The sequence below is a fragment of the Pogoniulus pusillus genome, chromosome 2 (genome assembly GCF_015220805.1).
Source record: "Pogoniulus pusillus isolate bPogPus1 chromosome 2, bPogPus1.pri, whole genome shotgun sequence".
NCBI lineage: Eukaryota > Metazoa > Chordata > Aves > Piciformes > Lybiidae > Pogoniulus > Pogoniulus pusillus.
Window position 1 is genome coordinate 46,483,590 of NC_087265.1, and position 1,102,840 is coordinate 47,586,429.

General features: G+C 43.6%; 9 protein-coding genes and 2 long non-coding RNA genes across 29 annotated transcripts; 5 read left to right on the top strand and 6 right to left on the bottom strand.

The window, feature by feature from the left end:
• Nucleotides 1-433: 433 nt before the first annotated feature.
• LOC135188231 (uncharacterized) lies at nt 434-67,629 on the bottom strand. Of its 2 annotated transcripts, none has more exons than XR_010307619.1 (5): nt 67,543-67,629; nt 29,539-29,622; nt 26,930-26,978; nt 26,610-26,764; nt 434-510 (listed from the first exon to the last, which is right to left on the bottom strand). It is a non-coding gene; the product is annotated as an uncharacterized LOC135188231 (long non-coding RNA). The 2 variants fall into 2 exon arrangements; XR_010307618.1 differs by lacking the exon at nt 434-510 and adding an exon at nt 21,746-21,889.
• Nucleotides 67,630-162,600: 94,971 nt separating this feature from the next.
• On the top strand, nt 162,601-374,892 carry KCNH7 (potassium voltage-gated channel subfamily H member 7). Of its 3 annotated transcripts, XM_064164067.1 has the most exons (17): nt 162,601-163,209; nt 165,169-165,399; nt 274,782-274,937; nt 283,435-283,467; nt 289,920-290,348; nt 294,939-294,962; nt 299,448-299,662; nt 310,191-310,616; nt 317,510-317,909; nt 319,929-320,128; nt 331,997-332,249; nt 334,693-334,898; nt 337,457-337,556; nt 356,760-357,023; nt 365,084-365,252; nt 370,248-370,440; nt 372,712-374,892. In XM_064164067.1, exons 1-17 carry the CDS (start codon nt 163,134-163,136, stop codon nt 372,976-372,978), a joined length of 3,642 nt encoding a protein of 1,213 aa, XP_064020137.1. In that variant the 5' UTR covers nt 162,601-163,133; the 3' UTR covers nt 372,979-374,892. The 3 variants fall into 3 exon arrangements, with proteins under 3 accessions (XP_064020137.1, XP_064020143.1, XP_064020149.1); XM_064164073.1 differs by lacking the exon at nt 294,939-294,962; XM_064164079.1 differs by lacking the exon at nt 283,435-283,467.
• A 1,498-nt stretch (nt 374,893-376,390) lies between these two features.
• LOC135186456 (uncharacterized) lies at nt 376,391-378,406 on the bottom strand. Its single transcript, XR_010306888.1, has 2 exons — nt 378,344-378,406; nt 376,391-376,917 (listed from the first exon to the last, which is right to left on the bottom strand). It is a non-coding gene; the product is annotated as an uncharacterized LOC135186456 (long non-coding RNA).
• A 1,415-nt stretch (nt 378,407-379,821) lies between these two features.
• IFIH1 (interferon induced with helicase C domain 1) lies at nt 379,822-415,778 on the top strand. Of its 2 annotated transcripts, none has more exons than XM_064164090.1 (16): nt 379,822-380,486; nt 384,887-385,043; nt 388,340-388,495; nt 395,967-396,041; nt 399,784-400,004; nt 401,128-401,338; nt 402,353-402,570; nt 405,258-405,374; nt 407,184-407,307; nt 407,397-407,630; nt 409,777-410,033; nt 410,864-411,013; nt 411,682-411,843; nt 412,656-412,846; nt 414,829-414,922; nt 415,028-415,778. In XM_064164090.1, the coding sequence occupies exons 1-16, from the start codon at nt 380,037-380,039 to the stop codon at nt 415,208-415,210; spliced, it is 3,000 nt and encodes a 999-aa protein (XP_064020160.1). In that variant the 5' UTR covers nt 379,822-380,036; the 3' UTR covers nt 415,211-415,778. The 2 variants fall into 2 exon arrangements, with proteins under 2 accessions (XP_064020160.1, XP_064020157.1); XM_064164087.1 differs by having other exon boundaries at nt 379,958-380,486; nt 395,979-396,041.
• A 5,077-nt stretch (nt 415,779-420,855) lies between these two features.
• FAP (fibroblast activation protein alpha) lies at nt 420,856-469,536 on the top strand. Its single transcript, XM_064167543.1, has 27 exons — nt 420,856-421,643; nt 421,745-421,808; nt 422,071-422,155; nt 431,155-431,250; nt 433,955-434,049; nt 434,198-434,272; nt 434,473-434,525; nt 435,619-435,691; nt 438,030-438,150; nt 439,471-439,625; nt 442,754-442,857; nt 443,185-443,320; nt 445,680-445,724; nt 447,036-447,140; nt 448,043-448,113; nt 448,687-448,740; nt 450,040-450,164; nt 452,254-452,301; nt 453,053-453,151; nt 454,460-454,529; nt 455,725-455,919; nt 459,096-459,150; nt 462,053-462,152; nt 466,107-466,171; nt 467,054-467,126; nt 467,377-467,450; nt 469,215-469,536. The coding sequence occupies exons 2-27, from the start codon at nt 421,803-421,805 to the stop codon at nt 469,314-469,316; spliced, it is 2,280 nt and encodes a 759-aa protein (XP_064023613.1). The 5' UTR covers nt 420,856-421,643; nt 421,745-421,802; the 3' UTR covers nt 469,317-469,536.
• A 16,051-nt stretch (nt 469,537-485,587) lies between these two features.
• Nucleotides 485,588-494,680, top strand: GCG (glucagon). Its single transcript, XM_064167554.1, has 6 exons — nt 485,588-485,685; nt 486,012-486,173; nt 487,337-487,390; nt 489,444-489,581; nt 491,960-492,103; nt 494,204-494,680. Exons 1-6 carry the CDS (start codon nt 485,588-485,590, stop codon nt 494,226-494,228), a joined length of 621 nt encoding a protein of 206 aa, XP_064023624.1. The 3' UTR covers nt 494,229-494,680.
• A 2,351-nt stretch (nt 494,681-497,031) lies between these two features.
• On the top strand, nt 497,032-575,818 carry DPP4 (dipeptidyl peptidase 4). Of its 5 annotated transcripts, XM_064164177.1 has the most exons (26): nt 497,032-497,232; nt 497,365-497,449; nt 521,321-521,419; nt 523,021-523,115; nt 523,230-523,304; nt 525,873-525,925; nt 526,035-526,107; nt 527,342-527,462; nt 528,636-528,796; nt 531,395-531,498; nt 540,440-540,575; nt 541,353-541,397; nt 545,104-545,208; nt 545,299-545,366; nt 545,539-545,592; nt 546,648-546,772; nt 548,886-548,933; nt 550,304-550,402; nt 552,751-552,820; nt 556,749-556,943; nt 557,792-557,846; nt 562,685-562,784; nt 565,110-565,174; nt 573,300-573,372; nt 573,640-573,713; nt 574,568-575,818. In XM_064164177.1, exons 1-26 carry the CDS (start codon nt 497,227-497,229, stop codon nt 574,664-574,666), a joined length of 2,283 nt encoding a protein of 760 aa, XP_064020247.1. In that variant the 5' UTR covers nt 497,032-497,226; the 3' UTR covers nt 574,667-575,818. The 5 variants fall into 5 exon arrangements, 4 of the variants coding, with proteins under 4 accessions (XP_064020247.1, XP_064020222.1, XP_064020238.1 ...); XM_064164158.1 differs by lacking the exons at nt 497,032-497,232; nt 497,365-497,449 and adding an exon at nt 499,681-499,714; XR_010306977.1 differs by lacking the exons at nt 562,685-562,784; nt 574,568-575,818 and having other exon boundaries at nt 497,153-497,232.
• A 3,017-nt stretch (nt 575,819-578,835) lies between these two features.
• SLC4A10 (solute carrier family 4 member 10) lies at nt 578,836-771,891 on the bottom strand. Of its 7 annotated transcripts, none has more exons than XM_064164124.1 (27): nt 771,784-771,863; nt 715,043-715,232; nt 710,225-710,306; nt 695,983-696,129; nt 683,478-683,616; nt 674,255-674,415; nt 658,640-658,828; nt 644,644-644,735; nt 637,548-637,705; nt 635,534-635,621; nt 634,378-634,524; nt 633,135-633,235; nt 630,078-630,252; nt 629,765-629,898; nt 628,517-628,762; nt 614,142-614,247; nt 607,937-608,098; nt 607,584-607,697; nt 606,321-606,482; nt 601,943-602,194; nt 599,968-600,036; nt 598,420-598,593; nt 596,830-596,952; nt 592,606-592,673; nt 589,568-589,684; nt 583,384-583,409; nt 581,814-581,961 (listed from the first exon to the last, which is right to left on the bottom strand). In XM_064164124.1, exons 2-26 carry the CDS (start codon nt 715,067-715,069, stop codon nt 583,406-583,408), a joined length of 3,237 nt encoding a protein of 1,078 aa, XP_064020194.1. In that variant the 5' UTR covers nt 715,070-715,232; nt 771,784-771,863; the 3' UTR covers nt 581,814-581,961; nt 583,384-583,405. The 7 variants fall into 7 exon arrangements, with proteins under 7 accessions (XP_064020209.1, XP_064020194.1, XP_064020188.1 ...); XM_064164118.1 differs by lacking the exon at nt 771,784-771,863 and adding an exon at nt 739,911-739,997; XM_064164112.1 differs by lacking the exon at nt 715,043-715,232 and having other exon boundaries at nt 771,784-771,891.
• A 42,065-nt stretch (nt 771,892-813,956) lies between these two features.
• TBR1 (T-box brain transcription factor 1) lies at nt 813,957-822,233 on the bottom strand. 2 transcript variants are annotated; one of them, XM_064164204.1, is made up of 7 exons: nt 820,843-822,233; nt 820,279-820,433; nt 819,822-819,943; nt 819,293-819,451; nt 818,396-818,457; nt 816,309-816,426; nt 813,957-816,203 (listed from the first exon to the last, which is right to left on the bottom strand). In XM_064164204.1, exons 1-7 carry the CDS (start codon nt 821,532-821,534, stop codon nt 815,583-815,585), a joined length of 1,929 nt encoding a protein of 642 aa, XP_064020274.1. In that variant the 5' UTR covers nt 821,535-822,233; the 3' UTR covers nt 813,957-815,582. The 2 variants fall into 2 exon arrangements, with proteins under 2 accessions (XP_064020274.1, XP_064020263.1); XM_064164193.1 differs by having other exon boundaries at nt 813,957-816,426.
• Nucleotides 822,234-825,682: 3,449 nt separating this feature from the next.
• Nucleotides 825,683-880,659, bottom strand: PSMD14 (proteasome 26S subunit, non-ATPase 14). Of its 2 annotated transcripts, none has more exons than XM_064164225.1 (12): nt 880,550-880,659; nt 875,578-875,665; nt 872,672-872,723; nt 855,801-855,872; nt 855,361-855,480; nt 854,361-854,431; nt 853,242-853,392; nt 839,202-839,309; nt 834,200-834,274; nt 830,406-830,531; nt 829,050-829,112; nt 825,683-826,118 (listed from the first exon to the last, which is right to left on the bottom strand). In XM_064164225.1, the coding sequence occupies exons 3-12, from the start codon at nt 872,717-872,719 to the stop codon at nt 826,020-826,022; spliced, it is 933 nt and encodes a 310-aa protein (XP_064020295.1). In that variant the 5' UTR covers nt 872,720-872,723; nt 875,578-875,665; nt 880,550-880,659; the 3' UTR covers nt 825,683-826,019. The 2 variants fall into 2 exon arrangements, with proteins under 2 accessions (XP_064020295.1, XP_064020286.1); XM_064164216.1 differs by lacking the exon at nt 880,550-880,659 and adding an exon at nt 879,679-879,790.
• Nucleotides 880,660-916,009: 35,350 nt separating this feature from the next.
• On the bottom strand, nt 916,010-945,855 carry TANK (TRAF family member associated NFKB activator). 3 transcript variants are annotated; one of them, XM_064164238.1, is made up of 9 exons: nt 945,596-945,855; nt 940,974-941,120; nt 937,511-937,619; nt 936,571-936,683; nt 928,058-928,237; nt 926,773-926,840; nt 924,545-924,663; nt 922,368-922,951; nt 916,010-917,824 (listed from the first exon to the last, which is right to left on the bottom strand). In XM_064164238.1, exons 2-9 carry the CDS (start codon nt 941,070-941,072, stop codon nt 917,657-917,659), a joined length of 1,440 nt encoding a protein of 479 aa, XP_064020308.1. In that variant the 5' UTR covers nt 941,073-941,120; nt 945,596-945,855; the 3' UTR covers nt 916,010-917,656. The 3 variants fall into 3 exon arrangements, with proteins under 3 accessions (XP_064020308.1, XP_064020320.1, XP_064020312.1); XM_064164250.1 differs by lacking the exon at nt 945,596-945,855 and adding an exon at nt 944,817-944,985; XM_064164242.1 differs by lacking the exon at nt 945,596-945,855 and adding an exon at nt 941,977-942,027.
• Between the last annotated feature and the right edge of the window lie 156,985 nt (nt 945,856-1,102,840).

Below are 1,102,840 nucleotides of genomic sequence, written 5' to 3' on the forward strand. Positions count from 1 at the left end.
GACTGGATGATCTTGGAGGTCTCTTCCAGTGATTCTATAAGGCTTTTATTTTTGATGATGTGGGTAATTAGGCATGGTGAACTAGCAAGTCAGAGCTGCAGTGGAGTTTTCATCACCAGATAATGCTAAGACAGTCATTTCTCTAAAAGCTGTATTGAGTTCAAACACAGCTGTAAGACTGGGGGCAGAAATCAATCTGGGTAAGTTTGTTGGTTTATGTGATATGAAAAAGCAGCAGATCAGACTAGGTAATCGTTGTATTCCCATTTTGCCTTGAAATATGCATTCATTTTGAGTTTGAAAAGATAAAATGCAAAAGATTGTGTAAAAGATAAATTAATTAAATAGACATAGTAAGAAATACCATTTGCATGTTCACACCTCTCTCTTTTCTGCACCTGGCCTCTACCTATTGTATCAGAGCAAGTTTGCACCAGATTCATTCAGCACCTTGAAGATTACACCTCCAGCTCAGTTTCCACTGTGGATCCACTGCACTTCTCTCAGCAACTGCACAAAGCTTAAAACAAGACAAACTTGTCTGTCATCTCATCATACAACATAGAATAACCAAGAATGAAAACTACAAGCTGAGGTGGACTGGAGAGAACTAAGCATATACTTAGACCTGTAAGTTATACGAGGGTCCAAACTTCAAAGCAATAACTTAATCCATGGCTCTGGCAAGCCTGTCTGCTCAATTCTCTGCTTGCCAAAGGACTGAAATGTCAGTTGAGCAGGTGACCTGAACCACCCATTTCTCTTCCCAGATGACCAAAATCTAAATTATATTTCCAGAAATGTTGTATTCTTTGCATCATTATTACCCTTTTCACAGCTTTTGTAAATCTCTTGGCCACCTGGAATTCTAAGGCCAAGGACCAATTCCTTCTTTTCCCATAATGACAATAAACTATCAGAATTTAGGATTAGAAATAGGTTGCAGCTGCCACATATAATGCCACATATATTGCAGAATGGGAGGGAAAAAAAGAGCTTTTACTGCTTCCCTAAGAGAAGAAAAATTAACCCTTGACTTGCAGCTTAATATTTACCCCATATTTGAATTAGAATGATAGAATCAGTCAGAGTTGGAAGGGACCACAAAGATCATCTAGTTCCAAGTCCCCTGCCATGGGCAGGGACACCCTACCCTAATTCTTCCACTCATTCCCAGGAAGAGAAGCTCACAACTGGAGTCTGCTTATGTTTGCTTCCAGTTAAACTTTTAGAGTAGTTTTAGAACTCTTGCAAAAGAGAAGTTCATCTCCCCTGAACCTGTGCATTGTCTAACAATGTCCATAATCATTTGCTCCTCATTTCATCAATTTCTACATTTGTTATAGTTTTAGCACATATTAGAAATAGCTAACATTTTTTTGCATGGTTACTAGAGCCTCTCTAATGTCAGAATGAAGCTGGACATATAAAGATTTCAAAGATTAGGATCACTGCATGGCTAGCAAAGCCCTATTTATTTCTGACATATCAGAGGAGCTGAGATCAGAGAAGGTATTTGGGCCAGTAGGTCACAGTTAGAATCATAGAATCAGTCAGGGCTGGGAGGGACCACAAGGCTCATAGAATCACAGAATGGTCTAGGTTGGAAGGGACCTCAAGGGTCATCCAGCTCCAAGCCCCTGCCGTAGGCAGGGACACCTCCCACTAGAGCAGGTTGCTCAAGACCTCATCCAACCTGGCCTTAAACAGCTCCAGGGAGGGAGCAGCCACAGCCTCCCTGGGCAACCTGTGCCAGTGTCTCACCACCCTCACTGGAAAGAACTTCCTCCTAACATCTAGTTTCAATCTCCCCTCTGCCAGTTTAAACCCATTACTCCTCGTCCTATCATTACAAGACCTTGTCAGTAGTCCCTCCCCAGCCTTCCTGTAGGTCCCCTTCAGACACTAGAAGTATCTGAAGTATCATCTATTTCTGACCCCCTTGCCATAGGCAGGGACACCCTACCCTAGAGCAGGCTGCACACAGCCTCATCCAGCCTGGCCTTAAACACCTCCAGGGATGGGGCCTGAACCCCCTCCCTGGGCAACCCAGTCCAGGCTCTCACCACTCTCATGCTCAACAACTTCCTCCTCATGTTCAGTCTGAACCTTCCCACCTCCAGCTTTGCTCCATGCCCCCTAGTCCTGTCTCTCCCTGATAGCCTAGAGTATGATGTTTTCTGTGAGGGATCCTAAGCCCAAGTAAACAAAGCATGATGCAGAGTCTCCCCAGATTGTATTAGGGGAGGCTGCAGTGACCATTGGACATCTCATAGAATCATAGAAGCCATCAGGTTGGAAGAGACCTCCAAGCTCAGCCAGTCCAACCTAGCACCCAGCCCTGGCCAATCAACCAGACCATGGCACTAAGTGCCTCATCCAGGCTTTGCTTCAACACCTCCAGGGACAGCAACTCCACCACCTCCCTGGGCAGCCCATTCCAATGGCAAAAAATCTCAGTCCTACCAAAGCTGGCTTTTAAAATCAGCAACATTAAATTGTACTGTGGGCCCAAATGTGCATACAGACAAAGCAATCATTTTTATTAATCAGATTATGTGTTCAAGTCCCTATTCAAATGAAGCTTCAGATAATATTATTTTTAAAGCATGTATCAGCTACCTCTGTTAACATGAGGTGAGATGACAAATGATGGAAAAATGTATTATGCCACAACTCACAAGGAGCTTCTCCTGAAGCACTGACTCTTCAGTAGCAGCGTGGTGTAGATGCTTTGCACAGCCCCCTTCCTTTACAGCACTGCCTTTTACTGGTTTGCTCTCCCACACTGCCCTTTGTCTGGCCACAAGGGATGGTTACTGCTGACAATGGTTCCATTCTGTGAGACAGGAAGACCACTCATACACTAAAATGGCAACTGTCTGTACAGCATCCTCTGTGGCAACCAAATGAATGTCAGCCTTGTTTCAAGCTGTGTTTTCCATATGATTTGAGCTTTGGTTTAAATTTTACCTTTAGCTGCTCATGTAACTTTGAAACATAATGTTCCAGCCTCAGACCCTCCTTCTAACACCAAGCAGTTGATGCCTCTACAGTGACCTGAAGGGAGGCTGTAGCCAGGTGGGATTGGTCTCTTCACCCTGGCAACCAGCAACAGAAGAAGAGGATACAGTCCCAAGTTGTGCCAGGGGTGGTCTAGGCTGGCTATTAGAAGGAAGTTCTTGACAGAGAGAGTGATTGGCATTGGAATGGGCTGCCAAGGAAGTGGTGGAGCTGCCATCCCTGGAGGTGTTGAAGAAAAGCCTGGATGAGGCACTAAGTGCCATGGTCTAGTTGATTGGCCAGGGCTGGGTGCTAGGTTGGATTGGATGATCTTAGATGTCTCTTCCAACCTGTCTGATTCTCTGATTCTATGATTTGTCTGGCTCATGTGTCTATTTAACCACTGAAGCCTCCCAAACTGTGGAGTCAAACATAGAGCAGACTCACAACTCGGTGTGCTGTGACAATGCAAATCTTCCAGGTACACTTGCATTTTGTGTGCAACCTCTGCACAGATTTCTGCAGTCCTCAAAAATGTGGCAAGACCTTCACAGAAAAGAAAAGCAGTCCTTGAGATGAGAAGCTTGGGTTAGAGCAGAGAGGGGGGATGTCACCTGAGAAAGAAAAACACAGGGAGAGAGGGAGGGAGGGAGGGAGGAAGGGAGGGAGGGAGAAAGGGAGGGAGGGAGAGAGGGAGGGAGGGAGGGAGGGAGGGAGGGAGGGAGGGAGGGAGGGAGGGAGGGAGGGAGGGAGGGAGGGAGGGAGGGAGAAAGGGAGGGAGGGAGGGAGAAAGGGAGGGAGGGAGGGAGAAAGGGAGGGAGGGAGAAAGGGAGGGAGGGAGGGAGGGAGGGAGAAAGGGAGGGAGGGAGGGAGAAAGGGAGGGAGGGAGGGAGAAAGGGAGGGAGGGAGGGAGAAAGGGAGGGAGGGAGGGAGGGAGAAAGGGAGGGAGGGAGGGAGGGAGAAAGGGAGGGAGGGAGGGAGAAAGGGAGGGAAGGATGAAGGGAGGAAGAAGAAAAAGGAAAAAGAAGAAAAAAGGGGAGAAAAAAGAAAGAAAAAAGAAAAGAAAGGAGAAAAAAACAAACAGGAAAAAAAGAAAAAAGGAAAAAAAAGAAAATAGAAAAAAAGAAAGAAAATAGAAAAAAAAAGGAAAAAGAAAGAAAGAAATAGAAAGAAAAAAGAAAAAAGAAAAAAGAAAGAAAGAAAAAATATGAAAGAAAAAAAGAAAGAAAATAGAAAAAAGAAATAGAAAGGAAAAAAAGAAGAAAAAAGATGAAAGAAAAAAAGAGGGAAAAAAAGAAAGAAAAAAAATTAAAAATGAAAAAAAGAAAAATAAAAAAATAAAAAGGGAAAAAAGGGGGAAAAAAGAAAAAGGGAAAGAAAATAAGAAAGAAAAGAAAGAAAAAAGCAAAAAGTAAAAAAGAAAAAATATAAAAAGAGGAGAAAAAAAAAAAACAGAAAAAGAAAAGTGCCATGATTTCCATGAGGAAAGCAGAAGCAACCTTCAAGCCTTGAGACAAGTGCATTACAATAAGAAAAATCACTGCTATTTCTGTCCAACTTCTTTGGCAGTGTCATAGAAGAAGCAAGTCTGGATTTGGTGTCAGAAAAGACCAAGGAAAACACAAAGTGGAAAAGGAGGAGCATCTGCAGAAAGGAGTGAATGAAAGAAGACACAGGGAAGAGGAGTAAGTCAAACTAAGCTCAGTTTGGAAGTCTAAACCCACAGATTTCCACACTTTAACAAACCCTTCTGTGCCAAAGCAACTAAACATCCAATTTTATCCAGGGGAAATCTCTACCAAATCACTCACTGATCTTTTTCTCTTGCTCTTGTTCCCAGATAAACTCCCTTATATTCAACAATACCTTGGTACACTCTAGTGCATATTAAGGAAAGAATAGGCTCAGATCAGATTTTTCTTGTTTACAATTTCAGTCTGAATTCTGCCCTCCAGTCCTGTCTCCAATGAGAGATACACTTGTGTAATTGAATACAGAATGCAATCCTTAGGGTTTCGGTCTGACCAGTAACAGAACTTTATGTGTGTTTAATTCATTTTTAGGTTTAGGCATGTTTTAAATTGGGATATAACTTCTGTTCTTGGGTTAGGAATGAAATTTCTCCCCCACCCAAAAAATAAATAAGGGCAGAAACTTATCTTTAGCTTCAGCACAGTGATACCTCCATGCATACATACACAACATGCAGAGTGAAAGAGAGACAAAGTTGTCTGGAAGAGATTGTTTTTAGAAAGGATAATTTACCATTAGAGGCTCTGGCAAGCCTGCTCTAGGGTAGGGTGTCTCTGTCCATGGCAGGGGGCTTGGAACTAGCTGATCCTTGTGGTCCCTTCCAACCCTGACTGATTCTATACTTCCTTATTCCTGAAAAAGTCTTCAAATCAAAGGCAGTAACAAAAGAGTCACTTCTTGTTTATTGATGAGAATGCTTCAGCACTCGGCTGTAACAGGATCCCATTGTGAGGAGAAGAAGGAGCAGCAAATTCCCTCAGCTTCACGCAGAGGAGGATCAGGCCTTGCTGTTTTGAAGGTCACTGCATAATGTGTTCATTTTTACAGCACTAAGCACAGAACAGTCTTGCTGGTGGTGGTGTTGTAGATGTTTACTTTCCTGTAAATTTTCTACTGTGAAAACGTGACAATAAAGGGAGGTTCTTCTGCCCCTGTACTCAGCAATGGTCAGGCCACACCTTGAGTGCTGTGTCCAGCTCTGGGCTCCTCAATTCAAGAGATGTTGAGATGCTGGAATGTGTCCAGAGAAGGGCAACAAAGCTGGTGAGGGGCCTGGAGCAGAGCCCTGTGAGGAGAGGCTGAGGGAGCTGGGGGTGTGCAGCCTGCAGAAGAGGAGGCTCAGGGCAGAGCTCATTGCTGTCTACAGCTCCCTGAAGGGAGGCTGTAGCCAGGTGGGGTTGGTCTCCTCTCCCAGACAACCAGCAACAGAAGAAGGGGACACAGTCTCAAGTTGTGCCAGGGGAGGTCTCGGCTGGATGTTAGGAAGAAGTTGTTGTCAGAGAGAGTGATTGGCATTGGAATGGGCTGCTCAGGGAGGTGGTGGAGTCACCATCCCTGGAGGTGTTCAAGTGTAGCCTGGCTGAGGCACTTAGTGCCATGGTCTAGTTGATTGGCTAGGGCTGGGTGCTAGGTTGGACTGGCTGATCTTGGAGGTCCCTTCCAACAAAAAACAAACAAACAAAACACCTGAAGAAAGATTAACAGAGTCATAGGGAAGAATTTTTTTCAGTAAGAAAGTTGGCTGATTTAAAAGTCTGTGCCTGTGATCAGCAGTAATCAGTTTTCTCCTCAAACACTGAATCCCCAAACCACAATAAACCTTAAGTTCTCCTTAAAGTTTTATCAGGCCAAGAAGAAATGGTTACTATACCATATCTAAATGTGTGTTTGAGAGAAGGAAAAAAAAAAAGCAAGATAATGTAAACAACTCAAAGGGAAATCCATAAAAATCTTCAACCCAACCCAACTTAGATTTTCTCTCTTTAAAAGCATCTCAGAAGTCTTACCCTGGTGCCAGTCTAGAAAGGTAAGGAAGTGGGGAATTGAGGGGAATTGTGATATCAGTACAGCTTACAAAACATTAGGATATTTTAGCAGACAGGGACAAGAAGAAGAGACTGCCAAGATAAGATGGCATTCACCAAAAGGGGCAATAAGAAGAGACTGCCAAAATAAGATAGCATTCACCAAAAGGGACAAGAAGAAGAGACTGCCAAGATAAGATGGCATTCACCAAAAGGGGCAAGAAGAAGAGACTGCCAAGATAAGATGGCATTCACCAAAAGGGGCAAGAAGAAGAGACTGCCAAGATAAGATGGCATTCGCCAAAAGGGACAAGAAGAAGAGACTGCCAAGATAAGATGGCATTCACCAAAAGGGGCAAAAAGAAGAGACTGCCAAGATAAGATGGCATTCACCAAAAGGGGCAAGAAGAAGAGACTGCCAAGATAAGATGGCATTCGCCAAAAGGGGCAAGAAGAAGAGACTGCCAAGATAAGAGGGCATTCGCCAAAAGGGACAAGAAGAAGAGACTGCCAAGATAAGATGGCATTCACCAAAAGGGGCAAGAAGAAGAGACTGCCAAGATAAGATGGCATTCGCCAAAAGGGGCAAGAAGAAGAGACTGCCAAGATAAGAGGGCATTCACCAAAAGGGACAAGAAGAAGAGACTGCCAAGATAAGATGGCATTCACCAAAAGGGACAAGAAGAAGAGACTGCCAAGATAAGATGGCATTCACCAAAAGGGGCAAGAAGAAGAGACTGCCAAGATAAGAGGGCATTCACCAAAAGGGACAAGAAAAAGAGACTGCCAAGATAAGATAGCATTCACCAAAAGGGACAAGAAGAAGAGACTGCCAAGATAAGATAGCATTCACCAAAAGGGGCAAGAAGAAGAGACTGCCAAGATAAGATGGCATTCACCAAAAGGGACAAGAAGAAGACACTGCCAAGATAAGATGGCATTTGCCAAAAGGGACAAGAAGAAGAGACTGCCAAGATAAGATGGCATTCACCAAAAGGGGCAAGAAGAAGAGACTGCCAAGATAAGATGGCATTCACCAAAAGGGACAAGAAGAAGAGACTGCCAAGATAAGATGGCATTCACCAAAAGGGGCAAGAAGAAGAGACTGCCAAGATAAGATGGCATTCACCAAAAGGGACAAGAAGAAGAGACTGCCAAGATAAGATGGCATTCACCAAAAGGGGCAAGAAGAAGAGACTGCCAAGATAAGATGGCATTCACCAAAAGGGGCAAGAAGAAGAGACTGCCAAGATAAGATGGCATTCACCAAAAGGGACAAGAAGAAGAGACTGCCAAGATAAGATAGCATTCACCAAAAGGGACAAGAAGAAGAGACTGCCAAGATAAGATAGCATTCACCAAAAGGGACAAGAAGAAGAGACTGCCAAGATAAGATAGCATTCACCAAAAGGGGCAATAAGAAGAGACTGCCAAGATAAGATGGCATTCACCAAAAGGGACAAGAAGAAGAGACTGCCAAGATAAGATAGCATTCACCAAAAGGGGCAAGAAGAAGAGACTGCCAAGATAAGATGGCATTCACCAAAAGGGACAAGAAGAAGAGACTGCCAAGATAAGATGGCATTCACCAAAAGGGACAAGAAGAAGAGACTGCCAAGATAAGATGGCATTCACCAAAAGGGGCAAGAAGAAGAGACTGCCAAGATAAGATGGCATTCGCCAAAAGGGGCAAGAAGAAGAGACTGCCAAGATAAGAGGGCATTCGCCAAAAGGGACAAGAAGAAGAGACTGCCAAGATAAGATGGCATTCGCCAAAAGGGACAAGAAGAAGAGACTGCCAAGATAAGATGGCATTCACCAAAAGGGGCAAGAAGAAGAGACTGCCAAGATAAGATGGCATTCACCAAAAGGGACAAGAAGAAGAGACTGCCAAGATAAGATGGCATTCGCCAAAAGGGACAAGAAGAAGAGACTGCCAAGATAAGATGGCATTCACCAAAAGGGGCAAGAAGAAGAGACTGCCAAGATAAGATGGCATTCACCAAAAGGGGCAAGAAGAAGAGACTGCCAAGATAAGATGGCATTCGCCAAAAGGGGCAAGAAGAAGAGACTGCCAAGATAAGATGGCATTCACCAAAAGGGACAAGAAGAAGAGACTGCCAAGATAAGATGGCATTCACCAAAAGGGACAAGAAGAAGAGACTGCCAAGATAAGATGGCATTCGCCAAAAGGGACAAGAAGAAGAGACTGCCAAGATAAGATGGCATTCACCAAAAGGGGCAAGAAGAAGAGACTGCCAAGATAAGAGGGCATTCACCAAAAGGGACAAGAAGAAGAGACTGCCAAGATAAGATGGCATTCACCAAAAGGGACAAGAAGAAGAGACTGCCAAGATAAGATGGCATTCACCAAAGCTCTATGAGAACTCATGTATGAAATCAAGCAGTAACAGTTCTTTGCCTTAAAGCAGAGAAACAAAATGTGACTAATGTGAAATTGACCTTCACCAAGGTGCAAATTATCCTAGTTGCTATAGGCCTGGAAATTTATTTCTGTTTCAGGTAAATGAACAGAAACTGTGACAAAATAACAGCAATTGTATGGGAAGAGGGTTGGGATTAACTTTTGTACTGCAGTCATGCCCCAAAATATTTCATAGTTGTTAGGTCACATCAATGTGTGTATGGATAACAGCCAATTGATACAGTGTGACTGGATTTTCAACAGACATTCAACCAAATCCCTTGCCAAAGACTCAGAGAGAAACAAAAACTTGAAGATTAGTCATGGACCAAAGGGAAGGTACTCCTCAGGATTAGCAACTGGTGAAAAGAAAGGGAACAGAAGGGAACAGTAAGTGTTCAATTTTCACAGAGGAGGATGATTACTGACAGAATCCTCTGGAGGTCTCTGCTGGGGCTCTGCTATTCAATATATTCAAAAATGATCTGGAAAAAAAATGTTTAGTGACTTAAAGTTTACAGATGATGAGAATTATTCAGGATTGAATCCATGTATAAAGTGTTACAGAGAGGTCTTATGAATGACTTGGCAGTAAAGTAACAGACTAAGTGAACGGCAAAACTGGGAAGAAAACAGCCCTAAGAAATTCTACAGAAGGATACAGCCTCATCTCAGGGGAGAGATCTTAGAGGACTGTGAGTCCTTTGGCAGTGCCAGTGCAATAATATTGACAACCAAAAGCCAAGGGACTTTTTTCAAGTTATCAGATGAAGAATAAAAGATAGAAAACGTCATGCTCCTGCGGAACTCCCTGCTAAGCACATACCCTGAGCTGTCTGTGTTGTGCTGAGCATTGATGGGGACCACAAAGTTATCTGTGAGGAAGAATGAACACGTCTTTGGAAGTCTCAAATACATCCTCTGTGCATCTTTTAATAACTTTAAAGCCTGCAAACTGAGGCTGGTGTAAAACCATCTGTCTTACTGCATGCATCTCGGCGAGAATCTGAGCAGCACATCTAACATGATACACTCAGGACGTACTTCAGGAGGAATAACTGTCAAGTGTGTGCTCTATCAACCAAGCATTTCTGGAAGGAGTTGGCTTTACTACATCTGTGCCATAGAGCTAGTCTGTGTAAGCACAACATTTTGCCAGGTAGTGGATATAGAATCACAGAAACAACCAGGTTGGAAGAGACTCCCAAGCTCATCCAGTCCAACCTAGCACCCAGCACTATCCAATCAACTAGACCATGGCACTGAGTGCCTCATCCAGTCTTTTCTTGAACACTTCCAGGGAGAATATCCACACACTGCCGTCCAGAGAACTTATGCTATGAATAGGGTGATCCTGTCAATTTCCTCATGCTTCCAGGGCACCCCAGTGACTCCAAGGCTAGGAGATCCAAACAGTGGCAAAAGAGAACTCCCTGAGATCTGCATGGTTGAGGAAGGTATTGGTAAAAGGCTTTTCTGCAGTGTGTGCAGAATTCACATGTTGGTGTTTAAGGCCAGGCTGGATGAGGCTGCGGACAGCCTGCTCTAGGGTAGGATGTCCCTGCCTGTGGCAGGGAGGTTGGAACTAAATCATAGAATCACAGGATCATAGAATCAACCAGGTTGAAAGAGACCTCCAAGATCATCCAGTCCAACCTAGCACCCAGCCCTGTCCAATCAACCAGACCATGGCACTAAGTGCCTCATCCAGGCTTTTATTCAACACCTTCAGAGACGGCGACTCCACCGCCTCTCTGAGCAGCCCTTTCCAATGGCAAATCACTCTCTTTGTGAAGAGACCTCCAAGATCATGCAGTCCAACCTATCACCCAGCCCTGTCCAATCCAGTAGATCATGGCACTAAGTGCCTCATCCATGCTTTTCTTCAACACCTTCAGAGATGGTGACTCCACCACCTCCCGGGGCAGCCCATCCCAATGGCAGGGGGGTTGGAACTAGATGATCCTTGTGGTCCCTCCCACCCCGACTGATTCTGCTTCTACATTCCCACATAATGTGTACTGATACCCCTCTGTATGGTTGATACAGATGTTCAATATGGTAGATATACAGCTGCCTAATTGTGCAAAGCCCACCTTGTGTGGTAAATCATTTCACTAAGTCAGATTAAAGGTGCTATTACTCACAGCAGTGTAATACTATCTATAATTTCTGTGTTCAACTTGACATTATAAATCCTTTAATCTGAGTATTTAAAAGCTGCTTCCATGGCTCATTTTTCAAACAGGTTTCCAGCTCACACATTTACTGCTAATGAACAACCAACATATTCTCTCTTTCTTAGATAAATGCCTGTTGACCAACATTATTATTTGCTCATCAAATAATTAATTTTTTTTTTAGGGGGGGAGTTGCTTTTTAATTTAATTGCTTCAATAAAAATATATACCAATAATGCATTTTTAATTACATTTCCCAAGTGACCTATGCAAAACAAAAACACAAAGTAGGTTTTCTAATGAAGCCACAATAATTAGCCTGTCACAGTCCAGTTTAGGGCTATTGTGTAGCTGTCCTTTCCATGCTTCACCTTAGCCTGACTGGAATCCTAAAAACCTTGGAGATTATCTCCATAACACTTAGAAAGGTATTAAAAATATGTGCAGTGCTGGCAGAAGCAGACTTTCTAATTATTGTCAACTGTTTCCAGTGTGACGTGGCAGAGTCCCTTGAGAACTGAAACAACAGCCCACTCCAGGATTTGTAATAGGCCCTAGAGTCTAAGTAGTTGTAGACAGAGCTGTTTCCCTCAGGATAGATAATTGGTTTACACAGCAGCTCAACATCTGAACTAAATCTGGGTGTTTTTTTTTTTCCCTATTGTCATTTCCCTGATAAATACACATAACTATTTGGAGGTATTAAATACAATGTGACTCACTGTTGAGTAGCAGAACAATTTTGTGAGCTCCTTTACCTGCAATGCTAATAACTGTTATCCCCCTACATTTCCAGGCATAAAAATACAAAATATGATTAAGAGGAAATTTTGGAGTAGTATTTTGATCAAGCACTGAAGCCACTGGGAGAGTTAAAATTCAATCTGACATTAAAATTCAATTAAACATTGCAAAACACATCTCTTAGTTTGTTGAAAGTTGGATGTCATCATTAAGATATTCTGCCTAATGTTACTATTGGTCAGCTTATTTAATGAGATCATATTCACTTCTTAGGCTATCAAGGAGTGACAGGACTAGGGGGAGTGGAGCAAAGCTGGAGGTGGGAAGGTTCAGACTGGATGTGAGGAGGAAGCTGTTCAGCATGAGAATGGTGAGAGCCTAGAATGGGTAGCCCAGGGAGGTGGTTGAGGTTCCATCCCTGGAGGTGTTTAAGGCCAGGCTGGCTGAGGCTGTGTGCAGCCTGATCTAGGGTAGGGTGTCCCTGGCCATGGCAAGGGGGTTGGAAGTGGATGATCCTTGTGGTCCCTTCCAACCCTGACTGATTCTATGATTAATATACTCTGTAGATATAAGAAACACTACATAGTGATGATCTTTTATCATCACTTTATTAACCACTCCCATGAAATGCTTGATTATGAGAATAAATGACTGAGACACAAATATTTATAGTCACCACCATTAACATAAACCAAGCAATGAAGAATCCTGAATCTGAGTTACTACAAAGATAAGCTAAAGGATTAATTTTACTTTAAGTTTGCAAGTCTAGGAGCAATACCTATAAAACTATTTTAAAAGCATGGATCAAGAGACAGCAACAGAAGTTGCTTCTTCCTTTAGCAAAGGGGTTTTGACTGTTTCATGTAATGAACAAAACAACTGTGGACATTTGAAAAAAAACTAACTTAGAATCATAGAATCAACCAGGTTGGAAGAGACCTCCAAGATCATCCAGGCCAACCTAGCACCCAGCCCTAGCCACTCAACCAGACCATGGCACTAAGTGCCTCATCCAGGCTTTGCTTCAACACCTCCAGGGACAGCGACTCCACCACCTCCCTGGGCAGCCCATTCCAATGCCAATCACTCTCTCTAGCAGGAACTTCCTCCTAACATCCAGCCTAGACCTCCCCTACCACAACTTGAGACTGTGTCCCTTTGTTCTGTTGCTGGTTGACTGGCAGAAGAGACCAACCCCAGCTGGCTACAGCCTCCCTTCAGGGAGTTGTAGACAGCAATGAGGTCAGCCCTGAGCCTCCTCTGCTGCAGGCTGCACACCCCCAGCTCACTCAGCCTCTCCTCACAGGGCTGTGCTCCAGGCCCCTCACCAGCTTCATTGCCCTTCTCTGGACACATTCCAGTATCTCAACATCTCTCTTGAATAGAGGGACCCAGAACTGGACACACTACTCAAGGTGTGGCCTGACCAGTGCTGAGTACAGGAGCAGAATATCCTCCCTTGTCCTACTGGACACACTGTTCCTGATCCAGCCCAGGATGCCATTGGCTCTCTTGGCCACCTGTGCACACTGCTGGCTCATGTTCAGCTACTGTCTACCAGTACCCCCAGGTCCTTTTCTGCCTCTGTCCAACCCTGTAGCCCTGCTTGCTTACAGCTTTACAAGGAACATAATGAGATCCTGAATCTGAAGGTATGGAATACTTCTTAAAATCAGGATACTGAGAAATCAACTAATTACATCCTAATCCTTGTGGTTAAATGTAATACCTATCTGTGTAATGCAGATAAAGAGTTTATGTCTCTGATACAGAATTTGATCATGTTGGAGATGAAGAAGCAGTATCCTAGACTCACTCTGCATTTTCTACTCCTCCCCTCATTTCAGTTTGTATCCTTGGTGTATGAAAAATTAGTACTGTGCCTATAACCTGTAATCTGATGTACATAGGAGCTGAAAATACAAAAATACACTTCTAGTGTCCATCATTCATCACCATTCTTAAGTGCTGATTCATCACTCTGTGTGTCTACTATTAAGATGTTGTTGCTGGATATTTTCAGTCCCTAAAAGGAAAGATCTCAGAAAAAGAAACAGTGGGAAATCAATTCATAAGAGTGGTCAAAATGTGATACCCTGAAGTTCTCAAGTCTTTGTAGAAATACCTAGGGATATTTTGTCATATAAGAGGTACAGGTCAGACCCTGCACACCATGACTATTGCCATTGATTCAGCATACAGAGCCTGTGGCTCCAGTTCTACAAAATGAGACTCCAGTCTGTGTAAAACTCTGCTGAAGCATAGCAAAACCATTAAGCATGGGCTTAGCTTTAAATTTACCTGTAAGTTGAATTGAAGGCAAGAGGATCTAAGCCTGTATTTGCCTATTACCAAGAACTTTTTGTGCCCCAAACGAAACACTGTGTTTTGCTGGAAATGGTGGCACCAGCTTACTCTTAAAGCCCTGAGGCTGAGGTCATTTGTTCCAGAGATACAGCTATCAGCCTGAAATCTTTTAATGAGCAGTAAGTTCATTGTTGGAGAAGAGGAGGCTGAGAGGGGACCTTATTGCCCTGTACAACTACCTAACAGGAGGTTGTACTGAGTTTGGAGCTGGTCTCTTCTCCCAAATTACTAATGATAGGACAAGAGGAAATGGCCTCAAGTTGCATCAGGGGAGGTTTAAATTGGATGTTGGGAAGAAGTTCTTTACTGAGTGGGTGGTCAGGCACTGGCACAGGCTGCCCAGGGAGGTGGTGGAGTCACCATCCCTGGAGGTGTTCAAAAGGAGAGTGGATGTGGTGCTTGAGGCTATGCTCTAGTGATGAAGGATGCTGGGATGAAGGTTGGACTGGATGATCCTGGTGGTCCTTCCCAACCATAGCAATTCATAGTGATAAGACGTTGTGCTGAGGGAGTTAGTTTAGTCAGGGACTTGTCAGTGTGAAACTAATGATTGGACTGGGTGAGCTTGAAGACTTTTTCCAATCTAAGAAATTCTGTGATTCTGTGAAGTATTATTGTTAAAACAAATCTAAACCTGAAACTAATATGCCCAACATGTTTAAAGATGAGATTGCATATCTTATGTGTGTAGTACAACTGAATTTCTTGGAGGAGTAGAAAGGATGGGGGGGGGGGGGGGGGGGGGGGGGGGGGAGGGAGGGAAAAAGCAGTCATGTGAGTTGTCAGATATAACCTTTTGGCATCCTAATAAACTATTGCTTAGATAGAAATATCAAGCTATTACTAATGGCTATTAATGTGTACATGCTTCATGTAATTTTATAGTATCTTCTTTTAATATCTGTAATTTTAATGAATTGCAATTTAGGAAAGAAACAATTTTCATTTACTTTATATAACATAATTATGGACCAAATTAACCCCACACTAGTCTTAATTACATTTAGTTTCATTTGGCTGATCAAGCAATTAATGTGCCACTGTATTTTGGAACTAAAAACCAAATTGCTATGGTCTGCCTTCAAAAAAAAAACAAACCCCACAAAACACCAACCTTGTACTCATCTCAAGTGTAGCCACTGTGTAAATCTGTCCTTTGGAATAGCATGGGGCTGTTTTTTTTTTGGTTTACTGTACATCTGTATGTTGCAGCACAAGAATGTGAGTATAATGAGGCCCTTCTGCACCTGGGGTCCTGTTACACTATGCTGCTTAATAATCTTCCCTTCGTGCCACCCTTTATCTGCTGTTCTCAGATTGTACTTGTGCTTTTCTCTTTTAATTGGGAACTAATTTTCATTTTGCCATTAGAGATGATAAAAAAGCCCACATCTAAACTTGTATTTCCTCAAGCCTCTGTACTGTCACTCAACCTTTTATTTTTTTTTCAACTCAGCTCCTTTTTTTTTTCTGCTCTTCTGGCTAAAGAATAGCAGAGGCAGAATATTTTTAAAACCAAGACAAGAAAACCTATAAAATATTGAGCTGCATACTGATGTTCATATGCAGGTTTGCTTCAGCGCTACAGTGAAATCAATGCCTGCAGAATGACAGCCTGAAAACAGTGTAACAGCTTTAGGACCTGGCCCATTAGCATTTAGTGCTATCTATCAGCATGTCTAATTCTTTTCAACTAATTGAGAGAAAACAGCCCTTTGCAACACAGGTATGTTGTGAATCTAATGGGGGTGGTACAAGGTTGCTTAAGCATGGTTCTTAAGCAGGTGCACTCTCACAACAAGATAGGAATTGTGTTACACATTCACAAGAACCTGGGGATGCTTTCAGAAACCAGGGCATTCATATCATAGCAGTCATGGAATCACAGAATCTATCAGGTTGGAAGAGACCTCCAAGATCAGCCAGTCCAACCAATCATACAGCCCTGTCCACTCCACTAGACCATGGCACCAAGTGCCTCATCCATCCAGGCTTTGCTTCAACACCTCCAGGGACAGCGACTCCACCACCTCTCTGAGCAGCCCTTTCCAATGGTAAATCACTCTCTTTGTGAAGAGACCTCCAAGATCATGCAGTCCAACCTATCACCCAGCCCTGTCCAATCAACTAGACCATGGCACCAAGTGCCTCATCCATCCAGGCTTTGCTTCAACACCTCCAGGGACAGCAACTCCACCACCTCTCTGAGCAGCCCTTTCCAATGGCAAATCACTCTCTTTGTGAAGAGACTTCCAAGATCATCCAGCCCAACCTAGCACCCAGCCCTAGCCAATCAACTAGACCATGGCACTCAGTGCCTCATCCATGCTTTTCTTCAACACCTCCAGGGACAGTGACTCCACCACCTCCCTGGGCAGCCCATTCCAATGCCAATCACTCTCTCTGCCAACAACTTCCTCCTAACATCCAGCCCAGATCTCCCCTGGCACAACTTGAGACTGTGTCCCCTTGTTCTGTTGCCGGGTGCCTGAAAGAAGAAACCAACCCGCACCTGGCTACAACCTCCCTTCATGTAGTTGTAGACAGTAATGAGATCAGCCCTGAGCCTCCTCTAGAAGGTGGATGAAGCTTCAGTCTGCTGTTTGCCTTTAGAATGCATGGTGTTACTACTGGGAATAAGGCTTTGATGTACCTTTGGAAGATCTGGGTCTTAATGTACTCTTCAGCTACTTCAGTCAAACTCCAGCACTTTTGTTAACTGAAAGAATTCAAAGCCATTTGTAAACCTTTTTTTCAGTGTCTTTAACTGCAATTCCAAGAAGGAATGACTTTACACTTCCTTTCACTCCAGATAATGTTCAAAGCTAAATTTCTTTTCTTGAAGAACATTAGTCAAAGTGACTTTGTAGGGTTCTTCACAAGCCTAAAATGAGGTGGATTTGACCTTTCATTTTTCAGCTGGTCTGGGTGACAGTCATCAAGCATATCATATATTCATGTCAAAAGCTAAAACAGTTTTTTCTTGCCCCACTCTCAGGAAAAGGAAAGAGCATTTTTTTCTTTTCAAACCTACATGTGCATTGTACATTCTCCACTTTTCAATTGTAAAGGATCAATTTAACATTGGACAGAAAAAAAACCCACATAGAAGCACCTGCAGACACACTTCTAATCAAGATTTCCCTGCATTTCCACTCTTGGAACTGGCACCATCAGCCACTGTTTCCACAACGTGACCAAAGCTGTTCATGGCTATCTCAGTTCTAATTTACATTTCCCAGAGACTCAAATGGAATCATAGAATCAACCAGGTTGGAAGAGACCTCCAAGATCATCCAGTACAACCTAGCACCCAGCCCTGTCCAGTCAACCAGACCATGGCACTCAGTGCCCCATCCAGGCTTTGCTTGAACACCTCCCAGGACAGAGACTGCACCACCTCCCTGGGCAGCCCATTCCAATGCCAATCACTCTCTCTGCCAAAAACTTCCTCCTAACATCCAGCCTAGACCTCCCCTGGCACAACTTGAGACTGTGTCCTCTTTTTCTGTTGCTGGTTGGCTGGCAAAAGTTTTTGGCTCCCCAGTTGAAGAGGGACAGGGATCTGCTGGAGAGTGTCCAGTGGAGAGCTAGGAGGATGATGAGGGGACCGGAGGGCATGGCTGATGAGGAGAGGCTGAGGGACCTGGGGCTGTTTAATCTGGAGAAGAGAAGACTGAGAGGGGATTTAAACAGTGTTTATAAACATCTGAGTGCTGGTCAGGAGAGGGGGGACAGGCTCTGCTCACTGCTCCCTGGGATAGGACAAGGAGCAATGGCTGTAAGTTGCAGCACAGGAGGTTCCACCTCAACACAAGGGGGAACTTTTTCACTGTAAGGGTCCCAGAGCACTGGAACAGGCTTCCCAGAGAGGTTATGGAGTCTCCTTCTCTGAAGCCTTTCAAGGCCTGTCTGGATGTGTTCCTCTGTGATCTATGCTAGATTGTGTGGTTCTGCTCTGGCAGAGGGGTTGGACTCGATGATTTCCTTGGGTCTCTTCCAACCCCTAACATCCTATGAGCCTGTGACAATGTGAATCACCCGAGGCCAGGTTGGGGAACAGGCTGCACATGTCACAGCTTGCAGCAGTTTATACTTCTCATACAAAGAGTCTAAGCAGGGTTAACTCATATGTAGTTAGCTCTAGAAATTCAAAGGCTGCTGTGGACAGTGCTTAACAAATAATGGCAGTAAATCTGGCATAAAGTCACTCATGACTTCTCAACTGTAGGAGAAACCAATTTCTCCAAGACAGATATAAACTCTGTACCAATTGGATGACACAGTAGTTTTTTTGAGAATCAGGGGTCACATTGAAGTAAATCTTCCTGCATGCTGCTTTGGCTGAGATCATGTAGAGTATGAGAGTAAGGGTACAAAAGCCTAGCCCTAAAGGAATAGCCTGATCAATCAGGATAAACTCAATAGGAATTTTGCTGTTGATTTGACTGGTACAAAGATTTTACTCTCACATGAAGCTTCAAGCAGTTAGAAACAGATGATAAAGATTGAATTGATTACATCTAGTTTTCCCCTCAATTCTCCATAGCAAACTTTCTAAAACAAAAAGAAATCAGTATTTTCTAATTCCTGTTAGGAATGACAATTGAGGGAATTTTGTGTGGCAAAGACAGAGTCACAGAATCAAGCAGGTTGGAAGGGACCTCCAAGCTCATCCAGTCCAACCTAGCACCCAGCCCTAGCCAGTCAACCAGACCATGGCACTAAGTGCCTCAGCCAGGCTTTGCTTCAACACCTCCAGGGACGGCAACTCCACCACCAACCTGGGCAGCCCATTCCAATGCCAATCACTCTCTCTGCCAACAACTTCCTCCTAACATCCAGCCTAGACCTCCCCCACCACAGCTTGAGATTGTGTCCCCTTGTTCTGTTGCTGGTTGTGTGGCAGAAGAGACCAACCCCACCTGGCTACAGCCTCCCTTCAGGTCGTTGTAGACAGCAGTGAGGTCTGCCCTGAGCCTCCTCTTCTGCAGGCTGCACACCCCCAGCTCCCTCAGCTCTCCTCACAGGGCTGTGCTCCAGGCCCCTCACCATCTTCTTTGCACTGAAGAAAAGCCTGGATGAGTCACTTAGTGCCATGGTCTAGTTGACTGGCTAGGGCTGGGTGCTAGGTTGTACTGGATGATCTTGGAGGTCTCTTCCAATGGGGTTGATTCTATAATTCACTTTGTTTCAGAGGAAATTAAAGAAGATCCTAACACCAGGGGAAGTCCAGGCTGGATGTTAGGAGGAAGTTCTTTATGGAGAAAGTGATTGGCATTGGAATGGGCTGCCCAGGGAGGTGGTGGAGTCACTGTCCCTGGAGGTGTTGAAGGAAAGCCTGGATGAGGCACTTAGTGCCATGGTCTGGTTGAGTGGCCAGGGCTGGGTGCTAGGTTGGACTGGATGATCTTGGAGGTCTCTTCCAACCTGGTTGATTCTATGATATAATTCTATGCTATGATATACTAAACCCCAACTAGCAAAGTAACAGCCTTTTGTCACCTATTAGCCTTGATTTTTAAATTATTGTAATTATAATTTAGCTTACACATTGTACACCAGACAATGTGTTCATTAGTTTGCAGAAGTCATTCACTCCATTTGAGTCCTCTGGTCAGTTGTTGGTGAAAATTGGCTAACATTCTACACCATTTCCCACTCACAGCATTTCTGTTATGGTTGGGTAATAGTTGTACTATCCATAAAGAATATGAATCCAGTTATGTAGAGACCTCAGCTTAACCTTTCTGTATGCTATTGATATTTATAGAGCTTCTGACATAATCAATTAGCCTGAAAACTGGCACTCACAGAAGGTAAACCCATATAAAGGCATCATTGCATCTGCATTTTCATTAACCTTTCAGATAAGCATGCAGAAAATAAAGAGAAACACACAACATATGCATTCTACACTAATCCCCCTTTTATTTCTAATAAGATTGCAGATCAGAAATTAACTTCTTCAGTGGCATCTTCATTGCTAAGTTATGTAGCTACTTTCCAGAGTGTTTTCATTTTCAGCCATACATCTAGGAACACCACAAGTGAAATAAGATGACTCCTACAGCACAGAATCAAACAGGTTGGAAGAGACCTCCAGGATCATCCAGGCCAACCTAGCACCCAGCCCTATCCAGTCAGCTAGACCAAGGCACTAAGTGATTTGCCATTGGGATGGGCTGCCCAGGGAGGTGGTGGAGTCATCGTCCCTGGAGGTGTTCGAGAAAAGCCTGGATGAGGCACTTAGTGCCATGGTCTGGTTGACTGGATAGGCCTGGGTGCTAGACTGAACTGGATGATCTTGGAGGTCTCTTCCAACATGGGTGATTTTAATAGGAACCTGCCTTTTAAGTGCCTCATCCAGGCTTTGCTTGAACACCTCCATGAATGGCAACTCCACCACCTCCCTGGGCAGCCCATTCCAATGCCAATCACTCTCTCTGACAACAACTTCCTCCTAACATCCAGCCTAGACCTCCCCTGGCACAACTTTAGCCTGTGTCGCCTTGTTCTGTTGCTGGTTGCCTGGCAGAAGAGACCAACCCCCACCTGGCTACAGCCTCCCTTCAGGTAGTTGTAGACAGCAATGAGGTCTGTCCTGAGCCTCCTCTGCTGCAGGCTGCACACCCCCAGCTCCCTCAGCCTCTCCTCATAGGGCTTATCATACCCTTCCCAAATTACTGCTCGATTTAAAGTCAAATGCAAAGCTTAGGTTTGTGTGGTAGCACCTCCTACTTGCATCCAGTTGTTCCTAACTGAAATAGTGCAGACATGACCTGGGAAGGAACAATAAAGCACACCACTTAGAATTCCATATTACCATTCAGTTATCTTAGAAATCAGAGAGAAAAGGAGTTTTGGAAGCATTTTTGCTTGTTTGTTTTTAAGCAAACCCATAAAAATCTTCTTTTCCTTATGCATAAGGAAGAAGATCATTCTCCATGTAAGTTTTAGGGGAACATATAATCAAGTGTCTGGAGACACTTGGCCCTGAAGCAGGATCTGAAACAGCTGAGGTAGATTCCAGGTAGTACTGTGCTTTGTGGGAATTTGTGCTCTGTTTCTACTGACTGTGTGTGCTTTTGCTTTGTTGGAAGATTTACTCTGTTAAACATCTGTTTTTTTTTTGTTACTCTCTGGAGTGATGCTTCAGAACATAATTCAAGTTATTTCAGCCTTTCTTCAAGAATAAAGATTTAGCCAGAAAGGAAATATTTTCATTCTTGAGAGAGCAAGTTTTATCTAATTATTAATTAAAACAGTGCTAGAGTAGATTACAGGCTCACAGGATGTTAGGGGCTGGAAAAAAACAAGGAGATCATCCAGTCCAACTCCCCTGCCAGAGCTGGACTGTACAATCTAGCACAGATCAGAGAAATGCGGAGGAACCCTGGCTTATATTCTCCACTCTATTAGTACAAGTCAGAAGGAAGAGACTTCTGAAGAAATGAGTAGGAGAATTGTAAGGGAGAAGAAATCCTCTGTATTATCTCTGTCAAATTTACAGGCTTGGTTCTGAGTGCCTCAAGAATGACAGCCATGGCTTGCTGATACATCATTCAGTCAGAAGGACTGCTCCCCCAGTTAATACAAATGCTCCCCTGCTGTGGAGAGAAGAGTGTGGAAAAGTACAACATTAGAGAAATGCAGAGAGTTGTAGGCAGGCTTAAGGAGAGGGCCATATGAGAAGGTATCAGGCCACATCTTGAGTACTGTGTCCAGTTTTGGGCTCCCCAATTCAAGAGAGATGTTGAGATACTGGAAGGTGTCCAGGGAAGGGGAGAAAGGCTGGGGAGGGGCCTGGAGCAGAGCCCTGTGAGGAAAGGCTGAGGGAGCTGGGGGTGTGCAGCCTGCAGAAGAGGAGGCTCAGGGCAGACCTCATTGCTGTCTACAACTGCCTGAAGGGAGGCTGTAGCCAGGTGGGGTTGGTCTCTTTTTCTGTTGCTGGTTGCCTGGCAGGAGGGGACACAGTCTCAAGTTGTGGCAGAGGAGGTGTAGGCTGGATGTTAGGAGGAAGTTGCTGGCAGAGAGTGATTTGCGTTGGAATGGGCTGCCCAGGGAGTCACTGTCCCTGGAGGTGTTCAGGAAAAGCACTTAGTGCCATGGTCTGGTTGATTGGCCAGGGCTGGGTGCTAGGTTGGACTGGATGATCTTGGAGGTCTCTTCCAACCTGGTTGATTCTATGATTCTATGTATGTGCTAGCACAGCTTTTTACAACTGATCAGTGAGGTTACCATTCACTGTCAAACAGAGTCACCTCCTTTTGGACTCAAGTCATGTGAATTACTTAGGGAGACTTAGGCAGATGGGATGAAATTCCCCCTGCTGCAGCTGAAAGCAAATTTCACACAGACAGACTTCAAAGGGGCCAGATTTTCATCACTCATCAAAGGACATTGGGTCCTTCGTAATAGTACCTTTACATATGCATAAGTGCAGGCTAAAGGAAAATGGAATCGATTATATGTAAGGAAGAAAACACCATCAGAACCTGGACCTTTGGTACCCAGTGTTTGGTGCTATAGGCTGTTTGCAGGACTGCGTGGTGCAAGGAGTGAAATCAGCTCATAGAATCATCTTGATTCATTAAAAACATGTCTGATAGTTTGATTTGAATAGTGAGGTCAGAAAATGAAATGGGTGGAAAGGTTCCTAACTCATAAGACAGTGCGGCGTAAACAGAGGTCTTGTAACCTCTGTTTGGCAATCAGATGGGGTTTTGTTTCGGTCCCATGCTACAGACTTAGTGCAGCTCTAGCCTTTTATTAAATTGGGAAAATATATTGCTTGTAAAGGCTGCTCTTGACAAATAGTAACCAAAGAAAGGTGCCTAAAAATGTATTGTTTCCATAATCAGAGATAAACTATAAAAGGGAATCAAGCCATAAATAGCCAGTGTAATTGTTTGTGGTTGCTATCTGTCTGTGCCCAGTGGCAAGGAAGTCTGAATGAATTACAAAGAAATTTTTAATAAAAGAACAAAAAATAATAATGGGCTCCATAACCTGGAAGAACTTTGAATAAAAAATGTCCCCTGGAACTCAAAGTCCCTTTAAAATCTCTGCGGTTTTTTGACTGTTCTTTGCTTTTTTTTTCCTTTCCCTTGCTCTTACTTAAAAGCCTCTGGGTGATTTGTCCTATTCCCTGCCCAATAACAGCCAAAACATTGTTTTAGGGAAGATGTTTTTAATGTTGTATATTTTACTTTTTGTTGGTGGTGTTGAGTTTTTTTTTCCCCTCCTCTTCTTTGGACATTTTGTCCATGAGCTGCAGAAAATGTGAACATAAGCAGCTGCAATATGAGATGAACTCTGAACACCAAATAGGTAGGCCCTTGAGGGGAGGAACTGAAATATGAGCTGCTTATTCTTGGAGCCCTTTAAACCCTCCAATCTGTTTTAAATTATTTTGGTGCCTCTATTTAAAGGTTAAATTTTTGTTGTTGTTGTGAACCGTAGTGTAGTAATACAAAACCTGGGCAACATCAGCATAGAGTCAATTCACAGATTACACACCCAGGGTCTTTCCTGATCCTGCCTAAAGTGAAGCAGCATGTTTATACTTAGCAACACGTTTTGACATGAATGAACTTTTCACGTCTCTGCTCATAAAATAAACACATACATTCAGCAGGGGGAAAGAAAAAATCATCTCACTCAACGACGCGGCTTACATATGTTATTTACAGACCATATGCTGAAATCTAAATGTGGTTATGGAGAGGCAGAAATTAAAGATGTAAACCATTGACTTCAGATCTGGGCATTAAACATTGAACCTTCTTACATCTTTTGCTAAACCCTTCCTTAGGACTAAGTCCTTAGCACATTAGATTTCCATGTAAGGACCTCCAAACTTATTTCCCCTCTCTGCCCCTTTTGAGCAACATCTTGGTACCAAAAGCCTATTTTAGGTTTTGTTTTTCCTTCTGCAGTATTTTGTTTCGGGCCACTCATAATTTGAGCACCAGGGCTTAGATGTCAGCATGAACACAGTTTTGATGGCTGCTTTTTGCCATTGCCACGTCGAGTTCAGCTCTACTAAGTGCCAGTGGGAAATTCCTAAAGGCCAAGGCATTTTCAATGAATTAGCATCGAGACACTGAGTCTTTGTAGGACCATTTAGGTGAAACTTGATTCAAAATGCATATTTGGGGATTCCTTACAATGCTTGCTTTGTTTATGATGCAAATAGACAAAGCCTTGGAATCTCTTGAATTGATGTGATCAAAGATTACCACCAGGAATATGTCTGGAAGCGTTACCAAAGGACAGAAAGACCAGAGACAGTTATGTTACAAAGATCAAAATAGGCTTGTTCTTTTTTTAACTGTGCCTTCTAAAGAACACTGAGATTTTGACAAGTCATTAACTTTATGTATTTTTAATCAAACTCATTTTGAAGGATTGTATTTGACGTGATACACATCAAATGGTTATCCCCGAGCAGAGGACCTGGCTGTAGCCAGGTGGGGTTGGTCTCTTCTCCCAGACAACCAATAGGAGAAGGGGACAGTCTCAAGTTGTGGTGGGGGAGGTCTAGGCTGGATGTTAGGAGGAAGTTCTTCCCAGAGAGAGTGATTGGCATTGGAATGGGCTGCCCAGGGAGGTGGTGGAGTCACTGTCCCTGGAGGTGTTGAAGCAAAGTCTGGATGAGGCACTTAGTGCCATGGTCTGGTTGACTGAATAGGGCTGGGTGCTAGGTTGGACTGGATGAGCTTGCAGATCTCTTGCAACCTGTTTAATTCTACGATTCTATGACCTGGAGACTTCTAAAATAAGACAATTAGAAGGCTTATTCTCCTCTAAGTGGTTATGGTAGATTAGCTAATAAGGTAGTTGCACACTCATTTAAAGATATCATGACTGCAAAGGTAACTCCTTTCACTGCTGCAACTGTAATCTGAACTTGGTACAGAGATCTTTTTATTCAAACAGTGGTAGGAATGCTTTGTGTTTTGTTCTGCTGGGTTGTTTTCTTTCAGAAACTGTGATTAGCTAAAGAAAAGAGAGTTCCCTCTAAAGATATTTTTGTTGCATAGGTCCAGTTCTCTGTGTAAATATCAAAAATACATCATCAAAATGCTAAGTGATTTTGTTTTGGTAGTCCAGATTAGAATCATAGAATCAACCAGGTTGGAAGAGACCTCTGAGATCACCCAGTCCAACCTAGCACCCAACCCTACCCAATCAACTAGACCATGGCACTAAGTGCCTCATCCAGGCTTTTCTTGAACACTTCCAGGGACGGCAACTCCACCACCTCCCTGGGCAGCCCATTCCAATGTCAATCTCTCTCTCTGGGAAGAACTTCCTCCTAACATCCAGCCTAGACCTCCCCCAGTAGAACTTGAGACTGTGTCAATAATTAATACCAAGCTATACTATAATGCAGAAAGAAAAATGATCACATAGCTAAAAGGCAGGTGACTATTTCTTTTCTGCCCCTCGAGGTGGAAGATGTGTATTTTTATTTGAGCACAAGCAGCAGAGTGGAGTGTACATGCAACCCAAAGAGAATTGAGTTTTACAATGCTCTTAAAGCCAGGCTGGAAATAATTTCCTTTGTGCTATTTTTTACTGTTTCTTTTGCCTTAGTCCTGGTCTGCTTGGGAAGGATTCAGAGTCCTCGAGCTTCACCCCCTACCAGTGTTTACTCCCTGCTATGCTGCAGCAGACTTTAGATAGTGGCCATACCGTCTGTTGTCATGACATTGTGCTGTGTATGCTAATTGGGTCTGGTAACAGCCTTCAGGCAGAATATCAATGTGGTTGAATCTCCCATAAATCTAGAAAGAACTCCTCAGAAATGAAGAAGATAGGTAAGAAAAGGAGAAGGAGAAATATCTATAGCAAGTACAAGAAATACATTCTTCCACATTAAGGAACGTGAGATTCCATACAGTTCACAGAATTCTGTGAGCTGCTCAACTCACTTTTAGGATGTTTCCCAAAATTCTAGTTCTTAGAATCACAGAATCAACCAGGTTGAAAGAGACCTCCAACATCATCCAGTCCAACCTGGCAGCCAGTCCTGGCCAATCAACCAGACCATGGCACTAAGTGCCTCATCCAGGCTTTGCTTCAACGCTTCCAGGAACGGTGACTCCACCACCTCCCTGGGCAGCCCATTCCAATGCCAATCATGCTGGAGTAGTGCAGTGCCCCACAGCCTGGCTCCTGACAGCACCCTAGGCAGGCCTGGCTAGATCAGACATCTCACCCAGGTTAGGTCTCCTCAGGCTCTGGATAGAAATATCTCTACTGGTGCTACATTAACTTCCTTCTCTACTCGAAATAAAGCAAAAGGTTTGATTCTCTTACCAAATGTCCATTTGAAAAGCAGACAAAGAGTTGTTCTGAGTCCAGAGATGATTTCCATCTGTGTTTGCCTCTTCTGTGCTTCATGCTCTGTTATTATTCTGACAGGGATGCTGCTTTTTTGCAACTGAGAACTCTATTGCATCACTATCATCTCCCTGTTAAAAAATTAAAACGATTAACTGTTTGTTTGGACGCCTGTGAAACACTCTGTAACAGGATTAGGTTGGATCCCTGAAGAGTCATTAACTTGCATTATATTGACATATTTATTATTGAACATATGTAATGGATAATATTTGTTTACATTCTTAATTATTCACTTTTTCAGCCAAGAAAGTCTCCGAGGATAATGTCTCATTTACAGGTGTCCTGGCAAAAGACAGTGTCATTTAATCACGCAGTGGCAACGATTCCATAACCAAAATGCAGTAGTTTAAAAATCATAGAATCAGCCAGGTTGGAAGAGACCTCCAAGATCATCCAGTCCAACCTAGCACCCAGCCCTAGCCAATCAACTAGACCATTGCACCTCCAAGATCATCCAGTCCAACCTAGCACCCAGCCCTAGCCAATCAACTAGACCATTGCACTAAGTGCCCCATGCAGGCTTTGCTTGAACATCTCCAGGTACGGCGACTCCACCACCTCCCTGGGCAGCCCCTTCCAATGCCAATCACTCTCTCTGGGAAGAACTTCCTCCTAACATCCAGCCTAGACCTCCCCTGGCACAACTTGAGACTGTCCCCCCTTCTTCTGTTGCTGAAAAGCCTAGAACACAAACCCTATGAGAATAGGATGAGGGAGCTGGGGGTGTTCAGCCTGGAGAAGAGGAGGCTCAGGGCAGAGCTCATTGCTGTCTGCAACTACCTGAAGAGAGGCTGTAGCCAGGTGGAGTTGGTCTCTTCTGCCAGGCAAGCAGCAACAGAACAAGGGGGGACAGTCTCAAGTTGTGCCAGGGGAGGTCTAGGCTGGATGTTAGGAGGAAGTTGTTGGCAGAGAGAGTGATTGGCACGGGAATGGGCTGCCCAGGGAGGTGGTGGAGTCACTGTCTCTGGAGGTGCTGGATGAGGCACTTAGTGCCATGGTCTGGTTGATTGGCTAGGGCTGGGTGCTAGGCTGGCCTGAATGATCTTGGAGGTCTCTTCCATCGTAGTTGATTCTATGGTTGCCTGGGAGAAGAGTGCTACCCCCACCTTGCTCCAACCTCCCTTCAGGTAGTTGTAGACAGCAATGAAGTCACCTCTGGTTTTCATTCTTACTATAAGATGTTTGGTCTGTTGTGATTTACAGTGAACTCTCAATTTTTACAAGGAAAGACTTCTTTAATCCTTAGGTTTGAGATGCTTGCTCTCTCATTCTTTGATTTACATCTATTCTCAGGAGGGTTAACTTTCACTTTATTGCCTCTACTCTATCACAAAATTACAAAGCAAGTCTTGATGTAGTTGATAATTGATAATATCACCCTTGTGAGGCATAAATATAGAGAGATTCCACAGATTGTAGCCAGTAAAACCACAGATCAGATATTCCTTTATTCTAGTCAGTAGCTTACCACTATCACAAACTTCAAAAGCAACGTTCAGGAGCTAAAAAGTTATTGGAGTACATCCCACAGTGCATTCAGCACAGTGTGGTAAATGAAATTCTCAGAGGCAGTTAATGTGCTGCCATCTGAAGTCAGCTGGTATCAGATGCTTGATGCCTCATTTATTTTGATTAATTGCTTCAGTGGGGGAGGACCAAAGGGGAAGGCAAAAATCCACGACAAGGAAGACAGAACTGTGCTACACCATCTTTGTGCTGAAGAAGTAAACATGCTATGAAGCTTGGCTGTGTTCATTCCCTTTTACTCTTTCACACTTGGGAAGAAAAAAGTTTGTTATCCTGTTAAGAGCAATGTGAAAAAACAACAACCTGGCAGACCTGTGGTCCTGTTTGCTTTGTGTGAGCAATGTCTGCTTTGGAGAGATGGTTGGAAATCCTGCTACTGATGATCTGGAATCACTGGGTTGTTAAGGCAGTGTTTGGTCATCCCTGGTCTGTTTCCACCCATTCTACTCCTTCCCTGTGGTAGTTTGAAACTAACTGGAATCTTTTAGTGAGAAGAATTAGATGATAGGCTGTGAAAAGGAAACAGTGGTGATGTCTGCTGCACTCATAGGCTTGCTGAGATGGATAAAAATAAGAACATAAACACAGACAAGAGAGTGGGCTTCTGTCACAGCTGGTGTCTGTACCTTCCTTCCTCACCTGCTTTCTGTGCAACCAATCCTTCTGCTTTCTAACCCCCCCTTGCCAATCCTTCAAACTCACCTTGCACATAAGGCAAAGACTGGGATAAGGTAGAGGGGTGGGAAGGAGGTGGGAGTGTGGTTGGGAGCCCCTCCTGGGACCTCCAGTTTCTGGGAGGGCTGCTGTGTTTCTGTATTACTTTTTAGCTTGGCTATTTCTGTCTATAGCTGTAAATATTGTAACTATCTGCTTGTACATTGTGCTAAGCTGTAAATATAAAGCTTCATTCCTTAACTTCAAGCTGGCTGAGTCTAGTCTGGGTGATTTCTTAAGAGCTGGGGGGCAGGTAACACCCAAACCATCACATGCCCCCAGATTTTTCTTTTGCTATCAACTGCACTACGGTTCCCAGAGATGTCTTCAAGCTCCATTCTCATGTCAGTTTCAACTTCTCTTCTTACCACCGACTCTTTTCATCCTTTCTCTCCTCCTGCTGCCTCCTAGGGGTGACACTGTTGCAAGAGAACCACAGCAGAGGCAGGGAACAGCAGGAAAGACACGTGCCTATCCATCACAGCTGAAATTACAGATCTTTCCAATTTGGCCGTGGGTGATTTTAGCACCTGCTAAGCCCACAGGAATGGAGCCCTGGGTGGTGATTTCAGCCATAAACTTTCTGTTTTGTGGTGCTTACCTTTGCTATCCACTGTGACAGGTTTCTCTTCTGAGTAGTAGCCTATGGCACTTGGCTGGGGAGACAAGACGCCCACGCGATGCACTGCACAGAGAGTGACAAATTAAAATGACAGGGCTGTCTTACAAGATTGGGATCTAGTGAAATGAAATATTTCTGGTCCAGATAACAGAGGCAGTGCTACATGGGAATATGTGGGAAAAAGCCAGTGTAATTTTCAAGTGGTTTAACATAACTGTGTTTGTCACTGTCCTGGCCCTATCACGCCTCATCTTCCCCAGGTGTGACTGAAAGTGTGGCTTGGAGGATTGCTTTTGCAAAAATAGCTCCATCACATGATTTATAATGGGACATTTTTATCCATTCTCATCTCTTTTTTTTTGGTGTTTTTTTTTTTTTTTTAGCTGTGTTAATGGCAGGGGTAAAAATTAATCCAAAGAGCCATTAGAGGTGAGAAAAATAAGACAGTGAGAACTTCTTTACAATCCTTCCTCTTACCTTTCATTTCAAACTGAATAAATAGGTTTAAAAACCACGTAGGCATACACACAATGCTGCCCTCTGAGCTCCAGGCTTCTATTCTCCTATTTAACTAATAAAAAGAAACTGCCAATCTTTTGCTTCCAACATATTCATAATCTGAGGTTTAAATTCATTGTTCTGTATTTTAAATAAAGGCTTGGAAAATTATTCTGAAGAGTCCTTTTCTCCCAGTGTGCCTCCAGTGCATACTACACACACACACATATTTTGTATTCTCACACACAACACTGATGTACACAAATGGATAATTGCCTCTACAACTTAGGTATCTAAATCTCTGCCTTTCAAGTGACATTTTGCATGCTCATTTGGGTGTAAGATTACAATGAGGCTTCAAGTGTCCAGAATGCATCAAAATAATTCCTGAAATGCTTATGCCTCTGTTTAATTAAGTTGAAGTGAAATTCATGTTATTCAAGCACTGTTAAATCAGGCTGAAGTTAGTGAATCTAAATGCCATGCTGTAGTATGTTCTTTTAAACTGACTAAAATAGGTGGCATTGTAAGGTGCTTGCTTTCTGTTTGAGTACTAAACCCCATGAATTTCACAGAGCTACCCTATCTTGGAGGCAGGGAATTAAGAGGAAATACAGAAAATAGAATTATTCTATTTTCCTAGAAGCCTGCCCCCACAACTAGATAAAAATTAGTTTAGTTTATTAACAGATTCAGTTCACTTGAGAATATCTTCCAAAAGGATTGTATAGATACATTTAGAGATTTAGGAAGTCAGGGAATGGCAAAGGCTAAGCTATAAATACAGCTTTACCCCACTACCAATGAGGCTGAGCAGAAGATTAAGGGAACAGCAGGTCTTACTCACAAAGGTGAGATAGGCATTCAGCAATGATCCCTTGCTGGATCCCTCAGCAAGAGCAGCCTTCTGATGCTGCAGGCAATATCTAATAATAGAGATCCACACCACAGAAGTCCAAGGCAAGTCACAGAGCTGCCAAACTCAGAAATGTCTTGAGCATTTCTTCCTGAGTGGGATGGTTGTGGAACGATGCTGCCTTCCAGAGGCAGGGGAGAGCCAAAACCACTAACATCCCTCAGACTGTGAGGCAGCCAGGAAGTTGGTTACTGATAGAGTCTGAGAGAGGGTGGTCCAGATGCCACCAGCTCTCTCTCAAAGGACCCCAGGGCTTGCCAAGCCTGCAGGTTTGCACAGAAGGGTGCCAAAGTGGGGAGAACTGTCCATAAGCAGGGATGGGATAAAACCAAGAGCTGTACAAAAGGTAGGAGCCATCCAAAGTGGGGACGGTCCAGGTCCAGTCACGGCAGGAACCTATCCTTTGTTGTGGCAGAAGATGGGAACCCTGAAGGTGGGAACTCTGAAGATGGGAACCCTTGCTCTATTTATCCTTTTTCCAGACAAAGTGTCCATTTACTATTTATATTGGGTGAAAACCACAGCCAATCACCAGCCCAATTCCAGGACAGGCTTTCCCATGGGTCAGCTCACATGCAGGATGGCACCTTTTGTGGCTACCCTTCAAGCCCGCAGGGTGGGGTGGTTGAAGCAAGGTTTTGCACCTTTCTTCTCCCATTTACACCTATGGAGTGAGAAGGAGAAGAGAGCAATTTGGGGTATCCAGGAACATACCCATGGAAAATTAAAGACAGTACTTACTGCAGTGCTCCAGAATCAAATGCTAAGTTAAAAGTTGGTTTGCAGAACATGCAACTGTGTTGGGGATTTTTACTACTTGGAGATAATTTTCCAACCTAGACTCCTACTATTCACTATTCCCTGATCCACTCTGCCACTTAATAAAAAAAGAAACAACAAAAACTGAAGATGTATTAGATCTGCAGAAAAACCCTTCCTGCACAGGGTCTTCCCAAATTAGAGTAAGGCTTTCCTTACAACATTTAGTCTACAAGTACACTTTAGATACCATTGCCAAAATGACCCTGTGCCAAGAGGCAGAAGATAGGAATGACACAAGGAGGGAGAAGCCTTTACATAGATCCACTGATCAGCATAAACAAGAAAAGGGGCAGTGCTGCAGCCTCTCAACTGCAGTAAAAGTAGTTTTCCAGTGGGACAGAGATTTCAGGGGCTGTTTCTCCACTCTCCAACTTAACCCTATGTGGAAAACACTGACAATCATTTTCACATTCCTGTCCAACATCACCCACACTAACCCAAATCAGCATGACCTTATGAGTTGTTTTATAAGCTATTTAGACCATGAGGCCTGTATTTTTTCTTGTGAGAACTGAGGGAAATATACAGCAATGTATATGTTCTTTGTAATAAAACACTGAAACTTTAGCACTGGCCACAATATAGCTCATTCCAATTGAAATTGAATAAACAGCTTCATATAAATTCAATTAATTGGTGTGGGCTTAAGCATGGAGTCTATATTGTGAAATGATGAACAATAACTTGCTCCAGCAGCACTGCTAAATAATTGCCTTAAGTCAGAGGATAAAGAATAGAGAAAGCAGAAAATCCATTATGCTCTGTAACAGTCTTACTAAAACTAATTAGCTGCTATCCAAATTTTCACACCTCTATTTTATGATCATCTTTTCTTCTTTGGAAAACAGACACATACATTCTGAGAAAAGGCAAATATAAATGGGATTCCAAACGTGAACATTGAGAGTCCAAGCCTGAGTTCTGCTCTGGTTCTCTGGTACATGGCAGAGGTGCTGGTAGAATCATAGAATCAAGTCAGGGTTGGAAGGCACCACAAAGATTATCTAGTTCCAACCCCCCTGCCATGGGCATGGACACTACCCTAGAGCAGGCTGCCTACAGCCTCATCCAGCCCGGCCTTAAACACCTCCAGGGATGGAGCCTCAACCACCTCCCTGGGCAACCCATTCCAGGCTCTCATCACTGTCATGCTCAACAACTTCCTTCTCACCTCCACTCTGACTCTCCCCACCTCCAGCTTTGCTCCATTCCCCCCAGTCCTGTCACTCCCCAAGAGCCTAAAAAGTCCCTCCCCAGCTTTTTTGTAGTCCCCTTTCAGATACTGGAAGGCCACAAGAAGATTACTTTCGAAGCCTCCTCTTCTCCAGCCTGAACAGCCCCAACTCTTTCAGTCTGTGCTCATAGGACATAGGTAGTGTTGGAGGTCTCAGGAAGGGGATGCCCTTGGAGGGGAGGCAAGAAAGGGAACCTTAAAAACAGCCCATTACATCTAGAGCCCCAAAAGTTCACTTGGAGCTGTCTGTTCACAAAGACTGTGTATATTTTAACAAACCCTGACCCATGTGTTTTGTGTCTTGAAAATGTATGGGTTGGTGCTGACTATAAATAGGCCTTGAAAGCTTCAATGGTGTCACAATGTGCAAAATGCAGTTAATGCTCCTAACTGTTTCTGCAGTGGTTTATGTAATGCACTGGAGTAATTTGGGAAGAGTGGTACCTGCTGGGAAATGCAGTTGTGTATACCTCTCTCAGATTAGTTCAGCCTTTCTCCAGCCTGTGCAGACTCATAGAGGCAGTTTTGAGAACATACAGAGGCACATGGTGGAAAAAATACTAACTATAAAAAGCTCAACTTCTAGTATGAATTTTTGATCTCTTCATGGAGCAGACTCTTACATGTTGTGACAACATCCACTGGGCAATGTGGTGATACTGTGACTTTGTTTACATATCAGGAGATCCTTTCTGATTATGAAGAGGCCAAAAAGAAATGCTCCTCTTGGTTTCGTGGGCTGATATGAATCATAGGATCAAGCAGGTTGGAAGAGACCTCCAAGATCACCCAGGCCAACCTAGCACCCAGCCCTAGCCAGTCAACTAGACCATGGCACTAAGTGCCTCATCTAGGCTTTGCTTGAACACCTCCAGGGACAGTGACTCCACCACCTCCCTGGGCAGCCCATTCCAATGCCAATCACTCTCTCTGCCAACAACTTCCTCCTAACATCCAGCCTAGACCTCCCCTGCCACAACTTGAGACTGTGTCCCCTTCTTCTGTTGCTGCTTGCCTGGGAGAGGAGACCAACCCCACCTGGCTACAGCCTCCCTTCAAGTAGTTGTAGACAGCAATGAGGTCAGCCCTGAGCCTCTTCTTCTGCAGGCTGCACCCCCCCAGCTCCCTCAGCCTCTCCTCAGGGTTTGTGTTCCAGGCCCCTCACCAGCCTTGTTGCCATTCTCTGGACATGTTCCAGCACTTCAACATCTCTCATGAATTGAGGGGCCCAGAACTGGACACATTCATCTCAATAAGGATCTGTAGCCTGAAACTTCCATATTCTGGAAAGGATCCCCAATCACTGCATCTTTAAGCTTTGACTGGCAGATACCATTTTCCCCCTTCATCAGTGCCAGTGGTGTGTTCTGAGTCCAGTGTCAGAAGAGCTATCACTGCATTAGAAGTGTACTCTAGAGAGGAGCACTGCCAGAGCACAGCGCTTCCCAGCGCTCCCCAGACAGCCAGCAAGGGAGGGACGTGCCTGACTGGGAGCGTGCTATTGACAGAGGATGAATTTCTCTCTACTGGGCTGCTTCTGTAACATTTTGTTATATCCTTCTAACAGTCAACTCAGTGGCCTGCTGCCAAGCTGAAAGACTGCCCTGACTATCAGATCCCATTTACGTCAGCGAGCAATGTTCTAAGTAGAAGTGTTCGCAGTCAAAACTATTCTCAGTGAAATCAAAACAGTCAATGCATTGTCTGAGAAGAGTGGTGCTGCCCTACCAAATAAATGTCAGTTTGGAAGCAAGGATATTAACAAAAAATATATGTGTAGGCAGAGTCCAGACACTTGTTTTGACAGTACATGGGTTTGCTCCCTTGTCAAACTATCTGTTTGCACTTCCCTTATTATAGATGGAATTACACACTCACATTCAACGAGTCGATGATGAGGCAGGGAACATGTCCAGAGAAGGGCAATGAAGCTGGTGAGAGGCCTGGAACACAAACCCTATGAGGAAAGGCTGAGGGAGCTGAGGGTGTGCAGCCTGCAGAAGAGGAGGCTCAGGGCAGAGCTCATTGCTGTCTCCAACTACCTGAAGGGAGGCTGTAGCCAGGTGGGGTTGGTCTCTTCTGCCAGGCAAGCAGCAACAGAAGAAGGGGACACAGTCTCAAGTTGTGGCAGGGGAGGTCTAGGCTGGATGTTAGGAGGAAGTTGTTCGCAGAGAGAGTGATTGGCATTGGAATGGGCTGCCCAGGGAGGTGGTGGAGTCATCATCTCTGGAGGTGTTGAAGCAAAGCCTGGATGAGGCACTTAGTGCCATGGTCTAGTGACTGGATAGGGCTGGGTGCTAGGTTGGACTGGATGATCTTAGAGGTCTTTTCCAACCTGCTTGATTCTATGATTCTAAGAAGGATATTAAGGTGATTGAGCAGGTTCAGAGGAGAGAATGAGACTGATGAGGGGGCTGGAGGGAAAGTTTCATGAGAAGAGGCTGAGGGAGCTGGCAGTGTTCAACCTAGAGAAGACTAAGAGGGAACCTTATCACTCTGTACAACTACCTGAAGGGAAGTTGTAGTCATGTGCTGGTCAGATTACCAGTATAATACAGCACATATTTGCCTTTAGATTGACTTAATGTATTTTTAGGCTTATCCAGCTGCCTTGGAGTATCCACATGAACAAAATCCAAGCAGTGTTTATGCTTTAATTATAAAGGTTTACTCTGGGCCTAGACTCTGAGCCTTCTCTTTCCACAGGGGTACATTTCTGCAAGGTGATTTAGACACCTTACATGCCTGGCTGCATCTCCTTGTTGTAAACACACAACCTTATTTAAAATAGGAATTCCTGCAGCAGATGCAAATAAAATTTTAAATAAGAGATTGTCATCAGTAATTATCTACCAATAAAAATAGTTTTATATGCTTAATAATGACTATAATTGGAAAATTTCATCCACCTTAATGTGTATGTTTTTGCAGTTAGTGGTTTGCATTATTTTTCTATCAATCTTTAGATCTCTCTGGAATAAAAATCCAGAACATTTTTAACCTAAGCATATACATTTGTAAACCAGATAAATGTTGTGATTATCTCCTCCTGTATATAATTCCTCATGAGGGATTCAGTTAATTGAACATACCTTTCAAAACATAATCTATGGCTTAATTAAAGCTTAGCAAATGTAGAATTTGAAACCACATACCCTCTATTGGCAGCAAAGTTAGGCTTTTGGGCTGGGGGTTTTTAAGTTCCTTTTTATCCAGTGCTGCTAATGACTGCTTTTGCACTTTTAAACACATTCAGGGTAATATGACTGTATCCAAAACAGAAGTTAAGATTTTGATTTCGCTGTCAGACATCAAAAGTTTTTTGGTTGTTTGAGGCTTTTTTGGGTTTTTTTTTATACATACATCAATCCATTCAAGAACAAAATAAGAACTCACTGACGTTGAGTAAATTTCCTAGCTCTTAAAAAAGACACAGATCATTGTAATGTGTGAAATTTTAATCAGAAATGTTGTGAAGGATAAAGGTAAACTGACTGCTATAATTAATGTGTTCTGCCACAGAGATTTAGCTGGCACATTTGAGAAGTGTGGTTTATGTTAACTATTCCATTGCTTGAATTCTGTCCTTGCTAAATGGAGGGGCAATTTGACAGTTTAATGTTACAGTGCTTTGCTCTCTGCAGTAAGTTTGTTCTTAGTTTAGGGTAATGTCCTGCAGAAGTTTGCAGTCATGCAGTGGTAGGTGGGTAGATAGAATCATAGAATCAACCAGGTTGGAAGAGACCTCCAAGATCAGCCAGTCCAACCTAGCACCCAGCCCTAGCCAGTCAAATAGACCATGGCACTAAGTGCTTTTCTTGAACACCTCCAGGGACGGTGGCTCCACCACCTCCCTGGGCAGCCCATTCCAATGCCAATCACTCTCTCTGACAACAACTTCCTCCTAACATCCAGCCTATACTTCCCCCACCACAACTTGAGACTGTGTCCCCTTGTTCTGTTGCTGGTTGTCTGGGAGGATAGATAGATAAGCCTATAGAATCAGTCAGGATTGGAAGGGACCACAAGGATCAGCCAGTTCTGACTCCCCTGCCATGGGCAGGGACACCCTACGCTACACTTGGTAGTGCACATTAAACCTGGTAACCAAACTTGTCAGCATTGCACCGTGTGAATGTTACCTTTCCTCTCCCTCTCTCCTTTAGCACTTCATATTTTCTATTTATTTTATAATTAAATTTATGATAACTTGCCCACAGCCATCATTTCCTGAACCAAACCAAAAAAAAAACCACCCAGGGTCATGTCGCCTGTGGAATGCAGAGGACTAAAATCTATTATCACAACAAGAAGAAGGAAGGAGTTATTAGAAGATTATTGTTCTCAAAACAAAATGCCTATCTGTTACATCTAACTCATGTTTGGAAAAAAGCCCAAGGCCCTGATTCTGCCACCATTCCTTGCATTGAGTAGAACCATATGGTCCCATTGGTGTTGATCTAACTGCTTTTGGAGTATGCTACCACTCAAAATAAATAAAAGTGGCAGGATCTGGCCCTGAACGAGCACACGAGCTTTGCACCCTGCCCTAGAGGTTAACAAACTGGGTAAGAAAATTCCAGGGTTGAAGGGGATTCATCTGAGAAGGCTCTCTCTGATATAAGCTCCCACCCCTCCAGATGCAGGGCCTCTTGGAGGAAACTCCCGTTCAACATGCATTTCCTTTCATAGGTTTTGTAAGAGGATAGCTTCTCTTTATGTGTCATTTCTGTATTGTCTTATTTCCAGAAACTGTGAGCTGCCTGTATAACTAATTGCTTTAATGAAGAAATTGCAAACATGAGACACACAGGAAATAACAGCTTCAGAATTGCATTTTTCATTCTGAAGCAAGAGAAGGGACTTTTTGGCGTGTTTGTTCTCACTAATAACGGGCCTCATTTTGCAGTCCTTAAGCATCCAGTTTCCTTCTGCCCAGGAAAGGCTAGACTGGTCCCTAGATGCATGTGTTATCTTCCAAGCAAATAGCATGTAAAAAAAAGAAGACTTGGTCTCACAAATAGGGAAAAAAATGGTTAGCTTCTGCTGCATCGTAAACCACACATCAGTACAGCACGTTACAGGGCGTGTTTTCAAAGGGCATTGGGTGCCAAGTATGCAAAACAAATCACTATGATCTGTCTGAAATAGATCATTAAGGTGATTGCCTCAGACTGCAAATGGAGAGAAACAAATCATCTGCAACAAATCTCAACAGAAAAATAGGGCTTTTGATCCTTTACTTTGCTTCAGCCTTGGTTCTGTCGGTCTCACCTGAAAAGATCCACTGCAGGCGACTCTTGCCGTGCCAGTATGGGTGCACAGCAGACAAAAGACATACCAGAAAGGGGAAGACAGATATGCCACTTAAATTAAATAGGAAATGAATTGGCCAGCAAGTTGGCATGTCTGCTGAGACAAATCATAGACAACACGTCTCTCAACAACAGAACTTATTTGTTTTCTCTTGCCAACAGATTCATCACTGCCCAGGCAAAACAGGCAAAATACATTAGTGTCATGGTAAACTGATAAAGAGAAGTGCCTCAATCTAGCATCCTCAATGGCGAAAGTCTTAGGGCTGTATTGATCTGTGTTATATAAATCTTGTTTTCTGTCTGCAGAAGTGAATCAGGAATGACCCTTAAGGTTAACAAACATTGTAATGTCTTTCAGCTGGGGCAGATGCCTATGTGCTCCACACATTGTATTTGGTCAAGTCCCATCTTGTCATTTTACTGCCAAGGAGCTTAACTAATTGCTGGCAATCATAAGACAGTTTGATGGAAGCAAAGAATTCCTACAATTGTTACCCCTCTCCTTTCCCCCCCCCCCCCCCCCCCCTCTTCTTTTAGCCTTAACAAGCACTCAAAGCCATGTAGCGGAAAACAATCAACAATGAATTAGTCAGCAGGAGTCTTAGCTGAGCTGGAACTTTATGTAATTGGCATGTCATGTTCGTACATAGCCAGAAGCAGGCCTGATTAAGCTGATGTATTTTGTTTCAGTAAACTTTCACAAAAGCAGCTTTACCTCCTCTTGTTTTGGTTGCACGTCATCACATGTGCCTAACATGACATTTTTATGTGGAGCAATGGCATTAGGCAGTCATCCACAGACATTTTGGGTTGGGAGAAATATTGCCATACTGACATGTGAAACGTGATAGATAAAAAAAAAAGATGAAGTGTTGTGAAAAAGGACAAAAGCAAAAGAAGCATATTCATTATAGACACTGAACTTTTGCACCAGACTCCTTTGGCTTGTGTGCAAAAGTTCGTTTTCTACAGGCTATTTATGCAGATTTGAGCAAAGGAGGTATCAGGTGTAATTTAGATTAGAACTACTTCCAACTAAACATGCATAGTTTTTCTCAGGGTTGAGCAAAAATATTCCCATGCAGCAACAGGGAGCCCTTTCCAACAGATATACTACTTGGGCTACATGAGCAGTCCACCCTACCTGATTCAGTGAAATGTTATGGTGCATTTTCCTTTGCCATATAGATAGATTCAGTCTTTAAATGCTAAAAATGCCAGATTGCATGGAGAAAGAAATTAGTTAATGCTTGCTGTTGGGAGTAACTTACAAAGCTGAAGGTATACTAACCATATTGATAGGTTTAGTCTTTAAATGCTAAAACCACCAGATTGCATGGAGAAAGAAACTAGTTAGTGCTTGCTGTTGGGAGTAACTTACAAAGCTGAAGGTATACTAACCATATAGATAGGTTTAGTCTTTAAATGCTAAAACCACCAGATTGCATGGAGAAAGAAACTAGTTAGTGCTTGCTGTTGGGAGTAACTTACAAAGCTGAAGGTATACCAACCATATAGGTAGGTTTAGTCTTTAAATGCTAAAAATGCCAGATTGCATGGAGAAAGAAATTAGTTAGTGCTTGCTGTCAGAAGTAACTTACAAAGCTGAAGATGTACCAACTATATAGATAGGTTTAGTCTTTAAATGCTAAAACCACTGGTCTGCATGCAGAAAGAAATTAGTGCTTGCTGTTGGGAGTAACTTACAAAGCTGAAGGTGTACCAAGCATATAGGTAGGTTTAATCTTTAAATGCTAAAGCCACCAGATTACATGGAGAAAGAAATTAGTTAATGCTTGCTGTCAGAAGTTACTTACAAAGCTGAAGGTGTACCAACTATATAGATAGGTTTAGTCTTTAAATGCTAAAACCACCAGATTGCATGGAGAAAGAAATTAGTTAGTGCTTGCTGTTGGGAGTAACTTACAAAGCTGAAGGTATACCAAGCATATAGATAAGTTTAGTCTTTAAATGCCAAAAACACCAGTCTGCATGCAGAAAGAAATCAGTTAGTGCTTGCTGTCAAAAGCAACTCATAAAGCTGAAGGTATACCAACTGTATTCTTTTGCACTGGTGTCCTTGTCATAACCTTAAATCAAAGGAGATAGTTGAACTTGGCATAGATTATTAAAGCTAAAAGAGTGAGTAGTCTGTGCTTCTATTACGTCATACATGACAATATAAAGACAAGATTCAGGGAACTAATGGAGCTTCTTTTCTTTTGTCGTGGAAAGGTCAAGCTAGTTTTCCACATTTTATATGTGTGTCATTCTCAATAGAGCAACTGAATCTCTTCTAGAAAACAATGTAAGTAAATGTCTCCACGAAGCTACTAGTCACCTGATCAAAAGCCAATGTTGAAAAACACTTCTAATGACTTTCTCTTATGCATCAGTGCACCTACTAATGAGCTGCCAGAAAAGGCTTTGCAAAGCTTTGCTAAGATAGAACAGGAATGTGAGAAGCCTGAGATCTAACTTCCCTGCTGTGATCCCTGCCTTTCTACTAACAGGGAGCCCAGGCGCAGAGCTACTAATGAGCATGCTGGAGAGTGTGTCCAAACCAGCGGTGGCTATAGACAATCCACCTGTCTGCTCTGCGATGTAGGGTATGGTGCATGACAGTAAGACACCCCATTGTATTTTGTCCTTAAATAATTTAGGTATTTATTGATTTTCTTCTTTTTTTTTTATCCATTTTTTTTTTCATTGACCTTACTCTCAATAGCAACTATCACTTTCCTTGGGAAAAAAAAATAAGTAGTGAGTTTCAAACCCAGATTGTTTCCCCCCCCCCTCCCCATGGCTATCATTTAATTTGATATAACTAAAACAAGGCTGTTATACCACATTAAAGCACTCCAGAATTTCAAGCTTATTTCTCTCCAAATGACACATTTGATATTCCAAGAAAATTTTAAATGGTAAAACAGTATTAGTAACTTCTAAAATAAAATACCCCAAACGTCCTCTATCTGAAGAGGGGGAAAAAAAAATTCAGATGGAACAGCTGTCTGACACTAAAAATAGTGCAAATTGCATAAATTAGAGCCCATATTTCAAACCCACCACACTCGACATCTTTATCTACGTCAAAAGCCAGCAGGATACTGGTATGAAACATTTACTTAACTCTGTTTGCAGCAATTCTGTATAAAGGGAATAGTTACTGCAGGATTCCTTTCAACTCCAAGCTGTTCAGTTAATGCATCATGACGCTACCTAACTCCCTTTGGGCTTTTCTTAAGGTTACCCCACCAGTTAATGTTTTGTAGGCCAAAGAGACAGCCTGGGAGAAGAGATGCTAGGTAATATTGCCAGCTAGCAGTAGGATGTCACATTTGCTGTGAAAGAAACATCAAAATGTTTTAGGAGGAATCAGTAATAACTACTTGTATTATGCTCTACATTGTCATTGGGAAAAAGCTATTCAGTGCAAATAAGCCAGCCAAACAATTTGCTGTTTCGGCTGCAGCAGCAGAGTGTAGCCAGCAGATTAAGGGAGGTGATTCTCCCCCTCTACTCTGCTCTGCTGAGACCCCACCTGCAGTACTGCATCCAGCTCTGGAACCCCCATTATAAGAAGGATGTGGAGATGCTGGAGCATATCCAAAGGGCCAGGAGGATGCTCAGAGGGCTGCAGCAGCTCTGCTATGAGGACAAACTGAAAGAGTTGGGGCTGTGCAGGCTGGAGAAGAACGGGCTCCAATGTGACCTTCTTGTGGCCTTCCAGGATCTGAAGGGGGCCTACAAAAAAACTGGGGAGAGACTTTTTAAGCTATCAGGGGGTGACAACACATGGGGGCATGGAACAAAGCTGGAGATGGGTAGGTTGATACTGGACATGAGGAGGAAGTTGTTCATCATGAGAGTGGTTGAGAGTGGTGAGAGCCTGGAATAGGTTGCCCAGGGAGGTGGTTGAGGCCCCATGGATGGAGATGTTTAAGGCCAAGCTGGATGAGGCTGTGGCTAGCCTGATCTAGGGTAGGGTGTCCCTGGGCATGGCAGGGGGTTGGAACTAGATGATCCTTGTGGTCTCTTCCAGCCCTAACTGATTCTATGACTCCTTGTTGCCTCTGTTTCCTACCCGAGTTTTGACATTAAAACACATGTGACATGCCACAGCTAAAAGAAAATGTGTCCTCACTGTAGTAGTGACCTCCTATAATTTCTTCAACTAAGTCTTTAAGAGGACAAGTAAGAATCTTATGGATCTGTAGTCTCTTGATATTAATTCTCACTGATATGAATAGGATTTGCATGTGCACAGTGGATGAGGCACTCAGTGCCATGGTCTAGTTCATTGAACAGGGCTGGGTGCTAGGTTGGACTGATGATCTTGGAGCTCTCTTCCAACCTGGTTGATTTTATTATTTGTATCCAGGTCTGATACTCATGAAATCTAGTATTAAAATATCAGTGAGTATTATTAGCATACTGGCACCACTGTCACATCTACAATTCTAGGCTAGTCATTCCGAGTAGCAGCATTCACTTCCAATTCAATAACTTCTCCTTCTGCCAACATTTTAACAATAGTTAATGATTTTTTTTTTTAAGCTAACACCTTGGCTTTCCATTCCTAGAGCATATTTAACCACTTGCAATTGCTTTGTTGAGCACTTCACAGTTTTAAAAGCTGATCTGATTTCCATCATTTCAGCTGAATTTACAGAGACATTTAGATATACAGTCTTGAGAACATAGTTTTTGGAGAAGAGTTAGTAGTGTATCATGAAACAAGTTATTCAGGTGTATAAAATGTTGATAATGTTAATAATACTGCTTGGGCCATTTTTTTCATACACCTGCACTACACAGTCTCAAGTTGTGCCAGGTGAGGTGTAGGCTGGATGTTAGGAGGAAGTTGTTGGCAGAGAGAGTGATTGGCATTGGAATGGGCTCCCCAGGGAAGTGGTGGAGTCTCTGTCCCTGGAGGTGTTGAAGAAAAGCCTGGATGAGGCACTTAGTGCCATGGTCTGGTTGATTGGATAGGGCTGAGTGATAGATTGGACTGGATGATCTTGGAGGTCTCTTCCAACCTGGTTGATTCTATGGTTCTATACATCTAGTGAAAGATCTCATATAAATACTTCACTTGGTGTTTGGACTCAGTGTATACCCGAATTGGTGCCTGGTAAAGCAGTAGAAGAATTGCCTAAATATGCTGAATAGAGTGACCAGATTTATGGAAGAAAAATCTACTTGTGGAGGCTCCTGAGTATGAAATAATCACCTACAAGGGTGGGAATGCTACAGTGGGCACACCAGAGCCTCTGTAAAGACTTCCTAAAGAAATTTTGCAGCATGGCACTCTCGTCCTTCACGTTTCCACCATGCTGCAAACTTGTCTTAGATCAGTGGGAAACGGCGACCTTGTTACGCTGTGCTAGTTATGTTGGCTTTGTGCCATCACTCATGCTTCTTGGGGAGCTCTGTAACACTCTCGTATCATTCAGCTATGCAAAGTGGATGAGGCTGAGACAGATTTGCTCTGCTGTTGGGAACAGTTTACAGACCAGAGAAAGTCAGTCGAAAGAAATGGTGCACAAAGAAAACTGGGGGCACAAATCCCTTCATTCTTTATCTTTCCAGGCAAATCCCACTGTAGGATACCTGCACAGGTCTACAGTTGCTTTATTACCATCTATTGAATGATGGAGCACAGAATACATGGTCCACCCCTTACCCAACCTTCAAGATATCTACTCTTGTGAGTTTCTGGGTTTGTAAGGCAGTAGCAGAAAACAGCTTCTGGCAACACACACCTTCAGGAGAAGCAGGGAGGTTGTAGCCAGGTGGGGGTCACTCATTTCTGCCAGGCAAGCAGCAACAGAAGAAGGGGACACAGTCTCAAGTTGTGCTAGGGGAGGTCTAGGTTGGATGTTAGGAGGAAGTTGTTGTCAGAGAGAGTGATTGGCATTGGAATGTGCTGCCCAGGGAGGTGGTGGAGTTGCCATCTCTGGAGGTGTTGAAGCAAAGCCTGGCTGAGGCACTTAGTGCCATGGTCTGGTTGACTGGCTAGGGCTGGGTGCTAGGTTGGCCTGGCTGAGCTTGGAGCTCTCTTCCAATCTGCTTGATTCTATGATTCTAACATTAACCTCTGAAACATTTTTTTTCCTTGTGAATGCAGAGGATTGCCACAATTTCAAATGGCACATTTTGACATGTGTTTAAAAATTCTAATGATACAATTGCAAACCTCTCATTGTTTGAAATATTTAAACAGAAAAAAAATGCAGTAGTTCTGGAAATTAAAAAATTCTAATGACATAATTGCAAATCTCTCTTATTGGTTGATGTATTTAAACAGAAAAAAATGCAGTAGTTCTGGAAATTAAAAAATTCTGATGACATAATTGCAAATCTCTCTTATTGGTTGATGTATTTAAACAGAAAAAATGCAATAGTTCTGGAAATTAAAAAATTCTGATGACATAATTGCAAATCTCTCTTATTGGTTGATGTATTTAAACAGAAAAACGCAGTAGTTTTGGAAAGTCAAATCCAATATGGCACTAGCACAGAATTCCTTTCAAAAGAATGTTTTTAATCTCTGTATTTTTTTTTTTTAACCACACAGAAGTTTTTTTTTTCTTAATACTTTTCAGAATGCAGGCAAATTTTACAATGCGAGAACTGCCATTTATTTATCAGCTCTAATTTATCCTGAGCTCACACTTTTGCTGGTGGCTTGACAACTGAGTTTTCCCCTCTCGCATAATTCCGAAGTGAAATAAATATTCCTTTTAATAACTTTGATTCATTAAGCAGGAAAGGTTGGTTTCCCCCAAAGTAGCCAAAATGTATATGGATTTATGACTCAGAGCAGAAGACCTCTCTTAATTGATAGCAACAATTTACAGAGGGTTCCGAGAAGACTAATAGAAGCGGTTATGAGGCTGGAAGCCCTGTATACATATGATTTCACACAGTCGTAAGAAAGACATATGGGGAGAAGGATAACAGTCTAAATTTTTAAAGCATATTAGCAGGAGTGATAGAGAAAAAATTAGAATGAATATCTGGGAAAAAAAATATTCCTGAAAATGAGCTGGGTTAGGCAGTTGAATAGTCTCCAAAGGACTGATGGGAACCCAGCTGCAAGGAACAACTAGACTCAAAGGGCTGGCTGAGTGACCGGCCAGATTTTACTCTTTTCTCTGTTGGTCTTTAAAGATGTGAAATAAATAGCTATGAGAAAGTGAAAAGAAAACAGAATGGACAAGTTTCATGATCAGAGGGCTGCAGAACCTCTCCTATGAGGATAGGTTGAAAGTGTTGGGGCTGTTCAGGCTGGAGAAGAGGAGGCTCCCAGGTGACCTTCTTGTGGCCATCCACTATCTGAAGAGGGCCTACAAAGAAGCTGGGGAGGGACACTTTAGGCTCTCAGGGAGTAACAGGACTGAGGGAAATGGAGCAAAGATGGAAATGGGTAGGTTGAGACTGGCTATGAAGAGGCAGTTGTTCAACATGAGAGTGGTGAGAGGCTGGAATGAGTTGCCCAGGAGGTGGTTGAGGCCCTATGGCTGGAGGTGTTTGAGGCCAGGCTGGATGAGGCTGTGGCCAGCCTGATCCAGTGTAAGGTGTCCCTGGGCATGGCAGAGAGGTTGGAACTAGAGGATCCTTGTGGTCCCTCAGAAACATATAATCAACCAACCAGGTTGGAAGATACCTCCAAGATCATCCAGTCCAACCTAGCACCCAGCCCTGGCCAATCAACCAGACCATGGCATTAGGTGCCTCATTCAGGCTTTTCTTGAACACCTCCAGGAACGGTGACTCCACCACCTCCCTGGGCAGCCCATTCCAATAGCAAATCACTCTCTCTGATTCTATGATTCCAAGGCTACCTTGATATGAATATTTTATGTTTTAGCTGAGATTTGCAATTTCCTGTCATCTTATCTGAATTCCTTGGTCAACTCTGGGCGTGAAGTCAATGAGATGCTGAGTGACTTATCTGGGGTGCTAGTAAAGTTAATGTGTTCTAACAGGTTTTATATATGATGATTTATGTATTTAGGATTTTTATGTCAATAATTACAGTATATGTTATATGGTCATTTCATAAAATTGCACATCTCCATAAAATAACTCTATATGGCAGGTTTAATTTTGAACTTCTGCAGACAAAAAGTGGAAGTAGTTACAATAATCATTATTTTCAATTTTATGTAGTTAAGTGGTTTCACAGGAAAAAAAAATTAGCCTTCCAAATGACACAGTTATAATGTGTTAATGGTAGCATAACATGTCATTACATTATGCAACTTAATTTCATAGACATTATATATAGTTGGATATTTTAGACTCTTTTATCCTTAGTTATTACAAGACACTAATTTCTTTCAAACCATATTCTGCTTAACACTTATTCAGTGTAACCTTTGATGAGTCAATATATTTGGACACTTGATAAATTGGTGCTATTGCCTCTACTCCTTAGTACGAAATGGGAATGGTGCTCCAGCTCCCTGCAGTTTTCTCTGTGGACCCATGACTCACTCCTCTTTTTTTCCCCCTTTTTACTCTGCCAAGATGGCTGGTGGGCCAAGGTGTTGCTTAGAGATAAGTATGAATGCCCTCTTCTCTGTGCTCTTCTAATGATCACCTGAGGGACTTAGAATCATAGAATCAGCCAGTCCAAGCTATCCATCCAATGCAACTTATCCAACCAAGATCATCCAGTCCAGCCTAGAAGAGACTTCCAAGATCATCCAGTCCAAGCTATCCATCCAATGCAACTTATCCAATCAAGATCATCCAGTCCAGCCTAGACCATGGCACTAAGTGCCCCATCTGGTTTTTTATTGAACACCTCCAGGGATGGAAACTCCACCACCTCCATGGGCAGCCCATTCCAATGGCAAATCACTCCTTGAAGAACTTCCAGCCTATACCTCCCCCAGCACAACTTGAGACTGTATCTCCTCAATCTTTTCACTTAAATTCATCCTATCTAACTTTCATAATGGACTCTATATCTATGTACTTTAATTAAGTGCTAAGTGCTAGATGGGCCTAATTGTCCACATATAACAAAAGTCTTTAGGGTATTCAGGTCTTTTAAAGATTTCACTGCACCTTATTGCCCTGTTGATCCATGTGTGTTCCTACAGGGAACTCAAGGACAAAGAATGATCTTGTCACCAAATCATGAAACAACTGATGGGGCAAAACAAAAGAATCAACCAATTTTCTCTGACTCTTAGAATAATGATGAACTTCAAATCCTTCTTCTGATGTATCACCTTGCTTTTCTTTACATAAACTTGATCCCTTTTTTTTTTATCCACTCAATGTCTCAAAGCATTCCCACCCCTTTGGATTTTTAATTTACAATCTTCTCTATGTACTCTTCCTCTCAGGTCTGTTGTCTAAGTATTTAAATCAGTATGGAATTAATTTTATCCTCAAGGCCACTAATAAATATATTGAATAATGCAGATTCCCTGACTCATAAGTACTCCCATCAACAGAACCTCCTAGTCACTTGCAGCTACATTTGCTGTTTCTCTTACCTGCTGACTATTAGTCATCTCTTTCTTCAAACACACTTAATTATGGCTCTACAGGAGTACATATGATCAGTATTTAAATGATTTCTCCTTGCCTAAGATGCTGCTAATGGAAAGATAACATCGTGGCCGCACATTCCCTTGTCACTCTCCGAGGTGTTTGGCTGGAGGATGGCGTAGCAAGCATGGAGACAAATCTGATGAGTCTTCCTCACATTGACTATTCTGAAATATTTCTGACACAGGGAGTCCCTCTGACGTTGTTCAGATGCTGTCTTGGAAAGTTAAATCAGCATAGGTCATAACTGGACTGGGAATGGTGCAGTGAAACTTACAGTCCTGTACCTGAGCTCGTGCCTGGCCCCCCTTTCACTTCGCATAACTGAAGAGTGGTGCCAGAAATGTCAAGTGCTTTGTTTCTTCTTGCAATAACATATGACTGGAAATGTTAGGCCATAGATAGTAACATAACCTGTAGAAAGTGAGATTTTTTTTTTCCTTTCTTCTTGTTTGAGAATTAAAAGTCTATTTGAACAAAAAGTGGTGCTCATAAAAGTGAGTGTGCAGTTAAATAAATCAATTACTTTGAATCTGTGAATGAAAGAGTTTCAAGGCATAAAGAGAAAGCTGAAGAGAGTAAATGATCTCACAGTACAGGTAAGAAAACATATTTGCCTAAGCAATCACAGAATCAAGTAGGTTGGAAGAGATCTCTGAGATCATCCAGTCCAACCTAGCACCCAGCCTTAGCCAATCAACCAGACCATGGCACTGAGTGCCTCATCCAGGCTTTGCTTGAACACCTCCATGAATGGCAACTCCACCACCTCCCTGGGCAGCCCATTCCAATGCCAATCACTCTCTCTGACAACAACTTCCTCCTAACATCCAGCCTAGACCTCCCCTGCCACAATTTGAGACTGTGTCCCCTTGTTCTGTTGCTGGTTGCCTGGCAGAAGAGACCAACCCCACATGGACACAGCCTCCCTTCAGGTAGTTGTAGACAGCAATGAGGTCAGCCCTGAGCCTTCTCTTCCCCAGGCTAAACGACCCTAACTGCCTCAGCCTCTCCCCACAGGGCTGTGTTTCAGGCCCCTCACCAGCTTCATTGCACTTTTTTGGATTCATTCCAGTATCTCAACATCTCTCTTGAATTGTAAGATGGGTATTTTATCAGGGACTCACTGTAGTGTGGCATCTGTCTTTTCTCTTTGCACTATGACAAGTCCCACACTCTACTTGTACTGTAGGTAAAGCCTTATCAGTCTGAGATTCCTATATTGCCTTCCTATTATAAAATATTTTTTGTATCTAAATTATTCCACTATACACTCTTGGATGGTTATGGTTTGACATATTCCTTATAGGTTCTTTCTCAGCATCAAGAAGGAACTATTTTACCAGCCTCTGCTGAAGACTACTGAAGTAACTTACTTTCTTTGGCAATACAAATCGTTGTATGTGACTCTGAATTCCCTGTTGCCACTTCACATCCAAACCTGGCTCTGCTGCTGCAGAGCCAAACTGAGGTCAGTAAATCCCTTACCAAGGTGTCAAGGCACTGGGCTAATGGATGCTAAAAAGAGAGTCTTATACAGAAGTTAGACAATTAAAATATAGGAGAAATCTATTAACATATCTCTCTTTTATTACCAAAATTAATTCCTTCAATTTGCTAATAGAAAATGATGTTTCATGAACATATCATCTAAAGAGTAATGAAACACATGTAACAACTCTCATGCTTGTCTTCAGACCAGGACTGTTCATAGGCTGCTGTGCAATAGCAAAGGAACAAACCTGCTTCTGAATTGGTAATTAGAGTCCTGCACTGTCCCTGGAGGTGTTCAAGCAAAGCCTGGCTGAGGCACTTAGTGCCATGGTCTAGTTGACTGGCTAGGGCTGGGTGCTAGGTTGGACTGGATGAGCTTGGAGGTCTCTTCCAACCTGGTTGATTCTATGATAACACACTTTGACTTTCCATCACCTGAAAAGTTGTCAATGCATGCTCTGCATCAGAGTAATCTTCATCCAACATCACACATAACTCCATAGCACTTATGCTACATACCAACATACATGGTTGCCACTCTGCACTCAGCAGGGTGTGTGTTTTTATACCAGATATAATGCATCACAGTATTTCTGCAAAGGATTTTAAATACAGATCACAAATGGGGGAAAATATATATATATATAATATAGAATTCAATGTGTACACAGCAGGACTTTGAAGAAATGCACACTTTAAATCAGCTGGTATTGATTACAAACTGCTCTTTCAAAGTAAATGCTATACTCTGGCCAGTCTGGCTATGAAATTCTCAATGGCAAAGGTTCAATACTTAATTTTTCACATTGACAGAGTAGCCTAGGTTGGAAGGGACCTCAAGCATCATCCAGCTCAAACCCCCCACTGTAGGCAGGGATACCCCCCACTAGATCAGGTTGCTCAAGGCCTCATCCAACCTGGCTTTAAGCACCCCCAGGGAGGAAACACCCACAAACTCCCTGGGCAACCCATTCCAGTGTCTCATCACCCTCACTGTAAAGAGCTTCCTCCTAATGTCTAGTCTAAATCTCCCTTCTTCCATCTTAAACCCAGTTTTCCTGGAGATGCAGCCACTTTCTACCTTGCAATGCCTCTGAAGTCATGTTAGTACATATCTTTCCTATGACCATGACTGAGCTACTAAGAACTATGTTCATTTTCCTGGAGATGCAGCCACTTTCTACCTTGCAATGCCTCTGAAGTGATGTTAGTACATATCTTTCCTATGACCATGATTGAGCTACTAAGAACCATGTTCATTTTCCTGGAGATGCAGCCACTTTTTACCTTGCAATGCCTTGCACATATCTTTCCTACGACCCTTTTTTGGAAACCTTGTGTGAGAACATGTCACAGAGGTAAATATCTTCCCCTGTGAGAGAGTCTAAATCATATCTCCCTTGTTCATCAGCAGAAAGATTGCCATGGTCTCTCCCTTGTTCCTGCCAAAGTGTGCACCTCCACCAGAAGAACTCCAGACAAACTTCACAGAAGAACATCCCCAGGCTACACACACATCTCCCTCTCCACCCCTCCATCTTTGGCTGATGCTAATATAATCCCTGCTCTTTTCCTTCCCTGCTTCTTTCTTTATCTCCCCCCTCTTGTTTTGTTCAACTTTATCCTTTAATAAATAGTTCTGTGGTAATATATGGTCTTGCTTGCACTCTAATTCCACAACATGGAAATCTGTAAGAACAGATCTTGCTCCTCTAGACAGAGATATTGTTAATCTCTGTTCTCTGGGCCTTGACATCTGTGCTACTTCGAGCCTAGCTAGAATGTTTTGGTGAGAAGAATTAGATTATAGGCTGTGAAAAGGAAACAATGGTGACGCCTACTTCACACATAGGCATGCTGAGATGTGTAAGAACATGAATACATTCGTGCACATCAGTGCTATTTTCCAACACTGGCCCTGGAAGCAGGAAAAACACTGGCGAATTAGTGAACACAATTAGCTGGTGAATCTAAACTCAGAAGCAGGGGTCCACTAAACAGAATTTCAGCTCATCAGGTCAACAGAAATCTTGGTTTCCTAACAGCACTTTAAAAACAGCAAAACAGAGGTATTTTAAGGAACCTTTAAGGTATTAAACACACCACACAGAGAAATAACTGCTGTCCTCATTACTTGTTACATCAAGAGCCATTTAGTTTCAACAGTGGCTATAGCCTCTTTACAGTTGCTACAGATACTGAATTGGTGGAAGCAGACCAAGCAAAACTAGATGATGTGTCAGATGGGCCATTTAAGTTTTGCTGTGAAAGAAGTTAATCATATTCCCATTTAAATAATCACCTTTGTGTTCCAGGATTAACAAGCCAATGAGGGAAAAGGGCCATTTGGAGTTTTCAGGTTTGCTTTTGACTAATGAAATGCGACAGTATTAATTTACACTTGGATCACGTGGGCAAGTCTTCTAGTTTTAAAACTGAGAAATCCTCCCAGAGTAATTGTTTTATTATAAGAAAAATGTGGATCGTGCTTTTTATTTTGGTGATTAATACAATTGCACTTTGGAGGAGTCAAACAATGGTACTTTTGTCTCAATTCAACATTTAAAATGAAGCCTTGGCATACATGAGTGCTGTGTCCAGTTCTAGGCTACTCAGTTCAAGAGAGATGTTGAGGTGCTGGAGTGTGGCCAGAGAAGGGTGACAAAGCTGGTGAGGGGCCTGGAACACAGCCCTGTGAGGAGAGGCTGAGGGTGTTTAGCCTGGAAAAGAGAAGGCTCAGGGCAGAGCTCATTGCTGTCTAAAACTACCTGAAGGGAGGCTATGTCCAGGTGGGGTTGGTCTCTTCTGCCAGGCAACCACCGATAGAATGAGGGGACACAGTCTCAAGTTGTGCCAGGGGAGGTCGAGGCTGGAAGTTAGGAGGAAGTTCTTGCTAGCGAGAGTGTTTTGCCATTGGAATGGGCTGCCCAGGGAGGTGGTGGAGTCAACAACCCTGAAGGTGCTGAAGGAAAGCCTGGATGAGGCACTTAGTGCCATGGTCTAGTTGACTGGACAGGCTGTGTGATAGGTTGGACTGGATAATCTTGGATGTCTTTTCCAACCTGGTTGATTCTATGATACTATGGTCTAGTTGATTGGATAAGGCTGAGCAATAGGTTGGACTGGATGATCTTGGAAGTCTCCTCCAACCTGGTTGAGTCTATGATTTTATGGTCTAGTTGATTGGATAAGGCTGAGGGATAGGTTGGACTGGATGATCTTGGAGGTCTTTTCCAACCTGGTTGATTCTATGATTTTATGGTCTAGTTGATTGGATGGGGCTGGGTGCTAAGTTGGACTGGATGACCTTGGAGGTTTCTTCCCACCTGGTCAATCCTGTGATTCTAAATCTGAGTACTAGCAGATCAACTAACCTCATCTAGATGCCCACAGTCAGCATTTGAACCTTCAATCACATCGATATAAGTAATAGAGGTAAAGAATTAACCTGTTTTGGAAAGACTCTCAGAATTCCCATTTTTATTTCAAGCACTGCTCTTCTTTCATTGCACCTATTACAGTCATATGTTAAACAACACAAGAGTCCTCTTTTAAACTGAAATAAACTCAAGCCTTGTGTGCTGGTGGGGAGAACCTGGCTTTTTTTGGGTGTTTTACATTTAAATATAAATGCTTTCCTATAACCACAGCCTAGCAGGGAAGCAATACCACTTGGCAAAAAAAGAAGTTATATTAAGTGCACTTGCTGGAACTGTTTCTACTTTGTTCCTGAGAAATAGATTGAGTACTTGATAGTATAACACAATGAGAGGTAGGGGTGGTGGAGATGGGATCGGATGCTTGGGCGGGGGGGAGTGAGGAAGTGTTGCTACCCCAGGAATTTATTTTTAAAGTGTCTGCTATTTCATGCAATCTGCTCTATTTCAAAGGCAAACAATTTGCTCTTCAGAAGTATCTTTACGAGCCCCAAGGGATGAAACTCATCCCTGGCAGAAATGATTTAGCAGTATCCAGAGAGGGGGTGAACTTCTTGAGAGGCAAGGGAATAATTTTTTGAAGGGTGGCAGAATTTTAACAAGGGCCTCTAGTGAGTTCTTGTGAACCCCTTTCAGCACATCACTGTTTTATTAAAATATTCTTCTCAAAATACTGAAACACTGACAGCTCCTGTAAGCTTGCCAAAAATTGAGTAAGGAATAAAAATAAAATGTTAACTTGACATGTGTGAATAATTTTGATTTGATGATAACACCTTTTGGAATCGAGGCCATATTCAAAGCTGACTCGTAACACATTCACATTTCTAAGTTACATGAAATAACTCAAACTTTTCAGGCATTGTTCTGGTGCACAGAAAGGAGAAGATGTTAGGCATTGAGCTCAATCTTTCTTCTGAGTGAAGATTAAAAACACTTTAGGTCTTCTTGTCTGAACCTAGAGGGTTTAAGGTATCTAGTGTGGGAGAAAGAGGTTGGTTAATGTGGGCTGGCTAGCTGAAGTACCCAACTGCAATCAGATAAACTCAGTAAACACCAAGAGAAGGAAGCAACCTGCTTTGAGTGGCTAAAGATAATTGATTTCTGAACCTGAACAAAGTATTGAGCAAATGCTGTCTACAACTACCTGAGGGGTGGTTGTGGCCAGGAGGAGGTTGCTCTCTTCTCTCAGGTGGCCAGCGCCAGAACGAGAGGACACAGCCTCAGGCTGTGCCAGGGGAGATTTAGGCTGGAGGTGAGGAGAAAGTTCTTCACTGAGAGAGTCATTGGACACTGGAATGGGCTGCCCGGGGAGGTGGTGGAGTCGCTGTCCCTGGGGCAGTTCAAGGCAAGGTTGGACGTGGCACTTGGTGCCATGGTCTAGCCTTGAGAATTGTGGTAAAGGGTTGGACTTGATGATCTGTGAGGTCTCTTCCAACCCTGATGATACTGTGAAATACCATAAGGAACATCCACATTCTGGTACGATTTGAGAGTGTGATTTGCCATTGGAACGGGCTGCTCAGGGAGGTGGTGGAGTTGCCATCCCTGGAGGTGTTCAAGAAAAGTCTGGCATTTAGTGCCATGGTCTGGTTGATTGGACAGGGCTGGGTGCTAGCTTGGACTGGATGATCTTGGAGGTCTCCTCCATCTGGGTTGATTTTATGCTTCAACATGGCATCATCTTACATGGATCTGTTCACCTCTCTATCCACCTGGGCTCCACACAGCCAAAGGCAAGGCAAGGGAGGAAGTTTATGATTTATAAGAACCTCTTCAAATGTTTGATTGGAACATCTCTCTGACAAGGATCAGGGGCACACACTTGTTTACACTCTTATTATCATATTAGAACCTCAGATGCTTAGTGGAGTACTACTGAGCTGACTTTTCTTCCCCCTGCCCCACCAGTCTATTGTCCCTGCTCCTGAGGTCTTGACAAGCAACCACCACTTGTTGACAGTGGAAAGGCTTATTATAAATTAATGATAGTATTAATTTACCTATAAATCTCTGATCAAACATTGTGGTCAGAAAATGTGCAGACCAAAGCTAAAGGTGAAAAAAACCACTTGAAAATAGATGAGCAAAGAATAAGTTCTACTACAGTCAGGTGTATCTCCCTATGGCTGCAATGATGGAAACACACCTATCACAGTAACAGGGCTGCAGGTTTCTACTAGGTACAGGAGTACCTGTACCTAGAATTAGTTTTCTTTGTCTTTCTCTTTTTTTAAAGCTTTGTGTTTTTAGATATTCCTAAGGGCTTTTCAAGGAACTCTGACCTCCTCTGGGACAGTTTCTTGACTAGACAGGGCTGCCACGTGCTGTCTTGGGAGAGTAGTGGCATTTATCTCCAGCTCACATGACTTTCTCTTGGGTCCACTTTATAAGTCAAAGTGATTAATCAAGTCCTCAGAGTTCAATTGATTGTGCAAAAACACACATGACATAAATGCACTATCCCTTATTTAGCTACTGACTCAGTCAACCTGCAGATCCCTCTTCTTGGCTGTCTGTTCCAGGCTTATGAATAGATTTAAATTCCCACTCAGAACAAAACCACAAGTGAACTTTGGCATATTCACTAGCTCCTCTACCTATTTAATTTATGGTGGGTCTGAGGTGTAATAATAGAGTGTAGCTATAATATTAGAGTGTACAGTGTTATTACAGGATATTAGGGGTTGGAAGAGACCCAAGGAGATTGAGACCAACCTCTCTGCCAGACCAGGACCACGCAATTTAGCACAGATCCAAACAGGCTGTGAAAGTCTCCAGGGAAGGAGACTCCACAATGTCTCTGGGGAGCCTGTTCCAGTGCTCTGTGACCCGAACAGTAAAGAAGTTCCCCCTTGTGTTGAGGTGGAACCTCTTGTGCTGCATCTTCCTACCCAAAGTCATGAGGTAACATTGGTAAAGACTGCCAAGCCTCAGGCACAAACAGTAACTGGTAGGTTGACTACCATTCCGTGAGTCGAGATGAGTTTGCTTACCAGAGACCAAATTCAATTGCTTAGTTTTGAAAAAGAGAATTAGGTCAGACTGGTAAAATATTGGAAATGGGTCAGTGAGGTGTTCTGGACTCTGCTTTGCTGCCAAGAGAAGGGCAATGAAGCTGGTGAGAGACCTGGAACACCACCCTGTGAGAAGAGGCTGAGGGAGCTGGGGGTATGCAGTCTGCAGAAGAGGAGGCTCAGGGCAGAGCTCATTGCTGTCTGCAACTCCCTGAAGGGAGGCTGTAGCCAGGTGGGGTTGGTCTCTTCTGCCAGGCAGCCAGCAACAGAACAAGGGGACACAGTCTCAAGTTGTGGCAGGGGAGGTCTAGGCTGGATGTTAGGAGGAAGTTGTTGTCAGAGAGAGTGATTGGCATTGGAATGGGCTGCCCAGGGAGGTGGTGGAGTCACTGTCCAATCAACTACACCATGGCACTAAGTGCCTCACCTACTCTTTTCTTGAAGATCTCCAGGGATGGTGACTCCACCAGCTCCCTGGGCAGCCCATTCCAATGCCAATCACTCTCTCTGTGAAGAACTTCCTCCTAACACCCAGCCCATACTTCCCCTGCCACAACTTGAGACTGTGTCCCCTTGTTCTGTTGCTGGTTGCCTGGGAAAGGGTTGCTGCCATGGGACATCTTCAGAATACATGCAGAGCTTCACAAGCGCCTTGTGCTTAGCCATTTGCCTTGTGGTTGCTCAGATTGCGGCAACCTGCAATCTCCCTGCAGTCTGACACTCAGGACAGAACAGCCAAGCCTTTTTTCATCCCAAGTGTTGACCCCTAAAGGGCACCTAAAGAAGCAGGAGCATGTTTATGGGCTAGGGAGAGCGAGATGTGTATCTTGTTTCCACCTGCTCAGACTTGGAAGACATCACCTCCCTTTAACAGCTCATCTGGCTGCTTCAGGCTCTGGCTTCAGGCCACCTCCTGACTGTACATGCGCACAATTATGTTATTTCAAGTGACAATTCATGACAAGCTGCTAGTAGGGTGATAGTCCTCCTTGCATGGTCCACGTCTGCAGATTATTGTAAACACTGACTGTGAGACAAGGCTCAATGCTTCTTCAGTCTTATCTGTCCAAATGTACTGACTTCTATGATCTTTATGGGTGTAACTCCTGTGATTTGACCCATTGCTTTTAGCAGCAGGGAAAAAAAAACACCAATTAGGATGCTGTGAGATAATGTTTCAGTTAAAGGAAGCCACCTTTTTTGCCTCATCTTAAAGTGAATGCACTGAGGCAAGTATCTCCACAGAAGGGCAACAAAGCTGGTGAGGGGCCTGGAACACAAACCCTATGAGGAGAGGCTGAGGGAGCTGGGGTTGTTTAGCCTGCAGAAGAGGAGGCTCGGGGTGACCTCATTGCTGTCTACAACTCCCTGAAGGGAGGCTGTAGCCAGGTGGGGTTGGTCTCTTTTACCAGGCAACCACCAATAGAACAAGGGGACACAGTCTCAAGTTGTGCTGGGGGAGGTCTAGGCTGGATGCTAGGAGGAAGTTATTGGCAGAGAGTGATTGGCATTGGAATGGGCTGCCCAGGGAGGTGCTGGAGTTGCTGTTCCTGAAGGTGTTGAAACAAAGCCTGGATGAGGCACTTAGTGCCATGCCTAGACTGGATAGGGCTGGGTGCTAGGTTGGGCTGGATGATCTTGAAGATCTCTTCCAACCTGGTTGATTCTATGATTCCAGGGTGCCATGCTGTAGGAGACTAAGAGAGCAACAGTGTCACCAGTCATTGTGACTTAACTGTGTGAGCACTGTAGAACGCACAGCCTTGCAGAGCTCCCACTGCTGGGTGCACAGCCTGGCTCAGAGGTTATGCTGCCAGCAACCTGAACTGGAATCACCACATACTGCCAGACTGCAAGCAAAGTATTAACAAAGCTATCATTTTTTACACTGAGTTCCTTCTCATTTAGTTGTCAGTGTGGCAACTCCAGCTCTAAGTTTCCCTAACTAATTTCTTTTCATAGAATCAACCAGGTTGGAAGAGACCTCCAAGATAATCCAGTCCAACCTAGCACCAAATCTGACATGTAATTATCAGGATTGGTTGAATAATTTCCTAATGGAAATTTTAAACCTTTCCTCAGCACTTATGTCTTCTAGCATGGAATTGCTACGTAAACACTGAAACTACATCTTTAAGTTATACCTTCACACATTTGGTAATGTAACAGAACTGAGTTTAATCAGTACTAGGAGTGTGAACTCCAAATTTCTAAATCATAGAATCAACCAGGTTGGAAGAGACCACCAAGATCATCCAGTCCAACTTAGCACCAAATCTGGCATGTAATTAAAAAACCCATTCTATGATCTCAGGAAAAGGGAGATAGCCTACTTGATCATTGAACCCAGTTAAATCTTCCTTACTCATTCCTCACTCATTTTGCATCACCTCTGCTTTGTACAGCAACAGGACAAATCTGAAATCCACACATACACCAGAAGAGAAGAATACCTAATTAGAATCATTTACCATAGAAAGCCAGCTCTATTTGAAATGCTGCTTCTGTGTGTTCACCTAATGAATCATAGAATCAACCAGGTAGGAAGAGACCTCCAAGCTCATCAAGTCCAACCTAGCACCCAGCCCTAGCCATGGCACAAGGTGGGTCAACCATTGTTTTTCTTGAACACTTCCAGGGATGGCAACTCCACCACATCCCTGGGCAGCCCATTCCAATGCCAAACACTCTGTGAAGAATTTCCTCTTAACATCCAGCCTAGACCTCACCGGGCACAACTTGAGACTGTGTCCTCTTTTTCTGTTGCTGGTTGCCTGGCAGAAGAGACCAACCCCACCTGGCTACCCTTCAGGTAGTTGCAGACAGCAATGAGGTCACCCCTGAGCCTGTGCAAATATGGGTTTTTAATAAAATGAATTTCAGAAATGGTAACAAGTAAGAAGTTGAACCATGTCCATTTTTTCCCTATTGCCCAACTCCCCACCCCACTAGAGAGGAAAGGGAACTTACTTTTCTAGTGAGGTATTATGATACAGTCAGTGCATACTTACACTTGTCAGAATTACAATCATACAATCATTCTGTAACAGTAGACAGATAATCAGAATACACTTCCAGACATTCCTGAGGTTCAGCTGTGTGCTCTACGCTGGAAGTTAGGCATCCTAATTTCAGTTTTAGTTACAAAAAGAAAGAAGGTAGATTATTCCTCTTTTGCTAGGAAATCCATGAGAGTTAATGAAGGAATAATACCTTAGCTGGCATTTTATTGCTTGGAAGAAGGACTCTCACATTGGTACTCAAATAGACTGTAATAGGAAGGATTTCCTCCCAGAGCATGCTGTGTTATGACACCAGGAACCCTTTTTGGCAGCATGGGATTGAATATGTGACCAGTGCTGGAAATAGTAGTGGTAAAGAAATCTTGCCTATCTGAAAATAGGTCTCACTAACTATTTTGGAGAACTCCAAGAAATAAAAGAAATCCCAGAATTGTTACACCTGTGTTTGCTGCAGGGCAAAAGGTTTGGAAGACTTCCCTGAGAGGCTGGTCCCTGGTGCCATCTTGTGTTGAGTCCAGAATCATCCACAGCAGTGATAGAGGCCAGTGGCAGAATGCTGACTCCACTGCAGCCCCAGTTCTCTGCCTCAGGGAAAGAAAAATGAATCATATATGTCCTTTCTTTCAATAGTCAATACCAACTAATTGCTGCAATGCACATTACTGCCCTGGAAGGTCTATCTCTAAGATCAAATGGTCCTAAAAAAATATACACACACACATATATATATGTTTTACTCAAAATTAAACAACAGATACTGTGAGTATTCTTTTTGCTTTAATTAGTGACATCACAGGATGTTAGAGGTTTGAAGGGACCCAAGGAGATCAAGTCCAACTCCCCTGCTAGAGCAGGGCCACACAATCTAGCACAGATCACAGAGGAATGCGTCCAGGCAGATCTTGAAAGGCTCCAGAGAAGGAATCATAGAATCGACCAGGTTGGAAGAGACCTCCGAGATCATCCAGTCCAACCTAGCACCCAGCCCCAGGCAGTCAACCAGAACATGGCACTAAGTGCCTCATCCAGGCTTTGCTTCAACATCTCCAGGGATGGCAACTCCACCACCTCCCTGGGCAGCCCATTCCAATGCCAATCACTCTCTCTGACAACAACTTCCTCCTAACATCCAGCCTAGACCTCCACCAGCACAACTTGAGACTGTGTCCCCTTGTTCTGTTGCTGGTTGCCTGGCAGAAGAGACCAACCCCCACCTGGCTACAGCCTCCCTTCAGGTACTTGTAGGCAGCAATGAGGTCACCCCTGAGCCTTGAGCTTTCCAAGTGACTTGATAGAAGAAAACAAACAAACAAAGTTTAAAAAACTCAAACACCTCCAACAAACAAACCCCAAAACAACAAAAACCCCCAAACAAAGAAACCAGCATACAAAAACCCCAGGGCCCTTATTTGGATTTTATGAATTTAGGTAGCTAATTTTGGCCACAAGCTTTCTAAGGAATGGAGCTTTCCATGAAAAGGAGCCTCTGCTTGACCCATTTAGGAACCAGCCAAAAGATGAAAGACTGTGTTCAGGTTTTCTTTGTGTACTTGAAGTGATTCTATTCTATGCAGCACTGTTCTAAAGCAGGGTGGAGGGGGTGGGGGGAGAAAAAAAGCTCTCCAGCTTTATGTGAGTATTTTATTTCTCTATGCTTCTAATATCAGTATACTTCTCAGTTTTTAACTAGGCTAGCAAGCAGAAACACTGCAGTGCCAGCAGAGCTGCTGTTCTTGTCCTTTTCATCTGACCCACACAAGAAACTACTAAAGATCTCACAAGGAAATCCAATCTTTGGAAATTACCAGCATGAATTCTCAATCAAATAGACAGAGGTAACTTCTGATAAGCTTCTGAACCCAGCCTCTAAGGCTTTTGATGTTCATTCATGGCATATAGTACCATCTATAACATTTGCTACTTCTGCTCCCTGCAAGCATGCTTCACCTCTCACTACATCAGTTGTTAATCCGATGATTGCCTTTTTTGAGCATGTAGCTGTGCCTCACCTCTAATTTTGTGACGTTGCTTGCTTTGTAATCACATTTGCTGCTCATGCAAGGTGTTAGATTGATAGTGCAACTCATGCATCAATGGAATAAATGAGTCTTAAGATTACCTCAGTATTATCAGGGTTGGAAGAGACCTCACAGATCATCAAGTCCAACCCTTTACCACAGAGCTCAAGGCTAGACCATGGCACCAAGTGCCACGTCCAATCCTGCCTTGAACAGCTCCAGGGACGGCGACTCCACCACCTCCCCGGGCAGCCCATTCCAGTGTCCAATTACTCTCTCAGTGAGAGAGTAGTTACGTTAGTGCTCATCAGTAGTTACCTTAGTGCAAACCACAGAAGGTAGCTTGTTCAGACAAAGGTACCTTTGGGATAGAGAACAAGTCATGTAATCAGTGAAATAAGCCTGCTGCCTTGGAATGTAACATAGAATCATTGAATCAGTAGGTTGGAAGAGACCTCTAAAATCATCCAGTCCAACCTGGCACCCAGCCCCAGCCAATCAACCAGCCAGGCTTTTTCTGAACACCTCCAGGGATGGTGCCTCCACCACCTCCCTGGGCAGCCCATTCCAATGCCAATCACTCTCTCTGCCAACAACTTCCTCCTAACCTCCAGCCTAGACCTCCCCTGGCACAACTTCAGACTGTGTCCCCTTGTTCTATTGCTGCTTGCCTGGCAGAAGAAACCAACCCCACCTGGCTACAGCCTCCCTTCAGGTAGCTGTAGACAGCAATGAGGTCACTCCTGAGCCTCCTCTTCTGCAGGCTGCACACCCCCAGCTCCCTCAGCCTCTCCTCACAGGGCTATGTTCCAGGCCCCTCACCAGCTTCATTGCCCTTCTCTGGACACGTTCCAGTACCTCAACATCTCTCTTGAATAACCCAGATCTGGGCACAGCACTCAAGGTGTTGAGTACAAGGGAAGAACAACCTCTTGCCCTGCTGGCCACACTGTTCCTGATGCAGGCCAGGATGCCATTGGCTCTCTTGGCCACCTGGGCACACTGCTGCCTCATATTCAGAGATTATTCAGGTCATAACTGCCCCTACATGACTTTCAGGATTAAGCATACTGCATCCTCTCCTATCACTGGGAAAAAAATGTCCACTCTTATTCTTTTTTCCTCTTCCATTGTGAGCTCCTCAGGAGAGAGTGCTCATGAGACCCTGTGAGAAGCCAGGAGCATCACACATTGCTATGACTACAAGCACATATCCAGTTCACCTTAACTCTAGTGTCTGAGGTGAGCAACTTCACACCACATCCACCCTGCATTTCACTTCAATGTTCTAGTAAGTGTTTTCTTTTGGGGAGAATATATTTAGCAAGTCTCAGCATATTAACCTAGAGAAATTTCCTGAATGATTCCTTAGCGTTTCAGGCTTTTTGCTCTGTGCTTGTTCCAAAGCCCTGCTCCACATGTACACACTTAAGTGCAGCTGGGATCGAATGGAAAGTCACTATGGTGTTTTTCACAATCCCATTGCCATAGGAGGCAGTAAGCACATCATTGTTTCTAGCTCATCTCAGTGGCCTGATTCTTCACTGTCTTGCACCTGCAGGAGCTATTTAAACCACTGCAAAGTGGGTGTAAATCACTGCTGAGCCTGAACAGCAGAGTTTCACACTCTTCAGAGGCAGTAATGGCTGAGTAAAAGGGCAAAGCAGTGAGAGCTTTTCCCCTCCTTCTGTTCCTGCCATTCAGGCACCCAATTCCAGGGAATTTCTCTGGCCTTCCTAACCTCACAGGTGGGTATCTGAGAGGATGGATCAAGGACAGGCTTGCAGAAGCATCTCCAGGCCCAGGCACGAAGCCCTGCCAGGCAGCACTGCTCCTGCAGCCCCAAATTTGGGTATATTCAGAGAGGACCGAGTCCTTTAACTCTATTGTGCTGCCAATCATTTGACAAATGGTAGGTGGAGTTCAGGCATGCACAGTGTGTGCATCAGGCTAGCATGCAACACTTAACTCAAGCTCCAGGAGAAGAGGTCAGGTACCCTGGAACCTCTGCTTCTCACAGCAAACCACTAATATGCAAAGTCACACACACACATAAGGACACTTCCTAGCATAACACTATCCTTAGTCACAAAGTTTTGTCAAGTATCTATCACCTTTATGCCTAACAAGTAGCAAAGAACTACCCCATGTATCAGACTGTCCTCTTGGAGAGCAGCAAAGGGGAAAAGGACCTGGAGGGATCCTAGTAGATAGAAGGTTGACTGTGGGCCAGCAACATGCTTTTGTGGCCAAGATGCCATTCTGGACATGAAAAGACTATAAAGGCTGTGGTTAGTAGGTTGAGAGAGCTTCTCCTGCCCCTCTACTGTGCCCTGGTGAGACTGCAGCTGGAATAGTGTGTCCAGTTCTGGCCCACTCCTTTCAAGGGGGACAGGGAACTACTTGAAAGAGTCCAGCACAAAGTCACAAAAATTTTTAGGGGTGTGGAATATCTTCCTTACAGGAGAGACTGTGGGAGCTGGGTGTCTTCAGTTTGGAGAGGAGCAGACTAAGGGGCGAGTTCATAGCTTTGTGCCAAGTGAGCGCCCAGAGGCTGGAGCCAGGTTCTGCTCAGTGATGCCCAGTGACAGGACAAGAGGCAATGGGTGAAAGTTGAGGCATAGGAAGCTCCATGGAAACAGGAGGATTTTTTCTCCCCTCTGTGAGGGTGACAAAACAGAACAGGCTGCCCAGGGGAGTTGTAGGGTCTCCCTTTCTGGAGATATTCAAAACCTGCCTAGATGCATTCCTGTGGGACCTTGTGTGGGTGATCCTGCTCTGGCAGGTGATTTTTTTCAAGGTCCTGTCCAACCTCTAACATTCTGTGATAAATACTAGGCTGATACACAGAGTGCTTTCACTCCTGTAACAAAAGAGTCCTTTAGGGCCTGATCCAGAACAGAACTTTTTGTTAACCCTCTGTTTGCTTCAGTGTGTTTTGGATCAGCCTCTGAAGCTGTCCAGCAATATTTAACTTATAGAGAAATCATCTTCTTAATAGGCAATTTACATGTATGCAGATTTCCCATCCCTGTACATAAACCTGTGCTTTCCTCTTTTATAGAATTGTAGAATCAGTCAGGGTTGGAAGGGAGCACAAGGATCAGCCAGTTCCAACCTCCCCATCATGGGCAGGGACACCTTACCCTAGAGCAGGCTGCACACAGCCTCATCCAGCCTGGCCTTAAACACCTCCAGCCATGGGGCCTCAACCACCTCCCTGGGCAACCCATTCCAAGCTCTCACCACTCTCATGCTCAACAACTTCCTCCTCATGTCCGCTCTGAATCTCCTCCCAGTCCTGTCACTCCCTGAGAGCCTAAAAAGTCCCTCCCCAGCTTTTTTGTAGCCCACTTCAGATCCTGGAAGGCCACAAGGAGGTCACCTGGCAGCCTCCTCTTCTGCAGATTGAACAGCCCCAACTCTTTCAGTCTGTGCTCACAGCAGAGCTGCTGCAACCCTCTGAGCATCCTCGTGGCCCTTCTCTCATCATGCTCCAACATCTCCACATCCTTCTTGTAATAAGGGCTCCAGACCTGGATGCAGTACTCCAGGTGGGGTCTCAGCAGAGCAGAGTAGAGGGGGAGAATCGACTCCCTCCACCTGCTGGCCACACTTCTGCTGCTGCAGCCCAGGCTCTGCTTGGCTTTCTGGGCTGCAAGTGCACACTGCTGGCTCAAAGCTTACCTGAGCTAAGAAAACTTGTTGTGAAAAGTAATTAGAATTTCATACACTTAGGAGGAATTGAAAGCACATTTAATTCTAATCAGTTACAAGATGTTATTCACTAAATGTTTCCATGCCTTTCTTCATCTTTCAAGCATAACAAACAAGAAAAATAATTATTAAAGGCCTTTCAAATCTTCTAAGCTATACCTTAGGTGACTTTAAAGAACATAATATTCATCTAAACTCAAATAGATAATTTCTGGTGAAACACTGGGATAAGGACTGGAGCTGACCAGCAATGGAAGTCCTTCACTCTAAGCCAGCCACATCTAATTATAAAAGATGAAGGCTTTGGATATTTACATAATTGCTAGCTCTGGTAGGGGTCAGTAACATATTTGCATTAGCTACTTATGCTTCATACCAACACTTTTAAGCACCACTCATCAAAAATAAGTCTACCAAGTCAGAGGTGCGTAGGTGGCTAAATAAAACCTGCTAAATATGGGTAGCACCACCTCTTTACATCACTAAGAGATAGATGGGCTTTGACACCTGGGGTATTTTCTTTGTCTTATTTGTCACTTCCACATTCGAGCAGTAGGTACATTAGAAATGCTCTTGATAGGAATTTGTACCCTTCTGCTCCTTTAACATGCATTTGCTATAGCTGTTTACAATGGGTTTGATACTCAGAATCTGTTTGGTTCAATTTACACTCCAGAATTCTCCCCTCTCCCCCGCTTCAGATCATTTCTTGAGCCATCACTCTAGATAGTAGCGCAGCTTCTTAATGCAGCAGTATAAAAACCCTCTAGCCTAAACAGGTCTGCTTCTGCCATGATTATTTCTCTTTTTTCACATAGCATACAAATTCTGCCAGATCCATAGGTGTAGGATGTGAGGACAGTACAACAGACAAAAATGACAGACCAGCACATGCATTTCAAAGGCTCTGTTTAGAAAAAGAGAGTCACATTATGGTACAAACAGGGCTCTTTTTTCCCCCCTTATTATGTTTGATGTCAGCAAGCAAGCTTTAAGGAGCCTGACACTGTTTGAACTTTTTCCTTTTTTAATTTATTTTATTGTATAGGGTGATTTGACAGTTTTTGAACTCTGGATCAATTTGGTGACATTGTGGCTGATCCATTTTATCCTTGCTTTGCTGGGCCACTCTTTCCTTCTGAGGCTCCAGTCTCCCATTTTCCTCAAAAGGCTCATTAGGCCTGATCTCTTTTAGCCTTTTTGCTTTTTCTGCTTTCTTCCCCACACTGGACTCTGGTTTGCTTTATTCCTTAGGTCCCCCTATAGGTTAAGCCTAAGCTCTTATCCCCTATTCTCTTTAACTCACGGTGAGCATTTGATTCTATTTTTTTAACCCTCTCTATGAATTACCCAGCCTGGGCACAGCCCCATCACGTTGGAAACTGTGGCTGCATGACTCACAGCTTAATTTGCACAACGAAGGGTAATGATTTTATCCAGAGATGCCTGGAACAGGAATCAAATGAAGCAACTTCAAGAGAGGCTGTTGAGCAACAAAAAAAAATCATCTTGTGGGCTGATATGGCTTTCTATACAAGGAATAAAATGCCCAAGGTCAAAAGTTTAAGTAGTTAAGTATTTTAAAGAATTATTTGCAGAAGGACTGTGAATAAATCACTCTTGCAGGGATCAGGGAATGTAGATTTGGCCATTTCTCCTGGTATGTTGTCTTGTTTTCTAACTACATCTCACACAGAGGAGATGAGGTCCCTGCATTACTTGCGCTGTATCGATGAATACATAGACATAAGGCAATGCCTTTTAGAGCATGGAGAGATGAAATACAATCAATCACATGCCTTTCCTCTAGCTCTGCCCCAGAAAACACAAGGAGAGAAATCAATTCATTTGCCTGATTTCATAGCAAAATTAAAGTTTGTTACTGCTTTGGTGCCAAGACAAATACAAATGCTAATTTCTGCCTGCTTTGTCTTTTGTAAGGTTCCTCTGGTTAAATTTGCTTCTCCACCATCATCTTAACTGCTGTTTCAACAATGTGACTTTATTCTTGCAGAATTTAGTCAAATTCTGTGTAGGACAAAGCAAAGTACAAGATACTTGGGGATAAATATGGGTTACCAGGGAGCAACTTAGTACCATGGTTTCATGACACTTGACAACGAAAATTGTCCCGTCTTGGCCAACACCATTGATAGAAGAAATTATCAGTGCACAAACTATCTTAATCATAGAATCAGGCAGGTTGGAAGAGACCTCCAAGCTCAGCCAGTCCAACCTAGCACCCAGCCCTAGCCAGTCAACTAGACCATGGCATTGAGTGCTCATCCAGGCTTTGCTTGAACACCTCCATGAATGGTGACTCCACCACCTCCCTGGGCAGCCCATTCCAATGCCAATCACTCTCTCTGCCAACAGCTTCCTCCTAATACCCAGCCTAGACCTTTCCCAGCACAGGAGATATTCTTTTCCTGTTACTGCAAGTTTCTATTCCTGCTGTTTCTAGTACTTCAACAGGAAATTATTTAGTCAACTTCTTTTCATTAAGACATTCTTAAGGCTTTTCTATTGCTCTAAACAATCTTCCTTTACTTATATTTTCATACTGCCTTTTAGCTGAAATTCAATTTCTCACTGTAAGCTTCTTACACAAAAGGAAGGAATTTTCAATGGAAGTGCCAATAGTTCCTATGAAAACATTCCTTTTCTCTGAATGTCTGCTAAATATGAGGGGCTCCAGTGCTACAAACTGCAAGACAGAGTTTCCACACAAATAAACACAGCTGTGGCTTTTCAGAGACTGGTACTCCTGTACTACATAGTGCAAGATACAATTTTGGGACAAACAAACACAGTTGTGGCTCTTCACAGACTGTGTGACACTCATCACAGTAACAAAGCATATACTTCATCCTTTAATCCCTAGTTTAAATGTAGAAACACTCTGCTCACCCAGACTTTCCAGAAGCAGCAGGCCAGACCTCCCTTTCACAGAAGTGAGTTGAAAGCTCCAATCAACTTTAACGGTGAGAGGATTCTTCCTACTGTGGCTAAGTAGCTACTACTGGACCCTTTAAAAGGTCCCATCCTGCCAATTAACAGGAAAGCACCCTCCTTGCCTTTCCCAGCCCCACAGCTGTGAAGAATGAAGACTGAGTGGCTCTTGTGTTGCTGGAAGGAATGGTGTGAGTGGAAGAGAAGAGCAGAGGGACAAAGAATACACATAGAAGGAATACTGTGGGGTGAGAGAAGAGAAGAGCAGAAGGACAGAGAATACACATAGAAGGAATACAGTGAGAGGAGAGGAGAAGAGCAGAAGGACAGAAAATACACATAGAAGGAATACAGTGAGAGGAGAGGGGAAGAGCAGAAGGACAGAGAATACACATAGAAGGAATACAGTGAGAGGAGAGGGGAAGAGCAGAAGGACAGAGAATACACATAGAAGGAATACAGTGAGAGGAGAGGGGAAGAGCAGAAGGACAGAGAATACACAGAGAAGGAATACAGTGAGAGGAGAGGGGAAGAGCAGAAGGACAGAGAATACACAGAGAAGGAATACAGTGAGAGGAGAGGGGAAGAGCAGAAGGACAGAGAATACACATAGAAGGAATACAGTGAGAGGAGAGGGGAAGAGCAGAAGGACAGAGAATACACATAGAAGGAATACAGTGGGGTGAGAGGAGAAGAGCAGAAGGACAGAGAATACGCATAGAAGGAATACAGTGAGAGAAGAGAAGAGCAGAAGGACAGAGAATACACATAGAAGGAATACAGTGAGAGAAGAGAAGAGCAGAAGGACAGAGAATACACATAGAAGGAATACAGTGAGAGGAGAGGAGAAGAGCAGAAGGACAGAGAATACACATAGAAGGAATACAGTGAGAGGAGAGGAGAAGAGCAGAAGGATAGAGAATACACATAGAAGGAATACAGTGGGGTGAGAGGATAAGAGCAGAAGGACAGAGAATACACAGAGAAGGAATACAGTGGGGTGAGAGGAGAAGAGCAGAAGGACAGAGAATACACATAGAAGGAATACAGTGAGAGGAGAGGAGAAGAGCAGAAGGACAGAGAATACACATAGAAGGAATACAGTGAGAGGAGAGGAGAAGAGCAGAAGGATAGAGAATACACATAGAAGGAATACAGTGAGAGGAGAGGAGAAGAGCAGAAGGACAGAGAATACACATAGAAGGAATACAGTGGGGTGAGAGGAGAAGAGCAGAAGGACAGAGAATACACATAGAAGGAATACAGTGGGGTGAGAGGAGAAGAGCAGAAGGACAGAGAATACACATAGAAGGAATACAGTGAGAGGAGAGGAGAAGAGCAGAAGGACAGAGAATACACATAGAAGGAATGCAGTGGGGTGAGAGAAGAGCAGAGGGACAGGGAATACACATAGAAGGAATGCAGTGGGGTGAGAGAAGAGCAGAAGGATAGAGAATACACATAGAAGGAATGCAGTGGGGTGAGAGAAGAGCAGAGGGACAGAGAATACACATAGAAGGAATACAGACTGGTTTATACTTTTCTGCAGTCCACATTGGTTATCTATATGATGGGGTCAGTAATGCTGACCTCACTTAAGTCTTAATGAATGAATTAATGTTTGTGAAGCTAACTATGATCTTCAGATGAAAGGGTCCTCAAAATGGCAAGGGATTTGTGTAATTCACGGGGTGAGATAAGTTTGTGTGACTACAATACTGGCTGTAGAACTGGCTGTAGAGGTCAGCAGCTGAGCCTGGAATAAGTTCTTCTCCCATTCACAACTAAACAGGAAAATGCATTTTGGCTGCTCTCAGCCTTCTCCCACCATCACCTCTTTACCCGTGCTGCATAGTGTCTGCCACAGAACTGCCTTGAATGACTGCAGTGAGACTGCAAGCAAAATCAGTTTAAACCATTTTGTAGTGTTTTGTTTAGTGGGATCAGCCTTTATCTGGCATAGAGTGCAAACCATGGAGTGTATCAATCACAGCAGCTTCTCCCTGCACAGAACAATCTATTTTCAGCTGTTGTTTCACAACTCAGGACTAAGTAAAGTTCTGCATACTTTAAATCTCTTTCATTGAATTAATCTGGGTGGCTGTAATTTAGAAAGCAGTGTGGTTCAAGGGTGTATTATTGCTTGCAAATGATAAACTGTAGTTCATGACCTGAGTCTAATGGTTACTTTATCAGTTGCAGTGGACAATTAAGTGACTGAGTAGTTCAACGGCCGGTGAAGAACAGATTTTGCCTCCGAGCAGCTTTCAGGAGTTAGATTTCGCTGTATCATGTTCAGAAAGGTCAGAGCTCTGGCCAGATGACCAGTATAGCAGTGCAGATGGCACTGTATGTCACCTGGCTGCTCTGGGCCTCTGCAACCTGCTGCAGAGGGCTTGGGTTCAGGAAAAGGTTATGGACATCTGCAACTGCAGTGCGTTACAGTCTCATGAGGAAAATGGCACTCTGTTTGCAAAGGGGATGAAAAATCAGCATAGCAGCTATGTCTAAGACAGGAGAGAAGACTACAGCCATTTCCAGGTGATCTTTCAGATTAAAAAAGAAACAGCAAAACAAACAAACAAGCAAAAATCCAAGCCCCAAACAACCTAAAAAAAGCCAAAGTAAACCAAAACAAACATTAAAACCAAGAAAAAAAAACCCACAACAACAACAAAAAAGGCAAACACAAATCAACCCCCTCCAAAAAACAACAAAACCAAAAAAAACATCACCCTGATTTGGATCCTAAATCACAGAATCATAAAATGGTTTGGGTTGGAAGGGACCTCAAAGATTATCTAGTTCCAGACCAAACTAAACCAAATCAAAACAAACAAACATAAAACCCAAGAAATAAACCCCAACAACAGCAACAACAAAAAGCAAACACAAACCAACCTCCCCCTAAAAAAAATAACAAACCCAAAAATCCTGCTTGGAATCCTAAATCATAGAACCATAAAATGGTTTGGATTGGAAGGGGCCTCAAAGATTATCTAGTTCCAGACCAAACTAAACCAAATCAAAACAAACAAACATAAAACCCAAGAAATGAACCCCAACAACAAAAACAACAAAAAGCAAACACAAATCAACCTCCCCCTAAAAAAATAACCAACCCAAAAATCCTGCTTGGAATCCTAAATCATAGAACCATAAAATGGTTTGGATTGGAAGGGACCTCAAAGATCATCTAGTTCCAGACCAAACTAAAACAAACAAATATAAAAACCAAGAAAAAAACCCAGCACAACAAAAAAAGGTGAACACAAACCAACCCCTCCAAAACAAATAACAAAACAAAAAATCCTGCTTTGAATCCTAAATCATAGAACCATAAAATGGTTTGGGTTGGAAGGGACCTCAAAGATCATCTGGTTCCAGACCAAACGAAACCAAACAAATATAAAAACCAAGAAAAAAAACCACAACAACAAGAAAAAAAGGCAAACACAAATCAACCCCCTCCAAAAAATAACAAAACAAAAAATCCTGCTTTGAATGCTAAATCATAGAATCATAAAATGGTTTGGGTTGGAAGGGACCTCAAAGATCATCTGGTTCCAGACCAGACTAAACCAAACAAATATAAAAACCAAGAAAAAAACCCACAACAACAAGAAAAAAAGGCAAACACAAACCAACCCCCTCCAAAAAATAACAGAACCAAAAAATCCTGCTTTGAATCCTAAATCATAGAATCATAAAATGGTTTGGGTTGGAAGGGGCCTCAAAGATCATCTAGTTCCAGACCAAACTAAACCAAACAAATATAAAGACCAAGAAAAAAACCCAGCACAACAAAAAAAGGTGAACACAAACCAACCCCTCCAAAAAAAATAACAAAACCAAAAATCCTGCTTTAAATCCTAAATCATAGAACCATAAAACGGTTTGGGTTGGAAGGGACCTCAAAGATCATCTGGTTCCAGACCAAACTAAACCAAACAAATATAAAACAAGAGAAAAAACACAGCAACAACAAAAAAAGGCAAACACAAACCAACCCCCTCCAAAAAATAACAGAACCAAAAAATCCTGCTTTGAATCCTAAATCATAGAATCATAAAATGGTTTGGGTTGGAAGGGGCCTCAAAGATCATCTAGTTCCAGACCAAACTAAACCAAACAAATATAAAGACCAAGAAAAAAACCCAGCACAACAAAAAAAGGTGAACACAAACCAACCCCTCCAAAACAAATAACAAAACAAAAAATCCTGCTTGGAATTCTAAATCATAGAACCATAAAACGGTTTGGGTTGGAAGGGACCTCAAAGATCATCTGGTTCCAGACCAAACTAAACCAAACAAATATAAAAACCAAGAAAAAAACCCAGAAACAACAAAAAAAGGCAAACACCAACCAACCCCTCAAAAAAAAAAAAAACAAAACCAAAAAATCCTGCTTTGAATCCTAAATTATAGAATCATATAATGGTTTGGGTTGGAAGGGACCTCAAAGATCATCTGGTTCCAGACCAAACTAAACCAAACAAATATAAAAACCAAGAAAAAACCCACAACAACAAGAAAAAAAGGCAAACACAAACCAACCCCCTCCAAAAAATAACAGAACCAAAAAATCCTGCTTTGAATCCTAAATCATAGAATCATAAAATGGTTTGGGTTGGAAGGGGCCTCAAAGATCATCTAGTTCCAGACCAAACTAAACCAAACAAATATATAAACCAAGAAAAAAAACACAACAACAACAACAAAAAAAGACAAACACAAACCAACCCCCTCCAAAAAATAACAAAACCAAAAATCCTGCTTTGAATCCTAAATCATAGAACCATAAAATGGTTTGGATTGGAAGGGACCTCAAAGATCATCTGGTTCCAGACCAAACTAAACCAAACAAATATAAAAACCAAGAAAAAACCCACAACAACAAGAAAAAAAGGCAAACACAAACCAACCCCCTCCAAAAAATAACAGAACCAAAGAATCCTGCTTTGAATCCTAAATCATAGAATCATAAAATGGTTTGGGTTGGAAGGGGCCTCAAAGATCATCTAGTTCCAGACCAAACTAAACCAAACAAATATAAAGACCAAGAAAAAAACCCAGCACAACAAAAAAAGGTGAACACAAACCAACCCCTCCAAAAAAAATAACAAAACCAAAAATCCTGCTTGGAATTCTAAATCATAGAACCATAAAACGGTTTGGGTTGGAAGGGACCTCAAAGATCATCTGGTTCCAGACCAAACTCAAACAAAGAAACATAAAAAACCAAGAAAAAAACAACAACAGCAAAAAAAAAAAGGCAAACACAAACCAACCCCCTCCAAAAAATAACAAAACCAAAAAATCCTGCTTTGAATCCTAAATCATAGAACCATAAAATGGTTTGGGTTGAAAGGGACCTCAAAGATCATCTAGTTCCAGCCCCCTGTCATAGGCAGGGACACCTCCCACTAGAAGGGGTTGCTTAAGGCCTCATCCAAACTAGTCTTGGACACCTCCAGCTATATATGAGGGAAATGTTGATATAAAAATCTATATATAATTAATAACAATGCTCACTCCACTCTGATACCATTGAGCTACTTTTTTTCCTTCTCTAAGCCCCAAAATTATCAAGGCTCAATTTTAAATGGTCGAGTAAAGAAGGAAGTTTGCAAAGAGTCAAATTAACAGACTCAGTTGTAGACTTGCATATGCAAAGCAAGTGACTTTGTATGCACCTGGCCAGAACTAGTCAGAGATGTAGTATGGTACAAGTCACAGAAAGCTTGTTCTTAAGTCTCAGTGCTCTTTTTCCTTAGAGCTTTCCTAATTTGCTTGCATAGCTCAGTTTAGGTGTAACTGCTGCAAACTAAAGTGGGCATGTGGATATTGAGGGATTGAAGGCTCCTTTCACTGGTTTCCTAGTCAGTAAGTTACAGTAGAATTTATTTCATTCTGAAAATGAATTTGGGTGATCTCTAACTGAATGGAAGAGTTATTGTTGGCTAGGTCTGTGGCATTCTTCCTGTTCAATCCCTTTATTGATGATCTGGATTGAGTCCAGCATCAGTAAGTTTGCAGATGGGACCAAGGTAGGGGCAGGTGTGGATCTGTTGGAGGCTAGGAGAGCCCTCCAGAGGGACCTGGACAGGCTGGATGGGTGGGCAGAGGCCAAAGGGATGAGATTGAACAAGGCCAAGTGCAGGGTTCTGCACTTGGGCAGCAACAACCCGAAGCAGCACTACAGGCTGGGGACAGAGTGGCTGGAGAGCAGCCAGGCAGAAAGGGACCTGGGGGTACTGGTAGACAGTACTGAAGATGAGCCAGCAGTGTGCTCAGGTGTCCAGGAGAGCCAATGGCATCCTGGCCTGGATCAGGAACAGTGTGGCCAGCAGGATGAGGGAGGTTATTTTTCCCCTGTACTCAGCACTGGTCAGGCCACACCTTGAGTGCTGTGTCCAGTCCTCAGCTTTTCAATTCAAGAGAGATGTTGTGGTGCTGGAACGCATCCAGAGAATGGCAACAAAGCTGGTGAGGGGCCTGGAGCACAGCCCTGTGAGGAGAGGCTGAGGGAGCTGGGGGTGTGCAGCCTGCAGAAGAGAAGGCTCAGGGCAGAGCTCATTGCTGTCTGCAACTACCTGAAGGAAAGCTGTAGCCAGGTGGGGTTGGTCTCTTCTCTCAGGCAACCAGCAGCAGAACAAGGGGACACAGTCTCAAGTTGTGCCAGGGCAGGTCTAGGCTGGATGTTAGGAGGAAGTTGTTGTCAGAGAGAGTGATTGGCATTGGAATGGGCTGCCCAGGGAGGTGGTGGAGTCACCATCCATGGATGTGTTGAAGCCAAGCCTGGATGAGGCACTTAGTGCCATGGTCTGGTTGACTGGATAGGGCTGGGTGCTTTGTTGGACTTGGAGGTCTCTTCCAACCTGCTTGATTCTATGATTTCTATGAAGAGCCTGAAGAGGAGAGCCTGAAAAGGAGGACTAGATAATCTTTTGGAATGTTTCCACAGAGCTGCTGCTTATCCTGTTCATTATCTGACTCCAGATGATTAAGATTTCACAGTATTCAAAGGGAAAAAACTATTCTAAACTTAAATAATAACAATAATAATTAAAAATAAGAACAAAACAATTAAAAGGACTGTCTCAGCCAAAACAGATGATTTGAGGCATGCTTTTGATGGATGCTGACTGTGGAACTGGTGGCATTTAAAAGCCGGTGGCCAGCCTGAACAAATTAAAACAACAGCTCTTTGGGTTGAATGAAGATGGAGAATTGTTATTCCTAATAGCAAAATAAAACCCTTGCAGTTGTAACTCTGACTGACTTACAGAGTTAGTGTGGAGCTGATGTGAAAAGCTTGGAGTTTAAGTGTTGCTTTTCAACCCTTTTCTAAGCTTTTAAAAGTAAAACAACCCCCCAAAAAATATATATTTAAAGGATAAAATTCCATGAAGCATTCTGAAAATATTAGCATGAAGTCCTCCTACTGAAACAGAAGTTTATTGTGGAACTTAATTAAAACCTGTGAGAAATAATATTAGTTCCTCTAAATTGCATTTTTCAAAGAGGAAAAGCTGCTACTTACCAAAAATATTTATTCCTGCTCTAGGAAATAGTCTATTTTTGATGACTTTTATCTTGGAAGTCAAATTAACAATGCAGACTATTAATAAAATATTAAATTCTGTGTTTCTTGAGCAAACCCAAAATAACACAGACCTGAAATTCATCTGGAGTTTTCCTTTATCTGAAGATTATAATCTATATTTATCATTTTGGGGGCTGTTTTAATATAAAGAAGATAAATATAAACTATATGCCTAGTTCTGGTCACCTCATTCATGATGAAGATGAGTTTGTTCAAGGGTGAAATCCGGATTTCAGTGAAATTGCTTGCTCTTGAAGATATATTAGCCATCCTGATGAGCAAGAGAATCATGCTGTCACTGCCTTCTTTTGTATAATAGTTTGCTGGTTAAACAAAACTGATTTCAGAGTCTACAGCAAGTCCTGGTTGTTCTCAAGTAAATATATGGAGTACGGTGACATCTATAGGAGGCTCTCTGTCTCTACATTGAAGGCAGAGTTTTATGCAATCCTGTATATACCTCAGAGATTATTGTGATATAATTTGGAGGAAATATCAGAAGATAAATTAACCATCAACATTTTAACTTAGTTTAGGTCTCTCCAGAGAGTTAAAGAGAAGTAGAATGTGTTCTGTAAAATAAGTGTTCGCAAAAGCAGCTGGGAAAGCCAAAGGGAACAGAAACAATTGCTATGGTAACCATGTAATGGAAAGTAGGAAGAGAGCAAGAACAAGGTACCAGATTTGTAGTAGAATCATAGAATCAAGCACGGTGGAAAAGATCTCCAAGATCATCCAGTCCAACCTAGCACCCAGCCCCGGCCAATCAACCAGACCATGGCACTAAGTGCCTCACCAGGCTTTGCTTCAACACCTCCAGAGATGGCAACTCCACCACCTCCCTGGGCAGCCCATTCCAATGTCAATCACTCTCTCTGCCAGCAACTTCCTCCTAACATCCAGCCTAGACCTCCCCTGCCACAACTTGAGACTGTGTCCCCTTGTTCTGTTGCTGGTTGGAATGGGCTGCCCAGGGAGGTGGTGGAGTCACCATCTCTGGAGGTGTTCGAGACAAGCCTGGATGAGGCACTTAGTGCCATGGTCTAGTTGGTTGGGCAGGGCTGGGTGCTAGGTTGGACTGGATGAGCTTGGAGGTCTCATCCAACCTGGTCGATTATATGATTCTAAATCCCACAGCAATAAGTATCATGTGAGTGGTAGTTGCTATGGTAACTTTTTCTTAATAAGTAGAATTAAAAAGAAAATCATATATATATATATATATATATATATATATATATATATATATATATATATATATATATTATATATATGAACCATATATGCATACATATATCTTTATATATATGAAACATATATTATATATATATATTTATATAGAGAGATGAAGCATATATATATGTAATATATATATTTTTTATATAGAGAGAGATGAAGCATATATATATCATTTATCTTTTTATATAGAGAGAGATGAAGCATATATATATCATTTATCTTTTTATATAGAGAGAGATGAAGCATATATATATCATTTATCTTTTTATATAGAGAGAGATGAAGCATATATATATAATATATATCTTTATAGAGAGAGATGAAGCATATATATATCATATATCTTTTTATATAGAGAGAGATGAAGCATATATATATAATATATATCTTTATATATAGAGATGAAGTATATATATATAATATATATCTTTATATATAGAGATGAAGCATATATATAATATATATCTTTATATATAGAGATGAAGCATATATATATAATATATATCTTTATATATAGAGATGAAGCATATATATATATAAAATATCTATCTATCTATCTATGTATATATATATGAAACATATATATATATGCTTCATTGGTGTGTAAGTTAAAGATGCCTCAGGGCAGCCTGAAGAACATCGATGGCACAGCAAAAAAAAAAGTCATAGAGAAAGAGAAAACAGGTGAAATGGGATGATATTAAGAAGCAAAACACATACATTTATTTTAGAGCTACATTTTCCAATAAGAGAAGAGGAAATGGGATGCAGTTACTGCTTAGGCCACTGTGGGATTCAGTTATTAGGAAAGAAATCCAGGTTTAAGTCTCTTTAGAAAAGTGGAGAATGGGCAAACTACAATACCTTGTTCTTCCCTGAAGCTAAACTGGCATTTAGATAGCAGTAAAGTGGAATTGGCTTTCTTACTGTAGGGCCTCATTAAAGCATTGTGACATTTCCAATCCCAAGCACAAACCCAGGCTGGGCAGTGAGTGGCTGGAGAGCAGCCCTAAGGAGAGGGACTTGGGGGTGCTGGGGGATGAGAAGCTCAACGTGAGGCAGCAGTGTGCACTTGCAGCCCAGAAAGCCAAGCAGAGCCTGGGCTGCAGCAGGAGAAGTGTGGCCAGCAGGTGGAGGGAGTCGATTCTCCCCCTCTACTCTGCTCTGCTGAGACCCCACCTGGAGTACTGCATCCAGTTCTGGAGCCCCTGGGACAGGAGGGATGTGGAGATGCTGGAGAGTGTCCAGAGAAGGGCCAGGAGGATGCTCAGAGGGCTGCAGCAGGACAGACTGAAAGAGTTGGGGCTGTTCAAGCTGGAGAAGAGGAGGCTCTCAGGTGACCTTCTTGTGGCCTTCCAGGATCTGCAGAGGACCTACAAAAAAGCTGGGGAGGGACATTTTAGGCTCTCAGGAAGTGCCAGGACTGGGGGGAATGGAGCAAAGCTGGAGGTGGGGAGATTCAGAGTGGAGGTGAGGAGGCAGTTGTTGAGCAGAAGAGTGGTGAGAGGCTGGAATGGGTTGCCCAGAGAGGTCGTTGTGGCCCCATGGCTGGAGGTGTTTGAGGCCAGACTGGCTGAGGCTGTGTGCAGCCTGCTCTAGGGTAGGGTGTCCCTGGGCATGGCAGGGGTTTGGAACTGGCTGATCCTTGTGTTGCCTTCCAACCCTGACTGATTCTGTGATACTACGATTTCAGACTGAGCCTCTATCCCTCAGGTGCCCCCACTCCAAAATCCACACTGATGAAGTGGGCAGAAAGAAGTTTCAGCTGCCGCAGAGCAACGCTGCCACTGCCTGTGGCTCCTGCAGTAGCTACATATGTATTATTTAAGTAGCCAGCCACTGGATGTCATTGTTATTCCACAGAAAAAAAGAAGTGAATAAAAATAACTGCAAAAATCTTTCTAACCACCAAATGCAGGAGGCATCATACACCCTAGCTTCAAGCATGTACCTCTCAGTTAGTCTCAGCAACCTGCTTCCCAAACAGCTTAAACTATTTTTAAGTGGATGAATAAGCTGTGTGTCCTATATATGGGATTTTAAATAGCTGACTAAACACCACGTGGAGCAGTACACCCAGTGGGTACTGTGCATTTTCCTCTGTGTCAGAGTTAGTTTTCTTTGTTTCTTAAAGCATTGTGCTTTGATGTGGGCTAGCAAAGCAACTCTGCACATCTGGTTACTGCAAAGAATTTCTGCCCCATTTCGGAATGCAGGAAAGAACAGTTTCTTTTTAGATGCATGAAGCTGTAGGCCTCCTGTTTATGCTACCTTTTGGGTTGTGCTACCTTTTTGTCTCTACACTTAAGACAGAATGTGTGCATTTCTTCAGTTTCAGCAGGGAATCTCAGCAGGTTAGTTGAAATTCTAATTTTACTAATTACTAATTTTATCTCATATGTCCCTTTCAGAGTATGAACAAAAAAGTGCATGGCTCTGTGCAGACCTGGGTTTTATACAATCATAGAATCAGACAGGTTGGAAGAGACCTCCAAGATCATCCAGTCCAAGCTGTCACCCAGACCTGCCCAATCAACCAGACCATGGCACTAAATGCCTCATCCAGGCTTTGCTTCAACACCTCCGGGGACAGCAACTCCATCACCTCCCTGGGCAGCCCAATCCAATACCAATCACTCTCTCTGCCAACAACTTCCTCCTAACATCCAGCCTAGACCTCCCCTGCCACAACTTGAGACTGTGTCCCTTTGTTCTGTTGCTGCTTGCCTGTCAGAGCCCAACCCCCACCTGGCTACAGCCTCCCTTCAGATAGCTGCAGACAGCAATGAGCTCTGCCCTGAGCCTCCTCCTTCTGCAGGCTGCACACCCCCAGCTGCCTCAGCCTCTCCTCACAGGGCTCTGCTCCAGGCCTTTTCAATCTACAGTGATGGTATTTTGCAGCAAATGGCTTTCTAAACTGCAAGAGAGAAAGACTGGAAACTGGAATCCAACCAGCTTGATTTCTGCATCTTCTTCCACCTCTCCCAGGATAACTTTGTGCAATCTACATGTGAGTCAGAGTGTTATCAAAACCAGAAACAGGACCATGCAGTTGAAGGAAGGTCTGGGAGTCAATATTTGCTCCTGTGACTAGTACTGCAAGGATTAGCTTCCATCTTCCAATAGCTCATGTTACAACATCTCCTACTACAGCCTGTAGTCATATACTGCCCTGAAAATGCTCCTGTAAGTCAAACTAGTTACAGGATTCCTGCCAGACTGGTTTCCTGTAAGGCTTGAGCCTAACTGCACCCTGGATCTTGTTGCCAAGCCTGATACTGTCTCTTTTTCCATCATTTATGCTAGTCCCAGCATCGTGCTGACCTTGTTGCTCAGAGCTGTATATGTTCCCAACTTTTACTCTGTGCAGGTTTCAGCATGAGATCTTTAGATTTAGCTCAGGATTTTTTTTCTCGCTGTGCTTAGAAGCAGGTATTGAGCAACTCATCCCTTGCTGTACAAGTAGTGCCTCTTGTTGATGGATCAGAGGTGGATCAGGGAGTAAGAGATCTCTGTCTCAAAAGGCAGGCAGTCTTCAGTTGTAATTAACCAGTCACTTTCAGATGTCTGCCACTGAATCACAGCATATTAGGGGTGGGAAGGGACCCAAGGAGATCATCGTGTCCAACCTCCCTGCCAGAGCAGGACTGCTCCTCTTTGGGAGGAGTGATGTAACTTTGCAGAGCAGGCTCTGCTGAGAGCTGTGACATTTTAGGAGAGCTGGGTCTCATTGGAAGTGATCTCTCTAATGGCAAGAGTGTTTTCCTTATTGCTTGTCAAATGTTAAGTGGACATCGAAAGGAAAGGGAGGTTGATGCTTGTGTTCCTTGTGGTTTTGAAGTGGTAGTTTGTGCTGGACCTTTTTGCCAGGTTTCTGAGGCTGTCTTCACTGATGGGTGTGATAGAAGTATTCCTGCAGGTAGAGTAGGCAGCATTTTCTTCAGTCTGCTGTCTCCAGAGAAATCCCTGTTGCTGAGCCAGTAAATGAGAACTGCTGTGTTAGGCCTTTCCTGAGAGCCTCAAAGCAGCAGTGCATTCTATTACAGATGAGCTGCAGAAACCTGCTGTCATCCTTCCCCTTCAGTGTGGGTACCTGGAACAAGTCTTGCAGCACTCTTCCCCTCTGTGCCTCTGTGTAACCCTTGCCAAAGAGCTGGGGGAGGGGGAAAATGTTTGGTATTTACAAGAGGGACACAAAATCTGAGAAGCTGATTTGTTAGTTTCTATGTGAACTCTTTAATTATGCATATAGAGAGAGCCCTTTGGCTTTTGGCTGGAAAGTCACCATGTTCTGCTGGAGGTGTTCAGGAGGTGTTCAGGTGCTGGAATGTGTCCAGAGAAGGGCAACAAGGCTGGTGAAGGGCCTGGAACAGAAACCCTATGAGGAGAGGCTGAGGGAGCTGGGGGTGTTTAGTCTGGAGAAGAGGAGGCTCAGGGGTGACCTCATTGCTGTCTGCAACTACCTGAAGGGAGGCTGTAGCCAGGTGGGGTTGGGCTCTTCTCCCAGGCAACCACCAATAGAACAAGGGGACACAGTCTCAAGTTGTTCCAGGGGAAGTCCAGGCTGGTTGTTGAAGGAAGTTCTTCACAGAGAGAGTGATTGGCATTGGAATGGGCTGCTCAAGGAGGTGGTGGAGTCACTGTCCCTGGTGGTGTTGAAGCAAAGCCTGGATGTGGCACTTAGTGCCATGGTCTGGTTGACTGGATAGGGCTGGGTGCTAGGTTGGACTGGATGATGTTGGAGGTCTCTTCCAACCTGGTTGATTCTATGATTCTATGATTCAGCTGAAAGAAAAGAAAACAAACCAAAAACTGGAGATGTAATCACTCACAGTAGCTGCACAGAGGAGTAATCCATTAATTCTTCTTGTTTTTCCCTTGCTCACTCTGGTGCTCAAAGGTGTAAATTAGAGGCAGATGTGGAAGGTGGGAGGTTTTCCAGTTTCCAATTTTAGAAAGAAGCATTTTGCACTGTGGGCAGTCTTTCTCACAGCCACAGGGAACACCACATGAAACATTCTGGAGTGTGCATCTCAGCTATATCTAACAGACATATGTTCACTTAAGCACACTCCAATTGTTTGCAATAGAAGTAGGCTTGGATAGGAGAAAATAAGTCTGAGGATTAGGATGCATCTGGAATTTGACAGAAAAAAGGCTGTTTCGGTGAATTGGTACTCAGCTGCAGGAATAAAAATAGATTAAGAAAGAGAGAGAGGGAGATAGATAAAAGGTGAAGGAATTAGTTTTTCAGGAATCAGTAGGAAAAATCTATACTAGAAATAGAAGTAAAGATATTATGTTCATATCCTCCTCTAGATGAGTCATCTCTGATCCAATCCTATAATCACCCTTGTCCTCCTGGCCACACTGTTCCTGATCCAGGCCAGGATGCCATTGGCTCTCTTGGCCACCTGGGCACACTCCTGGCTCATGTTCAGCTACTGTCTACCAGCACCCCCAGGTCCCTTTCTTCCTGGCTGCTCTCCAGCCACTCTGTCCCCAGTCTGAAGCACTGCTTGGGGTTGTTGTGGCCAAAGGTAGTTGTAGACAGCAATGAGATCACCCCTGAGCCTCTTCTTCTCCAGGCTAAACACCCTCTGTTTTTTTTTCCTTGTTTAAATAGTGATTTTTCCTGGTGTACATAGCAGTTTGTGACCTTACAGGTAGTATGGGTTTTGGCAGGCCTGGGACAAAGTGGCCAAGCAGCTAAAATCCCCTGTCTATTCAGTTAGAACCTGTAGGAACCTAACCTGTGGCGTTTCCTCTGTAATATTGCTGTAATTGGATTTCCACATCCATGCCAGTGATGGGTCCAAGGGTTTAAGGGACGGTGTACAGTTGCTGTTACAAAGACAGGTCACTGGGACTTTTGCCAAGTTGCTGTGGCCTTTTCTCAGCTGCCAGTAGATGGCATCAAATATCCTTTTTCTTCTTTTATTTTCCTATTGTTTTTTTCTTAATTTCTTTTTTCATTTTTTAAATACACTGTTAGTGCTTCCTGTGCAGTGCAGGGTCATTGCTCCTTTGTCTACAGGCAGCTTAGATTTAGACCTTCAGGTGCTTAAACAACATTCAAGACTTCTGGAGAGAAGCAGGTCCCAACTAGCCTGGCTGAATACCACTGCACTGGAAAAATCTCCCCAAAATAGTGTCAGTTACCTTGTTTACCCTGCTGAATTCTCTAAGTTTCAGGACACATCTCTTCCATAATGAAAGCACTAAGAAATGCTCTGAAATAGACTGCTTTTTAAATGCCTTCTCTCTCTACCACTTGTTTATCTATTTCAGCATCTTAATTACCAAAATAGATGCACTGAACCTTGCCAATTTTCCTAGGGCAATGCTATTAAAAACAAGCAAATAAATAACAATCAGTTACATTACCATAGGTAAAGGAATTCCTAACAGTGAAAATAAGCACACAATGTCTGGAAGAAACCTCCAGCATATTTCATTTCAGAGAAATCCTTAATTAGCATTCTCATCACAGGCTCACAGGATGTTAGGGGTTGGAAGAGACCCAAGGAGATCATCCAGTCCAACCCTCCTGCCAGAGCAGGACAATCCTATCTAACACAGATCACAGAGGAACACAGCCAGACAGGCCTTGAAAGGCTCCAGAGAAGGAGACTCCACAACCTCTCTGCGAATCCTGTTTCAGTGTTTGGTGACCCTTAGAGCAAAGAAGTTCCCCCTTGTGTTGAGGTGGAACCTCTTGTGCTGCAACATCAATCACTGCTGCAAGTCACTGTTGCAAATTAAATCACTCTTTTGTGTCATTAGGCACAGGAGTAAATCTACAGTAAGAAATGGACTACTAAAGGCCCCTTCCAACTTACACTATTCTAGGATTCTTCAGATAAGGATAACAGAAACTCATTCTGAATACATCAGTACACAAAGGTGGAGTAGCAGATAACCAACACTGTGCCATAAGTGTGAGTCTCCAAAGCAGAGACTTTGGCTCTTTGGCTTAGTTATCCCTGCCTAGTGCAGCCTAAAGGCTTGTGGTTTCAGAGTTAGCTCATTTAGGATGAGGCACTCCATCCCGGGAATCTATGCATTAGACAAACTGGAAGAGGCTTTTCCAATGATTTAGAGACATTAATGACTTTAACCACTTACAAAACTAAAGGAGCTAACTATAGGAGGAGAAGTTGTGGGAACTGGAGCTGTTTAGCCATAAGATAAGAAGAAATGGCCTCAAGTTGGACCAGGGGAGGTTTTGACCAGATATAAGGAAAAGTTTCTTCACAGAATGAGCTCTAAAACACTGGAACAGGCTGCCCAGGGAAGTAATCAAGTCAACATCCCTGGAGGTATTTAAAAGATGTCTAGCTGTGGTGCTTAGGGACCTGCTTTAGTGGTGACCTAGCAGTGTCAGGGTAATGGTTGAACTTAAAGCTCTTAAAGGTGTCTTACAATCAAAAGTATTCTGTGATTCTGTTTCTGAAAAGTAAGTCTGAACAAATGTTACAATTTCCAGACCTAAGAGAGCAGTTGCAGCATCAGCAGAATCATCTAGTTCCAACCCCCCTGCCATGGGAAGGGACACCCTAGCCTAGGTCAGACTGGCCAGAGCCAGTTCTGATTGTTTAAACTGTTTAATTCTGTAAAACTACTTCCTGTTGGCCAAAAAGCCAAAGAAACTCAGGGAATTTTCCTGATTTTTTTAATATTAATAATAAAATTAATATTCATACAGAAATCAATATTTGCAACCCATAATCGATTATTAATTTCCAATACAACACCTCTCTTTGATTTTTAAGGTGCTGTTATGAAACCAAGATTTCGCTGGACCTGAAGAGCTGAAATTCTGTTTAGTGGAATCATAGAATCATAGAATCAACCAGTTTGATAGAGATCTCCAAGCTCATCCAGTCCAACCTAGCACCCAGCCCTAGCCAATCAACCAGACCATGGCACTAAGTGCCTCAGCCAGGCTTTGCTTCAACACCTCCAGGCACAACAACTCCACCACCTCCCTGGGCAGCCCATTCCAATGCCAATCACTCTCTCTGCCAACAACTTCCTCCTAACATCCAGCCTAGACCTCCCCTGGCACAACTTGAGATTCTGTCCCCTTGTTCTGTTGCTGGTTGCCTGGCAGAAGAGACCAACCCCACCTGGCTACAGCCTCCCTTCAGGTAGTTGTAGACAGCAATGAGCTCTGCCCTAGGAGGAAGGGGAATTTGGAATGCTCAGTAACACATACACCTGCTGAGTTTTGTAGCATTATTTTCAGATTATATATATATATATATATATATATATATATATATATATTTGTTTGTTTATTTTTCTTGTGAGTTCTCTTTCTAAAAGGTTTTTATTCTTTGGAAGGGTAGATTTATCACTGCCCGCCTTAGGCCCTCTGAGTTAGCTGTTGTGGGCTGCTCAGGGAGGTGGTAGAGTTGCTATGTCTGGACATGTTCAAGCAAAGACTGGATGAGGCACTTAGTGCCATGGTCTGGTTGACTGGCTAGGGCTGGGTGCTAGGTTGGCCTGGATGATCTTGGAGGTCTCTTCCAACCTGCTTGATTCTATGATTTTATGATCCTTTATTCCTTCACAACTACAAATCCTTTTGTTTTTTCCACTGCTTTCTTGAAACCTACACTTAGTACAAGCACACACACACAAAAGTAGCCACAGGAGAGTGTCAGAGGAAAAATATATCACAAGTCATAGAATTGCATCCAAAAAATTGTTATTGCAAAGCAGTCAAGGTTCAATTAGACCTCATTTCAAATGAGCACCTGGTATCTCTCATCACTGAATGCAGAAACTGTTTGCAAGTCCAGCTGGACTTTATTTTCTTCCTGCAACAGTCAAGTTAAAAGCCAAGAACAGAGGCAGAGGAGGCTTGATGTGTTGGGGTGGTTTTTTTTCACTTTTGGACTCATCCATTTTTCACTTTCGAACTCACTTATCCATTTCACATTTTTGATCAAAACAAAAGGAACAGCGAGCCACAGAAAGAAAAAGTCTGGCATCCCAACCAGGGAAGAAATAGTTTTCTTTTCTTGTTTTGAGAAAAGCTGTCTTTGGATATCCACTTGAATGCAAGCAATGAGAATCTGTGTCATCTATTCAAAACATCCAGTCAATGCTCAGATCCCTCCTGCTGGTCATTTTTTGATGGTGTGAGAAGACCTAGAAAAACACACATTTTTCTGCATCACTTTATCCTCTTTGCTTCAGTTTCAGCTCTGTCAGTAAAACACACACTATTTCCTCTCATCCTTTCCAGTACAACTTCTGCCTTCAATGACCTGAAGACTTGCTGACATTTACTGTCATGATTACGGTGCCAAGTACAATGATGATCTCAGCTGTGGCCTCTAGTTCAAATAATAATAGTAGTAGCTGTGACAATGATAGCATATGACCAAGAACAAAAATGTCTCACAAAAAGACATGAACCAAATTAGGAGAAGATACCAACGAGCAGTAAATGTCGAACTCATAAAGAGACAATTCCTTATTTGCTTTATCATTTAAGCGCTCCCAAAAATGAAATGATGTTTGCCAAACATATGGCTAACGTTTACCTAAGATAGTAAAGCTGATGTACAGTAGGAATTCAAATGACTCATATGCTGTGATGTGACTGCTTGACATGCCTTATTAAATCAGCTCTCCAAAGTGTCCAGTATCAAATATCAAAGCGTAGGAAATAGGCTCCTACTTTTTTACACTGATGCATGCACAAGCAGAAAACTACTCTTAGAGAATCTCCAGTGAGGACAGCATGAGGTTATTCTGCCCCTGTACTCAACACTGCTCAGGCCACACCTTGAGTACTGTATCCAGTTCTGGGCCACTCAATTCAAGAGAGATGTTGAGGTGCTGGAACGTGGCCAAAGAAGGGCAACAAAGCTGGTGAAGGGCCTGGAGCACAGCCCTGTGAGGAGAGGCTGAGGGAGTTGGGGTTGTTTAGCCTGGAGAAGAGGAGGCTCAGGGGTGACCTCATTGCTGTCTACAACTACCTGAAGGGAGGCTGCAGCCTCCCAGCCAGGTGGGGTTGGTCTCTTCTGCCAGGCAAGCAGCAACAGAACAAAGGGACACAATCTCAAGCTGTGCCGGGGGAAGTCTAGGCTGGATGTTTGGAGGAAGTTGTTATCAGAGAGAGTGATTGGCATTGGATTGGGCTGTCCAGGGAGGTGGTGGAGTTGCTGTGCCTGGAGGTGTTCACTAAAAGCCTGGATGAGGCACTTAGTGCCATGGTCTAGTTGACTGGAAAGGGCTGGGTGCTAGTTTGGACTGGATGATCTTGGAGGTCTCTCGTTGGAGAAATTCTTGTTAGCAGAAGCACACAAGAATTGATAAACAATGAGCAACCCGTGCTGGGAATGTCCTTGAATCCATCTTGGGAGTTTAGATAGCAGGCACAGGGTAGCTTCCCCCTACATGCAGCTGCAGGGGGTGGAGTGCAGCTGCAGGTGGGCAGAGTTTAGCCAGCCCCAGAGGCTGACCCTCAGATTGTTAGGGTATGCTGACCTATTGATGCCTTACATGTAACTCTGGACCCTCTGACTGTAACCAATCTTGGTGGAGCATGCCTCTTGCTAGAATGCATATAAGTCACTGTATCACAGAAATAAAGTGGATTTGACCATCTAACCATATTGGTGACCAAAGAGTCATTTTCCCATAGCGCTCCACCGAACGTGTTTTCCCACAGTCTCTTCCAACCTGGTTGATTCTATGAGCTGCAGTGCTCAGTCCAGCAATATTTCATTGCTGTGACAAACTCTGGAGCCATTACCAAAGTGCAATGAAGAGGCAGAACCTTCACGAAAAAAAATATATATAGCTCTCAGGATGGAGTATTTTAATCTCTATATCTGTTTATTCAGCAAGTAGGCTGACAGGATCCCAGCAAATATAAGAATAGAGTCAGCAAGAGGATCATTTACTGCCTCATAGGCTTGAAATTCCTTTGGACTTTACAAGTCAGAAGTCAGTGTTCTCAATCATTTTCATCTATTGAAGCTTTTCTGTCCTTTGTTGCCTTAGCAGTGAAGTGGACTGAGCAGACTAGCAAATTCTGGTATAGACTAAGAGTTTTGTAATTCAATTTTATTGTGAAGAGTGACATTCAGGGAGACTGAATGGCTAACCTAGATCTCTCCAGACCACATTTTCTTCTTCAATTATTTTGAATACATAAACACAAAGACAAGGTAGAGTGAATTGTAAACTCTCAGATGAACAACAAGAGCACTTAGGTAAAAATGGTGCAGCTAGAGGATAAATTGGTCTTGTACAGGTTGGCATAATTACATCAGATCAAGACTTAAGCTGACAGTTTTGAACAGCACAAAGCAGAAAGCCATGAAAAAAAAACCCAACCTAAATGAAACTGTGGCAATACCAAACAACCTTTCTACATCTCTGTTAACAGGTACAGAAATAGCATCAAGTGAGAATGGCTCCACAGTAAAGCTGAAGTCTGTTGTAACTGTTTTTAAAGTCAAAGTCCTAGATAGCTTGATACAGCCCATTTTGGATTAAGTTCTATTCCTAATAATATTAGCATATAAGTTGCCTTAAATAAGGCTTCTCAGCCCACAGTTACATGATTCTTGGATGTCTTCCATTAGCCTTGGGACCTTGTTTCCTAGAATACCTTTTTGGGGATAAGACTGGACCCAGAGGACAGTGTATTTGGTCCTTTAGAAAACAAACCTCCAAGATCATCCAGTCCAACCTATCACCCAGCCCTAACCAATCAACTAGACCATGAAGGACAATGTCATTCTGTCCACCAAGACCTGAAGGGAAGTTGTAGCCAGGTGGGGTTGGTCTCTTCTCTCAGGCAACCAGCAGCAGAACAAGGGGACACAGTCTCAGGTTGTGCTGGGGGAGGTCTAGCATGGCTGTTAAGAGGAATTTTTGGCAGAGAAAGTGATTGGCATTGGAATGAGCTGCCCAGGGAGGTGGTGGAGTTGCTGTGCCTGGAGGTGTTGAAGCAAAGCCTGGATGAGGCACTTAGTGCCATGGTCTGGTTGATTGGATAGGACTGGGTGCTAGGTTGGACTGGATGATCTTAGAGGTTTCTTCCAACCTGGTTAATTCTAGGATTCTAGGATTCTATGAATTCAAGAATAATTTTGGCTCCCTTGCCCCTAGTATTCTTCTCTATGATCCTATGATTCTGTGATTTGAGAAGTGGTTCACAGACATAGAAACATATGTATCTCAGTCAGAAGAAATAAGAATTAGAGTTCCTACATGTGTAAGCATATACTCTGTGAAATCAGATATTTACTATTGGGCACCTGCAGTAAGCACCAGCTTACTTCCTCAGTGGTCTGCAGTGAGACTAGAGGAAATGGTGTCAGATGATATTCTGAAGAATAAAAAGTATCCCAGTATCACCAAGGTTGGAAGAGACCTCACAGATCATCAAGTCCAACCCTTTACCACAGAGCTCAAGGCCAGACCATGGCACCAAGTGCCACGTCCAATCCTGCCTTGAATAGCTCCAGGGACGGCGACTCCACCACCTCCCCGGGCAGCCCATTCCAGTGTCCAATGACTCTCTCAGTGAGGAACTTTCTCCTCACCTCCAGCCTAAATTTCCCCTGGCACAGCCTGAGGCTGTGTCCTCTCGTTCTGGTGCTGGCCACCTGAGAGAAGAGAGCAACCTCCTCCTGGCCACAACCACCCCTCAGGTAGTTGTAGACAGCAATAAGGTCACCCCTGAGCCTCCTCTTCTCCAGGCTAACCAATCCCAGCTCCCTCAGCCTCTCCTCGTAGGGCTGTGCTTAAGGCCTCTCACCAGCCTCATCGCCCTTCTCTGGACATGCTCAAGCATCTCAGTGTCTCTCCTAAACTGAACACAGTACTCAAGGTGTGGTCTAACCAGTGCAGAGTACAGGGGCAGAATGACCTCCCTGCTCCTGCTGACCACACCATTCCTGATGCAGGCCAGTATGCCACTGGCTCTCTTGGCCACCTGAGCACACTGTTGGCTCAAGAAGAATCATCATAGAATCAAGCAGGTTGGAAGAGACCTCCAAGATCATTATTCAGCCCAACCTAGCACGCAGCCCTAGCCAGTCAACCAGACCATGGCACTAAGTGCCTCATCCAGGCTTTGCTTGAACACCTCCAGGGATGGTGACTCCACCACCTCCCTGGACAGCCAATTCCAATGGCAAATCACTCAATGCATTAATTAATAACAGATTTTACTCATGTTCTTTGATAAAGACAGAGGTAGATCAAAGTCTGAAAGAAGAAAAGCATAAATTTCTGGAAAGCCAACTGATGTTTAAAGAAAATGAAAGGAGACCACTTCCACTGAGTAAATTCTTGAATAATGACATAGTGAGGAAAAGAGAGGGCAGAGATCTAATGAGAATAGCATCTATTAATACTAGCCCTTCTAGATTCCAAGTGACTCATGAAGCACATAATAGCCCAGTGGGTATACACACACTGCCAGTCTGGAACTGTGCTGGTTTTGTCTTCCATCCCTGACCTCTTGATTTCTGCACTGCATACATTAGTGGGAATTGTTTCACTGATTTCCTCAAGGTTTAGTATTGACCCATCATTCAAAGTAGCATTGACACCACATCTCTGCTACAGTCTATAAGATAAACAGGAAAATTTCTTCTGGCAGAATTATGCAGTCCAACTGATGATACACATACATGTGCTGCTGGATGAGAAGCTCAACATGAGCCAGCAGTGTGCACTTGCAGCCCAGAAAGCCAACCAGAGCCTGGTCTGCAACAGAAGTGTGGCCAGCAAGTTGAGGGAGGTGATTCTCCCCCTCTACTCTGCTCTGCTGAGACCCCACCTGAAGTACTGTGTCCAATTCTGGAGCCTCTATTACAAGAGGGATGTGGAGATGCTGGAGTGTGTCCAGAGAAGGGCCAGGAGGATGCTCAGAGGCTGCAGCAGCTCTGCTGTGAGCACAGCCTGAAAGAGTTGGGGCTGTGCAGGCTGGAGAAGAGGAGGCTCCCAGGTGACCTTCTGGTGGCCTTCCAGTATCTGAAGGGGGGCTACAAAAAAGCTGGGGAGGGACTTTTCAGGATATCAGAGAGTGACAGGAATAAGGGGAATGGAGCAAAGCTGGAGGTGGGAAGATTCAGACTGGATGTGAGGAGAAAGTTGTTGAGCATTTGAGTGGTGAGAGGCTGGAATGGGTTGCCCAGGGAGGTGGTTGAAGCTCCATCCCTGGAGGTGTTTAAGGCCAGGCTGGATGAGGCTGTTGGCAGCCTGGTATAGAGTAGAGTGTCCCTGGCCATGGCAGGGGGGGTTGGAACTAGATGATCTTTGTGGTCCCTTCCAACCCTGACTGACTGTATGATTCTATGTGAAACTCAGTGGATCCTGTTCTGCTCGCACAGACTCAAGTGTAAATCTGACAGAGCATAACTGAATCTCTGGATCTGAAGTCACTCTCATTTTTTTCTGAGTTGTGCTCTGTTTTATATGGAGGATACCCTTTATTATTATATCCTCATAATGCAACTACTTATAACTAGTAACTTATTCAAGCATTCACATGCACTGCATTTTCATTTTGATACTACCAAAAAAAAGCCCAAAACCAACCAAAAAACCAAACCCCACACAAATCTCACCTGGGTGTATGGCCTTGATCTTCTCCTGAATTAAATAAATACCACAGATTTGCCTTATCTAAGAGTCTGTTCCTCCACCTTTGTGCAAATGTCCAGGAGGAAGAAATGAAAGAGCGAGAAAACAGACGAGGAGGTCACACACACAGCCAGGAGTTTAAAACACCAGAGAGAGGAATAGAACATTTTCAAGCTATGAATAGATAAAATGAGGCTTGGCATGATTTGGTTGCCTGAGATGCATCTGAGAGTTGGATCTCTGCAGCTCAAAGAAGTCCTGCCAAACAGGTTTCATCCAAGGATTAGGAAATCATAGATAACTCCAGGTACCTCCAAGCTTCACCTGATTCCCAGTATCCCAGAGAGAATGGAAAACAGCAGCTACTGCTGTGCAAACAGAAAATAGTTCAAGAAATAGCATTCTGGAGTGGAAATTCTGCACCAGCTGAGAGGAAGGAAGGAGCAAAGAGCAAAAGAGAAAACTTGTTTTCAAATAGCACGTGTCTGAAAACAGAGCAAATGTGTGCAGGAACGATTAGCTTTCTTCAAGTTGTGTTGGGAGCACAGCCCAGGGCTGGTGCATCTCTATTCATATTTGGGCAGCTGGCCAGAGACTATAGAAGTGACTTTCCTCACATTATTTTCTCATTTTCATTAAACTGTGTTTTAGGGCACCACAAACCCACCCTATTTTCTCTACATTTTTGTCAGGCACATACCCTTCGCTCCCCAGCATGAGAATAACCTCTCCTGGCAAATAAAGCAGGTCCCCATTAATTATCTCTCCCGCCCCCTCCTCCCCCCCCCCCCCCCTTACAGCTTTACTTGTAGGAAGACTGCCACGACTATGGGCTGTTTGCCAAGAGGCCTTGCACATGCTTTTTTCATTATTAGACTACTATAAAATTTAACCATATAAGTCTCCTGTGCTATACCCTCATGACAATGCCAACAGCCATTCTAAAATAGACTACTTAAGAGAGCGTAGAGACCAGGCCTATTTGCAACTCATTAAACGGTGGTTTATTGTTGCCTTGTTAGTAGAATGTGCTCTCCTGCTCCTGCTGATGGGCAGCAGAGCAGGCTCAGTTCTTCTGTGAGCATTTAAAAAAACATCAGACCTTGTCATGAAGGAAGGCTGTAGCCAGGTGGGGTTGGTCTCCTCTGCCAGGCAACCAGCAATTGAACAAGGGATCACAGTCTCAAGTTGTGCCAGGGGAAGTATAGGCTGGAGGTTAGGAGGAAGTTCTTCACAGAGAGAGTGATTGGCATTGGAATGAGCTGCCCAGGGAGGTGGTGGAGTCGCCATCCCTGGAGGTGTTCAAGAAAAGCCTGGATGAGGCACTTAGTGCCATGGTCTGGTTGACTGCATAGGGCTGGGTGCTAGGTTGGACTGGATGATCTGTGAGGTCTCTTCCAACCTGATTGATTCTATGATTCTAGCATTCTTCCAACCTGGCTGATTCTATGATTCTATGATACTTTGTAGTGGAGTGTGGTACTGTTTTCTCCTTGTCAAATGGTCTCCTGAAGTAAAAAGGAAATTATTTGCCTATGACTATGCAGGAATTCATAGCAGACTAGAAGCACAGGAGTAAACATTTGTACTTTGATTATTTTAGTGAACCCTAATAAGCAATATTTTTGTTAACCCTAGTAAGCAGTATTTTACTGCTATCATTAATTTCCCATCATTGGTGAGGAATCTGCCTCAGAAGGAACAGAGCTTCCTTTTCTCACACGCAATGACAGCATACATGATGGGAATGCAGGGACTTTATTCTCTCAGTGCAGCAAAGGACAGGGTGAATTACAGTGTCCCTAATTCAACTTTCAGGAATGTCAGCTGGAGCAGTCAGGGTAGGGCAGCATCTGCCTGTCCTCTCATTTTGTCCAGCTGCAGCAGAGACACGATAGTGTCTGTTTGAAAGCCCAAAGCTTTCAGACAGCACAGCACAACTCCATCAAAATTTGGATTCAAGCTGGATACCAGCGACAAAAAAGCAACAGTAGTGTTGTAGACATGACTGATGAAATCAGGAAAAGAGTGATGCTTTACATATGCTTGTTAATATGTCACTTTGTTTATGTTCATGTGTCATTTAATATCTAGGATATACTGAGTTTAACAGCCTTAAAAATACGATTACAAGTCGCTATGCTTGGCTAACATGTTTCTGGAGACTTGTGTCTATAGTAAGCCAGCAGTGCTGTTAGTGTCCAAACAGCCATGGCTGCTGAGGAAGAAACAGAGAAACACATCCTGTTGCCCATTTAGCAAAGCAGCAGTGTCTGCATTATCTTGAGCAGCATGCAGAAGCTGCACACAGGACACCTGGTCAAGGGAAATATTTTCTAGAGGAAGAAAGTTAAAAACATAGGTGGCTGTTATTTCACTGGCTCGTTGGCAGTGGTGCAGGACCTCAGCAGCTTTAGGTTGAAGAGAGAATAAAACAAATGGACCATAACTGTACAAGGGCACAGACACCCTGTGCCCATTCTCTGTGCTTCTCCATCATGCACGCATTGCCTAAGGACATACAGGCCAGCACAGATGGCCTTATGTGATTGTCTGAATATACTGATCGAGTTATTCTTTCAATGTCACTGGGATTTATCTTCTCTCATCTATCTCTTCATGTTTTCATCTCTTCTGAGACTTCCCCTGTCTTCAGCAGTTGCCCATGGCAAAAAAAAACAACCACAAGAAACACCAAAACAATCTCAAACCAAACAATCAAGAAGGAAAAATCAACTCAAAAAGAACCAAAACCCACCACAAAAACACAAAGTGGTTTTTTTCCCCATTCTAGCAACTAAATCAATGTCTCTCACATTTTCAGCTGTATTCTCCTATACTTTTTCCTCAAGAAAAACATCTGTCAAACTTCACTCCAGCACTCAACATGTAAGGACACTGTGTCCTTCTGAGGCTGAGACAGAAGGACTTTTCCTCTGAGAAAAATGAGTGCAGTTCTCTGATCATCCTGTTCACAGTGAGATCACAGGATGACAGGATATTAGGGGTTGGAAGGAACTCAAGGAGATCATCAAGTCCAAGCCCCCTGCCAGAGCAAGACCTAGTGGTGGTAGAGTTGCTGTCCCTGGAGGTGTTGAAGCAAAGCCTGGATGAGGCACTTAGTGCCATGGGCTAGTTGATTGGATAGGGCTGGGTGCTAGGTTGGACTGGATGATCTTGGAGGTCTCTTCCAACCTGGTTGATTCTCTAATTCTATGACCACACAATCTAGCACAGATCACAGAGAAACACATCCAGGCAGGCCTTGAAAGTCTCCAGAGGAGACTCCACAACCTCTCTGGGCAGCCTGTTCCAGTGCTCTTGTACCCTTAGAGTAAAGGAGTTCCCCCTTGTGTTGAGGTGGAGCCTCTTGTGCTGCAACTTTCACCCATTGCTCCTTGTCCTATCCCAGGGAGCAGTGAGCAGAGCCTGTCCCTCCTCTCCTGACCAGCACTCAGATGTTCATAAACATTTATCAAATCCCCTCTCAGTCTTCTCTTCTCCAGACTATAAAGCCCCAGGTCCCTCAGCCTCTCCTCATCAGCCATGCCCTCCAGTCCCCTCATCATCCTTGTAGCCCTCCACTAGACCCTCTCTAGCAGATCCCTGTCCCTCCAAAGATGGAGATGTCCAGCAAGATGTCAAGCACCAGTAAAAAAAGGATTGTTAGTGGGTCTCCTCACCCAAACATCAAGAAAATTGTGAGCTGCCAGCCCTACCAGGACTCTCCTTAAGCTTTCTTCTAAATTAACTGCAAGTGGGTCCATAACTTCCCCCACAAAATAGTAGTGTAAAGAACCAAAAGATGTTTTCTAGAAGTAGAAAAGGACATGCAGAACGTTAGAACAACTGACTGACAGGAGAGGTGAAGATTCTGACACAGCCTGGGAGCAACCAGCCATATTGCATGAGCAGGCTCCTTTAAAGGGCCAAGCTGCACCTGACTTAGCACACCTGGCAGGAAAGTGTGATAGCTTCAAACACCTCCTGCCCATCACCTGTGTCCTGGCAGCAGTGCCAGCAGGAGCAGCCCCCGCATGGCTCCCCGTGAGAGGACAGCAGGGCCAGCAGCCACCTGTTCTCGCTGCCTGCTGGCCAGAGGGAGAGCACAAATTGTTTCTGTGCTGAAGTGCAGGGATGCAAGGGCCAGGATGTGACCTTGTTTTCTCTTTAGGCAGCCTAAAACTTTTTTTTTTTTGCAGGGCTTATAGGAAGACTGTGACTAACTAAGGATGGTCCAACAGAAAATATCACTGATGAACAGTGACCCATCAATAACATTTTGTAATTTCAAAGACATGTAAGTGCAGGCAGCAATCCCTACTTATCTGACTACTAAGGTCCTTACTGAAAAACAGCTAGATGGGGATTGAACTGAACTCTTCCATTGAATTTTGGTAGTGTTTCTCAGAAATCAAGACTCTAATAATCCCAAAAGCTTGTGTAAATCCACTATGAAAGGAGTATTCAGATTGGATATTACCTCACAGTGTGTTGCATCATCTATATGCACAGGCACACACCAAAGAAACATTTTTTCCTCCTCCTTGTTGATTTATCAGCAATGGGTACTGTTGTATTAAATGAAATGTAAAATAAAAGGAGAAGAGAAAAGGGAAGGAAAAAACCCCACAGCTGTACAAATCCAACCACAGCACTGCTAAGCATCTTTCCATAGGAATTAAAAGAAAAGCAATACTGTTACTCATGCATCCCTGGAGCCAAACCTGTTATGTGAGTAGGACTATAAATGTCAGCAGGGATAGAACGTGAGCAGGATTTACTCCATTCTCAGTAATAAAACATTCTCAAGGAGATGAAACTGGACTCAGTGTAACATAACAGGAGTGACTGGAAGCCATAGTGACACTAAGTGGACAATCTGTACCGTACTAGAGTTTGAAGACTGTAGAGCAGGTAGTCTTACAGCTCTGTGGTAAGATGTTTCTGCAGATGATATTAATGAATGGTGACTGTCTGGTGCCAGTGTTACTTCAAATAGCTATTTTAATACAGCTTACAACAGCAGCACTGACAAACAGAATCAAAACTGCAGTCCATCCAAGCACAAGATAGGAATATTGTCCTCGCTTGGTAAATAAAGCAAGAGAGATGGAATATGCCAAAGGAGGGGAAATGCCAAAGGAAGAAAGACTCCTATGAGGAGAGGCTGAGGGAGCTGGGGTTGTTTAGCCTAGGGAAGAGGAGGCTCAGTTGTGACCTCATTGCTGTCTACAACTACCTGAAGGGAGGCTGTAGCCAGGTAGGGGGTGGCCTCTTCTCTGAGGCAACCAGCAAGAGAAAAAGGGGGGACAGTCTCAAGTTGTGCCGGGGAAAGTCTAGGCTGGATGTTAGGAGAAAGTTCTTCACAGAGAGAGTGATTGGCATTGGATTGGGGTGCCCAGGGAGGTGGTGGAGGCACCATCCCTGGAGATCTTCCAGAAAAGCCTGGATGAGGCACTTAGTGCCATGGTCTGGTTGACTGGGTGGGGCTTGGTGGTGGGTTGGCCTGGATGATCTTGGAGGTCTCTTCCAACCTGGTTGATTCTATGATTCTAGGATTCCTTGGAGCTAAATCACTGTGCAGTCATTACAGCAGGTGACAAACTGTGTGTGGACTGCATGTGTGATAGTATGGATACAGTCCATTTTACTTTCTTGGCTTTTGTATGGCAATGAGATCAATGTGTGCCACAGCATGGGTAGGACGTGGACACAAGCAAGATCCTACCGTCTGTTTGCAGAGCATGGACTTGACTTTGAGCACAGCATTAATTCAGCTTGCCTCCCTCCCAGTCAGGATCTCATTATGTTGTCTAAAACCCTGATTCAGACAAGCACTTCTGTATGTGCTTTGTTGGAACATGTAATTACTTCCCGTTAAAGTCAACAAGACTAAGTAGCACGCTTAAGTGCTTTGCTGAATCGGAGCCTAAATGACATCAGCTGTGCCAGTAAGATACAGGTGCAAAAATTAAACTAAAAACACATAAATAAATCATAGAATCAGTCAGCATTGGAAGGGGCCATAAGGATCACAGAATCATCGAATCAACCAAGTTGGAAGAGACCTCCAGTATCACCCTGCTGAGGAATTTGGTTTAGTCAAGGACTTGTCAGAGTGAAACTGAAGATTGGACTTGATAAACTTGAAGGTGCTTTCCAATCTAAGAAATTCTGTGATTCTCTGATCCAGTCCAACCTATCAACCAGTCCTATCCAATCAACTAGACCATGCACTAACTGCCTCATCCAGGCTTTGCTTCAACACCTCCAGGCACAGCAACTCCACCACCTCCCTGGGCAGCCCATTCCAATGCCAATCACTCTCTCTGCCAACAACTTCCTCCTAACATCCAGCCTAGACCTCCCCTGGCACAGCTTGAGACTGTGTCCCCTTGTTCTGTTGCTGCTTGCCTGGCAGAAGAGACCAATCCCCACCTGGCTGCAGCCTCCCTTCAGGTCCCCTGTCATGGATAGGGACACCCTACCATAGATTAGGCTGGACAAAGTCTCATCCAGTCTGGCCTTAAATCTGGGTTTTATTAAGCAAACTTTCATAATAGGCCTATTTGTAATTTTGTTGTGGGTTTTATTTCACTGGCAAGATGATATTATCTTACTTTCATCTCTCTCAAACATTGCCATGCTGGTGTTCAGTGAGTGTCTAGAAAACAGGGTAAACGTTACAGAAGAGAAAATACAGTACTGAAGTGACAAACATTGCTTTGTCAAAAGTGAACAGAGGAAATACAAGGGAAAGACATACAATTATTTGCCTTTGAAATTTTATAATGTGACAGACAAGGGAAAATGTGCATTAGACTTTGAAAAAGTCAAAGAAAAAAAATCAAACCCCTAAGCAAACACACAACAGCCCTCAACAGCCCATAAAAGCTTTCTGAGTGAGCATACTCAGGAAAAGCTCATGCAGGGTTTGCTGCTTGTGCTAGCTTGGAGCTAGCTGGAATATTTTGGTGAGAAGAATTAAATTACAGGCTGTGAAAAGGAAACAGTGGTGATGTCTGCTGCACTCATAGGCTTGCTGAGATGGATAAAATCAGGAACACAAATATAGATAAGAGAGTTGCTCTTAGTCTCTGGCTGCAGGCACTTCCCTCCCTAACTTGCTGTCTAATTAATCCCTCTGCTTCCTAACTCCCCTGGCCAACTCTCCAAACTTACCTTGAACATAAGGCAAAGTCTGGGATAAGGTAAAGGGGTGGAAAGTAGGTGGAATGGTTATTGGGATCCCCTCCTGGGGACTCTGGTTTCTGGGAGGGCTGCTGTGTTTCTGTATTACTTTTTAACTCCCATATTTCTGTCTCTAGCTGTATATATTGTAAATATCTGCTTGAATATTGTGCTAAACTATAAATATAAAGCTTCATTCTTTAATTTCCAGCTCAGCTGAGTCTAGTCTGGGTGATTTTCTAAAGTATGGAGGGGCAGGTAACACCCAAACCATCACACTGCTCTCCTTCACCTGTAACAGGCTTAAGCATAGACATGTACAGCATGGACAGCGATGAACAGCACCTAACTGACCCCTCTTTCAACCACAGGAATGATTTTGCTGTGCTCAAATACTCACAGGCAACCCTTAAAACTGTTCAACCAAATGACTGTCTCCCAGAGGCAGACTCACAATGTCATGGTAACTGAAGCAAGGGTACCTTAGACACAGCACTAAGATACTCTTACTCAGTGTTCCAGTTGAAATCTCCTTTTGTGAATCTTAGCACAATGCATGCTTGGGTTTGCAGGGACAGTTCTGAAGCGTGGCAAAAAAACCTGTCACAAGTTAATCAGGCAGAATTCAGATCAGATAAAAATTAAGGGGAAAAATGTCACTAACAGCACCTGAAAGTCTTTAAGAAGCAGCAGGGAAAATAAATCAAAGATAAAATTAATGAGCATTTGTAACTGTCATCAAACCCAGGTTTTCTTCGTGCTATTGGGGTCCTGATGCTGTGAACTGTCTTTGTATGGAAATACCTATATGTAATATTCAGGACTGTACCGTGGAAAATCTCCTCTATGAGGAAGCAGAGTCATGAGTTCTACATGACATGAAGTTGGTGGGTGCACCCCTATCACAAAGGTGACACAGGGGATGAAGTGAAACAAAGGAGCGGATCAATGGGATCTTTTAGTCAATGTGTATTGAAGTGGACAAATAGCTGTTGGTAAATAGCCAATAGGGGCATAACAAGTAAGGATACAATGAGAAATTAACTATCCCCCCAAAAATTTCAGCCACAAGCCTCAACAGGCACAAGACAGAGGTGCCATAGGTTGACTCAGCATAGATTGCCATAGGTTGTACTCAGCACTGGTCAGGCCACACCTTGAGTACTGTGCCCAGTTCTGGGCTTCTCAACTCAAGAGAGATGTTGAGATACTGGAAGGAGTCCAGAGAAGGGCAACAAAGCTGGTGAGGGGCCTGGAGCACAAACTCTATGAGGAGAGGCTGAGGGAGCTGGGTGTGTGCTGCCTGCAGAAGAGGAGGCTCAGGGCAGACCTCATTGCTGTCTACAACTACCTGAAGGGAGGCTGTAGCCAGGTGGGGATGGTGTCTTCTGCCAGGCAACCAGCAACAAAACAAGGGGACACAGTCTCAAGTTGTGCTGGGGGAGATCTAGGTTGGATGTGAGGAGGAAGTTGTTGGCAGAGAGAGTGATTGGCATTGGAATGGGCTGCCCAGGGAGGTGGTGAAGTCGCAGTCCTTGGAAGTATTCAAATAAAATCTTGGCTGGGGCACTTAGTGCCACGGTCTGGTTGATTGGCTAGGGCTGGGTGCTAGGTTGGCCTGGATGATCTTGGAGGTCTCTTCCAAGCTGGTTGATTCTATGATTCTATTCTATTCTATGATTCTACGACTATCTTAAAAATAGCCAACTAAACCCTGGAGTAATATTAGAAGAGAGCTTAACCTGTAACCACTGTTTCCAGACTAAAATATGTCAAGAGGCTTTTTAAAAAAAGCTTCCAGTTGAAGAATTTTCTTTTATTCTATTTATTCCTTTAGATTTTAAAATGTGCCTCTCCAAAGATCTAGGGAAAACATCCAGGTCATTTAAAAATACACACAGAATTCCAATTAATTCAATGGTCACAATTAAAAAAAAGCCTTCCCAGAACCCTTGACCCTGACCCTTCTCAGAAAAGAATCCCACCTTTTGAACCCAGTCACCATCACTCAGTCTGCTTCTTAAGAGAAACCTTAAGAAAATAGCTGGGTTCCTCCAGTACCAACCAAGAGGTTAGTAATTGGCCCATGTCTAACATCTAAGGCCAAAACATGCAGTGACAAACATTATTCTTGACACTCAGCTTTCCCTTCTCATCTTCTCTCCTGCATTTCTGCTTTAGCTGCAATTTTATTTTGACAAATTATTTTTATCAGCTCTTTGCCTTCCTGCTTTGGTACTCCTTGAGATGTCCAAAATATGTCCCTAGGGGGAAGGTAACCACAATCTTTCTTTTTTTTCCCCAATCTCCAATCCATCATAGAATCCATCATAGAATGGTTTAGGTTGGAAGGGACCTCCATAGAATTTCATAGAATTTCATAGAATCAACCAGGTTGGAAGAGACCTCCAAGATCATGCAGTCCAACCTAGCACCCAGCCCCAGCCAATCAATCAGACCATGGCACTAAGTGCCCCATCCAGGCTTTGCTTGAACACCTCCAGGGACGGTGACTCCACCACCTCCCTGGGCAGCCCATTCCAATGCCAATCACTCTCTCTGTGAAGATCATCCAAGATCATCCAGTTCCAGCCCCCTGCCATAGGCAGGTACACCTCCCACTAGAACCGGTTGCTCAAGGTCATACTGGTCTATTTCTTCTTCTCAGATCCTCTGAGATGGTCATTGCACATGTACCAAGCAGAAGTACTGAACATCACCTATTTTTCTCAACCCCATAATTAAACTGGCTCGGTTCCTTTTGGCTGGTAGTGTGCCCATTGTATTGATGCATAGGGATGCAATAAGAGTCAGACAGAAATAGTCAGTCGAAGAACCAGACACATAATGCAGGTATTGTTTCCCCTCACCTTGGCTGAGGAGTGGAACTAAACAATAGGGACAGTCTGTTTCAGTCTACTTTCAGGTACACTAGCTTTGAGAGAGCTATTTTCATAGCAAAGGTAAAATCAGGTCTAAACATCTCAAGAGATTCCCCCCCCCCCCCCCTTTCAGTCAGTGGCAAAGAGATAGGAACACATAAGTCATAACACATTAAAATGAGAAGGGAGGACCATTTTTCTGTGCTGAGCAGCAGATACAGCACTGTTATGCTCACATGAGTTATCACAGGCTTTCTGGATGACAGGTTACAGATAATTAGAAAAAGAAGCCTGTAACCAAATGCTTAGCACCTCATTATTGACTTTTAATTCATAATCTGTACTTTATTGAACTCTGCAGCCATGCTATAAATTTAATATACATTGCACGACAGTCTGCTCTTTCCAAAACTTCATTTGTAATGGGAGCCACAGCTCTTAGCTGCAGTAATTTGTAATAATCACTGGTAAATAACACATATAATTGGTGCCATTTACCATGTAGAAAACAACAGGTTGGAAATTACACATTTTAGGCTACAGTCAGTCCAGGTTTCACACAAAGGGATTTTTTCTATGTGTAAGTCTGATAGGGGCAGGGAGAGACTGAAGGCAGAATTATAGAATCATAGAATCAGTCAGGGTTGGAAGGGACCACAAGGAGCAGCCATGGCCAGGGACACCCTTCCCTAGAGCAGGCTGCACACAGCCTCATCCAGCCTGGCCTTAAACACCTCCAGCCATGGGGCCAAAACCACTTCCCTGGGCAACCCATTCCAGCCTCTCACCACTCTCATGCTCAACAACTTCCTTCTCACAGCCACTCTGACTCTTCCCACCTCCAGCTTTGTTCCATTCCCCCCAGTCCTGTCACTCCCTGATAACCTAAAAAGTCCCTCCCCAGCTTTTTTGTAGCCCCCTTGAGATCCTGGAAGGCCACAAGAAGGTCACCTGGGAGCCTCCTCTTCTCCAGCCTGAGCAGCCCCAACTCTTTCAGTCTGTCCTCATAGCAGAGGTGCTGCAGCTCTCTGAGCATCCTCCTGGCCCTTCTCTGGACACTCTCCAGCATCTCCACATCCCTCTTGTAATGGGGGCTCCAGACCTGGATTGGAGCTTTTTTTGTAGGCCCCCTTCCATTTCATCAGAAAAGCCATCAGACAGGTTGGTGTTTTAAAGGAAACCTTTGCTTCCAGCAGCAGTTCGTGGTCTGTGCAGTGTGGGAACAGTAATCCACAAATCAACCAACAAATGCTGGAATTGAAAGTTAAATACTCTAAAGAATGTAATGGTTTACAGACACAGGCTATATTCTTTTGCTGGACTGGATGACCTTGGAGGTCTCTTCCAACCTGGTTGATTCTATGGTTCTATGATTTCCCTTTCACAATCCCATATAGACTTTAGTCTCTCAGCTTCCTCCTTTAGTCAAGACACCATACTGAGCAGATCACTCACCTGCTCACACCTCACATGGGTTTCATACCCACCACCTTCCATTTCAAGTGCTAGGCTCAGGCATTCTCTGCAGCCGAGGTCTGGACACTCACATATTTGCAAGAGACAGCAGTCTGGCTGCCCATAATTTTCTTAGCTACAGCAATTGCTCAGCTTGCAACCATGGATAATATTTTGGTGTTGTTCTTTTTATTTATTGGTGGTGGGTTTGTTTGAGGGTTTTTTTGTGTGCTTATGGTTATTGTTTTTTTTGCTTTTGGGTTGTCCAACCTTGCACCCAGCCCTAGTCAATCAACTAGACCATGGCACTAGGTGCCCAACCCAGGTGGAGCCAGGCTATGTCATCCCCAAGGGAGGAGCAGCAAGTGAAGGCTGCACAAGAAGTAGAGGAATCCATTTCCTCTTGCTACCCAGACAAAGCAGATAAAGAAGGAGACCTAGGAGATGAGGGGGAGTGGAGGGAGGTTCCCCCTCCCAAAGGCAGGAGAGCCCCCTCCTGATCTTCTCAGTCTTGTTGTCCTCACCTCTGGAACTGCAAGTTGAGTAGATGCAAAAGCAGTAGCCTATGCTAACTGGAGGCACCATGATCCAAACAGTCAAGTTACAGACAAATAGCTGTAGAATTCTGGTCTAAAATGCTCTGCTGTAATCTCCATGCATGTCTGTAGAGATGGCACAAAGCATCTGTTACAGTTTTCTGCAGTTATCATAGCAAAGTATTTGTCTCCCTGAGCAGAGGTGAAAGGGTATTAAGATCCTGCAGTTAAAAGGGCTGTATAAATACAAGCATTCCTTCAGTATGAACTGTCAGAGGGGCCTGTGCTTTCCAGATGGAAGATTTGCTAGATTTAATAGTTTAGACAGATCTTCATTAAAGAGGTTAATGAGTTTAATACAGACATCCCAAAGGCTTCTCTTCTACTAAGTTAACCACATTTTAAGCTTTGTTGGAAAAGCATCACTTTTCTCAATGCCTAGGAAGTAAAACCTGATAGTTTTTTACTTGAGGTTGTTTGGCACTTATTAATCTGAAAAGTCTCATGGAGATCCTACCATGGATTCCCCTGAGCCTACAAGATTCAGCCCAGCTCTTATAAATTGTCCCAAGAGCACTTTCATCTGCAAACTTCAGAGGTGGACTCCCCATGGCTGCTGTACATAACATTCTTCACAGAGAGAGTGATTGGCATTGGAATGGGCTGCCCAGGGAGATGCTGGAGTCACCATCCCTGGAGGTGTTCAAGAAAAGCCTGGATGAGGCACTTGGTGCCATGGTCTAGTTGATTGGATAGGGCTGGGTGCTAGGTTGGCCTGGATGATCTTGGAGGTCTCTTCCAACCTGGTTGATTCTATGATTCTATGATTCAGTTTGTAACCAGATGCAGCACATTGGCTGCATTTATGCTTTTCAACTGAGCTGTTTAGGCTCAGTTAAGCATTCTAACAAGCTTGACCTGCCCTTTGGCATCATGAGTTCATCTCGTAAGCATTAATGCTGTGCTGAGTTCAAACACAAACTCATACCCTTTTGGGGCATGAGAGAATCCACTGCTGCTTCTAATCCTGCTTTATATTCTGGGTGAGAATTTGTAAGGGGCTCTTTTCGGAAGAGGAGGCGAATATCACACTCATAGGATCCTTTACCCTGGCCCTGAGCATGGCATAGCTCAGCTGGAGGTCAGGACATAGTTTGAAACATTTATGTATGCCCAAAGCTTTATACTGGATAGCACTGACTGGTCCCTCCCTTATATGACAAGGATTTTCAGGCCTCACTTCAAGGCATTCATACAGGCACAAGGTTATCTGAAATCCTCCATCCTTGCTAATCACCGAGCTGGATGCAAAGCAGCTGTTGTGGACTGCACTTGAGATAATACAATCTGTCAGCAGCAATATGGCAAGAGCCCAGACAGAGGGTAGTTGTCTCCCCTAAACCAAGCTTAATAGGGGAGCTCTATCTGGGCCACACTGTATTGTCATATCCCGATTCCCCCCTCACACCCTGTGAAGCCTGTTACAGTATGTCTTAGATGTTTAAGTCGTTTGTAACAGCTCTTACTACAAGCCTAGAGTGGTTTATCATAAATATTTCCTGACCAAGATGTTGCAGCAATGCTCACAGCAATGACTTACAAAGCTATTTAAATAAATTATTGTGTTTAGATTCTGTGTGCAACTACTCAGGGATTACTTTCTCCAACTGAGTAAAAAGCACGTCTGTAAACTGCAAAATCACAGGATCATAGAACCAACCAGGTTGGAAGAGACCTCCAAGGGGACACAGTCTCAGGTAGTGCCAAGGGAGGTCTAGGCTGGATGTGAGGAGGAAGTGGTTGGCAGAGAGAGTGATTGGCACTGGAATGGGCTGCCCAGGGAGGTGGTGGAGTCACTATCCCTGGAAGTGTTCAAGGAAAGCCTGGATGAGGCACTTAGTGCCATGGTCTGGATGACTGGACAGAGCTGGGTGCTAGGTTGGACTGGATGATCTTGAAGGTGTCTTCCAACCTGGTTGACTCTATGATTCTATGATTCTCCTATTATACTTCTGCCTATTTTTTTCATATTATAAAATGAATGGATGAAAGAATTGAACATGGAACACACAATTAAATCTGTAAATTTAAAGATGTGATCTTTCTTTTGGCCAAAAAAAATATACAAATTATCCTAAATCCTCTCTGTACTATCTCTCTTCCAGCTTTTTTACTGAGAATTAATCCACAAAAGGATCTTCCCTCTTATCCCACAACAGTTTAATTGCCTGAACAGCCTATTTCTGCCACGTTGACCAGATGACCCAGAAGACAACTGATTAGGACATTAACAGGAGCTGATTTCATGCAAAATTCCTTAGTTAAATCACAAGGAATTATTCCAGTTTTGTTCTGTAATGGAAGTTCTTCATTAATGTGCTAACAAGAGAATTAAGCTGGGTTTACCAGAGTCTATAGGAGCTACACAGATAGCTGGAATGGGAAAAACAGGCCGTGGTGCTTGGAATCATTGCCATTAACACCCTTTATAGGCTCATTACATAAAGACTTGAAGTCTAATGCTCATGGCTAATATCTATAAAAGGGCTTGGCCTGTTTCTGCTATGGAAGAAAATGCACACAGCACAGTTCCAGCCAAACCATTGGCTTCAACAAATGGTGCAACTATAAATGGAGTTTTATTGCCCTCTATACCTACTTAAATTAAGCATCCACTTCACTAATCAATATCCTTTACTTTCCTTGGCTCTGCAGGAACTTTCAAGTCTGTGAACCACATTTTTTCATTGCAGAAGAATGAAAATGGACATAAGAATGAAGCTAAGTAGTGATAAAGTAAGGAGAGTTTGAACATATTGGTATTTTTCAATGAGATTCCCAGGAACTTCAGACTTTTTTGCTTTGTGTCAAGATTCCTCATCACTGAAATTCTCTCTTGATGCATATTTAATTTTTTATTTAGATAGCAAGGAAGTGAACACTGTGTGTAAGAGATCTGTGATGAGGAGAGGCTGAGGGAGCTGGTAGTGTGCAGCCTGCAGAAGAGGAGGCTCAGGGCTGACCTCATTGCTGTCTACAACTACCTGTAGCCAGGTGGGGTTAGTCTCTTCTGCCAGGCAACCAGCAACAGAACAAGGGGACACAGTCTCAAGTTGTGCCAGGGGAGGTCTAGGCTGGATGTTAGGAGGAAGTTGTTGAGCATGAGAGTGGTGAGAGGCTGGAAAGGGTTGCCCAGGGAGGTGGTTGAGGGCCCATGGCTGGAGGTGTTTAAGGCCAGGCTGGCTGAGGCTGTGGGCAGCCTGCTCTAAGGTAGGATGTCCCTGCCCATGGCAGGAGGGTTGGATCTAGCTGATCCTTGTGGTCCCTTCCAACCCTAACTGGTTCTATGATTCCAATACACATATTTCTTTTAGAGACACCCTTTAAAAACTAATACCAAAAGAAAATCCCACTGAAGCCTTCAAACTTTTCTTTAATTACAGCAAACAAGTAGAATTGTTAGTGGCTTGCTTCTTCCTTGGTATATTGAATAGACTTCTAGCTATATTTACTGCATTAGTGCATAAAACTGTTTGGTCATCACTCTCCAGTCAAGCTTTTAAATATAGCTTACATAAGGTACTGCAACTTTATAATTCTGGCACATCAATAGAGTGAAGAAAACAGCAGCCACATCTTTCTGGTGGCAATTACCAAGATTACATTAGTGGTGTTTAGTGCATTTAGGCTATTAGATAGGCAATGCTTATGTTTTGTATAGGTGGGGCTAGTAATACAAGCTATTAGTAAGATTACTTAACAGTTCCTGTTTTAAGACACTGGTTTGAATTTTTTAGTTACTCATAACTTTGAATTATTTTTTTTCTTTTGCAGCCTAAAGTGGAATTTTTCCATTCCAGGTATCCTGCAGAAGTATCATAATGACTTTGCTCCCCCAAAAAGTGAGGTACATTCTTCTGTCCATGGCTACAAAATGAAATCACTGTCTCTCAACCTGATGCACTTGTCCCAAAAACATGTCAGTGTCTCCAAGATTTCCAGACTGAAGGAGTTGGGGCTGTTGAGTCTGGAGCAGAGGAGGCTCCCAGGAGACCTTCTTGTGGCCTTCCAGGATCTGAAGGGGGCCTACAAAAAAGCTGGGGAGGGACTTTTTAGGTTGTCAGGGAGTGACAGGATTGGGGGAACGGAGCAAAGCTGGAAGTGGGTAGGTTCAGAGTGGCCATGAGGAGGAAGTTGTTGAGCATGAGAGTGGTGAGAGGCTGGGATGGGTTGCCCAGGGAGGTGGTTGAGACTGTGTCCCTGGTGGTGTTTAAGGCCAGGCTGGCTGAGGCTGTGTGCAGCCTGCTCTAGGGTAGGGTGTCCCTGCCCATGGTAGGAGGTTAGAACTAGATGACCCTTGTCATCTCTTTCCAACCCTGACTGCTTCTATGATTCTAATATTTTTTAATTGATATTTTATAGAGGAGATCTTGATAAATGCTTCTCCTGTTCAGTAGAGATATGTTAGGCTTTGGCGGAAGTTGCTTAAGGAAGACATCTCCTGCACCACTAAGGCTAGATGTAGGAATTTAAGAGCACATGCCCTGTGCCTCCACAGATCTAAATGAGCTGTGGAGTACTGCATCCAGCTCTGGAGCCCCTATTACAAGAGGGATGTGGAGATGCTGGAGAGTGTCCAGGGAAGGGCCAAGAGGATGATCAGAGAACTGCAGCACCTCTCCTATGAGGACAGATTGAAAGAGTTGGGGCTGTTTAGTCTGGAGAAGAGGAGGCTCCCAGGTGGCCTTCTTGTGGCCTTCCAGGATCTGAAGGGGGCCTAAAAAAAAGCTGGGGAGGGACTTTTTAGGCTGTCAAGGAGTGACTTGACTAGGGGGAATGGGGCAAAGCTGGAGGTGGAGAGATTCAGGCTGGATGTGAGGAAGAAGTTCTTCACTGTGAGAGCCTGGAATGAGTTACCCAGGGAGGTGGTTGAGGCCCCATGGCTGGAGGTGTTTAAGGCCAGGCTGGCTGAGGCTGTGTGCAGCCTGCTCCAGGGTAGGGTGTCCCTGCCCATGGCAGAGGGTTTAGAACCAGATAAACCTTGTGCTTCCTCCCAACCCTGACTGATTCTATGATTGTATAACTGCCATATTCAAGTGCAGAAGAGACAAGAGAAAGGCTAAAGATGACAAGGCTACAGGGAAATGAGATGAGAATCCTTTAACAAGAAAATATGGATTGATGTGCAGGGTGCAGACTGGGGTAGCCCTGTGAAAAAGGGAGAAAAACACCAAGAATGCAAAAAGCAGGAGGCATGAGAAGAGATATATCTGATAAGACACTAGCATGCAAAGGCAAAGCTGTGAGTTAGTGAGGCAAAAAAATGGTACCAGAGAAAGGACCAGAGTCCCTGGGGCTGCAGTAGGTTCCCCAGAGGAATTTAACTGAGAAGCCAGCATACAGGGAGAAAACACTGAAATGCAAGTCTGGGTCAGGAGTAAGATTGGACAGAGACAACATATGGATGAAATATGAGCCAGGAGAAAGAAGCTGGAATTTGGAGTTAGTATTCCTGAATAACCCAATCATAAAGAACAGAGTGAACAGTGTGGGAGTTAAAAAAAGCAAAGCAAACACAGAGCAGCTGCCTTCACAGGTACACTCCTGCCTGTGGCCTAGCTGAGGCAGGGAACTCACAGAATTAAAGGTCAGATCAAAAAGGCACAGGATGTTTCCAGAGATCAGCTTTGCATTCTTCTGAGTGTTCTTTAAATAAAACCTACGTGAGTGCACATGCTCATGTCCTGCTAAATGCACACACACTCAAGGATCCTTTTTTTTTCCCTCTCCAAAAAGGTAGAATAAAACCTATCAGTTTTATGCTTTCCAATTTAAAGAGTTTTTTTTTCCTTAACAATCCTGAAATCTCACTTGAAATATCAGAAGCAATAAAATATACCAAATTGCTCTCTAGGATTTCCATTTCTGACTCAAGAACCCTTTCCAGTCCATTAAACCAGAAGTAGAGGATTCCATTTCCTCTTGCTACCCAGATAAAGCAGGTAAATCTTGATCATATGGAGTCAGATAATGAACAGCATAAGCAGCAACTCTGTGAAAACTTTCCAAAATATTATCTAGTCCCCCTCTTCAGGCTCTTCATTGAAATCATAGAATCAGCCAGGTTGGAAGAGACCTCCAAGATCATCCAGTCCAACCTAGCACCCAGCCCTAGCCAATCAACCAGACCATGGCACCAAGTGCCTCATCCAGTCTTCTCTTGAACACCTCCAGGGATGGCACCTCCACCACCTCCCTGGGCAGCCCGTCCCAATGCCAATCACTCTCTCTGACAACAACTTCCTCCTAACATCCAGCCTAGACCTCCCCTGGCACAACTTGACACTGTGTCCCCTTGTTCTGTTGCTGCTTGCCTGGCAGAAGAGACCAACCCCACCTGGCTGCAGCCTCCCTTCATGTAGTTGTAGACAGCAATGAGCTCTGCCCTGAGCCTCCTCTTCTGCAGGCTGCACACCCCCAGCTCCCTCAGCCTCTCCTCACAGGGCTCTGCTCCAGGACCCTCCCCAGCCTTGCTGTCCTTCTCTGGACACCTTCCAATTCATCAACATTTCTCTTGAATTGAGGAGCCCAGAACTGGACACAGCACTCAAGGTGTGGCCTGAGCTGTGCTGAGTACAGGGGCAGAATAACCTCCCTTGTCCTGCTGGCCACACTGCTCCTGAGCCAGACCAGGATGCCATTGGCTCTCCTGGCCACCTGGGCACACTGCTGCCTTACGTTCAGCAGTGATTGGCATTGGAATGGGCTGCCCAGAGGGGTGGTGGAGTCGCTGACTCTGGAGGTGTTCAAGAATAGACTGGATGAGGCAAGAGGTTTGAATGTCACGTAGCAAGGTTTAAGATAAAATGGAACATAAGAAAGTGAGAGTGGTGTGCTCATCAGATCTCAAAATCCTTGATTTCAGCTCCTTACCTTCTAGAGCAGAACCCAATATCTGTAGTTATCTGGGTTCGTTATGTGCTGCTCTTCAAGAACTCTGAGACAAAGCCACCTGTGTCAGCAGGGCAACTCTGCACAGTACACCATAAATACACAGTGACAGTAAATCAACATGACTCACAAAGGACGTGTGTAGAAGCAGGTATTTTCCCTTGTGCCAAATACATGGAACAAGACTTCAATTGAGCTCTGTGGTAAAGGGTTGGACTTGATGATCTGTGAGGTCTCTTCCAATCCTGATAATACTGTGATACTGTGATAATTCTCTGCCTGGGGAAAACTTGTGGAGAGAGGTCCCAATGAGGTTGACAATTCACCAGGAAGGAAAGTCACCAAAATCTTCGCTGATTAAGAAACTTGTAGAACTTTGCACAGTCTCATGTTGTGCCAGGGGAAGTATAGGCTGGATATTAGGAGGAAGTTCTTCACAGAGAGAGTGATTTGGCATTGGAATGGGCTGCCCAGGGAGGTGGTGGAGTTGCCATCCCTGGAGGTGTTCAAACAAAGCCTGGATGAGGCACTTAGTGCCATGGTCTGGTTGACTGGGTAGGGCTGGGTGCTAGGTTGGACTGGATGATCTTGGAGGTCTCTTCCAACCTGCTTGATTCTATGATTCTGTGATTCTATAATATTTACCAAATAAATCAAATCTATTTCTCCCTCTATAGTGTTTTTGTTTTTTTGGTTTTTTTTTTTTTTTTTTTTTTTTTTTTTTTTTTTTTTTTTGTTCATTGGGTACTCATAGGGATTTGGGTAGGATATTTTCCCCCTCCTCCTCTATGAATCCAAAGGAAATGATATTTCAGGCATCCAAGTTATTGTGCTATGGAAATATTAGGATTTGCATTGCAGCCAAACACTTACTACAAATTCAGGTACTATTTCTAGATTCCTGAGCTATGGAATTTAGGCAGAGACTGGAATTTAGGCATGTAGGAATATCTATATCACAAATTGGAGTATGTTCCAGTGTGAGAAGGACAATAAGAGTCAAAGGTTAGGTCATCATAGTTTCTAATTAGGCATCTAAAGTCCATTTGTATCTGCTTTCAAGGGCCTATGTCCTTTTCAGATTCTCAAGTAACCAAAAAGTACTCACATGTGTTCAGCATTGACAGATATGATTCCAAACACTGGCCCTGAAATCATCTAAATGGATCTCTTAAAGATAATCTAGATTTGGAAATCCCTCCTTGACTTATGCCTTGTTCATTCTTCTTTAATTAGTAGTGCAGTCATGCTATTGATGAAAAGCAGGTTCTTTCTGCATGTTAAATCAATCTGGTCTTGCCAGCACATCACTACCCCTACCCCAGATGGCAACTTCTTGGTAAGGCTAAGAGGTGCAATTATTCACTTGTTCTGTAATCAGACACACACTTCAACTAGTTACAGCTGATTAAGATTCAACAGTGTTTCTGCTATCTACATTATCAAGACATTCTATGCCAATTTTGCAACCACTGCATTTTTAAGGTGCAACAGCTTTGCTGTACTGGTTAAACACTTCCAAACGTGGTGCATAAAGAGTTTTATCAGCTCAGGAAGTCAAACTGATTTCAGTTTGTAAGCACTAACTAGTTCTGGTATAATGATAGGCACTTTTACTGTCTCCAGCTAAAACCAGAGCCAGAATGGTCAATTTGAAGTTATGAGTGTCCTGAGGAGAGAGCTATAACAAAGCTTAGCCAACATCTGTGTGAGTCACAAGACTGAGAAGAGCTGAAACAGATCTAGAAGTAGTGAATTTGAAATAACTTCTGCTTCAAATATACTTTTAATCCACTCTATCATCACTTTCACCCAGTCAGAGTGCTTAGCTGTTATGTTTATGAGAAGAGGAGAAATACCCATTGCCTTGTTACCTTTGCCATTCTCCTGCACACTGCTTCACAGTCAAATTGCAGTTTGCTCTTATCTATGAGGCTGGGAGAGAGCCAAATACCTGTTTCAAGGTCAGAACCCCAGGCCACAAATCATAGAATCATAGGATCAACCAGGTTGGAAGAGACCTCCAAGATCATCCAGTCCAACCTAGCACCCAGGCTGGAACTGAATTTTGCTTGACAGCTCTGGGAACTGTAACTACTTGATTTTTCAGCTGTCAGCCTTTGAAATATTAAAAAGAAATTCCAACAATTTTACAGGAATAATATTTATATTTCAACCATATATTGACCTTCCACTAAATTTACATATTGTCTGCAGGTGAATTTATAACTGCACAGATACTAATTTATTGAAGCACTATATGTAAAGAATATTGAAGCTGAAATGTGTTGAGACTCAGTGACACAAAGGGGAGATTGGTAAACCCATGGTTGCCAACATAACCATGATTTGGGCTTTTTGTGCTCTTCTGCCAGGCAACCAGCAACAGAACAAGGGGACAGAGTCTCAAGTTGTGCCAGGGGAGGTCTAGGCTGGATGTTAGGAGGAAGTTGTTGGCAGAGAGAGTGATTGGCATTGGAATGGGCTGCCCAGGGAGGTGGTGGAGTCGCCGTCCCTAGAGGTGTTGAAGCAAAGCCTGGATGAGGCACTTGGTGCCATGGTCTGGGTGATTGGGCAGGGCTGGGTGCTAGGTTGGACTGGATGAGCTTGGAGGTCTCTTCCAACCTGGTTGACTCTCTGAGTCTATCATTCTATGATAGAAGTCTCAGTGATTGCTGCTCTTTCAGCTGTTTTTATGGTGGGAATAGCTTCAGGCAGCTCACCACTAGTCACCATTTCTTTTAGTTCCACCATGCCTTCAGTGTCTTAATCAGCATATACTACCCAATACCAGTTTGGCTAGAGAATTTGAATTTTTCTTGGCTTTCCACAGGAAAAGATTCCACATGAATCTTAGTCCCTATGGAAGAGCTTCAATCTCACAAAAATCACACTTTCATGCTTATTCTCAATGCCTCCCTCTAAAACCAACCAAACAAAATACCACTCCAAATAAAACACAAACCAAATAAAACCAAACACAACCCCCAGCACTAATGCTACCACTTGGAGTAGTTAAAGACCATGTCATATAGATAACCTTAAATTTAAAACTTGAACCTCCCCTTTTTTTTTATTCTTCTGCAGCATAGGTAGTGAATTATAAACAACCTTGGAAGAAAATGAACATAGAAGTGACCAGAAATTTCATTCCACAAAATAAGTACAGAAAACATACACACAAACCTGACTGCAGAAATCAATCTCCACCTTAAATAGAAACACACATAAATGATATGTTTAGATTTACAGCAGTAATTTGTGTTTTAAAACTCTATGTGTAAAGATATCCATATGATTTACGTTATGAAACCCACAGATTATTTCCTACTAGAATCTCAGAAGCTTAAATCAATAAACATTATAGCCATTTTTTGGAGCTACCAATGTGTATTAAACTTCCCAGTGGGAGAGAACCTTTGTGATGGCTCCTATCAGTCTGTGCACTATCTATGCTGCTAATGGATAAGGAAGACTGGCAGAAATTGCAGTCATCTGAAACAAGTTTGCTTTCTACTCTTTGTTGTCAGATTACTTCATCAACACTGTTATGCATTTTTAGGCATTAGGCAGCTGCTGGATCAGACAACCTCTGGGCCTGGTGTCACTTATTTACTTGCTTCCTCTAAGTCATCCATCAGTGTTTGTTTAGGCTGTCAGCTACAAGGTTTGTCATTTCCCCTCCTTCTCCCTCCCCCAAGAGCTTGTCCTGAGGACCTTCAGAAGATGAGTTCTCTTACAGCCTGATATATTCTGACACAGAGGCCACATGAAGCTTCATGGGAGATCACCAGGAAAACCACAAACACAGATCACCAAAACAAATGTCCTCTTCTAATCCTTTAAGGAAGGTTCTGTAATCTAACTGATTTTTGTTAATCCTGTTAATCTCTTTAGAGGTATTCAGAGAATCAAAGAATCAGTCAGGGTTGGAAAGGACCACAAGGATCAGCCAGTTCCAAACCCCCTGCCATGCCCAGGGACACCCTACCCTAGAGCAGGCTGCACACAGCCTCAGCCAGTCTGGCCTTAAACACCTCCAGCCATGAGGCCTCAACCATCTCCCTGGGCAACCCATTCCAGCCTCTCACCACTCTCCTGCTCAACAACTTCCTCCTCACATCCACTCTGAATCTCCTCATGTCCAGCTTTGCTCCATTCCCCTTAGTCCTGTCACTCACTTGAATGACATTGCCCCTACTCACTTGAAACACACCGTTAATACATGTCAGTATCCACACAAACTCAGGCACATACACCATGGGGGTTCCTTACAAGGTTCAGCCCTTTGAGCTTGCTGTATAAAGACACAACCTATCCATCCAGTCAGATTCACTAATCTCCTGTCAAAGAGAAGGCTGACATGGTTTAGTTCACTGGATAGGGCTGGGGGATAGGTTGGACTGATGATTTTAGAGGTCTCTTCCAACCTGGTTGACTCTATGAGTCTATGATATACTTTTGATAGTTTGCAACTAACATTTCCTATACAGATTTCTCTCAAAGCCACAAGGCAATGACAGAAGTCATTTCATAGCTTTGCAGGAAGTAATTTCAGTGGCAGTTTAGAAGATACTCAGCAGTGCCTGAAAATTGGCCTCAACAGTGCCATTCAATCAATGGTAATGAATACTCTGACTCTATTGCAAAGCTGGAGGTTAAAAAATATATCTCAGCACACTAACAGTAATACATCTTTAATATCTGAAGGTTTGAGAGCCACAATAATAACGACAATAACAATAACAATGTCAAGTCTCTAGAGAGTGACTGAGGTCTCTCTTTCATTCAAGAAGTACAGTCCAAAGGAGCAGAGCCCTGCACAGCTCATAGACTTCATTTCCCCAAACCCAGTCATTACAGCCATCAGAGAGCTGAGGCTGTCTACAAAGCAGAGATATCAGGACAGCAACAAAGCACCATTCACAAAAATCTCTCAGTCATCCCCTGAAAACATGAGCCAGCAAAATACAGGGGCTATTTGTGTCCTGGTGTACAGTGTTGATGAGGAGGGGGAGAGGGTGTGGTTTTGGACTTGGAGATGGAAAGCAGCTCCCCTCCTGCTAAGCTCAGCTGCTGAAACAGCAAAAAGTTGTTCTAGACACAGAGTGCACTCATCATTGGTTTCTTTCTCCTGAAGGCACCACTCTTTGGTCTCTCATTTCTCCTTTTTATCACCCTCTCAGATACTGACCTTCCCTCCAGTAGCCATGACCTTGTGTGATCTTTCTCACTTGTGTAGAGCAAGTTTAAAATGTAGTTCCATGAGAATGGCAGCATTTATTTGCTCTTATTTATAGAAGCATAGTATTGCTTTGGTTGGAAAAGACCTCTAAGATCATTGAGTCCAACCATCAACCTAACACCACCATGGATATTAAGCCATGTCTGAAGTTGCCACATCTGTGCATTTTTCTAACACCTCCAGGGACTGTGACTCCACCATCTTGCTGGGCAATCTATTCCCATCCCTGACCAAAATTGCTAGGCACCAGAGGAAGGGGAGAGGTGGAAGAAGGCTTTTATGGTTTTTAAACAGTGATGCAGCCAGATACAACACAGTAAAACTCTTGTTACCTCTAGCATGCCATGGCTTTCTAAGGTCAGGGCATTGAGACCATCAGATGTGAGAGATCTTACAGGTGACAGTTTGCACTTACCTCTGCCATGTATCTCTGATAGCCTGCCCTGTTAGGGCATTTCTCTCTGCCATATCAAACTCATAAACCCAGATGTTCAGCTTCTCTTCCCCACCAAACCTAGAGACCTAGAATCTAAGGTGAGACCTGTCCTGATTTAGACAAGTGCAAACAGCAGTTCATGCTGTAGGACACTCTCCATCAGAAGACCTAAGCATAAATGAAAGTTCTAGTTTGAATAATATCAGCTGCTTTTTTTTCCCACACAGTGTTATTTCCCAACCTTCCTTCCTTTAATAGACACTTGGTAGCTTACAGCAGGTAGCTAGGCCTGAATGTGTTGGTTTTGAAGTATGTTTACTTGGCAGGGAAGCTGAACAACAAGGAGAAGCTGTACCTTGCCCACCTACACCAGCTCGGTATCTGTCCCAGCATCTTTATCACTTCTAACTATTTTTTCCACCACCATTTCCCAAAGAGGCACTGCCAAGTGCATGTCTTTGTTAAAAAAAAACCCTCCTTGTTCTATATTTGTCTGTATTGAAGTGTCATTGTCTTCTATTGATTTTAGCTCATCTAAGTCTCTAAATAGCTGGCAATTGTGTTCTTCATTACTTACAGTTTCATCCATTTATAGCATCATCCATCTGTGATTTCTGTTTTCCCTTTCTTACTTACTTTTTTTTGTTCTGACTTCCTTGTACCAATTTCCTTCTTATTCAGTGAACTCACAGAACTCTGTAAAAACAACAACAATCTGAAGTTAAAATAACATCAAATTCACACTCAGTCTTTGAAGTATTCCTTATGTGTTCTCTGTACCCACAGAAACTGCAGAAAACCTGGAAGGACTTCCCTAAGTTCACACAGAGTATTTCTTATCAAGCTGATTAAGGTAGCAAGGCATACACACTGCTCTTCTTTCGTTCAAGCCTCAAAATGATCATGCAATGACCTCCCCTGGCACAGCTTGAAACTGTGTCCCCTTCTGTTGCTGGTTGCCTGGCAGAAGAGACCAACCCTCACCTGGCCACAGCCTCCCTTCAGGGAGTTCACAGTATCACAGTATCACAGTATCACAGTATCATCAGGGTTGGAAGAGATCTCACAGATCATCGAGTCCAACCCTTTACCACAGAGCTCAAGGCCAGACCATGGCACCAAGTGCCACGTCCAACCTTGCCTTGAAGTGCCCATGAGATGGTGACTCCACCACCTCCCCGGGCAGCCCATTCCAGTGTCCAATGACTCTCTCAGTGAAGAACTTTCTCCTCACCTCCAGCCTAAATCTCCCCTGGCGCAGCCTGAGGCTGTGTCCTCTTGTTCTGGTGCTGGCCACCTGAGAGAAGAGAGCAACCTCCTCCTGGCCACAATCACCCCTCAGGCAGCTGCAGACAGCAGTGAGGTCTGCCCTGAGCCTCCTCTTCTGCAGGCTGCACACCCCCAGCTCCCTCAGCCTCTCCTCACAGGGCTCTGCTCCAGGCCCCTCACCAGCTTCCAACTTCCATTACCTTCCAACCTTCCTGACCTTTCTTACTTTCCAACTCCATTTCAGCCTGTCCCAGTTTGGAGCCAGATGAGAGGAGCAATATTTACTCCTTCTGGGGATTGGAAGTGCAAAGCGAGGTTCTGTTTACAAGCACCTATGTCCAGATGGCAGCCAGGCCGAGTGGCTGCATTCACAAGCCAGGCCGAGTGGCTGCATTCACAAGCCAGGCCGAGTGGCTGCATTCACAAGCCAGGCCGAGTGGCTGCATTCACAAGCCAGGCCGAGTGGCTGCATTCACAAGCCAGGCCGAGTGGCTGCATTCACAAGCCAGGCAGAGTGGCTGCATTCGCAAGCCAGGCAGAGTGGCTGCATTCGCAAGCCAGGCAGAGTGGCTGCATTCACAAGCCAGGCCGAGTGGCTGCATTCACAAGCCAGGCCGAGTGGCTGCATTCGCAAGCCAGGCAGAGTGGCTGCATTCGCAAGCCAGGCAGAGTGGCTGCATTCACAAGCCAGGCCGAGTGGCTGCATTCGCAAGCCAGGCCGAGTGGCTGCATTCGCAAGCCAGGCCGAGTGGCTGCATTCACAAGCCAGGCAGAGTGGCTGCATTCACAAGCCAGGCCGAGTGGCTGCATTCGCAAGCCAGGCCGAGTCTATGGGACTGAAACCGTTTGGAATCCTCTGCCCCATGCAACCCCAGCAGGCCTGAGAGCAGGCCACAGCTGCCCTCCACGCCTCAGGCCTACAAGGCCTCAGCAGGCCACGCGATGCACCTCAAAACTCCCTGCAGGTTGGAAGAGAGCTCCAAGCTCATCCAGGCCAACCTAGCACCCAGCCCTGGCCAGTCAACCAGACCATGGCACTAAGTGCCTCATCCAGGCTTTTCCTGAACACCTCCAGGGATGGCAACTCCACCACCTCCCTGGGCAGCCCATTCCAATGCCAATCACTCTCTCTGCCAACAACTTCCTCCTAACATCCAGCCCAGACCTGCCCTGGCACAACTTGAGACTGTGTCCCCTTGTTCTGTTGCTGCTTGCCTGGCAGAAGAGACCAACCCCACCTGGCTACAGCCTCCCTGCAGGTAGTTGTAGGCAGCAATGAGGTCCCCTCTGAGCCTCCTTTTCTCCAAGCTAAACACCCCCAGCTCCCTCAGCCTCTCCTCATAGTTCCAGGCCTTTCACCAGCTTCATTGCCCTTCTCAGGACACCTTCCAGCACCTCAACATCTCTCCCCTGCACCATCTGTAAGGCAGCTCCCAGGCTTAGGCTGTTGCTGGTCCTGCTCTCCAGCACCTCTCAGCCTTTCCTTAGAGCAGAATAACAAAATTTGCAACCACAGAAGTAAAAATAGAAATTATCTCTATCCAAAGGACAGCAATGGCTTTGTCATTGTGAAAGTGAAGCATTTCAAAGCTTGGTTAAAAGTTTTGACTCCTCCCTAACAATAAATAGGATTCCAATGACGACTGAAATGATTTCTGTTCACTTTAACTGATGAAAGCTTTGTGTATGCAAGAATGCCTCAAAAGGGAAAATAAAACAGTTTTGCAACCTGTAGAATTATTAAAGCACTTCAGACCAAGCGAGGAACAAACTGTATGAAAATCTGTTCTGTTCAGTTGCTTAAATGAGGAATTGGGAGGAAAAGTGTGAAAACAAAAGTTTGCTGTCTCAAAATGTTCCATAGGAACTTCACTCAGAAATTAATTGCCACAAACTGAACTTCTACTTAAAAGCTCACAGGAGGAGATCATAGAATCATAGAATCAACCAGGTTGGAAGAGACCTCCAAGATCAGCCAGTCCAACCTAGCACCCAGCCCTAGCCAATCAACCAGACCATGGCACTAAGTGCCTCATCCAGGCTTTTCTTGAAGACCCCCAGGGACGGTGCCTCTACCACCTCCCTGGGCAGCCCATTCCAATGGGAAATCACTCTCTCTGTATACCAAGAGATCTAGCTATGCAGGATGACTGACCCATTCATTGATTACTCAAATGTCAAAACAGAAGCTGTGGTCCATGCTTTCCCTTGAGGTTGCTTGTCCCTGTGGCTCATCTGCCTGAAACACTCAGAAACACTTCAGCACTGGGGCTGTAGCTAATAAGGCCCATGTCCTACATGTCCTATTTAACCCAGGCTGGCCTTGTAGACCAGCTTTTAGTCTTCCTGTGGAGATTAACTCATGAACAGTGGCATTATTACTGTCTACAACTACCTGAAGGGGCATTGTAGCCAGGTGGGGGGTGGCCTCTTCTCCCAGGCAACCAGCAATAGAACAAGGGGACACAGTCTCAAGTTGTGCCAGGGTAGGTATAGGCTGGATGTTAGGAAGAAGTTCTTCACAGAGAGAGTGATTTCCCATTGGAATGGGCTGCCCAGGGAGGTGGTGGAGGCACCATCCCTGGGGGTCTTCAAGAAAAGACTGGATGAGGCACTTAGTGCCATGGTCTGGTTGATTGGATAGGGCTGGGTGCTAGGTTGGACTGGATATCTTGGAGGTCTCTTCCAACCTGGTTGATTCTATGATTCTATGATTCTATAGCATCAAGCACAGCTATGGTGTAATTTTCAAGGGCAGCTAAGCTTATCTGAAAATCATGTGAAGACCAGTGTGCTCAGGTGGCCAAGAGAGTCAATGGCATCCTGGACTGGATCAGGAGCAGTGTGGCCAGTAGGACAAGGGAGGTTATTCCAGTAGGACAAGGGAGGTTATTCTTCCCCTGTACTCAGGGGTTTGTGTTCCAGGCTTCTCACCAGCTTTGTCACCCTTCTCTGGACACATTCCAGTATCTCAACACCTCTCTTGCATTGAGGAGCTCAGAACTGGACACAGTACTCAAGGTGTGTCCTGACCAGCATTGAGAGTCTCATTCTGTCAGCTCTTTAAAAACCACAGCATAGGTTAGAAAAGAAGATGTGTGCTTCATTCAGAAGCTGAAGCCTTGGATACAGCTATATGTAAAACAAATGAAATTAAAAGTACTGGTCAGGTACTACTTTAATTAAATGATTAGTATTTACCTGGGATGAAAAAAAGCTGTTTCAGCAAAGTTAAGTCATCTGAGTTAGTTATTTTCTCCAAATGCCTGTAAGATAATTATTGAAATATTTTGTTGCTAAACACCCCTGATTTAACTCAGGTGTTGCAGAAACCCTGATTTAGCTTGCCATGGGAAACGTGGTCAAGGCCCTTATGGATCAGTGTGATCAAAGGTGGTGCCACATGGGCTCCAGATGATTCAATGTGAATTATGCCAGAGACCTTATTGATAAATACCCTCAGGCACACGTCTACATATTAGCATAATTAGTCAAGGACAGCCCACTCCATCAGCATAAACCACACCTTGTATTTCTCATTAACAAGGTGTCCATTATCTATCCTTTCTGAGATAAGGTAGCCAGCAGCTGGTGGGAACCAAGGTCAGCATCCGCCTGTTATTATCCTTCTTCACTCCATTCCCACATCCTTCTTCACTCTGCATTCCCACAATATTTCAGTTCAGATCAGCAACCAAGACTTCTATGTGAAAATCTTTCTGTTTAACCTTTACATCACCCAGACTTTCAGGACATGGAGCCAGCTGAGACCCCTTCCCTCATGTGTAGCAGGTCCTGTACATGTGGCATGCAGTAGATCTGTGGAGATGTTGTGGTTGTAAGCCTTGGTTCGCCGGGTTGCAGCTCGTTTCTGCAGACAGTTGTCTTGCAGAAATGCAACCCATGGCATGCAAGATGCTTTTTGAAGCTCCATGCTGTTTTCCAGATGAGTTCTTAGCTACTCTTTGTGTGCTAGAAAGTCATGAGAGTACTCTGGGCACCTCTTTTCTGCACTTGATGTATTTTCTCAGACTGTAACCTCCCTAGGAGAGAGATTGTCTTTTTCTCCCTCTTTATTCATTCTGTAGGGAAGTCAAAACCCCACAACTCAGCTGGGGACTGTAGGCACATGTACACAAGAAAATAAATTCCTGTCATATACAAATGCTGAACACCAAATAATGATGTTCTCAGGGTACAGAACCATTTAGTTAAGTGAGTATTAATGATTACACCTCATTTATAATTTATCTATTTACTGTCATTTTTTGTTTTATCTGTTCTATAAGTACCTATTAAAAATACTTTTTAAAACAGAAGACAGTTTGGGGTCAGTGCAAGCATCATAGAAGTGTGTTACCTGGTCCTTATAAACAACAGGCAAAGGTAAGCAGTAAAATTCTGGCTTCCAAAAATAACTTTCTGTTGCAGCACAGCAGTGGCTGTAACCATTTCAGGTGAAGGCAAGGAGTAAAACTCTAGCTTCTAAAAGTAATAAATCTTTGTACAGCATGACAGTGAAAAACCATTTCAGAATGCTGACAGGCCAATCCTCTTCTGGTTGTTCCAGCCTTTAGCAGGCTGTCCATTATCTGAATAATAGATGAGACTGTGGCTTCCAGCCCTAGAGCAGCTGCTGCAGGGTGATCTCTGAGCCGTGTTTCCCATTCACCTAAGCAGAAGGAGATGCACCAGCAATGCGATGAAGCACGGAGCCAGATTTGGAGACCAGGGTTATTTGCCAGGCTCCAAGGTCAGCTGCCAGCCCATGCTACCCCAGCCTTTGCAACCAGCTCTGCACCCACTGCATGCTTTGCCTATATGCAAGATATCCTCCTCTCAACATCATTTTTATCACATCAGTGATAAAAAAGTGACTGCTTTACTTGGGACTGATTTGACTGATGTATTTGTTTCCCAAGACACTGTTCCCAAGCAGCACTACAGGCTGAGGACAGAGTGGCTGGAGAGCAGCCAGGAAGAAAGGGACCTGGGGGTGCTGGTAGATAGTAGCTGAAGATGAGCCAGCAGTGTGCCCAGGTGGGCAGGAAAGCCAATAGCATCTTGGCCTGGATCAGGAACAGTGTGGTCAGCAGGGCAAGGGAGGTTATTCTGTCCTGGTACACAGCACTGGTCAGGCCACACCTTGAGTCGTCTATCTAGTTCTGGGCTCCTCAATTTAAGAGAGATATTGAGGTACTGGAACATGTCCAGAGGAGGGCAACAAAGCTGGTGAGGGGCCTAGAACACAACCCTGTGAGGAGAGGCTGAGGGAGCTGGGGGTGTGCAGCCTGTAGGAGGCTCAGGGGTGACCTCATTGCTGTCTACAACTACCTGAAGGGAGGCTGTAATCAGGTGGGATTGTTTTTTTCTGCCATGCAACCAGCAACAGGAGAAGGGGACACAGCCTCAAGTTGTGCCAGGGCAGGTCTAGGCTGGATGTTAGGAGGAAGTTCTTCACAGAGAGAGTGATTGGCATTGGAATGGGCTGCCCAGGGAGGTGGTGGAGTTGCTGTGCCTGGAGGTGTTGAAGCAAAGCCTGGCTGAGGCACTTAGTGCCATGCTCTAGTTGACTGGATAGGGCTGGGTGCTAGGTTGGGCTGGATGATCTTGAAGGTCTCTTCCAACATGGTTGATTCTATGATTCTGTTATCAACCAGCTTCTATTTATTGTATTTATGTTTGGCATTCTGTTGGCTTTCTACTGTATACTATGTAAAATCAATATGACAAAGAATCTAGAAGAAGGGTTTTTCTTGACTGTTTAAACAATATTTTGAGGTAGCTTTGCCAAAATTATCTGCAGCTCCCTGTTCAGTAACTTTGGAATTGCAAAAGTATTGTGAAGGTAGTGTTATCAGAGACAGAATTGGGCTCAGAAAAGGCACAGCCCAGGAAAAAAGTATACCTAATGACAACTTCAAATCTCTTGATACTTGTTCATTCAAACTCTGAAAAGCCAAGACTCCAAAAACTGATGTTAGTATCTAAGTTCAAATTGTACCTCAAGAGAAAAATACTCTTCTCCAATTTGCACAAATATTTTGTTAATATAAACCAGTTTTCCACCTCTGTGTTTTTAGCATTACTTTTTAAACAACACAAAATGGGTAGCAAAAATAACCCTGGCTCCATTATGCAGCAAATGTAGGCAGACCTTTAACTTCAGCATGACTCCACAACAGAAACTGTCTAGCAGTGTCCCTACACAGCCCTTTTTGCACAATCAGGCTTAAATTAGTAAAGACATATGATGCATTAAGCCATGCACATTACACTGTTCAGGCCTGAAAGTGCCTAATGTTGAGTAAAGTTTCCCATCAGCTGTTTTTGTGTTATTTGTTTTGTGTTCTCATTTGAACTATTATGTAACATGGTGAAATGAGAATTGGCACACAGAGGTAGAACAGTTTGTGTTTGGTTGGTCTCTTATGCCAGGAAACCAGCAACAGAACAAGGGGACACAGTCTCAAGTTGTGCCAGGGCAGGTCTGGGATGGATGCTAGGAGGAAGTTGTTGGCAGAGAGAGTGATTGGCATTGGAATGGGCTGCCCAGGGAGGTGGTGCAGTCTCTGTCCTGGGAGGTGTTGAAGCAAAGCCTGGATGAAGCACTTAGTGACATGGTCTAGTTGATTGGCCAGGGCTGGGTGCTAGGTTGGACTGGATGATCTTGGAGGTCTCTTCCAACCTGACTGATTCTATGGTTCTATGATTTTATGATTGACATTGGAGTGGGCTGCCCAGGGAGGTGAAGGAGTCGCTGTCCCTGGAGGCATTCAAGGAAAGCCTGCATGAGGCACTTAGTGCCATGGTCTGGTTGATTGGACAGGGTGGGGTACTAGGTTGGACTGGCTGATCTTGGAGGTGTCTTCCAACCTGGCTGATTCTGAGATTCTAGAGAAAAAGAAGTGTTGGTTTTTTTTTTCAGTGACACTTGATAAACCAGATCTTTAATTCAAATTGAAAAGCAAAGAGGAGCATGCTGAATGATAACGTAGCACCATCAATTGCAGGAAGTATTGCTTCATATTGTGAAGACAGCTCTTAATCAGGGAGTGGCAGGACTAGGAGCAATGGAGTAAAGCTGGAGGTGGGGAGATTCAGAGTGGAGGTGAGGAGGAAGTTGTTGAGCATGAGAGTGGTGAGAGGCTGGAATGGGTTGCCCAGGGAGGTGGTTGATGCCCCATGGCTGGAGGTGTTTAAGGCCAGGCTGGCTGAGGCTGTGGGCAGCCTGCTCTAGGGTAGGGTGTTCCTTCCCATGGCAGAGGGGTTAGAACCAGATGATCCTTGTGGTGCCTTCCAACCCTAACTAATTTTATGATTCTATAATCTTTGAAGGTCCCTTCCAAGCTCTAAAGTTCTGTGATATTTATTTTTCAAGATGAGAAGATCCTCATTACCGCTACATATATGTATTATTTGTGTCTCCTATTTTGCATCAGAACTATCTGTAGTTCAATTCATGGAGGGGTGAGATTGTACCAAAACAAAAGAGCACTACAATAGATATTTTGGAGAGCAAACATTTTCTAAACTAAGTCTCTCGGAAGTAAAATGCCTGAAAGCTTCTCCAAGTGAAAAGTTAACATCAAAAAAGGAATCAAGTTGTGAATTTAAAGCTCAAAAGCTACTCCATACTAATTCCTTTTACAGATTCACTTAGCTGGCAATGTGTGAAGTAACTTACTCCACATAGGAAAAGCATCTGTGAGTTCACACCTTAGCTCTGACTTGGAGGATGTTACTTCGTATTTACTGTGCATTGAGAGCCTATGTGAGTAACGAGTGTGTTGCAAATTCACAAACCCTGCTCAGTGTTTCTGTGTAAAATCCCCTTCCTGTAGAAAAACCTTTGTGTGCATTTTGTTGATCTGTTGGAGGGTAGCAGACCCCTGCAGAGGGACCTGGCCAGGCTGGATGAGTGGGTAGAGGCCAATGGGATGAGATTGAACAAGGCCAAGTGCAGGGTTCTACACTTTGGCCACTACAATCCCAAGCAGCACTACAGGCTGGGGACAGAGTGGCTGGAGAGCAGCCAGGCAGAAAGGGACCTGGGGGTGCTGGTAGAGAGTAGCTGAAGATGAGGCAGCAGTGCCCAGGTGGGCAGGAGAGCCAATGGCATGGGTGATGGTTTGGACTGGATAATCTTGGAGGTCTCTTCCAACCTGGTTGATTCTATGATACTATGATTCTATGGCCTGGATTGGGAACAGTGTGGCCAGTAGGACAAAGGAGGTTATTCTGCCCCTGTACTCAGCACTGCTCAGGCTACACCCTGAGTGCTGTGTCCAGTTCTGGGCTCCTCAATTCAAGAGAGATGTTGAGGTGCTGGAAGGTGTCCAGAGAAGGGCAGCAAGGCTGGTGAGGGGCCTGGAGCACAGCCCTGTGAGGAGAGGCTGGGGGAGCTGGGGGTGTTTAGCTGTGGGAAATTCAGACCTTCAGCTCCTCTGCTGTGTCAGGCAGAGTGAAACCTGAGCACTGTGGCAAGCCTCTGCATCACCAAGAGGCACAGAAAGAGACTGGAGCTCCTGGCCTGCATGGCAAGCACTTCTAGTTTTTGTCACTCTCCTGTGTAACTTTGTGAGCTCCTGAATAAGATAAACAAATGTCAAGCTGCCAATGGCAGGATTCAGCCACCAATAGGTACATTTTCTGCATGCTCATATCAGCCTAACAGCAGAGGTCACTGAGGGCAGATTCAGGCCCCAGGCTGTCCTGTTCTAAATATATACAAAGCACTCTCAAAATATCAAAATTGATTGCACTCAAGACAGTATTCAATCAGTTTGCTAAACTGATCAGCAAAACTCAATAGATTTAGCATCAGTTTAGTTTGAAATCTTTCCCAAACCTCCAGTGCTTAATCAGCCCTTTTGGGCTAGAAGCTGAGCAGGGCTTCTCACTAAAGCTTTTGGTCTGAGAGAATTTCCAGTGCTTTCTAGCTCTTGCTACACCAAAAACATTGAAGGAGAAGTCTTTTATTCATGGCATTTTGGCACTAGTAATCCAGACTGTAATCCATGGCGTGCAAAAAGCATAAAAACTCCAGGGAAAAGCTAGCTATACTTTAAAAAGCTCTAAAGAAGGTCCTTTTTTAGGTGAAATGATGATTGTCATCACAAAACAAATTCTCCATTCCAGTTTCAGAATCATATGATGGCTTGGCTAGAACAAAATGGAGAAGCTATAACCCTGCTCTAGGGTAGGGTGTCCCTGCCCATGGCAGAGGGGTTGGAACTAGATGATCCTTGTGGTCCCTTCCAATCCTGACTGATTCTATGATTTCAAAATGGATTATCAAACCCCTCAGGTTCTTGAGAATTTAATGTTTGGAAGACACTTTAGTAGTTTATGCCTATGCTAAGAATGTGTAATGAGTTTGCAAGCTCAAAATGCTGTCTGCTTCAAGTCAATAAAGTACTTTAGTAGAGCTAAATCCAACGTAAAAACATTGTGAAAAGGTATTAAAAAATCAGTAGAATGGCTGAAAAATCAGGAAAAAAATTAGGAATGAGGGAAAAAAGTGAGTTCTGTCTATATGAATTCAGAGCTTTGGATATTCCTATTTGAAAGTTAGATAGTTTCTCATCAAATGAAAACTGCAACTCTCATATAATCACATAGGATTTCAGGATTAAAAGCTTTCAAAAACATGGACACCAGTCCAACCTAGCACCCAGCCCTGTGCAATCAACCAGACCATGGCACTAAGTGCCTCAGCCAGGCTTTGCTTCAACACCTCCAGGGATGGCAACTCCACCACCTCCCTGGGCAGCCCATTCCAATGCCAATCACTCTCTCTGACAACAACTTCCTCCTAACATCCAGCCTAGACCTCCCCTGGCACAACTTGAGACTCTGTCCTCTTGTTCTGTTGCTGATTGTCTGGCAGAGGAGACCAACCCCCACCTGGCTACAGCCTCCCTTCAGGTAGTTGTAGACAGCAATGAGGTCCCCCCTGAGCCTTCTCTTCTCCAGGCTAAACACCCCAGCTCCCTCAGCCTCTCCTCACAAGGCTGCCTGTTCCAGGCCTCTCCTTGCCAGGAATCCACCAGGCCTTCCCATTTCCCACAGCAAGGTACCATCCTGAAATTCCCTCCTGCCAGCCTTGCTGACAGTGCTCCCTCTCTGTGTCCCCTATGCCACCTGCTCTGCAGGGTGCCTGGCAGTTATCTCCTTGATGTAACCTACATAGCCGTGCACTTTCACCCTGCAGGGTAGACTGGGAGGCTGTGAGCACCAGCTAGAGATGTTCACAAGCCTGGGGAGATGCCAAGTGCAAGGAATGTGAAGCACAGCATAAGGCTGTTCACACGGTATGGACACATGGCCCTCCAAAAAAGAGGGGTCCAAACAGAGTTTTGCTAATTTACTCCCAACATCTGGGGGAAAGAAAAAAAAAGAGGAAGAAGACTCTTTCAAATGTTAAGTGAATGGAATTTGTCCTTATTGTTTGGTACTAAACCAATCAAACCTCAAAGGAGAAAATGCTTTAAACTGCAAGATGCCTTTATCTGTCGTGTTAATAGGGACACATTGTACACTTCAGGCTTTTTTCCATTCATTTGTTCCTAGATAAGCAGGATGCTATTACTCTCCAGTGGTGCTGTCTTCAGGGACTATTTCTGTCCAGCACTTGGGAGAATGCATTATGAGATGTCAGCATGTGTGAGCAGAGATAGTACGGCTTGTCATGTACAGATAGCCCATAGTCTGCTATGAAATGATGGCTTTGTCTTTTATCACTGTCACAGTCTTACTTAACAAGCTGCGACTCTGGGGTTCATCACAAAGAAAACTGTCATCCCTGGATACGTGCCTTGAATGTCCTTTCATCTTTTGTGCAGGTAGGATCTGCCATGTGACATCAAGCAGAACAGTAACTCCAGATGGACTCTGCTAGTGCCACGGTATATTAACAAAGGGGTTCGCTGGCACAGAGCCAGGCTTTGCACCTTAGATTAGATTAGAGCGATGAGGAAAGCATAAACAAGCCTTTAAATGAAGCAAGACCTAGCAATATGTCATAAATGTAATTAGAAAGGGAAATGTTAGTAATCCATCGTGTTTAAGTGATAATTTATTTATCATGGTGTTATGCTGAGCAGCAGATAAATCAATTAGAGCTGCTTTCGAAAGCAAATAATTATGGAGTCGGCTGAATGGAGTGATGACAGATGAAGGGTTTTGAGGAACTCAAAAGTTCTGTACTTGGATTTCTGCTGGGGATGAAATCTGGAGAATCGTTGGCCATCACTGAAGCGATTTTTCTGGATCTTAGTGCTTCTATTTATAAGGTCACTGAACAAAGAAACAGTGTCTGTTGCTAGGATCAGAGACAGACACCTAAGAAGAAAAGCCTTCAGCATATCCAGAGGGCACATATATGAAATAGTTATACAGGGTGTTTAGTGAATGCTTTGCAGCAGAGCCTGCAGGCCAGAATTTTTCTGGCAGAGGAATATGGAGACATCCTGCTGGCTTCAGCATTTTGTATGGCCATGGGACATATTACACTGCCAGCGTTGAGGTTCCGTAGATCAGATTAAACTACTTTGTGGACATTAAAGTATGAATATTTCATGTGAACTTTTACAGGGCTGAATTTAAACTAAAGCACTGAAGTACTTCCCCAAATTTCTCTTCCCTGTGATTTTGCATTTTTAAACTAGGCTTCTCTTGCATAAACTTATTCTTCCGTGGGACTGCTTCTGAAGGGTTCTGCACTTTGGCCACAACAACCCCAAGCAGTGCTACAGGCTGGGGACAGAGTGACTGGAGAGCAGCTAGGAAGAAAGGGACCTGTGGGTACTGGTAGATAGCAGCTGAAGATGAGGCAGCAGTTTGCCCAGGTGGCCAAGAGAGCCAATGGCATCGTGGCCTGTGTCTGGAGCAGTGTGGCCAGCAGGACAGGGAGGTTATTCTGCCCCTGTACTCAGTACTGTTCAGGCCACACCTTGAGTGCTGTGCCCAGTTCTGGGCACCTCAATTCAAGAGAGATGTTGAGGTGCTGGAACATGTCCAGAGAAGGGCAACAAAGCTGGTGAAAGGCCTGGAACACAAACCCTATGAGGAGAGGCTGAGGCAGCTGGGGTTGTTTAGCCTAGAGAAGAGGAGGCTCAGGGCAGAGCTCATTGCTGTCTACAACTACCTGAAGGGAGGCTGTAGCCAGGTGGGGTTGGTCTCCCCTCCCAGACAACCTGCAATAGAACAAGGGGACACAGCCTCAAGTTGTGCCAGGGGAAGTCTAGGCTGGATGTTAGGAGGAAGTTGTTGGCAGAGAGAGTGATTGGCATTGGAATGGGCTGCCCAGGGAGGTGGTGGAGTCACCGTCCCTGGAGGTGTTCAAGCAAAGCCTAGCTGAGGCACTTAGTGCCATGGTCTGGTTGACTGGCTAGGGCTGGGTGCTAGGTTGGACTGGCTGATCTTGGAGGTCTCTTCCAACCTGCTTGATTCTGTGATTCCATTCTTAATTGTGTAAGCAGAAAAATCTGAAATATTAACCCTCACCGGGCGCAGGCTTCCAACCTCAGTGCAGGAAAAGGAAGGAGAAGAAAAAAAGAGATGTGTGTCAGTCAACAGAAGTGTCCTCTAAGGGTGTAATGTTGCAAAGAGTGGAAACAGAGCAGTTTGTCCATTGATGGAAAAGTGCAACATTCACATGCAAGAGCGCTGCCAGTATTTGAGGGGTGCCAAGGAAACCTGTGTGGATGTGTTACCAGTAAAACCGCCTGCCTGCCTCTTCTCCAGAAATAGGAAAGAGGGTGTTGAGTACATAGAAACTGATGTGGAAGAATTTCTGACCTCTTTATTTTAAAAAAAGTACCATCTTCCTTGGCTTGTTCTGAGTGTTTCTCACTCCCACCAATGCTCAAAGATTTGCAACAAAATAGAACTCCCTGCAAATGAGGTTACAGAAAGTCTCTACATGGATAATGTTTCCCTGTTGGGTCTTGAATGCATGCTTCCCACTGGTGGCTGCTTTTAGCTATACCCAAGGTTTCTATCACTACACACAACTATGGATCACACAGATCATTCAGGTTCTATATCTAGGAGGGCAATGGAACCACTGTTTTTGCTTCGCTTTTAAAGCTATGCTCAGTTGAGTGTGAATTGGCAGTGAATGAGTCTTTTCTGTCCCTGGTATGCTTGTCAGAGGGATGCACAGCTCCAAGGGTCTCATTCAACTTGCTTTGTGCTTAAGCTGAGCCCCTCCATCACTTTGGATGACTTATCTGCCTCTCCCTGTCCCAAAAACCTGTGTTATGTGTGAGCACTGATAGACTCTGAGACTCAGCCCACATTCACCTCTAGGAAAAACACATCCATGCTGAGATTAGCCAGCATTAGCACATCACCTTGTTTTTTTGCTTGTGATGTGGTAAGACTCATTTATCACAGCAGCTCCACCTCCTTAGGTCTTTCTAAGATCCTAGCTTTTGAACTTGCCTCTGATTAAAAATATGTTTCAGTTTTCAGCATGGATAAGATATATATAATGGAAATATACACTGATCAAAGTCCCGTTGCAGTGACCACAGGTTGAAAACTACTTTGTCTTCTTGATGAATTGCTCAGGTGATTCCAACTAAAATTGTGTTTTCATCTCTTACAGTTGGACCACTGTGGAAGCTGCACAGTTTATGGCATCTCCACATCCCTCTTGTCATAGGGGCTCCAGAACTCTATGCAGTATTCCAGGTGAGGTCTCACCAGAGCGGAGCAGAGGTGGAGAATCACCTCCCTGGCCCTGCTGGCCACACTTCTGTTGCTGCAGCCCAGGCTCTGCTTGGCTTTCTGGGCTGCAAGTGCACACTGCTGGCTCATGTTGAGCTTCTCGTCCACCTGCACCCCCAAGTCCCTCTCCTCAGGGCTGGTCTTCTGAGATTGCCTCAACCCAGGTACAAAAACTTGCACTTGGTCTTGTTGAACCTCATGAGCCTCGGCTGTGCTCACCTCTGCAGCCTGTCCAGGTCCCTCTGGATGGATTCCTTCCCTCCAGCCTGTCTGCTGCACCACACAGCTTGGTGTGGTCAGCAAACTTGCTCAGGGTGCACTCAGTGCCACTTGTCTTGACACCTTCCAGGCATGGAGGCTGGATAAAATCATCTCCAAAGAAACAACCTTGTAGCCATATTTTAATTTTCTTTTGTTCCTTTGTTCCTGTTCAAAGTTCATTTAAAGTGCTCAAGGAGATAAAGTTCTAATGACCTTACCAATCTTTTTGACACAAAAAATGTTGAAGCTCCTGGCAAAGCAGGCAGCTTGTGGCTTAGACAGATTCACTCTGTGCTGGGTCAAGAACTGGCTGGATGGCAGAGCCCAGAGAGTGGTGGCGAATGGTGCCACATCCAGCTGGCAGCTGTCACTAGTGGTGTTCCCCAAGGATCAGTGCTGGGCCCAGTCCTGTTCAATATCTTTATTGATGATCTGGACCAGGGGATTGAGTCCAGCATCAGTAACTTTGCAGATGGCAACAAGCTAGGAGCAGGTGTGGATCTGTTGGAGGGTAGGAGAGCCCTGCAGAGGCACCTAGACAGGCTGGATGGGTGGGCAGAGGCCAACGGGATGAGATTGAACAAGGCCAAGTGCAGGGTTCTGCACTTTGGCCACAACAACCCCAAGCAGTTCTACAGGCTGGGGACAGAGTGGCTGAGAGCAGCCAGGAAGAAAGGTACCTGGGAGTGCTGGTAGGTAGTCGCTGAAGATGATCCAGCAGTGTGGCCAAGTGGCCAAGACATCCTGGCTTGGATCGGGAACAGTGTGGCCAGTAGGACAAGGGAGGTTATTCTGCCCCTGTACCCAGCACTGCTCAGACCACACCTTGAGTGCTGTGTCCAGTTCTGGGCTCCTCAGGTGTGTGCAGCCTGCTCTAGGGTAGGGTGTCCCTGGGCATGGCAGGGGGTTTGGAACTGGCTGATCCTTGTGGTCCCTTCCAACTCTGACTGATTCTGTGATTCCACAAAGTAGGCAGGAATATCTCTGTCAGTGAATACTACAAACAACAATCACAGCAGTCAGGCAATTACCAGAGGCATAAATCACCTGTAAGCCCAGCAAATAAAATGTGATCCCCTCATAAGCCATGGACATAAGAGGCAATGGTGGTAAACTAAAGCTGCAGTTCACAGGATATTAACCTCACTGAAAGGAGGGCTGATGATTGCTGCTGCATCAAATCCAACTAACAACCTGTTCCTACAGCCAAATACCTCTTGTTTTTTGTAGGAAGGAAAACAAACTGTCTCAGTAGTAAAGCTACTGTGAGAACCACGGAAGCAAAATCAATGAACTTAAGCATGAGGGAGCAGTTGCAAACTGAAACAATAAACAGGAGTGTTATGAAAGACCAAAACCATGGACTAAGCCAATGGGAGAAAAAAAAAAAAAGAGTAGGCTGCAGTTATTTCTGAAAGGATGAGTTTTCATTCCCCTCACAGTTCATGGCAAGGTTTCATTGATCCTTGCTGGAGGAAAATCAGGTTTCTTAAGACAGGAACAAAAAGGCTGAAGAATAAAAGACAAAAATACAAGTAGTGAAAGGATTCAATATGAAAAACAGAACAGATACAGAAATCTAAGCCTTCCTCTATCAGAGGCAGAACTTCTGTCTGCATGGAGATGGAGATTTCAATTTGCTGTTATCCACTGAACAACAATAATTTAACAAGAAGCCACCACAGTGATTTTGTTTGTTTGTTTTCCATAAAGAACAAAATATCCAACAACAAATTCTCACCATAATAACAGCTCTTAATCCACAACACACTATCTGCAGTCTGAAAGTACACTGATAATCCTCAGCTCCTTTGGAAGTATTTGCAGAACACAAACTCCTTCCAAGAATGTAGTACATGAAGGTAATCCTAAGGGAACAGACATTATAATATCTGCTGGTATTTGCTTGCATTAAGCTTCCTTTCTGAAGTTAATCTACCTAAGGGAAAAAACCTGCCTCCTGCTTCTGATGGTTTGGGTGTTACCCACTCCCACACACACTCAGGAAAAATCACCCAGACTAGACTCAGCCAGCTGAAAGCTAAGGAATGAAGCTATATTTACAGCTTAGCACAATTTATAAGCATGCATATATATACAAACAAATATATATAGAATCACAGAATCAAGCAGGTTGGAAGAGACCTCCAAGATCATCCAGGCCAACCTAGCACCCAGCCCTAGCCAGTCATCTAGACCATGGCACTAAGTGCCTCAGCCAGGCTTTTCTTGAACACCTCCCATGCACAGCAACTCCACTACCTCCCTGGGCAGCCCATTCCAATGCCAATCACTCTCTCTGCCAAAAACTTCCTCCTAACATCCAGCGTAGACCTCCCCTGCCATAACTTGCGGCTGTGTCCCCTTGTTCTGTTGCTGCTTGCCTGGCAGAAGAGACCAATCCCCACCTGGCTACAACCTCCCTTCAGGGAGCTGTAGACAGCAATGAGGTCACCTCTGAGCCCAGATCAGGAAGAGTGTGGCCAGTAGGACAAGGGAGGTTATTCTGCCCCTGTACTCAGCACTGCTCAGGCCATACCTTGAGTGCTGTGTCCAGTTCTGGGCTCCTCAATTCAAGAGAGATGTTGAGATACTGGAACGTGTCCAGAGAAGGGCAACAAAGCTGGTGAGGGGCCTGGAGCACAGCCCTGTGAGGAGAGGCTGAGGGTGTTCAGCCTGCCAAAGAGGAGGCTCAGGGGTGACCTCATTGCTGTCTACTCCTACCTGAGGGGAGGCTGAAGCCAGGTGGGGTTGATCTCCCAATCAACCGGCAACAGAACAAGGGGACACAGTCTCAAGTTGTGCCAGGGGAGGTCTAGGCTGGATGTTAGGAGGAAGTTGTTGGCAGAGAGAGTGATTGGCATTGGAATGGGCTGCCCAGGGAGGTGGTGGAGTTGCCATCCCTGGAAGTGTTGAAGCAAAGCCTGGCTGAGGCACTTAGTGCCATGGTCTGGTTGATTGCACAGGGCTGGGTGCTAGGTTGGACTGGATGATCTTGGAGGTCTCTTCCAACCAGGTTGATTCTATGATTCTATGGTAAGTGTGGGAGAAGTGAGTGTCTTATCTATATTTTGCCTAGCTGTGTTTCTCAGCAGAAGGATGGATGATACAGTTTACTGTTGGGTTTTTTCATTCTTCTCTCAGCTAAGGATTTAATTTCCCTCAGTAAAATATTCCAAGTCTCAAACCATCCCACCACTTGATGATGCTCCCTAGCAAAGTCATAACACAGCATACTGGGATAAAATCAGAGTTAAGCCTTGTACATGAGCTAGCATTTTGCTTTACCCAAAAGAGCCCCAGTGCATAACTTCAGCCTTTTTCATCAAATATTCAGCATGTGCCTTTCCAAATGCATATTAACTGCACGAGGATGCTATTATAAGCCATATTCACCACATGCTTGCAAACTGCAGATTTATCAAATTGATTGTTTCCTTCATAGAATTACATAATTAATAGAGGGAAGTGAGGCACTGCTTATAATTTATAACACATTTGCATTTACACATTAGAAAGCCTTTTTAAAACACCTTAGCACATGTTACAGATGAAATGACCTGGAGTGGCTTGTGTGAAAGTGTTCTGGTAGATTACAGAATCACAGAAGCAGTCAGGGTTGGAAGGGAACACAGGGATCAGCCAGTTACAAGTCCCTTGCCATGGGCAGGGACACCCTACCCTAGAGCAGGCTGCCCACAACCTCATCCAGCCTGGCCTTAAACAACTCCAGGCATGGGGCCACAACCATCTCCTTGGGCAACCCATTCCAGCCTCTCACCACTCTCATGCTCAACAAATTCCTCCTTCTATCCAGTCTGAATTAGTCATAAATGAGAGTTACCAGTATGCATAAAGGTTATCCAGGAAGATAAAACAATTATTAATAAAGAATTATAATTACATTTTTAAATTGAAAGTTAATTGTCTCAAGGAAAAGGTTTAGATACAGGGCTAGGGGGAATGGAGCAAAGCTGGATGTGGGGAGATTCAGACTAGATGTAAAGAGGAAGTTCTTCACCATGAGAGCGGTGAGAGGGGCTCCCAATCACCTTTCCACCTCCTTTTCACCCCTCTGCCTTATCCCAGAGCTTGCCTTATGTGCAAGGTGAGTTTGGAGGATTGGCCAGGGAAGTTAGAAAGCAGAAGGATTAGTTACACAGAAAGCAGGTTAGAGAGAAAAATACAGGCACCAGCTGTGACAGAGACCCACACTGCATTATCTATGTTTTGTGTTCTTGTTTTTAAACATCTCAGCAAGCCTATAAGTGCAGCAGACATCACCATTGTTCCCTTTTACAGCCTATCATCTAATGCCTCTCATTAAAACATCCCAGCTAGCCTCAAACTAGCACATTCTCAATACAAATTTCCCCCAACATTACATTATATTCTTAATAGCTGAGATGTTTCCAGAGGACCAATAGCATAAATGTGAGTAAAGAGTACCAGGAGGAAGTTGTTGACAGAGAGAGTGATTTGCATTGGAATGGGCTGCCCAGGGAGGTGGTGGATTTGCCCTCCCTGGAGGTGTTCAAGCAAGGCCTGGATGAGGCACTCAGTGCCATGGTCTAGTTGACTGGACAGGGCTGGGTTGGCCTGGATGACCTTGGAGGTCTCTTCCAACCTGGTCGATTCTATGAGTCTGTGAGTGGCAGAAACTAGCCACACAGATAACTAATACACATTTTGGGTACCTGAAACTAATAATGAACCCCCAAGATTGCTTCCCTTGGCTTCTGACATAATAGGTCAGGATGATTTGTAGATGCTCCATCTGGAACACTGCAGGCTATAGCATGGCAATGTCTCCTTGGCAGGAGACCCTGGCACTTCTTGCCACAGTGGCACAACTGTAACCAAAGGTACAAGGATTTGTTCTGTCTTTCCTGATGCAGCTGATGGCTTGGATAGTGATGAAAGCAATTTTCTTTGAGACATAAGTTATGTGTTTATTGTCTTCTGAAGTTGGACCCTGCTTTGTGAGCTGGTGTACTGACAGAAAAAGTGAACAGCATCATCAGTTTCTCCTCTAACATAAAAGAAGACTGCAGAAAGAGGCAGCCTGTTTCTGCAGAGGTGCTCTTGGCACACTGCAAAGAACCCTCCTAGGTTAAGTCTTGAAGAAGATTCAAGCAAAGGTGGCATGCCTGCTTCTGGGATTCCAGACATAGTTTGAAGGAAAATAAGTAATAAGACTGCTAAATAGATCCTGTCTGATCTGAGCACCCACAGAAGCACATGTTTGGGTTCTTAGGGGTTTTAAGATGGAACAGGGAGTTCCTTATTGAATTTAGGCTCACCAAAGCTTAAATAAAGGCTGAATGACTTGAGATAATTTGTATATACCCAGCTGCAGTCCAAGGTGCCTAATTCCTTTCCTGGATCCAGCCCAGGAGTGAGCAGAGTTGTACAGTTAAGTGCTCTGCTTTTACAGAAAATCAATGCCTAATTCACTTCTTTTTGTTGTTGTTGGGTTTTTTAGAAGAACCTCCCTCAGTATTTGTATAGCTGAATCATAGAATATCAGGGGTTGGAAGGGACCTCAAAAGATCAAGTCCAGCCCTGCTGCTAGACTGGGATCACTGAGAGTAGATCACACTGGAACACATGCAACGGTGCATAGAATCATAGGATTCACCAGACCATGGCACTGAGTGCCCCAGCCAGGCTTTGCTTCAACACCTCCAGGGATGGCAACTCCGCCACCTCCCTGGGCAGCCCATTCCAATGCCAATCACTCTCTCTGACAACAACTTCCTCCGAACATCCAGCCCATATCTTTCCCAACACAACTTCAGACTGTGTCCCCTTCTTCTGTTCCTGGTTGCCTGGCAGAAGAGACCAACCCCACCTGGCTGCAGCCTCCCTTCAGGTAGCTGTAGACATCAATGAGCTCTGCCCTGAGCCTCCTCTTCTGCAGGCTGCACACCCCCAGCTCCCTCAGCCTCTCCTCACAGGGCTGTGCTCCAGGCCCCTCACCAGCTTCATTACCCTTCTCTGGACACATTCCAGCACCTCAACATCTCCCTTGAATTGAGGAGCCCAGAACCGGGCACAGCACTCAAGGTGTGGCCTTGCCAGTGCTGAGTGCAGGGACAGAATAACCTCCCTTGTCCAGCTGGCCACACTGTTCCTGATCCAGGCCAGGATGTCACTCTCCTGGCCGCCTGGGCACACTGCTGCCTCATATTCAGCAGTGATTGGCATTGGAATGGGCTGTCCAGGGAGGTGGCGGAGTCACCATCTCTGGAGGTGTTCAAGCAAAGCCTGGACGAGGCACTTAGTGTCATGGTCTAGTTGATTGGATAGGGCTGGGTGCTAGGTTGGCCTGGATCAGCTTGGAGGTCTCTTCTGACCTGGTTGATTCTATGATTCTAGTGCCCTATGAAGACAGAGTTCAGGCAGATGTTATTTTTGTCTCCATGGCTAAAAAAAAGTTTATTCCATGTAACTGATCACCAAGACTGTTGAATGATTTTTCATTATCTGTCACAGTTAGTCAAATAAAAATGCCCTTTAATCTAATCAGTAGTTATATCCCATATTAATCACTGAGTAAATTATTCATCGTTTTCCCCTGTTCCATAAATTCACTGTACATAATAGTCATCAAATAAAAAAATAATCAAGATCTCTTTTATAACCATCTCAGATAAATTATCCACAAATATTGGTTTAATTAACCAGCTCTACTACCTGTCATGCATCCAAGCAGATGTTAAGTATTCCTCTCTCCTTTCCTGAGGAAATTAGTATCTAGGTACACATCTTTTCCTGTGTGAAAGATAGATAGTTTTAATCTCACCCTCTTACCTAGGGTCTGGCCTGGATCAGGAACAGTGTGGCCAGCAGGACAAGGGAGGTTATTCTTCCCCTGTACTCAGCACTGGTCAGGCCACACCTTGAGTGCTGTGCCCAGTTCTGTGCACTTCAATTCAATAGAGATGTTGAGGTGCTGGAAAGTATTCAGAGAAGGGTGACAAAGCTGGTGAGGGGCCTGGAACACAAACCCTATGAGGAGAGGCTGAGGGAGCTGGGGGTGTGCAGCCTGCAGAAGAGGAGGCTCAGGGCAGACCTCATTGCTGTCTACAACTCCCTGAAGGGAGGCTGTAGCCAGGTGGGGTTGGTCTCTTCTGCCAGGCAAGCAGCAACAGAACAAGGGGACACAGTCTCAAGTTGTGTCAGGGGAGGTCTAGGCTGGATGTTAGGAGGAAGTTGTTGGCAGAGAGAGTGATTGGCATTGGAATGGGCTGCCCAGGGAGGTGGTGGATTCTCTGTCCCTGAGGGTGTTCAAGGAAAGCCCGGATGGGGCACTTAGTGCCATGGTCTGGTTGACTGAATAGGGGTGGGTGAGGACTGGATGATCTTGGAGATCTCTTCCAACCTGGTTGATTCTATGATTCTGGGGTCAGGTGGTGGTTCAGAGCAGGTAACCTGCAGTCACAGTTTGTTATTGTTATCTGTTCTATCCTTAGTTCTAACTTCATTCCCATTAAAAATACCAGTTGCAAGCATATTTTGAAAGGTAAAAATATCCTAATCTGTTTAACTGCTTTCTGCCTGATGGATTATTCACATCCTCTGCTCAGAAGTGTTTAATGGGTGTTTTCCAACCAGCAGCACTTTTATCTTTTATGTAGACCTTTAAACATAATGTGCTAAAATCTATTTTCTAGCCTGAGTCAATCATGGTTGGGTGGAGTTAATTCAGGATCTTCTGTGCTGTACTTCCAAATCCTCACCCAAGCAGCACCTCTTTGCCATATTAGTGTGATAAAGGCAGAGAGACTTCATCCTTTCCCATAAATGCATGGGTATTTTGATTTCTGCTGGAAGAATACACACCCTTCTTGTTTGATGAATTGGAGGAAGAAGTAAGAGTTTCTAGTGCTAACACACTGAACAGCTACAGCCACTCAGAGGGTCACAAAGATAGAAGGACAGGCTCTAGATGTGCAGAAAGTAATGTGCTAGTGATAGCAGGGCTCCCCAGTGTCACAGTTCTACACCTCCTTTGTGTGCAATACCCTAATTGCTCAGTCTGGCTTTCACTGATTCAATCACCACACATTCATTTCTTTATCAAAACTGAAGTCTGTTTATTTTGCCTATATTTTTAATCTCATGCTAGCTAATATTTAACTCTACAGGTCAGATAAAACTTTCCTGGTCAATGTTGTGTCACTGTGACAAAATTCAGATGATAATTAGGGAATGTGCATTTATAAAGAGTGTCTCATTTGTATTCCACTTTGTTATTTAATGAGCTTTCAGAGTGATTTAGGTGAAGCTTCTCACGAGTTCTTAGTGTTTTCAGTGTTCTAGTTGAAAATCTACTGTTTGATTCACTTCAAGAATGTCTATAAAGGAGAAGTGATCAATGCCACAGAATAGGTGTTTATAGATGCAAATGTTTGTATACTGTATATATAGGACTATATATTTCCAATAATTTGCATGTTCCTATATATTACCAATAATTTGCATGTTCTTATCAATTTAAATAACAAATTATTTGTCTATGGATAAACTGAAAAAAGGAGGGGGAATTAAACTAGGAACCAAAGCAATACTGACATTAAAACCATAAACAAAGGGAGAAAGAGAAAAGAAATCTGGATTGTAAGTAAATAAATGAGGAGAACTATGTGAAAGTTTTCTTTTGTGCTCATCCAAGTAAGCAGCAGAAATAACTTGACTAGACCCACAAGCAGTAGGATTCCACAGCAGTAACCTTTCTGTTGCTGCCATTTGTTTAATGAGTCTATTCAAGAGCAAGATGAATTCCCTCAAGTTGTGCCAGGGGAGGTCTAGGCTGGATGTTAGGAAGAAGTTCTTCACAGAGAGAGTGATTGGCATTGGAATGGGCTGCCCAGGGAGGTGGTGGAGTCACCATCCCTGGAGATGTTGAAGCAAAGCCTGGCTGAGGCACTTGGTGCCATGGTCTGGTTGACTGGACAGGGCTGGGTGCTAGGTTGGACTGCATGATCTTGGAAGTCTCTTCCAACCTGCTTGATTCTATGATTCTGCAATTGATTTTTGGAAAGTCAGGGGAAAATGAACTTGCATTTCTTATAGTTTAAATATAACAGGATAAGGAGAACAAACTATTACAGGAATATAATAATCTTAAGGAAGATGGGGAAGGGGTCAAACGGTGGTGAAGCAGCAAAAGCAGCAGCAGCCAAAACAGCAGTGGGGGCAGACAGCAGCAGATGCAGCTGAAGCAGCAAGGGGGAGGTCCAAGCTTTGCTTCCAGACATAAAGCTCTTGATGCTCCAATGAAATTATATTAATTTAGCCATTATATGCCCTATCCCTAGCATGTTCTTCACCATGAGAGTGGTGAGAGGCTGGAATGGGTTGCCCAGGGAGGTGGTTGAGGCCCCATGGCTGGAGGTGTTTAAGGCCAGGCTGGATGAGGCTGTGTGCAGCCTGCTCTAGGGTAGGGTGTCCCTGGCCATGGCAGGGGGGTTGGAACTAGATGATCCTTGTTGTCCCTTCCAACCCTGTCTGCTTCTATGATTCTAGAATGTTCACCTCTCCACTCAGAGCTTCTAAGTTTCTCTGTTCTGAATGTTTTTATGCCCAAGCTAGAAATCTAGCTCAAACAGCCACACTTAGTTACTGACTGAAATGGCAATAGACTCACTTCTATGTGCAGATTCTATGCATTTCATTCTAGAATGTTGAATTATCATCACTTGTTTTCTTTTTAGCTTCCTGAGTACACACCATGGAAGAATGTAAGCACCCAGAAAACATGATGTTACATGCAAGGACTTCAGCCAGTGTGCTCTTTGAGATTCCCTTTGCATTAGCAAGGACAGCACAGACTGCTCCAAAGAGCAGTCAAATTTTAGATCTTTTCAAATCTGTGACACATGTGCATGAAAACTACATTTCTCTTTAGTTAAACATTTCCTATTAGTCCCTTTATACCCAGACTTCCACAGCACATTTATTTCCCTGGGTCATTTTCCATTTTACAGCAAATAGATTATAGCAACAGCATAGCAATCTGATAGCAGCTTTTCCCTCCATCAATAGCATCTCTATTTAAAGACGAGGACTCAAAACCAGCGTGGAAGGTACAGATGTTCAAGATCAGATTTGATGTGGTCCTGGGCAGCCTGGTGTCCCTGCTCACTAAAAGACAATGGCTGTAGAAACTGGGCTAGATATTGGAAGTCATACATCATGTACTAATTGCTGCTGTAGGCTAAAAGAAAACATTTTGGTTACCTTTCTGTTAACTTGGCTGGATATAAATCAGTTAATCTCTCCTCTTTTCATTTCACCAGAGGATCAGGAAACAGTTGCTCCCTTTTATGGCCCTCATTCTGTATTGTATGGCAGTACTGATTTCAGTGGAATTAGTCTTAATTCACAGAAGTCTCTAAAGAGAAGTGCATAATCAGGTCCCTTAAAATTACTAGAAGTGAGAGAATAACAAAAGCTTTAAAGTTGTTGGTTTGCTGTATTGAAATGTTTTAGTAGCAGGGAAGGCTATTGTCATATGATGATTAGAGGGCTGGAGCAGCTCTGCTAGGAGGACAGGCTATGAGAGATGGGGCTCTGCAGCCTGGAGAAGAGAAGGCTTCGAGGAGACCTTATAGTGGCTTTCCAGTATCTGAAGAAGGCTGGGAAGGGACTATTGACAAGGTCTTGTAATGACAGGACAAGGGGTAAGGGGTTGAAGAAGGGAGATTTAAAGTAGATGTTAGGAAGAAGTTCTTTCCAGTGAAAAGTGGTGAGACACTGGCACAGGTTGCCCGGGAAGGTTGTGGATGCTCCATCCCTGGAGAGGTTCAAGGTCAGGTTGGATGAGGCCTTGAGGAACCTGTTCTAGTAGGAAGTGTCCTTGCCTATGGAAAGGGGGTTGGAACTGGATAATCCTTGAGGTCCCTTCCAACCTAAACCATTCTATGATTCTAAAACAGAAAGGGGAATTCTTATGTGATGTGCATTGCATATGCATGATGTGATATGCATGTGGTCCAGGCATTGCTCTGCCTAAAGCACACCTTTGCTTAGGATTTTGTTAGTAGAGAAGTGTGAATTACCCTAACATATATAGAAAAGCAGGATAATAGGTAAGAAAGAAAAAAAAAAAAAAAGAAGGAAAATTGGTGATCAAAATAATGTAAACACCTCCCATCTGAAATCAAACATAGTATGCAAAAGGTTAAACACAAACTGGACAGAAAGGGGAATGGTGCTTCTTAGAAACCAATTAACATATCAGACTCGTGAGAAGAGGGTGATTTGTCCATGGGAAGGTAAGAATTCTGGAGAGGTTAAGGTCCCCTGAAAAAGTGTATGTCCTTCTTCTTCATCTATGAAACTCCAGCCTTAGGATTTTCTTTTTGTTTACTGAATGAGTCACCTCCAAAAGAGGGCTCCTGTTCCAGTTTCTTCTGTAGAGCTCAGGGGGTTTGGGGTCTGGGCTCTTTCCCACTGGGATGGCAGCAGGAGGGGATGGAAAGTAGGGCTTGAGCTTGCTGTCTTTCTGCTGTGCTGTATCTGCCAATAGGTTAAGGTGATTGTGCATTGTGTTATCACATTCCTATTAAACTCTTATCTCAACTCTATCTCAACCCAGAGGGGGTTTTGTGTGTTACTTTCCCTCACTTCATTGCTGGGGGGAAACAGGCAGGTTAACCTCTAACAGTCACACCTAAAACAAGTGACACAAAAGAGACATTCATCCCAGAAGGTGCTGAATGACAGAAGCTGGATCTTAAGTTAGCTAACAAGACCTGATATGAATAACTTGTTCCCTTGTGACTGCTTAGTCTGTCAAACATGACTATCCCAACGTTCCAATTCAAATTATTATGAGCTGCACACTTTGGCTATCACTTGTCCACATGCCCATCTCCTTTGAGCAAGAGGTGGTGCAACCACCTTCATTGCCAGTCGTGGATAGTAAACTAGAACTAATTTAGTTTATTGTTCTCTGTTAGAATTCATTGAGTAATGTAATAGTAATTTTTTTTAACTCTAACATGAGGGAAGGCCAATTAAAACTCCAGAAGGCAGACAGTGCTCAGTTGTTCCAGGTAATAAGATCTGCCTAATACTTGCCATCTGCATGGTGATCCTACTACCCCCTATCAAATTACATTTCATATAATGAAATTAAAACAAAATTAAATCAAACTCCTTGTGTCTTTATCTTTATAGCAGTTATTCAAACTACCCTGCTCACATAACTACTGGAAAAGAAAACATGTCAATGGCGAGGACAGAGACACCCAATCAAAAGAAAGAGGGAAATGTGGTAGCCAAGCAATGATGCCATGAACTTCTGCCTGTGAGAAAGATCAACAAAGTCCCTGTGTTATGCTAGCACAAGAGAGCTGTGGAAGAAATAAGAGTCTTATCCCCAAATGTAAGGAAAGAATTCTAGAACTGAAAACACTTCATGGCAGATATAACACTATAAAGCATCTAACTCCTATGAGTGAAAAGCAGCAGTCATACAAAGGAGCTGAGAGAATCAGGAGTTGTGAGACTTCTGCCTAGACATTGAAGAAGAACAAAAGGCACAAGCAAAGTCTGTGGGTTTAGATTTAATGCTTAGTCTGAAAAGGTTTTGGATATCACAGACAAGTATCCTGGTAGTGTACGCCAGTATGACAACCATTTAAATTGTCAGTTAACAATGTGTATCACTCATAGAATCACAGAATCAACCAGGTTGGAAGAGACCTCGAAGATCATCGGTCCAACCTAGCACCCAGCCCTAGCCAATCACCCAGACCATGGCACTAAGTGCCTCATCCAGGCTTTGCTCCAACACCTCTAGGGATAGTGACTCCACCACCTCCCTGAGCAGCCCATTCCAATGCCAATCACTCTCTCTGCCCACAACTTCCTCCTAACATCCAGCCTAGACCACCCCCAGCACAACTTGAGACTGTGTCCCCCTGTTCTGTTGCTGGTTGCTTGGCAGAAAAGACCAATCTGCACCTGGATACAACCTCCCTTCAGGTGGTTGTAGACAGCAATGAGGTCAATTTCTCTCAGTAAAAATTAGCCTCAAACCAGTGCAATCATGATAGTACAGGAACACAAGTCCAGACTGCAGTTTGAAATGAGAACTAAGCACTGGCAGAGTGCTACTGTGAAACAGCTTCTCAAGAATTCTTGATTGTCACATCAGGGAAATGAAAAAAAAGTAAAAAGAAGACAGGTAGTTGTAGACAGCAATGAGGTCTGCCCTGAGCCTCCTCTTCTGCAGGCTGCACACCCCCAGCTCCCTCAGCCTCTCCTCACAGGGCTGTGCTCCAGGCCTCTCACCAGCTTCATCACCCTTTTCTGGACACATTCCAGTATCTCAACACCTCTCTTTAATTGAGGAGAATTGAACTCCCAAGGAAGAGAGCTGCACAGCTTCACTGGATGATCATCCTATCTAGTAGGGAAAGGACTAGTACAGCATTCAATGGGATTATATTTTTGCCCTGAACTGAAGGTGTACTTGGCACCACCTCACATAAAAGGATGTAAACTCCTAGACTAGGACTTTTGACATGGTCTAAAGTCCAATGTTCACTTTCAAGTGATTCGCAGCAGTCTTGGGCTTTCAGTATCAAGCATAATTAAATCATTATTGGAAATGCTCACAATTTCTCTCTCTGAATAGCCCTCTGATTTCAAAGGTCTGCTTCCCAAAATGTCAGTATTCCCCAGGGAAAAAAATATTTGTTTTAATAAGAAGGACAAATGTTTCCTCTCGATATTCAATAGAACTTCATATGGTCTGGTTGACTGGATAGGGCTGGGTGCTAGGTTGGACTGGATGATCTTGGAGGTCTCTTCCAACCTGCTTGATTCTATGATTCTATGACTGAAGATAAAAGCAAGACCTAAGCTTTCAGCACTAGAGGTTCACAACTAAATCTGTGCTTGGATGTGCCAGAATGTGGATGTTCTGCAAACCTACACTCTGGGTTGGTTAGGTAGTCATCAGAGTTGCTCAATATTGACCTAACAATGAAAGAACATGGCAGTTGTTTAAATCTCAGATGTGCTTTCTCTCCAGCTATTGATCCAGCACATGAGGAAAATTAGTAAGTTAATATCTATCTAACTCAGATGGCATAAAAATTAATTACTGTATGTTTGCAATCATCTTTTTTTCCCCCAGGAGTTACAAAACTAAGTTCGAAAAGCACATTTTAGTGGCATTATTACCAAGATAAATCATAGCTTCTGACTGCTTTGGATGCTACAGAGCACAAAAAAGTCCTGCTCTTTCCAAAAGCATACCAGAATGGTTTGATTCTCACTCCATGACAATAAGTAGTATATAAATGGTTAAAATGAATCAATATCTCTATGACTGGATGAGGCCTTTAGTGCCATGGTCTAGTTGACTGGCTAGGGCTGGGTGCTAGGTTGGACTGGATGACCTTGGAGGGCTCTTCCAACCTGGTTGATTCTATGATTCTATGATATGATATAGAATCATAGAATCAGTCACGGTTGGAAGGGACCACAACAATCAGTCAGTTCCAACTCCCTGGCCATAGGCAGGGACACCCTACCCTAGAGCAGGCTGCACACAGCCTCAGCCAGCCTGGCCTTAAACATCTCCAGCCATGGGGCCTCAACCACCTTCCTGGGCAACCCATTCCAGCCTCTCACCACTCTCATGCTCAACAACTTCTTCCTCACATCCAGCCTGAACCTACCCATCTCCAGCTTTGCTCCATATAGAAAACATGCAAAAGAAATGAATGTGTCCATGATAATCTTCCTATTTCTGAGCAAGCTTTTGGTTATAGCAGTGCTTTTATTGCTCTTTCCAGACAGAAAAGTTACCTTTCACCTGAAATTATTACTCATTCTGCCAAACAACTTGCACTGTGTGGTAGACAAGTACTGGAAAAACTAGAAGAGGAGAGTGACAATTTATATCTTTCTTGTATTGCAGTGAAGTAGACTTAATGACAGAGAAAGGAAATCCAAGAGAGATTATTTCATTAAGCCCCATTTTAGGCATCAGAAGACTCTCACAAAACAACACATGTCATTTGAGTATCTTTTTCTGTCATCACAGATAATGAGCAAAACTCTTACTTGTCAAGTACCTGCAGTTCATATTGGCTTCAGAAGACTTATTGAACACAGTCATCAGCAGGAATGAATAACTGAGCCATTCATTTGCAGCTGCATCAATAGGATTTTGGAGATACTAGCTTTAGACAGACACCTGGGCTTGAAAACACGGCCTATATTTATATGTATTTTATCTGCAGACACAGCATATCATCTCATACACTACCTTTGTGGTGGAAAATGCCATTCCAGGATATGGATATCTCTTCAAATGAATCAGAGAAACACCAGTTTGTGGAATATAATTAGCCATGATCCCATGCTATGATATCATGAAAGAAAAATGGGAATATTGAGAGACAAATATGTGACTTGGATATTTGCATATTATTGATGACAGTGATGTGAGCAACAACACTGGTGAGTGCAGTGTCTGGAATAATTATTCAATAAGGTTCTGGAGTCTGTGCAGTGACAGGGAAATATTATTGCTATGAGAATAATCCTGAAAAATTAAATGTGGAGAAATACAATTGTAGGGTGTACTAGTTTGAGCAGGGGTGGGATATTTTATCTGTGTGGCTAGTCTCTGCCACTCATAGAATCATAGAATCAACTGAGTTGTAACAGACTTCCAAGATCATCCAGTCCTACCTAGCACCCAGCCCTAGCCAATCAACCAGACCATGACACTAAGTGCCTCATCCAGGCTCTTCTTCAACACCTTCAAGGATGGCAACTCCACCACCTCCCTGGGCAGCCCATTCCAATGCCAGTCACTCTGTCAAGAACTTCCTCCTAACCTCCAGCCTAGACCTCCCCTGGCACTCTTTACCCACATTTATGTTACTGGTCCTCTGGAAACATCTCAGATTTTAAGGATGTAACTGTAATGTTGGGGGAAATTTGTATGTGAATGTGCTAGTTTGAGCCTAGCTGGGATATTTTAGTGAGAGGAATTAGATTATAGGCTGTAAAAGGGAAACAATGCTGATGTCTGCTGCACTCATAGGCTTGCTGAGATGTATGAAAACAAGAACACAAACATAGATAACAGAGTTGCTCTCTGGCTCTAGCTGCCTGCACTTTTCTCCCTAAACTGCTGTCTAACTAATCCTTCTGCTTTCTAGCACCACTGGCCAATCCTCCAAATTCACCTTGCAAGTAAGGCAAAGTCTGGGATAAGGTAGAGGGGTGGAAAGGAGGTGGAAGGGTGGTTGGGATCCCCTCCTGGGGACTTTGGTCTCTGGGAGGGCTGTTGTGTTTCTGTATCACCTTTTAAACTTGTGCATTTCTGTGTGTAGCTGTATAGATTGTAAATACCTGCTTGTATATTCTGCTGAGCTGTAAATACAAAGCTTCATTCTTAATTCCCATCTTGGCTGAGTCTAGTCTGGGTGACTTCATAAGAGTGGGGGAGTGGGTAACACCCAAACCATCACACAGGGACAAAATATCCATTCCAGGTGGAGAAGGTTTCACCTACAGAGCTGAGTGTCAGAATATGCTATTAATAAAATTGTCAATAACTAAGTGAATGCAGTGTAGGAACTGCAAAGTGACTGTGTAAGGTATGTTACCAGATCACAGAAAGAGTAAAGAAGGTAGGCAACACTACAAATGAAACAACATAGTTTGCTTGCCAGAGGGGAAAAAAAGGTACTACTAATAAGATATTTAGAGGGAAAAAAAGCCACCTTCATCATGCCAATATGGAGCCATAGGCACTACTGGCTCATATTCTATGTGTGTTTTCCTCCTGAGACAAATAAGAATTTATTTGCTATGTTCTGAGACACCAGTTTCAAATTTATCAAGGTTACTGCTCTCTGACTGAGGTCTTTAAGGTATAAAACAATTGTTCTTAGGAATAGTGGAAACAATATTCTCATGAAACACTCTTAAGCTTGGCTAAGAATCTGAAATTCTATTTAGAGTTGGCAGAGTTACATTACTTTTTTACCCCTGAAGTGTTTGAATTCTTTAATTTTGGATACTAAAGGTTACTGAAAGAATCATAGAATCAAGCAGGTTGGAAGAGACCTCCAAGATCATCCAGTCCAACCTAGCACCCAGCCCTGTCCAGTCAACTAGACCATGGCACAAAGTGCCTCAGCCAGGTTTTGCTTGAACACCTCCAGGGACGGTGACTCCACCACCTCCCTGGGCAGCCCATTCCAATGCCAATAACTCTCTCTGCCTCCAATGCCAATCACTCTCTCTGCCAACAACTTCCTCCTAACATCCAGCCTAGACCTCCCCTGGCACAACTTGAGACTGTGTCCCCTTGTTCTCTTGCTGATTGTCTGGCAGAAGAGACCAGCCCCACCTGGCTACAAGCTGCCTTCAGGTAGTTGTAGACAGCAATGAGGTCAGCCCTGAGCCTCCTCTGCTGCAGGCTGCACACCCCCAGCTCCCTCAGCCTCTCCTCATAGGGCTGTGTTTCAGGTCTCTCAGCAGCTTTGTCGTTGTAAGTCATAATTTCTGACCAGTGTCAGTCTCTTCTCTCCTGCCCCTTGGCCCTAGATTATGAAACTGTTTTTCTGCCTCTTCTCTTCACACCAGACAGTTAATGTCTGGTCCATTTATACTTGTCTACCTGTTCTCTCCATTCCTTTGTCTCTGAGGCTGAAAAGCACAAATAACTAACAGTAGATAAGAGCCAAGCAGGGAAAACAGAAAGCTGAAATCAACAGGAAATATGGCACAGAAGGTTCTAGGTAGAAGAGAATTAAATGTATCCAAAATTATGAGATAGGCCCAAGAAAAGGCAGCATAACAAAGCTCATCTTTATCTATTAAAATTTAAATATCTGCCAGGATGATTTGCACTGTCAGGATATTGGTGACCAGAAGGAACCATGTTAGATGCTTCAAAACTGCCTTTTATTGATCTTAAAGTGTACCTGTGGTGGGAGGAAATGTATCTCTGCTCACTATTGGAAGCACAGCCAAGCTGGTAACATCCAAAGGAGATGAAAAGGTCTCACTGCCACCTGGTACATTTCAAGGAAAATGTCTAACATAGAATCATTGAATCAACCAGGTTAGAAGAGACCTCCAACATCACCCAGGCCAACCTAGCACCCAGCCCTGGCCAATCAACCAGACCATGGCACTAAGTGCCTCATCCAGGCTTTGCTTCAACACCTCCATGGAGGGAAACTTGACCACCTCCCTAAGCAGGCATTGCAATGCCAATCACTCTCTCTGCCAACAACTTCCTCCTAACATCCAGCCTAGATCTCCCCTGGCACAACTTGAGACTGGGTCCCCTTGTCCTATTACTGGTTGCCTGGAAGAAGAGATCAACCTCCATCTGACTACAGCCTCCCTTGAGGTAGTTGCAGACAGAAATGAGGTCTGCCCTGAGCCTCCTCTTCTACAGGCTGCACACCTCCAGCTCCCTCAGCCTCTCCTCCCAGGGCTGTGCTCCAGGTCCCTTACCAGCTTTGTCACCCTTCTCTGGACACGTTCCAGTATGAACCAAGCTCCTTCAGAGCAGCTGCTGTCCTCTTTGCCCCTGCAGCTGTTCAGTAATGCCTCGCTGTCAGTTGTTGCAGGGCAGAGGAAAGGGAAAGAGCAGCTCTGGTTACCCACTGCTTGCTAAGCTAGCAGCACATGGAAATGCTATCAGAGCAGGAATTCAGCTGCTATGGCCTGATCTGAGGGAAAAGGCTGAGAAAGTGAAATAACCTGCTTCTGGAATGGGTTGCCCACGGAGGTGGTTGAGGCCCCATCCCTGGACGCGTTTAAGGCCAGGCTGGCTGAGGCTGTGTGCAGCCTGCTCTAGGGTAGGGTGTCCCTGGGCATGGCAGGGGGTTGGAACTGGCTGATCCTTGTAGTCCCTTCCAACCCTGACAGATTCCCTGATTCTCTGCTTTTGTGACCTCTCTGAAGATAACCCCACCAGCTGAGTGGGAGGCACTGTGCCTACAGAGCTGCTTTGGGAACAGTTAATCAATGTTGTGAAAGAGTTTTATGTGGCACATTTGTATTCCTTATTGCTCAAAAACGAAACAGAAGCAAATTCTCTGTGACAGGAACTGGTGTGTGCACAGAATGTGCTGGAGCTCTACACCCTGAGGATCCTAGCTCAGGCTGGCTGACCTCAGAGCTTTCTCTCAGGGCACAAGGCTCTGGAGCCTGCTGCAGTTGAAGTAGGAGTTACATCAAAATCATGAACCTGCCCCAAATACAAGCTGCACTTTTTCATCACTACTGATGAAAACACATGCAGAATGGGCAGATTGAGGAGAAGAAACACTCTCAACATGAGAGTGGTGAGAGCCTGGAGTGGGTTGCCCAGGAAGGTGGTTGAGGCCCCATGGCTGGAGGTGTTTAAAGCCAGGATGGCTGAGGCTGTGTGCAGCCTGCTCTAGGGTAGGGTGTCCCTGCCCCTGGCAGGGGCATTGGAACTAGATGATCCTTGTGGTCCCTTCCAACCGTGACTGATTCTATGATTCTAGATAGAAACCAGCTGTTTGAAGATCATGCCCAGCCAAGCAGCCAGTCTTTCTGATTCAATCAACAGAGGCACAGGGTGCATGTGGTAGCAGTTGCTGCCCCCAGAGCTGGTTGATTGTAGCAGTAACTTGTTTTTGCTTGTGCTGCACTGATGCCCCAGGGCTGAGAAGTCTTTCCTACTCCTGCAGCCACGTGGTCTACACAGCTGCCTACACAGCACAACAGGAATATTTCCTTACTGTTGTTACAAAAATTCACCTTGAATTAGGTATGATTATAGTTATTTTGGGTTTCAAATTTGCTACATGGAAGTTAGGCTCTTATTTCTGACAAAACCACCAATGTCAATGAGATCACACAGCAGTGATTGCTGTGTTTGGCTTTGAGGTTTACCACTTCACTGTGTCTGCCTGTGGGTCTTAGTATTTAGGACTTAAGGTATCTCAGTGGGAGAGAGGATGCTGAGTTTTGAGTGTCACAAAAAGAAGTAGCCACACCAAACTGTGCTCCAAAAAGCAAATATAAATTTCTAGGTGATCTTACAGCTAATTAGGGCTGGGTGATAGGTTGGTCTGGAAGATCTTGGAGGTCTCTTGGTTGATTCTACGCTCTTGTCATCAAATTACAGTCCCCCAGAGAAAATTACATGCACATTGTACAATGAATAAACTCCAAAATAAGTACAGCACAGCTGAGTTTTATCATCATAGAATCATCATAGAATCTAACAAGTTGGAAGAGACCTTCAAGATCATCCAGGCCAACCTAGCACCCAGCCCTGTACAGTCAACTAGACCATGGCACCAAGTGTCTCATCCAGGCTTTGCTTCAACACCTCCAGGGATGGTGACTCCACCACCTCCCTGGGCAGCCCATTCCAATGCCAATCACTCTCTCTCACAACAGTTTCCTCCTAACGTCCAGCCCATACTTTCCCCAAGACAACTTGAGACTGTGTCCCCTTGTTCTATTGCTGGTTGTCTGGGAGAAGAGACCAACCCCCACCTGGCTACAACCTCCCTTCAGGTAGTTGTAGACATGAATTATACATGTAAAATGCACAATTGCAGAACTTCTGTGAGCTAAATTTCCTAGGCAGATAAAGGTAACATCATGCTGAAAACCAGCAAGGCAGTTGGCAGCCTAATTTTTTTTTCTGGAGGAACTGTTTAGAAGTTGCAATTCTGCAGTATCCATTGATGGTGTTATGTGCTGTGTTAGAATACCTGGGGATTCAAAACCTCATGACTTAGGGTCATTTTTGGAAGTAGTGTGTGCAGGTCATGAGAAGAGAATCAGAAAAGCATCAATATATCCATCTGCCCCATGCCTTGCCCGTGGATTGTTCCCTTCAGTATTTTTCTGTTTGTATTATTCATTTAGGATTTAAATTATTCAAGTAATGACGCTTCCACGTCTTCCTCTGAGAGACTCTTTCAATATCTCTGTCTCACTACAGGGTTTCATTCCCTGGTATTAAGCCACAGGTTTGAGGTGGGCTCTTGCTTTGGGAGTTTACATTATTTACGTTCGCGTCTTGTTTTGCCAGCCTCTTGGCCAGTCATGGGAGACTCAGACTACTCCATGCTGACCCCCTTCTGGTCAGTTAAGAGTGACAGAAACAACTTCAGTATGGGCTGTGCCTCTTGAAGGTTTTCTGGATAGGTTAGAGTGCTTTCTCTGTCATTCTGGCAGCTGTCATCCCAGGAAGAACATTGATTATAATCAGGCAAGACATGATCAGGCTCTGCTCACTGCTGCCTGCGATAGGGCAAGGAGCAATGGGTGTGAGTTGCAGCACAAGAGGTTCTGCCTCAACACGAGGGGAGAGCTTTTTACACAGAGCGCTGGCACAGGCTTCCCAAAGAGGTTGTGGGGTCTCCTCTGGAGACTTTCAAAGCCTGTTTTGGTGTGCTCCCCTGTGATCTGTGTTAGATCGTATTGTCCTGCTCTAGCAGGGGGGTTGGACTCGATGATCTTCTTGGGACCCTCCCAACCCCTAACATCCTGTGATTCTGTGAAACATAGAATCATAGAATCAACCAGGTTGGAAGAGACCTCCAAGCTCATCCAGTCCAACCTAGCACCCAGCCCTAGCCAGTCAACCAGACCATGGCACCAAGTGCCTCATCCAGACTTTTCTTGAACACCTCCAGGGATGGTAACTCCACCTCCTCCCTGGGCAGCCCATTCCAATGCCAATCACTCTCTCTGTGAAGAACTTCCTCCTAGCATCCAGCCTACACTGCTATACATACTCCTATTGATTTGGTTTTTTCTCCTTGTACTACATATAGAGGAATTTTAATGGTATACAGAACACATTTGTGAGTAGTTCTGTACCACAGGAAGTGTAATTGAAGATGTATGTGTGCATTCTCCATTTCTGCAATCTGTCTTCCAACATAACAGGAATTCAGGGGTAATAACTTAGAATAATAGTTCACGTGAGCCCTACATTATGTATCTGAAATTTAGGGTCTTCAGATGTGTATGTATAACAAATACAGACTGAGATGGAAAAGCAAATCCATTTTTAAAGTGTGGAAAGAAAATATCAGGAACAGTGTGGCCAGCAGGACAAGGGAGGTTATTCTTCCCCTGTATTCAACACTGCTCAGGTCACACCTTGAGTGCTGTGTCCAGTTCTGGGTGTGTCAATTCAAGAGAGATGTTGAGGTGCTGGAATGTGTCCAGAGAAGCGCAACAAGGCCAGAACACAAACCCTATGAGGAGAGGCTGTGGGAGCTGGGGGTGTGCAGCCTAGAGAAGAGGAGGCTCAGGAGTGATCTCATTGCTGTCTACACCTACCTGAAGGGAGGCTGTAGCCAGGTGGGGTTGGGCTCTTCTCCCAGACAATCAGCAACAGAACAAGGGGACACAGTCTCAAGTTGTGCTGGGGGAAGTCTAGGCTGGATGTTAGGAGGAAGCTGTTGGCAGAGAGAGTGATTGGCATTGGAACGGGCTGCACAGGGAGGTGGTGGAGTTGCCATCCCTGGAGGTGTTCAAGAAGAGACTGGATGAGGCACTTGGTGCCATGGTCTAGTTGACTGGATAGGGCTGGGTGCTAGGTTGGACTGGCTGATCTTGGAGGTCTCTTCCAACCTGAATGATTCTATGATTTTATGATTCTATAAGTTATTATAGTTCTAAACTTTATATTTAACTTTTATTTCCATATTTAACTCATCTTTCTAAATACAATTTCACACACATTTCTAAAATTAATCCTTTTCTGTACTCCAAGTCTGTGATAGTTATGCAAAATTCATGATCTGGATTCATTTTGATATCCAGGCGAAGAGTGTTAATAACTATGACAAACACTTAATTAACATTAAAACTCGCCAGAAAACTTATTCACAAGGTTAAAAAATGCATGGTTTGGAAATTTATACATTCAGGGGAAAGGCAAAACTAGAGCACTTATTTCTTAAAGTGGCAAATGCAAACATTATGCCTAAAGAGAAGATTCTTGTGGTCGATTATACCGCATGCAGTTAATTATACTGCTTATCCACTAAGAGGACTCAGGAAGCTACTTTCTGCTTATGGCAGAAGGCAATTAGTGAATTACAAGAGGCTTTTAAGTATTTACTCACAGAATAGTATCAGACAGTGCCCAAAGCATGTGGAGGGGTTGCTGTCGGAGTTTCCCAGGCTCTTTTCTCAGGAATCTGGGAGTCTCAAGTTGTGCTGGAGGAGGTACAGGCTGGATGTTAGGAGGATGTTCTTCACAGAGTGATTTGCCATTGGAATGGGCTGCCCAGGGAAGTGGTGGAGTTGCCATCCCTGGAGGTGTTGAAGAAAAGACTGAATGAGGCATTTAGTGCCATGGTCTAGTTAATTGGACAGGGCTGGGTGCTAGGTCGGACTGGATGATCTGGGATGTCTCTTCCAACCTGGTTGATTCTATGATTCTATAGTATAGTTTCTGACCTGGTTCCTCTTGGTTCCTGATTCAGCAGAAGCCTTGCAGAGGGGCAGGCAGGATGCAATGCCATGTGCAGCCTTGGCACAGTGTCAGGCAGGCTATGCAGGCCGATCACCTGCGGGCGTTTAGAGCCTGTTCCTGGTAAACTCGAAGCAGGCAGTTTCCAGGCAATTTCAGGATGCAATGAGGCAGCAGCAGCACCAGCAGCAGCACACCATGCTACCTGCTCATCCCTTTTATCAATACCACCCTGACAGTAATGGGCCTTTGGACATAGATTAGCCAACCAGAATGGCACTTGTCCAAGTCTGACCATATTAGGGCTTTCATTTTCCTCTCCTGTGATTCCTACCCCAGCACAGAAGGAGGGGAAACAGGGGAGCATGACAGGACAAGCCAGAGTCCTTAGAGTCAATGGCTCCAGGTCCTTTGTCTTTTCCCTGCAGTTTCTTCTCCCCACAGCAGAAGGGGGGAGAGCAGAAAAACATGCCTGGATAAGCCAGGGCATGAGTAAGCCCATTTTCACAGGCTCACAGAATATTAGGGGCTGGAAGGGACCCAAGGAGATCATCAAGTCCAACCCCCCTGCCAGAGCAGGACAATCCTATCTAACACAGGTCACAGGGGAACACATCCAGACAGGCCTTGAAAGGCTCCAGAGAAGGAGACTGCACAGCCTCTCTGGGCAGCCTGTGCCAGTGCTCTGGGACCCTTACAGTAAAGAAGTTCCCCCTTGTGTTGAGGCAGAACTTCTTTTGCTGCAACTTACACCCATTGCTCCTTGTCCTATCCCAGGGAGCAAATGAGAAGAGTCTGATCCCCCCCCTTCCTGACCAGCACTCAGATATTTATAGACACAGATTAAATACCCTCTCAGCCTTCTCTTCTCCAGGCTAAGCACCCCCAGGTCCCTCAGCCTCTCCTCATCAGCCATGCCCTCCAGTCCCCTCATCATCCTCGTAGCTCTCCACTGGACCCTCTCCAGCAGATCCCTGTCCCTCTTCAACTGGGGAGCCCAAAACTGAAGGCAGTATTCAAGATGAGGTCTCAGCAGGGCAGAGTAGAGGGGGAGGAGAACCTCCCTTGATCTGCTGGACACACTCCTCCTAATACACCCCAGGATCCCATTGGCCTTCTTGGCCACAAGGGCACATTTTGGGCCTATCAGGCCTACCATGACAAAGCCCCCACTGCCTTCTCCACAGTGTATTCAAACATTGAATGATAGGACTGCCACGTTTTTTTCAGCTTCTCCTTTGAGCAAGCTGTGTAGTTAAGGTTTCTTCTCCTCAATCTGCCCATTCTGCATGTGTTTTCATCAGTAGTGATGAAAAAGTGCACCTTGTATTTGGAGCAGGTTCATGATTTTGATGTCACTCCTACTTCAACTGCAGCAGGCTCCACAGCCTTGTGCCCTGAGAGAAAGCTCTGAGGTCAGCCAGCCTGAGCTAGGATCCTCAGGGTGTAGAGCTCCAGCACATTCTGTGCACACACCAGTTCCTGTCACAGAGAATTTGCTTCTGTTTCGTTTTTGAGCAATAAGGAATACAAATGTGCCACATAAAACTCTTTCACAACATTGATTAACTGTTCCCAAAGCAGCTCTGTAGGCACAGTGCCTCCCACTCAGCTGGTGGGGTTATCTTCAGAGAGGTCACAAATGCAGAGAATCAGGGAATCTCTCAGGGCTGGAAGGGACCACAAGGATCAGCCAGTTCCAACCCCCCTGCCATGCCCAGGGACACCCTACCCTAGAGCAGGCTGCACACAGCCTCAGCCAGCCTGGCCTCAAACACCTCCAGCCATGGGGCCTCAACCACCTCCCTGGGCAACCCATTCCAGCCTCTCACCACTCTCATGCTCAACAACTTCCTCCTCACCTCCACTCTGACTCTCCCCACCTCCAGCTTTGCTCCATTCCCCCCAGTCCTGTCACTCCCTGACAGCCTCAAAAGTCCCTCCCCAGCTTTTTTTGTAGCCCCCTGCAGATCCTGGAAGGCCACCAGAAGGTCACCTGGGAGCCTCCTCTGCTCCAGCCTGCACAGCCCCAACTCTTTCAGTCTGTGCTCACAGCAGAGCTGCTGCAGCCCTCTGAGCATCCTCCTGGCCCTTCTTTGGACACTCTCCAGCACCTTCTTGTCATAGGGGCTCCAGACCTGGATGCAGTACTCCAGGTGGGGTCTCAGCAGAGTGGGGTAGAGGGGGAGAATCACCTCCCTGGCTCTGCTGGCCACACTTCTGCTGCTGCAGCCCAGGCTCTGGTTGACCCTCTGGCCTATCTTCTCCTATAGAGGCAATTTGGCAGCAACTGCATGCTGTGCCTGTGCCTAAAGCCCAGTCAGTCCTAATCTATTTGAAGATCATTATTATTGTGAAGGATTGAAACAAAATCTAAAGCTATTCAAAACTGGCTGAGGCACTTAGTGCCATGGCCTAGTTGACCGGATAGGGCTGGGTGCTAGGTTGGACTGGGTGATCTTGGAGGTCTCTTCCAACCTGCTTGATTCTATGATTCTATAAACTTAGATGTTTTGCAAGACTTTAAAAAACCAATGAAAGATAAGGATGCAAAAGTGCTGAAAAACAAAAGGTGATGATAGGAGACATAAAACTGTCAAGAAATCACAAAGGCCACTCAAAAATAAAGTTCCAGTATTTCACTTGACAGCTCTAAGGACGCACACAGCCAAAAATATGATGGAAAATGTGATCAGAACCAGTTCTGCTGGTCTAAAACTGATTGTCTCATATATATGTATTTTTTTTCCCCAAAAAAATGATGTAAAATATGATCAGAACCAGTTCTGCTGGTCTAAAACTAATTGTCTCTTATATATATATATATATGTGTATATATATAATATATATACATATATATATATATATATATATTCACCAAAAATATTATGGGAAATATGATCAGAACCAGTTCTGCTGGTCTAAAACTGATTGTCTCATATAATATATATATAAATATATATGTATATTCATCTATATATATATATATATTCACCAAAAATATGATGGGAAATATGATCAGAACCAGTTCTGCTGGTCTAAAACTGATTGTCTCATATAATATATATAAATATATATATATATATATTCATATATATATATATATTCACCAAAAATATGATGGGAAATATGATCAGAACCAGTTCTGCTGGTCTAAAACTGATTGTCTCATATAATATATATAAATATATATATATATTCATCAATATAGATATATATTCACCAAAAATATGATGTAAAACATGATCAGAACCAGTTCTGCTGGTCTAAAACTGATTGTCTCATATAATATATATAAATATATATATATTCCTCAATATAGATATATATTCACCAAAAATATGATGTAAAATATGATCAGAACCAGTTCTGCTGGTCTAAAACTGATTGTCTCATATAATACATATAAATATATATGTATATTCATCAATATATATATATTCACCAAAAATATGATGTAAAATATGATCAGAACCAGTTCTGCTGGTCTAAAACTGATTGTCTCATATAATATATATAAATATATATGTATATTCATATATATATATATATATATATATATATATATATTCACCAAAAATATGATGTAAAACATGATCAGAACCAGTTCTGCTGGTATAAAACTGAATGTCTCATATATATGCATTTTTTTCACCAAAAATATGATGTAAAATATGATCAGAACCAATTCTGCTGGTCTAAAACTAATTATCTCTTATATATATACATATATATATATATATATATATATATATTCACCAAAAATATGATGTAAAACATGATCAGAACCAGTTCTGCTGGTCTAAAACTGATTGTCTCATATAATATATATAAATATATATGTATATTCATATATATATATATATATATATATATATTCACCAAAAATATGATGTAAAATATCATCAGAACCAGTTCTGCTGGTCTAAAACTGATTGTCTCATATAATACATATAAATATATATGTATATTCACCAATATATATATATATATATTCACCAAAAATATGATGTAAAACATGATCAGAACCAGTTCTGCTGGTATAAAACTGAATGTCTCATATATATGTATTTTTTTTCACCAAAAATATGATGTAAAATATGATCAGAACCAATTCTGCTGGTCTAAAACTAATTGTCTCTTATATATATATATTTATATTTTCACCAAAAATATGATGTAAAACATGATCAGAACCAGTTCTGCTGGTCTAAAAGTGATTGTCTCATATACATATATATATTCACCAAAAATATGATGGGAAACATGATCAGAACCATCTCCCCAGAGTTACGTTTTCCCAACAAGATTTGAAACAGATCAATAACAGATCTCCAGAGGTACTCTCCCCTAAATTCTCTGAAGGAACTCGAGAAGGAAGTAGTGAACATGCCAGGGAAAACCTTGAAACCCTTATTCCAAACTCAGCTGCTATCCTTGAGGCCAGGAAATGCCATCTATTATTTTGCTGCAGAGCAGCAGTTCACTGGAGAGCTCCTGCTGGCTGTGGCGAGGGTGGTGCCGTGAGGGGCAATGCCACAAGGGGGCAGAGGACAAAGGAGCAGTCGTGCTGGGTGGATTTTAGCTCCAGAGACACCTTCCCTCGGTATTTCGGTCTCGCTGAGCAGGCAGCTGCACAACTTCAGAGATAAAGCACTTATCTCCATGGCTTTCTCTGTTTCTTTTATCACACTAGACAGGCACGCTTAGGGAGAAACTTTCCCACCTGAAGGCTTATTTTCCCAATCAAATTCAAACTCTTTTACATTAGTTTTATGGTAGTGGCAAATTATCCAACCCATTTTCCCTCTCCCATTTCTCCCACTATTAGGTTGCTACAGAAAATTATACAGCATTAGGCACAATGAGTACTAAGCACTGCAGGAGCCACATATCACCTGCATCACTGAAAGGGTGGAAATCACCACGACAAAATGATTTTCTGATGCCACCTATTGCTGCTCTGCTTATTATATCTCATAATTATTGTGAATTCATCCTCTAAAAAAAAAAAGAAACAACCCAAAACCCCCACATCTCAGGAGGTCTCAGGACTCATCAGGAGCAGTGTGGCCAGTAGGACAAGAGAGGTTATTCTGCCCCTGTACTCAGCATTGGTCAGGCTGCACCTTGAGTGCTGTGTCCAGTTCTGGGCTCCTCAATTCAAGAGAGATGCTCAGGTGCTGGAACATGTCCAGAGAAGGGCAACGAAGCTGGTGAGGGGCCTGGAACACAGCCCTGTGAGGAGAGGCTGAGGGAGCTGGGGGTGTTTAGCCTGGAGAAGAGGAGGCTCAGGGGTGACCTCATTGCTGTCTACAGCTACCTGAAGGGAGGCTGTAGCCAGGTGGGGTTGGTCTCCTCTGCCAGGCAACCAGCAAGAGAACAAGGGGACACAGTCTCAAGTTGTGCCAGGGGAGGTCTAGGCTGGATGTTAGGAGGAAGTTGTTGGCAGAGAGAGTGACTGGCATTGGAATGGGCTGCTCAGGGAGGTGGTGGAGTCACTGTCCCTGGAGGTGTTGAAGCAAAGCCTGGATGAGGCACTTAGTGCCATGGTCTGGTTGACTGGCTAGGGCAGGGTGCTAGGTTGGACTGGATGATCTTGGAGGTCTCTTCCAACCTGGTTGAATCTATGATCTCAAACCTTATGTTTTGGCAGCAGTTATGTTGTTTTTACAGAGGTCATCCCGATCAGATTCTGCAACAACCAAGGTGCAGAAAAACAAAGATGCAAACAAAAAAAAAACCCAACCCAAACCAGACCAAAAGCAAAACAAAACAAAAAACAATCCTCAAAAAAAAAAAAAAAAAAAAAAAACCAAAGAACCAAATACCAAACCACAACACAAGTTGGAACTTTTAATTTCTTGATTTTCTTTTTTCTTTTTTTCCCTGAACAGCTACCTGAAGAGCTGGGCTTAACTCTGGATTGGAACTGACCTAGTTTGCTACCAACTGTTTAATACTAGAAACGAATACTAGTCCAGCACAGGTCATGATTTTACTGTGCTTATTTTTGGCTGCTGTTATAGAAAATCCAAGTGACGTTTTTTTAATGTAAAAATGAGAAGTTCTTCACAGAGAGAGAGTGGTTTGCCATTGGAATGGGCTGCCCAGGGAGGTGATGGAGTCACCATCCCTGGAGGTGTTCAGCAAAAGCCTGGATGAGGCACATAGTGCCATGGTCTACTTGATTGGCCAGGGCTGGGTGCTAGGTTGGACTGCATGATCTTGGAGGGTCTCTTCAAACCTGGTTGATTCTATGATTCACTGCTGGCCATTACAACTTGCCTAGATGTTAGCTAGTATATAGAGTGTGAAATATGTTATTCTCACTTTGCTTACACTAGTTCTACTGCTGTCTTGGGGAAGTTGAATACATTTTCAGGGTAATAGACGTTCTTGGTCAAGACAAAGAGCAGAAAAACTCACCCACTGCCCAAAATAACGCGAAGAGGGAGTAAAAATATTGTAAGGGTTTTATTCTCTAGTGTTGACCAGGGTCATAAAAGGCTTATACTTTCTCAAATATTATGACTGCAAACAATACATGACTGTTAGTCCTCGGATTCATACCTCTGAGTGCAGAGATTAAACTATTTGCTTCTGCAAACAAGCAACATTCACTTCCTGATGAGGCACCTGATTATGCGCCACACCGTGTAGCTGAGGCTTTGTCGTTACTACACACCAATTACTCCGTGGCCTTCTAAATGCAAGTTATGCATATACAAAAATGCTATTTTGAGACATCACTTACAGTTGTGTGAATCTGGAACGACTGCGCTGAGATTAAACAAAATTAGTCCAGCAAACCCCAAACCCTCAACAGACGGCGTCCCTCCTCTAGTAAGTATAGAGGACGAGACACGGTAACAGTGAAACAAAGGCCACACCTGCGATAAACCCATGGGAATAAGGACACACCTGTGTGTGTCGTGGAAGAACAGGTGGGAGGCGGTGGTTTGCCAGCTCAATATCCTGTGCTTGCGATTACAAAGAGCGGGGAGCAGGTGTCTCTCTTTTCTCCCCCTTGTGAGTTTATCGAGAGGCCGCTGTTTGCACGACCCTAGAGATGCCTTTCCAGCTTCGCATGGCTGCCCCCGGATCCCTCCCCGTATCACCTCGCCGAGGTCCCTCGGTGCTTGCGGTGCCCGTTCTAAACGCGCACAGGAAGCCGTAATTGCAGGCTGAGAACGAAACTCGCGGCCCCGGTTATTCCCGCGGGACGGGAGAAGCCGAGAGGAGCGCGGCGGGGGGGGGCTGGCGCTGCCCAGGCCCGGCCGCCGGCAGCCTCCGCAGGCGCTGGCGGGGCCGCTCCAGCACCACGGTCAGCTCCTAGCTGGCGGCGCGCCCCGGCCCGGCCCCGCGGCCCCAGCATCGGCCTCGGGCGGCGGGGCGGAGCCCGGCCCCGGGACGCAGCTCCCGCGGCGGGGCGGTCTCGGTGGCGGCGCGGTTCCATCCCGGGCCGGGCGAGGCTGGCCTTGGCTCGCCCCCCACCCCGCAGCCGCAGGGAGCCGGCGAGCTCTCCCAGCCGCCCTCTCGGCCCCCGAGCGGGAGCAAGCACCTGCTCGCACCCGGGGAGCAGCGCCCGGCGCCGAGGGCCTCCCCTTCCTCGGCAGGAGGTGTGCGTGTAACGAGGGGAATCCTCGTCTGGGTCACGCTGTGGGAGGAGGGGGCGAGCCCTTCCACCGGGGCGGGGAAAGACGCCGAAGGCTTCGGTGGTCCCTTCCCGTCTCGCCTGCACCATCGCTCAAAACCTCCCCCCTCTTGCGCCTCCCCCCTAGACGGGGCGTGTACTGAGCTCCTTCCCTCCCCCAGCCCCGGCAGCGCCTGGGGCACCCCGGCGGGCCACGCTCCGGGGCCGCAGAAAGGCTGGCGGTAGCGGGAGGGTGGAGGAGCTGTGGCAGCCGGAGGTGGCGGTCGTCCCCTTCCACGCCCCACGCCGGCAGCGCCCTCGGTCCCCGCTGCCCCCCTGCAGCCGCAGCAGCGGGGGATGTGGCACGTCGCGGTGCTGCTGGGGTGTAGCTCATTCCTGATGCCGCTGTTTGTCGCTGAGTTTTGAAGAGATTTATTGGCTGGCTCTTGCTAAACCACGCTTGAGTAATCCGAGCTGCTGCGCGCCGTGGTGAAGCCCGGAGGGGGGAACGTCACTCCCTCTGGCAGCGGAGCAACATTAGTCTTCCAGCCCTCAAACCATCACTACAGCGTCGGAAACTGCCGGGTCACAGCCGCTTGCTTTGGAAAATTGGCGATGTTTGGTGCTAGAGATCGATTACCCCTGTAATCTTCCCCCCTTCACCATCTTCTCCTGTTCACCCCACCCCTTCCCGCCCCAGACAATAGCGTCCGAGCTCCTCCAGGAAAAAAAAAAATAGAAAAGCAAGGAAAGAAAGAAAGAAAAAGAAAAAGAAAGAAACAGAGAGATGGATCTGACTCCAATAGGAAAAGCGTGTCTCTAGAAGTGGTGTTAATGGGAAGAGATTTCCGAGCTCCAGAGGACGATGATGTGTCACAAAGGGTAGCTGGCTCGGTGCTTTGGGCTGGAGCCGTGTAGGAGATCCTTGGAGAAGTCACTGTGCACAGAAAACCGAAGACCTGTACAAACATGCCTGTTCGCAGAGGTCATGTGGCACCACAAAATACATTTTTGGGTACAATCATACGAAAATTTGAAGGGCAAAGTAAGTTCTTTCTTTCTATCTCTTTTGCTACAGTAGTTTGATTCTGCTTGTGACTTAAATGGACAGCAGTTCCAGACTTCTAAGTTTGTAGGTTGGACAGAAAACCCCAAGAGGTAAGGAGCGGATCCCTGGCAGGAGTTACATTGGCTTTGATCTAGAATACGGATTACCGACTTTTATTATTCGGCATTTTTTTTTTTCCCCAAGGAATATATTAGCTTTGACTGTATTCGTGTTTTATAGCTATAGAAGTTATGTATCTTACCTTCTTTCTGAACCGGTGAGATGGCTCTAAAAGCAGAGTGCACAATCTCAGTGCCCGTGAAATATCTGGGAGGGGGGAAAAATAAACCCAGTTACTTTTATTATTGCTGGTAATGTTATGGTTGTTGTTATTGTCTGTTCAAAATAAAGCAAAACAGTCAGACTTTGATTTAGAGGAAACAGATAACACGCAGAGGAGTTACTGAAGGGAAAATACTCTCTTACCTTGTTGTCATGGCTGCATTTTAGTACAGCTGTCAAGTATTCCTGCTTTGTTTGTGGAAGCCTAAAATATCTATCAAAGCAGTAGAAATGTATCCTCAGGGAGAGTGTATGAGGGTTTTTTATTTTCCAATGCAGCAGTTTACTACCTGTCGAGGAGGCTGAACCTGAAGTGGCTTTCCTGGTCTGAACTCTGGTTTGCTGTTCAGAGCAGGATCACTCGCTGCTTAAAGTGCATTTAATTAAGAAACAGTAGTTTTTATACATGCACATTTATTTAAATGTTTTGCATGATTTTAGCATCAATTTGGTGCAAAGCCTTGAAACTAATTCCAGTTGCTAGGCTTTGCTTTATGCTTAAACCCACATTGCCAATTTAATAGCTATATTATTTGAGGGAAAAGGAGTGTTTGCAGACCTAGTTTAGCAATATGCTAAAGGAATGTTGCTACTCAAAGTTTTTATACAGTAAAAGTGTATGTATTTTGAAGAGATTAAAGGACTGCCTACTAAACAGGCAAGTGATAGTGAAAGTTAAGCATGACTGAAAGGCAGTGAGAAGGCAAGAATGAAATTTGTATTTTTCTCTCCAGATACTTCACTGAGTACCTTTTAAAATTTCGAAGGCTGCTAACTTGCTGTCACCATGAAAAGTCTTTTCTAAAGCAAGGGACCTATTTATTAAGCAAGCAGAGGTTAATGCTGCAAACTGTAAATGTGTGGAAGCTGCACATTTATAATTGCAATGTGAATAAGTAAGCAGAAACAAATGAAGTAACAGCTGAAAACTTTTGGACGTGTCAGATGAGGGTTTGTGGAAGTCTGATGGACTAAGATCCAGGGCACTGTCCAGAATGTTTCCAACATCACAATGTTTGGTTTTCATGTATCTTCATACTCTTTTTTTTCTAATTTCTTTTCTCCTAAGGAATATTTTATTTTACAAATGTGACTTTGAAAATAACTGCAGAGGAAAAAAAAAAGAAATCATATTCTTTTCTAGTTTTAGCTATAAACTTGCTGTCATTTACTTCAATAAAAACCCCTACCAAGCAGACAGCTGCCTGGACCTTATCCCAGGAAATCCATCACTTGAGTAGAGTACCCTTCCCAAGGCCTCAGTTTCACCCTGAAGAAAAGCTACTAAATTCTGAAGAACTTCCCTGGAGTTAGGTCTGACAGGATGTCATTAATCACCTGGGTTTTAAAAAAGGACTAATTATGAAGTCAAAAGGACTTTTGAATAATCTGGGTTTATTTCCTTATAAGACAGCTATCTTTATCTTAATGTATTCTAAATTGATTGAAGTTCCTTTAGAAGCTATGGATCAAATTGGCTACATTAAATGCTTGAAAATCTCTGCATTTCAGGCATCCCAGTGAAAAGGAAGGTTGTGTAGCATCCATCTGTGCAATTGACACTTTATGAAATGTTGAGAGTACTAAAAAATGCATCACTTTCTTTTATTGCAGATAAAAAATTCATCATTGCTAATGCTAGAGTGCAGAACTGTGCTATCATCTACTGCAATGATGGCTTCTGTGAGATGACCGGCTTCTCCAGGCCAGATGTCATGCAGAAACCTTGCACCTGTGATTTTCTTCATGGCCCAGAGACCAAAAGACATCAGATTGCCCAAATTGCTCAGGCACTTCTGGGGTCAGAGGAGAGGAAAGTAGAAGTCACCTACTACCACAAAGATGGTAAAGTCTGGTTTTATTTTCAAGACTAATTTTTTTGTGTGTATTTTGATATCAGTTGATGAAGAAATGAAATAGGTATGATCTGCTGTCCAGACTCTCTGCTGTAGTCGTGTAGTGTCATTTCTCTGGAGTCCAGTGCAGTACACTTGTGTATATATATACCACTAAGTGAATCTGCCCTGGAAGTAGCGGGTGTAGAGTGCGCTCCTGTGCGCTGACTTTAACAACTGAATGAAGCCAGTGCTGTTGTTTGCAGCTCTTGAAGAGAAGCTCTTCTCTGGGGTGGTTTAAAGCAGATGTAAATTCCCTAAACAGTCCTGAACAGATAGTAGAGCCATAGGGGGGGCATGAAATTTTATGAACTGTTTCAGCTGACAGGACATAGGAGTGACGTTGGTTTCAAGCGGCTTACCTCTGCCTGCCTCGCACAGTGGGAGCCATACCTTGATTTAAATGCAGGATTATGTTGCAAAAAGCACAGCAAAGTTTGTCCTAACATGAAGAAAGCATTGTCTTGTGAAGAAAGGGGCAAATCTTTTTCAGGAGGTGACATGCTATGAGGTTGTAGCACCACAGAAGTTGTCCTAGAATTATGCTATCAGAGGAAAAATTTCAGGGTGGCTAAACAGAGTTTCCCTGTTACTCACTGAAGATACAATACACAAAGACTGGCTTAGTCTGCTCTGCTGATGCTTTTATTTCCCATAAGCATGAAAACTTAATTATGGTACATAATAGCTATATGTAGGTGGTTGGTGGTTGGTTTTTCTTCTAATTACCCAGGGTTATTTACAGAAATAGCTGCTTTTCTAACAAATCCAAGTAATGGATAAGTGTGTTGTGCCTTATTCTGTCTCTTGCTGTGTGTACTCTTGGGAGAAGGAATAGGAAGCTATTTTCCTAACAAATCCAAGTGATGGATAAGTGTGTTGTACCTTATTCTGTCTTGTGCTGTGCACACTCTTGGGAGAAGGAATAGGGAGCTATCTGCCTAACAAATCCAAGTGATAGATAAGTGTGCTGTACCTTGTTCTGTTGTGCTGTGCGCACTCTTGGGAGAAGGAATAGGAAGCTATCTTCCTAACAAATCCAAGTGATAGATAAGAGTGTTGTACCTTATTCTGTCTCTTGCTGTGTATATTCTTGGGAGAAGGATTAAGAAGCTATCTTCCCAGCAAATCCAAGTAATGGATAAGTGTGTTGTACCTTATTCTGTCTCTTGTTGTGCACACTCTTGGGAGAAGGAATAGGAAGCTGTCTTCCTAACAAATCCAAGTGATAGATAAGTGTGTTGTACCTTATTCTGTCTCTTGCTGTGTATATTCTTGAGAGAAGGAATAGGAAGCTGTCTTCCTAACAAATCCAAGTAATGGATAAGTGTGTTGTACCTTATTCTGTCTCTTGTTGTGTACACTCTTGGGAGAAGGAAAGGGAAATTCATATTCAAATGCTGAGCTTAAATTAGTTCTGGAGAAGTGCCAGTGTGCTGTTTGCATCAATTTTAGAATCACATGCAATGGATGCTCTCGCATTTTAAAGTCACAGAGTTAAACCCTGTTCTCAATAATTCTGTTGTTATCTCAGAGCAACTTAAGTAATATTATTTTTAGCTTAGGCTGGTATAATTCAGATAGGACTCGGTCCAACCATTCCACCCACACTAACGATATTTAAGCATATTCTTAGCACGTTCTCAATAGAGTCTTTTATTCCTAGATCTGATTCAGTTGTCTGGAGCAGATTTTGGTCAAGATTTGTTGTATCTATGACTTGTACGTAGATGTCTGAGGAGACCTGATACAGTGTGTCTTTTACACATCTAGCCTGTGTTTGTGTTAACTTGGCATGTGTTAAAAATAATGCTGCAAAAGGAGAATGTCATTGCTAACTTTCACAGCCACCAGCCTGGAGCACTGTTTTGAGATCTGCTCATTTAAAAATGATTCAGTCTCCCAAGATATTAGGAGGGAGGGAAAGCTACTTAAGTAGTGCTTATCTGTCAATTACCCTAAATATGTTTTCTGCAAATGCTGAATTCTGGCATTATGCACTGTAGCACTTTTTGGGACAAAGCAAAATAGAACTGTCCATAAAATAGACTGTGTATTTTGTGAAGAGTTGAGGATTTTGAACACCACAATCACATTTTCTATCCACTCCTTTAAGGAAAAGATCTGAAGTTTATGTCATAGCATAAAATTGAAGCTAACTATACCATGGATATAATAATAAGTGTCACTAAATATATTCTGTTGTTATTCTGAATCGCTGAAAAGAGGTATTTGATTTATTTTCAGTTCAGTTATTTGCTTAATATTCATCTACACTTTTCCCAAATCCAATTTTCACATTTCCTTTTGCAATTTATAGAAGAGAGACAGATAGAAAAGGTATATACATAGATCACCTTCCATATCCTTAACAACATCTATAGAAGTATGAGACCTAATAAGGACTTCCTCCAGGATCTGAAGCAAAATTCATTTAAAGAATTTTCTAACAGACTTGAGAGCTTAGTGCCTGGTTAGTGGCTTCTTTTGCACTATGTCCTCTGAGTGAATATGAAACTATTTAAGAGGTCAGTCCAGCACTATTAGAAATGTAACTTTCTCCATGGGAGTAATCAGCTAGATTGTATGGTCCTACTCTGGCAGGGGGGGTTGGACTCAATGATCTTGGGTCCCTTCCAACCCCTAATACCCTGTGATCCTGTAATCAGTTACTCCAGTACTTTAACTACTTGAAGGCTTGAATTGACATTATATTTCATAACCATCCATTGTGTAATATTTAACATAATAGTAAGCTTAGAGAGGAGAAAGATGGTCCAAAAAGGTGTAAATTACCTGAGGGTCCACCTACAAGAGTTTCTGACAACTACATAATGCAGCCCAGTCAGTTGCAAATAAAATCTTATGTCATTGAATCATAGAATCAACCAGGTTGGAAGAGACCTCCAAGCTCAAGTCCAACCTAGCACCCAGCCCTGCCCAATCAACCAGACCATGGCACTGTCACATTATTGTTTATTTTACTTAAGCCATTGATTACACTTAAAATTACCTTCATAATTCAAAACAAAGCAAGTGTCAGTAGCATTATATATATCCCCTCACTTATAAAGCTAATCTGTCATCAAAAGTCCAGCAATGCAGATGTCAGAAAGGGAATCACTCTATAACTAATAACCTAGCTAATAACTATAACTCTAATAACTATACCTAACTATACCTTTTCCTTTTTCGGTCTAAATACCACTTCATATAAAATGGTACAGCTTTAAAGCTCAGCTTAAAAGGCAATCCTTGCACTTAGAAAAAATATCACTGCATCCATGCTGGAAATTAGCATTTTAGGATTAGATTCTCTACTGATCTGTAGTCCACTTTTCTATGTGCAGGACTGTGAGTTTTAAACATCTTGAGGATACAAGGCTAAATGCTGCTGTTTGCTCACTGCTCTAAATCTTTAGGCTAAAGAAAAGGAGGCAGAAAACTTGGGGAAATCTTGAATCAGGTTGGTCTTCAGAAAATGGCAGTTGCTTAAGTGTACACTGCCTTAAACACAGCAGACAGAAGATACAGTGGCGAAAGAAGGACACAAATTGGATGTGTTACAGTTTCATGAACGTGTTGCCTAGATTGGATATTTTTCTTTTTTCCCTGTGCAGTGTGGAGAGCATCTAGAAGGCAGGTGGAGAATATTTGTCAGAGCTTTGTGTAATTGTTTAGATGGCATATAGGTGGGATGCATTTCATAGAATCATAGAATCAACCAGGTTGGAAGAGACCTCTGAGATCAGCCAGGCCAACCTAACACCCAGCCCTATTCAGCCATCTAGACCATGGCACTAAGTGCCTCATCCAGTCTTCTCTTGAACACCTCCAGGGATGGTGACTCCACCACCTCCCTGGGCAGCCCATTCCAATGCCAATCACTCTCTCTGACAACAACTTCCTCCTAACATCCAGCCTAGACCTCCCCTGGCACAGCTTGAGACTCTGTCCCCTTCTTCTGTTGCTGCTTGCCTGACAGAAGAGCCAACATCACCTGGCTAGAGCCTCCCTTCAGGTAGTTGCAGACAGCAACTCCTCTTCTCCAGGCTGCACAGCCCCAGCTCCCTCAGCCTCTCCTCACAGGGCTGTGCTCCAGGCCCCTCACCAACTTTGTTGCCCTTCTCTGGACACGTTCCAGCACCTCAACATCTCTCTTGAATTGAGGAGCCCAGAACTGGACGCAGCACTCAAGGTGTGACCTGAGCAGTGTTGAGTACAGAGGAAGAATAACCTCCCTTGTCTTACTGGCCACACTATTTCTGATACAGGCCAGGATGCCATTGGCTTTCTTGCCCACCTGGGCACACTGCTGGCTCAGCAGACCTCTCTGCCAGCCACACCAATGCCCCATCTTTGTGGAAGTTCTTCACACTTGCAGCTAAGAGCCTTACTAGCTTCTCATTCAGTGTTGGTGTCAGATTGTTAATGTAGCCTACACTTGGTTTTAATTTCTCCTCACTCCTTTTTCTTTGTGGAAAGCTATTTACACAACCTGGGCAAAGTTCTAAGTCCTCAGTCCTGTTACAGAGTTGGCTTTTGCATAGTTATCAAAAGAATTAATTGCCACTGGGAAAAGTGGTTAATGGGAACAGACGGATGCCAGAACTAGAAAGCCAAATTTGTAGGTTCTTATCACACAAGAAGCTTCACAAACATCCCTGGGTGTACCCATGTGATCCAGTAAATGTATTTTTTCAGTGGAAATAAGCAGGGTTTTTTTAAAGGAAACAAATAAAAATAGCAAGAAGTGCTGTTTTGAAACAGTATTTGAAGTCTTGCCCTTTAGGCATTAACATCTGCTTAATTAAATAGTCATTCACTGATATCAAAGCAGCCCTACCTCACACCTGCTTTTACCAAACCTATATGATCTGTATTATAGTTGAAGGTAAAATACTGTTTATGCAGAGCACCATTTCTCATTTTAATGAAGTTGTGTGTGGTGAAAATGTTTGGCAGTTCTTCCTTTGAGGACTCCATCTTGCAGTTTTAGTCATTATTGCATAAATCAGGCTTGACAGATGTGAAATAGTGCTCGAGGTGATAGAACTGTACAGCTTTTCACATAAAAAGCATGACTATTTTGGGATGGAGAATGGATGTAGGATAGCCAGGAAGATTGTATGACAGTGAATGCTGTACTTCATCCTCTATGCTGTGTGGACACCAGTGGGCTACATCTAAGCTTCCTGAGTATACCTGTTAAAGGGAGATTGTGTGATGGTTTGCAGTGTTTAGAACCTTCACAAACTACCACCATACCTGTTAAAGGGAGATTAGACATCATTTAACTCACTTTATTACACATCAGGTGTTTTAGGTGTAAGAAGTAGTGCCAGAGAGTACAGACTTGAGCAAAAATAAGATTGTGAGATGGTTTGCAGCATTTAGAACCTTCACAAACTACTACAATACTTGTTCCAGGGAGGTCAAATATATTTAAGCTTACTCTATTACACATCAGCTATTTTAGGTGTAAGAAGTAGTGCCAAAGAGTACAGACTTGAGCAAAAATAAGATTATGAGATGGTTTGCAGCATTTGGAACCTGCACAAACTACCATGATACCTGTTTGAGGGAGATTAGACATCATTTAAACTCACTGTATTACACATCAGGTATTTTAGGTGTAAGAAGTAGTGCCAGAGAGTACAGACTTGAGCAAAAATAAGATTGTGAAATGGTTTGCAGCATTTAAAACCTTCACAAACTACTACAATACCTGTGTGAGGGAGGTCAGATATATTTAAGCTTACTCTATTGCACATCAGCTATTTTAGGTGTAAGAAGTAGTGCCAAAGAGTACAGACTTGAGCAAAAAATAAGATTATGCAACACTCAGAAACTTCACAAACTACTCCTTAATTTGAGAAATGTAATTTCCTACAATTGACTGTAAATTTAATGTATTTATACTTTCAAAATACATCAGGATTCCAAAGTTAACATTTTTAAGGCTTTTTAAGCTCTTCTATGATTCTATGGTTTTATTGAGGATAAGAAAATAAGAATTAATAAATGTGTAAATATGCTTAAAAAATAATCTTAAGTCCTCTGAAATAGAATCACCAGGACTTCATTTAGGCTGTTTTCTAGACTTCAGTCAGCACAGGCATTTTATCAGAGTGCTGCTTGTGTTCTGTAAATGCTGTGAACTTAGCAAAAATACAACTGAAAAGAAAGACCCTTGCATGTGTGTCAAGTCCCCTTAAATTAGCCCTCACATGAGAGTCAGAAAGTGCAGACTTGTGTGTGGATGTAGTGCCTTATCCACAGCTGATGAGAAAGCTTGGTTAATAAATTCAAGCAAAGCCTGGATGAGGCACTTAGTGCCATAGTCTGGTTGATTGGACAGGGCTGGGTGTGAGCTTGGAGGTCTCTTCCAACCTGGTTGATTCTATGATTCTAAGAAGGATATTAAGGTGCTTGAGCAGGTTCAGAGGAGAGAATGAGACTGGTGAGGGGGCTGGAGGGAAAGTTTCATGAGAAGAGGCTGAGGCAGTGTTCAGCCTAGAGGAGACTTAGAGGGGACCTTATCCCTCTCTACAACTACCTGAAGGGAAGTTTTAGTCATGTGGTGGTCAGACTCTTCTCCCAGGCAACTAATGACAGGACAAGAGGACATGGACTGGTCTCTTCCAACCTGGTTGATTCTTTTATTCTATGATAATTATCCAATGCATGGCATTCCCCAAGAGATTCTATGATTCCCTGCTCGATACCCTGCTGCTGTAGGTGGTCTTAGTTTAAGACATACTGTCTGACTACATTTTGATCAAGAAAGCTCTCCAAAACATCTGTCATAATCTAAGTGTTTTGCAAACATCCTTGGGGAAACAAAAAACAACCAACCTTAGTTCAACACCTTCAGTAACATTCTGGATTTGATCCAGTAAAAATAGGTGACCCATGATTTTAGGCTAGGTTTTAATACTTACCTATGACACCAGACTGTCCCTTCTCCCATTCAGTATCATGATTTTAGGCTAGGTTTTAATACTTATCTACAAGACCAGACTGTCCCTTCTCCCATTCAGTATCATGATTTTAGGCTAGGTTTTAATACTTATCTACAAGACCAGACTGTCCCTTCTCCCATTCAGTATTGCTGCACAGGTTGTGCCTGCCCATAACTGTGGATCACTTCTCATTTATACTTCATATAGAATCAGCCAGGTTGGAAGAGACCTCCAAACTCATCCAGTCCAAACTAGCACCCAGCCCTGTCCAATCAAGTAGAGCATGGCACTAAGTGCCTCATCCAGGCTTTTCTTGAACACCTCCAGGGACAGAGGTTACCTAATGATAAATTGGCTCTTAGATATACTAAGTAGATTTATTTGTGGGCCAATTTCAACCGTATTTTTCAGTTCCTTGGCTTTCCAATCTATTGTGTTTTTGTTTTCTGGTTAAGACTAATTCATTTTCAATAAGAAAGGGGCTCATATAGAAGATACTTTTTTTTCCTATTCATCTATTCCTGCTAATGAGAGACAGTGACTGCATAAGAAGGAACCAAAAAATTCTCTTTTTGTCAGTGCATAGAGTCAGAAATGTATCATTAGAAATTCTGATTTTAACAAATAACTGCAATTATTGTAGCTTCTACATCTTTAACAGAAAACAGGGCAGGGGAGGGAATTGGACTCAGTTTGGAGAAATTCCTTCTGACAGCTTTAGGTTTTTCCATGGTACAAATGAAAAACCTGCAGGCTAGTGGGATGGGAGGAGTTTTGCATTTCAGCAGTGTCCAGAAGGAAGCTTTTTGCTACTGGACTTCCAGTTTTATCACAAGATTAAGTGAGTCAACTTGGAATCATAGAATCAACCAGGTTGGAAGAGACCTCTGAGATCATCCAGGCCAACCTAGCACCCAGCCCTGGCCAGTCAACTAGACCATGGCACTAAGTGCCTCAGCCAGGCTTTGCCTGAACACCTCCAGGGACTGTGACTCCACCACCTCCCTGCGCAGCCCATTCCAATGCCAATCACTCTCTCTGACAACAACTTCCTCCTAACAGCCAGCCTAGACCTCCCCTGGCACAACGTGAGACTGTGTCCCCTTGTTCTGTTGCCGGTTGCCTGGCAGAGGAGACCAACCCCACCTGGCTACAGCCTCCCTTCAGGTAGCTCAACCAATCAACCAAGTTGGAAGAGACCTCCAAGATCATCCAGCCCAACCAATCACCAAACCCTGTCCAATCAACTAGATCATGGCACTCCTTCCTGTCTAGAAAGAGTCATATAATCTCATTACTCTTTTGCATGTTTATGGCTGTTGTACAAGACAGGATTTCTTTTTATACTGCCAGAAAAATTAGTAGTCCAATCCCAGTATGGTATTTAAGGCAAAATACTGTTGCAGTTCTGTCTACTTGGTTGAAAAATGGCTTTCATTCACAAATGAGAAAGAAAAAAATCAACTACCTGAAGGGTGGTTGTGGCCAGGGGGAGGTTGCTCTCTTCTCTCAGGTGGCCAGCTCCAGAACAAGAGGACACAGCCTCAGGCTGCGCCAGGGGAAATTTCAGCTCGAGGTGAGGAGAAAGTTCTTCACTGAGAGAGTCATTGGCCACTGGAATGGGCTGCCTGGGGGGGTGGTGGAGTCGTCGTCCCTGGGGCTGTTCAAGGCAAGGTTGGATGTGGCACTTGGTGCCATGGTCTAGCCTTGGGCACTGTGGTAAAGGGTTGGACTTGATGCTCTGTGAGGTCTCTTCCAACCTTGGTGATACTGTGATACTGTGATACTGTAAAGTCTGTCATTTTGAACAAAGATAATGAAAAAAAGAAAATGTGTTCCCATTTTTTTTTCCTTCATAGGTGTCCAGCATTATCTTTTGTGTGATAAAATACATCAGCAGTCAATTTAACAGCAGAGTTCACCCAACAGCAAAGGCAACATTTCCCAAATGGACTATTTCTGTAGTCACAGTCACTATACCATATTATTTAAGAGAATAAACAGCCTTGAATTACAAAACCAGGTATATAAAAATCAATATCAAAGCCTTCTCTGTGGATTAATGGAGCATCTCATGAACTGATATGAAACACAGCCTGTGTATAAAGTCAGTCCTGCTTGTGTATAAAGTCAGTCCTGCTGTGCTAGTTCACAGTTCAGAGCATCCTTAGTGCTTGTTATACTGATTGTTTATGGCAACAAGATTATGTAACATAGAATAATAGAATCAGCCAGGTTGGAAGAGACCTCCAAAATCATCCAGGCCAACCTAGCACCCAGCGCTAGCCAATCAGCTAGGCCATGGCACTAAGTGCCTCATTCAGGCTTTTCCTGAGCACCTCCATGGACAGCAACTCCACCACTTGCCTGGGCAGCCCATTCCAATGCCAATCACTCTCTCTGCCAACAACTTCCTCCTAACATCCAGCCTAGACCTCCCCCAGCACAGCTTGAGATGCCGGAGCACATCCAGAGAAGCAGCTGGGCAAGGTTCCCCTGCCACAACTTGAGACTGTGTCCCCTTGTTCTGTTGCTGGTTGCCTGACAAAAGAGCCCAACCCCACCTGGCTACAGCCTCCCTTCAGGTAGTTGTAGACAGCAATGAGGTCTGCCCTGAGCTTCCTCTTCTGCAGGCTGCACACCCCCAGCTCCCTCAGCCTCTCCTCGCAGGGCTGTGCTCCAGGCCCCTCACCAGCTTTGTTGCCCTTCTCTGGACACCTTCCAGCATTGCAACATCTCTCTTGAATTGAGGAGCCCAGAACTGGACACAGTACTCAAGGTGTGGCCTGAGCAGTGCTGAGTACAGGGGCAGAATAACCTCCCTCATCCTACTGGCCACACTGTTCCTGATCCAGACCAGGATGCCATTGGTTCTCTTGGCCAATACATATATTTTGTATATATAAATAAATGCCATATAAAAAAAGCCCATCCCCAACATGATTGGGTCAAAGAAGTGAATAACAGAGTGAGAGTATGAAAATATATTCAACAGAGACTAGTTCCATGAAGCAATCCTTAATAGGAACTGCACTGAATAGGCACTCTTCTTAATTTAGTATCTCAGATCACAGCCCAGGTCCAAGAAAAGAGACAGCCTGGGATGATGTTGTTGTGCATTTCTGTCTGTCCTGTCTGCACTATAGACATCATCTGTTAGTGAGGATACACACTGTAATGATCCTCAATTGCTAGAATGAGGTTAGACACAGCTGGGGTTCTGTTGCATGGCAGAAAAGGCCAAACTATTTCCTGCCTTTGCTGCAAGGTTAAAGAACATAAAGGTGGAATCAAATCTTGTTCATCTTTTTCCCATGTAAGTATTGTATCAAGTTCAGCCCTCAGAGTTTCCAAATTTGATACAGAAAATAGAACTGGCAAATGACAAAGAAAATAACATAGAAGGCATGGATAAGAAAGTTCAGTGGCTGCTTGTGATGGTTTGGGTGTTACCTTTTCCCCCAACCTCCACTTAAGAAACTCACCCAGACTAAGTGGCTCTGGAAATCCGAATGAAGCTTTGTATTTACAGCTTAGCACAATATACAAGCAGATATTGACAATCTACACAAGTTAAAAAGTGATGCAGAAACACAGCAGCCCTCCCAGAAACCAGAGAGCCCCCAGGAGGGGCTCCCAACCACCCTTCCACCTTCTTCCACCCCTCTACCTTACCCCAGCCTTTGCCTTATGCTTCAAGGAACATTTGGAGGGTCAGCCAGGGGGAATTAGGAAGCAGATGGATTAGTCACACAGACTAATCTGTTAGGTTAGAGAGATATGATTAGGTTAGGTTAGGTTAGGTTAGGTTAGGTTAGGTTAGGTTAGGTTAGGTTAGGTTAGGTTAGAGAGAGAAGTTCAGCCCAAAGCCCAGACAGAGACTCCCTTATCTATATTTCTGTTCTTGTTCTTATCCTTCTCAGCAAGCCTGTGAGTGCATCAGACATCACCATTGTTTCCTTTTCACAGCCTAGCATCTAATTCTTCTCACCCAAATATCCCAGCTAGGCTCAAACTAGCACACTGCTGTACTCACACTGTTTCCAAACAGAAAAAACTTACCATTTGCAAGTCTCACATTGGACTTTGTTGTTGTATTTGTAGCACTTACTCAGAGGAGCCAGGAGAGACTATGCATCATTCTTAAACCACACTGATACTTTAAAAGAACCAAAACTATATCTTATCTGAGCATTATTGGTCTTTAGTACTGCAGGTATCATTTAATTAACAAGATTCTGTTTCCACCCAAAGAACAGAAAAAATCCACTCTCTAAACATGCAAATAACTGGAATTTCAGCAGACTCTAGCTTGATGATCTTGGAGGTCTCTTCCAGCCTGGTTGACTCTATGATTCTATGATTCATGTTTTCAGGTGTATATAATAGAGTCTGTCTTCCCTCACCCTGAATATGTGAGTTCCATAAACTTCCCAATGAGAAAATGGACGTTTCTGCAGGATATAGTACATAGAATCAACCAGGTTGGAAGAGACCTCCAAGCTCATCCAGTCCAACCTATCCTCCAGCCCTAACCAGTCAACTAGACCATGGCACATCTGTTCAGATTCAACAAGCTCATCTCTAAACTTGATATAATAACCAGACATATATTGTCATAATGTAGTTTAGGTTGCAACTTTTTCATCTCTTGGATTTCACCCTTGGTTTGTATCTTGGTTTTTTAGGAACTGGCACAATCTGTATAGCAAGTAATGCTTTGGGACTCTTTAAATAGCAATCACTCAGCAGTGTTTGCTTTTGGAAAGCATTCTGTTAGCATGGCACATATTCTAACTAATAGATAACATTTTGCAATGCCAGGAGAGCAAATAGATTGGTCTTTTTAGATTGGTCTTTGTTAGATTGTTAGATTGGTTAGATTGGAATCTCGTCAGATTGGTCTTTTATCGATATCATATTTTCATAGAATCGAAATTAATTTAAGTCAACAGGAGACATAGGAAGTTGTCCAGTCCAGCCTTGTGCTGAAAGCAGGAGCAACACAATTCATAGAGTAATAGAATCAACCAGGTTGGAAGAGAACTTCAAGATAATCCAGTCCAACCTAGCACCCAGCCCTGGCCAATCAACCAGACTATGGCACTAAGTGCCTCATTCACTCTTTGCTTCAACACCTCCAGGGATGGTGACTCCACCACCTGCCTGGGCAGCCCATTCCAATGCCAATCACTCTCTCTGCCAACAATTTCCTCCTAACATCCAGCCTAGACCTCCCCTGGCACAAATTGAGGCTGTGTCCCCTTGTTCTGTTGCTGGTTGCATGACAGAAGAGACCATCCCCACCTGGCTACAACCTCCCTTCTGGTAGCTGTAGACAGCAATGAAGTCAGCCCTGAGCCTCCTCTTCTGCAGGCTGCACACCCCCAGCTCCCTCAGCCTCTTCTCACAGGGCTGTGCTCCAGGCCCCTCACCAACTTTGTTGCCCTTCTCTGGACACCTTCCAGCACCTCAACATCTCTCTTGAATGGAGGAGCCCAGAACTGGACACAGCACTGAAGGTGTGGCCTGAGCAATGCTGAGCACAGGAGCAGAATAACCTCCCCTGTCCTACTGGCCACTGTTTGTGATACAGACCAAGAGAGCCAATGGCATCCTGGCCTGGATCAGGAACAGTGTTGCCAGTAGGACAAGGGAGGTTATTCTGCCCTTGGGCTTGACACTGGTCAGGCCACAGCTTGCCCTGAAGAAGAGAGCAACCCCACCTGGCTACAGCCTTCCTTCAGGTAGTTGTAGACAACAATGAATATAATGCAGTGTTTTTTGAAGTATATATTGAAGAGTATTTTGCAGTATAGGGATGTGTATTTTGAAGTGTATATTGCATATACACTGACAGTATTTTTAATTTTGCTATTTAAGTAATTTCTCTCCCTCCTGCTTGCATATTTGACTCAATTCTGTTTGTGTCATGATGGATTTTGTGCTTAATCATCCCAATGTGATGCTAAAAAGTTGAATAAAATCTGCTTTACTGACTGTCTGCAAAGAAACTTTGCCTCTTTTCCCATGTGAGAGATGAAAGTATCTTGGGGGTGGATAAGGGCAGCTCCTGGTGTTAGATTACAACTGCTGGTTGCCTCTACAATCAATTAATGTGGTGATGCAGAAGAGCACATATCTGGCATATGCATTACAATGCAGGGTTATGTAAGGATTTCTGATCTGGCTGGGGGTTTTTAATTGCTATTTAAGTGTGGTTTATATTTCAACTCAGATGCAAAGTCATTCCTACCTCTGCAGTAGCCAGTGAGAGATTCACACATTGACAGCAGAACTGCAGTCATTTCTGCCAGTAACAGAGATTCAGGGTAGCCACTTGTAAGTGCTTTCTTTCTAGATAGAATTCATGTAGTGTGTAGAGCACTGTGAGATATAGGTTCTGTATGTTCAATTTAAAAGAATCAGAATATGCAAATCTTTTTTTTTTTATTATTATTCTTGGATTGGACCAAGTTGTCATTGTCAGATTGGCCACTCTGATATGGGTCAAGAAGTGGCTGGAGGGCTGGGCCCAGAGAGTGGTGGTGAATGGTGCCATAGAATCATAGAACCAGTCAGATCAGAAGAGACTTCCAAGCTCGTCCAATCTGGCCTAGCACCCAGCCTTAGCCAATCAACCAGACCATGGCACTAAGTGCCTCATCCAAGCTTGGCTTCAACACCTCCAGGGATGATGACTCCACCACCTCCCTGGGCAGCCCATTCCAATGCCAATCACTCTCTCTGACAACAACTTCCTCCTAACATCCAGCCTAGACCTCCCCTGGCACAACTTCAGACTGTGTCCCTTTGTTCTGTTGCTGCTTGCCTGGCAGCAGAGCCCAACCCCACCTGGCTACAGCCTCCCTTCAGGGAGCTGCAGACAGCAATGAGCTCTGCCCTGAGCCTCCTCTTCTGCAGGATGCACATTCCCAGCTCCCTCAGCCTCTCCTCATAGGGCTGTGCTCCAGGCCCCACCCCAGCCTTGCTGCCCTTCTCTGGATACCTTCCAGTACCTGAACATCTCTCTCAAATTGAGGAGCCCAGAACTGAACACAGCACTCAAGGTGTGGCCTGAGCAGTGCTGAGTACAGGGGCAGAATAACCTCCCTTGTCCTACTGGCCACAGTGCTCCTGATCCAGGCCAGGTTATCTAAAGAGCTTAATGATAAAAATACTTGCAGTGGTGTTATCCTTGTAACAGAATCACAGAAACATGCATGTTGGAAAAGCCCCTCAGCTATACCTAGTCCAACCTATAACCCTTCTCTACAAGATTCACCTTAAACCATATTCATAGAATCAACATCATCATAGAATCAACCAGGTTGGAAGAGACCTCCAAGATCATCCAGGCCAACCTAGCACCCAGCCCTGTCCAATCAACCAGACCATGGCACTAAGTGCCTCATCCAGGCTTTGCTTGAACACCTCCAGGGATGGTGACTCCACCACCTCTCTGGGCAGCCCAGAGTTGGTGACTCAACCACCTCACTGGACAGCTCATTCCAGTGCCCAGTGTTGAGTACAGAGGAAGAATAACCTCCCTTGTCCTACTGGCTGATTTTTACTGTAAGATGACAAATTGAAATCTGAGGTATTCTGGAAATTCCAACACCTAACATCTTCAAAATTAATCTGTCAGGGTTCTTTTGGGCTGGTGCCAGTAAACAACATCTTTATTACAATGATTATTCCAAACATACAGGGCTTATAACCTACTTCTAAAATAGAACAGAGGAGGCAGAAAGTCACAGAAGGACCACATAAGCAAATCTTGGATGGCATGTATCCATCAGGTGGGAATAGAGTGTGAACAGGGAACAGAGCTCTTATAGGAAAATTAGCACATTGATTCCATGGGAATTGCTGCAAATGCCATCATTCAGGCTGGAACTAGTTTTGTCTTTTATCTAGGCTTACAAGAAGTGTGGGAAGGTGAGCTAACACCCTTTTCTCACATCTACCTTAACTGAAACAAGCAGACACTAGGCAGAGCAGAGGATTGAAAAGTCAAGGCTCTCTCTTGGAAGTATTCTGGGCTGTTTTTTTCTGTCTGTTGAAGCTTGAGAGAAGGCTGGTTATTTATAGTTCTATTTAGGATAGCAAAATGTCAGCTTAATGATTTTTGTGCATGTGTAGCAGTGTAAAGACACAAGGTAAAAAGCAGTGTGGTGAGAAGATGCTGGGTGTGGATTTTTTTTTTTTGAAGGGTAGGTTTTCTTGATGTGCTTTTGTTTTGCTATGCTAAAGCTGTTTTAGAAAGTAATTGATTGGGGGTGGGGGGGAAGTGATTAAAATAACTAGAGAGAAATTGACCAGGACTTTCTGATGCTAATTAGATGTTTCTGAAGGTCTGATTAATGGCACATGCAATGTGAGATACTGGAATTTGGGGCAGGGGTCTTATTTTCTCTGGTAACTCTGCTGCAGATCACCAGGTGTGCACAGTTTTCCTTGAATGCTCTCTTTCTGCCTGAAAATAATAACAGCAACACTTCTGCAGGAATCATAGAAGCAACCAGGTTGGAAGAGACCTCCAAGATCAGCCAGGCCAACCTAGCACCCAGCCCTAGCCAAGCAACCAGACCATGGCACTAAGTGCCTCATCCAGTCTTTCCTTGAACACCTCCAGAGATGGTGAATCCACCACCTCCCTTGGCAGCCCTTTCCAATGCCAGTCACTCTCCCTGGCAAGAACTTCCTCCTAACATCCAGCCTAGACCTCCCCTGCCACAACTTGAGACTTGTCCTGTTCCTGGTAGGAAGCTAGGGAGCTGTGCAGATGGGTCTCTGTGAACAAGCATTTTCTCTCAGTCATAAGAAATAATTGCTAAACAAGGTTCAAGGATTTCTAGGGCCAGGAATGAAAGGCAGGGTAGTGAAAATTGCCTGGAAATTCAATTCAGAGGATAGATCTTGATCTTCTCTTTCCTGCTTCTTCATCAGAAGCAGAATAGCATTCATCATCGTTGGTACAGCACAGAGACTTCCAAGAGGGGCTAAAGCAAGGTGTGCTGGAGAGCAGGCAAACAGCTGGTTTGGGAATCAACTCTAAATTTCACAGCTGGTTTTTGTGAACCAAGCTGAACTACTTTTGAGTGGTGCCCCTGGCTGTGCAGCTGCATCCAGAGCACACAGGTGCTAGTATGACCCAGATTCCCAGCTCTGATTCACGTATGGACATGTGAAGGATCATATCTGAGTTAATAGAATCACAGAGTCATAGACTTCCTTAGATTGGAAAAGCCCTTCAAGCTCATCCAGTCCAATCATTAGTTTCACACTGACAAGTCCTTGACTAAAGCAAATCTCATGACCATGAACCAGCATTTAATCACTATGAATTGCTATGGTCGAGAAGGACCACCAAGATCAGCCAGTCCAACCTTCATCCCAGCATCCGTAATCCCTAGACCATAGACTCAAGTGCCACATCCATTCTACTGAAAACTGTCAGTAAATTTAACTCCTAAACACTCACCTTACTATTTAGAAAATTAGAGTTTCAGTGTGTTGAAATGGAAGAAGATTTGCCATTGGAATGGGCTGCCCAGGGTGGTGATGGAGTTGCCATCCGTGGGAGTGTTCAAGAAAAGCCTGGATGAGGCACTTGGTGCCATGGTCTAGTTGACTGGATAGGGCTGGGTGCTAGGTTGGACTGGATGATCTTGGAGGTCTCTTCCAACATGGTTGGTTCTATGATTCTATGATTCTGAGAAACTTAGAGCAGCCTGGGCCCAAGAATAGTCAGATACTTCGACAGTCCCAAATCCATTGTTAAGCTTTGGGTTCTCTCAGACTAGATGGTCAGAACCTCAGTACTGCTCTTAGAGGAGCAGAAGGAGTTTTGCTTCACTTCCCCTGTTATCAGAACCTAATAAGTCCTTGGAAAAATCCCAAAAGGCCTTCTAACCCTGACCATGTCTATTTCAGGGGCATTCTGTTGGGAAGGAGTCTTTCACCGACAGACCATTTCTACTTCATATTAAAAATGAACTGTATTGTCCTGTTATGCCTCTGATGCATTAAGGTGCTAATGTCCATTTGATACAAAGTGAAGAGCATCTCTTCCTTTGGATTGCTCCCAAGTACAAAACAGCTGTTGTTAAAGTCACCAACATAAACAAATTATTTCCAGCTACGTCCTTTACAATACAGTTTTGACTATTGCTATTTAGAGAACTCACCTCCACCTGCTTAGCACAAAACTCCAGGCACAACTTTTCACTATCAACTAAAGAGAGGCAGATTCTAGTTCCAAGCATCAGTTTCCTTAGAAACTGTTACCCATTTTATCACTGAATCAAAATATTTCTTTTAAGTAAAATAACTTCTGTTTGCACAAATCTTTCTCACTACAAAAATTCAGATGCTATTTTTCACTAACAACTAAAGCCAGGTAGATTCTAGTACCAAAAATCAATTTCCTTAGAAACTGTTGCCCATTATTTCACTGAAGAAAAATATTTCATGCAAAGTGTAATTTTGGAGGTGGTTTTTTTTTAACAAAATAACTTATACATGCACAAATCTTTCTTACTGCAAAAATGTAGATGCTATTTTTCTCTAACAACTAAAACCAGGGAGATTTTAGTTCCAAACATAAGTTTCCTGAGAAACTGTACCCATTAATTCACTGAATAAAAATGTTTCTTTTAAGGAAAATCACTTATGTTTGCACACATCCTTCTTACATCAAACATTCATGATATTTCACTAACAACTAAAGACAGGTAGACAGTGCTTCCAAACATCAATTTCCATAGGAACTGTCATCCATTATTACACTGAACAAAAATATTTCATGCAAAGTGTATTTTTGGGGGGTTTAAAGTAAAATAACTTATGTTTGCACATTTTCTCACTACAAAACTTCAGGCACAACTTTTCACTAACAACTGAAGACAGGCAGGTTCTAGTTCCAAACATCAGTTTCCTTAGGCAGATTCTAGTTCCAAACACCAATTTCCTTAGACAGGCAGGTTCTAGTTCTAAACAGCAGTTTCCTTAGGCAGATTCTAGTTCCTAACATCAATTTCCTTAGACAGGCAGGTTCTAGTTCTAAACAGCTGTTTCCTTAGGCAGATTCTAGTTCCAAACACCAATTTCCTTAGACAGGCAGGTTCTAGTTCTAAACAGCTGTTTCCTTAGGCAGATTCTAGTTCCTAACATCAATTTCCTTAGACAGGCAGATTCTAGTTCCAAACAGCAGTTTCCTTAGGCAGGTTCTAGTTCTAAACATCAGTTTCCTTAGGCAGATTCTAGTTCCTAACATCAATTTCCTTAGACAGGCAGATTCTAGTTCCAAACAGCAGTTTCCTTAGGCAGATTCTAGTTCCAAACATCAGTTTCCTTAGACAGGCAGGTTCTAGTTCTAAACAGCAGTTTCCTTAGGCAGATTCTAGTTCCTAACATCAATTTCCTTAGACAGGCAGATTCTAGTTCCAAACAGCAGTTTCCTTAGGCAGATTCTAGTTCCTAACATCAATTTCCTTAGACAGGCAGATTCTAGTTCCAAACAGCAGTTTCCTTAGGCAGATTCTAGTTCCAAACATCAGTTTCCTTAGACAGGCAGATTCTAGTTCCAAACAGCAGTTTCCTTAGGCAGATTCTAGTTCCTAACATCAATTTCCTTAGACAGGCAGGTTCTAGTTCTAAACAGCAGTTTCCTTAGGCAGATTCTAGTTCCTAACATCAATTTCCTTAGACAGGCAGATTCTAGTTCCAAACAGCAGTTTCCTTAGGCAGATTCTAGTTCCAAACATCAATTTCCTTAGACAGGCAGATTCTAGTTCCAAACAGCAGTTTCCTTAGGCAGATTCTAGTTCCTAACATCAATTTCCTTAGACAGGCAGGTTCTAGTTCTAAACAGCAGTTTCCTTAGGCAGATTCTAGTTCCTAACATCAATTTCCTTAGACAGGCAGATTCTAGTTCCAAACAGCAGTTTCCTTAGGCAGATTCTAGTTCCTAACATCAATTTCCTTAGACAGGCAGATTCTAGTTCCAAACAGCAGTTTCCTTAGGCAGGTTCTAGTTCTAAACATCAGTTTCCTTAGGCAGATTCTAGTTCCAAACATCAATTTCCTTAGACAGGCAGATTCTAGTTCCAAACAGCAGTTTCCTTAGGCAGATTCTAGTTCCAAACATCAATTTCCTTAGACAGGCAGATTCTAGTTCCAAACAGCAGTTTCCTTAGGCAGATTCTAGTTCCAAACAGCAGTTTCCTTAGGCAGATTCTAGTTCCAAACATCAATTTCCTTAGACAGGTAGATTCTAATTCCAAACACAAATTCCCTTAGAAACTGTTACCCATTTTATCCCGGAATAAAAATATTTCTTTTCAATAAAATAACTTCTGTTTGCTCTTAAACTTCTTGTTATAAACATTCAGACATGATTTTTCACTAACAACTAAAGACAGGTAGGTTCTAGTTCCAAATATTAGTTTCCTTAGAAACTGTTACCCATTTTATCACTGAATAAAAATATTTCTTTTCAATAAGATAACTTCTGTTTGCACAAATCTTTCTTAGTGCAAAAATTCAGACATCTTTTTTTACTAACAACTAAAGACAGGTAGGTTCTAGTTCCAAACACAGATTGCCTTAGACAGGTAGATTCTAGTTCCAAACATCAATTCCCTTACAAACTGTTACCCATTATTATATTGAATTAAAATATTTAATGAGAAGTGTAAATTGTTGGGGATTTTTCCCTCTAATTACAAACACTCAGACATGATTTTTCACTAACAACTAAAGACAGGTAGATTCTAGGTCCCAATATATATTTCCTTAGAAACTGTTCACTATATAAAAATATTTAATGAGAAGTGTAATTTGGGAGTCTCTTTTCAATAAAATAACTCATGTTTGTTCATATCTTTCTTGTTGCAAACATTCAGACACAATTTTTCACTAACAGCTAAAGAGAGGTAGATTCTAGATCCATACATCAATTCCTTTAGGTAGGTTCTAGTTCCACACATAAATGTCCTTAGAAACTGTTGTCCATTATTTCATTGAATAAAAATATTTCATGTAAAGTGTAATTTTTATTATTTTAAATAAAATAACTTATGTTTGCACATAGAATCATAGAATCAGTCAGAGCTGGAAGGGACCACAAGGATCAGCTAGTTCCAACCCCCCTGCCATGGACACAGACACCCTAACCTAGAGCAGGCTGACCACAGCCTCAGCCAGCCTGGCCTTAAACACTTTCAGTGATGGGGCCTCAACCATCTCCCTGGGCAACCCATTCCAGCCTCTCACCACTCTCATGCTGAAGAATATCCTTACTACAAAAATTCAGACACTATTTTTCACTAACAACTAAAGGCAGGTAGATTCTAGCTCCAAACATCAATTCCCTTTAAAACTGATGCTCATTATTTCATTGAATAAAAATACTTCATGCCATGCTTAGGCAAACAAGAAGGAGGTAGAAGTTAAGCAGGCAGTAGACTAAGAAACAAGGTCTGTACTAATCATTCAGATAGCTCAGAGATTACAGCAAAGTCTAACCAGGTATCTATATGCATGTTAATTGTTTTTCCAGCCTTCCACTAGTGTAAAAAGAAGAACCTAGTTCATGCCGTACTGAGGCAAACGAGGAGGTAAAAGTTAAGCAGGCAGCAGACTAAGAAACAAGGTCTGTACTAATCATTCAGATAGCTCAGAGATCACAGCAAAGTCTAACCAGGTACCTATATACATGTTAACTGTTTTTCCAGCCTTCCACTAGTGTAAAATGAAGAACCTAGTTCATGCCATACTGCGGCAAGCAAGAAGGAGGTAGAAGTTAAGCAGGCAGCAGACTAAGAAACAAGGTCTGTACAAAGTCATTCACATACCTCAGAGATCACAGCAAAGTCTAACCAGGTACCTATATACATGTTAATTGTTTTTCCAGCCTTCCACTAGTGTCAAATGAGCAGATGGAAAATTCAAGCATCCTAATCCTTTGTAGCTTTTTGTGAAGAGCTGGTGTATGGTACCACAAACTTGCCTGTTTACCAGCACAGTGTTAAGCATTGCACCCACTTAAAACCTTTGCAGGGCTTTGACTGCAGCACCCCAGATCAGGAGAACACTTTTAACAGTCACTTCAGTGCACATTTGGTTTTTTCCCTTAAAGAGTCTACAGCCCAAAGTGAGTGTTAGAAGTGCAGAACTGGAATGTGACCTGATACATTCATGCTCATCTTGAAGTACTTCCCAAAATAGCACCATACCTATCAGATGCGTAAAAGAACAACTACTGTGCGCTCACTAACAGCTTGTAAGAGAATTTTGGACGGATGAGTAGGAGGAGAAATGACAGCTGACCAGGAAACAGGGTTGTGATATGTTCTTTTTTAAAAGCAGCACTTGGAACCACTTCCACCAAACCACTACTCAAGGTTAATGAAGGAAAGACAAGCCTAACATTTTCTCCCAAAGAATGAACCATCAAAGGCAGTATTGCCTCTAGTACTGCATTGCGGTATCGCTTCTCTCCATGGCTTGGGATGGCACTTGAAGTCATGCCTTCCTGTCAGGTTAGCAGCTTACTGTGGACTCAACCATACTGGGCCTTAAATTATGCAGTAAAATGCATACTATTATAGCACAAATAACCCAAAAGTTATACAAATTATCAAGGGTCTAAATAGTGCATAAAGCAAATTTAAAGATGAAGATACACTGCATTAAGGGAGGTTATTCTGCCCCTGTACTCAGCACTGGTCAGGTCACACTTGAGTGCTGTGTCTGGTCCTCAATTCAAGAGAGATGTTGAGATACTGGAATGTATCCAGAGAAGGGTGAGGAAGCTGGTGAGGGGCCTGGAGCACAGCCCTGTGAGGAGAGGCTGAGGGAGCTGGGGGTGTGCAGCCTGCAGAAGAGGAGGCTCAGGGCTGACCTCATTGCTGTCTACAACTACCTGAAGAGAGGATATAGCCAGGTGGGGTTGGTCTCTTCTGCCAGGCAACCAGCAACAGAAGAAGGGGACACAGTCTCAAGCTGTGCCAGAGGAGGTCTAGGCTGGCTGTTAGGAGGAAGTTGTTGTCAGAGAGAGTGATTGGCATTGGAATGGGCTGCCCAGGGAGGTGGTGGAGTCACTGTGTCCCTGGAGATGTTCAGGAAAAACCTGGATGAGGCACTTAGTGCCATGGTCTGGTTGACTGGCCAGGGCTGGGTGCTAGGTTGGCCTGGATGATCTTGGAGCTCTCTTCCAACCTGGTTGATTCTATGACTCTATGATATGTATAATCAGTACTTGCAATTATATATGTGTTTTGTAATATCAGAATAAAAAGCCTGATAGTTTGCCTGCTTTTGAACAATCAGGTGCAAAAAAAGAAAAGTAAAAATGCAGTAGCCCTGCAAAAAATTGGCTAACATTGAAAATATAAAGACACTTACAATGCTGTTACATTTGACAGGAACCTTTATGAGAAGACAATTTGCTAGGTACTGTGTAAAGACTGTATTATGCATGTAAAAATTGGTGGCCAAAACCAGGAGGCAGAAAGAGTTTGCACAGCAGGCTATCAGGATTCTTTTAGCTCTGTCCCTGGTATGACCTTGATATAAAATTAAACCTTGCTGGATGGAACACATCTGTAAACATCTACAAATGCATACAGTTAAACTCCTGACTTAATTTCTTTTCTTGCTTATCTTTACCAATACTTTTTAACTTGGAGAAGAGAAGGCTCTGAGGTGACCTTCCAGGATCTGAAGGGGGCCTACAAAAGAGCTGGGGAAGGACTTTTTAGGCTGTCAGGGAGTGACAGGACTGGGGGGAATGGAGCAAAGCTGGAGGTGGGGAGAGTCAGAGTGGAGGTGAGGAGGAAGTTGTTGAGCATGAGAGTGGTGAGAGGCTGGAATGGGTTGCTCAGGGAGGTGTTTAAGGCCCCATGGCTGGAGGTGTTTAAGGCCAGGCTGGCTGAGGCTGTGTGCAGCCTGCTCTAGGGTAGGGTGTCCCTGCCCATGGCAGAGGGTTTGAATTAGATGATCCTTGTGGTCCCTTCCAACTCTGACTGATTCTATGATTCTAACTTGGTCTTCAGATATGAGGCTTACAAATGCAAAGTGTTAGGGATGCTATGCCAGCAGGCAGTCAGGAAGATCAGAGGACTTACAGCAAAACTATTTCCATGAAGAAATTAGATTTATTACTCATTAGCTACAACTGGGAGTGAAATTACTTCTCTTGAACAAGTCTCTGAACATTTCTTTTTGCAAATTTCCTGGGGGAAAAAAATGTCTCATAACAGACTTCGTTAGGCAAAGAAACACACACAACTGGAGCCTAACTGCTCTATCCATGAGAAGATTAGCCACATTCAACACATTTAAGGGATTTAGGCAAGAGGCCTTTCATTGTGACAGGATAAACTTGGAATAAAACTTCCTCTGGCTTTCAAGCTTTTAAGCAAGAGCTCAAAAGAGCTTTCTAACAGTTCAAATCAAAGCTTGCAAAGTTCTGATTAGTTTTGTCATCAGTAATAGAATGTACTTTTAAATAGTTCTCTGTAATCTCTCCCCAAAATTAAAGTTATCAAAGTGAAGGATGCCAGGGGAGGTCTAGGCTGGATGTTAGAAGGAAGTTTTTGGCAGAGAGAGTGATTGGCATTGGAATGGGCTGCCCAGGGAGGTGGTGGAGTCACCATCCCTGGAGGTGTTCAAGCAAAGCCTGGATGAGGCACTTAGTGCCATGGTCTGGTTGACTGGCTAGGGCTGGGTGCTAGGTTGGACTGGCTGGTCTTGGAGGTCTCTTCCAACCTGGTTCATCCTATGATTTTATTAAATAGTCCCAAAAAAACTCACATTGCACCTTTTTTTAATGGTAGAGGTTCCCAGTTGTATCATCTGTAACAGTTTCTTGTGCTACAATCACACCTCCACGTTTTCCTTTCTTTGCATTGCTCAGTTTACAGAAAAACTACTTTATTTCCCCTTTAAACTGCAGCAAAATTCTATTGCCTAATGAATAAATTACATAACACATTTAATCCTGATTGATATTGCAGTAGAGCACAAATTATTCCTGCTACTAATTAATGAGCACTTCTGTATCTACAAAAGATGGTTTAGCTAATCCAATGTATAGATTTTCATGAGGATAATTGTTCAGTTTAATGAACCAGATATCCCCCACTGAAGCAAGTGTCATGTGCCCTTATACCAAGTAGCATAAAAGAGCTGTAAATCCCCTTGTACAATAGCAGTAGTTATGGCTCAAAGCCTGTTCTGAACTGTATTCTGCTTGTGCTGTCTCCTTGACTTTAGAATCACAGAATTAGAGAATCAGAGAATCAACCAGTTTGGATAAGACCTCCAAAATCATCCAGTCCAACGTAGCACCCAGCTCTGTCCAGTCAACTAGAATATGGCTCTAAGTGCCTCATCCAGGCTTTGCTTCAACACCTCCAGGGACGGTGACTCCACCACCTCCCTTGGCAGCCCTTTCCAATGCCAGTCACTCTCTCTGGCAAGAATTTCCTCCTACCAGCCAGCCTAGACCTCCCCTGGCACAACTTGAGGTGCTGGAGCACAACATTTGTGATGCTGGATCACATCCAGAGAAGCAGCTAGGTTAGATTCCCTTGGCACAACTTGAGACTGTGTTCCCTTCTTCTGTTGCTGCTTGCCTGGCAGAAGAGACCAACCCCACCTGGCTACAGCCTCCCTTCAGGTAGTTGTAGACAGCAATGAGCTCTGCCCTGAGCCTCCTCTTCTGCAGGCTACACACCCCCAGCTCCCTCAGCCTCTCCTCACAGGGCTGTGCTCCAGGCCCCTCACCAGCTTCGTTGCCCTTCTCTGGACATGTTCCAGCACCTCAACATCTCTCTTGAATTGAGGAGCCCAGAACTGGACACAGCACTGAAGGTATGGCCTGAGCAGCGTTGAGTACAGGGAAATGTACATGCAGAACAGTTTTCTACTATGTTTTGATTTGAGAACTTTGTTTTCCTGAGTTGTGTTATGTTCAATCCTGCTTCATTTGAAGTATGAATATAAACAGACCAAGGAAACTCAGCTATGAAATAATATCTGTCTGAAAACAAACAAACAACCCCCCCAAAAAAGCCCACAAACCAGGGAGGTGTTAGAGAGGGTCTTTTGCAGGGAATCACACATCACAAAGCCTTCTGAACATAGGGTAATCTGTGGAGCTTTCAAATCTAGAGGCACTGACAAATTTAGCAGGAAACAAAATGCAGCAAAGCAATTGAACACAACTATCAGTTGCCATTATTGATGCCTGGGATAGGATAGGTCAAAGAGAGCTGATAGCAAATTGTAATGACATGGTGGAATGTGGTAGAGGCACTGATCCATGAACAGTAGAGTGAACACAAGATTAAAAGAGCAGTTATTTGCTTAGTCACTTCTTGTTTCTCATTACTGACTGGAGAGTAGATCATGCCCATCTAAATGTTACTTAGGACATTCAGTTTTTGCCCTAGACCTTAGTCAAAATGCCAGATATCTGGAAAAACAAGGAAGCCCAAACAAGCAAAAGGCAAACCAAACCAACAAAGAAAAACTCCCAGACAATTAAGAAGACTATTTTGAACTACAGCATCATGCCAAGAGAAGTGGCAAGTTAGAATTTTGATCACAGAATCATAGAATCAACCAGGTTGGAAGAGACCTCCAAGATCATCCAGGCCAACCTAGCACCCAGCCCTGTCCAATCAACCAGACCATGGCACTAAGTGCCTCATCCAGTCTCTCTGCCAACAACTTCCTCCTAACATCCAGCCTAGACCTCCCCTGGCACAGCTTGAGACTGTGTCCCCTTGTTCTGTTGCTGGTTGCCTGGCAGAAGAAACTGACCCCACCTGTATGATCTTGAAGGTCTTGTTGATTCAAGCAAAGCCTGGATGAGGCACTTAGTGCCATGGTCAAGATGGATAGGGCTGGGTGCTAGGTTGGACTGGATGATCTTGGAGGTCTCTTCCAACCTGGTTGATTCTGTGATTCTATGATATTTAATATTTGACCTTTCACATTATGCAACATCAAGCACAACAGACACCAAACAGCCTATGACAGGCAGAGGATTACCATTTCTGTGTCACATTAAAAAATTATATAAAAAGCAAGCAGATTACTACCTAATTTTATGTTTCATAACGTGGCAATGTGGCCAGTATTTTTGGTGCCTGTCTGGGCATTTAGAAGGCATCTGAGTGATTCTTAATAAGCTATGTTTATAGACTGATAGAATCAATCTGATTGGAAGAGACCTCCAAGCTCATCCAGTCCAACCTAGCACCCAGCCCTGTCCAGTCAACCAGACCATGGCACTAAGTGCCTCATCCAGGCTTTCCTTGAACACCTCCAGTGACGGCAACTCCACCACCTCCCTGGGCAGCCCATTCCAATGCCAATCACTCTCTCTGCCACAACTTCCTCCTAACATCCAGCCTAGACCTCCACCAGCACAACTTGAGACTGTGTCCCCTTGTTGTGTTGCTGGTTGCCTGGCAGAAGAGACCAACCCCCACCTGGCTACAGCCTCCCTTCAGGGAGTTGTAGACAGCAGTGAGGCCACCTCTGAGCCTGCTCTTCTCCAGGCTGCACACCCCCAGCTCCCTCAGCCTCTCCTCACAGGGCTCTGCTCCAGGCCCCTCTCCATGTTCGTTGCCCTTCTCTGGACACCTTCCAGTATCTCAACATCACTCTTGAATTGAGGAGCCCAGAACTGAACACAGCACTCAAGGTGTGACCTGACCAGTGCTGAGTACAGAAGAAGAACAACCTCTCTTGTCCTACTGGCCACACTGTCAACTAGACTATGGCACTAGGCACAACTTGAGACTGTGTCCCCTTCTTCTGTTGCTGGTTGCCTGAAAGAAAACCTTCCCATGTCAAGAACACATCCATACTATGGGAAGGGTTTCCTAAACTTTACCTCAGAGTGTGGTTGGCTACAGAGCACAAGAATTGGTTGAGAAGAAATTAGAAACAAAGCAAGTTTGTATTTTCCTGGCATTTTGGGGAGGGTGGCTTATAAAATGAAGCAAGGAATTTTAGGACTCTGATACACTTGTACGTTATTTGGCTTCTCTACTGTGGTGGAGTTACATACACAAAACTGGAAGGAGGAGTCTGGCAGGTTTCAGTGCACTTGAAGCTTGTCTGGCTCCTCTTAACCAGCTGGGGGAAAAATGGCAAAAGCATGCTTACTCTCCCAAAGCCTTTTCCCTTGCCCATGTGTCAGTGATGCTCCCTGCTTATCCATCAATGGCTTTGCATACATGTAAGAAGCAATTTCTACAAAGTGTGAAGACCTCTTCTTAACTTCTTAAATGTGTGTGCTTTTCCTAATTAATTCTCTCTGTTTTCCTTTCTCTCTCCCTTCTCAATTACAGATACTTAATAAATGATTAAAAAGTTGGTGGGAGAGTTTGCCATTAAACAACCAGCAGAGCCCAGGTCTTTGCTAAAGCTACTGAGATCATTTTTAATAAACAGGCATGACAATTTTCTCTTTCAATGTCAGTGTCAATAATAATGAGCCCCAGACATAGACCTGGGAAAGTAAGCTACAAATTTGTGGCCATCTCAGCGCAATGAAACTCAGAAATGCCAAATCATGGAATCATAGAATCAACCAGGTTGGAAGAGACCTCCAAGGTCAGCCAGGCCAACCTAGCACCCAGCCCTAGCCAGTCAACCAGACCATGGCACTAAGTGCCCCATCCAGTCATTATCTTCAACACCTCCAGGGACAGCGACTCCACCACCTCCCTGGGCAGCCCATTCCAATGCCAATCACTCTCTCTGCCAACAACTTCCTCCTCACATCCAGCCTAGACCTCCCCTGGCACAACTTGAGACTGTGTCCCCTCCTTCTGTTGCTGCTTGCCTGGCAGAAGAGACCAACTCTCACCCTGCTACACCCTCCCTTCAAGTAGTTGTAGACAGCAGTGAGGTCAGCCCTGAAAATCTAGCTTTATTTCCAAAACCTTTACTTAGGGAACACTAAGTTATCTAAATGCATTTTCTCATTAACAGCTGATGAATGATAATCACAAAGTGCATCTGCAGTGCTTCCCCTCTCATCTGTGTGTTGTTAAATGATATACGACTTAACACTGATTAATTCAGCTCACGTCACACTTTCCTCTAGAGTAACACCTCTCTTGCATCATGGTCCAACATCCCAAAAACCTGGAGTATGACACAGTAAACTGTATAGGCTGGATGTTAGGAGGAAGTTCTTCAAAGAGAGAGTGATTTGCCATTGGAATGGGCTGCCCAGGGAGGTGGTGGAGTCACCATCCCTGGAGATGTTGAAGCAAAGCCTGGATGAGGCACTTAGTGCCATGGTCTGCTTGACTGGACAGGGCTGGGTGCTAGGTTGGGCTGGATGATCTTGGAGGTCTCTTCCAACCTGGTTGATCCTATGATTAATGAAAGGTTTGAGCTCTGCCAGCACTGATGGTTATTAGACCGATGCAGGGCCAGCAGGCTGGATCCTTCACAGAGTTTAACTACACTATCTTCATTCAATTCAGAAGGCCATTCTGACCTGATCAAGCTGAAGGGATATTGTACTATTAACAGATTTTCAATGCAACCTGGCAATGTCACTGTTCTCTAGCAAAAAAACCACACTTCCCATGTCCTCTGTTGCATTCCAGTAACCATATTGCAGTGGGTGAATTGCTTGTAAATAGCACTTTAAGGTGGGTGTTAGAAGGTTGGTTCCAGGCTGTTGTGTCATACTGTTTCTTTGCAAGCAGCTTTTCAGTATGTATGTGTAGCAAACTTCACCTTTCAGATCCCAGTGGCTTCAGAACAAGCTACTTGATGATGAGTTGTGACAGGACTAGGAGGAATGGAGCAAAGCTGGAGGTGGGGAGATTCAGAGTGGACGTGAGGAGGAAGTTCTTAGAATCATAGAAACATAGAATCAACCAGGTTGGAAGAGACCTCCAAGATCATCCACTCCAACCTAGCGCCCAGCCCTGTCCAGTCATCTCTATCATGGCACTAAATGCCTCATCCATCTTCAGCATGAGAGTGGTGAGAGCCTGGAATGGGTTGCACAGGGAAGTGGTTAAGGCCCCATCCCTGAAGGTGTTTAAGGCCAGGCTGGATGAGGCTCTGGCCAGGCTGATCTAGGGTAGGGTGTCCCTGCCCATGGCAAGGGGGTTTGGAACCAGCTGATCCTTGTGGTCCCTTCCAACCCTGACTGATTCTATGATTCTATCATTGTATGGTCAGTAATTTGGGGAGAATATGATAAGCCCTATGAGGAGAGGCTGAGGGAGCTGGGGGTGTGCAGCCTGCAGAAGAGGAGGCTCAGGGCAGACCTCATTACTGTCTACAACTCCCTGAAAGGAGGCTGTAGCCAGGTGGGGTTGGTCTCTTCTGCCAGGCAAGCAGCAACAGAACAAGGGGACACAGTCTCAAGTTGTGCTGGGGGAGGTCTAGGCTGGATGTTAGGAGGAAGTTTTTGGCAGAGAGAGTGATTGACATTGGAATGGGCTACCCAGGGAGGTAGTGGAGTCGCCATCCCTGGAAGTGTTCAAGCAAAGCCTGGCTGAGGCACTTAGTGCCATGGTCTGGTTGATTGGCTAGGGCTGGGTGCTAGGTTGGCCTGGCTGACCTTGGAGGTCTCTTCATACCTGGTTGTTTCCATGATTCTATCATTCTATGATTCTACTTTTCATAAATGAAGTGGTAGAAGGCCTATTCCCTATGCTTCACTGCTTGTTGTTGCTTTCCTGTCATTGATACATAACATTGCACTTTGAAACTGTGCTGCTCTTCTTGCATATCCTCCTAGATGTTCCCCATTCCCCCATTACTGTTCCTCTTTATATATCACCATTATACATCCACCACATTCATATAGCATTCCTGAGCATGGCTGCAGCTATTCCTCCCATTGTCTCAATATTATCTTCCCTAAATGGCAAAGCTTAAATGCTTGACCAATCATATGGTTAACCTACCTAGCAAGGGCCATTTGGGAGACATTTAGAATGTTCTGAATCCTGACTTATTCCCAAATTCAGCATTAGTGGATGTTATTTTTAGTCAGAGAGGTTCTATTCTCTTTTCCCTCTCCCATCTATTCTTCCCTGAACCTGCACTAACAGTGTCAGCACTTTTAGCTCAATTTTAAGTACATTTGATTTTTGAGCCAAGCAGAAAATAGGAGAGTGGGAGGGGTTTTGTGTAAAACATGGTGAGATGGGATCTTTTCAGTGAGTCACTACTTTCTTTTACAACTGCTGTAATGAAGTGGACTTCCATGCATAAAAATAAACACAGTTCAGAGACTTACTACAGTGCTTGTCAATGTTTAATGAATCACAGAATCATAGAACGGTCTAGGGTGGAAGGGACCTCAAGGATCATCCAGTTCCAACCAGGGACACCTCCCACTAGTACAGGTTGCTCAGGGCCTCAGAACCTGAAGCTCTGGGAAGCTTATGTTTGATAAAGTACAGATCAAGGGAGTTCTTTTAGTGTTCTAAAAGTGATGGTGAAGTCACCATCCCTGGAGGTGTTAAAAAATAGAGTGGATGTGGCGCTTGAGGCTCTGGTCTAGCAATTAAGGATGCTGGGATGAAGGTTGGACTGGCTGATCCTGGTGGTCCTCTCCAACCGCAGCAATCAATAGTGATGAGATGCTGTGCTGAGGGATTTGGTTTAGTCAAGGACTTGTCAGTGTGAAACTACTGATTGGACTCGATGAGCTTGAAGCTCTTTTCCAATCTAAAGAAATTCTGTGATTCTGTGATCTTGTCACAATCTGAAACTAAAATCAGGTATAAAATGTTCTCAAGTTGAAACAACTCATCAGTTTCTGGGATACATCAGAGGGAGAAAAAGAATGTTTCGATGTCTTTCTTTTCTAAGTATCCTCTTCCCCACAACTTCACTGCCTTATAACATAGTGGCACAAAAGATAAGATCAGTCTTGGTACCTCCCCCAGACTTTTTGTCATGCATTTCCTCATTCACCCTGGGAAGAGCTTTTCAGACAGAGGTTGCTGCACCAGCACAATCAGAAAAGGGGGATGTATGCTGGGTGCTAGGTTGGCCTGGATGATCTTGGAGGTCTCTTCCAACCTGGTTGATTAAAAAAATAATTAAAAAATTGGAAAGAAAGTGTTTTGGCAGATTATCAGAGGGTGCTACATCTGGCATTCTTATCCAGAGTGTTCACTTTGAAGAAAGGCAGCATGAGCAGGTGGTTTCCCCACAGTGCTTCAAACACAGGCAGTACAACTTAAAATAAGTCACAATACATATGCTCCTCACATCTGTGTGCACTAGAAGTTTGTTTTCCCAAGCAAACACCTAGTCTACATGGCTCGCTGTCCTTTTGTTTTTAAAGACTCATAGAATCATAGAATCAACCAGGTTGGAAGAGACCTCCAAGCTCATCCAGTCCAATCTAGCTCCCAGACCTACTCAGTCAACTAGACCATGACACTAAGTGCCTCATCCAGGCATTTCTTCAACACCTCCAGGGACTGCAACTCCACCACTTGCCTGGGCAGCCCATTCCAATGCCAATCACTCTCTCTGACAACAACTTCCTCCTAACATCCAGCCTAGACCTCCCCTGCCACAACTTGAGACTGTGTCCCCTTGTTCTGTTGCTGGTTGCCTGGCAGAAGAGACCAACCCCACCTGGCTACAGCCTCCCTTGAGGTAGTGGTAGACAGTAATGAGCTCTGCCCTGAGCCTCCTCTTCTGCAAGCTGTACACCCCCAGCTCCCTCAGCCTCTCCTCATAGGGTTTGTGCTCCAGGCCCCTCACGATCTCCGTTGCTCTTCTCTGGACATGTTCCAGTATCTCAACATCTCTCTCTTGAATTGAGGAGCCCAGAACTGGACACAGCACTCAAGGTGTGGCCTGACCAGTGCTGAGTACAGGGGCAGAATAACCTCCCTTGTCCTGATGGCCACACTGTTCCTGATCCAGGCCAGGATGCCATTGGCTCTCCTGCCCACCTGGGCACACTTCTGGCTCATCTTCAGCTCCTATCTACCAGCACCCCCAGATCCCTTTCTTCCTGGCTGCTCTCCAGCCACTCTGTCCCCAGACTCCTAGGACCACAATTTTATCACATTCAGCTGCAAAATATAAACTGTGTTTGGCCTGTTCTAAATGTTATTTAAGATACTGTTAACTGCTGGTGGAAATAACAGCTGTATCTTCTGGGGACTGTACAGCAAATTACGTACACATGGAATTGGTTGGGTGCCCAGCTAAGTGTATCAGGTCCCAAATCAATTAGTGATCATGGTGTCCACACACTTAAAAGTCAAAATTGGGCTGAAACTTGAGAAACTGCCAATGCAAGTTTTCTTTGCTATCTGGTGATACACTAGCTGATTTTTCCATCCAGGCATTCATTAGCATTACCTTAGCACATAAAGCAAGGAGATAAAGGCAAGAGAAATAACAGTGTCCCGATGTTCCTTCAGGATAAGAAATTCAACCTTTTAACCAATGAAATATGTATAGAAGAGTCTTTGGACATTGTAACCTTCCCCTCGCCACGCGATGCCAACAGCATCTGATCAGTTGCCACTTTTTCCAGTCATCAAACCATTCAGAAAATGAGTCAGAACTAACCTCCTTTAGCTGCTGAAAAGCCAAGGGGATTTCTAGAAGGTCACAGCACTCCAGCCTGCCCCCTTTTCATGCTCCACTAGAACTGCAAAACCCAGACCAGCTTCACAACAGAGGCATAACCCCAACGCGCTATTTCAAGCATGTGCACAAGGGCTGCAGCACGCCAGGGAAATTGTGTGCTTTATATGTCTTCATTGTCTATTTTTGGATCTTTGTATGATTGCTGCACAGACCTCTCTGTTTTTCCTCCTTAAATATTTGTTTATGCAACCTTCCCCCTGCAGGCAACTGGGTTCATGTGATCCTTACTTTATAAGGAATTTCAGTCCCATATGTCGCTCCTGGCGCCTTTTTGCTGCTCTACTGGCACCTCTGCTGCTTGCCCTTTCACTGAAGTGACAATTAAATCATAGGAAAACAAATCTTAAGCTGCAGTAGAAATCTCTCCAAGCCCGAGGCTAAAGTAACCAGGACCCCCTTGTAGGTTGTGTTTAAAAGTCGGAAGGTGAATCTGGACACACGATAATAATTACATAAGCTCATCAGCATTTCAAGACTGACTTCCCACAGCCCAAGGAGAGCAGGTTTTACCTCGTGGACAGAATTGCTCTGACGTTAACAGAAGTGCAAAACCTTCAAGATTAATTAGAGCTCGAAGTATAAATGCAACAAAGGGAATTCCCTCCCCTTCTGTTCTTTCCCAATGGAGAGAGGGAATTCCCTTCTCCTTCTGTCTTCTCTCTGTGCAGGAAGGGAATCCCTTTGCTATTCTTACCCATGATGACGCTTCTTTTCTCTCCCAAAGAACAAGGAGTTCTTTTTTTTTTCCTCATTTCCCATTTTTCCCATAAGAAAGTGGAGGACTCCACTTTCTTCCCATCACTTCTCTCTTAGAGGTGGAGAGGAATTCTTGCCTGCTATTTTCTGCAGGCACTCACTGAATGAGTTTTCTGATTTAAGGATGGGAGCTTCTCTTTTTTGTTCATATTCCTGTTGTTGCTGGTTGGTTTGAGGGGGGGTTTTGGTTGGGTTCTGTTTTGTTTTGTTTTCTGAGTGACCCTTTTTATGCTACAAAACCATGAAACCAGACACCCACTTCAAATTTGGTTACTGGCAGCTGCAATCTATATATAGCTGTATCCACTTAGTGCTGCTCTCTCTGCTTTTAAGTGCTAATTAATAATTAATGCAGGGAACGAGGGTTAAAAACAAAGAAGAAAACCAGAATCCATATTTCATTAAAGGGGTTTCTCTTCATTCTAAAGCACACAGCTTTTAGGGCAAGAATTTAGCTTTTTGCACTAGAACTGGATGAGATAATCTGCCCCACTCCCTCCCCCAGCCTCCCCCACTCCTTGATTATTAGGAATTAGAGCATTAGTTGAAATTCACTTTAATGGCCCAAAGACACCAGCACTAATGTGCAGATTAAGTTCCATTTCAGTTGTATGCCACTGAAGTCAGCTTTGTGTTTCCCTTCACAGGGTGATGAATTTCACCTGTGTGATTAAAAACCAAGGAATAATGGATGATGATGTGAACTTAGTTCATTTACTATAGTCCTTGTTGTTGGGTTTGAATAATTTAGAATATTGCAGATCATAGAGGTAACTGTTTTGTGATACCTTTGGCAAAATATAATGAGCTATTATCAATGTCAAACCTCACTGGAAGGTATTTTCCTGGCATAATTTCTCTCTTTTGAGAATGTGGCTACTAGATTCTCCCTGAGAATTCTCTGTTCTACCATGCCAAAAAAATTAAGTGACCTGCTGAAGAGCTGGGGAACTTAGAATCATAGAATCTTACAATTATAGAATCATAGAATCATAGAATCAGTCAGGGTTGGAAGGGACCACAAGGATCAGCTAATTCAACCCCCCTGCCATGGGCAGGGACACCCTACCCTAGAGCAGGATGCACACAGCCTCAGCCAGCCTGGCCTTAAACACCTCCAGCCATGGGGCCTCAATCACCTCCCTGGGCAACCCATTCCAGCCTCTCACCACTCTCGTGCTCAACAACTTCCTCCTCACATCCAGGCTGAATCTCCCCACCTCCAGCTTTGCTCCATTCCCTCTAGTCCTGTTACTCCCTGACAGCCTCAAAAATCCCTCCCCAGCTTCTTTGGAAGCTCCTTCAGATCCTGGAAGGCCACAAGAAGGTCACCTGGGAGCCTCCTCTTCTGCAGACTCAACAGCCCCAACTCTTTCAGTCTGTGCTCACAGCAGAGCTGCTGCAGCCCTCTGAGCATCCTCCTGGCCCTTCACCGGACACACTCCAGCATCTCCACATCCTTCTTGTAATGAGGGCTCAGAACTCGACGCAGTACTCCAGGTGGGGTCTCAGCAGAGCAGAGGGGGAGAATCACCTCCCTGGCCCTGCTGGCCATACTTCTCCTGCTGCAGCCCAGGCTCTGCTTGGCTTTCTGGGCTGCAAGTGCACACTGCTGGCTCCTGTTGAGCTTCTCATCCACCAGCACTCACAAATCCCTCTCCTTAGAGCTGCTCTCCAGCCACTCACTGCCCAGCCTGGATTTGTGATTGGGATTGCCTCAACCCAGCTGCAGGACCTTGCACATGGTCTTGTATGCACTTGGTCTAATATGTCACTATGCACTTGGTCTAATATGGCATGAGCAGGTTCATGAATAAATGAATGTAATCAGACTAGTTTGATCATTCTAATTTTGAAAACATAACATACTTTAATTTCAGTCTCTGGAGGTAAATATATATAAACATATCTAAATCTCACACTATCAAAGCCCAGCATCTTCTATCCAAACAAAAGCTTGGTCAGTCAGCCAGGTTCAGGGAAAATAGTAATCTCAAAGTGACAGCAAACACTATCAAAGGGCTGAGAGAAGAAAGGAACCAGGGGTATCTAATTTAAACTTCCACAGTTTCAATTCCTCCACTTGAGATAGAGAGACACAATACATTTGAAGTATCTGCCTCAGTCAGATAGAGTTTAAGACTCAGATGGATTTATTTGTGAAGAGGCTGAGACAGTACATTACTCACAAAACTCAGGATTTTGCAGTGAAACCATAGCTAAATTATTGCCTTTCACTTGTGCTATTCATATTTCTGCGGTGTCAGGTATTTTTATAGCTGGAAGAGTATCTGACTTAACTGTTTGCAACAAAGTCATGCAAGGGGGCATTTAATGCAATTTTAACTTGCCTTAGGAGTTTGAGTTTGGAAAATTAGAATTGTTGTTTGGGCTTTTGGCTTACTGCTAAAACACCCTGGCTTTGAAAGCCATTTATTTAAACAAACATTGGCAATCTGTATCTTGCCATTGGAATGGGCTGCCCAGGGAGGTGGTGGAGTCACCATCTTTGGAGGTGTTGAAGCAAAGCCTGGATGAGGCACTTAGAGCCATGGTCTAGTTGATTGGATAGGGCTGGGTACTAGGTTGGACTGCTGATCTTGGAGGTCTCTTCCAACCTGCTTGATTCTATGATTTATTTTTGAGGCCAGGTTCTCAGACTTCTCCACTCACCTCTCCTCTATGTTTTTTTATTGCTGCTTCATACAGTAAAGAAAAGAGGAAAATATGCAAAGGTCACATGGAGGTTATGCCTCTAGGGAAACTACTTGTGCAGATATTGTGCATGCAAATATTGTGCATGCAAATATTCCGCACATTGCCAGGGAGGTTATTCAGTAAGATGGGTATCATTGTCACTCCTCTAAGGGCTGCTGAATTAGGATTAACACATTGGTTTCTTTACAAAGATTGCTACATGGAAAAGGCAATCTTGGCTAAGAAGTAATTGGCTAGGGGTTTGTTTGACCTTTTAATCATATGTTAATCTGTTCAGATTTTCTTTTAAAAGTATTCTGTTAACTGATACAGAATACAATAGAATCATAGAAAAAATCATAGAAGCAACCAGGTTGGAAAAGACCTCCAAGATCATCCAGTCCAACCTACTCAGTCCTATAGAATAGAATAGAACAGAACAAAATCATCTAGAATAGAATCAGCCAGGTTGGAAGACACCTCCAAGATCATCCAGGCCAACCTATCACAAAGCCCTGGCCAATCAACCAGACCATGGCACTAAGTGCCTCATCCAGGCTTTGCTTGAACACTTCCAGGGATGGTGACTCCACCACCTCCTGGGCAGCCCATTCCAATGCCAATCACTCTCTCTGACAACAACTTCCTCCTAACATCCAGCCTAGACCTCCCCTGCCACAACTTGAGACTGTGTCCCCTTGTTCTGTTGCTGCTTGCCTGGCAGAAGAGACCAACCCCACCTGGCTACAACCTCCCTTCAGGTAGTTGTAGACAGTAATGAAGTCAGCCTTGAGCCTTCTCTTCTGCAGGCTGCACACCCCCAGCTCCCTCAGCCTCTCCTCACAGGGCTGTGCTCCAGGCCCCTCAACAGCTTCGTTGCCCTTCTCTGGACACATTCCAGTACCTCAACATCTCGCTTGAGTTGAGGAGCCCAGAACTGGACACAGCACTCAAGGTGTGGCCTGACCAGTGCTGAGTACAGGAGCAAAATAACTTCCCTTGTCCTGCTGCCCACACTGTTCCTGATCCAGGCCAGGATGCCATTGGCTCTCCTGCCCACCTGGGCATACTGCTGCCTCATGTTCAGCTCCTATCTACCAGCACCCTAAGATCTCTTTCTTCCTGGCTGTTCTCCAGCCACTCTGTCCCCAGCCTGTAGTGCTGCTTTCACATGAACAATATCATTGCCTTATTATCAAGTGAAAACAATGAAACATGCACAAGTGCTTAGAGTTGAGGTCTGAGGAGTTTACTATTAGTTAAGAAAATGTACCAGAAAGTCTGGAATGCTACCAGAGCTCAGGAAAACACAGGAGAAAGTAGGCTGTGCATCCTCCTCAGCTCCTTAAACACAAAGGCTTGTCCTTGGACTTGCAGTACTGCTAACGATCTGGGCAAATATTTGAGTTAAACACACCAAATCTTGATGAAACAAATCTTGCTGTTTGGGATTGTTGTGGCCAAAGTTTACTTAACAGGCTTTAATAGTAATGTTTTAGGTTGCTAAGTTACATTACTTCCTATGTGAGTTTAGGATCTAAACCAAGAATCCTTGCATTAGAGAACTCGTTAAGGCATAGTGAGTGTTAGGCTAACAGTTTATGCTGGTTTGAGGCTAATTGGAATAGTTGATTGAGAGAAATGTGGGTACAGGGTATGACAGCTCTGTGAGGCTTGTCCCAACACAGAGCTGCTCTGTGTCCTGTAGTGTCAGTGGCTTCTTGCTTATTCTCCAGCTGCTCTTAAATGCTGGTGCTGGCATGGTAAAAAGGGCCAAATAAAAGGCACAGTGTTTTCAGAGATGTTTACAGAATGAGGAACCTTCACATCATATTCTGCAGTCTGCTAGTTTGAAGCTAGCTAGAATGTTTTGGTGCGAAGAACTAGATTACAGGCTGTGAAACGGTGGTGATGTCTGCTGCACTCATAGGCTTGCTGAGATGGATAAGAATAAGAATGTAAATATAGATAAGACAGTCGCTCTCTGTCTGGGCTTTGAGCTGCATCTCTAACCTAATCTGCTGTCTCTGTGATTAATCCACCTACTTCCTAAGTCCCCTGGCCGACTCTCCAGTCTTGTTAGGAGGAAGTTGTTGCCAGAGAGAGTGATTTCCCATTGGAATGGGCTGCCCAGGGAGGTGGTGGAGTTGCCATCCCTGGAGATGTTCAAGAAAAGCCTGGATGAGGCACTTAGTGCCATGGTCTGGTTGACTGGCCAGGGCTGGGTGCTAGGTTGGACTGGATGATCTTGGAGGTCTCTTCCAACCTGGTTGATTCTATGATTCTATGATTCTAGAAGGGGTAATGGAGAGGGTTGGGAGAAGGTGGAAGTGTGGTTGGGAGCCCCTCCTGGGGACTCTGGTTTCTCAGAGGGCTGTTGTGTTTCTGTATTACTTTTAACTTGTCTATTTCTGTCTATAACTGTCTATATTGTCAATATCTGCTTGTATCTTGTGCTAAGCTGTAAATACAAAGCTCCATTCAATTTCCAGAGCCGCTGAGTCTAGTCTGGGTGACTCCACAAAGTGTGTGTGGGGGGGGGGCAGGTAACACCCAAACCATCACATGCAGTTAAGACCAAAGGTGGACTGTGACTGTCATTATCACAGTATCACAGTATCACAGTATTATCAGGGTTGGAAGAGACCTCACAGATCATCAAGTCCAACCCTTTACCACAGAGCTCAAGGCCAGACCATGGCACCAAGTGCCACGTCCAATCCTGCCTTGAACAGCCCCAGGGACAGCGACTCCACCACCTCCCCGGGCAGCCCATTCCAGTGTCCAATGACTCTCTCAGGGAAGAACTTTCTCCTCACCTCCAGCCTAAATTTCCCCTGGCACAGCCTGAGGCTGTGTCCTCTTGTTCTGGTGCTGGCCACCTGAGAGAAGAGAGCAACCTCCTCCTGGCCACAACCACCCCTCAGGTAGTTGTAGACAGCAATAAGGTCTGCCCTGAGCCTCCTCTTCTCCAGGCTAACCAATCCCAGCTCCCTCAGCCTCTCCTCGTAGGGCTGTGCTCAAGGCCTCTCCCCAGCCTCGTCGCCCTTCTCTGGACACGCTCAAGCATCTCAATGTCCCTCCTAAACTGGGGGGCCCAGAACTGAACACAGTACTCAAGGTGTGGTCTAACCAGTGCAGAGCACAGGGGCAGAATGACCTCCCTGCTCCTGCTGACCACACCATTCCTGATGCAGGCCAGGATGCCACTGGCTCTCTTGGCCACCTGGGCACACTGCTGGCTCATGTTCAGGTGGGTATCAATCAGCACCCCCAGATCCCTCTCTGCCTGGCTGCTCTCCAGCCACTCCAACCCCAGCCTGTATCTCTGCATGGGGTTGTTGTGGCCAAAGTGCAGCACCCTGCACTTGGAGCTATTGAACCCCATCCCATTGGACTCTGCCCATCTGTCCAGGCGACCCGAGCAGTGCCCCTAACCTGCGGTTACCCTCTCTGCCGTGCCGCCGGCTGCCCACCCCTTAGGCGCACCCAGGAGGGCAGTGCCGCGGGCCAGCGCTTGCCGCAGTAGCCCTGCCGACCGCGGCGGCTCCGGCTGAGCTCAGCGCTCCCCTCCCGCCGCCGGAGCTCTGCAGCCGGAGCCGGGCCTGCAAAGGAGGCAGCTGCTCCCACTATGTACAAACAAAAGCCCCGGTTCCCCTAGCAACCCGGCAGCCCTGCGAAAGCTCCCGGCACGGCACGGCACGGCCGCCCATCGCCCTCCTCCCGCCTGCCCGCGGGGGCTCCCTGCACGCTTCGTCCCCTTTTGGACAACGTGCCTCCAGATCCCGCTGATGGAGCCAGCCAAGGTGAACAGCCGAGCAGGCGTTGCGGGCCTGCCAGATGATAAATGCCCGCAGCTCTGAGGGCTCCAAACTGGCCAAACTGTGCAGGAGCTTCTTGCCTTACCTTGGAAGCAGTCAGAAAATACCTAGCAAGGCAGCCTGCTTGCAACGTGGATGTTTTACATCTACCCTGTCAGGTGAAGCCTAATTTACTTGCTGATAAAGAAGAAAAGCAAACAAACAAACCACCACTACATACCCCTGGCAAAGGGATGGGCTATAGGCAACAGCAGGCTGCAAATTTTAATTGTCTCCCTTTTTTTAATCCATTATCTCCAACAAATTACTTTTGTTTTGTTGATATTTTTCCCCTTAACTTGGTTATTTCTTCACTGAGCAGAGTTACATCATCAATAAAGCATTCCTGGATCCACTGTAGCTAATATTTGTGTCATCTGATATTGGCAAGAAGCCAGAAAAGGCGAAACATTTCACTCATTATAACTGACAAACAAAAAACACAGGCTCCAGTTCAGAAAAAAACACGGACAGAGGCACTGAGGGCAGCCTCAGCAAGTGACACCAAGCTGTGAGGTGCAGCAGGCAGGCTGGAGGGCAGGGATCCATCCAGAGGGACCTGGACAGGCTGCAGAGGTGGGCACAAAACCTCAGGAGGTTCAACAAGACCAAGTGCAACATCCTGCAGCTGCGTCGAGGCAATGCCAAGCACAACTCCAGGCTGGGCAGTGAGTGGCTGGAGAGCAGCTCTGAGGAGAGGGATTTGTGAGTGCTGGTGGATGAGAAGCTCAACAGGAGCCAGCAGTGTGCACTTGCAGCCCAGAAAACCAAGCAGAGCCTGGGCTGCAGCAGGAGAAGTGTGGCCAGCAGGGCCAGGGAGGTGATTCTTCCCCTCTGCTGTGCTCTGCTGAGACCCCACCTGGAGTGCTGCATCCAGTTCTGAGTCCTCATTACAAGAAGGATGTGGAGATGCTGGAGTGTGTCCAGAGAAAGGCCAGGAGGATGCTCAGAGGCTGCAGCAGCTCTGCTGTGAGCACAGACTGAAAGAGTTGGGGCTGTTGAGTCTGCAGAAGAGAAGGCTCCCAGGTGACCTTCTTGTGGCCTTCCAGGATCTGAAGGGAGCCTACAAAGAAACTAGGGAGGGACTGGGGAGCTATCAGGCAGTGACAGGACTGGGGGGGATGGAGCAAAGCTGGAGGTGGAGAGATTCAGAGTGGCTGTGAGAAGGAAGTTGTTGAGCATGAGAGTGGTGAGAGGCTGGAATGGGTTGTCCAGGGAGGTGATTGAGGCCCCATGGCTGGAGGTGTTTATGGCCAGGCTGGCTGAGGCTGTGTGCAGCCTGCTCTAGGGTAGGGTGTCCCATGGTAGAGGGGTTGTAACTGGCTGATCCTTGTGGTCCGTTCCAACACTGACACAGTCTATGATTCTACAAAAACAAGGTGTGTTTTCTTCATTATTCAGATTGTTGATGTGATTGGTATTAGCTGTTCAGGTATTTCAGACATTTAAAGAACTTAAAAGAAACCCAGGAATGTGCTTCATTTTGGTGAACTTGGAAGATAATGCTTTGAGCAAGGTGATTTAGGTAGATTTCATGTGCTTAGCTGGATTCTCACAGCTAAGAGGAAATCCAACATTATACTCTTAAGTCATTGTGAACAGATAAACTTCTTTTCCTATCTCTGACAATGAATAATTTTAATCCCTTGTCTCCTTTCAAGTGATTGTTATTAGTATGTAAAAAGACTCATGTAAAAATATGCAGAATGGGAATGAGTTGCCCAGGGAGGTGGTTGAGGACTCATCCCTGGAGGTATTTAAGGCCAGGTTGGCAGAGGAGACTAACCCCCACCTGGCTACAGCCTCCCTTCAGGGAGTTGTAGACAGCAATGAGGTCACCCCTGAGCCTCCTCTTCTCCAGGCTGCACACCCCCAGCTCCCTCAGCCTCTCCTCACAGGGCTGTGCTCCAGGCCCCTCATAGGAGAACTTGTGAAACACTGCTGACACAGGGAAGGACTCACTAACACTGGCTGTAGCCAGGTGAGGTTGGTCTCTTCTGCTAGGCAAGCAGCAACAGAACAAGGGGACACAGTCTCAAGTTGTGCTGGTGGAGGTCTAGGCTGGATGTTAGGAAGAAGTTGTTGTCAGAGAGAGTGATTGGCATTGGAATGGGCTGCCCAGGGATGTGGTGGAGTCACTGTCCCTGGAAGTGTTGAAGCAAAGCCTGGATGAGGCACTTAGTGCCATGGTCTGGTTGACTGGACAGGGCTGGGTGCTAGGTTGGACTGGATGATCTTGGAGGTCAGGTCTCTTCCAGCCTGGTTGATTCTATGATTCTGTGGTTGGACAGGGCTGGGTGATAGATTGGACTGGATGATCTTGTGAAGTCTTTTCCAACCTGGTTGATTCTATGACTCTATGATAATTTTTAGGCATACATTGTGTCTACTATCTTGAGCTAGAAATTAGATGCTTAACCTGTAATGAAAGGCAATAGTAGAAAGATGCCTACTTTCAAAATACCTTCCTGCACTTATGAAAGATATCCTCAAATGTAGATCCAATTTGATTAAACAGTACCAAGTTCCAAAGCCAGTGCTCTCCCACAGTTATGTTTTTAACAAAGCTTACCCATCCTTTGCTATTTCTTCTTTACATGCAGCAAGGTAAAAATTAGATAATCAAGTATCCCTGCCATCAGGATCAGTTTCAGCCATTTGAGCTGCTCTAACCAAAATGCTCTCAGTTGTGTAACCAACAATATCCTATCCTGTCTCCCTGCACCGTGAGAAAGCACTCAGCTCGAAAAATGCCTTGTGTTGAAGAGAAGGGTTTGTTCTTAAAATCAAGATACATAACACACAGCCTGCCTGCTGAAATGAAATATATGGCACTATAAATGCTTCTTTTCATTATGCCTCACTGCATTTAATTTAAGGAGCCACTGACCTATTGCCTTTAAAAACAAATTACAGCGCTTCATGGAGACTGACTCCAAATGCAGATGTTTCAGTGAGTTTGAGTACTTGGCTGAAATGAATGAACAGAAACAGAAATGTGGTTTTTTTTTCCCCCACAAAGACCACCAAATAGTCACCAGATTGTAAGAAAAATGAGGTACTACCATCCTGAGCAGATGTTAACCAACGAGCTAGAAGCGAATGCTCCAGTTTGCTCTCTCCTCCTGAGCTGCATGATCGCACTGTTAGCATATGAAAGTGATAGGGCTCTGATGAAATTAATGTCATTCTCACACTTTCCAACAGTTCCTCTCCAGAGAAATCTTAGTAGACTGAAAAACTTCTAAAATTTCCCTTAGAGTAGGTTTCTGTGACAAAGAGGAATCAGAGCTACTGTTTACATCCAGCTTCCAGCTGCCACCCTCAGAGTTTTCTTATCAGCTGTCTGATACAGCCTAATGCTACCACAGAGTAGCTTCACCTAGGAACAAAGTAAGAAAGATTAGCTTTGTACCTAGGTCATAGAATCATAGAATCAGTCAGGGTTGACTTCCTGACTGCCTGCTGGCATAGCATCCCTAACACTTTGCATTTGTAAGCCTCATATCTGAAGACCAAGTTAGAATCTTAGAATCATAGAATCAGTCAGGGTTGGAAGGGACCACAAGGATCATCTAGTCCCAACCCCCCTGCCATGCGCAGGGACCCTACCCTAGAGCAGGCTGCACACAGCCTCAGCCAGCCTGGCCTCAAACACCTCCAGCCATGAGGTCTCAACCACCTTCCTGGGCAACCCATTCCAACCTCTCACCACTCTCATGCTCAACAACTTCCTCCTCACAGCCACTCTGAATCTCCCCACCTCCAGCTTTGCTCCATTCCCCCTAGTCCTGTCACTGCCTGATAGCTCCCCAGTCCCTCCCCAGTTTCTTTGTAGGCTCCCTTCAGATCCTGGAAGGCGACAAGAAGGTCACCTGGGAGTCTTCTCTTCTCCAGCCCCAACTCTTTCAGTCTGTCCTCGCAGCAGAGCTGCTGCAGCCCTCTGAGCATCCTCCTGGCCCTTCTCTGGACATGCTCCAGCATCTCCACATCCTTCTTGTAATGAGGGCTCCAGAACTGGATGCACTACTCCGGGTATGCCTCGTGTATAAATAACATACATACACAAACAAAATAGAGGGGCCATGATCTTAATAATCCTGTTAATTAGAGAGTATTATTTTCTCTATCACCATTTTGAATATAGAACAGATCTGGGCCATGGAAATGCAATTTTAGAGAGCACTAAGGTTATGCAGCCTCCTGAGTCCCAAACCTCAGAAGTAATTACATGATATGTGTGTGCAGCATCAGCTTTGTGACTTGTGAATACACAACCACCAGTCAGCCCTTCTGAGCATGACATAAGTGGTGGTATCTCCAGCCAGACAAAAAAACCTGCTTTTCTGTGAGATGTGTTTCTGATTTTGGTCTCTATGTCAGCAGTAGGCATATTGCAAGCATATGCAGAATTAAAACAGAAATGTAGAGAGCCTATAAAGAAGCACAAGCATAAAGGGAAAAAAAACCCTTGACCTTTGTGTCACTGCTTTGGGTGCTGCAAACTGTACCAAACTGGGGGCTTATGGCCCCTACACTGCACTTACCCCCATTAGGTCATTTATTCTGAGTTACTTTTCAAGTACACCTTGTTGAGACTTACAAAATATACAGCAGGTTCCTACAGTGAAGCCTATAGTGGATAGAATCATAGAATCAACCAGGTTGGAAGAGAATTCCAAGATCATCCAGTCCAACCTGTGCAATCTATCCATCCAGCCCAACCTATCCAACCAAGATCATGCAGTGCAGCCCTATCCAGTCAGCTAGACCATGGCACTAAGTGCCTCATCCAGTCTTCTTGAGGGTACTCTGAGGGTTTTGTTGTTTTTTTTTCTTGGTTTTGAATTTTCTTTTTTTAAATTCTATTTTCTCTGGTGGGTCTGACTGACATTTGCAAAAAAAATGGGTCTGTTCATGTGCCTGTAAAACTTCACCTGAGTTTTGTCACTCTCACTGAAGTGATGAGGTGCAAGCTATAGCACAGGAGAAAAAAGGTGTGACATACTTTATTATATTTAGAATCATAGAATCATAGATTCAGCCAGGTTGGAAGAGACCTCTAAGATCATCCAGTGCAACCTAGCACCCAGCCCTGTGCAATCAATCAGACCATGGCACTAAGTGCCTCATCCAGGCTTTGCTTGAACCCCTCCAGGGACAGCAACTCCACCACCTCCCTGGGCAGCCCATTCCAATACTCTCTCTGTCAAGAACACAATAGGTGACCACTCCCACTCATGCTCTGTATCCTGCCAACCAAACAGGTCACAGATGCTCTGATGAAACTTTGGCTGGATCAGGAAGCTTGACTGTAGCCTAGGATGCACTTAAAGTCAAGTATAAAACAGCAAAGTGTGTTTAGCCAAACTAGTAAGAGATTAATGTTATGCTACTCTGTAAAGCCATGAAGAGTCTCATATTCATAGTTAGGTTGTTTAATAGAGCTTCAGAAGAGCTTTTGAACATTTGTCCTGTTGAAATGTAGCAGCCTACAGGACCAAGGAAACATTTATTTTTGAAATTCCAAAGAGCTAGTACTGCTTTACAGTTTACTTTCACATATTTTCCTTCTGTGCTAAGTATTGTAAAGATTGCCTGAGCTGAAAAGAGAGGATGTCCCCTTGATATACTGACAGTTAGACTAGATGATGTGTGTGATGGTTTGGGTGCTACCCACCCCCCCACACTTAGGAAAATCACCCAGACTAGACTCAGCAGCTCTGGAAATTGAATAGAATCATAGAATCAACCAGGTTGGAAGAGACCTCCAAGATCATCCAGTCCAACCTAGCACCCAGCCCCAGCCAGTCAGCCAGACCATGGCACTAAGTGCCTCATCCAGGCTTTGCTTGAACACCTCCAGGGACAGTGACTCCACTACCTCCCTGGGCAGCCCATTCCAATGCCAATCACTCTCTCTGACAACAACTTCCTCCTAACATCCAGCCTAGACCTCCCCTGCCACAACTTGAGACTGTGTCCCCTTGTTCTGTTGCTGCTTGCCTGGCAGAAGAGACCAACCCCACCTGGCTACAGCCTCCCTTCAGGGAGTTGTAGACAGCAATGAGCTCTGCCCTCAGCCTCCTCTTTTGCAGGCTGCACACCCCCAGCTCCCTCAGCCTCTCCTCATAGGGTTTGTGTTCCAGGCCCCTCACCAGCTTTGGTGCCCTTCTCTGGACACGTTCCAGTACCTCAACATCTCTCTTGAATTGAGGAGCCCAGAACTGGGCACAGCACTCAAGGTGTGGACTGACCAGTGCTGAGTACAGGGGCAGAATAACCTCCCTTGTCCTGCTGGCCACACTGTTCCTGATCCAGGCCAGGATGCCATTGGCTCTCTTGCCCACCTGGGCACACTGCTGCCTCATCTTCAGCTCCTATCTACCAGCACCCCCAGGTCCCTCTCTGCCTGGCTGCTCTCAGCCACTCTGTCCCCAGCCTGTAGAACTGCATGGGGTTGTTGTGGCCAAAGTGCAGAACCCTGCACTTGGCCTTGTTCAATCTCATCCCATTGGCCTCTGCCCACCTATCCAGCCTGTCTAGGTGCCTCTGCAGGGCTCTCCTACCTTCCAACAGCTCCACACCTGCTCCCAGCTTGGTCTCATCTGCAAAGTTACTGATGCTGGACTCAATTCCCTCGTCCAGATCATCAATAAAGATATTGAACAAGACTGGGCCCAGCACTGATCCTTGGGGAACACCACTAGTGACAGCTGCCAACTGGATGTGGCACCATTCACCACCACTCTCTGAGCTCTGCCATCCAGCCAGTTCTTGACCCAGCACAGAGTGAATTTGTCCAAGCCAAGACTGAAGCTTTCTATTTACAGCTTAGTACAATACACAAGCAGATATTTACCATCTAAACAGCTATAGGCAGAAATACACAAGTTAAAGGTAATGCAGAAGCACAACAGCCCTCCCAGAAACCTGAGTCCCCAGAAGGGGCTCCCAACCACCCCTCCACTTTCTCCCCACTCCTCTACCTTACCCCAGACTTTGCCTTACGCTCAAGGTGAGTTTGGAGGACCGGCCAGGGGGGTTAGGAAGCAGATGGATTAGTCACACAGACAGCAGGTTAGGTTAGAGAGGTGCAGCCCCAAAGACAGAGAGCAAAGTACTGTTATCTATATTAATGTTCTTGTTCTTATCCATCTCAGCAAGCCTATGAGTGCAGAAGACACCACCACTGTTTCCTTTTCACAGCCTATCATCTAATTCCTCTCACCCAAATATCCCAGCCTGGCTCAAACTAGCACAATGTGACTTACTCCTAGGAGCTCATAGGATCATTACTCACAAGTATGCCTCTCGTTACTTTAGGGAGAATCTCAGGCATTTCTTGGTTTAAAGTGTGTTAATATGAAAAGATCAGGAGCCACATTCTGCTTTTATTTACACTCTGCCACTCCTTTTGGTGCTGGGTTCATACTAAAGTCACAGTGAACTCCATTTCTCTTGTTAAGGTAAATGAAACATTTTTAGTGAGTCTTGTAATGCCACATGCTAATCCCTCTATGCAAGCTTCTCCCTCTGGAGACACTTTAAGTGTGTTTATTAGGAAGACCATATTTATATCTTCAGGGAACCCTGTATATAAAAGGCAAAAACCTTGTAGGGCAGATGTTGCAATTGGCTAAAGGATTGAAACTGAGCTTTGTTTTATGCAAACTAGAGCGTGAACATTTGTCATGTAACTAGGGTTTAAAGGAGCAGAATGGAAGAACAAAAAAGATGGCATTTGAACTCTTCTTTGTGCCTCACCACTAGGTTATGAGAGGAGCACAGCACTGAGAATGTATCAATTGACTATTTCCCAAGATATTTTATCCTTGCTGGTCAATGAGACCTTTTGAAAGCTTCCTCAAAAGCTGCTTCAGCAAATCATATTTAAACTAATTATCCAGTGGCACACACCAACATTTCACCTGTGTTAGATGGCAATGGCATGAGACTGTGCTTTGTGAAACATAACCAGAATAAACAGTCTCATTCATTCAGCCAGCATGGCCTGCAGAACAGTGGCAACTCTGCTGCTAGGGCTTAATGTAGGCCTGGATAAAATGTAAAATCCTTAAGTGCGACTTTTGTGTTCTCTAGATAACCTTTCACATCTTGTGTGAAAGACTTTTGGTACCTTCACTGTTGAAAACAGGAAGGACTTTCAATTCAAGAGAGATGTGATTCTATGATTCTAAGGAATTAAATTTGTTTTCCAGGGCTTTGGAGTCATAGAATCATAGAATCAAGCAGGTTGGAAGAGTCCTCCAAGATCAGCCAGTCCAACCTAGCACCCAGCCCTATCTAGTCAACTAGACCATGGTACTAAGTGCCCATTCCAGTGCCAATCACTCTCTCTGTGAAGAACTTCCTCCTAACACCCAGCCTAGACCTCCCCTGGCACAACTTGAGACTGTGTCCCCTTCTTCTGTTTCTGATTGCCTGGCAGAAGAGACCAACCCCACCTGGCTACAGCCTCCCTTCCTTGTTACAGTTCAACACAACAAGACCCTCAAGCTAACTTTCTGAATCATTTTCCAGCTATGCTGGGCACATCCACTTGCAATGGCCATAAACCAAACATCTTCCCTACATCTGTTGACCGGCACATCTAAACAGCCTGCCACATCGTAGAATCACAGAATCACAGAATCAACCAGGTTGGAAGAGACCTCCAAGATCATCCAGTCCAACCTATCACCCAGCCCTAGCCAGTCAACCAGACCATGGCACTAAGTGCCTCATCCAGTCTTTTCTTGAACACCTCCAGGGACAGCAACTCCACCACCTCCCTGGGCAGCTCATACAGACATTCTTGACATTTATGTTCCAATAAGAGAGCCATAATGAAGCCATTTTGGGTTTTGAGAGTAGTAACAATGGCACAATGACTTCTGGAGGCTCATGAGATAATTTTGATGGTGTGGATTTAAGTCAGCAATACTCACGTCAGAACACCATCATAGAAAGCTTCCTAAGATGATTATTCACCCATTTTTTTGACCATATGCTGAAGAATTTATATTGTGGATGAATACTGTGGAACAAGGACCAAGTTATTTGACATTGATGTATAAGTCTGTGCTGAAGCTATTTCTGTTAGTCCTCCCTACGGAGAGGGAGGCTGCCAAGCTCCACCAGTTCAGCAGGTTTAGCACTCAGGAGCAATAATAAAGCATAGAAGATGAGTTCAGAATGAAGTATGTGAAACAGGGCAAGTAAAACACTGTGGTTTTCAAGGTACTTGGCTTTTTAAACTGTGAAACACATCAAAGGATCTTTCATAGCAGTCTAAGTTTTAGGATAATCACCTTTAAGCCTATCATTATTAATGGCTTGTAGAAAAGTTCAGGTTATTCAATAAGCATCACAGAGATTTTTCTACCAGGGTACATTCAAAATAGGTCTTCAAGAAGATGAAACCTTTGGAAGAAAAGGAGAGATGTAGCCTTGATCATGAATTCATTTGGCCTTTGACATGTTTTAATGTACTGAGTTGGACAGATGAGGGAGCTGTATTCCATAATTTAAAGCTGGGCAGTGCTTTTAGCATATGGTTTATATATAGAGGAAGTGTGAGGGGTCATCACTACAGAGGAAAAATATTTGACTGTATTAGGGAGAAGTAAATTGTTCTTGGGAATTTCAGTGATGTAAGTGCATTTCTTACATGACTCTTCAGTTCTCTAACCTACACAGGAGTGGAAAAAGCTGGACTTCACACAGCTTGCCACTGTTCCTTGACTTGCCTCTAAAAGGACACCACAACATGGCATACTTCAAGCAAAATGCAAAGAAGAGCAGGGAGAAGTCAACTTGTACTCATGGGACACACCGACAAGTCCTTGACTAAACCAAATCCCTCAGCACAATACTGTGTTCAGTTCTGGCCCCTCAATTCAAGAGAGATATTGAGGTGCTGCAATGTGTGTAGAGAAGGGCAACGAAGCTGGTGAGAGGCCTGGAACACAAACCCTATGAGGAGAGGCTGAGGGAGCTGGGGGTGTTTTCTGGACACATTCCAGTATCTCAACGTCTCTCTTGAATTGAGGAGCCCAGAACTGGACTCAGTACTCAAGGTGTCTTTAACTGCTATCTCAAGGGAATCTTAACCCTTACTCCCCCTCTTCCTATCAAGACCAACTCAAAAAAAAAAACCCTCTCATTGGTATACAGGCTAAAGATGAAGTAATGAATACAGGATATTCAGCTAGTCTACAACTACCTGAAGGGAGGCTGTAGCCAGGTGGGGGTTGTCTCTTCTGCCAGGCAACCAGCAACAGAACAAGGGGACACAGTCTCAGGTTGTGGCAGGGGAGGTCTAGGCTGGATGTGAGGAGGAAGTTGTTGTCAGAGAGAGTGATTGGCATTGGAATGGGCTGCCCAGGGAGGTGGTGGAGTTGCTGTCCCTGGAGGTGTTCAAGAAAAGCCTGGATGAGGCACTTAGTGCCATGGTCTAGTTGATTGGACAGGGCTACGTGCTACTTTGGACTGGCTGATCTTGGAGGTCTCTTCCAACCTGGTTGATTCTGTGATTCAGTGAATATTTTATATCATTAAAAAATTCTTACAATATAGAAGTCAAACATCTGAGTAACTCAGAAAATATCTCTTCATGCTGACACTCAAATGTGTAGGAATATTATTCAGTCTATGACTACCTGGACCTCTGTTTAGTTGAAATGTCCTGAATATTTCCTTCCAAGATTACATTACTCAGTCATTAATGGACTTCTATTCCTTCTCATTCTCAACCCAGAAGTATTCCCAAGTTCAAGGTAAAATGTTAGTGATTACAGCAGATGCCATCTGAACTCCCTATCACTTCTCTTAGATCAGTAGTCTTTAATCTAGGATTCAGTTCTATATCTGCAGAGTATAGACAATATTGAGAGGGTAAATAGCAAACTTTAAACCCCATTTTAAAGTGGCCTCAGGCTGCATTTCCAAGGTTTGTGGCTGACTGAATTTTCTGCAGCTCATCTTATTTACTTTTATTTGATCTATTGCAATAATTCCAATATTTTGATACCAGATATGTTTTGTTTTCATTATCATCAACACTTGACTTTCAACTGTGAATAAATACAACAGACTATGACTCTGGGGAAAAACTGATCTCATGAGTTCCCTTTCCAGTCTTTCCCCCCCATATAATTATACTCATTTTTAAAAGCTTCTCCCAAAACAGCTAAGCTAAATCTTCCAAGCTGCAGATTCTGTTAGTTCTTATCTGTGTGGCCATGAGACTGGCTTACTTCTTTCCTTTGTTCCATGATAGTTCCTGTATGTAAGCAGTTGGTGTTTCTATTAGTTCTCTATATTAACAAACTCACTTTGCTATTTCTTCAGATGTCATAGAATCACAGAATCAACCAGGATAGAAGACACCTCCAGGATCATCCAGTCCAACCTAGCACCCAGCCCTATCCAGTCATGCATCTCTACCCCTAATTATCGTTTACCAGTCCCACTGAGACTACCTTCAGCTGATCCCCATCTTTCTTAAAGTATCTGAATCATAGAATCACAGCATCACAGCATCATAGAATCATAGAATCAGTCAGGCTCTATAGTTACAGCTGATTTCATGCAATCTGCACCTCAGAAAGCTCACATCTCTGAGGTGAGAAGTATTGGTGTTATAATTTCATATAGGTCTAACTGTTTGGTATACTATTTTTGTTTAACATACCTATGTTTGGTTTGTATTTAGTTTACATTAGTATTTATCATAGAATCATAGGATCAGTCAGGGCTGGAAGGGACCATAAGGATCATCTAGTTCAAACGCCCCTGCCATGGCCACAGACACCCTACCCTAGAGCAGGCTGCACACAGCATCATTCACCCTGACCTTAAACACCTCCAGCCATGGGGCCTCAACCACCTCCCTGGGCAACCCAGTCCAGCCTCTCACCACTCTCATGCTCAACAACTTCCACTCTGACTCTCCCCACCTCCATCTTTGCTCCATTCCCCCCAGTCCTGTCACCCCCTGATAGCCTAAAATATCCCTCCCCAGCTTTTTTGTAGCCCCCTTCAGATAGTGGAAGGCCACAAGAAGGTCACCTGGGAGCCTCCTCTTCTCCAGCCTGCACAGCCTCAACTCTTTCAGTCTGTCTCATAGGAGAGCTGCTGCAGCCCTCTGAGCATCCTCACGACCCTTCTCTGGACACACTCCAGCATCTCCACATACCTCTTGTAATAGAGGCTCCAGAACTGGATGCAGTATTCCAGATGGGGTCTCAGCAGAGTGGAGTATAGGGGGAGAATCACCTCCCTCTCCCTGCTGGCCACACTTCTCCTGTTGCATCCCAGGCTCTGTTTGGCTTTCTGGGCTGCAAGTGCACACTGCTGGCTCACGTTGAGCTTCTCCTCCACCAGCATCTGTGAGCAGAATTTGGACACTGCTTCCTACAGCAGACCCACAGCATTGCAAGGGAAGCCCTGAAAGCCTTATACAGAGTGGGCAAAATCTTCCATGTGTTTTACAGTGACACCTCTGATTACAATGCTCTGCTCTGTAGTGACTCTTTCCTCAGCCTTCCTCAGCCAGCCATCCCTGTCTAGGTATAGACCTCTATAGTTGTCCCCACACTATTTTGTCAGACCCTTTTATCTCATTTTCAAATGCTAATCCTGGTGTTCTGCCTAATATCATCTGCCTAATATCATCTGACTTTTCAAACTGTTAATGAATAAAATGGAATAGATTATTCATGAATTATTAACCATAAGGCATTTTAACTTCTGCTCTGACTAGATAAGAGAATGTTATGCATGTCACTAAACTCTTCTACATAGTTAATTGGAGTATTAGTGTCATTTTCCATGATCTTGAGGTTGTGAGAATCCTAATGTTCTGCTGCACTTAAAAAAGCTGCATCTACAATAATGAGGCCTTTTTTCCCTCTTCTTCAGCCCTCGGATGCCAGTGTAACTTTAGGATCAAATGACATCTAAGCTTAAGTTTCCACATAATTGGATACTAATCAAAGATTGTAAGATTTGGTGTTTTTTCCTCTGTATTTATACACTTACATATGCACACTTGTGTCATAGAATCATAGAATCAGCCAGGTTGAAAGAGACTTCCAAGCTCATCCTGTCCAACCTAACACCCAGCCCTGTCCAGTCAACCAGACCATGGTAATAATTGCCTTATGCAGTCTTTTCTTGAACACCTCCAGGGACAATGACTCCATCACCTCCCTGGGCAGCCCATTCCAATGCCAGTCACTCTCTCTGCCAACAACTTCCTCCTAACATCCAGCCTAGACCTCCCCTGGCACAACTTGAGACTGTGTCCCTGTTGCGGCTTCCTATCTGCTGCCGCAGAAACATGGTCAGAGCTCACACAGATCAGTGTGATCAGAAGCAATGCCACATGGACTCCAGACAATTCAATGTGAGTTATACCAGAGACTCTTTATTGATTGTTCTGACTCTCATTAGATAGTCTTTGAGCATAGAGCACACACTTACACATTAGCATAATTAGGCAAGGACAACCCAGTCCCCATGCCTTGTTTTTCCCATTAATGAGATGTCTGCTATCAATCCTTTCTCTGACAGGGTAGCCAGCAGCTGGGGGAAATCAAGGCCAGCACTTGATTGTTATTATCCTTTCCACATTCCATTCCCACATGTCCCCTTCTTCTATTGCTGATTGCCAGGCAGAAGAGACCAACCCCACCTGGCTACAGCCTCCCTTCAGGTACTTGTAGTCAGCAATGAATCATAGAATCATAGAATCAACCAGTTTGGAAGAGACCTCCAAGCTCAGCCAGGCCAACCTAGCACCCAGCCCTATCCAATCAACCAGACCATGGCACTAAGTGCCTCATTCAGACTTTTCTTAAACACCTCCAGAGACAGTGACTCCACCACCTCCCTGGGGCAGCCCATTCCAATGGCAAATCACTCTCTCTGGGAAGAACTTAAACAAAAGCAAACAATAAAATCCTCAGAGTACTCTCAGACACATATTAAGTAAGTACCAGAACAAGTCAGTTTAGGTGGACATTAACTTGAATTTTTTGTCCCACGATAAGCTTCTTTCTTTCGTGCCCTGCACAACACAAGTGAGCTAAACATTTTATATTCAGTGCTTTGCCAGCAGACAGACAACAGATGACATCTGAGGACAGAGGTGCAGTGAGCACAATCCCACATCTGTTTTGAAAAACATCTAAGCTTACCTTCATTCAGATCCAGAAAGAAAACAGACCAGAGCGATACAACAGAGAATTAAAAGCTTCTCTTTTGCAGCAACCCTGCTTCAGTGGCTGTCAGTCATTCCAAATCTAACTTAAAAAGTCACAGTTCAAAACCATTTTCAAAGTTCTCAGGGCCAGACCTTGCTGATACAGATGTCACTCCAGACACACGTTAGTTGTTTGCTTCATCTTGGTGTACACTCCCCAAGTAATAGGAATTCCAGCTGGCCTAAAGCTGTTGTTTTCTGATCTAACAGATGTCAAAGAGCACTTCTTGCTATGGGCGCTGTTGGAATAAAGTGATGGGAAAAGAACATCCTAGAGCTTGAAAGATAAGGTTAAAGTAAAGATGAAAAGTGATGGAATATGCTGGATTAGGAAGTAGAAACATCTACCAGGAAGGATGAAGATTAATGAAGTATCCCTATAAATAAAGATAATAAGTATGGCCCCATAAGGGAGAGCCTGCACATGGGAAACAACCAAGCTGTTCTTAGCTTAAATACAAAATTCACTACAAAGTTCCAAGCATTCTTGAGTACCAAAGCATGTCATTTTTTTACCACATTGCTTGCCTATTTAGATAGACATGCTCCTGGGGGTTGGAGTGCTGTCTAAAGCACAGTCCTGTGAGGAGAGGCTGAGGGAGCTGGGGGTGTGCAGATTTCAGAAGAGAAGGCTCAGGACAGATCTCATTGCTGCCTGCAGCTACCTGAAGGGAGGCTGTAGCCAGGTGGGGTTGGTCTCTTCTGCCAGGCAAGCAGCAAGAGAACAAAGTGACACAGTCTCAGGTTGTGGCAGGGGAGGTCTAGGCTGGATGTCAGGAGGAAGTTGTTGGCAGAGAGAGTGATTGGCATTGGAATGGGCTGCCCAGGGAGGTGGTGGAGTCGCCATCCCTGGAGGTGTTGAAGCAAAGCCTGGATGAGGCACTTAGTGCCATGGTCTAGTTGACTGGACAGGGCTGAGTGCTAGGTTGGACTGGCTGATCTTGGAGGACTCTTCCAACCTGCTTGATTCTATGATTCTATGAGTGGATGGCAGGGGGAAAGAAAACAAAAACCCCAAAGTTACAGTTTCTCTGGTTTTCATTTGCTGCAGGTGTGAACAATTAGAATTTACCAGTCCCATCGAGACAACCTTCAGCTGACCTCCATCATTCTTGAAGTATCTGAATCATAGAATCATAGAATCAGTCAGGGTTGGAAGGGACCACAAGGATCATCTAGTTCCAACCCCCCTGCCATTGGCAAGGACACCCTACCCTAGGTCATTCTGGCCAGAGCCAGTTGTATTTTTCTCCTTCTGTTTAACAACTTCGATGCTTCACCCTATTCAAGCAAAGCCTGGATGAGGCACTTAGTGCCATGGTCTGGTTGACTGGCTAGGGCTGGGTGCTAGGTTGGCCTGGCTGATATTGGAGGTCTCTTCCAACCTGGTTGATTCTATGATGATTCTATGATTCTAAGTGCCTCATCCAGTCTTTTAATTGGAAAAGACCAAGTCTGGTGCTCATCTATGTCCCTTAGAACCCCATGTGTCTTTGAAACACCTCCACATGGATGGTGATTCAGTATTCTTCCTGGAGTGCCTATTCCAGTGTTTGGAAGAGAAGTTTCCTCTAATGTCCAAGCTAAATCTCTCCTGGTGCAACTTGAGGCCATTTGCACTTGTTACTAAGGAGAAGAGACCAACAACCTCCTCACTACAACCTTCTACAGCCTGTAGCACTGCTATTTTCTCTCAAACATTTTTTTCCATTAAGAAATGTACACACATGTTGATAACTTTAAATTGGTGTAACTCAGCCTCAATTATAGAATGAGGCAGAGCCAGTTCCTGTCACTTGTCTTAACGATCTGTGCTTCAGAAGAGCTCCATTTCAGGGAAGGGCTCTTGTTTGTCTAGAGATGTATCACAAAATAGAATGCTACAGAATAAGCCACAGCAGCTTTTTTATATCCTCAGCACAGTTTGCATTGATCTTGGAAAGAGAAAAATATTGTGCTAGTGAGACACAGAAGGCGCTGAAAACAACTGCTGCTAGCTAAAAAATGCACTGCATTTGCATGTGTAAATTGATAACACATATTCAGACTCAAAACCCTGAACTTAAGCACTCTAAAGGTCTGCCTGACCATTTTAACTATTAAAAGCATGATATTTTGTGTTTGAAGTATATAATAACACTTACCCATGAGGAACACTGCTTAAAACAAAACTGAAGAGGAACATGGATATGTTTCCTAGGCAGAAAAGTCACTATCTGTTAAGACAGCTTGAAACAATAAAATGCTGTGCAGATGCTCACATAAGTGAGTACACAGCCAGGCTAGGAAAGGTCAAGTGTAGTTAGAGTACAATCCACAAACTGTAGCTTGTTTCAGCAAGCTTTGATGTGTTTAACTCAAATATTTGCCCGGATCGTTAGCAGTACTGCAAGTCCAAGGACAAGCCTTTGTGTTTAAGGAGCTGAGGAGGATGCACAGCCTACTTTCTCCTGTGTTTTCCTGAGCTCTGGTAGCATTCCAGACTTTCTGGTACATTTTCTTAACTAATAGTAAACTCCTCAGACCTCAAATCTAAGCACTTGTGCATGTTTCATTGTTTTCACTTGATAATAAGGCAATGATATTGTTCATGTGAAAGCAGCACTACAGGCAGGGGACAGAGTGGCTGGAGAACAGCCAGGAAGAAAGAGACCTCAGGGTGCTGGTAGATAGGAGCTGAACATGAGCCAGCAGTGTGCCGAGGTGGGAGGGAGAGCCAATGGCATCCTGGCCTGGCTCAGGAACAGTGTGGGCAGCATGACAAGGGAGGTTATTCTTGCCCCTGTACTCAGCACTGCTCAGGCCACACCTTGAGTGCTGTGTCCAGTTCTGGGCTCATCAATTCAAGAGAGATGTTGAGGTATTGCAACATGGACAGAGAAGAGCAACGAAGCTGGTGAGGAGCCTGGAGCACAGCCCTGTGAGGAGAGGCTGAGGGAGCTGGGGGTGTGCAGATTTCAGAAGAGGAGGCTCAGGACAGATCTCATTGCTGTCTACAGCTACCTGAAGGGAGGCTGTAGACAGGTGGGGTTGGTCTCTTCTGCCAGGCAAGCAGCAACAGAACAAGGGGACACAGTCTGAAGTTGTGCCAGGGGAGGTCTAGGCTGGATGTTAGGAGGAAGTTGTTGTCAGAGAGAGTGATTGGCATTGGAATGGGCTGCCCAGGGAGGTCAAGGACTTGCCATCACTGAGGTGTTGAAGCAAAGCCTGGATGAGGCACTTAGTGCCATGGTCTGGTTCATTGGCCAGGGCTGGGTGCTAGGCTGGACTGGATGATCTTGGAGGTCTCTTCCAATGTGGTCTATTCTATTCCATTCCATTCCATTCCATTCCATTCCATTCCATTCCATTCCATTCCTTTCCATTCTATCTACATTCTTCATAAGAGAATTCCCATTATACTCCACCTTTAATCAAGAAACAACTCCTGTTTTATTTTGGAAAACAACACTTAATGATAATGGCTTCATAAGTATGGAAGGAAGTTCACTTTGTTAACTCCTGAAAATAGCAGGAAATATGTGGATTTGTTCGACTAAACAGAAAGTGATTTGTGGTGTGCTTTGAGTGAAAGGCAAAAGGAAGATTTTAGCTTTAGTCAGTGTTTAAATTGAAACCACAAAACCCATTCACAAAGCAGAGAAGCTTTCTAAGGAAATTACTTCAAATCTTCTGCTTGTAATGCTGCTGCAGTGGAAACAAATTCAGTGACCATCTATAACATCTAACTTCTTGCTTCCCCTACAATCTCCATAAACCTACAAGACCATATACTGCAGCTCCTTTTCTGCTTGATTTGTATCATTTCACCTATTCTTCCAGGATTAATTCCTAATTTACACAGGTAAAAGAAACAGCCCCAAAAAAAGAGTATCAGAAGAATCTAGATCTCCACTGAAGCATTTGAGAATCGTCTGACAAAGTCCATTTTTTACCACTGGCTCCTTTAGGGACCCAAAAGGGATTATTTTCACATTCCTGTCCTTCTGATTGCCTCTTTCCCCATTAGCCAAAATGATCACCTTGCAGATGGGAAACTTAAGGGTCTTAATTTCATGCCATGGCACATCTTTGATGTACTCCTACTATTTACATCAGTTTTTGATGCACCTGCTTGTGCAGCACATTTCTGCTTCAGGTATTATGCTAGAGCAGAAGATATCTACAAGTATAGTGCAGATATTTATCCCAGGAAAGAACTCTTCCCTCAGAGTAGTTTTAACCAGTGCCACAAGTAAACAAAAGTTATCACTGCAAAGCACTTTTCACCTCCTATAGGTGCAGCCTTCTGCCAGGGAACACAATTATGTAATCAGAGGCCTAACCTAAAATTCTCCTGGCAAAAAAAATAACACAGGTTTGACCTAAGAAAAGCACCAAGTTCCTGTTCTCAAGAACAGAAGGCACAATGCTTTGGGGTTTCTATATAAAGGAAGATCATATTTCACTAAAGAGAAGACCCAGAATCTCAGCCAGCAGAAGTGATGCACTGTGCTAGTTTGAGCCTAGCTGGAATATTTGGGTGAGAAGAATGAGATGATAGGCTGTGTAAAGGAAACAGTGCTGATGTCTGCTGCACTCATAGGCCTGATGAGATGTGTAAGAACAAGAACACAAAACACGGATAACACAGTTCCAGCGGCTCTCTGTTGCAGCTGCTGTCTGCACTTTCCTCCCTGGCCTGCTTTCTGTGCAGCTAATCCTTCTACTATCTAATCCCCCTGGTTGCCAATCCTCCAATCTCTCCTGGCACATAAGGCAAAGTCTGGGATAAGGTAGAGGGGTGGAAAGAAGGTGGAAGAGTGGTGGGAGCCTTTCCTAGGGATTCTGGTTTCTGGAAGGGCTGCTTTGTTGCCATTCTCTGGACACCTTCCAGCACCTCAACATCTTCTCTCAGGTGGCCAGCACCAGAACGAGAGGACACAGCCTCAAGCTGTGCCAGAGGAAATTTAGGCTGGAGGTGAGGAGAAAGTTCTTCACTGAGAGAGTCATTGGACACTGGAAGGGGCTGCCCGGGGACGTGGTGGAGTCGCCGTCCCTGGAGCTGTTCAAGGCAGGATTGGACGTGGCACTTGATGTCATGGTCTGGCCTTGAGCTCTGTGGTAAAGGGTTGGACTTGATGATCTGTGAGGTCTCTTCCAACCCTGATGATACTGTGTGATACTGTGATACTGTGATCTCTCTTGAATTGAGGAGCTCAGAGATGGACACAGCATTCAAGGTGTGGCCTGAGCAGTGCTGAGTACACTACCTGAAGGGAGGTTGTAGCCAGGTGAGGTTGGTCTCATCTGCTAGGCAAGCAGCAACAGAACAAGGGGACACAGTCTCAAGTTGTGACAGAGGAGGTCTAGGCTGGATGTTAGGAGAAAGTTGTTGTCAGAGAGAGTGATTGGCATTGGAATGGGCTGCCCAGGGAGGTGGTGGAATCACTGTCTCTGGGGGTGTTGAAGCAAAGCCTGGCTGAGGCACTTAGTGCCATGGTCTGGTTGATTGGATAAGGCTGGGTGCTAGGTTGGCCTGGATGATGTTGGAGGTCTCTTCCAACCTGCTTGATTCTATGATCCTATGATTCTATGTTTTGCTTTAGCCAATTTTAATTTGAAATCAGTTTTTCAGTCCACTCACTGGTGGCATAGATTGCGCATGCAACTGAGCATGAAGAAGAAGACTCAACTTCTTCAGTTAGGCAATTTTCACTTAGCTAGGGACTTGGTTTTGCTGCTGGATTATCTAGGCTGCTTTATCAGCTCTGTCTGTTAGTTTATGAATGACAGTTTGAGAAGTATACACTGCCAACAGATTAGCATCTACAGGCCTCAGATTTATTTCAAGTTGTTTAGATTAACATCCACGTGTCCTGGATGGAGGATTTAAGAAGGGCAAGCTGATCTAACCCAGATTTCTCCCTTACCACCCCACCCCCATAATGTGAAAATGTAGATCTGCAAATAAATAAATAAATTAAGATTAAAAATAAAGGACAGTGAAGAGTGTTGGTATATTAAAAAGCTTGGAAAATGGAAAATGTATACATTTCCCTAAGGGAATTGCAGAACTAAGGAGTGCAGAAAATGAAAATGCAGAAGAATTTAGGTAAAAAGCCAATAAGGCTGAGATTAAGTCTTACAGGCACTGAAGATTTATTGCATGCACCCAAAAAGTAGGTCAGAGTTCATTTATAAGGAAGAGTTCATTCATAAGAAGAGCTTAGAGCAGAGCATGTCAAAATTAAAATCAAATCAGTGGGAGTTGAAGCAGCAGCAACTCTTCAGATACAAATGCATGAGAGGTGTAGAAGGAAGAGTTGTCTAAGGAAACTGGATAAATAATGCAAAATTCATAATAGCTGCCTCATATAGGAGCACTGCTGACCTAGGGAGAGCATCATTACAAACTATGGGGAAATTAGGACTATAATTACAAACTATGGGGAAACTAGAACTGCAAGAAAAAAACCCAAATCATGGCTATAATAGAGAAAGCAGAGTTGCTTTCTGCAACTGTCATATTACAGCTGTTCTCTGCTGGATCCTTCTTCTCTTTTAAAGCTACAATGGCTATTTGTTTAGATTCCAATTATATTGCTTCTAAACAAGGGCCTTATAGGATCATAGAATCAACCAGGTTGGAAGAGTCCTCCGAGATCAGCCAGTCCAACCTAGCACCCAGCCCTAGCCAGACAACTAGACCATGGCACTAAGTGCCTCATCCAGGCTTTGCTTCAACACCTCCAGGGATGGTGACTCCACCACCTCCCTGGGCAGCCCATTCCAATGCCAATCACTCTCTCTGCCAGCAACTTCCTCCTCACATCCAGCCTAGACCTCCCCTGGCACAACTTCAGACTGTCCTCTTGTTCTCTTGCTGCTTGCCTGGCAGCAGAGACTAACGCTTACCTGGCTACAGCCTCCCTTCAGGTAGCTGTAGACAGCAATGGGCTCTGCCCTGAGCCTCCTCTTCTCTTGGCTAAACGCCCCCAGCTCCCTCAGCCTCTCCTCACAGGGTCTGTGTTCCAGGCCTTTCACCAGCTTTGTCACCCTTCTCTGGACACATCCCAGCACCTCAGCATCTCTCTTGAATTGAGGGGCTTGATATGACCTTTCTGTCAAAGTATAACAGAAATCTTGAAATGAGTTTAGGGTAGGAAGAGGAACTTCAGGCCACTCTTCATGGAGGGTCTTGTGATGTTTTCTGCAAACATTAGTCTCAAGTTGTGTCTGGTTAGGTCTAGGCTGGATGTTAGGAGGAAGTTGTTGGCAGAGAGAGTGATTGGCATTGGAATGGGCTGCCCAGGGAGGTGGTGGAGTCACCGTCCCTGGAGGTGTTCAAGCAAAGCCTGGCTGAGGCACTTAGTGCCATGGTCTGGTTGATTGGCTAGGGCTGGGTGCTAGGTTGGACAGGATGATCTTGGAGGTCTCTTCCAACCTGCTTGATTCTATGATCAATCAAAAAGAAAAAATGATGGAGAGCATAAAGCAAGAGGTAGATAGCCAAAACCTGCCACAGCTGTTAAAGAGAAGCAAATACTTCACTGGACAGGCAGACAGTTCTACGAGAACAACCTCTATGCAGATGGCTGACCAGCTGCAAGTCTGTTTAATTCATGCCATGCAGGTTTTTGATTACACATTTGTTATGCGGGCAACCATTGTGCAGGCAGCTGTTCACAGGGTCAGGTAAGCAAGTGCTCTTTATGAAGAATTCATAAAGTGTTATTAGCACAGTGCTATAGCAAAGTACCATCATTCATATTCCTATTCATCTGACTAATTGGACATTAAGTACCATTTTTGCTTCTCTTTAGTGGGGAAGTGGGATGTCACCTTGGCAGGGACTTTTCTGTAAGTTGCGTAAGTCTTCAGGCATGGCACAGAATCATAGGATCATAGAATCATAGAACCAACCAGCTTGGAAGAGACCTCCAAGGAAACTAGTCCAACCTATCTAACCTATCCACCCAATCCAACCAAGCTCATCTAGTGCAGCCCTATCCAATCAACTGGGCCATGGCACTAAGTGCCTCATCCAGGCTTTTCTTGCACACCTCCAGACCATGGCACTAAGTGTCTCACCCAGTCTTTTCTTGCACACCTCCAGGGGCAGCAACTCCACTACCTCTCTTGTCAGCCCATTCCAATGGGCTCTCAGGATAACACATTATTAAGTTGATATTGGTAAACCAATTCAGGTGGCATGAGAATCTGGTCCATGACAAACATAGAATCATAGAATCAATCAGGTTGGAAGAGACCTCCAAGATCATCAACCCAACCCTATCCAGTCAACTAGACCATGGCACTAAGTGCCTCATCCAGGCTTTGCTTGCCTACCTCCAGGGACAGCAACTCCACCACCTCCCTGGGCAACCCATTCCAATGGCAAATCACTCTGTGAAGAACTTCCTTCTTCAAGCCTATACCTCCCCTGGCACAACTCAAGACATATGTAATAGCATTTTGCTTCACAGCTTAGAATTTCCATATGAAAATCAATTGGTGCATCAGGGAAAAAACTAAGACTCTCAAAGTCATTATAATTTGAGCTTTCTCCTCTTTTTCAACATTTAATCTTTCAATCTTGATTGAAAGAGACAAGTATGAGCTCAGAGCACTAAGACAGACATTTCCTGGAGATTTATGCAAGCCTATGAAAAACTGCCACTCTCAGATTTCATTAGTGGGCTTGCAGAAACAACAAGCAAAGGAAATTGCTGTTTCACTTAAACTCTAGACAATAAAATGCACTGCTGCAGTAAACTATGTTTAGCAATAGGGAGGTATAGAAATGTAATACAGCAGACATGATGCTGCCTGGGCCAAATACCTAGCAGCTTTTCAAGTGACCTGCCTTTTCTTAGGAACATATCCAGAGAAAGGCTGTCCTAAAAATTCAGAGTCATTTTGCTAATCCAGCTTGAGCCAAACTTTTCATTTCTGTGTTCTTACTGACAAGAAATCACCGATCCCAGTCCACTGAAATGATTCTTATTTGACTCCAGCAAGTCTTGCAGAAATGAGAATCATGGAATCAGTCAGGGTTGGAAGGGACCACAAGGATCATCTAATTCCACCCCCCCTAGCCTATAAGGAAAGTGTGTATTACAGAATCACAGAGTCACAGAATTACCTAGATTGGAAAAGACCTTTAAAATCATGCAGTCCAACTGTCTGATGGCTTGGGAGTTCCCCTCCAGAAAAAGGGGACACAGTCTCAAGTTGTGAGGCTGGATGCAAGGCTGGATGTTAGGAGGAAGTTGTTGGCAGAGAGAGTGATTGCCATTGGAATGGGCTGCCCAGGGAGGTGGTGGAGTCACTGTCCCTGGAGGTGTTGAAGAAAATGACTGGATGAGGCACTTAGTGCCATGGTCTGGTTGACTGGACATGGCTGGGTGCTAGGTTGGACTGGATGAGCTTGGAGGTCTCTTCCAACCTGATTGATTCTGTGATTCTATGTCTGCTTCAAGGTATTCACAAGAAAATATTTTATCATCATGTCAAGATTAGTGAAATGCTATAGATAGAGTGTGAATGACTCAGGTTTGGGGCCAAACTGCTTGGTTGTTTTCTCTAAGGTCTATTGGTCTGTCAAAGTAGAACTGGCATGACTTTGCAGAGATTTAACTCACAGGTTATCACTCCAATGTGGAAAGTCTGTGCCTCACAGAAATTTATCAGTTTGTAGATCACTTTATGAATCACATCACACAAACTAGAAAAATGAACCATTCTTACCATTTCCTTCCAATCTACAAACATGAAATTTAAGCTCTGGGTCCATTTCATTATCTTCTGTTTGCCAGTATAGCCTGCCTCCTTATCACCAACTGTACTAACAGCCTTCAAATCAGTGAGTCATAGGATCAGTCAGGGTTAGAAGGGACCACGAGGAGCAGCCAGTTCCAAACCCCCCTGCCATGCCCAGGGACACCCTACCCTAGAGCAGGCTGCACACAGCCTCATCCAACCTGGCCTTAAACACCTCCAGCCATGGGGCCTCATCCACTTCTCTGGGCAACCCATTCCAAGCTCTCACCACCCTCATGCTCAACAACTTCCTCCTCACCTCCAGCCTGACTCTCCCCACCTCCAGCTTTGCTCCATTCCCCCCAGTCCTGGCACTCCCTGACAGCCTCAAAAGTCCCTCCCCAGCTTTTTTGGAGGCTCCCTTCAGATCCTGGAAGGCCACCAGAAGGTCACCTGGGAGCCTCCTCTGCTCCAGCCTGCACAGCCCCAACTCCTTCAGTCTGTGCTCATAGCATAGGTGAATCATCACTTGCACACCACTCCTTTGATATATTTTTCCAAGGAGACTAGGGAAATTTCTTATCCTCTAGGAACTCTGTTAAACAGAGATGGACTCCATAGGGAAGCACTGAAGGCAGAATGGGATCTGCTGTTCTATCAATCCAGAAATGAGCAGCATATGTCTCTGGTAAGTTTGTGCTGCCAATTGTGGGAGTGGATAGGTCTCATGGCCAAGAAAGCTGCTGAGTGTTAGGTTTTATTTTTGAACACCAGAGTGTCTCCCCTGCAGGACAAAGGGAACTCTTATACAGGCAGAACTCTTGAGCAGCAGTAGCTTTATTGCTCTGGGCTAGATATGATTTGAAACTGGAAATTAAGATAAACACCAAAAAAATGGCCAGGATAATCTCTTCTAATTTTTGGGAGCAGTGCCTATGATTATGCTCTTCTGGCTACCATTATTGCTTTAATTTCTCATGTCAGATTCTAGAGTTCACCACTCTGTAGTTGTGATGCTTGTTTGATTTTATAGCCTTACAGATGAGTTTTGCAGCAAAGTCCTCAAGTTAAGATGAGTGTAGAAGTGCTTTGACTAATGAGCTGCCATTCTTTGGCCCTTTTTTTCCATGCAAGTAATGTAAACTACATGACAACCCTCCCAATAGTTGTCAAGAGTAACGGTGAGACCCTGTCAGTCACTGCATGACTTGTGACTGTTTCCTAAGCAGCAACAGAAAAAGCAAACCCTACAGACTTGCCTTGGCATTAGCCAACAGTTCTCAGTGTTTTAAACAGGACTAAAAATATCCACCAATTCAGAGGATGATATAAATGGCCCTGCAACAGACAACACACACCAGCAGTATTTATTTCCAACAGGTATCTAGAGGGGAAACACTGAAAATAAATCAGGCAGGACTTCTCTGCAAGTTTAGTTATCAATATGGAAATAATTAAAAGGAGTACAAAAAAAGCTGGGGAAGGATTTTTCAGGTTCTCAGGGAGTGAAAGGACTAAGGGGAATGGAGAAGATCCCATTCTGCCTTCAGTGCTTCCCTATGGAGTCCAGCTCTGTTTAACAGAGTTCCTAGAGGATAAGAAAGTTTCCCTAGTCTCCTTAGAAAAATATATCAAAGGAGTGGTGTGCAAGTGATGGTTCACCTCTGCTATGAGGACAGACTGAAGGAGTTGGGGCTGTGCAGTCTGGAGAAGAGGAGGATCCCAGGTGACCTTCTTGTGGCCTTCCACTATCTGAAGGGAGCCTCCGAAAAAGCTGGGGAGGGACTTTTTAGGCTGTCAGGGAGTGACAGGACTGGGGGGAATGGAGCAAAGCTGGAGGTGGGGAGAGTCAGAGTGGAGGTGAGGAGGAAGTTGTTGAGCATGAGAGTGGTGAGAGGCTGGAATGGGTTGCCCAGGGAGGTGGTTGAGGCCCCATGGCTGGAGGTGTTTCAGGCCAGGCTGGCTGAGGCTGTGTGCAGCCTGCTCTAGGGTAGGGTGTCCCTGGGCATGGCAGGGGGGGTTGAATTAGATGATCTTTGTGGTCCCTTCTAACCCTGACTGATTCTATGATTCCATGAATTAGCTAACAAGATATACATCTCTTGTCTATGCCCATTTTATACAGAGCATGCTTTTATAAGAATATAAGTTCACAGCCCTCTTCCCTGGATAGGCTACCTGAAAAACATGACAATCATTGCACTTGATTGCAAATAAGATTACCTTCAGCTTATCTGGTACACTCTGTCTGCTAGAGATTGACAGGACTGGCTGAATCTTTCTATTGGTCTCCCATATCTAGAGTTGAAATTTAACCTCCCATGTTTAGAGATTCTCGGAGGTTTTAACTCTTCCACTCTTTTTTCTCAGGCTATCCTCTTCAGCCTAGTTTTATCCATAGTGTTATGTGCTATTCAGTTCTCAGGTTGCACCAGAGAGTATGAAAGCCTGAAGTAGCTCTAATTGCTTCACCTTTCTGTGATCTCGGCAGTGTTCTTCCTCGGTCTGCCTGGATGTTAAACCACCTGCAGGTTCAGATCTCATAACCTGTGTATGGAATCACTCCCATCATGGCATGTGTAGAAGACACCTGCCTGACTGTTCCTACAGTGCCTACTTCAGTGTTGCTAAGATCATGAAAGAAAAGTCAAACTCGTGGAGCCGCACTCCATGACTGGAAGGAGACTCACTCAGGCTGTAACTGGGTCCACAGTGCATGTTCCCTGCATTTCCTTTGTCAGTGTACTTGTAAAACATGTCTAACTTGTAAAAGCATGTCCAGCTGTAGGCAACTGAGGAGACTACTACAGTCTGAGCCAGGTAATAGATTCTCCTACCCAAGGAAATGCAGTCTTGGACATGATGGTCACAAAGGTCTGCAGCCCCCAACACAAGAAGGACATGGAACTGTTAGAGTGTGTCCAGAGGAGGGCCACGAAAATGGTCAGAGGGCTGGAACAGCTCTGCTATGAGGACAGGCTACAAGAGCTGAGGCTCTGCAGCCTGGAGAAGAGAAGCCTTCAAGGAGACCTTCCAGTATCTGAAGGGGTCCTACAGGAAGGCTGGGAATGGACTATTGACAAGGTCTAGTAATGGCAGTAATGAGTTTAAACTTGAAGAGGGGAGATTCAAACTAGATATTAGGAAAGGGTTCTTTACAGTGAGGGTGGTGAGACCCTGGAAGAGGTTGCCCAGGGAGGTTGTGGATGCTTCCTTCCTGGAGGTGTTCAAGGCCAGGTTGGATGAGGCCTTGAGTGACCTGTTCTAGTGGGAGGTGTCTCTGCCTATGGCAGGGGGTTGGAACTGGATGACCTTTGAGGTCCCTTCCAGCCTAAACCATTCTATGATTCTAAAACAAAAAGGGAAATTATTATGTGAAGGATAAACCAAAGCTGCTAAGTCAGCATAAATGGACTTAGGTGACAAACTGCTACTTTTAAATCACATAAATGCCCAAAAGCATCCTGCTAAGTTTCCCACAGGGAATCATCTCCTAAAGAGTCAGGATGTTATTAGTATGTTCTGGATTTGCAATGCTAATTAGAAAAATACAAATAGTGAGCAAATCCTAGGCTCAGTGTTAAGATCTGAGAAACTGAGCTGAGCAAATTAGTTCTCTGAGGTTGAAGAGCAGTGAGAAAGGACACAGCATTAACAAATTGGTTTGTACTGTCTTTTCCAGAACATGAAGTGTTTGCCCATCACCAGCTGATAGAGCATCTTAGAATGAAACTAGTGCAGTAGGTTCTTCCTTGTGCTAGTTTGAAGCTAGCTGGAATATTTTGGTGAGAAGAATTAGATTTTAGGGTGTGAAAAGGAAACAGTGCTGATGTCTGCTGCACTCATAGGCTTGCTGAGATGGATAAAAACAAGAGCATAAACATAGATAACAAAGTTGCTCTCTGGCTTTGGCTGCCTGCACTTCTCTCCCTAACCTGCTGTCTGTCTAACTAATCCTTCTGCTTCCTAACCCCCTGGCTGATTCTCCAAATTCACCTTGCACATAAGGCAAAGCCTGGGATAAGGTGGAGAGGTGGAAAGGAGATGGAAGGGTGGTTGGGAGCCCCTCCTGGGGCCTCTGGTTTCTGGGAGGGCTGTTGTGTTTCCATGTTACTTTTAACTTGTCTAGTTCTGCATATAGAATAATAGAATCAACCGGGTTGGAAGAGACCTCCAAGATCATCCAGTCCAACCTAGCACCCAGCCCTGTCCAATCAACTAGATCATGACACTAAGTGTCTCATCCAGTCTTTTCTTTAACATCTCCAAGTATAGCTGTATAGATTACCAATATCTGCTTGTATATTGTGCTAAGCTGTAAATAGAAAGCTTCATTCCTTGATTCCCAGCTCGGCTGAGTCTAGTCTGAGTGATTTTCTTAAGTGGGGAGGTAACACCCAGCCCATCACATTCCTGTTGTCAAATATAAAAGCTAAGTCAATAATTACTCTGCCTCTATGTGTATTTCTTTTCCTTTCACAGCAGAACGATTCCATGTAGCTGCATTGATGTCAGTTCCACCCCTAAAGCCTTGATCTCTGCGTACGCACTTTGTTTCATGTAATGCCAAAGAAATCAGCCCTGAAAGTGCTTCTGAGATGTGTAGGTGGTACAAACTTCTGGTTAGGACCTCGGCCCTTCCCTTTTTTCCTGGCAGAGCTGTGCTCACTTGGCAGCTGTCAAAATCCTCAGCAGTCCCAGTCACAAAAAAAAAGAGGGGGGTGTTTGTCACTCCAAAACACTCATGCTTCTCTAAACCATGTTTTGCAGACCAGCATGCAGAACCTGCCCCACCCCTACAAGGGCTGTCTCACAAGTGGTAGTCATCTCAACAACTTTTGTGTTTATGTTTAGCCTGCATCTGGGGCTACAATAATCCTCCTTCCCTTGTATCTCTATTTTTAAAAGCCCAAACATGTGCCAAAGACAACAAAAGTGCCATGGTGCTTAGAGGATGTCCTCTTTGATCTGTAGGAAGGTTGTATTGAAAGACATTTTGTGCTGATTAGCAGTCTGTAAATGTTTCATGTGTTTTGGTCAAAATATCTGTCCAGTTCCATTAGGAATGTGGGATCTGTTCCTGTGCTTGTACTTGCAACAGTAAGTGTGTCTTCAAGCACCTGGGGAGGAATAACCACAGGTGCCAGTATATGCTGGAGACTTACCAGCTCGAAAGCAGCTCTGCAGAGAATGACCTTGAGGTCTTGGTGGAGAACATGCTGAAGGTGACTGATTCATTCTTGCTGAAAAAAAACAGTAAATGCATTAGGAATGTGATGTTTTGGGTGTTACCTGCCCCCCCTCCTCCCCACTCTTATGAAATCACCCAGACTAGACTCAGTTGAGCTGGAAATTAAGGAAGGAAGCTTTTATATTTACAGCTTAGCACAATATATAAGCAGATATTTACTATATATGTACAGCTATATGCAGTAATGGACAAGTTAAAAGTGATACAAAAACACAGCAGCCCTCCCAGAAACCAGAGTCCCCAGGAGGGGCTCCCAACCACCCTTCCACCTTCTTCCCACCCCTCTACCTTACCCCTTATGTTCAAGGTGAGTTTGGAGGGTTGTCCAGGGGGTTAGGAAGCAGATGGATTAGTCACACAGAAGGTTAAGTTAGTGAGAGTTCAGCCCAAAGCCCAGAGAGCAACTCTGTTATCTATGCTTGTGTTCCTGTTTTTATCCATCTCAGCAAGCCTAAGAGTGCAGCATACATCACCTTTGTTTCCTTTTACAGCCTATAATCTAATTCTTCCCACTGAAACAGTCTAGCTTGCCTCAAACTAGCACAAGGAAGAGCATTGCTAACAAGTCAGGGAAGGTGATCCTTCTCTGTTCATCCCTGTAAGACACATCCAGAGTGTTGTGTTCAGTTTTGGGCTCCCCAGAACAAGGAAGATCTGGGCTTACAGGGATGAGTCCAACAAAAGGTTATAAAAATGATTAAGGGACTGGAGCATTGGGAACACAAGGATAGGCCAAGAAAGTTGACTGCTCATCCTTGAAGAGAGGAGGCTTGAGTGTATCTTACAGAGGTGTATAAAAACCTGATTGGAGGTGACACAGGAGCATCAGAATCATAGAATAGAATCAGAGAATCAGTCAGGGTTGAAAGGGACCACAGGGAACATCTAGTTCCAATCCCCCTGCCATGGGCAGGGACACCCTACCCTAGAGCAGGCTGCACACAGCCTCAGCCAGCCTGGCCTGAAACACCTCCAGGGACAGGCTCTCAACCATCTCCCTGGGCAACCCATTCCAACCTCTCACCACTCTCATGCTCAACAACTTCCTCCTCACATCCAGCCTGAATCTCCCCACCTCCAGCTTTGCCCTCCCTGGGCAGCCCATTCCAATGCCAATCACTCTCTCTGACAACAACTTCCTCCTAACATCCAGCCTAGACCTCCCCCAGCACAACTTGAGACTGTGTCCCCTTGTTCTGTTGCTGGTTGCCTGGCAGCAGAGCCCAACCCCACCTGGCTACAGCCTCCCTTCAGGTAGTTGTAGACAGCAATGAGCTCTGCCCTGAGCCTCCTCTTCTGCAGGCTGCACACCCCCAGCTCCCTCAGCCTCTCCTCACAGGGCTGTGCTCCAGGCCCCTCCCCAGCTTCATCACCCTTCCCATCTTTTGTCTGCCCTAAGGAAACTGCATTCATTTGGATATAGCAGCAGATCCTTTCAGGTCCATAGATTCCTTTACACTCTGTGAGCAGTAAACTTAACCTGGATCTTTATGCAAAACTGCAAGTGATTGTGTTGAAATTTGTGTCTTTCTTATCATTTGGACCCTATATCATCACTGGTACTTCAGAGTGGAATTCTTTTCCTTTCCTGAAAGGAATGGCCTCTCCCTCCCTTAGCCTAGCATTGGGTATCTTACATCTGGTGTTCAAGGTGTATAGCTAGGAAACTTCAAGGAGTTCTAGATGAGAGTTTAGGAGCATTCTAGATGTGATAGCAAAAATCAGAAACCTCTGTCCAGAGTAAGCATTCCCTTCCCACCTGGTTGATTCTGTGATTCTCTGTGCTTAGACACTGCACAGTTGAAAGAAGGCAAATCTTATCAATGTCCCTGCATGACACAGCTGCAGAGGAAGGTAGTGACAGTACAGGTCGCACATAACTAGAAGAAAATGAGACTGACTAGCACATCAGAAAGTGTAGAACAGGATTCTGCCCCTGTGTAGAAGGATTTTCCCTAATAATGGATTTACTTGAGAGAGCAGAGTGTTCATTTAGGTTTAAGGTCTTCAGAGGTGGCAGTGTACCTTTAACTGAAAGGTATTTTTCCCAGTTGTCTCCAAAGTTAGATAAAACAGACTATACACCAATGTTACTGGTAGCTTTTGATGAAGTTTTCATGTGACAGCTTGAAAGACAGCATCATGAAGCCCTCAAGACAGGCCAGAGGTGGAGATGCTTGCAATTAGCATGCTCTGCACATCACCTTCTGCCTTTCAGCACTTCCTCACTGAGCCATAAATGAGGTTTCTTTTAGCTGGGAAAATTTAACTGTACAGAATAAGGAGAAAGATATTTAAAATATTAAGGTCATATTTTCTTTTACTGTCCATGTAAAATATGTTTTTATCCATAGATACTGTGCTGGAACAGTACAATGTACTTTCTTGAACCATTTATTTCGGTGTAACTCTGTGAGATGAAGAGCTCTCTTAGTCTAATCTCTCCATAAATGTGCCCCTGCTTGTTTGAAGAACCCAAAAGGTGCTGCGTGAAGAGCTCAGTAGAAAGATAAGGTGAGGGAGAGTCTTAAAGAGAGGTTTATCTTTCATCCTGATCACCAAACTGGAAAAACACAGACTGGATGGGTGGAGCACTCCCTGCTTAAGGAATTGGACTGGATAAGGCACTTAGTGCCATGGTCCGGTTGATTGGATAGGGCTGGGTGCTAGTTTGGGCTGGATGAGCTTGGAGGTCTCTTCCAACCCCGTTGATTCTATGATTCTATTCTATGGTCACATGCGGAGTGGTGATCAAGGGCACAATGTCCACCTGGAGACCAGTGACAAGTAGCATCCCTCAGGGGTCAGTGCTGGCAGCAGTGCTGTTGAACATCTTTGTCAGTGATATGGACAGAGCAATCAAGTGCACCCTCAGCAAGTATGCAGATGGCACCAAGCTGTGTGGCACAGTTGACTTACTAGAGGGCAGGGATCCATCCAGAGGGACCTGGACAGGCTGGAGAGCTGTGCCCAGGCCAACCTTATGACATTTAACAGGGCCAAGTGTAAGGTCCTGCACCTGGATTGGTGCAGATAGAGGCTGAGTGGGGAATGGCTGAGAGCAGCCCTGAGGATAAAGACCCATTGACAGCCACTGGGTCCATGTCCAAGTGGAGGCCAGTAACAAGCAGAGTCCCTCAGTCAAAGGCCAACCAAGAGAGACTGTAAGACAAACTTCAGGATCTTCTTTTGGTCTGAAGATTTCTTACTATTTCTCACTATTTTTGTCTGAAGATTTCTTACTATTGTCTGCAATACAAACCACAGACCCATGAGTGGATGTGCCAGAGTCTGTCTTTCTACAGCTGAACTTTAGCATGGCTGGGGGAAAGCAAAAAGATTAAAAAAATAAACTGAGGGGAAAAAAGGGAAAATTTTCCTAATTTGAAAGCATTTTACTGTAGGCTGTTTGTTTATTTTTAGATTGCAAAGTAGAACATGTAACACAATTGAACACTGCAGCTCATAGAATCATAGAATCAGTCCCATTGGAAGAGACCTCCAAGCTCATCCAGTCCAACCTAGCACCCAGCTCTATCCAATCAACCAGACCATGGCACTAAGTGCCTCATCCAGGCTTTGCTTCAACACCTCCAGGGACAGCAACTCCACTACCTCCCTGGGCAGCCCATTCCAATGCCAATCACTCTCTCTGACAACAACTTCCTCCTAACATCCAGCCTAGACCTCCCCTGCCACAACTTGAGACTGTGTCCCCTTGTTCTGTTGCTGGCTGCCTGGCAGAAGAGACCAACCCCACCTGGCTACAACCTCCCTTCAGGGAGTTGTAGACAGCAATGAGCTCTGCCCTGAGCCTCCTCTTCTGCAGGCTGCACACCCCCAGCTCCCTCAGCCTCTCCTCACAGGGCTGTGCTTCAGGCCCCTCACCAGCTTTGGTGCCCTTCTCTGGACACGTTCCAGCACCTGAGCATTTCTCTTGAATTGAAGAGCCCAGAACTGGACACAGCACTCAAGATGTGGCCTGACCAGTGCTGAGTACAGGGGCAGAATAACCTCCCTTGTCCTGCTGGCCACACTGTTCCTGATCCAGACCAGGATATCAGCTCATGTTTGTAACTGTCATAGGAAACATAGCATTCCTAGGAAACACCACCATACAATCTCAAGATTCAGAACTATTTAAGCCTTAGAACCCTCCATAAATCTTATTCTCAAATCTTTTCTGAGAAGTTGGGCTGAGAAGGCCTACAATTATTCTGTTCTGAGCTTAAAAATACAACAAATTCCCTCAAGTCAGCTGTCAGACAGCGCTTCCAGCTGGAGCATTCATGCTGTGTTAAAATTAGAAGGCTAAGAAAACAGGCTCCACACAAATGGGATTGATTTGGAAGTCAGACTTCACATTTCAGCATCTCTGATGGTATCAGCTGTGCTTATGGGTTCTGATAACTGCATGCAGCAAAGCATGCTTGTCAGAGTGGAGCTATGAGCCAAGAAGAAAATCTCAGTGAAGCAGGATGGGCCCAAGAAAAGGTGAGTAAGCCTGGAGTTTCACTAAGCTTCTTTGGCATTCACTATGCTGTCTACAACTAGCTGGAAGGAGGCTGCAGCCAGGTGGGGTTGGTCTCTTCTCCCAGGCAACCAACAATGGAACAAGGGGACACAGTCTCAAGTTGTGCTGGGGGAGGTCTAGGCTGGATGTTAGGAGGAAGTTGTTGTCAGAGAGAGTGATTGGCATTGAAATGGGCTGCCCAGGGAGGTGGTGGACTCACTATCCCTGGAGGTGTTGAAGGAAAGCCTGGATGAGGCACTTAGTGCCATGGTCTAGTTGATTGGATAGAGCTGGGTGCTAGGTTGAACTGGATGAGCTTGGAGGTCTCTTCCAACAGAACTGATTCTATGATTCTATGATTTTAAAGTTCCATTTCTCCAAGTGAAGTTTCTGCACATATTCAGCATTCACACTTTAAAAATGCTTCATTTCTACTTTCCTTTTTCTTATTTATTTTTACAAGTGATGAGGAAAAGGAAGAAGAGAAAGGAACTGTCTGACTGAATTATTTCATGTCTCACTACTTCACTCTCCCAGCTCTTTCAGATGTGTATCTGGGCACACATTTTCTTACTGGTTAACACTTCTGAAGTGCTTTGCTGCTTGGTGGAGAGATCAGATATTTTACAGAAGTAATATGCAAGAGTAAAGCAAATTATTCTCCCTAGAGCTGTCTGCTGCAGTATTCAATGGCAAAGCATCATTTTATTAGCAAGTATTTCCATGCAGTCATAACAGCTCTGAAGCATTTAGCAAACTACTGTCTTCATTTATCAATGAATCATTTAAATGAATATTTTAGGTGGATGCATGAATTTGATAAAAGTTTTGGACATTTATAGCAGCCTTTAAAGTTAAAAGTGCTTCTGTGGGGTTTTTATGTGACTTTACAGAGCTAGAAACTTTCTGGCAAAGTCAGATTTGATCACTTTAACAAAGCAGAGAAATCAGACTTCCCTCTGGGAAAAGAAACAAAACAAAAGAAGTCCATGGCTCCCTGTTTTGTGCATAGCAGATGATGGAATAAATTGTATATATCAAAATGTGATGGTTTGGGTGTTAACTCCCACACACACACACTTAAGAAAATCACCCAGAGTAGACTCAGTTGATCTGGAAATTGAAGAATGAAGCTTTACATTTGCAGCTTAGCAGAATATGCAAGCAGGTATTGACAATCTATACAGCTAGAGACAGAAATAGACAAGTTAGAAAGTAACACAGAAACACAACAGCCCTCTCAGAAATCAGAGTCCCCAGGAGCGTCTCCCAGCCTTCTTTCCATCTCCTTTCCACCCCTCTGGAGCACAAACACTATAAGGAGAAGCTGAGGGAGATGGACTTGTTTAGCCTGGAGAAGAGGAGGCTCAGGGCAGACCTCCTTGCTGTCTACAACTACCTGAAGGGAGGCTGTAGCCAGGTGGGGTTGGTCTCTTCTGCCAGGCAACCAGCAACAGAAGAAGGGGACACAGTCTCAAGTTGTGCCTGGGGAGGTCTAGGCTGGATGTTAGGAGGAAGTTGTTGTCAGAGAGAGTGATTGGCATTGGAATGGGCTGCCCAGGGAGGTGGTGGAGTCACTGTCCCTGGGGGTGTTGAAGCAAAGCCTGGATGAGGCACTTAGTGCCATGGTCTGGTTGACTGGATAGGTCTGGGTGCTAGGTTGGACTGGATGGTCTTGGAGGTCTCTTCCAACCTGATTGATTCTGTAATTCTATGATTCTATAACTTGCAGACCTCTCTTCCAATAACTTCTCTCTAGCTTCCTGGTGTTACCCTGTGTGATCTGAGCTAACATATCTAAAGTTGAAGATCTAAAAAAATCATTGTACTTATTTCCCCATTCTGCACCATCTGTTGTCCTCAAATCACATATGCAGTTTACTTTTTCTTTCAGCCCTGCATTTGCTTCAACAGTCAACTTGTCCACCAAATTGAGAAGCAAGTGATAGGTTATAGGCACCTGTAATTGATTCCAGCTGAATTACTTCTGTGATTGCATTTTGCCATTGATGTAAAGCAGAACTCTCAGTCAGAATGAAAATTATATTATAAATGTGTATTATATTATATTATAAAGTTGTTGGCAGAGAGAGTGATTGGCATTGGAATGGGCTGCCCAGGGAGATGGTGGAGTCACCATCCCTGGAGATGTTCAAGAGAAGCCTGGCTGGGGCACTTAGTGCCATGTTCTGGTTGACTGGACAGGGCTGGGTGCCAGGTTGGACTGGATGATCTTGGAGGTCTCTTCCAACCTGGTTGATTCTATGATTGATTATATTATATTACATTATATTACATTATATTACATTATATTACATTATATTATATTATATTATATTATATTATATTATATTATATATTTTAAGCCCCTTTACCAGTGCCTGAAATCACTTTCAGGTACAGCACACTGTTACAAGACTACTTTTTAATTTTTAAGTGTAGAATTCTGTTAACACAGACCTAAAGGAAAATGTTTTAAGCTCTTTCAAGACAAGTTATGAAAGCAGGCATCAGAATTGTGCTCATACTCCCACCACCTTGCAATCCCTACACTCCCAACAGCAGTGTGGAAGGAAAAGCACAGTCACTTTACAATTTGTAACCTTCTCTCTGTTTAGAAAATAGAGATTAGCACGTAAGGAAAAGAGCAAACACAGCACTTTCCTCTTTCCTTGATTCACTGTCACTACTCTGACAGGTTCTTTGTTTTTCAAGACTGTCCTTTTTTCCCAGCAAAGTGAAATGCCAGATTGCTCAAAGCATGAAAAATAATCAGAAAGAACTACATTAATTTTAGTGCACTGAGTCAATTTGCAGTAGAAAGTGAGGAAAAAAGGCAGCCTCTTCCCTCTCCACTATAAATCACAGAATCACAAAATCAACCAGGTTGGAAGAGACATCCGAGGTCATCCAGTCCAACCTAGCACCCAACCCTATCTAATCAACTAGACCATGGCACTAAGGGCCCCATCCAGGCTTTTCATGGAATCACAGAATTAACCAGGTTGGAAGAGACCTCCAAGCTCATCCAGTCCAACCTAGCACCCAGCCCTAGCCAGTCAACCAGACCATGGCACTAAGTGCCTCATCCAGGCTTTTCTTGAACACCTCCAGGGACAGTGATTCCACCACCTCCCTGGGTAGCCCATTCCAATGCCAATCACTCTCTCTGGCAAGAGCTTCCTCTTAACATCCAGCCTAGACCTCCCCCAGCACAACTTGAGATTATGTGACTGATTTTTTACCTCAATTATATCAGTAAGGAAAAGGATAAACCATATCATAGTTTGGCTGTTACCTTCCCCCCACTCTTGTGAAATCACCCAGACTAGACTCAGATGAGATGGAAATTAAGGAATGAAGCTTTATATTTACAGCTTAGCACAATATCCAAGCATATATATATATGTATATATATATATATATATATATATATACATCTATAGACAGTAATATACAAGTTAAAAGTGATACAGAAACACAACGGCCCTCCCAGAAACCAGAGGCCCCCAGAGGGGCGCCCAACCACCTTTCCAACCCTCTACCTTATCCTAGACTTTTCCTTATGTTCAAGGTGAGTTTGGAGAATCAGCAAGGGGGAGTTAGGAAGCAGAAGGATTAGTTACACAGGCAGCAGGTTAGGGAGAAGAGGTGGTGGAGTCACCATCCCTGGAGGTGTTCAAGAAAAGACTGAATGAGGCACTTAGTGCTGTGGTCTTGTTGATTGGACTGGGCTGGGTGCTAGGTTGGGCTGGATGAGCTTGGAGGTCTCTTCCAACCTGGTTGATTCTATGAAGCTATACAGTGGCAGGGTAGAACACTCAGAACTAAAGCTTTTTATTCACCACTCTGATGAACATAACCTAAGTAACCTTGCCTGGAATGCTTACATTCTTAGTTTTGCAGCTAAATTACAAGCTGCAAAGCCCTGACAAATTAAAACCTTATTGATATCTATACAGCTTTTAGTGTCAATGAAGTCTGTACCTTTCTTATTTCTTTAAACTCAAGCTTCTCTGTTGTCACATGAGTGTACATCCAGTACTGTTGAAGATGTAATTCATAACACAATCTTATTGCAAGTCTAATCCTGCCTAATACCATTTCTACTTCTGCTTAAACCTATTTCCTTTACTAAAGTGACACTCTGCAAACAAAGTCTTAATTAGTATCACAAGAGATTTTAGACACAGAGGTCAACCTGCCACAGAGAAAACACAGCCCTAATTAGTGCTCTGAAACACTTTTTCCTTTAAATGCTTTGGATTTTTTTTTTCTATTGAACCTTGCAAAGAATGTGATCCAAAATGAAACACTTAGGTAAACAACTGCAGCTCTCATTACAGCATTATTATTGGTTTGGAAAATACTTTAGCAGAAAGAATCAATGAACTGAAAGTCTTTTTGATGATGGTGGAAGCAAGATTTTGGCCCCTGTAAATCACCATCCCTGGAAGTGTCCAAGAAAAGACGAATGAGGCATTTAGTGCCATGATCTGGTTGTTTCCATGGTTCTATGATTCCATGATGCCACAAATGCTCCTTTTTTCTTCTCAAATGGCAGTCCTTGTTAAGCAGGCACACACAAAGCCCTAGCCAGTGCTGATTAAGATACCTGAAGAACCAGGAATTCTACATCTGCAGCGACATACAAAAATCATGGGGATGACTGCACGTGTGGGGCTTTGCATCCACTTGCCTTCAGAAGCAGGAGAATCATAGAATCATGGAATCACCAGGTTGGAAGAGACCTCCAAGCTCATCCAGTCTAGCCTAGCACCCAGCCTTAGCCAATCAACCAGACCATGGCACTAAGTGCCTCAGCCAGGCTTTGCTTCAACACCTCCAGGGATGGCAACTCCACCACCTGCCTGGGCAGCCCATTCCAATGCCAATCACTCTCTCTGCCAACAACTTCCTCCTAACATCCAGCCTAGACCTCCCCCAGCACAACTTGAGACTGTGTCCCCTTGTTCCATTATTGGTTGCCTGGCAGAAGAAACCAACCCCAATTTCTCCAATCTTTTCTTCTTTCTTAATGTGTTTGCATAATCATAGGGAAATTTCCAATTGTTTCATAGCTTTAACTGCAGAACAGAAAACTTCTTGCATTTTGTTTTGCATTTTCACTTCCCTGAGGAAGCATTTAACATTCTATTCTCAACTCTGTATCCTAATTCTCTTTACCATAGGTAATTCTGTTGCTGGATAATTTCCTTTATGTGGGTTTTCTGACAAATATGCATCCTAATGTTCTTTGCATTTGCTTCAAATTTGTATCCTGGCAATTGGTCTTCTAATAGGCTTCAAAATTTGTATCCTTTGCAATTGGTCTTGTAATAGGCTTCAAATTTTGTATCCTGGCAATTGGTGTTCTAATAGGCTTCAAAATTTGTATTCTTGCAATTGGTCTTGTAATAAGCTTCAAAATTTGTATCCTTGCAATTGGTCTTTTAATAGGCTTCAAATTTTGTATCCTTGCAATTGGTCTTTCAATAGGCTTTAGGATTTTCCAAGTTTTGCAAATAGTTTGCTCCACAACCTTGGAAGTGAAGGGTTATGGGATACAAGTCCACAGGAATGGAAGCACCACTAGTTAAGGCAAGACTTAGAGAGTGGAAAATATTTTGGACACAGACTGGGGAAGGATACTTACCTGTAGAAGTATCAAGAACACTTAGGGCATAGAAAAGGAGGGACTGATATGGGAAAAGGGATAGAAAACATAGGGTCTAGGAACCTAGTTAAATCATTAACTATGTGAGCACTGATATAGAACATCATCAATCAGATAAACACAAAGGAGGGGGGTTAAGCTTGAGAGGGTCTTGAAATACTCATGGACAAGAAGAATACTGTATTCTAAGATGAGAACATCAGAGACTCAAGCCAGGAATGTGATTCACAACTGATGCTAAGTGGATGAATGGTAGAGAGGTCAGAGTGAGGAAGACATTGGTCTTCCTCCCAAAGACTCCAAAAGGCAGCCACCTAGTGGCAATGAACATGTGTAAAGAGGTGGGACAGTATGGGAATGACTTCCAGGAACTGATTGTAATAACTCCACCTACTCCCAGAACTAATTCATAAAATCATATAATCAACCAAGCTGGAAGAGAGCTCCAAGATCATCCAGTCCAACCTAGCACCCAGACCTGCCCAATCAACTAGACCATGGCATTAAGTGCCTCATCCAGGCTTTCCTTGAACACTTCCAGGGATGGCAACTCCACCACCTCCCTGAGCAGCCCATTCCATTGTAACAACTCTACCCCTGTACAGAATATGTCTGATTTTGCAGCATAAATATTTCACCTGAACAAGGTGAAGTTGTACAAGGGCTTCGGAGGAGGACCTCCCCTTGTCACCCAGCAAGGTTTAAACATAGCTCTGTGTTTTGTGAGGTCTCAGTTTCCATAAATCCCTTAATTTTCCCTCAATTTTCCCTCAATTCAAAAGAGATGTTGAGGTGATGGAAAGTGTTCAGAGAAGGGTGACAAAGCTGGTGAAAGGCTTGGAACACAAACCCTATGAGGAAAGGCTGAGGAAGCTGGGGGTGTGCAGCCTGCAGAAGAGGAGGCTCAGAGCAGACCTTATTTCTGTCTACAACTACTTGAAGGGAGGTTGTAGCCAGGTGGGGTTGGTCTCTTCTGCCAGGCAACCAGCAACAGAACAAGGGGACACAGTCTCAAGTTGTTGCAGGGGAGGTCTAGGCTGGATGTCAGGAGGAAGTTGTTGGCAGAGAGTGATTTGCATTGGAATGGGCTGCCCAGGGAGGTGGTGGAGTCGCTGTCCCTAGAGGAGTTCAAGAGAAGACTGGATGGGGCACTTAGTGACGTGGTCTAGATGACTGGCTAGGGCTGGGTGCTAGGTTAGACTGCATGATCTTGGAGCTCTCTTCCAATCTGGTTGATTCTATGATTCTATCATTCTAAGCCAGAAGCATCTGATACTTCCTAGTTTTCCTGAAGAGCAAAGGAATCACTCTTGCTAGTCAAAACTGCCTTTCAGTTGTTAGAAACATTGTGATTTGCAGTCTGAGACATGAGGATAAAGAATTGTACAATAAACTGAGAGTTAAATGCCAGCCTAACGAATCATTCAGAAACAATACATCATTCCCAAATGATCAGCAGTCTTCACTGTCAAAACATAGCTTTGGCAGTCTTTGCATGTGACACACTGTTTAAAGTGAGACAAAAATTACATTGTCTCATTTTATGGTTCCTTTGACAAATCCTCATTTTAAGCAGAGAAAATAAGTCATTCAGCCTTCTCTCATCCATGAGTGCTTGGAGAAGCAGAAATGAATGTAGGAACTGGCTATGTTGTGTGACTGTAGCAATTACCAAGCTTTGCCCAGTGGCTAAGTGGCAAGTTTCTTCTTTTTCCCTTGGTTCATACAGAATTTGAACTCAGGGAGCAGAACATTCCTCCAGACTGAAGTTAATTGCATAAAAACTGCAGTAAAGACTATCCTCTTTTCATCTACATTACCTTCTTTTTCTCCAACAGGTAACATAAGCCATTAAGACAAGTTCAGATTCCTGCTCTACTTCATAAACTGTTAAGGTTAACCAAGGGACTGCAGATAACAAAGATGATTACTATTTAACAAAATCTGGTGATCTGAGTTCCACAAAGAGTGTAAAAAAGGTAAATATTAGCTTCATTTTGAGGTACTGGAACATGTCCAGAGAAGGGTGATGAAGCTGGGGAGGGGCCTGGAGCACAGCCCTGTGAGGAGAGGCTGAGGGAGCTGGGGGTGTGCAGCCTGCAAAAGAGGAGGCTCAGGGCAGAGCTCATTGCTGTCTACAACTACCTGAAAGGAGGCTGTAGCCAGGTGGGGGTTGGTCTCTTCTCCCAGGCAACCAGCAAGAGAACAAGGAGACACAGTGTGAAGTTGTGCCAGAGGAGGTCTAGGCTGGATGTGAGGAGGAAGTTGTTGGCAGAGAGAGTGATTGGCATTGGAATGGGCTGCCCAGGGAGGTGGTGGAGTTGCCATCCCTGGAGGTGTTGAAGCAATGCCTGGCTTTGGCACTTAGTGCCATAGTCTAGTTGACTGGCCAGGGCTGGGTGCTAGGTTGGACTGGATGAGCTTGAAGGTCTCTTCCAATCTGGTTGATTCGATTCGATTTAATTCTATTAAATTTTATTCTATTCTATTCATGTATTTCCATAACAGTATTTCTCTGTTTCCTTAACCTTTGTGTTGTAAGATTACAGATCCACTTTTAGATTCTATGATTCTATGATTTTTAAGGGCTTTTTCCCACCTCCAGCCATGGGGCTTCAACCACCTCCCTGGGCAACCCATTCCAGCATCTCACCACTCTCATGCTCAACAACTTCCTCCTCATGGCCAGGCTGAATTTTCCCTCCTCCAGTTTTGCTCCATTCCCCCTAGTCCTGTCACTTCCTGAGAGCCTAAAAAGTCCTTCCTACCTTCTTTGTTGGCCTTCTTCAGATCCTGGGAGGCCACAATAAGGTCACCTTGAAGCCTCCTCTTCTCCAGCCTGAACTTCCCCAACTCTTTCAGTCTGTCCTCATAGCAGAGGTGCTGCAGCTGTAGTTGATGCAGCCAGTGCTGATAATTACCTTTAGTGTCAGCCAATTGTTTTAAGGGAGGAAAGAGAGATCACCAATCAAAGGTCTGTTTTGCCAGAAGTATATGGACAGTTTGAAGAAAGAAAAGTAAAAGGAATACTTTTCCATCTCTGTCTAAGTCTCTAGACTGCCTCTTAAAACTCCAGTCCCAAATAGCAACAGTCTCAGCAGTACTAGTGACCTCTGGCTACAGCTTTTCTATCTCGTGGGGCTACATCGATTTTCTCTGGCTTCCATGTAGCAATTTGGCATCTTACTGACCCAGACCCACAAAGTGGGCAGCATCACTAGCAGCAGGGGACTTTGGGAGCTTTTTTTTTAGGCCAATAAACTAGAACATGAGCTAGTGCAGGCTGCAGTGAAAAAAAACTGCTCTCTAGAGTCAGGCAGTTCTAGTGGAGTGACAACCATGCTTGGCAGATAGTAGCATTGGCTCATTTGTCTCAAGATTAGTTTGTTAGCCACAGATAGTACAGACAGCACTCAGCTGGCTTCTCTTCAAGTGTATGTCCAGGCTCCAAGAGCTTTTGTTTCAGTTTGTTATAGTCTAAATGAGTAAATGCTTGGGTATTTGTAGGTAGTATTGACTAAGAGCACAGAAAGTATGAGAACCCTCTCGACTTAGCTTGTGTTCTAGTAATTATAGGCTGGATGTTAGGAGGAAGTTGTTGGCAGAGAGAGTGATTGGCAGTGGAATGGGCTGCCCAGGGAGGTGGTGGAGTTGCTGTCCCTGGAGGTGTTCAAGAAAAGACTGAATGTGGCACTTAGTGCCATGGTCTGGCTGATTGGCTAGGGCTGGGTGCTAGGTTGGACTGGATGATCTTGGAGGTCTCTTCCAACCTGGTTGATTCTATGATTGCTCAGAAAGCATCTGAAAGATTAATTTTATTTTTAGAAGTCTGCTTTCAATTAGGTAGTAAAATTGCTGAAACAGCCAATATAAGAAACTGCTTCATTTTTAAATCCCCACTTTGATACTCTCAGATGTCAGCCTGAGGCTTGAAGAGTTTGCTACTCCCCATTTTGCAGCTCTTCTTTAGATGTTTAATACAGTTTTGTACTTCTTTAATATCATTTCATTCCTGAAAAGCACAAACAAGCATCTGACAGAGAATTTTAGTGAGGCACTCCAGGAAATCCCCAGAGCATGAAAGGGATATAATACTTCTTATTTCCAAACCTGCTCATGCATAACTAGGGTTAGCACACACTTCCTCAGAGTATATTTGTCTTCAGTAAGGCAAGAAAGGAAAAGACTCCAGTGAATTTATTTAATAATTGATAGTGGAAATAGACTCTAATGAAATTTCCATCATCCAGAAACATGAACTCTACTTTATATACACTGTCATTCATTTGTCTGCTAATAGCTGACTTGGCAGCTTCCTTGAATTCCCTACTTGGATACAAACAGCCAATCCACTCCTCCTGTGAAAAAGAACTGCAAATCCCAAAGGAAGCAGAGAAGTTCTAGCACTCTATGCATAGAGGCTATTTATCTCCACAGCAGCATAATGAAGAAGCTGCTTGAAGAAGCTGCTATGGAAGTCCTGCTAGAGACAAGCCCTGCTGTGACATAAAGCTAAAGAGAAAAACAAATTTCAAATTGTGTTGATCTTTTTCTTTGCAAATCCTTTATGAGCTGGTCTTAAGAGGGAACTTGGAAACCCTCCAGACAAGGACAGTACTTAGGTCTTACTTCTCTTCAAGCATTCCACAGCCTTTTTACTACCTACCATATACAGATGGAAAAAAAACTAGACTAGAAAATAAATATATTGAGACAGAAACTCCCAATATACAAATAGTCAACTGATTTCTCCATAGTACCCATCCTTCTTTTTGTATCAAGGCTGAGGGAACTGGAGTTGTTTAGCTTGCAGAAGAGGAGGCTCAGGAGTGACCTCATTGCTGTCTACAGCTACCTGAAGGGAGGCTGTAGCCAGGTGGGGTTGGGCTCTTCTAGCAACAGAACAAGGGGACACAGTCTCAAGTTGTGCCAGGGGAGGTCTAGGCTGGATGTTAGGAGGAAGATGTTGGCAGAGAGAGTGATTGGCATTAGAATGGGCTGCCCAGGGAGGTGGTGGAGTCACTGTCCCTTCAGGTGTTCAAGCAAAGTCTGGATGTGGCACTTAGTGCCATGGTCTGGTTGACTGGACAGGGCTGGGTGCTAGGTTGGACTGGATGATCTTGGAGGTCTCTTCCAACCTGGTTGATTCTGTGATTCTATGATATCAAACTGAGCCTGAAAAAGGCAGGAGATAATAGTCCAAATACCACATCTAGCACTATCTGAATTTGAGTCATACTTGGTCAACCACAGGAAAAAAGCAGAACGAAAGAGTTAGCTTTCCAATTTCTAAAACAGGGAGCTCATACAATTTCTGATTCAGATTTTCTTCTATGATTCTATGATCCTGGCCCTGGAATTTCACAGAGCAAAACTGAAGTCATGATTTATTTTTTAAAATATAAAGATGACACTGGATGGGAAAAATGCAAATCTAGGTTAAGGTATGGTGGCAATAATATGAGATAAAACTATTATAGTTGTGGGTTAGAAGTCTTGATTTTAAACCAAACTGACAAAAGTCATTATATTCTCAGTTTGTGCATGCAGGTGTCTTACAAGCACACACCTCTTTGAGCCATGCAGCATCACTTAAATAGAATCATAGAATCAACCAGGTTGGAAGAGACCTCCAAGATCATCCAGTCCAACCTAGCACACAGCCCTAGCCAATCAACTGGACCATGGCACTAAGTGCCTCATCCAGGCTTTGCTTCAACACCTCCAGGGATGGTGTAGCTTGAGCCCTTAATCATCAGTGTTTCTCTGAACACTGTCACCAACACAGTGCTCTGTCAGCTTTAGCAAGTGTAACTATTGTAGCCATGGAGTTTCTCGGTTTGCTGTATGGAGGAGTTCTGAGCACTGAAATAAACCACAGTGATAAGATGCAGGCTGCTGCTTTTCAGTAGCATCTCACTGACAGAGCTGCTCCAGCATTAGAGCAAAGGTTAGACAGTTAGAAAAGAAAGGTAAAGAAACATCATTTTCCCTGCTGTGTGGCTTGGGTTATTTTGAGGTTTTGACAGAAAAATCATTTCTATTCCACTCTGGAAATTACTGTACTCGTGTTAAACAAGCAAAACAAAAGCTGTTTACTTCCAATGACTTTCAGGGACTGTTCTTTCTTCCAGGATATCCAGAGTGTTTATTTTGAAATAAAGCTTCATGTATTTTAGTTGGGTACTTATTTTTCATTAGCCTTCATTTGAGAAGACAAAGTATGCTCTCACCCTGGTGTTGTACAGCATTTAAAGTTCATTTACATCTATTTTCATGCATCAAACTACTCTACTGATCTCTTCAGTATTGTGCTGCCTCATGTGCTGCAGCATGCATTGCTGGCTACAACTAGCTGAAGGGAGGCTGTAGCCAGGTGGGGTTGGTCTCTTCTCCCAGGCAACCAGCAACAGAACAAGGGGACACAGTCTCAAGTTGTGGTGGGGGAGGTCTAGGCTGGATGTTAAGAGGAAGTTCGTTCCAGAGAGAGTGATTGGCATTAGAATGGGCTGCCCAGGGAGGTGGTGGAGTTGCTGTCCCTGGAGTTATTCAAGAAAAGTGCCATGGTCAAGTGTGGGAATGGAGTGAAGAAGGATAATAACAGGTGGATGCTGCCCTTGGTTCCCACCAGCTGCTGGCCACCTTATCTCAGAAAAGATTGATAGTGGACATCTTGTTAATGAGAAAAACAAGGCAGAGTTTATGCAGAGGACTGGGTTGTCCTTGCCTAATTATTCTAATGTGTAGGTGTGTGCTCTATGCTCAAAGACTATCTAATGAGAGTCAGAACGAACAATCTAATGAGAGTCAGAACAACCAATAAAGAGTCTCTGGCATAATTCACATTGAATTGGTCTGGATTCCGTGTGACATTGCTTTTGATCACACAGATCTGTGAGGGCCTTGACCATGTCTCCCACAGCTGACAGAAAGCTGCAACAGTCTAGTTAATTGACTAGGGCTGGGTGCTAGGTTGGACTGGATGATCTTGGATGTCTCTTCCAACCTGCTTGATTCTATGATTCTGTGTAGACCTCCTTCTGACAAGCATCTCTAACTGCTTGCTGTTGACAGTATTTTAGTTTCATTTGAAGATCTTCTAACCAATGGCCTGTACACTGAATTAAGCCATCTTTTTGTTAATAAAACCTTATTACTACAGTCTATGAATCACAGGATCACAGGATGTTAGAGGTTGGAAGAGAACCAAGGAGATCATCCAGTCCAACTCCCCTGCCAGAGCAGGACAATACTAACACAGATCACAGAGGAACACATCCAGACAGTGAAACACTAGTATATATTAAAGGAAGCCTACTGAAAATGGGGCATTTAATTTGTTAGCTTGATTGAGTATGTCTTTGCACTGGAGCAGTATAATGGTAGGCAGCAACTGCTATAAACACATAGTAGTTTGGTGTCTCATTTTCTTCCGTGGCAAAATAATTGAGAATCAGATGCCTAATTGTCATTTCTGTCATTTAATTCCTCCACCAATGTGCCTTTGAGGTCGCATTTAGATGCCAGAGTAGGTGTGAAAGTGGATCAAGACAGGCAGATGTGAAATGAGATTTCTTTTGGTCATTTAGCACCAATGGTTTCTGAGTAGTTCTATAGTCAGCCTAAAATGATTATCAATTCCATTTAATTTGCTTTAAACTGCTAGAGTGGATCTTTTTTAAATTCTTGTAGTGTTGTTCTTATTCTGTGCAGGCTTTTATGATTAATGAATATGGAAACTGAGTCAGAAATAGTTCATTAAGATTACAAAATACTCTGGTTTTTAAAGCAGCAGCTATCAGATGCAAGCAGCTACTCATACTGGTATTAAAAATTCTTCCCTGCTGTCTGGCTACATTTAGGGACTTCTATGAACACTGTTTTTATATTTTAATAGTATGACAAAATTCCTGTTTGTACAAATGAACAGAAGAGATCATTAGGTGTGCCAAATGAACTCATTGTGTAACACAGGACTTCCAGTGAGTTACTGCAGGTCAGAGCTCTTGCATTTGTAGATGTCGATCAGCTAACAATGGATCTTTTACCACCTAAACCACATTTTGCCTTTATTCCTACTAGACTAAGAGCTACTTAAACTCAAAGCTTAATCAGACAATTCAATTGGAGCATTCAGTCTTCACCTAACCTGAGTGATGTGACAGGTAGAAAGCAATATAGTTTCTTTTGTGATACATGGAAGTCAAAGCATTGGTAACAAGGTAGGACTCATAGAATCAATCAGGTTGGAAGGGATCTCCAAGATCATCCAGTCCAACCTAGTACCCAGCCCTGTCCAGTTAACTGGACCATGGCACTAAGTGGCTACAGCCTCCCTTCAAGTAGTTGTAAACAGTAATTGTGCTTGGTAACAGTGGTTGGAAGCACTGTCCCATAAATGATGTGTTGTGACTTCTATTAAGCCATGCTTTCCTATGTCTGCTGTTAAACACAGAGAAGCTGTAAGCAGCTGGAAACAAAACAGTCAAGCAGATTATTCTCATCTATCAAAATCAGAGAATCACAGAATCACTTAGATTGGAAAAGCCCTTCAAGCTCATCAAGTCCAATCATTAGTTTCCCACTGACAAGTCCTTGACTAAACCAAATCCCTCAGCACAACATCTCATCACTATGAATCACTATGGTTGGGAAGGACCACCAGGATCAGCCAGTCCAACCTTCATCCCAGCATCCATCATCACCAGACCATAGCCTCAAGCACCACATCCACTCGCCTTTTAAACACCTCCAGGGATGGTGACTCCACCACCTCCCTGGGCAGCCTGTGCCAGTGCCTGCTCAGGCCACCTGCTCAGGAAAGAACTTCCTCTCAACATCCAACCTAAACCTCCCCTGACGCAACTTGAGGCCATTTCCTCTTGTCCTATCATTAGTAAGTGGGGAAAAGAGACCAGCTCCAATCTCACTGCAACCTCCTTTTAGGTAGTTGTAGAAGGCAATAAGGTCCCCTCTCATCCTTCTCTTCTCCATACTAAACAAGCCCAGTTCCCTCAGCCGCTCCTCATAGGTCATATTTGCCAGACCTCTCCCCAGCCTCATCACCTTTCTCTAATAAATAATTTTTTATATATATATATATATATAAATAATATAAAAGACCCCAACCACAAGTGTAATTGGGAGAAAATGTTCATAGAATCATAGAATCAACTAAGTTGGAAGAGACCTCCAAGATCATCCAGTCCAACCTAGCACCCAGCCCTATCCAGTCAACTAGACCATGGCACTAAGTGTCTCATCCAGGCTTCTTGAAGACCTCCAGGGACAGTGACTCCACCAGCTCCCTGGGCAGCCCATTCCAATGGCAAATCACTCTCTCTGTGAAGAACTTCCTCCTAACATCCAGCCATGTTTTCACAGCCTTTATTTCTTCCTATTTCCAAATCAGACTGCCAAGTGGCAAAGGCAAAGAGCTGTTGAAGGGTTAAACAGAACTAAAGGATGGCAACGTACAGTCACATATGCTTATGTATTTTCAGCTCAAGCCATCTGCTGTTCATATGTGAAAGCTGCTAAATATGATATTGCATCACAGCAGACATTCTCGGGGGCAGGATATTGACTGTTCAAGGCCAACCCATTAGAAGAGGGTTGAGCTCTCTAACAAACCAGGGAAAAAAATAATCCTCAGTATATTTAAAGAATTTAAGATGACAGAAAGATACAAGAGCAGTCAGATGATTTTGCCAGTTAACTACCAGTCACTCAACTGTCATCACTCAATTGTAATGGGATATTCAGGCAAACTCTCCTTATCTATCTACACCATTCATGTAAATACCATTTCTAAGTCATTACTAAGTTTTAGACACTGTACTGTGAGGCAGTTTCACTGAGGTGATACTTTTTAGCTGTCAAAATTATCTATGCAGGTGATAGAGTTGTCCTTTTAGAGCTTTTCCTAGTTGCTTGTACATTGTACTAGCATAGGTAGGATTTTGAGAGACTAAGCTGCTGGTTTTCATTGCATTCGTAGTTTGTTTCCTAAGATCCTTCCAGCTTTTCTGAGAAAAAAAGGACCAGTACATACTTTTGTTCTAAAATTCTCTCTCCAGTCAAGGTTTAAAACTATCAAGGCAATTATTTCTAGCCAACAGATGAGAAAATTCAGAAGTGCAACTTATTTGCATCATAAAAATCGTTAAAATTTCTTTGTTTAGCAGCAGAGAAAAGATTGGAGAAAATTTAGAAGTGCAATTTGATTTGCATGATAAAATCTTCATTTCTTTGTTTAGCTGCAGAGAAAAGATTGGTGGCAGATTGCCTGTGCCACCGCTGCTGCTTTGCAGTGACATGAGCAGTGTTTTCCCGCTGGCAGAATGCACAGATCTTATGCTGTCCCTCAGGGGATGTTCTGTCCATATATAAGGAAAATTGCAATGTATCTTGACCACACAGGAGAATCTCCTTGTGTTTCCTGAGGGTGTGAGGAAAGCTGAGTACTACAGACTGAAAGAGTTGGAGCTGCTCAGGCTGAAGGAGGCTATACTCTCATAGCAGGAAGCAGAAAAAGAGGACTATGACCAATCAGAGTTGTCATTAATTGGCACCCTGATTGCAGGTTCAGCAGAGAGGCCAAGAAGTAGATAAGCTGGGAGAATGACATGGTTCTGCATCCAGTTCTGGAGCCTCTATTACAAGAAGGATGTGACATGCTGGAGCATGTACAGAGAAGGGCCATGAGGGTGCTCAGAGGGCTGCAGCAGCTCTGCTGCGAGGACAGACTGAAAGAGTTGGGGCTATTCAAGCTGGCGAAGAGGAGGCTCCCAGGTGACCTTCTTGTGGCCTTCCAGGATCTGAAGTGGGCTACAAAAAAGCTGGGGAGGGACTTTTGAGGCTGTCAGGCAGTGACAGGACTGGGGGGAATGGAGCAAAGCTGGAGGTGGAGAGATTCAGAGTGGCTGTGAGAAGGAAGTTGTTGAGCAGGAGAGTGGTGAGAGGCTGGAATGGGTTGCCCAGGGAAGTGGTTGAGGCCCCATGGCTGGAGGTGTTTAAGGCCAGGCTGGCTGAGGCTGTGTGCAGCCTGCTCTAGGGTAGGGTGTCCCTGGGCATGGCAGGGGGTTTGGAATTGACTGATCCTTGTGGTCCCTTCTAACCCTGACTGATCCTATGACTCACTGATTTGAAGGCTGTTAGTACAGTTGGTGATAAGGAGGCAGGCTATACTGGCAAACAGAAGATAATGAAATGAACCCAGAGCTTAAATTTCATGTTTGTAGATTGGAAGGAAATGGTAAGAATGGTTCATTTTTCTAGTTTGTGAGATGTGATTCATAAAGTGATCTACAAACTGATAAATTTCTGTGAGGCACAGACTTTCCACATTGGAGTGATAACCTGTGAGTTAAATCTCTGCAAAGTCACTCTCATTCTGGTGTCCTGTTGCAGTTGAGCTGAGTCTTTTTGACTTCAGAGTTTCCCAAGAAAAGGGAAAAATCTGTGAGTTTTACACCAAGAGAATTTTCATGCCCAAAAAACTTATTTCCTTAATTATGGGATGTGAATTTGAATACATAATTTACGATGGTAGGGTGCAGGTACATCTATTAAAGTTAATCTTTTGGAGCTAATCTCAGGTATGCATAATTAATGAAGCTGAAGCAAACCCAAAAGCAGAATGCAACTCCAAAGCAAATGATAAAAAAACCTAATTTGAACCCTTTTGGAGAGGAGAAAATTAACTGATTTTTTTTTCTTAATCAAGAACTTTCAATTTGGTACTTTCTCATTAAAGCAATTATTTGATTAATTAAAAGTGACACATGAAGGGAGAACTCCTAATAAGTTTTCTAGAAGTAGAAAAAAGCCAGGCCAGGAGTTTTACTCTAAACTGCATGTTTGTTTGGATGGATTCTGTCCATAAATATTCCCTCCAAGTCTTAGTTAATTTCTTTTACATAGAGGATCACTTAATCACAGGATGGTAGGGATTGGAAGAGTCTTCTGGAGATAATCTAGAAAAACCTCCTTGCTAATGCAGCTGTACCTAGGTCAGAAACATGTCCAGGTGGGTTTTGGAAGTCTCCAGAGGAGACTCCATAACCTTTCTGGGCAGCCAGTCCAAGTGCTTCATGACCCTCAAAGAAAAGAAGTTTCTGAAGTAGAACCTCTTGTCTTGTAGTTTGTACCTGTTGCCCCTTGTGCTATTGCTGGCTACCACTGAAAAGAGCCCAGCTCCACCCTCTAGACCTCCAACCTTTAGATATTTATGTGCATTGACAAGATCATAGAATCATAGAGTCAACCAGGTTGGAAGAGACCTCCAAGATCATCCAGGCCAACCTATCCATTCAATCTATCCAACCAAGATCGTCCAGTCCAGCCCTAGCCAGTCAACCAGACCACGTCACTAAGTGTCTCATCCAGGCTCTTCTTCAACACCTCCAGGGACAGTGACTCCACCACCTCCCTGGGCAGCCCATTTCAATGCCAATCACTCTCTCTGCCAACAACTTCCTCCTAACATCCAGCCTATACTTCCCCCAGCACAACTTGAGACTGTGTCCCCTTGTTCCATTGTTGGTTGCCTGGCAGAAGAGACCAACCCCACCTGGCTACAGCCTCCCTTCAGGTAGTCGTAGATAGTAATGAGGCCACCTCTGGGCCTCCTCTTCTGCAGGCTGCACACCCCAGCTCCCTCAGCCTCTCCTCACAGGGCTGTGCTCCAGGCCCCTCACCAGCTTTGTCGCCCTTCTCTGGACACGTTCCAGTACCTCAACATCTCTCTTGAATTGAGGAGCCAAGAACTGGACACAGCACTCAAGGTGTGACCTGAGCAGTGTTGAATACAGGGGCAGAATAACCTCTCTTGTCCTACTTTCCACACTGTACCTGATACAAGTCCCCTCTCAGTCTTCTCTTTTCAGGGCTCAAACTCCACAAATAGAGTCAAAGAGTCATAGAACCAACCATGTTGGAAGAGACCTCCAAGATCATCCAGTCCAACCTAGCACCCAGCCCTATGCACTCAACCAGACCATGGCACTAAGTGCCTCATCCAGTCTTTTCTTCAATGCCTCCAGGGGTGGTGACTCTACCACCTCCCTGGGCAGCCCATTCCAAACAAGACCTGATGCCCCCAAACTCACACTTCACTCAATACAGTATCTCTATATAATCAAATATCCTTAGACTGATGCCTTAAAGGTAATTTGTGGTAGCTACATATTCTCTCTTTGTAAGAGAGATGTTCTGGTCCCCTGGTCATTTTTATGGTCCTCTGTTGGACTCTTTCCACTTTCCTTTCCCCATCGATCTGAGGAGCCACATCTGGACACAATAATCCAAGTGCAGCCTCAACAGAGCAAAATAGAGAGAGAGGAGAACAAGGATAAATACTTCAGTTCTTCCACTGCCATTTCAGATAATCTCCACAAAGCATGTATTTTTTTTAAGTGAAATATCTAAACACTATAAATACATAAGCAAAAATGTACTCTGCAAAATACACATTACTAACAATATTCAGCAAGACACTTCAGTCAAGAGGACTTTTCACAAGCTAAAAAATTGTCATCTACTTAAGTGTCTAGTTGAACCCTAGCCAGTGGGCTTCATTATGCTCTTTAGGGCATTATCACTTTGACCTTTATTGCATAGTAAATTTTGCCCTTCTTGTGGTATTTATAACATGTTCTATGCCATACTTGCAAAGGAGATTATGGCAGATTTATCTACTGCAATTAGAAGAGGATGAGCTTACAGTGGACTATAGTGGTTGCACTTCACTGAAAAATTCAGATTGTATATGTTAGAAATTACTACCTTTAAATAAATTGACCAGTTTAAAACCCCTGGTATTGTTAGAAAAGACATAAGTAGAATGCAGTTTGCACATTCTAATTCCTTGAAGTAAAGGTAACTCAATCACCAGATAGAAGCTGGAAGAACCATTAAGTTTTTCACAGAAATACAGCCAGCAGTGTGCACTTACAGCCCAAAAAGCCAAGCAGAGCCTGGGCTGCAGCAGGAGAAGTGTGGCCATAAGGTCAAGGGAAGTGATCCTCCCTCTCTATTCCACTCTGGTGAGACCTCAGCTGGAGTACTGCATCCAGTTCTGGAGCCCTTATGACAAGAGGGATGTGGAGGTGCTGGAGTGTGTCCAGAGAAGGGCCACTGGGATGATCAGAGGGCTGGAGCAGCTCTGCTATGAGGACAGACTGAAACAGTTGGGCTGTGCAGGCTGGAGAAGAGGAGGTTCCCAGGTGACCTTCTGGTGGCCTTCCAGGATCTGAAAGGGGGCTACAAAAAAGCAGGGGAGGGACTTTTTAGGATATCAGGTAGTGGAATGGGACAGAGCTAGAAATGGGTAGATTCAGACTGAATGTTAAGAAGTTGTTGAGCATGAGAGTGGTGAGAGGCTGGAATGGGTTGCCCAGGGAGGTGGTTGAGGCCCCGTCCCTGAAGGTGTTTAAAGCCAGGCTGGCTGAGGCTGTGTGCAGCCTGCTCTAGGGTAGGGTGCCCCTGCCCATGGCCAGGGGATTGGAACTAGATGATCCTTGTGGTCCCTTCCTACCCTGACTGATTCTATAATTCTGTGATTCTATGACTGTCTGAACTGCATCTGTAAAAGAAAGACCTATAAAAGAAGATAACCGGATACCTGAAATTAAGTTGCATTTCAAACTCCTTGCTAGAAGTGCCTTATTATCTTATTTTTATAATTACTTACCTATTTTATGTAAAAGAAAAAACAACAGTAAATATAAAAATCTGAGCTGAAGAATTCAGCAGAGTTTCACAATAAAAGGTACCAGTGAGTTTTGACAGTTGATTACAGGATTTCATCTGTATAACACATATGGGAAGGGGGGGTGGTGAAGAAGCTGGTGAGAGGCCTGGAGCACAGCCCTGTGAGGAGAGGCTGAGGGAGCTGGGGGTGTGCAGCCTGCAGAAGAGGAGGCTCAGGGCTGACCTCATTGCTGTCTACAACTACCTGAAGGGAGGTTGTAGCCAGGTGGGGTTGGTCTCTTCTCCCAGGCAAGCAGCAACAGAAGAAAGGGGACATAGTTTCAAGTTGTTGCAGAGGAGGTCTAGGCTGGATGTGAGGAGGAAGTTGTTGTCAGAGAGAGTGATTGGCATTGGAATGGGCTGCCCAGGGAGGTGGTGGAGTTGCCATCCCTGGAGGTGTTGAAGAAATGCCTGGCTGAGGCACTTAGTGCCATGGTCTGGTTGATTGGCTAGAGCTGGGTGCTAGGTTGGCCTGGGTGATCTTGGAGCTCTCTTCCAACCTGGTTGATTCTATGATATATTTTCAGTTGAAGGGGTCTGTACAGCTAAGATGCCAAGGCATTTAGAATTGCCTGTCATCAAATTATGTGAGTCAACTCACTACATATCAATCACATATCCCTTCCAGAGAAACATCAGATCTCAAATGAGATGCTTGGATAATGCTAGTAAGATGAATGCTATTCAATTGCTGAGGGTCATCAATTTAGCAAGTCGAAAGATAATCAATGTCTTCAGTCATTAAACCTCAAAGTCAACAGGGACTGAATGCAGGAAATAGACTGTTATGAGAGAAATGTGCTTTGACTTCTATTTGACAGAGTTCTTGCTCTAGGATGTTTTCCAGACTAGATACATGATGACTTAGAATCAGCCTTTTTTATTCTTAATTATTATCCAGGATTTTGTTGCAATTCAATCCCTGCAAATGGAGCAAAATTATCAAAGTTCATTTCCCATCAATAAATTATGAAACTTTTTCCTTCAGAACCAGCACCTGGAACATGCAGTTGGACAGAGGAGGCTGTGGCTGTGAACACTGCATCATTTTGCATTATGAATTCCATTTTGCACTACGCCCCGAAGCAGGTTAGGTCTCAAATAGACTACGGTAATGGATTCGAAACAGATGTCCAAGAAAGGGGTGATGAACTGTTATAAGAAATTGAATGTCAAGATGGCAAATAAAAGGCCTTAAACTCAGCACCTCACTCATTAGTTTTTCAATAAAAAAGCTCATGGGTGGAGTGAAAATGCCAGAGCCTCCCAGAAAAGCACTTTAGCTGCAGGGTGCACAGTGACAGGACTTTGGAAACGCCCATTTTTTGATGTAGATTGAGCCTGGGTGTGTGCTCTGAACTAGATGCTACCCAGAAGCACTTGATGAGAAAAAATATTTAGCTATTTAGTCAGCATTTGTATTCAATTTGAAAAACAAAACAAAACCCTGCAAAGCAAGGTGGAACATGGTAGGAAGAGGTTTTAATATCCAGCCCTCTAGGAATGCTACTTCATAGAATCATAGAATCAACCAGGTTGGAAGAGTCCTGCAAGATCATCCAGTCCAACCTAGCACCCAGTTCTGGCCAATTAACTAGGCCATGGCACTAAGTACCTCATCCAGGCTTTGTTTGAACACCTCCAGGGATGGCAACTCCACCACCTCCCTGGGCAGCCCATTCCAATGCCAATCACTCTTTCTGACAACAACTTCCTCCTCACATCCAGCCTAGACTTTCTCCGGCACAGCTTGAGACTGTGCCCCCTTGTTCTGTTGCTGGCTGCCTGGCAGAAGAGACCAACCCTCACCTGGTTACAACCTCCCTTCAGGTAGCTGTAGCCAGCAATGAGATCTGCCCTGAGCCTCCTCTTCTGCAGGCTGCACACCCCCAGCTCTCTCAGCCTCTCCTCACAGGGCTGTGCTACAGGCCCCTCACCAGCTTTGTCTCCCTTCTCTGGACACCTTCCAGTATCTCAACTTCTCTCTTGAATTAAGAAGCCCAGAACTGGACACAGCACTCAAGGTGTGGCCTGACCAGTGCTGAGTACAGGGGCAGAATAACCTCCCTTGTCCTGCTGGCCACACTGTTCCTGAGCCAGGCCAGGATGCTTTTCCAGTCCTTCCCCATTCAGTGTTAAGCACATGAAAACTTTATTCTGGAGTCTATCAATGGTCTGTTTCATTAATATTTTTCAGCATCAACCTCTTTGTGGTAGAATTTGCACCTCCTAACAAAAAGCAATGCTTTGCTAATAAGCAGTTTAGATTCAGATACTCAGTTTAGATAATCCAACACACTCTATAGAATTGCTTTCCATTCTCCTAGCAAAAAAAGGAAAGCCTACCTAAAGTTGACTGGCTAGGGCTGGGTGTTAGGTTGGACTGGATGATCTTGGAGGTCTCTTCCAACCTTGTTGATTCTATGATTCTATAAGATGTTCTGGAGTGCACTTAGCCTGTTTTGCCTAAAGCAAAACGGGCAAATCTCTTCCATCCTGCCCATTGCAAACAGCAGGGTTGCAGGACACATGTACACATCCACACAGACAGGAAGGCACATGAAGTATTAAGTAAGCATTCAGCCCTCACCCATGTCCTAGGGCAAGAGTCCAGCCACTTGTGAGAGGGCACCATGCCAGCCTAACAGATGGACATACATATGGGTAGTCAGGACATCACGGGAAGCCATCAAGTATGGATACTAAGGGCATGATTCCAACCTAAGAACATGAGATTTCTGTGAAGGTTAAAGGGATGTTAAGCTGGATTTGCTTTCAGAAATAAAGAATGAATTCCACCCTCATGTCCAGTAACAGTTACACTCTGAGTTAATCAGGGGCAGTTTTGGGGCAGTGTAAAGAGAGAAAAAAAAGAGCTGGGTTTTTTTTTTTTTTTACTTCTAAAAGCATTATGATGAGGTCATGTTTTAACATTTCACAAAGGGGGTTTCATTCTGACAAATAAACATGTATTATTTCCAGAGAGATGTAGTTCTGATAATGATTTTGCACTGGCACTCCTTTGACCCTGCGTCACCATCTGGCCTGTGCCTTTTTGCCTAAAGGAGACAGTAAACAGCTATTTGAGCAGCAAATGAAGGCCCAGATAGCCAAATGTAGCCCCCAGCAACCACTGCTAGGAGGCTCAGAGCTAGGAGCCACTGCCCTTTCCTCATGAGAAGAGAATAAGAGGCACACCACCTCCACACGTGTTACCCTGGAGAACACTGAGCTGGCATGGCTGAAGCACTTGAATGAAAACAGGCATGTGCAGCCCACAGCGTGAGAGGGGAAGAGGTCAGCAGTCATGCCTTGTGAATTTTTCTTCTCATATCCAATCTAAATCTCCCCTAGCACAATCAACCAGGTTGGAAGAGGCCTCCAAGATCAGGCCAGCCTAGCACCCAGCCCTGTCCAGTCAACCAGACCATGGCACTAAGTGCCCCAGCCAGACTTTGCTTCAACACCTCCAGGGATGGCAACTCCACCACCTCCCTGGGCAGCCCATTCCAATGCCAATCACTCTCTCTGACAACAACTTCCTCCTAACATCCAGCCTGAATCTCCCCTGGCACAACTTGAGACTGTGTCCCCTTGTTCTGTTGCTGCTTGCCTGGCAGCAGAGCCCAACCCCACCTGGCTACAGCCTCCCTTCAGGTAGCTGTAGGCAGCAATGAGGCCTCCTCTGAGCCTCCTCTGCTGCAGGCTGCACACCCCCAGCTCCCTCAGCCTCTCCTCACAGGGCTCTGCTCCAGGCCCCTCCCCAGCCTCCTTGCCCCTCTCTGGACACCTTCCAGCACCTCAGCATCTCTCTTGAATTGAGGGGCCCAGACCTGGGCACAGTTCTAGGCTCCTCTGATCCTATCACTAGCGAGAAGAGACTTACCTCAGCTCACTGGAACATCCCTTCAGGTAAAGATGTCTCCCCTCAGGATCCTCTCCTGCAGCCTGAAGAACCCCAGTTCCCTCAGCTGCTCCTCGTAAGATCTGCTCTGTAGGCCCTTCCCCAGCTTTGCTGCCTCTCTCTGGGCCCGCTCCGGCCCCTCAGTGTCCTTGCGGTGAGGGCCCAAAGCCAGGCAGAGCATTTGAGGTGTGGCCTCAGCAGTGCCCGGCAGAGCAGCAGGCACTTCCCTGGCCCTGCTGGTCACACTGCTCCCCACAGAGGCTACAGTGCTGCTGGCCTTGGCCCCCTGAGCCACCTCACACCCCACTTGTTACTGAAGCCAGAAGATTGAAACCTGGGTGAATCCTGAGGGGCTTTGGAAGAGTTAGCAGTTGGCTGGGCAGAGGACATGACTCCACTCTCAGCAGAGGGAGAGGTTTAGGGGGCATTGTGTGTGCAGAGGGAAGCTGGGCCTGGAAGCACTGAATTGATTTTGCAAATGAAATGAGCTACTCAGAAGAGATTTGATAGAAACAGAGAATCAGTCAGGGCTGGAAGGGACCACAAGGAGCAGCCAGTTCCAAGCCCCCTGCCACGCCCAGGGACACCCTACCCTAGAGCAGGCTGCACACAGCCTCAGCCAGCCTGGCCTCAAACACCTCCAGCCATGGGGCCTCAACCACCTCCCTGGGCAACCCATTCCAGCCTCTCACCACTCTCATGCTCAGCAACTTCCTCCTCACCTCCACTCTGACTCTCCCCACCTCCAGCTTTGCTCCATTCCCCCCACTCCTGTCACTGCCTGACAGCCTCAAAAGTCCCTCCCCAGCTTTTTTGTAGCCCCCTTCAGATCATGGAAGGCCACAAGAAGGTCCCCTGGGAGCCTCCTCTGCTCCAGCCTGCACAGCCCCAACTCTTTCAGTCTGTGCTCACAACAGAGCTGCTGCAGCCTCTGAGCATCCTCCTGGCCCTGCTCTGGACACCCTCCAGCATCTCCACATCCCTCTTGTAATAGAGGCTCCAGAACTGGATGCAGTACTCCAGGTGAGGTCTCAGCAGAGCACAGCAGAGGGGGAGAATCACCTCCCTGGCCCTGCTGGCCACATTTCTCCTGATGCAGCCCAGGCTCTGCTTGGCTTTCTGGGCTGCAAGTGCACACTGCTGGCTCCTGTTGAGCTTCTCATCCCCCACCACCCCCAAGACCCTCTCCTCAGGGCTGCTCTCCAGCCACTCACTACCCAGCCTGCATTTGTGCTTGGCATTGCCTTGACCCAGCTGCAGGACTTTGCACTTGGTTTTGTTGAACCTGATGAGCTTGTATTGTGCCCACTTCTGCAGCCTGTCCAAGTCCCTCTGGATGGATCCCTGCCCTCCAGCCTGCCTGCTGCACCTCACAGCTTGGTGTGGTCAGCAAACTTGCTGAGGCTGCACTCAATGCCTCTGTCCATGGCACCGACAAAGATGTTGAACGAGACTGGGCCCAGGATTGATCTCTGAGGGACTCCACTTGTCACTGGCCTCCACTTGGCCATGGGACCTTTGACAGCCACTCTTTGGGTGCTGCCATCAAGCCAGTTCTTTATCCTTCTAGTGCTCCACTAGATGGATGAAATGATTATAATCATCAAATCAGATTTCTTACCCATTAATAATGTCTGCATTGCCATACTGAGTGGCATTAATTATATTCCTGTCAGGTCTTCTTTATTACATTAATCTAAGATCCCAGGTTCCATTATTTGCTTAGCACCAATGTCAGGCTCACTGCCACAGAGTCATTTCAACTACTGTATCTCTTTTATGAACCCTGGCACAATATCAGCATTGTTCCATCCTCCTGGAACTTTGCCCAGCAAGATTTATGAAGAGGTTACATCAGAGCTGATGAAGAGGTTACATCAGACTGCTGAAATGTAGACCTAGAGCTTTGATTACCATTTTTTTTTTCAGGTCTGCTGATGTTTTGGATCTAGCAAAGAATTACCACACTTTAGAAATATTCCTTAAGGGATCTGTCTGGGGGTAGAATTGTTATTATCACTTATTCACTAGTTACCACAGATGTTGTTACTGGGGCTTTTACAGACTGCAGAAGGACCTTGTGAGGCTGGGTGGGCAGAGGCCAATGGGATGAGACTGAACAAGGCCAAGTGCAGGGTTCTGCACTTTGGCCACAACAACCCCAAGCAGCACTACAGGCTGGGGACAGAGTGGCTGGAGATTCTATGATTCTGATTCCCCTTTGTCCTGTCGTTACAAGACCTTGTCAGTAGTCCCTCCCCAGCCTTCCTGTAGGTCCCCTTCAGATGCTGGAAGGTCTGCTCAAAACCTTCTCTTCTGCAGGCTGCAGAGCCCCAACTCTTGTAGCCTGTCCTCATAGCAGAGCTGCTGCAGCCCTCTGAGCATCTTTGTGGCCCTCCTCTGGACTCGCTCTAACAGTTCCATGTCCTTCCTGCGTTGGGAGCTCCAGAACTGCACACAGTGCTCCAGGTGGGGTCTGAGGAGAGCAGAGTATGTACTGTAATTCATACTATATGACTTTACATCTGATGCTGCATATAGAATCATAGAATCAACCAGGTTGGAAGAGACCTCCAAGATCACTCAGTCCAACCTAGCACCCAGCCCTGACCATTCAACTAGACCATGGCATTAAGGGCCTCATCCAGTCATTTTTTTAACATCTCCAGGGACAGTGACTCCACCACCTCCCTGGGCAGCCCACTGACATTTTTTTTTACAAGTTTGGGGTTTGTGTATTTCTGTGTACTCCTGATCTCTTTTAAAGCATCAGAAGGGTATGTTTCTATGGGTATGATTTTCCAGGGGTATGATTTAGCTGAGACAGGCATCTGTATTTAGGACATGGAACTCTTCTCGCTTGGAGAGTACTGCTGTATGCATGTTACACTTGTGAAAGTTTGCAGTAATGACAGCATCTCTCTTTTGCCTCAGGGGATCTGCTGTAGATCTATTTTTCTATATCATCCTTCATACCCTGGGAGGCTGTAGCCAGGTGGGGGTTGGTCTCTTCTGCCAGGCAAGCAGCAACAGAACAAGGAGACAGTCTCAAGTTGTGTCAGGAGATGTATAGGCTGGATGTGAGGAGGAAGTTGTTGGCAGAGAGAGTGATTGGCATTGGAATGGGCTGCCCAGGGAGGTGGTGGAGACCCCCCATCCCTAGAGGTGTTCAAGCAAAGCCTGGATGAGGCACTTAGTGCCATGGTCTGGTTGACTGGATAGGGCTGGGTGCTAGGTTGGCCTGGATGATCTTGGATGTCTCTTCCAACCTGGTTGATTCTATGATTATATGATATTGTATGGCCATTTAATGCCCCCTTCGTTTTCATATCTATCAGGAGCTACATTACAAATCTCCCTGAAATGGTGCAGTGTAAATGAGACCAGAATCTGGATCACTCTTCCTTCATAGAGTAGACCAGTACCTCAGACAAATGAAACAGATTTCTGAAATGGAGTTCTAGCTTTTTTTCCTTTCCTTTCCTTTCCTTTCCTTTCCTTTCCTTTCCTTTCCTTTCCTTTCCTTTCCTTTCCTTTCCTTTCCTTTCCTTTCCTTTCCTTTCCTTTCCTTTCCTTTCCTTTCCTTTCCTTTCCTTTCCTTTCCTTTCCTTTCCTTTCCTTTCCTTTCCTTTCCTTTCCTTTCCTTTCCTTTCCTTTCCTTTCCTTTCCTTTCCTTTCCTTTCCTTTCCTTTCCTTTCCTTTCCTTTCCTTTCCTTTCCTTTCCTGTTATTTTCTTTTCTCTTCTCTTTTCTTCTCTTCTTTTATTTTCTTTCCTCTTCTTTTTTTTCTCTTCTCTTCTTTTCTTTCATATTCTTTTCTCTTCTTTTATTTCCTCTTCTTTTCTCTTCTTTTCTTTTCCATTCTGCTTTGCAAGGTTATTCAATTACTTCTTAAAATAGTTTATGTCATTTAATCTGAGGGAATAAATGAGGTTAACTCCACCAGAATGTCTGAATCTGCACTTTTCCTGCTAGATGGACAATATTCACCAAACCAGAGATCCCTTTGCTCATGAATATAATAAGACATTTCTCAGTTGAATGGCCAGAGGTGCATAGTTCTAATGAGGGTTTAGAACAGAATAGCTATGGGGGGAAAGAGAAAGAGAGGAAGAAAAAGAGAGGGGAAAAATAAAGAGAAAAAAGACACCTTCAAATCTTGTAGATAAAATTGAATCCATGATGATTCTTAGCCAACTACCTTAACAAATAAGGAACTAGAAGAGTTATTCTTCATCTAGTTGTTTGGTTTTGTATATTTGTTAAGATATATTTAACCTTAAAAGCATGCTTTAATGTTTGTAAATGGATGCTAAAGCTGCCGAGTTCCTTCTCTGACTGTTCAATAAGTGCAAGAGAAAATGTGCCCTACCACTGCCTTTCACCTTGAGCTGCACATCTGCTGTTTGTTTAATGCTATGCTTTAAATAAGCTTACAGAAAATGTGAATGAAAACAGTCAAAGCTTTTTCACAACGACATCCAGCTGTTTTCAAAGCTGGCCTAATTACATGTAATTCCACTGAATTGCATGATTACAGTGTGGTTACGCTGAATTAATGGGCACAGTCCTGTTCAATACCTTTATTGATGAGCTGGACCAGGGGATTGAGTACAGCATCAGGAAGTTTGCAGATGACACCAAGATAGGAGCAGTGTGGATCTGTTGGAGGGTAGGAGATCCCTGCAGAGGGACTTGGACAGGCTGGATGGGTGGGCAGAGGCCAATGAGATGAGACTGAACAAAGTCAAATGCAGGGTGCTACACATTGGCCACAACAACCCCAAGCAGTGCTACAGGCTGGAGACAGAGTGGCTGAGAGCAGCCAGGCAGAGAGGGACCTGGGGATGCTGGTAGATAGTAGCTGAAGATGAGGCAGCAGTGTGCCCAGGTGGGCAGGAAAGCCAATGGCATCCTGGCCTGGATCAGGAACAGTGTGGGCAGCAGGATGAGGGAGGTTCTTCTTCCCCTGTACTCAACACTGGTCAGGACACACCTTGAGTGCTGTGTCCAGTTCTGGGCTCTTCAATTCAAGAGAGATGTTGAGATACTGGAAGGTGTCCAGAGAAGGGCAACAAAGCTGGTGAGGGGCCTGGAGCACAGCTCTGTGAGGAGGGGCTGAGTGAGCTGGGGTTTTTTACCCTGGAGAAGAGGAGGCTCAGGGCAGAGCTCATTGCTGTCTACAACTACCTGAAGGGAGGCTGTAGCCAGCTGGGGGTTGGTGTCTTTGCCCCAGGCAGCCAGCAATAGAACAAGGGGACACAGTCTCAAGTCTGTGAGGTCTAGGCTGGATCTTAAGAGGAATTTGTTGTCAGAGAGAGTGATTGGCATTGGAATGGGCTGCCCAGGGAGGTGGTGGAGTTGCTGTCCCTGGGGGTATTGAAGCAATGTCTGGATGGGGCATTTAGTGCCATGGTCTAGTTGATTGGATAGGTGCTAGATTGGACTGGATGATCTGGGAGATCTCTTCCAACCTGGTTGATTCTATGATTCTATTCCTGGCTTGTGCCTGAGTAGAAACACAAGGGAATAGATTTTCAGTCATTGATTGGCCATAGCAAGTCCCCACATCACAGTACACATTTTCCCTCAGTATTTGACAAACTGTCTTTCACCTGAATATTCAAGACACATCCCCAGTGAAAACTGTCCTTAAATCCCAACAAAAGCTCAGCTAAATACCTTGTTTGCTTAGAGTGGACATCAAACTGGAGGTAAATTCTCTTCTGAATTTTTAGCAAAGGAATTTCTTCAGAGACAAGTCACAGAAATTACATAAGGCAGAGCAAATATTCTCTGAGCACTGTTTTTCTTCCAAATTCCTTTTTCTCTGTAAGCCTTCAAGGCTCCAAGATGATTTGCTTTACTGGTCTCATTGGTTAATTAAAATTAGTCATTTTCAGGTGTCATCCTTCTACACCAATCACAGCTTGGCTGCAATGTTCTACCCTGTTTGTTACCAGAATCATAGAATCATAGAATTAACCAGATTGGAAGAGACCTCCAACATCATCCAGGCCAACCTAGCACCCAGCCCTATCCAGTCAACTAGACCATGGCACTAATTACCTCATTCAGTCTTCTGTTGAACCCCCCCAGGGATGGTGACTCCACCACCTCCTTCTTGACAACATATCAACAACAACAAAAAGTTTTGGCTTTCTTCCATTTCTTTTATCTTTTTGTGATGAAGTTTGGCTGAAAGTAGATATTGAACAACAGGGAATATGTTCACAAGTCCAGACTATCACACATGAAGCTGCTTCAAGTAAGGATATTAATCACAGAACCATAGAGTCAGTCAGGGTTGGAAGAGACCACAAGAGTTAGCCAGTTCCAAACCCCTGCCATGGCCAGGGACACCCTACCCTAGAGCAGGCTGCACACAGCCTCAGCCAGCCTGGCCTTAAACACCTCCAGCCATGGGGCCTCAACCATCTCCCTGGGCAACCCATTCCAGCCTTTCTCCACTCTCATGATGAACAGCTTCCTCCTCACAGCCACTCTGAATCTCCCCACCTCCAGCTTTGCTCCATTCCCCCCAGTCCTGTCACTCCCTGATAGCCTAAAAAGTCCCTCCCCAGCTTTTTTGGAGGCCCCATTCAGATGGTGGAAGGCCACAAGAAGGTCACCTGGGAGCCTCCTCTTCTGCAGCCTGCACAGCCCCAACTCTTTCATTAAATTCCCTCTGCTTTCTGCCTGGACAGGTACTGCCCTGGACCTGGAACATGCAGAGTAAGCACCTTTCCAGGATCTGCCCTAGTCTGAAACAATTAGAGAGGGATGCTTTTTATTTCTTTCTTTTTGCCTCTTAGGGAGGAAGAGAATATTAGATTTGAATTTTGAGCCCTTCAATACAAGGACATTTTGTTGCTGCAGCATGTCCAGAGAAGGGCAACAAAGCTGGTGAAGGGTCCTGCCAGGAGCAGCTGAAGGAACTGGGATTGTTTAGTCTGCAGAAGAGGAGGCTGAGGAAGGACCTCATTGCTCTCGACAGCTGAAAGGATGTTGCAGTGAGGTGGGGTTCAGTCTCTTCTCTCTAGTATCAGGTGATAGGATGAGAAGAAATGTCCTGAAATTGTACCAGGGGAGGTTTGGTTTGGATACTAGGACAAATTTCTTTAGTGAGAGAGTGGTCAGACATTGGAATAGGTTATCCATTGAGATGGAGGAGTCACCATCACTGAGGTGTTCCAGAAACTGATGGATGTAGAACTTCAGGACATGCTTTAATGGCCAGGGTGGTGTTATAGAATCACAGAATTTCTTAGATGGGAAAAGACCCTCAAGGTCATCAAGTACAACCACTAGTTTCACACTGACAGGTCCTTGACTAAACCAAATCCCTCAGCACAACATTGCTGGCTGGACTCAATAACCTTAGAGGTCTTTTCCAACCAGAAAAATTCTGATTCTATGATTCAGCAGCAGACTTTGCCCTCTCCTTGGATTATAGTGGTTTAGCAGTGGACTGAATTCACAAGGCATGCCTCCTGACCTCTTTCTTTATGATCTAGAGGCCTTTTCCAACTGATTCAATTCTATGAGTCAAGGAGGTAAGGAGTTAGTGGAAAGCCATGCCTTGACTTCTCATCACAGAGACTCTGAAGGATGAGCAAAGTAAAGAAAAAGCCTTCTGATGTTCCAAAGTAATTCTCCCTCAGATTATCTCTTCTCTTTCCTCAAAGAGTTCTCATTAACACTGGTCAAGTCCCATGAGCCATACTAAGATGAAAGGACAAACAAGGCTGTAAACATGAATACAAGATAACAAAATGTCATTGGTTGTGTTTTATTGCATGGAGTTCTTTGCTTTTTTTCTGTTTATGGAAGTCAACTCTCTCCTTAAAAAAGGAATATTAGTTTTCCACTTAAAATAACTGTGATTGGACTCTAATAGTGTCAGGGCAAGTAGTAAAAAAACTAACCTTGTAAAAGAATTCCACTTCATTACTAACAAAATGGGATCTGTGCACACTTTTCTGCGCTCCTACTCAGTAAAATGCTGAGAGAATTAAGATGTGAATGATACTGAGGGAAGTGGAGGGTAGTTGTGCCAGGGGAAGTATAGCCTGGATGTTAGGAGGAAGTTGTTGTCAGAGAGAGTGATTGGCATTGGAATGGGCTGCCCAGGGAGGTGGTGGAGTCACCATCCCTGGCGGCGTTCAAGAAGGGACTGGATGAGGCACTTGGTGCCATGGTCTGGTTGATTGAATAGGGCTGGACTGGATGATCTTAGTTGTATAGGTTGGACTGGAGGATCTTGTTTGGATAGGTTTCACTGGATGGACAGGTTGGATAGGTTGGCCTGGATGATTTTGGAGGTCTCTTCCAACTTGGTTGATTCTATGATTCTATATCTGATAACAGTTTCTATACTAAAGACAGACACCAAGAGTGGCTGAGGCAGGTGCTGTGTTTTGGTGAAGTTGTGGACTTTCCATTCCAGTCATTTGCACTTGATAAAAATCCCATGTTTATTAAAAACTCATGTCTCTTGAAAAAAATTAAGCCTAATGAACTCCACTGGGTGCATTAGCCTGCTGCTACAATTGGTCTTCAAAGGAACTCAGCTGAATTATGCCAGCTATGAAACTTTCTCATTTGTGTTCCCTAAATATTTCTTCATACAGGTTAAATTTTTAACCCTGTGCTCTTTTTGCCACAGTCTTAAGCTGTGGACTGTTGAATGGCTTTTATATGTCTCCAGAGATACAAATTCCTAGCTCCACTTTGTAAATGCTGGAGGGTGGAACGTTCTACCTAAATGGGAGATGGTGTCATTACTTAGCGCTGTGGGAAGTGCTTTCAAAAGCTGAAACACCTCTGGCCTTCAAAAGTGGGAGAGGTTTTTAAAGTCTGAAACTCTTCATCCTTCTTGTTTGCTAACCCTGGCAAACATTTGATCCACTGGAGTTCAATATGCCTCAAAGTCATGCAAACTTTGGCCTTGCCCCACCTCCAGTCCTTTGTGTTAATGGTATGTGGTGGTTTGAGTGTTACCTGCCTCCCCCCCACGCTTGTGAAACTCACACAGAATAGACTCAGCTGAGCTGGAAATTAAGAATGAAGCTTTCTATTTACAGCTTAGCACAATATACAAGCAAGAATTTACAATCTATACAGCTAGAGACAGAAATAGACAAGTTAAAAAGTTAATACAGAAACACAGCAGCCCTCCCAGAAACCAAAGTCCCCAGGAGGGGCTCCCAACCACCCTTCCACCTCCTTTCCACCCCTCTAACTTACCCCACACTTTGCCTTACATTCAAGGTGAAGTTGGAGGATCAGACAGAGGGGTTAGGAAGCAGGCTTACTTAGACTGACGACAGGTTAGAGAGAGAAGTGCAGCCCAAAATGCCAGAGAGCATCTGTTATCTATGTTTGTGTTCTTGTTCTTATGCATCTCAGCAAGCCTATGAGTGCAGCAGACATCACCATTGTTTCCTTCTTACAGCCTACAATCTAATTCTTCTCAGCAGAATATCTCAGCTAGGCACAAACTAGCCCAAGGTATCAGACTGGGGAATATCTGCTTAACTTCTAAATCTACATCTTAAAACATCCTCTGTGCCATGCATTTCCTTCAAAGTCAGTCCATAAATATTTGGCTGTTCAAACCTCCTATGTATTTTTATGAGTTAGCTAAAGCCACAAAGATTATTTCTAGATTCTCTACAGAGCCTCTGTTTAACCAATCTATGGCACAATTCTTGGCTTGCAGCACTTTTATTTTTAGCCCTAATGGAACAGTCTTAAATTGCTTATTTTCTGTTTACTAAAGTCATTGAGTTTGTAACCATGGCAACTCTGGCAAGTGCCACAGTTTAACTCCTTTATTAAATGGATTGAAGCCACAGCTGCAAAACATGAAAGGGCAGCATGTCAGTTTTAGACATAGCTTAAACTGCCATATTTAACACAGTATAGCAAGGACTACATTAAATATGATCTTGGTTATAGTGGCAGAAATCTTTACTATCTCTCTACTCAGTGCCCAGATCAGGTTCTGGTTTTGTCAGTTTGCACAGCCTGTCAAGTCTCAGTGATTACTACCTGTGAACATGTAAACTGCAGATGATGTGCATTAAAGCTGCCATGGAAAGACACTGCCTCGTGACTGCGTTTGCATGAAGCTTTTAGCACATTATTGCATTGCTTGATTTTGGAACCGCTATGTTCTGTCAGACTGTCCTGCACCACATCCTGGTCTCCAAGCTGGTGAAACATGAGTTTGATGGGTGGGCCACTAGATGGATAAAGAAGCGGCTTGATGGATGTGCCCAAGAGTGGCTGTCAATGGCTCCATGGCCAAGTGGAGACCAGTGACAAGTGGAGTCCCTCAGAGACCAATCCTGGGCCCAGTCTTGTTCAACATCTTTGTCGGTGCCATGGACAGAGGCACTGAGTGCAGCCTCAGCAAGTTTGCTGACCACACCAAGCTGTGTGGTGCAGCAGGCAGGCTGGAGGGCAGGGATCCATCCAGAGGCACCTGAACAGCCTGGAGAGGTGGGCACAAGCCAAGCTCATCAGGTTCAACAAAACCAAGTGCAAGGTCCTGCAGCTGGGTCGATGCAATGCCAAGCACAGATCCAGGCTGGGCAGTGAGTGGCTGGAGAGCAGCCCTAAGGAGAGGGCCTTGGGGGTGGTGGGGGATGAGAAGCTCAGCATGAGCCAGCAGTGTGCACTTGCAGCTCAGAAAGCCAAGCAGAGCCTGGGCTGCATCAGGAGAAGTGTGGCCAGCAGGGCCAGGGAGATGATTTTTCCCCTCTATTCTGCTCTGCTGAGACCCCACCTGGAGTACTGCATCCAGTTCTGAGCCCTCATTACAAGAGGGCTGTGGAGATGCTGGAGCATGTACAGAGAAGGGCCAGGAGGATGCTCAGAGGGCTGCAGCATCTCTGCTGTGAGGACAGACTGAAAGAGTTGAGGCTGTTGAGTCTGGAGAAGAGGAGGCTCCCAGGTGACCTTTTGTGGCCTTTCAGTATATGAAGGGGGCCTAAAAAAAATGGGGAGGGACATTTTAGGCTATCAGGGAGTGCCAGGACTAGGGGGAATGGAGCAAAGCTGGAGGTGGGGTTAGAAATTATCAAAAAGATGTCTTTCTTTCTGTGTTAAATTAGAGAATAGCGTGTTTGATGCTCAATCATTACAAAGTAATGCTCTTTGTTGGATGAACTGGAATTACTGGAGTGCCTTTGAGTTATGGATTTCTTTCTCCTATTTTCTCCATCCACAGGGTCTACCTTTATTTGCAACACCCATATAATCCCAGTGAAAAATCAAGAGGGAGTAGCAATGATGTTTATTATTAACTTTGAGTATGTAACAGATGAAGAGAACGTGGCATCTCCTGAGAAGTGCAAACCAATATTGCCATCCAAACTTGTAAACCGTAAGTTACTCTGCTTGCCTCTACTCTTGTCTGGGAGAGTAATTCACCTGGGCAATAATGGGACTGTAGAAGCAGTGTAATCCTCATTTACCTGGCTAAGTTAAGCTACTATTCAAACCATAACAAGCTAAATGTAGTAAACTTGTTGTAATATTGGTGAAGTAATATGCCAGTTGTTCAGTACTACTAATGACATGGATTCTGTGATGCTGAGGCTCAGTGTGGGGGACAGGTTTTGGAAGGGTTTAGCTTGGGCATTTTGCTGCAGATATCAAAACACTCCTCTTTTTCTAGTAATGCTCAGAGAATCAGAGAATTATACAACAAACCAGGTTGGAAGAGACCTCCAAGATCATCCACTCCAACCTAGCACCCAGCCCTAGCCAATCAACTAGACATGGGGTCCTCAAATTATGGCCTACAGGCCAGATACAGCCCCCCAGGGTCCTCAATCCAGCCCACCAGGGGCTAAGGGGGAAACCAAGCAGCCACTACCTGCCACTTAATCCACTCACTGGACTCCACAGCCCCCAAGCACTCATCGGGACTGGGCTGCAACCAAACTATAGTCTGGCCCCTGAGACTGCTGGGCTGGAACCAAACTATAGTCCAGCCCCTGACATTACTGGGCTAGAACCAAACTATAGGCTGGCCCCTGAGACTACTGGGCTGGAACCAAACTACAGTCTAGCCCCTGACAGTGTCTGAGGGACAGTGAACTGGCCCCCTGATTTAAAAGTTTGAGGACCCCAGAACTAGACCGTGGCACTAAGTGCCTCATCCAGGCTTTGCTTGGATACCTCCAGAGATGGTGACTCCACCACCTCCCTGGGCAGCCCATTCCAATGCCAATCACTCTCTCTGCCAACAACTTCCTCCTAACATCCAGCCTAGACCTCCCCTGGCACAACTTGAGACTGTGTCCCCTTGTTCTCTTGCTGGTTGCCTGGCAGAAGAGACCAACCCCACCTGGCTGCAGCCTCCCTTCAGGTAGTTGTAGACAGCAATGAGCTCTGCCCTGAGCCTCCTCTTCTGCAGGCTGCACACCCCCAGCTCCCTCAGCCTCTCCTCACAGGGCTGTGCTCCAGGCCCCTCACCAGCTTTGTTGCCCTTCTCTGGACACGTTCCAGTACCTTAACATCTCTCTTGAATTGAGGAGCCCAGAACTGGACACAGCACTCAAGGTGTGACCTGACCAGTGCTGAGCACAGGGGAAGAATAACCTCCCTTGTCCTACTGGCCACACTGCTCCTGAGCCAGGCCAGGATGCTTGTTATAGTAAAGTTCCCAGTAAAGGGTAACAGAAGAAACCAATAGAATTACATCAGAAACATAATTACTAAAGTTACACCAAGTGACTGCCACTCATACTCTGTTTCTCTTTCAGAATGCCATGATTTTGTTAATTTTAAACACTTAATAGTTTTAAAAAAGAAGTTTACAACATCAAATTGCCCACTTGGTCCATGCTTCATGTGGCTTATTGAGAAAAGAGAAGGTAAAGGACCAGTTACAGGGGTTAAAATAGGCACTTCATGTCCTGAAAAGACTTCTGGGTCTGCTACCTGCAGTTCATCACCATACATTTTCAAGTGTTGTCATTTGCAAAGTGTTGTCATAGCAAAGCTGCTAAGGAGGACATCTGCAAAAAAAAATCACTTAAAACATCTTTCTCTTGTTTTACAATATTGGCTCATGACATACACAAGAGATTTCCTTGCTGAGAGTGCTTAAAAAAAGAATAGGTGGGCCCCCAAATCAGTAGGAAATAGAGAAAATACAAGGTGCAAAAGGAGGCAAAGAATCATAGAATCAGTCAGGCTTGGAAGGGACCACAAGGATCAGCCAGTTCCAACCCCCTGCCATGGGCAGGTGCACCCTACTCTAGAGCAGGCTGCACACAGCCTCAGCCAGCCTGGCCTTAAACACCTCCAGCCATGGGGCCTCAACCACCTCCCTGGGCAACCCATTCCAGCCTCTCACCACTCTCATGCTCAAAAACTTCCTCCTCACCTCCACTCTGACTCTCCCCACCTCCAGCTTTGCTCCATTCCCCCCAGTCCTGTCACTCCCTGAGAGCCTAAAAAGTCCCTCCCCAGCTTTCTTGTAGGCCCCCTTCATATACTGGAAGGCCACAAGAAGGTCACCTGGGAGCCTCTTCTTCTCCAGCCTGCACAACCCCAACTCTTTTAGTCTGTCTCATAGCAGAGCTGCTGCAGCCCTCTGAGCATCCTCGTGGCCCTTCTCTGGGCACACTCCAGCATCTCCACCTCTCTTTTGTAACAGGGGCTCCAGAACTGGATGCAGGACTCCAGGTGAGGTGACTTGAACCATTTTTCTGCTAGTGGGTGCAACCAGATGTCAGGAAGTAGCAGAAAGTAGAGCAGGTACATGGCTGCTGTTAGACTTACCTAATTGCTTGTGGTTTCAGATCAGATTGTTATGTGGGCAAAATCCAAAGAGTGGTGATACAAAATATAGGCTACGTAGCCAGAGAGAATTCTTTAGAAGAGGCTAACCCATGCAAAACATAGAATCAATCAGGGTTGGAAGGGACCACAAGGAGCAGCCAGTTCCAACCCCCCTGCCGTGCCCAGGGACACCCTACCCTAGAGCAGGCTGCCCACAGCCTCCTCCAGCCTGCTCTTAAACACCTCCAAGGATGGGGCCTCAATCACCTCCTCGGGCAACCCATTCCAGGCTCTCACCACTCTCACGGTGAGACATCCAGAATTAACTTCATGGTGAGACATCCAGAATTAACTTTAAGATATTGTGAGCAGCTTAAAGGTAGGCTTAAATTAAAACAAACAGAAGCTTTAAAATCTAGAAGAGACAGGAAAAGACCTATAAGCAACAAAAGAAGTCACAGGAAAAGTGAATTGTTTACTAGTAAAACCACTTTTTTGGACATTATGTTGCCTCAGCAAGAAAGGCAAGCAGCAGATTCTCTAGAAGGAAAAGTTAGCTTTTCTTATCACCTTACTCTATCAACAAGTAAAGCAGGATCACAGATGAGATGGACAGTAACAGGCATTGGATTGTAAAAGAAAAAGGGCAACGAAACCAAATCACTTCCAATCCAGATTCTCTGGAAGGAAAAGTTAACTTTTTTCCCTCATCTTACTCTATCAACATGTAAAGCAGGATCACACATGAAGGGGACAGTAATAGGCATTAGTTCAATAAAAAGAAGGGCAAAGAAATCAGATCACTTCAAATGCAGATTCTCTAGAAGGAAAAGTTAGCTTTTTTTAGCATTTTACTCTATCAACACATAAACCAGGATCACACATGAAGTGGACAGTCACAGGCAGTGGTTCAAGAAACAAAAGGGCAAAGAAATCACATCACTCCAAATGCAGATTCTCTAGAAGGAAAGGTTAGCTTGTTTAATCATAGAATCAACCAAGTAAACCAAGTCCCTTCAAATCCACATTCTCTAGAAGGAAAGGTTAGCTTGTTTAATCATAGAATCAACCAAGTAAACCAAGTCCCTTCAAATCCACATTCTCTAGAAGGAAAGGTTAGCTTGTTTAATCATAGAATCAACCAAGTAAACCAAGTCCCTTCAAATCCACATTCTCTAGAAGGAAAGGTTAGCTTGTTTAATCACAGAATCATAGAATCAACCAAGTAAACCAAATCACTCCAAATGCAGATTCTCTAGAAAGAAAAGGTTAGCTTGTTTAATCATAGAATCATAGAATCAACCAAGTAAACCAATTCCCTTCAAATCCAGATTCTCTAGAAGGAAAGGTTAGCTTGTTTAATCACAGAATCATAGAATCAACCAAGTAAACCAAATCACTCCAAATGCAGATTCTCTAGAAGGAAAGGTTAGCTTGTTTAATCACAGAGTCATAGAATCAAACAAGTAAACCAAATCCCTTCAAATCCAGATTCTCTAGACAGAAAGGTTAGCTTGTTTAATCATAGAATCATGGAATCAACCAAATAAACCAAATCCCTTCAAATCCAGATTCTCTAGAAGGAAAGGTTAGCTTGTTTAATCATAGAATCATAGAATCAACCAAGTAAACCAAATCCCTTCAAATCCAGATTCTCTAGACGGAAAGGTTAGCTTGTTTAATCATAGAATCATGGAATCAACCAAATAAACCAAATCCCTTCAAATCCAGATTCTCTAGAAGGAAAGGTTAGCTTGTTTAATCATAGAATCATGGAATCAACCAAGTAAACCAAATCCCTTCAAATGCAGATTCTCTAGAAGGAAAGGTTAGCTTGTTTAATCATAGAATCAACCAAGTAAACCAAATCCCTTCAAATGCAGATTCTCTAGAAGGAAAGGTTAGCTTGTTTAATCATAGAATCATAGAATCAAACAAGTAAACCAAATCCCTTCAAATCCAGATTCTCTAGAAGGAAAGGTTAGCTTGTTTAATCATAGAATCATAGAATCAAACAAGTAAACCAAATCGCTGCAAATGCAGATTCTCTGGAAGGAAAGGTTAGCTTGTTTAAATCATAGAATCAGCATAGAATCAACCAGGTAAACCAAATCACTTCAAATCTGGGTTCTCTAGAAGGAAATGTTAGCTTTTTTTAGCATCTAACTCACTCTACATGTAAAGCAGGATCACAGATGAAAGGGACAGTAACAGGCACTGGTTTGTAAAAGAAAAAGGGCAAAGAAACCAAATCACTTCCAATCCTGATTCTCTAGAAGGATAAGTTAGCTTTTTTCCATCATCTTACTCTATCAACATGCAAAGCAGGATCGCACATGAAGTGGACAGTCACAGGCCCTGCTTCAAGAAAAACAAGGGCAAAGAATCCAAATCACTTCAAATCCAGCAACCAATTTAGAGAACAAAAATAGAACAGGAACCAGCCATGTAAGAAATACAATCTGTCTCTGACAAACTACCAAGATAAGCTACAGCTAATGACAAAAGACAAAGGATTTCAAATTGTATTAACATCTACTACCCAGAAGTACAGAGATCAGGGAAGATTTTTTTCCAGAGCTCCTTATATTCAGTTTTCTTATAATTAGAATGTCTTTTCAACCTAAGAGCAAGTAAAATTCACTGAGTCAGGCTGCAGTGCTGCAAAGAACTGAAAGTGAATAGAAAACAAAAAGATTAGTTGGACCCTAGAAAATAGCTCTTCCATACTATCATTCTTCCTCTAATTGATTCCTTATGAGATAACATCAAATTTATCAAGTGGACCTTTGAAAAATCTTTCCTTTTTCTAACAGCATCTCTTCTGCTGGCTGCAGCCAAGAGTTCTGAACAAGATTGTTTACCCCAGTGACTGGTATCATAGAATCAACCAGCTTGGACGAGACCTCTGAGATCATCCAGTCCAACCTAGCACCCAGCCTTAGCCAATCAACCAGACCATGGCACTAAGTGCCTGAAGGTCCAATGACAGCCTTATCCAGGCTTTGCTTCAACACCTCCAGGCACAGCGACTCCACCACCTCCCTGGGCAGCCCATTCCAATGCCAATCACTCTCTCTGACAACAACTTCCTCCTAACATCCAGCCTAGACCTCCCTTGGCACAACTTGAGACTGTGTCCCCTTGTTCTCTTGCTGATTGTCTGGCAGATGAGACCAACCCCACCTGGCTACAGCCTCCCTTCAGGGAGCTGCAGACAGCAATGAGCTCTGCCCTGAGCCTCCTCTTCTGCAGGCTGCACACCCCCAGCTCCCTCAGCCTCTCCTCACAGGGCTGTGCTCCAGGCCCCTCCCCAGCTTTGTTGCCCTTCTCTGGACACCTTCCAGCACCTCAACATCTCTCTTGAATTGAGGAGCCCCAAACTGGACACAGGACTACCCTGAGTCTGTGGTATTTTTATTGGCTTTGACAATAAAAGGTCATCCCTGAGTCTCCTCTCCTAAATCTAACACCAAGTAGGAAAACTAGCATCTCCTGCTGTGGCCACAGTGTGCTTTGCTTTCAGAGGCTCTAACACAGGGATGCCAGTCTGTTTGAGAGCTGAGGGCTCTCTGAACAAGTTTAAGATCTATGGAAGGCAGCTGACATTTTCTAGCTTGAGCTCAGAGTTCTGGATGGGCAGATAAATAAAAATTTATGAGCTGAATAGTACCAGACCTTTTAAGCAGTGTTTGTAAGCTCTTTGGGATAGGGACCTTGTCTTATGTGCCATTATGATGGCTGACACAGCTAGGTTCTGATACAGCATTGGGCTTAGCTCATTATTATATCATTTTGTTTTTAAACTGCAGTATGTTGCCAGGAGTTTGATAACCAGGTTTGAATATAATGAGAATTCTTTCTGCTCTGGTGCTCAAGAGCTCATATCTCATAGACAGCAAAAAGCCAAATAGGCAGTAATGTGAGAAGTGAGGGTACTGACTTCACAATCGTGTCAAAAATCCTCTCAGCTGATCCTTTTGTTCCCTTTATTCATCCTTGCAAGGATTTATTATCATTCCTCCGTGGAAGGCTGACTGGTATTTGTAGAATCAAATAGCTAATCTTTGGATACCTTTAGCATGCATCAAATCTGTAGAGAACTACCAAATCACAGCCTACTAATTTTTCCCTCTATTCTCTGTCAGTGCTTTCGTAGCTTTCCACCATTCTATTTTTCACCATGTCCTATTTCACTAGGAAAACAAAGGAAATCTCTGTTCATGTATAATTCTTTCCTTTTTGGGGGGGAAAAAATATCCTAAAATATTTGTCCGATTTTTTGGGGGGGTTTGTTTGAACTTCTAGACAGAAGATGAGCCAGCAGTGTGCCTAGGTAGCCAAGAGAGCCAATGGCATTCTGGCCTGCATCAGGAACAGTGTGGCCAGTAGGATGAGGGAGGTTATTCCTCTGCACTCAGCACTGGTCAGGCCACACTTTGAGTCCTGTATCCAGTTCTGGGCTCCTCAATTCAAGAGAGATGTTGAGGTGCTGGAACGTGTCCTGAGAAGGGCGACAAAGCTGGTGAGGGGCCTGGAGCACAGCCCTGTGAGGAGAGGCTGAGGGAGCTGGGAGTGTGCAGCCTGCAGAAGAGGAGGCTCAGGGCAGAGCTCATTGCTGTCTACAGCTCCCTGAAGGGAGGCTGCAGCCAGGTGGGGTTGGTCTCTTCTGCCAGGCAAGCAGCAACAGAACAAGAGAACACAGTCTCAAGTTGTGCCAGGGGAGATCTAGGCTGGATGTTAGGAGGAAGTTGTTGTCAGAGAGAGTGATTGGCATTGGAATGGGCTGCCCAGGGAGGTGGTGGAGTTGCCATCCCTGGAGGTGTTGAAGCCAAGCCTGGCTGGGGCACTTAGTGCCATGGTCTGGTCGATTGGCCAGGGCTGGGTGCTAGGTTGGACTGGATGATCTTGGAGGTCTCTTCCAACCTGGTCAGTTCTATGATTCATAGCACTCAAGGTTGGATTGAGAATCTCATGAGATGCAATGTTCTGAGAAAACCCTGATACTTCTGATTCCACTATGAAAATGATCTATAAAGCCATTTTTTTCCTGAAGGAACTGCTTCATGTTTCCCCATGCGTGTAAATATTGCAAGTGACAGTTAGTTGATTAGATACACAAAATATCAAAAGGTTTGATGTCCAGATGTTTTAAGAAAATTTAGAATGAGATGATTCTTGGGATCCTCAAAGTGCTCAAAGGTTGGACTGGATGATCTTGGAGGACTCTTTCAACCTGATTGATTCTATGATTCTATGATAATCTGAGTGCATCTCATAAAGACATGAAATAGGTAAGGCCTATGAGGAATATAAAACTTCTTATAGGCTGGATGTTAGGAGGAAGTTGTTGGCAGAGAGAGTGATTGGCATTGGAATGGGCTGCCCAGGGAGGTGGTGGAGTCACCATCCCTGGAGGTGTTCAGGAAAAGCCTGAATGGGACACTTAATGCCATGGTCTAGTTGACTGGATAAGGCTGGGTGCTAGGTTGGACTGGGATCCTCAAAGAGTTCAAAGGTTGGACTGGATGATCTTGGAGGTCTCTCCTAACCTGGTTGATTCCATGACTCTATTCTTTAAGGTCATACTTTAAAGAAATGTCAATGAATAAAACTTATTCTTCCTAAGAAGATTACAAATATATCAACTTTGCAATGAATTCCTTCCAAACAAAACTGGCATTTCATAGCAGAGAAAAGATCACAAAGAAATTAGAAGATGTTCCAGCTCATAGGCAATAGCACATTAGTCTGGATACTTTAGTTTTCTGTCTGAAACATTAGACAGCTTTATTACTTGGTAATTGGAAAGCTATATTGATCTATGCAACAAACTTTGCAATTATCAAAGCACTTCTTAATGGAAGAGTTCTTAAATTCTCCAAATAAAAAGACAAGGTACTTTTAGAGCAGTTTCTTTCCTGCAGGTTACATATATTGCATATGAATCCCAGCTATCTGAATTTGCTTCTAAATTGTGCAGGCATCTGATATTTTACCTTCCTTTCTCCATGGTCTGTTGGCTTCTTTGACTCATTTCTTTTTAAGCTAAAGCTTTTTGTAAATCTAGTTTAATTGTATTTCAGATGGTAACAACCTTTCCAGTGGCTCTTCTTCAGGTAAAGCTATCTTCTAATCTTCTCTCTACCCAAGTCCTTTTATTGTTCTGTTCTGGTTCTACTATTTCAGGAGCTTATTACAGTTTATACCCTTCCAGAAGAGCGCAAGTCACAATATGGCTCTGGCTCCCACTCTCTGGATAATTATTACAGATAGAACTGCTAAACTGTTAACATTTTATAGCATTGTGTGACATATAAAATCCAAATGTACCCAGACTTTCCAGTTTATTGCCACTGAAAGTCCTTGTGTGCAGAACATAAACAAGTTTCGGGCAAAACACACTGCTTCATTTGGTAGGGGTGCATAAATCCAGTGTTAAAACATAAAGAGGACTCCTTCAGACTTCCTGTCTCAGAAATAAAGATCAATATCTTTTATTCTGTTCAGTCCAGCAAGCAAGGTGATGAAGGGATGAGAATTTCCTGTGCACTTGATTTAATAGATTGTCCCTGGAGGTGTTCAAGAAAATCCTGGATGAGGCACTTAGTGCCACGGTCTAGTTGACTGGCTAGGGCTGGGGGATAGGTTGGTCTGGATGATCTGGGAGGTCTCTTCCAACCTGGTTGATTCTATGATTCTATGATTCTATTATTCTAAGAGTTAATTTTTTTCCAGCTACCAAAAGCCCACCATATTCTCAGCAAGATAACAAAACACTGATCAATACTACCTCTATAATATTTGTTATGACAGTTGCTGGTTTATCTTCTGGCTCTTATTTACTTTTTTTCTTCTTCTTTTCCACTTTAATTATGTCTAAGAAATATAAAGCAAGAAGTAATATCTTTTCCTGAGACAAATGTGGTGGGTTGGGAACTTCCACCCCCTTAATTAATTAACCAGACTAGCTGAGATCATAGAATCACATCGCCAGTCAAAACATCCTTCCCTTGTTCTATAGTATTGGCTCCTGACAAACACAAGAGATTTTCTTGCTGAGAGTGCTTAAAAAATGAACAGGTGCCCTCCCCCCCTCAAAATCAGTAGGTAATAGAGAAAGAACAAGGTGCAAGAGGAGGCAAAGAATTGTAGAACCAGTCAAGGGTGGAAGGGACCACAAGGATCAGCCAGTTCCAACCCCCCTGCCATGGGCAGAGACACCCTGCCCTAGAGCAGGCTGCACACAGCCTCAGCCAGCCTGGCCTTAAAGACCTCCAGCCATGGGGCCTCAACCACCTTCCTGGGCAACCCATTCCAGCCTCTCACCACTCTCATGCTCAACAACTTCCTCCTCACATCCAGTGTCATTCTCCCCACCTCCAGCTTTGCTCCATTCCCCCCAGTCCTGTCACTCCCTGACAGCCTAAAATGTCCCTGCCCAGCTTTTTGTAGCCCCTTTCAGCTCCTGGAAGGCCACAAGAAGGTCACCTGGGAGCCTCCTCTTCTGCAGACTCAACAGCCCCAACTCTTTCAGTCTGTACTCACAGCAGAGCTGCTGCAGCCCTCTGAGCATCCTGGTGGCCCTTCTCTAGACACTCTCCAGCATCTCCACATCCCTCTTGTAGTGGGGGCTCCAGAACTGGATGCAGTACTCCAGGTGGGGTCTCAGCAGAGCGCAGTAGAGGGGGAGAGTCACCTCTCTCGACCTGCTGGCATGGAAGATAAAGCTACAGTTACAGCAAAGCTAAATTTACAACCTATATGCAAAATATATGTACATGTATTTGCAAATATATACAATTTAGAACTAATACAGAAATCCAAGCTTTCCACCTGGACAAAGAAAGCCCAGAGGGGCCAGTGCCACCCTCTCTCTCACCATGACAAACAAAGAGAGCCAGTTCCCGAAAGCCAAGAAGAATGATTTGTTTATACATTGGCTTTTTGTACCTGTTAGCAAAGCAGTGAATGGTACAGACTTCATGATTAATTTCCTTTTACAACCAATACCCTGCTCATTCAGATTCTGCCCTGAACTTGCAGGAAAGGGCCAAGTCTTTCTAGACTATTCCAATAAGCCTTAAACTAGCACAACAACCAACAACTTCAGCCTTTTCACAAACACATTGTCACTCCTATCATCTCAGCATAATGAATAAGACCTAATAAAATGACATCTCAATCAAAAGTGGGATGAAAAACAGACAAGGAAAAGTACAGATTCATATTAACATCCAAAGGTACACCCATGGGTAGATCCTGAGAACATTGTTCAGACAGGTCAGCCCCACACATTCCCTTCATTTCCTTCCTTTCACATTTTGCTAGACTACCTCAGAGGCCTCAATGTAGACAGAAGTATCTGGAACATTATTCTCTTAGTCATGCTAAACAGTAGCTTTTGAGAGATCTATAGCCTGAAGACAAAAATATGCCAGCACCAGCACAGAGAAAAAATAACTTCCTCACAAAAGAGCATAAAGATTGCTGTTAATAATATACATACAACTCAAGTGCAAGCTTGGGTTTTAGAGAAGTCTAAAAGAGGAACTGAAATGCCCAGAATTAATGTGGACCATACCAAAACTGTATGCAGTATCTAAGATAATATATTTAAGTTTCTCTAGTTAATCATAGAATCAACCAGGTTGGAAGAGACCTCCAAAATCATCCAGTCCAACCTAGCACCCAGCCCAGTCCAATCATAGAATCATAGAATTATGGAATCATACAATCAACCAGGTTGGAATGAGACCTCCAAGATCATCCGGTCCAATCTATCACCCAGCCCTGTCCAATCAGAGAATCGTAGAATTATGGAATCATAGAATCAAGCAGGTTGGAAGAGACCTCCAAGCTCATCCAGTCCAACCTAGCACCCAGCCCTGGCCAATCAACTAGACCATGGCACTAAGTGCCTCAGCCAGGCTTTGCTTGAACACCTCCAAGGACAGCCAGGTGGGGTTGGTCTCTTCTGCCAGGCAACCAACAGCAGAAGAAGGGGACACAGTCTCAAATTTTGCCAGGGGAGATCTAGGCTGGATGTTAGGAGGAAGTTGTTGGCAGAGAGAGTGATTGGCATTGGAATGGGCTGCCCAGGGTGGTGGTGGAGTCACCGTCCCTGGAGGTGTTGAAGCAAAGCCTGGATAAGGCACTTAGTGCCATGGTCTGGCAGATTGGACAGGGTTGTGTGCTAGGTTGGACTGGATAAGCTTGCAGGTCTCTTCCAACCTGTCTGATCCTATGTTTCTATGGTTTTTTATATTTGTGTTTTGTGTTCATGTTTTTGTACATCTCAGCAAGCCTATGAGTGCAGTAGATGTCACCACTGTTTCCTTTTCACAGCCTATCATCTAATTTCTCTCACTAAAATATGCCACTTAGCCTCAAACTAGCACAAAGCAAGACTATTAAGTACTCTTATTAAGATAGTGGAAGTTTTTTTCCCCCTACACTTGTTATGGTAGTAGTTTTGTTAGGAAGAAATGATTTCCTTGAATTCTAAACATGTTCTCCTTTGAGGTCTCAAAACATGAAACGGAATTTTTAAAGGCTTTCAAAACACAAGAAGAGTTATTTGGATTTGGGTTGCTGGAGATAACTGCAGAGAGTTTAGAGGTGTTGGTTTTTTTTCTTGCCTGTAATATATTTTTGGACTGAGTCCTACAACTGAGAAGCCTTAAGAGTTAGCTGAGATGGCAGAGAATAAACGTGACCGAGATGAACACATTTGCAAATGACTTATTCAGTGAGCAAGGCAAGGTTTGAAAGGAGGAGGTGGAATGCAAGGCTGGAATTGTGACTGACTCAACTGCTTTCCTCAGCTGCTCTTAGCAAGCCACAATTATACAAACCTCTGACTCAGCATTAAGAAGGATTTAGCAATCTAACCTTCAACTTCAATACAACACAAGGATTTTCACATAGCTATGTCTAGATATTTATAGTAAATAGCTAGTTGCATCTCCAATGTGTTTTAGGATTGTAAGCCAAGATAAATGTACTCTGCCATCATATCTACACAATGCAGACGTTGTCTGCTTCCAAACAAAAGATTTTATGCCATAAACAGTATGCCAGAAAGGCTTCCACTGACCCTGCTAGCTTCAACTGGCACAGGAGGCCTGAGGCCATGGATTTTGCTTCATGACAAATTGTATTACTACTTAGCCGAGCAAGGAACTGTAATGTAAGCTAGACAAATTCTGAATGGGCCTCCTGATAGCTTTAGCAGCTGGATTGCAGGAGAATAGAATAGAATCAGCCATGTTGGAAGAGACCTCCAAGCTCAGCCAGTCCAACCTAGCACCCAGCCCTAGCCAATCAACCAGACCATGGCACTAAGTGCCTCAGCCAGGCTTTGCTTCAACACCTCCAGGGACAGCGGCTTCACCACCTCCCTGGGCAGCCCATTCCAATCCCAGTCACTCTCTCTGACAACAACTTCCTCCTGACATCCAGTCTAGACCACCCCTGCCACAACTTCTGACTGTGTCCCCTTGTGCTGTTGCTGCTTGCCTGGCCCAACCCCACCTGGCTACAGCCTCCCTTCAGGGAGCTGCAGACAGCAATGAGGTCTGCCCTGAGCCTCCTCTTCTGCAGGCTGCACACCCCCAGCTCCCTCAGCCTCTCCTCACAGGGCTGTGCTCCAAGCCCCTCACCATCTTTGGTGCCCTTCTCTGGACACCTTCCAGCATCTCAGCATCTCTCCTGAATTGAGAAGCCCAGAACTGGACATAGTGCTCAAGGTGTGGCACTGTGTGAAGGGGACAGCAGAAGGTCCAACACAACATATAGCTCATAATCTATTCATCAAAAAAGAATAACATTACTCCTCTTCTAAAGGATATTCAAAGAGACAAAGAGATTTTGGAGACCATTTCTTACACTTTATAGAAGGATAACAAAAAAGCTACTCCTTTCACTTTGCAATTTCAAGAACCAAAATCCTGACTGAGTATTCTTTCCAGCTGAACTGCAGTCAGACAGCTAAATCAGTAATGCAGTACAACATAGTCATATTATCTTGGTGAAGCAGAAAAGACCATCTGCACCACCATGAATATGACTACAATAAAGTGCAAGCAAAAAGCCCCTAACAGTGTCTAATGCCAGAAAACATTGTGAATGGTATTTTTAAGAAGTAGAGTATAAATGATGAGAGGAAAATCATGGCAGGTTTCACTTTTGCTGCAATACATCTTCAACATTGGTTTAGAAACCGGTTTACAACTCAGTTCTGTGTGCATCTTAAAATAATAGGGGCTTTGGTTTTTTTGTGTACTTCACTGATTCTCTGGCAAATCTGGCAGCTCTTGCCTTGGATAGGTCCACTCTGATATGGGTCAAGACCTGGCTGGAGGGCTAGGCCCAGAGAGTGGTGGTGAATGGTGCCACATCCAGTTGGCAGCTGTCACTGGTGGTGTGCCCCAAGGATCAGTGCTGGGCCCAGTCCTGTTTGATATCTTTATTGATGATCTGGATGAGGGGATTGAGTCCTGCATCAGTAAGTTTGCAGATGAGACCAAGCTGGGAGCAGGTGTGGATCTGTTGGAGGGTAGGAGAGCCCTGCAGGGGGACCTGGACAGGCTGGATGGGTGGGCAGAGGCCAAGTGCAGGGTTCTGCGCTATGGCCACAACAACCCCAAGCAGTGCTACAGGCTGGGGACAGAGTAGCTGGAGAGAAGCCAGGCAGAGAGAGACCTGGGGATGATGGTAGATAGTAGCTGAAGATGAGGCAGCAGTGTGCCCAGGTGGCCAGGAGAGCCAATGGCATCCTGGCCTGGATCAGGAAGAGTGTGGCCAGCAGGACAAGGGAGGTTCTTCTGCCTCTGTGCTCAGCACTGCTCAGGCCACTCCTTGAGTGCTGTGTCCAGTTCTGGGCTCCTCAATTCAAGAGAAATGCTTCAGGTGCTGGAACGTGTCCAGAGAATGGCAACAAAGCTGGTGAGGGGCCTGGAGCACAGCCCTGTGAGGAGAGGCTGAGGGAGCTGGGGGTGTGCAGCCTGCAGCAGAGGAGGCTCAGGGCAGACCTCATTGCTGACTACAACTCCCTGAAGGGAGGCTGTAGCCAGGTGGGGTTGGTCTCTTCTGCCAGGCACCCAGCAACAGAACAAGGGGATACAGTCTCAAGTTGTGGCAGGGGAGGTCTAGGCTGGATGGTAGGAGGAAGTTGTTGGCAGAGAGAGTGATTGGCATTGGAATGGGCTGCCCAGGGAGGTGGTGGAGTCACCTTCCCTGGAGGTGTTCAAGCAAAGCCTGGATGAGGCACTTAGTGCCATGGTCTGATTGTTTGGACAGGGCTGGGGGATAGGTTGAACTGAATGATCTTGGAGGCCTCTTCCAGCCTGGTTGATTGTATGATTCTATGACTACACAACATGTATGGATGCTTATATATTTATGAATGCATAATATTTATGCATTCCATTGCTAAAGATTGTAATGTATTAGGAGTGGGGGGTCATTTATTTATAGCTAGTATTATGCACTCTGCTTGTGTGGGCGGGAAACAAAGCTGATTGCCACAAGAGGACACTAACAGGTGATACTTTCTTCTTTCCTGTAGGCAGACTTTTTGGGTTCCGCTTACCTGGGCTGAGACTTCTCACGTACCGGAAGCAATCCTTACCGCAGGAAGACCCTGACGCAGTGATCATCGACTCATCCAAGCACAGTGATGACTCAGTGGCAATGAAGCACTTTAAATCACCTACAAAAGAAAGCTGCAGCCCTTCAGAAGTGGATGATACAAAAGCACTGATCCAACCCAGCACATGTTCACCTTTGGTTAATATATCAGGACCTCTCGACCATTCGTCACCTAAACAGCAGTGGGACAGACTTTACCCTGACATGATACAGACAAGTAATCCACTAACCCACTCCAGATCAAGGGAAAGCATTTGTAGTATAAGAAGAGCATCTTCAGTACATGACATAGAAGGCTTTAACGTCCATCCCAAGAACACTTTCAGGGACCGTCATGCAAGCGAAGGTATGGTAGAAAGTCAATCATTACTCTTTGATCTACTAAGAAAGAAATCATTGCATTTTTTTCTTAGCCATTATCATCCCTTTTAAAGCAAAGTTTTAATCAGATGTATTTGTTCAAAGGTGCAGAAAAAATATTAAGGGCTCAAATATGCTCAAATATTTACACTAAGTATTGCTTTTCGTGTCTAAGCAGACCATTGAATTCATGGGGGCTTGCTTTTTGAGCACCACCTGCCTCTGGTGTTGGGGGATAGCAAATTTAAGTCAAACATTCCTAAAGCTATTGTTAGCATTTGGAGAGCAATCACAGAATCATCCAGGCTGGAAAGGACCTGGAGTGGTGGAGTCACCGTCCCTGCAGATGTTCAAGAAAAGCCTGGATGAGGCACTTGGTGCCATGGTCTAGTTGACTAGATAGGGCTGGGTGCTAGGTTGGCCTGGATGATCTTGGAGGTCTCTTCCGACCTGATTGATTCTATGACCTCTGAGATCATCAAGTCCAGCTGTTTCATCACTCCACCGAGTCTGTCACTACAGCATGTCCCCAAGTACCAGATGCACATCCAGGGATGGCAACTTGCTGAGGCTGCACTCAATGCCTCTGTCCGTGTCACCCACAAAGATGTTGGAGACAGGGAGACTGAGAAACTGGGAAAACACTTTAGTGGACAGGTATTTGAAAGGCCTGCAAAGGGAGAGCCACTCTTGAAACTGTGTGTTGCAGAAAAAGAGGCACACCTGCAATACTTCTGCAGCTGCTGGTCGTCTAACGACTTGAATTGCCTTTCTATTCCAGGCAGATGACAAGGAATCTATGGGAAATAGTTTGAGATCTAAAAAAATATCCATCATGGAAGACTGTGAACAGATTCATAAAATAGCAAATACCAACTAAAAAAAGGCATTTTTATTTTCAGTGATTGTCTGTCTTCTGTTCACTGACTGCAAGTGTCAAATTCCTTTAAGTTCTCATGCCTTTTGGAAGGTCTACATCAGGAATTCTTTCCTTCTGTACATTTCCTAGTATGTAAGTCTGAAGTCTTCTCTGCCACCCATCCATCAGCTCCATCAGCTGGGTGTCCTTCCTATAAGGAGGGCTCCAGACCTGGATGCAGTACTCCAAGTGAGGTCTCACCATAGCAAAGTGGCAGAATCATCTCTCTGGATCTGCTGGCAGTGCATCTTTAGATGTGATTGCCCTCTGTGCTGCAAGCTCACACTGTCTCCGCTTCATTTTCATGGCCCTCATCTGGATCCACTCCATCAGCACCCAAATGAACTCTTAGAACAGCAGAACTAGTTACTCCCAGAACAGCAGAACTAATTACTCCTTCCAGTTTCTCTTCCTATATAAAATATAATGGATAGGTACTTCCTTTCTCCTTTCTGTTTCTTTTGGTATCCATTTTTTTCAGTTCAAACATGATAACTCAGTTAAATCCATTCTAAACCATATGATTTTGCTGTATTCCATGTTGACATCCAAGCCAATATTTCAAAATCAAAGATTTGGGGGCAGAAGTCACCAAGGTTTAACCTTGGCCTGTCTTTTACACCGTTATGTGAGCTTCACCTTGGGTTCAACTTCCCTACACATTGAAACTAACCTTTCAAATAAAACACCTCTAAAGATATCTGGTTTGACAATTTCTGTTTTCAGAACTTATTTTCACTGATGGACTTCCCAATTGCAATTCCCACTTCAAGTAAGTGATATGATGAGGGAAAGAAAAAGTAACAATGAGTTTGAATATTAAGTATCTTTGGGTATGGTGGAACACAGCTCAAAGAGAAATCACCACACAATTAAATACTTGCTGTGAGAAGGAGCAGAAATTTCATCTAGGAGAAGTCAAACATCCATTTGAATTTCTTTGACCACTCCCATGATGCAAACATTTATAGTGCAAATAGATTGAACTCTGCCACTCTGATTTCACTCTGTAGAAGCTAAAAACCATGATGCAAACTTTTATAGTGTAAATAGATTGAACTCTGCCACTCTGATTTCACTCTGTAGAAGCTAAAAACCATGATGCAAACTTTTATAGTGTAAATAGATTGAACTCTGCCACTCTGATTTCATTCTGAATAAGCTCAAAATATGAATTCAAACATTTATAGCATAAATAGATCGAACTGTGCCTCTCTAATTTCATTCTGTAGAGGCTCAAAAACATGATGCAAACATTTATAGTGCAAATAGATTAAACACTGCCACTCTGATTTCATTCTGTAGAAGCTCAAATACATGATGCAAACATTTATAGTGTAAATAGATTGAACTCTGCCACTCTGATTTCATTCTGCATAAGCTAAAAAACATGATGCAAACATTTATAGTGTAAATAGATTGAACTCTGCCACTCTGATTTCATTCTAAGCTAAAAACCATGATGCTAACTTTTATAGTGTAAGTAGATTGAACTCTGCCACTCTGATTTCATTCTGTGTAAGCTCAATACATGATGCAAACATTTATAGTGTAAATAGATAAAACACTAATTTCATTATGCATAAGCTAAAAAATAGGATGCAATCTGCCCCTAAGTTTAGGCCATACATGCACATTCTCAAAACACAATAGAAAAGAAGACATCACTCAGAACTGAGTTGGAGTTAATAACCATCCTTGATGCCATCTGCTTCCAAGCATATTAGAATTTGGCTTTTTATGCTGAAAAGATGTTTAAATTTAGCCAGAAACCCCTGCTTGCCTCACTCATGAGCCATAAAACCCTTTTCTTGATATAGAACAATCCGTGCAAGTTAGGAATCAGCCTAAATCAGCCCTTCTGGACTCACAGATTCTGAGCAAATGCAGTAGATTCTACACCAGAGAATGTTAAGCCCCAAGTAAAAGTAAAGCACAATAAGTAAGAGCAAACTGCTGTCCCTCTGGGCTGAATTCTTACCTAAGGAAGTATAAGGTATAAGATATTTCCCATTCCATTCTAATTTTGTTTGTTGATCTTAATCATTTCAAAGTTTCTGGAAATAGCTAAAAACTGCTCCTCTGTTTGAAAGTGCAGATCACTATTAAGGTTCTTTTTCCTCTTCTCTTTCAGTTCAAATAACATTAGGCATAACAGAATTCTGAGGTAGTGGCGTTATTTAGCTCAGTACTAACTGCAGTAATTCACCCACAGTCAAATTTATCTTTTTGGAAGATAACACAACTGGAGGTGTTGAAGCAAAGCCTGGATGAGGCACTTAGTGCCATGGTCTAGTTGACTGGACAGGGCTGGGTGCTAGGTTGGACTGGATGAGCTTGGAGGTCTCTTCCAACCTGGTTGATTCTATGATTCTATTATTATATGCCAGGGAGCTTTGCTAGTGTTATCTTGCAGAAAGACATCTGGGAGCTGAAGAAATGTTTCAGGTTTGCCTTTCTCCTCAGCATTTCTCCAGTATCTACTCAGAACAGGGCTGCTCAGCTTACTGCCATAGTAAAAGCTACTCTTCCTGCAAGCTTTGAGCAGGCACAGGACCTAAAGGTCTGTGCAGGGCCACCTGTACAGCCCCACACCCCATGCAGCCAGCAGGCCAGCCTACCTGTCTCACTGCGGGTGCCTCTGCCTTAATAATTACATGTAACTAATTACCACATCATAGGTAACAATTCTGACCTCCAACCCAGTGCCTTGTAACTTGAAAGGAAAGTTGGCTAAAGCTAGTCCTAATACCCACTAATTTATTTGCCATTGGAATGGGCTGCCCAGGGAGGTAGTGGAGTCACTGTCCCTGGAGGTGTTCAAGCAAAGCCTGGATGAGGCACTTAGTGCCATGGTCTGGTTGACTGGATAGGGCCGGGTGCTAGGTTGGCCTGGATGATCTTGGAGGTCTCTTCCAACCTGGTTCATTCTATGATTCTATGATCCAATTGTCAAAGCAGCTTCAGCTTGACTTAAAAGAGCAGATAAAGGAATCAGAGAGGAGCAAAACTATTCCTATTGGAAACACATACATGTTTTGAAGCAATATTTTCTACCTTTGCTGATATAGATTTTAGTTGTCCTTTATTTTTTCCTCTCTTTTTCTTCACTTTATTATGCTGAAAACCAGACAATGGTCGCAGTGTCAAAGGTAAAGTATACCTCTAGACTGTCCCTTCCAGTGTTTCCAGCAGCCACACTTTTTGGCATGTCACTTTGCCTGCTGTATGAAATAATCAAATGCAACATTCTCATGCTGATCTCTCTAGGACCAGGTGCAGAGCTGAAATTACAGTTGTTAAAGACATAGATCTTCCCTTCACTGTTGTTTGCAATCACTACCTACCAATCCCTGGAAAAAGTGAAGGCATAGTTAAGCAGTGATTTGATTTGTTAATTCAAACAAAGCAAAGGAAGGGAAGGAGATAGAAAGCATCACAGTTATTTAACTCAGTGCTGTTGTCCTCAGGCAGGCAAAAGCTTCTAATGAAGCTACCAGGAGTTTTACCTGTGAAAGGACATAGAAATGGGGGGGAGAGCACTAATGTCATAATGTGCTTATTTTTCAGTTAAGTCTCTCAAAAATAAAATAATTGGTAGTCAGGAGCCTTGTGGAAGTATCTTCACTTATTCCTATTTTGTCTCCTTAAAACTAGTTTCACGTTCCTGGATGGCAGGGGGTATGGTCTCAAGCTTCCTGTAGTACTGAAATGTGCATGCATGAACTTCATTGCCAGTTTTTATGTTCAACTAATGTTCAGTGCCCTCACCAAATTTCTTTGTGTTCCTCAGCACTGAGCTACACCTTTTAGGCATAATCTGAATGAAATTCTTAATGGACTTCCTCCAACTGGGGAGCAAACAATTACTAAACTGTTCTATTTAACTGCAGTATTTGTAGCCATGTCTGAAAAACAGTTTGTGACTTCATGCATGATGCAAAAAGTGTGTGTACCTGGTAAAGTCTTCTCTCTGAACTGCATGCAATGCATGACCCAGATTCTGGAAAGCCATCTGTGGACAGTGAAATCATTGCATTTGCTTCATGTGTATCTTGGCAGAATCTTGGGAGGGGGGCAAAAAAATGCAGTCTCTGTAAAGCAACCTTTATTAATGTCTTTACTGCTGATGAAAAATGATAGATTGACAGCTCAGGAAAGTGAAATCATTTCTCCATACATTATGTAAGCAAGGACAATGGAAGCCTACCATAAAAATGGGGAGCTTAAACTTAACCTTGAAGAATTTCCTTTGTAGGGTAGGCAGAACCATAGAATCAGTCAGGGTTGGAAGGGACCACAAGGAGCAGCCAGTTCCAATCCCCCTGCCATGCCCAGGGACACCCTACCCTAGAGCAGGCTGCACACAGCCTCAGCCAGCCTGGCCTTAAACACCTCCAGCCATGGGGTCTCAACCACCTCCCTGGGCAACCCATTCCAGCCTCTCACCACTCTCATGCTCAAAAACTTCCTCCTCACCTCCACTCTGAATCTCACCTCCAGCTTTGCTCCATTCTCCCTAGTCCTGTCACTCCCTCAGAGCCTAAAAAGTTCCTCTCAGCTTTTTTGTAGGCCCCTATCAGACAGTGGAAGGCCACAAGACAGCCACCTGGGAGCCTCCTCTTCTCCAGACTGCACAGCCCCAACCCTTTCAGTCTGTCCTCCTGAGCATCCTCATGGCCCTTCTCTGGACATGCTCCAGCATCTCCACATCTCTCTTGTAATGAGGGCTCCAGAACTGGATGCAGAACCATGTCATTCTCCCAGCTTATTCAATTCTTGGCCTCTCTGCTGAACCTGCAATCAGGGTGCCAATTAATGACAACTGTGATTGTGATTTGTTAGAGTCCTCTTTTTCTGCTTCCTGCTATGAGAGTATAGCAAAGGTCCACTAGCTGTAAAGTATCAATTTAATTGCCACCAGCTCAGGCTGTACTTAAGCTAGGAATGTCTTTGAGTTAATGACCATTATCAATAAGGTAGATATTTCACACTTTCTGAAGCAAAAGAAGGTAGATCACACAAGAAAGCAAAGTTTTAATCTGAAGTTTAATATCACATGGTAGAACATGAGACTTGGAGAGAGTAATAAGTTCCCTTTGGAATAGGAGTGATAAACTATTTAAATCCCAATGCAGCTCAAACATCTATAAAGTGGCTTTTTAAAAGAAAAATATCTTACCTACTCTCTGATCATAGATTTATCATAGCTCTCTTTGTTTCCTCTCACCCTTGAGCTCCTTAGGTATCAAGAAAGTTGTTCATCTGACAAAGGGACATGACTTGCTATAGCTGCCTAAGCCTGCTCAGTATTAAAAACCCAGCAAAAAGCACTGTTAGTTGCTACAACTATGTAGGAAAGTTGAGCTGAAAAACTGCAGTCTGACCATACACACACAGCACACAACAGCCAGATTAGCCACTTCACTAATGTGTGAAGATGGGGAGCCCTGCTTTATTGCAAACATGACTTTTTATACCTTGAGTGCTGTGTCCAGTTCTGGGCTCCTCAATTCAAGAGTGGTGCTGGAATGTGTCCAGAGAAGGACAACGAAGCTGGTGAGGAGCCTGGAACACAAACTCTATGAGGAGAGGCTGAGGGAGCTGGGGGTGTGCAGCCTGCAGAAGAGGAGGCTCAGGGCAAACCTCATTGCTGTCTACAACTACCTGAAGGGAGGCTGTAGCCAGGTGAGGTTGGTGTCTTCTGCCAGGCAAGCAGCAACAGAACAAGGGGACACAGTCTCAAGTTGTGGCAGGGGAGGTCTAGGCTGGATGTTAGAAGGAAGTTGTTGTCAGAGAGAGTGATTGGCATTGGAATGGGCTGCCCAGGGAGGTGGTGGAGTCACCATCCCTGGAGGTGTTGAAGCAAAGCCTGCATGAGGCACTTAGTGCCATGGTCTAGTTGATTGGCTAGGGCTGGGTGCTAGGTTGGCCTAGATGATCTTGGAGGTCTCTTCCAACCTGGTTGATTCTATGATTCTATGATATAATTAATAGACTCGTGTAGATGATATGAAAGATAGATTCAAGTTCTACCTGAGCTAAAAGGTCTTCAGGCACAATCTTCCATCTTGGTAGTGTCCTCAGCACTACAATTTTTATCACTCCCTTTCTTGGTATAAGGAAGTTTTGGTAATTTAATGGTTTCAACACTCATCCATTTTGTTTGTTTGTTTTTCTTGCATCAATTAATCTTTCAACAAAATACAGAAATTCTTTAGAGCAGAAGCACCAGATTGATTTCTCCCAGAGAAGCACTTCAACTCTTTAGAGCATCACACCTTCCCTTCTCATCCTGAGTTCTCAACAGTGGCACAATTTGAAATGGAGTAGTAGAGAGTTTCTATCTCTGTACCAGATAAATGTACAATGAACAAGGAGGTAGAAGGCAGGTGTATAAATCCTTTTAAGCTAAGCACCTCTGCTATGAAGACAGACAGAAAGAGTTGGGGCTGTTCAGTCTGCAGAAGAGGATGCTCCCAGGTGACCTTCTGGTGGCCTTCCAGGATCTGAAAGGGACCTGCAAGAAAGCTGAGAGGAACTTTTTAGGCTCTGAGGGAGTGACAGGACTAGGGGGAATGGAGCAAAGCTGGAGGTGGGGAGAGTCAGAGTGGAGGTGAGGAGGAAGTTGTTGAGCATGAGAGTGGTGAGAGCCTGGAGTGGGTTGCCCAGGGAGATGGTTGAGACCCCATGGCTGGAGGTGTTTGAGGTCTGGCTGGATGCATCTGCAGCCAGCCTGCTCTAGGGTAGGGTGTCCCTGCCCATGGCAGGGGGTTTGGAACTAGTTGATTGTTGTGGTCCCTTCCAACCCTGACTGATTCCATGATTCTAAGAAAGCAAATTAAAAGTTTGGTTCTTCAGCAAACATTTAAGTGAGGTCTGAGGAAAGATCAGCTCTCACTTTAAGAATCGTACCCTAAAAATAATACAGAGAATTCAGCACTGCCTGAAGCATTTCCCAGGCAAATGATTGATTTGAGTTTCACTTGTTCACACGTTGCAAACACAATCCAGCTGTTCTGCTGATGACTTTGCATTTTACTCCATAGGCTTATCCCTGTTTCATTGGTTGGTGGTGAATTATAGCACTCATTATTCTTTCCCTCCCACGAAGACCCAACAAAAAAAGAAGTCACATTATTGTCTGGCATTAGGATGTGAAGCAGTAAAGTTTTCCTGTCAATCTGAGAAATACTTTTCAATCCCAAAATTTAGATACATTGTCACTGACTGCAAGACCTGGATTTTAGCTTCCATTCATAACTGGGTCTTGCTCTTGCTGACCAAACAACTTTATAATTCCTTTTCCCAGTATTATTCACAAAGGGAAATCTTAGAACCATAGAATCAGAGTTGGAAGGGACCACAAGAGTCATCTAGTTCCAACCCACCTGCCATGGGCAGGGACACCCTACCCTCATCCAGCCTGGCCTTAAACACCTCCAGGCATGGGGCCTCAGCCACCTCCCTGGGCAACCCATTCCAGCCTCTCACCACTCTCCTGCTCAACAACTTCCTCCTCACCTCCACTCTGAATCTCCCCACCTTCAGCTTTGCTCCATTCCCCCCAGTCCTGTCACTGCCTGACAGCCTAAAAAGTCCCTCCCCAGCTTTTTTGTAGCCCCCTTCAGATCCTGAAAGGCCACAAGAAGGTCACCTGGGAGCCTCCTCTGCTCCAGTCTGCACAGCCCCAACTCCTTCAGTCTGTGCTCACAGCAGAGCTGCTGCAGCCCTTTGAGCATCCTCCTGGCCCTGCTCTGGACACACTCCAGCATCTCCACATCCCTCTTGTAATGGGGGCTCCAGAACTGGATGCAGTACTCCAGGTGGGGTCTCTGCAGAGCGGAGCAGAGGGGGAGAATCACCTTACTGGCCCTGCTGGCCACACTTCTGCTGCTGCAGCCCAGGCTCTGTTTGGCTTTCTGGGCTGCAAGTGCACACTGCTGGCTCATGTTGAGCTTCTCCTCCACCAGCACCCCCAAGGAAATTTCATATTTACATCCAATACTACATTTGATTCTCACCAGCAACAATTATTATCAGTATTTATACCATTTTTACTATCAACAAGTAGTATAGTGAAAAATAGATTTAAATACTCTCTTAATTTACCCCACATAAAGGTCTGCATATGTCCAGTACTGACTATGTGTTCTGATTTTCCAGGGCCTTTCAACCATATCAAGTCAAGTCTGTTGGGATCCACATCAGACTCCAATCTCAACAAATACAGTACCATCAACAAAATTCCTCAACTCACACTGAACTTTTCAGATATCAAAAGTGAGAAAAAGTCTTCATCTCCTCCTTCTTCAGAGAAAGCAATTATTGCACCCAAGGTGAAAGACCGAACGCACAACGTAACAGAGAAGGTTACCCAGGTAAGATCATGCTCATTATCTCAGCTCCCTCTCTTATAGTAGGCTTATTTATGCCTTGCCCTGCCTGGGCATCTTTTTCTGCCCAAACCAGAGGTAAACACATAACGAGCACAGAGGAGCACAACAGACCTGGTGCCACAAAGTCTGCCCAGGGTCTGTGTTGTATAAGGTGTTTGTAAAACATGTTGTGTAACCCACACACACCCAGCTTATGCCTGCCTGTGTTTACCATGCCTGGAGAATGCAGGCAAGTGGCTTTTACCTATTAGGGTAAGGTCTGGCTAACTGGAGGTGGGGAGGTTCAGACTGTGAGGGTGTGAGGAGGAAGTTCTTCACCAAGAGAATGGTGAGAGCCTGGAATGAGCTGCCCAGGGAGGAGGCTGAGGCCCCGTTCCTTAAGGTGTTTAAGGCCAGGATGGATGAGGCTGTGGGCAGCCTGCTCTAGGTTAGGGTGTCTGTGTCCATGGCAGGGGGGTTGAAACTGGCCGAGCCTTGTGGTCCCTTCCAAACCTGATTCTATGATTCTATATCCTATATCCTTATTCTAAGACTGATGCAGTGCCCTCTGAAGGCAACAGAAGTATCCAGCTGCATTCACTATCATTGTTATATTTGGTTTGCATTGTCATATTGAGATTGACAAGGACAGGCTACCAATCATAGAATCATAGAATCAGCCAGCTTGGAAGAGACCTCCAAGATTATCAAGTCCAACCTATCCCCCAGCTCTGTCCTATCAACCAGACCATGGCACTAAGTGCCTCATCCATTCATCAATGTAAAATACACTGAAAAACCCCTAAGACATGGCAGTATCCCAAAGAACTTTCATAGTCTTCATAAGCAAAAGGTGGATCCTTACATTCCCATTCAGCAACAAGACTGCTTGAGGTTAGAAGTGCTTTGCATTACAATGCTAACAGAACTCCATGAGGGAGATCTTGCCTAGAGTAGCTTTTGACTGACTGGTGACCAGCCTTACCTCAACCAGGCTGCAGCTTCTCTGTACTTCTACTGTGCCAGACATTGTCCATGCTCCTGCTCCATTTGATGGATGTAGAAAGGAAATCATTGTGCACTTTCTTAGAGAAATAGAGATAAAAGTTCTATCAGTTCTGTCTTGAGATCAGTTAGTGTCTAAAAAGTAATTGGCTTTTTATCTTTCCTGTATTTTGTCTTCGATAACTAACTGCATCTGCAACCATTCTACTTCCTTCCCTGATCAGTTGTGAAAGATTCCATAGCTCCTGGACCCATTTCTATGCATTTAAAATTATTCATAATAGTTACACATGGAAATCTTGTAACAGATAATAAGGCAAAAAAGCTAAGTCTCATTAAAAAGACCAATAAACTGCACCAGTACAGGCTGGGAGGTGATCTGCTTGAGAGAAGTCCTGTGGAGAGGGACCTGGGGGTCCTGGTGGGTAACAAGTTAGCCATGGCACAGCAATGTGCCCTTGTGGCCAACAAGGCCAATGGGATCCTGGGGTGTATTAGGAGGAGTGTGTCCAGCAGATCAAGGGAGGTTCTCCTTCCCCTCTGCTCTGCCCTGCTGAGACCTCACCTTGAATACTGCCTTCAGTTTTGGGCTCCCCAGTTGAAGAGGGGCAGGGATCTGCTGGAGAGGGTCCAGTGGAGAGCTACGAGGATGATGAGGGGACTGGAGGGCATGGCTGGTGAGGAGAGGCTGAGGGACCTGGGGCTGCTTAGTCTGGAGAAGAGAAGTCTTAGAAGGGATCTGATAAATGTTTATAAGTATCTGAGGGCTGGCCAGGAGCAGGGGGACAGGCTCTGCTCACTGCTGCCTGGGATAGGACAAGGAGCAATGGGTGTAAGTTGCATCACAGGAGGTTCTGCCTCAACACAAGGGGGAACTTCTTTACTGTAAGGGTCCCACAGCACTGACACAGACTTCCCAGAGAGGTTGTGGAGTCTCCTTCTCTGGAGACTTTCAAGGCCTGTCTGGATGTGTTCCTCTGTGATCTGTGTTAGATAGGATTGTCCTGCTCTGGCAGGGGGGTTGGACTGAATGATCTCCTTGGGTCCCTTCCAACCCCTAATATCCTGTGAGCCTGTGATCTTACTTCTTTTGTTTGTTTTGTCACCCAGTCCAAATTCTGCACTGTTTTGCACAGAGAGGTTCAGCTGGTGTCCTGACACTGATGGTTAGAAAGAGACAAGTCTTCCCAGAGGCACAGAAAATAGACTTTTGTCAAAGAAAGCAATTGGGCAAAAATTTGACATCTGTCTCTTAACATTTTTGATGAGTGCATAAAGCAGAATTTGGCCTTAAAATGAGAGTGTGTAGAGGAACAACAGGAAGTGATCTTCTCTTTTGTTTAAATATTGGTTTCTCTTAAATCTTCTCAGACACCCAATTCCCACTGAGATACAGCTCCAGCATTGTGAATCCTGTTGTGAACAGTCCTGGAGCAGCATGAAAATGAGAATAGTCACTACCTGTGCCTAATTTCAAACAAAATACTCAATTCCTGCATACCCTTAAATCACAGAATCAGTCAGGGTTGGAAGGGACCACAAGGAGCAGCCAGTTCCAACCCCCTTGCCACAGGCAGGGACACCCTACCCTAGAGCAGGCTGCACACAGCCTCAGCCAGCCTGGCCTCAAACACCTCCAGCCATGAGGCCTCAACCACCTCCCTGGGCAACCCATTCCAGCCTCTCACCACTCTCCTGCTCAACAACTTCCTCCTCACCTCCACTCTGACTCTCCCCACCTCCAGCTTTGCTCCATTCCCCCCAGTCCTGTCACTCCCTGAGACCCTAAAAATTCCTTCCCCAGCTTTTTTGTAGGCCCCCTTCCGATCCTGGAAGGCCACAAGAAGGTCACCTGGGAGCCTCCTCTTCTGCAGCCTGCACAGCCCCAACTCTTTCAGTCTGTGCTCACAGCAGAGCTGCTGCAGCCCTCTGAGCATCCTCCTTGCCCTTCTCTGGACATGCTCCAGCATCTCCACAGCCCTCTTGTAATGGGGGCTCCAGAACTGGCTGCAGTACTCCAGGCGGGGTCTCAGTAGAGCAGAGCAGAGAGGGAGAATCACCTCCCTGGCCATGCTGGCCACACTTCTCCTGCTGCAGCCCAGGCTCTGGTTGTCCCTCCAGCCAACTTTCTGAGGGTGCACACAGTGCCACTGCCCCTATCACTGACAACAACCCATAGCTGGACCAGTTAATAAACTTACAAATTACTGGGGAGGGAGGGGGTTATTGTATTGCCTAAGAAAAAAAACCTATTTTGTAGCCCATGATTATTAATGCTCAGAGATTATTGGTCCCCTTGACATCTGTCAGTTTATTGATGGGCTACAGGATTGATTGGAAGATTGCAATCTTATTTGCAGACATGCTGAACACCCACATCTTTTCTACCAGCAGAGCTCTCAGTGAAGGGAGGGTGACATATGAAGTGCTAGACCTTGTGGTTGTACTGCATGTTTTTGTAATCTAGCCAGACTCTATTCTGTCAGCCCCAAAAGATGAAGAAATAAGTAACATCCCCCAAGACTAGTCTCAGCTGTTGGTATAAAAAGAACTATTATATGATCATGACTTCAAACTGACCTTCAGCTTTTCAGGCTAAAAACAAGACTAGCAGCATCTACCACAGAGAGGGACAATATGAGACCTAAAAATAAACCAAATTATTGATCCATACATTTTTAGCAGTCTGATTGGGCTGACACACTCTGCTGTTTACAACACATGCAAGAACTCACACACAAACAGCATTTCAAGGCTGCTCACTTTGGAAGCCAAGCTGACATAAACCAGAAGATTCTGAATTAAGGGGAAATGATTTTGATGTGCATTCCAGTCACACATACAACATAATGAAACTGAGGGTAAGCAGAGCCAATATTCCCAAGTTACTGCATGGCAAGTTGAGACCATTTGTTTTATGCTGCAGGGAGAATCTTTCTTCTTCTGTTATTTGCTGTTCCTGTTGTCACCAATCAATTGGCATAGCTGATACAGGAATTATTTCCCTTGTTTACAATCATGCCTAGCATTCTTATGCAGTAAGAATGTAATTATATAATGAGGCTCTGTAAAAACTATAGATGGAATTACAGAAATAAATGAATTGATAGGGCTGGGTGCTAGGTTGGACAGGATGATCTTGGAGGTCTCTTCCAACCTGGTTAGTTCTATGATTCTATGGACTAGTAGATTGGACAGGGCTGGGTGCTAGGTTGGGCTGGATGATCTTGGAGGTCTCTTCCAACCTGGCTGATTCTATGATTCAATGATTCTATGATTTTATTATCATTGAGACAGTGTGACACACTGTATGTGAGAAGTAGAGTGGTGGCAAAGCCAATAAAAATATCACAGTTTCAGGGTAGTCCTGTGTCCAGTTCTGGGCTCCTCAATTCAAGAGTGAGGTTGAGGTACTGGAATGTGTCCAGAGAAGGGAAACAAAGCTGGTGATAGGCCTGGAGCAGAGCCCTGTGAGGAGAGGCTGAGGGAGCTGGGGGTGTGCAGCCTGCAGAAGAGGAGGCTCAGGGCAGAGCTCATTGCTGTCTGCAGCTCCCTGAAGGGAGGCTGTAGCCAGGTGGGGTTGGTCTCTTCTGCCAGGCAAGCAGCAACAGAATAAGGGAACAGAGTCTCAAGTTGTGGCAGGGGAGGTCTAGGCTGGATGTTAGGAGGAATTTGTTGGCAGAGAGAGTGATTGGCATTGGAATGGGCTGCCCAGGGAGCTGGGGGAGTTGCTGTCCCTGGAGGTGTTGAATCAAAGCCTGGATGAGGCACTTAGTGCCATGGTCTGGTTGATTGGCCAGGGCTGGGTGCTAGGTTGGACTGGCTGATCTTGGAGGTCTCTTCCAACCTGGTTGATGCTACTTTAGGTATATTTTCAAGCAAGAACTGCCAATTTTACATTAAGGCAGCATCTTTGTTCCATATGAAAACTTCAGTGACTACTTTTCATTTAGTGTCTTGGAAGCCAGCATGAAAAGATGTGTTCAACTTCCAAAGCCCATTCAGAATACCACTAATAATAAATGAGAAACAGTTATTAAATGGGAAGAAATTTCACAGCTTTGCATTTTTTTTCCAATCTGAGGATCCATCTTCTGCAGAACTGTTCTGCTTTCAAAATTACTTCTATTAATAATGGATAAACGTAGCCTCTTTTGAAACAAAATGTCATGGCTTAGATCCAGCCTGCAGCTGAGCCTCAAGAAGCCACTCAGAGACAGCCCTCCCACCTCGCCATCCCCTAGTGGGATGGGAAGGAAGGCAAGGCACAAAAGTCCAGTGTGATGTTGTCAATTTGCCAAGTCTCTCTGTATTTATATTTCAGCAGTGACCCTCCATACCCCTTAGCTTCTTTGATTGCAGCATGTGTTTTATAGGCATAGATAAGCTGCACAGTGTTGTCAATGGTCAAGTGTACAATCATAGAATCATAGAATCAACCACTTTGGAAGAGACCTCCAAGATCAGCCAGTCCAACCTAGCACCCAGCCCTAGCCAATCAACCAGACCATGGCACTAAGTGCCTCAGCCAGGCTTTGCTTGAACACCCTCAGGGATGGCCACTCCACCACCTCCCTGGGCAGCCCATTCCAATGCCAATTACTCTCTCTGACAACAATTTCCTTCTAACATCCAGCCTAGACCTCCCCTGGCACAACTTGAGACTGTGTCCCCTTGTTCTGTTGCTGCTTGCCTGGCAGAAGACACCAACCCAGATCTGCCTACAGCCTCCCTTCAGGTAGTTGTAGACAGCAATGAGCTCTGCCCTGAGCCTCCTCTTTTCCAGGCTGCACACCCCCAGCTCCCTCAGCCTCTCCTCACAGGGCTCTGCTCCAGGCCCCTCCCCAGCCTTGCTGCCCTTCTCTGGACACCTTTCAGCACCTCAACATCTCTCTTGAACCGAGGAGCCCAGAACTGGTCACAGCACTCAAGGTGTGTCCTGACCAGTGCTGAGTACAGGGGCAGAATAACCTCCCTCGTCCTACTGGCCACACTTTGTTATATGTTACCTCCTTCTCTGGCAATATTTTGCTCTGTGTCTAGTTTGCCATCATTTCCAAGTCTCCTGGTGGCTAGGACTCCCTGTTGGAGCTCAGTGAAGCCACATACTCACACAGTGTCAGTTGCATTGTGTGTTGAAGAAACCTTTCCTTTGAACACCCAGCCCAGCACCAGCAATTAGGGTGCCAGGAGAAGCTGTGCTTCAATACTAGCTACTTCCAAGGGAGCTTGAACTCTTTCATATGCTGCTGGTACCTCTTTTTCAGTTGGACTATGGTTGGTCTCAGATACTTTTTATCCCCAACTCCAAAATCCTAGAGGTTGGCCATGAGTCATCCAGAGTGCCCTCTCAGAGAGGCTCTAGGTGAGACCTGGCTGCAGTGTAGAGCTTAGTTTTAGCATCTTGTTCTGGCCAGACTATCCCAATGACTACTGCCTGTTCATTCTCCTGTCTGATTTGTTCAAAGGCTTATCAATGCTCAGGATCACATTAGAAAAATCATTCTTCTTTTGGGTCACTTGATACAGAGGGCTCAAAATCAAGCTGTAATCTGGGATTTACATCCTCCAGAAGGCCACAATGCCCAAAGAAGCCTGGGTTTCCTTTTTATTGGTGGGTAGAGGTATAGCTACTATCTTGTTAATGACATCCATTGGAATCTGGCAAAGCCCACCATGCCATTTTACCCCTAGAATCTAGGTGTCTTGACCTTACTTCAGCTGATGACAAAACCAGCCTTCAGAAGGATTCAAACTGTTTTCTTCTCTTTCCTAAACACTTCTGCTATATTGCTCCAAATGATGCTGTCATCAATCTACTGCAGGTGTTCTGGAGCTTCTCTCTGTTCTGGTGCAGTCTGGATTGGTCCATGGCAAATGGAGAGGCTGTATTTACACCTTTGGGGCAGTTGATTCCAGGTGTACCAGATACTCCTCCAACTGCAAGCAAAATGTGGCCCACACTGTGGAGCTATAGGAATATAGAAGAATGCATTAGCAATGACATTTGTGCTGTACCATTTGGCTGCCTTTGATTCCAGTTGTGATTGAAGCTCTAGCATGCTTTAGTAGAAGTCTACTATTAGTCTCCATTAGACCTTCACACTGGTCATGAGGCTGTAGAAGAGAAAGTTTTGCTTGATCATCCCTGATCAGAGTACCAGAGTAGCAAAAGAAGACTCATCATAAAGGTCCTGCCATGTCTTGCTGCAGTTTCCAAAAGTCCAGGCAGGAACTCTTTCAAGGCAGGAGGCCCCTCATGCCTTCTCCCTTGCTCTATTTGTGCTTCCCTAGACAAAGTGTCCATTTGCCATTTCATACTGGGCATGCAAACCCAGCCAACCACCAGCCCAATTCCAGCATGGGCTTCCACATGGGTCTGCACACCTGCAGAAAGACACCTCCTGCTGTTCCCCCTCCAAGCCTGCAGGGCAGGGGGGAAAGCAGTTTTTGTGCCTTCTTCTCCTCCCTATTCAAACTTTGGGGGAGGAAGGGGGAAAGAAAGGAATTTGAAGTGCTCTGGAACAGCCTACCAAACTGCTGCTCTTCCAGAATATTAATTTACTGAATATCCAAAAACCTTTCTGCATTTCAGTTAGGTTGAGAATTAAAATATGCTTAGATAAGCTCTGAATTTTCCAGAGCCATTAATAACAAAAATGCTGTTTCAGTGCTCACCTAAAATTACTCTTGGTGAGTTTGCAGGTGTAGTCCCAAAAGAAAAGAATAAAAATATATTGTGCTATTTCTGACCCTGCAAACAAAGATATATTGAGCCCATTGTTTAAATAAGAAAGTTTTATATCCTCTTGTATCTGAAGTCTGAAATGAGAAAATAGAGAATCATAGAATCATAGAATCAACCAGGTTGGAAGAGACTTCCAAGATCATCCAGTCCAACCTAGCACCCAGCCCTGGCCAATCAACCAGAACATGGCACTAAGTGCCTCATCCAGGCTTTGCTTCAACACCTCCAGGGATGGTGACTCCACCACCTCCCTGGGCAGCCCATTCCAATGCCAATCACTCTCTCTGCCAACAACTTCCTCCTAACATCCAGCCTAGACCTCCCCTCACACAACCTGAGACTGTGTCCCCTTGTTCTGTTGCTGGCTGCCTGGCAGAAGAGACCAACCCCACCTGGGTACAGCCTCCCTTCAGGGAGTTGTAGACAGCAATGAGGTCACCCCTGAGCCAACTCACTAGGTGGGGGTTTGAAAGTACTAAGAGACCAAGCAATACCTATGCTTCAGCTGGCTGTCAGTTGGTGTGTTTAATGCATTAAATAATAGCTGACACCTTTAGTTAAGTGCAAATTCTAGTTACAGTATAAAAAATAGATGGATCAGCCCCTACCATCACCTCAGTGTGGTGCTAAATGGCTACTTGGAGGTACCATATAATCTTTTGGGTGGCTTAATCGTTTCTTTCTTCACAGTTGACAGGAGAAGAGTGATTATTAACCTGGGTGTGCTCACACTGTTTTCAGAGTAGAACTTCACTGAATAAAAAATTCCACTTAGATTGCTAAGGATAGGATTTTAGGTTTATACAACACTTGCCTTGAAATGTTAAACAGAAAGGAGTGTGTTGACCCTTATAATCTTATAAGGTTATGTTTGGGGGGCATGAAATTCTTCAGTCTTGAACAAGCTGAAATCTCAAATTAATTACTGCTAATCAAAAAGCAAATAAAAGCAGGCAATGTTGCTGACAATGTATTTCTCCTGCCAGTCATCACTTCATTTCAACATGATTAATCATTTTACTTACTCTTGAAAGATCTGACTTCCTAGGCAGCAATGGTTTTAATTAGCAGGAGAATAAAGAAAAAGTAAAAGCAGCTGGTGGAAAATAGGTCTAAGATTTCAGGAATATGTCACTTGCCCACTTGGGTAGTAATAAAAGGTTGTCATAGAATAGAATCATAGAATCAACCAGGTTGGAAGAGACCTCCAAGATCATCCAGTCCAACCTAGCACCCAGCCAATTTGTTCACTAGTCTGTGTAAAATGAAGTGGTGATCAGAGTTCCATGGGGTCTGGACAGCACTTGAAGCACAGAAGGCAATAATTAACATAATTGCTAACAATCTCCACAACTATGCCAAGCAGTGCTACAGGCTGGGGACAGAGTGGCTGAGAGAAGCCAGGAAGAAAGGGACTTGGGGGTACTGGTAGATAGTAGCTGAACATGAGCCAGCAGTGTGCCCAGGTGGGCAGCAGAGCCAATGGCATCCTGGCCTGGATCAGGAACAGTGTGGCCACTAGGACAAGGGAGGTTATTCTGCCCCTGTACTCAGCACTGCTCAGGCCACACCTTGAGTACTGTGTCCAGTTCTGGGCTCCTCAATTCAAGAGAGATGTTGAGGTGCTGGAATGTGTCCAGAGAAGGGCAACAAAGCTGGTGAGGGGCCTGGAGCACAGCACTGTGATGAGAGGCTGAGGGAGCTGGGGGTGTGCAGCCTGCAGAAGAGGAGGCTCAGGGTAGACCTCATTGCTGTCTACAACTACCTGAACGGAGGCTGTAGCCAGGTGGGGTTGGTCTCTTCTGCCAGGCAAGCAGCAACAGAACAAGGAGACACAGTTTCAAGCTGTGCCAGGGGAGATCTAGGCTGGATGTTAGAAGGAAGTTGTTGGCAGAGAGAGTGATTGGCATTGGAATGGGCTGCCCAGGGAGGTGGTGGAGTCACCATCTCTGGAGTTGTTCAAACAAAGCCTGGCTGGGGCACTTAGTGCCATGTTCTGGTTGATTGGCCAGGGCTGGGTGCTAGGTTGGACTGGCTGATCTTGGAGGTCTCTTCCAACCTGGTAGATTTTATGATTCTATTTTATGATTCTATGAATAGGAACAAAAACATCATTCACATTCTTATCCTTAGAAGTTTCATTGCTTCATGTCAGCGTTCGCTCAGACTAGAGAAGCAACCAAAGGAAATTGAGCAGGTGCCCACACGGTGCTTGCTCTTTGCTACAAAGCAAACATTTCTGCTTCAATAGCCAGCAAATCAAGCACTGCTTACAAATTTAATCCCTTCCAAATAAAATTGAAATCCAATTTAGATAACACCCACAGATAACAAATCCGTACTTTAAAGGGAATGACAACAAGTTTTAGGCATTGAGAAAAGCAGAAGTGTGAGTGCTGTGTCCAAGTTGTGCCAGGGGAGGTCTAGGCTGGATGTTAGGAGGAAGTTGTTGGCAGAGAGAGTGATTGGCATTGGAATGGGCTGCCCAGGGAGGTGGTGGAGTCACTGTCCCTGGAGGTGTTCAAGAAAAGACTGGGTGAGGCACTTAGTGCCATGGTCTGGTTGATTGGCTAGGGCTGGGTGCTAGGTTGAACTGAATGATCTTGGAGGTCTCTTCCAACCTGGTTGATTATATGATCCTACAAAAAGGCAATACTTCTGTGGTACTCTTCTTTGTCACACCTTTAGCTGCTCTTAAACCATAGAAATCCTTGCAATGAATTCAAGCCAGAGGTGAGAGATTTGCTCACTGTGGATGTGATGTGTTTTCTGTTTCAGGTTCTGTCCTTAGGGGCTGATGTTCTACCCGAATACAAACTCCAGACACCTCGCATCAACAAGTTTACTATCTTGCACTATAGTCCTTTCAAAGCTGTCTGGGACTGGCTCATTTTGTTGCTGGTAATATACACGGCCATATTCACCCCTTACTCTGCTGCCTTCCTTCTAAACGACAGTGAGGAACGGAAGAGGAGAGAATGTGGATATTCTTGCAGCCCACTGAATGTTGTGGACTTAATTGTGGATATTATGTTTATCATTGACATTCTCATAAACTTCAGAACAACCTATGTAAACCAGAATGAAGAAGTGGTAAGTGACCCAGCAAAAATAGCAATTCACTACTTCAAAGGCTGGTTCCTAATTGACATGGTTGCTGCAATACCTTTTGACCTGCTGATTTTTGGCTCTGGCTCTGAAGAGGTAAGCTTAAATATATAAGAATTCTTGCATCTTAAGTTTTGACTTTACTACAATAATCCATAGATCCTATTTTTTTAATGGTGGGGTTTATTTTGGAGGGGGGATTCTAAGTTAAGAGGCTGTTTAGTAGTTCTGCCCAATCTTGAAAATTCAATTCTGAATAATAATAATAATAATAATAATAATAATGAAATTAACATTTCCTTAGTGGAATAGTGAAGAATTCATTGACAAAGAAAATATTGCATGACTCAGCTAGCATTTTTCAGTTACACCACATTTCACACAGGCTCTACAAGTAGTGAAATAAAGATATAGATATAGATATAGATGTAGATATATATCATGTATAATATATTTGTTCAAAGGCTTTTACTTAAAACCTGCTCCACTGATTTGAAGCTTGCTTTGTAAATACTACTGGTAATGCATATGAGTATTATTTTGGAATTAGAGCATTAAAATTAATTTTCTCTGTTCAAGATCTTTAAATCAAACATTTCCTCACTACAGAACAGTATTATTTTGGAATTAGAGCCTTAAAATGATTTTTCCCTGTTCAAGATCTTTAAATCAAACATTTCCTCACTACAAAACAGTATTATTTTGGAATTAGAGCCTTAAAATGATTTTTCCCTGTTCAAGATCTTTAAATCAAACATTTCCTCACTACAAAACAGTATTATTTTGGAATTAGAGCCTTAAAATGATTTTTCCCTGTTCAAGATCTTTAAATCAAACATTTCCTCACTACAAAACAGTATTATTTTGGAATTAGAGCCTTAAAATGATTTTTCTCTGTCCAAGATCTTTAAATCAAACATTTCCTCACTACAAAACAGTATTATTTTGGAATTAGAGCATTAAAATTAATTTTCTCTATTCAAGATCTTTAGAGCAAGTGTTTCCTCACTACAAAACAGTATTGTTTTGGAACTAGAGCATTAAAATTAATTTTCTCTGTCCAAGATCTTTAAAACAAATATTTCCTCACCACAAAACAGTATTATTTTTGAATTAGAGCACTAAAATTACTTTTCCCTGTTCAAAATCATTAAATCAAATATTTCCTCACTACAAAACAGTATTATTTTGGAATTAGAGCACTAAAATTACTTTTCCCTTTTCAAGATCATTAAATCAAATATTTCCTCACTACAAAACAGTATTATTTTGGAAATAGAGCCTTAAAATGAATTTTCTCTGTTCAATATCTTTAGGTCAGACATTTACTCACTACAAAACAGTATTATTTTGGAATTAGAGCATTAAAATTACTCTTCCCTGTTCAAGTTCTTTAAATCAAATATTTACTCACTACAAAACAGTATTATTTTGGAATTAGAGCATTAAAATGAATTTTCTCTGTTCAAGATCTTTAAATCAGGTATTTCCTCACTACAAAGCAGAGTATTATTTTGGAATTAGAACATTAAAATTACTTTTCCCTGTTCAAGATCTTTAAATCAAACATTCCCTCACTACAAAACAGTATTATTTTGGAATTAGAGCCTTAAAATGATTTTTCTCTGTCCAAGATCTTTAAATCAAACATTTCCTCACTACAAAACAGTATTATTTTGGAATTAGAGCCTTAAAATGATTTTTCTCTGTCCAAGATCTTTAAATCAAACATTTCCTCACTACAAAACAGTATTATTTTGGAATTAGAGCCTTAAAATGATTTTTCTCTGTCCAAGATCTTTAAATCAAACATTTCCTCACTACAAACCAGTATTATTTTGGAATTAGAGCATGAAAATGACTTTTCCCTGTTCAAAATCTTTAAATCAGATCTTTACTCACTACAAAACAGAGTAGCTGCACTGTGAACTCTATCAGTTAACAAAAAGATTTAGTTGTTTTCTATTTTATGAAGAATATGGACTACTACTACTCTATTCTGTAAATAATATCAACTATGGAAAGTAAAAAAGATTATAGGGGGTTAACCTTTCCAGACATGACTAAAATCAGCCAATCTGTACAATAGGTTAAAAAAAGGTTCAATAGATACATCTGGAAATTGCCTATAGGTGTATAAAACATAACACAATGTTCTCGGTGCCTGCCCCAGTTCTGTCTCCTTCCAACTGGTTTTGTTTAGGATGAGCTAAATTGATAAGGTGGTTTTGTTGGGAAGCAAACTGACAAGCAGAGAATTGGAGGGGTTTGTAGAACAAAACAGCAGTTTGGGGGGAAATAGTAACAAAAAAGCAGCAAAGAAAACAAAATAAAATACAAATCATAGAATGGCAAAATCAGTCAGGGTTGGAAGGGACCACAAGGATCATCCACTTTTTTTTTCAAAGGACACTAATCCATTTCTTTAGGACAGCTTTTTGGCCATATTGATAGAAGGGAAACAGAATGTTTTGTGGACTGTATGTTCTTGTGGCCATTTGAGCTGGATTTCTAGCTCAGGCATAAAAATACCTGGAACAGAGAAACTTAGAAGCTCAGAGTGGAGAGGTGAACATTGTAGGGATAGGCCATACGATGGCAACAATGGATAAGTCAATATCATTTCATTGGAGCATCAAGAGCTTTATGTCTGGAAGCACAGCTTGGACCTTCCCCTTGCTGCTTCTGCTGCGCCTGCTGCTGTCTGCCCCCACTGCTGTTTTGGCTGCTGCTGCTTTTGCTGCTTTGCCGCCGCTTGATCCCTTCCCCATCTTTATTAAGGTTATTATATTTCTGTAGTAGTTTTTTCTCCTTATCCTGTTATATTTAAGCTATAAGAAATGCAATTTCATCTTTCCCTGACTTTCAAAAAATCCCTATTGTAGTAAGTTTATTCCATGGGGAGAGGGATCCACCCTGACCTGGGAAAGTTCTCTTCTTATATATTGAGAAGAGAAAAGTGAAAAGTACAAAGTAATCAACAGCTTTTAGCATGAAAATGAGCTGACCTGACTGTATCTCTCTATGTCACAATAAGGAGAATGCCAAAATGTTTTTGTTTTCTAAATTATTTCCTTTTTTTTTTATTAAAGTCATTTACTGTGCCATCGAATATTTTATATCCAAAAGCTTGATCTGAATTCTGAGCATACTCTAGCTATCCTGACAAGTTACATATTAACTTAAGTATGGGTTAGCATAAAACAATCAGTGCATACTGTGATGGTTTAGGAGTTACCCACCCCTCCTCTCCCAACTTGTATGAAATCACCCAGACTAGACTCAGCCAGCTGGAGGTTAAGGGATGAAGCTTTATATTTACAGCTTAGCACAATATACAAGCAGATAGTTACAATATATACAGCTAGAGACAGAAATAGACAAGTTAAAAAGTAATACAGAAGCACAACAGCCCTCCCAGAAACCAGAGTGCCCAGGAGGGGCTCCCAAACACCCTTCCACCTTCTCCCCACCCCTTTACCTTTGCCTCATGTTCAAGGTGAGTTTGGAGGGTTGGACAGGGAGGTTAGAAAGCAGAATGATTAGTCACACAAACAACAGGTTAGAGAGAGAGAAAAGTGCAGCCCAAAAAGCCCAGAGAGAGACTCTGTTAGCTGTGTTTATGTTCTTGTTCTTTTCCATCTCAGCAAGCCTATGAATGCAGCAGACATCACCACTGTTTACTTTTCACAGCCTATCAGCTAATTTCTCTCACTAAAATATCCCAGCTAGACTCAAACTAGCACAAGGGAGACATATAGTTTCCTGTGCTCATTGTTAACTTGGAAAACCTCTTCCAATTCCCAGTCTTTTATACTGAAGACTGCATAGCTGCTTGCACAGGCAGTCTGCCTTTTCATTCTCACCTCTGTGGGCTGAGTACAGTCCAGGATGTTACTGCATTAGTGTTGAGACTCTGGATGTTATTTGTATGCCTGGTTAATATCAGAGAAGTAGTTTGTATCAGCTTTTTCATCCCTTGACTGTGTTCCAAGATAAAGAAAAGACAAATTCCAGCACTGTTTGAGCAGGCAGTTATTTAGAGACCATTTTGGCAGTACTCTATCAATGAATCACAGAATCTCTTAGATTGGAAAAGCCCTTCAAGCTCATCCAGTCCAATCATCAGTTTCACACTGACAAGTCCTTGACTAAACCAAATCACTCAGCACAACATCTCATCACTATGGTTGGAAAGGACCACCAGCATCATTCAGTGCAACCTTCATCCCAGCATCTTTAATCTCTGGACCATAGTGTTGTAGAGCAATGTTGAAGTACAACAAGAAGCTTTGGTTAGCTGAAATGCTTTGGTTTAATTGCTGTTTGTACTAACATTTTCAGTATCATGATGCATACAGCATAAAGATCTTCAACAATGACTCAGTGCTCAGAAGAAGCTATTAAGGTAATGGAGCATATAGAGAAAGGCCAAATTCTAGCACATATTAGAGATTTTTTTTTCTCTGAGAGACAAAACAATTACCTGTGCTTGGTGCTGGAGTACTCATATTTAATAGATTTATTTACAGGTCTTAATTGTCAGGTAGAAGGTTGATGATAGATTTAACAGAAATTGTAGGTTCCATGAAATTAAGTAACTGGTGACTTTGCAATGTCAGCAAACTGTAAAGGACTCAACCAAATGGAATATTGTGTGAGAAAGTGCACAGTAATGAACATTGGAAGACACTCTGAGCTACTTCAGTGAGTTATTTGGTTGGGAAAAAAAAGACAACTAGGAGAAGAAATCATCATTTTATGCAGTAATGATAATAGATGTCAGGAAAAAGAAAAATCTAGAAGAAATACAGGAGTTTCCCCATCAGTGAGAAAGTCATGAGTTGTAAGTGGCTTTTTGCACAGGCAAACAGCTTCCTCTTCCAGTCTGATACAGCAAGTTCTGAATTATAACTTTTTGCAGGAGGCTGTAGCCAGGTGGGGTTGGTCTCTTCTGCCAGGCAAGCAGCAACAGAACAAGGGGACACAGGCTCAAGTTGTGCTGGGGGAGGTCTAGGCTGGATGTTAGGAGGAAGTTGTTGGCAGAGAGAGTGATTGGCATTGGAATGGGCTGCTCAGGGAGGTGGGGGAGTCACCATCCCTGGAGGTGTTGAAGCAAAGCCTGGCTGAGGCACTTAGTGCCATGGTCTGGTTGATTGGCTAGGGCTGGGGGATAGGTTGAACTGAATGATCTTGGAGGCCTCTTCCAACCTGGTTGATTCTATGATTCTATGAACAACATACTGAGCTATCCACTGAGAAATGCAAGCAAAAAGCCCTTTTTTTCCCCCTGTTGTTCCAAGGTCTGGGTTTCAGTGGTTTTTTTCCCAAGGATTTTACTCAGAAGCCCTGATTTAATAAAACATGAAAACTAGTCTAGCATTTGTTATGCTTTAGTCTGACACTACTGCCAGAGTGGTTTGTAAGGCCTGGAAAATATCTTCAGTTAGATGTTATGTAATATATATATATATTTCTGTGTGATTTTTAAAAGGAAGAACATTTATATTAAAAATTTATTCAGGATTGGTGTTTATTGAATATTTTAGTATGTGTTCAGGCTTGGCAAAGGGCAAAATCATTGTTCAAACATCAAGAACAATATTCAGAAAGAGAATAGTCAGCAGATAATGACAACTTCAATATCTCTTAATTTACAATGTGTATTTCTTCTTGTTTTCTTCACCTTTTTTATGATCATAGAATCATAGATAGATTCATCCTGGTTGGAAAAGACCTTTAAGATCATCAAGTCCAACCACTAACCCAGGTCACCACTAAACCATGTCCCTCAGCACCGCATCTACAAACAGCTCTGCAAACCCTTTGGGGATGGAGACTCTTTCCAGGGCTTGACAGCCCTTTTGGGGATAAAAAATCCTTCCCTATCTCCAAGATAAACCTCTCCTGGCACAACTTAAGGCTGTTTCCTCTTGTCCTATTACTTCTCACCAATGCAGATTTTCAGGTTTGGATGAAACCAAACTTCAAACCTTCTGATGTTCTACATGGCCCAATGTCTTCTCATATTCTAAATGGAGTTTCCTCTTTTGTGTGTGATGTAAAGGCTTAACCACCATCTAAACCAATTCATTTACTGTAATTAGCAATGGTATACACAGACAGTAACAGAACAGCTGGAATATCTGAATGCTATAAGTGAACCTCAGCACTAACTAAGGATTAAATCAACCTCTCCTCCCACAGATATTTACCCCGGAACAAGTTTTTGAAGCCATGGAGGTAGTTTGGTTTCCCTCAGAGACATGCACAGCAGCCATCCAGATAGTTACTCAATACAAAGGAAGTGTAAGATTCACAATTCAAAAATCTCAAGTCTCTTGGAAATTTTTGAAGCACAAAGCCTTCCATGTACAACCTTAGAAGCCCTCCAGCCAAGCTCTAGGGCAATACAAAGGCTCATATCTTTCCAGTCAAAGAAACTTCCAGCAAAGAGATAGTTTCAAACCAATAAGGGTCTTTAATGGAAAGGTGCTACAGAACATGTTCACTTTGGTGATGATTTGGTTTTAGTCCAGACCACAACTGAACTTGGCTTGGTGCTCACAAATTCTCCAGCTCCTCCTGGCAGCTGACCTACAGTTCCTTTGATGCTGTTAAGGGATAAGAAGTATCTAACATCCAGGTCTAGGCTGGATGTTAGGAGGAAGTTGTTGGCAGAGAGAGTGATTGGCATTGGAATGGGCTGCCCAGGGAGGTGGTGGAGTCACCATCCCTAGAGGTGTTGAAGCAAAGCCTGGATGAGGCACTTAGTGCCATGGTCTGGTTGACTGGCTAGGGCTGGGTGCTAGGTTGGACTGGATGAGCTTGGAAGTCTCTTCCAACCTGATTGATTCTATGATTCTTTGATTCTAACTGGTTTTGCTGATTCCCTGAAATAATGGAATTTGTGCTGCTTTCTTCATGCTGGCTATTCCTGAGAGTGCATTTGCTAACAGAGAAAATCAATTCCTCTCTTGTTTTCCCAGACAACAACATTAATAGGTCTTCTGAAGACAGCAAGACTGCTGCGCTTGGTGAGAGTAGCACGGAAGTTGGACAGATATTCAGAGTATGGTGCTGCAGTTCTGATGCTCCTGATGTGTATCTTTGCACTAATTGCACACTGGCTTGCTTGCATTTGGTATGCCATTGGAAACGTAGAAAGACCTTACCTGGCTCACAAGATTGGCTGGTTGGATTCCTTAGGAGAGCAATTAGGAAAGCATTACAATAAGAGCGATGCAAGCTCTGGGCCATCCATCAAGGACAAATATGTTACAGCACTTTATTTTACCTTCAGCAGTCTGACAAGTGTAGGATTTGGAAATGTGTCTCCCAACACCAACTCAGAGAAAATCTTTTCCATCTGTGTCATGTTGATTGGCTGTAAGTAGTTTTATCTCATTAATGTGTTTACTTTTTCTCAGTGTTTGAGCAAATGATTTAACAGCCTATGCTAATAAGTTTATAAGGGTGCAGCAGGAAGGGCAAATTCCCAAGGAGAGCAATGCTATGTGCAAAAATATGTTGTGACTCATGCAGTGTCAGGAAGTAGTCAAGTTGCTTCACTACTCAAAATCTGTTACCCAAACTGGAGGAAGTTTTGTGTTGTACCAGTGTCTGTAAGCAAAACGTGTGTAGGTAGGAAGTTGAGCTTTGAGTGGATTTAGGAAACTGGAGTCTATCATTTTTGCATCATTAGATATGATTTGATGATTAAAACTCTGAACTGATAAATGTAAGCATACCTTCTTAACTCCACTCTTTGATCTTTACTTGTACCTCACCCTAGTGCCCAGTTCTTATTTCTACCACCTAAAATTAGATGAACCTAACTTGCTGTAGTGGAAATTAATAGCTGGCTGTGAATGATGAATATTCATTTATGCATTAATAGTAAATTTAAATTAACATTCAAAGATTTGAGGATATTCCCTGAGATGCTTTGGGGTCCACGGGATGTAGTTGCACCAAATTAAACAGTTTAAACAATCAGAACTTGGGAAATAGTAACATAAAACCAGGACAAATCCTAAGTCTGCTTGTGGAGTCTTGACATTCACTGCAGCAGATGTACTCACAACGCTTTTTGGTCCCTAAGTCTGCCACACCAAAGATGCTTTTGAACTCACAATAATGATTCCAGGGCAAAATACAAATTATTCCAGACAGGGGGAGAAGAACTGAGTTGCTGCTAAGCTGGCAGGCGTGAGCTGCATACATGTGGCCACCTTGATTCCCAGCTAACCAGCTGTGAATGGCAGAAAGGCTCAGTGTAGAAAGGCTGAATGCAGAAAGGTTGAATGCAGAAAAGCAGTTTCTAAACCACCCCCCTTTAAATACTTCATTTTGAAAATCAAACTGGCAATAGGCACTAGCACCATTGTTCTGACCAAGGACTTCAAAGCTTCATGCCACATAGACACGTTGAAGGGCAACACAAGACACCTGACACATGGTGCTAAGCCCCTAGTCCTCAAGGCTTTGCTAATCTGACTCAACTTCCCAGACCCACGACAGGAGGAGGAGAGCAAGGGCTAAACTGGCCTGGCAGGATTTCTGCCCTACCAGGACACTTGCACCATTAAATTCAAGACTACAGTTCTAAATCAATATTATCAACTTGGTAATGATTTAATATTTAAGCCCCATCTGCTAACTGAGCTCTGTTGATACAATCAAATCTATTAAAAGCTTCAGGGAGAATGAGCCAGCAGTGTGCCCAGGTGGCCAAGAGGGCCAATGGCATCCTGGCCTGTGTCAAGAATGCTGGGGCCAGCAGGAGCAGGGAGGTCACTCTGCCCCTGTACTCTGCACTGGTTAGACCACACCTTGAGTACTGTGTCCAGATCTGGGCTCCTCAATTTAAAAGGGACATTGAGATGCTTGAGCGTGTCCAGAGAAGGGCAACGAGGCTGGGAGAGGCCTTGAGCACAGCCCTACGAGGAGAGGCTGAGGGAGCTGGGATTGGTTAGCCTGGAGAAGAGGAGGCTCAGAGGAGACCTTGTTGCTGTCTACAAATAACTGAAGGGTGGTTGTAGCTAGGAGGAGGTTGCTCTCTTCTCTCAGGTGGCCAGCACCAGAACAAGAGGACACAGCCTCAAGCTACACCAGGGGAAATTTAGGCTGGAGGTGAGGAGAAAGTTCTTCCCTGAGAGAGTCATTGGACACTGGAATGGGCTGCCCGGGGAGGTGGTGGAGTCGCCGTCCCTGGAGCTGTTCAAGGCAGGATTGGACGCGGCACTTGGTGCCATGGTCTGGCCTTGAGCTCTGTGGTAAAGGGTTGGACTTGATGATCTGTGAGGTCTCTTCCAACCCTGATGATACTGTGATACTGTGATCTTTGAAAATGCCACTAGTCCCGTCTGACCTGACACAAAGTATATTTGCTTCTGTTTAATCCAGCATTAATGTATGCTAGCATTTTTGGAAACGTTTCTGCAATAATCCAGAGGCTCTACTCGGGAACTGCGAGGTACCACATGCAGATGCTGCGAGTCAAAGAGTTTATACGCTTCCATCAAATCCCCAACCCTCTGAGGCAGCGGCTTGAAGAGTACTTCCAGCATGCATGGACATACACCAATGGCATTGACATGAACATGGTATGTTGGTCTGGTTTTTTTTCAAGCATGGAATACTGAGGTGAATGCATAAGAGTTGAGGTAGAGGTTGTAAGTCATTACGATTTGTGAGCTGTTAAAGCACAGGCATAAGAAGGTGGGTATATAGCAATTGGTGAATGTCAAACCATTACAAGTTGGCATCTAAACATTTATCTGCTTAGATCATTAGAAGCTTGTGATGGTTTGGGTGTTACCTGCCCCCCCCTACACACTTAAGAAAATCACCCAGACTAGACTCAGCGGCTCTGGAAATGAATGAAGCTTTGTATGTACAGCTTAGCACAATATACAAGCAGATAGTTACAATCTATACAGAAATAGACAAGTTAAAAAAGTAATACAGAAGCACAGCAGCCCTCCCAGAAACCAGAGTACCCAGGAGGGGGTCCCAACCGCCCTTCCACCTTCCTCACACCCCTCTACCTTACCCAAGACTTTGCCTTATGCTCAAGGTAGTTTGGAGGGTCAGCCAGGGGTTTAGGAAGCTGATGGATTAGTCACACAGACAGCAGGTTAGGTTAGAGAGGTTCATGCAGCCCCAGACAGAGAGCAACTCTGTTAGCTGTGTTTATGTTCTTGTTCTTATCCATCTCAGCAAGCCGATGAGAGCAGTAGCCATTACCATTGTTTCCTTTTCACAGCCTGTCCTCTAATTCTTCTCACCAAAACATTCTAGCTAGCTTTAAACTAGCACAGGGCCATATCAGAATTCTGGAGTCTTACTGTGCCTAGGAAAGCCTGAGAACTGCAGTTGACTATTCTAAGCTTAAGACAAGAAGAAAAAAAGTCCTAAGTTTCTTATTTCAGACATAGCTGTTTCAGAACAAACTTTGTTCTTTGGCCTGATTTTCCACTTCCAATATCAAAGAGTACTTTTGTTGGTATCTACAGGTATTCTTCTATAAAACCTGTGGAGATCAATTCTTTTTCAAGATCCTGTTGTGTAATCTAGAATAGGTCTATTAGGGGAGAGTGAAAGAGAGGAGCAGAGAGGTGAAATATTCTGACTGTACAACAGTCTGATCAGTAGTTTGCTTGCATTCATAAGCATGTCATTCTGCCCTGAAAGTCAATACAGTACTATTAGCCACTTAGCCATCCATAGAATCTCATTTCTAGGAAGTAGCAAAATACAACACTCATGTATTCTGTTCTTGATGAAAAAAAAACCACCCTGTGAATGCTCTTTACATAAAAATATATTATAAGGCTACCTAAAAAGGAATAACAGTCTGCTAAGGAGCAAAAGTAAGCATCTATACTTGGGGCTTATTCTCTGGAGACAACAGCATCTTTTCTAGCACGGTTGAGATAAGCTGGGCACACTGAGAAGGCACTGAGAGCAGTGTGCATCTTAAGGATATGTGAATCTGAGTCTCCAGAGGAATGCTTTCCAGAGCCATAATGAGTCATAGAGATGAGACATAGAGAAGGCACTGAGAGCAGTGTGCATCTTAAGGATATGTGAATCTGAGTCTCTAGAGGAATGCTTTCCAGAGCCATAATGAGTCATAGAGATGAGACATAGAGAAGGCACTGAGAGCAGTGTGCATCTTAAGGATATGTGAATCTGAGTCTCTAGAGGAATGCTTTCCAGAGCCATAATGAGTCATAGAGATGAGACATAGAGAAGGCACTGAGAGCAGTGTGCATCCTAAGGATATGTGAATCTGAGTCTCCAGAGGAATGCTTTCCAGAGCCATAATGAGTCGTAGAGATGAGACATAGAGAAGGCACTGAGAGCAGTGTGCATCCTAAGGATATGTGAATCTGAGTCTCTAGAGGAATGCTTTCCAGAGCCATAATGAGTCATAGAGATGAGACATAGAGAAGGCACTGAGAGCAGTGTGCATCCTAAGGATATGTGAATCTGAGTCTCCAGAGGAATGCTTTCCAGAGCCATAATGAGTCATAGAGACAAGACTTTGGAGAGCTCTCCATAAATTTGGCAAGAACAAGAATATCTATACATTTTGGTAGCATTTTAACAAGAAATCAACCTCCAAAATTTTGATGTAAATTCAAACAGTGGTATTTAAACATACATTTGTGAATGACTGTCAGAGTGCTACACAGTAAGCAGAGATAATGGCGTTGATTAAAAGCTTTTATAAAGCTGAATCACTGGCAGCTTTGCTTTATGGTTACCATTAAGTAAAGCAGATTTTAAAAGTAAGATAACAAATCACATATATTGGGCTTCACCTCTCCCTTCCATGAGTGTCCTCTCCAGAAGGGTATTAATCACAGCGCAGGATAAGGCTACTTGCGTAAAGCTCTTCTGGGGATTACTCCAGTGCAAGGCAACCTCAGTAGCTTCATCATATGTGCCACTGAATGGCCCTAATTCCCTCTGATGGCAATGAGATTGTGAGGTTCTCTGCATTTTGCAGGATCAGCCCCTTAAGCTGCAGGTGGGCACAGCCTTAAGCCATTCATTGAATTATTTCTGAAGCTCATTGAGTTATTGCTGAAGATATTACTAAATCATGTATGCCTTAACTAATTCATTACCAGGAGTGGATGTACTAAGAACATCTGTTTCACTCGAAATAGCAGCTAAAACTGGATGTTGTCAGGTTTCACCTTGCATAATGCAGAAACTGGAATTAGTTTTGGATTGGTCACTACTGTGGAATATTAACTAAATGTCTTTTAAACAGAGCATATTCTGCAATGTGGTTGTGGGGCAGTGTGGAGTGTTTGGTTTAAATAAAATGTGGAACACCCCCCCCCCAAAAAAAAAAAATCAAGTTTAGTATCTTGTTTGATTATGTTTTGCTTCTTACTCTGTTCACAATTCTACCCCTGGAGTTTGATGGTAGGCACTTAATTGTTGAGTTTGAATCTGTTACACTTAGTGCGAGGATAATATAAAAACTGTCTGATTTACGTTGTACTTATGAAAGATTTATCTCTTTCCTGTCTGCTTCATACCTAAATACATGGAATAACACCACCCACTGGTAAGAGCAGGAGGTATTTATCTCAAATTTAATTGCAGTATAAAGTGTGGAGAATATCCATGTTATCTGTTGGGTTTAGAGCTTGTTCGATGCTTTCTAATTTTAAGAGTAACTTTTTGCATGACGAAAGGGGTAGGTAGCAAAAGGAAATGATCCAAACAGAATCAGATGTGGGGCAAAATGGTTACTAAAAATTAGCTGTTAAGAAATACTAATTGAATCACATTTATCAACTACTGTTTTACCCCACAACTTAAATCATGCATTTCTGAAAACACACCCCCCCCCCAAAAAAAAAGGTCATGTGTATATTGGTTTGCCCTAGATAGTTGCACTGTAGGAATGTTACTTCCAGTGTTGCCATGCTGATCATTCTGCATTTTCCTTTGCGTGAATGCTCTTAGTTCAAACCATATCTGCATGTTAGCACAAGCTCTGCTGGAGTTTTCTTGGCTCTAAGCCTTTTGCATTTGAGATGGACTTGCATGCGGTGTTAAGTTTGCATGAAACGTTTGCATTTGCACAGTAAACTCCTCTCTGTAGTTACTGGGAGTTCTTATCTGAAGGCAGAATTTGATCCAATGTGGTTTACTTTTTCATTCCATGACTGAAAACTGAATAAAACTCAAACCCTCAGTCCTCTTTCTCCTGTGAAATAGGAACTGCATAATGTACATCATCTATACATACATATATATGTACATTCAATGTATACACACACATATATATGGACCAATAATATTAGAGAGTATGTTCCAATGACTGCTTTTCATTGCAATCACTGGATAAAACACAAAATCTCAGTTCTCTTTCTCCTCCGAAATAGGAACTGCATAATATACATCATCTATACATACATCTATATGTACATTCAATGTATACACACATACATTTAGACAAATAATATTAGAGAGTATGTTCCAATGAATGCTTTGCATTATAATCACTGAATAAAACTCAAAATCTCAGTCCTCTTTCTCCTGTGAAACAGGAACTGCATAATATACATCATCTATACATACATATATGTACATTCAATGTATACACACATACATTTAGATAAATAATATTAGAGAGTATGTTTCAATGAATGCTTTGCATTATAATCACTGAATAAAACTCAAAATCCCAGTCTTCTTTCTCCTCTGAAATAGGAACTGCATAATATACATCATCCATACATACAGTTCAGGAGAGATGTTGAGGTGCTGGAATGTGTCCAGAGAAGGGCAACAAAGCTGGCGAAGGGCCTGGAATACAAACCCTATGAGGAGAGGCTGAGGGAGCTGGGGGTGTTCAGCCTGGAGAAGAGGAGGCTCAGGGCTGACCTCATTGCTGTCTACAACTACCTGAAGGGACATTGTAGCCAGGTGGGGGTTGTTCTCTTCTCCCAGGCAACCACCAACAGAACAAGGGGACAGAGTCTCAAGTTGTGCCAGGGGAAGTATAGGCTGGATGTTAGGAGGAAGTTCTTTACAGAGAGAGTGATTTGCCATTGGAATGGGCTGCCCTGAGAGGTGGTGGAGTCACCGTCCCTGAAGGTCTTCAAGAGAAGCCTGGATGAGTCACTTAGTGCCATAGTCTAGTTGACTGGATAGGGCTGGGGGATAGGTTGGACTGGATGATCTTGGAGGTCTCTTCCAACCTGGTTGATTCTATGATTCTATGATTCTATGATATGTACATTCAATGTATACACACATACATATAGATATATATAGATAAGTAATATCAGAGAGTATGTTCCAAGGAATGTTTTTCATTATAATCACTGGATAAAACTCAAAACCTCAGTCCTCTTCCTCCTCTGAAATAGGAACTGCATAATGTACATCATATGTACATACATCTATATGTACATTCAATGTGTACACACATACATCTAGATAAATAATATTAGAGAGTATGTTTCAATGAATGCTTTGCATTATAATCACTCAATGAAACTCAAAATCTCAGTCCTCTTTCTCCTCTGAAATAGGAACTGCATAATATACATCATCTATACATACATATATGTACATTCAATGTGTACACACATACATATAGATAAATAATATTAGAGAGTATGTTCCAAGGAATGCTTTTCATTATAATCACTGGATAAAACTCAAAGCTTCAGTCCTTTTTCTCCTGTGCAATAGGAACTGCATGAATAATGTACATCATATATACATATATATATGTGTGTACATTCAATGTATACATACTTATGTATATAGTTAATATTAGAGTGTATGTTTCAATAATGCTTTTCATTATAATCAATAATACACCTCAGAAGTCAGGAAAAATAAAAGCCATCAACTTTAACCTCAGGAATAACCATGATTTCCTAAAGAAAATCCTACACTTTGTACTGAAAACCAGAGGATAATATTTGATGCTCATTTGTGATAGCTGAATTTAAGATCAGCTTTAAAGCTCAACAGACGAAATATGCTGAGAACATTGTGTATTTGTTTCTCTGTTCCTCATTCCTGCCTTTTCCACATCTCTTTGATTATCTTTCATTGCATAATGTATTTTGATAAAAGAAACAGTTGCACATAATTATGCATGGACTGGATAAACAGGATTTGGGATTTGTTTTAATCTGGATAAAAATCTTGAGTCTACAGATTTTGGTATGCAGTGATAGAGTTAAATTCACACACACACTCCTCCCCCCCCAAAAAAAAATGTTTACAGTGTATATTGTTTCATGAAAGATGTCAATGGTCCCAAAGATTCAATAATATTATTTTAACTTTTTTATCTATCCTGTTCTGGATTTCCTGAGTTCTCTTTGGTTTCTTCTGCCCTTTTCTTGCAATGTTATCAGCCCAGCACTGGTAATGGCATGCCTGTGATGCTTACCCTGAAAAGTTGAAAGATTTAGTGTTTGAGATCCTTCTTTAAGTTATGCATGTATTTTTTTTTCATACAGTCCTCTCCCTCCTTCTTTCCATGGATCTTCTGTGCATCTGGATATCTTTATTGTTTATTTCACATTTAAATATAACTCAAAGAAGTAAAGAAGTGGGAGAAGTTTTGGACAGTGTTTAAAGAAATGACATTTTGGATGTGGGACAGATGCTTTTTTATTTAGGGTTTTATACAGTACCATGAAAGAAGAGATCAGGTCAGAATTTGTATGCATACATTTATGGAACCTTCTCCTGTACACATACAAGCAAATGGTTGATTTTACACTTGTGATGAGTTGTCTTGGCCACAGTGATCATGCAATTTAGGAGGAAGTTCTTCACAGAGAGAGTGATTTGCCATTGGAATGGGCTGCCTAGGGAGGTGGTGGAGTCACCATCCCTGGAGGTGTTCAGGCAAAGCCTGGATGAGGCACTTAGTGCCATGGTCTGGTTGATTGGCCAGGGCTGGGTGCTAGGTTGGACTGGATGATCTTGGAGGTCTCCTCCAACCTGGTCAATTCTATGATTCTATGTAAGTACAGCAGAGCACACATATATGTGAAGGTTCAGAACCAGCAATGCTGCTGTAGCAAGTAAAAGACAGGTTCACCATTGCTTTGTTAAGCTTCTTTTGTGTGCAATTGGCAACTGGTGAGTGGATAACACCACTGCATACATTATTCTTGCCTTCTCTCCTGCTATAATCACTTCTTAGGACCAAAACTGTTCTCCCAGGAGAACTATTGCCAGTAATATCTTTTAAGTAGACAAGTAGAAAAGTAACTTAGTATTTCCAAACTAACAAATTCTTTATGTCATCAAAAAGGTAATCCAGATGAGAAGTGTTTGGAACAAAACAAATTGCTAATAATTGGTTAAACAGAGAGAATATATAAACATGATGGCAAGTGGTGCTAGTACTTTTCTGTAAGCCATAATGAAAATCATGACATATAAATAATGATTAACTGTGAGGCTGGTTCTTTTTTCACTTTCTCTAACAAGAACACTTAAAAGACACAAATGCCTACATTCCATTGTTACAGAATAGAAGATCTCGTTAAAAGAAAGAGGCTTTCAAGAATGTCAATCTATTTGCAACACAGTTTCTCACTGCATTATATCCTGTGGTCTAATGTGTAAAAAACAAAGGCAATTAACAATTCCCCAATTATCACAGTGTGTTTGAAGACATGAGCCTAACTGTTGTGTTGATGAGGGAGTCAACAGTCTGGGAAACTCAATTTTCTGTCCTCCCTCACCCAAGAATGTATCATATGTCAGAGGGCACCTTGTAGATGAACTCAAAAACTGTAGTAACTTTCTAGACAAGGTATTATCCACTGCAGCTGCAGTGATTTCAACATCAAAATGTCACAGAAATCTAAGTCATGGCAATGGGCTGCCATATATAGGCTGGATGGTAGGAGGAAATTGTTGCCAGAGAAAGTGATTGGCATTGGAATGGGCTGCCCAGGGAGGTGGTGGAGTCGCCATCCCTGGAGGTGTTGAAGCCAAGCCTGGATGAGGCACTTGGTGCCATGGTCTGGTTGATTGGACAGGGCTGGGTGCTAGGTTGGACTGGCTGATCTTGGAGGTCTCTTCCAACCTGGCTGATTCTATGACTCTATGATTCTGATTGATTCTATGACTGAAAGCAAGAAAGCCTAACACTTGATGAAGCTGTCAGACTTCAAATCTCATTGAAATGTGAAGTGGAATCACACTGCCTCTCTCTCAACTCTTTTAAGGACTTCATTCACATAAAAATCTGATTCTGCAACACCTTCCTGTATGAAGAAAATGAATCATAACAAATAATCCTTATTCTATATGGAAGCCAAGAGCTGCTGGAGCAGAATTATTACCCCCTGTGACTTCATTCATTCTGTTCTAATGGTGAAAGCCCTTGGAAGCCTTCTGCTTATAGAAATAGTTAATTTCTGTAACTAATTATCACAGAAACAGGAATTTCTACATTCTTTTTTTGGACTAGAACTAGGTTAAAAGATAGAAATGTTTATCCAAATGAAGATGTTATTAAAATGTGAGAGTCAGATGTTTGTGACAGAACTAAATTCCACATTACTTTTTCTATCAGAGGGACTGGCTACTGGGGAACAGAGATTTTGTTTCAAACTCTACATAGTGCAATTTACGCAGCTAAAAAGCATCTCAGATTAATGCTAAAATTAGGTAGCAGAAAGAAAAACAAGACATAGCTTATTTCACCAAAGATATGAAGTACTGTGAATTGATTTTTCTCATTCTCCCAGAACAAACTAAGATGCAAATTAATCTGTGAACCCTCCAAGGCACAAGATCTACTTCCTGTAATAAATTCAAAACTCACTACTGAAATTATTCAGTAACTTTATTCAGTATCAGCATATCCTGGGGTTGCTATTTAGCAGATGAGATCCAAATAGAGATCAAGCATGTGTAATCTACAATGAAACCTATATTTATTCTTGCTCCTTTCTCCTTTCAGATGCTCTTTTTTTCCCCCTATGTTACTTTTTGTGTGGATGTTTCTCAAATAGTTTCATGGAGAGAGATGAAGCAGGGATAGAGATTAAGTATGTGTAATCTACAACAGAACCTATATTTATTCTTGCTCCTTTCTCCTTTCAGATGTTCTTTTTTTCCCCCTATGTTACTTTTTGTGTGGATGTTTCTCAAATAGTTTCACGAAGAGAGATGAAGAAGGGAGAGGAATAAAAAGATAGTGTGGTGAAGCACCAGGATTCCTCTTTGATTCTATGCCAGCTTAAACTGCTAGAAGAATTCAAGACTCTGCCTTTATCTTTCCCTTTCTATGCTGGGTATTTGCCACTCATAAATAAGCAGACTGATTCTAGGACAAGAAAGCCTTAGGCAAAATGAGTTTCAACACACCTCAAACAGACCACACCATGCACAAGAGTCCTTTTGTGCTCTTTTCAACTGCTGCCTGGCATTTAACAATTTATTCCATTTCTATTTCAACACAGAAAATGCATGACAGAAGATTATATGCAGAATTAAAGGAATATCTTTGCCAGATTGCAGGGACTGGAGCATCTCTTGTACTAGGAAAGGCTAAGAGAGCTGATACTGTTCAGCCTGGAGAAGTGATCTCATCAATGTGAAAAGACATCTACAGGGAGCATGTAAAGAAGACAGAACTAAGCTCTTTTCAGTGGTCCTCAGTAATGAGTAGAGGCAGCAGGCACAAACTGAGGCAAGAGGTTCCATGTAAACATCAGGAAGCACTTCTTTTGTTGTAAGGATGGCTGAGCACTGGCACAAGTTTCCTGAAGACGGTGCAAAGTCTCCATCCCTGGAGATAATCAAAAGCTACTTGGACATTGTCCTGGGCTATCAGCTCTAGGTAGCCCTGCTTGAACAGAGAGGTTAGATAGTTCAAGGCAAGGTTGGACGTGGCACTTGGTGCCATGGTCTAGCCTTGAGCTCTGTGGTAAAGGGTTGGACTTGATGATCTGTGAGGTCTCTTCCAACCCTGATGATACTGTGACTTCCAGTGGTCCCTTCCAACATGAACCATTCTGTGATTCTGTTCTATAGAATGTGATATTTCTGTTTCATGACAGTTACTGTAGCTAATTTGTTTTGTCTTCAGTGCTTCCTAAATACTTTCTGTGGGACAGATGTTAATACTTTTCCCTGGACTGAGGACAGGAAATCTAAAACTTGTCATGGAGCTTATTCAAACAAAACATAGTAATCATTTCCCCAAACATTTGCTACTTGTCAGAGGTTAGGGCACGTAGATGTCTCCAGCTCTGTTGCCACAAAGATGTATGATAAATGTATGAGTGGTACCTTGTTATCATCTTGAAAACGAGAAGTTAATTAAGATGGACTCTCCCACCATTTATAAAAGCCCACATTCTTCAAAGTAAAATTAACTGAGTCCTTACCATCCTCTCTAAACTTCAATCACCTACTCAATATAAAATGGGTTACTTCTCTCTGAATGACACTTTGCTCCTCTCTAAGCATGCCAATAGGTAAACTGACATTATTTGACGTAGAATGAATCTGATTCCAGACAGGAAGAGACAACTGAACTTGGACTTCATAACCATCAGTGAGAGACAACTGCAGTCTATGGTCACAGCTTCATAACTGGTTTCTTTCCTTCTTTTTATTTCTTTTTTTTTCCTTTTCTATTTTATTGTTCTTGTTCTGTTTTTTGTTTTGTTTTTACTTTTTATTTCCTTCTTTTTTCCTTTTCTTCTTTTTTCCTCTCTTTTCTTTCTTTTCTTTTTTCCTTTTTTCTTTTCTTCCTTTTTCCTTTTTTCTTTTTTTCCTTTCTTTTCTTTCTTTTCTTTCTTTTCTCTTTTCTCTCTTTTCTTTTTTTCCTTTTTCTTGTCTTTTTTCTTTTTTCTTTCTCCTTTATTCTTTTTCTTTCTTCTTTCTTTTGTTTTTTTCCTCTTTGTATTTTTTCTTTTTCTTTTTTCTTCTTTCTTTTTTTTCCTTCTTTTTCTTTTTTATCTTTTTTCTGTCTTTTTCTTTTTTTTCTCTTTTTTCTTCTTTTTCTTTTTTCTGTTTTTATTTCCTTTTTTCTCTTTTCTTTTTCCTTTTTTCCTTCTTTTTCTTTTTTCTTTAATTTTCCCTTTTTTTCTTTCTTTTTTTATTTGTTTTTTTTCTGTTCTTTCTTTTTTCTACTTATTTTTTTTCTTCTTTTTCTTCTTTGTTTTTCCTCTTTTTCTTTTTTCCTCTTCTTTCTTTTCTCTTCTTTTTCTCTTTCCTTTTTTCTTTTTTCTTCTTTTTCTTTTTTCTTCTCTTTCTTTTTTCCTTTTCCATTTTTAATTTTTTTTTCTCATTCTTTTTTCTTTTTTCTTTATTTTCTTTTTTCCTTTTTTTCCTTTTAATTTTTTTTCTTATTTTTTCTTTTTTACTTTCTTTATTTTTCCTCTTTTCACTAACAAGGATGGTTGAGACTGATTTTACATACCTTGGTACATACCTTCCTCAGAAGATGTTCATCTTCTGAATTATGCATAACTGTTCCTTCTAACCATGACTCTAACCATGAGAATGAAGAATTCTTTTCTCCCTAGGGCCCGGTGGAATGACTGTTGAGGAGATGCTGAATGTAACAATAGAAACAGCAAGTGAAACCCAAATCTGTGTTCAAATTGTTTATTACTTCTGTATTTGTCCTTGAGAAAAATGCTAATTAAATAAGAAGCCTCAGCCTTTATAATTTACTAACTCTTATTTTTGCATTACCTAGTCCTGCACTTACATAATGTCAAGAGTATACAGGCTGCTTTTAATGTTTTTAAGGTAATCTCCTGACTGTGAAGACTGCGTGGGTGATTCAATAATATTTAGCATTGCCACACATAATGTGTTGATGTGCAGTATAATTGTTCCTGCTCTACACAGATAGTCAAAGACAATCTCAAGTTGTGCCAGGGGAGGTCTAGGCTGGAAGTTAGGAGGAAGTTGTTGGCAGAGAGAGTGATTGGCATTGGAATGGGCTGCCCAGGGAGGTGGTGGAGTTGCCATCCCTGGAGGTGTTCAAACAAAGCCTGGATGAGGCACTTAGTGCCATGGTCTAGTTGATTAGCTAGGGCTGGGTGCTAGGTTGGACTGGATGATCTTGGAGGTCTCTTCCAACCTGGTTGATTCTCTGATTCTATGTTCAGGCTTATTTTGGCCATCCACAACAACTTTCCCTTTAGCTTATTTGCTCTTTTGCTGCAGTACATTCACTCATATGTGTTGATACTGTTTCTAGAAAAGAAGCAAGCCTTAATAACAAAATTTGTAAGCACAACATCCATTAGTAGGAACATTACTATTCACATTGTACCAGCTTTGCACTTGTTCAATCATAACACTGAGAGCTCTAAGGCTACTCCTATTTGTATGTCACATCTTTCTTTCTGTCCAGGTGAAAAATGTAAAGTGACTTTCATAGCATTCATATGAAATCCTTATGCTTGTCTTTACAGGTCCTGAAGGGGTTTCCAGAGTGCTTACAAGCTGACATTTGCCTGCACCTCAACCAAAACCTACTTCAGAACTGCAAAGCTTTCCGTGGGGCCAGTAAAGGCTGTCTTCGAGCTTTGGCTATGAAGTTTAAGACAACACATGCACCACCTGGAGACACTTTAGTGCACTGCGGGGATGTTCTCACTGCCCTTTACTTTGTTTCAAGAGGCTCCATTGAAATCCTTAAGAGTGACATTGTAGTAGCCATTCTTGGTAAGTTGATGACAAGGCATGTTAAAAGAGTGAGGGGAGTGAAAAGAATCAATCCCTCCAGGGATTAGAAGTTTGTACATCTTTCACTTGCTGTTGTTTAAAATCAAGCAGAGATGTGATTTGTTTAAGGAGCTACTTTACTACAACAGTTCATGTGCACCAAATAGTCCATGTCATAGGTTCATCATAGGATCATAGGATGTTAGGGGTTGGAATGGACCCAAAGAAATCATTGAGTCCAACCCCCTTGCCAGAGCAGGGCAATCCTATCTAACACAGATCACAGAGGAACACAGCCAGACAGGCCTTGGAAGTCTCCAGAGAAGGAGACTCCACAACCTCTCTGGGGAGCCTGTTCCTGTGCTCTGGGACCCTTACAGTAAAGTAGTTCCCCCTTGTGCTGAGGCAGAACCTCTTTCGCTGCAACTTACACCTGTTGCTCCTTGTCCTATCTCAGGGAGCAGTGAGCAGAGCCTGTCCCCCCCTCCTGGCAGCCTTCAGATACTTAAAAACATTTACCAAATCCCTTCTAAGACTTCTCTAAATTAAAAAGCCCTGAAGGGAGGCTGTAGCCAGGTGGGGTTGGTCTCTTCTCCCAGGCAACCAGCAACAGAACAAGGGGACACAGTCTCAAGTTGTGCCGGGGGAGGTCTAAGCTGGATGTTAGGAGGAAGTTGAGAGTGATTGGCATTGGAATGGGCTGCTCAGGGAGGTGGTGGAGTCACTGTCCCTGAAAGTGTTGAAGCAAAGCCTGGATGAGGCACTTAGTGCCATGGTCTGGTTGATTGGACAGGACTGGGTGCTAGGTTGGGCTGGCTGATCTTGGAGGTCTCTTCCAACCTGGTTGATTCCTCTGTTATGAAATCACAAAGAAACCTAAACCTAAACATTTTAAATTAACTCCTCTTTCTGAAAAACCTGCACACAGAAATGGAAATAAAAAACCTACTCAACTCCTCTCCCTCTGTAGCTGAAGAGACTTCAGTTCAACAGAGGTAGCATGGCCAAAGTTGTCACCCTTAACAAGTGTTGCAACTTGATCACAGAAATAAAAGAGCCCTGAGAAATGTTGGGTTTGCCCCTTGGTTTTCCTCAACTTGTCATCACTGTCAGATGCTGCAGAGCAAGCTCTGATCAGTACTGACTTGACAAAAGTAATTCTCTGCCAAATCCTTAAAAGATATGATGAGGCTGTGGGCCTCAAAGAATCTGCCACCTCTCTCAGCTTTGCAGGCAAGATCTAAAAATATCATTATCATGTCAATAGGCATATGTCAGGGAACTTATTAAATGCCTTGAATGGAGACCTCTGCATTCATAAACATGAAGGGCAGAAGAACTATTAGATTATATTGGCTGACCTCTTTTCTGTCACTGACTCCTGCTACATTTCATACCTTTAACAATCTGCTGTGTCTAATGGACTGTGTTTGATGAGAGAAATGCAATGGGTTTTGACCTGAAGACATAACAAGATGAAAAAATAGTCACTTTTCTTGGCAGTTTATTTTCACACTTAATCAGTTTTATTGTTAAAAATGTATGCTTTATTTCCAGTAAAAAAATTATCTTGCCTCAATTTCTTTCCCTTGCCTATTGCTGTGTGTTCCTTATTACAATCTAGAGTGAGTTAGCACCAAGTATTTTATCCTGTCTGGAAAGATATATACAATATCATCAGGTTACCTCTTAATCTTGCTGTTGGCAGGTTAAATTTGCTGTTGGCAGGTTCCTGGAGAAGAGGAGGCTCAGCAGTGGCCTCATTGCTGTCTACAACTACCTGAAGGGAGGCTGTAGCCAGGTGGGGTTGGGCTCTTCTGCTAGACAACCAGCAACAGAACAAGGGGACACAGTCACAAGTTGTGCACATCCCTTGAGGTGTTCAAGCAAAGCCTGGATGAGACACTTAGTGCCATAGTCTAGTTGATTGGACAGGGCTGGGTGCTAGGTTGGACTGGCTGAGCTCCAGGGATGGCAACTCCACCACCTCCCTGGCAGCCCATTCCAATGCCAATCACTCTCTCTGCCAACAACTTCCTCCTAACATCCAGCTTAGACCTCCCCTGGCACAACTTCAGACTGTGTCCCCTTGTTCTGTTGCTGGTTGTCTGGCAGAAGAGACCAACCCCACCTGACTACAGCCTCCCTTCAGGTAGCTGTAGACAGCAATGAAGTCCCTGCTGAGCCTCCTCTTCTGCAGGCTGCACACCCCCAGCTCCCTCAGCTTCTCCTCACAGGGCTGTGCTCCAGGCCTTTCACCAGCTTCATTGCCCTTCTCTGGACACCTTCCAGTATATCAACATCTCCTATGTGCAGTGATATTCTGATTGTACCATTTCACCTCAAATCAAGCATCCTACAACATTATCTTGAAGAAATGTATGGCTGAATGTAATGGCTTATTCATGTTTAAAGTAATCTGCAATTAATGTTCCTCCTGCAGGGAAAAATGATATCTTTGGGGAGATGGTCCATCTTTATGCAAAACCAGGAAAGTCAAATGCAGATGTGAGAGCTTTAACTTACTGTGACTTACATAAGATCCAGCGAGAAGATCTCCTGGAAGTTTTGGATATGTACCCTGAATTTTCTGATCTCTTCCTCACCAATCTGGAACTGACTTTTAACCTCAGAGATGAAACTACCAAGGTACCTATAACAAGTGATTTTGGTTTTCTCTTAATATTGGGCCAAATATATCCTGCAGTAACAAAATTTGAACATAGCAACTGAAAAACCAAGGTTAGCAAAATAAAAGCTCAAAGCCTGAGGGCAAATCCTATTTTTAAACAATGCATCTCCTGCTGAAGTCAGTTAAACACAGCAGAAGGCAATGAAATTATTCAGGTGAGGTTATTTTCACAGGATTTGGTTCTGTATTAAAGGTTCAGGCAGGGAGATTTTGGATGTTTTAAGTCATGGAAAATATGGGGTTGGGTTTTTTTTTTCACTCAAAGGGGAACTTTTGACACTAAATATAATTGTGCAGTCATAAAATAAAGATAGATCAGATTATCTGGATTAATTCTGTGATTAACATTAAAACATGGATTGTTAATTCTCTGATCTCAAGGTGCACCCTGCCTCCTAGGACACTAAAAGCATACACAAAGGACCTTTTAAATTTCACTCAGGTCTTCAGATTTGCAGGGATTTCTTGATCTCTTTTGTCCCACAGTGCCCAGCCTAAGCATCACATTTTGCACAGATTGCACCTTCAGGAAAGTAGATAAATTATCAATGTTTCCTTATGTCAGACTGCTGTGGTCAGACTGAACTGCAAAAGAAAGGGGGTGTTTGTCCAGATAGGGAGAGTGGAAAGGCTACTGCCAATCTCCTGCTTCTGATGCTAAAGTTTGCCCTAGAAAGTTGCAACACAAGCAGCTGGCTACCAAACGTGGACTGCACTGCCCACAACTACTAGTTTGCATTTCACTGATTTTTATACACTGTTGGTTTGTGGTTTCTGACTATATTTTAAGGGGAAACAAAGAAGGAACTAACATAATTTGGCCTCTAAAACCTTTTTTGAGCAACGAGGAGACCAAGAACACTAAAATACTGGGCTGGGAATGATAGGAGCATCTTTATTAATTCCATGTGGAACTTCAGTTGAAGTTTTAAAACAAATATATGCCAAGAAGTTATGTTGAGCCTTTTCTAAAATAAGAGGTTAGTCTGAAAATAAAAGACCAATTCATTCCTTTCTCTATTTTAAAAGTAGTCTCCTTGAGTGTGTGTGTGTGTGTGTGTGTGTTGATTGAAAAGGTCATGATTATTAATTACATGTAAAATACAAAATAATTGAATTAGTGGTGAATTTAAAACTGAAAGTCCACAGGTTTGAAACGTTGCCAGTAACAATGTTGGTAGCTATTTTCAGCAATTATGTGTCCTCAGTGGTTTAGGATGATTTTTTTTGTTCCTTAGAGCTGATAAAATTGAAACAAAATTCCATTTTCTGTGCTGTAGTGTGGAGCACACGAAGAAATCCCTCATTGCTCGTGTTCCTTAGACATTTTTCAGTTGCTTCTGCTTAAAAACCAGCCACTAAGAGAAATCACTACACGGCCAGAAGCAGGGGAGGGAAGGGAAGACAAGCTCATCTATACCTCTGAGCTTGCCAATCACCATTTTCTCCACCAATTCCTCTTGTTTACCACTGTCTATTGGGATCCAGAAAATAATCCCTCAAAAGAAATGTTGAGCACATTCTGATCTCAAAACACTAAACAGATCCAGATTTGCTGCCTGAATAATAGGCTCTTCTACCTCAACTTGTGCTCCTGTCCTCTTATTTATCTCAAAGTGCCTTTTTTTTCTTGCAGTTATTCTACCAGTGAGCCACTACCAAAGCACCTTGCTCGCTAGGTTTACAATAAAGGGAAGAGAGGAAGATATAAACACTTCCCACTTCTTTCATTCTGCCTTTCTCCCACATGCAAATCTACTCACTCGAGTAAGGGAAACATCCCTATCACAGTGAAGGGAAGCAGGCTGAACCCAATGCTATGGGTATATGCACAAAGAGCACCACTAATGTTATATTCATCTATTTGTAAACTCATCAGTTTTACACAAGTAGCAAGAAGGAGTAAATACATTGTGGCAGGAAAACTAAAGAGGGAGTTGGGAAAAAGCACCTCCCATTCTGTAGGGTGGATAGAAGAAGACATCATTGTTGTTCTGCTATGTAAATGAATCAAATCCAACAGAGAGGAAGAGAGGGTCTAGAAAGACAAAATAATGAGAGCTAAAGTGTCTGGTGTTTGTCAGCATTCTATTTATTGTTGTAGGATGCAACCTTTATCACAATTACCTGGTTATTAAATATACATCTAATTATGCTCAGTTACTCCTTGCAGTAGTATCCGTTCTCCCTTAGTTTTTAGTTTGTGTGTGTTTTCCTTCATTCCTCCCAGATGACTTTCAGTTCAGGGAGCTGATCAAACAGGGACACATGTCCATGCAAACTTCTCATCAGAATGCCTTTGTTTTGCCATCAGGTGGTGACATTGTTTTCACTCAATCTGCATGAGCTTTGTAATGATACCATCAGCTGGGGATGGAGAGGTTGATATAGATTGACTACTGTAATATTGCCTTTCTTAAAGCTTGAACATGATTAACAGTCAATCACATATTGAAAACCTGCTCTCTTTAGATGAGACTAATCTGTCATTATGTTTCATATTCCATTAATCAAGTCTGACCTCATAATAAGATCACAAACTACTAATGATATGGACGGAGATAACTGCAACCTACGAAGACGGAAATTGTCCTTTCAAAGTGAAATAGAGAAAGGTAATTAACTTCATTTCTTAAGTTAGACAGCAGTGCTTCATTATTCATTGGTATTTCACTTGGTAATTCTGGGTACATTAGGGTCCCATGTTGGCCATTACTATAGCAGCTCTTGAGAATACAGCTGGGAAGCAAAAATGCTCTGTGCATTGTTCACTATATGGTTATGTATGGCTAGAAAATGGAGGTTTCTGTCTTCCATGACTTCAGAGCTACCAGTGCAGAGGTGTTCCAACACTGAGCTAACCTATTGCTTTTGAGATAGATACATATGTAGGTAGGTAGGTAGCTTACCTCTTAAACATTATCTATTTTCTGACAGTACATTTTAAACCTTTTGGAGAAACTAGCCTAAGGGGTTATTTATAAGCAGCAACTGATTTTATTTCCTCAGTCAATTGCATTGTTGAATTTGATACTATGTAGTGTTTCTCCCTGGAATGAAAATATTTTGTTGTCAGGAAAACAGTACATTCACCACAGTCAGATTTTGATTCGTATGGTGATGTGCAAATGGTTGCCCTGGAAGGAGTTTAGGTAAGGTTTTCTCTGTGCTTATGTTCACCTGAGAGTCTTTGGGGAGTAATCCTAATGAGGGAAAACTCGGTGAAATGTTAAACTATTTCATGAGTGCTTAGTACTGATAAATATGAGGAACTGTACATAGTAGCTGTAGTCATAGAATCATAGAATCAGTCAGGGTTGGAAGGGACCACAAGGATCAGCCAGTTCCAACCCCCCTGCCATGGCCAGGGATGATCAGCTAGTTCCAACCCCCCTGCCATGGGCAGGGACACCCTACCCTAGAGCAGGCTGCACACAGCCTCAGCCAGCCTGGCCTTAAACACCTCCAGCCATGGGGCCTCAAACACCTCCCTGGGCAACCCATTCCAGCCTCTCACCACTCTCCTGCTCAACAACTTCCTCCTCATGGCCACTCTGAATCTCCCCACTTCCAGCTTCGCTCTATCCCCCCCAGTCCTGTCACTCCCTGATAGCTTAAAAAGTCCCTCCCCAGCTTTCTTGTAGCCCCCTTCAGACACTGAAAGGCCACGATGAGATCAGACTGCAACAGTCATGAAGAGAGCTAAGCCAATAGAACATTTCCATTCTTGTGCAGGGAAAGCACCATCCCTTGAGTAACATTGCATGTTTATGGTGCAATGCTTTGTCTGACAGAATACTGTTTCTCTATGCCTGTCTTTCACACTCCACAGTTAAACACCAGTCATAAAGGCAGCATAATACCAACTTAGAGAGTTTCAGGGTAGCTGATAATAAGTGGGAACACTTTCAACATACATGGCAGGTATAATGTTGGATGAAGGAAGACTTTAATCCAGGGTATGGCTACTCATAACAATGACATTGCTGTTCGATCAAAGAAGAGTCTTTAGGGCAGAAAGCCAAGACTGACAACAAATCTGTCAGGAAAATGTCCCCATGAAATATTCAATCTGCTCTCACAAAGTATCTGTTGACAAAGGCCTGAACAACCTTCACATTTCTTAGGAGAAAACATATGCTGCCACTTAGACAAGATGGAAGTGATCTTTCATGGTGTGCCTGCTGCAGAATTACAAATAGGCTCCTCAGGTGTCAGTGTGTTACCAAGACCCCTAGGCTTTTATGCTTCTTGTCCAGTAAATTACGCTGAACATCCTCCTAGAAACATCTACTTGTGCATTACTTTTGAGAGAATATAATTCCCCACATCTCTGTCTCTGGGGGAAAACAGCATACAAACAAAAAAAAAACCCAAAGATACCCACAAACAAAACAAAACCAAACCCAAAACCAAAACCAAACCTTGCACCAATGGGCAAGAAAATACAAGGCTTGTTACGAGCTCCTTGGTCCTGGTAATGACTATATGGCACCTGATAATGTCTGAGCTAAATGATTTGCAGTACATTGGAAGGCCATCAGAGAAGATGCAATTGTTAAGAGTCCTTTACTAAGAATCGAGTAATCTCGTGGGGCCCCTGGCTAACTGCTGCACTCTGGTCCCTGCTCAGACTCTCTGTGTTGCCATAGTCACAGCAAACACCTTGTAGCAGCAGACCTTCAATGTCAGTTCTCTGTGGCACATCCTACATCCTGTATGATGCTGTAGTAGCAGTAAGGTTACTGCTGGCTTGTGAAGGAGCATTCTACTGAATTTAACACTCTACATATATGAGGAACTGGTCTGTATCAGGAACAGTGTGGCCAGCAGGACAAGGGAGGTTCTTCTGCTCCTGTGCTCAACACTGGTCAGGCCAAACCTTGAGTGCTGTGTCCAGTTCTGGGCTCCTCAATTCAAGAGAGAGGTTGAGATACTGGAACGTGTCCAGAGGAGGGCAACAAAGCTGGTGAAAGGCCTGGAGCACAGCTCTGTGAGGAGAGGCTGAGGGAGCTGGGGGTGTGCAGCCTGCAGAAGAGGAGGCTCAGGGCAGACCTCATTGCTGTCTACAAGTACCTGAAGGGAAGCTGTAGCCAGGTGGGGTTGGTCTCTTCTGCCAGGCAACCAGCAACAGAACAAGGGGACACAGTCTCAAGTTGTGCCAGGGGAGGGGAGGTCTAGGCTGGATGTTAGGAGGAAGTTGTTGGCAGAGAGTGATTGGCATTGGAATGGGCTGCCCAGGGAGGTGGTGGAGGCACTGTCCCTGGAGGCATTGAAGCAAAGCCTGGATGAGGCACTTAGTGCCATAGTCTAGTTTATTGGGCAGGGCTGGGTGCTGGGTTGGACTGGCTGAGCTTGGAGGTCTCTTCCAACCTGATTAAAAAAATTGAGTGTACTTGTGGGCCCCTGGCTAACTGCTGCTCTCTGGTCCCTGCTCAGACTCTCTGTGTTGCCATAGTCACAGCAAACATCTTGTAGCAGTAGACCTTCAATGTCAGTTCTCTGTGGCACATCCTACAGCCTGTATGATGCTGTAGAGTACTACAGGTTACTGCTGGCTTGTGAAGGAGCATTCTAATGAATTTAACACTTTACATATAAGAGGAACTGGCATCATATCTTCATCCAGAGTAGTCTGTAAAATATAGAACTATTTGGAGGTGATCCTGGAGAATGTCTCAGAAGAAATAAAGTTGAAAAGACAGAGTTTCTGAACACCCAAGCTGGCAAATGAATCTCTGGTCAGAGTATTCTTGCAGATGAAAAAAAAACTACATGTTGTACAGCAACTTTTAATGGTTGGATTTGGATTTCAGAGCTAAAGTTTGAACGAGAAAGAGTTGCTCAACATTCTCACTTTTATATTCTGAAATCACAGGCTTACAGGATATTAGAGGTTGGAAGGGACCCAAGGAGATCATCCACTCCAACCCTCCTGCCAGAGCAGGACAATCCTATCTAACACAGATCACAGAGGAACACATCCAGACAGGCCTTGAAAGTCTCCAGAGAAAGAGACTCCACAACCTCTCTGGGGAGCCTTTGCCAGTGCTCTGAGACCCTTCCAGGAAAGAAGTTTCCCCTTGTGTTGAGGTGGAACCTCTTGTGCTGCAGCTTCCATCCATTGCTCCTTGTCCTATCCCAGGGAACAAGTGAACAAGAGAACAGAGCCTATTCTCCCTCTCCTGACCCACAGCCCTCAGATGTTTATAAACATCAATTAAATCCCCTCTCAGTGTTCTCTTCTCCAGACTAAGCAGCCCACATCTCACTAAATTTTTATCTATTTGCAATTATTAGGGTGGGGTGGGGGGCAGAGGAGAGTTAACTCATGAAATGGTCTTCCTGCTGGCACTCTTTACTTTCAGCTGTGGACCTATTAGCTTATTATACAGCTTGAAATTATCTTGCTTCCATCTTCAGCGTGAGCATCAGCGATTTTCTCCTTCTTTTCCAGTGCTAAAAATGGGATTGTGTTATCTCAGACTTGAGTTGGTGTTAGCTTGATTTGGATCTTGTTGCCATGGTAACTCTTCCTCTTCCTGCACAAGTTTTATCAGGGGTTAAACAAAATCAACAGCGCTCTCTGTTATGCATCTGCAGTCCATACCCATACATTTCTAATTCCATGAAAGACCTTCTCAGTCCACCTATACATCTATCCACCATTTCTTACCTGTGTCAAGAAGAGCTTCTATTAGCTGGTCCATTAGACTTTGTTTTAAAGCGTACAACAAGGTTACTGTTGTGGAGGCAGGGAATTAATATGGCCAAGTCAGGAATCATAAAAATACAACTATTTTGTTTTCCTGGAATTATGCCCTTAAACTATATACAAAAATCATAGAATCATAGAATCAACCAGGTTGGAAGAGACCTCCAAGATCATCCAGTCCAACCTAGCACCCAGCCCTATCCAATCAACCAGACCATGGCACTAAGTGCCTCATCCAGTCTTTTCTTGAACACCTTCAGGGACAGTGCCTCCACCACCTCCCTGGGCAGCCCATTCCAATGGGAAATCACTCTCTCTGTGAAGAACTTCTTCCTAATATCCAGCCTATACCTACCCTGGCACAACTTGAGACTGTGTCCCCTTGTTCTATTGCTGCTTGCCTGGGAGAAGAGGCCACCCCCCACCTGGCTACAATGCCCCTTCAGGTAGTTGTAGACAATAATAAGATCACCCCTGAGCCTCCTCTTCTCCAGGCTGCACACCCCCAGCTCCCTCAGCCTCTCCTCATAGGATTTGTGCTCCAGGCCCCTCACCAGCTTTGTTGCCCTTCTCTGGACATGTTCCAGCACCTCAACATAAATAGGTTTAGTTTATTGACAGGTTCAGTTTGATGGGGAATTTCTTCCCAAAAAATAGGATATTATAGGCAAATTTAGAGATCTAGAAAGTCAGGAAGTGGAAAAGGCTAAGCTATAAACACAGCTTTACTCCACCATCAATCAGGCTGAGCAGAAGATTAAGGGAACAGCAGGTCTTATTCACGGAGCTGAGGTAGGCATTTGGCAATGATTCCTTACTGGATTCCTCTGTGGAAGCAGCCTTCTGACACTGCAGGCAGTATCTAATAGTGTATGTCCACGCAGCAGTAACCCAGGGCAAGTGGCAGAGTCACCAAACTTCTTCCATATAGTGGGATGATCATGGAAGGATGCTGCCGTCACAGCATCCCCCAGTCCAGGAGGTGGCCAGGACGTTGGCTGCTGAAATGGTCCAGGAGGGGCCGGGCCAGATGCCACCTGGCTGACCCCAGGGCTTTCCAAGCCTGCAAGTTTGCACAGAAGGGTGCAAAAGTGGGGAGAACTGTCCAAAAGCAGGGATGGGATAAAACCAAAAGCCATACCAAAGGTAGGAGCCGTCCAAAAGCAGGGACGGTCCAGTCATGGCAGGAACCTGTCCTGTCAGGCACTCTGTCAGGAGCTCCTTTTCAAGGTGGGAACTCTGTCAAGGCAGGAACTCTCAAGGCAGGAACTCTCAAGGCGGGAGCTCTCAAGGCAGGAGCTCTCAAGGCAGGAACGCTCAAGGCAGGAACTCTCAAGGCAGGATCTATCAAGGCAGGAGCTCTCAAGGCAGGAACTCTCAAGGCAGGAACTCTCAAGGCAGGAGCTCTCAAGGCAGGAACTCTCAAGGCAGGAACTCTCAAGGCAGGATCTATCAAGGCAGGAGCTCTCAAGGCAGGAACTCTCAAGGCAGGAACTCTCAAGGCAGGAACTCTCAAGGCAGGAACTCTCAAGGCAGGAACTCTCAAGGCAGGAGCTCTCAAGGCAGGAACGCTCAAGGCAGGAACTCTCAAGGCAGGATCTATCAAGGCAGGAACTCTCAAGGCAGGAACTCTCAAGGCAGGAGCTCTCAAGGCAGGAACTCTCAAGGCAGGAACTCTCAAGGCAGGAGCTCTCAAGGCAGGAGCTCTCAAGGCAGGAACTCTCAAGGCAGGAACTCTCAAGGCAGGAACGCTCAAGGCAGGAACTCTGAAGGCAGGAACTCTGAAGGCAGGAACTCTCAAGGCAGGAACTCTGAAGGCAGGAGCTCTCAAGGCAGGAACGCTCAAGGCAGGAACGCTCAAGGCAGGAACTCTGAAGGCAGGAGCTCTCAAGGCAGGAACTCTCAAGGCAGGAACTCTCAAGGCAGGAACGCTCAAGGCAGGAACGCTCAAGGCAGGAACGCTCAAGGCAGGAACTCTCAAGGCAGGAACTCTCAAGGCAGGAGCTGTCAAGGCAGGAGCTGTCAAGGCAGGAACCTTTTCCCGGTCTCCCTTGTTCTGTTTATCCTTTCCTAGACAAAGTGCCCATTTACCATTTGTACTGGGCACAAAAACCCAGCCAGCCAGCAGCCCAAGTCCAGCGTGGGCTTCCACACAGCTCAGCCCGTGTGCAGAAAGGCTCCTCCTGCTGTTCCCCCCCAAAGCCCACAGGGCAGGGGGAGAAAGCAGTTTTCACTCTGCTCCCATTCAAACCTGCAGGGGTGGCAAAGAAGAAATTTGGGGTACCCCAAGACAGTTACCTGAGGGGCCAGCTTGTTCTTTGATTTCCAGAAAGGACTGCAGTACCTTAGAAAATGAAGAAATACACCACCCAGTAGCTTATTTTTCACTTTCATCCAGAAGAAATTCATTGCAGAACTTTCTGAGTAATGGATTATAGTCCTTGCTGTGATGGTCTGAGTGGTATCTGCCCCCCCACCCCCCCAACTTAAGAAAATCACCCAGACTAGACTCAGCTGAGCTGGGAATTAAGGGATGAAGCTTTATATTTACAGCTTAGCACAATATACAAGCAGATATTGACAATCTGTACAGCTATAACTGGAGGTGTTCAAGAAGAGACTGGATGAGACACTTAGTGTCATGATCTAGTTGATTGGACAGGGCTGGGTGCTAGGTTGGACTGGATGATCTTGGAGGTCTCTTCCAACCTGGTTGATTCTATAGACAGAAATAGACAAGTTAAAAGTGATACAGAAACACAGCAGCCCTCCCAGAAACCAGTGTCCCCAGGAGGGGCTCCCAACCACCCTTCCACCTCCTTTCCACCCCTCTACCTTATCCCAGACTTTGCCTTATGTTCAAGGTGAGTTTGGAGAATTGCCAGGGGGGTTAGAAAGCAAAAGGATTAGTTACACAGCAGGTTAGAGAGAGAAGTGAGGCAGCCAGAGCCAGAGAGCAACTCCATTATCTATACTTGTGTTCTTGTTTTTATACATCCCAGCAAACCTGCGAGTGCAGCAGGCATCACCATTGTTTCCTTTTCACAGCCTATCATTAATTCTTCCCACCAAAATATTCCAGCTAGCTTCAAACTAGCAGACTTGCACAGGTGCAGCCTTAGTCAGTTGCTGTAGGTGCTTAACAGTTAGCCAAGAAACTTTGTCCATGACTGCTTAGAATAAGCCTGGCAGCTCCAAAGAAAACTCTCAGCTGGGTTGGCAAATGAGCCTCCTGCTGAAAAGTGAGGGATGATGAGCTGTGCCATCTGTATTCAGTTGTCTCATTCAACAGCACAGAATACAGTCCTTGCTTGCCCATTTCTCATTTTCCTCTAGTAGTCCTGTGGGAGATTTCAAAGGAAATACATAGGGATGAGAAGTTTCTTTTGCTCTGCAAGTGCTGAGTGCAGATTGATTATCCCATGCTGAATGGGACGTCACTGGAGTCGGTTACATCGATATGAAATCCAAACATACAGGTGAGATATGTGACTGTCGTAGGTGGAGAATAAGTGAGCTCACTGATAGAAAACTTGAGCCATTGAGAAGACTTCTCTGCTGGTTTGAAGCTAGCTAGAATGTTTTGGTGAGAAGAACTAGATTACAGGCTGTGAAAGAGAACCAAGGGTGGTGTCTACTTCACTCATAGGCTTGCTGATAAGTATAAGGATAAGAATCCAAACATAGATAAGGGAGTCGCTATTTGCCTGAGCTCTGGGCTGCATTTTTTCTCTCTAACCTCACCCTCCACCTCTCTGATTAATCCACTTTGCTTCCTAACCCCCCCTAGCCAACCCTCCATTCTTCCTTGGGGCACAAGGCGACGTCTGGGGTAAGGTAGAGGGGTGGGAGAAGATGGAAGGGCAGTTGGGAGCCCCTCCTGGGCACCCAGGTTTCTGGGACAGCTGTTGTGTTTCTGTTACCTTTTACCTTGTATATTTCTGTATCTAGATGTATATACTGTAAATCTCTGCTTGTATATTGTGCAAAGCTGTAAATAATAAGCTTCATTCAATTTCCAGAGACAACTGAGTCTAGTCTGGGTGATTTCCAAAGTGTGGGGGGGCAGATAACACCCAAACCAGCACAACTTCTCTGGAGTTCAAGCATTATTACCTTTACTAGCACCATGCTTAGGTTTTCTTCTAAAATCTTAATCTTTTTGACATTGTTCCAATGTCCACTCTCATTAAAAGCTACTCTTTGCATTTAACTGGTGTAACCATTAGCCGAAGGCTATCAACATTCTGCACCCATTCTGGGCACTCACATAATTTTCTTGAAGCTCTGGAAGCAATCATCTATGAAATCTTTTCTGGATCAAACTGATTTTTGTCAGGGCATATAAAATCTTTCCATCATACCCAGCATAATTAAAATACTGGCTAAGTAAACCAGTGTTAACACCCTCACTGGGAATTTAATGATAACCCCACTAAAACAAATCCTTACTCTGGATTTTTAGCTGTGATCCAAACCCAGGAACATTATCCCACAGTTGAGAGGATAATAAGAACTCCAGTGAAGTTATATTGCTAAATGAGTAACCAGAGATTCACATAGCTAGCACTACTTTAATTTTTGCCAGCTGGCCCAGGAAACTCATAAGAAACAATTTTTACTTCCATGGATGTGCTTTAAAAAGGCCACAAAGGAAAGTTCTTACCTAATCTCCTTACACAATTATCACATACATTTGCCTCAGGTTGACATAGATCATGACAATCAGTTGGGATATGAAATGCAGTTTGCAGTGGTTTATCATGATATTAACTAATTAAACTTACATACTACTTCATTTTATTCTGATGAGTTAAGCTTCTTGGCTAAACTTTTCCAGAAGTAGCTACTTACCCATTCTCAAAGTAAGCAAAGTAGTCAGAGCTCTACTAAACTTCTAATTGAATCTTGGTGAGTATAGCTATCTTAAGTATGCAGTGCTCATAGGTACTATCCAGGCTAGGAAGCCAAACCATTTTAACATAGCTTTATTACACAAGGTACCCAGAGACCGTGGTTGGCAGTAGAGAAGAGAAGGAAATCTTCCATGAACTGATTCTCCTTTCCAAAAGTATGAGGTGAAGCAGTACCAAGAGAACGGGGAAAAACTTCCTCACCCCTGCTCTATCCCATTCCTGTCCCCTCTCCTATGAAGAAAGACTGAAGAATAGGGTCTGTTCAGGCTGGAAAGGAGAAGGGTCCCAAGTGACCTTCTTGTGGCCTTCCAGGATCTGAAAGGGGTCTACAAAACAGCTGGGGAGGGACTGTTGAGGCTCTCAGGGAGTGCCAGGACTGGGGGGAATGGAGCAAAGCTGGAGGTGGGGAGAATCAGAGTGGATGTAAGGAGGAAGTTGTTGAGCATGAGAGTGGTGAGAGTCTGGAATGGGTTGCCCAGGGAGGTGGTTAAGGCCCCATGGCTGGAGGTGTTTAAGACCAGGCTGGGTGAGGTTCTGGCCAGCCTGCTCTAGGGTAGGGTGTCCCTGCCCATGGCAGGGGGGTTGGAACTGGCTGCTCCTTGTGGTCCCTTCCAACCCTGACTGATTCTATCATTCTATGAAATTAAATGCATACTCTGATATGGAGAAAGGAAAAACTGTCCTGCTCTGTGTGGACATTCAGGAAGGCTAAAACTTGGTTTCATCTACCATGCCCAGCATGGCAAATACACAAGTGCTTTGGAGCATATGAAGTGCTGATAAATCTTGTTCTTGTGGTCTCTTCCAACTCTAATTCTATGATTCTATGATTCTAAATGTTCATTATATGAATAGACTCAGACAAGTACTGTGCTGTGTCCCCAGAAAGAAAGCAGGGCAAGGATCTGGACAAACATTGAAGTTCTTGTCTAAATGTGTTGAAGTGTTAGTATTATGCTCATGTAGTTAGTTTGGGTTTAATTAGAAAACAGTTTCTAATATCCAGCCAGAGTGTCAGGTGGTTAAACAACCAGGAAACAACTAAGACCTTGGCAGGCAGCTTATGGCTTGAAACAAGACCTCGTGTCCTTGAAATCTTACCTTCATCATGAAACCCCTAACAGATAGTATGTGGTCATCAGAGAGCCCATCACCGCAGTTTTCCATCTGCTTCTATCATTGTTATTGCTGTTATTGCAGCTTCCAGAGAAGAGTCTTGTTTCCAGGAGCTGCTCCCAAGCAGGTTTCTTTTCAGAACCCAAATATCTGATGAAAATGCACACAGTGGCACTTAGCCAACCTCTGAAAATAGAAGTTAATAATTGTACTACAGTGAAAGCTGAATTCCTTGCAAAAGAGAATTCTAAACTTCATAGGAGGGAGAATTCCTTTGACCTTTGCTCTGAATCCCTTTTGGGATGCATGTTCACAATTCCTTGTTTCTAAATGTTTAAGTACAGTATTGTTTCCTGAACTATAAATCAAGAATTGTGCTTTCCTTACTATGTGATGATCATTAAAGTTGATACAAAGCCAAACAGAGCAAAGAAAAATCAGAGGGAAGGCTGATACCCCCTCCCTAACATATCTAACTGCACACAAAGGGATGTGATGGTTTGGGTGTTACCTGCCTCCCCCCCACACTTAAGAAAATCACCCAGACTAGACTCAGATGAGCTGGAAATTAAGGAATGAAGCTTTATATTTACAGCTTAGCACAATATACAAGCAGGTATTGACAATCTATACAGCTAGAGACAGAAATAGACAAGCTAAAAAGTCATACAGAAACACAGCAGACCTCCCAGAAACCAGAGTCCCCAGGAGGAGCTCCCAAACACCCTTCCACCTCCTTTCCACCCTTCTACCTTATCCCAGCCTTTGCCTTATGCGCAAGGTGAGCTTGGAGAATTGGCCTGGGGGGTTAGGAAGCAGAAGAATTAGTTAGACAGCAGGTTAGGGAGAGAAGTGCATGCCAGAGCCAGAGAGCAACTCTGTTACCTGTGTTTATGTTCTTGTTTTTATCCATCTCAGCAAGCCTATGAGTGCAGCAGACATCACCACTGTTTCCTTTCCATAGTCTATCATCTAATTCCTCTCACTAAAAGATCCCACTTAGCCTCAAATTAGCACAGGAATAAAGGAAGGTTTTCATACTCACTTCAACTTCAAAATTCTTGGGGTTTTAAGTGTGTCTCAAATTGAGTTATTGAGAACTAGCTCCTTTCCTAGTCTATTTAAAAATAGGAACATAGGTCCTTATGGAAAAATTACCCAGACTTTTAGTTCAGGATTGTGGGGGAAGGTTTCAGTATCTCCTTCAATTCCCTATTTTCAGAGTCATCCAAGTTTACATAGCTCAGAGAGGAACTACAGCTAACAGCATGTTAAGGTATTAAACTCTTGCTGAGACAGACCAGTAACTCAAACAGCTCCCTCCAGAACAATTAATTTCCCCCACCTTCACTATCCAACTTACTGGATATTAAACTCCAATTCAAATCCTGCAAAAGCACCAGGAATTGCTATCACTATGGAATTTCAGTGTTTTTTATCTACAGGTTTCCCACTGAACAGGCAGAAACAGACAAATTATTAACTAAATTGGAATTCAAGGAATCTTCTATGATAAAAAACAGTCACAGGGAACTGAGAACTTTAAACCTTTTTACTACTGAGAGGAGAAAATGTTCTAACTTTCCTAAAATACCACCAGTAACCTACTTTTCCTAGGAATAGGAATCTTCCTGCATTAGTTTCTAGACACACACTGGTTTTCCTTGCTGTTACCCCAACATCACAGACATATCCAGCCACATGATTTGCAAACAGGGTGTCCTAAAAATAGGTGGTTAATTTGAAGGGAAACATAATGATTACAAGTGTGAAAGAAAGTGAAAAATAAATATGTGGAGAGCAGCCAGGCAGAAAGGGACCTGGGGGTACTGGAAGACAGTAGCTGAAGATGAGGCAGCAGTGTGCCCAGGTGGCCAAGAGAGCCAATGGCATCCTGGCCTGCATCAGGAACTGTGTGGCCAACAGGACAAGAGAGGTTATTCTGCCACTGTACTCAGCACTGGTCAGGCCACACCTTGAGTGCTGTGTCCAGTTCTGGGCTCCTCAATTGAAGAGAGATGTTGAGGTGCTGGAAGGTGTCCAGAGAAGGGCAACAAAGCTGGTGAGGGGCCTGGAGCACAGCCCTGTCAGGAGAGGCTGAAGGAGCTGGGGGTGTGCAGCCTGCAGAAGAGAAGGCTCAGGGCAGAGCTCATTGCTGTCTACCCGAAGAGAGGCTGCAGCCAGGTGGGGTTGGTCTCTTCTCCCAGGCATTAGGATTACCATTTTCCCTGACACAGGATTATGCACCATTTCAGTTCTATCTGTGGTACTGTAATTAACCCCTCCTGGAGTACTGCACCCATTTCTGGAGCCCCTATGACAAGAGGGATGTGGATGTGCTGGAGAGTTTCCAGAGAAGGGCCACGAGGATGCTCAGAGGCTGCAGCAGCTCTGCTGTGAGCACAGACTGAAAGAGTTGGGGCTGTGCAGGCTGGAGCAGAGGAGGCTCCCAGGTGACCTTCTGGTGGCCTTCCAGGATCTGAAGGTGGTCTACAAAAAAACTGGGGAGGGACTTCTTAGGCTATCAGGGAGTGACAGGAGTGGGGGAAATGGAGCAAAGCTGGAGGTGAGGAGATTCAGAGTGGATGTGAGGAGGAAGTTGTTGAGCATGAGAATGGTGAGAGGCTGGAATGGGTTGCCCAGGGAGGTGGTTGAGGCCCCATGGCTGGAGGTGTTTAAGGCCAGGCTGGATGAGGCTGTGTGCAGCCAGCCTGATCTCTAGATCATGCGTCCCTGCCCAAGGCAGGGGGGTTGGGACTAGATGATCCTTGTGGTCCCTTCCAACCATGACTGCTTCTGTGATTCCATGATACTACCTGAAATGGTCAGCCAGTGACTTTTCATTCAGGATGTTTTCTGCCCATGGAGCAAAGTTGGCCACATTAAGCATTCCTCTGTTCTCTGACAAGGTAACTGACACTTTTAAATCAAACAACTGAAAACAAATAGTCAAGAGGAGCAGCAAATGTTTTGCTCATACAGGAGAAAGACAGACTGGCTACCACAGGAATACTTGTGAATTCCATCTAAGATCTAGCTAAAAGCAGTTGAACCAAAACACTTGCTGGGAATCTGAAGATATGCAGACCTTTTGAGCAATCAATCATCCCTCTTTCCACACTACAGTGTGCATTTCTCCTTACCAAGGGACATATTGGTGTAGCTTAAAATAATATGGTAAGTTTTTTCCAAGGAGAGGGAAGATGTCATGTCTGCTGAACAGATTTGTAGTTATGTAGATCATGCTAATGATGAGGATTAGCTGGTTTATGGTTTGGGATATAAATTGCTTTCCGTGGGGGTGAGGAAGTCATTGACTTCATTTCCTGCACATGGCTGAATTTGGCTAGGCATATGATGGGACTTGGAGAAGTAAAGAGGGGGTTCAGCAGAACTGCCAGGTTGAACTTTCAGTGGGAGATTTAGAATACTGGCCTAGGCTCCCCAAGAATGTTGTTGAATCCCCTTCCCTGGAGGTGTTTGGAAGACTCAGGGATGTGGTGCTAAGGAACATAGAGTGATTTGCCACTGGAATGGGCTGCCCAAGGAGGTGGTGGAGTCACCATCCCTGGAGGTGTTCAAGAAAAGCCTGGATGAGGCACTTAGTGCCATGGTCTAGTTGACTGGCTAGGGCTGGGTGCTAGGTTGGACTGGATGAGCTTGGAGCTCTCTTCCAACCTGGTTGATGCTATGATTCTATGATCTTAAAGTTCCTTTCCAACCAAAACAATTCTATGACTTTTTATTGAATGACTGAAACAGGGAGCAAAAATTGCCCAGCTTCTGATACGCTTGGCTACACAGCTGGCCTGATTCAGCATGACAAATTCTAGTCAAGGAAATTACATTAACATTAAACAGTAGTGCTCCACATGTAACATATTAGTGACACTTTCACCAGCATTGTTTGTCACAGACTAATATGTTGAGAGAAAAGATGTTTAGATCATTCAGACTGGCACTGTCTGAGTCATGCAAAGCTCCAGTATTACTGCATGCAAAAGCAACTTGCTGGTCTCTGGTAGCCACCCCTCCAAGATGGATTTCATGCCAGCATTTTTGTGAGTCTGTGTCATAGCTCTATTTCATTGCCCTCATGACAACCCAGTTCCTCCCCTCTCTTTGCCAATGAAAGTGCAAAAAGCAAGACACAAACCTTCTGATAACTACTGTGAGGCTTTTCAAATTTTCAGACAGCAAATGTCAAAGGATATTGGCTGTAAACTTGGCAGGCATACAAAATGCATAAGAAGCTAAAATAAGAGTACAACATAAAACTATACATCTTCAGTAAAGCAGGGAGTTACAAAATCATAATCTCCAGCAGCCAGAATCAGAAACTGAATTTTGTCTTCCTGGAAAAGGAAGGAAGAAGCACTAAGATGAGAGAGGTGTGTTTTTTTAATAGTTACATTTATTTTGGAAACAGAAAAGCAGGAAGGGAAACCTTTTGAAGCCTAGAGTCTGTGGAACAGAAAGTGAACTTAACCATATGTACATACACACAGACAGAAAACTGTAGTCTTCTGGAAAAATCCACAAATCAATAACGTTACAAAAAGAAGACAAAACTGAAGAGGTTCACACTCTTGACTAAAACACTGGAATAGGTTGCTTAGAGAAGTTGGGGATGCCTTGTCCTTAAAGCATCTAAGACCAGGCTGTGTGATGCTTTTAGTCTAGTAGGAGATATCCCTGCCTGTAGCAGAGTGATGGGAAGTAGATTGTCTTTGAGGTCCTTTCCAACTCAAGCCATTCTATGATTCTCTATTATTTGTCACATATTTCCACTGACCTACAGAGACTATGACCTTGGGCTGAAGCACAGAAAAATTACTACACCATTATCAGGTCCTAAAAAGACAAATGAAAAACACAGTTTCCATTTGAGTTCCTATTCTAGCTGCAGAGTATCATAGGATTATTCTCCAGGCAGAATACTCTTTAGCATTAAATAAGAATCTTTTTAAAGGAAAACAACTTTTCACTCTCTGAATGCACCCAGAGGGCTAGCAAATGAAAGCAATGGAAGGAGGTCTAGGCTGGATGTTAGGAGGAAGTTGTTGCCTGAGAGAGTGATTGGCATTGGAATGGGCTGCCCAGGGAGGTGGTGGAGTCGCCATCCCTGGAGGTGTTCAAGAAAAACCTGGCTGAGGCACTTAGTGCCATGGTCTGGTTGATTGGACAGGGCTGAGTGCTAGGTCAGACTTGGTGATCTTGGAGCTCTCTTCCAATCTGGTTGATTCCATGATTCTATGAAATGGAGCAAAGCTGGAGGTGGGGAGAGTCAGAGTGGAGGTTAGGAGGAAGTTGTTGAGCATGAGAGTGGTGAGAGCCTGGACTGGGTTGCCCAGGGAGGTGGTTGAGGCCCCATGCCTGGAGGTGTTTAAGGCCAGGCTTGATGAGGCTGTGTGCAGCCTGCTCTAGGGTAGGGTGTCCCTGCCCATGACAGGGGGGTTGGAACTGGCTGCTCCTTGTGGTCCCTTCCAACCTTGACTGATTCTATGATTCTAAATCCAAAAATGCATCTTTTGAAATAGATCACTTGATTAATAAATCTTCCTTGATTTCAGTAGGCAAACCCCCTACATTCATCAGACCTCTGCTGTTCTTCTAATGCAATGCCAGTGAGTTCATTATAGCCAGACAGCATTTGGAAAAGAGTATGTTCTGTTGTCCTGATACGTGTTTAAAAGAGTGATTTGCCATTGGAATGGGCTGCCCAGGGAGGTGGTGGAGTCACTGTCCCTGGAGGTGTTGAAGAAAAGCCTGGATGAGGCACTTAGTGCCATGGTCTGGTTGATTGTCTAGGGCTGGGTGCTAGGTTGGACTGGATGATCTTGGAGGTCTCTTCCAACCTGGCTGATTCTATGTTTCTATGAAATGGCAACTAAACATGATCAAATGACTCTGGTTTTACAGCAGTGTAATTGTTAGCAGAATTTGGCTTCTTGTATCTAGACAAATTAGTATCCTACGAATATGACAGATCATCGAATCATAGAATCAGTCAGGGTTGGAAGGGAAATGTTAAACTAGTTCATGATTACTTAGTACTGATAAGTATGAGGAACTGTACATAGTAGCTGTAGTCATAGAATCATAGAATCATAGAATCATAGAATCAGTTAGGGTTGGAAGGGACCACAAGGACCATCTAGTTGCAACCCCCCTGCCATGGGCAGGGACACCCTACCCTAGAGCAGGCTGGCCAGAGCCTTATCCAGCCTGGATAAGACAAGACAGTCTGCTACACTTCAGCTGCTATATGATTTTTTTCATTAGAGTCTCAATGACCTCCTCTTAAAATTAGTCTGCTGATTGATTTGTATTCCACAGGGTGTTCATTACAGCTACCCTTAGTGCACAAAATCCCATGAACATAAAAAATTGCCCTAAAAATGGCAATTTCAAGCTTTCATTAGAAGCTATTTTTCACAGGTAGAAGTCAGTCAAGCAGGAAGTAATTAAGACAATTTACTGTAGCATGCCTGTATATAGATCACCATATACTCCTGAAAGAAGAGCCATGGGAATCATCTGCATTACAATTTCTTTATGAAGCTTTCTTTTGGTTTGGTACTATTTTAGAGATGGGATTGCTGAGACTGTGCTACTTGAATCCAATCTGAGTATCCCCCAAGAGCTTTACACAGTCAGTCCATTTGCATTTGTGCTGATATCTTTGCATTATCAGTTTCACCAGACTCACTTATAGCTGGTAAGCCTGCTTAACAGAAGCAGGAGGAAGTCACTTCGGTCTAAGGTTGTGTTAATTGCCTTTGGAGACTCAAGAGGGTAGAATTACAGAAGGTCTGCCTTGGTATTGGTTTTATTTCACTCACCATTACCAGTCCTCACTGGTCACAGATGTCTGGACTCCTGCAGGGTGCTCTGTTTGGATGTTGCATTCTTTTTATGTGCAGATAAAAAGAATTAGATGAAGCCACAGCTTCATTTCCTTCTGTTGACCAGAAAACAGTGAAGAAACCTAGGGGATATACCAAATGTTGTATTAACCATTAGAGTAGGCTGTAAAGACTACAGACACACCAGAGCTATGTTGATTGGTAATTAGCACAAAGCAGATGGGAAGTCATGCTGTCTCCCCAGGAAGTTAATGCAAACTAGTTACAGTATTTATATGTTGTTGAGACTACTCTGATAAAATGTGTTTTAAATAAATAGCAGAACTGGAATTATCCTGACACTTCAGTTAAAAATGGCTATAACCAAATATTGAATTGGAAATGAGATTCAAGTTTGGAATCACAGGCTCACAGGATGTTAGAGGTTGGAAGGGACCCAAAGAGATCATCCAGTCCAACCCCCCCCTGCCACAGCAGGACAATCCTATCTAACACAGATCACACAGGAACACATCCAGACAGGCCTTGAAAGGCTCCAGAGAAGGAGATCACACAACCTCCCTGGGGAGTCTGTTCCAGTGCTCTGTGACCCTTACAGTAAAGAAGTTCCCCCTTGTGTTGAGGCAGAACCTCTTGTGCTGTAATTTACACCCATTGCTCCTTGTCCTATCCCAGGGAGCAGTGAGCAGAGCCTGTCTCCCCCTTCCTGGCCAGCCCTCAGATACCTATAAGCATTCATCAAATCCTCTCTCAGTGTTCTCCAGACTAAGCAGCCCCAGGCCCCTCAGCCTCTCCTCATCAGCCATGCCCTCCAGTCCCCTCATCATCCTCATAGCTCTCCACTGGACCCTCTCCAGCAGATCCCTGTCCCTCTTCAACTGGGGAGCCCAAAACTGAAGGCAGTATTCAAGGTGAGGTCTCAGCAGGACAGAGTAGAGGGGGAGGAGAACCTCCCTTGATCTGCTGGACACACTCCTCCTAATACACCCCAGGATCCCATTGGCCTTCTTGGCCACAAGGGCACATTCCTGTGCCATGGCTAACTTACTACAGAGCGGAGAAGTTGTCTGTATTCATAAACAATGACTCTTGGGTTTGAGTCCCATTTCATTTTCACAGTGTGTTTTTAAAGGTATTCACTTCAAATATAGTTTTATTTGCCACTTCTTAAGAGGACCGAACCTGCTGTTCCTCACTACAGACCTAAAATGTGGTTAAAGGAAGATTAATTCTCCACTTGATTGGTACCCTGATACCATAAATATTACAGCATGTTTGTACTTCTATTATTCAGAAGTTTGGACATTCAGAGAATTGCAGTTAATTCTAAAGGCTAAGGAGTTTGGGCTACTTTGGAAAGTTGTTTTGAGATGATCTTCTCAAGACAGATGTGGAACTCATTTCTTTTTTGTACCAATAGGGTTTCTTGCTACTATATTGAGATTTGGTGGTGGTGAGCAGAGAGAAATATGTTCCCAGTTTAGGTGGGTCCAGAAATTCTGAGGTTGAGTGGTTGATTACTGCATTTGCCTTTACTGATAAAAGAATAACCAGCAAAAATGTGGCCAGGAGAGCCAATGGCATCCTGGCCTGTTTCAGAAACAGTGTGGCCAGTAGGACAAGGGCTGAGTGCTAGGCTGGACTGGATGATCTTGGAGGTCTCTTCCAACCTGGTTGATTCTGTCATTCTATGATTCTGTGATTCTTCATACATACACCCATACATCTTCTAGGACTTCCAAAGAAATATAAATCTCTTCTGATACAGAAATAAGAAATGTCTTTAGAGGAATTTATTCTAATAGACAGTGAACTTCCCAACTGATTTCTTCTGCCAGGCAACCAGAAACACAACAAGGGGACACAGTCTCAAGTTTTGCCAGGGGAAGTATAGGCTGGATGTTAGGAGGAAGTTGTTGGCAGAGTGATTGGCATTGGAATGGGCTGCCCAGGGAGGTGGTGGAGTCACCATCCCTGGAGCTGTTCAAGCAAAGCCTGGCTGAGGCACTTAGTGCCACGGTTACATGACTGGCTTGGGCTGGGTGCTAGGTTAGACTGAGTGATCTTGGAGGTCTCTTCCAACCTGGTTGATTCTATGATTCTATGATCTAAAAATCACCCCTATCCATATGCCATGATAAAAAAGAAAGTAGGAGTTTCATGAACTGGGTGTTACTGTACACAATTATTTCTATTTATCAGATTATTTCAAAGAGAAAGATCACAGTGATCCTGAACCTTCAGGAGACACCACCATTTACTACCCATCTACAAAGAAGCACTTTGAGGAGAAAAAAAGTGGGTCACCATCTTTCGTTTCCTCCACTGAAGATGAGCAAAAGCCCCTGTTCTCTGGGATAGCTGACTACCCATCTGTAACAGAGAAAACTACAGCCATGGACTTTGAAGACATGGTTCATGCAGCAGAAGAAATTCTCATTGAGAAAAGAAGCAGCTCTTGTAAAGGTAATGCAGCTCTTCCTGTTTGGTGAAGTTTGAGCAGAAAGGGGATTTTAATGTGATTATTAAAGATCCTTTTTCTGAGTGGTTCTACTGATTGCTTACATAATGTTGACTCCTGAAAGTTTAACGAGAAAAAGAGTATTTTAGATCAAAAATTAATCTCTCTCAAGAAGGTTGATGTAGTTTAATGCTCTACTTGTGGAGCTGGATTACAGAGTAGCCAAAAGTCTGTTCCTGGACTTGTGAATAAATCCTCTTGTATCTAAACTGCCTTAAGAAAGTAATACAAACAAACTCTTAGTAACTGGTACTGGACATCACTGAGTGCCTGTGGATGAAAGCTGCACTCCAAGCAGTAAAGAATCTCTCAAAGGGTATTTGATATGCCAGGGTTGGGTGACAGTGAAAACTTCTAGATGACAAGAGTGTGATGGTTTGGATGTTACTTGCCGCCACCCCCTACTCCTATGAAATCACCCAACTTGGTTTTGACAAGAAATTAACAAGCAGTGAAATGTATGACCTGTATTTTGGGGTTTTAATCCTGAAATTTACAGCTTAAAAGGAAGTCCACTGGGTTTACAACATCCATCAAACCCTGTGGTGGCTTGGGTGTTACTCACCCCCCTCACTCTTATGAAATCACTCAGACTAGACTCAGCCAAGATGGGAATTAAGGAATGAAGCTTTCTATTTACAGTTTAGCACAATATACTAGCAGATATTGACAATATATACAGCTATACACAGAAAGTTAAAGTTATTAAGTTGTTATTTATTGTATTATGTTATTAATTTTATTAATAGTTATTAAAGTTATGAAGTTATTGCAACTCAAAGGTAATACAGCAGCACAACAGCCCTTCCAGAAACCAGAGTCCCCAGGAGGGGCTCCCAAACACCCTTCCACCTCCTTTCCACTCCTCTAACTTATCCCAGACTATGCCTTATGTGCAAGGAGAGATCAGAGGATGAGATAGGAGGGTTTGAAAGCAGAAGGGTTAGTTACACAGAAACAGGCCAGGGAGGAAAGTACAGGCATCAGCTGTGACAGAGACCCACACTGTCCTGCCTATGTTTGTGTTCTTGGTTTTATCCATCTCAGCAAGCCTATGAGTGCAGCAGACATCAGCATTGTTTCCTTCTCACAGCCTATCATCTAATTTCTCTCACTAAAATATTGCAGTTAGCCTCAAACTAGCACAGAGAGGTAGACAAACATATTGAGGGTTGCACAGGCAAAAAAAAACAAACCCATGTTTTGATAAAATTATTCTTGTTCCCTCTGCTAAGAATGCACAACAAAAATGAACTGAGGCAAAACTGATAATGCCTTGAAAGAGTGTTACTCCACTTTGCTGTATGTGCTGGGAAAAGAGTGCCATTGCATCACAGAGAACTAATCCATAAGCAATCTTCATAAGCAATGCCAAGCACAAATCCAGGCTGGGCAGGGACTGGCTGGAGAGCAGCCCTGAGGAGAGGGACTTGAGAGTGCTGAGAGATGAGAAGCTCAACCCGAGCCAGCAGTGTGCACTTGCAGCTCAGAAAGCCAAGCAGAGCCTGGGCTGCAGCTGCAGAATTGTGGCCAGCAGGGCCAGGGAGGTGATTCTCCCCCTCTGCTGTGCTCTGCTGAGACCCCACCTGGAGTGCTGCAGCCAGTTCTGGAGCCTCTATGACAAGAGGGATGTGGAGATGCTGGAGCATGTCCAGAGAAGGGCAAGGAAGATGCTCAGAGGGCTGCAGCAGCTCTGCTATGAGGACAGAGTGAAAGAGTTGGGGCTGTTCAGTCTGGAGAAGAGGAGGCTCCCAGGTGACCTTCTTGTGGCCTTCCAGGATCTGCAAGGGGCTACAAAAAGCTGGGGAGGGATTTTCTAAGGCTATCAGGTAGTGACAGGACTGGGGGGAATGGAGCAAAGCTGGAGATGGGTGGGTTCAGAGTGGACATGAGGAGGAAGTTGTTGAGCATGAGAGTGGTGAGAGTCTGGAATGAGTTGCCCAGGGAGGTGGTTGAGGCCCCATGGCTGGAGGTGTTTAAGGCCAGGCTGGATGAGGCTGTGGCCAGCCTGATCCCTAGATTGTGTGTCCCTGCCTATGGCAGGGGGGTTGGAACTAGATGATCCTTGTGGTCCCTTCCAACCCTGATGGATTCTGTGATTCTAAGTAACACACAAAAACATAGATTTGAGCTTTTGTGTATGACAAATGATGAGAAGCTATTCAGTAATCTCAGTTACTTTTACATAGAGTTAGAAGATTACATCATTAAATGGCATCTAATATACTAAAATGTTCATTTTCTCATTGATGGAAAGGGGAAATCAATTAAAAGATCCAGATTAATGTGCAATTTAAATAGTGCCATGGGCTAGATGACTGGATAGGGCTGGGTGCTAGGTTGGACTGGATGACCTTGGAGGGCTCTTCCAACCTGGTTGATTCTATGATTCTATGATTGTTTCAGTCTGAAGGGCAGAATTACACATTTACTGTTTAATGCTGTTGTCCCTAGCAGGTTGTTTCTGTTGAGACAATTTAACCATTTAACTATCATTCAATAAAGTTCAGGGTTTGGGGCTGTAATTTGAAGTGTACCTAATGATTAATCAGGCCAGAAGTCATACTTTTTACATCTCAAAGGCATGAATACACAAAGCCTATTTTCCTCAGGTTAAGGCTATGCAAATCTGCACCATATAAACTTGTTGCATGCATACTGCAATTCGAAAGCTTACCTTTTTGCCTACCAATAGCCAGAAATGTGTCCTTGCAGCTATAGCAACGTTTTCCAAGGCAACCTCTTGCAGATTTTATTTGAGCTAAATTTAGCACCTCTAAAGGTTACTTATTGTGATTAAGACCACATTCTTTTCCCCTACTTTGTGATTATGCATTTCTGGTAACATGTGTAAAACCTCATTATCTTTCATGCAACTTCCAGGTCAATCAAACAAGATCAGAATGGATTGGTATAGGTTCTAAACTAAGTTCTTACCTGATATAGGTTCTAAACTAAGTTCTTACCCCCTGGTATTAACTAAAGACTTATTATAACTTACCTTAAAAGTAGCTAGAAGCACAATGAACTATTTTTATGCACTTTTATGCACTCTGCTTGTAGGTATGCACATTTACAGCCCCTCCTATAGGGTACCTTTTAAATCTTGAATACAAATGCCCTTGTAAAAAGCTGCTGCAATTCATTACCACTGTGACTGATACATATTTAATTAAGTTTTGTTTTAAGCTTTAGTCATTACTGTCAATGAATGGAAAGACTATTAATAATGTATCCCATAATACGGGTGGAAACTGCCTAAGTTTCTCTCTCATAAACCTAAAATGCAACCTCTGACATGAAAGCCCAGTTTGAGAAGACCTGAGAATTAATTCTTCTATGGTTGGAAATGTCTACATTGTGTGAAAATGCTGTTTTCTGCTTTCACTCAGTGGTTATTTGGGCTAGAGGACTGAGTCTTGAATTGTTCAAGTGAACTGAGTTGCACACTTGAGTCAGTTCTCAGGCTTTTAGGACACCAAATCAAGTAGAAGTGTCAATCTGCTGGAGTGCAGGAAGGCCCTGCAGAGGGATTTGGACAGGCTGGAGCAATGGGCTGAGGCCAATTGCATGAGGTTTAACAAGGCCAAGTGCCAGGTCATGCACTTTGGCCACAGCAACCCCTACAGCAGCCCTACAGGGAGAAGGCAAACAAGGAACTGGGAGTGTTGGTGGACAGCAGCTGAACATGAGCCAGCAGTGTGCCCAGGTGGCCAAGAAGGCAAACAGCATCCTGGCCTGTATCAGCAATGGTGTGACCAGCAGGAGGAGGGAGGTGATCATATCCCTGTGCTCAGCACTCATGAGACCACACCTTGAGTACTGTGTCCAGTCTTGGTCACCACAGCATAGGAGGGACATTGAAGTGCTGGAGTGGGTGCAGAGAAGGGTGATGAGGCTGGGGAGAGGTCTGTCAAGCATGACCAGCTGAGAGAGCTGGGGTTGTTTAGTCTGGAGAAGAGGAGGCTGAGAGGGGACCTTATTGCCTTCTACAACTACCTAAAAGGAGGTTGTAGTGAGGCTGGAGCTGGTCTCTTCTCCCCACTTACTAATGATAGGACAAGAGGAAATGGCCTCAAGTTGCACCAGAGGAGGTTTAGGTTGGATGTTGGGAGGAAGTTCTTTCCTGAGCAGGTGGTCAGGCACTGGAACAGGCTGCCCAGGTTGGTGGTGGAGTCACCATCCCTGGAGGTGTTTAAAAGGAGAGTGGATGTGGTACTTGAGGCTATGGTCTGGTGATGAAGGATGCTGGGATGAAGGTTGGACTGGATGATCCTGGTGGTCCTTTCCAACCATAGTGATTCATAGTGATGAGATGTTGTGCTGAGGGATTTGGTTTAGTCAAGGACTTGTCAGTGGGAAACTAATGATTGGACTTGATGAGCTTGAAGGGCTTTTCCAATCTAAGTGATTCTGTGATTCTCTGATTTTGATAGATGAGAATAATCTGCTTGACTGGTCAATGGATTTGGAAGTCTGTTTTGGTCTCTTCCAACCTGATTGATTCTATGATTCTATGATTTGTCATAATCTGCTCCCTTCACTTGTGCTGAGAGCTTTCCAACTTCCTTGGGCACTGCAAACTGTGCCATGTGTGCCTGCTAAAACCAAATTACAGGCTTCTGTAACACCATTTGCCTCTTTTCTTCTGTTGGCTTAAATGGCTAAGAAGCTGAACGGGTTTCTGTGTAGCCAAGATGAGATCTCTCCCCTCTTCTTTCTACCCAGTGCATAAAATCAGTTATAGGTCATGTCACAAGAAATTCAAACACTCTCTACACCTCCAGGAAGCCTTCTAGCACCTGCTAACAGAAGATCAGATAATGTAGCAAGCATCCTTCACTGATAAAAAGAGAGAAGAGCCTCCTCCTACGCTTTGAGTCATGTATTGAGAGCTCCCCTTCCTGGTTAAGTCTACTTGAAATACTAAATCTGAGCAGGATTGGGGTTTCTTTTATTAGTTCTTTACTTAGAGCAACACTGATCAAAGAAGTGTTTGGAAAGGGTTAGCTACTAGCATTTGGACAAACCTCTTACATGTGTTTTTAACTCTACTTTGAAACACAGCTCTGGCTGCGAGGGTTGCTTAGAAGAAGTTCACAAGTGTGAAATGAATGTAACCTGTGCTGAGTTATCAGCATGCAGTGCCAAAAGAAGTGTTAGGGGAAGCTCTGAGCAAACCACTCAGGGAATACTGGGTTTTATATATCCAACTGAGGTTAACACCTTCTAAGCAGTCAAGGATTTGGTCCAGCTACAGGTTGAAGCAGACATTTGTAGGACTATTGCAGTAAGAACTTCTAATGCATTCTGTAACTTCTTGTAGTTAAACAGTAGCAAATACAACCCAAACAGGAGTTGTCTTGAGCTGGTGTTGAAGTTTTTTTATCTCAGTAGAGGAGGATCTGAGTGTGGTACTGAGCAATTTTTGGCTGTTTGTGCAACAGAAGTACTGAAAGCAACAGAGGCACTGAAAGCAACAATGGTGGTCGAAGCAACAGAGGTACTCAAAGCAACAGAGATGCTCAAAGCAACAGAGATGCTCAAAGCAACAGCAGTACTGAAAGCAACAGAGATACTCAAAGCAACAGAGGTTTGGGAAGGGAAGACACAGAAAAAGCACTATTCAATGTGAGAATGTCACCTGGAGGCTCCTCCCAGCAAGATCTTCATTCTGTGTCTCATACATATATGAGCAACTGGCATATCCTATGATAAATGATTTGTAAACTTTCACCACTTTAGTGAGCAGAAGAAACAGCCTAGAGCCTGGAATGTTAACTCATGATTGGACTTGATGATCTTCAAGGTCTTTTCCAATCTAAGAATTTCTGTGATTCTGTGATTCAGTATATCATCAGTAAGTTTGCAGATGACACCAAGCTAGGAACAGGTGTCGATCTGTTGGAGGGTAAGAGAGCCCTGCAGATGGACTTTGACAGGCTGGATAGGTAGGCAGAGGCCAATGGGATGAGATTTAACAAGGCCAGTGCAGGGTTCTGCACTTTGGCCACAACAACCCCAAGCAGCACTACAGGCTGGGGACTGAGTGGCTGAGAGCAGCCAGGAAGAAAGGGACCTCGGGGTGCTGGTAGAGAGGAGCTGAACATGAGTCAGCAGTGTGCCCAGGTGGCCAAGAGAGCCAATGGCATCCTGGGCTGGATTAGGACCACTGTGGCCAGCAGGACAAGGGAGGTTATTCTGCCCCAATACTCAGCACTGGTCAGGCAACACCTTGAGTGCTGTGTCCAGTTCTGGGCTCCTCAGTTCAAGGGAGATGTTGAGATACTGGAAGGTGTCCAGAGAAGGGCAACAAAGCTGGTGAGGGGCCTGGAGCACAGCCCTGTGAGGGGAGGCTGAGGGAGCTGGGGATGTTTAGCCTAGAGAAGAGGAGGCTCAGGAGTGACCTCATTGCTGTCTACAACTACCTGAAGGGAGGTTGTAGTCAGTGGGGTTGGTCTCTTCTGCCAGGCAACCAGCAACAGAACAAGGGGACACAGTCTCAAGTTGTGCCAGGGGAGGTCTAGGCTGGATGTTAGGAAGAAGTTGTTGACAGAGAGAGACATTGGCATTGGAATGGGCTGCCCAGGGAGGTGGTGGAGTCGACAGCCCTGGAGGTGTTGAAGCAAAGCCTGGATGAGGCACTTAGTGCCATGGTCTGGTTGATTGGCAGGCATGGGTGCTAGGTTGGACTGGATGATCTTGGAGGTCTCTTCCAACCTGCTTGATTCTATGATTCTGTAATTAATACACTCACAGAGATGTAAAGAAAGCAAATTCACAGAGGAAGTAAAACTATCTCAAAGCAGAAATCCAAGCAAAAAGCAGCATCTCTGAGTTCCTTTTAGGTGGTAAGGAAAGTGTTTAATCACAAGCAGTGGTGATGGAATTTGGACCCAGCATGTACACAGTGAAAATTGGAGTAGTCATCAGCAGGTTTTTTACAAAGGCTTGGAAATAAAAAAAAAAAAAATCTAGATTACTCCTATGAAGACTGGTTTTAAATATGTATATATTGTACAGACAATATATAAGGATTAGAAGGGTAACTCTGCTAGTGTGAGCCTAGCTGGGATATTTTGATGAGAAGAACTAGATGCTAGGCTGTGAAAAGGAAACAGTGGTGATGTCTGCTGCACTCATAGGCTTGCTGAGATGGATAAAAACAAGAACATAAATATAGATAACAGAGTTGCTCCTGGGCTCTGGCTGCATGCACTTCTCTCTCTCTCTCCAACCTGCCATCTGTGTAACTAATGGATGATTAGGGGACTGGAGGGCATGGCTTACGATCAGAGGGCTGCAGCACCTCTGCTGTGAGGACAGACTGAAAGAGTTGGGGCTGTTCAATCTGTTCCCAGGCGACCTTCTGGTGGCCTTCCAGCATCTGAAGGGGGCCTAAAAAAAAGCTGGGGAGGGGCTTTTGAGGCTGCCAGGGAGTGCCAGGACTGGGGGGAATGGATCAAAGCTGGAGGTGGGTAGTTCAGACTGGGCATGAGGAGGAAGTTGTTGAGCATGAGAGTGGTGAGAGGCTGGAATGGGTTGCCCAGGGAGGTGGTTGAGGCCCCATGGCTGGAGGTGTTTGAGGCCAGGCTGGCTGAGGCTGTGTGCAGCCTGCTCTAGGGTATGGTGTCCCTGGGCATGGCAGGGGGGTTGGAACTGGCTGATCCTTGTGGTCCCTTCCAACACTAACTGATTCTATGATCCTACGATCTGGCACCCCTTCATTGACAGTAAAAGCCAAAACTATTGTTCTGAGGTAGATGCTAATGAAACAAAGCTGCTTATTCATCTTCAGCTTCAAAATGTTAACATGGAGGGACCACTTTTATCTTTCCTTAAACAGTAGTCAAGAACAAAGAGTTGTTCAGACAGTGTGCTAGTTTACCAATTTGACTTTCCAGCTTGTGAGAAACATGATTAAATGTGATGCTTATGGGATACCAAACCCCCTCCAACAGCATGTATAGAAAGCTTTACTTTCATATGTTTTGGTTTTCACCAGATATCACTGATAAAAGAAACTGGGAGCAAGAGAACATCCAAGACTACCAGGACTCCCCAGTCCAATCAGCATTACCTCATGTTTCCTGGGGCATCTGTGAAACTGAAAGCGACTTTATATATGGGGAAGTAGAGAACCGGTTAGATTTACTTCAAGAGCAACTCAACAGGTAAAAACAGAGCTGTGACTGGAAAAGGAAACACAGGCTTGAAAAAGTACATAATACAACTGATATTAATGAGACATTAGAGGAAGAATGAATTTGCCCAGAAGTTATAAAAAGCAGTGTGATCTTCAGAAGCATGAAATATGCCTGGTTGGAACAGCACTTTCTTGTCCAGATGCGTTCAGAAGAGCACAAATATCCCCTGAACTCAGCCTTACTTAGAAAAATCCACTCTGGGAATGCTGCTACAGAGTTGTTTTAATTCATTTAAGAATACTTGTGTTACTAACCTCTAGTTTAGTAACCTCTAGGTTAGTAGCCTCTATCAGCTACTCTGGCTTGCCTTGCAGAAAAGCCCTTCTCCTCAACCGACTGTTCAGGAGACCAGAATTTCTTAACCAAGAAGCTGTACAGCAGCACCTAAACTTGTTACATTTCAATCTTGACTCGCCAAGAATTCTCTTTTCTAGGTACTTACACATCCATAAAAATGGCAACTTTCAGTATCTTCAATATCTGAAGTAGTTTCTCTTTCCTGGAGACCCAAAGTAAACAAGCTGACCCTCCTTTAAAAATCGTACTGCAGCCAAATAGCCTTTTTGATGCACCAACTTATTTGCAACTGTCTCTGTAATAGCACTAACACATAGAAGTATACAAAGGGCAAAACACATACAGCAGTTAAAACAGAAAACATGCCCTCTTTGTCAGAATCTATTATTACCTTAGCTTTAGAAGTGTTTCATCCTTCTCTCCGTTGCTCTCTGACACAACCATTCCTTGCTGGCAGCTCAGCAGCGTAGCTTATAGCATCTTAAAATACAGTTACAGAGTTTTGATCCATCCTGCACTATAATTTACCAGGTAATTTCACTTAATTATCAATTGCCCTATGCTCAGGTCTGGGGTGGCTTCTTTTTGTACTTTCTCTCTGCAATGCCATTACTTTAAGTATTTTTCCATGGCAAACACTACGACAGGCACGCAGCCCTAATTACACTTTAGCAGCTCTTCGTTGGCATTCTGTGCTGTGTATTTCAGCAATCACTTTAAAGGCAGGTTTACTGCATATTGCTTCCTTATTCCAGCATAAGCCAATCAAAACATAGTGGTTTTCATTTCTGAATACTGTGCAGCACATTAAGAAGATATTTCCAACGTGCAAGCCTAAGTTGCCATAATTTCTAAGGGCAGTAAATCTAAGTGATCTAAGTAGCTGTAAAGTCATATAATTAAGCAGCTGCATGTTTTCCATCAACTGTGTGTGGCCTTCCAGGTATAATTTTCCCTGAAACTTTAAGCTCTTGCAACTGATTGCATGTCAAATTTACCTATATTTCATCAAACTCTCATGCATGTTCTCAGTGGTTTTCCCGAGTGAGAAAATGTGATTGTTGCTGATCAACTATGATTTAAAGTAGCAGGGATTTTATCAATCATTTAATTCTGCAACTCTGGTCATGTGTTTAGAGCTTTTCACACTTTCAGGTTATTTGGGAACTTGTAACTCTGGTCATGTGTTCAAAGCTTTTCACACTATCAGGGATTTTGGGACCTTAGACCAGCAGATTCGATCCGCTGGACTAAAATTGTGGTTATATCTTCCTGAAGTTTACTATGCCATGGCATAACATTCAGATTATTAAACTGACACAGAAGGAAGGAAAGGCACTGTACAAGAAATACAGCCTAGAGTTATCTCTCTTTCTCTTAAAATAATTGGAATTTAAGAGAATCCAACAGGTTGGAAGAGAAATCCAAGCTCATCCAGTCCAACCTAGCACCCAGCCCTGTCCAGTCAAGCAGACCATGGCACTAAGTGCCTCATGGAAGCTTTTCTTGAACACCTCCAGGGATGGCAACTCAACCATCTCCCTGGGCACCTCCTTCTAACATCCAGCCTATACCTCCTCCAGCACAACTTGAGACTATGTCCCCTTGTTCTATTGCTGGTTGCCTGGCAGAAGAGACCAACCCTACCTGGCTGCAACCTGCCTTCAGGTAGCTGTAGACAGCAGTGAGGAGCACAGAACTGGACATAGTACTCAAGGTGTGGCCTGAGCACACCAAATTAATTCAAAAGTCTGTCCAAAGGGTATTTAGAATTACATTTCTTTCTTTTATTAGGAGAAGCTGGTTTTGTGACATCAGCTCTCACAAAGAAAGGCTGAAACTCAGACATTAGAGCCAATTGTGAATTCAAAAGCTGCTCCATTCACTGTTAGCATTTGATTGGATTTCCCCAATGCTTCAAAGAATGCCTCTAGAAGTCTTTATTCATTAATATTGCATATATAACTTTTCCCTCCCTTCTCCAAGTTTTAAAACAAGTTCATGTCATGAGACCCATGGATGAATGAACAGAAATTTAGATGCTCAGCCCACAGTCCCTATGAAATAGTTCTGGACTCCTCAGTTCAAGAGGGATACTGAGATACTGGAAGGTATCCAGAGAAGGGCAACAAAGCTGGGGAGGGGCCTGGAGCACAGCCCTGTGAGGAGAGGCTGAGGGAGCTGGGGGTGTGCAGCCTGCAGAAGAGGAGGCTCAGGGCTGACCTCATTGCTGTCTGCAGCTACCTGAAGGGAGGCTGTAGCCAGGTGGGGGAACCAGTCTCATCTCCCAGGCAATTAGCAACAGAAGAAGAGGACACAGTCTCAAGTTGTGGCAGAGGAGGTCTAGGCTGGACATTAGGAGGAAGATCTTCATGGAGAGAGTGATTGGCACTGGAATGGGCTGCCCAGGGAGGTAGTGGAGTCACCATCCCTAGAGGTGTTCAAGAAAAGACTGGATGGGGCACTTAGTGCCATGGTCTATTTGATTGGCTAGGGCTGGGTGCTAGGTTGGACTGGAGGTTTCTTCCAACGTGGTTGATTCTGTGAATTTCATTGTCTTTTTTAAATAAAAGCATCTGAGGCAATGAGCAACTCCATCATGATAAAAAATAACATTGGTGTAGCACTTAGTGAAAGCAAGAATCTGCTAGCACAGAAGCAGTTGTTGCTACTGTAGAGAGCCCAAGTCATAACCTTCACGACATTAAAGGCTGCTGGCTCTAATGAAGGGGCAATTAATTCATGCAAGAAGATATTTTTCCAGAATATTGTTTATTAATGTTAATATTCAGAGCTCTCACTCCAAGACCATCAAATTTTAATAATCAGTTCTTTGCACAGTCATGGAAGTTTTACACAGATAACAACAACAAAAAAAAAAATCTAGAAATAACTTGCAAAATATATAAACATTTATTGAACTGGAAGAGAAGGTTCTCATGACCAAATACCACTTGTCCACTAGATGGACTCAAGAAGCTCCTTTCTACTTATGGCAGAAGGCAATGGTGAATCACAAGAAGCTTTAAGTATTTACTCACAAAATATTATTTCCTGACTCCCAGAGCTAGCTACAGCTTCAGACATTACCCAAATGCTTTCAGGCAATTCTATTACTTGTCAGCTGCTGAGACTGCTGATTCTTCCCAGGCTTCTGGGGAAAGGAGGCAGGCAGTCTCTGACCTTGTCCCTTGGCTCCCCTGGATGATCTATCTGTGTATCTCCAGGACTTCCCATCTTGGCAGGAGACTTTCAGGTGTAGGCAGGATGTCTTGCAGTGTGCAGTCTTAGCACAATGTTATGCTGGGTACGTGGGACGATCGCTTGGAGGCATCTAGAGGCTGTTCCTGGTAAACTCGAGGCAGTGGAGTTCACAGGCAGTTTCAGGATGCAGTGAGGCAGCAGCAGCAATAGCAACAGCAGGCACAAATACAACAGCAGAGCACATTGCATTAGCTGCTCAATGCTTATCAATACAGCCCAAGACTAATCGGCCTTTGGGCACAGAAGAGCCAGTCAGAATGGCAGTTATCCAAGCTTGACCACACTAGGTGAAAGCACAGGCTTGCTTTACCCAAATTTGGGAAAAGCATAGGCCTTGCACAAGGCCAACACAAGCTAAGTGTGTGTACCTTGTTTACCACAGGATGCAAACAAGTCTGGGCAGACCAGAGTCCTTAGATTCACTGGCTGCAGGTTCTTTGTCCTCTTTCCCACAGTTGCTGCTCCCCAAAACAGAAGGAGGGAGAGCAGAAAAACATGTCTGGGCAAGCCAGGACATGTATAAGCCTATTTCAGGCTATCAGGCCTACCATGACACTGACAAAGATTTGTTTAGTCTGTCAGAAGATGAGTAGCAATACAGAAGGTTGTATGTCTGCATTACAGTCAGTCATGGCATGTTCTGTAGCTTTCCAGCTGCTGGGAAGGCACAGCAGGCATTGTCTATTGCTGAGGTTTTCACATATCTTGTCAAGACCATTTGAAAATCATTTCAGTGCTATGAAATTTTAAGCACAAACAACATAAAAATTAAGTGAGGGGGAGGTGGTGGAAGAGAAAACTACTAAATCTGAACATCAGCAATGTTGATACTAACCACAAAGCCTGAATACATTCTCACAGTAAGGAGATTTGGGCTCTTGTGGGTTGGTTTGTTTTATGAGCTAGAAAACATGATCCATTTTCTAACTGTGGAAAAACACAGATGTTGTTTTCTGCTTATTTCAGTGCATTGTATTAGCATTAGGACCACCAGAATTAATTGTGGGATGCATCAGAAACTGTGCCACATCCTCAGCCAGTACAAATCAATCTAGGTACAATGGAGAGCATTTACTGCAGTTCATTTCAACCAAAAGCCTGGTCCACTGTGTTACTGTTGTTTGCAACACAAAGGACAGTAGTAAAACATTCTTAATGCAGCAGAACGACCAAAGACAGGCACACAGATATCTCCTGCAAAGGAAAGGAAAGGCAGCAAGCTTTGGAAGGGCTCAGTACTCCCTCTTCTGTTCTTTCCTATTTAAGACATGGGTATGACATAAGAAGCAATAGTTTGGTTTATTAATAAGCTGCAGGTCCCTCTTGATTGCATCTGTAGTGAATGTGTTAAAATAGACTTATTTCTGACCAAAAGCTAACTGATTTTGTGTAATTCTCTAGGCTTGAATCCCAAATGACTGCTGATATTCAAACAATCCTGCAGCTCCTGCAAAGGCAGTCAACACTCATTCCACCTGCCTATAGCATGGTGACTGCAGGGGCAGAGTATCACCAGCCAACAGTCCAGGTGATAGAAAAGCTTCAACCTGTGGCATCAATTAAAACAGACAAAAGTTTCAGTCCTTCATCTCAGGTATGTGCATGTCCAGTAAGATTTAAAAAGGGGTTTACTCATGTTTTTAGCTTCTGATGGAAGGAATGCATGCCAGTCTAATTGCTTGTTCATCAGTTTAAGGAATACAGAAGTATTTTCATGTAGCACCTCCATTGGGGATTTAGACACCCTAGTTTGAGGCCACATCCTCCATGCAGTTTAGACAAATACAGCTAATAATCAGACTGGTTTGCTTTATCATGCTTTTCACAACAGTTAGCAGAAAGTACAAGTACTAGACAGCTATAAACACATTTCCCAAGCACAAGACCTGCCTGCATTGATACATCTGATCCCATTCCTGAAGCCCTGAGAAGCACCATGACTGTGTTTTCATGAAGGCATAGGCCATACAAGTCCAGCTGATGCAGCACAATGCTTAGTCATATATAAGGAAGTGGGAGGGACTAAAACCATTCTTATGTCCAGTTCCTTGCTACTGCTAGAGCTATGAACACACAGATATACCTGTGGTTCCTTATACATTTACCACCTCAACTCTGTTCAGGTGAAAATTTGATGATTTTCCAAATGTGTTTGGGATTTCTGGAGTTTAACAGCTTGGGCATATCATTTCTAAACAATTGGACTTGATGACCTTGAAATAGAATCAGGATTGGAAGAGACCACAAGGGATCAGCCAGTTCCAACCCCTCTGCCATGCCCAGGGACACCCTCCCCTAGAGCAGGCTGCACACAGCCTCAGCCAGCCTGGCCTTAAACACCTCCAGCCATGGGGCCTCAACCACCTCCCTGGGCAACCCATTCCAGCCTCTCACCACTCTCATGCTCAACAACTTCCTCCTCACCTCCACTCTGACTCTCCCCACCTCCAGCTTTGCTCCATTCCCCCTAGTCCTGTCACTCCCTGACAGCCTAAAAAGTCCCTGCCCAGCTCTCTTGTAGCCCCCCTTCAGATCCTGGAAGGCCACAAGAAGGCCACCTTGGAGCCTCCTCTTCTGCAGCCTGAACAGCCCCAACTCTTTTGGCCTGTCCTGAAGCCAGACCTTGCCCTAGTCAGATGTTGGATGACTCTTCTATGGCTCTATGATTCTATGCAGCATACAGTTAGTAAATTAAGTTTGCTTGACTGTGTCAGATTCTTTGTACATATGTTGGAACACATAGGCACAGCACACTCCCCACATCCAGAAGGCATTCCAAAGATTTTCAGAGCAGCAGCACTTTTCAGAGGCATAAACCCACTGTGTGTATACCTGCACAAAACATGCACTCATCACAGAATCACATAACATTGGGGTTGGAAAGGACCTTAAAGGATCATCTGGTCCAATCCCCTGCCACAGTAGGATCACCTACACATGTGTCCAGGCAGGTTTTGAGTATCTCCAGAGAAGCAAACTCCACAATCTCTCTGGGCAGCCCATTCCAGGGTTCTGTCACTCTCACAGTGAAAATGTTTTTCCCCATGTTGGACAACTTCTGCAAATTCCAGGTTTAAAAGCTAAGAATGGAGAGAGCTGAGACTGGAATCCAAATGGTTACAGTGTTCAGAACAATGCAATTCCAGTTCTGCTCTGAAACATAAGCACCAATTCATGAATGTTGAAGTCTATAGTCTGAGATCAGATCTCAGCCATTCTCATTCCTTCAGAAAGGGCTGTTTGTATGTGTATCTTGATGTCATATAAGCAGGTCTGAGGAGGGGACAGGCTTCTACAATTCATCAATAGAATCACATTCAGTTGCATCAAATCAAATACTGCCCCATGTAAAAATATTTCAGTACACCACTGAAAGAGAAGAGAAGAGAAGAGGAGGCTCAGGGGAGACCTTATTGCTGTCTACAACTACCTGAGGGGTGGTTGTAGCCAGGAGGAGGTTGCTCTCTTCTCTCAGGTGGCCAGCGCCAGAACAAGAGGACACAGCCTCAAGCTATGCCAGGGGAGATTTAGGCTGGAGGTGAGGAGAAAGTTCTTCACTGAGAGAGTCATTGGACACTGGAATGGGCTGCCCGGGGAGGTGGTGGAGTCGCCGTCCCTGGAGCTGTTCAAGGCAGGACTGGACGTGGCACTTGGTGCCATGGTCTAGCTTTGAGCTCTGTGGTAAAGGCTTGGACTTGATGATCTATGAGGTCTCTTCCAACCTTGGTGATACTGGGATACTGAAATTTTTTAATGTAGCCTTCCAGCAACCATCTCAATGCACTGCTTCTGAGCAGAACAAGAGCCTGGAAGCAACCAATTTAATTACTATCATATTTCTTCTCCTTTTTTTTTTTTTCCCCAGTGTCCTGAATTTCTAGACCTTGAAAAATCAAGACTTAAATCCAAAGAATCCCTCTCAAGTGGAGTGCATCTTAACACAGCCTCAGAAGACAACCTGGCTTCTTTGTTAGATCAAGAACCTGAGCAGCCTGTAGCATGTTCCCCACAGCATTGTAAAACTTATCTCCAGCCAGTTAGGCACCCTTCCTTGCCAGAATCTTCACTGAACACTGCAGGAATCTTGAGTCTTCATAGGCATGTATCTGATCCTGGTCTTCCTGGGAAATAATACTTTTATACTATTACTTCACATAAAAATGTAAGTGCTTTTAAATGGCTGTTTTCTTTTGTATTTAAATCCTCTCTACTTGACTCAGGGGCTACAAGGAATATACCATTATATGCAAAAGTACTGTATATTTTCCTAAATCTGAAGCTTGTAAGGTAAAGTTGAGCATTTCTGATGTAAATATATATATATACACACACACACTCTAACTCTATGTTCCAAATGTAAACCTGCCAGCATTCTCAAGGCACCTTATATTTTTATTCCTTAAATAACATGCATGTTCTGAAATTGCAGTTTACTTTGCATGGAGATTACCATTTACTGCTGTCATGGAAATAGGATTTTCTTGTGAGAAATGTCTTCAAAGCAAATAATAGACCAAGAACAAGAATTCACGCAGTAAATTCTCTTGCCTGACCAAGCTAAAAGTCAAGCAAAACATCCTTCTAGCTCACTTTGGAATTTTTAGAGTGAGCTTTTTGCAGTTAATCACAGTTATTCTAAATTTAGAGAAAGAATGAGATAAGCAATTCTGGCTTTGCAACGATTAGGACTGAGAAACCAACCTCCTTCCAAAGCAGTTAAAAGTAGGGATAGATTTTAACAGACAGGAAAACTCTGCCTCAGGCTGGGAAATACAACCACAAGTGGCATTGAAAACACTCAACTAGTGTGTCTAGCAGATCAAGGGAGGGTCTGCTTCCTCTCTACTCTGCCCTGCTGAGACCTCATCTTCAATACTGCCTTCAGTTTTGGGCTCTCCAGTTGAAGAGGGACAGGGATCTGCTGGAGAGGTCCAGTGGAGAGCTATGAGGATGATGAGGGGCCTGCAGGGCATGGCTTATGAGGGGAGGCTGAGGGACCTGGGGCTGCTTAGTCTGGAGAAAAGAAGACTGAGAGGGGATTTGATAGATGTCTATAAACATCTGAGTGCTGGTCAGGAAGCGGAGGACAGGCTCTGCTCACTGCTCCCTGGGATAGGACAAGGAGCAATGGGTGTAAGCTGCAGCACAGGAGGTTCCACCTCTTCACAAGGAGGAACTTCTTTCCTGTAAGGGTCCCAGAGCACTGGCACAGGCTCCCCAGACAGGTTGTGGAATCTCCTTCTCTGCAGACATTCAAGGCCTCTATGGATGTGTTCCTCTGTGATCTGTGCTAGATTGTGTGGTGCTGCTCTGGCAAGGGGTGCTTGGACTATCTCCTTGGATCCCTTCCAACCCCTAACATCCTGTGATGCTATAATTACCTTAGACAACTTTAACTAATCAAATCATTAAAAAGAAAACATAGAAGTTAGCTCTCATGAACAGACAGGTCCTCTCCATCCATCACACAAACCTAACTCCTACACAACATAGGAGCCCACAGGAGTTCCTTTTGTTCAATACAAATTAGTAACACTCTGTTCAATTAAAAAACTACTCCACACATTGGTGGGGTTTTTTTTTTGTGTGTGTTCTAATCCTTAGGGCAGTTGTTTGCAGTTACCTGTTTTTACTGCCTGACCCCCTTTCTACAGTGATCCTAGACAGGATATATGTATATGTGGACACACACCACACACACATTCCTGTATGTGTGCCTGTGTGTATTTTATATCTGTATATATATGTGTGTATATATATTTATATACACCTAGCACAAGTGTGTGTATATACCTACACTTACATGTAGGAGTATAGATATAGAGCTAGATATATATATATATGTAAATATGTAAAATCACTTTTAGGAAGAACTGTAAACTTTCTTATTACAAAATGAGTAAGATTAGCTCGTGTCCAAAGCTGACTTCATTAGAATTAAAAGTTATTTAAGGTCTGTAGGCTTTAAATACAGTATGTACTGTACATGCATAATGCTTTGTGTATACTTAGATTTAATTTTATTAAAACATTATTCTGCTTCAAATGTTGTGTTTCTTTTAGAAGGGACTGAGCTTTTTATTACTGTTCTTAAATATTTAAATGTTCATCTGATTTTTTTTCCCCCCAACTCTTAAAGCTTTCATGTGAAATTCATCTAAGAAGAGAGCTGCTTTCAGAAAAGGATGTAACCCACTTACTGGGGGAGCAGTTCAATTTGGACTAAAACCAAGTTAATCTGGTCTAAACTAGTGCAATGCTATAGGGGTTGACCCTCACATTACTAGGTACATACATTGCATGTTGCAGTCAGAATATCTAACACATTTAGTCATACACAGCCAGTAGATAAATCCAAGGTGGCTGAATCTTCTCTCTTAAAATTAGTGAGTGTTGAGCTATTGAGCAAGGCTCTGCTTTACCTTCACATATAAAGATACAAAAATTAGCCAAATACCTTTGTAAGTGAATAAAGGAGCCAACCAAGATCAATTTTTTTCTGCCTCATGCTCCTGTTGAAAGCTCCAAATGCTACAAAAAATATTCATCTACAGAAGTAGTTGGTTAAAGAAACCAACCAAGATCAAGTTTTCTTCTGCCTCATGCTACTGCTGAAAGCTCCAAATGCTACAAAAATGAACCAAATACCTTTTTAAGCTAATAAAGAAGCCAATCAAGATCAAATTTTCTTCTGCCTCATGCTCCTGTTGAAAGCTCCAAACGCTACAAAAATTAACTAAATGGCTTTGTAGGTGAGTAAAGAAACTAACCAAGATCAAGTTATCTTCTGCCTCTTGGTACTGTTGAAAGCTCCAAATGCTACAGAAATTAACCAAATATCTTTTTAAGCTAATAAAGAATCTAATCAAGATCAAATTTTCTTCTACCTCGTGCTACCGTTGAAAGCTCCAAATGCTACAAAAATTATTCACCTACAGAAGTAGTTGGTTAAAGAAGCCAACCAAGATCAAATTTTCTTCTGCCTCTTGTTACTGTTGAAAGTCCAAATGCTACAGAAATTAACCAAATACCTTTTTAAGCTAATCAAGATCAAATTTTCTTCTGCCTCATGCTACTGTTGATAGGTCCAAATGCTGCAGCATGCTGACTGCTCCTGCTTCTACCGCTAAGAGGAGATCTGTACTGCTTAGTGCCTTGCAGGATTGGACCCTGGGTGACAGCATCATTGAGCCAGTCAGAATCTCCCCGTGGAAACAGGAGTACTAAATAACAAAGTGAAATAGCCTCTGCTTGCCTGCCTTTCTTTTCTGTTGTTTCAGAGCCCACATTACCAACTGCTGCTGGATCTCAGTCTAGTAACTCATGTTGGTGTCTGTTACAATGAACAACCTAGCACGTTTTCCAGATTGTGTGTTTGTGGTTATGATACATTTAAAAGAAGTCTGATCTGATGAAAATAAAATTAGCAGAACCAGCATAATGCATGAGCATTGCTTTCCAAAATGCCTTTATCCAGTTCCACCGCTTGGTATTTCACATGAACACAGACTGAGCAAAACAAGTGGACTGCAGCAGGACTGCTGTGGGGGGGGAAAGACAGCAAATTTATTAGTCAAGAGTGAAGGAAAAGCTTCACTTTTGGCATTTATCAGGAAGAAAAATCTCGAACAGGAGCAACTAGGGAAGATTTCACAATGTTATGAAGATTGTAAGCTCCTCAGACACGTTCCCACTCTGTTCACTGAGTGAACACATTCTCTGGTTGCATCACAGCTGCTGCCCATGGATGAACCTTTTCCTGCTGCAGGTTGTGTCCCAGCAAACACCTCTTTTGTGAGCACAGGCCACTTACCAGAGCTTCTGCATGACTCCCCAGTATAAGCAGCATGCAAAAACTTCAACTGCATTGCTTCACACGGCCTCTGACTGTCTGCTTCGGTGAAGCAACTTGAGATTTGCCCACAGATTACTAAGTCCTCCTGTTTAAGAGCTGCTGAGCTATCCTGGACACGAGCAGAATTGCAGAAGATTGCAATAGCAGCACTGCAGAAGGTATGATTCCTCAGTTGTAAGTTGTACATAAGATAAGAAGATTTGATGTTTCTATGATCTGTAAAACATTTTGGCAATGTGAACATTAGTATTTAGGGTTGGTCCCTTTACATGTTGGCTTAAATCAGAAAGAAAACCATTCTAATGGAGCCAGCAATGCAAATAAAACAGCAAAGTTTCAGTGAAAATACTGATAAGCTGTGGAACTGATTAGCACATTTTTCAGATTGGGAATTTGAGTGCATCCTCAAAAAGTCTGCTGATGATACCAAGCTGTGTGGTGCAGCAGGCAGGCTGGAGGGCAGAGACCCATCCAGAGGGACTTGGACAGGCTGGAGAGGTGGGCACAAGCCAAGCTCAGGAGGATCAACAAGACCAATTGCAAGGTCCTGCAGCTGGGTCTGGGCAATGCCAAGCACAAACCCAGGCTGGGCAGTAACTGGCTGGAGAGCAGCCCTGAGGAGAGGGACTTGGGAGTGCTGAGAGATAAGATCAACAGGAGCCAGCAGTGTGCACTTGCAGCCCAGAAAGCCAAGCAGAGCCTGGGCTGCATCAGGAGAAGTATGGCCAGGGAGATGATTCTCCCCCTCTACTCTGCTGAGACCCCATCTGGAGTGCTGCATCCAGTTCTGGAGCCCCTGGGACAAGAGAGATGTGGAGATGCTGGAGTATGTCCAGAGAAGGGCCACTGGGTTGATCAGAGGGCTGCAGCAGCTCTACTATGAGGACAGACTGAAAGAGTTGGGGCTGTTCAGCCTGCAGAAGAGGAGGCTCCAAGGTGACCTTCTTGTAGTCTATCAGTATCTGAAGGGGGCCTACAAAAAAGCTGGGGAGGGACTTTTCAGGATATCAGGGAGTGACAGGACTGGAGGGAATGGAGCAAAGCTGGAGACTGGTAGGTTCAGGCTGAATGTGAGGAGGCAGTTGTTGGAACTAGATGATCCTTGTGGTTCCTTCCAACTCTGTCTGATTCTATGATTCTTTTCACAGCCTATAATCTAATTCTTCTCACCAAAACATTCCTGCTAGTTTCAAACCAGCACAGGAGATGATTCCAAAGTACTGAGGTCTCCTGAGAAGGAAGTGATGCCTGTGAGTGAACCCCCATTGGCCTAGTCTCACTTTGAAATTGAGCATCAATTGCAGGTGTTCAAGAGACATGTGCTCATTGCCACTTTGGGATGTGGTTTAATGGCCATGGTGGTACTAGGGTGAAGGTTGGGTTTGATGATCTTTCCAACCAAAACAATTCTATGCCAAACACAGTACCACTCCCCCATGAGCTTCCAATGCAACCAAGTGCTTAAGCACACCGTAAATGAGTAGAAAGAAACAGCTAAACATAGAAGAACTAAGCCTAAGTAAAGAGGTCCAGCCAGCACCCATGGGATATGTTAAAGTAGCCATCAAGTCTCTATCCTGGGGTGGCCCCCCAGCCTTTGAGCCCCTCCACCATTCACCTGTAGTGCACCACAAGGACTCACCGGTGATGACAGGAGGAGGACCCCTTTGCCCAGTTGGGCACAGCTTGGGACTTCTCCCCTTCCTGGGGCAAATTATAAAGGGCAGTGGGTGGGGAGGTAAAGTGGTCACACCTGTCATGGGAGGAGACTCCAACAGAAGCCAGGTGCTCTGGGTTTGGGGGATAAAAGGAGGAAATGCAGTGTGGGGCTGGAAAGGGGCAGATATGGTGGGAAAAGGGAGGTGGTGCTGAAGGGATGGTGTTGAAAAGAGGATGGGGTTGGTGTCTTCTGCCAGGCAACCAGCAACAGAACAAGGGAACACAGTCTGAAGTTGTGCCAGGGGAGGTCTAGGCTGGATGTTAGGAGGAATTTGTTGGCACAGAGAGTGATTGGCATTGGAATGGGCTGCCCAGGGAGGTGGTGGAGTCACCATCCCTGGAGGTGTTCAAGAAAAGCCTGGATGAGGCACTTAGTGCCATGGTCTGGTTGATTGGCCAGGGCTGGGTGCTAGGTTGGACTGGATGATCTTGGAGGTCTCTTCCAACCTGGCTGATTCTATGATATGCTTTCAATGTTAAGATGTAGATGGAATTAAGTATTAATGCTAAGATAAAAACCAGGAGAGATTTAGATTGCATATTAGAAGAAAAATCTTTACTCCAAGAGTAGTCAAGCGTTGGAATAGGCTGCCCAGGGAGGTGGTGGAGTCACCATCTCTGACAGCCTTTGGTGGGTCTGTGTGCTGCAGAAAGGCTTATCTTAGAGAAGACTGTGGACTGCTCAGCTCAGAGGGGTTGCCACCACTGGAATGCCTGTCTGTCACTGCTGGCCTGGGAAGTCACTGCATGCAGAAAACACTGACACACCAGGGACAGGCCCTAGGAACTCAGGAGCTGTGAGTGTGAGGGTTTGGCTGTTACCTGCCCCACACACACTTAAGAAAATCACCCAGACTAGACTCAGCTGCTTTGGAAAACTGAATGAAGCTTAGCACAGTATACACGCAGGTATTTACAATACATATAGCTAGAGACAGAAACAGACAAGTTAAGAAGCAATACAGAAGCACAGCAGCCCTCCCAGAAACCTGAGTGCCCAGGAGGGGCTCCCAACCGCCTTCCTCCCACCCCTCTACCTTACCCCAGACTTTGCCTCACGCTCAAGGTGAGTTTGGAGGGTCGGCAGGGGGGTTAGGAAGCAGAAGGATTACTCAGGCAGCAAGTTAGAGAGAAAAGTGCAGCCCAAACCCCAGAGAGGGACTCTGTTATCTATGTTTGTGCTCTTGTTCTTATCCATCTCAGCAAGCCTATGAGTGCAGCAGACATCCCCACTGCTCTTCACATCATCTCATTCTTCTCGCCAGAATATCCCAGCTAGGCTCAAACTAGCACGGCGAGCAATAGATTTCACTTTCCGTTTGGGTGTCTTTAAACCTGGCAAAGGCTTCCCGTGAAGCATTCAGGAGTCACACTGGGTCACGGCACTCCCTCTCGCTGACGGCCCGGCCCGGCCCCTGCTGTCAACACCCGGAACTCGCAAACGAAACCGAAAGTGGCGCCGGAGCCGGGGTGAAGCGGGACGGGACGGACCCGGAGACGGCCTGAGGCGGCACAGGGCGAAACTTGCTGCCGCCGAGCCAGGTCCCGCCACCTGCGGAGGTTCGCGGGAGCCCGGACGCGGTTCAGCGCCGGCGGAAGCGTCCCGCAGCGCCGGGATGGCAGAGGCGGCCCGGGACGAGCGCTTCCTCTACATGATCGCCTGCTTTAGGCCGCGGCTGAAGCAGTGCATCCGGGTGCAGCCGGTGCTGGACCAGCTCTGCTCCCTCAGCGCCGAGGAGAAGGAGAAGGTGCGGGCGGTCGCCCTGCAGCGGGGCGATGTGGAGGGGGCGGAGGAGCTGCTGCGGGCCGTGGAGCGGGGCCCCCGCGGCTGTGGCTGGTTCCACGAGTTCCTGCAGGCGCTGGAGAGCGGCGGCTGCAACCTGGCCGCCTGCTACTTAAACCCCAGCCTCAGCCAGCTGCCCTCGCCTGACGAGGAGGCAGACCACGACCTCTGCGTGCACTTGGTGCAACTACTCCACAGCACACTGGTGGATAAAATGCGCCCCGTAGAACTGGCGGAGAAGTGCTTGGAGATGGGCATCTTCCAGGAGGAGGACCTGGATCGGGTAAGTAGCCTGCTTGTCAGGCCGGGCTAGGCTCCAGGCAGTGCTGCAGACCTGGGCCACTACCAGGAGCTGTGGGTCAGATAAGAGGCCGCAATTAGAAAGGGCTTTGTAAGTGCAAAAACAAAAGGGAGAGTAGCCAAAGCTGTGAGGAGGAAGAGGGTAGCCCAAAGCTGTGAGGAAAGAGAGGGTAGCCCAAAGCTGTGAGGAGGAAAGAGAGGGTAGCCCAAAGCTGTGAGGAGGAAAGAGAGGGTAGCCCAAAGCTGTGAGGAGGAAAGAGAGGGTAGCCCAAAGCTGTGAGGAGGAAAGAGAGGGTAGCCCAAAGCTGTGAGGAGGAAAGAGAGGGTAGCCCAAAGCTGTGAGGAGGAAAGAGAGGGTAGCCCAAAGCTGTGAGGAGGAAAGAGAGTACCCCAGAGCTGTGAGGAAAAAGAGGCTGTGTTCCAAGTGAACCACTGTAGACTGTTGCCAATGGGCAAGCAAGTAGGGTGCCAGCTAAGAACCACAGAAAGAAAAATGCCATCAAGAGGATTAAGCTCCGTGTCTAAGTCGTAGGAATGCGGCTGGCTTTACTGTTAGTTTCAGTTTTGCCATCGTCCTTTAGGCTCAGTGGATGATTAAATGTCTTCTGTCTCCTGAACCATACCAGGAAGTAGCAGTAGTCTCTTGAGTCGAAGCAAAGCTTCCAGTTTTGCAACAGGTTCGCTAAGCAATGTTGTACCAGACAGTGAAGCTGAGCAGAAATGCCAGGTTGACAAGAAAGAGAGAGTGTTAACTTCTGAAGACATTTGCCAGTGTTTGCTCAGTTTAGCTAAGGATTACTTGACCAGCATGAAAGTTATTTGGAGCCCCAAAAATGGGACACCCAGAAAGTGTTAGAGGAAGAAACTAAAATAACACTTGCCATAGAAGTAGGGGGGAAACTGGGAAAATAAGGATGGGACTACATCATATTTGCACTCTAGAGCTTCTTAGGTGGTTTCTCAGTTAAATGAGAGTTGTATAAATAATTCCATCTGATGACTGTCAGGTAGAGGTGGAGGCTGACTATATCCTCATGGATGCTTGTGATGGTTTGGGTGTTCCCCACCCACGCTTTGGAAAATCACCCAGTCTAGACTCAGCGGCTCTGGAAGTTGAATGAACTTTATATTTACAGCTTAGCACAATATACAAACAGATAGTTACAATCTATGCAGCTAGAGACAGAAATAAACAAGTTAAAAAGCAATACAGAAACACAACAGCCCTCCCAGAAATCTGAGTCCCCAGGAGGGGCTCCCAACCACCCTTCTACCTTCTTCCCACCTCTCTACCTTACCCCAGACTTTGCCTTACATATAAGGTGAGTTTGGAGGGTTGGCAGGGAGGTTAGGAAGCAGATGGATTTAGTCACACAGATGGCAGGTTAGGTTAGAGAGAGAGGTGCAGCCCAAAGCCCAGACAGTGACTGCCTTATCTGTGTTTGTGTTCTTGTTCTTACACATCTCAGCAAGCCTGTGAATGCAGTAGACATCACTGTTGTTTTCTTCTCACAGCCTGTAATCTAATTCTTCTCACCCAAACATTCTAGCTAGGCTCAAATTAGCACAGATGGGAAGCAGGGCATGGTAACAGAGTAGAAGGAAGCAAGAGCCTTTTTTAGGAGGTTACTGGCTCCATTCTTTAGTAACAGGTCCATGTTGGACTGAATGATCTTGGAGGTCTCTTTCAACCTGGTTGATTCTGTGTCATTCTTCTGCTGCTGGTGTTACCATTAAGCCCATCCTTACACATCACAGGCAACAACGAGATGCCAGTTTGAACCCTGACGCCTAGCCTTTCACTTTTTTATTACTCCTCCCTTCTTCTGCTTACCATGTGTTGTGGAGGCAGGGAATTGATGTGACTGAGTCAGGAATTATGAAAATAGAACTATATTTTCTTGCAAACCCTGCCCCCAGACTATATACAAAACTAGTTAAGGTTTATTTACAGATTCTAATTCGATTGGGAATTCTTCAAAGGCTGTTGTGGACAAATTTAGAGTCAGGAAATGGAAAAGGCTAAGCTATAAACACAGCTTTATCCCATGGTCAGTTAGGCTGAGCAGAGAATTAAGGGAAAAACAGGCTTTACTCACAGAGGTGAGATAGGCATTCCACGATGATCCCTTGCTGGGTCTCTCTGCTGCTCAACTGCCTTCTGATGCTGCTAGCAATATCCAACAGTCTGGAACCACACAGCAGAAGCCCAAGGCCAGTGGCAAAGCTGCCAAACTCAGCAATGTCTCTGGACATGGCTGCTGCAAGACAGGGATCTGTGGAAGCGATGCTGGCTCAGCAGGAGCAGGGGAGAGCCAAATTGTCAGGGCCTCCCCAGCTCATAATGGCAGCCAGTAAACTGGCCGTGATACGATCCGAGAGTAGCCAGGTCTGGGTGCCACTGGCAGCTCTCTCAAATGGACCCCAGGACTTGCCACGCTCACAAGTTTGCACAGAATGGTGCACAGTTGGGGAGAACCATCCAAAGGTAGGGATGGTGTAAAACTGAGAGCTGTGTAAAAAGGTAGGAGCCGTCCAAAAGCGGGGACAGTCCAAAACAAGAATTCTGTCACGGCAGGAACCTGTCCTGTCAAGAACTCTGTCCAGGCAGGAACTCTTTCATGAGGCTGTAGAAGAGTAAGTTTTGCTGAACATCTCTTACCAGAGTAGCAAATGAAGAATCATCCTAAAGGTCCTGCCATGTCTTGCTGCAGTTTCCAAAAGTCCAGGCAGGAACTCTTTCAAGGCAGGAACCTCCTTGCACCTTCTCCCTTGCTCTACTTATGCTCTCCTAGACAAAGTGTCCATTTGCCATTTCATACTGGGCATGCAAACCCAGCCAACCACCATCCTGATTCCAGCATGGGCTTCCACATGGGTCAGCACACCTGTGAAAGGCACCTCCTGCTGTTCCCCCTCCAAGCCTGCAGGGCAGGGGGGAAGCAGTTTTCGCCGCCGCCTTCTCCCCATTCAAACCCATGGAAGGTGGGGAGGGAGAAGAAAGGAATTTGGAATGCTCCAGAACACCATGCACTCCCTTCCAGTGTCCATTCTCACTCTGCAGTTGCTATTGTTATGCCTACCCACCTTCTTGCATATCAGAATGGATGGTAAGAGTCTCAAGACCTTGCACTTGAGGACTGAACACCTGTCTCAGGTTGCTTTGCTTTTGGTATGGGCGCTGTGTTCTTCATGTGATGACATGTCAAGCTCTGCTCGTGACCACCTCAGGGCACTTTTTCCATAGATTCTTTGAGGGTGATAGCTACTTCCTTAGATGCTCTGCTGTTGTCTCTCAAAGTGGGAATTGAGATGATGGAGGCAGAGTTTAAGGAAAAATGTTTCATTATGTATGAGGTCATGCACAGGTCTGAGTTCTGATAAGCTGCAGGAAAAATCACTTCTTGAGGTTAGCTATTCCCAAAACCAGCATGAACACTGGTTACTGTTCTTTGTTGTTGTTCGGTGTTGCTATTAGTATAACCATTGTCCAGTATTGCCAGTCTTGAATTAAACTTCAGGCCTCAAAAGTTGTATATGTCCTGCCTAAAACCTCATGGGATAAACACAAGGACAGACAAAACTGCAGTACAATTCTTCAGATGAGTGCCAGGCCCATCTTTAAGCTTATTTCTTATCATAGAATCAAGCAGGTTGGAAGAGACCTCCAAGATCATCCAGTCTAACCTAGCACCCAGACCTATCCAGTCAACCAGACCATGGCACTAAGTGCCTCATCCAGTCTTTCCTTAAGACCTCCAGGAGACTGTGCCCTCCACCACCTCCCTGGGCAGCCCATTCTAATGCAAATCACTCTCTCTGCCAACAACTTCCTCCTACCATCCAGCCTATACTTCCCCCAGCACAACTTGAGACTGTGTCCCCTTGTTCTATTTCTACTTGCCTGGGAGAAGAGGCCACCCCCCACCTGACTACAATGTCCCTTCAGGTAGTTGTAGACAGCAATGAGGTCTGCCCTGAGCCTCCTCTTCTGCAGGCTGCACACCCCCATCTCCCTCAGCCTCTCCTCATAGGGTTTGTGTTCCAGACCTTTCACCAGCTTTGTTGCCCTTCTCTGGACACCTTCCAGCACCTCAACATCTCTCTTGAATTGAGGGGCCCAGAACTGGACACAGGTCTCAAGGTGTTGCCTGAGCAGTGCTGAGTACAGGGGCAGAATAACCTCCCTTGTCCTACTGGCCACACAGTTTCTGATGCAGGCCCGGATGCCACTGGCTCTCCTGGCCACCTGGGTACACTGCTGCCTCATCTTCAGCCTACTATTTTAATGACAACAGGGAAATGCCTGTGTGTATATAGTATTCTTACCAACATCTCTGAACCATTTCCAAAGTCTGAAGATTGTTCTTTTTTTGTCTCCAGATCCACACTGTTACTGACAATCGTGGGAACAGAGATGGTGCAAGGGAGCTACTGAGCAGAATAGTGCAGAAGAAAGGCTGGTTCTCTCCTTTTTTGACTGCTCTGCGTGAAACCCAACATGGAAGCCTTGCAGATGATTTAAGTGGAAATACAAGAGGTAGTCATTTTATTTCAGTAGTACTAAAGTATAGGTTTTGAATAGCTCTCTTTTTCTTACTGTTGCTTAGAGCTGTGTAATGCATTGGATTGGAAGGGACCTTTAAAGGTCATCTAGTCCAATAATCCCTGCAGTAAGCAGGGACATCCCCTAACTAGATGAAGTTGCTCAGAGCCCCTTCAAGCTTGACTCTGAATGTCCTCAGGGATGGGGCTCCCACTGCTTCCCTGGGCAACCTGTTCTAGTGCTCCACCACCCTGACAGAAGGCAACTTCTTCCTAATGGCCAATCCAAATCTACCCTTCTCTAGTTTACAGCCATTGCTCCTTGTCCTGTTGCTACATGTCTTTGCAAATTGTCTCTCCCCAGCTTTCTTGTAGGCCCCATTTAGGCACTGGAAGGCTGCTGAAAATCTCCCTGGAGCCTTCTTTTCACCAGGCTGACAATTCCCACCTCTCTTAGCCTGTCTTCACGGGAGAGGTGCTTCTGATCATTTTTGTGGCCCTCCTCTTAACCCTCTCCATCAGGTCCATGTCTAGGCTGCAAGTGCACATTGTTGGCTTATGTCCAGCTTCTTGTCCACCGCTACCCCTAAAAAGACTGTTTCCACAGGGATGCTTTCTGCCACATCCTCCTCTATCTTGTATTGATAAGGAGGATTGTCCTGACCCACTTGGCCTTCTTGAACCTCATGAGGTTCACCAGGGCCTGCTTCTCCAGGTCCCTTTGGATGACATCCCATCTCTCTGGCATACTGACCACTCCACTGAGTTTACACAACCCCTATGAGGAGAGGCTGAGGGAGCTGGGGGTGTGCAGCCTGCAGAAGAGGAGGCTCAGGATAGGCCTCATTGCTGTCTACAACTGCCTGAAGGGAGGCTGTAGCCAGGTGGGGTTGGTCTCATCTGCCAGGCAAGCAGCAACAGAACAAGGGGACACAGTCTCAGGTTGTGCCAGGGGAGATCTAGGCTGGATGTGAGGAGGAAGTTGTTGGCAGAGAGTGATTGGCATTGGAATGGGCTGCCCAGGGAGGTGGTGGAGTCACCATCCCTGGAGGTGTTGAAGCAAAGCCTGGATGAGGCACTTAGTGCCATGGTCTAGTTGATTGGCTAGGGCTGGGTGCTAGGTTGGAGTCTGATCTTTGATGTCTCTTCCAACCTGGTTGATTCTGTGATCTGCAAAGCTGCTCAGGGTGCACATATTCCCACTGTCTATGATGCAATGCAGGGTTCTCACTGTATTGATTTTGCTGTTACACTTCTACAGAGATTTCAAAATCAAGTTACTTAACAGCTTGCTCAATAGATTCGTAAACACACAAAGTTGTTATTAAGCTTGTGTCCAAGACCAGACTGTATGAGGCCTTTAGCAACCTTGTTTACTGGAAGGTGTCCCTACCCATGGCAGTGGGGTTGGAACTAGATGATCTTTAAGGTCCCTTCTAACCCAAACCATTTACATGGTTCTATGTACTGTGTCTACAACTACCTGAAAGAAGTTTGTAGCCAGGTGGGGATTGGTCTCTTCTGCCAGGCACCCAGCAACAGAACGAGGGGACACAGTCTTAAGTTGTGCCAGGGGAGGTCTAGGCTGGATGTTAGGAGGAAGTTGTTGGCAGAGAGAGTGATTGGCACTGGAATGGGCTGCCCAGGGAGGTGGTGGAGTCACTGTCCCTGAAGGTGTTCAAGAAAAGACTGGATGAGTCACTTGGTGGCATGGTCTGGTTGACTGGATAGGGCTGGGTGTTAGGTTGGACTGGCTGATCTTGGAGGTCTCTTCCAACCTGGTTGATTCTATGACTGTATTGTGAATGTCCTTGTGATAAAAATGAATCCTTACCTTTTATAACCCTTTTATAACCTTTTCAGGATTTCTGCTTCACCACAGGGATTAGTGTCTCCTTTATAGAGTGATTTTCACATATAGGTGGCATTTCTCAGCATGCTGCAGTACCTCTCTGTGAGGACAAAACATTCATCAGGCTCAAAACTTTGCATGAAATATTTTATGGATAATAAACTAATTAAGAGATCACCAAAATGAAGCTGAAAGAGATTTTTAGCTGCTAATTTTTAATCCTGTAAAATGACTCCCCTGGATCCTTAAATAACAAATAGGAAGCAGCCCCCAAAATACTCTGTCCCTAATTTTTACTGGGCTCTGCATGTCTATGATGAGATTTTGAGATCAAAGCACTTTTACAGATCTCTTATTTAGCAGCTTCAGTCTTCTGGCTTGAAGAACTCATCAGAATGATGTTTTTGGACTTGCTAGCTGCTGCATATTGGACAATGCATTAACATTAGGATAAGAGGGCTGTGAATGTATCAGGTCCACTTGAGGACAGCAGTCTGACAGACACAGATAAGCAGCTGTCACGTTGGAATGTGCAGGTCAAAGGTGGTTGAGTATTACACTCTGCTAGCATGGGACCAACCAAGCAATTCAGATGCTAGGGTGGACCTGATACTCATTTTGTGTTGCAGCTTTGTTAGGCTTAAATTCTTGACATTGTTAATTTGCTATTGGTAAGGTAAACAAGGTAATAAATACATTGCAAATCCTTTACTTGTTTTCATCTTTCATTCTTTCCAGTCTTGGCATTTCTGAATTTTCAGCATAGTGCAGATTATGTAGGGTAAAATTTAAGTTTAATTCAGTTGTTTGATACAATACTCCATAGTTTTTTCAGTAGTCACAGAATCAACCAGGTTAGAAGAGACTTCCAAGCTCATCCAGTCCAACCTAGCACACAGGCCTGTCCAATCAACCAGACCATGGCATCCAGGCTTTGCTTCAACACCTCCAGGGACGGTGACTCCACCACCTCCCTGGGCAGCCCATTCCAATGCCAATCACTCCCTCTGACAACAACTTCCTCCTAAGATCCAGCCTAGATCTCCCCTGCCACAACTTGAAATTGTGTCCCCTTGTTCTGTTGCTGGTTGCCTGGCAGAAGAGACCAACCCCACCTGGCTACAGCCTCCCTTCAGGTAGCTGTAGACAGCAATGAGGTCTGCCCTGAGCCTCCTCTTCTGCAGGCTGCACACCCCCAGCTCCCTCAGCCTCGCCTCACAGGGCTGTGTTCCAGGCCCCTCACCAGCTTCATTGCCCTTTTCTGGACATGTTCCAGCAACTCAACATCTCTCTTGAATTGAGGAGCCCAGAACTGGACACAGGACTCTCAGGCAACAGAGGCCCTGAAAGAAACTATACAGATTATTTGGAAAGCATTCATTTTCTTTCTGTGCTCAACACTAAAAGATAGTGTCTTAGATTTTCTGTTTATTTTCTAGGAACAGAGAATGGACAAAATGGGATGAAGAGCAGTACAAATGAAGAAGCAGAAGTAACAAGCCAGCCAGGATATGCCATACTGGAGGATTTGAAGCCACAAGGAAAAGTGAATAATAGTTTCAACAATGAGAGCAGTACATTGGAAACAACTTCAGGTATGTCTTCTAACCAGTATTTTGTACTGGCACCAGTTAAAATTTAGTAACTTCAAGTAAACAAGAGAACATTGCTGGTAAATGAGCTTCCATCTTGCTCAAATATTCAGGATCCTGCTAGGAGCAGATGTGGAGCTGTTGGAGGGTAGGAGAGCCTTGCAGAGGGACCTTGACAGGCTGGATGGGTGGGCAGAGGCAATGGGGTGAGATTGAACAAGGCCAAGTGCAGGGTTCTACACTTTGGCCACAACAACCCTAAGCAGCACTACAGGCTGGGGACAGAGTGGCTGAGAGCAGCCAGGCAGAGAGGGACCTGGGGGTGCTGGTAGAGAGGAGCTGAAGATGAGGCAGCAGTGCCCAGGTTGCCAGGAGAGCCAATGGCATCCGGGCCTGCATCAGGAACTGTGTGGCCAGCAGGACAAGGGAGGTTATTCTGCCCCTGTACTCAGCACTGGTTAGGACACACCTTGAGTGCTGTGTCCAGTTCTGGGCTCCTCAATTCAAGAGATGTTGAGGTGCTGGATGGTGTCCAGAGAAGGGCAACAAAGCTGGTGAGGGGCCTGCAGCACAGCCCTGTGAGGAGAGGCTGAGGGAGCTGGGGGTGTGCAGCCTGCAGAAGAGGAGGCTCAGGGGTGACCTCATTGCTGTCTACAATACCTGAAGGGAGGCTGTAGCCAGGTGGGGTTGGTCTCTTCTCCCAGGCAAGCAGCAATAGAACAAGGGGACAGAGTCTCAAGTTGTGCCAGGGGAGGTCTAGGTTGGATGTTAGGAAGAAGTTGTTGGCAGAGAGTGATTGGCATTGGAATGGGCTGTCCAGGGAGGTGGTGGAGTCACCATCCCTGGAGGTGTTCAAAAGAAGACTGGATGAGGCACTTAGTGCCATGGTCTGGTTGATTGTCTAGGTCTGAGTGCTAGGTTGGCCTGGATGATCTTGGAGGTCTCTTCAATCTGCTTGATTCTATATGCTAGTGTGTAGGTGAAGGGAATGAAGTTTGGGGTTTTGTGGTTTATTTGGTAGGTTGGGGTTTGGTTGTTTTTTTTCTTGTCTGTTTCACTGCGCTTTGAATGCACCAAATTCTGTTTTTTCCAGTGAACTAATGGAAGTAGCAATTTGAGGAGTCAGATTACAGGATCTTAGGGGTTGGAAGGGACCAAAAGAGACCAAGTCCAACCCCTCTGCCAGAGCAGGACAATCCTATCTAACACAGATCATACAGGAACACATCCAGACAGGCCTTGAAAGGCTCCAGAGAAGGAGACTCCACAACCTCTTTGGGGAGCCTGTTCCAGTGCTCTGGGACCCTTACAGTAAAGAAGTTCCCCCTTGTGTTGAGGTTTGCTGTAGTTTACACCCATTCCTCCCTGTCCTATCCCAGGGAGCAGTGAGCAGAGCCTGTCCCCCCATTCCTGACCAGCACTCAGATGTTTATAATAATTTATCAAATCCCCTCTCAGTCTTCTCTTCTCCAGACTAAGCAGCCCCAGGCCCCTCAGCCTCTCCTCACCAGCCATGCCCTCCAGTCCCCTCATCATCCTCATAGCTCTCCACTGGACCTTCTCCAGCAGATCCCTGTCCCTCTTAATATGGGGAGCCCAAAACTGAAGGCAGTATTGAAGATGAGGTCTCAGCAGGGCAGAGTAGAGGGGGAGGAGAACCTCCCTTGACCTGCTGCACACACTCTTCTTAATACACCCCAGGGTCCCATTGGCCTTGTTGGCCACAAGGGCACATTGCTGTGCCATGGTTGTTATCCTCCAGGACCCCCAGGTCCCTCTCCACGGGGCTGCTTTCCAGCAGATCACCTCCCAGCCTGTGCTGGTGGAGTTTGTTATTCCTCCCCAGATGCAAGACTCTGCACTTGTCCTTGTTGAACTTCATCTGGTTCTCTCTGCCCAGCTCTCAGCCTGTCCAGGTCTCTCTGGATGGCCACACAGCCTTCAGCTGCATCAGCCAAGCCTCTCAGCTTGGTGCCGGGAGCAAACTTGCTGAGCAGCCTCTGTCTGTCTGTGCCTTCATCAATGTCATTGATGAAGATGTTGAACAGGACTGCCCCCAGCACTGATCCCTGGGGACACCACTAATCACAGCTCTCCAGCTGGACCTGACACCATTGATCACCACCCTCTGAACTCTACCTTGCAACCAGTTCCTAACCCCCCTCACTGTCTGCTCTTCCATCCCACACTTCCTCAGCTTGCTCACTAAAATGTCATGGGAGACAGTGTCAAAGGCCTTGCTAAGGTCAAGGTAGACTACACCCACTGCTCTCCCTGAATCTGCCCATTCAGTTATGGCATTATAAAATGCTATCAGGTTAGTTAAGCACAACTTCCCCTTGGTAAATCCATGCTGACTACTCCTGATAACCTTCTCTTCCAAGTGCCTTGAGATGCCCTGCAGCAGGAGCTGCTCCATCATTTTTCCAGGGATGGAGGTGAGGCTGACTGGTATAGTTCCCTGGAACCTCTTTCTTGCCCTTTTTGAATCCTAGAGTGCCATTGGCTCTCTGCAGTCCTCAGGCACCTCTCCTGCCTGCCATGATTTGGCTGAGATGATGGAGAGTGGTAGAGCAATAATATCAGCCAGTTCTCTCAGCACCCTTGGGTGCATCTCATCAGGGCCCATGGACTTGTGAATGTTTAATCTGTGTAGCTGATCCCTAACCCAGTCTGCACTGACCATGGAGGAGCATTCCCTCCTCCAGGCCTTCTCTCCTTCATCCAAGGTCTGGAGTACATAGGGGAGTTAGTTCAGATTTACAAATCTGTTCAGTTCCAAAAGTTGCTCTAGAACAAGAACAGTTAAAACCAAACTAAATCCTTCCTGAAATTATTTTAGTGGGGCTTACTCAGCCAAAGGAGTAAGACAGCAAAGGCTGCTCTTTTTTTATCAAACATGAATAATTTCTTTTGAAGTTGGCTCTGAAAACTGCAGCTTTTCAATGTGCAACAGTACCAGCCTATTTCTCATTCAGCATGAGATTAACAGTATCTCACAATGTTTTGTAGCAAGTAGTGAATTAACTGCAGCAACTTGGTTTTCTTGGACTGTAATGTAGTTTGCCAGTATAAAGAAGAGATGCCAGATAGTTAGGAATGATTCAGAGTGGATCAAAGTGAGTTATCCTCACTCTTAGGTAAGATCATTCCAGGGCACAGCTAAGGCTCTACTGCATCCAGTTCTGGAGCCCCCATTACCAGAAGGATATGAATGTGCTGGAGTGTGTCCAGAGCAGGGCCACCAGGATGCTCAGAGGGCTGCAGCAGCTCTGCTGTGAGCACAGACTGAAAGAGTTGGGGCTGTGCAGTCAGGAGAAGAGGAGGCTCCCAGGTGACCTTCTTGTGGCCTTCCAGGATCTGAAGGGGGCTACAAAAAAGCCTGGGAGGGACTTTTTAGTCTCTCGGGGAGTGACAGGACTGGGCTGAATGGAGTGAAGCTGGAGATGGGTAGGTTCAGGCTGGACATGAGGAGGAAGTTGTTGAGCAGGAGAGTGGTGAGAGGCTGGAATGGGTTGCCCAGGGAGGTGGTTGAGGCCCCATGGCTGGAGGTGTTTGAGGCCAGGCTGGCTGAGGCTGTGTGCAGCCTGCTCTAGGGTAGGTTGTCCCTGTCCATGGCAGGGGGGTTGGAACTAGCTTTGGGAAAAGCATAGGCCTTGCACAAGGCAGGCACAAGCTAAGTGTGTGTACCTTGTTTAGTATGGGAGAAAAACATGCCTGGGCAAGCCAGTACATGTGTAAGCCTATTTCTGACCCATCAGGCCCACCATGACAAGTAGGAATTAGCAGTTTGTGCACTTGAACAGATTGGTTGAATGAAATGGGTGTAAGGATGTACATACCACACAAATTCCAGTAAATTTACCTCCATCTGGCATGGACTGTATGGCTGTAAGTGGCTGGAACACATCTGATTTGTTTTCAGCTGACTGGATTTAATTTCTTCTGATTGAAACCATCTCTGTGATATGAACCAAAGCAGTGTAAGTGGTGACAATTGACAGATTCACTCTAAACATGCTCCTTGGAATAAAACTAAACCAGCAGTGCAGATACAATATGGCAATGGCTGCCAGGAGACAGTACAGGTTAGTAGTTGACCTGCCGGAAAGCAGATCTGCAGAGAAGCACCTGGGAGTGCTGGTGGGCAGCAAGTGAACTGTGAGCCAGCAGAAGCCAAGAAGGCCAATGGAATCCTGGGGTACATTAGCAGATGTGTGGCCAGCAGGTTAAAGGAGGTTCTCCTTCTCCTCTGCTCTGCCCTGGTGAGTCCACATCTGAAGTACTGTGTCCAGATCTGGACCCCTCAGTTCAAGAAAGGGAACTACTGGAAAAAGTCCTTCAGAGAGCTACCAAAACCAGTTGGACTGTTAGGAGGAGATGCTGAGATCTGAGGACACTGAGCAGGGATCTTATAAATGCAGATATGTATCTAAAGGGCAGATGTTAAGAGGATGGGGCCAGACTCTTTTTTGTGATCCTAATAATAGCACAAGGACCAGTGGGCACAAACTGGAACACATCAGGTTCCATCTGAACATGACAGAACACTGCAACAGAGAGGCTGTGGAGTCTCCCTCTCTGGAAATATCAAAACTCACCCAGATAGGGGTCCTGGGCAACCTGAACTAGACAAAGGTGCTTTAGAAAGGAGGTTGGACTAGATGATCTTCAGAGCTCTTATCCAACCCCTACCATTCTCTGACTGATTTGAAACATGAGTGTTTTGTATTTCATTTTATCACTGGTGTTTCTTTTTGTAATGCATGCTGCATATTGTAACTCAGAAACTCCTTTCCTATCTGCATGGATTCCTAGAAACTCAAAACAAGCAAGATCAGTGTCATCTTCATAGATTAGAACTAGGGAAGCTTGATTTTTTTCAAGACAACATTGTCTTTTAATATGATATTAAATGTATGCAAGTATATCACAGTAGGGAATTTTATGTCAGGCTCCTTCTATGAATATAGTTTTTTAAGTGCCTTTCTGTTGATCACATTGAGTTTTAAGACACTAGGGCTTTGACTCAGGTGCTTGACTTATGTGCTTAAAGCCTTTAATGCCCTTGCCCATCATGAGAGTTCCTACAAATAGTGGTGATTTGTAGTTGGATCATAGTCTGAGATATGTGTGGAATAAACACAAACTAGGACAGAAGACAGAGGTTTGCGTCACTTTTCATGCTTATGTTAGGAAAAGAAAAAGAATTGAACAAATACCTGACTCCTGGTGGTTGCTGAGGTAGCTTCATTTCAGTTGTCTGTGTTATACTTGTTCTCAGAAACATGATTTTTGTGTCTGTTGTTCATTCATGTTTCAAGGACAGCAAAACTTGCATAAAAGACAGTCAGAGTTTTCTATCTTTACTGAACAAAGTAGGTTTAATTCCTATTTCACTTACCAAGATTTTGTAGTCATAGAATCAACCAGGTTGGAAGAGACCTCCAAGATCCAGTCCAACCTAGCACCCGGCCCTGCCCAATCAACCAGACCATGGCACTAAGTGCCTCATCCAGGCTTTGCTTGAGCACCTCCAGGCACAGTGACTCCATCACTTCCCTGGGCAGCCCATTCCAATGCCAATCACTCTCTCTGCCAACAACTTCCTCCTAACATCCAGCCTAGACCTCCCCTGGTACAACTTGAGACTGTGTCCCCTTGTTCTGTTGCTGGTTGCCTGGCAGAAGAGACCAACCCCACCTGGCTACAGCCTCCCTTCAAGGAGTTGTAGACAGCAATGAGGCCTGTCCTGAGCCTCCTCTTCTGCAGGCTGCACACCCCCAGCTCCCTCAGCCTCTCCTCACAGGGCTGTGCTCCAGGCCCCTCACCAGCCTTGCTGCCCTTCTCTGGACACAGCACTCAAGATGTGGCCTGAGCTGTGCTGAGTACAGGGGCAGAGTAACCTCCCTTGTCCTACTGGCCAACCTGTTCCTGATGCAGGCCAGGATGCCATTGGCTCTCCTGGCCACCTGGGCACACTGCTGGCTCATCTTCAGCTCCTATCTACAAGCACCCCAAGTCCCTTTCTTCCTGGCTGCTCTCCAGAGCATCACTCTAAGATGCTGTAACTTCCAATCAAATCTAAACTCTCACTGATAGCTTATCTTTTTCTTAATGAAATATTTGATGAGGGTAATAGGCATATAAGCAGCAATGGAATATTCACTGAAAAAAAAGCTGTGGAAAAAAAATGATGGGACACAGGTTCATGAGATAATTAAGCAAAACATAGGTCAGTGCTGTTATCCTGTCTGGTTTCTTGTGCACACTATGAGCCCAGGAGAGGTAGCAGATATAGGTGAGGCCGCAGAGTTTTCCAGAACCGTGTATCTCTTGGTGTTAAGGGGACTGCGTTTTGGGAGCACGGGTGACCGAAAAGAGCTAGTGCAATACATACATTGTCCAGCAGAGGGCGAGCTTAACATGAGAATACCTGCGCTAAACTCGCCGGGTTGCTGTGGCAGTGCCCAAGCCTTCTGTCGGGCGTAGCAGGTTTTCACCCCTTGGTAAACGTGCGGTAAAATAGGACTAGAGAGGATCACGCAGGTGGTGCTGTCTGTGTCTAGACCCTTGCTTTCAAGGAAACAGAACATAGACAGTGCACTTGCAGCCCGAAGGGCAAGCCGGAGCCTTGGCTGCGTCAGAAGTGTGGCCAGCAGGTCGAGGGAGGTGATTCTCCCCCTCTGCTCTGCTCAGCTGAGACCCCACCTGGAGTGCTGCAGCCAGGTCTGGAGCCTCCATTACAAGAGGGATGTGGAGATGCTGGAGTGTGTCCAGAGAAGGGCCAGGAGGATGCTCAGAGGCTGCAGCGGCTCTGCTGTGAGCACAAACTGAGAGTTGGGGCTGTGCAGTCAGGAGCAGAGGAGGCTCCCAGGTGACCTTCTTGTGGCCTTCCAGGATCGGAAGGGGGCCTACAAAAAAGCTGGGGAGGGACTTTATGGGCTCTCAGGCAGCGACAAGACCAGGAGGAATGGAGCGAAGCTGGAGATGGGTAGGTTCAGGCTGGACATGGGGAGGAAGTTGTTGAGCATGAGAGTGGTGAGAGGCTGGCATGGGTTGCCCAGGGGGGTGGTTGAGGCCCCATGGCTGGAGATGCTTCAGGCCAGGCTGAATGAGGCTGTTGGCAGCCTGCTCTAGGGTAGGGTGTCCCATCCCACGACAGGGGCGTTGGAACTAGCTTATCCTTGTGGTCCCTTCCAACCCAGACTGATTCTATGATTCTAGATGCCTGCCAACAATAAATCATTCCCCTACATGTAGACTTTCAGCTTCCACTGAATGTGTTATTCCATAAGAAAATGAATTATGTTGTTCAGGTTCTTTTCTTTATCCACGAAGTAGTTTAATAAAGCAAATTATACCTGAACCATCCTTGCCTCTTTTAACAGCTTGGGAAGAAAGCAAAGAGTCTACTTTTTCTATTTAGATTTGTGTAGCAAATACACATCTGTTTATATTTTTCTTAAGTCAGATGTCTCCACAGGAGATGGAAGTGGCAGTAGCTTGAATGAAAACCTGGAGCAGTCCTACAATACCAGTGATTCAGGTAGGTTTCTTTCCTGCTATTTAGTAATTGTAAAGTAAACTTGAGAGGACAGAGCAAGCCCTCTGTGAATGGGGTGGAACAGAAATTGCACCTCAGTCATTTAGCTGTAAAGAATATACTTTGTACTTCTGCATCAAGGGACATGACTCATCCATCACATTGTATTTTTTCCACACTATGCCACATGAAGTGTCTGGGCACAGAAACTGCTTTCTTCCGTGGACAGTCACACTCTTGTCAGTTGGTTAGGCTAATGGAATATAACAGTGCATACGTCTGTATAGCACTGCTCAGGCCACACCTTCAGTACTGTGTCCAGTTCTGAGCTCCTCAGTTCAAGAGAGATGTTGAGATACTGGAAGGTGTCCAGAGAAGGGCAACAAAGCTGGTGAGGGGCCTGGAGCACAGCCCTGTGAGGAGAGGCTGAGGGAGCTGGGGGTGTGCAACTTCGAGAAGAGGAGGCTTAGAGGTGACCTCATTGCTGTCTACAATACCTGAAGGGAGGCTGTAGCCAGGTGGGGGTTGGGCTTTTCTGCCAAGCAAGCAGCATCAGAACAAGGGGACACAGTCTCAAGTTGTGCCAGGGGAGGTCTAGGCTGGATGTTAGGAGGCATTTGTTGCCAGAGAAAATGATTGGCATTGGAATGGGCTGCCCAGGGAGGTGGTGGAGTTGCTGTCTCTGGAGGTGTTCAAGCAAAGCCTGAATGGGGCACTTGGTGCCATGGTCTGGTTGATTGGCTAGGGCTGGGTGCTAGGTTGGACTGGATGATCTTGGAGATCTCTTCCAACCTAGTTGATTCTATTCTATGAAACTGAGCCTTGAAGATTCCTGAAAAATCTCCCTTTAAACAAAGTGGGCATTCACTGTGTCCAGCAGATTAAAAAGCAGTTACATGAAGAATGCAGAATGGATGCATTTGTTATTCTACCCAGTGTTTATATGCAATGTGTTCTGTTTACATGTGGGCTTTAGAAACAACTAGTGAAAACATTTCAGAAAACATTTACACTTTCTAAAGTAAACTCAATGAGAGCAACCATGAGGAAATAAAGCACAAGAGATGCAGATGGACTTTGTGATATTTGTAGATTTTTTTTATTTGATTTTTTTTCAGTAAGTGGATGCTGTATTAACAGATGTTTGCATGCTGTCTTAATAGAATCATAGAATCAACCAGGTTGGAAGAGACCTCCAAGATCATCCAGGCCAACCTAGCACCCAGCCCTAGCCTATCAACCAGACCGTGGCACTAAGTGCCTCACCCAGGCTTTGCTTGAACACCTCTAGGGACGGTGACCCCACCACCTCCCTGGGCAGCCCATTGGATTGTGTGCATTTTCTGGGCAAAGATCATTTTACAGTTAAGAAATACTGTGGAATTGGAACAATAGAGGAATAATAATCATGTTTCTTTTAGGCAATAGCAGCCTTGGAGGTGTTTAAGGCCAGGCTGGATGGGGGTCTGGGCAGCCTGATCTTGGGTAGGATGTCCCTGCCCATGGCATGGGGTTTGGAACTAGATGATCCTTGTGGTCCCTTCCAATCCTGCCTGATTCTATATGAACCCTGTACAAAGGCAGACAAAAAGTTACACTCTGAATGATGAAAATACTACACTGGAATCATATGCTTGTATTAGCCTTTATCTAAATAGGGGCTGAGGAAGCTAGAAGAGAGCCTAAGTTAAATATTTTTTAGGGCTGGATAGTTAATTGAGGATGTTAAGGAACTGAAATTTAACCAAACAGATGGGTGATAAAGTGCAAGTTTCAATATGATTGAACTGTTAAATTCAGCCAACCAGAAAGCAAACAATGTGCATCCTCAAAAGAGTAGCAGAAGTCAGATAAGTAACAGCAGCTACTCTCTGGTGTGAATTTCCCTGTGTTCCAGGCAGCACTGCAATCGCACTAAAAGGCAAAACAAGCAAAAAACACTTAAGAATGACATATAGGTGTTTCCATCAGCAGTATTTCAGCAAGCTTCATTGCTTTTTGTTAGTTTAATTTTATTTAATGGAATCAGGGATACTAGAAAAAACACAGTTATTCTGTGTGTAATGTATCAGTGATAATAAAATCCTCATGATTCTTCATTTAATGAGCTCATTAGGAAATACAGTAAGACTTTCCCCCTCATTTTGAGTCGAGTAGAATGAATTTGTGCCTTTTTTTCACTGAGGATAGTTAATTTTAGGAAGGTGATTTAAACACAGAATCATAGAATAGAATCAGAATCAACCAGGTTGGAAGAGACCTCCAGGATCATCCAGTCCATCCTAGCACCCAGCCCTATCCAATCAACTAGACCATGGCACTAAGAGTTTATATCTGAAGAAAAAAGGTCCAGACTCTTTGGAATAGATTCATAGAATCATAGAAGCAACCAGTTTGGAAGAGACCTCCAAGATCATCCAGTCCAACCTAGCACCCAGCCCTATCAAATCAACTAGACCATGGCACTAAGTGTTTATGTCTGAAGAAAAAAGATCCAAACTCATTGAAATAGATTCAGAGAATCATAGAAGAAGAAGAATCATAGAAGCAACCAGTTTGGAAGAGACCTCCAAGATCATCCAGTCCAACCCAGTCCTTTGAATCAAATGGACCATGGCACTTGTATCAGTCCTGCAGGAATTAGACATACTATGTTGACACAACATTATAATTCATTTGCTACTATATAGATTTCAAGGAATTTCTTACACTTTCTGCACAATTTGTCCATAGAGTAAGCTTTTTACATTTGGATTTCTCATCACTCACTCACACTCAAAAAATTGTCCTGCAGATACTTTTAAGGTAGCTACAACTGCTAGGTTTCAAACCTACTAGGAACATGGAAATCAAGACAGGAAGGGAGGCAATGGAATTACATCAAATTCTGCTGATAATTATCTATATTTAAGTCAGAAATTATATATGTGTGAACTCAAGGGATTTGATATACTTTTCTTTAATGCCTGAAATAATGCACCAGCTGTTTTCCACATTTTAACTTGTGAATGTTGTTTTACCTGTGAGCCAGCAATCTGAGCTCTCTGCCATTGCCTTTTGTATGCTAGATGGAAGGTTTTGGCCTTTAGGTGGCAAGTGTGCATGGACTTTCTGTGAACGACTCAACTGCATTATGTATGAGTCAATCTGGAGGCAGCATTATCTGCAGTGACTAGATGTGATACTTTCTGCAGTTAGCTCTATCTTGTATGGGCAATTTAATTTTCTTATCTGTTTAATTTTTATTCTTTATAGCTCTGTTCATCATTTAAGTGGTCCATATCTCTCTTTCTATGCCTCCATCCTTTTTTTTATCCTCTGGGAAGCATTTAAAAAGGTAGCTCGCTTGCAACCAAATACTTTTCAGTGCTGCTGAACAAGAAAGTGACATAAGGTTGGCTAGATTATAAATACTGCATCTCTGAACACAAGCTTTGTTGCTTCCAGTGTTTCTCAACTGTGTCTTTTGAATGCATACATAATAATAGTCATGTCAACAATGATGGGTGAAGACATACAGTGGCTTATTCCACCTACCCTGGTTGGTGACTGGATGTGAGCAGCTCTTGTCCAGAGTTGCACAAGTCCACAGAGCAGCAATGCCTATGCTAATATGTCCTGGGTTTGTTTATTCAGAGGTTAGATCTGATATGAATGAATGTTTTTTCTCTCTGATACTTGTTCAATATTCTGATAAATATTCTGTGCCTCCTGTTTGATGCTTTATATTTCTTTGTATGCTTAGATGAAGATGATGTGGAGAACAGAACTTCACCTGAGCCAGATTTGGTCCTGAGAGATTACCAGATGGAAGTTGCAAAGCCAGCCCTCAATGGGGAGAATATTATAATATGTCTTCCTACAGGCAGTGGTAAAACCAGAGTGGCTGTTTACATTGCCAAAGATCACTTGGATAAGAAGAAAAGAGCATTAGAGCCTGGAAAAGTGATAGTGCTTGTTAACAAGGTATGTTGGGCCATTCTTTTAAGAGCAGTAGCTTCCAGACCTCACACTGTTTGTCTAGAACTTGTAAAATTGACGTAATTGTTAACATAACTGGGGCTTGGTCTCTTCTGCCAGGCAACCAGCAACAGAAGAAGGGGCCACAGTCTCAAGTAGTACCATAGGCTGGATGTTAGGAGGAAGTTGTTGCCAGAGAGAGTGATTGGCATTGGAATGGGCTGCCCAAGGAGGTGGTAGAGTCACTGTCCCTGGAGATGTTGAAGCAAAGCCTGGCTGAGGCACTTAGTGCCATGGTCTAGTTGATTAGCCAGGGCTGGGTGCTAGGTTGGCCTGGATGAGCTTGGAGGTCTCTTCCATCCTGCTTGCTTCTATGATCCTATAAACACATGTCTCATAATATAAACACATTTCTCATCTTCTCCAAATCTAGCTATGTTTAAAGTCATACAGCTCTATCTTCTCCACTGCATCTGGCAGGTGGGAGCACCATCCATGGTGCAAGCAGGAATGATTTTATTTTACCCTCAGTGCAAATGCAAATTTAGATGTGGCCTCATGACTACCTTACTGGAATAAAGTACTATTTCAGCTTAGAATTAACAGAATTCAAAGAATATTTTAAAATCTGCAATTAGAAACAAAGAGGTCCAGGAAGATTGGACTTACCTCAAGAAAAAACTCCTGAAGGCACAGGAGCAGCTGTGCCATTGTACCAGAAGATGAGCTGACAAGAGGCAGCCAGACTGGATGGGCAAGGAGCTGCTGCAGGAATGAAAGATGAAAAAGAGAGTGTATCACCTTTGGGAAAAGTGGAGGTATCCCAAGAAGAGTTCATGGATGTTGCTACATCTTGTAGGAAGACAATTAGATAGGCAAAAGCCCATTTAGAACTTAGGCTGGACACGGCTCTTAAGGACATTTGCCATTGGAATGGGCTGCCCAGGGAGGTGGTGGAGGCACCGTCCCTGGAAGTGTTCAAGCAAAGCACAGCTGAGGCACTTAGTGCCATGGTCTGGTTGATTGGCCAGGGCTGGGTGCTAGATTGGACTGGATGTGCTTGGAGGTCTCTTCCAACCTGGTTGATTCTATGATTCTATGGCTCAGTTCTTTGGAAACTTTTATTCAGGTGTCGTTGGTAGAACAGCACTTACAAACGGAGTTCAAGCCGTTCTTGAAGCGTTGGTATCACGTTACTGGGTTAAGTGGGGACACTCAGCTGAAAATCTCATTTCCTGAAGTTGTCAGAAGGCATGATGTCATCATCAGTACAGCACAGATCCTAGAGAACTCACTGAGAAATGCATCTGTAGAAGATGAAGACAGCGTCCGCTTAGCAGGCAAGTGTTTGATTCTGCCGTTTCTACACAAGGTTTAGAAGTGTGTCTCTCCTCTGGAAAACTGGAAGGTAACAGTGTGCCAGGGTCTAGTTAATGCTTTTTCAGATTGCTGGGTTTATAAATGCAAGCTCTGAGGAAAGACTGGACTGTAGTTAATGATAATGCATTTTTTTTCAAGCCATATTAGACTCTTAGAGTTCCTTTGTACTAAATATTCATAGAATCAACCAGGTTGGAAGAGACCTCCAAGATCATCCAGCCCAGCCTAGCACCCAGCCCCGGCCAATCAACCAGACCATGGCACTAAGTGCCTCATCCAGACATTTCTCGAACACCTACAGGGACAGCGACTCCACCACCTTCCTGGGCAGCCCATTCCAATGCCAATCACTCTCTCTGACAACTTCCTCCTAAGATCCAGCCTAGACCTCCCCTGGCACAGCTTGAGACTGTGTCCCCTTGTTCTGTTGCGGGTTGCCTGGCAGAAGACACCAACCCCAGCTGGCTACAACCTCCCTTCAGGTAGTTGTAGACAGCAATGAGGTCTGCCCTGAGCCTCCTCTTCTGCAGGCTGCACACCCCCAGCTCCCTCAGCCTCTCCTCACAGGGTTTGTGTATGATGGAATTTGAAGGTGTCATGTAGAGAGAGGGATTGGCATTGGAATGGGCTGCCCAGGGAGGTGGTGTAAGTCACCGTCCCTGGAGGTGTTCAAGCAGAGCCTGGATGAGGCACTTAGTGCCATGGTCTAGATGACTGGATAGGGCTGGGTGCTAGGTTGGCCTGGATGAGCTTGGAGGTCTCTTCCAACCTGTCTGATTCTATGATTCTGTGACTCAAATCTATACAGCTACCATCCACAGCTTCCTCCAGCATTACAACGCTGCAGATATTTTAGGGCTTAAACAAACTGACCGGTTCTCTTCCAGTGTCCTTACCTGCAAGAGGAAGATTCAGTCACACAGATTTTACATTTGCAAGAAAAGTAATGCTTTTTTTTTTCCTTTTAATTCCAGATTTTTCACTCATCATTATTGATGAATGTCATCACACTCAAAAGGAAGGTGTCTACAACAACATAATGCGGCGTTACTTGAAAGAAAAGATCAAGAACAAGAAGCGAGCAAAAGAAAACAAACCACTGATCCCACAGCCTCAGATTCTGGGACTTACAGCTTCACCTGGTGTAGGAGGTGCAAAATCTCACTCAAAAGCTGAAGAGCATATTCTCAAAGTAAGTAGCCCTCATACTTGCAAACCACCAAAGTATATAGTCTTGTTCAAGTAAAACTTCTAAGTGTCAATGTTAGGTTCCAGATACCTATTTTGTGTTATATTTGAGGCTGTGGCCAGCCTGATCTAGGGTAAGGTGTCCCTGCCCATAGCAGGGGGGTTGGAACTAGATGATCCTTGTGGTCCCTTCCAACCCTGACTGATTCTATGATTCATAGAATCAACCAGGTTGGAAGAGACCTCCACGATCATCCAATCCAACCTATCACCCAGTCCTATTCAGTCATCTAGACCACAGAATCATAGAATCAACCAGGTTGGAAGAGATCTCCAAGATCATCCAGTCCAGCTTATCACCCAGCCCTATCCAGTCAACTAGACCATGGCACAGAAAAAGTTCAGTTCACAGCCTCTTAGCAGCTTAACCAACTACAAATGAGTGGAAATCAGTGCACAGATAAAGGATACTTTACAGGGAAGTAGGGTTTATTGAAAAGGGGAGTAAAAAACTGCCTCACTTGAAAACTCTCAAGATCAGAGGGAAGAAATCTGCAAAATAGTGATGGTGTGTAGACAATGTTATCTTTCCATTGATAGTTTGCAATTTACTGTGCATTCCTAAATGTTGTATTTCTAGAGTGACTAAAAGCTGTGTGGGTCCAAGAAAGTGTTCAGGGGAAAAGTTGAATCCTTAATCCCTTGTCAGATACATGTGCCATGCAGATGTTTTTCTTTACATCAGTTAAGATTCCTCATTGAGAAGGGAGCATTGCATAGTTGTATAAACACCTGACTGGAGAGAATTAGTTAAGTTCTTTAAGTAAAGAAACAATTTTGCTTAAAACTCAATGGATTTACATTAGTAATACAAAAGATAAATTTAGCCAGGTACTGCAGGCTCAGGGCAGACCTCATTGCTGTCTACAACTACCTGAAGGGAGGCTGTAGCCAGGTGGGGTTGGTCTCTTCTCCCAGGCAACCAGCAACAGAACAAGGGGACACTGTCTCAAGTTGTGCCATAGACTGGATGTTAGGAGGAAGTCGTTGGCAGCGAGAGTGAGTGGCATTGGAATGGGCTGCCCAGGGAGGTGGTGGAGTCACCATCCCTGGAGGTGTTCAAGAGAAGACTGGATGAGGCACTTAGTACCATTGTCTGGTTGACTGGCTAGGGCTAGGTGGTAGGTTGGGACTGGATGATCTTGGAGGTCTCTTCCAATCTGGCTGATTCTATGATATGATTCCAGTGAAAACTCCCAAAAAGCAAAATGCACAAGAACAGAATGTAATATTAAATAGATGAGGCCCACAGGAAGCTCTTATGCTGTATTAGAGAGAATTGCAAAATAGTTTGAGGCAAAAACATTCTGGTAGTTGAAAAAGCAGAGAATTTATTTTCATAAGCTCTTAAATCTTACAATAGGTTCATGGCATTTTGTATCTAAAGAGACATAATCTGAATTTACAAGCTCAGCAGGTAACTAGTGCAGAAGACATTAAAGAAATGCCTGCCAGACTTCCTTTGCTGTTTTCTCTGTACCTTAAAAAAAAAAAAAGTTAAGGTTTCTCCTTAGGACTTCAAATTTACTGACAGAAATATGGATATTTTCTTCTTGGAAGAGATCAAAAGCAAAGTCCAATTCAGTTGTGCAGACAACATAGAAATTTCCTCTGTCTTCTTGTTCCAAGAAATCATAGAATCAGTCTGGGCTGGAAGGGACCACAAGGATCATCTAGTTCCAGTCCCCTGCCATGGGATGGGACGCCCTACCCTAGAGCAGTCTGGCCACAGCCTCATCGAGCCTGGCCTTAAACACCTTCAGCTATGGGGCCTCAACCACCTCCATTCCAGCCTCTCAGCACTCTCATACTGAACAATTTCCTCCTCACAGCCACTCTGACTCTCCCCACCTCCAGCTTTGCTCCATTCCCCCGAGTCGTGTTGCTCCCTGGTAGCCTAAAAAGTCCCTCCCCAGCTTTTTTGTAGCCCACTTCAGATAGTGGGAAGCCACAAGAAGGTCACCTGGGAGCCTCCTCTTCTCCAGCCTCAACAGCCCCAACTCTTTCAGTCTGCCCTCATAGCAGAGCTGCTGCAGCCCTCTGAGCATCCCAGTGGCCCTTCACTGGACACACTCCAGCATCTCCACATCCCTCTTGTAATGGGGGCTCCAGAATTGGCTTCAGCACTCCAGGGAGGGTCTCATCTGAGCAGAGTAGAGGTGGAGAATCACCTCCCTGGCCCTGCTGGCCACACTTCTGATGCAGCCCAGGCTCTGCTTGGAAAGAGAATTTCAAATTATTTTCTGCTGTCATAACAAGGTCTTACTTTTTGTAGCTACTCCCTAAAATGTCTTTCCTTTTTTTCTTTTGTCCTGTTTCAGCATTCTTTTGGTGTATTTTTTTTCTGTTAAAAAATCTGCTCTTCCAAAGTATCAATGGTATATTCATCTTTTCAAATTACCTCATCTACAAGGTTCTTCCTGTGTGCAAAGATCACATCTTGCTTAAAACAACCTGTTCAGCTCACCTGAAATGTTTTTGAAAGCCTCAGTCTTTCTTATACTGATAGCATCTGTCTCCAATTTTTGTAGGAAGAAAATAAAGTCATGAAACCAAATATCTAAATAGGAAGCTTTGCATGTGGAGTAACTCATTAAATGTTAAAAAAAAATGAAATATGCTTTCTCCTAGATCTGTGCCAATCTTGATGCCTCTAGAATCATGACTGTTGAAGAGCATGCCTCCCAGCTGCAGAATCAGGTGAAAGAACCCTATAAAAAAATTGTGATTGCAGATGATAAAAGAAAGGTATGTTGGGGTTTTTTTTTCCAAACAAATTAGTATTAAAGTTTTATTGCCCTTTAAAAGTGTGCTGTATGGTTTCCAACATTTTTGGCTCATGCCCTTTATCTGTAGAGTCATAGAATCAGTCAGGGTTGGAAGGGACCACAAGAATTAGCCAGTTCCAATCCCCTGCCATGCCTAGGGACACCCTATCCTAGAGCAGGCTGCACACAGCTTGATTCAGCCTGGCCTTAAACGCCTCCAGCCATGGGGCCTCAACCCCCTCCCTAGGCAACCCATTCCAGCCTCTCACCACTCTCCTACTCAACAGCTTCCTCCTCGCAGCCACTCTGACTCTCTCGACCTCCAGCTTTGCTCCATTCCCCCGAGTCCTCTTGCTCCCTGGTAGCCTAAAAAGTCCCTCCCCAGCCTTTTTGTAGCCCCCTTCAGATCCTGGAAGGCCACTAGAAGGTCACCTGGGAGCCTCCTCTTCTCCAGACTGCACAGCCCCAACTCCTTCGGTCTGTGCTCACAGCAGAGCTGCTGCAGCCCTCTGAGCATCCTCGTGGCCCTGCTCTGGACACACTCCAGCATCTCCACATCCCTCTTGTAATGGAGGCTCCAGACCTGGCTGCAGCACTCCAGGTGGGGTCTCAGCTGAGCAGAGTAGAGGGGGAGAATCACCTCCCTCGACCTGCTGGCCACACTTCTCCTGATGCAGCCCAGTGTCTGCCATAGATTTATTGAGATCCACAGTGCTATGTTTTATGTATATGTCTGCTTCTTTCCTTAATACATATGTCTTTATCTGCTACTTTCCTCTATATTGAAAAGTAAAGTGAATAGAACTAAATATTTGCTTAGGTGAGTTCAATTTTTGAAGTATGTGGTCAAAAAAATTCTGGAACATAGTGGAAATGTTGGTATTGCAGTGACTTCAGATTCACTGCAAAAATGTTATTCCACAGTGTTGGTTTTGCACTCTTCTGAACTATTTCTTTCTATAACTCTAAATGCACTTAGCAACCTTATCTGGTTTTTAATTTATAGTTTTAATGCCTTATGTCTATAGATTTATTGAGATTCATAGTGCTTTGTTGTATGTATATATCTGCTACTTTCCTTAATATAAATGTATTTATCTCCTGCTTTCCTCTGTATTGAAAAGTAAAGAGACCTAAATATTTACTTGTATTGGAAAGTAGAGAGATCTAAATATTTACTTAGCTGAGTTCTATTCTTAAAGTATCTGACCAAAAACCTCTGGATCATAGTGGAAATATTTGTATTGCAGTGACTTCAGATTCACTACAAAAATGTTATTTCACGGTGTTGGTTTTGCACTCTTCTGAACTATCATTGCTGTCTACAACTACCTGAAGGGAGGCTGTAGCCCGGTGGGAGTTAGTCTCTTCTTCCAGGCAACCAGCAACAGAACAAGGGGACACTGTCTCAAGTTGTGCCGGGGGAAGTATAGGCTGGATGTTAGGAAGATGTTCTTCACTGAGAGAGTGATTTCCTATTGGAATGGGCTGTCCAGGGAGGTGGTGGAGTCACCATCCCTGGAGGTGTTGAAGCAAAGCCTGGATGAGGCACTTAGTGCCATGGTCTAGATGACTGGACAGGGCAGGGTGCTAGGTTGGACTGGATGAGCTTGGAGGTCTCTTCCAACCTGGTTGATTCTATTCTATTTCTTTCCATAACTCTAAATGCACTTAGCAACTTTACTTGATTTTTAATTTATGGTTTTAACATTTCAAACAGTTTCTCAGTCTGATTCTATCCACATTTATTGTTGAAAGATGCTTACTTTGGTAACTGATTTGTTTCTAGGATCCATTTAGAGAGAGAATTACTGAGATCATGACAGACATTCAAAACTATTGCCAGCTCCATCCAAAATCTGAGTTTGGAACTCAACCTTATGAACAGTGGGTGATAAGAGAAGAGAGAAGAGGTAACTGCATAGCAAAAACATCTCAGCTTTAGATTTCATTGGGTCACTCTGTTCACAAATGTGGGTTTGTATTTTGTGTTCACTTCCAGCTGCTAAAGAAAAGAAACGCAAGGAACGGGTCTGTGCAGAACACCTGAAGAAATACAATGATGCTCTCCAGATAAATGACACCATCCGAATGATAGATGCATACAATCACCTCTGTAACTTTTATAAGGAGGAGAAAAGTAAAAAGATGGTAAGGACCAGTAATGATGATGATGAAGAACCAGGAGTAACAAAACAGGATGAAACAGATGAATTTCTAATAGGTTTATTTGATGGTAAGTTTGAAATACTATGATACTAAATATTTGAATTGCATAGGTGATGTACTGTCATCATTTGCATTATATCCTAGAGATTGCCATGTTGTTTATTATGACAGTGTCTAGATGTCATAGTTCATACTTTAAAACACCTTCATCATGGAATTGTGTCCCAGCATGTAGTAGCTCTTCTGCAGTTTTGGCCAAAAGGAGCTTTGATTTGGTTTATAGTAGGTAAAAGCAGTTCCCTGCTTTTCTCCAGCTCTTCTGCAGTTTTGGCCAAAAGGCACTTTGGTTTGGTTTATAGTAGGTAAAAGCAGTTCCCTGCTTTTCTCCAGTGAGGAGTCCACCAAGATAGATATGTAGAATTCCTGAAGGGGAAAAAGTTGAGAAAATGAAATGGAAAAGAAACTAAATTACAGATTTTGGCCAAAGGGCACTTCGGTTTGGTTTATAGTAGTTGCCTGCTTTTCTCCTGCGCTTCTGCAGTTTTGGCCAAAAGGCACTTTGGTTTGGTTTATAGTAGCTCCCTGCTTTTCTCCAGTGAGGAGTCCACCAAGACAGATATGTAGAATATGTATTCCAATAGACACTCCTGAAGGGAAAAAAGATGAGAAAATGAAATGTAAAAGAAACTAAGTTACCGGTTTGTTTTACAGTAGTTCATAGAATTAACCAGGTTGGAAAAGACCTCCAAGATCATCCAGGCCAACCTAGCACCCAGCCCTATCCAGTCATCTAGACCATGGCACTAAGTGCCCCATCCAGGCTTTTCTTCAACACCTCCAGGGAGGGCAACTCCACCACCTCCCTGGGCAGCCCATTCCAATGCCAATCACTCTCTGGCAACAACTTCCTCCTAACATCCAGCCTAGACGTCCCCTGGCACAACTTGAGACTGTGTCCCCTTCTTCTGTTGCTGGTTGTCCCTGCTTTTGTCCAGTGAGGAGTCCATCAGGATAGATATGTAGAATATGTATTCCAGTAGACACTCCTCAAGGGAAAAAAGTTGAGAAAATGAAATGCAAAAGAAACTAAATTGCAGGTTTTTAACCCTTTCTACCAAAGTTTGTTTGTCTGTATGTCAGGAGATGGGAGTCATGACCCTGAGGAAGTTTCAGGTAAAGCAGCTAGTGAGAGAATTAAACAGAGGATGGAGTGGCATAGACCATTTTTAATAGATCATTCACCTTGCAACAAGGATTCGTTTAGTTCTTGACATGCTAATATCTTTTTGCCTCTTTTTTCCCCCCACTACTGCCTTTACTGCCTGTTCTCCCAGGCAAGCAGCAACAGAACAAGGGGGACAGTCTCGAGTTGTGCCAGGGCAGGTCTAGGCTGGATGTTAGGAGGAAGTTGTTGGCAGAAGAGTGATTGGCATTGGAATGGGCTGCCCAGAGAGGTGGTGGAGTCACTGTCCCTGGAAGTGTTGAAGCAAAGCCTGGATGAGGCACTTAGTGCCATGGTCTAATTGATTGGATGGAGCTGGGTGCCAGATTGGCCTGGATGATGTTGGAGGTCTCTTCCAACCTGGTTGATTCTCTGATTTTATAATGAAGAAAAGGTAGACAAGTTTGCTTCCTTTGCCTGTGATTTCTGGGCAGCAACCAAAAAAGTAGATTTTACTGCAGCATGTATCCAACTTTCTGTATCCTGGGAACTACAGATTTAGAATAGCATTGCTCAGAAAGTCAGGAAATGTTAACAAATCTTTCAGAGAAACAAATTATCTCTTTTTCAGCTGGTACTCATTTTTTATCTGCACTGACTGCTGTGCATAATAACTGTTCTTCTTGTAAGACTTTCCATTTTAAAACTGTTTGGAAATACTATAAGCCATGATTTAAGCTCTTTAGTACAGTTCACTTAGCTCTGTACTGCTTTGGAATCTAGGCAGAAAGTGTTTTTGCTGTTGATTATTCTTAACATGAAAAGTGGAGGTTAAAAAGCTAAAGGTGTTTTTTTTTTATAAATTAGTGTGTTTTTAATGAATGTAAACTCACTTGAAAAGTAATTGATATGCAACAGCTCATCAAACTGGATGTGAATTATCCATGTTGGGAGATCTATATAGAAAATTCCTCTTTGCTTTGGTATTTTTTTTCCCTCCCCTAGAGTTGTTAGTTACTTCTTTCTTGATTTACATCTGTTATTTTTAAAGCAAAAAAGAAAGAGCTGAAAGACTTGGCTAGAAATCCAGCCTATGAAAATCAGAAGCTAATCCAGCTGCGAAACACTCTAATGGAGGAGTTCGCAAAGACTCGGGAACCCAGAGGAATTATTTTCACAAAGACTCGACAAAGTGCCATTGCTCTGTTCCAGTGGATTGAGGATAACCCCAAATTTGAAGAAGTGGGAATTAAGGCCCATTACATCATTGGTGCTGGACATAACAGTGAAACTAAACATATGACTCAGGTACAGAACTATGCACTACAAATCTTCTACATGGTTTGAGAAAACAGCTTGGTTTAGTGTTAGAACAATGGACTGAAGTTCAGAGCTCAAATTCAGACCTTCCAGCAACTTAAGTGGCACTGGTTAGGCCAGTACTTGAGTGTTGTGTCCAGTTCTGGGCTCCTCAATTCAAAAGAGATGTTGAGGTACTGGAAGGTGTCCAGAGAATGGCATGAAGCTGGTGAGGGGCCTGGAACACAGCCCTGTGAGGAGAGGCTAAGGAAGCTGGGGGTGTGCAGCCTGGAAAAGAGGAGGCTCAGGGGTGACCTCATTGCTGTCTACAACTACCTGAAGGGAGGCTGTAGCCAGGTGGGGTTGGGCTCTTCTGCCAGGCAACCAGAAACAGAACAAGGGGACAGAGTCTCAAGTTGTGCCAGGGGAGGTCTAGGCTGGATGTTAGAAGGAATTTGTTGCCAGAGAGTGATTGACAGGAATGGGCTGCCCAGGGAGGTGGTGGAGTTGCTGTCCCTGGAGGTGTTGAAGCAAAGCCTGGATGAGGCACTTAGTGCCATGGTCTGGTTGATTGGCTTGGTCTGAGTGCTAGGTTGGCCTGGATGATCTTAGATTTCTCTCCCAACCTGGCTGATTGTGTGATTCTATTATCTTCTTTGTGATCACAAAAGAGGTTTAAATGTAGTTGCTTGGATCCGCTTGGTGTTTGGCACTCTGCTCTGAAATGATTGGACCGTAATTCCTTAAACCTCTCAGTCGGGGGAAACTGATGATAGAATCTAGTACTGAAAATTAAACATCCTGTTCTGTTGTGTTGGTTTGGCTTTTTTATTTCCTAGAATGCACAAAAGGAGGTTACTGATAAATTCCGAGGTGGAAATGTAAATTTACTCATTGCTACCACTGTAGCTGAGGAAGGCTTAGACATCAAAGAGTGTAACATTGTTATTCGCTACGGCCTCGTCACCAATGAGATTGCTATGATGCAGGTATGTTTACTACACACATCACTTAACTTTTTAAGGTGATTTCAGTTTGGAATACACAAATGGTGAATCAAATACCTGGGATTTGGAGATAATCTTGATAGGCTTGCCTGCTAATAGAGAAAACATTCTTGCCTCAGTTGGCATGCAGTATAGAGTGTGCCTCCACGTGTAATGATGTAACATCCATTTAAAGCTCTGCATAAACATTAAGCTCTTTTAATAGAAAAAAAGGATGAGAACATGATCAGCAGAGTGGTTCATCTTAAGATGTTTGTGCCACAAAGAGCTAAAAAGGATAGCTACATGTCAAAATACCAGTCTGCTCATGTCCTCACTTTGTTTTGTGAACACAAATATTTATCTAAGTACTTAAGCTGACATTTATATTTTGGTGACAGAATACAGTTTCTGGTTTGCAAAATATTCTGCTAGTCACAAATCTCCTGAGTACTCTTTGCACAGGTACCTGATGATAATGCAGAAGTAGTATATGTTATTCACTGGTTCTTTCTCTGAGTCAAGTGGGGGAAAAATGCTCTGTGGGGATGCTACGTACAGAGCAGTGCATGTCTTCTATTACAAAACTAGGGAAAAGTGTGCAATGTTATAGGCAGCACTGTGCTGGTTTTACATAGATATATTTATGTTGCATTCCTTGTAAACTGTAGGCTCGTGGTCGAGCTCGAGCTGCTGAGAGCACCTATGCGCTTGTAGCTTCCATTGGCTCTGGAGCTGTGGAACGTGAGGTTGTTAACAATTTCCGTGAGGAAATGATGTACAAGGCCATTCAACGGGTCCAGAAGATGCCACAAGAAGAGTATTTAGCTAAGGTATTCACTTTCCCTTTAAGGAGGACTAATATCTATTACAAGAAATACTTTCAAATCTACTTAAGGAAGGAAAACTAAAAATACTATTAGTTACTACATGTGGTCTCACACAGTACCCAAATATGTGGAGAGGTTACTCTTGGTGATATGGTAGCTGTTGGAGGCTTTGGAGTCCCCAGGAGTCCCTATGACTCTAGCAGGAAGCTGGGGTTTAGCATGGTTCCTGACCTGGTCTTGATTCCATCCATTGCAGATGGTGTGCAGGCAGACACAGTGTCTTGCTGGTGGCTAATTCTTGCCCACAGTGTAGAGGCGCTTAATGCCTTCTCCTGGTAAACTGTGGCACAGCAGCTTCCAGGTGGACAAGCTTGGGCATCAAAGCAAAGCTGGTCTGCAGCATGGCAAGGCAGAGCATGATAGCAGAGAGCACAGCAAAAGCACCTTGCTTGCAGCTTAACTCATGTCTTCTATCAACTCCCTGAGTGTAACATGGCTCATTTGGCCACAGAGATTCACCAATCAGAATGGCACTTTGCCAAAACTGACCATATTAGATGAGACCAGAGCTTGCTTTACACATATTTGGGAAGATGCAGGCCATGCATGAAGTGTGTTGTATGCACTTTGTTTACCACCAAAGCAGACTGGGTGTCTCCAAGCCTTTTGTGTTCTCTTCCCATTGCTCCCTCCTTCAGCAGAGGGGGAAGGGGATCATGGGACCATGCCTGGGCAAGCCAGGACATATATTAGGCCTATATTGGCCTTCCACAACATACTGTCATTCCACCAGAATATTATTGCTCTTTTTCTAGATTGAGAATTTCCAGTTGCAAAGTATACTGGAAAACAAGATGAAGGCAAAGAGAAATCAGCACAAGACATACAAGAAAAAGTCTTCATTAATAAAATTCCTGTGCAAAAATTGCCACAAGCTGGTATGTTCTGGAGAAGATATTCAAGTTATTGAAAACATGCATCATGTCAGTGTGAAAAAAGATTTCCAGTAAGTGTTTATGAACTACTTTATCTCTTTCAGGCAGAAACAGATTTTCTTTTCAGCACGGCTGTAGAAGACCTGTAACCCTCTAGGCCCTGCAAGGGGTAAAAAATAGATCTATTATTCCAATATTGTCAAGTTGTAGGCTTTAAGGAGTTTACAGCTAATGAGTCTGAAGGAAGCATTGGTTCCTACCTCTGATTTCAAGGAGACCAAACTTCAAAACTTTGGGAAATGATACGACTTCTGTGGTGACAGTAAGTAGGTCACCCTATATCATACAGAATCATAGAATCAACCAGGTTGGAAGAGACCTCCAAGATCATCCAGTCCAATCTAACACCCAGCCCTATCCAGTCAACTAGACCATGGCACTAAGTGCCTCATCCAGTCTTTTCTTGAACACCTCCAAGGATGGGGACTCCACCACCTCCCTGGGCAGCCCATTCCAATGCCCAATCACTCTCTCTGTGAAGAACTTCCTCCTAACATCCAGCCTATACATGGGAGCTGTGTTGGTATTCAGAGATGAATACCAATTAACCACATGCTTATACTGGTAACAGACCCAGGATAAAAGTTTGACTGTGATCAGTGCTTCAGACATACTGGCCATGAGCAGTGTGTTGACCGTTGTGTATTTAGAGGAGGTTCATTCTGGCAACACATTCTTTTCAGTCTCCCAGTGTTCTTATTCCTTCTTGGCTCCATTTCAAGTGATGCCATCTAGTTTGGTAAACATTTATAGAATCATAGAATCATTCAGGTTGGAAGAGACCTCTAAGGTCATCCAGTCCCTCTGCAGGGCTCTCCTACCTCCCAACAGCTCCACACCTGCTCATAGCTTGGTGTCATCTGCAAAGTTACTGATGCTGGACTCAATCCCCTTGTCCAGATCATCAATAAAGATATCGAACAGGACTGTGCCCAGCACTGATCTTTGGGGAACACCACTAGTGACAGCTGCCAGCTGGATGTGGCACTATTCACCACCACTCTCTGAGCCCAGCCCTCCAGCCAGTTCCTGACCCATATCAGAGTGAATCTGTCCAAGCCACAATCTGCCAGCTTTGCCAGGAGCTTGTTATGGCATGTTGTTATGTTAAACTGCTTAACTTTTCAGTGTCGTGATGGCAGGAGATACTTTCTCTTCCCACTTGCAGTGGAAAATAAGATTCCATGAGGATGTTTTAATTCAATCTTGTTTGCTTACTGCAGTAAAGTTGTGATGGGTATTGCACCTTACAGATCAGCCATGCTTTGATACTTGTATAATGTCCTTCCAAATTACTGCCCTCCAAAGCTCTCATTTCTTTCAGAGAAATGACTGGTAAAGGCATGTGGAAGACTTAAGAGAAATTGGCTGAAGTATGACAAATATGTTGAAAAAAATAAAATTAAGCTGCTGCCCTAAACATTGAACAGCTCTATCTTGACAAGACAGCTTCACAGTAACTGTTTTCAGTCAGACTACAAGGTAATAACTTTTGTAGTCCATCTTCCCAGGCTGATCGAGATCAGCTACTCCCTAAACTGCGTGATGTAAGAATGTATATGTACACTGCAGCTCTCAGTAGTCGGAACCAAATGATTCTGTTAAGGGATAAAGTTGGACTGCAGGGAATAAAATGAAAACCTCTGACTTTCACATATCTCTTCTTTGACAGCTCCATGGCACCTGAAAACAAACAAGCTACGCCCTGTTACAACAGAGTGCCTGCTGCTCCTACTTTTAAGTTGTGTGCGAGCTCTCATAACTCCTGAAACACTCCAAGTTGTGGAGTACACTTGTATTTTGCCATTACTTAGGAGCATGAAATACAACCTTGTCTTTTCTCCAACTCCTGAATATGCACAATAGTAGAGAGTTTATAACCTTTTAGGTCTCTTACCTAACTTCCAGCAATTTCAGGTGCTGTGTATTTAGGTCTGTACGTAACATTGACTGCCCAGTTTACTCTGATGCATATTCTCTGCATGTTTTTCAGAAGTCTTTACCATGCAAGAGAAAACAGGACACAGCAAGATAAGCATGCTGATGAGCTGACAAATAGGGAGATTATCTGTAAAGACTGTGGACAGGTGAGGAAGAGCTTATTTTATACATCTATGTTGTTATTGTCTGTATTTATTTCTGTCTAATGATCCTTGTCTATTATCTGACACTGAGTTTTCTTGTACTTGCAGACTTGGGGAAATATGATGGTTCACCGAGGTCTTGACCTACCTTGTCTAAAGATTAAAAATTTTGTGGTTGTGTTTGAAGACAAAAAGACAACAGAAGATATTTTTAAGAGGTGGAAAGATCTGCCTGTTGAGTTCCCCGGGCTTGATTATGCAGCATATTGTTCTTCGAGTGATGAAGATTAAGAACTTGGAATGAAAATAAAAGCCATTTTCAACTTTTCCCTAACTACTGATTAGAAACTCCTGTGCTGCATCATAAAGATTGTGAAAACTCCTGGGCCTGAGAATGATGACTTGGAGTGGGTAAAAAAACTCAAGGAAATAGGAAGATGAAGTCACACAGTTACTGTCTGATCTCAGATTTGCAGTGGTAACAGAACAAAGACATGGTAACATGACAAAGATGTGCAGTCATGCATCAATGGAACAAATGCCCATCTCTACTCAGTACAATCCATCTTAGTGTGACAACACCATCAGAAGCATGTAAGGTGACCTGCTGCCAGGCACAAAACATAGGACAGACCTCTTGAACGTGCCACGGTGATTATTTTCTGGGTTTCTTCCTGCTGTAGCCCTTTTGAAGATAAATGTGCCTCAAAAGGGGAGCCATGTAAAGAGGATAGCTTAGCTGAGTATTTCTGAATAATCACTTTGTCACTGCTTTCATGACTGAGCTCTTCCCCTCTATGTTTTCACAGCTCAAAATTAGGTATCCATTAAAAGACACTTCAAAAATTCAAGGCCTTAACTTGACTTAAAATTGTTTCTTTTAGTGGCAAGTGACTTTCTGTGTGTAAACCAGGATTTGTAACCTGGCTATACAATAAGGTATGTTTTTTCCAATAAATTACTAGAATGATTTAAAGAGAATTAAAAAATGTTTCTATAAGTATATTAATGGCAAAAGAAGGGGCAAGGACAACCTCCAGTCCTCATTAGATGGAGAGGGGAATATAGTGACAAAGGATGAGGAAAAGGCAGAGGTGTTTAACACCTTCTTTACATCAGTCTTCAATAGTGGGACAGGTTGTGTCCAAGACAACTGGCCTCCTGAACTGGCAGATGAAGTCAGGGAACAGTATAGTCCCCCTGTAATTGCTGTCTACAGCTACCTGAAGAGAGGCTGTAGCCAGCTGGGGGTCGATCTCTTATCCCAGGCAACCAGCAACAAAACAAGGGGACACAGTCTCAGTTGTGCCGGGGGAGGTATAGACTGGATGTTAGGAGGAAGTTCTTCACAGAGAGGGTGATTTGCCATTGGAATGGCCAGCAGGACAAGGGAGGTTATTCTGCCCCTATACTCATCACTGATCAGGCCACCTAGTGAGTACTGTGTGCAGTTCTGGGCTCCTCAATTCAAGAGAGATGATGAGGTACTGGAAGATGTCCAGAGAAGGGTGTTGAAGCTGATGAGGAGCCTGGAGCACAGCCATGTGAGGAGAGGCTGAGGGAGCTGGGGGTGTGCAGCCTGGACAAGAGGAGGCTCAGGGCAGACCTCATTGCTGTCTACAACTACCTGAAAGGAGGTTGTAGCCAGGTGGGGTTGGTCTCTTCTCCCAGGCAACCAGCAACAGAAGAAGGGGACACAGTCTCAAGTTGTGCCAGGGGAGGTCTAGGCTGGATGTTAGGAGGAGGTTGTTGGCAGAGAGAGTGATTGGCATTGGAATGGACTGCCCAAGGAGATGATCACCCTTCTCTGGACACCTTCCAGTATCTCAACATCTCTCTTGAATTGAGGTGCCCAGAACTGGACACAGTAATTTCACCCATGTGCCACTCTTATGTTGCCAGTTTGTAGCATTACTCATGTAATTAGTCATGTTGCCATCAAAGTTTAAAGACTGCTTGCACAATCTCACCCCTGCATATTGTCAGTGAACCTCAAATGAATCCTGCTCATGTGGAGGATAAGGAATTTCCACTTTGCTTTATTGGCTCTGAATGTAGTTGTGAAATGTGCCTACATTGCTCATCCAGGAAGCGTGAAGTTGCAAAAAAACAAGCTCAATTGCCATATTTTATCTGCTAGTTACTTCTGCATATATTGCCTTTATGGACACAAAGTCCTCCAGGGAGTGTGACAGTCATAATTGTGTTTTTTGCTTATAGCTCTTACTCATTCAGAAATGTGAAAAGAAGAAAAACTGTTACTCATTGGGGATTTGTCTAGCTATGTGTGGTTACTTAAGAACTGGTTCAGCTCTAGTTGCATTTTCACTGTTCTATCTAGTTTTGCACAAGCTACATCTGTAAGTTCTGCATTTTCTCATCTGCATCTGGGTCGAGGCAATGCCAAGCACAAATCCACACTGAGCAGTAACTGGCTGGAGAGCAACCCTGAGGAGTGGGACTTGGGGGTGCTGGTGGACAAGATGTTCATCACGAGCCAGCAGTGTGCACTTGCAGCCCAGAAAGCCAAGCAGAGCCTGGGCTGCATCAGGAGAAGTGTGGCCAGCAGGGCCAGGGAGGTGATTCTGCCCCTCTGCTCTGCTGAGACCCCACCTGGAGTGCTGCATCCAGTTCTGGAGCCTCTATGACAAGAGGGATGTGGAGATACTGGAGTGTGTCCAGAGAAGGGCCATGAGGATACTCAGAGGGCTGCAGCAGCTCTGCTGTGAGCACAGACTGAAAGAGTTGGGGCTCTCAGGTGACCTTCTTGTGACCTTCCAGGATCTGAAGGGGGCCTACAAAAATCTGGGGAGGGACTTTTTAGGCTAACGGAGTGACAGGACTGGGGGAATGGAGCAAAGCTGGAGGTGGAGAGATTCAGGCTGGAGGTGAGTAGGAAGTTGTTGAGCATGAGAGTGGTGAGAGGCTGGAATGGTTTGCCCAGGGAGGTGGTTGAGGCCCCATGGCTGGAGGTGTTTGAGGCCAGGCTGGCTGAGGCTCTTGGCAGCCTGATCTCGGGTAGGGTGGCCCTGCCCATGGCAGGGGAGTTGGAACTAGATGGTCCTTGTGGTCCCTTCCAACCCTGACTGATTCTATGGTTCTACATGATTCTGTGTTCTGCAAAATGTAAATAATAACCTTAGAGCAGTTCCATAACTGGTTGCACAGTTGCTGTGCAAACTGATTATGTTTTCTGTTCCATAATTTGTCCATTTCTCCATATGATTCACTCTCTTTATAGTTTCCTTACCCTTTTTTATTTCTACCTTAAATTACTATGTTCTGAAGCTGCAGAAGTCAGGAAGAGCTTCAGCTGTTGAAAGAATTGTTGTTTGCTGGTACTGGTATACAGTCTGGGAAAGGGAGTTTAGCTGTTAGCAGCAATAGACCTACAAAGTTGGTAAAGGTCATTGTCTGCCAGGTGGTTTTGGCTTGCTTCTACCACTGCAGCCTTTGTCAGTCTCACTGCAGGACATGCCTAAATATTAAACCTTGCAGCACACAGTCTCTTTGCAAAGGCTTTTAGATCATGTGAGTTTGAGTCATTTCCTTGAGGCATTCTCTAAATATGCATTCATTAGGGTAAGCTTCATATTTGGAAATTAAAACCAGCCTGATCCAAACCTGTGTTTGCAGTTTTGTGATATTCTGGTTGTCAGGAATAGCCAACAGTGGTAGGAAAAAAAAACATTTCTGTCTCTGAACTGTGGTTGTTTTTTTTAATGTATGTGGCATTACCCACAGAATGCTAGGAAATAAGTACAGTTTGGAAATATGAACTAGAAGCATGAGTTACAAGGGGGGAAAAAGTCTTTTGTCATAATCCTTTTCTGTTTTGGAAAGTCTGAGTAGCTGTGGTTTCATCTTGTTATGAAACAGTTGGTTATGAGCTCAGTTATACTGTTCATATACAGTGTATGAGGAACAATGCACTTTAGCCTTCTCAGCCCTTTTTTAAACCTGCATGGCTTTTGTCAGCATAGAATCAGAGAATCAAGCAGGTTGGAAGAGACCTCCAAGCTCATCCAGTCCAACCTAGCTCCCAGCCCTGGCCAATCAACCAGACCATGGCACTAAGTGCCTCATCCAGGCTTTGCTTCAACACCTCCAGGGACAGCAACTCCACCACCTCCGTGGCCAGTCCATTCCAATGCCAACCACTCTCTCTGCCAACAACTTCCTCCTCACATCCAGCCTAGACCTTCCCCAGCACAACTTGAGACTGTGTCCCCTTGTTCTATTGCTGCTTGCCTGGCAGAAGAGCCCAACCCCACCTGGCTGCAGCCTCCTTTCAGGCAGCTGTAGACACGTGAAGCAATTCAGCAGACTCCACATGCAAAATCCCCATGCCCTAACCCATCGTGTACCTAGTCAGTGGTTTCTAAGTTCCATGTCCAACCTCATGAACATGCAATCATTTCGTGGCCGTTTTTGGCAATTGGTGTCTACCACAAGGACTGAGGCAGCAGCAAGAAAGTTGCTGAGCTGTGTCTGGGGCTGCAGCCTGGACCTGGCTGCTCTAAGCAGGTTCCAGGAAGTAAGTAGAGGAAGGCCCAGCACTGGGCCTTGCCCTCTCCTCAGGCTTGAATTCTAGGTGAAATGACAAATTACAAGCACTAAATGGCTGATAGGCTTTTTTTTGTAGCTCATCTCAGTTGCAGCCATCCCTGGTGCCTTTCTGTACAGGTCCTTGGTTGGTGTTTCCACTGTCTGGAAAGCTGTCAACATGCCCAAGTGCAATGTCCTGTATCTGGGTCGAGGCAATGTCAAGCACAAATCCAGGCTGGGCAGTGAGTGGCTGGAGAGCAACTCTGAGGAGAGGGATTTGGGGGTACTGGTGGACAAGAAGCTCAACAGGAGCCAGCAGTGTGCACTTGCAGCCCAGAAAGCCAAGCAGAGCCTGGGCTGCAGCAGCAGAAGTGTGGACAGCAGGTCGAGGGAGGTGATTCTCCCCCTCTGCTGTGCTCTGCTGAGACCCCACCTGGAGTACTGCATCCAGTTCTGAGCCCTCATTACAAGAGGGATGTGGAGATGCTGGAGCATGTACAGAGAAGGGCCATGAGGATGCTCAGAGGCTGCAGCAGCTCTGCTGTGAGCACAGACTGAAAGAGTTGGGGCTGTGCAGGCTGGAGCAGAGGAGGCTCCCAGGTGACCTTCTTGTGGCCTTCCAGGATCTGAAGGGGGCTACAAAAAAGCTGGGGAGGGACTGTTGAGGCTCTCAGGGAGTGACAGGACTGGGGGGAATGGAGCAAAGCTGGAGGTGGGGAGAATCAGAGTGGATGTAAGGAGGAAGTTGTTGAGCATGAGAGTGGTGAGAGTCTGGAATGGGTTGCCCAGGGAGGTGGTTGAGGCCCCATGGCTGGAGGTGTTTAAGACCAGGCTGGGTGAGGTTCTGGCCAGCCTGCTCTAGGGTAGGGTGTCCCTGCCCATGGCAGGGGGTTTGGAACTGGCTGCTCCTTGTGGTCCCTTCCAACCCTGACTCATTCTGTGATTTTATAAAGGCTGTGAGACTGAACAGAACTGAACTAACTGGGGTTGGGGTTTTTGCTTCTTATTGTTGTTGTTGTTGTTCCTAATAAGGCATTTAAAATGCCTTGCATTGAGCTCAAATTAATCATGTGAAAGAATGTGGTATGAGCACTGGAAGAAGCTCCTATGTGAGATCATCCTTCTGAGGCGCTGGAGATCACTAACAAGTAGACAGGCGTTGCAGGGTGCGTGGAGATGCATTAAAGAGCACCCGACCGGCCTCACGGATCAACGCCGGCACGCCTGAAAGCCTTAGGAAAGAGCAAAGGTGAACAGAGGAGCAGCTGCGGGGTGCAGGAGCAAGCGAAAGGCCCTTGGGAGCTGCGGAAACGCTACCCGCATTGGGCTGCTTTAAGCAGGCGCTGGGCTGCTAGGCGACGCCCGGGCGCTAGGGGGCAGCAGGCCTGCTCCACCGCGGCCGTTATTTGCACCCGGAGCGCCTGCGGGCCGGGCGCAGAGCCCCAGGGCGGCTGTGAGGCAGGCTGCCGGGGGCAGAGAATGCGGAGCGAGCGCACCGAGCGGGGCATTGGTTCGCTTCTCACGGCGGTCCTCTCTCTGCTAGCGGATCTCTGGTGTAACTTGTTCCTGTGGTCTCAAGAGAAGCGTTCTCCGCTTTCGTTTGACCTCCTTTTAGTGAGCTAAATAGGTGCGGTTGATGGTTTAAGCGCTGGTTCAGAACTTGGGCTGGGCTTGTTGGTAGTGCTGTAAGCACTCTTACATGGCCTGTGGAAGTTTAGAGTTCTCTGAGGGGGAAAAAAAGAAGCAATTCTCCTCACATGTGAAAGCCATTAAACAGTCTCTGTTCCTGCTTCTCGTTTCACGTTCTTCACCCTCCATTTGTTACTTCAGCAAGTAAATATCCACGCATTGTATATAAACAGTAACGCTGTTGGATCTGCTCTTGAATCGGCTGAAAAGAGCAGAGATAAGCTCATGCTACCTCCCAAGAATGTGAGGACTGCCAAAATACACAGCAGATAGTTTGTTGGGAGAGAAATAGTACATATCGAGTAACTGTTGAGTCATAAAAGGCTGGAGTTAGTGTAAGCAGATGTTGGTTGCAGCCGACACTGAGGGGAAGTCGATGATCGCCACCCCTCCAGCCACCCACTGCCCGTTCCTGCTGCAGGGACTTCTCCGAAAGAGTGTTTCTAATTTCACGGAAACCCTTTGAAATTTGGCAGAGTTTTCAGAAGTATGTAAGGGAAAGGGAGGGGGGGGAGTGGGAAATAGTCTGCCAGAGGTTTGGCCTCCAACTGCGAAAACAGGCATTGCTTTTTCTAACTCTTCTCCTAGATCCACTGACCAGCACCCAGAAGAGAGCATTCGCGTTCTTTTAGAGTACAGCAGGAAGATGAAGGTCTGTATACTGCTGAACTCAGCTTCTGTTAACGTTTACATCTGTTGTTTTAAGCTGTTGCACAAGGCCAGGCTGTGATGTGGAAGCATTGCTTTTAAAGAAGAAAGGAAAGGGAAGTCTTTTCACATGTACTGCAGGGACATGGTTTTGTTTGCTTGTGGTTTGGACAGATTACAACAATTAGAGAAAGTTATTTAGAAGTTAAGAGAAGTGTGCTTTGAGAGTGTTAGGAATGTAATTATTGCTTCTTCCTGTCCTGCAGACTCGGCTAAAAATCATATTTGGAGTGGTTCTGTGCCTTCTGCTTTCCTTATTACTTATGGGTATTATACTGCTTCCATCAAGAGGTAAGGCATCTGTAATCTAATGTGGTGTAAAACACAGCAGCTGCAGCTACTATGGCATCTAAAGTTTGTCACATCATCTTTAGGATTGTTCTGTCAGGATTGTTCTGCCTTTATCACTTGGCAGAAATGTACTGAGAGCTGAAATATCCTGAAGGTAGGGTTGAAATGCCAGCAGAGGAACTCCTTGATGTGAAAAGCACATGAATTAACTTTACTGTTACCGACCCTTCTTGTGGATGGGGACCACGTTGGCCATTTTCCAGTCTCCTGGGACCTCTCCAGTGAGCCAGGACTGCTGGAAAATTATGTTCTTAGGCAGGACTGCAAAAGTAATTCTCAGATCTTCTCATATGATGTTATTTTGTTGTTGTTGTTGTTGTTTAGGAGTTACAAGATTCTCACAAGCTGTTAGTAATTTCCTTAAGCTTGGTGAATTTGTGTTTGGTTTTAAATGGTGGTATCATAATCACAGAAGTTCTCTATGCAATTACAAGTGAAACGTTTTGTTGTCGTTATTGAGGTGGTGTTTGTGAATATATTTAAGCCTACATTTGCAAAGTGCCATCAGCATTGTATAAAATAGGGATGCGTAGTTTGCTTTGGAGTTATTGTGGCAGCTGTAGGTAAGTCAACACATTGTGACTCTGCTGAGTCTCCTGGTAGTTTCAGATGAGTGTAGTTTGGAATCTAAAGCTTGAATGGCACTGACTTGTTGGTAAGTTTTTTCTGAGGTATAGTGCCATGGTTTATTTGACTATAGGACTAGGTGATAGGTTGGACTGGATGATCTTGGAGGTCTCTCCCAACCTGGTTGATTCTATGATAGTAAGAGCAGTACAAGTATTCACAGCGTCCTTGCACTGTAGCAGATTAACACTTCTGTAATAATTAACAATTAAATTGATTAACAATTAATATAGTAATAAACCCCCTACAGTCCAGTCACAATATTTACTTCAAGGGATTTTTCTTTTATCATTCTTTGTTCATGTGTTTGCAGGGTGACTGAGATAAGTCAGTTTTGCATTTACAACCAAATGTTATAGAATCAACTATCTGCTCTGAAAGTTAAGACCTGTAGTTAACATGCAGGTTTTAGGAAAGGTGAAATCTCTGAGTTGTTTCACTGGGAGAAGGGTTGAACATTTCTGAAGCAGTGAGGGTTGATTCTGTTACGCAACACGTGCATAGGATATATCAAGGTGGGAGGCAATGCTGGAGAAAGATACTACCTCAGAACAATAGTTTTGGCTTTTACTGTCAATCAAGGCATGCCAGATCATAGAGTCATAGAATCAGTCAGAGTCGGAAGGGACCACAAGGATCATCTAGTTCCAACCTCCCTGCCATGGGCAGGGACACCCTACCCTAGATCAAGCTGGCCACAGCTTCATCCAGCCTGGCCTTAAACACCTCCAGGGACAGGGCCTCAACCTCCCCTTGGGCAATCCATTCCAGGCTCTCACCACTCTCATGATGAACAACTTCCTCCTCATGTCCACTCTGAACCTACCCACCTCCAGCTTTGCTCCATTCTCCCTAGTCCCGTCACTGCCTGAGAGCCTAAAAAGTCCCTCCCCAACATTTTGGGAGGCCACAAGAAGGTCACCTTGGAGCCTCCTCCAGCCTGAACATCCTCAACTCTTTCAGTCTGTCCTCTTAGCAGAGGTGCTGCCTGATCGTCCTGATGGCCCTTCTCTGGACACACTCCAGCATGTCCACATCCCTCTTGTAATGGGGGCTCCAGAACTGGATGCAGGACTCCAAGTGAGGTCTCAGCAGAGCAGAGTAGAGGGGGAGAATCACCTCCCTCGACCTGCTGGCAATCCTTTGGCTAGTGTTAGCATGGTCAAATCTGAGCTATCATTACTCGAGAAATGTATGGTAAGTCAGACTTAACTCATACCAAATGTTAGTGTTAAGACAGGGCATCATATTTTTATGAGATTTTAAAAAAATTAGAGGAGTGAGAAAACAAAGAGGCTGGAGTCCATGGATCAACTTGGCATGCTGTGGAAGTTGCAAGGTTATGCAAAATACTGTAGGAGGAAGTGAATGTACTTTTCCCTAATCTTAAAACACAGAGCCTCACTAGTCTTATTCTGAGCCTCTTCACTACCTCAACCATTACAAAGAACTCTTTTCATCTCTATAGTTTCCTGGAGTTGCTACTCCATAACCACTCCTACAAGACATCACCTTTAGATCAATAGGATGATAAAGAATTTATCTTACTTTACAGAATGCTTTTGAAGGAACATTTTAGCCTGTTACGGAACACACAGTCACATTGAACACACAACTATGTGTCCAGTTCTGGGCCACTCAATTCAAGAAGGGTGTTGAGGTGCTGGAACATGTCCAGAGAAGGGCAACGAAGCTGATGAGGGGCCTGGAGCACAAATCCTATGAGGAGAGGTTGAGGGAGCTGGGCCTGTTTAGCCTGGAGAAGAGGAGGCTCAGGGGTGATCTTATTACTGTCTACAACTACCTGAAAGGGCATTGTAGCCAGGTGGGAGGTGGCCTCTTCTCCCAGGCAACCAGCAATAGAACAAGGGGACACAGTCTCAAGTTGTGCCAGGGTAGGTATAGGCTGGATATTAGGAAGAAGTTCTTCACAGAGAGAGTGATTTCCCATTGGAATGGGCTGCCCAGGGAGGTGGTGGAGGCACCGTCCCTGGGGGTCTTCAAGAAAAGCCTGGATGAGGCACTTAGTGCCATGGTCTAGTTGATTGGATAGGGCAGGGTGATAGGTTGGACTGGATGATCTTGGAGGTCTCTTCCAACCTGCTTGATTCTATGATTCTATGATTCTATGTTGAATTGCTTGTGGCTTCTTAACTCTCAGGTGGAACTGCAAGTGCTGCAACTATGTTTGAACACCTAAACATTTTGAATTCTTAAATAGTCTGCAGATCAATTGTAAGTAGAGGAACTATAAATTAGTTTTGTGGTTACAAACATTGTAAGTTGAAGACAGGCAGGAAATGGATACAGGGATGGAATGTTCTTTGTACATTCCATCTTCACTACTGCTTAAGTGAAAGGAGGTGGCAGTCTAGAAGGAATTAATTGCATATGAGAAATGTATCAATACAGACAAAAAAAATTCTGCTTGAGGAAACAGCAAAGAAATATATCAGCTGTAATCATGAAAGAACTGGAAGAAATCAGGAGAGGTTCTCCTCTCCCTCTACTCTGCCCTGGTGAGACCTCATCTTGAATACTGCCTTCAGTTTTGAGCTCCCCAGTTGAAGAGGTACAGGGATCTTCTGGAGAGGGTCCAGCAGAGGGCTACAAGGATGATTAGGGGACTGGAGGGCATGGCTTATGAGGGGAGGCTGAGGGACCTGGGGCTGTTTAGTCTGGAGAAGAGAAGACGGAGAGAGGATTTGATAAATGTTTATAAGTATCTGAGGCCTGGCCAGGAGCTGGGGGGACAGGCTCTGCTCACTGCTCCCTGGGATAGGAGCAATGGGTGTAAATTGCAGCAAAACAGGCTCTGCCTCAACACAAGGGGGAACTTCTTTACTGTAAGGGTCACAGAGCACTGGAATAGGCTTCCCAGAGAGATTGTGGAGTCTCCTTCTCTGGAGACTTTCAAGGCCTGTCTGGCTGTGTTCCTCTGTGATCTGTGTTAGATAGGATTGTCCTGCTCTGGCAGGGGGGTTGGACTCAATGATCTCCTTGGGTCCCTTCCACCCCCTAACATCCTGAGATCCTGTGACATGCCAGTTCCTCTTTTGTCTGCTGTGTTTCTAGTGAGTTTGTGTTCCTCATAATGTGACAGCTGGTTGTGGTTTATTCATGGAAGAGTATTAAAATAATTTTTTCAGTAGTTATATTGGAAAATAATTTTCTGTTTGGAGAAAATAGTAAAGGGCAAATACTCAGTTGCCATTATTAAATGGTTCCTGTGGGGTTCAGAAAAGCAAGGAGGGCAATCTCAATACAGTGAATGCCAACTGTGATTAAGAAAGTAGTGACTTTTCATAGGCTCATAGAATCAACCAGGATGGAAGAGACCTCCAAGATCATCCAGCCGAACCCATCACCCAGCCCCACTACTGAAAAAAGTAAGGGTGTCAATATATCAGACTTCAGACTATAATACAAGAGACTCTCTCACAGACATAGTATTTCCAGGCTTTTGGACCTGATCTTATGTGTAATACCCCAGTAGTCAGCTTCATTGGCATAAATCTCAAGTGTAAGAATGAAAGTTAGTAATGAAAGTTTTGGGGATCTGGTCTGTTGGTAAGGATACAATTGAGTTTTTTTGGAGTTTTTTGTTTGCTAACATTTGTAAATTTCAGGTTTTACACACAGGGTAACTGCTGTCTACAACTACCTGAAGGGAGGCTGTAGCCAGGTGGGGTTGGTCTCTTCTCCCAGGCAACAAACAATAGAACAAGGGGACACAGTCTCAAGTTGTACTAGGGAAGGTCTAGGCTGGATGTTAGGAGGAAGTTGTTGTCAGAGAGAGTGATTGGCATTGGAATGGGCTGCCCAAGGTGGTGGTGGAATCACCATCCCTGGAGGTGTTGAAGCAAAGCCTGGCTGAGGCACTTAGTGCCATGGTCTGGTTGACTGGCTAGGGCTGGGTGCTAGGTTGGGCTGGATGATCTTGGAGGTCTCTTCCAACCTGGTTGATTCTATTCTATGAAAACTGCACTTTGTCAATGAATGCAAATGAACCACAAAGGGAAATGAACAAAGCTGACATTTGATAAGATTTATTTCTGTGGTTGGCTCTGCTATCTGCTTTTGTTTTTTCCCTGGATATCTTTTTATCATCTTTTTTATTTCGTGGAGAATGGAAACACAGTGAAAGAATACCAGTCCTCACAACAGCTCTCCACATCAATGTCTATGTGAGGCTACAGAGATGCAAAGTGCTTTCCATGTTAAGGTCTGTTCTGTGAGTGCAGATTTTGAATGGTGTTCCTGAACCAGTCTTTAGTTTAGTGAAGTAAAAAATGGGCAACAATTATAGGAAAGAGTTGAAGATACTGATTTTAATTCAAGCATTTTAATCTATCTTCTGTTGCCTAGAAACAAGCATTCAAAATTATAAGTAATCAAGTAAGAAATAGTTGTGTTCCATTTTTTTTGCAGCCTGCTGGTAGAAATTCAGATAGGATTTGACATATTTTGAAAATCATTAACAGTCATAATAAATTATCACAGAATATTAAGTATGTAAGAGTGAGATGGATAACAGAGTCAAGGTTTAAAATGAGAGCTGTGCAAATTAGACCAGAGATAAGACATTTGTGATACTGCCTTTTTAGTTAAAAACCCTCTTAAAATGGGAGAGGGAAGCAGGAAATTTTCCCAGATTAAAGCATCAAACAGGACTCCAACTTTAACCCTCCTATAGACACAATCATGGAAACACATCACAGTATCACCAAGGTTGGAAGAGACCTCATAGATCATCAAGTCCAACCCTTTACCACAGAGCTCAAGGCTAGACCATGGCACCAAGTGCCACGTGCAATCCTGACTTGAACAGCTCCAGGGACGGCGACTCCACCACCTCCCCGGGCAGCCCATTCCAGTGTCCAATGACTCTCTCAGTGAAGAACTTTCTCCTCACCTCGAGCCTAAATTTCCCCTGGTGCAGCCTGAGGCTGTGTCCTCTCGTTCTGGTGCTGGCCACCTGAGAGAAGAGAGCAACCTCCTCCTGGCCACAACCACCCCTCAGGTAGTTGTAGACAGCAATAAGGTCTCCCCTGAGCCTCCTCTTCTCCAGGCTAACCAATCCCAGCTCCCTCAGCCTCTCCTCGTAGGGCTGTGCTCAAGGCCTCTCCCCAGCCTCGTCGCCCTTCTCTGGACACGCTCAAGCATCTCAGTGCCCCCCCTAATCTGGGGGGCCCAGAACTGAACACAGCACTCAAGGTGTGGTCTAACCAATGCAGAGTACAGGGATCTTACAGGGAATTTCTTTTACTAATAGGCATATTCGTGTAGAGAATTTAACCTGAAAGCTAGCACTAGGTAATCATCACTCAATACAAACAGAAGGAGATTCTTTGGTACTGTTTTCTGTGCAGGTTTTAAAGTTTGCCATCTCCTGTCCTTATGGTTAACATAACAAAGACCTCTAACATGCAGTCATTGTATCAGCAAGAGGAATTAACTTCTTCTTGAACTTCTTGGCATATTTCCTGGACGTGTTAGTTCAGAGTTTATACTGATAGCTTTTTTTGCCTATGGATTGGCATTCAGTTTTATTTCTCATGACAGCTTTCTTCTGCATTAGTGCAGACAAGGCTAGTGTCAAGTCAACCTGACATGTGCATTCTACAGGAAGTAATAGTCACTTAGCAGAAGAAAAGAAGAAAACATGTATTATCATTACAAAGTACCATAGGAGAGAATATGAAGAAACATTTCCCAGGAAGTCAGTGTGATCTTTACAGAGGGCAGCTGTAATGAGGAAGTGATGGAGCATGATATGAAACCTGAGGGCAACGAGTCATCTTGATTATCTGCTTGTCATCTGAGAGCTCTGAAGGAACAAACAGGGGAGGTGACAGAGATGCACTAGGCTGTAGTGTGACATCTCCACTGCCTCTGAAGGCAGTAGTCCCCTTAAAGAAGAAAAGCTTAGAATGCCTAACCTTAAAAGCTGCCATTATTATAAACTGATCTTTATTGGGATGTTCCTGCATTAGCATTTATCTGCTCTGCTTAGAAATCAAATATCAGAGTACCTGTCTTTCCTCCAGAATCATTGCTGATTTTATTTTGTAGCATCCTTGGAGGTGTTCAAGCAAAGCCTGAATGAGGCACTTAGTGCCATGGTCTGGTTGATTGGCCAGGGCTGGGTGCTAGGTTGGACTGGATGAGCTTGGAGGTCTCTTCCAACCTGGCTGATTCTATGATTCATTAAATAAAATGTTGGCATTTGCGTTCACTCACTCATTACTTCTGAACATTATTTTTACCTGCATAACTTCCTCTCTTTTATCCCTGTGACTACAAAGAAATATAGATGGGTGGTGATTATTTTGCAAGCCTCTTGTCAGTCTAACAGTGGTTAACAAGGAATTTAAGAAATTTGGCAGTTGTGTTTGTATCCACATCCTGTTGTTTGACTTTCCATTGAACATACGCAGATCCCTGTTAAAATATTTCATAGAATCATAGGATCAGCCAGATTGGAAGAGACCTCCAAGATCATCCAGTCCAAGCTAGCCCTAGCCAGTCAACTAGACCATGGCACTGTCTCATCCAGGCTTTGCTTCAACATCTTCAGGGATGGTGACTCCACCACCTCCCTGAGCACCCCATTCCAATGCCAATCACTCTCTGACAACAACTTCCTCCTAACATCCAGCCTAGACCTCCCCCAGCACAATGTGAGACTGTGTCCCTTCTGTTGCTGCTTGCCTGGCACAAGAGACCAACCCCACCTGGCTACAGCCTCCCTTCAGGTAGTTGTAGAGAGCAATGAGGTCTGCCCTGAACCTCCTCTTCTGCAGGCTGCACACCCCCAGCTCCCTCAGCCTCTCCTCACAGGGCTCTGCTCCAGGCCCCTCACCAGTTTTGTCATCCTTCTCTGGACACCTTCCAGCACCTCAACATCTCTCTTGAATTGAGGAGCCCAGGACTGGACACAGTACTCAAGATGTGGCCTGACCAGTGTTGAGTACAGGGGCAGAATAGCTTCCTTTGTCCTTCTGGCCAGGATGCCATTGTCTCTTGGCCACCTGGGCACACTGCTGCTTCATCTTCAGCTACTATCTATCAGTAGCCCCAATAGTCAATACATACCACACAAGTTCATGAAACCAAAGCTTCTAAAAACATGGTTTGTCAAATTATCATGTCTGAGTGAATACAAGACTGGGTCAGATAAATTAGTTTCTCTAGTTTCTAAATTTGTATTGTTCACAGTATCACAGTATCACCAAGGTTGGAAGAGACCTCACAGATCATCAAGTCCAACCCTTTACCACAGTGCCCAAGGCTAGACCATGGCACCAAGTGCCACATCCAACCTTGCCTTGAACTGCCCCAGGGACGACGACTCCACCACCTCCCCGGGCAGCCCATTCCAGTGCCCAATGACTCTCTCAGTGAAGAACTTTCTCTTCACCTCGAGCCGAAATTTCCCCTGGCGCAGCCTGAGGCTGTGTCCTCTTGTTCTGGTGCTGGCCACTTGAGAGAAGAGAGCAACCTCCCCCTGGCCACAACCACCCTTCAGGTAGTTGTAGACAGCAATAAGGTCACCCCTGAGCCTCCTCTTCTCCAGGCTAAACAACCCCAGCTCTTGTTAAAGATAAGCCTTTCAGAGGCTAAATTGCCTTATCAGAACAGTAATAGATGTCTTTCTTTTCTAATGTGCCTACTCTGCATACCTCCAGGATTATGCTATTGTGCTGGTTTGAGCCTAGCTGGGATATTTTGGTGAGAAGAATTAGATGCTAGGCTGTGAAAAGGAAACAGTGGTGATGTCTGCTGCACTCATAGGCTTGCTGAGATGTATAAGAACAAGAACATAAATATAGATAACAGAATCTCTCTGGGCTTTTTGGGCTGCCCTTCTCTCTCTAACCTGCCTGAATAATCCTTCTGCTTCCTAACCTCCTTGGCCGATGCTCCAAACTCACTTTGAACGTAAGCAAAATCAAGGGTAAAGTAGAGGGGTGGGAAGAACGTGGAAGGGTGGTTGGGAGCCCATCCTTGGGACTCTGTTTTTTGGGAGGGCTGTGTTCTTTTTAACTTGTATGTTTCTGTCTCTAGCTGTATGTATTATAAATACCTGCTTGTATATTGTGCTAAGCTGTTAATAGAAAGCTTCATTCCATTTTCCAGAGTGGCTGAGTCTAATCTGGGTGATTTTCTGGGGGAGGGGGCAGGTAACACTCAAACCATCCCAGCTATGCTTGCTAAGTATAGAAAAAAAATAATATAGTGAACTAGTAATTGCTTCTTTTTTTCCCCCCCTTTCATTTTATTTCTTCCTATTTTTTTTCACTCTTTAGCAATCAACACAAATGATGGGCCCAGAGCTCTTACACTGGAGGATTATTTGAATGGAAACTTCCAATACAAAACATTTTTTCCCTATTGGGTGTCAGGTAGGTAAAACCAATTCTCAAATTGACAGAAACTTTTGTAATTCATTATTCCAGACACAAATCCAGAAATGTATTTACACAAATCCAGAAATGTGTTTTCCTTTCGGCTTTCCTGGAAATGAATGCTAACTATGAAATTGAACAACCTGCTAGTCAAAACTTATGGTTGAAATTTACTCTTCTGTCAGTCATTCTAGAAATTTCAGGTAGTTGATATTTCAACAGAACATGTTTCAGTCAAATATAAACTGTAATTTTACAGAGGCTTTCAATGTTTTCTTCCTTTTGCTGTCATATTCTTTGCAGCAAGTGAAAGAAATATGGCAGTGTCAGTCATTTCTTAAGCAATCTCCATTTTCTTTGTGTTTGTTGCAGCACTTTTTCATTTGCCATTCATGATAATTGAGGTATCCTAACTTCCCATTCTTTATTTTATGTAGTACCTAGCTCTGCAGTGAGCCCAATGGTTCTTACCTCATTTAAGGAAGTGCTGACACTGCTGGAGTTCACAACTTCCAATACATTGCATAGAAAATAAGGCAGAGTTTCTAAGCAAGTTCCTTAAGGTAGAAGTTAATTGCTGCTGTCTACAACTACCTGAAGGGAGGTTGTAGCCAGGTGGGAGTTGTTCTCTTCTCCCGGAGAACAGGGGGACACAGTCTCAAGTTGTGGTGGGGGAGGTCTAGGCTGGATGTTAGGAGGAAGTTGTTGGCAGAGAGAGTGATTGGCATTGGATTGGAATGGGCTGCCCAGGGAGGTGGTGGAGTTGCCCTCCCTGGAGGTGTTGCAGCAAAGCCTGGATGAGGCACTTAGTGCCATGGTGTAGTTGACTGGCTAGGGCTGGGTGCTAGGTTGAACTGGATGATGTTGGAGGCCTCTTCCAACCTAGTTGATTCTATTCTATAATTCTATGACGTGTCTGTATGTGGCTGAAATACTAGTCTTGTTTATCATGGAGTTGCAGCAGCCCCAAAAGGCTTGAGTCAGATTGAATTACATTCTAGCACACACACACACACTGTTGCCACTCCTATTTTATCTACTGTGTTCAGGTTAGAGATGAGAAACATGGTGACTATTCATGTGGAATTCTTGCTAAGTTAATTTTAACCCACAATTTTAGAACTGAACTGAAGCCTCCCAGGACATCACTACTAGCATTTCAAGTTTTACAATTAGCAGTTTGAAGTATGTTGCCATAACTTGTGTGATATAATAATTTGTTGGCCTTCTTTCTGAATGTCTTGGGTATGTAGGCATCATATCACCTAAACCTAATATTCTGCTTCCCTTTGTCTTTCTAATTTGGACTTACCTTTCCACTTGATATTTACAAAGCTTATGCAAAAGTCATGCCACAGATTCCATCTTTATGTCTGCAGCATTCCATACACCTACTTTTCTTCAGAAGCAATGAGTTAAAATTCAGTGTCTCTTCCTAAGAGTTTCTGGCAACACGACAAATGCTGTTACACAAATCACAGAATCAGAGTCACTCGTGGTTGGTAGGGACCACAAGGATCATCTAGTTCTAAACTCCCCTGCCATGGGCAGGGACACCCTACCCTAGATCAGGCTGCACACAGCCTCATCCAGCCTGGCCTCAGCCACCTTCTTGGGTAACCCAGTCCAAGCTCTCACCACTCTCGTGCTGAACAACATCCTCCTCACATCCACTCTGAATCTCCCCATCTCCAGCTTTGCTCCTTTCCCCCTAGTCCTGTCACTCCCTGAGAGCCTAAAAAGTCCCTCCCCAGATCTCTTGTAGGCCCCCTTCAGATCCTGGAAAGCCACAAGAAGGTCACCTGGGAGCTGCTGCAGCCCTCTGAGCATCCTCCTGGCCCTTTTTTGGACACGCTCCAGCATCTCCACATCCCTCTTGTAATAGGGGCTCCAAAACTGGATGCAGTACTCCAAGTGAGGTCTCAGCAGAGCAGAGAAGAGGGGGAGAATCACCTCCCTCGACCTGCTGGCCCAGATTGGCCCTCTGGGCTCATAGAAGTGTACTCAAAAGATCTATGCCCTGATAAGATTTCCTAGAAATTAATACCTTATACAATGCTTCAGGCTGCTTTTAAACTATTAAAGTCTCTCTCCTTAGCTGCACCAAGTATGAAATTCTTCATTTCTGTTTATGGCAGTTAAAATAATGATGTGAAACTAAAATTCTGATCTTCATGCTGTACCAAACTGTAACTCAGGTCTTGAGCATGGGCAGGCTTAAATTCCATTATCCACTTCATGGAATTACATCTCATTTTGTGGGACCTATGTGAGGGCAGTATTCTTTCTGTATGTCAGTGATGTGGTATTGCTGTTACCTGCAGAGTTTGCACAAATGAAACTGGTGTGGTGACATTGCAAACACAGATTTTGGCTGTTTCCTTTTAGAACTCTACATTGTGATGCTGACTTTCTAACAACTCTGCTGTTCTTGCTCAGACATTACTGAGAAGAAAATGTGTTATTTAATCATAAACTAGCTGATTCTGTGTGCAGTGTGTAGAACTCAAGAACCCTGAAGATGGTTTGTTGACAAATCTATACTTTGGAATCATTGGAACAAACCCATTTTTATATATACCTGCCAAAAGATACTTGTTCAAAATCTATTCATTGACAAGAATGTGAGTACATTGATAAACACATCTGTTTTGTAGTGTCTTCTGTGCAAGGTAACAGCCCTTTTATCTTGTTTATAAAGATAATGAATATCTTCATCAGTCTGCAGAAGATGATATTGTTCTTTACAATGTTGACATGAACTACCCAACTACCATCATGACTAACAGCACACTGGTATGTATCTTTTCAGTTGATAAAAAGGCAGTAAAGTGCAGTTCTGTTTCAAGTGCCAATTTAAAAGTTAGTGGATTAAAGCTCAACTCATAAATCCTAATTTAAAAGTTTTTTTTACTAGAATTTAATCTCCTTCTTAATCTTTCAGAAACAAGTTAATGCTTCAAATTATGTGTTATCATCAGACAAATATTTCATAGCTCTGGAAAGCAATTATTCAAAGGTAATTATTTTAATATACCACTTAATGGGTTGTTTGTTTTCATGTAGTGCTTTTTTTTTTTGATTGTGGTTTCCATAGATAAATGTTTCTGGGTGCTTTCTTGAGAAAGGAGTAGGCTGTGAAAAGGCAGCTGATTATTTTTTAATTAGACTCTTTTTTTTCCAAGTTAATAATATTATTTCTTTGATTAAATTTTGCAGCTGTGGAGATACTCTTATACAGCATCATACCACATTTATGACCTCATATATGGGTAAGGCATGATACTCTTACAGAGAGCCATGGTGAATGACTCTAGTGATCTGCTAACAAGCATTTCCACTGGAAAAGCCTTTAGTAATGTGGCTAACACCCTGCTTTGCTTTTACTTCAATCTGTCAGCTTAGTTGTTTGCTTGCTAAAAAAAATGGCTTCTAAGAAAATTAAACAGTCTTTCCATCTACTCATCCAGGTATCTGGACTGATTTATGTTTCATGCTCTAAAACTTTAACTGCTCAAAATTCTTACCTTTTTTTTCCTTCTTTGCATAATTTTCTTCCACTTAATCTTGGCTATCTGAGTCCACTCCACTGTCAGACCTGATGTCTCTATGCCCTACTCTTGTCTAGTTCATCCTTTTTATGGTTGATCTGATCTCATGTGTCCTTTAGTACTCCAGTGATCTTGTAACAGTCCATCCTGAATTCCTCAAAGCTTTACAGCTTCTGTCATGGCAAATGGTCTGTTTCCCAGAATCTTCCCTATACCACTTCTTTTTCCACCAAACTTGGAAGCATCTGCCTCCCTAGTCACCTTCTTACGCCATATGTAGCAGCATGACAAAGTGCTTCTTAGTTCTGACCAACAGGGAATGCACTGAGCTGCTCCATTCTTGACAAATTGTTGGCTCAAGGTGACAGGAAATAATTCCTGCAAGCTAATATGAACAGAGAAGTACTGCAAGTGGGTTGTGATCCTTAACCAAAGTTGTAACTGCTGCTATTAGGCTTGGCTCAGCATGCTATATATCCTCAGTTCACGTTTCCCAGTGACTTGCTCAATCTGCAATGCAGGCTGCAGATAGGGTACATAACTGTAGATGCTTATGCAATGATTATAAAGACATAAAGTTTTCTTCTTAGGCTGGTGGATGGTCTCCAAAAATTGCATTTCAAGCCTTTACCAGCAGTGGTGCACACCATCACATTAATGCATGTCTCCCTGCCTGCCTTCATTTTGCACTGCTCAAAAAACCCATAAGCTCCTAAAAAACGTTAGCTCTTCATGAATTTTCTATGAATGTACAGTATAACAATTCACTTGCACTTTGCATAAAAAGCCATCTCAACCTCTTTCCTTTTTTTAGTGGTTTTGTAACAGAAAATCAGCTTCCACATAAAATACAGTACATATCCTGGTCACCTGTTGGACACAAATTGGTCAGTAAAGACAACGAAGCACTAGAATGATTTTGATTTGTGTTGCTAGAAGCTATGTATTTGCTTTTGATTATTATTATTTTCTTAGGCCATATTTTTGATAGGGTTGTGTGTATTAACCTTGGTTGTGAGCAAAAATGACAGAGGGAACAGTTTTTGCTTCTTAAAGTTTAACTTATCTGTGTCTCAATAGAAGAATCTGTGTTCTTAGCTACATTACACGTTTCAGATTACTATCACTATCTTATAAAGCACTGAGCAGCATAATTGTCTATGGGATTAAATGTAGTTTCAAGGCCTGAAATGTGTTTCCCATCAAATAAAGACCTGAGCAGCATAATTGTCTATGGGATTAAATATAATTTCAAGGCCTGAAATGTGTTTCCCATCAAATAAAGACCTGAACAGCATAATTGTCTATGGGATTAAATGTAGTTTCAAGGCCTGAAATGTGTTTCCCATCAAATAAAGAACTGAGCAGCATAATTGTCTATGGGATTAAATATAATTTCAATGCCTGAAATGTGTTTCCCATCAAATAAAGAACGGAGCAGCATAATTGTCTATAGGATCAAATGTAGTTCCAAGGCCTGAAATGTGTTTCCCATCAAAGAAAGAACTGAGCAGCATAATTGTCTATGGGATTAGATGTAGTTTCAAGGCCTGAAAAACAATCTGTTTCCCATCAAAAAGTGCTGTGGAGTTTAATGTGGAGATTTAGAGATGCAATATGTAAAATCATTTTACTATAGGACATGGCTGCCAGATTCTTCTTACCAAAATCAGTATTTTCTTCTTTTTTAAGGGCTACTTGATAGCCAAGTATGTATTTCTCACTAATTGTAATAGGCTTATTACATACAGTAATATGATTTATAGCTTAGAATGTTTAAACTGTAGGTTTTAATGTGTTTTTTTAATTCTTTGTTCCAAAGCATCAGCCCAATAATAGTGAGGTTTGTTTTTTTAGCTATTTAGTACTGACACAGTGTTTGTGAAGGGTAAAAATTACAAATGTGATAATATTAAGGGAACATGCTAAATATCTATGACCAATTTAGTAGGATTTTTTTTCTAAGAGAGTGTTAGAGTTCTCTCAATTAAATTTTGTTATGTTCTTTATCAAGAATTCTGAAGACAGATCATAGTGAAGATAGTTTCCTATCTTTCTAGTAGTCATAATCTGTGATGTTTTCATGCAGTAATTCTTGTATCTGAGAATTTCAGGAGTTGTTTTTAGCTCTAAAGCACAAAGCAGTTAAAATGTTGGAGTGATGCTGACAAATGCTTAGAGCTTTAAAAGGCATGATTGTCTAAGAAAGTGATGGTTCTGGTTCTGGTTTCTTAAGTACATTTCCATTCATTTGGTTGAAACTTAGAGATAACCAAAGCCTGCAAGAATTTCTTGCAAGTACTCTCTTTTGGTAACTAATTTACTTGAAAGCAACAAACCTGGGAAAGAGAAGACTTAGAGGGGATTTGATAAATGTTTATAAGTATCTGAAGGCTGCCAGAAGTGGGGGGACAGGCTCTGCTCACTGCTCCCTGGGACAGGAGCAATGGGTGTAAATTGCAGCAAAAGAAGTTCTGCCTCAACACAAGCAAGAACTTCTTTACTGTAAGGGTCGCAGAGCACTGGAATAGGCTTCCCAGAGAAGTTGTGGAGTCTCCTTCTCTGGAGCCTTTCAAGACTTGTCTGGATGTGTTCCTCTGTGATCTGTGTTAGGATTGTCCTGCTCTGGCAGGGGAGTTGGACTCAATGATCTCCTTGGGTCTCTTCCAACCCCTAATATCCTATGATCCTGTGAAACCAGCCCAGACAGAGCAAAACTCTTTTTAAAATCTCATTTCACATCACCTAGGCTTTTTGACAGGTTTAGAAAAATCCAATTATTTTGGGTTTAGTCTTGTTGTTGGTTTGGTTTTTTCTTGGTGGTGGGGTTATTTTTAATCTTCTAATTTTGGTGGAACCAGAAGGCAAAGTCACGAAACACACTGTCTGAGAATCTCTTTAAAAATGAATGAGATTCCACAACATTTTTTTCATGATCTTTCACATCAAAGCTAGCCACAGAATCCTCTGAGTCTATTAAAAGCAAAGAGTTGTTCAGGATTTAGTTTAACATAGTTGAACATGGAAGTTGGTCTGCAATGTATAATTTTTTTACTGATGTACCTACTTTTGTAGCATTTGCAAGGCCTTCTAGCTTAGCATTTAGTTCCCATTTTGTATTCCTGATCTTCTGCTAGTTGATATAACATAACAGCACTGACTGCAGAACAGTCTAACCCCTATTATTAATGCCTATATTCCCAAGAAGTACTTTCCTGTATTTAGGTGTATGTATATCAGAATAACATCTATTTGAAACAAAGTCCAAGAGAGGCACCAATTAAAATAACTTCTGATGGAAAACAGAATGAAATATTTAATGGGATTCCTGACTGGGTCTATGAAGGTAAGTAAATCTTGAAAAGCAACAAGTAACCTGTTAAGTGTTTCATTTAGATGACCTGTTTCTTACAATCCATTCTAAAATATCTGTGATGATGCATTACTTTTAGAGCCCTGTAGATTACTTAGTTTTCATATTTTATTTGCTATGAAATGACTGCATTTTGTGTTAGAATAGAATAAACCAGGTTGGAAGAGACCTCCAAGGTCATCCAGCCTACTCTCTACCAGTACCCCCAGGTCCCTTTCTTCCTGGCTGCTCTCCAACCACTCTGGCCCCAGCCTGTAGTGCTGCTTGAGGTTGTTGTGGTCAAAGTGCAGAACCCTGCACTTGGCCTTGTTCAATCTCATCCCACTGGCCTCTGCCCACCCATCCAGCCTGTCCAGGTCCCTCTGCAGGGCTCTCCTACCTTCCACCATCTCCACAGCTGCTCCTAGCTTGGTGTCATCTGCAAACTTACTGATGCTGTACTCAGTCCCCTTGTCCAGATCATCAATAATGTTGAACAGGATTGGGCCCAGCACTGACCCCTGGGGAACACCGCTAGTGACAGCTGCCAACTAGATGTGGCACCATTCACCACCACTCTTTGGGCTCAGCCCTCCAGCCAATTCCTAACCCAGCACAGAGTGAAGCTGTCCAAGCCACGAGCTGCCAGCTTGGCTAGGAGCTTGTTGTGGCAGACAGTGTCAAAGGCTTTGCTGAAGTCCAAGTAGACTACATCCACAGCCTGCCCCACATTCACCAGGCAGGTAACCTGATCATAAAAGGAGGTTAGGTTGGTCAGGCAGGACCTGCCCTTCCTAAACCCATGCTGGCTGAGGTTCATAATGTATAACCAAAATCCTGAGTCTTTTGTTAGTGAAGCTTTATCAAAACTTTACAGATTTGGCTTCCTTCTTCTGCACAGGCAGTGGTTGGGAATTAAGATTTAATGGAAATTTGAATTTTGGTGAAAATGTTGCAGTTTGGTTTAAAACAAACCCAAGCAACACATGCACACAGCCGAAACTCAAGAGACTTAAATGGGATCTGTGTGCCAGTTTTGAGAGGCCTTAAGAATTTCAAAGCTCAGATGAAATGGGCTACCCAAGGAGGTGGTGGAGGTGTTCAAGGAAACACTTAGTGCCATAGTCTAGTTGATCAGATAGGGCTGTGGGATAGGTTGAACTGGATGATCTTGGAGGTCTTTTGCAACCTGGTTGATTCTAGGATTTTATATTTAGTAGCACTCTACATATCTGAGTTGCTGAGAGTAGAATGCTAAAATAGGTTGTGAACTACAGTCATAGATTACTCTAAATGTGTTCTTTTTTCCCTCAGAGGAAATGCTAGCAACAAAATATGCACTGTGGTGGTCTCCAAGTGGAAAATATTTAGCATATGTACAATTTAATGATTCCAATATACCAGTCATTGAATATTCCTATTTTGGTGAGGACCAGTATCCTAGGAAAATAATTATCCCATACCCAAAGGTATGTTTTACCATTACTTTGACTTCCTTTCTGTTGAGAAATTATGACAATGGTAAAATAATCTGTGCTTTAAAAATGGTTGTGTTACAGTAGTAAAATCCATGTGTCTGGAAAAGGGTGGCAAAGCTGATGAGAAGCCTGGAGCACAGCCCTGTGAGGAGAGGCTGAGGGAGCTGGGGGTGTGCAGCCTGCAGAAGAGGAGGCTCAGGGCAGAGCTTATTGCTGTCTACAGCTACCTGAAGGGAGGCTGTAGCCAGGTGGGGGTCAGTCTCTTCTCCCGGTGTGGCCATTTGAGCTACGTTTCTAGCTCAGGCATAGAGGAGAGGTGAACATTCTAGGGATAGGCCATATAATGGCAACAATGGATAAGTCAATATCATTTCATTGGAGCATTGAGAGCTCTATGTCTGGAAGCACAGCTTGTACTTTCCCCTTGCTGGCTTCTGCTGCTTCAGCTGCGCCCATTGCTATCTGCCCCTGCTGCTGTTTTGGGTGCTGCTGCTTTGCCACCGCTTGACCCCTTCCCATCTTCATTAAGATTAGTATTTTTTTCTAGTAGTTTATTTCTCCTTATCCTGTTATATTTAAACTATAAGAAATACTATTTCATTTTCCCCTGACTTTCCAAGAAAAAAATCTGTCTTGTGGTGAGTTTATTCTACTGGGAGAGGGATCCACCCTAACCCAGGACACCCAGGCCACCAGCAACAGAACAAGGGGACACAGCCTCAAGGTGTGCCGGGGGAGGTCTAGGCTGGATGTTAGGAAGAAGTTCTTGCCAGAGAGAGTGATTGGCATTGGAATGGGCTGCCCAGGAAGGTGGTGGAGTTGCTGTCCCTGGAAGTGTTCAAGTAAAGCCTGGATGAGGCACTTAGTGCCATTGTCTAGTTGATTGGATAGGGCTGGGTGATGGGTTGAGCTGGATGATGTTGAAGGTCTCTTCCAACCTGGTTGATTCTATGATTGTGGCCTAAATTAGTGAAAAAAATTTAAGCTGAGGCTATGTCCTGAGAATGTATAAGTACATCTTAAACTGTAGATACTTTTATATCAGTGTAGTAAATGGAATTGCCCGTGGGAGTCAAAAGTATGTTCCAAAGTGCTTGCTTGTGTGATCTAGCCTTGTTGTTTTTTCAATTCAGTTTACTCATAGGAATGTGTTAAGCATGCAGTTCTCATTTCCTTATTACAGTAAATGAATTAGGAGACAGTTCTTATTTTGAAAGATAAAGGCTATGACAGCTTCAGTTTATTTCCACACTTCAGAGTGCTTTTTGATCTCTTTGGATTTGAACTGCTTTCAAGTGCCAGATCTAAGGCAAGAAGGTTTTGGGTTGGCATTTTTTCAGCACATATTAGAGAGCTCTTGTGATTCCTGTCATGTTCATATGATTGCAAGTGATCATGCTAACGTATCTTAAGAAGCTGCTCACCTGTTGGCTGGGTTACACTTCTAAAGGGAAGCTGGATAGTTTAGACCACACATGGAAATGAATTAAAAAACTAATAATGTATGCAATTAATAAGCAAGCATGAAATCAACTGAAGCTAAAACATTTTATTTCACAGCTGGGATGTCAGAGAGCACTTGTAATCATGTGAGTATATTCATAGAAACATAGAATCAACCAGGTTGGAAGTGACCTCCAAGATCAGCCAGTCCAACCTAGCACCCAGCCCTAACCAGTCAACCAGACCATGGCACTAAGTGCCTCATCCAGTCTTTACTTGAACACCTCCAGGGACAGTGACTCCACCACCTCCCTGGGCAGCCCATTCTAATACCAATCACTCTCTCTGGGAAGAGCTTCCTCCTAACATGCAGCCTATGCTTCCCCCAGCACAACCTGAGACTGTGTCCCCTTGTTCTGTTGCTGGTTGCCTGGCAGAAGAGACCAACCACCACCTGGCTACAACCTCCTTTCAGGTAGCTGTAGAGAGCAATGAGGTCTGCCCTGAGCATCCTCTTCTCCAGGCTAAACGACCCCAGCTCCCTCAGCCTCTTCTCAGAGGGTTTGTGTTCCAGGCCCCTCACCAGTTTTGCCATCCTTCTCTGGACACCTTCCAGCACCTCAACATCTCTCTTGAATTGAGTAGCCCAGAACTGGACACAGTATTCAAGGTGTGTCCTGACCAGTGCTGAGTACAGGGGAAAAATAACCTCCCTTGTCCTACTAGCCACACTGTTCCTGATCCAGGCCAGGATGTATTTTTTATGCCACAGTAAGCATGCTGCAAAGATCCACACTACAAATAGAATGCTCGTTCCTATCAAGCACATCTTCTGCATGGAGAGGCACTAAATTTGACTCTTTAAAAGATTTCTTTATATGTGAAATAATGAAAAGTTAAGTAATGTATTAGTGCTGCATTGTCACTCTGATTACTCGTAAGACCATGTTTTCCCTATTGTACTCAACTGAAAAGCCTGGATGAGGCACTTAGTGCCATGGTCTAGTTGGTTGGATAGGGCTGAGTGATAAGTCGGACTGGATGATCTTGAAGGTTTCTTCCAACCTGACTGATTCTATGAATACCTATTTTGTGCTATATAGATATATCCTTAGGGCTGGGTGCTAGGTTGGACTAGATGATCTTGGAGGTCGCTTCCAACCTGGTTGACTCTATGAATACATATTTTGTACTATATAGATATATATACTTAGGGCTAGGTGCTAGGTTGGACTGGATGATCTTGGAGGTTTCTTCCAACCTGGTTGATTCTGTGAGTCTATGAATACATATATTGTGCTATGTATCTATAGGTGTATATCCTTAGGGCTGGGTGCTAGGTTGGACTGGATGAGCTTGGAGGTCTCTTCCAACCTGGTTGATTCTGTGAGTCTATGAATACATATATTGTGCTATGTATCTATAGGTGTATATCCTTAGGGCTGGGTGCTAGGTTGGACTGGATGATCTTGGAGGTCTCTTCCAACCTGGTTGATTCTAGGATTCTATGAATACATGTTTTATACTATATAGATACATATTCTCTCCTGCAGAAAAACATAGTTTTCCTTAATCTGAATTGTTCAGAAACTTATTTGATTTACTTCTGTTTGTTTGTTGCTGTTGTTGTTTTGTTTCATTTTGTTTTGTTTCATTTTATTCTGTTTTTTTCAAAGGCTGGGGCTAAAAATCCAACTGTTAAAGTGTTTATTGTAGACACCACTCATTTTGAAGTGTTTGGTCCTAAGGAGGTGCCAGTTCCTGCAGCCATAGCATCCAGGTAGTATGCCCTCAAATATCTTCTCTTTATTTTTGAAAGGTTTTGTCTATTTATTTGAAGTGCTTGAACCTCTTAATTATTTTTTTGTTTCTGACAGTGGAGTGCCATATTCATCTACTAAATGGATCAGAAACTAAAGATGTTGTCTTTTTATTCTATCTGTCCATATGATACAGTGTTGCAAAGACAAAACAAAAATCCCTGTGACAGTGGAAGTTTTCCTGTTGTTTCCACAGAGGAATACAATTTATAGCAATGCTTCTATACTTCTGTTCTTTAATAACCACTATTTCTTTAGTTTTTTTTCTCTTCTTTATTTTTTTTTAGTGATCACTATTTTACTTGGCTTACTTGGGTAACAGATAGTCGCATCTGTGTGCAGTGGCTAAAGAGAATCCAGAATTTTTCAGTCTTAGCTATTTGTGATTTCAACAAATATTCAAATACATGGGACTGTCCAAAGGTAAGAACACTCCTGAAGTTAGTATTTGCTAATCACATCTGCATAGCTATTTTAACACTCACTGGGCACGCACAGGTTGCTCTGATTTACTTGCAGCAGTAGATTCAACCTTATCAATCGTAGTCAGGGTTGGAAGGGACCACAAGGATCATCTAGGTCCAACCCCCTGCCATGGGCAGGGACACCTTACCCTAGATCAGGCTGGCCTTAAACGCCTCCAGGGATGGGGCCTCAACCACCTGCCTGGGCAACCCATTCCAGGCTGTCACCACTCTCATGCTGAAGAACCTCCTAATGTCCAGCCTGAACCTACCCATCTCCAGCTACGCTCCATTCCCCCTAATCCTGTCACTCCCTGATATCCTGAAAAGTCCTTCCCCTGCTTTTTTGTAGGCCCCCTTGAGATGCTGAGAGGCCACAATAAGGTCACCTCAGAGCCTCCTCTTGGAGGAGTAACTCCTCTCCATGTAACTAACATTTTAATAACAAAATAAAGGAAAAAAAATCAGGGGTTCTAGAATTCTACTGCAATCCACCAAAGTACTTCAATACGATCTTAACTTTAAGCATGTAAGCAGTTTTATTCTCTTCAATAGGCCTTTTTATGTGTTTAAAATTAAGTATGTGCCTAATTGATTTGCTGGAACCAGACCAGAACAATTAAAGTCTTGCAGGACTGTGTTCATGATCCTTGTTTAATTGCATTTCTCCATGAAACCTTATTTATGGAGTCACTACTGACGTTTCTCTAATTCTATATTTATCCAATGATACAATGCTTTTATCACATTAAAGTTTGCACAAATGGCCAATTGAAGGAGTGTGAACAGATGGGAGTGCTGCATTAGCTCTATTTGCAGTTAGAAAGTATATCTCTGTACATTTCCATTGGCAAAAATAGTTCTCTTGTTGATTTCAGATTATATCAGGATCTAAGGTACAATAAATATGCTAGGCTTTATCTACTTGAGGATAGTAACAAAATACAATCTACAAAATGTCCTTAAAAGTGTTAAAATGCTCACCACTTGCCCATGTGCATAGCCCATAGAAACTAATATGACTTTAGTGTGGCTATTCCTGTGAGTAGGAAGGAGGCATATGTTTGTGAAATTGGGATTTCCTATAAGGATGCCAGTTCTTCAGTTAAATTCTGTAAATAATAGGCACAGAAAATCCCATAGAAGTCAGTAGGACTATTCTAATGAAAGAAGGTAAATATAGCCTCATTCAATATGCCATCAAGGTCTGAGCCTTTACTTACAGAAGGAAAAATAGGTTGGGAGGACTGTTCTTTCTGTTAATAAATTGTTTGTAATAGACAATCTAAACTTCCCCTGGCACAGTTTCAGGCCATTCCCTCTCACTATCACCAGATATTAGGAAGAAGAGGCCTACCCCCACTTCACTGCCACCTCTCTTCTGGTGGTTGCAGAAGAAAGTAATGAGGTCTTTTCTCAACCTCCTCTTTTCCAGGCAAAACAATCCCAGTTCCCTCAGCCTCTCCTCATAAGACTCTATACCCTTCACCAGTTTCATTGCCCTTCTCTGGACATGCTCCAGCACCTCAATGTCTCATATCACAGGGCCCAAAACTGAACACAGGACTCAAGGTGCAGCCTCACTAGTGCAGAGTACCAGGTCATAATCCTTTCCTTACTCCAGCTGGCCATTCTCAATACAGATTAGGATGCTGTTTGCCTTTTTTCCATGTGAGCACATTGCTGCCTCATGTTCATACAGATATCATCCAGCACCCTAAAATCCTTTTCTGCTGCACAGCTTTCCACCCAATCTGCCCCAAGCCTGCAGTGTTGCATGGGTTGTTGTGGCCCAAGTGCTGCACCCAGCACTTGGTCTTGTTAAGCCTCATAAAACTGACTTCAGCCCATCGACCCAGCCTGTCCCAACCTCTTTGAATAGTCTTTCTACCATCAACCACATCAATCTCCCACCCATTTTAGTGTCATCTGCAAACTTACTGGGGCTGCACTCAATTCCATCATCCAGATCATTAATGAAGATATTAAAGAGAACTGATCCCAGCACTGAACCCTAGGGAACACCACTTGTAGCCAGCTGGATTTAACTCCATTCACCACAACTCTCTGGGCCCAGACACTCAGCCAGTTTTTTACCCAACTGCCTATCCAAGCCATGAGCATTCAGCTTCTCCAGGAGGATACTGGTATTAATACAGTGATATTATTTACCTCAGGCAACCTTCAAGTCCCTGATCCTTCATAGCAAGTGTCTTAAAATACTCTTTTACAGGCAGCTACAGAATTTTTTTTATCTGAAGATGTTTAATGTCCATCAATTTGCTCTTCTTAAGTATATGTTTGCTTTTGTTTTTCAGAATCAGCAGCACATAGAAGAGAGTCAAACAGGATGGGCAGGCGGAGTAGGTGTTCTTCTTGTAATCTGTTTTGATTTAATGAAAAACTACAGCTTACTGCCTCTTCACAGCAGTGTTTTGAAACATGAAGCACCATTCTGAGTCATAAAATGCTAATGCTTAAACCTGTTGCACTGAAACTTACAATGCTGTGCCAAGCACAATATCTATGTGCTTTCTGAGTTCAAAAACTTCTTCTGATTCCTTTTCCAAATCCTAGACACTGTACTGAAGTGGGGGAAGTCATGAAAAGAGGTAGGTTCATAGTGCAATGCAATTCTTAGAAGTGTTCTGGAGGCAAAGAATAGATGTAAAATCCTCTGGTCATTCCTTTAGACACTGTACTGAAGTGGGGGAAGTCATGAGAAGAGGTAGATTCATACTGCAGTGCAATTCTTAGAAGTGTTGTGGAGGCAAAGAATAGATGTAAAATTCCTCTGGTCATTGGGTCAAGAGGTAAGCTCAGTCATACCATAGCCATGGAAAAACAAAAGCTGTCCATTCAGAACAAGTGCTGCACATATTGTGAGGTGCTTGAGGTGTCAATATAATAATTTTAAGAAATCTGACATAACAGATTAAAAATTGTGATGTGTTGTGCTGGTTTGGTTGTTACCCATCCCCTCACACTTAAGAAAATCGCTCAAACTAGACTCAGTCGATCTGGAAATTGAATGAAGGTTTGTACTTACAGCTTAGCACAATACACAAGCAGATATTTACAATCTATACAGCTAGAGACAGAAACATACAAGTTAAAAAGCAATACAGAAACACAACAGCCCTCCCAGAAACCTGAGTCCCCAGGAGGGGCTCTCAACCACTCTTCCACCTTCTTCCCACTCCTCTACCCCAGACTTTGCCTTACATTCAAGGTGAGTTTGGAGGGTCAGCCAAGAGGATTAGGAAGCAGAAGGATTAGTCACACAGACTGTTAAGATTAGACAGAGAGGAAGCAGAAGGATTAGTCACACAGACTGTTAGGTTAGAGAGAGTTCATGCAGCCCCAGAGCCCAGAGAGCAACTCTGCTACCTGTGTTTATGTTCTTGTTCTTATCCATCTCAGCAAGCCTATGAGTGCAGTAGACATCACCATCGTTTCCTTTTCGTAGCCTATAGTTTAATTCTTCTCACCATAATATTCTAGCTAGCTTCAAACTAGCACGTGTACTGACCAGAAGACTGAATGTCACAGATAAACCCTTGTGTCTTACCTGAACTGGTTAAACAGTCTTGTTACTTTTAGTGTGTGCACTGTAATCTACTAAACAGCTTGGACAGTTCTACTCACCTACCATTTTTCTTCCACTGTTTCAGTTCTTTGTTTCTACACCATATTTTACATCAGATGGCAGTTCATACTACAAAATTTTTAGTGACAAGAATGGTTATAAGCATATTCATTACATCAATGGCTCTGTGGTAAGTCAAGCAAAGTGTTTTGCATTATATATATATATATATATAATGTATATATATGTAGAATACATATAGAATCATAGAATCAACCAGGTTGGAAGAGACCTCCAAGATCATCCAGTCCAACCTATCCCTATAGCAATAGAATCATGGAATGGTTTAGGTTGGAAGTGACCTCAAAGCTCACTTGGAGATAGAGGTGAGATGCTGCTATCAAAGACTAAAGTCTTTGCCATCTCTTCTACATAACTGTAGTAGAAGATGAGGAGCACTAAGAAGTAACTTTTCAAGCCCCCAAAACTATTTATAATTAAGATGGAAAGTGCCAGTCTCTGTTTGGTGTTGGTGAGACCTGCTCTATTGACCAGAAGCCTCATCCAAAGCCTACACTAGTCCTTTCCTCAACAGAAAAAAATGAGTATGTCTAACCCTGTAGTAGTCACACAAAAAAACCTGAGTAGGCCTTTTGTTTGACAGCAGCTTAGGATTTGCATAAACTACCTATCAACTCTTGGACTACCTACAGGGAACTGAGAAGTATTAAGTATGGATGGATTTATGTCTTGTATCTGATGGGTTCAGGTAACTTTAAAGTAGATCTGGTCTGTAGTTTTTATCATGGAATCATAAAATCTCTATTATTATGTTTCACCATGAGAGTGGTGAGACCCTGGAATTGGTTGCCCAGGGAGGTGGTTGAGGTCTAATCCCTGGAGGTGTTTAAGGCCAGGCTGGATGAGGCTGTGTGCAGCCTGCTCTAGGGTAGGGTGTCCTTGCCCATGGCAGGGGGGGTTGGAACTGGCTGATCCTTGTGCTCCCTTCCAAACCTGACTGATTCTATGATCTACTGTAAGTTCCTGAAGCGATTCTGCCCTATTCAGTAACTTATATGTCATGCTTCACAGGAGAATGCAATCCAAATCACAAGTGGAGAATGGGAAGCAATTTACATTTTTAGAGTAACAAATGATGCAATGTAAGTATCATGGAGAAAAGCATGTTTGAGTGTTGTCAGTAAAAGCAACATCTAATTGTTTGAATGCTATTTATTAACTCATCGAGTTAGAACTAGGAATAATTTGGTTTGTATCTGAAGACATCCACAACAAATTTGCATGCAAAGGCACTGCACAGGTTTGCAAACTTGGTTGTGCTTATGAGAGGTGGTTTGCAAATTGCCCTGATTTTTCTATTTTCTGTCATCCATTTTAGAGAGGCTGATTTAGAAATACTTAAATTTAATTACGTGGTTAACCCTCAGACAGTTCACATTTACTTCCCCTTTTATATCATTCAGCTTACTACATATGTAGGTATAGCTTTTATAATTGGAGTGATGAGCTCATGAGAAGATAAAACTCATATAGTTTCTTTGTCATCTAATCAGAGTTTGAGCAAGGATTTACTAAGATGAAAGGTATATAAGCTCACTCTTGCACCACACACAGAAATCTCAGAGTGTTAACTTCCAAGGCAGCTTTTCATCTTGATGTTGGTTCATAGGTCATCACTTTATGGATTATTTATTAACATAGAAATTCATTTACAGTTTCTATTCAAGCAATGAATTTGAAGGCTATCCAGGAAGAAGAAATATTTACAAGTAAGTGTTATGAACATTATCTTAATGATACTAGGGTGATACAGTTGGCAGCCAGTCACTAGTGGCGTCTCCCAAGGATCAGTGCTGGGCCCAGTCCTGTTCAGTATCTTTATTGATGAGGACCAGGGGATTGAGTCCAAGACCAGTATGTTTGCAGGTGACACCAAGCTAAGTGGATCTGTTGGAGGGTAGGAGAGCCTTGCAGAGGGACCTGGACAGGCTGGATAGGTGGGCAGAGGGCAGAGGGTTCTGCACTTTGGCCACAACAACCCCAAGCAGCACTACAGGCTGGAGACAGAGTGGCTGGAGAGCAGTCAGGAAGAAAGGGACCTGGGAGTACTGGTACATAATAGGCTGAAGATGAGGCAGCAGTGTGCCCAGGTGGCCCAGAGAACCAATGGCATCGTGGCCAGTAACAAGAACAGTGTGGCCAGCAGGACAAGGGAGGTCATTCATTGACTTTTATCTAGCCTGTCTAAGAAATACCTAGCTCGTACCTCATTTTCAATCCCATGTGGGCTTGCTCTGTGTCCAGTTCTGGGCTCCTCAATTCAAGAGAGGTGTTGAGGTGCTGGAACATGTCCAGAGAAGGGCAACAAAGCTGGTGAGGAGCCTGGAACACAAAGCCTATGAGGAGAGGCTGAGGGAGGTGGAGTTGTTTAGCATGGAGAAGAGGAGGCTCAGGAGTGACTTCATTGCTATCTACAACTACCTGAAGGGAAGCTGTAGCCAGGTGGGGTTGGTCTTTTCTGCCAGGCAACCAGCAACAGAACAAGGGGACACAGTCTCAAGCTGTGCTGGGGGAGGTCTGTGCTGGATGTGAGGAGGAAGTTGTTGGCATTGGAATGGGCTGCCCAGGGAGGTGGTGGAGTCACCATCCCTGGAGATGTTCTAGAAAAGCCTGGATGAGGCACTTAGTGCCATGGTCTAGCTGACTGGCCAGGGCTGGGTACTAGGTTGGACTGGCTGATCTTGGAGGTCTCTTCCAACCTGCTTGATTCTATGATAGAAGATAGCTTGGGATTTGGCAATAAAATAGTTTCAAGATGTTTGAAGTGTAATTTCACAAGGTACTTTAATTAAATCTTGACCTCAAATTATATCTCAGAATCGAGGAGAAATAACTTCTGAAGATTAAATATAATCTTGGTTGGAAAAGAAAATTTCAAAGGGAAATAATTTATTCTTAAATTGAACTCTTCTGAAACTACAGTGCTTATGTTCTAGAATGTGATTTAGATACATGTGAAATTAGATGTAGCAAAATAAATATTGCTTTATTTCATTGTTTTTTCCTAGAATCAGTATTGGAAGTAAACCTATCCAGAAACAATGCATCACTTGCAATTTAAGGAAGGAGAGATGCCAGTATTATACAGCAAGGTTCAGTGAACATTCTAAGTACTATGCCTTGATTTGTTATGGTATGTATAGCATGGGAAAAAACAGGATCAGCTGTTCTTTGAATTTATCAGAGATTTAAACAATAATGATTATCCCAAACTTTTCCATGAGCAAAATCCTCCAGAAGATGGTTCAGAGGATGCAAACATTTTCACTCTCTATATGTATTTAATTTTCAACAAAGAGCTAGGGATTTTTAGAATTAAAACCAAATTTGTGAAAGTCTTTCATAGCACAAACCAGATTCTAATCCAGTTTATCAAAGTCATCATTTCTCTTGCCAAGCATAGCACTTAGAAGCACACATGAATTTCCAGTTGATGGAATCACAGGATCACAGGATGTTAGGGGTTGGAAGGGTCCCAAGGAGACCATTGAGTCCAAAGTTAGCAAGGATGTATTGACACAGTGTGTTTCTCACCTGAAATTCTTGAATATTTGAATATTGATAACTTCAAAATGTTCACAAAATTATGGATATTTTCTCCTTGGGAACGTTTTAAAACACTGAACAAAAAACAATTGATCGCTGCTCAGAGAGGTTGTGGAGTCTCCTTCTCTTTCCAGCCCTGTCTGGATGTGTTCCTGTGCTAGATTCTCTGGTCCTGCACTGGTAGGGGTTTAGACTGGAAGGTCTCCAGAGGTCCCTTCTGACCCCTAACATCCTCCTAATCCTGTGATGCTGAGGAGCATGATTATTGAAACCACTTGTATCACAGAAGTATTAAATGAAGTCTTAACTGCTTTGGATTATGTTAGATGATTTCAATGATTTGAGGTTTCATCTGCTGCTGTAATCAGCAAACAGTAAAGCCACAATCTGAAGAAGAAGAAAGAAGAAAGGAAAAGAAAGAAGAAATAAAGGAAAAGAAAGAAGAAAGAAAGGAAAAGAAAGAAGAAGAAAGGAAAAGAAAGAAGAAGAAAGGAAAAGAAAGAAGAAGAAAGGAAAAGAAAGACGAAGAAAGGAAAAGAAAGAAGAAAGAAGAAGAAAGAAGAAAGAAGAAGAAAGAAGGAAGGAAAAGAAGAAAGAAAAAGAAAGAGAAAGGAAAAAAAGTAGAAAGAAAAAGAAAAAAAAAGAAAAAAGAAATAAGAAAGAAAAAGAATGAAGGAAAAGAAGAAAAAGAAGAAAGAAAAAAAAGGAGAAGGAAAGAGAAGAACAAAGAACAAGAAAGAAGAAATAGAAAAAGAAAAAAGGGAGAAAAAAAGGAAGAAAGAAAAAAATAAAGAAAAAAGAAAGAATTAAGAAAGAAAAAGAAAGAAAAAGAGGAAAGAAAAAGAAAAAAAGGAGAAGGAAAGAAGAAGAAAGAACAAGAAAGAAGAAATAGAAAAAGAAAAAAGGGAGAAAAAAAAGAAAGAAAAAGAAAGAAGAAAAAGAAAGAAGAAATAAAAAGAAGAAAAAGAAAAGCAAAGAAGAAAGAAAAGAAGACATGAACAGAAAGAAGAAAGAAAAAATGAAAGAGAAAGAAGAAAAGGAGAAGAAAGAAAAATAAAAAGAAAAAATGAAAGAAGAAAAGAAAAAGGAAGAAAGAAAAAGAAAAGAAGAAGAAAAAAGAAAAAGAAAGAAGGAAGAAAAATGAAGAAAACTATCCAAGATTTTGCCTATTTTGTATCAAGTTTTCTGTTCTGGTTCTGCACTGACTGATCAGCTGAAGAGTTGCTTAGAACTTCCACGGTGAAGTAAGGAATGTAGCAAATAATAACATCTTTCAATCATTCTTGCACCAAATAGTCAGTGAGGTCATCACCAGCTGAAGGGCACTCACCTTCACAAATGTGATGTGACATGTTTTCAGAAGAATGCTTCACATTGTTAATGCTGCATTCACCTTACGTAATCACAGCTCAGGTAGTAACTAGATGTCACTTCATCTCTAGGAAGGGTTTGTTAGCAAATTGAAAGTTACTTCTGCTATGTATGCTAAGAAATGTCTCTGTGTATAGAATTCTGTGCATGCACAATGCTTTATGTATTTGTAATGGCAGTGATTAGTGGGTTATAGAGTAGGGAAGCTTTAGATTTGTGTATCAACCTTGAGCTCCTGCTAGTTACAAATGTTAATGCACCATTCCTTCAAACTATAAAATCTGTTCTTGTCATTCTTCTGACAGGTCCTGGGATTCCTATTTCTACTCTTTTTGAGAACCATGGGGACAGAGGTACTGCAGCTATCTTGTCTGTTTCTGAGTAATCTTCTCATTGATCTTCACTATGCATATCTTCTAATACACTATTTTGAATTGTGATCAAGAAGCCTTTCATCTTTTTTGTTGTTAAAATATCTACTGTCTTTCTAGATGTCTTAATTAGTAAAATCCAAATACCAGTGAACACACTGATGTCTTTATTTTCACTCCTCAGTCCAGCACTTTTCTTTCCAGTGAGGGTGGTGAGACACTAGCACAGGTTGCACAGGGAGGTTGTGGATGCCCCATCCCTGGTGAATGGTCTTCCAAGCTGGTTGATTCTATGATTCTAAGTATCTGTGTGGCTTAAACTCATCTCATTGTGATAAGCAAGATGAAAGACAGAAGTCTGTTTTACCTGATGAGATGAATTTTGCATTTCCAACTCTCTCATATTATGAGACTGAGGTGAGGGCTCTGCAGGAGAAAGATTTTCTTCATAATATCCTGGAGTTCAACAATCAGAGTCAAGTTGCCAACTTGTTTGCACTGCAAAATGTACATCTTCTCTAAATCTAGCAGATATTTGTGCACTGTAATAGCAGGGCCTTGCTTTTATTTAGCTATATGATCAAGCCCAATCAGAAGTGTCTGAGTTCATTATTCTGCTTGCAAAGTTCACAGATTTCCTTTCTGTCCTAATACCACAAAATAAAAGCATCTCAATTAATGAGTAGGCATGGACAATTACTTACTTAATAATTCAGACATTTATTTTCCTTAGAGCTCAAAGTATTGGAAGACAATTGGGAATTACAGTCTGCTTTGCAAGAGATCAAGCTGCCAAAAGAAGAAATTAATAAGCTTGAAGTGGATGGTATAAGTAAGAATTGCACATCTTTATCATGCTTCTTATTCCTTTTACTCCTTTATGCCTTCATTTTGGTATAGTAAGTATTGTCTCTGTAGAACAAACTTGTTAGCCTGTGAGATTAGGAAGAAGAGTTCTGGTTCTGCCCTGTTTAATAACAGCCAATTTGTCTGTGCCTCAGGATATCTGTCTATCAGTAAAATCAGAGTTGAAATACATCTCTGCTTCACAATGCGTTGTTTAAAAAGGAAAGTATTTAAATATGGAGTGGCACTTTGGCCACAACAACCTCAGACAGCACTACAGGCTAGGGGCAGAGTGGCTGGAGAGCAGCCAGGAAGAAAGGGACTTGGGGTTACTGGTAGATAGGAGCTGAACATGAGCCAGCAGTGTGCCCAGGTGGCCAGGAGAGCCAATGGCATCCTGGCCTGCATCAGGAACAGGGTGGCCAGTAGGACAAAGGAGGTTATTCTGCCCCTATACTCAGCACAGCTCAGGCCACATCTTGAGTCCTGTGTCCAGTTCTGGGCTCCTCAATTCAAGAGAGATGTTGAGATACTGGAAGGTGTCCAGAGAAGGGCGACAAAGCTGGTGAGGGGCCTGGAGCACAGCCCTGTGAGGAGAGGCTGAGGGAGCTGGGGGTGTGCAGCCTGCAGAAGAGGAGGCTCAGGGCAGACCTCATTGCTGTCTACAACTACCTGAAGAGAGGCTGTAGCCAGGTGGAGTTGTTTTCTTCTGCCAGGCAAGCAGCAACAGAAGAAGGGGACACAGTCTCAAGCTGTGTTGGGGGAGGTCTGAGCTGGATGTTAGGAGGAAGTTGTTGGTAGAGAGAGTGATTGGCATTGGAATGGGCTGCCCAGGGAGGTGGTGGAGCGGCTGTCCCTGGAGGTGTTCAAGGAAAGCCTGGATGGGGCACTTAGTGCCATGGTCTAGTTGATTGGCTCGCTCTGGGTGCTAGGTTGGACTGGCTGATCTTGGAGGTCTCTTCCAACCTCACTGATTCTCTGATTTTATGATAAATGCATTCTAGTATGATGATAATAAAAGATGAATTGTAAACCACTGTTCAGAAGTTACATGTCTTGCCTGTACTACAGCTTTCAACTTAGGAGCTTAATAAAAGCAGACACTTTGTTTCTCCAAAGTTGTTCTTCCACAGCTCAGTATAAACAGTTACTTCCATCAGTTCTGTGATTCACAGTTCATGCACTGGATAGTTTGTGCTGATTCATTTTCATACACTATTACATCTAACTCTGGTTTATTCTTGGAGGAATCATTTTAGCTATTAACAATATAATTTTAACATTTCTTTTCCAGCTTTGTGGTACAAAATGCTTCTACCTCCCCAGTTTGATAGATCCAAGAAGTACCCTCTGCTTATTCAAGTGTATGTATAACCATTCTTTGAATGTTGTTTGTCAGAAAACATATTTCTTAAGATTTAACAAGGACTGGAATGGTTTGCAAGACTTTATGGAGCAGAAACAAAACTACTTATTTCTGTTTTCTTTGTTCTGGTGGCAGGGTTTTCTTAATATATTTCTGGAATAGAAATTCCATCCAGTGGAAATCAATGATTTTTTTTCATGGTAAGGATCAGTTCCTCAGAGAAACCAAAAGGATAAAACCTTGTAGGCTATTCCTTCTTAGCTCTGCACTGCTTCTGTGTATCATGAGGCATTCTGAAATGACATATTTTGGCTTTGCTAATATAACAAATACAAGAGTCTGCTTCATTTTTTCTGCTGAATGCTCCTAAGCCATGAGGATTGGCTTCTTTTATCAAATGTTCCTTCTAAAGAGCATTTGATATGAATTTAATTTATTGCAGGGAGCAAAGACAGCAGCAAGTGGTGCAAAACAACAAGAGGCAGAAAGGACTGCTGAGTACATGTAATAAACCTTACCTCTCTTTTTTATTAACCACTGGGGACCCAAGTGTTTGAAGAATGCTGAGTGTGTTAGAATCATGTTTAGAGTAGAAGATGAAGTCAGTCGTGTCCTTGAGGTCAGATGTGTAATTTGCATTAGGCCATTCTCATGAGGAGTGTCTCTCTGTATGGCTCAGCTGTGTGGGGTGTGTTCTGCTCAAAGCTCCAACAGCACATGATAATATTCCCTGCTGAAATAAAGAAGGTCTGGAGGTGGTCAGAAAGTGTAAGGAGCTGAACTTTTTTTCTCCTGCTTTCTCTGACATTACTGACTGCATGTGGAGATCAAATGCAGAAAAGCACTAAAAAGGGCTGCTACACCTAAGGAATTTGAAGAAAGAACTGAGTCTTTGAGGCACCACTCTACCAAAGATTCCCTTTAGAACAAGCACCTGGTGCTGCACCCCTTAGTTTGAGCTAAAACTAATGGTTTGCCTTAGGCAGAAGACCTAAAGGATTAAAATGTACTTAGATAGCAAAATCTCACAAATGTATGAAATAGGTAGTTGAACTCTTTGTCTGCTGAATTCTCTGAACCACAGGCATATAGCAAAGCACTTGTGGAGAAAATGGAAGTACATACAGCTGTAGACCAGTATCCAATAATCATTGATAAATCTGAGTTGAAAATGTGTGAATTTGCATCCTCAGGTATGGAGGACCATGCAGTCAGAATGTGAAAGAAACATTTAGCATTAGCTGGATAACCTATCTTGCAAGCAAAGAGGGAATTATTGTCGCTCTGGTGGATGGCAGAGGAACAGCTTACCAAGGTGACAAGATTTTGCATGCAGTATATAAAAGACTAGGAGTCTATGAAGTTGAGGACCAAATCTCAGCAGTAAAGTAAGTAGTATATGTCCGTTTAGAACTGTTGTATTTACAGAGCTACAAGAAATAATGTGAAGAATATATTGCATACATATACTTCTCAGCCTTTCTTCTGAAGAGCTGAGGCCTCCAGGAAATAAGACAAGAGTCATAGAATCAACCAGGTTGGCAGAGACCTCCAAGCTCATCCAGTCCAACCTAGCACCCAGCCCTAGCCCATTAACTAGACCCTGGCACTAGGTTCCCCATCCAGACTTTTCTTGAGCACCTCCAGGGATGGCAACAGCACCACTTCCCTGGGCAGAAATAAAATAGTGCTGAGATGCTGGATGTGGGTGAGGTTTTGTGTGATATAGTAAGTCTGTGTATTACTAAGGCCACACTTGGAATTCACCACTTTGATTTTGTAACATCATCATCATCAGAGGCTTCAGTCTTAGGAAGTCTAAGGAAATACAAGTGTCAGTGATGAGAGCTAAGCAAATATATTGTCCATTATTCTGAAGTTTTCCCTCTAGGGGAGACCTACCTGCAGTGATTAGCCAAAGACCCATAGTGGTATACCATGGTAATCAGCTAAAGGACAAATGTGAAGTCCACAGCAAAACCTAATCCTAATATAAGCCTTCTAGAGGTTAGTTAGTCATAAACTTGCCTTCTGTGCTATTTTAGGATAGTTTTGAGCAACAGAAAGTGTGTGAGGTCCTCTGATAGATCCCCAGCAGTTGCTTTTTCACATCAAAATACTTCAAGGGAAAATAATTCCCTAAGAAGTAGTTTTGGAGAGGGAGGGAAAGCTGAGATTTTGTAAGGAAAGGCTGCCTGTTAAGAATTCAAATACAGTAGCTTCTCAAGCTGAATCTACAGAGATAACTGCAAGGCAAGGATAAAAAATTCAGTCCAGTCTTTGGTCTGGCATTTCACTCATCAGAACATGGCTATATTTTCATGTGCAGCAGTAAATACCCTCTTTCCCCCCTAATAAGCCTGAGTATGAGAAGCTTAGCTAGAAACTGGGTGTAGCAATCCTGATTTCCACAGCTTTCTCTACTTACCTGAGAACACTGCATGTATATCTAATGTGTGTGAAGAGGATTTCTATTTCTTCCTCTTTCTGCTTCCTGAAAGTTCATTTCCTCCTCAATGGTATAAACACACTATTATCCTCTTCAGTGATACAGAATAGCTGTATGGCATTTCAATTTAATCTATTAAATGATTTTCTTTCTTGAAACTTACAGAAGAAAGAGCATGCTTTAAAATATCACCAGAGAGAATGTTTTCTTATTACTCTGAATCATCACTCAGACATAAAATATCAGAGACAGAGAGAACCTAAACTGATTCTGCACTTGCAAAATCTACTGAGAGGCCATGAAGAGATGACCTCAGACTTCACACTCCCCAGATTTCTGTCAACACCTAGGCTAAATTTTTATTCAGTTAAATGTAGTGCATTCCATCTTCCTGATCTAACACATGATTTAAGATGCATGATTTTTAGAGAGGATCCTGTACTCTAGTGAGAAGTTCTTGGAGGAACTTTACTGTAGGAGGAAGCTCAGGGATTAAGACACCAATATAACAACACTGTATCATTTTTTGGCTTTTCTAATTTTGTCCCACCTAGGCAGTACCCCACATTTTGGGTGTTGTCAATCCATTGTGCTGGTTAAGTAAAATAAGGCTAATATGTGTCCTGGGATGTATCTGGATGTAGTATATTTGTCACTCTTGAACCTTTGTGATCTTTGGCCTCATTTTCTTTTCTCTCCTTTTGCTAATACACTTCTGGAAATAGAACCTTCGGGATGACTCACAATTTTTTTAGGAGAGGTTGGTTAGAATTAGGATAGGCTGGATGTTAGGAGGAAGTTCTTCCCAGAGAGAGTGATTTGGCACTGGAATGGGCTGCCCAGGGAGGTAGTGCAGTCCCTGGAGGTGTTCAAGACTGGATGAGGCACTTAGTGCCATGGTCTAGTTGATTGGATAGGGCTGGGTGCTAGGTTGGGCTGGATGATCTTGGAGGTCTCTTCCAACCTGCTTGATTCTATCATTCTGTAAGACTGGTCAGGCCACACCTTGAGTTCTGTCCAGTTCTGGGCTCTTCAAGAGAGATGTTGAGGTACTGGAACATGTACAGAGAAGGGTGATGAAGCTGGTGAGGGGCCTGGAGCTCAGCCCTGTGAGGAGAGGCTGAGGGAGCTGGGGGGGTGCAGCCTGCAGAAGAGGAGGCTCAGGGCAGACCTCATTGCTGTCTACAACTACCTGAAGGGAGGCTGTAGCCAGCTGGGGGTTAGTCTCTTCTTCCAGGCAAGCAGCAAGAGAACAAGGGGACACAATGTGAAGTTGTGTCAGGGGAGGTCTAGGCTGGATGTTAGGAGGAAGTTGTTGGCAGAGAGAGTGATTGGCATTGGAATGGGCTGCCCAGGGAGGTGGTGGAGTTGCCATCCCTGGAGGTGTTGAAGCAAAGCCTGGATGAGGCACTTAGTGCCATGGTCTGGTTGATTGGCCAGGGCTGGGTGCTAGGTTGGACTGGATGATCTTGGAGGTCTCTTGCAACCTGGTTGATTTTATGATTCTATGATTGTAACATGAATATGTCAAGCATCTTGCAGGTCTAATTATTAATGGTGCTAAAATGATTAAAACAATAATAGCCTGTGGGAAGGTAGAGTTAAGGGAAATGAAATGTGGGTTTTAGATGGATGGTTGGACTGGATGATCTTGGAGGTCTCTTCCAACCTGGTTGATTCTGTGATTCTAGTAGGCATATGCTTTTTGAACTATTTTCTCTGCCTGTGCATTAGTACATGTCTGTACCTATGTGTATGTGCAACATGAGTAATGTATGATGTCTGCTCTGGTTTAAATATCCCCACTGGTTCCCTGTATAAGCAAAAAATAACTTTATTTGCCAAGAAGCCACTTAGGCCACATCCAAAATTATTATCAAGAAAGTATTGATTTGAGCATATTTGATTCTTTCAAGAAAAAAAATGCTTCCTTCTTCTCTGAAATATCTGTTAATGGAATAATTGATGCTTTGTAGATATCAGACATGCTATATTTATTGCAAATTTGCTCAGTGAAAAAAACATGAGGTGGGGAAATTATTTTTTGCTGATTTCTTGTAGTGTTGGCAGTGTTTTGTTGTTCTGCATTCATTTCTGTGGTTTTCTTTTACACAGGAAGTTTATTGAAATGGGCTTTATTGATGAGAAACGAATAGCAATATGGGGCTGGGTAAGAGTTTTGCATCTATCTTTAAATAATCCTGCATAATTTTTCTTTTATTCTTCCTTTTTCTGTCTTAAATCTGTAGGAAGTAGGGAGCCAAAAAGCTGCAGCCCTCTAGTACTTAAGGCTGTAGTGCAGTTGTGCTCCCATACTGCCTGATCTCTTTGCCTGCATGCTCTGCAATTTCGGTCAGGTGATGAATTGCTTTTTTTGGTGGCAGTTTTCTGATCAAGCTTGTGATGGTTTGGGTGTTACCCACCCCCCACACACTTTGGAAGTCACTCAGACTAGACTCAGCCAGCTCTGGAAATTGACTGGAGCTTTATATTTACAGCTTAGCACAATATACAAGCAGGTATTTACAATATATATGCAGTTATATACAGTAAGATACGAGGTAAAAGTTAATATAGAAACACCTCATCCCTCCCAGACACCTGAGTCCCCAGGAGGGGCTCCCAACTGCCCTTACCCTTTGGCCTCTTATCCCAGGCAACCATCAATAGAACAAGGGGACACAGTCTCAAGTTGTGCCAGGGTAGGTATAGGCTGGATATTAGGAAGAAGTTCTTCACAGAGAGAGTGATTGGCATTGGAATGGGCTGCCCAGGGAGGTGGTGGAGGCACCGTCCCTGGGGGTCTTCAAGAAAAGACTGGATGAGGCACTTAGTGCCATGGTCTGGTTGATTGGTTAGGGCTGGGTGCTAGGTTGGACTGGATGATCTTGGAGGTCTCTTCCAACCTGGTTGATTCTATGATTCTATGATTCTACCTTACCCTAAACATTGCCTTGTGCCCAAGGAAGAATGGAGGGTCAGCCAGGGGGGTTAGGAAGCAAGTGGATTAATCAGGTTAGGTTAGAGAGAAATGCAGCTCAAAGCCCAGGTAGAGAGCAACTCCCTTATCTATGTTTGGATTCTTGCTCTTACACCTCTCAGCAAGCCTATGAGTGAAGTAGACATCACCATTGTTTCCCTTTCATTGTAAGAGGATGCCCAGAATCACACAAGAGGATGGGTCTTTTTAAGATTCAACTCAGCTGTAGCTATAGAAGTTGCTTTATCTTAGCACATGAGCAGTGCTAAAAAGTTTCTATGAAGCTTCTACTGACTAATATTAAAACTATTTTGGTCAGACACTGCTATAACACCAGGATGAAATGGAGTACCATATGGTGCAGTTAAGTGACACAGACAGTTAGAAGGGAGTTACTCTGAAGTTACATAAGTTAAGGCCACATTGGGAAAAAAAATTACTTTATCATATTTTATTTCATCACAGTGTTTCCAGAATCATTTAAGAGATTTCACACATCTGAAGCACTGTGTCCCAGCAACAAATATAATATTCAAATAACAGGACTATTGTTCTCAGTCTTTTTTTCTCTTTTTTTTTTCCCATTATGCCATTTCCTGGTCCATAACCTTAGGAAAGAGTTGAAATGTGTTTCCTTATTTGTGGTTTGCAACTTGGCAAACTCTTCTGGGTGGCAAAAGCTCTTAAATAAGCAGTAAAGCAATTCAGGTTGTGAACTCCATCTCTCTGCCTGTTACACTGCACAATTGTACAAAAAGCCTATTTAATAGTTTTGCTTATTTCCCTTAGTTTTTCATATGCTACTGAGGCAGTTGTTAATCTTCAGAATTCTTCATGACACGCCTCATGTTTTTATCCATCCCTCCATTCCCAGTAATAGTAACCCATTAAATCCCAAGGAAATCATAGTTTTGCTTCTTTGCTTATCTATCTCTCCATTCCCAGTAACATTAACCCATTATTTCCCAAGGAAATCACAGTTTTGCTTATCTGTCCCTCCAGTCCCAGTAACAGTAACCCATTAATTCCCAAGGAAATCATAATTTTGCTTATTTGTTTATCTGTCCCTCTATTCCCAGTAACAGTAACCCATTAACTCCCAAGGAAATAATAGTTTTGCTTATTTGTTTATCCCTCCATTCCCAGTAACAGTAACCCTTTGTTTCCCAAGGAAATCATAGTTTTGCTTCTTTGCTTATCTGTCCCTCCATTCCCAGTAACAGTAACCCATTAAATCCCAAGGAAATCATAGTTTTGCTTATTTCTTTATCTGTCCCTCTATTCCCAGTAACAGTAACCCATTATTTCCCAAGGAAATCATAGTTTTGCTTATTTGTTTATCTGTCCCTCTATTCCCAGTAACAGTAACCCATTAATTCCCAAGGAAATAATAGTTTTGCTTATTTGTTTATCTATCCCTCCATTCCCAGTAACAGTAACCCATTATTTCCCAAGGAAATCACAGTTTTGCTTATCTGTCCCTCCATTCCCAGTAACAGTAACCATTATTTCCCAAGGAAATCACAGTTTTGCTTATCTGTCCCTCCATTCCCAGTAACAATAACCCATTAATTCCCAAGGACTTTATCCAGGTGTTTTCCACCCCCAGTTCCACATTCTGTAAGCAGCCAAACCAAAAGCTTTTTACTTACAGTATTATTTACAGTGATGAATCAGTTTGAGTAGAGAGGCTGTAGAATGTGTCTGTGACTTTGATCAACCTCATTTAAATCTGAGGACAGCTCTTTTTGAGCTAAAGGTTGCGCTAGATTACCTTGATGGACCCTACCAACTGAAGTTTTCCTAGTGTTGTAGGTGGTAATAAGAGCAGAAGCAATAAGCATCGAAGATAGAGCAAAAAGGAGGTGATTCAATAAAAAAGTGCCACACCTCTCACAAGAAATCACCTCAGGCTCATTTAAAATGAATAACATTATTTCCTTCTTTATTTTAACACAAAAAGGCTTTATTGCTTTGTCCTCCTTGCATGCAAAGTCAAAGATTTACTTTGGAATTAATGTATGTGAATTTGTTTCAGAAAACAACATTGTATTTCACCAATAACTTTAAACCATCTGTGATTTCTCCCCAGTCCTATGGTGGGTATGTAACTTCTTTGGCACTTGGATCTGGCAGTGGATTGTTTAAATGTGGAATGGCTGTGGCTCCTGTTTCTAGCTGGGAATATTACGGTATGAAAACTTGTCATCAATACTGACTTGAAAAGCAAGATACAGCATTTGGTGACTTTCTAATTTGAATCGTTGGAGGAGACTGGCAATCTGAAACTTAAAAGACATTGCAATTACCTAGACAGAAAACTCTTAAGACCATGAGTTTCAAGTTTTCCTTCCTAAAAATAACTGCCCAAAATTGGCAGTTTGGAACAGGCTTTGTCACAGAGAAGAAGGTACACTCGGATAATTCCATATGTACATCGATAAGTGGGTAAAGCCCTCTTGATAAACTGCTATACTCAAGAGTGATCTCCCTAAAAATCCTGTTAAAACAGTACCAGATGAACAGTACCAGAAACAGATGAAATTATTTTTCTGCCAGTAGTGCACTTCAAATACTACAGATGATCTCTGTCAGGAATCAGTATCTCAGATGATTATAAAGTTACTTCCCAGAAGCATTGGAAAAGAGAGAGACTCGGGTTTAAATTAAATACCTCTTCCCTTTAGATGCTTCTCAACCACACCTCCTGTGTTGTTGTGTTAGGAGACCTACTTTTTATTTATATTTATTGACTTAGGCTGCAAACTGTTCAGAGGAAACAGCTTTAGGACTATAAATCAAGGGCCTTGCTGTGTGAATAAAGCAGGCGCATACTTATACTTACTTGCAGACCTGTTAAGCTTTTGGCACAGTGTAAAGGAACCTTAGTGTAAAAAAAGAATCATGGCATACATGTTTTCAATGAGCAAAATGTAGCACTTTGAACACATTTACTTAGCATATGGTTGTTTGCTAAGAAGTCTTGGTTATGAGAAAAATTTTTGGTTAAATGGGAAAGTTTCCTTCCCTGCCTGCTAGTACAGACATTTCTTATATTTATGGTGTTTTGCAAACAAAGGGGAAAACATTTGTATGACACAGGAAGCATAGTCTTCATGTTTTCACTGGCATCACTGGTTTTTTTTAAAGACATTTTCACTCGTGATTGCAAAATTATTTCCAGAATGAAGGCATAAAGCTCTATTTTTGAACAATTCCTTCATTAAAAGAAGAGTTATAAGTATTTCCCGCTAATTACAGCATCACAGGCTCACAGGATGTTAGGGGTTGGAAGGGACCCAAGGAGATCATCCAGTCCAACCCTCCTGTCAGAGCAGGACAATCCTATCTAACACAGATCACAGAGGAACACAGCCAGACAGGCCTTGAAAGTCTCCAGAGAAGGACACTCCACAACCTCTCTGGGAAGTCTGTGTCAGTGCTGTGGGACCCTTACAGTAAAGAAGTTCCCCCTTGTGTTGAGCTGGAACCTCCTGTGCTGCAACTTACACCCATTGCTCCTTGTCCTATCCCAGGGAGCAGTGAGCAGAGCCTGTCCCCCACCCCACCTCCTGGCCAGCCCTCAGATATTTATAAACACTTATCAAATTCCCTCTAAGTCTTCTCTTTTCCAGACTAAAAAGTCCCAGGTCCCTCAGCCTCTCCTCATCAGCCATGCCCTCCAGTCCCCTGATGATCCTTGTAGCCCTCTGCTGGACTCTCTCCAGCAGATCCCTGTCCCTCTTCAACTGGGGAATTAGAAAATGAGTGAAGTTTTTTCAGTTCAGTAGAGTAGGCCTACACTGTCACAATCTTCATCCAAATTTTCAGGAAGAAGTTGAAGAACCTTGCTGAAAACACATTGTAAAAATCCCAAGTGACAAGTGTACCTCCACTAAGGAAGGAAGAAAAGAAATCGAAGGAAGTCCTGAGACATAAGTTTTGGCAAACAGCTCATGTTAACGTCAGAGTGAACTGTGTAAGGGACGAAACTATGGGCTGATGGAGCTGGGGTTGTTTAGCCTGCAGAAGAGGAGGCTTAGTTGCTATCTACAACTACCTGAAGGGAGGCTGTAGCCAGGTGGGGTTGGTGTCTTCTGCCAGGCAAGCAGCAACAGAAGAAGGGGACACAGTGTCAAGTTGTGCCAGGGGAGGTCTAGGCTGGATGTTAGGAGGAAGCTGTTGGCAGAGAGAGTGATTGGCATTGGAATGGGCTGCCCAGGGAGGTGGTGGAGTCACCGTCCCTGGAGGTGTTCAAGAAAAGCCTGGATGAGGCACTTAATGCCATGGTCTGGTTGACTGGACAGGGCTGGGTGGTAGGTTGGACTGGCTGATCTTGGAGGTCTCTTCCAACCTGTCTGATTCTATGATTCTATGTTCAGTATGTCAAAGGATATGCTGGCCCCCAGAGCTTCTAAATTCTGTCCCATCTTCTTTTAGATACACAGACAGAGTCTGAACCATGATCTTTTCTCTGAAATCCTCCCACTCACCTCCATTTTAGCTGAGTTAGTAACAGCAGAACAGTTATAAAGATGGCAAGGGAAATGCAATTCAAGACCAATGTATAGTTAAAAGCATTAGATCTGCTCTATTAAAATTTGCATTTTGTCTCCTTTTTTATCTCCTCAGTAATTGACAAGCTGAATCTTCCACTTAGTCATTATAATGAAATTCTGCTGACCTCTGTGGACTTGTTGTAGCTATACTGATAAAAGACAGTGGAGAATTTGGCTCAGAATACTGTAGAAATGCCAGCCATTCAGAAAGAGTCTATTTTATTGAAAACTTGAGCCCAATATGGTTGTTTGACACTGTGTTGACAACAGATATTGCACATTTTCTGTTTCCATTGAATGATAAAAGATTTTGATAAAAGATAGGCTACTTAGAATTTTGTGGTACTTAGTTTACTACTAATTATCTTCAGGAGCCTTATTTGGCTGATCTGGGAGACACAGTCTAAATCTTTAGCACCCAGTGGTTAAGATAGGCAAAGGAGACAAAATAAAGCACGGGAACATGAGTATATTGAGTCGTTTTCATGACTCAATAAAAGTGGAAGCCTTCCACTTTTTAACACAATTATTCTAATGCAGTGTATCAAACTGAACAACAAGGTAGACAATACCTTACTGATTACAAGAGCCATCACCTCTCTTATCATAGTATCATAGTATCATCAGGGTTGGAAGAGACCTCACAGATCATCAAGTCCAACCCTTTACCACAGAGCTCAAGGCTAGACCATGGCACCAAGTGCCACGTCCAACCTTGCCTTGAAGTGCCCCAGGGACGGCGACTCCACCACCTCTTATGGCAGGGGAAAAAATCTAGCTCTTCTGTCAGCCTGGACTCTTGTAGTACTGCTGCCTGACTGCTCAATATGTGTCAGTTACTCTTTCAAGGCAAGGTCATAAAGAACTTAATTTGCTGGTAGTGACAGCTGCTGCGTCAGTTTCCCACCAATTTTCATAACAGCTCTTGGTTAAATTAGAAATACCCAGGCAGGCAGCAGCTCAAAGCTAGCTGTTCATCCTGATTTCTTGGTGATACTGTTCAGTTATTCACATTTGTTTTGTCAAATCTGTTAACAGTCTTTGTTGTAGTTAGAAGAAAGGAATTGAGTGGAAAACTGAACAGCAATTGCACCGCTTTTTCAGCGCAACCCTGTATAATTCCCTGCTCTGACTAATTGCTGCCTATATCCATTTGGTAGGAAAAGGACAACATATCCATATTTGCTGTACCTACACATACACATTCCAGGTTGAAATTCTGCTCAAGTTCTTCAGGTGTCAAAAGCAGTCTGTGTCATCTTTCCACCACGCACCTTTATTGGCTCATTTAAGTGACTTCTGGAGCTCGATCCAATAGCATAAAGCAGTTTCAGTTAATTAACTTTATCCACACAACCTTCTGTTGCTTCCACAGATGAGTATCAAGCCACTGTTTCTGCAAGGACAGTTGGGAGGACATTTATTAATTAACCTTCATAGTTTATTTCATAAAAATATGCTTAAGTTTGGTTTATTATGAGGAAACCAAGCAGAACAGATACAGTTAAAATAAACATTTAATTTGCTACTGGAGGCACAAAAAATATCTGTACATTCTTTATGATGTTTTCTTCCTTAATATCACAGCATCTATCTACACAGAACGATTTATGGGTCTTCCTGTAGAGTCTGATAATCTTGAGCACTACAAGGTGAGAATTCTCTGTCTGTATTGCACCACCCTAAGCCTGAATCACACTTCCATGGGCAAGTAGAAATGTAAGGAATGAAAATAAGCCACCCTCTCCTGGCAGGACTTGATGGTCCTGTAGCAGCTACACCACTGCTGTGAAATTGATATCTCCACAGTTACTAGTGGGTTTCGATTTATTAATCTTAAATATGTTAAATTGAAGGGTCCTTATTTTCTCACTTGGACAAGTCAGACAGTTCTGCCAGTGTAAACCGTTAGCCTAGCAAAGAACTCAGAGAGGTTAAAATGTTGATGTTCACAAGGTTTTGGTTGTACTGTTAGCTGTGATATGCAAACTGCTTCACAGAAATTTAGCAGTCTGGTATTAACATCACCAGCTTACCAAACAGTCAGAACATCTTTCCCTACCTGGAACAGGCTGCCTGTCTTCTCTTCAGATTGATAGGAAGTTGATAGCTGTCTGTAGCAACACACATACCAGCTTTGGATGCAAAGAGGCCTGAGTTAACACCTGAAGGAGTTGGTAAAAAGACTCCCACTAAAGATTTTGGATCAATATGGACTCTGCTATCACAAATGAAAGAACAGAAATGCTCAATACCAAACTGCACTGGTAGAGCTGTCTGAGTAGCCAGGAATTACAGCATTCAGGGAATGACACATGGCCAGTGCTATGCTTTTCAAGAACCAGCCCTTAGAAAAGGCACTAAATATATATAGCCTCTCTTATAGCCTCAGACTGATAGGAAGTCACTGCTGTCATCTATTATGCCAGTCCAACTGTTGAATTGTTGTCCTACTAAATCATAAAAGCCTTTCAGCTCTGTGGCTGAGTGGTTTAAATTGAAGCTGCTGAACTGTTCATTTTTGCTCTTAACAGAATTCAACTGTGATGGCAAGAGCAAAGAATTTCCAAAACGTGGAGTATCTTCTCATCCATGGAACAGCAGATGGTGAGGTTTGCAAATGGCAATACAAATACAGACCCAGAATCACTTTGTTTGAAAAACATTAAGCATCTTCCTATGTCTTTGATGAGAGTCAGTACTTAGATCTTTGGTAGATTTCCATATGACATAAGATGCTTACTCATTCTTAGTAATGTCAACTCTATCACTTGATAATTGGTGGACACAACTTAATGCACTATAACTTTATGCTTTGTGGTATTTACACATTTCAGTCTCTTTTTTCCTTTTTCAGATAATGTACATTTTCAGAACTCAGCACAAATTGCAAAAGCTCTGGTTAATGCACAGGTGGATTTCCAAGCGATGGTAAATAACTGCCTGGTTTTCAATGTGAACAATGGTTTATAGCTCCATTAACTGAGAATGCTTCAGAATCTGGCAATTGCTAGTGCATTTGTTATTCTTCATAAACAATTTCTTCCTAGAAGGCTTTGCTTCCTCTCTTTTTTCCTGTCCTCTTGCCCTTTGGATGCTAGCAGGATTTCTGTGTTATCAAGGATAACTTAGAAGCTTTTAAAATGAGCCAAGGAGAACACTGAAAATCCAGCCTCCTTAGGAAACTTGCTGATAGCTAGGAAAAGAAAGGAATATGAAGGAGCTGGCTTCTGGGGCCAAAACCATCACTGTTGCTGATGTATTCTGCCTTGAACTGGCCATGCCTGCCACAGGCACCAAGTGAAACAGGCATAGATGATATCCAACAACTCTATCCAGAATCAGGAAAAAAAACAGTTCTCTGCAAAACTTGCTTAAGGTAGCAGCTGCAGGAAAAGGAGAAACACAAAGGTTAGGGGTTTTAAATGAGGAATGAACAAGGGAGAAGTAGTTCTGAATACCATGCTGAACTCTGCTTCTGCACCTTTTTTACTGGGGCTAATGACCAAAGTGTTTGCCTGTTACAAAGTATACTGGCCTTCTGCCTGAGTCCAGTTTTCCAGGGCCATGAACTCCCAAGAAAGGAATCAGATGGGGATCCTCCTGTACTTGGGGTTTGTAGGCCCTTTCTCATATTACATATTTTCTGTTTCCATTGATATTTAACAAACCTGGGTTATTTCTCAAGTATCTGGAATGCTGTATGAAGTTGCAGTCAATCTAGTTCAGGCAACCAGCAAAAGAACAACGGGACGCAGTCTCAAGTTGTGCCAGGGGAGGTCTAGGCTGGATGTTAGGAGGAAGTTGTTGGCAGAGAGAGTGATTGGCACTGGAATGGGCTGCCCAGGGAGGTGGTGGAGTCGCTGTCCGTGGAGATGTTCAGGCAAAGACTGTATGAGGCACTTAGTGCCATGGTCTAGTTGATTCTATGATGATCTTGGAGGTCTCTTCTAGCCTAGTTGATTCTATGATTCTGTGATAAGGGAGAACATCAGTTGTTCCTAAGAGTTGGCGTAATTCATATGTGTGTTTTATTTGCAGTACAACATTCATAATGTTCATAGATCTGCTGTAATTCAAGATATTTCAAGCAGAGCTCCACAACATCTAGCTGAAAGCTTGCTGCTTAGAACCTGATATTCTTAAGGAAGATTGTAACCCCAACTGCCAAGGCCACGCAGCTAAAGCATCTTAAAGCTCTTTTGCCTGATTCGATGCAACTAACTTAGAATCATAGAATTAAGCAGCTTGGAAGAGACCTCCAAAATCATCCAGTCCAACCTAGTACCCAGCCCTAGCCAATCAACGAGACCATGGCACTAAGTGCCTCATCCAGGCTTTGCTTCAACACCTCCAGGGATGGTGACTCCACCACCTCCCTGGGCAGCCCATTCCAATGCCAATCACTCTCTCTGCCAACAACTTCCTCCCAACATCCAGCCTAGACCTTGTCAGTACTGAGGTAGTAATGCTAACTCCTAGATTACAGAACATTTAGAAATGTTATTTCTTCACCAAGAGTATGGACATATTTGAAACTAATGGAAAGAAAAAAGATTAGCAAGTCCCTTTGGCTTCCTGAGGCATACACTTTCTTCTATATGATGAGAAAATAAAATTCTTGTTTTTTTTAAATATTGCAGAATATTGCAAAACATAACATAGATCTTTATGGCTTTTTTATTTCCTTTGCAGTGGTATACTGACCAGAACCATGGAATTCCAGGTCTTTCCAGCAAACATCTCTACACACATATGACCCACTTCCTCAAACAATGTTTTTCTTTGTCAGAATAAGTAGGCTGTTCCCAGCACTCTGCTGCATCTCTGGAGAGCACAACGGTAACAGTACCCAGGTTGTATAGTTTTCAGGTGAACTGCTAACAGGAAATTTGAAGCTTTAAACTTGATGTTTACATCCACTTTTCTTAGTGTGTATTAGCAAACATTATGCTGATACCTGTTTTGGCATATTTAACACCTGTTTGGTAGAAACAAATAAAGTCAGAATGTCAAATGCCATGTTCATTTATTCCCCTCTTGATCAAACTTAAACCTTTGCAGTGCAAAGGTAGGTGGTCCTTTGCAAATGCACACTGCTAGTTGAGTATGCTTGCCTTTGTTAACTACAACGAGGAAAACGGGAAAGAACAAAGAAAGCAGAGCAATACCTAATTAGCATCCTAACAGGAACCCTTCTTTCCAATTTCTTGGAAAGAATCCAAACAGAGATAGGAACACAAAATAGTGATTTGCCATTGGAATGGGCTGCCCAGGGAGGTGGTGGAGTCACGGTCCCTGGAGGTGTTCAGGAAAAGCCTGGATGAGGCACTTAGTGCCATGGTCTGGTTGATTGGCCAGGGCTGGATGCTAGGTTGGACTGGCTGAGCTTGGAGGTCTCTTCCAACCTGGTTGATTCTATTCTATCCTGTTCTATTTAAAGCTGAAGTTGGGATAATTATCGAGAATATTGAATGCTGTGTTCAAGTTGCATTCAACTCTCAGTGCTCAAGTTTAAATATGAAAGCAAGATGTTTGTGATAAAATAGCTATCTCAGTGGGTTTTTTTCTCTTGTATTTGGGATATGTCACAGAATCATAGAATCAGTTCAGGGTTGGAAGAGACCACAAGGATCATCTAGTTCCAACCCCCGTGCTGTGGGCAGGGACACCCTACCCTAGAGCAGGCTGCACACAGCCTCAGCCAGCCTGGCCTGAAACACCTCTCTGGGCAACCCATTCCAGGCTCTCACCACTTTCAATATGTCAGCCTGCTTTTAATCTCCAGTCATCACCTCAGCATTCAAATTAATCCTAACATCATTGATGCCAGACTGGAGGGGAAGGATCAAAGGATTATGCATGCTTTCTTTGCTTTGTTTCCAGTTTAACTATTTTAGGGACTCTTTAAAGAAGGCTAGAGGCTGGCAATGACTGGAATACATCTATTCTTTTGATTAGTAATTAAATCAATGCTGTATTAATAGGAGAAGATGAACAAGGCAGTTGGCAAGAGATCCATTGTAGATGGAATGATTCTCTGGTCACCTGGTAAAAAATGTCAACGTAAGAACCATGGTCTAACACTTTATCTCATCTGTGCTATTAGCTAGTCAGGGGAACAAAGTAACCTGAAAAAGACAGTAGAGTACCCTTCCCACAAAGCAAGCTGCTTCCTAACTCTCAGTCAGAGATTGGTTGCTATTTCTTTGTGGAAAAGCAAAAGGCTTCGTTTTTGACCCTCTTGACAAAAAGATGGGGTTTAGCCAAAAATCATTAAAACGTGGAAGTGATTTGCTATGTAACAGCTTCCATCGCTGTGTTAATAGCAATATCAAATCTGATTTTCCACACATGAGAACATTCCTCAGACACATCTTTATGTAAATGTAGTTGCCAAGCTGTTTGTAATGGTTAAATTATACTTTGATGGGAACTCTTCAGAAAATACTCAATTAGTTCAGGTTTTTTTGGCAACGCTGCCAATTACGTGATGTTAATGAGCTTTCACTTGGTAATGTAATTAAAATTCTACTGCTGTAATGGTTAAAGGAAAAAATTATAGCTCGAAGAAATTTAACATTAAGCAAATATAACATGAAGTGAGGCTAATTAGATGTTGATTGTATGGTCCTGTGTGCGTTTGCTGCACGCAGTAATGTGGTTATTTTATCAATAAGGAATACAACTCAGTTGAAATTATGCTCAATTCAAGAGGGATGTTGAGGTGCTGGAAATTGTCCAGAGAAGGGCAATGAAGCTGGTGAAAGGCCTGGAACACAAACCCCATGAGGAGAGGCTGAGGGAGCTGGGAGTGTGCAGCCTGCAGAAGAGGAGGCTCAGGGGTGACCTCATTGCTATCTATGAATACCTGAAGGGAGGCTGTAGCCAGGTGGGGGTTGGTCTCTTCTGCCAGGCAACCAGCAACAGAACAAGGGGACACAGTCTCAAGTTGCGCCAGGGCAGGTCTAGGCTGGATGTGAGGAGGAAGTTGTTGTCAGAGAGAGTGATTGGCATTGGAATGGGCTGCCCAGGGAGGTGGTGGAGTCGCTGTCTCTGGAGGTGTTGAAGCAAAGCCTGGATGAGGCACTTAGTGCCATGGTCTGGTTGACTGGCTAGGGCTGGGTGCTAGGTTGGACTGGATGATTTTGGAGGTCTCTTCCAACCTGATTGATTCTATGCTTCTACTGAGATGTAATTCTTCATTTCTTACGTTGATAGTGTCACAGAAACCATTGCAAAACGTGGGCAAAGAAACAAATCAGCTCCTATCCCAGAATGGCTAAAGGCTTTAGATACCTGAAAAAGTCAATGGGAACTTAGAGTCATTTTCAGTAAAGGTGGTAACAATCTCACCTAAATATCACTATATTAAGTTCTCTTTCAATTTCTGCACCTTAATTTTTGTACACCTTTTTGAAAGTTCTCTAAGCTCTGGAGGTCTGCCCAAGTGAATTGACCTTTTTTGGGTACTATAAATAATAATGTGGTGCAATGTGTTGCTCACACCTTGCCCAGAAGTCTGTAGTGAGAAACTTCTGGGGGTATTTGAAATAAGGGACATTGCAGGAATCATAGAATGGTTTAGGCTGGAAGGGACCTCAAGGATCAGCCATTTCCAAGCCCCTACCATAGGCATGGACACCTCCCACTAGAACAGGTCCCTCAAGACCTCACCCAGCCTGGCCTTGAACACTTCCAGGGAGGGAGCAGCCACAACCTCCCTGGGCAACCTGTGCCAGTGATTCACCACCCTCACTGTACAGAACTTCTTCCTAACATCTAGTCTAAATCTCCCCTCTGCCAGTTTACACTCATTACTCCTTGTCTTTTCATTACATGACCTTTTCAGTAGTCCCTCCCCAGCCTTCCTGTAGGTCCCCTTCAGATACTGCAAGGCCACAATAAGGTCTCCTCAAAGCATTCTCTTCTGCAGGCTGCAGAACCCCAGCTCTTGTAGTCTGTCCTCAGAGCAGAGCTGCTGCAGCCCTCTCAGCATCTTCATGGCCGCCTCTGGACATGCTCTAACAGTTCCACATCCTGCTTGTGTTGGGGGCTCCACAACTGCACACAGGACTCCAGGAGGGGTCTGACGAGAGCAAAGGGGCAAGGTAGAATTCCTTCCCTTGCCCTGTGGCCACACTGCTCTTGATGCAGCTCAGCACAGGGTTGCTGTCTGGGCTGCACTCACACTGCAGGCTCATGTTGAGCTTTTCATCACCCCAGACCCACAGGTCCTTTTCCTGAGGGCTGCTTTCAGCCATTCCCCACCCAGCCTGGAGCTGTGCTTGAGATTGTGCTGACGCAGGTGCAGGACCTTACGCTTGGCCTTGTTGAATGTCATGAGGTTGGCCTGGGCACACCTCTCCAGCCTGTCCAGGTCCCTCTGCATGGCATCCCTGCCCTCTAACAGGAAAATGTGCCACATAAAATAACAGAAGGTACCTCTTTCCTAAGAGCTGAAATAGCTGTTTCATTACTAATCTGCCCTTATGGCTGTTTGTTTCCTAAGGTAATCAGAATACACATCTTCCAGATTGTCCACTGTTTACCTGGGCTTGTAGGAAGCAGTGGTGGAGATAAAACACGAAAGAAAAACAAGCACATCATGCTGCTGTCAGTTTTGCTTGGTTGTTTTTCATGTTGTTAATTTATTTGCCTTACACAGTACTCTTGCCAAAGAATGGGAATATGTCTTCAGCAGACTGTGACATTTACACTGAGTTGCTAGAATAACGTCTAACCTGAAAGCTCTATGATTAGGCAGACATGAATTTTGATGACCTGAGGGAAAATGGCCTGAGATGCTGGTGAGTGTCCAAAAAAAAACCCCTCTTCAGAACACACACAGAGCATTGATTTGCAGGACTGTGCTGCTCACAGGTAATATTGCAATCATTCATTAGGAACGGTTCAGAGCACTTCAAACATACCACTGCAGAATCACAACGTGGTTAGGATTGAAAGGGAACTTTGCACTTCACCTTTTCTCACCTCCCTGTTTAATCAGGCTCACGTACAGTGGGCAGCCTGAGACTATGTTCACGTGGCTTCTGAATATCTAAAACTGGTGGAGACTGTCATATAAAGAAGCTATGCAGGCCTCTGAAGATGGGACACAGTCATTCTGAATACTTAAGTAGACAGGCTCTTGATAATTAGCCACAGATACAGTTGTTTATGAGTCAGTTTTCACTGTGAAGCCTGTTTAGCTATTCTGAAATAAAGCTAGAGGTGCAAAGCAAAAAACTGCTTTATTCTAGGAACTGAAGTGTATAGAAATAGTAGAAAACCACTGCTTCCACTCCAAACCATTAATTCCCAAACAGCAGTTTTCATTGCCTACCTCATCATAGAATCAGCCAGGTTGGAAGAGACCTCCAAGATCATCCAGTCCAGCCTAGCACCCAGCTCCAGCCAATCAACTAGACCATGGCACTAAGTGCCTCATCCAGGCTTAGCTTGAACACCTCCAGGGACAGCGACTCCACCACCTCCCTGGGCTGTGTGGATCATACGTGTCAATGACTATATGCAATCCTTATACCTTAAACATGGAGCAACCTGCTTTGCTCTTCTTAAGATTACTGTTATCTGCAAGGAAGAAAAGGCTTGAAGAAAAAGCAGCATTAGTAGAAAACCATGTGTAACCCCAGCCAGGCTCCAGAACACAGCTAGAGCTATCCTCTTTACTTAGTCTGAATTTGACTTGGTATCTTTGTGCAATGCTTTCCAGTTTGCCAGTCAGTTCCAATTACAAGCCACAGCTGTTTAGAACATTTTAGAGAGTCATTTGAAGGCTCTATATTTAATCTGAATAATTCATAGTATTTACCAAGAGCATTTGGTATTACTTTCAATTATGAACATTGTCTTCTCAGAATGTAAAGTAACTAGTGCATACTTGGCCAGCTCTTCTGCTTGCGCAAATTGATGCAGCTCCATTGACTTCAAATGGAGCAATTCCAATTTATCTGAGTAGACAGTGTGTGCTACAGCACAGTTACCATAGCTCTCTTTCCCAAGGAGATGCCATCAGCATCCATGGCAGTAAGCACGGAGTCACACAGTGTGCAAGAGCTCTAAGACCCTTGTCCTGGCAAGCCAACAGGCCTATTAGATGTCCTGGCTTACCTCACCCTTCTGCTGATGGGGGATGCAAGGGTGAGAGGAAAACAAAGGCTTGGGCCATTATGTCCCCTCCCAAAGTGATAAACAGGTACCCACAGGTGGTTAGATACTTGTTGGTGTCTTGCCCAAATAAGGGTGAGCAAGCCCTGGGGTCATCTAATAGGGTCAGTTTTGCAGATGCCATTTTGACTGGTGAATCTCCGTGGCCAAAGGAACCTTTGCACTCAGGCAAGTAATAGAAATTGAGCTAAGTTGCAAGCAGTTGAGCTGCTTCTGCCTTGCTGCTTCTGCCTTGTGGAGCTGCCTCTGCCTCACTGCACTTGGACAACCTGTTCTGCTCTGCCTCGTGCTTCAGACCAGCTTAGCCATGATGTTTTGGGCTTGAACTACCTAGAAACTTAAGTGCCTCAAGATTCCCAGGAGAAGACATTTAAGTGCCTCACAACATGGCAAGAAGTGCCACCAACATGGTGCTCTCTGCACATCTGCAAGAGATCTGCCTGCGCCTCTGCCAACCTCCACGCCAAGAGGAAGCAGGATCAGGTAGTTGTAGAAAACAGAATGTTCAAATCTTGACTGTTTCAATTATTTTTATTACCTTTTTTCTTGTACCAACAGTTAAAGAGTTGAGAGAAATGTCTTAGAGAAGAGGAGGCTCAGGGGTGACCTCACTACTGTCTACAACTACCTGAAGGGAGGCTGTAGCCAGGTAGGTGTTGGTCTCTTCTGCCAGGCAAGCAGCAACAGAACAAGGGGACACAGTCTCAAGCTGTGCCAGGGGAGGTCTAGGGTGGATGTTAGGAGGAAGTTGTTGGCAGAGAGAGTGATTGGCATTGGAATGGGCTGCCCAGGGAGGTGGTGGAGTCGCCATTCCTGGAGGTGTTCAGGAAAAGCCTGGATGAGGCACTTAGTGCCATGGTCTGGTTGATTGGATTGGGCTGGGTGCTAGGTTGGACTGGATGAGCTTGGAGGTCTTTTCCAACCTGGTTGATTCTATGATTCTAAATACAGTGAACTTAAGATACAGGTTTATTTTTCTTTTAATGTTCCAACTGAGGATGAAACTCTCCTGAAGGCAGATTACTTCCAGGTTCTGTCTTCCAGTCTGACTCAGCTGAAGCACTGCCTCATGCATGAACTATAATAAGGAGGAGAATGAGGTTGCCCTTGACTTTTGCCAAAAGATGCCATCTAACAACTGTATTTTACATTGTGACATGAAAAAAACCTGAGTGTGTATGCATGTTTCATACACTCATTTAAGTCACAGAATCACGGAATGCTAGGGAGATCACTGAGTGTAAACCCCATGCAAAGCAGTACCACTTCAGGCAGGTCACACAGGAATGCATCCAGGTGGGTATCAAAGATCTCTAGAGAAGGAAATTCCACAACCTGTCTGGGCAGCCTGTTCCAGTGCTCCATCACCCTCACAGTAAAGAATTTTTTTCTCCTCTTGAGATGGAATTTCCTGTGATTGAGTTTATGTCCATTGCTACTCGTCCTATCACTTTGGATCACTGAAAAGAGACTGAAGTCATCCCTCTGACAGCCACCCTTCAGGTATTTGTAGACATTGATAAGGCCTTCTCTCCTCCTCACTAAACAGCCACAAGTCTTTCAGTCTTTCTTCCTAAGAGAGATGCTCCAGTCCCTTAATCATCCTCATAGCTCAACATTTAACTTTCTCTAGCAGTTCCCTGTGCCTCTTTCTTTAACTGAGGAGCACAGAACTGTACACAATATTCTAGAGGTGGTCTAACTAGGGCTGAGTAGCAGGAGAGGAGAACCTCCCTCAACCTGCTGGACACACTCTTCCTAATGCACCTGAGTATACTATTGGCTTCCTTGGCCACCAGGATGCATGGCTGTCCCATGGATAACTTACTATCAACCAGCACTCCAAGGTCCTTCTCTGCAGAGCTACTCCTTAGCAGGCCAACCCCTAACATGTACTGGTGCATGCTGTATTTTTTACTTCTCTTTGGTAAATCTTGTTTGCTGTGCTTTTGAAATTTACATTAGTGTAGATTTGGTTATGGCAACTGAGAGTTGGGGTTTGATGGAAGTTCACTTCTTTCCTCTACTTCTTACTAACTGTAAGTTGGGGTTTGATGGAAGTTCACTTCTTTCCTCTACTTCTTAGTAACTGCAAGTTGGGGTTTGATGGAAGTCCACTTCTTTCCTCTACTTCTTAGTAACTGCAAGTTGGGGTTTGATGGAAGTTCACTTCTTTCCTCTACTTCTTAGTAACTGCAAGTTGGGGTTTGATGGAAGTTCACTTCTTTCCTCTACTTCTTAGTAACTTCAAGTTGGGGTTTGATGGAAGTTCACTTCTTTCCTCTACTTCTTACTAACTGCAAGTTGGGGTTTGATGGAAGTCCACTTCTTTCCTCTACTTCTTAGTAACTGCAAGTTGGGGTTTGATGGAAGTTCACTTCTTTCCTCCACTTCTTAGTAACTGCAAGTTGGGGTTTGATGGAAGTTCACTTCTTTCCTCTACTTCTTAGTAACTGCAAGTTGGGGTTTGATGGAAGTTCACTTCTTTCCTCTACTTCTTAGTAACTGCAAGTTGGGGTTTGATGGAAGTTCACTTATTTCCTGTACTTCTTACTAACTGAAAGTTGCAGTTTGATGGAGGTTCACTTCTTTCCTGTACTTCTTACTAACTGCAAGTTGGGGTTTGATGGAAGTTCACTTATTTCCTGTACTTCTTACTGCCTGTGTTTCACTTGAAAAACAATCAGTCACCTTCTAGATGATATAACCTGTGTAGCAACCTGCCCAACCAGGTGAACTGAGCTACTGTCTCATACTGAGGGTTTTTTTTTCTTGGGATGGGGGGAAGCAGAAGTCAGAAATCATCCTACTGTAAACAAGGGACTTTGTCTGACACAAGAATATAAACTGTGCTAAAGAAGAAGAAAAGAACTGCCTGTTTCCTGGCAGAGATGAGATTGTCTTGCATACTGCATTACTTCTTTAGAAAGCTGTGTCTAACTCAACTTGCAGTGAGTGAGCTGATCATAGTAACTCATTTCAAGTGTGCAGGTGTTACCCTGGTGTGAAAAAGGTCTGCAGGGCCCTTTGATCACCATCTGCTGTTTTGCAGGGGTACTGCAGGGCTGGACGCCAGCCTGCCTTCTGCAGAGGCTGCAAAGCTGACCACCTTCATGGATAGACAGGGCCTCCTAATACTTAGTGCTGCACTTAAACTGTGATTTAAGGCTAATAAAGTTTAATTGAAAGTAGATTATAAATAATTCTGAGGAGAAAAGAAAGACGACAAAATACCTTTGTGAAATCAGCATTTCATTAAATAGGTAGATTTTGGTTGATTCCAGGCTCACTTTGGCACTATGTCTTAGATATTGCACAGTTATTTACCTAAGGAATGCTGGCGCATGAAGATGGCATTTCTGGTCATTTCAAACAAACAAATCTGAAAATCCAAACTTGATAAATACATATCCTCCATCTCTGGAGATGTTTAAGGGCAGGCTGGATGAGGATCTGGCCAGCCTGATCTAGAGTAGGATGTCCCTGCCCATGGCAGGAGGGTTGGAACTGCATGATCCTTGTGGTCTCTTCCAACCCTGACTGATTCTATGGTTCTTTGATTTTATGATTCCAATTCAGGAGAGATGTTGAGATACTGGAGCATGTCCAGAGAAGGGCGATGAAGCTGGTGAGAGGCCTGGAGCACAGCCCTGTGAGGAGAGGCTGAGGGAGCTGGGGGTGTGCAGCCTGCAGAAGAGGAGGCTCAGGGCAGACCTCATTGCTGTCTGACAGTACCTGAAGGGAGGCTGTAGCCAGGTGGGGTTGGTCTTTTCTGCCAGGCAAGCAGCAACAGAACAAGGGGACAGAGTCTCAAGCTGTGCCAGGGGAGGTCTAGGCTGGATGTTAGGAGGAAGTTCTTCACTGAGAGAGTGATTGGCATTGGAATGGGCTGCCCAGGGAGGTGGTGGAGTCGCTGTCTCTGGAGGTGTTGAAGCCAAGCCTGGCTGGGGCAATTAGTGCCATGGTCTGGTTGACTGGATAGGGCTGGGTGCTAGGTTGGACTGGATGATCTTGGAGGTCTCTCCCAACCCAATTGATTTTATGATTCTAAGAGGCCCATATTCCTGACTGGCAGAATTTTCCAGCAGCCAGGGCCATGGATGAGCTTTGCATCTGTCTCGCCTACCTGTGGTCACTAGATGGTTAAACATAGTCTTCTCTGGCAATGCTGCTACACCACAGATACAAAATTGACCCTGCTACTGAATCCTTTAAGACTTTGACAGCAGTTGCATAAAGACACACAGCTACAAAGTTCACATCTGGTTTTCTTCTTTGAACATTTTTTTTTCCCTTTAGGGAATGGAAACATGAGCAAAAGGCTTATCTTGCTTATATATCTCTAGGCCACCATGTAAAACTGACTTTAAAAACTTACAGTTCTCAAGTGAGCATGACTTTCATACAGTAGAATTTACAAAGTTGGCATTTCACATCACAGGGTAACGAAACTGGTTTGTTACATTTGACCTGTGCTAGGCTTTGCACAGAGGGTGACCATTACAGCAGTACTCCACATCTCTTCATGTTCATTATATTGGCAGATTACTTGAAGAATCATTTAAGGGCTTTAGGAGAGGTGTGTTAGTTATTGTTAACCATGTATCACATTTATCAACCTTTAAATCTGGTAGGTGAAGTTGATGCTGCTGGTGTCACAGGACTGGGATTCTCCATGTTAAATGTAGCAAATGAGAACTGAGAGAAATTGCTGCCTTAACCCTAGGCACCTTTAGCCCACTGTCACCCTAATACCCTTCTGTTTGATATTTACTTCTTTGGACATTGCTACCTCACTCCTTTTGCAAATCCATGTTAGCACTGATGTCATAAAGTAAGCAGAATGAATGTGTGAAATTGCTTGTAAAATTATCAAATGAAATGAATAGCAAATACAATGACTTCTTTTTTTTCTTAAGTTGAACAAGGAAACTGTCAGCAATGATGCACTCTCCTAATGCTTACTAGAGCTGAACAGTACATATATAAGTCCATGCAGAACAAGCAGCTAGGCAGATCTCAGGATCCTCAAGGCTTGCCATAGTTCCAGAAGAGAGAGCAGCAGCAGCTCTTCTGCAACAGCTGCATATCATTTCAAAGTATTAAAAGGTAAGATTTATACCGACTACCAGTACAATTTCTTTGAGATAGTTGAGTGCATTATCTGATTTGTATTGCTAAAAAGTTTGCAATGGAGGTGCAGGACCTTTCAGTGTTTTCTTCTGTGGTTATAGTCACTGATGTTTGGAGTTCATGGCAGCATTTCAATATTGTTCAACAGAAAATGATCTGACAAAGAGAAATCATCTGTCTGGGATGTAGAAACAATTGAAAGGAGGAAGATTAGCCACAAGAACGTGAAAGATATGCACTGTAGTAAGAATTTAAACATGAGATACGTAACTATCACTTTTAGATGATCTTTGGGGTCCCTTCCAACCCTGGCTGATTCTTATGTTTTTATCTTCTCTAGATATATTTAATGAGCAGGACTTTAAACTATTTGCTCCTTACAGATACTGCCTAAATATGAATCCAGAAGGATTAAGTTAGAATATAAAAAATATTAGATGGGTTTCTGTAGACACTGATTTAAAACTAAGACAGATTGCCACTCCATCACACTGCTTTTAGACTAGTCTGAAGCAACTATTGGCTTCATATCACTCTAAGAGCTGAAAAGAAAATTTTATAGCACAGAAGTAAAAATTAGAGCCTTTCAATAAGTTATTGAGATTGTTGTATGAAATTCAGTTTAGTCTTACATCCTACTATGGATTTCCTTAGAGTAGAACCAGAACTTTCCATAAGGCATTATAGCATGGTAGGCAAATTGAGATGTAAAGTACACCTACCTGAAGAAGTAACTTCTTTGTAATTAGAAATAATTGCTACTTGCAAGCAGTTTTACATCAGCAGAAATCTATTTTAGGCATTGATGTGTCTTCATGTGAAAATATTTGCTTTTTTACTAATGGAACTCTTTTTGAACTGGAAATAGAGCTAAATCTGACACCTGAAAGATTCCTTTTTGAAAACTCAATGAATTTAAGCTAGTTGCACATGAACACAAAAGGCATCTGCAGTAAAATACATTGGACAAAGTAGCAAAAGCTTGTTGTTTGAGGAATAGTCAAGTCAGTTTCTGTTCAAGACTCGAGAGATGCATTTGTTACATACTTTCTGGTCACTCAAACCAAGTTTATCATCTCCAATTAGAAAGAAATGCAAACAGTATAACATGCATAAGAGCAAAAGTGTTCTATTCTTTTGCTCATCATCTTTTTCTCTACAAAACCATGTTTGTGTTCCCAGGAATAGAGCAACAATATCTTCTTTAACTTGTCAGAAACAGCTGCTGATGGTTTGGGTTACCGGTATCAACTACTAAACACTGACCAAACAAACCAGCCTATTTTATTTTTATTTTAAGAACATATTTAGCAGAACTTTAATAGCTGTTGGAAAATCTTATTTTATTAATTAGCATTTTCTTACTGGATAATTGTATTAGTTTTTTTTATTTCAACTGCATTTATGCATTTTTTTTAGCAGCCTCAGATTTTGATTCTGAAAATCATTCAGAAAGGAAGCTAAATATGCATTGAACTTTAAACCTTGTGACACATAAGAACTACATCCATTTTTTTTAGTAGCCTCAGATTCTGATTCTGAAAATCATTCAGAAAGGAAGCTAAATATGCATTGAACTTTAAACCTTGTGACACATAAGAGCTACATCCATTTTTTTTAGTAGCCTCAGATTTTGATTCTGGAAAACATTCAGAAAGGAAGCTAAATATGCATTGAACTTTAAACCTTGTGACACAAGAGCTACATCCAATTTTTAGTAGCCTCAGATTTTGATTCTAAATGAAAATCATTTAGAAAGGAATTTAAATATGCCTTGAACTTTAAACCTTGTGACACATAAGAGTTACATTCATTTTTTAATAGCCTCAGATTTTGATTCTGAAAATCATTCAGAAAGGAAGCTAAATATGCATTGAACTTCAAACCTTGCAGGAGTGACACATAAGAGTTGCATCCAAGCTATAGTGAACATCACTGAAAATATATTTGCTGACTACAGAGGGCTTTGAATATTTCTTGTTAATAAGTTTTATCTATACAAGTAAGTTTTTGTGTCCAATGTTACCACAAGGACTCTAGTAATAGCCTAAAGACTAGAGTCATGACTAGACATTCTCTGTCGTTTCACCTCAATGACTTAATTTTATGGCTTGTAGGTATCAGAGGTTTAACAAAGCTACAGGCAGCTGTAAATTATTCAACTTAAGTTTTTCAGGTTAAGTAAAAGTATAGCAAACTGCTAAGCATACTGTTAAGCAGGGCAGATTTGTTTATATACATTGCAACTGCCAGACTTTGGTGTCTTAGGCTCATTTTCAACCACATCAGCTAGTGTGGGAGTCACTTCTGTACAATCAAACCATTTTTACCACCACAGCATTCCCATCTCCCAAAGCACAGGCAGTGGTTTTGTTCTATTGTTGGAAGGCTATGAAATGTGAAGTTTTGCAGTCTTTGGGATAAACATTGGATGTCACTGTTGCACCACCAAATTACAGCTCCAAATGAAACAGTGAAGAGAGAATTCAGCGCTGTAGGTAAGGTTGTGATGGGACTGACTGCATGGCCACTATGCTATTTGTTTGTACTAGTGCAGTGCATGTGGCAGTGTCAGAATGAAATCTCACATACCAGAACGTTACAGAAGGCAGAAAAGAATCTCCATACACACTGATGATAAAATGAGCCACCCTAGCAGAGGCTTCTCCTGGAAAGAAGGAAATTGACTCCATTGCTTAATGGTACAATACATTAGAAAAGTTTATATTTGTCAATTTATTTCCCTGGGTTTGATTAAGATTTTATTACTATTTTTTTATTGCCTTACCTATTTTGATACTGACACTCGGGTGTTCTAGTAAAATATTTGTATTCTCCATTAAGATTCTTTAGAACATGAAGCCTCACAACTAGCAGAAGCAATACATTCTTCCTCATCGCAGGTAAAATGCCTGCCAGCAATCAAGTTTTGCATCTCCAATTATAAGCTATTTTATAATAGATGGAAGAAACAAATGTCAGGAAAAATCTGCTCTGAAGCTAAACAGATTACTGGGGAAGCATTGAAGTCTTACAGCAGTAATGTTTTTGGTGCTGGAGTTTATTGGTTTAGAATGATAGAATCAATCAGGTTGGAAGAGACCTCCAAGATCAGCCAGTCCAACCTAGCACCCAGCCCCGGCCAGTCAACCAGAGCATGGCACTAAGTGCCTCAGCCAGGCATTTCTTGAGCACCTCCAGGGATGGTGACTCCGCCACCTCCCTGGGCAGCTCATTCCAATGGCACATCACTCTCTCTGCCAACAACTTCCTCCTAACATCCAGCCTAGACCTCCCCTGCCACAACTTGAGACTGTGTCCCCTTGTTCTGTTGCTGCTTGCCTGCCAGAAGAGACTGACCCCTACCTGGCTACAATCTCCTTTCAGGTAGTTGTAGACAGCAATGAGGTCTGCCCTGAGCCTCCCATTCTCCAGGCTAAACAGCCCCAGCTCCCTCAGTGATATTCATATAACTCCCTCACTTGCACTGTTCAGAGTCTATGTTCAGAGGCTAATCTGCACTTTCTCTACATATCATTCCTACAAAACTTTCCTATGGACTCCTGCAGGCCATATTAAATGGACAAGGCATTGGAGAGATGTTTTTATTCAGATTGCTTTATTTTCTCAATAACTGAATTTCCAGAAATAACTCTCCCAGAGGAGCCAGAGGAACATAATACAGATTACATTTACTTCAGTGCCCTCATCTTGCCTATCTCCCTTTGTTTTTCAGACTGTAACATAAACTTCCGTAGGGAAAGTCTCACAAATGGTAGAAGGGCTCTTTCAAATACAAAACTATCTGTCCAAGTACATGCTGAAATCATTTCCAGTGACATTTTGCTGATGTGAACTCATTGCAACATCTGTTGCTGTACAGCAGATTAATACTGTGATCCATACTTAATGTCTGAATGAGTGTTTCATGCAATGAATGGGAATTTAGCTATCAAATGAATGGCATGTTCAATTTCCTCATCAAGGTCAAAAGTCCCTAAGCATATAATAATGAGGGCATTTCTGTTACATGATTGAGCCAAGAGAATGATCTGCAACAGTAAGAATTGCATCTGGGAGGCAATATATTCTGGTTTGCATTATTACCATTAATATAAAGTATATATCATATATCATAGAATCAACCAGGTTAGAAGAGACTTCCAAGCTCATCCAGTCCAACCTAGCACCCAGCCATAGCCAGTCAACTCAACCATAGAATCATAGAATCAAACAGGTTGGAAGAGAGCTCCAAGCTCATCCAATCCAACCTAGCACCCAGCCCTAGCCAATCAACTAGACCATAGAATCACAGAATCAGCCAGGTTGGAAGAGACCTCCAAGCTTATCCAGTCCAACCTAGCACCCAGCCCCAGCCAATCAACTAGACCATAAAATCAACCAGGTTGGAAGAGACCTCCAAGATCATCCAGTCCAACCTAGCACCCAGCCATAGCCAATCAACTAGACCATAGAATCAACCAGGTTGGAAGAGACCTCCAAGCTCATCCAGTCCAACTTTATCACCCAGCCACTAAGAGCCTCGTCCAGGCTTTTTTTGAACACTTCCAGGGACAGCGACTCCACCACCTCCCTGGGCAGCCCATTCCAATGGCAAATCATATCTTGGGGTATACACTATATATATCTATGTATCTCTACATATAAATATATCTATCTAAATATATATATATATATATATATATATATATCTATATATATATATATATATATATATATATATATATATATATATATATAAATAGCCCCATAATGGAAGGCCTTAAGCTGAAACCAATTATGCCAATAGTACAACAGGCAAAACTTGACTTATCACATTACTGAACACAAGCCAGTGTGGGGGTGGTTTTTTTCCTAAGGAGTCACACCTATTAATAAGTCATTATTATGTCCCAAGGCCTAGTGCTGCAATATCTGGTATTTAAGAAATACATATATATATGTATTTAATTAACCAGAAGTATTGAAGCATGGAAGGCCAAAAAGAAAGAATGGGAAGCTGCTAAAGTGACAGCAGTCTTGACAGAAGTTTGCTTTGTTTTTTTCTCTGAGCTGGAAAAGAAATAAGCCACACCAGTGCTCTAGTTCTGCAATAAAACAATATTGTAGAAACACATCTGATGGTTGCCATCAGCAGAAGGCAGGAGTGACCTCATTGCCAGGCTGTAGCCAGGTAGGGGTCGACTTCTTCTCCCAGGCAAGCAGCAATAGAACAAGGGGACACAGTTGCAAATTGTGCCGGGGAGGTCTAGTCTGGATGTAAGTTGTTGGCAGAGAGAGTGACTGGCTTTGGAATGGGCTGCCCGGGGAGGTGGTGGAGTCACTGTCCCTGGAGGTATTGAAGCAAAGCCTGGATGAGGCACTTAGTGCCATGGTCTGGTTGTTTGGCCAGGTCTGGGTGCTGGGTTGGACTGGGTGATTTTGGAGGTCTCTTCCAAGCTGATTGATTCTATGATTCAAAGGAGATACAGACCTTTATCTCTGTACTACAAAATTAAGTAGGATCAAGCCTAGAGCCTAAAGATTAGAGCAGAGGCTATGGCTTTTGAGCACCTACCTGAGGCATTACTCTTTTCAGCCAGCAGATATGGACCCCATCCTCACAGGGTCTCAGTATTGTACAGATGGCTCAGCATTAAGACTAACTCTTTTTTATATAATTGATTCAGATGTGTGTAAAGATGATTACATTCTTTGTTGCCTTATTCCTCTTTTGACAGACAATGAAAATGAAAAGTGTTTATTTTGTGGCTGGGCTCCTTTTAATGATAGTTCAAGGCAGCTGGCAAAATCCTCTTCAGGATACAGAGGAGAAATCAAGGTAGGTTCTATGGATCCAACTTGTAGAAACACTTGCTCTGAACTGTCATTGATTTTTTTGATATACTATTACACAGTACTTAATAACAAAAGACTCTGATATTGCAAAGTACAGCACAAACATTTTCAGCATTACTTATCAGAGAAGCCTCTCTAAGTGTGCAGCCTCCAGTTAGCTTTGTTCATTCATTTCACTGGCTGGATAGTGATCAGTCTTGCACTTTCTTGCACCTTGTGAAGAAAACAGTTCTTTTTCGAGGACAGTCATTGCACCTGTAGAATATGCTACAATCATTGTCAATTAACAGGTCCCAAACTTTTTCCCAGATCCTTCAAAGCTTCCCAGTCTGAACCATTAGATGAATCTAAACAGCCGAATGAAGTGAAGCGTCACTCACAAGGCACATTCACCAGTGATTACAGCAAGTACTTGGACACTAGACGAGCTCAGGACTTTGTGCAATGGTTAATGAGCACTAAAAGGAATGGGTAAGCATTCTGATCATATTGATGTTTGGTCACTATATAGAAACAGCCAAAAAATCTAGCTGAATCCAGATTCGGGATTTCATCTTCCCATCATAGACTAGAATCACAGAATGGTTTAGGTTGGAAAGGATCTCAGGGATCATACAGTTCCAATCCCCTGCCATAGGCAGGGACACCTCCCACTAGAACAGGTAGCTCAAGGCCTCATCCAGCCTGGCCTTGAACATGTTCAGGTTCTACACTTTGGCCATAACAAACCCAGGCAGTGCTACAGGCTGGAGACAGAGTGGCTGGAGAGCAGCCAGACAGAAAGGGACCTGGGGGTACTGGTAGATAGTAGCTGAACATAAGCCAGCAGTGTGCCCAGGTGGGCAGGAGAGCCAATGGCATCCTGGCCTGGATCAGGAACAGTGTGGCCAGTAGGACAAGAGAGGTTATTCTGCCCCTGTACTCAGCACTGCTCAGGCCACACCTTGAGTGCTGTGTCCAGTTCTGGGCTTCTTAATTCAAGAGAGATGTTGAGGTGCTGGAATGTGTCCAGAGAAGGGCAACGAAGCTGGTGAGGGGCCTGGAGCAGAGCCCTGTGAGGAGAGGCTGAGGGAGCTGGGGGTGTGCAGCCTGCAGAAGAGGAGGCTCAGGGCAGAGCTCATTGCTGTCTACAACTCCCTGCAGGGAGGCTGTAGCCAGGTGGGGTTGGTCTCTTCTGCCAGGCAAGCAGCAACAGAACAAGGGGACACAGTCTCAAGTTGTGGCAGGGGAGGTCTAGGGTGGATGTGAGGAGGAAGTTGTTGGCAGAGAGAGTGATTGTCATTGGAATGGGCTGCCCAGGGAGGTGGTGGAGTTGCCATCCCTGGAGGTGTTCAGGAAAAGCCTGGATGAGGCACTTAGTGCCATGGTCTGGTTGATTGGCCAGGGCTGGGTGCTAGGTTGGACTGGCTGAGCTTGGAGGTCTCTTCCAACCTGGTTGATTCTATGATTCTATAACTATTTCTAGGTATTGTATTAATTTAAATTCATAACCCTGAAATTATTTAAAATATTAACCTCAAAGCCATAGTCATTGATCATCTTATTTAAATAACATCTAATAAAATCTTACCAACTTGTGCATACTCTGCGTGTACTGATAATAATGTTCTAATGATTGTGGAATCCCACTACAGCCAGCAAGTACAGGAAGACAAAGAAAATGACAAATACTCGGACCAGATCTCAAGGTATTCTAATTGCAACAACTTATTACAATGTTACCATAACCTGTGATGGTTTGGGTGTTACCCAACACCCTCCCCTCTGACCCTCCCACTTAAGAAAAATCACCCAGACTAAACTCAGCTGGTCTGGAAATTGAAGAATGAAGCTTTGTATTTATAGCTTAGCACAATATACAAGGAGGTATTTACAGTATCTACAGCCAGAGACAGAAATATACAAGTTAAAAAATGATACAGAAACACAGCAGCCCTCCCAGAAACCACTGTGCCCAAGATGGGCTCCCCACCACCCTTCCACCTTCTTCCCACCCCTTTATCTTACCCCAGACTTTGCCTTGTGTTCAAGGTGAGTTTGGAGGGTTGGCCAGGGGGGTTAAGAAGCAGATGGATTAGTCAGGCAGCAAGTTAGGTTAGAGAGAGAAGTGCAGCCCAAAATGCCAGAAAGCAAACTCTCTTATCCATGTTTGTGTTCTTGTTCCTGTTCAAGCCTATGAGTGCAGCAGACACCACCATCGTTTTCTTTTCACAGCCTATAGCCTAATTTCTCTCACCAAAATATCCCAGGTAGGCTCAAACTAGCACACATAACCAAAGAAATGACTACCAAAATAAATTACCTTGCACCTGCTTTTTACAAGGGAAGAGGAAATAGCTCTCTGTTATTTATTCCTGTGTTCCTTAGCTCTATGCAGTGGCTTACAAAGAAAGCAACAGGATGACAACAGATTTCAGGAAAGGATATTTCAAGTAATAAAAGAGTGTAGAGAATAAGGTAGAAAAGAAAAACTTGGTATAGATGAAGGCTATATTAAGTAAAACCCACATTATACTGAGAAAAAGAAAACTAGTGAGAAGACAAAAAGCAGCATGGGCAGGCTTCCACTTATGGAGACCTGGTAAAACATAATAATGCTCAGCTCTATGTTACATAAACTGCAAGAAAGGAGAACACAAGACCTGAATTTTGTTTCCTGATAATGTTTTTTTGGGGGAAGGTTTAAGGGGATGAGAAATTTGAAACAAATAAAAACTCTGTAAGTGTTTTTTGGGAGGGGAACAAGAAAAAAAAGAAATAAAGAAATACCAATATTAATTCTTCCTTTTGTCAGAAATACCTAAGAGGATAATCCAGGTCACAAAGACTCTTCCATTCTAAACACTGCAAATATCAGTAACAAATCTGCCTTGTTTTCAATGAAATAGTGTATCCCAAAAAAGAAAAAAGAATTAACATTCCCTTAAAAATGTTCCAAACAACTCCAGTTAGCATGCTGATGAAAAGTGCAGATGGTACTAAATTAGGAGGAGTAGTGAAATCCCAAGAAGATAAAAAAATAATAGAAGGAGCTAGAGGCCCTGAAAACTGGGTGGAAATTAGCCAATTATGAAATAGAAGTGCCAGGGGATTTATTTGTGGCAATTATTCCATAATATGTCAACTTCTTGGGGCCACTTCCCTTGCTAAAAGCCAGGGTGAGATAATTTCATACTGTATTAGAGAGGCAGTGTGTATGGAGAGGGATAAAAAGCAATTGTCTTTATTAAAGCTGGAAGTGGTCAGGCTTGAAATCATTCCCACTTAGAATGGTAATTAAAGGGGTGTTCACAAATCAATTAAAAATGTAAACTCAGAAAGAATTAACAGCTTGAATAAGAAATAATGAAGGTGAAGGCAGGAGGTGTGGCTTTAATAGAAGTTTTTAAGTTAACATAAGAGCTAACCAACAAAAAAAGTCTGTATAGTACAATACAGGTTGCTGATCATAGCTGATTAATCTAGCAGAAGACCATTCCAATGCAGCTATAATTGCTTTCCTGATTTGATTTGTTCAGAACTAGCTACCAGCTTAGGCATCTCTGTACAAAATTGGATTGCATAGCACAGACAATGCCAATGTATCAAGAAAAAAAATACATCAAGAATCATTTTAGAAGAAAAAAAAACAAAAACCCTAGCAAGAACTGCCAGTCTGGTCAGTGAGAAAAAGAAAGCACTAAAGGTTAAAACACCCAAAACCTTATGCAGCCTGCTTCTACAGTACTGTTCTTGTTTCAGCAATGAGATCTCCAAGCGTCATGCTGAATTTGAGAGACATGCTGAAGGCACCTATACCAGTGATATCACCTCCTATTTGGAAGGTCAAGCTGCCAAAGAGTTCATTGCTTGGTTAGTGAATGGACGAGGAAGAAGAGAGTAAGAATCCATCCATTCCTATTATTCAATTTTGCTTTGCTTTTGGGGTTAGAAATCAAGTTTGGTGAAAACCCTGTGGTGTTTTTGATCATTTCTGCTGTACTTCACATGTTTTCTTTTGTAACAGAAGCTATTCTGTGGGTGTTAGATTACTGCTTTACCTTCAGTTCCAACACAGATTAAATCAAACCAGTTAGGTATGCTGTTACACTCTAAAAGGTCAAGCTATGCTTAAGGTCAACACATCTAAAACTAAACTAAACCATCCTCTAACTACCACCTTTCTCCCTGCACAAAAGATTTCACGTGCTGGCGATCATTCCCAGCACTAACTAAAGACTTCTTTTCCACTTCCCATCCTCCACAAATCTTCCCCAAGTTGCTGCAGCCAAAAGAGCCATCATTTCCTCCAGCTATGACTTATCTTCCCTTTTAAGACACCTCTACTTCTGTTATGGTTCATCAATGCAGCACTCCACAGTTTTGACCTACGTATGTCTCCGATTCCTTTAATATCTCACTCTCCATATAATCATTACATAGTTCTCAGGCCTATTAATTTCATGACTCCTACCTCTCTTTTTCACTCACTCATGACTCTACCTCTCTGTCCATGATAGTCTTGCATTTTGAATGTTATTACCTTCAGACTCCTGCAGGTAACCTCTATCTCATCTATTTCCAGCGCTGCATAGGAGCCACACTATACACATCCCACCTCCCACCTTTATGCTGTTCTATACTATTTTGGCATCTTTAGACTGTAAGCTCTTTGGGGCAGGGATTTCAGTTCATCCTCTGATGACATATTCTACCTGCTGTAAAGTACAATGTAAGTCTCTTGCAGTATATAAGAATAATAAATAATAAAATACCATCTTTAAGATAAGATTGTGTGTTGTAGTTGAGGAAGACTAAATAGGTTAAATTGTGTAAATGACAATTTCCTGGGGGAAAAAAACCCAACCCACTGTTAAATAAATCAACTAGACCACCCTTCTGCTTCCAAGAGTTAAATCTTATGTGCAGTAAAATTTGTGTCCAGCCTTCCCTGAAATAATTGCATGAAAAAACCCACCCTGCCTGTCACTGGTCCCAGAGCACAGTGTGCTTCAGCATCAGCCCACCTTAAAGGAATCCAGTGAAATCCTCCCATCTTTCAGAGAATGAAACGAGAGAGGAAAAGTTCTCTAAATTGGGCTCTTGGCAGTCAAAAAAATACAGCATAAATCAGGATCTGATTTCAAACATAAAATGTTCTTGTAGAGCAAACAAGCACAGAGATTTTATACAGGACTTGAGGCTGAGTTATTTTAACCTCTAAACCAAACCCAACCAACTTGCTGCTGGTAAAATCTAAATAGTTATGCCATGTAATTGAGTTATTTTAACCTCTAAACCAAACCCAACCAGCTTGCTGCTGTTAAAATCTAAATAGTTGTGCTATGTAATTGAGTTGTTTTAACCTCTAAACCAAACCCAACCAACTTGCTGCTGGTAAAATCTAAATAGTTGTGCTATGTAATTGAGTTGTTTTAACCTCTAAACCAAACCCAACCAACTTGCTGCTGGTAAAATCTAAATAGTTATGCCATGTAATTGAGTTATTTTAACCTCTAAACCAAACCCAACCAGCTTGCTGCTGTTAAAATCTAAATAGTTGTGCTATGTAATTGAGTTATTTTAACCTCTAAACCAAACCCAACCAACTTGTTGCTGGTAAAATCTAAATAGTTATGCTATGTAATTGAGTTATTTTAACCTCTAAACCAAACCCAACCAACTTGTTGCTGGTAAAATCTAAATAGTTATACAATGTAATTGAGTTATTTTAACCTCTAAACCAAACCCAACCAACTTGCTGCTGGTAAAATCTAAATAGTTATGCCATGTAATTGAGTTGTTTTAACCTCTAAACCAAACCCAACCAACTTGCTGCTGGTAAAATCTAAATAGTTATGCCATGTAATTTGTAAGTGTATTAGTAGGTCTCCAGTTAAAACAGAGAAAAGTATGAACATTTGACTGTAATGTTTTAGTAGTGATATTTCTGAAGTAACAATTCTTAGTCAATTTACTGTGCATAGTCTACTTGGCATAGACATTGCAGAGACAGATATTGAGGAACATTTTTGCAGGTATGGATTGCTCAAAAGTTCAGGCTCAGATGAAGGAGTAGTCCTCATTTTTAAGAGAGATTTCCATGCTTTATTCTGTCATGGAAATAATGTCTCAAAAGATGTTCTGCTACACATGCTAAGCTGAGCTCAACTCCTTAAAATCACAGAAATGTGTAGTGTATTAGAATCCTGTTATAGAGCCCTTTTAGTCTGTTCATTTTGATCTGCCAGTTGTTTGATAATTTCTTCCCTTTGAAGTTTCCCAGAAACAGCTCTTATGGCTGAAGAAATGGGACGGAGACATGCAGACGGAACTTTCACGAGTGATATCAACAAAGTTCTTGATGACATGGCTGCCAAAGAGTTCCTAAAGTGGCTGATTAACACAAAAGTCACCCAAAGGTGCCTCAATTTTGATTCTGTTATTCTTAATGTACTGGGGCTTTGAAGGGATTTGTCACACACTGAGAAAATGCTGCTAATCTTTCTCTTAACTATTGACATATCTGTAACTGTTACAAACTTTCTTCTAGGCAGTGCTGAACAGGGATAAGGCAATAAATTCAGTCCTAGTACAATTTGTGTCTTGCATCAGTGGTGAACACATGTAACAGCTTCTAAACTTTATTCTTATAGATAGTGCTGAACAAGGATAAGGCAATAAATTCATCCTAGTACAATTTGTGTTTTGCATCAGTGCTGAACACATGTAACAGCTTCTAAACTTTCTTATAGACAGTGCTGAACAAGGATAAGGCAATAAATTCCCTCCTGGTGCAGTTTGTGTTTTGCATCAGTGGTGAACACATGTAACAGCTTCTAAACTTTATTCTTATAGACAGTGCTGAACAAGGATAAGGCAATAAATTCATCCTAGTACAATTTGTGTTTTGCATCAGTGGTGAACCTATGTAACAGCTTCTAAACTTTCTTATAGACAGTGGTGAACCTGTGTAACAGCTTCTAAACTTTCTTATGGGCAGTGCTGAACAAGGATAAGGCAATAAATTCACTCCTGGTGCAGTTTGTGTTTTGCATCAGTGGTGAACCTATGTAACAGCTACAAACTTTCTTATAGACAGTGCTGAACAGGGATAAGGCAATAAATTCATTCCAAGTACAGTTTGTGTTTTGCATCAGTGGTGAACCTATGTAACAGCTTCTATACTTTCTTATAGACAGTGGTGAACCTGTGTAACAGCTTCTAAACTTTCTTATGGGCAGTGCTGAACAAGGATAAGGCAATAAATTCACTCCTAGTGCAGTTTGTGTTTTGCATCAGTGGTGAACCTATGTAACAGCTTCTAAACTTTCTTATGGGCAGTGCTGAACGAGGATAAGGCAACAAATTCAGTCGAAGTAGTTTGTGATTTGCATCAGTGGTGAACCTATGCAATAGCTACAAACTTTCTTATAGGCAGGCAATGCTGAACAAGGATAAGGCAATAAATTCATTCCAAGTACAATTTGTGTTTTGCATGAGTGCTGAACCTGTGTAACAGCTTCTAAACTTTCTTATAGACAGTGCTGAACCTGTGTAACAGCTTCTAAACTTTCTTATAGACAGTGCTGAACAAGGATTAGGCAACAAATTCACTCCTAGTACAATTTGTGTTTTGCATCAGTGGTGAACCTATGTAACAGTTTCCTGTTTTAACTTGTGGGGAGTTTTGCCACTGAATGCTACCAGAAAAATACAACTCTCCTTTGCACAGATAGTCTAAAATCAAAAATACTTATTGGTGAAATGACACCAAGTTGATTATTCTTTAAAGACTGTGACATAATTGTGGCTTGTCATTAGGGAATAGAGTATAGGGAATCTAAGCTAAGCATCAAAGAACTCTGCTTTGGTTTGCCTGTCCATAGGCAAATGCAGTTGGCAAAGCAACACTTTCTAAGTCAGCTCTGTGAAGAGATTAAATCTTTAAGAATTCTTTGTTCATGTTAACAAAGCATTCAAAAAAATAATAAAGCCTCAATTCAGGACACATGTGAGTGGCCTGAGTGTTTCAAAAGCTGTAAGTCCATTCTGTACAAATTAATTACTTTCAGTCTTTGGACTACCAAAGCACCTTTTGATCTTGGCAATTTGAAACGACCAATAATGATGTTGTTAGAAGCTATATACATAAAGATGTCGTTAGAAGCAATATAAAATTAGAAGCAATATAAAATTAGAAGCAATATAAAATTAGAAGCAATATAAAATTAGAAGCTATAATTAAAATAGACCTTTCAGGAACATTTAACTGGGTTTTTTTTTGTCGTTTGGTTTAAATGTGTTTGTAGTTCAGCACTGAAACAAACAATGAAACAAAATAACCTCTTACAAACTATTAAAAAGCTTTAGTGGTTCTCAGTCTGTCATTAGGGAGGGTCTGTGGAGCTAACATCTGCTAACTCTTAAACAGAAGAAATATGTTCCACGCATATTTCATGAATCTTGGGAGAGTTATAATATGTCTTAATTGCTGTTGCTTTTTTTTTTCCTCTTCCCAGGGATCTTTTGGGAGAATACCAGTAAAAATACAGAATAAAAATGGGATCAACGAAGATCTTCACTGCATCAACTGCCAGTTATTAATTCTGAGAGCTACATTCTGTTATTTACATTAGGTGTACCAAACCTCTGTCACCTTGCATGCCAGGAAATAATTAGACTATAGTTTAGTGTTGCCAAAGGTTTATATCTGGAAAATTTACTGTTATCTTAACAGCCTCAAGACTCTGAAAGTTCCATATCTTCATTATTTCCATTTATTCCACCTGAAGAAAGTCCATTTATCATTAAAATTATTTTTCTAAGAAAAGGTGACTCCTACACACAACAGATTCGATTGTCAATTCTGTGTTCTTTGTAAGGAACTGGCAGTTACAATGCCTGAGAAGTCAATATCCCTCTCAAAACCTTTGTTATAAAAAGGCTAAGCTTTAAGGATATTAAATGGTAGCCTTAAATAAATTTTTTCAAGCGTATTTTATGTGGAGTTTTCATGTGTATATATCCCTTGTGCTTCTGTGCAGTTCATTTTCATAGAATCATAAAGTCAGCCAGATTGGAAGAGACCTCCAAGATCATCCAGTCCAGCCTAGCATCCAGCTCCAGCCAATCAACCAGACCATGGCACTAAGTGCCTCAGTCAGGCTTTGCTTGAACACCTCCAGGGACAGTGACTCCACCACCTCCCTGGGCAGCCCATTCCAATGCCAATCACTCTCTCTGACAACAACTTCCTCCTAACATCCAGCCTAGACCTCCCCTGGCACAACTTGAGGCTGTGTCCCCTTGTTCTGCTGCTGGTTGCCTGGGAGAAGACACCAACCCCACCTGGCTACAGCCTCCCTTCAGGTAGTTGTAGACAGCAATGAGGTCACTCCTGAGCCTCTTCTTCTCCAGGCTAAACACCCCCAGCTCCCTCAGACTCTCCAGGCCCCTCACCAGCTTCATTGCCATTCTCTGTACATGTTCCAGCATCTCAACATCTTTCTTGAACTGAGGAGCAAGTCCACATGGGACTGAAAATGAGGTATGAACTAAGTATTTCTTAGGCTAGATGAAAGTCAATGAATGGAACAAACATAGGGAGAAATAAGTAGCAGTCACTTCTGTATTAGCAGTCTCTATTAGACAATAGCCACCCCTGTCTGTAGGCTGACAGAGGGCAGAACAGCTGCTGTGTTTCAGTTTAGAATTGCTGTTTATGCTTTAATCTTGTACTCTTGTTAGGGACACAGATAATTTGAGGCCTTGTATGCTGTGACTGGTACATTGGTATTGAAATTTAAGAACAGAATGGCCAGAAAATTCCTTATAAACAATAGAATCATAGAATCAGAGCTGGAAGGGACCACAAGGATCAGCCAGTTCCAAGCCCCCTGCCATGCCCAGGGACACCCTACCCTAGAGCAGGCTGCACACAGCCTCAGCCAGCCTGGCCTTAAACACCTCCAGCCACGGGACCTCAGCCACCTCCCTGGGCAACCCATTCCAGCCTCTCACCACTCTCATGCTCAACAACTTCCTCCTCACCTCCACTCTCACTCTCCCCACCTCCAGCTTTGCTCCATTCCCCCCAGTCCTGTCACTCCCTTAGAGCCTAAAAAGTCCCTCCCCAGCTTTTTTGTAGCCCCCTTCAGATCCTGGAAGGCCACAAGAAGGTCACCTGGGAGCCTCCTCTTCTGCAGCCTGAGCAGTCCCAACTCTTTCAGTCTGTGCTCACAGCAGAGCTGCTGCAGCCTCTGAGCATCCTCCTGGTCCTGCTCTGGACATGCTCCAGCATCTCCACATCCCTCTTGTAGTGGGGGCTCCAGAACTGGATGCAGTACTCCAGGTGGGGTCTCAGCAGAGCACAGCAGGGAAATCACCTCCCTCGCCCTGCTGGCCACACCCAATAGCTGGGTTTCAAAGTCTTCAGGCAATGAAGCATCAGCTGTCAGTTATTACACTGATTGCACTGCTTGTGGTGCTGCTGCCTGTATGAGAGGGCTTCAGTTTGCTCTGACTGTCTATTCTAGGACTGTATTGTGAATGTGCTCCTTCGACAGTTCCATATTCAATGAACCCATCTGTGTATCTGGAATCCTCTGTGTATCTGCAAATACAATAGAATCATAGAATCAACCAGGTTGGAAGACACCTCCAAGCTCATCCAGTCCAACCTAGCACCCAGCCCTATCCAGTCAACCAGACCATGGCACTAAGTGCCTCATCCAGTCTCCCAGGTGACCTCCTTGTGGCCCTCCAGTATCTGAAGGGAGCCTACAAAAAAGCAGGGGAAAGACTTTTCAGGATATCAGGGAGTGACAGGACTGGAGGGAATGGAGCAAAGCTGGAGGTGGGGAGAGTGAGAGTGGAGGTGAGGAGGAAGTTGTTGAGCATGAGAGTGGTGAGAGGCTGGACTGGGTTGCCCAGGGAGGTGGTTGAGGCTGGCTGAGGCTGTGTGCAGCCTGATCTAGGGTAGGGTGTCCCTGCCCATGGCAGGGGGGTTGGAACTAGATGGTCCTTGTGGTCCCTTCCAACCCTGACTGACTCTGATTCTCTCTTTAATGCCAACCACCAGTGCCAGTGAGCCCTTCCTGCAGTTTTTGCAGCCCTGCCGTGGCTCGCTTGCCAGGGTTCAAAGAGCAGGAGCTTTACAAGAAGTGCTGCTGTTAGCAAAGCGTGAGGAGCTTCGCCACTAGCGTCTGCAGGCACTTCACTTCTGGGACCTCATTGTGGCCCTTATCTGACTTCCTACAGCAAGCTTTTCGGTGTCAAAGGTCCCTGCTCTTAAACGTGCTGCTGTGTCGCCGCGCTCCAGGCGTTTGAACTGCAGGGGAAACCGCAGCTCACAAGCCCGGAGCAAAGCTGCCGAGCTTGCAGCAGAGCCGCGCTCCCGCTCGGACCGCCCGGTGCCTGGCGCGGCTCGCTTCCTGCGAGCGGCAGCAGCCGCCCCGGCCCGGCCCGCCCCGCGCCGCGCACCCGGCGAGCTCGGCAGCTGCGCCCCGCTCGGCCTGCGCCCGCCTCGCTGCTGCGCTCCGCCATGCAGGTGGGCTAGGGACGGGGGGAGGGCGGCCGCGTGGGCGGCGGCGGGCGCGGGCGCTGCCTGCCCGCGGGCGCTGCCTGCCTGCCCGCCCGCTGCCGCCTGACCGCCGCCGCCTGACCGGGCTTCTCCTCGCAGACCTTTCTGAAGTGGCTGCTGGGCATCCTGGGCGTCGCCGTCGTCGCCACGGTCATCGCCGTGCCCCTGGCTCTGCTCACCGGCAGTAAGTCCGCGGTGGGGCCGGTGGGGAGGTAGGGCGGCGGGGCGGACATCCTGCAGCCGCCGGAGCTCTGTCTCTGCCGGGCTCGGGGGCCCCGCTGCAGCGGTGGGGGAAGTTTGCTGGAAGTTAGCGCGTTGAGGGGACAGGGCTCCCCGCGCGGGAGTGGGAGGCGAGAAAAGAGAGGCATTCTCGTTCTCCAAGTTCTCCTTCCCCGTTGCGGCCGAAGGCTGCAGAAGCAGCAGTAAAATGCCAGTTAATGCATTTTCGAGGGTGTGTTGGGGAGGTAAGAGTGCATCCCTTCTAACTGTCTTTGTCTGCACAACTTTTGTTACTGTTCCGGAGCGAAATGCTCCACGCCGCGCAGCTGCGGAGGGAACGCGGTTTTAGGCTCTGCTGGGTTTGTGCTTTCCAGGTTGTCCTTGTAAGTCTGGCTGACAACAGGGTTATGTCTTCAGCAAGCAAAGCATTGCTTCTAGTTGGCAGGGCAGGAGGCTGATCTCTTTATTGTGCTCTTGGGTTTAAGAGCTGAGCAGCTGTGATAAGGCAGCGTTCAGTACTGCTACTCCAAGGAAACAAAGCGTTTTTAGAGTAGACCTTTGGTTGTCTTCTGTTTGTGATGTGCATCTTGAGAAACGTGAAGATGTATTTGTGTGGAGCTTGCCAGCGTGCTCATAAATCAACCTGGCACTTGGGTGCATGCACAGAAAGTTCTGGTGGGGAGGTTTTCAAAGGCCAGGTACATGAATTTCAGCATCAGTGGATGGTGACTCTTATTTCTGGGCAGCTTTTTGCCACATGTCTCAGAAGAAAAAACCCTGAGATTTTTGATGTGACAGCAAATACTTGTAGTTTCAGAAGTTGGGAAGGGCAAGAGAAAGGGTCTCGTTAACTTCTCATCAGATGCATGTGTGCAGGCATAACACCTGTTAGAGGAATTCAGCCTGCAAGCCTGAACTCTGATGGAGGATTGGTGCTTGTCTGCCTTAATGCCAATGCTCTGTCTTACTGAAAATCAGATGGGTTTTCTGCTTTCATAAGCTGTAGTGTAGAATTCCTTTTGCTGTAGAAGTGGCTGCAATTCAGAATCCATCACAGAGTTCTATAGTAAATAGAAACACTTCTGTTGGATGGCATACAGAATATCACTGTGCTGTCAGCCTTGGCTTGTGTTATTTTGGTTGTAAAAGAGTAGGGCAGCGTGTCAGTCTCTTCACTGGTTGTCTGAAGTTAATGTGTGGAAAATGACCTAGCACGCCCACGTAGTTCAGTGGGTCCCCTTGGATAAAAGAAGGATTGAGATGGAGAGAATCATAGAATCAAGCAGGTTGGAAGAGACCTCCAAGCTCAGCCAGTCCAACCTAGCACCCAGCCCTGGCCAATCAACTAGGCCATGTCACTAAGTGCCTCATCCAGGCTTTGCTTCAACACATCCAGGGATGGTGACTCCACCACCTCCCTGGGCTGCCCATTCCAGTGCCAATCACTCTCTCTGCCAACAACCTCCTCCTAACATCCAGCCTAGACCTCCCCCAGCACAACTTGACACTGTGTGCACTTCTTCTGTTGCTGCTTGCCTGGCACAAGAGCCCAACCCCACCTGGCTACAGCCTCCCTTCAGGGAGTTGTAGACAGCAATGAGCTCTGCCCTGAGCCTCCTCTTCTGCAGGCTGCACACCCCCAGCTCCCTCAGCCTCTCCTCACAGGTCTGTTCTCCAGGCCCCTCCCCAGCTTTGTTGCCCTTCTCTGGACACGTTCCAGTACCTGAACATCTCTCTTGATTTGAGGGCCCCAAACCTTAATTCCTGTCTCTTTGCAACTCAGGCCAATAGTGACATCTAAGTAACAACTTTGACCATTATAAGCCAGGAACTGCAGGATGCTTTTGACATTTTGGCTAAAGGGTGCTAAACAAGTGCTTACTGTTAGCTGAGGGTGCACAGGTGGTGCACGTGCAATTACTCCTGTAGAGGTTAGAGCACTCAGCTGCTGACAGTTTGATTGCATGACTTTTGTAATTACCTCAGGGCATGCAAGTCAGCTGAGAATGCTTTCTGGATGAGTACAGGTGCTGGCCTGAGTGCATAATGATAAGTGGCAAAGTGGAGGGGGTGGGGGGTGGGATGGAGGCGTAGCTCATATTACTGTGGCAGTGTGAAAGGAAAAGTCTGCTCTGATTAAAGTCACTGTAGTTATGATCAAGTCTTTATTCCATCCCAGTAGTTCAGGCATTGCATAGGGAGTGAGAATGATGATTATTGTTGTACAGAGGTAACTTCATTTGAATTTCTTGCTTTTGACCTGTGCTTCTTCATGTTCTCTCATTTCATAAGCTCAGAAGTTTTGCAGCATAGAATTGGTTTGCTAAATAAGACTTCAGTGAAAGGCTGGGACATTTTGCTTGGTGCCTGGCAAGTGAAACTTCTTCTCTTACAGCCATTCAGCCATTAGCACAGGCAAATACTGCAGACTTAGATTTCCAAGAGGGTTCCCTAATTTTGGTTGCAGCCCTTCAATATTTACATTGAGAGTCTTCAGGCAAGAATTGGATACAAAGTTCTATGCTTTTGTTTATATACACTGCCTATTGTATGTAGCCACTCTCTGTTTTGCTACCTTATAGTTGATAACCACATGGGGATACTTGCATCAGACAGTTTAGTCTCAAAGCAGACTTAGGGTCTGTATTTGGAGTCTGTTGATGAAAGCAGTGTAATGCTTTGAGGGGATATTTGAGGTGTGACTACTGTAGCAAATGGTTGCAGTGCTACAGGCTAGGGACAGAGTGGCTGGAGAGCAGCCAGGCAGAAAAGGCCCTGGGGGTACTGGTAGATAGGAGCTGAACATGAGCCAGCAGTGTGCCCAGGTGGCCAAGAGCCAATGGCATCCTGGCCTGCATCAAGAACAGTGTGGCCAGTAGGACAAGGGAGGTTATTCTGTCCCTGTGCTCAGCACAGCTCAGGCCACACCTTGAGTGCTGTGTCCAGTTCTGGGCTCCTCAATTCAAGAGAGATGTTGAGGTGCTGGAAGGTGTCCAGAGAAGGGCAACAAAGCTGGTGAGGGGCCTGGAGCACAGCCCTGTGAGGAGAGGCTGAGGGAGCTGGGGTTGTGCAGCCTGCAGAAGAGGAGGCTCAGAGCAGACCTCATTGCTGTCTACAACTCCCTGAAGGGAGGCTGTAGCCAGGTGGGGTTGGTGTCTTCTGCCAGGCAAGCAGCAACAGAACAAGGGGATGCAGTCTCAAGTTGTGCTGGGGGAGGTCTAGGCTGGATGTAAGGAGGAAGTTGTTGGCAGAGAGAGTGATTGGCATTGGAATGGGCTGCCCAGGGAGGTGGTGGAGTCACCATCCCTGGAGGTGTTAAAAAAATCCTGGCTGAGGCACTTAGTGCCATGGTCTGGTTGATTGGGCAGGACTGGGTGCTAGGTTGGACTGGATGATCTTGGAGGTCTCCTCCAACCTGCTTGATTCTGTGATTCTATGATTTAGAGTCCACTCCTGGCAAACTCGTGACAGTGGAGTTTCCAGGCAAACAACAAGGCAGTAAGCAATAGCAGCAGACAACAGCAGGCACAAGTAGAACAGCTGAGCACACATTGTGTTACCTGCTTGACTCCTTTTGTCAGTGTAGCTGAGACTAATGGCCCTTTGGGCACAGCATAGCCAATCGGAGTGGCAGTTAGCCAAACCTGACCATATTAGGTGAAACCATAGGCTTGCTTTACCCAGATTTGGGAAGAGAATAGGCCTTGCAGAAGGCAGGCACAAGCTAAGTGTGTGTACCTTGTTTGCCACAGGAGAAAACCATGCCTGGGCAAGCCAGTACATGTATAAGCCTATTTTAGGGCCATCAGACCTACCATGGCAATGACAGAATTGCATATAGGCATAAAACTCCAATGTCCTCAGCTTTGCATCTCAGAAGGCAAAGCCTACCACGACAGGTGAGAGAGAGCAGGGAGGTGCTATACAACTGTCTGGTCATGCACTGGGTTCCTTCACTTGGAAATATTAATTCTGTAGTGATGAGGTACTCGCTAAATATCACTTGTCACTGTCACTGTTAGACAGTGCTGTACGGGGGCTTCTGTGGTCTTTTGATAGAAGTATGCCTAGAAGACACAGGAAAAACACAGTAATGCTGGGAAAGTTAATGACCTTAGTGTGCCTGAAGGTGCTTTGTGAGTCAGATGCCTAACTGATGCGTTGGGTATTGCTAGTGGCTGGCAGAACGCCGCCATAAAAAGAGATAAGGGTTACTGGCAGCAGAAGTCCAATACGTTTCTGTTGTCAGCCTGGATTTGAGGTTGAAGAATGGTGGGACTGCTGAGGCAGCTTCATGCTTCAAGGACTCCAGAGAGGTGAGGTTGCAGATCTTCCTCACAACCATGTTAATGTATAACTGAAAGTCTCTGAGTGGCTCTCATCATTGTTCTGTTTGGGATAGTCCTATCTGCAGCCTTCCTCTGTCCTCAGCTCAGTGACTGAGCAGCGTGGAGGAGTATCTATTGCTTAGTGTCAACACCTTGCTTGCAGCTAAGCAGTATGCTTTGAGACAAGAGGCTTCTGTCTAACCCTTCTGCTGGAGAGGTTAGCCCCCTTCTGCTGGAGAGGTTAGCCCCCTTCTGCTCGAGAGGTTAGCCCCCTTCTGCTCGAGAGGTTAGCCCCCTTCTGCTCGAGAGGTTAGCCCCCTTCTGCTGGAGGGGTTAGCCCCCTTCTGCTCGAGAGGTTAGCCCCCTTCTGCTGGAGGGGTTAGCCCCCTTCTGCTCGAGAGGTTAGCCCCCTTCTGCTGGAGAGGTTAGCCCCCTTCTGCTGGAGAGGTTAGCCCCCTTCTGCCGGAGGGGTTAGCCCCCTTCTGCCGGAGAGGTTAGCCCCCTTCTGCCGGAGAGGTTAGCCCCCTTCTGCCGGAGAGGTTAGCCCCCTTCTGCTCGAGAGGTTAGCCCCCTTCTGCCGGAGAGGTTAGCCCCCTTCTGCTCGAGAGGTTAGCCCCCTTCTGCCGGAGGGGTTAGCCCCCTTCTGCCGGAGAGGTTAGCCCCCTTCTGCCGGAGAGGTTAGCCCCCTTCTGCTCGAGAGGTTAGCCCCCTTCTGCCGGAGAGGTTAGCCCCCTTCTGCCGGAGAGGTTAGCCCCCTTCTGCTCGAGAGGTTAGCCCCCTTCTGCTCGAGAGGTTAGCCCCCTTCTGCTCGAGAGGTTAGCCCCCTTCTGCTCGAGAGGTTAGCCCCCTTCTGCTGGAGGGGTTAGCCCCCTTCTGCTGGAGGGGTTAGCCCCCTTCTGCTGGAGGGGTTAGCCCCCTTCTGCTCGAGAGGTTAGCCCCCTTCTGCCGGAGAGGTTAGCCCCCTTCTGCCGGAGAGGTTAGCCCCCTTCTGCCGGAGAGGTTAGCCCCCTTCTGCCGGAGAGGTTAGCCCCCTTCTGCCGGAGAGGTTAGCCCCCTTCTGCCGGAGAGGTTAGCCCCCTTCTGCCGGAGAGGTTAGCCCCCTTCTGCCGGAGAGGTTAGCCCCCTTCTGCCGGAGAGGTTAGCCCCCTTCTGCCGGAGAGGTTAGCCCCCTTCTGCCGGAGAGGTTAGACCCCTTCTGCCGGAGAGGTTAGACCCCTTCTGCCGGAGGGCTTAGACCCCTTCTGCCGGAGGGGTTAGCCCCCTTCTGCCGGAGAGGTTAGACCCCTTCTGCCGGAGAGGTTAGACCCCTTCTGCCGGAGAGGTTAGCCCCCTTCTGCCGGAGAGGTTAGCCCCCTTCTGCCGGAGAGGTTAGCCCCCTTCTGCCGGAGAGGTTAGCCCCCTTCTGCCGGAGAGGTTAGCCCCCTTCTGCCGGAGAGGTTAGCCCCCTTCTGCCGGAGAGGTTAGCCCCCTTCTGCTGGAGGGCTTAGCCCCCTTCTGCCGGAGAGGTTAGCCCCCTTCTGCCGGAGAGGTTAGCCCCCTTCTGCCGGAGGGCTTAGCCCCCTTCTGCCGGAGAGGTTAGCCCCCTTCTGCCGGAGAGGTTAGCCCCCTTCTGCCGGAGAGGTTAGACCCCTTCTGCCGGAGAGGTTAGACCCCTTCTGCCGGAGAGGTTAGCCCCCTTCTGCCGGAGAGGTTAGACCCCTTCTGCCGGAGAGGTTAGACCCCTTCTGCCGGAGAGGTTAGACCCCTTCTGCCGGAGAGGTTAGACCCCTTCTGCCGGAGAGGTTAGACCCCTTCTGCCGGAGAGGTTAGACCCCTTCTGTTCTATTCAACCCTTGTATTGGAAGAGCCATGCCACAAAATGAATGAAATCTGGTAGCTGTCATCTGTCACAGTTTTCTTGGGCATAAGGGGACCTGTGTTACTCTGATTTCTGAAATGCATTAGGTTTATGCAGGGTGTTAGAGAGCAATCCATAAAAATCTATAAGGGAATTTAAATCTGTGCATCAGAAATTGGTCTTTGAAATAGAATCTCTTTGAATCTTGTTTTAAAAAAAGGTAAGTTTTAGGTAAGAATCTTTGGGTTTATTTCTTCAGAGAACCATTTTGTGTAAATGGTGACCAGTAGATAATTCTGAAGCTGTGTGGGAGATACAGAAGTTGTGAATATGCTCTAGAGTTGTCTGACAAAAGAGTCTTTTGGCTTGAATCTGACTGTTCTAACTCTTGTCCTCGTGTATCTTGCTCTGCATTACAAGCTCATTGCAGTCTGCAGATTATGTGTGCCTTTATTACTTTGCTGACTAGGGAAGGAAAAGATAGAGAATGGAGATGTTTTCCTGTTCTATGTCCTTGACTCCTGTAACTCATTTAATTTGATTATCTACCTTAACTGAAATGCTGGGTAATGTAATATAACAAAACCTTTGCCACCAATAGATTGTCATGTGTAGGATACTTCTGCTCTTTTTATTTCCTTCCTTTGTATGAGGTGGGGCAGATTTGAGAGGGACACCAAAGCTATTGATTACAAAAATTATTATCTACCTCTGGGGAAATCTCTGCAGCCCCAGAAAGTGAACTGCCCTGGGAAGTGTCACAGCACTCACCTGTTGGTTGTGGTCTCTACTGGATGTCCAGTGTCAGCCACTGGGTATCAGATAGGATTATGGATTCATTGAACCTTTGGGCTGATGCAGCAGAGTCATTTTGACTTTCTTCTTTGCTAGTAATGCTTTTCCATGCTCTAAGTATCACAGATCTCAAGCAGTGACTGGAGACTTGACTGTAGAGGGGGAAGGTTTTTGGGTGCTTCTTTTTACACACACTGGAAGAGAAACAGGGAAGGAGGTTTGGAAAAAACAGCCTGAAATTTCACTTGCTTTTCTGACTAACACTTGAATCAGTCAGGTTTCCTTTCTTGCATCTCTCACACTTCTCCCAAATCACATTCTTAGGTTGCAGATCATTCTCATTCTTGGAATCACAGAATCGGTCAGGGCTGGAAGGGACCACAAGGAGCAGCCAGTTCCAGCCCCCCTGCCATGCCCAGGGACACCCTACCCTAGATCAAGTTGGCCAGATGCTCATCCAGCCTGGCCTTAAACACCTCCAGGGATGGGGTCTCAACCAACTCCCTGGGCAACCTATTCCAGGCTCTCACTGCTGTCACTTAAGAAGGGCACTATTCATTCACCAATTCTGATTGGGTTTTTTAACCATTTTCACCTATTCTGAATTTTAACCATTCACCTATTCTGATTGGGTTTTTAACCATTAACCTATTCTGATTGGTTTTATTAACCATTTCACCTATTCTGATTGGGTTTTTTAACCATTTTCACCTATTCTGATTGGGTTTTTTAACCATTTTCACGTATTCTGAATTTTAACTATTTTCATCTATTCTGAATTTTAACTATTTTCACCTATTCTGATTGGTTTTTTTAACCATTTTCACCTATTCTGAATTTTAACTATTTTCACCTATTCTGATTGGGTTTTTTAACCATTTTCACCTATTCTGAATTTTAACCATTTTCACCTATTCTGAATTTTAACCATTTTCATCTATTCTGAATTTTAACTATTTTCACCTATTCTGATTGGTTTTATTAACCATTTCACCTATTCTGAATTTTAACCATTCACCTATTCTGATTTGGGTTTTTTAACCATTTCACCTATTCTGAATTTTAACCATTCACCTATTCTGATTGGTTTTATTAACCATTTCACCTATTCTGATTTGGGTTTTTAACCATTTTCACCTATTCTGAATTTTAACCATTTTCACCTATTTTGAATTTTAACCATTCACTTATTCTGATTTGGTATTTTAACCATTTTCACCTATTCTGAATTTTATCCATTTTCACCTATTCTGAATTTTATCCATTTTCACCTATTCTGAATTTTATCCATTTTCACCTATTCTGAATTTTATCCATTTTCACCTATTCTGAATTTTATCCATTTTCACCTATTCTGAATTTTATCCATTTTCACCTATTCTGAATTTTATCCATTTTCACCTATTCTGAATTTTATCCATTTTCACCTATTCTGAATTTTATCCATTTTCACCTATTCTGAATTTTATCCATTTTCACCTATTCTGAATTTTATCCATTTTCACCTATTCTGAATTTTATCCATTTTCACCTATTCTGAATTTTATCCATTTTCACCTATTCTGAATTTTATCCATTTTCACCTATTCTGAATTTTATCCATTTTCACCTATTCTGAATTTTATCCATTTTCACCTATTCTGAATTTTATCCATTTTCACCTATTCTGAATTTTATCCATTTTCACCTATTCTGAATTTTATCCATTTTCACCTATTCTGAATTTTATCCATTTTCACCTATTCTGAATTTTATCCATTTTCACCTATTCTGAATTTTATCCATTTTCACCTATTCTGAATTTTATCCATTTTCACCTATTCTGAATTTTATCCATTTTCACCTATTCTGAATTTTATCCATTTTCACCTATTCTGAATTTTATCCATTTTCACCTATTTTGAATTTTATCCATTTTCACCTATTCTGAATTTTAACCATTTTCACCTATTCTGAATTTTAACCATTTTCACCTATTCTGAATTTTAACCATTTTCACCTATTTTGAATTTTAACCATTTACCTATTCTGATTTGGGTTTTTTAACCATTTCACCTGTTCTGAATTTTAACCATTTTCACCTGTTCTGAATTTTAACCATTTTCACCTATTCTGAATTTTAACCATTTTCACCTATTCTGAATTTTAACCATTTTCACCTATTCTGAATTTTAACCATTTTCACCTATTCTGAATTTTAACCATTTTCACCTATTCTGATTTGGGTTTTTTAACCATTTTCACCTATTCTGCATTTTAACTATTCACCTATTCTGATTGGTCTTATTAACCATTTCACCTATTCTGATTTGGGTTTTATAACCATTTCACCTATTCTGAATTCTAACCATTCACCTACTCTCAATTTTAACCATTCACTTATTCTGATTTGGGTTTTATAACCATTTCACCTATTCTTTTTGGGTTTTATAACCATTTCACCTATTCTTTTTGGGTTTTATAACCATTTCACCTATTCTGAATTCTAACCATTCACCTATTCTGAATTCTAACCACTCACCTATTCTGATTGGGTTTTTTAACCATTTAACTAAAAAATGGGGTTTTAACCATTTTTTTTTTAACCATTTAATCATAATCAAAGAATCCCTTTCTTTCTTGTTAAATTAGAGCCATAGAATTGTCTGGATTGGAAGAGACCTCCAAGATCATTGAGTCTAACTCATCAACCCAACCCCACCAGGGCTACCTGACCATGTCCCCAGATGCTACAGCCACAGGTTTCCTGAACACCTCCAGGGATGGGGACTCCACCACTTCCCTGGGCAGCCTGTGCCAATCCCTGACCACTCTTGTAGCAAACAAATTCTTCCTAATCTCCAATCTGACCCTCCCCTGGCACCATTTCAGGCCATGTCCTCTCCTTCTGTCTCAGGGTAATAGAGAGAAGAGCCCAACCCCCACCTCACTCCGACCTCCTTTCAGGGAGCTGCAGAGAGCAATGAGGTCTGCCCTCAGCCCCCTCTTTCCCACACTAAACACCTCCAGTTCCCCCACCAGACCTGTGCTCCAGACCCTTTGCCAACTTTCTTGCCCTTCTCTGGACCCATGCCAGCCTCTCAATATCCTGCTAGGAGCCAGGGCCCAAAACTCAACAACTATTTGAGGTGTAGCTTCACCAGAGCTGTTATTGCTGAACATCATGCTTGTACCTGTCATAGAATCATAGAATCAACCAGGTTGGAAGAGACCTCCAAGATCATCCAGTTCAACCTAGCACCCAGCCCTATCCAGTCAACTAGACCATGGCACTAAGTGCCTCATCCAGGCTTTTCCTGAAGACCCCCAGGGACGGTGACTCCACCACCTCCCTGGGCAGCCCATTCCAATGCCAATCACTCTCTCTGTGAAGAACTTCTTCCTAATATCCAGCCTATACCTACCCTGGCACAACTTGAGACTGTGTCCTCTTGCTCTGTTGCTGCTTGTCTGTCCTTCCCTTGTAGTTCTTCTCATCTCTCTTGGTAGTGGTGAACATGCAGTAAAGCTGCCATTATTATTGGCTTTGTGGTTTTCCATCCTTAAGTTGGTTACATGGTTTCTTACTCGATTTTATTACATATAGAAATGAATGATAATGTGCCTTGACACTGTGGAAGAAGGGATGTAGAAGAATAAACAATACTGTGCTCTTCTCAGTGATGTTCAGTGATAGGACAAGGGGCAATGGGTGCAAACTGGAACATGGGAGAATCCACCTGAACATAAGAAAAAGCTTTTGTCACTGTTAGGGTGACAGAACACTGGAACAGGCTGCCCAGAGAGGCCGTGGAGTTGGTCTAGTTGATTGGATAGGGCTGGGTGCTAGGTTGGACTGGATGGTTTTGGAAGTCTCTTCCAACCTGGTTGATTCTATGATTCTTCTGGAGGCACTGAAAGCCCTCCTGAATGTGTTCCTGTGTGACCTACTGCAGGTAGTCCTGCTCTGGCAAGGGGGTTGGACTAGATGATCTTTTGAGGCCCCTTCCAACCCCGAATGTTCTGTGGTTCTGTGATATATGTACCAAAAATGCTTTCATTTTTGGTATGGTGATGTGTCACACGATAAACCTTGTACAATAACCATCCTGTGGCACATGCAGCACAGCCAAGCCCAGCCAGCATGGCCTTATGAAAGGCAGGTCTTGTCTGTCTAATCTGATCTACCATAAGGTGACCTGTTTAGTGGATGAGGGAAGGGCTGTGGGCATTGTCTACCTGGACTTTATCATAGAATCAACAAGGTTGGAAGAGATCTCCAAGCTCAGCCAGGCCAACCCAGCACCCAGCCCTGGCCAAACAGCCAGACCATGGCACTAAGTGCCTCAGCCAGGCTTTGCTTCAACACCTCCAGGGATGGTGCCTCCACCACCTCCCTGGGCAGCCCATTCCAATGCCAATCACTCTCTCTGACAACAACTTCCTCCTAACATCCAGCCTAGACCTCCCCCAGCACACCTTGAGGCTGTGTCCCCTTCTTCTGTTGCTGCTTGCCTGGCAGCAGAGCCCAACCCCACCTGGCTACAGCCTCCCTTCAGGTAGCTGTAGACAGCATATCAATACAGATGTATTTTGTGATATTTAACTTCTTGTTTATGCCTTACACCTACAGAGACAGACAAATACTTGTGAGAGTGACTCATTGGGAAAAAAACCCAAGGTGGAACAAAGGTGTTTATCAACATCTTATGAGCACCACTTAGAGAAAAGGTTAAGAACCTCTCCCTGGGAGCACAGACTTACAAAATCTTAGTGAAGTTTTCAGTGTGGTAACAGAGCTATTGCAATGCAAATATTTTCAGTGCATTGTTACCATTGTGCAAATCTGTATGTACTGCTGAGGATGAGAGTAGAGGTGCAATGAAGGGCTACTCCTTTGGAATTTAGGAAAATCAAGACTGGTTCTCAAACAGCCAAAAAGGAAACGCCATGAAAATGGAGCCATTGCAGCCCAGCTGAGCAACCTAAGAGTGAAAGAAGCTGTTTTGCTAAGACATCATAGAATGGTTTAGGTTGGAAGGGACCTCAAAGGTTATCCAATTCCAACCCCCTGCCATAGGCAGGGACACCTCCCACTAGAACAGGTTGCTCAAGGCCTCATCCAACCTGGCCTTCAACACCATCAGGGATGGAGCAGCCACAACCTCCCTGGGCAACCTGTGCCAGTGTCTCACCACCCTCACTGCAAAGAACTTCCTCCTAACATCTAGTTTAAATCTCCCCTCTGCCAGTTTAAACCCATTTCCCCTTTGTCCTGTCATTACAAGACCTTGTCAATAGTCCCTCCCCAGCCTTCCTGTAGGTCCCCTTTCAGATACTGGGAGGCCACTCCAAGGTCTCCTCGAAGCCTTCTCTAGGCTGCAGAGCCCCAACTCTTGTAGCCTGTCCTCATAGCAGGGCTGCTGCAGCCCTCTGAGCATCTCTGTGGCCCTCCTCTGGGCCCTCCATGTCCTTCTTATGTTGGGGGCTCCAGAACAGCACACAGGACTCCAGGTGGGGTCTGATGAGAGCAAGGGGACAGAATCCCCACCCTTGCCCTGCTGCCCACACTGCTCTTGCTGTCTGGGCTGCACTCACCCTGCAGGCTCATGTTGAGCTTTTCATCATCCCAGACCCACAGGTCCTTATCCTCAGGGCTGCTCTCAGCCATTCCCCACCCAGCCTGTATCTGTGCCTGGGGTTGTGCTGACCCAGATGCAGGACGTTACGCTTGGCCTTGCTGAATGTCATGAGGTTAGCCTGGGCCAACTATAAGGTCTCACATAACGTCGAGGGAGCTGGAGGTTGTTTAGCCTGGAGAAGAAGAGGCTCAGGGGTGATCTCATTGCTGTCTATGACTACCTGAAGGGAGGTTGTAGCCAGGTGGGGGTTGGTCTCTTCTGCCAGGCAACCAGCAATTGAGCAAGGGGACACAGTCTCAAGTTGTGCCAGGGGAGGTCTAGGCTGGATGTTAGGAAGAAGTTGTTGTCAGAGAGAGTGATTGGCATTGGAATGGGCTGCCCAGGGAGGTAGTGGAGTTGCTGTCCCTGGAGGTGTTGAAGCAAAGCCTGGCTGAGGCACTTAGTGCCATGGTCTGGTTGCTTGGCCAGGGCTGGGTGCTATTTTGGCCTGGATGATCCTGGAGGTCTCTTCTAGCCTGGTTGATTCTGTGATTCTATGATTGACCTCTATCCAATCTTCAAAGCCAGTAAAATGCTCTTGAATGTCAACAGTTACTTTGTTTTGTCAAAATCTACCTATTTGACCATTTTTTTGCACATGGAATCAGAACAAGAACCAAAGTAGAGGATTCAGTGTGTTCTGAATCCGTGGTCAGTGTCATGATGTGGTTCAGTAAAATTGTACTGGTAGTGGCCCAGCTCACAAATTAAGAAGATACTTCAAGTAGAACTTTTGTGACTGTACCCTTACAGCTTGGCTTGTGTTTTCATATTCAGTTACTATGTGGAAGGTGTTGACAGAAAATGAAACTTAATTTTATACACAGCCAACAAATCTTAATAGTGGCCTGATTTTTAGTAATGAGACCTCAGCAAAATATGTGTGTCACCAGGGGGGAAGAACATTCATCAGTTTGGAAAAGTCCCTAAACCTGTTTATCAGCCACCTGCTTTAAATTGCTCCTCCTTTTCCAAGAGAGAATTCTGTTGCTTCCTGAAGCCCCTCTAATTGAAAACAACACTCAATTAGGAAAGAGAGAAATGAGATTCCCAACTAGACAACTGTGCATGAATATCAAATGCACACTTGTTCATAATTCATCAAATTAAATATTCAGTTACTGTAGAATAATTAAAGAGAAATTAATAGTCTAAAAGAAACTTCCTGAGCAAGAAATCTAGAGTAGTAGATGTTTTCAGTAGGCAGATTTTGGATGGAATTGAGGAAGCAAATTTTTTAACCTTTTTTGGTCATCTTAGACTAAAATAGTTGGTTTTGTTCTAAATTTGAGCGTCTTACACTAAAATTGTTGGCTTTACTCTGAATTTGAGCATCCTAGACTAAAATTGTTGGCTTTGCTCTGGATTTGAGCATCCTAGACTAAAATTGTTGGCTTTGCTCTGGATTTGATCATCCTAAACTAAAATTGTTGGCTTTACCCTTACTTTGAGCATCCCAGACTAAAATTGTTGGCTTTGTTCTGGATTTCAGCATCCTAGGCTAAAATTGTTGGCTTTGTTCTGGGTTTGATCATCCTAGACTAAAATTGTTGGCTTTGTTCTGGATTTGAGCATCCTAGGCTAAAAGTGTTGTCTTTGCTCTGGATTTGAGCATCCTAGACTAAAATTCTTGGCTTTGTTCTGGATTTGAGGATCCTAGACTAAAATTGTTGTCTTTGCTCTGGATTTGAGCATCCTAGACTAAAATTGATGGCTTTGTTCTGGATTTGAGCATCCTAGACTAAAATTGTTGGCTTTGCTCTGAATTTGAGCATCCTAGACTAAAATTGTTGGCTTTGTTCTGGATTTGATCATCCTAAACTAAAATTGTTGGCTTTGTTCTGGATTTGAGCATCCTAGACTAAAAGTGTTGGCTTTGCTCTGGATTTGAGCATCCTAGACTAAAAGTGTTGGCTTTGCTCTGGATTTGAGCATCCTAGACTAAAATTGTTGGCTTTGTTCTGGATTTGAGCATCCTAGACTAAAATTGTTGGCTTTGCTCTGAATTTGAGCATCCTAGACTAAAAGTGTTGGCTTTGCTCTGGATTTGAGCATCCTAGACTAAAATTGTTGGCTTTGCTCTGGATTTGAGCATCCTAGACTAAAATTGTTGGCTTTGCTCTGGATTTGAGCATCCTACACTAAAATTGTTGGCTTTGTACTGGGTTTGAGCATCCTAGACTAAAATTGTTGGCTTTGCTCTGGATTTGAGCATCCTAGACTAAAATTGTTGGCTTTGCTCTGGATTTGAGCATCCTAGACTAAAAGTGTTGGCCTTGCTCTGGATTTGAGCATCCCAGACTAAAAGTGTTGGCTTTGTTCTGAATTTGAGCATCCTAGACTAAAATTGTTGTCTTTGCGCTGGATTTGAGCATCCTAGACTAAAATTGTTGGCTTTGTTCTGGATTTGAGCATCCTAGACTAAAAGTGTTGGCTTTGTTCTGGATTTGAGCATCCTAGACTAAAATTGTTGGCTTTGCTCTGGATTTGAGTATCCTAGACTAAAATTGTTGGCTTTGTTCTGGGTTTGATCATCTTAGACTAAAATTGTTGTCTTTGCTCTGGATTTGAACATCCTAGGCTAAAATTGTTGGCTTTGTTCTGGGATTGATCATCTTAGACTAAAATTGTTGTCTTTGCGCTGGATTTGAGCATCCTAGGCTAAAATTGTTGGCTTTACCCTTACTTTGAGCATCCCAGACTAAAATTGTTGGCTTTGTTCTGGATTTCAGCATCCTAGGCTAAAATTGTTGGCTTTGTTCTGGGTTTGATCATCCTAGACTAAAATTGTTGGCTTTGTTCTGGATTTGAGCATCCTAGGCTAAAATTGTTGTCTTTGTTCTGGATTTGATCATCCTAAACTAAAATTGTTGGCTTTACCCTTACTTTGAGCATCCTAGACTAAAATTGTTGGCTTTGTTCTGGATTTCAGCATCCTAGGCTAAAATTGTTGGCTTTGTTCTGGGTTTGATCATCCTAGACTAAAATTGTTGGCTTTGTTCTGGATTTGAGCATCCTAGACTAAAAGTGTTGGCTTTGTTCTGGATTTGAGCATCCTAGACTAAAATTGTTGTCTTTGCTCTGGATTTGAGCATCCTAGACTAAAATTGTTGACTTTGTTCTGAATTTGAGCATCCTAGACTAAAATTGTGCTTTGTTCTGGATTTGATCATCCTAGATTAAAATTGTTGGCTTTGTTCTGGATTTGAGCATCCTAGACTGAAATTGTTGTCTTTGCTCTTGCTTTGAGCATCCTAGACTAAAAATTGTTGGCTTTGTTCTGAATTTGAGCATCCTAGACTAAAATTGTGCTTAGTTCTGGATTTGAGCATCCTAGACTGAAATTGTTGTCTTTGCTCTTGCTTTGATCATCCTAGGCTAAAATTGTTGGCTTTGTCCTGGATTTGATCATCCTAGACTAAAATTGTTGGCTTTGTTCTGAATTTGAGCATCCTAGACTAAAATTGTGCTTAGTTCTGGATTTGAGCATCCTAGGCTAAAATTGTTGGCTTTGTTCTTGCCTTGAGCATCCTAGACTAATATTGTTGCCTTTGCTCTGGATTTGAGCATCCCAGACTAAAAGTGTTGGCTTTGTTCTGGATTTGAGCATCCTAGACTAAAAGTGTTGGCTTTGTTCTGGCTTTGAGCATCCTAGACTAAAAGTGTTGGCTTTGTTCTGGATTTGAGCATCCTAGACTAAAATTGTTGGCTTTGCTCTGGATTTGAGCATCCTAGACTAAAATTGTGCTTTGTTCTGAATTTGAGCATCCTAGACTAAAATAGTTGTCTTTGTTCTGGCTTTGATCATCCTAGACTAAAAGTGTTGGCTTTGTTCTTGCCTTGATCATCCTAGACTAAAATTGTTGGCTTTGCTCTGGATTTGAGCATCCTAGACTAGAATTGTTGGCTTTGTTCTGGATTTGAGCATCCTAGACTAAAATTGTTGGCTTTGTTCTTGCCTTGAGCATCCTAGACTAATATTGTTGCCTTTGGTCTGGATTTGAGCATCCCAGACTAAAAGTGTTGGCTTTGTTCTTGCCTTGAGCATCCTAGACTAAAAGTGTTGGCTTTGTTCTGGATTTGAGCATCCTAGACTAAAATTGTTGGCTTTGTTCTTGCCTTGAGCATCCTAGACTAATATTGTTGGCTTTGCTCTGGATTTGAGCATCCTAGACTAAAAGTGTTGGCTTTGTTCTGGATTTGAGCATCCTAGACTAAAATTGTTGGCTTTGTTCTTGCCTTGAGCATCCTAGGCTAAAATTGTTGGCTTTGTCCTGGATTTGAGCATCCCAGGCTAAAATTGTTGGCTTTGTTCTGGATTTGAGCATCCTAGACTAAAATTGTTGGCTTTGCTCTGGATTTGAGCATCCTAGACTAGAATTGTTGGCTTTGTTCTGGATTTGAGCATCCTAGACTAAAATTGTTGGCTTTGTTCTTGCCTTGAGCATCCTAGGCTAAAATTGTTGGCTTTGTCCTGGATTTGAGCATCCCAGGCTAAAATTGTTGGCTTTGTTCTGGATTTGATCATCCTAGACTAAAATTGTTGGCTTTGTTCTGAATTTGAGCATCCTAGACTAAAATTGTGCTTAGTTCTGGATTTGAGCATCCTAGGCTAAAATTGTTGGCCTTGCTCTTGATTTACTGCAGCTATTGGCCATACAGTCTGTGATGTCTATATGCAGTGTGCTCATTGCTTGGAAATAAGGCTGCAGCTGTAATAGCTGGTAAGACCTTTCTTTTGTGTTCTAGATGTCACATGTGTTTAATCAGCAGAAAGATATCCTGCCAAAATCATCGTGAGGTGCCTTTCTCTGCGTGTGTGTGTGTCCCCAATGACTTCACACTCAGCATAATGAAGAGGGTGTTTGTAAAGGACTGGGAGTCTTAAGAATTCATAGAGGCAGGTGGTTTTGGTTGATCAGTCACCACCTCTGTACTTAAGTGTTTTTATCATAGGCCTTTGTATTTGTACTCAGTTTGGGGCCACTCACTACAAGAAGGATATTGAGCTGGTGGAGCGTGTCCAGAGAAGGGCAATGAGACTTTTGAAGGCACTGGAGCACATGGCCCATAAGGAGTATACGAGGAGTTGGGGGTTGTTCAGGCTGGAGAGAAGGCTGAGGGGAGACCTCATTGCTCTCTACTACTACCTGAAGGGAGTTTGCAACAAGGAAGGGGCAGCCTCTTCTCCTTGGTTTCGAACAACAGGACTAGCAGAAATGGTTTCAGGCTGTTCCAGGAGAGGTTCAGGCTGGATGCTAGGAAATATTTCATCACTGAGAGGGTTCTCACAGGATCACAGAATTCCTTAGATGGGAAAAGACCTTCAAGCTCATTGAGTCCAATCATTAGTTTCACACTGATAAGTCCTTGACTAAACCAAATCCCTCAGCACAACATCTCATCACTATGAATCACTACGGTTGGAAAGGACCACCAGGAGATTGTTCTCCTGGTTGGAAAGGACCACCACTGGAATGGTTGGCCAAGGGTGGAATCATAGAATCAACCAGGTTGGAAGAGACCTCCAAGCTCAGCCAGTCCAACCTAGCATCCAGCCCTATCCAGTCAACCAGACCATGGCACTAAGTGCCTCATCCAGGCTTTTCTTGAACACCTCCAGGGACAGTGACTCCACCACCTCCCTGAGCAGCCCATTCCAATGCCAATCACTCTCTCTGCCAACAACTTCCTCCTAACATCCAGCCTAGACCTTCCCTGGCACAACTTGAGACCTTGTTCTTGTGGTGGAGGTGCACTAGTGGTAGTGGTGGAGTTGCCATCCCTGGAGGTGTTTAAGCAGCCTGTGGACCTGGTGCTTAAGGACATGTTTTAGGACACTAAGCTGAGTCAAGGGTTGGACTGGCTGACCTTTGAGGTCTCTTGCAGCTGGATGTTTTCTGTGATATTGATAGTAACAAAAAAGAATGATATAGCCAGTAGAAATAAAACCTATTTGCCTTCTGGCCTGTGTAGATTCGTATGAGGGCAGTTTTCAGATTGATGTTTAAAAAAGAAGGGCAAGTGTGGAAGCTGAGAGGGGAATGCACACCTGAATTTAGAAATCATTATTGCATCTCAGACTTCCTAAAGGGTATGCTGTGCACTGCAGCCAGAAGTATTTTTCTTAGAAGTTGACTGCAGTGTGCTAGAGCTGGTGACTAAACTCATTAGCTTAATTGGGGTCAAAGTTTCCCTTAGCCTTTTCATAGTAATCCAGTGACTTGACTTTAATTTGGCACTCAAAACAGTAATGCTGTGGTAAACATTAAGATACCTCGGTGAAAACAGCATCAAGAGAGGGTTAAATGTTTAAACAGTTGTTTCATCATAAGCTTATCAGTAAGCATTTGTGATTTAATTACCTTCTTTTTTTAAAGTTAGACCTTCCCTGAAAATTTTATTGCTCCTCAGTTGTTTTTGCTTTGCTTTGTTTTCAGTTTGAGGCATTTCTGACATTTCAGCTTGGTGATAAGCAGATGATTCACAGTTGAAGGATTCGTCAGCAGGAGCATCCCTGTTACAGAGTATGTGGTCAAGGGCAGCACTTACTTTAGTTTCAGGTCTGCACATCTAATCATGTGGATGCCACATTTCAATCCTCTGAAGGATGTTGCCAGTCCACCACTTTGTAACAGGAGTGTATGTCTCTGCTTGTGTGGTCCACCCCACAACTCATAGAGTCATAGATTAAAACAGGTTAGAAGGTCAGCCAGTCCAGCCTATCACACAGCCCTGTCCGATCAAGCAGACCATGGCACTAAGTGCCTCATCCAGCCTTTTCTTGAACATTTTCAGGGACAGTGACTCCACCACCTCCCTGGGCAGCCCATTCCAATGCCAATGTCTCTCTCTGACAACAACTTCCTCCTAACATCCAGCCTAGACCTCCCCTGGCACAACTTGAGACTGTGTCCCCTTGTTCTATTGCTGCTTGCCTGGGAGAAGAGACCAACCCCACCTGGCTACAACCTCCCTTCAGGGAGTTGTAGACAGCAATGAGCTCTGCCCTGAGCCTCCTCTTCTGCAGGCTGCACACCCCCAGCTCCCTCAGCCTCTCCTCACAGGGCTGTGCGCCAGGCTCCTCTCCAGCTTCGTCACCCTTCACTGGACACACTTCAGTACCTCAACCTCAAGTACCTCTTGAATTGAGTAGCCCAGAACTGGACAGAGCACTCAAGGTGTGGCCTGAAGTGTGCTGAGTACAGGGGCAGAATAACCTCCCTTGTCCTACTGGCCACACTTCCCGACAGAATTGATGCCTGTATAAATGAGGGCTTTGCAAGAAGGCTTTCAACCCTTCACGACACTGATGCAGCTATTAGCTGTCATGACCCTACACTGAAGTTCCCAGAATGAGCATTGGAGGAAAATGGCAGTAAGATAAATCATTTCCATTTTTGTAGAGTATATTTTTCCTGAGATAGGAATGCCAGGGCTCTTGTGTTTATTTTTGTCACTATCAAAAAGGTATTTTCATGTACTCAAAATATAAGAATGCTTCTCTAGCTTAAAGAAAGTCAGCAGCAGAGATAAGGTGTCTGTAGTTTTTACGTGAGTGTATTGAGTAATCTCACCCATCGTCCTTTACTTTGTGCTTGCTGCTTTTATTTTGCAATAAAGCTTTGTTTTAGTGCCTTTTCACTGCTAGTCCTTTAGAGCTGGTGAGCTAAAGCACGTCAGTAACCAGCACCAAAGCTTTAGTGCCTTTTCACTGCTAGTCCTTTAGAGCTGCTTAGCTAAAGCACATCAGTAACCAGCACCAAAGCTTTAGTGCCTTTTCACTGCTAGTCCTTTAGAGCTGGTGAGCTAAAGCACATCAGTAACCAGCACCAAAGCTTTAGTGCCTTTTCACTGCTGGTCCTTTAGAGCTGGTGAGCTAAAGCACATCAGTAACCAGCACCAAAGCTTTAGTGCCTTTTCACTGCTAGTCCTTTAGAGCTGGTGAGCTAAAGCACATCAGTAACCAGCACCAAAGCTTTAGTGCCTTTTCACTGCTGGTCCTTTAGAGCTGGTGAGCTAAAGCACATCAGTAACCAGCACCGAAGCTTTAGTGCCTTTTCACTGCTAGTCCTTTAGAGCTGCTTAGCTAAAGCACATCAGTAACCAGCACCAAAGCTTTAGTGCCTTTTCACTGCTAGTCCTTTAGAGCTGGTGAGCTAAAGCACATCAGTAACCAGCACCAAAGCTTTAGTGCCTTTTCACTGCTGGTCCTTTAGAGCTGGTGAGCTAAAGCACATCAGTAACCAGCACCAAAGCTTTAGTGCCTTTTCACTGCTAGTCCTTTAGAGCTGCTTAGCTAAAGCACATCAGTAACCAGCACCAAAGCTTTAGTGCCTTTTCACTGCTAGTCCTTTAGAGCTGGTGAGCTAAAGCACATCAGTAACCAGCAAGAAAGCTTTAGTGCCTTTTCACTGCTAGTCCTTTAGAGCTGCTTAGCTAAAGCACATCAGTAACCAGCACCAAAGCTTTAGTGCCTTTTCACTGCTAGTCCTTTAGAGCTGGTGAGCTAAAACACATCAGTAACCAGCACCAAAGCTTTAGTGCCTTTTCACTGCTAGTCCTTTAGAGCTGGTGAGCTAAAGCACATCAGTAACCAGCAAGAAAGCTTTAGTGCCTTTTCACTGCTAGTCCTTTAGAGCTGGTGAGCTAAAGCACATGAGTAACCAGCAACAAAGCTTTAGTGCCTTTTCACTGCTAGTCCTTTAGAGCTGGTGAGCTAAAGCACATCAGTAACCAGCACCAAAGCTTTAGTGCCTTTTCACTGCTAGTCCTTTAGAGCTGGTCAGCTAAAGCACATCAGTAACCAGCACCAAAGCTTTAGTGCCTTTTCACTGCTAGTCCTTTAGAGCTGGTGAGCTAAAGCACATCAGTAACCAGCACCAAAGCTTTAGTGCCTTTTCACTGCTAGTTCTTTAGAGCTGGTCAGCTAAAGCACATCAGTAACCAGCACCAAAGCTTTAGTGCCTTTTCACTGCTAGTCCTTTAGAGCTGGTGAGCTAAAGCACATCAGTAACCAGCAAGAAAGCTTTAGTGCCTTTTCACTGCTAGTCCTTTAGAGCTGGTGAGCTAAAGCACATGAGTAACCAGCAACAAAGCTTTAGTGCCTTTTCACTGCTAGTCCTTTAGAGCTGGTGAGCTAAAGCACATCAGTAACCAGCACCAAAGCTTTAGTGCCTTTTCACTGCTAGTCCTTTAGAGCTGGTGAGCTAAAGCACATCAGTAACCAGCACCAAAGCTTTAGTGCCTTTTCACTGCTGGTCCTTTAGAGCTGGTGAGCTAAAACACATCAGTAACCAGCAACAAAGCTTTAGTGCCTTTTCACTGCTAGTCCTTGAGAGCTGCTTAGCTAAAGCACATCAGTAACCAGCACCAAAGCTTTAGTGCCTTTTCACTGCTAGTCCTTTAGAGCTGGTGAGCTAAAGCACATGAGTAACCAGCACCAAAGCTTTAGTGCCTTTTCACTGCTAGTCCTTTAGAGCTGGTGAGCTAAAGCACATCAGTAACCAGCACCAAAGCTTTAGTGCCTTTTCACTGCTGGTCCTTTAGAGCTGGTGAGCTAAAACACATCAGTAACCAGCACCAAAGCTTTAGTGCCTTTTCACTGCTAGTCCTTTAGAGCTGGTGAGCTAAAGCACATCAGTAACCAGCACCAAAGCTTTAGTGCCTTTTCACTGCTAGTCCTTTAGAGCTGGTGAGCTAAAGCACATCAGTAACCAGCAACAAAGCTTTAGTGCCTTTTCACTGCTAGTCCTTTAGAGCTGGTGAGTTAAAACAGATCAGTAACCAGCAACAAAGCTTTAGTGCCTTTTCACTGCTAGTCCTTTAGAGCTGGTGAGCTAAAGCACATCAGTAACCAGCACCAAAGCTTTAGTGCCTTTTCACTGCTAGTCCTTTAGAGCTGGTGAGCTAAAGCACATCAGTAACCAGCAACAAAGCTTTAGTGCCTTTTCACTGCTAGTCCTTTAGAGCTGGTGAGCTAAAGCACATCAGTAACCAGCAACAAAGCTTTAGTGCCTTTTCACTGCTGGTCCTTTAGAGCTGGTGAGTTAAAACAGATCAGTAACCAGCACCAAAGCTTTAGTGCCTTTTCACTGCTAGTCCTTTAGAGCTGGTGAGCTAAAGCACATCAGTAACCAGCAACAAAGCTTTAGTGCCTTTTCACTGCTAGTCCTTTAGAGCTGGTGAGTTAAAACAGATCAGTAACCAGCAACAAAGCTTTAGTGCCTTTTCACTGCTAGTCCTTTAGAGCTGGTGAGCTAAAGCACATCAGTAACCAGCACCAAAGCTTTAGTGCCTTTTCACTGCTGGTCCTTTAGAGCTGGTGAGTTAAAACAGATCAGTAACCAGCACCAAAGCTTTAGTGCCTTTTCACTGCTGGTCCTTTAGAGCTGGTGAGCTAAAGCACATCAGTAACCAGCACCAAAGCTTTAGTGCCTTTTCACTGCTAGTCCTTTGGAGCTGGTGAGTTAAAACAGATCAGTAACCAGCAACAAAGCTTTAGTGCCTTTTCACTGCTAGTCCTTTAGAGCTGGTGAGCTAAAGCACATCAGTAACCAGCACCAAAGCTTTAGTGCCTTTGCACTGCTAGTCCTTTGGAGCTGGTGAGTTAAAACAGATCAGTAACCAGCAACAAAGCTTTAGTGCCTTTTCACTGCTAGTCCTTTGGAGCTGGTGAGTTAAAACAGATCAGTAACCAGCAACAAAGCTTTAGTGCCTTTTCACTGCTAGTCCTTTAGAGCTGGTCAGCTAAAGCACATCAGTAACCAGCACCAAAGCTTTAGTGCCTTTTCACTGCTAGTCCTTTAGAGCTGGTGAGCTAAAACACATCAGTAACCAGCACCAAAGCTTTAGTGCCTTTTCACTGCTGGTCCTTTAGAGCTGGTGAGCTAAAGCACATCAGTAACCAGCACCAAAGCTTTAGTGCCTTTTCACTGCTAGTCCTTTGGAGCTGGTGAGCTAAAGCACATCAGTAACCAGCACCAAAGCTTTAGTGCCTTTTCACTGCTAGTCCTTTAGAGCTGGTGAGCTAAAGCACATCAGTAACCAGCACCAAAGCTTTAGTGCCTTTTCACTGCTAGTCCTTTGGAGCTGGTGAGCTAAAGCACATCAGTAACCAGCAACAAAACCTCAGTTTCTCTGCTGGTGAGTTTGAGAAGCTGGAGTGGAACAATTGGCAACAACATCACTGTCTGTCTTGTGTTTCTTTCTTTCAGCAAGTCCACCTGAGCCTGATTCACGAAGCACCTACACTCTGCAGAATTACTTGAACAATGACTATAACTACGTAACATACAATCTGCAGTGGATTTCAGGTAATTGATTTCCACACAGGTCATGAACACTGAGGAAATGGGCTACCTTGAGCAAACACATCCCATCATTCTGAGGTAATGAGTGTATCCTGAGCCAAAAAAAAAAAGGGACTGACTTTGTAAATCATGCCATTGTAGAAAAAGGCATTGCTCAAAGAATTGGCAGTGTCTTTGTCTTTCTCTGTTGTCCATGTTTGTACCAAGCTATATTCTCCCACTAAAAGAGCATCCATACTTCTGTGCTTTTTTGTAGAAGCATATTTACCCTCTGCAATGTGTCAGGTTCCTGTGCATCAGACTATCAGGGAACAGAAGAATTCAGGACACTTTTCTTTTGAGTATGCTTAGTGCCCCAAGGGAAAGATAGGCCAGAAGGTGGAGGCTGTGAGCCCCAAGACTACACTGTGTAGTTTTGTACAGATCAAGTGGCAGTCCTAATGGTGTCTGTGAGTCCATGTGTCACTGCTTATGTTTTGGGCATGTTTGGAGATCTCACACATGACTATGGTGCAAAATGCAAAGTCTTCACCCTAATTCAGTGGATGCCAGTAAGGTGAGACCTGACTGATGGTGTTGGTATAAATATGCAGAGACCTGGTAACTTGTAGTGCTCCAGTACAGCAGTGTGTAGGAGACTGGAAACGCCTGGTAACAAATCCATATAGAACATTCTCCTAGAGTTCCATATAGGAACATTGTTACAGAATCATAGAATCAAGCAGGTTGGAAGAGACCTCCAAGATGATCCAGTCCAACCTATTTGCCCTGTCCAATCAACTAGACCATGGCACTAAGTGCCTCGTGCCTGCACATGAGCCAGCAGTGTGCCCAGGTGGCCAAGAGAGCCAGTGGCATCCTGGCCTGCATCAGGAATGGTGTGGTCAGCAGGAGCAGGGAGGTCATTCTGCCCCTGTACTCTGCACTGCTTAGACCACACCTCGAGTACTGTGTTCAGTTCTGGGCCCCCCAGTTTAGGAGGGACATTGAAATGCTTGAGCGTGTCCAGAGAAGGGCGATGAGGCTGGGGAGAGGCCTTGAGCACAGCCCTACGAGGAGAGGCTGAGGGAGCTGGGATTGGTTAGCCTGGAGAAGAGAAGGCTCAGGGGTGACCTTATTGCTGTCTACAGCTACCTGAGGGGTGGTTGTGGCCAGGAGTAGGTTGCTCTCTTCTCTCAGGTGGCCAGCACCAGAACGAGAGGACACAGCCTCAGGCTGTGCCAGGGGAGATTTAGGCTGGAGGTGAGGAGAAAGTTCTTCCCTGAGAGAGTCATTGGACACTGGAATGGGCTGCCCGGGGAGGTGGTGGAGTCGCCGTCCCTGGAGCTGTTCAAGGCAGGATTGGACGTGGCACTTGGTGCCATGGTCTGGCCTTGAGCACTGTGGTAAAGGGTTGGACTTGATGATCTGTGAGGTCTCTTCCAACCTTGGTGATACTGTGATACTGTGGCATCCTTTCATTAAAGAAGTGGGAAACACAACACTGATCAGATTTCTAAATTTCACTTCCTACTTAAAAACCTGAGGGAGAAAAAATAGTAACTGTTGAGCATTTTACTTATGATCTATTAGCAACTCTCTTCTTCTTCTTCTTCTTCTTGTAGGAAATCAGTATCTTCACAAAACAGCTGATGGGGACATCCTACGTGTCGATGCTAACAGTGGAATGTCCTCTGTAGTCATTGCAAAGACTATATTAGTAGGTTGAATTGTGGCTATGCAGACTTTGGGAAAGGTATTGAATTTAATGTTTTATTCAGTGTGTTTCTTGCCATCAGTGCTTATTGTGTTCCTTTGTGCTCTTTGTTCACAGGATGAGTACAAAGCAACCACAGCTATATTGTCTCCTGACCAAAGATTCGCGCTTCTGCAGTACAACTATGTAAAGGTACAAGTGCAGTTTTTTCTTCTTTGGGCATGAAACTGGGAAAGAAAGGTCTGTGCACAGCTGAAACTGAGATGATAGGAGGGAAATGCAGGGGGATGGATGAATGAGATGGATGTCTGCAGGGAAGCAGAGAAGTTGAACAGGCAGCAGGAGAGCAGTGATTGATTACGTCTGCAAGCTTGGCAGAAGAAATATGAGCACCTGAGAAAAGCTGGGTAAAAAGTGGATGGAGAAATGTCACAAGGAGAATGAGGATAGTTCCTCTAGGAAGACAAGCTGGAAGAATAGATAGACATGACTGCCCAAAGAGTTTTGTGGTTAAGGAGAAGGGATGAGTTGATATGCTTATATACATACACTTACACATATATAGTGTGTATGTGATTGTTGTGTTGTGGTGTTAGGACATAAGGACACAAAACAAGTAAACGAAAAGCAGCATGTGTTTACAAGAGAAGAATATCCTCTTGCACTTGGAGTGGACTTGGATGTCCTAGTTCCCTACTGTCAGTAAGCACATGGAAGACTTCCAGCACAATCCCTTATCCTGGCTTCATGCTAAACCATCCAGAAGAGGTCAACCTACATTTATGCCAGGCAGCATGAAAGCCTGTCCCTGTGTGCCAGCTGAGGAGTGACAGAAATATAACGAAGGCAGTAATTTGCCCTAGAGTCTGTGCATGAAAAAAAGCCAGTAACTTTGTTGTTGGCTTGTTATTTTCCCCCTTTTCCTAGAGAGCTGTCTATTTTGTTTGTAAAAAGCTGGATGTTGGCTTGTGCAGTGTAGAAATACCACAGCACAATGTCACTCTCTCACACTCTGCCAGCCCTGCACGTAGCTGTCAGGTTTTATCAGTTCTAAGTGCTACTAAGCTACTTACCCTTTAGCTCTTTAAATTGGTCAGTATTATTTGACTTTCCACTGCATCATTAGTAGCCACAGAATTCCTTTATATTTTTCCAGCCACCCTGGGCATCCCCTCACATACAATATCTTACTCTATAGTAATTCTGTTTGTTGCAGGAGTGAATTTGCTTTCAAAACCTTTATATAATAGTGTGATAGAAAGCTATGTTGTTATTAATCTTCACTGCAAGAAAACAGGCTCTCAAAATGATTCATGAGGATGTAGACATTCCTTATGTAATAGCCATCTGGTTGTGTAGTACTAAGGTATTGTTTTATATCTTCATGCCAACCATCATAGAAAGTAACGTTAGTGTAACGTGTCAGCACCGTGGGCTGAATCAAACCTTTTTGGCCTCACATAGTGGCCACATTAAAATGTGACTACTTTATCATCATTATCAACTTTCTCTCTCTAAGTGCCCACAGTGTGATGCAAACTTCAAGAGGGAGGTTTCTGAGAGATAGGGTTTATTTCTGTGATAATATGAATGGGAATAGGTCACGCTGAAAGTAGAGGAGCTGCTACAGAAACACTGCAGGGATTTCTGAGGACTGCTAAACAGGAAGATGCCAAGTTAAATAATACAGCCTGGAAAATGAGACAGAAAACAGCAAGTGTGCCAGTAAGGCAGAAGGAGGAGGATTAGCTCTGCATAGCTGTGCTAGTCTGCCATGCAGCTACAAGAACTTCAGACAATCTGCAGCATCTCTGTACCTAGTCAGTGGTCTTTGGCATAGAATTTAAGTGATGAGTCCAGGGTGGTGGTGGTAATTCTTCATTCTTTCTTCAACCTTGCAGAGATTTGCTACCCATGTATGTTTGTTGTGTTAATGTCCTGGCCAAAAATCTGAGGAGGGTTTCAGAGGTTCCTGCAGCATCTCTATCTCTGTACCTAGTCAGTGGTCTTTGACATAGGATTTAAGTGATGAGCCCAGAGTGGTGATAATTCTTCAGTCTTTCTTCAACCTTGCAGAGATTTGCTACCCATGTATGTTTGCTGTGTTAATGTCTGTCCTGGCCAAAAAATTGAGGAGGGTTTCAGAGGTTCCTGCAGCATCTCTGGCTCTGTACCTAGTCAGTGGTCTTTGGCATAGGATTTAAGTGATGAGCCCAGAGTGGTGATAATTCTTCAGTCTTTCTTCAACCTTGCAGAGATTTGCTACCCATGTATGTTTGCTGTGTTAATGTCTGTCCTGGCCAAAAAATTGAGGAGGGTTTCAGAGGTTCCTGCAGCATCTCTATCTCTGTACCTAGTCAGTGGTCTTTGGCATAGGATTTGTGATGAGCCCAGAGTGGTGATAATTCTTCAGTCTTTCTTCAACCTTGCAGAGATTTGCTACCCATGTATGTTTGTTGTGTTGATGTCTGTCCTGGCCAAAAAATTGAGGAGGGTTTCAGAGGTTCCTGCAGCATCTCTGGCCTCTCTATCTCTGTACCTAGTCAGTGGTCTTTGGCACAGTATTGAAGTGATGAGCCCAGAGTGGTGATAATTCTTGTCTTTTATTAAACCTTGCAGAGATTTGCTACCCATGTATGTTTGTTGTGTTGATGTCTGTCCTCACCAAAATTCTGAGGAGGGTTTCAGAGGTAGTTCAAACTATGAGAAGTGAATCCTGGTGAAATTCATTTTCTTCACCCTATAATACTTCTTTTACAGTTGTGGAGGCATTCCTATACAGCTTCATATTACATCTATGATTTCAATAGCAGGTCAGTAATTTTTGTGACTACAAAGTGTAGTTTTCTTACATTCTTTTGCAATGAAATAACATTTCACTGATTTCTCTTACCTGCATTTTGTTTGTGTTTTATTTTCCAGCTCTGTTTTAGATGCCAAACTACTGCATAACGATACACAATATATATCCTGGTCACCTGTTGGTCACAAACTGGTTAGTAAATATAAGCCAAACTTAAAACAGTACATGAGACGTGGAAGCTCACATCATCTGTACACTTGAGGTTTGGGGACTTTCCCACTTGTAGATGAACTATGTCAAATAGCTTACAATTTGACTGCTGCTACTGGAAAGACTCCAGAATCTCTCTCCTTGTTTTGTTAGGTTCGTCGGTGAAAATGCATTCCTGAAAGCAGTAGTGGCCCCAGTAGTTATGAAATGAAGGAATGCTCAGGAACTTGATAGTTTTTATAGTTGCAGACAGTAGCTCATCCCATTCAAAGATGTCAGGATTAGAGTTGTCAACTTGCCCATCACTCTGATTTTTATCTCGTGACTACACCATAGCCGATGGAAGATTTGTTTAATGGATGCAGGATCAAATTCTCTCTTGAACTCTTCCCTGCTGTCCTTTTCTTCCTCCTCTCCAATCCCAAGCCACTGTTTGCAAGGCTGGTGCATTCCCATGATGAGTGTTGGACCTGATTAAAGAGCTGTCACTGGAGAATGTGCTGTTTATGCTTTCTGCATTTCACGTGAGGATTATGAAGCCCAACAACGGAGGCAAAGGAACGCGAAAAGAGCTCTCTGCATCTCAGAGCAGAGCCCTGCAATGAAATTGTTCACCAGGCACAACAAGGTGTCATGAAATTGTTTTCAGGTTGTGTAGTCTCCTTCTCTGGAGACTTTCAAAACCTGTCTGGATGCATTCCTCTGTGATCTGTGCTAGATTGTGTGGTCCTGCTCTGGCAGGGGGGTTGGATTCGACGATCCCCTTGGGTCCCTTCCAACCCCTAATATCCTGCGATCCTGTGATTAAAGAGGCAGGCAGGTGCCAAAAACTAGAGGAGTTCTGAGCATTACTGAAGAAATGCATTGTCTTTGCAGACCTATGACCATTGCTGAGGTCCCCATTAATGTTTTACTACAGTACTGGCAGTTTTCTTGGAAAGACAACTTAGTGAAAAACAGCTCCTAATGAAGGAAAATAAGTTTGTACCTCAACAGAAGACCTTCCAAACTTGATAGTCATGTAGTTTGTCATAGTTGTTTGGTCTTTTGCCTGAACTTAGTAAATCAAGTTGTTTGAGTATCAGTGATGCTTGGTGAAATGCAGCTTTCAAAGACAGATCTTCTCGTTTGATAGAAAAGTAGATTTCTCAGTAGATGAGGCAGAGGAAGTAGGATTTACTCTAACAATAATTGCAATCACAATGATGTTTTGCAGGCATATGTTTGGAATAATAATGTTTATATAAAAGATTCACCAACAGCAGAACCTGTGCAGATCACTAGAAGTGGAGAAGAGAATAAGATTTTCAATGGAATACCAGATTGGGTTTATGAAGGTAACTGTCAAGCATCATTTATTTTGCATTATGATGTAAAACCCCTTGTTTATAAGGCTGTCATTCTTTTTGTATCACTGTTCTTTGATTTCTTGCAACTAAAAGCAATCAAAGTCTGTATTTTAACAGAAGCATGCATCCTTGCCTGTCATTGGACACTGGAATGGGCTGCCCAGGGAGGTGGTGGAGTGGCTGTGCCTGGGGCAGTTCAAGGCAGGATTGGACGTGGCACTTGGTGCCATGGTCTGGCCTTGAGCTCTGTGGTAAAGGGTTGGACTTGATGATCTGTGAGGTCTCTTCCAACCCTGATGATACTGTGATAATGTGAAGATTTAAGATCAGAAATGAGTTCACCTCATTTGCAGTGCATCATCTTGTGTGAATTAGCTTCACATCATAACCAGGTTGGAAGAGACTTCCAAGATCATCCAGTCCAACCTAGCACCCAGCCCTAGCCAATCAACCAGACCATGGCACTAAGTGCCTCATGCAGGCTTTTCTTCAACACCTCCAGGGACAGTGACTCCACCACCTTCCTGGGCAGCTCATTCCAATGCCAATCACTCTCTGTGAAGAACTTCCTCCTAACATCCAGCCCATAGCTCCCTATGGGAATGCAGAATGCAGAAGAGGTGCAGGTGCAGGAGAGCTGTGGGAATGGAGTGAAGAGAAGTGACAACAGGCAGATCCTTGTAATAACAGACCTTGGGTCTCAGCTCCCCTGGCACAACTTGAGACTGTGTCCTCTTGCTCTGTTGCTGGTTGCCTGGCAGAAGAGCCCAACCCCACCTGGCTACAGCCTCCCTTCAGGGAGTTGTAGACAGCAATGAGCTCTGCCCTGAGCCTCCTCTGCTGCAGGCTGCACACCCCCAGCTCCCTCAGCCTCTCCTCACAGGGCTGTGCTCCAGGCCCCTCCCCAGCCTTGTCACCCCTCTCTGGACACATTCCAGTATCTCAGCATCTCTCTTGAACTGAGTTACTGATACTGATTTGATAAATCATAGTCATTGATCTCATTTCAGAACTCCAACAAACAATCAGCACTTTGGCCTGTGAACTTCAACTGAAAAAAAGAGAATTATTAAAAACTAAAGGGAAGTACCTAGGACAGAGGAGCCAACTTACCAGTTGTAACTTACCAATTGTAATTTAATGCATTTGCTTGTCTTCCAGAGGAAATGTTTGGCAGCCATTCTGCTCTGTGGTGGTCTCCAAATGGCAGTTTTGTGGCATACGCAGTCTTCAACGATACAGAAGTTCCTCTTATAGAGTATTCCTTTTATTCTGAGGACACCTTGCAGTATCCAAAGATCATTAGAATCCCATATCCCAAGGTCTGTGTTATTTGTTAAACATGGTTGTTGTGCAGTTTCATTAAGAGAGTAGTCTCATTTAATCGGTTTCTGCTAATGAAAATATTGTCTGTCTCTCCTCAACAGCTTGCTGTGATTACTCTTTCTGAAGTCAACAGCATCTGGCAATGTTAAAGTTGTTTTTTTTTTCCAGGAACATGAAAGGAAAAAAAATAAAGCATTTAAGCTATTATTCTTTCAGCAGAAAATGTTGAGGTGGCAAGTAGGTGTTTAGCTATAAAAAGGCTTGGGAAGTTGAAGTTGATAGAAACATGCATTGTGTTAGCGTTGTGCTTGGTATTCAGAATGGAATCTCTTCAACTAGTGCAGCATTTTTAGTTGTTTGATGTTTCCTGTAGTGTGGGGTGGAGGGGAGGAATCTCCTGATCTTTGCCCTCATCTAAAGCTTGCTGAGTTTTAGCTGTCACAATGAAGCCTTTGCTGCGTGCAGCTGCTTCTCCTTTTTTCTCCCCGCATGACTTGGTGCCCACTGCCTGGGACACAGTTGGCACTGGACTAAATAATGTGACTCAGAGTCCAATGTGCTCCAAAGAGACTCTGTCAGATACTCCCCAGTTGGAAAGTTTCATGTATAATGCCAGTTTTACCTGTGTGAAGTTAACTGACATTTCACAGGACTCTGACTTAGCAGAGTGATGCAGCAGTGCATGCAAACTCGATACAAGTGCAAATTACACTTGGAGTACAACTGTTGCACTCTGTGCACTGTTAAACCACAGTGCAAATGTAGTTCTCATTGCTAGTCTCCATAACATGCTTTACTAGTGCAGTGCTGGGCCTTCCCCTTTGTTGGGAAGGAGCACATGAAACCATCTCAAGCCAATCACTGTAAGTTATTTGTTCATCATTTGGTTTCTAGATTGCATGTTGGGCTGAGGCACCTGTATTTCCCCCCATGTTGCTCTGTTCAGCTCAGGAAGGTATTTTCAATCCTTTAACTGGTGCAGAACAGCCAACTGATTGCTCAACTGATAGAGTTGTTTATCTGGGCTGAAAGTCACCCTCTGATCCTCTTTGTGCCGGGTTCATCTTTCTCTGCAGCACTTGTGGTCATCCCCTGTGCTTCCCAGAGCTTCAGGGGCACAAGATCTTTGCTTGTCCTTTTGGAAGCCTTCCCAAGAGGGGTCACTGATGCTCTGCCCTGAGTGTGTCTCTGGTGAAGAAACATGGGTGTGCAAAAAACTGACAATTCATATTACACCTTCTGTTAGAAACTCATTTTGTTTGGAATATTACTGACTTCTGGATGTGGGTCAGCTACAGCTGCCTAGCATTTATGAAGAGGACTTGGCTAGCTGTCCTCTGGAGAAGTCTTCATTGACACAGTTACATTGCCATCAGAAGCACTACATTAAAATACCGAGGTTTATGTACTGCAGTCACAACTTCCATTCTGATATAGGCAGCTGTTAGATGGTCACTTATTGTAAGGTTCCCATGAAGAAGCTCTTTTCTGTCCTGTTAGCAATAGACTGGAAAGATTTTTAGGTACCATCTGCTGTTGTCTGTGGGACAAGATAGGGTCAAATACTGCTGTGGCTACAGCAAGCCCTATGTAGTTGCAAATGATTCCAAATGTAGCAGGCTTTCTTACTTAGAAACACATAGCTGAGACTTTCATAGAATCAACCTCCAAGCTCAGCCAGTCCAACCTAGCACCCAGCCCTGTCCAGTCAACAAGACCATGGCACTAAGTGCCTCATCCAGGCTTTGCTTCAACACCTCCAGGGACAGCAACTCCACCACCTCCCTGGGCAGCCCATTCCAATGCCAATCACTCTCTCTGACAACAACTTCCTAACAACATCCAGCCTAGACCTCCCTTGGCACAACTTGAGACTGTGTCCCCTTGTTCTATTGTTGGTTGCTTGACAGAAGAGACCAACCCCACCTGGCTACAGCCTCCCTTCAGGGAGCTGTAGACAGCAATGAGGTCTGCCCTGAGCCTCCTCTGCTGCAGGCTGCACACCCCCAGCTCCCTCAGCCTCTCCTCACAGGGCTGTGCTCCAGGCCCCTCACCAGCCTTGCTGCCCTTCTCTGGACACCTTCCAGCACCTCAACATCTCTCTTGAACTGAGGAGCCCAGAACTGGACACAGCACTCAAGAGGTGGCCTGAGCAGTGCTGAGTACAGTGGCAGAATAACCTCCCTCATCCTACTGGCCACACTGTTCCTGAGCCAGGCCAGGATGCCATTGGCTCTCTTGGCCACCTGGGCACACTGCTGGCTCATCTTCAGCCTACTGTCTACCAGTACCCCCAGGTCCCTTTCTTCCTGGCTGCTTTCCAGCCACTCCTTGAACACCTCCAAACTCCTTTCATATTCAAACTCCTCCTTTCATATTTAAACAAACAAAACAACACCAAGGAAAAAAAACCCAGACCCAAACCAAAGCAACATTGATTTATTGATCTTAAGAACTGCATTGAGGAGCTTTGCTTTTCACATGTTTGAAGTAGGCTAATTCTACCTGGCTGATTTCTTCACCTGTAATTTCAAACGCTTCTTTCACAAAGAATTTTCTCTCTTCCAAAGTACAATGAACACTTTTGTTTTTAGGCAGGAGCTACAAATCCAACTGTGCAGCTGTTTATTGTGGATACTAGGCTGCCTCGGAATTTCACTTCTGTGGAGATACTTCCACCTGAAGAAATAATATCAGGGTAAGGAATTTTGGTTACGTGCTTTCTTGTTTCTCTTGGCAGGACAGAATCATAGAATCAAGCAGGTTGGAAGAGACCTCCAAGATCGTCCAGTCCAACCTAGCACCCAGCTCTAGCCAGTCAACAGGAGGAGCTTTTGGGTGTCTTCTGGAGAAGAGAAGACTTAGAGGGGATTTGATAAATGTTTATAAGTATCTGAGGGCTGGTCAGGAAGGGGGACAGGCTCTGCTCACTGCTCCCTGGGATAGGACAAGGAGCAATGGGTGTAAGTTGCAGCAAAAGAGGCTCCACCTCAACAAAAGGGGGAACTTCTTTACTGTAAGGGTCACAGAGCACTGGCACAGGCTTACCAGAGAAGTTGTGGAGTCTCCTTCTCTGGAGCCTTTCAAGGCCTGTCTGGATGTGTTCCTCTGTGATCTGTGTTAGATAGGATTGTCCTGCTCTGACAGGGGGGTTGGACTGGATGATCTCCTTGGGTCCCTTCCCACCCCTAACATCCTGTGACCCTGTATTCAATATATATGGCAGTTTTCCCCAGTCATGCAGCTCTGGTAGCAACAAAATCTACCAGAGAAAATCTGCACAGAGATTATCCTCCTAGTGATTATATATATATAGATGGCATATTCCATGTATGTTATATTCAGAATGTGACAAGTTCTTGGCTCATCACATTCAGTGGAGTCTAACTATGGTGAAGTCATTTCACAGTACAACTTTAATATGAACAAGTTTTGGTATAATCAAATGATATGTATTCCAGTTCACAGGGGGAAAGGGGGAACAGAACAAAAAGCCTCACCAAAACCCAGTCAGAACCTTAATGGTAACTGAAGATTTGATTTCATTGGGAGCAGACTCCTTGCTAAGGCAAGCTATTTCAGAGCATGGTTGTCTTCATATTTACACTTTGAATGCTTGTTTTATTTGGAAACATGGTGAAAGCCATTACCCTTTACAGTAAATGGAAGATTAGATTTCTCCAAATGCCACTTGAAATGCACAGCATGATCTGCATGTGTCTTCTGAAGAGCAGCTACACTAGTGAAAAATGCATGCCCACAGAATCTCATAGCCCAGATGTTGGGGGCTTGGGGTTTTTTTTTTCTTTATAACTGTATTGTGGACTTTTTTTAGGAATATGATGGGTATGAAAGCACAGATGACTCAGAAAAAAAACCAAGAGGTCTGTTAGCTAGTGAGTAAGACCAGCTTTTGTGTGTGGTAGCCAAAAAAGCTATGATTGGAGTATCAGTGCTATCCTCTTTCAGTCCTCACCACAGTGTAAATAACATTTCTGTGTTACCTGAGACAGGGGAGGTTTTGAGTATATTAGTAGAATCATAGAATCAACCAGATTGGAAAAGACCTCCAAGCTCAGCCAGTCCAACCTAGCACCCAGCTCTGGCCAGTCAACCAGACCATGGCACTAAGTGCCTCATCCCATCCAGGCTTTGCTTCAACACCTCCAGGGACAGTGACTCCACCACCTCCCTGGGCAGCCCATTCCAATGCCAATCACTCTCTCTGCCAACAGCTTCCTCCTAACATCCAGCCTAGACCTCCCCTGGCACAACATGAGACTGTGTCCCCTTGTTCTGTTGCTGCTTGCCTGGCAGAAGACACCAACCCCACCTGGCTACAGCCTCCCTGCAGGGAGTTGTAGACAGCAATGAGCTCTGCCCTGAGCCTCCTCTTCTCCAGGCTGCACACCCCCATCTCCCTCAGCCTCTCCTCACAGGGCTCTGCTCCAGGCCCCTCACCAGCCTTGCTGCCCTTCTCTGGACACCTTCCAGCACCTCAACATCTCTCTTGAACTGAGGAGCCCAGAACTGGACACAGCACTCAAGGTGTGGCCTGACCAGTGCTGAGTACAGGGGCAGAATAACCTCCCTTGTCCTACTGGCCACACTGTTCCTGATGCAGGCCAGGATGCCATTGGCTCTCTTGGCCACCTGGGCACACTGCTGCCTCATCTTCAGCTACTATCTACCAGCACTCCCAGGTCCCTTTCTTCCTGGCTGCTCTCAGCCACTCTGTCCCCAGCCTGCAGTGCTGCTTGGGGTTGTTGTGACCAAAGCACAGAACCCTGCACTTGGCCTCGTTCAGTCTCATCTTACTGATCTCTGCCCACCCATCCAGCCTGGCCAGGTCCCTCTGCAGGGCTCTCCTACAGATCAACACCTTGCCCCCAGCTGTTGTTCTTTCTCCTCTCTCTACAGTAACACTGCATTAGCTAGATGTTGTACAGCTGCTGTGTGCTGCTGTTGTCCATAATTTCAGTGCCTTGGAATTAAAAGCCCTGTGTATTTTTGTCACTTCTGGTTAAGATCTATGCTGACTTCAGGGTTATGTTTTACCTTGTTTTTTTCATATCTGATGAAAGCTGAACAGTGCTGCTGTGTGTGACCCGTGAAGAGCAGTCACCATCTACCTTCCAGCCTTGTACTCATCTGGCCTGAGTTGCATGCAGTTGATCCATTTCTAATTGAATGTGACACTCTGTAACAACCAGGATTAATACAAAGATAAGTCAGGCAGGTCTTAAAGGAGGAGTGGAGTGCAAGGATTGAAATTTACACTGCCTCCCAACAGCTGATCCATCCTGGAAATGTTGAAGTGGCCAGAATAAGACCTGGAGAGATTTTACAATAGCAAAAGTATATGAGTAGGAAAAGGGACATGATAATGATGTGCAGTGTAGGGAGGTTTTACTCCTTGTAGCACAAAGTAATGAATATTTGCACAGTTTGTGTATTTATACTGTTCTTTAGAGCTAAAGTCTGAGTAAAATCAAATTTGAATTGGTAGCTTGCATCACTCCACCCACCTGGGTAGGCATTTTGAGGGGCAGTGTCCCTGCAAATGGGTGCCTGTTGCAGCACTATATGGAGCTTGTTGCACAAGGGGGCACAACACCCTTCTGTTTCAGAATGAAAGTGATATTATTCCTTTATTCCACCTGGAATGGCATTGCTTTGCCACATAAGATGGTAGATGAGACCTGGCACTTTTTGCATGAATGATCAGCATGAAATGCATCACAGTATTTAAAGACCACATTGAGCATCGTGGATACAGGCAGTTCCTGGTGGCTAACAGGAAGATGAAGGCAATGGATGCTTCTCATCTGAAAGTATCTGTCCTAAAAATACATTGCCTTCAAATTAGGGAACTACAGCCAGTGATCACAGGAATATTCCTTCCCAGCAACAAATGAAGAAGACAGTGCAGAACTACTGCATTCTATACTGGAGTTAATTTCAGCTTAGCTAATGTTTCATGGGTTGCTTGAAACTTGAAGGTGCATTATTAGGCTCTGTATTAACTTTGAAATATTTATAATAGTAACAGCATAATGAAACGTTTTGGGGTTTTCCTTGCACTGTTCACTTTGTCTAATATATGATATTATAGTCTACAGAATGTAGAGAATCAACCAGGTTGGAAGAGACCTCCAAGATCATCCACTTCAACCTATCACCCAGCCCTATCCAATCAACAAGGCCATAGAGTCAGCCAGGTTGGAAGAGACCTCCAAGGTCATCCAGTCCAACCTAGCACCCAGCCCTATCCAATCACCTAGACCATAGAATCATAGAATCAGTCAGGTTGGAAGAGACCTCTGAGATCATCCAGACCATCCTATCACCCAGCCCTATCCAATCAACTATCCATAGCACTAAGTGCCTCATCCAGTTTTTTCTTGAACACCTCCAGGGACAGTGACTCCACCACCTCCCTGGGCAGCCCATTCCAATGCCAGTCACTCTCTCTGGGAAGAGCTTCTTCCTAATATCAAGCCTATACCTCCCCCAGCACAACTTGAGACTGTGTCCCCTGGTGTCTCCCAGGCTGGTTGCCTGGGAGAAGAGCCTTGCTATCTTCTCTCACATTATGGGAACAAAAATGAGAGGCTAATTTCCCTTTTACAAAGTAAAGGAACCAACTATTGCATAAATAATGGGAGATTTGGGGTTTTTTTTCCTCACACAAACTCCTGCAGAGTGTTGTTTGTTTTTTTTTAATTATTGGTCTAAAAATTACTCTTTGAAGCCAAGGCAGAGTAGCAATTAAATGACCTAACTTCTAGTGAGATCTGAATGCTAAAATAGACCTTTTTCAAACATTATTTCTAGACTGCACTATGGAAATCAACCTGAAAGTGGTTGGGACTGCACCATAAAAGTCAATCTGAAAGTGGTTGGGACTGCACTATAGAAATCAGCCTGAAAGTGGTTGGGACTGTGCTATAGAAGTCAACCTGAATGTGGTTGGGACTGTGCTATAGAAATCAACCTGAAAGTGGTTGGGACTGCACTATAGAAATCAGAACTGAAAGTGGTTGGGACTGCACTATAGAAATCAGAACTGAAAGTGGTTGGGACTGCACTATAGAAATCAGCCTGAAAGTGGTTGGGACTGCACTATAGAAGTCAACCTGAAAGTGGTTGGGACTGCACTATAGAAATCAGAACTGAGGTTAGTATTGGCCTCTTTTCCCAAGTAATTAACAACAGGACAAGAGGAAATGGAGGTGTTTAAGAGGAGGCTGGATGAGGCACTTAGTGCCCTGGGTTAGTTAATTAGAAGGGTTAGGTGATAGGTTGGACTCGATGATCTTAGAGGTCTTTTCCAACCTGGTTAATTCTGTAATTCTGTGAAACCAACCTGAAAGTGGTTGGGACTGCACTGTAGAAATCAACCTGAAAGTGGTTAGGACTGCACTATAGAAGTCAACCTGAAAGTGGTTGGGACTGCACTATAGAAGTCAACCTGAATGTGGTTGGGACTGCGCTATAGAAGTCAACCTGAAAGTGGTTGGGACTGCACTATAGAAGTCAACCTGAAAGTGGTTGGGACTGCACTATAGAAGTCAACCTGAAAGTGGTTGGGACTGCACTATAGAAGTCAACCTGAATGTGGTTGGGACTGCACTATAGAAGTCAACCTGGAAGTGGTTGGGACTGCACTATAGAAGTCAACCTGAAAGTGGTTGGGACTGCATTATAGAAGTCAACCTGAAAGTGGTTGGGACTGCATTATAGAAGTCAACCTGAATGTGGTTGGGACTGCGCTATAGAAGTCAACCTGAAAGTGGTTGGGACTGCGCTATAGAAGTCAACCTGGAAGTGGTTGGGACTGCACTATAGAAGTCAACCTGAAAGTGGTTGGGACTGCATTATAGAAGTCAACCTGAATGTGGTTGGGACTGCATTATAGAAGTCAACCTGAATGTGGTTGGGACTGCACTATAGAAGTCAACCTGAAAGTGGTTGAGACTGCACTATAGAAGTCAACCTGAAAGTGGTTGAGACTGCACTATAGAAGTCAACCTGAATGTGGTTGGGACTGCACTATAGAAATCAACCTGAAAGTGGTTGGGACTGCGCTATAGAAGTCAACCTGAAAGTGGTTGGGACTGCGCTATAGAAGTCAACCTGAATGTGGTTGGGACTGCACTATAGAAGTCAACCTGAAAGTGGTTGGGACTGCGCTATAGAAGTCAACCTGAAAGTGGTTGGGACTGCACTGTAGAAGTCAACCTGAAAGTGGTTGGGACTGCACTATAGAAATCAACCTGAAAGTGGTTGGGACTGCACTGTAGAAGTCAACCTGAAAGTGGTTGGGACTGCACTATAGAAGTCAACCTGAATGTGGTTGGGACTGCACTATAGAAGTCAGCCTGAATGTGGTTGGGACTGCACTGTAGAAGTCAACCTGAATGTGGTTGGGACTGCACTATAGAAGTCAACCTGAAAGTGGTTGGGACTGCGCTATAGAAGTCAACCTGAAAGTGGTTGGGACTGCGCTATAGAAGTCAACCTGAATGTGGTTGGGACTGCGCTATAGAAGTCAACCTGAAAGTGGTTGGGACTGCGCTATAGAAGTCAACCTGAAAGTGGTTGGGACTGCACTGTAGAAGTCAACCTGAAAGTGGTTGGGACTGCACTATAGAAATCAACCTGAAAGTGGTTGGGACTGCACTGTAGAAGTCAACCTGAAAGTGGTTGGGACTGCACTATAGAAGTCAACCTGAATGTGGTTGGGACTGCACTGTAGAAGTCAACCTGAAAGTGGTTGGGACTGCACTATAGAAGTCAGCCTGAAAGTGGTTGGGACTGCACTGTAGAAGTCAACCTGAATGTGGTTGGGACTGCACTATAGAAATCAACCTGAAAGTGGTTGGGACTGCACTGTAGAAGTCAACCTGAATGTGGTTGGGACTGCACTATGGAAATCAACCTGAATGTGGTTGGGACTGCGCTATAGAAGTCAACCTGAAAGTGGTTGGGACTGCACTATAGAAGTCAACCTGAAAGTGGTTGGGACTGCATTATAGAAGTCAACCTGAATGTGGTTGGGACTGCACTATAGAAGTCAACCTGAATGTGGTTGGGACTGCACTATAGAAGTCAACCTGAAAGTGGTTGGGACTGCGCTATAGAAGTCAACCTGAAAGTGGTTGGGACTGTACTATAGAAATCAGCCTGAAAGTGGTTGAGACTGCACTATAGAAGACAACCTGAAAGTGGTTGGGACTGCACTATAGAAATCAGAACTGAGGTTAGCATTGGCCTCTTTTGCCAAGTAATTAACAACAGGACAAGAGGAAATGGAGGTGTTTAAGAGGAGGCTGGATGAGGCACTTAGTGCCCTGGGTTAGTTAATTAGAAGGGTTAGGTGATAGGTTGGACTCGATGATCTTAGAGGTCTTTTCCAACCTGGTTAATTCTGTAATTCTGTGAAACCAACCTGGAAGTGGTTGGGACTGCACTATAGAAGTCAACCTGAAAGTGGTTGGGACTGCACTGTAGAAATCAGCCTGAAAGTGGTTGGGACTGCACTATAGAAGTCAACCTGAATGTGGTTGGGACTGCACTATAGAAGTCAGCCTGAAAGTGGTTGGGACTGCACTGTAGAAATCAGCCTGAAAGTGGTTGGGACTGCACTATAGAAGTCAACCTGAATGTGGTTGGGACTGCACTATAGAAGTCAACCTGAAAGTGGTTGGGACTGCGCTATAGAAGTCAACCTGAATGTGGTTGGGACTGCACTATAGAAGTCAGCCTGAAAGTGGTTGGGACTGCACTGTAGAAATCAGCCTGAAAGTGGTTGGGACTGCACTATAGAAGTCAACCTGAATGTGGTTGGGACTGCACTAGGCATATGTTTTTGGTCCATCCACGTTAATTATAGTGATTTCTTTTCCATTTATTTTCTCTTCCCTTCTTTCTCATCCCTTCCCTGCAGTGATCACGAAGATACTCCCTCTCATCACAAAACTTCCCACACGATTTTTTTTGTTAACTAACTTAGGGGGAAAAGGGAACATGAACTTGGAACTAAGTCAAATGTGCAAATTCCAGTTAAAAATGTCTACTTGCCTTGGAGTGGAGGTCTGGTTTATTTTAGTTCATGAAGCCTCTAGGAGATAGGAGAGATTTAAAATAAGAAAAGACAAGGACATCTAACAGATCAGAGTGATAAACAAAACTAATAACATTTATCTGGTGCCTTACTTTAATATACAGGAATATTAATTAAAACCAGATTCAGATCCTCCAGTTTTTCATCTAAACTAGTTGATATTCTGAAGATGGAAGTGAAATATTCAAACAGTAGTATCTTTTCCTGAGATGATCTCTCACTCCATTCTAACTAATGGAAATAAGTCCTAAATTGAACAAAGATAATGTCTCAGCACTGAGAGTGCTTACAAGCAGCGCTACAGGCTGGGGACAGAGTGGCTGGAAAGCAGCCAGGAAGAAAGGGACCTGGGGGTACAGGTAGACAGTAGCTGAAAATGAGCCAACAATGTGCCCAGGTGGCCAAGAGAGCCAATGGCATCCTGGCTTGGATCAGGAGCAGTGTGGCCAGTAGGACAAGGGAGGTTCTTCTGTCCCTGTAACTTAGCACTGCTCAGGCCACACCTTGAGTGCTGTGTCCAGTTCTGGGCTCCTCAATTCAAGAGAGATGTTGAGGTGCTGGAAGGTGTCCAGAGAAGGGCAGCAAGGCTGAGGAGGTGCCTGGAGCACAGCCCTGTGAGGAGAGGCTGAGGGAGATGGGGGTGTGCAGCCTGGGGAAGAGGAGGCTCAGGGCAGAGCTCATTGCTGTCTACAACTACCTGCAGGGAGGCTGTAGCCAGGTGGGGTTGGTCTCTTCTGCCAGGCAAGCAGCAACAGAAGAAGGGGACACAGTCTCAAGTTCTCTGGGAAGGTCTAGGCTGGATGTTGTTAGGAAGTTGTTGTCAGAGAGAGTGATTGGCATTGGAATGGGCTGCCCAGGGAGGTGGTGGAGTCGCTGTGCCTGGAGGTGTTGAAGCAAAGCCTGGATGGGGCACTTAGTGCCATGGATAGTTGATTGGCCAAGGATGGGTGATAGGATGGGCTGGATGATCTTGGAGACCTCTTCTAACCTGATTTATTCTATAATTCTATGGTCTAGTTGACTGGATAGGGCTGGGTGCTAGGTTGGACTGGGTGATCTTGGAGGTCTCTTCCAACCTGGTTGATTCTATGATTCTAAGCAACCAACTTCATGCAGCTGAGAATAAAATTCCAAGCTCCTAGAACCCATATAACTTAGTATTCAGAAGATTTCCCTCTGAATGCACACAGTACCAGATTTATGTTCTGTCTGGAGTAGCTATTATTGTATGTATCAGAGGAGAGTGGTCTGGCTGTTATAACTTAATTGCAGTCTCTCTGGAAGTGGGTATGTACAAATTGTCTAATTCTTTACTGTGTGAATGAAGACAACTAAAGCATCTACTAGACAAAAAAATGCCTCCATTAAGTTTGCATCATTATTTATGGTTGAAAACCAGATTGAAATGAAAATAGCCAGATGAGTCTCATTCAGTGAAATGCCGACTGCTCTTGTGTAGTGTGTTACTATGGAGAGGATTTTAAGTGTCTAATGCTCTTGCTGTTTGCAGAGATCATTACTTGAGTGTTGTAACATGGGTGACAGATGAAAGGATCTGCCTGCAGTGGCTCAGGAGAATTCAGAACTTTTCAGTCCTCACGGTTTGTGACTTTGAAAATGCTACTGGAAGCTGGTCGTGTCCACAGGTAAGAAAAAAGAGAGGGGAGAGTCACCACATGAGGCAGCAGTGTGCCCAGGTGGCCAAGAGAGCCAATGGCATCCTGGCCTGCATCAGGAACAGTGTGGCCAGTAGGACAAGGGAGGTTATCCTGCCCCTGTGCTCAGCACTGCTCAGGCCACACCTTGAGTGCTGTGCCCAGTTCTGGGCCCCTCAATTCAAGAAAGATGTTGAGGTGCTGGAACATGTCCAGAGAAGGGCAACAAAGCTGGTGAGGGGCCTGGAGCACAAATCCTATGAGGAGAGGTTGAGGGAGCTGGGGTTGTTTAGCCTGGAGAAGAGGAGGCTCAGGGGTGATCTTATTACTGTCTACAACTACCTGAAGGGGCATTGTAGCCAGGTGGGGGGTGGCCTCTTCTCCCAGGCAAGCAGCAATAGAACAAGGGGACAAAGTCTCAAGCTGTGCCAGGGTAGGTATAGGCTGGATATTAGGAAGAAGTTCTTCACAGAGAGAGTGATTGGCATTGGAATGGGCTGCCCAGGGAGGTGGTGGAGGCGCTGTCCCTGGGGGTCTTCAGGAAAAGCCTGGCTGAGGCACTTAGTGCCATGGTCTGGTTGATTGGATAGGGCTGGGTGCTAGGTTGGACTGGATGATCTTGGAGGTCTCTTCCAACCTGGTTGATTCTATGATTCTATGACAGGTGAAACTAGAAAGGAATAGAGTACCCCTGTAAATTTCTCTCTCTAGAAACACAGCATGGTGTAAAATAGTTGTTGACAAACTGTTTGCATTTTTATTTCTTAGGAGAAGCAGTTTACAGAGCAAAGTACGACTGGCTGGATTGGCAGAGTGAGTCTTCAGTTTCTAGCCCTGCTACGTGCTAAGGAGCACTGATTGTTAAGGAAGTGTCCTGTGAGCCTTTTGTTGGTTGTATTGCTTCTCGTGTGCAGGTCTGATCCATTCACTTGTTGCGTTTTGCATGCGTAGGATCAAAGCGTTCAAGTGGAGCTGCTGTTGCGCCACCTTGCTCCTGGCTTTCAGCTTGTGTGGGGATGGGGTTCTGAACTCTAAGGCTGGGCTGACAGCACAGCATGGGCTGGAGCTGTAACTGCATCCTCCGTAACCCATCCATCATGTTCAGCTTGCCAAAAAGCAGAATACTCCTTCCAGATTCCTTTTAATTCTGACCTGCTTCTTCAGTAGTGTTAGGTAAGGGAGTGCAGGAGCCAGGGTTAAGAATTCACAGTAGCACAGTATTATCAGGATTGGAAGAGACCTCACAGATCATCAAGTCCAACCCTTTACCACAGAGCTCAAGGCCAGACCATGGCACCAAGTGCCACGTCCAATCCTGCCTTGAACAGCCCCAGGGACGGCAACTCCACCACCTCCCCGGGCAGCCCATTCCAGTGTCCAATGACTCTCTCAGTGAAGAACTTTCTCCTCACCTCCACCCTAAATCTCCCCTGGTGCAGCCTGAGGCTGTGTCCTCCTGTTGTGGTGCTGGCCACCTGAGAGAAGAGATATCCTTTTGTTCTGGGGGAGAGCTGACAGCCACGGAGGCTTGGCTGCATTCCAGCCTTTCTGCCATCTCCAGAATAATCTCGTGGATAAATGTATTAAGAAGTGTATCCTGTAACCTTTGAGAAGTTCTTCACAGAGAGAGTGATTGGCATTGGAATGGGCTGCCCAGGGAGGTGGTGGAGTCACCATCCCTGGAGGTCTTCAAGAAAAGCCTGGATGAGGCACTTGGTACCATGGTCTAGTTGAGTGGATAGGACTGGGTGCTAGGTTGGACTGGATGATCTTGGAGGTCTCTTCCAACCTGTTTGATTCTATGAGCTGTATTGGAGGAAAGGCGTAGAGGAAAAGAGCAATTTTTGGTGTTTCAGGTTGCCACAAACCATTCCTGATTTCACCCTGAGGGGTGAATCATTTCCCTCCTCCCCACCCCCTGTCCATCGGAGAGAACTGAGGGCAAGGTGCATGTAACTGACCAGATTCAAATGCCAAACCAGTTGCTACTGCCTGGATGATGCTTTCCAAGCTGCCTCTCTGTCCTTTTGTACACGGTGTAGAGTAGACACCTAATGAACTACACAGAAGATCTGGGGGAAGTGAAGCAGAGAAGCAAAAGTTCAGACTTGGAGGGAGAAATGAGTCTCAGAGTTTTTGATGAGAACACAGAGTACACTTTCCACTCCCGCATTTTCCACACACTGATTATGCTTTAGTCACTAATTCACTTTTGAAGTAAAAAATGAAAGTTTAAAGAAATGCAAAGAGGGAGGCAACAGCAGGGATGAAATCATCCGCAGTATGAAGATGAGAGATCAACCCACCTGCTGTCAAATTTGATATGGAAAGGAAGGCCTTAACGCTGACACATTTTGCTTCTCTGCAGCAAAGGCTTCACAATTAGACAATGTGATGATCAAGCTGCAGACTTTGTAAACAGTTGTGCAAAATGAGAGGGCAAAATGCAAGTCTGTGCCATTAAACTAGGTTGTTGGGGGGGTTTGTTGCTTTTAAAGAGACAACCCACATCGTAGGAGCTGTTGGAAGGAAAAGAGAATCTCACTGAAGGATTCTTGGATTTGAGAAGGGAGTAGAAAGTAGGGAGGGTTGAAGAAGGGATAGAAAAGAGACTTGCAATTCACACAAGGGTATGTACCAACCAAGTAAATGAGGTGTGTGTATAAAATAGATGCACAGGAGTATATCTGTAAGGAGTATATCTGTAGTGGGTTGTATGAAATAGATGCACAGGAGTATATCTGTAAGGAGTATATCTGTAGTGGGTTGTATAAAATAGATGCACAGGAGTATATCTGTAAGGAGTATATCTGTAGTGGGTTGTATAAAATAGATGCACAGAAGTATATCTGTAAGGAGTATATCTGTAGTGGGTTGTATGAAATAGATGCACAGGAGTATATCTGTAAGGAGTATATCTGTAGTGGGTTGTATGAAATAGATGCACAGGAGTATATCTGTAAGGAGTATATCTGTAGTGGGTTGTATAAAATAGATGCACAGAAGTATATCTGTAAGGAGTATATCTGTAGTGGGTTGTATGAAATAGATGCACAGGAGTATATCTGTAAGGAGTATATCTGTAGTGGGTTGTATGAAATAGATGCACAGGAGTATATCTGTAAGGAGTATATCTGTAGTGGGTTGTATGAAATAGATGCACAGGAGTATATCTGTAAGGAGTATATCTGTAGTGGGTTGTATGAAATAGATGCACAGGAGTATATCTGTAAGGAGTATATCTGTAGTGGGTTGTATAAAATAGATGCACAGGAGTATATCTGTAAGGAGTATATCTGTAGTGGGTTGTATGAAATAGATGCACAGGAGTATATCTGTAAGGAGTATATCTGTAGTGGGTTGTATGAAATAGATGCACAGGAGTATATCTGTAGTGGGTTTGGGTTTGGTTTTTGGGTTTGGTTGGGGATTGTTGAAAGTGGAAATGGAATTATGCTTAACCTAAGAATGCTTGGAACAGCCTGTGTTACTGCATAAGGCTCCCAGGTCATGAGCTGAGTTAGAGCTTGCCAGTGAGTTGAAGGCAAGTCACACTTTGAAAGAGCAAGATGTGGTGAGGGAGAAGCTAGTAAAATATTTGTCAGGTTATTCTTTTGTAACAGTACTGCTAGGGAAGAAGGAAAGCTTATCTGGAGTGCTTGGGCTAGGAAGAATTGAGTTGTGTCCTTGCTTACTGAGTGACCTGAGGCAAGTGACTTTATCTGCTTTGTTCTCCCTTTCAAAAATGGGTGTAACATCTCACAGGTAATTGCATTGTGTCCATTCGTGCTTAGATGTTTTGGGCATTTAGCATGGAAATAACTTCTGTTCCATTTGGCTCAATTTCATTCCTCTCTTTTTCTCTCTACCCTGTGCAGCACATCCAAATGACAGCAAACAGAAGGAATCCATTCATTTCTGTTACCCCCAGTTGACAAATGGGTAGTTCCTTCATGAAAGTAAAATTCCACTTTGGAGTTCTATGGTGGTTTTAATTGTAAAGTTTCCCCTTGGAAAGCAGATTGTTTTCTTTGAACAAAGGAGGACATTTTTCAGTGTCAAGCTAAAAAAAAGAGTTCCAGGAATTTGTTCACATTTATATCTGTTAAAAATGGTAAAATCAAGGAGAACACAAATTTGCAGTGTTTGCATTGCTGTAGGTTACAGCTCTATGTGGGCACGGGACAGAATTAAACAGGGACTTTTAGAAGGAGAGACACATTTTGTTTCCTAAAATGGTAGGAAACAAGGAACATCTATAGGACTTCAAAATCAAGTTAGGTAGGAAGGGACACTGATCATTGCCAGGGCTAATAGCAGTGAAATTCTGCTGCTTTAAGGAGCAAGAAAACAGTTTAAGTGTGAAGTGTGTTTACTTTTAGCATCGTGGCTAAAGGTTCTGCCTATTAAGTCAGCAGATAGACTTTTTGGAGTGTGTTCAGGAATATCAGAACCTAAATCTATCGTTTTGGTTTTGGAGTTTTGTTGTTTGGTTTAATAAACATCTCTTGTGTTCAAGTTCCAGCCATCTGTCCCTCTCTTTGCACCTGATGATGCTACCTACTACAAAGTATTCAGCAATGGGGAAGGTTACAAACACATCCATTACATAAATGGCTCACAGGTAAGCAGTAAGGTGGAGGGCAGTCGCTGCTGACTTCTGTTTCAGCTTCACATTCTTCTTTTAACTTTGCCTTTCACCCTCCCTCTCCAGGTTCCAATCCCTATTACTACTGGAAGATGGGAAGTAATCAGCATAGAAGCTGTAACCAATAGCTTTTTGTAAGTGTTGTAATTAAGCTACTGATGCCTATCAGGATGATTTCTAACAAGGATCTAAGCAAGCAAAGAGAACAGGGAGAAGGTGTCACTTAACTCCTTAAAAATCTGATGTAAACATGTTAAGATAGACCTTTAACTGTTGGAGTATAACCAGTATGCTTTGCTTTTGCAGGTACTACATTAGCAATGAGAAGGATGCAAGGCCAGGAGGAAGAAATCTTTACAAGTAAGAAAATAGTTGTTAAGAAAAAGCATCACAGAATAAAAGATTAGCATGGTTGCAGTCTGATGTGGGACCCTATATAAGATATATTTGTGTAATAATATAAACTTTACAAATAACTACAAATTTTCTATACATTTAATTAATAAAGGGCAATTGTGGAAAGAATCAATCCCCAAGGAGCAAACCTGGTGGGTAACAAGTTAGCCATGGCACAGCAATGTGCCCTTGTGGCCAAGAAGGCCAATGGGATCCTGGGGTGTATTAGGAGGAGTGTGTGCAGCAGATCCAGGGAGGTTCTCCTCCCCCTCTACTCTGCCCTGCTGAGACCTCATCTTGAATACTGCCTTCAGTTTTGGGCTCCCCAGTTGAAGAGGGACAGAGATCTGCTGGAGAGGGTCCAGCAGAGAGCTACAAGGATGATGAGGGCATGGCTGATGAGGAGATGCTGAGGGACCTGGGGCTGCTTAGTCTGGAGAAGAGAAGACTTAGAGGGGATTTGATAAATGTTTATAAGTATCTGAGGGCTGCCAGGAGTGGGGGGACAGGCTCTGCTCACTGCTCTCTGGGATAGAACAAGGAGCAATGGGTGTAAATTACAGCACAAGAAGTTCTACCTCAACACAAGGGGAAACTTCTTTACTGTAAGGGTCCCAGAGCACTGGAACAGGCTTTCCAAAGAGATTGTGGAGTCTCCTTTTCTGGAGCCTTTCAAGGCCTGTCTGGATGTGTTCCTCTGTGATCTGGGTTAGATAGGGTTGTCCTGCTCTAGCAGGGGGGTTGGACTGGATGATCTCCTTGGGTCCCTTCCAATCCCTGATACCCTGTGAACCCCTAAAGAAAACCTCTCAGGCTTTCTGCTGTGATTATATTTGAAGCTATGACATGTGATTCCAGTATTTATTGAACTCTGAAGTCTATTTTCTCTTAATTTTTAAAGCATTGCTCCAGAGTTTTAGCATATTTCATTTGGTCATCTTATTTTAAAAGCACACATTTGTTGAGCATAGCTTCAATAAAGTCTTTCATCTCTGAGATGAAGCTCGTTTATTTTGCAGAGTGCTCTTGGAAAGCAGTCCAAGTTCTACTAGATGTGTTAGCTGTGATCTGAATCCAGAAAGATGCCAATATTACTCTGTGTCCTTCAGCAAAGATGCACAGTATTATCAGCTAAACTGTCGTGGTGAGTATATCCAGAATTAATTGACATAAACATGACTCACTGATTCATTAGGTGGGGAAGTTCATTTCGTTAAGATCTTGATGTGCACTGGGTAACAGCACCATGTGTTGATAGTGTTGGATAAATGCATTGGCAGCAGAAAAACATATTCCCTCTTAGGCTCAAAAGTACCTTGACAAAAATTGAAAGGATAAAATTTGGTAGCTGAAGTCATCAGTGGACCTAAGAGAGCTGCAAAATGCTCCTCTTCACCATGCTACATGGAAAGCTCTGTCTGTAGAAGCCCTTAGCTGAGTTTATCATATATACAATATATGCATATTCAAAGTATATCACTTGGAAGCCCTGGGCTGAGTATATCTATTTTCAGATCATAGAATCAACCAGGCTGGAAGAGACCTCCAAGATCATCCAGTCCAACCTAGCACCCATCCCCAGCCAGTCATCTAGACCATGGCACTAAGTGCCTCATCCAGGCTTTGCATCAACACCTCCAGTGACAGCGACTCCACCACCTCCCTGGGCAGCCCATTCCAATACCAATCACTCTCTCTGCCAACAACTTCCTACTCACATATATGATTATCAGATACACATCAGAGAGCTGATGTGTATGTGATAATATAGATAGAATGGGGAAATCAGTGCTGTTCAAAAAGCCCACTGAAACATTTATCATCAGTTTATTGGACAAGGGGATTGAGTCCAGCATCAGTAAATTTGCAGATGACACCAAGCTAGGAGCAGTGTTGATCTGTTGGAAGGTAGGAGAGCCCTGCAGAGGCTGGATGGGTGGGCAGAGGCCAATGGGATGAGATTTAACAAGGCCAAATGCAGGGTTCTACACTTTGGCCACAACAACCCCAAGCAGCACTACAGGCTGGGGACAGAGTGTCTGGAAAGCAGCCAGAAAGAAAGGGACCTGGGAGTGCTGGTAGATAGTAGGCTGAAGATGAGCCAGCAGTGTGCCCAGGTGGCCAAGAGAGCCAATGGCATCCTGGCCTGGATCAGGAACAGTGTGGCCAGCAGGACAAGGGAGTTTATTTTTGCCCTGTACTCAGCACTGCTCAGGCCACTCCTTGAGTGCTGTGTCCAGTTCTGGGCTCCTCAATTCAAGAGAGATGTTGAGGTGCTGGAAGGTGTCCAGAGAAGGGCAACAAAGCTGGTGAGGGGCCTGGAGCACAGCCCTGTGAGGAGAGGCTGAGGGAGCTGGGGGTGTGCAGCCTGGGGAAGAGGAGGCTCAGGGCAGAGCTCATTGCTGTCTACTACTACCTGAAGGGAGGCTGTAGCCAGGTGAGGTTGGTCTCTTCTGCCAGGCAAGCAGCAACAGAAGAAGGGGATACAGTCTGCAGCTGTGCCAGGGGAGGTCTAGGCTGGATGTTAGGAGGAAGTTGTTGTCAGAGAGAGTGATTGGCATTGGAATGGGCTGCCCAGGGAGGTGGTGGAGTCACCATCCCTGGAGGTGTTGAAGCCAAGCCTGGCTGAGGCACTTAGTGCCATGGTCTGGTTGTTTGGCCAGGGCTGGGTGCTAGGTTGGCCTGGATGATCTTGGAGGTCTCTTCCAGCCTGGCTGATTCTATGATTCTATGAAACAGTGGCACTGCAGTCTGTCTCTGATCAGTAAGTGCTTGTGCTAGGTAGTACAAGGGAGAAATGAATCAAGGGGTGAGAAAAATAAAACCTGCCATAAAATTTCCCTTTAATTGGTATTTATGTTGTGTTTTGAGATGCCAAGATTTTACTTGAGCTATGAGCTAGAAGGACAGCAGAGAGGGATTTTTCTGTCAGGTTGTAAAAAGAGTTGTTCGAAGAGGACTGCTGTGGTCGCCAGGACAAGACTTACTGATTTCCAACCCATGATCCACAACCAATGGGAAGGCTTTGTTAATTAATGCTTAATTACCTCATAGTCACATGGTTCACCTTTGAGATAGCCTGAATATTTAATAAGAACTTGTGGCTTGACTTGGAGCCCTATTACATCAATTCCAGCTTGTGCAGACGAGGGGGAAATGAGTTCTGTGCTTCTATGACTCACCCACTTTGAATTACTTTACAAAGACTGTGTTTTGAGACAGCATACAAACATGAAGGCTTTGTGCTCTCTTAACAGGTCCTGGCCTGCCCATGTCTACTCTGCACAGAAGCAGTGATGATCAAGGTATAGGATTGCCTTAAAACGTAATTTGTGTTGAGATAGGCTGCCCAGGGAGGTGGTGGAGTCACCATCCCTGGAGGTGTTGAAGCAAAGCCTGGATGAGGCACTTAGTGCCGTGGTCTGGTTGATTGGATAGGGCAGGTTGATAGGTTGGACTGGATGATCTTGGAGGTCTCTTCCAACCTGCTTGATTCAATGATTCTATAGGACATTACACTATAAACTTATTTTGTCTTTATTCTCGTGGCTTAAAACAGTAATTAAAATGTCAATTACAAAGGGTAGATTTAATTTCAGATAATTTAGTATAGTTAACAAGAAGAGTAAATTACATAGTGTGGCATACATTTATTCATAGTTTGTTTAATATTTTACATTGTGCTAGAAAACAGTGAGTAATGTCTGACTTATTTAATTGTTCAGCTTTTCTGCAGTTGCATTTAGATGGAAACCAGGGTAAAACCAGCTTGCTGGTTATGAAATTGCTTGAAGGAAAACTGTATTGTAAACATTGAATCTGAGAGGGAAAACAGAAACTGCAGTAAGCTAAGAAGTTGCCATCAGATTGCAGTAAGCAATGGAAGATGGCATCAGACTCAGTTGTTAAAGTAGTTAAGAGCAGGCTGGGGACAGAGTGGCTGAGAGCAGCCAGGAAGAAAGGCACCTGGGAGTACTGGTAGATAGGAGCTGAAGATGAGGCAGCAGTGTGCCCAGGTGGGCAGGAAAGCCAATGGCATCCTGGCCTGGCTCAGGAGCAGTGTGGGCAGCAGGACAAGGGAAGTTATTCTGCCCCTGTACTCAGCACTGCTCAGGACACACCTTGAGTGCTGTGTCCAGTTCTGGGCTCCTCAATTCAAGAGAGATGTTGAGATACTGGAATGTGTCCAGAGAAGGGTGATGAAGCTGGGGAGGGCCCTGGAGCACAGCCCTGTGAGGAGAGGCTGAGGGAGCTGGGGCTGTGCAGCCTGGAGAAGAGGAGGCTCAGGGCAGAGCTCATTGCTGTCTACAACTACCTGAAGGGAGTCTATAGCCAGGTGGGGTTGGTCTCTTCTGCCAGGCAAGCAGCAAGAGAACAAGGGGATACAGTCTGCAGCTGTGCCAGGGGAGGTCTAGGCTGGATGTTAGGAGGAAGTTGTTGGCAGAGAGAGTGATTGGCACTGGAATGGGCTGCCCAGGGAGGTGGTGGAGTCACCATCCCTGGAGGTGTTGAAGCAAAGCCTGGCTGAGGCACTTAGTGCCATGGTCTGGTTGATTGGCCAGGGCTGGGTGCTAGGTTGGGCTGGATGATCTTGGAGGTCTCTTCCAACCATGTTGGTGCTATGATTTGAAAACAATGTTTTTAATCTTTGGCTTCTGCTAACTCTGTTACTCAGTCCTCAGGTACTTGGAGAATAATACTGATCTGGAAAATGCATTGCAAGACATTCAGATGCCTTCCAAAAAAATCGACATCCTTAGTGTAGCTGGATACAGTAAGTTCAAAGCCACATTTTTCCTTTCTCTCCCTCTTTCACCCAGTGCTGCAAGGTCGTCTTCTGAAAAGTATAGTAGGGTTAGTGAAATTATTCTGCACTTAAGACAATATACATTTATTTGGATATTCAAACATAATCTGAGGTGGATTTTTTTTTACCTGAAACCCTAAAATACTCTCATCTAAAAAATATTTTTTCTTAGTATTTTCCTCATGAAGTGGTTTAACTCCATTTTTTCCCCCTTGATAATTACCTGAAAAGCAGAAGCCCCTAACACTATGTTTAAATCAATAAGAGCAACAGGGGTAGGGCCCAAAGCTTGTAGGCATCGTTGAGTTCCAATTAAATTGTGAATTCAATTAGATCTTCATTTCCAGATGCAAGTCCCTTTGGGTTGTGCTGGGAGGCTGGGATGGTGGTGAAGGTCATTACAAAGAAAACCCCAGAATCTAAGTAGAAGAACTTGCAAAATCACTTAGGCTACTTTTCAAGATGCTCACCTTTGTCTTTGCAGGGGGGGGACTATTTGGACAGAAGAGGGGAATATTTGGACAGAAGAGGGGAATATTTGGACAGAAGAGGGGAATATTTGGACAGAAGAGGGGAATATTTGGACAGAAGAGGGGAATATTTGGACAGAAGAGGGGAATATTTGGACAGAAGAGGGGAATATTTGGACAGAAGAGGGGAATATTTGGACAGAACAGGGGAATATTTGGACAGAAGAGGGGAATATTTGGACAGAACAGGGGAATATTTGTCAGAGCAGGGGAATATTTAGGCAGAACAATCACAGTCTTAAAAGCATGTTCACCCTCTAGGACTACTCACACCTCTGAATGCTGACTGGAATGAAAGGCTAGAAAATGAATGACTAATGCCTTGCCTAGTGGTGCAGCTCTGAATTTGCACACCTGGGTACAGAAGCTTGCTTGATGTGCTCCTAGGCTGAGAAACACCAGAAGAACTGCCACTGGGAGGGCTGGTACCTGTCTGTCTGTTGTTGCTCCAGCCTTTGACACTACCTTTTCTTTTCATAACAGACTTCCTCTTGATAAAATGAAGTATCAAGAATATTCTTAATGGAATTAGATTTTACAAGCTGTATTGTGTTCTCTCAGACACTGTGCTTTCTGATGCCTTCCTCCTTCTACTGTTACCTTATTTATATAATAACTCTCATTATCCTTGTGTTTTCTGTCTTTTGTTTCTGTCACAATTCTACTAGGGTTAAAGATGAAATCTTCCAGGCAAGATGGAGGTTTAAAGATGTTCTTCATGCTATCAGTGCCATGGTCTAGCCTTGAGCTCTGTGGTAAAGGGTTGGACTTGATGATCTGTGAGGTCTCTTCCAACCTTGGTGATACTGTGATACTGTGATCTTCACCTTTTTTATTCCTCTCTTGTTCTTGCTACTCCTATTCCATCTCTTCAGGGTAAAAGCTTTTGGGTAAGGGGAATCTATTTTTAATGCCACAAATAAGAGAAGTAATTGCATTCCTGTGGTCTGACTTCAAGTTCCAAGTCTTCACACAAATCCTGCTGTGTTACCAAAGAAGAAATCTGCTCCCATGACTATGGAGTAGACAAAACAAGATTACTATTTTCATATGTTAAATTCAGATCACTCATTTGCATCTTGCATATTCATAGCTGGACACATTTCTGTAAGACTTGCACTCCAGAGTATTCCTGCAGTTCAGTCTTGTCAGCATTGCTTCACTTAGTGCCATGGTCTAGTTGATTGGTTAGGGCTGGGTGCTAGGTTGGACTGGATGAGCTTGGAGGTCTCTTCCAACCTGGTTGATTCTATGATTCTATGTGTCCTTTCCAGCATCCTTCCTTCTACAATTCAGGAGCCAGTCAGTGTGCAGAACTTAGATGGTGTGCCATTAAAATGTTCACCTAACTTAGGTGGAAAGAATAACATGGAATCATGGATAGCTGAGTATGTTCCTGGGGTGCTTTTCTAAATGCTCATGCAGAGCTTAGCTGGCAGGTTCAAGATACTTAAAATGTGTTTTCAGTGCAGAGAGACAAAGAGGAGAAACTTTGCAGAGACTTCATCGGATTTACCAGCATAGAGATTTATCAAGTTATACATCTAAGCTTGTGCTAGAGAATAATGTTACAAGACAGCATGTGGAGGCCCCAGGTTTTCTTATTATTGAACTGGCATTCCAGTTCAGACTTTCTGCTAATTAGCTGTGTGTATTAGAGCAGTGCACGTGCAACTACTTCTTAGTTTTTAGGGGCTGATGCAACTGTGCTCTTGTGTGAATTGTAATGCATGGCAAATGTTGTCACTAGAGAACTAACCCAAGTTCCATTCCTTTCACTTTTAGACCTGTGGTATCAAATGATACTGCCTCCCCATTTTGATCCATCAAAGAAGTACCCTCTGCTCCTTGATGTGTAAGTCTTCAAGTTGGTTGTCAATGTCGTGTAAATAATCACTGTCATCTACTTCAAATGCTTCTAGGAGGATAGGAAACACAAACCTGCTGTGCTTTCTGATTACTCACAGGCTCACAGGATGTTAGGGGTTGGAAGGGACCCAAGGAGATCATCCACTCCAGCCCCCCTGCCAGAGCAGGACAATCCTATCTAACACAGATCACAGAGGAACACATCCAGACAGGCCTTGAAAGGCTCCAGAGAAGGAGACTCCACAACCTCTCTGGGCAGCCTGTTCCAGTGCTCTGTGACCCTTACAGTAAAGAAGTTCCCCCTTGTGTTGAGGCAGAACCTCCTGTGCTGCAACTTACACCCATTGCTCCTTGTCCTGTCCCAGGGAGCAGTGAGCAGAGCCTGTCCCCCACTCCTGGTCAGCACTCAGATGTTTATAAACATTTATCAAATCCCCTCTCAGTCTTCTCTTCTCCAGGCCAAACAGCCCCAGGTCCCTCAGCCTCTCCTCATCAGCCATGCCCTCCAGTCCCCTCATCATTCTTGTAGCTCTCTGCTGGACACTCTCCAGCAGATTCCTGTCCCTCTTCAACTGGGGAGCCCAAAACCAAAGGCAGTATTCAAGATGAGGTCTCAGCAGGGCAGAGTAGAGGGGGAGGAGAACCCACCTTGATCTGCTGGACACACTCTTGCTAATACACCCCAGGATCCCATTGGCCTTCTTGGCCACAAGGGCACATTCCTGTGCCATGGCTAACTTGTTAGCCACCAGGACCCCCAGGTCCCTCTCCACAGGGCTGCTCTCCTTGAAGTAGTTTTTAGAGAGAATGAAAAAGGATGAGGCATATCCCAGTTCCTGGTAGATTCCTGTACCATAAGGTGATGGAATGTTTACAGGCATCTATTGTGTTAGTGGCAGTGAGCCAGGTACATTAGAATCATAGAATCAACCAGGTTGGAAGAGACCTCCAAGATCATCCAGTCCAACCTAGCACCCAGCCCTATCCAGTCAACCAGACCATGGCACCGAGTGCCCCATCCAGTCTTTTCTTGAAGACCTCCAGAGATGGAGACTCCACCACCTCCCTGGGCAGCCCATTCCAATGCCAATCACTCTCTCTGTGAAGAACTTCCTCCTAACATCCAGCCTAGACCTCCCCTGGCACAACTTGAGACTGTGTCCCCTTGTTCTGTTGCTGGTTGCCTGGCAGAAGAGCCCAACCCCCACCTGGCTACAATGTGCTTTCAGGACATTCTCTGTCTGACTTGCAAGCTGGGATTGGTTAGTAGCATTAGCTTACCTCTTTCTCTGCTCTTTCAAATCTCATTTTGAGTGATGTTCAATGAGGTTGCATTCCATTGACTAAACCACCTTTCCTAAAGCTGAAGTGGTGAGTGTGAGCTGCGTTTGCTCTGATGTTTGACTCTCAGCTAGTGTTGGCAAACTACAGTCTGTGGCCAGGATTGCATTTGCTGTTTTTCCATTGATTCAGCACAAGCTTGTGCTGCTCAGTCCTGTGCCTGTTCCTCAGGCACTTCTGTTTGTGTTGAGCTGTTTTCTTCTAACTGCAAATTGACTGAAATGTAGCTATTCATTAAAATAGAAATCACTGAAACACTCCAGTTGGAAAAGACCCTCAGGATCATCTCTCTTGTGAGAAAGTGTTTCCTGATGTCCAGTTTAAACTCACCCAGTCAGCTTGAGACCGTTCCCTCTTGTTCTGTGGCTATGTACCAGTGAGAAAAGACCTCTCCACAATGTCCTTTCAGGTAGCTGTAGACAGCAATAAGGTCTCCCCTCAGCCTCTTCCTCTTCAAACTTAGGCACTCCTCATAATATTTATTCTCCAGGCGCTTCAGCAGCTTCGTTGCCTTCCTCTGCACTCACTCCAGCACTTCACATCCTTCTTGTCTTGCACTGCCCAAAACTGAACACAGTACTGCAGGTGTGGCCTCAGCAGAGCTGAGTACAAGGAGCCATCACATCCCTTTCCCTGCCAGACACAGCATTTCTACCATAATGTTGTAAACATTAACCTTTTCCTGATTAGATGAAAAGCTGACTCCATACAGACACTCACTGTTGATGCATTGTTAATGCAAGCAGTGCTACAGGCTGGGGGCAGAGTGGCTGAGAGCAGCCAGGAGGAAAGGGATCTGGGGGTGCTGGTAGAGAGTAGCTGAACGTGAGCCAGCAGTGTGCAAAGGTGGGCAGCAGAGCCAATGGCATCCTGGCCTGGATCAGGAGCAGTGTGGCCAGCAGGACAAGGGAGGTTATTCTGCTCCTGTACTCAGCACTGGTCAGGCCACAGCTTGAGTGCTGTGTCCAGTTCTGGGCTCCTGAACTCAAAACAGATGTTGAGGTGCTGGAAGGTGTCCAGAGAAGGGCAATAAAGCTGGTGAGGGGCCTGGAGCACAGCCCTGTGAGGAGAGGCTGAGGGAGCTGGGGTTGTGCAGCCTGCAGAAGAGGAGGCTCAGGGCAGACCTCATTGCTGTCTACAACTACCTGAAGGGAGGCTGTAGCCAGGTGGGGTTGGGCTCTGCTGCCAGGCAAGCAGCAACAGAACAAGGGGACACAGTCTCAAGTTGTGCCAGGGCAGGTCTGGGCTGGATGTTAGGAGGAAGTTGTTGGCAGAGAGAGTGATTGGCATTGGAATGGGCTGCCCAGGGAGGTGGTGGAGTCACCATCCGTGGAGGTGTTGAAGCAAAGCCTGGCTGAGGCACTTAGTGCCATGGTCTGGTTGCTTGGCCAGGGCTAGGTGCTAGGTTGGGCTGGATGAGCTTGGAGGTCTCTTCCAACCTGCTTGATTCTGTGACTCTCTGATCTCTAACCACTGTTCAAGAGAGTGAAAAAACTGGGAGGCTTCAGAATATTTCAAAGTAAAAAGTTGTCATTACAGTTTTCCTTACTTTGCTGCAAACCCAAACACAGTTTAGACAGTAGATAACACTGATGAGACACTGACACCACTAATTGCTTCCCAAATGCAGATATTTTTTCCCAAATGAAGGCTTTTTGTTCATTTCAGCCTGTAACCAAATAAAGGATGGGTAGATGGAACAGAAATGGTTAAAAAGCATCACTGTGAAAGTCAGATGACTAGATTTACCATCACAAAAAAGAAGAAAGAATTTGGTTTGGGTTTCTGGTGTGCTGCTTGAAGTCAAAATAAAGTTTCTTACTAGAAGAAGCAATAAAACAAAGCCCAGTCTGCTTCCCTCCTTGGCAGCTGACACTTTTCAAAAGCATATTGCTTTTATTGTCCAGGCAAAGCAGCAGCTTGGATTCAGCCAGTAAAGCTTTTCTTGTTTGCTCAGTTTAATTTGAAGGTTTACTCTTCTGTAGTATCACAGTATCATCAGGGTTGGAAAAGACCTCACAGATCATCAAGTCCAACCCTTTAGCACAGAGCTCAAGGCCAGACCATGGCACCAAGTGCCACGTCCAGTCCTGCCTTGAACAGCTCCAGGGACGGCGACTCCACCACCTCCCCGGGCAGCCCATTCCAGTGTCCAATGACTCTCTCAGGGAAGAACTTTCTCCTCACCTCCAGCCTAAATCTCCCCTGGCACAGCCTGAGGCTGTGTCCTCTCGTTCTGGTGCTGGCCACCTGAGAGAAGAGAGCAACCTCCTCCTGGCCACAACCTCCCCTCAGGTAGTTGTAGACAGCAATAAGGTCACCCCTGAGCCTCCTCTTCTCCAGGCTAACCAATCCCAGCTCCCTCAGCCTCTCCTCATAGGGCTGTGCTCCAGGCCCCTCACCAGCTTTATTGCCCTTCTCTGAACACCTTCCAGCACCTCAACATCTCTCTTGAGTTCAGTGGTTGGAAGTGTAGTGGTTGGAAGCGATCAGCAGCGATTGCATTTCAAACGCTTGGTATGAGAATATGAATGGAGAGTAAACGTCTGAATGCTGTGGCACTTTTCACTCAGGTATGCAGGACCCTGTAGTCAGAAAGTGGATAGTACCTTCCAGATCAACTGGGCTACATACCTTGCTAGCACTGAGCAGGTCATTGTGGCTAGCTTTGATGGCAGAGGAAGTGGATATCAAGGGGATGAAATTATGCATGCAATAAACCGAAGACTGGGAACATACGAAGTGGAAGATCAGATAACAGCAGCCAGGTGAGCTACAGTCAAATGGTCAACATCTGCTCTTTCTTTTCTCTGCTTGTTGTGCAGGGGTGGGGCAAGGTGAAGATTTGGAATTGTCATCTTGAAATTACTGGCAAAAAGAGAAATTCAGTATCAGTTTTGTGTGCTGAAGTGTGTCATTTATGGGCCAACCATCACGTTATGCTCAGGGGCTAATGCTGGAATACCAAGTTACTGTAGCTCTGGTTTTATAGAGGTGATAACTGTCACATTAGTAGTACTGATGTGACAACTACTACCAAGGAACTTGGAGCTGGAAATTTTACTCCAAGGTTACTTTAACTTTCTGTTGTGATGGGTTTATTTGTGTAAACTACTCAGCTTTACAGCACAGTTCATGTTCATCGCTTGGTTTATGCTTGTAAAACCTCACTAACCTGAATGGCATGAGTATGAATCTCCCAGAATCCCAAAGAACTGATCCTACAGACTTTGCTTTTTGAAATTTCAATAAGTGAAGGTGTTTAAGCAAAGGCCATGTCATAATTTTTTGGTTGGTTTGTTTGCTTTTAAACCCTGAGTGCATTTACAGGTATTGGCCTGCACCTTACTGTGGTTTGAGGGCTTTTACAGGGCATCCAGGTTGTTTTTTCATTCACAGGCAGATATTTTCCTGAATTTCTTTTTATGTGCCTGAGATAATTGTCTGTTTTCATATGCAGGGCTGTGTTGCAGGAAGGAAAGTTTATCTGTGAAATAGAAAGCCACAGACAGGACAGCAAGCAGGCACAGCTGACGTGACAGCATGCAGGCATATCTGTAATACACTGCAGATAGCCACATTCTATTAACTGTTTAATCATTCTCTTCACTTTTAGGATGTTTTCTGAAATGAGCTTTGTTGATAAGGACAGAATAGCTATTTGGGGTTGGGTAAGTATTCAAGTTTGGCTGGCTTTCAATTTAGTTGTAACAGCTATTTGTTGTTCTGCTGGCTGTGTGATCTGCTGGAGTACATAGAGTCATAGAATTGATCAGGTTGGAAGAGACCTCCAAGATCATCCAGTCCAACCTAGCACCCAGCCCAGGCCAATCAACCAGACCATGGCACTAACTGCCTCATCCAGGCTTTTAGTGAAAACCTTCAGGCACAGCGACTCCACCACCTCCCTGGGCAGCTCATTCCAATGCCAATCACTCTCTCTGACAACAACTTCCTCCTAACATCCAGCCTAGACCTGCCCTGGCACAGCTTGAGGCTGTGTCCCCTTGTTCTGGTGCTGGTTGCCTGGCAGCAGAGCCCAACCCCACCTGGCTACAGCCTCCCTGCAGGGAGCTGCAGCCAGCAATGAGCTCTGTCCTGAGCCTCCTCTGCTGCAGGCTGCACACCCCCAGCTCCCTCAGGCTCTCCTCACAGGGCTGTGCTCCAGGCCCCTCACCGGCTTTGTTGCCCTTCTCTGGACACCTTCCAGCACCTCAACTTCTCTCTTGAATTGAGGAGCCCAGAACTGGACACAGGACTCAAGGTGTGGCCTGACCAGTGCTGAGTACAGGGGCAGAATAACCTCCCTCATCCTACTGGCCACACTGCTCCTGAGCCAGCCCAGGATGCCATTGGCTCTGCTGCCCACCTTTGCACACTGCTGGCTCATCTTCAGCTCCTCTCTCCCAGCACCCCCAGATCCCTTTCTTCCCGGCTGCTCTCAGCCACTCCGTCCCCAGCCTATAGCACTGCTTGGGGTTGTTGTGACCAAAGTGCTGAACCCTGCACTTGGCCTTGTTAAATCTCATCCCATTGACCTCTGCCCACCCATCCAGCTTGTCAGGGTACCTCTGCACGGTGTCAGGCACCTCTGGGGTCACAGCAGTGTCCAGTAACTGAACTGGTGAACTACATCATACAAGCACCTGTATACACTGTCCCTTTGCAAATACTCAGGAGCCTTTGAAACAGAAAGTAGGACTACTAGTAGGATTCAAAACAATTTATAGGGATACTGCCATCTTCCTGTGTTGAAGGTGAACCAATATTCAGTAACAATAATAATGCAAATCTATATTCACTGCTCTTTCTTTATCTGGGTGAGATGACTTGTAATTTCACATGGAAAAAAAAGAAAGACCCCCAGCTGCATGGCAAAGTTGTGGGGTGTGCTAGCAGCCTGAAAACACCTACATCTGCTCTGTTGTTATGTTTGGCTGTGTTTTATTTCAGCAGTGCTTCCAACCAGAGGCCAGATTTCTCTGCCTTGATGTACCTTTAAAACCTGTCACAGGAGAGGGTGTGTTTAATAGCATATACAGACCCCCACAGCTGCAAGGCTGAGTGTGCATGGCAGTGGTATCTGTTAGATTCAAGCTTTGAACATGTCTCTGTCCCAGTCTGCTGTTTCTGGTGTCACAGGGGATACTCTTGCATCTCTGTTTGGCTATATGCAGGGTTGCATGCAGGGTCTTGAATTAAATTGCTAGCTGAAATTTGGTCACTGCTGGTGACAGGTACTGGTGACTAAACTGACTGATGACAAGATGATGATGGTGTGTTAGTAGGTTTTTCTTGTGGGAGTAAACATCTCTGTACTCTGTGATGTCAAGTGTAGTACCACAGAATGTTAGGGGCTGGAAGGGAGCTCCAGAGATGATCTAGTCCAACCCCCTGCCAAAGCAGGCCACACAGGAGTGCATCCAGACAGGTTTTGAAAGTCTCTAGAGTAGGAGACTCTGTAACCTCTCTGGGCAGCCTGTTCTGGTGCTCCATCACTCACTGTAAAGTGCCTCCTTGTGTTGAGGTGGAACCTCCTGCGTTCTAGCTTGTACCTATTGTTCCTTGTCCTATCACTGGGCAGCACTGAAAAGATCATAGAATCATAGAATCAGGCAGGGTTGGAAGGGACCACAAGGATCAGCCAGTTCCAACCCCCCTGCCATGGGCAGGGACACCCTGCCCTACATCAGGCTGGCCACAGCCTCATCCAGCCTGGCCTTAAACACCTCCAGGGATGGAATTTCACCCACCTCCCTGGGCAACCCATTCCAGGCTCTCACCACTCTCATGCTGAAGAACTTGCTCGTCACCTCCACTCTGAATCTACCCACCTCCAGCTTCACTCCATAAGATACTGGCACCTTCATATTGACACCCACCCCTCAGATATTTATAGACTTTGGTAAGATCCCCTCTCAGCCTTCTCAAGACTAAACAGCTCCAATTCTCTCAGTCTCTTTTCACAGGAGAGATGTTAAAGTCCCATAGTCATCCTAGTAGCTCTGAACTGCACTGTCTTCAGCAGATCCCTGTCTGTTTTGAACTGGGGAGCCCAAAACTGGACACAGGATTCCAAATGTGGTCTCACAAGGGCAGAGTAGAGGGGTAGGAGAACCCCCTAGGCCTGCTAGAGACACTTCTCCTAACACAGTTTCTTAATGTTTCTTACTGTTGTAGTATTACCTTTAGTCCAGTTCTGGGCTCCTCAGCTCAAGAGAAAGAGGCAGCTACTGCAGAGAGTCCAACAAAGGGCCAGAGAGCTGATGAGAGGACTGGAGCATCTCCCCTGAAAGACTGAGAGACCTGGGGCTGTTTAGCCTGGAGAAGAGAGCACTGAGAGGGGATCTTACCAAGGCTTACAAATATCTAAAGGGAGAGTGTCTCGAGGATGGGACTAGACTGTTTTCAGTGGTGCCTGCTGGCTGGCCAAGGGGCAGTTCACACAAACTAGATCACAGGAGGTTCTACCTAACCCTCAGGAAGAACTTCCTTCCCTTGAGGGTGACGGAATGCTGGAGCAGTCTGCCCAGAGAAGTTACAGAGTCTTGTTCTCTGGCAATACAAACCCTGCTCAGACAGGGCCCTGGGCAACCTGATCTGGGCAAACCTGCTTTAGCAGGGAACTTGGACTAGAAGATGAGTGGTGATCAAGGCACAATGTCCCCCTGGAGACCAGTGACAGGTGGTGTCCCTCAGGGGTCAGTGCTGGCACCAGTGTGCTGTTTAACATCTTTGTCAGTGATGAGGACAGAGCCATCGAGTGCAGCCTCAGCAAGTGTGCAGATGACACCGAGCTGTGAGGCACAGTCGACTTGCTAGAGGGCAGGGATCCATCCAGAGGGACCTGGACAGGCTGCAGAGGTGAGCCCAGGCCAACCTCGTGACATTCAACAAGGCTAAGTGTAAGGTCCTGCACCTGGGTGGGTGCAATCCCAGGCACAGATACAGGCTGGATGGGGAGTGGCTGAGAGCAGCCCTGAGGAACAGGACCTGGGGGTCTGGAGTGATGAAAAGCTCAGCATGAGCCTGCAGTGTGAATGCAGCCCAGACACAACCCTGTGCAAAGGAAGGGATTCTGCCCCTGGGCTCTCCTCAGACCCCACCTGGAGTCCTGTGTGCAGTTCTGGAGCCCCCAACACAGGAGGGACATGGACCTGTTAGAGCAAGTCCAGAGGAGGGCCACAAAGATGCTCAGAGGGCTGCAGCAGCAGCTATGAGGACAGGCTACAAGAGTTGAGGCTCTGCAGCCTGGATAAGAGAAGGCTTCGAGGAGACCTTAGAGTGGCCTTGCAGTATCTGAAGGGGATCTACAAGAAGGCTGGGGAGGGACTATTGACAAGGTCTGGTAATGACAGGATGAGCAGGAATGGGTTTAAACTGGAATAGGGGAGATTTAAACTAGATGTTAGGAAAGGGTTCTTTGCAGTGAGGGTGGTGAGACACTGGCACAGGTTGCCCAGGGAGGCTGTGGATGCTCCACCTCTGGAGGTGTTCAAGGCCAGGTTGGATGAGACCTTGAGTGACCTGTTCTAGCGGGAGGTGTCCCTGCCTATGGCAGGGGGTTGGAACTGGATGGTCCCTTCCAAGCTAAACCATTCTATGATTGTATGATCTCCAGAAGCCTTTTCCAACCCCTACAATTCTGTGATTTCTATGATAGTTATACATGGGTTTAATTATTGAGTCAATGTCCTCCCTCTCATCGAGGCTGGAACAAACACTGGATGCAGTTCCATTTGCATGTCATCTGCTTTCAAGACAGTAACAAGATGCAAAAATTGCTCTTCTTTTTGGACGTGGGTGGGCACATTTTCCTAAGCAACCCCTTCAAGCTATAGTAAGGGCAATCATTTGGGCAGCCAGTGACACTGTTTAGGTATCTTGCTGCCTAGGGTGCCCAAGTTTATCAGATACTTACTCATCTGTGTATCAGGCTAGACTGTGAGTGAGTTGTCTGTGCCTAGCAGAGAGTGTTGCAGCACAGTTCCTCCCACAGACGCTTCTTCACTCCGCAGTCGCAGCCTTGCTCTTTGGCACTTTGGAGGAGAGTTAGCAAGTGAGCTGCCACAGGCCTGCCCTGAGGGAGCTGCAAAGTTTTGGATGCCCTGCTGCAACCACTCACCGGGTACGCTGTGGGCCCAAGATCTGTTTCCACCCACTCCCCCAGCATGGAGAGGGACACAGCGGTTCAGCAGTGTCTCGCTTCCTGTCTTTCACTGCTGCCTGTGGTGCTACCAAACACTGTCACCCTTGGCTGAGTCACAGTTCAGCAGCGCCTGCACCCTTCTCCCCCAGCAAGCTCTCTCATTCATCGGCGCCGCAGCTGCCATGCGCTGTTTGACGCCTGTTTCCCCAACTGAGCAGGCTGGGTGAGCTCTGACCCAAATTCAGAATGGAGTTGATTAATATGAGAAGCACTGAGCCTAGAAACGCCTGCTGAACCGTTCAGCAGATGGGCCCCATCCTTTTCTTTCTGCCTAAAATAACAGCAATGTTTTCTTCTCAGTCCTATGGGGGATATGTGACCTCCATGGTGCTTGGCTCTGGAAGCGGCGTGTTCAAGTGTGGAATAGCGGTTGCCCCTGTGTCACGTTGGCAGTATTATGGTATGTGATGGCTTCCTCCTTACAAGGATTCCCATATGTCTTGCAGTGCACATGCTGCAAAGTGTTGATTCATCGTGCAGAACTTTGATTTGCTACTAGATGCCATGGAAATGACACTTGGTCTGTTGCTGTGAACTCTGGGGTGCTGCGTTTTTGGAACGAGACCAATTCCCTAAATATTGGGTTTCTTTTCTTTTTTTTTAAGTCTGATCCACGGTTCCAGGTAGTCTCTTTAACCTTTACTGATTTAATAGTTGTAAGCCTTACTGCAGTGTGTCTGTGTTTGCTTCCCAAAGCTGCCACGTCGCCTGAGACCACTGCTGCGTGTCAGAAATCCATCGCTGGGAGACAACAGCACTTAAATGGCCTTGGTTTGGTTTGGTTTGGAGTGTGAAATCTGGATTTTGTGAATATAGTTAATTGAGGTGCTGGAAGGTGTCCAGAGAAGGGTGACGAAGCTGGTGAAAGGCCTGCAACACAGACACTGAGAGGAGAGGCTGAGGGAGCTGGGAGTGTGCAGCCTGCAGAAGAGGAGGCTCAGGGCAGAGCTCATTGCTGTCTGCAGCTACCTGAAGTGAGGCTGTAGCCAGGTGGGGTTGGGCTCTGCTGCCAGGCAAGCAGCAACAGAACAAGGGGACACAGTCTGAAGCTGTGCCAGGGGAGGTCTAGGCTGGATGTTGTTAGGAAGTTGTTGTCAGAGAGAGTGATTGGCATTGGAATGGGCTGCCCAGGGAGGTGGTGGAGTCACCGTGCCTGGAGGTGTTGAAGCAAAGCCTGGATGAAGCACTTAGTGCCATGCTCTTGTTGACTGGCTAGGGCTGGGTGCTAGGTTGGACTGGCTGATCTTGGAGATCTCTTCCAACCTGGTTGATTCTATGATTCTATGACACTAAGTGCCCCATCCAGTCTTTTCTTGAACACCTCCAGGGACAGTGACTCCACCACCTCCCTGGGCAGCCCATTCCAATGCCAATCACTCTCTCTGACAACAACTTCCTCCTAACATCCAGCCTAAACCTCCTAAGATATGAATATTACTGTTTGGCAGCAAAGTGGTTGGGTTGTTTTTTTCATTGAAAATCAGGGTCTGTAAAATTCCACTTTTGCTTGATTAGCTAAAGGACAGGCTCATGGAGGCATTCATATTTCACATCCAAAAAACTAAAAAGTGCAGAAATTCTGATGAGAAGTCAAGGGCAGTAGAAAATATCATAGAATGATAGAATCAGTGAGTGTTGGAAGGGACCACAAGGATCAGCCAGTTCCAAACCCCCTGCCATGCCCAGGGACACCCTACCCTAGAGCAGGCTGCACACAGCCTCAGCCAGCCTGGCCTTAAACACCTCCAGCCATGGGGCCTCAACCACCTCCCTGGGCAACCCATTCCAGCCTCTCACCACTCTCATGCTCAACAACTTCCTCCTCACCTCCACTCTGACTCTCCCCACCTCCAGCTTTGCTCCATTCCCCCCAGTCCTGTCACTCCCTGACAGCCTAAAAAGTCCCTCACCAGCTTTTTTGTAGCCCTCTTCAGATAGTGGAAGGCCACAAGAAGGTCACCTGGGAGCCTCCTCTTCTGCAGCCTGCACAGCCCCAACTCTTTCAGTCTGTGCTCACAGCAGAGCTGCTGCAGCCTCTGAGCACCCTCCTGGCCTTTCTCTGGACACACTCCAGCATCTCCACATCCTTCTTGTAATGAGGGCTCAGAGCTGGATGCAGTACTCCAGGTGAGGTCTCAGCAGAGCAGAACAGAGAGGGAGAATCACCTCCCTGGCCCTGCTGGCCACACTTCTGCTGCTGCAGCCCAGGCTCTGCTTGGCTTTCTGGGCTGCAAGTGTAATACAATGCTGAAAAATCTGTGGAAAATCAGATAATTAATTTTTTCCTGTATATAACAAAGCCAAACCGAGTCCCAGTCTGCTGTTAACATTTTCACTTTAGAGTTTTGTAGCAGCAAACATTTAGATTAAAATAAGATGTATATATATATATTTTTTTTCAAATGCTAGTCATTTGTTGCAAGATTCCCAGCAATTTTCTTAGGATTACTGAGAGAATAACAATAAGGTAACACTGACACAAAGTACTTTATTAATATTCAGCATCCAGGTGTCCATGGCAACGAGAAGATTAAATACCCTGAATAATGATGGTTACCTACACCTCATTGTGGAAAACCCTGGCTTTATCCTTTTTAATGTCTCCTTTTTTTTTTTCTTAATTCCCAGTCTATATTCTTCTTGTTTGTTTAGGTGGATAATTTTTGTGGTAGACAGACTGAAAATTAAGGAGCAGATTCTGTTTTGTGTTGTGTCTCCACTGCAGATTCAATATACACAGAGCGATACATGGGCCTGCCGCTACCAAGTGACAATCTCAGCAGCTACAACGTAAGAGAAACATCCATGGCTTTCATTTCTTTGGATGTGTCTTGTTTCTTTGCTGAACCACTCTCTGCTCTTCTTCACAGTGTAGTTTTCCCCTCTGTGGGGAGAAATTCTTCTTTCCAGCTCTAGCTGTGTGTTTAGAGGATGTAGTCTCGTGCGTTTGGGTTTCAGGAGGCAGTTGCTCTTCGCTGTGTGGTGGATGTAGAATCATAGAATCAGTCAAGGTTGGAAGGGACCACAAGGATCAGTGAGCTCAAATCCCCCTGCCATGGGCAGGGACACTCTACCCTAGATCGCGCTGGCCATAGCCTCATCCAGCCTGGCCTTAAACACCTTAAATTCCAGAGTCATTGGACACTGGAATGGGCTGCCCGGGGAGGTGGTGGAGTCGCCATTCCTGGGGCACTTCAAGGCAGGATTGGACGTGGCACTCGGTGCCATGGTCTAGCCTTGAGCTCTGTGGTGAAGGGTTGGACTTGATGATCTGTGAGGTCTCTTCCAGCCCTGATGATACTGTGATACCTCCAGCGATGGGGCCTCAACCACCTCCCTGGTTAACCCATTCCAGCCTCTCACCACTCTCATGCTCAACAACTTCCTCCTCATGGCCACTCTGAATCTCCTCACCTCCAGCTTTGCTCCATTCCCCTTAGTCCTGTCACTCCCTGAAAGCTTAAAAAGTCCCTCCCCAGCTTTTTTGTAGGCTCCCTTCAGATCCTGGAAGGCTACAAGAAGGTCAACCTCAGAGCCTCCTCTTCTCATAGAATCAGAGAGTCAACCAACTTGGAAGAGACCTCCAAGCTCTTCCAGGCCAACCTAGCACCCAGCCCTGTCCAATCAACCAGAGACCATAGAATCAGCCAGGTTGGAAGAGACCTCCAAGCTCATCCAGTCCAACCTAGCACCCAGCCCTGCCCAATCAACCAGACCATAGAATCAACCAGGTTGGAAGAGACCTCCAAGCTCATCCAGTCCAACCTAGCTTCTCCAGCCTGAACAGCCCCGACTCTTTCAGTCTGTCTTCATAGGAGAGGTTCTCTGTTGTTTGTTTGTTCTGATGTTCTTTGTTTGGGGTGGGGATTTTAATTGGGTTGGCTTTGGGTTTTTTTATATTTTGTTTTGTTGTTGGTTTTTTTTTTTACCATTCAGCTCCACTTGGGTACTTTACAGACTTGCAAGACAAACTGTAAGAACTGTTTTATTTTAATCACCATGAAAGACATCAGTTCTAAAATTTACTATGCTCCTGGGCAAACTATGCTTTATCATGAACAGCATTTCCACCAAAACGAAGCTACTTCACTTCTTTCTAAAGTGCAATTTGATTTTTTTTTTTTAACAGAGGTTTTGTAAACTTTCTTGCTTTAGGAATCTGCAGGCTTTTTTGGGGGGAGGAAACAAAATCTCCTAAATCTCTACATTTGATAGGTAGGCAAATCTGTCTGGATTGTGGTCATGTCAAACAAGGTGCAGATCAGGACAGAGTCAGCGATGTTTGGGTTAGCAGTTTGGCCTCATCTTCACAAATGCAGGGTGGCCAAGGGTAAAGCTATTCTTCACCCAGAAATGATAGAATCATAGAATCAATCAGGTTGGAAGAGACCTCCAAGATCACCCAGGCCAACCTAGCACCCAGCCCTAGACAATCAACCAGACCATGGCACTAAGTGCTTCATCCAGGCTTTGCTTCAACACCTCCAGGGATGGCAACTCCACCACCTCCCTGGGCATCCCATTCCAATGCCAATCACTCTCTCTGACAACAACTTCCTCCTAACATCCAGCCTAGACCTTCCCTGGCACAACTTAAGACTGTGTCCCCTTCTTCTGTTGCTGGTTGCCTGGCAGAAGAGACTAACCCCACCTGGCTACAGCCTCCCTTCAGGGAGTTGTAGACAGCAATGAGGTCTGCTCTGAGCCTCCTCTTCTGCAGGCTGCACATTCCCAGCTCCCTCAGCCTCTCCTGAGGAAACTGCTCCCAAAAGTGAGTGTAGAATGTGTGGCCTCATTATGGCATAGTGAATTGTTTGACTTGCTCTTTTGTCTGCTAGCTGCTTTTCATGGCCTCAAGGGCTTCTTTATATCACCAGTGTAGGGCAGAGCAGCCCAAGCCTTCCGTAAGGTTTTTGGCTAGGTAGAAATTAGCAGCTATTGGATAGCTATCAGGGGTGTGAAGGGTAGTTTGTGCTCTGGTTATTAGACTGTTTTACAGAGGTGTTTGGCCATGGTGATTCTGGAAGCAGACATGAGTGGTGGAGGATGAGAAGTGGGGCATTCTCCATGTTTGGGTCGGTAAACAAGCTAGGAGACTGTTTAGCAGTGATTGTGCCTTGATGCATCACGGGGGGAGAAAAGGGAGGGGACTGTTACACTGATGTGAAAGTAGGGTGGAACATGTAACTACAGACATGTGTGGACTGCAGCACGTTTTGACATATCACTAGTCATCTAGTTCTGTCAGCTGATGTATCAGACATTCTGGTCACAACTTGAGGGCAATGGCAGGTAGCAACTGCTGCAAGACTTGGTACTGCACCTGCCTCCTCTAACCGGCGAGCGACTGGGACCTGCCAGGGACTGACCAGCAGCCTGCAGCCAGCCCCCTGTCTTCCTTTTCCAAGTGTTTCTTTAAGGCAGAGGAACAGTAGGAGGTCTGTGAGGTAGCAGTGTAAATAGAAGTTACTGTCGTGGTGCAGAACGAACGTTAGCGCTCTGGGTGCAGAAAGTCATTCACCAGCTTCACGGCACAGATGGCAACAGAGGACTGTTTAATCCCTTCAAGCCAGGAGTCGGATTTTCTTGGCATGGTATCCTTTGCTGGCAATGGCCACGTTGAAACTGCCAGTACCAAAGAGCTAAAGGTTTCAAATGTGTTACTCGGAGGACTAATTGGGGAGAATGGTGGCTAGATGGAGGAGGGGTAATTGCACAGATCAGCTTGTCACACTTCACTGCTGCTTCCAGAGAGAGGGGAAAATGCATCTTCAGTCTTCACTCGTTGTTAAAAGCCCCAAATAATGCTAGGTGAAGTTTACTTTTCCATATAAAGCTGGAGGGATGGGATAGCTCAAGAAGTGTTTGCTGCTTTTCAGATAGTGTCAGGAGAAGGTTATGGGTTTCGTTGTTGCTGAAGACCCTTTCAGCCCAGCATGTTCTTGGCTTACATCCCCTTTGTTCAATATCCCAGTCCCAGTAGCCAGCCTCCTGGCCCCTTGTTCCTGCAGAGCTGTTTTCTGAACTAACTAGTTTTTATCAAGCAAATGCAAAACATGCATTGAAAGCTTTCCCAGCTGAAGCTGTTAAAAGCATTTGTGAACTGTTAGCTTTGTACCATCAGGTTTGCACGCTGCATCATCTCTATCCTACTGCATCCACTATGACACTGGCTTGAAAACCAAATGGTTGCATAAACTCTGCACTGTGTGCTCCCTAATTTAAAAGAAAGGAGGCTGGGTACACACCTGCTTCGAGGGGATGCAAGCTGCTAGGTGCCTTCACCTATTAATGGCTGTGAACATAGAGTCTTAAGAAACTAGTTGTGGTAAGAGGGACGCACCCTGCCCTTCTGCTGCTACCACACTAAGTTCCATTTTCATTGAAGGAAGAGAGTCTTGAGATGTTACATAGTCTTTGTCCAAGAGGCCAGTCTGAGGCATGACTCACACTTCTCTTAAGTAGGCTAATTAAGTGTGACCAGGGCATTTGCTAGGAGTTGTGAAGTACTAAGTGTAAGAAAGGAGCAAGCGTGGATGCAGCTCCTAATATAGTGGTGTAGGGATCCTAGACTGAACAGTAGAGAAGCTGTCTGCCTGAGAAGAAAATGTCCCTGATGTAAGCTCCCTGGGCTGCTCAGGGAGGTGGTGGAGTCACCATCCCTGGAGGTGTTCAAGCAAAGCCTGGATGAGGCACTTGGTGCCATGGTCTGGTTGATTGGATAAGGCTGGGTGCTAGGTTGGCCTGGATGAGCTTGGAGGTCTCTTCCAACCTGCTTGATTCTATGTTTCTATAATTCTAAGACCATGAGACTAAACAGGCAGACTCCAGAGGTCAGGTGCAGTAGCCATGTAAAGCATAATGAAGAGACTGTTCAACTTGTGAGGAGATTATTTTGCAGTTCACTCTGAATTTGATATGCTTTTGGCAAGTATTTGAAACAGTCATAGATTTGGCAATCTTTTTCTAGCAGATTTGAAATGTTCAGTCCTTAAGAACTGCTGCATCATTAGGTTATGCAAAACAGGGTACAATTTTGTAAATATGCCATCTTGTACTGATTTGACATTTGTTCTATTATCTGAGAATATGCTAAAGGGAGAGAGACCTTCAGATTCAGCCAAACCTTAACTTGTTTGTGGAGTGCTGAGAAAATGTTGACTGCTGTGTGATCTTTATAAAAGCCAGTTGCACTCAGCAGGGCCCAATTCTCAGTGTCTGTACATAGCACCTTTGCAGAACCCTTTTCCTGGCAGTTTAACTATGAAATGGAAGGGACAAATTAACTTGTTTTTATTTGCTGTCCATTTAAGGGTTCTTCAGCTGCTGTGGCTGTTGCTTTGTGCAGTAACTGTGCCTAGCTTAAGATTGCTTCCTATATTGCAACCTTTGTTTTCAGTGTAAGTAGTATGTCCTGGAAGCATGTTTGAGGGAAAAGACTGGATGGGGCACTTAGTGCCATGGTCTAACTGATGGGATAGGGCTGGGTGCTAGGTTGGACAGGATGAGCTTGGAGGTCTCTTCCAACCTGGTTGATTCTCTGAATTCTGGAGACTATATATAATGCATTAGACAAAGTGAACAGCACAAGGAGAACCCCAAAATGTTTTATTATGCTGTTAGAGAACATGGGGGCACAGAAAGGGAGGCTCAGGGGTGCCTCACTGCTGTCTACAACTGCCTGAAGGGAGGTTGTAGCCAGGTGGGGTTGGTCTCTTCTGTCAGGCAACCAGCAACAGAACAAGGGGACACAGTCTCAAGTTGTGCCAGGGGCTGGATGTTAGGAGGAAGTTGTTGGCAGACAGAGTGATTGGCATTGGAATGGGCTGCCCAGGGAGGTGGTGGAGTCACCATCCCTGGAGGTGTTGAAGCAAAGCCTGGATGAGGCACTTAGTGCCATGGTCTGGTTGATTGGCCAGGGCTGGGTGCTAGGTTGGACTGGATGATCTTGGAGGTCTCTTCCAACCTGGTTGATTCTATGACTCTATGAAAATAAACTCCAGCCTCAAAAACATTACTGCTGTGAGACTTCAGTGCTTCCCCAGTCATCTGTCTGGCTGTTGAGTATGGGTACCAGAGCGAGACATCACTTGCAAGTGATAAAAACCCAAGCAAGTATCTCTTTGGTATCTTTCCTCTTTCTGAAGCATTTTACACACAGTTTATTTCCTTTAGCACTTGTCAATAGTGACATCTTTTTTTTCTACAACTGCTTTGGAAGAGTTCTCAGAAGTGTAGGTCAAGCCAGGTTTCCATTCACAGTAGGTTTGCTGTCCCTTAAACCAGCACTGATTTGCTGGAAGGAAGCTTAACAATGTGATCAGTTTTCCTTCTCTGCATGTGGAAAATGATTCACTCAGGAGCTTTTTCTGACTTTTTAACATGTTTTTAGCATGATTGGGATGTTACTTTCTGAATCATTGTTTTGGTCCTCTGTGCTCCTCACCGAATCAGTCCTCTCTCCAGATTTTGACACTTTTAGAACTGTTTACTCCAACACATCACTTCATTTCAGTGAATGAGGTCATGCTTCCAGCATGCATGGATTTCCCTATATTAGACAGCATTTTTAGTCCTCCACAACCTTTAACTACCAGAAGAGGACAGTTGCAATGTTATGCATTGAAGGGTGGTTTGTCCTCTCTGATGAATTTGTGAGTTCTTTAGTTTCACAGAATCATAGAATCAACAAGATTGCATTTTCCAGATCAGTATTATTTTCTAAGTACCTGAGGAGTAACAGAGTTAGCAGGAGTCAAAGATTAAATACATTATTTTCAAATCATAGAATCAAGCAGGTTGGAAGAGACCTCCAAGCTCATTCAGTCCAACCTAGCACCCAGCCCTGGCCACTCAACTAGACCATAGAATCATATAATCAAGCAGGTTGGAAGAGACCTCCAAGATCATCCAGTCCAACCTAGAACCCAGACCTATCCAATCAACTAGACCATGGCATGAAGTGCCCCATCCAGTCCTCTCCCTCAAACATATTTCAAGGACACACTACTTACACTAAAAAATAAGGTTGCAATATAGGAAGCAATCTTAAGCTAGGCAAAACTGCTGCACTGCTTTGGAACACAGGGATGGTGACTCCACCACCTCCCTGGGCAGCCCATTCCAATGCCAATCACTCTCTCTGTCAAGAACTTCTTCCTGACATCCAGCCCAGACCTTCCCCTGCACAACTTGAGACTGTGTCCCCTTCTGTTGCTGGTTGCCTGGCAGAAGAGACTGACCCCCACCTGGCTACAATTTGGTTGAATATCTACAAGGAACTCATTTTGCTTCTGAGAGGATTGTGGTATGCTATTCTGCCATGACAAGAGGAATTTAGTATTCATGCTTGCTGTAAAGGTTCCTGAGCAATTAAGAGTCAAATGGAAATTAATCCATTTCCTTGTCTCAGTAATATATTTGATTTTTGGGGGTTAGTAAATGCAAATCCTTGTGCAAGGACACAGCCTCAGTACAAGGTGGGGAAGTAAAACTGTACATTCTTCTGTTCCTAATTTTTTTCCTAGCCACAGTAGCTTTTTGCTGTAAGACAGAGAAATCTTCTGTAGTGATTCAGTCATTTTCAGTAGAGTGCTCTTGTAATTTGCAAACAGAAAGAAACCTAATTGAAGATTCCCTTTTTACACCATTGAGTCTTCCCAAGCCTATAACATGTTTCATCCCTTCCCACTCTCCTATCAGAGCTCTATCCCATTCCCTTTCCTTACCCAGATTAAAGGTCTTACCTGCTCCTTTTCCTCATGCATTAGTACCTAGTCAGTAGCACATCAGAGGGTTAGTTATGTTCTGGAGAATTATGTTGTCACTCTGCTTTAAGTTTGTTGATTAATCTTCATTAAGTATTGGTTTTAATCTCTGTATTGTGTTTCAATTCCCAAATTCAGTTTGACTTAGAAGCATAGAATCACAGAATCAAGCAGGTTGGAAGAGACCTCCAAGCTCATCCACTCCAACCTAGCACCCAGCCCTATCCAGTCATAGAATCATAGAATAGAATAGAATCAAGCAGGTTGGAAGAGACCTCCAAGCTCATCCACTCCAACCTAGCACCCAGCCCTAGCCAGTCATAGAATCATAGAATAGAATAGAATCAACCAGGTTGGAAGAGACCTCCAAGCTCATCCACTCCAACCTAGCACCCAGCCCTATCCAGTCATAGAATCATAGAATAGAATAGAATCAACCAGGTTGGAAGAGACCTCCAAGCTCATCCACTCCAACCTAGCACCCAGCCCTAGCCAGTCAACCAGACCATGGCACTAAGTGCCTCAGCCAGGCTTTGCTTCAACACCCCCAGGGCTTCTATTTATAGATTCCATTTAAGTGGTTTGTTTTTTTTCCTTCAGGCACTTCTTTATCATACAGTGGGGAAAGCATTATTTTAAACTTCTCATTGGCCATTTTTACCTGAGGTTGATAAAATATTCTCTCTGTTGACTTGCCTGCAGGTAAAGTAGTGTACATTTCAGTGAGGAGGATAACACATGTAGTCTCCACAGTATCTATGCCTTGCTATCATAGGGTGCACTGTTCCCATGGCAACGGATTTTAACTTGGTCTGCAGTCGCACAGGAAGCCTGTGTCAAGTGGTGTGCTGCAGGCTAACAACATGTTAGCAATGCATTAAATGTGTATCTCAGTCACAAAACTCTGCCCCTCTGGAACTGCCTCTTATTTTGCAGACATAACCCTTGGGAGCGATTGCAGACCAGTGCAGAACGGTTTGAGTGCAAGCACAGTGTTCACATCCCCCACAGCATTCTACGTGGGGATGGAGGGGGTTGGGAGGGAGCAAGAGTGACTGTTTTTATCTGAAGGGTAAAATCAAAGTCAGTTAGTAGCAAATCATCTTCTCATAAATAGCATCTCCTTTTTTCTTCTTCTTTTATTTCAGAGTTCATCAGTAATGGCCAGAGCTGAAAAATTCAAGGAAGTTGACTATCTCCTTATTCATGGAACAGCAGATGGTGAGTTGCAGTTAATTAGACATTTTAGTATTACAGACAGGTTCACAATTCTACTACTGACAAAACAAAAGCATGAAGGGGCAAGGCTGTTACATTTATGTCAATAAAATAATACTGCTTCCCGCGACTAATCTGTGTTTGAGTCAGCTGTGCTGGGGAGTCTGCTGCGGTCCTTGCTTTGCCTCTCCTCCACAGTAGTAGTACAGAAGCAGGGTTTGGGGTTTTTTTTTGTTGTTGTTTACTTTTTTTTCCACTTTCACTTTTCAGATAATGTTCACTTTCAGCAAGCTGCACAGATTTCCAAAGCTCTTGTTAACGCTGAAGTGGATTTTCAAGCAATGGTATGGTTCCGTTTTGTTTAGCACACACCAATGGGTTTGTCTGATGAAAGTAACAGCAAAACCTCCCTCTTGTTAGGTGGAAATCAGCAGTAGTTCACATATCACAGTATCACCAAGGTTGGGAGAGACCTCATAGATCATGAGGATACTTGCATACGTGCATTTCCTGGTCACTAACTGAAATCTTCATGTGAGGCATAAGGTATAAGAAAAACTTAAAGGAACACCTTCTTGTAACTGACTCAGTTTACCTGATCTGTCATTCAGGTCATTTTTTGGTGTTCTCAGACAAGCAGCCAAGCCTGGCTCAATCTCTGCATAAACCCAATCAATAGTTTCCTACAGACAGGATATAAGGAAAAGTCAATTTCAGCTAAGTCCATGACAACATCAAGCATAATGGCTCAAGTAGTTACTTGCCTCTTCCTATGCTGTACAGAGAAACTCTCAGGCTAAGGTGCAAGCTCTTCCTTTCCTACCTTCTCCCAGCCATTGAAAAGCAGTGCTGAAATTGACCAAGTGTAGAAGGAAGTCAGGTGCAGCGGTGCACATTGTCCCTCAGCCAAACAGGGTGCAGCCATCAGGCACCACTCTAAACTGAGGAGCTGTCTCTGTTCTCTGTGTGGACAAGCCCCATACTGATATTTTGCTGCTTTCAGCACAACTCCATGGTGCATCCCACACACAAAGCAGGGACGGAAAGCGTAGCGCCTGCCGCGTCTCTGCCTCCATACTGAATCAAGTCTTCTGCTCAGAGGATTTTAAATGGCTGGGTGTGTTTCTGTCTGTCATGCTTCAGTGTATTACTTAGACCTAGCTAGGACTAATGTTCTCTGCATTTTTCTTTCCCACAGTGGTACACTGACAAAGACCATGCCATCAGCGGTCAAGCACATAAGCATATTTATACCCACATGAGCCATTTCATAAAGCAGTGTTTCTCACTGCCGTAGCATCAGCACTTTGGTTGTAAGTCATGGCACCTCTCCAGAATGTTCTAGTTAATATACACTTAAGCCACTATAAACCTTTATGACTGGAGAGAAGATAAGGGTCAGGTGTTGGGATACCTGTGTACACAATGAAATGCTAATCTTCATAATGGTTTCTGCTGCCGAGCAACTATTGCATTTTTATTGATTGGGTTTAAATTGGGTCTTAACATCATCAAAACGGAGGTGTTGCATGGTACCTGCTTAAACTTCAAACAGATCTTGCAGAAATTGCCTAATGCCTCATCAGTTTCTACTTGAACATCAATATCAGGGGTACTGCAACGTTAGTATTCTATGTGCAGAAGGAAAACACTTTTATTTCCTGCAGTTCCTTGATTTAGTCTTTTCAATCTCTTGGATTACAGTTCTAGAAGCTTTGCAGTTCCTTGATTTAGTCTTTTCAATCTCTTGGATTACAGTTCTAGAAGCTTTGCAGTTCCTTGATTTAGTCTTTTCAATCCCTTGGATTACAGTTCTAGAAGCCTTGCAAGGAAAGCATGGAACCAGCTTTCACCAGGGATGATGAGTGATTCTTATTCAAACTAATAGCACTGATTTCTTTATTTCCTATCATACTACTGTGATTTTTTTTGGCTTACTTTGTTATAAAGGCTGCTGCTGTGGGAATCTGCACTGGTAAAAAGTCTTCTCTAGCAGCTATGGGACAGGAAATCTTTTTTTTCCCAGAAGTTTTGTATTTGCTGATGACTGGGATGGATATTCCTTGCACTCAAACAGAAAGCATTACAATGCAAAGCAGCAGGGTTTGCTATTTAGCAAACTTGCTTTTTCTTGCAGCCTCCCAGTAAACTGCTGTATCTGCAGCACTGCAGGTAGGCTCCTCTATCTTAGTGTTCTTAATTTCACATAGAGAGTGATTGGCATTGGAATGGGCTGCCCAGGGAGGTGGTGGAGTTGCCATTCCTGGAGGTGTACCAAAAAAAGCCTGCATGAGGCACTCAGTGCCTAGTTGATTGGCTAGGGCTGGGTGATAGGTTGGTCTGGATGAGCTTGGAGAACTCTTCCAACCTGGTTGATTCAATGATTCAATGATGCAACCCACTTGTCCTACAGCCTGCTTTAACATAATAAAGACTTTAAGTTATGCAAGGTGTAGCCTGTCTCATTGGAAAGTACTGCTCCAGAAACAAACTCTTAGAGTTGTACAAAAATCCATTACTTTGGAGACTCTGAAGGTTCTGCTTTTCTTGACTGGTATCATGCAATGGAAGGTGCCATGATTATCTTAACATCTGCCTTCTTGACAGTGGATGACTAGCATGTGATTGTGTACTGTGGGTTATTAGTCACATTAGGTGTGGATATAAAAGTACTCATACAGACAGATGGGGAAGGTGGGAGAGAAATGTCAAGATCCTTTGTGCAGCTTATCCCTTCAATGAGAAAGAGAAGGGGGCTGAGGTGGAAAATAAGCTTGTGGTTTCCCAACCAACCTCAAAACTCCTTGACTCACAAAGTAAATTTTCTTGGGAAGCAAAACTGGAGATGTGTATTGCAAATACAATTTGGGGCTCCAAGGTATGTGATTCTTTTGGCTCAAGGGCAAGAACCAGAAATCAGCATGAAGGTAAGTCACAAAAGTGCAGGTGAGTTATAAGAAAAGATGACTATGAACTGCTGGGTAGCTTGGATATGCAAGGGCCAAAGTTGTGGGGTTGGTTTGATGTTGGCACTACACAGTCAATATTTCTGTAACAAAACAAATGCATTAACTGGCTCTCAGGCACAAAGAACTGCAAGGATTCCCAGAGCTTAATTAGAGAATCATTAAAGCCTTTAACTAAAACTTATAGGCTGGGTTAGTTTTTCATTAAGGGTGCAGTTCTTTGACATCTTTGGCATCTCTCTGAGGAACTTGTATTTGGGCTCCCCAGTTTAAGAGGGCCAAGGATCTGCTGGAGAGGGTCCAGAGGAGGGTTACAAGGATGATGAGGAGACTGGAGGGCATGGCTGAAGAGGAGAGTCTGAGGGACCTGGGGCTTTTTAATCTGGAGAAGACTGAGAGGGGATGTGATAAATGTTTATAAGTATCTGAAGACTGGTCAGGAGTGGGGGGGAAAGGCTCTGCTCACTGGGATAGGACAAGGAGCAATGGGTGTAACTTGCAGCACAAGAGGTTCCACCTTGACCCAAGGGGGAACTTCTTTACTGTGAGGGTCCCAGAGCACTGGAACAGGCTCCCCAGAGAGGTTGTGGAGTCTCCTTCTCTGGAGCCTTTCACAGCCTGTCTGGATGTGTTCCTCTGTGATCTGTGCTAGATTGTGTGGTGCTGCTCTGGCAGGGGGGTTGGACTCAATGTTCTCCTTGGGTCCCTTCCAACCCCTAACATCCTTTGATCCTGTGTATTCCCTCAGTACAGAGTCCTGTCTTACCTGTGAGGCATAACAAAGTACAGTGCTAATTATCTTGTATTTCATTACCTGGAAAGGAATTTCTAAGAAAGATGTGCTGCCACAATAACAGACCATAGTGCAACTTCTAAACCAAGCTGTAGTAGTTGTTCTAATCAACAATGATTTAACTTTATTTCTGGTACATCTCCCTCAGCTCCAAAAATAATGCAGACAACAGAGCTGCCTTGGGCAACTGACAACTTACCTGTGCCAATGCATTCCATGTGAGTACCTAACGTTGAGGCCGCAGAAGAATGCCAGCTCCTTTCACTAAGGTACTAAGTCAGCACTAGGAACCTGTTGTGCCTTAAGTAGTGCCACAGACCACAGTTAGTTACCTACCAATTACCTTTCTTCCTCTGTATTTTCTCCCACCTGAAATGGATATTTAGCATTTGTTGTACAATGCACTTGGTAAAATTCTAACAGAAGCAGGTGAATGTCTGAGGTGTGGCTGTTAACTGTTTCCAGAGTGGGAGGCTTTGGTCTTTGCTTTAAAAATCAGTGAAGATTTCATCAGATGGAGTCAATAGAGGGATTGGGGTTTGGTACCAGCATTAGGCTTTAAGGCCTGGGAGCTTTTCCTTAGCAGAAATTCAGGCTCCTAAGAGCAGAAGCTCTCACTATCAGACACTTCAAGTACGTAGCATTGAGCAATTTTAAATGGCATGGCCCTTACCTGTTGGAAAAAGACCCAACTGCTGCTGCCTGATCTGCATCATCTCTCAGGAGCAAGGGGAACCACCTCATGACCAGTAAATCAGTAATTTCCACTGTATTCCTGGACCAGGACCTTTATGTGCCATCCCCTGTGCTGCACTCACTTGTTAAGAGGCAGACCCAAGTACACTGCCAGCAAGTACACGCAGCAAACCACCACTGGTAGCTGTGTTATGTTTGAAAGAGATTCTGCAGGGAGCCCAAACAAGGCTGGGCTCTACAATTCATTAACTTGTGAAGCCCAGGCAGACATTAAAAAATAGGGCACCATCCAGCATACTTGTTCTGGGGTTTGCAGTGTTCCAAGAAGGCTGGGCTCTGCAGGTCATTACTTTGTGAAGCCTATTCAAGTGCCAGGTAGACATTAAAAAATAGGGCACCACCCAGCATACTTGTTCTGGGGTTTGCAGTGAGCCAACAAGGCTGGGCTCTGCAGGTCATTACTTTGTGAAGCCTATTCAAAGTTCCAGGTAGACATTAAAAAATAGGGCACCATCCAGCATACTTGTTCTGGGGTTTGCAGTGATTCAACAAGGCTGGGCTCTGCAGGTCATTACTTTGTGAAACCTATTCAAGTGCCAGGTAGACATTAAAAAATAGGGCACCATCCAGCATACTTGTTCTGGGGTTTGCAGTGATCCAACAAGGCTGGGCTCTGCAGGTCATTACTTTGTGAAGCCTATTCAAAGTTCCAGGTAGACATTAAAAAATAGGGCACCACCCAGCATACTTGTTCTGGGGTTTGCAGTGTTCCAACAAGGCTGGGCTCTGCAGGTCATTACTTTGTGAAGCCTATTCAAGTGCCAGGTAGACATTAAAATACAGGATACCACGCAGCATACTTGTTCTGGGCTTTGCAGTGTTCCAACAAGGCTGGGCTCTACAATTCATTAACATGTGAAGCCCAGGCAGGTGCCAGGTAGACACTGAAAAATAGGGCACCATCCAGAATACTTGTTCTGGGGTTTGCAGTGTGAAAAATGAAGTTGAAAGTTAGTTAGGATAAATATTTATTTTCACATAACATTTCTTAATTGTGAAAAACACAATAGTCTATTCACATGTACACATAAACTTCTGTAATAAATTACAACCAAGAAATTGAGTCATTTGACCAGGAATATATATATATATAAATTAGAAGTAAATACAGCACTACATTTGCTTTCTATTGTGTGTGATTTCAGAGTGTTAAAAGATTTAACAGTGGAATAGCATTTAAATTCACACAAGACCAGAGTGATTGCTTTCAAATAAAACCACTCTGAAATACTGAACAGAAATACAGAATGCCATTGAATACACTGACTTCTTAATAGATCTAAGAGTTGGTTGAGTGAAACTAATACACTTTGCTTGTTTACATGATCTGTAACAAAGTCAGCAATATATTAAAACACCACCAGGCTGCTTTTGGGACAAACCAGTATTTGACTTCTATACTAACCTTAAAACAATTGGAATCTTACAATTTATCATCAAATGCACAAAAACAAAGCATTTAATCTTAATGTATCAGCTTGTTTTTTTTTTTTCACCCCCTAAATTTACAAATACAAACATTGCATTAAATGTAAATCCATCTTTGTGTCCATTGGAATGATTTTTGTTTTCCCTCTCCATAAAAATGGCCTTTGATAATGCTAAGTCGATTTTAGAACAGTGACCCTATTAGTTTGCAGCAAAATGCACTTACCAGTTATGGCTAAGCAGTAAAACATACACACACACACACAAAAAAACATTAGAAGGAGTACTTGAAGTGTGATGGATGTTCTTGATGGGAAGATTATCACATTTTGAAAGCTGGGCTGCAAGGTTTAAGCTAGAAGAGAACTTATTCAGTGGTTTTTACTTTTTAGCTAGGAATGTTAAAGCCCTGTAGATGGGTTTGTTAAAAGGCTTACAAGGCTAACCTTATGTGTAGGATTCAAAGTGATGGCATCAGAAAGAACAGAACTAATTCAGTGGCATGGTCTAGTTGACTGGATAGGGCTGGGTGCTAGATTGGACTGGATGATCTTGGGTCTCTTCCAACCTGCTTGATTCTATGATTCTACTTTTCAGCTAGGAATGTTAAAGCCCTGTAGATGGGTTTGTTAAAAGGCTTACAAGGCTAACCTTATGTGTAGGATTCAAAGTGATGGCATCAGAAAGAACAGAACTCATTCAGTGGGTTTTACTTTTCAGCTAGGAATGTTAAAGCCCTGTAGATGGGGTTGCTAAAAAGCTTACAAGGTTAATCTTATGTGTATGGTTCAAAGTGATGGCATCAGAAAGAACAGAACTAATTCAGTGGCATGGTCTAGATGACTGGATAGGGCTGGGTGCTAGGTTGGACTGGATGATCTTGGGTCTCTTCCAACCTGGTTGATTCTATGATTCTACTTTTCAGCTGGGAATGTTAAAGCCCTGTAGATGGGCTTGTTAAAAAGCTTACAAGGCTAACCTTATGTGTAGGATTCAAAGTGATGGCATCAGAAAGAACAGAACTCGTTCAGTGGGTTTTACTTTTCAGCTAGGAATGTTAAAGCCCTGTAGATGGGGTTGTTAAAAAGCTTACAAGGCTAACCTTATTTGTAGGATTCAAAGTGCCAGCATAGTAAAGATTTAGCTTTCATTTAATAATTTAAAAATCATCTTTAAAAAAAGAAGTGTAAACCCCCATAAAATTCCAAATAACACAATAAAACTTTTGCTCCATAGCTCTCATAGAACCTAATCTCATAGTCCTTGTTTTACACAAAAGAACAGCTTGAAGGATCAGGCAGTAACAAAATCCATGATGAGAAATGTCTCTGTAAAGCCACCTTTGATTTTGCAATGTTGTCTTTTTATCTTGTAATAGACATTTACTTGATGGAATAGTGAAGAGCCTTAACAAAACCAACAGCAAGCTACCCACTTATGTATTTATACACCACCCCTGAAATTAGAATCATAGAATCAGTCAGGGTTGGGAAGGGACCACGAGGATCAGCCAGTTCCAACCCCCCTGCCATGGGCAGGGACACCCTACCCTAGAGCAGGCTTACAGTTGTTAGTAAAGAGAAGATAATACAAATAAGCTCTTTCTGTGGCTGTACTTGGGCAACAAAGAGGAAAATCCTTGGTCAAGTGTAGAACTGCCTGTGGGGTAAAGGTTTGTAGCTAGAAAACTTTCCCACTTATAAAATGATGGCTTGATGAATGCCATAATGCATTGTTTGGCCTAGCACAGCAACATTCATACAAGACAAGAGAAGATAACTCTAATCACAGACCGCGTCGTAAGAAATACTGTACCCATGTTTCACATCAAAGGATGTGGTGGTCTTCTTCAACTAAGGTGAGAGAATGTTCTAACATAGATTTTAAATAGAGATTTTCTTATATATATATATATATATTTATATGACTATGTTCCAGTTACATACAAATTGGAATAGTAAATTCACTGTACTGAAGCAAGGAAAACTTCACCAATACAGAATCTGACCCTGCAATCCTCATTGCGTTGAGTCATCTGTGACTTCAAAAGGACAGCTCGAGGAGGAAAGGATTATCCTTCTTAAGTTGGTTCACAGGGTCAGATCAGATTGGTACTTTAAAAACTTCTGCTTGCCAGTTTGGGTCTCCTGAAATGACTTAAGTCTAGTCCTGTGACTTTAAAAAACGAAAGTAAAAATTGGAACAAATGTTTTCAAGTTCATCCTGAACGAAGAGTATTAAGTATTCTCAGACAGAAAAGAGTAGCAAAATACAGTACAAACCTATTAACAGGAAAGTTGAATATGAAAGAAACTTTGACAAATGTATGCTATGAATACTGAGAAACAGCCTGTATCAGCAAAGGTGATCCAAGATTCGTTTTGCATTGCCTACTGCAGACTTAACAGGGAATACCAGACAAGGGAGACACGGAGACAAGGTGAAATGAGACAAATATTGCACTACATTACCTGTGCTAGTTTTGAGATGAAAGACAAACGTTTACAAGCTCAAATCATTTATATTTAGTGGTTGTGGCACTCCAGTCATTCATTTGTTTCAAAACTTAATTGAAGAGCAAGTCATAGACAAGTCTCCCGGTCGACGCCTTTCCCTGAGTCAGCTTTCTTCTCCTTCCTGGTTTCAGCACTAGGAAGAGAAGGAAAAAGCAGCACTTTATTCGTGATCCACCTGAAAAACAACACTGCACTGATCATTCATTTTTTTCATGCTGCATAGCACAAACTGGGAAGCAAGTGGAAGTTTGTGTGCTGAGTGGTGCAGAAGGCATCAGCCAGCACTTGAGTGATGAGGTGGGGAGAAAACGCAAGATGTAGAGACAGACAGGTCAGCCAGCATGCAAGCAAAGACAGCTACTTAGCTACTCTCTTTTTTTGGGTGGCAAAGAGAACTCTTTAATTGATTAAAGGTACTGCTGCAGTTCCCAGACAATGCCTACACTTTCATGTAGACTTTCACTTTTGGAGCACAAACCCTATGAGGAGAGGCTGAGGGAGCTGGGGTTGTTTAGCCTGGAGAAGAGGAGGCTCAGGGGTGACCTCATTGCTGTCTGCAGCTACTTGAAGGGAGGTTGTAGCTAGGTGGGGATTGGTCTCTTCTCCCAGACAACCAGCAATAGAACAAGAGGACACAGTCTCAAGTTGTGCTGGGGGAAGGTCTGGGTTGGATGTTAGGAGGAAGTTGTTGGCAGAGAGAGTGATTGGCATTGGAATGGGCTGCCCAGGGAGGTGGTGGAGTCACCATCCCTGGAGGCGTTCAGGAAAAGCCTGGATGAGGCACTTGGTGCCATGGTCTGGTTGACTGGATAGGGCTGGGGGATAGGTTGGACTGGCTGATCTTGGGAGTTCTCTTCCAACCTGCTTGATTCTATGATTGTATAAACAGCACAAATGAGGTCCTGGTAAGTATTTCTTGTCAATTACATGTATTCTGTTCTCAGTGTCCATTTGGAAGTAATGTTTCTGAACTAGAGCACTTCAAGCCAAATTCCAGCTCTGCTGTTTGGCTTTCAGTCATAGAATATCATAGAATCAACCAGGTTGAAAGAGACCTCCAAGATCATCCAGTCCAACCTAGCACCCAGCCCTATCATGACTGGGGAGAGCTGGAGAAGGGTGAGAGGACAGAGAGTGACAATAGTAGGACCTTAATAAATACATCTTTGTGTATGCATTATAAGGAAATAAACTTTAAAAACAAACAAACCAAACCAAACCCCAACAGATCAGACAAAAAATGTATCACTAAGAACTCTGCAGCAGAGTTCAGATCTGGATTTTTTTTTCCCCCTCATTGTTGATTTGCCTACAGAAAGCAATGTATGTGCAAAGCAGCTGATTTTGGTTTTGGTGAAGAAGGTCCTCGTTTACAACAGCATAAATAAATGGTCAGGTTCTTGCAATGAGTTTCAATCACACTACGAAAATGGCAAGAGGCTTCCACAACACAGGCAAATCAAGCCTTGGACAGAGAGTGACAGGGTTTATCTCACAAAAAAAAAAAAAGAAAGGATGGTTCTGAGAACAAACCTGCATCAAGCACATAACCTACCAGGTTTGATGGGAATAATTCCTTAACTAGAATGAATGAGAAATAGGCTGAGTTACACAAGGCTTTAAAAAAAGAAATCAATTCTCAAATTCTTAAGGTGATTCATGCACAGTTTTACAATCATCTGACATCCTTCTTCATGTAAAAATCGTTTTAAGGATACAATTCAGTTCACCCAAAGCTTGCTTCTGTGCCTATGGCTGCTTACAGAGGTGTTAATGGAACTAGCTAAGGAATACCAACTTGTGCCGCTTCGACTGCCAAATCTGTCACCTTCTGTGGAACAGGAATAGAATTGAGTATCTTACACTTTTCTGCACACAAAGGGTATGCAAACAAATCCCTGGGGGGGTAAATTTGAAGTGCAGCAGTACATCAGGCAGAGAGTTACCTGTGCTTAGTAACCTGTGTCTTACGGTCTACAATATTTCCATGTTTTAGGTGCCTCTGTGATACCAAGGAAGTCTTCCTTCTATTTAGGATTCACATCTCTGAGCATCTCCTGCAGATGTGGGCTTTATTGCCTTGAGAAATGTTGAAGGAAAAAGAAAGGACAAGGGCAGTCTTTCACCAGTAACACATAACACCAGTGAATCTGTGAGGGGCTTAGACCTGTCCTCCTCCCTACCCATGGAGTAATCTTAGCAAGACCTGAGAAGAAAGGTTTGGGACACAGGCTCCACGCATCTTCAGGTACAGAAAGGAACTCCTATCATCCAGAAAGTGATAAGATACATCTTTCTCCAATACTTTCAAAGACCAGCTAGGACTACCTTCTATACATATGTCTTCTGCATGTGTTTTGAAGTTGCTATCTAAAGGGCTTAGTATCACAAGGAAAGACAGAAGAAGAATACTTAACTCCATGTACTGAAGAGGGCTGCGTTTCAGATAGGTGCCTCAGTGTTCAGTTCTACCAAGGCAGGCTCTAAAGAAGACCTTTAGGTCCCTAGGTATTTTAGTGAGGACAAATTAAGGTTGGAAAATGGTAACATTCAGCTGCCTCTATGATTAGGCAGCAGCTGGCTAAGTAAATGTCAGTTGAGTCCTCTCTTTAGATACTTTACTGTTATGAGGTCAGTATGCAAGAACTGCCACAGGCTGTACTGCTTCACAACATCAGGGGCAGGGTTATGATTTCACAATGTCAGGGGCAGGCTTATGATAGATATTATCCATACACCAGGCTGAGAAGTCATGTGCATAAACTCTTCCTGCCTAATCTCTCTTTGGAGGTGACCTTAGTTTATCATTGGCCAAGTCCAAAGATAACTGGTATGAAGAACTTCCAGATTCTGTGCTGTTCAGTGCCTTATGTGAAAGGCATCACATGAAATCACAGTGTCTTATCATAATTTCATTATCCCCATTTAATAATATTTGGGGAGATTAGTGTAAGATTAGACCTGACAAGAGGAAAAAGAGCACTACATACTTCTGAGAGTGATGTTTTTTCCCCCCTTGTGGTAAGACTCCCATCACAGAGGGGAAGCACATGTGCAGCGTGGTACTGGTGGTCTGGATCACCTGCAAAAGTTATCCTTAAACCTGCTACCATTCCAAGCATTCCTTTTTCTCAGTGCTTGCTTAGGATTGGATTGTTAATCTTTGTGCACTGATGCATGCATTTAGGAATATAATGTTCCTTTAGCTCTGTCTCTGATGTGATTTAAGATGAATGCTGTCTGTGGTTTTGCTTATCAGAAAGCAAGCCTCCCAGGTTTGAAGTACTTTTGAGTCTACTTTGCCTGGGTGGGGGTCTGAGACAAGCACATGAAACAGTCAGGGGTTTAGATTCTTTTAGAGGCTGATCCTTTACAACAAGATGCTCGTACCTAAAACCATAAAACCCGTGATGCCTTAGTTCCCTTTCACCTGAGTCTTTGTTTTCATGAGCAAAGATACAAGAGACTAAATATGAGCTTAACAGAAAACGAGTTTCTGTTTTACTGCAATGGAAAGGCCAAAGCACTTTTTACCAGTGTTGTCTGAGCCACTGTCTGTGGAGATGCTCTTTGCTCACAGGATCTGTGCAGATTTCAGGTAAAACCAGTACATGTTTACATCATCTGTCATACCAGCAAAGAAAGCAACATTCAGCACAAGATTTACAACAGCTACTGCATACCCAGCCTACTGTGAACGTACCACATCAGTTTCTTCTTTCTCCAGGCTTCAACAGCCTGGACAGCAGAAGCACATAGGGTAAGAAAACCTTGCTGTACATACTTCTCCCATGCACACCACTTTGACAGGACCCTTTTTAGCCCATGTGTAGGGTGGAAGGCAAATGAGAACCACACTGTTAATATTTGACTGTCAGGGAAATAGCCTTCAAATAACCCTATCAGTGGGGTACTGAAACAACAATTCCCTGATCATAAACTGTTCATCCTGTTCAGGGAAAGGAGCAAGACTGAAAGGCAGCATGCCATTCTGGGGGTGAAAAAAAGATTAAACAACAATATTTAACTACAAAAGGTCTTACTGCATTTTTTCACCATAAAACAGTGAATATCTTCAAACGTGGAGCTTTGTTTTGAAAACTACGTTTAGAAATGCACAGAATTTAAGTTACAAAAGCAATAGGGGAAAAAAATGTAGGAACAAATTCACTGTAATATGTCAGTGTACTAAATCTACACTTCTTGTGTTTAATACACAAGACATTTTAATAGTAAGGAGTTCAGTGAAGACATTTTACATTCCTTTCCATTCTGTCTCCCCCAAAAAGGTCAAGTGGCTTTGTTTTTTAAGGTGACAGCATTTTGAATTAGAAGACAGGATCAAGAACAAGGATGGGGGACAGAGTCTTACCTTCGGGGAGTCAGCTTCTAGAGTGATTGGAAAGGGGAGCTTATGATGAAATGTGATATGAAACAATTAAATAGAATTTAGTTAAACCTAAAATTTATGAAGTCCAGAAAGGGAAGCTTATGATAAAATGTAGTATGAAACAAGTAGAAAAGAGTTAAACCTACAATTTATGAAGACCAGAAAAGGGAGCTTATGATAAAATGTGATATGAAACAAATAGGTAGAAAAGAGTTAAACCTAAAATTTATGAAGACCAGAAAGGGGAAGCTTATGATAAAATGTAATATGAAATAAATAAGTAGAAAAGAGTTTATGGAGACCAGAAAAGGGAGCTTGTGATAAAATGTGATATGAAGCAAATAAGTAGAAAAGAGTTAAACAAGTAGAAAAGAGTTAAACCTAAAACCTTTGAAGACCAGAAAGGGGAGCTTATGATAAAATGTGATATGAAACAAGTAAGCAGAAAAGAGTTAAACCTAAAACCTATGAAGACCAGAAAGGGGAGCTTATGATAAAATGTGATATGAAATAAATAGGTAGAAAAGAGTTAAACCTAAAATTTATGGAGACCAGAAAAGGGAGCTTATGATAAAATGTGATGTGAAATAAATAAGTAGAAAAGAGTTAAACCCAAAATTTATGGAGACCAGAAAGGGGAGCTTATGATAAAATGTGATATGAAACAAATAAGCAGAAAAGAGTTAAACCTAAAACCTTTGAAGACCAGAAAGGGGAGCTTATGATAAAATGTGATATGAAATAAATAAGTAGAAAAGAGTTAAACCTAAAATTTATGAAGACCAGAAAAGGGAGCTTCTGATAAAATGTGATATGAAACAAGTAAGCAGAAAAGAGTTAAACCTAAAATTTATGAAGACCAGGAAGGGGAGCTTATGATAAAATGTGATATGAAACAAATAGGTAGAAAAGAGTTAAACCTAAAACCTATGAAGACCAGAAAGGGGAGCTTATGATAAAATGTGATATGAAATAAATAAGTAGAAAAGAGTTAAACCTAAAATTTATGAAGACCAGAAAAGGGAGCTTATGATAAAATGTGATATGAAGCAAATAAGTAGAAAAGAGTTAAACAAGTAGAAAAGAGTTAAACCCAAAATTTATGGAGACCAGAAAGGGGAGCTTATGATAAAATGTGATATGAAACAAATAAGCAGAAAAGAGTTAAACCTAAAATTTATGAAGACCAGAAAGGGGAGCTTATGATAAAATGTGATATGAAACAAATAAGTAGAAAAGAGTTAAACCTAAAATTTATGGAGACCAGAAAAGGGAGCCTATGATAAAATGTGATATGAAACAAATAAGCAGAAAAGAGTTAAACCTAAAATTTATGAAGACGAGAAAAGGGAGCTTATGATAAAATGTGATATGAAATAAATAAGCAGAAAAGAGTTAAACCTAAAATTTATGAAGACGAGAAAAGGGAGCTTATGATAAAATGTGATATGAAATAAATAAGCAGAAAAGAGTTAAACCTAAAACCTTTGAAGACCAGAAAGGGGAGCTTATGATAAAATGTGATGTGAAACAAGTAAGTTGAAACCAGTTAAACCTAAAACCTGTGAAGACCAGAAAGGGGAGCTTATGATAAAATGTGATATGAAACAAATAGGTAGAAAAGAGTTAAATCTAAAATTTATGGAGACCAGAAAAGGGAGCTTGTGATAAAATGTGAAATGAAGCAAATAAGTAGAAAAGAGTTAAACAAGTAGAAAAGAGTTAAACCCAAAATTTATGGAGACCAGAAAGGGGAGCTTATGATAAAATGTGATATGAAACAAATAAGCAGAAAAGAGTTAAACCTAAAATTTATGAAGACCAGAAAGGGGAGCTTATGATAAAATGTGATATGAAACAAATAAGTAGAAAAGAGTTAAACCTAAAATTTATGGAGACCAGAAAAGGGAGCCTATGATAAAATGTGATATGAAACAAATAAGCAGAAAAGAGTTAAACCTAAAATTTATGGAGACCAGAAAAGGGAGCTTGTGATAAAATGTGATATGAAGCAAATAAGTAGAAAAGAGTTAAACAAGTAGAAAAGAGTTAAACCCAAAATTTATGGAGACCAGAAAGGGGAGCTTATGATAAAATGTGATATGAAACAAATAAGCAGAAAAGAGTTAAACCTAAAATTTATGGAGACCAGAAAGGGGAGCTTGTGATAAAATGTGATATGAAATAAATAAGTAGAAAAGAGTTAAACCTAAAATTTATGAAGACCAGAAAAGGGAGCTTATGATAAAATGTGATATGAAACAAATAAGCAGAAAAGACTTAAACCTAAAACCTATGAAGACCAGAAAGGAGAGCTTATGATAAAATGTGATATGAAACAAATAAGCAGAAAAGACTTAAACCTAAAACCTTTGAAGACCAGAAAAGGGAGCTTATGATAAAATGTGATATGAAACAAATAAGCAGAAAAGAGTTAAACCTAAAACCTTTGAAGACCAGAAAGGGGAGCTTATGATAAAATGTGATATGAAACAAATAAGCAGAAAAGAGTTAAACCTAAAACCTTTGAAGACCAGAAAGGGGAGCTTATGATAAAATGTGATATGAAACAAATAGGTAGAAAAGAGTTAAACCTAAAATTTATGGAGACCAGAAAGGGGAGCTTGTTATAAAATGTGATATGAAACAAGTTGCAACCAGTTAAACCTAAAACCTGTGAAGTCCAGAAAAGAAAGCTTATGATAAAATGTGATATGAACCAATTAAGTAGAAAAGAGTTAAACCTAAAGCGTATGAAAGCAGAGGAAGATGTCTCTTACAATCACACTGTGCTTCTGTTTATGGTTTTCTTATTCCCACAATACCTTGGTAAAATTAATTGTTGCTTCATTTTACATTTCTCTGGACCAAAAATTTTAAGTACTTTACTGTTTTGAGCAAGAGAAAAACTACAAACAAAAGCGATGCAATCTTAAAGTTACTTTCACGCCAAATATTTGCAGCTTGCTTTCAGAGTAGTGGGTTCTCTGCATAGATAACATGACCACTTGTTTCTGAAGAGGAAAGAACCAAAGCAAGCAGAACAAACACAACAGCTGTTGTGCAATCTCCAGGTGTGGGGTTGGTGATACGTTCCACAAGCATAAGGCATGCTCAACTTCGTTTTTCACTGTGGCATAACTAAGTGGCATGCAGATATGTGTGATTCTGTGGCTGCAGTGAAGTAGTGAATTGGGGTTTTGAGCTCAGAATACTGTGACTGGATGTGTGTAAAAGGAAACTTTCAAGAGGTAGAACTGCTAGATGCTAGAAACCTTTCTGAGCACTAGGAGAACACTGCAATGCTGCTTTGACAGCAATAGATAATGCAATAAGAGAAAATGAAAACCTTTTAGAAGGAAAGCTTGACTCCTTATCTTTTGCATTCTCTGAGGATATCAGTAATGTCTTCCACACAGCAGTTTTTGCCATTTCATCAGAAATGTTGATCACAGATGGGTCATCTCTGGGAAAGAAAAAAGAGTAAGTACACAATAAACCTATGAGCAATCAAGTCTCTGTTACTTAGTAACTCTGCACTGCAACCCGATAGTGCTATCAGTAAGTGCAGGGGAAGTTGAGCAACTGTGTTAAACTTCAGAAACCCTGAGCAGTTACAGAAAATGCTCTCTTCAAACAGGTTTGTGCTTTTTAAAGTGCTTTCCTCTCCAACAGCAATTAGTCACAGTGACAAGAAAATAGACTGTGTCACTTCCAGCTCCTAAGAGGAGGAACTATGAAATTAAGTATTTGCCCAAGATTTCTCAGCATGCCAGTGGCTTAGCTGGATTAAATAAGAATCATAGAATCATAGCATCAAACAGGTTGGAAGAGACCTCCAAGATCATCCAGTCCAACCTAGCACCCAGCCCTAGCCAGTCAACCAGACCACAGCACTAAGTGCCTCATCCAGGCTTTGCTTCAACACCTCCAGGGATGGCAACTCCACCACCTCTCTGGGCAGCCCATTCCAATGCCAATCACTCTCTCTGCCAACAACTTCCTCCTACCATCCAGCCTAGACCTCCCCTGCCACAACTTGAGACTGTGTCCCCTTGTTCTTTTGCTGCTTGCCTGGCAGAAGAGACCAACCCCACCTGGCTACAGCCTCCCTTCAGGTAGTTGTAGACAGCAATGAGGTCTGCCCTGAGCCTCCTCTGCTGCAGGCTGCACACCCCCAGCTCCCTCAGCCTCTCCTCACAGGGCTGTGCTCCAGGCCCCTACCCAGCCTTGATGCCCTTCTCTGGACACCTTCCAGCACCTCAACATCTCTCTTGAATTGAGGAGCCCAGAACTTGGCACAGCACTCAAGGTGTGGCCTGACCAGTGCTGAGTACAGGGGCAGAATAACCTCCCTTGTCCTACTGGCCACACTGTTCCTGAGCCAGGCCAGGATGCCATTGGCTCTGCTGCCCACCTGGGCACACTGCTGGCTCATATTCAGCTACTATCTACCAGTATCCCCCAGTCCCTTTCTGCCTGGCTGCTCTCCAGCACAAAACATTCCAAAGAATCCTAAGAGCTCCTAACAGTTCTCAAAGTGCTTATGCATTTGAACTCCACCTGCTTTTAAAACAATTTTAAATGCAGTCAAAAACCTTGACCAAGAGAGGTAATAAAAATATCCCAATTCAACAAGCTAAGCAGTAGCCTTAATCAGCACTTTGTAAACATTATGACCTGGACTGCTTCAAATGCACACTTAGGAATAACAAAGCCTTAAATATTTTCAGAGCCTGGCTGTACTTTATGCCTGTCTTCATGGTTTCTGTATGCTTTGACATTTAATAAGACCTTCTTAAACCTGTTTTGGTGAACCACTTTATCAACAGCTCTTCCTTTAGCTGCAGGACTGTGACCCTTAACCAGCAACAGAACAAGGGGACACAGTCTCAAGTTGTGCCAGGGGAGGTCTAGGCTGGATGTTAGGAGGAAGCTGTTGGCAGAGAGAGTGATTGGCATTGGAATGGGCTGCCCAGGGAGGTGATGGAGTCGCTGTCCCTTGGAGGTGTTGAAGCAAAGCCTGGATCAGGTACTTAGTGCCATGGTCTGGTTGAATGGACAGCGTTGGACTGGATGATCTTGGAGGTCTCTTCCAACCTGGTTGATTCTATGATTGTGTGAAAGGCAGATATTCATAGAATCAACCAGATTGGAAGAGACTATTATCACACCTTAGTTCAATATAGATTACACCTCAAGGAAATTAAGCTAAGTATTGCTAATATAAAATAGAACAACAACAACAACAACAAAAAAGGCAGAAAGAAGAAAAAACCCAGACCATTAGAAACTGTGATGAATCAGATGTAAGAAATTGGCTGGGATTTTTCAGAGAGACAATTATTTGCCTTAGAATACATTAGGGTAACTTTGTGTTAAAAAGGAAGAGACTCAGTGTGCCTAGGAGCTCACATTAATACAGAGGCTACTCTCAGCAGATAGGTCAAATCAGTAAGAACTTTATTACTGAAACCTACAAGAAAGTAAGCCCTTATTGGGTGCCCATGTCTGTTATTACAATCTCTAACACAGCTTTTCGACCCTGCACCATGCCTTATCTACACTGGACACCTCTTGATTCACTTATAACCACACACAGATGGGATCTTGGAATCATAGAATCAGTCAAGGTTGGAAGGCACCACAAGGATCATCTAGTTCCAATCCCCCTGCCATGCCCAGGGACACCTTACCCTAGAGCAGGCTGCACACAGCCTCAGCCAGCCTGGCCTCAAACACCTCCAGCCATGGGGCCTCAACCACCTCCCTGGGCAACCCATTCCAGCCTCTCACCACTCTCCTGCTCAACAACTTCCTCCTCACCTCCACTCTGACTCTCTCCACCTCCAGCTTTGCTCCATTCCCCCCAGTCCTGTCACTGCCTAAGAGCCTAAAAAGACCCTCCCCAGCTTTTTTGTAGCCGACTTCAGATCCTGGAAGGCCACCAGAAGGTCACCTGGGAGCCTCCTCTTCTCCAGCCTGCACAGCCCCAACTCTTTCAGTCTGTGCTCACAGCAGAGCTGCTCTTCACTGGAGTATTTTAAAATGTCATACTCTTTTTTCTGTTCAAAACCTTGACTGGCTCTCTGCTAGCAGCAGGGTGAAGGGTTTGACCTGCTCTACATCTTCCTTTGCACCATGTATGTCAGAAACCAGGGTTCAGTATTAACAGCCTGATCCTGTAGTGCTGCCCAATGGGAAACTTCAGCTTCAGTGACTAAGAGACCACATGGAAAGCCTAGAAACAGACTGAGCTTGTTCAGTGCTGCAGTTCACCTATCAGTACTCTGCTATCAGACATTCAGTGAGCATAAGGAATAAATATTGCAGCATGTTGATTTTGTTTAATTGCAACTCACCTAAAAGAGCAAAGGGATATTTTACCTGTAATGTCCTTCTAGTGGTAACTGAACAGTCCCTTCCTCTTCCATTGCTAACATACTTTGCTCTTCCTAGAAGGAAAGAATTTCTATGAGAGACAGGACAAGGTGCTGTGAAAAGTGATATTTATGTACTTCAATATTCTTTCCCCTTTTAAGTATCTTGAAGTTCTTAATGGTATTTTTCAACTCTTTAAATGTTTGACATTGAAAATATTTTGCATTCACTGCAGGGCAGGGGAAAATTGTAAAGTCCTGGACTTAGCAACCATTAAAACAACAGTGTATTTATCAGCATTACTCTTATCAGAAGCCCAAAACAGAGCAGCAAACCATTATGAGGGAGAAAACTAGCTCTGTCCCAGGCCATTTAGTAACAGTTCACCCTGGTGCCTGCTTGAAAGCATGAGTTGGCTCTTCCAAAAAGAGAGCTTACTGTTCTTTGGCACATCACTTAAAACTTCACATGCATCACACACAACTGCTATTAGCTGGAAGAGCCTGTGCAGTGTTCCAGAAGAGTAGAATTTAAGTCCCTCTGCATAGAAATTTGTCTAAGTTTTACTATTGCAATCATTTTTAAAGTCACAATGGGTTTTTTTTTTTCTCCAAGAGGGAGAAGTCATAGAATCATAGAATCAGTCAGGGTTGCAAGGGACCACAAGGATCTAGTTCCAACCTCCCTGCCATGGGCAGGGACACCCTACCCTAGAGCAGGCTGGCTGCAGATGCATCCAGCCTGGCCTTAAATTCCTCCAGCCTCCAACCCACTCCAGCCTCTCACCATTCTCATGCTGAACAACCTCCTCCAGGCTGACTCTCCCCACCTCCAGCTTTGCTCCATTGCCCCTAGCCCTGTCACTCCCTGACAGCCTAAAGAAAGTCCCTTTGTGCATTCCTGCCTCCGAGAGGCTTCACTGATTACCCTAAGAGCGGTTTCCAAAGGAGGTCTGCGAGGAGAAGGCATGGATAAGAATCCACTAGAAATGTACAAAAACCTTGGAAAAAACAGGGGCTAAAAATACAAACCACAACCTAAGTGATGAAATTAGGATCCAATCAAAGAAGTTTCAGCTCTTGTCAGCTGTATTTCTGAATATTCTTGTGGGTAGGACACTTCTATTTTTAAAAGCCGTGTGATAGCAACTCTCCAATTAATTCCTTAGGCTACATGTCAGAAGTTTTATTACTGGTGAATTTTTTGTCATTTCCAGGCTTCACAGCTTCAGAAGTTTTTTGACAGTTGAACAGATTTAATAATAGCTCCAAATATTTAGAAATGCCAAAATAGGTAAAAAATAACCTCTAGAAATCGACAGTGAATGAAATCAAGTCACAGCGGTAGATTTTCCCCGCTTGCGTTTCCTGATGCCATCCTAATCCAACCTGGGAAGGGAAGTGACATACAACCAAAACAGAAGGACAAGAAGGAATCCTTTCCATGAACCAGACCCAGAAGAAGTGAGCTACCTTGATTACTTTTGGTTACTCTGAGTTGTGATGACAACAGATACTGTGATGGAACAACCCTCTCTGGTTTGCTGCGATTCAAGGAGGAAAACAATGACTCATGCAGTTGAATTTCAGCCTGGCAGTTTTACAGCGACCTACTGAAGAGTGAGCAATCCCTGAGATGTTTATCACCTAGGGAAAAACCTTTTTCCCAAAACCTCTTCTAGGAGTTTTCAAGTTTGTATTCGAATTTGCTGCTGGCACCAAGCTGAGAGGCTTGGCTGATGCAGCTGAAGGCTGTGCGGCCACCCAGAGAGACCTGGACAGGCTGAGAGCTGGGCACAGAGGAACCAAATGAAGTTCAACAAGGACTAGTGCAGAGTCCTGCACCTGGGGAGGAATAACAAACTCCACCAATACAGGCTGGGAGCTGATCTGCTGGAGAGCAGCTCTGTGGAGAGGGACCTGGGGGTGCTGGTGGGTAACAACCATGGCACAGCAATGTGCCCTTGTGGCCAAGAAGGCCAATGGGGTCCTGGGGTGTATTAGGAGGAGTGTGTCCAGCAGATCCAGGGAGGTTCTCCTCTCCCTCTACTCTGCCCTGCTGAGAGCTCATCTTGAATACTGCCTTCAGTTTTGGGCTCCCCAGTTTAAGAGGGACAGAGATCTGCTGGAGAAGGTCCAGAGTAGGGCTATGAGGATGATGAGGGGACTGGAGGGCATGGCTGATGAGGAGAGGCTGAGGGACCTGGGGCTGCTTAGTCTGGAGCAGAGAAGACTGAGAGGGGATTTAATCAATGTTTATAAACATCTGAGTGCTGGTCAGGAGCAGGCACAGGCTCTGCTCACTGCTCCCTGGGATAGGACAAGGAGCAATGGGTGTAAGTTGCAGCACAGGAGGTTCCAGCTCCACACAAGGGGGAACTTCTTTACTGTGAGGGTCCCAGAGCACTGGCACAGGCTCCCCAGAGAGGTTGTGGAGTCTCCTTCTCTGTAGACTTTCAAGGCCTGTCTGGATGTGTTCCTCTGTGATCTGTGCTAGATTGTGTGGTGCTGCTCTGGCAGGGGGGTTGGACTCAATGTTCTCCTTGGGTTCCTTCCAACCCCTAACACCCTGTGATCCTGTGAAAGTATGTTGGATGTGTCCAAGAAAGCCAATTTATCCTTCTCCAGGTGACAGAAAACTCCTACAGGCAGAGAAATCTAGTTCTCATGTTCAAATTATTAGTCCATGTCCTATTTCTGCAAATAGATTTACCAGTGGGAATCCATCCCCACACTGCTTCACTAGCCTCAGATCACATCCCAGGATATCCCCTAGGATACACTGCTGATTTAACCATTCACATTGTCCAACTTCTGCAGTGACACCAAAAGTCACATCTCCTGAGCCCCAAGCTTTTGCAGAGGTCTTGAGGGCATCTCAGAGGTCATATGCACAGTTGTTTCCAGAGAAACAATTCCTGCCTGGAAGTGAGCACAGCTGGACAATAGCTATGTGGCATACTTGCACCTTCACCTCCCACCACCATGCTACTACACAACAGTGCTGATGCAGGACATGTGGCTGGCATCCAGAGAGTCTACCTACTGCTCCTGCAGTTAGTGTTTCTCCACTGAGACTTGCCCCTCATTTACTTGGGCCCAGTACAGAGGTTTCACAGTATCACAGTATCATCAGGGTTGGAAGAGACCTCACAGATCATCAAGTCCAACCCTTTACCACAGAGCTCAAGGCTAGACCATGGCACCAAGTGCCACGTCCAACCTTGCCTTGAAGTGCCCCGGGGACATCGACTCCACCACCTCCCCGGGCAGCCCATTCCAGTGTCCAACAGTTTCCTAACAGTTCACATGTATCAGGCAGTTGATACTATGAGCAGAACTCCATCCTTTAGCCAGGAAGTTACTTTCTATTCCCACAGTTTCACATGATATTCCAACAGGCAATTTATGAAGCAGAAGCCAGATGAGAAGTCTTGCCAAGCAGATGCAAAACCAGTTAGAATGCTGCTATCAGGAAGACCAGTCAACTAGAGGAACTGTCAAAATAGAGGAACATTCTGAGTGGAAACATGTAGGAATCTGAATCAAGCTCCTAAGAAGTTATCTGAAATGAATATTCTTTGAAAGCAGATGATGCTAAACAGTCACCTGGGTGGTAGTGCCACAGGCTGTAAGTCTAAGGATTTGGTTAAGAGAGGTAAGCAGTGCCACTGACTTTTCATTGGCAAGTGGAAGTAAATTCCTGCAGTAGCAGAAGGAAAATGATGGCCTGGAGCATAACAGAGATGCTGCACAGGATTATGACCCTGCTGAGTGGAGGGGACACAAAGTGGTGGTGTGACCTATGTATGGCTCAGATGTAGCTGGGACATGCCATACCTTACATTCTGCCATGCTCTTCTCAGAATCCCCAGCAGGAACAAGAGCAGTCCCAATGCAGCATCCAAGTGCCCCAGACATCTGAGGGCTTCTGTACAGACAGGTTCATCACCTGAATGGATCTCAGGAGTGCTGCAGAGACTATGTTATATGACAGTATGGCAGGACAAGAATCTACATCTAATAGACATCCCCATCTAAGCTTATTAACTTTGCAACCTTAAAAGGACTCCTGTAAAGTAGGACAACACAACACTTTGGATACCTTTAACAACTCTGCCTGATGCAGGCAGTAAGTTTCTCATTAAATATCTGAAGGAGAAAATGATTAAGTGCTACACACCAAAAAAAAAAAACAACCCCAGAATTCAAACCTGAAACCATGACCCACCTCTTTCTCAGCATCTTCCAGCTTCTTTTTCTTGCTCTCAGGCATCAAATCATCTAACCAGCTGAGCTCCCGCTTAGTGAAGAAGAAATCCATCAGCTTTCGGACAAACACCAAAGCAAGAACCTGCAGAGATGCCAAGCCAGAGCATTAGGGAATGAAGCAAGTGAAATACAAATTACACTCACAAAGAAATACTTTCAGAAGTGATCACAGTCTCTAGCCAGAATTTTATTCTTTAATTTGGATCATCTCCTTGAGATGAAGCATGGCTTGGAGCATGTAACAACCACTGAGGTCCGTAGGTATCATTTGGTTCCAATCAGTGACATCATCGCAGAGATCACTTCAGCAGAAGAGATTTTCCTTTCATTTCAGCAAGACACACAATGAAATGCTACTGAAGTTCCTCACTGCAATGAATAATCTTCCTTAAGCAATGTACTACTCCTTAAATAAAAGCATCAAATGGAATCACAGAATCAGTTAGAGCTGGAAGGGACCACAAGGAGCAGCCAGTTTCAACCCCTCTGCCATGCCCAGGGACACCCTACCCTAGAGCAGGCTGCACACAGCCTCAGCCAGCCTGGCCTCAAACACCTCCAGCCATGGGGCCTCAACCACCTCCCTGGGCAACCCATTCCAGCCTCTCACCACTCTCATGCTCAACAACTTCCTCCTCACCTCCACTCTGACTCTCCCCACCTCCAGCTTTGCTCCATTCCCCCCACTCCTGTCACTGCCTAAGAGCCTAAAAAGACCCTCCCCAGCTTTTTTGTAGCCCACTTCAGATCCTGGAAGGCCACCAGAAGGTCCCCTGGGAGCCTCTCTTCTCCAGCCTGCACAGCCCCAACTCTTTCAGTCTGTGCTCACAGCAGAGCTGCTCTTCACTGGAGTATTTTAAAATGTCATACTGGTTTTTCTGGGGTGTGTTCAAAACCTTGACTGGCTCTCTGCTAGCAGCAGGGTGAAGGGTTTGACCTGCTCTACACCTTCTTTTGCACCATGTATGTCAGAAACCAGGGTTCAATATTAACAGCCTGATCCTGTAGTGCTGCCCAGTGGAAAGCTTCAGCTTCAGTGACTAAGAGACCACATGGAAAGCCTAGAAACAGACTGAGCTTGTTCAGTGCTGCAGGTTATGGACCAGCTCACCTATCAGTACTCTGCTATCAGACATTCAGTGAGCATAAGGAATAAATATTGCAGCATGTTGATTTCAGTTGTATTTTAAAATGTCATACTGGTTTTTCTGGGGTGTGTTCAAAACCTTGACTGGCTCTCTGCTAGCAGCAGGGTGAAGGGTTTGACCTGCTCTACATCTTCCTTTGTGCCATTTTCACTTTTTAAGAGAAGAACTTCCACTGAGAGAAAATACAGTTGGGGTATCCACACATATAAACAGAGTGCAACCTTGACTCAAACTAGTGCTCATATGCAGAGTTTTCCCTTACTTACATACTGTAGTGTGAATTGCTCTTGAACACTGAATCAAAGCAATATTTTAATTACCCACCCACCTTTTCTTTGTCAATTAAATAATTCCCAACAAGTGCAAAAGGATTTCTAAAGGAAGTAAAAAGTATTTCATACCATCATAGGAAAGACAATGGCAGCTCTTGAAACTTTTATGATCCACAGAAGCACAAGACAACTCAGCTGGATTACAGTGAAGAGATGGACCTTTCTTAGAGGAACGTGTCTCAGATAGATGAAATCTGGCTGATGCTTTGCAGGCATCCAGAATAACTTTATCCTGTCAAAAAGCTGAAAGATTGGGGTTTTAAGCATCAAAATGAGCTGTAGAGTCATAGAGTGATAGAATCAATCAGGTTGGAAGAGAACTCCATGATCATCCAGTCCAACCTAGCACCCAGCCCTGCCCAATCAACCAGACCATGGCACTAAGTGCCTCAGTCAGGCTTTGCTTGAACACCTCCAGGCACAGTGACTCCACCACCTCCCTGGGCAGCCCATTCCAATGCCAATCACTCTCTCTGCCAACAACTTCCTCCTCACATCCAGCCTAGACCTCCCCCAGCACAACTTGAGACTGTGTCCCCTTGTTCTGTTGCTGCTTGCCTGGCAGAAGAGACCAACCCCACCTGGCTACAGCCTCCCTTCAGGTACTTGTAGACAGCAATGAGCTCTGCCCTGAGCCTCCTCTTCTGCAGGCTGCACACCCCCAGCTCCCTCAGCCTCTCCTCACAGGGCTGTGCTCCAGGCCCCTCACCAGCTTTGTCGCCCTTCTCTGGACACCTTCCAGCACCTCAACATCTCTCTTGAATTGGGAGCCCAGAACTGGACACAGCACTCAAGGTGTGGCCTGAGCAGTGCTGAACACAGGGGCAAAAGAACCTCCCTTGTCCTGCTGGCAACACTGCTCCTGAGCCAGCCCAGGATGCCATTGGCTCTCCTGGGCACACTGCTGACTCATGTTCAGCTACTCTCTACCAGCACCCTCAGGTCCCTCTCTGCCTGACTGCTCTCAGCCACTCTGTCCCCAGCCTGTAGTGCTGCTTGGGGTTGTTGTGGCCAAAGTGTAGAACCCTGCACTTGGCCTTGTTCAATCTCATCCCATTGGTCTCTGCTCCCCTATCTAGCCTGTCCAGGTCCCTCTGCAAGGCTCTCCTACCCTCCAACAGATCAACACCTGCTCCTAGCTTCATCCCTGAGTGGAGAATTTAAGTAGCACAGGACTTGGTAACAGTTCCACTTCTCATCTAAATTAGTCTTAGGGCTGAAAGCTTCATACAGACAAAGTTCAAGATCAAGGGTTCTACTACAAAGACACTAACTTGGAAGATGAAAAAGTAACAGGCAAGCAAGTGAACAGGGAGGCAGAGGAGAGGGAAGAGCTCCTGATATTGTTACTCATGAGGTATTTAGGTCCAGCTGAAATTCCCTTAATAAGAAGGGAGAATAGAAAAATCAGCACCTAAAAGTTACCCAAAAAAATGGAGCACAATTCCTAAAGGGAATACTCCATTTAGAGAGAATCCATTTTTCTTTTTAAGTGAGTCACTTTCCAGAAGTTAAGGTTGGCAACACTCCTTTAAGATTATGCAGAGAAGATAATAAGAACAGCTGCACATTTTATGGAAAGCATCATCAGTAACAGCCTTCATAAAGCCACTTTACCTGAATTCCCTTTAGAGATGAAGCACCCATGTAAAGAAACACTCCATAAAGCACTGGCATGGGAATAAACTGCACAAACAAGCAGAGAAAGGGAAGAGCATATTAAACAGCATGTAACAATCTGAAAGGCTTCTAGACAGAAAGGCATTCTGAACTGTTCAGAGTGCCATATGCCTGCATTAATCAGACAAGTTGTAAATTCAGAGTCAATTACAAATTAATAATGTTCCTCTCAGAGTATAAAGCAAAAGGGTAACAGAACTACACAAAATATTAAAGCATTTGATAGATGCTTCCACTTCCTTAGGCAAAAGATCACTCAGGAGGAGAGCACAGAATCATAGAATCAAGCAGGTTGGAAGAGATCTCCAAGATCATCCACTCCAACCTAGCACCCAGCCCTGTCCAATCAACTAGACCATAGAATCATAGAACCAACCAAGTTGGAAGAGACCTCCAAGATCATCCAGCCCAACCTAGCACCCAGTCAACCAGACCATGGCACTAAGTGCCTCATCCAGGCTTGGCTTCAACACCCCCAGGCACAGCGATTCCACCACCTCCCTGGGCAGCCCATTCCAATGCCAATCACTCTCTCTGACAACAACATCCAGCCTAGACCTCCCCTGGCACAACTTGAGGCTGTGTCCCCTTGTTCTGTTGCTGCTTGCCTGGCAAAAGAGACCAACCCCCACCTGGCTACAGCCTCCCTTCAGGTAGTTGTAGCCAGCAATGAGGTCACTCCTGAGCCTCTTCACAGGACATGTGAATAGTAAAGCTGTAAGCCTCCAACAAATGTTTAAGGCACACAAAATACTTCATGCTTCTAAAAGAAATGTTCTGTGCTGTAAGCAATTCAAAACTGGCAAATTGCTTCTGTGGAATTATGGTCTAAGAGGCTATTTGAGATGTTCAGGCTGTCTGCATGCAGTGTGTAGGTAAAGGAGTATTTCCATAGATGAGTATCCATTTTAAACATTAAACCAGTCAAAGTGCACATTCTGTCTGCCTTCAAAGTGAAGGCTTCAAAGTGAAGGTTTGAAGGATACTTAATAAAATACTGCAGGGAAGCTAAAGTTCTAAAAGCTTCCACTATGACAGCGTGCAAGTCTAAATCCTGCTCTTACCAAAGGCAGTGGTAAAACTCTCACAGCCTTCACAGCAGCCTGGTAACTACTAAAACACTAAGCACACACAAGGGTGAGTCTTCATGTACTACAGGTCAGGCCAGGTTTGCATTACAAGGGTTTTTTTCTATGTCCCTTAGTTTTATTATGCAGAATCATAGAATCAAACAGGTTGGAAGAGACCTCCAAGATCATCCAGTCCAACCTAGCACCCAGCCCTGGCCAATCAACCAGACCATGGCACTAAGTGCCTCAGCCAGGCTTTGCTTGAACACCTCCAGGCACAGTGACTCCACCACCTCCCTGGGCAGCCCATTCCAATGCCAATCACTCTCTCTGCCAACAACTTCCTCCTAACATCCAGCCTAGACCTCCCCTGGCACAACTTGAGACTGTGTCCCCTTGTTCTGTTGCTGCTTGCCTGGCACAAGAGACCAACCCCACCTGGCTACAACCTCCCTTCAGGGAGCTGCAGACAGCAATGAGCTCTGCCCTGAGCCTCCTCTAGGCTGCACACTCCCAGCTCCCTCAGCCTCTCCTCACAGGGCTGTGCTCCAGGCCCCTCCCCAGCTTTGTTGCCCTTCTCTTGACACCTTCCAGCACCTCAACATCTCTCTTGAGTTCAGGAGCCCAGAACTGGACACAGCACTCAAGAGGTGGCCTGACCAGTGCTGAGTACAGGGGAAGAGTAACCTCCAATGAGAATTCCACTTTAGAGTACCACTGCATAACACTGTGCTGGTTAGGAATGTGCCTGGGAAAGGGCCCTCAGGATCACAGATGTCAGGGGTTACAGCAATGAAATCTCCAATGCAGTCCTTCAGCTTTCCCTTACTTCCCCAGATTACCTTTAGGATGCTTGTCAAAAAGACAGATGAGCCCATAAGGACAAAAATCATGAGCCCTGTGACTCTTTGCTCCCGAATTCCAAGAAATTTGGGCTGCTCCCCTGGAGCAGAGCACTCTGATTCCAGCTTTAAGCTATTCACGTGGGAAATGGAGAGAACGGTGGCTGCAACAAACCACGGCAGTCCCATAATAGAGCACACTCCAAGCATGACTGCCACCATGAGTAGGTCAAGATGGTATCCACAGCCTTTCTGTTAGAAACAAACAGACAGAAAAAGGAAGTCACAGCAAGAAAAAGCAAAATGATATCTGAATTATAGAATCTAGCAGGTTGGAAGAGACCTCCAAGCTCAGCCAGCCCAACCTAGCACCCAGCCCTGTCCAATCAACCAGACCATGGCACTAAGTGCCTCAGCCAGGCTTGGCTGCAACACCTCCAGGCACAGTGACTCCACCACCTCCCTGGGCAGCCCATTCCAATGCCAATCACTCTCTCTGCCAAAAACTTCCTCCTAACATCCAGCCTAGACCTCCCCTGGCACAACTTGAGACTGTGTCCCCTTGTTCTGTTGCTGCTTGCCTGGCAGCAGAGCCCAACCCCACCTGGCTACAGCCTCCCTTCAGGGAGCTGCAGACAGCAATGAGCTCTGCCCTGAGCCTCCTCTTCTGCAGGCTGCACACCCCCAGCTCCCTCAGCCTCTCCTCACAGGGCTGTGCTCCAGGCCCCTCACCAGCTTCGTTGCCCTTCTCTGGACACCTTCCAGCACCTCAACATCTCTCTTGAATTGAGGGGCCCAGAACTGGACACAGCACTCAAGGTGTGGCCTGACCAGTGCTGAGCACAGGGGCAGAATAACCTCCCTCATCCTACTGGCCACACTACTCCTGAGCCAGGCCAGGATGACGTTGGCTCTGCTGCCCACCTGGGCACACTGCTGGCTCATCTTCAGCCTACTATGTACCAGCACTCTCAGCTCCCTCTCTGCCTGGCTGCTCTCAGCCACTCTGTCCCCAGCCTGTAGTGCTGCTTGGGGTTGCTGTGGCCAAAGTGCAGAACCCTGCACTTGGCCTTGTTCAATCTCATCCCATTGGCCTCTGCCCACCCATCCAGCCTGGCCAGGTCCCTCTGCAGGGGTGTCCTACCTTCCAACAGATCAACACCTGCTCTTAGCTTGCTGTCATCTGCAAACTTACTGACTAAAATTAAATTAAAGTGATCTCTGGATGAAAGACAACAGCACTGGCAGGCATTCCCAATGAATAGTGAAGAGGCAGTTCTAAACCCTGTGCAGGAAAAAAAGTAGCTTTCTTCTCCATGTTACCCAAGTTGGGTCAGCAATGATGGCAAAATGGTTTTCTGAAGGGAATTTTCCTACTAGTGGACAAGAAATGTTTAACACTAATAATGTGGTCCTGCTCTGGTAGGGGGGTTGGACTCAGTGTGCTCCTTGAGTCCATTCCTCACATCCTCTGTGTGAAAACACTCATTCCAATTATGAGTTAGTGTACACCTCATAAATTCCCTTTACAAGCAGCACCAAAAAACCATTTCTGCTTATAAAAGAGCTACCAGTGTGAGTCACACACACACATTGCCTCTTTAAACTAAACCTCTTCTGTGGGTAACAGCAAGCAGAACTTTGCTCCGTTGACAACTTTGCACTGCATTCATTTTAACAGCCCCTCCATCCATGCTTACACAGGAGGCAGAAAAATAGGCAGCTTGATCCTTTCCTACATGAAAAAGAAACCTTAACATTTGCAAAGTCAGTCTATGTTATAAGAGGCCATAAAAATCACAAGGGTACTTCTAAAGTGTTTCTAGAGGGTAAGCATGTGACAGTAGCAAGTTTTCATTAGCCTACTTTCATCTTCTCTAAGAGGGAACTAGAAATTAAGAGAAACTACAACCAAGCTGTGCATCAAATTAAGCTATAAAATAATACTCATGATTGGGTGCTGTTTTGCTGCTTTCCCTATTCAATACTTACAGGTAGTAAGTACTGAAGGTGAGTGTCTCATATAAACACTCACATGAGATGTCAGTACAAAACCCTTGGATCATCTCTGCAGTAGTCAAGTGCTTTGTAAATACACCAACAGGAGGATGTTGCTTTTCTTTCATAGCAGTGGATAAAGCTCTTTGGGCAAAGCTTAGATACATTTAAAAGCCTCCAAATACAACTTGCACTTGAAAAGCCTCCAAATACAACTTGCACTTGAAAATGACCAATTCTCTGCATCGAGCTCGGTTGTGTAGACATCTGCTACCATAGCTGAGGGTTGCTCAGAATGGTAGTAAGTATCCAGGACCACCACATAGCTCCCAGCAGGCTCTGAAGCTCTTTTCCTCTCAGAAGTCAAGCAGTTACCTCCCCAGAACTTTGCAATGTGGCAATGAATCCAGTGTCATGGTCTGATGAAACAGTGATGTTCATGCAAACAATGTGAATATGTTGAGCCATAATTTTGCCTGTAAACCCATGCAAATGCCTTTTGACATAAAAAAAGTAACTCAACTAAACTTGGAAGGGTTTGCTAGAGAGACTGCCAAAAGCTGAAATGTGCACTATTCAAAATTTGCTCTGGGAAGTATAAAAAAAGAGGGGGAAAGGAGCTGGAAGCAAACAAATCATTCCTTTCTGAAGACAACTTTTACTTCTAAAATGGGAAGCGTCTGGGTTTATGAAAATGTAAAGCCACGTATCAAAAGGAAAATGCCATCTTATTTGCTTGCATTATTTGAAAAGGAAAATTCAGAGAGAGCAAATTAAAAGAGTAAACTCCACCAACCCTTCCCTGGCTTCCCCAAAGTGCCTCAGTCTCGTTTCCAAGACGCATCTTGACACACTCAAGAGCTGTGTCAAGCGCAGATATTAGCTACATGCACAATGCACCCAAAGAAAGGAGTTTAATCCTAAACCCTCACAGAGACACCTTTTTTTACCTTCTGACACGTTTATGAGGAATGTATCTGCTAATGCATACAGAATCCGAGAGCATTTCCTCACATTCATACATGATCTGAGGAACCTGACATATGGGAAGAAAAGGAAGGATAGCAACAGGTGATGCTACACCAGACCCCAGGAAAACTAAAACGCAGCAAGACAAGGGGGCAGCCAGCAGGACCATCTGACTCCCAGATGCCAGTGCTGAAAAAACACATTCCAAAGCTTGGCAGCAAATTCCTGCATCTGTCAAGTGAACCACATGCAATGCTATGGATTGACATGAAGAGCCAGGCTGACAAAGAGGGCAAAAAAAGAACATATCAAATGTCACAATCATCCAAGAAGAGGCAGTGCAAAGTGAAGGTTGCAAATGCATTTGCTAAAGCAACTTGGGATTGGATTGCTGCTTATTAAAAGTATGTCAAAAAAAAAAAAGCCTAAGCTTCCTGCATATACATGTACAGAAACCTGCTGCTAGATTTTGCCCAACAGTTTTTCAGAGGGGTGATGTCCCTTTTTCTCTCTCCATCTGTAGGCAACTAAAGTGTTAGAGAACAGAGCAGGAAGTTGTCCTGTGTTGTTTTAAGAACCCATTGTGCCTCTATGAAGCTCAGTTTTATTCTTCTCTCTTCTTTAAGATAGGAAGGGCATAAAAGAAGGGGAAAAAAAGTACAAACCACAGAGAAGGATGAAGAGAGGAAGCAAAAATAAAAAGGACTTAAAAAATCTCAACAGTACAAAATAAGCCCTGCAGAGTTTTTTAAAGTCAGTATCTGAAAGGCAATTGTATCATGGTTCTTGAGGCAGTTGTTAACTTCCAGGGTTTTCCTTCTTTAGGTGAATGGGTATCATACTTTCAATAAAGCACAGAGGAGAGCACTTCAGAATCTCTGCTCCAAAGTACATTTAAAAGGACTTCTCTAAGGCAGTGAATCACTGATACATGGCACAGGTAGTACTGCACAGACCAACAGAGAAACAGAGTGAGAATCTGGAGTGCTGCATAACATACAGTGAACTAGCAAACTCCAGTAGGTGAAGGCATATTCACAGAATCATAGAATCAAGCAGGTTGGAAGAGACCTCCAAGCTCATCCAGTCCAACCTAGCACCCAGCCCTAGCCAGTCAACCAGACCATGGTACTAAGTGCCTCAGTCAGGCTCAGCTTCAACACCTCCAGGCACAGTGACTCCACCACCTCCCAGGGCAGCCCATTCCAATGCCAATCACTCTCTCTGCCAACAACTTCCTCCTAACATCCAGCCTAGACCTCCCCCAGCACAACCTATGACTGTGTCCCCTTGTCCTGTTGCTGCTTGCCTGGCAGCAGAGCCCAACCCCACCTGGCTGAAGCCTCCCTTCAGGTAGTTGTACACAGCAATGAGGTAATGACAGAGAAGAATTAACTACTTGATTTCATACCTTTAGTTTGTGTTCTTTTCTATTGATAATGACAGCTGTGATCTGCTGGTCCATAAAGATAAGGATAGTGCAGAGCAGGGCTGGAATTACAGCAGCTATCACTGTCCACCAAGGATTAGGCCCCAGAGGGGTGATAAACCAGCCACGATCATCTCTGGTGGGCTGTAAGAACAGAGTCATACATGACCAGTCAGAAGGTTGTGCATTATTTGCATTTCAACTGCACAAAAATACATACAGAAGCATTCCTGGGATATGGTTGCCTTTAAAATCAATCTGTGTAAGAATTAACCTATTAAAAAATCCCAATTTCCTCTGATACCAGAAAGATTAAGTTAGATACAGTAAAACTGCCTGCGATATTAAAGACTTAGTTGTATTTGGTACGGTAAGCCCAACATTTGGAAGGAGCCACAGAACATAGAATCATGGAATCAGTCAGGGTTGGAAGGGACCACAAGCATCAGCTAGTGCCAATGCCTGTGCCATGGCCAGATCAGGCTGGCCACAGCCTCAGCCAGCCTGGCCTCAAATACCTCCAGCCATGGGGCCTCAACCACCTCCCTGGGCAACCCATTCCAGCCTCTCACCACTCTCATGCTCAACAACTTCCTCCTCATCACCAGCCTGACTCCCCCCATCTCCAGCTTTGCTCCATTCCCCCCACTCCTGTCACTCCCTGAGAGCCTCAAAAGTCCCTCCCCAGCTTTTTTGTAGCCCCCTTCAGATACTGGAAGGCCACAAGAAGGTCACCTGGGAGCCTCCTCTGCTCCAGCCTGCACAGCCCCAACTCTTTCAGTCTGCGCTCACAGCAGAGCTGCTGCAGCCCTCTGAGCATCCTCCTGGCCCTGCTCTGGACACACTCCAGCATCTCCACATCCCTCCTGTAATAGGGGCTCCAGAACTGGACACAGTACTCCAGGTGGGGTCTCAGCAGAGCAGAGGGAGAGAATCACCTCCCTTGACCTGCTGGCCACACTTCTCCAGATGCAGCCCAAGCTCTGGTTGGCTTTCTGGGCTGACATTACAGTAGCCTAGAGTTTGTGTCATTTGAGCCATGTCGGTCCTCACACATTGGGAAGCATTAGGAAGTGGGAGAGGCTCACTTTCATGGGCCATTAATCAGAGAGGTACTTGGGGAACACAAAAAACTCAGAATAACATCACTCACCTCTGGTGATTAAAAACAATAGATGCTAAGCTCAGTATGGCACACTAATTTATCAAAATAACACAAGGCAGTCCAATTTAGTAACAGATTACCTTAAAAGCATTTGGAACCTGAAGTTTTGGTGATGGAATCCCAATGGCATAGTCAATTAAAACCATGGAGAGAATAGTGAGAAAGACAGCAAAGTCGCTGACAACGGATCGCACCTGCAAGCATGGAGAGAAACAACACTTTTAATGGCAGCACTCATGTGTGATTAAACCCTTTTCTTCACTGTTTTAAACCATTCTGTATTCACAGGCTAAAGCTGTGCTTATTCTGATACAACTGTCTAAGAAAGACACAGTGTCCACATCAGCAGCAGGCAACTGCCTTTGCAGCGTGGGTGGGATTCATGCTGAGACGCGACTAAGGGCAACTCCTGAGTTACCCAAACGGCACACACCTTGGTTGGGAAGTATCGGCTGGTTTTGAACTGCTTCAGGGTGGATGACAGTGTGACTGTAGAAAAGAATAAGATGACAGACCAGAAGAGGACATCTGGAACGTAAGGGCCATGGTGACCACAGGCTCGTCCAACAAACTCTCCGTGAAACTTCTTGCACTCCTATCAAGGAGAACAAAGTAGTGTTGCTCTGAGAAACAGCCATGCTTGCACTGCTGCTTGCTTTCCAGTCAGTTCCCCATGTTGCAAGCAGGTATTAGTAGTAGTATTAGAATCATAGAACCATAAAAGCATAGAACCATAGAATCAACCAGGTTGAAAGAAACCTCCAAAATCATCCAGTCCAACCTAGCACCCAGCCCTGTCGAATCAACTAGACCATAGAATCATTGAATCAACCAGGTTGGAAGAGACCTCCAGGATCACCCAGTCCAACCTAGCACCCAGCCCTGTTGAATCAACTGGACCATAGAATCATTGAATCAAGCAGGTTGGAAGAGACCTCCAAGATCATCCAGGCCAACCTAGCACCCAGCCCTGTCCAATCAACCAGACCATGGCACTAAGTGCCTCATCCAGGCTTTGCTTCAACACCTCCAGGGATGGAGACTCCACCACTTCCCTGGGCAGCCCATTCCAATGCCAATCACTCTCTCTGACAACAACTTCCTCCTAACATCCAGCCTAGACCTCCCTTGGCATAACTTGAGACTATATCTATTATTATTATTGTTAATTAGTACTAGTATTAATATTGTTAAATAGTAGTAGTAGTAGCAATATTAGTATTGTTATTATTGTTAATAACAGTGGTAATAGTAAAATAATTGGTAGCTATTTATTCTTTTAAAAGCTAAACCTCCCAATGTTTGTATCTAGTCTGCATAGAACATTTTGAAGCCTTCCAAATAATCCCTTTTTTAACCAGTATCAAGTCATTAATATACTGTAAGGTCATTAAGATAGAACCAGATTAATTTCAAACTGAACAAATACACTCATTTGTTTGCTGTTTGAAAGCACAGATTTGCACTTCTTAATTCCTTCTGAGAGGAAAGCAATCATAGAATCAATGAGAATGAAAGAGACCTCCAAGCTCATCCAGTCCAACCTAGTACCTAGCCCTAGCCAGTTAACCAGACCATGGCACTAAGTGCCTCATCCAGGCTTTGCTTCAACACCTCCAGGGATGGAGACTCCACTACCTCCCTGGGCAGCCCATTCCAATGCCAATCACTCTCTCTGCCAACAACTTCCTTCTAAGATCCAGCCTGGACCTCCCCTGGCACAATTTGAGACTGTGTAATTATATTAGTAGTATTATTGTTGTTATTTAATAGTATTAGTAGTATTGTTAAAAATAGTAGTAGTAAAATAATTGTTATTTATTCTTTTAAAACACCTAATGCTTGTATCTAGTCTGCATAGAAAATTCTGAACCTCTCAAAAGAATCCCTTTTATCAACCAGTATCAAGTCATTAATATTAATTACTGTCTACAACTACCTGAAGGGACATTGTAGCTGGGTGGGGGTTGGGCTCTTCTCCCAGGCAACCACCAACAGAAAAAGGGGATAGAGTCTCAAGTTGTGCCAGGGGAAGTACAGGCTGGATGTTAGGAGGAAGTTGTTGGCACAGAGAGTGATTGGCATTGGAATGGGCTGCCCAGGGAGGTGGTGGAGTCACCATCCCTGGGATTGTTCAAGCAAAGCCTGGATGAGGCACTTGGTGCCATGGTCTGGTTGACTGGATAGGGCTGGGTGCTAGGTTGGACTGGATGATCTTGGAGGTCTCTTCCAACCTGGTTGATTCTATGATTCTATACTGTAAGGTCATTAAGATAGAACCAGATCTATTTCAAACTGAACAAATACACTCATTTGCTTGCTGTTTGAAAGCACAGATTTGCGCTTCTCAGTTGCTTCCGAGAGGAGAGCGATGTTCAAAAGCTAGCAAGGAAAAAGTTGCTCCTGATGCATTCTCAAGAGCTGAGTTATTTGGTTTAACTTCACAGGCTAAGAATGCAGGAGAAAGCTAAGTGAATATGAACATCAACTCAGGAGGAGACCAACCCATCTCACACCACACGGGGGCAGCACATGCCACAAATTGTCTCTCCCATTAAAAAAGTGATCTGATAAAATGCAGCAAACTCCATCACCTGGAACATGAATTCTATCCAACATGGTGTACAATCAAAAATGCAGGTAGGGTAAAACACACATCTAAGTAATTCCCCAGTACCAGCAGTAGTTGTCTAAAGCCATACTTGTGCCATGCTGGCAAGCAGAGAAACAGAGTAGCTCTAAAAATGTGAGTCCTCTCTCCACACTCACTAAGCAAGAAAAAAGAAACCCACAGCACCCAGAATCAGAGAGTTCAGGCAGTAATATTCGGTTAGATAAAGGTCTTTTAAAACCAAATTAACTGGATCATTGGCTCATTGGCTTCTTGTCACAATACTGTGGCTTGGCATGCTCTAAGAACTCTGGCTTTGAACAAAGGCTGGCTTGAAAAAACCTGAGAGTTGCTATTTGATAGGATGTATTTGAGAGACAAAGGAATGAAAAGCTTCCATTTGTACTGGGGTTACAGTGAACATGGTAAAAGTAAGATTCATTTCTGACTGATGAAAGAAAAACTAGAAGAAATTCTTATGATTCAGGGATGACAGGTAGAAAGCTTGTCCTGACCTGAGACAGAATTTGATGATAGCATTTGCCCTGTGGGGAGAGGCTGAGGGAGCTGGGGGGGTGCAGCCTGCAGAAGAGGAGGCTCAGGGCAGAGCTCATTGCTGTCTACAGCTACCTTAAGAGAGGCTGTAGCCAGGTGGGGTTGGTGTCTTCTGCCAGGCAGGCAGCAACAGAACAAGGGGACACAGTCTCAAGTTGTGCCAGGGGAGGTCTAGGCTGGATGTTAGGAGGAAGTTTTTGTCAGAGAGAGTGATTGGCATTGGAATGGGCTGCCCAGGGAGGTGGTGGAGTCACCATCCCTGGAGGTGTTGAAGCAAAGCCTGGCTGGGGCACTTAGTGCCATGGTCTAGTTGATTGGCCAGGGCTGGGTGCTAGGTTGGGCTGGCTGAGCTTGGAGGTCCCTTCCAACCTGGTTGATTCTACAATACTGAAAAGGAAGCTTGTCATCATTGGAATAAATATTTGCTCATGCTCATTTTGTCCTGGATAGAGGGAGGGAAAAAAAATCTTGGTCCTAGTGCTGCCATGAAGAGAGTGTGCCATTCTGGACCTTCAGCAATTTGAAAGCATTTAATCAGACACAAGAAGTAACCAGGAAGAAATGAGCAGTAAAAAAAAAAAAAAGACAGAGAGGTGACACTGAGCAAATATTTACAGACAACTGGATTTAAATTTTTTTTACTGCAGATCATTAGGCCAAGAGAAGGGAAGTTGATGTTTGCAAGAAATAAATACATGGAAGTATGAGGCACTCCAGTTATGCCTTGGACAACTATAGAGACCTATGGGAAAAGTTGGTCAGTTATACTGCCAACTGATGTCAACTCAAGTTGTGGTAATCTGCTTTTAGGGAAGTTTTAAAGGATTTTATATAATGCAGCTGGTCTTTTACATCTAGAGTTAAAACAAAATCTGTTATTTTAAATCTCCTCAGCTGTAAATGTACTCTGAAAAACACTGTCAGAGATCTGAGAAAGTGAGAGGAGTCGTCTGCCCCTGCACAGATGCTCTTAAGAGTGTGCTGCAATTTTGAGAATATTCATTCTGAATTGCTGGGATTCCTCAGGCCAGCAGTTCTCAACTTCCTCTCTGCTGTTGCCACACCAACAAGAGTTGAGGAGCAGTCCTTGCTATCAAGGCAGAGAGCAACCATGGGAGGCAGCTCCTGCTTAACTGATAATTGGAGCACACTAGCTCATCTGCTATCATAGAATCAGAGAATCAGCCAGGTTGGAAGAGACCTCCAAGATCAGCCAGTCCAACCTAGCACCCAGCCCTGGCCAATCAACCAGACCATGGCACTAAGTGCCTCATCCAGGCTTTGCTTGGACACCTCCAGGCACAGTGACTCCACCACCTCCCTGGGCAGCCCATTCCAATGCCAATCACTCTCTCTGCCAACAACTTCCTCCTAACATCCAGCTTAGACCTCCCCTGCCACAACTCGAGACTGTGTCCCCTTGTTCTGTTGCTGCTTGTCTGGCAGAAGACACCAACCCCCACCTGGCTACAACCTCCCTTCAGGTAGCTGCAGACAGCAATGAGGTCTGCCCTGAGCCTCCTCTTCTGCAGGCTGCACACCCCCAGCTCCCTCGGCCTCTCCTCACAGGGCTGTGCTCCAGGCCCCTCACCAGCTTCGTTGCTCTTCTCTGGACATGTTCCAGTATCTCAACGTCTCTCTTGTATTGAGGAGCCCAGAACTGGACACAGCACTCAAGGTGTGGCCTGAGCAGTCCTGCCTTTGAAAGTAAGAAGTGTTGGCTGCAGACAGCCCACGGAGGTGGCTTTTAAGTGTTTCATTTGGTCATCACTACAATGAGGTTAATTCAGTTACATTTTGGACAGAACCCTTCAGTTTGCTGTATTTTGCACTCAGTTCTCTATCTGTAACTAAATGATCCGTCCATGAGAAAAAGTTTTGACCTCATCTCAATAGGGCATTTTAATCAAGTTGCAAATGTTGCTTGAAAGAAGGCAAACCTGCAGTAATAAATACTTTAAACTTAGAAAGGTGCACCACTTAGAAACAAGTTACACATCCATGCAAGCTCCCCAGACTTGTGCCCATCCCCTTTGACCAATTTCCACACCACACTCCAGCCCACCCCCTAAAAAAAACAATTACACAGCTAAGACATACTTAACACTGATGGCCTACATAAAAAAGAACTATGGTCACTGAACAGGAAAGCTCACAGATGACACTAAGCTGGGGGCAGATGTGGCTGGGTTGGAGGGCAGAAGGGCTCTGCAGCAGGACCTTGACCACCTGGACCAATGGGCAGAGTCCAATTGGATGGGGTTCAATAGCTCCAAGTGCAGGGTGCTGCACTTTGGCCACAGCAACCCCATGCAGAGATACAGGCTGGGGTCGGAGTGGCTGAGAGCAGCCAGACAGAGAGGGATCTGGGGGTGCTGATTGATACCTGCCTGAACATGAGCCAGCAGTGTGCCCAGGTGGCCAAGAGAGCCAGTGGCATCCTGGCCTGCATCAGGAATGGTGTGGCCAGCAGGAGCAGGGAGGTCATTCTGCCCCTGTACTCTGCACTGGTTAGACCACACCTTGAGTACTGCGTTCAGTTCTGGGCCCCCCAGTTTAGGAGGGACATTGAGATGCTTGAGTGTGTCCAGAGAAGGGCGACGAGGCTGGGGAGAGGCCTTGAGCACAGCCCTACGAGGAGAGGCTGAGGGAGCTGGGATTGGTTAGCCTGGAGAAGAGGAGGCTCAGGGGAGACCTTATTGCTGTCTACAACTACCTGAGGGGTGGTTGTGGCCAGGAGGAGGTTGCTCTCTTCTCTCAGGTGACCAGCACCAGAACAAGAGGACACAGCCTCAGGCTGCGCCAGGGGAGATTTAGGCTGGAGGTGAGGAGAAAGTTCTTCACTGAGAGAGTCATTGGACACTGGAATGGGCTGCCCGGGGAGGTGGTGGAGTCGCCATCCCTGGAGCTGTTCAAGGCAGGATTGGACGTGGCACTTGGTGCCATGGTCTAGCCTTGAGCTCTGTGGTAAAGGGTTGGACTTGATGATCTGTGAGGTCTCTTCCAGCCCTGATAATACTGTGATACTGTGATACAGTATTTCTGCCCTTCTTCTTTCTCACCCAAACAGCTGTGAGAATGCTTTAAGAGAAATAAATGTTCCTCAGTCTTTCTACACAAGAAAACTTAGATTTTGCCACCTGGTAGAGTTTAGGACAAATCCATTGTCATTTGACATGTTTAGACTGAGTCTCAATCAATCTCCTGCATGTCAAGAAGGTTCCAAAGCAGGGCACAAAATGCACATAATTGCTTTCATGTGTACTATCAAAGGCTGCAAAACACTTACCAAAGGGGATTAATACTACAAGGCCTATATTGATCTTTGTTCATCTCTATTTCATGCTTTATTTGAACAAATATGAGTGGAAAAAAAACACAGCATTTTTTTTCCACTCAACTTGCTGCACTAGGAGACACAGAATTATTTATGCTGATGCCTTTATTCATCAAGTACCAAAATTTCACTTACTGACACAGTTAGGTTCCCCCATGGCACCTCAGATGCAGATATATTGTAGTCCTGCCAGTATCGTAAGGTTTTATTGCTAGGATGTTCTGGTTCCACACAATTGCATCTGGAAAGACAAAAAGAGTCATTTTTCCTTAATTATTAAATATGCCTGGGATAGTAATCCAAATTTATAACATATTGAAATTGTACTCTGCTTTGCCAGATAATTTTAGCTGAGATGAATTCAGTACGTGCATGCTTTGAAGCAGTCTGTAGTTCAGCAGCCAGCCAGTTCTGGGCCCCTCAATTCAAGAGAGATGTTGAGGTACTGGAAGGTGTCCAGAGAAGGGCAATGAAGCTGGTGAGGGGCCTGGGGCACAGCCCAGTGAGGAGAGGCTGAGGGAGCTGGGGGTGTGCAGCCTGCAGCAGAGGAGGCTCAGGGCAGACCTCATTGCTGTCTGCAGCTACCTGAAGGGAGGCTGTAGCCAGGTGGGGTTGGGCTCTTTTGCTAGGCAAACAGCAACAGAACAAGGGGACACAGTCTCAAGTTGTGCCAGGGCAGGTCTAGGCTGGATGTTAGGAGGAAGTTGTTGTCAGAGAGAGTGATTGGCATTGGAATGGACTGCCCAGGGAGGTGGTGGAGTTGCTGTCCCTGGAGGTGCTGAAGCAAAGCCTGGACAAGGCACTTAGTGCCATGGTCTAGTTGATTGGCCAGGGCTGGGTGCTGGGTTGGACTGGCTGATCTTGGAGGTCTCTTCCAACCTGGTTGATCCTGTGAGTCTATGATGACTAGGTTATCATTTGCTGTGACATGCATGCAGCATGTAACGTGACATATTTAAACCACTACCCACAGCAAGGTGCATTTAAACCAAACCACAGCAAGGTTTCCCACCAATTTATCTTCTATTCTATTGATATTTCCAAGCATGGTTTGTAATACTGAGAATGTGTCAGTCCTGTTCCACCCCCTTGGATCTAACACTTCCCTTCGTGGGGATTAGCTTCTACGTATCACAGTATCCCAGTATCATCAGGGTTGGAAGAGACCTCACAGATCATCAAGTCCAAGCCTTTACCACAGAGCTCAAGGCCAGACCATGGCACCAAGTGCCACGTCCAGTCCTGCCTTGAACAGCTCCAGGGACGGCGACTCCACCACCTCCCCGGGCAGCCCATTCCAGTGTCCAATGACTCTCTCAGTGAAGAACTTTCTCCTCACCTCCAGCCTGAATTTCCCCTGGCACAGCCTGAGGCTGTGTCCTCTCATTCAGGTGCTGGCCACCTGAGAGAAGAGAGCAACCTCCTCCTGGCCACAACCTCCCCTCAGGTAGTTGAGGACAGCAATAAGGTCACCCCTGAGCCTCCTCTTCTCCAGGCTAACCAATCCCAGCTCCCTCAGCCTCTCCTCGTAGGGCTGTGCTCAAGGCCTCTCCCCAGCCTCGTTGCCCTTCTCTGGACACGCTCAAGCATCTCAATGTCCCTCCTAAACTGGGGGGCCCAGAACTGAACACAGTACTCAAGGTGAGGTCTAACCAGTGCAGAGTACAGGGGCAGAATGTGCAGTTCTCAGAAGCAAACTGTCTGTATCCTTCTCTTTACCACAATACCTTAGTGTGCAATACTGACAAACAGCCTGATCAACTGTCAGGGCTCTGCAGGATCACCAGCACCAAAGGCTCCCTGAACTTCTCTGCTGTCTACAACTACCTGAGGGGAGGCTGTGGCCAGGAGGAGGTTGCTCTCTTCTCTCAGGTGGCCAGCACCAGAACAAGAGGACACAGCCTCAGGCTGTGCCAGGGGAGATTTAGGCTTGAGGTGAGGAGAAAGTTCTTCACTGAGAGAGTCATTGGACACTGGAATGGGCTGCCCGGGGAGGTGGTGGAGTCGCCGTCCCTGGAGCTGTTCAAGGCAGGATTGGACGTGGCACTTGGTGCCATGGTCTGGCCTTGAGCTCTGTGGTAAAGGGTTGGACTTGATGATCTGTGAGGTCTCTTCCAACCTTGGTGATACTGGGATACCCTGACTGGAGTTTTTCTTTTCCCCCCCCACAGCTGCTTCCTTTTCCGTTGTGCATTTTGACATACAGAACGTGACGAGGCAGCGTGGGAGGACAACACTGCAAATAGGCAATTTAAAATCAAAATTAAGTCTTTAAAGGCTCTGAAGCAACTGTGGGAGGTTTTTTTTTTCTTTGACAAAAGCCTTCAAAATGTGCAGGATACCCTGCAGGTTCCAAGATGTCAAGTGTGCTTTCCAGATCTCTTTACATTAATTCTACTTCAAAAAATCTACTGTGCTGTCTGTCCTGATAGCATTCTAACGTTCTTAGGATGGCTGTAAACAATTCTGTGCTCTCTGATAAAGCTTTCAGGAGTAACTGGCAACAGGATAACATCTGACTGCAGAGCAGAGAGACATTAAGCATACAACTGCACCCCAGCTCTAGAAGAATCATAGCATCAGCCACGTTGGAAGAGACCTCCAAGCTCAGCCAGTCCAACCTAGCACCCAGCCCTGGCCAATCAACCAGACCATGGCACTAAGTGCCTCAGCCAGGCTTTGCTAGAACACCTCCAGGGACAGCAACTCCACCACCTCCCTGGGCAGCCCATTCCAATGCCAATCACTCTCTCTGACAACAACCTTCTCCTAACATCCAGCCTAGACCTCCGCTGGCACAGCTTGAGACTCTGTCCCCTTGTTCTGTTGCTGCTTGCTTAGCAAAAGAGCCCAACCCCACCTGGCTACAGCCTCTCTTCAGGTAATTGTAGACAGCAATGAGCTCTGCCCTGAGCCTCCTCTGCTGCAGGCTGCACACCCCCAGCTCCCTCAGCCTCTCCTCACAGGGCTGTGCTCCAGGCCCCTCACCAGATTCATTGCCCTTCTCTGGACACCTTCCAGCACCTCAACATCTCTCTTGAACTGAGGAGCCCAGAACTTGGCACAGCACTCAAGGTGTGGTCTGACCAGTGCTGAGCACAGGGGCAGAAGCACCTCCCTTGTCCTGCTGGCCACAGAGTATCAGTCTATTGACTTGTGCCATCTGATTTCTCTGTGGCTGTTAATCTTTCTGCAACATGACACTTCTCATATAGAGTTGTGATATTTTCTATCTAAGACATTCTGCCATCTACACTATGAGTACAGAACAGGGCTGCTGCATTTTGATCCCAATACCATACATGTGACAACAGCTGCATTTCATAGATACATAGAGGGAGAGATGCAGGTTGTCTTTGTGCAGCTCCTTGCTTTTATCTTCAATGCAGCTACTGATTCAAAAAAAGGAGGGGGAAGGGAAGGGGAAGGGGAAGGGGAAGGGGAAGGGGAAGGAGAGAAGGGAAGGGAAGAGAAGGGAAGGAGAGAAGGGAAGGGAAGAGAGGGGAGGGTGGGAGGGAGAGAAGGGAGGGAAGGGAGAGAAGGGAGGGAAGGGAGAGAAGGGAGGGAAGGGAGAGAAGGGAGGGAAGGGAGGGAAGGGAAGGGAAGGAAGGGAGGGAAGGGGGGAAGGGGGGGAAGGGGGGAAAGGGGGGGAAGGGGGGGAAGGCGGGGAAGGAAGGGAGGGCAGGGAAGGGAGGGAGGGGAGCGGAGGGGAGGGGAGGGGAGGGGAGGGGAGGGGAGGGGAGGGGAGGGGAGGGGAGGGGAGGGGAGGGGAGGGGAGGGGAGGGGAGGGGAGGGGAGGGGAGGGGAGGGGAGGGGAGGGGAGGGGAGGGGAGGGGAGGGGAGGGGAGGGGAGGGGAGGGGAGGGGAGGGGAGGGGAGGGGAGGGGAGGGGAGGGGAGGGGAGGGGAGGGGAGGGGAGGGGAGGGGAGGGGAGGGGAGGGGAGGGGAGGGGAGGGGAGGGGAGGGAAGGGAAGGGAAGGGAAGGGAAGGGAAGGGAAGGGAAGGGAAGGGAAGGGAAGGGAAGGGAAGGGAAGGGAAGGGAAGGGAAGGGAAGGGAAGGGAAGGGAAGGGAAGGGAAGGGAAGGGAAGGGAAGGGAAGGGAAGGGAAGGGAAGGGAAGGGAAGGGAAGGGAAGGGAAGGGAAGGGAAGGGAAGGGAAGGGAAGGGAAGGGAAGGGAAGGGAAGGGAAGGGAAGGGAAGGGAAGGGAAGGGAAGGGAAGGGAAGGGAAGGGAAGGGAAGGGAAGGGAAGGGAAGGGAAGGGAAGGGAAGGGAAGGGAAGGGAAGGGAAGGGAAGGGAAGGGAAGGGAAGGGAAGGGAAGGGAAGGGAAGGGAAGGGAAGGGAAGGGAAGGTACCCTTACAGTCCCTGAACTAAAAGCAAAAAAAAAAAACCCAGAAGCAACAGCATTCAGAGAAATAGAAGGTCTGAGCCAAAAGTTCTTGAAGAATACTGGATCTTTCAAACAAAGGTACTAGATACCCAGGCACAGGTCACTCCCTTCTGTATCTGAAACACCCATATTTTGCAACTACACAGGGACCAGTGCAGCTTGCTTTCTTCTAAGGCATTCAAGCATTGAACACAAGCTATTACAAAGGGGCTCATAAACCTGAAGTGGACTAACAAACCATTTCACACAACACAACCTTCAGGAAACTGCAGGAGAACTGTCCTAAGATCAGAACAAATTCAGAAAGCAAGAAAACCAATGGCTGAACCTGCTGGCCAGAAATATAATTAGGGCAAGAAGTCTTTAGTGTCTTTACATCTTCCAAGGTGCTCAAGAAACCTCTGGCAAATGAGGATGAAGAGCAACATTAGGTTAGAAATAACAAATGTGGAGATTGGCTGAGGAGCTGATGTCCTCTGGAGCCTGCACCTCTCTCCCTTTAACAGGATGACCAAAACTTCAGTTAAATCTTCATCACCAATTCAACTCTAAGAGTACCTATCCAACTGACAGCACCACCTATGCCCTCCCAGCATCCTCCTATTCTTCCCAGCTCTTTTTGCTTCTGTTTCAGAAGTAATGATGTCACAAATGTCATTAACTTGAGGCAGCTATCAAAACCTGACAGTATGCAACATTTCCTACAACTTGTTCTGTTTTCATAGAACAGAGATAGGATTTGCCAACAGCAGCTTTGGGACATCTCAGACAACCAGCACTGTGCTTGGGGCTGCAAAAGGAAGAGTTATTATTATCCTTAGCACAATCAAAAAGACTGTCCCTATCTTGTAGCCTGTCCTCATAGCAGAGCTGCTGCAGCCCTCTGAGCATCTTCGTGGCCCTCCTGTGAACCTACTCCAACTGTTCCATGTCCTTGCTGTGTTGGGGGCTCCAAAATCAAAGTCTCAGTGGAGAAGAGCCTGAAAACAAAATAGCTAACACTGATGGGAAATGGACTTGTCAGTTAAGTTCTGTTCTCAGTACCAGGAAACCTTTTCAAAGCACTGCTGTCATGGCAGGACAAGATTTTTCCTTCATTATTCATGAGATCAGCCACCCTGAATCAGGCCACTGAGTCATTAAGTGAAGTCACCTCTCTCCCACAGTCACAGACATATTCCCTAAAGCTGGAAGCCTGTAGAATAGTTTACTTGGTGAAGCTGAAACTGAAAACAGAGGAACCTATAAAACTACCAAGAAAATTTGCTCAGCAGCACAACAATTTCACTTGCATGTAGAGAGAGGTACATCTGAGGAGGGGAAACTGATGTTAGGGTAAAGAAATCTCAAAGAATGAGGCTTCTTTGGAAAGCACTTCAAGAGGAGAACATTATTGTCAAAGGGAAAGTCTAGAAAGCAGACATATAATCAGACTGCAGTTTTGTTAACCTTGACTGTCAATCATCAAGATTAGTCTTTATTAGCTGCCTGCTGCAGGATGCACTACATGCATCTTGCATACACTGCACAGAAGTTAATGTGCAGAAAAGCAGTGTAGTTACATGGGATATTGACAATTCATCTGAAAGCTTCCACTGAGAAAGAGTTTTAGGATGATACTTTACCTCATTTCCAAAGTTACACAAACATACACCTGAAGAGATTCAGTTTAATGCTGATTCAGGAATAATATACTGCAATACCTCATTGCTGTCTGCAACTCATTGCTGTCTACAGCTACCTGAAAAGAGGTTGTAGCCAGGTGGGGTTGGGCTCTTCTGCCAGGCAAGCAGCAACAGAACAAGGGGACACAGTCTCAAGTTGTGCCAGGGGAAGTATAAGCTGGATGTTAGGAGGAAGTTGTTGGCAGAGAGAGTGATTGGCATTGGAATGGGCTGCCCAGGGAGGTGGTGGAGTCACCATCCCTGGAGGTGTTGAAGCAAAGCCTGGCTGAGGCACTTAGTGCCATGGTCTGGTTGATTGGCTAAGGCTGGGTGCTAGGTTGGCCTGGATGATCTTGGAGGTCTTTTCTAACCTACTTGAGACTGCAGCAGCTCTGCTGTGAGCACAGACTGAAAGAGTTGGGGTGCTCAGTCTGAAGAAAAGGAGGCTCCCAGGTGACCTTCTTGTAGCCTTACAGGATCTGAAGGGAGCCTACAAAAAAACTGGGGAGGGACTTTTAAGGCTCTCAGGGAGTGCCAGGATTGGGGGGAATGGAGCAAAGCTGGAGGTGGGGAGAGCCAGAGTGGCTATGAGGAGGAAGTTGTTGAGCATGAGAGTGGTGAGAGGCTGGAATGGGTTGCCCAGGGAGGTGGTTGAGGCCCCATGGCTGGAGGTGTTTGAGTCCAGGCTGGCTGAGGCTGTGTGCAGCCTGCTCTAGAGTAGGGTATCCCTGGCCATGGCAGTGGGGTTGGAACTGGCTGCTCCTTGTGGTCCCTTCCAACCCTGACTGATTCTATGTGCAAAACTAATCTTCACAATGCCTTCTACAAGCAATGGTTTCTATATAGCCTGCAAAAGATACCAAGATTGACATGATCTTGGCTCCCTCATTACATCAGAGTGGGGATTTTCTACTCCTAATGCTTAAGTGCATGTCAATATCAAGACAGATTGCAATATGCATACTACTATGCCAAGAAATGACTTTAAAATTATTCAATGTAATCTGTTAATAATTGAGTAACTTCTGGTAAAGAATTATTAAAAACAACATGAATTCAGCACTCTGGAAAAAAAAACAGAACTAATAAAAAACCCAAATCTATCATTTTTTAAGATCCTCTGAGAAATAATTTCTCTCCTGAATTCTGAGATACCTTAAAATGCTTTCATTTTAAAGAACACTGGATTGCATCCTTGGTGGTGTTCTTTTCATCCATGCTACTTAGATTCTTTGCCTTTTGAGAACCTCTGTTTTCAATCCACTCAGCTGCAAGGTTCTCCTCTCCTAGCAAAAATTAAATACTAATATTTAATATACACATTAAAAATGATGTGCAACAGTGCTCCAGAGAGCATTCATGAACTGGAGATATATTTGCTACAGGGGTAGGAAAAAGGAGGAGGAGGAGGAGAAAGCAGAAATAGGAGAGTTGCTATGCCAACCTACAAATGCTAATGGCATGACAAATACAAAAAGGTCACAGGAAAAAAAAAACAACAGCCCCCAAAAAGAAAAAAGCAAAGAAGAAAGAATAAAAACAATAAAAGCTCAAATCAGAAAGTGTCTCTTCTTTAACAAACAATTTAAATTCCATCAAAATCATGCAGTTTAAAAAGGAAAAACAAAAAGTTTCAGCAGAGAGGCACACCAAAAATCAGATTATCTTTGTCCTTTCTTTCATTTAGCTCTTAAATGCCTTCTTCTTTATCATCCATGTCATAAAGGTCTGTCATATGCATGCTGAATGGATTTGTCTGCAAGTACCTCACTTGAAAATTAGGGCCAATATTTCAATATAGAGAGGACAGACTGAAGAGAGACACAGAGAAGGGCCAGGAGGATGCTCAGAGGGCTGCAGCAGCTCTGCTGTGAGCACAGACTGAAAGAGTTGGGGCTGTGCAGGCTGGAGCAGAGGAGGCTCCCAGGGGACCTTCTGGTGGCCTTCCAGCATCTGAAGTGGGCTTGAAAAAAGCTGGGGAGGGACTTTTGAGGCTGTCAGGGAGTGACAGGACTGGGGAGAATGGAGCAAAGCTGGAGGTGGGGAGAGTCAGCCTGGATGTGAGGAGGAAGTTGTTGAGCATGAGAGTGGTGAGAGGCTGGAATGGGTTGCCCAGGGAGGTGGTTGAGGCCCCATGGCTGGAGGTGTTTGAGGCCAGGCTGGATGAAGCTGTGTGCAGCCTGCTCTAGGGTAGGGTGTCCCTAGGCATGGCAGGGGAGTTGGAACTGGCTGATCCTTGTGCTCCCTTCCAACCCTGACTGATTCTATGATACAGAAGGAAAGAAGTACCAAGTGCATTAGGGGAAGTTCTCCATTAACCAGGTAATGCAACAAAAGGTGTTCATTTTTCTCTTTGAGATAGAATTCTGCAACAATTTCCAGTGTCTGTCTTCTAACTGAAATGCCAAATGCAAATTTTTAGGACCTCTTTAGGAGGACTTTCAGTTGTTGTTTGGTTGTTTTTTTTTTAATATTTGGGTCTGCTTGATTTAAAAATAAATAACTAACTCAATCTCAACTGCTCTGAATGTTCTTCCCATAGTCATCTAAGGTTTGCTATGGCAGATGCTGGTAATGACTACTATACTCTTAAACACAAGAGGAGATGCAAGCAGTACAGTCTTTACATCAAACTTCTATAACAGAGGCTGTTTATGACAGAATTCAAACCCATTCAAAACACAGAATACATTTTCTTTCTCTCCCTGGAAATATGGTTCCAATCTGGTTGAAATACCAACCACTTTAAATTACTATTTCCTTTGTCTTTATATTACTCCAAAGGCCAGCACTAACAGCATGCCAGTGGCTATCTGTGGTCAACCTGCTTTCACCAGGGCAAAGGCAACAACACAGTGTAGACAGACTACCTGTGGGCATCACAGCATCTTCAGAAAGCCCATGGAAGAAGAAAAGGAGTGCTGGAACACTGCATACATTGAAAGCTTCAAACATATATAGTGCCCTGAGCTGTTTATCATCAACCTTTTGAGTGGGCAACAAGCAGGGTACAGAAAACAGGCATTTTACACTGCAGCCTGAGTCTTCTATCATTGAATTGCAGATAAGTTTTTACATAAGCCTTGGCTATGTATTCAAAGAGAAATGAGTTGCTCAACCTTTTGAAGTTCACCCATTGCTAATTAAAGAACTGCCAAGCCTTTACTAACAATTAAAAACTTGTCTTTAAAATCCCCAAAGAGGAAAATGCAAGCAGCTGTTTTAATTAGCAAAACAGCAGATACTAATTAGCTTCTGTAACAGAGTATGCTGGTCTTTTAAGGACAGGACCTGCTTCAGCCCAACTTTGTTACCCATTTAAACTTCAAGTAGAAGGGCTGGAGTCAGAAGCTTCTAACTCCTTGTGAAAGCATTATTCCCCAATCTCAAGTAAGTTTTTATGCTTCTTTGTCTTCCAGCTTCTAATCTTTCTGGAACCAAGACTTTTATGGACATTTGAGCAGGGACTGAGGGATATCTGAAATGTCTTTTCTGGTGATGATCCCATGGGGGGGATAGCCACTGTGTCTGGACAGCATAATATGTACATGTCTGCATAGCAAAGCAGTTTCAGGTTGCATCAAGCCAGTTAGAGGAGCACCAGTCATTTGGGCAGCTGACTTGAGTTGCTCCAACAGAGCACATTCATCACGGAGCACAACCTGTCAGGCCCAGGTTTGAAGAGCTGAACAAAACTAAGACAAAGGAGAGGAGAGAAAAGGAGAAAGGAGAGGAGAGAACAGAAGACACTGGAAATTACTACTTCTGCTGTGCTCAAAGCATGGATTCTTGGATGTGATCTTACAAGGTAATCAACATGCAGACGTGACCTTACAAGGTAATCAACATGCATGCTGGCATTTCCATCAGGTTTAAGGTTAAACCAATATATGCCATATCCCATAAGAGCTATGCTACCTGTAACTAAGAATACAGATAGTCATTTTGCTGTTCATGGGGTCAGTTGTCATGGACATAATATCAAATTGATAAGAAGATATTTCTCCAAGTAGAAGATACAACATAAATACCAGAAGGGAAATGTAATGCAGGTGTTTAAAAGTCATTTGTTTGTACTATCTACACGGAGTGAAAGAAGCACTGAAAACACAAGGAGGAAGCTATGACCCAATAAGTAACTGCAGAGCTGTTACATCAAATAATTCTGATAGCTATGTGTGCATGTGAAACTATCAGGCAGCAGTCAAATCTTTCTTCCAGACAGCTAGAAGACATTTGTCCTTCAGGAACTGTGTTTGAAAACTCTAAAACTATTGTGCTGATAGAGTCAGCCAGGTTGGAAGAGACCTCCAAGCTCATCCAGTCCAACCTAGCACCCAGCCCTAGCCAGTCAACTAGACCATGGCACTAAGTGCCTCATCCAGGCTTTGCTTGAACACTTCCAGGGATGGTTCAACACCACAGGACAGCTCAGTAGTTGTAACTGCAGGACAGCAATTGCTGTTTTCTTACCATTCTGCATGCTCTGCAGAGCCTTCATTCAGTGAAGACAGTTACCACGGGCATGCAACAACACCCTTCCAAAAAATCTACTTGGGATTCTGATTAAGGTAATTTTAAATCAATCCAAAAAGATTTATTTGAAAGCATGAGGAATAGGATAGTAAAAAAACCCACTCTATAAAATAAAGAGAGACAACACATATTACTCTGCACCTATACAAGCAACACCATCCTCCTTCTTCCTCTGAAATTGCAACCAGTATCATGTGATTCAGCCAACCACACATGAAGCTGTCTACCCAGGAATCTGTGCTCCTATGTGTATTTATGCTTTTCATTAGCTATTTAACATCTCAGCTCTGCCTCCTAAATGGTTTCTGAAGATTTTTCATCTTGGTGTAGTATTTTAGCATCTGTTTTTCAAAACTGTAGGAGAACATCACATTCTCAGACTGGATGAGGCACTTAGTGCCATGGTCTAGTTGATTGGACAGGGCTGGGTGATAGGCTAGAATGGATGAGCTTGGAGGTCTCTTTCAACCTAGTTAGGCTAGAATGGATGAGCTTGGAGGTCTCTTTCAAACTTGTTAGGTTAGAATGGATGAGCTTGGAGGTCTCTTTCAACCTTGTTAGGTTAGAATGGATGAGCTTGGAGGTCTCTTTCAACCTAGTTAGGCTAGAATGGATGAGCTTGGAGGTCTCTTTCAAACTTGTTAGGTTAGAATGGATGAGCTTGGAGGTCTCTTTCAACCTTGTTAGGCTAGCATGGATGAGATTGAAGGTCTCTTTCAACCTAGTTGAGTTAGAATGGATGACCTTGGAAGTCTCTTTCAACCTAGTTAGATTGGAATGGATGAGCTTGGAGGTCTCTTTCAACCTAGTTAGGCTAGAACGGATGAGCTTGGAGGCTTCTTTCAACCTAGTTAGGCCAGAATGGATGAGCTTGGAGGTTTCTTTCAACCTAGTTAGGCTAGAATGGATGAGCTTGGAGGCTTCTTTCAACCTAGTTAGGTTAGAATGGATGAGCTTGGAGGTTTCTTTCAACCTAGTTAGGCTAGAATGGATGAGCTTGGAGGCTTCTTTCAACCTAGTTAGGTTAGAATGGATGAGCTTGGAGGTTTCTTTCAACCTAGTTAGGCTAGAATGGATGAGCTTGGAGGTCTCTTTCAACCTAGTTAGGCTAGAATGGATGAGCTTGGAGGTCTCTTTCAACCTAGTTAGGCTAGAATGGATGAGCTTGGAGGTCTCTTTCAACCTAGTTAGGCTAGAATGGATGAGCTTGGAGGTCTCTTTCAACCTAGTTAGGCTAGAATGGATGAGCTTGGAGGTCTCTTTCAACCTAGTTAGGTTAGAAAGGATGAGCTTGGAGGTCTCTTTCAACCTAGTTGATTCTATGATTCTCTTTCCCTCTGAGATGACTACTATGAAGTGGTAAAGGTTAAAAAAGAAGCAGGACTGGAGGAGAATCTTCTAACTCCTTGTGAAATCAATATTCCCCAATCTCTGGGGAATAGAGCTGGGCTGTATGAGGCTATTTAGAGTAAAATACTGACTCTGTAGAAGTGAAGCAATATAACTTATATAACATAATACATATGTTAACACATAATATAACATAGAATAAGCATATAACCTCCACTGCATGCATGGTCAGTTCTTGATGATTATTGCTTTCTCATCAAATTAATGTTCCTTTGTCTACTAATTAAACCATTAGAGAGGAATAATATTTTTCAGCACGTTGATAAGCCTTATGTCACAAGAGAGCTACAGTTTGTACAGTTTGACATGTTCTGTGCATAAAGGTATGTAATGTGCAATCAGATTCATCAGTTGCTAACCATTTTTCTACTGCTAATATATACAAAGCTCAAATGTTTTCTCTGTTGCTGTGTTTTGTTTTTCTCAGCTTAAAATGCAAATGAGACATTTGGTTGAGACACTCCTGCTTTTCCAGTTAGCAGAAGACGTGGCACTGTTCAAGCATTGTTCCTTTTGGGATCCACCCTGCTCATGCAGAGGGTTCAAACAGGTTCATTGAAACAATGAAAGACATTTCTGGAGAGGAATCTCCTCTGCAAAAGGATTTTTGCTGATAGTTTAGTTGCCGAAGCTACACTGACCTCAGAACACACCAGGGTTTTGTCCTTCAAGAGAAGAATCACAGAATCAATCAGGTTGGAAGAGACCTCCAAGCTCATCCAGTCCAACCTGGCACCCAGCCCTGGCCAATCAACCAGACCATGGCACTAAGTGCCTCATCCAGGCTTGGCTTCAACACCTCCAGGGACGGCAATTCCACTACCTCCCTGGGCAGCCCATTCCAGTGCCAATCACTCTCTCTGCCAACAACTTCCTCCTAATATCCAGCCTAGACCTCCCCTGGCACAACTTGAGACTGTGTCCCCTTGTTCTATTGCTGATTGCCTGGCAGAAGAGACCAACCCCACCTGGCTACAGCCTCCCTTCAGGTAATTGTAGACAGCAATGAGGTCAGCCCTGAGCCTCCTCTTCTCTAGGCTAAACAGCCCCAGCTCCCTCAGCCTCTCCTCACAGGGCTGTGCTCCAGGCCCCTCACCAGCTTTGTTGCCCTTCTCTGGACATGTTCCAGCACCTCAACATCTCTCTTGAATTGAGGGGCCCAGAACTGGACACAGTACTCAAGGTGGGGCCTGACCAGTGCTGAGTACAGGGGCAGAATAACCTCCCTTATCCTACTGGCCACAGTGTTCCTGATGCAGGCCAAGATGCCATTGGCTGTCTTGGCCACCTGGGCACACTTCTGGCTCATCTTCAGCTCCTATCTACCAGTACCCCCAGGTCCCTGTCTTCCTGGCTGCTCTCCAGCCACTCTGTCCCCAGCCTGTAGTGCTGCTTGGGGTTGTTGTGGCCAAAGTGCAGAACCCTGCACTTGGCCTTGTTCAGTCTCCTCCCATTGGCCACTGCCCACCCATCCAGCCTGGCCAGGTCCCTCTGCAGGGCTCTCCTACCCTCCAACAGATCAACACCTGCTCCTAGCTTGGTGTCCTCTGCAAACATACTGATGCTGGACTCAATCCCCTCATTCAGATCATCAATAAAGAATACTTTTGTTCTGATATTACAGAAACAACTCTGTGAGGTTTTGCTTCTAATGAACTGTATTGATTAAAACTATTCAATTTTACTTCAGAAATAGGACACTACCTGTCAAGACTCCAGGATAAAGTAAAGCTGCTGGAGTCATATTTTAAATCCTATTATTAAGAACAAACTGATTGTGCCAAAATCAGTCACCCCTGAGGGGCACCTTGACAATTCAAACTCACTGCTGTTCTTGAAGCTTGAACTGTAGGTACCAGAGAGGTTAAAATAAAAGTTTAACAGTATTTTAGATAGGTTTTATATCATAGAATTGACCAGGTTGGAAGAGATCTTCAAGATTATCCAGGCCAACCTAGCACCCAGCCCTAGCCAATCAACTAGACCATGGCACTAAGTGCCTCATCCAGCCTTTCTTGAATACCTCCAGGGACAGCAACTCCACTACCTCCCTGGTAAATATGATATTAAAATGCTGTCTGGTCACACAGTGTAATATAATCAATTATCAGTTCCATGTTATAGTAAGAGATCATTGGGTTACACTTCACTAAACAAAAAAAAAATTAACAAAGACCTAAAGCTCAGGTCCCTCCAAGTCCTCTTTTTCATTTTATGTCTTCCAAGTTGCACTTGGAAGTGCATTTTATCATTTCCAAGTGTGTAAGCTTTTCCAAACTCCAAGTCCAAGTATTTCCTACTTATCCTAATTAAATGTATACTGCCTCTACATCTACTTCCAGTAACTACTACTTCCAGTTGCCAGCAAGATGCCTAACAAAGTAGCTTCCTTGTGTTAACATCTGCAAATACCACAAACCTTCCCTGCTGTGCACTGGTTTGCATCCCTCAGAGAGAAAACAGAACCTATGGAAGAAACCACCCCTGGGGTAATGGAAGAACTCTTACTTACGAGTACTTTGTCAGCAGATCCAAATCGTTATGCATGTTGATTGGATATGTCTCACTGAGATGAAACAGCTTCTCTAAGGCCTCATAAATGAAAATTATGCAGATAAGAGAAGCAAAAGCTTCTTCAGTAAAACGAGTTATGTAGCAGACTAGGGAGCTTGCATCAGTTGCAACAAGGATGATGCATAGGATTGCCGTCCAGAGTCCAATGCTAGCTCTCAGAGAAAGGTAGGATAATCCATACTCTCTAAGGGAAAAAAGAAAACACAGAAACTCAGTTTATCTTTTCTCCAACCACAGGAAACAGAGAAAAGGCAACTCCAACATTTCCTTCACCTGGGGATATGCAAATCTGGGGACAGACTTAATTCAAAATTAGTTACCTATTATGAACTGAAGATACTGTCAAGTTACCTCTTGACCTAAGATCTCCTCTAACAGAGCTCTACCTCTACTAAAGAGAGACAGCAGCTTTGAGAGTAGCCACACACATGACATATTCAGGGTCCACCCACTTTTTATCCCATACCCTGCCTTGTGAATGGTCATTAGCTGCCAATTTCTTAAGCTGCAGGAGCAGGTGTAACACCTTGCATCAAAATCCTCTATGCTTATTGCAGATGATAACAGAGCTACAAATATGCTGAGTGACATTTTCAGAGAGCACTGAAAGGTCTACCTGAAGGTGATATAAAAGAGCTTTTGGGATGCTAAGTGTGGTCTCCTACTGTGTGTTGCTCAGAAGGTTCAGATGATGGTGCAGGAGTCTCCATCACAGCAACGCAGCAGAAAAGCAGAGAGGACGACAAGGAGCAATGATGGTTGCTGAATGCAGACATAGTTTTTACCCACAGTGTGGAAGAAGTTTAGTATGTACAACACATAAGCATAAAAGAGGGAAACACTGTTCTGGAATGGTATTTCATGCCTTTTCTGTTCAGGTGGAAGAAGAGCAGGGTCTGTATTACTGACTATCGAAAGACAGCGCCACTACCACTGCACTTACTCTTTGAGTTGGGGGTTTTTCTGGAAAGCAGACAAAACTAAACCAAGCAATTATAAATATATGTATTTATTTGCTTATTTATTTCAGATTCAACCTTCCAGTACTGCCACCAATTCACTTGTCTGAGTTGCAGCACAATTTTCAGGCTCTGAAAGCCCAAACGGCGCACCCCAAATCAAACTGATGTGTGTACTATTACCTAACAACACCTGTGGGATGATGTCTATCATGATCTTCACTTACTTGCAAAACTTGAATAGGATCTTCTCAAACACTAAAACAGGTCCTGTGCTGCCAAGTATAGTGAGAGGCTGTCCACCAAAAAGAGAGTAGGCAATTCCAGTCATGGATGCTCCAAACAGCGATTCTATTGCACTCTGGATATGATAGAGAGAGATGTGTCCATAAACTTTCCAACAGGTGGCAGGAGCTTAGTCTGTAGCCTTCTAAACACTGAAACACCAATACTTAAAGGTGATTCATGCAACACTAAGAAAATGCTAACCACGAACCTAGGAATGTAAGTTTGGTTTAAAATTTCAGATATAACACATACTATACGACCTTCAGTTGCTTCTCCCAGCAGACCACCAAATGTGATGACAGGAGACATGCAAGCACAGTAGAGAAATAAAAATGATGCCAGACACTGCAGGCTGAGAGCATCCCTGAAGTCACTCCAGAAGAAGGGAGCTTTTCTTTTTATATCTAAAATCAATCCTCCAAAAAATCTAAAGAAAATAGAAGAGATCAAATTAATAGAAAAGAAGAGATCAAATTAATAGAAAAGATCATAGAAACAACCAGCTTGGAAGAGACCTCCAAACTCATCCAGTCCAACTTATCACACAGCCCTGTCCAGTCAACTAGACCATGGCACTAAGTGCCTCATCCAAGCTTTTCATCAACACCTGCAAAACTCCCACAGTATTGCTTTAAATCTACTGCAGAGAAGCTACTGTTCCTTGATCAGATCTTGCATGCTCTTATAATTCATCCTCCCTGGAAAGAAAGTTCCTGGGAATTCTGACTTGATAACTTTACTCAGGAAATTGTGTTGTTAAACTGATGTTCATGTTTCTTTCAAAAAAGATTCAGCTTGACCTGTGCTAGTTTGAAGCTAGCTAGAGAAAAATTAGCTGATAGGCTGTGAAAAGGAAGCAGTGGTGATGGCTGCTGCACTCATAGGCTTGCTGGGATGGATAAGAACAAGAACACAAGTATAGACAACAGAGTTTTCTCTCTGGCCTTTGGGCTGCACTTTTCTCTCTAACTTTCTGCCTGACTAATCCTTCTGCTTCCTAACCCCCCTGCCAACCCTCCAAACTCACCTTGAATGTAAGGCAAAGTCTGGGATAAGGTAGAGGGGTGGGAAGAAGGTGGAAGGGTGTTTGGGAGCCTCTACTAGGGATTCAGGTTTCTGGGAGGGCTGTCGTGCTTCTGTATCACTTTTTAACTTGTCTATTTCTGCCTCCAGCTGTAGATATTGTCAATACCTGCTTGTATACTGTGCTAAGCTGTAAATTTAAAGCTTCAGTTTTCCAAAGCAGCTGAGTCTAGTCTGGGTGATTTTCTTAAGTGTGGAGGGGGGCAGGTAACAGCCAAACCATCACAAGCCTCAAAATTTCTGAACAGTTGTTAGCTACCATTCATAAACCCCTGATTCCTTGTTATGTGAAATAATTGTTTGTGTTTAATCAGAGCTAGCACAGTGCCCATTTTCTTACCAATCCACACACAGAGCTTCACATCTTTTCTCTGAGACCCTGTTTCTAAATATACTCCATGTCAGAGCTGAATGTAGGCCACCATTTTCCAAGGACAAGGACTGTCATCTTTTGTCATTTACACTATGCTAAATAGAATCAAATATTTAGGAACAGATGCTCTCTTACAATGTACCATACACTTCCAGTAAATAGCCCCACAGTGCTTTTGTCCTCACAGCCACTCGATGCCATCAGAGGTGGCTCGGGTAAGGATGAAGACGCTTCCTATATATTAGAATGATGCTTCAAGCTGTCAATTACCAGGCTCACCAGTGAGAGAACAGCTTACAGCTAGACTGGCCATCATCTCCTCTGCCTTGATGTGTTATGTTAATGCTGCAGCTGAATCTTGTGCTAGTCTGAGCCTAGCTAGAATGTTTTGGTGAGAAGAATTAGATTACAGGCTGTGGAAGGAAAACGAGGCTGATGTCTACCTCACTCATTGGCTTGCTGAGATGTGTAAGAACAAAAACACAGACAAGGCACTGGCACTTCTGCTGGGGAACTGGCTGAGCTGCATCTCTAACCTCATTCCTCTCTGCTGTTTCTTTAATCAACCCACTTTGCTTCCTAACCCCCTGGTCAAACCTCCATTCTTCCCTGGGACTGGGGTAAGGTTTAGAAGGGTAAGGGGAAGGTGAAGGGGTGGTTGAGAGCTTCTCCTGGGGACTCAGGTTTCTGGGAGGGCTGCTGTGTTTCTATATTGCCTTTTACCTTGTATATATCTGTATGTACTGCAAATCTCTGCTTGTATATTGTGCTAAGCTGTAAATAATAAGCTTCATTCAATGTCCAGAGCCAGCTGAGTCTAGTATGGGTGATTTCCAAAAGTGGGGGGGGGGGAACACCCAAACCATCACAATCTCTAGCCTTACGTAGGTAGGAATGATATTTTACTATCAAAGAGGCAGCAAGGTAAAAGAGAAGCCTATTGCACCACCAACAGCTACTGTATTTCCATCACACCTGCCATGTTTGTCTCTTCAGAATCTGTGCGGGGAACCAGCAAGATGCATTTAAACATCAATATGATGCTAAGTCAATGCCCCCTACTGAACTAAGAGTGATGCTTCTGTAGTGGCTAACACAATATGTATAACTCTGATAGGTTACACAGCAGAAGTAATGGGCTGTCCACATGCACAGAGGCAGAGCTAACCAACCAGCCCCCTTAATCCCTCTCACGCAGCTAACTACAGCTAACTTTCCCAGCTAGCAGCCTCTCTGCCAGCCCTCCCAAGGCCACTTCCCTGCAGCTGTGCTTCCTTAGCAGAATAACCTAACATTTCCCTTCCTACTCTCCTTATTTCAGACTGCTCAATTCTGCTCAAACCCTGACACACACCACAGCAGGAGAGAGAACACAAATATTCCTTGAGGCAAATTCTTCCTTCTTAAGAGTGTACATTGCAGCCACCATGGTAATCATAGCCTCATATACTAGGATGTATCATGGCTTACTGAGCTGCACAATGCAGAAGTTTCAACTACAAAATAGTTGTAAGCATTCATAATACAGGGCACAGGACTATTTCCAACTTTTCCTTTGTGCTGCACAACATTATGAAATGATTCATCAAGTTTAACACAGATTCGACCTCTACAAATGGTAGAGAAAGGAGCTTGCAATAAATGCAATGTGAAAAACCAAAGCCTCTTGCCTTCTCCCCTCCTCTTTGCAAATGAGCATGGTTGTCTTTTCCAGCTATGTGGTACACAAGTCAAAAAAAGGGGCTTGAAAACAGTCATATGCCAAGCCCACCACTTGAGAGAGGAACCAGACAGTTCCTCTGGAAGTCTGTCACTTCTAAAACATTTAAGGCTTTGTGTATGTTTTTACTAACTTTCCAGTGCGTTGCAGTTCCGGTCCAGAGTGTCCTCCAGGATGTTCTGCCTCCCCATGGGCTGCAGTTCCATTTGGCACTCCTGGGATCTTACGCTTCTCCTACCAGAAGGAAAAGATACTTCTCAAGGGTCTTAGCAACCAAAGCTTAATTTTTGCAGAGGAAACAAGCTTTGAGAGTTGAAAGACTAAACATGTCAATGTTATTGTAAGATTCAGCAATGTAACTTCATAGAATAGAATCAGAGAATCAACCAGGTTGGAAGAGACTTCCAAGATCATCCAGTCCAACACAGAAACACAGAATTAATCAGGTTGGAAAAGACCTTAAAGATCATTGAGTCCAACCCATCACCTAACTCTTCTAATTAACTAAACCATGGCACTAAGTGCCTCATCCAGTTTGGTTTTAAACACCTCCAGGGATGGTGACTTCACCACCTCCGAGGGCAGCCCATTCCAATGGCCAATCACTCTGTGAAGAACTTCTGTCCAATCATCATAAGCTATAAAGGAATTCTGTAACAGGATATAGTAGAAGGATTTGTTGTCCATGACAACTGAAGAAAATCTTGCATGAGGAAATATTTTAGAGAGTAGCAAGCCTGGCTGCTTTCATCACTTCTTGCATTAAGCTTAGAACATTAAGCTGTTGGGCAAAGATCTCTAGATACATCTGTCTTTACAAGGGAAAGAGCTACAGAGAATGACATGACTATACACCATGCCTGCTGGATAATGGTTCTCTTCAAGTCACAGAATCAAGAGACCTCCAAGATCATCCAGTCCAACCTAGCACCCAGCCCTAGCCAGTCAACCACACCATGGCACTAAGTGCCTCAGCCAGGCTTTCCTTGAACACCTCCAGGGACGGTGCCTCCACCACCTCCCTGGGCAGCCCATTCCAATGCCAATCACTCTCTCTGCCAACAACTTCCTCCTAACATAGAGTCATAGAATCAACCAGGTTGGAAGAGACCTCCAAGATCATCCAGTCCAGCCTAGACTTTCCCCGGCACAACTTGAGACTGTGTCCCCTTGTTCTATTGCTGGTTGCCTGGCAGAAGAGGCCAACCCCACCTGGCTACAATGTCCCTTCAATCAAGTCAATCAACAAAACCAAAAGAGCAAGCAAAATGTCTACATAGTGACTCTGCTAAATGTGACATCAACAAGACCTAAGTCTACCTAGCAAAAATTCATCACATTTGTTTAAAAGTGTCTACATTTTACATGATACAAACCTGAGAGGGAACATTTTTAGGTGGCTCTATTCGAATGGTTGGGTCCCACTCTCCAGGAGGGAGAACAGTAACCTGATCAAGAAACTCATCAATTCCAGACACCAGGTCATTGCGGTCTTTAGCTTTGTAAGCGACATCATGGAATACCTGTGAGAAATGGGAAAGCTTATCTGGGGAGAAAAAGGGGTGGGGAAAGAATCATCTCTTATTTTCATTATAGCCTTTTTTTTCCCCTCTCAAATGGTATGCACTTCATGCAGTTCCCACCAAACAGTCTCAGCTTCAACTGGCTGGAGTTTCTGGCACATAGTTTTCATAGAAGCTCCAGCTGCTGTGGAAAAACATCATAGAATCATAGAATCATAGAATCAACCAGGTTGGAAGAGACCTCCAAGATCATCCAGTCCAACCTAGCAACCCAGCCCTAGCCAGTCAACTAGACCATGGCACTAAGTGCCTCATCCAGTCTTTTCTTGAAGACCCCCAGGGACGGTGCCTCCACCACCTCCCTGGGCAGCCCATTCCAATGGGAAATCACTCTCTCTGTGAAGAACTTCTTCCTAACATCCAGCCTATACCTACCCTGGCACAACTTGAGACTGTGTCCCCTTGTTCTATTGCTGGTTGCCTGGGAGAAGAGGCCACCCCCCACCTGGCTACAATGCCCCTTCAGGTAGTTGTAGACAGTAATAAGATCACCCCTGAGCCTCCTCTTCTCCAGGCTAAACAGGCCCAGCTCCCTCAACCTCTCCTCATATGATTTGTGCTCCAGGCCCCTCACCAGCTTTGTTGCCCTTCTCTGGACATGTTCCAGCACCTCAACATCTTTCTTGAATTGAGGGGCCCAATCCTTACAAGTGCTTAAATAGTGTAGAGATTTTACAGTTCATAATACAATTAATTCCACTAGAAAGCAACTGTGTGAAATGGAATCTTCTCAGTGAAGCTCTCCTTGCATGTGAATATTTTTCCTCTTCTTCCTTAAAAATCTCCTTATGGCAGCATAATCTGGGGTGTTACAAGACTGTGAAACGAACTTCACTGCTATTTGTGCATCATCAGAATTAGATCAGCTGCACTTCATCTGGATGATTCCTCATTGGAGATTCCCTACCACACCTCTCCATGACAACAACCAAGCCCTGAAGAAAAGTACCTCATCTGTCATGAGTGTTGCAATCGATCTTCCAATCTCATGGTATTGTTGCCCTTTACCCAGAGGTCCAAGAAGAATAAAGAGAAATCTGCAAATAAAAGATAACATTAAAAACATGGACAGGATACCTGGTTGGAAGTAACTCCACATGCTACAGAATCATCATCAGGCTAGAAGAACCTCTAAGATAAATGCATATAATCTCCTTCAAGATCCTCACACATACATTTCAGCTCTGGTATTAATAGAAAAAGTCAAAGTAACTCCTAAAAACATGTCAGGCTGCAGAGGTGGGCACAAAACAACCTGAGGAGGTTCAACAAGACCAAGTGCAAGGTCCTGCAGCTGGGATGAGGCAATGCCAAGCACCAATGCAGGCTGGGCAGGGACTGGCTGGAGAGCAGCCCTGAGGAGAGGGACTTGGGGGTGCTGGTGGAGGAGAAGCTCAACAGGAGCCAGCAGTGTGCACTTGCAGCCCAGAAAGCCAAGCAGAGCCTGGGCTGCAGCAGAAGTGTGGCCAGCAGGGCCAGGGATGTGATTCTCCTCCTCTGCTGTGCTCTGCTGAGACCCCACCTGGAGTACTGCATCCAGTTCTGGAGCCCCCATTACAAGAGGGTTGTGGAGATGCTGGAGTGTGTCCAGAGCAGGGCCAGGAGGATGCTCAGAGGCTGCAGCAGCTCTGCTGTGAGCACAGACTGAAAGAGTTGGGGCTGAGCAGGCTGGAAAAGAGGAGGCTCCCAGGTGACCTTCTGGTGGCCTTCCAGGATCTGAAGAGGGCTACAAAAAAGCTGGGGAGGGTCTTTTTAGGCTGTGAGGGAGTGCCAGGAGTGGGGCGAACGGAGCAAAGCTGGAGGTGGGGAGAGTCAGAGTGGAGGTGAGGAGGAAGTCGTTGAGCATGAGAGTGGTGAGAGGCTGGAATGGGTTGCCCAGGGAGGTGGTTGAGGCCCCATGGCTGGAGGTGTTTGAGGCCAGGCTGGCTGAGGCTGTGTGCAGCCTGCTCTAGGGTAGGGTGTCCCTGCCTATGTCAGGGGGGTTGGAACTAGATTATCCTTGTGGTCCCTTCTAACCCTGGCTGATTCTATAATCCAGGCTCTAGACAGATTGCAGCCAGTAGAAGATATAGCATGCAGAGGATAGGTTCAAATGATACATCTGAAGGTGTCAGTTTGGATAAATTGTAGAAGACAATTTTGTGGCTAACATTATTAATTAAAAAATAATCTTAATTATCCTATTTTTAAATTATTTGTTGAGAAATCTGTTTTTTTTTTCTTTAAGTCATAGAATCATAGAATCAACCAGGTTGGAAGAGACCTCCAAGATCAGCCAGTCCAACCTAGCACCCAGCCCTGTTCAATCAACCAGACCATGGCACTAAGTGCCTCATCCAGGCTTTGCTTCAACACCTCCAGGCATGGTGACTCCACCACCTCCCTGGGCAGCCCATTCCAATGCCAATCAATGTCTCTGACTACAACTTCCTCCTAACATCCAGCCTAGACCTCCCCTGGCACAACTTGAGACTGTGTCCCCTTGTTCTGTTGCTGCTTGCCTGGCAGAAGAGCCCAACCCCCACCTGGCTACAGCCTCCCTTCAGGGAGTTGTAGCCAGCAATGAGCTCTGCCCTGAGCCTCCTCTGCTGCAGGCTGCACACCCCCAGCTCCCTCAGCCTCTCCTCATAGGGTTTGTGTTCCAGGCCCTTCACCAGCCTTGTTGCCCCTCTCTGGACATGTTCCAGCACCTCAAGTGAGTGTGTTGGGTTTGTGGTGGGTGTTTTGTTTGAGTGGGAGTTTGGGGTATTTTTGTTTGGTTTGGGGGGGGACAAGAAGCTGAGGGAATTTACCAGGAAAGGCTTCCAAAGTTTTCCTCCAGAGCAAGCTTAGTGCCTGAATGTTTCTTATATAAAGGTGTCCTGGGATAAAGCTCATCTTCCTTTTACAAAGCTGAAGGTCACATCACACTGCCTCCAAAAGCTACTCAAAGGAAAGGTGAAGAAAAATAAATCCAAGTATACCTTGTTGGAATTGGAACTTCAGCTAGCCCTGTAAGCAGCACTGCAGGAGATAACCTAACAAAAGCTACAACTGCACGGTCCAGGAACTCCAGTTCTCCAACTAAGATGTTCGATGCTTCAGCTCCAGGTGGTATCTTTTTCATGAAGTGTAGGTCAACCTGGTTAAAAGTATAGTAAATTACAACCTAAAAGCTATTCACAGAGACTTTTTTCCTCCCCAATTTGTTGACAGAGACTTTCCAGTCACTGCAATGTAACTTCACTTATTTCAGTTATACAGTTTCCACTACTCTTATCTTTCAAGTAGCTTTCTTTTACATAAAAAGGATTCTCAAAACCAAAGAACTGGTTCTTTCCTTATTTGACTGCTTTTTCCCTGGAAGCATAGTTAAAATACTTCAGAATTGATTCATAATGACAACAAATCACATTAAAATCCTCTTAAAAACACAGTATTAATTTCATAGCAATATTTTTATCAATAACCACAGCAGCATCAACAATTCATACCAAGAGTCAGTAAGTCATAACAACAGAAGAAACTGAGACATCTTAATCTTAGATAATTGCCAATTTGGGAAATCTCAGGATCAAAGGATGTTAGGGGTTGGAAAGGACCCAAGGAGATCACTGAGTCCAACCCCCTGCCAGAGCAGGACCACACAATCTAGCACAGATCACAGAGGAACACATCCAGGCAGGCCTTGAAAGACTCCAGAGAAGGAGACTCCACAACCTCTTTAGGGAGCCTGTTCCAGTGCTTTGTGAGCCTTGTGTTGAGCTGGAACCTCCTGTGCTGCAACTTACACCCATTGCTCCTTGTCCTATCCCAGGGAGCAGTGAGCAGAGCCTGTCCCCCCTCTCCTGGCCAGCCCTCAGATAGTTATAAACATTTATCAAATCCTCTCTATGTCTTCTCTCTTCCAGATTAGAAAGTCCCAAGTCTCTCACCCTCTTCTCATAAGCCATGCCCTCCAGTCCCCTCATCATCCTCACAGCCCTCCACTGGATCATTAATTCTGAATCACTAATTCATAGTTCGTAATTCATAGAATCATAGAATCACAGAATCAACCAGGCTGGAAGAGACTTCCAAGATCATCCAGTCCAACCTAGCACCCAGCCCTAACCAATCAACCAGACCATGGCACTAAGTGCCTCATCCAGTCTTTTCCTGAAGACCCCCAGGGACAGTGCCTCCACCACCTCCCTGGGCAGCCCATTCCAATGGGCTGCATTATAACCTCAACGAGGAGAACAAGTTCCACTAGCCACACTTTTCTTTCAACTGCTCTCATAATAAATACTTTTGGTTTGGGATTTAATGGAAGGCAGTGCTGAAAATAACTGAAAAATAAGCTATGCCCATAATGGTCCCAAGAGTAAACTGAAAGAACAAAGCAGAATACAAACTCTGGAGTGCCAAGGCAGCGATGCTGACTTTCATGGAGACAGTAGGAAAAGACAGAGGAAGAGCTTCCTCATGGCACAGTTATGTGCTCAGGGTATTTGCCTTGAAATATGTTGATTTGTATTTATTTCCTCTGGATCAGCCTAGAGTTTGCTCTGTAACAAAGACTGACAGGGAGCAATAGAGTATAGAATGTATGTTTGATTTCACTGTGCACCAGTATTTTCTACAGCTCAAAATGCAGGAATTTTGTCATTTGCTTTCCTTTTATTAATCTAAACACAACAACAGCAACCAAATCCAATATAAACTGTTAAAGTGGACCATTTTAATGTCTATCTTACAGCCATCTGTCAGTACTAGTTTGCATAGTTTTTGGTAATATTTAGAAAATTGTTTTCTTGCAAATGGCTCTGGCACTAAATCAGAACTCAGATATAACACAGTTGCCTGTGCAATGAAATCTTCTTTTGCTGAGATCACACAGAAATGTCTAATGCTACCCTAAGCTAATCCAGAATGATGACCACACAGCTCACAAAGTTAAAACAGCATCTGATTGACATGGAAGATTGCAGACCAAGTTTCTCAAGGCAGTGTCAGTGATGTAAATGTTATTCCCCACTCCAGTCATCAAATAATTCTTTGTGGTTAAATACAAACCCCAAAAAGATTCACTTTGCATCTAGTTTTAGGTCATTTGTAATTTTAAGGAAGGAATTAGCTTTTCAGGCACACAGCAATGTGCATTCTGTACTGATTTTACCCTGTGAATGGATCTAACATTTTGGAACTAACATCTCGAGTACAGCATGGTACAGTTGTCCCCTTAAGGTCTCACTACAACACAGAACCACAGGACCAAGATTCAAATCTGAAAGCAATGTTGTCTCCCATCTACAAGAAAGTACTTCCAGGCACCTTAAGGTCTCACTACAACACAGAACCAAGATTCAAATCTGAAAGCAATGTTGTCTCCCATCTACAAGAAAGTACTTCCAGTCACCTTAAGGTCCCACTAAAACATAGAACCACAGGATCAAGATTCAAATCTGAAAGCAATGTTGTCTCCCATCTAGGAGAAAGTATTTCCAGTCACCTTAAAGTCTCACTAAAACACAGAACCATAGGATCAAGATTCAAATCTGAAAGCAATGTTGTCTCCCCTTTACAAGAAAGTATTTCCAGTCACCTTAAGGTCTCACTACAACACAGGACCAAGATTCAAATCTGAAAGCAATGTTGCCTCCCATCTACAAGAAAGTACTTCCAGACACCTTAAAGTCTCACTACAACACAGAACCAAGATTCAAATCTGAAAGCAATGTTGTCTCCCATCTAGGAGAAAGTATTTCCAGTCACCTTAAGGTATCACTAAAACACAGACCCAAGATTCAAATCTGAAAGCAATGTTGCCTCCCTCTACAAGAAAGTATTCCCAGTCACCTTAAGGTCCCACTAAAACACAGACCCACAGGACCAAGATTCAAATCTGAAAGCAATGTTGTCTCCCTCTACAAGAAAGTACTTCCAGACACCTGAAGGTCTCACTAAAGCACAGAACCATAGGATCAAGATTCAAAACTGAAAGCAATGTTGTCTCCCTCTGCAAGAAAGTATTCCCAGATACGTTTCCTGCATTATTTATCAGCTTGGGATTCCAAAATCTTTCGGGTAGTGAAGAGAGTCTCAGTTACCAGAAAAGTAGCTGGCAAAGAAGCATCAAACTGGGCAAATACACACACATTCCAGGTCTTGCTTCCACCACAAGAGCAAAGCTGGCCCTGGGGTGAATCTGTGACAACAGCAGAAGCCAGATCCTTCAAACATTTCATCTAACCTATCCACCATACATCTCTAACACCAAAATGTTTTCAGCTGGAGAGATTTCACGTGCATCTTAATCTGCACCCTAATCTGAGCTGCATTCATCGTCTGGCACTAAACAGTCCCAGTGAGCTGCAATTAAACATAACATTAAGCAACTAATGTGGAAGCCATCCTCCTCCAGAGTAACTCAAGGACTGAAGAGATCTGCCCCAAATAAAACATAAACCCCAAGAAAGCCATGACACATCTTCATTAAGTTTATTTTTAAGAATCATAGAATCATAGAATCAACCAGGTTGGAAGAGACCTCCAAGCTCATCCAGTCCAACCTAGCACCCAGCCCTAGCCAGTCAACTAGACCATGGCACTAAGTGCCTCATCCAGGCTTTTCTTGAGGACCCTCAGGGACGGTGCCTCCACCACCTCCCTGGGCAGCCCATTCCAACGGGAAATCACTCTCTCTGTGAAGAGAAGGGCCAACTAGCATTCAAGAACAAGTCAGTTATTTCATGCAGTATTTGAAAGGCCAAATTCTGTCAGCATGGAATGGAGAATGGACTCAGAAATAACTGTTTCTTTGTGAAGCATAAAAATCATGCTATGAAAGGGGATGCTGGTACAGTCTCCTTGCACATTTCATGTTTCAGGACAACTATGGTTCCCTTCAGCCTTTGGCATAGGAAGTAGAACCAGTCAGAATCAGTGATTAAATTGCCATTCCCATCCTCTTCAGACACAGGATAAAGCGATGCTGTGATGTCGTCATATTACCCCCAAGAACAAAGCAATCATAGAGTCATAGAATCAACCAGGTAGGAAGAGACCTCCAAGATCAGCCAGTCCAACCTAGCACCCAGCCCTGCCCAATCAACCAGACCATGGCAATAAGTGCCTCATCCAGGCTTTGCTTCAACACCTCCAGGGATGGCGACTCCACCACCTCCCTGGGCAGCCCATTCCAATGCCAATCACTCTCTCTGCCAACAACTTCCTCCTAACATCCAGCCTAGACCTCCCCTGGCACAACTTGAGACTGTGTCCCCTTGTTCTGTTGCTCATGATGCCCCCAGCGAAAAAGGAGTGACACATTTACAAGTAAAAGCATCAGAAACTACATCTCCCTCTCTGAGCTACTGAAGTAACATTCAAGACAGCTTTTAGTGCTGAGTCTCACATTCTTCAGGCACAGATACCAATACAGAGTCTCAGTGCTCTGTTCAGATTAAGTCAGCTCTTTGAATCAGCTCCAAAATTTGGAATATTAGAAGTAGCCCAAGGGAGAAAGATTAGCAAGGAGAGAATATGTGAGGTAGTCAAAGATGCTTTTCTGTAGAAGATAAATGAAATTAATATGTGGAACAAAATTAGAACAAGAAATCACAATGCCCAAGAGAAAATTAGTGCACTGCTCTATTTTCCTCTCAATCTGTGCATTTAATTCCAATGGTAAGTTTGGGAGTTACTGCAATAGCACATTTCAAGGGGAAATTACAACTTTACTTTTGCATCTACAAAAAACAAAGAGATCTATTTAGAGGCAGTTGGAAAAGATATTTAGATTGCAACTCATTTTTGTTATTTGATTTCTGCAAACAAAAGCTGCTTCTTTCCTATTTCTGACATCCTTGTTCATACCCAGCAGTGCTGAGGCTAGCCAGAAGGGGACATGTTGATCTCTTCTCAAGCCAGCTTAAATAGGAAGATCAGCAAAGATGCAGCACTACAACAATAGTGAGTGAAGGATCAAATGATGTAGCCCCCACTGTTGTTTAATACAAACATCACACATTTTGGCAACAGACTGGGATTGTGATCTACAACACTGTAAGTGCATCAGGAAACAAGTGGCCAGCAGGTCTAGGGAGGTTCTTCTCCCCCTCTACTCTGTCCTAGTGAGACTACACCCAGCATACTCAGTCCCATTCTGGACACCCCAGTTCAAAAGAGGCAGAGACCTGCTGGAAAGAGTCCAGCAGAGAGTAACAAGGATGACTGGGGGACATGAGCATCTCCCCTACAAAGAGAGACTGAGAGACCTGGGGCTGTTTAGTCTGGAGAAAAGAAGACTGAGAGGAGATCTAATCAATATCTATAAATATCTGAGGGGTGGGCGTCAAGTGGATAGAGCAAGAGGACAAGGAGCAAAAGCTACAAACTGCAACATAGAAGGTTTCACCTCAACATGAGGGACACAGTCTCAAGTTGTGCCAGGGGAAGTCTAGGCTGGATGTTAGGAGGAAGCTCTTCACAGAGAGAGTGATTGGCATTGGAATGGGCTGCCCAGGGAGGTGGTGGAGTTGCCATCCCTGGAGGTGTTCAAGAAAAGCCTGGATTGAGTACTTAGTGCCATGGTCTGGTTGACTGGATAGGGCTGGGTGCTAGGTTGGAGTGGATGAGCTTGGAGGTCTCTTCTGTTCTGGCTGATTCTATGATTCTATGAGGAGAAACTTCTTTACAGTGTGACAGAGCACTGGAACAGGCTGCCCAGACAAGTTGTGGAGTCTCCTTTGCTGGAGACTTTCAGAACCTGCCTGGATGCATTCCTGTGCAGACTAGACTAGGGATCCTGCCTTGGCAGGGGGGTTGGATTCTATCTCTAGAGGTCCCTTCCAACCTCTACAGTTCTGCAATTCTGTGAAAGCATTTAATGAAATGTGCAAGAAACATACTACTGAAAGCCATGTCATTACCTTTGGGTCGTTAAGGGCTTCACCTCTGCATAGCTGAATTCTGAATAGGCATCTTGATTTGTATTTGATACCCTTTACAGCATTTTACATCTTGACATTAGCACACTTGCTTTAAATATTTTAATAGTGTTAGCATTGATTTCTTTTCTAACAAATTATCACTGTTTATTCATCTCCTTGCTACCTCTGCAGAAATGTGGTCCACCTCCACTCAGCCTCCTTTCTTCTCACTGTCTTTGACAAAAAGATCTGTTTCCCATCTTTATTTCAGCTACATACCATTCCTAGTCTGGCATGTTCAATCAAGAATTCAAATGGTGCAAATAGCTACTGCTGCTAAGAAGTAAGTCTGGCACCAGATGGAGCAATCACATAACTCTACTTTTAGCTCAGCTGCACTAACATTAAGATTCAACAGACTCCAAGTACTATTTTTTCATAATTCTGGTTTAAATCACCTCTTCTCACTTACTCCACCTTTGTTGTATTCACCTGTCATCTACCTCTGTCAGGTTTGTCATCTGTACCTACTGTGACAGTTTGGTTTAGGTACTTAGAGATTCCCTAAAGAAATTAGGATTCTCCTTTGCGTTAAAGCTGTTTGCTTTTCTTTGCTCTCTAACACTGAACTGTCATTGCAATCTCCACTCCTGAGCAGCTAACATCTTTTGTGAAGTGTACTGAAATGTCTTGGCTTGCCAGAAGAATTAAGTTTAAGGTTTACAGAAACACATTCTGTTTGAGACATCTGGAATCTACGAGTTCAGGTTATAAAAAGCATAGTTTGCATTCACGCACTGCTTCTACACAACCCAACAATTTCAGAGGTAAACCTGAATGATTACAATCCTGAATTACTTCTCTACTTAGATGGGTTTTTTTTTTTTGCTGGCTTCTAAAAATTCCCCTTGCAAATGCAGACCTATGATATTGTGATGCAATAAATCTATCTGTGTTCCTAAACTCTTGATTTCCTCTTACCAACAACTTATGAAGAAAGCGAAGAAATAGCTGCTCTAGAAGACACAAACTGTGTTGCACTGCACACAAGAAGGCTCAAGCAAAATCTGCACTTCACAGCTTTTCCTGATTCGCATGGATTCATTTCATTTGGTTTAAACAATCTGTTTTGCTAGTCAGGAACCTCTACGTAATGAATTCTTACCTTGCTGAAGTCAACAGTGCTGTTTTCTCTGCTCACATCATTTTTGTTTTCAATACAGGCTGGAGCAGACTGTGGGGAAACAACCTGACCTGCTAAAAAAGGTACCATTATTACAGTATCACAGTATCACAGTATCACCAAGGTTGGATACAGAACACTAAAGAAAAGCAACACCTAACGAAAAGTGCTGTTAAAGAACCATCAGACATTCAAGATCCTGTATTGGTCAAGCATTTAAACATAACATTTGAATTAAAGACTTATGTATAGCCACACAATCTTGAAACCCAGCAAATTTCTCACACACATTTAGGAATGGGGGAAATAGAATTCAGAAAATGGGAAAGATATTCTGGGATATTGGAAGACAAACTTTCTGTGCCAATTAAAGTTTAACAACTTTAAGGTATCATAGTATCATAGTATCATGAGGGTTAGTACATATGAGGAGAGTCCTGCATTCATATTGGTTTTATTTAAGTAATGTGAGGAGCTGCCAATTTTAGGCAATATCTATCTACAAGAAGATTGCTCGCTGAATAAAATGGGATTATTCATTTACTCATTTCATTAATTGTCCTGATTGTAACTAAAAGATCCATCATAGAAACGAGGCTGCTATAAAAACAGGTGTGTTGGCAATCAAGGTTATTTTAAACTTGGTATTGAACAATGTGGTTATCGATGTGCACAAACCAAAATGTTTCAGCAAAAATGTTTTCTGAAGGTTCAGTAAAATATTTCATAGAAGTGTCTAAAAATCTCTCCAAATGAGAAGTGTTTTAAACACCTTTCAGGCTTGTGCAAGCAAACAGGAAGCCTTGGGACTGAAAGAAAAAAATGCCAGCAAAACCTCCAAAAGAAAAACCAGGATTAACTAACAAGTATATGTCACATAAAATATATCTATTACTTAATGCCAAGATTGCTCCTGTGCATGGCCAAAGGCCTGCACACACTGAGGATGTGGTGCTGGCAGCAGGGCAGCACACAAACCCTATAGGGTGATGGGGCATTCCCTGCTTGCCTTCGCTCTTCCTCCTTCCCTGGTATGGCTCACAGCTCTGAACGCCACAACAGAAAGAAGTACCAAATACATGAGCCAACTATCTCTTACTGCCCTAACACATACCCAGGAATAACTACAGAGTCCAACTGGCCCAGAGTCAGCATCTCGTGCCCAGCATATATTTGTTTCCATAGCAAATAAAGTGTCTCATATGACTGAGAAATGATGATGTGAAAACATTGGTTCTGGTGAAAATCAACCTAAACTTACACAGTAACAAAGACCATATGTTCATGATACTTGAAGATGAAGATAGTCAGAGAGTCCTAAGCTAAGCACACTGTTTGGGCAATTCAAGCAAGCCACAGTCTGGCCCCTCACACCACTCTTAACACAGGATTGCAGTCCCTGCACGTCCACAGTCACAGCCAGGAGAGTGTTTCACAGGACAGGAGACTTGCAAGAGAATCTCAGTCACTGCCAAAATGCTGAAGCATTCTGCTTCTGTCAATATCCCTGGCTAAGTCTGGTCATGAATTCCCAGTTGAAACACTTGCTGAAGGAAAATCTACATTGCCTTTTCCACTAGACAAACCCCCCACGGCACAGACCAGTTTTTAGCCTCGTGCCACATCCTCAAACCACAGACAGAGAGAGATTTCAGGGACATCACTTTTTTTAACCTATCACTAGACATTTTACTGATAAATATGTTAATCTTTAAAATGTAAAGATTTCTATTTTCTCTCTGATCCACAAGGACAGATCGAAACAAGAACAGAAATTAGAGCTTTTATTCAGCGCTACAGTGAAATAAACAGGGAATGGCAGACAAGGCACCAGGTTAACCTAGCCAAGTCCATAAAAATCATAGAATCAACCAGGTTGGAAGAGATCATGCAGGCTAACCCAGCACCCAGCCATAGCCAATCAACCAGACCATGGCACTAAGTGCTTCATCCAGGCTAAAGGGATGGACTTGATGATCTGTGAGGTCTCTTCCAACCTTGATGATACTGTGATACTGTGATACCTCCAGGCATGGCAACTCCACCACCTCCCTGGGCAGCCCATTCCAATGCCAATCACTCTCTCTGCCAACAACTTCCTCCTAACATCCAGTCCATACTTCCCCCGGCACAACTTGAGACTGCATCCCCTTCTGTTGCTGGTTGCCTGGCAGAAGAGAACAGCCCCACCTGGCTACAGCCTCCCTTCAGGTAGTTGTAGACAGCAATGAGGACACAGAAGGACTAGAAATCAGATGACAAGAATAAAGGCTTGACTCCAGAAAGAAACATATTCCTGTAACTTCAAGGAAATCCCATTTTAAAAACTACTCTTAATTCTTAACAGTCCCAAGAGACAACTTTTGCAGATTGGAAGCCAGATAATATTAAATATGCAAGATGCTTATAAATGGTCTTTCAATTTGTTGCCTTAATTAAAGCTGAAAGAAATAAACCTGAGTTGGGTCATTGTTTGTATCTCTGTACATTGCTTCACACTGTATTTTTTTCTGTATTATTTAGCAGTCCTAGAACTCCTTCTACAGCAATCACCCTGTAGTATTTTAACTATTGAAAATATAGATAGTTCATTTCTGGGCTATTCTGAAGATTTTAATAAAGTAACCAAATCCACATCCCATGAATTCTAACAGAGGAGTCATAAAAAGGCTCAGGGGAAAATTTCTGCCTTAATTTACTCTCAGGAAACTTTTGATCTACTAATATCACACCTTCTGACTCCGAATTTAGAATCATAGAATCAGTTAGGGCTGGAAGGGACCACAAGGATCAGCCAGTTCCAACCCCCCTGCCATGGGCACAGACACCCTACCCTAGAGCAGGCTGCACACAGCCTCAGCCAGCCTGGCCTTAAACATCTCCAGCCATGGGGCCTCAACCACCTCCCTGGGCAACCCATTCCAGCCTCTCACCACTCTCCTGCTCAACAACTTCCTCCTCACCTCCACTCTGACTCTCCCCACCTCCAGCTTTGCTCCATTCCCCCTAGTCCTGTTACTCCCTGAGAGCCTAAAATATCCCTCCCCAGCTTTTTTGTAGACCACTTCAGATCCTGGAAGGCCACAAGAAGGTCACCTGGGAGCCTCCTCTTCTGCAGCCTGCACAGCCCCAACTCTTTCAGTCTGTGCTCACAGCAGAGCTGCTGCAGCCTCTGAGCATCCTCCTGGCCCTGCTCTGGACACACTCCAGCATCTCCACATCTATGCTGTAATAGGGGCTCCAGAATTGGATGCAGTACTCCAGGTGGGGTCTTAGCAGAGTGGAGTAGAGGGGGAGAATCACCTCCCTGGCCCTGCTGGCCACACTTCTCCTGCTGCAGCCCAGGCTCTGCTTGGCTTTCTGGACTGCAAGTGCACACTGCTGACTCAAGGGCACACTGCTGGCTCAAGGACACACTGCTGACTCAAGGGCACACTGCTGGCTCATGTGCACACTGCTGACTCAAGGGCACACTGCTGGCTCAAGGGCACACTGCTGACTCAAGGGCACACTGCTGGCTCAAGGGCACACTGCTGGCTCAAGGGCACACTGCTGGCTCATGTGCACACTGCTGACTCAAGGGCACACTGCTGACTCATGGGCACACTGCTGACTCAAGGGCACACTGCTGGCTCAAGGGCACACTGCTGACTCATGTGCACACTGCTGGCTCAAGGGCACACTGCTGGCTCAAGGGCACACTGCTGACTCAAGGGCACACTGCTGGCTCAAGGGCACACTCCTGACTCATGTGCACACTGCTGACTCAAGGGCACACTGCTGGCTCAAGGGCACACTGCTGACTCATGGGCACACTGCTGGCTCAAGGGCACACTGCTGGCTCAAGGGCACACTCCTGACTCAAGGGCACACTGCTGACTCATGTGCACACTGCTGACTCAAGTGCACACTGCTGGCTCAAGGGCACACTGCTGACTCAAGGGCACACTGCTGACTCATGTGCACACTCCTGGCTCAAGGGCACACTGCTGGCTCAAGGGCACACTCCTGACTCAAGGGCACACTGCTGGCTCAAGGGCACACTGCTGGCTCTCCCTTTTAGACATAATTCTGTATTTTAGGGTGTATATAAAAGCAAATACTGGTCACAATTACATATATATATATATATACACACTATGTATACTAGTACACATACCAGTATACATACTGGTATACATACTAGCTATACTAGCACACATACTATGTTATAAAGATGTTACAGGAAAGCAACAGAAGTAGTAGTTCATTATCTTTCTATTGCTAATTAGGGATTTGCATTTATACTTTTTTTTTTTTCTTTTAATGGACCCAAAAATTCAAGTAAATGAGAGCAGGGATATCTGCCAGAGAGAGAAAAATATTGGCCAACAAAGGAGTCAGAGCATGGAACCCCCTGTCAGAAACGCTGACGTTTTACCATCATAATTGGAGGTGTCAAAAGTCTCCAAGCAATTAGCACAGCAGTCAAAAGGCTAACTTTTAAACATTGTGTCCACTTTTCTTTTAGGAGACAAATGTGCAAAAATATACATAGTGGGAAATAAAAGCCACAACCAGTATGTATGTGAAGTTTATAAGAATAGCATATGTTCTTTTTCTGTGCCAACAGAAGACCTCAAACTTTGATATATCCATATGCTGGAGTAAGCTGAAAAAAAAATAACACAAGTTTTACCTTGAGGCAATGAGAGTTTAAATAGCTCTGTAACTTTAGACAGCTTTCTGGATCTTGGAACAAGTAGTTTGGGTGGTTTGGTTTTTTTTACTGCATGGAATAACAATCAAAAATCCAAAGAAAAGAATTGTAGAATCATAGAATCAACCAGGTTGGAAGAGACCTCCAAGATCATCCAGTCCAACCTAGCACCCAGCCCTGCCCAATCATAGAATCAATAAGGTTGGAAAAGACCTCCAAGATCATCCAGTCCAACCTAGCACCCAGCCCTGTCCTATCATAGAATCAACAAGGTTGGAAAAGACCTCCAAGATCATCCAGTCCAACCTAGCACCCAGCCCTGTCCTATCATAGAATCAACAAGGTTGGAAAAGACCTCCAAGATCATCCAGTCCAACCTAGCACCCAGCCCTGTCCAATCATAGAATCAACCAGGTTGGAAAAGACCTCCAAGATCATCCAGTCCAACCTAGCACCCAGCCCTGCCCAATCATAGAATCACAGAATCAACCAGGTCAGAAGCGACGTCCAAGCTCATCCAGTCCAACCTAGCACCCAGCCCTAGCCAGTCCTCTAGACCATGGCATCAAATGCCTCATCCAGACAGGTAATTTTGCTTTTCACATGGCAGCCATGAGGAAGACTTTTCTAAAGGGTATTTTAAACACTCCATGGGTGACAATGGTCACTAAATTCTGACTCTAGAACTTGGCCTCTGCACAGGCTTTCACTAGAAAAGGTCAGGCTGTTTAAGGGCAGGCTGGATGAGGCTGTGGCCAGCCTGATCTAGGGTAAAGTGTCCCTGCCCATGGCAGGGGGGTTGGAACTAGATGATCCTTGTGGTCCCTTCCAACCCTCACTGATTCTATGATTCTAAAAGAAAGTGGATGGGGCACTTAGTGCCATGGTCTGGTTGATTGGCCAGGGCTGGGTGTTAGGTTGGACTGGATGAGCTTGGAGGTCTCTTCCAACCTGGTTCATTCTATGATTCTATGGTCTAGTTGACTGACTAGGGCTGGGTGCTAGGTTGGACTGGATGAGCTTGGAGGTCTCTTCCAACCTGGTTGATTCTATGAATAAAGTATCTGAAGAGCTGCATGCTTTGACAATGCATCAGAGACTCATTCAGATCTTTAAGGTATCAAACAAATGGGCAATATGGTATCATTAAAATATCCATCCTACACACAAAGGAACTTAACATCTAACAGATAAAATCACACTAAAATTGCCATTAAGGCTTAAATATGTATTAAAATCTATGATGTTAGCATATTTTTTACATTATATTTTATATTCATCTACATAAAAAATTGAGTGAGGGTTTTTTATTTCAGGTGATGTGAAATTAGCATTGCCTTGAATAGGACAAGAAGTCACCCAAGAAATATTATGCTAAGCAAAATAAAACCACTTAAAAAATCAAAATCCATCAAAGTAAAGTCCATATTTGTTACACTCATCAAAATTTGCATTTGCAGGCAAAGCTCAACACCTTAAGGCTATTGTAGTCCTGACATTTTTTTTAAACCAAAAATAATAACCCCAGTAAATTAATGTCAGACTTTAACACTTTTAATCCCTAAAATTTAAAGCTCAAGATATTTAACTTTGTGTGTTGTGCTTACTCCTCAAAATCCAAGAGGTCCCCAGAATGCCAACAGCAAAATCCAAGAATGATGTGTGCAGCTATAAATCACAGTTGATGGCAACAAACTGGACACAACCAAGACACCAAAGGAAACTGAGTCAGAAAGGCTGCAGATTCTTCTAGACCATATTTGATTTCTTCCCACTCGAGAAGGAGAAAAAAAATGTTTTGCCAGCCAGTTACAACAATCTTCAGGCTTTTCAGTGCAATTAGGGAACAAGTGGCAAATCTAGAGGGACACACTGTCCAGACCAAAGGTCAAGGATTGAAAACCAGCAAGTTTCCTCAAGTATGTGGTAAAATTCTAACAGAGAAGTAATACAATCTTTGTAGATTGGGCTGTATTTGGACTTTCAAGCCTCCTGATGCACATTTAACACCAGCGCATAGCTACGTCGCTCCACTTGTACCAAGCAGATTTGGTGCTCCCTAGTGATAACCATTTTAAGAGGATGAGGAAGAAGTCACTTTACCTGTTTTTCCTAATGCTGAGGCTGAATTTCAAGTATTAATCACATGAAGTCATGCAGTTTTTAACTCAAATGCTATGATTTGTAGTTTCACAAGTTGATGTTAAAAAAACCCCATGAACTTATAAAGAAACAGCATGGGGGTTTTTTTTTTCCCCAAAGAAAAACAGCATCATTCCACATAAAGCTTGTCTGAAGTGTGCCACAGCTACTGCCAAAGGCCTGTGATATTTCTTTAATCACTATAGCAAGAAGTTGCATGCTGTCAAGAAACTGAGATGAAGACATGGGTGTACATTTGTAATGATCTGAAGCCCGAGCAAGAACAGGTATTTATACTACCTCTGAACCTTCAGGGAGTTTACAGAACCCAAAGGATAGGAGATGAGGAAGATACAGAGATGAGATGAGCCTGTTAGAGACAGACACAACAAAGACAGAGCAAAATAAAGAAAGATGAATGGTAGTTTTGTACATAGATATTACACATTTTAGCATGGCTACAAGGAAATGTGGAGAAAGAAACAGTAACTGTCAGATGGAAATGTTTGTCCAGACAAGTTATATTTCAGTAACATAAAAACCTGTGGATAGCTCAAGTTTGTTAACATACATACATTTGAGAACAACAAAACAAGAAAAGGAACATTGGCTAAGGTAAGCCAGAATTAACTAACTCCAACTTTGCATTCTCTTCAGAAAAATCTGGAGCCATCCACCTGATCCAGATCCAATATTGCATTTGCAGTCACTTCATCCCCAAAACAAAGGAACAATGCAATTTGTACACTGCTGACATGAAGGGAGAAGTGGTTATCAATGGCACAAGTATGCAAGAGAGTACAGCCACAAGGTCATGTTATTATGGATAAAGAACAAGGTGTGTGGAAATATGATTTACAAGTCACATATTCTGTCATGCTCCTCTCACCTAGTTCCTTCCTCTTTGACTTGAACCTGTAAAAGATCTGTTAAATATCATTAGATCTCTGAAGTCTGGACTAAAAGTGGTCAGCCTAAAACCCAACATGTTTAGGTGAAAACATCTTTTCTAACTTTTCCTAGCTGCTTTTCCCTTTTCATGCATGCTAGAACACTGAACTGCAGACTCATAGAATCAACAAGGCTGGAAGAGACCTCCAAGATCATCCAGGCCAACCTAGCACCCAGCCCTATGCAACAAACAAGACCATGGCACTAAGTGCCCCATTCAGTCTTGTCCTGAACACTTGCAGTGACAGCAACTCCACCACCTCCCTGGGCAGCCCATTCCAATGCCAATCACTCTCTCTGCCAACAACTTCCTCCTAACATCCAGCCTAAACCTCCCCCACCATAACTTGCTGTGCTGCTGGTTGCTGGCAGAAGAGACAGACCCCCCCACCTGGCTACAGCCTCCCTTCAGGTAGTTGGTATCACAGAATCAACCAGATTGGAAGAGACCTCCAAGGTCATCCAGACCAACCTAGCACCCAGCCCTGTCCAATCAACTAGACCATGGCACTAAATCTTTTAGGTCAGGGATTGGAATTGACACCCTTTCATTTTTAGTATCAATTACTAATCCTGAATCCACATACACCACAGTAATTCCAACATCATTTTTTTTGAGGGGGAATGGAAATTAGTATTTCTCTCAGGCACTTCTAATTGATATCTGTTTCTCTCTCTTACTCCTACATCTTCAGGTGGATACAAAGAATAATTAAGTATTTATTACAGCTATCAAACTTGGAAGTTCTTCACAGAGAGAGTGATTTCCCATTGGAATGGGCTGCCCATGGGGGTGGTGGAGTGCCCATCCCTGGAGGTGTTCAAGAAAAGCCTGGATGAGGCACTTAGTGCCATGGTCTGGCTGACTGGCCAGGGCTGGGTGCTAGGTTGGACTGGATGAGCTTGGAGGTCTCTTCCAACCTAGCTGATTCCATGATTCATGCAGTTCTGGACAAAGCTGTATGAAATCAGTGTACTTTTTTTTTCCTGATGAGCCTCATAACCCATTTTCCCTAAGTATCACATGAAAGTATCTCTAAATGTTGCATTTGTTGTGCTCTCTATAGCTCCCTAAAAGGAAGCTCTAGTAAGGTGGGTGCCGGTCTCTTCTCCAAGTAACTAGCAAGAGGATGAGAGGAAGCAGCCTCAAGGTGTAACAGGAGAGATTTAGATTGAATATTAGGGAACATAAATTCTTTACTGCAAGAGTGGTCAGGCATAAGGACATGAGAACTCTTTATAAGAACTGGAATCATAGAATCAACCGGGTTGGAAGAGACCTCCAAGCTCATCCAGTCCAACCTAGCACCCAGCCCTGGCCAATCAACCAGACCATGGCACTAAGTGCCTCATCCAGGCTTTTCTTGAAGACCTCCAGAAGCTTGTGTTGTTACTTTAGCATACTACTAACAATAAAAAGTGTTGTGTGTTTGCAATTGTCTTTGGCTAATAGACCACATTATAAGACCTTACAGACACAGCTCTCAGGTATCAGAGTGAAAACCCAATTGATCTCCATAAAAACAAGTAAAATTGCTTTACAAGCCCAATTTTCTAAAGATGACCTACTAGTGACAAAGGTTCAACATTTTTTACCTGCCTTCTACAGTGCTTATGTCAGACTTCAGTCTGCCCCCCGCTGTTTTGGGTATCTGGTGTCCAATCAGATGATAAAAGAAGGAAGCAAAAGAACTCTTTTTCCTGCTCTTATGCCAAATTTGCCTGTCGTTTTTTATTGGAACATCAAAAGCAGGCTTTTAATTCTCACAGTTTTGATGCTTAATGAAAAGTGAAAGTTAAACACAGCATGGCAGCACTAAAACTGCATGGTAAATCCATAGCACTCTGACATCTTAGCCCTGCAGAGGATGTGAAGAAAAGCCATTGTAAACAAAAGAGAATACTACTAAATACAAAGCAAATTAATTAGATGGTCCAACAGACTCAAACAAAGAGAAAATGGAGGGGGAACATATGCATGACTGGCTTGCAGGAAAGATAGCACAGTGGTCTGCCAGCATCACAGCCATACAGCAATCTCAGTTTACATAGAATCATAGAATCAACCAGGTTGGAAGAGACCTCCAAGATCATCCAGTCCAACCTATCAGCCAGCCCTAGCCAATCAACTAGACCATAGAATCATAGAATCCACCAGGTTGGAAGAGACCTCCAAGATCATCCAGTCCAACCTAGCACCCAGTCCTAGCCAATCAACTAGACCATAGAATCATAGAATCAACCAGGTTGGAAGAGACCTCCAAGATCATCCAGCCCAATCTATCCCCCAGCCCTATCCAGTCAACTAGAGCATGGCACCAAGTGCCTCATCCAGTCCTGACTACCTGGAAATTAATACTATTTCTGTGTTAGCACAGTGAAGTACTTGGACAAATGGGTTTTGCATACACCACTGCACCGCACAACCCAGCTGGCAAGGGCTTGTGTCTCTGAATCATCTATTTTACAACTTAGAGAGTGATAAGGATTGTTACTGCTTCATTCATCTACAGAAAATTCAAATTTAACCAAACTGAGAATTTCCTTTGGGGCAGAAAAACTGTTCAAACTGCCCTGATGGACTGTGGCATTGAGTGCAGCCTCAGCAAGTTTGCTGACCACACCAAGCTGTGTGCTGCAGCAGACAGGCTGGAGGGAAGGGATCCATCCAGAGGGACCTGGACATGCAGCAGAGGTGGGCACAAGCCAGGCTCAGGAGGTTCAACAAGACCAAGTGCAAGGTCCTGCAGCTGGGTCGAGGCAATGCCAAGCACAAATGCAGGCTGGGCAGTGAGTGGCTGGAGAGCAGCCCTGAGGAGAGGGACTTGGGGGTGCTGGTGGATGAGAAGCTCAACATGAGCCAGCAGTGTGCACTTGCAGCCCAGAAAGCCAAGCAGAGCCTGGGCTGCAGCAGGAGAAGTGTGGCCAGCAGGGCCAGGGAGGTGATTCTCCCTCTCTGCTGCATGCTGCTGAGACCCCACCTGGAGTACTGCATCCGGTTCTGGAGCCCCTGGGACAAGAGGGATGTGGAGATGCTGGAGCATGTCCAGAGCAGGGCCAGGAGGATGCTCAGAGGGCTGCAGCAGCTCTGCTGTGAGCACAGACTGAAAGAGTTGGGGCTGTGCAGGCTGGAGCAGAGGAGGCTCCCAGGTGACCTTCTGGTGGCCTTCCAGGATCTGAAGAGGGCTACAAAAAAGCTGGGGAGGGACTTTTTAGGCTCTCAGGGAGTAACAGGACTGGGGAAAATGGAGCAAAGCTGGAGGTGGGGGGAGTGAGAGTGGAGGTGAGGAGGAAGTTGTTGAGCAGGAGAGTGGTGAGAGGCTGGCATGGGTTGCCCAGGGAGGTGGTTGAGGCCCCATGGCTGGAGGTGTTTGAGGCCAGGCTGGCTGAGGCTGTGTGCAGCCTGCTCTAGGGTAGGGTGTCCCTGCCCATGGCAGGAGGTTGGAACTGGCTGTTTTGCATTATCCATGGCAAGCTAAAAAAATAAGTTGCAGTGAGCCTAACATCTGGGTTACAGGGTTACAGAAAACTCACAGCTACCACTGGTCAAGCTTCTAAAGATAGCAGAAGTCCTACAAACTGAGCACTTCAAGGTAGATTCCTGCATAATTCAGACACCAGGTAGTATGGCAAGTTACTCAGGTTAAAGAAATAACTTAGAGTGTGACAGAAGAGGTAGCACTCAGTGTGCCCCCACAGAATCATCTGTTTTCACATTCCTCTGATCTTGCAGTACTGGGGCAAGAGCTGCCACTCACTGCTTATACTGCATAGTCTTAGAGAAGGAAAAACTTTTGACTTCTTCTCTTCTAAAGCCAATACTCATTTTACTGTAACTCACATAATAAAACAAGATTCCCACAGCCTAATGTAACACATAGGAAGGTGTCCAGAGAAGGGCAATAAAGCTGGTGAAGGGCCTGGAACACAGCCCTGTGAGGAGAGGCTGAGGGAGCTGGGGGTGTGCAGCCTGCAGAAGAAGAGGTTCAGGGGTTACCTCATTGCTGTCTACAGCTACCTGAAGGGAGGCTGTAGCCAGGTGGGGTTGGGCTCTGCTGCCAGACAACCAGCAACAGAACAAAGAGACATAGTCTCAAGTTGTGTTAGGGCAGGTCTAGGCTGGATGTTAGGAGGAAGTTGTTGGCAGAGAGAGTGATTGGCATTGGAATGGGCTGCCCAGGGACGTGGTGGAGTTGTTGTCCCTGGAGGTGTTCAACAAAGCCTGTATGAGGCACTTATTGCCATGGTCTGGTTGATTGGGCAGGGCTGGGTGCTAGGTTGGCCTGGATGATCTTGGAGGTCTCTTCCAACTTGGTTGATTCTATTCTATTCTATTCTACTCTATCCTGTTCTACTCTATCCTATTCTACTCTATTCTACTGTTTATGGTGCATTTAATGTAAGTTAACACATTTAAGTTGACTGTTTTGGGGTTTTTTAATCAATGCTTAAAATCCTCTCAGGCATCTCTACATAAGCACATGAACTGGAACTCACTACCTTTTAATCTTGCAAACTAAGCACAGACAAAATTAAAACCTCTAAGAATGGATATCTCTATTTACAGAATCACTCAACCACCTGGAACATAAAATTAGTGTCCTGAGTATGGACCTAGATGCTGTCCAGATCAGAACCTTATTATAGGGGGAATTAGAGATGCAAAGGTTCCCAGTAAGAAAGTCATTTGGGGTGAATTGGTGCCTCACTTCCAAAAGCAGACACATGTAAGACCTAGTGCAAAAAACATTTATGGAATGCAAGCTGCTGTGCTGCATTTTGTGAAAATTATAGTAGCAACTTTCTTAAGTGTCTCCTGAATATGTGTTTGAAGTCATCACCAAGAACTGTACAAATCAACAGGACAGCTGCCTTCCAAGTGGACAGCCATCCTACTTTACATTTACTCTTCTGCATCCATACTGATACATCACACACATCTGCATGATTACTGCTGTTTTCCTCACTCTGTGATAATAAATTGTATTTTGCCATAATTAACGTGTTTCCATTTCATATCCTCCTCATGATGAAATTATGTGTTGCTTTTTTAGGGTGAAGTCTCTTCTCCAGGGATCCAGCTACATTTAGAAGTACCTATCAAAACTTTATATGGCTTTTTCCTCACTCTCCACTATCCAGAAAGCTTCCCAGGGGTGCTCAGTCAGGGCTGAGCTAGAGAGACAGCTACAGTGATTTCTGCAGTAAGAGCCACTGCAGTCCAGTGATGCTCAGCCAAAATGTTATGGGTGTTGTGATGACACTGGGTAGAGACTCAGTAATGATGCAGTGTGTAATTCTAGGGAACTAACTGTAAATATTTACAAAGTTTGGCTGCAATTTTCATTCTGTAGGCCTGTGTTTATATAAACAAGGAACAGGCAATAAGAAATGATCTTTCATTATGATTAACCTATACCAAGAGTAAAGCTTACAAAGGCTCCTGTAAAAGCAAGCAAGAAAAGTAAGTTAAGCCATTATTCTACTGTAGGACAACTCTACAAATGTGCTCTCTCATTTTCATGACTGGTTTTCCAAAATGGGATTTTCTGAAAGGACAAGGTACAATTTTTTGCATCTCTTCAATGGCTTCATCTTGAAAATGTGTTTCTTATTTTCCAGGACCTCCAACTCAGCTATGAAATCTGAGGCATCAGTGGAACACCAGCTAATGCAAAGACTTAGAAACTGTTCTGACAACCCACTGCATTTTAACTGAATAGTTGGATAGTCAACAGAAGTCAAAAAAATTAGCCACATCACATTCTCTCTTGGAGCTTGTCCACTTGAGAACTGTGCAAAGGTGCTCAGGCTCAGCCTGAAAGATCACAAAAAGTGCCTAAAGCACCCCCAAGCCCACACGAGCTGTGGTGCACTGGGCATAGCATGGCATGCCAATAACTGAGGGCAGAACAGCACACTTAACAGAGCTAGCCTGCTCCCAACACCTGAGCTGGTGTCCTTGAATATCTCTGTATAGCCCTGAATCGTGCAGGACAGCTGAATTTCAAATTTAAACAGGTATGCTAATAAATATATGAGAAGAACCACTCCCAGGTGAAAGGTACCACTTTCACACAGCAGCTTTTCAGGGGAGAAGCACGCTGAAGTCAAGCTGTAGGTACAAAGCAGCTGCAAGGCAGACGTTACTGAAAGCTCAGAATGCAAAACAAAACAATGCATTACCATTTTTATCCATGGAATGGGGTTCAGACTGCTTCTTTCCAATATCAGCAAAAGATCTCACAATTGGGATCCTGTTGCTCAGCTTCTTCTGGTTCTGGTGGTGATGCTGTTTCAGTAAAGCCTCATGCACTCTGTGACGAACATCCTCACTGAGCTGCCCAGAGCCCACTTGTTGGTCCAGAATCATATCTGAAAATGCATATTTAAACATCAGAAAAGAAGGGGAAGAAGGAAATATTTTTTCAATGGCAATAATATGAATTAATTGCTACAGAACTAACAATTAAAGGCCTCAGACCTTTTCACACAGGATTAAAATGCCAAGTTTCTATGCTTTTCATAGAATCATAGAATCAACTAGGTTGGAAGAGACCTCCAAGCTCATCCAGCCCAACCTAGCACCCAGCCCTATCCAGTCAACCAGACCATGGCACCAAGTGCATCATCCAGTCTTTTCTTGAACACCTCCAGGGATGGTGCCTCCACCACCTCCCTGGGCAGCCCATTCCAATGGCAAATCACTCTCTCTGTGAAGAAGTTCCTCTCAGGAAAAAAAAAGAAAGCACTCCAAAGGATGCTTTAATGTAAAAAAGTCAATCCCTTGAAAGCTACACAGCTCCCAAATTAAGGTGATCTGTGTGACTTTGAAGCCAGCCTCTAAGCACTCTCATACATAATGCATTTAGACCCAGCATTGTGATGTATATATAAGGTGTCCTTTTTCATGCCAAATAACCCCCATCCTATTTGCAACAAAGGACTGACATAGTGTGAGGAGCCAACTTTTTTATTCCCTTTGTATTGACCAGAGGAGATCACAGCTTAGTTCTTTATTTCTAATGACTACAAAACTTTCAGCATCATATAAAGAAACTGCAGACAGAACAGTACAGTAAAATTTGCTGCCCTACTGGCAAATACTTAATAGGATCTCATTCTGCTGTTGATGTATGTGTTCCTGCAAGAGAATCATTACATGGAACTGTAAGTGAAACTGAACATCTTGCTAAGAAATCAGAACCATTTCTGCAAGCCACTGGCAGAAAATATTCTTACATATTCATATTCAAAATGACTTGTAAATATATGCAGTGTATTTCGAGTGGAAAAGGATTGTGGAGAATTTCATGGGATTTTTGTGACTATTATTTTGGGAAATCCTGCTAGCAACAGTAATAACACTTAAGAGAAAAAAAGAAAGGGGGGGAAAAAAGCAGTCCTGGATGAAAGCAAGTGGAACAGCATTTAAGTACATGCTGTCCTTGTATATCTATTGGAAGAAACTGTACTGCACAAAAATAGTGATATGACTCAAAACCTCCTTGTACTGAAAATTCAGACAGCTCATGATTCTGTGGTGGAGTCAGATTTACATCTACCAATAAACTGAGTGGAAAGGCAACCAGAACAGGGGAGGAAAAAAAAGCAGATGCATGATCCATAAGGACATAATGTGTCAGGTCTCTGATAATTGCCAAGAGCAAGAGAAAAGAAGAGAGATAATGAATGGCATTAAATAATTATTCTGGTTAAAAGCAGAGTTTAACTGCTAACAATCAACTATGCAGTGTATAAACAGGTTATTCTGTTTAACAGCAGAGTTTAACTGCTAACAATCAACTATGCAGTGTATAAACAGGTTATTCTGCTTAACAGCAGAGTTTATCTGCTAACAATCAACTATGCAGTGCATATACAGGATATTCTGGTTAAAAGCAGAATTTAACTGCTAACAATCAACTATGCAGTGTGTACACAGGTCATTCTGGTTAAAAGCAGAGTTTAACTGCTAACAATCAACTATGCAGTGCATATAGAGGTTATTCTGGTTAAAAGCAGAGTTTAACTGCTAACAATCAACTATGCAGTGTATGAACAGGTTATTCTGTTTAACAGCAGAGTCTAACTGCTAACAATCAACTATGCAGTGTATATACAGGTTATTCTGCTTAAAAGCAGAGTTTAATTGCCAATCAACTATGCAGTGTATATACAGGTTATTCTGGTTAAAAGCAGAGTTTAACTGCTAACAATCAACTATGCAGTGTATAAACATCTAAGTTTCCTGATGTTCCCAACATCTGCCTAACAGGCCAGTGCATCAAAAGCAGAGCTATAAGAGCTGAACAAGAGACTACTGGCATGTTTCACTTACTATGAAGAGGCTACAAACAAATCTACATCTCTGTGATGACACACACACAAAAAGACAGGGCTCAGCTCACGGATCTGCAGCTACCAATAGATGCAAACTTGACAGATGTAACCATACCTCACAATAAACAGTGATGCAGAGATTTCTGACATTGCCTTTGACTCTCTCCAGCAGTTACATTCTGCTCAGTATCAATAAGCACACCAAAGAGTATTGGTTTCTAGTGGTGTGCCTAAACTTCAACACCTGTTTTAAAAGCCCAAGCCTCTACAACACCAGTAGTGAAGACTCTTGGTTGCAAAGATGAACTTGAAAACAAGAGGGACATGGTTAATGTCCAAGAGCAAGTGGCCCTATTTTTCACTTTTGTATCTAGAACCCATGGCCACTTCTCCAAGCTCCATATGAGAAAAGAAACAGGATAAGCAACACAAACCTGAAACTTCCAAAGACTGTATCTCAGCTACATTCCTATGTAACAAGAGAGACACCTCAGGCTTTTCATCATCGGCCACAAAGGGGTTAGGATTTATTTTCCCTTGGTTTACTTTGAAGGATTTACCTCTATAAAGGGACTTTCTAGCCAGAGATACAGATGGCCAGATTTTTCAAGGATGCTTTACAATCATATGCAGCTTACAGCAAGATACAATTTGTGGAATATCATCAAATTGTAGAATGCAGTGGGTTGGAGATAACCTAGAGATAACCTAGACCAATCCACCTGTAGGAATCATAGAATCAAGCAGGTTGGAAGAGACATCCAGCCTAGACCTCCCCTAGCACAACTTGAGACAGTGTCCCCTTGTTCTGTTGCTGCTTGCCTGGCAGAAGACACCAACCCCACCTGGCTACAGCCTCTCTTCAGGTAGTTGTAGACAGCAATGAGCTCTGCCCTGAGCCTCCTCTTCTGCAGGCTGCACACCCCCAGCTCCCTCAGCCTCTCCTCACAGGGCTCTGCTCCAGGCCCCTCACCAGCTTCATCACCCTTCTCTGGACATGTTCCAATATCTCAACATCTCTCTTGAATTGAGGAGCACAGAACTGGACACAGCACTCAAGGTGTGACCTGACCACAGGGGCAGAATAACCTCCCTTTTCCTACTGGCCACTCTGTTCCTGATCCAGGCCAGGATGTCATTGAATCTTGCAGTCTACAACTCCCTGAAGGGAGGCTGTACCCAGGTGGGGGTTGGTCTCTTCTGACAGGCAACCAGCAACAGAACAAGGGGACACAGTCTCAAGTTGTGGCAGGGGAGATCTATGCTGGATGTTAGGAGGAAGTTGTTGGCAGAGAGAGTGATTGGCATTGGAATGGGCTGCCCAGGGAGGTGGTGGAGTTGTTCAACACCCTGGAGGTGTTGAAGTCAAGCCTGGATGAGGCACTTCGTGTCATGGTCTGGTTGATTGGCCAGGGCTGGGTGCTAGGTTGGACTGGATGAGCTTGGAGGTCTCTTCCAACCTGGTTAATTCTATGTTTTCTTGATACAGGTTGGCATTGTCATTCTACAGCAGAGGAAAGTGAACTCAATGTAGAGCAGCAAAGTTGCAGAGATTCACACTTCTCAATCTCTCACATTTTGTAACTGTGCAATTGCAAGAAAGGAGTTGAGAGATTAACAACAAAAACTGGAACAGAATGGGGTTCTGTGTGTGTCATGACTGCAGTGACAGCTGACTACCAAGCCTAATTCAAAAGCCAAAGTTCGTTTGGTTTGTGGTTGTTTTCTCTCAAATCCTAGGGAGAAGAAAACAGAAGCAACCCTAAAGCAGTGCCTTATGGAAGACACTCAACTAAAATGCTGTCCTCTGTGTTAACCTGTCTCTGATAGCAACCTGAAGGTACACTTCTCTAGTGAATTAAGAACTGGAAGCAATAAAAAAACTAACATTAGGATTTGTGGGTTGCATTTGTGAACATTTACAATGTTTAAAACAGTGCCTGTAAACATGCCAAGCCAGTGGATTTAGCCCAAGAGGGCAGAGCATTGCAGTGCACCGAGACACAAGATTCTTTTTCCAGCGCTACCTGAAATTACTTTGTTCAATTTCTCTGCTGAATTACTTGAGGAGATGGAGAGTGAAAAATGACCATTTTTCAAAGTAACAGCATGCAATTTTACTGAAGAACATGAGCCAGCATTTCACAAAATGGGAAGTAATACGAGATGAGGCTAAAATTCCCAGCTTACAGGTCAGAGAGCAAGCAGTTTTAAGTCAGAGCTATGCTAACATGCCCCTGGATGACACCAAAGGAAGAATCACAGAATCAACCAGGTTGCAAGAGACCACAAAGATCAACCAGTCCAACTTATCACCCAGCCCTGGCCAATCACAGAATCACAAAATTTCTTAGATTGGAAAGGACCTTCAAAATCATCGAGTCCAATCATTAGTTTCACACTGACAAGTCTTTCATAGAACCACAGAATCATAGAATCAGCCAGGTTGGAAGAGACCTCCAAGATCATCCAGGCCAACCTAGCACCCAGCCCTATCCAGTCAACCAGACCATGGCACCAAGTGCCTCATCCAGGCTTTGCTTCAACACCTCCAGGGATGATGACTCCACCACCTCCCTGGGCAGCCCTTTCCAATGCCAATCACTCTCTCTGTGAAGAGCTTCCTCCTAACATCCAGCCTAGACCTACCCTGGCACAACTTGAGACTGTATCCCCTTGTTCTATTGGTGGTTGCCTGGGAGAAGAGGCCACCACCCACCTGGCTACAATGTCCCTTCAGGGAGCTGTAGAGAGCAATGAGCTCTGCCCTGAGCCTCCTCTTCTGCAGGCTGCACACTCCCAGCTCCCTCAGCCTCTCCTCATAGGGTTTGTGTTCCAGCCCCTTCACCAAGGATTTGCTTTGACCAAAGCAAATCCCTCAGCACAACATCTAATCACAATGAATCGCTATGATTGGAAAGGACCACCAGGATCAGCCAGTCCAATCAATTACATCATGGCACTAAGTGCCCCATCCAGTCTTTTTTTTTAACATGGAGACCTCATAAAACCTCAGGATGGAGACCTCATAAAACAATACATCTTGCATCTCTAAACAGAATAAGAGTCATGAGTGATACTGGTTCTGTCTCTACACACAAAACGAAAGCAATCATAAAACCTTCTCATTTATTAACAGGGGAAACTATAAAACAAACCAAAAATGCCATGCTATGTAGAAGGTGGTACAATGGTTACAGCTTACCCACAGGCAAAGTAACAAGACCTGACAGAGGATGCTTAGAGGTGATCACTGAATTATAAGCTGCAAATATAGCAAATGAACACAGAAACCTGGGGAAGTGAGAAGGTGAAAGCTCGAGAGACAGGTGCAGAGTCAAACAGAGAAGTGAACTGCTCACTGGCAATCCTATGCTTGTAATAAAAGTTAAATTTACCTTAAAAGCACTATCAGAAACATGAGACAATGTGCCACAGCTAAAACAAAAGGCTACAGTGACATAAAATCTAAACTGCAGGTGGCTTAAATCTATCACTATTAAAGAGTAATGTAGCTTGCAGCAAAACAAAGGCAAAAGAAGACTTGTTCACAACAAAAGCTTAACATGATATTACCAAAATCAATAAAATTGCACACTTGGGATATAATGTCCTGAGTTGTTGAGCTGAGAGTCCACTGACCTCGATCACAAGATTAAGCTGTTACTCAGACTGAAAATTCGATCACGAGGAGCACAGGAAACACTGCTCAGAGAGAAGCAGCCAGAATCACAGAACTGACATTAATTTACTGGGGTTATTATTTTTGGTTTAAAAAACCTGTCAGGACTAATGGTCTTAAGATGTTGAGCTTTGCCTGCAAATGCAAATTTTGATGAGTGTAACAAATATGGACCTTATTTGGATGGATTTTGGTTTTTCAGCGGCTTGGTTTTGCTTAGCATAATATTTCTTGGGTGACTTCTTGCCCTATTCAAGGCAATGCTAATTTCACATCACCTGAAAAAAAAAATCACTCTTCTTTTTTATGTACATGAATATAAAATATAATGTTAAAAATATGCTAATATCACAGTTTTTAATACATATTTAAGCCTTAATGGCCATTTTAGTGTGATTTTATCTGTTAGATGTTAAGTTCCTTTGTGTGTAGGATGGATATTTTAATATTATTATATTATTAATATTATTTAATATTCATTGGATACTTTAAAGACCTGAATGACTCTCTGATGCACTGTCAAAGCACGTAGCTCTTAAGATGCTTTATTCATAGAATCACAGAATCAAGCAGGTTGGAAGAGAACTCCAAGCTCAGCCAGTCCAACCACCCAGCCCTAGACAATCAACCAGACCATGGCACTAAGTGCCTCATCCAGGCTTTGCTTCAACACCTCCAGGCACAGTGACTCCACCACCTCCCTGGGCAGCCCATTCCAACGCCAATCACTCTCTCTGCCAACAACTTCTTCCTAACATCCAGCCTAGACCTCCCCTGGCACATCTTGAGACTGTGTCCCCTCCTTCCATTGCTGGTTGTCTGACAGAAGAGACCAAACCCACCTGGCTACAATGTCCCTAACCTCATTGCTGTATGCAACTACCTGAAGGGAGGCTGTACTGAGGTGGGAGTCAGTCTATTTTCTCTAGTGTCAGGTGATATGATGAATCATAGAATCAAGCAGGTTGGAAGAGACCTCCAAGCTCATCCAGTCCAACCTAGCACCCAGCCCTGGCCAATCAACCAGATCATGACACTAAGTGCCTCATCCAGGCTTTGCTTGAACACCCCCCCAGGGATGGTGACTCCACCACCTCCCTGGGCAAATCTCTGTATTGGAAACCAGACTGATCATTTAAAATGCAGCTAAAAAACCACACCACCGTGACATTTAAGCTACTTAAAACAAATGGGACTAGCTAATATTTCAAAGAGATGCAAGTCTCCACAGCACTACTGTGCAACGCCGAAGCCCCAGTTTGGGTTTGACATTTGTTCGCAGCACACCCTGCACAACTGCTAGGAAATGCAAGACCTGTGCTGTAAAGAAAGTCTTGCCATTAAAGGCTGGACCAAAGAGTTTTTGAAGCAAACAAGAGAAAATGGCATCATATGTTAAGGAGAAGAACGTTTTGGGTTTGTTCAGTGGTTACAATCAAAAAACCAGATGGTAATCTGAGAATCTACATGGTTTGAAAGGAACTAAAGGAAAATATCAAAAGAGAACATTTTCATCTGCCAACTTGAACAACACAGCAAAGCTGCTCTCTAATGGTGCAGCCAGATTCTGGCAAATATCTCCTCAAGAGACAAGTTCCAAAATAAATAAATTGTTTTGATCACATAGATTCTTCAGGCTTCCTTTAAGCATATGTTCCATACAGAAGTGATCGATAAAATATTACATCAAATGCTCAAAAGAATCCCTTATGCATGGAACATAAACCCTATGAGGAGAGGCTGAGGGAGCTGGGGGTGTGCAGCCTGCAGAAGAGGAGGCGCAGGGGTGACCTCATTGCTGTCTACAACTACCTGAAGGGAGGTTGTAGCCAGGTGGGGTTGGTCTCTTCTGCCAGGCAAGCAGCAACAGAACAAGGGGACACAGTCTCAAGTTGTGTCGGCAGAGGTCTAGGCTGGATGCTAGGAGGAAGTTGTTGACAGAGAGAGTGACTGGCATTGGAATGGGCTGCCCAGGGAGGTGGTGGAGGCACCATCCCTGGAGGTGTTGAAGAAAAGCCTGGATGAGGCACTTAGTGCCATGGTCTGGTTGATTGGATAGGGCTGGGAGATAGGTTGGACTGGATGATCTTGGAGGTCTCTTGCAACCTGGTTGATTCTATGATTCTATGAATGCTTAACTTACTGATACAGGAGCCACTGTAAAAGACATGAAAACACAATGTTACAGATTAAAAAGAGTCATTAAAATCTCTAAATAATATTTAATTAAAAAAATACATTTTAAAAGAGGATAAGGAAATGAACTATTCACAGGGGAAAAGTAAAATCTCTCTTACAAAATGCAAGAGCAATTTGTGAAACTTCAGGACTATGCCACTTCACTGCAGGGCTCAGGGAGGACTTCACTTCTGTCTACAACTACCTGCAGGGAGGCTGTAGCCAGGTGGGGTTGGGCTCTTCTGCCAGGCAACCAGAAACAGAACAAGGGGACACAATCTCAAGTTGTGGCAGGGGAGGTCTAGGGCTGGATGTCAGGAGGAAGTTGTTGGCAGAGAGAGTGATTGGCACTGGAATGGGCTGCCCAGGGAGGTGGTGGAGTCACTGTGCCTGGAGGTGTTGAAGCAAAGCCTGGATGTGGCACTTAGTGCCATGGTCTGGTTTACTGGATAGGGATGGGTGCTAGGTTGGACCAGATAAGCTTGGAGGTCTCTTCCAACCTGCCTGATTCTATGTTTCAAAGATGACAATGCTGGAGATTCAGAAGTCTCTATTTTCAAGGGAAAAGTAAAATCTCTTTTACAAAATCCAAGAGCAATTTGTGAACCTTCAGGAGTGTGCTGTCTGACTGCATGATGGCAATGCTGGAGATTCAGAAGCCTCTATTTTAAAAAAAGGTAATGTCTGTTAATTCAGCATCACTCTGGTCAGGCCACACCATGAGTCTTGTGTCCAGTTCTGGGCTCCTCAATTCAAGAGAGATGTTGAGGTGCTGGAAGGTGTCCAGAGAAGAGCAATGAAGCTGGTGAGGGGCCTGGAGCACAGCCCTGTGAGGAGAGGCTGAGGGAGCTGGGGGTGTGCAGCCTGCAGAAGAGGAGGCTCAGGGCAGACCTCATTGCTGTCTGCAGCTACCTGAAGGGAGGCTGTAGCCAGGTGGGGTTGGGCTCTGCTGCCAGGCAAGCAGCAGAATTTACAGAATGATTCACTTGCCAGAACCTGCTGCAAAGTTGTTTGGTTTTAAGTTTGGTTGTTAGCTAGTTTGTCTGGGGACGTTGGGGTTTGTTTGGTTTTCAATTATCTCATTATAAATATAAAAAACACTTACTCAAAGACAAAACAAATCTTACCATGCATCAGACCACCTTGTCAGTAAAGGATGCCTACCAGTGCAAACAAATAAACCAGCAACTGAAATACAGGCAACTCTGCCACAGTGGGTACCTTTTAATGTGAAAACAGCACATGCCAGTTCATGACAGCCATCCCTATCACCTCAGAAGAAACAAGTCAACAAACCAAGGTATCACAGGAGGAGGACAGACTCAAAGCAGCACGACACTAACTCATCAAATCCTCTACTAAAGGACAGACTCAAAGCAGTACTACACTAACTCATCAAATCCTCTACTAAAGGACAGACTCAAAGCAGCACTACACTAACTCATCAAATCCTCTACTAAAGGACAGACTCAAAGCAGCACTACACTAACTCATCAAATCCTCTACTAAAGGACAGACTCAAAGCAGTACTACACTAACTCATCAAATACTCCACTAAAGGACAGACTCAAAGCAGCACTACACTAACTCATCAAATCCTCTACTAAAGGACTGACTCAAAGCAGCACTACACTAACTCATCAAATACTCTACTAAAGGACAGACTCAAAGCAGCACTACACTAACTCATCAAATACTCCACTAAAGGACAGACTCAAAGCAGCACTACACTAACTCATCAAATACTCTACTAAAGGACACACTCAAATCAGTATTACACTAACTCTTCAAATTCTCTACTAAAGGACAGACTCAAAGCAGCACTACACTAACTCATCAAATCCTCTACTAAAGGACAGACTCAAAGCAGCACTACACTAACTCATCAAATACTCTACTAAAGGACAGACTCAAAGCAGCACTACACTAACTCATCAAATACTCTACTAAAGGACAGACTCAAAGCAGCACTACACTAACTCATCAAATACTCTACTAAAGGACAGACTCAAAGCAGCACTACACTAACTCATCAAATACTCTACTAAAGGACAGACTCAAAGCAGCACTACACTAACTCATCAAATCCTCTACTAAAGGACAGACTCAAAGCAGCACTACACTAACTCATCAAATACTCCACTAAAGGACAGACTCAAAGCAGCACTACACTAACTCATCAAATACTCCACTAAAGGACAGACTCAAAGCAGCACTACACTAACTCATCAAATACTCTACTAAAGGACACACTCAAATCAGTATTACACTAACTCTTCAAATTCTCTACTAAAGGACAGACTCAAAGCAGCACTACACTAACTCATCAAATCCTCTACTAAAGGACACACTCAAAGCAGCACTACACTAACTCATCAAATACTCTACTAAAGGACAGACTCAAAGCAGCACTACACTAACTCATCAAATACTCTACTAAAGGACAGACTCAAAGCAGCACTACACTAACTCATCAAATACTCTACTAAAGGACACACTCAAAGCAGCACTACACTAACTCATCAAATACTAAAGGACACACTCAAAGCAGCACTACTCTAACTCATCAAATACTCTACTAAAGGACACACTCAAAGCAGCACTACACTAACTCACCAAATACTCTACTAAAGGACAGACTCAAAGCAGCACTACACTAACTCATCAAATACTCTACTAAAGGACAGACTCAAAGCAGCACTACACTAACTCATCAAATCCTCTACTAAAGGACACACTCAAAGCAGCACTACACTAACTCATCAAATCCTCTACTAAAGGACAGACTCAAAGCAGCACTACACTAACTCATCAAATACTCTACTAAAGGACAGACTCAAAGCAGCACTAAACTAACTCATGCAATTCTCTACTAAAGGCCAACTTCAAAACAAAGTTCATGCTGTGTCCTTGGAGACAGTGACTAAACAAACAAATAAAAACTGCTATAACTAAGTAGAGATTAAGTGGTTATAAAAGTGAATTGATGGTGGCCAGTGATACATTATCTTGCAAACCCCACTCAGAAAAAAAAATTGCTATTTGCTGAAGTTATTTTTATTGCATTCCTCATCACTTTTTTACTTACTGAAAAACAATTCTGGAAGGGATGTCTTAGCTGATTGCAGAAAAAGTTAAAGACTGAAAATCCCAGTGTACTATTTAAGCAAAAAAAAAGAGGCAATAAAAGAACATCAAAGTATTTCTTGACTGCTTTATATATATATATATAAATAAATAACAAACCAGCATACTGATAAACACCTCTGTTCTTTCAAATCAGCTGCTTTTTATTCTTCATGTTTATCTTTTATCATTATCAAGACAAATTTTGAAGCTCTGTGATTCATGAGTGAATCAGATCTTGGCAGAGAGTGGAAACCCACACAAAGTTTCTGCAGATTTGGATTAATAATACCTTGTGTCAGTGTGACATAAACAATCTGGGAAAGGTAAATGCAAAAAGCAGCTACCACTATCTGAGACAAATTTAATTCCACTGTTAAATATAGCCCACTGAACAGTATCTCCCTTACCTGGGGGTACTGGTAGAGAGTAGCTGAACAACAGCCAGCAGTATGCCCAGGTGGCCAAGAGAGCCAATGGCAGCCTGGCCTGGATCAGGAGCAATGTAGCCAGCAGGACAAGGGAGGTTATTTTTTCCTTGTACTCAGCACTGCTCAGGCCACACCTTGAGTGCTGTGTCCAGTTCTGGGCTCCTCAGTTCAAGAGAGATGTTGAGGTGCTGGAACACGTCCAGAGAAGGGTGACTATGCTGGTAAAGGTTCTGGAGCACAGCCCTGTGAGGAGAGGCTGAGGGAGCTGGGGGTGTGCAGCCTGCAGAAGAGGAGGCTCAGGGCAGAGCTCATTGTTGTCTACAACTACCTGAAGAGGCTGTAGCCAGCTGGGGTTGGGCTCTTCTGCCAGGCAGCCAGCAACAGAACAAGGAGACACAGTATCAGTCTCGAGCTGTGCCAGGGTAAGTATGGATTGAATGTTAGGAGGAAGTTGTTGGCAGAGAGTGATTGGCATTAGAACAGGCTGCCCAGGGAGGTGGTGGAGTCACCATCCCTGGAGGTGTTGAAGCAAAGTCAGGATGAGGCACTTAGTGCCATGGTCTGGTTGATTGGACAGGGCTGGGTGCTAGGTTGGACTGGGTGAGCTTGGAGGTCTCTTCCAACCCAGCTGATTCTATGATAACTAATTTTATCTGGTCCTTACTTAGACTTATGTATATATACACATAAAGCAGTTTTCTTGGTAATCCTAAGTGTTAAGGCATTTTCTTGCTCCATCTTTTGCACCTTTACCTAAACCTGCCACAAAATAACAAACTCTGATGCTCTGAGTTTCTTTACCTAGAAACTGCCTGCCTCAAGTTTACCAGGAACAGGCTCTAAATGCCTCCACACAATCAGCCTGCATAGCCAGTGTGACAGCATGCTGAGACTGCACATCACAGACATCCTGCCTACACCTGAAAGTCTCCTGCCAAGATGAGAAGTTCTGGATACACAGGTCATAGAATCATAGAATCAACCAGGTTGGAAGAGACCTCCAAGATCATCCAGTCCAACCTATCACCCTGCCCTATCCAATCAACCAGACCATGGCACTAAGTGCCTCAGCCAGGCTTTTCTTGAAACCCCCAGGGACGGTGCCTCCACCACCTCCCTGGGCAGCCCATTCCAATGCCAATCACTCTCTCTGTGAACAACTTCTTCCTAATATCCAGCCTATACCTACCCTGGCACAACTTGAGACTGTGTCCCCTTGTTCTATTGCTGGTTACCTGGGAGAAGAGGCCACCCCCCACCTGGCTACAATGCCCCTTCAGGTAGTTGTAGACAGTAATAAGATCACCCCTGAGCCTCCTCTTCTCCAGGCTAAGCAGGCCCAGCTCCCTCAACCTCTCCTCATAGGATTTGTGCTCCAGGCCCCTCACCAGCTTTGTTGCCCTTCTCTGGACATGTTCCAGCACCTCAACATCTCTCTTGAATTGAGTAGCCCAGAACTGGTCATCCAGACGAGCCAAGGAACAAGGTCATAGATCGTCTCCCTCCTTTCCCCATAAACTTGGGCATAATCAGAAGTCTCAGCAGTTGACAAGACAGCAACAGAATTCCCTGAAACATTTGGGCACTGTCTGAAGCTGTAGCTATCCCCATGAGGCAGGAGATCATTCTGTCAGTAAATACCTAAAGCCTCTTGTAATTCACCATAGCCTTCTGCCATAAGCAGAGAGAAGCTTCTTGAATCCATCTAGTGGACAAGCAGCATATTGGCCACAAGAACTTTCTCTTCCACTTCAGTTAATATTTATATATTTTTAGAAGTCATTTCTAGTTGTAGTTATTCCTCTGGATGTTTCCACCACCATGCAAAGAACAGATTATTATTAAAATTAGTGGTTGGGGGTGGCGAGAGTTCTGAATAGCAAAATTAACAAATAATATTGATTTGGGAAAAATATCATCTTGCATTAATTAGTTAACCCTCCTCCATTACACTACTAAATGTGTCATATACAGATCCAACACCGTTGTCAGAAATGGTGTGGGAAATGGTAAGGCAAAGGCAAAGCAAAGCTTTTAAGTATACGTAAGACATGCAAGGACACCAGCCCAGTAACCACCATGAGCATGGCATCAGCTCTTACTAAGGTCAGATAAAGAGAAATTTAGAGACCCCAGTATACAAAAGAATACATCTCTTTGCTCTGTGTCTTCTCTGCTGGAAGGGACAGAGATTTATTTAAACAATGGTAGCAAGGACACAGCACAAGAAACTCTGTAGGGCACATGAGAGATCTTGGACTGGGCATTATCATTTTGATGAGTTTTAAAGTCTAATGTAAATACATTTGTATTATAAAAACCATACATTATCCCTGCCTTGGTACACTAGAGAAACTTCCATGGCTACTAATAAATGTAGACATTATCTAGTTCAAATTATCTATAGACTTTGGTACAGGAAATAAATATACCAAGCTGTACTGCAGGATTCTGGCATGGCCATGCAACCTCTGTGATTTTAGGATTCCTTGAAGCCATGCATTAGAGGTCTGTACCATACAGCCCCTAACAACCTGCCCTATTACAGAAGAAGGGAGGAGAGGGAGGAGAGGGAGGAGAGGGAGGAGAGGGAGGAGAGGGAGGAGAGGGAGGAGAGGGAGGAGAGGGAGGAGAGGGAGGAGAGGGAGGAGAGGGAGGAGAGGGAGGAGAGGGAGGAGAGGGAGGAGAGGGAGGAGAGGGAGGAGAGGGAGGAGAGGGAGGAGAGGGAGGAGAGGGAGGAGAGGGAGGAGAGGGAGGAGAGGGAGGAGAGGGAGGAGAGGGAGGAGAGGGAGGGACGGAGAGAAGGAGGGAGAGAAGGAGGGAGAGAAGGAGGGAGAGAAGGAGAGAGAGAAGGAGAGAGAGAAGGAGAGAGAGAAGGAGAGAGAGAGAGAAAGAGAGAAAGAGGGAGAAAGAGAAAGTGAGAGAGAAAGAGAGAGAGAGAGAGAAAGAGAGAGAGAGAGAAAGAGAGAGAGAGAAAGAGAGAGAGAATGAGAAAGAGAGAAAGAGAGAAAGAAAGAGAGAAAGAGGGAAAGAGGGAAAGAGAGGAAGAGAGGAAGAGAGGAAGAGAGGAAGAGAGGAAGAGAGGAAGAGAGGAAGAGAGGAAGAGAGGAAGAGAGGAAGAGAGGAAGAGAGGAAGAGAGGAAGAGAGGAAGAGAGGAAGAGAGGAAGAGAGGAAGAGAGGAAGAGAGGAAGAGAGGAAGAGAGGAAGAGAGGAAGAGAGGAAGAGAGGAAGAGAGGAAGAGAGGAAGAGAGGAAGAGAGAGAAAGAGAAATACAGGGAAAAAGGGAAAGAAAAAAATAAAGAACTCACCACCAAACCCCTCTGCAGCAACTAGCTACAGCCTTTGTGGGAAACACCAGCAATACAGACAACGGCATTCAATCTCACTTAGACTTCAGGAGGCAAGCCTCATACATTATGTTCTCTCTTGCTTTTTACTTCTGTTATTCTCTCAAAAGCTCTAGAATTGCAACTGCCAAATACATCTTTATTGGAAAAAATGCACTCAACTTCTGTTAAAGAAGTTAATGTACCTTTATATTTTTGTTACACTTACACAATATCATTGCTCTACACACAGAGAGATGTTTTGAAACTGGTCTCTTTTCATGCCACCTAACTCCAGTGGATGCTTCCCTACAATCTATTATTTTTTTTTAAGCTAGACTGCCTGCAATTAGCAGGGCTGTAGATCCAGTTTGTAGAAGCCAGCATATGCATCACTCACAATGTGAGGCGGAAGAGTAGGAGTACAAAACATGCCAGTTCTAATGAAACACATCCAAACTGTCCTGTCTGCTCCACTTTCATTTTCTCCTTTACAGAAAACTTGGTTCTGAAAACTATACAAAACAGTATCACTAAAATATTTACCAGCTGCTTCAGACATCAGATTCTTCCTTAATATATCCAGTAAAAATTGTTTCCTGGGAGCTTTAGGCTGAACTGATTATTATCCAATAGCTTTCTTGTAAGCAATCTTGTATGCTCTTGATATTTATGATTCATTTTCATAACTAATAATGCATCAGCAATACATACCTGCAATTTCTTCTATGGAATTAGCTCTCATGTCCAACAGAACTGTACCATTCAGGATACAACTTCTCAGCTCAAACAAGCTATGAAGCGACAGTGTGGCAACATACGGTTTACTCCACCTCTCTCCACCATCCTCTACGTCTTCTTCAAACTTCAACCACCTGTACAAATAAGCAAGTTTATAACTCCATTGTGCATAAGACATTAAATACAAAATTACTTCCATGTCTATTGAGAGACCACTGTTAAACATGTCTATTGAGAGACCACTGTTGAACATGTCTATTGAGAGACCACTGTTGAACATGTCTATTGAGAGACCACTGTTAAACATGTCTATTGAGAGACCACTGTTGAACATGTCTATTGAGAGACCACTGTTAAACATGTCTATTGAGAGACCACTGTTGAACATGTCTATTGAGAGACCACTGTTAAACATGTCTATTGAGAGACCACTGTTAAACATGTCTATTGAGAGACCACTGTTAAACATGTCTATTGAGAGACCACTGTTAAACATGTCTATTGAGAGACCACTGTTGAACATGTCTATTGAGAGACCACTGTTAAACATGTCTATTGAGAGACCACTGTTAAACAGGTCTATTGAGAGACCACTGTTATAGATGTCTATTGAGAGACCACTGTTATAGATGTCTATTGAGAGACCACTGTTATAGATGTCTATTGAGAGACCACTGTTATAGATGTCTATTGAGAGACCACTGTTAAACATGTCTATTGAGAGACCACTGTTAAACATGTCTATTGAGACCACTGTTGAACATGTCTATTGAGAGACCACTGTTAAACATGTCTATTGAGAGACCACTGTTGAACATGTCTATTGAGAGACCACTGTTGAACATGTCTATTGAGAGACCACTGTTGAACATGTCTATTGAGAGACCACTGTTGAACATGTCTATTGAGAGACCACTGTTAAACATGTCTATTGAGAGACCACTGTTAAACATGTCTATTGAGAGACCACTGTTGAACATGTCTATTGAGAGACCACTGTTGAACATGTCTATTGAGAGACCACTGTTAAACATATCTATTGAGAGACCACTGTTAAACATGTCTATTGAGTGACCACTGTTAAACATGTCTATTGAGAGACCACTGTTGAACATGTCTATTGAGAGACCACTGTTAAACATGTCTATTGAGAGACCACTGTTGAACATGTCTATTGAGAGACCACTGTTAAACATATCTATTGAGAGACCACTGTTGAACATGTCTATTGAGTGACCACTGTTAAACAGGTCTATTGAGAGACCACTGTTGAACATGTCTATTGAGAGACCACTGTTAAACATGTCTCTGGATCTCACTTTATTGTTGTTGTTCTTTGTTTTTTTTTGGTAGGGAACATGAGAAATTTCCTTTGCCTGTATTTTCACATACATATTATGTGATTTCCACATATGTATTATGTGATTCTGAAGGATAGACTCTGACCACAGAGATGAAAAGAGAAGTGTATTAAGTAATCGCTATAGCAGTTTGCACACAAAACAATTACTCCAAGTTTTTGTCAAGCTATTTCTATGATGGAACAAAAAAGTAGCATGAGAAGGATAGAGGAGAAAAATTCCTGGTAAAGAAAAATAAATGCTATATGTAAGAAGAACAGAAAAATCTGTTGGCATATGCAGGGGTGTTTTAAATTGAAGTTATTTAGTCTTTTAAGCAGATGCAGATGCTGCTGTGTGAAGCCATGCAGGCTGGCAAGGTTTGAACAGCTGCATCACAGCACAAGCCTCTTACTTCATTCCACAAATTTATATGGACCAGGCAGCAGAGAAGCCAAGCAGAGCCTCACACCTTGGCAGCAGCTTCGTGTTTATTTCCAGACAGCAGGGAAGCATAGAGCCTTAACACCTCTAAAGCTGAGCAGTTTCCAGTGTTACCATGCCTTGGAGCCCGGTAGCAAACACAGCTGTCCTCTTCTGTTCCTGGCCCACCTGCTTAGTGCTGCTCCTCCTTGTAAAATATGCCTCTATACCTATATTTTAGACACCTTCCTACTTTCAGTCCCTGTGTACCAGATTCTCCCTCTTCCAATGCCTTCCTGTAAACAACCACTACTCCAGTGCCCTACTCATCACCGGGGTACCTGCTCCCTTCCTGATGCATCCCATTTCTTGTAACTGCTACCAGCTGTCTCCCATTATTTACATAGAACTGTAGAACTGTCAGGTTGGAAGAGACCTTTTAGATCATCAAGTGCAACCATTAATCTAGAACTGCCATGACAATTTGCTTTCAACTCCTCAGCTGCTCCAAAATGTCCAGCCACTCTTATCTAGCCCTCTCTTCTTTGCATTTGAACACTTTTACCTCCATTTCCTCTGCACTGACCAGTTTCTGTAGCTCATTTTTGCCCATGAGATCTCTATCTTCATCTCTATCAGTCTTCTGTTCTCCACTCCCTTCACCACAATCTAGTCAGGCTATCTCCTTTACCTTTTAATTCTTCCAGCAAAGCAGCAAAACACAAACAATCGCTTCCACAGAGGTTATTCTTCCCCTGTACTCAGCACTGCTCAGGCCACCCCTTGAGTACTGTGTCCAGTTCTGGGCTCCTCAGTTCAAGAGAGATGCTGAGGTGCTGGAAGGTGTCCAGAGAAGGGCAGCAAGGCTGGTGAGGGGCCTGGAGCACAGCCCTGTGAGGAGAGGCTGAGGGAGCTGGGGGTGTGCAGCCTGCAGAAGAGGAGGCTCAGGGCAGACCTCATTGCTGCCTGCAACTACCTGAAGGGAGGCTGTAGCCAGGTGGGGTTGGGCTCTTCTCCCAGGCAGCCAGCAACAGAACAAGGGGACACAGTCTCAAGCTGTGCCAGGGGAAGTATGGATTGAATGTTAGGAGGAAGTTGTTGGCAGAGAGAGTGATTGGCATTGGAATGGGCTGCCCAGGGAGGTGGTGGAGTCGCCGTGCCTGGATGTGTTGAAGCAAATCCTGGATGAGGCACTTCGTGCCATGGTCTGGTTGATTGGCCAGGGCTGGGTGCTAGGTTGGACTGGATGATCTTGGAGGTCTCTTCCAACCTGGCTGATTCTATGAAAAATTCTTTGCATATGCAAGTTAGGTTTTCCATACATATTTTCAAAACAACATCCAAATGGACATAAAACACAAACAAATGTACTCCCCCCCTACTAAATGCAAAGGAATTTTTTGAAAGGGATGAGTTACAACAACTTGGAGGAAGTTCTTTACTAAGTGGGTGAGCAGGCACTGGAGCAGGCTGCCCAGATTGGTGGTGGAGTCACCATCCCTGGAGGTGTTTAGAAGGAGAGTGGATGTGGCACTTGAGGCTATGGTCTGGTGATGAAGGATGCTGGAATGAAGGCTAGACTGGGTGATCCTGGTGGTCCTTTCCAACCATAGTGATGAGATGTTGTGCTGAGGGATTTGGCTCAGTCAAGGACTTGTCAGTGTCAAACTAATGATTGGACTCAATGAGCTTGAAGGGCTTTTCCAATCTAAGAAATTCTGTGATACTGTGACCTCAGGAAAGTTACCAAAATGCAAGTGAGAAGCAGCATAGTTTGCCTTTTGGTTGGCTTTTTGTTTGTTTTCATTATGCAACTTCACTTGAAGATGGACAAACAAAAAGAGGAGTCTCCTCATAGCTTACTCATGGTGCTCATGCTTCTGAGACTAAAACTGGCTATGACATCACAAACATGATGCATTAATTGTCCTGCTTAAACTACTCCCTCCTAAGACTCTGAAGAGTATCTGCATTTTTATCTTACCACACCTCTGCTTTTGGGCATGTTTCTAATCTCTTCAGTAGATGTGTGGGATTATGATCTTGGTGCCTGTGTATTCCAAATTATTTCTGAAGTCTGGAGAAGAGAAGGCTCCCAGGTGACCTTATTGTGACCTTTCTGTATCTGAAGGGGGCCTACAAAAAAGCTGGGGAGGAACTTTTTAGGGTATCAGGGAGGGCTAGGGGGACAGGACTAGGGAGAATGGAGCAAAGCTGGAGATGGGGAGGTTCAGGCTGGAGGTGAGGAGGAAGTTGTTGAGCATGAGAGTGGTGAGAGGCTGGAATGGGTTGCCCAGGGAGGTGGTTGAGGCCCCATGCCTGGAGGTGTTTGAGGCCAGGCTGGATGAGGCTGTGTGCAGCCTGCTCTAGGGTAGGGTGTCCCTGCCCATGGCAGGGGGGTTGGAACAGGCTGATCATTATGGTCCCTTCCAACCCTGACTGATTCTATGATTCTATGATCATCATCTTATGTTGGTTCAAAGAACTATTAAAAATCATACTACATATATCCTAAAAACAATGATCCAAGCACAGATTCAGCTCATCACCAGAAATCTCACATTGTCATCACATTCTGTTAATGTGCTCAACATTGCTTACCTGATTCCACTGATGCAGTCTGTCCTTGATATTACCTGTTTTGGACACAGTGACCTATTCTAAACAGGTTTCAAAATGAGAGATAAAAGACAAATATGTTCCAAAAAGTTTCATCACGACAGGTGACTGAGCAGGGGCAGGCTCATAATCACAACTCATAACTTACTAGGGACACATGGAGAAGTCTAAACCATGAAAAGACCTTGAACTAGATTTTGGTGTGTGAATCAGACATCAAAGCTTATGCACAACAAAAATCCAGAGGAAACTATTGCTACTGCTCATATAATCCTACACACCAACTTATCACTGGAATAGTATCCTTCTATGGGTTGCATCCAAATTCCTGCTGTTATTAAAACTTACATATTTAAGGACATTTACTATTCATTGTTCCTTAATGAGCCAACAGGCTGGTACCTAAACATAAATCATGCCCAGCAGAGAGAATTCTACATGTGGAATAAATCTCTATTTTGATTTGAATAAGCATTATATGTGTTTACTCATCTCATGTGCTAGGTTGAGCCTAGCTGGGATATTTTAGTGAGAGGAATTAGAGTACAGGCTGTGAAAAGGAAACAGTGGTGATGTCTGCTGCACTCATAGGCTTGATGAGATGGATCAAAACAACAACACAAATACAGGTAACACAGTTGCTCTCTGGCTTTGGGCTGCACTTCTCTCTCTCTCTCTAACCTGCTCATCTCTGCTTCCTAACCCCCCTGACTGATTCTCCAAACTCACCTTGAACGTTAGGCAAAGTCTGGGATAAGGTAGAAGGGTGGAAAGAAGGTGGAAGGGTGTTTGGGAGCCCCTCCAGGGCACTCTGGTTTCTGGGAGGGCTGCTGTGCTTCTGTATGACTTTTAACTTGTCTATTTCTGTCTCTAGCTGTATAGATTGTAAATACCTGCTTGTATATTGTGCTAAGCTGTAAATAGAAAGCTTCATTCTTTAATTTCCAGCTGATGAATCTAGTCTGGGTGATATTCTTAATTGTGGGGGGACAGGTAACATCCAAACCATCACATCTCAACCACAGAAAATCATGTATATCACCTTTCATCTTTTCAGAAGTAGACCTCTGTTATGTCACAGGATCATAGAATCAGTCAGGGTTGGAAGGGACCACAGGGATCACCTAGTTCCAACCCCCCTGCCATGAGCAAGGACATCCTACCCTAGAGCAGGCTGGTCACAGCTTCATCCAGCCTCCAGCCATGGGGCCTCAACCACCTCCCTGGGCAACCCATTCCAGCCTCTCACCACTCTCATGCTCAACAACTTCCTCCTCACAGCTGCTCTGACTCGCACGCTTCACTCTTGTGTTTTCAGAGCCCCCCAAAAACAATTTCTTGGCTGTTTTTTTTTCCCCCTGCCCTTTTGCAACAACCTCCCATTTTATCAGTTACCAAATGACAATGGGGAAGGCTGTAACTACAGACAGAAATTTCTTTCTTTTGCCTACCCCTTCCAAATTCAAACAGGTTCAGAACTTTTCAGAACCAACAGTTCTTTGATAATTTGCAAAGAGGTATTTAGTTGAACTAAAGAAGTTGGTATTTTCCTGCTTAAACAGTAAAGGAAGCCACTCTGCTTTTTATTTGTAATCACAATAGAAGCTGATCTCCTTCCTACAAGATGTTCTATGTATTTCTAATCAGTATGAGAACACTGCAGTTGATTAACTTGATTCAATTCTCTCTGAATACTAATAACATTATTTAGGAGCACTACTAGATGAATTTTGCAGCACAATCCCCATATGAGGATTCTCTACGTGTAAAGATCTATTTTTAGCATCTGTTTCTGCCTCCTATGGACAAATATGGGAAAGGAAGGTCAAAGAAAATTCTGTGGCCCTCTGGGAAACTTAAGGCGAAAGCTAACAGCCAGATTCATGCCAAACAGTCCACATATGTAGTTCCTCAAGAAATCCTTTAGGAAATTCCACCATTTTTATCCTACTGACATCAAAGATGTGGTTTGTATTCTTCCAGGCACCACTGAAGGGCACTGTCAGTAAGTACTGTCAGGGAAAGAGAAAATTAAGGCTCTAAGAAAAATGAATTATGGTTTGATGGGAAATACAATCATAGAATCAAGCAGGTTGGAAGAGAACTCCAAGATCATCCAGTCCAACCTAGCACCCAGTCCTGCCAACCAACTAGACCATGGCACTAAGTGCCTCATCCAGGCTTGGCTTCAACACCTCCAGGCACAGTGACTCCACCACCTCCCTGGGAAGCCCATTCCAATGACAATCACTCTCTCTGCCAAAAGCTTCCTCCTAACATCCAGCCTAGACCTCCCCTGGCACAACTTCACAGTATCACAGTATCACAGTATCACCAAGGTTGGAAGAGACCTCACAGATCATCAAGTCCAACCCTTTACCACAGAGCTCAAGGCTAGACCATGGCACCAAGTGCCACATCCAACCTTGCCTTGAACTGCCCCAGGGACGACGACTCCACCACCTCCCCGGGCAGCCCATTCCAGTGCCCAATGACTCTCTCAGTGAAGAACTTTCTCCTCACCTCGAGCCGAAATTTCCCCTGGCACAGCCTGAGGCTGTGTCCTCTTGTTCTGGTGCTGGCCACCTGAGAGAAGAGAGCAACCTCCTCCTGGCCACAACCACCCTTCAGGTAGTTGTAGACAGCAATAAGGTCACCCCTGAGCCTCCTCTTCTCCAGGCTAAACAACCCCAGCTCCCTAAGCCTCTCCTCGTAGGGCTGTGCTCAAGGCCTCTCCCCAGCCTCGTCGCCCTTCTCTGGACACGCTCAAGCATCTCAATGTCCCTCCTAAACTGAGGGGCCCAGAACTGAACGCAGTACTCGAGGTGTGGTCTGACCAGTGCAGAGTACAGGGGCAGAATGACCTCCCTGCTCCTGCTGACCACACCACTCCTGATGCAGGCCAGGATGCCACTGGCTCTCTTGGCCACCTGGGCACACTGCTGGCTCATGTTCAGGCGGGTATCAATCAGTACCCCCAGATCCCTCTCTGTGTCCCCTTGTTCTACTGCTGCTTGCCTGGCAGAAGAGACCAACCCCACCTGGCTACAGCCTCCCTTCAGGGAGTTGCAGACAGCAATGAGCTCTGCCCTGAGCCTCCTCTTCTGCAGGCTGCACATCCCCAGCTCCCTCAGCCTCTCCTCACAGGGCTCTGCTCCAGGCTCCTCACCAGCTTTGTCGCCCTTCTCTGGACACCTTCCAGCACCTCAACAACTCTCTTTAATTGAGGAGCTCAGAACTGGACACAGCACTCAAGGTGTGGCCTGAGCAGTGCTGAGTACAGGGGCTGAACAACCTCCCTTGTCCTGCTGCCCACACTACTCCTGATCTAGGCCAGGATGCCATTGGCTCTCTTGGCCACCTGGGCACACTTCTGGCTCATCTTCAGCCTACTCTCTACCAGCACTCACAGGTCCCTCTCTGCCTGGCTGCTCTCAGCCACTCTGTCCCCAGCTTGTAGCACTGCTTGGCGTTGTTGTGGCCAAAGTGCAGAACTCTGCACTTGGCCTTGCTCAATCTCCTCCCATTGGCCTCTGGTCACCCATCCAGCCTGGCCAGGTCCCTCTGCAGGGCTTTCCTACCCTCCAACAGCTCCACACCTGCTCCTAGCTTGGTGTCATCTGCAAACTTACTGATACTGGACTCAAACCCCTTGTCCAGACTGTCAATAAAGATACTGAACAATCATAATGAAACTAAGCAGGTCTCCTCCCATTTTGATGCTCAAGGAAATAGACATTTTTCCAAACTTTAGAGTTCTCTCCTAATATTATTTTCCAGCAGAAATCAAATCTAAGTCTTTTCACACTCTTTTTCCAGAAACAATTCAACATTGATTACTCAAGTCTCAAAATCAACTGTTCCTTGCTAGTTAGAATACATACAACTTTTATTGCTCAAAAACTGGTTTCTTGCCTTCATCTTTTTATCATAGCTATTTTATCTGTTTCTTAAGGATTCCAACAGAATATGAAGTTTGAAAGTTTGTTCAAATGATGAGCTAAAACACATACAAACCCAGTTAGTTTTAATTCACATATATTATATGTTCAATTTTCTTCCCTTGATATTATTTCTGACCTAGATTTCACAAAACTAGATGACAACATTTGGCTCTGGCAAACAACAAATGCTGTTGTAATGCTAGCAGTCTCTGGATTAAAATCATGCTTCTCTTTAAGCTTTATATCCAAAGTCTGTTCCTGAGCTTGCCACAGCTTTGAAATCATTCCTCAACACTTGTGCTAGTTTGAAGCTAGCTGGGGTATTTTGGGGAGAAGAATTAGGTGATAGGCTGTGAAAAGGAAACAGTGCTGATGTCTGCTGCACTCATAGGCTTGCTGAGATGGATAAAAACAAGAACATAAATATAGATAACAGAGCTGCTCTCTGGCTCTGGCTGCCTCCCTTCTCTCCCTAACCTGCTGTCTAATCCATCTGCTTCCTAACTCCCCTGGCTGATTCTCCAAACTGACCCTGAACGTAAGGCAAAGTCTGGGATAAGGTAGAGGGGTGGAAAGGAGGTGGAAGAGTGGTTGGGAGCCCCTCCTGGGGACTCTGGTTTCTGGGAGGGCTGCTGTGATTCTGTATTACCTTTTAGCTTGTCTATTTCTGTCTCTAGCTGTATAGATTGTAACTATCTGCTTGTATATTGTGCTAAGCTGCAAATGTAAAGCTTCATTCTAAATTCAGCTCGGCTGAGTCTAGTCTGGGTGGTTTTCTCAAGTGTGGGGGGCAGGTAACACCCAAACCATCACAACACTCCAGCAACCAAAGGCTACAAATGATTTCTTAACACTTAGGAAAACACTCACCTTGCTGTCTCCCTCCACTCCGCATCCTCTCCTTCACGCCAACAAATTTCATCAAGCTCAGTAAAAAGATCATGAGGAATGTGTTCTTCATCATCATCTTCTGTTCCAAGAATAAACTGCACTCTTTGTGATGGAGTGTCTGGGGAAAAATAAAAATGTCAAGTACAGAACATCATTTTTTTTGCCCTGAGCAAGCAAATACCTAAAATTTCATTAAATTATCCAGCCTCTTTCATCTCTATCACTTCCTGACACAGAGAAAACGTGATTGGAGTTACTCTGCAGAAACATCCATACACAAACACCTTCAGATTTGAGACCTTTTTATTTGCCATAGCTGTCTAATCTGATAATTAAGCTCTGTCGCCCTTCTCTGGACACCTTCCAGCACCTCAACATCTCTCTTGAACTGAGGAGCCCAGAACTGGACACAGCACTCAAGGGGTGGCCTGAGCAGTGCTGAGTACAGGGGCAGAATAACCTCCCTTGTCCTACTGGCCACACTACTCCTGATCCAGGCCAGGATGCCATTGGCTGTGGTGCCCACCTGGGCACGCTGCTGCCTCATCTTCAGCTACTATCTACCATTACCCCCAGGTCCCTTTCTGCCTGGCTGCTCTCAGCCACTCTGTCCCCAGCTTGTAGCACTGCTTGGGCAGATATACTATTCTCCTCCTAACACTCAATAAATTTAAATGCCTTAATGGATGTGCATATTCAGCATTCATAGCTCAATTGCCTCATGCCTTAAATAAATGAACAAAAAAGTCCCCCTCCCCCCCAGAAATAAACAAAATCTATTTGCTGATTGAAATGCAAAGCTCAAATAAACAAACTCTGGATGAAGTCTAGTCTCTCTAGAAACATAGCATTACTTTTTCTGCTAATGTACTTTAGATTTCTGAGAGGAACAACAAGTCCTTTAGTGAGAGCTGATGGGGGCCAGGTTGCAGTCAACCTAAAAATTAATTATCCAGCAGAACAGATCAGAATTTCTTCAATGTTATCTAAATGAAGATTTGGGGTTTTATTTTCCTGCAACCATATTTTTAGACAATATTTTTTCATCTGGCAATGAAGAGCAGGACTGCAGAGGATCCTCAAGCTCTGTGAATTTTGAAATGGTATCACTCACTGCATGCTGGTTAAAGAACAAATACAGCACTGATGAAAAAAAGAATTAAATGTGCCACTGGGAAATACAGTCATAATGAAACTAAGCAGGTGACCTCCCATTTAGATATTCAAGGAAATAGACATTTCTCCAAAATTTAAAGTTCTCTCCTACAGTTATTTCTTTCAGCAGAAATCCAATCTCAGGTGACTAAATTAATCAGTAAAGAAGGAGCAGTAAACTTGAAGGAGCCATGAAACACAAAGAATACATGACAGCTTCACCAGAGGTCCAACTGTTTAAAAAGGATGTAAAAATACAGCATAGAAACATAGAATCATAGAATCAATCAGCTTGGAAGAGACCTCCAAGCTCATCCAGTCCAACCTAGCACCCAGTCCTGGCCAATCAACCAGACCATGGCACTAAGTGCCTCATCCAGGCTTGGCTTGAACACCTTCAGGAATGGCAACTCCACCACCTCCCTGGGCAGCCCATTCCAATGCCAATCACTCTCTCTGCCAACAACTTCCTCCTAACATCCAGCCTAGACCTCTCCTGGCTCAACTTGAGACTGTGTCTCCTTGTTCTGTACTGCTTGCCTGGCAGAAGAGACCAACCCCACCTGGCTACAGCCTCCCTTCAGGGAGTTGTAGGCAGCAATGAGCTCTGCCCTGAGCCTCCTCTTCTGCAGGCTGCACACCCCCAGCTCCCTCAGCCTCTCCTCACAGGGTTTGTGTTCCAGGCCCCTCACCAGCTTTGTCACCCTTCTCTGGACACCTTCCAGTACGAATCTCTCCTGTATTGTCAATCCTACTTGGTCCTTCTGAAAGAAGGAAGTTAAATCCAGGAAGAGGTTGCAAGAGAAGAGGCACTATTAAGCTCTAGACAACTGACTGCAGTGGGACAGAAATTACTTTTACTGAATCATTGAGGAACAGCTACAATCTCCTCTACTTTCTTCCAATATTCTCTCTCCCTGTTGAGTCCTTTTATTTTTTCTGTAAGACCATTTCAATCTCTACTCCTGATGCCTTACCAGCCTTCTCCTACCTAGTTTTTATCATACTATGTTCTTCACAGAGTCTGCGACAGGCAAGCAGCAATAGAACAAGGGGATGCAGCCTCCAGTTGTGCCAGGGGAGAGCTAGGCTGGATGTCAGGAGGAAGCTGTTGGCAGAGAGAGTGATTGGCATTGGAATGGGCTGCCCAGGGAGGTGGTGGAGTTGCCATCCCTGGAGATGTTGAAGCAAAGCCTGGCTGAGGCACTTAGTGCCGTGGTCTAGCTGAGTGGGTGCTAGGTTGGACTGGACAATCTTGGAACTGGATCTCTTTGAACCTGGTTGATTCTATGATTCTATGATTCATATGCACATCTTGGTATTTTCTGGAGAAGCATAAAGTAAAGACAAACATCAAGATTTAACCTGAGACTAGAAAGTGTATTCTGGTAAAGAAATGTGCAAAGTGCTAAAGACCATTTGCCAGGATTTAATTCAATGAGATAGGAACTTGCAAGTGATAAATGCATAATACTAATGACAGAACATGGAAAACAACCTGCTTGGATAGAGAGCTGGACCCATGCAATGAGAATCTGAGAACAAGCATTGCCAGGGACATTCTGTACTCTTGATAAAGTCAGCACTAGAACTGCTTTACAGCAACAGCTACTACTAAGCAACAAATGAGCAGTGTACAGAAAAGCAGCAGTTTTATGACACCATGGGCTGCCCGGGGAGGTGGTGGAGTCGCCGTCCCTGGAGCTGTTCAAGGCAGGATTGGACGTGGCACTTGGTGCCATGGTCTGGCCTTAGCTCTGTGGTAAAGGGTTGGACTTGATGATCTGTGAGGTCTCTTCCAACCCTGATGATACTGTGATACTCTAGGCATCATTCTTTGCTGATGTGTTTTGTATTGATATCCAAAACCACCAAGTCACAGCTTGGTTTCCAAACACCAAGCTGAGAACTGGAGGTGGTGAGGAGTCACCATTCCTGGAGGTGTTCAAGCAAAGCCTGGATGAGGCACTTAGTGCCATGGTCTGGTTGATGGGACAGAGCTGGGTGCTAGGTTGGACTGGATGAGCTTGGAGGTCTCTTCCAGCTTGGTTGATTCTATGATTCTATGAAGTAGAATCTATGAAGATTCTATGGAGTAGAATTCTATTTTTTCCCCAATACCCTAAAAAAATTAAACAAAAGGAACACTATAAATTTGTTTTTAATAAAAATAGTGTCTGTTGATTGATTCTACTCATTTCTACCCATCTATTACTCATATGAGCAATGCCAGGTGGTTTTATCTCCTATTCACTGGAGTACTAAATACCAAATACGTCATTAATTGCTTATATGAAAAATGAATAAGATGCAATTCAAAAACAGTATAAAGGAATACTTCAATTGCTGACTGTCAAACTTGACAACTTAATCCTTGGTGTAGAAGCATAATATTTACATACTATGACACTCAATGTTTTTTTCAAGTCTAGGAAAACAGAAATTGGCTTGAATGTGATCTGTGTCTCTTCCTACTTCAAGTTCTATACCTGAATCATAGAATCAACCAGGTTGGAAGAGACCTCCAAGATCATCCAGGCCAACCTAGCACCCAGCCCTATCCAATCAACTAGACCATGGCACTAAGTGCCTCATCCAGGCTTTTCTTGAAGACCCCCAGGGACGGTGCCTCCACCACCTCCCTGGGCAGCCCATTCCAATGCCAATCACTCTCTCTGTGAAGAACTTCTTCCTAACATCCAGCCTATACCTACCCTGGCACAACTTGAGACTGTGTCCCCTTGTTCTATTGCTGGTTACCTGGCAGAAGAGGCCACCCCTCACCTGGCTACCATGTCCCTTCAGGTAGTTGTAGACAGTAATAAGATCACCCCTGAGCCTCCTCTTCTCCAGGCTAAACAGGCCCAGCTCCCTCAGCCTCTCCTCATATGATTTGTGCTCCAGGCCCCTCACCAGCTTTGTTGCCCTTCTCTGGACATGTTCCAGCACCTCAACATCCTTCTTGAATTGAGGGGCCCAGAACTGGACACAGTAAGTACACACTTTAAAGAATATACATGAAGAATATACTTTTACAAATCAAATATGTTGATGCTACAGTTTCTAAACACAAATGAAAGTAATCTAGATGAAGTTGGGGGAGCAGGGAAACTACAAACATTTATGGGACTAATTAGTATTTCTATCACTGTGGTTATTTTATATCAGAGCACAAAGATATTAGAAGCAACATGAATGGAAAGCTCCACAATAAGCCCCTGATTATTCTCCTAAGTAAATGGCTCATCACCAATTCAGGAAATCCCTCAGGACCAGCTGGGACTGAGCAGAAAGTCTGGTACATGAAAGGAGCAGAACAATCAACAGCCCATGCTTGCCTAATGAGCCATCTCAGTCAGAAGTTGAAGCAGCTTTCCGTTTGCCCAGTCCCATGGGAGCCTCCAGGCAGACCATGTTAGACCTGGTTTTCTCTGGGCTTGTGTTCTCACCATCTGTACAGCACTCAGAGAAACACCCAAACTACCTCTGACACCTCAGGTTCATTGCATGCATGGAAAATCTGAGAATGCCACTGTCAAAATTTACTGTCAATCAGGTGAAAAGTCAGACCTGGTGGACATGCAACTGTTGAAAGCACAAATTGACACCAGGATTTGGTGCTTCGGAAAGGAAACGACTCTGTAGCAAGCTGACATACTGCTCACTACTGTAACTCTCTGCAAAATCACTAACATACATAAAACAAAAGCAAGATGTGGGTAAAGGCAAGCCAAAACAGCAAAACTGATAGCCAAAAATGCTAACTTCATTTCCAAAGGGCAACATGAAGAACTGCTCCCAGGAACAGCACCGAGTGCAGGCAACAGGAAACAGTGGCTTACATACAGGCTGAGGGTAGAGTGGCTGGAGAGGAGCCAGGAAGAAAGGGACATGGAGGTACTGGTAGATAGGAGCTGAACAACAGCCAGCAGTGTGCCCAGGTGGCCAAGAGAGCCAATGCCATCCTGGGCTGGCTCAGGAGCAGTGTGGCCAGCAGGACAAGGGAGGTTATTCTGCTCCTGTGCTCAGCACTGCTCAGGCCACACCTTGAGTGCTGTGTCCAGTTCTGGGCTCCTCAGTTCAAGAGAGATGTTGAGGTGCTGGAAGGTGTCCAGAGAAGGGCAACGAAGCTGGTGAGAGGTGCTAGGTTGGACTGGATGATCTTGGAGGTCTCTTCCAACCTGGTTGATTCTATGATTCTGTTTTTTTTGACTGCTCACTGCACAGGACAGGCTGCAGAGTGGGAGTGAACTGGTGTGTAACACAGCTGAGATCCACAACTTCTTTCAAATGAAAGAGAAATGATGTGAAAAAATTCACAGGATCACACCACACCCCCCCAAAAAAAAAGATAATTTTGTGCCCAGACAAAACATTTATAATACTCCTACTTGCACACTCATCAAGTGGTGGATGGGGGCTCTCTCATCTCCTTCCTGTGCAGAATGGACTTCAGCAGTCAGTAAAGGCAGAGATCAGAAATTACTCTCTTTTTTTTCATTAGAAAACTTGGCCAAAACTACAACAAAATTTACATTACTCAACAGCACAAACAGCCACACTTCTGAAAACCTCTTCACAGCCCTTAGAAAGCTGTGTTAGGCTGGGGGAGAGAGCACTGCCTTGCTTGCTCCTATGGCAATTTATGCCTACGCATACAATCTCGTTTCCAAGAAGCTCTCTTCACATCAATAGTTTCCATCATCTCAGGGCTACGACAAACAACCTCATCTCTTGGATCTGACAATAAGGGTAATTTCCAAGCTTCAATTCCCTTCTTTTTGCTAGACTCTCAATACTGCATTTCCAGCACATTACTCTGAACCAAATTCGCTGCAATCTGCTCCATAGGTGCCCAGAGACTCCAATTTTCAAGAGCATTCTTCAGCAAACCCTATGGTTAAAGGCAGGAGAACTCCCTTAACAGTCATCATCTTTACAAATAATTTACTTCTCCCCATTAATGCCCTTTTGAGGTTTGAGGGTAGCTACCATATAGTCCACTGAGTCCATTCATTATGCTTTCTTCAAGCCCCTCTAGTAAGTAAAAGTTCCCCTATACCATTCACTTTTTGGCCTGCATTACAGAGAGGCCTTCTTGAACTGTGTGTAGAGTCCTCTGTTAGTCTCACCTCCAGGGCTGATGTTTCCCTTACCACATCCAACATCCAACTTTAGGAGGAAGTTTTTCACAGAGAGAGTGATTTCCCATTGGAATGGGCTGCCCAGGGAGGTGGTGGAGGCACCGTCCCTGGGGGTCTTCAAGCAAAGCCTGGATGAGGCACTTAGTGCCATGGTCTGGTTGATTGGTTAGGGCTGGGTGCTAGGTTGGACTGGATGAGCTTGGAGGTCCCTTCCAACCTGGTTGATTCTATGATTCTATGATCCCCTGTGCTCAGCACTGGTCAGGCCACACCTTGAGTGCTGTGTCCAGTTCTGGGCTCCTCAGTTCAAGAGAGATGTTGAGGTGCTGGGATGTGTCCAGAGAAGGGCAGCAAGGCTGGGGAGGGGCCTGGAGCACAGCCCTGTGAGGAGAGGCTGAGGGAGCTGGGGGTGTTTAGCCTGGAGAAGAGGAGGCTCAGGGCAGACCTCATTGCTGTCTGCAACTCCCTGAGGGGAGGCTGTAGCCAGGTGGGGTTGGGCTCTTCTCCCAGGCAACCAGCAACAGAACAAGGGGACACAGTCTCAAGTTGTGCCAGGGGAGGTCTAGGCTGGATGTTAGGGGGAAGTTGTTGTCAGAGAGAGTGATTGGCATTGGAATGGGCTTCCCAGGGAGGTGGTGGAGTCACTGTCCCTGGAAGTGTTCAAGCAAAGACTGAATGTGGCACTTGGTGCCATGGTCTGGTTGACTGGCTAGGGCTGGGTGCTAGGTTGGAATGGATGATCTTTTCCAGCATGATCATAGATCAACCTGGTTGATTCTATGATTCCATTGACTACAGATGTTTTCCAGCCACCTTGGTACATAGAAAACTCTTGAAGAAATTGGTTTTCACTGGATGGGAATCAGGTGGAACCTGCCCACTCTGAGTGGCACCAGCATAGTACCACAGCACTACATGCACCATGCAGCTCCCTTAAACAGTGACACCAGAGCAAGACCTGCACCTAACAGCACACCTCACAGATGAAGTTATAAATTGCAAAGTTATAAATTACCACCAAAAAAAATACTGATTCATTCCATGCTTGGTTAACTGAGTACTCTGGAGCACTTCATGTCTGAATATTTAAGGCCTTCCCTTGTTTCAGTACCTCTAGGCACCATCCCTGGAGGTCTTCAAGCAAAGCCTGGATGAGGCACTCAGTGCCATGGTCTGGTTGACTGGCTAGGGCTGGGTGCTAGGTTGGACTGGATGAGCTTGGAGGTCTCTTCCAACCTGGTTGATTCTATGATTCTGTGATTCAGTTTTTGCATTTTTGGCTTTTTTTAGTACCTCCTTTCATACATTACTGCTTCAAAACACTGCTAATTTATTCTCTTGTATCATAGAGATTTTTCACTTATTTTTCTGAGTTCAAAGCACTGCTTTTTATCAGCTAATCTCACAATGCTTATTTTCACTATCTTTCTTCTTGCACCTGCTCACTGAATTATCTTTGCCTATCCTCCCTCCCAATTCCCAAGAATACAGCCTCCTACTGCTCAGCATGAATGTGTTAAAAGGTGTCTGAAGAGAGAGGGAATCAGACATTTCTGCATGCTCAATTAAACCAGAATGATTCAGAAATTAAAGGACTCTTTTGGATCTGCTTTCTCAGGTAGCATAGAACCTCATATTGACTGCCTTACGCATCAAAGGTAGGATGTGCATTTGTCTTCCCTGCAACCTCTGAGTACTGTTATAACCTTGTGGTCAATGGGTAATGAGACCTAAGAAGTGTTATTGAGGTTTAGTGGATTAAGATTAATGCAGGAAGTATCTATTGCTCCCTATGTGTAAATAAAGCACAGAAAAAAACCTGTGCTGATATTCTCTCTAAAGGCTGTGCTTCCCCCCAGGCAGTGCAACCTGTCTAACTCCTGTAAGCAAATTTCACAGTAAAAGCAAGGATGTGGGCATAGACTACCATTAATCCTAGAATAATTTTGTCTGCCTCTACTGATTATGCTTAACCCCTCCATGACTGCATGATTTTCAGATCCCTTTCACATATCTCTGCCTAGATGGACCCATGTCGAAGTTTAAAGTCTGGATCTTTGGCCAGACTCCCACAAGTCAGAAAGTCAAGGGGGAAAATCCTCAAATTTGACTACTTAGCTATTATTTCAGGGTTGAAAATTTTGCTACATCTGGATTTTTCTGACTGTTTGGTTGTTCCATCATTAGGTCCTTTGAATTGTTATCACCCAAGCACTTCAAGAGTATCTTCAGCACCGAAGACTTGCATGTTCTGCTCTGAGCTTTATAAAAGTCATCATTTCATAGAATTAACCAGGTTGGAAGAGATCTCCAAGATCATCCACTCCAACCTAGCATCCAGCCCTATCCAGTCAACCAGACCATGGCACTAAGTGCCTCATCCAGGCTCTGCTTCAACACCTCCAGGGATGGTGACTCCACCACCTCCCTGGGCAGCCCATTCCAATGCCAATCACTTTCTCTGCCAACAACTTCCTCCTAACATCCAGCCTAGACCTCCCCTGGCACAGCCTGAGACTGTGTCCCCTTGTTCTGTTGCTACTTGCCTGGGAGAAGCCTCCATTCAGGTAGTTGTAGACAGCAATGAGGTCACCAATGAGCCTCCTCTTCTCTAGGCTAAACACCCCCAGCTCCCTCAGCCTCTCCTCACAGGGCTGTGCTCCAGGCCCCTCGCCCGCTTTGTTGCCATTCTCTGGACACCTTCCAGCACCTCAACATCTCTCTTGAATTGAGGAGCCCAGAACTGGACACAGCACTCAAGGTGTGGCCTGACCAGTGCTGAGCACAGGGGCAGAATAACCTCCCTTGTCCTACTGGCCACACTGTTCCTGAGCCAGGTCAGGATGCCATTGGCTGTCTTGGCCACCTGGGCACACTGCTGGCTCATCTTCAGCTACTATCTATCAGTACTCCCAGGTCCCTTTCTTCCTGGCTGCTCTCCAGCCACTCAGTCCCCATCCTGTAGCACTGCTTGGGGTTGTTTTAGCCAAAGTGCAGAACCCTGCACTTGACCTTGTTAAATGTCATTTATGTGACATACTACTAATCAAAGGGTGTGTGGGTCATAATATCATTACAAGTGAAAGTGTGACTTATAAAACTGCAGTCCTGCACCTGTTTGAAACAAGGATGTCTGCAGGCAGACACACTGTGAACACCAACTTACAACTGCACTTCAAAACATTACATTACTGCTGTTCCATCTTGGAGCTCTCTCTAACACCTGCAGACTTTCACATACCACAGAACTGTGCAGAACAGTGTGTTTTACTGTATACACAAGTGTCAAAGACAATTAAGCAGAGAATCAGCTAGCTAATTTCTTGTTCTTAGCTTATGACATTAGGAAGGACACAAGTCAAGTCTCCAGAAACTGAGGGAACAGAGCTATCAGCCAAAATGTGTCACACACTGGCACTTAAATAGAACCAGATGACTCAACAGAAGACAGCCACAGTTTAAGATATCTAACTTTTGGCTAATGTAACTTTCAATTGTTTCTTTCTAATCTGACATAATACATGCATATATGCACATTCTTCTTGAAAACTACTTAAATTATTTATGAACTTTGTTGTTTTCCCAGAAAGCAGTTTCCATACAGTATTGGGTCTTCAGACATTTGAAATATATTCCAGGCAGGATCACCAGAGCCAATTTTTTATTCACTCTTCAGTCTTGAAAACACAACTCTCATCTACTAAACTTGAAAAAGTCTTGACTTTGTTCCATTCTTGGTGTAACTCGTTGTGAAAGAGAGTGATTTGTCTGTACTCAGCACTGGTCAGGCTACACCTTGAGTACTGTGTCCAGTTCTGGGCTTCTCAATTCAAGAGAGATGTTGAGATACTGGAACATGTCCAGAGAAGGGCAATGAAGCTGGTGAGGGGCCTGGAGCACAGCCCTGTGAGGAGAGGCTGAGGGAGCTGGGGGTGTGCAGCCTGCAGCAGAGGAGGCTCAGGGCAGAGCTCATTGCTGTCTACAACTGCATGAAAGGAGGCTGTAGCCAGGTGGGGTTGGTTTCTTCTGCCAGGCAAGCAGCAATAGAACAAGGGGATGCAGCCTCCAGTTGTGCCAGAGGAGGTCTAGGCTGGATGTTAGGAGGAAGCTGTTGGCAGAGAGAGTGATTGGCATTGGAATGGGCTGCTCAGGGAGGTGGTGGAGTTGCCATCCCTGGAGATGTTGAAGCAAAGCCTGGCTGAGGCACTTAGTGCCATGGTCTAGCTGAGTGGGTGCTAGGTTGGACTGGACAATCTTGGAAATGGATCTCTTTGAACCTGGTTGATTCTATGATTCTATGATTCATATGCACATCTTGGTATTTTCTGGAGAAGCATAAAGTAAAGACAAACATCAAGATTTAACCTGAGACTAGAAAGTGTATTCTGGTCAAGAAATGTGCAAAGTGCTAAAGACCATTTGCCAGGATTTAATTCAATGAGATAGGAACTTGCAAGTGATAAATGCATAATACTAATGACAGAACATGGAAAACAACCTGCTTGGATAGAGAGCTGGACCCATGCAATGAGAATCTGAGAACAAGCATTGCCAGGGACATTCTGTACTCTTGATAAAATCAGCACTAGAACTGCTTTACAGCAACAGCTACTACTAAGCAACAAATGAGCAGTGTACAGAAAAGCAGCAGTTTTATGACACCATGGGCTGCCCGGGGAGGTGGTGGAGTCGCCGTCCCTGGAGCTGTTCAAGGCAGGATTGGACGTGGCACTTGGTGCCATGGTCTAGCCTTGAGCTCTGTGGTAAAGAGTTGGACTTGATGATCTGTGAGGTCTCTTCCAACCCTGATGATACTGTGATACTCTAGGCATCATTCTTTGCTGATGTGTTTTGTATTGATATCCAAAACCACCAAGTCACAGCTTGGTTTCCAAACACCAAGCTGAGAACTGGAGGTGGTGAGGAGTCACCATTCCTGGAGGTGTTCAAGCAAAGCCTGGATGAGGCACTTAGTGCCATGGTCTGGTTGATTGGACAGGGCTGGGTGCTAGGTTGGACTGGATGATCTTGGAGGTCTCTTCCAACCTGGTTGATTCTATGATTCTATGATACAGAGGAACCTAAATTGGTAGTGTTTCCTTGAGGAAATGTGTGTTTAGGTTATTATTTGATCAAGCAAAGCCTGGATGAAGCACTTAGTGTCATGGTCTAATTGATTGGATTGGCTGGATTGGATCATCTTGGTTGGATAGTTTGAACTGGATGGATAGGTTAGACTGGATGGTCTTTCAGGTCTCTTCCAACCTGGTTGATCCTATGATTCTATTAGCTCTTTACAGTACACTTAACGATCAACATTTATAATCTATCTCCTCCCAAGATTTCTACATGCCCTACACAAATCATTTGCCCTACACTGGCACATTTTCCTAATGATTTTTAAATATTCTTCTGTGGCACAGTGACAAACTGTTTTCTATGCCTGTTTTCATTGTATTTGCAACACTGTGCCTTGGACATTTCAGCACATGCAGCATGCATTTTTGAATAACAAATAATGCTCTCCTGTTTTGAGACAAGGCTTGACTAATTTATTCTACCTTCTTCTGTCCTCTGTTAATTTTTAACACGTTTCCAACTTCTAGGAGTTATGTATCAAGTTCATTTATTTATACAAACTTGGTATTTTTGTATCAAGTTCATTTATTTATACAAACTTGGTATTTTTGAATCAAGTTCATTTATTTATACAAACTTATTATTTTTTCCTGTCTGACTTTAAGTCCTCAGCAGTCTCACCTCACAGTGGCATATTACAGTGTCATGTAAGGAAAAAGGCCCAGTGTGGACCATAGCTCATAGCTGATAAAACACCACAGTTTCAGTAACACCAACATTATCACAAAACCAACTGTAAAGAACTACAACTCCTCTATCTTATGTTTTAGGGGCAAACATTGCAGAGCCTTCACTGAGGGCAGATGATGTCACGAAGCACCGCTTCTCACAGGTGGCATCAGTCTACCTCTATGAGAACAGCCTCCTACAGTTGTACAAACTACTGAAGCCTCTCATGTGTTGACCACCACTGACTCCTGCCCTTCACCAGAAGAACAAACCTTGAGCCTCTAGCAGAGACTAGACACTGCTAATTAGGTCCAAGCCGTTGAGAGAGGCTGATGTTTGTTAGTAAAAGATCTAAGCAAAAGTAAAATTTCTCTTACCAAAAGGAGGAGACTCTCTCCCATCTTCTAACCCTGAATCTCGCTCTCTGTCTCTCTTCCTGTGTTTATGTCCACGGTGCCTATGGCGTCGGTGACTTTTTCTTCCACCTAGTGGCACATGGACTCCAATGAACAACGTTCGGTGACCTGCAGGTAAAAATAAAGTACACCTTTCAAAAATGAGCTGTGGCAATGTAACAAGGGTATTGATAAAATAATCAATGGTATCATCATACTAATTGTGTTACTGTGGAATAGTGATTATTCTAATGTTAGCCTATGCTAACGTTAATAGTCACAGTATTAGAATCATAGAATCAAGCAGGTTGGAAGAGACCTCCAAGATCATCCAGGCCAACCTAGCACCCAGCCCTAGCCAGTGAACCAGACCATGACACTAAGTGCCTCAGCCAGGCTTTGCCTGACCACCTCCAGGGACGGTGACTCCACCACCTCCCTGAGCAGCCCATTCCAATGCCAATCACTCTCTCTGTGAAGAACTTCTTCCTCACATCCAGCCTAGACTTTACTTGGCACAACTTGAGACTGTGTCCCCTTGTTCTACTGCTGGTTGTCTGGGAGAAGAGATCACCCCCACCTGGTTACAATGTCCCTTCAGGTAGTTGCAGACAGCAATGAGGTCACCCCTGAGCCTCCTCTTCTGCAGGCTGCACATCCCCAGCTCCCTCAGCCTCTCCTCATAGGGTTTGTCTTCCAGGCCCCTCACCAGCTTTGTCACCCTTCTCTGGACACCTTCCAGCACCTCAAATCTCTCTTGAACTGAGGAGCCCAGAACTGGACACAGTACTTAAGGCGTGGCCTGACCAGTGCTGAGTACAAGGGAAGAAGAACCTCCCTTGTCCTACTGGCCACATTGTTCCTGATGCAGGCCAGGATGCCATTGGCTCTCTTGGCCACCTGGGCACACTGCTGGCTCATCTTCAGCCTACTATCTATCAGTACCCCCAGGTCCCTTTCTTCCTGGCTGCTTTCCAGCCACTCAGTCTCCAGCCTGAAGTGCTGCTTGGTATTCACAGTATTGATTACAATAATGATGTAACATCACAGATGTACAATGCCTCGATACAGGACAAAATCCCAGTGCTTATGATGCAGTGCCAGATTTAGTTTCCTTCTTCAGGTGTATATCTCTATGTGTGAACTGTCATTAAAGCCAGACAGGTATTCAGGAAACACTACCATGAAGGGACTCACGGATCTATTTGCATTAACCTTTTGGTAAAGATGCTGTTTGCTTTTGTGTGTGGAAAATTCACTGAACTGGAGGAGGCTGAGGGAGCTGGGGGTGTGCAGCCTGCAGAAGAGGAGGCTCAGGGCAGAGCTCATTGCTGTCTACAACTACCTGAAGGGAGGCTGTAGCCAGGGGGGGTTGGTCTCTTCTGCCAGGCAAGCAGCAACAGAACAAGGGGACAGAGTCTCAAGTTGTGCCAGGGGAGGTCTAGGCTGGATGCTGGGAGGAAGTTGTTGGCAGAGAGAGTGATTGGCATTGGAATGGGCTGCCCAGGCAGGTGGTGGAGTAGCCATTCTTGGAGGTGTTGAAGCAAAGCCTGGCTGGGGCACTTAGTGCCATGGTCTAGTTTATTGGAGAGGGCTGGGTGCTTAGGTTGGACTGGATGAGCTTGGAGGTCTCTTCCAATCTGGTTGATTCTATGACTGTGTGAAAAAAAAAACCCAAAAGAGAGAGACCAAAAAACCCACTAAGGAAGCCAGACTGAAAACTCCTTATACAACTTTGCGTGCTCATATCATAAATGCATTGTTGGTCACTTAGGGTGCTGTCCTTTCTTCTGTTTGGTTTTTCAAAATACCTAAGAAAGCACACATCTCTATGTGTACCATCACCTTTTGAGCCTTTCAGCCTGAAGAATTTTATGTTGCTGATCAAGCCCAAAAGATTTAGCTCTCTTAGCTATGTAGGCTAACAGGATCAGCAGAGTAAAGCGTTTAGAAGGGGGAGAGCGCAAGGGAAATAAGCAGCAAGTACCACAAACCAGAACAAATAGGAAAGGAGACATGACTCACTACAGGCAAGGCTCCTACATTTACTCAGCAGAAAGACAGCCCAGATTATTCATCTCAAATAACATTTATTTTCTCCTTGAAACAAGCCTAACGTGGCCAGTGGATAATTGCTGCTTTGCTGTAATCATGCAGCGCTGTCAATCATCTGCAAAAGGTCAAGAACATTAAGCCGAGGTAACACGTGACCACTAATCCCATGGAGACTCCAGCAGGGGCAGAAAACACAGCAAGGCAGCATTTGTCACAGCACAGCAAAGAAATTCAAGGCTGACAGAAATTCTCTGCAGAGGCAGAGCTAAAAGTGCTGGAGGAAAGACTGGACAGCACAATAGCTACTCGCTCAACTTTGATTCATCAACTGGGAGAGGCTATTTCTGTAGAGTCAGGAGATTCTTCTGAAGCAAAGCCCACAAAATGAGAGTTATTTATTTGGGTATCTCTTTTTCTTATTGCATTTAACCCAAGAAACAATTTAAAGTGAACTCCTGCCTTTGGTGTCTTTCAAGTGTACTGCAATCAGTAGCACATGAAAACTGTATTCATAGAATCATAGAATCAACCAGGTTGGAAGAGACCTCCAAGATCATCCAGTCCAACCTAGCACCCAGCCCTAGCCAGTCAACCAGACCATGGCACTAAGTGCCTCATCCAGGCTTTTCTTGAAGACCCCCAGGGACGGTGCCTCCACCACCTCCCTGGGCAGCCCATTCCAATGGGAAATCACTCTCTCTGTGAAGAACTTCTTCCTAATATCCAGCCTAGACCTACCCATGAAGGGAACTCATTAAAACAACACTGAAGGACAGCAGCAATGTAGTGCTCACTACTTCCCTGTTGCTTTCCTCAGGTAGAAAACCCCTAAACATTTGGAAAGGAATGGAGTTATCTATCTTAATATTTTAACAGTTTCCAGAGATGCAAATAGACTGCTGGTTTCATTTGGTAACTGAATACATTCCTGGTGGTTTGTGGTAGAGGTGGGCATCCTTATCCTGGTTTTGTGCCACTTTAGTGCTAAGGTTGTACCTGCATCAGGAAATGCAGATTCCAGTTCACACTTCAATTCACTTCTAGGGTTCAAGCCAGGACTTGAGCCAGATTGCTCTTTATTCAGTAAACTGAGGCCCTAAAATGCCAGGACACTCTTGGGTGTATGAAGTCACACGAAATCTCCCTATATAAACAGAAGTCCTCCATTCCATGCTGGAAAGAAAACAAGAACCTGGAAACCTGGAGAGCACCCAAAGGAGAGGGACTTGGGAGTGCTGGGGGACAAGAAGCTCAACAGGAGTCAGCAGTGTGCACCTGCAGCCCAGAAAGCCAAACAGAGCCTGGGCTGCAGCAGGAGAAGTGTGGCCAGCAGGGCCAGGGAGGTGATACCCTCCCTCTACTGCACTCTGCTCAGACCCCACCTGGAGTCCTGCATCCAGTTCTGGAGCCTCTATGACAAGAGGGATGTGGAGATGCTGGAGTGTGTCCAGAGAAGGGCCATGAGGATGCTCAGAGGCTGCAGCAGCTCTGCTGTGAGCACAGACTGAAAGAGTTGGGGCTGTGCAGTCTGGAGAAGAGGAGGCTCCCAGGTGACCTTCTTGTGGCCTTCCAGGATCTGAAGTGGGCTACAAAGAAGCTGGGGAGGGACTTTTTAGGATAACAGGGAGTGCCAGGACTGGGGGGAATAGAGAGACGCTGGAGATGGGGAGGTTCAGGCTGGAGGTGAGGAGGAAGTTGTTGAGCATGAGAGTGGTGAGAGGCTGGAATGGGTTGCCCAGGGAGGTGGTTGAGGCCCCATGGCTGGAGGTGTTTGAGGCCAGGCTGGCTGAGGCTGTGTGCAGCCTGCTCTAGGGTAGGGTGTCCCTGGGCATTGCAGGGGGTTTGGAACTGGCTGATCCTTGTGGTCCCTTCCAACCCTGCCTGATTCTGTGATTCTATTCTATGAAACTGTAACAGCTAATCAGGAAAATGCAAAAGGGACTTTGTTCCCTCTGTGAGAATCTACTGAGGCCAACAAGGCTCCACCAAGGCATCATTTCAATTAACTAGAGAGGAATCTGGTTCCTTGCTAGACGGTTGAGGCAAACAGAGAAAGAAGAAGAAACTGACTTTACAAAAGGAATAGTTTTCTACAGAAACAAATGATAGAGGAAAAGGCAAAAGAAAATAATCTGAGAGTTGAGAAATTCTGCTTTATTAGAAGGGCAGAACTGTGGAGCAAAAGAAAAGACCATCTGGGAACAACAGAGAAACTAATGAATTCTGAATTGCTGGGAAAGTGACAGCGAATGACAGCAGGGGGAAAAAAATGACAGAGACATAAAGTATATTCAGTGAGTAATATGGCCTTTCTTCAATTAACCTTTAGATGGTCAAGATTGTAAACTAGTGCCCAGAATGGGAAGTATTTTTTCCTGTACAAGCTGACTGAGACATTACTAAGAGTTTCCAGTGAGCTCTGTAAATTTCCCAAGCCCTGACTGCCAGCCATGAGGCTCCTCTGCAGTCTCCAGCACAGAGCAGGGCAGAAACACTACATTTTGACAGTTTCTTGCTGCTTTAGTGTAGAAAGGAGCATCTCTACCTATCTCTACCTCTTCCAACAAATTTCTTCCACAGAATGTTTTTTCCTCCCTCGGGAAAAAAACTGCTTGGTCACTTTCCTCTGCAACCTATCTAGGCAAACCTGCTCTAGCAGGGCAGCTGCACTGAAGGAGACCTGCAATAATGCTGGAGAGGACTGTTCATCAAAGCCTGTAGTGATAAGACAAGGAGCAGTGGTTAGAAATTAGAGTGGATTTAAATTGGATGTTAGGAAAAAGATCTTTACAGCAAGAGTGGCTGAGCCTTGGAACTCTATGAGGAGAGGCTGAGGGAGCTGGGGGTGTGCAGCCTGCAGAAGAGGAGGCTCAGGGCAGAGCTCATTGCTGTCTACAACTACCTGAAGGGAGGCTGTAGCCAGGTGGGGTTGGGCTCTTCTGCCAGGCAAGCAGCAACAGAACAAGGGGACACAGTCTCAAGTGGTGCCAGGGGAGGTCTAGGCTGGATGTTAGGAGGAAGTTTTTGGCAGAGAGAGTGATTGGCATTGGAATGGGCTGCCCAGGGAGGTGGTGGAGTCACTGTCCCTGGAGGTCATAGAGTCATAGAATAGAATCGTAGAATCAAGGAGGTTGGAAGACACTTCCAAGATCATCCAGTCCAACCTAGCACCCAGTCCTGTCCAGTCAACCAGACCATGGCACTAAGTGCCTCAGCCAGGCTTTGCTTCAACACCTCCAGGGACAGTGACTCCACCACCTCCCTGGGCAGCCCATTCCAAAGCAAAGAGTTCTCTGGCAAGAACTTCCTCCTAACATCCAGCCTATACCTCCCCTGGCACAACTGGAGACTGTGTCCCCTTGTTCTATTGCTGATGTTCAAAAGGAGGCTGGATGAGGCACTTGGTGCCATGGTTTAGTTAATTAGAATGTGTAAGGTGATATGTTGGACCAAATCATCTCCAAGGTCTTCTCCAACCTGGATAATTCTGTGAAATTAAATATCTAAAAAGGCAACCTCAGAAAATCAAATATTTTCTGCATAGCCCTTAAAAATGACAGATGGAACATTTGAAAATGTGATTCAGAATCTGGCATTCTGGGTTCTTAAAACAGGAGTTTGTCCTAACTACCTCTTATTCATTAAATAAATGGAAAAGAAATGTAGTGGTATTTCTGTATCTTTGAACAAAACATATCCCATAATAATTTATGGTGCTTGACAAATGCATGTAGGAACTTCTAGAAATCCCATTGCAGTTGTCTGAATTGATGTGACACTGCAAAGGAAAAGAGGGATGGGGAGAAAGGAAGCTATGCCAGGGATGGTCTAGGCTGGATGTTAGGAGGAAGAAGTTCTTCAGAGGAGGTCTAAGTTGGATGTTAGGAGGAAGTTGTTGGCAGAGAGAGTGATTGGCATTGGAATGGGCTGCCCAGGGAGGTGGTGGAGTCACCATCCCTGGAGGTGTTCAAGCAGAGCCTGGATGAGGCACTTAATGCCATGGTCTGGTTGATTGGCCAGGGCTGGGTGCTAGGTTGGACTGGATGAGCTTGGAGGTCTCTTCCAATCTGGTTCATTCTATGAACTGTAAATGTTTCCCTTCAGTTGAAGGAATTAAGGCCTTTCTAACAGAACTCTTTAATGGTACAGCTAGTTTTGCCCCACTGCCTGCCATTCTCCTTCCAAACACAATTTTAACACAGAAACCACAGCCCCATCTGGCAAGAGCCACACACATAAGAAGCACTTTCATCTCCCCACTTCCCCATTAATAGAAACATCACAGACCTCCATGTCACAGCCATCTCAAGGGACTCAGGCAGGTCCTAAGAGCTCCTTAGTGAACCAGTCAAGTTAGTGCCTGCTACATAAAAAGTGACTGTCCTGGATCTGGGTATCCATGAGCTTGCCAAGTGCTCGTGGTACGTCAGTCTGTATTGCCTTCCAATTGGAACCAACTGAATCTGCCTGAGGCACCTGCTGAGACCAAGGCTTTCAGATTCCTGCTCACAGGCACGATGGACAGGGGCAGAAAAGGGAACAGAAGGGTCTTAAAGCATCTCCAGAAAGAGCAAAGGCAGGCTTCTGTGACCTACTTAGGAAACACTGCAAAGTCAAGATGCCTGGAGGGAGAGTAAGTGGTCAGTGGTTCAAGCAAAGCCTCACATAACTGCTGGCCACATCAGGACTGGAAGGCTTCCTCCCTCCTCTGAAATCACCCAGTGCCTTCAAACCTTTTTTTCTGTACTGCCACTTAGAGCTGAATCCAACACAATTTTCTACCCTCCCAAAAACAACGAGGTTGAAACAGAAAACCAGGAGACCATGTGGAGCTTTTCTAAATTGCCTTTTTCCTTTGATGAGAAAAAGTGATTATGGTAAATTGTGTAGGAGAAGAAAGTACATGACTCATGATTCAATACTGTAGTACAGCAGGGAGGCAGAACTAAAGGGGAAGCAGAAAGGACAACAGCAGTGCTTTTAAACCAATAGTTTATATTGCTGCTTGTGGTTATGGTTTGATCAAAGGACATTTTCCAGCTTTTTGCCATGGTAGGATTGGGAAAACCTGACAAGAAAACCTTCACAACTCTTTCAGAACATACATGAAACTTATGTTGTAGGTTAAACAGAAATTAGATATTAAAGACTATATCCCTGGCCCAAGAAAACATTAAGGGGACACTGAAAATGGAGGATAAGAGCATCTTACTGGAATCATGAAATCAAGGACCTTTTAAAGAGCCCTGAGCAATGAGGCAGCAGTGTGCCCAGGTGAGCAGGAGAGCCAATGGCATCTTGGCCTGGCTCAGGAGCAGTGTGGCCAGCAGGACAAGGGAGGTTATTCTGCCCCTGTGCTCAGCACTTCTCAGGCCACACCTTGAGTGCTGTGTCCAGTTCTGGGCTACTCAATTCAAGAGAGATATTGAGGTGCTGGAAGGTGTCCAGAGAAGGGCAAGGAAGCTGGTGAGGGGCCTGGAACACAGCCCTGTGAGGAGAGGCTGAGGGAGCTGGGGGTGTGCAGCCTGCAGAAGAGGAGGCTCAGGGCAGACCTCATTGCTGTCTACAACGCCCTGAAGGGAGGCTGTAGCCAGGTGGGGTTGGTCTCTTCTGCCAGGCAAGCAGCAACAGAAGAAGGGGACACAGTCTCAGGTTGTGGTGGGGGAAGTATGGATCGGATGTGAGGAGAAAATTCTTGCCAGAGAGAGTGACTGGCATTGGAATGGGCTGCCCAGGGAGGTGGTGGAGTTGCCATCCCTGGAGGTGTTCAAGAGAAGATGGATGGGGCACTTAGTGCCATGGTCTGGTTGACTGGACAGGACTGGGTGCTAGGTTGGACTGGATGATCTTGGAGCTCTCTTATAACCTGGTTGATTCTATGATTCTACATAACTTATGCTGTAGGTTAAACAGAAATTATACATTAAAATCAAAAAAACTATATCCCTGGCTCAAGAAAACATTAAGGGGACACTGAAAATGGAGGACAAGAGCATCTTACTGAAATCATTAAAGTCAAGGACCTTTTCAAGAGCCCTGATCAATGATCCACCAACTGCCAACCTCTGTGATTCTGTGATTCTATGACTAAAATCCCAACAGATGTGCCCTTTTTACAAAGTCATTTTCCAGGTTGTGGCTAGGATGAAATGCCTTTTTAATTGCATGTGTGTTCACTCCTGTTGCTCCAGAAGTGTTTTCTGCACAGACTTACTATGAGATCAGAGTTTGCCAGGAAACAGTAAAGAAAAGTCATTGGACACAGAATATAAAAGGACCCTCTCAGACAGTTACACACTTTCCTCTGATGGAAAGTGAAGCTGTGCTTATAGGAGGGAAGAATTGGAATTAGCAACAAGTCCAAAAATGCAAACTCAGTATTAACACAACTGTATGTTAAGAAGAAGCAGCATTTCTGTCTTCTCATGCTGCAGTTTTGCTTTCATCCACAGTGGCAAGCTAGTCTGTGCCAAATTCAATGACCAGAACTTACACAAGGTGGAATATTTGGAAATATTAGTCCCCCCAAACACTGAAAAGATTCCCTGTCTGTGAAGCTCACAGCAAAGCCAAACTTCAAAACCCAAAGCTCATAACTGACAAAAGGCCATGGCATACAGACAGTACTAGGAGATAACTTCTGTGCTTTAATTATTTCTATTTATCTATTTCACTTGTTTCATTTCATGTGGATTTCCAAGGAGATTTTATGAAATTGGCCTGCAGTTATTCATTAATCTGCAAGGTGAGTCACCTTCCCACAAACATGGCAATGTCTGGGAAGGGACAGGAGGTGCATGCAAAAGGGCCAAAGCAGACAATGACCAAGGCAAGAGAGTAAGCACAACACAGGAGAAAAGCGAGACCTCAAAGGACAATGAGAGACATATGAAGAAGCAAAACTAGCAAGAGGCACTACAGAAAGATGTGCCTTAGAAATGGCAAATGGAACAAGCTAAAGCATGCAGTAGCTGGTAGGCAACAAAAGGAAAGAGCTCTCTGCTTGTAAAGCCACAATGCCTGTTCATGAATAAAGCCACAGCTATACAAGCTCGACAAACAATACAGTCATAGAGCAAGCTGAACCTCTCTTCAAGTCCTTACTTCCACAGCTTATATTCGACCTAACAATCAATTCTGCTAGGAGAACAAGACAGCACAGAGTGAACCTAAAGACATTCAATATCTTTATTGATGATCTAGACAAGGGGACCGAGTCCAGCATCAGTAAGTTTGCAGATGACAGCAAGCTAGGAGCAGGTGTGGAGCTGTTGGATGGTAGGAGAGGCTGGATGGGTGGGCAGAGGTCAGTGGGATGAAATTTAACAAGGCCAGGTGCAGGGTTCTATACTTTGGCCACAACAACCCCAAGCAGTGCTACAGGCTGTGGACAGAGTGAGAGAGATCAGCCAGGCAGAAATTGACTTGGAGGTACTGGCACATAGGAGGCTGAAGATGAGCCAGAAGTGTGCCCAGGTGGCCAAGACAGCCAATGGCATCCTGGGCTGGCTCAGGAGCAGTGTGGCCAGTAGGACAAGGGAGGTTATTCTGCCCCTGTACTCAGCACTGATCAGGCCACACCTTGAGTGCTGTGTCCAGTTCTGGGCTACACAATTCAAGAGAGATGTTGAGGTGCTGGAAGGTGTCCAGAGAAGGGCAACAAAGCTGGTGAGGGGCCTGGAGCACAGCCCTGTGAGGAGAGGCTGAGGGAGCTGGGGGCGAGCAGCCTGCAGCAGAGGAGGCTCAGGGCAGACCTCACTGCTGTCTACAACTCCCTGAAGGGAGGCTGTAGCCAGATGGGGTTGGTCTCTTCTGCCAGGCAAGCAGCAACAGAACAAGAGGACACAGTCTCAAGTCGTGCTGGGGGAAGTATGGATCAGACGTGAGGAGAAAATTCTTGCCAGAGAGAGTGATTGGCATTGGAATGGGCTGCCCAGGGAGGTGGTGGAGTCACCATCCCTGGAGGTGTTCAAACAAAGACTGGATGGGGCACTTAGTGCCATGGTCTAGTTGACTAGACAGGACTGGGTGCTAGGTTGGACTGGATGATCTTGGAGGTCTCTTCCAACCTGGTTGATTCTATGATATGAACTGAGCAGAGACAAGAAGCTTGAGGCAGGGTATCTGTACTGATGAGGTAACAAATTATGTACAATAGGCTGTAGCATCCTGGCAGCCAAAGGGAGGGGAGACCTTGATTGATGTTCCTGTCTAGCCAAGCAGAATGAGTAGCTGGCTCACATCTACTCAGAGGCAAGGCTGAATGAAGGCCAACAGGTTAATAAGATTTAGGCTCTTTCAGTCCTGTGAGCTGCTAGGTCCTATTAATTTTCACGTAAACAATGTCAGTGGGAGACAGGTCCACAATTATGTTGTCTCTATAAAAAATGTCCAGTCTTGGAAAGTAAAAGTCTGCTTCACTATCTGGAGCCACTGAGGTTTTTACTAAATTAGAGCTCAATTACAATGAGCATTTTAGATGTTAACTCTAAAATCAAAATCTCATTTAAAGAGTTTTTAAATTACTGTCACAAACTAAAGCAAATCTAAAAAGAAAGAAAATAACTTAAACTTTTTTTTAAAGGACAATTACATACTCTGGGATTACTTTTCTTTTTGGTCAGCAGGATATTTACTATCAAAATGAGTCCTTCACACAGGTTGTTAAATATAAAGCATCTTTACAAGCACACTAACACTTCAAATTAGTTTCTGGTTTATTAGGCTTAAATTCTCAGCTTCTATACCTTGTTCTGTGTTGTCCTGGTGATGTTTATTTCCTAATTCATCTTGAAGTCTTTTGTGACTTTCAGTAATCAGTTCACATCATCTAAATTTTGTCCAAAGTGTCAGAATAGATATTCTGAGGTACAATGATTTATATTGTTCCTGGTGGGGCAATAACCCTTGTGCTCCTCCTCCTGTTGTGTTAGATGAGCAAACAGTAAGGGTTTGGTCCCAACAAAGCCTTGAGGGCTAGGGGGCTTAGCACCATGAGCCAGGTGCTGCCCTCAATGTGCCTGCCTGGTCAAAGGAGGCACCAAGCTTTGAATTCCTTGGCCAGAACAATGATGCTAGTGCCTATTGGCCAGTTTGGTTTTCAAACTGAAGTATTTAAAGGGGGATGATTTAGAAAACCACACCTTTCTGCATCCTGCCTTCAGCACAGAGCCTTCCTGCCTCTCACCATTGGCAGCTTGTTAAAGGCAGCCTGTAGAAGCCCTTCTTATTATTCTTCACATCCCTTGCCAGGTTCAGATTCAGCCACACCCTGGCCCTCCTGACCTGATTTCTATACAACCAGGCAGCATCACTGTGCTTCTCCCAAGATACCTGTCCCTAAAATTTACACTCCTCATTTTTTTTCTGAGAGTTCATATTTCTGGATGCAGTGATCCCATATTTAGAATCACAAAATCAACCAGGTTGGAAGAGACCTCCAAGCTCAGCCAGTCCAACCTAGCACCCAGCCCTGGCCAAGCAACCAGACCATGGCACTAAGTGCCTCAGCCAGGCTTGGCTTCAACAACTTCAGGAATGGCAACTCCACCACCTCCCTGGGCAGCCCATTCCAATGCCAATCACTCTCTCTGGCAAAAACTTCTTCCTAGCATCCAGCCTAGACCTCCTCTGACACAACTTGAGACTGTGTCCCCTTGTTCTGTTGCTGGTTGTCTGACAGAAGAGACCAAACCCACCTGGCTACAGCCTCCCTTCAGGTAGGGAGGTTCTATGATTCTATTCTTCTATCTGGTGTTTCTCTAAAGACACCAGATACAAGAGTTTCATTTTGCCCAACGTGTAATTAAGACCACAGAAGACTAAGTGCCAGATTCAAAAAACCCAAGGTTGTGTGCCTCATTCTAAAATTGTCACTGCCAACCTGATCCACTGGCAGCCATTTACCCCTGGAGACACCAAAAGCCTTAAATGTGACCTGAGAAACATCCCACCTGAGATCTACCCCTGCATGTGTGTTTAGCCTGGAGAAGAGGAGGCTCAGGGGTGATCTTATTACTGTCTACAACTACCTGAAGGGGCATTGGAGCCAGGTGGGGGGTGGCCTCTTCTCCCAGGCAACCAGCAATAGAACAAGGGGACACAGTCTCAAGTTGTGCCAGGGGAGGTATAGGCTGGATGTTAGGGGGAAGTTCTTCACAGAGAGAGTGATTGGCATTGGTATGGGCTGCCCAGGGAGGTGGTGGAGGCACCGTCCCTGGGGGTCTTCAAGCAAAGCCTAGCTGAGGCACTTAGTGCCATGGTCTAGTTGATTGGATAGGGCTGGGTGATAGGTTGGACTGGATGAGCTTGGGGGTCTCTTCCAACCTGGTTGATTCTATGGTTCTATGTGCTCAGAGCTACCTACATCACATATGCTACATTGTGTGTGTGACACTTCACATCTTTCTATGAGAGACCACCTCACACAGACACAGCCACGTCTGCTTTTTGAGGTACTACTGGGGGAAGCAACAGCAGGGTGCAGTTGTGTATCATAGGACATTCATAAGAAATCATCAGTTTGACCATCATGCAAGAGAATGCAAAATTCATAGCCAGAGAGAAAAGAGGGGGGGGGAAATTACTCTTATGAAGTAATCAAAGGTAGTCATTTAGAAAGCTCAGGTCTGCGCTTACTGGAGGGGTACTGAAAGACCATTAAAGGACCCTTCCAACCCAACTCATTCTATGATTCTATGGAGACAGCACTCTCTAGACCTGAGGCAGACAGCTTTTCTGATGTATGGTGTTGAAATAGATCCCAGATCTAGAGATTTCCACTGGGCTAGTTCCTGAGGCTCTCTGTATGACAACAAAAAGAATCTTCCACAGCCTGCCACAAGAAGCTAACAATTAAAATATGTACAACAGAAACTCAGTTTCATACAATAATTATGATGTGGAGCAGGGTCAATGCAAGAGGAGTGTAAGGACAGAAGTAACCTGAACAATTTTGCAATCCACTGAACAAACTGAAATGCAACTCTTTCAGAGACTGAATTATTAGGTCGTTACGGTCAGACAGTTCTCACAATTTCTCACTTAATTCTACACAGTGATGCTAGGTGATTTCTGTAGTGCTTATTATGAACAATCTGTCCAATATGTGATACTGCAGAATGTTTTCATTCAGTTCAAGAGGATTCTGACACCAGTGCAGAAACCATTATGAGCACTAAACCATCAGTCCTGCTTGCATGTACATATCTGAAAACCTAAATGTAGAACGATGCATCTGAGGGCATGCATGCATGTTTACTGCACTTGATTAGCATAGAATCACAGAATCAGCCAGGTTGGAAGAGACCTCCAAGATCATCCAGGCCAACCTAGACCCAGCCCCATCCAGTCAACCAGACCATGGCACTGAATGCCTCATCCAGGCTTTTCTTGAACACCTCCAGGGATGGTGACTCCACCACCTCCTTGGGCAGCCCATTCCAATGCCAATCACTCTCTCTGACAACAACTTCCTCCTAACATCCAGCCTAGACCTCCCTTGGCACAACTTGAGACTGTATCCCCTTCTGTTGCTGGTTGCCTGGGAGAAGAGACCAACCCCACCTGGCTACAGCCTCTGTACCGGTAGTTGTAGACTACCTTGTAGATTGTCACAGGACCACAGGATGTTAGGGGTCGGAAGGGACTCAAAGAGATCATAGAATCATAGAATCAACCAGGTCGGAAGAGACCTCCAAGATCATCCAGTCCAACCTAGCACCCAGCCCTATCCAATCAACTAGACCATGGCATCATCAAGCCCAACCCCCCTGCCAGAGCAGGACAATCCCATCTAACACAGACCACAGACGAACACATCCATACAGGCCTTGAAAGTCTCCAGAGGAGGAGATCCACAACCTCCCTGGGGAGCCTGTTCCAGTGCTCTGTGACCCATACAGTAAAGAAGTTCCCCCTTGTGTTGAGGCAGAACCTCTTTTTCTCAATGATCCAATTATGGATCATTGAAACTAGCAAACGCCCTCCACCATCATCTGGACCTGAGCACTGCTGTGAAAAAAAAATGTAATATTCATCTTTTTAAAATAAATGAAGATACTGCCCCATTGTTCAGCCTCTTTGCATCTCCACTCAAATCAAAAAGTTGACATCCTGTGATTGCATTTCAGCACTTGGAGAAGTCATGCACCGAAAAATAATCTCTTACCTTCTAGATCTTCCTTTTCAAAATGTGTTTTGAGAATGGAACGAGTTCCACCTCTATCCACAACAGCCTCTTCATCATTTCTCTGCAAAACAGATTGAAAAGGACAAGTAAGCTGCTTCTCATTTGGAAACCACTGTAAAGACTGCATATAGTACTATGAAACAGATTCTTTTTAGCATAGCAGAATCTTCTTCCTACTCAGAAAGAAAAAAGTTTATATGAATTTAATTTTCCTTACTAAAATATATTCCTTTTCCATCATTTTTTAATTGAAGTCTGATTAAAGCTCAATTTGATGTGAAGTTCTGCTAAAACCTGCAAGACAATGGATAAACATCAGATACTAGGCACTAATAAAAACATGAGGACCTGAGAGGACATAAGGACAACGAAGGACATGAGCTATGTCTGGTTCAGGCAGGTTTTCTCTTGTACTCTTGAAGAAAGGGAGATTGCAGATGTGTTTTTTGGCTTTGGGATCCTGAGATACACACAGAATTCCCAAATTACTGGTACTAACAGTTTCTACTTTGGCAAAGGTAGAGAATGACACTCAGGAATAATATGGTAAGAAAACTCCAATACCATGGAAAACAGTTGTGGCTTACTGCTAAGTTGCAAAGCTTTTGCTGCTCTTTACAAACATCAAGTTGTAATGATATTAAAGGCAGAGAGCCCACCCTAATATCAGAAACAGAAAGGCTCTTCTTCCTCAGGCTGTATATTTCATGTTTGATTTTATACTATAGTCATACATTCACTTCAGCTGTAATCTCTACTGCATTGCATACCATAGAATGGTTTGGGCTGAAAGGGACCTTAAACACCATCTAGTTCCAACTGCTCAGCCACGGGCAGAGACATCTTCCACTTCAGCAGACTGCTTGAGGTCCCATCCAACCTGAACCCTTCCAGGGATGGAAGTGGCTCTCTGGGCAATCTGTTCCAGTGCCCCATCATCCTCACAGTAAAGATTTTCTTCGTAATATCTGCTCTAAATCTACCCTCATTTAGTTTAAAGTCATGACCCCTCAACCTTCAGAATGGATGTGAGGAGGAAGTTGTTCAGCATGAGAATCATAGAATCAATCAGGTTGGAAGAGACCTCCAAGATCATCCAGTCCAACCTAGCACCCAGCCCTATCCAGTCAACTAGACCATGGCACTAACTGCCTTTTCCAGAGCCTGGAATGGGTTGCCCAGGGAGGTGGTTGAGGCCCCATGGCTGGAGGTGTTTAAGGCCAGGCTGGCTGAGGCTGTGTGCAGCCTGCTCTAGGGTAGAGTGTCCTTGCCCATGGCAGGCGGGTTGGAACTAGATGATCCTTGTAGTTCCTTCCAGCCCTGACTGATTCTATGAACCTAACACTGTACTTCCTCAATAAAGAGTACCTCCCCAGCTTTTCTGTAGGCCACCTTTAGGAACTGCAAGGCTGTTAAAAGGATGTGCCATGTGACAAATTAAGCACTCAGGCTAAAAAAGCTACAGAAATTAGTTATTTTGGCTGCCTCTGACATTAAAAATAAACATCACATTGCCCTAAGTAGAGAACTCTTTTGGGAGTTCAGCAGCTGGGCACTGGATGCTGTGCTAAAACAAATATTGGCTTCACTATGAGTCTGACACCATATAGAACCACCTTCTAAATATAGCATCCACTTCACAGTTTTCAGTGCATGGTAATGAAGGGGGAAAAAAAGGATTAATTATACCAAAAAACTCAATTAATATATGTCATTAGTGGAAGAGTTTCAGTAAGGTGCTCGACTGCACTAAATAAAATGTCTATCTTAAGGAATCACAGAATCAACCAGGTTGGAAGAGACCTCCAAGATCATCCAGTCCAATCTAGCACCCAGCCCTAGCCAGTCAACCAGACCATGGCACTAAGTGCCTCATCCAGGCTTTGCTTGAACACCTCCAGAGATGGTGACTCCACCACCTCCCTGGGCAGCCCATTCCAATGCCAATCACTCTCTCTGTGAAGAACTTCTGAAGCAAGGGGATTTAAATACCACCATTAAATGTTATATATATTCTGTATCATATATTTATTCTATACATTCATTCTATATATGGAATGAAACAGAGTATAGCAAGAAATAAAAGTGCATAAGCAACTCTTCTTTAAGAGCCTATGCTCCAGGGGAAACGATTCACATGGAGAGCTGGATGTCACGCAGTCTGGATCTAAGCTTTTGTTTCAGGCTCCTCTCTTTTACAAAAATAGCTACCATGCTGTAACTATCTTCTGCAGAAAATTCCTAGGAACATGTCAGCAGCAAGCATCTGGGCTGTTAAAGAGGCCTGAGAGTCTTACAGTGTCTTTATTAGAACTTTCTTGCAGATAATAGCATGCAACTGAAAGCTGACAATAGGGGAAAGGCCTATTGAAACTTGGTTTAATAATTCAGGATTAGCTAATAATCTATTAAGCTGTACTAGGGCACTACAATGTCACACAAACCATTTGATCATCTTAGTTTAGTTAAATAAGTCCACTATTTTATGCACTTAAGACATAGCTGAGCCTGTTTGCCATGCTAGCATGATGCCATGCCTCTGGGTGAGTGATCTTATTACTGTCTACAACTACCTGAAGGGGCATTATAGCCAGGTGGGGGGTGGCCTCTTCTCCCAGGTAACCAGCAATAGAACAAGGGGACACAGTCTCCAGTTGTGCCAGGGTAGGTATAGGCTGGATATTAGGAAGAAGTTCTTCACAGAGAGAGTGATTGGCATTGGAATGGGCTGCCCAGGGAGGTGGTGGAGGCACCGTCCCTGGGGGTCTTCAAGCAAAGCCTGGCTGAGGCACTTAGTGCCATGGTCTGGTTGATTGGATAGGGCTGGGTGCTAGGTTGGACTGGATGATCTTGGAGGTCTCTTCCAACCTGCTTGATTCTATGATTCTATTAGGCATGATAGCAAAGGGCAAGTACTACAAGCCACATGAGAAGTAATGGCATTCTGGCATAAGACAGCCTTCAGTACTTTACTGATTCTGAAAAGGCCTTGGGGAAGCAATAATAAGAGAAATTTACAATGAGGAAATATTAAACTGTTGGACAGTTTAAAACATTTGCAGATCCTCATCTAAATAGAAATGAATTCATTAATATTTATCAAAATATGCTCATACACTTTGACTTCTCCTTTCCCATGTGTTCAGTTTTCAGCTTCTGGCACTCCTGTTCTTCTTCCCTGCCTCTGTTTCCTGTAATGTCACAGCAAGTCTCAGCCTTCCCTCATTCTCAGAAGTGGCTTTATTCCATTAATATTGCAAGGAAAAACAGCTTAATTGGGAGCATTGTGATCTTGCCAATTCACTTGTCAAACTCTGTGCAAAGGCCAATTAAACAGCCCTGCACTCTCTCCTTTTATTCCCAGGGAGCAGTATGAAAGTTACCTTGCATTTACCAGCACAGAAGTCACACTGCATTTAGTCTAGAAGTAATGTGTGAGTCCTGTACTGCCTCCTTGGAGAAGGGAATGAAGGGCTCACTACTACTTCACTGCCATTAGGCTTTTGCTTCATTGCAGGTAAGTACTACTGCAATACAAGTAAAAGGAGTGGCAACTCCACTTTCTCGTGGTGACTGGAGACAAGAAACAATTGCTAATAAAAAGCAGAGCATTACTAGAAAGTCAGGAAAGCTACAACATTATTCTAAGTGCTGCAATAAACAAGAGTCTGAAACTCTTCAGTATAAGCACACAACAACCCCAAGCAGCACTATAGGCTGGGGACTGAGTGGCTGAGAGCAGCCAGGAGGAAAGGGACCTGGGGGTACTGATAAATAGTAGCTGAAGATGAGCCAGCAGTGTGCCCAGGTGGCCAAGAGAGCCAATGGCATCCTGGCCTGCATCAGGAACAGTGTGGCCAGCAGGACAAGGGAGGTTATTCTGCCCCTGTACTCAGCACTGGTCAGACCACCCCTTGAGTACTGTGTCCAGTTCTGGGCTCCTCAGTTCAAGAAAGATGTTGAGGTGCTGGAACATGTCCAGAGAAGGGCAATGAAGCTGGTGAGGGGCCTGGAGCACAAATCCTGAGGAGAGGTTGAGGGAGCTGGGGGTGTTTAGCCTGGAGAAGAGGAGGCTCAGGGGTGATCTTATTACTGTCTACAACTACCTGAAGGGGCATTGTAGCCGGGGGGGGGTGGCCTCTTCTCCCAGGCAACCAGCAATAGAACAAGGGGACACAGTCTCAAGTTTTGCCAGGGGAGGTATAGGCTGGATGTTAGGAAGAAGTTCTTCACAGAGAGAGTGATTGGCATTGGAATGGGCTGCCCAGGAAGGTGGTGGAGGCACCGTCCCTGGGGGTCTTCAAGAAAAGACTGGATGGGGCACTTAGTGCCATGGTCTGGTTGATTGGATAGGGCTGGGTGCTAGGTTGGACTGGATGATCTTGGAGGTCTCTTCCAACCTGGTTGATTCTATGATTCTATGATTCTAATATGATTCTAAGTGCTGCAATAAACAAGAGTCTGAAACTCTTCAGTATAAGCAAGACTCACCACAAAACAATTCTGGAAGGCAAAATTCATGTTCTGCATTATTCTTAACACACTAAGCCACAACCAACCTCCACATTTAACATCCTCAAAGCCAGGAATGCTCTGCAGTTTTGCCCGTGGCTACAACAAGGCATGAAAAGTATTTTTATTCCCCATGCCATTTTTATGTTAGGTGTTTTCAACCCATTTGATGACGATGATGAAGGTCAGAACTTGTACAAAGCACACAAAACCGCCAGGACTGAGGTATTCAAACCATAATGACATAATGCAGCAGTCTGCAAACAAATGTGTGGACACACTGACCAGGTAAGAGTCCTTGGAACTGTCCATAACTGCAATGAGTTGCTTGCTGAGTCAGGTGAACAGTGTGGTCTACTGCTTAAAGCATGGGAGAGGGATCCAGGAAGTCCCCGAGCGCTAATCTTGGATCTGCCACTGACTTGCTGTTTGGCCTTGGAAAAGTCACTTAACCTCTGTGCCTCAGCTTCCCCATCTGTAAAATAGGGATAATAATACTTACTTATCTACCTTCCTCACCGTGCTGCACTATGCTGTCAGATTCATACAGCATTTCACAACTGTAAAGCACTACAGAAGGGCTAAATCATTCCATTTAGAAAGTGCACAGTTTACTCACGTGAAGAGATAATGATGAACAACAACAGATTCACAAAAATCAACATTTAGGCATAAAATGGGATGCTTTTTTTTGGTTTTTTTGGATGCCAAACCAATATACATCAATACCTCACAATAATTTTACAGTGTACAGCTTCGACAACTTAATTGCACAAAGTTTATGACAATGTAATTAGACAAAGTTTACATAAAAATAGATAGCCTGGACTTGCTTTCTGTTGGTTTCATTCAGGAGCAAGGCTACAGAAGCCAGTGGGGAGAGTATTTCAGTGAAGCTGTGATCAAAGCACAATAAGCTTGGCCATATGTATTTATCAATCACCTCACATTTCTCTTTTTCATTATATTTATCCCTATTTTGTGGGGGTTATGTAATTGTCAGCCAATGATAAACCTAAAATGTAGGCACAACACCATTTCATAGAATCAGGCAGGGTTGGAAGGGACCACAAGGAGCAGCCAGTTCCAACCCCCCTGCCATGGGCACAGACACCCTACCCTAGAGCAGGCTGCACACAGCCTCAGCCAGCCTGGCCTCAAACACCTCCAGCCATGGGGCCTCAACCACCTCCCTGGGCAACCCAGTCCAGGCTCTCACCACTCTCCTGCTCAACAACTTCCTCCTCACCTCCATTCTGACTCTCCCCACCTCCAGCTCTGCTCCATTCCCCCCAGTCCTGTTGCTCCCTGACAGCCTCAAAAGTCTCTCCCCAGCTATTTTGCAGGCCCCCTTTAGATATTGGGAGGCCACCAGAAGGTCACCTGGGAGCCTCCTCTTCTGCAGCCTGCACAGCCCCAACTCTTTCAGTCTGTGCTCACAGCAGAGCTGCTGCAGCCCTCTGAGCATCCTCCTGGCCCTTCTCTGGACACGCTCCAGCACATTCACATCTTTGTTGTAATGGGGGCTCCAGATCTGGATACAGCTTCTCTAAAGCAATATAATATCTGCAAACACACAGCAGAAGAAAAAATATGTCTGGAATAAGAGAGTAAGAAAAGCTGAGGCTTTCAAATGGAATCCACCACCTCCTTAGAGAGCAGGGATCAGCTTACTCCATGATTTCACCTCTCCCATTTCTCTAACAAATGCTGAAAAGACCTTCAACGTGCAGCAGCATCTGCTGCACATATCTTGCAGGGAAAATGTATTTTAATGAAGGAGTCTCATAAAAGCAGTTGTTTCTACTTCTGTCCTTCATATTACAAGTCTCAATATAGCAGTGAGTGTAGAAAAACAGACCATAAAGTCATACCCTGCATCCTTTATGGGGCAACTGCACATGGTAACATTGAAAAGCATCTGAACAGAACTAAAAGGAAATAAACTACCCTCCAAGACTTTTGGCTTCTTGTTTTGGTATGCAGTCATGAAGAAAATGGATTACTAGGAGTAGTGATTTTCAGCTTTCTTATCAGAGCATAAAGTTAGGCTGCAGCTGTTGCCAAGAATGTGTGTGTTGGAAGGAACAGAAGTGATCATAGAATCAACCAGGATGGAAGAGACCTCCAAGATCATCCAGTCCAACCTAGCACCCAGCCCTACCCACTCAACCAGACCATGGCACTAAGTGCCTCATCCAGGCTTTTCTTGAACACCTCCAGGGACAGCAACTCCACCACCTCCCAGGGGATCAAGACTAAGAAACAAAGAACAAATGGCTGAAGTGCCCTGTCCACTGATGCACTGATAAAGATCACTACCACAGCTGTTTCAAAGCTAGACAAACGAGCTCCTGGAAAGCCTCCCAAACTGACCTTTTTTAGATAGGACACAGCCCTAACTGCAATTCATAATGCAAAGAAGCTAATCCTTAAATCTCCCCTTGTGTACTGCCTTTCCATGCTTCAGAATAGTGTCATTAATGCAGAAACTACACATTTAGAGGTGAGAATTACCATTTTATGACAAATACTTTCAGGTGACTTTAGTTATAGCTTTTATAAACAGGCTATACTTTGTGGTTGATGACTGAGTGGAATGAAGAAATCCTTCCAAAGGTGGACCCATATAAAGGCATTCAACACATATAGAAGCACAGAATTGTTTGGGGTGGAAGAGCCCTTAAAAATCATCTAGTTACAGCCCCCCTTGACATGGGCAGGGACATCTTCCACTAGACCAGATTGCTTAAGACTCCATCCAACTTAGAACACTTAGAATCATAGAATCAACCAGGTTGGAAGAGACCTCCAAGATCATCCAGTCCAACCTAGCACCCAGCCCTAGCCAATCAACCAGACCATGGCACTAAGTGCCCCATCCAGGCTTTTCTTGAAGACCCCCAGGGACGGTGCCTCCACCACCTCCCTGGGCAGCCCATTCCAATGCCAATCACTCTCTCTGTGAAGAACTTCTTCCTAATATCCAGCCTATACCTACCCTGGCACAACTGGAGACTGTGTCCCCTTGTTCTATTGCTGGTTGCCTGGGAGAAGAGGCCACCCCCCACCTGGCTACAATGCCCCTTCAGGTAGTTGTAGACAGTAACAAGATCACCCCTGAGCCTCCTCTTCTCCAGGCTAAACAGGCTAAACTTCCAGGGAAAGAGCATACACAACCTCTCTGGGCAGCCTGCTCAAGTATCTCCCAGCCCTCACAGTAAGGAGCTTCTTTTTTACAGCTGATCTAAATCCAGTTTCTGTAAGTTTAAAATCATTACTCCTCATTCTATCACTACATGCTTTTGCCCTGGCATTGATTGACCTATGTGTAGGACTTCACACTTTGCTTTAGTGAAGCCTACCTGAAGGGTAGCCAGGTGGGGTTGGTCTCTTCTGTCAGGCAAGCAGCAACAGAACAAGGGGACACAGTCTCAAGTTGTGCCAGGGGAGGCAGGAGGTCTAGGCTGGATGTTAGGAGGAAGTTCTTCACAGAGTGACTGGCATTGGAGTGGGCTGCCCAGGGAGGTGGTGGAGTCCCCATCCCTGGAGGTGCTGAAGAAAAGCCTGGCTGAGGCACTTAGTGCCATGGTCTGGTTGATTGCATAGGGCTGGGGGATAGGTTGGCCTGGGTGATCTTGGAGGTCTCTTCCAACCTGGTTGATCCTGTGATTCTATGGTATTCTATACCATATTCCTGATATTCTGGATGACAAGCTGGTAGATTATTTATATATTCAAAGTATTCACTAAAAGGGGAAAACCAATACATCATCTTAAAACCCACTGTTGCATATATTGGACACTGGAATGGGCTGCCCGGGGAGGTGGTGGAGTCGCCGTCCCTGGAGCTGTTCAAGGCAGGATTGGACGTGGCACTTGGTGCCATGGTCTAGCATTGAGCTCTGTGGTAAAGGGTTGGACTTGATGATCTGTGAGGTCTCTTCCAACCCTGATGATACATCGTACAAGCTACCTGGACACTGCACAAAAACTCACTGAAAATCACCTTACAGCAGACACAATAATGTAAAACAATAAACATACATTGGAAAATAGGAAAGTGTCAGGACAGTAGGAAGCTATTAAATAGTTGCAATGAATACAGTTTGCTGTTCTCAGCAGTTACTCTGTTCCACTGGTACAACAGTTGGTGCTAATATATTTTGAACAGACAAACCAATTAACATTACAATTTTCACTTTATAAAGAAAATGAGAAATTATTTCTTTACTGAATCCTTCTAATTTTTTTCTCATACCTGGCTACATTTATTTGCTTTCTCTGATAGCTTGTCACGATTTTCACTAAACTGGATGATTGTTTTGCTTTGAAATGCAACACAAAAACCACCTACAAAGAGTTTTTCAGGATTTTTAAAACTTCAGGTAAAATCCATTCCCTTTTAAATTAAATTCTTCCTTTTTAAATTAAATTCCTACCTTTTCAATTAAATTCCTAATGCCCCCACAGCACAAATAGCAACATAACCAAAGCAAATCCTTTTTCAGCACCTTCCTAGCCTTAAAATTTACAGCAGAGCAGAAGCCATTTTGCTTTCTTCTGCACTAGAAGCTATGCATGTGACACAGCCACTGACTCATAAAGATAATAACCATAGTATTAATTACTTCTTCATTTAAGGCAGTTATTGATGATCAGACAACCTACATAATTCTCAAATGCCATCTGGAACTCAGGAATGCCTTTCATCATAAATCATTAAATACTGCACTGCTATAAATAACAGAAAGTGTAACACAAAATTATTTTGCCTTATCAATAGAGATAATTTAAGATAGAAGTCTGTGATATATTCGTTGCTGTTCATACACTGTATTATAAAGGTAGTAGTATAAACCTTGTGTATTCACTGTTCTGTATCCACCTTTCTGTACCCACCTTCCTGTATTCTCCTTTCTGTATCCACCTTTCTGTATTCTCCTTTCTGTATTTCTCCTTTCTGTATGCACCTTTCTGTATCCTCCTTTCTGTATTTCTCCTTTCTGTATCCACCTTTCTGTATTTCACCTTTCTGTATCCTCCTTTCTGTATTTCTCCTTTCTGTATCCACCTTTCTGTATTTCTCCTTTCTGTATCCTCCTTTCTGTATCCCTCCTTTCTGTATCCACCTTTCTGTATTCTCCTTTCTGTATTTCTCCTTTCTGTATTTCTCCTTTCTGTATCCACCTTTCTGTATTCTCCTTTCTGTATCCACCTTTCTGTATTCTCCTTTCTGTATCCACCTTTCTGTATTTCTCCTTTCTGTATTCTCCTTTCTGTATCCCTCCTTTCTGTATCCACCTTTCTGTATTCTCCTTTCTGTATCCCTCCTTTCTGTATCCCTCCTTTCTGTATCCCTCCTTTCTGTATTCTCCTTTCTGTATCCACCTTTCTGTATTCTCCTTTCTGTATCCACCTTTCTGTATTTCTCCTTTCTGTATTCTCCTTTCTGTATCCCTCCTTTCTGTATCCACCTTTCTGTATTCTCCTTTCTGTATCCCTCCTTTCTGTATCCCTCCTTTCTGTATCCCTCCTTTCTGTATTCTCCTTTCTGTATCCACCTTTCTGTATTCTCCTTTCTGTATTCTCCTTTCTGTATCCTCCTTTCTGTATCCACCTTTTTGTATTTCTCCTTCCTGTATTCTCCTTTCTGTGTTCACCCTTCTGCATCCACCCTTCAAATGGGCTGCAATGCAATTCTAATCATTGATATGAACATTACATACATACTATATCACGATCACCTTCTCAGTCTGAAGATATTCCAGCATTATCCCTTTGTGTTGTACTTATTTCACAGACTCATTGCATGGTATCTGGATTTTTAAGATGATTTTGGCTAAATTTAGCTTGATATTTCTGTATCTTTAATAATGCCATCCTTAAAGAAAAGTGAGTTATGTGAACTCGGGAGATGCCAAGAGTATATTGGAAGTATCCTGAAAAGACAATTAACCTAAATGGCTACAGAGCTATTAGATGTAGATGGATGCCTCCCTGTTGTGTGAGGCAATTCACTGGTGACTGCCACGTTCAGCCTTGTCCTCTAAACTGTCCTTGAGCACAGACACACAAAACTGGTTTAATGCAAAACTGTGCATACAAACTATTCAGATGCTAGGCTTCTTTTCTCTTTCTGAAGAAAAGCACAGGAGAAAAAAAAGAAATCTTCAAATATTATTATGTTTGACTGCTTACATCTCACATAATCATATTTAGCAATCTTTTGGAATGGAAAGCACAATGAACTTCATCTTCCTGATGAAATACAACCAGCGACACTGCACCATCCTTTCCCCCTCTATCCACCTGTCAAGGAAGTCCCTTCAAAACACGTTTAAAATGCAGCAAGGTCTGAAGAATTCTCTTTAAATGTTCCTTTAATTGTACTGGGTTCATGGCAGCCTTCTGCAGTAGTCACTACTAGTTAATATAAAGCAGAGATTCCTTTTGGTCAGCTCTATTCCACATCGTTCAAGCTACGCAACAAAGTAGACAGCAATTAGTTATCATTCTGGATTTGCATCTTCCCCAGGGCTGCCTGTCATATGCATAAAAACATCCTGCTCTGTTTCCTTTTCCCTCTTTCCTCTTTTTATAGCAAAAGCAAAGGCACTATTCAGCATGACTCAATAAATACCATCTTCTGCAGTGCTGCTAAAAACTGCACTAACCAGCACTGGCTCCAGAGAAACGATTTGCTACTGACCAGAGACTGAGCACACATTTAATGTAATCTGTGCAGTTCCACAGCAACACAGATAAGCACTGCAGACACTAAATCTAAGCACATTCTGCTGCTGCAAATGGAATGAAATGAAACACAAGCAGAAAAACGCACAGGGAAATAAAACAAAGCAGATTTGCAGACAAGTAAATGCTCACTAATACCTGTAATTCCTGTGTTTATCTACACTGAAGCATCCTGTGTTGCCTTGTATACTGCTGTGTACAACACAGCTACCATAAACTGAGGCATAAATGAAAGCATAATCATTAAAGTGTTTCCTTGCCATTTGATAAGGAATACTCTCTCTTAGAAAAGCCACTTTAGGCAGTAACAATACATCTCTTACATTTGCAAGGCAAACACATGACTTTGTCAAGTCTTTATACACATATTCAGCTGAAGACAAGATCTCTATTTAAAGAAAACAGCAAATCAGGGTGAAATAGTAACTTGTTGCAGTAGCTAGATGTCCACCTTTCCCTGTTGGCACTCTCCCACCAGAAAATGACCCTATTGTGCTAACAGCTGCAGCAACAAAGCTGAGAGGGAGGGTGAAGAAGAGGAAAACAACCAAACCCAGAACATTTCCACTCAAAAGGCTTCTTGTCAGCTGCTCTGTTCAACAGCATGAAGATGTCTGTGAAGGCTTCACCCAAGGACCAAATGAGATTTACTTTTAGCTTGTCTAGGCTCTCTCTTGGCCCCGGGCCGGATGCGGATGGATCCAGGATAACAGCACTATTTAGATGTAGTTAGAAGTTCAACGTGACAAGGTTAGCCTAACAGGCTATAGGATATTAGCTGCTGGGCAGGGAACAGAAATAAAGCAAGTTAATTTCTAGTTTCTTAATCAGCAGTAAGATACATCAAGGTTGAAGTTTGATACACTTCCCATCCCAAAGGATTTGCTTTCAAGTCTCAGGAAAAAATATGCTTTCAGATTTCTTTAACTAGAAGTAGGGTCAGGGAGAAGAAACATAGAAGGCAATCTTCTGGCAGCAGTTATCCATGTGGAAGTAGAAAGTGCAAAGAAGGAACGAGGTCATGACCAACTTATCAGAACCTGTTTTAACAGTAGCTACAAGAGCAGCACTCTTCCTTTACAGCCACAAAAATACAGGCTGGAATCTGCATCTTTTACCTAAACCCATGTCAACCATGGCTCAAAACAGGTTTTTCCCACACACACACACTGGAAGCCAAGATGATCAACAATAGATCAACTGCCCACCTCAAGAACACTGATACAATGTTCAGGGATTCTTATCACAGAATCAACAAGGTTGGAAGTGACCTCCAAGATCCTCCAGTCCAACCTATCATCTAAGTCTGCTCTAGCCCAGTTTTCACACAAATTAAAGCGAAAAGCATAAATGAGAGGATGGCATTTTTTTGCCCGAGTGCAAAGGCTCCTTTGGCCACAGAGATTCACCAATCAAAATGGCATCTGCAAAACTGTCTGACCATATTAGATGACCCCAGAGCTTGCTCACCCTTACTGGGGCAAGACACCAACAGGTACCTAAACACCTGTGGGTACCTGTTTATCACTTTGGGATGGGACATAATCATATCATAGAATCAAGCAGGTTGGAAGAGACCTCCGAGATCATCCAGTCCAACCTAGCACCCAGCCCTAGCCAGTCAACCAGACCATGGCACTAAGTGCCTTACCCAGGCTTTCCTGAACACCTCCAGGCACAGTGACTCCACCACCTCCCTGGGCAGCCCATTCCAATGCCAATCACTCTCTCTGCCAACAACTTCCTCCTAACATCCAGCCTATACTTTCCCTGGCACAACTTGAGACTGTGTCCCCTTCTTCTATAGCTGGTTGCCTGGCAGAAGAGACCAACCCCCACCTGGCTACATCCTCCCTTCAGGTAGTTGTAGACAGCAATGAGGTCACCTCTGAGCCTCCTCTTCTGCAGCAAGCGATGATGACTGGGGAGGGCAACACCAGAGGACACCGTTAGGATCCACTCAGTTCACAAACACAACAATAATCCTTCAAGCCAATGATTATACAATCTACTGTGTGAAAGTTCAGATAGTTTAGTAAATTCACATAGGGACTAAGAAAGCAGTAAAAAGTCCACAAAGAATGGGGGAGGAGGGGTGAAGCAGAAAAAAAGTAGTCAGAAAATGAGAAACAACAGGACAAGGGCAGAGAAGGGTAACGAGGCTGGGGAGAGGTCTGGAAAACATGACTTAGGAGAGGCTAAGGGAACGGAGGTTGTGTAGTTTGGAGAAGAGGAGGCTGAGAGGGGACCTTATTGCCCTCTACAACTACCTAAAAGGAGGTTGTAGTGAGGCTGAAGATGATCTCTTCTCCCCAGTTACTAATGATAGGACAAGAGGAAATGGCCTCAAGCTGTGTCAGGGGAGGTTTAGGTTGGATGTTGGGAGGAAGTTCTTTACTGAGCAGGTGGTCAGGCACAGGAACAGGCTGCCAAGGGAGGTGGTGGAGTCACCATCCCTGGAGGTGTTGAAGCCAGGCCTGGATGAGGCACTTAGTGCCATGGTCTGGTTGATTGGACAGGGCTGGGTGCTAGGTTGGACTGGATGATCTTGGAGGTCTCTTCCAACCTGGCTGATTCTATGATGTGGCACTTGAGGTCTAGTGATTACTGATGCTAGGATGAATGTTGGACTGGATGATCCTTTCCAACCACAGCAATTCATAGTGATGAGATGTTGTGCTGAGGGATTTGGTTTAGTCAAGGACTTGTCAGTGTCAAACTAATGACTGGACTCAATGAGCTTTCCAATCTAAGAAATTCTGTGATTCTGTAACACAGAAACGTATTTGAGATACCAAGCTTCAAGGTACTTGGGCATCACTTCTGCTGAGGCAAAGGAATATTGCACTGTAAAGAGCATTTTCATATACTGGGAAAGTGATCATGTCAGGTTCTAGATAATGAGGCATTTGTGTAGTATAAAAGCCTAGATAGCACAAACACCCAACAGGTACACTCAGAATTTGAGTACATGAACTGTACACAGCAGTTCAACTGGTCCTCCTACCTCTCAGAGATCTAAGAATTAGACTTGCACAAACTGCAAATTGTCTGCTGAAATGTGGAAAATTTAAACATCATCACTTCCATGACCTTGCTGTTCTAGAATAGGTATGTGATAGTAATAACAACCAACCAGCAACAGAACAAGGGGACACAGTCTCAAGTTGTGCCACGGAAGGTCTAGCCTGGGTGTTAGGAGGAAGTTGTTGGCAGAGAGAGTGATTGGCATTGGAATGGGCTGCCCAGGGAGGTGGTGGAGTCACCGCCCCTGGAGGTGTTCAAGAAATGCCTGGATGAGGCACTTAGTGTCATGGTCTGGTTGATTGGACAGAGCTGAGTGCTGTTGGCCTGGATGATCTTGGAGGTCTCTTCCAACCTGGTTGGTTCTATTCTATGATTCTATGAAATGTGAATATTGCATTGTTATTTTATACAAGTTTTGCCAGCGTTTCTACAGGAAAGATTTTATTGCTGGAACAGAGACAATTTTCTCCTAACACCACTACACTGATTGACTCTCACACAGCTACAGAGAACAGCAATGGAAGACACAAGCTTTGAAAGATATTAGGTTGGCTTGGATGATCATGGAGGTCTCTTCCAACCTGGTTGATTCTATTCTATGATTCCATGAAATGTAAATATTGCATTGTTATTTTATACAAGTTTTGCCAGCGTTTCTACAGGAAAGATTTTGCTGTTGGAAAAGAGACAATTTTCTCCTAACACCACTACACTGATTGACTCGTACGCAGCTACAGAGAACGGCAATGGAAGACACAAGCTTTGAAAGACATTAGGTTGGCCTGGATGATCGTGGAGGTGTCTTCCAACCTGGTTGGTTCTATTCTATGATTCTATGAAATGTGTATATTGCATTGTTATTTTCTACAAGTTTTGCCAGTGTTTCTACAGGAAAGATTTTATTGCTGGAACAGAGACAATTTTCTCCTAACACCACTACACTGATTGACTCGCACGCAGCTACAGAGAGCGGCAAGGGAAGACACAAGCTTTGAAGGCTATTAGCCTACCTTTACCTACTCAATTTAGACATTTTGGAGCCTTGATCGTTGCAGCTATGACATTTGAAAGAGAAAGGCTGTCAGGATTGCATTTCTGGTTTGTTACAACTATTCCAGAAGAAGTCTTTTTTCAGCCCTTCTCACCAAACACAGTGTTTACCTGTTTATTCGTTTACTTACGAGATAACCAGCATCAACACCAAATTTCACCCTTCAAACTCCATTTCCTTGACATAAAGGTCAGCATTTTGAGAACATGGCAGAAATCATTAGATATCACATTCTACTGGCACGATACAAGTAGAGACACTTTTTAACTACCTGTTGTTGCTTGCATTTCACTATACTGCTGTAGAACAAAAGCAATACACAGTGGATGTTCTTCCTACCACTCTTGCCAAGACAACCCCATCTTCTTTCATTAAAGCATGGAGTTCCTCATGATGAACACAAAAAAAAATCATTCTGATTTAAAAATTACACTGCAAACTACTTGGATCAGGCTTTTGTTAATGACAAGTTTTTAGCAGATTTAGTACAACAGACTCCTCCTAGCACCATCTCAATGCAGGTACTGAACTAAGAGTAATAATCTGCTGACTTCTATTTGGTCTTACAGGCATCCTTGCAAATTCTGCTCAGTTTCTCTTCACCTACCATTGTTATGAAATGCATATGTGGAGAAAGAAAAACAGTGTCTGTGGGCTCCACTGACATACACACTGAAAATACATATATGGTGTGATAGGCAGTAAAGTAAGTGACCTTACAGCTATTTTACTAGTCATATAATTTAAGACACATGCAGGTTTAAGCCTTGATTTAAGAATACTTGGTAACCTAAGTACAGTAACATGTGCACACACCTACCCCATCATTAAATGAACTTTATACACTACAGAAAGAGTGTTGAGGAGCTTCAAAGACTGGATGCAGTAACAGAAAGCACATTAATGAGTACAAGAGGAATTGCAACTGGGGAGTCAAAATCAATACAGCCAGAAGAGTAAACACAGAATTCAACTTTATGAAAATTCAACTTTATGGTAAAATCTCTTTCTTGAATGGGAAATTAGAGGACAAGTTGTAAAACTTTTAAAGGGAGAAAGTTTGTATTTGAGAAGATGAGTAAACAGCCTTTAAAAAGCAAGCAATGTAGGCAGAGCAATAAGCAAAATGACATGAATGCCAGTAATCAAGGGAAGCAAAGCTATAAAGTACAAACATCAGACAGGCAGATGAGTTATGGGGTTGAGATGAGCAAGCCTTCAAGCTGATTTAAGGCTACATGGACAAACAGGGACTGTTAGATCTCAGAACTGCAGGGAGCAAGAACAGCACATCAGGAAATAAAATTCATTAATTGTTTCTGATATGATTATATTCAGGTGACCACTAAAGACCAAGGAAAATTTCTGAGATACATAAAGTGAGGCAGGTGAAGACCACTAAAAAATAAAGCAGTGATGCCTTCATGAAGGCTATGCCTTGTGTCTACATTATCTGAAGTAAGGTGTGGAGGAGGACGTAAAGGCTGAGAATGGATTCCTGACAGATCTGAACACACACCTACATTGACAAAGAGGAGGAGGGGGAGAAGAAGATCCAGCCAATAAGAAACAGTCTGGAAAGTGAGAGAGAGAGAATCAACCAGGACAAAATGACAAACATCTAAGAACAACAAAATTTAGTGAAGACTATAACATAGCCTCACAGAGATCTGACAGATGGAGTGGAGGAGAATAAAGGACTAACCTGGAATTCCTCCAGGAAGAAGTCAAGTGGAACATTACTGAGATAAATTTCAGTACAAAAGACAGAAACCAGAAGTGAGCAGTTCCAGAAAGACATTAAAAGACAAGAAATGAAGACAATTGAACAAAACATACTAAGGGAGTGGGGAGATGAAGGAAGTCTAGGCATAGGACATTCAGCTGGTTAATAGAAACTTCTGAATTGAGCATTGCTCTCTGTTGGTTTGTTGGGGTTCTTTATAATATGAAGAGTCTTTACACATATTTTTTGTGTATGGGAAGGTATTCAAGGGAGAAAAAAATGTCTAAAACAAGAATTCAAAAAAAAGAAGGGCAGGAGGTGGAGAGGGACAGGGCAGAAGGCGGAGAGGGACAGGGCAGAAGGCGGAGAGGGACAGGGCAGAAGGCGGAGAGGGACAGGGCAGAAGGCGGAGAGGGACAGGGCAGAAGGCTTAGAGGGACAAGTTCACCAGAACAGGCTCAAAGGCTACAAAACAAAATCTTAATGTCCATTTCAATAAGTGAGGCTCAAGCTTTATTTTTACCTTAGTTGGTTAGCTAGTTTTGCGAAGCCCACCTGGACAGAGAGGGGCAATGCATAAGCTGAATGGACAAGTATATGATTACTAATAAATACAGAACAGGCAAATCTGCAAGCAAAGATACTCACAACAGACAACAAAAATCCCAGAGATTAAGAAATACAGAAAGTCAGCAGAATCAAAAGATTTTCACCAGAGATAGTCAACAGTGTTTCTGAAGCATGGCAGATGGCATTAGGAACTGAGAAAGTGAATACTGGGAGTCAGCCAAGACCATGAATTGTCAGAAGGGTTTGGAAGTGCATAAGAACTACAGAAAAACATAGAGCCTAAAGGGAACTGATAAAATGACAGAGGAAAGAAAGTACAGAAGCTTAAAGAGGGAAGGGAAAAAAACACAACATAAAAAAGAACAGAAAATAAAAGAAGTCATCCAGAGTGACAAAACAGAAGTTCTACAAAGTCCCATTCTTGCAGGGAGAGAATAAAAGTGCTGAAAAAGTTCAAACAGTTGCCACAGAAAGGAACTCTGAGCACACAGTGCACAGAGAAGACCAGCTCAAGTGTCTAGCTGACTTGGCACATGGTGCACAGTTCAAATGAGGAGTAACAGCACCAGGGCAGCTACAGAGTTGGATGGTTATCCATAGGGTAACTGAAGGGTGGGAAATTATGAATGGAAGAAAGTTGCAAGTCGAAGTCAGATAGAGAGAGATAGTAATAGGTAGAATCGTGTGCATGCAGGCCATAAGAATGTTAGAAAGACAGGCAGAAGAAAATGTTGGTGTTGTTATTAAAGAGGTAAGATCAGGCAGAGCTTCAAAACAACAGCACAGATGAACCAACTTCCTTGCCAAAAATTTACAGTGAGTACTGTTCATAGAATCACAGAATCAAGCAGGTTCGAAGAGACCTCCAAGATCATCCAGTCCAACCCATCCCCCAGCTCTATCCAGTCAACTAAACCATGGCACTAAGTGCCTCAGCCAGGCTCTGCTTCAACACCTCCGGGGACAGTGACTCCACCACCTCCCTGGGCAGCCCATTCCAATGCCAATCACTCTCTCTGACAACAACTTCCTCCTAACATCCAGCCTAGACCTCCCCTGGCACAACTTGAGACTGTGTCCCCTTGTTCTGTTGCTGCTTGCCTGGCAGAAGAGCCCAACCCCACCTGGCTACATCCTCCCTTCAGATATTTGTAGACAGCAATGAGCTCTGCCCTGAGTCTCCTTTTCTCCAGGCTGCACACCCCCAGCTCCCTCAGCAAACAGGGTTTGTGTTCCAGGCCCCTCCCCAGCCTTGCTGCCCTTCTCCAAACACCTTCCAGCACCTCAACATCTCTCTTGAATTGAGGAGCCCAGAACTGGACACAGCACTCAAGGTGTGGCCTGAGCAGTGCTGAGTACCTGTTGGAGGTGATAGTCTCCACAGAAGAGGCAGTGTTAATAAACAAGGGAACAAAGTTCTGTGGGAGGTAAAAAGACAAACTTCAGGTACTTTGAGAGCAGTAACACTTCCAAAAGATCAAGAAAACAAAACGAAGACAAGGTCATGGCAAAGCTGAGGAGTTTTGCACCTGAATGAAAAAAGAAAGTGATGGAACAGCACAGAGAAGAGGCTGAACTGGAGGCTGCCATAATTTTAGAGGAAAGGAGAGAGAATAGCAAAGTAAGTGTAATCCAGACATAAACTGATATAAGAGCATGAAAAGCATGGGAAAGCAGAGAGATAAACAAGCAGCAACAAAGCAGTGGGAAACACTAGCAGAAAGGGAACAGTATCATCCTGACTTGCTCTTTCACATATCCTCCACCTTCTGTTATCTGAAGCTGTTACATATACCCTTTCTGACGTACATTAGTTGCTTTAACAAATTACAGGATGATTTAAAATGCTGATAAGGATTTGCTATGTCATAGTTGTACTAGGAAGAGATTTAATCCACTGAAGCTTATACTGCATGCCAAGTCCACATAAGCAGAATGGGTAAAGGCATCTTATTCGTGTACACTCTCCAGCTATATTAGAATTTCATGCCAACATCTGCTTTTGTTCTGTAGCACTGGGCTAATCTAAGTTCTATTTTCCCACAGTTTTAATCATATTCATGTGTTGATAGCTAAAACAACATACTGATAGCTTCATTCCTCTCAAGATACAGTACACAACAGAGTAAATAACATCGCTGGTCAAGTGTTCGTCTGCATGCTCAGACAGAGAATCATAGAGTCAAGCAGGTTGGAAGAGATCTCCAAGATCATCCAGGCCAACCTAGCACCCAGCCCTGGCCAATCAACCAGACCATGGCACTAAGTGCCTCATCCAGGCTTTGCTTCAACACCTCCAGGGACGGTGCCTCCACCACCTCCCTGGGCAGCCCATTCCAATGCCAATCACTCTCTCTGACAACAACTTCCTCCTAGACCTCCTCTGGTACAACTTGAGACTGTGTCCCCTTCTTCTGTTGCTGCTTGCCTGTGGGAAGAGACTAACCCCACCTGGCTACAACCACCCTTCAGGTAGTTGTAGGCAGCAATGAGGTCTGCCCTGAGCCTCCTCTTCTGCAGGCTAAACACCCCCAGCTACTTCAGCCTCTCCACACAGGGCTGTGCTCCAGGCCCCTCATCAGCCCTGCTGCCCTTCTCTGGACACGTTCCAGTATCTCAACACCTCTCTTGAATTGAGTAGCCCAGAACTGGACACAGCAGTCAAGGTGTGGCCTGAGCAGTGTTGAGTACAAGGGAAGAATAACCTCCCTTGTCCTACTGGCCACACTGTTGAAGATCTAGACAGCTAAGAACAGATACTAAAGCTGCTTACACATCCACCAATTACTCTTAAGATACTCTACTCAACAAAACCCAATTCATGGTCCCAAGTTTGACAGGTGAGCCATTGCATGCAATGTGTTATGTCCTCACTTGAAGTCGTATCTGGTAACCTGACTACATCACCTGAACTCACCTTTGAGGTGAAGACCATGTGTATATGATGTCAACTTCTGAAAAGGTTTCCAATCCATCACTAAGCAGGTTTCTGATTCAGAGAAACCATTCTAACAAATGAAATTGCAGGCCACATAAGAAAGATATACTGGAACACAACTGATCCTGTAACATGTTCAGTGAAAGACAAGGCAATGAAGCTATCTGAAGGAAATCTACAGTCCCATGCTGTGATTGATTAAAAGGTCCTGTGACATGAGATTAGGATGATACAAATACACAGAAGTTCAAACTAAGCAGAATGGCAACAGGAGCTCAACGAAGCAGACAAAGCTCTGCCTTCATTAACACAGACAATCTCCCAAAGTGATGGTTACTGGGCATGAGGTGCTTCTTGTCTTGGAAACCAGGTAACTGCCTGCTGCTTTCTGAAAAGAACAGTATTGTTCCACAACTCTAAGTGTCCATCACTATGCCTATCCCAAATAGGTAAACTGTAAACAGAGAGGAAGATACATGGTGATGAATGTGCTGGGAAGGCAGGAGCATTCATTACAGGCACAGCATCAGCTCCAAGCCAGAGCTTAACCAATTTACTTTACAAGATCCCTGCTGCCAAGTTCTGTATAACACCAGGTGCCAAAAGCCTCCAAAGCCAGAGCCTGAATCTTGTTTGCTATGACTGAATAAACAGCACAAGAGATTCTTCAGTTCACCTGAATAATTTTCATGCTGTCCATAGTGGAAGATAAAGATGCTATTCTTGTCCATAGTGGAAGATAAAGATGCTATTCTTGTCCATAGTGGAAGATAAAGATGCTATTCTTCACAGGTCTGTGTTTAATGACAGGTGTGTATGGTGTAGCCAAGCAAAGACAGGACAATTAAAAGGAAATTAATATAGAAATTGATAATGACATTTTTATGGACATAAAAGGAGGCCCATGAGAGAAATAAGGTTTAAGTGATTGCCAGGGATATTTGTTTATAGCTGATGATAAAGACATTGCTAAAAAAAATGCAAATTTCACCCACTTCAGCAGTTGCAAAGGATACTAAAAAGAAAACAATTTCACACTTCTTATCTGTTGATGCAGGCAAGAAAAGGACCCAAAGCACATCTCAGATGTGTGCTAAGGTTGCTGCTACTGTTCAGGACATAGGGCAGTGCTAGTAACTACTTTTGTCAGCACATATTACATCATTCACTGACATCCACAGCAAATATACATTGCTGCATTAGAAGTTGGATGGCTGAGAAACTTCATCTGCACCCTACAAAGTACAAAACCACTCAGGAAATAGGAGGAGAGGAGCAGAAGGCAGACTGGGCAATAATCAAGCCCAGTGAGTCACTGGAAGACAGCAATGAGAAATTCACTCATGACTACACACGGAAGAACTGGTGACAGGACACTGAGATCTAGCAGAAGGGACAAATCTGGTGAAAGCAATGAGGCAACCAAGTTCCTGAAGAAAGAGGTCATCACTTCCTTCCAGAACAAAAGAATGTCAACAGAATTGCCTTTCTGAATGTCTCACAGCTCTTAGGTAACCTTTACTGGCAATATCCATCCACCTCCACTAGATCCTGTGCCAAAGTCATCACTTTGAGATACATTAGCACAACTACCACAACCAACAACAATTACCAGATGCTGAGTTTCATCCTTAGCAGAACTCAAAGAACTGGGGCTATGCTTGCCATGTGGAATCTAAGCAGCTAGAAATGATCTTCATCAGAACACACAGTACTGTCAGAAATCCCTACATGACTAACATTGTTATGAAATTATAGTTATGCATTTCCCATGTGTATCAGGCTTTTCTAATGATCATCCTGCATACACCATTAAAAATCATAGAATCAAGCAGGTTGGAAAAGACCTCTAAGATCATCCAGTCCAACCTAGCACCCAGCCCTAGCCAGTCAACCAGACCATGGCACTAAGGACCTCATCCAGACTTTGCTTCAACACCTTCAGGGACAGTGACTCCACCACCTCCCTGGGCAGCCCATTCCAATGCCAATCACTCTCTCTGACAACAACTTCTTCCTAACATCCAGCCTAGACCTGCCCTGGCACAGCTCGAGACTGTGTCCCCTTGTTCTGTTGCTGCTTGCCTGGCAGAAGAGACCAACCCCCACCTGGCTACAGCCTCCCCTCAGGGAGTTGTAGACAGCAATGAGGTCCCCCTTGAGCCTCCTCTTCTGCAGGCTGCACACCCCCAGCTCCCTCAGCCTCTCCTCATAGGGTTTGTGTTCCAGGCCCCTCACCAGCTTCGCTGCCCTACTCTGGACACCTTCCAGCACCTCCAACATCTCTCTTGAACTGAGAAGCCCAGAACTGGACACAGCATTTGAAGTGTGGCCTGAGAAGTGCTGAGTACAGGGGAAGAAGAACCTCCCTTGTCCTGTTGGCCACTGTGCTCCTGATCCACGCCAGGACGCCACTGGCTCTCCTGGGCACACTGCTGGCTCATCTTCACTCTATTATGTACCAGTACCCCCAGGTCTCTTTCTGCCTGGCTGCTCTCAGCCACTCTGTCCCCAGCCTATAGCACTACTTGGGGATGTTGTGGCCAAAGTGTAGAACCTTGCACTTGGCCTTGTTCAATCTCATCCACTGCTAACTCCCAGACAGAAACGCTCCCATAATGAACTTGACAACCATTCTCTACCAAATTCTTATCTCCAAACAGACTCCACACCTGAATCAAACTGCTCGATTGCAGCTCTCCTTACTAATGCAAGGAGAACTTCTTTCTCTTGCAGGATTCAGGCATAAAAATGACACTTCTTTTCCAGGAGAATTTTACTCATAGGATGGCGACATAAAATTGATATTGCTTTTGTCAGAATAGTTTTAACTGCATTAAATGTGCCTGCAAACCATGTGGGTATGATTTCTTGCACATATTTTAATGACTCTGTGCCTGCACAAAATCTTTAACGGGGAGAATTTAACAAGTCAACTGGAGTTATCAGGAGACAAACGGATGAATCTTGAATCACTGAAGGGTCCCATATGCATTTGTGAAGCAAATAGTACTTCATCACTCTCTTGAGTCACTTAATGCCCAGTCTACACTTTCATTCAAGGCACTGAAATGTTTGTATGAGCTGATGGTTGCTGCATCAGTTAAGAACATTGGAGAGCACTAGAACTCTTCATGCTCTGGACAATAGGTTGGACTGGATGATCTTGGAGGTCTCTTCCAACCTGGTTGATTCTGATTCTATAATATTTCTAACCTTAGCATTAGTAACATCTTGTAATCTCTAACTGTAAAGAAGGGAGAGGGATGCTCTCCCTTTTAAGGTCACACTGAAATCAGTATGGCACAACAAAATACATATGGTCTTGCAGGGAAACAAGAAACAACATGAATAAGTCTTCTCCCAGGCAACCAGCAACAGAACAAGGGGACACAGTCTCAAGTTGTGCCAGGGTGGGTATAGGCTGGATATTAGGAAGAAGTTCTTCACAGAGAGAGTGATTTCCCATTGGAATGGGCTGCCCAGGGAGGTGGTGGAGGCACCGTCCCTGGGGGTCTTCAAGAAAAGCCTGGATGAGGCACTTAGTGCCATGGTCTGGTTGATTGGACAGGGCTGGGTGCTAGGTTGGACTGGATGAGCTTGGAGGTCTCTTCCAACCTGGTTGATTCTATGATTCTATGAATAAGTCCTATTAGGTATGAGGCTCATGTGCTAGTTAGAGCCTAGCTGGGGTATTTTGCCAGTAGAATAAAGATGTGATGGTTTGGGTGGTACCTGCCCCACACACACACTTAAGAAAATCATCCAGACTGTGGGAAATTGAATGAAGCTTTGTATTAACAGCTCAGCACAATATACAAGCAGGTATTTACAACATATACAGCTAGAGACAGAAATAGACAAGTTAAAAAGTAATACAGAAACACAGCAGTCCTCCCAGAAACCTGAGTCCCCAGGAGGAGCTCTCAACCACCCTTTCCACCTCCTTTCCACCCCTCTACCTTACCCCAGCCTTTGTGATAAGGTCAAGGTATGTTTGGAGGGGCAGCCAGGGAGGTTAGGAAGCAGAAGGTTTAGTCAGACAGCAAGTTAGGTTAGAGAGAAAGAAGTTCATGCAGCCCCAGAGTGCAACTCTGTTATCTATATTTATGGTCTTGCTCTTACCCATCTCAGCAAGCCTATGAGTGCAGCAGACATCACCACTGTTTCCTTTTCACAGCCTAGCATCTAATTCTTCTCACCCAAATATCCCAGCTAGGCTCAAACTAGCCCAGCTGACTAAAAGAAAGAGAGAAGGAAGAGAATGACCCATAGCTAGGATTGCTGATTCTCTTTGAAATGCCATTTTCAGTAGCATACAATCATTATTTATTACTACATTAATATGGGCACCTTCCCCACTACTCTACCTTAGGCAGTCCCATCTCTACAGGAATTTGCTGGGACTCCTTATGACACTATTTTAATGTTTTTAACAGATTAATGTGGCATTATTGTTGGGATTTAGTCACATTACCATGCTGCATCCCAGCAAAAATTCCCTCAAATGCTTTCCTTCAATAATTCCTTTTATTCAGAATGATCATATGATGACAGTGGAACACTAAATGGAATAAGGCATTCTTCAAACACTCATCCTTCAGCTGTATCCTTTGTGAGAATCAAGTCAGCTATTACATATTTATGCTATGTTACTTTATAGTTTAGACCTTTCTGACATGCTTATATTAAGCCCCCCCCCCAGTTCATGTGATTAGACTCAGAGACTTTAGCTATACCCTTTGTGAGAATCAAGTCAGCTATTACATATTTATGCTATGTTACTTTATAGTTTAGACCTTTCTGACATGCTTATATTAAGCCCCCCCCCAGTTCATGTGATTAGACTCAGAGACTTTAGCTATGCCCTTGGTGAGAATCAAGTCAGCTATTACATATTTATGCTATGTTACTTTATGGTTTAGACCTTTCTGACATGCTTATATTAAGCCCCCCCCCCCCAGTTCATGTGATTAGACTCAGAGACTTTAGCTATACCCTTGGTGAGAATCAAGTCAGCTATTACATATTTATGCTATATTACTTAATAGTTTAGACCTTTCTGACATGCTTATATTAAGCCCCTCCCAAATTCAGGTCATTAGACTCAGATTCAGGTCATTAGACTCAGTGACTTTACCTATACCCTTTGTGAGAATCAAGTCAGCTATTACATATTTATGCTATGTTACTTTATGGTTTAGACCTTTCTGACATGCTTATATTAAGCCCCCCCCCCCCCCCCCCCCCCAGTTCAGGTCATTAGACTCAGTCACTCGATACATGAATTAAACAAGGAGAATTTGACCAAATAATAGACTCAACCTCAAGGGAGGAAGACTAATGTAGGACAGGAGGACTTGAATTCCTTCATCTCACTCTGAAAGTACTTTTTTCTCTGGCTAGGCTTACCTGCTCATCCCAGTATTGCCATTTCCTCAAAAACCTGGCACTACAACACACAGTAAAAAAAAAAAGGCAGCGGTGTGGAATCAGAAGAGTAGATAATACTAAGTAAAACCACTACAAACTGTGCATGAGTGTGAGCACTCATGCTTACAACTGGTAATTGAGCACACATATGTGGCTTCTTGCTGAACTTGTTGTTAACACTGTTCCCATACAGAGATGTGTCTCTTTATAAGGTATTTACCATCCAGTTCCATAAACAGGCACATTCAAAGCACATACTCACAGGTGTGTGTTCATTACACACAGTCAAGGAGGGGTTATTTCATTAAATCCTTCTTTACACTGCATTTTTCAAACACTGATGATGGCAATTCATTGGTTTTGAAGAAGGATGGTGTAGTGTTAAAGAAGGCATAAAAGAAGTCATCTTGTTAACTTGGTACCAACAGGCTGTCAGGGACTTCAAACTCATGCAGTATGGCTTAAATATCAGCAAATGCATTTTAGGACTCTCTTTTTCTGGGTGATCAAAGGGGAAGGGGGGAGGATTAAACAAGCAAAATAGTTTATAGGCTGAAATTTTGAAATCACTTCACACACAGAATCACACAGAATCAACCAGGCTGGAAAAGACCTCTAGGATCATCAAGTCCAACCTATCACCCAACCCTTCTAATTAACTAAACCATGGCACTAAGTGCCTCATCCAGCCTCCTCTTAAACACCTCCAGGGCTGGTGACTCTATGACCTCCCCAAGCAGCTGGTTCCAATGGGCAATCACTCTTTCCATGTAGAACTTCTTCCTAACATCCTGTCTAAACTTCTCTGTGTTTCTGCAATGCCTTCTGTTACAATGGAACCTCAAATCCTTGACACATTCCTTTGAGGTCTTATTCCCTAGTCCTTGCAAATTACTATGGGACTATGTCCTTCAACAAGCACAAACTTAACTTGCAGCAGTTAGTAATATCACTGTTTCAAAATGGAATAACCTAAACACACATTTCCTCAAGCAAACACTACCAATTTATGTTCCTCTGTATCAGAATCAACCAGGTTGGAAGTGACCTCCAAGATCATCCACTCCAACCTAGCACCCAGACCTAGACAATCAACCAGACCATGGCACTAAGTGCCTCAGCCAGGCTTTGTTTGAACACCTCCAAGGACTGTGACTCCACCACCTCTCTGGGCAGCCCATTCCAATGGCAAATCTTGAATTCAGAGACAGTAGAGCCTAAGGGATGAGAAGTAATCCAATATACTACATTTCTTTAGTCTCCCTTTTTAATGCTTCCTGATTTTCATTAATGATTTTTGTTATTTTTTTAGTGGTTTGGTTTTTTTTTCCTTTTGACCTAAAAACTCTGACCCAGACAACACATTTTTCAAACACTCTGCCAAAACAAGGGTTATGTTACTGACATCTTTTGAAATGTAAAGGCAAAAAAACCCCAACTGGTAACTGATGTTATCAGTTCTATCCAATGCCAATCACTCTCTCTGCCATAACATCCAGCCTAGACCTCCGCTGCCACAACTTCAGACTGTGTCCCCTTGTCCTGTTGCTGCTTGCTTGGCAGAAGAGACCAACCCCACCTGGCTACAATCTCCTTTCGGGCAGTTGAGGTCAGACAATTTCCATCCAAAACAGGCTTCAGTGGATGCCTATTCCACTATTTGGAGATTATCCTCAATGTTTCATGTCAAAAATACAGTAGTTTGCAGCATTAACAAAGTCCAAGCCAAGCAAAGGGCATGCCACTAGAGCTTCCAGTCACACAAAACTGCATGGAGATAGAATCATTTTCAGTAAGCAAAGGAGACATCAAGAACAACTTCAAAACAGAGATAAGTCAAGATTTTAGGGTATACTTGAATAAGGAAAACAAAGAAGCTGAGGAGAGCGTTAGTCATATTAAAAAGTCCACAAACACTCTGCAAAGCACCAAAATACCGTGAAACCAATACTTTCAGGAATTCCAGTCCAATGCCAAGAAACAGAATGTACTCCTTGGGACTAATACATTAAAATACTGAAAATAAATTCTAATGGATTAAGAAGATCTTGTATCAAGTGAAAGGTATGGTTAAATCACTCCAAATCTAATCAAGCTTAAAAGCAGAGCAGTCTTTACTCATTATTAATACGAGCGTAAGCTGGATAAGTAGGCTGGGAAACTGTAAATTATGGCCTGTAAAAGGAACACAGTATTTTTGTGGTTTTTACAAATGGTTTTAATTAAAAATTAATTATTTTTTTTTTACTGAAGCACTTCTTAAGTTTGGTCTTCCCTGGTCTCCCACAGACATTTGTTAAATAGCGGGGGGTGAAACTGGAAGACAGATTCTAAACGAGAAGAATCAAATCCGCGTTGTACATTGCTTACATTTCTACGTGGAAATATGAACATATTTTTATATCTTGAGCACTTAATCCTGTGCTTTGATGTCAGGAAAAATAAGGCTCATCCCCCTGCCAATCTCCAGCCCAGTTACATGTGAAAATTGGTGTTCTGCAAGGGCAAAGCGGAGCGACAGAAAAAAACCGCACGCTACTTTTCATGCTTCGGCTGAGCTTTTAAAACACACAGCCAAACTCGTTGCCATGGAAATGCTCTGCAAATACATCTCCAGTTTAAGATGGAGCCCAGGATCATTTTTTAAAATAAACTTCTCCTGTGATTGCAAATATAATTACTTTATGATGTTTTCAAGAGAAATAATGCCTACCATCTAGCATTTATTGCACTTAATGTGCTAACGGCAGCTGCAATGCCATTTTGTGCTACCTGCATGAAATCAGGCCACTATCCTCCTATGCAAAATGCTCATAGATTTGGGTTTTCTTCATGCATTCCAACTTTTCCTATCCATCACCACAACACATTAGCATACATGAAAGTATCACCCTCGCAATAAAGTTGGCAGCAGCTAAAAACAAAAAGCAGGAGACGTGCCTCAGTAAAACAAATGTGCTTTTAAACAACACTCTAAATACTTCAGTTATTCATTTTCTTTTACAGCCCATTAGTAGGACTGTGTCAATGAGGGTAATAATGAAAAAGGGGAGAGTTATCTTGCCCAACTCCACTGTTATGTTCAGTGGGCTATTTTTAAAACTGATTTGAGATGAAGAGGAAAAGAAAAAAAAACCTACTACTGCAAAATGAAGCAAGATCTGTGCCTGCAGAATAGCTCAGTCCTGTTATACAATGGGGTTTGCTGCTTTAAATAACCTACCACCGCAGGTGAACAGCTGCCTAATAACACTGCATTTCATACAGCAAACATACGTGTTCACAGCAGCTTTGTGTGCCATGCAAAGACAAAGCAAAACACAAATGCAACACAATCTTGTCATTAACACTTTGCTACAGCAAAGGTATAACCTTTTACCACAGCTTAGTTAAAATACATTGACAATAAAAGAGGTTGAATATATATATATAGAGAGAGGGAACAACCTCACATTGTTCAAATAGCAATTAACAACATGCTAGATCTCCAAGAGATGCATTGCTCTGCTTATGTAAACAGTCTACCCCATAAATCCGGTAGCAAATCCAACATGAAGCAATTTCACAGACAAAGAGATTATAAATGACCTAAAACTGTAAAACAAAATGCTTGTGTTAGGAAAAAAAATTAGTATAAACCGTGAGGTCATACCTGATGACTTAGATACTGTAATGTCTCACCGGTTCCAAGCTGCATGACCTTTCTATTTCCAGAGACCCCCAAAAATTGCATTTCCTGTCTCACAAAAGTACATCACAGACCCATCTATCTTTCAGAATCTTCTGGGATAGAGGAGAAAGCATTAGCAGCCATTCTGTCCATCAGTAAGTGCTGGAGTCATTACCCTCAAGATAGCAGACCTTAAATATAGTTCCCTCCGTGCGATCACAGACATCCAGTAGTCAAGGAGGCTGACACAGCTATATCACTGATGCTGCTAATGCCATCTGAAAACAGTAAGCTTACTGCTTAAAGCAATCCTGCATCATCCAAACAGAACAAGCCACATCCTTCAACTCCTTACTTGCGCTTTTTATAAACCCCAGCACTGCCATTATAGATTTCCTTCCCATCTGTGGTCAGCTACAGGAGAAATTAGATATTATGCAACCAGCTTTGCATTAACAAAAGAAAAACGGCAGATGAAGTGACAGATCGAGGTTAGCAAATTTTGCTTGCATGACCACTCCTCAACAAGCACTATCACAATTCAGAGGAAGCATCACAATGGGATTCAAAGGAAAATTACCAGCAGGAAAGGATAAACAATTCACAGGCAGTAAGGCGTTTCAATAGCTCTCTGGGACCGAAACAGCTATTTTATGCAGCCTTATGAATCCTAGTCCCAGTTCAATTAAAAGCATTGCTTACCTAAGTATTTTTTTTGTGTTGGGTTTCAATAAATTGCATGAACAACTGCATTGTTTCCATTACTCCCTGCTAGCAGTCGGAAAACAGCATGTCTTGAACGCGTGCCAGTATTATGACAGCAAAAATGTGCTTTGATATCAAACAAAACAATCATGCATGGAGGGTTTTTTTCTGATAGGAGAGGCCCTTTTAGGCTAACAAATGTACAGTACCCTTAGTGATTTTAAAATTATGAAGAATACCAAGTACTAACCAGACTGTGTGTTAAAATGTATACTTGATGCAAGTGAAGCTGCCTATAAATCACTGTCTTTATTTTCACTACCATTACGGCTACAAACTCATGCAAACAAAAAACCACTTCACGACCTAGGACAAAAGAGTGCCACCAAGAAACTGGAAATGGTTACCATTTAATAACTACTCTGAAATGCAGACCCACAGAAAAGTTACTCAGGTTCACACAGTTCTTCACAGAGAGAGTGATTTGCCATTGGAATGGGCTACTCAGGGAGGTGGTGGAGTCACAGTCCCTGGAGGTGTTGAAGCAAAGCCTGGCTGGGGCACTTAGTGCCATGGTCTGGTTGAGGGCTGGGTGCTAGGTTGGACTGGATGATCTGGGAGGTCTCTTCCAACCTGGTTGATTCACAGTATCATCAGGGTTGGAAAAGACCTCACAGATCATCAAGTCCAACCCTTTACCACAGAGCTCAAGGCTAGACCATGGCACCAAGTGCCATATCCAACCTTGCCTTGAACTGCCCCAGGGACGGCGACTCCACCACCTCCCTGGGCAGCCCATTTCTATGATTCCACAAGAGTTAGGAAGTCCTATTGAAGACTAAGTCCATATCCTTAAACACACAGTAACATCCCCTCCACACCTAATGAAATATAGTATTATCTGTCCAATCTCACAGAGAAATACAAGTTGGAGGAAAAATTCCTCCCTAATTTTACTGAAGTTTGCATTTTACTCAAATGCATGTGGATGTCCTTCTTTACATTGAAATAAAAGCACAAGCTGAAACTAGAAGTAAATGGTTCTAAATTAATTCACTCAGATGCTATTAAATTAGATTATTATTATTATTATTATTCAGTTGTAGTAATTGAACTTTTGAGTTTTGAAGAGTTAACCAGATTTGCTTATAGTCATTCACATTAAGGCCCTAATAAAAGTGAACTGGTCTCATCCATGCCCACCACATCTGTGCTTTTAGAGAGAGAAACTCTGCTGTCAATTTTTAATTGATTCACTTTATACACTGTGCAACTGCCTCAACAGTATGGATGCTACATCTACAGGGAAAGGGAATTCAGTTAGTCACACACTCATACAAGGTCTGCAGTGGCATGCCTAGCAGCGGCTACCCAGTGAAGCCTCATTTGGCTTTAAGGTGCAGTAGGGAATCAGATCAGGCCAGATTTGATGATGCTTTTCATATTCTCCAAGAGAGTCAATCTTGAGGCCAAACAACTCAACATCATTTTTCACTGCTGATGACAGCAGCGGTCAGGCTGCCACGATGAACATCATGAATAGTCCTGAAAGCAGCCACTTGTCCAGTTTTTCCAGAATAACTCACAAATTCACCTTCAATCTCAAATATATTATTGCATCTAGGTGCAGAGGATATAAACACATACCCAGAAAAGGCCCTTCCAAAAAATAGACAAGAGTGATTCATCAGTAAATGTTGTGCCAGGGGAGATTTAGATTGAATATTGGGGAAAATTTCTTCACTGAAAGAGCAGCTAAGCACTGGAGCAGGCTGCCAAGAGAAGTGGTGAAGTCAACATCCCTGGAAGTGTTAAAAGAAGTATGTAGATGTGGTGCATAGGGATGTGGTTTAGTGGTGGACTTGGCAGTGTTAGCCTAACAGTAGGAGTCAATGATCTTGGGGGTCTTTACTGATCTGCTATGATTCTATGAGAAGAAGAATAGAATCAACCAGGTTGGAAGATACCTCCAAGATCATCCAGTCCAACCTATCACAGCCCTGTCCAATCATCTAGACCATGGCACTAAGTGCCTCATCCAGTCTGGTTTTTAACACCTCCAGGGATATAACCTCTCTTTTCCTACTGGCCACACTGTTCCTGATCCAAGCAAGGATGCCATTGGCTCTCTTGGCCACCTGGGCACACTTCTGGCTCATCTTCAGCCTACTATCTATCAGTGTCCCCAGGTCTCTCTCTGCCTGCCTGCCTTCCAGCAACTCTGTCCCCAGCCTTTAGCGCTGCTTGGGGTTGTTGTGGCCAAAGTGCAGAACACTGCACTTGGCCATGTTCAATCTCACCCCATTGGCCTCTGCCCACCCATCCAGTCTGGTCAGGTCTCTCTGCAGGGCTCTCCTACCCTCCAACAGCCCCACAGCTGCTCTTAGCTTGGTGCCATCTGCAAACTTACTGATGCTGGACTCAATCCCCTCGTCCACATAATCAATAAAGATACTGACCAGGACTGAGCCCAGGACTGATCCTTCCTGTGGATTAAGGAAGGTATAATAAAGGTCACTTTGACTCTATCACAAATCAGCTTCCAATCAAAAAGAATTGGCCTAAGCAGCCAATGAACAAATAAGAGAAGCTCTCCCACTCCATGTTTTTAATTAAACTTAAGTAACTTTTGCTAGTACTAATGCTCACAGTAGGCAATGTCTGAGATCAGCAAAAGGTACTTCAGACAGCAAAAGTAAAACAAGATGAGTGCAGTGCTCTACCAAAAGAGCTGGAAGTGAAACACAAACAGATGTTCCCCAGTAGAATTTTGGGGGCAAGTTTTACTATATAATTTTATTAACAACCAGAGGATAAGTCAGGACAATAAGTAGTGTGAATTACACCAAAAATCACAGTTCTGGTTTGTTTTGATATTTCTCACATTGGAAAGCACTGCTAATTTACAAGGAATGGAACATCACCAGGAAGGTATGGATTACCTTTAGGACCACAAGAATAACATTGGTGTAAAATTTAATCATGCAAAATGCAAAGATGTGAACCTACAGGTTGTTACATTTCTACTGAAGAAATGAGAGCTCAGCAATTGAAAATGTCCTACTGTGGCCAGTAGGACACAGAAGGTTCTTCTGCCCATGTACTCAAGCACTGGTAAGGCTACACCTTGAGTGCTGTGTCCAGTTCTGAGCTCCTCAATTCAAGAGAGATGTTGAGGTGCTGGAAGGTGTCCAGAGAAGGGCAACAAGTCTGGGGAGGGGCCTGGAGCACAGCCCTGTGAGGAGAGGCTGAGGGAGCTGGGGGTGTGCAGCCTGCAGAAGAGGAGGTTCAGGGCAGACCTCATTGCTGTCTACAACTACCTGAAGGGAGGTTGTAGGCAGGTGGGGTTGGGCTCTGCTGCTGGGAAGCCAGCAGCAAAACAAGGAGACACAGTCCCAAGTCATGCCAGGGGAGGTCTAGGCTGGATGTTAGGAGGAAATTCTTCACAGAGAGAGTGATTGGCATTGGAATGGGCTGCCCAGGGAGGTGGTGGAGTTGCCATCCCTGGAGGTGTTCAAGCAAAGCCTGGATGAGACACTTGGTGCCATGGTCTAGTTAATTGTCCAGGGCTGGGTGCTAGGTTGGGCTGGATGAGCTTGGAGGTCTCTTCCAACCTGCTTGATTCTATGACATTATATTACATTTTATTAACATAGCTGACAGAGGGCTTCACTTGCAACCACTGAGGGTTCTAGAACTGATTACAGGCAAATATCTTTCCCACCTCAAGAAGATGATGATGGAATCTGTTGTACAACACAACAGAAATGTATTTTCCCTACAAAGGAAGAAATAGCAATGCAATTGAAAGTGCTGGAAGCCATTAACAAAGCAACTGCCCCTAGCTCTTCCACAGAGGGAACAGCAGGGCAGAATCACAGAATGAATCACATTGGAAGAGACCTCCAAGATCATCCAGTCCAACCTAGCACTCAGCCCTATCCAACCAACCAGACCATGGCACTAAGTGCCTCAGCCAGGCTTTGCTTCAACACCTCCAAGAATGGCTACTCCACCACCTCCCTGGGCAGCCCATTCCAATGCCAATCACTCTCTCTGCCAACAACTTCCTCCTCACATCCAGCCTAGACCTCCCCTGGCACAGCTTCAGACTCTGTCCCCCTTGTTCTGTTGCTGCTTGCCTGGCAGAAGAGCCCAACCCCACCTGGCTACAGCCTCCCTTCAGGTAGCTGCAGACAGCAATGAGCTCTGCCCTGAGCCTCTTCTCCAGGCTACACAATCCCAGCAAGGCAGTACTGCTCTGGGTATCTCCCAAATATTACACAGTATTGAAGCTTCAGCCTAGGTACACTGCACATCTCCTACCAACCTTTCTTTTGACTCTTTTCATCTCTCCTTTGTCCCTAAAGAGAAAAGAACACCTCTTTTTTGCTTAAGAAAAAGTTGTCAGTTCACTAAACCCAGCTTCTTCTCTGCCTCGGAATAAATCTGACTTTTCTAAATATTTTGCATTAAAAAGTTCCCTTTCAAAGAAGAAAAATGTTAAATTTTGACATATAATTACCATTATCCTCTCTGCTAGCAGAAAACGATGGCAAAATGCCAGCTTGCTTGTCTGCTATAGATAAGACATATCCAAGCTTCCATCCTTCCCTTTAGAGAAAACAGAAGGGAAAGACCAGCCAGGAGAAAGCCTATCCTGTAAGGAAAGAAAATTAATATTCTCCTAGCAGAAAACATTTTCCTCTGAGCCTGAGGTAAATGATATGCCTTGCCATATGTTATGGTGGTCCTTTCTAGAATGACAAATTGGAGGAGGTTTTTTTTTTCCTGGATGGTCTTTCATACAATCTCTTCTCATCACCTCCAGCTTCGGCTGTGGGCAAACTCTCAGGAGGCATAAAATCAGCACAGCATCACCAAATCACAGAACTTCTCCCCCATGAGCCATTTAGACCCCTCTGGTTCAGTCTTGTATGAAGAAGTCTATGTGCATTCTTCAACCATCTTTTTGTAAAGGGCTAACCCTCCTGGGGGAGTGGTCTTCACCCTGACCCCAGGTGGTCCTGACCCCTCCCTGGGGGGGGGGGTCTGAACATTATCAGGTCTGGTGCTTAGCCCACTCCTACTTCTGTCTAGCCCCCCCCATATAAAACACTGAGGAACTTTCTCTCTCTCACCCTGCCTGACAGCATCACCTTACTGTTCCTCCTACTCTTTCCTTTACCTCGTCAACATGACACACCAGGGGACAAACCACTGCCATCAAGCTGGTTATATCTACTCTGCTCTCTTCAGACCCCACCTGGAGTCCTCTGTGCAGTTCTGGAGCCCCCAACACAACAGTGTCATGGAACTGTTGGAGTCAGTTCAGAGGAGGGCCATGAGGGTGCTCAGAGGGCTGCAGCAGCTCTGCTATGAGGACAGGCTACAAGAGTTGGGGCTCTGCAGCCTGCAGAAGAGAGGGCTTCAAGGAGACCTTGCAGTGGCATTCCAGTATCTGAAGGGGACCTACAGGAAGGCTGGAGAGGGACTATTGACAAGGTCTGGTAATGACAGGACAAGGGGGAATGGGTTTGAACTGGAAGAAGGGAGGTTCAGACTAAATATCAGGAGGAAGTTCTTTACAGTGAGGGTGGTGAGACACTGGGAGGGGTTGCCCAGGGAGGCTGTGTCTGCTTCCTCCCTGGAGGTGTTTAAGGCCAGGTTGGATGAGGTCTTGAGAAACTTGCTCTAGTGGGAGGTGTCCCTGCCTACAGCAGAGGGTTGGAGCTGGATGATCCTTAAGGTCCTTTCCAACCTAAACCATTCTGTGATTCTATTTACATATTTTGTATCTGCTTTTCCCTTCCCTATACCTTTTGCAACTTCCCTACCTCATATACCTTTTATTTATTGTTAAACTTTTCTTCTTTTAACTTCCAAATCAAAATGAGATTATTTATTTGGGTGTGAATACCTTTCCTCTCTCTACATCTAATTCCTTTTCTTTGGGAAAGAAGTGGGAAGAGGGAAAGGCATCCTAAAAATTGTTATTGGTTCTATTAACTATATTTGAGTCTCTGGGAAATTTAAACTAGCACCAAGATACTTTTCAATCTGTGTAAGGCTTTAGAATTGACACTGCTGAACTCCAGCTCCAACTGTGTGCAGTATTTTAGCTTGCAGAAGAGGAGGCTCAGGGCAGACCTCATTGCTGTCTACAACTACCTGAAGGGAGGATGTAGCCAGGTGGGGTTGGTCTCTTCTGCCAGGCAAGCACCAATAGAACAAGGGGACACAGTCTCAAGTTGTGCCAGGGGAGGTCTAGGCTGGATGTTAGAAGGAAGTTGTTGGCAGAGAGAGTGATTGGCATTGGAATGGGCTGCCCAGGGAGGTCGTGGAGTAGCCATTCTTGGAGGTGTTGAAGCAAAGCCTGGCTGAGGCACTTAGTGCCATGGTCTGGTTGATTGGCCAGGGCTGGGTGCTAGGTTAGACTGGATAAGCTTGGAGGTCTCTTACATCCTGGTTGATTCTATGATTCATCCTATCACCTGACACTAGAGAGAACAGACTGACTCCCACCTCAGTGCAGCCTCCCTTCAGGTAGTTGCATAGAGCAATGAGGTCTCCCCTCAGCCCCCCCCTAACATCCAGTCTACAGTTCCCCTGGAGGAGCCCCCCAAACTAGCAGCAGGTGCCAAAGGTCATGTTGGGACACTCCAGAGTAAATTACAACATTAGAAATACAAACTCTATAAACTAGACAAATTTATAGTTATTTATGCATAAAAATGGGGCAGAAGACAAAATTTTCAAGAAGAATTCACAATGCTTTAAACAAAAAAAAAATCTCTATAAACACATTTAAAACACTGTTTTACACCCAATAATGCAAGGGCAGAGCTAAAAATGTTAAGACCTCAAAAAAAAAAAAAGATATAACAACCAATAATTGCTTCAAAGATAGAAAACTGGGACAAAATGCCCTTTGGAATACAAAGAGCCTCCCACAGGGGCATCCAAAGCCAGAGGCTGCCTGCTTTTGGATTTAAACTGCCTTTCAGCTAGCTAACTGCTTAGGTACTTAGGTTGCTGTCTACAACTACCTGAAGGGAGGCTGTAGCCAGCTGGGGTTGGGCTCTTCTGCCAGGGAACCAGCAATAGAACAAGGGGATACAGTCTCAAGCTGTGCCAGGGCAGGTCTAGGCTGGATGTTAGGAGGAAGTTGTTGTCAGAGAGAGTGATTGGCATTGGAATGGGCTGCCCAGGGAGGTGGTGGAGTCACCATCCCTGGAGGTGTTGAAGCAAAGCCTGGATGAGGCACTTAGTGCCATGGTCTGGTTGATTGGCTAGGGCTCGGTGCTAGGTTGGACTGGCTGAGCTTGGAGGTCTCTTCCAACCTGGTTGATTCTATGATTCTCCCTTGACCTGCTGCACACACTCTTCCTAATACACCCCAGGATCCCATTGGCCTTCTTGGCCACAAGGGCACATTGCTGTGCCATGGTTGTTATCCACCAGCACCCCCAGGTCCCTCTCCACAGGACTGCTTTCCAGCAGATCACCTCCCAGCCTGTACTGGTGGAGTTTATTATTCCTCCCCAGGTGCAGGACTCTGCACTTGTCCTTGTTGAACTCCAGATGGGTCCTCTGTGCCCAGCTCTCAGCCTGTCCAGGTCTCTCTGGATGGCCACACAGCCTTCAGCTGCATCAGCCAAGCTTCTCAGCTTGGTGCCAGCAGCAAACTTGCTGAGCAGACACTCTGTGCCCGCATCAGTGTCACCAATGAAGACGTTGAACAGGACTGGCTCCATTGTTGTTAATCTTATAATGATTAACAACAATGAAAGAACAAACAAACAAAAAACCTTTAAACAACATTAGTCAAGTCATGTGAACACCAGATCTATTAAACACTGCTCCCTGTCCCAAGCAAAGAGAATGCTGCAAACATCAGAGGGAAATTATAATCCTTGGAGTGTAGCAGCAGGTTCTTCTGAAATAGCCTCACTGTAAATTACAATCCTTGGAGTGGAGGTCCTCTGGAATAGCCTCACTGTAAATTGTAACCCTTGGAGTGGAGGTCCTCTGGAATAGCCTCACTGTAAATTATAACCCTTGGAGTGGAGGTCCTCTGAAATAGCCTCACTGTAAATTGTAACCCTTGGAGTGGAGGTCCTCTGGAATAGCCTCACTGCAAATTATAATGCTTGGAGTGGAGGTCCTCTGGAATAGCCTCACTGTAAATTATAACCCTTGGAGTGGAGATCCTCTGGAATAGCCTCACTGTAAATTATAACCCTTGGAGTGGAGGTCCTCTGGAATAGCCTCACTGTAAATTATAATCCTTGGAGTGGAGGTCCTCTGGAATAGCCTCACTGTAAATTATAACCCTTGGAGTGGAGGTCCTCTGGAATAGCCTCACTGTAAATTATAACCCTTGGAGTGGAGATCCTCTGGAATAGCCTCACTGTAAATTCTAACCCTTGGAGTGGAGGTCCTCTGGAATAGCCTCACTGTAAATTATAACCCTTGGAGTGGAGGTCCTCTGGAATAGCCTCACTGTAAATTATAATGCTTGGAGTGGAGGTCCTCTGGAATAGCCTCACTGTAAATTATAACCCTTGGAGTGGAGGTCCTCTGGAATAGCCTCACTGTAAATTGTAACCCTTGTAGTGGAGATCCTCTGGAATAGCCTCACTGTAAATTATAACCCTTGGAGTGGAGATCCTCTGGAATAGCCTCACTGTAAATCGTAACCCTTGGAGTGGAGGTCCTCTGGAATAGCCTCACTGTAAATTATAATCCTTGGAGTGGAGGTCCTCTGGAATAGCCTCACTGTAAATTATAACCCTTGGAGTGGAGGTCTTCTGAAATAGCCTCACTGTAAAGCCTCTACTCTTAATTTATTAGCTGTGGAGCTATGCAATCTATAACTTTTTTATCTGCCAAAAGTGCAAAGACTTTTTTTTTCCCCATGATTCTTCATATTCATTCTCTCTTGAGTGTGTATACACACCAAATACATGTGGTAAGTGCATCATGTCACATCTTAAACACTGCATGAACTTGGCCTGACAGGTTCTGTGCATTGCACACAAAAATGTAGCTCAGATCAGCTCTACCACAGCTAAACACACACAGGATAATAAGCCTCCTGCTCTGTCCTGAAAGAGAAGTTCAGCAGTATTGCATTTCACCTTTTCTTTTTGGTCTCCATCAGAAAGGCAGAAAAACGGTGTTGAGACCTCCCCAGAGAGTGACAGCAGCAGACACAAGATTGCTGAACTAGAAAATTTCTTTCCTACTCTCATCTCCCTCCAGTGATCATCAGTGGAATCACCATACATCCATCACCAGCAGAGCCTTGCTTCAGGCCTTCCTGCTCTCTTAGAGATGTACTGTTTGCTAAGTTGGTAAGAGAAAAAAAGCAGATGAGCCTGGAATGAAATCCAAGGCTAAGTGAGAAAGAAAAGACTGCTTCTGACAAGTACTCATTACGTTCCCTCAAATCTCCTCTGCTCAAAACCCTTCTTCCAACTTCCTCTTGGGTTACAGTGAGCCAATTTAGGTTACACTGAGTTGATTTTCACCCAAATTTCAGGGAAAAGGCTAACTATAAAGGAGGAGCATTCTCACCACAAGACAGCTGTCTAGCAACCTCATCATACCTCTCAGAGGGTGCACAGCTTCAGCTTTTGCTATCTCCAATGGTTCAAAAGACACTACTTGGACTGCAACCTGATCGCTGAGTTCTCAGACCAGGCAGAGGAGCTACTGATGCTGCTCAGGACTAGCATTACTGAATCTACACTGCCAAAAAGATGTGGCATTGCTGCATCAGAGATGTATACTCAGTGACAGGATTTCCATCCTTTTCTTCATTCTCCAGCATACTCTAAAGTACATCTCACAGAGACATAAATGCTCTCTTTACTAAAATAAAGTAACATAAAATTTGATACAAAATGGTTATGCTCTTCTCTTTGTTAGGAGGAGCACTGACACTCACTACTGGGACAGTCACAAGAGTACATGGTTAAAAACTGGCTGTGAAGGGCTTCCTCCTAACATCCAGCCTAGACCTGCCCCAGCACAACATCAAACTGTGTCCCCTTCTTCTGCTGCTGCTTGCCTGGCAGAAGAGACCAACCCCACCTGGCTACAGCCTCCCTTCAGGCAGCTGTAGACAGCAATGAGCTCTGCCCTGAGCCTTCTCTTCTCCAGGCTGCACACCCCCAGCTCCCTCAGCCTCTCATCACAGGGCTCCAGGCCTCTTACCAGCTTTGTTGCTCTTCTCTGGACACCTTCCAGCACCTCAACATCTCTCTTGAACTGAGGAGCCCAGAACTGGACACAGCACTCAAGGGGTGGCCTGAGCAGTGCTGTGTACACGGCAAGAAGAACCTCCCTTGTCCTGCTGGCAACACTGCTCCTGAGCCAGACCAGGATGCCATTGGCTCTGCTGCCCACCTGGGCACACTGCTGCCTCATGTGCAGCTACTCTCTACCAGCACCCCCAGGGCCCTCTCTGACTGACTGCTCTCAGCCACTCTGTCCCCAGCCTGTAGTGCTGCTTGGGGTTGCAATGCCCCAAGTGTTGAACCCTGCACATGTCCTTGTTCCATCTCATCCCGTTGGCCTCTGCTCACCCATCCAGCCTGGCAAGGTCCCTCTGCAGGGCTCTCCTACTCTCCAACAGATCCACATCTGCTCCTAGCTTGGTGTCATCTGCAAACTTACTGACGCTGGACTCAATCACCTCATCCAGATCATCAACAGAGACTGATCAGCACTGGGCCCAGCACTGATCCTTGGGGAACATCTGATTGTTATCAAATCCCTACTACTTCCACACAATGATTCTTCAAGTCACCAATCCAATTTTTACTTTAAAGACTATATTCTCCAGCACAACATGCTCAGTATTGTGTGCAATCTCAAAGGAGAGCAGTATGTAAAATCAGAATCATGGCACACACTACTACTACTACACTTTGACCATTTCAACTCTCTACAGCATTTTCTAAAAGCTGGCCAGAGACAAAGCAGATGTCAGTCACAGCCTCTTCTCTACAAAGAAAACAAGCTTATTCTGAAAGCAAATATATGTCAGCAAGTACTCACTGGAGAGCAAGGTGATGAGAGACTTCAATCTATTACTTCAGAAATCCTTCTTATTAAAGTTCCTGCAAAAGTCACTTAAGAATCACAGAATCAACCAGGTTGGAAGAGACCTCCAACATCATCCAGGCCAACCTAGCACCCAGCCCTGTTCAATCAACCAGACCATGGCACTAAGTGCCTCAGCCAGGCTTGGCTTCAACACCTCCAGGCATGGTGACTTCACCACCTCCCTGGGCAGCCCATTCCAATGCCAATCACTCTCTCTGTGAAGAATTTCCTCCTAACATCCAGCCTAGACCTCCCCTGCCACAACTTGAGACTGTGTCCCCCTGTTCTGTAGCTGCTTGCCTGGCAGAAAAGACCAACCCCACCTGGCTATAACCTCCCTTCAGGAAGTTGTAGACATCAATGACGTCCCCCCTGAGCCTCCACTTCTCCAGGACTTCATCATAAATCATTTCAAATACCACAGCTATAACATGAGCCCCTACAAACACCTCAGTCAGGAAAATAACTAGCAACAAAAGATGAGAAAATTCACTCAATGATAACAGAAGTATTTAGAATAAATGGAAGACAAATAATTCCTGCTAATGCAGAAGGCAGCACTCTGCATTGTGAGCTAAGAAAAGCAGTTTAGACCATATCACAAAAAGAAAATTCTCATCAATGTTTCAGTTTGGTTTAAATTGCTTTCTTAGTTGACTTAGCCTCCAGCAGTTGATAAACCATAGGCATTTATATAATCCATCAGAAATGACTCATTCCCTTAACAAAGCAAGGGAAAAGGTGACTAGGGAAACCAAATCAGAGCCTGAATTAAAGGCAGTAATTATATCTGACCTGTTGCCTCTTTCTCACTTTGACAACCTCAAAAAAAACCCCAACACCACCACCCAACAACACCACCAGGAGAAAGAGAATCAGTCTAAGACATGAGTTGTTCATTCAAGGAGGTGCTGCACATACTCAACTGATTACCTCTCCCAAGAATTCAATGCCTAATAATAGACTCTAAGTAAAAATCTGAATCTCTTATTCCTAGCACTGTCACAATCTATTTCAAGGGTAATGCACTGCTCTCCCTTCCTCATGCTCTCAAGCCCCAAGAATCAACTTGACATTGCTAAGTCTAAGCCTATTTTCCAGGTCATCAGCATGACCTGTGTGCAAAGCTTTACAACCCAGTAAGGCATGATGCCCACATGGAAAACTGCCTATCACTTTTGCTACCAAAAAGGTAATAACCAAAGCCTTTAGGTCTTCTAAAAGGTTCCTTGAGACCAAAATCAAACTGTGGAGACACATCTTCCTATGTCTTTAACTATGCAGGATATTTTGGAGCCCTGTCACGACACCCAGATGGTGCACAAGGCCATGCCAAAGGCTGACCATTGGATTCCTGGATGTTCAGGAAGCCAAAAATTCTCATATGCTACCAAGCACAACAGGACAGAGAAAACAGAAACCACAGTGACACATCAAGAGAAAGGCCTTTTTATGCTCACTCCATGGTTTTTTTGCAGTGTCAGAACTTGTACATAATTTCTTTCCTCGTAACCCAAAACATACTGAAGGTTGGGTAGCTATCAGAAGTATTAAAATAGCAGCTTCTTGTTAATATGCATTTTTCAAGCAGCTTAAAATAGTATAGAAGTTTTCTTTCTGATTTTAATAGTTCCAGCCAAGGGGTTTTTTTTAATGAAATACATGTATCACATTGCACAGGAATAATTATTAGCAATTAAGCACTTCTGGTTTGAACCACTGCTATCAGCAAAGCAATAAAAGGAGGTGAAAAAGCACAGAAAAGAGAAAACAGCCAAGGATTTCTTTTGCTTCTTCCCAGTAGGGGACCCTGGACAGGCTCGGGGACACCTGGTGTCAGCAGGGTCCCAATTTCTGTTCAGGTTCATCCTTTCCTTCCCCCTCCCAAGGCATGAGATCTCCCAGGGTGCTCCTCCTGCTCCTTAGCCAGCAGATTGCTGCCTGAACCCTCAGACTGAGCATCACCCCTCTACCCAGTCTGTCAGGCTAGCTGGGATGCTGAATTAATAAATACAGGTTATATTAATTATTCATACAGTCCAGTCTGACCCACAGGAGTGAATGTCAGGGTTATCCTGAAGGTAGAAAACATTGAGTTTTACATAATGTGTTCATTAAATGCAGTGAACTAATTAAAGTATGTTAATTAGGTAATAGTCAAAAAGAATCCAGTATTTGGTAGAGAGTGGTCACTGTTAATACCTTGTACTGTGTTAATACTTAGCTGTATTTTGATGCTTAATGAGCAGAAGGAAAAGCTGATTATGCAGAAAGCACCCAAAAAAAGAGAAGTCACATGTGTTATGTGTTGGAAAAACAGCCTCAGGTGACAAAAGGAAACACATACCAAAGCAACTGGCACTCTTAGCAAAGAAAGTATCATTTCAAAGCCATGAACAAGATGCTGTCACAGGAAACTTTACATGTTCAGCTTCTGGGAAGCAATGCTTAATTGTTGGTGGTAATAAAATGGCAAAGATTGATTTCAATTGCACAGGCTAGCTGCTTGCTACCTCTCCCAGGTAAACATTTCCTCCAGTTTTCTACATTTATATTTACTTGATGAAAATGAAGACTGAGGCGTTTCTATCACAGAATCAACCAGGTTGGAAGAGACCTCCAAGCTCATCCAGTCCAACCTAGCACCCAGCCCTGTCCAGTCAACCAGACCATGGCACTAAGTGCCTCAGCCAGGCTTTGCTTCAACACCTCCAGGGATGGTGACTCCACCACCTCCCTGGGCAGCCCATTCCAATGCCAATCACTCTCTCTGCCAACAACTTCCTCCTGACATCCAGCTTAGACCTCCCCTGGCACAACTTGAGACTGTGTCCCCTTCTTCTGTTGCTGGCTGCCTGGCAGAAGAGACTAAAATTCTGCTGAGACATCTCAACATTCAGCAAGGCCAAGTGTAAGGTCCTGCACCTGGGTCGGCACAATCCCAAGCACAGATACAGGCTGGGTGGGGAATGGCTGAGAGCAGCCCTGAGGAACAGGATCTGGGGGTATGGAGTGATGAAAAGTTCAACATGAGCCTGCAGTGTGAGTGCAGCCCAGACAGCAAGAGCAGTGTGGGCAGCATGGCAAGGGAGGGGATTCTGCCCCTTGGCTCTGCTCTCCTCAGACCCCACCTGGAGTCCTGGGGGCAGTTCTGGAGCCCCCAACACAACAGTGTCATGGAACTGTTGGAGCCAGTTCAGAGGAGGGCCATGAGGATGCTCAGAGGGCTGCAGCAGCTCTGCTATGAGGACAAGCTACAAGAGTTGGGGCTCTGCAGTCTGCAGAAGAGAGGGCTTCAAGGAGACCTTATTGTGGCTTTGCAGTATCTGAAGGGAACCTACAGGAAGGCTGGGGAGGGACTATTGACAAGGTCTGGTAATGACAGGACAAGGGGGAATGGGTTTAAACTGGCAGAGGGGAGATTTAGACTAGATGTTAGGAGGGAGTCCTTTACAGTGAGGGTGGTGAGACACTGGCACAGGTTGCAGATGGATCAGTCACAGAGATGGCAGGTTAGAGAAAAAGTTCATGCAGCCTGAGACAGAGAGCAACCAACTGCCTTATCTATATTTACATTCCTGTTTTCAATCCATCTCAGCAAGCCTAGGAGTGCAGTAGCCATCACCACTGTTTCCTTTTCACAGCCCATAAGCTAATTCTTCTCACCAAAATATCTCAGCTAGGCTCAAACTAGCACACTGCTGGAACCAGCTCAAGCTCACATCGGCTTGCAAGGTTCACAACCATTATTATGCATAATGCTCACTGCTTAAGTGTAAGCTCATTAAGGCCAACTTCTCAGCACGCAGCTGTAAGGTCTTTCACCTCTCCCTAGTTGTGACCTCTCAAAGAAAATTTATTCTCGAGCAAACTTCCTTCAAGAACATACCACATCACTGCCCAGCACTAACAAATACCTACTTAGAAAGGATAACACACTAAGTACTCAGGGCAGATGATATCAACGTGAGTTACACCCCAACTCACAAGAAACACAACCTTGGTGTACGTTTTCTTACCCTCAAAACCAACTGGAGCATCTAAAGAAACAGCCTTTCTTGGTTATCATTTGTTCATTCACAGTCTGGAACTGCAGAGGTTTTGACAGGAGAACCCTGTGATGTCTCCTAAAAGACATTTCTGTAACACATGAATAGCATCAAATGCAATCAGTGCTCTGCCAGGGGTTCATGTATCTCTACTGGCTGTTCCCCTCAGCACATGCACCCTTTCCAGTCCATTCTCTCTGCACATCAGTTAACTCCTGAATGTACTAACTTGCAAAGGACTTATTGTAACTGACTGAAGTAATAAATAAGACATGTATTTATCTTCAAACAGGGAGGCTGATTTCATGAAGCCACATAAATACACAAAAAGCAGTACTTGACAGCTACACCTTGAGTGCTGTGCCCAGTTCTGGGCTCCTCAGTTCAAGAGAGATGTTGAGCTGCTGGAAGGTGTCCAGAGAAGGGAGATGAAGCTGATGAGGGGCCTGGAGCACAGCCCTGTGAGGAGAGGCTGAGGGAGCTGGGGGTGTGCAGCGTGCAGAAGAGGAGGCTCAGGGCAGAGCTCATGGAGCACAGAGCATGAGTTCCTATTTTAGTTTGTATGGTCATCTTTGCTACCTCTGATGTGTATCTCAATATACAAAGAAATAAATGACAGATGAGTATTTTTATTTGTACTTTTCAAAAGAAAAACAGTAGAAGAGAGTATCCCATTAAAAGGATCACAAAGAAAACACAGTTTGAGAATAGAATCATCACTACTGAAGGGAATGAAACTAAAAGGTACCTAGGAAAACAAGCATCTTTAAGCATTTGACTAAGCTAATGTACAGCAAACGTTGCCACAGGCATTTGCCTGCACAGCTCTCTCCAGGTTCTGCCCTTTTGTACTATTCCCTAGGCAAATCAGATCAATTTAAAACAAAAGTGATCCAAACATTATTGAAATGAGATTGTAGATAATTTTAATAGCCTCTTTTAAATTTGTTTCACAGAGAGATTTTTAAGTATTTCCTACAAAACAGATCTACTGTCACTCAACCATGTAACATTACAAGTATAGCGGAGCAGAAAACAAGATCATAGAATCAACCAGACTGGAAGAGACCTGCAAGATCATCCAGGCCAACCTAGCACCCAGTCCTGTCCAGTCAACCAGACCATGGCACTAAGTGCCTCATCCAGGCTTTGCTTCAACATCTCCAGGAACACAGACTCCATCACCTCCCTGGGCAGCCCATTCCAATGCCAATCACTCTCTCTGCCAGGAACTTCCTCCTAACATCCAGCCTAGACCTCCCCTGGCACAACTTCAGACTCTGTCCCCTTGTTCTGTCGCTGCTTGCCTGGCAGAAGAGCCCAACCCCACCTGGCTACAGCCTCCCTTCAGGGAGTTGTAGACAGCAATGAGGTCTGCCCTGAGCCTCCTCTTCTGCAGGCTGCACACCCCCAGCTCCCTCAGCCTCTCCTCACAGGGCTGTGCTCCAGGCCCCTCACCAGCTTTGTTGCCCTTCTCTGTACACCTTCCAGCACCTCAACATCTTGAATTGAGGAGCCCAGAACTGGACAGAGCACTCCAGGTGTGGCCTGAGCAGTGCTGTGTAGTTAGAGTTCATCTTCTCCATTATCTCCTACGTACACAGACAGAGGAAATGCTTTCTTGCTTTTTCAGCTCCCAGATGGTTTCTCAACTTTGAATGAATCCCGAATTGACCCATTAGGCAGTTCTATCACACTTGCACATCTGCAAGCAACAGAGCCTTCATTTAGCTGGCTGAAAGTGCAGACAGCTGAAGAAGTACAAAACCCAATGATTAGGATCCCGAGTTTCTAAGTTAATTTCAGACTGCTGCCGCTGCAGCTCTCAGCTGTCAGAATTAGAAAACCAATCTTGTACAGCACCGTATGCACAAACACACAGTGAGCATCTTGCTCCTCGTGGTAGGGCACAGAAGACAATGAGAAAACCAAAGAAGAAAAACAGAAAACAAAATGCAAAGGTTGAAGATGCCAGCATATGACAACAGGATGTTATTATATGGTTGCTAACCTGTAAAACTACTGCTGAGAGAAACTCCATTTTCAGCTTTTAATATTCATCTTGGGCAACTCCATTGACTATCATAGAATCATAGAATGAACCAGGTTGGAAGAGACCTCCAACATCATCCAGTCCAACCTACTACCCAGCCCTAGCCACTCAACTAGACCATGGCACCAAGTGCCTCATACAGTCTTTTCTTTACTCCCAGGGATGGTGACTCCACCACCTCCCTGGGCAGACCATTTAATTTTTTCCTTCTTTTTTCCTTTTTATGTTTTTTTCCCCTCTTCCTTTTTATCTTTTTAATTCTTTTCTTCTTTTTTCCTTTTTACATTTTTTTCCCTCTTCCTTTTCATCTTTTTAATTCTTTTCTTCTTTTTTCCTTTTTACATTTTTTTCCCTCTTCCTTTTCATCTTTTTAATTCTTTTCTTCTTTTTTCCTTTTTACATTTTTTCTCTCTTCCTTTTCATCTTTTTAATTCTTTTCTTCCTTTTTCCTTCTTTTTTCCTTTTTACATTTTTTCCTCTCTTCCTTTTCATCTTTTTAATTCTTTTCTTCTTCTTCCTTTATTTTTCCTTTTTACATTTTTTCCCTCTTCATCTTTTTAATTCTTTTCTTCTTCTTCCTTTATTTTTCCTTTTTACATTTTTTCCTCTCTTCCTTTTCATCTTTTTAATTCTTTTCTTCTTCTTCCTTTATTTTTCCTTTTTACATTTTTTCCCTCTTCATCTTTTTAATTCTTTTCTTCTTCTTCCTTTATTTTTCCTTTTTACATTTTTTCCTCTCTTCCTTTTCATCTTTTTAATTCTTTTCTTCTTCTTCCTTTATTTTTCCTTTTTACATTTTTTCCTCTCTTCCTTTTCATCTTTTTAATTCTTTTCTTCTTCTTCCTTTATTTTTCCTTTTTACATTTTTTCCCTCTTCCTTTTCATCTTTTTAATTCTTTTCTTCTTCTTCCTTTATTTTTCCTTTTTACATTTTTTCCCTCTTCCTTTTCATCTTTTTAATTCTTTTCTTCTTCTTCCTTTATTTTTCCTTTTTACCTTTTTCCCCTCTTCCTTTTTATCTTTTTTAATTATTTTCTTCCTTTTTCCTTCTTTTTTTCCTTTTTACAATTTGTTCCCTCTTCCTCTTTATCTTACTATTTTCTTCTTTTTTTCCTTTTCACATTTTTTCCCTCTTCCTTTTTATCTTTTTAATTCTTTTTTCCTTTTCTCCTTTTTTCCCCTCTTCCTTTCTATCTTTTTAATTCTTTTTTTTCCCTTCTTTTTTCCTTCTTATATTGCATTGTACCTGCCTCAACAAAATTTGGCTAGTCTTGCCATCCAAATAAACAAGAAACAGGCAGGGAAAAGCTTCTGTATGTGGACATTTCTTTCCTTTAAATCAGATTCAAACCTAGAAACTGAAATACAGATTTTGAGATTTTTTTTTTGTAAGCCTAAACTTCTAAGTTTAAAATAGGATTCCAGCCTTGTTTCTCAACAAAACATGACCCAAAGCTGAGACCTTAATTCCTTAATCCTGTAACAGAGAATATTTTCTTAGATTTCATTCTTACAGATGTTTCAGCATAGCATATGGTAGGAAGTCCTGAAAGGAAAACCTTTTACAAACATCTCTTTTTCTCTGGATCTTTTCATGCCATTTTTATTCCAGCATTTTTTGCACACTGTTTTCAATGTTATTCTGAACTATTTGCAGTAGTGTAAATGAGAAGCTTGGATTTGTATCTCTCCTGATTCATCTGAAGATACATGTGAAACAACAACCATGAATTTTGAATGCAGGGATGCTGTCAAAACAATCAAGAAAAAAGAATTGCCTGTTTTCCAATATACTGAGTGCTTATGCAACTGAAAAAAAAACAGATCTTGCTAAGAAAGTGCATGACTGTCTTGCTTGATTCTAAAGACCAGGGTTGTCTTATATGAAACTGGAGAATCAATGGAGACCAAGGACTTACCTCAGTTTTAGTATTCAAAGACTGAAGCACAAAAACTAGGGAGGGGGCTTTGTAATCAACAAAATTTCTATCTCCCAGAAATGCTACATGTTGCTCTCCTATTACAAGGGCCACTAGTTACCACCTGTGGATCTCTCTTTGCTAGCCAAAGTTAAGCACAGAATAAGAGATGTAAAGAAACTGTGCTGAGCAGCAGCAGACACACTAGATACCATCTAGGGCCCAGGAGTTAAACTATGGCTGGTAACCAAACAAATCAAACAAGCAAAACTATGGAATCATAGAATCAACCAGGTTGGAAGAGACCTCCAAGATCATCCAGTCCAACCTAGCAACCAGCCCTGTCCAGTCAACCGGACCATGGCACTAAGTGCCTCATCCAGGCTTTGCTTCAACATCTCCAGGGATGGTGTCTCCACCACCTCCCTGGGCAGCCCATTCCAATGCCAATCACTCTCTCTGCCAACAGCTTCTTCCTAACATCCAGCCTAGACCTCCCCTGGCACAACTTCAGACTGTGTCCCCTTGTTCTGTTGCTGGGTGCCTGGCAGAAGAGACCAACCCCGATCTGGCTACAGCCTCCCTTCAGGTAGTTGTAGACAGCAATGAGGTCAGCCCTTGCCTCTTCTGCCACTCTGAATCTCCTCACCTCCACCTTTGGTCCATTCCCTGTCACTCCCTGAGAGCCTACAAACTCTCTCTCCCCAGCTTTTTTGTAGGCCCCCATCAGATACTGGAAGGCCACAAGAAGGTCACCTGGCAGCCTCCTCTTCTCCAGACCATCCCCACCTGGCTACAGCCTCCCTTCAGGGAGCTGCAGACAGCAATGAGCTCTGCCCTGAGCCTCCTCTTCTGCAGGCTGCACACCCCCAGCTCCCTCAGCCTCTCCTCACAGGGCTGTGCTCCAGGCCCCTCCCCAGCCTTGCTGCCCTTCTCTGGACACCTTCCAGCATCTCAACATCTCTCTTTAGCATGAAACAAGGTACAGCAGTCTCTAACACAAAGGAAATCAATTTTTTTCTGAGGACAGTGTTAAGACAGTTGGCAGCAACTGCTGCATGTACTTGGGGCTGAGAGGGTGGAAGGGAAATGTTATACTATAAATTAATTTAAAAGATCAATACATGTAATAAGCCTTCCATCAGCACAATGATGTACAGTTCTGGGACACTGGGTCTATTTTGGTACTTAACTAAATAGGTCACAGAAATGATTAAAAGGACTTGTTAAAGTGGGTTTTTTTCTGTGTACAGCCTATCCACATTTGCATGAGATCAGAGTGTAGGAAGAATGGGCACTCTGGCACAGACAACAGGAAATTGCCATCTTCGGGACATTCTTCATGCCACAGAGCCCCTTCCTTAAAAATGTTCAGATCTGTGCTAGTTTGAAGCTAGCTGGAATGTTTTGGTGAGAAGAATTAGATTACAGGCTGTGAGAAGGAAACAGTGGTGATGGCTGCTGCACTCACAGGCTTGCTGAGATGGGTAAGAAGAACAGAAATACAGATAACAGAGTTGCTTTGTGGGCTGCACTTCTCTCTCTAACCTAACCTGCTGTCTGACTAATCCATCTGCTTCCTAACCCCCCTGGCCAACCCTCCAAACATACCTTGAAAATAAGGCAAGATCTTGGGTAAGGTAGAGGGGTGGGGGGAAGGTGGAAGGGTGGTTGGGAGCCCCTCCTGGGGACTCAGGTTTCTGGGAGGGCTGCTGTGCTTCTGTATTCCCTTTTACCCTGTCTATTTCTGTCTCTAGCTGTGTATGTTGTCAATACCTGTTTGTATATGGTGCTAAGCTGTAAATACAAAGCTTCATTCAATTTCCAGAGCTGCTGAGCCGAGCCTGGGTGATTTTGCAAAGTGTGTGGGGAACACCCAAAGCATCCCAGTGTTTCTGACACATCTTATTTTGGAGACTTCTAAAACAAACAGGAGAAAAGTCGAGGGACTAATTTTTGCCTCACAGTATTCCCTTAAAGCATGGATGATCTTTAGTTTCTCTGCAGCAGGGGTGAGAGCACCTGAACACATATAGAATCACAGAATCAAGCAGGTTGGAAGAGACCTCCAAGATCACCCAGTCCAACCTAGCACCCAGCCCTGGCCAATCAACCAGACCATGGCACTAAGTGCCTCATCCAGGCTTTGCTTGGACACCTCCAGGGACGGTGCCTCCACCACCTCCCTGGGCAGCCCATTCCAATGGGATATTGCCTACTTAAAATCATAGAACGAGTCAGGGTTGGATGGGACCACAAGGATCATCTAGTTCAGCCTGCTTTCTGTTTTTCTCTGAATCCCAGCACTACAGGCTTTTGAAGGAGCACAGGGTGATTTAGTGGAGAGTGTGTATGATCCACAGGCAGCTTTTGCTTCTGCTCAGTGCATAGAATCATAGAACCAGTAAAGGTTGGAAGGGACCACAAGGATCAGCCAGTTCCACCTCCCTTGCCATGGGCAGGGACACCCTACCCTAGAGCAAGCTGCCCAAAGCCTCATCCAGCCTGGCCTTAAACATCTCGAGGCACGGAGCCTCAACCACCTCCCTGGGCATCCCATTCCAGGGAACACCCAAACCATCACAAGACCATAAGCTTCCAATCTTTCCCATTTCATCGATACACTCGAAATGCCAGTAGTACAATTTCATACCAAAGTGGTTTGTGTTTTGGGGAGACGGTCTCAAACTGCCTCCACTCCCACTTGGGCAGAACATGTGAGGCATTTTTTAATAGGGATAATAGTTCAATCACTTCTCCGTGGCTATTTAGCAGTCCTAGGGAACAGTGTATCTCTAAGCTCAACCTGGAACAGAACTCCAGAAGAAATGAATGGCTAAACCCTGCCATTCAAATTCTCATCACTTAGCTGCAGTTCAAACAAAAAGAAATATCAAGTTCCCAGGTTTAGCAGAGTGTATAGTTTCTGGATTAAGCTAAAAAGCTCAAGATTCTCTTCTGTTTTATAGCTGTTGTAATAGGCTTTGTCTTATGAGATAAGCTGATTAAGTAATTAAGAATGACGTCCTCAGCTGTACTGAGCCAGGCCTTGAGAAGAGATGCCACACTTCTAGATCTGCAGTTAGACTTCATTTGTTGCATGGGAATTCTAGCAACTTCTTCAGGCTGCCTTTAGACATGAAGATGCTGCTTAATTCCAAATAGAAAGCTTTCTTACTTTTCTGTGTGTTTTGTGTATGTGTTTCCCCAAAAACATTCAACATCTCCATCTGGGAGGAAACAGATCTGTGTTTTTCTATGTTGATTTTTAATAATATAACTGAGAGAGTTCCTGTTTGGCTATGAGGGAACTAGCAAAGATACAGACAGATCAAAGAATCAAACAGGTTGGAAAAGACCTCCAAGAACAGCCAGTCCAAAACAGCACCCAGCCCTAGCCAATCAACCAGACCATGGCACTAAGTGCCTCATCCAGGCTTCTCTTGAACACCTCCAGAGATGGTGATTCCACCTCCCTGGGCAGCCCATTCCAATGCCAATCACTCTCTCTGACAACAACTTCCTCCTCACATCCAGCCTAGACCTCCCCTAACACAACTTGAGACTGTCCCCTTGTTCTGTTGCTGCTTCCCTGGCAGAAGAGACCAACTCCACCTGGCTACAGCCTCCCTTCAGGTAGTTGTAGACAGCAATGAGCTCTGCCCTGAGCCTCCTCTTCTGCAGGCTGCACACCCCCAGCTCCCTCAGTATAGTGAAGCAGAAAGCAAGATATAATAGAATTATAGAATCAAGCAGGTTGGAAGAGACCTCCAAGATCATCCAGTCCAACCTAGCACCCAGCCCTAGCCAACACACTAGACCACAGCACTAAGTGCATCATTCTGGCTTTTGTTGAACACTTCTAGGGATGGTGACTCCACCACCTCCCTGGGCAGCCCATTCCAATGCCAAATCACTCTCTCAATGGCAAATCACACTCTGGAGCACGTCCAGAGAAGGGCAACAAAACTGGTGAAGGGTCTAGAGAAAAAGTCTCATGATAAATGGATGAGGGAACTGTTTAGTCAGGAGAAGAGGAGGATGAGGGGAGACCTCATTACTCTATGCAACTACCTGAAAGGAGGCTGTACTGAGGTGGGAGTCAGTCTGTTCTCTCTAGTGTCAGGTGATAGGATGAGAGGCAATGGCTTGAAGTTCCACCAGGGGAAGTTTAGATTGGAAAGAGTGATTTTTGTTGTTCTTGAATTGCTCTCCAATTGCTACTCTTTACTCAACATATAGTACAGCACCTACCAGCTAACACTTTACAAACATCAATTATTACCTTATGCATTTTGAAGACTTATTTTCTCATAAATATGCTATTGGACTTGTTTCTTGGCAGCAAGTTCCTGCTCCATTTGGTTATAACCAAGAAGGTGCAAATCTCAACAGAGCTTTCATTACCTCTGCTGGATTCCAAAAATCTATTTACAATCAACTTTGAAATGTCTCACTATAAATAAGGTGAAAAGGTTCCACTGAGGTGAACAGGGAGATCAACAAACATATGGAAGAATCAGGATTCAAGATCCTGTGGCTGTACAAGGCCATAAGCTGGCTTTCCTGCTCCTGTTCCTCCACTTCTTTCCCCCATGCCATAGTGTGCTAGTCTGAGGCTAGCTGGAATATTTTAGTGAGAAGAATTAGATGCTAGGCTATGAAAAGGAAACAGTGCTGATGTCTGCTGCACTCATAGGCTTGCTGAGATGGATAAAAACAAGAACATAAACGTAGATAACACAGCAGGTCTCTGTCACAGCTGGTGCCTGTATTTTTCTCCCTGGCCTGCTTCTGTGTGACTAATCCTTCTGCTTTCTAACCTCCCTGACCTATCCTCCAATCTCTCCTTGCACATAAGGCAAACTCTGGGATAAGACAGAGGGGTGGGGAGAAGGTGGAAGGGTGGTTGGGAGCCCCTCCTGGGGACTCTGGTTTCTGGGAGGGCTGCTGTGTTTCTGTACTACTCTTTAACTTACATATTTCTGTCCATAGCTGTGTGTATTTTGTTAATACCTGCCTGTGTATTGTGCTAAGCTGTAAATATAAAGCTTCAATCCTTAATTTCCAGCCAGCTGAGTCTAGCCTGGGTGATTACATAAGGGGGGGAGGGGGGCAGGTAACACCCAAGCCATCACACTGCTGCTATATTGTGCTAAGATGTGAATATAAAGCTTCAATCCTTCATTTCCAGCTCAGCTGAGTCTAGTCTGGGTGATCTCATGGGAGGGAGGGGGAGGCAGGTAACACCCAAACCATCACATATAACTACATCAGTTAGCCCCATGCAATTTAACCAGCACCCTCTTTACTTTCCTGTCAGTCAGCCTTAATGCCCTCAGTACTCCAAGTCTGCACAAACCTCTCCACACTCTCAACTTTACCCACTCTCAACTTTACCTTCATCTCACCCTGCAACTTTTTCCCCCCACCCCAAGACACTTTTTCCTTCTGTTTTTAGCAAATCTCTTGATCATTCCTGACTTTCACCTCAGCTGTTCTATTAACCATCTTGTAGACATGGATTTTAAGTCACCTTTAAATATGCTAAGCTTACATTTCACTTAATGAGTAAACTCTAATCTTCCTCAGTGCTGAAAACTGTGTGGGATACATTCAATTCTCCCCTAATCTGGATAACATAAAAATGGTATTATTATTGCAGAATCTGTTTTTTTTTACAGTGCAGACCTGAACATACACACCACAGTGTGCTACAGAAAGAAAAGGGACATGCTATGCCTGTGGCTTTCTCTTCTCCTATCAGACACACATCTAATTGTTCAAGAAGATTTACAGTGGATTAAGTTTTCCCTCACCTGGCTAAATCCTCTCGTCCATTAAGAGATGTCAGTGGAAGCATTTTGGTTTATAAATGATTCTTTTCTTTACTTTAAGGAAAAAGTAGCAATGGAAGATGAAATTATTAGCCAGGAGAATTGGTGCAGAGAAGTCAAATGAACACAGATGCATTAGAGTAGCAAGATTTCCACATATTATTCATGCTTTTTCTTATTTTTTTGCACAAATAACTATCAGGTTGCCATTTGTTCCTAAAACAGTAACACCACAGCATACCACATCATCCAGAGAAACCCTTCTTAAATGTTACACTGGCAAATACAAGCACAGGAAAGGTTTAAATACATCTTTGTTCCTGATTAGATGGCCTATTAGATGCTCTGGCTTGCCCCAGCCTTCTGCTGATGGGGGAAGCAAGGAGGGGAGGAAAACAAAGGCTTGGGCCATTATGTCCCCTCCCAAAGTGATAAACAGCCTACAGGTGTTTAGGTACTTGTTGGTGTCTTGCCCAAATAAGGGAGAGCAAACCCTGGGGTCACCTAACATGGGAAGTTTGGCAGGTGCAATTTTGATTGGTGAATCTCTGTGGCCAAAGTAGACTCAGCACTCAGGCAAACAATAAAAATTGAGCTAAGTTGCAAGCAGCTGAGCTGCCTCTGTCTCACTGCTCTGTCTCAGTATGTGCTGCCTCTGCCTCACTGCTCTGTCTCAGTATGTGCTGCCTCTGCCTCACTGCTCTTGGACAACATGTTCTGCTCTGCCTCGTGCTTCAGACCAGCTTAGCCATGATATTTTGGGCTTGAACTACCTGGAAACTTAAGTGGCTCAAGTTTCCCAGGAGAAGGCATTAAGTGCCTCATGATGTGGCAAGAAGTGCCACCGACATGGTGCTCTCTGCAAGAGATCTGCCTGCACCTCTACAAACCTCCGTGCCAAGAGGAACCAGGATCAGGTCAGAGATCATCTGCCTCTTTCCCAGCACCCTGGGAAGATCTGGAAGCCTCTCTAGAGCCAAGCAGTTTCAACACTGCCACAAAGGAGCCAGGGACTAGCTTGAAATTCCTACTCCACTGCAGTGAGTAGCACAGACTTGCCCTGGGGCTCCAGGCTGCCTTTTATTTGTAAGTGAGGCAAAGCCATTTTGTGGCCAAATCTTTCCCAATTTTCTGATCCTCCTAAATGAACGAATTGCCCAAAAGCATCCTTGGGAAGATTTTCTGGGCTGAATTAGAACCCAAATGTAACTAATTTGCATATAGTTGTGGGCAGGGCTTTCCAGAAATAAAATTAACTACCTATTTTCTAATCCCTGCCTCGTTAATTGCCCCAATTCAATCACTGATCTGTTACTTCATTCTAGCATTTTCCTGATTTTTTTTTTCACTCAGGACTTGGAATCAGGCACTAAAAAAAACAGCAATACAAAGACTCAGTCCTAAATTAACATATAATTAGGTCTTGGGGTTTTATTTTCAGTGGTGACACCATCCCAGTACTCTTGTCTTGAAAACGTAATACCAGCTCTGAATCTTTCCAATAGAATCACAGTCCTGTAGCCTCTATAAACCTGCCTTAAACTCATCCAAATTTTGCCTTCTAGCAATGGTTAACTGGGAATTAGCACCATTACACAAACTCTGGGGTCAGGCACTGCCACCCATTCTCATAATGAGCAATGTGCTTCAGCTGCAAGTCTCATCAGAGGTCCCACACAGCATTAACAGAAGCAAAACAATTTGGCCTGTTAATGTGAGCAGCTTCCCACACTCACCTGCTGCATTAAAAATAGTTACTACCCAAGATCTTGCTAAAACCCTTCTCCCACATAAGGGACCTAAGATGTGCTAACTGTGTGCCACTTGCAGCAGTGACAGGAGTACTAGGTAGAAACAACATCTTACCTAGTGCATGTGTATCACATCGCACAATGCTGCATGCACACACATTAGGGATTGGTTAGCCTGGAGAAGAGGAGGCTCAGGGGTGACCTTATTGCTGTCTACAACTACCTGAGGGGTGGTTGTGGCCAGGAGGAGGTTGCTCTCTTCTCTCAGGTGGCCAGCACCTGAATGAGAGGACACAGCCTCAAGCTACATCAGGGGAAACTTAGGCTTGAGGTGAGGAGAAAGTTCTGCACTGAGAGAGTCATTGGACACTGGAATGGGCTGCCCGGGGAGGTGGTGGAGTCGCTGTCCCTGGAGCTGTTCAAGGCAAGATTGGATGTGGCACTTGGTGCCATGGTCTGGCCTTGAGCTCTGTGGTAAAGGGTTGGACTTGGTGATCTATGAGGTCTCTTCCAGCCTTGGTGATACTGTGATAGATCTACCTGTGGACATGTATCAGCAGTGTCTTGCATCTACCTGATTTTAAAGATAAACAAACAAAATACATAAAACAAAAGAGGGTCTGAATATTGAGACTGAATAAGGAAGGTGAGAAAATCTGAACTTAGAAAGGAGACTCAGTTTGGCTTTACCTACGTGGGTTTTACTGTTAACTTTCAGAAAGCACAGGAGAACAACATGCCAAGCATGGCCTTAGTTAACACAAAACACCTGCACTTTGTCTGCACCTGCACCTTACACCTGAATTACCTCATTTCTGTCAGATAACCATGCTTTCATAGCATGTTTTTACTTCCATACAAAAGAGATCCTGGACAGAAACAAATACTCTACAAATAACTTTTGCTATGAAAGCACCACCTTAATTGACACACAGTGAGGTGCACACAAAGTAACCACATCTGGACCTGGTGAGAGCCTGGAATGGGTTGCCCAGGGAGGTGGTTGAGGCCCCATCCCTGGAGGGGTTTAAGGCCAGGCTGGATGTGGCTGTGTGCAGCCTCATCTAAGGTAGGATGTCCCTGCCCATAGCCAGGGAGGTGGAACTAGATGATCTTTGTGGTCCCTTCCAACCCTGACTGATTCTATGGATGAGGCTGTGGCCAGCCTGATCTAGGGTAGGGTGTCCCTGCCCATGGCCAGAGGGGTGGATCTAGATGATCCTTGTGGTCCCTTCCAACCCTGACTTATTCTATGATTAAAAATCAACAGAAGACCTTCTCAGAAAAGATCTACAGATTGTTTCTCCTTTTCTGTAAACAAATGAGGACTCCTCAGCAGTCTCTCAATTGCTCACAACTATTTTAAAGCATTGCAAATGATGATACTGGAAAAATACACTTGATGAGCAATAAATAGAACATTAGATGATAGAGAAGGGTGTGCAAGCCTGCATTTTGCTACCATTTTAGTACATGTACTGAACAATAAAAATAAGCTTACATCTACATTTTCAAGAGCAGTTTGAACAATTTTTTCTTCCAGATGAACAATTTCCTTTTTCATTTATTTCTACATTACTGAACTTGAGATAATTTGCAACACATTTCTAATAACTTTCACATAAATTTGACAATAATTCAGAAGCAGTAACCTAACTGCTCAAAAAAAGATGATGATGATGATGATGATGCTGTGTAAGAACTGTCTCCAAAAGGAGTTTGTGGAGACTGATAAGGAAATCACTTAACTGCTCAAAACCACAGGCAGCAATGTATTTTATCATTTTGCAAATTGCTAGGGATTGGCTTTTTTAATTAAAACCTTTGCAATCAAATCAATAACAATGTGGTTAACACCACAATAAAAATAGATTCCACTTTGTACAGACTGTGGGATTTTGGTGGGGAATTACATCGAGGCTCCACAATCTCAGAGCACCATCAGAAGATACAATTCATCAATGGCTGCATTTGCTATCATTTTACTATAAATAATGATGAAAATGTGTTATGTGTTACCGTTTAAAAACCAAAACAAAACTGTGCTGCATACATCCCAAAGGCATTAGACTAAACCCTGGAAGGAAGCAACCTTGGTTAGGAATCTTTCCTTTGTCCACTGTGATGGTTGGGAATGCAGCTGTATCCATTTTATAGCTTGCATTCCTGTTACGTTTGTTTTTTCCAGTCAAGATGAAGATTGATCCCTGAAACAAAAGTATTCCAAAGATACTGCTACGCCACAATGTTGCCTCCCAGACTAACAGTGATGAAGCTAGCAGCGGTTCCTGCTCTTTCCACTCTACCATGGCTCCAGGAACAAGATTCTCAAGATGGAAAAGCTCTTTGTGCTTACCCCATGCAGAGCTCGAAATATCAGCCAGGCTGAGTCTGTCAGAGCACATACACATGCTTTATTGCTTGATGCACAGAAAAAAATGCCACCAGAACAGGGAAATCTCAGAGACTGAGCTGTGCCTTGACCATCACTGTTGCAGGAAAGCAGTGCTGCCTTGCAGAGGCCCTCTCAGAAAGTGGGAGCAAGAGAGGGCTGAGGAAGAGGGCATGCCACAATATGTATCACATGGGGTACAGATGCCTCCCTTCACTACCTGAAGCAAACACATCTGCCACAATAGTTAACTGCAGTGAATGGAGATGGGGACCAGGACACAAACTTAACGAGCAACAGCACTGGAGGGACCTGCTGCAGCCAGAGCTGCAGAGGGAACCAGAGCCAATTCTCCCCTCACCAGCACACAAGACACACCATCTTCTTCAGTCTTCTCAACCACAACAACCGTCTTCTTTTAACTGTGCCCAGCCCCAGAGTAGCAAAGCTTAAAGCTTGTGAGCACCAGGCCATCCTTCAGAAGTTGCACCTTCTGAAAGCAAACTCCTTGGACCCCCTGTGGGGCAGCTGTCACACAACCAGAGACAACGCACAGTGACAAAGCGAGGCCAGCAATGTAGGCTAGCAAAGACGGAGCAAGAGGGAGACTGTTCCTGACTGTATACTACCACACTGGTGTGAAACACTGAGGACTAAGCCTTCCACAGATTCCACAATCACAAACTACAGATAGAAACTGGATTTGCTAACAAAAGGAACTCGGCAGTTGGTACATCCATGAAAATTATAAGACCTTCATCTACTCTACTGTCAGAAGCTTCAACAGCAGCAAGTAATAGAGATCAACGACTCCTAAGAGGTATCCAAAGAGCGAGAGGAAAAGCTGTCCCAAGGACTACAAGGAGAAGGAAAATTCCAGCAGTGAGTTCACACTGTATTGCAACTTGCCACCTGACTGCAAAAATGGAGCACATCAACAGATGATGGGAATAGACCCTAATGAAAAACGGGTTTGCACAAGTGTGCCTCATTAACTGGCAGCAGCTGAGACTTGTCTCCCTCAAGCTTTGTCAATACTTGCACTGCTCCCAGTGCTACCACAAACACATTTCAGAAGCCAGAAAAGCCTCTGCAGACCTATGTGGTGCGTTCATAGGGATGTGGATGCAGTCAGACACTTGTGCACGTACCTGAGAAGCCTTCTTCCTGCCCCAGACAGACTGGTTTTCAGGGCAAGGCAGCAACCACCATTCAAAAACATAATCTTGGTCATGAGATCAAGATCAACATCCACACTTATACGTTATATGCATCTGAAAACCTTACGTTTGGGGGAGGCCAGGAAGGAAAGTGGGTCCTCACTGATCTAACAGGGTAAACAAAGTCCCCCACCAACTGACTCCTTTCCTACTTGCTAGGGAAAGGCTGCCCAGCCTCAGTTGTGCAACCAGTGTTAACAGGCATGAGTGCACCGCACACCACCCCCTAAGCAACAGTAACCGCAGAGAGCACTGGCTCCACGTCTGAGTACAAAAAACTGTGACACCGCAGCATGAAGCAGAGACCGGGATTCAGCGAGCGACAGACCCTGCCGCGCAAGTGCCAGACTTCAGCAGATGCCTCTGCGGTCTGCAAGCGACGGAGGGCCAGGGACCTGCCCCAGCCCCGGCGCGGAGTCCCCACGGAGCAGCTCACAGCTGCAGCTCCCCAGCGCTGCATCGCCGCCAAGAAGCTGCGAGACAAGGGGAAGCCTAAGAAAAGAGATATGGGAAGAGGGGGGACCGAGGGGCAGAGGCTGCCTGAAACGGGGGCAGCCGGAGGGCAGAGCGTGTGCCCAGCAGGACACACCTACGCACAAACGCACACCGCTCCATAGCCGAGCCCCCGCCACCGCCGCATCTCTCGGCACCGGAGCCACTCAACCTGTTTCCCCACGCACCGCGAAACCGCCTCCGACCGACAGCACAACCCGGCAACGAAGGAGGCCCCCCCGCGCCCCCCTCCCCGGCTGCCTCCCCCCGAGGCGCGGCGCACTCCTCCGCGGATGGGGCCGCGCTGCGGCAGCCGTACCGTGGGCAGCAACGGCTCCATCTGCGCCCCTTGGTCCTGGGTCTCCATGCGGCGGCGGGGCCGCGGCGGCGCCTTCCCCGCCGCCCGCCCGCAGGGGCGCGCTCCGCGGGCGCTGCAGGAGGCGCTGCGCTGGGCTCCGCGGGGCCGGTGGCGCGCAGGCAGGAAGCGAGCGCCAGTCACATGGCTGCGCGCACCGCCGGCACGGGGGCAAGGCGGGCGCCGGAGCCACCTGCGGGACGCGAGCAGCTCTCGCCGCCGCCCCCCCGCGGCGGGGTGCCAAGGGCGGGTGCGCCTCGCTCCTTCGCCGCTGCGCCTGCAGGCGGCTCCGCAGCACCCAGAGCACCTGCGTGCGGCACCTTCTCTCCAACGGGCTCTGCACAGGCCCCGCGCCCGAGATGCGAGTGGGCTCCAGCGTCCAAAGACCAAGAAGCGAGGGACGGGACCCCACAGACCCCCGAGCGGCACTACTGCAGTCGAGACAGAGGTCGGGAGCTTAGCGCCCTACGCCAGGCTTCGGCTACAGTTGCCCCCCTTAAGCCTGTTGTTTTTCAGCGCACTCTTGGGCCAAGATTCCTTTTCATTTAATTCTCAGAAGAGCACTCAACACCGGTGATACCCTGCTTGGTCCTGCCAGCCAGGACCTCAGGGACAGACAGCACGTTCAAAGTAGAGGTCTGTCCCATTCTCCTCTGACATATTCCAATCAAAAATGCTCCACCATTCCCTTTGACCTGCAAGTTATCAACACGTATCCAATTACCATATCCCTCTGGACGCTATTTAATAGGAGCTTTGCCTCCTTCACCCAACTTTAGCATTCGAGCCTGATACACATTCAGCCTCTCCTCGTCTCTGTGGCTGTGCAATGCAGTGGTTACATTTAACCACACTACGCAAACGACTGTGGATGCCTGAACTTGGCTATCCACGTGAGGAGAGCTGAGCTCCCACAGTACTCGCACTGTAAAGAACACAAGCACGACGCAGTCTACCAAGGCAGCTGAGCTGGAGAAGTTCTCATTCATCAGTTCCCAGCTCATCTCCCCCTGAAGAAAACATGTCCATTCCAAACCCACATGCATTAAGAATCAAAACACACAGAGACCTGGCTAGGAAAAAATAAACACCTGTATCTCCCTCTAAACGCTCATTTCCTTGCCAAAGCCATCCCTACTTTTTGGGTTTCCTTTGCAGACTAAATACAGAGCAATGGTTTTACTAAATCTGATTTAATTCTACCTACCACAAGGCACTAAATATCTTCCACACTGAGTTAGTAGTACATCAGCCAAGCAAGATAACAGTGCTGGGGAGGCACTAGAAAGGAAAAGGGCGTCACAACTGGTTGTTACCAAGGAACTGGCTATTTTTCTGAGCCATAAGTAGGAATTTGGCCTTTGTGCAGTGATACATACATGTAACACTGCACAGAAACACAGACAGTGCTGCAGTTCAGATTCTGGGACAAAAGCCAGATGTATATTTTTATAACATGATTACTGATCTACAGTAATTAACACAGGAGGCCATTCAGGTCACCAGAGGTAAGGCTGTGTCAGCATTTGTACAGTAAAACCCTATTTGTAGGAGCTTATAATTAAGCTATAAAAGTCATGATGAAGCAGGGAAAGGAATGTGTTTAGAAGCAATTTCCCTTCTTTAAAGAAAAAGAATAAGGTTTAAAGTGAATATGCCACTTGTGAAACCAGGAAGACCAAAAGCTGCAAGTCTACAGACAGCTATTTCAATGAACATTAGTATAAGCATCCTTGGTCTTCTGGGTCTAAATATCTGAAGTTTGGCCAAGAACATTTCTTTAATAAGGCATTGCAACACATGAAGCTCAGTGGCACTGACACTCTTTCACCTCTCAAAAAAGGGATGTTGAGGTGCTGGAGTGTGTCCAGAGAAGGGCAACATGGCTGGTGAAGGGCCTGGAACACAAACCCTATGAGGAGATGCTGAGGGAGCTGGGGTTGTTTAGCGTGGAGAAGAGGAGACTCAAGGGTGACCTCATTGCTGTCTACAACTACCTGCAGGGAGGCTGTAGCCAGGTGGGGTTGGTCTCATCTGCCAGGCAACCAGCCACAGAACAAGGGGACACAGTCTCAAGTTGTGCCAGGGGAGGTCTAGGCTGGATGTGAGGATGAAGTTTTTGGCAGAGAGAGTGATTGGCATTGGAATGGGCTGCCCAGGGAGGTGCTGGAGTCACAGTCCCTGGAGGTGTTCAAGTGAAGCCTGGCTGAGGCACTTAGCGCCATGGTCTGGTTGACTGGATAGGGCTGGGTGCTAGGTTGGACTGGATGATCTTGGAGATCTCTTCCAACCTGGTTGATTCTATGATTCTATGAGCTACAGGTGAGTTACTGGATGTGCCATCAAAACAGAGTTAGCACCAGTCATGTAATTGTTTTTCAAAAGGGTCTTTCTCAGAGTGCTTTGCAGTGAGGAGTTCACCATTACTGAGTAACAGAACAGTTACTAACAAACCTCCTCAAATTATTCTGTAACACCTTGTTCCATACACATAAAAATCTCACACAGATCTCCAGAGCTAAAAAGCCACACATCAGTAGCCAAAGTCAAAGTACAACTCATTCTTTCAACAGCTGTGACAAACACACTTCAATAAGAAGATCCAAAATGTTGAATTTAAAAGCCAAAGCCAAAGGCTTTCATAGAATCAGTCAGGGTTGGAAGGGACCACAAAGATCAGCAAGTTCCCCCCCCCCCCCTGCCATGGGCAGGGACACCCTACCCTAGATCAGACTGGTCAGAGCCAGCCTTTACACACAGAAAAGTGGAAGAACATATACAACTGAACTGAAAGCTCTGGTTTTGATAAAATACAGCTAAGTTTTTTAGTAGTATTGTAGATGTCTATCACAGCAAAGAGAGAATGAAGAGGAAGCAGTATTTATACTGCAACTGCTTTATAACTTAATTTGTATTCTCTTTCCTGTTCTTCATGCTGGCTTCTTTCACTGTTGCATCTGATGGGAGCCATACTCTGTGGCACATTGAGACATCTTCTCTTTTGCAGTACTATTCAATTACAGTGGGAATACCACTTCTCATCCCAAAAAGAATAGCTTTAAAATCATAAAATCAAACGGGTTGGAAGAGACCTCCAAGATCATTGTGCTAGTTTGAAGCTAGCTAGAATGTTTTGGTGAGAAGGACTAGGTTACAGGCTGTGAAAGGAAAACAATGGTTGTGTCTACTTCCCTGCAATGGTGGTGTCCACTTCCCTGCGATGGTGGTGTCTGCTTCCCTGCAATGGTGGTGTCCACTTCCCTACAACGGTGGTGTCTGCTTCCCTGCAATGGTTGTGTCTGCTTCCCTGCAATGGTGGTGTCTACTTCCCTGCAATGGTGGTGTCTGCTTCCCTGCAATGGTGGTGTCCACTTCCCTACAACGGTGGTGTCTGCTTCCCTGCAATGGTTGTGTCTGCTTCCCTGCAATGGTGGTGTCTGCTTCCCTGCAATGGTGGTGTCTGCTTCCCTGCAATGGTGGTGTCTGCTTCCCTGCAATGGTGGTGTCTGCTTCCCTGCAATGGTGGTGTCTGCTTCCCTGCAATGGTGGTGTCTACTTCCCTGCAATGGTGGTGTCCACTTCCCTGCAATGGTGGTGTTACTTCCCTGCAATGGTGGTGTCCACTTCCCTGCAATGGTGGTGTTACTTCCCTGCAATGGTTGTGTCCACTTCCCTGCAATGGTTGTGTCTACTTCCCTGCAATGGTTGTGTCTACTTCCCTGCAATGGTGGTGTTACTTCCCTGCAATGGTGGTGTCTACTTCCCTGCAATGGTTGTGTTACTTCCCTGCAATGGTGGTGTCCACTTCCCTGCAATGGTGGTGTCCACTTCCCTGCAATGGTGGTGTCCACTTCCCTACAATGGTGGTGTCCACTTCCCTGCAATGGTGGTGTCCACTTCCCTGCAATGGTGGTGTCCACTTCCCTACAATGGTGGTGTCCACTTCCCTGCAATGGTGGTGTCCACTTCCCTGCAATGGTGGTGTCCACTTCCCTACAATGGTGGTGTCCACTTCCCTGCAATGGTGGTGTCCACTTCCCTGCAACGGTGGTGTCCACTTCCCTGCAACGGTGGTGTCTGCTTCCCTGCAATGGTGGTGTCTGCTTCCCTCATAGGCTTGCTGAGATGTATAAAAACAAGAATCCAAACATAGATAAGGCACTTCTCCTGCTGGCAAGCTTGGAGCTGCATCTCTCTTCTAACCTCACCCTCCATTTCTCTGACTGATCCACTTTGCTTCCTAAGCCCCTGGCTGAACCTCCATTCTTCCTTGGGACTGGGGTAATTTTGAGAGGGGTAGGGGTACAGTGAAGGGGCAGTTGGGAGCCCCTCCCGGGGACTCAGGTTTCTGGGAGGGCTGCTGTGTTTCTGTATTCCCTTTTACCTTGTATATTTCTGTCTATAACTGTATACACTGTAACTATCTGATTGTATGTTGTGTTAAGCTGTAAATAATAAACTTCACTCAATTTCCAGAGCTGGCTGAGTCTAGTCTGGGTGATTTCCAAAAGGGGAGGGGTAGGCAGGGAACGCCCAAACCATCACAATCATCCAATCCAACCTAGCACCCAGCCCTGTCCAATCAACTAGACCACAGCACAGGCTTTGCTTGAAAACAACACAATTGGTTATTTCCCACAAATGCTACATGTTGTTTTCCAAATACAAGGGCCACTAGTTACCACCTGTGGATCTCTCTTTGCTAGCAGAAGTAAAGCACAGAATAAGAGATGTAAAGAAAGCGTGCTGAGCAGCAGCACAGACACATTAGATACCACCTAGGGCCCAGCAGCAGAATTATGCCTGGTAACCAAAAAATCAACCAAGCAAAATCATAGAATCAACAAGGTTGGAAGAGACCTCCAAGATCATCCAGTCCAACCTAGCACCCAGTCCTGCACAATCAACCAGACCACGGCACTAAGTGCCCCAGCCAGGCTTGGCTGCAACACCTCCAGGCACAGTGACTCCACCACCTCCCTGGGCAGCCCATTCCAATGCCAATCACTCTCTCTGACAACAACTTCCTCCTAACATCCAGCCTAGACCTCCCTGCCACAGCTTTAGACTGTGTCCCCCTTGTTCTGCAGGCTCCAGTATCAGGTTTGAACTTCTACTGCACAACTAGGTGATATTTTCGAGCTCTGTGCATAAAGGCTAAGGAAATTAAGTTGTTTCTGAAGTCATCAATAATTTCACAAGAATTGTTGCAAAATGGTGACATGCAGATACTTTTAAGATTTTAAGAATATGCTACTGAAGTAAATATTTCTGTGACATATTTATGTCTCTCGAACCTTTTCTTCAGGTGTATTTCCAGTGTGTAACATAAGTAAAATACCAACAGCTTCCACGTTTAGTTTTACAATGATAAAGCTCCTACTGGAAGGTGTCCAGAGAAGAGTGACAAAGCTGGTGAGGGGCCTGGAGCACAGCCCTGTGAGGAGAGGCTGAGGGAGCTGGGGGTGTGCAGCCTGCAGAAGAGGAGGCTCAGGGCAGAGCTCATTGCTGTCTACAACTACCTGAAGGGAGGCTGTAGCCAGGTGGGGTTGGGCTCTTCTGCCAGACAACCAGCAACAGAACAAGGGGACACAGTCTCAAGTTGTGCCAGGGGAGGTCTAGGCTGGATGTTAGGAGGAAGTTGTTGTCAGAGAGAGTGATTGGCATTGGAATGGGCTGCCCAGGGAGGTGGTGGAGGCACCGTCCCTGGAGGTGTTGAAGCAAAGCCTGGATGAGGCACTTAGTGCCATGGTCTGGTTGATTGGCCAGGGCTGGATGCTAGGTTGGAGTGGATGATCTTGGAGGTCTCTTCCAACCTGGTTGATTCTATGAATCTAAGATTCAGCTTGTTACAGGCATTTCAAGTAAAGTTGCAGATTAATTCCTAAGCTTCAGGGGGGAAAGGAATCACTACTAAGCAGCCAAAATCCTCTTTGTTGTGTTTTCATGCTATTGACCATACAAGATGAAATAGTAATGGGTGAACCACCTTCAAACTACATTTCATGAAAAAAAATTAGGTCCCTTTAGATATCTAAAGGAAAATCCTATCAATACAACATATTCCTAGGAAATTTTCTCTCCTGTAACTACAGAAAATATTCTAATAAGAAGGTAACAAAGGGAAGAAAGAAAAAAAGCCCAATTCTGGCAGCAGCATTTTTAACTCTCTCCATTATTCTTCCTTATCAGAAAATAAATAACCATCTGGATGACTGTACAGCCTTTGTGACAGGTGGCAGTCAGTTATGTTTCTCATTTCATTGGAAAGCAGAAGCAGCTCTTTCTTTTGCTAACATACTCTGTCTGAAATTATTTGACTCTAAGTTAATTCATTTGAAATATTATCCAAAAAGGTTCAGTGCTGATGGGGATGTACTCTTCCATCACAAAATCATCTCCTATTTGCCATTTAGCATCAGAACTGGGAAAAAAAACAATATTCTAATCATGACCTCATTAATGTAACTTCTCACATTCCTCAGGCAAAAAACACAATGCCAATGAATTATGCCTGTGTTCACAAACCCAGCCCAATAACTCCTGTAACGTGATTTGATGATCTGTGTCAGTGGAGAGCACCAAATATTTGTTACTTCCACAACTTTCCTCAGAATGTATCACCTACAAGGGTTATGAATTTTATGATATTCTGGTTCTAAGGACTTGAGTTTTTCTTCTTTGCTCAGTAAATATTAGAGAAAACCATTTTAAAATCTAAAATCAACTAAGAAGTGTTAAAGACTCTTTCCCTAATAAAATTATGCATGAAATAAATCACTACATTAACTTGTAAATTATTATGCTTGGCTTGTTTCTCCTCCTGTGAGGAGAGGCTGAGGGAGCTGGGGGTGTGCAGCCTGCAGAAGAAGAGGCTCAGGGCAGACCTCATTGCTGTCTGCAACTACCTGAAGGGAGGCTGTAGCCAGGTGGGGTTGGGCTCTGCTGACAGACAAACAGCAACAGAAGAAGGGGACACAGTCTCACATTGTGCCAGGGGAGGTCTAGGCTGGATGTTAGGAGGAAGTTGTTGGCAGAGAGAGTGATTGGCATTGGAATGGGCTGCCCAGGGAGGTGCTGGAGTCACCATCCCTGGAGATGTTGAAGCAAAGCCTGGATGAGGCACTTAGTGCCATGGTCTGGTTGATTGGCTAAGGCTGGGTGCTAGGTTGGCCTGGATGATCTGGGAGGCCTCTTCCAACCTGGTTAATTCTATGACCTCTGAATGTAGAAGCAGTAGCAGAAGTCAGTGCCCCCCCTACTCCCTCAACCCACAGCCAGCCCAGTAGAAAAGACCAGCACTCCAAAGCTGGCAATCAGAAGCAGCCATCAGAGCAGGAAGGCTCTGAAGTTACAATCTGAACATCAAGCCCAATAATACTTGACCCCAGCCAGCGACTTCACTTTGAAAGTGGCATGATGGCAGCAGGCTATCAAAATACACATCATCAGATTCAACTCAACCCATGACACAGTAATGACCTATCAGTGAAATATGAATAAAGACCCCTTTTATTTTTCCACATGCTGTGTTCACAGAAGAAGTATCTTGCCAGAAAATCCTGCATCCTGACTAGCTTGTGATTTTGCAAGACCAACAACTGGTATAAAAACAGTCAAAGGGGCTTCATGAGATGAAAGTGTATTCCTCACAGAAGTTGTCAAGTCAAATTTGAAAAAAATAAGGATTTGAAAAGAATTTCCATTGAGTTGCAATTGTTTTCTTTACTGTTCTCTTTGGAGAGAAATACCTTTCACTTCAGCTTTTAAATTCTGCAGAGAGAACAAATTCATTCACATCCCCCAACGGGCAGGCAATTAGAAAGTGAAATCTTTACTGAGTTCCTGGTCACACTGAAGTAAACTATGACAATTCCTTGGATCTGAACTTCACTGCATTAGATTTCCCTTAGAAAGACCAGACAGGATGTGGTAGAGTCTTGCTTCACTATGTTGGATAACATTGGCAAGGATACAAAAATGTATTAGAGGTTCCAATTCACACCTGCTAGTGACACATATGCTGTGAGCTGCAACCACAGTCCAAAGAATTCATCCTAACTCTAAGAAGCAAACTAAGCATGCTAGGACCAACCAAGCTGATTGCCTTCCATAACCAAGTGTCTGTATTTATGGGCATGGGCAAAGCAGGCACTGCCATCTGCTTCGACATCTACTTGATGTCAGCAAGGCTTACAATGCAGTCCTTCCATAGGATCCTCAGAGAGAACCTGAGGAGGTATGAACTGAATGGGTGAGTCACAAAGTCAGTGGGAAGCTGCATGGACATTCTGTCCTACAGGCTAGTGGTCAGTGGTTCAAAATGTAACTGCAGACTGCAGTCAGCAACAAGTGCCCATCTCCAGTCAGTCAGTTCTGGGGCTGATTCTATCTAGTATCTCTAGTGTCTAACACCAACAACCCACGCAACAGGACAGAAACAAAGCCTTCCTGAAGACTACAGAGAGGCACCCAGCTGGGGCAAGTGGTTGATACACTGGAGGACCAGGAAGGCACTCATGAAAATCTCTGTAAGCTGGTGACAGAAATGTCATGAAGGTTAACAAGAAGGGCAGAGTTCTGTACTTGGGACAAGTCAACTCTACGGGATCAACAGACTCCGTGATCACTAGATCACAGCTAGCAGGCACAGCAATTTGATGCTTGGCACTCACAAAGCACATCTGAAACAACATGGCTCTCTGGTTTTGGGCCCCCAGTACACAAAGGAAGATCAACAAACGGGGCTCTGTCCAAATTACTTATGTACAGCATTGACAGTCCAGATTTTCATGAGCAATCTGGACTCATTTTAGAGTTTAGAGGGAGAAACAGGCATTTCTCAGCTCTAATTTATCTCCTCCTAAGGCAAACAGTTAAGGTGACTCATCTAAGAGTACCTGTTCCAGCCCAATGACTTCAAAAGGATTTCACATAAATTGCTTAAATACCAATAGTCTAAAGTTGTCACTTTCAGACTAACCACCAAAGGTGTTTCAATCATAGAATCATAGAACCAACCAGGTTGGAAAAGACCTCCAAGATCATCCAGGCCAACCTAGCACCCAGCCCTATCCAGTCAACCAGACCATGGCACTAAGTGCCTCATCCAGGTTTTGCTTCAACACCTCCAGGGACGGCGACTCCACCACCTCCCTGGGCAGCCCATTCCAATGCCAATCACTCTCTCTGCCAAAAACTTCCTCCTAGCATCCAGCCTAGACCTCTGCCGACACAACTTGAGACTGTGTCCCCTTGTTCTGTTGCTGGTTGCCTGGCAGAAGAGACCAACCCTCACCTGGCTACAGCCTCCCTTCAGGTAGTTGTAGAGAGCAATGAGGTCTGCCCTGAGCCTCCTTTTCTGCAGGCTGCACACCCCCAGCTCCCTCAGCCTCTCCTCACAGGGCTGTGCTCCAGGCCCCTCACCAGCTTTGTCATCCTTCTCTGGACACCTTCCAGCACCTCAACTTCTCTTTTGAACTGAGGGGCCCAGAACTGGACACAGCACTCAAGGGGTGGCCTGAGCAGTGCTGAGTACAGGGGCAGAGTAACCTCTCTTGTCCTACTGGCCACAGAGAGAGCATTTACCAAGTAAGTATCAGCATAAAGTCCAAATTGCACCTTTTACCCTGTTTTGACCAAACTTAAACACGCACCAGCCACAGAATTGAGCTCAAAACCTTTTTCTTGGGAAAAGAAGCTATAATTAAGCTCAAACAGAATTGGACTTTCCTCCTCAAGATGAAAAAAATAAAAAGCAGTATTACAAGAATTATTTTGGTAACATTATCTATAGATAAACTCCTACCAAAGCAACAGAGAACTCTTACCAGAGTTCACAAAACATCTTATCTACATGTCTGTGGATCTCTGAGACAGTGTGTGTCAGGTTTCTGTATCTCATCTATTTATAGGCTCTTTAAGCCCATTAAGAGATTAAAAACCAAGACACAAGCCACATGTAATCTCTTTGCCATTTCTGCAAACACCATATTATTTGTACATTTGTAAGTGTAAGGACATAGATATAAATCTACTCCTCAGTCTTGCATTATGCTGAGTGATGCCCACTCTCTAGTGTGAGGAATCATTGCCTGTTCTTAAAACCCACAGTCAAAGCACTGACACAGGTAAAACATGTTACCAGCTGCTGGCAGGACCAGAAGCTGCCAAAGTTTCCAGAACTCCTCTAATCACAGAATCATAGAACCAACCAGGTTGGAAGAGACCTCCAAAATCATCCAGTCCAACCTAGCACCCAGCTCTGTCCAATCTACCTGACCACGACACTAAGTGCCTCATCCAGGCTTTGCTTCAACATCTCCAGGGACAGCAACTCCACCACCTCCCTGGGCAGCCCATTCCAATGCCAATCACTCTCTCTGCCAACAACTTCCTCCTAACATCCAGCTTAGACCTCCCCTCCCACAACTTGAGACTGTGTCCCCTTGTTCTGTTGCTGCTTGCCTGGCAGAAGAGCCCAACCCCACCTGGCTACAGCCTCCCTTCAGGTAGTTGTAGACAGCAATGAGGTCACCCCTGAGCCTCCTCTTCTGCAGGCTGCACACCTCCAGCTCATAGCTGAGCTGCTGCTGTGGTAATGCTGGCAGTGGAACTGCAGTAGCACCAAGAATGCTGCAGGTCTGTTTCATAGCTGCTCCTCTTCCATAGCACTATTATGGCATGTTTTCAACAGCAAATATATTAGTCACTGTCTGTGCTCATGACACTTGCTAGCTAGTGGCCAAACACTGCGAAAGAGGTGATCAGCTTGAGGAAGGCTCTTCCCGTGCTGACAAGGTTTGGATATGGTAAAGGAGCATAAGCCTTATTGAAATTCTGAAGTCTCAGCTGCCCACATCTCAAATACAGAGCCAATGAGAAAGTTAATGGGAATCACAGAGTTGACAGACTTAGAGTAGATTAAAGCTGATTTACCTTTCTCTGCAAAAAGTCAGTTCAGGTCACAGTGGACACACAATTATATCCCAAGTTGTGCTTGGATATGAAGTTAAGGTTTCCCCTGCCTTCTAAGTGCATGGAGAAACTGTTAACTCTTACAGTTGATACCAGACCTTGTCCAGCTGTCTCAGGTTCACTTAACTGGAAGAAGTTCTTTTCCTGCTTCAAAGTGGTGTGTAGAAGTGAGAGAGTGCCACAGTGCACAAATGAAAAGGTGGCAGAAAGCCATGTGTGCCACTAACCTCCCCCCTGTCCAGCTGAAATCCTTCTGTACCTAACAATCATCTGCCAGCTGTGAAGAGAATAAGGTTCCACTCTGATTAGTAACACACAACCTGATTAGTGACTAAATAAATAGGTTGTGCCACTTGTATACACAACTCAATATCTAAAGTAAATTTAATCAAGGGGGAAAAACAATCAAATGTGTCCTGTCACTCTCCAGAAAGGATCAAAAGTCAAAGGCAATTCTATGGGAAACTCAGAAATTGATTCAGAGCACTGAGGTTAAATAAGTGTCAATGGCTGCAGTGTCATCAGGAAAGATAGGAAGTAAGTAAGGAGTGGAACAGAAGTGATTTTCATAGTTAGCTTCACTTGCCCAATGTACTTGCTGCATTTAAGTCACACTTGCAAACAGGAGCACCACTTTTAAGTTTCACTTTTAAGCATACACTGCAATTACACCTCCAGTATTTCGAGTCAGAGACAGGAGTGTGACTTTGTCCCCAGTATGATGAACAAGGGCAATGTGTCAAATCTGGCCCAGACTTGAGTTTCAACACAATTCATCAAACACAACAGTACAGCTGTCTAAGGTCAAGTTGCAGGTGTTTTGCTCAAGTGAAGCATGCCTGACCTTGAGTATAACAGGAGGTGCTGAAGCAAAGCCTGGATGAGGCACTTAGTGCCATGGTCTGGTTGACTGGATAGGGCTGGGTGCTAGGTTGGACTGGATGATCTTGGAGGTCTCTTCCAACCTGGCTGATTCTATGATTCTATATGATTCTATAACAGTCATAATCATCTCACAAAAACAGCATTCCTGCAGAAAGAGCAGGAGTTGTTTCTTGTGGAGGAAGATTTAAAGCCTTTGATCAAACTGCACCTCTTGAATAAGTAGGAGCTCAGTATTGGTTAACTTCAAACTGTACAAAATTTCTCCTGAGTAATACAGTGTTGAAAAATATTAATTACTGCTCACAAACCACTGTGAAAAACGATGCCAAGGTGGTTCAGTAGCACTTACTGCACTGAGCATTTGTCCATCCACCCCTCCTCTGAGCTAAACAAGCTGAGAAAGGTTTTTAATGTCACACTGATGTAGCCCTTACAGGAGAATGGCTTTCTTTCGATATATTCATAGAATCCTAGAATCAGTCAGGGCTGGAAGGACCACAAGAATCAGCCAGTTCCAAGCCCCCTGCCATGGCCAGGGACACCCTACCCTAGAGCAGGCTGCACACAGCCTCAGCCAGCCTGGCCTCAAACACCTCCAGCCATGGGGCCTCAACCACCTCCCTGGGCAACCCCTGCCAGCTTCACACCACTCTCATGCTGAAGAACTTGCTCCTCATGTCTAGTCTGAACCTACCCATCTCCAGCTTTGCTCCATTCCCCCAGTCCTGTTACTCCCTGATATCCTGAAAAGTCCCTCCCCAGCTTTTTTGTAGTCCTGTTCAGATTCTGGAAGGCCACCAGAAGGTCCCCTGGGAGCCTCCTCTGCTCCAGCCTGCACAGCCCCAACTCTTTCAGTCTGTGCTCACAGCAGAGCTGCTGCAGCCTCTGAGCATCCTCCTGGCCCTTCTCTGGACACACTCCAGCATCTCCACAACCCTCTTATAAGAGGCTCCAGAACTGGATGCAGTACTCCTGGTGGGGTCTCAGCAGAGCACAGCAGAGGGGGAGAATCACCTCCCTGGCCCTGCTGGCCACACTTCTCCTGCTGCAGCGCAGGCTCTGCTTGGCTTTCTGGGCTGCAAGTGCACACTGCTGGCTCCTGTTGAGCTTCTCATCTGCCTACACCCCCAAGTCCCTCTTCTCAGGGCTGCTCTCCAGCCACTCACTGCCCAGCCTGGATTTGTGCTTGGCATTGCCTCGACCCAGATGCACCTTGAACCTGCTTGAAGCTACAAATGAAAGTCAATTCAATTAAAAAGTCACTACCATGGTCAGGCAGAATAATCCTTCAACAGTTTCAAAAAGATTCCTTGCAAAACATAAAATAAATTCCTCCTCAAAAAAAGAAGAGTCACACATCCAAGGCATGTAAATGGCTGTGGCAGGCGTGCATCTATAAACCCTCTTCTTTGCAGCCATTCAAAGCTCTCTCACACATTACCTAGCTGGTTTGCACCTTCCTGAGTTAAGCCCCTGTGTGGGAATACCTTGTGTTGTCAGTGACATGGGCTTTAGTGCCACTCAGTGTTCAAATGACACTACTGCAGGGAGCTGCTCTGCCAAAGCACCCAGCGGCTACTAAGTCACGGGAGAGAAGTGGATTTTAGAAGAGGGGATAGTGGTGTTCCTTCGTCTGATCCTATACTCAGTAATTCAGCTCTGAGGAAGCACAGAAGTCATAGCAGGTTTTTCAGAGGAACTGGGCACTCATCAATAAGTGCTACATGAACTGTAAACTCCCATCTGGAAGAAGAAATCAGCAGCAGAGAGAAAATGACAGTGAGAGAAGTTTACAGAACATGGGACAAAGTCAGAGGAACAGGAAAAGACGTTCAGCAAATTCATGCAAGTGAGAGAGAAGGATAAAAGGAATGCAAAGGGAAAGGGACAATGAAGCAAGCTATTAGGGAAAGCCAGGCTGGCACTGCCTTTTGGCTCACCTGGGAAAAACACATCTTCATGGAATCACAGAATCAAACAGGTTGGAAGAGACCTCCAACATCATCCAGTCCAACCTAGCACCCAGCCCTGGCCAAGCAACCAGACCATAGAATCAAACAGGTTGGAAGAGACCTCCAACATCATCCAGTCCAACCTAGCACCCAGCCCTGGCCAATAAACTAGACCATGGCACTAAGTGCCTCATCCAGGCTTTGCTTCAACACCTCCAGGAATGGTGACTCCACCACCTTCCTGGGCAGCCCATTCCAATGGCAAATCTTGAATTCAGAGACAGTAGAGCCTAAGGGATGAGAAGTAATCCAATATACCACATTTCTTTAGTCTCCTTTTTTCCTGCTTCCTGTTTTTCATTAATGATTTTTGCTATTTTTTTAGTGGTTTGGGTTTTTTTTCCTTTTAACCTAAAATCTCTGTCCCAGACAATACATTTTTCAAACTCTCTGCCAAAATAAGGGTTATGCTACTGACATCCTTTGAAATGTAAAGGCAAAAAAAAACCCCAAATGTTATCAGTTCTATCAACAGTAATACCCACACTTTATGAGAGCTTTCTATAATATCAATAGGAGTTACAATCTGACCAAGATATCTTCCCAGGTCAACAGATATCAGAAATAAAAACTGAATAGAAGATACTACTTATTCATAGAAACACAGAATCAACAAGGTTGGAAGAGACCTCCAACATCATCCAGGCCAACCTAGCACCCAGCCCTAGCCAGTCAACTAGACCATGGCACTAAGTACCTCTTCCAGGCTTTGCTTGAACACCTCCAGGGACAGTGACTCCACCACCTCCCTGGGCAGCCCATTCCAATGCCAATCACTCTCTCTGTGAAGAACTTCCTCCTCACATCCAGCCTAGACCTCCCCCTGCACATAAAATATTATTTGCCCAGCCAGAAGAGGATGAAACTAAAAAAAACTACGCTGAGAATGAAGCAATACAAGAAGACTGTCAAATACCAGAGGACACATTATGTGTACAGATGTACACTTCATACACAGACTGCCCATAGCTGGGCACTGTCACTTTCTGTCCTGTCAACCTCACCTGACCTACGCAAATTCTGATGAGCAGAGAAACACCAAAAGGCTGCGCTGTGAAAACTGTTCTTTATAATGCATTATGGTTTTTACACACAAGAGCTAACATGGAACTGTGCAATAAAAACCATTTCTGCAGCAGATTAAGTCCCCCAAAAAACTACCAGTCACAGGAGTACAGAAGAGTACTGAGAGTCCCCCTCGGCTGGCCTGCGGACAATGCACGTCTGCCAGAGGAGACTGCTTGCTGCAGTATGGCATCACAAAAGGGTGCTGAAGGATCACAAACTGTTTGGGGCTGGTACTCTTTTCTGCTTGAATTTATGTAAAACCCCTAATGAACAGAAGTTAATTAGCTACACTTAAGACTGATATCCAGCCATAGGGAATAAACAGGTTCACCAGCTGCTGTATTACTCCGACTACACTGTAAATTGCTGCATGCCATTAACATGATCTCCTGGCTTCAGCAAAGAGAATCTTATTGAAATCAGTAGCACACATTTCCTATTTCAGTGAGACATTGCAAAATTAAAATGATATGTAGTAAAAACAATATGTGTGAGCCACCTGCTTACTGTATGATAGAATAGATTGGCATAGAATGACAGCTGCTGCACAGCCAACATTTCAGATACTGTACTACCTTGCCAACTGGACTTAAATTCACACATGATTTCCTTGACTGGCACTGAATGAATTTTTGCTGCTATAAATATGCATTGGCAATGGTGATGAATCATCCCAGATACTGAGGGTCACTGTTAATTCAAATACATCAAGAACTATACCCAGTGCAAAAAGCCAGCAGAGCAAATACTGGTGAGTCATGACAGTTTTGATGAACTACATGTAAAGAACACGTCTTGACCTGTGATAAAAGGCTGCCACTAATGAAGATATCCCTTCCAAAGCTTGTTGGATGCAGAAAGCACAACATGCTACATGATAAAACCAAAGAGCTAATGACTGCATGCCTGGAGTCATTGAGATTTACCCTAAGCAAGACTTGGGAGATTTACTTAGGCACCCAGAGCCAGAATCAGCCTAAATTCCACCAAGCTCTTATACCTCTCCTAGGTCTATTCTACACCTGTATCTTGTTACTAGCAGGCTGGAGGCAGGTCATGGCTCTACCCTTTATTTGGGCTTTCTAAATCCATTTCAGGCTGGTGTGGTTCTCAGCAGTGCTCAGTCACAGGGGTTCAGTGAAATGTAGGTTATTTGATATTTCATCTAATTCCCATTTATTTCAACTAGAGCCATGTGTCTAATTCTGCTTGCAGATATGATTCTATTGGTTCTGTCTTAAAGGGATGCCAGGAAATGTTTCTTTTCATCTGACTTCCTATGCTCGCATTTTATCCTACAGTCAGTGCTGACAGAAGCTCTATCAAGCAACCACTGCTTTAGGTTCCCTCAATAATAAAATATTATTTGCATACAGAGTAATAAATAGTCTGGGTCTGCAATGGGAAAGAATTCTCTAAGTATGAACATGGTTTACAGTACTTCAACAAGCAACAATACTGTAGTATTCATAAAAGGGCAAGCTTGGGGTAGAATCAGTAATCTATTTTAACCAATTCAAATGCCAATATCCCATCTGCTAAGCCTCTTTATTTTATATCAGTCTGCCATTTTCTCTTAGTGGTAGCATCAATAAACATTGTTGGTAATCATCTGCTTGTGCTCTAATGTGGTATACTCAGCTTCATTGAACAAAGCCAGGCTGAAGATCCCTGAAGGGAAAAAAAAAAAACCCACACACAAAAAAATCTGACTTGCTTAGCTGTGATTCAGACCCATGTCTCTGATTTAAGAATGACTCAAAGTTGCATCATCAGAAAAAAACCTGAACACAAATAGTTTTTCCCATATACAAAGCCAAATGCTAACAGCAGTTCTGGTTTATTTATTCCAAAGATATGTTCAGTTGCATGGATTTTTTTTTTTTCCCCCTCATTTTTCCAAGTGCAGTGGAACATGTAAAAGAAGTCATCAGTTTGAGGAGTTCACTAAAAACAGTATTTGGAGCTGATGACATCTGAAAGGATTCCAACTGGACAACAGATTACATTCAATCTAGTCTATTACATTAAAGCCTGGATGAAGCACTTAGTGCCATGGTCTAGTTGACTGACTAGGGCTGGGGGATAGGTTGGACTGGATGAGCTTGGAGGTCTCTTGCAACCTGGTTGATTCTATGGTTTTGTTTACTCTATTGGACTTGGAAAAGGACTTGTTTTGCTTTCTCTTCTTTTGGGTAGATTTCAAACGTACAGGCATGAAAGACCAGATAACAAAGCCTAGATTAAGACTCCAAGGTGACCTTATTGTGGCCTTTCAGTATCTGAAAAGGGCCTACAAAAAAAAAATGGGGAGGGACTTTTCAGGATATCAGGGAGTAACAGGACTGAGGGAATGGAGCAAAGCTGGAGATGGGTAAGTTCAGGCTAGACATGAGGAGCAAGTTCTTCAGCATGAGAGTGGTGAGAGGCTGGAATGGGTTGCCCAGGGAGGTGGTTGAGGCCCCATGGCTGGAGGTGTTTAAGGCCAAGCTGGCTGAGGCTGTGTGCAGCCTGCTCTAGGGTAGAGTGTCCCTGCCCATGGCAGGGGGGTTGGAACTAGATGACCCTTGTGGTCCCTTCCAACCCTGACTGATTCTGTGATCCTATTACTTCTCTTAGGCAGCATTTGACATAAAACTCTCAGGTATGTCTAGCATAGTCACAGTCTGCAGCCAGAGACAATCTAAAATACCATTACTACAAAGGCAGGTTTTCCTCCTCTGGCATTGTAAAAGTTCATTTACAATAATTCAATTACAGCCATTTACAGTTAGAGTAGGCCTGATCATCAGTGGTGGAGGGAATTATAATAGGCCATTTACTCTGAAAAATTAGATGTGGCTTGCTCAGTAACTTCAAAGCCTCTCAGCTTTTGAGTTTGCATCATGCCTCTTGGATTTCTAACAGGAGCAAGGCAACAAGAAACCTCCATCCTTCAGCCTTAAGGCTTATCAGTAAAGCAGAAAGGATCTGAAGCTATGCAATTGTGAGATCAGTTTGGTAACACAGGTTACCAAAAAGATGGAAAGTGGAATACCAGGCTGGCAAGGAAGCCTCTGGGGATTAGCTATGTGTTTTGACTCTCCTTGCTTCTTCAAACAATCTCCATCAAAAATGCCATTTTCAAAACAACCTGCATTATCTGATGCAAAAATGTTTCACTGCATTATTGTCAGGGCAGGTAGCTTGTTTCATGGTCACCAGTCCCTGAGCATCCCCACGCCCTTAGAGGTCCTCTACAGGCAGAAGTAGAAGACAAAGAGCTCAGCAACGCTGAGGACCAGGAGCCCCAGGGCAGCTGGAGCTGGTTCCAATCTGCCTTCTTGCATGGTGTGAATTAGGCTGGCTCTACCATCAGGACCTAGCCTGTAAAACACAAGATTTCCATGCCTGTCAGCTAATATGGTTATCTTGCCCTGGCATCGTAATGGCAATGGCTACACTTTCTGAAGGCATCATCTCTGATGTGAGGCATAATACCACACATTTGCTGTTTCTATATTTGATAGACTGCTCTTGAGTTTGGGGAGGAAACAGTAGCTTCTGCTAACAGAGATCAGAAACATCTTCTGAGAGGTGGCATTTAAAGCCACGTCCTCAGAAAACAAGTTTAGGTTTTGGTGAAAACTCTGATGTTAACAGCACTGCTCTCCTAAGTGACTGAAACCCACTTCTCGAAGGAAAGACTGCAAAAGTACAAATACACTAAGTTTACAAATTATCTTCTTTTACATTTGAATTATCTGTATAGGCTGATGACAGAAAAAAAGCAAATATGACCTCAGCACAGAACTGATGTCAAGGTTATCAATATCATCCAAGCAATCTACATTTATTCCTCAAACAATACTATTTTCTGTAACAGTTATCCTGTGAGTCCTGCTTTACATTTTAGACAGTAACACACATGAACAGAAAAAAAGGGAAATAAAAGCAAATGTACTTGAAATTTTGAAGTCAAAATGTTCAAATGTTGTTGGTATTATGCAATTAATTCTGTAGCCATGACTTGGTAGTATGCAACTTAACTGATTTATTCAGAGCAGAGGCAGTGGCAGGTCCACTGTGGTCCCAGCTGGCCTGCTACCTGCAGCCTGGGCTACACACTTGTTTTGGCCAGAAATAAATCTTACTTTAAAATGTTCCACAGGTCTGAGATTCACTCCTCAGCCACACTGTCTGCATTGCAGCCACCGAAGATGGGAGCAACTGGAGCAGGGTCTGGTGGCAATACCCACTCAAAGGACCACTGCTGCCCAGGCAGGCTCAAGGAGCTATGGCAGGCAACGACAGTTTGCACCAGAACAACATCAGCAGCACGTTTTCCTCATCCACCCCCCAGCAAAATGAGTGTATCATTAGAAGCCAAAAAAGAAATCTATATTAGGACACTGCTAATGCTCTAACAAAGTGACACAAACAAGTTACACCGTTAGCAACTCACCTTCTTCCTACTCCAGCTATTTATAGCAGCCTCTGAATTTTGACTGATATACCACAGTCTATTCATTCTGCTGTTTCTCTTCCCCCCCCTCCCCCCCCCCCAAAAAAAAATAGGATAAACAAGGGAGAAAGTGAAATCTTTAAAATATAAATTTTCTTCCCCAGAGCTTATTTAAGTTAGATATTTAGGACTGAGCTTATCAAGCCAACTGGTAGGCACCCTGCACATGGCATAGCACCTAGCACCAGCTCCCTGCATGTGCTGAATCATGGCGGCTGATTTTACAGCAGCCAGTGGCATGTTCATGGATTCCAAAGCAGGAACAAACCTTTTATTTATGACAGCCTCTTAAACAACAAGCTGTTAATAAACAACCTTTAAAAAAACCTAACTGATCAATCATGCAGTGACCTCAGAATAAAACTGCGCTGTTCCTGTGCTCGAGCTAGCACAGCACAAGTAAATATCTCTAAAAGGAAAAGCTAAGTCTTCTTTGACAGAAACCAATTTGATATGGAAATGGGTCAACAGTTGCTTTAGATGTAGCACAGTTTTGATTTGATCTGCTATATTTGGACTCTGTATGAGGCGCTTCCAGTAGCATCGGTATTGCTTATACATGAGACTTTTGCATAATCACTGTATGAAACATTAGAACTCTTCAAACCAAGGAGGGTTTTCAGAACGACTATAGATATCTATGTTAATAATGTGGATGCAAGAGGATCTGCTGAAGAAAAAGAACAACTGCTTCCTAAAACAAACAGGAGTGGTGAAACGTCGCTTGGCAGACTATTGTTCAAAAGCCCACACAGCCCTGATCCAAGAGAAGGCTAAATGCTTTCACAGGCACCAAGTTATACATAACACTGAGCTCAGAACAGGCACTGGTCAGAAAGAGGAAAAGATAGTGCAAATAGCTGGAATCATAGAATCAACCAGGTTATAAGAGATCTCCAAGATCATCCAGGCCAACCTAGCACCCAGCCCTAGCCAATCAACTAGACCATGGCACTAAGTGCCTCATCCAGGCTTTGCTTGAACACCTCCAGGGACAGTGACTCCAGCACCTCCCTGGGCAGCCCATTCCAATGCCAATCACTCTCTCTGCCAACAACTTCCTCCTCACATCCAGCCTATTCTTCCCCCAGCACAACTTGAGACTGTGTCCCCTTGTTCTGTTGCTGCTTGCCTGGCAGACGAGACCAACCCCACCTGGCTACAGCCTCCCTTCAGGTAGTTGTAGACAGCAATGAGATCACCCCTGAGCCTCCTCCAGGCTGCTCACCCCCAGCTCCCTCAGCCTCTCCTCACAGGGCTGTGCTCCAGGACCCTCCCCAGCCTTGATGCCCTTCTCTGGACACCTTCCAGCACCTCAACATCTCTCTTGAATTGAGGAGCCCAGAACTGGACACAGCACTCAAGGTGTGGCCTGACCAGTGCTGAGTACAGGGGAAGAAGAACCTCCCTTGTCCTGCTAGCCACACTGTTCTTGATCCAGGCCAGGATGCCATTGGCTGTCTTAGCCACCTGGGCACACTGCTGCCTCATCTTCAGCCTACTACCCACCAGTACCTTTGTTTTGACATTAAATCCTACCTTTCTAGCAAGCTAATGTTTATTTTCATGCCATGATCATAGTTGCTCTTATTTCAAGAAAAACAACCAGATTCTATTGGCAGATCTTTTTTTCAATGCTATTGTACAAGCTTGTACTTCACATACCTCAGCTGCTAGCCTTCCAGTCCAAGTTGTTATCCCTGTGCAGTCTCTACTAATGCCTATATCACCCCAGGGACTAAATTAATTTCACTCCTGAAAACTACAAAAAGATGATTTCACCACACTTCCCACCACGCTAAGGAACTTCCCACAGCAAGCAGTTTTGTCTCTTCTTGCTTGGCCTTCACTCACATATGCCATCAATATGTTCTTGTTTGCCCTTGCATTCTGCTGTCTGACCCTGGGGATAAAAATCACACATGGAGTATCTTCCTTTAAGTATGTAGTAACAACGAATGTAAGCACTCACATCTCAGAAGCCAGCTGTGGGCATTGAAGATCAGCTATGCTGCAGAGTGATCATGAAAAGGAATGTGGCCCTGGTCGTAGATGAGGTCTTGGTAGCACTCACAGCATAGTGTCATGGTTAAGTGCTGGGCACAGGCAGCCTGGGAAACTGAATGTCACAGTGACAGCTCTCATTCAACCTCTGTATGCTATTTACCTCGAAACTGGACACATTCAGATTCTATTAGCATAGGTTGTAATATTAGCATGCAACCTCTACAGAGATGTAAATGAGTTATTGTAGCCACAGTTAGCCAGAGGTTTGCTGTACTGGAACATGTCCAGAGAAGGATGACAAAGCTGGTGAAAGGTCTGGAACACAAACCTTATGAGGAGAGGCTGACTGAGCTGGGAGTGTGCAGCCTGCAGAAGAGGAGGCTCAGGGGTGACTTCACTGCAGTCTACAACTACCTGAAGGGAGGCTGTAGTGAGGTGGGGCTGGTCTCTTCTGCCAGGCAAGCAGCAACAGAACAAGGGGACACAGTCTCAAGTGGTGGCAGGGGAGGTCTAGGCTGGATGTGAGGAGGAAGTTGTTGCCAGAGAGAGTGATTGGCATTGGAATGGGCTGCCCAGGGAGGTGGTGGAGTCACTGTCCCTGGAGGTGTTGAAGCAAAGCCTGGATGAGGCACTTAGTGCCATGGTCTGGTTGATTGGACAGGGCTGGGTGCTAGGTTGGCCTGGATGAGCTTGGAGGTCTCTTCCAACCTGGCTGATTCCACGACTCCGATTCTATGAAAGCTAGGGAAGTGGGAATGCCAGCTCTTCACACAGAAAACAGAATGAGATGAAAATGCACCAGGCTATTTGTGATGAATAATGACTGAAAAAAAGTCTACTTTTGATTAGTAATGGTGATTCTAAATGTAACAGGGATTAAATTATAATTACAAGAGTTACTAACCTCTACACAGTCCACATGAATATCCACTGGATTCCAGTGTCAGTTCTGTGGCTACCTACCAATAAAGGCAACAGTGTGAGAACAAGTGTCTGCAATACATAACTACTATGCAAGGGTACAGCCCATTCAGCCAAAGCATATTCTAACCTAATAACTCACAGGCTGACAGGATGTTTAGGGTTGGAAGGGACCCAAGGAGATCATCGAGTCCAACCCCCCTGCCAGAGCAGGACAATCCTATCTAACACAGATCACAGAGGAACACATCCAGACAGGCCTTGAATGTCTCCAGGGAAGGAGAACACACAAACTCTCTGGGCAGCCTGTGCCAGTGCTCTGTGACCCTTACAGCAAAGAAGTTCCCCCTTGTGTTGAGGCGGAACCTCTTTTGCTGCAACTCACACCCATTGCTCCTTGTCCTGTCACAGGGAGCAAGTGAGAAGAGACTACAGCATATTGCAGTTATTAGGCTAACTGCTAGCAGTGAAAAACAAACTACTCAATCCTATGGCTGGTTCTGTAACAGATGTCATACATAATGTTTAACAAGTAGTTCGTGTCTCTTGACATCATTTTACCACTTGTACAATAATAATGCTTTGAGATCACTGAATGGTAGACATTATAGAAGTGAAAAGCACTGACTATTATTTGTTGTATCATTATTATTATTGAACATAACATATGGATGAAAAATTCTGGCTTGTTTGACCAGGAAGACAGCCCCTATATGTTTAAAATTAAATTAGCATAGAGGAAAAGCATAGAGAGGGAAAAAAAAAAACCTTCAAGCAAACAGACTATCTCAAAGAGGAAATGAAATAAACAGTATGGAAGTTCTTTAAATACATAACAAGTAATCAGCAAAAGGGCTGTGAACGGAACCTGAGTGGGAAGCTTGTGACCAGTGAGGCTGATATTGCTGAAAGCCTGAATGAAAGTTAAAAGGCTCCATGACTAGGCCAGACTATACAGGCAATTAGAAGTGCTGAATGTTGCCAAGGCATCAGGCCAACAAGAATTACAACTCAACAAACTGAATGAAGGAGAAGTAGGGGGAGGGAAAGAAAAAAAAAAAAAACAACACAGAGAGAGAGAAAGAAAAAAAAAAAAAGAAGAGGAAAGGCTTTAATTAAATATTTGAGATCTCACAAAGGATGGGGAAAGTGCCAGGTAACTGGAAGATGGTTAACTAAAGGGAAGAGGTCTGTTCGCTCATTAATGCGTGGGGGAATTTACAAGTGTAACTTCTACTACCATTAATTGGAGCTACACTAAATGAATCATATCAGTGTGTATTGGGAGGGGAAAGGCTCTGGTTACCTAGACTGGTCTTATCTGGGAAGTAAGGGTTTATTGGAGAGTTCTGGAGTGACTTTTTTGGATGGAGCTTCTTCAAATCAAAGCCTGTGCTGGGAAAGGCTCTGGTTACCCAGACTGGTCTTATCTGGGAAGTAAGGGTTTATTGGAGAGTTCTGGAGTGACTTTTTTGGATGGAGCTTCTTCAAATCAAAGCCTGTGCTGGGAAAGGCTCTGGTTACCTAGACTGGTCTTATCTGGGAAGTAAGGGTTTATTGGAGAGTTCTGGAGTGACTTTTTTGGATGGAGCTTCTTCAAATCAAAGCCTGTGCTGGGAAAGGCTCTGGTTACCTAGACTGGTCTTATCTGGGAAGTAAGGGTTTATTGGAGAGTTGTGGAGTGACTTTTTTGGATGGAGCTTCTTCAAATCAAAGCCTGTGCTGGGAAAGGCTCTGGCTACCTAGACTGGTCTTATCTGGGAAGTAAGGGTTTATTGAAGAGTTGTGGAGTGACTTTTTTGGATGGAGCTTCTTCAAATCAAAGCCTGTGCTACTTTAAATGCAGGATGATCCCAGAATAAAGCAGCGTTTTCTTAGCAACATTTTTTTTCCAGAATTGTGCAAACATTTACTTCTCCCTGCCCTGCAGCTCAGGAATCCCAAAATAACCCTGTGGGACACGCATCAGATTCAAAGCAGATAAAGCAACTCCGTTTCTGCAGTTCCTTGTCAGAAGGGTCACCAGTTGGGATGATTTAATTGTGCCTGTGCTGAAATGAAACAGGGAAATGAAGCCAGCAGGTCACTCACCCGCAAAGAAACAGCAGGAAAGAGGAGAACAGAAGCTCTTGTCAAAGGACCTAATGTTGGCAAGGATAGGGAAAGAACTGCAAGTGTACTGTATGTCACTGGACCCAATTAGAAACTCTATAGAGATAACTACTAAAGATAAGCATATATACATCCCCACCCAGCTTCAAATCCCATAGCTTTCACAGCATCTATCACATGCCACATTTCAAATGTGTTTGATATAATGCACCATTTAGCTACCCACTCTTGCTCCATTAAATCCAAAGTTCACTTCAGAACAAAGTGTTAACCTTCATTGTTCGTACAGCGCTGCGGTGAAGTCAGGACTGATTTACAGACTAAAAAGGGATTCCTGTTTTTCTCAGATGCAACCACACAAACTTTGGAATACATACAACAGGCTGTATTTTCAGAGCCCACAAACACAAACCAGAAATAAAAGCTTTAGGAACTGTATAGGCTGGATGTTAGGAGGAAGTTCTTCACAGAGAGAGAGTGATTGGCATTGGAATGGGCTGCCCAGGGAGGTGGTGGAGTCGCCATCCCTGGAGGTGTTCAAGAGAAGCCTGGGTGAGGCACTTTGTGTCATGGTCTGGTTGATTGGATAGGGCTGGGGGGTAAGTTGGACTGGATGAGCTTGGAGGTCTCTTCCAACCTGGCTGATTCTATGATTCTATGATTCTTTCAGGTACGTAAAATAGAGAAATAAGGGCCAGGATGATTATGTCAGGGGTCCAACGTTGGTTACTTTATCAGTATTTGTAACTGAAAAGGAGAAATTATTTGAGATTCAGAGCATGGCATTACAAGAGGACAGAATTCAGCATCCATTCTCCACATGACTGTATATCACGGGACAGTTTAGAACAAGGAATCTGTTTTTGAAGGAAACACACAACATAAATAGGCTCAGGGGGAAAAAGGCTTCAGTGTCTTGAGGCCACAAAATCATTTTAATCATTCAGCTGCCCTCAGATGTTCAAGACAAAGCTGGTGAGGGGCCTGGAACACAAGCCCTATAAGGAGAGGCTGAGGGAGCTGGGGGTGTGCAGCCTGCAGAAGAGGAGGCTCAGGGCAGAGCTCATTGCTGTTTACAACTACCTGAAGGGAGGCTGTAGCCAGGTGGGGTTGGTCTCTTGTGCCAGGCAAGCAGTAACAGAAGAAGGGGGCACAGTCTGAAATTGTGCCAGGGGAGGTCTAGGCTGGATGTGAGGAGGAAGTTCCTGGCAGAGAGAGTGATTGGCATTGGAATGGGCTGCCCAGGGAGGTGGTGGAGGCACTGTGTCCCTGGAGATGTTGAAGCAAAGCCTGGCTGAGGCACTTAGTGCCATGGTCTGGTTGACTGGCTAGGGCTGGGTGCTAGGTTGGCCTGGATGATCTTGGAGGTCTCTTCCAACCCAATTGATTCTATGATTCTATGATTTTAAAAGACTTTGTAGTCTCAACTTCTAATAATGCTTCACCAGAAAAGCAGTCAGGTAAGCACCACCATAAGCCAAATATTTCTGAAGCTCATAAGCCAATTTGGATTTGGGACTCACATTTCATTACAAGAATACTACAACATCTCTTAAAAAGTAAAGGAGAATATTACCATAATAAACTAAAAGTATGGCTGCAAGTAACAGTAAATGAGAGAGAGATCCAGCAAAGCATTTCTGTTCTTGAAGACAGAAATTGTTCCATATCAGCATCATCATCACTGAATTACCTTCTAAAAGCAGCTGCCAAGAACGATTTGCTTTCCTCTCTTGCCTACCCTCAGGAAAATATGGACATCTGTAAAGACAGAAATGATGCACATCCATAAATGCTAGGAGAGGGAGTTTATTCCAGAAGTACCACTTTTATGGCCATAACAGAACCAAATATCAGACAACAATCAAATCCAGCCCTTCTTTTTATACAGAAGCTAAACGCTGACACGAAAGCCAAAGTCAATATTACTATCCAAATATATTACATTTCTGAAGATTAAGAAGGGGGGGGGGAATGAGAATTATCACATTAAGGTCGTGGGCAATATCATAGCTTGATTTATAATTTCCAGGCGTATAAGGCAAGCATAGACAGACCATATGTCTTTTCTTGGCCTTTAAATGCTCCTATTTTCCACTAGACTTGCCTTTTTCTCCATCTATTGGCAGCCATACCATTTGCTATTCAGGTGATTGGCTGTAACGAGCCAACTCCTGTTTCCATATGAATAACCACTTTTCCTCCCCCCCCCTCCCCCCCCCCAATTACTTAAGCTGCCAGCAAGTCACTGGTGTCACGTTCTTTGATGCAAATCTGACTTGCCAATAGGGAACAGGACGACACAAAGAGAGGATCTAAGACGATGCTCTTAGCTTAGTATTTTCTTGTCAATGTGATTCGGTTCAGCTTCCAGGGAATATGGGGAAGGCAGCAATGGTCCACAGTAAAAAAAAAGCAAGAATATCTTTAATTGGCTTTGTGCTCCACATGCCCTTGTAATCAGCCTTCCCCATATGGTAGTCTGAAATAAATTTATCAATCTCCATTATGTATTTGTGTCATTTTAAAAGGGTCCGTTTTAGTCAATATCAAAACTATTAAAATGTCACATTTAATTTTAAATTTGTCTTCAAAAAAGTTAAAACACTGAATGTGCAGTTTGATATTTACAACTTGGGGAAATAAGCAGACACAGAGAAGCATGGGGAAGGGGGAGAAGCTTCTGAGGCCAGCGAGCAGCAGTTATTAACAATACAAGAACTAAATATAACATTTTAACTCACTTTTTTGAAAGGTCACTTTTAATTAATTTCTCTGAAACAGGCTTGGATATTTTTCACTTAAAGGGAAACAGCTTACATTTTTTGCAAGCCAAGAGAATTCCTTCTCCTTGGAATTCACCATGAGAAGAGTGATCACAGGGTAAGGGACTTCTTCTTCTTCCTACTGATCGCAAGCACCATCTTGGACAGCAAATAGCTAAAGAATAAAATCTGTCTTCCAGTGAAAACTTGCTCTGTTTAGATTCTAATACAAAACAACAGAAAGAATGCTTCACCCATATTTAAGGCCTGGTCTATTTACTACCTACCTTCAAACCTGCATCACTTCCAGAAGCCTCCCCAGATCTCTATCAAGTAGACTTTTCCAAGCGTTGTCCATTTTTCCAATGTGGCTCCAAGTAAACACCACTTCAAGCCTCTAATTTCTTGAACATCTGCAACACAAATACCAGCAGCAAATCTGAAGAGAGCTATTTTAAGTACATATTAAAACCTGTTGTGCTACAAAACTCTGACTCGGTTCTCAGGTGCTCGGTTGGGACTTTACCTATGAACTAATTAGCTCCTGTAGGAAGATCTCTTACAGCAGCAAGTGCCCTAAACAACCACTGCTCTTTTGCTGAAAGGGTTTCTAGGTTGTTTGTTTGGAGGTTTCTCATCATTAACAACAAAATAACAAACTATTGTTTACATAAGGTTGACAGCACTTTTGACAAAGCTGAGACAAAACAAAAATGAAGCCAGCAAAGGGAATGCAGGTGAAAAGCAAAACTATTTCTCAGCAGCCTGCTGAGAATTGTAGCATCTTTGACGGTGCTGATTTACAAACAGGAAAGGTCCTCTCTAATCTCTGTCAGGGAAGAGGAAAATAGCTGCTAAACCTGAAATGCATTTAGTTCTATTTTAACCAAAACAGAAATGTTCAATGCAGTGCACTTAGCCTGCAAAACTACAGTTGTTTTTATAGGACTAAAGTCACTGATAACCTGGCTTTATTATTACTCCTTAGCTAAAAATCTGGTGTATAAAAGCAGAGAAGCTCACAGGTTTCTCTGATTACCTGAGATCAGTACTGGATTTGACTCTGTGCTAAGCAAGGGTTTGTCTCCACGTGTTAGAATAGCACTTCAATAATATTAATTCACTAACTTTGATGCAGCAGTTAGCTAGAATTTGCACAGATCATTTCACACTGAGGCCCTTGCCCATTATAAAGTCTCTACTAAAGCTAAACTGGCTGCTAAAGGAGCACTGCAGATAAGGTACCAGGTTGGAGGCACTTAGACCCTGGAAAGAACAAACACACACCTGTTTGGATTTCCCAAAGTTAAGGTACCTACCTGCTCTCTACTTGCCTAAATGCTTTCAAATCTATTAATAAATGCTAATGGACTAATAGGAGGCACAGCCTAGCTGGAGCCTACATTTGAAATCTGTTCTCAAATCTCATTTGCAGATTGGCCAGATGGTAATTAGTGTGGAGGTGTTCTCCAGGCAGACTTGCTTTCAGGGCAGGGTTTTTTAAATCTTACTGGGAGTGGAGGGAGGAGAAAAGGAAGTTGTTTGGTTTGGGTTTTTTTTTTTCCATTTAAGATTAGTAGCAGCTAGGAAAGGGTGAATAAAAGCTGAGTTACAACAGAATATTCTCTAGTTTGTTGTCTTTAAGAAAGTGCTCACAATTTAATCCAGAGAGACCAATAAACAGAAGACTAAAATAAAAAGGCAGAAAGCTGCAGTGTCAAAAGTGCTGTTGAAGTACATGAGAAAAGCAATCCACTTGGGGTTCATTGTAACACTTCTAATAATGAGCTTCCCATATTTAGACACAAGAGATAGCAAATTCAAACCCCCTGGAAAGGATACAATACAGTTCCACAACAACACAGCAAACTGCATTTGTTTTGTTATTACTACCTATGCACCCTATGGTTTCTTTAGGGAAGATGATATCTTTATACTGTGATGTGCAAAGTAGTCTGAAATCTCTCTTTGACACCACTAACATATCAAAATCCTTCCCAAACACTGCAAAGACCTACAACTTGATGCTGAGCTTGATCTTAAGCATCCCTAAAACAAACAACAACAACCAAAAAAAAAAAAGTAGTATGTTTTGTTACTGCATTTCTCTCTGAGAGGTTTTCAAAACCCTTCCAGTCAGTACATGAGATAGGATACATATTGTCGAGGATAAGTTGTTAAAGTGAATTTGAAATGTGCTTCTCAAAATATCGTTTACACATTTACCAGATGGTAAAATAAACATGTAAATTGTTATCGAGTATACACCAACTTCATACTACAATTTTACCCACTGTAGAAATGGTGTAAAAATGCTGGATGTAGTGTTACTTGTTCATTTAATAGTTTATTAACATTTTAGATACATTTAGAAAATAGGTTGGCTTTCAAAGACAAAGAATGACTTACAGAAACGTTGGCTTAAGCCATTGTTCAGGCCAAATGAACCTATTTGAGTCTGCATTTCACAGAATTGTTTCATAGAATCAACCAGGTTGGAAGAGATCTCCAAGATCATCCAGCCCAACCTAGCACCCAGCCCTAGCCAATCAACCAGACCATGGCACTAAGTGCCTCATCCAGGCTTTACTTCAACACCTCCAGACACGGCGACTCCACCACCTCCCTGGGCAGCCCATTCCAATGCCAATCACTCTCTCTGACAACAACTTCCTCCTAATATCCAGCCTATACCTACCCCGGCACAACTTGGGACTGTGTCCCCTTGTTCTGTTGCTGGTTGCCTGGCAGAAGAGGCCACCCCCAACCTGGCTACAACCTCCCTTCAGGTAGTTGTAGCCAGCAATGAGGTCACCCCTGAGCCTCCTCTTCTCCAGGCTAAACAACCCCAGCTCCCTCAGCCTCTCTCATTTATCAATTACCTCGTCAATAATATGATCAGCATAATCATAGCTGGTTTCTAAGTATTCCCCAATGTGTAGACATGCTTGGTTGATGGAAAGGATTTTAAAGGATTGATTTAAGTGCAAAAAATGTAGTTTTAAGTAGTACAGTGACCAACATAGAATCATAGAATCAAGCAGGTTGGAAAAGACCTCCAAGATCATCCAGGCCAACCTAGCACCCAGCCCTAGCCAGTCAACCAGACCATGGCACTAAGTGCCTCACCCAGTCTTTGTTGAACACCTCCAGGGACAGTGACTCCACCACCTCCCTGGGCAGCCCATTCCAATGCCAATCACTCTCTCTGACAACAACTTCCTCCTAACATCCAGCCCAGACTTTCCCCGGCACACTTGAGACTGTGTCCCCCCCCCTGCTGCTTGCCTGGCAGAAGAGACCAACCCCACCTGGCTACAGCCTCCCTTCAGGTAGCTGTAGACAGCAATGAGGTCTGCCCTGAGCCTCCTCTTCTCCAGGCTAAACAACCCCAGCTCCCTCCGCCGCTGTTAAGAGGAACAGGTCACTTTGTCTCTGGAATTTAGTCTTTTATGAACCACCACACGTGCTCAGAAATCTGAAGACATGAATCCTCTATCTATGGCAAAATATAAAGTGTGTACTAACAAACCCCTATCCTCAAAGAAGAGCCTAATACCTGTACTGTTTAGCACTATGCAGAAATTAGGATCTTCCAACTCAACAAGGAATCCTTGTGCTCCTCTAAAGGAAAAGGTGCTGTACATGACTTGCTAATGATCTTGGGAGAAGACAACCTATGAAGGATTTTGACAGAAGACTGTTGGTTGCACTTCTTTTTGCAGTCCTGTTTTTACCAACACAGCACACAATCCCACTGTGTTACAGGATTGTCCTTCTCCCCCTTTCAGGCTATGTCAACTCTTTGTTAAAACAAAAAAGGAACATTGTTTTGCTTAGATGTAGGAACTTTCCCCATCCATGAGGACATATATTCACCCAACATACTTCATTTTTATTCTGACACACACAGCAGACTTTGAACTAATTACTCCCTAGAAATGAGCATATAGACTAGTCTTTAAAATATCCAAGGACTTTTTGGTCAGTCCACAATTGGGTCTTGAATTCTCACCTGACTTTTGTCTGAATTACATTTTTCAGAGGCTTTTCACAGCAAATCATTCTCATGCAAACCATTAAGGTTCTCTTTGCTATTGCACTGTGGCTTTACTATCATACACCTTCAGAAACAAGGTGTCACATAGAATCATACAATCAACCAGGTTGGAAGAGACCTCCAAGATCATCCAGTCCAACCTAGCACCCAGCCCTATCCAGTCAACTAGACCATGACACCAAGTGCTTCACAGATACCCATAATACCTGATTCTCAAAAGCAGTTACCTCTGTAACTTAGAGATAATTTATGTGATGGGTTAGGAGCTCCCCAAGCACACTGCTGAAATTTACCAGACCAGCTCAGATGGTTTGGAAGTAAGATAAAGCTGTATTTACAGCAAAGCAAAATTTACAAGCCTATATAGAGCATCTATGTACAAATATTTACAATTATATATAAATTAGAAATAATACAGACATTCAAATTCCCTCCTGGGCATCCATCCTGAATGTTAGGAGGAAGCTCTTCACAGAGAGAATGATTTGACATTGGAATAGGCCGACCAGGGAGGTGGTGGAGTTGGTGTCCCTGGAGGTGTTGAAGCAAAGCCTGGATGAGGCACTTAGTGCCATGGTCTGGTTGATTGGACAGGGCTGGGTGCTAGGTTGGCCTGGATGAGCTTGGAGGTCTCTTCCAACCTGGTTAATTCCATGATTCAAAGAAACTGCCCAGAAGGGGCTCAAACTTCTCTCTTCCTTCCCAGAGAAACCAAAGCAACCAGCAAAGCTTACTTGTATTCTGGTTAGCCAAGGTTAGTGGAAGACATAAAAGCAGAGCAAAGGAGAAGCAAAAGGAAGCAGTGCCCTGGAGCAAAGTGGGACAAACTGTTTACATTCTGGCTTTTTAGCACTTTCAGCAAACCAATGAATGATACAGACTCCATCATTATTTTCTTTTTACAGCCAATCATCTCATTACTCTAATGAAAATATTCCAACTAGCCTCAAACCAGCACACTTTATTAGTGGGTTCTGCTGGAGCTTGCACACCTAATAAATATCCCATATTAGTAGGTGTCACAACATAAAGAACTCCTAACCAAAATTATTTTAAAAGAATGCTTTCCTCCACCCCCATAAAGAGAGATAGTAGAAAAGTAATAGATAATAAGCTTTAACAAACCTGTCTGGTTTCTTGGACCATGAAAGCTTGTGATCTAAGATTCAGCAGTCCTGCTGAAAACCAGGGCGACAAAAGCTGCTCCACACAGGGTGCTTGATCAGAGGTCCAGCAGGATCTTCTAGGAAAAGATGAAAAACAAACCAGTTTGATGCAAGGACATTTAAACCACCATTTGATATTTGCTGCTTTACCAACCTGCCCTTTGGATTACTCTGCAGCTGATATATTTTGCAAAGACAGAGAAATATTTGATGATGTTGAAGAGATTGCAATAAGGGTTTTTTTTCTGTGAGAATAAATAATAACATCATTAATTATATACCCTTGGCATTTTTGGAAAGAGCTGGTTCAGACATTGTTAGGCAGAAATACAGGTTACAGCTTAAAAGGAATAAGCTAAGTGGGGTAGGCAGCAGATTGACTGATGCATGTAGACAGAAGGTGTCCGACAGCACACCTGCAATTACCAGTACACCTCTACATAGGAATCTAGAAAAACAAAGGAAAGCTTTAAAGTCTCTCTACCAAAATCCCTAGCACTTACAAGTCACATATTGATTTTGCTGCACAAACACATACCGTAGACTGAAACACCAGCCACAAGAGGGAACTGATGAAAAAAGCATTGTCTTTGGAGCCTGAGCCACAGAGCACCAAACACCTCTGCCAACTAACTTCGAAGCAGAGCCTGAGCCAACACTTCTATAAAGGCAGGGTGAGCACTGGAAACTTGTAGCATATGCTGCTATTTACATAACTAATTGTAGCATGCACAGTCAAAAAACAGCCTCTAGCTTTTAGCATATACGTGCAAAATAATTGATTTTATTATGTACAGAAAATTAGAAGCTGTCAGAAACAAAGCCACCAGTAACAGCCGCGAGGATGAATTGAGATGCATCCTCCTAGATTGCAAAGGCTAGTTTTCACACAGTCGTGTGGTTTACAGCTAGGATACAAATCTAGACAAGCTTCAATGACAGCTGATACCCTATCCAAGCTTTCAGTACAACTGACATACACACCATAGTCTGATGGTGGAAAATCCTCCCCAGTCTCAGACGAGCTGTGGTTTGTCGTTGCGGAGACTGTAACGCAAGATGGAACTTCGCGAACGGAAACTGCAAATATAATAATCATCCAATCTTACACAAAAAGATGGAACAAAAAATGTGATGGTGCAGAATAAAAGCTTTATCTGAGTTGCTCTCTGATGAAAAACACAAGGACACCAAGATGTGGAAAAATACAGAAGGTGGATTTAAAGCTGCGTTGTGCTGGCTGCTTTCCTGTGAAAAACAAAATCTCGACAAATAGAATGCAGAAAACTCAGGACTGTGTTTGTGTAACCCAGATCAAATGCGTGCTGGTTCTAGCACATTCTCCTTTTGTTCAGAAATACCATTTCATCCTATAGATTAAACCTAGACATGACAGACTTATTCTAGCAATTACAGAATTGGCCAGAATCTGTTACAAGTTTAAATACTTTGATAAAAGAATACATTTAAAGCATTTTATTTTAAGGTATCACCTGGCCAGAAGACCTTTGGAAAATGCTGTTAAAATTATACATTTAAAAAAGAAAAAGCTATGAAGAATCAGCAGAGAGACCATAAATTATAGTGCAACACTATTAAAACTTGGAGTTTAGCTGCTTCATGCTACCATTAAAACTAGTTCAGCTGCTACATGCTACCATTAAAACTAGTGGTTAAGCTGCTTCATGCTACCATTAAAACTAGTTCAGCTGCTACATGCTACCATTAAAACTAGTGGTTAAGCTGCTTCATGCTACCATTAAAACTAGTTCAGCTGCTACATGCTACCATTAAAACTAGTGGTTAAGCTGCTTCACGCTACCATTAAAACTAAGAGCTCAGCTGCTCCATGCTACCATTAAAACTAGTTCAGCTGCTACATGCTACCATTAAAACTAGAGGTTCAGCTGCTACATGCTAACATTAAAACTAGTTCAGCTGCTACATGCTACCATTAAAACTAGAGGTTCAGCTGCTACATGCTAACATTAAAACTAGTTCAGCTGCTACATGCTAACATTAAAACTAGAGGTTCAGCTGCTACATGCTACCATTAAAACTAGAGGTTCAGCTGCTACATGCTACCATTAAAACTAGTTCAGCTGCTACATGCCACCATTAAAACTAGAGGTTCAGCTGCTACATGCTACCATTAAAACAAGGAATTCAGCTGCTTCATGCTACCATTAAAACTAGGAGTTCAGCAACTAGGAGTTCAGCTGCTACATGCTACCATTAAAACTAGGAGTTCAGCAACTAGGAGTTCAGCTGCTACATGCTACCATTAAAACTAGGAGTTCAGCAACTAGGAGTTCAGCTGCTACTCAAGAAGAAACACAGAAACAGACACCCTGGTTATGCAACTGCAAATACTAAAAATATTTACATTGTAGATTCTTACAAAATAGGTCATCTTAAATGTTTTGCAAGAGTTAAAGTCTTTACAGCCCCATAAAACTCGGTGTCAATGTAAATTTCAAACTCCTGGGATAAACCAGAGCAGCCTTCTATGGATTTCATCTTCTTCATTAATTCTAAACGTGGCTTTCCTTATTTAAGCATCTTCCACAGGAGGAGTTAAAGGAGACAGCACACGGCTATGTGCTCAAGCTGTAAACAGAATAAGCCATGGAGGAGCCAGTGAAGTGCCCTTGCTCGGGGGAAAAGGATAGAGGAGGGCAAGGCAGGGAGGACAGAGCTCGTAAGAGACTTGGAGGTCTACCAGGGTGAGAGATCAGAGGCTATTGGAGACTACTGCTGTGTCTGCATCAGCTTGGAGCTCTGCTGCTTCACCATCCAGGAATACAGTGATGTATGCATTACCTTAAAAACCTCTCGGGGGGCAGATCTGATGTTATAGATAAGCCTTTCTCGTGCCTACTTGCTGTGAAAGGGATCACCACCTTCCTGTTGTCCTGCCCTTGCACCCACCAACCTGGCAGCCTTTCCCATGCAATAGCACCATCATCATCCAAATGACTTCAGAGAGCTGAACTGACAGCAAACCAACCTTCATGTGAAGGGTTGCATACACGGAATTACACTTAACATCTCCTACATCCTTATCCTGAGGCAGCTGTAGAGATCCAAATAAAACCAAAATTAAATATCATTAGTTTAGCACAGTGTGTATTTAGCATTGGCACTACTGTTGTCCCTTTATACCAGGGAAGTGTGACCACATCTTAATTACACAGTGAAAAAAACAAACCATCCCAAGCCCCACAACAGGGAACACTGCTAAAGCAAAACAGAGATGGGCTCTGATCCTGCAAAGATTTACACACATGTATATGCTAAACTTTACACTGTCACAACACCATTATTTGTGTTGTTTCTCCACTTGTATTTGGAAAACAAGCACGTAACTGCTAATCAACTACTGTGGGATTTGGCCTTCTAGGTTAGTTGCCTCTAAATGGCACACAGGGAAACACATTCCTGAAGCACTCTTACATCCACATCTTATTCCAGCTGTATTTTTTTAATGTTCCTTTTTAAAGGCTGATCTTTAATTTCTGTGATTATGTTACTTTAGTTTACATCTACTTACATAAAGGCATCAAATTGTGGTTTAAAAAAAAAAAAAAGAAAGACATTTAAAATATTTTTACTTGTGTCAGCAATCAGCAAGGAACTGTAAGTGGGTAATAGCTGGAAACACTGAAATGTTTAAAAATAGAATACTGAACATTAACATCAGAGGGATTTACAGTGTTTAGCACAAAGAGGGAGAAAAAAAAGAGCTACACTAGAGAACTCTACAAAAATGTGAAGAAGATTTTGGGCAATACAAAATCCCAGACACAGGTAAGAAGAACTGAAAGTACTAAATTCATTTCCTTCCATTCAACTCCTGATCATTTATATTGAAATAATACTGTTGTCTTAAGTATTGCCCCTAAAAATGAAACAAATTCCTGCATAACACCAAGTGAACTGGTTCTGATTCAGTTATGAAGACAAACCCTCAAAATCAGCCTTGACAATAAGCAGAACTAAACAGAAAGGGGGGAAAAAAATATGTGCAATAAGATAATAGTTGATTTTTTTACATAATTAACACAGGAGAAACAAGGTTGCATATAAAATTAATACTTAGCCCTATGCCTTCCACCAAACAGCATCTGCTTCAGATAGTATCTAAACCACAAGAGGAAACAATCAGGTGATCCAAACTGGTACTGAATCACCGAAGCCAATGCACTGACATAATCTGTCCACCAGCTATTCTGACCACAAATACCGACCCTCAATGAATACTTGGATTAACTGCTCACTAATGCACCTGAGAATAAAACTGTAAAGAAATGTGACAATCATCTAGAACTGCCAGCACTGGAGACTTTTTTCAGTGAGATTTTCACTTCTGAACACGGGCTACTGAGCTACTCAAGAGGCTTCTGACAGACGCCGCTTCCCACCATCACTTATGTGCTGTAGCTTCCATAGGAAATTTAGGAACTGACAATAGAAAGCAAAACCTTCTACGTCTTATTCGATACTTTGCACCTAATTCAAGCGGAACACTCCCTTCTCCGAGCGCAAGAGAGCTACCAGAAGAGAGCTCGCACTGAGCTTAAAGGAATACCTGTGTACAAAACCATCGTGCTTTAGAAGTACAGTGGTGAAGCAGCAGCAACACGGGAAGGGAGGAGATGCTTCAAGGGTTTGCCAAAAGGGGCTACAGTGTGGAGAACCATCACTTCTCTGTCTTACTGCACCACAGATCTTATCTGGGGAGACCGATCACAGAGCAATAGGTGAGAGAGGAGGTGCTGCTGCCAGGCCTTCAGGTAGGATTCCTAGATGATACAGGGTGAGCCTCGACTTTCCCCAAAGCCAGAGAGTAATCATACTTAGTGTATCCAGCAGGAGGTCTGTGAAAGACGCAGATGTGAAAGCCTAGTTGTGCTTTACTACTGATAAATAACATCTCCCTTTCAGCAAACATTTCCACAAAGGTAAATAAGCTCTAACCAGAGCCTTGATCAATCACCAGAAACATTTACTAGCTTACATTTATGATTTCAGTTTAACTCTCCGTGGGTGGATGTCTCCATCTAAACTAGGATAACCTTTCAGCAAAAAAAAATGTATCTCAACTGACAATATTGGTGTTGCTCTCTCACCCTTCAGTCCCAGGGCAGTAGCATCCACTTCTCGGATAAACAAAAGCAGTCAATCTGCAGCTAAATATAATTCAAGAAAGAAGCCTACCTACAAAATTCATTCCATAGCATGAAGCTGTGACTTTTGGAAAGTTTAAATTATACATCAGTGCTGTGACTTAAAAGGAGAAAAAAAAAACACCCCCCCCCCAAAAAAAAAAAAAACCAAAACAAAAATATTACAAATTAGTGAAGTGGGAGCTTGTATGATGCTCTTTGGTAATTCATCAGTGCAATACTTCTGCTACATTAGAAATCAAATTATTAAGTGTTCTCTAAATGAGTCAGTCACTTCAAGGTACACGACTATCACAATCATTGAAAAAGGCCTTGATCCTGAAAACATTTATGTCTGTGAATTTTTAGACAAGTGAACAGTCTTTGTAGGACTGACCTTTTGCTTTACGTTGTTCACACTTATGAACTTGCATGCACGATCAGAGACTGAGGTAGGAATGCACATTTACAAGCTATCAACATTTTTACCTAAAATGTGTCTTAAAACAGATTCAAAGTCACTATCAGCTGATCCTTATTTAAAGCTCAAGAAATAAATGCTTGTTAATATCAGTGCAATAGCATAAGTGTTTTTATACTGAAGTGATGTACCTGAAGTTTTCATCCATTCTGCCTTCGGGGTTTGCTTGGTTGGGTTTGGGGTTTTTTGGGTGGGGTTTTTTTGTGTGTTTTAGCTTTTTGTTGTTGGTGGTGGTTTTTGGGGTTGGGGTGGGTTTTTTTTTAATTACAAAAAAACTGACCTAAAATAGTCAACTTAAGACCTATGAGCATTTCTTACTTCCTATAGGATCATCTGTACTTGTATCAGTCCTTTGGTGCTACAAACACTGCAAGTATGAGAAACCGCAGCGGCAGCATGAATAAAGCATCACAACATTTATTGTGTAATGCATTTTATAATACCAAAAAGGTGCATCTAATCAGTAATGACAGCCTTGCACGTTGAAAAATGCGTTGTTAATCTACATCTGTAAGAAGAAAAGCATTATCTATGCTCTAAAATTCACGAGGTTTTTTTATGTACTTCAACCAGTGGGGCATTTTTCCACAGAATCACAGGATTTCTTAGATTGGAAAAGACCTTCAAGATCATCGAGTCTAATCATTAGTTCCACACTGACAATATTTCAGATATAGATAGATAGATAGATCTGTCTCAGATAAGTGGTGCTTTTGTTTGTGCATTCCTAGTTTTAAAATGTTCTGATAAATGCATGAAGTGCTATTACTAAACTTCACAGCTCTCCAGACCCACAGCAAATATCTCTACTTAGCTGGAAGGAATGGGATGCTGAACAGAGTTTCTTTCCCTTTCCTTATCACTGCTATTTCAATTTTTGATTTCTTTGACTTTGCCCCTGTATCTGAGCAACTGTCACAATGCCCACTGGAAGCCACATCCATGACAAGTTTCACTGTTTAAAATGAAAAGTTGTGTCCATTCTGCACAGAGCAGTACCTGAAAAGCATACTTCCATGCAAAATCCTTTTTTCACCTTCTCTCAATACACAGGCATCCTTTCTTTTATGTATCACGGTGATTCTAAAGCTGTCTTGTGTAATTTAAAGGTTTCCAAAACCAGCAACCTCTTACAAGGATAAATCAGAGCGTTTCCAGCTGACAAAGTGATTTGCAAGGGACATACAAAGCACCTGAAAGCACAGACTGAAGAAAATAAATTTAACTACAGCAACAGCACTCACTGCATAATGTTATAAAGAAAATTATGCAATTAGCTATCAGTCTTATCAGACTTATGGAAATTCAGATTTATGCCAGTTGGGGGGGGGGGGGGGGGGGGAGGGAATCATTGTTCGCCACATCTCCCTTGAGCACTACCTAGGGGAGGGGAGTGATGACCAGACAGCGAAAATTAAGAAGAACGTGTCCCACCTTACGCCTATTCTGCCAATCTGTCGTGGTTGTTCTTCTAGCTCCATAGGTTTACATGATTTTTTTTTCCCCTTTTCTTTTTTTTTTCCTGACAAGTAATACAAGACAGATTCTTGCCTTCTTAGGATCTTGCAATCTAGTTTAGACATAGCACGTCAAGTGGTGATGAAAGAAGGTTAGGGTGGGTTTGAAAAGATGAGGATTCCAACAGTAAACGATGCAGAGACATCAGTTTTGTAATGTACACATGTTTTGCATGATTCATTGGACCAAAATGGCCAAAGGAACTTAAAAAGCTGTCAAAGGCATCTTTACCTCTGACCTACCTAGTCATCCATCTGCTTCCTCATACTGTCAATCAAAACCCTCCCATGCTTATCACTATTCTATTACCCGCATTTTCCACAATCCCATCTCCTCCAGCTTTTAAAAAATAGCGAACATTTCAATCAGTCATTAAAAATCTTGTTAAAATATGCAATGTGTCATCAAATATGCATAACGTCCTCGTGCAAAATCTGCAGCACGTAGATCACCGTATTACATTCGATATAGCATTAATGTAAACCATTGCAGGAAGCATTCCCAGCAAGACCTCTGAATTAAGTTTTCTACGGCTGGCAGGTTTGTTTTGTGTTGTATATCAAATAAAGCAAAGAAAGGGCAACTGAATATAGAGTATTTTTACACCATAAAGAAATTAATCAAAAGCCCACTCAGCACACCTAGAATAAAAACACAAATTATACTCGATGTAAAATTCATGCAATTAGTTGCCGGTCAAACAAATTCATGTATTGGTTTTGCTGTGCTAAAACGAGCACAAGTGCACCTCTGATAATAACCTAAAAAAATTATAATGCAATAAAGTGACCTACCGACAGGAATTAGCCTTTTTTTACTTCTGCAGCCCTTAACTCCTCGAATCTCTCGCAGAAATAATTATGGACCTATCCTGTCGAAATAGTTAGGGAATTACATTAACCACTCACGCACAGGAAAGGATTTTCTTCAGACCTGTCACACGTTACGTATTTATTTCAGCCCCGCTGGATAACCACCGCTGAATACAACCTAGCACAGTAACTTCTAACAAGCGGTCTGCAGGTAGTGACTTCCCGCACGCCGTGTCGGCAGCAGCTCCCCGCGTCCCGCCGCTGCGGCGGGCTCCCCTCGGGGCTCCCCGCCCGGGAACACCGCTGTCTCGGTCTGCAACCTTAAGACGTCCTGGGGGTGACAATGCGGGCGAAGAGGGAAGGGCGACTTTTGCTGGGAAGAAGGGCCAAAAACATTAATGTTTGCAGAGCCTTGCACCACCTGGTGCGGGAAGCCCCCCGAGGAGGGCATCGGGAAAGCCCCTCACCGTGCCGCTGAGGAGGCCTCCTGGCACCGCAGGAAGCGGTTTGGCGCTGGAGCGGTGGGGTGGTCGCGTTGCTCAGCGCGGGGCGGCCGGGAAGGGCGCGCACCGCTCGCTGCGCTGGGTGCCTGCGCTTCTCCAGGGACCCTCTCCCTCCTGACTGCCCAGGCGCCAGGGGTACGGCCCTCCGCGGCCTCTCTCTGGGCAAGCGCCCGGCGGCCGCGCAGTCCCCATCTCCGTTTTGGATGCAGCATCCTGAGTCCGACAACAGCCCCGGGGCAAGCGCCGCGTCCCCCTGCCCTCTTGAGTTCGCCGCCATAGGCCTGCGGACTACGCTCCCCACCGCGTCCTCCCCCTCCCCCAACTCCCGCGCGCCCTGCGGAGGCGCTCGGGGTACGGAGGCCCCACCTGAGGTAAAGCCCCGCACCTCGAGGGCGTGCGAGGGGGAGCAGTGCAGTTAGGCTGCTCAAGTCCTCCCGCGTCAATACCGTGACAGGACAGCATCCCCGTAGCAACTCCGCAACCGCGCTTCCCCCACCATCAGAATAAAAGTGGCCTTTTACCCCGTACACCCTGCGCGCCCCAGCCCACGCCGGTGCCAGGAATGGCGCCTTTCCTAACGCCTCGCATAGCTGGTTTTTTCAAAGGGGGCTGCACCCCTAGGAGGTAGACAGAGAGGTGGGTGCCGCGGGAATGGGAAGCTCCGCCGCTGCTCCCCTCCCGCGGCAGCCCGCGCAGCGGGGAAGGCTGCTCCTCCAAAAGGGCACCCGCCCCGGGAGGCCCAGCCGGGCACCTTGCTGAACGCTGCGGGGGCTCCGCCAGCGCAACTCCTGCCCCGGCCAGATGAGAGGAGGCTGCGCGCGGGCAAGGCTGCGCCCCTCACCTCTGCCTCGTGAGCAAAGGCCCCCGTCAGGGTCCTTTCCTGCCTGCAGAATGCCGTCAGAGAGTTTAAGCGTGAAAGGCAGGAATAAAACTCTCAAACCCGACGGGCTTTCCTCTGCCTCTTCCTCTACAAACCTCCAGGCTTAGCAGCACGGTGATACGCCCTGCAAAACACCGAGGGCTGAAGGAGAAAGCTAGCTCCAGCAGGAAGGACAGGCGTTAGCACTTCGCCCCGAGAGCTGATCCCGGGAGCGGGGCGAGCTCTCGTCCGCCTCTTTCCCTTGCCCTCACCTAACTTCGCGCTTGCAAAACGGCAAAGTGCTTCCCAACACGGCGTGAACGTTTTGCCAGGTTTATTTTACTTGTTATACACAGACGATACAAACGGGCAAAAACCGAAACATTCTCAATGGAGCATGTACTGGTATAAATTATTCAGTTCCACAGACGCAACAGAACAAATATAAAAATCACAACATTCGATTTACATAAGAGTCAAAAATATACACACGTTTATGACCCTGAATTTCTATTAGGAAAGTTTCCCCATCGAGTGTAATCTAGACTGAATATTTTGCCTGATGCATATTTCAGTTTATAATTGGTTTCTTCCATATAAAAATGCGTTAATTGTATAGATTTGCTACTCAAAATTCGAAGACTTACTATTCTGCTTCGCCGGGGGAGGGGAGGTGAGGGGGGGGGTGGGGGAGACCTGGAGGGATATTACTTCTCCTTCATTAATATAAGAGGTTTACAGGAAAAGATCACTCTTACTTTCGATGTGCATTTAATTCCCCAGGAAGTCAGATCTCGGTTAGCTACTTTATGAAAAAGTCAATTCCAAAACTAAATGCAGTTAAAATATACAATTCACAATTCATCTTCACTGGACTACACTATGGTTACCAACAATTCAGTCGTCTATATCTTTTTTTTTTCTGGTTTTTTTTTCTTTTTTTTTTTTTATTATTCATTACAAAGATTTACAGCAATATAAAGAATGAGGGGGAAACTGCAAAGAAATTTGAAAAGAGTTTGTCAGCATATTTGGCACCTGCAGGGACCAGTAATGGATTTGGCACTTGGGGGCGGGGGGGGGGGGGGGGGGTATGGGGAGAAGGAAAACCATAAAAATAATAATACTGCTGATGCCAAGCTAGTCCTTTTAAAGAAAAATAAACAGGCAGTCAATTTTGCTTTTGGAAGGCGTCATGCTACTTTAATCGACTTTCCTACGAGATGTATTTCTGTTATTCTGAAGGAAAAGCTGAGCTTTACCTTAGCTGTGTTAGCCCAGGGCATGGCATAATTATTTCATGCGAGGAATTGCAGAGAAAGTGAGAAACCCATTACTCGCTGTTAGAGCTATGGACCACTCTACATTTCCAGATGCATTTATTAAGAGTGTTTACCTGGGGAGGGGCAGGGAAAATAAGGATCGAAGGAGATGTAGGGAAGGGCGTAAAGAAATTTAAACAGGATCTAAGTTTTGTGACTTAACAATGAAACAAAAAAAAAAAAAAGAAAGAAAGAAAAAGAAATCGAAACAAATAATGAAGAAACAGAACCAAAGTGACCGGTTACAATAAATTAAATACTATGTACAGGCATTTCACAGGTTCTTTTTCCCCCACTATTACTGTGATCCCCTAGTATCCATCCGTAGCAAAAGGAAGGAAGCGCTGTAAGGTTTCATAGTCTAAGCATCTTACTTATCAGTGGGTTTCGGAACGGCCGTGCCCCCCGCGCCCCCGGCGCGCCTTCGGGCCGGACCGGGCGGGGAGCGGAGCAGGGGGCGGTGACGGCAGCCGCGGCTCTCGCTCCCTCCCCGGCTACCCGCCGGGCCCCACGGGGCCGGAGCCGGGGCAGGGGCTACGGATGGGACAGCTAGGGGCGGGGGTCAGTGCGCTAACGCGGAGGAGTTATTGTGCAAAAGGGCGGCGGGGCCAGGCTCGCCGCGCCTAGCTGTGCGAGTAGAAGCCGTAGTAGCCGATGTCCTTGGCACAGGTCTTTTCGCAGTCCCGCTGGGTGAGCACCTCGCTCTTGAGAGGCGAGGAGCTCTCGGACACCGGGGTGTCCGAGGGTGAGATCCGCCTCCTTTTAGCCTGCTCGTAAATCCCAGAATCAGTGGAGTCGATGGACTTAATGGACGACGGCGTCTCGATCCAGCTGGAGTCGGACAAATCTTTGGGCTTCGAGTCCTCGGCGCCTGGCAAGGGGGACCGCTCGGGGGCCAGGCTCTCTGCCTCCTCCCCCAGATAGGGGTTGCCAGCGGCCATGCGCGCCGCCGCCGCGCTGTTGGGCCAGCAGGAGAGCACGGAGCCCGATTTGCTGCAGTACTGCGGAGGGCTGCGAGCCCCCCAGCCCGAGGGGTCAGCGTAGTAGCCCAGCGGCCGCCCGGCGCAGCCTGCCGCCTGCAGCGGCAACGCCTTGACGCCGGCGGCTGCGTAGGAAAGCAGTGTGGCAGCGTTGCCGGCGAAGTCGGTAGCCGTGTCATAGGCGGAAGCGGCGAAATCGAGGCGGTTGTTGGCGGGGGCGACGAACCAGCGTTGCGGCGAGGGGGCCCCCGGGTCCTCGGCTTGCTGTGGGGAGAGCAGCCCGTTGGTGTGGGGCACGCTGCGGTCGGCGCCGGGCCCCGGGCCGGCTCCTGCCCCGGGGTGGAAGCGGGACTTGGCGTAGTTACTCACAAACTGGTCTTGGAGGAAGGAGCCGGCCATGGCGTAGCGGGCCCCGGGCACGATCTGGGAGCGGGGCGAGTCGTTGGGGGAAGGCGTCAGCCGATCCATGTCGCAGCCCGTGTAGATCCTGCCCAAGAAAAGGGGAAAGAGCTGGGTGTCCGCCGCAGCCTGGCGCCCTCCTTGGCGCGAAGCGCGGCCGGCCGAAGCCCTTCCGCGCTCTCCTGCCCTGCCTGCGGCCTGCGCTCCTCTCTCGCCTCGGGAGGGACGAGGCTGAGGAGAGGCAGGGAGAACAAATATTCAGCAACCAGTTGGCCCTTCCGTGGCGGGGCAGGGATCTCTTGCTCCGCTTCGAGCCTAGTATCCCAACAGCGTCAAATCTGGCGCGGTAACACGTTGACCAGTCCCGCCATATGAGCAACAGGCAACCCGGTCATTGGCCGCGGACAGCATGCATGGCAGATTGAAGCGTTAAACAGCCGATACAATTCCTCTTATTGGGAGCCATAGACGAACCATCAACGTTTTACCGAGTTTAAATTAAGCTAATCTTTAAACACCTACTGTGGAAAATATAAAGACAAACACATCCAGTGTTCCCTGCGTGGCCTATATATAATTCTCCCATGCTGGGCTGCAATTTGTGATCATAAAAACTTTAATGGATGAATAACTACTATCTGTATTTAATTCAGGCTAAAACTGTGCTTTAATTAACCCTCCACGCCTCCTGGAATTTCTTATCCAAAATAAACTTGGCCCTTAAACAAATTCGATGTGCTAGACAACATTGCAGCTTTCCCCTCCCCCCCGTCTCCTTTCAAGTGATGCTCCATAAAGTTTTTCTCTTATTAAAAAGAGAAAAACACTGTGGCTGCGGGCGAAGGCCACGCAACCTTTCCAAAAGCTGTGCATCATCCTTGCAGGGCACCCAGAAGCACGGGCAGGCAGGGCTGCCTCCTTCTGCGGCACCAGGGACCGGAGTTCCCCTTCCCGCCGGCGGCTTAGCTCCCTGGCCACTGCCGCCGCGACCCCAACCCGTGAGGGAAGCAGAGCCTGTGATCGATCCCGAGCCTCTCTCGCACTAGTACAGGCCTAGGCGTCGTTTCCACCCTTGGAAACTGCTGCTGGAGGATGTAGGACCGCTGTCAGACCCAGAGGAAGCTTAAGCAGACGCTGAAGATACGCGCGGGCTTAGGCGCTCCAAGGGAGGCTGCACCGCGACGCAGTTTAGAGTGGAAAATGAGGTTTCACCTCTTAAGATCGGAGCCACCTACTGCAGACCCGTGGCTTGCAGGTGAGCTTCAAAGCCACCCACCCCTCAGATGTATGAGCCATCCTATGCCAGCCACCTGGGCTGGCTGGGCCCGGGCTGGGCAGAGGCGTCATCATCTACTGGGCCAGGATGTCCCTATTCTGCTCCCGAGCGCCGAGAAAAGCGGCGGGGGGAGACGGAAACCCTTGCGCCCCCGAAAGCCGCAGCCGGGGCACCATCGGCGGCAGGTCCTGCCTGAGCACCGCCCGATGGATCAAATGGCCGTGCCTGGGAACGGGCGGGCCGAAGTGGACGGGCAGAGAGGGGCAAACCGCGGTCAGAACTTGGGGGGCTTTAGCTCCACCCATAAGGTAGAGGATGGAAAAAAAAAAATCCATGCCCATCGAAACACAAAACGAGGCAAAGAAATTTCTCCCCGAACACCGGCTCTGTGGACCCCGGGACTGTGCAAGCCCGCTGGGTTGCGCGGGTGCATCTGTCGGAGCCCTTGTGCGGAAACTTGGAACAGGGCGCACAGGTACGCGCCCCGAAAAAAACAACAACCAACCCGCCTCGAGTGCCGGAGTGAGGTGCGGGCTCAGGCGTGGGCAGCGCGGCCCCGAGCGCGGAGGTGGCCGCGGGCTGCTCAAGTTCTGCCCCGAGTCCAGCCGCAGGGTCGGCCCCTCCGACGCCCCACCGGGTGCACTTGTGGGTACTTCCCTCCTGGAGTGCTCTAGGAAAAGCCTGACAGTACACATTTCGACGTGAAATTAAGCCAGCTCGCATCCTAAACCGTCCCCTTTTGACATGTACGTGCCAGGGTAGTAAAAAGCGCTTTACTTACGTGTCATAATTGTCGCGGAAGCCTTTTGCGAAAGGGTTGTGGTCTATTTTCAGCTGTGTGATCTAGAGAAAGAGAGGAGCAGAGCGCATGTTGTGAAAACCTGAAAAATATACCCTGCCGAGCCAACACGTTTCAAAAAGGATCAAGCTTTACTCTGTTCGATAGTGTTGCTTTTAAAACATGACAAATAAAGCTTTGGCGTGTGTGTAGATAACACGGTCTAATTTAAAGATTTACTTCAGTGTAAGAAGTACGATGAAATGTAGCGTTTGACCCCATGTTTTGAGACCCGTATTGCTACCGCATAGGTATTAATATATTTAAATCCAGAAATTCGGCAAAACGTACCGCAGAACGGCAGCTGAGAGTTTACATTTGCATCGAGCAAAACAACGAAAGCAAGGATGTGGACTGAACATATGTCATTTGAAAAGGGGGCACCAGTCTATAGCAAAGCCAGACCACTCCGAAACGTAGCCAAGCATTAACGAGCTTTTAATTTGAGGAAGTTGCTCCGTCACCCACGGCGCAATCAATGAGGTTGTTAACTGATCTTTACAGATTTACAGCTCAAGCTGACAGCTTAACAGCTAACTGAGCTGCTTCCGACTGAAAGACAAACGCCTCTGCTGAACGCCCAGCTCCGGGAGGAGCGGCACCGCCACCGGCACAGTCTCTGCGCGACCGGGACCGGCACTCCGGAGGCAAGTGCGGATGGCTCCATCCGCGCTCGGGGCTCGTCAGGCTCGGCCAGAACAGAAAGGCATGGAGCCGGCAGATAGGGAGCCTCATCGCCCGAGGGTGGGGAGCGCAGCATCCGGGCCGCCCCGGCCTCTGCGGGGGGCCCTGCGGAGAACGCGGGGAACCGTGAGCGGAATAAACCAGGGAGGTCTTTACATCAGTGTTTTGGTAGGCGGTGACTGCTATGAACTGGGTCTCGGGAAAGGTGAAAGTCTGCACTCTGCCCGGCTGGTTGGTATCCTCCGTGCCGTCTTCGTTCACCTCCACCACATGCAAGCGGGGCTGGTACTTGTGGAGAGACTGCAAAACCACCATCTGTCAGGCAGAGGAAAAAGAGGAAGGGGGCCGCGGGGAAAGGAGAAAATTAGAGCAAGAAGAACGGGGAGAGCGATGCCCGCGGGCGACACGACCCCGGCTGCCTCTCCGGGACTGCTGCGGGCTTCCCCGGCCACGCTGGGCAGAGATGTCAACCTAGGCAACGTACTTCGGGTCGAAGAGGCCCGTGACAAAATAAACGGGAGGGCTTTTACCACCACCACCACCGCTTTTATTTTCACCTAACGCCACGGTCTTTAACACCAAAAAAAAACCCCAAAAAACCCACACGTCCTTTCGGAAGCGGCAGGATTTTGCCTGAAGCAACAGAAATTAAGTCCGGCAGAGTGTCTGCATTTCCCCCACTGACCTGCCCGTTGTTGTTCGATGCTCCTTTATTGTTTGTAAGTTTTAGTTTCCCAAAGGAGATTTCCTGGCGCATCCAGTGGGCTCCCGTGTTGGGAGAGTCGGGGTGCATGTACACCCGGTTTCCTAAGCAAAACGACAAAAGCCACAATCACATCACGGTTCCCGCGTACGCCCCGCTTCTGCCTCTGTGCAGCAGCACACGAGATCGAAAGACCTCACTCAAGTTAGCATTATTTTACTGCCGAAATGACTTTCATTTTAGCCGAGAACGATTTAAACAACGATTTCCGAATACCTCTCACTTTGTCCTCCACCCTCCTTCTTTTTTTTTTTTTTAATTTAAAGGCATCATTGGCCCGTTCTCGTTTAAGAAGTTGCCAGAGCCAGTCCACAAAGGCTTTAATTAATCATTCTCACCTATATATGTGTCGGGAAAAGTGTTAATTGCAGGAACTTGCCTTGTACGTTGGTGTCCGCCTTGCCGCAAGGAACCCATTTGCCTCCCTGAAATCTCCAGTGGTTGGGATCCGCCAAAATTACATCCACAAAAATATTGTAGTGAGCCGTGGGGTCGAGACCAGAAATATTAAAACTTAGGAAAGGGAACATGCGCCTATAAAAAAGGAAAGGGAATAAAAAAAAAAAAAAAGAAAGAAAAAACAAAAAGAAAGGAAAGAAGGAAGGCAAGCCACCGGCAGCGACAGGCAGACGCGGAGGAACCATCCCGCTGAGCTTTATCCTTACGGCTCCCGGTAGCGACCGGGAAATAAAAATCAAAAGAAACTCCCTCCCCGAAACGTCGAGCTTTCCGCGGGGACGGGGTGAGGGCAGCAGGCGCGGGGACCTGCGGGGAGGCAGGGAGGGCTGCCCCAGTAGGGACCGGCAACCACACTCCCGGCGCCCAGCGTAGGGACCCCGGCAGCGGGCGGCTCCCCCGGGGCGGCGGAGGCTCCAGGCGGCTCCCCCGGCGGAGCCCGGCGGCTCAGCCCCGACACCCGGCGAGGGTCCGCGCGGTGGCTTACCTCCCCTGCTTCGTGATGATCATCTCCGTCTGGTGCCGGTGAAATTTCAGCCAAAGTGGCCTGTTGCACAGGTAGACCTGAGCCTTACCGGGAACAAGCCCCGGCTGGGTGGAGGAGAACTGGTAGAAAGGTGCCCCTTGGTAAGAATGGCCATACTGCTGGGGGTAAGGGTAGCCCGCCGCGGGGTAGCCTTGTGGAGAAGAGTTGGACAGGAGGCTGTTATAAGCTCCGTTGGTGATCACAGGATGGTGAGCCATGTAGCGGCTGGGGCTGGCGATGGAGAAAGCTGGGTGAGCAGGTCCATGCTGGCTGGGGTAAGGGAACATGGTACTAGGAGCAGAGGCAGCAGACTGGGGCTGGCTGGACTGAGAGAGCAGATAGCGATCTGCAGCAGATCCATCGAAACTGTGACGAAGCTCAGAGACCCCGTCCAAGACGGGAGAGAGTTTATTTCTCTGGACGTCCCCTGGTGTGTCCTTGGAGTCAGGAAAATTGTCTGTATCTGACTGATTCGTCATCCCCCTGGTAATTTTTTTCAAAGGTGAACTTCTCTCCAGGTTGTCAGTGGTCGAGATAATGGGATGATCATGCAAGGCAAGCTCAGATCCGCCTGCATGTGGGTAACTGCTGCTCACATTGAGAAATTTCTTGGAGAGCATGATAGAGGGAGAAAGACAATGCTCCAGCTGCATAGCTCTAGCACCACAGTAATAACCCTTCAGTCCCTGGATCTGAAAGGGCTGCTTAGTATCAGAAGCTAGACATCCTGGGACCCTCAGTAGGCAGAAAGCACTTCATCCGCCAAATGCTTCCCAAACGTTTGATTTACTTTTTTTTTTTTTCTTTCTTTTTTTTTTTTTTTTTCCCCCTTCCTCCCTGGGAGAAGAGATTGGCCAATTGACACTATGCAGCAATCAGGAAAGACTCACTTTTGATCTTGCTGCTTGTGGAGAGGATGAAACGGCTGCTGCCATTGGTTAACCGCTGACAGTAATTTAATTAGATAGACATTAATTAGGATAATCACCTGGCTTCTGGTCGCGACGATCATGGCAAATTGAAGGAGATGATTTTATTGTGAGATAGAAGGAAGGGGGAAGGGACGAATGTGTTTGCTATAAGAACTCATTATTATATGACCTTTCCAGATTTTTTTTTTTTTTTCATCTTCTACTACGTCTGGGGAAAAAAATAAATCAAAAATCCCTGCGATTCCCCAAATATTACGCGCGTGTACCCCGCCTTTGTGTGTCGGGGAGGAGAGCGGCTGCTGGGGGCTTCGGGGGCCGGCTGGGACGGGAGCGCCGGGCTGGGCGGCCACTGCCCTCGGCTCACCCGCCACGATTCACCTTCTCTTTCGGGGAGCGCAGCCCCTCTCCCTCCACCAGCTCCTGTGAGCGACCCCCATACGCTACCCTCCGCACAACGCCCCCACCCCTTCCCACCCGTGCCTGCTTCGCGGGGGAGAATACACCCTCCGTCCCTGCTGACAGCGGCCGCGTATCATCTCTTTTAAGTTCTGAAATAATCATAAGCCCCGCAGCCGAAGTGCCCTAATGTATTTGCCGAGATGTTTACGGGTTCTTTAGTAAATAAATATTTCATCTGGGAGCCGTAATGTCGGAGATTATCAGCAAAACAGCGTGGAAGACACCCCTCCGGCTCCGTGTTTCTTTCCCCTCGATGCTTGCCATCCCTGCGTGCTTCAGTCCCAGCGGCAGCGCTAGTAAGGGAGGGAGGTTTTTTAAAGGGTTGGTCAGGAGCAGCTGCCTCTCTCGGCAGCAGGGCAGCCCGAACGACAGGTTCAGGACGGGAGCGGAGAGTGACGGTGCTGCAGCGGCAGTCGCCGGCACTCTCTGCCGGAGGGCGGCTCCGCAAGAGCAGCGGGCCCGGGCGAGCCCTGATCCCGGGCGGAGAGCGGCGGCACCTGGGGGAGGGCGAGGTCCGCGCACCTTCGGGAAAGGGTCTGCGGCCGCCCGCCGGGACATCCCGTTAACATGAGGGATTGGCCGGCAGATCCAGCAGTGTGTCCTTTAAATCTTGAGCTAAGCGAAAAGGGGAAGCTCCAAAACGAGAACGTCAGCCTGAAGAGTTCAGGGCACTCTCCTGCCACTCATCCTCTGCCAAGCTTCCATCTCCTTTCTTAGGCAAGCTTCTGAGACCTTAAAAGCACCGTTTTGGTGTTGTGGGTTTTTTTGTTTTGGTTTTTTTCCCCCCCCTTGTTTTCCACCGCTCTTCCATTAGCATTTTGGACTTCAGGTATTTTCTACACCACATCTCTTTCCATGTGACATCAGCAGCTGGCTTAAAGTTGGCAGAATAAAACCAAGACCATCACATAATAATCTGAAGCTAGGCTGAAACTTTGCAAACTCCTAGCCAGAGAAGACTAGAACCAGGCTGCTTGGTCAGAACATGTATTTCCATGCTCTCAAATCCCGGGGTCATTGATTTTTCCACTCCTTAACCATGAGCTAGTTGAGAAGCCAACAGAGACTCTCTGCAAGGAAATTAATCTAACAAAATATCTTCTGAGCAGAAAAGCAAACGGTTGATAGTTTTACTTGCAGATGGGTAGTACACCACATGCAACTTTCCATACTCCACCTTCTCTTTTCCTTGCTAAGAAGAGTTTTTTTAGTATCAGTTCTAACTTTCTGACACTTGTTTCACCAGTGTGCTCCCCCCCTCCCCTTTCCCTGCTTGAAATCGACAGAAAGGCGACGGACTTCATAGGCAGGGGATGGGTCGAAATGCAGAGAAGCCCTGGGAAATGCTGCCCTGAATTACAGAACTACACCCAGATAGATGCAGAGCTGCAATGAATTCAGTGGTATAGTGCCAATCACATGGAAGTGCTAATGTATGCCAAAAACCTTCAGTGCACCACTCCTAAACTGGTATAATAGGGGGATATGAAATGGCAGGTGGTGTTACAGAATCGTCATAGAAAGAGAGAGGTTTGCTAATACAATATGCCTATCCTTCATGCTGACAAGTGATGAGGGGTCAAGCTGCTAATGAAGGTCTGCTCCATTGTGGCTGGAGGCTCAGAAGGTGGCAGCTTCAAAACCTGTTTCTTCCTCCAAGATGGTAAATGGGCTGTTGCCTTTCAGGTTACTGCACGCACACATTCTTCCAAATCCCCTGTAGCTCCTAAAGCAGCGGACAAAAATGAGGAGAGATGCCCCAAAAAGCAGCCATTTGTTTATTCATGAAACATCTTAGTGAACGGGAAATTGCGCCTCCAAGTCAAGCTAAGTGGATGGCACACAGGGTACCAGAGCACAAGCTCATGCTACAGCTCTGCCTCTCGGGCAGGCTCCCTTCAGCTGGCCTCTGCAAGATGTACATTAGTCCAAATGAGGAGTTGCTGGTTTAGCTGCCTGCTTGCACCGGCCGTTCCCACACGTATGCACTGCAGCACCGCGATAGCTCCTCTCCTCTTCTGCAGTGCCATGTTACCCACGACCTGCCAAACTCTGTCTCCCTCGTGGCGTTACACGTGCGTGTGGGAGTAGGTAGCGGCAGGGATGTAGAGCCCTGTTGGCAGATGAGCCCCGGGGCAGGTGCCCCAATCAGCTCCTGCCCCGTCTCACCCTGGGGCAAGGCCCAAAATACAGCCTTTCTCGATGACATGCAGGCTTTCAGTGCGAATCAACAGAACGCACTTCCATCTAACTATATGCAGGCAAATGTGGCTTGGTACATCTCCATTTTCCCTGTCTGATATTCTACTGCCTACTGTGGGGGCAGAGGGAAGGCCATAAGGAGGGCAGCTGCAAAAATCTGCATGTTTCCCTCTGAAGTAAGTGCATGCTAAATATACTTTGAGAGAGAGTTATTCTAAAATAGTAAATTAAAAAGCCTAAATAAGTTCCAAACAAAAGGGGAAAAAAAAACCCCTTGAAATGGCAATGAATAAGTAAACAGAAAATTACTGGGCACAAAGTGAAAAATCAGACAATTTCATGGGCTACTTCTTTACTATGCAAGTAAGATGTCATATATTAAAAAGAATATCTTCAACACACACAAAATATATATAAAGCTTTAAAATACTTGCTTGGCACAATTGTTGTTGTTGTTGAAAAACCCCAGTAAACAAAATACCATGACAAAGAATTTCTGTCCAGATGAAAGAATCAAATCAGCTCAAGTATCATCCAATAGTTAAAAATCTCAACCAGCCCCCTTCTCCAAACCCAATCAGCAAACCCAGTTATTTGGCTTTGCTTAAAACCAAGCAGACAACCCACCTGTGTTCCTGTGGGTTTCCCTCCCTAGTCATTGGAAATGGTTTTTAAGTGTCACCTTCCATATATATATATATATATATGGGCATCTCAAGTATGTTCTCCTTTGCAGGAAGGAGGGTTCATATAACCTCAAACAGCCTCTACTGCTTTCATGTTTATACTCAGAACACTGCTATTTATGCCACCACTTGTGAGAGTTGCACGATCCAGTTATCAGCATAACCAAATCAATTCTCTTCAGGCCAGCTGTTGCTGTGGCTATGAAGACTTGAATAGTACTGAAAGGGAGCTTGCAAGGGAATTTTCAGCATTTTCATTTATGGACATCCTCAGAATTCATCACTACTGCAATTAGTTGGGTTTTGGTTTGTTTGGGTTTTTTTTTTTGTTGTTGTTTGTTTTTAATTTAAAGAAACTATCTGCTAAACAATGCCAACCAAATTTCATCACAGATTTTTTGCTGCCCTAGCAATTAGCATCTCAGTAGTTTTACAGTGGCTAGAAAGTAAACCTTTACCAACACTTACCTACACCGTTGATTCCCACCATCCTCTTTCAAAAAAGGCCTTCCAGAAATGAAGACAGGTTTGTAGATGTATTTATTATGTTGCAACAAAATATATATGTACTACTGATTTCTTCCCCCTCCCACCCCAATCTTAAATGAAAATGTAATACATTTTTGCCCACATTGTGTTCTTGAATGCTTTGGGATCTGTAAAGACCCCAACATAAAGAAACCGAAGCAACTGCACAATTAAGAGACTGAAAGGTGTTTTAGTGCTGCACTTACATAGTGAATGAAGTCAGATGTCTCAGTTTATTCCAATACAGCCTTAGCAGTCTCTGCTTTGTGAGTATTAGAAAAAAAAAAACCCAAACAAATATACACAGAAAGCATCACAAACAGTAAATGGGTTATTTAAATACGACTGTATCCAACATAGCAGCTAAACACTGGACAATGTTTGAGGTCATCAGCACATCCACATGCTCTTCTAAATGACGTTTGGGGTCCTGAAATACAAAGGACACCATGAGAGAAATGATCAAAACATCTCTGAAGGATTTCATTTTCTTCAGGTCTATTTATGACGATTGTGAGTTAAGGAACACAGGCCAGTGATGTTCCTGGACTTTCCATTCTACCAAGACCTAGCAAATGATTGAATTTCCACGAGTACAATTTTATTAGTCCATACCATCACTCAGGTAAGTTGAGGATAGGTTTAAGAGCCAAATTTCCTTCCAATATCTGAAAAGTAACCAGCTGTGACCAGTAACCAGAAAATGCCAGCTATGAGTTTTAGACAACACACAACGTACATGGAATTTGCTACAGCAAATATTTTAGTCTTAGTTCTGGTACACTGCAATCTGTTCTCAGACCTTTGCACAAATGTGTGTCTTAGCCTGCAAAGGACTCAAGCATGATCTAACACAGTCACAGAATCAAGAAGAGACCTCCAAGATCATTCAGTCCAACCTAGCACCCAGCCCTGTCCAACCAACTACACCATGGCACTAAGTGCCTCAGCCAGGTTTTGCTTGAACACCTCCAGGGATGGTGACTCCACTGCCTTCCCTGGGCAGCCCATTCCAATGCCAATCACTCTCTCTGGGAAGAACTTCCAGGAAATTAGTGTATTGATATCCATTAAAAAAAAAGGCACAATGCTGTGTTCAAATGTTCTGAAAAATGCTAGGCTAAGCCTAAGTAGTATTTTGAAAATACACACCCCACATACTCTTACTCAATGACGTGGGCATTTTTGGGGCATCTGAATAGAGCTGGGTGCTAGGTTGGACTGGATGATCTTGGAGGTCTCTTCCAACCTGCTTGGTTCTCTGATTCTGTGAATAGAACAGTAAGATTATGTCTGGTTGAAAACCAGGCTCACAAACTTCTTCAGTTGCAGAATTAAGTAATTGATCTCCAAACAGTACAAAATTATCAGGCACATTTAAAAAAATACCTCTAAACATAATTGTTTTATTCTTGTAGCATTTTTGTGTGTAAGGGAATGCAAATAAGGAAGACCATAATGAGGGAATTTTAGCTTTTCAAGCAGGTTGGAAGAGACCTCCACGATAGAGGATGACTGTCTGACTTTAAAAACTAGGTGAGGCACTTCATGTAGTGGTCTGGTTGATTGGATAGGGCTGGGTGCTAGGTTGGACTGGATGATCATACTCAAGCAGGTTGGAAGAGACCTCCAAGATCATCCAGTCCAACCTAGCACCCAGCCCTATCCAGTCAACCAGACCATGGCACCAAGTGCCTCATACAGTCTTTTCTTGAACACCTCCAGGGATGGTGACCCACCTCCTTGGGCAGCCCAGCTCATACAGTTCTACAATAGTCTCTCAGTTGCTATAAAATGATGAAACCTAATAAAATAATATTCCTGCTGTGGGCAGCTCTTTGTTTACAAAGCCTTTTATAAAAACTGCACTTAAAAAAAACCCCAAAACAGCAAAAGGAAACTCCTTAACTGAACCATTTAGTAATTTGCAGAGAAACAATAGCTTGATTGTGGGGAGAAAAAGATTTTCTTTTTAAAAGACTGCATCAAAAGTAAGTTATTTTTTTTCCATGTACACATGATTTAAACAACTAGTGAAGCTTGAGTTCTGTTTGAGATGACATCATAACTCTTAAAATACAAGCCTTCTTCTATGCTTTATTTTGTATCTATATTTATCTACATGTAGGTGTGCATAAGCTTCATTGTTCTGGATGCTACAGAAATACAGGAGTGACTGAACAGTAGTGCAGATGTGGTATGACACAGCTGCTAGAAGCTGACACCTAAGAGCAACCCAGAATCCTTAAAATTATGGAATCATAGAATCAAGCAGGTTGGATGAGACCTCCAAGATCATCCAGGCCAACCTAGCACCCAGCCCTAGCCAATCAACCAGACCATGGCATTAAGTGCCTCATTCAGGCTTTTCTTCAACACCTCCAGGGGCTGCAACTCCATCACCTCCCTGGGCAGCCCATTCCAATGCCAATCACTCTCTCTGACAACAACTTCCTCCTAACATCCAACCTAGACCTCCCCTGCCACAACTTGAGACTGTGTCCCCTTGTTCTGTTGCTGGCTGCCTGGGAGAAGAGACCAACCCCACCTGGCTACAGCCTCAGCAGTACAACAAGCAGTGATTCTTTAAGGACACAGTGGATGTTTTTAAAGCTATTTCTTGTTTCTATTGCCCTTATTAAATTTGAACACAACTTGTTACAAAGTTGTTTTGTTCTCCTCTCTGTTACCAAGGCACATTTCCTCAGCCTGTATGTTGAAATCAATCATAGAAGTACTTTTCCTTTGTCTTCTGTAACATTCTGCCTTGACATTGCAAAGAGATGAAATGAATTGATGAGTACTTTCAATTTTAGGTGTGGTCCTTAACTGTTCACCAGCAATAGAATACAAAGCAGCTTACCTGCATACATAGGTATTTAAGCTCAGAACTGACAGTTTGTTCATGAACTGAGGGCAGAGGTGACCTGGCTTATTAGCCATGATAATATATAAACTATATATATAAAAATATATATTAATACATATATATTTATATATATATAGAGAGAGTTATATATTTATATATAAATATATGAACTCCACTATTTTGTCCTCTCTGACACAGACTTGGATGTCTTTATGCCTCAGAAAGAAGTTTACAGACCAACAAGAGAAACACCTACCAAATTTCAGCACTGCTGCTCTGCATGGGACAGAAATGCATACACAACTTGCAGTTATTGTGCTGATTACTATAGTCACAAGCTGTGATCCTTACACAAAACTCTTCACTAAAACTAAATTCATTACTTGGAGTGTGGAGAATATCTAAAGTCACCTATGCACATGTAAAAAAAGATTACTCTTTAGAATGAAGGAAGCATATCATTCCACCTCACTCTAATTCATTACACCTCACCTGCTTGCCAACATTTTTTATTGCCAGCTGTTCAGGTGTCATCTTATCTTCTTCTTCAACAGCCTGTGAAAGAAACACAGAAAAGGTCACTGTTTCAGATTTCATTTACTTTTTCCCCAAGCCACAAGATCCTCAAAATAGAATTCACTTTCTCAACATTAGGTTAAAAAAAAAAAGGTGGGGAGGGATAAAAAAAAAAAGCAAACAGAGATGGATTTAATTACTAAGTGTTAGTGCAAAAGATCAAGGCAAATACTCATGAGTGCTATCAATAGTTAAAGATAGCTGGAGATAGTTAAATTACTAAAGCAAACCCAAACAGAATGTTACTTATATAACTTACTTTCAACTACTGGAGGTTTGACCTCAACAATTTTTTATGCTGTTTATAGTCATTTATTTTCATACATTTGTGTAATATTCTGTTGCCTCCAAAGTAGCTTTATGAAGTAAATCCACTAACTTAACTAGTGAATGTAAGAGTGAATTTTGGGTTTAGGGACTTCCTAAGGAGTTAAAAGAATAGCACTCATCAGGAATGACTGACATGCTTGCTATTCAGAGTGCCTGAGTATCTAGTATTTGTAAAGCATATTTCTAAGTGTAAGTGGCAGTATTAAAACAGCACAAATAACTGTGACAGCTCTTTCTTACACCACTAATAATAGAGTTTGAAATCTAAAAAGAACATTGAATCAAGCTTAAGACATGCTCTAAATACTTAGCATCTATCTACTGGAATGATCCTGGTGGCCCTTTCCAACCATGGCAAATCATAGTAATTAGATGCTGTGCTGAGGGATTTGGTTTAGTCAAGGACTTGTCAGGGTGAAACTAATGATTGGACTCGATGATCTTGAAGGGCTTTTCCAGTCTAAGGAATTCTGTGATTTTTATTCTGCTCTACTGGTCAAGTAGTCCTTGACTGAAGGGAAGAAGAATACAATCAACTGCTTATTTTGGTCTACAGGAATCCTATGTTCCCTTCACTAAGAATACAAAAGTGATGTCATTACATTTCAAAGCAGAACTATGCTTTGCTAGTTTAGGGCAAAAAGTCAGGTGCAAAGCCTGAAGAGTTAATAGGCAACTGTCTGGAGAAACTACACATAGTTGGCTAAAGGAAACATTCTCCATGAGACCATTAAAACCACATTTCTGCCTAAATTATCAAATCCCACAACTCTGCTGAAAAGAGATTATAGAAATCAAGGTTCTTCCTGAAACAAGTGGTTTGTTCTTATGGCAGAGTCCTTCACAAGTCTGTGGTATTCAGCTTCTTACTTCAAATTAAGCAATACATTTCTTCACTTCATAAACACAGCCACAGTTACACTGCACACAAGATATGAGTACCTTGTTATAGTTCTTAGCTAATTCTAACATCTCCTTCACTACTGTTTCGTTGAGTTTACAATGTTCACTGTAGTCCTGAAGTGTCAAACCTTCCATCCAACTCTTCTTATGCAAATTTAGCAACATCTGCAAAACAAAACCTCTTTAGAGCATTCACTGTAAAATAAATCCACAATGCTATGAGTATTTCTTCAGACAGAAAACCAACTTACAGTAGTAAGAATGTAACAAAAAAATCTTGATCTTACAATGTTTAAATCCAGAAAATACAATAATCAACTAATCTACTACAGCAAGGATCTATTTTGCATAAGCTTTTGAAGATCAAACACCTTGAACCCTAAATATGAAAATCAGGCATGGAAACCAGGGTCACATTCACCTGGACAGGAGTACTTAGGTTTTTCATTTTGTCATTCTAAATTCATTGCTGTAGACCAAGAGCACACAACTCTATTGTAGAAGAGTTAACAAAAAGGTGACTATTTTAGCTGCCAAATAAGGAATGGTTCAAGCTTCTGGCCCCAGAAGTTGAAAAACATTTTAATGCTTGGATTAAATGTATGAAGTAGTAATTTAGGCTTCACTGATTGTCCTGAACTGTACACCAGCTGTTCAATAGTTGCAAAGAAGTGAACTTGTAAGACAATCAGAGCATAGAATCAACCAGGTTGGAAGAGATCTCCAAGCTCATCCAGTCCAACCCAGCACCCAGCCCTATCCAGTCAACCAGACCATGGCACTAAGTGCCCCATCCAGTCTTTTCTTGAACACCTCCAGGGATGGTGACTACAAAAAGCCCTAAAAACAACTTGATGAAGTGATGCAGAGTTTTGATGAGAACAAATGTAGGGACTATCAGAAATACCTGCTGTGTTTAAACTGACACAATGATGGCATTCTTGAAAGGGTGAAGGAATAGCTACAAAGGTATAGGCTGGATGGTAGGAGGAAGTTCTTCACAGAGAGTGATTGGCATTGGAATGGGCTGCCCAGGGAGGTGGAGAAGCTGCTGTCCCTGGAGGTGTTCAGCCCAAGCCTGGATGAGGCACTTAGTGCCACGGTCTAGTTGATTGTCTAGGGCTGGGTGCCAGGTTGGCCTGGATGATCTTGGAGGTCTCATCCAACCAGATTGATTGTATGATTCTATGAAAGACAAATCCCTGATTTTGATGACTAATGAAAGGGTATCCTGTGGATATTCTGTATACTTGTGGTCTGGAGGGATGACCCTTTCAGCAAACAGTTTTCATCTTGCCTTCAATTTTCAAGCACTGCATCTTTGAGAACCCAGAAGTCCTGTAATTGCCACAACTTGAATAAACAGTGCCTGTTTCATCCTGTGTACAGCTTTGAATGAAATCTAGCTTTGGAACATATGAACTGAGTTGAAGGCTTGTGTCCTACTTTGTATGACCACCGCCTTCATTACTGACAGAAGGAGCTGTAGTACTCTGCATATGGACAGTTTAACGAGGCCATATGGGTTTAAAAATCATGGTTTGGTGTGAGGGGATCCTCATTTAGTACTCAAAGCATATTCTTGCAGGTACTCTTCTTAATACAGATGGACATAACACCAAGACGAGAGGCTGAGGGAGCTGGGGGTGTGCAGCCTGCAGAAGAGGAGGCTCAGGGCAGAGCTCATTGCTGCCTACAACTCCCTGAAAGGAGGCTGTAGCCAGGTGGGGTTGGTCTCTTCTGCCAGGCAACCAGCAACAGAACAAGGGGACACAGTCTCAAGTTGTGCCAGGGCAGGTCTAGGCTGGGTGTTAGGAGGAAGTTGTTGTCAGAGAGAGTGATTGGCACTGGAATGGGCTGCCCAGGGAGGTGGTGGAGTCGCTGTCCCTGGAGGTGTTGAAGCAAAGCCTGGATGAGGCACTTAGTGCCATGGTCTGGTTGACTGGACAGGGCTGGGTGCTAGGTTGGACTGAATGATCTTGGAGGTCTCTTCCAACCTGGCTGATTCTATGATTCTGTGTTATGAACAATGTGTGGAGATAGAGGCACTCCATGAAGCAGCAGCTAACTTGCTGTCTCCTACTACCGAAAGTACCTACCTATGTAAAGCCATTACAGAACATATACAATTTGAACATCAGAAAATACTGGATTATCACTGCTGTAATTTAGTGGAATCAATAACCTCTACAGGTTTCATGAGCATCACCTGAGAGAGCTGGGTTTGTTGCATCAGTTATTTTTTTCCTGAAAGCAATACCATCCTAAAAAGGGGTAATGCATTCCACAAATTATCTTTTAAGTCTTACATGACTCAAAATTCATAGAATCATAGAATCAACCAGGTTGGAAGAGACCTCCAAGATCATCCAGTCCAACCTAGCACCCAACCCTAGCCAGTCATCTACACGATGGCACTAAGTGCCTCACCCAGATTGGTGTTTTTTCATGACTTCAGACCTGCTAGAAGTCAAAATGAGTTAAGAAAACTCTTCTCACCATTTAGTTGTAAACTCCCCAACTCTTGAGATTTATAACCCTAACATGGCAATGAACATACACAGGTGTAACTCAGGACAGGACCTGGATTTTCAAGGATTAACTTCTACAGATGATAAATAAGCTGTTTTATTCTTTCTGCCATTTCTCCCAGTTGAGACTGTCAGCTGAGATCTTACTTGTAGCTGAGGCAGTTTGATAGAGGAGTAACTCAGAACGTTTGCTGTCAGTAAACGAGCAGTATTTTCTCTGTAAATGCAGCACATTACTATTTTCCTCTTACTTGGTGATGCTTCAGGAGCTTCAAACCAACTGGAAGCACCTTCTATTGAAGTGATTGCAATAAACAAAACCTTAAGGTACCTTGGTCATACAATTCTGTTCTATTCTGGAACATGTGGTCTTCTAGCTTCAGGAGTTCAAGGTTGTGAACACCTAAGGCAGCTAGCATGTCATAGAATCAGTCAGGGTTGGAAGGGACCACAAAGATCAGCCAGTTCCAATCCCCCTGACATAGGCAGGGACACCCTACCCTAGAGCAGGCTGCACACAGCCTCAGCCAGCCTGGCCTTAAACACCTCCAGCCATGGGGCCTCAACCACCTCCCTGGGCAACCCATTCCAGCCTCTCACCACTCTCATGCTCAACAACTTCCTCCTCATGTCCAGGCTGACTCTCCCCACCTCCAGCTTTGCTCCATTCCCCCCAGTCCTGTCACTCCCTAAGAGTTTAAAAAGTCCCTCCCCAGCTTTTTTGTAGCCCCCTTCAGATCTTGCAAGGCCACAATAAGTTCACCTTGAAGCCTCCTGCAGCCTGCACAGCCCCAACTCTTTCAGTCTGTGCTCACAGCAGAGCTGCTGCAACTCTCTGAGCATCCTCCTGGCCCTGCTCTGGACATGCTCCATAATCTCCACATCCCTCTTGTAATAGAGGCTCCAGAACTGGATGCAGTACTCCAGATAGGGTCCCACCAGAGCTGAGTAGAGGGGGAGAACCACCTCCCTCGACCTGCTGGCCAAATTGTCCTTCAACATCATCGCTGAAAAACGAAGTTTTGTGCAAAGTCTCAAGTTCAAAAAATAACAGGAAGGCATCCCATAAAACACTTGGACAAAAATGTTGTCAAACTATTTCTATGAATATTAGAACGTGGTTTTGGAAGGTTTCATCCTCATGACTACACATTTAAGTGCTTTCTGGAAGAGAAGCCATCTGCCTCAGGAGAGTTAAAACAAGTACTGAAAATATCACCAGCTGAAATCAGAATATTGCCACCAACCTGAAATAGTTTGTACAGTGTTCTTTGTCCTCTGAATAAAAACTAAAGCAATTACCTTCTGTTCTAGTTCATTCTTCCTGTAGTTGATGGTGATGGAATAGTAATGTCTGTTTAGTCCATGAATTAGTGCCTGTAAAATTCAAGGGAAAGTTGGCATAAAAACTTGCCCAGCATTGAATGAAGAAATGCAGCCATCTTCAGGCATCACTTCAAAGAAAAACCACCAAGACACATACAGAGAGACTTCAGGTATCAACACACAGAGAGATTTTAAGTAGGTATCAATATACCTGTTCCTATTTCTCTTTCAGCAAGTTCTTTTTCCTCTTTAACTGACAGTTATACTTCCTATTTCTAAACCACTGCTTTTTTTCACACAGTTAATAAGTAATACAGGAAACTATATGCAGTGCAACTGCCTGCAAACACTTGACTGATGTTTGTAACAGCTAATTAATAGCAGCTAATATAGGACACTATATGCAGTGCAACTGCCTGCAAACATTTGACCAACACATATGCAGAAGCATTTCTCTCAATAAATCCTGTTCAAATGTGTCTGTTTCTGTTACAAACAGAAGAATGTTAGCTAGTTAATCATTGACAAACTCTGCTAACGTTGCCAAATTCATCCTCTAAGGTACCATACAAAGAGACGGTAGCTGAAGCAGGGATTAAACACACTGGATATGAGCATCAAACTAACCTTGAATATTAAAGCCAATTTTATCTTATGTTTTTAATCAACTTGAAATGAAAAGCAGCCTTGTTCATTATAACCATGCACTTTGCAAATTTAGCCTTCAACTTGCATGTTGCAATCTGATCGACGGAGATTAAGTAACACCTATATGCATGTATCATCTGGTTTGCTCATGTGCACAATCTTTTTTCTCTTTCTCTTTTTTTCCTTCCCCTTTTTTTTTTTCCTTTACATTTATGATTTAAAGGTGAGTTGGGTTAACCTTGTGAGAGGAATTAAAATTCTATGACAAACAGAATTTGTGGCAGGGGGGTTGGAATTAGATGATCCTTGTGGTCCCATCCAAGCCTGGCTGATTCTATGATTAAATCCTCATCAGAACTTAAATTAGTCCATTTTTCAAATAAAAATTTGCTTATATATTTTACATTATTTTTTTTAGCCTTATAAAGGATGTGTATTTGCATCTTATGCAATTTAATATTTCAGCATTCCAAAATTATCTGCAAGAAAGCTGAAAATGTTCTCCATACATTTTAAACAGGTTCCTTCTGCAAACATAGACACAAAACTACATTTACAAGAACCAGCAGTTAGAAAGAAGCATCACTTGTGCCACTTACTGTAATTAAAATTGCAGAATACAGGTTTTGTCAGCAATGAAGTCATTTATGCTTGAAACTATTAGCAATAAATAATTTCACAGAACTGCAGAGTGCCAGGTTGGAAGGGTCCCTAAGGATCATCTGGTCCAACCTTTCTGGGTGATAGTGCAGTTTAAATGAGATGGTCCAGCATTCTGTCAAGCTGAATCTTAAAACTGACCAATGCAGGGGAGTCTTCTCCTGGGAGATTACTCCAATGTGTAACTGTTCTCATTGTCAACAGTCGAAATTTCCACTGCCATTTACTTATCTCACTCAAAATAATTGTATGTGAGGTTTTGAGGTTTGTGTTTAAACTTACTTGTAAATATTTGAGGTGTTTTCTAAAGCTCCTAAAACTTGACAACCATCTTTGTTTTCCTCTTATTCTCTCTTTCTCTTTCCCCCCTTATTCTCTCTTCCCCTTTCCCCCCTTACTCTCTTTCCCTTTTCCCCCTTACGCTCTCTTGCCCTTTCCATCATTATTCTCTTTCCCTTTCCCCTCTTATTCTTTCTCTTTCCTCCCTTATTATCTCTTCCCCTTTCCCTCATTATTCTCTCTTTCCCTCTCCCCCCTTACTCTCTCTTCCCCTTTCCCTCATTATTCTCTTTCCTTTCCCCCTCTTATTCTCTCTTTTCCTTCCCCCCCCTTATTCTCTCTTTTCCTTTCCCCCCCTTATTCTCTCTTCCCCTTTCCCTCATTATTCTCTCTTTCCCTCTCCCCCCTTACTCTCTCTTCCCCTTTCCCTCATTATTCTCTTTCCTTTCCCCCTCTTATTCTCTCTTTTCCTTTCCCCCCCTTATTCTCTCTTCCCCTTTCCCTCATTATTCTCTCTTTCCCTCTCCCCCCTTACTCTCTCTTCCCCTTTCCCTCATTATTCTCTTTCCTTTCCCCCTCTTATTCTCTCTTTTCCTTTCCCCCCCTTATTCTCTCTTCCCCTTTCCCTCATTATTCTCTCTTTCTCTTTCCCCCATTATTCTCTCTTCCCTTTCCCTCTTATTCTCTTGCCTTTCCCTCATTATTCTCTCTTCCCTCTCCCCCCTTATTCTCTCTACCCTTTCCCTCTTATTCTCTTGCCTTTCCCTCATTATTCTCTCTTCCCTCTCCCCCCTTACTCTCTCTTCCCTTTCCCTCTTATTCTCTTGCCTTTCCCTCATTACTCTCTCTTCCCTCTCCCCCCTTATTCTCTCTTCCCTTTCCCCACTTATTCTCTCTTTCCTTCCCCCATTATTCTCTCTTTCCCTTTCCAAAAATCACTCTTTGAAAGGGCAGACAAACACAAGTGGTAAATAACTGTTCCACTTCAAAACTGAACAGTACTTTAGCTTAGCCACTGCAAACAGTTTAATTAAACCCCAGAAAACACTTTAAAGCAAAGCTTGTTCTTTCTGTGCTGTCTCAAATGGAGGTCATCATTTCAACAAGCCTTATAAATTAGATGCACAAAAAGCAAGTAAAAGTTTTAAGAGAACACAAGAAAAAAAAAAACACCACAAAAGGAATAAAATGAGGACATACACTACTATTACTGCTAAATTTTTAAGGCTGTCTTAAAACCCTTGCTTCTAGCCCAGCAGAAATCAATATTGCTTGCTGCTCACCTCAAATAGGTCAAAATTTTATTCACAACTGTAAAATAAAAGCACAACAACACTGCAAGAGCCCCTGCAGTTTTAAGAACAGGGTATAATTTTAAACTATGATTTTTAGCTTAAGGGTGACATTTGCAACAGCTCACTGCCAACTTGCAAAAGGTAACATTAAAAAACCCCCACTAACAACAGAAACCCAAAACACCCCTGGCCAAAATAAGCCATGCTGTAGTGACAGTGATCTTCAAATAATGAACTTGTATAATACTGCAGGGGTTTACAAGGGAGGTCATTACACATGGTCCAGGAAAGCCCAGCTAGCAAAGCCTCCACATTTGTGAGCATAGGCTCTGCCTATATCTAATCAAGAGCTGCTTAATTCATACTCACTGCAGTTCAGAGACTTTACCAATTCAAAACCTCAGAAGTAAACCACAACCACCTCCTGAAGCAGACACTCTTTAATGGTCTGCAGGGTTTGTTGGCTGACATTTTTCATCAACAATAAATGCATTAGTGATAAACCCCCTGATCTTCTGAAAGACAGAGGTGTGGTGATCAAGCAGCCCCCAAAGGACAGCAGTTTAGTCCTTATTTCTATTCTACTATGAGTAGTGCTTGGTCTTTTTCTTGGATGTTTATCTAGAAAGTATTGCTTTTATTAAGTAACCAATTAAAAGTGCATCTTTCTGGTTGCAAGCACAAATGCTTTTCAGAATGCACACTAAGGGGGAAAAAAAAGGTTTTCTGGAAAGGACAAAATCTAAAAGGCAGAAGAATGACAGAAAGGCAGAAGAATGACACACATAAAAGCATTCATCACTCCAGGGGATACTTGTTTCAAGTACAGAAGCTATTTCTCAAAATAAAAGTTGAAGACCAACACTTTTGTCTTCTTAGTAAAAGTCAACTTCAGAAACAAACCTCTGAATAGTTTTCACAGATGTTTGCAAAGAATTATAGGACAACATCCTGAAGCCAATCAAACACTTTTGCATTACTGCATTATATAATCAAAGATCAATTAAGACACAAAGTTAAATCTATACTGCACAAGAATTAACACCCATATAAGCATATAATAGAAAGAGAAAATGATTAACAAAGAATGACCACATTGTATAATCAAAGATCAATTAATTAAGACACAAAGTTAAATTTAGATTACACAAGAATTAACACCTAGATAAGCATATAATAGAAAATGATTAACAAAGAATGACCACATTATATAATCAAAGATCAATTAAGACACAAAGTTAAATGTAGATGACACAATAAGCAACAACATCCTATATGAGCATATAGTAGGAAGAGAAAATGATTAAGAATGACTAGATTTATATAATCAAAGATTAAGACACAAAGTTAAATGTAGATTACACAATAAATAACAACCTATAAAAGCATACAACAGAAAGAGAAAATGATTAACAAAGAATGACCACATTATAGAATCAAAGATCAATTAAGACACAAAGTTAAATGTAGGCCACACAATTAATAACAACCTGTAAAAGCATACAGCAGAAAGAGAAAATGATTAACAAAGAATGACCACATTATATAATCAAAGATCAATTAAGACACAAAGTTAAATGTAGGCCACACAATTAATAACAACCTATAAAAGCATACAACAGAAAGAGAAAATGATTAACAAAGAATGACCACATTATATAATCAAAGATCAATTACTTAAGACACAAATGTAGATGACACAATAAATAACACCCTATATAAGCACAGAGTAGAAAATTATTAACAAAGAAGGAACTTTTCCCTTAATTCACTTCAGAATAATTCAGGAAAGCTGAGATGTGAATAAGCAGCAGTTTTCAACTTGTAGAATTGAAAATAGTTACTACCAAGTATGACAGCAAGTTGCATTTCCATAAATGTGTACTTCAACCTTTGCTGTAGATACAGACAAATGCAATCATACTCAGGTGCTCTGTTTTAAACCCTTCATGTATATAATGCCACTGACAAATCACATCAATTATAAGGGCACGCAGAGAACAAGAAACCATTTATAGCTTACTGGGTTTAGATACTACTCCCCAAAAGTGCTGAATAAATCTTCCAATTTACATGACTCTCACCCCAGTATTTACCTGGATGGATGGCTTGTTTAAGTGACCCAGATTTGAAGTTGTTTGTCTTGGTTCATGTCCTAAGACCATCATATTAGCATTGATCAATCTGAAGGCATCAATAACAACCTGTAAAAACAAGATGTCAAGTCAATTCTTTATAGAAAATGCAACTAATAGTGCCAAGCAACAGTGGACAAGGCACAATCAACTCTCATCTGGTTTTGGCCTTTATCCAGAAAATCATTTAATTATAATATTAATAAAAAAGAGCCTCCTGCTGACTCTGCTATCAGCACACTCCACCAACTTGTATTGTAAGGTGACACCAATTATTACCTTTTCAATGGAGCTCTAAGTTTTATATAGATGATACCACCATATAACATTGAATTTTTAGGTACACTTACTCTGAGCTTCAAAGGCATGCATATGTTTGTCACCTAAATCTTATCCAATCAAAGTGAATGACAGAGAGAGACTAAAACTGAAAGTGAGCACAAGCTAAGGGACCGAGTCTAAAGCCCAGTCCTGTCACATCAATTATACTACCACAATACTTGAAATGACAACAAAATTATAGCCAGCAAGGAACTTGCCCCATGTATTCCCTTCTAGTCAGATGCTTTTTGCTTCTTGTGACTATGAAAGGGTCTATAAACTGTCTGATGGATTAAAAAGTCCTTGTCAGTGTCATGCTCAGGAGTAAAAAAATGGAGTAAAAGAAAACCAAGGTCATTTATGATTTAAAGCTACACGCTAGGTAGTATTCACTGCCATTTCCTTGCAAATCAAGTCAAAACATCACTGATTTTTATTCATTCCTGTGCTGAATTTGTCTGTGAGAATCTTCAGACAGGATTTCATAGCCCCATACAATAAAATCCACGTCCCTACCCAACGCCTAAGTGAACCAGGAGAGAGAACCACCCAAGAATCCATTCAAACCAGCCTTACTGGCACTCACCATCACAGGCTTGTAATTGCAGGCTCTGATTTCTCACCCAGGCTTTTAACTGAGCCAGTGCAGGCACAGCCTTGCACATCCAGGCAAACCTTGCAGGTATCTTGCCTGCCATGTGCTTGAGGATTTATTCTGGTTCATTAAAACTTGATAGTTCAAACCTTCTTTTCACACCTTTGCTGTAACTATTTTTATTTTCTTGCTCTCCATACTACAGGTTGGGTAACAACAAACCCATTTAATGTGTCTGCTTTGGTATTTTTAGGAATTAGACCTGAAGCAAATCTTTTATGAAATCAACCACTGCTACTGAAAGCTTGCAGAGAAAGCAATATTGAGCCTCCCCCCACCTTGTTCTAGAATTTTCCTCTCCATTTACACAAATGTTAATACCTAAATACAGGCACAGTTTATTAAGGGTGCAATAGAAACAGTGAGGTCATTCACATGGAAATCAAAGTAACTGGCAAGTATTTATAACACAAAAGTAAAATCAGAAGTGTAAACTGGAAAAGTCTAATTACTTATCACCTGTTGTATTTACTTCAGCCAGCCAACTCTATCAGTCATGTTGAGTGACTCAGTGCCACTAAGAGTTATTGCCTGGACTCCCAGATGACTGGCTAGATTCATCTGCATGTCATGACTTCAAATTGCATGCAGAAAACATACCCCTCTGTGATGGTTTGGATGTTATCCACCCCACATACTCTTAAGAAAATCACCCAGACCAGACTTGGCTGGAAATTAAAGAATGAAGTTTTGTATTTACAGCTTAGCACAACATACAAGCAGGTATTGACAATATACAAATTGAAAAGTAATACAGAAACACAGCAGCCCTTCCAGAAATCAGAGTCCCCAGGAGGGGCTCCCAATCACCCTTCCACCTCTTTCCCACCCCTCTACCTTATCCCAGAGTTTGCCTTACATTCAAGGTGACTTCGGAGAACTGGCCAGGGGGGTTAGGTAGTAGAGGAATTAGTCACACAGACAGCAAGTGAGGGAGAGAAAAGAGAGGCAGCCAAAGCCAAATAGCAACTGTCTTATCTATGCTTGTGTTCTTGTTTTTATCCATCTCAGCAAGCCTATGAGTGCAGCGTTTCCTTTTCACAGCCTATAATCTAATTCCTCTCACTAAAATATCCCAGCTAGCTTCAAACCAGCACACACTCCCCCCCCTCCCCCCCTCCAAAATAAAATTCTTCTAGCTTGTGACCATTTTTTTCTGAATGACAATAAAGCCATAACACAATTCAGACTGAATCTGGACTGGGCCATAACACAATTCAGACTGAATCTGGACTGGCTGATCCTGGTGGTCCTTTCCAACCACAGCGATTCATAGTGATGAGATGCTGTGCTGAGGCATTTGGGTTAGTCAAGGACTTGTCAGTGTAAAACTAATGACTGGACTCAATGATCTTGAAGGTCTTTTTCCATCTAAGAAGTTCTGTGATTCTGTGACTATGCACCATCTGATATTAATGGTATCAAAAATAAAAGAACAGTACCTATACATTCTTGTGGTAACACACAAAGTAGTTCTACTTTTGATTATCACTGTCAGACTTTTCTCTGGCTCAAGCTTTTGTATATATCTGCCTTCCTTTTTAACAAGATGCTGCTCAAATTTACAAACATCTGGAAATGCCCAACCATAACAGAGAGGCAGGAAAAATGCCAAGCCAAACAGAACAAAATAAATCCACTCCATAGGTCCTCCAGAGACTAGCTAGATAAGGGGGAAAAGCAAGTCTAAATTTGCTCTAAGAAGCAAGAAACAGGATCTAGGCTATATACTATAATCACAAGGAGCTGCTTTATACTGGCCATGATTCTAGATTTGATTTTAACCTAGTTCACTAGACAATGTTGAGTTTATCCAAGAATAAATGGAGTCATGTAAAATAAGAAAATGCCAACCAAAAACTGCTTAAAGTTCATAGATCATAGAATCAACCAGGTTGAAATAGAGCTCCAAGATCATCCAGTCCAACCTAGCACCCAGCCCTATCCAGTCAACCAGACCATGGCACCAAGTGTCTCATCCAGGCTTTCCTTGAACACCTCCAGGGATGGTGACTCCACCAATTAAAAAAATCCAACATTTCATTTGGTGTTCTCAAGGTTACCCCTGGACAAATTCCCTATTAAAATATGAGAACTAGCCACTAAAATATTTTAGACTCATACTGAATTATTTTAGCATCTTAATGCTGACCAGAAGTAATTTTTCTAATGTTTCAATGACTACCTACTTTTCAAGCAAAGCCTGGATGAGGCACTTAGTGCCATGGTCTAGTAGACTGGATAGGGCTGGGGGATAGTTTGGACTGGATGGTCTTGGAGGTCTCTTCCAACCTGGTTAATTCTATGATTCTATTCTCTCTCCCTGTCCTCCTGAAGCAATAAAACACAAGTATCTCCTAAGCAGGACAATTATCAATCTAACAGAAAGTGGCTTTAAAATCAGAATATTGAGCTTTGAAAAAGGATAAAATTACAACTTCTATAATCCCAGAGAGGGATGAAAAGTACACATGTGAATATTTCTCATCTCAGTTGCACTCTGACAACCAATGGTAACTAAATACTTTAACTACACTAAGATTAAAGGAATTTGCTGCTATCGCTATAGCAACCATCTTAAAGAAACTAACATGCTCAACAACTTGAAGGCTAAATTTAGACCTAATATGCAATAAAAGCATAAATAAAACAATATATTTTAAATCTTCAGGTCTGTGAAATGCAATTGTTTGTTGATCCCCCCCCCCCCCGCCCAGTGAGCAGAAACCAGTCTCTCCCTTAGAGGATTACATGAAAATAAATAGGCTCATTAATGACCAATGTACTAATGAGCAATGGGTGAAGTAGGTGTTAATTATGTCACAGTAAGATTCGACATAAAAAAAAACATGGTAAGCACTTGGAGGTGTGTACAAGCTGAAGCCTCCTCTATGTTTGTGTATTTTGAAGTACAGGATGATGCTATCAGATGATAGCAACATGGTCACCCCGGAGACGATGACAAAACTAGACAGAGCACTTTGAACAAAGAACTTCCAAGGTTTAATTAAGTGCAGCACAAACCCCTATTCAGTTACTTAGGTTTTTGTTGCAAGGAGCCTGTATTTCTCACCCCAAAACTGTAAGGTTCTGTTGTGCTTGAATTACCTAACGCAGCCTGCACTGCATCCTTAGTAAAAACTACTGCTTCCAAGCTTCCTGCTAAATTCCCTTCCCGTGCAAGTTCAACAGAAATCTGTGCCATTGGGTTATTTTCCAGGCATACAAAGGTAGATGTTTATTTTTTCTAATGCTCTTTCATCATTTGACTCTTTCACCACTCTGACCATTTACTTTCTCCTACTGGAAGTGTCTTCAGAGGTCATTTCAACAGCAGACAGCTTATAACAAAACCATTAGCAGTTTGGCTAGCTTAAGGAAACCTCTTCCTTTCCTTTTTTGTTTATTATCACTGCATGAATCTGCAGCATATGAGAGTTTATAATTTCTCAGGCTTGTTAAATTCATGTTAAAGGTCTGTTTTCTTGTTGAATAAATTTTGTTCATATAATGCTGCCTATTTCATATACTGAGTCTTTAATAGCACCTTTGGTCTATGCGCAACTCACAGATCAAAACAGAGGACTAAAATAGGGGTTGATGATGCTATTTACATGTGTGATTCCTGCTGTCTTCTTGTTAGTAGCTTTAATATAATAGAAGACCTTGTCTGTTTTGTAATTAACACATCTTTACTGGAGAGATATTTGGAAGTGATTGCTGTGAATATACTGGTTAGTAAAATAAACACAATCACACACCACTTTCTGTTATCAGACAAATTTGTGAATTGTACACATTATACTCCAGATCAACAAACTGTGATATAACAGCCAAGTAGAAGACACATTTATATAACCCTTTATTTTTCTGAAAATATGTATTCAATCTGACCTTGCAAATATAATTAGCTTGTGGGATGTGTGGATTTCAGTACCATGGATGCTTTACTAATTGCAGCTCTTGGAAATAGATACTAAATATTTGGAAGCTGCCAATACAAAATAAAAACTGCATCTTTTTGTACATCTGTCTTAGCTTCAAAAAGCATAATAATCTAATAAACAATAACCAGACAGCATTTTAAAAACACTTCCTGGAGGTCAACAGCCCACACTAGAGCCCACATGAAGTATTTTTAGAAAGAAAAATCACAATTACCTTCAGAGGACTTAATAAACTTGAGGATAGCTGTAATTATCGTGACTCAGAGCTATTCACAATCTAAGAGAAGTGCTGGAGTCCTCAGCACCCAACTAGGTAAAAAACCAGGGTCTTCTATATTCTGTACACACTGACAGTAACAGCTGGATCAAAATGCTGTAGCCTGTACACATTGACAGCAACAGCTGGATTAAAATGCTGTAGCCTGTACACATTGACAGCAACAGCTGGATTAAAATGCTGTAGCCTGTACACATTGACAGCAACAGCTGGATTAAAATGCTGTAGCCTGTACACATTGACAGCAACAGCTGGATTAAAATGCTGTAGCCTGTACACATTGACAGCAACAGCTGGATTAAAATGTTAATCTGTACCCACTGATAGTAACAGCTGGATTAAAATGTTAGTCTGTACCCACTGATAGTAACAGCTGGATTAAAATGCTGTAGTCTGTACACATTGACAGCCACAGCTGGATTAAAATGCTGTAGCCTGTACACATAGACAGCAGCAACAGCTGGATTAAAATGCTGTAGCCTGTACACATTGACAGCAACAGCTGTATTAAAATGTGGTAGCCTGTACACATTGACAGCAACAGCTGGATTAAAATGCTGTAGCCTGTACACAGTGACAGTAACAACTGGATTAAAAAGTTGTATTCTGTACACACTGACAATAATAGCTAGATTAAAATTTAGGCTGCTTAGTAGCCAGACTTACTTTAGCTTCTGACAGTGTGAATGCCATATATATACTACCACTTTGTCTAAGGTCTTAAAGGGGAAGAAAAGATAATTTCAAGAGTACTTCATATACTTAATTCTTAAATCCCTCCTATAACAAACCTATCACAAATACTGGAAGAAACAGTTCTGGTTTGCAACACCCACTGTAATTTCATGACAGACTTCGGTTAGAAATAATTCATCCCCTTCTGTTTAAATTAAAATAATATCTGATACCAATATTTCTTTTCCTGTGAGGAATCTAGGACATATGGTGACTATCTTTAAAAGTGTATTGTGCCCTTGGAATGAGAATAATGTTTAAGAACAAACAGAGCACTGCTTAAAGACAACTCTGAAAAGGACCGAACGTGGTTACGCCAGGTGTGGAAAAAGAAGTAATGTCCCATCTAAAACCTCTTTTATCACCTGCAACTGACCTGTTATCAACTGCTTCAGTTTGTTTCTAGGTTCTTTAAAAATGAAATGAACCATGTGACCTGAGAAGTGCAGCTGAGGTTTATGACCATTTCGTTATTTATGCCGCCACGCACTGTTAGACAACTACAAGTAAAGAACATCTTCTGTCCCCTGTAAGCCCACAACATAAAAAATTCAAACAAACCTTCCTTTTGATGCCATTTCCAATGAGAAGCACTAAGAACTGAAACTGACTCATGCCAAGTGCATATCAGTGAATTGCTGTGATTGTGAGTTGGAAGTTTGCAACATGGAAATTATTTATAAAATGTCAATTTTAGCTCTGGAAAATATATTCCTAGGAGTATGTGCATTTTCCTTCTCTATCCTTAGAGAATTGTTGACTTGTGGTCAAATCCACAGCACAACTTGAATATCCAGACTGAGAGGGGGGGGAAGAACTACAGGATAATACATTTATCTTGACAAGTGAGGGCATGCATCCATAACTCCCAAGCAGCAAAGCCACAAGTTTTAAAGCTATATGCTTTAATGAAGATAAATGGACTATACTACATTCACCATGTCAAAAGGAAATTAAACATTTAATACTTTTCAACAAGAAGTCTTCTTGGAACTTCTCTTTTTTTTTTGTCTTAAGGAAGGGCATGAACTGAAGTAACCTACACAAATGGTTTATTAAGTAAACATACACTGCTTAATTTAATCCCAGCAAGTGCCAAAGTGGCATAACAAATTTTAAACCATTGCATTGATAGGAAGAGTTTTGGTATTACAAATAAACTAAGAAGTGGCATCACAAATAAACTAAACCATTGCATTGATAGGAAGAGTTTTGGTATTACAAACAAAGAAGTGGTATCACAAATAAACTAAACCATTGCATTGATAGGAAGAGTTTTGGTATTCCAAATAAACTAAGAAGTGGTATCATACATAAACTAAACCATTGCATTGATAGGAAGAGTTTTGGTATTACAAACAAACTAAGAAGTGGTATCACAAATAAACTAAACCATTGCATTGATAGGAAGAGTTTTGGTATTCCAAATAAACTAAGAAGTGGTATCACACATAAACTAAACCATTGCATTGATAGGAAGAGTTTTGGTATTACAAATAAACTAAGAAGTGGCATCACAAATAAACTAAACCATTGCATTGATAGGAAGAGTTTTGGTATTACAAACAAACTAAGAAGTGGTATCACAAATAAACTAAACCATTGCATTGATAGGAAGAGTTTTGGTATTACAAACAAACTAAGAAGTGGTATCACAAATAAACTAAACCATTGCATTGATAGGAAGAGTTTTGGTATTACAAACAAACTAAGAAGTGGTATCACAAATAAACTAAACCATTGCATTGATAAGAAGAGTTTTGGTATTCAAATAAACTAACAAGTGGTATCACAAATAAACTAAACCATTGCATTGATAAGAAGAGTTTTGGTATTCAAATAAACTAACAAGTGGTATCACAAATAAACTAAACCATTGCATTGACAGGAAGAGTTTTGGTATTCAAATAAACTAAGAAGTGGTATCACAAATAAACTAAACCATTGCATTGACAGGAAGAGTTTTGGTATTACAAATAAACTAAGAAGTGGTATCACAAATAAACTAAACCATTGCATTGATAGGAAGAGTTTTGGTATTACAAATAAACTAAGAAGTGAAATATGTTAAATGTGATTCTGAATATCTGCAGTTACTAAAAAGAATATTTGCTTTCAAACAAATCAATAAGGAAACAGTGGTACACTGGCAGTAATAAACCAGTTCAATGCTTTGTGGTTTATGCATGCATTCAGCAAAACACATCCTGAAATGAGAACACTGAGTGGCCTGCACTGTAGTGTAGATGTAATTTATCTCTTACAAACATGACCCTTCAGGAAAAAGAGCATCAATTGACAGCAATCAAACCCAGCACCAATATATCTACTTCCTTATTCACAGAATCATAGAATCAACAACCCCAAGCAGCGCTACAGGCTGGGGACAGAGTGGCTGGAGAGCAGCCAGGAAGAAAGGGACCTGGGGGTACTGGTAGATATGCCCAGGTGGCCAAGAGAGACAATGGCATCCTGGCCTGGATCAGGAACAGTGTGGCCAGTAGGACAAGGGAGGTTGCCCCTGTACTCAGCACTGGTCAGGCCACACCTTGAGTACTGTGTCCAGCTCTGGGCCCCTCAATTTAAGAGAGATGTTGAGGTGATGGAACATGTCCAGAGAAGGGCAACAAGGCTGGTGAAAGGCCTGGAGCACAAACCCTATGAGGAGAGGATGAGAGAGCTGGGGGTGTGCAGCCTGCAGAAGAGGAGGCTCAGGGCAGAGCTCATTGCTGTCTGCAGCTACCTGAAGGGAGATTGTAGCCAGGTGGGGTTGGTCTCTTCTCCCAGGCAACCAGCAACAGAACAAGAGGACACAGTCTCAAATTGTGCTGGGGGAGGTCTAGGCTGGATATTAGGAGGAAGTTTTTGGCAGAGAGTGATTGGCACTGGAATGGGCTGCCCAGGGAGGTGGAGTCACCATCCCTGGTGGTGTTGAAGCAAAGCCTGGCTGAGGCACTTGGTGCCATGGTCTGGTTGATTGGTTAGGGCTGGGTGCTAGGCTGGACTGGATAATCTTGGAGGTCTCTTCCAACCTGGTTGATTCTATGATTCTATGAAAGAGACCTCCAAGATCATCCAGCCCAACTTATTCTCCAAATCAAGCTCCTCCTGAAACTCCATTCTTGCCTGCAGCAAATTAAGATGTTTTAGTCTCTGATATGCAGGTTACTGCACCAAATGCTCTGTTCAGACAACATTAAGAAAGAACAAACTACTGTAGGAGTATCCAAATGTTCTAGACAGTGTACAAAACACACAGAAATGTACATCTGAAATTCCAAAAGTTACACATTGTAAAGTTATCTTCTCTATTTTAGAATCTTCCCCTTTACAACAGAAATGTGCTAGCAAGTTTAGTTCTAATAATGGAACTTGTTCTAGATATAAAAGATTCTGAGATAAAATTATAGGTATCATATGGTTTTAAAACCTGTTTTTTCTTGGAAAATATTATCTGCATAACAATTCAGAGACAAGTCTCCAAAGCAGTCATGATGATATAGTTCATTGACTGGGTTTAGTTGTTTTTAAATGAATACTTCCAAGCTGTACCCTAATGACTGTTGAATTTACATGTGTCTAGGAAAGATTTCAGGTAAAAGATGAATGCATAAACTGGGGAGGGGAAGTTTGGTATATAATCTTGTTAGGTGGATCCATTCAAACTTCCCAGAAACTTCATTTTTATTGGGCTATTTTAACTTTCAAACTTGAGGCATTCCATTACTGTGTCCTCCACATATCTCATTTTAAGAATTGCATTCGTTCTGCCTTCTGCTGTGTTCTGCATTCTCCTCCAGTCCTGTGCTTAATTCAAAGCAACAAGAGAAAAGGACAGGTTTAAAAGAGTAACAGCACACTGATAAAAGAGTAGAGGTCTGAAAACATGCAATCTTTCAGAAAAATATTGTAAGACATGTTCAGATGAGGAGGAGTTTTGAGGCTAGACAGTAGTTCCAGCATTCAGAAGAGTAACTTACATCTGTCTGCTTTTGCTCTTTTAGACTATCGAGTGGCAAACCCATTCACGTACGTATTTGCTTTGATAAACTGAGAAGATTTACAAGACAAAAATAGTCCAAGAAAAAGAGTTCATCTGCCTGTTGCCACCTTTCACTTTACTCCAAGCTGCACTACAGGCTGAGGACAGAGTGGCTGAGAGCAGCCAGGCAGAAAGAGACCTGGGGATACTGGCTGATAGTAGCTGAAGATGAGCCAGCAGTGTGCCCAGGTGGGCAGCAGAGCCAATGGCATCCTGGGCTGGATCAGGAACAGTGTGGCCAGTAGGACAACGGAGGTTATTCTGCCCCTGTACTCAGCACTGGTCAGGCCACACCTTGAGTACTGTGTCCAGTTCTGGGCTCCTCAATTCAAGAGAGATGTTGAGATGCTGGAATGCGTCCAGAGAAGGGCAGCAAGGCTGGGGAGGGGCCTGGAGCACAGCCCTGTGAGGAGAGGCTGAGGGAGCTGGGGGTGTGCAGCCTGCAGAAGAGGAGGCTCAGGGCAGAGCTCATTGCTGTCTGCAACTACCTGAAGGGAGGATGTAGCCAGGTGGGGGTCAGTCTCTTCTGCCAGGCAAGCAGCAAGAGAACAAGGGGACACAGTCTCAAGTTGTGTCGGGAGAGGTCTAGGCTGGATGTTAGGAGGAAGTTGTTGGCAGAGAGAGTGATTGGCATTGGAATGGGCTGCCCAGGGAGGTGCTGGAGTTGCGGTCCCTAGACATGTTGAAGCAAAGCCTGGCACTTAGTGCCATGGTCTGGTTGATTGGACAGGGCTGGGTGCTAGGTTGGACTGGATGAGCTTAGAGGTCTCTTCCAACCTGGTTGATTCTATTCTATTCAAAGCATGACAACACCAAAAAAACATCTGAAAAAGAGTAGTAATGGAAACCATAGAGACCCTTTTTCTTTTTTCTCAGGTTAAAATGAAGAACACAAAACCAAAATTTTCAGCATGTTTACTTTGACTACATAGAAATCATTTTTTTAAGAAGGGTTTTCTCTCTGGAATCTGTTAACACTGACCTGCAGTTATAAATCTGTTATAAATTTATTTTATAGAGAATTAGAACATTATTAGCTAAAAATTGCTCAATAAATGGTACACACAGTCATGAAAAAAACATAGTGCTTATGCAAGAATATGTATGTAAAGATCAGGACTTAGAATGAGTTGTCCTTCATGCATCCTGCTATATATAGTAATCATAATAAAATAAGATAATCATAGAATCAACCAGGTTGGAAGAGACCTCCAAGATCATCCAGTCCAACCTAAAACAGTCATTGAAGCAGTTGGCATTTAACCCACAGATCTGCATGAGGGTTTTCTCTCTAGGTAAGGATTTAATATGACTTTTTCATTTTGCTCGTTGGCTTTAAGAACTCATAAAATGACTACTATTTTTTAAGCTGTTGAGAATTATATGTGCTCTTATATTTAAATTGCAGTCATATCCCTCATCCTACTGGGTTTTTAGAATGAGTGTATCCAGATGAAGATAACTAAGAAGTTAACAAGTTTTCACTTTCTACCACTGACAGGTAAACTGGGTTTTTAATGCTTTAGCTAGCAAGGGTAAACCTGAGGCTCCCCATCAGAATACATTTCAACTTCTTGACATCTGAAAATAACCTTTGCCCCAGTTTTCTTTGCTAGCACAACCACGACTGCTTTACTGACTATGAGCCACAGCAACTCATGTGGGCACAGACCTGCCCCCAGGCAGATTTAAAATTAGCTAATGTGTTATTTTGGACTTTGTTTTTAAATACATCTAATCTCAGTCAAAACACACCATATTAAAATCTTCTATGCCACATGTTCGTTATAGGTTTTTGCCAGATAGTTATGCCAGTAGAAGGTATAATATGTAACGCTCCACGGACCACATGAGCAAAAAGCCCACCAGTAGAGCGGCTACTACACCAGCAAAACCTCCTCTGCAAGCAGTTCTTTTGCTGGCACTGAGAAAAAAGCAGGTACTTCCCTGAAATGTGTTTAGCTTAAGTTGGCTAACACATGAAGAGGCACTGGACACCATACTAAAGCAGCTATACACGTGAAGCAGTCAATCCTGACCTAAGAAACCAAGCTCTAATGTGTCTTTCTTATCTCAGTTCATCAAAAATCAAAACAGATTTCGATGTAAGTGATCTTACCAGCTGCAACCATAAAAGTCACACGTATTCCATAGCCCAACCTCAGCCCCCAAATCAATAGATTAATTAGAAGGGGTGTTCATTCTGTTACTAAACTTTTAAGAAGCATAACTGATGTAAACTTTTTTAGTGTGAAACCTGGAAATGTAATTTTGTCTGACTGTAGCAGCTAGACACACATGGAAAAGAACCATTACGAGCCCAGTAGTACTGGCAGCAATGCCACAAGAAGAGCTGTAAAGGAGAAGCATTTAGATGGATAAAGCTTTATTCACATTCAAAATAAAGATGTCAAAGACTGTTTTCCTAAAGAGAACAAAGACCCTCAAAGATAATGTCTGTGTCGAACAACAGTGGCAAACAAATACTAAATCCCCCCCTCAACACCCCGGCACTTAGTGAGCAAGTGTGGTGTAATAATAGTATGAGTTACTGGCAGGCTTTTCTCCTGAATGAATTGAATTAATTTAGCCTTATTAGCAATTATTAGCAATGTCACAAAAAAATCTATAAATGTATATATATGATATATATTTTTATATATCATATATATATATTTGTATATATAATATATATATTTATATAGATAAAAAGAATCCACTTTCAACAGTTTCACTGGAGAGAGAAAAACTAAGTAAAAAGTTTTTTTATTAAAAACAGGTCAGGAATATTTCAATATTCTACTGTATCTCTTCCCCACCCTCAAATACAACCTACCCACATTTTCTTCTGCTCTTAAAATCACCTAAAAGGCAGAAAAATTGATTCGATATGTCCCAAACAAGCATCAGAAGCTATTTTTTTTAACTGCCTATTAGACAAATAAATTTGCTATGGAAATGAGGATTGAGAAAAACAACCCCAAAGAAGTGAAAAATGCCAACTGCAGCTTGAGAATGTTGTCTTATGAAATTAAGGGAACCCTCAGTGGAATTGTTTGGTAGCTTGAATATGCTCTGTCTCACGGGAAATACGGTACTAGAGCTTTACAAAAGATGAACACCTACTCCTTAAAATATTTCTACATTTACATTAATGCCATCCATATATACCACGAAGCACTTCAATAATTATTCTACAATACAATGGGAGTGCATGCTCAAACAAAACACCTCAGCAGTATTTTAAAGCAGTAAACCACCTAGCCAATTTCTGTACGTTCTATAGTTTTTCTAATCCACTCTCCCTGTGGCTGAGCAAAATCGAATTGCCTCTCACATTTGCAGACAGCTCTGTGAAGGTGATAATAGAGCTGCTCCCTGCTGTCATGAGGCAGGAAATAGGAAAATGGCATATGGGGCTAGAAAGAAATAAAAAGAGAACTAAACAAGAACAAAAGAGATTTCAACAAAGGACAACTATAACCCAATATGCTTTGCAAGTTAATCTCTTTTCATAATCATTTAACATACTTCATCATTTATCTGCACAAATCTCAGAAACTTAAATGCTTTAATAGCAAACCTTCTGCAAAGTTTTAGTGCTCAAAACGTTTGCAATAGAAAGGATACTAAAAGCCATCACATGCAACGCCTATAAATCAATGCCACCTTAGTACCCAAGTTAAGCAGCTGAACCTATTACAATCTGTTAGTAATTGATCTTAGATTTTGTGGCTAAAATGTAGCATCTGAAACAATGTATACTTGTACTATTAGTTGCAACACAAACACATAGAGTAACAGCTGAACAGCAAAAAATATTAAGGGGATGATTATGATTGGCTATGTGGTGCTGACAATATCAAACACTTGTGCTTTAAGGACTCCTGATGTAGAAAACATGATCTTAACAGTGACAACTTATTTTTAAGCACAGAATGGGCCTCCAAAAACACACCTCTACAGTGCTTCTATACAAAATCTCACTGAAGTACCTTAAAAAAAAAAAGGAAGCCTACTATACCTTTCCTTTTACACTCTGAATGGGATCCACCACCACAGCAACAGCTCTTTCTGATAAGGCTTCAAAGCTCTGCTGAGTATTGATATCTACACCAGACAACCAGCAGCCAAAGCCAGGGTGACTATGATACCAACCGACTACCATCTCAGGTCTGAAACAAAGAGCACATTGAGATTCTTAAAAAATAAAAACATGCAAGACAAGAAGAAATAGTAATGCACCAGGGCATAAATTGGGATGAGCTGTGGAAAAAAAAAAACAAACCCAAAACCCAAACCAACCACTACCCTCCTATTAAAAACATTTAAATTATGCCCTATACTACGGTGAAAACAGACATGAATAAATGCAACAAAAGAGAGCTATCATTAAGGGATGAACATTAGCAGTAGTAGATCGTGCTTTCAGTTTCTCACCCTGTTACCACACCTACCCTGAACCAGTTTTTACCCTTTCAGCACATAAGTAAATATCTGCTCTTTAACTCCTCGGCGTCGAGGGTTGAATTTTCACGGCAAAAAGTCCATTTCAGGCATGGACAACGGGAACCAACGGTGGGAAAGGATTAAATATCAATTAAACCAGCAGTAGAAGTAGGAACTCAGTCAAAAAGCAATTTGCACTGTTCTGTTCAGCTGCTGAGCCTTTTGCTAACATTAATTTTGAAGTTTTTCCCACAGTAAAAGAATTTGAGCAAGGAGACGACAAGTGTTGAGAGGCAGGAGTGAAAAAAAACTGTTTAAATATTAGGATCTCTTACAAAATTACTTTCCCCTTTCTTCTCATTAAAACTGCTTATAAACAAGCTGTAACTTCCTAATTTTTTAAATCTTAATTAAAAGCATTTAAAAAAAAAGAAATCAATCCTTTAAGCAGGTGCCGTGTAGTAACCACCTCTATTAAACTGAGCAGCTAATCATCATGTGCAATAATCAAAGCTGTAGGTTTAACAAGACAGCTGACAATCTCCTAACAGTTGAAATGCATGAGGTGAATTAAATGACATGTTATGCTACTCACCTGATTTCTGGCTCAATTATTTCTTTTAAGATAGTATTAATAGCTCCTAGACCACTAGGGAGGACTTCTTAACTGTCAGCCTTCTTTAGGGTGACTTACCTTCCTGTTTGTTTCAGCATATCCAACATTTTTGCCTGAAATACAGGATCGACAGCCTCCACGCTGACACCCTGATGTAGAAGACATACAGAAATCATCATATTGCCCTGTGTACAACTGCTAGCTTTTAAGTTGGTACTTTCAAGCAACAAAAAAAATTAAAGCACCTGTTTAAAAGGACAACCTCACTACTTCAGAACTAATTGAGAAAACACCTTCAAATACAAACCATAATTTTTGCCAATGTATTTCACTGATTTTTACAATACTGAAAGAAGATTTGGAATTGAAGTCAGCTCTACCTGTGATTAAACAGACATGGGAATTCATTCTTCCTTTGTTCTGCAAACTCTGGCCTGTTGTCCATCACAACTTCAGCTCTACAGGTTTTGTTGAAGATAGGCATCACCTACTGGATTTTTGCAGACCCTACTTACACCATGCCCATCCATCAAGTAAACTCAGAACAAAAGAATTGGAATGTTTCACTGATGTGCAGCTCTGAGTTACAAAGGGATCCATGTTTCTTTTAAGGACATTTTTTTTTTCATTCAATTTACACCAAGAAAATAAGCATCATAAAATCTAATTCTACCCACTGGCTCATCAGCTCTTTAAACTACCTCTTCACAACGTGAATATTTTTACTCAAAATGAAAATACATCTTTTTTTCACACTACACAAATATCACTTAAGATGTATGCCACTGTAAGATCTGTCAAATAGAGCAAGTTTCAGGTCTATGTATAGCAGCATCACAATTAAGGGCACAATACACTTCCAGCCAAGCTTTTTCTGTTTTGCATCCTGTTTGTGGTTTTCTTTTTGTTTCCACTGAAACCCTTAAATCTATTAGACATATTTAATTGTAGCCTGTAGCTTTCCACTTTAAGATCACACAAATGAGAAAAAGCAACAAAAAAAAAAATTTGCCATGAGGAAAAAAAAAAATCCAAACAAGTAAACAAAACTAGGAAGGTCTAACTGCAAAGGACTCACCGTTCCAGACTGTGGCATTGCAAAAACATCAATCACTCTTACAGTGTAATCATCGACAAATTCCCCGAGCATCAGACCCATAACTTCCATAGGGACACCAGCACGACCATGCTTCAACATCTGGAATTAAGACCAAATGACACTGTATGTTTAACAGGAGGTTCAAGTTCGACTTGGGATAGTTCTTTTCAACCTTTTTAGATCCATAGGTAACTTGGCAACATGTAGGACTTTTGGAAACTGTAAGGAACTGTGAAATAGTAACAGCAAACCCAAGAAAAAAAGAGTAATCATATAAAAAATAAGTTTCTAAGTGTTCCAAACAACATTCATTTATTTTTAAAATTAGTCTGATAGACACATGAGGAGCACAAAGCCATAAACATTGGCTAGGTGCCAGGTGCTCTATACGTAGCTCAGCACACACACAGAACACTTACTTTCAGCAGCGCAAGGGATGAGATGTAAACTTGTTCTGCTGTATCGACCGCAGGAGCATCTGTTGGTGGCCCCTATGAAAAGAGCAAATAATTATTTTCCCTACCATTGTTATTCTGCTGTTTCTAAACACTTTGTTTTGTTTACAAACTTTACAGAAAACACATCAATAGTTATGACTTTGGGTGTTAGGTGCACTTCTTAAAATGAAAAAGCAGCACACCCAAACCCCAAACACTTTCTTTACTGCACCCTCCCTCGCTAACGTATTTCATATTACAAGTCACCTAGCTAACATCCTCTGTCTGCTCTCACCCCAAAATAATAGCAGGCTAAAAAGCAATCTTATCAGAATCAGTCAAATAAAAAACTGGCAAGCATTGCACTGGGTACAAACCTGTTATAAGACACACAGGCTAAGAGTCAGATAAGTTTCCATTAGTCAGCCTTGCTGCAATGCTAACCTTCGTCAACTGTAAAATATGGCCAGTTCTCCAATTAACTCTGTGTTTCTTACAGTGGTGTGAATGTAAATGCTGCTGGGCTTGCATGATTAACTGGCACCAACACAAACAGCAATTTCCCTTTGCTTCATCAGCTTTCAGCTAAAGCGGACTTGTAGCTAAAGGCTATGGGAGTACTTTGCAGATACAGTGGTACAGCGAGAGAAAAAACGGACCTCCGATCCCTAAGTGGAAAAGCTGTGAACAAAATACTTTGCTCTTTGCCTTATGAGTAGTTATTCAAAAATTAGCACAACTGTCCCAGGTGTGAATGATTGGTTGAAACAGGTTCTGTGTACTGCTGAAAATGAAAAACACAGGAGGCAGCAGTTTAAATGTCCCTTCCTCCAGGAACAAGACATATTGCTCTTCTATACAGAACTCTGTATCACTGTACCTCATTACAGCCAATTAACAGTACATTCATTACATTATTACCCAATTGTGTACAACAAATTTCCACTGGAAAGACAAAAGGTTACCTCTGCACTAAGTGATGCAAACTTAGAAGGGCAACAAAGCAGCTATGGAATATGGTAACAAAACCAAACCCTCCACAGCAAGTTAATGAAAACCAACGGTGCCTGTACATGAATATTTTGTAGGTTTAGAATCTGAATTTCACACTTACAACCAAAATCAAGGAAGAAGATATAATTGAGCACATGATTGATTTTGCACTTGAAGTGGATAAAATTCAGTACAGCATGCCTCTATACGACATCAAAAAGAAGACATTTATCCACAAAAGCCATCACCTCTAGCAGATAATACTAGGAACTTAAGTGATTAGCATATTAGATTCGTGTAGCAATTGCCCTTTCTGCACACTATTACACACTCAGAAAAACATCATCTAATCTTCAGAATGCTTTAAAGACAGTAAGAATAAGAAGTTTCCAGATTTTTTCCCCTCAATGTCAATGAACTTCTCTATTAGATGTAGATCTAATAGTATCTATCCAATTCATATCTAAGCTGTATTTTGGAAGCCACATATATGCATGGATCTGTGTCATTGACACCTGCTTTCTAACACCTCCAAACCTTTATTTCTGACTTTGATACTGCTGACTATCACCTCTTGATACTGGCTCTCCCTCACTTCTTACTATTCATTGCTAATTCCTCTGTCACTTTGGCCTTCCCATCAGCAATTTTCCAGCAGGTGTTTAACTGTTCAAATTCTGCAGTATTCTCACAAAAGGTCTATTTTTAACCAATTTCAACTCTTCATCAGGTCTAACCATAGTCCAACAGTGCAATGGCTCCACTAGAGAAGTGTTCCTGTGCCCGGGGAGGTCTAGGCTGGGTGATAGGAGGAAGTTCTTCCCAGAGAGAGTGATTTGCCATTGGAATGGGCTGCCCTGGGAGGTGGTGGAGTCACCATCCCTGGAGGTGTTCAAGCAAAGCCTGGATGAGGCACTTAGTGCCATGTTCTAGTTGATTGGCCAGGGTTCGGTGCTTAGATTGGACTGGATGATCTTGGAGGTCTCTTCCAACCTGGTTGATTCTATGATTCTTTAACTCTACGAGTAACTCTTAAGACAATTTCACAGAACCAAATCACTTAATCACTGAATCACTTAATTTACTACACCTGAATCACTTAATTTACTACAGCTATTTTTTTTGACTGATAAAGTTTCAAATACCCAATCATTGTCTTGATACTGTTACTATGTGTTTTTTTTCCTTCATAAATGAGTAAGTTTACTTTCTTAACTTTATCTCCCCTTATTAAGTCTATTCTAAATGACCTTTTCATTTAGATGCAAAGCACAGAGACACATATTTCCACTTAATCATTGCAAAGAATAAAGCATAAATGAGTTGGGTTTTAATTAACATAACATAAAGCTCTCTTCCAATTCTTTACCAGAGATCAGAGGGAGTCTGAAAACAGGGTAAAAGTACAAACACAGTAATCACCTGCTTTAAGAAGGATGGAAACATTCATACTGTGATCACCATACATATTGTACATTTGTCCCAGACTTTGTTTGACCTTTCACTGTAAGCAAGCATCCCACAGCACCACGCAATATTTTCATTTAACATTTAAATAATAAAGAATAACATTTAAAAACCAAAGGAAATCTTCTTCAATTCTGCCTATGTAGTTCTGCAATTTTTGGAAGGCTAATGGTGATGCCTGATTGAGACCAGCTTCTCAAAAATCAGGAGCTTGAACTGACTCTAGAATAAACTTCTTGAAGAGGCTTTTCTACATAGAATCTCTTACGTCTGTTAAGATGGCAAATCACAGTGACACCCTTCCTCCTGCAGCATTAATCACGTCTGTTCCCCATGTAGACACCTGTGTTCACAATTTACCAGTTTAATTATTCTTCATCATTTCTCCCATTTTAAAACACTGAATAGATTCCACGCATATTGGCAGGACATAAAGACAAACAGTTTTACATTTGGATTATGTCAAATTACCTTTAGACAAAGGCAGGAACTAAAGCAGGGCAATGCCTTTCTGGGTTTTCCTTCTCCTTAATCTTTCTCCTTAATGTGTATTTTTTATTAACTCCTTGGAGATGTCAAATGCTTGTTTACCTTAGTGATAGTCTAAATGAAGGTATAGTTCATATCACATATTATCAATCCTTTAGGCATTCTACGAGATGAAGCAGTTGCTGTTTTCAAAGCTGATGTTAAAGTTCTCATGCCAGCAGCCAGCACCCAAAGCCAGTAATTCATTTTTGGCACAAGAAACATTGCTAATTCATGAAAGAATGTTTCATTAATGTAAATCAACTTGCTCAGTAACTTTTTTAAAGCCACAGTATTGACTGTGAAGGATTTTGCACATACAAGTTTATACATATAGACAAATGACTACACTAAGTGTCGGACAATATTAACTGCAGAGTTCATTGTTCAAGCCAAGATAACTCCTGCTCTCATCTCTCAGCTCAACCAACTTACCTGAGCTCTTAAAAATTAGCTTCCATTCCTGATAACTTCCTTCCCCATAACTTCCTTCCCCATAAATGGCTGATAATCTAACACAGTCTTGGGGTGACTTCTGTCTTAGCTTCTGAACACTAGTTACAGAATCTCTGTGAGCTAGACCCAGGTGCTGTATTTGACATTTCTTTGGCCTGTTTGTGGTAGTCTTCCACAGAAGTTTATGCATGTCTTTCATAAAGCAAAGAGAAAGACAGACTTTATTAGTTAATCTTTTACACAGAGGCAAAGACCTTCCACAGCATGTGCTATTATCACTGTTCATAAACTTCACTGTCTGCCAGCTTTAACAAAGGAGCATCATCCTGAGGAAGCAGGGTATCTAATTAAATTAACTGGTATCAGAAACATAAAGAATGCATTTGATTCTGCAATGCAAAACATCTTTGGGTATTTTTATTACCTCCTGGTATTCAGAGGAGGTCAGACAGTTCACCCACTACACAGACTTTTGTAAGACCGTCTATCTGCCTTCAAATCAGCAAATCCTGCCTTCATTCTGCATCCCCACAGCTTCACTGGGTAATTTTTGGGGGAACTGGAAGCCACATTGTATATTAAGCATTTTGTTTTCCAAACATTTATGGCATGAGGTAGAGTAATTATTAAAACTGCAGAACCATTAGGGAAAAAAAAATCCTGTTATTGTGCTACTTACTGGAAGTTGATGTTTCTTCTGAGTCAGTAAATTGAGCTGCCTGACAGCCAGCCATCTCATAAAGCCCAAGGAAACTGGTTTTGTTTTTGTTTACAGTGGCAGAATCCCAATTTTAATAACTGATACAAACGAACTTAGTACTATTAAAAGAGGCTGGTTGGGGATTTTTTTTTGCTGAATTTTCTTCAGTAAGACTCTTCATGGAACAAGAATCACACTGAAGTTATGAACAGAAGATTCTATTGTAATATGAAATTATGTATGGTACTATTTTTGCTTCAAATAGTTAAAACAGATGATCCAGTATCAAAACCAGCCCTTTATTTGGGCAGCCCTTGTTGATGAAGTGTTAAAGGCATTTGCCATTCTAACAGGCTAAAAACTAACGCCTTGAAGTGATACCTACTCAAGCCTTTTAGCAAATTTGTTAACACTTTGAGGTATATTACTCCACCTTTCTCTTAGTGTGAACTGGTATCAATTATTTAGCCAGTTTTATTATGTTATTAAAATACCTGCTGATTAAATGTGAACTTCAGTGTCATTTTGGAGCACTGCTCTTTATTTTACGTTTATTCAGATAGGTTTATAAAGCAGACTCAGTTAACCACACTGTCACCTCAGAAATATCCCACAACTGCAGACACTTTCTATTGTTTAAATGGATTTTGAACACTGCTCTAGTATCATGGTAATAGCAGAAAAGATGACTGTAAAACATATCCTAGCTATTTCAAAGAAACTCATTTTTGCAGGGGCAACTGTAATAATGAATTAAAAGAAGGCAGCGAGCTAAGTGCTGTAGAGAAAATCTTAATTCTATGGCACCAAACCCCATACTGTATAAAACATAAACAGCTGCTATCATCATTCCTACTTCTTATTTCTTTTTGCAATTGAAACAATTTAAATGCAAACATAGGACCACAAGCGAACATTGAGGGCTGTAGCTTGTATTTCTTTTCCAGTAAGGTAAGAAAGAACCTTTTAATAGTTTAATTTTGTGAGTATTAAACAACTAGTGTGAAAAACAAGCTGCATGTAAACTATTTCTACTGCCTCTGCTTCAATGACTAGCACAGGCAACCTGTTATAGGAGGTGTTAATTGGCAATAGGAGTACAAGTCAGAAGCATGTTCCCCATCGTCCTAACCCAGCAAGGCTAGGTCATTAAAGTGGAAATGAATTCTTTCATGCTGGCTTAACCCTTTCAGTACATATTTTCAGCTGTTACATCTAAATACAACTGAGGAAGATTAACTAAAAAAAAAAAAACACCCCAGAAAATAAAACCACCAAGACAGAAAAAAAAATTACACTACTGAATTAAAAATTAAAAAAAAAGTATTCACCCACCCCACATTTTCTTCACTTCCCTTTTCTACCTCCTCCAAAACACGTGTGCCAGATGATCATGACATTTATTATGTAGATAGAGGGGGAGAAGGGCACTAGGATATAAACGCAGCCACAATCGCCATAAAATCATTTATCACAGCAAAGGTTGCATGAAAAGATCAGGCTCTTAAAGTGAGCTTAAAAGTACCATTTGGTGGAGTTAAATCCAATGGTCAGCATATAGCTTGGTAAGAGGGGGAAAAAATATTACAGAACATTACCTGCAGAGGGGACACAAACATGAGCAAGCTTGCAGGGCAGGCAGAGGTATTGGTGATAATGAAAAGACCTTAACAGTTCAGCAGAGTACCACTGCTCTTCTCTACCTACCCTTTGCCAGTAAGTGGTATAACCTGATGATATATTGACACAAAGAACAGAAGATTTTAGATCAGCATAGTGCTTTTTACAGGTTGCTAAGCCTGAAAGTCTAAACAACACTGTGTTTGTGGAGCAATTTCTTCCTTACTGAGACAATACACTTACTGACAATGCCAACTCACATTCCTTTAGTAGAAGTACAATTGAAGTGAGCAAGTCCTATTTCCACATTTCAATGCTTCTAGCAGCACTGTCATGACAAACAGCAGACACCATGTATTGCATTTTCTGCAGGTAACTTTATCAGTGATCCAGTTCATGAAAACAATGAAAAATCACAGCTCATAAAAAGGGAAAAATAGATTACTTTGCGCTGTGAACACTGCACTAATTAGGAGCAATCTCAAATCTCATTGCAATTTTCCAGCTAGTATACACAGGATTTTTCAAGTTAGTTCCACATCAACAGGATTATATTTTGAAGCTAGCATTATGTCTAAACACTTTGTATGTTTATGGCCATTTTTATACCAATTATAATCAAGAGTACATAACAGACCACAAAATACCATAAGTCTTCAACAGCCTAGATTCCGAAAGGACCACGTTGTCTTCTTACACCATATGTCAGCAGAAAAAACACGTAGTAATATGCTTAGTTTCACAAAGAATCTCACAGATCACAAGATGGAATAAAGGTACTATAGGAATATTATTACATAGAATCAAGCAGGTTGGAAGAGACCTGCAAGATCATCCAGTCCAAGCATCATCCTGCCCTGGCCAATCAACCAGACCATGGCACTAAGTGCCTCATCCAGGCTTTGCTTCAACACCTCCAGGGACAGCAACTCCAGCACCTCCCTGGGCAGCCCATTCCAATGCCAATCACTCTCTCTGGCAACAACTTCCTCCTAACATCCAGCCTAGATCTCCCCCAGCTTGAGACTGTATCCCCTTGTTCTGTTGCCGGTTGCCTGGCAGAAGAGCGCAACCCCACCTGGCTACAGCCTCTGTTCAGGTAGTTGCAGACAGCAATGATGCCTGCCCTGAGACTTCTCTTCTCCAGGCTGTACACCCCTAGCTCCCTCAACCTCTCCTCAAAGGGCTTGTAAAGTAATTCTTTACACTTGAAACTGTGTCCCCTCATTCTGTTGCTGAATTACATCAATTACTACTTGAAAAATACCCCCCCAAAAACACCCCAAACTTAACAGGCTACATAAAATTATCCCCTAAAGAAGTTTCTCTGGGTTGACATTTACAACTGAACTCCATAAATGACAATACAAATATGACTTGAAATATACAGCATTTCTTCTCTCTTCTTCAAAAAACAAAATCACACAATTTTGTATTGCCTTGAGCAGTTGGTTCAACAGGTTGGGACAGCCACTTTGCAAGCATGGCTTCAGTGTAGAGCCTAAACATTACTACTTAACCTTTTCTGTTTGTTTGAAGGTTTTGTTTTAGTTTTTTTGGGGGGGTTGTTTAGTTGTTTGGTCTTTTTACTGAAAGGCACTGAAGTTTAGCTTCTCCTATCCATCTATCAATAACCTCTCTTCCACTATCAGCAGTTTTATGGAAGGAGTAATCCACAAACACGGGCACATGCAGGATTCCTCATCTACTTCTAGAACAGAATGAGTTTTGCTCATTTAGCTGTCCCAAATTGCCAAAAGGTCTTTCATACTCCTGGTTTTCAATACTGCTGTTGAAAATACACTTGAATATTGAGGCTTAAAGCTTGCTTTGAAAATTTTACCAGGTTTTCAATTTATTTTGACAAGTAAGCTTAATTTTACTGTAGTGTAGTTTACAGTCACTCTACTTAACTTTTATCCAAAAAATGTATTTAAAAAGTACTTATTACCCAATATTAACACATGTCCATGATAAAAAGTCACTTAAATATGTGATGGTTTGGGTGTTACTTGCCCCTCCCCACTTAGGAAAATCACCTAGACTAGACTCAGCTGCTGGAAATTTTGAATGAAGCTTTATACTTACAGCTTAGCACAATATACAAGCAGGTATTTACAATCTATACAGTTAGAGACAGAAATACACAAGTTAAAGGTAATACAGAAAGCACAACAGCCCTCTCAGAAACCAGAATTCCCAGGAGGGGCTCCCAACCATCCTTCACCTTCTCCCCACCCCTCTGCCCTAGACTTTGCCTGACGTTCGGGGTAAGTTTGGATGGTCAGCCCAGGGGGTTACGAAGCAGAAGGATTAGTCAGGCAGCAAGTTAGGTTAGAGAGAGAAGTTCATACAGCCCCAGAGATAGAGAGGAACTCTGTTATCTATATTTATCTTCTTGTTCTTATCCATTTCAGCAAGCCTATGAGTGCAGCAGACATCACCACTGTTTCCTTTTCACAGCCTATAACCTAATTCTTCTCACCAAAATATCCCAGCTAGGCTCAAACTAGCACAATATATTACTGGGATATGATTTCCAATAGACTTCCTGCAAAGTTCCCAGTATAACTATTGAATGAAATGGTTGCTTAAATGTAATCTTTCCTCATTCCAGCATTTTCTTTCTCTTTACAATCTACAAGTTCAACAAGACATTAAAAATCTAGGGAAGGTTTGCTGCATCACTGTAGTTAACATTCCTTATTATCAAGCATAAGCACGATTTTGACTAGATGACCTTTAGAGGTCTCTTCCAACCCAACCCATTCTATAAATTCTGTGACATTATGGTGAGCATAAAGCTGTAAGATGAAGGATGACCCAAATCACAAGTAGCTCTGCACATGTTTTTGAAAATAACTACTATTTTTCACAACCTCGAGCTACTAGGAGAACAGAAATTCCAGAAAATAAAGTCAGTTTCACTCCAGAATAAACCCAGGATTAACCTGTTACCTATTCTAATCATCATTAGAGAAAGTATTGGGATTTAGAAATGAGAGCCTGAAGGCAGTAACAGGTCAGCATTTGTAGATTTTCTGCCTCCAGAAGTTTTGCTTTAATGCAGATTTTTAATTAGCTTACTCTAGACACAGTTCTGCCAAGAAGGCAAAGTAGCCTTCAGCAGGTGCTGTCTGAGAGCACCCAAAAGAACACTTTGTGCAGCAGACTACTTAAAGCTTATTTACTCCATGTCAAAGAATGCACTGGGTTCTATATGCTCACAAGCTCCCTGGTGTGAAGTGTGGTCTCTAGACACAAGGTGAACTAGGAGGCTCAATGGCAGTATAGAAGGGAGTCATTTGTCTTGTTTTGAAAATCAACTTTCATTTACAAATAACCCCAACACAACACCACTGCTAATAGGAGAACACCACTTCAACTTTCCAAGGAAAAACTGCAGAAGAACCTTCTACACCACGGGAAGAAAACAAAAGTCCTTGTTCAAAGGTGTTGCATAGCAGCATCGCAACTTCGGAGCATAGGATTCCAGAAAGAAGAAAGTTAAAGCAATCACTGAAAGGAACATTACAAGTGAACAGGTGTAATGCAATAGGCACAAAGATGTCTGCTCCTGTTTAGCCTTTTTCTTCCCCTGTTCTTTCTCATTATGGCTACACTAATTTCCTTGCCCAAGCTCCTTTGTCTCATCTGGGGAAAGTCGACTGGGCTACACTGGCAATTAAACTGAAGAGAGAGAAGCTAATTGCCTAATTATTAGAAATAAGGAAGTTTAAGATCTGAGGCCAAGAGGAGGCAGCTGAAAATGTCTTCCAGAGTTTATAGGAAACTAAAAATGCTCAGGCACCTGCTTTGTTAGTTTTAGCCTCATGTTTGTTTGTGATTAATATCTAAGATAGGATTGCAGGATAGTCCAGGTTTTAATAACACAAAGTTCACACAGTGTTGAAAGTACAATCATATGACTATTCCTAAACTGATTCTAGCATGTTTCACCCTCTTCTATTAGCACTTTGACATACAAATCACCTTACAGCTACTCAACTGTGTTTTGAATGTAGGAAAACTATATCCAGGCTTTTGCAGTCCTCAAAGCCTTTGAAATAAGCATACACTACCAGTGGAGCTGTCATCATCTCCAGTGTAAGCAAACCAAGCCCACATCAGTACCTTAAACTTGGTATGAAGCTTTCAGCTGAACAGCCCTGTAATAAAGCACTAATTGATACAGTAAAATACTTGCCCCATTCAATTAAATGGCCCAGTTCAATATCTAGGGTGTTTTTTTCCCTTCTTAAAACAAGAAAAGCCCATGTATTTTGGATACAAAACCTGATACTTTGGATAGAAAACCTGAGACTTTCTGCAAGAGATAAACAATCACTTAAGTCTTTTGAACTTTTTATCAAGGTAAAAAGGGATAAAAAAAGTAACTCAGAAAGTTTTTCTACTATTTTATAGAATTAACCAGGTTGGAAGAGACCTCCAAGATCATCCAGTCCAATTAACCAGACCATGGCACTAAGTGCCTCATCCAAGTTTTGCTTGAACACCTCCAGGGATGGTGACTCCACCACCTCCCTGGGCAGCCCATTCCAATGCCAATCACTCTCTCTGACAACAACTTCCTCCTAACATCCAGCCCAGACCTCCCCTGCCACAACTTGAGACTGTGTCCCCTTGTTCTGTTGCTGCTTGCCTGGCAGAGAAGACCAACCCTCACCTGGCTACAGACTCCCTTCAGGTAGTTGTAGCCAGCAATGAGGTCTGCCCTGAGCCTCCTCTTTTCCATTCTAAACACCCTCAGCCTCTCCTCACAGGGCTGTGCTCCAGGCCCCTCCCCAGCCTTGCTGCCCTTCTTTGGGCACATTCCAGTACTTCAACATCTCTCTTGAATTGAGGAGCCCAGAACTGGACACAGCACTCAAGGTGTGGCCTGAGCAGTGCTGAGTACAGTGGCAGAAGAACCTCACTCATCCTGCTGGCCACACTGTTTCTGAGCCAGGCCAGGAAGCCATTGGATCTCCTGGCCAGCTGGGCACACTTCTGGCTCATGTTCAGCTACTATCTACCAGTATCCCCAGGCACCTTTCTTACTGGCTGCTCTCCAACCACTCTGTCCCCATAAGTTGATGACTTCTGGGAAAGAAAAGAAATACACCTGGCATAACCCATCCCAATTGTGTGCCATCTCATCTACTGGGACTTATCCTGGAATTCTAGAACTACTAACTTTCAGAAGAATGGCACAGAAATGATGCACAATTTTAAGAGCTATTATTCAGATTTATTCCTCTGGCAAAGTATTCTCAAAAGAAGTATGTGAAGCTTCAAATACATGAAGCAGGCAACAGCACACGACTATGATTCAAATCACATAAAGAATATACATCCAGGAGACACAGGAAGGAAAAGTCATGCAGGTGCAACAGATGCTGATACTGGAACACCTTAGAACTTTCAAAACTAAAAAGCACTTTGTTAAAGACAGCATATTTGCACCCTTCAAACTAAGAACCAACCTGTTTCAAGAACCAATTAACAAAACCAGTTTTCAATAACATGTTAAAATGTTGAGTTTCCCGGTTGAGTTTTGAGGATTTGAGAGTTTTTAGAGGGAAATTATGGGGGTATTCATTTGGGTTTGTTTTGGTTTTGAGCTTTTTCATTGTTGTTAGGTTTTGTTCAGGGTGAGGAGGTGTGTTTGGGGTTTTTTGTTCAGTTTGGGTTTGGTTTGTTTGGGTTTTTTTTGGGGGGGTTGGTTGTTTTGTTGTGGATTATTCAAAAAGGGAGTTTTAAGATGCAGATAGTCAGCTAGAACATAACATTTATTCCAAGAGACACATCATCTTAATGAAGTAAATCAAGGAAATTTGCATTTAATTGGGAATGATCTACACTGAGCCTGACCCTCCTCTGCCAGACAGATCACCAACTCTTATTCTGAAGCCCTGCAGAATACCAAGCCAGTAGTGTTCTTTTCTAATAACCATCCTGGGTAGATCAGCAGATGAAACAGAACTTTAGATCAGTGGCAGGTCTCCCAAGTTCCCACGGTGCCACAGATTTACTAAATGGGATCAGCATGTTCTAAAAAAAAAAAAACCACATGATAATACAAGGCAAAAAAGGTTCTACAGCATCAAGCAGTGCAATGCTTTAAACCTCATAATCAAAGTGACAGTTTTCAAGTGCCATTTACAATGCCCTAATCTGGAAACATCCCAGCTAACCCATCTGATCAACTATTTCACAGATGGAAGCACTTGATGGCTAATTGGCAAGTCCATTATTCAAATAAAATAGCTATCTGCACTTCTATTCTCTATATTCCAAGTCAAGGTGTAAACATTCCTCACAAGACACAGGTCATTTGTTTCTCCTTTCCTTCCCATTTGGATATTTTCCCTTCCACTCTGCCATCAAGGATGTTAATTTAGAAACAGAGAAACAGTTTTCTTTTCTTTTTTTTTTTGCACTAGAACAGTTGTCTGCACCAACAGAGCAATGTAAATTAATACTTCCAAAAATCCATCATCAGATTATGCCAACAGCATTTTTTACAAGTGCCATTGTTTCACCCTCTCTTGTCACATCTGGATTTAGAAAAATAAACTGGACATGTCAGCATGGACCAGAACTTGTATAGCTTGGATTACTGTTCTGAAAGCCTTGGGGAGAGAGAGCTCTGCTAAAAATGCACTTAATTTTCTCACACTCTCAAATTGTAACTAGCAGGATTGCCTAATAGAGGCATATGTGAAACTGATTTCACTAGGAAACAATAGTTCAGCATACAGAATGAAGAGGAGTGTTGCTCTAAATTCCTGCCTGCTACATAAGTAGAGTGCTTTTACTTACCCCACAAAGGCTGTTAATTTGTCTGCAGCAAATGTACAATGCAAAGCAAAGTATTAAATCACTAGTGAAGTTCTGAGGTAGGCAGTATTCCAGGTGAATGGAAACACAAGATGGGAAAGAATGAACCAGGAACAAGATAACTAAAAAAAAACACAACAAGGGACAGGAAGGGAAAAAGAGGAGACCTTACAAGAGAAGGAAAATGTGAGCATTGTCAAAATCTGAACTCCCATGAACTACAAAAGGATATTTAGGAGCTAAGCATTTTGTCTGAGACATCACAAAAGGATATTTAAGAGCTAAGCATTTTGTCTGGGGCATCACAACACTGTCAAATTTTAACAGTTCCCCTATTTGTTTTTTTTAATAAGCTTGCATCACTCATGTGAATATCATGAGAGCAGAATTTCAAATGCCTACCATATGAGGCACATAAGACAATTTCTGCATGAAGTACTGTTGTAAAGGTGGTCTCATCTATGGTAGCAAGTTCAGAACTAATCACGGGTACCCTCCCATGAAAAGAACACAAAGTTAATGATCAAGTTCACTCTCAGAAAATAGTGTAGATGGCCTGTACAATGCCAAAAAATTTCAGATCCTCCTCCTCCCTCTCTTGTCCACTGGCTGTCCCATGAAGACAGTCTCTTGAACACCTAAGACTAGACTAAAATGAAAGGAAATGGCTCAAAATTTCTAAGGCATAAGTCATGGGAGGGAAAATTTACTGTTGAAATACCACTTTCAGATCACTTCCATAAAGATTTGTTTTATTAGCCATATGGAATTTAGCACCAACCACTTCTGGTCAATTCAACACTGAAGGCAAATCACTCAGCATGCTGCAGGAAGAAGTATTAAGAGAAGAACAAGAATCTACAGAAAGCAGTTTTCAAGTGTAGTGTAAGACACCAAAAGAAAAGAAAGTAGTGAAAAAAACACAAAGAGTACTTCAAACTCAAACATGTTTGAGTTTGAAAATTAAGGGAAAAGACAAAAGCAAAAAATCCTCACCAGAATATAATCAAAGGAGGTGGTTTTACAAAAGGGAAAGAGCTAAGCAATTGCTGTTGAAGCAGCAAATTCAAACCAATGAGAAATAATTCTTCAGCAGAGACCAAATAGGAACTGTGCTGACCAAGCATTTGCTGTTATATGTACAGTAAAGTAAATCAAACATGCTGTTAGCAGAATTCATATGATGCAATCCTTTAAGAAACCCCCAACTTAAAAAAAAAAGAACCCCACCACCCCAAAAACTCCAAATTCTTATGTAACTGCCTTGAAAATGCTTATCTTCGTCTGCAAGACTATACACACAGATGACCCTTAGGTTAGCAAGAATGACTCATTGCTATGTTCAACCTTAAAAGTAAAACCTCCAGAAAAAGGCAACTGCCACACAACAGTAAGAAAACCTAAAAGCTTTGTACAGTTGTCTAAAACAATGTAGTGCAAATGAATGGTAAGGAATTTGTTCACTTCCTAGCAGGAGAAAGTATGTCCATGAAATACTCGACCTCACTTCCACCTAAAAATGATCTGGTTCACTCTGGTTGATCTCTTAATTATCAATCAATCAACATTCAGAACAGAAGTGATTTCTGAAGGTCCACTGAAACACTGTATTTTAAGGATATAAAATTCTTTTTGAACAGTCTGCCTGATGATATAACACATAAGAAGGCTACAAAAGCAATTCAGCTTTCTGGCTTTTTTTTTTCTCCACAGAATCAACCAGGTTGGAAGAGACCTCCAAGATCATCCAGCACAACCTAGCACCCAGCCCTGGCCAATCAACCAGACCATGGCACTAAGTGCCTCATCCAGGCCTTCAACACCTCCAGGGATGACGACTCCGCCACCTCCCTGGGCAGCCCATTCCAATGCCAATCACTCCCTCTGACAACAACTTCCTCCTAACATCCAGCCTAGACCTCCCCCAACACAACTTGAGACTGTGTCCCCTTCTTCTGCTGCTGGTTGCCTGGCAGAAGAGACCAACCCCACCTGGCGACAGCCTCCCTTCAGGTAGTTGTAGACAGCAATGAGGTCTGCCCTGAGCCTCCTCTTCTGCAGGCTGCACACCCCCAGCTCTCTCAGTCTCTCCTCACAGGTCTGTGCTCCAGGCCCCTCAGATTTGTCGCCCTTCTCCGGCCATGTTCCAGCATCTCAATCTCACAAATACTCACCAATTCCTTTAAGAGACAATGACATATTTAAAGAAACACAGAGCAGCTTTGCAGGAGTTCAGTGAGCATCTTCTGAATGTTCTACTCTATTGTCTGCCACAATTTTCCAGCAAGCTTTAAGTTAAAGCTGAGAAATTGAGAAAGCAGCAGAGTTAACTGTTAGTTTGAAGAACAGCTTTGATATGCGTCAAGTTCAGAGAGGACTAAGAAGTGAAAGCTTAAGTGATTAGACTGCGCAGATGTTAAAAAAATGAAGAGTCATGAAGCAGGCTGGCAGCTCATGGAATAAGAGAAATAACTGCTTAAGAAAGTGAAACTAAAAATAACTGAGGGCTGTCTGAAGATTAACTAAGAGCGTGAATAGAATTTTAGCTATAAAAAGGAAAAAAATATGTACCAAAAGTTACAGCTTATTTGGCAAAACACCTAAGAGCTGCAAATCAGCTTAGAACGTTTCATTAAATGCTCCAGTATTAAACCACTCCTTTCCTACTTATACACAAACAAAAGAAGCTGTGGGCTTAGCAACTCTAATCATCCCAGAAGCAAACTCACGTGCGTGCATCATGACATCGAACACAAACAGGACTGATTTCTCCAGAACAAGAGTCTGGATTCTAAACTCAGATCAGAGACCCCAAGGCACATCTGGAAAGCAGAGAAAGGCCACCTAGTGTGGCCAGCCAAGAGTTTACCAGATCACTTTCCTTAAGGAAATAATTCTTCCTACACGATTCAGATGAAGTTCTCGAAGGCTCATCCTTCCCTTTGTCTGCAGTAGTCACCCCAAAGTAATAAGAAATGCTTGGATTTGTTTTCAAGGACTGCTGGCCACACCACTAGGCTGAGGAAAAAAGCACTAGGACTTGTTCTAGACCAGTATCACAGCATCACAGTATCATCAGGGTTGGAAGAGACCTCACAGATCATCAAGTCCAACCCTTTACCACAGAGCTCAAGGCCAGACCATGGCACCAAGTGCCACGTCCAATCCTGCCTTGAACAGCTCCAGGGACGGCGACTCCACCACCTCCCCGGGCAGCCCATTCCAGTGTCCAATGACTCTCTCAGGGAAGAACTTTCTCCTCACCTCCAGCCTAAATCTCCCCTGGCATAGCTTGAGGCTGTGTCCTCTCGTTCTGGCGCTGGCCACCTGAGAGAAGAGAGCAACCTCCTCCTGGCCACAACCACCCCTCAGGTAGTTGTAGGCAGCAATAAGGTCACCCCTGAGCCTCCTCTTCTCCAGGCTAACCAACCCCAGCTTCCTCAGCCTCTCCTCGTAGGGCTGTGCTCAAGGCTTCTCCCCAGCCTCGTCGCCCTTCTCTGGACATGCTCCAGCATCTCAATGTCCCTCCTAAACTGGGGGGCCCAGAACTGAACACAGTACTCAAGGTGTGGTCTAACCAGTGCAGAAAGCCATACTATGTGTGTATGTCTCCCACAGGAACAGGACAGCTGCCAGGGAGGCTCTTTTGCTGCAACTACAATTACAGAAGTGAGAAAAGCGAGAGCAAAAGAACAAAAGACACAGTAAAACACATATATGTGGCTACAACTACCTGCAAGTGCTAAATTTAACTCAATTACATCTCAAAATTCACATATATTTCAGTATCTTACAATGCCCATCACAATGTGATCCAAGGACTAGGACATTCAATTGATAAAGAAGCAAGTGGATATGCTTGGCCAGTCTTCATGTTCTGAAAAATCTGTATTATTTGCAATGCAAATCTTTTATTAATCTCTTCTTTCTGTTTCCAGTGCTTTCCAATCCAAACTTGAAAATACTCAAACACAAAACTAAAGGTTTATGAACGTTCTGTCAACTCCATGCCAACACAAGAGTTCATACTGACAAAAACACACCAAAAAAACCAAGCCAACCAACCAAAAAAAACCCCAAACCAATCGACTCAGGCTGCAGCAATGATTTGCACACACTTCTGAGCCATTTCTCGAGTAGAGATTACTACTATGAACTCTGTTGATACTAGTTTAAAAGATAATGAAAGGAATATTCCAGAACTGATTAATGTTAAAGAGATGTTATTGACAAGCCACATACTAACCTGTCCCAGCCCAGGCACACCTCCTCCAAGTCGCAGAAGTCTATCCATATTTCTAGAAAAACAGAAACAAAGGAAAAATATTCCCAAGCTCTGAAGTATTTACTAAATTGCTATCTATGTAATTCACCTTTAGTCACTCAGTATGTCAAAAATATTGGTGGTAATTACAACACAACATCAGACTTCCTGTTAATTAACACCACATATTAATTCAAGAAGCTGTCTTCCATGCTAATTAACAGACCTTGTTTTATTGCTTTGGTTTTGGGTTATCCCCACTTCTGAAGACGAGCACTCTTGTCAAACTTTCCCAAACTTTTCCATCATTCAGTTAATTGGGGGAATTTTGGTGCTCAAGAACAGCACCTACATCCACAAAGTGACTAAAACTTATCAGATATACAATCAAGTTTACTCCAATTTGTTCAGAAAGCATAAATAAAAAAAAAGTGGAAGTAGGGATTTTAGCATCCTCATTAGTAAGTTCTGCGCTAATTAACTTACAGCTTGTCAGTTATCATCAAAACTGCACGTGAAAGACACTGAGCAGATTACAGAGCTCTGAATTAGCATCAAAAGCTTTTTTTAATGAACTCATTATACTAAAAGAAATACTGTAAAGTAAACATTTAATGTGTATATAGTTAGGAGACTAGTGACAATACAGGCATTTAATACATGCACCATTGCTTTAGCACAATGCAAATCAAGCTGACTAACTTTTTTTTTCATGCAACTAATTTATTCCAATCAATGCAACTAACTCATTGCTCCATAAATAACAAGCTGCAAGATGTCCAGCTGAAAAAAAGAGATTACACTGGTATTTCTCTGGGTTTATTCACTTTCTACTGTTGAAAAGCAATCTAATATTAAACTGGGGATATCTAAGTAAGGGCTCTGCCCAGATGTGCCTTTACCTTGCTTGCTTAGCTTATTCAACTTCTTAGCTTTATATAACAGAATAAAGTAATAAGCAAAACTTACTGAATATGACTTATTAGATAGCTGCTTTCAGCTTATCAAGCCAGTTCCAAGAAACTATAGAAATGAGTAAATTTTACTGGCTTATTTTACTGTGAAATAGAAGATACAAAAAAAAAGTAGCAGAAACTACAATCTTAACTGCAGAAGCTTTAATACAACACAATAAAAGGTGTTCAGGTACAAAAGTAATTGAGAAGAGCAATTTGCCAAACACATTCATCCTCCTAACTGATGTCACACGACACATAAGTAAATGATATAAACAAATTCAGACTGCATTAACAGTACTAACTCAAGAAACTTCTTGTTAAATTAATTATGCAAAGCATCTTTGAACTTATTCTGGAAAAAATAATGTGATTCATATGTTAAAATATGTTGAAGGTGAATGTCATCTATTTTTTTTATTAAATTTGGTATTTTTACTAACGACAGTAACATGTTTAACTTCAGTTGAGACTAATATTTTAAGCTTCTTGTTAGCAAAAAAAGAGGCAGCATCTGAACAGACTACTAGACAAAATTTTCTAAGTCCTACTTAATTGTGTATGGAATTTCACCCATTGTAAACAACAATAGCTAAGACATATGGACAAATAGTACTATTTGCCAAGTTCACTTTCTTAGCTTAAAGCACTAGCAAGCTATTAATTTACTTTCATTCACTCCCTTGATGTTGCAGAACATGCAAACCTAATAACTGCAGCCTCAACTAACAATACCTACTTTCTTAAACCTATTCTGGCACTGTATGAATGAAAAAGGAGTTTATTTAAGGGTCAATGGTTATGCTTTTCAGTCACTGAAATCAAGCTATTATGAGCAGCAAGCTGCACATTAAGTGTACATATTTTTCCATCAAGAACTACAACAAATTACAAATCAAGTTGTAGGTTTTCCATGGAAAGGTTAAGTTGCTGTTTAAAGCTATTATGTAAGCACATGGTAAATGGCTTCAACACAACAGTCAGGAGTACAAATTAACACCAATAAGGTTTCATTTTACCCCTCTATGGTAGATACTCCTCCATTTAAACCCACAGTGATTCATCTTTCATGACACTAACAAGGAATGAAAAGTAGCTGAGAAGTAGGTTTAAACTACTCAAATTATTTTAAGCAACCACAGTTGCACATTTAATCTTGGAGGTCTCTTCCAATGTGGTTGATTCTATACAACTGGTAACACTAAAACTGGCCTTTCCTACAACTAATGTACCTTCATAAACTGATGAAGTGCATTACCTATGTACACTTAAGGCATAATACTGAGTTAAAAAAACAACTTACACCTATTTACATCTCACTTTAGTACATGAAAAACAATAGTTGTTTCTAGCTCATGAATATTCACATAATTTATTCAGTACCTCATTTATAAAAAAATATTCTGATGGATATTAAAGTTAGATTGAACTACAGTTACACAAACTCATTTATCACCACAGATTTCCAGGTTTTGGTACACTAAAATCTCATTTTCTTATGGAACTGGAGAGATGTAACATTTCCCACCTAATTATCACAGACCCACCACTAAACTGAAGATGTTCATAATCTTAGGACAGTAGCCCAGAGAAAATCTCCACAAACCAGTCCTAGAGGTACTGGAAATTATTTCACTAGCTCTGCAGCTTGACTAATACTTTACTTTCTGCTTGGTACATGAAGCTGGTTTAGGTTATAACATATTTAGACCAAATCATACTTTTGTTTGCTCAGTATAAACGTCTGAAGGTTATTGATATAAATTAAAACCCATATTAATTTTGTGTTAATCCATGGTGCTCAAATATTACTTCAGCCATAAATTCAATTTATTAAATAATGCTTTTGTAAACTTTAAATTAGCTTCAGAAAGTTGTCCATAATTAAGCTAACTTTGGAACTTAGAAACAAAGCAAACAAACATTTCTAACCTGGTGCTCTGCAAGAGGTGATCACAGAACAAATTCAGCAGCAGCTCCCACTTTTGGACTGTGAAGATGATGCTCGTAGGTCTGTTTCCTATAGAACAAAATAGAAAGGAGGGGAAGGACAGAAAACTAGTGAAATCTAGAAACAACAGCACATATAAAAAGAAATGTTACACTGAAGAATAACCCAAAGAATGCTTTTACTTTTTTTGCTTGTACCATACAACACTTGGAAGCTGTTCATGCTGTGCCTTGCCCAGGTACTCATAACACCAAGCAAGATCTCTCAAAATTACACAGAGAAGTATTTTAATAACCCCAGTAAGCAATTTAAAGCTTTATAATAATTCAAAAGGCTGCAAGAGACTTAAACTATGGCCTTTTATTACTATTTTACACTTTTCTTTAGCCAAGAAGACCTAAGCACCAAGAGGAAGAGCAGCCTACAGGCATGGTCAATTTTTGGTTTTACTTCAAACCCAATTACTTTGCCTGGATAAGTCACAAAGGCCTTCAGGTTTGCCTGAATTTAGGTTTAAAGAATGCTTCACATTCAGTTCAGGAGTTAAGAGTTGTGTTATCCTCCTCCCTGAGAACACTGCCCAATTGCATCCAGTCAATCACTTGTAGTGCAGTGTTTCAGAACAGATCTGTGAAATGATCTGTGGCCACGATTTGATAGACAAATTTTCAATGTCAATGTTAACATAAGGAGCAGTGGAGAAGCTGCTGTTGCTTACCAACTCGATGCTGCTCTCTCAGTACTGCCAGGATAGCCATTTGTGCAGCCTTGTCATAAACTGATAGGCTAACAAAAGCTTTCATTTTAACCCTGTTCACTTCTGTGAAAGGATTCACACTGCATCCCAAAAACAGTTGTCTTGGCAGAAGAGATAAAGAGGTCTTGGAGGAACTGACTGCCCCTAATGCTGATCCAGATTCTAGAAGACAATTATGTCAAATCACTCTTTAAGCTAAAGCTAGCTGCTTTTTTTTAGTAACAAGGTAACTTAACAGAAACTGTAACCAACTGCATCTCAAAGAACACAGTAGCAAAGGAAGACACATTAATCTTCCTGGAAAGTTAAGAGGAAAGAATGAATTGAAGCTTCTTGGCTGATAAGCTGAGGTGGAATTCCACTAACAAGTCAGAAGTTGCTACTGCTGACAGCATTGCCAAAGGGGAAGATCCAGGAGACACGAGCTAAGACCATATCACCTGGCAGCTATATTAGCACAGATTGCAATAGAACTGCAACCAATTCATAACCAGGCTTCAGAGCTGCAACCTAATTCACTTCTGTCTGCCCAGGGGTCTTGCATTCCCTTCCCCACTTCCCACAAGGATATAAACTGATCTCTCTGAGCTCGGTTTGTTCACTGGGGAAAGCACACAACATGGTAACCCGTAGTTCAGTATTTTTCCTCCCTCCACTGCTAGGCCAGCTTTAATTACACACTCATCTGTTGTTTTTCACACACACACATATACTTACAGACACACATAAAACCACAACAAAAGCAAACCAGTTCCCTTCTGTTGGTAAGGAAGAGTTATCAGTTTTGTTTGAAGTGAAACTTTGAAGAAGTGAGTAGACATATCAAATAAGTTTCATACCTGAAAACTGCAGGACATTTACCTTCAGAGTAAACCTGCATTATGGTGCACAGCAGGATTTGCACAACATGCACTGACTGAGATCAGTGTGGTCATTGATGGCATTTAAAACAAACCAGCAAACAAATTTAAGCAGCTCTGCTGCTTTTGTATGTGTGATGGAAACACCTCAGCTAAAAAAAAACCAAACCCTTCATCATATGACAGTATATAAAAGCCCAAAATCTCCATTCTTGCAGTTTTCTTTTAACTGTTGTGGCTTCAACAGGGAAAAGTCTGTGGTTATCAATAACACAGTAGAAGCATGCACAGAGCATGTCAAAACTGATGTGAAACTTTTTTAAAACTCATGTTTAATATTTGCTCATAGTACTGCTGTTAGGGATCCATAATAATTAGCAAGTGTTGTCCATTAGGAGAGGTCTGTTTCACCATTCAGTTATTGGTTACTACTTTCAAGACACTTAAATGTTGACTTAAACGCTTTTAATAATGAAAACATTTTCACTTGGGTAACACAAGAATGAAATTATATAAGTGCTTTACACACAAATATATAGAGATATCAATCAAAAGCTATTGTCTTTATACTTGACATGTTTCAGCATGTATTCTGAAACCAACTTGAAACACAACCTTAAATTACTGTATCTCTTTGAGTGAGACAAGTTTCACACTACAGTGCACTATTTTTATCTAGCATTAACACTCCATGATGCAATCCTTCAAAAAAAAAAGAGGATTCTCCTGGACTGATAACTTGCATTAGTTAAAAAAACAAACAAATAAAAAACCCCAAGCAAAACACCTCCACCACAAATAAACAAAACCCTAACAAAACATGCATGGAAGAGGCAACGCTGGCTACTCAACAGCCCTATTAGAAGAGAAACTATCAGGCTAGACTCTGGTGACATCAATTTACTCCACAATCTACTCCCAGTGATTTCATGCAAATCATTTCATCTTTTGGAACTCAGTTTCTCCACCTGAGAGTACAAATGAAGCTTTGTGGAAGCACTTCCACATCTCCTGTCGAAAAGATCCACATGGCAGATGGATCAGTAATTTTACCATTAGCAATTAAAACAGTGGTTTAAGCTGTAACTATGACAATTTCAGCTGGGATAACAAACAGCTCCAAAAGTAAGGAGCTGAGGAAGTAGTTGAGGAATTTGACTTTGCTAAGAAATATAATTTCAACAGCAAAAGAACAAAAACTCACTGCAGGTAAAGTCACCAACCTGAATGAGAGACAACTGAAACAGAACAGAGAGGTCACATGTGGCAAGACAGGAAAAGAAGGGTGAGATGTGTGTGTAAGTCTGTCAATATATCTTCCTGTATGCTTTGTATGAAACAAGGAGAAAAAAATACCATCAGCTCTCCATAACCTGGTCATTAAAGCTAAGGATGCCACCAATGAATGTGGTCTTAATAGTGCAAGATCAGAGCTACATGACAATTTTGCATCCATAATGCATTCAGGTCTGTAAACCTGAACCACATCGACCTCAATTTCAATAGACCTGGGCTGGACTAGGTGTGCATGTCAGTCTCTCAGACTCTGCTTTCTGATTTCCAGAAACACAGCAAACCTGATTTTACTACATTCAATACTGAGCTGGAGCTACTGAAGTAACTCAGACCCAAGGAGACTACTCTAAAGCTACTTAAGTATATCCAAATCAAACTTACAAGTAACAGAAGGTTCATTAAGAAATTATATCAGTAGAGAAACCCACCAGATACATTTAAATTTTATGTTGTATATGAAGTATTGAGCTTCTCTGGAGCCTGCAGAAGCAGGGGTATGCACCAAACCGTTGTGGAACTGTCCCTGCCACCAACTCCACACTAATTTTCTATTATTCAAGGTATTGTAGCTACCTGTCCTTCTTCATCACACCAGATGTTAGGAGACAATTGTAGCTACTATTAGTACACACTCCACAAGATCAGTCAAGATTCAATAATTTCCAAAAAGGTTTATGAAATATTTTTTTTTCATTTGGTATTATTTAACTTTGAAGCTTGCTTAATGATAGATACCAACTCAATACCCTTGACGTGGCCTGTTATAACATGCTGACAAAATGCAAATTTCTCATTAAGCTCTATGCAAAACTTAGTTCCTCAAAGTCACATCAAAGTGATTGAGAAGCAATTAATTTGCAAGCCAATTTCTGGATTTACTCACAGATTTTTTTTTCCCTTTTTCTGCAACATAACCTCACAAACAATGCTCTTCACAGCGGAGTTTTCTTCCAAGTATACTCTCTCTATCTGAAGTACACAGCTTGTGCAATTTGACTTACAAGGGGTGAAAGCTTCAACATGAATCTGTACCTTTCCAGCTATATACAGCCTTCAGATCATTTTTCATGTCTCTTTTCATGTCTCAATCCTTCCTGGCTTTTTGTTTCTGGTGTACTGGAAGTGAGCACAACTTTTAAGAGATGTCATCAGCACACACTGAGACTCACCAACTGTTTCCAAGTATCCCACTGTATCACATAGATTCCTTCTGAAAACGATACTTAAGTCTGCTGTATGAACAGGAACAGCGCTGCTAATTTTCATTATCGTTCCTTTAATTCTGTTTCATCTTTCCTGACACGGATTAAAGGTTTCTTGTTCACGCCCCCCGGCCAGCGCTTTGTCTTGTCTTCCCCCTCCCTCCATAACTCGAACTGAACTCTCTGGAGCGTTTTCCTCCAGAAGCAGTAGCGCTTCAAACCAAGCCCCTCTGATGGGACTCAGTCTGCTGCTGCTCGCAGAGTAAACCAGCAAAACAGACTGCGACATGTGGGGTCCCGAGACCCCGTCCGAGGCTGCAGCCCTGGCACTACCGAGGCGAAACGTGAGGGCTCCTCTCGGCCGGCAAGAGGCTTGCCAGCGGCCGGGCCCGCGAAGGGCCAAGGCTCCTGCGGCCCGCTCCGCGGCTCTCCCTGCCTCACTCTCCGGCTCTCGGTCGCCTCGCTCCGCCTGTTTACATCTACGCTGCCGATGCAAGCAGCACAACTGTGGGCAGGCACCGTCGACCCCACAGGGCCCAGCATTTTCCTGGTCCTGGACCGTACCCCACGAGGAGAAAACCTACTCCTAGGCCTACGAGACCTGCTCCGTGTTCCCTCCCGGTGAAGGCACAGCGCCGCTCCCGCCCCGCCCCCCCCCCAGCCACCTCCCTGCCGGAGGATCGGGCACGATCCCTGCGGGCCGCTCCTCCCGTCGCTGCCACTCAGAGGCCGCCCCACGCCGCGGGGAAGCCCCGCGGGCAGCAGAGAGGGCCCCATGGGCTGCGCCGAGCCCCCAGGGCTCCCTGTGACGAGCCTGCCCTCGACGCTGGGCCCTCACCTAGGCGCAGCCCCCTGGCCGGTCCCGCCGCGTAGGCCCGGGCCGCCGTGAATCAGCCGGATTTCATTCAAACCGAATCCGCCCAGGCCTCCGCAAGCGTTTCCTGGTTCGGAGGGCAGCGCGGAGGCTTCCGCTGCCGCAGCCCGGGAGGGAGGGGCTGGGCGCCATGACAACGCGGCCGCCCGCCGGCGCTCGGCCCGCTCAAACCCGCGTCTGTCCCGGCGGTGGCGGCTGTTGCAGTCAGCGACCTTCCTCTGGGAGCTAGAGGAAGGAACCAGGCTTCTCCCGGGTGTCTTAGGGGCGCGTAGGACGCAGTTAGCGAGGCTCAGGGACGTCTCGTCTAGAGGGCGAATTGTTGCGGCCTAGGCCTGAAGCTACGAAGAGCCTGGCGGCAATAGTAAAAAGGGGCTTGAGGAGACTGTGAGGCCGTGGGTTGAGGTCAGCGGTTTCATCGGGTCGTAGAATCAGTCAGAGTTGGAAGGGACCACAAGGATCTTCTAGTTCCAACGCCTCTGCTATGGCCAGGGACACCTTATGCTAGATCAGGTTGTCCAGAGCCTCATCCAGCCTGGCTTTAAACACCTCCAGGGATAAGGCTTCCACTACCTCCCTGGGCAGCCCGTTCCAGGGTCTCACCATACTCATGCTGAAGAACTTCTTCCTAACATCCAGTCTGACCCTACCCATTTCTTCAGTGGACTGTGCACTAACAAATTCAGAACTGTCACAGTTAATTGGAGCCTTTGGGAGCAAAGATCTGTAGAGGAAGTCAGTCTCTGAGTAACTGAGTGGAAAGTGGCACATGCTGAACCAAAGCACTTACACTGCTTTGCTGCAAAGAGCTGTGGGTTAACTGTTTATAGCTCTGAGTCAAACGGTATCCAGATGGCACCTGTGCTCAAATAACTGGATGATGGGATGGCAGAAGAACCAAGGAGTGTGTCATGAAATCAGTAAAAGAATGGTTACTGTAATACAAACAGTACCAAATGCACTCCTCTGGAAATCAGTATTGCAGAAAACAGGAGGATTTAGAGAAGAGGTGTAAGAATGGTCATATATATATATAAATAATGAAGCAGAAATGGGAAAGAGTGAGAATTTCTGCTATACAACAAGACAACTATGAGAGAATACCATAAAAGCATGCATGCTGGTGAATGATGCAGAGAAGAAAATTGGAATTTCTGTTACGTTAATACAGGACCAAAGACTCTTTTGTAAGTTAAATGAGGAAAATACAACTGTTGCCAGGTTAGAGCTGGGCCTACCACTAATAAGTGACAGATTCTCTCTGTTAACCCCTTTCCAGATGTGAAGGGCAAGGGAATAAGGGAAAGAGACTTAATTACTGGAAAACTAACTCCTTTAAAGAAAATAATAACAACAAAGGGGGATAGACATGAATATACACATGGATAAATACAAAACCAGTATGGAAACCAACAGCCATGATGGCAATTATGTCACTATCACCACTGATGCTGTGAGCAGGCAGTGGGGAAGTCCCAGACTGGAGTCAGCAGCAGACAGGAACCCTCAGGAGCTGGATTCTGGAACTACATTTGGGAACAAAGTTCTCCTTGAATGCCAGCCATTCAAGTAGAGGGCTTGACCCTTGTGATTCCTGATCCTTATGCTGGATATGACATGCATGCAGTGAATCACCTAGTCTGCTGGTTTAGTGTCACCCGAACTCCTCATCACAGGTATGGCCTTTTACTTTGTACCCTCTAGCATTTAGCAAGATTTATCAGTGACCTTGGTCTGCATACCAGTCTTTGGTACTAACTAGAAACACTGAATACAATCTGGAAGCAGACACTGTCTGCAAAGACATGCCATTAATTTCCAAAAGTGCAGTTACTTGCAAGAGATTTAGCTGAAAAATAAGCTAATTGGACAGAATGAGTTCTGCTCTAATTCAAACCAGGACAACAAGGCTGGTAAATACTTTTCCAGAAAATATGTGAATGTAGAATCATAGAGTAGTTTGGGTTGGAAGGGACCTTAGTGACAATCTAGCTCAAATTCTCCCTGCCATGGTTGGAGAGACCTCTTGCTAGACCATGTTATTCCAAGTCCCATCCGACCTGGTTTTGAACACTTTCAGGGCTGGAGCCTGCACAGCTTCTCTGGACACCATGTTCAGTGCCTCACAACCCTCATGGTGAAGAATTTATTTCTAATGTCTAACCTAAATCTAGCTTCTTGCAGTTCAAAGCCTTTACCTCTCATCCTATAACTACATACCTTTGTAAAAAGTCCTCTAGTTATCCTGCAGGCCCACTTCAATCACTATAAGGCTGATATAAAGTCTCCACAAAGCCTTCTCCAGGCTGAACAATCCTAACTCTTTCAGCTTGTCTTCATAGGAGAGGTGCTTCAGCTCTTTGATAATTTTTGTGGCCCTCCTCTGGACCCACTCTAACACTTCCATGTCCTTCTTGTGTTGGGAGCTTCATGGAACAAAATTACTTGAGAACAAATGCCAAAGCAATGCCAAAACTATGGTTTTTTTTAAAGAGTTTCATTTATATCTAATTACTGAAATATTAAAAAAAAAAAAAAAGGATTGGACAAGTTCAAGGGCCTATAAAAACTATTAGTATTGCATAAAAACTTTCCATCATGAGTAACCAAGAAGAGGTTTGTTTTTGAAAGCTCCTTTAAGGATGGAGAATGTAGCATTAGAAGATGGTAGACATTTTCTGCTCACAGGCAACTATGTGGAAGCAGGTGAAAAGGTACTATGTTCTAGTATCTTTATTATATTATTTATATATATATTTATTGATTATATTATTATACTGAGATAACTTTGGCAGATATTTCATGACTCTCTAGAGAACTCAAAAGTCTGCACTTTTTAAACCACATGTAAATTAAGTTAAAAAAAAAGTTAATTACCATTTTATCTGCTGCTCTGCTTATTAAGAGGCAGTCTTATTGAAAAACCTTATTCCTCTTAGGAGGAAATTCTTTATTAGGAGGAAGTTCTTTACAGAGAGAGTGATTGGCATTGGAATGGGCTGCCCAGGGAGGTGGTGGAGTCACCATCCCTGGAGGTGTTCAGGAAAAGCCTGGGTGAGGCACTTAGTGTCTAGTTGATTGGATAGAGCTGGGTGCTAGGTTGGACTGGCTGAGCTTGGAGGTCTCTTCCAACCTGGTTGATTCTATGATTCTATGATTCCTATCATCATGCCTTCCCTTTTCAAATTTCTTAGGCTACCACAAGAATTAAAATTTCCAGAAGATTCTTAAAAAACTAAAACTTAAAATGTCATGAATATTGTGGGCCTTCATATTACTTCTTCATATTACTAATGCAAAACCTCTTAATGCAGTTTATTGCTGCCCCTGCAGCTGAATGTTTGTCTTCTACAAAAGAAATCTTGCACCCTGCAAGATTCTTTCCTGGTTTAACCTGTCAAAGCTTAGCTCCTACAGTCTTGAGACTGTACTTGGATACTTTTGCATGCTTGATGTTCTCAAAAGTCATTCAAATAATTCTGTGGTAGAAGGCTTGTTCTTTTTTCCCCTTTATTCAGCAAATTGAAATGCATTACAGATTTTCTGATTTTCCTGATTTGTACAGTATTTTCCAAAGCGAATCTTTTATTCCTCCATGTTCACCAGAATTCTGACACCCTAATGAGAAATACTCATCATATTTTGATTCTCACTCAGCAGCTGTGTGTCTTTAATAAAAAGTGAGCATTTCTCTGGGTTAATGTGTATAATAAGGAAAAGGAGCATAGATCTTTGTAATTTACCTGTACCTGCTCACTTTAATGAGCTTTGTCATTTCAAACTGTGATGATTTGGCCCTTCTCCTTTGAAACACAAAGTGAAACAGACTTTCATTGTTATTCCTAGTTACATTTGAAGTCATAGTATTGACTTTTAAAAATATATACATTTATTGAAATTTTATAAATAAATATAGTTACAGAAGAAAAAAAAAGAGAAAATAGGAGAAATATTTACATTAGAAAGTATAGTGAATTAATTGGATATATAAAGCAATATCATAGCTGGTACTTATGACAGATGGTATTTTATATTTTGATATAAAAAAGATATAGTCTTAATCGTATATGTCAAAGAAAAGAGACCATATGTTGTTAAACACTTCCAAATTGTCATTTAATCTGAGGGGCACTCTCTTCCTTGGTACTGGATTTCTCATTGTTGTGGTCTAACCAGTGCTAATCCATAGATTTTTATTTATTGTCTTGCTGTGCTACAGTGCAGAATGAAAGTGTTTGAGATTTGTTCCTTTTTTAATTACCTGGATAGCTGTCATGATTGATAAAAGCTTCTTTTGATTTGACTTAAATTATTCCAGTTTCTCCCATACTAACCTGCCCTCACTTGTAGAAAATTATCAATGGGGATCAGATTTGCTGGGAGTTCACACTTTTTTTTTTCCTAATTCAAGCTGGTTTATCTGGTACACAATTTTCAACCAAGTCTGTGTTTGGATTAAAGCCACAATGTTTCTGGAGCTCTGTAATTAATGAGCTTAATTTTACAGAGCTGAGTGATGAAATGAAAGAGTTGTATGTGGAATGTGAGGAATTGCCTGCGAGATTTGCCACAGTTTTTCTCACAAGTCGTATATAAAAATTAACACAATTTTGTTTGCATTAGGATAGGAAGAATTATCCATGCCTTTGTTACAATATTAAAAAAACAAACCAGAAACAAACCCAAAAATCAAACACACACCAAAAAAACACCTCCTCAGACCACAAAAAGAAAAGCCAACAGAAGATGCAGATTTGGAAAAGCCAGGATTAGAATACACAATGCACTGTGGGTTGGACAAAACATTGGAATTGGGGACAATTATATTATCTGTGTTAAAGCATGTAGAGCATAGGGATTGAATAAACATGGGGAGTACAAGAGCTGCTGTCATCCATGTCAGAGATTAATAGAGGCTGAAGCAGCACACTTGATTTTTGTGGTTTATTTTAACTATGTAGTCAAACACAGGGAAAAAGTAGTAAAAGAACAGTAGTTTCTAAAACTGAAGCCTTTTGCCCTGAGAGTGGACTGGAGCTCTGTCTTGGCAAACCTGTATATGAGAAAATGGTTTCTTCTGTTATACTTGGCAAGCACTCAAAACAGTTAGAAGTGCTTATTATGACCTCTGTGACATTCCCAACAGCTTGTAAAATGCCTGATCAACTCTATGCTGTATGCAGACTAATAACAGGTCTTGTCACAGACTGAATACAATTTTTAAAGATTAGTTAAAGATAGTATGTGAGAGTGAGATTGCTGGTTTTTTTAGTTTTCTCAACAGTTCTACAATCAACTGCAGAAAGCTGTTAGAGGTTTTAAAGAGGCTTCATTAATCATGAAACATATGATTAGTGAAAACCTGCAAACAAAACTATTTTCATCTCTTCCAGAATATAAACCTGCCCATTAAAGTATGGCAAGTATAAACTCAGATTATTTTGAGTGAGAATGATAATAATATATTTAGATATAATCTTATCCTGGTCTAAAAGACAAAGAGTGGTAAGAAAGTAAGCATTCTCTCCCTACACTGAGCCATAGTACCTACACACACAGAATTGAAGTCAAAAGATCTTGCTTATATTGAAAGTCTCAGTACTTGCTAGGCAATACAAGTTTCATATACAGTCCTAAAGGAAACTAGACTTTTGACTTTCTGTATATTTCAAGGTCACACCTTAAGTGCTGTGTCCAGTTCTGGGCTCCTCAATTCAAGAGAGATGTTGAGATACTGGAGTGCATCCAGAGAAGGGAGACGAAGCTGGTGAGGGGCCTGGAACACAGCCCTGTGAGGAGAGGCTGAGGGAGCTGGGGATGTTTAAGCTGGAGAAGAGGAGGCTCAGGGGTGACCTCGTTGCTGTCTACACCTGAAGGACAGATGTAGCCAGGTGGGGTTGGTCTCTTCTGCCAGGCAACCAGCAACAGAACAAGGGGACACAGTCTCAAGTTGTGCTGGGGAAGGTCTAGGCTGGATGTTAGGAGGAAGTTGTTGTCAGAGAGAGTGATTGGCATTGGAATGGGCTGCCCAGGGAGGTGGTAGAGTCACCATCCCTGGAGGTGTTGAAGCAAAGCCTGTCTGAGGCACTTAGTGCCATGGTCTATTTGATTGGCTAGGGCTGGGTGTTAGGTTGGACTGTATGATCTTGGAAGTCTCTTCCAACCTGCTTGATTCTGTGATTGTATGGTGGCTGAGCTGTGAGAACTATCTACAAACCATCTGGAGAAGAAAAGGCCAAGACAAAAAAATCAGTCTTGCTGGAAATGCTTGTGTTGAGAGTGTCTATGGAAAAAATTTATGAGGAAACAGAGAAGTGGGTTTGTGTCCCTGGCAATTGCAAAGGTGCTACTCTGTGAGAGACAGATAATTTAAATAACTGTGCAGAAGGCTATAAATTGAAGATTGTAAATTAAGAAAAAGGTGGTATGTAAAGTGGACATACTGTATTTTTTTATGGATTGCTGTGGGATGGAACAGAATTCCCCTTCATTGTTTTGCCTTTTTTTTTCCCCCTTTATTCAGTGGGAGTTTTTTCCCGTTGTTTGTGACACAGTAAAAATAAATCTTCCACTTTTTTTAGTACTTCAGAGATCTATGTTGTTGGACTGAAATATTCCTTTGCCAGAGTGCTGTGTAACTGGTATAATGCTTTTCACCAATGCCAGGTAGTGAGAACCAAGAAATAAAACCACTTTCGATATCTCTGTAGCTCTGTCTGTGTTAGGAAGTAGTGTGGACTACTACTACTAGGAATTCATCTGCACAACTAAACAGGCAACAACATTGTATTTCTTCTAGCTTCTTTAATCTTTGGTTAGCTCTGAGTCTCATTTGTATCTGAAGTGTACTGTGTGTTCCCAGTCTGCAGTTTTTCATATTAAAGAATCAAGTTCCAATGCTCATAGACATCTTCGTGGGGCAAACCAAAACACCACAGTGTCCCACAACACTATCTTTCTTTAAAAACATACCTTGGATCCACACATAATATTTATGTAGATGCGAGATATATGCAGGTTGGTTTTTGGTGCTGTTGGTTTTGGAGTTTTTTGTTGGTTTGGTTTGTGTATGTGTGGCAAGAATTAACCACAGTATGAAAGAAAACATGGCAGAAAGATGGAGAAGAGTGAAAGAAGGTGAAGTCTTCCACATTGCTACACATGGCATGCCCATAGCACTGGGTATATACAATATGTTCTATGGAGAGCCTGAGGGACCTGTAAACTGCTAGATAAAACCCATTCAGTGAATATTTTGATCCTCACAAGAATGTCACTTGGGAAAGGCACATTTTTTACAAGAAACCAGCTGCCAGATGAGACCATTGACCATTGTTAAGATCTTTAAAATAAAGCCAAGTAATGTGAATTGAAGCAGTTAACAGATGGATGAATTACTTGTGATATAAGTGATAACCAAGTCAAAGCAAGGTGAGAAAAGGACTTGACATTGCAAAGAACAGCGGATATTTGCAGGGCTAGTAAAGACTGCTTCCCAAATAAAAGTGTTAGCTAGTGGTGAAAGAACTGGAGTGTATCTAATTAAACATGCATACCAAAGCATAAAGAGAGAATACAAGAGTAAACAAATGGCAGAGACCAGACTTGTTTTCAATAGATGTAAAATCAATCACAACATGGTGAACGGGTCCCACACAAGAGGTTCAGTGTCCTGTATACAATGAAAGCAGCCATTTTGCAGAAAAGAGATTGCTTTCAACTCACCACCAAGGGAAGCTAAAGAAAAGCTATATGCTCCTGTACTGCTGGAGGACATAACGATGGGAACATCAGTGAAAGTAATTACAATGATTTATCAAAGGGATGTCAGGAATGATACTATTCCATAAAAGCCAATTTTCTGCTCAGCCAGGATTTTTTTTTCCTTTGAAATTGCCTTACAGACAGGGATGCAATTTGTAGGTTCTGGAAATACTCTGATGACGTGTACTAATGAAGAATTGCTACAGTGCTGCATTCCACAGCACTCTTCTGTAAATGAGCTAAATCTGTAGAGATTACATTACTCTAATAATCCTAGTGATATAGGAGATAGTAAGAAACTTGCAGTCTTGGTGCCTCTGCAGAGCAAGGTTCTGTTCATCAGTTCTGATTTACACTGCTACTTAGGAGGTGGAAGAGTTGTACCATCTATTGAAATAGAAGCTGCAGCTAAATACAAAATACTGCAACTAACTTACACATGAAATATGTAACTTTGAGATAGTTTTCAGAACTATTGATCAGATCATGTTGACTCTAGGATGGTTTCAGTTCTTGCAGTTCACAAGATAAACCTCATGGTATGTTTCCCTTTTGTTGACCTGACTCCTCCATGTCCTTTGCAGAACTTTCTGCTATGCTTGTAAACATTAAAGCATGCTGCATCCTTATTGTATCTGGACATTTTCTAATGTAATACAAATTGTAAACAGCTAGATAGATAGATACTTCTCTGTTGGTTTAGAAAACAGCTCTTTTATTGATTAAATGTATATAAACATATGATGAAACATATTAAATGTGTGATCAGGTTACCCACTTGGTGACTGTGGGGCAGGCTGTGAGTGTAGTCTACCTGGACTTCAGCAAAGCCTTTCACACCGTCTGCTACAACAAGCTCCTGGCAAAGCTGGCAGCTCAGGGCTTGGACAGATTCATACTCTGAAATGGGTCAAGAACTGGCTGGAGGGCCAGGCCCAGAGAGTGGTGGTGAATGATGCCACATCCAGTTGACAGCTGTCACTAGTGGTGTCCCCCAGGAATCAGTGCTGGGCACAGTCCTGTTCAATATATTTACTGATGATCTGGACCAGAGGATTGAGTCCAGCATCAGTAAATTTGCAGATGATACCAATGTAGGAGCCAGTGTGCATCTGTTGGAGGGTAGGAGAGCCCTGCAGAGGGACCTTGACAAGCTGGATAGGTGGGCAGAGGCCAAGTGCAGGGTTCTACACTTTGGCCACAACAACCTCAAGAAGCACTACAGGCTGGGGACAGAGTGGCTGAGAGCATCCAGGCAGAGAGGGACCTGGGAGTACTGGCAGATAGTAGCTGAACATGAGCCAGCAGTGTGCCCAGGTGACCAAGAGAGCCAATGGCAACCTGGCCTGGATCCAGAACAGTGTGTCTAGCAGGACAAGGGAGGTTATTCTTCCCTGTGCTCAAGCACTGATCAGGCCACACCTTGAGTCCTGTGTCCAGTTCTGAGCTCCTCAATTCAAGAGAGATGTTGAGGTGCTGGAAGGTGTCCAGAGAAGGGCAACAAAGCTGGTGAGGGGCCTGGAGCACAAACCCTATGAGGAGAGGCTGAGGGAGCTGGGGGTGTGCAGCCTGCAGAAGAGAAGGCTCAGGGTAGAGCTCTTTGCTGCCTACAACTACCTGAAAGGAGGCTGTAACCAGGTAGGGTTGGTCTCTTCTGCCAGGCAAGCAGCAACAGAAGAAGGGGACACAGTCTCAAGCTGTGCCAGGGGAGGCCTTGGCTGGATATTAGGAGGAAATTGTTGGCAGAGAGAGTGATTGGCATTGGAATGGGCTGCCCAGGGAGGTGGTGGAGTCGCCGTCCCTAAAAAAATCATCAGTGCTTTATGCCTGTTTCTTTATGAGCACAGATGTTTAAAACTTTGAGTGACCGTAAGTAACATAATTTTTAATTAGACATGTGCTGATTTAGAACTGCTTGCTCATCATAGATCTGTCTTTCAGGTAACTGGAGCTGCTAATCACTTTCAAAAACCCAGGTCAAACGGTCACTATCTGAATTCAGCAAAATATGTTTCTCTCTCTAAAAACCAGGAGAACTTTACAAATATTTTTAAGGTCAAGTTTTGTCCTCGATTTTATTCATTGGCTTTGTTCCTGGTAATAGATCTAGAGTTTTGTAATAGTAGTAATATATGAATAGTTAATAGTCTGTAAATGAGTGTGAGGTAAACTACTATGTGTTCTTTTATAATGGAAGACAGCAGAACGTATTCTTGATGGCATGCAGAAATCAAAACCTTAGGGATTTCCATCCTCCAGTTCATTCAGATTTTTTCCATAGATTTGTAATTTTTGTGGTTTCCAAGTAAGTAAAGAAAAAATAGTTTCCAGCGGTGATCATCAGACATAGAATCTTAGAATCATAGAATCAGTCAGGGTTGGAAGGGACCACAAGGAGCAGCCAGTTCCAATCCCTCTGCCATGGGCAGGGACACTCTACCCTAGAGCAGGCTGCCCACAGCCTCAGCCATCCTGGCCTTAAACCCCTCCAGGCATGCAGCCTCCACTACCTCCCTGGGCAACCCATTCCAGCCTCTCACCACTCTCATGCTCAATAACTTCCTCTTCATGTCCAGCCTGAACCTCTCCACCTCCAGCTTTGCTCCATTCTCCCCAGTCCTGGCACTCCCTGACATCTTCAAAAGTCCCTCCCCAGCTTCTTTGTAGGCCCCCTTCAGATCCTGGAAGGCCACCAGAAGGTCACCTGGGAGCCTCCTCTGCTCCAGCCTGCACAGCCCCAACTCTTTCAGTCTGTCCTTGCAGCAGAGCTGCTGCAGCCCTCTGAGCATCCTTGTAGCCCTTCTCTGGACATGCTCCAGCATGGCCACATCCCTCTTGTAATAGAGGCTCCAGAACTGGATGCAGTACTCCAGGTGGGGTCTCAGCAGAGCAGAGTAGAGGTAGAGAATCACCTCCCTGGCCCTGCTGGCCACACTTCTGCTGCTACAGCCCAGGCTCTGCTTGGCTTTCTGTTCAGATGGTCGTCTAAATCAGTTACAGAACCCAAACATTACAAGCCATATCTTCTGCCTTGGAACACAATTTTGAAATAAAAGTTTTCTAATTTATTTTTTTGAGAAAATAATTTAAAGCTGTTGTAACAGTCTCTCTTGCTGACAGTATGGATGGCGTCCAATCCAGATCTCTACTTCTGTGTGACCCATATTGTTATGCACACAAATGCTTAAGTAACAAAGAACTTTATGAATACAAGCTGCTTTTACTGTCACAAGGGTGTCTTGCAAGCACAAGAATAGGCTGACCACAGTGTGAAAAGTAATATTTCTAATTATTTGAAAATACTATTGCTGTTACAGTTAGTTTTCAAATAACCTTTAGACTTAAAGGTCAGTGAGCTGTTTATAAGATGAACGTGGTATAGGCCTCATCATGTTATGGTATTTCTTTTGGCTCTTGTCAATTTGCTAACATTTGGTAAGTTTTCTTTACTGCAGACCAGTAAAGTTCTAACTAGTTTTGATACTTTCCTTATAATTTAAAATCTGCTTCAGATACTTTTGACTGATGTTGAGGTATTAGAGCATGTCCAGAGAGGGGTGACAAGGATGGTGGGGTGCCTGGAATACAGCCCTATGAGAAGAGGCTGAGGGAGCTGGGGGTGTTTAGCCTGGAGAAGAGGAGGCTTAGGGCAGACCTCATTGCTGTCTAAAACTCCCTGGAGGGAGACTGTAGCCAGGTGGTGTTCAGTCTCTAATTCCAGGCAACCAGCACAGAACAAGAAGACACAGTCTGAAGTTGTGCCAGGGGAGGTCTAGGCTGGATGTTAGGAGGGAGTTCTTCCCAGAGAGAGTGATTTGCCATTGGAATGGGCTGCCCAGGGAGGTGGTGGAGTTGTCGTCCCTGGAGGTGTTCAAGAAAAGCCTTGATGAGGCACTTAGTGCCATGGTCTGGTTGATTGGCTAGGGCTGGGTGCTAGGTTGGACTGGATGATCTTGGAGGTCTTTTCCAACCTGGTTGATTCTATGATTCTATGTGGATTATATTAATATGAGGAGTAAAGTAGAATAAAACCGTTCTTGCTGATGTGTTGTAAATAAGTGCTGTTATAATGTAGGTAAGCTTTGTCCCTTGTTCCTTCTAGCATTGTGGTTTACTATACAACTAGAAAAGCCCTTCAATAATATCAAGTCTTTTTTATGACAGAGAAAGCAGCTATCCCTTATGTATTTTGAATGAAGTGGTATTTTAAGGAGGAAGAATCCACTCTGTCTATATTTGGGCATACAGATCTATTGCAATTTGAGATCTTTGTCATTTTGACAGTTGAATAATAAGGATGCTTTTTCTGTAGAAGCTAAGAGTGCTAAATGTGCTGTTTCATAAAGCTTACTAAAGAATGATGGGTTTGTTTTACATTGATGCCAGTAAGAGAGGAAGGCATATATTATTATATAGTATTGGACATAAATTTATTTCATATTAGCATGAAGTATATATTTATTATCTATGGGAAGAAAAATAAGAGAGATCTTCAAACACAAGGAAATACTATGAATAATGCCATCTTTCCCTTTTGAGAGTTACAAATGTACTACACTTGGTGCCATGGTCTAGTTGACTGGATAGGGCTGGGGGATAGGTTGGACTGGATGAGCTTGGAGGTCTCTTCCAACCTGGTTGATTCTATGATTCTATGATTCTACATGACTCAAGCCGTCCTGGCATAAACCATTCTACAGCACCCAAGGAATAACACTGTTATTTGGTCTTATTCATCAATATTGGTCTTTAAAGTTCAGAAATTCCAAAGTGGTATTATCAACACAGATGGGAGCCCTCCTATTTTAGGCAGAACTGCCACTACTTTTCAGAGTAGCATATAGTAAATGTCCTGACTACAAATGGTCATCAGACTTCTATGATGTTTCGCATAAGAGCTGAATGCTAAATCCTCCTCTAGTTAATACTTCATCTAATTCATGATATTGCAGTCAATGAGGATACTATTACTCGTATCAATTGAGATCAAGAAAACAATTTTTGCTCTATTTTAATTTTCTTATGTTAAACTATTGCAGATAATGGCTATTGAACAAGCATGCCTCAGTGCAGACAAAACCATTCCTCTCTAGTGTAGTAAGAGAAAAAAAGTGAAGTGCTGAGCTTTATATTTTATTTGGATAGAAAAAAAATCAACCCAAAAAAATAAGTTAGATTGCAAGATCATTTGTATTTATTACCATTTATATTAAATATCTGTGCTAGCCACAGGCATTTGTTCTACAAATGTTGGTGGGAAATAAGGCCATGCATATTCCTACAACAAAGCTGTTCATTGTATAATTTAGTTTTCAGCTGAGTCTGAACTTACTGCAGGTGAAAATAAGATGATCCAGATCTGTCAGCACTGATATACATGTAGGTGGTTCCATTATTGTAATTTGTGAAATGCTCACAAGCTGTCTTTGTGAGGCTGCTTATATACAGTAATGTATTAAAAAGAAGCAAGATGTTCTAGCTTATGATGGCATTGCAGTTGTGCAGTTTGTGTAAAGTGATCAAATGTTTCTAAAACACACATGAAAAGTTTTTGAAGGGGAAAATTAACTGTTGTTATTATTGTGTGATTTTTTTTGGGGGTGTAAAATAATACCACATAGTTTAAGAATGTTCTGTGTTTTACATAGCAGATATATTTTGATCAAATGGAACTGGTGAGTATTTATAAATCAGATGCTCTTTCCATGAGTGTGAGTTACTGGAGCAATACTGTTCTTATATGGTACATTACTATTAGCTGCAGAACTATTACTCTTTCTTAGAATCATAGAATCAACCAGGTTGGAAGAGACCTCCAATATCATCCAGGCCAACCTAGCACCCAGTCCTAGCCAGTCAAATAGACCATGGCACTAAGTGCCTCAGCCAGGCTTTCTTGAACACTTCTAGGGATAGCATGCACCCTGGGCAGCCCATTCCAATGCCAATCACTCTCTCTGACAACAACTTCCTCCTAACATCCAGCCTAGACCTCCCCTGGCACAACTTGAGACTCTGTCCCATTGTTCTGTTGCTGCTTGCCTGGCAGAAGAGACCAACCCCACCTGGCTACAGCCTCCCTTCAGGCAGCTGTAGACCGCAATGAGCTCTGCCCTGAGCCTCCTCTGCTGCAGGCTGCACACCCCCAGCTCCCTCAGCCTCTCCTCACAGGGCTGTGTTCCAGGCCCCTCACCAGCCTTGTCACCCTTCTCTGGACACCTTCCAGCACCTCAACATTTCTCTTGAATTGGGGATGCTAGGAGGATGTTGTTGGCAGAGAGAGTGACTGGCCCTGGAATGGGCTGCCCAGGGAGGTGGTGGAGTCACTGTGTCCCTGGAGGTGTTGAAGCCAAGCCTGGATGAGGCACTTAGTGCCATGGTCTGGTTGATTGGTCAGGATTGGTTGCTAGGTTGGACTGGTTGAGCTTGGAAGTCTCTTCCAAGCTGGTTAATTCTATGATTCTATTCTGTGATTCTACTTAGAGACTTTATTAAGACTGGCTGGTACACTTAGTGGTTAAAAAAATATAAAGTTTTGGATTCATGTTTTTCTCATTGAGTAATTCTGCTTCATTTACTTTCAGTGAAGCAGATTTAAAAAAAGCCCATTATTTCTGAAGTGACACTGATTTAAGCTTGCACTCTTGTAAGTCTATGGATATGCCCTGGAGCTCTCTCTAGAATGTCTGTCTAGACATATCCCATGTCTGAGCTTGAGTAAGGAAAATGGCTAGCTCCATGATCCAGTAAATGACAAGTGAATATAGTCACCTGAAACAAGCTAATCCTCTAATGGCTTAACCTCATTTCCTGCTTTAGTGAAATGATTATGGAAACTTTTGTATGAATGGAGGGTTCCTAATCTGTAAAAAATTGCTCAGTGGGCACCTAAACAAGCAGAATATTCCTCATCATGTGATATTAAGGGCAAAATATATTTTATCTGTCCCAGCAAAGAAAATTACTGCATTGAACTGTAGTCAACTATGTCAAAAAGCAGAATGTTGAAAACCAGCCTTTTATATCTACCCGAAATGCGATTATCAGCACCTTCACATTTTCATGTAACTAGTAGCTCTGCTTTCCTCCTCTTTACTTCTGGCCAGTGTGCCATTTCTGAAATACTCAAACAAAGAAGCCACAAACCGCTAGTCACACCACAATACCAGCTTGTGTTTACATTTTCAGCTCTCCAGATCATGATCCTATTGAGCGCGCATAGAGCGAGTGCGTGTACACGCGCCCATCCACCAGCAGGAGAAATGAAACTGTAAACACAAGCTGCTATTTTGGTGGGGGCACACTAATATGGCGCTTGGTGGGGTCAGAAGGTGGAGGGTGCATTATGGATCCAGAATTTCCTTGTATTTTTTCCCTTTAAGTTAGACTGCTTGCACAGTGGCTGCTTCTCAAACTGTAATGATCAGTTGTTATGAAAGAATAGGGCCTAGTTTCATGAATTTTACACCATGTACTCAAACTTTGAAAGGAGATAAATAATGGCACTAATGCTTGATGGGCATAAAGCAGGCAATGAAATATAAACTGTATTACAGAGCCCTGCTTGTGTGAGCAGAGGGTACCAAGTACTCAAACTTGAAAGAAGATGAATAATGGCACTAATGCTTGATGGGCATAAAGCAGGCAATGAAATATAAACTGTATTACAGAGCCCTGCTTGTGTGAGCAGAGGGTACCATGTACTCAAACTTGAATGAAGATAAATAATAGTACTAATGCTTGATGGGCATAAGCCAGACAATGAAATATAAACTGTGTTACAGAGTTCTTCTTGTGTGAGCAGAGGGTACCATGTACTCAAACTTGAAAGAAGATGAATAATGGCACTAATGCTTGATGGGCATAAGCCAGACAATGAAATATAAACTGAATTACAGAGCCCTGCTTGTGTGAGCAGAGGGTACCATGTACTCAAACTTGAAAGAAGATGAATAATAGCACTAATGCTTGATGGGCATAAGCCAGACAATGAAATATAAACTGAATTACAGAGCCCTGCTTGTGTGAGCAGAGGGTACCATGTACTCAAACTTGAATGAAGATAAATAATAGTACTAATGCTTGATGGGCATAAGCCAGACAATGAAATATAAACTGTGTTACAGAGTTCTTCTTGTGTGAGCAGAGGGTACCAAGTACTCAAACTTGAAAGAAGATAAATAATAGTACTAATGCTTGATGGGCCTAAGCCAGACAATGAAATATAAACTGTATTACAGAGTTCTACGTGTGTGAGTGAAGGGTGCACAAGAATGATGTCACATTTTTTACCATTGATACAGTTCTTTGCTGATCATAGGATCCTAGGACCATAGGATCATAGAATCATAGGATTGTAGGATCACAGGATGCTGAACTGTCCAGTGAATCACATTGTTTAGCATTATACTCAAGACTAAAATAGTCTCCTTCTAAAATCTTAACCAGTCTGATAGCTTCTCCTAGGGTGAGAGCAGCATGTGCTAATTTTCAGCCCTGCTATCATATTAGCATGTTGTGTTAACAACATTTCTGAGCTTCCTCCTTTAAATGTTGTGTATTGCTGTTAGTTCCATAGCAGACATTTTGAAGCAGTGCAGAACCAGTCAGATGATAGATTCTAAACCAGATGTTTTAGAAAATAATTTAAAATAAACAACCTTAAAAATAATTATATGCAGACATAATTGTTTTCCTTTTTTAATTCTTTTTTAACTCTGTACACATTTAATTATTTGCAAATGTGTTTGCTTAGCACACAATAGTTCCTCTTTATGTGGTCCTTTTAAAAAAATATATATATACACAGACTTTGTTATGAACTGTCCAGACTTCATAGAATCCTATAATCAACCAGGTTGGAAGAGACCTCCAAGGTTATCCAGTCCAACCTAGCACCCAGCCCTAGCCAATCAAATAGATCATGGCACTAAGATGAGCACCTCCAGGGACTGCAACTCCACCACCTCCCTGGGCAGCCTGTTCCAAAGCCGATCACTCTCCCTGTCAAGAACTTCCTCCTAACATCCAGCCTAGACCTTCCCCAGCACAACTGGAGACTGTGTCCCCTTGTTCTGCTGGTTGCCTGGCAGAAGAGACCAACCCCAGCTGGCTACAGCCTCCCTTCAGGTAGTTGTAGACAACAATGAGGTCTGCCCTGAGCCTTCTCTTCTGCAGGCTGCACACCCCCAGCTACCTCAGCCTCTCCTCACAGGGCTGTGCTCCAGTCCCCTCAGCAGCTTCGTCTCCCTTCTCTGGACACCTTCCAGCACCTCAACATCTCTCTTGAATTGAGGAGCCCGGAACTGGACACAGCACTCAAGGTGTGGCCTGAGCAGTGCTGAGTACAGGGGCAGAATAACCTCCCTCATCCTGCTGGCCACACTCTTCCTGATCCAGGCCATTATGCCATTGGCTCTCTTGGTCACCTGGGCACACTGCTGGCTCATGGAAATTATGTAACATCTTATTTCTTAGTACATGTCTGGTTAAATAGAGTGAAGAAGGCTGTTTACCTGTGAAACATGATGTCATATATTTTGATCATTTGGAATTATTAGCTGGGAAAGACTAAATATAATCATTGCTTACCCTTACAATTACTGTGATCCATTTGGGGACAATAATGTTCAAAAAACTGTAATTCAGTCACAAGATCTGAAATGATACCACAAAGCTTTAAAAAAAATCATAACCAAAGTCATAATGTAATCAAGTCTGAAACTAAGGTATTTTAATCTGCAACTTTAGGTAGTTCATAAAATGTCAGAGATTAGAGAAAGCATTTTCCCTCTTAGTGCTATTATATTTGTGATATTAAATCACTGATATCTCTTTACAGTTCAGATTTAAGTTGAGTGGGAAATCATGTCTTGATTTGATTCTGTGGTTTAGTGGAAGCTGAGGTTCCCAGTGCAATCCATCACACAACACTAGGAAATTTTCAGTAAAGTCATAAGAGTTAGCAAACTGCTAAAAGCTTAATTAACCAAAGCTGTAGTAGAATGAATTGGTAGTTGGTAGGAGGTCCCATCTCTCACTCTCACCTAAGTAAAAGATTGATAATCATTTGTTTTAGCAAGTTTATTGTCTCTTTTTCTTTTCCTTTTTCTTTTCACACTGATAGGCAACAAGATGTGGGGTGACTTCCATCCATCTAATCTTGCTACTTATTTCTGTGGACCTTTCATTTCATTCTGATCTCCTCATTCCTGGCCAAGGAAGACATCCAATAGCAAGAAAGAACTAACATTTCAAAGACTTACCTAGCCTCAAGATAGAAAGTTTATTTTCTGGTAGGGCAGAGGAACCCCTCAGTCCCGCAAAGAGATGTAGTTGTAAGAGATCTGATCAATGTTTTTCACAGACCTTGAGAAAAAGCTATCTAGCAAGGAGGATGTGATGCTTTGAGTGTTACCTGCCCCCCTCCACACTTAAGAAAATCACCCAGACCAGACTTGGCTGGAAATTAAAGAATGAAGCTTTTTATTTACAACTTAGCACAATATACAAGCAGATATTTACAATATCTACAGCTAGAGACAAAAAAAGACAAGTTAAAAAGTAATACAGAATCACAACAGCCCTCCCAGAAACCAGAATCCCCAGGAGGGGCTCCCAACTACCTTTCCACCTCTTTTCCACCCTTCTACCTTATCTCAGACTTTACCTTTCATTCAGGATGAGTTTGGAGAATCATCCAGGAGTGTTAGGAAGCAGAGGGATTAGTTACAGAGGCAGCAGATTAGAGAGAAGGGAGACAGCCAAAGCCAGAGGGCAACTCTGTTATCTATATTTATGTTCTTGTTTTTATCCATCTCAGCAAGCCTATGAGTGAAGTAGACATCACCACTGTTTCCTTTTCACAGCCTGTAGCTTAATTCTTCTCACCAATATATCCTAGCTAGGCTCAAACTAGCACAGAGTAAAAAATGCAAACCCTGCTAATATTTCATGTTTCCCCATATGCATATTTTCTGCTGGTAGCTTTTAAATCACATTTCACCCTAAAATATTGTGTGTCCCAGAAATCTTGTTCATCCAAACCATGATCTTCTCAATTTTTTTTCTTACAGAAGTATTATGATCTTGTCTTAATGAACATCATTAATGTTGAGTTAATGATCGTCATTAATGTTGAGGTCTGGTGAGGGGCCTGGAACACAGCCCTGTGAGGAGAGGCTGAGGGAGCTGGGGGTGTGCAGCCTGCAGAAGAGGAGGCTCAGGGCAGACCTCATTGCGGTCTACAACTACCTGAAGGGAGGCTGTAGCCAGGTGGGGTTGGTCTCTTCTGCCAGGCAACCAGCAACAGAACAACGGGACACAGTCTGAAGTTGTGCCAGGGGAGGTCTAGGCTGGATGTTAGGAGGAAGTTGTTGGTAGAGGGAATGATTGGCATTGGAATGGGCTGCCCAAGGAGGTGGTGGAGTCACTGTCCCTGGAGGTGTTCAAGCAAAGCCTGGCTGGGGCACTTAGTGCCAGGGTCTATTTGATTGGCTAGGACTGGGTGCTAGGTTGGGCTGGATGATCTTGGAGTTCTCTTCCAGTCTATTTGATTCTATGATTCTCTGACCAGACTAAGCAGTAAAAATAGTACAGCTGCAGTAATAACAGTAGCACTATAGCTATGAGTAATATAAAGCTACACTCCTTGGGTTTAATATAAATTTCTTTATTAATACAGAGCAGAAAAACATAAAATTGAGGAGATTGTATTTCTGAATGGCACAGCCGAGAGAGGTGGCAGAGCTCAATCACTTTTTCATTCCAGTTTAAAATGCACTGAAGATACAAAGACTAATACTAAATTAGGAAGAACATTCCTAGGGCTGGTATGCAATTGAATGATTACTGTGAATAGGAGCCATGTAGCCAGATCCCACCTGGACACCCTTTTGCCTTCTGCCAACATATTGCTGTGACAATTTCACTTTATTTATTAACAGAAATAATTATTTGCATAATTTTAAACTATCAAACTGGATTGTCTTTCTTATTTACTGTGTGCATGTTTATATGTTTTAATGCACTATGTCAAAGAAAACTGCTTTGAAGTTGTAGCCCTTTACATAATTTCAGGTTTTGCATACACGTAGTATTCACAAAGTATATAAATAGTGTACTGTAAATAGTTTCCTAATGTAGAAATTGATTTTGACAGCATAGCACAGGATTATTCTAGAATTATTTAAATGGAAAAAATAATCCTCAAGACCTATTATTTTAGAAGGTGTTTATCAAGATTTCAAACTGATGTGATGGGTATTTGCACTCAGACAGTAAACTCATTTTTTTTTAATGCATGGCATCACATTTGCAATTAAATGTTTTTTAATATTATTTGAAGGGTCAGTTTAAATCTTGCATAGGTTAAACTCAGTTCAGCATAATCTTACATATGCCAGGTGGCTGAAAAAACATTAGATGAAGTAAGTTACTATTACGACTGCTCTCACTGTAGTTGATGCACTCATTGGGTTTCTTTCCTTGGGGGAGGAGTATGGAATGACTTGCCTTATGTTTGTTTTGAGGAAGTTCCTTCAGAATTAGATCTTATTTACAGTAAATCTAGGGCTGTGGTTCCACTGAAGCTGAAGCCAATCTAAATGTTGATTGCTGCAAACCCTACTTTTGGCCATATGTTACCACCGCTTTCCTTTGAGCTGTCTTTACTGTGCTCTTCTACAGCATTTTCACTGACACCTTTATTCATCTGACTTCAAAGTGAATTGCTTGGAGCTCAATGGCCTGAGAAATACTGAGAGAAGTACATTTTATAAGATTGGGTTTCTGTCTCTTTGGTTTTTCTATGTGGTCAGATCAATACCCATGCTATGGAGGCATACAGTCAGGTTTGGGAGCAAAAATGAAGCAGGAATAAGCCTTCATTCTTCTGATATGGACTTGTTTTTAGACCAGCCTAGTTGTATTGTCAGACTGTGTCCTGAATAGTATTTTTGCCATAAAACAACTCACTACTGTAGGAAGGCAATCATACAATCATAGAATTAACCAGATTGGAAGAGACCTATAAGATCATCCAGTCCAACCTATCACCCAGCCCAACCTATCAGCATAATCCAAACACTACTACTAATGTTGAGGTGCAGGCAGAAAACACATAGCAGAAAGTGTACTGAGCAGTTCTGATAGAAACCATTTCAAAGTGTCATGAAACTGTAGCTTCAACTAATGGAATTAGATATCTGACTATGTGTTGCTTAGGCATTGACAGAATATGTTAGCTTTTCATTTAAAACAATGTAGTGTTTATATTTAAACAAAAATAGTGTAGTAAGGGGTTAAATGTGTGGTTTTATGATGACACATTTTAATAGTTTCAAAACAGTGTTGTAACATTATTTATTTATCAAATTGTTTCACAATAATTGTTGTATAATTATTGTAATCAGAGTTTTGTAAATCTAAGAATGGGAAGCTGAGCCTTATTTCTCTCACATCCATGGAAGTTCTCTTTCTCAGTGAAGGATTAAACATGCACTCAGGTTATCTAAAACTCACAGGTGATAGCATCTTACTGCAAAATTAGTCACTCAGCTGTGTCATACAGCAGTAAACACCTTTTATGTCTAACACAAGGGTTTCTTCTTATGCAAGAATGTCCTGCTATTGCATTAATTATTTCAAGACTACCAATACTCCTAAAGTGAGGCACAGAGCCTTTTAAAAGTATAATAAATACTTCCTTCCAAAGTATTTACAAAAAGAAACTCAGTAGCTTACATGGTGTCATAGTAGAGTGCAGTATTGCATCATTTTAGTTGTCTTGAAGCATTGTATCTAAACAGTATTAATGTAGAAGAACACAGATTTAGAATCTCATTGCTAAAACTGGTCAAATAATTTGTAATGAATTATTCACCCTGTTTTTTTTTCATGAACTCTTGGGGAACAGATTGTGATTTTCTCAGAAGGATTAATTATTCAAAGTTATTCACCAAAAAAACTTCATAATTCTTGGGCTCAGTTTCTTGGTGAGCAATATATTGTGAACATCTGACCAGCTCCTATATTGTAGATCACATTGGGAAGAAAAAACAAAAAACCCAAACAAAAAAATGCCTTTTTTTTCTTTGTTTCCCTATTATGACCTTTTCCAATCAGTTCAGATCTTCCTGAGATAAAATGCTTATGAGACATCTTTTCCTCATACCATCCAAGGAACCTTACCTTTAAATCTGAGAAAGACATAACAGTAGCAATCTCAAAACTAATGCAATATTGTCTCTGCCTTTCAGTTACTACATATTTCATGCTATATTATGCTTTTACCTAATTTACCACTTCTTACTTTTCAATAGCTGATTCATTGTCATTTATGTATGGATGATGCTGGCTTATATGTTGAATTATGCATTCAAAATGTTCTTAGAATTATTGCTGAAAGTGTTCTGTGTATGTTAAAAATAATTTAAATTCCTTATCTAGAACTAGTGATTAAAATGTAGTATCTATTAATTTGTGTGCTATTCAGAGCAGGCCTTTATGTATATAGATATATATTTAATGTAATGTATATCCATAAGCACATTGCTTTATCCAGCTCTCATATATCTCCACTGTGACCTCCTTGCCTTCTACAAAAATGTCACTGGAGTGTCTTCAATTGCTGGAATAGGTAAATGTTGTCCAGAAGTGTTGGTTCAACTGCAGCTTATACTACTTTCTTGTATAGTTCTTCCTTTCTTAAGGAAAATCTAGTTCTGAAGTTGACTCTCACTGAGGAGCAAGTCTGTCTTTCAAGAAGGCAGTATTCTGAAGAATATTCTTGTGGCACTTCTTTTCTGGAACTCTCCCTCTTACTTTTAACTTCTGTGAGCAGCTTGGTCTGCCATGTTCGAATCATGTCCTTCAAATGCAATGAAATAGCATCACCTTTTAACATTGGAAGACTCCATATTGCTAGAATGTTTAAATACTCTTAAGTAAAACAACAAGAAAACAAAACCTTTTGTATTGTTCTCATGAACCAAATGGAAAACCTTAGCATAGGTAGCCTACTTGGCATTGTGATCATTCTGTTACCATCACATTTATCTGACTTGCTTGCTTCTTCAACTTTTGTTGCTCACAGTTTCTCTTTAGTAATGTCAGGAGATTGTACCTGTAAAAGTACATCCAATTATCTTCTGTCTCAAAGTACTGCTGTGAAAGTTTGAAGGATTGCTTTCTACAGCACAAAAATTGGTACTAGATTGGTGGACAAAATTCTGAAATTCAATGTAAGTGATTTTATATTCCTACCTGTTGCCTCTGGACCATGGAGAGGAGTCCAATAATGAAGCATTAGAGTACTCAAAATGTAGAGTTGTCCAATTAACATTAAAACTTACTTATTTTAGTTCCATTTGCTATATTCCCCCATATCCTTTAATAGTCTCTACTGAAATTCACTCAAATCCTTAGATTATCTCTATATCATAAAACCCCAGGGCATCCTCTGTTCTTTTAGTGAGGAATACCCATCCCATTTCAGGCTTTTCCCATCACCCCTAGTTTTGAGTTCTGGCTTGCCAGCTAGATAAGAGACATCACATGGTAAAGCTCATGTAGGTTTTATTGTCAAACAGCAGCTGCCAAATACCAAATAGAACAAATAATGGTTGGCTTCTTTGTGTTTTATCCCTAGTATTAATAGGCTTAATCTTATTTAGAACATTTGTTTTTTTTAAGTATCTTAATACATATTTCTCAGTCAAACTTGGACAAACTTTGCCAACAGGTGTAAAAATTATGAAGAGATAGGCCACACACCCTGAACTCCCCATTTTTCCTTACTTTCTCTGGAGACTAGAATTTTAAAACCCCCACCACATTATCTCCTAGAGTGGGATAAATGAACATATTGAAATGTCTGAGTAGCTGAGTATTCAGAACAACAACAACAAAAAAGAGTTTATACCTTTGGCACAGTGGTAGGTATAGCTATGATGTAAAAGCTCCTAGGTAATAATTATATGGAAACTATATCTAAAACTGAGAGGCATTATATTATACAACTCCAGATGTCAGAGAACTCTCGAAGCAGTGCATGCAGTTACCTGGCACCACATGTTTTTTCAGTGTCCAGTTTTAATTAAGTGAACTGAAGATGGAGGCCCAAACCCTGTTCTCCTTGAGAATGAAAATAATCCCAGTATTTTTTCCCCAGAATTTCCTGTATGCAGTTCATTTACATTAAACAGTGAACATCAGAATTCTTTTTATTAGATTGTGCTTTATGTTGTTTGAGATTATTTATTCAGTATTATCTAAGACTGCTCTTTAAACTTAGGTGTTTAAGGAGGTTTGTATTATTAGAACAGAAGCACCAAAGGAGTTGTGTAACAGCAAATTATTATATATATATATATATATATATATATATATATATATATATATACACAGTGTGTACTCACAAGAAGTCTTGAAAACCATTCTTTGTCCAATTTACAGCTTGAAAAGTACTTTTTTTAGCAAGAGAATTTATCAGCTCCTATGATGTTGTATATAAGTTGGGATACTAATGTAGGTGAATTGTAAAACTTTGAAATGTACTACAACTCCAGCAGTTTTAAAGAATGGGCATGTTTTGTGTGTTTATGAGACACTGGGACAAAAAAGAGTGGATCAACAAAGGTGGTGAAGAAGTGTCTGCAATCTGGAAAAAACGGCATCGCAAATACTTCTACAGACAAACATGGAAATGGGAAACTCATCTGAATATAAATACTTCTTGTTGAATATCCTACAGAAAGGTATCCCTGTGTGTGTCCAGTTGAATTAGTATTTCAGTCAAGATGATATATTTTTTTGGTGTAGTTGACTTACATGTGAGGACTTACATCCCTATTGCTTTGGGAACCCTATATTTCAAGAAAGATTGTTCCTTGCAAAGATCTGACTTCCTCAGGGTCTGTGAAGATAAATGTGTGCATATTCCAGTTCCAGATGAAAACCTGAACGTGCGGATCTGTTTTTATAGCCCCGCTTTTCTCCAACGTGCGTGCGGCGTTGATTCGATGATGGCAAAGAACGCTGCAGAAGTATGTTCTAAATCTGAATATGGTTCCTTTGTCTGAATTGTCAGGTGCTGTTTGGAAAGCCAGCGCTGGGCTTGGGCAGGGAAAGCCTGTTTTGAAGGCGAAAGGGCAGTCAGATTTCAGACTATTGCGTGAGGGAGGCAGCAGTAAGGCGGAGAAGCCCGGGCCGTGCGGCTGCGGGGGTCGGCAGTTCGGGGCCGCCCTGCGGCGGGAGGCGGCTCCGCGCTGAGCTACCAGCGGCGCCGGGAAGCTGCGCTGGTAGGCTTCATCGCCCTCTGAAACAGCCTCTGTTCGCAAGCGAAGTAGAACTGAAGCGGAGGAATACAGAGGTGTTTCAACTAAAGAGGAAATTACTGAGCAATAAAATGGAACAGAATTAATACGGGGGTGTGGGTAGCAGCGGAAAGGGACGGCAGAAGTGGCAGCGGTCCGAAGCCGGCTGCCGCCGCATGCAGGCTACAGCACAAGCGGTGTCTCCCATGTCCTTTCCTAAGACACCTACTCTTGGTAAGAGGCGAACTTCCTGGCCTGCCTGCGTGGAAAATCCGCTTTTTCTTACAAATCCTGAACACCCTAAAATCTTTACACGTGAAAATAAGACTATTAAGAATTCACAGATTATCGAAAACATTAGCTAATCACCCCACGCCTGTCCTAAAAGAGACAGACAGACACCGGGGAAAGCGCTGGGGTCGGGATGGTGTGAAATGCAGCAGCCTTGCAAAGCCTTTCCAGCTCCAACCTGCTATTACAAGAAAAGGATCATGTGAGGATCCTTTGAAAGGCAATGATCTGACTAAAGCAAGCAACTGCATTAATTGGACGTCTTGTATTCATACATGCTGGGCTAAATAAAGCAAGCTGGTTCGCTGTAGCTGGCTGGCGAAATACATAAAACTAATCCTTTCAATTACTTTGTCGTTGATTAGAGTATCCATAACAAATGCACAGCCCTAGGAGTTGTATGCACCGCGGAACATCGTTTCGGAGAATAGGATAAGCATCTTAAACTAAAACAAAATGACCAAACTTTCCCCGCCGTTGGAGGGGGTAGAAGGAAGCACGAATTGCCACGATTCCCTACTTTTTAGAGCTGACGCTACAAGGTATCCCCCTTTTTTAATCGCCTGAAGGTAACTTTCGTGATGGAGACAAACTCGGCAGGACAACAAAGCTTTGATCTTTGTGCGAAGGAAGAAAGTAATGGAGTGAAAGTCTCTCCAGAGGGTAATTATTCTTTGGCTGCTCAGGCAAGAAGTTTCCTGTCACTGTTAAGGTTAATATTAAGGTAGCTCAGCTATACTTTCCCACAACAATAATAATAATAAAAAAAAATCCTTCCCAGAATGTTATACTATTAATTGCCAATTTGCATATGTGTGCAGCTGCTGTTTTGGCTCCGATCTTCCATCCGATAAGCTTGCTGGAGGTATCACAGAGCACTTGGCAGCTTTCCTATTTGAAAAGAAAGCCTTCCTAACTACAGAACAGCTGATAGTCTATCAGTGATAGACCCTGATGGCGTGAATTACAATTACACTACTTTTCACACTAAATCTGGGTGATAGCTACTTGGAAAGAAGTTTCATCATTTTTTACCACAAACTGGAAAAAGAATTACATGGTCATGCTGTGCTTTTAAAGGCAGTTTGGTTCACTTTTGTCTATTTAACACCTAATTCCGAAGAGTCCATAGGCATCTGGAGATCTGAACGTCGCGTAATGAATTCACTGTTTAGATGGGAGATTTTTTAAATCTACCTCAAATTACATTTATTAACAAGGCGAGCAGGAAGTGTTAGAGTTGTTAGACGCTTCATTTATTAAATAATTTGTGGGCATTTTCAGTTGTCATATCCAGAGTCATGGGGGTTTACTTATTTTTTAATTAGCAATTACAAAACAATGCTACTGCAATTTAACAATTCATCACATAATCTGGGGCTGTTCAGTTCAGTCACTTACGCTAGATAATTCAGATTGTTATTTTGATCTGTTTATAACTCATTTTGTTGTGCTAAGAGAGCTGCTGCCTTGAAATTAAATGGCACAATTTCCTACGGACCTTGTTGTGACCTAGAAGCTAACTGTATTGTCTTTGTCTACCTATTTCTTAACATTCTACCAGGCATAGCAAAGCAATAGGAATTAAAAGAATGCACTTATTTCTTCTCTCACTTCATGATTGGTCCCCATTTCTCTTTAGTGTGTTTCCATATATCACTGCGGAGGAGGAGGTGGGGAGAGATGCAAGCGTCAATTTAATTGTAAGAGTAAGTCACCCACATTGCTTCTGGGGTCACCGTGTCTAAACTTTTTCCTTTATATACCAGCAAGTTAATTCAGCAAGGTGCTGCCCTATTAGTTAAATGTAGCTGTTTAAATATCTTATAAAGACACGAGGGAAAGCCTGACTCCTGATGCAGCTAACCTAGCAGAAAATAGACTTTGTTTTCCTTTTTTAGTTGCTTGCTTTATTAGATTTCTCACTCTCACAGATTATCCAAAAACTACCCATTGATTGATCGCCCGTAGAGCTGCATTTGGTGTAAAGAAAAACTTCACAGCTTTATTGGCTCCCAGGAGACAAAACAAACATAACAAGATATTCGTATTAATACAAACAATGCTACAAATGAGAAAATCATCACATTTTAAATAAGATGGTAAAGTCAGTCCGGTGTACATCCCAGCCTCCGCTATACTAGACGTGGGAGATCAACTAATCACCAGCTCTCTCAGGCACTGGTCCCTATGTGAGCTGCGTTACTGCTCACAGCAGCTCATCATCGTGGACCTAAGCAAATGCCACCAAACAAAACTTTAAGAACCCATTGAACGGTATTTTACTGCAGTTTTGAATATAAACATTGAGTTTAGTCTGTTTCTTTAAAAAAAAAAAATTAAATTGTGGTTTGGTTTTTGGTTGGTTGGTTTGGTGTTTGTGTGTGTGTGTCCATCCTTGGACCTAGAAGCTGTTGCCTGTTTTTTAGAGCACCACACATCTAATCGTAATAAGGCATTTATACTGGGAAGAGAAAAAGATTCGAACTTTAGGACTTTTTTTTTTTGTGAAGACAATGAGAAGAATGTGTAACTTTAACCTTGGGGGGGAGAGGGGGAAAGAAAGCCAGGGGAACAATTTAATTTTTAAAGAAAAAACCTTCCCCTTCCGACACAAACACACACACGCCACCAACTTTTTGGCTTAAAGAAAGATAATGCCTCTTAATTTCGTCTCAAAGACATCACTGAAAGGAAAAGGACTATTTCTGAGGTTGTTCACAGGCCGTTATTTCCTACAAACTTTCTCAAAAGGCTGTTAGATTTTCTTCACTGGCATTTTCTTATGATAGCCATTTTCTTCACGCTTTAATGGAAAAGTCACTTAGGCCCAGAGGGAAATAGGAACCTTACGAAATGCTGTGGGAGTCTCATCATCCTTATCTTGTTATCCTCGCGTAAAGGGCAAGGTAATAGCTCTTCTGCCGTTCCGGTGATCTCTTCTCTTTGATAGACTGACTAAAATCAAAGTGAAGCTGGATTTGGCCATAGCTCGTAAAAGATTTGACAGTTCTGAGAATCGCATCACGTTCCAGGTCTTGCATCCGTTTTCCACCGGATGGTGGGGTCGAGAAAAGGCTGAAGGAACCGTCTTTTCTTTCTGTGTTTGTAGCGTCTTTGGTCCGAACGAGGGTTTCTTGGCATTCCTGTTGTTCTACAAAGGGGTGAATGTTTACTGCAGTTACGCCCATTACGGTTTAATGGGCTTGTGAGCTTGAATATGAGGCTACAAGCTCTCCGCTAACATCTTTATCGGTCTTTTTTCGCACTTGACCGCCTATTCTCGTACAAGCCCACCACAACAGATCTGTGCCTAAAAATATCGGGCGCCCAAGGTATACAGAGTAGGGTCTCTGTGCGGGTATGGCTTATATCACCTCTTTTCTGAGTAGATAGGTGACACTTACACAGATTATAATAATAATACGAACCCAAAAGACCACATAAAATCTAACTTTGAAAGATTTTGTAAACGTTGCGGAGTTTTGCTCTCTCGCAGTAGGCATTTTCAGAGTACTTAGACGTGTCTTCAAAGAGTTGCAATTGCAACCATGGCATCTAACGCCAAATTGTCATTGCATAAAGTAAACGTTAAAATCACGCTCAATTTTAAAACTTTGCTAAGGCGTAGGAAGCTATTTCGTGACCTACTGATAAAATATTTCACACTACTTCCCAGCTATGCATTCTTCTCAGATTTATCTTCCCTGTGTGTTTATGTACAAAATCAGATGAAATAAAAAACTTCGGAGAAATGCAGGGAGATATTAAAAGAGATTTGGTACGGAAGACTTAAAGGAAGTTTTAATGGTAGAAGAAAACCTGCTGTTTCTGCTCCCTGGGCAGGAAGGTTAAACCTGGCGACTTTATGCTGGAAGACTTTAATCATTCTTTGAATACTTAGGGATACTAAACTCCCTGAATAAAGAAATCACAGGATTCCATTCTAATTAGGGTTATTCGTGTTGCTGCTGTCTTGCATCACTTGAAGCAACTGGGAATCTATAAGTAACAAGCTTATTTGATCTGTATCAACTGTAGTTAAATGGACACATGGATGAAAACTCTATTAAAAAGTCAGTGTATGCGATTTTGGCTGCTGAGTCTCCGTGGGCTTTCACATCTCGGATGGCATGGCGCCCGAGGTTTCTCTCTCGTGCTCCTATTGAGCTTGGACGTGGCTTTTTTACGCCCCCACCCTTATGTCCAGAGTTATGTACATGTTTCCACATATTAAAAATGTAATCTACAGTGCTCGAATTGACAACACTATCAGAGCCTCTCCAGACGTATCCATCACCAGGTCTATGTGCGCTTTGAGCAGTATCACTCATGCCAGCTGGTTGGTCTGGTTCTGTACTACAGGAGAACTTGCATAAGACTACAATTATATTTTGCTCCTGCTCACTTCACATTCTCTATCTCCCGCTACAACTGCTGTAAACCCAACAGAAACCTCCAGCGCTCGACTGTTGATAAATTGATGGGTCTGATGGCCTTTCACCTGGTTGGGAAAAAGTGCTAATGGACATTTGGAGCTAAGATTCTCGCCCGACTGGAGGCTCAGTTTCTGCTGTGCAGGCACGGTCTTGTCACACAAAGGCTCTACTCCTCACCCCGCCTGTACGTGTACTCTTTTGCATGCACGCTGACCCCAGGAACAGTTTATGTGGGGTTTCAGGGCACCTGTTTTAAGAAGTTCTGACAGTTTCACAGTCTGCCATCTCTACGATTTGTTTCATTCCGTTATTCTCTGTACGTGAGTAACCCTTGTACTCAAGGAACCTTGTGATGGCGAGTAGGGCAAGCGTAGTAATAATAGTAATAATAATAGTAATAATAATAGCAACAACAGCAAGAATTGATTTGTCACTCCTTTGCTGGCGGTCAGTTGTAAAGCAGCGACTTTCAATGGCAGCGCATCAGTAACGTCAGGAGGGGTGGCAGGGCAGCTGTACGGGCTGCCTGGGTTCATCCATCATTACCTAGCAAATGAGCCGACTGGCTTGTGGGCAGGTACGGAAGCCCTGGCAGGCAAGCAAGAGAAGACATTTTTTTTTGCATATCTCCTGTGAAATCTCCAGGGAATTCAGTGGCGTTCCCGATCTCAAATGCTTGTAATTAAGAGGATGGCATCTTTGGGCTGGAGAATTCCGGAGAAATTCATTTTCACAGCACCTAGAGGGCTTGATGTCGCGGTTGGTGACAGATGGGAAACCTTTATGAAGGCTCCATAACCTTTTGCCCTGAGAGACTATACGTTTTGACACCGCAGGACTGGAAGGATATAGATGTTTTTACTCGGGTGATAGTGTGGTGATTTTTTTTTAAAACAACGAGTCATTTATTAAAGTATTTTAATGAACTATGCAAGCAGCAAAAACCTGACAAAGCTTGTGTCACTGCTGAGAGCGAAAACATAACTATTAACCATAGAGTGTTTCGCATTTGGAGATTTCTATATTGCACAGAAATAAGATATAGGAAAAGACTAGCAGATAAGATTTCACATTTCATCTTTTCAGTTCATGACCTCAGGAATGCCGTACTACTTCCATTAATTATTTTCTCGACTTAAAGATGCCTGTGAATATGAATAAAGTTGTATTTAAAAACGGTAGAAAGAAAGGAAAAAACAAGACTCATTCACATTCCGAGTCTGCTTTCTGTCTCACACGTATTACATTTCACAAAACAGATAGAAACAATAGAGCTTATTAAGAAAAACTTGTTTTGAATGGCAAATTAGGCATAATGAAAATACACACGTTTTTACAAGTAGTTATTTTTTCACCAATTGAATATTTTAAACCTTTTAAAAGTAGGTACTTGCCTCTGCAAAATGTTTTCCTTTTAGCTCATTTTCAACATATCACCCTGCTCTCTCCCTTTCTCCTTCTCTATATGTATGTCTAAAATTCTTAATTCGGTCATATCAGAGACCTTGAGAAGACAAGGCAGTGCCTTGTCTATGGCCAGGCAGGAACCAATAGGGGTGCCCTGCTCTGGTTATGGGTACAGCAGTTTCAGTGCTGGTCTCCAGGCTGAATAGGCTGATGCACGGATCCGTTCACACTGTGACTTCTTAGGCAGGAAAAAAAAAAGTGATTATTATATTTGAGAAGGTATCTCAGCATTCCTCTTTGACACAAATACATTTTCAGTGCAGCATAGATCATCAAAATAGATACAGTAATTTTCTACTGGTTACAAAAATGATGTGAAATCAAGAAACAATCCAATAATCTTTCAATGAAAAGTGAACTTGACCTAATAAAAAGTAATTTCATCCTTTCATTCTTTCGTGTACAGTTTAAAAATTATCACAGATAATAGCAAAGAAAGGCAAAATTTTCTCTCCATCACCCATACATCTAAATTCAGAAACACAGAGGAAAAAAAAGCCCTCCTTAAAAAAAAAAAAAAGAGCACAGAAGTGATCTTGAAATTTGCTTTATATTGTAAGTACATTAAATCGATGTTCCAAATTTGCACAAACTTGTGTATATAGTGTTATAAAATCTCTTAAAACACAGAGCACTGAAATGCTGAGCATTAAAGTAGACTGCATTTTTCTACTTCTTAGGTATTGGAGCGATCTGGGAATTTATTTTTACAGCCTAAGATGTCAGTATGCCACAGAAGCATGAAAATCTCACCATCTGTATGCTCATGGACAATCTCATCAAGTACACTCAACGACAGACTTAGAATAACAAAATTTAAACGCTATTACTCCCGCCTAGCCATGCACGCACTCAGATCTATTTTAAATAGCATTCAACCTGACTTCTCATGCTGCCTACCTCAGGCCTAAAACAGTTTAATCCCTTTCAGTGTTTGCTTACCTGCATGAATCCTGTGGCAAAACAGGCCCATGCTATTTGAAATAACACTTGTTAAATTAAATGAGATGTTACAGAGAGATGCATATAGGTTCATTTTGCCAAGTGCTGATCCGTGTTCTAGTGAAGGTTCAGGAGTCGGGCAATGGCTACACCTGGCAGTTTACCTAATGTGCTGGGCAGTGTCCTTCTGGGTGTGTGTTACTTGTCAGTGCCAGGAAATGAGGATATGTTTTAGCTGGAACTCTGTTATAGCAGACACTACATAGTTTAGATTAACTCCTTTCAGTAGTACAGCATCAATGTGTTATTCCCTTAACATAAAACATACAGATTATGTAAATCTGTAATAAATACTATTTTGAAGTGTATAGTAATCAGAAATCTTTCAGGGCAGGATGGAATGGAAACTGAGAAACATTGGAGAGTAAACATTCCAACGCTCATTCCTCTGCTTCTCCCTGGCAGAGTGGAGCACTCACTATAGCTGGGCTGCTAGCGCTCCAGCACTTGGGTTTGCCCCTTGAGTCTCGCAGAGCAAGGACTTTCTAGGGAAGCTGGGGCAAAAGCAATCCAGCGCAAAGCGTTTTTCCTCTCTCTGCAGACCCTATCACACTGTTTTCAAATGGGAAGGGTTTTCCTGGTTCTGGTGAAGGTAGCCCTTTTTGTACTTCCTCACAGAGTACAAACTGGGCACATGCAGTCATTCGGGCTTGTGAGGCCAAGCCATCTGAGAGGCAAAAGGCAGTGGTGCAAGAGAGGCTTGCTTACACCATATTTAGCATTCTGTGCTGTAGTGACTGTGCAAAGCTAAGAGAGCAACGGAGCCTCTGGAGTGCATCAGTAGCTGGCCCAGCTCTGCACTTCCCTCACTTTTAGGGCCTGGTCTGGGTCTTTGGTGGTGGCTGGTCTCTTGCTAGGCAGTATTGCTGCTCTGTCAGCAGTCTGCTCTCTTGAAGGAAAGAGGGAAGCAGGATGTCATCTGACAGAACCCACAGGACTTGTGCAGAGAGCCCCTCTCCTCTGCCCCTCGCAGCGATGCGTGCTGACGGGCTCCTGGAAGGCTGAATGCCAAGGGCGAGGTCTGACATCTACCACCGATACCCGCCAGCCCTACAGAGACCCCCAGGTGTTGCTCGCCCCGCAGCGCGGTCCCACCGGGACGCTCTCCGGGTTACCACCGGGACTCTCTCCGGGTTACCACCTATGCTGGGTGTGGGGTATCTGCTGCGGAGGGGTCTGATAGTGTTGGGCTTGCCATGAGGCCAGCGAGAAGGAGGGATCGCGGCAGGCAGGCGAAGGGAGGGAGGAAGGGAAGGAAGGAGGCCGGGCTGATTAGCATGCAGCAGCACTCGCAAGCCCGGCTCCATTGTTTTAACACCTCCCCTCTCCTCCGCGCCAATCTGTCACCGTTCAGCAGGCGAACGCTGCTGCCTCGAATGCTGCTCTTCTCAAATGAGACGGATAATTAGCTGCCCCGCACGAATGGCGCACTCTTCTCACCCCTGATTGCTATCACCTTCTTGCTCCTGGCAGTTTTGACACCTCGTAATCAGCCTGCTGCTTTTTCTTTTTTCTTTCCCTATTTCTGATTTTTTTTCCTCCCCCTTCCTTTTTTTTAATTTTTTTTTTTAAATGCAATCCCAGTTGCCATTTGGATTAAGCCTTCTCTGTTGAGTTAACCTTGTATGATTGCGGGGGAAAGGGGGGATATACGGTAGGGAGGAAAAGAAATCGCCTTCTCTGAGTCTCATCTGCTGAGTGAACCACGGGTGGGGGTAGGAGCATCTCAGTTTGATCCTCCAGTGCTTTTGTTCGTAAGGAGGAACAGCCTCTTTATCTCAGATGGGGGAAGGATCGTCTGTGGAGCGACTCTGCTCAGTTAAAAGAGAAAAAGATGCATTTGTATATGTATTTGTATCAAGCTAACTGTTAAAATCAGGAATATGAGGAGTGGCCGTCAAAAGTAAGTTCACACGGCCAGGAAGCTCTATCTTTTCCTCCCAGGCAGGCAGGGAAGGAAGATAATTTCTCCTGAGCCTTTTAAAGGAGTGAATTCAGTGTGTTTCATGGGAGTCGGAAGAGAGCTCTGATTGGAGTACGAGGTGGCAGAGGGAAATTCTTCCCTTCTGATCACGGAGAAAGAAGAGATCTCAGTTAATGCTCTGGTGATTTTTGTGAGATCTTAAAAAACCCATAGGACTCGTGGAATCTGTCATAGAGCGTTTTCCTCTTCTTTAACAAGCACTGACAGTCTAATTACTGGAGCTACGAGCAGCTGTCGAGTTAGCCGGAGAGACAGAGGAGCTACATGTGTTCTTCCCGGTCGCCGGCACCAAGCCCTTTCACCAGGCTGTGGCAGTCGTAGCGCCGTCACAGCACGCTCCTCAGAAACCTCCCAAACAGAAATGGGAGCGGTTTGCTCCCTGGCTTTCAAGCCAGAATGAGAGTTCTGGCGAATCCCGGCTGCGAGTTGGCACGCCGCGCAGGCAGCGCGGGCGGCGGGACAGGCGAACCCCTACGGGAGCCTTAAACGCAACCTCAGCCCCGGGAGGGACTCCGCTAGCCCTGGGAAGGAGCAATTCGGTGATAGACCTTGGCACGAGTCTGCTGCTCTTTATTTCCTCAAAGTTCCACTTCCTTCCCCATGGCTTATTGTGGTTTTTGTGTGTGTGGAAGTGGGAGCGGAGGAATACTGAGCCTCCCCCGGTGAGTCTAATAAAGCAGATGTCCCTGCTGGCAGCAGCAGCCTCCTTCAGGAAAGCTGTATGAGTAGGGTCCATTCACGGACCGCACTTCAAGTCGCTCACAGCTGCTTTAGTGTGAGATGCATTTATTTATTTATTTACCCACCAAACTGGTGCCCCAAGCCGTGGTCTGATATGGTGAGCCTATCTGGATGCCCTCAGGCAGCAGCAGTATTAATTACGCAGAATTAAACAACTTCCTGAGACTCAGCAGTAGGCATGAGCTCTCGTAGTGGGGAGATGGATGGGCTCCGCTTGTCGACGAAGGTGTGGACAACCGTGTTCCCCCCACTTTTTCCCTCTCCCCCAGCACTCCCTGCTCTGCAGGCAGAGGGGGGTGGGGGGTGGAGTGCCAGGCTGCCTCCAGCAACAAAGAGCCGTGTCCCAGAGCAGGGAATGAGGCTGAGCTTACGGCTGTCTTCTCTGCCAGCTCCTGGGCAAAACGCGTCCGTGCATGGTCGGGAGGCGGGGGGAAAACAGACGACTTTATTTTCTTTAAAAGTGAAGTCGCAGTTTGTTCATCTCTTAATAACCTGAGCTCCTGAGCTCGAATTTCACGGTTGAGAGGATAAGTCGGTTTTGTGTTGGGCTGGCTGGAGATGTGCGAATCCCCTTCTCTCCTCCCAATCCTGGAACTTCTGCCTCTCCCAGGAACCACCCCCAGCCGTGCTCTCCAGGGAGGTACTTCACACGCCGCACGGCGACTCCAGGGATGAACGTACCCTCCTCAGCGCTGGGCACTGGCAGGGCTTCAGAACTGTCAATAGTAACAGACTCTTTCTCCAGGTCACATAGCAGACATGCACTGCACACTGCTGTTTATTACAGTATACGCTGGTAACAGCCAGTCACAAACATGAGAGGTTTAAAATGGAGAAAAAGGTCAGAAAAAATATTTTCTACATATTATGCGTTTTAATTCTTCCAGAAATTGGTCACTAGAGAACAAATCTTTAAAAAGAAAAAAAACCTCTTGTGCTTTGCTGCTATGAAAATACTCATTATCAGGACTAAACCCTATATTCAGTTAAAATGCAAAAAAGCTTCAAGTCACCCCTTATAGTTAATTTAAATCACTTAGTAACACCTTCCTCCTTTTTAATCGGATCCAAATACATTCAGAAAATGTGCAAACTTTATAGATTACACTCTTTCAACTAAGAACAAATTGAAATGGCATCGAGAAAGTTCCTAGGCATATTCAGGTTAAAAATCAGTTCTGAGCGATTGGGTTTTCCCCATTCCTTTCTAAGTTGTAAAAGCCTTGAGCAATCTTTCAGAGCAGACTAGAAAGACAAATAATCTTTGGTATTCTCAGTTTTAGGGAAGGTTTAACTTTTCCTCTCCTCACTTCATAATAGTTTAATATTTTAATTGGAATTATTTTTACTAGTTATTAATGCTAGGGATGTACATGAACAAACCCATTAAAGAACATGTAACAGATAGCCTTAAAATTGCTACAGTTACATTTTGGCAACAGGGCCATTTATGTGCTGTGTTTGATTACTCAAACAATTCATCTGTGAAAGTCAACTGTTCATTTACATTGCTTGTGACCAAGTCTATCCTAATTTTGGCATACTCATCATTCAGTTATGGTTTTGGGATGATTCTACAAAAAAATGAATTAAGAGTTTCACTACTCTAAGTTAAACTTGGAAATTTTGTAACAGAAATTAAAAAATGAGTCTCCTTCTCTTCCTGTTTACTTCAGGGAGAATATAATCACATCACTAGATGCTGATAAAAAAAAGTCTTAGCATTACATCAGTTTCCCCAGTTATATTAAGGCACGAATCCTGCAGGTCCACACTCATAATCATGACTGTGGGCCTACTCAGGCAATGATTTATTAAAAGAAGAAGCAAAGGTGTCCAACATCACTCTCAAATGTAATATTGAAGCATAACAAGCAGTAATATGAATTACAGTACTGAATGACTTACATTTTACCTTGCCAAAGGACAATTAAAAATGTGCTTATCTGACATTTTCAGTCACGAGTTCTTGCTACAAGAAGTCTTAATTCTTAAATTCTTGGCATATCTATTGAATAAAAAAAATATATCAAATGTTTGCAAAACTAGAGATCCATTGTGTTCTCATACATTAAGACTGTACTTTAAAGTGGGAATTCAGATGCCGAAGAAAATCTTCCTTAGATGTCATGGATGGTGGGAAAACTTCTCGACAGAATTCACATATTCCCGATTGATTCAGTTCAGAGTCTGTATAAGCTTGTGCCAGCAAATTACTGTCCTGAGGCTTCCAGATGAGCTAGAAGAAACAGAAAGTTATTATTGATGTTGTTTACAAGTAGTTCACATTATGCTGTTGTTTATATTTATATTAAAAAAGGACCTGCCTCTTTAAACTGTAAGGACCTGCCTCTTTAAACTGTGTCCTTTACACCTGTCTAGAACTTGAGTGATCTCACGTAAGAAAAGCAAGATAGAAATGTGATTATTTAACCTCTGATCATACCATCCTTGCAAACACTTAAAATGCTTTCATGATACATACTGCTGAGTAGAAGTTTGTAGTATTTGTATGACACACACTAAAGCTTTTCTTTAACCTTGCATTTCAGTACTTTACTGTGGAAATCACAGTACAAAGTAGCCATCTAAAAGAAAGGAGACAACACATTTTTGCCTTAGAACGTTTCTTTTACAGAGTTCATGTGAATCATATGTTATTTCTGTTCCTATTGATGCATAACTGGTTTTCAGTTTACTTAGAAAATGACCACAGCAATGTCATATGGCTTAAGTTACTCACTTGCTCTGATTGCCTTTTAGTGTAAATGTGTCTGGAATAATCTGTTTGGGATTGCTTCTGCCATGACAACATCAAAGCCAATGAGTATCTATCCATGCATTCAAGCAATTCAGGAAACTATGCTAGATTTGGTTCAGCAGCTCTTCCTCTCTTGGCCACTGAGCTAGTTAGGGTCAGATAGTTAATGTCAGCCAAGTCTGATTACCTGGCACTGGAGCTCAAGTGACTTCAGCCTGATAGGTACCTAATTATTTAGCATTGTAACAACTAGGTATCAAAAAGTTTCATTACTTCAGTAATAGTGACACAAGATAATTATTTTATATGGCCAGGACCATTAGGCTTTGAGTCAATTGAACATTAAATATGCACTGCTGTGACTACAAAGTAGAGAGAATGGCAGCAAGCTGGTATGAGCTTTATATGAGGATGGAACCTACTAGAGGAGAGCATCCTACAGGGTTTTTCTTTTTTTTTTGGCTCAGTTTTCTTCCTTCTTGCTTCACTCACACATGGAAAGGCAAGCAAGAATACTTCAGAAGGTAGTTGCTTTAGAAGTTTGAATTTTTTTTGCTATCAGTACTTGCCCCAAGATTTTTATTTTCATTTCTTATTCAAATGTCATCATGCCAAATAGAATCTATTGTTTATTCCTCCCATGGTAACTCATGGTACAACTATCTTGGCTTTCAGAATAGTTAAACTGTCCTTTTCACAGAATCATAGAATCAACTAGGTTGGAAGAAACCTCCAAGATCATCCAGTCCAACCTATTACCCAGTCCTGTCCAATTAGCTAGACCAAGGCATTAAGTGCCTCATCCAAGCTCTTTTTAAACATCTCCAGGGATGGTGACTCCACCACCTCCCTGGGCAGCTTTTAAACCAGTTAAACTTCCTGGGAGTCAATTTTGTGTCCATTCCCCATTAAACACTGTTTAGCTTATCACATAGCAATAGCAAGTTTACTGTCTTTCATTATGGTCAACAATCCATATAATTAAATTGACTAATTAGCAATTAAGTGCAATCACACCAAGTTTTTCATCTCGAAGAGTCTACTTATTGTATGTTGCTGGTGTAAATTGCATATTAAATTTATCCAGTTACTGACACACTTAAACATCCCTACAGAAATGTGTTTGGAATTACTTATTTCTAATACATGATGATGTATTTGAAAAAAAATACAAAGCAGTATTGTAAAAATCTCACAAAGGACATCATAAAATTTCTAACGTTGGAAGCACAACAAAGTAGGTACTCCTCCAGCACCTTGCTGAGGCAGGCATTTAACTTGCTTTTCTTTGAGTGTTAAGCATCTGCTTAACCAGTTTTTTAGAATAGGGACATATTAAAGTTCGATTTCAACCACATTCATATTCAGATCAATAGACTATCAATTTGCTTTTAAAATCATGAAGATTCTTAGAAATGCTTTTTGGTGGAAAGCAACCCCCTCAAACTGTGACTACCGATAAACACATGCATCTATATGCGAGTCTCAGTTAAATGTAGCCCGTAAAATCCTAGGTCCACTAATATCCATGTTTATTTTAATCTGCTGCTCTTTTCAGTCACATGTTTAAAAAAAAAACCCTTACATGCTAAGAAAACAGTACTGAGTTTTCACATTTAGTATCCACATAGAAGGAAAGAGCTAAATTTATTACAGCAACTGAGAGCAGTTCCAAGAACTTACTGTTGCCAAATCTATTGCATTTATGGGGTTTTCCATTTTATAAGTTAACATATGTAGTAAATACTTGAAAGTTTTATCTACACTAGCAAAAAAAAAAACCCAAACCCACCAACCATCCAGTAGATAATTCCTCTCTGTCGGAGTTTAACCACTGTCAGGGATGACGGAAGCCCTAAGCAGTGTAATTACCCCTTAGAAAGGTGGTAAGAATACTAAGAACAAGTTTATGCATATATTTTGCTAAGATTAGTAAGTCTAAAGGGTACCTGTACAAGTAACTTAAAAAAAAAAGTATTTTAATATACATATATATAAGCTGTGAATCAGATCTTTAGCACAATTAACAGTCAGTAAAGACCTCTAAAACTGAGTCCAATTCACTGGGAAAAGTACTGAAAAAAACCCACATTTTTCAGATAGCAGAATAAAGCTGATGGATGCCTAAATCTAGTTGCAGATAGCAGAATAAAGCTGATGGATGCCTAAATATATTGATATAAACAGACATATATTGGATAGATTCTAAAATAATATTGACTTGTTTCAAACAAGGTTTTAGTACGAAGTAACATTTTAATTGATGTCCTCTGTGTCCTACAGTTCTCTCGTAGATATGACTTGAAAGTATTGCAACAATTCATCATTAACTTTATTTTCCACAAGTTATTATTATTAACTTTCTTGTCCACATTATTACTTCTTTTTTTTTCCCCCAGGAAGTAGAATATTTACACTTCACATGATGTCTCCAAATAAATTTCCTTATTTTGCAGAAATGCCAAGAAAATCAAAGGCTTACTGCTATTCTGCTACAATTCGTCTCCACTTTTTAAGCTGCATAGTATCCTATCAATTTATAATCACATACCAGCTGTTTCACTTGCTGTAATGCACAATGCAGGGTGCCATCTACTGAAAAATGAATACACAGACTAACTAGGAAAAGAACAAGCTAGAGAGGGAATACAGAAAAGAGGATAGTAACAAGCAATGGAGTGAATGCTTCACAGCTCCACAGGAATTCAACCACTGATAAAATAAATGGTTTCATTTAACTCAGTCATAATTTTAAACAAGGATCCAATGAAAAGTAAAGCAGAACAAAGACTATGATTAGTAAGTTGTTAGAGTTGAGGTATCCTACATCACAAAAAGGTATTTAAAACACATTAAAAAAAAATCAAGTCGATGGTTTAAAATATGATGAAGAGCAAACTTTCCATGCTTTCAACTTTTAATCCCAAACTGGTTCGTGATGGAAAATTAAAACTAGATGGGCTACATTTTAGGAGAATAAAACATCAAAGCTATCACGTCCTACAAACACTTTCCAAAGGCTGCTTTTGCGTGTCATGCAGTGGCCAAATTCAGAAGTAAAAGCTCCTCTGCTGCATATTGTCATTAGCAAAGAACACAAAACTGTATCAATGTAAATAGTAGAAGCGTGCCAATTCCATTCTCACAGAATTCCTAAATACCACTAGCTGTTTATTTTGAAAAGCTGTCCTCTCACAACATGTGAGAAAAGCCACGGGAACATAAAAATATCACTCTGTAAGGGTCTGATAATAATTTTGCCAGCAATTTGAGACGGGATCTTACACAAAAGAAGTGAAGTATTCAGAGACTATTGTCAAAACCTTCTGAAATGTTTTTTTTTCCTGCATTACAGCAACTGGGCCTTGCTTTCAGAAGCTCTTAGGGACTTCCAGTAGCTATATGTGAAAATTCAAACCTGAAGTACAGTACCCACATAAACATAAAAGAAAGTATTTTAGTTGAGTTCTTTTCACTTGAAAAAATACATTCCTTCTTGATACCTTAAACCAAGAAGAAAAAATGTCAAGTTTTCTTAAAGAGGAGGAATTGGGTGCTCTTTATAGCTCAGACTGAGATAAAAAGTAGTGATATCTTTTTCATGGCAAAGTTATTTATGTCCAGCTTTTTAATTAGTTCATTGGTCATCTTCTTTGCTGTACATTAAAAAACAATTAAAACAATTATCTGCCCTATTTGTTTGAGATCAAGGGTACAAAGAAAGCAATCCAGTGGGCAACTTAGGATCTATGGCAGCTTTGAAATAGATATAGATGCAATTAATATCTAAATGAACTGAAATTGGCACAAGCATATCCAAGTACTTACATCTGCTTAAATTCCTGCCCTTTCACTACAAGTGCCTTGTACTGCAGGAAGAAGAATTGGAAACAGATACTGTCTTAAAAAAGATGGATGAGATGCCTCATACAATATATTAGTCCTATCTCAAACATATTTGCAAGATAGCTGCTTGAATCAATACCATTTTTTGAACTGCACAGTATTTATAGAAAGATACCTGATGAGGACCTCTGATGGTTGTCCCAGCGGCTTCTAAAGAAGAAGAAAAAATTACTTCAGGTGCACCCTGGTTTGTGTGCTTAGGTACAAATGGGAAACCAGTGTCTGTTGTTTTTAAACATATCTTGTCACGAGTATTTTCTACAGGCATCTTTGCATGATTTGGGGAGTTTATTTTGTCAACAGTAAAGCTCTGTAAAGCTGAGGTCATGAGATCAACTCCATGAGCTTCAAATGAGTTAGGTTCCAATTTACTGAGGTTAACAGCACGGTCTCTGTGCTCCAGGTTAAAAGGATGATCTTGAAGCATGTTTTCAGCTATACCAGTACAAGGAACTGTTGGTTTTTCCCGAGTGCTCTGCAAGAAAGCAGAGTCATTGTCTGTAGGTGGAAACTTGACATTAAATTTAGAAAGTGATTCTACAGAGTTGTTGTCCTCATCTTGGCCCACTCCTCTTGGTGTGATAGATGTGATGCATGATGCACCTCTATTTATATCCTTTATAACCCGAGGCTTAAAAAGCTCTTCTGCTTGTTCATCAGTTTTATCAGTACACTGTATCGGCATGGAAAACTGTATTTCTGTGAAGAAAGAATGAAGAAAACATTAAATAGTCCACTGAAGTAGAGTTGTTAAAGTTGGGGTGTTGCTGTATTTTTCCTGAGAGACTTTTGACCTCCCTTCTTGGCATTTTAACCTTTATTTGTTGAGTTTGACATTTCAGAAACATGAGCTTTGACACAAAAACTAGCAGAACAGAAACAAAAGGAAGTAACTGTTTTCTAGTCATTCTGTTTCCCTTTGCTTTAGGGCTATAAACATTTTCATTTTATTGAAAATCATGTTGTCCCTTACTCTTAACACATACTTGCATATATTTACTGAAGTGTTCTGGCAGAAATAGAATCTGGAACCAAAACCATTTTGCATGGTGCCAAGAACATGCTAGGCATCATAAGCACAATTTCAGAAGGTGTTCAGGTATCAAACACCTGCTAGCTTCCAAATTAGGTCAATATTTAAAATGGGTAGCTATTCGAAGGAGGGACTGTATTTTCCTTTCATTTGAGAATTCTCTCTATATTTCTGTCACTTTATGAAGAAAAAATGGTTAAAATACACATGGTTAGTCCTAATCAGGTGAGGGAATAACTTTGGTACCCATTTACTGTACAGCAGTCTTCTGACAGCACTCAGATACTGTAGTAAAATGGGCCATGGAAGTAACAGAAACCAAGCAGATAAAATCTATATCATGCACAGCTTTTCACATAGTTGAGTTAGGCACTTATTTAAGGAAAACAACTCTATTCTGAAACAAGTTGCCAAGAGCTCATCCCCAACATTCCCACCCCCAGGTAACGAAATTCTGTAGTGTAAAATGAGACTATAATGATACAGTTCAGACGTGTACAGTTCAGCTATGTATTAGCTCTTCATGTAAGAAAATTTCAGGAATGGTACAACTTAAACTAGAAGCAAGTGCTGAAATCAGCATCTTTTGCTTCAACCATGTAAGTTTGGCAGGTGTTTCTTGCTAAGTCTGATGCTACTATTAAGAAAAGCTAGTAGGGAATACCCACAGTAGCCTACATTATATTAAATGTAAGCATTAGCAGAACTGGACATTAAGGATCTCCTCCAGTTCTAACAAGCCTTTCTTTTGTTCTCAGAAGTGCTGGATTAAGCTCTTGTTCCACACAAGAAAACAGTATTCAAAAACCTGAACAAGGAAGTCTAGGAAGTAGGTTCTCTGCCTCTGCTCAGTCCAGCAGTTTTGCTCTAACAGATATGGGGCTAGAGACATTCATAACAGACATCTTTTGAACTGACAGCTAAATTAAAAGCAAGCAAGTGCTGTCATTCACACAGTATGATAGGATATCACATGTAGTTAAGTGCCTGCCTCTCACTCCAAGGGACAAAACAATTACAAGAGCCATTGATGTGATGACTGTCTTTTATAGCATGTGATTTGGAGCATTCCTCATAGAATGCCAAAACTGGTGATGAGTTTTCTTGGTGAAATACTGAGTATCATGTGAACAGACTTGAAAAAGGCAGATGGTAAACAGTGGAAGTACTTCTATGTATGTGTAATTTGCAGTATTTTCAAATATAAAGCAAAGCTTTCAAACAGTTGAATCACAATAAGAGCTTAAGTATGATATTACCACTTTCAGGTTCTGGCTTTATCTTAAATTTACTCAGTTGGTCTGTTTGTTCTCTGGCTAGCATACATATTCGATGACACTCTTCTTTCATGTCCTGGAAAATAGTGTCCAGATTCTCTCTGGAAGATCAAAATTGTAAATTAAAGAGCCATCCAATTCAGCTTGTTGTGCCCTTTAATCTAGTCACACCCTCAAACCAGAGAAAAACAATCGTGTAAGCTACTTTTCTTGGATACCTCGTTCCTCAACATATGTATGCAGATTTTTGTTCTCCTCGGTAAAAGCAAGCAGAAAAGAAAATGTTGTAAAATCGCTGTTTAGGCTTATCACATACACATACATTCCAGCTCAGGGCCTGTCCCTGCAAGGATATATGTCCCTCCAAAAATCCAACCTTTACATTTCTTCCATTTCCCTCAGGTATTTTTGTGGAACAGCTTAGCTTTCACAAGGGTACTGTTTCCATCTCGTTCTAAGGAAAACAAGATGCTGCTGCTGTAAACATTTAATTGCTTTCCATTCTTTTCTGTGTGATTTGGACCTTGCAGGAGAAGCAACACACAAGCACTTGTTACTGCTCCTTCCTTATTTGCCTACCTGACATTATGGAGAGGGCCTTGTGAACTCATTCCTTCCCTGTTTTCTACAGTATCCTGTGACTTTTCCTTTTATTTTGAGGGATGTTTTTTACTCTGTCTTTTCCAGACTATCATATGAGCACCCAGTATTTACTTCTGCACTAAGAGTGATAAAAGTAGCGTTTCACGGTGGTGTGAGCTTGACTTGCCTAATAGCACTATGTTCTGCAGTTATTAATGCATTCCTAAAACTCTGCTGTGAAGTGTTTGTAAATTTGGGGAGCAATTTGCATTTCTAAGCACAAGAGCACAGATATTATAAAATGAAATTCACACATGAAAACCTGAAGTTGGTGACAAACTGTGTTCATGTTCTCTTTCACATGTTTGTATCAAAAGGGCTCAAAAGGCATCTTGCTGTAATCCAGTGAATTGATCTCCTTTGTATTGCTTATTTATACAGCAATTAGGAGTGTCACGAGCTGTGTTCCTGCTTCTGATGAGTTTCTCTTTATGAAGACAGAAATGTCTGTTTGTATCTCATTTGGAAAAAAGAAAATCTGGTAACATTTGCATTCTGACCACCTTTCAGGTGGTTTGATCAATGTGAAATGAAAAAAGGCTCTCAACATAAGTTTCTGACTAGAACTTTAAAACATACATACTAGATGCATCAATCTTAATTTGCTAGGTATTGTGATACTATCAAACAGTAAAGTAAGGGAGCTAATTGAGATCAAGAAGACAGAAGATAGGTAAAGGTTCATGATTTTATAGATATTAGTCAGAAAAGACAAAAAAAGTCTTTATCACATTGCAGTCTTACTTCCTTGCTTTCTTAACACAAAGCAGTAGAGTCAGACTAAAGATCCACATAGTTCACCAAGACTATGTCTAGGAGTGACCAAAAGCAGATGTCTAAACAGGAGCACAAGACAGCAAGATCTGATGATACTTTTCCTAATACTCTCCCCTAGCCTCACCTTAAAGCATCCTCTACTTCACCTCAGCAAAATTGTTAAAAATGCTATTACTGCCTATCCCATAAAAAATGCAAACCTAAGACTTTGCTCAAACTCCTTCCCAAAACACTGGCAGAAGAGGGAATATGTGCTAAGGAAATCTACTGCTTTTGGTCATAGCAAGGGCTATCTGGCTTCAGTTTGCAGATAAACTTGGTTTCAAACTCTCCTGTTTAGGATGGATCAGGCCAAGAATTATTTCCTTATGCTGACTATCACACCTCCTCCTGGCAGTGCAGCAGGGTCCTGTGCTGTGCTGCCATCAGTTAATCCATTACGGTTCTACATTCCTGTTCTGAAGAGAGGGGGTTAACACTTATCCAAAACCCAGCGTTAATAGCCACTGCTGTTACCCACAGGGTTTAACCTCCTGCTGAATCAAGTGGCTATTTTTTCCTCCTCTCAACTTATCCCTACATAGATGGAAAGCTCCAGCTATCATTCCATGTAGTTGCTTGACTTTATTACCTTCCTACACCAGCTCTTTGACCTCTGTTGCTCCACCCTCCCCCTTGCCCTTCTTCAGTTTTTAAGGTACTAGGAAGAAAAGAGAAAAAATGGCTTATTTTATTTAATGGCAGTAAACACAATGTAAAGCACATTTTAAAAATGCTGCAAAAGTATTTACCTTTCAGGTAGAGGTGAAATTCCTAGAGATAATTCAGGCTTAGCTGGAATGATTTTCTTATTTCTCACCTTGAAGTAAAATATGAAAATATCAATCACAGGTTAGCACATTAATTTTGTGCTTCACTCTGATATGAATAAAAATGCCATAGGATCTTCACCAAGTCCTTCTGGAAGCTCTTGAAAGATTCACAAAATGACAAACCCGATTTTTTTCTGTTTGTGTGATATTCCTGCTTTTAGTTTAACTTAGCAACTCAGTGTGGCATTTCTCTGCCCGTACTTTGGTTCTAAGAACACTGCTTGAGTGTAATTCTATTTCAGTCATACATAAAGTAAGATCCCGCATTGTGCATAAGTTTGTTAGTGAGGTATGTAGATATTTTAGATGTTAAAAATCAATTTACTCTCTGAAATGTTCAATGAACACATCACAAGCTACTAAGTCAGAGTTCTGGCAGGTTTTAATAGAAGTTATTAACTTCGTCTGCCACCTTGTGGTTCACTCTAGTATTACACGAGGGAAAACTACAATAACCAGTCATTAACATTAGTAATTAACCTGAAATTCACTTGATTCGCATCACCAGATAGCCTGTGTAGTTCCTCTGCTCCAAATCAGACGCAGAACTTGGTCACATGCCTGCCAAATCAGCTGGTTTCACTGATACACTGTTTATAATCACAAGACTCATAGCCTGTAGGTTCCTCTAACCTTCCACAAAAGTGCATCTGCAGCTTCTGTGGACACATTTGTGCAACCTTATACTTAGCAATATGGGTTACAGATGCTTGCTACAGTAAGTTAAGGAACACGTGGGAAGTCCAGTAGCAACAAGTTACGTTATGCTGTGCTTTATCCAAATTCACTTTAAATTAGCTAGCTAAAATAGATTTACATGGTTAAATTCACACTCATGACTGCAGTCTAACTACTCTGCAAGGACAGATTAGCACTCTGGATACTATTCTGTAACAGAAGTTAAGCATAAAAGTGAAAAAAAAATCCCACTCTAGCTTGGTGAAAAGTTCCAACTGAAAATTCTAACCCAGATGTTTCCACAAATACAAAAATTTTAATGACCTAATTAGCATACACATTAAATATGGATTTAATAGCTCAGCATTCCCTATATGCTTTATACTCTAATGCTAAATGAAATTATAAATTATAGTGGTTACATAATGCTGAATTTTAAAATCAGTTTCTTGGAATAATTAGTATAAATACATTTGAAAGAAGCAAATCTAAAATAAATTCATCTTTACTTAGCTTCTTCTCTTACCTCCCTTTTGTACACTGGCATCTGTATCCCCTTTTGTGCTTCATTTAATTCTTTCAATTTGCTTTTCAGAGTTTTTATTTTATCTTCTTGGTTGGAAATAATAGATATAAGCTTCCTTTCCTTTTGATTGTTTCTGTCCTCAAGCTGCTTCAGTTTCATGCTCTCACTTTCTAATTGTTCCTAAAAAAGAATTTAAGAATCATGGAATCAACCAGGTTGGAAGAGACCTCCAAGATCATCCAGTCCAACCTAGCACCCAGCCCTGTCCAACTATAAACACTAGTACAATTAGTAGAGTTGAAGCTTGCAGGATATTCAGCAGTCTAGAGTAAGCAAAATTAAACTTCTGCAACATACATAAGGGTCATTTTTATTTATTATATTATTAAATTGAAACTGATCTTGAACACCTTCTACCACCACACATAGATGGAACTCATCATAGATGTTTAGTCTGTTAGTATGGAAACTGTATACATCATAGCAGATAAAAATACAGGGAAAAGAAGATCACAGAATCATAGAATCATAAAATCAACCAGGTTGGAAGAGACCTCCAAGATCATCCAGTCTGAGCTGTCACCCAGCCCTATCCAATCAACTAGACCATGGCACTAAGTGATGATGAAGATGAAAAGAATCACAATCAAACAGGAAAAGAGGGGAAAAAACCAGAGAGAAAAAAGAGACATTATCAATTTGAAACTGATCTTGAACTCCTTCTACCACCACACATAGATGGAACTCATCATAGATGTTTAGTCTGTTAGTATGGAAACTGTATACATCATAGCAGATAAAAATACAGGGAAAAGAAGATCATAGAATCATAAAATCAACCAGGTTGGAAGAGACCTCCAAGATCATCCAGTCCAACCTAGCACCCAGCCCTATCCAATCAACTAGACCATAGCACTAAGTGATGATGCAGATGAAAAGAATCACAATCAAACAGGAAAAGAGGGGAAAAAACAGAGAGAAAAAAGAGACATTATCAATTTGTAACTGATCTTGAACTCCTTCTACCACCACACATAGATGGAACTCATCATAGATGAGTTTAGTATGGAAGTTGTATCATTATAGTAGATAAAAATCCAGGGAAAAAAGATGAAAATAACCACAGTCAAACAGCAAAAGGTGGGAAAAAAAGGAGAAAGGTGTTTTTTATATTGTTCTGGAAAAACACAACCATAAAGACTGAAAATTTTAGGCTAAAGAACCCATACATCATCTTCTATAATTAATGCTACAGCAGCTAGATTAAGTTTTCTCAAAAGGGTGCAACAAGAACACTATGAAGAATTACAGTCTGAGCATGCACATAAAGCTCGAAGGAAGTATCTGATGAATCATCTCCTGTGAAGTGTGTGTGTAAAATTACAATTCATATTAAGAGGAAATAGAGATACATAAAAATAATCTTAAGTAAGCCTGCAGATGACACCAAGCTGGGTGGCTGTGTCGACTGGCTAGAGAGTAGGGATGCTTTAGAGCAGGATCTGGACAGATTAGACCTATGGGCCAACTTGGGTCACAACAACCCCATAGGAAGTCACAGACTTAGGAATGTGTGGTTGGAAAGCTGTGACTTGGAGAGAGTCCAGGGAATACTGGTTGACAGTTGACTGAATAGGAGCCAGCAGTGTGCTCAGGTGGCCAAGAAAGCCAATGGCATCCTAGCCTGTATTAGAAATGCTGTGGCCAGCAGGAACAAGGAGGTGACAATCCCTCTGTACTTAGCACTGGTGAGACCACACCTTGAGTATTGTGATCAGTTCTGGGCCACTCACTATAGGAAGGGTATTAAGGTGCTGGAGCATGTCTACATGCTCCTACAAGGTTGTGGCCAGGAGGAGGTTGCTCTCTTCTCTCAGGTGGCCAGCACCAGAACGAGAGGACACAGCCTCAGGCTGCGCCAGGGGAGATTTAGGCTTGAGGTGAGGAGAAAGTTCTTCACTGAGAGAGTCATTGGACACTGGAATGGGCTGCCCGGGGAGGTGGTGGAGTCGCCGTCCCTGGGGCACTTCAAGGCAAGGTTGGACGTGGCAGTTGGTGCCATGGTCTAGCCTTGAGCTCTGTGGTAAAGGGTTGGACTTGATGATCTGTGAGGTCTCTTCCAGCCCTGATGATACTGTGATACTGTGAAGGAGCATCTGAGGGAGCTGGGGTTGTTCAGTCTGGAGAAGAGGAGGCTAAGAGTAGCCTTCATCACTCTCTACAACTACCTGAAGGGAGGTTGGAGCAAGAAGGGGGCCAGACTCTTCTCCTTGGTGTCAAAAGACAGGACTACAGGAAACGGTTACAAACTGCACCACAGAAGGTTTAGGCTGGGTATTAGGAAATATTTTTCCACTGAAAGAGTTAGCAAACACTGGAATGGTCTGCCCATGGCAGTGGTGGAGTCACCATCCCTGAAGCAGTTCAGGTGGCATGTGGACCTGGCCCTGAGGGACATGGTCTAGTGTTGGCATTTCAGTACTAGGTTGAAAATTGGACTGGCTGATCTTTGAGGTCTTTTCCAACTAGCTATATTCTGTGAAAATTAGCAGGGTCAGGTGCTGAATATAATTTCCTAACTCTCTCTGTATATATTCCATATTCTTTAAAGGCTACAAAGCCAAAGTAGCTATAGAATGAACAACTGCTTTTTGCTATTCCAAGAATGGGAAGGCACTGATAGTCTATGGTGTGGGTTCATAGACTTGAAGTCACCACTGACTGGGCTATTATGTGGCCACAGGGTTCACAAGCATTACAATCATAGAACAGTTCAGGTTGGAATGGATCTTCAAAGGTCACCTAATTCACTTGCCCCTTTGGGGCAGGGACATCTTTAATTAGGTCAGGTTGTTCAGAGTCTCATCCCACTAACATCAAATATTTCCAGGGATGTGGCTTCTACCACCTCTTTCTTATGCATAGTCTGATCATTCTGTGGTGAAATTCCATTTCCCATTTAAAAAGTCAATGGGATGCAGCTTTTCCTGTATTTTCCTTTGAAAATGATTTGCTGGAAATCCAAGCACTTAGGACAAAGTTTATGTCAAAGATAAAATTTGTCCTTGAAGAAAAACTCCATCTTAAGGACAGTAAAATAACTTTTTCATTGAGCCTGTGATAGAGCACTGGTCCACACAGGTGTAATGTATCTGTTTAGGATGATCACAGATCCAAAGAACATGGATTTTCAGCCATCTGGGAGCAATGCAGTAAGGGCCAGTAGTTCCCACAGGAGACTGTACAATAAATGGAAGAGAAGTGGGGACAAGACTTAAGCAAACAGTAAGAAAAGCCATGTGGGAACCAATGTGAGAAAATCAATGCAACATGTTGCAATAAAGACACATCAGTACATACTTATGTAAATCATTCCTGGGCACCATCAGGATATCACATCAGGAAAACCACTGGAGAAATGATGACACCTTTTGGAATCTTTCAATAAATATATTCCTTCATAGCTTGAAGATCATATAGCTTCTAACACTGATGGAGTTTGGTTGCTTGCCACAATGTGGTATCATTCATAAACTAGCTAAAGGTTACAAATGTTGTGGTAAGTGTCACAAGTCATACCTGCCCAGTTAAGTACTTGGCCACACAGTGGCCTCTTGCAAAGCACCATTATTAAAAGCCTGGCTCCATCTGCCTGATAACCTTAACATAGATATTTGAGAGGTATTAGCTTTCACTGAAGCCACCTCTGCTCCAGGCTGGGCAAGCACAATTTCTGCATCTTCTTCTCATGAACATGTATTCGAGCTCCCAATATCTCAGTGCAGCCTCTGCTGAACTCAATCCAGTCTGTCAAAATCTTTCCTGTACTGGAGATACCCCAGCTGAATGCAGCATTCTAGGTGCAGTCAAGTGAATGCTCTACAGAGGGAGATACTTCCTTCCCTGGGTGTGCTAGCTGTGCTCCTATGAATACAGCCCAGCTACTGCCTTCCCTGGGTGTGCTAGCTGTGCTCCTATGAATACAGCCCAGCTACTGCCTTCCCTGGGTGTGCTAGCTGTGCTCCTATGAATACAGCCCAGCTACTGCCTTCCCTGGGTGTGCTAGCTGTGCTCCTATGAATACAGCCCAGCTACTGCCTTCCCTGGGTGTGCTAGCTGTGCTCCTATGAATACAGCCCAGCTACTGCCTTCCCTGGGTGTGCTAGCTGTGCTCCTATGAATACAGCCCAGCTACTGCCTTCCCTGGGTGTGCTAGCTGTGCTCCTATGAATACAGGCCAGCTACTGCCTTCCCTGGGTGTGCTAGCTGTGCTCCTATGAATACAGCCCAGCTACTGCCTTCCCTGGGTGTGCTAGCTGTGCTCCTATGAATACAGCCCAGCTACTGCCTTCCCTGGGTGTGCTAGCTGTGCTCCTATGAATACAGCCCAGCTACTGCCTTCCCTGGGTGTGCTAGCTGTGCTCCTATGAATACAGGCCAGCTACTGCCTTCCCTGGGTGTGCTAGCTGTGCTCCTATGAATACAGCCCAGCGAGATGTTGCCCCTCCTTTCCTCCAGAACACACTGCTGACTCATATTCAACTTGCTCTCTTATGAGACCCCAGCTTCCATCCAGCAGAGCTGCTCTACAGCTAGTCAGTCCCCAGACTGCACTGCTGCAAAGGCAGGTCCTTTTATTTCTCCCTCAAGTGTGCTGTTACAACCTGTTTCAGTGGCTTCCCATAATAAACAGTCAGATGTTTTCAAGGAAAAATACTATTTAACTGATGAACTACTCTAAGTGGTCCCTAGCAATATTAACTTTTACCAGTTTAACCAGAAACTGCTCTTTATTATTAGGTCTCATTAGATAAAATGGTGAGGTGGATAAAAAAAGGTGTCAATATCAGAATTTCTTTTATCTGGTAGCAGGGCCTAAGGAAACCTACTGCAAACAGCAGAACAGCTGAACTTGTAACACTGTCAGCTAGCACAAACCAGTGAAATACAGCTTTCTTTGCAACAAAGACAGGAAATAAAGTGACATTAGAGAAACTGCTATTGACTGGAAGTGCAACTCAGCAAGACTGCTGCAGTAGCTGCTCTTAGGTACATTAACTCATTTCAGCACCTTAACTCTGAGCACAAAGATGACTACTGTACATCTGCCCTTCCTCTGCTTATATCCTGTGCAAAATGAAAGCCCCAACCAAACATAAACCCTAAACATTTATTAGAGGATTAACAGTTCTGTGTACTCTATGCATCATTCATTCCTGACAGTTTTCCTCCTCTTTTTCATGGCACACTGAGTTCTGATGACCAAAATCCACACAGTGTTTTAATGCTGAGGTTTTTGACCCAGGAAAATAAGAATGTAAGCATTTTTTCTTGTCACAGGTATTGACTTTAGCCTCATGTTTTATGGAGGTTCCAAGGCTTCTTCCAAGGCTTTTTTCCAAGGTCTGAAACAGATCCATGTTTTTTTCTGTTTCAAAATAAAAGTTTAGCCAGGTTGTACTTAAAACCAGGTAGAAATTTAGGTCCTGTTGGTCTCAGACTACAAAAACCAAATCTGATAATCTTGTATATAGTTTCATACTGACCACCAAGTCAACCTATTCCACTAACCTCTCTGTGATGATGAATGTGAACTAAACTTCAAACCATTTTATGACACAGTGGCAATGGAAATTGACAAAAGCAGGTAAAACACACAAGTATAGATAGAAAATGCAAAAAGGCAGCCCATTCCAATGCCAATCACTCTCTCTGCCAACAACTTCCTCCTAACATCCAGTCTATACCTCCCCTGGCACAACTTCAGACTGTGTCCCCTTCTTCTGTTACTGGTTGCCTGGCAGAAGACACCAACCCCCACCTGGCTACAACCTCCCTTCAGGTAGCTGTAGAGAGCAATGAGGTCTGCTCTGAGCCTCCTCTTCTGCAGGCTGCACACCCCCAGCTCCCTCAGCCTCTCCTCATAGGGTTTGTGTTCCAGGCCCCTCACCAGCTTCATCACCCTTCTCTGGACACCTTCCAGTATCTCAACATCTCTTTTTAATTGAGGTGCCCAGAATTGGACATAGTACTCAAAGTGTGGCCTGAGCAGTGCTGACTATAGGGAGTGGAAGAATAACCTCCCTTGTCCTCCTGGCCACACTGTTCCTGATCCAGGCCAGGATGCCATTGGCTTTCCTGGGCACGCTGCTGGCTCATGTTCAGCTACTATCTACCAGCACCCCCAGTCCCTCTCTGCCTGGCTGTTCCCCAGCTTGTAGTGCTGTTAGGGTTGTTGTGGCCAAAGTGTATGACCCTTCACTTGGCCTTGTTAAATCTCATCCCATTGGCCTCTGCCCACCTATCCAGCTTGTCAAGGTCCCTCGGCAGGGTTCTCCTACCCTCCAACAGCTCCACACCTGCTCCTTGCTTGGTGTCATCTCTCACTTATCTTTCACTTGATGTGGTCCTAGTGATTTGCTACTGTTAGTTTCCCCCAACTTGTCCCATACTTTCTTTCCATGCAGTAAACTTATCTATCATACATGAAGAGTTCTACATTTTGAAAATGCAAAAATTGTGACCTACCATAAAAGCATTTACCACAGTAGAAGTAATTTTCCATCATTTTCAACAGCAAATTTGCTTATATATTTCTCCTCCCCTGAGTTTGTTCAATAGAATGAAGACTCATGTACAGAGACTGCTGTGTATCTCCACTTGTTTCCAGCCCATGAATGGCATTGTCAAGATAGTCAGAGGTAATAGAAGTGTGTGTACCTCTGGTGTGCTGTATGGATATCTTTGTATTACTCTTGCTAGGTTAATGGAAGCTTACTAGGTACAACACCAGAGTCCTCCTCACACCAGAAGGATGGTGCAAATATATCCATGTACCTCTGCAGAAGCTGCCCTCAGTCCAGTCACATGAGTTTTCCTTAAGCTTCATGTTCTCAACACTTAGAAAGCTACTACATTCTCAGTAACAGGAACACAGTAGGCTGGGTCAAGCTGATGGTTTAGATCTCTACTGATTCACTGTGACCTGACTTGTACAGCACTGTGTCTGGGTTTAAATGCAGACAGATTGTATAGTTGATTCTGCATGCAGTTAGATCAGAAACATTTCTGTTCATGGTACAGATGAAGCAAAATCCAGATGAACCACCTACTGTTAAGAGGTAACTGCAATAACTGATTGCACAAGAACAAAAATGCTGATGAAGGCAAATAACAAACCCAAGTCCTTAAAGTGATGATTCCAGCTTCTCATGCATTGTCTGTAATCTTCTGTAGAGATCACCTAATTTCTCATTGTTTCCCCACGAGAAGAGCAGATAAACACAGACACATAATGAGTGGAAGAAAGGAAGCTAAGTTACTTAAAACTATTGTCCTTGAGTAAGCATTCAGAAACAAGGTGGCTTGGTCAAGTCTCCATATGTGATTGTAAGGCATACTTTTTATCCAACTCCAAACAGAGAAATGAAAAAATATGTGAAGCTGCTCCATGAAAGAATTAACCCTTCAGCTGTGTTGTATCTCAAATAAATGCAAATATTAGGGGAGAAATGACATCTTGTGATAACAGATTCTAGTGTAGAAAAATGATGTAAAGACTCTCATTTTTTTAGTGAAAAAGGAGCATATATAAACTTTTGGTAACAGCACATTTAAAATGTTTGCAAAGGCTTAGTCCCAAATGAGATTTTTGTCAAGGTAATTAAGTGAACATCAGTATTCCAAAGAAATTGTTTTAAAATTAACATTTCTGATTTAAAAAAAACCACCTGCATCTATGTGAATTTAACATAATTAATCTGCTTATAGGAAACAAATCCTGAAATTAATTATTCTTAAATATAATGCCTGATTTACTATGAGGGTCTCTTAACAACCCCTACAGGATCCCTGGTATGAAGTTTTATATTCAGAAATAGATTTTATGTTACAAGAGAGTTCTCAGAAAACAAAATAGAGTGACTTGAGATAAGAACAATGTAACTTTGAGCACCTCTGTCTTTTCACAATATGCAGAATCCCTTCAAGGTATTTCCCATCTATTCTGCACTATGGCTTTTCTCTTATGCCAGTTAACATGCTATAGTAAAAAAATCTCAAGTGTCACTTCAGTGGAAAGGGGCATAAGTAATATCATATTAAAACAGGCTACTTGAGAAGAAATAACAAATTATCAGCATCTCCAAAGCAATGAACTGTTCACTTCCCACTCCATCATTCTGAGAGCTGACTCTCCCATTTCTTGCGAAAACAGAGAATGGCTGAAATCTGAAAAGCTTTTTTGCCAGGAAGGGAAAGCCCTTTCATGACCACTAGGTTTGGCAGGTTAAGAAACAAGCAAGTGAGTTTCTAGAGATCTAGATGGTCCTTGGAGTGGCCAAAGGCAGATGCCTAGTTCACCTAAGCGACTACAGTGGCACAACACTCAGGCACTTCAGGTGAGGATTATGTATTAGAAGTGCAGTTTAAAAGTACTTCTCTTTAGGTTCTTGTAGTGTAATCATCACAGCACAAATGTGATCCTATGTTAAACAAACTGCAGGTGACCATACCTTTAAGAGCTTTTCTCTTTGCTTTGCTACATTGAGTTTTTCAGAGAGCTGGCTGAAGGGCAAGTTGGAAGTTTCAATGTCTTCATTCATCAGAACGTAGGGATGTGCATTACCTTAAAAATGAAAGCAGCTGATTGTCACTGCATTTTTCCCCCAGCCAGTTTCTAAGTACAAGTGAAAATAAAAGAAGCTAGATTTATATTAACTTTTACTTTGAGCAAGCCTTTCTGCTAAAGAAGTGAGAAAAGCCCAATTCTGTGCTTAGAGACAATGCTAAACCATCAATAAAGGATGTACATGTACTCTTAAAAATAAAAGCCAACCACTTAGCTAGTATTTATGAAACCCAAGAGTGTTAGGCTAGTGTGAATAAATATTTAATGAGCATGGCAGATTAACACATGGTTACTTTGACTCTTCTCTCTTATTTGTGGAATACAGTCAAACAGCAGAAAATTATCCATCAATGACTATTTGATTTGCAAGAGATTTATCTGCCTGTAAAGCTTTAGTTACGCAGTAAGATTAGCATGACAAGACTAACCTAACATAAAGTACATAATATCATAGCACTCACATCTAGAGCCACATGAACTAAATTTATTAGCAGAGAACTGCAAAATTAGTATGTAAGAGTTTTGGTTTTAATTCTAATGAGTTATATGAACCCGTATTTTCATAACTTCTATTGGCATCAGCGTGAGCAAGTTGTACCTCTAAAGAAAAATCTCACCATTTCTTGAAAAGGATAAAGAGAGACCTCACAAGTGTAGCATTTTATAAATAGAATCTGAAACTGCACATTTGTGTTAACTCTCACACTCACAGAAAAGTATGATACTGCTCTCAGAGACGTAGATTGTAAAAGCTGATGCAAAGTCAGAGCTATTCATCAATGTAACACAGCGTAGAAAGAAATAACATGCAAACAAGTACATACCTCTATTAGCATTCAGAGCAGCTAACTGTGATTTCAGTTTTGCAATAATGCTGTTTTGAAGCTCTATCTTTTCCTGCTGTTCACGTATTTGCTGCATGTAGTTTTCTGTCTGCAAATATAATTTAATTAGCATTAATCTCATCCTGGTTTGACTAGGGGTCTTATTTTTGGCATATAAAAAGCAGCTTTGAATTTTTAAAGTTAATAGTAGTTGTGGACCTCTGTGTGAAAACAGACACCTGAGGCTGCACTGGTTAGAAAAGGTATTATAGGAAATAAATCTTGATTTTTTGGTAACCTATTATGCAACTGCCACAGTTGAAACAACTGTAAAGTTTCTTCACTAACAGCCACAGAACGTATCAGGTTTGAAATTCAGAATGCTGGCCAGTTAATCCACAGAAAGATGTCATTTGCTTCCCCTCCATTTTCTAAGAAATAAATGATATTTATTTGTTAGAAATAGGCTTTCAAAACCATAGATTTTAAAGTTAATAGTAGTTGTGGACCTCTGTGTGAAAACAGACACTCGAGGCTGCACTGACTAGAAAAAGTATTATAGGAAATAAATCCTGATTTTTAGCAACTGTATTATCCAACTGCCACAGGTGAAACAACTGTAAAGTCAGGTTTCTTCACTACTAGCCACAGAACATATCAGGTTTGAAATTCAGAATGCTGGCCAGTTAATCCACAGAAAGATGTCATTTGCTTCCCCTCCATTTTCTAAGAAATAAATTATATTTAATTGTTAGAAATAAGCTTTCAAAACCAGACTTTAAACAGAAAATAACAACGTTGCTTATTCCATACAGCAGATATTTTGTAAGTAACTCTAACTGCCCATGAAAAGAGTTTTGCCTGTTCCTTTGGAATGCACTAGACTTATTTTTTTAACCTAGAAAATAGAGGGGGAAAGCAATCATGCCAGCCCCCTCCTCCATCTAGCTCTACTCCATCTGATGTTATAAACAGGCCATACAGAGCCTGGTAAGACTGCTCATGTTTCACCAAGGTGTATAAAGTTAATATTAGATAGCCAGTTAACTGAACAAATGGTCAGGTGGTAGGAGAGTGCTAATATTAAAAACCTATTATTTCATTAGCATATGCCTAATATTGGTGCTAAAAGCAAAAGACAAAACTTGTGGAGTCCCAGCAAGGAAACTTACAAGAATGCACTTTTTCCTGAAATTAGGAATTTCTCTATTAGTGGACAAGTCATGACCTGAGACAAGACCAGGCACTGCTTTCGTGCTTGTTCAGACTTCCCATACAGCTACCTAAATTCTCAAATCTCAGTCACATTTTAACTCCACACCCCCTTGCTACTGCCCAATGTGCTTGTCTGTAAAGCAAGAAGGGGAAAAAAAAACCCTCTACAATCAAATATTTTTAAAGGCCAGGAAGGAGTTGTACTATCAGAGTTTATTAAAAAAAAGAAGTGATCAAAGAGCACTGCACTCCAGCAGCTATAAGAGACCTCATGAAGCAGAAAAATCACTGAGAACCAAATTGAAAATGTACAACAGCAATGTCTTGTCAACACTTCTGTACAGAGCACAGACATGACAGCTAAAACAGACAGAAGAGAAGATGCTTTTGACAGCCAGTGTGCACAAATTATTCCTTGAGTCAGATGGCAGCAACAAGTTACCAACTAGAAGATCTGCATGACAACCAACCATCCATCTGTATCAAACACCATCTGGCCAAGATGACTCTGGCTTCTGTGTGCTTGACATGGCTCCCAGCTCTAGAGACTGGCAAAACAAGTGGCCTATCGGTAACTTAAGTAGTAAACTGTTAACAACAGAATGGTGGACAATCCAACAATGTGTGAAGGCCACACAACGAACAGAGGAAGTTACTAGAGTAAAGCACTGTACAAAGGTCATTCAAAACCTAGTAGTTTGGGTAAAAAACCCTAAAAAGCAACATCAACAACAAAAAAAATCCCATTAGTAACAGTATCAGCTCTTCTTGAAAAAATACTTTTTTTCTCTTGTGAGGTCATGAAATCCAACTACTGAAAGTTTGATTAGGACAAAGATTTCAGCTGGTATTAACCCCTTATGAAAGGCTTCAGTTTTTAATCCGCTGAACCAGAGAAAATGCAGAGAGAAATACAGCAAACATTTAGTGCATGGTGATCTCACTTCTCTGGTTTTCTTCCACAGACTTCAGAAGGCCTCTCTGACCTTGCCCTCAATGTCTTGTTTCTCAGGCAGAAGTTTCTTTCCTGTACAGTTTGATAACCCAGTAGTATTAACTTGACTGATTTTCCTTCAAATAATTACACTGTTCAGCATAAGAGAGTTTAAAAGACTCCCAAATATTCTAAAATGTGTTGCCTTTTGTTAAGTTAGCTGCAGTTTTAGCATAAGATGTATTGACATGCTACTTCTGCTTGTTAACTAAAGAAAATGCCACATATTTGCACCAGCACTGCTGCAACAGACTATGAATGGAGACAGACTCAACAGTGGATGATTGCACACATGACTGACTTGATACCTGTTCTGCACTGCCTTGACTAGTTTATCTCCTCTACAGAAGGATGGTAGGATTGTGCCCAGGTATCAGAATATTCTCTAGCAGACCTTTTGCTGCTTCTTCCATAACAACACCAAGTATGTCCTCTGCCCCTGAACAATGCCCCAGCCTACCAGTTCTAGGGAAGCTTCAGAAAATTCTGTATCATCAAAAGCACTGAAGCTTTCCTACAACAGAGATTCCACTGCTGGGCAGGACATGCACAGCAAAGTTAGTCTGACAAAGCCCAAAACCTGATAGCTTAGCAACATGATGAGAAGTCATGTATTCTACACAGACTGAAAATTCAGAGGTGCTCCTTAGTGGTCATGGAATCTTTCTGTTACTTCATAGCAATTGTGCAGGTGACTATTTTAAAAGAATCAGTACAGATTCTAATGATTTTTAGGCACATTTGGTGTGAATGTTTCAACACACAAACTTTGTTGTCCTAATAGCTTGCACTGTGCTCAGCATATTACTGCCTTTAGGCTTTTTACATCAAATAAGGCATATTTTTCTATTAACAAAAAAGATTTAATTTTCTCCTACTAAACAAAAAATAGTTAATGTTAACTATTTGCATTAATAAATTTAAAAGTAATTTTTATTACAGCAAATTAAAATGTAGAAAGTACTTTATGAAAGCTAGGGAAATGATGCGTCTTTCCTGTTTGTGTTAAAATGCTCCATTAAGCCTCCAAAACATCACTTTACTCACTTATAAAATCACACACACACAAAAGTTAAAACCCCCAAACCCACCCACTGTATTCATAACCTAATGAGTTACTCTGCAGCGTGCAGACCTGGTTTCATAACAGCAAAGTTCAACTTTAACAGGTGCACTAAAGCGTGCACAGCTAAAGTGAAACTGAAATCTGCAAGTACCACAAGATAAAGATACAATTCAGAACCTAACACCTACTTTTTGATGTAGTTCTTTCACAGCATGGTCCCTATCCATGCATGCCTGTCGATAGGCTTCATAAGCTTTGTTAAGTTGCTCTCCAATGTTTTTGTCCATAATTTCCAGTGTTGTTTCATCACTGAAAAGATGGTCAAGTTAATAGACCTGAAAGGTAACGAGAAGGAAAAGAAGAGACAGTGCTAAAAAACATATGTATGCAACTAAAGACATATCTAAAATAACTTGCATTAATTAAACAATCAAGGAATATGCACAGCATGTTTGAACATTAATTCAGGTAATATTTTGAACTATAGTTCTGCTCACCCAGCATTAATTTTTATGTACAGAGACAGGTTCAAACAAAAGCCAAATAAAAGTAGCTTAGCTCTGAATCAAAATCTCGATATACAGAATACGTAAATGTACGTGTGGCTACAGTGTTTGAGGATTGAGTCTTAAAATTGGAGCAGATCACTAGTTACCCAGTTTTACAGCATTCCCAAGGGTTCTATGTTTACACAGTTGTGAAACAGCACATAGCATTAAACACCAAACAGAAAAAAAGCAGCTTTTGGCATTAAGCAATGAAAAGATAAAAGCTCAGTAAGTCACAGGGACTTATCATATTCTATTCCACATTTGAAAACAGCAACACAAGCCATGCTACAAGGTAAATGAAACCATCTTTTATCTAAAAATCAGCAACATATAGGAAGTGGCAAGAACTCACACCTTTACACACAACACTATCCACTTTTTTTTAACACTTTGTGAACAACTTCAATGACAATTCCTGCAACTACAGCTCACAAATTTTGACGCATAAAAATACAATGCTATTTAATGCAACAGACTTCACTTTAAGGACAGACTTAACTTTGCACACAGAGGTCCTTTGCTTCTATAGTATTATGGCATGAATAGTAATAGAAGAATTTATCATAATGTGAGGATGGGTTAGTGAAGTTCCCCCTCCATATCCTATCAGCATTAAAGGGGAAAAAAATCTGTAACTCACATCTCTTCTGCTATTTAAAGCACGGTTGACTCACAGCACTCAGCATGGGCAGCCATCATCATCTCATACTAACTTCTGCAATTATACACAAACCACAGAGACTACTAAGAAAAGTGGTGCAGTCAGAAAAGAATAAGCCAAGCAAGAAGGCTGTGAGGATAACTTGTCTTGGATCCTGGTCAAAATTCTAAGGATTGCAGCTTGAAGCTTTTGTTTGTGTTTTCTCCATGTTTACTCTTGAATACCTTTTGTATCATAGAGCCTGAATACAGAAATGTGGTTTGAATTTCCTAGAAGGTGCAGCAGACTCCTGTATGGATGTTGCACCCTTTTGTCCTGCAAACTTTAATTTGAATGTGCAAGTATTGCAGAAGCAACTGTATTTCAACTCTGGCATGGCTGTACTTTTGATAAAGGCAAAGTGAATGCTTTGACAGCTGGGAATGAGTCCAGGATGCTGTGTCAGAAGCATTACTGAAATCCAAGTTTTGTGTAGAATGCCTACATTGTTTCATATGAAAGGTGGCTTTTATTTTTTTCCCCCCACAAACTCGTTCAGTAGTTTATAATCTCAATTCCATGCATACTGTCCCAAACCACTTGTAGTAACTTCATGCACTCTCTTCCTCCCCCCCAAAAAGTACTCTTCTGCTAACTGGAATATTCATTCTGCTACTTGGGGCATGTCTTTAAAAAAATAGTGACCATTTGTTTCAATTTCAAATGAAGGACTGACAAATTGCAGATGACTGCAGGGCTGGGTACTAAACTACAAAAAGATTGTTATGGCTGGAAGTGACTGAAATTGCTCTTAAATCCTTTAAACATCTGCAGAGTTTGCACCCATGTTGTTTTTTGTACTTTTCTGGAATTCCTCCAGAGACACTTATAACAACTTATCTAGTTAATGGCAATGCCCTGTACCTGTAAAAGGTAACTAAAAACCACGGGTGAAATGGAATTTTAGAGTATGCTCAGTTTCTAATACAAGGAATTGGGTTCAGGTCTGTATGACTCACAGTTCATAGAAAATGAAGGCATTATTTTCATTGATGCAACTTAAAAACTCAGCTTGGAAAACTGTATTTAAAATTTACACTTTTACTGATTGGCTGAGACTGGGCATATTAAATAATTCTGCTCTTATCTGGACCACTGATACCAAAAGTAATTGACCCAAGAGGCCAAACCATAGCACTGCACTTAGTTTCCTACTTGTTAGCTAAAAATGAAAACAGCAGCTAATTTACTGATGACTCCCTAAAATCCAGACTCCATGCAGTAAGAAAGGGGCAATAAAAGTCCACTTCAATGTGGAACTGTAACTAAAAAAATAAGTCCTATATTTCCTCATACCCTAGACACTCATTTCTGCTTCCACTTCACTCTTCCCTTTCTTCCAGCACAAGCAACCTTACTCTAAACCATATCAGCAAACCAATCCAGCTTAAAAGTAAATGCTAAATGTATTTTTGCTGTGTTAGTTTTAATGCAGATCAGCTCCACAGACCACTTTAAGTGGCATGATAAGACAAGGAAGCCAGCACTTGGTTTGAAATCGAGACACGAAGCCACAGTTATGCAAGAGCGATGTTAGTCTGTGCTACCACAGAAAAGGATACTCCTGGCTTCCCCAGTCTCTGGCCACGTATTTTTTGCAACTTACTTCTACTGGTATTAGCATTTCTATGCTACACAGTTCAGTATGCCAAAGTAGCTCCCTAGTTTCTCAAAAAAGCAACAATGACACCCCTAAAAAAACACCCAAAAATTTAAACCCTGTGAGGCTGCTGGAGCGCTACTACCGACACAAGGAGGCAGTGGGAACATAAGACTGGCCGTGGGCAGGACTGCAGCAGTCTAGATTTAGATTGGATTAAGCTACTCTTAGTCACACCCTGAATTGCCTGCTGCTGGAATAAATAACTGCTTCTTATGTTAGCTATCTCATATCCAGAACTCCTTGCAGTTAGAAAAACTGGCTCTTTTTCCTGCTTCTCCTCCATAGGCATCAATATTTATCAAGGAATTTGCCAGCTGTTCCTTGTCATTTACTCTTCTCCCTACACTTAGTCACAAAGAAAAACAACTGCCCTAAAAAAAAAAAGAAAAGAAAAAGACAAGCCATAATCTACCCAACTCCCAAATCAAATATTCCCACTATTTTAATCAGGCTTAGTTATGCTGTATCTATACAGCAACTGGAATGTGTTCAGCCCAAAGTTGGCAATCTTGACGTTTAGCCATTGACATTCTAGATATGCATTAGACTCTAAAGGCTCACAATTATTAACAGGCTTATGCAGCCAGAACAGATGGAGCAATACAAAATGCTGCCTTTATTTTAACAGGGACACAACTAGAGAAAGAGATTAGCTCCAGAGTTTGCCTGATGAGGGGTGCAAACGCGAGTACCTGTGAGTGGTGTGGAGCTGCAGCTATGGCAATGAAAACTAGAACTTCATCCTTTGATTAAAGATGTGAACATCAGAAAGTGACAGGGTATAGCAAATGCTGCAAGGCAAACTTTTAAGTACGTAAACACAATGAAACCTGCTCTTACAATACTTGCTTCAAGTGAGAAGCGCTTTCCTCATAGAGGCTGGAGAAGAAACCCAAACCCCTCTGCAGCAATACGAATTTTCTATGACTCAAATACCAAAGTAGCCCTAAAACAAGTATGAGCAATGTAGTACTGCTGTGTACATCCTGAAATCCCATTTCCAGAGATCACTGAACAGACAGTTGGAGTTTTGGCGTGCCTCAGAACACACCTGAAGTTCTGAAAGAGAAGGCTTTAGCTCATCTTGCCTATCGGCATTCAAACTATACCCGCCTACCTCTCATAGGTTCATATGGGGCAACTAGATGCCATCCAGAAGCAAGTTCTTCACTACATTTTTCTGCTTTCAAAACAGCTGCTTCAATGGAAGTGATTTTTAAGTTACACTGCCATCATCTCGGGAACTGAAAACCTGCTGAGCTCCTAATTTGCAAGAGAGACTCTGTGCCCCCTGCACTTCCGTGGCCTTTTTCGTCTCTGTATTGTTTTGCTAAAGGACAAAATTCCTGCTCTGCCCGACTGCGGAAAGAGACACAAACCCTGCAGGCTCTCCTAAAGGCCCCATATCAGAAGCCGGGGCGCAGAGAGCCGCCTCCGCTCAAGGAAAAGATGCCGACTGCTGCAGAGCCGGAGTTCAACACAGCCCTCGCAGCGCTGCTGTCCGTGCAGACAGGTCACCGGCTTCTGCTTCTGCTCCTCCGCTCTCCGCCCATCAGCGGCCACCGCTGAGCCCACTGCCCCCACTGCTGTGGCCGCTGATGGGCCGCGGGGGGGCGGGTGGTGGCACCGGTCCCGGCCCTCCCGCAGGCACCGAGACCGCCTCGGCGCGCAAGTAACGCGCCTCGCGTCCTGCTCCGAGAGAGGGCAAAGCGGCGCCGCGGCGGCAAGCGCCGTCCCGCGGAGCGGAGGGCGGAAGTGCGGAGGAGCCGGGGAAGGGGCGGCCGAAGAGCCCAGCCCGCCGCCAGGCGCCGCGGCCCGCACCCCAGCGCTCCGCGCCGCGCCCCCGCCGCTCCCCGCGGAAGAGAGAGGAGCGGCTTGAAAACGACTCAGACTTACGGAGCGCCTCACGGAGCTCACAGCCGCTCCCGGCACAGGCGCTCGCTTCTGCCCGAGCGCCTTAACCCAGGAACCAGAACTGACTTCCTGTGGTGCCTCTCCCCGCCCCATGACGGGGTGCCGAGGCGCTGCCCGCTCGGCTGAGCGGGTCGGATCGGGGCAAGCGGCTACGCCTGCCACCAAGCGCCTCGGGCAGGCAGAGAAAGCGGCGAGCTGTGCGCCCAGATACAGCGCTTGTCCCGCCGGCTCTACCTCCCAGGGTAGCACAAAGCGCGCCTCTGCGGCTCCGTGCGGGATGAGCATCTCTAGACTCTGCTCCATCTGCCTTGCGGTGCCTTTCCTGCCGGCCTCCGGCCATGCCCCGCCCTGAAAAAGGGTCTGTGCTGCTCTTGGCTTCCGCAGGCACCTTCCTCTTTCAGTCTTTTTTGATTCAGCGCCAGTGTGATTAACTTTATCTGTGTTTCCAACATACTCTTCATGTCCAGAATGCTTTCTGCCTTTTTGGGTCCTGCCTTTAATTCACGCAGGCAACGAATTTTATAGAGACTAATACGATATAAAGTCAGAGTTTTGGTTTGGCTACAGCCACAAGCCCTTCTCTCTTCAGGTCACGTCTATGAGTACAACTTTTCCCTTTAAAGTGCGCCGTAGGGTGAGAGCTGATGGGGAGAAAACAACGCGTTTGGTACATGCTTGTCGAAGGCACGCAGGGAGCTGGCAGCAGAGGAGCTTTAGAGAGCTCAACCCTAGAGAACATTTCGCTGGAGCAAAACTTGGCCCTTTGTCCACTCACACCTGCATTTCAACCGTGGGAACTTTACCTCCCCTAAGTGTGTGCACTTGGAAGCTTGAAGACTGGGCTCAAATGTAGCCACATAAAGAGTAGCCAGGTGTTGTCTGTACGCTTTGAAAGTTATTTCTGTTATGATTTACCGTCTCTGCTAAGTCTTTGCTGAAAGTTGCTAACAGCTATTTTTGGTCTGTTTTGGCCTATACTGTGACTAAAGAGACTTTCAGGCAGATAGTTGAATGACATTATACTATTAAGCATTTGCTCTGTTAGCATGTTGCCAAGAAAGGGAGATTTCAGTTCCCACTCTTAGAGACAGAGTGAGACATCCAAGTTAAAGTTTCATTCAACCAGGGTTAAAAAGAAAAAGGTAAAAAGATGCTATTGATCCTTTTATTAAACTACTACATTTTAAAGTTTCATTCAATCTTAACAAATCCTTCTGCACTTAAAATGGTAATGAAACTGAAATTCAGATCCATAAATGGAAATGTAATTTAACTGATGCTATCCTTAAAAAAGAGATAATGTGCAGGAAAGTACAAATGGGGATTATCTGACAAATAAACATATAGCGACTCAGATTGTGGATGAACTTGATTAGAGCCATAATATATATATATATATATATACAATTTCTGAAACACTGTTGTTACACAGTAGTTGTCATAGGAAACAAAAGTTTGTTTGTTAAAATATAGAAATGGACTTAATGTAAGTTTGCTGTAAAGGTCTCAAACCCAAAAAGTAAACCTAATAACTGTCTACAAGCATAACTTTCCAAATCACATAAATTATTACAGATAAAGGTCAAAGAGAATATTATTTTACAATAAGGCACAAGAGAAGCTGGATTTTAGCTCTGTCTGCATTAGTTAGTTGTTGCTTGCTTTATTTCATTACTACCTTTCGTCCCTAAATGCAATCTCTTCCAACCTTGGTGATACTGTGATACTGTGATACTGTGAAGATGTCTGTTATGAGCTTTACTGTAACTCATCTTCACCATGAGAGTGGTGAGAGCCTAGAATGGGTTGCTCAGGGAGGTGGTTGCGGACCCATCCTTGGAGGTGTTCAAGGCCAGGCTGGCTGAGGCTGTGTGCAGCCTGATCTAAGGTAGGATGTCCCTGCCTGTGGCAGGGGACTTGGAACTGGCTGCTCCTTGTGCTCCCTTCCAACCCTGACTGATCCTATGATTCTATCTTGACATTCTTAAGGGCTTCCACCAATCTTGAATAAATTGTTAAATAGAAGAGAAAAAACACCCATGAAAATAATATGAAACTTATATTGTACATCTAACTTGATCTCTATCCTTTAGAGTCCTTTCTTCTTTATTGGGTTTTTTTGTCCTTTTTTTCCTCCAACTTTTTTTTCTTCCTTCATTCTGCTTTTCTGCTTCGTCCTTTTCACTCTCTCTATTTCCATTATTCCAGTAATGACTTTTCATGTTTCTGTCCCACATGAATATTTCGTCTTTTGGTCATTATTAAGGCAGATTTACTTTACAAGCCCTATGAGGAGAGGCTGAGGGAGCTGGGGGTGTGCAGCCTGCAGAAGAGGGAGGCTCAGGGGTGACCTCATTGCTGTCTACAACTCCCTGAAGGGAGGCTGTAGCCAGGTAAGGTTGATCTCTTCTGTCAGGCAAGCAGCAACAGAACAAGGGGACACAGTCTCAAGTTGTGCTGGGGGAGGTCTAGGCTGGATGTTAGGAGGAAGTTGTTGGCAGAGAGAGTGATTGGCATTGAAATGGGCTGCCCAGGGGGGTGGTAGAGTCACTGTCCCTGGAGGTGTTCAAGCCAAGCCTTTATGGGGCACTTAGTGCTATGGTCTGGTTGATTGGCCGGGGCTGGGTGCTAGGTTAGACTGGATGATCTTGGAAGTCTCTTCCAACTTGTCTGATTCTATGATTCTATGATACAGACCTGAGAAGACAACTGGGAAGAACAAAATGTGTATAAGTAAGGTTAAGAATGATTCAAGATTTTAGGAATCTGTTAATCTTAAAACCACCTGCAAAACACTTACCTAGAATTTGTGTGAGTTAAAAAGTTGGGTTTTTTTTCACAGTGAAAATTTGTAGTTTTTCTTTGAGTGGGTTAAGCAGTCTATTGAAATGCCTCACAGCATCTGCATACAGCTTATTGTTCAGCATTACTTCTAAAACGGGAATTTAAACAGTAATTTTACTTAGTGGTTCAGTCTGGAGAAGAGGAGGCTCCCAGGTGACCTTATTGTGGCCTTTCAGTATCTGAAGGGCACCTACAAAAAAGCTGGGGAGGGACTTTTCAGGATATCAGGGAGTGACAGGACTAGGGGGAATCTCCCCACCTCCAGCTTTTCTCCATTCCCCCTTGTCAAGTCACTCCTTGACAGCCTAAAAAGTCCCTCCCCAGCTTTTTTGTAGGTGCCCTTCAGATACTGAAAGGCCACAATAAGGTCACCTGGGAGCCTCGTCTTCTACAGACTGAATTCTTTCAGTCTGTCCTCATAGCAGAGCTTCTGCAGCCCTCTGATCATCCCAGTGGCCCTTCCGTGGACACACTCCAGCATCTCCACATCCTTCTTGTCCCAGGGGCTCCAGAACTGTATGCATTACTCCAGATGGGGTCTCATCAGAGCACAGCAGAGGGGGAGAATCATCTCCCTGGCCCTGCTGGCCACGCTTCTTCTGCTGCAGCCCAGGCTCTGCTTGGCTTTCGGGCTGCAAGTGCACACTGCTGGCTCCTTTTGAGCTTCTCGTCCCCCAGCACCCCCAAGTCCTTCTCCTCAGGGCTGCTCTCCAGCCACTCACTGCCCAGCCTGGATTCGCGCTTGGGATTGCCCCGACCCAGATGCAGGGCACTTTTTCGGCTGCCTTTGTACAATGTGAAGCTTTCGCCGGCTGGCAGCGGTTAAAAGGCTCCTTCCGAGTCAGTGTATTAATTCGCGCAGACACTAGGTGGCTCACGTCAGATGTTTAAACCTCTCCCTGAACTTCTAAACTGTGCTCCCAAAAGAATGTGCGGCGCCGTTCTGGGTCTTCCAGGAGTCTGCAACACTCCGTGCTGTTTTAACGCTCTTTCCATAGCTTCTTTGCCTTTTGTGGTCAGAAAAGGAGAGTCATGGATCAATTCAGACTGAATGTTGTCGTTTCACCGTAAGAAGAGTCGATGAGGCTCAATCCTTGTGCTTTCTTCCCCCAGCAGCTAGATCAGTTCATTGAGGAGTCTCCGGCAGCTGTGCTATATGCAGTGCCAGTAACGTGTGCATTTTACCTATAGATTGTGATAGACAAAACCAGAAGCTGAGTAAATGCAGACATACAGACTGCACTATAAGCAACATAAAAGTAGAATCATAGAATCACACACAGAATCATAGAATCAACCAGGTTGGAAGAGACCTCCAAGATCATCCAGACCATGGCACCAGGTGCCTCATCCAGTCTTTTCTTCAACACCCCCAGGGATGGTGACTCCAGCACCTCCCTGGGCAGCCCATTCCAATGCCAATCACTCTATCAGTCAAGAACTTCCTCCTAACATCCAGCCTAGACCTCCCCTGCCACAACTTGAGACTGTGCCCCCTTGTTCTATTGTTGGTTGTCTGGGAGAAGAGACCAACCCCACCTGGCTACAACCTCCCTTCAGGTAGTAGGGTTAAAACAGTTAAATTTGTAGCTCATCTTAAACTTTTTCTGTATGTCTGAATGCTGTAGTTGGCTAAGTGTAAGTTACTCATTGCCTTTACATAGAGTAGAAACCAAAGGTTTGGATTTTGCTTTCTCATCTCTTTATTAACAATAGAGAATGGGGTTTTTTTGTTGCCTGGGGGGAGTGTCAACACAATGACGAAATGCGGTTCTGTACTTCTGTACTGCTTATGACTAATATTAGCTGGGAACTTCCACTGAGAAATACCCAGCAGATAAACTTCCTTAAGTGCAATTGCAAGAAGACAGCTGTTCTTCTGAAGCAGAGACTTCAGCAGAAACAGCCTGCAAACTGGCTTTGGACACATTGCAACATTCCTTACTTCCATAATCAGTGGTTCTTGGAAGCTGACTACCCTGCATGTAAAGGGAGCAGCACATGAACAGACAACGTTCTTGGGAATAGCTAACATACACAGTGACTGTTGTGCTAAGTATAATGCATGGTTCTTAACATTCTGTGAATGAAAGAACAGCAGTGATAATGACACCAATAGAATCATAGAGTCATAGAATCAAACAGGTTGGAAGAGACCTCCAAGGTCATCCAGGCCAACCTAGCACCCCGCCCTGGCCAATCAACCAGACCATGGCACTAAGTGCCCCAGCCAGGCTTGGCTTCAACACCCCCAGGGACGGTGACTCCACCAGCATCCTGGGCAGCCCATTCCAATGCCAATCACTCTCTCTGACAACAACTTCCTCCTAATATCCAACCTAGACCTCCCCGGGCACAACTTGAGACTGTGTCCCCTTGTTCTGTTGCTGCTTGCCTGACAGAAGAGACCAACCTCACCTGGCCACAGCCTCCCTTCAGGTAGTTGCAGACAGCAATGAGGTCTGCCCTGAGCCTCCTCTTCTGCAGGCTGCACACCCCCAGCTCCCTCAGCCTCTCCTCATAGGGTTTGTGTTCCAGGCCATTCACCAGCCTTGCTGCCCTTCTCTGGACACCTTCCAGCACCTCAACAAAAGTAGCAACAGCTTTGTAAAACTAATGCTATTAATCTACATAGACTGTAACTTGTGTTACACATCGAGTGCAACAAGGGGTAGGGTGAAACACTTCCTTAGAGTAGCCAAGCCTTTGATTCTTAGTTAAGCTCTAAAGGAACTTTATATTGCAGACACTTGAGCTGTGTTTATCTTCATTATGTCTTCCTCCATTTTACCCCAACCAACTGTATAGTGAAATGGAATTTCTGTGGAACAATGTAGTAAAAACACTGTGGAAAAGTTGTTTACTCTAGCATCAGTGCCTTTTTGCCATAAAGACAGGAATTCAGGAGATGTTACAGACAAGCATTACTTCCTTAGACTGTGGAAAGTGAGATACTTTGCTATCAGCTACCTTACACAGGCCTTATCTTCCTGTTCCTTGTGAAAAGTCACTAAATCTTAGTCACTGATTCATACAGAACTTGATTATATTTAATATCCAATTTAAGAAATGTGATTAATATAAAGAGCCTTTGTGCTCTTTGTTGAATGATGTTTGATCCCAAGCTTTTATTCAAGCTGTTGGTGTGAAGTAAGAGTGGAGTCAAACAAGAGATGTATTTGAAAGAATGCATTCAATCTCTGTGATTTTATGACCTTTTTTCCTCTTATGTTAAAAAAAAAAACCCAAACCCCAAACTATGTTGTTCAGTAAGATCACATATTCCATGATATTCTGTAGTCTCATAAAATCCCATAGTTTGGGGAAAAGGAAGAGACAGGTGTTGATGCATTAAGTTAATGGACCTTGATTACTATACCTATAGGAGCTTCTTGTCAGAAGTGTTCATGATGTGAAAATTTTGGATGTGTTCAAGGGTGTGTGGCAAGTAAACACTAGAGAGATTCACTGAAGGAAACTGAAGAGACAAACAGAATCAATCTCAGGAAGTTTTCTGACCTGAAAACAGCTGGCAGCTGGGAGAAGACTGAAGTAGTACTACATATGCTTGCCCTGTTCTTATTCTTCCCAAGGCATTGATTTCTAGCCACTAGAAGATGGGTCTGAACCATTGGGGCATCTGTTCTTATGTTAATAACTTCATGCTGATACTAATGTGATCTCATTGCTGTCTATGACTACCTGAAGGAAGGCTGTAGCCAGCTGAGGTTGGACTCTTCTGCCAGGCAAGCAGCAACAGAAGAAGGGGACACAGTCTCAAGCTGTGCCAGGGAGGTCTAGGCTGGAGGAAGTTGTTGGCAGAGAGAGTGATTGGCATTGGAAAGGGCTGCCCAGGGAGGTGGTGGAATTGCTGTCCTTGGAGATGTTAAGGCAAAGCCTTGATGAGGCACTTAGTGCCACGATATGGTTGATTGGCTAGGGCTGGGTGTTTGGTTGGCCTGGCTGATCTTGGAGGTCTCTTCCAACCTGTTTGATTCTATGAAAAAGGCCTCAGAAAGAGTAGTGGTTAGGGATTTTTTCCCCCCATTCTTCAGCTGGTGACAGCATCTAACCATTTAATGTAGTTTATTTAGTGCAGAAGTTATGAACTGTGTCCTAAAATCTATGGGGAAAGCTAGTAAAATGCTTTGGCTCTGCTCAACCTTTTAAGGAAAATGCAGATCTCCTTTAATTATTCTTATAAGATGATAAAGCAATTAAAAATATGTCTACAACTTCCCTGCCAAATTGATGTACTTCCTTTCAACATTATTTGCTTGGATGTGATAGTGGAATTTGGAAATAAATAGTTCTATGCACAGTGAAAAAATATTTTGGAATGATTCATCTCTGCAGTCTTTCTCTTGTGGATGTAACTGTTCCAGCTCTTCATGTTGGGTTTAAAATTGTTTTATAAATGAAAAGATGCCTTTATGACTTCAACAGAGTGCTTTTCTTGATTCTTATTCACAGTCATCCTGCAAGAGTTTTTTTGGACCTGAGTTTGGCTAATTAGAGTGTGTAAGACAAAATAAGATGCTCAGATGAATGTTTCTGTAAACCTTACAGTATCATTACAGCAAAATTCTACAACTAAGTAAACCAGAAAGATTTGATCAGTCATTGAGCAGTCAGGCTGCTGACTAAAATTTCCTGATCTCGAAGAAAATGAATGTCTGTGCTTGCTGAATTTTGTGTTAAATCTTAACTTTAAGCAAAGAAAACTTGAAGCTTTGTCCTGTGTCATGCCTTACCATGAGAGCCAATGGCATCCTGGCCTTTATCAGGAGCAGTGTGGCCAGTAGGACGAGGGAGGTTATTCTGCCTCTGTACTCAACACTGGTCAGGCCACACTTTGAGTACTATGTCCAGTTCTGGGCAGAGAGATGTTGAGGTGCTGGAATGTGTCCAGAGAAGGGCAACAAGGCTGGTGAGGGGCCTGGGACACAAACCCTATCACAAGAGGCTGAGGGAGCTGGGGTTGTTTAGCCTGCAGAAGAGGAGGCTCAGGGCAGACCTCATTGCTGTCTACAACTACCTTAAGGGAGGCTGTAGCCATCTGGGGCTTGGTCTCTTCTCCAGGCAACCAGCAACAGAAGAAGGGGACACAGTCTGATGTTGTGGTGGGGGAGGTCTGGGCTGGATGATAGGAGGAAGTTGTTGTCAGAGAGAGTGATTGGCATTGGAATGGGCTGCCCAGGGAGGTGGTGGAGTCACCATCCCTGGGAGTGTTCAAGAAAAGCCTGGATGAGGCACTTAAGTGCCATGGTCTAGTTGACTGGATAGGCCTGGTTGCTAGGTTGGCCTGGATGAGCTTGGAGGTCTCTTCCAACCTGGTTGATTCTATGATTCTATGTATTGACACTGCTTGGCTGAGTACAGCTTCATCATCTGTGAAGCTAAGCAGACTAAATGATACACAAAAATGCAGACCAGCTTCTTGTTCTTACTGTGCTGTTAACAGGAGTATGTGTGTGAAGAGATAAAGAGGTGAAGAAAAAAGATAATTCATTGCGTGCTCTCAGTTCCCACACAGAAAATACATCACTGGTAATAAGTCTGACTTTCTGCGAGACTTATCACACTTTTAAGGTTTATTCCTGGTGAAGGAGGGAGAGAAACATATGATCAATGGGGTTGGGCCTTTTTGCATAATTAGTAGCAAAACGTGCACATGCACACAACACACACACACACACACTCACACACTCACTCACTTCGTCTGGCACAGCTTCAGTCTTCGTAGTCACCAGCTGCTAAGTCATTTTCATCTCCGTAGCTGCTTCCTCTGAGTGAAAACACACCTGCTCTGCTAGCATTGTATCCATTTATTGTTGGCTTCCAAAAAGCAAAAGATGTAAGAGAATTTTGGCTTGTATCAGAACCTGGGATAGCTCAAAACCACCATACTCTTTTAAAACTGATATATATTAATTTCTATGTATTAATTAGCAATTCCCTTCAGTAGGTGCACATTGAAGGACTAGAATTAAGTGGGCATTTTGCTCACGTTATTTTCTGTTTGTACCATTTGGAAACACTCTTATTTAGCTAATAGTGTTGCCACAACCTGCAAGTGCTCTTAAAATGCATTGCAATTGAGTTTATTCTGTATTTAATCAAATGGAAGAATTCTATGCAGGTCTGAAAAATCATTCTTTGCAACAGCAGATCACAAAAGGGAGATCAGGCAAAGAGAACATTAAAGAAAGGCAATTTGTAATTTGGGGAACAAAATCAGAAAAGGTAAGATGCTAGATCTTGGGTTAGTTGTGAATCAGAAAATAAAGTGCATAGAATCAACCAGGTTGGAAGAGACCTCCAAGCTCATCCAGTCCAACCTATCAGCCAGCCCTATCCAATGAACCAGACCATAGAATCATAGAATCATAGAATCAACCAGGTTGGAAGAGACCTCCAAGATCATCCAGTCCAACCTATCCCCCAGCCCTAGTCAGTCAACCAGACCATGGCACTAAGTGCCTCATCCAGTCTTTTCTTGAACACCTCAAGGGACAGTGCATCCACCACCTCCCTGGGCAGCCCATTCCAATGCCAATCACTCTCTCTGACAACAACTTCCTCCTAACATCCAGCCTAGACCTCCCCTGCCACAACTTGAGACTGTCCCCTTGTTATGTTGCTGGTTGCCTGGGAGAAGAGGCCAACCCCCACCTGGCTACAACCTCCCTTCACGTAGTTGTAGACAGCAATGAGGTCACCCCTGAGCCTCTTTTAAACACCCTCAGCTCCCTCAGCCTCTCCTCACAGGGCTGTGCTTCAGTCCCCTCACCAGCTTTGTTGCCCTTCTCTGGACATGTTCCAGTACCTCAACATCTCTCTTTGCAGAGGCCCTCCTTCCTTCTGCTTGGCTTTGCCCTTCCATCCAGCCTGATGAAACAGCCAGAATGATAGCTGTCTCTAGAGCTCCCTTGTAGAATATTTGCCTACACCTGACAGAAGTGATCTTAAATTTCTTCTCTAAATTCTTTGGAGGCAATGGGCTGATAATTTTCTTTCAGTCCAAACTGATACTTTTTTGTCTTCCAACCTAGTAGATACTCCTGCTTTGTTGACTGATAGTAGAGTAGCTCAAGGCAAGAATCTCAAAAGGAATTTAGGGGCATGACACCAGCAGCTTCCTGAGGCTGCTGTAGGTTCCAGTACTTCCTTCCTACGCAGAGTACGCGGCTTGCTGAAAAGCAATGCTCCAAGTAGTGTTGCTTTCTCTGGGTAATATTCTGTAGTCCTGAATCCTTTCTTATCATCTCTTTTGGGGATGAAAATTCATTTTTTCATGGACTAATGAGGGCAGATCACAGAGATTATAATTCTCCAGTCTCATGGCTACAATGATATCTGCCTTCCATCCTTCAGTCTAAGAATGTCTCCATGCTTTATAGCACAGTAGGCAGTGGGTCATTCCCATCATTCCCACTTGGCTGTTTTTGACAATCAGCTTTACTCACTGATTTTCTCTTTCACTGGTGCTTAGAACCAGCCCTCTGAAGATACCATCCTTGCCAAAGACAGCATCAGCTTTACCTAAACCTTCTCTAACATATGTTTGCCTGTTTTGAAGATCTATATTGGTGATAAAGATTTCACAGCCTCCCAAGGGACCTTCTGTTCTTTCTTACAGATTTTTTTTTCAAAAGCTCTAATTATTCTTCAGTTGAGCCACACTTTCCACAGGCTACAATGAACAAACTGGACAGTATGCTCCAGCTGAGACTTTCCACCATAGTTTAAAAAAAAATACACACTGACTGTTTTATATTCTTAAACCAGGATAAAAACATAAGTTCTTAAAACAAACTTGTTCAAGTATTTCCTCCAGTGTTTTTCTCAGAATGAAAGTAAAGCAGAACAGTATGGAATTCCATGCTTTTTGTGGTCATAGAATCAACCAGGTTGGAAAAGACCTCCAAGATCATACAGTCCAACCTAGCACCCAGCCCTATGCAGTCAACCAGAGCATGGCACTAAGTGCCTCATCCAGGCTTTGCTTCAACACCTTCAGGGACACAGTGACTCCACCACCTCCCTGGGCAGCCCATTCCAATGCCAATCACTCTCTCTGACAACAACTTCCTCCTAACATCCAGCCTAGACCTCCCCTGCCACAACTTGAGACTGTGTCCCCTTGTTCTGTTGCTGGTTGCCTGGCAGAAGAGCCCAACCCCACCTGGCTACAGCCTCCCTTCAGGGAGTTGTAGACAGTAATGAGCTCTGCCCTGAGCCTCCTCTTCTGCAGGCTGCACACCCCAGCTCCCTCAGCCTCTCCTCACAGGGCTGTGCTCCAGGCCCCTCCCCAGCTTCATTGCCCTTCTCTGGACACCTTCCAGCACCTCAGCATCTCTCTTCAACTGGGGAGCCCAGAACTGGACACAGTACTCAAGGTGTGGCCTAAGCAGTGCTGAACACAGGGGTAGAAGCACCTCCCATGTCCTGCTGGCCACACTGTTCCTGCTCCAGCCCAGGATGCCATTGGCTCTGCTGCCCACCTGGGCACACTGCTGGCTCCTGTTTAGCTCCTCTCTGCCAGCACCCCCAGCTCCCTCTCTGCCTGGCTACTCTCAGCCACTCTGGCCCCAGCCTGTAGTGCTGCTTGGGGTTGTTGTGACCAAAGTGCAGAACCCTGCACTTGGCCTTGTTCAGTCTCATCCTCTTGGCCTCTGCCCACCCATCCAGCCTGGCCAGGTCCCTCTGCAGGGCTCTCCTACCCTCCAACAGCCCCACACCTGCTTCTAGCTTGGTGTCATCTGCAAACTTACTGATGCTGGACTTATTGATGATGATCTTAGAGCATGGAAAGTAAAAACTTTATTGTGCTTCAGAGAGTCTTTTAAAAAACCCTTACGGTTCTTTAGCATGTTGGGATTGTTTAAAGAACAGTTCTCATTTTGTCTCTAGCATTAGGTGGTTTGTATTACCTCCTCTTTTTCTAAATGAGGTTGAAAATTGCTTAAACTCCTTGATTTAGTTTTTTCAAGGATCATACAGATGTCTGTGTACTGGATTTAGGTACTTAAAGTGTCTGCATACATCTAATCCCACCTGATCCTGGTGGTCCTTTCCAACCGTAGCTATTCATAGTGTGTGAAACTAATGATTGGATTTGATGATCTTGAAGGTCTTTTCCAGTCTAAGAAATTCTGTGATTTGCCATAAGCCACATTGTACATTTATGTTAGAGATGAGAATGAAGCACAGAAATATCATGCTGTCCTCACTGGCTTCTGATTCTTGCCTGATTTTTGATCTGATGAAAGCAGGGTTATTTGATTACTGCCTGATTTGGGTATGTTTATTTTGTGCTAACAAATTGCCTTACCAGTTCTTCTTTCAGTGCCCTACATTGTCTTGGGGAAAAGAAAAAAAAAAAGAATGAAAGAAAGAAAAAAAAGTTTCAGTATGTATTTTTCCCATCTGGTTAGTCCAGCACTCTTCCTAATTAGTAAAATGCCATCCTGTCAGATTCTCTCCTGCCAGGAAGTCATTCAGCTACCAAATCACTTCTTCACCTCCATCATATATTTTAACAATTGAAACCAGCAAAACTGCAAGATATATTCTTCCTTACAACAGATAAAGCAAATCTACTACAGTGATGCTAATTAAGTGTAGTTTAGGATTAATTTGAATTTAAACCAGGCCTCGTGGGGTTTTAGACCAGCATCATAAAATATGTTACAGCAATTCTCAATCACCATTAATTTATCTGGGAAAAACAAAAAGCAACATGAGGAAAAAAAATAGACATGACCTGTTCCTTACTCTTTCCTCAGTAGGTTCTACTCTGCCTAGGCAGTTTTCCCTACTCAAAATTCCAAAGGCCAGTTCTTTCTTATATCTGGCAATACCAGATTGGATCAAGTATTACTGTATTCCCTTTCTTGAATGTGAAACCTCATTTTCCATTAAAAAGCCACCACCCTGGAGAAGAGGAGGCTCAGGGCAGAGCTCATTGCTGTCTACAACTACCTGAAGGGAGGCTGTAACCAGCTGGGGTTGGGCTCTTCTGCCAGGCAACCAGCAACAGAACAAGGGGACACAGTCTCAAATTGTGCTAGGGGAGGTCTAGGCTGGATGTTAGGAGGAAGTTGTTGTCAGAGAGAGTGATTGGCATTGGAATGGGCTGCCCAGGGAGGTGGTGGAGTCACTGTGTCCCTGGGAGGTGTTGAAGCAAAGCCTGGATGAGGCTTTTAGTGCCACGGTCTGGTTGATTGGGCAGGGCTGGGTGCTAGGTTGGACTGGCCGAGCTTGGAGGTCTCTTCCAACCTGGCTGATTCTATGATTCTAAAAGCCTGGATGAGGCACCTGGTGCCATGGTCTGGTTGATTGGACAGGGCTGGGTGCTAGGTTGGACTGTATGATCTTGGAGGTCTCTTCCAACCTGGTTGATTCTGTGATTCTGTTATATAAACATGGTTGAATAGTTTGTAATGTGACAGTAAGCAAATAATAAAGAGGAGAAAATTAGGAAGTTACAAACTTCCATGGATATTTTTTGTAGAACATACAGAAGTGAAATGCTGTATGAGACAATTCTGGATATTCATCTCATTTAATAGAGATTAAAGCATTTTCCTACCTTTGCTAGTATTTTGTAACTTCTGTACAACAGAAACCTGTTTCTTTTAAATTCTGTAGGACTTTTTTACTTTTCCATGGAAGTAACTGGAAAATGAATATTTCCATACACTGACTGGGTATTTCTCCCAAAATATTTCTGCTGTGTTTTGATTCCTTTGCGGTTTTTTTTCCCTCTGTTTTCTAGTCACCCTGCAGGTGTGTTCAGATGAGCTGGAAATAAAATGGTGCAGAAGTAGGAAGGATGAATAAAACTGCTCAGAGAATCTTCTGCTGGAAGCAAGAAAAGACTAAGATGATTGTGGCTGAGCACTGGGTACTGTAGGTTCTGCAGATGTCACTGTGCCAAGGTCTGAGAAAGCTTAGTAAGCTCATTGTATAGACATGGCAGGTTTTAGGTCTTTAACCACTGCTAGCCCAGCAGAGGATGAAAGCAATTATTGTTTTCCTTCCATAGCATAAAATCATAGAATCAACCAGGTTGGAAGAGACCTCCAAGATCATCCAGTCCAACATATCAGCCAGCCCTAGCCAATCAACTAGACCATAGAATCATAGAATCAACCAGGTTGGAAGAGACCTCTGAGCTCATCCAGTCCAACCTAGCACCCAGCCCTGTCCAATCAACTAGACCATAGAATCATAGAATTAACCAGGTTGGAAGAGACCTCTGAGCTCCTCCAGTCCAACATAGCACCCAGCCCTCTCCAGTCAACTAGACCATGGCACTAAGTGCCTCATCCAGGCTTTGCTTCAACACCTCCAGGGATGGTGACTCCACCACCTCCCTGGGTAGCCCATTCCAATGCCAATCACTCTCTCTGCCAACAACTTCCTCCTAACATCCAGCCTAGACCTCCTGTGGCTTATGTTTTGTGCTAACTGAATGACATGAATTCTGTTTGAATAAAGGCTGTGTCCATAGCATGGAGCCAGGCTCAAATGTTATGCAAATGCAGTGCAAGATATAATACTAGCTGAAAATAATTGGTATTTATGCTTCAACACCACCTAAAGAACCCGAAGATGCCCGTGCATCACTTTAGTAACTGAGCAAATCTTTCTTCTTGCTTACAGCAACGTAGCCATATAAGGTGCCAGCACTGCAGCCAGTAGGCAGAGACCTTGTGAATATCCCTCTGTTCCCTGAAGCTCTCCCTAGCACTCTTAGACTGTTCACTCAGACTGGCCTCACTCCAAGAAATAAGTATAGCAAAGCCAGTATTTTAGAACATAGAAACAACCTCCCTCCAAATGGTCTTTATTAATCACTGTCTCTTTGAACAGCATTTTGCTTCCCTAAGTGTTTGTCAGATTTGTGCCCCAGGCATGCATACTTGAGAAATAGAGTTTTATTTGGGTACTGAATAACAGAATACAGCTCATTAGTAATAAGCTGCTATTTCTGACAGAACCTAAGACTTACTAAACATGACTGTTGGGTTCATTCAATGTCTGAACAGGACCTTGCTGCAAATACCAATCTACTTGAGCAGACATATAGTAAAATGCCATGGGTAGTACTTCCTTATATCATTAGGAGTAATGACAATAAACAGTGAGAATGAATCTCTTGACAATAAACAGTGAGGATGGAGCTTGTGACAATAAACAGTGAGGATGAATCTCTTGGCCTCTTTTCCATTAAAAGAAATAAGACTGTAATGTCTCACACTATGGGAAAAAAAGCAGTAGATAAGATGTGTGTAGAGTATAACAGAAAAGGCTAATTGTGGAGTGATGTCAGACACCAGTTATTTACTCTGTACTAGTAGTGTTCTGTTACATTAGTGTGCTGGTTTGAGCCTAGCTGGGATATTTTAGTGAGTGAAATTAGATTATAGGCTGTGAAAAGTAAACAGTGGTGATGGCTGCTGCACTCAGAGGCTTGCTGAGATGGATAAAAACAAGAACATAAATATAGATAACAGAGTTGCTCCTGGGCTCTGGCTGCATGCACTTCTCTCTCTAACCTGCTAATCCTTCTGCTTCCTAACCCCCCATGCCAATTCTCCAAACTCACCTTGAATGTAAGGCAAAGTCTAGGATAAGGTAGAAGGGTGGAAAGGAGATGGAAGGGTGGTTGGGAGCCCCTCCTGAGGACTCTGGTTTCTGGGAGGGCTGATGTGTTTCTGTGTTACTTTTTAACTTGTGTATCTCTGTCTTTAGCTGTATGGATTGTAACTATCTGCTTGTGTATTGTGCTAAACTGTGAATATAAAGCTTCATCCTTCAGTTTCCAGCTTAGCTGGGTCTTGTCTGGGTGATTTTCTTACAGTGGGGAGGGGAAGGTAGCACCCAGACCATCACAATTATAAAGACAGATTTCACTCCTTTTACTACTTTTGGTCACCAACTAATATGCAAAGCATCTTAGAAGTGGTCCAGTATACTGGGGATTTTCTTGCCAGCACAATTGAGAAACACCAGGTAAAGCATCCTTTTTGTCAGTGTGCATTGGTCTTTGTGTTTATTCTTTCTACCTCAGAATAATTTCCATTCCTTCTAGATCCTTCTTTCTTTATCCTCTGCTGCTTCTGCATGGCTTGCAATTTTCACAGGTTTTGCTCTGCCTTTGCTCCATCTCCAACTCTCTCTAACTCTGCTTCTTATACCTCAGAAACCTCACAGCCTATTTGCCAACTCTAAGAATAACAAAGGAAAATGTAAGAGTCTTGAAGCAAATTACAGAGAGAAGAGAGGGCTGCCTAGTTTCATAGAATCATAGAATCAGTCAGGGTTGGAAAGGAACACAAAGATCATCTAGTTCCAACCCCCCCTGCCATGAATCATAGAATCAACCAGGTTGGAAGAGACCTCCAAGCTCATCCAGTCCAACCTAGCACCCAGCCCAGTCCAGTCAACTAGACCATGGCACTAAGTGCCTCATCCAGGCTTTTCTTGAACACCTCCAGGGATGGTGACTCCACCACCTCCCTCAAAACTATTTCTTTACCAAAATGTATCACAAACATTTCTAGAGCACAAAAATGTGCACAGATTTCACTTCCCCACAAGTAACACAGAAATTCTCTGTTCCTCTTTGGCTTTTTTTTTTTCTGTAATTCTGTGACTCTTTGTTTGTTTATGTTTTGTGCTTCCTCTCCCCCTACTCTTATATGATATGCAACAGCAATTAGATATCATCCCTGCTTCGTGCCATACTCTTGATGCTTGCTGCATTCTCTGCTTTCATGCCATACTCTTGATGCTTGCTGCATTCTCTGCTTTCCCTGCCTCTGCCCCACGTACCAGTATTGATGATGATAACTTAATTCTCCTGGGCACACTGTGAAAGAGAGTTCAGTGGTTTATTTGCAATGGATTCAAAACATTCTGAACATTCTGTTCTCTGTTTGTCATCAGCTTTTTGGCCCTCTCAAAAATAGTTTTTACCTAGTTCCCCCATCATCACTATCATCTGACCTGCATCTTTGGTACTAGCAGGGAAATCTTCAGGCAGATGGCTTTCTGATTTGCTCAGGTCTTTTCCCCCTGTACCAGCAATGCCTACTCAAAGGACTCCTCATCAAAATAGTCCTGCAAATAAGTGTCCAAGTGAGAAGGACTGACTTCACCAGACAGGTGACAACAGTGTTACAAATGTATTGCACCTGAGTTTGCCTGCTATGTGCAATCTCTTGCTGACTAATTAAGGTGCTTTTGAAAACATTTCCTTTTTGCCCATCAAGCCTCAGATTCATCTGTTAAATATTAATTATTTTGGCATTTAGAGAACCCTTTTTATTCACAATCTCCTTTCTATGCATGTTACAGTATAGTCTCTTTCTGATTGTTTATGACATACCCTTGGGTACTGCTGGTATTTCCACTACCTAATCTTGAATCCAAACCAGTCACTCAGAAGTCATAGGGATTGTGACATTAATTCAAATAATAAGCCATCTAGATCTATCAAAGTGCTTGTTCCTGTGATCTTTCCCAGGTGAGTCATTCTTATTTATATAGTTAAGCTAAATGTGGTTAACTTAGTTCAACAAGACCAAGTGCAAGGTCCTGCATCTGGGTTGAGACAATGCCAAGCACAAATCCAGGCTGGGCAGTGAGTGGCTGGAGAGCAGCCCTGAGGAGAGGGACTTGAAGGTGCTGCTGGACTAGAATCTCAACAGGAGCCAGCAGTGTGCACTTGCAGCCTGGAGGGCCAACCAGATCCTGGGCTGCACCAGGAGAAGTGTGGCCAGCAGGGCCAGGGAGATGATTCTCCCCCTTGACTCTGCTCTGGTGAGACCTCACCTGGAGTACTGCATCCAGTTCTAGAGCCCCCATTACAAGAGGGATGTGGAGATGCTGGAGTGTGTCCACAGAAGGGCCACTGGGATGATCAGAGGGCTGCAGCAGCTCTGCTGTGGGGACAGACTGAAAGAATTCAGTCTGTAGAAGAGGAGGCTCCCAGGTGACCTTATTGTGGCCTTTCAGGATCTGAAGGGCACCTACAAAAAAGCTGGGGAGGGACTTTTCAGGATATCAGGGAGTGCCAGGAGTGGGGGGAATGGAGCAAAGCTGGAGGTTGGGAGATGCAGAATGGATGTGAGGAGGAAGTTGTTTAGCATGAGAGTGGTGAGAGGCTGGAATGGGTTGCCCAGGGAGGTGGTTGAGGCCAGGCTGGCTGAGGCTGTGTGCAGCCTGCTCTAGGGTAGGGTGTCCCTGCCCATGGCAGAGGGGTTGGAACTGGCTGCTCCTTGTGGTCCCTTCCAACCCTGACTGATTCTGGTGCTTCTGTAAAGAAATGCTACTACATTTACAAAGCTGTGAGCAATACACACATGTATATTTCTTTTGAAAGAGAAAAACACAGGGATCACAAAACATATGGTATCCTTTCCTCATCTGTCATTCACTACATTGTGCTTGTAATCTTAGAACTTTATGTACTAGCTTTTCTTCAGATTCAATGAACTAGAGATTTTAGGGCCCTCTGTATTCAGCAACAGAACAAGGGGACACAGTCTCAAGTTGTGCTGGAGGAGGTCTAGGCTGGATGTTAGGAGGAAGTTGTTGTCAGAGAGAGTGATTGGCATTGGAATGGGCTGCCCAGGGAGGTGGTGGAGTTGCCATCCCCGGAGATGTTCAAGAGAAGTCTGGATGAGGCACTTAGTGCCATGGTCTGGTTGACTGGCTAGGGCTGGGTGATAGATTGGACTGGATGATGTTGGAGGTCTCTTCCAACCTGGTTGATTCTATGATTCTAATAGTCGTGAAGGGTGTTTCACAACTCTATTTCTGTGTTCTAACTTAGGGAACTCTGACATGAATCAGTATTTCAGAGACTGAACATAGTCTTTGGTACTTGCATTGCTTCCATCGATCTTACTTTGCTGAAGCTTCAGCTCAGCTGTAGCATTATCCATTTTTCGGGTGAAAAAGTAGTATTTAAACACTGTTGAGATCTGCATTATCCTTCTGTATGATTGTATTATTGGAAGGAGGAAGAACTATTCACTGTACACTGCATTAGAATAAACTGAATGGAACAGCTGATAGGGAATTTATTGAGTTGGGCATGATTCTGAACATCTATTGGGAAGAATAGGGAGAGCTTTCTATTTGACTTCAGTAAATATGGCCAATAAAGTTTAAGCCCTAAGTGATACAATACAGAAACATCTAGGATGTATTTTAATGGCTTTATTTATTTCCCTCTTAGTCTAATGCTGTGGTTTTGCAGCAGCATTTAAGAGAACATTGCTCGTGCTGCAGAAGCACCTGTATCCAGCAGAGGTAACACAGAGGATGTGTGATCGCACTGGGAAGCCAAATGGGTGGCTATAGAGAATCAGAATAGTTTAGGTTGGAGGAGACCTCAAGGATCAGCCAGTTCCAACCCCCTGCCATAGATAGGGACATCTCCCACTAGAACAGGTAGCTCAAGGCCTCATCTAACCTGGCCTTGAACATCTCCAGGCAGGGAGCATCCACAACCTCCCTGGGCAACCTGTGCCAGTGTCTCACCACCTTTATTGTAAAGAACTTCTTCCTAACATCCAGTTTCAATCTCCCCTCTGCCAGTTTAAACCCATTCCCCCTCATCCTGTCATTACAAGACCTTGTCAATAGTCCCTCCCCAGCCTTCCTGTAGCCCTCTTCAGATATTGGAAGGCCACTCCAAGGTCTCCTCGAAGCCTTCTCCAGGCTGCAGAGCCCCAACTCTTGTAGCCTGTCCTCATAGCAGAGCTGCCGCTGCCCTCTGAGCAACTTCTTGGCCTCCTCTGCACTGACTCCAACACTTCCATGTCCTGCTTGTGTTGGGGGCTCCAGAACTGCACACAGTATTCCAGGTGGGGTCTGTTGAGCACAGAGTAAAGTGGCAGAATCCCCTCCCTTGCCCTGCTGCCCACACTGCTCTTGGTGGAGCCCAGCACAGGGTTGCTGTCTGGGCTGCACTCACACTGCAGGCTCATGTTGAGCTTTTCATCACCCCAAACCCCCAGGTCCTTTTCCTCAGGTCTGTTCTCAGCCATTCACCACCCAACTTGTATGCTGAAAGGAACTTTTGCAGGAAGAGGTGCAGTGGAGAGAAAATTTGCATAAAGGCAATAATTAACAGAGAAAGCATCTAAGCCATGGATTTTCATAAGAAGCTGTACTATTTCTTCAGAAATAGGACCTTTGTTTCTACAGTGGAATGGAGAAAAAAAAAGCTAACATCTTGAATACAAAAATATAATGAACACCCCACCTCCCTCAACTGAAAGCAAACAAAAAGTGAGGTCCTGTAAGATACAAGAAAGAAAAGGTTCCATAAAAAGAGTAAAGATAAAAAAATATAGCTAGTTTAGTGATGGCCAAGTTTCTTATCATAGAAGCAACTAGGTTGGAAGAGACCTCCAAGATCATCCAGTCCAGCCAGGGAAAATGTTGTCTCTAATAGTGAGGATGAAGGTTGACATCAGTGCTGTCTTTGCTTCTGTCTTTTTTGGCAAGGTCTGCTCTCAGGCCTTGCAGGTCTCTGTTCGCAGCTGCAAACTTTGAAGGAGAAAGTTACTGTACACAATAGATAATTGAATCAGACTCGAATTGAGTATACTGAGCATATGTTAAGTTCCTGGGACAGATGGGACTTAATCTGATGGTACTGAAGGAGTTGGGTTTTGTCAAGATAAGGCCTTTCCAAAAGTCTTTCATTATAGAATTATCACAGAATCAAGCAGGTTGGAAGAGGAGCTCCAAGCTCATCCAGCCCAACCTCGCACCCAGCCCTGGCCAATCAACCAGACCATGGCACTAAGTGCCTCATCCAGGCTTTGCTTCAACACCTCCAGGGACAGTGGCTCCAGCACCTCCCTGGGCTGCCCATTCCAATGCCAATCACTCTCTTTGTCAAGAACTTCCTCCTAACATCCAGCCTAGACCTCCCCTGCCACAACTTCAGACTGTGTCCCTTTCTTCTGTTGCTGCTTGCCTGGCAGAAGAGCCCAACCCCAGCTGGCTACAGCCTCCCTTCATGGAGTTGCAGACAGCAATGAGCTCTGCCCTGAGCCTCCTCTTCTCCAGGTTAAACACCCCCAGCTCCCTCAGCCTTTCCTTATAGGGCTTGTGTTAATCAGGGGCCTTTTTTTTTTTCCCAGTTCAGGTCAGGCCAAACCAGCTACATATCCTGGCACTTTTCACTTCATATAAAATGCTTCCACATCTCTTCCATTTTTCCATAGCACACTTACTAGATTAGTTCAAACTCCTCTACTCAGATCTGGTAGATCTGGCATATGGACTCCCAGCTGCCTATAAAACACTGGTTAGCTCAATTTTACAGCAGGAAGAAAGCCTTTTCAGTTAAGCATTTTACATGGATTCTTTCAGCATGCCTATTTTTACTTGAGATTCTTTCTTAACTCTCCACATATTTAGATTTTAAGATCATGAGTTTTGAACTGTTCTGAGTTAAACAAACATGAATGTCTTTGCAACAGTTTGCTGTAGCTTATGAAGGCATTCTGTTCTGACCTAGGAGAGAGAAAAGAAGAGAACTTCTTAGCTATCTCATAGGCCAACAACTAGAGGATGTTTTCTCAGACACTGTGTGAGGACAAGTTAAGCTCAGGAAAAATTGCCTGAGGAGAAGTATTTGCAAAAAGATGCTGACTGGTGTTTACTACTGCTCCTTACATGATGCTTTAAAGCCAGGTAGCCATGAGAGATTAAAGATTCCATCAGGGGTTTTGCTGGCTTGTTAATGTTCTTGTCTGACTTCAGCAGTGATGACTACCCAGAGTCATTTAAAAGCTTGTTACCATTTCTAGAACATGTATAGCAGAGTGAAAAACATTAATAGAATCATAGAATCAGTCAGGGTTGGAAAGGACCACAAGGATCAGCCAGTTCCAAGCCCCTTGCCATGGCCAGGGACACCCTACCCTACAGCAGGCTGCACACAGCCTCAGCCAGCCTGGCCTGAAACATCTCCAGCCATGGGGTCTCAACCACCTCCCTGGGCAACCCATTCCAGCCTCTCACCACACTCATGCTCAACAACTTCTCATATTTAGTCTGACTCTCCCCACCTCCAGCTTTGCTCCATTCCCCCCAGTTCTGTCACTCCCTGAGAGCCTAAAAAGTCCCTCCCCAGCTTTTTTGTAGCCCCCTTCAGATCCTGGAAGGCCACCAGAAGGTCACCTGGGAGCCTCCTCTTCTCCAGCCTGCACAACCCAACTCTTTCAGTCTGTGCTCACAGCAGAGCTGCTGCAGCCCTCTGAACTGGAGGAGGGACTTTTTAGGTTCTCAGGGAGTGCCAGGACTGGGGGGAATGGAGCAAAGCTGGAGGTGGGGAGAGTGAGAGTGGCTGTGAGGAGGAAGTTGTTGAGCATGAGAGTGGTGAGAGGCTGGAATGGGTTGCCCAGGGAGGTGGTCGAGGCCCCATGGCTGGAGGTGTTTGAGGCCAGGCTGGCTGAGGCTGTGTGCAGCCTGCTCTAGGGTAGGGTGTCCCTGGGCATGGCAGGGGAGTTGGAACTGGCTGATCCTTGTGGTCCCTTCCAACCCTGACTGATTCTATAGTTCTATGAAACAGTCCTTGGTTTCTTTTCTCACTATTCACCTTGTATGTATTTCGTGTATGTAGTTTCTAAAAGTTGAGAGAAAGTCATGTTAGAAACTACATAGGAAATACAATCAGCATAGCACCAAAATCTTCACAATACATTTACTTACAGTCAAATTGTGACTGTGAAAATGTTACAGGAATAAGAGAGTTCCATGTTGCAGTGGTAGAATAGGAGCAGAAAGGCTATTGAACTAATTGTATAATAAGTTATTAAAAGAACTGCTATGGTGACAGATGGAAATAAACACTGCTGCATGAATAATAATCATGTTTTCCCTACTCAAAGATCAACTCTAGACATTCTGTCTGAATTAATTTTCCTTTAAATTAAGAGAGAAAAAAAAATCTGATCAGAAAACAAAAGAATTAGCAAAATCCCTGTGTATGTCTCCTGTGTAGTAAGCTCTATTAAATCATCCTCAGAAATGAGAGCTCTGCTTGGGCGCAGAACATTCTGAAATGTACCTTTAAGGATATAAAAAGCAACTCATCACATCAGTGAGAGTTCAAAGAATAATTGCAGCTAAAGAAAAAAATGCAAAACCCAAGGCTGGGTGCTAGGTTGGACTGGATGAGCTTGGAGGTCTCTTCCAACTTGCTTGGTTCTAGGATTCTATGACAAAAGACCTCCCACAAAAAAACATAAAGAAAAAAAAAAGATGCAAAAACCCTCCCCAAAACCTGGCCAAAAATAGGTTACAGGCTCACAGGATATTAGAGGTTGGAAGGGACCCAAGTTGATCATGGAGTCCAACCTCCCTGCCAGAGCAGGACCACACAACCTAGCACAGATCACAGAGGAACACATCCAGACAGGCCTTGAAAGTCTCCAAAGAAGGAGACTCCACAACCTCTCTGTGCCAGTGCTCAGGGACCCTATAGTAAAGAAGTTCCCTCTTGTGTTGAGGCAGAACCTCTTCTGCTGCAATTTGCACCCACTGCTCCTTGTCCTACCCCAGGGAGCAAGTCAGCAGAGCCTGTCCCCTGCTCCTGACCAGCCCTCAGATGTATATAAACACTGTTTAAATCCCCTCTCAGTCTTCTCTTGTCCAGACTAAGCAGCCCCAGGTCCCTCAGCCTCTCCTCATAAGTCATACCCTCCAGTTCCCTCATCATCCTTGGAGTCCTCCAGTGGACCCTCTCCTGCAGATCTTTGTCCCTCTTAAACTGGGGAGCCCAAAACTGAAGGCAGTCTTCAAGATGAGGTCTCAGCAGGGCAGAGTAGAGGGGAAGGAGAACCTCCCTTGATCTGCTGGACACACTCTTCCTCATACACCCCAGGATTCTATGTGTTTGTAGAGCATGTGAACTCTCAAAGTCTGAGACCTCTAGTATATGATCATAAAAGAAAAAAGAGGTGAAGTAGTAATCATGCTAACAAAGTGTGTGAGGGTAATTCTGTAATTTTATCAGAGTTGTAATTCACACTGATTCTAAAAATATGCTAAATACACAATTAGCATCAGCCCTTTTGTTTTCCAGCTGCTAAAGCATAGATGTTTCTTACTGTGTAGTAGGAACTTTTGTATTTTCCATTTTGTAAAGCACTGAGTATATTTTTGTTCCTAAATAAATAATTATTTCTGAAATAGAAACATCCCTCAGACTTCAGTACCCCACCTGGAGTCCTGTGTGCAGTTGTGGAGCCCCCAACACAAGCAGGACATGGAACTGTTAGAGCGAGTCCAGAGGAGGCCACAAAGATGCTCAGAGGGCTGCAGCAGCTCTGCTATGAGGACAGGCTACAAGAGTTGGGGCTCTGCAGCCTGGAGAAGAGAAGGATTTGAGGAGACCTTATTGTGGCCTTCCAGTATCTGAAGGGGGCTACAGGAAGGCTGGGGAGGGACTATTGACAGGGTCTTGTAATGATAGGATGAGGAGTAGTGGCTTTATACTTGAAGAGGGGAAATTTAAACCGGATGTTAGAAAGAAGTTCTTTACAATAAAGGTGGTGAGACACAGGCACAGGTTGCCCAGGGAGGTTGTGGATGCTCCCTACCTGGAGATGTTCAAGGCCAGGTTGGATGAGGCTTTGAGTGACCTGTTCTAGTGGGAGGTGTCCCTGCCTATGGCAGGGGGTTGGAACTGGCTGATGCTTGAGGTCTCCTCCAACCTAAACCATTCTATGATTCTCTGACTCAGCTACCAGAAACATGCACTGATCTTATTTGTATTACTAGATGGTTCAAGTCCATTTTATTGTATTGTTATGGCTTTAAACCTGTGAGGTTAAACACCTGAAACTATTTTAGTTTCTGAATTCAGCAAAGCTAGTCCTACTGCAAACTACAGGCCTTTCCTGTACCTAGAGGTCTGAAACAATTCTATGGCTTTGCTAAGTAATTACTGTGATTTCTCATTCATAGTATATGGTGGGCATGCTTGTAAACATACTCCAAGATGCCCTTTTCATTGCTGAGGTCTGAACTGAGCTGCAATTTCACATACATATATTATGGGGGAGGTCTAGGCTGGATGTTAGGAGGAAGTTGTTGTCAGAGAGAGTGATTGGCATTGGAATGGGCTGCCCAGGGAGGTGGTGGAGTCACCATCCCTGGAGGTGTTGAAGAAAAGCCTGGATGAGGCTTTTAGTGTCATGGTCTGGTTGATTGGCCAGGGCTGGGTGCTAGGTTGGATTGGATGATGTTGGAGGTCTCTTCCAACCTGGTTGATTCTATGATTCTATGATAGCTATAACAATTACATTCATATTTTAGTATCAGTTATCACTCAAAATGTCCAAATATTCAGTTATAACTTGTCCAGCTGTACTCAGACAAATTCACATCAGGCAAAACAGGTTTCTGAAAGCAAAACCTTTGCAAAGGTTTCCTTGATCACTCTGCCACAGAATAGAGAGTCCCACGAGCTCCTCTTTAAGTGGCTGAAGAACGGTTCTGTGTTAGAAATCAAGGGAATACCTCTGGGGACAGACTAAATGATCAACTGAATCCTGTGTGTATACCTGATCCTTGGGAGAAGTTTCACACTGTTCAGAATGCCAGCTGGGACCTGGGCACTAAAATGAGAGAATCAAGTATTAAACAGCAATAAGTTGCTTGCTCATCTTGTACAAGTCCTCCTCTTTAGAGAAAGTTTTAATCACAAAGCAACACAGAGGAGTAACTTTGATTTTTTTGTATGACAAAGTTCAAGTGCTGTTTGTTACTCAGTAGCTCTTCTTTACTGAGCTTTTCAGAAGGAAAAAGCAAGCTGTCTTCAACAAGAGTGAGTTAAGTAGTCCAGCAGATTTTTGAGTAGTTTTACAGGTAGACATGCTAGAAATGCAATTTTGAGAAAACAGGAGCCTAAATAGTCATATTGTGTCTCTCTCTCTCTGGCTATAAAAATATAATCATAGAATCAATCAAGTTGGAAGAGACCTCCAAGCTCAGCCAGTCCCACCTAGCATCCAGCCCTGTCCAATCAACTAGACCATGGCACTAAGTGCCTCATCCAGGCTTTGCTTCAACACCTCCAGGGACAGCGACTCCACCACCTCCCTGGGCAGCCCATTCCAATGCCAATCACTCTCTCTGACAACAACTTCCTCCTAACACCCAGCCTAGACCTGCCCTGGCACAACTTGAGACTGTGTCCCCTTGTTGTACTGCTGCTTGCCTGGCAGAAGAGACCAACCCCACCTGGCTACAGCCTCCCTTCAGGTACTTGTAGACAGCAATGAGGTCTGCCCTGAGCCTCCTCTTCTGCAGGCTGCACACCCCAGCTCCCACAGCCTCTCTCTCTCTATATACATTTGGGGTTTTTTCAATAGGAATAGACTTCATTTCTATTCAGCAGCAGGATTAGCTTTCCACCTGATCCTGTAAAAAAAATCTTTTTAACTCCTTATCTCGCCCTTCTTCTTTTCCTTTGCCTGATGTTTCATGCTTAAGCTTGCAGTTTAATTTAGGTAGATAATTCTTCAGTAACAAATAATTCCACTCTGTACTGCGATGTTCTTTGGATATTTAAAGCCCACACAAATGATGCAGAATACCATCACCTTTCAGTAAACAACAGACTTCTAGGTTGATACAAAGTGCAGATCAGCATTTAGCTAGAGCTTATACTAAAATCAAAGGGGAAGCACAGATTTATAAATAGCTACTTTACAGTAAAGAGAGAACTTCCTGTACATGCAGTAGCTCTGGAACATAAAATGTTCTGCCTTGGCTTCTCCAGCTACTGCAAACAATTCTTTTACTCTAGGTTTGGAAGGTGGGACAACAGTATTCTTCAGAAGAACTGACCTTTCCCCCGCCTTGGAAAATCCAAGAGGGTCAAAGTCCCACTGAAATGTAATTTAAGAAACCCATATATTTCCAGGGTAGTTCAGATGGACTTTAGACACATTAGAAGCTCAAAAGAATGTTGAACTTAAAGTAATTAATAAATTTGTTAGGTTTATTTCATTTGTTTTATTTTATGTGTCTGTGAAGGGAAGCTTCAGGGAGGATAAACCTCAGCATATTAGATCAGCTTAGTAAGCACTATAGAATTGTAGAATCAACCAGGTTGGAAAAGACCTCCAAGATCATCCAGCCCAACCTAGCATCCAGCCCTGTCTAATCAACCAGACCATGGCACTAAAAGCCTCATCCAGGCTTTGCTTCAACACCTCCGGGGACAGCAACTCCAGCACCTCCCTGGGCAGCCCATTCCAATGCAAATCACTCTCTCTGACAACAACTTCCTCCTAACATCCAGCCTAGACCTCCCCCAACACAACTTCAGACTCTGTCCCCTTCTTCTGTTGCTGCTTGCCTGGCAGCAGAGCCCAACCCCACCTGGCTACAGCCTCCCTTCAGAGAGTTGTAGACAGCAATGAGGTCTGCCCTGAGCCTCCTCTGCTGCAGGCTGCACACTCCCAGCTCCCTCAGCCTCTCCTCACAGGGCTGTGCTCCAGGACCCTCACCAGCTTCATTGCCCTTCTCTGGACACATTTAATTATCTCAACATCTCTATTAAATTAAGGAGCCCACACTCAAGGAACTTGACCAGAGTACAGGGCAAGAATAACCTCCCTTGTCCTACTGTACTGTTTAGTCAGACAAAAAAGATATAATTTGAGCAGTGTAGAGAGAAAGCAAATTTTCTAAGGAGTCCTCCAGTAAAATAAAAGAAACACATTTTTTTTCCCCCTCAAATTCTTGTCTTTGACACACAAAGAAAGAAAAGCAGAGAAAGAGCAATTTAAAATGCAGATTATAATTAAGGAATACAGCTTTCCGTTCTCGTTTTGTGTATTAGCATCATTCTAAGTTTTGGCAGGAGTCTTCCTCAGCTTTGAAGTCAGATTTGAACAGAAAAAAGAAATAAGTCAGGATTATCCCAAACAAACACTTTATGTTTCAAAGCAGTCTGAAGGATATAGCTGTCATGTTTCAATGCATTCAAATTGCTTCCACCTGAGATGGACTTTGAAGCGGACGCAGGAAAACACAGAGTGCCTCTCTTAATTCCTTCCAATTCTGAGGTCTAGCTGCCTAGCAGTGTAAAACCCAAAAGACAAAGAGAATTTAATACATACACTGAAGAAAAAAATTACCAGCACAGAGCCCATCTCTTCATTTGCCAACAGACTGACCTGAATTTTGCAGAGCTGTTGTATATGCCTCTGGAATTCGACAAAAATAACGGCAATTAATATTTCTCCTGCCATATGCCATCTTACAGTAGAAGAATATTTTATTACCTTGTTTAAAATTAGGTTTTTAAATTGATGATCTTGTAGAAAATGAAAGGGAAAAAAAAAACCCCACCATTTTTCATGGCTGGCAGGACGTGCATAAACAAATGTATGAAGACCAGTTGCATTTAATTTTAAGGCTTGGTAACTCAGATAATTATGCAGAACTAATTAATTCAAAATCTGTTTATCAACAGTAGGCTGTAGCTCCAGTATTTCATCCCAGAGGCATTAACAAAGGCTTATCACCTGCTTTCTTATAGTGTTTTATCTGAAAGGCAAGTCAATAGACAGAGCAAGGGAAAAAATGCCACTCTCACAACTCACAGTTTACAGAACTCACAAGAACTTTTAATATCTGTTACCTATTCATTTTCCTGTCTTCAAATACATCCTAAATCGAAATGGGATGTGTTAAAATGTCAGCATTTTTACTTCTAATATGTAGAAGTGCTGTGTGAAAAGGAAATTTGAAACACAAAGAATACTTGACAAAATTAAGAGCCAGGCTATTATTCCTTGTGTATTCACTGTGCAGTACTTGTGCAGTGGTGTGGATGCATTAAATCCACCTGTTGAAGAATACCCAACATAATTAAGTGCCAGGCTGTTATTCCTTGCACATTCACTGTGCAGTACTTGTGCAGTGGTGTGGTTGAATTAAATCTACCTGTTGAAGAATACTCAACATAATTAAGTGCCAAGCTATTACTCCTTGTGTATTCAGTGTGCAGTACTTGTGCAGTGGTGTGGATGAATTAAATCTACCTGTTGAAGAATACTCAACATAATTAAGTGCCAGGCTATTATTCCTTGTGTATTCACTGTGCAGTACTTGTGCAGTGCTGTGGTTGAATTAAATCTACCTGTTGAAGAATACTCAACATAATTAAGTGCCAGGCTATTATTCCTTGCACATTCACTGTGCAGTACTTGTGCAGTGGTGTGGTTGAATTAAATCTACCTGTTGAAGAATACTCAACATAATTAAGTGCCAGGCTATTATTCCTTGTGTATTCACTGTGCAGTACTTGTGCAGTGGTGTGGATGAATTAAATCTACCTGTTGAAGAATACTCAACATAATTAAGTGCCAGGCTATTATTCCTTGCACATTCACTGTGCAGTACTTTGCAGTGGTGTGGTTGAATTAAATCTACCTGTTGAAGAATACTCAACATAATTAAGTGCCAGGCTATTATTCCTTGTGTATTCAGTGTCAGTACTTGTGCAGTGGTGTGGTTGAATTAAATCTACCTGTTGAAGAATACTCAACATAATTAAGTGCCAGGCTGTTATTCCTTGTGTATTCACTGTGCAGTACTTGTGCAGTGCTGTGGTTGAATTAAATCTACCTGTTGAAGAATACTCAACATAATTAAGTGCCAGGCTATTATTCCTTGCACATTCACTGTGCAGTACTTTGCAGTGGTGTGGTTGAATTAAATCTACCTGTTGAAGAATACTCAACATAATTAAGTGCCAGGCTATTATTCCTTGTGTATTCAGTGTCAGTACTTGTGCAGTGGTGTGGTTGAATTAAATCTACCTGTTGAAGAATACTCAACATAATTAAGTGCCAGGCTGTTATTCCTTGTGTATTCACTGTGCAGTACTTGTGCAGTGCTGTGGTTGAATTAAATCTACCTGTTGAAGAATACTCAACATAATTAAGTGCCAGGCTATTATTCCTTGTGTATTCACTGTGCAGTACTTGTGCAGTGGTGTGGATGAATTAAATCTACCTGTTGAAGAATACTCAACATAATTAAGTGCCAGGCTATTATTCCTTGCACATTCACTGTGCAGTACTTTGCAGTGGTGTGGTTGAATTAAATCTACCTGTTGAAGAATACTCAACATAATTAAGTGCCAGGCTATTATTCCTTGTGTATTCAGTGTCAGTACTTGTGCAGTGGTGTGGTTGAATTAAATCTACCTGTTGAAGAATACTCAACATAATTAAGTGCCAGGCTGTTATTCCTTGTGTATTCACTGTGCAGTACTTGTGCAGTGCTGTGGTTGAATTAAATCTACCTGTTGAAGAATACTCAACATAATTAAGTGCCAGGCTATTATTCCTTGCACATTCACTGTGCAATACTTTGCAGTGGTATGGTTGAATTAAATCTACCTGTTGAAGAATACTCAACATAATTAAGTGCCAGGCTGTTATTCCTTGCACATTCACTGTGCAGTACTTTGCAGTGGTGTGTTTGAATTAAATCTACCTGTTGAAGAATACTCAACATAATTAAGTGCCAGGCTATTGTTCCTTGCATATTCACTGTGCAGTACTTGTGCAGTGGTGTGGATGAATTAAATCTACCTGTTGAAGAATGGTACCGATACTGGTTTTGTTGCTCTGTCATTTCTGTTTCACATTCTGTTCTTCCATATCCATTTTCTTATCTTATGCTTTGAGACTCAGCTTTTGTTTCACTATTACTTGGAATGCAGTAGGAATGTTAACCAATAAAAGTAGAGGTATCCAAAGTGCTTCCCAATGGGTGTTTTTTATGCTCTTCTGCTCTTCTCCAGGTTAGTGCTGTGTTCAAATATGGCAATAGGTCATCACCTGGTATTTGGTGTGTGAGGTCTCAAACATTCATCTAAGAAAATACAGTTCTGCACCTAAGATGCCTGTATTTTTATTCATCAATATATAAAAAGCATTATCACATTAGAAAGAAATATGTCCATTTTTAGAGGCCTAAATTGCACAACACCAAAGTGAGTGGACTTCAAGATATGCTTCTTCATTGAACCCAATTACCAGAGTCTTTCTAAATAGGAGATTCTGATTGAACCAGTGACAACAGCTACATAAATGCACCAGTTCCTTGTAGAACCTGTAGATTAAGTCCCATTCCCAACACAAATAGTTACATAATTGATTCCAGCATAACTCAGATACCTTTAAAAGGTGACTGCCATGCTCCTGCAGATAGTAAGGTTTGGGCCACTGTCACAAGGCTATCGTTGTGTTGATTTTTTTGTTTGTTTGTTTAACCCAATCTTTCACCACTCTTTTACACCTGTTGGTATTTCATTACTCTTTTACATCTGTTAGTAACTGCTTGTTCCTTTTTTTGGCATATACATCCCATCTAGAGAGATTGGTTCTTAAGGATCATAGAAACATAGAATTAACCAGGTTGGAAGAGACCTCCAAGATCATCCAGTCCAACCTAGCACCCAGCCCTGGCCAATCAACCAGACCATGGCACTAAATGCCTCACCCAGGCTTTGCTTCAACACCTCCAGGGATGGTGACTCCAGCACCTCCTTGGGCAGCCCATTCCAATGCCAATCACTCTCTTTGTCAAGAACTTCCTCCTAACATCCAGCCTAGACCTCCCCTGGCACAACTTGAGACTGCATCCCCTTGTTCTGTTGCTGATTTTATGTTTATTAACAAAATTGTGTGCTCAGGTACTTTTCATATCACCACATCATAGGTGAAAAAAGATTTGTAATGTAATGTAACTGTTTCATAAACAAAATGGTGTGCTCAGGTACTTTTCTATTCATATTGCTGTATCATAGGTAAAAAGAGTCATAGAAGAGTCATAGAATCAACCAGGTTGGAAGAGACCTCCAAGATCATCCAGTCCAACCTAGCACCTAGCCCTACGCAGTCAACTAGACCATGGCAAAATGATGTGCTCAGGTACTTTTCTATTCATATCACCATATCATAGGTAAAAAAGGAAAGATTTGGAATACAATGGAATTGATTCATTAACAAAATGATGTGCTCAGGTACTTTTCATACCACCATATCATAGGTACAAAGAAAAAAGATTTGGAATACAATGGAATTGATTCATTAACAAAATTATGTGCTCAGGTACTTTTCATACCACCATATCATAGGTACAAAGAAAAAAGATTTGGAATATAATGGAACTGATTCATAAACAAAATGATGTGCTCAAGTACTTTTCATACCACCATATCATAGGTAAAAAAAGGAAATATTTGGAATATAATGTAATTGTTTCATAAACAAAATGGTGTGCTCAGGTACTTTTCATACCACCATATCATAGGTACAAAGAAAAAAGATTTGGAATATAATGGAACTGATTCATAAACAAAATGATGTGCTCAAGTACTTTTCATATCACCATATCATAGGTAAAAAAGGAAATATTTGGAATATAATGGAATTGATTCATAAACAAAATGGTGTGCTCAGGTACTTTTCATACCACCATATCATAGGTACAAAGAAAAAAGATTTGGAATACAATGGAATTGATTCATAAACAAAATGATGTGCTCAGGTACTTTTCATATCACCATATCATAGGTAAAAAAAAAAAAAGAAAGATTTGGAATATAATGGAATTGATTCATCAGTGTATTTTAGTTATTGATTAGTATCAGAGAAAAAAGTCCAACTGAAGGAAAGAGGAGGATAGACTAGTTGGATTTCATTGCAGATATGGCTTTTCCAGATAAACTATGTTTACTTATATATTCATCACACCTTTAAAATGCAATGAACAAAGCACAAGGAAGAATTGTGCTCAGTGTAGTAAAACCTACAGTGCATTTGGCAACAAAGAAATGATAGAGCTCCAAAAGTACACATTGTATTGCCTGCTCACGAGAAGCTATAGGTAAAGAGAAGTGCCAGTGAAGGGTTAAATGACAAATTTTTGCATTTTATTTCTTATCATTTATGAGATTGTTAAATGTCAGAAAGTGGATTTTTTTTTTTACTATCAGTATAAAACTGAACATACTGTGAGACATAAGGTAGCAGGTGTCTTGGCTCTAAACTATCAAGTCTGTGGGCATTCTGTTATAACAGGTGCTCCAAAAATTTGAACAGATTTTAACAAGAGCTGTATGGGCTTTTTAATTAGTCTGGTTACTCAGCATGTGTAGAAAGCACTAGGTATGTGCTTAAAACATCATTGTATCTTGCAAACAAATATTTCACATACCCATAGTCATTCTTTTGCTTGTTAGCTTCAAATTCTTTGCTGCCTGCTGCTAGGATTTCATACTTGTGGTCATTCCTCTCATAACCTACCTGAAAAGAATCAACATGCTGAAAGAAAATAAGTATGGAGTAATATATATATATATATATATATATATATATATATATATATATATGTATGTATCAGACATTCAGAAACTTGGATTTACCTGATCCTTAGCTATGATTTTACTTGCCAATACAAAACTATGAGAAGGCACACAGCAAAGAAATTCCCTCCTCTGAATCTGTTTTAATACAAAGCTTCTCTCCTTCACTTCCACTTATGCTTGCAGGATTTACCTGATACTTAGCTATGATTTTACTTGCCCATATAAAACTGTGAGAAGGCACACAGCAAATAAATTCCCTGCTCTGAATCTGTTTTAATACAAAGCTTCTCTCCTTCACTTCCAGTTATGCTTGCAGGATTTACCTGATACTTAGCTATGATTTTACTTGCTCATATAAAACTATGAGAAGGCACACAGCAAAGAAATTCCCTCCTCTGAATCTGTTTTAATACAAAGCTTCTTTCCTTCACTTCCAGTTATGCTTGCAGGATTTACCTCATACTTGCTATGATTTTACTTGCCCGTATAAAACTATGAGAAGGCACACAGCAAAGAAATTCCCTCCTCTGAATCTGTTTTAATACAAAGCTTCTCTCCATCACTTCCAGTTATGCTTGCAGGATTTACCTGATACTTGCTATGATTTTACTTGCCCATATAAAACTATGAGAAGGCACACAGCAAAGAAATTCCCTCCTCTGAATCTGTTTTAATACAAAGCTTCTTTCCTTCACTTCCAGTTATGATTTTTTCTATCATCATGAAGTACACCAGAATGATGCAAGAAATTCTAAAATCAAAACAAAATGTTTTGATTTTGTGATCAGTCTAATTGATTAAATGTTTCATTGCTTGATTTAATTGTTTCATTGATTGATTAAACGTTTCATGATTGATTTTATGTTTCATATAAAGGCATAACTATAGCATGGAAAATGAAAAGGATGCCATAGAAAATTCATTTGGGTCATAATGTTTGTTTACAAAGAATAAGGCAAAGACTAAGTCACATTGCAGGGGGGAAGAAAAAAGGAACAAAGTGATGGTTACATAAGAGTTTCTGCACAAACTTTCCTGCAGTGAAAATTAAGATTTTGATTTATGAATAGCTTTATTTCAACATTGAAATGATTTTACTGTCTGTGCCTGTAATACAAACACAAGTATCTGCTGCTAGCATTCATCTAGAGACCTTTGCATCTACCAGGGTTTGTAGAGCTCTTGTTGCTATAAAGTGTAATGTTTCACATCTTAAATTACAGAAATCAGTTTGGGGGCTTTTTTTTTTTTCCCTGGTAACTCAGTAGAGATTGTGGAGGTATTATGAGGAGGATTTCACACTTGAAACATTCCTGTCAAAATATCTTTAATCGTTTGGTCTAAGATTAAAAATGTCAACACACATTTTTGATCCGTAGAAAATGCACACTTGAAGAAGTGTACTTCATTTAAAAATAAAATGCTTCTATCTGCATTAAAAAAAAATAAAATAGAACTTCTCTTTTACATTAATTCACAGCAGAAATGTGAGTTTTGTGATGCTGCTGTGAATTCAATCTCCTCCCCTACGCTATTATTTGTAACAGAGAGATGCTCAACAATAAGAAACCCAAAAATAGTCATTGATCATTATTGTTTAAAATTCAGAAATCCCAACCATTTTATGAGCTTGATGGGAAACAAAGGTGGGGACATGTTTATGCAGTGAAATGAAGATGGTAATTGCTATCATAGAGCCTAGTCTGTGGAGGTAAGAATAGTGAAAACACTAGATGCAGAGGTAAGAAAGGTGAAAACACAGCAGAGCAAGTGTTGGTATGTGTAAGCCACACCAAACCACATAGATCTTGTAATTTGTTTTCTGTTGGATGATAGGACCCTTGCCATTTCATTGTTGTTAGGTGACATGGATAATCAAAGCAGATTACAGTAGTGTATATTACCATTGCAGTTGAGACTGTGACTTTAGCATCAGTTGCCTTTAATGTGCTTCAGTTTGCACAAATAGGAATGAATTTGATTTCTAACCCCACTGATTCCCATCACTTGCTCCTGCTTCTAGTCCTGTACTGCATATGACTCTCAGTTCTGTCAACACAGTTGGTTGTGAATTGTAAGGCAAATTTGCCTCTTTTAGAATTAAGTCATTAAGAATATCAAGTCAATAAGAATATTAAGTCAATAAGAATATGAAGTCATTAAGAATATCAAGTCAATAAGAATATTAAGTCAATAAGAATATGAAGTCATTAAGAATATCAAGTCAATAAGAAAATCAAGTCAATAATGCTGCTGAATATAATGTGTTATCAAACTATGGCCTCATTTTCCCTGAGAAAATGTAACCTACATACAAATTACATCTGCTGGGAGTCAGTAGCAAATCTGGAAACAATTAAATGGACTCTGAAATGGCAGGGAAACTTTGAAAAGGTATTAACTTTGAAAATATAGTCTTTCTGCTTTGTTACCATGAATTTCTGTTCATAAATTACTGTTCCAAGGGCTGGAGAGCAGTAATCACTTTAGTGTAGCTTTCTAGATTCATTGTCATGAAACATTATCTACATAATCACAAAAATTGAAATGAGAAGTATCACTCCTGATGGAAGAAGATTTGCATTACTGAAGTGTCACATGCAAGAGTCTGTAATGACATTCAGGTAGAAACAGATGAAAAATACAGCAAATGAAACTGTGGGAGGACAGCAATGCAAGTTAGAAATCATAACAGTAGTGTATAAAAAGGGAGGTTATGAGATGAAACCGTACAGAGTAGAAGCAGCCCATCTCTAAATTAGTCAGTTAATGATCAGAACAAAACCAAGCCATTCTTTTTTAGATCTGGACTAACAAACAAGAAGCTCATTTGTCAAAACTCAGGCAGGTCTGAATGTAATGTTATTTTTCACAACTGTGGAATCTTTGACTGGAGTGATTGGATGTTACATTGAGATAGATTCTAAGTACAAATGATAAAGTGAAAATTTGGAAGGGGATAAGTATATATATATAAAAACACATTTCTAATAGCTATCTTATGCTACGATTGATTTTTGTACAATGCAGCTATTTGTACTATATAAAACTACATAGGTTAAAGTAAAATGTTGGAAGGGGATAAGTATATATGTTAAAAAAAACATTTCTAATAGCTATCTTATGCTAAGATTGATTTTTGTACAATGCAGCTATTTGTACTAGATAAAACTACATAGGTTAAAGTAAATATAGGGAATTGGTTGTGTAGGATAAAGCTGGCATTAAGGATTTCATCTGCAAGGGAAGATTCAGAAAGGGCTTAAGCTTTTACAAGTTTGATCATTAAAAAACTGTGACAGATAGAGCTTGGTAGGAAGAAACCTGAAGTTGTGCACCCTATCTAGGTAGATAGAAATTTCTAGGGAGATAGAAATCCATCTAATTTCTTTGCCAGAGTAAATGCTGTATATTGCAATTCTGTTAATTAATATTAAAGACATTATAGCTGTGAAACATAAAGGCTGAGGACTAAGTCATGAAAATAATGACACTTCTTAGTGATGGTAAGCACAGGAGAGCAATATGAAATCGAAGTCAGGTATTGACTTAAATATTTCCATGCTCACAGTCTTTGAAGCAGATCTGGAAAATATCACTAAAGATTATCTAGTCATAGAATCATAGAATCAACCAGGTTGGAAGAGATCTCCGAGATCTCCAAGATCATCCATGCCAACCTAGCACCCAGCCCTATCCAATCAACCAGACCAAGGCACTAAGTGCCTCACCAAGGCTTTTCTTGAACACCCCCAGGGATGGTGACTCCACCACCTCCCTGGGCAGCCCATTCCAATGCCAATCACTCGCTGTGGCAACAACTTCCTCCTAACATCCAGCCTACATCTCAGTCATGTAAGAAGATGCTATCTTTGCATAAAAGTTAGTAATTCCATAAATGAGTGGATGTGACGTTGAATTTTGTACTCCAGAGTCATCATTGAGTATTTTCTATTGAATTTCCCCACCCCACTGACTACTCATTTTCAGGGACACATAACATAGATGTGCTAAAATGTGCCCAATTTTGGAAAATTTCAGCCAAAAAATAATTCCCAAGGAAAAAAAAAAAAACAAAACCAAAACAATGTTGTGATCATGAAGAGGAGAACAAAATAGAGGAAAAAGTAAGAGTTAGCATACTAACTTTAGGGGTTTCATTTGTTTGTTTGGTGTTCCCTCCCCGTGCCATTTAGTTTGGCAGTTCTCACTGTCTTTTGCTGTAGGGTATCTGACATCAGTTAGGACTTAGTTGATCTTGGAGACAATTGATAATGCTGTTGTCAAATAGCAAATGTACTGAGGTACATTTTAACAGCCTTGAAACTCACTTTAAAGATATTCTGTGCATGCTGCAGTGACATAATAGAAATCCTCTTCATGAGTGTCTTTGCCATTGTAGATGTAGTTCTGTTGATACCGCAGCATTTGTTTCTTGACTCCATCAATATTAAAGGTGAAATGGATGCCACTTCTCAGAGCATTTAGTGCAATGGTTTTATCACATTTGTACTTTTGTAGAAGTAAAATAATAAGAAACAATGCTCCTACAGAAGAAGGGAAAAGGCTGATCTTTACTCTCTCTTCCTCATTACAGCTGGCAAATCTTATTGCTGTCTTAGAGATGGTTAAAAAGGTCATGTGGAGTGTTTCCTAAATGAATTGTGTTCCAAAATGCTGTTGTCTTTTTAAGGATACTGCATTGTGAGGATGGTTAAATGGTTCTTATAAAAAAAAAAAGTAGTGTGTGCAGTTCATCACTTGGATGGACAAAGAAAAGCATGTAAATTATTTTACCTTCCACACTCTAACCTAGGAACTGCAACGATTCCAGTTTTAAACGGCTGTGTTCAGCTTTGCAGAATCTCAACTAAAGGGGTCACAAAATCAACCCCAAATTTAGTCTCATTTTTTAAATCTTTAACAGCTACTAAACAACACTTTCTGTAAAGTAATGCAATTGATACATACAGTGCCAGACCTTTGAAATCTTTGCCTGAAGCTGTGCTGCTTGATAGCTGTTCAGTAAATGTTCGTAGCACTTTAAAATGCATTGAATTACTGCATAAAATTCTAAGCAGCAGCAGATAGGAGGTAGAACTGAGGTACATTTTAACAGCCTTGAAACTCACTTTAAAGATATTCTGTGCATGCTGCAGTGACATAATAGAAATCATCTTCATGAGTGTCTTTGTCATTGTAGACGTAGTTCTGTTGATATTGCAGCATTTGTTTTGTGAGTCCATCAAGATTACAGGTGAAATGGATGCCTCTTCTCAGAACATTTAGTGCAATGGTTTCATCACATTTGTACTTTTGTAGAAGTAAAATAATAAGAATCAATGCTCATACATTCATATAATATTTATTATATCATGCATTATATATGTCATGTGTATTATATCATGCATTATATATATAATGCTTATTATATCATGCATTATAGTAATACTAATAGAAGACAAAAGAAAGCAAAACTCCAGTTATGCAGTTTGAATTGAATATAAACTTACATTTAAAAGCTCATGAGAGAAGAGAGAAAAAAAAATCCCACAAAAGAGAAAAGAAATAAACAGAAACTGTAAATGAAACACAAGAGGGAAAGTCCCAACAGTTCTAATTAAAGATACTTCAACGTTAGAACTACAGCATCCACCCACATGCCATTCTTGCATGGCATGTAACAGAAGATCACCATTTCTGTCTTCCTTGTGCAAAACATCCCCCCCTCCCCCCTATAATTATCAATAACAGCAAAAGGGAAAGTTTTTGCAGGAGCATATTCATAAATTGCACAGAAAAGCAGGAATTGCAATAAATCTGCCTGTAACCTTAGTGTTAAAGTAACTTTGAAGGAATTCTCCCAGCCATGTTTTATCCAGCATTTTACTGTCTATGCAGTTTCCTTCATCAAGGAGGAGAGAATGGGGCAGCTCAGAGGAGGTGAATAGCTGATTGCATATGCAAAAAAAGTAAAATGCATGTTTCCTTTATTTCATTCAAAGAGGACAGAAGTGAGAACAAAAAACCCAAGCATATTCATGACAGTGGCAGATGGTGCCAACCTTGCACAGCTATTTTCTTTGGCTATTGGCTACTTATACTTTTAAAAATGAGAGACAAAGCCAGAAAGCTGTGGTTCTAGTAGGAGATGCTGAAGTCACACTGACGTGGGTCATTGTCCTGAATATCACATCCAGCTTTGTTTTGGGTTTCTGATAGAATCATCCTTTATTTCTCCTTCCACTTCGTGTTTTCGCTAGGAAACTGCCTAAAATGAATGCAGACCTCACTGCGTCCCTGTTAATAGTAAGCAGTTTGATATGAAATGGATGAAGAGTTTGATATGAAATGGAATAGACCTGCCTGTGCCATTTTAGAAGAGTTTTAATTATTACAGTCTTCAAGAACTGCTGGGTTTTTTTTTTCTTTTCAAAGAATAATATTAAGTCACAGCAGTTGGTATCTGAGCTGTTTAACCATTGTCAAATAGTGAGGGTGGATTCTGAGTATCTGGTTGTGAAAAGGATATTTACTGTGCAGTATCATGAGGAACTTGGCACAGCTTTGAGAAAATCCAGTGCTAGATGCAGATTTCAAAGTGTCTAAATATCAGGAGGGGTTTGAGTGTTTTGTTTTTTTTCCTGCTCAGAAGATCTGCTTGCATAGTACAATCACAGTCAGATAGGTGCCTCATGAAAATAGAAATGACAGCCAAATGAGAATGAAAGAAAGTAAAGCCTACAAGGTCTCATTTATGATTGTTAATTCTATCACTCTCTCAAGAAAGAAAAGGCCAGTGGAGAAAGCAGTGTCTTTTCCTCCTGTTGAATGAATCATATTGCCTTTACAAGTGATCTAGAGAATGAATTGGAGAGTTTGAGGACCAAATAGTGAAACCAGGATAAGGTTTTCTCTACCCAGGAATGTGACCAGGCAGGCTTCTCATAAAAAGCAAATTTCTTTTGCCAGCAAAAGAAGAAGATTAAAGCAAATAGGAAGCAGATGCTGAGCCCAGATCAAGTCTTCACCAATAGAGAAAAATATATTGCTGTCATTTTCGGAGCAGAGGGGACATTATAAACAAATTAGGTTAGTCTCATAATGAAATCTGAAGACATTTTTACTGCTCTGTATTTGGATTTGAATTGTTGTGTCTGGAGCAGGGCTTTAATGCTAACTACATTATAAACCTGTATCCTCGTGGTGGTGTGGCTGTGTTACAGAGGAGACTGTTTGCAGAGAGAAACATCAGGTCACTCAACCTCTGAGCCTTTAATTTTGTTTCAAATAAGGCTTTCAAAATGGGAAAAAAAACTGTGAGAGTTTTCAATGCTTTAGTCTTAACCAACTGCCATTTTAGTTCACACACAGTCAGGAGAATGAAACAGGGTTTTGGAAGTGGTAGGGCTTCTCAATAAATTAGGAGGTTATCTCCTGCCGTGCCTCATCTTCTGAAAAATGGCTCTGCCATTTAACAATACCAATTTCCCCCTTACTGTAAGAAATGCAGCAATGAAATTTTACATATAACAGACTCTTGTGCTACTCCCTTTCCTTAAAAGTGTTATTTGTTTGGTTGTTTTACTTATCTCTAATAGATCATCAACCTAGAGATGCTTTCTAGCAAAAAAATATGCAATCAGGGATTCAGTTTTGTATTCTGGGGCTGAAGTTGTGCTGCACTCTAATTTATTCTTGTGACCCTCTTTCCTCAACTGTTCTCACTCTTAGCTAGGGGAAATATCACCTTCTGAATGTTGGAGCATATGTAGGATCAGTACTGCAGCATTGTCTTTAGGTGCTTGGCAGACTCTGATGGCACAGCAAAGGGAGTAGAATCATAGAATCAACCAGGTTGGAAGAGACCTCCAAGCTCAGCCAGTCCAACCTAGCACCCAGCCCTATCCAATCAACCAGACCATGGCACTAAGTGCCCCATCCAGCCTCTTCTTGAACACCTCCAGGGATGGTGACTCCACCACCTCCCTGGGCAGTCCATTCCAATGCCAATTACTCTCTCTGGCAACAACTTCCTCCTAACATCCAACCTAGACCTCCCCCAGCACAACTTGAGACTGTGTCCCATTATTCTGTTGCTGCTTGCCTGGCAGAAGGCAACCCCAGCTGGCTACAGCCTCCCTTCAGGTAGTTGTAGCCAGCAATGAGGTCTGCCCTGAGCCTCCTCTTCTCCAAGATACAGTATGAGAGAATTATCAGAAAATCTCAGAAAACAAATCTACCACTTAGCTTATCCCAAGTCTATATAACATGCACTGACTGAGATGGAAAAGGCAAGACATGTGACAGCCCAGACATGCAGAAACACAAGTATCTGTTTCAAAAGTAAGCACACATCTAAGCCTTAACACCACCAGGAACCTGGTGCATCTTTCTTCTGCAGTTTCTCAATCTCTGTCCTTTTGTGTCTGCTTTTTTTGTTTGTTTGTACTAGAAATGTCTTGATTCTGCCTTTTCCTATATGCTTGTGCAAAGGCCAGCAAACTGCAAGGAAGAATGCTTTGAAAGCATTTCTTTTATATAGGGCTGTGTGTAACCTGTTGTAGCTGAAGGCTGGCCAGGAGAGGGGCGACAGGCTCTGCTTACTTGCCCCTGGGGTAGGACGAGGAGCAATGGGGGTAAATTGCAGCAAAAGAGGTTTCACCTCAATGCAAGGGGGAACTTCTTTACTGTAAGGGTCTCAGAGCACTGGCACAGGCTCCCCAGAGAGGTTGTGGAGTCTCCTTCTCTGGAGACTTTCAAGGCCTGTCTGGATGTGTTCCTCTGTGATCTGTGCTAGGTTGTGTGGTCCTGCTCTGGCAGGGAGGTTGGGCTTGATGATCTCTTTGGGTCCCTTCCAACCCCTAACATCCTGTGAGCCTGTGATCCTGTGATGTTCAATTATCCAATAGCTGTTCTTCAGCTATTAAAGGTAGAAGGGATACAATATTCACAGAGCTACTTAAAATGGAAGATTTAAAATATCATAGGGAGTTAAGGGTTAAAGTTTACCCAAGACCTACCGAGAATGCATTCTGGAATACAAGGACTCACTTTTGAGTTCTGCTAATGAGTCTGGCTTGTAACATGGTCAATTAACAAATAGCTGTTCTTCAGCTATTAAAGTTAGAAGGGATACAATATTCACAGAGCTCCTTACAACTGAAAAACTAAAATAGCTTAGGGAAATAAGGATTAAAGTTTACCCAAGACTTACAGCAAATACATTCTGGAATACAAGGAATCACTTGTGAGTTCTGCTAATGATAAAGTATGCAGAGTTAGGATGCTTTATATAGAAGAATATGGGGCACAGTGATCCACAATCCATGAACAGTGAGGGCATGGAAAACCATACATTCACTGAAGAACTCTGACTTTATACTGGACAGCATACGATGAAGTTCATTTACTGGGCATGCACTTAGATTTTTGAGGCACTCATAGAATCAGCTTGCTCCTGATCCCCATTGTTAACATGAACACTCTTCCAAAAGGCTACTCTTGCAAATAGACAACTGCAGACTAGAATGTAAACTTGAGGTCTAATTTGATCCAATTCTAGCTTTGGGCATGCAGTTTGCATGCAATTTAAGTACACACACTGGCAAAAGTTTGTCCAGTTCCACTGAAATTATAGCCAAATATTCACAGAATCATACAGTCAACCAGGTTGGAAAAGACCTCCAAGCTCATCCAGTCCCACCTAGCACCCAGCCCTGGCCAATCAACCAGACCATGGCACTAAGTGCCTCATCCAGGCTTTGCTTGAACACTTCCAGGGACAGCGACTCCACCACCTCCCTGGGCAGCCCATTCCAATGCCAATCACTCTCTCTGCCAACAACTTCCTCCTAACATCCAGCCTGGACCTCTCCCAGCACAACTCCTGCATATGTAAAACAATGCAAACTTATACTCTGCATTTTCCATGACTTCATGTCAATTTTATGTTAATTACCAGTGTCTTTGGGTAGGCAAACATATGCCTTCTATCTCTCTGAATCACAGAATCACAGTACTCATGAGTACATGGTACTAGTTAACGGAGAAGCTGTTCCCAGTCCATAACAGCAATAAAATCCATAACATCGCTGCTAAAAATTAATGAAGCTCATCTGAAGAGCCTTCCCCCTCCCATTTCAAACAATACAGGGAATCTAGACAGAAGATAAAATTAACAGAAGCTTTTTTGTGTTAAAACCAGAGCCAGTTGGCTGCCTCGGTTAGGGTGACCAAATGCCAGCAAACTCAAAATCTTCATTTGCTTTGAAGACCTCATGCTGAATGAGAAGCTGTTGTAGAGATAAAGATTCTCTTTGTAGGCATTTTAATTCCTTCTTTTTGGACTCTCAAGAGAATAGAAAAATTAAGCAATGAGGTCTTCATAACCTTTTGAGGTTAGAAAAGCTCAGAATGTGTATACTTTGAAGAACTGATTCTGATGCAAGTGAAGCACTGAAGCTAGGAGACATTTGATGCTATGACTTCTCTGACAACGAGAAGAACTGATGCTGGTGCAAGTGAAGCACTGAAGCTAGGAGACATTTGATGCTATGACTTCTCTGACAACGAGAAGAACTGATGCTGGTGCAAGTGAAGCACTGAAGCTAGGAGACATTTGATGCTATGACTTCTCTGACAACGAAAAGAACTGATGCTGGTGCAAGTGAAGCACCAAAGCTAGGAGACATTTGATGCTATGACTTCTCTGACAACGAGAAGAACTGATGCTGGTGCAAGTGAAGCACTGAAGCTAGGAGACATTTGATGCTGTGACTTCTCTGACAACGCCACTAGGTACTTCCCCTTGCAGAAAGTAACATGAAATTTTGTGTCAGATGAGCTCTGCTACTCAGGAGGTTGCTCTGCAGAGATTATTTCTTGTAGCCTGTGATGGGTACCTCATGTAGAACTCAAAATCATTTCTGAACATGCCTTGCAAGCCATCTTTGCTGAATACAGGTGTTTAGAGATCCAAACCCGAGCCAGCACAGGAAAGAACTTCTTTGTTACGTAGAACTGTGTCACTGGGTAGAAATCAAAGAAACAAGAAATGATTGTTCTTAGCAACTTGGTATGTGAAAGTGCTGCCAAAATTGTGTATCCTTACATGTGTGTGTTAACTAAGAGTTACCTCTAAATAGAGCTGTACTTTTTCTGCAACACAGATTTATTCTAATACTTTTCTACTTTCCCCTCCTTAGCAGTATAATAACTGCTGTGCCATATATAGAGGAATTACTCCCAAGAATGTAACAAGCAGGATTCACACATTTAAATGGATTTAAAAAAAAAAAATGAAAAAGCTGAACTGTTTCCAAATTCTTCTATCCAAGCATCACTTAAGAAACTGTTTGTTCAGTTCAGTTTCATCTCTGCAGCTGCCAAACCACTTCAGTTCTGCCAGCTCTGCTCTCTGATTGCAAAATAAAGGGTGGTCACTTCACAGTGTATGCAAGAAATATTGTAATTTTGTGAAAATTGTGACATTTAAGAAATTCTTTCAATAGGAAATTGCTGGGCTAGCATACTACATGCCTGCTTAGCTAAAAAAAAAAAACCTCAAAGAGAAAAGGCTCTTTTCTATTCACTTCTCTGTGCCTTCCTACAGCATTAGTGAATACAGTACACTGGGCTTGCATTTTCTGAGCCTGATGCACTTCGCTGCAGCTTACATTCATAAATATTTTTGTAGGATAATAGCCTGTCAAAACAAATCTGTTTTCCTCATTTGTGTGCGTGCAGGAGGGTGTCCTTACTGCTTTGTGTCCATCTCTAAAGATAACAATAGGACAACGGCAACTGCACAACACAGGAGAGCATTTCTTCTTCTCCCCCCTCCCACTCCCCTGTCTTTTCATGTTTAATCCTTACAAACCAGAGGATGTGTTGAAAAATTGAAGCAAATAGCCTCTTATTGGACAAAAAAAATTAGATGTTTTATAAATGCATGAACTATTTTCATAGTTCATGCCTGCAGATCAGTCCCCTGTGCCCATACTGTGTGCAGAAACACGAGGACATAATAGATATGAAATTGCAGCCTTTTTTATTAAGAGGAAGTGCAGGTAATTACATTACCTTAATACTTTGTCACATACCTTTAAAACATTTTTTAAGGGAAAAAAAAAACCCTCAGTGGTTCACTAAGCTCTAAATTAAAGATGCCCCACTTGACGTAAAGTACAATATACAGCTGTATCATATTGCTTTGAAAAAGTAAGTTGCTTATTGATAGTTTTGCTCACATTCCAACTGGTTTTCTTCTGAGGAAAATAATTTCCCTGGGCTGAAGAAGATACTAAAATGTACTTAGAAATAAAGAAGGATTGGTAAGAGGTTTGTTTCCTTTTCCTTTTCTTTTTCCTTTTTCTCCCCCCCCCCCCCCTTTTTTTCTTTCTAATTTTCTCTTTTTTTATTTATCTTTTTCTTCTTTCATTTTCTTTCTCATTTTCTTTCTCTTTTCCTTTTTCTTTATCTCTTTATCCATCTCTTTATATCTTTCTCTTTTTCTTTCTTTCTTTCTTCTTTCTTTTTTCTTTCTCTTTTTCTTTCTTCTTCTTTCTTTCTTTCTTTCTTTCTTTCTTTCTTTCTTTCTTTCTTTCTTTCTTTCTCTTTCTGTTTTTCATTCTCTTTTTCTTCTTTCTTTTTATTTCTCATTTTCTTTCTCTTTTCCTTTCTCTGTCTCTCTTTTTCTTTCTCTTTCTCTTTCTTTTTCCTTTTTCTTTCCCTTTTCCCCCTTTTCTTTATCTTTTTTCTCTCTCTTTTTCTTTCCCTTTTTCTTTTTTCTCTTTTTATTTTTCCCTTTTTCTTTATTTTTTCTTATTTTTTTTCCTTTTTCTTTTTCTTTTTTCCTCCTTGATAGTAAAAAATATTTCTGTGTAAGTGGCGATACAGAAAAGTTATCAGAAATAATAAATGGCAAAGATGTCATTTTCTGCAATATAGAAGCTAAAAAGGATGAAATTCTACTGATTCCTTCTTAATTCAGCAAATGTAAAAATGAGAACACTTACAGCATTCTGATTTTTCCTGTAGCAGCACTTTGTTACTTACAGCATTCTGACTTTTCCTGTTAGTAGCACTTTGTTACTTACAGCATTCTGATTTTTCCTGTTAGCAGCACTTTGTTACTTACAGCATTCTGATTTTTCCTGTTAGTAGCACTTGGTTACTTAGAGCATTCTGACTTTTCCTCTTAGTAGCACTTGGTTACTTACAGCATTCTGATTTTTTTCCTCTTAGTAGCACTTTGTAACTTAAATCATTCTGATTTGTTTCCTGTTAGTAGCACTTTGTTACTTAAATTATTCTGATTTTTCCTGTTAGTAGCACTTGGTTACTTAGAGCATTCTGATTTTTCCTGTTAGCAGCACTTTATTACTTAGAGCATTCTGATTTTTCCTGTTAGCAGCACTTTGTTACTTAGAGCATTCTGATTTTTCCTGTTACTAGCACTTTGTTTTATTCAGGGTACTGCTCCCATCATATCATGCTTTGTGTTTTTCCCAAGCTGATCTGTGTTTTACTTGCTAGAAATCTCATTCTGAGCAGAGTGACTCATTATGATAAGAGGAATCATTTCAAGGGCTGCTTTTTGTTCACCTTGCTTTATCACTGTAAAGGGCTAAAAGTGACAGGCAATGCAAAATTGCAATGGTAGTGTTCTCCAAGCACTTTCTACTTAATGTCTATTGCAATATACATTAATCCTGAACTGGACCACATATGAATAAAATTATAGGTATTGCACTTTTTCACTGAGAGATGTTTTTGAGAGGGACAACCAATTTATTTCTCATCATGTTAGCCTCATAGTACTTGATGTAAGTAGAGATACTGAGAATTAGGAGTGATTTGATCATGCCTCTTACTTGGGATATTATGTAAACACTAGCATTTGTTTGTCAAATACTATTTCCACATATACTTGTGCCTGCCCAGTGAACAGAATATATGCAGAGAGATGCATCCTCTCTCAGATTGTTAACCCAGAGGAGTATTATCCTTCGCAAAGCAGCTTCACGCCAATCGCCGCTTCGGTAAACACTGCCACATCACGATGACTGCTCTCCAGGAATTAGCAATGAGTTTGTTTATAATCAAGTTTATCAATATTTATAAAGTACTGTACTTAAGGGGATAATATATTGATAAAATACAGCTCTAAAATACATTACATTTCCACATTATATTTAATGGCTAAAAATACACGTAGTGGGTGTGGAGTAATAGGGGCCATACCCCGCCCCCACAAACAGTTTCTTTATCACCCCATCTGCTACCCCAAATGCTAACTCTCAGGAACACCACTGCTTTGCAGCATGTCTTATTATTCAAGCTTTGGTGGGAGGAGAGCTACAGAAAGAAAGTGTTAACTGTAGAGAAAGGGAGGGTCAAACCAAGACCCAGAATAAGATGTATTGCTCCACTAATGCCAGGACAGTGGCACAAACTTTCACTGGACCTGAACTGGCTACTAAATACAATTGAATGAGATTAAAACCTGCTAGGAAAAAAAAGGGGAAAAAAAAAAAAGAACAGTGAGAAAGAGGTCTAAATGCATTTGTTAAAGAATTAATAAAGAGGCTAAAGGTATTTACGTAGGCAGGGAACATATGGAAGAGGAACAAGGCAGACTTTGAGAAGAAATTATTTAGCTTCATATAAAAAAAAACACCCAAAGATAAGGCTAGGGAGAAAAAAAAAGTTTACACTGTTTTCATATTGCCTTTATGTTCTTTCAAAAGGAAGCAAGAGGTTGGGGGCTGATCCAGAGTGCACAGAAGTCAAGCAAAACTTCCTGTTGCTTTGGGTTGGGTACTTTGGAAGGAAAGAATTGCTACTCAATTAAGTATTGAATAGCGATGAGTGCTAATGGGGGTTTAGAAGACAAAGAGTCCAGTGTGAAGCACTTATTGGTGATGTCTACACTAGAACCACTTGCCAAAAACATTTCCATCATTGTGCAATGGTTGAGCCTTATCTCTGGCTTGCAGCATTTTAATGTAATCCAGATCAGAGCAGGTGAAGAGCTGGCTAAATGCAACACGTTCAGATGGTTTTGAGGGTGACTGTTTTTCATGACTGGAAGTCAAGCTCAGCAAGCAATGTGATTTGAAAAGAACAACAGTGGATTAAAGGGCAAGGTGGGGAAAGTGAGAATGTTGAAAGGATATTTTTAATATATTTTTAAAGGTTGATTGTTATCAACTATGGTGTGTGGAAGAACCCTGAAAAGGAGCAAAATCGTAGGATCATAGAATGAACCAGGTTGGAAGAGACCTCCAAGATCATCCACTCCAACCTAGGACCCAACTCTATCTAATCAACTAGACCATGGCACTTAGTGCCTCATCCAGGCTTTGCTTGAGCACCTCCAGGGATGGCTACTCCACCACCTTCCTGGGCAGCCCATTCCAATGTCAATCACTCTCTGCCAACAACTTCCTCCTAACGTCCAGCCTAGACCTCCCCTGGCACAACTTGAGACTGTGTCCCCTTGTTCTATTGCTGCTTGCCTGGCAGAAGAGACCAACCCCCACTTGGCTACAGCCTCCAGATGATCTTTTGAGGTCCCTTTCAGTCCCTGCTGTTCTATGATTCTATGATTCCCTTCAGGTAGTTGTAGACAGCAATGAGGTCACCCCTGAGCCTCCTCTTCTCCAAATCCCTTAGCCTCTCCTCACAGGGCTGTGTTCCAGGCCTCTCACCAGCTTTGTCACCCTTCTCTGGACACCTTCCAGTACCTCAACATCTCTCTTGAATTGAGGAGTCCAGAACTGGACACAGCATTCAAGGCATGGCCTGACCAAAATATTTTGCTTTAAGATGAAACACTGTTGTTGTGTTGCTTAGGACAACTCACAAAATGAATCATTTATCTGGTTGTGTGATTCATCTACCAAGCCACAAATTTTATTATTCAGACAGCTCTCAATTAGGTAACAGACTTACAGCCAAAAAATCTAGTCAATATTCTGGGCCTCATTGGCATGGATTTATTAGGATGTGAAGCTGACCATACATGAATCATGTCTTCTTTCACAAAAAAAACACATTGATTTACAATGACTACATAGAGATCTCCCTTGAATTCAGTCAAAACAAACAAGTTACAATTTTATATTCCCAGTTGCAAGCCAGACAGCATTCCCTGAAAAGTTAGCCTATTTGGCTGCTGCTTTGCTATGATAAGTTTTTTGTTTGTTTAGTTGTTTGCCTTTTTTTTCCCCCTCCTTTCCCCTCCTCTTTCTTTTTTTACCTGCATTGCTTTCTCCTGTCTTTAAATGTTATATTGGTGTTTGCACTTGGAGACAAGACTGAACTTTATGCTAAAATGTACAGCATGCTGTGTACAACTACCTGAAGGGAGGTTGTAGCCAGGTGGGGTTGGACACTTCTGCCAGGCAACCAACAACAGAAAAAGGGGACACAGACTCAAGTTGTGCCAGGGGAGGTCTAGGCTGGATGTTAAGAAGAAGTTGTTGTCAGAGAGAGTGATTTGCATTGGAATGGGCTGCCCAGGGAGGTGGTGGAGTCACTGTGTCCCTGGAGGTGTTGAAGCCAAGCCTGGCTGGGACACTTAGTGCCATGGTCTGGTTGATTGGCCAGGGCTGGGTGCTAGATTGGACTGGATGATGTTGGAGGTCTCTTCCAACCTGGCTGATTCTATGATTCTGTGAATATGCCCTAGGGTTCATATGCTGAGTGAAAGGAAACTGGTTCCTGGACCTACAGTAATTGTTCATTGAGCTGGGAGAGTGAGGAGTGACAGCATTGTACCAGAAGGTGTATTAGAAACTTTCTTCTAAAGACTCTGGTAAGTCAGAGTCAGCATCAGATAGTCAAGAGTCAAGGTGATGGTCTGTTTCTACTGCACTGAAACAGAACTTGGGATGCAATAGAAAAAACATAAGTCAGTATCAGAAAGTATGGAAGGTTATGTCTTCATGTTAACAGTATCTTGTTAATTTATGAGACCCTGAATGGGTTGCCCAGGGAGGTGGTTGAGACCCCATCCCTGGAGGTGTTTAAGGCCAGGCTGGCTGAGGCTGTATGCAGCCTGCTCTAGGGTAGGGTGTCCCTGGCCATGGCAGGGGAGTTGGAACTGGCTGATCCTTGTGGTCCCTTCCAACCCTGCCTGATTCTGTGATTCTATGATTCTATATATGCTTCAGAGCATTTGAAGTTTTCTGGCAGCAGATAATAAAATCCTAGTATAATCAAGTCAGTTTTAAATTTCCCAAGCCAAAAGATTCCATGCAGTATACTCAGCAGTGATCATTTATGAGGTACTATAAAAAGCCAAATTCTGTTTTATCTGGGTGGCCTTTCCTTAAGAAAATGTATACTCTCTTGCTGGGTGAAATGTGTTAGCTGACACTCTCCTTCACCAGAAATGGCTGTGGACTGAGTCATGATCAAGGATAGGATGTCTTATATTGCGATGGCTGCAGTAGTTCCCTACCCACACTGCAGGAACAGTTTAGACTCTGATGTAGCAGCTACAGAATTGCAAATCAGAGCTTGGCATTTGTGTAATAAACTTTAGCAGTTCAACTACTGCTTTCTGAATAGTAGAGCCAACTCTGTAGTCAGGGTAGAAGTCTCTAAGATAAGCAAGAAAATGAGGGATGCAAAACACTGCCACTGCCTAGACTTAAGCCTTCCCCACTTGTGAATCAGATCTCTGCAGCCTTAACTGTAGTGTCCAGCAGGACACTTTGCAGTCAAAGTGCAGTAGGAGGCATATTCTATTAGTACTTGAGTTGGAGATGGAAGGAGCAGTTATTTATTTATTAATCTTCATACAGTACTATTTCTACTCTGAGGTTTGAAGTCTGATGGAAAGCAGGTTTTACATTAAAGAGAAAGCCAGGAGTTCTTACAACTTCAAAATGAAGGCAAGTAGTAGCACAGTGTCTCAGAGAGCACTCTTAGGGTTTTACAGAAAAAGGAATTAATCCTACTGGACAGAATCATAGAATCATAAAATCAGCCAGGTTGGAAGAGACCTCCAAGCTCATCCAGTCCAACCTAGCACCCAGTCCTGTCCAATCAACCAGACCATGGCACAAAGGGCCTCATCCAGGCTTTGCTTCAACACCTCCAGCCACGGCCACTCCACCACCTCCCTGGGCAGCCCATTCCAATGCCAATCACTCTCTCTGCCAACAACTTCCTCCTAACATCCAGCCTAGACCTTCCCTGGCACAACTTGAGACTTTGTCCTCTCATTTTATTGCTGGTTGCTTGGCAGAAGAGCCCAACCCCACCTGGCTACAGCCTCCCTTCAGGTAGCTGTAGACAGCAGTGAGTTTTAAGTATGGCACAGATATAGTTTTGCAAAATGCCAGAATCTTAGAAGCAAAGACATCTAACTCCAAGCAGTGAATAGAAAGAACTAAAGCTTCCCTGGTTACCTGGAATACTCAAGCGTGACATTCCCAGCTCAGTAGGGAAGGACTGAGACTTACAAATTGTCTGCTATCTAATTGTCTCTTGGCTCAGCTTGGAAAATGCAAATAGAACTAGACTGCAAAAATTGGTTCAAGGAGCCCTAACAGGATATCAAGCACTAGGCAGTGTACAGCAGATGGTAAAATCTTTTCAAAAAGAAATGTTCTGGAAGTTCACAATAGTCTAGGGAGTTAGAAAATGGCAGGTGGAGCAGGAACTGTAACAGGTTATGAATTGTCAATAATTTCCTTTTCAGTGGCAATGAAACTGCTTTGGAAAACACCAAAAGGTTATAGAGACACACTGTAATTGGAAGACAAATACCTCAAGTGAGAACTGACACAAAGATGTAACAACTCCATGAACTGCACGGGGAGAATTAGCATTTATGAGCTAACATAGAATTATGGTCAGTCTAGAGAAGCTTGGACCTAAATGCATTTAAAAGCATGCACAAAAGAAGCACATGTTACAAACCAAGAGGAATTATCAGCCTAAATATGCATTTAAAAGCATGCACAAAAGAAACATGGGTTATAAATCAAGAGGAATTAACAGCCTAAATATGCATTTAAAAGCATGCACAAAAGAAACATGGGTTATAAATCAAAAGAATTTAACAGCCTAAATAGGCATTTAAAAGAATGCACAAAAGAAGCACAGGTAATAAATCAAGAAGAATTAACAGCCTAAATATGCATTTAAAAGCATGCACAAAAGAAGCATGGAGTATACATCAAGAGGAATTAACAGCCTAAATATGCATTTTAAAGCATGCACAAAAGAAGCAAGGAGTATACATCAAGAGGAATTAACAGCCTAAATATGCATTTTAAAGCATGCACAAAAGAAGCACAGGCTATAAAGTGAGAGAAATTAACAGCCTAAATAGCTAGGAAAATAGTCAGTAGCAGAATGTTATTATGGAGACCATCACTGTCCTTCATTCCTGTATAAAGTGTACACCATCTGTGCCCTGAGACACTTGGAAGTTTGACTCTTAGAATCATAGAATCAACCAGGTTGGAAGAGACCTCCAAGATCATCCAGTCCAACCCAGAATAGCTATTGCTGCATAGAAAGAAACTGCATACACTGTAGGAGACTGCACTTGAAGAAGACACAGCAGAGAACATGCCTGTGCACACAAACAGTTCTAGGTTTTGACTTGCACTGGATGGATATTTTATCTATCAGTTACCTCTGCTGTCTTCTTCACTCCCCTGTGGAATACTAAGGAAACAAGAGGCATGGCTTTCAGAAGCTCAGAGGTTGTAAAAAGAAAGAAACCCTGACAACAAATAATAACTCTTAAAATGCTGTGGAGTTTGTTGTTTTCTGGCCCCTTATTGTCTCCCTATCGTAGGCAACTGTCTGCTTCCCCTGTGCTTCAAGTCAGCCATTATGTCTTTGGCAGAACAAACATGCTGACAGCAGAAATTAAAACTGAAAGTGAAATTGCTGTTGTCATGCTGATACAAAGAGAATGGAGGATGTTGTACACTTGCAAGGGAATGGGGAAGAAAATGAGAATGTAATTATCTTGGTTTGTCTGCACTCAGCCTTAAACAGTGGCATCAAAGACAGATGTGAATGTTTCATTCATCTTAATGGAGCATTAGCTGCAAGACATAATTATTGCAACTTTAATGCAATAGTGTTAACTCTTCCATTTCTGAATCATCCACCAGCTGACAGCACCACTTCATTACAGTTGAGCTGACATGAAATATAGTCTAGTTTCAATTGTCTCAAATGACTTCTTAGAAAAATATTGCTGGAGCATATGGAATGTCCCAAAGCAAAAGGTGCAAGGGACAATCTCAGAATGAAACTCCAAATTTCTGCTTTCAGACCTGATTCCTTGACTTTAGTTAAACAGCTCATTGTTTTCTGACCACTGCATGTCACAATATTGTTTTTCCACTGAGAGAGAAGTATTATAGCTTCAGATTTCTCCCCACTCTGATGTTTGTATTAGGTTATTCTTCCCTTGTACTCAACACTAGTCAGGCTACACCTTGAGTGCTGTGTCCAGTTCTGGGCTCCTCAATTCAAGAGAGATGTTGAGGTGCTGGAACATGTCCAGAGAAGGGCAGCAAGGCTGGTGAGGGGCCTGGAGCTGAGCCCTGTGAGGAGAGGCTCAGGGAGCTGGGGGTGTGCAGCCTGCAGAAGAGGAGGCTCAGGGCAGAGCTCATTGCTGTCTACAACTACCTGAAGGGAGGCTGTAGCCAGCTGGGGTTGGGCTCTTCTGCCAGGCAAGCAGCAATGGAACAAGGGGACACAGCCTCAAGTTGTGCTGGGGAGGTTCAAGCTGGATGTTGTTAGGAAGTTGTTGGCAGAGAGAGTGATTGGCATTGGAATGGGCTGCCCAGGGAGGTGGTGGAGTTGCTGTGCCTGGAGGTGTTGAAGCCAAGCCTGGCCGGGACACTTAGTGCCATGGTCTGGTTGATTGGCCAGGGCTGGGTGCTAGGTTGGACTGGCTGAGCTTGGAGGTCTCTTTCAACCTGATTTATTCTATGATTCTATGAACTCTTTACATATTTATGTCAAAGTGCACCAGTTAGAAATCATTTTGAGACTTAAACAACTAAAAACCAACAAAACTGGACTGCTGATTAGTCACACAACTAAAAACCAGCAAAACTGGACTGCTGATAAGGAAGAATGTCACATGCCTACAGTTTAGAGAAATATGGGTGAAGAGACCAGTCTCAGAAATGATTAGTTGTGTGGAGTAGTAGCTTTCCAGAATAGCTGTGTTGGAACAGTGACAATAGCAATAGAAGGGTTAAAATCTTCCCACTCAATTAACTCATGCAGGAGACAGGCAACTGATTCCTAATCTTTATTTTACAGTTAGCCATTTGCCTTACTCTCCTCAGCAGGTGGCAGAGTCCAAAGACACAGGTGGTTTTTCAACTCCATTTAAATTGACTGACAGTTTGGACAAAATTCCTGCAGGTCAAGTCAGAAGAACCTGTCCTGCAGCAACCTCAACATCTCACATAAAGGAGACAGAATAAGTAGTGGTTATTTGTAGTACTGGAAGGAATCCCACTTATGTTTCCTTGCTGATAACCTAAATTATATATAGGGAGGATGCTCTTCAGGAAGCAAGGTCTGTCTTGCCCAAATGAGTTGGCAGGGAGTAGGTAACAGGCCGTGTTAGTGAAGACAAAATCCTACGTGGTTCCTTTTTCACTCAGTCGTTTGCTGTCCTTCCCAGTCTCTTAAAGACCACTTTTGTGTGTGTGTGCCTACGTGTGAATATGTATTTATGCACACAAACACAAGTACAAGTCAGTGTGTATTTCTTGGAGATTCCTTGACTCCTCAAAAACTGCTGAAGAAAACCAAGGTGCTTGAATGGAGTGGGCGGAAAGCACGGTAGAAATAGGACAGTTTACCAAATTACGGTGGTCCCATCCCACAGACTGTTGTCCTTTCTTTGCAAGCTGTATAAATTCAGCCTTCAGCTGCATTTCCAACTTCAATTCCTTGTCACATTTCTCATTCCTGTCTCTCTGCTCAGCCAATGACAGCAGTGCCAATCCCCCAGTTGTTAAATCTATCCGAAAGCTTCCCCCCTCCTACTTTATATCACCCTAAAAGTGATTTTTGCAGCCTCTCCTCCAGAAAGAGTGAATATGAACACAAAGATGGAATATTTGAGCCAAGGAGAGAAGTAAAAAGAGAATCCTTGAAGTCTTTTCTTTAACTTATGTTATCCTAGGCACATTACAGGAAGGAGAATGCCCCTTTAAATAGTTTGGGAGCCCTCTAGTGATTCTTCCTGTCTTTCACAGAAGAAGCTCTGAGATCCTCCCCCCTGCTGGTGGCTGTAGGTGGAGGGGCCTTTCTACACAGTATTTGCCATCCCACGATGCCAGTGCTCCATAAATCCTTAATGGGACACAGAAAACCAGCCCCAAGTGCTTTCCTTTCCTCAGTGACCTCTTTGTCCATTTCATCAATCATCTCAATTCCTGTTTTGCAAAGTTGCAAATTCCCAGAGCTCAGAAAAACTCAAATCTTGGCAGCATTTTGTCTGGGCTTGCAAAGGACCTTCAAGGCAGAACCCCAAGTACTTGTACACTTCTGTGTGCTGCAAACCTTTCTGAGTTGTCAAGAATTAGAGTGCAAATCTCGAGCCTTCAGATTCTGGTGAGAACTAAACCTTTTGCTGTTCTACTATTTTAAACCAGAAGCTCTTAGAAAATGTATTTTTAGGAGTCCTATTGAATCGCACAGTATGTAACATAATGTAATCAATACAAGAAGCTGCATATAAATAATCTGTTTGGATTCTCACACATTTTAAGATGAGAGAGGGCACCATTCCCAGCAGTACTCCCCCCCTCCCTCAGAGTTCACACCTTTTATGGGGGAAAATGATTGTAAAGTATTCATTTAAGCCAATAAGCAAAGCTTATGTTATTCATTTCTCGGTGATATACATAGTGCTCTTTTTGTATACTATTAACTGTGGACATATGTTTTTCATTTGACTATGTTACTTACACACACAATTCTTTTAAAAAATATGTAAAATCTAACAGCTGCTGTTAAAAAAAAAATATATTTTTAGCTCTCTGAAGTGCCTAACGAGCTGCAGTGCACAAAACCTCCCCCCCTGGTTCAGTCGTTATAACATGTCCATAGTAAAATGCCATGGAAGCATTTAATCTGCATGGTCATCTTCCCAGAAGGGAGCAAAGTGATACACTTCTAATATGCCAATGTGCTCCTGTGGCATATATTCCTTGGCTATAACACTAAGGTCTTGATCATTCACTACATCAAAGCAATGACACAAACAATGGATCAGCCAACTCTTGAAACAGCAGAATAAAGGCAATTGTAAAGGCACCAACTGTATCATCTGAGCTCTGCTTTGACATTGCTGTTTTCTGATGGCAAAAATATACCTATTTCCTGCCAGTGTAAGTGAGAGATTAAGGGGTAAATATAGAAAACCTAAAGTTTGCTTTGGATGAGAAGTTTTTTTCTTTATGAATTATTGAATAAATCAAATATCCTTGGTTCTCATCCCAACAGAGTGTGATGATTGCTAGCTTGAAAAAATGTAGCAAGAGCAAACGTTGGCAAGAGCCAAGCATTATAATGTGATGTCTACAGAGATTTAGAGCTGGGAAGAACTGTCAGTTACAGTCAATGCTAGCAGTGTTGGTAGGAGATATTTAAACTGCAATTCTACCTAGATTAAGGTACTTGCAAACAGTGCTCATGCTTGGAAAACAACAACAACAACAACTCTTTCAAGGCATTAGTTCTACCGCTGGTTAATACATAGATGCAGATTATTCTGTTGCAACACTTCTGGCTGTTACCATGTGGGGGAATAGCAAGTGTGGAAAACTGCCAAAACTGAATGTCTTCTTCCTTCTCTTCCAGTTGATAAGACAGGAGAACTAAGATGCTTTTTTGAAATCAGTCATGTAGTATCTGGAGAGTAGGATGAGAAAACAAAATCTTTATGAAGATCCCAGTCATGCAGTGGTAGAGAACATATTGGGAGGATCCTGCTCTCAGAACAGCTCTGACATTCCCTGCAGCAGCTGCGAGCACCACTCTGTAATTTTCCTGTAGCCATTTGATGAGGAACCACGGTCTTCACTTGCACCAGGTTCTGCTCTCCCAGGTTCTGCTAAAGCACGTACCATCATCCAAGTTAAATCTCTAGATGATGTTTCTCATGTCTTCATATTTCCTATGTTTTCATTGCTGTAGTCCAAAGTGTCGAGTCCAATGTTTTCAAAGATGTCCAGGGTGTTCAAAGCTGTGTAGAGAGTGTCACTGAGGGACACAGTCTCAAGTTGTGCTGGGGAAAGTCTAGGCTGGATGTTAGGAGGGAGTTGTTGGCAGAGAGAGTGATTGGCATTGGAATGGGCTGCCCAGGGAGGTGGTGGAGTCACTGTCCCTGGAGGTGTTGAAGCAAAGCCTGGATGAGGCACTTAGTGCCGTGGTCTGGTTGACTGGATAGGGCTGGGTGCTAGGTTGGCCTGAATGATCTTGGAGGTCTCTTCCAACCTCGTTGATTCTATGATTCTATCCAGAGTGTATAGATTTACACAGACAATGTCATTGAACTCTTCCAGTCAGCTTTTATGTCACATGAAGTTGCAGTAGTAACATCCAGCTGACATTCCACTGATTCTGCACTTTAGCCACAACCCCAAGCAGTGCTACAGGCTAGAGACAGAGTGGCTGGAGAGCAGATAGGAAGAAAGGGACCTGGGGGTAATGGCAAATAGGAGCTGAACGTGAGCCAAGAGTGAGCCCAGGTGGCCAGGAAAGCCAATGGCGTCCTGGCCTGGCTCAGGAACAGTGTGGCCAGCAGGACAAGGGAGGTTATTCTGCCCCTGTACTCAGCACTGCTCAGGCTACAGCCTGAGTGCTGTGCCCAGTTCTGGACTCCTCCATTCAAGAGAGATATTGAGATGCTGGAAGGTGTCCAGAGAAGGGCAACAAAGCTGGGGAGGGGCCTGGAGCACAGCCCTGTGAGGAGAGGCTGAGGGATCTGGGGGTGTGCAGCCTGCAGAAGAGGAGGCTCAGGGCAGAGCTCATTGCTGTCTACAACTACCTGAAGGGAGGCTGTAGCCAGGTGGGGTTGGTCTCTTCTGCCAGGCAAGCAGCAGCAGAACAAGGGGACACAGTCTCAAGTTGTGTCAGGGGAAGTCTAGGCTGGATGTTAGGAGGAAGTTGTTGTCAGAGAGAGTGATTGGCATTGGAATGGGCTGCCCAGGGAGGTGGTGAAGTTGCCATCCCTGGAGGTGTTGAAGCAAAGCCTGGCTGAGGCACTTAGTGCCATGGTCTGGTTGATTGGCCAGGACTGGGTGCTAGGTTGGCCTGGGTGATCTTGGAGATCTCTTCTGACCTGATTGATTCAATTTTTTTCAAAGTGTTGGTTTCACAACAAGAGTTTTACAGTATTAACATCAAAACTGTTGCACTTCATCTTATTCTGAAGGTTTTGTTTAGTTTGATGTGCATATCAGACTTTCCAAAGATCAGTTAATTTGACATTTGAACCTTCCTCCCATAAACTGATGCTGTAATCAATCACTGCCAGCTTTTAGAATGGGAGGATGTCTAAGGCATTTCTGTTTCTCTTGAATTCTGGAGGTCTGTGATCACATTAAGGATATGTATTTAGGAAGAATGGGTCAAGGCACTTTTCATACCATGTTTTTCAATACTACTAGCAGTCCTGACAGTCTTCCTCAAAACAATCTCAAAACATGCCACCAGAATATAAATTATTCTCTTCTTTTGTGTCTGACAATTTATATAATTCATGTATTCATAAAAGTTGTCTCTTGGTTTTGCTGTGTTTAAACAGTATTTATTCTGTAAGGATGCTGGCATAGCATTACTTACAAAGTAGCAGTCTTGCTGTGTAATCATTTTTGCCATTGGGCAATGCAGCTTGGTAATCATTGGAGATCATAGAATCAGTCAGGGTTGGAAGGGACCACAAGGATCATCTAGATCCATCCCCCCTGCCATGGGCAGGGACACCCTACCCTAGAGCAGGCTGCACACAGCCTCATCCAGCCTGGCCTCAAACACCTCCAGGGATGGGGTCTCAACCACCTCCCTGGGCAACCCATTCCAGCCTCTCACCACACTCATGCTCAACAACTTCCTCCTCACCTCCACTCTGACTCTCCCCACCTCCAGCTTTGCTCCATCCCCTCCAATCCTGTCCCTCCCCAGCTTTTTTGTAGCCCCCTTCAGATCCTGGAAGGCCACCAGAAGGTCACCTGGGAGCCTCCTCTTCTCCAGCCTGCACAGCCCCAACTCTTTCAGTCTGTCCTCACAGCAGAGCTGCTGTGGCCCTCTGGACACACTCCAGCATCTCCACATCCCTCTTATAATAGAGGCTCCAGAACTGGATGCAGTACTCCAGGTGGGGTCTGAGCAGAGCCGAGTAGAGGAGGAGAATCACCTCCCTGGCCCTGCTGGCCACACTTCTCCTGATGCAGCCCAGGCTCTGGTTGCTTTCTGGGCTGCAGGTGCACACTGCTGGCTCATGTTGAGCTTCTCATCCCCCAGCACCCCCAAGTCCCTCTCCTCAGGGCTGCTTTCCAGCCACTCACTGCTCAGAGATGTAACAGTTAAATCACTGTCAGTTTCTGCATTATTTACTCAGTAATTGCAGCAGTTCAGTGAATGCAAACAGCTAACTCAAAGTCCCCTTAAAATTCCTTTCTTCTTAAGCAAAATGTCACTCAGTGTTACAGTGTGAATTTCATGCATGGTGGCTGTATTGCTGGACAGGGCAGTTGTTCACATTGGATGATTAAGTAGATGCCAGTGTGTGTCTATGTGATCTTGCTGTGTTCAAAGATAAAGCATTTAAAATAAAGGGAAAGGAGGTTCCTCAGGGAAAGTGCAGTTCAATGCAATGTAGATAGCCCAGAACTAGGCCTGGCCATCTCCAAACCCACCTGCTGCATGAGCATGATTTTCCTTTCAGTACAATCTTTGACTCCCAGTACAAAGCCCTGCAGCTCAGTGCCATGGTGATGCATGCATACTGCTTTTGCTTTCAGAGCAGGAGTCTGATCTGCTGTGCTCTGTTGTGTGGGAGTCTCTGAACTCTTGGATGGCTTCTAGCCAATGGAAAGTCATCTGTGATCCTGAATGTATTGTGAGCAGATCTGGCAGTAGTAACTGCTGTTGAGCTCGCCCATACTTAAAGCTTTGCTCTTTGGGTTTGGTTGTTTTGGGTTTGGGGATTTTTGGAGTCTGAAAGAATGATAAATCAACTTGATTTTATTTCAGTGCCAAACACACATGCTACAGCAGTGTCACCATCCAGATTTGGTCACTAGAGGTAAAGTTGGCTATAATAAAGTTGGCTGTAGCCAGGTGGGGTTGGTCTCCTCTGCCAGGCAACCAGCAGCAGAACAAGGGGACACAGTCTCAAGTTGTGCCAGAGGAGGTCTAGGCTGGATGTTAGGAGGAAGTTGTTGTCAGAGAGAGTGATTGGCATTGGAATGGGCTGCCCAGGGAGGTGATGGAGTTGCCCTCCCTGGAGGTGTTGAAGCAAAGCCTGGATGAGGCACTTAGTGCCATAGTCTAGTAGATTGGGCAGGGCTGGGTGCTAGGTTGGCCTGGATGATCCTGGAGGTCTCTTCCAACCTGGTTGATTCTATGATTCTATGAATATTTGGCTGTAATTCCAACAGAACTGGACAAACTTTTGCCTGTACTTAAATTGCATGCAAACTGCATGCCCAGAGCTAGAACTGGATCAAATTAGACCTCAACTTTACTCTGCAGTTGTCTATTTGCAACAGTAGCTTTTTGGAAGAGCCTTTTACGTTCACAACAGAGATCAGGAACAAGCTTTCCTCCTGAACTAAGGAAGGAACTCAGGAGGATACTACCAAGTAGTCTGACTTTTAATATGGTGTCTGCTCTTTTGCTTTTTTTTGCTTTGTTTTGGGGAAGAAGAATATTGTCTTTAAATTTAAGTGGCTTTTGGGTTTAAGGGAAGCAGAAATGAATGGCTACAAGCAAGTGAATGTGCTTTAGTCTCAGTTTAGAAGCTATGCAGTGGGTTTGAAAGATGAATTGAGATGTGAGGATGGAGGTCACAGTGTAAAAATCTGCACTAGGAGGCAGCTGACAACTGATGTGTTGGGTTAGTTATGCAGTGTCCTTTGTTAGTGATTTTGGCCCAGATGATTCACAGCTTCTCAAGTAAGGTTTATGCTTGCAGAAACTTTTATGTCAGTACTGTCTCTCCTGTGTAAGTACTAGAATGAAAAGATATTAGGAACTGTGCACATAGAATCATAGAATCAACCAGACTGGAAGAGACCTCCAAGCTCAGCCAGGCCAACCTAGCACCCAGCCCTAGCCAATCAACCAGACCATGGCACTAAGTGCCCCAGCCAGGCTTTGCTTCAACACCTCCAGGGATGGTGACTCCACCACCTCCCTGGGCAGCCCATTCCAATGCCAATCACTCTCTCTGACAACAACTTCCTCCTAACATCCAGCCTGAACCTTCCCTGCCACAACTTGAGACTGTGTCTTCTTGTTCTGTTACTGCTTGCCTGGCAGAAGAGCCCAACCCCACCTGGCTACAGCCTCCCTTCAGGTAGTTGTAGACAGCAATGAGGTCACCCCTGAGCCTCCTGTAAGGGTCCCAGAGCACTGGAACAGGCTTCCCAGAGAGGCTGTGGAGTCTCCTTCACTGGAGACTTTCAAGGCCTGTCTGGATGTATTCCTCTGTGTTAGATTGTGTGGTCCTGCTCTGGCAGGGGAGTTTGGCTCAATGATCTCCTTGGGTCCCCTCCATCCCCTAATAACCTGAGATCCTGTGATCCTGTGAACTCATCCAGTTCAGCAGAATGCTTAAGTATAGGTCTGGAATGAAGGTAGGGATAAGAAGCTGTAAGTGCACTTCAGACTCAGAGTTTAGAATCATACCATGAGTCAGAGTTGGAAGGGACCACAAGGATCAGCCAGTTCCAAGCCCCCTGCCATGGGCAGGGACACCCTACCCTAGAGCAGGCTGCACACAGCCTCAGCCAGCCTGGCCTCAAACACTTCCAGCCATGGGGCCTCAACCACCTCCCTGGGCAACCCCTGCCAGCCTCTCACCACTCTCCTGCTCAACAACTTCCTCCTCACCTCCAGCCTGACTCTCCCCACCTCCAGCTTTGCTCCTTTCCCTCTAGTCCTGTTGCTTCCTGATAGCCTCAGAAGTCCCTCCCCAGCTTTATTGTAGCCCCCTTCAGATCCTGGAAGGCCACCAGAAGGTCCCCTGGGAGCCTCCTCTGCTCCAGACTGCACAGCCCCAACTCTTTCAGGCTGTGCTCACAGCAGAGCTGCTGCAGCCTCTGAGCATCCTCCTGGCCCTACTCTGGACACTCTCCAGCATCTCCACATCCCTCTTGTAATGGGGGCTCCAGAACTGGATGCAGAACTCCAGTTGGTGTCTCAGCAGAGCATAGTAGAGTGGCAGAATCACCTCCCTGGCCCTACTGGCCACACTTCTGCTGCTGCAGCCCAGGCTCTGCTTGGCTCTCTGGTTCAGAATTGTCACCACACTGTCATCGTTTATCTCAAGGAGGGAGGTTAAGGTTCCATGGTCTCTGGGCAGACCTACCTGTTCTATGATTGCTAATCTGAGTGTTGTTTAGGGAGAGCATGGGGGCTGCAAGCAAGGTGTGAGTTTGGGATCATAGTAAGAAATCAGAACAAGTCCTGATCTGAGAGGAGCTGGGAACTGCTGCATAATCATACTTGCAATCTGCATTGTATTTACTTTGCAGAACACAGCTTCAGCTCTCTGAAATGAACATTTTATTTCCTGTTTTGCCAAAAGAAGGAAGATGAGGGAGGGGGACAAAGTTGTGCTTCCAAAGTGTCACAACAAGGAAAACTGGAAAGGTTTCTTGATAAAGAAAGATAGCAAAGTGCTAGAAGCAGCAAACATTCCAAGAGTAAAGTGTGCAGCAAAGTGTGGAGGCCTTGCTAGGCTAATCCTGTTGCCTTTGCTCTATATAGAGAGTAAGGAGAGAACTTCCTCTAGAATTAGAGGAAGAGCTTCAGCTCTAAGGAAGGTTTTTAATTTCCCAAGGATTAAAAAGCAAGCCCAGGAAGATCTAACTAGCAAGAGTGTAGTTTGTTCTTGATAATGTAAGTGGGTTTTTTGGTGATTTCCTGTTTCCAGAATGTTCCTTCTTTCTTTTCTTCCAGTATGTGGCACACAGCTTAGGAAAGTGCATGTGAACTGCCTGCTGAAATCCCTTAGCAGCTAAACATGTGAACCTTGGCTTTTCTTCACTTTTAAACCCTCAGGAAGTTAAGGTAGTGCCCAAACACACAAGATAATTGCTAGGCCCAGTCCTATTTAATATCTTTATTGATGATCTGGACCTGAGGATAGAGTCCATCATCATCAGTAAGTATGCAGATGACACCAAGCTAGGAGCAGCTGTGGAGCTGTTGGAGAGTAGCAGAGCCCTGCAGAGGGACCTGGCCAGGCTGGATGGGTGGGCAGAGGCCAATGGGATGTGATTGAATATGGCCAAGGGCAGGGTTCTGCACTTTGGTCACAACAGCCCCAAGCAGTGCTACAGGCTGGGGCCAGAGTGGCTGAGAGCAGCCAGGCAGAGAGGGAGCTGAGGGTGCTGGGAGAGAGGAGCTGAAGATCAGGCAGCAGTGCCCAGGTGGGCAGCAGAGCCAATGGCATCCTGGGCTGGCTCAGGAGCAGTGTGGGCAGCAGGACAAGGGAGGTTCTTCTACCCCTGTACTCAGCATTGCTCAGGCCACACTTATTTAACACAGTATGCTTTAGACTACCAAGGACACTCAGATTTAGGCAAGCACTTCTGTATCACACAGCAGTAAAAATCCCATTCTCCCAAGTTAAAATACTGCAGTGGAAAGCCAAACCAAAACAAATATTAGCTGTATAAAGGATGAGAAATTTTAATACCACCTCACAGTGATTATCTTCTGCCTGTTCTGATCAGAAACTGGGTAATACTTTTCATCTCTAGCTCTGCTGTGTATTGCTTTTAGACTTATTACTTGATATCACCATATATCCTACTCAGTTCTAGATCCACATATTTTTAAGTCATGAATTTATAGCTGAAGTGCCTGAGAGTCCAAGAGTTACACACGTTCTCTCTGGTTTTGTGCCATATCAGCATACAGCAAGAAGACAGTCCCTGCTCCCCAGACCTGAAACTTCAAATCAGCAGAGAAAAAGGGAAAATGAGGAAGAACAGAAAAAATAAGATGATAGGAGTAAATGAGGTAGTTGTTGATTCATAGAATCATAGAATCAGTCAGGGTTGGAAGGGGCCACAAGGGTCAGCCAGTTCCAACTCCCACACCATGGCCAGAAACACCTTAGGGCAGGGACACCCTACCCTAGATCCCCTAGATCAGACTGGCCAGAGCCCCATCAAGCCTGGCCTTAAACCCCTCCAGCCACGGTGCCTCAACCACCTCCCTGGGCAACCCATTCCAGCCTCTCGCCACTCTCATGCTCAACAACTTCCTCCTCACCTCCACTCTCACTCTCCCCACCTCCAGCTTTGCTCCATTCCCCCCAGTCCTGGCACTCCCTGAGAGCCTAAAAAGTCCCTTCCCAGCTCTTTTGTAGTCCTCCTTCAAATCCTGGCAGGCCACCAGAAGGTCCCCTGGGAGCCTCCTCTGCTCCAGCCTGCACAGCCCCAACTCTTTCAGTCTGTGCTCACAGCAGAGCTGCTGCAGCCCTCTGAGCATCCCAGTGGCCCTTCCCTGGACACACTCCATCATCTCCAGTAGTGTGGATCTATTTAGAGACATCAGGTCAAAGGAAAGCTTGAAAGATACAAAGCTACTGAGATGTTTTTATCAGTAAGTCACTATCTATTATTAAATTTGAAGCTTAGTGGTTATGACTCTCATTTTACACATTATCAGCATCACCATTCCTGTCACTACTCTGTTTTCTGCCTAAAGCACACTGCTATTTTAAAACTCATTTGTGAAAACTGAGGCAATGAAGTTTCAATCCTCTGCACTGATCCATATTTTTTTGTCTCTTGGTCTTTTCTGAAGCACTCAGTCATGGTTGAACAACAACAACAACAATTTCTTCCAACTTCTTATTTCTGAAACAGATCTGCAAATGTTAGGAAAAAAAAAACATAACAGAGGGCAAGAAAACCTTCAATGAATTAATGTGGGTTGTTTTTTGTTGTTGTTTTATTTTTCAGCAAAGAATGAGTTGAAATTAGGTATGTGTGCAGTGTATGATAGAATGCCTAGTAACAGAAGTGTTACTCCAATTACTTATATATTTAGTTTGATTATTGAGACAACTTTAAAGTGTTACTTCAGTTTTATTCCAACAAGTTTAGCCTAGTCTGGGTGATAGGATTTCCATTCTGAGGCATACACCTGTCAGCACTTCCATAGAATCATAGAATCAACCAGGTTGGAAGAGACCTCCAAGCTCATCCAGTCCAGCCTAGCACCCAGCCCTATCCAGTCAAAAAGTCCATGGCACTAAGTGCCTCATCCAGGCTTTGCTTGCCCACGCTTTCCCCCATTTGCATTACTGAAGAATTGGATTGAGAATGGATAATGGATTGGTAATTGGAGGTGTTGAAGCAAAGCTGGATGAGGCACTTAGTGCCATGGTCTGGTTGATTGGCCAGGGCTGGGTGCTAGGTTGGACTGGATGATATCTTGGAGGTCTCTTCCAACCTGGTTGGCTCCATGAAATAGCATAAAAAAGCTTTTGTGTAATTACTAGGGAAGTGTTGCCATTGCCCTTACAACTTTTAAACATCCAAGTTAAAAGTTGATGGAAAAAAAACTGTTTTGCAGAATAGGTGCAATACACTGTTTAACCCATAGTAGAGGCCAAGATTTGGGTTTGAGGAGAGGCTGAGGGAGCTGGGGGTGTGCAGCCTGCAGAAGAGGAGGCTCAGGGCAGACCTCATTGCTGTCTACAGCTCCCTGCAGGGAGGCTGTAGCCAGGTGGGGTTGGGCTCTTCTGCCAGGCACCCAGCACCAGAACAAGAGCACACAGTCTGAAGTTGTGGCAGGGGAGGTCTAGGCTGGATGTTGTTAGGAAGTTGTTGTCAGAGAGAGTGATTGGCATTGGAATGGGCTGCCCAAATTAATTCTTTTGGCAGATTTTTGTAAAGCAAACTGACTGCAGAAGAGAAGTCTTGGAGGAGACCTTATAGTGGCATTCCAGTATCTGAAGGGGACCTACAGGAAGGCTGGGGAGAGACTATTGACAAGGTTTTGTAATGACAGGACAAGGAGTAATGGGTTTAAACTGAAAGAGGGGAGATTTAGACTAGATGTTAGGAAGAAGCTCTTTCCACTGAGGGTGGTGAGACACTGGCACAGGTTGCCCAGGGAGGCTGTGGCTGCTCCCTGCTTGGAGGTGTTCAAGGCCAGGTTGGATGAGGCCTTGAGCAACCTGTTCTAGTGGGAGGTGTCCCTGCCTATGGCAGGAGGTTGGAACTGGCTGATCCTTGAGGCCCCTTCCAACCTAAACCATTCTGTGATTCTATGACTGACAGTAACTTTATCTGTCTATTAATCCCACAGATTCCATTTTTCACCTGGATAACTGAATCATATAACCCAGAGGTGTCTTGGTGAGTGAAAAAGACATCAGAAGAATGGGACCATCTTTCTTTCTGCATCAGGAAGGACCCCAATCTTCATTCCTGAGGGAAAGGTACGTTGCTCTGAGGTTTATTTTACAGGCTGCATTTAAATTTTCTCCTCAAATATTTTACACATGGCTTTAGTTGAACTTGTTTATGGTATTTGAACTTGTTTATGGCATACTGAGGTCAAAGGCAAGTGTGACTAACAAGTTCTTCAGGCTCCCTAAAAAGCAGGGTGATGGCACTAGCACACAGCTCTGCATTTGAGCTGCTGGGCAGTGCTTGGACTTGGCAACACATGGACAAGGTAATGTGGCCTGTGGATCAGACCTGGCTGCTGGTTTGCTGTGGAGTGCAGTAACTATGGATATGATGCATGTAGTGCTAGTATATACCTTAACATTTTTAAGTGATTGTACATTTTATTTGATGTTATTCCAGTTCATAGTGGCTTAACTGAAAGCTGACCTTGGGAGAAAGCTCATTTAGAGCAACAAAGCTCATTTAGAGAAACAAAGCTCATCTAGAGCACCTGTCCAAGACACTTCTAACAAAAACAGTGCAGAAAGACTCTTCTAATCCTAATCCTGTCCATTTGCAGGATCAAAAGTTTAATCTGGTTTGTACTGGCTGTTACCCATACCTGAGAATTGGTAAAGGACAGCATGAACCAACATTGGAGTTTCTTTTTAGTTCTCTTTTTTTCTTTCTCTTTTTCTTTTTCTTTCCCTTTTTCTTTCTGTCTCTTTTTTTTTCTTTGTCTTTTTCTCATTGTCTTTTTCTTTTTCATTCTTGTATTTTGTTATCTTTTTCTTTTTTCTCTTTCTTTCTTTCTTTCTTTCTTTCTTTCTTTCTTTCTTTCTTTCTTTCTTTCTTTCCCTTTCATTCTCTTTTTCATTCTTTTTGTCTTTTTCATTATCTTTTTCTTTTTCTTTTTCTCTTTCTCTTTTTCTTTTTCTTTTTCTTTTTCTTTTTCTTTTTCTTTTTCTTTTTCTTTCTTTCTGTCTTTTTCTCTTTCTTTCTTTCTTTCTTTCTTTCTTTCTTTCTTTCTTTCTTTCTGTCTTTCTTTCTTTCTTTTTTTCTTTCTTTTTCTCTTTCTTTCTTTCTTCCTTTCTTTCTTTCTTTCTTTCTTTCTTTCTTTCTTTCTTTCTTTCTTTCTTTCTTTCTTTCTTTCTTTCTTTCTTTCTTTCTTTCCCTTTATTTTCTTTTTCATTCTCTTTCTCTCTTTTTCATTCTCTTTTTCATTCTCTTTTTTGTCTTTTTCATTCTCTTTTTCTTTTTGTCTTTCTCTTCTTATTGTTGTCTCTCTTTCTCTCTTTCTTTCTTTCTTTCTTTCTTTCTTTCTTTCTTTCTTTCTTTCTTTCTTTCTTTCTTTCTTTCTTTCTTTCTCTTTTCCCCTTTATTCTCTTTTTCATTTTCTCTCTTTTTCATTCTCTTTTTCATTCTCTTTTTGTCTTTTTCATTCTCTTTTTCTTTTTGTCTTTCTCTTCTTATTGTTGTCTTTTTACCTTTCTTTCTTTCTTTCTTTCTTTCTTTCTTTCTTTCTTTCTTTCTTTCTTTCTTTCTTTCTTTCTTTCTTTCTTTCTTTCTTTCTTTCTTTCTTTCTTTCTTTCTTCTTTTTCTCTCTTTTTATTTTTTTGGTCTTTCTCTTTTTCATTCTCTTTTTGTCTTTTTCATTCTCTTTTTTTTTTTGTCCTTTTCTTTGTCTTTGTCTTTTTTCCCCCTATTTCTTTTTATCTTTTTCTTTCTCTCTCTTTCTTTCTCTCTCTCTCTTTCTCTTTCTCTGTTTATTTTTCTTTGTCTTTTTGTCTTTCTCTTTTTCTTTTTCTTCTTATTTCTTTTTAAATTTTCTTATTTCCCTTTTTATTTTCTTTTCTTTTTTCTTTTCCCTGCCTCCTGCTGGTGGCAAAGAAAATATGTTGGCATTTTCTAAGCATGTGCAACCTCACTCTCCAGCCTTCTTTTAAGCCTTTTGCTGTGTTAGAAGGATGCAACAAACTCCTGAGTTGAAAACCAGGCCTCTTTTGAACTCTCTCTCATACAATACTTCCTGATTTATACCAGCCCACTGATAGAGGTCTGAGTGATTAATATTGATCCACTCCTCCCCTCCCCCAGATATTAATGCATTGCAATCAGTGTGAAATTTCAGCTGGTCAGATGAAAACCAAAACTTGCAAGGTTTGAAGGCTGCCTTTAACAGCAGAACTTGACGATTTTAACCGCCAGGCATGTCTGATTGCTGTCTTCCAAACATCCATAGCTCTATCATAAATATATAAAGACTTTCACAATCCCATAGTAAATGAATGAAAATACCTTTTGAGGAATAAAGTGCTATGTTTTAAAGGCATTTGTTTACTTTCCCTGTAAGCTCCTGAGATGGCTAACATACTAGTTGTTAATCACACCATCTGTTGGAGCAGTGTTTGACTAAATGAATCAATTCATACTTTCTCTTCTTAAAGCCTTTTTTTCTCAACAGAACAATATGTTTGTGTCTATTACTCCATCATTTGGCAATGCAACATGAGATATTTTAATTTTCCTATTTATTGTGCATGGATTTTCAATCTCCAAATATTTTTTCCCCTTCTTTAAATATGCATACAGCACAGAAAAGCTGTGTCTATTGATTTCTGTAGCACCGCAAACAGCAGAAAAATCTGTTCCGTTCTGCTGTCAAATTTCAACCATCTGATTCTATTGAAATGAGTTACTTCAACATGTTTCCTTCCACTGACCGTCGTGTAAGCGATTCCTCCCTTGTACCGAAGATGGCAGTGGTGCACAACCTACCTGCCTGCGGCTGCTCAGCCTCCCAACAGTTTGGCCGAGATTTTGGTTGCTAGTTCCAGGAAGCAGTAAATTAGTGGAGGGAAAAGATGCTACGAGCGGACCGCTCGCTGGATAAGGGATTGGCTGGGTGATGGCACGCAGAGAGTGGTGATCAAGGCACAATGTCCACCGCCAGTGGCAAGTGGTGTCCCTCAGGGGTCAGTGCTGGCACCCGTGATGTTTAATATCTTTGTCAGTGGTAAGGACAGAGCAAGAAAGTGCAGCCTCAGCAAGTTTGCAGGTGACACGGAGCTGTGTGGCACAGACAACTTGCTAGAGGGCAGGGATGCATCCAGAGGGACCTGGACAGGATGGAGAGCTGTGCCCAGGCCAACCTCGTGACATTCAGCAAGTCCAAGTGTAAGGTCCTGCACCTGGGTGTGTGCAATCCCAAGCACAGCTCCAGACAGGGTGGGGAAAGGCTGAGAGCAGCCCTGACAAAAAGGATCTGTGGGTCTGGGTTGATGAAAAGCTCAACAGGAGCCTGCAGTGTGAGTGCAGCCCAGACACAACCCTGTGCTTGGGCTGCAGCAAGAGCAGTGTGGGCAGCAGGGCAAGGGAGGGGATTCTGCCCCTTGGCTCTGCTCTCCTGAGACCCCACCTGCAGTCCTGTGAGCAGGTCTGGAGCCCCCAACACAAGCAGGACATGGAACTGTTGAAGCGAGTCCAAAGGAGGGCCACGAAGATGCTCAGAGGGCAGCAGCAGCTCTGCTATGAGGACAGGCTACAAGAGTTGGGGCTCTGGGAAGAGAAAGCTTTGAGGAGACCTTGTAGTAACCTTCCAGTATCTGAAGGGGATCTACAAGAAAGCTGGGGCCGGACTACTGACAAGGTCTTGTAAGGACAGAATGAAGGTAATGGGTTTAAACTGGCAGAGGGGAGATTTGAACTAGATTTTAGGAAGAAGCTCTTTCCAGTGAGGGTGGTGAGACACTGGCACAGGTTGCCCAGGGAGGCTGTGGCTGCTCCACCCCTGGAGGTGTTCAAGGTCAGGTTGGATGAGGCTTTGAGTGACCTGTTCTAGTGAGAGGTGTCCCTGCCTATGGCAGGGGGTTGGAACTGGCTGATGCTTGAGGTCCCTTCCAACCTAAACCACACTATGATTCTATGAAATAAGAATGCCAATCCTTTGCAGTCTTCCTTGTCTCATTTGTCTTTGGTGATAATTCCAATGGAAAGGTGGAGCTAAATATGGAAACTTCATCTTGAAATAACTACAAATCCAAGTTTAGAATGACTGTAACTGAGCTGTTTGTAAGTGTGTGTTCTTGCACACCTTCTAGCATTAGCTGAAACAAAACCCCATCAGTACCTGTGCATCAGATCTTGGTAATTCCTGGAACCTCACCTGAAAGACTCTAAGTTTCAAGAGACTGTGGGTCATTTCTAACCCCGTGGTAGCTGACTTTGTGGATTAAACATACCTTGATACTACAGTGGAATCAGAGTTAACAATTGCCCTCTACTCTGCCCTGGCGAGACCTCATCTTGAATACTGTGTTCAGTTTTGGGCTCCCCAGTTGATAGAGGGACAGGGATCTGCTGGAGAGGGTCCAGCTGAGGGCTATGAGGATGATGAGGGGACTGGAGGGCATGGCTGGTGAGGAGAGGCTGAGGGACCTGGGGCTGCTTAGTCTGGAGAAGAGAAGATTTAGAGGGGATGTGATAAATGTTCTTAAGTATCTGAAGGCTGCCAGGAGCGGGGGACAGGCTCTGCTCACTGCTGCCTGGGATTGGACAAGGAGCAATGGGTGTAAGTTGCAGCACAGGAGGTTCTGCCTCAACACAAGGGGGAACTTCTTTGCTGTGAGAGTCCCAGAGCACTGGAACAGGCTTCCCAGAGAGGTTGTGGGGTCTCCTTCTGTGGAGACTTTCAAGGCCTGTCTGGATGTGTTCCTGTGTGATCTGTGTTAGATAGGATTGTCCTGCTCTGGCAGGGGGATTGGACTCGAAGATCTTTGGTCCCTTCCAACCCCTAACATCCTGTGAGCCTGTGTAACAGCTAGATCTTACTTAGCTGTTTAAGAAACACTAAGTGCTTTTGGTCACTGCTATAATGACACTCCTTCCAAGTACATGCAATCTACATCCAAGTATCTCAGTATCTCTGTGTTATAGTTTATTTGGTTATCAAACCCTTGATTTCTTCCACAAAACGTGGAAAACTTTCCCCCCTATCCTTAAGGGGTTATGGAAGCTTATTTTTTACAGTATGCTGTTAAATGTGGGTGTGAGGTAAAATTAGTAAGTCAGTTGTCACAACAGATCACTGAGAAGCTCAGGTAGAGCTATGGTATCAGTATGAGACTGCTCCTACCCTGCTTTATCTGGTTAATTAAAAAGGATATCTAGGGGGTTTATGTCAAGTTGAATAATGATGTGTTCTTTCTGTACATATTAGCACTGTCCTTGAAAAATCTAGTAAATAGCATTGCCATGTTGAGCTTGTAGATTTTAGTCAGCAGGTAAATCTGCTGCCATCTTAGAAGGGAAAAATATGTTTTTCCTGAGAGCAAAAGCAATACTGAGAGGACTAAATTTACCTCCTTTGCATAAATAACCTGACAAATCTGACTTCTTTACCATTTGCATCTTCATCTGCAGTGTTCTCCTTCACTGGGTGGAGTTGTTCCTTAAGAGTTCAACATGTTCTTGAGTTGCTTGATTAGGCAACACTTTTACAATTATCTAGTTGTGAAAGCATAAACTCTTCCATAATGTAACCTGACCTCTCTACAGCTTTTATATGCTATGTACTTCCCTCAGTTCTAGTTTAAAGTCAAATACAGTTAATAGAACCAAATAGCAATTTTAGGATGCCTTTCCCTCTTCCCCCAACCTTTTTCCAAGAAGAGGAATTAGATGTAGAGAGGAAAAAGGTAAAGCACACCTAAATAAAATAGTCTCACTTTGATTTGGAAATTAAAAGAGAAAACTTTAACAATAGAATCAACCAGGTTGGAAGAGACCTCTGACCTCATCCAGTCCAACCTAGCACCGAGCCCTGTCCAATCAACTAGACCATAGAATCATAGAATCAACCAGGTTGGAGGAGGAGTTCCAAGCTCATCCAGTCCAACCTAGCACCCAACCCTATCCAGTCAACCAGACCATGGCACTAAGTGCCTCAGCCAGGCTTTGCTTCTACACCTCCAGGGACGGTGACTCCACCACCTCCCTGGGCAGCCCATTCCAAAGCCAATCACTCTCTCTGCCAACAACTTCCTCCTCACATCCAGCCTAGACCTCCCCCAGCACAACTTGAGACTGTGTCCCCTTGTTCTAAGGTATTTGAAGGAAAGGAGTTACAAGAGGTATAGGGAAGGGAAAAACAAGGTGCAAAATATGTAAACACAAGCAGATTTTATGGCAATAAGTTTGTCCTCTCGTGGATGGATGGCCACATGGTCAAACAAAGAGCAGCAGGAAACAGGATGGTGATGCTGGCAGGCAGGGAGGCAGGGCAAGAGAGGCACAAACAGCAAGTCCCTCTGGTTTTATAGGGGGGTAGAAAGAAGTGGCAGTGGGCTAAGAACTACACCTGGAGTAAGGCTGGGACCCACTGCTGGGGAAGAGTCAGGAGGACCTGGAGTCAGGGTCAAGACCATTCCCTCAGGAGGGTTAGCTCTTTACAGTACTGAATTTGTGCAGTGCTTATAGAATCACAGAATCAACCAGGTTGGAAGAGACCTCCAAGCTCATCCAGTCCAACCCTATCCAGGCTTTCCTTGAACCCTATCCTAAGTGCCTCATCCAGGCTTTCCTTGAACACCTCCACGTGGTTAGTTACTGACTCCTCCACAGAAGCCACTGATTTCTGGGGGATCATTTTCCTAAGTGCATGCAAGTAAAAAGTAGATAATGTGCAATATTTTTGTGTGGCAAAAAGGTTTATTTTAAAGAGTGGTTCCTGTTTTATTGCAGAAGGTCTCCTATAGGTTTGTTAAAGATCTTTTCTAAAGATTTTACAGTAATGCTTTATTTTCCTCTCTAAAATGTCAATTTTAGCCATTAAAACATGAAGAAGCTTTTAAAGATTAAAAAAAATCAATTAAGCTTTGTGATTTGATGGAAGATTAGAAGGAAATAGATGACAATTTAAATACTTTTTCTAGATGGAGGCAAAGTTAAGATATAAGAAATTAAGATATAAGAAAAAAACAAGGACCAAGTGGAGTCCCTCAGGGGTCAGTCCTGGGAACAGTCTTGTTCAACATCTCTGTCAGTGCCATGGGCAGAGGCACTGAGTGCAGCCTCAGCAAGTTTGCTGACCACACCGAGCTGTGTGCTGCAGCAGCCAGGCTGGAGGGCAGGGATCCATCCAGAGAGACCTGGACAGGCTGGGGAGTAGGACAAGCCAACCTCATGAGGTTCAACATGACCAAGTGCAAGGTCCTGCAGCTGGATCGTGCAATGCCAAGCACAAATCCAGGTTGGGCAGTGAGTGGCTGGAGAGCAGCCCTGAGGAGAGGGACTTGGGGGTGCTGGGGGATGAGAAGCTCAACATGAGCCAGCAGTGTGCACTTGCAGCCCAGAAAGCCAAGCAGAGCCTGGGCTGCAGCAGCAGAAGTGTGGCCAGCAGGGCCAGGGAGGTGATTCTCCCTCTCTGCTCTGCTCTGCTCTGCAGAGATCCCACACAGAGTACTGCATCCAGTTCTGGAGCCACTATTCCAAGCACTCAGGGGGTGGCCTAAGCAGTGCTGAGCACAGGGGCAGAAAAACCTCCCCTGTCCTACTGGCCACACCGTTCCTGAGCCAGGTGGCCAGGATGCCATTGGCTTTCCTGGCCACCTGGGCACACTGCTGGCTCATCATCAGCTAGTCTCTACCAGCACCCCCAGGTCCCTTTCTTCCTGCCTGCTCTCAGCCACTCTGTCTGTAGCAGCCTGTAGCACTGCTTGGGGTTGCTGTGGCCACAGTGCCAAACCCTGCACTTGGCCTTGTTCAATCTCATCCCCTTGGCCTCTCTCTGCCCACCCATCCAGCTTGTCAAGGTCCCTCTGCAGGCTCTCCTGCCCTCCAACAGATTAACACCTGCTTCTAGCTCCTAGCTTGATGTCAGACTCTTTACCAGACACTGCATTCAGGAAAGACTTTGCAGTCCAGGGAGCTTTAGAGTAATGTTCTTATGCTACTTACTGGCATCACGCTGCTAATTCATTACACACATTCCACCTACCTTTAACTGGTGCTTAGATGACAAAGCTGTTTACATTATGTTTATGGTGGATTAGGGAGGAATGAGATGAAGGAAATGAAAGAAAGGAGAAGATAAATATGATAGGGTACAATTACTACTACTTTGAAGATGAAAATACTTTATCAATTTGATCCATGTAATGTCTGATTCTCTTCCATCTTCAGACCACACATACTCTACTTGCCACTGAATTATTTATACATCTCTCATTCTTTGTGCTTTTGCTCCCCCACTTGCTTGGTGGTGGCAGCAATGCTCTAGCAGCTTGAGTCTCAAACTTCCACTTTGCTCCTCTTGTAAGGAAATTCTTGTAGTGGAAGAGAGACTTCAAGAAAAAGCAGATACTAACTGCTAGATACAGCCCTACAGATGCTGTTAACTCAACTGCTAGATACAGCCCTACAGATGCTGTTCACTTGGTAGAGCTATTAAAATAGAATCATAGAATGAACCAGGTTGGAAGATACCTCCAAGCTCATCCAGCCCAACCTAGCACCCAGCCCTGCCCAGTCAACCAGACCATGGCACTAAGTGCCTCAGCCAGGCTTTGCTTCAACACCTCCAGGGACAGCAACTCCAGCACCTCCCTGGGCAGCCCATTCCAATGCCAATCACTCTCTCTGCCAACAACTTCCTCCTAACATCCAGCCTAGACCTCCCCCGCCACAACTTGAGACTGTGTCCCCTTGTTCTGTTGCTGGTTGCCTGGCAGAAGAGCCCAACCCCACCTGGCTACAGCCTCCCTATGGGTTATCATAACAAAAGGAAAATACAGTACAGCAATTCCACCTCTAATGGAAGCTTCACAATCAATGGGCTCTGGAGAGAATTTTTTTCAGTCAGTTGCTTATTCCTGTATTAGTTTGCACATAAACTTTCTTTTTGTACAGGACCTCGAAGAGTCAAATCTTGTATACATTTTATTGAAACACAGTAAAAAGATTCCATTTGCAATTAAAATTCACTAATCTCAAGGCAGAGAATAAAAAGAAATGATGATGACAGAGACTTGTTTGGGAAAATGCTGTGAATGTGGTGATGTGTTATTCAAGGGCAAACATTTCCTGTGCTCAGTGCAAGAATCTGATAAATTCCAGAATGCTTTCAAATTGCTGTAGTGACTATGTTGCAGTTCTTGTAGAAGATAATCCCAATTTTTTTTTAGCTGGACTTGTTTCTGCCTCAATCTCTGTCTTTACTCGTTAACAGAAATGAAGCCTCTTGATTTAGCATACACACATACCCCTGTCCCCACTTTCAAGCCACTTAGAACAGTTTCTAATCACTGAAATGAGACTTGTACAGGAAATGCAACAATGGGACTGCTCCAGGGTAGGCCAGATAAGAAGAATTTTGATCCTTCTACACACCTCCACTCAGACCAGAATGAACCAGACTGAAGGAGTTGGGGCTGTTCAGTCTGGAGAAGAGGAGGCTCCCAGGTGACCTTCTTGCAGCCTTACAGGATCTGAAGGGGGCTACAAAAAAGCTGGGGAGGGACTTTTTAGGCTGTCAGGGAGTGATAGGACTGGAGCAAAGCTGGAGGTGGGGAGAGTGAGAGTGGAGGTGAGGAGGAAGTTGTTGAGCAGGAGAGTGGTGAGAGGCTGGAATGGGTTGCCCAGGGAGGTGGTTGAGGCCCCATGGCTGGAGGTGTTTAAGGCCAGGCTGGCTGAGGCTGTGTGCAGCCTGCTCTAGGGTAGGGTGTCCCTGGGCATGGCAGGGGGTTTGGAACTGGCTGCTCCTTGTGGTCCCTTCCAACCCTGACTGATTCTATGGCTTGAAGGAAAAAACCAACAAAAAGGCTGTGAAACATTGCACTAAGTTACCAAAGAGGCCTCTTGCAGTACATAAACCTCCCTGTTAAGAAGTGTTTTTATGGGTCAGGGCTGAAGAATGTACTCACTTGCCTTAACCTCCTTAAAGACAACTTCACAAACAAAAGAATCAAGCATAGCAAGAAAAGTATCATTCTTACGCAGACACTTGACATTCCCTGAAGTACCCACACCCAAAAAAATCAGCCCACACCTGAAAAGCAGACTAAACTAAAAGCAGTTTAAGTACATTCTAGTAGGAGAAGGTCAAATATTTGCAAGTATTAAGCAATTGCTCTCTGTACTCGTAATTCATCTGGTTGCATTAAACTTGTGTGTGTGGAGGTCTCTCCGTGTCGCTGAGGAAACTCAATGCTTGCTAAGGTCTGAGACTCACTGTGTTCACTCAAACTGTGTAACTGTACTGCCAGTGGGCCTGTAGTAACTGTAGCTGTGTCCAGTTCTGGGCTCCTCAATTCAAGAGGGATGCTGAGGTGCTGGAAGGTGTCCAGAGAAGGGCAACAAGGCTGGGGAGAGGCCTGGAACACAAACCCTATGAGGAGAGGCTGAGGGAGCTGGGGGTGTGCAGCCTGCAGCAGAGGAGGCTCAGGGCAGAGCTCATTGCTGTCTACAACTACCTGAAGGGAGGCTGTAGCCAGGTGGGGTTGGGCTCTTCTGCCAGGCAACCAGCAACAGAAGAAGGGGACACAGTCTCAAGTTGTGCCAGGGGAGGTCTAGGCTGGATGTTAGGAGGAAGCTGTTGTCAGAGAGAGTGATTGGCATTGGAATGGGCTGCCCAGGGAGGTGGTGGAGTCGCTGGGGCTGGAGGTGTTGAAGCAAAGCCTGGATGAGGCACTTAGTGCCATGGTCTAGTTGACTGGATAGGGCTGGGGGATAGGTTGGACTGGATGATCCTGGAGGTCTCTTCTAACCTGGTTGATTCTATGATTCTATGATTCTACATATGTGTAGTTAGAGATATAGTAGTGGCTGCAGTCCTATTCCTACACAGTTTTGTACATAAAAATATATCCATGATCTTGGATCAAGATAAACCAAGATACATATTGTATTTTTTTTTCCTTTGGAGGTTAGAATATTCTATTTAACTTCCTTCAAGTGGAGGACAAAAAGAAATGCAAGTTCTCTTAGCATCTGCAATTATCAGGAAGGTGAATCAGTGCTGTTAAAAATATGTATGAATGCAGCCACATATGAGTAAGTTTTGTGCTACTTGCTGATACGATACTGTTTTCGACCAGTGCTGATAAGAACAACTCATTTCACTGATGGGCAATGACTGCATAATTTAATAAGAATATCTAAATACCTAAGTTCATTTTAAAGCTGTAAAAGTCTACCCAAGCAGTTAATCTGGGGCAGCATGAAAGATAGCCTTGTGAGTGCTTCTCTGACAAAATACAAATAGCAGCTAATCTATATGCAAAACTCAATGTACTGGAGGAAGAAACAGATAACTTTGTCTGTAATCATGGCTTCTTTAGGGAAAAGTAAACTAGGTGACCATCAGTCTTAGGAAATGCTTTAATGGACACAAGAGAGCATTACTTTGATCCTTCAAGAGTCATGCAGTTATTAGTTAACACAAGAGCTGTCCAGTAATGCAGTATTTATCATTAGTTTATACATCGGGGCTTTTAGACACTTAATGCCTGGGGTGGGAATGGAATTCAGATCATTTCACTTCAAATGCAAAAATAATTCACCCTCTTGAACAAAAGGAGAAGGTTTATTTGTGGCTAGCAGCACAGATGCAAGGACACTTGCCTGGGCACTAGAACACGTGAGAGCAGCACAGTATTTGCTGGGAACTGCCTACATTTTCATTTGGAGTAGCAAAGATGAAACACTTTCCTCACTGTTTTTTGCCTAAAATCATTTTGCAGATATTCTTCACTGAGAATGAAGGGAACAATGTCTAAAATTTTACTATGGAAAGTGAGTGCTTTTATTTAATACCTTGACTTTGGTTAGAATCATAGAATCAAGCAGGTTGGAAGAGACCTCCAAACTCATCCAGTCCAACCTAGCACCCAGCCCTGGCCAATCAACCAGATCATGGCACTAAGTGCCCCAGCCAGGCTTTGCTTCAACACCTTCAGGGACTGCAACTCCACCACCTCCCTGGGCAGCCCATTCCAATGCCAATCACTCTCTCTGACAACAACTTCCTAACAACATCCAGCCTAGACCTCCCCTGCCACAACTTGAGACTCTGTCCCCTTCTTCTGTTGCTGGTTGCATGGCAGAAGAGACCAACCCCACCTGGTTACAGGTACTTGTAGACAGCAATGAGCTCTGCCCTGAGCCTCCTCATCTGCAGGCTGCACACCCCCAGCTCCCTCAGCCTCTCCTCACAGGGCTGTGCTCCAGGCCCCTCACCAGCTTTGTTGCCCTTCTCTGGATGCCTTCCAGCACCTCAACATCTCTCTTGAATTGAGGAGCCCAGAACTGGACACAGCATTCAAGGTGTGGCCTGAGCAGTGCTGAGTACAGGGGCAGAATAATCTCCCTTGTCCTGCTGCCCACACTGCTCCTGTTAGGAGTGTAGAAGAATTTTATTTCAAAGTTTGAGCTAACATTTTTAAACAATTGTTTTACACCTTTGAATACTACACATTTAAGTGCGGTTTATTGTATTTTTCTCCTTTCATTTGGAATAGTTAATGAGAATCTCACTCAATTCAGTATGTCCTATTAAAAAGTAAGTGAGTGTTGTTTAAAATCATACTGGAAGGGAGGCTGTAGCCATGTGGGGGTCAGTCTCCTTCCAGGCAAGCAGCAGCAGAAGAAGGGAACACAGTCTCAAGCTGTGCCAGGGGAGGTCTAGGCTGGATGTTAGGAGGAAGTTGTTGTCAGAGAGAGCGATTGGCATTGGAATGGGCTGCCCAGGGAGGTGGTGGAGTTGCTGTCCCTGAAGGTGTTCAAGCAAAGCCTGGCTGAGGCACTTAGTGCCATGGTCTGGTTGTTTGGCTATGGCTGGGTGCTAGGTTGGACTGGCTGATCTTGGAGGTCTCTTCCAAAATGCTTGACTCTGATTCTATGAATGAAAACAGTAAGTTTTATTCCATGAGCAATGCTTTACATTATGATCAAGATTACTTTTCTTTCCTCCATCCAGTATTTTAATAACTTCCAAAAGGAAAAGAAACCAGAGAAGCTTTCAACTACTTTTCTACTCTCTTGAGGGCTACAAAACTCTCCCAGGAATTGGTGGCAAAAAGCGTCCTCTCTTCTAGCATGTTGCTGGAGGTTTTCATTCCAAGTCTCAGACATTGGTGAGGGTTAGTGATTGAGTTCTGACTGAACTCACCAATTGAAAATGAGTTTATGAATATTTTTGCAAACTGTGAAAATAATTTTGTGCCATGAGGTGCTTCTGGCATCTGTAAAGGACACAGAAAAGTAGGCTACATTCCTTATGGGTTTGATTTGTTGCTCGGTTCCTTTCCAGAGCTATTCCACAGGGGGAAATAAAGGAGGCCACACAAAACTGACACTGATTTTAGGCAATGACAATGATTGTGAGTAACTTTTGTGGTGTGCTGCACATCTTTTCAACTTCTTCATACCTTCTATTTATAACCCTTTGCTGAATTCCTCCCATTTATGTTAATGAAAACACATTATATGCTTCAGGAGCAACAGCATTGCATCTCCACAAACCATCAGCAGATCTTAAAATCATACAGTAAAAATAATGTGCGAGTAAAGCTTGCACTTAAAACCATATTGATATATAATTATCTTGTTTACAGTCTTTCCTACAGCTTTTCTCCCAGAAAATGTAGATTTAGATTCCAACTGGAGTAAAAATGCCAGGGAGCTTTGGTGGGAGGATGATTGCTGCATGCTCAGGTATATTACTTAGAGAAAGAAATGTGTTTGCAATTAGGGAAATAGAGAACAGTTCTGCTTACATCTAAGAAGAGCCAAATCAAGCACTTTCTGAAGGATAGACCATGCAAGCTTAAGTGAATGAAAACTCAGTTTACACTGAAGTAGGTAAAGGATGTACACAGGTTCTGAAAAAGCTGTTTTAGCAGACCAATTATTTCACAGTCTTCTACACTCCAAATTGTGACTGGGTGATGTCGACCAACTGCTTTTTATATCTGACCAGCAGGCAGGTTGTATTTAAGTTGAGACTGAACAGAAATCTCTGTTTTCTGGTGGTCTGAGAAAGCTAAAGCTTCTGAGTGAGCTCCTTGTAGCATTCCCTGCCTTGATACAAGATCATATTTTCATGTCACAGTTTAATTTACTATGAATAGCCAAGTTTCACCAAAGCACTATTATGCTCAGAATGATGAGACCTTAACTTACCCAAATGTAGTAGTCAGGCCTGACCTATCCCAATTGCTGATTTCTCTAATGAATATCTAACATTAAGAAATTTGGGTCCTTGTTCATAAGGGACTGCCCAGGAGGTGGAGGAGTCACCATCCCTGGAGGTGGTCAAGAAAAGATTGGATGAGGCACTTAATACAATGGTGTAGTTGATTGGGTAGGGCTGGATGCTAGGTTGGACTGGATGATCTTGGAGGTCTCTTCCAATGTGGTTCATTCTATTCTATCCTATTTTACTCTATTCTATTCTAAGGGCAGTGACCAAAAAGCTTTTGTGTGTAAGGTACCTAAAAGTCTCACTTGTCAAAAGACTATAATGACTATAAAGACTACAAATGAAATAGTTCTTTTTAGACAGAATTAGTGAGATAAAGCTAAATGAAGATATGTCAGTAGGGGGGGAAAAAAGAGGTATTGTTTTTAAGCCAGGTGCATGTCAGAACCTATAATGGCTCTAGAATTTTAGCTTGTGTTCATAAGAAAAACCAAATCTCATCATCTTTATATAAATGCAGAAGAAATCCAGAGCAAATGGCAGTAGAAGGGGAAAGGGAACAAGACTGAAGTTCTCATCCTACTTAGCTGTTTGTTTTGTATGTTTGCTAAAGCCAAGCAGGTAGTGCTTCTGTCTAAAACACCTTTCTAAACACCCTCTTTTGCTATCTCCTCCAGAACCATAGCGTATTCAATAACGTATCTAAAGGAACGGCAGTCCTAGGGATTAAATAGCCAAATCTTGCCTGCATTCTCCTGCAATCTTCATGCATTAAGTCATTCTTGCTACAAATCAATGACTTACACATTGACATGAAGTACAACACCTCTAATCAGGTTTGCTAAGAGCAGGAAAGTCCCTCTGCAGCTGATAAACTTGTCATGATTCTGTATGAGTCTATGAGTCTATTATTGCTCTGAAGGGCACCACAGTATGTAAACATATCATTTCAGGAAAAAGCTGTTCTACCTTAGGAAGCATTCTTAAAATGGGTTTTCCTTTTGATAACTGTCCTGGCTTTGTGGGGACAGAATCACAGGCCAGCCACAGGCTGCAGGCTGTCAGCAGCATCGAATCAGCCAGGGCAGCTGACCTGAGTTGGCTCACGGGTGTATCCCATACTATAAATGTCACACTCAGTATAAAAAGGGAAGTTCACTAGGGGAGGGGTGCTGTGTGTGTTCTTATTTGGGTTCCTGCTCTTACTCAGGCTCCTTCTGACCCTGCTCCTCTTCCTTCTGCTCTTAAGGACTGCTTTCCTGCTTATTGTGACCAGTGTGCATTTTCCAGCTGAGAATAGCCTTTTACATTTTATATTGGCATCAGTATTGGCTTGGCTATTTCATTAAATTAGATTTCATTCCAGGGTCTCAGGTTCTTGTTACCAGGTTGGAAGAGACCTGCAAGCCCATCCACTCCAACCTAGCACCCAGCCCTGTCCAATCAACCAGACCATGGCACTAAGTGCCTCATTCAGGCTTTTCTTCCCTCCAAGGACGGTGACTCCACCACCTCCCTGGGCAGCCCATTCCAATGCCAATCACTCTCTCTGGGAAGAACTTCCTACTAACATCCAGCCTATACTTCCCTCAGCACAACTTGAGACTTTGTCCCCTTCTTCTGTTGATTGAATGATTCTATGGCCTAGTTGTTGGGACAGGGCTGGGCAATAGGTTGGACTGGATGATCTTGGAAGTCTCATCCAACCTGGTTGGTTCTATGATTCTACAAGCCAGAACAATGCTCACAGTTTACTAAGATCTGAGTTGACAGAAGTCCAGATGTAAGTCTCAGATATCTAAAGAGTCCAATTTAAATGAAAATCAATCTACTATTCTTTGATGACAATGTTCTGATTTTCAAATACCTATATTGAGAACTGTTGACATAATGCCTAAAATACAGGCTGCTTTAAAAAAGTAGTGAACGCCTTCATTAGAACCTGTTCCATTTTGTATTAGCTCCTTTTGAGGCTACACATGGATACATGCATAAAAACAAAGATCAGACAGCTGAAATATCTGTGATTATCATTCAGAAAAGGAATTTATCCACTGCTGGCTTCTGTAGACCTTTGCCTGAAAAAAAACCCAACACAACAGAAAAATAAAATCCTTGTAAGATATTAGAGTGTAGCCCTTAAATCTTTCCTCACTTGCAAGAATAAGTGCTGAGAACTTAAAATGCATCAAACTGAAGGATGCTGTAGAATCACATTCACTGCTGTTTCTGTAGTGCTGCAAACCAAAATGGAAACATAGTCTCTAAATGTTTTTCTAACAGTCTGTAGTGGCTGATCAGCTATTTGTGTGATTCAACTGCAGAAGCAGGCTCAATGGTCAGAAATTCACTGACATGTAAGGAAGTGTTGTGTCATGGTGAACTCTTAAGTTCAATCAGGTTGGAAAAGACCTCCAAGCTCATCCAGTCCAACCTAGCACCCAGCCCTGGCCAATCAACCAGACCATGGCACTAAGTGCCTCATCCAGGCTTTGCTTCAACACCTCCAGAAACAGCGATTCCACCACCTCCCTGGACAGCCCATTCCAATGCCAATCACTCTCTCTGCCAAGAACATCCAGCCTAGATCTCCCCTGGCACAACTGCAGGCTCTGTCCCCTTGTTCTGTTGCTGGTTGCCTGGCAGAAGAGACCAACCCCACCTGGCTACAGCCTCCCTTCAGGTAGTTGTAGACAGCAATGAGCTCTGCCCTGAGCCTCCTCTTCTGCAGGCTGCACACCCCCAGCTCCCTGAGCCTCTCCTCACAGGGCTGTGCTCCAGGCCCCTCCCCAGCTTTGTTGCCCTTCTCTGGACACGTTCCAGCATCTCAACATCTCTCTTGCACTAAGGAGCCCAGAACTGGACACAGCACTCAAGGTGTGGCCTAAGCAGTGCTGAGCACAGGGGCAGAAGAACCTCCCTTGTCCTGCTGCCCACACTGCTCCTGAGCCATTGGCTCTCTTGGCCCCTGAGCACACTGCAGGCTCATTTTCAGCTCCTATCTACCAGCACCACCAGGTCCCTCTCTGCCTGGTTGCTCTCCAGCTACTCTTTCCCCAGGCTGTAATGTTGCTTGGGGATTTTGTGGTTTAAGTGTAGAACCCTGCACTTGGCCTTGTTCAATCTCATCCCACTGGCCACTGCCCACCCATCCAGCCTGTCCAGGTCCCTCTGCAGGGCTCTTCTACTCTCCAACAGATCCACACCTGCTCCTAGCTTGGTGTCATCTGCAAACTCAATCCCCGTGTCCAGATCATCAATAAAGATGTTGAACAGGACTGTGCCCAGCACTGATCCTTGGGGAACAGCACTAGTGACAGCAGCCAACTGGATGTGGCACCATTCACCACCACTGCATGGAGCAGACTTGGATAAAGACATGACTTATTTTCACTGAGAATGTTTTAATTTGGAAATACTCCATAAATAAACCCAAATGTGGTGTGTGAGCTTCTCAGGTTATTTTCTTCCCTCTGAATATTGAATTATTTTTAACAACTTCTTGAAGTTCTCTACAGTTTGGTTTCGCAATGGGCAGTATGCTTAGTGGGAATGATGCTCATGAGATTAGTCTACAATATAGCCCAAGGAAGGCAAAGAAATTCTACTTTGGAAATTTAAATTTGAAATGCCCTGTCTTACTGGTTTATGGTCTCCATTATGGCCTTAGAACCAAAAAATCTTTCTAAACTACTCCCCATCTGCTCTGAGTAAAGCAAACGTTTGTGCTGCTGCTCTCCGTAATCCCCTTTTCCTTTTTCCTCCATCTGCTACTGACCAGACATTCTCTTTATTGCTATGAAGTACTTAGTTTGAAAAGACACCTTTAAAATGTGAAGAAATCAGGGCTCAGGAATCTTCAGACTTCCTCAGTGATTTTGGCATCTGAGTGAATTCCTCAATGCCTTGGCTTCCTTTCTGTGAAAGGGAAAGGTAATGTTTATTTTTAAGAGAAAAGTATTGTAGATTATTTTGTTCCTTATTTGTGATGGTTTGAGTGTTCCCTGCCCTCCCACTTATGAAATCACCCAGCACCCAGCCCTAGCCAATCAACCAGACCATGGCACTAAGTGCCCCATCCAGTCTTTTCTTGAACACCCCCAGGGATGGTGACTCCACCTCCTCCCTGAGCAGCCCATTCCAATGGGAAATCACTCTCTCTGTGAAGAGCTTCCTCCTAACATCCATCCTAGACCTCCCCTGCCACAACTTCAGACTGTGTCCCCTTGTTCTGTTGCTGGCTGCCTGGCAGCAGAGCCCAACCCCACCTGGCTACAACCTCCCTTCATGTAGTTGTAGACAAGGCACTTAGTGCCATGGTCTGGTTGATTGGACAGGGCTGAGTGCTAGCTTGGACTGGATGATCTTGGAAGTCTCTTCCAACCTGGTTCATGCTATGATTCCATTCTATGAACTAGTTGATTTTCAGAGAATTCCATGTGTTGTCAATGCAAATAATTCTTTGTGTTGAAAGCTCTTCTTTGCAAAGGCACAGAAATTAGTTCTGCATCTGTGCACCAAGGCTGAGGCACATACAAGACTCTCTAATTCCTCTTTCGAAAGCCCACAGAACCATCCTTTGACACCAAGTACAGAGCACATTTACAAATGAAATCCTTTATCATTCTAGACCTTTTCTTAAATATTTTTAGCTTATGCAACAGCATCTGGTTTAAAACAGGAAACAGGCTTGTAGCTAAATGACTTTTGCACATAAATATTTAAGACTCTCTATAGTGAAATGTGACACTGCAAGTTATCACTTCCCGGCATGCAGCCTCTTATGCTCAGTTTTATTTTGGCAGATATAAAATATCACAGAGACATGATAAATGTAAAGTCCTTCTCAGAAAACAAATTAAGTTCTAATACAACTTTGGAATGCTATAATATTAAAGCAGTGTTTCTGATTTTATTGAATTGCTGGTTTTGGGGGGTTGGTTGTGTTTTTTTGTCTGAAAGGAAGCTGCCTTCACGTTTGCTTAAAACATTTGACCTAGTCTGCTCCCTCTTCAGCCTGTGAGAACTTTGCTGGAGATTTCAGCTGATAATTTGTGTTACAGGAACGTGTAAGACAAATGGTGTGATCTCTCTTCTTCATGGGATTTCTACAAGCTTTAGGAGATGCATTAACCAAAAAGTATAGTTGTGTTGTTCTGGAATTCAGTGCTGGGGAGGAAGAGTTATAGCATAGAAAGTAAGGATCTGACTGGGAATTGGCATGTATGCTACATAAGTGCCTTTTCCTTTTTAATATCCTTGCTCAGTTATGTGTCCTACTTCCATGCTTGTATTTAACTTTTTTTCCCCCAGAATGTGAACTACAAATGTCTGCTGTTCTATTTATTCTACCTCTAGCTGGCCCATTTCAGCTCAACTACCTATGTTGTTCCACTACCTTTTCACTGGTCTCAAATGGACTTCTGTCTTATGCAGAACTTTGAGTTGGTAGCAGTAGGCATGGTAGAAACCAGTTTGAAAATCTTCTAGATGTCAGGGCCCCTAGGCTAGTACCTCCATAGAATCATAGAATCAACCAGGTTGGAAGAGAGCTCCAAGCTCATTCAGTCCAACCTAGCACCCAGCCCTATCCAGTCAACCAAACCATGGCACTAAGTGCCTCATCCAGGCTTTGCTTTAACACCTCCAGGGATGGCAACTCCACCACCATCCTGGGCAGCCCATTCCAATGGCATATTTTGGCATATCTTAAGAGATCCTTGAGCAACCAGTTCTGGTTAATCTTAATGAAGGTTTCAGTAATAATAAATAATTTAATGTCTATCAAGAAGTTCATTTTGAACTTACTCAGCACACGAGGGGTTTGGGATATTACATTCTGTTAAGGAGACATTGTAAGATGCATAAAGAGATAGAGTCTTGCCACTAAAGTACTCCAAAGACATAGGCATTACCTCAGATAAGAAAATGATTGAGAACAGTTGTCTACAAATTATGTAGGCTTCCTGAGATAGAGAAAAGGAAAAATGAGAGGAGAGGACAGTTCAAACAGGGTTACTTGCACAGAGTGTCTGCGGTCAAGAGCAGAGGAGGTGGCAAAGTGCAACAGAGAAGAGTAAACTCTGACACAGCAGGACTCTCAGCTATGAGAAGCTTTACACTGATCTGTTGTTCCACTCCAGCTTACTTAGACCAAGTCCTGTCTGTGTGCTAGTTTGAGGCTAGCTAGAATGTTCAGGTGAGAAGAACTAGATTACAGGCTGTGCAAGGGAAACAGTGGTGATATCTACTTCACTCATAGGCTTGCTGACATGTATAAGAACAAGAGTAAAAACATAGATAAGGCATTTGGGCACAGCCTGGGCTTTGAGCTGCATTTCTCTCTAACCTCACCTTCCATCTCTCTGATTAATCCACTTGCTTCCTAACTCCCCTGGTAGACCTTCCATCCTTCCTTGGGGCACAAGGCAATGTCTGGGGTAAGGTAGAGGGGTGGGACAAGGTGGAACAGTGGTTGGGAGCTCCTCCTGGGGACTCAGGTTTCTGGGAGGGCTGTTGTGTTTCTGTATTACCTTTTACCTTGTATATTTCTGTATCTAAATCTATATACTGTAAATCTCTGCTTGTATATTCTGCTAAGCTGTAAATATAAGCTTCATTCAATTTCCAGAGCTGCCTGAGTCTAGTCTGGGTGATTTTCAAAGTGTGTGGGGGAGCAGGTAACACCCAAACCACCACAATCTGCCTCCCACAGACCTAGGAGAGATGGAAGTTCTGGGGAAAAATAATTTCACTTTCCTTGACAGCTGGTGGGCATGATCATAAATATCAGGGAGAGCCCTAAAGGATGATGTGGTCAGAAAGGAGGATTGTGCAGTTCCCCTCCAGCTCCCCCTAATTCCAGAGGGCTTTGTACCCCTGTCAACTTGTATCTTCAGGTTTGGATATTTTAAGCTTAGTTACAAGGATTTTTATGAATAATATTTCTTCTCTGCAGGTTATAAAAGAGCATCACTTAGATTATCTAAAGAATGTATGTTTGTAGCTTTGTACATCCAAATACACTGATAACAGCAAGTAGGGATGGATGTGCAAGGCTAAGAAAGCAGTGTCTGAATATTCCAGGATTCTGAGAAAACATTCTCCTAGCTTTATTCAAAATTATACTTTGGGGCTTAAGATAACAGCTGTACTCTGAACAAGGAGAATATTTATCACTATTGATTTAAGCTGTAAGAATCATCATAGAATCATCATAGAATCAACTAGGTTGGGAGAGACCTCCAAGATTGTCCACTCCAACCTAGCACCCAGCCCTGACCAATCAACTGGACCATGGCACTAAGTGCCCCAGCCAGGCTTTGGTTGAACACGTTCAGGGACGGTGACTCCACCACCTCCCTGGGCAGCCCATTCCAATGCCAATCACTCTCTCTGCCAACAACTTCCTCCTAACATCCAGCCTAGACCTCCCCTGACACAACTTGAGACTCTGTCCCCTTCTTCTGTTGCTGGTTGCCTGGCAGAAGAGCCCAACCCCACCTGGCTACAGCCTCCCTTCAGATAGTTGTAGACAGCAATGAGCTCTACTCTGAGCCTCCTCTTCTGCAGGCTGCACACCCCCAGCTCCCTCAGCCTCTCCTCACAGGGTTTGTGCTCCAGGCCCCTCACCAGCCTTGTTGCCCTTCTCTGGACATGTTCCAGCATCTCAACATCTCGAATTGAGTAGCCCAGAACTGGACACAGCACTCAAGATGTGTCCTGAGCAGTGCTGAGCACAGGGGAAGAATAACCTCTCTTGTCCTGCTGGCCACACTGTTCCTGATGCAGGCCAGGATGCCATTGGCTGTCCTGGCCACATGGGCAGATTGCTTGCTCATCTTCAGCTACTCTCTACCAGCACTCTCAGGTCCCTTTCTTCTTGGCTGCTCTCAGCCACTCGTCCCCAGCCTGTAGTGCTGCTTGGGGTTGTTGTGGCCAAAGTGCAGAACCCTGCACTTGGCGTTATTCAATCTCACCCCATTGGCCTCTGCCCACCCATCCAGCCTGTCCAGTTCCCTCTGCAGGGCTCTCCTACCCTCCAACAGTTCCACAGCTGCTCCTGGCTTGGTGTCATCTGCAAACTTACTGATGCTGGGCTCAATCCCCTCATCCAGATCATCAATAAAGATATCAAACAGAAGTCCTGAGAACTTTATAATCTTTCAAAAGCCAATGTTAGCTGTGGTCACTTTGGTTTGGTTCTTCTCATGGCACAGTTTTAACCAATTTTTTAAGAAGTGATTGTTTCTATGAAAATTAGCACTGAAAAAAATGCAATCATTTTGAATCTCCTGCATTTCTTATTCAGATCAAACTTGCACTGGAGTCAGAAAAGAACAACTGTGAACAACACTTTCTGGATTCATGAATCATTAAGTAGAATGTATTTATTTTTATCTGCAAGGGGAACTTATATCTTCAGCAACTGAAGAGAAGAAAGAAGTCTGTGTCCTAACTAATTATTTTATACCTTTCCACTGAATTTTAGCCATTTTGAGCTTGAACACTGCCCTTTTCTTGCTCCACACTGATCAGCTGACAAGGATTAATTTGCTGTGACCTATTTGTTTTGACCTTACTATGACCTTTAAGCCTTTTTATCCCTTTCCTGACACTGACTGTCATCTACCTTGGGCAGCCAAGTATAACTTCAAAGCAGTATTCTGTAGGATACTTAGTTTTATAGCATAGTCAGTCATTCTGGCACATAAAAGATCATTTGCCTATAAACATTGTTCCTGAAAATAGGAGTAAAATGGGACTGTTTTAAGCTTCCCAGGTTTTGCCTCTGGGTGAATGTTCCAAAAGGAATAAAAGAGGTGGCATGCTCTCTTTCAGCTGTTTAAGTCCATTATTTGATTTACTTCTTGCAGGAATGTTAGCCAAAAAACCTCTGTGTATGCAATATAAAATATGTCCATTATGTTGTATTTCAAGAGACTGGACTTCATGCAGCTTCTATTGTTTTAAAGCTATATGACTGCTAAGTTTTCACACTTGGAATGCTTTACTCCATCTCTGATAATTATATATGAGCCAGATCCACCAAACCTGCAAAATTCGTAGAGTCATAGAATCAGCCAGGTTGGAAGAGACCTCCAAGCTCATCCAGTCTAACCTAGCACCCAGCCCTGGCCAATCAACTACACCGTGACATTGAGTGCCTCATCCAGGCTTTGGTTGAACACATTCAGGGATGGTGACTCCACCACCTCCCTGGGCAGCCCATTCCAATGCCAATCACTCTCTCTGACAACAACTTCCTCCAGCCTAGACCTCCCCTGATGCAACTTGAGACTCTGTCCCCTTGTTCTGCTGCTGGTTGCCTGGCAGAAGAGCCCAACCCCACCTGGCTACAGCCTTCCTTCAGGAAACTGTAGACAGCAATGAGCTCTGCCCTGAGCCTCCTCTTCTGCAGGCTGCACACCCCCAGCTCCCTCAGCCTCTCCTCACAGGGCTGTGCTCCAGGCCCCTCACCAGCTTCATCACCCTTCTCAGGACACGTTCCACTATCTCAACATCTCTCTTGAATTGAGAAGCCCAGAACTGGGCTCAAACACATTTGGTTTGGGCAAATACATATATTTCACCTTTGTTTTGACCCATAATTTTCCCCCCCTCTCATCTCAAGTGACCCCGTGTACACTTTATAGGGCTGCTCTGAATAGTCTGCTTGGATGTATTAATTATAGCTAGAACTGAGCATTTTCCAGTGTGGACCATTTGATTTTTCCTTCACCGTGGCATGGTGATTTTTCTTTCACCACGGCAGGTGTCAGTTCTAACTTCTTCAAGCTCCACACCTCAGTATTTAAGAGGAGCAGAAAGGAGAACTTCATGTGCCTAGTGAGGGAGACTCCTAAGTTGCCGGTGAGACGCAGTACTCCAAGTATAACAATGTAAGCTGTTGATCTTAAAAGTGTAGTGTTGGTATGCACAGAAGAGCTGTGTTCTAAGAATAGTGAGGCAATGGCAGTGCCCTAGCAGCTAAATGTCTGACTTTGCTCCAGGTTTCTATATGATGACATAATACAACAGCTCTTACTAACAGCATTTGGGACTGTGATTAATGCAGCTGTTCCAGACTCCTGCAGTTAAGATGTTCATACACACATAAAGTGTGCCCATATGCTGTCCAATGCTTCCTCATGCAATCTCTCACCACAAACCCTTATCAACTTGTTTGACTCACCTCCCTGTTGAGCTGTAGATTAGAGGCCTTTTTTCACTCTAAAATTCCTCTTTGTTTCACAAGGAGTCCTGGCTGTACCAGGAATATAAGAACAGCCTCTCAGGTCCCAGTGCAGCAGAACATTTAAGCATATGCTTAGCAGTAAGCACATGTTTTAAGTTCTAGGAAAGTAAGAATATAATCATGTGTTGAATCTGAGCCAGAAAATACAGCACAAGGCAATGTGTAAGTAAGTGCAAACAGTTTGCTCAGGTTTTAGGGGTATGTTGAGTTTTTTTTTGGTGGGGAAATGCCGTATAAACAGAGCCAGACTAAGTTTTGGGCATGGATAATCAGAACAATCTGCAACGGCTTCCCGTCTGTGGCTAATGGGATGTTTCTCCAAGCTTTGTCACCATGGCAAATACTTTTTAATACACAAACATTTGCTGCATTGAAAATCCACCCACTCTCGTTGAAAGATTGCCAGGTTTTGTAAAATTGCATTCCAGCTACCCTGCCGATTTTTAAGATAAGCCCTTTCAGTTAACATTCCATGTGTCTAACAAAAGATGTGTGAAAAGCACAGTTTAGAGGAACACACATGGAAGCTTTACAGTTTCACTGTTCTCTAATGAGAAAATGAAGTTAAAAAGCCTGCTCATATGTAGATGCATGCGAGCATGCAAACGCAGCTTTAGTCACTGGGTTTCTTGCTTTTTCTTTCCTTCCCAACCCTCAAAGGGACAAGCCACTAGATCCATGCCAAGTTTCCATCTAAACTTGACTTCCCAGTTCTGGCAGGCGTCCTGCGAACATCTCGTGTATTAATGAGAGATTAGTCTCTGAGGTTCCCTGGTCTTTGCTGAGTGAGATGCATTATGCTAGGTAATGAGGTAGCTATTTAGGGGGGGTCAAATAATTGCTCTTAACTGCTTTTTTAACATTCTTTTTTCCTTGCTTAAATATCATAGAATCATAGAATCAACCTTCTTCTTGGGAGAGATCTCCAAGATCATCCTGTCCACCCTATCAGCCCTGTCCAATCAACCAGACCATGGCACTAAGTGCCTTGTTCAGGCTTTTCTTCAACACCTCCAGGGATGGCGACTCCACCACCTCCCTGGGCAGCCCATTCCAGTGCCAATCACTCTCTCTGCCAACAACTTCCTCCTAACATCCAGCCTAGACCTTCCCTGGCACAACTTGAGACTCCACCACCTCCCTGGGCAGCCCATTCCAGTGCCAATCACTCTGCCAACAACTTCCTCCTAACATCCAGCCTAGACCTTCCCTGGCACAACTTGAGACTCCATCACCTCCCTGGGCAGCCCATTCCAATGGCAAATATGGAGTAGAGTATTCAAAAACTGTAATGCTCCGTGATGGTTTGGGTGTTTCCTGCTCCCTCACCCCCCTTATGAAACAACCCAGACTAGACTCAGCAGCTGGAAATTGAATGAAGCTTTCTATTTACAGCTTAGCACAATATACAAGCAGGTATTTATAATCTATACAGCTACAGACAGAAATAGATAAGTTGAAAAGGATTATACAGAAACATAGCAGCCCAGAGTCCCCAGGAGAGGCACCCAACCACCCTTCCACCTCCCTTCCACCTCTCTACCTTATCCCAGACTTTGCCTTATGTTCAAGGGGAGTTTGGAGAATCAGCCAGGGGGGTTAGGAAGCAGAAGGATTAGTTACACAGCAAGTTACAGAGAAGCACAGCCAAAGCCAGAGAGCAACTCTGTTTTCTATATTTACGTTCTTGTTTCTATCCATCTCAGCAAGCCTATGAGTGCAGTAGCCATCAGCATTGTTTCCTTTTCACAGCCTAGCAGCTAATTCCTCTCACAGCAATATCCCAGCTAGGCTCAAACTAGCACATGTTCCTAAGTGCAACATGGATTAAAGAAGAGCTAGATATTTTCTCTCACACTAGAACTTTAGAAAGAATGGTCTGTCCAGCTTCTGTCTCCAGTGCCATCTGGGTGTTTGATACCAGTAGGAATGGTCCAAGCACTTACAGGAGACAAGTGACTTCAGGGTACATTTGAAGGAAGATAGGACCTATAGTAGCCCCAAAAGACATCTTGCATTTTGGCAGCTCATGTGAAGCCTTGAACTTGATCAAAACCAAGAAAAAATGAAGGAAAGGAGAGCGAAGGGAGAAGAGAGAAGAGGAAAGAGGGATGGGAATCAGATGAGATAAAAATGGCACTAACTCAGAGCCATTAATGCACATAACATTGTGTTCCTCAGGTCTACACAGGGAATATTTCTCCAAACTTGGTTGGTTATTTCTTTTAAAATGCTTTTTAGCAACATTTCTTGGCAGTTTCTGACTGGATATCTTATTCTTATGCTCTTCTATATTTACTTCAAATCTTACTGAAGGGTAGGCCTCCCTTAATTTTTACTTGCAAAATGCAGGAACTAATCTGGTGCAGGTCTGTTCACATTCAGGTGTGACCTTCTGTGGCCTTCCAGGATCTGAAGGGGCTACAAAAAAGCTGGGGAGGGACTTTTTAGGCTGTCAGGGAGTGCCAGGATTGGGGGGGATGGAGCAAAGCTGGAGGTGGGGAGAGTCAGAGTGGAGGTGAGGAGGAAGTTGTTGAGCATGAGAGTGGTGAGAGGCTGGAATGGGTTGCCCAGGGAGGTGGTTGAGGCCCCATGGCTGGAGGTGTTTGAGGCCAGGCTGGCTGAGGCTGTGTGCAGCCTGCTCTAGGGTAGGGTGTCCCTGGACATGGCAGGGGGGTTGGAACTAGATGATCCTTGTGCTCCCTTCCAACCCTGACTGATTCTATGATTCTATAAATGGCACTTTCCTGCATGTGGTCTGACCTGTGTGGGAGTCCACACTGGAGTCAGGCTGGTGGTTGTCTGGGTTTTTGTGCACAGTATAAAATGGGAAATGGACACTTTGCCTAGAAAAGCTTAAATAGAGCAAGGGAGAACAGGAAGAGGCTCCTGCCTTGAGAGCTCCTGCCTTGAGAGCTCCTGCCTTGAGATTTCTCGCCTTGACCGAGTTCCTGCCTTGACAGAGTTCCCGCCTTGAGAGTTCCTGCCTTGAGTATTCCTGCCTTGACAGAGTTCTTGCCTTGAGATTCCCCGCCTTGAGAGCTCCTGCCTTGAGTATTCCTGCCTTGACAGAGTTCCTGCCTTGAGATTCCCCGCCTTGAGAGTTCCTGCCTTGAGAGTTCCCTCCTCAACAGAGTTCCCGCCTTGACAGAGTTCCTGCCTTGACAGAGTTCCTGCCTTGACAGAGTTCCCACCTTGACAGAGTGCCCAACAGGACAGTTTCCTGCCGGGACAGAATTGCTGTTTTGGACCCTCTCTACTTTTGGATGGCTCCTACCTTTCTGCACGGCTCTTGGCTTTACACTGTCCCTGCTTTTGGAGGGTTCTCCCCACTTTGCACCATCCTGTGCCGACTTGCAGACTGGGCAAGGCCTGGGGTTCTTTGAGACAGCTTCCAGACTGGCTGCTCTTTGGAGCATATCAGCAGCCAACTTGCTGGCTGCGCAGTTTGGGCTCTCCCCTGCTGCTGTGAAGGCAGCCTTGTTCCACGATCGCTGCACTCGTGGAAGAAGCGCTCGAGACATTTCTCAGTCAGGCAGCTCTGCCACTCATCTTGGGCTTCTGCCATGTTCATCTACACCACTGGATATTGCCTGCAACGCCAGAAGGCTGCTCCTGCAGAGGAATCCAGCAAGGGATCACTGTCAAACACCTACCTCACCTCTGTGAGTAAGACCTGCTGCTCCCTTAATTCTCTGCTTCAGCCTAGTTGGCTGTGTTTATAGCTTAGCCTTTTCCATTTTCTGACTTCCTAAATCTCTACATTTCTCTATAACATCTTTTGGGTTTCTTTTGAAGAAATTCCCAATCAAAGTGAATCTGTAGTCAAACCTTAAACTACTTTTGGGTATAGTTTGGGGGTGGGATTCCAGCAAAATGAAATCATTCTGTTTTAACAATTCCTGACTCAGCCACATTAACCCCCTGCCTCCACGACAATAACTTCCACCCAGCCCTTGTTGTTATCTTCATTCTCATTATCAGAAATATCTCAGGCAGAAAGGGTAATCCATTACTCTGCTCACTCCATGAGGTCATTCCATGACTCATACTACATAGGAAATATGATGCTCAGTCATCTAACTTTTCATGGGAAGCATCATGCTACCTTCTAAAAGCCATTGTGTGATTTCAGACCAATTGGTTTGAGATATATATTACTTGAAATAAAAGTTTTAGCTGGAAATAGATCTGCATTTATAACTCGCATCAGGATCTCAAATGTTGCCTGATTGAAAGCAGATGTGATCTAGAGGTGACTTTGAAAGAGGTGTTCTCTACATTGGGTGGTTGTAGAATCATAGAATCAAGCAGGTTGGAAGAGACCTCCAAGATCATCCAGCCCAACCTAGCACCCAGCCCTGCCCAATCAACCAGACCATGGCACTAAGTGCCTCAGCCAGGCTTTTGATTCAACAAATCCAGGGACAGCGACTCCACCAACTCCCTGGGCAGCCCATTCCAATGCCAATCACTCTCTCTGACAACAACTTCCTAACAACATCCAGCCTAGACCTGCCCTGCCACAACTTGAGACTGTGTCCCCTTGTTCTGTTGCTGGCTGAATGGCAACAGAGCCCAACCCCACCTGGCTACAGCCTCCCTTCAGGGAGTTGTAGACAGCAATGAGCTCTGCCCTGAGCCTCCTCTTCTGCAGGCTGCACACCCCCAGCTCCCTCAGCCTCTCCTCACAGGACTGTGCTGTAGACAGCACTCCAACCCCCAGGAGCATGTTTATCTAAATAAGCTCCAACCCCTCACTAGCTTTGTCTCCCTCCTCAGGACACATTCCAGTATCTCAACTATTATGAGTAAACTTACAACTGAAGCTGCTTTGGCAGCATCCTGTATTATACAGACATGGCAGAAGATTTGTTCATTAAACCTGGGTGTGGTGCTGCTCAGATGCCAGCCATAGTGTGTCTCTCATGCCTTCTACCTATTCTTCTGGGCTTCTTGGCAGGCCATTCACTGCCATTTTGGCCAGTACCCATGAAGTGCCTTTAGTGGAGTTTCTTCATGTGATTTCAGCATCTATTAATTACTTGCTGCACTGTAGTGGAAGAGTGGACCTACACAAGTAATTAGTGGATATTTTGAATTATACACATTCTGGAGCAGAAAAGTATTTGCTGTCAAGCCAGGTCAGAGCATAAAGATTCTGATTCAAAGTCCATTTAAGTCAAAGCAAAGATTTTTGCTAAAACTAGTGGCCTTTAGGTGCAAACTTAAATATAACAGGAAAGGATTCTTGCTATCTGATGTGTACACAAATGAACAAGGAACAGGAATTACCTGCCCTGGATTCATTTTTAGCCAAGAGTTTAGTGGCAGAGATTTCAAATGAAACAATGTTTCTTTGTGGAAAAAAAGTAGATGCTGTAAATGAAGTAATTTAAATTACACTGAACTGATGACTTCAAAGGTCACAACAACCCAAAGCACTGCTACAGGCCGGGGACAGAGTGGCTGAAAAGGAGCCAGGAAGAAAGGGACCTGAGGGTGCTGGTAGATAGTAGATGAAGATGAGCCTGCAGTGTGCCCAGGTGACCACAAGAGCCAATGGCATCCTAGCCTGGCTCAGGAGCAGTGAGGCCAGCAGGACAAGGGAGGTTCTTCTGCCCCTGTGCTCAGCACTGCTCAGGCCACCCCTTGAGTGCTGTGTCCAGTTCTGGGCTCCCTCAGTGCAAGAGAGATGTTGAGGTGCTGGAAGGTGTACAGAGAAGGGCAACGAAGCTGGTAAGGGGCCTGGAGCACAGCCCTGTGAGGAGAGACTGAGGGAGCTGGGGGTGTGCAGCCTGCAGATGAGGAGGCTCAGGGCAGAGCTCATTGCTGTCTACAACTCCCTGAAGGAAGGCTGGAGCCAGGTGGGGTTGGTCACTTCTGCCAAGCAAGCTGCAACAGAACAAGGGAACACAGTCTCAAGCTGTGGGAGGGGAGGTCTAGGCTGGATGTTAGGAGGAAGTTGTTGTCAGAGAGAGTGATTGGCATTGGAATGGGCTGCCCAGGGAGGTGGTGGAGTCACCGTCCCTGGAGGTGTTGAAGCAAAGCCTGGCTGAGGCACTTAGTGCCATGGTCTGGTTGATTGGCCAGGGCTGGGTGCTAGGTTGGGCTGGATGATCTTGGAGGTCTCTTCCATCCTGGTTGACTCTACAATTCTCTGTATGAATTTATGCACATAGCCTAGATCCCTTAAGGTGGACTGCAGAGTGTCTGTGTGTGTATTGTGTAGATGCTGGCAGGCTGGCTGCTGTGGCTACGTTCTGCATTAATGCTTGTGAGAAGTTTACTTTCCCAGTTCAGGATGGAGATTTCTTCCAAAAGAAAGACTGTCAAAGTGTAACAGGAAGCAAGTCAGTGTAAAACAGCCAAGTCCTTTAGAATATTTGAATAACATTAGAACCGTGCTGAAATACTCATTTCCTAATTGCATAGCACACGAAATCTTGGTCTTGCTCTGGCCTCCAGTAAATTAAAAGCAGACTAAAATAAGCTTTCATACAAGAAACATCTGGTTATTTAAGTTTCCTTCTTTTAATACTAATTTTAACAACTCCCAAACGCAGATAGAAATACTACCTTATACTTTTGTTTAAAGTTCATTTCCTGTCCCTGGGATATTCGCTGACCTTTTAATGCTGGCCATTTTGCTTTCCACTTTCTTATTCCTATTCTCATTGACTTCATTCCATTCTTGACCTCTCTTCCCCTCAAGAAAATTAAATGCAGTCCAAAACATGTTGGACACCAATTAGTTTTACAGCTCGTCTTACCTCCCCTCCTACCGCATTCTTCAGTTCACTGAGTCCACTCTGCTTTTATACTTTCAGTCTTCACAAATCTCATAGCCCTGCTGCAAAACAAACACTGCTGGCATGAAATTAAAGCCTTTTTCTCTCTTGTTTTCCTCCTGCTAACTGATATGAAAAAGAAGTGATCTCTAGACACACAAGAAAATGTATGACTAGCTGCTACCTCTGGCTTTTGAAAACCAGCCTTGCTTTTCATGCAGTTAGAAGATGACAAAGATTTATGGCACTTTATGACAATGAGTCTTGACTAAACCAAAAGTTAGAGTAAAGCTTTTTGTGTTCTTGTAACTGACTTGTTTTGCTTTTAACCATTGATGTGTTGGAGCAAGAGGGAATGCATTTTTGTTTGGTGTGAGGAAACATAATTATCTTTTGCAACTGAAAAGCAACATACAAACAGACCAACTGTAAATATGCAACGTGGGCTTGCTTGTATTTAAAGTTATTATTTAATAGTTAGACTTGCTTTGCACTTTGCACTGGTACCACTCTGCTGCTTCAGCCTGGTTATGCGTAGGGTCTCAGCTAATAAATCTTTGGTTTTGCCTTACCCCCTGATTTAGCAAGACACTTGCTGAGTACATATATTTCAAGGTTCATAACACTGATGTTTAGTTGGAAACCACTTCTCAGCTCCTAATGTATGTTCCAAAGTAGAAGACAGGCATTCTTTTAAATATCTTTCTGAAATACACTTAGAGATGATAAGGCTGTCAGGCAAAATATCCTAGACAAAACACCTGCAATTCTTTCAGTTCTGTGTGCAGCCACAGATCTTAACTGCCAGCCATCAGGATTTTCCTTTTACTTGAGTGTTGCAAGATTGGACATGAAGCATGTGCATGTGTGAGCTATCTCATGCTTTTAGAGGTATATTTTATGTTAAGGAGAATGGATGTTAGGTGGAAGTTCTTCACAGAGAGAGTGATTTGCATTGGAATGGGCTGCTCAGGGAGGTGGTGGAGTTGCTTCCTTGGAGGTGTTGAAGCAAAGCCGGGATGAGGCACTTAGTGCCATGGTCTGGTTGATTGGCTAGGGCTGGGTGCTAGGTTGGGCAGGATGAGCTTGGAGGTCTCTTCCAGCCTGATTGATCCTATGATTCTATGACTATATGATATTCAGTTGCCTGGACTGATCTGAGGAGTGTGAGCAAAAACAAGAGTCTCCTCTCTTAAAGAATCATCTTTCCTTTGGCTGTAAACAAATCTTATCACCACGAGCCAGAGAACACAGCTTTTATTGATTTATTTTCTTTTTTAAACATCTTGTTATGTCTAAACACTCCTATCTAGGCAGGAAATTATTAAGGAACTTCCAGTATTGTTGGTAATATAAACTTTTCTTTGTCCATGCTTGTGAGAATGTTTTATGGTTCTTCAAATGAAATACCAGATCAGTGTGCTTCTGTCTGATAGAACCTTTCATGGAATCATAGAGTTAACCAGGTTGGGGGTGTTCAAGAAAAGACTGGATGAGGCACTGGGTGCCAGTTGATTGGACAGGGCGGGGTGCTAGGTTGGACTGGATGAGCTTGGAGGTCTCTTCCAACCTGGTTGATTCTATGATTCTATGATCCCACTGCTAGGGCACAGAAATGCTGTTGTATCCATTAATCTTTTTCATTTGATGCCACAACTGAAGAGTTTTTGGGAGCCATTTTTTAAAAAAATTCTTTCTTTCTTTCTTTCTTTCTTTCTTTCTTTCTTTCTTTCTTTCTTTCTTTCTTTCTTTCTTTCTTTCTTTCTTTCTTTCTTTCTTTCTTCCTTCCTTCCTTCCTTCCTTCCTTCCTTCCTTCCTTCCTATCCTACTTCCTTCTTTTCTTTCTTTCTTTCTTTCTTTCTTTCTTTCTTTCTTTCTTTCTTTCTTTCTTTCTTTCTTTCTTTCTTTCTTTCTTTCTTTCTTTCTTCCTTCCTTCCTTCCTTCCTTCCTTCCTTCCTTCCTTCCTTCCTTCCTTCCTTCCTATCTTCCTTCCTTCTTTTCTTTCTTTCTTTCTTTCTTTCTTTCTTTCTTTCTTTCTTTCTTTCTTTCTTTCTTTCTCTCTTTCTTTCTTTGTGAATACAGGGAACGCAGAGGCTCTAGTGTTCATTCAAATCTTCACTGTCTCAGGACAGCATGTTCACATTTCTCAACAATCTTCTCTTCACCATTCACGTGACTGATTTGAGATATTTATGTGCCCCTGACTTTTGGCAGAGTGGAAAAGCTACATTTCAGGATACAGGAAATAGCATTGCTAGTACAGAAGGTCACCAAATATAATCAGCTCTCAGTTACCAGTAGGGGATTATCTGGGTTGTGGATTAACTGTGCCACTCTGAAAGGGAATCTGCTATATGATACATTCACTCAATGTAGTGTAGAGCTGAGACTTCTTCCCTGTCGTATGGTCTCTTGCTTCTCACACAAAAGTGAATTCAGCACAGAACAGTTCTCCCCAACTTAATTTTAATGTTTTCTTCTGTTAGTTGCATGTTTGCATGACTGAGTTATTTCACCCTCTGCTGCCCTGAGCAATCAAAAACTGAGCAGCTACAATGCAATTTTGGAGCAATCTGAGTAACATTCCGACAAGAAAACATGTGTAGCCAGAATCGTGAGTCACCATATTAGGAGGACTTTGCCAGCTCTTAGAAAGAAAGGTGGTTATAATCCTCTAGTAGGACATGAACACACTAATCTAAGTCAAATTAACTCTACAGCCAAAAGCATAGACATTCTGTTAGGACCATACTAAGTGTTTCATACAGTTCTAGCTCCCTGCAAGCCCCAAAGGTATGTAACGTTTGCTTGTGGTGCATTGACACTTTCTTGAGTCATCTTCTTCCCTCTCTGTGCATAACTCTCAACACTTCAATTTTATTTTGTAGCTTGCATCTGATTAAGATTACCTTTTGCCTAACAATATGTGAGCAGAACCATAGGTGTCACAAATCAACATATTGAAGGAAGACAAAAAAAAAATGAGTTCTTGCCTTTTTTTTTTTCCTAGAAAGGAGAAGACTAAGTTCTGCTACCCAGAAAGTGAAATATTTCTTAGTATTTATTGGAAGGGTTGCCTTAGCTATGTAATTGTAAAATATATCTTCTAGATTTCAGGCATCTAACTGTTAATATGAATCTCATGTATATTTCTCTTTAATCTCCCAGGATAGGTAAAAACACTAAAACAATGAAGTCAAAATAGTGTCCTACATGTAGTTACAGAAATAAGAAACACAAATGGGAGCAGTCCTTATCAGAAATACATAGCACCAGTACCTAATCCTTATCACCAGACTTATAGAATCACCAGGTTAGAAGAGACCTCCTTATCACATTTTCAGGACAAAAACCAACTAAAGGACAGAATAATACTTTTTTTTCTTCTCATTTTTCTACAATGTGGTCAGGCTTCACCCATGAAACTGATACTTTGCATTTAGTTAAGAGGCAGGTTTACAAAGTCATGTGAGTTACAGCTCTTAATTGGACACTAATAGAATTAATACTGGGAGCAAAATTAAAGATCTCTAAAACTAGAAACACAGAGAGCACTTCTGCTTTAGTAGGGTATTACATGTTGTAAAGACATGAAGGTATTGTATGTTAAAGTCTGGATGAGGCATTTAGTGCCACGGTCTAGATGATCAGACTAGATGATGCTGGTCGTCCTTTCCAGCCACAGTGATTCCTACTGATGAGATGTTGTGCTGAGGGATTTGCTTTGGTCAAGGACTTGTCAGTATGAAACTAATGATTGGACTCAATGAGCTTGAAGGGCTTTTCCAATCTAAGAGATTCTGTGATACTGTAACAGGGCTGGGTGCTAGGTTGGACTGGATGATCTTGGAGGTCTCTTCTAACCTGGTGATTCTATGAGTCTGGTGATTCTATGAGTCTGTGATATCCTATAATACTCTCTCTCTGTAGAATTATCCAACCTAGCACCCAGCCCTGGCCAATCAACCAGACCATGGCACTAAGTGCCTCAGCCAGGCTTTGCTTCAACACCTCCAGGGATGGTGACTCCACCACCTCCCTGGGCAGCCCATTCCAATGCCAATCACTCTCTCTGGCAACAACTTCCTCCTAACATCCAGCCTAGACCTCCCCTGGCACAACTTCAGACTGTGTCCCCTTGTTCCGTTACCAATTGCCTGGCAGCAGAGCCCAACCCCACTTGGCTACAGCCTCCCTTCAGGTAGTTGTAGGCAGCAATGAGCTCTGCCCTGAGCCTGAGAGTTATCACCTTTTTGTTTTTCATGACTCACAGTCCTACAGACAATCTACACAGCCAAGTTCTGCAGGAAACAACAGTAGTATTTAGCCTTTAGGTGCCAGTGTGGTTGGAGAAGCAAATAGAACCATCCAAAAGCATTTTGGTACATGGTTTTTGAGAACCAGAAGTGTTATCCATCTCAACTTGTTTCATCCTCAGCAGAGCTGAGGATGTTCTGGGGTTGTTTAGTGTGGAGAAGAGGAGGCTCAGGGGAGACCTCGTTGCTGTCTACAACTACCTGAAGGGAGGCTGTTGCCAGGTGGGGGTTGGTCTCTTCTGCATGCCCTACTACTTGTGAACCATCTATATCTCCATGGTTGCATTATTCTCACTGATGTGTCTACATTAAGTCTTCCATATATTTCAGGCATGCAGTACTACACATCACAATCTTAGGAGATGCAATGATTGTGGAAACATGTACATTTAAATGTCTCCAGTAAGGTGGTTTTTAAGATTTAAGATTATATATTTTCAAGATTGAAAGCTATTTTTACCAGTTATCTCTGCCTGTGGCTTTAAACCCTTTAATTTATGTGACATGGAGTAGGGAAAAAAATAAGCATGTTGCAAACACTGCAGGACACAAATATTTTACCCTGGGTAGCTAGGAATGTAATCTAGAGGCAGCTAAGTGGTGTAAGGATACAGGTCAGATTATTCTGTGGATGCCTTTTCCTTCCAGGAATAGGAAGCTGTGTTGTGGTCCTTTCCAAACCTGACTGATTCTATGATTGTAAGAGAGCCCAAGTAACTCTTTTCACTAGTAAAATGACTAGAAAGTGGAAACAGATTCCAGTGTCAGGAGTTTGCAGTTTGTAGCTTGGTACATGGATTGGATTTTAGTAACATACTTTATTAAGGGCACAGACTTCTGAACTGCAAATGTTAAGTGCTTGTGTGTACAAAACCTTCCCAACATGGATTATATATATATATATATATATGATAATATCTTTGTATTCCTCAACCACCTCCTTGGGCAACCCATTCCAGCCTCTCACCACTCTCATGCTCAACAACTTCCTCCTCACCTCCACTCTGACTCTCCCCACCTCCAGCTTTGCTCCATTCCCCCATGTCCTATCACTCCCTGACAGCCTAAAATGTCCCTCCCCAGCTTTTTTGTAGGCCCCCTTCAGATACTGGAAGGCCACAAGAAGGTCACCTCAGAGCCTGACTGAACTCTTTCAGCCTGTCCTGATAGCAGAGGTGCTGCAGCCCTCTGATCATCCCAGTGGCCCATCCCTGGACACAATCCAGCATGTGCATATCCCTCTTGTAATAGGGGCTCCAGAACTGGATGCAGTACTCCAGGTGGGGTCTCAGTAGAGTGGATTAGAGGGGGAGAATCACCTCCTCAACCTGCTGGCCACACTTCTGATGCAGCCCAGGCTCTGGTTAGCTTTCTGGGATGCGAGTGCACACTGCCAGCTCATGTTGAGCTTCTGGTCCAGCAGCACCTCCAAGTCCCTCTCCTCAGGGCTGCTCTCCAGCCAGTTGTAATGATATCACCCTGAATATTAATTGTTATTAGAATATATGTACATAGCTATTCAGAGAAAACACAGGCAACACCTAATCATCATGAAGTGCAGTAGTTGTGCTTTACACAAGTCTATATCCTTCATCAAATTACAGTGCTGTCCTTTGCTTAGAAAAGACTTCTGATCTGTGTTTGCCATTCTCAAGGACAAAGAGTGCACCTTTGATTTTGCCAGCATTAGCATTTGGAAGAACAATCAACACAGAAATGCTTAGGTTTGACAAGTGGTATGAGATTTCAGAAAGCATGTTTTCTCTCAGAGACATATTGGAACCAGATAATATTAAGGGAAATTATACTGCTTCTTCAAAGAGAATGTAAGTCTAGATTGAAATCAGAATGGACATTTTGGGATATTAAATGCAAATAAGGTTTCAAGAGTTGCTCAAAGATACAATTAAATTGTGGAAATATGCATAAGTCAAATAAGTGAATGCAAAATAATTTGGGTTCAAGAAAAGACTGGATGAGGCACTTAAGTCTTCCCAGAGAGAGTGATTGGCATTGGAATGGGCTGCCCAGGGAGGTGGTGGAGTTGTCATCCCTGGGAGTGTCCAAGAAAAGCTTGGATGAGGCACTTAGTGCCATGGTTCTAGTTGATTGGCCAGGGCTGAGTGCTAGGTTGGACTGGGTGAGCTTGGAGGTCTCTTCCAACCTGGTTCATTCTATGATTCTATGATTGGACAGGGCTGGGTGCTGTGTTGGACTGGATGATCTTGGAGTTCTCTTCCAACCTGGTTGATTCTATGATTACACAGTGTCAAATTGTGCCGGGGTAGGTCTAGGCTGGATATTAGGAGGAAGTTCTTCACAGAGAGAGTGATTGGCATTGGAATGGGCTGCCCAGGGAGGTGGTGGAGGCACCGTCCCTGGAGTTGTTCAAGAAAAGCTTGGATGAGGCACTTAGTGCCATGGTCTGGTTGATTGGCTAGGGCTGGGTGCTAGGTTGGACTGGCTGAGCTTGGAGGTCTCTTCCAACCTGGTTGATTCTATGATTCTATGATTCTATGACTGGATAGGGCTGGGTGTTAGGTTGGACTGGATAATCTTGGAGGTCTCTTCCAACCTGGTTGATTCTATGATTACATAAACATAACCTTATTGATAAATTAATATTTGGACTCAATTGGGATGTTTTCATCACATTTAAATCAAAAATTCTGATTTACCCAAAGTAGGATGCTTTGTGAAAACTTTCAAAGACTTTCAAGTCCCTTCAGAGAGAAAATTCTTGGAGGAATTTAATTCTATTCCAGCTATTTGAAATAGAACATTTGAAAGTGCCCTTCATTGGTTTGCCTCCTGGATACAATTTTAAGATAGTCATATCAACATGGATTATTTAGATTAATCCAAAATAGTTTTCTGTGCTTTCTTGTGATGGAATATTTCTGATATTTTTATAGGTTTCCTTTTCATTGCAACACTAGAAGAGATTAGAATTTATTAGACTCCCCCTAGGGGAAAAAACAGCAAGTCCCAATTGATTATTTTAGAGAATTTTTCTTTCTTAACTTTTTTTTTTCTTAGGCCTTTTTTATTTGTTGCCAAAAGTTTTATTTGCTTTATTTTGAAGATCTGAAGTACTAAGAGAGAAAGGATTGCTTCACATTGAGAGAGTGATTTGCCAGCAGGGCAAAGGAGGTTATTCTGTCCCTGTACTCAGCACTGCTCAGGCCACACCTTGAGTGCTGTGTCCAGTTCTGGGCTACTCAGTTCAAGAGAGATGTTGAGGTGCTGGAAGGTGTCCAGAGAAGGGCAATGAAGCTGGGGAGGGGCCTGGAGCACAGCCCTGTGAGGAGAGGCTGAGGGAGCTGGGGGTGTGCAGCCTGCAGAAGAGGAGGCTCAGGGCAGAGCTCATTGCTGTCTGCAGCTGCCTGCAGGGAGGCTGTAGCCAGGTGGGGTTGGTCTCTTCTGCCAAGCAACAAGGGGACACAGCCTCAAGTTGTGGCAGGGGAGGTCTAGGCTGGATGTTAGGAGGAAGTTGTTGGCAGAGAGAGTGATTGGCATTGGAATGGGCTGCCCAGGGAGGTGGTGGAGTCGCCGCCCTTGGAGGTGTTGAAGCCAAGCCTGGCTGAGGCACTTAGTGCCATGGTCTGGGTGATCGACTAGGACTGGGTGCTAAGTTGGGCTGGATGAGCTTGGAGGTCTCTTCCAACCTGGTTGATTCTATGAGTCTATGATAAGTCTGTTAGAAAGAGCAGGCCTGTGTAATTTGAAAGTAAAGAAACACCACCATAGAAATAACAGGGATATTTGAGAGTTTGGCACTGAACCACTAAGGTTGTGCTCATACTAAATGACCAGCTGAGTATGACCTCATTATCACTGAGAGAGTGATCTTGTTCACAGACACTTCATAAATAAACTCTGGCAATGGCTACTCCACCTTGTTCTGCCAGTGGCACCACAGAAACCAGCCTCTATTCAATCACAACATGTGAAACAAGTGTAAGTGGCTGACACTTTCACCTGGAGCAAAGCAGGGTGAGCCAGAGGATTCAGAGAACCATCTTTTGGTAAAGAATGCAAATAAAGGGCAGGGCTATACTGGGTAAATAAATAGTACATATTTAACATAGCATGCTAGGTCTCTCTGGCATGCCCATTTTCTCATACCCTAGGGACTTTTAGCTTAGAGAACTGCTTAGAAACCTGCCTGGAAAATTAGGAGTACTGAGAAATTCAAGGAAAAGATAGAACTGAGTTTTGTCCCTGAGAAGATATATTGAGAGGACACTATGGTTAGGTTAAGGCACTTCTTTATCTCACACTTGGTAAATTTGCTGATTATATTAATCTAATTTTTAAAAGTTCTTAGAGTTTATAATTAAAAAATTGGAAGTGTAGGTTTAGATTCAATTCAAGAGAGATGTTCAGCTGCTGGATTCTTTGATTCCAGGCAACAAGGGCTGGTGAAAGGCCTGGAGCACAAACCCTATGAGGAGAGGCTGAGGGAGCTGGGGTTGTTTAGCCTAGAGAAGAGGAGGCTCAGGGCAGAGCTCATTGCTGTCTACAACTACCTGAAGGGAGGCTGTAGCCAGGTGGGGTTGGGGTCTTCTGCCAGGCAACCAGCAACAGAAGAAGGGGACACAGTCTCAAGTTGTGCCAGGGCAGGTCTAAGCTGGATGTTGTTAGGAAGTTGTTGGCAGAGAGAGTGATTGGCATTGGAATGGGCTGCCCAGGGAGGTGGTGGAGTTGCTGTCCCTGGAGGTGTTGAAGCAAAGCCTGGATGAGGCACTTAGTGCCATGGTCTAGTTGACTGGATAGGGCTGGGGGATAGGTTGGACTGGATGATCCTGGAGGTCTCTTCTAACCTGAATGATTCTGTGATTCTATGATTCTAAGATTAATAACAGATTCACAGATTGCATCAAGTTGGAAGGAACTCTCAAAGGTATCATAGGATCAACCAAGTTGGAGACCTCCAAGCTCATCTGGTCCAACCTAGCACCCAGCCCTGGACAATCAACCAGACCATGGCACTAAGTGCCTCATCCAGGCTTTGCTTCAACACCTCCAGAGATGGTGACACCAGCACCTCCCTGGACAGATAGATATACCTGATTTATGAACCTTCATGTTTTAGTCACCACATATAGTTCCCAATGTCATTATTAAGGCAACTACTGGAGTTAGGAGATGGAAGGAATTCTAGAAAGGATATTTTTGGAACTGGAATACATATGCTCAAAATTACTTCTTCCTTTTCTCTTGTTTTCTGATTTATATTCCCACTTTTCCCACAAAGGAAGTGCAGTGGAATGGTTCTGCCATCTCTTCACATCTTTATGATTTTTTTGCTATGAAATCCTTTTTAGTGCTTCGTTATTTTTATCATGTGATGCTTAGTGCATAGAAGAGTTTGTTTATCTTAAGATTCTGTGGTTAGAAGATTTCCCTTTGGAGAGAGGGAGTCACCATCTGTTCTTCCCAGAGGGGGTGATTTGCCATTGGAATGGGCTGCCCAGAGAGGTGGTGGAGGCACCGTCCCTGGAGGTGTTCAAGCAAAGCCTGGCTGAGGCACTTAGTGCCATGGTCTGGTTGGCTGGCTAGGACTGGGTGCTAGGTTGGACTGGATGAGCTTGGAGGTCTATTCCATCCTGGTTGATTCTAAGATTCTATGATGAGTAGGGAGGGAAAGGAAGCAGCAAAGTAAAGGATGAAAATTCTCTCAGCACCCATTTTGGTATCTCTAGTTCTGTGAGGGTGTGTGAGAAGCAGAACACAGCACACTGGCACTTCAGATGTGATGCCAAAAGTTACATAAAGTTACAACATTGCTGCCTGAAAATACATCTGCTTTATTTCAGCGTGGGGTGAGTTTTGCTACGTGATTCTTTCTCCTCTCTAGCTCCATCTGATGGAAGCACTTCAGGACGTGAATCTCCAGATGTGGCAGTGCCATCATTTATGTCTATTCCTATTTTGTATTTTCTGAAAGCTACCTGTCAAAGAACAAGTAGTATTCAAAATGTGCATACTCATGTACTAAAATACAGTTGTTCATTCTCAAAAATAACCAAATGGGCAAATGACCAAAGCTTTATTAGATCTCTTTTTTGAGCACTAGTTTTAAATAACAAGTACCTGCACTGCAATGAGAAATGTAGATACAGAGTGCCAGCAATCTGATTTCACAGGCTCACAGGATGTTAGGGGTTGGAAGGGACCCAAGGAGAACACCCAGTCCAATCCCCCTGCCAAAGCAGGACAATCCTATCTAGCACAGATCACAGAGGAACACATCCAGACAGGCCTGGAAAGGCTTCATACAAGGAGACTCCACAATCTCTCTGGGCAGCCTGTGCCAGTGCTCTGTGACCATTACAGTAAAGAAGTTCCCCCTTGTGTTGAGGCAGAATCTCTTGTGCTGCAACTTACACCCATTTCATTCTGTTGTTAAACACTGTGAAAGAATATCTCCTCTTTTCTTCCTTTTTCTTTGGGTCAGATATTTTTATTTGCCACTTTAGAGAAAGGTAAAATCTTGGAAGGTTGCTGAACTGTAATTTAAAAGACAAAGGTAAGAGCCAAGTGGCCTAGCTATTAGCTTCTCTTCTGTTCTGAGTCAAGGGTTTGAAGATGTTCTCTTTGCTTTACAATTATTCTTCCTCTTTGCTTTACAATTATTCTTCCTCTTTGCTACAGACTTCTGTTCTCCTGAGTTTCTTCCTGCATGGAACCATCCCCTTCTTGTGTTAGCTAAAAAACCCTACTGAAATTCCATGCCTGTGGTTATCCTGTAAATTAGGCAGCAATATTGGAGGGAAAAATGATCAAAACCTGTGCAATTTCTACTCTTCCTTTCGCTGCAGAATATGTTATTCCCTCTGGGTTAGAAAAATATTTGTACCCAAGGCATCACTATGCCATGTCTCATCTGAGGAGGAAGTTGTTGAGCATGAGAGTGGTGAGAGACTGGAATGGGTTGCCCAGGGAGGTGGTTGAGGCCCCATGGCTGGAGGTGTTTAAGGCCAGGCTGGATGAGGCTGTGGGCAGCCTGATCTAGGGACAACCCTACCCATGGCAGGAAGGGTTGGAACTAGATGATCCTTGTGGTCCCTTCCAGCCCTGATTGATTCTATAATTCTATGATTCTGTTCTATGTCTGACAGCAGAAAGTGTTCATTTTGTGATGTTTGATTAAAAAAAAAAACCAGTGACATTATGTGAAGGCAGCTTAGAATGAAGAACTATTAGTGAAAAGGAAAATTATTCACAGAATCCTAGACTCATAGAATCAAAGCTTCTCTTTACACAGAGCCAGGATCTCTCATATTTAACATGTTTCCTAAATGAGTATCACAGAATCAAGCAGGTTGGAAGAGACCTCCAAGCTCATCCAGTCCAACCCAGCACCCAGCCCTATCCAATCAACCAGACCATGGCACTAAGTGCCCCATCCAGTCTTTCCTTGAACACCTCCAGGGATGGCAACTCCACTACCACCCTGGGCAGCAGGGAGGTTAAATATCAACAGATATTTAACTGCTGTTTATGGAAGGAATGACCAGCTGGCTTGTTGTCAGTGGACATAGCCAGGTTGGCTATGCAAATGATGGGCCAGATGTTTTCTGTCATAGCACACTCTCTTATGCCTGAATGAACCCCACACATCAAGGAGTAATCATGCCCTGATTTCTGTTCTAATGCACATTGCAGCATGAAATAAGTTACATTCCATCTTGTTGACACAGCATGCTTCAGCTGCTGGTGTGGCAAGTTATTCCTTCACTGAAGCTGAACTATGAAATGTCTGGCTTTATTAGACAGATTATCTTATTACTGTTTTCTTGGCAGCTCCTCACAGTGGGACTTGTACAGCACCATGAGAAAGTGAACATCCAGAGCACTGAAAGTGCTTTCATGAAACAAATCACAAACATACATACACGTCCTAAAAGTTGTTTTGGGACACAATTCAGGGACAGTATCAGCTGGTTAACTTCTCATGACTACATTTAACCTGTCCAGTAATGTAAGAAACAGAGAAAATTGCCATAAGTCAATTAAGGTAGCTGGACTGTGATAGAAGGAGAGTCTGCAGACATCCATGTCAGACAGAACCCCTTACCCATGGTCTTGCTTACATGTACTTTCTAACATACCTTCAGTTAGCTGAACTTGCTTTCTCAGTACCCTGTAGCTTAAGTGTGTGGGAACTGTAATGGTTAGTTTGGTTGCCTTTCTCTTTCTGCCTTTGGCCCTCAAATTTAGTATTTCTTTTTATCCATTGTCTCAGCATCAAGAGATCAATAGAATATTCTCTATCAGCTTAACATATGTTGCTTAAGAGTTTAGCACCTGGACAGTAGAACAAGGGAGGTTATTCTGCCCCTGTACTCAACACTGATCAGGCCACACCTTGAGTGCTGTGTCCAGTTCTGGGCTCCACAATTGCAGAGAGATGTTGAGATGCTGGAATGTGTCCAGAGAAGGGCAACAAAGCTGGTGAGGGGCCTGGAGCACAGCCCTGTGAGGAGAGGCTGAGGGAGCTGGGGGTGTGCAGAGGAGGCTCAGGGCAGACCTCATTGCTGTCTACAGGTACCTGAAGGGAGGTTGTAGCCAGGTGGAGCTGGTCTCTTCTGCCAGGCAACCAGCAACAGAAGAAGGGGACACAGTCTCAAGTTGTGGCAGGGGAGGTCTGGGCTGGATGTTGTTAGGAAGTTGTTGTCAGAGAGAGTGATTGGCATTGGAATGGGCTGCCCAGGGAGGTGGTGGAGTCACCATCCCTGGAGGTGTTGAAGCAAAGCCTGGCTGAGGCACTTAGTGCCATGGTCTGGTTGATTGGCCAGGGCTGGGTGCTAGGTGGGCCTGGATGATCTTGGAGGTCTCTTCCAACCTGCTTGATTCTATGAGTAAAAGATAGAAACTGCAACTTGAGCTTCCTCAGGACAAAGAAACACTGAGATTACTTTCTGGGCAAAATCTTTAGCTGTTCTCTACACTGCATTGCAAAAAATACCTCCCTTCCTCTTCTGCTTTTTTAATATGAGGGTGTTTTTTTGTGTAAAGTGAAATACTTCCTGTGTTTTATGGGTCTAAAGTACTGCTGGACTGCGTCATTAGGAACTTGGACAGAGAGCTTAGGCACAGGCATGCTTTATGAGTCCCAGACAGATCAGACAAAAGATGGACACTTAAAAAACATTCAGTTTAGTCAAATTATGGCCAAGTGGTGGTAATACATAATAGGAGAGGTTTTAGAATACTGATGGAAAACACAGTATTCTTTTGCTCTGTATTCTTCTCATGCTAGTTTTTCATGTCCTGGTCACTTGGTGTTATTTGCTTTAATCTATATTTCCATATTTGTAGTTTATTGGAAATGAGAAGCATTTGGGGCAACCATCTGCTGAAATATTTCAGTGCATCTGCTATGCAATCTCCTCAACTGTAATCACTCTCCCAGAGTACCTTTTCTCATTCCTTCACCCAGATTCGAACACCTGCTACCATATCGCCTCTTAAAGGGTGCAGAAGTCTGATGCAATTGAATGCAACTGGTGCAGAAGTTCCAGCCTGAGCAGTATACACACATGGGTCAGATTTCTGGATCAAGGCCTAGGGCTGAAACTGCAGCCAAATACTTTTTGCTTTACGTGGGACCCCACAGAGCAAGGCTGTGTCCAGAAGGCATCTTTTAACTTTGCAGTGTTGCAAATCATGGCTCTCTTTCAAAACTCATCTTCCCCTATGAAATGCCCATTGAAATTGGAGCTAGGTTTAGAGCAGTTGTTTGTGCTAGGGAGTGGCTGGTGGTAACCCTGTTTGGTTTTGTCTTCTTCATGTTAACCTGAGAAAAAAGCAAAAGGGCTTCTATGGTTTCCATTACTGCTCTTTCTCAGATGGTATTTTTGTGCTGTCATGCTTTGAATAGAATAGAATCAAGCAGGTTGGAAGAGACCTCCAAGCTCATCCAGTCCAACCTAGCACCCAGCCCTGCCCAATCAACCAGACCATGGCACTAAGTGCCCCATCCAGGCTTTACTTGAACACCTCCAGGGAAGGCAACTCCACCACCTCCCTGAGCAGCCCATTCCAGTGCAAATCACTCTCTCTGTGAAGAACTTCCACCTAACATCCATCCTCCATAACATAAAATGGCTTGGACAGATTCACTCTGATATGGGTCAAGAACTGGCTGGAAGGCTGGGCCCAGAGAGTGGTGGTGAATGATGCCACATCCAGTTGGCAGCTGTCCTTAGTGATGTGCCCTAGGGATCAGTGCTGGGCACAGTCCTGCTTAATATCTTTATTGATGATCCAGAGCAGGGGATTGAGTCCAGCATCAGTAAGTTTGCAGATGGCATCTAGCTAGGAGCAGGTGTGGAACTGTTGGAAGGTAGGAGAGCCCTGCAGAGTGACCTAGACAGGCTGGATGGGTGGGCAGAGGCCAGTGGTTCAGCACTTGGCCACAACAACCCCAAGCAGCACTACAGGCTGGGGACAGAGTGGCTGAGAGCAGCCAGGCAGAGAGGGACCTGGGGGTGCTGGCAGAGAGTAGCTGAATGTGAAGGGCAACAAAGCTGATGAGAGGCCTGGAACACAGCCCTGTGAGGAGAGGCTGAGGGAGATGTTTGATTTTATGATTCTGTGATAACCATAACCCAGCAAACTTATACTTAGGGTGCTTAAATGCCTTTAGTCTTACTTCCAGCAAAACAGCTGTGAGCTAATTTTTATTACATCATTATTTTTAAAGCCTCTTCAAACCCCACAAAAATGACTTGCAAAACCTTTTTGCAGTTAAATAATTTGAATAATAGGATAGGACAAATCTCTCAGCCACTAGCACTATAATGAGTCTCAATATGGTTAATCCTGGAAAATACAGTATTTAGGCTTTGCTGTGTTAACTGGAGCTGGTTTGCATTTGAAACATGTGAAAGATTGATTGTCCTTCATATGCATTATTTCCTGATCCTTACCATCATTATCCCTGCTCTAGGGTAGGATGTGCCTGCTCATGGCAGGGGGGTTGGAACTAAATGACCCTTGTGGTCCCTTCCAACCCTGACTGATTCTACGTTTCTATGGTCATGTTAAAGTAACATATTTTGGGGGTTAATCATTCCTAAAATCAATTTGTTTTCCTCAAAATGGCTGGGTGCTAGGTTGGACTGGGTGATCTTGGAGGTCTCTTCCAACCTCATTGATTCTATGATTCTGTAATTTCAACAACAGTAGATATTAAAGCAGAAAAATTACCTTAGTTCATAAATAAATGTGGTGTCCTTCCTGTGTCAAAACCAATACCACAATAACTTAGTGTGGATTGCTTCACTTTAGTACTTCACTTTGAAGAAAACAGCAGCCAGATCTGCACTCCACTGTCAAAGATTAAGCAAGGTAGTCTTTCCAGACAGTACTTCATCAGTTCTCAGATCGTTCCAAAGAGACAGTCCCTTTGATTCGACGCCGGTGGGGTTCAAACACCTGGATAACGTAGCAAAACAAATAGCAGCAAAGCAATAACTGCTGGCTGCAGCATTAGACTAACAAATACCAATCATTTCTGAAATGTGGGTAATTATCAAGTGGTTTACAAGCCCAAATATGTTTCCAGATATGCTACACTGGAAAGGGCTTCTTGAACTTTACACCACCAAGGTTTTTTTTGATGAGCCGGCTGACTACTGATTTCTTTCTCTTATGAGGACAAGTCCACAAAATAACTATACTTAGAGGAAAAATTACCTTTAAGGTCACTTAAGGGGAAAAATTCCCAAACTGGAAATGGCTGTGGCTTGCTTTCCTTTACATGTCCTCAGTTTTCCTACTCAGTGTTTCCCTTGAGATTTAAAATTACAACAGTAGGTCGCCACATAAATCTGTCTACACTGGGTTAGAAAAGGAGTTGATTTCACTGGCCACTATCTCCAGAGTCCTAACTCCTCTCTCAAAAGGCCACCTACATAATAGGAGGAAGTTCTTCACAGAGAGAGTGATTTGCCATTGGAATGGGCTGCCCAGGGAGGTGGTGGAGTCGCTGTCCCTGGAGGTGTTGAAGCCAAGCCTGGATGAGGCACTTAGTGCCATGGTCTGGTAGACTGGATAGGGCTGGGTGCTAGGTTGGACTGGATGATCTTGGAGGTCTCTTCCAACCTGGTTGATGCTATGATTCTATGATTAATGCAAACATACCTGATGATAACAGAAAAGTGCAGCAGAGCCTTAACCTACTTCATGTTATTCTACAACCTGTTTCTCCCTGCCTAGAAAGCTTGTATTTCTTTTTGTCCACCTTCAGGGGGAAAAAGGAATTCTGGGGTCTAATGGACCAAATAGATTAATAGGCAAAGTTATTGCTTTAATAGTTACAGGAGGTCAAGCAGAAGAGAGGTGTTGCTTTGACATACTAAGATAAATATTGGCACTGTGAAATCACTACACCACAAAGAGATCTTATATATGTCCTTCACTATCCTTAGCAGTTGAAATTTCCTGAGCTATTGTATACAAATTCAGGAAAACTGCCTGAATTTTTGGTTTGAAAGAGCCCATTTCTAGATTGCAGTGATTGTTTGGTGGTGGTGTTGCTGTCCCTGGACACAGAATCATAGAATTAACCAGGGTGGAAGAGACCTCCAAGCTCATCCAGTCCAACCTAGCACCCAGCCCTGGCCAATCAACCAGACCATGGCACTAAGTGCCTCAGCCAGGCTTTGCTTCAACACCTCCAGCCCCAGCGACTCCACCACCTCCCTGGGCAGCCCATTCCAATGCCAATCACTCTCTCTGGGAACAACTTCCTCCTAACATCCAGCCTAGACCTCCCCTGGCACAACTTGAGACTGTGTCCCCTTGTTCTGTTGCTGCTTGCCTGGCAGGAGAGCCCAACCCCACCTGGCTACAGCCTCCCTTCAGGTAGCTGTAGAGAGCAATGAGCTCAGCCCTGAGCCTCCTCTTCTGCAGGCTGCATGCCCCCAGCTCCCTCAGCCTCTCCTCACAGGATTTGTTTCTGCTCTTTTCCCATTAGACAAAATGCAAAAAGGAAATATCCAGAGAGCAGAAAGGAGAGCTGTACCTCTGAGAATTTCTTCCTAAATTCCCTGTCTGGCCTCTAAAGAAACTCAAAGCAAACCTAGTTCTAGGAACAGCAAACAACTGCAAACTCTTTTATGAATCAAAACCTGAAGGATTAGCAGAGTTATACTCTCAAACAAAGCCCTTTATTCATCCTGTAGTGGCAGGTAGTAATGCTTGGTTTGTTTATGGAATCTAAAACTCTGTGGTTTTGGACCCTGGTAAAGTCAAACTTAAAATTGTGCTTGAGTTAAAATCAAATTAGGATTACTATCCTTTCATGAATATACATCTTTAAATAGATTTCAGATTCCTGTGGCTAGATTCCCCAGACTGAATGAGCTGCCCTTGGCAAAGGACTGCAAAATGGAAGGGGAAGTGAGAGGTTTAAAGCATTTGTGGTTCCCTCCTCTCCAAACTGGCTGACAGTCAGTGCGGTTCCAACTCAGTCTGCTTGGATGCCCCTGGCCTCTAGGAGGTACTCTGGCAGCCAATGCAGCCAAAAAGGCAAGAGGTACTTGCTTCTCTGTGTGAATGAGGCATGAGAGACAGAACTGGGCTAAAATCCTGGCCTTCTGCCTAAAAGTTATCCATGTCTCTAAAGGAACAGTGCATTAACAACCTTTTTGTATGCAGAGAGCAGATTAATATCACCATTAGGAAAAAAGATACTGCTATAAAGTGAGCACACCTTTACATCAGGTTTATAGAGAAACTTGGAGGAACAGGAGAGCAACAGGAGCATTTGGGAAGGAACAGATTAGATGTGAGCATGCTAGGCACTGATTAAAACTGATGTTAATGGTATAGGAAGGCCATGTAGTTGGCAAGAACTTTTGTTGCTTGTAACAGTAACTCATATTTGACAAATGACTGCTGACTGTAATGCATTTTATTTTGAATGTTCTGGTTTTTATGATCATCTAAGAGGACAGATGTTTTAATGTACTGAGCATCATGGCTTCATCATGAAAGCTTTCACCTTGTGAACCTATGAGTAGCAAGGCCATAGGGTCTAAAATCTGAACCTAAGTAGTTTTGTATCTGAAAATCATAGAATCAACCAGGTTGGAAGAGACCTCCAAGATCATCCAGCCCAACCTAGCACCCAGCCCTAGCCAATCAACCAGACCATGGCACTAAGTGCTTCATTCAGTCTTTTCTTGAACACCTCCCACGCACAGCAACTCCACTACCTCTCTGGGCAGCCCATTCCAATGGCAAATCACACTCTCACCTGCACCCTACCTATCAAGTCCAACTTCCCTGCCAGAACAGGGCCACACAATCTAGCATAGGTCACAGAGGAACACATCCAGACAGATCTTGAAAGTCTCCAGAGAAGGAGACTCCACAACCTCTCTGGACAGACTGTTTCAGTGCTCTGAGACCCTTACAGTAAAGAAGTTCTTCCTTGTGTTGAGGTGGAACCTCCTGTGCTGCAACTTACACCCATTGCTCCTTGTCCTATCCCAGGGAGCAGTGAGCAGAGCCTGTCCCCCCCTCCTGGCCAGCCCTCAGATGTTTATAAACATTGATTAAATTCCTTTTCAGTCTTCTCCAGACTAAGCAGACCCAGGTCCCTCAGCCTCTCCTCATACAGCAGTACTCAAGTGCCCTAATCGTCCTCGTAGCTCTCCACTGGACCCTCTCCAGCAGATCCCTGTCCCTCTTCAACTGGGGAGCCCAAACCTGAGCACAGTGTTCAAGATGAGGTCTCAGCAGGGCAGAGTAGAGGGGAAGGAGAACCTCCCTTGATCTGCTGGACACACTCTTGCTAATACACCCCAAGATCTCATTGGCAGTTTTGTGTCTCAGATCACAACCTTCTACTCAGTCATCTCAGTTTATCCCAACTCAACTACCACCCACGAGGTGCTTAGCATTTACATTCATTCTTTTTCCATCTTAGTAGTAGGAACACATGGACACAGAAAAGAATCTACATGTTTGGGCACAGTTTAACTGACAGAGTCATCGTATGCTGTCGATAAAGAGAGCTGAGTGCATAGAGTGGCTATGACTTCATAAGTTGTCGTGCTAGCTGGTACATCTTTGAACTGCACACAGACCAACAAAATGCCTTTGTGAGCTCAGTGTTATTTCCAGAATAGGCTTTGGCCCATTAACACTCTCTAAACTCCTATTTTTTGACATAAATGGAATTGATTTTATCAGGGAAAGCAACATAAAGCCTCTCAAACTGCAACTTTCCCTGTGCTCCTTAGACTTTGCTAAGGCCATTTTATCAAATGAAACTTTTAAACCAGACCTGTCAGCTCTTTATGCCATCCTTGCCTCTAAAATTAATTTTCATAGCTGAATCAAACCTTTCAAAGGAAATTGGAAGTGATGGAAACAGTGCTACAAAAACAGTGGGGTTTGCAAGTCTGATTTGTGTATTATATAAATGCATTCCCTCCATGTTCAGTCCTGCCAGTGCAGGGTCAGTTCCACCAGCATAATTCAGCATTGCTCTGTTGGTTTCATCAGAGTTATGCTGGATTACTCCTACCTGTCAGCCTGACCTCAGTGCCAGGCAAGGTCATGGAACAGTTCATCTTGAATGCCATCACATAGCACCTATAGGATGGCCAAGGGAACAGGCCCAGCCAGCATGGGTTTAGGAAAGGCAGGTCCTGCCTGACCAACCTGATCTCCTTCTATGATCCTGGAGGCGTTCAAGACAAGCCTGGATGAGGCACTTAGTGCCATGGTCTGGTTGATTGGACAGGGCTGGGTGCTAGGTTAGACTGGATGAGCTTGGAGAGTTTCTTCCAACCTGGTTGATTCTATGATTCTTAGACACAACTTCCCCAGAATAATGGGGACACAGTTCCAATGACTCTGCTCTTCTTCTGACATTACTGACACAGCAGCTTCTGGAAGAAAATCCCTATCTGGGCAAACTGTTAAAGACAAAAACTATTCTTAATCAGTTCCCTGTAGCCTCTACATCCCAAATTGTACAGAAAGCTTTCAGAAGAAGTCTCCATTTATTTATTTCCTCACTGACAAATGAATGTATGGGTTTTTTTGGTGAAGTTCTTCAATCTGATTCTATGATACTCAACCTCAAATCTGAGAAAGTTTAGACAATTAGCTAATGTAAGTGACTTAGGTCCCTCAAGAGTTACAGATAGCTTTCATTGCTGCATCAGACTGTGGCTATTGTTGAAATCCACAAGACTGGAGCATAGCTCACTAAAACATCCAAGCTACACCTTTAATTGTTAGCTGATGTGCAGAGATGCACAGTACCTAGCCTACAGCTTACTCACCTTCATCTAGTTACCTGGTTCACTTCCTAGATCCTCATAAGCCATGAAACTTTCCTTCACTACAAAAGGAAAGGCACTGCATTCATTTTGTGACCTGCAGCTTTGATGCAGACCTGGGAGACTCATTAGTAGAAATGAATGCAGAAGTTGTGGAAAGTTTTCTTGTCATTTCAGTCAGATTAGACAAGAGTCTAACATCAAAGTAGGTTATGAATATGTATTTTTCTCAGAGATCTGTAGCTGGTTAGACTGGTGGGTCTCTCATACAAACTTGAGTCCATTATACAACTTGATAATGGTTTCTACTACTATTAAATGCTCTGAGCATAAACACAAGTGCCTCACTCCATTCAGTTTCTTTTAATTCTTCTGATCTGATAGACTTCCTTAAATTCTAGTTATTTTTCAGGTTAGAGAATCTGAGTGTGCTGGTTTGAGGCTGATTGGACTATTTTACTGAAAGAAATTAAATCCTTAGCTGTGAGAAGAGAAAAAAACAACAGTAATCTATATCCCTCGGTTTTCTGCTGAGAAATGCAACTAGTCAAAATGTAGATAAGACACTCACTTCTCACACACTTCTGTTAGCTCTCACTTCTGTTCTGTTACACCTTGAGTACTGTGTCCAGTTCTGGGCTACTCAGTTCAAGAGAGGCGTTGAGTGACTGGAACATGTCCAGAGAAGGGCGATGAAGCTGGGGAGGGACCTGGAGCACAGCCCTGTGAGGAGAGGCTGAGGGAGCTGGGGGTGTGCAGCCTGCAGATGAGGAGGTTCAGGGCAGAGCTCATTGCTGTCTACAATTACCTGAAGGGAGGCTGTAGCAAGGTGAAGGTTGGTCTTTTCTCACAGGCACCCAGCAACAGAACAAGGGGACACAGTCTGCAGTTGTGGCAGAGGAGGTGTAGGCTGGATGTTAGGAGGAAGTTGTTGGCAGAGAGAGTGATTGGCATTGGAATGGGCTGCCCAGGAGGTGGTGGAGTCGCTGGGGCTGCAGGTGTTGAAGCAAAGCCTGGCTGGGGCACTTAGTGCCATGGTCTGGTTGATTGGCCAGGGCTGGGTGCTAGGTTGGACTGGATGAGCTTGGAGGTCTCTTCCAACCTGGTTGATTCTATGATTCCATTCCTTCTTTCTGTCAGCCTGGTCTCTGTGGCTGTATCTGCCTTAACTCTCTAATCCACCTAACCCTTTTTCACCTCTCACCTCCTTGTTGTCTTTTTGATATCTCAGTTCAGAACTCCAGATTTATCACATGAGATATATGTGGGTTGATCTGGTTATTTCTGAAGGGAGGGAGAGAGGGAGGGGAAGAGGGTTTGGATTGGGAGCCCTCCTGGGGACTCTGATTTCCGAGAGGGGTACTGTGGTTCTGTATTACTTTTAACTTGTATATAACTGTATATATTTGTGTATATATAGAACCATAGAACCAACCAGGTTGGAAGAGACCTCCAAGCTCATCCAGGCCAACCCATCCCCCAGCCCCAGACAATCAACCAGACCATGGCACTAAGTGCCTTATCCAGTCTTTTCTTGAAGACCTCCAGGGACAGTGACTCCACCACCTCCCTGGGCAGCCCATTCCAATGCCAAATCACTCTCTCTGTGAAGAACTTCCTCCTGACATCCAACCTATACTTCCCCCAGCACAACTTGAGACTGTGTCCCCTTGTACTATTGGTAGTTGCCAAGGAGAAGAGGGCACCCCCCACCTGGCTACAGCCTCCCTTCAGGTAGCTGTAGACAGCAATGAGATCACCCCTTGTATGTTGTGCTAAGCTGTAAACAGCTTCATTTCTTAACTTCCAGCTCTGCTGAGTCTAGTCTGGGTGATTTTACAAGAGTGGGGGGGCAGGTAACACCCAAACCCCCACACTGAGTCTTATCATCTTGCATGGATTAATGACCACTTCATTTGCTGAATTAAGTGCAATTAACAATCCAGGCTTTTCATACCTTTCAAAATCATATGAAGCAAGCAATGAGTTTATTAGATGAAAGGAGTTGAAATTGTAGTAAAAAGCAGGAGTTTTTGTGCATTGGATGGGTATAGATAATACATCTTAGACAATTGCCAGTGGAGGCACTGTTCTAAGCTATTATGTTGCTACAAAGAGCAAGTGAAAATCTCAGATGTCAGGTGTTGCATTTTTGATGGTTTTGCCCTTAAAAAGGGTAATAGGATATATAAGTCTCTAGGTGCTAATCCTAGGAACACGAAGCAAGCATCCATTGCTCTCCTTGGCTTTGAGAGGAGCTGTCAAACACCACGTAGTTGAAGTCCTCAGACAGAGAGGGCATACAGCAGCGTACGAGCGCTTTGAAAACCTAGCCTGAGCAATTTTCCTTCTGTCTCTCTGCCAAAGAATGTTAGCTATTTTCAAAGGCTATTTACAACTCAGAGGAAGTTCCCACCAGATTAGAGCTGTTTTAAGGAAAGTTAAAGCTTGGGCCAAACCATTCCACAACGCAAAGGCTTTTTAATCTGCACATACAGTCCTTGCATCTATAAAAAAGGAGTCATTTCTTGATAAGGAAAACAAATGCATGGAACCTGCATAGTAACATAGCTTTGTCAAAAGTCCCTGTGGTTGGTAATGTAAACAAAGTGCTGTAGGTCTGTTTTGATCAAAGATTGGTCAAATAACTATCCTTTTTTGATGCTTTGGAGGGAAAATCTAACACTTCTGGTATCATTTTACCATGAAATGAGCCAGCTAAATAAATAATGAGTAACATATCACCCAACTTTAGTGGTAGGCAAAATGTTGCACTGTCTAATTTTATTATTCTATAACTTGAATTCTTTGTACTCTGTTTTTTTTTTTTCCCTATGGTAAAGAAACAAACTCTCTGTGGTTCATAAACAAGTTGAAAAACCAGACTGAATGCATGTTTTTGTAACTTGAGACTCTACTAATTTAGAAGAAGATACTGTCCATGTCATAGAATCAACCAGGTTGGAAGAGACCTCCAAGATCATCCAGGCCAACCTAGCACCCAGCCCTGCACATTCAACTAGACCATGGCACTAAGTGCCTCATCCAGGCTTCTCTTGAACATCTCCAGGCACAGCGACTCCACCACCTCCCTGGGCAGCCCATTCCAATGCCACTCTCTCTGTGAAGAGCTTCCTAACAACATCCAGCCTAGACCTCCCCTGGCACAACTTCACACTGTGTCCCCTTGTTCTGTTGCTGCTTGCCTGGCAGAAGAGCCCAACCCCACCTGGCTACAGCCTCCCTTCAGGTAGTTGTAGACAGCAATGAGCTCTGCCCTGAGCCTCCTCTTCTGCAGGCTGCACACCCCCAGCTCCCTCAGCCTCTCCTCACAGGGCTGTGCTCCAGGCTCCTCACCAGCTTTGTCACCCTTCTCTGGACACATATGCACACATTTAAAAACCCCTGTCTATCAATATCTATCTATTTATCTATCTGTATGTGTTAAAAAAACTGTTTTGGGAAAGCACAAACCACAGCTTCTAGCAAAGTAAATTAAATTAAAACCCCTTTTTTTGAGATCTATGGAGAATAATGAAAAGAAGGAAAGAATTTCTTAATCAAACTATATACTCTAGCCAAAAGAGCAATTACTTCTGCTTATATCTGAGAAATAACATTTTAACTATGGTTAAAGACTAATGTTTGCTTTTATATTATTTTTGTTGTGTATATATAGATTTGGGAAAGCACAAACTTCATATATGTATGTGTATATATACACTATATATATATACACACACATATTCACACATATAAAACCCCCTTACCTGTCCATCTCTCTCTCTCTCTATATATATATATATCTTTCTATCTACCTATCTATCCATCCATCCATCCATGTGTAAAAAACTGTTTTGGAAAAGCACAAACCACAGTTTTCACCCAAGTAAATTAAATTAAACCCCCTTCTTTGGAGATCTATGGAGAATGATGAAAAGAATTTCTTAAGCTATATACCCTAGCCACCAAAAAACCAATTACTTCTGCTTACATCTAAGAAATAACATTTTAACTATGGTTATAAAGTAATGTTGCCTTTTATTTTACTTACATATATATATATAGTTTTGGGAAAGCACAAACTTTATATATGTATGTGTGTGTATATATTATATATATGTACACATATAAAATGCCCTTATCCATGCCTACCTACCTTCCTTTTCCTCCCTGCCTTCTCTCCTTTCTACCTACCTGTCTACCTTCCTTCCTTTCTACCTACCTTCCTACCTGCCTTCCTTTCTTTCTTTCCTTCCTTCCTACCTTCCTTTCTTTCCTTCCTTCCTACCTACCTCCCTCTCTTTCTCCCTCCCTCCCTACCTTCCTTCCTCCCACCCTCCCTTCTTTTCTCCCTCCCTCCCTCCCTCCCTTTCTCCCTACCTTCCTTTCTCCCTCCCTCCCTACCTCCCTTCCTTCCTTTCTCCCTCCCTCCCTACCTCCCTTCCTTCCTTTCTCCCTCCCTCCCTACCTCCCTCCCTCCCTCCCTCTCTCTTTCTCCCTCCCTCCCTACCTTCCTTCCTCCCTCCCTTCCTCTCTCCCTCCCTCCCTTTCTCCCTACCTTCCTTTCTCCCTCCCTTCCTTTCTCCCTCCCTTCCTCCCTTCCTCCCTCCCTACCTCCCTTCCTCCCTCTCTCTTTCTCCCTCCCTCCCTTCCTTCCTTCCTTTCTGCCTCCCTCCCTTCCTTCCTTCCTTTCTGCCTCCCTCCCTTCCTTCCTTCCTTCCTGCCTCCCTCCCTTCCTACCTTCCCTCCTTCCCACCTTCCTTCATCTGTGTGTAAAAACTGGTTTGGAAAAGCACAAACTATAGTTTTTACCCAAGTAAATTAAATTAAACCCTATTCTTTGGAGATCTATGGAGCCCAAGAGCATGGACTACTCAGAGTCTGAAGCTGTCTTCTCCAGCATCTTCATTTGAGCATCTTGAGACCAAAGCATTCCCATTTGCCATCAGTTCTTGAATGTTCTGCTTGCTCTGGAAAGTCCTGCTGCTCTTGATTATCCCAGATATATACAGCACAGAACCTATTGTATCCTCTTTTGCTTTGGAGTTGTTTCAATTCTGCATCTAGACAGCGTAATGACATCTCAGCTCTTGTTTCATCTGTTGGTTAAATATTAACAAATGACATCAAATGTTGCAACTTTATGATAAGGATGAGAAGTATCAAAGTGTTCAAAGCAGCATTGTGCAAAAGCCACCACTGAATGAATTCTGGACGTTGCTAAATTGTTATTCTACAAGACTCTCTGAAAGTTAAAAACATGGAAAGGGTTGGTAAGAAAATGACGTTCTGGTTTTTTTTCTCTCCCCACTCTCATGAATACACTCAGTAGCTCTCAGTTAGAAAGACATGCTGCATATTTATCCATCAGTTGCTTTTTCATCTCCCTGCTTTTATCTAATGGTTCAATTGCTATCATTTGATGCAAATAGCAAAGGCCTTCCACAGCATTTTGGAAGTTTTCTGAATAATGACTTTATTCCATAGAGATTCTGTGTTCAGCATTGATCTTAATGATGGGAAATACTGAATCCTGTACCAACACAAATCTGAGCTCGCAAATGAGTGATTAAGCAGCGGAAGTCTATATATAGCATAACAAGATCACTGGAAACAGTTCAGATCCATGGAAGTAAACCTTTCTGAGAAGGCTGCCTAATGCACTAATTCTCACTTTAACACATTGTGCAATTTGCATTCATAAAACCACATTTTAAATATTAAAAAGGTCATCTTTTTTTAATTCATAGAATCAAGCAGGTTGGAAGAGACCTCCAAGATCATCCAGCCCAACCTAGCACCCAGCCCTAGCCAAGCAACCAGACCATGGCACTAAGTGCCTCAGCCAGGCTTTGCTTCAACACCTCCAGGGATGGCGACTCCACCACCTCCCTGGGCAGCCCATTCCAATGCAAATCACTCTCTCTGACAACAACTTCCTCCTAACATCCAGCCTAGACTTCCCCTGGCACAGCTTGAGGCTGTGTCCCCTTGTTCTGTTGGTGGTTGCCTGGCAGAAGAGGCCAACACCACCTGGCTACAGCCTCCCTTCAGGTAGTTGTAGACAGCAATGAGGTCTGCCCTGAGCCTCCTCTTCTCCAGGGTGCACCCCCCCAGCTCCCTCAGCTTCTCCTCACCTGTGCTGCTCCAGGTCCCTGTGGTGGTTTGGCTGTTACCCACCCCCCCACACTTTAGAAGGTACCCCAGGTACCTTCTAAAGGTAACTCAGTCAGACTCTGGAAATATAAATGAAGCTATTTATTTACAGCTAGCACAATATACAAGCAGATATTTACAGTATATACAGTTATATACAGAACTACACAAATGAAAAGGTAATACAGAAACACAATTCCCCTCCCAGAAACCTGAGTCCCCAGGAGGGGCTCTCAACCACCCCTGCACCTTCCCCCTGCCCCTCTCAACCTTACCCCAGTCCTAAGGAAGAAAAGAGGTTCAGCCAAGAGGTTAGGAAGCAAGGTTAGTGGCAGTGAGGTTAGGGAGATGTAGCTCAGTCCGAAGCCAGAAGCAGAGTGAGTAAAAAATGGTGAAAGTGTTATCTAATGTTTACTTTCTTGTTCCCATAGCTCTCAGCGAGACTGCGAGGGAAGGAGACATAACCATTGTTTTTCTTTCACAGCCAATTATCTACTTTCTTTCACCAAAACATTCTAGCCTGCTTCAAACTAGCACAGTCCCTCACCAGCTTTGTCACTTTTCTCTGGACACGTTCCAGTATCTCAACTTGTCTCTTGAATTGAAGGGCCCAGAACTGGACACAGCACTCCAGGTGTGGCCTGACCAGTGTTGAGTACAGGGGCAGAAAACCAATCTTGTCCTGCTGCCCACACTGTTCCTGATGCAGGCCAGGATGCCATTGGCTCTCTTGGCCACCTGGGCACACTGCTGCCTCATCTTCATCTCCTATCTACCAGTACCTCCAGGTCTCTTTATTCCTGCCTGCTCTCAGCCACTCCATCCCCAGCCTGTAGTGCTGCTTGGGGTTGTTGTGGCCAAAGTGTAGAACCCTGCACTTGGCCTTGTTCCATTAACATTGAGCAGAGAGAATTATAAATGAGGACTATTATGTTATTAATTTCTTGGGCTGTGCAAAATGCAAACTGCAGTGCACTTTCAATACAATCCTTTAAGACTGAAATATAAAACACTCAATCTTTCAAACAGGTACATTGAGGCAGGCCTCATGGTTGGTTCCAGTGTGAGAACAGCTGTGGGAGAGCCTTCTCGCTCGAACCTGGTGAGTAGTGCCTGAGGGGTGGTGGGGGGAAAATACCCAAACAAAATAACAACCCCCAAAACCCCTCCAAAATCTAACTTACCTACAAACCACAACACCATATCAGGAAAACATAATGGTCTCCACCCGGCAAAAGAAAGGCAAACTCCTTGTGCCAGCTAAGATGGAGATGGTAACACAGAGGATGAAATGAAGCAGGCTGTGATGCAGATCGTTGGCTGCAGTGAGTGCCTCAGTCTCTCCTCTGTACCAGGGAGCTGTACACAGTGCAAGCAGGTAGATTTTTCTACTCAAATGAGCAGCACAGATAGAAGATGAGGTTGAAAGATTAAAGGATGAAGTTCATAGGCTTAGAATAATCAGGGAAGCAGAAGATGAGATAGACAGGTGGTGCCAGGCTCTGACTGCACTGAGGGAGAGACAGGATTACCTGTTATAAGATACCAAGGGCCAAGTACCCCCTGTAGCCACCCCCTGCTAGATCAAGGCCAGTAACCTAAAGGAAAACAGGGAGAGTAGGCAAGTCCATGGTCAAGGAGGTAAACTCCTGCCCTGTCCACCTCCCACCCTGGCATGGTTTGGGTGTTACCAACCCCCCTCCACTTTGGAAATCACCCAGACTGGGCTCAGCAGCTCTGGAAATTGAATGAAGCTTTGTATTTTCAGCTTAGCACCATATACAAGCAGATGTTGACAATATATATACAGTTATAGACAGAAATAGACAAGTTAGAAAAAGTAATACAGAAACACAGCAGCCCTCCCAGAAACCTGAGTCCCCAGGAGGGGCTCCCAACCACCCTTCCACCTTCTTCCCACCCCTCTACCTTACCCAAGACTTTGCCTTATGCCCAAGGAGGATTAGAGGGTTGGCCAGGGGAGTTAGGAAGCAGATGGATTAGTCACACAGATGGCAGGTTAGGCTAGAGAGAGAAGTGCAGCCCACAAAGTCCAGAGAGCAACTCCATATCTGTATCTTGTTCTTATACCTCTCAGCAAGCCTATGAGTGAAGTAGACATCTTTCACAGCCTGTAATCTAGTTCTTCGGACCAAAACATTCCAGCTAGCTTCAAACCAGCACACCTCTGAAAGGTCAATTTTCCAATTCAAAGACATAAATGCTATATGCTTAATTTCCTTCTGACACTTATGATGAGCAGGGAGAAAAAAAATAAAGAGAGGAGTAATTATTTTCTGTGTCTCCAAAGCTGGAATGCAGCAACCATTGCCAACTGATGAGTGATTGTTAGTGTGGCATCAATGTGTGTTTTCAAAGTGTTACTTTCTGAACTCTTTCACCAGGATCCTGATTTATCTGTAGCTGATCTCCCTGCTTCTCCCTGAAGCAGATGATGAATATCTTGAGATGGGATTTTTTTTCCCCCAAAATAATATTAACACTGTAGAAAATAGTAAGTAAGACTCCCCATTATAAACAAGAGTTGCTGAAGTAAGGCAGAATTTTATTTGCAAAGTTCAATCACATACTTTTATCAAATGCAAGCTACAACAGTGAAATGTTCCTATAAATGTCAGCACTTTATCATCCTTACACTCAAAACCCTTTAGAGCAAAAACAAAATGAAGAACACACAAAGACTAACGTGGAGCTTAGCCAAATAGGAATGTGCAGTCACCATTTCAACAGAACAGAAGAGAAAATATGTTAGGATTTTTTTAATTTAAACTAAAAAAATATATTTATACAGGAGAATTTGTGTGGAACACAACAGAAAGCGTTCCTCAAGGCTGGCTTTCTGTTTTCCTTAGCTCAGTAGTATGGTAAGAACTGTGTGCTGCAGCAGCCAGGCTGGAGGGCAGGGATCCATCCAGAGGGACCTGGACAGGCTGGAGGGGTGGGCACAAGCCAAGCTCAGGAGGGTCAACAAGACCAAGTGCAAGGTCCTGCAGCTGGGTTAAGGCAATGCCAAGCACAACTGCAGGCTGGGCAGTGAGTGGCTGGAGAGCAGCCCTGAGGAGAGGGACTTGGAGGTGCTGCTACAGGAGAAGCTCAGCATGAGCCAGCAGTGTGCACTTGCAGCCCAGAAAGCCAAGCAGAGCCTGGGCTGCAGCAGCAGAAGTGTGGCCAGCAGGCTGAGGGAGGTGATTCTGCCCCTCTGCTGTGCTCTGCTGAGACCCCCCCTGGAGTACTGCATCCAGCTCTGGAGCCCCCATTACAAGAGGGCTGTGGGGATGCTGGAGTGTGTCCAGAGCAGGGCCAGGAGGATGCTCAGAGGGCTGCAGTAGCTCTGCTGTGAGCACAGACTGAAAGAGTTGGGGCTGTTGAGGCTGGAGAAGAGGAGGCTCCCAGGTGACCTTCTGGTGGCCTTCCAGGATCTGAAGGGGGCTACAAAAACGCTGGGGAGGGACTTTGTAGGCTCTCAGGGAGTGAGAGGACTGGGAGAATGGAGCAAAGCTGGAGGTGGGGAGATTCAGTCTGGATGTGAGGAGGAAGTTGTTGGTGATGAGAGTGGTGTGAAGCTGGCAGGGGTTGCCCAGGGAGGTGGTTGAGGCCCCATGGCTGGAGGTGTTTGAGGCCAGGCTGGCTGAGGCTGTGTGCAGCCTGCTCTAGGGTAGGGTGTCCGTGGGCATGGCAGGGGGGTTGGAACTGGCTGCTCCTTGTGGTCCCTTCCAGCCCTGACTGATTCTATGATTCCAAGTGAAGCTAACTATGAGCCACAGCCCAAGAGCTTTATACATGTTTAGTGATGCTGATGACTCCTCACATTGATGTTGGCTTGCCACGGCCAGCTGTCTGTGTGACCTGTGGAGTAAGCACTGATAATCTCAAAGCACAGCATCTTTTATCTGTATTTCTGGGTAGAACCTGTATATCTCATGTGCTACAGTACAGAGGTCTCCTTCTTAATGAAACAGCAAGTGTTCCAGAAGTAAACTGAAGTACTGAGTAACTGCAGGTCAAAATAAGGACAAATGCAGACACATTTTCCCTTGTAGGCATAGGTCTTGTATGCAATCTGCCTCTCCTAGCTCAGATCCATCCTAGACTTTGGACAAGTGTTTGCCTCTATTTGATGTGTTTAAAACCATGAATGAAAACAAGATTTTGTGGTAGTCTGAATGCAAGTTGGAAAACTACTGAGTCAAGGCTGCTCAGATACTATTTTCACTGTAGGAAAATATTAATTGCCTTAGCCTTGGTGAGCCTTTAGTAGCTGAAAATATAGTCCACGAAAATGAAACTGTTTTTTTAGACTCAGCTCAGCCTGGGTCTGGCATAATTAGTGTTGCTTCAATTAAGTTAGAGTGTTTTCTTCATATTACTTACTAATGTACTGCTAAATGTATTCTCAGATCCTTCCTGTTTGTTTTCTTCTATTGTTCTCCTTCATTGCTTCTTTCTCTGAATTTATCTCTACCATTAAAAATAAATTTCCTGTATTTTTTTTTATCTGCTCTTCATGCAAATCTGGTTTTGTCTTCAGCATCCTGTAGTTCATTTTCTGTTTTCCTGGTTCACCTTTCTTTTGCTGGCTCTTTTAAGGTTTTTTTCCCTTTTCTTTTTTTCAATGTCTCTTTACCCACTTTGCCCAGAGCTATGCTACGAACTGCTTCTGCAGTTGGGAAGAGTAATGGGGCTATTACAAGTGGTGAGACACCTTTTCTTCTCATCTTAACCCACTTTACTCTTTATTTAGTGTGAGCAGGTGGCCCTTACTTAGTAAATCATAGGAGAGGAGGAACTGGAGAATTGCTGTCAGAAACTATTGTCAGTTCTTGGCAGTGTGCTGCATATCTATGCAGTTAAGAGTAACCCATCCAAAGGCACGTGTTTCAAAAGAACCCCCACCCAAAATCCCAAGGGTAGCTAAAGCAGTGTTCTTGGGTTTCAGTCCTGTTGCTAACTGGCATAACTTCACTTGCAGTAATGAATCCCAGGGTAACACCAGCTTGGGATCTGGCCTGAGGTTTGTCCTACTGACATTTTGCCAGCTGCCTCCTTTCCTTCATGCACAGAACATGGTGAGCGTAGCTCCCCTGATAATCTTCAACAGTTGCTCCACAGATGGATACTGACTGCGTAGGAGGTCCAACCAAAAGAAAGTGCTTCTCCAAAGGGCAATAAGCCTGCATGGAGCTCCATATTTCTCTGCCCCCAGGTAGCTAACTAGCTAGTTCCCAGCTAGTTTAGAGAGAGCTTAAATGTTTCTGCTTGACAACTGGGCAAAACAAGGTGGTGCACTTTGGCTGTCTTCTGCTTCATGACCTGATTTCCATACGATGGAAAAGGAGGTGCTCTAGCCAGAAGGTAGGGCACAGTCACAATTGTTTATACCTGTAGTCTCTGGCTGCAGGTTCTAACATCAGTCCTCGGAGTAAACAGCTTCCTTCTGTTACTCAGCCACTGATCTCCAAAGTACTACTCCTGCCTTTAAAGTTATGGAGAGCCACCAACTGTTTTAAACAATCGTTGTCAGGATTTTCCACCCCCTCAGATAACTAATCTTGGAGATTTTTATGTTGTTACTTGCTTTGGCAGTAACTTTCTTCTAACAATAAACACAGGCAAAGCCCCAAACCTCCTAACTGCGACTCCTGTGACACTCCTAAGCCAAACTGTATGTGCATATTCTTTCTAACACAAGCACTGACTCAGGGCACTGCTTACTGTAGGGCACAAGTCATGTTTTTAGGCTTTTGATGACAACTGAACTTTGCAGGCTATTTAAACCAGGGATAGAAAAATACATTTCTCAGTGTCTACTTTTTGTACAGGCAGCAAGGACTATTGTTAAAAGAACCCATTTTTTTGCAAGTCCTGATTCCCATGCTTTGAAAAGAGTCCTTTGAAGTGTAATAATATGAAAGCTAAGTTAGAGAGCCAGCAGGACTCATGTGTAATGCGTTCCTGATCTGGCCATTCGTGACCTCAAAGGTCGATTGCTTTAATTTATTTTACTTAGTGGTACTGCCAGGTGCTTGGGGGGAAAAAAACCCTCAAGCTAGTAAAAAAATAGTAGCTTGTTTCTTTAGCAAAACAAGTCAATGAACTCAACGTCTCAATGCTGGTTTTCCTCTGCTGGCTTCTTGGGTATAGATACTAGAGGGACCTGGGGGTGCTGGTGGATAACAAGTTACCCATGGCACAGCAATGTGCCCTGGTGGCCAAGAAGGCCAATGGGATCCTGGGGTATATTAGGAAGAGTGTGTCCAGCAGATCAAGGGAGGTTCTCCTTCCCCTCTGCTCTGACCTGCTGAGACCTCATCTTCAATACTGCCTTCAGTTTTGGGCTCCCCAGTCCCAGAAAGACAGGGATCTGCTGGAGAGGGTCCAGTGGAGGGCTACAAGGATTATTAGGGGACAGGAACACTGTCTTATGGGAGAGGCTGAGGAACTTGGGGCTGTTTAGTCTGGAGAAGAGAAGACTTAGAGGGGATTTGATCAATGTTTATAAACATCTGAGGGCTGGGGGTCAGGATGGGGGGACAGGCTCTGCTCACTTGCTCCTTGAGATAGGACAAGGAGCAATGGGTGTAAGTTGCAGCACAGGAGGTTCCACCTCAACACAAAGGGGAACTTCTTTACTGGTAGAGTCACAGAGCACTGGAACAGGCTTCCCAGAGAGGCTGTGAAGTCTCCTTCTCTGGAGACTTTCAAGGCCTGTCTGGATGCATCCCTCTGTGATCTGTGGTCCTTCTCTGGCAGGGGGGTTGGACTTGATGATCTCCTTGGGTCCCTTTCAACCCCTGACATCCTGTGATCCTGTGATCTCTGCCTTCATATTGGAGGATACAGCTGAGAAATCTCCTCCCCTGCCATAGCCACTGACTCTCACAGCAATCCTGCTTGTTCTAACCATTAAAGTGTGGACAAATGATGAGGAGAAGTTTGCAGATGTGAATGACAGCTGCTGTACAATGTCTCTCTTATTTTTTAGCATATAGGGGTAGGAGTCCTCAGAAACAGTTTTGCACATGCTTTTCCTTTATTTTTTTATTACCCTGACAACATCCACTCTGAAGCAATATAAAGAAGTGTGGAAAGGAGAGTAACATTACTAACACTGCCGAGTCTTATGCCATAAGCAGAGATCATAGAATCACAGAATCAACCAGGTTGGAAGAGACCTCCAAGATCATCCAGTCCAACCTAGCACCCAGCCCTGGCCAATCAACTAGAGCATGGCACTAAGTGCCTCATCCAGGCTTTGCTTCAATACCTCCAGGGATGACAACTCCACCACCTCCCTGGGCAGCCCATTCCAATGCCAATCTCTCTGACAACAACTTCCAGCCTAGACCTCCCCTAGCACAACTCGAGACTGTGTCCCCTTGTTCTATTGCTGCTTGCCTGGCAGCAGAGCCCAACCCCACCTGGCTCCAGCCTCCCTTCAGGGAGTTGTAGGCAGTAAGTTGCAGTCAGTGAGAGAGTTTGTTGTCATTTGCCAGTGACTGTTGTCAAAAAATGCTTTCTTTCTGTGCACTTGGATCATATAAGAAGGATGTTCCAGCAGCATCACAGTAACAGAGATGATATTCAGCAAGTGACAGTTTGAGATGAAATTTATTCTTATAGATTCATGAGGCTATAGAAATCAACATTATTCATCAGCCTTATGTAAAGTGATGCCATTTTATCAAATCTAATATATTTATGTACTGTGGCTACACTTTGTCAATTTAGTCTAGGCAGAATTATTTCATTTCCCATAAGCTAATAACGTGCTCTGGATTAGCTACTGCATTTTATTAGCACAAAATATGTCTTTTTAAGGATTGAGGCCAAAACCACAATTATTATTTCTTCTTATCAACATTCAGCTTTCACAGGCAATTACAGCTTATGCATATTTTATAGCAAGCATTTGGAGCACATGCTGATTATGTACTACTTGCTCAATGCCTTGTAATAGCCAAGAATGTTTATGGCAATATACAATATTGTGGGATCTTACAGTATGAAAGAACTCCTCTTAAACATTTACACAAAGCAGCATGGTGGTGGGTTTTTTTTTTTGCTTGCTGATCCTGCTGTATCTTGTTTGTTTCAATTACTAAAGATGAAAAGAAAGGCAAAATCTCCCTGCTTATGTTTCTTATCTGTATGTCGGCGCCGCATTGCTGTGTGGACACAACTGCAGAAGAGGAACTCTCATGTGGGAAGAGGTCTGCAATCCCTCCAGTATCCAAATATGTAGGGTGCATCTCTTAATGACTGATTTCAGACATTTGAGTGAACCGAGGAAGAAGCCACAGACAGAGAGAGTGATTTGCCATTGGAATGGGCTGCCCAGAGAGGTGGTGGAGGCACCATCCCTGGAGGTGTTCAGGAAAAGCCTGGATGGGGCACTTAGTGCCATGGTCTGGTTGACTGGATTGGACTGGGTGCTAGGTTGGACTGGATGATCTTGGAGGTTTCTTCCAACTTGGTTGATTCTATGACTCTATGAAGAAAGTCATCGTCTTGATATTCAGCAGCTAATTAGCAGGCAGGCTTTGCTATTAAATGTGAATGCTTGCATGTCTCAAAGCAGTATGGTCCTGCCTAAACTATTCCATCTAATGAGTTTAGCTACACAAATAAAAACCTTTTTTTTAGTTCATCAGTGGTCACAAAATGCCCTCAATAAACTGGCAGAGAATTATGTCTAAAAGGTGTGCTATGCCTACAACTACCTGAAGGGAGGTTGTAGCCAGGTGGGGGTTGGTCTCTTCTGCCAGGCAAGCAGCAAAAGAAGAAGGGGACACAGTCTCAAGTTGTGGCAGGGGAGGTCTAGGCTGGATGTTAGGAGGAAGTTGTTGGCAGAGAGAGTGATTGGCATTGGAATGGGCTGCCCAGGGAGGTGCTGGAGTCACCATCCCTGGGAGTGTTCAAGAAAAGCCTGGATGAGGCACTTGGTGCCATGGTCTGGTTGATTGGGCTGGGTGCAAAGTTGGATAATTCTACAGAGAGAGAGTATTATAGGATATCACAGACTCATAGAATCACCAGACTCACAGAATCACCAGGTTAGAAGAGACCTCCGTCCCTGGAGGTGTTGAAGCAAAGCCTGGATGAGGCACTTAGTTGGTTGATTGGCCAGGGCTGGGTGCTAGGTTGGACTGGATGATCTTGGAGGTCTCTTCCAACCTGGTTGATTCTATGATCCTATCTGAGACAATGGAGGATTACATGGAACCAACATTCTCTCCCCCTTTTGATCCTGACTCACTTATATGAAAAAATTAGGGTTGGGTGATGTAATTCTAATCTTCTCCAGCTTTTCTTCATTCATAGTTTTTTCAGTGTCAGGGAATCTGCATCTGCTCCTTTAAGACTTCTTTCCATCTACTTCATGCTGTCTCAGCAGCATTCAGCAGAAAGAACTGGAGCCAAGAACTCGGACCAAGACATGTAATAATATTTAGAATTCTACTATGCTTTCAGCTTTGGTAGTAACTCAGAGCTGTGGATTCCAGTGTTTAATCACAGAATTCCTTGTCAAAGTCATCAGGAAGATCAGTAATTTAATGAAATTCTTTTAAGAAGTGCCAGTGGCTGTTGGGGAAGGTTTTAGTTACGAAGCAGTAGTTTTTCAAGGAAAGCTTTTCAGAGCTTTCATTTTATCCTTATCCAAATTCAGTTCAGCATTCTACTTTATTCTCATGAAACACCATCTTAATATAATGCTTTTGAAACGGGGAAAATGAATGCCAATGAAGATGTTTGTGTCGTTACTTGGGCACAAAGTGGTGCTTTGCTTGTTCTTCCCTGCTGTTTTCAAGGGCCAGAGTGAAACCTTGATACCTTCGAGGATGACAGCAAAGATTTTAGGGACTTTGATGGAAGTTTCCCAAGACTTAATTTACATGAAGGAGTTGTACATGAGTGATAAAAACATTAAAGACAAGTAAATGAAGCCATGCAGCTGAACACCTATGTGTGCACACAAATGCCACTAAACTCTGGGATTTGACACCGTCCCTGGGGGTCTTCAAGAAAAGACTGGATGAGGCACTTAGTGCCATGGTCTGGTTGATTGGATAGGGCTGGGTGCTAGGTTGGACTGGACGATCTTGGAGGTCTCTTCCAACCTGGTTGATTCTATGATTCTATGATTCTATGACACGTGGCTTTCAAACTCAGTCACTTTACAGACGTTTATGGCAATGCATTCCTGCTCATCATGTGTTCTGTGGGAGTTTTCTTACACAGCACTTCAGAACTTTTATTGTCAGAGAATCAATCAGTCAGAGTTGGAAGGGACCACAAAGATCATCTAGTTCCAACCCCCCTGCCATGGGCAGGGACACCCTACCCTAGATCATGGGTTTTATTGTTCACAGTCTCCCACAGAGACCAAAGTTTACTTCTCTATCAAGAAAATCAAGAACTCAGCAGTCAAAATCTCCTTAATTCCATTTTAACTCCAGAGAAATCTCCAAATACATTGGCAACAGCTTCAAATTTAAGCAACAAAATTGTCTTGTCAGTTAAGTTGCATTGTGCTGTCTTTGTTTTTTTAAGGGCCATGTTTTGAAGGAAGTCAGTAACAAATGGCAAATTCTAGTTTTGGTTTCAAACCAGAACTTTATCCTTCTTTCACGATTCATTAGGACTTTATATATAGTGAGCTGCTGTATTAGATCCTCACTGTAAGAAGAATCACTCCACCAACCATACCTGTAAGACTTACCACTTATTAGGACAAAAGCTAATGAGCAAGGTCAGTGCTGAGGCTGGATATTTGGCTGCTGTCACTGGAGGCACTGAAGGTTCTGGTTTAGGGTGTTGCATATCATAGGAAGGTAAAGTTTCCTTCCACAGTTCCACTGCCTTCCAGGGCCACACTTGTCATGCTCTGAGCAGTGGACTTGTGATGGCTCATCAACGTGATCTCAAAGTGCAATACACAAGGCAACTCATGCCAAGGGGGTTTATTTCAGTCAACAGGAAAACTTTGTTGTTTGGCCATAGGAGGTAGAGGAAAAGGAAAAGAGAAAGGGGAAAAGTAAAGTGAAGAGGGAAAAGAGAAAGAGGTCTTGCCATTGGAATGGGCTGCCCAGGGAGGTGGTGGAGTCACCGTCCCTGGTGGTGTTGAAGCAAAGCCTGGATGAGGCACTTAGTGCCATGGTCTAGTTGATTGGATAGGGCTGGGTGCTAGGTTGGACTGGATGAGCTTGGAGTTCTCTTCCAACCTGGTTGATTCTAGGATTCTATGTCTATAGCTACCTATAGATGATCTGGTATAGGAGATCCTGCTCTGGCAGAGGGGTTGGACTATATGATCTTTCAAGGTCCCTTCCAGCCCCTGACATTCTGTGATTCTGTGATTTATTAATTCATTGTCAAAGGAGCAGACTTAAAAGCTAAATTAAAGCATAACTGAAGTCTCTTGTGAAAAACTGAATAACTTGGTTCAATGTCAGGTCACAGTGGAACACAGACTGCAACAGGAATATATAAAAGCTCTGAAGGGAGTAAAGAGACTTTATTCTGGAATGGTGAACATCGTTGCCAGAGTAACATAAACCCTGTGTGTTTTCACAAGGAAATGAGTCACTTGTTTCTGTTGGCCAAAACTCTGTTTTCTTTTAATTTCATATTTTATTTGCCTAATATAGTTTGAAAGAACCCTAAGATTGTAGTCTTTGGGCTACGAGACCTTGTTAATTAAAGCAGAGTAGAAGAGTAGGATAATAATTACACAGAATCAAGAAATAATCATAGTAAATAGGATGTTACTGCATACCATGTGAATGAAGGAAGCTTTGATCCCTTTGCAGCACAGTTCTTTTACATAGCTGTGAAAAGAAGATTCATTTTCACATGTGTTATGTGGACACCTGTACCTGTTTAACAGGAGACTGGATGAGGCACTCAGTGCCATGGTTTAATTAGAAGGTGTTAGGTGATGGCTTGGGCTCAATCTTGGGGGTCTTTTTCAACCTGGTTAATTCTGTGATATATTCAATTCAACTCTGTGGCTTGTGTTCTTTGTGGAAGCAATTTGCATGTTTCCTCCTTGCAGCTGGTAGTCTCATAGTTAACGTAAGGACATGAGCCCTAGTTGCCATCAGTGTTGAAGATGCTGGACCAGATCTGTACAAATGGTGAGGCAATACTTCCTTTCTTAGGATCAGCAATTCAGAGCCAGGAGGACTCTTCTCCATTTTCCCAGTGTTAAGGCAGCACCAAGCTTTTGCACAGAGAAATCTTGCAGTGTCACCTCTTCAAGGTGAGGTGTCCTCACGAGACTTAAGATCAGCACAGCTCATTCGTAAACCACTTTCTATTTTCCCTTCTTACAGCTCCAATCTATGGAGATTATGCCAAGAAAAATAAGTAACACAGACTGTTTGAGCAATTCTCAGCTAGAGTGGAGTCTCTGAAGGAACATAGCTGGCTGTTACAACACAGACTACTTTATCCTGCATGTAATTTGGGCAGAAACTCCATATAGCTCCCTTCACTACCAGAGCCTTAAATGGAAGCAGGAGAGAATGAGAGCCAAATATATTCAGTTGAGATTTAACATATATATTGTGGTCTTTATTTTCATGTCAAGAATATATAAGCATAAACACTGCACACCTGTACAAGTGTATGTGGTAGTTTTGACACAACCCTGCATGTTGACCACACCATGCATTGGCAAATTTGCTGAGGGTGTGCTCGATCCTACTGTGCATGTTGCTGACGAGGATTAAGTAATAGCAGTCCCAATACTGACACCTGAGGAAGGTCACTCTGCACTGCTGTCCACCTGGGCTTTGAGTCATTGGCTATAACTCTTTCAGTGTGACCATCCAGCCAATTCTTTATCCACTGAGTGTCCCATGTGTCATTTCCATGTCTCTCCAGCTTAGAGACAAAGATGTTGCGTGAAGCATCATTAAATACTTTGCATAAGTGCAGGTGGATGATGTCAAATGCTCTTTTCACCAGCAGTGTAACCCCTTTGTGTGTTGATTTCATCATGAATATCAGCAAAGCAAACTCCTACTCCCATTGGAAGAGATTATTCAAAATACAATGCTTTATGTTTAGATGCAAACACTGGCTGGATGTTAGGAGGAATTTGTTGGCAGAGAGAGTGATTGGCATTGGAATGGGCTGCCCAGGGAGGTGGTGGAGTTGCCATCCCTGGAGGTGTTCAAGAGAAGCCTGGATGAGGCACTTAGTGCCATGGTCTGGTTGATTGGCCAGGGCTGGGTGCTAGTTTGGACTGGATGAGCTTGGAGGTCTCTTCCAACTTGCTTGATTCTATGATTCTATGATTTATCTGTTTCAACCACAATAGTCTAACAGATTCATTTCTATCACAAGTGAAGATATGTAATGGATGATCATGGAGGTCTCTTCCAACCTGGTTGATTCTGTGATTCTATGATTCTATGATTTACCTGTTTCAACCACAATAGTCTAACAGATTCATTTCTATCACAAGTGCAGATATGTAATGGATGATCATGGAGGTCTCTTCCAACCTGGTTGATTCTGTGATTCTATGATTTACCTGTTTCAACCACAGTAGTCTAATAGACTCATTTCTATCACAAGTCAAGATATATAATGGATGATCATGGAGGTCTCTTCCAACCTGGTTCATTCTGTGATTCTATGAATAAAAAAAGTCCTGGCCTGAACTGTGTCTTACATTAACAGTTTAGATACAAGGAGGTAGTTAGGATTTTCTGGGCACGTTCAAAATGCTCTAAATGCTAAAAAGCACAGGAGATGATATTCAGATATGTATAAGGGGGATGGAAGTGAAGTGATGAGTGCATCACCAAGACTCCTGTTTATTTTGAAATGGATTATGCAGAGTAATTAGGGATTAGGGTTGGGTTAGAAAGAAAGTGCAGAGAAAACAATTGAAACCATTTGGAATACATCAGACTCTCTTTGTGTGTCTTACACAGGAGCACAAATTATTTTTCCTCCCTTGCCAAAAACAGTAATTTAGCATAGAAAACATGTAAAGAGTCAAAGGAAGGAAATAAACACCTTGTTTAAAAGTGCTGGAGGTGGTTTTCTCTAAAAAGGAGTATCACCAATGAATTTGAGTGTTTAAGAGTGTGCTGGTTTCACTGGGATGGAATCATAGGGCAGCCACAGGCTGCAGGCCATTAGCAGCTTTGAGTCAGCCAGGGCAGCTGACCTGAGTTTGCTGGCAGGTGTGTGCATGCTATAAACATCACTCTCAGCATAAAGGGGCAAGTTTGCTGAGGATAGGAGTCTCTCTTGCTTTTCTCTGCCTCCAGAAGGCTCCTCTTCTACTCTTGAGGACAGCTTTCCAGCTTGTTGTGACCACTGCATGTTCACTGGGGTGAAGGTATCCTTTTAAACTTTATATTGGCATTTGTTTTGCTGTGTTGTCAAATCTGTTTTCATTTCAATTTAGGAGTCTTCTGTCTTTTGCCTGATCCTTTTTCTAGGCTGGTAGGGGATGCTGAGTGACCAGCTGCTATGGTTTAGCCCCAGATATAGGCCAAATGTAGATGAAAAGCAAGATCAGCTTCTGGGCTTTGTGAAGTGTATAACTACTACTTTCATTGTGATTTCAATGGCTCTGAGCTGCCTCATTTGGCCAGTTAATATACATAAGCATTCTGGCAGCTGCAGGTATCACGCAAAGGTTGAGTACCTTAAAAAGAAGATGGCTCTCCCATAAATTTTACCCAGGGTGTTTACTTCTCAGCTCTCCCATTGTCTTCTATTTGGATGGGCCAAGGAGTGGAAAGTGCATAGCAAATGTTCTTGTATGCTTACTACTGCTGATGAGTGGTGGTATTCTGCTAATGATAGATGCCCTAATGATACAAGACCAAGTGCAAGGTCCTGCATCTGGATTAAGGCAATGCCAAGCACAAATCCAGGCTGGGCAGTGAGTGGCTGGGGAGCAGCCCTGAGGAGAGGGACTTGGGGGTGCTGCTGGAGGAGAAGCTCAACAGGAGCCAGCAGTGTGCACTTGCAGCCCAGAAAGCTAACCAGAGCCTGGGCTGCATCAGGAGAAGTGTGGCCAGCAGGTTGAGGGAGGTGATTCTCCCTCTCTACTGCACCCTGCTGAGACCCCACCTGAAGTCCTGTATCCATTTCTGGAGCCTCTGGGACAAGAAGGATGTGGAGATGCTGGAGTGTGTCCAGAGCAGGGCCAGGAGTATACTCAGAGGGTTGCAGCAGCTCTGCTGTGAGCACAGACTGAAAGAGTTGGGGCTGTGCAGGCTGGAGCAGAGGAGGCTCCCAAGTGACCTTCTGGTGGCCTTCCAGGATCTGAAGGGGGCTACAAAAAAGCTGGGGAGGGACTTTTGAGGCTGCCAGGGAGTGCCAGGACTGGGAGGAATGGAGCAAAGCTGGAGGTGGGAAGAGTCAGAGTGGAGGTGAGGAGGAAGTTGTTGAGCATGAGAGTGGTGAGAGGCTGGAATGGGTTGCCCAGGGAGGTGGTTGAGGCCCCATGGCTGGAGGTGTTTAAGGCCAGGCTGGCTGAGGCTGTGTGCAGCCTGCTCTAGAGTAGGGTGTCCCTGCCCATGGCAGGGGGATTGGAACTAGGTGGTCCTTGTGGTCCCTTCCAACCCTGACTGATTCTAGGATTCTAATGCAAGAGCAGCTACCAACTGGCACTAGAATGTGGAGTGTGAGAAAATGGCCTCAAGTTGTGTTGGGGGAGGTTTAGATTGGATAGTAGGAAAAATTTCTGTACTGAAATTGTGGTCAAGCATTGGAACGAGCTGCCCAGGGAAGTGATGGAGTTCAGTGCTCCTGCAGGTGTTCAGAATATGTGTAGACATGGCAAGTCAGAATATGGTGGTGTTAAGGTGACAGTTGGACTCTAGGATCTTAGAGGTCTTTTCCAACCAAATTATTCTGTAAAGTAAGACATTTTAACTTCCTCTTGTGCTAAGCTACTGCATAAATGGCATCAGCTCTTAAACTCCGCCTGGGTTTAACATGTTGTCTGTGAACTTTGGTCTGCAGTATTAAGTGATTAGAAAATCATGAGAGAAGAGGAATTTATCTTTTGCACCCTGACATTTTTCCATTTGTGTCTTTGAAAAGGGAAAAAGAGAAGATGTTGCGGGATAAGAGCCTGGAGCACAGCCCTGTGAAAAGAGGCTGGGGGTGTGCAGCCTGCAGATGAGGAGGCTCAGGGCAGAGCTCATTGCTGTCTACAGCTCCCTGAAGGGAGGCTGTAGCCAGGTGGGGTTGGGCTCTTCTGCCAGGCAAGCTGCAACAGAACAAGGGGACACAGTCTCAAGTTGTGGCAGGGGAGGTCTAGGCTGGATGTTGTTAGGAAGTTGTTGTCAGAGAGAGTGATTGGCATTGGAATGGGCTGCCCAGGGAGGTGGTGGAGTCACCGTCCCTGGAGGTATTGAAGCAAAGACTGGCTGAGGCACTTAGTGCCATGGTCTGGTTGATTGTCCAGGGCTGGGTGCTAGGTTGGACTGGATGAGCTTGGAGGTCCCTTCCAAGCTGATTGATTCTATGATTCTACCTAGTTGAGCTAATGAACTCTCCTATCACGTTTTGGGTATTAGCTCTCTTTCTTGAGCTGGACTGGAGCATATGCTTCTAGTTCTATAGAACAGGACAGAATCATCAAGCTACCAAACTGACTTGGAGATTCTTGTTCTCAGTGACCTCCACTGTAGGCTGTCAGGTGAAAAAAAGAGCACAAGGATTCTGGGTGAAAGCACTCTGTTTGAGAAAGGTATAGCTTGCTGGTTTGGTAAATTTGCTCAAGAGGGACTGTGCCCACAAAAAGGCTGGGCTGAAATGAGCTGGAATATTTACTTTACTGGAGATGTTGAAAAAAAGCTGAAGAATGTGCCAATAGCTCCTACTCTTGCTAAAGCTTTGAGGTGGAAATAGAGGCAGCTAAATACTTTGGATATGCTGGAGTTGGAAAAACCTGTAACATGTAGTGTAGGTTTGTATCAGATTGCTTATTTTTTTAGTCAAATATTTTACAAGTTAGAGAGAGCTTCTAATGAGATGTGTCTGAACATGCTGCAGAGCTGTGTGCTATTAGAATGCTTGGTCTCATCTTCAAGAAGAAAGCACTGGTGAAAACAAGCAGTAATGTCTTCCTGACTTTCAGCAGGAGTCTAGAGCAATGCTGCACTGATGGATCCTGAAGTTGGTCAAGAACCACAAGTCTCTGGATGCCTGCAGACAAGACCTGCAGAGGTTTCTGCAGGAAGTGATGTTTTCAGCTTTTCCCTGTCCTGTCAAGAGTTTGTCCCTGTGCTGGAGGGAACACTGTCCATTGGAGCAAAGAGGGTGGAACTGAATACCTGTTGTGTGTCCTTCTGAAAGTCTTGATGGAGCAAAGCTGGAGGTGGAGAGATTTAGACTAAATATGAGGAGAAATTCTTCACTATGAGAGTGGTGAGAGGCTGGAATGGGTTGCCCAGGGAGGTGGTCGAGGCCCCATTCCTGGAGGTGTTTAAGGCCAGGCTGGCTGAGGCTGTGGCCAGCCTGCTCTAGGGTAGGGTGTCCCTGTCCATGGCAGGGGGATTGGAACTAGGTGGTCCTTGTGGTCTTTTCCAACCCTGAGTGATTCTATTGTTCTCAACATTCATGAGATGTTGAGACACTGGAAGGTATCTAGAGAGGGGTGACAAAGCTGGTGAGGGGCCTGGAGCACAGCCCTGTGAGGAGAGGCTGAGGGAGCTGGGGGTGTGCAGCCTGCAGAAGAGGAGGCTCAGGGCAGACCTCATTGCTGTCTGCAACTACCTGAAGGGAGGCTGTAGCCAGGTGGGGTTGGGCTCTGCTGCCAGGCAAGAAGCAACAGAACAAGGGGACACAGTCTCAAGCTGTGGCAGGGGAGGTCTAGGCTGGATGTTAGGAGGAAGTTGTTGTCAGAGAGAGTGATTGGCATTGGAATGGGCTGCCCAGGGAGGTGGTGGAGTCGCTGGGGATGGAGGTGTTGAAGCCAAGCCTGGCTGGGGCACTTAGTGCCATGGTCTGGTTGGTTGGCCAGGGCTGGGTGCTAGGTTGGCCTGGATGAGCTTGGAGGTCTCTTCCAACCTGCTTGATTCTATGAATACATCTTATTTTTGTATTTACAGAATGTCTCATTGCCAACATTATGGAGGTTTGCTGTGGTTCTTTTGGAGGGGGAAACCAACTCAAAGGAGATATTTAATAACTTTATTTATATTAGACCTGATAAGTGCTGGGCTTTCCTTCCCCCAAACACACAGGGTTTCTTTATTGGTCTGTCAGCCTTCCAGAAGCTGCATCTACGTGACACATTATGTCACTAAGAATGCATGGAACAGCTCTGCTCTAGAGAGGTGAGTTCTAAGTAGTCAAGTGCAATAGCTGCAGCACCTGAAAGCATTCTTGGAAGAAAATGTTTTGCTCTCTTCATGCAAGATGCTTTCTCAACCCTTCAGGAAACAGGGTATCTACCAGGTATTTTTCACTGTCCTATTTGAGCAACTGCTCAAGAGTGAGTGTAAATGTTAACTATTGCTGGGTTCATGCACTTGAAGAGCCCCCTAGGGTTAGATTCTAAAGCCCTTTCATGGTCTTTATACTCATAACTAAGAGATTTGCTGCATTTTAAAGCACATCAGGTCACAGTGATAGTTTAAATTAGAATTCACTCCAAGGAGAACACATTCCTCAACTCTTGTTAATGTTAACCTCTTGGGTACATGCAGAGATCAAACCCAGAGGCTTTCTAGACACTGTGGGCATTTCCCTCCTGGTCTGAGTCCTTGCTTGCTCCTTGGAAACTGCAAAGCAGCAAGGTAAATGTGGGAGGTAGCCTGCTGCACTGCTGAGAAATGAGTTTCATGTTACTGTAGCTCTACCACATGGGTGTGTTTTATCAGTTTGGGTAATAACCAGACAGCAGCCAATCACAGAACCATTCAAGTGTTCACAGTATCACCAAGGTTGGAAGAGACCTCATAGATCATCAAGTCCAACCCTTTACCACACAGCTCAAGGCTAGACCATGGCACCAAGTGCCACATCTAATCCTGCCTTGAACAGCTCCAGGGACGGCAACTCTACCACCTCCCTGGGCAGCCCATTCCAGTGTCCAATGACTCTCTCAGTGAAGAACTTTCTCCTCACCTCCAGCCTAAATTTCCCCTGGTGTACCTTGAGGCTGTGTCCCCTTGTTCTGGTGCTGGCCACCTGAGAGAAGAGAGCAACCTCCCCCTGGCCACAACCACCCTTCAGGTAGTTGTAGACAGTTCAAACCCAGCAGCCGCAGCAGTAATCCATCCTATTAGCAGGATCAATGATGTGCTGTACCTTTACAGCCTGAGACTGATGAAGTAATGCTTATCACTGCATCTCTAGCTCTGGAAAAAAGCATGGGCTGTTCTCATTCCTGTAGTTTCCCTTCTGAGAGACTATTGGTATGTAGCTGGGCTAAAATATGCAGTAGGGCGTATCCGATGAGGATATTTGGGGCTGGGATTTCCAACGGCTGCACAGTGAAGCACACAGCTTAAGAGTCAGCCATGGAAATGTTTTCATCCAAACACAATTTGCAGGCATGCAATTGAAATAATTGATGCAGCTGAGAAGATTTAGCAGCAAAAGCCTTGACTGCACAATTCAGGCAGTGTTTTGGAGAGGTGCACATTGGTGAACCAAGCACAATACGAGCAAGGAGATAGAAAAGCCTTCACAGGGCTCTGCAACCTCTGCTCCTGACTGTGAGCCCACCCAGACTGCAGCCTGGGGAATGCTGTGTAAGCAACCAGTGCAAGATTGTGCTACAGAAGGTTAGCTTAACTGATGCTTTCTCTTTTGGTGGAATGTTCTGAGGTTTTGTTTGGATGTCTCTGAAAAGGGGGAGAGTAAATCTTTCTTCATACAACTTTCTAACTGCTCTTCAAGGTTAATGTTGTCCTGAATTTTTGATCTTGGTTAACCTTGGGCTCTAAAGACTACTCACAGGAAGAAAATGAGTAAAAGAGAAATCTACCACAGTTTTGCTTTCTGAAGGCAGAGAAGGGGCAGGGTAGAAAAATGGTGGTGTTACCTTACTGCTAAATACTTGAAAGAGACTCTTCTGGCGAGGCACAAGAAAGTTAACAGATTGAGTCTTGCAGATACTGGTGTTTTGTTTTGTCTCATGATGCTCTTGTATCCAAATAGCACTTTTCCCATGACTCCCCAGACCTGGAAATTGGCAAAGACAAGCCATGGTATGAAGGCAGATGTTCATGTATTTATCCAGTGGCAGAGGGGTGTCTTTCCATGGATCTCAGAAATGTTCAGGCCTCTTTTCTGAAGCACAGTAAATCTATGTTGAGGTGCTGGAAAGTGTCCAGAGAAGGGCAGCAAGGGTGGTGAGGGGCCTGGAGCACAGCCCTGTGAGGAGAGGCTGAGGGAGCTGGGGGTGTGCAGCCTGCAGAAGAGGAGGCTCAGGGCAGAGCTCTTTGCTCTCTACAACTACCTGAAGGGAGGCTGTAGCCAGGTGGGGTTGGGCTCTGCTGCCAGGCAAGAAGCAATAGAACAAGGGGACACAATTTCAAGCTGTGGCAGGGGAGGTCTAGGCTGGATGTTAGGAGGAAGTTGTTGGCAGAGAGAGTGATTGGCATTGGAATGGGCTGCCCAGGGAGGTGGTGGAGTCCTCATCCCTGGAGGTATTGAAACAAAGCCTGGATGAGGCACTTAGTGCCATGGTCTGGTTGATTGGGCAGGACTGGGTGCTAGGTTGGCCTGGATGATCTTGGAGGTCTCTTCCAACCTGGTTGATTCTATCCACTTTGGGCTTGACATTCCATCTCTGGAGGTTAAAACAGATTCTTTAACCCTTAGATGGTGAAGTTAGAGAAATTAGCAGCAGAACTAGCAAACAATTACTCAAAATGCTGTCGCTGAAATAGTAATGTCCTTCTGGTGCTGTGAATTTTGTGGCTGCTTTGCTTTCTTCAGTGATTGTTTTCCCTTGATTCAACCCAAGAGCTCTCTGCTGCTGTGAAGCAAACATTACAAGCAGGCCTGATTCAGTCCTGTGATAACAGAGAAATCCTATTCCTACTTTAGCAGCTGCAGTGTGACTTGTAAAGCAGTGTTCTCAAAGCAGATTTTTCTTCAGAAAGGAGAGATATTTTCAAACCTTCCTGCTAAGAAAAGTGTGGAGAGTGCTCCTCCTCTTAGGTGTAAGTGAGAAAAGTTATACTTATTTAGGAAATTAGACAGTTTATGAAACATTGTTGAGAAGAGCAGTCTGAATGATGGACTGTGTCAAAAGAGATACTGGCACAGCAATAAACTGAAGTAAATGGAAGTGCTTCAGGGCTAAGAGTTGGAGTTCAGTCTTACCATATTAATTAAAATAAGAGCATGTGGCATTCCTATGAAACAACTAAGTCTACTGGAACAAGCTAATTCCCATAATAACTCTGCTGGAGACACTTGAGTCAGAATAAATCTGGCTCACTGAGTTAGATGCTGCATCACCACTATGGGAGGCAGAGCTGTACCTGATGCAATCGTAGAACTCACAAGATGCTAAATCTCCCTGTACTAATTACTTCTCTTTCAACAGTGAAAGGATTGCAACAGGATTCTATATTGGAGGCATAGTTTTGTATGGTTATGAACATGTGCCAGTACTGTGGCCAGGAGAGACAATGGTATTGGGAGCAGTGTGGCCTCTTCCAGGTTTTGCTTGAGCACCTCCAGGGACGGTGACTCCAGCACCTACCTGGGCAGCCCATCCCAATGCCAATCACTCTCTCTGCCAACAACTTCCTCCTAACATCCAGCCTAGACCTCCCCCAGCACAACTTCAGACTGTGTCCTCTTGTTCTATTGCTGGTAGCCTGGGAGCAGAGCCCAACCCCACCTGGCTACAGCCTCCCTTCAGGTTATTGCAGACAGCAATGAGCTCTGCCCTGCACCTCCTCTCCTGCAGGCTGCACACCCCCAGCTCCCTCAGCCTCTCCTCAAAGGGCTGTGCTCCAGGCCCCTCCCCAGCTTTGTCACCCATCTCCGGATATGTTCCAGTACCTCAATATCTCTGTTGAACTGGGGGGCCCAGAACTGCATACAACACTCAAGGTGTGGCCTGACCAGTATTGAGCACAGGGGCAGGATAACCTCCCTTGTCCTGCTGCCCACACTGCTCCTGAGCCAGGCCAGGATGCCCTTGGCTCTCCTGGCCACCTGGGCACACTGCTGCCTCATCTTCAGCTACTATCTGCCAATACCTCCAAGTCCCTTTCTTCCTGGCTGATGTTGATCAGATTCTTGTTGATGTTAGCACATCTACATAGTAATCAGTCTCTTATATTTCTCTTTTATGATGTAATTGTTACATATACTATAACAAAGTATTGGTTTAATTGTGATAATTATAATTTTTAACAATGTTTCTCTTTTAACTTACCATTGCCTGATGAGGGCAAAAGTGTGGGAAGAAGCAGAGCTAGAATAATTTATTGGTATGAATTAGTCCCAGGTAAAAACTTGCCTACATTTTCCCAAGTTCAAAGCTGTTTATCACTGTGCAGTGGATGTGTAAGGAGGAAATAAGTGTATTATCTCAGTAGCATAAAGGTAGAGGCCTAGGATCCAAACTCTTGGAAAACTGGTCCTAATATCCTTTAGTCTCATTATGGGATATTTCCCACTTCATATGTAAAAGTCTGTATTCAATGGTCCCTTCTCTGGCACGCTCCCAAAACCACTATCCAGAGCTCTATTGATGGTTGGTGAAGTGTAAAATGGGTCAATTTAACAAGACTTTAATTGGATCAGTTTTCAAACATGAGTTACAAATATGGCTCTCCTATTTTCTCACTTAACTCTAATTGCTGCTTGCTGTATGCCTCATGCCTGCATTAACTTGAGAGCTGCAGCACAAGATGTTGTAAACTGAGCACCTCATTGTGAAAAGGGAGGCTTGGGCTGGTTCCTCAGTAGAAAGCAGCAAGATGCATTCAAGACTCTGCAGAAAGATTAATTTCCACTTAGGCCAATTCTCATAAAAGAGAACTCACTTCTATTTCCTAGCTACTTTTTAAAGCCTCATGTTAATTCAAGCCTGCAAGTCCTTGGTGATGGGAAGGGGAAATAGCTGGAAGATTGCTGAGGATCTGCTTTGGGATGACTCATTCAATATGAGCAACTGTGAATCATGAACAAACTATCTACGGGCAGCACACAGGGCTTAATATCTTCCATGTTACTAGATGCTTCTATGTTTAGCAGTAGTGTTGCTTTCTTCTTAAAAGCAGGAAGGCTTGCAAAATGCTGTCAAATAACTGAGAGTGTGAAAGTTGTACAGAAATGGAGGTGTTTAAGGCCGGGCTGGATGGGACTCTGGCCAACCTCATCTAGGGTAGAGTGTCCGTGGGCATGGCAGGGGGGCTGGAACTGGTTGATCCTTGTGGTCCCTTCCAACCCTGACTGATTCTGTGATTCTACATAGGGGACCCTAATTCTTTACCAGTTACAGCATGGAGATTTAACATATATTTTCATATTCTTGTGCATGTGACTTCAGAAGTCTTTAAATGACAAAGAAAAATGTAAAAATTAATTCCTGGGCATCGTAGTAGTATTCATCATCTTTTATGTTCAGCTACTCCTATTTCCCCAAAACTTGCTTTCTGGCACCAGTCATGTAATTTCCTAGCCCTGGTACTACCTGTCTTATTCCATGCTCTTTTGTCTCACCCCCCTTTTCAGTTTCCTCAGAGTTGTTTGTTGGGTGGGTATGGATTTTCTTGGTTGGTTTGTTCTTTTTTTCCTTGACTCTTCCTTCACATCTTTCTTAACTCTGATTCCCTATCTCTCATCCTGACCAGTGATGAGTACAGGGGCAGAAGAACCTCCCTTGTCCTACTGGCCACACTGCTCCTGCTCCAGGCCGGGATGCCATTGGCTCTGCTGCCCACCTGGGCACACTGCTGGCTCAGCTTCAGCTACTCTTTCCCACTACCCCCAGGTTCCTCTCTGGCTGCTCTCAGCCGCTCTGTCCTCAGCCTCCAGTGCTGCTTGGGGTTGTTGTGGCCAAAGTGCAGAACCCTGCACTTGGCCTTGTTCAATCTCACCCCATTGGCCTCTGCCCACCCATCCAGCCTGGCCAGATCCCTCTGCAGGGCTCTCCTACCCTCCAACAGCTCCACACTGCTCCTAGCTTGGTGTCATCTGCGAACTTACTGATGCAGTTCTCAGCTCATTCTCTCAATGCACATGACTTTGCTCCTTCTTGTCCTCTTCATTTGAGCTGGCTTCATCAATTTGAGTGACCTCTTCCTTCACACAGTCCTGGGAAACAGACAAATTGACTTCCCATGTGCTGATAGTGTGCATGTGATGAAGCTGGTACTTGTGCTCTGAATACAGTGCACATAGGGAGTGTGCCAGATGTGCACAGTGGTTTGTACAGGAGCAGCTGCACTGTGCAGCTACTTTGTACTGAAAGGAGATGGCAAAAAAGAGAAAAGGTTGCCATAGGGCTCCTGAAATACTCTATATTATTTTAGCTGAGTAATTTCTCTATCTTAGGGAAACTTTAATTCTGCAAGGAAATAAAAGCCAGTGCTGCCTTTTGTGTACCTACATGTTGATTCAACTTGGTGAAAGGATTCTTTCTAAACACTTTCATCTGTGGTTTCATAGCAAATGCTTTCACTAGCAGAAGTATGTATAGTATTCAGGAAGTGTGGGATGGAAGAGCAGACAGCGAGGTGTATTAGGTACTGCTTACAAGACAGAGCTCAAAGAGTGGTGATCAATGGTTCTAGGTCCAGCTGGAGAGCTGTAACCAGGGGAGTCCCCCAGGGATCAGTGCTGGGTCCAGTCCTGTTCTACATATTCATCAAGAACATGGATGAAGGCACAGACAGAGTCTACTCAGCAAGTTTGCTGCTGGCGCCAAGCTGGGAGGCTTGGCTGATACAGCTAAAGGCTGTGTGGCCATCCAGAGAGACCTGGACAGACTGAGAGCTGGGCACAGAGGAACCAAATGAGGTTGAGCAAGGACAAGGTCCTGCACCTGGGAAGGAATAATTAATTGCACCAGCACAGGCTGGGAGGTGACTGCTGGAGAGCAGCCCTGTGGAGAGGGACCTGGGGGTGCTGGTGGCCAACAAGTTACCTATGGCACAGCAATGTGCCCTTGTGGCCAAGAAGGCAAATGGTATCCTGAGGTGTATTAAGAAGACTGTGTCCAGCAGATCAAGGGAGGTTCTCCTTCCCCTCTACTCTGCCCTGCTGAGACCTCATCTTCAATGCTGCCTTCAGTTTTGGGCTCCGCAGTTGAAGAGGGACAGAGATCTGCTGGAGGGAGTCCAGTGGAGAGCTACGAGGATGGTGAGGGGACTGGAGGGCATGGCTGATGAGGAGAGGCTGAGGGACCTGGGGCTGTTCATTCTGGAGGATAGAAGACTGAGAGGGGATTTAATACATGTTTATAAGTATCTGAAGGTTGGTCAGGAGTGGGGGCACAGGCTCTGCTCACTGCTCCCTGGGATAGGACAAGGAGCAATGGGTGTAAGTTGCAGCACAGGAGGTTCCAGCTCAACACAAGGGGGAACTTCTTTACTGTGAGGGTCCCAGAGCACTGGCACAGGCTGCCCAGAGAGGTTGTGGAGTCTCCTTCTTTGGAGACTTTCAAGGCCTGTCTGGATGTGTTCCTCTGTGGTCTGTGCTAGATTGTGTGGCCCTGCTCTGGCAGGGGGGTTGGACTCGATCTCCTTGGGTCCCTTTCAACCCTTAACATCCTGTGAGCCTGTGACATAAGGGGCAAGAGAGACCACAGAGAAGACCATCAGGATAATGGTCCTATGTCAGAGATGGCATGCTTTAATTTAAAAGGAAATTAATTTCCTTTCATTAATTGGTAAGGCTTCATATAGACTGTTTTGAATGTACACTCTCTGAGCATCTTGTGTTGCCAGTAGTCCTTTATGCAAGCATCCCTGGATTAATCCTAAATGCTCCTCTCATATAGCCAAGCACTACATGATAACTAAACATTTTGTTTCTGATAGTGCCCTTTTAATGAGTTGCAGGTGCCACAAACTTCATGTTCCCTGTAGTGCTTTACTGCTTACTAGATGCAGTAAAACAGTTGGCACACGGTAAATTATCAAGTGATAATTACATTCATGGCCTCAATACAAGAAGAAAATCCTCTGTTAACAACATATTTCTTCCAAAATGTGGTAATGAGATGTGTTGCACCTCCTAAGAAGAGCTTGCAGGGTGACTCTCTATTTAGAATACTGCAATCACAGTTCTATTTCTGTCCAGCATCTCTATGGTCAGAGTGGAGAGTGACACTCTCTCCTCCCAAATGTGCATTTCTCATTCATTATCCTCCTTCATTTTTCACTCAGCCATTAAAAGAAAGTAGTTCTGTGGTGGAAAGTGGGAAGATGTGATATTTATTTACCAGCAAGGTATCAATGTGAATTTTTCATGTGATCTGATTTTAAAAGGTTGAGCTGGGAGCTACAATAGCTTGATGACTTAGCCAAGTTATTCTTGTATTCTTCCACTGTTCCTGTATGTGAACACTCCATGACAGCCACATCTCAAATGGTAATAGTGTCTCTGAATAGCATAGAATGCTTCCTATCTCTAATAAGCTCCTTTATATAGTCATATAATGATGCTCATCAGTACAAATTACCACTGCAAGGTCAATGAATGTTAATATGTTTCCTGCAACAGAACCTTAAGGAATAATATAACCTCCCCTTTCTCTCTAAGGTAATTCCAAGCTGAGGATTGTCCTACAGCAAAATAAATCAAGGAATAGCAGAGTCTGTGGTGATGTAGAGTATTGGTTTTGAGAAAACAAAACAAAGTAAACCCCCAAATCATAGAATCAACCAGGTTGGAAGAGACCTCCAAGGTCATCCAGTCCAACTTAGCATCCAGTCCACTAGACCATGGCACTAAGTGCCTCATCCAGGCTTTGCTTCAACACCTCCAGGGAGGGCAACTCCACCACCTCCCTGGGCAGCCCATTCCAATGCCAATCACTCTGTGCCAACAGCTTCCTCCTAACATCCAGCCTAGACCTCCCCTGGCACAAGTTGAGACTGTCCTGTTGTTCTGTTGCTGCTTGCCTGGCAGAAGAGACCAGCTCCAACTGGCTACAGCAAACTCTCATCTTTAGAATTTGAGTCATAGGAAAAAAAGAATCATAGAATCAAGCATGTTGGAAGAGACTTCCAAGCTCAGCCACTCCAACCTAGCACCCAGCCCTGGCCAATCAACCAGACCATGGCACTAAGTGCCCCAGCCAGGTTTTTCTTCAACATCTCCAGGGCTGGCAACTCCACCACTTTCCTGGGCAGCCCATTTGAGTGGCCTATTTTCCTCAAGTGCTTATAATTATTACTTTTTTACTTCTATGATAACAATGAACTGAATATTTAAACAGCAATAATCACACAATTTAATTAATATACTTTTGGTTTCAATGTTTTGGAATCTTCCTCTGGGCTGCAAAGCTGCACCCAAGCAAAGGGCAACACAGGCTTCGTGTGACAGTTACACACTGTAAGAGAGCTGCAATAAATCACAGCTCAATAATTAAAACAAAAGGAGGTGGTTCTAATAACTTCTGCCCTTGCATGTGTGATGGCACTGTTTATCACCTTCAAAACACATTCTCTAATTTCTTCTTGTTTCTCATGTTGTTTTTCATGTTATTTCCTTGAAAAAAATGAATGTACACTGAAATTGAAAGTTAGCCATCCCATTTGCAGGCACCAATTCATGGCAAACAAGCCCTGTGAGGAGAGGCTGAGGGAGCTGGGGGTGTGCAGCATGGAGAAGAGGAGGCTCAGGGCAGACCTTATTGCTGTCTACAGCTACCTGAAGGGAGGTTGTAGCCAGGTTGGGTTGGGCTCTGCTGCCAGGCAAGCAGCAACAGGAGAAGGAGACACAGTCTCAAGTTGTGCCGTGGGAAGTATAGGTTGGATGTTAGGAGGAAGTTCTTCCCAGAGAGAGTGATTGGCATTGGAATGGGCTGCCCAGGGAGGTGATGGAGTTGCTGTCCCTGGAGGTGTTCAAGCAAAGCCTGGATGAGGCACTTAGTGCCATGGTCTAGATGCTTGGACACTGCTGGGTGCTAGGTTGGACTGGATGAGCTTGAAGTTTCTTCTGACCTGGTTGATTTTATGATTCTCCCTCCAGGGATGGTGACTCCACCACCAGAGTCACCATCCCTGGAGGGAGATGACAGAAATCCAGAAATGGGCTGCTTCAAACCAAAGATTCAGGCAGTTTCCCTGAATTTGTATAGAACAGCTCAGGTAATGTTCACTGCTAAGGTTAGTGAAGGATTTACATAAGATCTGGAGTGTCTTGGAGGTCTGTTCCAACCTGCTTGATTCTATTTTGGTGCACCTCTGTTTAGAGCAGTATGTGAAAAATAGGAGTAGGTCCTGAACGGGAGATAAACTTTGCTCCATGAAGCTTTAATGTGCTGCTGCCACCAAAAGTTGCTCAGCAAAGAGAAGAGGTTTTCTGTGTGTGCTGTTCTGTTTTCTTTCACAGCTAACTTAGCCACCTGTCATATTTGTAGCAGATAATTAATTTCAGAGCATACAATTAGTCTAGCTAAGAATAGTTTTTGCAGCATACTACCCTCTTATTATTTCCTTATCATGTACCCCAGACCACTGACTCATTACTTCTCAGCTACTACATTTACATTTTACTCTTGGGTGAATCCACAAAATAATGAAATGATAAGATAACAGACTGACACTGCTCATTATGTGCTGTAATAATCATCAGAAGGATAATCACATCATGCTTATTTCATCCATGCTTCGTTGCTTTAAACTCTGACTTGTACTCATTGATGATTTTCATTTTTGTCTTGGTGCTTGCGAGAAGAGTTTAATATTAAGCAACACAAAATTGACTGGTAATGGAGAATTTATTGGCAAACATAAACCAAGGTTAAATAGGTATTAGGAAGAGGCTTGCAAAAAAAGCAGTGTCTTTCTAATTAAAGAGATATTTCATCATTAGGGGGATAGACAAATTAATAAGGATCAGGTTTACTTTATAGCATATATTGCATGTAAAAAGGGACTCTTCCTGAGAACCCAAATGTGTAACCCATAGCCTGCTGCTTTTTGCCTGATACATAATTCATGCATGCAAATGTTCTGCAGCCCTTTCACTGTAAATATAATTAATTGCTGCAGATTCACAGATGAGGCTGCGTGACTCTGCATGCACACAGTGCCAGGCACACTCATTTATGCTGATTTCAGGCTAGAGACTCCTGTGACAAGCATAATAGGGAGGAGGGAAAAAAAACCCAACCAAACCCACCTCAGCATTTAGAGACAGTCATGCAATATCCATGTAGACAACTCCTTGCAGGAATGACAGCAGTCACCAAGAAACTGATGAAAATGGCCTGAGGTAACTAAGGGAAAGGTCTTTCATACTAAGAAATACATGTACCATGTAATATTGCATAGCATTAGCATGCTCCAATTTACTTGAATTTATTCCATTGTCACTCAGCAATTATTTCCTTGTGCTGTTGTAACTGTTGGGAAAACACTGAAAATGGGGGTGGGGGGGAAAGTTTCAGTGATTATCTGTGTTAGGAGTTTGTGAGGTAGAAGTTCTGTTGCTTTTGTTACTGATGGAGAAGAGGCCTGTGAGGAGAGGCTAAAGGAGCTGGGGGTGTGCAGCCTGCAGCAGAGGAGGCTCAGGGCAGAGCTCATTGCTGTCTACAACTACCTGAAGGGAGGCTGTAGCCAGGTGGGGTTAGTCTTTTTTCCCAGGCAAGCAGCAGCAGAACAAGGGGACACAGTCTCAAGTTGTGGCAGGGGAGGTCTAGGCTGGATGTTAGGAGGAAGTTGTTTGCAGAGTGAGTGATTGGCAGTGGAATGGGCTGCCCAGGGAGGTGGTGGAGTTGCTGTCCCTGGATGTGTTCAAGCAAAGATTGTATAGGGCACTTAGTGCCATGGTCTGGTTGACTGGATAGGGCTGGGTGCTAGGTTGGACTGGATGATATTGGAGGTCTATTCCAACCTGGCTGATTCTGTGATGTTTACATTGTAAAGTTTTCTGTAGCTTTTTATGAGTAGTCCTGCAAAATGAGGAATTTGAGTTGATAAGCAGGGGTCATTTGGAAAATTCCATGCAGGGAGGAGCTCTTTGGCTTTGGAGGATGGAAGCAGACACATGAGATGATCTAATGGGCCTCTCTTTTCTATGTGATTTCATCACCGGTAGCAAAACGCAGCTGTTGGCACCAAGGAAAATTCCATCATCTCTGCATCAACATGTGAAATATTTAATCATTTTTTGGTTAAAAGTCAGTAAAACTATGTACTGGGAGAGTTGTCTTCATTTCTGTCTGAATTTTCAAATTTCTATCTAATGTTTTGAGGGAGGAAAAAAAATTGCATTTCATAGACTCATCCAGGGAGCTGGGGGTGTGCAGCCTGCAGCAGAGGAGGCTCAGGGCAGAGCTCATTGCTGTCTGCAGCTCCCTGAAGGGAGGCTGTAGCCAGGTGGGGTTGGGCTCTGCTGCCAGGCAAGCACCAGCAGAATGAGGGGACACAGTCTCAAGTTGTGCCAGGGGAGGTCTAGGCTGGATGTTAGGAGGAAGTTGTTGGCAGAGAGAGTGATTGGCATTGGAATGGGCTGCCCAGGGAGGTGGTGGAGTCACTGTCCCTGGAGGTGTTGAAGCCAAGCCTGGCTGAGGCACTTAGTGCCATGGTCTGGTTGACTGGATAGGGCTGGGTGCTAGGTTGGGCTGGATGAGCTTGGAGGTCTCTTCCAATCTGGTTGATTCTATGATTCTTAGGCACAACTTCCCCTGAATAATGGGGACACAGTTCCAATGACTCTGCTCTTCTTCTGACATTACTGACACAGCAGCTTCTAGAGGAAAATCCCTATTTGGGCAAACTGTTAAAGGCAAAAACTATTCTAAATCAGTTCCCTGTAGCCTCTACATCCCAAATTGTACAGAAAGCTTTCAGAAGAAGTCTCCATTTATTTCTTTCTTCACTGACAGATGAATGTATGGGTTTTTTTTGGTGAAGTTCTTCAATCTGATTTCCAGAAAGAAAGGGGGTGGGAGGAATCTCTCAAGTTTCTAGTGAAAGCAAAACCTACTCATTATTCTTCAACACTCAAAAGCTTACTGCAAGTGAAGATGTGTGGGAACACTTTTTTTGTCCAGCCACATCTCTGTTCTTTCTATAAAAAGTTGCTTGCTGCAATCTTTCTTTAGGAACTGACACCCTGCAGGCTTTTCTTGTAGCTCCCCTGGAAAGCTGCAATACTTGCTCCTCTGCCTTTCACAAACTCACAGAGCTCGTAGGCTGCTCTCCTACTCATTACCTCAAAAGGTTTTTTAAGAACTGAGGAACTGCTTAATTATTCCCATCTTGTCAGCCCTCTTTTCCCCCTTTTCAGCTCATTAATTATCTCCAGAAGAACCATTCCAATGTGTAAGTTACAATTGTCTTTGCTTTGTGGAAATGCTAGAGTCAGGAAATAGTCCTAACTCTGTCCTGCCCTTGATTATGGTTTGGTCCTTGGTCACTGCAGATCTCTCCACCAGTACAGGCTGGGAGGTGATCTGCTGGAGAGCCGCCCTGTGGAGAGGGACCTGGGGGTGCTGGTGGCTAACAAGTCGCCCATGGCACAGCAATGTGCCCTGGTGGCCAAGAAGGCCAATGGGATCCTGGGGTGTATTAGGAAGAGTGTGTCCAGCAGATCAAGGGAGGTTCTCCTTCCCCTCTGCTCTTCCCTGCTGAGACCTCATCTTGAATACTGCCTTCAGTTTTGGGCTCCCCACTTGAAGAAGGACAGGGATCTGCTGGAGAGGGTCCAGTGGAGAGCTACGAGGATGATGATGGGACTGGAGGGCATGGCTGGTGAGGAGAGGCTGAGGGACCTGGGGCTGTTCAGTCTGGAGAAGACTGAAGGGGGATTTGATAAATGTTTATAAGTATCTGAGGGCTGGGGGTCAGGAGTGGGGGCACAGGCTCTGCTCACTGCTCCCTGGGATAGGACAAGGAGCAATGGGTGTGAGTTGCAGCACAGGAGGTTCCAGCTCAACACAAGGGGGAACTTCTTTACTGTGAGGGTCCAAGAGCACTGGCACAGGCTGCCCAGAGAGGTTGTGGAGTCTCCTTCTCTGGAGCCTTTCAAGGCCTGTCTGGATGTG

Coding starts and splice junctions, on each gene's coding strand:
- KCNH7 (XM_064164067.1), top strand. CDS start 163,134: ATGCCTGTTCGCAGAGGTCATGTGGCACCACAAAATACATTTTTGGGT. Junction 290,349..294,938: donor GGACCGTCATGCAAGCGAAG/GTATGGTAGAAA, acceptor CCTTAAAACTAG/TTTCACGTTCCTGGATGGCA. Junction 310,617..317,509: donor TTGGCTCTGGCTCTGAAGAG/GTAAGCTTAAAT, acceptor TTGTTTTCCCAG/ACAACAACATTAATAGGTCT.
- IFIH1 (XM_064164090.1), top strand. CDS start 380,037: ATGGCAGAGGCGGCCCGGGACGAGCGCTTCCTCTACATGATCGCCTGC. Junction 401,339..402,352: donor AGACAGCGTCCGCTTAGCAG/GCAAGTGTTTGA, acceptor TTTTAATTCCAG/ATTTTTCACTCATCATTATT. Junction 407,308..407,396: donor GATAAGAGAAGAGAGAAGAG/GTAACTGCATAG, acceptor GTTCACTTCCAG/CTGCTAAAGAAAAGAAACGC.
- FAP (XM_064167543.1), top strand. Junction 443,321..445,679: donor ATACATGGGACTGTCCAAAG/GTAAGAACACTC, acceptor TTTGTTTTTCAG/AATCAGCAGCACATAGAAGA. Junction 467,451..469,214: donor AGGTGGATTTCCAAGCGATG/GTAAATAACTGC, acceptor TTTCCTTTGCAG/TGGTATACTGACCAGAACCA.
- GCG (XM_064167554.1), top strand. CDS start 485,588: ATGAAAATGAAAAGTGTTTATTTTGTGGCTGGGCTCCTTTTAATGATA. Junction 489,582..491,959: donor AATGGACGAGGAAGAAGAGA/GTAAGAATCCAT, acceptor TTCCCTTTGAAG/TTTCCCAGAAACAGCTCTTA. Junction 492,104..494,203: donor AACACAAAAGTCACCCAAAG/GTGCCTCAATTT, acceptor TCCTCTTCCCAG/GGATCTTTTGGGAGAATACC.
- DPP4 (XM_064164177.1), top strand. Junction 525,926..526,034: donor ATCTATGATTTCAATAGCAG/GTCAGTAATTTT, acceptor TTTATTTTCCAG/CTCTGTTTTAGATGCCAAAC. Junction 528,797..531,394: donor TTAGAATCCCATATCCCAAG/GTCTGTGTTATT, acceptor TTTTGTTTTTAG/GCAGGAGCTACAAATCCAAC.
- SLC4A10 (XM_064164139.1), bottom strand. CDS start 739,991: ATGCAATTTTTGGGGGTCTCTGGAAATAGAAAGGTCATGCAGCTTGGA. Junction 607,698..607,936: donor GCCGATACTTCCCAACCAAG/GTGTGTGCCGTT, acceptor CCATGCTTGCAG/GTGCGATCCGTTGTCAGCGA. Junction 592,674..596,829: donor TGGAAGATGCTGAGAAAGAG/GTGGGTCATGGT, acceptor CTTTCCTTCTAG/GAAGAGCAAAGTATGTTAGC.
- TBR1 (XM_064164193.1), bottom strand. CDS start 821,534: ATGCAGCTGGAGCATTGTCTTTCTCCCTCTATCATGCTCTCCAAGAAA. Junction 820,434..820,842: donor ATCATCACGAAGCAGGGGAG/GTAAGCCACCGC, acceptor CCTTTTTTATAG/GCGCATGTTCCCTTTCCTAA. Junction 819,944..820,278: donor GGCGGACACCAACGTACAAG/GCAAGTTCCTGC, acceptor CGTTTTGCTTAG/GAAACCGGGTGTACATGCAC.
- PSMD14 (XM_064164216.1), bottom strand. CDS start 879,775: ATGAAAATTAGCAGCGCTGTTCCTGTTCATACAGCAGACTTAAGTATC. Junction 830,532..834,199: donor AGAATGAACTAGAACAGAAG/GTAATTGCTTTA, acceptor TTTGTTTTGCAG/ATGTTGCTAAATTTGCATAA. Junction 826,119..829,049: donor TAAAAAATGTTGGCAAGCAG/GTGAGGTGTAAT, acceptor TTTGTATTTCAG/GACCCCAAACGTCATTTAGA.
- TANK (XM_064164238.1), bottom strand. CDS start 941,072: ATGGACAAAAACATTGGAGAGCAACTTAACAAAGCTTATGAAGCCTAT. Junction 937,620..940,973: donor TGAAAGAACTACATCAAAAA/GTAGGTGTTAGG, acceptor TTATATTTGCAG/ACAGAAAACTACATGCAGCA. Junction 936,684..937,510: donor TGCTCTGAATGCTAATAGAG/GTATGTACTTGT, acceptor TTCATTTTTAAG/GTAATGCACATCCCTACGTT.